Here is a 1098869-nt window from a genome sequence, read left to right as displayed (position 1 = left end):
CGGAGAGGGCAGTGAAGACCGACGCGCGCGGTAAACCTTGGGAGTTGTGGTTCTCCTAAGGGGATCGGCAATCCCGAGGGAAACATGGTGGACTACAAGTCCCAGCGGTCCTTTGGTTCTGCTTCTCCTGGCCGCCAGCAGCTGGCCGTGGCCAGTGAGTATTGTGCCCTCTGCCGTTGAACTCTGTGCCAGAGTTCTTAATGAACACGAATGCTCATGTTCATTAACTTGTATTTTACCCACACTCCAGCTTGCCAGATGACTTTTATTTTCCCTACTAATTAAAGGTGAGGGCTTTCAGGGACTGTAAACAGTACGAAGGTCCCAGGTCCTGGTCCTCACCTGCGCCCATTGTATGAGATAGAGATACACACCCGTCACACCACAGCATCACTGGCAGTCTGAGTGGGCCAACCTCACTTTTTCCCCACTTTTTCAAGACCCAGGAAGACAGGCAGTGTCTGGGAATTCTAACTGAGGCTGTCGTTGAATGTGCTTGTTCGAAGGCACAACCCTAAGCCTGTCCTCTCCCTCTCCTGTATCTGAAAAGGAAAATAGCAAAGGACTGAGGTTTCATTGTTTCCCATTGCTCTTGAAGTCTGAAGTAGTTTAATGACACGGAAAGCACTGGTAAGTAGAAGAAACATTAGAATGGAGTATGAGATGGGCTTTTTCCATGTGTTCTCTCTTAACGTCTTCTCTGGTTTTTTTCTTTCATCATTCAGGGAAAAAAAATAGTTTCTACTGCTACAGTGTTTAGTCGTGGTCTGAAAAGTTGTATTTTTCGTCAGTTGAATCAATGTTGTAATCATTGGGCAGTTTACTATTTAAAAGAATGTTGTACACCTTTTTAATTGAATTACCATTCCCCCAATTGCTTTGTAATTCGGGATTTTTCTTTTCTTTTCTTTTCTTTTTTTCTTTCTTCTTCTTTTTTTTTTTTTTGCCACAGAGTGGGTCTGTCGTCCAGGCTGGAGTGCGGTAGCGCGATCTGGGCTCACTGCAACCTCCGCCTCTCGGGCCCAGGTGATTTTCCCACCTCATCCTCCGAGTAGCTGGGACTACAGGGCGTGCCACCAAGCCCGGCTCATTTTTTGTATTGTTTTGTAGTGGGGGTGGGAAGTCCCTTCATGCTGCCCTGGCAGGTCTCAAGCGATCTGCCCGCCTCAGCCTCCCAAAGTGCCGAGATTACAGTCGTGAGCCACCGCGCCAGGCCCTAAATCTGGATTTTCACATGTGAAACTTTTAAACAGTTTTAAACCACATACTATCCAGGACCTGTTTTAACCTCAATAAAGTGACTAAACTTGCAGATGAAGAGTGAAGGGGGTTGGAGAGAGAGACCAACCGGAACTTACCTGCTTAGGTTATCACAGTTTCATTGAACAAGAATGAAGAAGCTGTGGAGATAAAAATAAATATTTCTCGATGATTTTTTACATTCCTGATGATTTTCTGTATTTTCATTTAAAGTTTCATCCCTTAGCCTCATGAATCTATTAATAATATGTATTTTATTTAAATTCAATCAACAGCAACATATGAAAAATTAGGGAGATTGCAATTTCTCCCAAGAGTGATAACATTTTCAAGTCAATTAATTTAACAGATAATTACAAACATTTATTATGTACCAGTCACCATGTTACAGCAGTTGAATAAATCACACACTGTTCCGGCCTTCATAGAGTTTACAGGTTAGAAAGAATAACATTCAAAAAATGCAACAGAAGTACAGAAGGGGAAAATACAAGGTGCCATAGAAATAGACATAAAATAAGGGGAACTAACCTAGTCTAAGAAGTCAGGCAATACAGACCAAAGTTTGAATGAAATTTTTTGGAGTCAATGAAAATGTGCATTTGTTGAAGGATCAGTCTCTGAAAGAAAGAAAAGAACCAAAGAGGTAATTATATTGAGATAAATTTCAACTACACTGATCTGTGTTGTGCCTTCAGTAGCCCCGACACAAACTATTTGTTCTAGAAATGGAAAGAATAGTCTTTTAATTTAGGCATCCTTTAATAAAATTTAAAAAACAAGGCACATGTTAAATTTCAGTACTAAAACATGGAATTTGTATACCTCTTTATATTCCTTAGTTGATTTCCTACAAACCCCTTTATATTTATTTATTTATTTTATTTTTATTTTTTCTTTTTTTTTTAGACGGAGTTTCCCTCTGTCACCCAGGCTGGAGTGCAGTGGCGCCATCTCGGCTCAATGCAACCTCCACCTCCCAGGTTCAAGCGATTCTCCTGCCTCAACCGCCCAAGTAGCTGGGATTACAGGCACCACACCACCACGTCCGGCTAATTTTTGTATTTTTAGTAGAGACAGGGTTTTGCCATGTTGGCCAGGCTAGTCTCAAACTCCTGACTTCAGGTGATCCATATGCCTCGGCCTCCCAAAGTGCTGGGATTACAAACCAGAGCCACCACGGCCGGCATGTTTGTTTGTTTGTTTATTTATTTATTTATTTATTTGAGATGGAGTTTCACTCTTGTTGCCCAGGCTGGAGTGCAATGGTGCCATCTCAGCTCAATGCAACTTCTGCCTCCGGGGTTCAAGCGATTCTTCTGCCTCAGCCTCCTGAGTAGCTGGGACTACTGGCGCGTACCACCACGCCCAGCTACTTTTTAAATTTTTTTGTAAAGATGGGGTTTCACCATGTTGCCCCGGCTGGTCTCAAACTTCTGACCTCAAGTGATCCACCTGCCTCGGCCTCCCAAAGGGCTGGGATTACAGGCGTGAGCCACCACACCTAACCCAGAATGTTTCTTCTAATCATAAATTCTATCGCCATTGCTCCTTCTCTAAGAAATTACAATACCGCATTGAATCCACCTATGGTTCCTATTTAACATTACGCAATCACCGCAACTCTGCCTTTTTTATTCTCTAGCAATTTTGTTTACTCTTTGAAAGTATTTATAACTAAAACACCTTTTTCAAGGGGAAAAAATTTGTACAAAAAACATTGCTCAGGCTGGGCGCAGTGGCTTACGCCTGTAATCCCAGCATTTTGGGAGGCCAAGGCGGGCGGATCACCTGAGGCCAGGAGTTCGAGACCAGCCTGGCCAACATGGCGAAACCCCGCCTCCACTGAAAATACAAAAAATTAGCCGGGCGTGGTGGCGGGTGCCTGTAATTTCAGCCACTCAGGAGGCGGAGGACTCATTGAGCCGCGATTGTGCCATTGCACTCCTCCAGCCTGAGCAACAAGAGAGAAATTCTGTCTCAAAAAAAAAATAAAGACATTGCTCAGAGGATTTAGTATCCAAATAATGGGGAAAGGGGGACTGGAGAGCCATCATACACTCCTAGCAGATAGGGGCTTAGTACCGGGGTACCTAATACTAAGTGGTGTCGGGAGGAGGCAGGAAATGAACAGGATGAATGTTGTTACAGTACCTCAGCATAACGAAGAAGGAAATACATTCCTACCTCATAAAAACAGTGTTTGGAGGGGTGAGGACCTAAAATACAATTTTCCTGGATTTCATGCATAGAGTCCATCATCTGAAGATGACATATTCCATTGTATGCAGAATAATGTAAATCAGAGCTAAGGGGAGAGCAAAAGGGCCGGGGTCCACTGTGTAATCCTTCCCTTGTTCTGACCCAAGCCCCCAGTGATGTTACTAAGCTTGGGGTAAGAGAAGAAACAGAAAGAAAATGAGAGCTCCTGAAGAATAAACAATCCCTTACCGCCAGATCAACTGGATCCTTGCAGTTGAAAGAACAAATTGATAAAGGGCAATGAAACTTGTACTTAGAGCTTGCTAGTATCTGGAAACATCACCCAGACCATCTGTGCCAATGCACTCTATACAATTTCTCCAAATAAGAAAAAGATTTCAATAAAAGACAAATGTGTTCCAGACACCCATGAAATAGCAGCTTCTCCTACTTGAAAGTGGAGTGGGGAATACACCAGTATCCTAAAACCACATACATCATGAATGCCCCCCTTTAAAGTGTTCCAAATGTACGTTCTAATACCACATTTCTGACTAACCACACTTTCCAGAGAATCCCGTTTTGAAATGCTAAAAGATAATCCTGAAAAGAAACATCAGATGCAAAAGTTGTGAATCCTGATGCCAACTTGTTAAAATATTTTCACATCTAAGTTTAGAAAAGGAGAACATAATTTTCAATTTATTGCCACAGTTTACTTTATGCTGTGTGATTTATAACTGACTTGCTATGATCTGCATCTAGGTTAATTCTGTTTGAATCCTTAGAACTAAGATAAAAGAAGTCATCTTTGGAGGTTTCTTTTCTAATATAAGCAGTTGGAATTTTAATGGAGGCATAAATTGATAGCTGGGATGATTTCAGTCTGAGTTGTTAAGGGCTCAGCTGTGTCCAGAAATAAACTCAGAAAGATGCAATATACAATGTAATACATTTAGTTCCTACATTATGAACAAGGGATCTAATTATAGTTTCACATTTTTATATCCCTTGAGCTACTAGTGGTTTACCATGCCTAAATTGTTCACTGTTTACTCATTCTTTTTTACTATGAGGGACCCATTTAGCAAATTACTGCTCTAGTGCACTAAATGGGCCCCAGGTGGCCAAACTGAATTAATATGTTCCCTGTTCACTGGCAGGATGAGACCTTATGGTCTCTCTGAAGTCTTACCCCTCCCTCATAAAATTTACAATCTGAATTCTATCAAGAGCTTGGATTGCTACTATCATTTTAGGTAATCTGTTTTATAGATACGGCTTGATAGCTTTTCAGATTTTAGTGCACCCTTTTTAATCCCATAATTCTTTGTTTTGTTCTTATTTCTCACATCCTGCCTCACCAAAGTAAACAGATGTTCCATACGTGGCAACAATTCAGTTTTAGAACAGAAATACAGGCGGCGTAAACCCACCCCAATACCCCAATAATGTAAATTACCTGGGACATTCATTCAACAAGTACTTATTGAACTTTTTTTTTTTTTGAGATGGAGTCTCGCTCTTGTCACCCAGGCTGGAGTACAGTGGCGCAATCTCAGCTCACTGCAAGCTCCGCCTCCGGCGTTCAAGTGATTCTCCTGCCTCAGCCTCCTGAGTAGCTGGGATTACTGGCGCCTGCCACCACACCCTGCTAATTTTTGTATTTTTTTTTTTTTTAGTAGAGATGGGGTTTCACCATGTTGGCCAGGCTGGTCTCAAACTCCTGACCTCAGGTGATCCACCCATCTCGGTCTCCCAAAGTGCTGGGATTACAGGCGTAAGCCACTGCACCCGACTACTTATTGAACGTTTAAGTGTAGGTATCATTCATCCTAAGTAAACAGTATAGACAAAAATACCTGATCTAATGAAGCCTATTTATAGGCATTGGCATTTAATAAAAAATCTTCAATTAAAATCAACCTATTCTCTTCCGTTGTACAGATAATTTTTGTTTGGGGCAAACAGGATACATGAAAATCTGTATATACAAATTACATATTAGAGTATAAATATTTCTTCTCAAAGTCTCATTTATTCTTTCCCTTATGAATGAAATCATCATACAATTGTTTTAAGTACTCTTATAATATGAATACATTTAAAATATATTAATTTTAAAAATTAATTTATACCTAGCTTTTTAGAAACATATTTTGGATTCTAACTTCACACAAGCACCTAATACCTGTTTGCATCAAGATTCTTATCTAGGACAGGCACAGTGGCTCATGCCTGTAATAACAGCACTTTGGGAGGCCAAGGCGGGTGGATCACCTGAGGTCAGGAGTTCCAGACCAGCCTGGCCAACATGGCGAAACCCTGTCTCTACAAAAATACAAAAATTAGCCAGGCATGATGGCTCGTGCCTGTAATCCCAGTTACTCCGGAGGCTGAGGCGGGAGAATCTCATGAACCTGGGAGGCAGAGGTTCCAGTGAGCTGAGATTGGGCCATGGCACTCCAGCCCGGGCTACTGAGCAAGACTCCATCTCAAAAAAAACAAAAGATAAAAAAGATTCCTATCTAACAAAAATCTATCCTACATCATCCCAAAACATTTATTCTGATTCTTCCATGACTAAAAAGAGAAAAGTATTCTCCAGATAATGATTCCTCCATACTTACATTCATTAATTATACCGTGAAGAAGCAGCATGGATATTCTTTTCTTTTTTTCCCCCCCATTGTAGAGAGGTTTTAGGAGACTCCATCAGTCCCTAGAAATCTTGCCCTTTTTCCCTCTACTCCCTGCCACATCTAGTGGTCTAGACTCCTAAGCTTATTAGTTTCCTGGGGCTGCTGTAATAAACCGCCATGAAATGGGTGGCTCAAAACAACAAAAATGTATCTTTTTGTTACCGGTAAACTTGAGGGCCCCAAAAGATGGGGTCTTTCCTCCTTCATTGCTGCAGAGCCAATACACAACTGAAAGTGAGCATCAACCACAGCAAGGTTTAGTCTGTGGCCAGGGAATGAAGAAGTGGGAGCATGGCTGGCAAATCACCTTCTCAACTAGTGCAGGATGAGGGGGCTAAAATGTAAGGCTTCTTAATGAAGGAATTGGACATTAAAAGTGAGGGGAGAGTCCGGGCATGGTGGCTCACACCTGTACTCCCAGCACTTTGGGAGGTCAAGGCAGGCGGATTGCTTGAGGCCAGGAGCTCGAGACCAGCCTGGACAACATGATGAAACCCCGTCTCTACTAAAAATACAAAAATTAACTAAGCATGGTGGCCTGTGCCAGTAATCCCAGCTACTTGGTAGGCTGAGGCAGGAGAATTGCTTGAACCTGGGAGGTGGAGGTTGCAGTGAGCTGAGATTGCGCCACTGCACTCCAGCCTGGGTGACAGAGCGAGACTCTGTCTCAAAAAAATACTATTTTGGCCAAGCGTGGTGGCTCACGCCTGAAATCCTAGCACTTTAGGAGGCCAAGGTGGGTGGATCACCTGAAATCAGGAGTTCGAGACCAGCCTGACCAACATGGTGAAACCCCATCTCTACTGAAAATACAAAAATTAGCCTGCATGGTAGTGGGCGCCTGTAATCCCAGCTACTTGGGAGGCTGAGACAGGAGAATCACTTGGACCGAGGAGGCGGAAGTTGTAGTGAGCCAAGATTGCGCCACTGCACTCCAGCCTGGGCAAAAGAGGGAAGCTCCATGTCAAATATATATATATATACTATTTTTAAAAGGATATTTTAATACATACAAAAAGTAGGAAGGACAGATCTCAGCATAGAAAAAGTGGTCCTTCAAATTGAACAAAGTTAACTTTATGAAAAACTTCTTAATATGTCCTTTTTTTCTCTTCTATTACCAAGATCAAGAAAAATGCCATCCCAGGTCAGTTTCAGATCTCAAGCTGGCATTTGAGAATCAGAGCCAGAGCTTCACAGAAATCCCTGTCTCCAGCACGTTACTACTATTCCATAGTCAGCACTAGATGGTCACGGTAAATAGAGCTGTGACTTTCAAGAATTTAGCAATTTACAGCCATCTGTTGCCATGTGTACCAAAATTTTACAAAATATGACCACTGCCTCTTCACCTCATAATATCTGCAATCTTACCCATATCTCTGTTGTAAAATTGAGATGGCAGAAAAATCAAGCAGCCGGGCTCGTGCTCAGGTGGGTGCATTAATTAATAAATCAGATAGAGTGACAGTGGCAATGGCATAATAACGTTCTTAGTCTCCTACACATGCCATAGTTTGAAAGGTAGTGCCATGTAATATTTTTAGGAAGTTTTATAACATTCGAGGTTAGAAGTCAGAAGTCCTGGTTCTAAACTGCCTAGCTAAGTATGGCCTGGAGAAGACATTTGACCTTAAAGAGCTTTTTCTTACTATTTATATAATAAGGGATTGAACTACATAGTGTCTCTAAAATCTCTTCTGGTGCAAAGAAATTTCTAATTCTGACTCAAAGCAAAACTGTCTAATTTGGAATATTGACAAATGTTTTTATTAGTCACAAAGCAGAAACCTTCACATTTAGATGCTATCATTTTGAAATAAAAAGACTATTTATTTATTTATTTATTGAAACAGTTTCGCTGTCGCCCAGGCTGGGGTGCAGTGGCACCATCTCGCCTCACTGCAAGCTCTGCCTCCTGAGTTCAAGCGAGTCTCCTGCCTCAGCCTGCTGAATAGCTGGCACTACAGGCGCCCGCCACCACGCCGGCTAATTTTTTGTATTTTTAGTAGAGACAGGGTTTCAGCATGTTGGTCAGGTTGGTCTTGAACTCCTGACCTCAAGTGATCCACCTGCCTCCACCTCCCAAAGTGCTGGGATTACAGGTGGATCCACCGCATCTGGCCTAAAATAAAAAGACTTTTCGGACTTTTACTTTCCATTTAAAAGAATTGTTAAAGCGTTTAGACTAACAGCAGGTTTACTCTGATGTGTATGAAAACTGCTGGGTTTTTAGTCCTCTGAAATATGAATTTGTCACTAATAGGAACTAATTCATGACAACAAGATCCACAACTTCAGATCCCCAAACTCCAGTGTCTGTATCAGTTTTCTCTTTTACAGTCGTGGATGTGTATAGATATAAATCTCATTACCACAAAGTTAGGTTAGCTGACAGAAGCTAAAACATCAGCTCACGTGAGTACATGGGCCCAGGAGATGCAGCCAAGGATATTGATAGCAGCAGCAGTTTGCCATGCCAAAACTTGGGAGTCACCCAATTGCACATCAACAGTAGGATGAATCAAGAAACAGGAGCATAGCTCTACCTTGAAATGCTAATATGGCAACAAAAATGAAGAAGTTTAAATTAAAGTGATAAGCAATATGAGTGAATCTTTTTTTTCTTTTCTTTTTTTTTTTTTTTTTTTTTTTTGAGACGGAGTCTTGTTCTGTCACCCAGGCTGAAGTGCAGTGGCATGATCTCGGCTCACTGCAAGCTCCGCTCCTGGGTTCAAGCGATTTTCCAGCCTCAGCCTCCCAAGTAGCTGGGATTACAGGCATGCGCCACCATGCCCGGCTAATTTTTTGTATTTTTAGTAGAGACGGGGTTTCACCATGTTAGCCAGGATAGTCTCAATCTCCTGACCTCATGATCCACCTGCCTCAGCCTCCCAAAGTGCTGGGATTACAGGCGTGAGCCACCATGCCTGGCCATGAGTGAACCTTTTTAAAAGCATGTTGGGTGAAAGAAGCTAGACACAATAGAATACTTACCAGATGATTCCATTTATATCAAGTTCAAGAACATGTTTTTTAGGAACACAATTTAGGTGGTCAAACTGAAACAAAAGGAAAAGGAAGTAAATAACAAACTGACTAGGGAAATTGAGGGGATTGTGACTGGGCAAGAGAACACTGGGCTTCAGCGGGGCTGACAGTGTTCTTGTTCTTGACCTTGCTGGTTACCTGGGTCTCTGCTTTATGAAAACGTGTTCAGCTGTACATTCTTGTTTCATCCACTTTCCTGTTTGTGTTATATTTCATAACAAAGGTATTTTTAAAGATCATATGGTTTTGTTATACCCTGAATTTCTATATTATGTCCATTCTTAAGAGTTTGAAGTTATATTTCCCGTAAGTTGTTTAATTCATTTAGAATTGTATTCATAATGTAAAACAATGATAAATATAACTTAAGAGTTATATTTATCATGTAAAACAATGATAAACATAAGAGAGAACTTTCAGATTAATTTTAAGAGTAGTAAGTTCATTATAGAAACTTTGGATAATATTGCCAGGTATAAAGATGCAGGGATGAACATAAATCCCAATGACACAGTTATTTTCACATATTTCCTCCCAGATTTTTTTTCTCCTATGCAGTTTAATGTGGTAGAGATCACAATGTAGCTACATTTTTCCCTGCTTTTCTTGCTTAAAATGATGCCATAAGCACTTTTCCATATCATCATAAACAGAATTTTAAATTTCTAGATAATAGTGAATTATTGGGAGACCCCGAAACTTATTTATACACACCATAAAGGGTGAATTCGTCATCACGCAGGACACTGTACTGGCCTTCAGTATTTTTATACTATTTTTATGCTCTTCTACTTGTGGACATAAGGTTGAGATCTTAGCCAATTTTTATACCTTCACCTTCCTTATCTCCCCATCCTTCAAACCACAACGTAGCAACATTGAAATCAGGCAGTGTCTGAAGCCCTTTCTTCTTTTTTTTTTTTTTGAGACAGAGTTTTGCTCTGTCGCCCAGGCTGGAGTGCAGTGGCACAATCTCAGCTCACTGCAAGCTCCGCCTCCCAGGTTCACGCCATTCTCCTGCCTCAGCTTCCCAAGTAGCTGGGACTACAGGCGCCCACCACCACGCCTGGCTAATTTTTTGTATTTTTTTAGTAGACACGGGGTTTCACCGTGTTAGCCAGGATGGTCTCGATCTTCTGACCTCATGATCCGCCCACCTCGGCCCCCCAAAGTTTTGGGATTACAGGTATGAGCCACCATGCCTGGCCATCTGAAGCCCTTTGTAGATGGGCTTGTGAGGAAGTCAAAACGTGGAAACATTTACCAACTCCTGTAATATGCCAGGGTACAGTAGCCAGATTTAGCAAATAAAACTATAGGACACACAGTTTTTGCAATAATTGCACATATGAAAGAATTACTTCATATTTATTTGAAATTTGAACTTAACTAGGTTTCCTGAATTTCATCTGGCAACCCAATGCCAGGGCACGGCCAGGGCTGTCAGGAGTATATTCTAATTTAATTCCTTTGACCCCTTTGAGAGTTACATACGATTCCCATTTTAAAGAAGAGCTCAGGCCGGGCGCAGTGGTTTATGCCTGTAATCCCAGCACTTTGAGAGCCCAAGGCGGGCAGATCACGAGGTCAGGAGTTCAAGACTAGCCTGGCCAACATAGTGACGCCCCGTCTCTACTAAAAATACAAAAAATTAGCTGGGTGTGGTGGCACATGCCTGTAGTCCCAGATACCCGGGAGACTGAGGCGGGAGAATCACTTGAACCCGGGAGGCAGAGGTTGCAGTGAGCTGAGACCATACCATTGCACTCCTGCCTGGGTGACAGAGTGAGACTACATCTCAAAAAAAAAAAAGAAGAGCTCAGTAAGGATCAGTAACTTCTCTAAGCTCACACAGCTAGAAAGGAGTAAAACAAGGATGGAAACCTAAGCTTTCTGACACCAAGACTGTGGCTCCAAATTGGTGGGGCTTACCCCCTAATGCTTGGGTAAAATGGACCCAACTCTCCCTCAGTGAGAGAGGGTGTTTTTGGTTTTCATTTGTTATTGTTGTTTCTTTTTACAAAACAGTTCATCAACCCTTTTGTACTGTTATGTCAAAAATGAGTGGCTGGGTGTGGTGGCTCACATGTGTAATCCCAACACTTTGGGAGGCAGAGGCAGAGGCAGAAGGACGGCTTGAGCCCAGGAGTTCACGACCAGCCTGGATAACATAGTGTGACTCCATCTCTACAAAAAAAAAATTGAGAAATTAGCCTGGAGTAGTGATGCATGCCTGTAGTCCTAGCTACTCAGGAGACTGAAGCAGGAGGATCTCTCAGGGTCAGAAGACCAGCCTGGATAACATAGCGAGACCCTGTCTCTAAAACACATTTTTATAAAATCAACAAAAATTAGTTGGGCATGGTGGTGCATGCCTGTGGTCCCAGATACTTGGGAGGCTAAGGAAGGAGGATTGTTGAGCCTAGGAGTTCAAGGCTACAGTGAGCTATGGTTCCACCACTACACTCCAGCGTGGGTGACACAGTGAGACCCTATCTCTAAAAAAATAAAAATAAAAAATAAGTTAAAAAATGAGTATGGGGTAGGGGAAGAATTCTGGACCCAGGCGGCAGGGCCAAGCCACTGAACTGACTCAAAACAACCAGGTCCAGGAAAAGGGGCTTTAAGCTACCACAGGGCAGCAAAGAGGAAGCTCCAACACACCCCCTAGCCCCACCCTTTGGAAGCCAGAAGACTCACCCACCAGCACTCTTCCTGATGACCATCAGATGAGACATTTTAATTTCATTTGCTCCTGGAAACCCCAAGGAAGGTTTTGGGTTTTGATTTGAGGTAGGGGGCAGGGGCTTTATTTACTTATTCAGGTTTAAAATAAATAGTAAAAAGGGTGAAACTTCCAGAAGTGGTTCCACTGTCATATGGGAGGAAACATGATCCAAGCTGTGTGCGTTATCTTCATCCCCTCCTGTCCAGCCAAGACTCTGGCCCCACAGCGTGGCACAGGCCAAGCTCCCCTCTCTTGTGCCCTCTCATTCATTCCTTTGCACCTTGCTGCTTTCCTTCCCCACACAAGCAGATTCTAAATGAGCCATTTGGCAAACCCCTCAGAGTACTACCACTCCTAGCCAGGAGGTGAAACTTCCCTAGGCCCCAAACGGAGGAGGTGACAGAAGTGCTAGTGTCTAAGGAGTGTGGGTGCAGGAGACAGAATGGAGCTGAATCAGGAAAAATGAGAGGCCCCAGCCTCATTTGGGCCCGAGATTCCCCTGAATGTGGCTCTTGTGGCAATCCTAGGTGAGGTCTTTGGTAGGACTTGGGAGAAACACACAGACCCCCACAATGCCACCCACTAAGGCCCCCAGCCTTACTCCAGGCAAGCATATCTGCTCAATGGCATCTAGCTCTGAACCAACGAGGGCCTGAGTCTCTCTGCACCAAGGGGAAGCAAGTGTCAAACCCACACCCAGCATCTGGCAGCAAACAGCAGCTGCACTTCCCCTCCCTAAGTCTCTACGGCCTCAGACTTGCATTCTGTCAGTCCCCAAAGCAGTTCAGGGTCCTGGCACACTTGCCAACGCGGCTTTCCTGCAAAGCTCAACCAACCTGCAGGCAGGCATGCAGCAAGCCCAGGGAGCAGCTTCAGTGTGCGGATACGGGTTCCATCTTCACTGGCTCTCAGAGGAAAGCCAAGATGGACTCCACATGCCCCTCAGCTTTACTACTGAAAACCGGTTCCTACTGCCTCTAGGCCCTCGGGTTTCCTTTTCATAGAGCATTTACTTCATTTTTAAAAATTTTTATTTTATTTTAAATTGAGATGAGATCTTGCTATGTTGCTCAAGCTGGTCTTGAACTCCTGGGCTGAAGGGATCCTCCCACCTCCACTTCCTGAGTAACTGAAGTTACAGACCAGAGCCACAACACCTGCCTGCAGAGCATTTACTTTAAAAAACTTGTCATTTTAAATTATTTCTCTACCTCTTTTTTTTTCTCTCTTTTAACTCATCTGTATTCATTACAACTTTAAGCAGAATGTGACTCGGGCACTACATTTCCATCCGCAAGCCTGGCTCTGAGTTTTTGTTATTTTATCTTGTTTTATTATTATTTTTTTTTTGAGACAGAGTCTTGCTCTGTCTCCCAGGCTGGAGTGCAGTGGCACAATCTCGGCTCACTGTAACCTCCACCTCCCGGGTTCAAGCGATTCTCCTGCCTCAGCCTCCTGAGCAGCTAGGATTACAGGCATGCACCATCACGCCCGGCTAATTTTTGTATTTTTAGTGGAGACAGGGTTTCACCATGTTGGCCAGGCTAGTCTCAAACTCCTGACCTCAGGTGATCCACCTGCATCGGCTTCCCAAAGTGCTGGGATTACAGGCGTGAGCCACCGCAACCAGCCAATTTTTTGAACACTTTATGATGCTTAGAGTAGGCTAATAATTTTGCTCCTCCAAACAATACTTTTCTTTGGAAAACAAGCCCTGTGGAGAGTTCCTTCCATCAAGTTGCTTCAGTTTAACCTATTTCTAGAGGACTAGCACATGCAGAATTGGCAACTACAGGGAATGAAAAGTTCAAAAAGTAGATCCTAGAAGATGTAACAAATACTTTTCTCCTAAACATCAAGGTACACCTCAGAACACTTTGATAATAAGACTTGGTCTACTAGGGAATCTGGCTTGATAGCTAAATACTTTAGACCACAAGGTTAGTATCAGTTTACATACTTACAACACACGTTACCTTGATCTGTTAAAATAAGCCAATGTGAAACTACGAAAGCATTACTAGCTCTGCCTTAGTGCCTAAGGTATCACAGTATCATTTAGAAGTAGAAAGAAATCTTATCTTCCCCTTAAAGTAGTTATTGTCATGCCATACCGATTTTTATTTTTTTTATTTATTTTTTTTGAGACAGAGTTTCGCTCTTGTTGCCCAGGCTGGAGTGCAATGGCACAATCTCAGCTCACTGCAACCTCCGCCTCCCAGGTTCAAGAGATTCTCCTCCCTCAGCCTCCCAAGTAGCTGGGATTACAGGCATGCACCACCATACCCAGCTAATTTTGTATTTTTAGTAGAGATGGGGTTTCACCATGTTGGCCAGGCTGGTCTCAAACTCCTGAACTCAGGTGATCCATTTGCCTCAGCCTCCCAAAGTGCTGGGATTACAGAAGTGAGCCACCATGCCCAGCCGCCATATAGACTTTTTAAGTGTTAACAAAAATAAAGAAAAAAATCCTTGAAAATATACTGTCAGAGGAACTGTAGAACATTGAACACATGTAGAAGTCATTCCTCAGCCAGAGCTTAGTCTACTTCTTCCATGCATGTGTCATCATCTCCTTTGAGGGGTGGCATTTGTTTCTCAGCTGCACTGGTCTTTCTCTACCTCTTTGAGATGTATGTAAATATATGTGTGTGTGTGTATATATATATAGTATATATATACATATATATATAGTATATATACGTATATATAGTATATATATACGTATATATATAGTATATATATACATATATAGTATATATATATACATATATAGTATATATATACATATATAGTATATATATATACATATATAGTATATATATACTATATAGTATATATATATATACATATATATATATATAAAATCTCCTCTTGCCAGCTTTACCACCCAGGAATGTCTTTCTCAAGGACCCAGGAGCCACCTCTTTGAAATGTAATCATCAAAGCAGATAGTGCCCTATCTCCTCAGTGTGGGAGGATGGGAGCCTAACGTCAGTGAGTGTTGTGCTCCCACTTGAAAAGCTACCTCGTATCAAAAAGATAGGAGGAGTTTACGTTCCAGTTCTTTTCTTTTTCTTTTCTTTATATTTTTTGAGAAAGGCCTCACTCAGTTGACAGGCTGGAGTACAGTGGCACCATTATAGCTCACTGCAGCCTCAACATCCCAGGCTCAAACGATCCTTGCACTTCAGCCTCCTGAGTAACTGGGACTACAGGTGTGCACCACCATGTCTGACTAAAGTTTTAATTTAAAAAAAAAAAAAAAAAAAACTTTTTTTGTGTAGAGACAGGATCTCTCCATGTTGCCCAGACTGATCTCAACCTCCTGACTCAAGTGATCCTCTCGCCTCAGCCTCCCAAAGTTCTAGGATTCCGGGTGTGAGCCACTGCACTCGGCCCAGTACTCCTCAACTTGCTCACTCCAACCCTTAAAAAACCCTACTGCCCCCTGCTTCGGTGGAGTTGAGTTTAGACTTGGCTCTGGTCTCTCTCCTCTATTTCAATAGCCTTCAATAAAGTCTTCCTTCCCTGTTTAACTTTGTCTGGGGCAATTTTTGCTTTGCTAGGGAACATTTAGTTTCTGATTTTTGCCCAACTTTTAAACAAATTATAATGTTTCCACATTGGCAACATGCTTGTAAATTAGAATTACCCTAGAAAAGAATTGGACATAGATTCAAAGCTGCAAAAGTAGACACTTAAGAAATGTGACTTGATAAGAAAGGCTTCCATTCCCCTAAAATATCTCCACAGCTTCTCCACTAGCCTCACTTGACTTAAAATGGCCACATTTTGATAAAGAGATGGAAGGACCAAGATCATCAAGGGTGAGAGAGAGAGCTCATCACTCTTAGGGGACAGTTAAAATGCTATGGGACACCATACAAAAAAATAATTTGAGATGGATCTTAGATCGAAACTTGAAAGATAAAATAACAAAACTTCTGAAAGTGACCTTGGGGTAGGCAAAGGTCTTAAGACACAAGAAAGCTCTTAAAAAAAGAAAAAATGGTAAATTAGACTTTTTTTTTTTTTACCATTAATAACATCTTTTTATCAAAAGACAACACCAAGAGAATGAAAATGCAAGCCACAGACCACTGGGAGACAACAATTTCTATTCAGGATATGTAAAGAGCTCCTACAAATCAATAAGAAAAAATCAATCCCTTCAATTAACAGGCAAAACAAACAAATATACTTTCCACAAAAGAAGATCTCAGAAAGCCAAGCAGCATGTGAAATAGTGCTCATCATCATTACTTACAAGGAAAATACAAATTAAAACACCCTAAGATACCCTTACACATCTTTAAAAGACTAAAATTACTAAAGTGACAATACCAAATGATGGTAAGGTTGTAGAGCAACTAGAACTCTCATGCATTCCACTCTGGAAAACGGTTTGACAGTGTTTACTACAGATAAACATCTGTCTGCCTGATGAACCAGAAATTCCACTCCCAGATGTGATACCCCAAGGAAATGAGTAAGTATGTCCACCAAAATAAATAAATAAATAAATAAATAAAATATATATATATATGAAGATGCACAGCAGCTTCATTCATAAATAGCCCAAAATAGAAAACAACCCAAATGCCCATGAACAGGGGAATGGAAAGATAAATTGTAGTGTATACTTAATTGTGCAATAGAATTAATGAGACACGCAGCAACATGGATGAATCTTAATGCTATTATGTGGAGCAGAAAAAGACACAGAAGAGCCCATATTATATGATTCTGTGTATATGAATCAAGATTAAGAATAGGCAAAACTATGAAATAAGCCAGTCACAAAGAGGTAAATACTATATGATTCCACTTATACATGGTACCTAAGAGTAGTTAGATTTATAGACAAAAATAGAGTGGTGTTTGTCAGGGGCTGGGAGTTGGGTGAAACGAGTAGTTGGATGGATATAGAGTTTGAGTTTTTCAAGATAAGCTCTAGCAATTGGTGGACAACATTGTGAATGTTCTTACCTTTGCTAAACTGTACACTTTAAAATGGTTAAGGCCAGGTGCGGTGGCTCACGCCTGTAATTCAAAGACTCTGGGAGGCTGAAGTTACTGAATCATTTGAGCCCGGCAGTTCAAGACCAGCTTCAGCAACATGGCGAAACCGCATCTCTACAAAAAAATACAAAAATTAGCCAGGCGTGGTGGCATGTGCCTGTAGTCTCAGCTACTCGGGAGACTGAGGCGAAAGGATAGCTTGAGCTAGGGTGGTTGAGCCTGTAGTGAGCTGAGATCATGCCACTGCACTCCAGCATGGGAGACAGAGTGAGACTCTTTCTCAAAAAATAAAATAAAAACAAAAACAAACAAATAAATAACATGGTTAAGACGGTAATTTTTAAGCTATATATATATAGTAACACAATTTTTTAAAAGAATAGGCAAAACTAATCTGATGGAAGTCAGAATACAGGAGACCTTTGACAGAGGGCAGTGGCTGGAGGGGGCCTCTGGACTGCTGGCAAATATTCTATTGATTTATTTGGATTGTGCGATTGAGCCATGAAAGTTTAAAGGTCTGTGCCATATGAATACTTTACTTTGTACCTATCCCTTTAGTAAAAGGTTTTGCCTTTTTGTTTAAGACACAGGAATATTGGATTTGTTTCACACATTTATTACATAAAACTCTGAGCTCTTACATGTGACATAGGAAGAGGTGGAATGTTGAGTAGAGTAGGCAGGCCCAGGGAAGGACGAAGCCGTGGTGAATCTATGGAGATAATGCCAAAACAGGCAGCAAAATCTGGAAGAGAAAATAAAATGGCAATCATCTTGCAACTTCATCTAGGGGTCTTAATTCCTACATTTTTTCTGTAAGATAAATGTTCTGACCAAACGCATGTGAACCAGGAGCTGTCTTCTCTGTTTGAGCTCCATGTGAACCTAGAGACCTGGACTTCAAATGAGTTGTATTTATTGTCTTCAGATAATACAATGCCATTATCCAAATTGTGGTGGGCCATTTATGCAGATGAACTAAATCAAGAAAGTTTTATTGAACAACTACTTTGTACCAGAGAATTTGCTAGGTATGAGAATTACAGTAATGACCACATCCTCCACAGACCCACCCCTCTTGGATCTTAGAGCCTTGGAAGGGGAAATGGCTGCTTGTTAATTCGGTATTGATTTTCTGGCTCTATAAAAATAAATTAAATGTGTATTGTCTGGGCGCAGTGGCTCACACCTGTAAACCCAGCACTTTGGGAGGCCGAGGCGGGCAGATCACGAGGTCAGGAGATAGACACCATCCTGGTTAACACGGTGAAACCCCATCTCTACTAAAAATACAAAAAATTAACCGGGCGTAGTGGCACGCACCTGTAGTCCCAGCTACTCGGGAGGTTGAGGCAGGAGAATCGCTTGAACCTGGGAGGCGGAGGTTGCAGTGAGCTGAGATGGCGCCACTGCACTCCAGCCTGGGTGACAGAGCGAGACTCCGTCTCAAAAAAAACAAATAATAAAACAACTGTGTGTTAAGTCTCCAATAAGAATCAGCTTCTCAGAATGGAATTTAGTTCTGTCCTTTAATATCACATAATCTGGGAAGGGAGGGAAGGATGGAGGCAGCAAGGCAGGGCCCAGGAAAAGGAAGGCAGGGAGGAAGGGGCTGACTACTCCACTGGACTGGAATGGGATATATGCAGCTTTTAAAATTAAAAGACAGAAAAAACTTAAACCTATAGACAATAAATGATAGAAAATAGAAGAGGTTTCTTGACTCCAGAATATTACAAAGAATGAACGATGATTTTCTAATTATACCTTTTCTGTATTCTGAAGGTGGACACTTTAATATTAACATCAATTTTCTAAAATTATGACCTACTCTGCCTCTGGTGCTTGCAAGAATAAAGACTTCACTGAAATCAATGCATGTTAGACTTAAATTAGGCAAAGGGCATGAAGAATAATAGTGTGAGAAAGCTCATGTTTTTATTTTCCCTACTTAAATGTAAGTACTAAATACTATTAGTCAATGTTGATTGATAACATTTATTTATTTATTTTAATTTTTTTGAGACAGGACCTTGCTCTAACATCCCCACTGGAGTACAGTGGCACAATCATGGCTCACTGCAGCCTTGACTTCCTGGGCTCAAGCGATCCTCCCGCCTCAGCCTCCCGAGTAGCTGGGACTACAGGTGCGCATTACCACACCCAGCTAATTTTTGTATTTTTTTGTAGAGCCAGGGTTTCACCATGTTGGCCAGGCTGGTCTCAAACTCCTGGGCTCAAGCAATCTTCCCACCTCAGCCTCCCAAAGTGCTAGCATTACAGGCAGGAACCACTGCACCTAGCGTATTGATAATATTTACAATTAACAGTGATACCAAAACACAGGGAGAAAAAATAATTGTAGTTAATGTGTTTTAAAAAAAGAGAGAAAAAATTGGAGACCCATAATCCAAGATTAAAAGACTCAGGGAGAGAGAATCATATAGAATTTTTGGAATAAATAACAGTTAATATATAGTATTTTATGGTATCTGCAGCCTACTTCAGTTCCATTTTAAGTTAATTATAGTTGCAAATGAATACAATTTCTATATAAGACTGAGCACAGATGATTTGTTTATTTATTAATATTTGCAGGGGATAAACTGGCACTTCCAAATGAAAAATCTTTTTCTTTTTTTTTGAGACAGGGTCTTACTCTGTTGCCCAAGCTGGAATGCAGTGGCACAATCACGGCTCACTGCAGCTTCAATCTCCCAGACTCAAACGATCCTCCCACCTCAGCCTCCTGAGTAGCTAGGACCAAATGTGTATGCCACCACCCCTGACTAAAGATCAATTACATTGTGGAATTTTTTTCCAGATTAATGGTCATTTCCTAATCCATTGAATGTTTTTTTTCAGGGTGGACTATAAACAAAGAATAGGATGTTTTGAAAAAAGTGACACCTTAATGTGTCAGCCTTCCTGCTGACAGAGTGTTTTCATGTACATCCTCTTACCTGATCCTCCCAATGGCTCTGGGAAGTGGATAAATGACGAACATAATCGGGATATGGGCAGTTATGATTAGGGGCTCCCACTCATGGAATTTGAGGACAAGGCCTCTGAAAATGAAGAATGGTTGAAAGTAGACACTTACAGAAATAACCCATACTAAAATGTAAATATATTTCTATGGAGACCTGAAAGCTACCCAAGATCAATCAAAGTAATTATAGTGTATCCTTAGGACTAGAATGTACCTGAGGAAAGCTGCACTTTTGCCAATTATAGAGTAATATAACTGTCTGAAAGAAGGATGTTTTAGTGGAAGGACTTAAATTTGAAGGGAGCCAAAGAATAAGACTTTATCCACATTGTTTAGCAAAAAAGATGGGCTGGGAATGGTGGCTCACACTTGAAATCCCAGCACTTTGGGAGGCCGAGGCAGGTAGATCCCTTGAGCTCATGAGTTTGAGAACAACCTGGGCAACATGGCAAAATCCCATTTCTACAAAAAATATAAAAATTAGCTGGTTGTGGTGATGCATGCCTGTACTTTCAGCTACTTGGGAAGCTGAGGTGGGAGGATGGCTTCAGCCCAGGAAGCGCAGGTTTCAGTGAGCCAAGATAGCACCACTGCACTCCAGCCTGGGTGACAGAGGGAGATACTATCTGAAAAAAAAAAAAAAAAAAAAATGCTCTCATCAATGATAAAGGTAAGCACAACCTGTTTGAGGAGCATCTGGTAATTAACCCCAAGTCAGCCTGGAAGAGAGTGGGCTGGTGGTGGTAAAGGAAGGCTTCCTAAAAGAGATGGCACCTGAGCTGTATTCTGGAAGACAAGAGGACATTGACCATGTCAAGGGGAAGAGGTTTCTGCAGAACATGGGGCTGAATTACTGTGTGATGTTGACCTCTCTGGATTTCACTCTTTCATCTATAAAAGTCAAGAATTCCAGCTGGGCATGGTGGCTCATACCTGTGATCCGAGCACTGTGGGAGGCTGAGGCGGGCAGATCACTTGAGGCCAAGAGTTCGAGACCAGCCTGGCCAACATGGCAAAACCCTGTCTCTACTAAAAATACAAAAATTAGCTGGGCATGGTGGCTCACATCTGTAATCCCAGCTACTCAGGAGGCTGATGCACAAGAATTGCTTGAACCTGGGAGGTAGAGGTTGTAGTGAGCTGAGATCACACCATTGCACTCCAGCCTGGGTGACAGAGTGAGACTGTCTCAAAAAAAAAAAAAAAAGAATCATTTGACTCCAGCGTTTTTCATGCTGAGCGCTCCCACACACCGATAAAAAATCAGAAATGTTCCTGCTTAAGGCCAAAAAAAGTACAATCCCTTTGTATCTTCTCACCTAGCAAAACACCATAAAAGACCTTTCTATGCACTTTCACCTATTAGTAGGAATATTATGTCTTCTCTTTCCAGTTTGCAAAGTCAAAAGTCCAAGTCATTCAAGGTCAGTGCAAAAGCAGGCAAACTGGCCAGGTCATTCAGATTTGCAGGAAAAATGTGTCATCTGCACTGAATGCATGATTTAACATGTTCAGTGTGATTTCACAGCACAGTGTCTCACAGTACAATGGTCCACGTGTGTATATTCACCTTAGAAAGTGGTTATCACCAACTGAACCTGGACAAAGACTATGAAAAGACCAAGGAGAAATGAAAAAGGACAAATACAAGGATGAGACTATTGAGAAAAAAAGTCATAAAGTCATCTTATGTACAACTTTTATTAAAAACTGCTAAAATGAGCCTTTTAAAAAGTAACACCAATTTTTGTTTAAAGAAAGCTGGCTGAAAAATACTTATTTAACTCTGATCTCTCAAGAAATCCTACTAAAATGACAGTGGATGTTCTAAAAATATAGAAAATTTGCAAAGATATGGAAACAACCTAAATGTTCATCAGTGGATGAATGGATAAAGAAAATGAACACACACTCACAATGCAATGTTATTCGTCTTTTTTTTTTTTTTTTTTTTTTTTGAGATGGCGTCTTGCTCTATCGCCCAAGCTGGAGGGTAGTGACACGATCTTGGCTCACTGCAACCTCCGCCTCCTGGGTTCATGTGATTCTACTGCCTCAGCCTCCCAAGTAGCTAGGATTACAGGCACCCGCCACCGTGCCTGGCTAATTTTTGTATTTTTAGTACAGATGGGGTTTCACCATGTTGGCCAGGGTGGTCTTGAACCCCTGACCTCAGGTGATCCACTCACTGTTGGCCATCCTCAGGCCCACCTTGGCCTCCCAAAGTACTGGGATTACAGGTGTGAGCCACCTTGCCCGGCCTAAGAAACCTGAATTCTAAGCTAGCAGCAGGGAGAGCTGACAAGCAACCTACTTTGCAATGCAGAACCTCCTGAAGATGTGGGAACTGGTGACACCAGGCCCTTCTGGAACTGTAAGTAAAGATGGGTGCAAAAAGAGGAGGCTGCAAATGGACTTGGGAAGCGATTGTGTCACTAGACATCAGATGCCTTGCACCTTCTGGGAAATAGTTGCCTTTCAGAGTTTATTCTCTTGAAAAAGTAGGTAAAATCGAGAGTTCCTGGGATGGGAGAGGCACTAAACAATTTCAGTTGGGGTTACTGTGCTGGAAACAGGGGGATTAAAGTAATGTTTTACATACTCCTCCCTCTTCCTTCACTCAGCCCCCAGCCCCAAAGCCACCATGTGCAGTTGAACAGATTTGTCTTGCACAGGGCACCTGGCTGAAGGGCTGGGTGGGGTTGAGATTCAGCTCCTCTCTCCGGCCTCAGGCCCTGTGCCTGGAGGAAGGTGCCCCTTTCCCTCATTCTCCAGAAGGTGCCATCTGATCACCAATGCTGCTCCTGCAGGGCTGCCTCCTGGAGAGAAGGTGCCTCTTCCTAATTTTCACAAAGACCTGGCATGGACTTGCAGTGGCCCGCCCTGGGACTCTGGCAGCCAAACATACTCTTCATGAAAGATCCTTTTCAGGGGTATCCAACAAGCCTTCCCCTAAAGCACCCAACAACAGCCCAGCCGGGTGACCCTGCAGCAAAGCCCATAGTTGAAAAGCTGTGCAGACCCAGCTTCACACCCAACCACCAGCAGGCAGTTGAGAATCCATCTGAAGAAAACCTTTATCAAGAAAACAGAAATGAGCTGAAAAAGGCAATTGGATGGAAATAGACTTTTAAAAACTACTCATCCGTGTCTTCAGAAATGAGAAATATTATTACCTGCATGAAACAAGACGAGATATATATATATGTAAAAACACAGAATAAGAAAGAGCTTTTTGAAATTAAAACAGGATAAAAGAAATGAAAATTTCAGTAGAAAGCTTGGGAGAAAAGTTGAGAAAGTAGGATAAAAATGGAAAAGAAGCCAGGTGCGGTGGCTCACGCCTGTAATCCTAGCACTTTGGGAGGCCAAGGCAAGTATATCACTTCGGTCAAGGAGGTCAGGAGTTCAAGACCAGCCTGGTCGACATGGTGAAACCCCGTCTCTACAAAAATACAAAAAATTAGCCGGGCATGATGGCAGGTGCCTGTAATCCCAGCTACTCAGGAGGCTGAGGTGGGAGAATCTCTCGAACACAGGAGGCGGAGGTTGCAGTGAGCCAAGATCATGCCATTGCACTCCAGCGTAGGCAATAGAGTGAGACTCTGTCTCAAAAAAAAAAAAAGAAAAGAAAAGAAAAGAAAGAAAGAAAAGAAAAAAGAAAAAGAAAAGAAAAGAAAATTAGGCCGGGTGCTGTGACTCACACCTGTAATCCCAGCACGTTGGGAGGCCAAGGTGGGCAGATCACTTGAGGTCAGGAGTTCAACACCAGCCTGGTCAAAATGGTGAAACCTTGTCTCTACTAAAAACACAAAAATTAGCCAGGTGTGGTGGTGCGTGCTTGTAGTCCCAGCTACTCAGGAGGCTCAAGCGGGAGAATCCTTGAACCCGGGAGGCAGAGGTTGTGGTAAGCCAAGTTTGTGCCATTGCACTCCAACCTGGGTGACAGAGCAAGACCCCATTTCAAAAAAGAACGAAAGAAATAGAGAAATAGGAAAGCAGAGCTCAGGAGGCAAAACAAGGTTTGGAATAGAGACTTTGTAATTATTTAAACTGGAAGAGAATTCACTCTATAAGAAAAATGGTGTTGAGAAACAAGAGAAGAGGGCTTGAAGGCAAACATTTTATAAGTGCCATTTACAGTGTCAAGAGAGAAGGAACTTCCATTGAGAGAACAGCCAAGAAACCCAAGGAAAATGGGAGTTTCATTAAGGGGGTAGGGAGTGATGATTAAGGTCAAGGGCTCAGGAGGTCTAAAAGGCCCAGATCATTAGAATAAACAATGAAAAATTTCTAAACAGGGTTTTCTAATCTGAGGATTAAGCTCATACCCTTTAACGGGCATTAAATTTTAGAGAAGATTTTGAGTTTTGGAAAGATCTTGTATTTTTCCAGGACACCACACAATGAATATGACCCTGTTTTCAGTAAATACACAGTTGTCTTTCATGGTGCGGTAGCACAAACCCTGCATTAATAAGAAAGTGAATCTTAGGGCATATTGTCATTACCATTCCCATACAAAGCTCCGTCCCTATTTTTCATCCACACAAGGGATGGCATTGTCTGCCAGAGATGAGCATTTGAACTAAAGTTCATGGCTTGGCTGGGATCTTCCTTTTGGCTGCACTTTCCCAGCGATCAGCTGCCTGTCATAGGCTCTGGTGTTACTGACACCCCAAACAAGACGGAAGCTCAGGAAAACAAACAACTCGGAGCTGCTTTCCCTTCCTGGAGTGTCAAAAGCTACATTCAAAATACCAAATGTTATATTAAATCTCAGCTGAAGATGAAAGCACGCTCGGTGAAAGATTCATTATTTCATTTTGCTGAGTCGAATTCAAGGCTTGGCTTCAGGACTGAAAGCCATAATTGGTAGCAAATGTTCCCTAATCTTTCCACAAGCTATTTTCTCATTTTCTCTTTCTAGCATAGATTGCACTCCACACTTCCACACTCTCCAAGCAGATGTAAGATGAACAGAAAAGTCTAGTTTTGTACTTTTTAAAAGCCCACCACAACACTTTACGACTGAATTTTCCCATTTGCCTGTTTAAGTTTCCGCTGCCATCCAGACATTTCCATCTCAGACACATCAGAGGCAAAATAGAAGAACTGTATTACTTTGGAATTCAAAAAGTTTACACAAGTCCATTAGTAACGCCCCAAAGAGCCTGGGTGGCAAACATTTTTAGTGCCAGCATATTAATCAGTTTTTCTCTAAAGTGTTAACTAAATGGATAGTCTTCAGGATTTTCTGAGGCCCCCTGGTCATAGTTGCAGGAGCACAGCTCATGAGTATGCCACAACACCATGCTACATGCCTGTTCCCATGACACCACTGCTACCTGCCTGTTCCCATGACACCATGCTACATGCCTGTTCCCACAACATCACTGCTACACACCTGTTCCCACAACACTATGCTGCATGCCTGTTCCTATGACACCACTGCTACATGCCTACTCCCACAGGACCATACTACATACATGCCTGTTCCCGCAACACCATGCTACACACCTATTCTCACAACACCATGCTACCTGCCTACTTTCCCAAACAAATTATAGGAACTTCTGTAAAGCAGTGAATAGCTGAAATGTCATTCTAAAATGCATATTTTAAAGACAATGAGGGAAATTTCTAATTTGCAAAATTAGAAATTTGCAAAGATTTGTGATGCTTGATAAACAGTCCCAGGGTAGAATGAGCTTTCATCTATGGGAATGTATTCATACATACTATCATCTTACACTTCTTTCATTCATTAAAATACTTTTTAAGCAAAAAGTACAATGAGATCAGTTGTAAATGATACACGAACCTTCGAAGTCCACTGGCTTAGTTCCATAATAGGGCCACTCTGGAAATAGAAGACAGGAGAGACTCTTCTAGTATGTAGCCGTGTTCCTCTCCAGTGTCTGCTGAGAGTCTTCAGAGACGAGCAGGGGTGAGGATGGAGTGGAGGAAAAGGGATTCCTGTCCGACCGCACTTGCACTGCAGGTAGTTGAGCAGGTGTTCTCCTTAGTGAAGGTCCCTTGATGGAGCTGATCTCCTGCAAGCCTTGAAATGCAGTCCCTGAAGCAATGGAAAATGTCAGATCCTGTATGGGGTGACCAGTTAGGAAGAGAAGAAATTCTCAGTTGAACTTAGACAAACCTAAGCCAGAGAAAAATGTTTTAACATGCTGTCTTAGAGCTGGGATGATGAGCAAGGAGGAAGAGAACTCATACTTCCCATGTGCCTAGTTTAAGCTCGGTATTCTGAAGTGCTTAGCTCACTTCACCCTCACAAATTTCCTGGAAGGTGGCTAACTCTAAAATCTCCACCTTGGTCTACAAGGCAACAGGGACTCTTCTTCTGGGCACCTCCCCTCCAACGTCTTCACCCTTCCGGCTCTCCTGCCCCAGCCACCAAACAGGCTGTGACTCTGCTGTGATGCTGTGCCCCTGCCTGGGTATTCTGCCCCTAGATTTGTGACTGGGTCCCTCACTGCCTTCATTTAGGCCTCTTTGCAAATGACACCTCCTTATTTAAATGGCACCACCCCCATGCTCTTTCCCCAACACTGCTTTATTTTTCTGCACAGCATATATGCTGGGTTGAATAATGTCCCCCAAGAATTCATGTCCACCCAGAACCTCAGAATGTGAACTTGTTTGGAAATAGGGTCTTCAGAGATGTAATTAGTTAAGATGAAGTTATATTGGATGAAGGTAGGCCCTAAATCCAATATGACTGGCACCTTTACAAGAAGAAGAGAGGACACAAAGGGACACACACAGGAAGAAGGTCATGTGACCAGGACGCAGAGACTGGAGTGATGCAGTTGTAAGTCAGGGAATGCCAAGGGCTGCAGGCAGTCCCCAGAAGCCAGGGAGAGGCAAGGAAGGATTCTTTTAGGGAACCTTCAGAGGACGTATGGCGCGGCTGACACATTCATCTCAGATTGCTGGCCTCCAGAACCATGAGAGAATAAACTTCTGTTGTTTTAAGCCACCCAAGTTTGCAGTACTTTTTCACAGTAACCCCAAGAAATGAATACAGCATTTGTCACTACCTGACATATATATATGTATATATATGGGTTTTTTTGTTGTTTTTTTGAGACAGAGTTTTCGCTCTTGTTGCCCAGGCTGGAGTGCAATGGTGCAATCTCGGCTCACTGCAGCCTCCGCCTCCCAGGTTCAAGTGATTCTCTTGCCTCAGCCCCCCAAGTAGCTGGGATTACAGGCCCATGCCACAACACCTGGCTAATCTTTTGCATTTACTAGAGACAGGATTTCACCATGTTTGTCGGGCTGGTCTCGAACTCCTGACCTCAGGTGATCCACCTGCTTCGGCCACTTAAAGTTCTGGGATTACAGGCGTAAGCCACTGCGGCTGGTCCTATATATATTTTTTTATCAGTTAGTTCATCTCTGTCTTTCCCCACAGGGACATACAGTCTTTTTTTTTTTTTTTTCCTGAGACAGAGTCTTGCTCTGTCACCCAGGCTGGAGTGCAGTGGCATGATCTTGGCTCACTGCAAGCTTAAGCAATTCTTCTGCCTCAGCCTCTCCAGTAGCTGGGATTACAGGCACGTGCCACCATGACCAGCTAATTTTTGTATTTTTACTAGAGACGGGGCTTCACCATGTTAGCTGGGCTGGTCTTGAACTCCTGACCTCAAATCATCCACTTGTCTTGGCCTCCCAAAGTGTTAGGATTACAGGCGTAAGCCACCACGCCTGGCCAGACATACAGTCTTTAAGACAGGGCTTTGTTGTTCTTGTTCATTGTTGTGCTTCTAGTGACTAGATCCTTAAGCCATTGCTAGCTTTAGGGATGGAAGGGAACGGGCATTCAGGCAGTCCTCCAGGAGCCGAGAAAGGAAAGGAACGTGATTCTCCCCTACAGCCTCCAGAAATGAATGCAGCCCTGCCCACATCTTGACATTGGGACTTCTGACCTCCCAACATAGGATAAAAGATTTGTATTAAAGCCAGAAAATTCTTGATAATTTATTATCACAAAAATAGAAAACCAACATGCATTGTCACCTAGAATGTGTTTTTTGCTCTCTTTCTGTCCCCTGGTTGAGCTCTCCTATAACCTAGGGCCAAGGGAAGGGTCAATTATGTGCCCACTGATACCTCTGACCTGGAGATCTAAAGTTGCAAATAGGATGTTAGTGATTAGCAGCAAAGGAAAAGATTATAAATGCTAATGCCTCTGCATCCATTTAAGAGCTGAGTGCCAACAAATTTCCAAAAATAGAATTCAGTGTTCTCTGAAACTCTTGAAAATAAAATAACTTTGAAAAAGTAATGTAAAGCCATGAATAAAGATCATGGGATGGAACATTTTCTTCCTTCCTGACATAGAAACTCCTTAATAATATCCTTACATGGGGATCTACTAAAAGAAGAGGGGGAGGGATACCAAAGAGCAAAATTCTGCATGCTTGCCAAAAGAAATATAAAATATTGAATAATGGTAGGGTGGTTTGCTAGAATATTTTTTAAAAATATTTTTAAATGAGTCCCCCCACCTCCCCACCCAGTTATAGAGGAGTGGTGAGAGGAGTTCTTGTTTATTGAAGAAGTTGGGAGCTTGGACAGAGGAAGAGCAACTCCACCTTCTGCAGGAAAACTGAATGAGCAGGAATCTGGGATTCTTACCAAGCCTCCTGATTCCAGATCTAATGATCTTCTGCATCATGTATCATTGCTGATTACAAAGGAAAAGCAAACCAACAAACACATCTCCCCAAAACTGGGGAGGCAGCCTTGGACCTGGCTATTTCAGTTGAAAGAGCTGAGGATTGGCCAGATGCGGTGGCTCACGCCTGTAATCCCAGCACTTTGGGAGGCCAAGACAGGCGGATCACGAGGTCAGGAGATCGAGACCAGCCTGGCCAACAGGGTGAAACCCCATCTCTACTAAAAATACAAAAAATTAGCTGGGCGTGGTGTAGGGTGCCTGTAATCCCAGCTACTCAGGAGGCTGAGGCAGGAGAATGGCATGAACCCGGGAGGCGGAGCTTGCAGTGAGCTGAGGTCGCACCACTGCACTCCAGCCTGGGCGACAGAGTGAGACTCCGTCTTAAAAAAAAAAAAAAAAAAAAAAAAAAAAAGAGCTGAGGATTTAGAATCAGACACACTTGGGGGAGTTCTTGCTCTTTCTCCTGCACCAGCAGTGGGACCTTGAGAAAGGGACTTAACTCCTTAAGCCCCTCAGCTCCTGCGTTTGAAAAGTGGCCATTATAACCCCTACCTAGGAGAGACTATAAGGAGTCAATAACCAACACTTCGCCTATGGGCAAATAGTCAAAAAATAGTAACTGTTACTATCATTATTTTTCAATCACTATTTAATCTAGTGCCTCAAAGTCCACTGTTGGAGAGAATTCATTTAGGTTATTGACTTAATCTTCTTTTAAAACCAAAATACCCTGGCAGGGATTGTACACTATATCACAATCAGGAACTCACATCTGAATGTGAATGCCTTTTTCAGATAGAGGGAGAAGGAAGCCGGGTAAGGAGCTAAAACACATTTTGCTTCAGAAGCGCATTCGGCCATGACCTTGCCAGTTACTAGCTGGGTGATTCTGGGCAGTTCATGGAAACTTCTTGAGCCATGTTGCCCTCGTCTGTGAAATGGGAATGCTGTATTTAAATGGTTATTGAGTGAATCAAATGAGCGAACATGTGAACATGCTTTGTAAACTGTAAAGAGTATAGATGAAAAAGCCAAACTCTAAAATATTTGGAGAGGTTTATTCTGAGCAAATGTGAAGACCATGACTTGTGACACAGCATCGGGCAGTCCTGAGAACATGTGCCCAGGGTGATTGGTTGCACTGCTTCATTTTATACTTTTTGAGGAAACAGAAGTTACAGGCAGAGACGTAATCTGTACGTGTAAGTTCTACATTGGTTTGCCCTGGAAAGGGGACATATTGAAGGGCGGGGAGAGGTGGCTTCCAAGACATAGGTGGATTCAAAGATTTCCTGATTGGCAATTGATTGAAAGAGTTAAGCTTTGCCTAAAGAGTTGAAGTCAGCAGAAAGAAATGCTTGGGGCTAAGATAACGGGAGTTGTGGAAGCCAAGAATCTATTACATAGGCTTCAGAGAGAGTAGCTGGTCAATGTCTCTTATCAGAGCTTAAAAGCTATCAGGGGCTGGGCACGGTGGCTCATACCTGTAAACCCAGCGCTTTGGGAGGCCAAGGCTGGTAGATCACATCAGGTCAGGAGTTTAAGACCAGCCTGGCCAACATGGTGAAACCCTGTCTCTACTAAAAATACAAAAATTAGCTGGGCATGGTGGCACACACCTGTAATTCCAGCTACTCAAGAGGCTGAGTCAGGAGAATCACTTGAACCCGAGAGGCAGAGGTTGCAGTGAGCCTAGGTAGTGCCACTGCACTCCAGCCTGGGTGACAAGAGCGAAACTCCATCTAAAAAAAAAAGTTATCAGGCTCTTAGTGAAATCTCTTGCGGAACAGGGAAAGACCTGGAAAGAGAAGGAGGCTGTCTGCAGAATGTAAATTTTCCCCACAAGAGATGGCTTTGAAGGGCCATTAAAAAATATGTCAAATAAATATATGTTAGGGTAAAATACTTTGATTTCCTTTAGGGCCTGTTATCTGTCATATGATGTTATCAGTATCTTACTGCTACAGAGAGTCTGTTCTGTCAGTCTGGGATGTGTATGCTAATGTCAATGTTGGTCGGTTGAGTCTAAACTCCAGAAGGGAGAGGGTGTAATGAGGCATGTCTGACCCCTGCCTTCCTATTATGGCCTTAACTAGTTTTTCAGGTTTCTTGGAATCCCTTTGGTGGATTCCATGAAACGCAGTTCATTCAGCCGTTTGGGGGACTTAGAATTTTATTTTTGGTTTATAAGAGCTATGGCAGCTTTGAATTATATTACCTTGGGGCTTAGAAGAATTTTCTCAACTGATATACTGATATATTCCAAGCACAAAATTATTCACTATTATTATCTAAAACCATTTATAATTTATTATTATACATTATTATATTAAACATTATAATTTTCTGTTATAAATATGATTCAGATTGAACTCTCATTTTCTTCCTTGGTGGTATTACTCTGAACTCAGCTGAAGAAAAAGAGTTATATTAGAGTAAAAAATGGGCTGGGCACAGTGGCTCACACCTGTAATCCCAGCACTTTGGGAGGCTGAGGCAGGCAGATCACTTGAGGTCAGGAGTTCGAGACCAGCCTGGCCAACATGGTGAAACCCCTTCTATACTAAAAATACAAAAAATTAGCCAGGCTTGGTGGCTGGCGCCTGTAATCCTAGCTACTTGGGAGGCTGCGGCAGGAGAAATGCTTGCGCCTGGGAGGTGGAGGTTGCAGTGAGCCAAGATTGCACCACGTACTACAGCCTGAGTGACAGAATGAGACTCCATCTCAAAAAAATAAAAATAAAATAAAATAAAAGTAAGATTGGAAGTCAGAGAACAAGAAAATCATAGATGTGGATCTAATGTTTCCTTTGATGAAACTGTCCCCCTCCCGCCTCCCCGTTTCTCTATGTTGGATGCTGCTAAGAGTTCTACATTGTTGGCATAAAGGCTAGAAACCAGTAATGAAATATAATCAGAGCAGAAAGTATTAGAAAAAAAGCCTGGGGAGGAATTTACTTTAAAACAATGTTGCCAGGTTATTTCAGCAGGTAATGTGAGCCACCAATATGTTTTATTTTATGGAAAAGTAGATGATTCAATTCACACACATGCACATTTATGTATTCAGATACATCCGTTTATTCAGAGGAACATTTAATTTTAGCATGAATTCAAAGAGGTTGAAAGCTGCTTCAAAAGGAGTTTTGAGGACATACCTTAATTAGATGTCCTCATCAACTATCTCCCATTTTTTTCATGTTCCCTGATACGAAGTTGAAAGCATAGTTAGAATTGGAAGTTATAGCATCTTGGCTTTTAGGGGGCTACATATAAAAATTGTGTGATGGCTCATCGTTTAGCAAATTAATAATGCCCTAGTAAATGCACCAGGGCACAGTAAGGCTGGATCAATTTTTACGCAGCCTGCTCTGGAGAGAGCCTTGCTTGAGAACAGCAGGAAACCTTATCATTAATGAATGCTTTTCTCTACTTCCTTTCCTTTGCCTACAACTGATTTGAATAACAATGTCACTTTGCAATCACTAAATTGAAGACATATATTTTTGAGGAAATAATAATCACCTTCCCCTACCCCACTCTCAAGCCAACCAAAAAATCTCCATTAATACATACAGCAGCTGCATGCAAAGTCTCGAAAGCCTTGAGACTGCCTGCTTGGCTGACTGAGCACATGAGATGAGGATCTGGACCTGGCATGACAGTTTCCTCAATGCGATGCTTGTGAGTTTTCTCTTTGTGAGGGCTGAGCAATTACAGAGTATAATTTCAACAGAAGTGCTTAACTGCAAAGAGCTCATTTTACACAAGTGCCTATAGTAACCAGGGCCACACAGCCAGATAGAAAGGAGAAGAAAGAATTAATAACTGATATATTCTGGGTCTCTAAAGTATTCTAAAAAAGAACTGTTACGTTTCTAAAGAAAACAACTGCTTGATTATAGGAATCTCTTCTATGATGCCATTTTATTGAGTTAGAAAAAAAATTACCTTATCCTCAATTTGCATGACACCACTAGAACAATGCCAAATGGAACAGAGAGATCAATAAACAGTAACAGAGTCTTGGTATGGTGGCAGTTTGGGAGGCTGAAGTGGAAGGGTTACTTGAGCTCAGGAGTTTGAGACCAGCCTGGACAACATGGCAAAACCCCATCTCTACTAAAAATACAAAAAATTAGCTGGGCATAGTGGTGTGCACTACTTGGGAGGCTGACGTGGGAGGATGGCTTGAGCCCAGGAGGTGGAGGTTGCAGTGAGCCCAGATCACGCCACTGTACTCCAGCCTGGGCAACAGCCTTTTTTTACTTTCTCAAAAAAAGAAAAAAAGTAACAGAAACATCCTATATAACCACCTATATTTTTAAAAAGAAAAGCAAATAGTGTAAGATAGTTTCCTCTTTAACTATGGCCCACCAAGTACTTAAAAAATAGTATGAATATATGAATATGGTCTCCCCACTCACCTCCCAATCACAGTTATTGTTTTAATGGTTTAATGTTTGTGTGGACCTTTTCCCTGCAACAGTTTGCATGGAAGAATGTTCCCCAATTTTCCTGTGTAAAGCAGGTAGACAAACCAGAAAGACAGAAAATTTCTGATTTTGTACATGGCTACATAATTAAAAACTCTGTACCCCTCATGGAAACTAGCTTGTTGGTGGAGGTGAATGAATTATTCTTAGCACATGAGGATAAATATCAGATATGGACGGATAGCTTATTAAGTGACAATCTTGTCTATTGGGGGAAAATTCATTATTTTTATTTTCTGGAAGGCCATCTCCAATGCTGAGTGTATATTTTGGTTTGTAGAGTACAGACACCTTTAAAAATGTTTAATCACTCATGTTTTCAAAGATGTAGTACATACACATGGGACCAAATTCAAAAGATACAAAATAATTTACAGGAAAGTCCCCATCTTATTCCCACTCTCCAGGGAAAACCACTGTTAACAGGTTTTTGTGTTACCTTCCAGAAACATTTCTATGCACGTACCATCAAATACATACTGTCCCAATCCTTATTTTCTTTTCACTTATCTCTTTATCTTGGATATGGTTCCATATCTGTACATAAAAATGAACTTTGGTCTATTTCACATGGGTTGAAGACACATTTTATATCCTATAAATGTAAAATGGGGCTGGCATGGTGACTCACGCCTGTAATCCCAGCACTTTGGGATGCTGACACGGGAGGATTGCTCGAGCCCAGGAGTTAAAAACCAGCCTGGGCAACATAGGGAGACTGTCTCTACAAAAAATTTTTAAAATTAGCCAGGCATTGGGGGTACTCACCTGTGGTCCCAGCTACTCAGGAGGCTGAGGTAGGAGGATTGCTTAATCCTGGGAGGTCAAGGCTGCAGTGAGCTATGACTGTGCCACTGCACTCCAGCCTGAGCAATAGAGTAAGACCCTGTCTCAAAAAACAAAACAAACCAACCAACCAACCAGGAAAACAAAACCAACCCTGGTCAGTGTGGTGGCTCACACCTGTAATCTCAGCACTTTGGAAGGCCAAGGAAGGAGGAATGCTTGAGCCTAGGAGTTTGAGACCAGCCTGGGCAATAAAGCAAGACTCTATTTCTACAAAACATTTAAAAATCAGTAAAAAAATAAAAACAGGCCGGGCACAGTGGCTCACGCCTGTAATCCCAGCACTTTGGGAGGCCGAGGCGGGTGGATCACGAGCTCAGGAGATCGAGACCATCCTGGCTAACATGGTGAAACCCCGTCTCTACAAAACATACTAAACGTACAAAAAATTGGCCAGGTGTGGTGGCAGGCACCTATAGTCCCAGCTACTCGGGAGGCTGAGGCAGGAGAATGGCATGAACCCAGGAGGCAGAGCTTACAGTGAGCCGAGATGGCGCCCCTGCACTCCAGCCTGGGCGAAAGAGCAAGACTCTGTATAAAAAAAAAAAAAAAAAAAAAAAAAAAGAAGTTACCCATGGTTACTTGTCAGATGACTTCCTTACAACATGGTGGCTCATTTCTCCAAGGCCAACAGGAGAATCTCTCACTCTAGTCAGCTAAGACAGAGTCCTCCACAATGGAACTTAATCACAGGACTGATATCCCATAACCTCTGTCATATTCTATTGGATAGACACAAATCACAAGTTCCACCCTTTTTTAAAAATTTTTATTTTTTTTGAGACAGAGTCTCACTCTGTTGCCCAGGCTGCAGTGCGGTGGCGCAATCTCGGCTCACTGCAACCTCTGCTTCCCAGGTTCAAGTGATTCTCCTGCCTCAGACTCCTGAGTAGCTGGGACTACAGGCACCTGCCACCATGTCTGGCTAATTTTTGTATTTTTAGTAGAGACAGGGTTTCACCATGTTGGTCAGGCTGGTCTCAAACCCCTGACCCCAGGTGATCCACCCACCTTGGCCTTCCAAAGTGTTGGAATTACAGGCATGAGCCACCACACCCGGCTACGTTCCACCCATATTTAAGGGCAGATTATACGAGGGTGTAACACATTGGAAGTCTTCTTAGAATTCTGCCTAGTACAGAGGGGTAAGTCAGTTTGCTGTTCCTAGCCCTTGAATTGTTTTCCCTAAACCTGGCCTATACCTTTAAATGGTCCCTCAATTAAATTCTCCTCAAATTACCCATTGGAGTGCTCCATCTGTTCCTGCCAGGACCCTTACTGGTAAAATCCCTCTGCAGGTGACCTGCTTTGATAATGTGCTTTCCTGAGTCTTTTTTGAGCCTGGGCCAGCTGGTGGCTGGACTTGAGAGAGCTCGGACTGAGCTAAACTGCTTAGCATTGCAAAGGAAAAGGTGGCAATGGCTTCCACTTGGCTGCAGCCAGGGAGAGTGAATGAAGAGAGAGCAGGGCTCCACAGTAGAGAAACTCGTAACAGATAACTAATGGGGAATCTGGGGGGTGAAATGCTGAGTGATACGCAACGGAAACCCTCTCACAGTCTGTACATTTCACATTGTTCACTCCTGCCTCAGGTGGGCATCTTCTCTTTGGGGAACAAAGGGAAGAACAGAGTCCTGCTTTGAAGCTCGTTTGAAGCATGAACAAAGGGTGCCTGTACACAACCATATCCGGGGTCTATGTGGCATCTGAGCCGCTGTGACACTTGGGAGTCACACTGCTCTCTATCAGCATTTTGAACACTCATCTTTTTATTGTCTTCTTTTTCCTTTAAAAAATGTAAAAACAAACAAAAAGATTAAACAAATAAGAAAGAAAACAAAAACATAAAAACGGACTTCTCATTTTAAAAATTATATCACTTTAGGCCGCACTTGGTGGCTCACGCCTGTAATCCTAGCACTTTGGGAGGTCGAGGCAGGCAGATCACCTGAGGTCAGGGGTTCAGGACCAGCCTGGCCAACATGGCGAAACCCTGTCTCTACTAAAAACACAAAAATTAGCCGGGAGTGGTGGCGCATACCTGTAATCCCAGCTACTCCGGAGGCTGAGGCAGGAGAATCGCTTGAACCCAGGAGGTGGAGGTTGCAGTGAGCCGAGATCGCACCACTGTATTCCAAGCCTGGGCAACAGAGTGGGACTCCAACTGAAAAAAAAAAAATTATATATATATATATATACAACTTTAGAACATTCACTGTCATTTTTTTTTAAATGTGCTTGTTAAAAAGTACAACAGTTCCTAGAGAACTGGTCCCAATGCATACAGAGGTCCTGTCTGAAGCTTGAAAACTTGCCCTATTACTTAGCATTGCACATTTGTGATTATTTCATTAACTATAATGCACAATAATCCAGTGACCTATCTTCAAAGGATCCAAGGCTAGAGAAGCAAAACCACTAACCTAAAAGCAAAATATTTTAGAAAGCAGCCCAAACAAGGTGATGGTTTACATCTTGCAACGTTACATTTATTTGAGTATTTGAGAAGCATAAAAGCATAACCTTAAATCCCATTTAATTGCATCCTGAAGATCATCATGTAAGTCATCATGGCCATTCTCAGAGACAGCATGGAACAGTGGTTCTCAAAATGTGGTCCCCAGACCAGAATCACCAGCATCACCTGGGAAGCACTTGTGGGCAATGCGAATTCTTAGACCCCGACCCAGACATGTGAATTGGAAACTCTGGGGCTGGACAAAGTAATCTATGGTTTAACAAGCCTCCAGGTGATTCTTACATACTCTCTAGATTGATAATCACTGGCTAGAAACAGAAAGACTAGTACTTAATGACTTTCACCAGTGTGTGTAAGGGTAGTGCTCTTTAAAGAGACAGAGAGAGAAGGAGGTATCAGTAACTTGAAAACTGAGGTTCCTTCTCCTGGCTATCTGGGATGTCAGGCAAGAGCAAACCTATTGCAGGCGCTGTCCATAGGTTACTAGGCAACACCACCTCTTCTCCACACCAAACCTCTCCACTCTTCTCCTTTGAGCTTATTTTAGTATTCGGTTGAACAGTTTTAGTTCAGCAGGTCGAGATTTTGTAAGGCTCATTGTCCATGGATGGTTCAGGATACATGAAACTACTTTTAAAGGGCATCTTTAAAAATGAGCATTTTTTTTTTCATTTTAATTATTGTTCTTCAGAAACTAGAGGTTGAGACAGATGACCTCTTATAATCTCTCCCAATTCAGAATTCCATAAAGTTCAAATGCTACTCTAAAAATTGCTTTAAATATGATGACTTTAAAAAACCAGATTAACCAGCAGTGTAATGTTTTCTGTTTGAAAGATTTCTCATGATTGTTTCCAGTTACTCCTCCTAACTTCTCTTTTGCCAACTCTTTCCCACAAGAAGGGAAAAAAAAAATCTGTACATCATTTGTTCATTTATTCATGCATTCATTCTATTAACTTTGGCTGAGGATAAAAAATGTGTCAGGAGATGCAGAAAAGGCCTTCAACAAAATTCAACAGCCCTTCATGCTAAAAACTCTCCGTAAACTAGGTATTGATGGAACGTATCTCAAAATAATAAGAGCTATTTATGACAAACCCACAGCCAATATTATACTGAATGGGCAAAAACTGGATGCATTCCCTTTGAAAACTGGCACAAGACAGGGATGCCCTCTCTCACCACTCCTGTTCAACATAGTCTTGGAAGTTCTGGCCAAGGCAATCAGGCAAGAGAAAGAAATAAAGGGTATTCAATTAGGAAAAGAGGAAGTCAAATTGTCCCTATTTGCTGATGACATGATTGTATATTTAGAAAACCCCATCATCTCAGCCCAAAATCTCCTTAAGCTGATAAGCAACTTCAGCAAAGTCTCAGGATATGAAATCAATGTGCAAAAATCACAAGCATTCCGATACACCATTAACAGACAAACAGAGAGCCAAATCATGAGTGAACTCCCATTCACAATTGCTACAAAGAGAATAAAATACCTAGGAATCCAACTTAAAGGGATGTGAAGGACCTCTTCAAGGAGAACTACAAACCACTGCTCAACGAAATAAAAGAGGACACAAACAAAAGGAAGAATATTCCATGCTTATGGATAGGAAGAATCAATATCATGAAAATGGCCATACTGCCCAAGGTAATTCATAGATTCAATGCCATCCCCATCAAGCTACCAATGACTTTCTTCACAGAATTGGAAAAAACTACTTTAAAGTTCATATGGAACCAAAAAAGAGCCTGCATTGCCAAGACAAGCCTAAGTAAAAAGAACAAAGCTGGAGGCATTATGCTACCTGACTTCAAACGGTACTACAAGGCTACAGTAACCAAAACAGCATGGTACTGGTACCAAAACAGATATATAGACCAAAGGAACAGAACAGAGGCCTCAGAAATAATGCCACAGGTCTACAACCATCTGATCTTTGACAAACCTGACAAAAACAATAAATGGGGAAAGGATTCCCTATTTAATAAATGGTGCTGGGAAAACTGGCTAGCCATATGTAGAAAGCTGAAACTGGATCCCTTCCTTACACTTTATACAAAAATTAAGTCAAGATGGATTAAAGACATAAATGTTAAACCTAAAACCATAAAAACCCTAGAAGAAAACCCAGGCAATACCATTCAGGACATAGGCATGGGCAAGGACTTCATGTCTAAAACACCAAAAGCAATGGCAACAAAAGCCAAAATAGACAAATGGGATCTAATTAAACTAAAGAGCTTCTGCACAGCAGAAGAAACTACCGTCAGAGTGAACAGGCAACCTACAGAATAGGAGAAAGATTTGGAATCTACCCATCTGACAAAGGGCTAATATCCAGAATCTACAAAGAACTCAGACAAATTTACAAGAAACAAACAAACAACCCCATTAAAAAATGGGCAAAGGATATGAACAGACACTTCTCAAAAGAAGACATCTATGCAGCCAACAGACACGTGAAAAAATGCTCATCATCACTGGTCATCAGAGAAATGCAAATCAAAACCACAATGAGATACCATCTCATGCCAGTTAGAATGGCAATCATTAAAAAGTCAGGAAACAACAGATGCTGGAGAGAACGTGGAGAAATAGGAACAGTTTTACATTGTTGGTGGGAGTGTAAATTGGTTCAACCATTGTGGAAGGCAGTGTGGTGATTCCTCAAGGATCTAGAACTAGAATTACCATTTGACCCAGCAATCCCATTACTGGATATATACCCAAAGGATTATAAATCATGCTACTATAAAGACACATGCACACGTATGTTTACTGCAGCACTATTCACAATAGTGAAGACTTGGAACCAACCCAAATGTCCATCAATGATAGACTGGATTAAGAAAATGTGGCACATATATACCATGGAATACTATGCAGCCATAAAAAAGGATGAGTTTATATCCTTTGCAGGGACATGGATGAAGCTGGAGACCATCATTCTGAGCAAACTATCACAAGGATAGAAAACCAAACACCGCATGTTCTCACTCATAGGTGGGAATTGAACAATGAGATCACTTGGACACAGGGCGGGGAACATCACACACTGGGGCCTGTTGCGGGGTGGGGGACTGAGGGAGGGATAGCATTAGGAGAAATACCTAATGTAAATGATGAGTTGATGGTTGCAGCAAACCAACATGGCACATGTATACCTATGTGTCAAAACTGTACGTTGTGCACATGTACCCTAGAACTTAAATTGAAAAAAAAAAACAATAATGTGGCAGGAGTGCAATAGCTGATGGTTATACAAGCAGCTTCCAACCCAGTAAAGGGGAAAGACATGGAAAGAGATCACCACAGAACAGTGTACGAATGCAACCACTAGAATAGGCCCAGTGTATCCCCAGAGCTCAGAGTAGTGACCTTGAAGATGAAGCCAGGGAAGCCTTCATGGATGATGTAAGTAGGTGTTATGGAGTGGGAGAGGGAGGGAAGGCACAGAGGTGAGAAAAGGCCTGGCAAATGCAGATGAATGGCTGCAGTCCAAGTGTTCTGTAACATAGTCAGAAGCAGGAGGTGTCAATAGTGAGGTTTGTAGGGACCTGATTGATGAAGGAGCTGAAGGAGATGGGCAGCCACTGAAGAACTAAAAGCAGGAAGGATATGATTACATTTGCATGGAAGGATTTCCTCTTCAGCAGCTGAGGAAGAAATTAGGGAGCCGGGCATGGTGGCTCATGCCTGTAATCCTAGCACTCTGGGAGGCCGAGGCGGGCGGATTGCCTGAGCTCAGGAGTTCAAGACCAGCCTGGGCAACATGGAGCAACCCCGTCTCTACTAAAAAAAAAAAATCCACAAAGTAGCTGGGCATGGTGGTGTGTACCTGTAATCTCAGCTACTCGGGAGGCTGAGGCATGAGAATCGCTTGAACCCAAGAGGCGGAGGTTGCAGTGAGCCAAGATCATGCCACTGCACTCCAGCCTGGGCGACAGAGCGAGACTCCGTCTCAAAAAAAAAAAAAAAAAAAAAAAAAAAAGGAAGAAGAAGAAATTAGGAGATGATAGCACTGAGCAAGATAGACTGCTGAGGATGAGGATGCTGACACAGTGGTCCAAGAGAGAATGACATAGACTTGGATTGGGACATTGGTAATGAGGATAGAGAAAACTGGACTAACTTGAGAAATACCCAAGAGGCTAAACAGGCAGAACTGAGTGATTCCTTGGGTGTTGATAATGAAGGACAGGAAGGAGTTTAGAATGAAACCCAATTTCTAACCTAGTGATAGGTGGTGTTTCCACTGGAGATTGAGAATACTGGAGGAAGAGGTAGTTTAGGTTCTGTTTTGGTACATGTGAGATGTTTATCTATCCATCTAGTAGGAAATATGATATATGAGTTATGTTCTTAAGGAGGAAAATAAAAGTTTTAGAGTAACAGATTTGGGAGTTGTCAGTGTAGAGATAATGTTGAAACAATGAGTGAGTGTGGAAAACATCACCCAGAGAAAATGTAACAAAGACTGGGGTGGCGGATTAAGCCTTGGGGGACCTTGGAGTTTAAGGAGTTAAGGAGTGAGTGGAAGAAGATAAGCCCATAAAAGAGAGAATGATAAATGTCAGGAAGAATCAAAAGATTCATAAATGTCAGGAAATGTAAACCAGTAAATGTCACAGAAGTCAAAAGGAACAAATGTTTCAGGAAGGAAGGATAAGTTAGCAATGAACAATGTCTCCAAAAGATACAAGAAGTTGGCTGAAAAACACTCACGGCACAAAGCAATTAGGAAGTCATTGGTTGTCTTTAAGGAGCATATTTTTAATAGAAAAAAGAATGCAGGGGTTTGTGGGGCAAAAGGAAGTTGAAGGGGAGAGAGAGAATGTAGACAACTCTTCGGAGAAGAGAAGCTGGGCAGAGATTATTTTCTTTTTAGATGAGTGAGGCTAGAATAATTTGTCATTTAAAGCAAGATACTCATGAGAGGGAAATGATGAAGAAAATCAGAGAAATAAAGGGCCAGAGCAAAATCTAGCAGGAGAAGGAGTGGTGCCACAGAAATGGTGAAAGCAAGTAAAGACATGCACTATCCATAGCTGCCTGGAGTAAAGGATGCAGGAGCAGGCAAGCAGAAGACAGACTCAAAAGCCTAAGAAGGAGACAGTGAGGAGGAATAGTCTTGGGGGAGGAGTGGGGAGGAGGAATAAATGCTCTGAAGGGCTGCCTTGCATACTGTGGAATCTAGTGCAACACACAAGCTCAAAGCCAGATATAGGCTCAGAATAAATCATACACTTGCACCTCTGGCTGTTCTTTGGGCTCCACACAAGCAGGAGGTAAAGGCTAAGGCACAGTTGAGGGAGCACCCCAGCCAATATGCAAAGACCAATGGAGTTGCTTTTATTTTTCTTTTTGGCTCCAGGCATTCAAGGAAACCTCTGTCAGGTCACTGGCTGACCACTGAAATAATAGAACACAGACTTCAGTGACTACACAAACAAAGAATATGGTCTGTACAAAAATAGTTTGGAAAAGTCACTAAACAAACAGATTACTGCAGTCCTCAACAATCAACAACAGCAAACCCTGGGGAGAACAGAAAGTATGCTATCTAGAGTTACCACAGTATAGTATTCAAAACGTCCAGTTTTCAACAACAAAAAATACAGGCATACAAAGAAACAGGAAAGTATGGCCCATCCACAGAAAAAAAATAGACAAAACCCATGCTAGAGGAAGCCAGACATTGGAATGACTAGAGAAAGAGTTTAAATATATAAATATAACATATTAAATAATATAACTTTAAATATCAACCACCTTACATTTGCTCAAAGACCTAAAGGAAACCAATAGATGAACAAGTAAAGGTTATCAATAAAGAAATGTAAATTGTAAAAGAAACCAAATTTTAAACAACTGGAGCTGGAAGTTCAATAGCTAAAAAAAAATTTACTAGAGGGATTCAGTGGTATATTTGAACAGGCAGAAGAAAGAATCAGTGAATCTGAAGATAAAATAATTGAAATTATCCAGTTCAATGAGCATAAAGATAAAAGAATGAAAAACGAACAGAGCTTAAGAGACTTGTGAGATACCATCAAGCACACAAACATGAAAAAGAGTTAGAAAGACATTTGAATGGCCCCAAAGTCCCAATTTGATGAAAGACATAAGTACACATCCAAGAAGTTCAATGAACTCCAAGTAGGATAATCACGAAGAGATCCACACTATAATAATCAATCACATTTATAATCACACTGTCAACATCCAAAGACAAAGAGATAATCTTGAAAATGGCAAGAGATAAGTGACTCATAATGCATTGATTATTCAATATATACCCCAATAAGACTGTTAATGTAATAATCATCAGAGACAATGACAGCCAGAAAGCAGTATAATGACATACCCAAGTGCTGAAATAAAAAAAAAAAAACTGTCTAGTAAGAATTCTATATCAAGCAAAATTGTTCTTCAAAAATTAAGAAGATATGGGCTGGGCATGGTGGCTCATGACTGTAAGTGATCCCAGCACTTTGGGAGGCCTAGGCAGGTGGATTGCTTGAAGTCAGGAGTTCAAGACCAGCCTGGCCAACATGGTGAAACCCCGTCTCTATTTTAAAAAAATGCAAAAATCAGCCAGGCATTGTGATATGTGCCTGTAGTCCCAGCTACTTGGGAGGCTGAGGCAGGAGAATCACTTGAACCCAGGAGGCAGAGGTCGCAGTGAGCCAAGATCGTGCCACTGTACTCCAGCCTAGGCAACAGAGTAAAACTCCATCTCAAGAAAAAAAAAAAAAAGGAAGATATTAAAACATTCCCAGGTAAGCAAAAGCTAAGGGATTTTGTTGCCCCTAGACTTACCCTGTAGGAAATGCTAAAGGGAGTCCTTTGGGCAGCAATGAAAGGACACTAGACAGTGAGTTGAAGTTGAAGTCATCTGAAGAAATAAAGAACTCTGGTAAAGATAGCTACATAGGTAAATATAAAAGCCAGTATTATTGTATTTCTAGTTTATACTTCCTATTTTTGATTCTTATGATTCAAAATACAATGCATCAAACAATAATTACAAATCTATGCAGTAGGCACATAGTGTATAAAGATGGAATTTGTGACAATAACAATATAAGGTGGGTACAAAGCTGTAGAGGATAAATTTTATATGCTATAGAAGCTGAGTTTGGATCATTTCAAACAAGCAATGGTGTTATAAATTTAGGATGCTAAATGAAATCTCCATGGTAACCATTTTTAAATAACTTTTAAAATTACATAAAAGGAAACATGGATAAAGTAAAAATAGTCCACTAGAAAAAAATCAAACACAGAAGAAGGTAGTACTGAAGAAAACGAGGAACAAAAAAGATAAGACATTTAGAAAATAAATGGCTAAATGGTAGAATATAATGACTTAGTAATTTAATGTACAACATATATTTAACATATAATTATGTATATTAATATAAATATATTAAATAATATAACTTTAAATATAAATGGATTAAACTCACTAGTTAAAATACACAGACTGGCAGACTGCCAGTGAAACTATTCAGTGCAATACTTTAATAGTGGATACATGTCATTATACAATTGTTAAAACTCATAAAATGTACAACACAAAGAGGGAAGCATGGTTTACTACATTAATGTAAGATGGTAACAATAGGAGAAATGGTGTGCAGGGGCAGCAGTAGGTATATGGAAACTCTCTGTACTTTCCACTCAACTTTTCTATAAGCCTAAAACTTCTCTAAAAAGATAAATTCTATTAATTTAAAAATGTTTCAACTATATGCTGTTTATAAGTGACTCACTTTAGCTCTATAAGGTTGGAAGTGAAAGGATGTAAAAAGAGATTCTATGCAAATGGTAACTGAAGATGAGCTGGGGTAGCTATACTAATATGAAGCAAAAGAGGCTTTAAGTCAAAAATGATTAAAAGAAACAAAAAGGTCATTATATATTGATAAAAGGGTCAATTCATCAAGAAGCTATAACAACTATAAATATAAACCCACCTAATAACAGAGCTCCAAAATATGTACTACATACCTTGACAGAACTCAAGGAAGAAATAGGCAGTTCTACAGTAATAGTTGAAGACTTCAATGCCCCAACCTTCAATAATAAATAGAACATCTAGACAGAAGATCCATAAGGAAACAGAGGACTTGCATAACACTATAAACAATTAGGCCTAACAGACATATATAGACCATCCTATCAAATACAGCAGAATATACATTCTTCTCTAGGACAGACCATATGTTAGGCCACAAAAAACAGTCTCAATAAATTTTTAAAGATTGAAATGATAGAAAGTACCTTCTCAGATCACAACAGAACATTGTTAGAAATCAACTACAAGAGGAAAACTGAAAAAAAAAGTTCAAGTACATGAAAAATAAACAACATACTCTTAAACAACAAAGGGGTCAAAGGATAAATAGCAAGAGAAATAAGAATACTTTACAATAAATGGGAAAAATCCCCAATTCTTATACAGAAAAAGCAGTGTCCAGAGGGATATGTGTAAGTATAGATGCCTACATTAAAAAAAGAAAAGAAAAATCTCAAATCTATAACCTTTAAGGAACTAGAAGAAGAAAGCAAACCAAATCCAAAGCCAACAGAAGGAATAATTATAGCAGAGATTATTGAAATAGACAATAGGAAAATAACAGAATCAATGAAACTAGAAGCTGGTTCTTCAAAAAGATCAACAAAACTGACAAACCTTTTGCTAGACTGACTAAAAAAGTAGAAGATGCAAGTAACTAAAATTAAAAGTGAAAGTGGGTGTATTACTACCACTGTTGGTGAGGATGTGGAAAAATTGAAACCCTTGTACATTGCCTGAATATAAATGGTTCAGCCACTGTGGAATATATTTTGGTGGTTTCTCAATAAGTTAACCATAGAATTACCATATGATCCAGCCTGGGTGACAGAGGGAGACTCCATCTCAAAAATAACTAAATAAATAGATAGATAGGCATGGGATTTTATTTGTGGGTGATGAAAATATTGAAACCAGATAGAGGTGGCTGTTGTACAACATTGTTAGGGTGTTAAATACCACTGAATTGTTGACTTCATTTATTTTTATTTTTTTTGAGACAGAGTCTCACTCTGTTATCCAGGCTACAGTGGTGTGATCTCAGCTCACTGCAAACTCTGTCTCTGGGTTCAAGCTATTCTCATGCCTCAGCCTCCTGAGTAGCTGGGACTATAGGTATGTACCACCATACCCGGCTAATTTTTGTATTTTTAGTAGAGACAAGGTTTCGCCATGTTGGTCAGGCTGGTCTTGAACAACTGGTCTCAAGTGATATGCCCACCTCAGCCTCCCAAAGTCCTGGGACTACAAGCATGAGCCACTGCACCCAGCTTGAATTGTTGACTTAAAAATAGTTCATTTTATGTTATATTAATTCAACTTCAATTTTTAAAAAATCTGGCAGGTGCTGAAAGAATAGGTCAGAACATAGGTAGAAAAGTTGACCTTAAACCAAAAAGGGAGAAGACAGATTTTAGAACACTGTGTAGTAGGAAAGGGTGAGAAATTGAAGGAAACGATTTTTGACAATGGCCTCAATTTTCTCAATGGAGTAAAAAGAAGAGCCACATTTATTGAACTATTACAATGTGTCAGGTACAGATGTATAATCTCCCTTAACTATCATAACAACCTAGTAAGGCAGATGCACTTGTTTTTCCCAATTAATAGATAAGGGATTGACTTTGAGGAACTAAGTGACTGGTTTAAGGTAATATAATTAGTCAGGGTCAAAGTCAGCATTTAAACTTCTGCAGTCTGACTCCAGATCTGGTTGTATCAAACTTTGTTCCTTGATACGGCCACTCTTGAGGCCAAATGGTTGAACCTAGATTGGGTTAGAAGTGGTGGAAAAGAATCAGAGAAGAAGCCAGTCAAGGTCAAGTAACATGGGTGATGACAAAAGCTGAGGGTCCAACTGATGCCTTCGCACATTCATCAACAAGGTGTGATTGTGTGCCTACCAAGGTGCATGTGAACCTGCCTGGTGGTGTGATTTTTCTCTGGCAGCACTCAGTCTCCTGAGAGTAGGACAGGAGAAACTTATCAGAATGATTGACTTGTGTTTGCATTTTCACTGAGTGGGTTTGGTAGAAGACAGAAGTACAAAAAACTTGACAGGAGGCCAGGAGGGGATCAATAGATTCAACTGTGGGGTTTGTGAGGTTGACAGCCAGGCATGGAAGGAAGGAAGGTGGGAAAAGTCTGGAAAAAGAGAAGGTTATGGCCAAAAGCTGGATGTTGATGTTTATGATTGGTTTTAGACAGGGGTATTTCCTAGTGAGGACAGGGCCAGGACATGGCCATAGGAATAGGTGGCTGAGGGGAAGTCCTTGGGCCTGAGAAGATTAAGACTTGGGAGGCTCTGAGGCAGGAGGGTAGCTTGAAACCAGGAGTTCAAAACCAGCCTGGGTAACATAGTGAGATCCTGTCTCTACACACACACACATACACACACACACACACACACACACAGACCTGTGAAGCTAGCACATTGGATTGGGCAACCATATAAACCTTGAAGGTAACAAAAATTAGGACAGGACTTGGGTGGAATCAGCTGCCACAGTCTTCAATGACTATTGAGGAGTGGCCAAGTTGTCAGTGCAAGGCAGAGATGAGGAGGATAAATAGCTTAATGGCATAAGTCACAAAGGGACAGAGATTTTTAGAAGATGATGGTGGTATAATTGCAGTGGAGACCAAAAATAATGCAAACAAGCCACTTCCAACCTCTGACAAAAGGTGTAGACAAAAATTAGTTTTATTAGACTGAGAGTGGTGGCTCGTGCCTGTAATCCCAGCACTTTGAGAGGCTGAGATGGAAGGACTGCTTGAGCCAGTGAGTTTAAGACCAGCCTGGGCAATATAGTGAGACTTTGTCTTTACAAAAAATCAAGAAAAAGTTAGCTGGGGATAGTGGCACATGCCTGTAGTCCCAGCTACTAGGGAGGCTGAGGTGGAGGGATCACTTGATTGGTTGAGGCTGCAGTGAACCGTGATTGTGCCACTGCACTCTGGCCTGGGCGACGAGTGACATTTGTCTCAAAAAAAAATTGGTTGGTGTACTTGTTTTACCATAAAGTCTCACTGCTGCTATAATAATCATAGTACTGATAGTAATATTAATAACAACAAAAATATTATGTTATAAAGTGCTCTTGAAAATAAGTTGGAAAGATGCTTAGTAAATTCATGCTTTAAGAAATCACAGTTGGGTGTGGTGGCTCATGCCTGTAATCCCAACACTTTGGGAGGCCGAGACAGGTGGATCACTTGAGGTCAGGAGCTAGAGACCAGTCTGGCCAACCTGGTGAAACCCCATCTCTACTAAAAATACAAAAAATTAGCTGAGCATGGTGGCAAGCGCCTGTAATCCTAGCTACCCAGGAGGCTGAAGCAGGAGGATTACTTGAGCCCAGGAGGTGGAGGTTGCAGTGAGCCGAGATTGTGCCATTGCACTCCAACCTGGGCAACAAAGTGAGACTCTCTGTCAATAAATAAATAAATAAAGTCACTGAGTGGGTATGGTAGAAGATAGGAACACAAAGAACTTGACTATATGCCACATACTCTGCTTAGTATATTATCTGCATTATCTCATTTAACTATGTCAGTGATCCTATGAAGTAATAATTCTATTATCAGCTCCAATTCACAGATACGGAAAATGAGACTAGGTGAGATTAAGTAACTTATTTCAGGTTATACAGTGGCAGAGCCTAGATTCCAGCCCACATCTGCCTGACTCTAATACTCATAAGGCCCTTCTACTAAACATCAGGGAAGAATCTGAGTTTATTTGCTCAAACTGGAAAGTGCCGAGGTTGAATAATCCTTAACTAACACCTTAGCAGATAGGAGGCTCTCTTTGGTTTACTACTCCATTTCCCTGAAGAAATCTAATTCTTCAGGGAAGGCTGAAGGCAATAGAAGACGCTATTGCCCCAGCATTAACTTGGTTTGCCTTGCTTTATTAGAATCTTCTGAAAGCACGGATTTACTAAACGTCTTTCCAACTCTATTTTCAACAGAGCTGTGAGCCACCGTGTGCTTTGTCATGCCGAGCTTTCTTCTCCAGAAAAGACATTCTTCTAATCTGGGGGGAGACAAATGATAAGTGAAGTAGTTCCAAGGCTCAACAAAGTGCCATAGAGTGACTCCTGTGAGAGAACAGACCAAAACGATTGGAAGTCTCTGGTCTAGACACACGAAGGCAGATGAGCACTGCGGAAGGGTGCCGACATTGTCCACTGTGCAGGACAAGGAAAAGCAAGACGCTGGCTTGTTCACTGTCATAGGTTGAATGGTGGCCCCACAAAACCGATGTTCAAGTGCTAACTCAAATGTGATCTTATTTGAAAATCAGGTTTTTGTAGTTGTAATTAAGAATCTGGAGATGAGATCATCCTGCATTTATTTATTTACTTATTTTGAGAAGTAGTTTTTGCTCTGTCATCCAGGCTGGAGTGTAGCGGCACAATCTTGGCTCACTGCAACCTCTACCTCCCAGGTTCAAGCAATTCTCCTCTCTGAGCCTCCCGAGTAGCTGGGATTACAGGTGCCCGCCACCCTACCCAGCTAATTTTTGTATTTTTAGTAGAGATGGGGGGTTTCACCATATTGGCCAGGCTGGCCTCGAACTCCTGACCTCAGGTGATCCACCCATCTTGGCCTCCCAAAGTGCTGGGATTACAGACATGAGCCACCACGCCCGGCCAACTCTGCATACTTTAATATTTCCATACCATATTCAGCTTATTGTACAGTTTGGACTGTCAAAGTTATGCACATTTTAAGAATAATTTCTTGAGGGCAGGTTAATTCTGGTGTGTGTTACAGTCCTTTTATAATTTCAGTAATTTCCTGAGTTGCAGAGGCCTAACTGAATCAATGTTAGGCATCTTGATGGAAAATAATGGTGATGGTTTAGGGGAGTGAGGAAAAAAAGATTTTCCAACTGAAAATCCTGATAAAAACATTTGGAGAGGTGGGTATACTATTGTATAAAAATGTGTAGGGCCAGGCGCGTTGGCTCACGCCTGTAATCCCAGCACTTTGGGAGGCCGAGGCAGGTGGACCACCTGAGCTCAGGAGTTCAAGACCAGCCTGGCCAACATGGTAAAACCCCATCTCTACAAAAATACAAAAATTAGCTGGACGTGGTGGCATGTGCCTGTAATCCCAGCTACTCAGGAGGCTAAAGCAGGATAATCGCTTGAACCTGGGAGGCAGAGGTTGCAGTGAGCCGAGATCGTGCCACTGCACTCCAGCCTGGGCAATACAGTGTAACTTCGTCTCAAGAAAAAATAAATTAATTAATTTAAAAAATAACAAAAAATAAATGTTTAGATAAAGAAATCTAAACATTATGTGCCATATAACATTTCAATCAATGATGAACTGAATATACAACAGTGGTCCCAGAAAATTATAATACTCTATTTTTACTATACTTTTTCTGCATTCAGACACACAAATACTTAGCATTGCATTACAGTTGCCTACAGTACTCAATGACATGCTGTAGAGGCTTGTTGCCTAGGAGCAATAGACTAGACCATCCAGCCTAAGTGTGCAGTAGGCTATGCCATCTAGCCTTGTGTACATGCTCCCTGTGTTGTTTACACAACAAAATCACCTAATGACACATTTCTCCAAACGTATGCTCATCATCGTTATGTGGCACCTGATTGTTGACTATGTGGGTAAACCTTAATAAAGTAGAGAAGTATTGGCAAAAATAAATTATCTGGTGGGCAGAATAATGGCTCCCAAAGATGTCCATCCCAATCCCTGTAACCTATGAATATGCTGCCTGACATAGCAAAAGGGACTTTAGAGATGTGCTAAAGCTAAGGAACTTGAGGTGGAAGGATTATCTTGGGTTCCTCTAAATATAATCAGAAGGGTTTTTCTAAGACAAAGAAAGGGACAGGAGAACCAGAGAAGGAGAGAGGACAGAAAGCAGAGGCTGGAGTGATGTGAGTGCCAGCTTTGCCAGGCCAGGGAAGGCAGGCAGCCTGCAGAGGCTGAAAAAGGCAAGGAAGAAATTCTCCCGAGAACATCCAGAAGGAGCACAGCCCTGCCAGCATGTTGATTTTAGTCCCATGACTCCCAGATCCAACCTGCAAACTCCAGGAATGCAAGATAATAAATATGTGTGGCTTTAAGCCACGAAGTTCATGGTAATTTGTCACAGCAGCAATAGGAACTAATACAGATTCTCATCTGTGCTAATGAACACAGGAAAGAAGGCCCGGGAATGGCCTTGCAGAAAGGACCTGGCTGTCAGCCTGATGCACTGTGCGGCTGGCCATCTCCTGGCAGTCCAAGGGCTCAGGCTCAGTTTACCCTCCAGGCAGTAGACAACAAGCTTCCCTGTCCTTAATAACACCCTGCATCCCACCTCCCAGTCTCTGCAAAATGCTTGAGCAAGGCATTTGATCCTAAGAGGTTATCTCACTCTGGGCAGCCATACAGCTATTACTTATGGTGTCATTTCGAGGACTGATGAATGTCCTGGACCCCAAAATGACTCATCACCGAGTAGTGTCATCTCAAGGGAGAGGCTTCTGCCCTTGGGGCAGCTCCATGGAGACTTCAGTTAAACTGGCTGCTGAGCAAGGCGCTGATGATTCAAATTGCAACTGTTTTTCTGTTTATTTTAAGCTCAAAATAAGAAAAATCTCTCGAGTGTGTTTTGCTTATTTGAAAACTTTAAAAGGTACTCCAGTCTCCCCACATGGCAGCTTCAAGGCCCTGAAGGCTGTGCTTAACTGCAGGCCCTGGCTTGGCTTCTGGTCAAGTCATCAAGAAGCTTCTAGAATTTAAGATGGCAGTTCCCTTATCAGATCCTCTCTGCGAATATACAGGAGGGATGCTTTGTGGCCAGAAGGCAGGTTGGGTTGTAAGACCTGTTTAATTTCTCTCAGGAAAAAATACAACAGTAAACAAAACAAATTCTGAGTACTGGCAACAAGAAAAACAAGCTTTCTGCCTAGAAATGTTTACTCTTTTACAATTGTAGAACATTCAGGAAAATCATGGACTCCAAATAAAAAACCCAACAAACAAAAACACTTCTAGTCACCTCCTAATTTTTAGAATGACTGGAGGAGACAGATGAATGATTAAATGAGTGATTAAAATGGGTTTAATTATTTTAATTAATCAATGAAAACATGATCACGCCCAGCTTCCATCCTGGATCTAGCTGGCAAGATCCCAATTTTGGAAGCATGTAAAACTCAGAAGTCTTTATTACAAATGACTGATTCCATTTACTCCAAATATGAGATTCTAATGTCACCCTGGGATAGAGAAACCCTCTAACTGCACAAAGTCTGCAGGTTAACAGTAAAGCCAGGGGACCAGGCACAGTGGCTCATGCCTGTAATCCCAGGATGTTGGGAGGCTGAGGCAGGCGGATCACTTGAGGTCAGGAGTTTAAGACCAGCCTGGCCAACATGATGAAACCTCATCTCTACTAAAAATACAAAAAAATAAAAATTAGCTGGGTGTGATGGCACATGCCTGTAATCCTAGCTACCCTGGAGGCTAAGGCAGGAGAATCACTTGAACCTGGGAGGCGGAGGTTGCAGTGAGCTAAGATCATACTACTGCACTCCAGCCTGGGCCACAGAGTGAGACTCCTTCTCTAAAAACAAACAAAACAAAAACAAAACAGTCAAGCTAGGGACCTAATGATGGGAGGGAAAGGTCTCCGTATTCCTTGGGGAAATCGGCTTTATTTAGACATGATGTTCCCTCTGTAAATGACTCTCAGCTGGCCTTGGGCCTGCTCTTCAACTCTCTCCACCTTGTTAAGTGTAGAATCTAAGTTTCCCATCACGTTCCTTAGATGTGGAGTGTCTGTTATTCCAGGAAATCTCTTTGATTAAATGGCAAATGTGCCGGGAGCGGTGGCTCACACCTGTAATCCCAGCACTTTGGGAGGCTGAGGCAGGCAGATAATGAGGTCAAGAGATCGAGATCATCCTGGACAATATGGTGAAAGCCCATCTCCTCTACTAAAAATACAAAAATTGGCTGGGCGTGGTGGCGTGTGCCTGTAGTCCCAGCTACTCGGGAGGCTGAGGCAGGAGAATTGCTTGAACCTGGGAGGCAGAGATTGCAGTGAGCTGAGATCGTGCCACTGCACTCCAGCCTGGCGACAGAGTGAAAGTCCATCAAAAAAAAAGGAAAACAAAACCATGCCATCCAGGTCTGCACTTTATAAACACTCAACTTATCCTTGACCTTTCCTCAGCCCCCTTCCAGGCTCCCTCCACCTCCAGGCTTTCGCCCTCCAGTGGGAGGGGCTGCCGCCACCACTGGGTCCTCCCTTGTACCTAAATTCCTCTCCACCCCAGGCCCTGGAGAGCTGCAGTTACTGTGGTAACACTAAGGAACATCCTAGCATTTGTGGGCTAGCCTACACACCTACTGACCATGACTCACATTATCTCTATGGGAAAATACCTTCTGAGTTTTAACCAACAATTCACAATCTGCTCTTGAATACGTCTATTGCTTTTATAATGCCTCCTCTTCTTGGCATCCTATGGAAATGAATTTTCATAATCATCAAAATGAACCAGTGAAAGGGCTGAGCTTAGGGCTGCAAAGTACTATAAACCTTAAAAACAAAGCGCATCAGTGTTATCGCTAGGTAAAACAGTAAGGTAAACTGCAGATCTCGGATAAGTCAAATGGGCTTTCGGCGTTCTCAACTGTAAAATGGGACTGTAAAATCAATGAGATCAGGTGAAAATGCTCTTGAAATTGTAGAGTGATAAATAAATTCAATTATTATTATCTATATTGCATTTGTTATTTATTTATTTATTTGAGACAAAGTCTTGCTCTTTTGCCCAGGCTGGAGTGCAGTGGCACAATCTTGGCTCACTGCAACCTCTGCCTCCTGAGCTTAAGCAATTTTCCTGCCTCAACCTCCTGAGTAGCTGGGATTACAGGTGCGTGCCACCAGGCCTGGCTAATTTTTGTATTTTGAGTAGACAGGGTTTCACCATGTTGTCCAGGCTGGTCTTGAACTCCTGACCTCAGGTGATCTGCCGACTTCAGCCTCCCAAAGTGCTATAGTGCATTTATAAGAGCAAAGACTAGAGAAGATCATCCTTGGTTCAAATCCTGGCTTTGAACCATTCTATTCTATTTGCACTATTAACCATTCATTCTATTCGAACTATTCTAGCTGTGTGAACTTGAGCAGGTTACCTAAGTGCTTTGTGCCATACAACAGTTGCCCCTCAGTATCCATGGGGGATTATTTCCAGAACCCCCTGCAGATGCCAAAATCCATGGATGTTCAAGTTCCTGATAAAACGCTGTAGAATTTGCATATAACTTACATCTTCTCCTATACTTAAATCATCTCTAGATTACTTATGATACCTAAAACAATGGATGTACTATGTAAATAGTTGCTATACTGTATTGTTTAGGGAATAATGACAAGGAATAAAATCTGTACATGTTCAGTACAGATGCAGATTTTTCCTGAATTATTCCAATCTGAGGTTGGTTGAGTCCACAGATGCAGAACCCACAGAGAGGGCCAACTATATTATCCTCCTGTAATAACAGTAATTCTAGAAAACGATAGTTGTGAGGATTAAAGTGTTAAAAAATGTAAAGTGCTTGGACATATGAAGCGCTATGTAATGTTGGCAATGAGCAGCAGCAGCATAGCCTAACAGAAAGACAGTGGCCTGGAAAAACAGTAGCCTGGGAACCTGACAGGTCTAAGTAGATGGGGATGTCTTGTATTGTTGTAATTACATGCAGCTGCTTTATTGGTGACTCAAGAGGAAACTTGGTAATTATTTTAAATATTTGTTTCTTTTGGCTGAGGCATCACTAGATACAACTGTGAAGTAGATGAATGATTTTCTTCATAATTTGCTAATCTATTTTTTTAAGTTCACAGCCGCGGTGGCCTCCAGCCTGAGGATTCTCCTGATACATGCTACTAAGGGCTCACCTGCGCTTGCCTTCTCCCTGGGAGCTGTCGACTCACAGTTAACTCTGTAGGTTGAATACATGCCATCTGCTCCACTCCCTGTTCAAAGCCACTCAGATAGCCATGAAGGAATAAAATAGGAAGAAGCGAATGGCAATGGAGATGCAAAAAGTGTCAACAATATTTTGGAAGACATAAGTTGTTTGGACAAAAGACTTCGAATTTAATGTCAGCTTTCTCCATTCTGCTGAGTGTCTATACCTGAAGAAGCCAATAAAAGATAAATTGAATCCGGTCTGGGGTGGTGGCTCATGCCTGTAATCCTAGCACTTGGGGAGGCCGAGGCGGGTAGATCACTTGAGGTCAGGAGTTCGAAACCAGCCTGGCCAACATGGTGAAATCTCATCTCTACTAAACATACAAAAAAAATTAGCCTAGTGTGGTGGCATGCACCTGTAATCCCAGCTACTTGGGAGGCTGAGGCAGGAGAATCACTTGAACTCGGGAGTTGGAGGTTGCAATGAGCCGAGACGGTGACACAGCACTCCAGCCTGGGCGACAGAGCAAGACTCCGTCTCAAAAAAAAAAAAAAAAAAACAAATAATAAATAAATACAAATAATAAATAAATAAATAAATTGAATCCACTATGAATCCTCCAAAATCTCAGAAACTGGAAGCACTAGACATCTCTGAATTCAGGGGATTAGGATGGCGCTGAAAATGACAGAATTCATTCAATGTCTGTGTAAGAAGGAGCTGGACCTCAGCTCTTCCTCCTCACTCCACACAGCCAGAGGCTGTCACTCCTCTACCACCCAGCAGGTGACAGAAGATTTGCTCTCTGAAGAGGGCAAACCAGAGATGTCCTGATCCAGGAGACATGAGGCATCACAGAGGGCAAGAAAACAAGGCATTTCTGAAATGAGTAAGGCTCTCAGAAGTCACATATGATGGGCCATTGTCCCCATTCCACCCCCAAGATGCCACACTAGCTCACTGCTTTTTCTGTGCAGGGTGACAGCATTGCAGAACTCTAGGGAACCATCATTCCATAAACTGCAAGGTCAAGGGTGCTCCCTGTATCACCTGGGGGAACTGGTTAGCTTAAGAGAAAAAGCCGGTACTCCCCCTGTCATCTCACAGTGAGGCTACCAGTTGACAAGCCTCGTGCACATACACTGAAATTCTGATCAGTAATTTGGTGAATGGTCAAGGATCACCAGAAATTTGAGGAAAACCTCTACTATGAAGAAGGCCAGAGATCAAAACAAAAGCAGAAAAAGAGCCCAGAAAAAACAGATGGTGCAGGAAGAAGATGACTTCAGAAAAACAATGATTAATATCTTCAAAAGAGAAGAGAAGAGAATGTATCCATGACACAATTACATCATTCTATGAAAAGGAAAAAAATTCAGAGCATATGAAAGAATTCTTAAAAATTAAGAATAGGATGTACTATTATCCACACGATGGAATATTACTCAGGTATAAAAAGAATGAAGTACCGATTTGTGCTAAAACACGAATGAGCCTTGAAAACATGGTGCTCAATGAAAGAAGCCAGCCACAAAGGAACATATGTTGTCTAATTTAATTACATTTACATGAAATGTTCAGAATAAGGCGAGTCCATAGAGATGGAAAGATTAGTGTTGTTTTGGGCTGGGGGAAATTGGGAGAGGAGGGTGATAAATAAAGGGTATGGGTTTTCTTTACGGTGATGAAAATGTTCTAAAACTGACGGTGGGAACAGTTGTACAACTCTGTGAGTATATTACAAACCATTGAATTGTATACTTTTTTTTTTTTTCAGTCTCATGCTGCCACCCAGGCTGGAGTGCAGGGGCACGATCTCAGCTCATTGCAACCTCTGCCTCCTGGGTTCAAGCGATTCTTGTGCCTCAGCTCCCAAATAGCTGGGATTACAGGCGCATACCACCACACCCAGCTAATTTTTTGAGGGTATTTTTAGTAAAGATGGGGTTTCGCCATGTTGGCCAGGCTGGTCTTAAACTCCTGGCCTCAAGTGACCCTCCCACCTCAGACTCCCAACGTGCTGGGATTACAGGCGTGAGCCACTGTGCCTGGCCAATTTTTATACTTTAAATGGGTGAATTGTATGGTAGGTAAATTATATTTGGCCGGGTGCGGTGGCTCACACCTGTAATCCCAGCACTTTGGGAGGCCAAGGCAGGCGGATCACAAGGTCAGGAGATCGAGACCATCCTGGTTAACACGGTGAAACCCTGTCTCTACTAAAAATAATTGGTTTTATTTTTATCACATAATGGGTGGTTAGCAGATATAGGGTCTCTATGTTGTTACCAGAGAACGAGATTATTTCTATCTTTGAGCTTAGACATCATTAGTTTTGCTCTCATCCTCACACAAAATGTTTTCTGCCCATTCTCTTCCCATCTCAGGCATTGCAAGTATGTTTCAAGCAGGAAAAAGATGGGAAAATTTGTGTCAACTGTAACTTCAACTTACAGCTCATTGGACAGAACTGTGTCACATGACTTCATCTACCAACAAGATGGCTGTGAAGCACATTGCCATCCTGCATAGAGATATGCTGTTACTAAGAAAGAAGGAAAGGTGTATTCAGTAGACAATTAGAGATCTCAACTACAGAAATAAACAGTTTCCCAAGAACTAGAAGATGGCCCCAGATTTAAAGGGCCCATTAGCACCTAGAACAAAGAATGAAAAAAGATCCACAATAAGTCATAACCCTGTAAAATTTAAGAACACCAGGCCAAGTGCAGTAGCTCACTTCTGTAATACTAGCACTTTCGGAGGCTGAGGCAGGAGGATGGCTTGAGCCCAGGAGTTAGAGACTAACCTGGACAACATAGTGACACCTTGTCCCTACAAAAAAAATACCCCAATTAGCTGCGTGTGGCGGTGCATGCCTGTAGTCCCAGCTACTCAGGAGGCTAAGGTGGGAGGATCACTTGAGCCTGGGAGGTCAAAGCTGCAGTGAGCCATGATTGCACGACTGCACTCCAAACCTGGGTGACTGTCTCAAAACAAACAAACAAACACACATAGTTTTTTTTTTTTTTTAATCTAAAAGCTTTCAGAGAGAACAAGCAGGCCACATACAAGGATCCAGAATCAGTACTCATTCCTCTCAATAGCAACACCGACACTATCTCAGCAGTATAGTAATCACTTAATGTCTTCCATAAGTTCTCTGAAACTGCGACTTTAAGCAGAACAACATATAACCTAACTAATTTTGCCATAAGCTAATTGATGTAAACAAGAATTAAGTTCCTATGGCATATTTCTGGCCCCCCAGATATCACTAGACTTTTTTTTTTTTTTTTTTTTTGAGATGGAGTCTCTCTCTCTGTTGCTCAGGCTGGAGTGCAGTGGCTCAATCTCAGCTCACTGCAAGCTCCGCCTCCCGGGTTCATGCCATTCTCCTGCCTCAGCCTCCCGAGTAGCTAGGACTACAGGCGCCTGCAACCACGCCCGGCTAATTTTTTTTATTTTTAGTAGAAACGGGGTTTCACCATGTTAGCCAGGACAGTCTCGATCTCCTGACCTCGTGATCCACCCGCCTCGGCCTCCCAAAGTGCTGGGATTACAGGCATGAGCCACCGCGCCCGGCCTCACCAGACTTCTAAATAAAGACCCCAAACACTTCTAATATTAAACATTGAAATAAATATAATCTATATATACATTTAAGAAGGATGAATAAAAACAAGCAAGATAATTATTTCCCACTTTCAGGTGAATCAGTGAGGGACGATGGTTGTCGTGGTGGTGGGTTAAACCAGGGAATAACTATTTGCAAAGTGGAAATTGTCAGGAGCACCTCCTGCCACCATGTAGCTCAGAAACAAACAAGAACAAATTCCACGGGCTCTCTGAGCACTTTTGTAGCATGTCATTTATTTGTTTGTTTGTTTATTTATTTGGAGACAGAATCTCACTTTGTCACCCAGGCTGGAGTGCAGTGGCACAATAGCGGCTCACTGCAACCTCCACCTCCTGGGTTCAAGCAATTATCCTGCCTCAGCCTCCCAAGTAACTGGGACTACAGGCACCCGTCACCATGCCCAGCTAATTTTTTTATTTTTATCTTTATTTTTTTGAGATGGAGTCTCACTCTGTCGCCCAGGCTGGAGTGCCGTGGTGCAATCTCCGCTCACCCCAACCTCTGCCTCCCCAGTTCAAGCGATTCTCCTGCCTCAGCCTCCCAAGTAGCTGGGATTGCCAGCATCTGCCACCATGCCCGGCTAATTTTTTTGTATTTTTAGTACAGATGAGGTTTCATCATGTTGGCGAGTCTGGTCTTAAACTTGGCCTCGCAAAGTGCTGGGATTACAGGTGCGAGCCACCACACCTGGCTGTGTATTTGTTTATTGCTGTGCATTTGTATGATTATCACAGACTTTACAAGTTTTATTTGACAATGATTTGTATCCATCCTGTTATGGTTTGGAAATGATTTGTTTGTCCCCACCAAATCTCATGTTAAAACTTGATCCCCAGGGTGGTGGTGGTGGAGGAGCGGTCTGGGGGGAGGTGTGTGGGTCATGGGATGGAACCCTCATGAATGGCGTGGGCTGGTCTCAGGGTAGTGAGTGAGTTCTCGCTCTCATGAGACTGAATTGGTTCTCAGCGGGATGGATTGGTTCTAATGAGAGAGGGTTGATATAAAGTCAGCACACCCCCAGGTATGAATCCCTCTTCACGTGTGCCTGCTTCCCCTTTGTCCACCTCTGCCGTGTTTTGACATAGCACAGAAGCCCTCACCAGAAGCCACGCAGAGGCCAGCACCATGAGTCTTATGCAGCGCGCAGAACTGTGAGCTAAACAAACCTCTTTTCTCTAAAATTACCCAGCCTCGGGGATTCCTTTATAAAAACACAAAGTAGACTCAGACACATTCATTTATTTATCATCTAAGTCACTGACTCCAGTTCAGGATCGAGGGTGGCCGGAGCTTTTCCTGGCTGCTTAGGGCACAAGGCAGGAACCAGCTCTGGACTGGACACCATCCCATTCCTGTGTGTGTGTGTGTGTGTGTGTGTGTGTGTGTGTGTGTGCAGGAGAGTCACTTGAACCTAGGAGGCGGAGGCTGCAGTCGGCTGAGATCACGCCACTGCACTCCAGCCTGGGTGACAGAGCAAGACTCTGTCTCGGAAAAATAAATAAATACATACATACATACAAAAATTAGCTGGGCGTGGTGGTGGGCACCTGTAATACCAGCTACTCAGGAGGCTGAGGCACAAGAATTGCTTGAACCTGGGAGGTGGAGGTTGTAGTGAGCTGAGATTGCGCCACTGCACTTCAGCTTGGGTAACAGAGTGAGACTCTGGAGTCACACACACACACACACACACACACTCACTCACTCATTCTGGGGCCATTTAGACACATCACTTAATCTAATGGGTACATTCTTGCCATGTGGGAGGAAATCGGAGTATCTGGAGAAAACCCACACAGACATGGGGAGAATGCAAAACTCCACACAGACAGTGGCCCCAACCAGGAATCTATTTTTTTTCCTTATAAATGTTATAATGTGGCTGGGCATGGTGGCTCATGCCTATAATCCCAGCACTTTGGGAGGCCGAGGCAGGTGGATCACTTGAGGTCAGGGGTTTGAGACCAGCCTGGCCAACATGATGAAACCCCGTCTCTACCAAAAATACAAAAATTAGCTGGGTGTGGTAGTGGGCGCGTGTAATCCCAGCTACTCGGGAGGCTGAGGCAGGAGAATTACTTGAAGCCGGGAGGCGGAGGTTGCAGTGAGCCAAAATCGTGCCACTGCACTCCAACCTGGGCAACACAGTGAGACTCCATCTCAAAAAAAGAAAGTAAATAAATAAATGTTATAATGAGATGACGTTGAACAAAACCATGTTCTTCGAGGACCTGCTGTAACTTCAGAACCTGAGGAAAATTTTCATCCTAGAATTCTCCATTAGGTGGTAAATTTGTGTACATCATGAAAGTTGTTGATTAATGTGTAGTTTTGTCAAAATGTTTCTTGACATTTACCATCCACCCTGGGAGCTGTCATCCTATCACTAGCCATGCAAAACCCAGAAGGCACAGACCTGCTGACGAAACATCAGCATCTCTTTCAGAAGTTAGGACTTACCTTAGGAAGTTATTTTAAGTAGTTATTCCCAAAGACAACAATTTGACTTTTGCAACTGTCATTTACTTTTCATTCCATGAAGTTTGACCTTTTTTGGAGACAGGGTCTCACTGTGTTGCCCAGGCTGAAGTGCAGTGGCATGAAAATGGCTTGCTGCAGACTCGAACTCCTGAACTCAAGCGATCCTCCCACCTGAGCCTCCCAAAGTGTTGGGATTATAGGTGTGAACCACCAAGCCCAGCTGACTTTTTGTTTATATCAAATAACTGTTCGCCTAAGTTAATTTTGCTTTTTTATTCCAAGTTTTCTTGCAGATACAAAAAAATCAAGCAATAGTCGTTTTGTATTTTATTTTATTTTTAGAGACAGGGTCTCACTCTGTTGCCCAGGCTGGAGTGCAGTGGTGACATCATAGCTCATTGTAACCTTGAACTCCTGTGCTCAAGCAGTTCTCCCACCTCAGCCTCCCGAGTAGCTAGGGCTACAGGCATGGGCCACCATGCCAGGCTAATTAAAAAAAAAATGTTTGTAGGGAATGGGGTGGGGGAGGGGGTCTTGCTATGTTGCCCAGGCTGGTCTCAAATTCCTGGCTTCATGTGATCCTTCCACTTAGGCCTCCCAAATTGCTGGGATTACAGGCATGAGCCATTGTGCCTGCTGATAGCTGTTTGTATTGGCTTCATTAGCAGCAGTAGAACTTAGCAAATGGTTAATGACAGTAGTTTGATAATGTCATCAGATGTTTCAAAAAGAAACGCAGTTTAGCCCAATAATGGCCTTTTTTTTTCATAAAATTAATTCCTGGAATCAATATATGGAGGTTCATTCTGCCAAAGGTGAAATGTCTGACATCAGTGCTAATTCTATTGTAAACTCGGCTTTTAAAAACTGGTTAAAATTAAAAACTGATTCCAAATTAAAAGGATTTATTTTTTGCAGGGATAATAGAAATATGATTTTTGGAGGAGCACTGCACTATGGGAAAAATAACACACTCTTAATACTGTTAAGAAACCAAATGGTCTTGGCAATGATTTCTTGGATGTGACACCAAAAGCACAGGAAACAAAAGTAAAAATAGACAAGTGGGACTACATCAAACAAAAAAGCTTCTGCACAGCAAAGAGAACCACTGACAGAGTGAAAAGGCAACCTGCAGAATGTGAGAAAATATTTGCAAACCATATATCTAAAAGGGTTAATATCCAAAAATATATAAGGAACTCCTACAACTCAATAACAAAAAATTAAATAACCCAATTCAAAAACAGGCAAAGGACTTGAATAGATACTTCTCCAAAGAAGAGATACAAATAGTCAACAGGTATAGAAAAAGATGCCCAACATCACTAATCGTCAGGGAAACACAAATCAAAACCATGAAATATCACCTCACGCCTATTAGGATGGCCGTCGACATGGTTTGGATCTGTATCCCCAGCCAAATCTCACAGTTTTGTTAATTAGCCAGGTGTGGTGGCACATGCCTGTAGTCCCAGCTACTTGGGAGGCTGAGGCAGGAGAGTCACTTGAACCTAGTGTAGCAGGACAAGTCGCAGACAAAACTCCTCAGACACCGGATTAAAGAAGGAAGAGGTTTTTATTCGGCCGGGAGCGTCGGCAGACTCGTGTCTTAAGAGCCGAGCTTTCCAAAAAAGAAATTCCTAGCCCTTTTAAGGGCTTACAACTCTAAGGGGTCTACGTGAAAAAGTCATAATAGATCAAGTAAGCGTGAGAAACGTGACTGGGGGCTACATACATCAGCTAACAGAACAAAAAGTTTTACAGTGCTTTCTCATACAATGTCTAGAATTTACAGATAGCACCAGTAGTTTTGGTCAGGGGTTAACAATATTATTATTATTTTAGCCACCAGGGCCAGGTGGTGGTGCCAATGTCGTCTAACTATTTATCTTACTTCTGTTTCTTTCCAACTTTTTTGCTTTCTCCCTTTTCTCCTGTCTTATAAACTAGGGAAAAGGGGAGGTTGGGGAGAAACTGAGAAGGCCAACAGGAGAAGTGGTGGCCTCATACCATACTAGGAGGTGGAGGCTGCAGTGAGCTGAGATCACGCCACTGCACTCCAGCCTGGGTGACAGAGCAAGACTCTGTCTCGGAAAAATAAATAAATACATACATACATACATACATACATACATACATACATACATACGTACATACAAAAATTAGCTGGGCGTGGTGGCGGGCACCTGTAATCCCAGCTACTCAGGAGGCTGAGGCACGAGAATCGCTTGAACCCCGGAGGCAGAGGTTGTAGTGAGCCGAGATTGCACCACTGCACTCCTGCCTGGGTGACAGAGTGAGACACCATCTTAAAAAAAAAAGAACACCCCCTTGCCTGAGTAAGACCTCACTAGACACAACAACGTGTATTTTAGGACCGCATACACACGTTTAAAGGAAACTCATGCAACAATCAGTGTCTCAGTCAGGGCTGAAAGCCGAGAGTCATGTGATAGTGTCTTAAAAGCTGGCCGAAACAGAAAGAAGTCCCACGAAGCTGCATTTATATTTTCCAAGTTAATTAAATTTATTTAATCAGTTGTTTCGGAGCTAGTTTTCCCTTCAGGATTGGTAGCCCATGACGACAGAGAGAAGACAAAGAAACAGCTCTACCAGGTGGCAATACAGTTGTGTCTCTGTACGATTTATGAATGTTTAAGGTCTCCTGGGACCCCTTTATTTCCTTAGAATATAATTCCTCTCCCCTGTTCCTGAGCAATTCTAGCCATTTAGAGATTTTTTTTTCTATCTTCCCATTTTCCCTTGGTCCCATGAAGCCAAATTGGCATCTTGTAATAAATTCTTGTGTGTTTACATTTCTTTCACTTTATTTTATGAGTTAAGAGACTGATTCGAGAGGTTAGCTATGCATCGGTGATGAAATAACCACCAACGGCTGCTTCTCAGACAATTTTAGCCACCATTCTATTTTCTGTTTCTCAGGTTTTCAACCTTAAAACCATCCTCACACCTCTCTGCTCCTGTCAATTCTCCTACTGCACAATTTTGACCCTCTTTTCTGCTCTTTTATTTCTACTCCCACTGCCCTGGTTCAGGTCCTCGCAACTCCTCCCCCTGTTCTCTGTTTCCTCTCTTTGCCAGTCATCCTGAGTGCATTTCCTCATTCATTCATTCATTCACTTGGTATCAGTTATTGAGTACTCACTGTGTGTGTCAAAGCAGCAAGATGAGTATCTCTTCCCTGTGAACCAGCCATGGCTGGGATGTGCCTTGAATTCCCCCCTAGAGCCTGGATCTTGCCTGCGTTTTCTCTGGGACACTCCTTGCATCTTTCTTGAAGTCCTGTCCCAGCTTCAAGGTTTCGGTTCCCCAGATCCCCTCATTCACACTCTCGCCTTGCCCTGTTCTCCACTGGGCATGTGGTCCCCTTTCATGTAAATTGCATCATAGTAGTGCATCCTCTGCATTACTGGGGTACACGGTGGGTCTGCTTCTTGGCAAAGTTGTGAGCCCTGGGTTTGACATGGTATTTATCATGTGGTAGTTCCTCCAGACATACTTCTAGAATTTGCTGGTAGTGAAAGGATTCTAAAAGGTACAATAGGCGGGGCACGGTGGCTCATGCCTGTAATCCTAGCATTTTGGGAGGCTGAGGCAGGTGGATCACCTGAGGTCAGGAGTTCGAGACCAGCCTAGCCAACATGGTGAAACACCATCTCTACTAAAAATACAAACAATTAGCCGGGTGTGGTGGTGCATGCCTGTAGTCCCAGCTACTCAGGAGGCTGAGGCAGGAGAATTGCTTGAACCTGGGAGGTGGAGGTTGCAGTGAGCTAAGATCCCACCATTGCACTCCAGCCTGGGCAACAGAGCAAGACTCCATCTCAAATAAAAAAAGGTACAATAGTACTATGTTCAACTCTAAGGTAGCATAAAGGTCACTAGAAATACTATGTCTTGAAAGAAAATAATATGATGGCATATGTTTATTACAGCACTTCAGTGGCTGTCATGTAGTGTGTCTATAGCTCCACCTATTTGGGAGGCTGAGGTAGGAGGATCACTTGAGTCTAGAAGTTATGGCTATAGTGTGCTCTGCCAATTGAGTGTCCACACTAAGTTCGGCATCAATATGGTGACCTCCTGGGGGTGGAGGACCACCAGGTTGTCTAAAGAAGAGTGAATCAGCAGGGGCAGAAACAGAGCAGGTGAAAACTCCCATTCTGATCAGTAGTGGGATCGTTGCACTTCAGCCTGGGCAACACAATGAGGCCCTGTCTCTTTAAAAAAAGAAAGCATCTTGAGTGTTGGTAAGTTCTCCCCTCGTCCCCATCCACTAAACAACTATCTATTTCCTTAGCCTGGGCAACATAGTGAGACCCCCATCTCTAAAAAAAATTATAAAATATAAAAAATTAGCTGTGTGTGGTGGCACACGCCTGTGGTACCAACTACTCAGGAGGCTGAGGTAGGCAGACTGCTTGGTCCCAGGAGGCTGAAGCTGCAGAACTACTCAGGAGGCTGAGGTAGGCAGATTGCTTGGTCCCAGGAGGCTGAGGCCGCAGTGAGTGGTGATTGCTCTACTACGCTCCAGCCTGGGCAACAGAGCAGGATCCTGTCTCAAAAAACAAACAGAAAAAAACCCTCAAAACCAAACAAACAAAAACACTGTGTCCTTCACCTGCTCTAGCTTTGGAGAATCCTCTATGACAAATGGCATTTAAATGGCATTATAGTCAGTTGTGTCACAAAATCGACTAAACCAAAAATTTCTGAAACTGCCACTCTGTTGTCTTATTTTCACTCCTCATATTAATTCCACTGCTGCACTTGTTTTTGTTTCTACCAATTACAAAACCTCTATTAAAATAACATAAAAGTACCTTTCTTTTTTTCCCTGAGACGGAGTCGCACCCTGTTGCCCAGGCTGCAGTGCCGGAGCGTGATCTCGGCTCACTGTAAACTCTGCCTCCCGGGTTCAAGCGATTCTCCTGCCTCAGCCTCCCAAGTAGCTGGGACTATAGGCATGCACCATCACTCCTGGCTAATTTTTGTATTTTTAGTAGAGATGGGGTTTCACCATGTTGGCCAGCCTGGTCTTGAACTCCTGACATCAGGTGATCTGCCAGCCTCAGCCTCCAAAAGTGCTGGGATTACAGATGTGAGCCATCGTGCCCAGCCAAAAGGAACTTTTGAAAGAACCCCCCAGACACCTCTGTTGCAGCATCTGAATATATTTGTTCTGATTTTCTTTAGTCCCTTCCAGGCTCTGTTCTTCAGACATTAGTATTTTTTACAGTTTCTTAATCAGAGCGCATGTACAATTTTATATTCTGCTATTTCTACTTAATATGATATTATTGACATTCTTCTACGTTGTTACATAATTAAACTTGTCAATTGCAGCATAACATTCTACAGGATATATACACTATAATTCACATAGCTATTCAAGTAATATTGAATAAGTTATGTATCCCTTTTTCACACCCATGCCTCCTTACAGATTCCACTGCAATAAACATCTTTAAATACATAGCTTGACAAAAAAGATTTATTAGGATCAATTTCCAGGAGTGAGCGAGATTGTTATTTTATTGTTATTATTATTATTATTATTGTTTTTTAGAGACAAGGTCTCACTCTGTCTCCCAGGTTAGAGCACACTGGCGTAATCACAGCTCACTGCAGCCTCAGCCTCCTGGACTCAAACAATCCTTCCACTTCAGCCTCCTGAGTAGCTGAGACTACAGGCATGTGTCATCATGCTCGGCTAATTTTTTTTTGTAGAGACAAGGTCTTGTTATGTTGCCCAGGCTGGTCTTGAACTCCTGGGCTCAAGTGATCCTCCTGCCTCGGCCTCCCAAAGTGCTGAGACTACATGCGTGAGCCACCATGCCAGGCTTGAGTGAGATTATTATGTGAAAGGGGATAAACATTTAAATCATTCTCGACACCACAGCTAAACTGCTTTCCTAAGGGCTATTACCAGTTTATGTGGCAAATTTGTACAATACATTGTCAGGATGCCCCATAACAACAGAGGAAATGGTCTATTAAATGCCAGTGTACTCTGATAGGATTTTCTGAGGGCCACACCCAATGCATAACTCAGGAGTGTTACATTCACATCCACTTATGATTTGCCAAAATTTAGGCACAGTTTATGCAAGCCCATGGCGATGTGTTTTCTGCTGCTAGGCAGCTTTCAAAATACTGTATGGTTAATTTTTCCTTGCAGATTGACTTTTCTGGAGATATATCCATATCTCCATTGTAATTGGCCCAATTCTAAAACGCTGAAAAAGGAGGCGTCGGAAGGAAGGGAGGGAATGGATGTTGGGAGTCCACAGAAACGCAAAGCCAGGAGATTTCCCAAGCTTCAGCAAGAAACCAGGGAGGCTCCGTATTTGACAGAATGTTCATCTTTGGGCTGTGATTGTTCCATCTCTCTCTCTCTCTTTTTTTTTTTTGAGACATGATCTTGCTCCGTTGCCAGGCTGGAGTGTAGTGTCAAGATCTCACTTACTGCATCCTCTCTCTTCCGGGTTCAAGCGAATCTCGTGCCTCAGCCTCCCGAGTAGCTGTGATTACAGGCGTGCACTACCACACCCAGCTAATTTTTGTACATTTGTAGAGATGGGTTTTCGCCATGTTGGCCAAGCTGGTCTCAAACAAACTCCTGGCCTCAAGTGATCTGCCCGTCTCAGCCTCCCAAAGTGCCGGGATCTGCCCGGCCCTGTTCCATCTCTTAAGTACTTTCTTTAAAATCACATTTTGGCTCAAAAAGCAAATGGGTATTTGACTGACGAAGAACAATATGGATTTTAAAAATCTCTCTGGTAGGGGAAAAGAGCAACCTAGTGGCACCCCTCATTGCTCCTCCCTATCAGAATATTTCTCACCTGTTTTCCACCCCTCGCTCCCTGACTAGGTCTCCTGGAAGAGCAGCTGGTGCACTTTGCTGTCTCTTTTGTGATAAATATTCAGCTCTTTTTCCCTCTTGCTATTTCATGGATATACGTGAGGGTGAAATCAATAATACTATACGTGAAGACTTTTAAAAACTAAGAAAAGCACGAGGTTTCAAGGGTGCAAATACTTATTAGTATTATCATCACTAATATTTTCAAAACAAGAAAAAGAAATAATATTGCTAAAAATAAGAAATTGGAAAAAATTGCTGACAGAAGTCAATTTAAGAATAAAGTTGAACATGATTTTGGAAGGCTGGTCATAAATACAAATAAATAAATATACATATATATGTTGGTATCAAATATATTGAATTTTAGGTCTAGATAAATAGGCATTTTTTGGTTTCCTAAGAAAATATTCAAAATTTTAGTTGAAAATGGTGAATATTTTCTTTCTAAACTTTATCTTAAGGCAAATATATAGGTAAGACTGTATGAAATTTCAGCTGATATACATTACTAATTATACACTGTTGGCTGGGCATGGTGGCTCATGCCTGTAATCTCAGCACTTTGGGAGGCCAAGGCAGATGGATCACTTGAGGTCAGGAGTTTGAGACCAGCTTGGCCAATGTGACAAAACCCCGTCTCTACTGAAAACACAAAAATTAGCCGGCTATGGTGGTGCAAGTCTGTAATCCCAGCTACTTGGGAGGCTAAGGCAGGAGAACTGCATGAACCCAAGGAGGTGTAGGTTGCAGTGGGCTGAGATTGCGCCATTGCACTCCAGCCTGGGCAACAGCAGAAGACTCCATCTCAAAAATAAATAACTAAACAAATAATACACTGTTAAGACTGACATCAAGGCTATCTCTGGGAATGCATTAATAGGTAAAACTCTGATATTTACCCAATAAAGTCATTGAATGCTTACACTGTTCATCTTGCTATGGTAGACACTTTAAAGGATTGAGTAAGAAAAAAAAAACTATCTTTTCCATTTATAAGCATATTTTTTTCTCATAAGGAAAGATATGATGTTTGGGTAATATGGGGTTTAAATTGCTTGTTGTTTTATTGAGGGTTGAGGGAGGTCTTATAATGTCTGGAAACTGGAATTGAATCAGCTAATGAATCAACGGTCATTATTGTTTTAAATCCCCATTTGCCAATTCTGAGATATTAAAATAGGGAATGCAGGGAACATTACAAACTGCCATTTGGTTATTTAATGTGATTTCTGGGGCACCAGGAAAGCTTCTTTGAGCAACAAACTCTCTCTCTTCCTTGTTTACTGTTCCTTAAAAGCGAATAATATCGCTATTCTCTAATTTAAGTGCATGAGGCCTCTGCTTTCAGACTCTGCCTCTTTCAAAATGGTAGAGTTAACAAGTTGAGCTGATAGTTGTTGACAACCACTTACACTTGGGATGAGTTGGTTTCAGATTTTGTCTTGAAAAGGACTTTGTTTGGGAAAGAGCTTAAGATCCAAAATATGGGATGGAGACTGCAATAAAGAGTAGAGAGGAGACTCCAGAGAAAACTCTGGCTCCCATCACAATTTGGGTTAGGATCAGCATTGTAGAAAACACTACCAACAAATCTGGAAAAGCAGGTAAATCTGTAGTCTTTCTGCAACAACACGGAACAACATGACATTCTATGAGATGACTATATAAATAGGGAAGAAAGTGAATTAATCTCCAGGAGAAATATCTAGACACTCTATTTTTATTTTTTGATACAGAGTTTCGCTCTTATTGCCCATGCTGGAGTGCAATGGCATGATCTCAGCTCACTGCAACCTTCGCCTCCCAGGTTCAAGTGACTCTCCTGCCTCAGCCTCTTGAGTAGCTGGGATTACAGGCATGCGCCACCATGCCCAGCTAATTTTTTGTATTTAGTAGAGACGGGGTTTCATCATGTTAGGCTGGTCTCGAACTCCTGACCTCAGGTGATCCACCCACCTCAGCCTCCCACAGTGCTGGGATTACAGTTGTGCACCACTGCTCCTGGTCCTCTCTCTCTCTCTCTCTCTCTCTATATATATATATATATATATGTATTTTTTTTTTTTTTTTTTTTTTTTTTAGAGACAGGGTCTCTGTATCTTGTCGCCCAGGTTGGAGTACAGTGGTGCAATCATAGCTCACTGCAGCCTTAAAGTCGTGGGTTCAAGTAATGCTCCTGCTTCAGCCTCCCGAGTAGCTGGGACTGCAGGTGCTCACTACCACATCCTGCTAATTTATGTTTATTTTTTGTAGAGAAGGAGTGGCACTACTGTTGCACAAGCTGGTCTTGAACTCCTGGCCTCAAGTGATCCTCTTGCCTCCGCCTCCCCATAGACCACTCTAGAGAACATTGCACTCAGATGGAACTTGAACCATCCAGAATAAATCAGGCCTGGGAAAGAGAGAAGAGAGGCAGCAGAGAGAGCTGTCTGAGAAGAGTATGTTGGCAGCCCAGCTGCCAAAAAGCAGTCCAGATGGTCCCAACTTAACTGAAAATGGAAATTTTCCCTGACCCTTTCATGGGCCTTGTGACAGGGATGCCTCATTTACTCAGCCCGCGGCTTTCAACCCCTCGTGGGAAGAGGAGCACACAGGTGAGTGGGTGCAGGAGCTGGAGTTAATGCTTTCAGGCGCTGGCAGGTGCAAAACTCTATGCAGGCCCCACGGCAGCATCTTGCAGGGGGTGGTACCCGCGACCCTTGAAGCCCCAGAGGGCATGTATTACGGGCAGCGCTTTGAGCTTGGCTGTCCACAGACGGCTTAAGTGTTTAACAGCTCAGTGGACCCTCTGCCTTTTCATGAGGGCAGAGGGTCAATGTGACAGCTTTCTGTACCCCAAGCTGTTGTCTGGTGTCCAGGAAAAATCAGGTCACACGAATGAATTGAAGGATAGTAAACACGGGGGATTTTATTGCCAGTGGAAGTGGTTCTCAGCAGGAACGGGAGCTGGAAAGAGGATGGAGTGGGAAGGTAATCTTCCCCTGAAGTCTGGCCATTTGTGTTTGTGGCTAGACTCTTTGAAATTCCACCATCAAGCCATCCCTCTGAAGTCAAACTGCTTCTCTCCAACATTCATCAGTTTCTTCTCTTCTCTCCTTCTCTGCTTCTCTGCCCTCTGCCAGTGGAGCCTGGGGTTTTTATGGGTACAGGATGGGGGGCAGGCCAGGGGTGGTTTTGGAAGAGGCAACATTGGAGCAGGAAAATGGGGATGCAAAGTTCTCACTTTGGGCCATGGTTCCAGGTTTGAAGGTGGGGCTTTCACCAGGGACCCCACCCTTTTCTGCCTAGAATTTCTCTGCCTCCTGTCTCTATCATTACCATGGCTTGAGTTAGGATTTTTTGACTTTACAATGGGTTTGTTGGGATAGTAAATGCATTTTCAACTTACGATATTTTTGACTAAGGCTGAGTTTATCTGGATATAGCCCTATGGCTAAGTCAGGGAGCATCTGCGTTAAATGGGTGAGGCTGATTGTTGGGAACCCACACCCTGTATCAGGTGAGCATGCATTTTACTAGACTTGGCCACTTCTTACATGTGGAAGATGTGAGAAAGTCTACATCACCCAGTGACTTTCGTTCTCCAATTTTTTTTTTTTTTTGAGATGGGGTCTCACTTTTTCACCCAGGTTGCAGTGCCGTGGTGCAATCTCGGCTCACTTCAACCTTTGCCTCCGAGGCCCAAGCAATCCTTCCATCTCAGCCTCCTGAGTAGTTGGGACTACAGGTACACACCATCACGGCCAGCTAATTTGTTATATTTTTGGTACAGACTGGGTTTCTCCATGTTGCCCAGGCTGGTCTCGAACTCCTGAGCTGGGAGATTTACCTGCCTCAGCCTCCCAAAATGGCGGGATTACAGGTGTGAGCCACCATGCCAGCCCCAAACTTACTTTTCTGTAAAATAGTTTGGGACTGAACACAGAGATTCTTAATCACCTTGTTTCTTTCAGATGTGGGGACTCAGTGGAATGTACCCATCCAGGCAAGCAGTGGTTTTGCCTGTACCTGGTGCCTGATCCCTGGTCGGGAGCAGTGTCCCTGCTTTCCCTAAGGGAGGATCTGTTCCAAAACCTTTCATTTGCACAGCTGTCAGTTACAACCTTCTATGAAATTGTTCTCAGGACTTAAGTCTTGTAAAACAGCCCAAACTCCCTTAAATTCTTTCTTGAAAGGGCCTGTATTATGTGAGGAAGTGCTAACCCCACCCTTGGGCCTGGTTCCTGCTGGGCAGTTTAGAAAGAAAGCTGAACAGTGAGCTTTCCCGGCCCATTATTCAGCTCTGAAAGGTAATCAAAGGGAATACCTTTCCTTCTATTATCCTATTGCTGAGTTTTACGGAGTTTTATATAGGACTGCCTCTGAATACAGACGTGTTCAAAGAAGGCAAGAACCTAATATAAACAAGAATTTCCAAACAGTGCTTGTTCAGATGATCTTATTCAGATGGCTTAGCACTGCCAGGTTCCTAAAGGTCAAGGAGCCGTCACCACTGGGGCCTCCAGAGGACTGAATTCACCTCCACAACTGAATCTCCTGCCTGCCAGATGCCCAAATAGGCCATGGGGGCAGGGCACTTGCTTTACATTTCATATAAATGGGATCATACGGTGTGTACTCTTTTGCATCTGGCATTTTTGCTCAAGCTCATTTTATGAGAATTCATCATATTGTTGCATGAAGCTATAGTTGTTCATTTCAATTGCTGTATGGTTTTCCATTATAGAAATAGACCACTATTTATTCCTTCTACTCACATGATATTTGGGCTATTTCCAGTTTGGAGCGTCTATTGGTTTCCTAGTGTTGTTGTAACAAAGGAGCATAAATTTAGTGGCTTAAAATAACACACATTTGTTATCTTATAGTTCTAGAGGTCAGAAGTCCAAAATGGGTCTGCAGGACTATTTTACTTTTGGAGGCTTTAGAAGGGAATCCAATTCCTTGCCTTTTGAAGCTTCTAGAGGCCACATATATTCCTTGGTTCATGGTCCCTTTTTCCATCTTCAAAGCCAAGAACATAGTATTGATAGATGCAGGAGGAAAATAAGGGGGAAGGTACCCAGAGAACCTCCCACTGGCCTGCACACTGGGAGGATGAGGTGCAGCCTTGGGAAGTTTGTGCCATTTGCAGCGGGGAGGAGCCGAGCCTCTCCTGTTCCTGTGTGGTAACCTGGGATTCATTCTGTGAGATGAGGGTGTGTTAACAGGAACCCTTCTCACTTTGCTGAGTTGTTTTCCTTTTCACCCAATAAATTCCACTCCTTACCCTTTTATATGTCCGCGAGCCTAATCTCTCCTGGTCCTGTGACCAGGACCTGGCTTTTTCTACAACAATATTTTTTTCTCCTCTCTCAACTCTGCTTCCATCCTTATTTCTTCTAACATTGACCATCTTGTGTCCCTCTTAACAGCATCCTTGTGATTACATTGGGCCCACCTGAATTATCCAGAATAATCTTCCCACCTTAACTTTATCACATCTGCGAAGTCCCTTTTGCCATGTAAGGTAACACGTTTACAATTTCCAAGGATTAGGCTGTGGTTATCTTTGGGAGGCCATTCTTCAGCCCGCTACAGAGCCTTATGAATAAACTTGCTCTTGACATTCATCTATATGTCCTAGGATGTACACATTCTGCATTTCCTTTGGATGTACACCTAAGAATGGAACTGCTGAGTTAGGGTATGCATATGTTCCGCTGGTAGATCCTTGCAAAAACAGTTTTCCAAAGTGGTGCGAAGTTACATTCCTACCAACAGCATATGAGTTCCAGTTGATGTGCATCATCTCCAACACTTAACCACTGCGATTATATAGAAGTGTCTCATTGTGGTTTAAACTTGCACATCTTCGATGACTATTGAAGTTGAATAGCTTTTCATATATTTATTGACCATTTGGATGCCCTCTATTGTGAAGTATCTGTTTTTTTTTTTCTTTTGCCCATTTTCCTAATGAGTGGTCTTTTCCTTATTGTTTTGTAGGAGTTCTTTATGTATTCTGGGTCCAAGCCCTTTATCATGTATTTGTGCTATAAATACCTTCTCCTACTTTGTGGTCTGTCATTTTACTCCTTTAATGGTATCCTTTGATGCAAAAATATTTCTAATTTTAATGCAGTCCAGTGTCTACAAGGAAATCTCAAGAAAAAATTTAAAATATTTTTAACTGAATGAAAATGAAAACACAATTTATCGAAATTTATGGAGTGAAGCCAAAGCAGTGCTTGGAGGGAAATTTATGCCGTGAAATACTTATGTTAGAAAAGAAAGGTCTTGAGTTGCTAATATAGGCTCCCATCTTAGAAACTAGAAGAGTAAATAAATCCTAAAGCACGCAAAAGGATAAAACAATTATAAAGAACAAAAATCAATGAAATTGGAAACAGAATATAATTGAGAAAATCAATAAGACCAAAAGTTGGTTCTTTGAAAAGATCAATAAAACTGAACACCTTGATATCAAGATTTTCCTGGCTTCATAAAACATGTTGAGAAGTATTCCCTCTTTATTTATTCATTAAAAGAGTTTCTTTAAATGTTGGTAGAATTTAAATAGCCAGGGGTGGTGGCAGGCACCTGTAATCCCAGATACTCCAGAGGCTGAGGTAGGAGAATCGCTTGAATCTGGGAGGCAGGGGTTGCTGTGAGCCAGGATCGCACCACTGCACTCCAGCCTGAGTAACAGAGTTAGACTCTGTCTCAAAAAAACAAAAAAAAAAAAGTTGGTAGAATTTACCAGTGAAGCCATCTCGTTTTGTGTTTTTTTGTCATACCATTTTAAATTCATTGCTTTAATTGCTTTATTATAATTTTTTAGTTCTTTTGTTAGTTTTTGCATGTCTTGGTTTTTAATTTGTTTTAATTAAACAAATTTTAATTTGTTTTAATTTGTTCATTTCATTACAATTTTCAAATTATGGGCATAAAGTTTCCCATCATATCTTTTTTTTTAAAAATGTAGGTTTGATTGTGATGTCCTTCTTTTGAATTTCGTGTATTGTTTGTGTCTTCTCTATGTTAATTGGTCTTGTCTTTTATTGATCTTTTTGGTATTGTTGGTTGACTGATTGTAGATTTATTTTCTATTTTACTAATTTCTGCTTTTTTTCTTTCTTTTTAGAATTAGATTGGATTTTTTATTATTTTCTAAATTATTTCAATAGATTCTTTTTTAAATTTTTAATTTTTTATTTCAATAGGTTTTTGGGGAACAGGTGGTCTTTGGTTACATGAATAAGTTCTTTAGTGGTGATTTCTGAGATTTTGGTGCACCCATCATTCAAGCAGTGAATGCTGTGCCCCATGTGTAGTCTTTCATCTCTCACCACCCCCCACCCTTTCCCCCAAGTCCCCAAAATCCAATGTATTACTCTTATGTCTTTGCGTCCTCACAGCTTAGTTCCCACATATGAGTGAGAACATATGATGTTTGGTTTTCCATTCCTGAGTTACTTCACTTAGAATAATAGTTTCCAATTCCAACCAGGTTGCTGAAAACGCCATTATTTTGTTCCTTTTTATGGCTGAGTAGTATTCCATGGTGTGTGTGTGTGTGTGTGTGTATATATATATACCACATTTTCTTTATCCACTTGTTGATTGATGGGCATTTGGGCTGGTTCTATATTTTTGCAATTGCAAACTGTGTTGCTATAAACATGTATGTGCTATAAACATAGATTCTTAGATCATTGGTTTTCACTTTTTTTCTTTTCGAATATGTGCATTTTAAAGCTATAAGTTTTCTTCTAAGCTTGGCTTTAAATAAATCCCACAAATTGTGAAATGCAGAAATTTAAGTGTGGCTTAATTCAAAATATTTTCTAATTTCCATTGTGATTTCTCCTTTGACTTATGGGTATCATAAGCATATTGATTAATTTCCCAACATATGGAGATTTTTCTCCTTAACTTTTTGTTATTTATTTTTAGTTTTAACTGCAGTTGGAGAAAATACTCTAATCTTGGTATTGCAAATTCTCAGTACCTTGGTAGCTCTCCAATGTCCTAAAAAATGTTTTTATATTTATCTCAGCTTTCTAGTTGTTTTCAGAAACAAGTTTGATACAGAGTAACCTATCAGTTATTGCCAGAAACATAACTACCACCAGTGATAATTTAATTAATTGTGACACCATCACAATCTGTAGATCACCAGTATCCCATTTTCCATTAGTTAAAAAACAAACAAACAAACAAAAACCAAAAAAAAAAAAAAACAGTCATCATTGCATCCATGGCCAGAGAGTTAAGCAACTCAACCTCAGCATTCTATCTCATTTTCTCCAAAGCCCATGTTGTATTACTAACATGCTGTTTATTACATTTATTACTGCTTCCAAGGTCCCCTCTGACAGATTCCACATTTTCTGTCTAAACTTATTTATAGGGCCGGGTGTGGTAGCTCATGCCTGTAATCTCAGCACTTTGGGAGTCTGAGGTGGGTGGATCACCTAAAATCAGGAGTCCGAGATCAGCCTGGCCAACATGGTGAAACCCTGTCTTTACTAAAAATACAAAAATTTGTCAGGCTTGGTGGTATGCACCTGTAGTCCCAGCTACTTGGGAGGCTGAGGCAGGAGAATCACTTGAACCCAGGAGGCGGAGGTTGAAGTGAGCTGAGATCGTGCCACTGCACTCCAGCCTGGGTGACAGAGTGAGACTCTGTCTCTAAATAAACAAACAAACAAACTGATTACCTTCTGTCTTAACTTGGTCCTCTCACCATACTTTTTCAATAGTCTTCTCCCTCTTGTTTACAAACAGCAAATGCATGTCATATTTCTCTGCTCATGTTATTCTCAGCCTCTTCTCACTTCTCTTTGGAATATCTACTCTTTGGTTATTTTTGTTTAACGTATAAGAAAAGAAGGGGAAAAAAAGATGAAATGTGTGTCACTAAAATTGCCTCAAACACCAGTAGTGGCATGAGTCACAGTTTTAGAAACTGAGCTGGTGTGAGAAGCAGGGCTTTTGCCCCCTGGTGGGGAAAGGAGGATGCCCCAGGACCCACGGTGACTTATTGGAGGATGTTGTCCACGGAACTGACATGTCTGGTGGGGAATCCATCACAGGACCTGCATAACAATTTACATTTTGAGTTTTCCATTCCAGCCTCAAAATCCCCCAAATGGCACATGATTCTAGAAACACTTGTTTTACTTAGGTAGGATTTTATAGATACATACATGTGCTACAAATAAATATTGCTTCCAAAGCTGCTCTGAAACCTTAGCCAGCTTCTAAGATGGGCACTGCTCTTGACTGGAGATAGAAATAACTGTAACGTTCATATGAACAGGATTCACAGTATTACTCATATTTGGTTCCTGGAAAGAGGGCAGTAATGACTGGATTCCCCAGGGCAAAACAGAAACAAAAAGCCCTCTTTAGATGAGAATGGGTTTGGTCAAATGTTTTTGGTGCCATGGGTTTGTTATTTCTTTCTGAAACTTATTTGAAGAGTAACGCCAACTGTCCCAGGCAGACTAAAAGTGACCCTAATTGTCAAGCTCTCAAGAAAAGGCAGTTCCACTGAGTCCCTGTGTCTCCCTTTCCAAGACTCAACCCCTCTGCCGCAGCCTAAGGCTACTTCCTCTCCTTTCCTTAGTGGAGATGAAGACTAGCTGGTCACTAACTGCCAAATAACTACCCCTTGCTACTGGATTCCACGACAGTGAACCTGCGCTTCAGCTTTCTCCCTACAATAATCTCCTTTGCTTTAACCTTTCCTCACGGGCCCTAAGTTTGTCTCACCCCTAATCACCGCTAAAAAAGATGGAACTGAATACAGCATGGAGTTTAACAGTGGGACAAAGAAAGGAACCATTTCACCCTAGATTTGTGTGTTCTGCTGAAACACAGGGCTGGTTTCATGTCTTCCTAAGTATTTCATTACAATGAAGAAAACACAGTTCTTGTTGGATGAGATGCCTGTTGAGGTGTTGCAAACATGATGATGTCATGTCCAGGGGAGGAAAATGAATATCCCAGGGTTTGAAACCAACTCCCTAGGCAGATGAAGTTAGCAGAGCAAGAACCTTGCCAGCACAACCAGTGGTAAACACACGAAGGTAAATATGGATATGGCCTTTGCTTCAATGGGATTCCAAGTCCTGGGAATGCCAAGAAGTATATATGTCTTTGGGGCCGCCAAATACCTACAGTGTTGTCTTATACATCACAAGCAGTAAATACACTTACCAACAGACACGGAGAGGGAGTTTCCTTAGCCTCTTTCCTTTATGTGAATTTGAAGCCGCCTGAGCAGAGTACAGATGTGGCAATTTACTCAAGTTCTGCCCTTGGTTTTCCACTTCTGTTAGGGTCTTTGAGGGATTCCAACAGACAACATTCCCTTCACTGCCTGATTTATGAACCAATTAAGAAACAAAGTGGCCAGGCGCGGTGGCTCACGCCTGTAATCCCAGCACTTTGGGAGGCCGAGGCAGGTGGATCACAAGGTCAGGAGTTCGAGACCCAGCCTGGCCAAGATGGTGAACCCCGTCTCTACTAAAGATACAAAAAATTAGCCTGGCTTGGTGGTGTGCACCTGTAATTCCAGCTACTGGGGAGGCTGAGGCAGGAAAATTGCTTGAACCCAGGAGGCAGAGGTGGCAGTGAGCTGAGATCCTGCCATTGCACTCCAGCCTGGGTGACAGGGTGAGACTCTGTCTCAAAAAAAAAAAGAAAAAAAGCAAGTGTGGGCACAATGGCTCATGCCTGTAATCCCAGCACTTTGGGAGGCTGAGGTGGGAGGGTTGCTTGAAGCCAGGAGTTTGAGACCAGCCTGGGTAATATAGCGAGACGCCCATCTCAACAAAAAATAAAAAGTTAGCCAAGCGTGGTGGTGCATGCCTGTAGTCCCAGCTACTCAAGAGGCTGAGGCAGGAGGATTGCTTGAGCTTGGGAGGTTAAGGCCTCAGTGAGCTGTGATCGTGCCACTGCATTCAGGCTGGGTGATAGAGTGAGAGCCTGTCTCAAAAAAGAAAAGAAAGAGGCTGGGCCTGGTGGCTCATGCCTGTAATTCCAGCACTTTGGGAGGCCGAGGTGGGTGGATCATGAGGTTAAGAGTTCAAGACCAGCCTGGCCAAGATGGTGAAACCCCATCTCTAATAAAAATACGAAAATTAGCCAGATGTGGTGGCGGGCACCTGTAATCCCAGCTACTAGGGAGGCTGAGGCAGAGAATTGCTTGAACCTGGGAGGCAGAGGTTGCAGTGAGCTGAGATCGCGTCACTGCACTCCAGCCTGGGGGACAGAGCGATACTCCGTCTCAAAAAAAAAAAAAAGAAAAGAAAAGAAAGAAAGAAACAAAGTGAGAGAGATGACAAGTGGAGGCTATAATACCACTTTCTTATGCTGACATTGAAAAGATAGCTTATGTCTGTGAGCAAATAAACCTCCCAATACTGAACCCCCCTCACAGCAGCCTGGACTATGGCAGCCTCCCACCCTGGACCTGCCCCACTCCAGCCCACCCCTGACTCCTGCCCTCTGATGGCAGGGTAGCTGTCAAGGAGGAAACCAGAGAGGGGCTGAGCCAACCACACCAGTTTATTCTCTCTAAAGTTCCTATCAGCTAAAGCACTCCATCTTCTCTGAGCAGAGGTAGAGAGAGAGCCGGATGTCACATAAACAGAGCCACTTCCTCCTGAAACAACTATTCATTGTGGGAAATAAGTTACTTCCAAATCCTACCTACCCTGATGCCTTACCTCCCTTAGGGACTGTGGTCTTGAGTCCCTCACCATTGCACACCCAAGCATCTTGGCAGAGCTAATCTTTCATAGAGATGATAAAGTGTGTGTGCATGAGCAGGCATATATGTGTGCATGTATGTGAGGATGAACAAATCCACATATATGTATGCATATATATCTGAGTTTGCATGTGTATGTGTGTGTGAATGTGTGTATAGGTTTGCCTGTGGTGCAAGTGTGGTGTGCGTTATGAGTTTGCATATGAGCTTGTGAGTGTGTAAGTGTACATGAGTATGTGCAAGGGCACAGGTGTAGGCATGCGGGTGTGGGTGTTCATGTGTGCCTAAATGTTCATGTACATAGCTATGCCTATAGTATAAGTAGGTGTGTGTGTAAATATCAAGCTTTGGAACCAGGCTTTCAGGTTTCATATTTGGGCAGATTCATTCCAAGAAACATTCCTTGAGTATCTATGATGACCAATGACTGTGGCAACCATAAGGAGGAGTATTACATTTCTCTGGATGCAAAAGGCTTATAAGCAAGTAGAAGAGACAGACACATAAGCAACCCTCTGCAACACAAGACAAAAGATATTAAATGCCATTGTTATAACACAAGAAGAAGAATTGTTCTGACTTGCTGAATGTTTGAGGTCAGCTTGAGAGGAGATAGGAGGTGACAGGAGGGCCGTTCAGGCACAGGAATAACATGAGCTCAGGCCCCAGGTAGAAATATAGGGCATGTTTAAGCAATGAGTAATTCGTTGTGCCAGGCACATAAATTAACACGAGAGTTACAACATCAGATCAGATCAAGGATAACATCTGGCCATTCCTCACTATATTTCACAGGGCACACGTTGATGAAGGAGGGGGATGGCCAATTAGTGGGGAACTCGGACTATTGTACTAAGAAGTGTGAACTTCCTTTCTTAAGGTAAAGGGAAGCCATTGTGTTAGAGTGGAGCCGGGGAAGGCAAGGGTGGGATAAGAATTTCAGGGTTAAGAAGCTATTGCATTGGTCTACATGAGTGATAATGAGGGGGTCAAAGGGGTGACATAGTTTACAGATACACTCAGTGGTTTTTTATTAGGCTGAAGGGAGGTTTTCCAAATCTGGTGACTGGTCATTTAATGGTGTCACTAACAGGGCTAAGGAGGAAGTGGATGATGGGGTAAAGAAGTTGAACTTAAATTTGAACTACTGTGTCTCCGCTGATAATCACTCAGTGCTATGCTTCGTGCACCCAACCCCCACACAGATGTGGACTTTTGGGAAATGCGTCCTCTTGCTGGCTAGGCATCAAAGAATGAGTATTTCCTTTGTCACCATTGCCTCATCTTCCAGAGAAAACTCTTCACTTCTGGAGGAAGCCAATTTCTCTTTCATCTGGAACCTTTTATCTCTAATAACATTATCTCTATAGTTTTAACTCAAGAAAGGTCTCGGTTTGAGTCTTCAGTTGGAGCCCTGAGGAAGCAGGTTCCAAGAACAAAGGAGAGATTGCTCTTTCTCTGGTCTTCTCTGCTCAAACAATAGCAAGCTACCTTCTGGACACTACAGTGGGCATGTCCAGTGGTGCATGACCTGACAGAGAGATGCAGGGACTCAAAACAGGTACATTTGTTGTGTCAAGGTACATTTGTGAGTACAAGGAAGAGTCACATCCAGGAGAGGACAGGCTGAAGAGGAGCTTCAACCAATAGATGGGGCTCTGCTGGGGCCACGAGGATGTCGGCAGGGAAGCCTCGGAGCGCCACAGCAGGGTAGAAGGCCTCGGGCTGCAGAATTCAGCAGGACTAGGGGCTAAATGTGTGATGAAGTTGGAAAGGCGAACACAACAGCAATTGAAGTGGATTCCAAGAATAAAAAATGATTCGCCAGAAATACGCCAGGACACAGGCAGCTAAAGCCAACAAAGGGGTGGATTCCCAAGATGGGGACCTGAGAATCCAAAGGGATCGAAAAATCAAACATAGCCAGGCACGGTGGCTCATGCCTATAATCCCCACACTTTGGGAGGCCAAGGAGAATAGATCACTTGCGCTCAGGAGTTCGAGGCCAGCCTGGGCAGCATGGCAAGACCACATCTCTACAAAACACAACAATTAGCCAGGCGTGGTGATGTATACCTGTAGTCACAGGTACTCGGGAGGCTACGGTGGGAGGATCACTTGAGCCTGGGAGGTTGAGGCTGCAGTAAGCCATGATTACGCTACTGCACTGGAGCCTGGGTGACAGAGTGAGACTTTGCCACAAAAATAATAATAATAAAACAGAAAAACCAAACATCAAATAATGCAAAGACACATGGGCTTGGGGCAATTCATGGCTTTAAGGGGTGAGGTGCAATGTCAGAAAGAGGCGCAGGCACTGGGGTTCTTTAGTCTGGAGAAGAGATGGTAGCTGTTACCTAAATCATAAGCTCCTGGAAGGCAGAGAATACAGATCTGATGTCTTGATTAGCAGGTAATAAATGGATATTGGTTGAATGATTGCTTACTTAAGTAAGCCCTTCAAGGGGAGATTCTCTTAATTGCTACCTCATACCTCAGAATGGCTTTGATTTTCTCATTTCTCTTTTTTGCCCTGGCAGCTGTTACTGCCTCAGCAAGCTAAAGCTGTTGCTATTTCAGCATCATTGCTAAGAAGGGCATTGAAGCATCTTTACGTCAGGCTGAGCTCACTCATCCAGATTAATTCCCTAGATGTCCAGCATCATTTCTGGTAAAGTCACCTTTTGGTCTGAACAAAAAGCAGATAACTCACTTTATCTGTGAGTTTTTTATCTTGTTGACAAACCAAAATTCTTATCCATTTCCATTTCTGTGGCAATTTAAGAAATTGCTAGCTGAAGAAATGTGGACTTTGGAAGGACACATTAAGCCTGCACTTTGCTCCTCACTATCATGTGAATGCCTCAGTGTCCTGGCCATTTCTGATTCGGTTCTGGGAGGATTACAGAAACATCATGATTACTGTGCTCTCTAAGCCTCTCACTGGTTTTAAGGAGGAGGCTGATTTCCACTTTTATTTATAGAAACTTCGAGAATGATCTCCAAAGCTCAAGAGTTCAAGAAGCTATGGAGAATCTTAGTGATTGAGAGGACATTTGGGTTCATCTAAACCAGGGGTCCCCAACCCGCAGGCCATAGACCAGTACTGGTCTGCGGCCTATAAGAAATGGGGCCACACAGGAGTGAGTGGTAGGCAAGTGAGCACGACCACCTGAGCTCCGCCTCCTGTCAGATCAGCAGTGGCATTAGATTCTCATAGGAGCGTGAACCCTATTGTGAACTGTGCATACGAAGGATCTAGATTGCATGCTCCTTATGAGGACCTAATGCCTGATGATCTGAGGTGGATCAGTTTCATCTGGAATCCATCAACCCCAACCAACACGTCTGTGGAAAAATCATCTTCCACAAAACCAGTCCCTGGTGCCAAAAGGGTTGGGGACTGCTGATCTGAGCCCCTTCTGTGTCAGAGTGTGGCTTGCCTAAGGTTCTTTGACTAAGTGGCATGTTGGTGCTTTGAACTGAGCAACTGCGAATCTACTATGTCATGCCTTCTCATCGATGGAAGTACTTGCAGTGGATCCAGATATTTAAAATGAATGCAAAAAGGGGGGATTAAAAATACAGTAAAAATGCAGTGAAAACAAAAAAATGTAAAAATAAGGAAAAGTCCTTTTTTTATTTTTCTTTTTTGAGACAGGGTCGTGCTCTGTCACCCAGGCTGAAGTGGACTGGCACAATCACAGCTCACTGTAGCCTCAACCTCCTGGGCTCAAGCAATCCTCCCACCTCAGCCTCCTGAGGAGCTGGGACTACAGGCTCACGCCAACATGTCCAGCTAATTTTTTATTTTTTCAAGACCAGCCTGGGCAACATAGCAAGACCCCATGTTGCCCAAGCTGATCTTGAACTCCTGAGTTCAAGCAATCTGTCTGCCTCGGCTTCCCAAAGTGCTGGGATTACAGGTGTGAGCCACCACGCCAGGCGTGAAAAAAAGTCTTAAACAACAACAAGAAAATAATGCATATAGTATTTGCTCTCTAGACCAGGTAATCATTCTGCTAAACATGTTGCTGTGTCCAAAAGACAAAGCCTTCTCAAACTGTCAAAATGTGTTTCTCAAAAGTTCATTATATTCTTTCTTCTCTGCAAAAATGACAAGCAGTTACCATCTTTTTCTGAGCAAATAATGACAACCCCTAGCACCCAACACTATGAAAATTCAGGTATATTAAGTTTAGCCCATCATCTGTCTCAGTTTTTGTCCCCTAAAACAAAGGAAAATTATAGGCACAGTGCTAACAATGGAAATGTGAGTTTTTTCCTCCTTTGGTCTTTTTGTTGCTAGGGTGTAAGTCCATGTGTGTTGTAAAACTCTCTCCCATCTGGCTGGTTCTTGAAACTTCTCTGGGTCGCAGTTCTTACAGTTGAGCAATTAATTCTAACACTTGGAAACTGCTGAAATGAAGGAGATTTCAGAGAAAATAGCTCATGACCTTATGCCTTTGTGTGTTTTACTGAGAACTGACCTCCTGCATTACTGGGAAAGAAAAATCTATTAAAATCTCTTGGGTGAATACTTCAGCAGGCTGATTTCATTTTGAAGTGAATCATTTGGTGCATTTTAGAAGGCATGATAAATGATGTCATCTCAAATATTAATATAAACCCTGGATAACATGCTTTTTACTCAGATTCAGAGTTTTATTACAGTATTGTAAGAATTCCATTAGGCCACACCTACACCATTTGAAGTCTGGTGAGATGCAAGGGTGGAGGAGCAACACTACTTGATACTGTCAAATCCCCAAAACTAGAAAGTATCTATGAATTAACCTGACAACAATAAAACCACACAAAGTTATGGGAGAAAAATTCTAATAAAGGGTATAAAAGAACAACTAAGTAAACAGATATATATATCATGTCTAATGGATGGGCAAACTTAGCACCAAATAGATGTTAATGCACCCTAAATTAGTCTAAGTCAATGCCATTTTAATCAAAATCTCATGATAATCCGTAAATTGGAAAAATTAATTCTAAAATGTATAAAGAAAAGTCCACAAATAGTCAAGGGAATTCTGAGAAACAAAAGCAAAGGACTAGCTCTATTAGACAGTAACCCGCATTACAAAGCATAAACATATGGCAAGGTAATGCCCTGATGGGCAGAACAGGAAGTTTAGAAACAGAATCATGTGGCCAGATGCGGTGGCTCATGCCTGTAATCCCAGCACTTTGGGAGGCCGAGGCAGGTAGATCACTTGAGGTCAGGAGTTTGAGACCAGCTTGGTCAACATGGCAAAACCCCATCTCTACCAAAAACACAAAAATTAGCTGGGCATGGTGGCGGGTGCCTGTAATCCCAGCTACTCGGGAGGCTGAGGCAGGAGAATGGCTTGAACCTGGGAGGTGGAGGTTACAGTGAGCCAAGATCGTGCCGCTGCACTCCTGGGCGACAGAGTGAAACTGTGTTTCAAAAAAAAAAAAAAAAAAAAAAAAAAAAACCACCACCCCCATCACCAAAAAGAAGAAACAGAATCACATGTATATGGAGAATTGGCATATGATAGAGGTGGCATCACCGATCAGAGGGGAAAAGGCAGGTACAATAAATATATCTTGGGAATTGTCGCTCACTCTGCAGAAAAACAAATAGATTTAAATAAAATTTAAAATTTAAATTTATTTTATTTATTTAGAGACAGAGTCTTGCTCTGTCACCCAAGCTGGAGTGCAGTGGCATGACCTCGGCTCACTGCAACCTCCATCTCCCAGGTTTAAGCAATTCTCTTTCCTCAGCCTCCCAAGTAGCTGAGATTACAGGTGCCTGCCACCACATCTGGCTAATTTTTATATTTTTAGTAGAGCCAGGTTTCACCATGTTGGCCAGGCTGGTCTCGAACTCCTGACCTCAGGTGATCCACTCGCCTTGGCCTCCCAAAGTGCTGGGATTACAGGCATGACCCACTGTGCCTGGCTGAAATTTATTTTAACAATATATGATAATGTACAATTATATTGATACATAACACATATATTAATATTTACTGTTTATAAAGATTTAAATGATTTCAATGAATTAAAAATCACAATATAAAGAAAAAAAGAAATGCCAAATAGTTTTAAGACTATAAAACTACTAATAAGAAATCTAGAACTATCTTTTTTTTTTTTTTTTAAAGGCAGAGTCTTGCTGTGTTACCCAGGGTGGAATGCAGTGGTGTGATCATAGCTCACTGCAGCCTTGACCTCCTGGGCTCCAGTAATCCTTCTGCCACAGCCTCCCCAGTAGCTGGGACTACAGGCATGAGCCATCATGCCCAGTTAATTGCTTTTTTTAGAGACAGGGCCTCACTACGATGCCCAGAGTAGTCTTGAACTCCTGATGTCAAGCGATTCTCCCACCTCAACCTCCCAAAGTGTTGGGATTACGGGCATGAGCCACTGCACCCGGCTAGAAGAAACATCTTTATAAGCTTAGAGTGGTACAGTAGATTGAGAAAAGTAACAACTGCACTGGCAGCTTCTCCCAGCAGGAGGTGGGGGCTTTTATTTGACTCCTTGAGTTTGGGTGTGGCCATGTGGCTTGTTTTGGTCCACTGGGCATTAACAAATGTGAAGAAGGAGAGGCTTGGAAAGCTCAGGTCCACCAGGCTTGCCTTCTCCTGCGCTGGAATCCCGGAGCCGCCGTGTGCGGAACCCTGGGCTGCCCTGCTGGAGGGTGAAAGGCCGTGTGGAGTAAGAGGCCCAGCCATCCCTGCTGGGGCCATGATGTGAGTGAGGCCCCCCAGATCATCCAGCCCCCGCCCATCAGGCCCCGTTCAGAAGCAATCAGTCCCACAGCAATGAATCCTTGTTGGCTTAAGCCACTATGCTTTGGTGTGGTTTGTTACACAGCAAAAGCTAACTGATTCAAGCAGGGCACAAAAAGTGTAAATCTCAAAGGAAAAATTAATGGATTTAACAACATCAAAAGTAAACACCCTAGATGAAAGGTAACAGACAGGAGACAGGCTGGAAGAAAATATTTTGCAGAACCAGGACTGAAGATTAAAATGTAAAAAATCTAAGGGACACTTGCAATTGCAAGAAAAAAGTTTTAAGTAGGCAAAACCTGAATGAGAAGTGCACCAGAAGTAAAACCAGAGTAGTTAATAAATATGTGAAGAGACTCTCAAACTCATTAGTAATCAAAAAAATAGAGATTATGTTAAAAATGAGATACTACCTTACAACTATTAGAATGGCAAGAAATAAAAAGTTGCATGATATCAAGTGCTGACAAGGACATGGGGAAATGAAACGCCTCATTACACTACAGATGGGCAGGAGTCACCTTCTGTTGTCATTTGTGAAGGTCAGTTGGGAAGCATTTTGTGAAAACTTGCACATATGTATACTCTCATGTGATCCAGCAGTACAGTTCCTGGGTGATATCCCAGAGAATCCTTCTGACAGATGCACAAAGAGATTTATGTCAGTTTGCAGTAGCATCGTCTGCCAGTGTAAGCCATCCTTTAGTGGGAGGGTGTGTGAGGAAAATGTGGTATATGCATAGGATGGGAAAACCATAAGGCAGCCAGATCAGTAAATAAGATTTACTTCTATCAACATGGCTAGATCTCAAAAACACGTTGAATGGGCCGGGCGCAGTGGCCCACACCTGTAATCCCAGCATTTTGGGAGGCCGAGGCTGGCGGATCACGAGGTCAGGAGATCGAGACCATCCTGGCCAACATAGTGAAACCCCATCTCTACTAAAAATACAAAAATTAGCCAGGCATGGTGGTGCATGCCTGTAATCCCAGCTACTCAGGAGGTGGAGGCAGGAGAATCCCTTGAACCAGGGAGTTGGAGGTTGCAGTGAGCCGAGATCGCGCCACAGCACTCTAGCCTGGCGACAGAGTGAGATTCCGTCTCAAAAAAAAAAAAAAAAAAAAAACCACGTTGGATGAAGAAAATCAGTAGAATGAGATGTATAGCACAATGCCCACTGGTAAATTAAAGTCTATATTATATAGATGATGTTATGTATATGAAGGTATGGAAGGTGAGTTGGAAGAACACACATTAAAACATAGGTACTGGCTGGATGCAGTGGTTCACACCTGTAATCCCAGCACTTTGGGAGGATGAGGCAGGATTGCTTGAAGGCAGGAGGATTACTTGAGGCCAGGAGTTCAAGACCAGCCTGGATGATATGGTGAGACTCCACCTCTAAAAAAAAAATTAAAAAATTAGCTGGGTGTGGTGGTATGTGCCTATAGTCCCAGCTACTCAGGAAGGGAAGGAGGAGGATCACTTGAGCCCAGGAGGTTGAGGTTGCAGTGAGCTGTGATCACGCCACTGCACTCCAGCCTGGGTGACAGAGCAAGACCCTGTCTCAAAAAAAAAAAAAAAAAAAAAAAAAAAAAAACAGAAGTGAAATAAAACCTGGGTTCTCATGGGAAGAGAGTAAGATTGGGGATGGGTCATTAAAAGACTGTAATGAAACCAAATCAGAACATTTGTCTCATCAGTGTACTTACTGCTTATGATGACTGCGTGAGGTTTATGGATGGAGCTGTGATTTGGAAAACCAAGTAGAAAAAATATAAACAAAAAGGAAGAGCCTCCTCTATTTAAAAAGGATACAAAATACAGTGACATCCCCCAGTTTTGGCAACATTCTGCTGGTGTCACTAATATCACTATTAACCTGTAACTCTAAATGGACACCCAGCGGAAACCAAAACAAGACAAAAGGCATTGTTCTCCTTCTTAAAGGAAGAATCCATGTGGGGAAAAACCCCAGTTTTATTGTTTAAATCATGTAATAAAAGGCATCGTATTAAACCCTTTACTGGTTTCTACATTGCATCCTGCTCTATGGCCTTGCTGCTTTTTAACAAACACTTGTTTAAAGATAAAATCAGTATCTATGCAGGGCCTCATACATTATACCTCTTTTGAGCATAATTTATTTCATCTACTTTATATCCAAAGGTGAAACTAAAACTATTTTATATTCTTACCTGAAAAACCACTCATGCAAGAATCAAGATGTTGTTCTCTGAGTTAAGGATTTTTCCTGGCCCCAGTCCTGTTACTTTGGTTACCACTGGCTAAGCTTTTCGTAGCCATTTGAGTTTGTGAACACACAGAGTAACCCGGATGAGACTATGGGTGCAAGTGTGGTGGGCTGGGGTGGGAACTGTGTCAGCTCCAGGGTAGACAGAAGTCAAGGAACTTCTGTGGGGAGCTGATCAGATCAGCCAGAGTTTACACTGTCAGCATCTGACCTCAGAGTTGGTGGGCCAGGATCAGTGATGAGTCACAACTTAAGAATAGCACAGTGGAGGCCGGGCATGGTGGCTCACGCCTGTAATCCCAGCACTTTGGGAGGCCGAAGCGGACGGATCACCTGAGGTCGGGAGTTCGAGACCAGCCTGACCAACATGGTGAAACCCTGTCTCTACTGAAAAAACAAAAATTAGCCAGGCTTGGTGGCACATGCCTGTAATCCCAGCTACGTGGGAGGCTGAGGCAGCAGAATTGCTTGAACCCAGGAGGCAGAGATTGCAGTGAGCCGAGATCACATTACTGCACTCCAGCCTGGGGAACAAGAGCGAAACTCAGTCTCAAAAAAAAAAAAAAAAAAAAAAGGATAGCACAGTGGAAAGAGATGCTCAGGTTTAGTGTAGCAGGGGCTCAATTTCCAACAAAGGAAACTGTTTATATGAAAGGGAAAAATCCCTAAAACAATAAGAACCCATCGCCAACCTCAAAGCCTATCGATTGGAAACAACTGTTCACCAGATGGCTCAGCTTGATTTCCCAGAATTGAGACAATTCCATGAAGGAAAACAAGCTGATTTCAAAAATTAGAAATAACTCAATTAACTAGGATTTCCTTTTAGTTTGGTTTGCTCTGCTTTTTACTTTAATTACTCCATAAGGTCCAATTGCTGTAATGTAAGAATCCTAAATGAGTAAAGTTGGATGCCAAGTTAAATGCTAAGAAGACCTGGGGAGAAGCTGGGCGCAGTGGCTCACGCCTGTAATCACAGCACTTTGAGAGGCCGAGCCAGGTGGATCATTTGATGTCAGGAGTTCGAGGCCAGCCTGGCCAACATGGCGAAACCCCATCTCTACTAAAAATACAAAAATTATCCAGGTGTGGTGGCGTGTGCCTGTAATCCCAGCTACTTGGGAGGCTAAGGCAGGAGAATTGCTTGAAGCTGGGAGGCGGAGGTTGCAGTGAGCCGAGATCGCATCATTGCACTCCAGCCTGGGCGACAGAACAAGACTGTCAAGAAAAAACAAAGAAAAAAAAAAAAACCTCAGGAAATCTCAGAATGATGAGTGGGAAGAAAAGTAGGGTGGGCTAGTCTGTTGGAGTAGTAGGATTACAGGGAATTTTTCTCTTTGTTTTAAACTTTTAATATTGCTGTTATCAAGTTGAGCAATAAATAATCTCTTCTAAATGTAAGCATTCCTTAGGGAAAAACAAACAAACATGCTAACCTTTCCTCTCCATCACGCTGTGGGGAAGCTTCACTGGTTCCTTAAGGAGACTATAATCAAACCACTTTTTTCTTGCTCATCATAAGGTTTAACTAGGGGCAAAAGAGGACAAGAAAAATAATTAGAGCCATAATTGGTGGGTAGATAGAAACAGAGTCCTAGGGTTGGAAGGAATCTTGGAAATATGTTTTGCCCATCCCCTCAGCTCTCGGGCCACACCTAAACTCTTAAAGCCCTCAGGAATTTACTGTGCTGAGGACCGCCAAGGACAATGCCTAATCTGTCTTAGAAACTCATTCTAGTGTCTAAGAATACTTACTGGCAGGAAATTCAACTTTGTGAGTAAATTCGGGCTCCACTCCCATCCATTTCCTCTGGCTCTGATTTCGGGTGGAGATGGACCGCAGCTGGACACACATTCAAGTGCACTCAGCAAACACACGTGAAGGTTGTTACCAAAATAGCCCCCTCCCGTCCCCACCTCAGCTTTCTCTGCTGTGGGTTAAATGATCCCAGCCCCTGTATGGGATAAATGATCCCAGAAATCTCTCCTGATCGGTTTCATTATCTGAACTTAGACCTACCTGTGCCTAATCTTTGACCAACAGTCCAGTAGGGGGTTCAACACCACTGGCTCTAGGGTGATCAACTGTCGCAGCTTGCCAGAGGTTGCCCAGGTGGGACTTTTAGTGCTAAAACCAGGAAAGTCCCAGGCAAACTGTGATGAGTTGGCCTAGCTGGCTCTCTCTGGGGAAAAAAATGCAACCACCGGAGGAATGATCTTCATTGCTAAAATGCAATGTTTTAATTAATGAACGACGTGTCATGAATGTGGAGACAGAACCATCTGAAAAGCTGCTGTGGTTTGAACGTCCCTCCAAAACTCATGTTGAGATATAAGTGCCATTGTAACAGCATTAAGAGGTGGAGCCTCTAGAGAGGTGATTAGATCATGAGAGCTCTGCCCTCATGAGTAGATTAATGCCGTTATTGAGGGAATGGTTAGTTATCACCTGAGTTGGTTCCTGATTAAAAGGATGAGTTTGGCTGGGTACCGTGGCTCACGCCTGTAGTCCCAGCACTTTTCGAGGCCAAGGCAGGAGGATCACTTGAGGTCAGGAGTTCAAGACCAGCCTGGCCAATATGGTGACCCTGCCTCTACTAAAAATACAAAAATTAGCTGGATGTGGTGGCGGGCACCTGTAATCCCAGCTGCTTGGGAGGCTGAGACAGGAGAATTGCTCAAACCCGGGAAGAGGAGGTTGCAGTGAGCCAAGATTGTGCCACTGCACTCTAGCCTGGGCAACAGAATGGGACTCCATCTCACAAAACAAAGGATAGTTTGGCCTAATTTGATCTCTCTGTCTTGGGTGCTCACTTGTTCTTCTGCCATGTGATAATGCAGCAAGAAGGCCCTTGCCAGATGCCAGCACTATGCTTTTGGACTTCCCAGCCTCCAAAAATGTGAGAATAAATTTCATTTCTTTATAAGTTACCCAATCTCCAGTATTTTGTTTTACTAAAAACAAGTGACAGAAAACAGCCTAGGAAAGGGCCACGTCTGCTGTCCTGTTTCAGCACAAACCCCTGTCTGGAGGGGATGAACACAGTGTCTGCTGTACTGCACACAGCCTGTACCTGTCCCCCACCACTGTTACCTGGGTGCATGGGCACACCTGGGGATGCAGCACTTATGGCTTAAAAAAAAGAATCAGGTGCAAAACCAGAAACAAATCTAAAGTGTGTGAAGGGGAGGAGAAACAGGGCATGAATAGGGGGGGAATTGCCACAAACAAGAGAAAATAGCCTAACAGCCTGGAGCAAAAGCAAGAGGGAGAATACAGTTAGAAACATACCCAGTGAGAGGGAGGAATTGGTGAAGGAAAAAAAAAAACATGAGAAGGAAGAACATGAGAGCACGAAGAGAAGTCTGTGGTGGTAAAAGAAGTAGAAGATACACCTGCCACGCTCACGCCCTTGGAGCACCAAGCAGAATCACTGAGCCATTGCCCAGCCCACCCCTCTTTGCATTTTCTCACACCGTTTCGAATGGTTCCTGGACACTTGGATTTCATGGTCCAGGAAGAAAAAATTAAAGACTAACGTAAAGCTGCAAAGAACATGAAACTTAAAATATCTTCTACTATGATCATTACTTCCAAAAGCAAAGGACATTGTACGTCCTCAGAGGAAAGAGCATTGCTTCCCAAGAAAGAACACTGTCCTTGGCCACTGAATACCACCCTGCACGTACAACATTCTCCTCACTTCTCCCCTTTGCCAAGGAATGCTGAAAACTTTGTCACAGGCTGGTGCCAGGTCTTACCCTAGCATTTGGAAGGCACTGCTTTAGGGAACCTGAGAGTTTAGCCACGCAGTTCTGTAGAAAAATGGTGGAAAGCTAACATTTGTCAAGCACTGACCATTGCCTGCCCCTGTACATAGTCATTATCTCATAAAATCACCTCAATAACACAGTTCTAATTAGTCCTCCTATTTCAAATAAGGAAACTGAGGCTCAGAGATGTTGAGAATCACGCCTGTAGTCAAGTGGTAGAGGAAGGTTTTAATCCAAGTCACTTGACTTCAGGGCCAACCTTTTTTTATTTTTATTTTTTACTGTTTTGAAAAAAGTCTCGCTCTGTCACCCAGGCTGGAGTGCAGTGGCAAGATCTCGGCTCCCTGCAATCTCCACCTCCCAGGTTCAAGCAATTCTCATGCTTCAGCCTCCCAAGTAGCTGGACTTACAGATGTGCACTACCACACCTGGCTGATTTTTGTGTTATTAGTAGAGACAGGCTGGTCTCAAACTCCTGGCCTCCAGTGATCTGCCTGCCTCAGCCTCCCTAAGTGCTGGGATTACAGGCGTGAGCCACCGTGCCCGGCCTCCAAACCTTTTTTAAATTAAAATTTTTGGAGACAGGATTTTGCTCTGTTGCACAGCCTGGAGTGCAGTGGCATGATCACAGTTCACTGTAGCCTCTAAATCCTGGACTCAAGCAAACCTCGCCTCAGCCTCCTGAGTAGTTAGGACTACAGGCCTGTGCCACCATGCTCAGGTAATTTTTTTAATTTGTAGAGAGAGGATCTCTCTGTGTTGTCCAGGCTGGCCTCGAACTCTTGGCTTAAACTGATTCTCCCCACTCAGCCTCCTAAAGTGCTGGGATTACAGGTGTGAGCCATCACATCAGGCCCAAGGCAAACATTTTAAACCATGATACTGCACATTACAAACATGCTTCTTCACAGAAGGAGCCTCCTGGATTTTCTAAACAGAGTGAAAGGGTTTCATAAACTCTACATCCGTTTTTTTTTTTTTTTTTTTTTGAGACACGGTCTCAATCTGTTGCCCAGGCTGTAGTGCGGTGGTGTGATCATAGCTCACCGCAGCCTTGACTTCCTCGGGCTCTGGTGCTTCTCCCATCTGAGTAGCTGGGTCTACAGGCACATGCCACCAGGCTTGACTAACTTTTGTATTTTTTGTAGAGACAGGGCTTTGTCATGCTGCCCAGGCTGGTCTCAAACTCCTGGGCTCAAGCAATCCTCCTGCCTCGGCCTCCCAGGGTGCTGGGATTACCGGCGTGAGCCACCTCGCCCGGCCCGTCTACATCAGTTTTGGGTGTGCCGCCTACTGAAAAAATGCAAGCATCTGACTAAGACAATCTTTCCTGAATCAGAAATGCTTAAGAGATTTAAACCCCATGATGGCTGTGTCCCTTCTGGCCTCGTCCCCAGCTGGGTTCACTGCTGGCTCTGACGCCTCTGTCCTGGCGCGGTGTCAGCTCCCCACTTTATATCCAGGGTGGGAGCCTGTTCTCTCAAGCTGCTATTCCTATCTGTGTTTGTTCAGAGGCTTCCTTCCTGGCTCTCTTTCTACTTTAAGATCTTCCCTTTTCAGCAACCTTTGCCTTGATGTCTAATTCCAACTGTAACTTAAAATCAGAACCACAGAAAGATATGATCAGGTAGAAGTTGATTTCTATTTTTTTTTTTTTTTTGAGACAGAGTTTCGTTCTTGTTGCCCAGGCTGGAGTGCAATGGCGCCATCTTGGCTCACTGCAACCTCCACCTCCCGAGTTCAAGCGATTCTCCTGCCTCAGCCTCCCAAGTAACTGGGATTACAGGCACGTGCCACCTCGCCCAGCTAATTTTGTATTTTTACAAACCAGTCTGGCCAATATGGTGAAACCCTGCCTCTACTAAAAATATAAAAATTAGACAGGGTTTCTCCATGTTGGTGAGGCTGGACTTAAACTCCTGACCTCAGGTGAACCGCCCGCCTCGGCCTTCCGAAGTGCAGGGATTATAGGCGTGAGCCACTGTGCCCAGCCTGGAAGTCGATTTCTTATTTTCCTTTATTGGAGACTTGGTTCCCGTAGGACAAATCTGTGGAAAAAAGCTGAAGCCTCTTAAATCATTCACAGAAGATTAAGTGACTGGCAAACGAGACGTTGGGCTTTCCTCCTATTGAAACCAAGGTCTTATTAGTGTATTAATATTGCATCTATTCACCACTTGCTAGTTCTGTTTTACTAGCAATCTAATAGTCGGGGAAGCTTCCACTTAAGACTCTTTTATAAGCTTGAGGGACACAGAGTCCTTATTAGTTTAATGTGCTGCTATGAAGATGTGAACATCAGAATCATGGTTAGGAGGGAATTTAAAATGTTCCCCCAGCATCATTCCAGACAGATGAGAAGCCATCCTTTAAAAATTCTCCAGAGAAGAATCTTCCACAATCAACTATTTTAGCTCATCCCAGCGTTTAATAATCCTCATTGCCAAGAATATGTTTTTCCTTTAATGCAATCCTTTCTGCTGTAGTTTAAATTCATTTCTTATGGGCACTGTTAGTGGAGTTGAAGACACCATCATCCATGTTAGTTTTTAATGTAGACCTCTTATGTGCAGAAGAAAACTCTTTAATCTTTTCTCACTTTCCAACCCTTAGAAACTAAACTTTCAGCCGGGCATGGTGGCTCACACCTGTAATCCCAGCACTTTGGGAGGCCGAGGTAGGTGGATCACCTGAGGTCAGGAATTCGAGACCAGCCTGGCCAACATGGTGAAACCCCGTCTCTACTAAAAAAAAAAAAAAAAAAAAAAAAGCTGGGCATGGTGGTGGGTACCTGTAATCCCAGCTACTCAGGAGGCTGAGACAGGAGAATCGCTTGAACCTGGCAGGTGGAGGTTGCAGTGTGCCAAGATTGTGCCATTGCACTCCAGCCTGGGCGACAAGAGCAAAACTCCAACTCAAAACAAAAACAAAAACAACTAACCTTTCCATCCTCTTTTGTACAGCCCAAGAATTTAGAAAGGACATCAAATATATCTGGTTTAGTAATTCTCAGATCAGGTGCTTCGGAATCACCTGAGAATCGATGCAATGAGAGAGTCGCCCTCCCCAGGTATGCCCCGGCCGAATCTTTGTGGGTCCCACTCCAGAATGGATTTTAACAATCCCGGGTGATCCTGATATTGGCGTTGTTTAGAGAGTCATCGGGAACCCCTGCCCCAGTCTCGTTTGTTCTTGGATTTCCTTATGACCTGCAAGCGGATCACCTCCCACGACAGCCCACTCACTACATCCCCAAGAACAGCTTGCTCATGGCCACAGCCCTTCCAATGGGAGAAAGTGGCTCCTCTTCCTAAGCCAAAATTTGCCTCCTTGAAGTTTCTTTTTCTTTTTCTCTTTTGAGACAGAGTCTCGCTCTGTCACCCAGGCTGGAGTGCGGTGATGTGATCATGGCTCACTGCAACCTCTGCCTCCCGAGTTCAAGCGATTCTCCTGCCTCAGCCCCCCAAGTAGCTGGGACTAGAGGCACGCACCACCATGCCCGGCTAATTTTTGTATTTTAGTAGAGATGGGGTTTCACCACGTTGGCCAGGCTGGCCTCGAACTCCTGATCTCAAGTGATCTCCCCGCCTCGGCTTCCCAAAGTGCTGGGATTGCAGGCGTGAGCCACTGTGCAGCCCCTTCCTTGAAGTTTCTATCAATTATGTTAGATGTGGCCTCCAGTATCAGAGTATTTCTAATTCTCTTCATTAACCTTTCCAACCCCAAGAATATACAAATTACATTTCTAGGCCAATATGAAAAAAAAAAAAAAGGAATAGGCCAAGTGTGGCGGCTCACACCTGTAATCCCAGCACTTTAGGAGACTGAGGCAGGATTACTTGAGCCCAGGAATTGAAGACCAGCCTGGGCAACATGGCGAAACCCTATCTCTACAAAAAATACAAAAATTAGCCAGGCATGGTGGTGCATGCCTGCAGTCCCAGCTACTCAGGAGGCTGAGGCGGGAGGATCACTTAAGCCTGGGAAATCGAAGCTGCAGTGAGCCATGATTGTGCCATGGCACTCCAGCCTGGGCAACAGAGCCAGCCCTGGTCACATACATGGTGAAACTTCCCATCCATTGTCCAAAAGCTCTTGCTTACCATCAGTATATCAATGAGAAAAGAGTTGTCAAAGATCTAACTCAGTGATTCTCAAACTTGAGTGTGAATCAGAACCACCCAAAGGGCTTGTTGAAACACAGATTGTCGGGCTCCGCCTCCAGAGTATCTGATTCAGTAGGTCAGGGTGGGGACTGAGGTTTGCTTTTCTAATTAGTACCCAGGTGATGCTGTGGCTGGTGGTCCACAGGCCACACTTGGAGAACCACTGGGCTAATTAATGCATGCTTAAGGCAGCATTTATCAGCCTACAGAATGAGCACCTGCTGTATCAGAATCGGGGGGGGGGGGGGAAGCTTTAAAAATAACATATTTTTATAGGGCTTAGGAATCTGGAATTACAACAACATTGCAGGTAAATCCTCTTACAGAAATTTGAGAACCCCTTGACTATGGGTTTTATAGTTTAAAGAGATTTGGATAGGCCGGCGGTTCTCAAAGTGTGGTACCCGAATTACAACATCAGCATCACTTGGGAACTTGTTAGAAATGCAAATGCATCTTTTCTGAAAGATTTTATGTAAAAAAAAAAAAAAAAGAAAAGAAAAGAAAAAAAAAGAAATGCAATCCATGTTTTCACAATCCCTCTCAGTATTCTGAGGCACGCTGACCTTTGGGAGCCACTGGCACAGGCGAAGCTCAAAGAGGTGCCAACTCCTCATTATTTCCCCTGCATCTGCTTCTTCCTAGTTTGGTTTTGTATTTTTCACTAGAGAACATGTTCATTTATCCTTTGCCATTTCCTAAACTTTGAGGAGCTGCTATGCTAGCTGGGGAAGACGGCTCCCCTACAGAAAGGTTCTGAGTTTGAAGGAACCATACCTTTTTTTTTAATGTTTTCTTTTTCCTAACTCTGGTAAAATCTACGTAACATAAAAGCTACCATTTTAACCATGTTAAGTGTACAGTTACGTGGCACTAAGTACATTCATTTCCTTGTGCAACTATCTCCACTATGCATTATCTTCCCAAACTGAAACTGTGTATCCATTCAACAGTAACTCCCCATTCAGTTCTGTATGCTAACCATTGTATTCATGTGGTTGTGCAACCCGTCTCCAGAACTCTTATCATCTTGCAAACCTGCAACTCTGTGCCCGTTAAACAAGTCCCCTTTCCCTCTCCACCCAGCCCCTGGCAACCCCCATTCTGCTTTCTGTCTCTATATATTATAAATTAACTATTTTGGATGCCTCATAGAAGTGGAATCATACAGTATTTGTCCTTTTATTTCACTTAGTATAATGTCTTTAAGGTTCATCCATGTCGTTATCGGATGGAGATTTCCCTTTCTTTGTAAAAATTTTAATTGTATTTCTATATTTTAGAATCCCCTTCTTTGTAAAGGCTGACTCACACTCTACTGTATGTATGGACCACATTTTCTTTATCCGTTCATCCATCCATGGCATTGGCTTGTTTCTACCTTTTGACTACGATGAATAATGCTGTTATGAACACGTGTGTACAAATACCTGCGGCTTCTTCGCAGCTTTCCTGGCTGAGTCCACTGAGGTTCCTTAGACACTGCCCCATCTCTTACTTGAGCCAAATATGAGGAAGATAAGAAATTGATTAATAATCTGGCAAAGTTTAGAATTAAGTCACAGCTAGGCACATTGGCCCCCGCCTGTAATTCCAGCACTTGGAGAGGCTGAGGCAAGAGGATAGTGCATGCTTATAATCCCAGCTACTCGGGAGGCTGAGGCGGGAGGACCTTCAAGAGCCCAGAAGTTTGAGGCTGCAGCGAGTGCCTCAAGCCTGGGTGCTGCACTCCAGCCTGGGTGACAGAACGAGACCCTATCTCTAAAAAATAATGAAAATTTTAAAAATGAGAATTAAGTTACTGGTTCAGGTATGGGTTCTGGGCTGTAGTTAAATGGTAAGTTCTTCTATCACCCCCAACTCTTCCTCCTGAAAACTCCCTCCTCAAAGTATATTCCGCAGGAAGGGGTGCATGTGTGTCTTGTACAGTGCCAGGCTCCTAGCCCCTGGGACTCTGGCCAGCTAAAAGAAGAGCCTGGTCTATGCATTGAATGACTGAACCATAATTGGAGCTCAGTGAAGACTAGGGGGTCCCAGAACATCTCTCCCCCCTCGCCTAGTGTCCAGAACTGAGCTCTACCTAGCCCTTGCTGCTTACTCTGATGGCCATCCAAGCCGGTGCTCTCAGCGTGGAGCCCTTCCTGCCGTCCCAAAGCCCAGCCTTTCAGAGTCATTCCTGACCCCTTTCCTGGTCCTGCTGCCTTGCTTTTCCTGCTCCTGATGGCCAGCTGGGCTTTTGCCATATAGAGACTTCCGGGGGTCACTCTGGACTTCAGTCCATATTCCCTGCCTCCATCCTCCAATAGCGGCGGCGCTCCTGCCTCGCCTGTCTTTGGCCTCTGGGAGCTGCATTCAGAATTAGCACAGAGAGACCCCGGCCTGCGCCACTCTGCTGTGCATCACGTCTGGAGCTCAGGTTGTGCAGGAAGTTGGAAAGAGGACAGAACACATACTCACTGGTTGATCTGCAGCTTCGTGGCCTTCGTGCCGGCAAGCCACAGCTGTCCAAGCAGGCCTGCGGGGCGGCAGAGGAAACTGTGAGATGTAAAGTCTTCTGGACTCAGAAGGCGCTGGGTTGGGGCCAGATGTGAGTCAAGAGATGCGGAAGATGTTTCATATTCCCCTTGATTCGTACCAGCTGTCCTGGGAACCCACAAATGGGACTGATGGTAGATGTTTATTTTCCAAAGGACACTTTCCTCATTTATCTTGAATTTGTCATTTAAATTCTTTGGGGGAGAATTAAAAACCCTGCTGGAGAATGAAAGACAATTCCTACCAAGTGAAACTTATCATTCTAGAAACGATTAGCCATCCCCTTCACCCTCACCTAACCATCTAGATGTTTTGGTCCAGTCGCCAAAGCTTGGATTTGAGCTCTAGGTGGAGGATGCTGTGGTCTCCTCGCATATTGAAGACTGTGCCAGTTCAACAAGTCTGACTCCCATCAGTCTTTCAGGCTCCTGTCATAGTAGTAGGAGGAGTCTGGAAGACAATGTTAGGTGCTGGGATCTCTGTTGAAGTCAGTGGAATGTGGAGAGTTTAGAATCAAAGCATTTGCCAGAATTATTCTGATACTCTAGAGGATTTGCTGTATGGATATGCTATACTAGTATGTCATTCATAAAAGCGTGTTTAGGCTGGGCACGGTGGCTCACACCTGTAATCCCAGCACTTTGGGAGGCCGAGGCGGGCGGATCATGAGGTCAAGAGATCGAGACCATCCCGGCTAACACGGTGAAACCCCGTCTCTACTAAAAATACAAAAAATTAGCTGGGCGTGGTGGCGGGCGCCTGTAGTGCCAGCTACTCGGGAGGCTGAGGCAGGAGAATGTCATAACCCGGGAGGTGCAGCTTGCAGTGAGCTGAGATTGCGCCACTGCACTCCAGACTGTGCGACAGAGCGAGACTCCATCTCAAAAAAAAAAAAAAAGCGTGTTTAGTATTTTCATCTTTATAATATTTATTGAGAGCTATGCATTTATAGCACTGTGCTGAAACTCTTTATATAACTGACACCTCTGGCTAATATCTTTCATTGGCCATGTGAGCTTCAATTTGTATACTCTGTGAAAGCAGTGAAATTTTTGACTTTCAAATACCGTTCTTCAGTTGTCAGCAGGATGATAAAGTATTCAGAATTAGTTTGGTAGGCAATGCTTACTGGGCATATTATTGCCTTTTGCTTCTCTATTGCTACTTATAACACATTAAAGAAAATTATATTTTTGGAACCCATTTTCACACACACACACAGTTTGGAAGAGAGAAAAGAGATGGAGTTATTTTAGGATCTGTATTTTCAAAGAATAGCAACTCTCTAAGTGACAAGAGAGCAAGTAGAACCAACTTTATAATTAAAGGATGGTGTAGGTTGTAGAAAAGGGATGATACAGGTTTGGAATGATGAATAAGACAGTCCTTACTCTTAATAAGCTTGCGTTCTAGTGGAGTGTGGGAGACCAATACATCAAAATAGTAGTGACCACATGTCCCCAGTCCAAATTTGGGACATGTGGTCTCAAAAGAATGAGTGCACTTTCTGGGGACAACTGGACCACCTGTTTGAAATGTTAGCAGATTTAGGACATGTAGTTGCCATACTTAGAACAGAAGACGGGGTAAGAAAAGCTGTTCAGGAGGCATGTGTAGTTGCTATGCAGCTTCGGGGAGGAAGCGCTCACAGCTTCACACTCTCCTTCAGGCTCCACGAAGCAGCTAGCTCAGCGCCTACTTCTGGATGGTCTACCCTTTGCCAGGTACTAAACTAATGGTTGCCGTGCCATGCTCCAGAGCAGCTATGCACTTTCCTTTAAACCAGTCACATGCGTGTGTGAGCTGGCCGTCTGGGCTTGGGTCTTGAAGAAACTTCCCTCTTTCGGTTCATACATGTGTGTGCAAGGAGGCTGTCGGGGTGAAAAGGCTCTGACACTTTAGGGTGGCATCAGGGGCACAGGCTCTCCCCTAAGTTCAACTTCAGAAATACAGATTTAAAACAATTCTTTCGAGAAATATTGCATATCTATGAAACCAAAACAAAAAAAAAAAAAAGGAGAAGAAAAACAAAAGAAAGAAAAAAATCCGGCGGGTGGATCACGAGGTCAGGAGATTGAGACCATCCTGGCTAACATGGTGAAACCCCATCTCTATTAAAAATACAAAAAATTAGCCGGGCGTGGTGGTGGGCACCTGTAGTCCCAGCTACTTGGGAGGCTGAGGCAGGAGAATGGCGTGAACCCGGGAGGCAGAGCTTGCAGTGAGCCGAGATCGCACCACTGCACTCCAGCCTGGGCGACAGAGCAAGACTCCATCTCAAAAAAAAAAAAAAGAAAAAGAAAAAAAATCCATTTGACATGAAGGGGACTGGATATTCATATATTGCTAGTGGTACTAACAATAGATGTATTCTTTTTTTTTTTTTTTTGAGACAGAGTCTCACTCTGTCACCCAGGCTGGAGTGCAGTGGTGCGCTCTTGGTTCACTGCAACTTCCAACCCTTGGGTTCAAGCAATTCTCATGCCTCAGCCTCCTGCGTAGCTGGGATTATAGGCATGTGCCACCACGCCTGGCTAATTTTGTATTTTTAGTACAGACAGAGTTTCATCATGTTGGCCAGGCTGGTCTTGAACTCCTGATCTTAGGTGATCCACCCGCCTCGGCCTCCCAGAGTGCTGGGATTATAGGCATGAGCCACCGTGCCCGGCTTGCGTATTCTTATAGAAAAGGAATCTGACACTATGTGAGAGGGCATCAAACACTTTAGGCCCTTTGATCCAATAGTTTCACTTGGGAAAACGAACCTCAAAATGAAAACACAAAACATTGATTTTCTTTTCTATAAAAAAATCAGTTGCAGCACTGTAAAATGAACAATGGGAAACAACCAATACTCCACAATGGGAAAACATTAATTAATAAAATCTTTTTAGCCCCTAGATATCGTGAGAGTACACCAGTAAATGAGAATGTGTAGATGAAATATTTAGTGAAGAAAAGTAGAACATGAAATTATATGTACATACTGATTACAACCTTGTAAGCTGATAGAGATACCAATTTATATCCAAAGAGACTTTTTAGGAAAGGAACAGCTGTTTAGTATTGATGAGATTTTTCTGTAAGTTGTTGGCCTTGATATTTTTTTTAAGAAGGAAGAGTGAGTATGGCAGGGGTGTTAGTTGAACTGAGTCTTGAATCTCACTGAGTTTTTTGTTAGTTTATGTTATTGAGAGGCAAGGTGCAAGTACTTTGTGACTAAGAGTGAAAGGACCATTCTTTGGTTTATTATATTAATAAACTAGAGGTGATTCAAGTTGTCTCGACAATGAAGTCACTACCACACGCTTGCATTTTGAGATGCTTTCTTTAGTGGTGGCAGAAGGGACAGAGCCACTTGCCACTTTGTAGTTATTATTGGCTCCTGGTCCTGCAAGTGTGAATGTCAGCTGTCATTCACATGAGGGAAGTTGGAACTGACGAACTGTCGTGATGTGTATGACAGTCTTGTTCCCTAATCGTTCATACCATGCCACCTGATCTCTTCAGTCTCAGAAATAATTACATTTCCTCTTTCCTTCTCATGTGAAAGCCTGCCCACTGGAGTAGGCAGGAGAGTAGGTCCTTCCTACCCTCTCTCTTGCCAACAGGAAGGCTTCTCAGCTAAGATCCCCAAAGGAGCAGTGCCCAGGTGTTCTCTGCAGCTTCCCCGTCTTGACGACCTCCTAGTTATGACATCCACTAAATGCTTTCCTTGAGCTCTCTGCAGCATTGCATGCTGGAACCACTCGTCTCCTTGAAACTTTCCTTGGGGTTATGCCTGACTCTAGCACTTAGGAGAAGCTTATGTAGAAGATCAGGCAAAAAAGGGCTTCCCCTCCGCGGAAGGCTGGCACTTCTGCACTCCCTCGGGGCCACCCTGATCCCATGCAGAGAACAGAGTAGAGAGGCAGGGTTCAACCCCCCATGGGGCTGCTTCCCTGCCAGTCTGTCTGGCATCCTAACTCCATAAGGTGGCAGCAGGGCAGGATATTTCCGACACCAGAGAGACCTGACAGCAAGAAGCCTGCAGAAGCAGCCAGACCCAGCCAGACCCAGACCCAGGATTGAGAGTGGGTCTAGGAACCACTCCTCTGTGCACTTAAGCTGCAGCCAGGCCATTCGGAAGGAAGTAAGGACATTTCCCCCTGGAATCGCCTAGCTTCTGTCAGCTCTGTGTGACATGGATGGAAATACATCCCACTTGCCTTGCTAGCAAAACTCCCCACCCCTGCAGAGTCAGCTGCAGGAACGGAGGCAGCCAGGATGGTGACGCAGGAGGGAGGGCGGCCTCCCCCACTGCACGGAGGGCCGCAGGAGCCAGTAGGCAGCAGATCTTTAGCCTGTAAAGGAGAAAGCAGCCAACCCGAGCCAGGTCGGGCCTCCCCAGCAACACCCTGTGTTGTGGTTCTGTCCCGCAGTCAGAGGCTGGTCCCTGACTTCCCTGGTTTCACGTGATAACCTGGGTATGAACAGGCAGGCCCTGACTGCTGCGGACAGGGGAACAGGGAGGCCCCAGCTGTCCTCCCCAAGTCGTGTGGCTGGTGGTGGCAGAGAGGCCGCTGACCCACAGATTCCCCTGTCACAGCCCCTGGAGTGGTGGCCACTCGCACTCCTATGTGCAACTCTCCCCGAAGGCTTATCTCTGTTTGCAATGAGGAGAGACTCCTTTCTGGGTTTCCCGTCTTAATCCTGCGCCTGCAGGAATGCGCTGGTCAGCTTTTCCCAGGAAGCCCGGGTCTCTGTGCCTTTAGAGTTGGACGTCCTGGTGGTGGTCTCAAGGAGCGCCCAGGGCAGGAGACTGAGAAGGGGAGGTGGAGAGGGGCGTGTGTGCAGGCGCCGGTGGGGCTTGGGGTTCAGGACACAGCCTGACCCGATCCTGTCGCCGGGGCAGGAATGTGAGCCCTGGCAGCGGCAGGCCCAGTGGGTCTTGACGGGAACAATACCTGAGCCCGTCACAGGCCACTGATGGGCTCCTTGGAGCTGAAGAAAGAGAAAGAAAGTCGCTTCTCCCACGTGTGAACGTGCAAGGACAGCAGCCTCAGAGCAGGCGCTGGCGAGTGGCTTTCCCGCTCCCTTTCACCTGCTGATGCGAGCCTTTCCCAGCTGCTGGAGCCGGGGAGTAGGCGGCAGGTGGGCCCTGTCTGCAGGCTGCAGGGACGGCGGTGGAGGGACTGGGCTCCCTGCACTAAGGCAGCGGCGGCCCCTGTGACACTGACCGGTGAAAAAGGCTAGAGAATCCCCAGGTCTCAGGGCAGAGCCTTACTTGGGCAATTAGGCCATCCCCCAAACAGCCGGTTTCCACCTCCTCATTTTCTGTCTTTCTCTGCCTGTGACTTCTCTCCCCCGCATTCACGGCCTTATTCCACCTTTCAAGGTCCTCTCCTGTTCTTTCTTTTTCCGCTCCATGCCCCTTTGCTCTTTCTCCCTCCTCCTCTTCTCTGATGCCGTCATCTCCTGGTTCTAACTAAATAGAATGTGCTGCTTGTAGCCTAATGATATCCAGCCCCAGGGATTTGACAAAACACAAAACAGAAACAAACACCAGCCCGCCCAATCCCAAATCCCACCATCAGCACCCCACAGCTGCGCTTACGGGCTACCACGGCGGTGAACAGCTGCCTCCGATCTGCTGTCGTTCCCTCTTTTCCAAATGACATCTTCCAATATCAAAGACACTGCCAGCTGTCAAAATAAGGCTTCATATTTTCACATATAGGACAATTACGGCTGAAAACAGATTATGCAAACACACAAACAAGTGAAGTGGAGGAAGGGGAGGCTGGTGGGTTGCTTCCTCCAAATTCATCCTTTTTACAGAAGCAGGGACTGAAATGACCTCCAAGTCCTTAGAATAGCAACTGACAAGCACATCCTCCCAGTCATAAAGCTTGCATCAAAGGAAAATAGGAAAAGGGATAAGAGTTTGATCTCTGGAGGAGAAAGACAGGGGAGGATGCAAAGTGCTTGAGACAAAGAGAAGGCAAAGCCTGGGAGTTAATTATTCGTTCTGCCCCCCGCCACCCCCCAACCCCAACATAACGATGCGTAATGAGCATGGAAGACAGCAAAGTGAATTTCTAACAAAGAAAATGAGGCAGCAAAGACAGGGCAACCCAGGGAAACTGGAGGAATAAGTAGGGTGACCTTCTGCATTCCTTAATGTCGTCCTCCCTTCCTTGAGAAATACCACGAATGTACCCATCTCCCTGCTAAAATGACAAACAGCTGTTAACATCAAACTAAAGGCCCGGAATGGGACTGGAAGTTAGGGAATGAAGGTTCTTAGTCTTGCCCTGTAATCCTGAACAGAAAGTTTAAATGTTCTGTGTCTGCTTCGCCAGTTATGAGGTGGAATCCTAAAACCAGACCCCAGGATTGTGCTGAGGATCAAATGACATCATGGTTGGGAAAACAGCATGTGTCCCTCAAGGAGCCCTCCATGGGGGCGAGTGGTACTGTGTATGAAAATGCCAACACATTGGCAGCTTGTTGAAGTGACTGTGTTTATTTTTAAATGTCATTGAATTTCATATAACATAATGATAGTCTGCAGTGTGTGTTCACAGCGCCTGCCCCACCCACAACTTCTACAATGAAGCCGTCCAGCCTACAATCATGCAACAAGGTCAAAATCAGATCAACGTGGGGAAAGTACTCAGCTGCCCAGCTTTAAGGGGCTGGGGAGGGCCTTGCCACCCCCTGGCAATTAAGGCCTTGGGGCTTTGGTCTTTTGGGCCCGATTGTAGCTATTGAGAGCTGGCATCTCCAAAGCTGTAGTGACCCAGATGCACAGAGAGGCAAAATCACTCATCTCTAAGACAAGAGACCCCAGAGTGGGAATTGATGGGCAGCTCCCAGGGGTTCTGCAGGAAGTGTATCATCATAAAAATCTCAGCCTAGGCTTGGCACAGTGGCTCACACCTGTAATCCCAGCACTTCGGGAGACTGAGGTGGGTGGATCACCAGAGGTCAGGAGTGTGAAACAAGCCTGGCCAACATGGTGAAAACCCATCTCTACTAAAAATAGAAAAATTAGCCAGGTATGGTGGCGGGCGCTTGTAATCCCAGCTATTCAGGAGGCCGAGGCAGGAGAATCTCTTGAACCTGGGAGGCAGAGGTTACAGTGAGCTGAGATCATGCCACTGCACTCCAGCCTGGGCAACATGAATGAAACTCCATCTCAAAAAAAAAAAAAAAAAAAATCTCAGCCTAATAAAAAGGGACATGTCACTCTTAAACTAAGATTGCAGGGAGTTTTGGTTCTGCACTAATCCTGAGTTGTTTTTTTGTTTGTTTGTTTGTTGTTTTTTTTTTTTTGAGACAGAGTTTCGCTCTTGTTGCCCAGGCTGGAGTGCAATGGCGTGATCTTGGCTCACCGCAACCTACGCCTCCTGAGTTCAAGCTATTCTCCTGTCTCAGCCTCCCACGTAGCTGGGACTAAAGGTGAGCGCCACCATACCCGGCTAATTTTTGTATTTTTAGTAGAGACGGACCAATCACCATATTGGTCCGGCTGGTCTCGAACTTCTGACCTCAGGTGATCCACCTGGCTCAGCCTCCCAAAGTGCTGGGATTACAGGCGTGAGTCACCATGCCCAGCCTAATCCTGAGATCTTGTAACACATCTGGGGAGCCAGGTGGCTTTACCTTTGATAAGGGCACCAGCAGACATGTGGCTCAACCCTCCTAGCAGACAGAAGGTCTGGAAGTCAGATTTGGCAACCACAGAACTCACTTTAGTGCAAAGAAGTCAGGTCACATGGGGATCCCCAAATTCTCCTACCACCCATAGGTGGTCAGTGTAATGATGATGGTCCCACATTGTGAGGCTAGGAGAATGTCTGTAGGGCTCAGGACAGACTGGGGACAAGTTACCAAGAATAATGCTGCCCCTGCCACTGCTGAAATGTGTTGGTCCAGGACTGAAGTGGAGGAGGTGGCTCTCTTTCTGCCCATGCAGAAATTCCATTTTTGTTCCACCGTCTATAGAATTGATATCGGCAGTGGTTACATTAATCATTTATTACATGGATTGTAGAATGCAGAGAACTATCTAGAAAGGATCTCAACATAACCAGGGGAGAAATAGACTCTGTGATGAGCAAGTGGTTTCCGAAGGGGCCCTACCCTATTGCTTCTGGGGCAGTACCTGGATGTGACTTTGGAGGAAGTGGAAACACTTCAGGCCTTGCGTTTTGATAGCTGGAGGGTATTAGGTGGGCGCATATTTGAAACCATATCCTGGAAGGTGAGTTCACGGGGCCTCTTAGGTCCATGCCTTTGCTAAGTGAAGCGAGCTGTCCCACTTTCAGCCATGGTGTATCACACAAGAGACACCCTCCCCCAGCTGACTAGAACAGAAATGACCCAATCCGAGGGGAAGCCAGTCACCAGATGGTCACTGTTATGGGTTGAATATGTTGAAGTCCCGACTCCCTAAATCTGTAAATCTGACCTTATCTGGACATAGGGAAAATTCCTTTACAGGTTTCAGAGGGAGCATGGCCCTGCTGCCACCTTGATTTTGGACTTCCAGCCTGCAGAACTGTGAGGCAATACATCTGTATTGTTTTAAGCCAGTCTGCCTATGGTAACGAATACAGCCAGGTACATGCCTACAGTGTGGCCCAGTTCCAAAAGCTAAGGAGACCTGTCACGGGTTGACTCGTGTCCTTCAAATTTATATGTCCTAACCTCCTGTACCTCCAATTTGACCTTATTTGGAAATAGGATCATTGCAGATGTAACTAAGATGAGGTTATACTGGAGGAGGGTGGCCCCAATCCAAATACGATGGGTGTCCTTCTAAAAGGGGAACATTTGGATACAGAGACAGACACAGGGAGAATGTCGTGTGAAGAGGAAGCCAGAGGTCAGGGTCATGCATTACAAGCCGGGGAGTGCCAAGGATCGCCCGAGCCGGGGAGTGCCAAAGATCGCCCGCAAAGCGCCGGAAGCTGGGGGGAGGCTGGAACAGAAGCCCTGGCCCCACCCTCAGGAGGAGCCAGCCCCGCCAGCACCTTGATCTCACACGCGGCCTCCAGAACTACTTCTATTACAGCAGCCCTAGAGAGCGAATGCAGGGCTAGTGCAGGGCTCCCTCCTGGGAAATGAGCTAAGAAATACCACGAGAACAAGGCAGTTTCCGATGAAGGGTAATCCGAGAGGTCTAGAGACAGCACCATGGGCCGCATCGGTACCCAGCAGTAGGCAGAGGAGAGAGGGGCATGCATGGGAGGATGTCCAGGGGGAAGCACAGACTCATGAAGGAACGCCCCGGCCTGTCCACAGAGCCCTTCCCACCCTGACGGCACCCCCTCCAGCCATCTGGTCTCAAGCAATCCTCTTGCCTTTGCCTCCCAAAGTGCTGGCACTACAGGTGCATGTCACTACACCTGGCCACCACCACCGCCTCCTCCTCCTCCCCCTTCTCCTCCTCCTCCTTCTTTTTTTTTTTTTTTTTTTTGCCCCCCAGTAACTTAAGCCTCTTGCTATGGAAAGAGCCTAACTAGAGCAAGTAGAATGGGCCCTATTGGCTCAGGAAATGCTAATATTCTATGGGTAATGGGAATCTGGTGATATAACAACTGTCCAGAAATTGGGCCTTCTGTGTTGTTATCCAACACAAAAGAGTATAGCTTTCTCAGGATCTCCAGCCCCAATACCTACCAACACCCTAATGAGTGCACTCACTGCTTTACTTTGATGTTCCTTATTCCTGTTATCATTAATAAGATTAAGGGCTTCTTTTATTGTGGCTACTGCTGGAGACTTTCCATATTTTCTAAGCTGAAAAGGGGGAAGGAGGGGAAGAGGGAAAGCAAATGGATCGTTTCCTTTTCAAGGAGAGAATGGGGCTTGAAACAATCGCTGAGTCTTCCCAGCATTAAATGAAAAGAGAAAAAGCCAGGTACTCCTGGGGGACCTAGAGGAGGGCGCTTTTGGCCAGTGAGCTATTTCAAGGTTCTGCCAATTCCCCAAGGGGTATTTGCAGCAAGACCTTGCCAGAACCCTCTAGAGCCTCCTAGAATGCTGTCTGTTCCCCACCCCCACCCCCCACCAGCTAAACCCTGGTGCTTTGTAGGAGTGACTCACTTCTGAGGATCCAATAATGACTCCTAGAACTCTGTCCACTTGGACAAGTTGCCCCTGTGCTCTGCTCACAGGCATAAGTCAGTGTTTAGAGTTGGGAATGGTTGTTTATTTGGAGATTAGGACTTTCTCATGAGGTTGTGGGGGTGGGGAGAGTGGGGGCCCTAGAAATTCTAGATCCACCACAGGCCAGGCCTGGCTTTTTAGACTTGTGTTAGGTGAGTACAAAAGAGGAGCCCCGGGGAGCATCCCAGACAGGGCTAAACAGTTGGATTGATGACACACTTGATTCCAAAGGGCTTGCTAGCAGGCTGGTGACCTACTTAGTGCTGTGTGGGGCAGCGGGGTGCACCTTTATGAGCCCTAAATAGGGACTGAGTAGCGCAGGAACGCCAGGCCACTGGCTCCCTGCTGATGAGTCTGGCCCCACACACTTCAATCCTAATCGGTTCTCCTTTGTCCTGGTGTCCAGGCAACCGGCGAGGGAGATTGCTGACCAAGCAGTGAGATGCCGCAGTGGTGGCGTGGTCACTTGGTTCTTCATAACTGGGAGCTGTGAGTGCAGGTCACACCAGGGTCTCTGTACCGCTTCCATCCCAGCCCCCACTTCCAGCTTACCTTAGCTCCGGGAGAAAAGGGGGATGTGGCCGGGCACGGTGGCTCACACTTGTAATCCTAGCACTTTGAGAGGCCAAGGTGGGCAGATCATTTGAGATCAGGAGTTCGAGACCAGCCTAGCCAACATGGTGAAACCCCGTCTCTACTAAAAATACAAAAATTAGCTGGACGTGGTCGTGGGCACCTGTAATCCCAGCTACTCGGGAGGCTGAGGCAGGAGAATAGCTTGAACCTGGGAGGTGGAGGTTGCAGTGAGCTGAGATCGCTCCATTGCACTCCAGCCTGGGAGACAATAGCAAAACTCCATCTCAAAAAAAAAAAAAAAAAAAAAAAAAAGAAAAGAAAAAAAGAAAACAGGGATGCCAGTGAGATGTGGGCGCCCTTGGGCAGGGGGTTTAACCTGGGGGCTTTGGATGGGTTTCTTAGAGTTCAAGACCCCTAGAAATGCCAGGCAACACCTTGTGGACACGTGCATTTATCTTGAAGATATCTGTGACTTCCGAAGGGTTAAAACTACTGACATACAAGTCTCCTTGATAGAAACAGCAAGCAGATGGGGCTCCCAGGGGTCTGTGGGTCAGAGTTAGGCATGCGTGTGGCCCCTGTACTTCCTGACTGCTGTGCTAGCAGCTTGGAGTTGCCATCAGAATTGCATCTCATTGCAAATTAAAGGGCAGATTCAAAAAAAGAATCGCGTCCCTGTCACTGAGCAGTTTTGTGACCCTGAGTGAGTTTCTGACCCTCTTTGAAGAAGGACAAATGTGTTCACTGGATGTTTAAGATCAAACTCCTTCCCCAGGAGCACAGAGTCTTTTGTGGCTTCTGCTGCTGCTTCTCCTCCTCCTCTTCCTCCTTCTTCTTCTCCTTCTCCTTCCCTTCTCCTCCCTTCTCCTCCCTTCTCCTCCCTTCTCCTCCTCCTCCTCCTCCTCCTCCTCCTCCTCCTTCTTCTCCTTCTCCTTCTCCTTCCCTTCTCCTTCCCTTCTCCTTCCCTTCTCCTTCCCTTCTCCTTCCCTTCTCCTCCCTTCTCCTCCCTTCTCCTCCCTTCTCCTCCCTTCTCCTCCCTTCTCCTCCTCCTCCTCCTCCTCCTCCTTCCCTTCTCCTCCCTTCTCCTTCTCCTTCTCCTTCTCCTCCTCCTCCTCCTCCTCTTCCTCTTCTTCTTTTCTTCTTCTTCTTCTTTTTTTTTTTTTTTTTTATTGATCATTCTTGGGTGTTTCTCGCAGGGGGGGATTTGGCAGGGTCATAGGATAATAGTGGAGGGAAGGTCAGCAGATAAACAAGTGAACAAAGGTCTCTGGTTTTCCTAGGCAGAGGACCCCGCGGCCTTCTGCAGTGTTTGTGTCCCTGGGTACTTGAGATTAGGGAGTGGTGATGACTCTTAACGAGCATGCTGCCTTCAAGCATCTGTTTAACAAAGCACATCTTGCACCGCCCTTAATCCATTCAACCCTGAGTGGATACAGCACATGTTTTAGAGACCACAGGGTTGGGGGTAAGGTCATAGATCAACAGGATCCCAAGGCAGAAGAATTTTTCTTAGTACAGAACAAAATGAAAAGTCTCCCATGTCTACTTCTTTCCACACAGACACGGCAATCTTTTCCCCACCTTTCACCCTTTTCTATTCCACAAAACCGCCATTGTCATCATGGCCCGTTCTCAATAAGCTGTTGGGTACACCTCCCAGACAGGGTGATGGCCGGGCAGAGGGGCTCCTCACTTCCCAGTAGGGGCGGCCGGGCAGAGGCGCCCCTCACCTCCCGGACGGGGCGGCTGGCCGGGCGGGGGGGCTCCTCACTTCTCAGACGGGGCGGCCGGGCAGAGACGCTCCTCACCTCCCAGACGGGGTCGCGGCCGGGCAGAGGTGCTCCTCACATCCCAGACCGGGCGGCGGGGCAGAGGCGCTCCCCACATCTCAGACGATGGGCGGCCGGGCAGAGACGCTCCTCACTTCCTAGATGGGATGGCGGCCGGGCAGAGACGCTCCTCACTTTCCAGACTGGGCAGCCAGGCAGAGGGGCTCCTCACATCCCAGACGATGGGCGGCCAGGCAGAGACGCTCCTCACTTCCCAGACAGGGTGGCGGCCGGGCAGAGGCTGCAATCTCGGCACTTTGGGAGGCCAAGGCAGGCGGCTGAGAGGTGGAGGTTGTAGCGAGCCGAGATCACGCCACTGCACTCCAGCCTGGGCACCACTGAGCACTGAGTGAAGGAGACTCTTCTGCAATCCCGGCACCTCGGGAGGCCCAGGCTGGCGGATCACTCGCGGTTAGGAGCTGGAGACCAGCCCGGCCAACACAGCGAAACCCCGTCTCCACCAAAAAAATACGAAAACCAGTCAGGCATGGCGGCGCGCGCCTGCAATCGCAGGCACTCGGCAGGCTGAGGCAGGAGAATCAGGCAGGGAGGTTGCAGGGAACCGAGATGGCAGCAGTACAGTCCAGCTTCGGCTCGGCATCAGAGGGAGACCGTGGAAAGAGAGGGAGAGGGAGAGGGGGAAGGGGAGAGGGAGGGAGAGGGAGAGGGAGAGGGCTTTTTTTTTTTTTTTTTTAGACAGATTTTTGCTCTGTCGCCCAGGCTGGAGTGTGCAGTGGCGCAATCTCGGCTCACTGCAACCCCTGCCTCCCAGGTTCAAGCAATTCTCCTGCCTCAGCCTCCCAAATAGCTGGGACTGCAGGTGCACGCCACCATGCCCAGCTAATTTTTTTGTATTTTAGTAGAGATAGGGTTTCACCATGTTGCCCAGGCTGGTCTCGAACTCCTGAGCTCAGGCAATTCACCCGCCTCAGCCTCCTGAAGTGCTAGGATTACAGGCGTGAGCCACTGCAGCCAGCCTGACTGTGGCCCCCTTTCCTACCCACACCCCCAATTGCTGAAATTTCCTACATTCAAAACCTCTTCTGTGAATGTTCTCATCCAAAATCTGGCTTCATCCCGAGGACACTGCAGCTCCTGAGCCCTCTCAGCAAATGCCTGTCCTCTCTCCTCCGCCAGAGTGGGCATGTTCCTTCCTTGCTGCTCCCAGGACTCCCCTCCTCCTCCCTCAGCCCATCTCTCCCCTGCCCCACACACCCCTCCTACCCTCAGACGTGGTGATTCCAACACCCACAAACATGACATTTGCAATCCCCGAGCTATGCCTCTCCTTGCTCTCCCTGCCTCCCGCAATCTTCTAATCCACCCGACTCTGCTCCTCACTGTCATGGGGAACCCTAGTAGGGCAACCTGCTGTCGGACGGCACCTCTTACCTTTCCAGCCCACTCTCTCACTCCCTCTGCCCTCAGCAATCCTTGAGTGCAGGGCGACCTTTCGGTCCATTGATCCACCTTCTCAGCAGCATCCTTTACCCGCTCCAAATCTCACTTATCTGCTTAAAATAAACTTCCTGGTTTAGCACTACAGAAAATTCCTTTTTTTTTTTTTGTTTTAAAGATATAGGGTCTTGCTCTGTGGCCCAGGCTAGAATGCAGTGGCACAATCGTGGCTCACTGCTGCCTCAAACTCCTGGGCTCAAATGATCCTCCTGGCTCAGCCTCCCAAGTAGCTAGACTAACCAGCACACCCCACCATGCCTGGCAATTTCTTTTTTTTAAATAAATGGGGGTCTCACTATGTTGCCCAGGCTGGCCTCACAAGCTATCCTCTGGCCTCAGGTGTAGCTGGGATTACAGGCATGAGCCAACTCTCCCAGCCTCAAGAATTCCTTTCTTAACACCCTTAGATCCCTCGTTTTTTTTCTCCATCATGCCTTCCTGCAGAACCCCAAGTTTGGTTAAATCCAGCTCACTGCCTGCTCTAGGCCTGCACCCACACAGCTGTGCTCAGCTGAAGAAAGGCACACAGCCCTGGTGGGGTGGTCTCACATCAGATGACCACAAGCATCCAGGGGCCTGTCCCATTGCCCAGCAATCTGGTCCATCCCCCATCTCGGCCACCCCTGCACACATTTCCCTCTCAGCTCAGCCCCGGCATTGCCTCTTCATCTTCACGCTCAGTTGCTGACCTGGCTTTAATTTCACTTTACGAATTTCACCTCCCACTTTGCAGCATCTATGGCCACGTCATCCTCTGTCTTCTTTCAAGCTGCTTTGAGTGAATTGTTCCTGCTCCCCTGGGCACCAGATCCCAGCCTATTTCTCTGCTGCCCTTTAGGGCAAGACTATTCTGTTCACATTCACACTCACTCCATTTTCTTCGTTGACCCAATCCACCTCAATCAGAGTTTCCCTCCACTACTTGGTGGAAACTACTTTTGTCAATGACTCCCCTCATCGACCGATCGGCACCACTTGAATTAGCTGAGCCCACCTCCTCCTTGAGACGTGTTCTTCATGCGTCTTCCCAGACACCACACTCTTCTAGATTTTCCACCTACCTCCCAGACCCTTCCTGTACCTCTACTGGCTGGTGCCTTCACCTCTCCCTGGCCCCCGGAGTGGCCCAGGGCTCTGTCTCTGGCCCTCATCTCCTCTCTGTCTGCATGGGCCAGCCTCCTGATGCATGTTGCCTATATACTGATGTTCCTCCGGCATCTCTCCAGCCTCGGCCACTCCCTTGAGAACCACATTTTTTGTTTGTTTGTTTTTTGTTTTGTTTTTGCTTTTGCTTTTTGACAGTCTTGCTCTATTTTTCAGGCTGGGGTGCAGTGGCACAATCTCAGCTCACTGCAACCTCCGCTTCCTGGGTTCAAGCGATTCTTGTGCCTCAGCCTCCTGAGTAGTTGGGATTACAGGCACATGCCACCATGCCTGGCTAATTTTTGTATTTTTAATAGAGATGGGGTTTCACCGTGTTGGCCAGGCTGGTCTCAAACTCCTGACCTCAGGTGATCTGTCTGCCTTGGCCTCCCAAAATGCTGGGATTACACGTGTGAGCCACTGCGCCCGGCCGAGAGCCACACTCTTATATCCAATGACCTAGTCTATGTCTCTGCTAGGGTTCCTAGCAGGCATCTCAAACTTAACATGCCTTTCCCAGCCAGAGTGTTCCCTGAGAACTTAAGCAGAGGCTCTATTCTTACAGCTGTTGAAGCCAAAAAAACACCGAGTGTGCCTCAACGCCTCTCCTTCCTCTCCCAGGCCACGTCCAACCCATCAGCCAATTCTAGCGGCTTTACTTTCAAACTACACCTGACATTCACGACTTCTCATCATCTCTGCAAGCCCCACCCTGGTCTAAGCCACTGCGATTTCTTTCCTGGGTAATTGCAGCAGCCTTTCAGAAGCTGCCTTTGTGTGGCTGCTCTGTCCTCAGCATGGTGGCCATGGGGAACTCCTCAAACGTCTAAGTCAGAGCATGTCTCTCTCCTGCTCACAGCTCTCCAATGTCCTCATGTCACTCAGAGTCAAAGCCAAAGTCCTCAGAGACCCTCTATGACCCAGTGCCCTGTTACCTTCTGACGAGGATTCTCTCTCACCATGCCTGTCTCTGCTATGCGAACCCCTTTGCTGTTCTAGAAACACGTCAGGCCCACTCCCACCTCAATGACTGTGCGTGCCATTCTCTCTGCCTGGAATGTGTTCTCTCACATGTCCCCAGGCTGGACCTTTGCTCAGATGCCACCTTCTTCCCGAGGCCCTCCCTGGTCACTTTCCTCCCAGCTGCCCTCTCCTCACCCTGCTCCTTACCCCTGGCTGCCCCATGTTCCTCCATACCACATGGCACGATTGCACCTGACCCATTTTCCCTCCATGCTTTGTGGCCGTCTGTCCTCCGCCAGATTCATAGGAAGGAGGACAGCTGTGTGTCTTTTGGTCAGTGTTGCTTCCTGGCATCTGGGAAACCTGTGGGTCTCTGTGCCATTGGCAGAGTGGTGAACTGTTCCATGGGGCAGGAAAACTTGGTAAAACCATTGCCGGTGGAGACCTGAAGGGCAGACCACATGCCCCCTGAGCTGTGGGGAGACTCTGGGGAGGAGGCTGGCGACTGGCAGGGAAAAGGGTGTATTGCTGTCACTGGCAGTGCTAGGCCAGGTGTTACAAGAAGGACAGAAGGCTAGGAAGGACAGGCCCGTTGGCCAGCAGAAGTGAGGCAAGTGGGTGGGAGAGAGCCCAGAAGTGTGGAGGTGGCAGAGTTGGAAAAGTTCATTGCTTCTAAATTCCAAGCTGCCAGAGATAAAAGATGGAAAAGAACTTTGAACAGCAAAGGCCCAGGAAAACATCTTGGTTGGACCTGCCCCCTTGCTAGGGCAGGGGACCCTCACAACGCCTGCGTCACAGAAAGGAGTCGGTCACTTCTACGAATTAGGGCTATTGCCCTTCCTCTTCTCAATGGAAATTGCATCATTTCTATTTTGCCACTGTATGTGGGGTGTTGGGATGGGGGCGCATATGTACCCCTTTAGTTCATTGGTCACCAGAACAATAGGATCAGTCTCTAGTCCTAAGGAAGAACATGCGTGACAGAGATCCTGGATACAATGACTGATGGGACTTCAGGTTGTCTCCTCAGAGAAGGGGATGGGTGTGTCAGCAGGTGGGAAGAAGAATGAAGTGGTTTGGTGACCAGAAGGGTGTCCTGTGGCAGATGTGTTCCAGTCTTCTTTGTAGTTGAGTGGGGCTGTATTCCCAGTTTAGGCTGATGTAATACAAGCAAAGACTGGTCCATAAAAAATCACCATTGTATAATCCTTCCTTTTATCTCCTCCCATGGGGACCTTGAAGGCCACATGTCAAGGATGTCAGTGTCAAGAGATGGATGTAGCCTAGGTCCTTGAATGATGAAATGACACAGAGCCCTATCGTCCCTTCATAACCCCTGCCCTCCCCCTACCTCTGCCTCAGAACATGCTGTACTTGCATTGGAAGCCACACTTTTATTGTGTTGGGTCGCTGAGCTTTCAGGGTTGTTAGAGTAGTTAGCCTAGCCTAGCTCATACAGCAGGTGCTCAATAACTATGGTAACAATCTTCGAATTTCAGAGCCCACACTTCTAACCACCATACCTCTCTTGCTTGGCTTCCTGTATGCTTTCCCCTCCACTTCTTCCTAAAAGAAAATTCTTTTCTTAAAAATAATAGGTACTGAGAACTGAACAACAACAAAAAACACAAGCCGGTTAAAAAGTGGGCAAAGAACGTGAACAGACATTTCTCCAAAGATAATTCAAACACATGAAAAAAATGCTCAACAGCATAGTTACTAGGAAAATGCAAATCAAAACCACAATGAGATATCACTTCACACCCATTAGGATGGCTATTATTAAAAAACAGTCAGAAAACAACAAGCGTTGGTGAGGATGTAAAGAAACTGGAACCCTTGTGCACTGTTGGTGGAAATGTAGTTGTTGTAGTTGCTATGGAAAAAAGTACGGCAGTTTCTCAAAAAATTAAAAATAGAAGTACTACATGACCCAGTCATTCCATTTCCGGGTAGATGAATAAATAAACAAAAGGTGGGATATTCATACCATGGAATATAATTCAGCCTTAAAAGAGAAGAGAATTCTGACACAGGCTACCATATAGATGAATCTTGAATTCAATAAGTGAAATAAGCCAGTTACAAAAGGACAAATCCTGTATAATTCTACATATGTGAGGTACCTAGAGTAGTCAAATTTACAGAGAAAAAAAACAGAATGGTGGTTGCCATGGGCTGGGGGAAGTGGAGAGGGAGATGGAGAGTTGTTTAATGGTTACAGAGTTTCAGAGTTGCAAGATGAAAATCATCCTGGTGATTGGTTGTATAACAATGTGAATGTATTTGACACTATTGAACTGTACACTTAAAAATGGTTAAGGTGCTAAATTTTAAGTTATATGTGTTTTGCCACAATTAAACATTATTTAAAAATTTTAAGAAGTAAAATATGTCCATATAAAAAATGACAAAGTATAAGGGAAGTAAGCAAAATCATCCTCCATCACCCCAATGGAGATAACCACTGTTAAGCTATGATCACACCACTGCCCTCCAGCAATGGACTGATGGAAGGAGACCCTGACTGTAAAAAGAGAGGGGGACGGGGGAAACACCACTGTTGAGGGTCTTTTTATGTAGCCAAAGTGGAGTGCTTTTATAAAACACTGATTCAACAGTTTAAAGCGAAAATTCAGTCTTGGTTGAGAAGGTAGTCCTATCACAGAAGGTGAGAATTAGGCCACTTTTGGCTTCCAGGCAGACTGGAATAACTTCAGTATTTTTCTCTAAGTCTTCTAATTTGGATTTGGTGAACACTGTCTTTGTAAAACAAATGCAGAGGTCTCAGTCATAGGCCAGTGTTTGCACAAGTAAATTGGTTTTAGATTCAGGACGGCAAAAATTCATGCCTGGAGTATTTCTTCCTTTCATTCCCATACTCATCCATTGAGTAAGTATTTGTTGAATATCTACGTGCGCCAACACTGCGCTAGGGGCTCAGGAGACAGCAGTGAATGGGAGAGGGCACTTACCTTCTAGCTGGAAAGCAAACAGCAGACAGGTAAACAAACTAACACAGAAATTGCAAACTGAGAAGAGGTTTGAAGGAAAGAAACACCGTCATGCCATTGAAAGGAATGGGAAAGGAGAAGAGCTGAAACCTGCGGGATGCGAATAAACTCCCACTAAAAACACCAGAGATGCAAAAGACCATTAGATCATTCAGGTGAACAAAGTGAATACAGGCAACAGAGGTCAGAAGAGTGGTTACCTCCGGGGAGGGCACCGATGGGGGGAGGCACAAGGGAGCTTTCAGGTGTGCTGAACATGTCCTATATCTTGATCTGGGTGAGTAGACTGTATAAGTACAATATTAGGGCCCAGCATGGTGGCTCACACCTGTAATCCCAGCACTTTGAGAGGCCGAAGTGGGCGGATCACTTGAGGTCAGGAGTTGAAGATCAGTCTGGCCAACATGGTGAAACCCCATCATCTCTACTATAAATACAAAAATTAGCCAGACATGGTGGCAGGCGCCTGCAGTCCCAGCTACTCCGGAGGCTGAGGTGGGAGAATCCCTTGAACCCGGGAGGCGGAGGTTGCAGTGAACCGAGACTGCACTGCACTCCAGCCTGGGAGACAGAGCGAGACGCCGTCTCAAACAAACCAAGAAAAATTATGTGAAAAGTCATTGAGTTGCATGCTTTAGGCATGTGCACTTTACTATATATATACATGTTATACCTTAATAAAAATAAAATACCCCCCTCCTCAAAAGGAAAAGGAAGCGGGAAGCATTCCAGATGGAAGAAATAATAAACACCAAGGCCTGCAGGTGGGGCCGCAGGAAGACAGGTGGAGTGCAGGGAAGGGGTAGTGAGATGAGGCTGGTGCACAGCAGACCAACAATGGAGATCCCTGGGGAGAGAACTGGGACTCGGGGATGGGGACCACGGATTTTAATTTTTAACTCTGTTAAAAAATTTCACTGATAAACATGCCCTCATGCTTTATATGTCCCATTTTATTTTATTATTTTTTATTGAGACAGAGTCACTCTCTCGCCCAGGCTGGAGTGCAGTAGCGAGATCTCGGCTCTCTGCAAGCTCCCCTGCCCGGGTTCAAGCGATTCTCCTGCCTCAGCCTCCCAAGTACCTGAGATTACAGGCTCCCGCCACCACGCCCAGCTAATTTTTGTATTTTTAGTAGAGATGGGGTTTCACCATGTTTGCCAGGCTGGTCTCAAACTCCTGACCTCAAGTGATTCACCCGCCTCGACCTCCCAAAGTGCTGGGACTACAGGTGTGAGCCACCGCATCCGGCCTATCTGTCCCATTTTAAAAACAAGTGAATGAAGCCATTTACTTTCTTTTTCAGAATGGCGCGTCCCACCTTTCCTCGGGGCTTGTCGTAAGGAAGTTAATGGCTTTGAAGGTCCTTTTCCTGTCTTGAGGGGGGAAAGATCCAGAGGCCGTGCAGCCTCCATAATTTCCGCTGATCCATGTGCCCTGGGAGGATCCATCATTTCTTGATGAGAAGAGGAACAAAAGGGAACCCTGAGTGGAGAAGTTCCCTCCCTCATTCATTCCATCGCTGTTCACTGAGTGCTTATTAGACACAAGACCCTGCCTGTTTTGCAGACAAGAGTCCAGATCTCTCCCCTCTTAGTTCAGGATGAAATCAATACCTGAGACTCCAATCCTGAGGCAAATGGGATTAGGATCCCAGGGGCATGCAGAAAGGGAGGAGAAGGCGATCCACAGGGATGGGAGATTCCTGGCTCCTTCACCTGAGGCGTTGGGAAGCGGAGAAGCAACTTCTAGACCACTGCTTTCTGGGGATTTAGAAGGTATTGGAAGCTCTGTCTTGAACCTTTGGAAAGAACCCGTTCTCACCTTCGTCCACACCCACGTATGCTGGACGCACTCAAGGTTGGGTATGCCTCCGTGCCTCCCTCTCCGGGCACCTGTAGGACTAGCCGGCGCGGCGATGGGGACGCGCGGCTCCAGCGGCGCCCGGGCAGAGGACAGCGGCCACCCGGGCAGGCATCGTCGCAGGCGTCCCGCTCCGTGCGCGCTGCGCGCGGCGGCTGGATCTTCCTCTCCGCAGCCCTGCTGGCTCTCGGGGACGGACCATCGTCCTGAGTGTGGCCGGCTGCCGCGCGCATTTTCCCGGACATTTAGCATCCTTGGCCCTGGGCCTGACAACAGCTCACGTTTCAAACACCCCTGGAGGGCGGTGCGCCCGGGGTGATATCCTCTGGGCGCCTCTTTCGTTCGTAAAAGTGATTTGGAAACGCAAAGAGGAGTCTCCGCACTGGCCCGGGGACCGATGCAGCGGAAGGGTGCGAGAACAGCCCCTGTCTGCACCCCAGCTCCCACCCAAGCAAGGGGGCCGCTCAGTCCGACAGTCCCTGCGGCTTCCGGGGGCGCCCGAAGGTCCAGGGGTCTGGGGCGGACTTCCAATTGCTGACCCGCGCGGGAGCGGAGCTGAGGTGCTCGCGGGAGCGGCTTAGGGGATGGGGTCAGAGTGGGGTCCCGGGGAAGCAGAGCCCACCCGGTCGCACGGCTTGGCCGAGGGGTCGGGAACAGGAAAGCGAGCGAGGTCCCGGAGGGAGCCACTTCGAGGATCTGAACGCGAACCCGCCCAGAGCCCCGGCCCGCGCCGCCGTCCTCCGCAGTCCCGGCGCAAACAACCCAGCGCGGCCCCCAGGCCCAGGGGAGGTTCCGTGTGACGGTCGCGTCCCAGGGCAGCACGGAGGGCACGACCCCAACACATATTTGTTGAACAAATAATTTTCAAAATATATATTTGGGGAGGAGGGCGTGGGCGGGCAAAACTGGCCACAGCACTGGCTGTCCGCGGCCAGAATTGGAAAGGGCCAGGTGGCCGGGCTTTTCTTCGTAGTCCCTGTGTCGTTTCCATTCCTTCATTCATCCAAAAAATGACCGATTTCTAGGGAAGCCGAACTCCTCGTTCGATTGTATTCTGGAATCCGGGTTAAGAATTGCCAAATTGTCAAAATAGGTTTAAGGAGTGGCCTCATTCCCAATCATTGCAGTTACATGAGTGGTTCTGTATAGCCAGGTTCTGGAGACAAAACTGTATATTAATGCCATTGGTTTTCTTTGTAATTCTATGTATATGACTTGGTGCACTTAAAAACATCATTCTGCGTAGGAGGTCTGCAGCTTCCCCTGGACACTAAAGGGTGCAGGGGCCATGGGCAGTGGCTGTGGCCTATAATCCCAATGTTTTGGGAGGCCGAGGTGGGAGGATCACTTGAGCCCAGGAGTCAGAGACCAGCCTGGGCAACACAGCAAGACTCCATCTCTACATGAAAAAATAAAATAACATTAGCCAGGCTTGATGGTGTGTACCTGTAGTCCCAGCTACTTGGGAGGCTGAGGTAGAAGGACTTGCTTGAGCCTGTGAGGTCCAGGCTGCAGTGAACTGTGATCATGCCACTGCACTCCAGAGCCTGGGTGACAGACTGAGACCTCGTCCCTAAATAAATAAATGCATACTGCATACATACATACATACCTCTATCTCTTAAAAAAAAAAAAAAGGCCGGGCGCGGTGGCTCACGCCTGTAATCCCAACACTTTGGGAGGCCGAGGTGGGCGGATCACGAGGTCAGGAGATCAAGACCATCCTGGCTAACACAGTGAAATCCCGCCTCTACTAAAAATACAAAAAATTAGCCGGGCGTAGTGGCGGGCGCCTGTAGTCCCAGCTATTTGGGAGGCTGAGGCAGGAGAATGGCGTGAACCCGGGAGGCGGAGCTTGCAGTGAGCCGAGATCGCGCTACTGCACTCCAGCCTGGGTGACAGAGCCAGACTCCGTCTAAAAAACAACAACAACAACAAAATCAGGCTTGGTAGCATGTGCCTGTAGAAAGAATTGCCTGAGCCCATGAGTTGAAAGCTGCAGTGATGGTGCCACTGCACTCCAGCCAGGTCAACAGAGTGAGACCCTGTCTCAAAAACAACGACAGGCCAGGCACGGGGGCTCATGTCTGTTATCCTGGCACTTTGGGAGGCCAAGGCGGGCAGATCACCTGAGGTCAGGAGTTCAAGACCAGCCTGGCCAACATGGTGAAACCCTATCTCTACTAAAAATGCAAAAATTAGCCGTGCATGGTGGCAGGTGCCTGTAATCCCAGGTACTCGGGAGGCCGAGGCAGGAGAATCGCTTGGACCCAGGAGGTGGAGGTTGCAGTGAGCGGAGATCGTGCCACTGCATTCCAGCCTGAGCAACAGAATAAGACTCTGTCTCAGGGAAAAAAAAAAAGGTACAGGACATAAAGTGGGCAAAGACCCCAGATTCCTCACATGAAATGGATTACTAGGGGTGAACTACATTTGAGGAGCAGGACTAGAAAGCAAAATACCAATGTTCCCAATGGTACAGCTGAAGGAACAGGCATGCACCTGTGCACCTGCCCCTGGTAATGGCCTGTCCTGGTGGCTTGTCACATGTCCCTCCCCATCATCCATTTTGCTTTGCAGACAAAAGAAGCAGGGACATTTTGCCCAGAAGAAAATTATTTTTATGAGAATTCCTTGCCAGCCTGGAACAGGAGGTCCTGTGTAAGGACCAGCACTATTCAACAGAACTTTCTGCTATGAGGAAAATGTTCTCTCTTGCTGGTGTCAAATGCAGTAGCCATTAGCCACAAGTGGCCACTGAGTGCTTAAAATATGGCTAGTGCAACTAAGGAGCTAAATCTTAAATTTTATTTCAATATTTAAAAATTTTGGCTGGGCACAGTGGCTCACACTTGTAATCCCAGCACTTTTAGAGGCCAAGGCAGGAGCATTCATTACTGGAGCCCAGGAGTTCAAGACCAGCCAAGGCAACATAGTAGAACCCTGTCTCTACAAAAAAGATACGAAAAATTTAGCTGGGTGTGGTGGTACACACCTGTAGTCCTAGCTACTTGGGAGGCCAAGGCAGGAGGATCACTTGAGCCCAGGACTTCAAGGCTGAAGCAAGCTCTGACTGTGCCGCTGCACTCCAGCCAGGGTGACAGAGCAAAACCCTTCTCTCTAAAAAATAAAGAGGCCAGGTGCAGTGGCTCAAGCTGGTAATCCCAGCACTTTGGAAGGCCAAGGTGGGTGGATCACCTGAGGTCAGGAGTTCGAGACCAGCCTGGCCAACATGGTGAAACCCCGTCTCTGCTAAAAATATAAAATTGGCAGGGTGTGGAGGTGCATGTCTGTAATGCCAGGTACTCAGGAGGCTGAGGCAGGAGAATCACTTGAACCTGGAAGGCAGAGGTTGCACTGAGTTGAGATCATGCCACTGCACTCCAGCCTGTGCAACAGAGTAAGACTCTATCTCTGGGGGGAGGGGGGATATATGTACCTGTGAAACCATTACCACAATCAAGATAGTGACTATACCTATCACATCCAAAAGTTTTCTTGTGTCCCCTTGTGGTTCCCCCATTCGTGCCCCCACCTCTACACCCAGGCAACCACTGATCTGCTTTCTGTCATTTCCATTTCCCAGAATTTTATCCAAATGGAATAATGCAGTCTGGTGCTCATATTTTGTCTGGCTTCTTTCACTTGGCACAGTTATTTTGAGATTCACCATGTTGTGTCTCAGCAATTCATTCCCTTTATTGCTGAGTAATATTCCATTGTTTGGTGAGACCATTCTTTCACCTGCTGATGGAGATTTGAGTTGTTTCTACTTGTAGCCTAATACAAATAAAGCTGTTATGGACATTCTTGCACAAATCTTTGCATAGACATATGCTGTTGTTTCGTTTGGGTAAATTCCTAAAAGTAGAGTGGCTGGATTATAGTAGGCATATGTTTAACTTAAGAACTGCCAAACTTTTCCAAAGTGGTTGTACCATTTTACACTCCAGTCTGAAGTTTATGAGAGTTCCAGTTGCTCCACATGTTGGTCAACACCTAGTGTGGTCTTTTTATTTCAACCACTCTATAATAGGTGTGCAGAGGTATTTCACTGTGGTTTTAATTTGCATTTCCCTGAAGACCAACAATGTTGAGCATCTTTTCATGGGCTTCTTCCTTGGTGAAGCACTTAGATCTTTTGCCCATTTTAAAAATTGTGTTTTCTTATTATGGAGTTTTGAGGTTCTAGATACAAATCCTTTATCAAATGTATGATATTCAAACATTTTCTCCCGGTCTATGGCTTGTCTTTTCATCTTCTGAACAATGTTGTTCAAAGAGCGGAGTTTTAATTCTGAGGAAGTCCAATCTATTAATATGTACTTTTATGGATTTTACTTTCACCTAAGAAATCTTCACCTAACTCAAGGTCACAGAGGTTTTTTCCCGTTTTCTTCTATAACATTTATAGTTTTTGCTTTTACATTTAGATCTATGAGCCATTTTGAATTAAGTTTTCTATATGCAGCAAGACATGGATTGATCTTTGGTTTTCTCCACAACCCTATTATTACCACTTTGCAGATAAGAATTAAGACATGTAATTATTGGCCCCAAAGCAGAAGAGTCAGGAAGTAAATCCAGGTTTTTAGGCCTCTGAAGTTTGTGCTTTTTTTTTTTTTTGAAATGGACTCTCACTCTGTCTCCCAGACTGGAGTGCAGTGGCACGATCTTGGCTCACTGCAACCTCTGCCTCCCAGGTTCAAGCAATTCTCCTGCCTCAGCCTCCCAAGTAGCTAGGATTGCAGGCACGTGCCATCATGCCCAGCTAATTTTTGTATTTTTAGTGGAGATGGGCTTTCACCATATTGGCCAGGCTGGTCTCGAACTCCTGACCTCAGGTGATCCTCCGTCTTGCCCTCCCAAAGCATTGGGATTACAGGCATGAGCCATCTCACCCAGCGGAAGTTTGTGCTTTTAACCTAATGGTTTTTTAATGTAATGTGCATCTGAATGGCCCGCCCCAGGCATTCTGTGCAGTGGGGCTAGGCTGTGCCCTGGAGGCTGCATTTCACAGGCTTCCTGGTGGTCCTTGGACTGCACTGGGAGAAACACTGTGACAGCTGTGCTCCACCACTTCGCACTGGACTTTAAGGGCCTTTCCAAACGTTTTCAATCAAGAAGTGCTACCATTCTTTGCCAGAATAAACACACCTCCACTTTCAATTAGGTGGAGAGTCTGATTTAAAAGGAAACTGAGATTGCGAACCAGCTGGGCACAATGATTTATTTTCACTGGGGACAGAGAAACTCCAGAACAGGTCACTTCCTCCTTGGCCATGGTTTTTCAACATAGCCAGAAACAGGCATATTTTAACATCAAACTCCCCAGAAGATACTCGGCTATTCTGAAGCATCAGGGCATTGCGTTATCAGGAGGCGGGGAGGGTGGGAGAAGCGTTCTGGAGACCCACAGGAAAAGCCCTCCGTGGGCTGAACTTCCCTTCCACGGCCATGTCGTGACTTCCCACCCTGCGGGAAGCAGACAGGATTGGGACTGCTGTCTACTGTTCCACTGAGGCCTTACCAAGGTCTGTGTGTGCTTTCTAGAAAGAAGGCACATTTGCACGGGGAGATGGGGGAGGGGGAGGCAACACCTGCAAACCCTGCTTGAAGCCTCTAAGTTTAGAAACCTGGGAACTTGCTTCTCCAATGTGCACATCTCTATAAATACACTGGGGAGGACTCAGTCCTGTGTGTCCCAAATAAGGTCAAGCAATGTGGTGAGGGGACATTTAGGTCACAATTTCTATACTCTGGATAGGGCAGGTAATAAAAAGGGTCAGCACAGGCCCAGCCACTGAATAGTGGCTGGTTGTCCCTATAGGGGAAGAACTTGAAAGCCCCCAGTGTCCACGCCTTCTGCTGATGGAGCTGTGCCAGCTCTGGGTTGAGGACTTCCCACCTTCAGCCCGTTGCTGAATGTACAAGGAGGCAGCACTGGAGACTGCCCAGCAATGCATCTAACAAGAATAAAGACAGAGAGAAACCTCTGACTGTTCTCTGCCCCTTAGTGTCCTTAAATTTTAGTTTCATTGCAATAAAAAGAACAAAGCATTAAGACAATGAAAAGACAATCCACAAACTGGGAGAAAATACTATATTTCCACATCACTTATCTAATAAAGGACTAGCATCCAAAGTATACAAAGAATCCTTAACACTCAACAATAAGAAAATGACCCAATAAGATCTGGACAGCTCACCGAAGGTGGCAAATAAGCATATGAAAAGATGAAAAGATGTTCCACATCATAGGTCGTTATAATTGCCAATTAAGACAACAATGTTAACTGTTGTAAGACAACACCTATCAGAAAGGTTAAAATGCAAAATACTGACACCTCCAAATGCTAGTGAGGATGTGGAGCAACAGGAACTCTTATTCATTGCTGGTGGGAATGCAAAAATGGTAGACACTTTGGAAAGACAGTTTGGTCGTTTCTTAACAAAACTAAACACTCACCACATGATCCAGCAATCACATTCTTTGGTGTTTACCCAAATGAGCTGAAAACTTATGTCCACGTGTATGTTTACAGCAGCTTTAGTCATAATTGCTAGAATGTCAAAGCAACCAGGATGTCCTTCAATAGGTGAATGGATAAGGTGTGGGACATCCATATAACATTCTATTACTCAGCAAGACCAGAACGAGCGATCCAACCCCAAAAAGGCATGGAGGACCTGAAATGCGTCCTGCCGAGCAGTAGCAGCCAACCTGAAAACGCTCCAGACTGCAGGATCCCAACTACACGACATTCTGGAAAAGGCAAAACTAGGCAGACAATAAAAAGATAAGTGGGCCGGATGCGGTGGCTCACGTCTGTAATCCCAGCACTTTGGGAGGCCGACGCGGGTGGATCACCTGAGGTCAGGAGTTAAAGACCAGCCTGACCAAGATGGTGAATGAAACTCTGTCTCTACTAAAAATACAAAAATTAGCCAGGCATGGTGGCGGGCGCCTGTAATCCCAGCTACTCGGGAGGCTGAGGCAGGAGAATCACTTGAACCTGGGTGGCAGAGGTTGCAGTGAGCTGAGATCACACCACTGCACTCCAGTCTGGGTGACAGAGTGAGACTCCGTCTCAAAAAAAAAAAAAAAAAAAAAAGTGGTTGCCAGGGATTCAGGGGAGGGAGGATGAACAGGAGGAGCACAGAGGACATTGGGGCAGTGAAACTATCCTGTACAACCCTGTAACGGCAGATGCATGTCCTCACACCTTTGTCAAAACCCACAGAACGGAACAAGAGTGAACCCTAATATAACTACAGACTTTGGTTAGCAACAAAGTATCAATGTTGGCTCATCCCTCGTGTTAATAAAAAATAAGATACAGAATGATTGTATAGGACGATTACGAGTATGTAAAATAAAAACAGCTAACAGGAAAGAACAAGGCACAGTCTAACCCAAGAAGGGAGGCATTTCTAACTTTGATAAGCCCTAAAATAGGAAGGCAGGTTTCGAATAAGTAAATATTTTAAGAGAAAACAGAAGACTGTGTTAGCGCTCCCTGTATGCCAGACACCACGTTTAGATGATCTAACCCTTGCACACACCTGTGGGGTGGACACTACTGTGATTTTTATTTACAGGTAAAAGAACTGAGGCTCAGAGGGGAAGGACATTGCTCTGTGGCCCCAGCATGTAAATGGTGGTCTTTGGATTCAAACTGAGTCTACGCCGATAACCTCTATACTTCTGTTCAGAAATTTAGCAACTAGACAGAGGTTAACTAGAGTAGAATTGTAATATTACTTATCTGTTATTTAATAGATCCTTGTGAAATGCTTGGAGGTCACTTGTCTTAGCAGTTTGCTTTTTAGGACAGGGTCTCGCTGTGGCTGTGGAATGCTGTGGTGTGATCATAGCTCACAGAAGCCTCGAACTCCTGGGCTCAAGCAATCCTCCCGCCTCAGCCTCCTGAATAGCTGGGACCACAGGCATGCACCACCACACCTGGCTTTTATTTTTTGGTAGAGAAGGGGGTCTTGTGATGTTGCCTGGGCTGGTCTTGAACTCCTGGCCTCAAGCCGTCCCCCCAGCTCAGGTGCCCAGTGATTATAGGCATAAACCTTGTCCTAACGGTTTAAACATTTCCCCAGAAATCATGTTTCTATGTTTAGCAAACTGCCCTCCCTCCCTTCACCCCTACCATTAGTAAAAGGCACATTTCAGCCACTCACCTTTTCGTATTTGCACAATCTAAATTAAGTCCAAACGGAGTTTTCTGGTAAGCCTTTGCTGCTGATGTGTAACTTCAGCTTGCGGCCTGATGCACACACACTGTCTAGGTAGAAAAACCACTTTCCTGACCTGCCCAGGGAAGTCTTTTCAGTCTCTGGTTTGATTAAGTTACCAGAGATTAGTGACTTGTGGACAAGATTTGGGACTCCTGGGGCAAGTCCCTTCCCCACTTAGTCTGGGAACAGTGACATAGAAGCTGGGACCAAAACAAGAGCTTGGAAAAAGTGAAGGCCCAACAGGCCTGGAGGCAGCAGGACCCTTGGGACGGGCCCAGTGTGGCTGCAGGGAACAGACATGCAGGGTGCAGACTTGCAACCCTGGGAGCTGGAGGCAGCACCCCTAACAAGGCATTCAACTTGTAGCAGAGATAGGAATGGGTTTGCAGGGAGAGTGATAGGAGAAGTGAAAGCCCAAAAGGGGTAGTTGAATTAGCAAGGGCAGTGAACTCAACACAAAATCTTTGTACGGAACCCGCACATCTCCATCCCAAATCAACCTAACTCTTCTCTTGCCTCGGCTTCCTACATCATTAGAAAGAAATGATTTCTAAGCTGTGTTGTGTGATTGGCCACACCTCAAATCCATGGTTTCAATCTCAATGGACCCTCAGGGATGCTGGGAGTTTTACTCAGTGCCCCTCGGCTCCCTGATCCAAGCAGCAGCTCCAGACGTTGGTCCCTCTCCTCAGTGCCTGCCTCCCCCATGTCACCAGGATGAAGGACACCATCAGGCCACCCTCCGCCCGCCCCAAGTACAATGGGCAACTCCACCTTAACAGCTCCCATCTGCCTAGGCGTCTTCCTCCAGCCCTGCCCTCATCCCCTCCCCTGCTGCCCCCATCCCCCAGCACCCGTCTTCTTAGCTTCAGTGACCACGTGGAATAATTCCTTCTCTCTACTGCACGTGACCACAACAGCCATTTCATTCTTGAAATCTTTTATTGATTTTTGTTGTTGTCTTCAGGGCACATTCTCTTGATCTTCTCCAGTGTCTCTTAATTCTCACTCTCAACCTTCTTTGATGGCTGTTTTCTCTGGAAACTTCCACTCTGTAGGAATGTGTTTGGGGAAAGGGAGAGTCAAGGAGTCTGTCTTTTCACTGAAGGCCATTAGGTGACTGTTGCAAGGAGAACCACGGTCTTCCAGATGCCCTCAGGTACCACCAATGCAGCCCGTGTACAGGAAGCTTTTCCTCCGGGACCCACTTCTCCTAGCTCCCTCCCGCGGTGAAGCGGGTGCCTGCAGCCCCTGCCTGCCCCCACCTGTCTCCGGACCACCCCGCCTCCCAGCTCCTGCAGCAGGACCTGGAGTCTTTCATTCCCCCACCCAGCGCACTCTCCATTAGCTACTCTTCCCAGAAGCACCTTGGGGGATGCTGTTTCCTTTGCCATCTCTCACCTCTTCACTAAGGAAAAGCTCACTTCTTCCTTCTTGGCTCAACTAAAACACACCCTTTGAAAGTCCTTCCCTCATTCCCCTCCCCATTCTTTCTGATCTTTGGTGCTAGGATGCCCCTCGCCAGGCTGAGCTCCCAGCCGAGGTTTGCTGAATGACTGTGCATAAGAACCAGCAACTTCCTAACCGCTCAGTGCCGCGCACTGCCTGGGCTCACTTCACCCACTCTTAGCGTCTGTGCCTTCTTAAGCGCCAGAAACTACTGACTGTGCCAAGAAAGCAGAGCCCGAAAAGGAGGGCACGAGCCCCTCCTCCCAGAAAATCAGGACCTTCAAGATAATGCGAAGTGCATCTTTCTTCAGATAAGGCTGATTATGGCAAGCTTTTCCTGTAAGGGACAGACGGTAAATACTTTAGGCTTCGAGGGCCATAGCGTCTCCGTCCCAGTTATTCCACTTCGCTGGGATAAGACAAAGCACCCACAGACAACACATAGAGAAGCAAGAGGACCGTGTGCTAATGCACTTTATTTGTAGACATTGAAATTTGAATTTCATGTATTTTTCACGTGTCACTAAACATTCTTTTTCCTTTTTCAACCATTTAAAGATGTAAAAACCATTCTTAGCTTGTCGGTGGTGGGTTGATGCCCCTTGGTTTATGCTGCCAACCCGAGAGCTACACCTAATTCATATCCTTCAGCACTAAGTCATACAGCTTTATTTTTTTTGACCGAAAGGCCCCCGAAAATGAAAACTCTACACATGCAAGCAGAGAGGAGTCCGAGACTTTCTGACGGAGCAGGAGGGGCAGAAACTGCTCCCTTAAGGCCAGGGACAGCCAGCCCCGTGCTGATGCTGCCCCCTAGTGACTGGCCAGCCTAACGTCCGTCTCCCACCCACGGCCACGCTGTGACGGGTTGGGGGTGTGTTCCCCAACACACGAGATAAGAACTTCAAATCAGTTCAATCAGAAAGCGTAAAGAACTGTACACCCAATAAATCATTTAAAGTGGAAAAGTAGGCTTCAATTCACAGAATTTTAGAACTGAAAGGAACTTTTGAGATGACTCAGTTCCATTTTTACACCAATTTACCAACGATTCACGTAGCTTTCAGGTAAAAAAAAAAAAAAGGCAAGTTCCAGAAGGGGCTGGTGGCCCATGAGTGTTCGCAGAAGAGCCTGCCCGGGAGTCCCGCCTGCTGAATGCCAGTGCAGGGCTGCCTGCACCTCACACCGACATACCCACGAAAGACAGAGGTGGCATGGGGCAGCAACCTTGTTGTCACACTGCCTGGGCTCACCGTCACCCAATCATTCTGTGCCCTTGGATATCGAATTCTTAGCCTTTGTGCCTCAATTTCCCTAACTGTAAAACAGGGCAGAGTTCCTCCCTCACAGGGCTGTGGGAGCTGAAATGAGCTGATGCTGTCTGGCCTATACTGGGCATTCAAGCGTCCCCTGCATGACAAACTTCTTGAGAGTCCACTATGTGTCAGACATTGAGTGCTTTATGTCTGTTTGCCAGGTTTAATCGTGCAACTACTCTACAACGCGAGTGTCATCATCCCAACTATAAATCAGACCGAGAAAGGTCACATGGACTGTGGTGGGTGCCTTCTCTTGTACAACTGATTTTGTGAAGGCGTGGAAGGCACAATTAAGTTACCATGTAACAAATATGACGTGACTCCAATAGGCTAGCAGGAATAAGCACTCAGTAACTGCCAGGCAGCCTGGTGGCATTCTTAACCTTCAGCAGGGCTTGTTGTTGGGGGTGACTGTTCTTGTTTTTGCATGAAGGTTACTTTGTCACCATCCATCTTTGCCTCTGGAGTGTCTTGGGGGCAGCAGGCAGAAGGGGTACCTGGGACAATCTATATGTGACTGTCAGAGCTTTAAAAACATCAGCAGTCACCTCTCCTTTCTCCTTGCCCCACTGCTTCATTAGATTTAATGGAATACTCACTCCATGCGCAAAACTTGTGTGAAGCACAACTCAGCGTGCGAGTGGGGATATCTGTACACATTTAAAATCTGCATTGATGCCACTTGAATTTATCTGACAGGCAAATGCTTTTGAAAGCCTAGTTCTAAAAGTCCTGGATATTTCTCTGGAAACATTTCACCCTCCTGCGTCCTCAAATCCTTCGAGAGCCACAAGGAAGAGGCCTGGCTATGGGATAGGATGTGGCGTGTGTTCCAGGCATGCCCACAACCTGGTCCAGCCCTCCTCAGTCCAGAGGCCACACGGCCATTCCGCCTGTGAGTTCCTATCACCTTACACAGTTCCATAAAGCCACTGCCCTGGGCTCTGCCAGAAGCACTGGTGGGGGCAGGAAGTGGTGCCAGGAAGTGAGCACCAACTTCAAGCGGAGGCCTGAGCGTCACCATGGGCCTGTCTGCAGCACTTCGTCTTGCTGAACCCAAAATTTCTCTCCTAGAAAACAAGGGGAAACATTCCCACCCCACTTCACAGCTGTGATGACCAAACGCACACAGGAAAAGTGCAGAGGAAACCTTTAAAGTGTTCACACACAGATTTCAATGGCTGAATGAGGGGTTTGCTCAAGCTGCTTTTATGGCCAGCTGCCTGCATTCTCTAAGGTTTTGGGCACAGGCTTCCAACCCCAAATGTTCCCTCTCTTACGTTTAATGTTCTCTAAATTAGGTCAGTAGGAAATAACATCTGCTTGCTCGCACTGTCCTCGTCCCCCACCAGGTGGCATTGCGTTCCAATGAGCAATCTCTTCTGCTGAGAGGCTGGTGGAGGCCTTTTTCACAGCGGCTCAAATTGGAACTGCAAGAGGAAAAAGAAAAACAATGAAGAACCACCCAACCCCCCACCTCACCACAACTCCCACCGCCAAATTTCAAAGAGCAAAACCGGATCATGGGATTGAGAGCTTCTGGTGACCAAGGCCCGCATTCTCTGCAGACGGAGGTGACTGCGTGAAGGGTCTCCGGTCCCCACACGTGTGATGTGCCCCCATTACAGAACAGACAAGAGGAAGCCCCAAACCCCCCCCAATTCCAAAGCTTCCACAATTGATAAACATTTGCATACACACACAGAACTCAGGTGATGTGTACCCATGTTCCAATTCAGGGGGCTTACATTTTTCAACAGAGGACAGTGTTTAGGAATTAGGGAAATTTTGCATGGACAAGCACAATAGCTGTATCTGTAAGCAGCGGTAACATCAAATATGATGTTATTCTGACCCTAGGAATCCAACCTGAGCAAGCCAATATGTTAATGAGCATCCAGGGAAAGACAAGGTTGCCCGCCCTGGCCTGTCCTCTCTCTGCACAGGGTCATCTGAAGGGGTGAGGGCACTCCAGTTAAAACATTCCCTCCACCCCGAGCTGACACCTGCCTCTCAGCCCTGGGACCCCAGAGCCCCTCATCCTTTAACAGCTGGTCTCCTCCCCTAAAGAGAGGAAGATGTAGAGATGTCGTGACCACGTTTCCAGGCAGGGACGCCATTTCTTTACTTCATATCTCACACCTCGAAACTCACTGCTCTGGAAATCAATGAGCCCTCCCTCTTGGTGGGGTGGGGTTGGGTGGAGAGGGGGTCAGTATTTTTTCTTTTAAGATTATGGGAGCGTCATGGGGTGGAACTATTGTCACAGCTTGCCTCCATATGGTTTCACTGCCCTAACCTTAGAATGCTTTTGCAATCAGTATGGAGAAGTGAAAAAGATGTCTTCCAAGCTCAAATGGATGGTGCTGTTAAGTACTAGGTGCTGTTAAGAAAACAGGTATTTTACACCATGCTTTCTCATCTCTTTGGAACCTTTTCAGAAAAATTTGATTCTTAGTGCTTACATAAAAAATTAAATGTAGATTTGCCTTGCCATAAACTTTTACTTTGGTACCGAATAATCATGACCGTACGACTCGGCATGTCTGTACAGTCCATACATACCATTAACTGGCAAGCTTTCCAACTAGGTTTAATCTGCGAGGGTAAGGAATAGCTTCTATATTGTTCATCAGTGCATAGAGCAAAATTAACTAATCTTAGTCTAATGAAGAGCTATGTTTGCTAGGTTCCTCACCATCCAAAGAATCACTGCCATCACTCCTACCCAAACCTGTTCTCGTCCACATCTTCCCTTTTATTAAAAAAAAAAAGACAGGTCTCACTCTGTCACCTAGGCTGGAGTGCAGTGGCATGATCTGGGCTCACTGAAGCCTCTGCCTGCTGGGCTCAAGCGATCCTCCTGCCTCAGCCTCCCGAGTAGCTGTGACTACAGGCATAGACCACCAGGACCAGCTAATTTTTGTATTTTTTGTAGAGATGGGGTTTCGTCATGTTGCCCAGGCTGGTCTTGAATTCTTGGGCTCAAGTGATCTGCCCAAGGCCTTGGCCTCCCAAAGTGTTGGGATTACAGGTGTGAGCCACTGTGCCTGGCCCTGTCTCTTAAAATAGTATTGCAATCTCCCTGTTCAACAAAATTGAATTCAACTAGAATTTGAGTGGCTTCTCAGTGCTATTTCATTATGTTGGACCTTTCCCACAGATTATTTAACCTTCAGAGCCATTATTTATTTATTTGAGATGAAGTCTCACTGTCACCCAGGCTGTAGTGCACTGGTGTGACTGCAACTCACTGCAACCTCCGCCTCCCAGGTTCAAGCGGTTCTCCTACCTCAGCCTCCTGAGTAGCTGGGATTACAGGCACACACCACCATGCCCGGCTAAGTTTTTGTGTTTTTGGTAGATTCGGGGTTTCACCATGTTGGTCACACTGGTCTCAAACTTCTGACCTCAAGTAATCCACCCGCCTTGGCCTCCCAAAGTGTTGTGATTACAGGAGTGAGCCACTGTGCCCGGCCACTGAACCGTAATTTAAAAGAGAAATTCTCATTTTACATCTAGGGAAAATAAAGTTCAGAGCATCAAGGTTCCTTCTACCTGTCTCTTCCATCCCTTTCTAAATGGGCCTTCCCATGGCCAACACCTTAGTCTCGGCCCTCCTGGCCATGCCTAACCCGTCTTTCAACCTCCAGGCTCTCTTTCCTTAACCACCCGAGGATTTCCCCAAATACCACTGTCAATGTGTTTTCCCTCTATTCAAAACTTGGAAACTTGCCACTTTTCATTCAACCAACTCCAAATTCTCCAGTTTGATCCCATTTTATCTACTGCACCCACAAATCTTCAAACTCTTTTATAATTTTCCCTTTACTATGGCTGCATCTCCTTCCCCCACGTCCCCAACCACACACTGCTGTTTTTGTTCCTGCCCAGCCTGCGTCCCCTTCCCCAAGGTGACGCTCCACCCTGGGGCTCTTTCTAGATGCAAAGACCTAGGCTGCACATGCATTCCCCCACCTCGCCTTCCACAGCACTGTGACACCATCTCGGGAGGGGTCCCCCTGGTCTTCCACAGCACTGTGACACCATCTCAGGAGGGGTCCACCTCGCCTTCCACAGCACTGTGACACCATCTCGGGAGGGGTCCACCTGGCCTTCCACAGCGCTGTGACACCATCTCGGGAGGGGTCCACCTGGCCTTCCACAGCGCTGTGACACCATCTCGGGAGGGGTCCACCTCGCCTTCCACAGCACTGTGACACCATCTCGGGAGGGGTCCACCTGGCCTTCCACAGCGCTGTGACACCATCTCGGGAGGGGTCCACCTGGCCTTCCACAGCGCTGTGACACCATCTCGGGAGGGGTCCACCTGGCTTTCCACAGCGCTGTGACACCATCTCGGGAGGGGTCCACCTGGCTTTCCACAGCGCTGTGACACCATCTCGGGAGGGGTCCACCTGGCCTTCCACAGCGCTGTGACACCATCTCGGGAGGGGTCCACCTGGCCTTCCACAGCGCTGTGACACCATCTCGGGAGGGGTCCACCTGGCTTTCCACAGCGCTGTGACACCATCTCGGGAGGGGTCCACCTGGCCTTCCACAGCACTGTGACACCATCTCGGGAGGGGTCCACCTGGCTTTCCACAGCGCTGTAACACCATCTCGCGAGGGGTCCACCTTGCCTTCCACAGCACTGTGACACCATCTCGGGAGGGGGTCTAGATACCCATTCAGGGTTCCCTACTACATTGCTGGTGTGAGTGTAAATCACTTGGAAAACAATACTACAAATCTTGGCAGACTGAATACTTGCATGTCCTACAACCCAGCCGCTGCACTCCCAGCTTGCCGCCCTAGAGGACTCGTGCACACACGAACCAGGGACAACAATGTTCCCAGCAGGCTTGTTTGTAACAGAAAAAAAATTAAAACCACCCAGATGTCCACTGACAGAATGGAGAAATTATCTATATTCTTCCCCACAACGAGACTATCATAAGGTAGGGAAAATGAATAAATATAAGAACACAACATCAAGACCATAAAATCAGATGAACAGAGCCAGGCACAGAAGGCTAGGCACAAAAGGATACCCTTATAAAGCTCAAGAAAAGCAAAAAGAAACTGTATATTTAGGAGCAGTGTGTGGGGAAATAAGTAAGTAAAAGGCTAACAGAAGGCCGGGCGCAGTGGCTAACGCCTGTAATCCCAGCACTTTGGGAGGCCGAGGTGGGTGGATCACCTGAGGTCAGGAGTTCGAGACCAGCCTGGCCAACACAGTGAAACCCCTTCTCTACTAAAAGTACCAAAAAAAAAATTGGCTGGGCGTGGTGGTGGACGCCTGTAATCCCAGCTACTTGGGAGGCTGAGGGAGGAGAATCACTTGAACCCGGGAGGTGGAGGTTGCAGTGAGTCGAGATCGCACCATTGCACTCCAGCCTGGGCAGCAAGAGCGAAAGCATGTCTCACACACAAAAAAAGAAAAGACTAACACAATCTAAAGCAGTGGTTACCTTAGTGTAGTGGAGGAAGGGGAGGGAGGGATAGCTAAGGATATGGGACATGCTAGTTAATGTGAATCTGGGTTCATGATTTACACGTTACCTATAGGTGCATTATTTGTTGGCTGAAAACGAAAGTTGGTGCCCTGTAAACAATCAGGGAATTTATAATCATTTCAAACTCACTGCCCACCCAACCGGATCCAGAGGGCACAGTCATTAGATGGCTCCTGACAAAGAGCCAAGGCCCAGGACGGTGCTGGCCACTGGGACTGCGTCAAGGGCGGCGTGGAGCAACACACACAGGCCCCCAACCGTCTCTTATAAATTACCAACCGTTTAAAAACTTTGAGCCTGGATTACAGCCAAGATAAGCAATGAAATAAAAAATAGTACACATTATACTGAGAGAGGGGCCTGGCTAATAAAATCACACTAACAAAGTTGATAAAGTAATGAGTCCTTTACACTTTTGGTGGGTAAAGGCCTAAACTGGAAATACGAGCTCAAGGTTGACAAGGACTCTGCCTCATTGCTACCATAGTCTTTGGTACGCCGCCGAGTACTCAACACTCACGGAGTGCAGTCCCCCTTTCTCTAGTGGTCACGCAGATGACCTCTATATAAAATTACTTGGGAGGCCGGGCGTGGAGGCTCATGCCTGTAATCCCACCACTTTGGGAGGCAGAGGCAGGCAGATCACTTGAGGTCCGGAGTTCAAGACCAGCTTGGCCAACATGGTGAAACCCCGTTTCTACTAAAAATACAAAAATTAGCTGGGTGTCGTGGCACACACCTGTAATCCCAGCTACTCAGGAGGCTGAGGCAGGAGAATCGCTTGAATCCAGGGAGGCAGAGGTTGCAGTGAGCTGAGATCGCGCCACTGCACTCCAACCTGGGCGACAGAGCAAGACCCCGTCTCAAAAACAAAAAAGTTATTTGGGGGAAGAACTGAGGAGCATCCAGATGGTAAATAACTTTGGGATTCACTGCCCACCCTGCAGGGAAATGGATTGATCCTTAACCCCAAAATAATTACATACCTAAATAAAACTTTAAAAAAATCGCCATGTATGATGTCCTATCTCCACTTTTACAAAATATACAATGAGGCACAATTCTTAAGCTGTTTTTCATTTTTTTATTGCTGTTAATTCAAGGAAAAAAGGTTGCATAAAATCCAATCTGTTCTAGAAATATAAGTGGCCTTTCCAGTACATAACATTTCAAATATCAAAGTATATGGTAAACATACAAATAAGGAGAAGGTAACATACCTCCTATGTACAGTACAGTATTTTAAATCATAAAATAAGCTCCATAAAGTACAACTGGCAAGTGATTCACAATGCGGCCCATACGTGGCTTATCAAAACTCTCACTTGAACAACTCAACTGCAGCTTAACAATTAATTTAATAATGTGGTCCAAAAATACCCAGATCAAATAAAATATATTTAATCAAAATAATTTCCTTTACTCGAACTTTCTTTCTAAATTAAAGCTTTCATCTACCCCTTCACACCCACCCCTTCCCCGTAACTCCCACCCCTGAAAGAAAGTTTCAAAATGTACATTGGTGCTATAAATATAAATGCTACTTATGAAGCATGAAATTAAGCTTCTTTTTTCTTCAAGTTTTTTCTCTTGTCTAGCAATCTGTTAGGCTTCTGAACCAAGACCAAATGTTTACGTTCCTCTGCTGCATACCAACGTTACTCCACACAATAAAAATCTATCATTTCTGCTCTGTGCTGAGGAATGGAAAATGAAGCCCCCACCCCCTGACCCCTAGGACTATACAGTGGAAACTGTTCATTGCTGATGAATGCAGCAGTCACCAAAAAATACACCCAATCTTCCAGATAACCTCAGTGCACTTTAGGAAATCAAAAATTACCTGGAAGCAATTTAGTACATAGATTGGCTTTTTAAAAAAACTTTTTTTTTTTTTTTTAAAAACAGCAGCATTAAACTTAGTGACATGACATCTACATGATTAATACCATCTTAACACACTCAGAATTCAGCCTTTCACATTATAATCAAGCATAGTGGTAAACTGTTATAAAAATGACTTTGCTACGAGAGACAGGTTAGGGAACAAATAACCTGACTTATGGTAGAAACCCATAGCTCTGTTCAGATTGCAATAAACCATATACATTTTAAACACAACGTAACACTGTAACAGTTGGTACAGGGAAAGAAGAAATCTTTACTCAAGTAGTGTCTCTTTGAGCACAAACACGGTGGTAGACAAGTAAAACTGGCTGTAGACTTTCATTACAAACACAAGCACACAGAGAGCGACATTCACACCAGTGTGTTCACTTTGTGTCTCTCTGAAGCAACAGGCTAAAAAAGGATGATGGAAGTAAAAAGTTGGTTTCAGAAAAAGCTTTTTGTCCATTTCGTACGTCATATTTTTTCAGTTTCATATGGTTTGACTTCTTCCTCTCTCTTCCACTTATTTTCATTTTTATTTGGACAACAAGCACTGCATATATGTATTTACGTGACGCTGTTTATTACATATATACACATTATTTTGGGAGTTTGATTCCTCCCATAAGATCAGGGTGAAACATTCTGCCCTTGGTTTATATGCAGAGCAGTTTACAAAAGTGGGGTGAATGCACTGCTGGCTGCTCCTGCTGCGGGCCGGAGACAGAGTGAGGCTGGCTGGGGAGGAAGTGTCGTTTAGGGTGAAAGTGAGAAAAGCTGGGAAGAAGCAAAATTTCTTTTTTTTTCAAAACCATATGACTGTCACCAGTGTTGTAAAAAAAGGTCAAATACACAGTTTTAAAGATTCAGTAAACATTGCACACAGCAAGTATTCAGTGTAAAAAAAAAAAAAAAAAGCACGCACCAACATTTAAGTTTGTCTGAAGGTTTAAATTACATGTATCATACATATAAGCCTGTTGTTGAACCAGGAGACCAGAGGCTCAAAAGCATTGCATTCTTTCTTGTTTTGGACATTGGTACAAGAGAAATGAAAAATCCCAACTGCATAGAAATCTAGGAAATGTATAGACAAAGAAACAAAATACCTTTCCTTTCCTCCCCTCCACACCCCATGACTCCCCACACTTGAGTGTATTAAGTAGGCAAGCTTTACTCGTTTCAGTCTGCAGAATCCAACGTATCATTAGAAGGGGGGAGGGGAGGTGCGTATCTCAGTCTGTAAGTGCCTAAAATGGGAAAGACAGAACTAAGTCACCGCTTACAAGGAAACGTCATCACAAACCACTACGTACAAGCTATCACACGGGCATGCTCTCCACAAGGCACCTTCGTCAGCTCTAGTGCCACTCCAAATGGCCAATCCGCTCACTTTAAAAAGCAATGTAAAGTTTGTGCTTTGAATTCAATCTAAAAGCTATCAAACTTGATCTTTCTTTAAGAATGCCAAGTAAATACATTCCCAATTTAAGACTTTTTTTGTTTCTGGGTAAGATTTGGCAAAACGACAAAGGCCAAATACAAGTGAAAATAACAGTCTGAAGTTGACATAAAATTTGGTATCTTACTCAAACATAGGTAAGACCATTTTCTTCTTTCTGGTGGTAGTAATATTAAACTTTGTTCAAATTCCTTTACTCTCAAATCAAAATAGTACTGAACTATTTTGTTCCTGTATTAATGCAATAGAATCGTGGACCTTTTTTTTTTTTTTAAACATTTGCTGGGAAGGAAAAGGGTAGCATGGGGAAACAGGCATGAGGCAGCTGGTTATGCAGATATACTAAATAGTTACTCAAAACCTAATGTCAGATAACTAGATTACTTCCTAGGTTTTCAATATTTAAAAATTTTGCTTACTCTATGAAACAGGATTGTAGCTTAAAAAAAAAAAAGTGCTGCAAGCAAGAGATTTAACATTACAGAATGCAAATTCCCATCACACTCCTTCAAAAGGGCCTTTAGAGTTTATTCCTTAATTGGAAACTGAATTCCTCTGAACTTCCTTGTGCTCTGTGTGACCTGGGTCTACACTGTTTTTCCAGTTGCATTTTATGATCTGTCACTGAAAACACAATATCCATAAACGAAAACACAAACAGATCTTTCTGCTACAACAGAATCCCATGATCAATAAGGAAAGGAAGGAGAAATGGGTGAACTCAAAAACAAGTCCTCTGGGAGTTATTGTGATTACCTTGTTGATTGGCCTCCATGGACGACTGCTTACAGTCCTGTGCATAGTGTCCGCTTACACCACAATTGTAACATGAGACATTCCCATTCTTCTTGGGCCCCGAACCACTGGTGTTGGCAACTACGTTAGGTGCTGGATATACAGAATAGAATCTCCCAAATCCTCCCATCTGCTGCATGCCATAGTTGGCTTGGCTCCCCATGACTGGGTCATGTACCAGTCCATTTGCATATGGAGTCTGAGGCAGAAAAAAAGGAAGTTGGTTTCCATTGCTCTGATGTGCTTGGTTGAGGTAGCTGCCATTGCAAATGGATGGCAGAGTAAAGAATGAAGGGACTCGGTACATTGGTCCAGGCATTGGATTAGGATAATAGTAACTATTTAGCTGAAGGTTTCCATTGGTCCCACAGCTGCACCTTCGCCCACAAGAACCACAAGGACCTGAGCCCATCTGCTGCGGTGGCACTACTGTCCCATTAGCGTTCGTGTTCCCCACAGCACTGATGTAAGAGGTGCTGTCACTCTGCGCGGTACTGTGTGTCAAGGCAGGGCTTGGGCTCGGGGCAGGGCCTGGGGTGTGGGTAGGAACTGCAGGAGGAACAGTTGCCTGGGCCTGGCTGATACCTGCGCTCGCTGGCTGGGGAGAAGTTGCTGCTGTGCTGAGCACACTGGAGTTCTGGCTGGGTAACACGCCGGCAGCAAGGGGAGAGCCTGGTAAGGGGTAGGAAGCTGGTGGCTGAGCAGCTGAGAGGCCAGCTGCTGGAAGAACTACCTTCACATTGGTAGGCTGAGGGACTGTCCCTGTGTTTCCCTCAATTTGAGGCACCATTTGATTGAGTCCTACCACTTGGGATGCAGATTTTGTGATGGGGTCCGTGGTAGCAACAGGAGAGCCTGGGAAACTACCTGGGTTATGGATAGGAATAAAGGCAGTGTTTGGTGATGCGATGCTCAGGCTTCCGGGTGGTTGTTGTGGGATGTTAACTGTGCAGCTCTCAGAAGATCCCTGTGGTGGTGGCAACTTTAGCCTCTGAACTGTTAGATGCAAAGCGGGAGTACTGCTGTGTGGAAGGAAGGTTGATGGAATAGGTAAAGGGGAAGCCAGTAACTCAAGGTGCTTTTCCGATTCTCCAGTGGAAGCTGTTGGCCCTAGTATTCCAACAGGGGTTGAATTTGCGGACTCCCTTATTGCAGAAATAGCAACAGGACTGGGAACAAGCATCCCTATGGTTTTGCCATCAGCGGGTTTGGGTGCAGGAACGACGACTTCAGACTTCTGGGCACCATTGTGCATGACACAGTGTAACGTTGGCATAAAAGAAATATGCTGATACTTGGGTGAGTTTAAGGGATCTTCTAAAAGGTTTCCATTCTCATTTCCTAGTGAAGCAATTTGAACAGGTGGCTTGACAGTGACAGTCTGGTTGACAGAACCGTAACCTGTAAACCTAGTTGTTGATGGATTCCCAGAATCCTCAGAATTGCTGTCTGTGTCTAAAGAAAACAAACATAGAGAGATATTAACACGGGCATAATTCCCATCTTTCTTGCTAGAAATAAACATTGAGTATATCTCAAAGTAACTCAAGTTTGGAAAGTGTCCCTCTATGTTTCCTGACTGTCCAAGCTGACCTCCCTTTAACTTTCGGCTTTCTATGGGTCAACATTAGATCAATGCTTTATTTTAAAAATATGGAGATATAAACAGAAAAACAAAACATAAAAGGCTAGTTGGAGTCTGAATGAAACACAGTATAAAACAAAGAGATTTATGTAACACCATCTTTGTACTGAGAAGAGCATCAGACACTCTTAACCTTAATAAACTTCAGGCAATCCACTTGGTTTCTATTCTGCACTGCCAACCCAAGTTCTTCAATTTGTCACAGATAAATGATACAATTTCAAGGAGCTCAGTCAAGACAATATTTAACTCAAGTATCTAGAGGCAGGGAACAGAAGAGTTTTCTTTTGTTGTTGTTGTTTTTTTTTTTAGAATGGAATCAATATTCTTAATACTAAATATTTCAATGGGGGGAAGAAAATTTAAAGCTATTATTAATCATAAAACAAACACGCCAGAACACAAGAAACAGGAATAGGAGAGTGTGGCAATTTCTCCAAAATCAAAACAGCAAAACAGCAAATACAAACAACACTGCATCGGCTACTACTCCTGCATCAGTCTTACGCTTGTGTACAGAAATAGCGTGGACCTAGCCTTCGGGGGATGTCCTGACTTTTGGCATAAAGGGGACAAGGATAAAATCTGATTCACAATGTTTAAACATCATAGACCCAGACACTGTGCTGATGTATACACAGACCATTCCATTAAAATGTAGTGCCTATTTAAAAATCTTTCTGCTTGTATGGATAAGCTGAACTGTATTAGGTACTTAAAATATTTGTATTCATTAAGGTATGAACTGGTTATATTCAGCTTCAGATGTTAAAAAGTTTTCAAACGGAACACTAAAAACAAATTCGTCTTCCTGAAGAAAGATTAAATGAAAGCTACTTACTGACACAGAACATCAACAGCATTACTAATTCAATGATTTTAATTTATATTAGAAGAAACTCAAAGAGTGAATGGTTCTAGCATAAACTTCCCCTAATAGATTAATAATTGGGGTATTTCTTGCTAAACTTTGCAAAATAAAAACTATCCCAAAATCCAAACTTATTGAAGGCATTTTATCTGTATCATCACACCAGTGCAGAGTCGAAGATAAAAATGTTAAGTCTGAAAGAAGCAGAAACATTTTTGAAGAAGTGCGTTAAATTTCTATGTGAAATAGCAAATGGCCTCATGATTTTTAATGTTCCCAGTTGCTTTTCTAAGCATCCTGAGACTCCTCTAGACATGCTGAGACATGTCTCGCCCTTTTGTGCACTGATTTCGGTAACTGTAAAGCCCCAAACAGAAATACCATCACTACCCAGGAGAGCAACTGCAAAGCCACCCACGTCCTTTTCAAAGGAGCCTTTTCATCCACTCAGAATTCTAAAAATGATCAAAACTCTCTACCATAATGGATATTTTCCATGGGTGAAGACAGCCCTAAGCCATTCTTTCATATTTAATAACAGCCTATTTGAAAAAAGCCAAGTTCCTCCACACAGGCCTCCAACTTGTGCCATCTGATGGCAGGAGAGGGATGCTGTCATTACCCAAGTGTACAGATGTACACTAACACTTCGGATAGGGCCAAATCTGCAGTGTGAGCCACAGAGTCACCTGCTCATCCTAGAGAATCAAGCATAAATGTACAATGAAACATACTGAAAGTTTGTCTATTCTGGGTAAGGCATAAAAATCCTCTCATTTAATGCTGGGTGCAGTGGCTCATGCTTATAATCTCAACACTTTGGGAGGCCAAGGCAGGAGGATCACTTGAGCCCAGGAGTTCAAGACCAGCCTGGGCAACACAGCAAGACCCTGTCTCATAAATTTAAAAAAAGAAGACAAAAAAAATCCTCTCATTTAAGTTTCAAAACAGCTCAGTGAGAGGTTGTTTTCATTTTTTTTCTTTCACAAGGAAACTGCAGATCAGAAGTACAGTGTTGCCTCAGATTAGAAGAACTGATGGTAGAGTAACTATGCTACATTTGGTATGACTACAAAGTAACTGCAAAGTAAAGGCTGACTTTAATTGTATGTCATGTAGCAACACTATATAGCATAGCTCCCTAAGACATAGTGTGATACCACAACACAGAAAGAAGCTAATGTCACAGAGAGCTGCAGACTGTCCAGGAAGAAACCACACTTGGCTGAAACAATATGTGGTAAGGATCTTAATCTGTAGGTGGACCATGAGAAGTAACTTGATGCTGCCCACCAGCATGGGTACACCTTGTAACCAAGGTGTTACCAATCAGACGTTGTCATCATGCATAAAGAATGACATCCTCATTCAACATACACATTTTAAAAGAGATCTCACCTCCACACCAGAATGGTAGAGTAAGACCTCTAATAATCCACTCTTCCATAAAAGCAATGAAAACCCTAGCAAAAACTGTCAAATAACCAACTTTCTCAAAATTCTGGAAATTAAAGGCTTACAGCACTCTGACGAGTGTTTATTCAAGAAAAACAGCTCAATCTGTAAGAAAAGAAAATCTCAAGGCATTTTCCCCTTGTCCTACTTCCACTCCCCCTTTCTACAGCTCTAAAGTAGCCCTGTAAATGACTTGTACCTCACTTTCTGAAATCAGTGCAAACACCATCTCTCTTGCAGTAGTAGCTACAAAACCCAGCAGCCATTAGGAGTATGGGTTTCGAGTTCCCCAAAAGCCCCACCACCAAACTGTCACCATTTGACTGTCTGGCAGCTAGCACTCACTCTGCATTACAGCCTCTTACCCGCAGGACATTTGTCATAATTAGTCAGAAGCAACTGTTTAAAACTGTAGCCGCCCAAGGTGGCATTACTAGCTGGGGCTGACAAGAGGCTGACCAGAAAACTTAAAATGAAAAACTGGGGAATAAGATGGCTACAGGAGGCTTTGAAAAGCTTTAATATATTCCTGGGAACCTAAAACGCTTTGCTCATGCCTATAGTTATATGCCTTTCCAAGGCAGACCTGAGAAGGCCCTAAGCTCTCACTGCTGGCTGATTTTAAGCCTCTGTGCAGGGAGGAACTGAAGACATAATACACAGAGAAAACAACAAAATGGCAGACATAAAACCTACCTTATTAGTAATTACATTACATGTAAATGGACAAATAGCAGAGATCGGCAGAATGAATAAAAAACCATAATCTAACTATATGTTGTCTACAAGAGACAAAATTTATATTTAAAGACACAAATAGGTTTAAAGTAAAAGGATAGAAAACAAAATACTGTGCAAGCAGTACCTAGAATGCTGGATCGACTATACTATTCTCAGACAAAATAGACTTTAAGACAAAAATTGTTACTACAGACAAAGAAGGATATCCCAAAATGATAAAAGGGTCAATCAATCGAGAGGACGTAAAGAGCATAAACATACATATGCATCTAACAACACACATTTTCCTTCTTTCTACACTAACTCTACCTCATTATGATCCTGTCTTCATCCTACTTAACTTCATATGCAGTGAAATATGTTTATCAAATCAACATTGTTAGGAATTTCTAAGGCAATGATCTATACGACATCCTTTATAACGACTTTACATTTAAAATCAGTTAATGGCATTTATATGATCATAAAATTCCTTGTTTGACTTTGACATGAAGAAACAACACACATTTCCCTCCACTTCCCCACCCCTGCCATGCCAACAATACTCCCACTTCAAAGAGCAAACCTCTGTCTTTCTCTTCTTCACTTTCAAAACTTTCTCTTCCATCATGTCGGGGACTAGATGGAGAACTGTAACTCTCCGAAGATGTTTCTCCACATGTGTCATGTCCAGAGCCAAGGTCCAAATTCACATCTAAAAATAACAACACTATTTTAAAAAATCATGTTAAGTCATTTTAAATTAATTTCTAAGTTGAATCATTAGAAATTAATTTTAGCTATATTTTCTTCAGTTTCCCCACAACCATCTAAAAAAGCTTGTCCTTGATCTAAACTGATTAAATTACAATTCTAATAGAAAATACTTGATAAATATATTCTTAAAACAATGCACAGAATAAGTCAGTCTTACTGACTTCAAAGAAAAAAAGAGTTAAGGTTGGTTGCAGGGTCTGTCCAATAATATCCTTTTGAGCTACTTTCTAAGTCTAGATATTCTAACTCTTCAGAGCTTGCTGGAAAATTCATTCTTTAAAAGAACTCAAGAAGAAAAGGGCTGCCAAAATGCCTATTCAATGAAAATTACTTGGAGTATTTAAAATAATAAAATGCTTCCCATCTAGTAGACTGAGTAGTCCCCTGAGTTCTGCCAAGTTCAAGCCTATACTGAGGTAGTGTGAGGTGGTGACAGGACCTGCCATGACCAACTAGCCGTATCTGTTTTGAGCACATAAGGAGGGACTATTGGTGTATCTAGTATTGGACAAGAGATACAAACTTTGGATTTTTTTTTCCTGTAGTGGCCCTGACTGAGGGAAATATTCTCTTATCTCTATAAACCCAGTAGCTAGCGTAATTCTGCCTTACAGCAAGCATTCAATGTATGTTTGGTGTATAAATCCCCAAATAAGAGATTCCAGAGGGTTCTTAAGAACTATAGATTAGTGAATCATTTCTGTGGCAACTGGTAGAACCAGTAAAAGATAATGGGTATTAATCGCCTGGGCAAAATATGTGTCAGAGAAAAGGCACAATTTGTATAATAAGCAATGCAGGCAACTAACTTGTGGTTTTGGCTGGGATAAATTTGTAAGTGTTAAGACTGTTAAACATGACCTAGATTAGCCCAGCCACTCAAATGTTAGGTGAATATTGAAGAAAAATAAAGTCATTAGGAATGTTGATGTTGCTAAATTCCTTCTGAGTAATAAATGTCAAACTGTCAAGGGAAAACTGCACAAAATCTTATGAGGCTAGAAGGAAAAGTGGCAGAGGAGTTCATGGGCAAGTAACAATTTTACAGAAAAGTTACCTAGAGGATACCTACACAGTAACAAGCCCTGAATGACCCATCATAAGGCGACTAAAGGGATGCAAGTCAACACCAATGGCTGCTTGAAGACAAGCTAACGGGCCATAGTGGTCAAATAAGTTGTCATTAAATTGGACTAATGACGAAACCTATAGAACTTGCAGGAGTCTTGCATATAAATATTTCAACCAGCATATAACAAAATGAACAACCCAAGATCAAGAGAATCAAAGATTCAACAGGATATTCTCAAACTAGAAATGGACTGAAAAGGAACCTCAGGGGTAGCGTTCATCAAAATGATGCAGACAGTGAAACTACAGTAGACTATAGTTCAAAGAGCAAATTTCAGAATATGTTTTAAAAAAAGCAGCTACCTCTCCAAATGGCATGATTTACAAAACTATTTTCTTTACACTGTGCAAGCTGGTGAGTATTCTAATCACGAATTGCCATATACAAAACCACAGCTTCCAAAGAACTGAATACATTTATAAATCTAAATCTATACTAACATAACCTTTTTTTGATAGTTCAGAAGGTACTTCAGAATTGTGTGGTACCTTAAGAACTTTTATAATCAGAAATTATGTGATCCTCTAGAGATTCAGGGGATGTGGAAAGTGAAGACAGACCAATTATGCCAAAGGATACTCCACAAATTGCCCTTTTAAAAAGACACACAAACTTTGAATTTGTCATGTCTCAAATGATAAAGGGTCTTGGACATAATAAAAACAAAAACAAAATTTAAAACATAAACCACTATTCTAACACTAAAAATACTGGAAATTGGTAATTATAAACAATAGAAGTCTGTTAGAGTTAAGACCCATTTAAATAAATCATAGGCGACAGAACCACATATTTCATCTGGGATATTAAAGGAAGCTAGAGACCTTCTAAATCTTTTACAAGAAACTGAGAGATCAAGCATCTCATTTCCCTCTAAATTTTTTCGTGCCACAATTGGCAACAGAAGAGTGGGGTGGAAGAAACACTGGGCAATAAATTACAATGATGAGCATTCTTTTTTTTTTTTTTTTTTTTTTTTTTTTTGAGACAGAGTCTCATTCTGTCGCCCCGGCTGGAGTACAGTGGTACAATCTCGGCTCACTGTAACCTCCACCTCCCGGGTTCAAGTGATGCTCCTGCCTCAGTCTCCCGAGTAGCTGGGATTACAGGTGTGCACCACCACACCCGGCTAATTTTTATATTTTTAGTAGAAACAGGGTTTCACCATGATGGCCAGGCTGGTCTCAAACTCCTGACCTCAAGTGATCCACTGGGCCCCGGCTTCCCAAAGTGCTGGGATTACAGGCGTGAGCCACCGCGCCTGGCCATGGTGAGCATTCTTAATGCTCTATATGAGGTAATATGCACCTCTTCAGAAGACAGACTTTCAGAAAGCTTGGGTTTTAACAGAAAAGACACTCCAACAACACAGACAGCTGACGGCGCTGACTGCGTCCTGGCAGGAGCCAGCACGGAGGAGGGCTGGGAGCGATCTTTGTTTTCTTTTGAAATTCTGAGCTACATAAATGGATTATCACTCAAAACAGAAGTTAAAACTTAAATAATAAATTTTTAAGAAGTAAAACAATACAAATCTTAAGCTAAAATGTATTATTTAAAGATCCAAGCAACCTGCTAATCAGAAAGACTCAGTATTTTCAGCTTCAAGACAATGTCTCTCCAATTTATGATATGAGCTGTTGTTCCATAAAAAAATCCTTAGGCACGTACTGAGTTTACTGAATGCTTAAAGACAATTCTTCCTTGGTGCCTTAATATTTCAAAGAAAAATTAATACACAGAGGGGTTTTTTAAAAGTTGGAATTGGCATACATCTGCGCTGCACTTGATATAAGACAAGCTGTACAAAAAATATTTCATTCACAGTCATTTTATAAGTGTAAATACATACAAATCGGTGACGGATATAGAGGAGAAAATAGATAAAACTGAAAAATATGCTGAGGTTGTTATTTTCATAATACTTGAAAATTAAGGAAAAAAATGAATGGGAGTTTGTGATGCTGTTACAAAGTTCTTAATAACCTATACAATGTATGTTTCCCTCTAATTTATTAGAACAGGGAAAAGGAACTAAATTGCTGCATTGAACACCTAGGTACTTGGAACTAGGAGAATGTTCTTCATGTTTTTACCTGTAATTCTTACAATCTGCTGAAGCAGGCATTACTCCTGCTTTACAAATGAGCAAACAAAGGCATCAGAGAGGTCACATGCTTAATAAACTGGGGGAGCACAACACTCAAACCCTAACTGTCTCTGACCAACGTCCACGTGCTTCTCTGGAAATGGGCTAACATGGAAAGAACAGTTGCAAACTTCTTTAGTGAGCAGTAGTTCCCAAACACTGTGAGACAAGAGACAGAGTGATCTTGTGGAGGGCAGGAATTTCATTCAGAAAATGGTATTTTAGAAAACAAACACAGCAGCAGTATGGAAAATGAACTAGAAAGAGAAGGAACAGAGACAGGGAGGGCCAGCAGCATCAATCTCCAAATGTCCACCGACAGACTTCTGTCTTCCTCATTTAGCTTGTTCCTCCTCCGTTAAGCTGCCATCGCCACCAGAGGGAACCTCAGAGACAGTAAAGTGTTACAAGATCCTTCTACAGACAAGATGGGTTTTGTCCATGTTATTTTACCCCCACTTCCAATGCTTCAATGAGTTGGCCAGATGATTTTAGTTTTTTAATTTATTATTTATTTATTTATTTGAGATGGAGTTTCACTCTTGTTGCCCAGGCTGGAGTGCAATGGCGCAGTCGTGGCTCACTGCAACCTCTGCCTCCCGGGTTCAAGCGACTCTCCTGCCTTAGCCTCCCGAGTAGCTGGGATTACAGGCATGTGCCACCACGCCTGGCTAATTTTCGTATTTTTAGTAGAGACAGGTTTTCATCATGTTGGTCAGGCTGGTCTCGAGCTCCTGACCCTCAGGTGATCCACTCACCTTTGCCTCTCAAAGTGCTGGGATTACAGGTGTGAGTCACCGTGTCTGGCCCAGATGATTTCAGATTCAAAAGGTAACTATTTTTTTTTTCATCACTATTCAGTCTTTCTATACAAATATCTAGTTTAAAATTATACTCAAAACTTTTAAGAAATAGATTCTGGTTATTCATATTACATCACAACTGAATGTACTAATATTAGAGTAACATTTAAATTAACAATCACATTTGTGGGATCACTACATAAATGTGTCAGGGCACCCAGGGATAAAATGTTCTCCTAGAGGTCTGCGTGCTCTTATTCTTTTTTAATCGTTACAATTAATAGTGAAGATAAACAAAATCAATGAAGCTGCAGAAGGGCACTTTCTCAAGTCAAATGAACCTTGAACCTGAAAATAAAGGGACCTTAAAATAGTGGTGGGTAAATGGAAGCCATATAAATCTAGTATAACAAAAATTTGAGGGTTGACATTCCCCTAAAGCCTCACAACACTTCGCAAAGGATGGTTATTAAATCATGAAGAAGTCAACAGTATTCTAAAAAAGACTTTACACAAAAACACTCTCATGAGTGGCCGGCAAAGCCACAGGAGAGATCTCCCATGGCCTTGGGACCTGTCTCCTGAGTTGGGACTGGCTGGAGAAGGACAACCTGGGAGACTCCTGCTGCCAGAAGGGAGAGGCAGGTGAGAATCACTGAGGCAAAGGCAATCTCCACCCCCATGGCTGGTTTGTATTCCCTAAATTAACTCTATTGATTTCAGAACTGTTTAATTTGGAAATTGCTGTACACATCAACACAAGGTAAACTTATAGTATTAGGATTTGACACAGCAGCTCAATATCTATTAATACAGTAAGTATCATGCTGAATATATTTATGTGATGGGTATTTGAAAGAAAAATAACCTTCTTACCTTTCACAGTACCACCATGGGCATGCTGAGGAGTGGAGAGTCTAATACCATTTATTCTACTATTCAATCTGTTGTCAGTTTTCTTAATTTTCTCCCTAAACCAAATGAACATATTGCCAACATTTTAATAAGGTTATCTACCAAACACATTCAGTACAGTATTGATAAAATTTCCTTCAAGACTCTTCAAATTTTTTTAGTAAGGAATAATCTAAATACAATTAAGATTCGCCCTTCCGTGGAAAGTTCTGAGAGTTTTACCCCTCCAAACTGAATGCAATACTTGACAATAGCTTTATTTTTATCACCTGCATATATTAATATTTTGAACCAAAAGAGTAAAACCCAGAATTAAAAATATAAAGAAAACTAACTAAAAAAATACTATGTTGTATACTATCATAAACTAAACCGGCCTATTATCAAAGGCTATATGCTGTCTTTCCTTAAATTGAACCTACTTTTCTGTTTGTGGCTTTCCTTTCTTCTTATTTATTGAAGATAAACTCCGTTTTTCAGCAGAATGCTAGTAGAATAAAAAGACAAATCAGACAAAAGCTAAACCATACTGACGTTTTTACTCTCATAATAAACATTAAAATGATAGATTCCCAGTTGTATATTCTAACAAGTGTTGATTTCCAACCTATTTTTGAAGTTTCCCACCTGAACCACTAAAATTTACATATTCTGTGATACTTACATATTTTCCTCATGATTAATACAGTATTATTTTCTATTTTTCTTTTAAAATGGACCTACATTCTTTTTTCTGACTATAAAATGAAACACAATCAAGTGACTGGCACTTGCTGTAGGTTTACTACTATTCTCTTAAAGTACAATTCAATATAACTGTCAACAATTAACGTCAACTCTAAGAAGAGAGGAGGGTGCAGGCACTGGAGTAGGGGAGGGAAAGTAAACTCAGATGGGCTTTGAAAATAGGTCACTAATTATGACTGAAACTATAATTTCTCAGAATATCCTTTAATGCATAAAAACACATTCCAAGAAGAGTTAACATTTGGATCTGAGCGTTGGCCAGAGACAACATCGGGTTAATGAATCAATTTTCTAGAGAGAAGTTTCATTCCATACTTGTAACATATACACAGGGACCTCCCCCCATATCTGTGAGGCCATACGACATGAAACGTACTTAACGGCATTCTGCTCTCTGATCACACCCAAATCTTAAGAAAGCAAACATCCCCTAATGCATTCTGAAGCGTCAATAAACTGACCCAAATATTCATGAAGAAAGGTCAGTTGGAAAAATTTATATCACAAATAGCAAGGCAGTGATTGAAATCTGAATTCTAATTCTTTCAAGACCAAAAAATTTTGGCATAACAATCTAATGTACACCTTTGTTAAACAGTGAAGGTATTATTTTTAAAATTTTTATTTTGTTTTTAAATTTATTTTTTAGAGACAGGGTTTCACTCTGTTGCCCAGGCAGAAGTACAGTGGTGTGATCATGGCTCACAGCAGCCTTGAACTCCTGGGCTCAGGTGATCCTCCTGCCTCAGCCTCCCAAGTAGCTGAGACTACAGGTGTGTACCACCACACCCAGCTAATTTTTAAATTTTTTATACAGACAGGGTTTCAGTATGTTGCCGAGGCTGGTCAAATGGGTGGCCTCAAGCAATCCTCCTGCCTTAGCTTCCCAAAGTGCTGGGATTAGAAGCGTGACCCATGGCGCCTGGGAAGGTGTCATATTAAAGTGTACTAATCTTACACAAGCAATAAAAGTAATCTAAATATACATTTTCAGGTCTCAGAAGAGCTTAGATCATATATAAGTATAAAGTCTAAAACTTAAACATTCCTTCATTTCTTACCAGATATACTGTCTGACTGAAAGCTTACAGAACTTAATTTTTTTCTTATAGAGTAGCAATGCTTTAACTATATAGCTCCAAAACAAACTCCCCACACACCTGGTCAGCTGAGGTCACACAGTGCTCTGGGTGTTGAATGGTGGTACAGCTTTGCTTCCTCCAATCCACAATTCCATTCTGTTCAGAATATTGCATGGTAAGCCCATCCAATGGAGAACAACTTGTACCAATATTGCTACCAAAGAAAAGTTTATGAAAGTGTGAAAATCTGCCCTCAATAATAACCTATTTCATTTCAACAAAGAAGTTACAGTAACCCTTTCTTCAATATATTAGTTTCTTCAAGGAAAGCCTAATGATAGGTCTAAGAAAAAAAAGTATACTACGAGAAATAAACCACTACACATCTATTTATCATTAATACTTGTCTCTAAAAAGAGTAGTAACAGCTGCACACTCTGCTTTTAGACACTATGCGATGGTGATCATCATACACTGCTTACAGCTGGGACAGAGAGGCTTACACAACCTGCATCTTGAGAGCACTGCTGTCATGAGCACTTAAGTAACTGGGCACATGAAGCAACAGGATAATGAGAACAAAAACCAAAAGAAACAGACAAGAGAAACAGGCCCCAGCAGAATTCAGATGATAAACTTACTGGACACAGACTTTCAGGTAACAGTGCTTAACATGGTTGACAAATACAATACTGAGGATTTTGGAAGAGAAATTTGGAAAAGAAAAAAAAAGTAAATTATAGAACTTATAAAATAAACTAATATTACAAACTCAACAAATGGGAAATAGATGGAGAAAATTAGTGAAGGGGAAACAGATGAAGAAAATCAATGAAGAAAAAATTGGTCGGAAGAAAACAGATTAAAGCACTGAGAGTGAAAAAAATGTGAAAAACAAAAAAGGCTTAAAAGACATGGGACGGCTGGGCACGGTGGCTCACACCTATAATCCCAGCACTTAGGGAGGCTGAGGTGGGTGGATCACCTGAGGTCAGCAGTTCGAGACCATCCTGGCCAACACAGTGAAACTCCGTCTCTACTAAAAATACAAAAAAAAATTAGCCAGGCAAGGTGGCGGGTGCCTGTAGTTCCAGCTACTTGGGAGGCTGAGGCAGGAGAATCACTTGAACCCAGGAGGCAGAGGTTGCAGCGAGCTGAGACTGCGCCACTGCACTCCAGCCTGGGTGACAGAGCAAGACTCCATCTCAAAAAACAAAAAAAACCACGGGACATGGTGAAAAATCTAACATACAAGGATTTGGAGTCTTGGAAGACGGAGCAAGAGAAAAGCGGAGAAGAAATATTTGAAGAAGTAAAAGCTAGATTTCTAAAATCAGAAGACATCAAGCTACAGATTCAAGAATTCATGCAAAGGAAGCTAGGAAAACTGCTGAAAACCAGACAACAACAAAACCTTAAAAGTAATCAGAGGGAAATGCGTATTATCTTCAAAAGAGCAGCAGTAAGACCGATTGAAACTCTGGATGCCAGATGACTTGTGAGTTCCTCTCAAAAGCAGAGTCCAGCATAACAGAGTTTATTTGGGAAGTGATCCCAAAAAGCAGGAGCAAGGGAGTGGAGAGAATGAAATGGCAAAGGACTGCAATGAAGAGTCCACAGTGGAGGCTGGAAGCATCAGGAGCTCCGAGCTTCTGGGCCCTCCCAGAATGACAGACCCAAACGGGATGGAGGCAGACTCCTGTGTGAGCAGCAAAGGCCCTAAGGCGGAACATGGAAAGTCACGGCTCATACTTGAGGAGCACAGCGCTAATGTGGTATGAGTCAGAAATCACAGATGGTTTTATGTGATCTGCAGGAGAAACTGGAGGTGAGCGGAGAGAATAAGATGCAAGGAAATAAAGGGAGAACCAGATGATGAGGAAACTATGCTCTCAAAAAGCTCACGGAAAGTAACTGCCCGATTAGAAGCCCACATGTGGCAAGAGTATCTTGTAAAAATGAAGGCAAAATAAACATTTTTTCCAGATAAAAATTTGAGTGCATTCATCACTGGCCGATGTGACTATAGGAAATACTCAAGTGTTCTTCAGTTGGAAGGAAAATGATCATAGGTGGATGCTCAGAGACACAGGAAGGAATGAGTACACAAACACTACAAAGAGGTTTCATGGAATTTAAAATTATACAGAGAATTAAAATGCATGACAGCCATGGCTGACAAGTTAGGGGGAAATAAATGATGTTGCAGTAATCTAAGGTCCTCAAATTGTTTGGGACCAGTATAAGCACAAATTTCCAACTTTAATAAGTCAAAGGTATGTAATATAATCTCTAGGGTAACCACTAGAAGAACTTTCATTGTAAAACTAACAAGGATGATGGGGAAAACAAAACAAAACAAAACAAAAAAAACCACAGAAGAAAAACAACCCAAAAGGAGGCAAAAAAAGTGAGAAAAGGAAACAGAAAAAGTGGAGAAATAAAAAGCAAATAGCAAAATGACAGAATTATAGCCAAATACATCAGAAATTTAATTAAATGTTACATTGATTTTAAAACATACCAAAGCACTTTTTGTTTTAGAAAGAGGATACTTACTTCACAATGGGACTTTTCCCAGTATGCTTCTTGTGGATTATGGCGTGCTGCAACACATCTAGAAGAGAATAAAAAGTAACTTATTACACTAAATGCTGCAGCAAAAACCAACAGTAGGATGCTACTAGTTTGTATGATCATAACCACTGGTGACAGATGGTATGAAGCACTTCTAAACATTTCTCAACATAGAAGATATCTTAAGCAATTTTTCAAAAACACAGTAAACTCTGAATTACCTTTTATATTCTCTCAAATGTCTTCCACCTAACAGCAAATCAATCTTGTTCAAAACTATGAAAGTTATATGAGCATGTCCCTACAAAACTAAAACATCCAATTTCAGATAGAACTTTTTAACCATTAAAAAATGAAGAGTTTCAAACATTCAAACCTGTATCTATTAATATAACAAACATCCATGTACACCACCCTCCAGACTGCTCCATATTTGCCTCTTTTAAGAAACAGAATATCACAGGAATGACTGAAGGTCTTCCCTCCATTCCATTCCCCCTCATCCCTCTTAGAGGCTAACTAGTACCTTACTTGTTGAAACATTCTAGTGCAAGTTTTAACTATCCATATATGTGTGCTCATAAACACATTAGCTGTTACATGTTTCAATATACAACTGTCCTTCAGTATTTGCATGTAATCTATGCACATCCTCCTGTATATTTTAAATCATTTCTAGATTACTTATAATACCTAGTACAATGTAAATGCTATGCAAATAGTTGTTATGCTGTATTGTTTAGAGAATGACAAGAAAAAGAATTTTTTCCCCCAAATACTTCCAGCTCACAGTTGGTTAAACCCACCAATGCAGAGATGGAGAGCCAATTGTACTATAAATATCCTTTATTTTAATTGCTACCTAGTACAAAGACATTGCTTATTTATAACATTACTAACATTTGAAATGTTCAGGCAATTTCCTGGTATTTGCCCTTGCAAACAGTGCTGCCTCAAGGACCCGGGCCCATGTCCCCTTTTGCAGGTGTGTAACAATTTTCATAGAAGCAGGATTGCTGGACAGCAGCATATAATTATCTCCAACTTCACTACACAGCACCAAATTTCTGTCCAAAATAGTTGTGTCAATTTGTATCCCCATCAGCAGTGCCTGAGAATTCCCACTGCTTCATATCCTTGATGTCAGACTCCAAAATGTTTTGTCAATCTGCTGAGTGTGAGATGACACCTGTTTCCATTTGCATTTTCCTGACTACCAGTGAGGCTGCACATTATGTAATAGCTGTTCAGGTTTCCTCATCTCAGAATCACCTATTTATGTCTTTGGGCTGATTTTATATAAATATAGTCACCTATATTTCTGTTGGGCTGATTGTCTTATTGACTTTTTAGGAAGATCCTTCCATAGTCCAGATATAGTCTTATCTGTAAATATCTTGCAAACACCATCTCTCAATCTATGGATGGTCTCCTGGCTATATGGTTCCTTTTGTCACAGAGAAGCTCTAATTTATTAAGATCTCTACCGTGGTCATGCTCTACTTTATTCAAGAAAGGCTTCTCCCAAATTAACATTGAAAAGTTTAAGTTTTACATTTTACATATAAGTTGTTATTCACTTGAATGTCTTCTGCTTGATGTAATTGGGAATCTAATTATACCTATTTTTTCATATGGAAAATCAATTGTGCCAACACCATTTATTGAACGGTCTATTCTTTGTCCACACACCATTTATTGAACAATTTATTCTTTCTCCACACACCATTTATTGAATGGTCTATTCCTTCTCCACTTATTTGTAATGCAACCTCTGTCACATTCCAATTCCTATATGTCAGTTTCTTCACTCCTTAAATGTTCTATCCATGTGCTATCAGCAGGCAGAATGATTTACTCTAGTGAATCTACCTTTACCTTCTTCTTGACTTGAAGCTTCAGAGCTGTCTTCTTTTAAGTGTTCTAATATCTTAGAAGTCTTCAGAGAGGATTGTAAGTTATCTGCAGGAAGCATTCAATACTATTAACTTTTTAGGAAAATTAAAATAAAGAAAACAAATATAATAATTGTTTTTTTACCTAAGGAAAATGAATGGAGGGTGAGTGGTGAAGAAAACATGGCTACTAGTGAGAAGGCAAGATGACACAGCCCAAAGCACTAGACTGTGAGTGGGAACCGTGTTCAAGGGGCCAGCTGTTCCCTGAAGAGCGACTGACCTGGACAAGTCATTTCATATCTGTCAGCCCCAGTGTGCTCATGTGCAAAATGAGGAAATAAAGTAGAAAGGTGCTTCTTAAACATCTGTGGTGTGGTAAAGATTCAGTTTTCATTTTTTTAAATCTTCAGTTTGCTGTGGATCGTTACTTTTGTAAAATACAATAAAATAACGTGGCACTGTCAAATTGTTAATCTCTCAGTGTCTGCTCTCGATTTCTGTTCTCGTGTTACAGAACAGTAACAAGCAATTTATGGACCAGCACTGGCCTATGCAACACATTTTGGATTACTTCTCCATTAAAATACAGGCCAGCAGGACTCCACAGTTCAACATCTTAACTCATTCAGGACTTTAGCATTGTTTTTTTTCAGCGCTAGTTTTCAGGATATGGAGTGATGCTCTCTGTACCAGAGAATAAAAAGATAAAGCTATCAATTAAAAAAAAAACCCAACAGTGTATGCAAATGAACCCTGACAACAGTATATTCACTAGTGAAACAACTCAGATATGCAAGAACGTTAGGCTGACAAGATTTCCCACAATCTCAAGTTCTGTACTTTCATACAGTGTTTTAATTTTACAACCTAAAAACAAAATCCACCAACCTCTTTAGCACTGCTTATGTAATCTAAATACTGCCACACCCTCAAGATGAGTTTATTATATATATATGAACTCCTCACTTGGGTGAGTTTTCCTGAGCAGCCTGTTCATCTGAACTAAAAGTTTAACTTTGTGCTCAATTCAATGCCTTTCTGAAATTAAACTGATGCTATTGATACATGTTCAATAAAAAACACTTACATTTGGCTCAGGGGGAAAGCACTGATGGTTAAATCTACATAGCTACAGAATGATCAGGATTCTCTTTAATAAATGCTGTTGCTATCATTCAGACATAAATTTAATCATGAAGTTGTACATTTTGTCTTGGTCAACTAATCATAAAGAGTCATATTTTTAATTCGGATTGATAATTACGTTAGCATTAACACACTTAATTAGAGAAACTTTAAAGGTTAGCCCGTATAACACTCAATCATACTATTCTTGCACCTCTTTTTCTCACACCTCAAATTGAGGAAATATGTGTTTTTCTTTCCCCTTTAAATACAGGAAAAAATGACTCTGTTGAGAGCAGTGGGACAGTTTTAAAAAAGAAAAATGTTCCTTGCCATAGCTATGCCTGAAGTTCAGCAGAAATTCTGCTAAAGGACACGCCAATGTTACTGACAAAATATTTGTAAAAGGCAGGCTGAGGTAGATGTGTAGAAAATTAAACACAAGGCAGACAGTGGTGAAAGCTGAAACAAGAGGGCAAAACTCAACATACGGAACATCAGAAAAACTGGCAAAGCTTCGTGGAAGAGGTGATGTTTCAGCTGGGCCTTAAAACACGTGTGATTTTAATGGGCTATGACAAAAGGATGGATGTTTAAGTAAGGGTACAAATGAGCAAAGACACAGGGCAGACCACGGCTGGGCATGCTAGGAGACAGAGCACAGGGAGCAGAAGGAAGCTCCCGGAAGGTCACAGTGAGGCCTGAATTTCAGACCAAGCAGGAATTTAACACATTTATCCTTGTGATAATCCAGGGATAGATCAGAGTGGGAAACTAGAATCTGAGAAAAGAGTGAGGGTTTACCTTTAATAGTCCGTGCATGAAAGAAAGGCCTAACTGTAAACAAAGGGATGGTGACAAAGGGACATAAAGGAAGACATCCTTTGTCTAGTATGGGTTGTCCTTTCCGTGATGAAAACAAAGAGGCAGAGTGAGAAGAACAGGGCTAACGATTTCTGTCTGATCGGCTGGAAAGGTCAATTGGGAACAGGTGACAGGAGGAAGACAGACTAGATCATACACCAGCACGTGGTACTGTAAGGTCTCCAGCCTGTGAGGGAACACTTCCTGCCCAGGAAATGAAGAACTGGCCATGCCCCAAAGACTAGAGAGACTCAGGCCTTACCTTGGAATCAGTCTGCTCTGTTACATTAGCTTTTATTCATGACCTTCTTTAAAACTGCAGTGTAAAACTCATTAAAAATGACAAATAACTGTATGTCACTATTCCTTAACTTTAACTAAAGTGACAAACCTACACAAAATGACACAGTAAAGCAATAAAATCCAACAAAGAAAAAAGATTTCCACAGAGGGACAGAGGATGCTTACTGAGACTGTGTAGGGAGTCTGATGATATGGACTGAAAGAAGCTGTGCACTTTCTGACTTTGCAGAAAAGCTTGTGATGAACTTGAAAATAGCTGCCTGCATATAAAAAGAAAAGAGATTTGTTAATTTCAGGTAATGTTAATCCACAAGAAGCTCAGTTTCAATTATAAAGCAGAATTAAGTGGCAGTTTAATTCAGGCATGGAAAAATATTTTTCCTATAGAAAAGAATATTATTTTCTAATGTATTTCCTATGGGAAGAAGTCAGTAACATTTAACAAAATTCATTTGCAAGAATCGACTAAATAGGTTCATTTTTAATTTTGTATAATCTAATGGTAAGTTTTCAATACTGGCCCAAAAATGTATTATTTCAGCCTTTGCCCAAGTGGTCCAATAGCCACCCTTCTGTTCAGAAAAACAATTGCAATTTCTTTACTCTTCTCCACAGGTGTTCTTCTCCTTATTTGGCTGTACTTTTTTTTTTTTTGAGACTGAATTTTGCTCTTATTGCCCAGGATGGAGTGCAATGGCGTGATCTCAGCTCACTGCAACCTCCGCCTCCCAGGTTCTCCTGTCTCAGCATCCCGAGTAGCTGGGATTACAGGCATGTGCCACCACGCCTGGCTAATTTTGTATTTTTAGTAGAAACGGGGTTTCACCATGTCGGTCAGGCTAGTCTCGAACTCCTGACCTCTGGTGATCTGCCCACCTCGGCCTCTCAAAGTGCTGGGATTACAGGCATGAGCCACTGAGCCTGGCCTTTGGCTGTAGTATTAACGGACATTCCCACACTCTCAAAGTGGGAGGTTGGGAAGTTTGGGATGCTAAGAGTCCTGAAAAATATGGAACAGTCAATTATGTAGTTATCATATATCATACATATATTCTACAACCTAAGGCATGACTAACTGATGACTCATGTTGAATGTGTATCATGCCATGAGTCAAAGTTATCTTTGAAACCCAGCTTTCCTCATATTTTATTAATGTAATTAAAAGACTCCAGTTGGAGGTCTTCCCGACAGTGATACCTGTAAAAGGGCTCTTGGGCAAAGAATTAGAGCAGAATCTACTAGCAAGTTTACTTTGGATTTGAATACCAGTTCAATCGCTTATAAGATGAAGCACCCTAAACAAGCTAGTTAGCCTTTCAACTTCCAATTTCTCATGGTTACAAGAATCAAATAGTGCACACAGATAAACAGTCACCCTACCTACTACTTAGGTGCTCAACATACAAATCCCATTCTATTAGTTTTGAACACTTTTAATGCTCATTTTAAATTTTAATTAATTTCTCCCCCAAGGTTTTTGACCTATTATTCAGATTAATTATAAAATCATTAATATACCAACAGATGACCTTTATGGGCCAAAGTTGCCTTGTATATCATGCAAAATTGCTTCTTGGTATTCTAATGTGAAAGTAAACATTCAACAGGAAGACATGGGTGAAATTAAGAGATGAAAGAACTGAGATCTGAATTCAGGAGCAAATCTAGATTTCCAGGTCTGAACATATTACCTAAGGCTGACATTAAAATCCAAAGGCAGTGGTGGAACCCACACCCAGTCATGTTAGAAACCAACTGGTCAAAAGCACAGGCACACCTTCAATTCAAGGCCTGAGTCCCAGGGAACAGCCCAGATATAACTCCAAATACTATATATACATCCACTACAGGAACACTGAGTATTACATTTAAACCACAAATGAGATAAAGGCAGGGGACTGAAATCAGCATACAAACTAGAGTCAAGGCTCATTAATGAATAACCACAGATGGCAATTACACCGATATTAAAAAATCAAAGTGGCCATAAACTATTTGATAAATCAAATGAATAAGAAAAACAAGGTCACATTTTGACATGACAGAAATCATCCAACCCCGAATGCACATTTCAGGCCGTATTTTCATTTTCCTAACCTACAGCATATTTGAGACTAAATGCAGTGTGTCCTGTACCAACCAAGATCTGTATCACTAATAAGTATTTCCTATTTCTCAGTTTCCTTTCTTCCGCCTCCTTTATAACTGCTACACTTCTGAGACACAAATGATGACCTACTAATTTAAAACCCACAAACTGAGAAGGAAGTGTCCTGACATCCTATTAATGGTGTTGAGGCCACAGGCCAGCCATTTGGGAAAAGATACGAATTCCCGCCATACTCCCTACATCAAAATAAATTACAAATGAATCCAAGATTTTTTTAAAAAGGAAGTATCAGAAGAAAACATATTTTTTGAAACATATTTCAGATATGTTTTCAAACATATCTTTGAAAAGGTCTTTCTAGGCATGACACAAAACCCTGAAACCAGAAGAGAAAAGATCAATAAATCTGAGTATATAAAAATTTAAAACACCTGTATGGTCATGAAGTAATTGCAAGCAGGGCTCTTTATCTAACAAGTAACTCTTCCAATCAGTGACACCAATAAAGTGTGGAAAGGACTGAAAAGGCCATTCACAGGGAGGCGGCAAAGCCTACTCAAACACAAACTGAAATCAGACTGTCTTTCTGAGATGGGCAAAGACGAGCAATTGAGAATGTTTTGAGTCTGCTCAGGTGGGAGATACAAGTATGAGGCCTCAGAAGACATAAAGTGCTGCTACCTTTTTAGAAATAGTTTGAAAATATTACATATTAAAAATACATGTAACTTTTGACCAATTACATTATTTCCATAAATTGATCTTACAGATAAATGTATCCATATGTGTTAAGAATATATACCTGGAGAGGATTGCTTGAGCCTAGGAGTTTGAAATAAGCCTGGGCAACAGAGCGAGGTCCTGTCTCAAAAAAAAATTAATAAAAATAAAAAGTAAAAAATTAAATAATCAATATACCTGGACATTGTAGTAGTTTAAAAACATTTAGAAACAACTAAAATGGACGTAAAATGTTGATTAATTATGGTTCAGCTAAAAAGGTATATTATGTAGCAAATAAAGTAGCCATCTTTTTACATGTACTGATGTGTTACCATGTCCCAATATATTTAAAGAAAAAAGTGGCAGAAAAGTATTAATATGTATAAAATACTTCCATTTGGATAGTAAAGGAAATACACACACACACACACACACACACACACACAAAAATCTAAGGGCATGTATGTGCACAGAAATTTTTGGAAAAGTTAGGCTACTTTAGCTGTCAGATTTGGAGAATGGGAAACCGGGGAATTTTCTCAGTACACACCTCTGCATTCTTCAAAATTAGCTTTAATAACTTCTTTACAGTAAAAACACCTAAAATACACACAGACACAGACATGCACAAGAGGCCAAGTATGATCAAAGCTGAGGAGAATCCTAAAAGCTTTAACAAGGAGTCACGCACATACTTTTTTTTTTTTTTTTTTTTTTTTAAGAGACAGGGTCTTACTCTGTTGCCCAGGCTGGAGTTCACAGGTGCAATCATAGCTCACTGCGGCCTCAAGCTCCTGGGCTGAAGCGATCTTCCCACCTCAGCCTCTGGAGTAGCTGGGACTACAGGTGTGCACCACCACACCCAGCTAATTAAAAAATTTTTTTTGTAGAGATGGGGTTTCACTATGTTGCCCAGGCTGTTGGCCTCAAACAATCCTCCTGTCTTGGCCTCCCAAAGGGCTGTGACTACAGGCATGACCCACCGTGCCCAGCCACTTGCTTTTTAATTGGGGTCCTAGCTGAGAGCCATTTTTTGAAAATGGCTCCTTCCAGAAATAGTTAATTTTTTCCTTCTGAAAATCTCAAACTTACAAATACAGTACAAATACTTTTTTCCTAAACCATAAATACCTAGTGTAATGGCTAACTCCTGGGAAGACATCAGTGAGTATTTCCTATGTTCTCCTACAATCAATATCAGGAGATTAACACTGACCAATTTTTACCTTCTATTCCTCAGATCCCATTTAAGTTTTGCCAATTGACCCCAAAATGTCCTTTTCATATCAAAGACACCTGTTGTCATGGCAACTGGCATCTGTGGGGTGGTGGGAGAGGAGCAAGTCTTCATCTTCTGATCCTTCCAGACCAAGCTGGTGCCCGCCCAGAAGCCCCTTTCCTCCCCAGCTCAGAACTCTGAGCATCTCATCCACAGCTTGGAGGGCTCCTGCCCTGAGGCCGTGTCTTCAGGGAAAGGCAGCTGGGTAACCGTGCACAAACTGTCACACCCCGGATCTTGTCATACATGAAAATACTCTCCCCCTCCCAGATTTCTGCTTGTCTCCACTGGGGAGCAAACACTCATCCCCTTCTTTTCAGCCCCACCCATCCTAAGAATACTCACTGGTCCCAATTCCCTACTCAGGAGGGGGGCCATAACAGTCAATGACACACACCTCTGCTCTCCCTCGGGAAATCGGCTTTCCAAACTGGGCCACCTCAAGTTTAGAAGGCAGATGATAGGCTGTCTTACTTAAGCCCTGACCCTAAGCCATATAGGCTCCAGCACTGCTTTTATGTAATGTATTTATTAATAACTGCAAGTTTCCAGTAAAACAGCATGTCTCCTTGGCCATTATTCCTGAATTTATGTCCCTCCTACAGGGAAGCCCTCAGAGAGGTGAGTGCCATGACTGCCAAAACCATACGCTGACCTCCACCGTCACCTCCAGATCCACTCACTCAGATGCCTCCGCTCTCATCCTAATGAGACTCTCGCTGCTTAATTACCCGATTACTCCCATGGCACCTGTCTTCCAAGCACAGTTCATTCTACTCTATCAGACTCACCTATTTTCACTTCCTAGTCCAGCTTAGTTCTCGTAACTGTCCATCATTTGTTAAAAACTGAACATTTTTTCCCCAAATTCCTTGCCTCATTGTCTTTCTGTCACATCCAAGAAAGCCCCATCCAGGACAAATACAACCACCTGCTTTCCTGACACTTGGACCTGAGCTGCCGGGAAACATTTAAAAAATAATTCACACAACAGGACAGACCAATACCATGATAATTTATTGATCTTCAATCTCAAATGGACTCCACACCTTGCCCAGCTCACTCGATTTCCTTCATCAGGTTGTTCTCCAGCTCTCCACATAATGATTTTACATCCCCTCTACTCTCAAGCATGTGATCCCACACCCTCAATCTACCCATTCTTAAGAAAAACTCTTACGGAAAATATAAGCTATTAATTGGGCAAAAATTCCCTCAACTTCCCATCATGAAACAAGTACATTTCCCTACATCCACACCCATCCCGCCTCCACAGGGTCCTTGTGCCGCCAATGACGCGCCTTGCCTGTGTCTTCAATTTCTTCCTCTGTGAGCACATGGGAGGCTCCGGGAATTAATCCAAGATCATCTCATCTAAGCGCATCTTTCCCAACAAGCCCAACAACCTTACGAGGGCAAAACCTTGACCTCCGGCAGCACCACGGCTCCAAGAGAGTAACAGCCACAAAGAGCAGGTGCTGGAAAGCAGGGCTGCCCTTCACTCTCCCACCCACAAGCCCAGGCACTTGACAACTTTAAACAAATAAAACATCTCTCCAAAGTGGAGCTCTTGGACAAAGGCCTCTTTCAATAAGTATTTTATAAAGAATATAAGAGGCTTTATTCAATATCTGCATATTTCAGAAGCAACTAAATTTTATGATATCAGAGAACTGAAGAGTACAATGATGAAACTAGTTTGGTATCTTTTACTATGAGCCTAGACCTAAATAGCACAAGGATAACATGTCCATTTTAAGAAGTACGCCAGAGAAAGGATCTCTATGATTCCCCCACCTGAAGACCCCATTTGGAGCGGCCCTTTGTCCTGTCTGTATGCTGCTATGATAGGCGTCAGGTAAATCATTACCTTAGGATGGGCTCTAGGTCAGGATGTCGCCGTTCCTCCCTTTTCAAGGAACCCTGATTCAGGGCTCTTAAGATGGTCTTGTCAAAAGTCTCTGAAGACAGTTCCTTTGGAAGCTAGAAAAGAAAAACCACAATATCCAATGTTAAGTTTCTCACTTACTGGTAAATATGTTACAAGTTATGTGCATAAAATGAAGATTAACGCCTCCTGCTCATTATTTTCCCAAAAGCAGTTTGTTTTCCAAATCTTCACAACATCTGACCCCATAATGAAGCAGCATAGACCTTTCCTACTGGGAAATGCACCATCTTCTGACTGAACCTCAGGGCTCCCCCAGGTGCAGGGCAACCCACAGCATTCAGCATGTTCCTGGGACAGGAGGATGCCTGCACGGACCTCACACTCTGGCTCCACATGCCACACTGAAATGACACCCATGCTAAGGTTCTCGAGTTAAGGTGAAGATTCTGTTCAGCATAGCTAGTACTATTTTTACCCTGGAATAGTATTCCAAGGAGTGTTATCTCTGCCTTTGCACTTAGCGCTTTTGTGCCTCCTGTTTTACGTTTTACTCTCAGGCAATGTCAGATCACCAGTGCTATGCAGCAAATAAAGAACTGAATATGAGAGGCGGGTGAGAAACCCTCAATATTACTTATTTATATAAAAACCACACGCCAGAGTGCCTCATGTGATTGCGGTGCCCTCAGAGCAATGTGCTAGAAACCACAAAAAAATCAACACTTGGCCAATAAAACTTAGATTTTAAACAAAATTTAACCAGTTTACTTTAAAAGAATTCCTAAATTGATTATTCATAAGCCAACTTTCCAAGTCTTTGAAAAATTCAGCTTTAAATTTGACTTTTGATAACTAATCTGTCCTATTACTGGCACTTTCACTAAAATTCAGAGTAGAACCATTAACAATATCTGAGAAGCCACAGGAATACAAAAATCTATACAAATTGTTGATTTACATATTGAGCTTTGAGAAGTCCAAAGCAAATTTTCTTCTGAAAAGTAAGTATTTTGAGTCAATTCAGAAATGAGAAACTTAGCAAAGGTAGCATAAAGCATTCCTCATTGTGGGTACAGTAGATTGCAAGATCAAGATGCTCTGTCAGAATGAAGTCCCTTCTGGTCAGATAGAAGACTCTGTCGGCATTCTACACACCGCTGTGGGAATCATGCCCTCTGACCACCAGGTCTGAATCTACCCTTCTTTTTTTTTTTTTGAGACGGAGTCTCGCTCTGTTGCCCAGGCTGGAGTGCAGTGGCGCGATCTCGGCTCGCTGCAAGCTCCACCTCCCGGGTTCACACCATTCTCCTGCCTCAGCCTCCCGAGTAGCTGGGACTACACACACCCGCCCCCTCCCCCAGCTAATTTTTTGTATTTTTAGTAGAGACAGGGTTTCACCATGTTAGTCAGGATGGTCTCAATCTCCTGACCTCGTGATCCACCCGCCCTGACCCCCCAAATTGCTGGGATTACAGGCGTGAGCCACCACGCCTGGCCTACCCATTTTCTTTTCTAAGAGTTTTGCTCTGTCACCGAGGCTGGAGTGCAGTGGCATGATCTCGGCTCACTGCAACCTCTGCCTTCTGGGTTCAAGGGATTCTCCTGCCTTGGCCTCCTGAGTACCTGGGATTACAGACGTGTACCACCACCCCTGGCTAATTTTTTTTGTATTTTCAGTAGAGAATGGGGTTTCCATGTTGGTTAGGCTGGTCTCGAACTCCTGACCTCAGATGATCCACAGGCCGTGGCCTCCCAAAGTGCTGGGATTACAGGCGTGAGCCACCGCACCCAGCTTCCATTTTCCAAACAAAGAAATCCCTCATTTCAATATTTATATTTTGATATTAGCATTTTAATACAGACTGACAACACCAGGCATATATCCTACTACCCATTTTAAACACAATTTATACTGAATATCTGTACATAGCCAAAGAAAACCAGTGTCAGTGAAAAGTCTATTTCAACTACCAAATCACTGATGGTTGAACTAAACACTGAAGGCAACAGCGTATAACTATTCACAGTTCAGTGACACTGTTCACGTTGCTGGGCAGACTGCAGGTAAGCAGTCATCAGTATGAGCAAACTGATTTATTTTCAAGTGGTTTTTATCTTTAATTTCCTGGGCATATTTGCAGTCCTAAAGAAAGACTCGTTTGCTAAAAAAATAATATATATATATACAGTTTTAAATCATGTCTTTTATATTCTAGTCACGTGTTTTGAATTTTCTCACCTTTCAATCCTAGTTCTAGCATACCCAGCCTCCCACCTCCAGAGCTCCAGCTCAGCCTCAGAACTAGTTCAGAGGAATGAAAGGTTTTTGTACCTAGCTATTACGAAAGTTGCTCTCTAAATACACTGAGACCAATGGATAATCTAATGCTTGTAGCACCCCTTGTTCATTAAATCATTCAGCAAACTTTCAAACTCCTACCGTGCCACAGGCACTGTTTTAGGAACCCTGGATACTGCAGTGAGGGAAGAAACAAAAACCCTGGCTGCACAGAGTAGACATCCTGATCATGAGAAATGACAGCTGTAATTGCTAAGAAGAAAAAAACAGGGGACCAGACATGGCGGCCCACACCATGTCTGTAATCCCAGCACATTTGGCCAAGGTGGGTGGATTGCTTGATCTCAGGAGTTCAAGATCAGCCTGGGCAACATGGCAAAACTCCATCTCTACTGAAAATACAAAAATTAGCTCGGTGTGGTGGTGCATGCCTGTAATCCCAGCTACTTGGAAGGCTGAGGCATGAGAACAGCTTGAACTGGGGAGGCAGAGGTTGCTGTGAACCTCTCAAGATGGTGTCACTACACTTACACTCCAGCCTGGGATATGGAGCAAGACTGTCTCAAAAGAAAAGAAAAAAAAAAAACAAACCCACAAAAACAGGTGAAGGGGGCCAGAATGCAAAGGACATAGGCTGCTATTTGTATGGGAAAAAAGGACTTGAAATATTGACCTCCAACTCATATTTCCACACTACAGCAAGCTAGAAGTACAGGTCAATGGGGTCTACAGAAGAAAAAGGGTGTTCGTTTGGACACATCGTCCAAAGGACAGATTTTGCTCCTGAACTTTTTTTTTTTTTTTTTAAGATGGAGTTTTGCTCTTGTCGCTCAGGCTGGAGTGCAATGGCATGATCTTGGCTTACTGCAACCTCCACCTTTGGGGTTCAAGTGATTCTCTGCCTCAGCCTCCAGAGTAGCTGTGATTACAGGCGCCCGCCACCACGCCTAGCTAATTTTTTGTATTTTTAGTAGACATGGGGTTTCACCATGTTGGTCAGGGCTGGTCTTGAACTGCTGACCTCAGATGATCCACCTGCCTCAGCCTCCTAAAGCGCTGGGATTACAGGCATGAGCCACCGAACCTGGCAGCTCCTGAACTTTTGTAGATGATATTAAAAAGAAGGTAAAAGAAAAAAAGGATAAGGTAAACTTGGAAAAGTATCATACAATAGGCAGTATGTTTCCAGAAGTACAGGTTGCAGATTATTTCATGTAACTGAGAGGCATTTATACTACTTGAGAAAAACATTATATCCAAATACTGGCTAAGCAGGGTGTTCATCAATTGCTATGATTCTGAAGAGTGAATTACTTATTTGGAGTTGTATTTGTTTTAAAGCAGCTAGGCTCTTCGAAAAAATGGGCGATTGAAGAAATCTGTCAAGGCACAAACAGCTGAAGCTTCCGGAGGGAAAGCCAGTAGAAGGCAGACTCCATGCGCTAGGCACTAGGCCCCAGCTGGGGGTCAGCTGCATGCTCTCTCAGCATGAGGGACAGGGAAGCAGGACCCCACACGCACACTGGCACCAAGTCACTCGGTCTGAACCCCCCTTTTCAAGGCTTTTCAGCCTCAGCTCTGTACTCCTGCAACTCGCCCACAATTCTGTTGTGGGAAGGACAGCAGAAGGGAAATGAAAACAGGCTACTCCTTAACCCAAATGAAGCCTGTTCGTGATCACTTGTCTAAATTTTGATAAATTTCTTCTATTGAGAGAAAAGTAAGAAATAATTAGAAGGGCTTGTAAAAGTGTGTGGCGGTGGGGTGAGGCAGCCCTGCTTAGCCTCCTCTGTAATTAGAACGTCATTCAGGCACTCATTTTCTCCAATGGGGTGCACTGCCTGGCAGATGGAGCCTGCCCCGGTCTAAGCCACTCTTCTCTGGCATCCTCACGACTGTTACCATGACTAAGCACAGCAGACAGAAGCTCACAGACCTATGCCATCTCACTCCCCAAGGTGTCCAGAGCTGACATGTCACAGGCAGTGGCCTCTGGCATCCAGAAATGAGTAAAACTCATCCCCTAATCTTACCCAAGGCAGGTCACTAATGAGTGGGAGGAGAAGTCCTCAGCCCTTAACTGACAGAGCCTAATTTATAATAAACCACAGGAAGATGGAACTATTCAAGTCATCCCTGGGTGCTACTTCATTCACAGGGACTAATAAGAAATCCAGCGGAACTCACACTTTGACAGTCTTCCTCAAAGAACCAGCATCTAATGTGCTATTCAAAGCTCTACAAGTTGATGAATAAAACAGTCTCTCACAGATTTAAGAATGATCTGAAAAGAACACACTTATGGTGACAAGCAGACAACCTAAAACTAGCACTAGCCTCATAATATCGTATGTTATATGTTTAATAACTACACTTGTAACCAAAACTTAGTAAGTCAGTTGGGAATGTTTTGTTTCTGGACTTTCTGCTTTATCTCTCTACTAACAATAAATTTAAAAATATTTGCTTACTGAGAAAGAATAATTTATCAACCATTTATACCTATTCTCTCCTTTTGATATGTATTTCTACCTATTCACTTTTCAATAAAATCAGATTAGTATAAAAGAAACAGGTGATGGTTTGAACAAAATGATCTAAGATACCTTTCACCTCTGGCAAGTCTGTAATAAGATGTTTCTATTATCTTCTTATTCCCAGTAGTTTGGAGATTCTATCATATGGGGGGTGAGGTGAGGAGGAGCTGGAACTCAAAGAAGGAAGAAATGGAGAACTATTGCAGGGAAGTGCACAGCTGAATAGTTGTGAAGTCTGAGAACTCCCACCAAGCAGAAGCAAGCCTCATCTGGTTTTGCAGACACATTCTCTACTAAGAAGTCCCTTTGCAAGCAGCCACCAATGACGCACATCTCTGCAGGAAACTAGGAACAGGGTTCCTTTTTTTCTTTTCAAATAGAGATAGGGTCTCACTAAGTTGCCCAGTCTGGTCTTGGAAATCCTGCCTCACATGATCCTCCCGCCTCAGCCTCCCAGAGTGCTGGGATCACAGGTGCACACCACCGCACCCGGTCTCCATTTTTTTAAATGTAGAAATCCCTTCGTCATTTCCTTATGTTGGTAATGTCAGGTAAGAAAACATGTTTAGAATAACATAACGTTTTCCACAGCTAATGTTCATTTAGAGTTCTGAGCCAACCTTTATCTGTATGTTTTAATTTTCCTGGTGTTTTTTTGACGTTGAGGTTTCTGGATTCTGTATATTATATAAAAATCATTTTAACAACAAAATCTATATTTTACCTTCAGTAGAAATTCCTGTAGTTCTTGGTGGGTTTTTGTTACTGTTGTGACTGAAAGATCAGACCAATTTACCTGATTTAAAAAAAACACACATATTATATGGTTATTCCTTAGGCAGGAACCGGCTAGAAAAAAGCCATGTGCAAAAACAAAGGGCCTTACTTAAATTTTACTAAGATTAACAGTTAGAAATATAAAGTTAATCTGGCATTGTCATAATTTCAAAATTAGTAAAATTAACTGCACATTGACATACGCTACTCAAAAACATTCTAATAACTCTTTTCAAAATGGCACTTTTTAAAACCTATCTGAAAATGTGATTATGTTTAGTAATTTTTCAGAAAGGGGATATATGTTATTTTCTATGAACTTATAGAACTCTAAAATGACACTTGACAGTACAAATCTTTGCCGCTCAAAAGATAAAAATTCTATCTCCTGAAACTTATTAAGTGTACACCCTTAAGAGAAATAACTAGAGTTTACTGCCTTCTTTGGTAGTACCATTTCATATTTTTATGGAATTTATGGTTAGAAGAGATTTCATCTTTATCTCAATCTTTAAAATCCTATTAAGATGCTAGGGCCAGGTATGATGGCTTCCATTTTGAGATGGAGAAACTTAAGTTCAAACAAGTTAGGTTACTGAGGTGTATGACTCTAAGTAGGTTGCAAGAGTCAGAACTGACATCTCTTGTGCTACCCCATACCCACTACCTCCTCGATGCTTTTCATGTGGACTCAACTGTGGCCCCCTAAAAATTTCTACCCTATAATTATTTGAGCTAAATAAATATTTGCACTATGCTACTGTCTAGGCCTTACCAACTTATAAGTAATCAGATAGTTAAAAAATATATAAAATTTTATCTACAAGTCTAAAATTGGTATCTTTATTAACTGGCACATTTATTTACTTTACTGGTACATTACATTTCTTAAGTGATAGTATTCAAATGTTTGGGGAGCAGCTACTTGTGTTGGGCACTGTTCTGACTCTTGTGTCAGGGATGCAGAAATGGACAAGACAGTTAAGTCTCCGCTGACTGAGTTCACAGGCTAGTGCAGGAGACGGATCAAAGCCAAGTGAATATATAAGAATTTCCATCAGTGATCAGTGCTTTGAAGAAAACGCATAGGGCATGGTACAAGAATGGGGAGATGCACATGAGCTGGGGTGTCAAGAAGGATCTCTGAGGAGGGAGCTTTAGAGCCAGAAGGTGGCCTGTCCTCGGTCTGGGGAAATGGGGGAAGAGCATTTCAGGCAAGAGGACAGTGAAGCCTTTAGGAAGGCAAGCTGTGAGCTCCAGCAGCAAAAGGGGCCAGCCTGACTGAGCGCGGAGAGTAAAGAGCGAGACGCATGCTGTGGTAAGACACCAAGAGATGAGGGCTGAAATCTTGCAAACTGAGGATCTTTCTCCCTTAAAGCAAAGCTGGAGTTTGGAAATTCATTCAACGAGCAAGTGGTGGTATGGCTGAGGATGAAGATTCCTGCTCTCCATGAGAATATTTACTGGAAAGATCTGTGAAAGATACGAGGGCAGAGTACCATGGGTGAAGGAGAAAACATTCTAGTGGAGGGTCAGAAATAACCCCATGAGAGAGGGACAGCCAAAATTTGGCAAGCAATGCCTTTGGAGAGGAACTGAAGTGAGGATTCACAAAAACGTGGCATGGTTCCACCTGGCTTCAGGGTGCGTGCCGTCCAACCTGAGGAGAAAAGGCGTAGCTCAAGCAGGGAGAAGTAAGGAAGATGTGGACAAGGAATTCCCGATACAGTTGACGGGCAAGAAGAAGACATGCAAAGTCTTCACCTGGGAGCACAGAATCAGAGCTGGGCTCTACAGCTAATCCCAGCTGTGGAAAGGACGGGCACCAAAACCAATCATGGGTAAGAAGACAGGGCAATGCAGTGGCAATAAAAGCGTCACAGAGAACAAAGAGGAGGAGGAAAATACCAGGGAGAACAATGCCAGGAAAGACAATGCCTGTGATCTTGACTTAAAACACAATGGCATTTTTAAAGATGTATCTTACATCTTAATTGCGTCCCTAAATCTAAGGCTCTTACTTCTTTTTAATAAAATAGCCAGGGTTATTTTAATGTGACGTAACTTCAAAAAAACTTGGCAAACCATGCAGTAGTATATGATAAAAAACAGTACATTCTCTTAATTAAAAACAAACATATATACCTTTTCCCTTAAATTAGCAAACCTGCCACAAGTTTTCCCAAAGATCACTGAGCACAGCACGTGAGGTATCTTTTGTGGGGAACATGGCTTACTTTGAAAGTGTACTCCCAGTATTTGTCAGCTCTTTTTCTCTGGACTCCTTTCAACATTATCTTCTCAATGTGTACAGCTGAAAGAAAAAACCACAAGCTGACTTGTGCTACAAAGACTATAGACACATTTCACTTACCTAAAGTAACCCTAAAAGTTGACAAGTGCTTAACAATTAAGCTACTCACTTTCATCTTTATGACTGGTCTTAAATCATGAAATTCAAAAAAAAAGACAAAAAAAACTAGAAGCATAGCAATGTGCCATCCACCCATGAAAAAATTTTTTTCCATACCCACATGACATGCTGAGTGTTTAAGTAAATTCAAACACTCTACTAACACCAAAGATTTTTAGGATAAAAATAAAAGGTACCTGCAATTAAAATATTTTTCCAAATGATAATCTTCCAACTTGTTATTCAGATTACCACAAATACGGCATTTTAACATCAACTAAATATGGTTCTTTCAATTATTAATACATAGTAGGTATAAACTACAAAATATCTAGTTTTATATTTAATTTTTTTAAAAAACTACTCAAAAGTAATATACCAAGCTGAGGAATTTAAAAATTATTTTTCTCAAATGTAACCCTCAATATCATATAATGGTAAATATAAACTGAACATTATAATAAACGTTCATTGTGGCAAAATTTTTTCACATTACAGAGATAAAATAGTAAACATAAATTATATTAAACTTTAAAACACTCTGAATTGAACTAGATAATCAGTTTCTTCATGAAGTAAGCAAATGTATAAATCCCCCAACTATCCATTTTACAACACCTTTAATAAAAGTACCACCTTAGGAAATAAATCAATTTCAAAAGAGCCAATCTACTAAGTGTACTCTACTCTAAGGACTTAAAGACACTGCTGTTCAGGGTATGAACAGAAGAAACCACACTTTCAGGATAATGAGGGAGGTAATATCAGGCTGATAATGAATATGCTAAAGGTTACAGAGAAGAGGTTAGGAAAGTAACTCAACAGAATGGGTGGGGGGGTACACTGTTGGATTCAGGAGAGCAGGAGATGGAGGAAAAAAGGGGCATTCATTCATTTTGCCTTAGAGGAAGAAGTTAAAATAGACAAAGTGGAATACACAAAGTGACAAAAGCATAGAGGAGGAGTAAGACTGTTAAAAGACCACGGAAGGTGGGCAGTGAGAAGGCATGAAGCATAAGATACAGAAATACACAGGGGAAAAGACACTTATCATAAACAAAGGATATAGCATTACCAGTATTTCGTGTCAACTTCCCAAATATATAGTGTTTGGTGGCCTGCTTGTGGGCCAGTTTCCCCTTTGCGGGCCAGAAATGTTGAGGATGGAAACAACGGAAAATCTCAAAAAGCCAGGCAAAAGCCTGTAACTCCTTAGAACTGTGCAATAGGATAAGAGCCAAAGTGGTGATGGGAGGGTATGCTGTTTCCAAAAGCTGTTATATTAAGTTAAAGGATGACGCCATTCAACAAAAATCTTCTGAACTAATCTTATATTCAGAAATAAAGCAGCTCTACTTCTGCAAATCATTGGTCCCCTCAAGGGTAGGGGATCTTGGGTTTTCTTTGGTCAGAACCCAGTTTTGCTTAGCAGAAAAAGCCACTATGACATTACAGGACATGGGAACACAGCTTCAGCGATAATTTCAAGTTCTGTCTGGTGTTGGCTACCAGAATCAAGGTAAGAGAAGACAAGAGTATGTGATGAGGAATGGCCATAGTGAAAGTACCCCCAACCCTCATAAATTAAAACTAAAAAGCATGTATTACACTTTTTAAGAAGTAGGAATACAAGAAAAATAATCTACAGTACCACCTTTACAGTTAATTGTCAGCATTTTGATATAATCTCTACGTTCTTCCAAAATATTTTTATTAAAAAAAAGGACCTTCATTGTAAAACCAACTCCACTTCAGGTTATTCGTATGTTCAATGAGCTTAGCTGAAGTAGTCTGATTAAAGTACTTTAGCTGGGAAGATAGGAGTACCGTGATCGTCTTGAATAGAAGTGGTCATTATATAAACACTTATGTTCAACATTAAAAATTCAGACCTATTTTTCCTCTGTGAGGAAAAATGTATTACACAAAAAGGATTATTACTGGTAAAAAAAAAAAAAAAGAGACATAATGACATAAATTCAAAATTGTTATAACTGAGTGTGAAGCTTATCATATATCCTTGGCTCTTTTAAAGCCCAGATGGCAGTCTACATTTTCCATTTCAGTTTCTCTCCCAGCACAGGTTAGTGGCTCCCCAAATGCAAAGAGGAAAGAATAATTTGAATTCATTCCTGTTCAGATGGCAATGTCCTTCCACCCATTCATTCCAGCCCTCTTAAAAACTGCATTATTGCAGGAAGAATGGATTTATAAGTAACTTATTTACTCTTACAGAGAACTTGTATAAAATTCATTTTCTCAGTAGACACTGAGCTCAATTCTGCAAATAAAGCACTAAATACTCTGGGGGTCTCTGCCCCCCAGAAGCATGCAACCAGGTTTAAGATTCAGCCAAGACAATGAACTACAGAGCAGAATGACTGCGTGCGTGCTAGGACAAGCAGGGCTGTGGCGCAGGAAACACCCAGCGTGCAGATGGCAGAACTAGGAGGACTAGCTCTTGAGTGAAGCCTAGGACCAGTAGGACTTCTCCACTTCAAAAAGGAGAGTAAAAAGTTTAGAGTTAATCAGCGTAAAGAGCACCCTGTAATCTTTTGATGTATTAATGCTTTAAGTTTACAAAAAAGAGAGCATACCTTCTCGCTGAGCTCTGTGAGGTGCCACGGTAAGTCCGTCCTGAGGTATTGGAGCTTGCTCTATTAAGCTGCTCTCGTTATTTTGCATGTAATCACCATGAGCAGAGTTGTTCTAGATGAGAAAGAGGGAGATATGTTAACTTACACCATGGACTAAGAGTAACAATCACAGATTTAGGTCTTCTCGTTTTACTAACAACCATTTTAGTGGCAATTTTTAGAGGTCCAACAGGTGACTGCACACTATGGGCACAAAGGCACAGTGTCAGAGCCGCAAGCAGAAGATGAGCACTCTATTAATTATTGACTGTCCTAGCTTTCTTGGGACACAGGAAATTGCTTAATAATATACAGAGTTGCCAATGATGTCAATTCTGAACCCAAATCAAAGGAACACATAACAAATGGTGCCCTTCACACTAATCCTCCATAGGGAACAGCATGTGTACTTTTTACAAGAATCACTACACCATTTTTATTCATTGTTTGGTTTTAATAACAGTCTAAAAAGATGCTTTATTAGGAAAAAGTCTTATGAAAGGTATCATCAATACATGCCAAGGATTTCTAAACAAGAATATGTACAGACAGGGAGTTTACCATTAAGGTTCAGTCATCTAACAGCAACTGGGTGCTCTAAACCTAACTGAGTTTGCTCAGCCAATCACTAGTGAACTGGAGTAACTTTGACTCCTAGATCCGATGCTTGGAGTAATAAAGGTGATGCCAAACTTACAAACAGCTCGCCAGAAATCAAGCACTGTCACATACAAACTGTTACAACATCATATTGATTAAGTAAGTAAATAAATAGCCTTATGACAGTTTTTTATTACAACTCGCACCTTATCCCCTCCCTTTATGTGCAGAATCTCAAAACACTACTCATATCAAAATCAACTTGGTTTTAAGAATCAATTATGATTTTACAAATCTGCAGTAAACATACATTAATATTTTTTTCTGTAAAAAATTAGGCAAATAGAAGACCCTAAGCTCCCCACAAATCTCAATTTAAAAATATTTTGTTCTGCTGTCTAATCACGCATCCCGACCCGACAGTAAGTATGAATTGCCCTGTTTATGAGAACTGAGCACATTATATACTTTTGGGAGCTAAACTTCTGCCTTCTAGTCTGTTTTCCTTCATTTAGAAACCCAAGGAAACAAAGACTGTCTGCCTAAAACCATTTAATAAGGAGAGTACAGACCTCTTCAGTCAACATCCAACTTCTGAAACACTTGGCCTGATAGCCTTTACCAATTTTCAATGTGACTGGTTTTTTAAAAATGCAGATATGAATTATTTTAATAACAAAACCACACATATCCTAACCCAGACCATATATTTTATTACAAAATGTAAAACCACATTTACCCAGGAGAGATTCTGCTTCTCAAAAATTTTAATATTGCTGTAAATACTTTAAAAAGCAAAGAAAATAAAGTGCTATATAATCCTCTCAAATAGTTGTGTTAACTGGAAGAAGCTTGGATGAATAGGTTAACTAATTCTTTCTTTTTTTTTTTTTTTGAGACAGGGTCTCTCTCTCTTGCCCAGACTGAAGTACACCGGCATGATCATAGCTCACTGCAGCCTCAAATTCCCGGCTTCAAGTGATCCTCTCAACTCAGCATCCCAAAGTGCTGGAATTACAGGTGTGAGTCATTGTACCTGGCCAGTCAACCATTGCCTAAAGCGAAATATTTCTCTACATTGCTCATATATAATTCACAAATTTAAAGCAATACTTTCAAATGTAAACTAATGCAAAATATGAAAAAAATGTTTTCATTAGTGAGATGCATAAGAAGATACCACTTTATACCCATTAGGATGACTATTATTAAAAAAGACAGTGTTGGCAAGAACACGAAGAAAATGGAACCCTTACACATTGATGGTGGAAACAAAAATAGTATAGCTACTGTTGAAGACAGTCAGGCAGTTCCTCAAAATATTAAACCCAGAATTATTTTATGACCCAGCAATTCCACTTCTAAGATACACCCAAAAGAACTGAAAGCAGAAATGCAAACATAATCTGTACATCAGTGTTCATAGCAGTTATTCACAATAGCCACAAGGTATAAACTCAAAACCCATCAATGGATGAACAGATAAACAAAATATGGTGTACACATACAATTACCTATGATTCAGCCTTAAAAAGGAATGCAATTCTGATACATAATAGGATTTGGATGAATCCCAAAGAGAGTATGCTAGGTGAAATAAGCCAGACACAAAAGAACAAATACAGCATGATTCCACTTATATGAGATACCTAGAATAGTCAAGTTTATAAAGAAAGTAGAATAGTGGCTAGGTGTGGTAGCTCACGCCTGCAATCCCAGCACTTTGGGAGGCCAAGGTGGGAGGATCACATAAGGCAAGTATTTCAAGACCAGACTGGGCGAAATTGCAAGATCCTATCGCTACAAAAGAATTTTTTTGGCCGGGCGCGGTGGCTCACGCCTGTAATCCCAGCACTTTGGGAGGCCGAGGCGGGCGGATCACGAGGTCAGGAGATCGAGACCATCCTGGCTAACATGGTGAAACCCCGTCTCTACTAAAAACACAAAAAATTAGCCGGGCGTAGTGGCGGGCGCCTGTAGTCCCAGCTACTCGGGAGGCTGAGGCAGGAGAATGGCGTGAACCCGGGAGGCGGAGCTTGCAGTGAGCTGAGATCGCGCCACTGCACTCCAGCCTGGGCGACAGAGCCAGACTCCGTCTCAAAAAAAAAAAAAAAGAATTTTTTTTTTTTTTGTTAGCCAGAAGTGGTGGTATGTGCCTGTAGTCCTAGTTAGATGGGAGGACTGCTTGGGCCCAGGAGTTCAAGGCTGCAGTGACCCATGATTGCGCCACTGCACTTCAGCCTGGGCAACAGGGCAAGACCCCGTCTCTAAAGCAAACAAAAAAAGTAGAATAGTAGTTACCAGGTACTGGAGGAAATAGGGTGCTATTTTTTAAATGGCTATAGCATTTCTGTTTGGGATGATAGAATGTTTGGAGACAGTGGTGATGACTCAGGACAATGGGAACGTACTTAATGCTACTGAACCGTACACTAAAAAGGAGAAAATGAGAATTTTATGCCATATATTTTATATCACAATAAAAACTAAAAATGGAAATGATCACACTGCCTCCACAAACATTAAATTGAAGCAACTGTATGAAAGTAGTTTGCTTCACAATCAAAATCACATTTTTGAAGTCTGAAGTTAACTTTATGAACCCAATTTAACCAAGTAGCCTCCTGTTTAATAACGTAGGGAGAAAAATGAAGTTTGAGTTTCTATCCAAAGTCCTAAGTTCATCAACCCATGAAATATCTACTAATTAAATGTTTATTTTCTCCTCCAAGTCTCAGCATGTATCAATGCTATAAAATCATGTAGACTAAGTTTAGAAGCTATTACTAAACTCACTCATGTAACGCTGCATGAGCTGGAGATGAGAATCGGCAGCCCCAATGGTGGGTGGCTGCTCGGCGATGCTGTCTGCCCTGCACTCCCTCTTTACTTTCCTTAGGGGGAAGGGCAGCATAAAATCTGAGAACTCCTTCTTTAATGGAATCATATAAAGAGGAATGGCACCCACTTTATCTGTTAAGTTCAGATTCCCATGAAAATGCAGAACAGATGAAATGCCAGAATCAGTATTTTACAAAGACTAGTTGGAGAAAAGTGTCAGGACCACGAGAAAAGTGGAGACTTCTTCTCTGTTTGTATCAAGAAAGCAGGGTTTAAAGATTCTAAGCCTGCAAAAATACGCACAAGCATACAAAGAACTTTAGTAGGAGTGCATTCTCCTTTTTTAACTCGCCTGAGGCAGAGCTTCTTCTGTCCTATTGCTTGCCTCAAGAGCTACTGGTTAGCACAAACCTACACGGCATGTGGTTCAGGTGGTCCAGATGGTTTTGCCACAGATCACACGTAGACCCATCACAATTACATACTTGAGATTTCTTAACTGTGGGGACCTTGTGAAACAGCCAAGTAGCTGGACATCCTAAAAAATTCTTCTCTGAAAACATACCATTAGAACAAAGGTCATAGATGGAGTTTTAGTTCGTCTAACAATATTCTACATGGTTCTTGTAGTCCCTCGATATAGACTATAAATTTAAAAATCCAAGATATTCCAAATATAATAACACAGCAGTAAGAGTTTTTTATTTTTTAAAACCAAATTCACTAACTTCTTCTGAAGTTTTCCCAATTGTCAAATGAGACTCAGAAAATTAACAGCAGTATATAATAACATTCTATTAAGCTTCCGTGGCGGATTAAAGGTAGCTAAAAATTATTTAATATTCCTCCCGCTGAAAAGTGGGACAAATTCCCCACCCAGTGGATCTGGGCTGGCTTTAGAATGTGCTGGTGGTGATGCTCTTCTGAAGTTAGGTCCTGGGAAGCCTCAGCCCTGGGCCTCCTGGACACTTGGGCTTGGAGTCCTGAGTCACCACATGAGACACGCACTTCTCCTGGCAGCCGCACTTGATGGACCACGTGGAGAGAGGAGAGGAGTCTAGGGATGCCATCTGGGCCCCAGCTGTGTCCCAGACACCCTAGAACAGAGACAAACTCTTCACTATAGTTATCTGTCTAAATCCCTCACCCACAAAACTGTGAGAGATGGTAATAAAATGGTCATTGTTTTACACCACCAAGTTTGGGGGTAATTCTGTTCTTTAAATAGGCAGATTCATAGGTCTCCTCCTTCAGCACCGGCATCTGTGCTTCCTTTGCCAACATGCTCTCACTACAGAAGGAAAACATCTTTTAACCCTAGAACTAGGAAGATGATCCAGAAATTGATATATCCCTGGGCCAGCAGCCCCCACATCTTTAAATCCCCACATCAGGGTGTTCTGGGGTGAGGTGAAAAGAATGCATGCATGAGTGCACAAGGATCTAGAGAAGCGCACACCTCCTCCCCAGCCCACATCTGACTCTGCCTTCGCTGTCGCAGGCTCGCCCCACGAGAGATGAGGGAGGGAGGCCAAGGGGTCGTCAGGAAGGATGAGAGCCTGGGCTCAGAAGCTGGAAGGAACTTCCATGCCTTCTAGCACCTGCAGCAGAGCCACTGCTTCACCCCCAGTGCAAAAACATTCTTGGAACCTTGTAGAAACATAAGTTTATAGAACATAAGAAGGATCTACGGCAGTAACTGATTTACTATACAGTGTTGCCAACACTGCATTAGGACTTGTGTTCACACCACTAGTTATTATAGAATGGGCAATTTTCCCAAACTAATAAAACTACTCAATACTCAATGCCACAACCTCTTTGTATGAGGGATGACCTCTTCTCAAGCAAATACTCCCAAACATTACAGCATTTGGTTCACATGTGACCATGCCGTCTCCCATTTAGGACCACCAGTGAATTTCAATCATTTGATACCCAAGACAAAAATCAACTGTACTACGGGACACATCCCAATTCAGACATTTCTAACAAGAAACATAAAAATTCCCCAACATTTATGTTATAGAGTGTTCACTTCAGTGACCAAAGTTTAATTATCTTTCCAATCACACAAGGCACTACCCCAATTCTACATCTGACTCACACCACCCCTCAAGTAGATCATAAACTGGAGATCAAACACTACAGGCTACCTACCATCAACTATCCAAACAATAAGAAAATAGGTTAATATATGACTTTTCCATCCTATCAAAATGTCACTGCTAGGTCTGCACCAATTTATGCACCCACACACAAAAGCTCAATTAACACAGGGAGTAGAAATAATCAGATTTTTTTTTTTTTTTTAAGACAGGATCTCCCTCTGTCTCCCAGGCTGGATTGCGCAGCAACGCAATCACGGCTCACTTCAGCCTTGACCTCTCTGCTCAAGCAATCTTCCCACCTCCGTCTCTTGAGTAGCTAGGACTATAGGCATGTACCACCATGCCAGGCTAATTTTTTTTAGAGATGGGGTCTTGGTATGTTGCCTAGGCTGCAAATAGTCTGATTTGGAAGGCATATTAAATAAGCACAGCCAGTCAGCACCCACCCATTGAAGATTCAATTCAAATCTACACTTGTTCCATGCTTTTTATATAAAGAAACAATTCCTCTTATTTCCAAAATAATTGTACCTATCCTATGTAACTGCAAATTTTTTTATAAATACTGGTAAGTACAATTCAAAAATAAGACAAAAATCACTGCCTGATATACTTAGTCTTTTTTTTTTTTTTTTTTTTTTTTTTTTTGAGGCAGAGTTTCGCTCTTGTTGCCCAGGCTGGAGTGCAATGTCACCATATCGGGTCACTGCAATCTCTGCCTCCCAGGTTCAAACAATTCTCCTGCCTTAGTCTTTGGAGTAACTGGAATTATAGGCATGCACCACCACGCCCGGCTAATTTTTGTATTTTTTTTAAATCAGAGACAGGGTTTCACTATGTTGGTCAGGCTGGTCTCGAACTCCTGACCTCAGGTGATCCACCTGCCTTGGCCTCCCAAAGTGCTGGGTTTACAGGCTTGAGCCACTGTGCCCAGCCTCGATATACTTAATCTTAAAGCAGTGTATCATATTGGTATTTTTTCTTTTTTCTTTTTTTGAGACGAAGTCTGACTCTGTCACCCTGGTTGGAGTGCAGTGGCATGATCTCGGCTCACTGCAATCTCTGCCCCCCGGGTTCAAGTGATTCTGCTGCCTCAGCCTCAGGAGTAACTGGGATTACAGGCGCCCACTACACGCCCGACTAATTTTTGTATTTTTAGTAGAGACAGGGTTTCACTATGTTGGCCAGTCTGGTATCGAACTCCTGACCTCAAGTGATCCACCCGCCTCGGCCTCCCAAAGTGCTGGGATTACAGGCATGAGCCACCACGCACAGCCTCATATTTTTCAAAGCTATATATATTCCAAGTCCAAACACAGGAAATTATGACTGAGCAATGATGATATATACAACACTGACAAAAAAATGAGGCACAATGCCTGAGCCTTTGGGGAACTTAAAATTCTAGTGTGAAAGATCAAATTTATTTATTTTTACTTATTTTTAAGACAGGGTCTCACTCTGTTACCCAGGCTGGAGTGCAGTGGCATGATCTCAGCTCACTGCAGCCTCTGCCTCCAGGGCTCAAATGATCCTCCAGGCTGGCTCAAGCTATCCTCCTGGGCTCAAGTGATCCTCCTGCCTCCGCCTCCTGAGTAGCTGGGACTACAGACATGCACCACTACGCCCAGCTAATTTTTGTATTTTTCTGTAGAGACTGGTTTTTGCCATGTTGCCCAAGCTGGTCTTGAACTCCTGGGCTCAAGCAATCCGCCCGCCTCAGCTTCCCACAGTGCTGGGATTACAGGCATGAGCCACCACACCTGGCCTGAGAGGTCAATTTCAAATGTTAAAAAGACAAAGAATCACAGAAGTACCAAAATTACAACGATACATGTGCATCTAAAATTCAGTGGCAGCAAATAATCCTTTAAGACTGCCATGGGGACAATTCCAGAAAACATCATACAAGAGACAATGGCATGAACCCAGCCTAGAATGAAAGGGGGGGATATATGAAAAAAGAGTGGAGGAGGAGATTTTGAGTCTAAAGGCCTATTAGAGGCCAGGGTCCACCAGTCACTCAAAGAAAACATAGTATGATTAAATGTTGCTTTAGAAAGGTATATCTGGTAGTAGTATTAAACGCTTAGAAGTGGGAAGGCTAAAAAGCAGGGGAATCAGAAGGCTACTATAAAAGTCTTGGCGTAAAGTCCCAACAGAGAACGGTGTCAGGCAAGGATGAGGAAAGTGTGTATTCAGGATGTGATGGGAGAAGACGATCAAGGTCATCAAGTAATTCGGAGTGACTAGAAACATAATGGTACCATTCAGAGAACTGAGTGAGTCTGGAAGATTTTCAAAAAATCAATCATGTATTCTTTTTATATAGATTCACATTAGAGTGACAGTTGACATTCAGTGAGATATACACCATAAGGGCGCACATGCGTGCGCGCGCACACACACACACACACACACCCCCCTTCACTGGCTCCCACTGCAACCTACTGACAACCTATTATTTTAACATGACCTTCAAGGCCCTCATTATAACCCAACCCTACTATCTCTTCAAATGTCTTCCTTTTCCTCTTTCTTCTCTCCTTTTTGAAACAGCGTCTCACTCTGTTGCTCAGGCTGGAGTGCAGTGGTACCACCACAGCTCACTGCAGCCTTGACCTCCCAGGCTCAAGTGATCCTCCCACCTCAGCCTTCTGAGTAGCTGGAGCCTCCTGAGTAGTTGGGACTACAGGTACTTGCCACCACACCCAGCTAACTTTTTTTTTTTTTTTTTTTTACTTTTTGTAGAGATGGGGATCTCACTAAGTTGTCAGAGTTGGCTTCAAACTCCTGGGCTCAAGCGACCCCTCTGCCTCAGCCTCCCAAAGTGTTGAGATTACAGGCGTGAGCCACCGCACCTCACCTAACATCTGTTTTTCTACTCATCCACTGCAACCAAATTGTGTTAATCGCTCTATGAATAATACATATATCTCCTTCTTGTTTACCAAGCATTTTCATTTACATTAACACATTCATCCTCACAACAATTATAGGAAACAGACAGGAATGATATCCCTACTTTATACTGGACACTCTGGACTTTGGGAAGACCAAATAACTTGCCAAAATGACCTTTTCAAAATATAAATCTGACCTCAAATAAATGATTTATTGAATGAGCACAAAACACTTCTAATGAACTGAGGCATTCAGAAAGGAACTAAAGGTCAAATGTTCCCGAGAGCATAGGAAAAACAGAAGGAAGCCAACTACCCCCGGCCCAGCCAGGCTACACCTGTAACATAAACACCCGATTAGGCACTTCCCTTTTAGATTGATTGTTTACAGAGAAAGGAACCCCAAAATGTCAGTGGATGAATGAGGCTTTTGTGACAAAGAATTCTTTGTAAGTAGAAGTACTGTCACACACAGTCCTCCATAACGAAAAACACAGTCAATAAAATAAGTTCAGTCTGCCTTGACAGTAGTACAGGCCTTTTTGCTTCCCTTTAAAAAAAAAAAATTAGCTTAACATTTCTCAAGAGAAAAATATTAAGTTAAAAATAAGCCAATTCAACAGCTTTTATAAAAGTAACAAAATGTTCTTAATTATCCATGGATTCTAGTCTGTGCTCTGAACTAACAAAGAATCATGTAACTTAACAAAAGTGCAAAACGGATTTAAATTATAGAATAGTTTTCTAGCTAAATGTGAAAACAGGATCAGGATTTAAGTAGATTACAACTGCACGATAATTAATAATAATCTAAATCTAAAACATGCACTTTCTCCATTCCCATCCCCAAATCCACTACGAGGAAAATATCTATTTTAATGTTCTGTGACTCAAAGAATTCCTTCCTTTGGGTTTATCTGTAGAACACTACATCTTTACAAGTAAGTACTAACAAAAATAAAATAACTGCTCCAAATAAATGTGCCTCAAATACCACCTTTTCAATTGTCTGTCCTTCCCGAACATCAGTGTATTCACAGGGATGGTAACAGAGAATATACAAAATACTCCACTATAAGGATTTTTATTAGGTTAAAAAAAAAACCATATTCCTGAAAACACTGCAGGTTGTGTTAGTGGAAAATATGCACTGAGCACTAATCTCAAGAAAGAATGCACGTTCAAGACAGTATGTGAATTATTTCACATCTTATTAATACAATCACCACCTCAAAAGTTATTATCCCCATTTTACAGGTAAGACTGTAAATTATCCCCATTTTACAGGTAAGACTCAGGGATTTAAGTGGCCTGGCTGACAACTATCACAGCTAGTGGCAGAGTTGAAACGTAACCCTCCAAGCCTAGGGATCTACTAAACATGGCTATCATTCTTCAAGGTCTTCTAATAGCCTCTATGACACTCTTCCTGACCCCTTCTCCACACAAAAAAATTGTTAAGGCAACATGTATAGTACATATAAAATTATCCCCCAATACCCATGAGGAATTGGTACTAGAACCTCCCAATACCAAAATCCAAGAGTGCTCCAGTCTGGATATAAAATGGCCTAGTATTTGTGTATAACCTATGTACATCCTCCTGTATACTCTAAATAGCTCCAGATTACTTATATCTAACACAACATAGATGCTATGTAAATAGCTGTTATACTGTATTGTTTTGGATTACAAGAAAAGTCTGTACGTGTTCAGTACACGTGCAATATTTTTCCCTAATATTTTTGACCCATAGTTGGTTGAATCCCCGGATGTAGAAACCATGGGTATGTATAAATAAATCACACAGACATATTTTCGTCAACTTGAGAGAAAGAATGTACTTCCTCTCCACATCCAGCACCCGCTCCCGCCTCCCACCATGGTATACATGAGACTTTTTCTGAGTTCTCCTTACCTGGAAAATGACTGCATAGAAAAATGTAACTGGGGAAGGAACTCAGGATTTTAATAGTTATTTCCTACTAAAATAATCACTATTTGATATATTCTAAAAAGCCTCTTCCAAATGGCTTTTATAACTGAACTGCTTTTATTCTTTGCTGTAGTCAAACCAACCTAAAATTTCCCATGAAAGACATAGCTGTTTCTGGCCCCCACTCTCAGTATGTGAGATGCTGTGCCCACTTCTCTACCACCACCATCCACACAAGGCTGAGCTTTCACCTGCAACTGCTAATATGTATTGAAGACCATGAACCAGACACTATGCTACAAGTAAGGACTCCTTCACTGAACCCTAACACTCCCAGAGTGGCGGGAGGGAAGCCTCAGGCAGCACCCACTGCCCCAACAACACTATTCACTTTAAAATATCAAATAACCCAGCAGCAGGGGTCAGTTAAATAAAGGTATTTATTAATATTACCAGTGAGCATTAGAACTGGTCATTTTTAAAAAGCATCTTTTTTTTTTTTTTTTTTTTTTTTTTTTTTGAGACGGTGTCTCACTCTGTCACCCAGGCTGGAGTGCAGTGGCGCGATCTCGGCTGACTACAACCTCCGCTTCTCGGGTTCAAGCAATTCTCCTGTCTCAGCCTCCCGTGCAGCTGGCACTACAGGCGCCTGCCACCACGCCCAGCTAATTTTTATATTTTTAGTAGAGATAGGGTTTCACCTTGTTGGTCAGGCTGGTCTCTAACTCCTGACCTCAGGTGATCCTGAGGTCTCGGCCTCTCAAAGTGCCGGAATTACAGGCGTGAGCCACTGTGCCTGGCCAAAAAATCATCTTTTTTAGTGCCTGCTATAGTAACTGAAATTCTGACAATCAACCTTTTCCTTCTCATTTTAAGTCAGTTACTCTCTCACCAGGATTCTGGCTGCCACATCCACATTCAAGTTATCTTGAAGTAGCATCGTTGATGTTAAAACTCTTTTAAAAGTTTTCTTCCAGTATGTTTCCTATATTGCAAAGTTAATCAAAGTACTTGGTCTATCAAGTACAATTTAGCTAACTAAACTACGCTATGAAAAAGTAACAAGGTTTTTTTGTTTTGTTTTGTTTTTCCCGAGACAAAGTTTCACTCTGTCGCCCAGGCTAGAGTGCAGTGGGGCCACCTCGGCTCACTGCAACCTCTGCCTCCCGGGTTCAAGCGATTCTCCTGCCTCAGCCTCCAGAGTAGCTGGGACTACAGGCATGTGCCACCATGCCCGGCTAATTTTTTTTGTATTTTTCTTAATAGAGATGGGGTTTCACCATATTGGCCAGGCTGGTCTCGAACTCTCCTGACCTCGTGATCCGCCCACCTCGGCCTCCCGAAGTGCTGGGATTACAGGCGTGAGCCACCGCACCTGGCCGCAAGGTTTTCTTTTTAATTCACTACTTTTAGTAAGTGAAGGACTCATGGCTACTTGATTTTTGTGAATTCAAATATGTTTTGTGAGTTCAAATAACACAAAGACATAGGATAATTTTGTGCCTTAGTATCGAAAGTTTACATTTTTATCTTTCATTCAAACATTAGTACTGTTAGTCAAGCAATTAAGCTTTGAAGATCTTGGTGACACAATCTCCAGAGAATCTTCATACCATATTAATCAATAACCACTACTATGATCGTCTACACGTTTTATGCTTCTTATACCTTTGTGTCGCTAGTTGGTGACTAAACCTCCAAAATGAGAATACCCATTTTCCCGAATAGTCAACGAATGTCTTTAAGTATGCAAACATTGCTTGCCTGTCTTGCTTCCTGTCTTTTCAATGAAACAGCAACAAAACTAGTACCTTTTAAAATACATAGGCATTTTTTTGTTGCTAACACACAATTTATAGTTTGGCTTCCTAATAATAGGAAGACACCCATTTTAAAAACCAAGCGTTTTCAGCTATGCTATATAAGCAGTCTGTAACTTCCTAACACAGGATTGTAACAATCACACAGAGTTCCTACGACACTGTTAATGAGTGACTTCACTACTGCTCCCTGGCCTATTTGCTGAATTTTGTGCAAGTTACTGGCAGTCCACCGCAATTGTGTGAAGAACGTGAGATTTATGTACAAGCCTCCTAAAAAAACTGCTGACATTTAAGTTGTAATCCAATGTAATATTTACCATAAAGTCATCCAAATAATAGAAAAATTCTAGAAATGTTACTCTTAAAAGTAAAAACATCCTTGTTGAGCTTTCCTGTATTTCCAATGTAACCTAAAAAGTATATATTCTACCGGCAACCTGTGGACCTGTTATACCTCAACTATTAACATTGTAACCATGGCATGTCACTAACAGTTGCTGAGCCCAGTCAACTTCAAAGCATGTAACATAAAATTGGCATTAAAGACATGTTCTGTCTGTAAATGTCATTAGTTTTTAAATTTTTTAATAGACAAGCTGATTCAGTAGTGGATACAAGGAAGTCCTGTGAGAGCCAGGTGCACTATTCCGGGCCAGTATACACTTACTTTAATAGAAAAGAGAATTAAAAGGATGCTAACTTTACGTTAACCAATAGTAAGGCTGAAAATACGTCGTTTGGCACACCAAAGAGCTTCACTTAGTAGTTAAGAAAGACTCCCAATTAAAATTGCATACTTGTGTCTAAAAGGTTACTTTCGGGGAGTGGGGGAAATGCTGCCACACTAATTTCCCTTTACCAGGGTTATCGCCACGGCCCAGCACGGCCGAGCGCAGCATCCACGTGGTTCTCGAGTCCGGCTGGAAGTCTCCGGCGCTAGCCCAAGGCCTGGCCTCCGCGGGAAGAGGCCAAAAGGGCGCCGGGGGCGGGGCCGGCGCGCCGGTCACGTGGGCGGCGCGCGCGGCCGCCATCTTGCAGGGCGGGGGCGGGGAGGAGCCCCGCTGCACGGACCCTATCATCGCCATGCGCTAGCCCCGGGCGTTGCGTGACCTCCGAGCCCCTAAGGTGGGTCGCGGCGCCTCCACGCGAGGGGCGCGCGAGCTTTGGGCTCATCCCTGCCGATGGAGAGGTGCGTCCGCCCTCCCCGGGTGCGCGGCGGCGGCGGCGGCGGGAGGCCGAGAACAGCTGGGCAGGACTGCAGCGAATGAGGGCTTAACTCAGCCCACCCACATCAGCGGCCTCTGGAGTGACAGCCTGGGAGCAACATCATCAGATAAAAGGTCAAGGCCAGAACAAGCCACAGCTGGGACTCGGAGGTCACGCTAAGCAGCAGAAAATGCGGGGTCGTAACAACTTAATGAGATGTGAATGATGTGTTACGGTAACCCTAAACAACTGCTGGAGAAGTTCACCACACACCACGCATCTAGAAATAGCCCAGTGTCACCTGTAGTACGCGGCCCCTATGATTTATTCCCCCACTTCACTTGACACGTCCTGAGAAGCAGTGATGTGCTGACGTTAATGGCAGGATGCCCAACCTCACGTTGTCCATCCCTCCCAGCACTCACTGGTTGCAGAAAAGGTCACGCATTGCGGTCAACATAAAAATCTCATTACTCTGGTCTGCATGCATCCCTCCCCTTCCTCTACTTGCCCTCCAACACGCTTATTAAAAGCAAAATTTAAAGAAAGAAAAGGGAAAGAAAAAAATACTTTCAGCAGTTAAAATCAGAAATCAAGTACCTTTGTTGGAATAGTATGAATGGAATGATATGAGGTTCCACTGTGGGACATTTTCTTTAGGCCTGCAATTTAAGGCTATCTTTACAATATTGTATGTTATTACAATAACATTTTAAATAAGCATTGTTCCTGAATTCATGTTTTTGTCTCTAAATTTAATGGCTGTGCGGCATATAGGACTTTTGGGAAATTAACGAGTAGGCTGAAGAGTGGAGGAGGCTTTTACCATCAGCACACGCACTGCATGCTAGTGGTAAACAGGCACTGGAAGATGACAAAATTTCAAACTCACCGAGATAATGCTGGGCACTAGCGTTACATCTGAGTTTGATAAAATACGTCCCAAAACATGAGTTAGTTACCTCACAGAAGCGTCGTTTTAAAAAAGAGGGGTTCAGGCTAGATTATCTCTAAATTCCTTCCAGCCCCAAATCCATTGATTCCACGGGTACTGAGTCCACAAAACCACTAGTGAAATACCATGCCCAATTTTAGTTCTGGGGTACTGAATGACAGCAGATATATATATATATATATATATACTGAATTAACGTTCAAGCAAGGAGAGGAGAAAATCCCCTTTTCCATTATCTCCTAGAGATCACCTAAGCTGAAAAACATGGCATCCAAATCAACACCTTTCAAAAGCCTGTGACCCCACAAATAATCTCACTTTACAGTTCTCACTCGTACTGAAACCTACTCCTCCCCACCTTCCCATGGAAAAGTCCTCCTCAAAGACTCACTGGACCCTAATTATCATTAAATTGCTTTCATGGCTGTAAAAAAAAATTCATCTTTAATGTTTGCGACAAGTGTCTCATCTGGATTCTCGTCTACTACATTTTGGTGTTTAAGTAATTCTTTTGGGCAACATTAACGCCTATCGTAAACGCTCAACAAATATCCCGGAACCCCAATCTGTAGGCAGGAATCAAGCCCGTGAGAAAGCGCGTATGCCGGAGGGAAAGAGCATCCCAGGCCGCGCTAGCAGAGGTTTCTCTCCCCGGACAACCTGCGTTACTACTCATCTCAGATCCATTCGCAGGTCTCTACGTCAGATGTCTGCTGGGAACACAAGCCCTCAGAGCAGAAGCCACAAGGACCCGTACGACCCCTTTTAACTCAGGCACACACTGGGCAAAAAAAGTCCCTCTGTGCCAAAGACAAGGGCAGCTCGCCGGGAGCGCACCTTCAGGACACCCCGCCGAGGGCCCGGCAGAGCCCGGAGACGGGAGGCGGAGCCCCGGCCAGGCAGGCGGGGAAGGACGGCGCTGCCCGGGGCTTACTGCGGCTGGCTCTCGCACAGGTTCCTCCAGCACCCCGCAGCTCCCGCACCGAGCGCTGAGATGCTCAGAGCCAAAAACGTCTGGACACTTTTCCTCCGAGAAGGCCCCCGGCGGGGAGCTCCACGTCTTCCGTGGCAACACCGTGGCACGGAAGGGACTTCTAGAGCATTCTGTGATGGCGGGTGGCTGTGTCTGCCGGGGTGTGGGGTGGGGTGGGGGAGTGGAACGGAGCGGCCCAGCGAGACGAAGCTCAGCCCTCTGGCGCTGGGAGCTGCCGGGTGGGGATTCCAAGCCACCTGCGCCGGGCTGGGGCTCGGGCAAGGGGCGTCCGAGAGCGAGGCCGGGGAGGCCGCCCGGGCAGCGATCGCACCGCGAGTCCAGGGAGGCTCCGTGCGCCTTACCTGGGCCCTGGGGCCGGCAAACTTGCACGGCTCTACCTCCACCTCCGCGTCCTCGGGGCCCCCGCGGAGAGCGGCGCGGAGCCTCTCCAAGTGTTCCCTCAGGGTGACCCGCTGGTGGAAGGAGAAAGCCGGGTGCAGCGAGGCCATGGTGAAGAGCAGCAGCAGTTCCTCCTGGGCCCTGGAGCCGAGCCCGCCGCCGACCCGGGGCTCCACAATGCCGCCTTCCGGGCCCGAGCCGTCCTTCTCGGCGTCCTGCTCGCCGTCGCCGTCCTCGCCGCGCTCGTCCTCCGCGCCGCCCCGCGAGCCGCCGCCCCGCGAGCCCTCGCCCCGGGCCGCGCGCAGGCTTTTGAGCACCGAGTCCACCTGGGGTAGCAGGCGGTGCAGACGGCCAGCGGCCTCCCGGTTCTCCGAGCCCAGCAGCGCCAGGTAGACGATGAGGCGCGAGCGCACCGCGGGCTCTCGGAAGTCGGCCAGCGGCCCCGGGTCCGAGAGGCCGTTGGCCTTGGCCTCCGAGTCGCGCAGGTAGTGGTAGTCCTTGCGCGCCAGGTCCTCCAGGCACGAGCCAAGGAAGCGCAGCTCCAGCGGGTTGCACAGGTCCAGCAGCCCGCACATGAACTCCAGGCGCTGCGCCGAGCCCAGCACCAGCCCGAACCACTCGTATACCCGCTCCTGCTCGCGCAGCGCCGCCGAGGGCCCCCCGCCGCCGCCCGGCATACCCGCCCCCGCCGCCGCTCCACCAGCAACAGGCGGCCCGAGTCCCCGGGGCGGCGGCGGCAGAGGGCCCCGCGACGGGCCCGCGGGCGGCGACGGCGGCGGGGGGCGGCAGTCGCGGCGGCGGCGCGAAGGCGCCTTCGCGCCCGGCCGCGCGTCCGCCTCGGGCTCCTCCGCCTCGGGCGGCGGCTCCGCGGGGTGCGTTGGCTTCAGCGGCAGCTTCATCCTCAGCATCCTCGGCTAGGGCGGCGCAGACATGCGAGCGGGGGCGGGCGGGAGGGGCCGCGAGGTGGAGCACAGGCCGAGGCGGCGGCGCGGCCGTCAGGAGCGGGGCCCCTCCATGCCGCCGGGGGAGGGCCGGGGACGGGGGCGGGTCTCGGCCGGCGAGGGGGGCGGTGGCCGGCCGGCGGGGTCGCTGGCGTCGTCTTCCCGGGCTCGGGGCGGGGCGTGCCCGCGACGGCTCCTCCCCCTGAGCTCCTCGCCGGTTCTGGGAGCCCGGGTGCGGGTGGGAGCAAGCGAGCGAGGGTGTCCTCCTTCCGCCTCCCTCTCTCCGCCGTCCGCGCTGAGCCGGGGCGGCGGTGCCTGAGCGGTTCCCTCGCTAGCCGGTGAGGACGGAGCGGCTGGGTAAGGAGGTGGAGCAGCCGGGCCGGGCGGAGAAGCTTGCGGGCTCCGCGCACCGCACCTCCGCCAATCAGCGCCGCGAATCGACGGTGACGTCGCTCTCCCCGCCCCCTGGGGCTGCCTTTCTCCAGGAAGCCACGCCCAACCGCTGGCCGGCCGCCTCCCTCTCGGCGGCTTCCGTGCGGTCCTAAAGGCTGGTGTTCGGCTGGAGGAGGACGCGGGCTGGGGCCGTGGGGCGGCGTGAGGGTAGTCCGGGAGCCGTGAGGAGCGTGCGAGGCCCACGTGAGCGGAGGGACGCGGCCGCTCTCACCTTTCCCGAGGGCCCTGGCCCGGCTTTGGACTCCTGATTCTCCTCTGCTTGCCAGCTGCCGCCCCGCCTCCGCCAGTGGTGCCCGGGCTGCCTGCGCGGCCGGAGTGAACGCGTCCCGGGAGCAGGGGTTTCTCCGAAGTGAGCGCGCCAGCCCCGGGATGAGGTCGTTCGAGTCCTCACCGCCCAGTGCACTTCCTGAAAGCCGGCGGTGGGCTGTCTCCCACCTTGTGAAACTTTGCCAGGTGTCGCCCACAGGGGACTGGGTCCGGACGCGGGTGGCGGCGCTGGTTTGCGGCCCCGGTTTGCGGCCCCGGGCCGCGTCCACGCCCAGGCTGGAGGCACCGTGCGCAGGTGGGGACGCGCGGCCCGGAGGTGCGCAGCGGGACCCGGCCGGCCGAGGGTGAGCGCTGCTGGAGACGCTCCTAGTCTGTAACGCTCTGTGAAAATTATTTCCTGGATAGTTTAGGAAAAGCCTCTCCCTTCCCCGCCCCTAAACCTCTATCTTTTGGGAATCATTGATTTGCTAAATGACATTTCGGTGCCTAACCCATTTTGAATCCTTGTTCTGCTGTGAATTTCATGTGACTGGAGGAATTTAATAAGCTACCAACTTGACAGGCTTTAAACTTTAAAAAAAAAAGTTTTGTTACGTTTTTCAGATTTAGGCTTCCAAGATGTTTACACTCGCACTATTACTTTTTTTTTTTTTTTTTAGCAACATAGTCCAAATTTTTAAAACTCAGCTGGATCTTTTGAGGGTTAATTAAAAGGTGAGTTAAAAAAAACTTAAGACTTTAAATTTAGAAGTCCTACTACAGGTATGTAGTAGGAGTATGCAGAAAGATAAGAATCACATTGTAACTCTTTGCGGTGGTGCTGGAACATCTGTTGGGAGAGCATATGCTGAACTCTCTTCACCTCACAAGTTTATGTCCTAAGAGGCTCATTCATAGTTCAGTAAAAGGGTGAACTGAAGCCTGAATCAGTTTCGGGGATGAAAGGGTGAGAGGGAGAACTGTTTTCAACACATTTGAGGTTGGCAAAATATATAAAAGTCACTCTTTCTTGTAATTTGCTAGTTCTTTATAGTCTTTAGATGTAATTTACAGCCAAGAAAACTTTATTATGAGGACTTACACGTCATTGCCCTTTTTTGCTGTCACCCTCAACTACCCTGGGATCTTCTACTCATATCTCATCTCCTGTTCCCACTTTTCTAAAGCTTAGGGTGAAATACTTAGGCAACTAGTAATAATATTAATCTTGCTAGATATTCACAGGTTCATAATGAGCCACCTGTCTAGATCTGGATATCTAGTGAGCAAATAAATTCTTTACCTCCGAGTTGATTTTTGTTTTATTGATCGATTGACACAGTCTTGCTCTGTCACCCAGGCTGGAGCGCAGGCTCAAGCAGATCCTCCTGCCTCAGCCTCTCAAGTAGCTGGGACCACAGGCACGTGACACCACACCTGGCTAATTGTTTGTATTTTTTTGTAGAGACAGAGTCTCACCATGTTGCCCAGGCTGGCAAATTGAGTTTTATATGTGACCCAGTCGAAGGGGCATTTTCCTTGGCAATAAGAAGCCATTTGATATGAACTCTCCACAATAGTTGATGCATACATTTTATACCAGAATTCAAATTTGTAATCAGTAATGATTACTTGGGTGTTTATAACTTTGGCCAACATTAAACAATATAGTGATCAAAGCTTATACACATAAGTGACATATACCATGATTTAATGATTTTGGTTATCCATCAGCTGGACAATTTGTTGTTTATCTCCGTCTCTGCATACTGCAGCTCACAAGGAGGCCTCAATGTTTTTTCCATGTTATCATAAGTGAGAGAACACATTCAGTAAGAGTGAAAAAACGCTAGTGCTTTTTTGAGGGAGGGGCCCAGATGGAAGTCCCACTGTGACATGTGAGTTGTTAAGCTGGGAAAACTACCCTGATGATTCTAGTAAGACTCCCTAGAAAGGGATTCCTCTTACCCAGCCTACCTGTTGAGAATACCTGCTCTAGATTTTCTGATATTTTGTGTATTCCCTGCATAATCAAATCATGTGGGCCAGATAACATTATTGTGATAGTGGTGAGTGTGTGGTTTGTATCCAAATATTTTATAAAGAAATATATCTTGTAAAAAAAACCAGGACACAAAGTATTATTGTCTCTTGTCCCCAGATGATATATATATTTTTAACTTCTCATACTACACTGATGTACCTAGATGATGTTTAATGCACATTCAGTATATTGTTTTATTTGCCTTTTTAATAGTGAAAGGTGGCATTATTCATATACCATACCATACCATAATATAGCTGGTATTATTGTCCAAGTATTTATATGTAACCAGAAAACTGATTCCAAGTGAAGGTTTGGATGAAGGCACTAGTGACGGAGGAGGCTTTTCAACCCTCCTTTTTGCAGCTGGGTTGCTGCAAGACATTTCACCAAAACCACAGATAATTGGGTGGTTCAGGGCAGCCTGATACACTAAAATATATCAACTATAAAAAGGATGCCCAGATACGTCCACTTCTACTTCAGATATCCTGAAACAGGCAGTCTGATTCATATCAAGAATTTGTTCCCTATGAGACCCCTCTCCCACTACACCTCCCTGTTTCCTCCATTAGAATATAAATATCTTGAAGTCACTGACCATGTTTTATTCAATGTTGTGTTTTCTCATCTGGCACACAGTAGATGTTCATCCATATTTGTTGAATAAATGAATGAATGAATGAACAGTGCTCCCGTAACCAAAAATAAAGGCCAGAAGCTCTTGGGTCACCTGGAACCTTGTTCCCACCTACCAGGGAAAAGAAAACATGTCTCAGCATTGTCAGACTAGCCCTGAGATTCACTCCAGTTGAATTGGCTGAGGTTCTATGGCCATTCTTGATCAGTCACTGGGGCCAAGGCAGTGAATCAACTTCAGAACCATATGGGTCCCTTCCAAGGAGACCCAGGGCTGTTGGAGAGGGGAAAGAAAAATATGAATGCAAGGAGGCACCAACATATATCTGATATCATTGTACTTTAATCTGTAGTTTGATCATTTAAATTGCCATGGGTATAAGGTACCTCAAAAATAAATTTTTGTTTAGTTAGATCACATACAGCATTTATTTTAAAACAGGTGTTAAATATTAAACTGTCTTTAAAGATTACACTTACAAAGCTGATCTAAAACACCAATAAGTTATCTGCTGATATACAACTTAAGGAAAAAATTAATTGCATATTAAAATTAAAAATACAAGTTTTTGTTAAGGTTTACAAAAATATTCGGACAGATTTGAGATAGAAATTCTTGCTGGTGTTACTGTGACAGGTATTTCCATTGGTAACCTGGGAATCCATGCCCAGCACTGTGGTATATGGCGTATTTTCTGGAAGACTAGCCTTGGATTGAATTCACAGTCTCCCTGGAGTTGTGGTTCCATTTGTCAGAAAGATTCTTAGGGATTTAGACTGACCAGGCTGTCATGTTCTCACACTCATACATTTGTAATTTTTGGAAAAACCATAAAACCCACCAGTCTTTGGAGACTGTCCAGAAATAAACTTGATTCTAAACTGATTTGGTTTGGAAAATCCTTAGGCTACTTGTGTTAAAAATTAAAGAACTAGCTGGGCATGGTGGTGTGTACCTGTAGTTCCAGCTACGCAGGAGGCTGCGGCAGGAGGATTGCTCGAGCCCAGGAGTTCGAGGCTGCAGTGTTCTGTGATTGCATCTGTGGAGCGCCACCGCACTTCAGTCTGGACAACATAATGAAACCTCATCTCTTAGAAATGAACTGGCTGATGTTAGGTACTTGCCAGGGTAGACGACCTTAACTAAGCCCCTGGGGTTCTGTGAGACCTCTGCAAATAGATCTTCTGCTTAACTGTTCAAAAAGGCAAGGGCTGTCCCCCTCAAAAAACAACATTGACTTCTAGAGACCCATGGAGAGATGGAAGTTTCTGAAGACTGGCTTGCTAGATAGGAAAATAACCAATGCTCCAGCAGTGTTCTTGGGATTGGAATTTGCTGATTCATGTTTCTTAAAATACATGATCACATCAAATTTGCTGAGCTGTTGATTATCAACCCAGCCTAAACCCACCGGCTCTTACCCTTTAGCTTTCATAAAAGAGAAGCCTGATTTTGTTCAGGTATCTAGCCTTCTCCCAAAGACCCTGTGTGGCTTGAAGGATACCTTTGCTGGAGCCATGGATAGGATAAATCTTGATCTGTAAAACAATTAGGAAATCCTGTACTTTTGCAATTGGTTCGGAATGATTCGTACATGACAAAGGACACACGAGGCAATTTGGAGGGGCTCTCATTGGCCAAATCTGGCAAAATTTGAGTATCAAAAAGATAAGATGGTACCATTGAATAGAAAGAGAATCGAACTCCATAGGGATTTCAAAGAAAAAGAGGTTGGGGAGGGTGCAGAGAAAAAAAACAACAGCATCTTTATAGAAGAGTGCCAGCTAAAAAAATGCAGAAAGAGAGTGAGAAAAGTACCACTTTGCTACCACCAAATGTAATAATTGATTAAGGTATTTTCACCATTGAGTGGGAAGTTAAGAAATGAAACATGTATTCTCAAAGTACCACCTGATTTAAAAAGGAGAAGAGGTACTTCTACACGGATAAATCTGATGAATATGACCCCAACCATGTGGTCACAATAATGGGACAATTTAATATGTTCTTCCCCATGTCCTGGATGCCACTGGAAGTGCACACTGCTTGTAATATTCTTGCCAAAATGTTTATGCTGAATCTAATCATGGGGAAGTAAGACAAATCTGGACTGTGGAACATTTTATTAGACAACTGGTCTGAATCTTCAAAAATATTAATGTCGGTCAGGCATGGTGGCTCACACCTGTAATCCCAGCATTTTGGGAGGCCGAGTTGGGTGGATCACCTGAGGTCAGGAGTTCGAGACTAGCCTGGCCAACATGGTGAAACCCCGTCTCTACTAAAAATACACAAAATTAGCCAGGCATCGTGGTGGGTGCCTGTGATCCCAGCACTCAGGAGGCCGAAGCAGGAGAATCACTTGAACGCGGGAGGTGGAGGTTGCAGTGAGCCAAGATTGCTCCATTGTACTCCAGCCTGGGCAACAAGAGCGAAACTGTCTCAAAAAAAAAAAAAAAAGTCATGGCCAGGCGTGATGACTCACACCTGTAATCCCAGCACTTTGGGAGGCCAAGCAGGGAGGATGGCTTGAGCCCAGGAATTTGAGACCAGCCTGAGCAGCAAGACCCTGACTCTACAAAAAATAAAATAATTAGCTGGGTGGGGTGGCACATGTATGTGGGCCCAGCTACTCAGGAGGCTGAGCTGGGATGATTGCTTGAGCCTGGGGTTGTGCCACTTGCACTTCAGTGTAGGCAACTGAGCGAGACCCTGTCTCATTTGAAAAAAAAAAAAAAAAGTCATGAAAGCAAGCACAAGCAGAAGACTGATTGTTGAGACATGACTACCAAATGCAATTCATAATCTGTGATTAGATCCCAGATTTAAAAAAAAAAAACCTCTAAAAGACATTTTGGGAATAATTAGGTAAATTAAGTAAAATTTAATATGGATTTCTTATTACACACTGTTATTGTATCAATGTTAACTTTCTTAGATGAGATAATTACTTTGTGGTTATCTAGGAAAATGTCTTTGTTTCCCATAAATACATGCTGAAACACTGAAGGATGAAATGTCATGGTATCTACATCTTATTTTCAAATGGCTCAGAAAAAAATTTTTATAGAGAAATAAAGCAAATGTGGCAAAATGTTGATAATGGGCAAATCTAGGTGAAGGGTGTATGTGTGAACATTGTACTATTTTACATTTCTGTAGCTGTGATTTTTATAAAAGTAGAAAAAGTAAAAGTAGCGAAATGATCACAAAACATCCACAGCGTGAATAAAAAAATAAAACTATATTATATGAACACTTTAACATTTAAAGTTGTTTAACTGGTTTTGTAAATGGGATAAAATAGTAATCAAAGTCCCCTGAGAGCTATTCCTAAAATAGAATAATAAGATTTATGAAGGGAACTTAAAAGCTTAATGGAGAACTGGTTTTCTGAATGTGTCACCTCCATATATTGATATTTCAAAAAATTAGAGAGTGAAACTGGTTACAATCAACTTGTAATGGCTTACAGAGTTAGTGTCCCAAGAGTTAGTGCGACAGTATGTTCTGAAGGAAACCTGAGACAGTCAAGTCCAAGCAAGGTCATCCTCAGAGAGAAATGCTCCTAAAAAAGGCTGCAAAGCAATCACACTGAAACTGAATGATGTGAAAATACAGTGGAGTTCCTTCTAAGTGAATTCTCTTATTTAATGAATGCTTGGAATCTAAAATAGGGGCAATTGACAGTATACACATTTGCTAAGGTTGATGCAGCACTTTTCAATGTTAACAGCTACTGTATCTGGTGGACGTGGCCTTTTATCACCAGAAAGACCTACTCTGTCCTGGAAAAGAGTTAGTTCTTTGGGCTTTTCCCTTACCCTCAGGAAAAATCTCTAAGATCATCAAACTTTCTTTCTGTGATCGTGATTCAGAGCCAAATAACCTTTTGATTAGCAACTCACTTTCCCAGTGTCTTAATGCTGGGAAACAGAATATTCTAGGGGAATAGAGATATATAACCCACTTGCAGGAAGAAGATGTTCCGCTTGGTAAATAAAACCATTGACACTCTGATGTATCAGTCCCTTGCAAATTTAGTCAGAGGGGTCACCCCCCCACCCGAATTTTATCAATTTGGAATAAACAAGATTGCCTATGTATGATGACTTAAACAGCCCCTTGTTCTTGTATTTTGACATCATTTTAATTTGTACGTTGTTTAAACTTAAGTAACTACTTAGATCCCAAACAATACCATTTCAAGGATACTGTTCTTCCTTATTAAAAAAAAAAAAAGAAAAAGCTCGGAGGAATTATAGAAAAAAAATTCTAGTCCGGGTGCGATGACTCACACCTATAATCCCAGCAGTTTGGGAGGCCGAGGCAGGTGGATCAGTTGAGGCCAGAAGTCCAAGACCAGCCTGGCCAACATAGCGAAACCCCGTCTCTACTAAAAATACAAAAATTAGCCGGGCATGGTGGCACATGCCTGTAGTCCCAGCCGCTTGGGAGGCTAAGGCATGAGAATCACTTTAACCCAGGGAGGCGGAGGTTGCAGTGAGCTGAGATCACGCCACTGCACTCCAGCCTGGGCAACAAAACAAGACTCTACAATTTTAAATATTACTTATCAACCTTAGAGGGCTGGCTACAAACCTTATGTAAAGAAGTAAATACATATTAGAGACTCTTAAATCCCATGAACAGCTGATTGCTTTTTAAAAAATGTACTTTTAAAACAAAAATGATGTTTAAATTATGATCAAATAAATGGTGAATTTCTTTAGTTCATTTAAAACTATTCAACTAAAAACAAATTTGTTTATAATGTAGAAATATATGTGTATTCGTTTTCATTTTTTCAACTGGTTATAATGGAGTTATGTGTATACATTCTAAGCAAATTAAACCACACTCTTACCACATTAATCTCAGAGCTTATCCACATATCAGAACACTAGTTTTATTGTCTGACTATACTTGAAATATTCACAAATATTTATTTTGCTATTAATCCTTGGGTCAAAGTTTATTTTTCTTGAATGCAATATTTGTATTTCAAATGTTCCATCAACATTTACAACTTTTAAAGTTTTCATCGTAAGTCTCAAACATCTTGCTGTTTTTTTTTAAATCATGAATGGGTATTGGATTTTGTGCAATGCTTTTTCTGGTCTTTTGAGATGTTGAGATGATGCTTCTTCTGGCTCTGTGCTTTATTATATGGTGTATTATGTTAATTGATAATTCAGATGTTAAACCAACCTTGCATTCCTGGGATAAGTTCCACATGGTAATAATATAGCATTTTTTTTTGTATATTGCTAGATTCAGTTTGCTAATATTTTGCTGAGAATTTTTGCATCTAACCTCATGAGGAACATTGGTCTGCAATTTTCTTTTGACGTCTTTGGTTTTAGTATCAGGTTATTACTGGTCTCATAGTATGAGTTGGGAAATATTCCTTCCATCTCTGTTTTATGAGTTTATTAAGGATGGTATTAAGTATTATTTAAATGATTTATAGAATCCAGTGAAAACAACTGGACCTGGGATTCTTTTCATGTGGGAAGACTTAAAATTACAAATTCAACTTCTTTACTTGGTATAGGTCTATTCAGAATTTATATTCTTGTTGAATCAGTATTGGCAACTTTTATATTTCTAGGAATTTGTCCATTTCATCTAAGTTGTCTAGTTGGTTAGCATAAAGTTCTTCCTAGTGTTCTCTTACAACTCTTTTTGTTTCTATAAGGTCAATGGTGATGTCTCCTCTTTCATTATTTTTGGTAATTTGTGTCTTCTCAGTTTTTTCTTCATCAGCCTAGATAAAGTTTTGCCAATATTTTGATCTTTTCAAAGAATCAACTTTTAATTTAATTGATTTTTCTTATTGCTTTTCTGTTTCCTATTTCATTGATTTCCTCTCTGATCTTTATGATTTCCTTCTTTCTGATTTCTTTGAGTTTGGTTACTTTTTTCTAGCTTATTAAGGTGGAAGTTTACATTATCGATTTGAGATTATTCTTTTCTATTGAAGGTGTGATTAAAGGTACACATTTTTCCTATATATCCTGCTTTAGCTGCATCCCATATATTTTGATAGTTTTTTTCTCTGTTCCATTAAAAATATTTTCCAATTTTGCTTGTGCTTTTTTCCTTGGCTTATTTAGAACTGTGCTGTTTAATTTCTAAATATTTTTAAATTCCCTAAATTTTCTCATGTTGTTGATTTCTCATTTAATTCCATTGTGGTCAGAAAATAAACTTTGTAATATTTCAGTCCTCTGTTTTTAAAAATTCATTTGGGCTTGCTTTATGGCCTAGCTTATGGCGTGTCCTGTAGAATGTTTCATATGTGCCTAAAAAGAATTCTGCTGTTGTTGGGTGGAGTGTTCTATAGGTATCAGTTAGATCAAGTTGGTTGCTAGTGTTGCTCTAGTCTTCTATATCCCTGCTGTTTTTCTGTCTAGTTGTTTTTATCAAACATTGAGAGTGAAATATTGAAATCTGTAACTATTTACCATTTTTGTTGCTCTTCATTTCTTCTCATAGATTGGAGTTACTCTTTGGAACATTTCCTTGTTCTATAGCTTCATTCTCTCCTTCCTTTTTTGTGTTATTATAGTTATCTACATCACATCTTTATATTTTATAAGCTCAACAATACAGTTTTATAATTATTTCATATAATTGCATTTTCAATTAAGAAAAAAACAGTCTGGGCCCAATGATTCACACCCTTAATCCTAGCACTTTGGGAAGCCAAAGGAGGAGGATCACTTGAGGCCAGGAATTTGAGACATAATGAGACACTGTCTCTACAGACATTTTTTTAAAAGTTAGCTAGGTGGGGTGGTGCATGCCTAGCTACTCGGGAGATTGAAGTGGGAGGATGGCTTGAGCCCAGGAGTTTGAGGTTGCAAGTGAGCTATGATCACACCACTGTACTGCAGCCTGGGTGACATAATAAGATCTATACCTAAAACAAAAAAAAAAAAGAAAAAAAGAAAAAAGAAAGATATTTATACTGTCTTTTATTGTTACATATATTTAATACTTACAAAAACTACCTTTGAGACTGCTCTGTTTCTTTATGTGAACTTGAGTTATCATCTGCTTTCATTTTCCTTCATCCTCAAGGACTCCTTTAGTATTTCTTGTAAGGCAAGTCAGCTAGGAACACATTATCTCGGGTTTTTTTGTTTGTTTAGTTTTTTGGAATATCTTTATTTGGCCTTTATTTCCAAAGAAGAGCTTTGCTGAATATAGAATTCTAGGTTGACAGGTTCTTCTTTTTTCCTTTAGTTCTTAGAATATGTCATCCTACTGTCTTCTGGCCTTCACTCTGATGAAAATTCAGTTGTTAACATAATTGTGGGTTCCCTTGTATATAATGAGTTATTTTTGTCTTGATACTTTCATGATTTTCTCTTTGTCTTTGGCAGAACCCAGTGAAGATGAAAATGTGAAGTCCCTTTGTTCAGAAATTAAGAGTTTCAAAGTAGTGGTGGGAAAGGCAGCCCTGATCTTTGGCTTTCAACAATTTTACTATGACTTATCCATGATATGTCAGTGGTTATTCTGTTTGGAATTAGTTGAGCTGCTTGAATGGGTAGATTAGGTTTTTCATCAAATTGAGAAGTTTGGGGCATTATTTCTTCAAATATTTTCTCTGCACCTTTCTTCTCATTCTGGTACTCATTCATTATACACATGGTATCCTTCAGGTCTGTGAAGCTGTGTTCATTTTGTTATTCTTTTTCTTCTGTTCTTCAGATTGAATCTACTTCCAAGTTCATAGATTCTTCTTCTGCTATCTCAAACCTATTGAACCCCTCTAATAAATTTTTCATTCCAATTACTGTACTTTTCAACTTCAGAATTTCCATTTGGTTCTTTTTAATAATTTCTCTCTTTTCATCAGTATTCTCTATTTGATGAAATATTGCTGTCATCCTTTCATTTAATTATTTAAACATTATTTTCTTTAGTTATTTGAATGTATTTAGTCTTTGTCTAGTAAATCAAACATCTGGCCCCCCTCAGAGGTGGTCTCTATTGAGTGCTTCCATCCTCCCCTTCCACTGTGTATGAGTTATACTTACTGTTTCGTAGCATATCATAATTGTTGAAAATTGAACATTTTAGATAATGTGCTATACCAAGTTTGAATTCTGGTCCCCCTCAACTGCAGGTTGTTCTGGTTTCTGTTTTGCTTGTTTGTTTAGCGATTTGCATGAACTAATTCTGTGGAATCTGGCTCCCTCACAACATGCAGCAGCTAATGTTTCTGCTCGGTTATTATTATTATTGTCGTTATCATTGTTTTCACTTCATGCCTAATTTCCTAAGGGTTACCCTGGGCCATCATAGCTTACTGGTCAGCCAGTGAGTGGTCAGAAGTTGTGCTTAAAACACCTTGATCTAATAAAGCTTCTACTTTTTAACTGACAGATTTATGTTTAGGTGAAGATCACATGCAGTGTACAGGCAGTTTACAAGTCTACCCTGCTTTTATTTTTTTTATTTTATTATTTTTTTGAGACGGAGTCTCACTCTGTCGCCCAGGCTGAAGTGCAGTGGCATGGTCTCGGCTCACTGCAACCTTCACTTCCCAGATTCAAGTGATCCTCCTGCCTCAGCCTCCTGAGTAGCTGGGATTACCGGTGCATGCCACCACGACTGAGCTATTTTTTTTTGTATTTTTAGTAGAAACGGGGTGTCACCATGTTGGCCAGGCTGGTCTCAAGCTCCTGACCTCAAACGATCCTCCTGCCTTGGCCTCCCAAAATGCTAGAATTACAGGCATGAGCCACCATCCCGGGCCAAGTCTACGCTGATGTTAGTATCTGTATCATAAAGCCTCATATTCAGTCAGCTACATAGCTAGCTAAAGCCATCTCTGGCCTCTCCTGAGCATATGCACAATTATGCATATGCAGGCAGTCTTCCAGACTTCTCAGTCCCCAGATCACACTGTTAAATTTCTGGTTGGTCTGCTGGTATGTTGTTTACCCCAAACAGTGTTGCAACCTCAGGCTAGCTGCAATACTGGACTTCCCTGATTGTTTACCACTGAGATCCCTATTGTTTTTGACAGTGCTCCTGGGCACAGGTTTTTTTCAAGCTCTGGTACAAATGAACGCAGCCCCTTCTGTCAGCTACCTCTCATGACCTGCTCTGCCCTGGTAGAACTACCACACGATGAAGCTATGGGAAAAGGGTGGATAGGAACAGCCCCGGGGTAAAACACCACAGACCTCCACTGAGCTTACTAAAGTTTAGTGATTTTTTTTAAAAAATAATTTCCTTTCAAGTTGTTGTATGACTTTGGTCAATTTACAGTGTACTGAAATGGTTGTTTTTGATAATTTTGTCAAATTTTATCATTGCTTTTTGGGGAAAGGATTTGCCATGCTTCTTCCTCAGGCATTCTGGCAGTCCTTCCGTATTTTTTGTAAGTGGTTTCTACAGGGGTGCAATAGACATTCTTAACTTTTCACAGTAACTTTAATGTTGTTTCCACTTTATACAAAATGTAGAAACCTTGTAATAGAATATATAGATTCATTTACCACAACTCATGGTAAACACTTTCCCTGTCTCCTGTTCTTTTTTTTTTTCAACTCCCAGTCAGTGAATAGATCTGCTCTTCTTTATGCCTTAGTTACTGTATATCTACCTACAGGTTTCAGGATTTCGATTAAGTAATGATTGGGCCCTCTTTCATTCAAAAAATACAAATGCTTTGAAGACAGAAAAAATTATAACAAAAACTCTACATGTGTTCTGCATCTTTACATGTGTTCTCATCTCTTTATGTGTTCAATATGTATAGTACATGTCTCATGGTTTAGAATTCTTGAAAGAGGAAAGAAAGCCTTTATGTTTTAGGAACTAGTTACTAAAAGAGTGGCTGTAATTCTTTTACTGTATAAAAGGTGCAGACGGTTATTTGGGGCAAAGGTATTATGTGCAGAGTGAGTGATCTGTGAACGCTTGCAATACCTTTACCCTTGTGCAATCACTCAGAACTGAACTTACATATCTTTTACACAGGAGAGAATTGGCATCCACCAATGTTTTGCTACTATTGATCCCAATCACTAAAATCTCTTAGAAATTTCAGGAAATGGTATATTTTCCATCCCTTACTATTCTAGTTTAAAGCATTAAGATTGGGGAAAATCTTTTACACCTTTGTTTTTGTTTTTTTTTTTCCTTTGGAATATAATTTATTTACTTTTCAATGCTATCTTTTAGGATATATTTTTTCTCTTGTCCTAAAATTATCTCTTGGTGGAGGGCACTGTTAACTTTTTGCTTTGTGTGTGTGTAGGCTCATGTTATGCTATGTGTATGCTATTTTATGCTATGTGCCTGGTTATAATACATTTATCTATTTTGGAAAGTTAATTTTTAGCAATCAGAGAACATGTTTATCTCACTTGCCAAGAATAGATACTTTACGTTTCTGTTGCATTTCTTGTCTGCAGTGTTTCTCATCTCTTCCCAATTCTTTTAAATCTTAACCATGCTTGAGAACCCAGCTTGAATCACGGCTGGTTCCAGGACTCTTCTCTGGCTCTTCCACCTGGAAATGGTCTTTTCCTCCTTCCTTCATTTATTTCGCAAATAAATATTGAGTGCCCACTCTTTGTAAGACACTGATTAGGTAATAGAAGCTATGTAAAAGTTGTGACAAATAATTTTGCACTGGTAGATATGTGTTTCTATGCAGTCATGCACTGTATAACAGTGTTTCAGTTAACAACCACTGCATACCTGATGGTGGTCCCATAATATTATAATACTTTGTCTCTGTTTAGATATATTTATATACACAAATACTTACTATTGTGTTACAGTAGGCTACGGTATTCAGTACAGTAACATGTACCATTACTGTGTACAGGTTATATTACCTAGGTTTGTATAAGTATACTCTATGATGTTTGCACAACAGTGAAGTCACGTAATGATGCATTTCTCAGAACATATTCCCATCGTGCAGAGATGCACAAGTGTATCATATTTTCTCAGTTAAATTGTGATTTACTTGGGGGTACATCCTTCTCCTTATTGTTTCTTGTATTCCTTATAAAATTTAGCAGGGTGACTTCTACATAGTAAGGGTTCAAGAAAAAGCTGAATTTATATGATTATATTTGTAAATTTTCTTTAAATATACTTACGTATGCAAGACACAAATAGTTCTTTTCTTTTTTTCTTTTGAGACAGGGTCTTGCTCTGTTGCCCAGGCTGGAGTGCAGTGGTGCGATCTTGGCTCACTGGTTAAAGCAATTCTCCTGCCCCAGCCTCCCAAGTAGCTGGGATTACAGGCACGCGCCACCATGCCCAACTAATGTTTGTATTCTTAGTAGATACAGGGTTTCACCATGTTGGCCGGGCTGGTCTCAAACTCCTGGCCACCTTGGCCTCCCAAAGTGCTGGGATTACAGGTATGAGCCATCACTCCTGGCCTAGGACTGAGTTATTTGAATGCAAATCAGGAAATGGCACATTGGAATTTATTATTTATTTTATTTTATTTTATTTTATTATTTTCTAGAGGTGGGGGTCTCTCTATGTTGCCCAGGCTGGCCTCAACTCCTAGCCTCAAGTGATACTCATCACATCAGAATTTAGGGTACAAATATAGTCTATAACAATTGGAAATTTTAGCCCAGTCACCTCATTTTCCAACGCTATGATAAACATCCTTGTGAATGCTGTTCTCCGGGTCTAGAAGGCTCTTCTCAGCCTTCTGTGTGTCTAAGGCCCACCATTCTTCATTGTCAGGTTCCACCACTTCCAGAAGACAATAACCTGTCTTCCCTAACCATTTCAGTCCATACGGGTGCCATCTCCCTCTGAACTACTGTAGCACTTACCACCTAGTTCAGCAACCAGATTTCCCCAGCAACTCTTTCTATGTGGAATTCTTGTCTATTCTACGGGATATGGACCACATTATATATATACTTCTCTTTATGCCTCTGTGTCAAATACATTACTGATTAAAGCTTGGTTTTAAAGTCCAAATGTGGTCATATTGGTGAACTGCTATAAACCTTGCAGAGGCATTAGTAAAATAAAGGACTTTTTTTGGTACAAATTAGATGTGTGACAGGCTGCTTTTAACAGAGTATTGGCTTCTCACAACTTTAAGTAGTGATTTTACCAGAAATGTTTACATTAAACAGCCTGTTTAGAAAGTAAACTGTTACAACTATTTTGTAAAGTAACCTGACAATATGTATCAAGAATCTTAAAACTTTTCATACCTTTTAGTGCACCTATTTTGGGGAGTTTAACTTAAGGAAACAATCCTAAAGCAGAAAAATAAAAAGCTTTGTATGTAAACATGTTTATAATAGGATATCAGTAATATTGTTGTTCCCAAAAAAGTGAATGAGCAAATACATTATATATACATATACATACACACACAATATTTTATATGCTGATTGTTTCCACTTATATTTCCCTGTATTGATACAAATTTTACTAACTACATTTTTACTAGATATGTAATATTCTCTCATGTATATATAAAATTATATGTTTTATAATATATAACATGTATAATTTAAATTTAAATATATAATATAAATTTATAATTTATATAGTTATATATTATATGTTTTTATATATGTATGAGAGAATATGTATCTAGTAAAAATATAGTTGTTAAAATTTGTATCAACACAGGGAAATACGATAAGTGGAAACAATCAGCATATAAAATTGTATATATGACATAGTCAAAATGATACACAAAAATATGAGTAGAAAGAAGAAATGAGAGGGAATATACCAAAATGCTAAGATGAGTTTTAGTGACTGGATTGCCATTTAGATTTTTTTCTTTTTCTTTCTACTTTTTTTCCGTTTTCCAAATCATCAAAATTGGGCATAATTTCTGAATTAAAAAAATATAATTTCAAATATGGAGGAGGCATCAAGGATTTAAATTTCAAGTAGACATTTTTTAGAGTTTAAACATTTTAGTGATTTTGTGTCTGAAGTATGTGATTGTCCAAATTGTTGGATCTTCCCCACCCCCGCCCCTGCCCCCCACCCCACCAAGTGCCGTCAGGTCTGGCGAGTGTCTAACCACTTGGTGGCTGGTTTAAATCTTTCCCACAAACTTTCTAGTTTATGTTGTCCCATGAGCCCTGGGGCAGTTTGGATTTTTGCAGAACTGAGAATAAGCTATGAATGAAAAGAAGAAAATGGGATTATAGATTCCTTTCCTCCACTTTATGGCCAGAATACTGGTTAGCTCAGGAAGTTCTGAATCAGTCCTTTCTCTAGGCAAAGGCAGAAATCCTGGGCTTGGGTCCTTCAAGGTAGGCTAATCAGGGTGTCAGAGATTTTTGGTGTCCTTTTAACATCCAGGAATTACAGATAAAGTAAATCAAGCCACGAACACATAGGTACTCAGGCAGCGATTGGACAAATTTATGCTCTACTACAGCAGATACATTTTGCCAATGCTGGAATAAATTGGCAAGGTACTAAGGTTTACCTCTGTTTAAAATTCCTGCTTGGGAATATCTGCCTTAGAATAACTGTTCATTTTAATCAGGTTAAAGGGCACCAAGGAACAATTCTAACAAACAGAATCAGATAATACTAGTAAAAAGGGAAAGAGAATATCCTGAGAAACAGAACTGAAACTTAAGTGATAGGAGGAAAATGAAACGAAACTGAAACTTAGCCAGCAAAGCTATTAAAAAAAAAAAAAAAAAAAGTCTTGATCTTAACAGAGCCCTAGCAGGTAACTATATATGAGCCAGTATTATCAAAAGTAAAACCAATAAATGTCGTACATTTTCCTACATTACACTTGGAAACTCTTAACCAGCAGTGTGAGCTGCATGACCTTGCTGCAGCCACTGACGTTCTCTGAGTCTCAGTTTACTCATCTGTGAAAGTAGGTGTAACAGTACATGCCAGCCTCAATTAAATACAGAACTTCAGGGGGTCTTGGAGGTCATCAGATCTTGGCTCCTCCACTGGACCAGGGCCTTGGGGCTACCATGCTTACCTTGTTGCTGTAAGTGAGCTCTCGCAGCAGCCAGACATACTGCAGAGCCCACTGTGGGTGCAGGCAAACGGACTCCCAGGTCATGTGCAAGAGGCCGTGAGAGAAGACAGGAGGATATTCAACCGATCTGGCTTCAGAGGGAGGCTCCGTGAGGACAGCTGAGTGGCCCAAGGTGGCTCAGACAGGGTACAAGCAATCGTCATCCTCAGAGTGGGACTCCATAGTGTGATAAAGCAGCCATGGAGCGGGGACAGGATACAGGGATGGGACACCACCAGGGCAGGGGACCCATGCAGACAGGACCCTGAGCTCAGAGGGGCCCTAAATGTTCTGCCAACACCTTCTTGATATTTTTTCTTTTTTCTTTTTTTTTTTTTTTTTGAGAAAAGGTTTCACTCTGATGCCCAGGCTGGAGTACAATGGTGCAAATACAGCTCACTGCCACCTCAACCTCCAGTAGTCCTCCCACCTCAGCTTCTTTAGTAGCTGGGACCACAGGCGTGCCCCACCACACTTGGCTAAGTTGTTTTTTCTCTCTTTGTAGAGATAGGGCCTCACTGTGTTGCCCAGCCTGGTCTCAAACTCCTGAGCTCAAGCAAACCTCCCACCCTGGCCTCCCAGTATGCTGGGATTACAGATGTGAGCCACTGTCCTGGCGTCATGGTGAAATTCTTAATTTTGTTAAGAGACATCCCCACAATTTCATTTCATACAGGCTCTGCAAATTATGTAGCCAGTGCAGGGTACAACATCCAAGATCTGCTGAACAGAGGGCTGGAGGGGAGGGGTTGTGACACAGAGTGATCAGAAACTGCTCTGGGATGTGTGACACTTCCCAAGCCTCAATAAATGGTAGAATGGGAATAGACTGCTTCCTGGCCCCTCAGGACTGGCTTAGCCATGAAGGACTAACCTGGATGTTTTTGGGGACTGTGGTTGATTCCCATGGAGGCAGCTCCACAGAGGTCCTGGGCTCAAGTGTGGTACCTGAGAGAGGGTCAAGAGTCTGGTGGGTGTTGTCATTTTAAAATTTATTCTATTTTATTGATGTAAAGTTCACTCAACATAAAATTAAAACCTGAAGGTAGCTTTTTACAATATTTTAAATAGTTTTGTGCATGAAACAAAGTTTGTGATAAGTATTTTTGTGTGGAATTTACCACTTGTGGCATCATGTCAGCATTCAAAAAGTTTCAGATTTTGATGATAAGTCGAAAATGCATTTAATACACCTAACCTACCAAGCATCAGAGCTTAGCCTAGCCTACCTTAAACCATCCTAAGGACATTTACATTAGTCTACAGACGGGCAGAATCTTCTGTAACACAGTTGATGTAGTTTGGATATTTGTCCTCTCCAAACCTCATGTTGAAGTTGGCCAGGCACAGCCGCTCATGCCTGTAATCCCACCACTTTGGGAGGCCGAGGCGGGCGGATCACGAGGTCAGGAGTTCGAGACCAGCCTGACCAATATGGGGAAACCTCGTCTCTGCTAAAAATACAAAAATTAGCTGGGCATGGTGGCACGCGCCTGGAATCCCAGCTACTCAGGAGGCTGAGGCAGGAGAATCGCTTGAACCCGGGAGGCGGAGGTTGCAGCACTCCAGCCTGGGAACAGAGTGAGACTCCGTCTCAAAAAAATAATTATTAAAAAAAAAAAAAAAAGGGAGAAATTTGACCCTGTGTTGGAGGCGGGGCCTGGTGAGAGGTGTTTGGGTCAGGGAGGTGGGTCCCTCATGAATGGCTTGGGTGCTGTCCTTGTCCTCACAGTAATGACTGAGTTCCTTTTCTACCGGTTCCTGCAACCAGACGGAGTTTCGCTTTTGGCGCCCAGGCTGGAGTGCGGTGGGCAATCTCGGCTCACTGCAATCTCCGACTTCCGGTTTCAGGAGCTTCTCCTGCCTCAGCCTCCCGAGTAGCTGGGATTACAGGCGCCCACCACCATGCCCGGCTAATTTTTGTATTTTTAGTAGAAACGGGGTTTCACCATGTTCACCAAGCTGGTCTCGAACTCCTGACCTCGTGATCCGCCCGCCTCGGCCTCCCAAAGTGCTGGGATTACAGGCGTGAGCCACTGCGCCCGGCCTCTTGCAATATTTGACTGTTAAAAAGAGCCTGACACCTCCTTCCCTCCCTCCTCCTCCCACTCTAGCCAAGCGATGCCTTATCTCCTTCCCCTTCCGCTATGATCACAAGCTTCCTGAGGTCCTCATCAGAAGCAGATGTTGGCCCCGGGCTTCTTGTATACCCTGCAGAATTGTGAGCCAAATAAATCTCTTTTCTTTATAATTTTTTTTTTTTTAAGGCCGGATGTGGTGGCTCACGCCTGTAATCCCAGCACTTTGGGAGGCCGAGGCGGGCGGATCACGAGGTCAGGAGTTTCAGACCAGACTGGCCAACATGGTAAAACCCTGTCTCTACTAAAAATACAAAAATTAGCTGGGCGTGGTGGCGGGCGCCTCTAGTCCCAGCTACTCTGGAGGCTGAGGCAGGAAAATCTCTTGAAACTGGAAGGCAGAGGTTGCGGTGAGCCGAGATCGCACCACTGCACTCCAACCTGGGCGAAAAAGCGAAACTCCATCACCCCCACCCCCAAAAAATGTTTCAGAGTTTGGAGCATTTCAGATTTTAGATTTTCGGATTAGGGATGTTCAACTGTGTAGAATTCAGTTGTATTTAGTGCGTTCACTGTACTGCGCAACAATCCGCTGTAGCTTGCTCCAAAACATTTGTGTGACCTGAAAGGAAATCCTGTACCCATGAAGCACTCACTCCCCACTCCCCTCCTCTCTTCAATCCCTGCCAACAGCTAAAGTATTTTTGTCTCTGTGGGATTTACCTCTTCCCAATATGCCATACAAATGCAATCCTACAATCAATGACATTTGGTGTCTGTCGTCTCACTTCTCATACTGTTTTTGAGTTCATCCCCATGGTAGAATGAAGCATGTAGCATTGCGGTATTATGGCTGAATTATATCCCAAGGTAGGTGCCTACCACGTTTTATTTATTTATTTATTTTTGCCTTTTGGCTATTGTGAATGGTGGTGCTATGCATATTACTGTACAATTATTTGAGTACCTGTTTTCCGGTTTTTTGAGGTATATACCCAGGATGTTAAATCGTATGATAATTCTGTATACCTTTTTGAGGAACTACCAAACTGTTTTCCACAAGGGCTACATCACTTCACAATGGTTGTAACTTCTCAATATCCTCGCCAATACTTGTTACTTTCTGTTATTTTTATTTTTATTTTTTGGACGGAGTGTCGCTCTGTCGCCCAGGCTGGAGTGCAGTGGCGCGATCTCAGCTCATTGCAAGCTCCGCCTCCCGGGTTCACGCCATTCTCCTGCCTCAGCCTCCCGAGTAGCTGGGACTACAGGCGCCCGCCACCACGCCTGGCTAATTTTTTGTATTTTTAGGAGAGACAGGGTTTCACCTTGTTAGCCAGGATGGTCTTGATTTCCTGACCTCGTGATCCACTGGCCTCGGCCTCCCAAAGTGTTGGGATTACAGGCGTGAGCCACCGCGCCCGGCCCCTATTTTGTTTCCCTCCCCCCACCCAACTGTAGCCATCCTCCTCATGTGTATGAAGTGTATTTTATTGTGGTTTTGATTTGCATTTCCCTAATGACTAATGGTGCTGTATCTTTTCATGTGCTTGTTGGTCATTTATATATGTCCTTTGGAGAAATGTCCATTCAATTCCTTTGCTTATTTTTGAATTTGATTGTGTTTTTTATCATTGAGTTCTTTTTTTTTTTTTTTTTTTTTCCTTAGATGGAGTTTCACTCTTGTTGTCCAGGCTGGAGTAGTGCAATGGCGCGATCTCAGCTCACTGCAACCTCCTCCTCCCAGGTTCAAGTGATTGTCTGGCCTCAGCCTCCTGAGTAGCTGAGATTACAGGCATGCACCACCACGCCCAGCTAATTTTGTATTTTTAGTAGAGACGGGGTTTCTCCATGTTGGTCAGGCTGGTCTCAAACTCCTGACCTCAGGTGATCCGCCTGCCTCGACCTCCCAGAGTGCTGGGATTACATGAGCCACCGCGCCCAGCCTTTATCATTGAGTTCTAAGAGTTCTTTATATATTCTGGTTACAAGTCCCTTTATATGATATATGATTTGCAAATATTTTCTCCCATTGTTTTAGGTCATCTTTTGTTGACAGTGTCCTTTGATGCACAGTTTTAAATTTTTATGAGTCCCACTTATTTTTTCTTTTGTCACTTGTACCTTTGTGTTATTTCTAATAATTCATTGCCAAATCCAAGGTCATGAAGATTTACCCCTATGTTTTCTTACAAGAGTTGTATAGTCGTAGCTTCTAAATATAGGTCTTTGATCCATTCTGAGTTAATTCTTGTGTAAGCTGTAAAATAGGGGTCCACCTTCATTCTTTTGCATGTGAATATCCAGTTGTCCCAGCATAATTTGTTGAATGACTATTTTTCCCCATTTTATTGTCTTGGCACCCTTGTCAACTAGCTATAGGTATATGGGTTTATTTCTGGGCTCCAAATTCTATTCCATTAATCTATATATCTTGTCATTTTGAATCAGTATGGATAGGAATGTGTCACAATGGGCTGTAGTCTACCTTGCACAGAGGCATGGTAAGTGACATGTCAATACATCCTGGCCATAGGTCAGATACATAGGGTTTGGTAAATTTGATAAGAAGAGTGGAGCTATGAACATTAAGCACAAAAACTGCAAACATATAATATATACTGAGACAACAGCCCAGAAAATTTTTTAAGAACTCAAAATAAATCCATAAAGAGAGACAGCCTATGCAACCTTACTTGCCAGACCTGTCCTAGAAGCAATGGTTTGTATTATCTTGGTGGATGAACTCCTTCTACAAATACAAGTTAAACATTTTGAGGATGGGCAGATCCATCAAGTCCATTGTAAACAACTGAGAACATGGTGCTCCATATGCTAAAACCAGGAAGAAATTTGCACGCACTTGCTTGAAGCCATTTCAAATCATCTTTCTGTTTTCAGTTTTTGCAATATAACAATTTGCTTTTTTTTTTTTTTTTTTTTAAGATGGAGTCTCGCTCTGTCACCTAGGCTGAAGTGTGGTGGCATGATCTCAGCTCACTGCAACCTCCACCTCCCAGGTTTAAGTGAGTCTCCCGCCTCAGTTTCCCAAGTAGCTGGGATTACAGATGCACGCCACCACGCCTGGCTAATTTTTGTGTTTTTAGTAGAGATGTGGTTTCATCATGTTGGCCAGGCTGGTCTCAAACTCCTAAGCTCAAGTGTTCCACCCACCTCAGCTTCCCAAAGTGCTGAAAGTACAGGTATGAGCCACTGCACCCAGCCAACAATTTGCTTTGATCTCTCTTTAGACAATGTGGCCAAACTTTCTTGGAGTAAATTTAGTGCAAGTAAATTCAATAAAATTGTTTAATAATGTAATATTTTAAATTAACCATTAATTATTAATTATCCATAATTATATTTTTATGTATGCATATATTATTTAGGTAATTATAACACATGCCCTCTATCTGTCACACACATGTCCTGGGCACTAGAGTGGTGACAGATACAGTTTCTGCCTTCCTGAAGCTTCTGGGTCCTTCATCGACCTTGTATAAGGGCTAGGTAGCAGAGGTTACAAAATATCCCTGTGGCTCCACCTGCCATGGTTCTTTTGGCTCTGTCCTGAGCCCCTGGGCTCTGGACTCCCCAGCTGGCCAAGCCCACAAACCTACATTCCCCTTAGCCTCCCAGGTCAGCCAAGACATACAGGAGCTTTTTGTATGAAATTTTACTAGGATGCTAAGGGAAATCACAAAAGAAGAAAACACCAGAGCAGAGAAATAGATCAGTTTACTGAGTACAGATGATTTATCCCAAGGGAACAAGAGTTCCTCATTTCAGTACTACCATGAAAACCTTTCCCTAAGCCTCAGTCTTCCACACACTGCCGTCAACGCTCCTGGAGCACTCCTTTCTTTGGCTGCCGACTCTTAGGAAGCTCTGCAAGGGAGGGATAACACCTTTGCAGGGACCTAATGGGCTATTGTGGTTAGGTTCCAGAACCTTCAGACTTTCTCTAGGGATAATTCACTGATGAAAACAAGCACTGCCAGCCCCAAGCTTACCCTAACCTTTGCAGGGACGTGGGGCAGAAGTACAAAGGGATGCCCACATACCATCTGTGTAAATATTTAAAAGTTATACCTCAAGCTAACAAACCATTAAATAGCATGTCCTTGCTAAATACAACTTCATCCTGACACAGAGAGCAGGTTCCAACTGAGAATTCCCTGTCCCATCTGCAGCCTGCCCCCCGACTCCCACCTTTCTTGCCTTACTCCACGAGGGGCCATTGTGTGCAGACCTCCAGCCACTAGGGCCAGGTTTTATATTATTTCTTGCAACTGCATGTGAATCTACAATTATCCCAGTGAAAGTTTAGATAAAGAGGAAGGAAGAAGGGGGAAGGAGGAGGAGGGGTGGAGAGAGAGAGAGAGAGACAGAGAGAGCGAGCGAGCTGTGCAGTGTGACCTATAGACCCAAAGTCACTGTGCCTGATAGGCTCTTTGTTTGAGAGCCTGGCCTGGTCCCCCTCAGCCCGCCCCCTCCTCACAGAGCAAGGAGCCCACAGGCCAGCGGCTTTTGCCAAGCACTTGCTCAGTGCACAGTCTTGCCGAAATGGCCTCCAGCACACTTCTAGGGCCCGCAAGGGCCTTCTCCTTGTGTCCGACTCCCAAATGGGTCTTGCTGCACTGCCGGTGTGTGCACCTCTGGGCCCAAGAAGGCCAGCAGGTAGCTGTTTGTCGGAATCATGAACAGATCTTGATCTGGGAAATGAAGACCTAGAATGTCGGTAACCCTGCATGGCAGTGATCCCGTTGGGGAAGGAGGAGGAGAGGAACACTGCTTTTCTTCCTTTTTTTAGCCATAAGATTCTGGAAAGGAGAACCAGGGGAAGGCAGAGCCACCCCCTGGTACAGTCCCTGAACTCTAGTGAATGGGGCATGGTTCATGAAATGCATTAGAGGCAAAGATCAACCACTCTGCTTCAATTAACCACATGCAATTGTGACATCAAACAAAACATCAGACGCCATTCCAAAGATTCAATTGTATAAATCTGAAATAAAGCAAGATATGCTTCATTATTTCACTCTTTAAACCATGAGCTATTTGTCCCTCTCTGCAAAGAAGGGCCATTGATTTTGGCAGCCACCACCCAACAGTTCAAAGTACAGGACATCTGACCAGGAGGCCACAGTGGAGAGAAGCTGTTCCTTGTTTCAAGTGCTGTCAGATATGAGGGTCTCCTGGTGTGAGCAACAACCTCATTCTCTGAGGATAAAGTGAATCAAGACCTGAGCTGTTATGGGACAGGAGGAAATAGGACATAGCAGGTAGCTGGTCTTAGGGTGCCATTTAGAAGACATTTCTGGATGTTTAATATTCGTAATGGAATCACTTGTCAATAACCAAGTGTTGAATATTTTCAAGTTCTGAGCATTTCTTTTTCTATTCCAGTCTAATTTGTATTTCACAGCAAACTTTTGGAATTACCATCTTAGGTATTTCCTTAGGCGCTGCCTAGTTCTGCTCCCAGAAGGATTTGAAGCAGCTTATCTCTCTCTAAGGTTAATGTCTTTGGTCCCTAAAACTCTTCAAAATGCATTTGGTTTTATATTAGCCAAAATTTCTCTTGGGAAATTGTCAGAGAAATAAATAACTGAGGAGAGAGAGACATAGCCACACTAGGGATCTTGTGTTTGTGTGCCCTGAAAACATATTTCTGCTGGTGGCTGTGCTGGAGGAAAGGGCAAACACTTTTATATATATATATGTACACTATATATATTTTTAAATTCGAGACAGGATCTCTGTCACCCAGGCTGGAGTACAGTGGTGTGATCTCAGCTCACTTCAGCCTTGACCTCCCAGGCTCAAGCAATCCTACCTCAACCTCCCAAGTAGCTGGGTCTACAAGAGGTGTGCACCACCACACTGGCTAATTTTCAAAATATTTAAAAAGTCATTTCTTTTTTTTTTTTTTTTTGAGACAGAGTCTCAGTCAGTCTCCCAGGCTGGAGAACAGTGACACGATCTCGGCTGACTGCAACCTCCGCCTTCCGGGTTCATGCCATTCTCCTGCCTCAGCCTCCCGAGTAGCTGGGACTACAGGCGCCCGCCACCATGCCCGGCTAATTTTTTGTATTTTTAGTAGAGACAGGGTTTCACCATGTTAGCCAGGATGGTCTCGATCTCCTGACCTCGTGATTTGCCCGCCTCAGCCTCCCGAAGTGCTGGGATTACAGGCATGAGCCACCGCGCCCGGCCTAAAAAGTCATTTCTAAGGGATTGTTTTGGAGAACAGGGCCTGGCACACAGAGTTGCTTGAGAAGCAGAGCCGATCTCCTGACCAGTGTGCCTCACGCCTGTGACAGGTTAGGAGTGGCTGCTGTCCTCTGGCAGGGTGCTGCCTTCTGAGATAAATATTATCATTTGCTGTGCAAGCTGTGTTGGAAATCACCACGTCCATCTCCAGCCCCATCTGCACTTCTCACTCTGGACCTTCCCATGAACTCCTTGAGGGCAGGGCAGACAGCCCATTTGTATTTATGTCCTTAGACCAACGCATCATGCCCCACATCTGGTAGGTGCTGAATAAACGTTGAGCAGAATTTAAAAGCACGCTTTTTATAGCTTCCTCCAAGTCATCTGTTAGAGTGTTGAGCAATAAAACATCAAGGACGGAACTATTGATCCTCCAGGTGCCAGGCTGACAATAATTTATTAATCCATATTGGAGGTATGTTAAGTCTAAAAAGGGAGAAGTCTTTGGAGCGACGTGACAGTTTTTTCAGACACTTGAAAGCTTGTCCCAGGGGCAAGCTAAGAACCAATGGGTGAAAAATACAGAAAAGATAAAGTTCTCCCAAGAACAATATCATGGGTGAGGGCTTGGGGAAACGGGCATTCTCATGATGGAAAATGGAATGAATATATTGCCAAATTTGGTTCCACAAAAACAAAAATTCCATTCTATTTTTCTGGAACGGAATTTGGCAATATGTACAAAAAACCTTAAATATATGCAGAAATTTTGACCGAGGAATTCCACTTCTAGATTTTGGTTATAGAAGTTTGATCAGCTGCACAAAGATCTATGTACAAGGATGTTCAACACAGTACTGGTTATGATAGTGTAATAATTAGAGCCATGTAAACTTTTGACAATAAGGGCTTAAATAAATCATGATATATTCATTCAATGGAATGCCATACACTATTAAAATGGTGATTTGGAACTATGTTTGTTTGAATGAAAATATGTTTGTACTCTATGGGGGAAATAGAAACAAGTAGGATATAAATGGTTCCATTTTATTATATACACACACACACACACACACGGAGATGGAGAGAGATGGAGAGACAGACACAGAGAAAGTCTTGAAGCTTATATATCAAAATGCTACTGTGTTATTGGTGATTATCTTTCTGCGTGTTGGGAATACAACTGATTTCACATTTTTTATTTGTATCCATTATTTCTAAATTTTTCAACTATAGATATATGATGTAATAATAATCATCATCATCATCATAAAAAATTCAGACTGATGAATATGTGCCCCCACTGAAATGGTGAGCTTTCTTCTACCCAAAGTGCTCAGCCAGAGGCCAGATGGTTACTTGGTTGGATATTGTGGAGGAAAGTTGGAAGAGAGGAGTTTAAAGCCACTTCCAACTGTAGATGCTATGATCCATGAAGGAAGAAGGTGACACTGGAAAATGTGCCACAGATCCTCACGCAGTTTGTCTGGCAGATAGGGTAATTATTTGCAAGGCTTTTCTGTTGTTGATGAAGATGTCTATTTTATTTTAATTTTTTGAGACAGGGTCTTGCTCTGAATCCCAGGCTGGAGTGCAGCGGCATGTTCTTAGTTCACTGTAGCCTTGAGCCTCCTCCTGGGCTCAAGTGATCCTCCCACCTCAGCCTTCCGAGTAGATGGAACTACAGCTGCCACCATGCCTGGCTAACTTTTTTATTTTTTATAGAGATGGGGGTTTTGCTATGTTGCCCAGGCTGGTCTTGAACTCCTGGTCTTATACAATCTTCCCACCTCGACCTCTCAAAGTGTTGGGATTACAAGTGTGTCTGGCCTGAGAATGTCTTTAAAAATTGGAAATTATGTTCTTAATATCGGCCTCATTCTGTGACTTCTTAGTGAGCAATAACCTAGGAATTGGAATATCCTCATGCTGTTCCCTGGCCTTACAAACTGAAATATTTGCCTCTCACCCCACTGGGTACAACGTGAGCTCCCCACAGCCAAGGATTTTTGTTTCTTTTGTTCTAGATCCCAGAAGAGTGGTTGGCACACAGCAGGCACTCAATAAATATTTTTTGAATGAATAAATTAATGTTGGCAGAGTAAAATAAGCAACTTGGAAGACAGCTGCTATGCAAATAAATGCTGTCGCTGTGTTCATGCTAATTACTTCAAAAACATGAGTTTGGAAACAGAATTCCAAAACTAAAACTCATTTTGTCATGTAATTAATTTTTCAAATGATTAACATTCTTTAAAAATCAAGTATGATGTTTATATGGCCATACAGTTTAAAAATGAGAACTCCGCATTGTGTTCTAGATAACCACCGGTCAACAGCGCTTTCTCTAACGATAGAAATATTCTATATCTGCACTGTCTGGTACGGTAGCCACTAGCCACATTAGGCTATTGAGCAGTTGAAATGTGGCTGGTGAGAATGAGGCACTGGTTTCTACATTTTATTTACTTTTAATTAATTTAAATTTAAACTTGAATAGCCATATGTGGCTAGTGGCTACTGTATCAGACAGTGCAGTTTTAGATCAAACTTCTTCTCTTAGTTTATATGACAAGGTAGATACCATGTGCTTACCAAGATACCGTATGTAAGCATGAAACCATGGGTACAATCTAGACTGAATCTTGTACTGAGAGAAAGAGATGGAAATGAGTCCAAGACTTTTATATGCTTCGTATGCATGGCAGCAGAGTGACGTCACAGATTAAAACAATTTCTTTACCACACAGCCTTCCTAATCTCCAGTAGTCCTGCTAAACTCTCAACATTCCACAGAATTATTTGTATCCAAAAATAAGGTTTATAAAAGTTGCAAATCCGAAGCAATTATCTGTAGTGCATACTGTCAGTGTCAGAATGAAAAGTGCAATTTGCATGAAAAGTATTATTGTTATTCTAGGGTGCCCTTTTTATTAGTTGACTATTGTACAATACTGCCTTCATAATGTTAGTTAAAAGTTTTTGTTTTTGCTTAAACATCACCTTTGATGTTGTTATCTCTAAAGCAGATAACAGCATTGAGGAATTAAGTGAATGCTAATTCAACTAAGCCAACCATTCAGAAGAACCACCCTGCTGTCTTCCTCAAAAGCCTTCATAGGCTGGGCATGGTGGCTCATGCCTACCAGCGATTTAAGAGGCCAAGGCAGGAGGATCACTTGAGCCCAGGAGTTTGAGACCAGCATGGGCAATAAAGTGAGACCCCATCTCTACAAAAACTCCAAAACTTAACTGGGCATGGTGGCATGCACCTGTGATCCCAGCTACATAGGGGGCTGAGGTAGGAGGATTTCTTGACCCTGGGGGTCAAGGCTGCAGTGAGTGGCATTTACGCCACTGCACTCCAGCCTGGACAACAGAATGAGACCCTGTCTCAAAAATAAATAAATAAAAATAAAATAAAATATAAATAACCTTTATAAACATGTAATGTGTTCTCCTTGAAATTAACTATTTATCTTAATTCTTCATCTTACTGATGTACAGTAGTCCCCCCTTATCCTTGGGGGACACATTCCAAGACCCCCAGTGGATGCCTGAAACCATAGCTAGTATCAAATCCTAGATATGTTTTTTCCTATGCCTACATACCTATGATAAAAGTTTAATTTACAAATTAGGCACAATGAGAGATTAACAATAACCAATAATAGAACAATTATAACAACACACTGTAATAAAGGTTATGTGAATGTGGTTTCTCTCTCTCTCTAAGTATTTTACTGTACAGTCCTCACGCTTCTTTTTGGAATGATGGGAGATGAGAAAATGCCTATGTGATGAGATGAATTGAGATGAATGGCACAGGCTTTGTGACCTAGGGTTAGGCTACCATTGACCTGCCGATGACACTTCAGGAGGATCGTCTGCATTGGGTGATCCTGGATCATGCAGCCATGACAATATAGGTGGTGTCCAGTCATGACATCTAGGCAGGAACAGACAGTGGTGTTGATGACTAGCCAGCTAACCGGCAGGTAGCGAAGATAGTGCAGATACACTGGCAGAAGCAATTCACATCACATCCTGGGCGGGACGAAGTAGGATGAGATTTCATCATCCTACTCAGAATGGTGCACAATTTAAAACTCATGAAGTGTTTGTCTCCGGATCCTTCCATGTAATATTTTCAGATTGCGGTTGACTGGGGATAACGGCAACCTCAGAAAGTGAAACCACAGATAAGTGTGGACTACTGTATAACTGTCCTATGGCCATTTGTAGTGACTTCGATGTTGCTGCAGGTGAAAGAACACACTGCAATTAAGGAGAAAGGCAAAAATGGAGGCAAACGCAGTTAAAATGAATATATTTTTGTTTTTAAATTTACTAAGCATTATAAGCAGGTGGGGTGGGGGTGGAAAGACCGAATCACTTCCGAGAGCAGCAGGCTGGCCAAAGAAGGAACTCCCAGTGCTGGTGGGGACAGAGCACAGCCATGCACCCAGTGGGTGGGTACCTACAAACATGCTGTCCCCAGGGCGTGCTGCATGGAGGTATCCATGGGGGTCGATATAGGAGGAGGCTCTTCTGCTGTTCCTGGAAGGGCCAGGATCTCTGAGTCTCTGGCACATTCTCACCACAGTTAATAAATGCCTTGAATGCCCCACCTTGGGTGACGGGGTGTGCCCTGAGGTCGCAATGCCCTACTCCCTGCTCTGGACACCGGGAACACAACGATACCCACAGACAAGTGCCTAGTGAATACGGAGAGTGTGTGAATGGTGCTTGACTCTTCATACAAAAGAACAGGAAGCTGGGGCACAGACGACACAAAACACTGTCCGTCAAACATCACCACTACCTGCTTCTACAACACCTTGTGTGATTCCTGACGCTATTCGCCTTCATCCATTTACCTTCTTGTTTCTCACATGTTTTCCCTGTATTCTGTTGGAAGAGTGTGATCCAGGTGCTGGGGTATGGGGTGGGGGTAATGTTGCCAACTTGAGATTAAACAGATCATCAGCTCAAAAAATAAATAAATAAATAAAAGAATTATAACCTGTTGTTAGAAAGGTGCAATCATAGCCGGGGTGGTGGCACGGGCCTGCAGTTCCACCTACTTGGGAGGCTTAGGCGGGACCTGGGGAGATCAAGCCTGCAATGAGCCGTGATCAGGCCACTGCACTCCAGCTTGGGTGACAGAGTGAGACCCTGACTCAAAGAAAGAAAAAGAAAGAAGGAAAGAAAGAGAGAAAGAAAGAAGGAAAGAAAGAAAGAAAGAAGGAAAGAAAGAAAAAAGAAAAGTGAGATCAGAAAACGGTTTGGCTGTTTTCCCATCACTACCTTCAAACGCGTGTTGTCAGGTCTCCCTTCTGGGAATCTGAATGCCTTGGAGGTCACCTCTGAGCATTTTGGATCCTTTATTTCAGTTTGCAAACTGTCACTAATTCCTGTATTTCAGATTTAATTCTTCATCTCCAATCTCACTGCTACCTCCAGAGTCGAGGACTTTGATTTTGGATTATAGATATTCTGTCTTGGAAGCTCAAAGATCTGCCAGCATTCCTGCTACAGGAGAATGTTCCTGAAATAACGCTCTGCTCATTCCCTCCACAATTAGCAGATGTGGAGTGAATGTCACCCTTTTGGCCCAGGGACCATCATGGCTTCAATTGCTTATTGCAACAGGTCTCAGTTTGATCTGCACACTGTGAGGTCAGAACAAATGGAAGGTTGTCTTTCTTGCGAATCAAGGGTGTACTGCAAACTGACCTGTTCCCTGAGGCAAGTCACCTGCTTCCCAGGCCTCAGTTTCCTCATCTCTAAAATATTAGATGAGACTGAATTGTTTTCTAAGTTCTCTTCCAGCTTTGATTTTAAAATTATTTTCAGGTCAATGACCTAATCTTTAAGGTCTTTCATTGTTTCATCTTGTTCTTTCTAATCAAAAGTATCTCCCATTTCTCTTCAGTATGTAGATTTTCAGACCTTCTTTGCTTCCCTTTCTCATCCTAGCTCAAATCACAGCTCCTTGGTCACTCCAGCTCATGGTGATTCTCCCTGTGTAATTGTCTCTGTTCCCAACTTACAATAAACACCTTGATAACATATATCATATTTTATGATTTGGCCATATGGTTTTATAGTTTCTAGCCCAATTTTTATTACTAGGAAGAGCTGTCCAATGAATACCTGATGGCTGATTGTTAATTATAATGTGTACTAGTCAGGGTTCTCCAGAGGGAGTTTATTAGGGAGAAATGGCTCACATGATTACAAGGCAAAGTCCCACAACAGGCCATCTGCAAGCTGGGGAAAGAGAGAAACTGGTAGTGGAGTCCAAGTTTGAAAGTTTCAGAACCAGGGAAGCCAACAGTGCAGCCTTCAGTCTGTGGCTGAAGGCCCGAGAGCCCCTGGGATGCCACTAGTGCAAGTACCAGAATCCAAAGGCAGAAGAACCTGGAGTCTGATGTCCAAGGGCAGGAGGAGTGGAAGCAAGGGTCTGGTACAGGAAGAAAGAGAGAGCCAGAAGATGCAGCAAGCAAACGTATCCTCCCTTCCTCCCCGTGCTTTGTTCTAGCTGTGCTGGCAGCTGATTGGATGGCATCCACCCTCATTGAGGGTGGGCCCTCCTCTCCTAGTCCACCCACCATAATGTCAATCTCCTCTGGCAACACCCTCACAGACACACCCAGAAACAATACTAGCCATCTAGGCATTCCTCAGTCCACTCAAGTTGACACCTAATATTAACCATCACATAATGTATAAAAGTTAGCATGACATTCATTTTTCTACACAATAAAAGTCTATTGAGAACCAATTATGAGTCAGGCATTGTCATAGGCATGAGGGGACATTTGTGAACAAAACACACCACCTCTCCTGCCCGTCTGAAGCCCACATTCCGGGTCACTTTTTCCTGTCCTTTTGAGGCCAGAAATGCATATTGTAATGTATAATGTAAATGTATGTTGTTTATATTGTTCCCAGGTTATGCAATGTCTTTAGAATCTATATGCCATGCTGCTGTTGTAAAGCTGTGTGGATGCCTCTGAACAGGCCCATGCACCAAGGTCCCCAGTGATGGGGGTCCATTGCAGTGAGCAGCCATGTCCTGCTGGCAGTCTGGCAGATGCCTTTAGTGAATTAAAATTTCTTGTAATTTCAGTTAATCATTTGCTGTTATTTCTCCACATGCCGTAGTGTGCCTTATCAGTGGAAATTGTATATTTACAGCAGTAGTTCTCATACTTTTTGAACTCAGGACCTCTCTATACTCTTAACAATTATTATTGGAACTCCAAAGAGGTTTGGTTTGTGTGAATTATAGCCGTATAGTTACCCTATCAAAAATTTTTGAAAATGTTGATTAAATCATTTCAAAGCAATACTAAATCATGCATGAACATGAATAAAAGACCCATCCATTTATGTATGTTAACGTAAATTACATATTTTTATGAAAAATAGCTTTTTCATTTCTTGTTCTGCTTTCCAAAACAAAACACGTTTGGTGAGAAAACTGGCATTATTTTATATTTTTATAGGTCTCTTTAATATGAGGCTTAGCATCTATTTGACAGCTGGATTCTCATATCTTCTGTGTTCGATCTGTTATAATACGTTTTTTGTGTTTTTTTTGTGTGTGTGTTTTTTTTTATGGAGACAGAGTCTCACTCTGTCGCTCAGGCTTGGGTGCAGTGGTGCGATCTTGGCTCAACTGCAAACTCTGCCTCCCAGCTTCAAGCAATTCTCCTACCTCAGCCTCCCGAGTAGCTGGGTTTTAATTTAATTACGTGAAAAAAAATCTGACCTTGTACAGATATGAGTTTGGAAAAGAGGGGAGAATTGTCACAGCCTTTCTTATAGTTGTGAATATTATTTGAAACCTCACCAAAAGTAGACTAGTAGCAGTTTCTTAAGTTTAGTTGCAATGTGGAATCTATAAAACTGTATGAGTGAAATTTCCCCAATTAGTTACATTAATCTGTATATTTTGCAATTTGAAAGGATCTTTTATCCATGTTCATGCATTATTTTATAACATCATGCATGGACTGTTTGGAAAATATTCGTTCACTGAGTTGTGGAGATCTTCTAAATACTGACTCATTTTATTATACAATATCAAAACTACATCCATTCATATCACCACTGATCTCATCTGCAAAATCTTTAAGTATTGGGAAGCTCTCAAACTCATGATGCCTGATACAAGACTTTCAAAAATCTAATTTTTGCTTAAAAATCTCAAAAGAAGCAAATCTATCAGTTGTTTTTCCTTAGAGTGACAAACTTACTTGGCTCATTTCCAGAAAATGTCTACCAAACAGCCAAGTCTGAATAACCCTAGTTGCCAGTCATTCTTTCAAGTAAAAGGAGCGTTCCATATAGAAAGCAGTTAGTTCACCTTGCAAGTCAAACTACAAGTGCTTTTCCTTGAGATTAACCGTGGTAGTTGGATACCCAGCTGAAGTGCTTTATGTATAATTTCTGTTTAATCACACAGAACACTCAAGGACATGTGCTTAAAGGTCAAGACTTAATAAAATTAATAGTTCCGCTGGGTGCGGTGGCTCATGCCTGTAATCCCAGCACTTTGGGAGGCCAAGGTGGGCGGATCACCTGAGGTCAGGAGTTTGAGACCAGCCTGACCAACATAGCAAAACCCTGTCTCTACTAAAAATACAAAAATTAGCCAGGTGTGGTGGTGCATGCCTGTAATCCTAGGTACTCGGGAAGCTGAGACAGGAAAATTGCTCGAACCCAGGAGGCAGAGGTTGTAGTGAGCTGAGATCGTGCCACTGCACTCCAGCCTGGGCAGCAGACCAAGACTCCGTCTCAAAAAAAAAAAAAAAAAAAAAAAAAAAAAGCTTATATTGCTTTATCAAGGACATTTTAATGTAAAACTTGCTTAGGACAAAACCCATCGTGGATGGCAGTGAAGAATACCATGACTACTGGTAACCATCGGACACCACTGTCCTGATTCATGCTAAGGCAGCTGCAGTTGTATCCCCCATTGCTATCGAAACATCAGTACAAATGGCAACACAGTGAAAAAGGCAAATAACATCTCAGTATTTTTATGATCATAATCTTGACTTTGCAGACCCTCTGAAAGAGCCTTGGAGACCCCCAGGGGCCCATAGCATCACACTTTGAGAACTACTGCTTTAGAATCTGTTAGGGGCTGAATTATGTTCCCCCTAAATTTATATCTTGAAGCTCTAGCCTTCAATAATACCCAGAATGTGACTGTGGTCGGAGGTAGGGCTTTTAAAGAATTGACTAAATTAAAATGAGGCCATTAGGGCAGGCACGAGTCCAATTTGACTGGTGTCCTTATAAGGAAAACAGATTAGGACACCAAGAGAGGCACTAGGGATGCCTGTGCAGAGGAAGGACCATGGGCAGAGGCTGCAAGAGGGAAGCCAGCTGGGAGCCAAGGAGAGAGGCTTCAAGGGAAACCACCCTGCCAGCACCGTGATTGTGGACTTCCAGCCTCCAGAACTGTGGGAAAACAAGTGTGCTGTTTAAGCCAACCTGTGCTATGTTGTTATGGCAGTCCTGGTAAATGAATATAGAGTCTTTCTCAGGCCTACTTCCCACGTCAGATGGCCTCTGCACCTACTGTCTTGAATATACATTTCCCCTCCTCTGCCTGGCAGAGCAGCTCCAACACTGGTGTACCTGCGTCCCACCCTCCTTCAGACAGAGCCAACCAGCCCTGCATGGTGCTCATTTTGCCCTAGGTCCACCTTTTCGTTACAGCTCTAGCCCAGGCATTTACCCACCAAGCTGCTTCTCTGCTTAGCTGTGAGATTTTTGAATTTGTGGACCAATTCATTTGCCTCTTCATGGCCTCAGTGCCCAATGCAAGGCTTAGTGCATGGATAAATGTGTGGATGTTAAATGTGTGGATAAATTTGTGTGGTGTAGCGGTTGCCATCTATCCTTTCCTTGTGTTTGGCAGCTCTGAGGCAAAGCACACTCTGCTCTGATAGATTTGTGTCCAGGACCTCCTGGCCTATGGCCACAACTTGCTGTATAATATTAGTTTGGATGCTGTTTTAACAACTTAAAAAATTATCACATTATAAAAATGCATTACCCCTCCTAAAGTATATATCAAATATTGAGTCACAGTTACACTTGCTTTGGGTATAATTTGAAAAAAAATTAAAAACTTCATTTCCCATTAAGACTTCAGTTTTCTTCTTTCTTAAAAAAAAAATTATGGGCAGGTGTGGTGGCTCGCACCTGTAACTTTGGGAGGCTGAGGTGGGAGGATTGCTTGAGGCCAGGAGTTCGAGACCAGCCTGGGCAACATAGTGAGACTTAGTCTCTACAAAAATTACAAAAAATTAGCCAGGTGTGGCCTGCGGTCCCAGCCACGCAGGAGGATTACTTGAGCCCAAGAGGTCAGGAACCATGCGAGTGCCACTGCATTCCAGCCTGGGCAGCAAAGCAAGACGCTGTCTCAAAAAAAAAAAATGTTTACAAATTACCTGGGCATAAAGGTTAAGTCCTTGGCATGTACTTAACATAGTATCAAAATATTATCTTTGCCAATAACAAGCTTACTGCTAAAGATTCAAGAAGAGAATTTCAGAACATATAATCAAGAGACAAAAGATATACCCTTGTATTTTATACCAAAGTAGTTTGAGAAGTCACAATTCATTCACTAGACAGTAAGTTCCATGATGATATCATTTTGGTTAGTTCATTGCTATATCCCTAGCAACTAAAATTGTTTTTAACACAGAGAATATCTATAAAATTAATAAATGAATTTATAAAAGACAAAAAGTGAAAATATTACCATTGATTCACAGAATCACTAATTTCCCTGGGGAACAAAGAGTATCTTTGGGAGCAAAAGTGTGAGACACAGCATAATCTTTGGTTTGTTTGTTTTTTTAAGGTAGGGTTTTGCTCTGCCATCCAGGATGGAATGCAGTGGTGCCATTACGGCTCACTGCAGCCTACTGGGCTTAGGGGATCCTCCCATCTCAGCCTTCCTAGTAGGCGGGACTACAGGCATGCACCACCGTGTCCAGCTAATTTTTGAATTTTTCCTTATTTTAGAGACAAGCTCTCACTATGTTGCCCAGGCTGATCTCAAACTCCTGACCTCAAGCAGTCCTATTGCCTTGGCCTCAAAAGTGGTGGAATGACAGCCTGGGTTTTCACTTCAGTTACTACAATAGCATTATGCACGTTGGCCCCAAGGGACAGAGAGCTTGCTGTGTTGACTCACCTTTGCCTCTGACACTATCTTTAAAAAGGCAGTTAAGCTTCTTGGCTCTTTTCCCAGAGGTGAGTCGCTAGTTCACCTGAAATACCCAGTCAGTGCAAGGAGTCCTTCTCAAGGTGCACCCCCCTCAGGTATGGTGGGTGGGTCTTCTTGTTAGTTTAGTCAAGGGGTGACCCCCCAGGGGTGGGTCATTTTGTTAGTTCAGCCAAGGCCTTAAATGTTTTCCAGAAAATTCTAATATTCCTTTCATTCAGTTCATTAATAAGCAGTTAATTACTCCTCTTATACAAACACACGATTCCTTTTTCAAGATAAAAAGAGATTTTATGTTCTCTGATCTTTCTCAGGTAATATACTTCTCTATTTCCTCGCTCCTCTCCATCTCCCAGCCCTCAGCAAACCTCTTTAAACTGTTTGCTTTTTGTTCTAAGACATTTGTGTTAGCCCCCGATGGGCTTAGGGTCCTAATAGGAGGGAACGATGTTTTGAGTGGATCCCACTTGCTTTCAAAAGCATGTTTTCTTAAACATGCTTCACCTTGACAGTGAGGCCGACATTGAGTAATGTCAGAGCGTGCCTCTGCTATTCTCTTGAAAGACGTGTTAATAAAACTTGTCTAGCCTCCCAGGCTTTCTCTTTCTGGCTGGAGGGGGAGGTTTTCCTCTCATTCATTCTGACTCATTTTGTTGTCTCTTCCTCCTAAGAGCCTGAGGCATATCTGCCACGACCATGGTGTGTGACTCAACTGCATATTTTATCCCAGCGCTTGGCGGCACCTGCAAGGTTTTGTAAGCCAGCAAGAGGCTGCGTTTCTACTCACTGTAAATCTTTCTTTTTACCTGATTTCTATATCCCACACAGATCCAACAGACAGAATAAAGGTTATATTTATCTGTGAGACCCCCAAAGGTAGGTAGAGTGTTATAAAAAATGAAAAACACACGCCTTAAAAACAGAGAGATTTTAAAGAAATATGAAATAGTAAAATAAGAAGAAATTCACCATCAAATATTAGAAAGTCATGTGAGAGAAGAAAAAATAAAGATGCTATAGTTTGTGAATCATTCCTCCTCCACACTACCGAACTCTTCACTTGTGAACTCTTGTTTCATTGTATTTTAGGTATTTCTTTACGTGATTTGTTCTCCTTTAGGTTTTGGTTGCTGTAGGATAAAAACCAGGTTTTGTTTACTTCCATATCTCCAGTATCCAGCACAGTGCTTTGAAAACCATGTTGCTGGTTTGGGGCTCAACTGTGTTGCTGTGTTGGTGCTCAATAAAGGTTTATTAATGGCAAGAAAAGAAAAATAAACTGTTTCCTAGAGAAGACAGAAAGCCTATTGAGAGAGAAGATTGGAGTCTAACACATTAACCAAAAACAGCACAAAGCGTCCCTGGACCATAAGAAAAGGCGATTTTATGTGGCCATAATGTCATGTCTTGCCTCCAGCTTATTGGAAAGATACAGAGGATTACATACAGAATTGAGAGGGGAGAAGTGACGGAGTGGGGAATAGGGTAAGACTCATTGCAGATGGTGAATTTTAGAGTGGTGTTTTTCACACCCACGCTGTCCTATAGGCGGTAAGACTGCAAGCAAATTAAATTAATCACAAAGTGTGAAATGCCTATGAATTCACCAGGAATGATTTGGGGATATTTTGAGAATTAAAGATGAGCAAAAGAATAATGGTCTAATGAGAGCTGGAAGAAAAAGAGGTTTTATCATCATTGCCATCCTCTTCCTTCTCAACATCATCATCAAATAAGCAGAAAACATAGTGTCAGTGTCAATACAGCTACACGGGGAAACATCTGCCTGATGAGATGCCTTCTAGAGAGAGATGCCCCTTTTATCAGCAGGTGCAGGAGGCCAATGAGGTAGGCAGGACGGGCAATGAACTGCAGCTTGGTGCTTGTTTTTCCCTGTGATTTTACTATAGTCGTCATTGAGTGCCTCCATTGATATAAGGTTCCCCACAGGTTAGTATTCTGTTAACGTGGAAGAAGATGGAATCAGGATTTTTATATCTTCTGAAACAGATGGTTATAATTTAAACTTTATGAAATACAGGAAAGAAGAAATGCAATCAAAAACCTGAAAGTCCTAGTTTCTTGTTTTCCAGGCCAAAGCCTGCAGGATAATTGTATAAATAGTTCTGAGACTCCCTTCTATTTTTCTTCCTTCCTGAAGACAATCCGCAAAGTGTCTGTCTGGACATATCTAATGGTTAGCCAGATGGCATTCCAAGAATCGCTTTTCTGAAGTCTGAGATCTCATCAGATACACTGGAATGATCTTGAGCTGGTGGATGGGAAACAGCGCCAAGGAGAGAAGCTGTGGAATGGAAGGAAGGGAAGAATAGAAAAGGGGGAAATATTTAAAACATGGAAGGAACAGTGGAGAGTGAGAACAGCCTTATAGGTATTAAATCTCTCATCGTCCTTATGATGCAGTGTTGCCCTGAGCTAGTCTCAACACTACCACTGTATCTCTACAGCAGAGCAAATGCTATATTTGGGCTTATAATTGTCACAATCAGGATTGCTAACTGCAACACTTTCCTAGCTGAAATCAAACAGGTTTGAAAGTAAATTAGAATGGCTTTAAGCAAAGCTCATGAACCTTCCCTTCAGGAGCAACCAGAGCTATTCCAGGAGACCCCAGCCTCACATCAAATCCATGGGCTGATGCTAGAAATTTACCCAGAACTTCAGTACCTTAAGTTTACTTCTTGTGAGAATGTACCCTCCCTATACACCATTTTTTTTCATTAGCACTCTCCCAGAGTTAATAGTCAAAGTAAGCTGTATACTGGTCATTCAGGGGTTAGTGAATGAACTTCAATTTTGGTCCTGAGTATAAGTTTTTTAGGCATCCAAATGTTTCTATTACATTCATAGATTTGTGCAACCATAACTCTTTTAATGGCTGAATAATATTCCATTGTATGGATACCACATTTTGTTGATTATTTCATGTGTTCATGGACACTTGTGTTTTTTCTACCTTTTGGCTACGGTGAATAGTGCTGTAAGGAACAATGGCACACACATTTCTGTTTGAGTCCATGTTTTCAATTATTTTAAGTCTATAACCAGAAGTCAGATTGTAATTCTATGTTTAGCTTTTGAGGAACCTCCAATTGTTTCCAACTACTGTAAATAGTACTGCAATGAACATTTGTATATAAATATTTGTTTGAATACCTGTTTTCAATTGTTTTACTTATATACCTAGGAGTGGACTGGCTGGATCATATGGTAATTCTATCTTTTTGAGGAACTGCCAAACTGTTTTCCACAGGGCTGCACTAGTTTTTGTTCCTTTCCACCAGCATTGTAGAAGGGTTCCAATTTCTCCACATCCTCACCAATATTGTTATTTTCCTTTTTTTAAATTTTTTTATTTTTATTTTTTGCAGTTGAAAGATTTAATAGAGTGAAAACAGAGCTCCCATACAAAGGGAGGGGACCCAAAGGCAGTTGCCATTGCCGGCTCGAATGCCTGGGTTTATATCCTGATCCTTGTCCCTCCCACTGTGCTCTCAGGCAATAGATGATTGGCTATTTCTTTACCTCCTGTTTTTGCCTAATTAGCATTTTAGTGAGCTCTCTGATTGGTCAGGTGTGAGCTAAGTTGCAAGCCCCGTGTTTAAAGGTGAATGTGGACACCTTCCCAGCTAGGTTTAGGGATTCTTAGTCGGCCTAGGAAATCCAGCTAGTCCTGTCTCTCAGTACCCCCTCTGAACAGGACAACCCAAGTGCTGTTGGGGAGGTTGGCTGATGACCGCTCTAACTGCTTCCTGCTGAATTGGGGCATAGTAGGGGTTGTGCAGTTGAGATTTCCTTGGGAGGGTTGCCTTCAATGTCATTAACATCGGAGCATGGGCTAGCAGGCTGGTCCAGGGGTCTGTGGTAGATCTTAGTCATGGACTGCATCTGGGGCTCCATTTGAAGAATGATTTATAGTTTTACAGCTTTGATTCTGGAAGAGACAAACTTAACAAGGAGGTTAAAGATACAGGGATTGAAATGTATGGCCTGCAGTACAGGGGATTATTTCTTTGGCACACTTTACGGGCCCTGACTATCTGCTTGACAGTTTTGAAAAGGCCTGGTCCAGTAAATAATAATTTGGCCATCTGATGGGTGCTATCAATGCCTAAATATTTTCCATTTTTAAAAATAGCCATTCTAGTGGGCATGAAGTGTTATCTCATTGTGGTTTTGATTTGCATTTCCATAATGACTAATGATATTGAGTATCTTTTCATGTGCTTGTTGGCAATTTGTGTATTTTCTTTGGAGAAATGTCTATTGAAGTCTTTTGCCCATTTTTAAATCGAGTTGTCTTTTAGTTGTTAGGTTGTGCTGGATGCTAGACCCTTTCAGGCATATAATTTACAAATACTTTCTCTTATTCTATGAATTGTATTTTCACTCTCTTGATATAATTCTTTAGAGCACAGAAGTTTTAAATTTTGATGAAGTCTAATTGTTGTTTGTGGCTTTGGTGTCATTTCTAAGAATTCATGGACAAATGTGAGGTCATGAAGATTTACCTCTATGTTTTCTTCTAAGAGTGTTATAGTTTTAGCTCTTACATTTAGATTTCTGATCAATGTTAAGTAATTTTTATCTATGGTGTGAGGTAGAATCCAATTTTATTAATAGTATTTTGTGTGTGAATATCCAGTTGTCCCTGCACCATTTGTTGAAAAGACTATTCTTTTCCTACCATGTGGTCTTGGCATCCTAGTCAAAAATCAGTTGACCACAGATGTATGGGTTTGTACTATTCATTCTATTTTATTGGTCTGTGTGTCTACCCTTAAACAAAAATAATGAAGCATAACAGATCAAAAATACGATCATATACTAATATAATACCTACATAGTTATCTTTACCATTGTTCTTTCTTTTTATTATTATTGCTCTTTATTTTTCATATAGCTTTGAGGTACTGTCTAGGTACTAGAATTATTTTCATTATAGTTTGAAGGACTTTTTCAGGTCTATAGGCAGAAAACTCCCTCAGCCTTTTTGTTTATCTAGGAATGTCTCTCTTCTCTGTTCCTGCTTTTAAGATTTTTTTTCTTCCTGCTTTCAAGATTTTCTTCATCTTTGTCTTTTGATGGTTTGATTATGTGTCTGGAGTTCTTTGAGCTTCTTTAAAATCAAATTTGGAAATTTGAGGCTACTCTTTCTTCAAATATTCTTTCCATCCCTTTCTTTCTCTGGGACTTTCATAATGCATATGTTAGAATACTGCAAATTATTCCACAGTTCTTTATGCTCTATTCACATGTCTTCATTTTTTTTCTTTCTGTTCCTCAAACTAGATAATTTCAATGAGCTCATCAGGTTTACTGATTCTTTCTTCTGCCTGCATAAATCTGCTGTTGAAGCTCTAGTAAAATTTGCATTTCAGTTATTGTATTTTTCAGCTCCAGAATTCCTATTTGCTTCCTTTATATAATTCAATTTCTTTATTGGTATTTTTGTGGCATTATTTGTCTGGTTTCTTTTAATTTTTTTGTCAATGATTGTCTTTATCTATTTGAGGATATTTAAGGCAGTTGATTTAAAGCTTTGCCTAGTAAGACAATGTCTGTGCTTCCTCAGGGATACTTTCTGTTCATTTGGCTTTTTTTCCTGCAAATGGGCCATACTTTCTTGTATCTTTGTGCACCACGTGATTTTTTGGTTAAAAACTGGGCATGTTATATATTTAAATGTGGTAACTGGATATAAGATTCTTCACCTTCCTCGAGGTTTGTTGTTATTGTTTGCTGTGGATGGTCTCTGAATTCTGTTGTTTCTTTAGCTTTTGGTCAGCTAGTGGTTTCACAGAGATTTTCTTAAAAGAAAAAAAAAAATAATAGTCTCCTGGTCTTTGCAGATTGGCTCTGTGTTAGGGATACTCCTTCCACACTTAGCCAGGCCATTTACAGCTCTGCCTTAGCCTTCACTTCCTGCTCACACTGAGCCTAAAAGTCAGCCAGAGGTGACAGCCAAGGGTCTTTTCAGGTCTTTTCTGGGTATGCACCCTGCCCTGGGCATGCACATGACTTTCTAGATTTCCTGTTATATGCAGGAGATTACCAAATCCCTATTCCCCAAAGTAACTCTTTCCCTGGCTTTTTCTCCTAGGTTGTAGCATGTTTATTGTTTGACCCAACTGTTGTCTTTTACCCAAGGCAGCAACAGCTCATTCATTTGCCTATTGGTGTTTTCAAGGAAACCCTCTGCTTAGCAACTTTTCTGCACTGAAAGAGTTCTAAGTTAGATAAAACCAAAGCAAACACCCTGTGTCAGTCCTTCAAGGAATCCCCAGACAAACACAATTCTTTAGGAACTAGGTCTGCTCTGCTCCCTCTGGAACTAGGCACCCCCATCAGGAATATGGGTTGCATCTTAAAACTGCCAGCATGCTAGGAAAGGGAGAGGAGTAGGACAAAGCTAAGTTAAACCACCACAAAGCTATTCTACCATGTTTAAGTCATCTTTTCCTTCATTCAACATTCACTTGGTTTTTGGAGACCAGCACTGTAGACTAATGCTGTTGACAATTTTCCAGACTTCTGACGTTGATTGTGACAGTTTTTGCTTGTTTATTTGATGTTTCTGTGGAGGGATGGGCCCTTGGAATTCCCTACTCTCCCATTTTTGCTGACATCACTCTCTCATACTTTCTTTTATATTTGAAATATTTTGTAATCTAAAAGAGGAAATGAGAAGTGTTATCTAGCTTTGCATTATGTCTTCTGCAATATTTCTAGCCAGACACCAAGGTGAAGGCATCTAATGTAAGAATGTGTGAGGGGTGGCCAAGGAGCCCATAGAAACTCAAAAGAAAGTGTCATAAAGATGAGACTTACAAACCTGAGACTGGAGTTTCATTAGGTGGGCCTCTAGGAAACCTCAGTGACTAAAGGTCACAGACTTACAGATCTCAGACATTTTCTTCTTCACATGATGCAATAGAAATATACAATGCACAATCCCACTTGTGAAGCATTGTTATCAAATGTTTAAATCAAATCTATCTAAGCACCTATTTGATTTATATTTTTGACAAGAATGCTTCTCAAGTAGGGTTGTGCATTGTGTATTTCCTATTGCATCATATAAAGGAACACAGGAGCATATTAAATGAACCACAAGGATACAATCAGCAAATTCTGGAGTATGAGAAATGCTACAGGACAGACAGCTCAGTTTCTCCAGCAAATAAATGGCAAGGAAAGGAAAATGGGTGGGCGTGGGGAGGAATGGTGCAACTCATAGACTAAAAGCAATTTAAGAGATACAACAACCAAATGCAATATATACACCTTAGTTTTTATCTCAATTTAAATCATTATGGGGCAGGTGAGGACATTTTAACAATGACTGGATATTTGATTATCTTAAAAAGTTAAGTTTTTAGCTGTGATAATGGTATTTTGGTTAACTTTTAAAAATAAGTCCTTATATTTTGGAGTTACATAGCAAAGTGTTTATGGATGAAATAATATGGCATCTGGGATTTGATACCAAATAATCCACTGGAGACAGCGGGACAGTAGAGATAAAACAAGACTGGACATGTGCTCAAAATTGTTGGAGCTGAATGATGAATGTGGAGGGATTTTATATTACTATTTCTGTTGTTTAATATGTTTGATATTTTCCATAAAAATACTTTTGAAAAATAGTAACTGAGATACTTATTTCTATAGCACCTAGTAGATCTTTGATATACTATATTGATGAACTTCAAGTATTGATGTGCTATATTGATTAACTACAATCTTTGTTATGCTATGTTGATTAACTTCAATAACTTGGGCACTAAAACTATTTCACTAAGCATCAAACTTAATAAATTCTTCCAAAAAAGCAAAATCTTAAAAAACTTTTAAAAGCAAAAACTTTTTGTAACAATAAACTTTTTCTAAAATTAAATGCTGAATTTAGTATGTCAAAATTACCTATATTACTTTTGTTTAGTTAGCATTTGAAAAATAATCATCTTGTATAGAGAAATGTGATTTAAGATATAAGACAACCTTACTTATCTTTGTACTATCTCTGGGAAAACATCCTACTTCTACTTCTTAAGCGAAGCTTTCTGAGATTAAACAAAATTTATTGTCAAAGAAACTAATTTTAGTTTGATTTATTTTAACTAAAATGTTTACTCTGTTTTTAGTCAGGAAAAATTCAAAACTAAGATTTACATACAGAACAAATTATAAGCTGGGCTAATAAGCTTAATCAGCTAATAATATCCTCAAAGAGAATACTTAGCAGAAAAACTTACTTTGGTTCAAGTTAACCTATTTATGCCTCAGGATGCAATGTTTTGAATTTTTGCAATCAGACCTTGGTGATAACTGAGCAGTAGGATATAAATAACTCTCACAGGTTTGTGTTCCAATAATGGAACACTAGGCATAAGTGGGTTTTGATAGAGAATGAGACCAGAGCATCTTGCCATGAAATATGTTTACTCCAGATTTCCATATTCCCACTATCACAGCTTAAAAAATTATCGACTTGTGGTCAAGCCTATTTTACCTACACTCCTAGAAATTTATTCTCCAGTACAGATAAAATTTTTGAGAATTATAGAAGGAAAAAGGAATCTTAATGGAAGATGTTTTTGTTTGTGCTGCTATAACAAAATACCATACACTGGATTATTTATAAACAATAGAAATTCACTTCTCACAGTTCTGGAGGCTGGGAAGTCCAAGATGAAGGTGTCAATAGGTTGCATGTCTGGAGAGGGCTGCCCTCTGCTTCCAAGATAGTGCCTTGCTGCTGCAGCCTCTGGAGGGAAGGAATGCTGTGTCCTCACATGACTCAAGAGCATAAGGGAATGAACCCACTTTCTCAAGCCCTTCTATAAGGGTCCTAACCCCATTCCTTATGGCTCCTCATGATTGAATCACATCTTCAAGGCCTCACCTTTTAATTCTATCACTTTGGTGATTGTTTCAACATATGAATTTTAGGGGGACACATTCAGACCACAGCAGAAGCAAAAAAAAAAAAAAAAAATGGAATTGAAAGAAAACAAATACATGGCAAGTCAAAACTTATGAGATGTAGTTAAAGATGTGCTTAGAAAAAAATTATAGCCCTAAATATACTGGAGAGGAAGAAAGGATGAAAATTTGCTAACCTAACTAACCAACTCAAGAAGTTCAAAAAGAAGAGCAAATTAAATCTTAAGACAGTAGAAGGAAAAAAACTAAAGATCATTTATGAATTAATTAATAAAGCACAAAAATGTAAAATAGAGAGAGACAATGAAGCCAAAAGTTGGTTCTTTGGTAAGACTAATAATCAAATAAATCCTTAGCAAGACTGAAAAAGAAAAAAAGAGGCACAAGCTGCTAATATCAGGACTGTAAAAGGACATTGCTAAAGATCTAAGATTTTAAAAAGGTAATAACAAGGATGTCATCGATACCTCTGTACCAATAAATTTGAACATTTAGATTAAATGAGCAAATTTCCATATAAATATAACTTATGAAAACTGATGCAAGATGAAATAGAACCCTTATAAAAGGGTCCTTCAGAGAGTGGTTCATTCCCTTCTGCTCTTCAGCCATGTAAGGACACAGCATTCCTCCCCTCCAGAGGCTGCAGCAACAAGGCACTACCTTGGAAGCAGAGAACAGCCCTCTCCAGACATGCGACCTATTGACACCCTGATATTGGACTTCCCAATCTCCAGAACTGTGAGAAATGAATTTCATCTAAATTGAATATCTATTAAGGAAACTGAATTTATGACTGTCATTCAAAGAAAACTCTAGGATGCCACTACTAGAAATCCTAGTGGGGATGGCCCCACTGGTGAAGTCTTCCATATATCTAAGAAAAAATAATATCACCCTTACACAAATTATTCCTAAAAATGGAAAAAAGAGGAAGCATTTCCCAACTTATTTTATGAAGACAGCATAATCTTGATACCAACAAAGGCAGCATAAAAAAAGAATATTACAGATTAATCTTTCTCAAAAACATAAATGCAAAAATCCTTTAAAAATAGGGAATTAAATCCCACATAGAAAGGATAATACATCATAACCAAGTTGGGCTTATTCTAGGAACACAATATTGACTTGACATTTGAAAACCAACATATAATTCAGCACATCAACAGAATAAAGAAGAAAAAATCATATGATGGATGACTGATAAATGGAGAGAAAAATTTGATAAGATGCAGCTCCCATTTATTTAAAACCTCTTAGCAAACTAGGAATGGAAGGCAGTTTTCTTAAAGATAATATAGTGGGTTGAACTGTGGCTCCCAAAAGGGTATGTCCAAATCATAATTCCCAGAACTGTGAATGTGATGGCATTTGGAAAAAAAGAGTTGATGGAGCAATGTGGCTGAGTAGAAGCCTCCACCGATCACCATCCTTGCAGGAATACCAAATTTTAACAACTAACTACACACAAAAAAAGCACCATTATAAGAACCAAAAATCAGGTGAGAAATCACAGTACCTGGTTTTGCCATTTTATTACTGAAAGAGGCACTGAAGAGGGTAGGGAAAACAATCTTGAATCATCTACATCACCCCTCCCTCTTGCCCTAGCATCTCTTGCCTAGATCTCTTGGAGAGAGAATCTGCACATTTTGGGGAGCGAGAGCACAGGGACTAGAAGACTTGGCATTGAACTCCATGCTTTCCTATCACAGCAGACAGCAAAGCCATGCTGGTTCAGCTAGCACCTGCCCATGGACAGAGCATTGACACCTTAGCCAGAGGGGAATTGTCCATCCCAGCAGTTGGAACTTGAGTTTCTTGGCAAGCCTCACCACTGCAGACTAATGTGCTCTGGGGTAAACTTGAAAGGCAGTCTAGGACACAAGGACTGCAATTCCTAGGACAGTCCTAGTGCTGGGTGGGGGTTAGAGCCAGTGAACTAGGGTGGCATGTGACCTAGTGAGACACCAGCTGGAATGGCTAAAGCAGTGCTTGTGCCACCCCTTCCCCAACCCCAGGCAGCACAGCTTGCAGCAAAGAAAGTGACTCCTTCCTTCTGCTTGAGGAGAGGAGAGCAAAGAGTAAAAAGGACTTTGTCCTGCATCTTGGATACCAGCTTAGCCACAATAGAATAGGGCACTGGGGCTGGGCATGGTGGCTCACACCTGTAATCCCAGCACTTTGGGAGGCCAAGGTGGGTGGATCACTTGAGCTCAGGAGTTTGAGACCAGCCTGGCCAACATGGTGAAACCCCATCTCTACTAAAAATACAAAAAATTAGCCGGGTGTGGTGGCTCATACCTGTAGTCCCAGCTACTCAGGAAGCTGAAGCAGGAGAATCGCTTGAACCTGGGAGGTGGAGGTTGCAGTGAGCTAAGATCATGCCACTGCACTCCAGCCTGGGTGACGGAGTGAGACTGTCTCAAAAAAAAAAAAAAAATTGGGCAGTGGGCAGAGTTGTGAGGCCCCCTTCTCAGGCCTTAGCTCCCAGATGGCACTTCTAGACACACCCTGGGCCAGAAGGAAACCTGCTGCCTTGAAAGAAAGAACCCAGTAATGGAAGATTACCTGCTGACTAAAGAGCCCTTGGGCCCTGAATAACCAGTGGCAATACCCAGATTGTACACTGTGGGCATTGGGCTCTGAGATGTGCTGGCTTCAGGTGAGACCCAGGACATTACAAAATGTGATGCTATGGTGAAAGACTCCTTCTGCTTGAGAAAAGCAGAGGGAAAATTAAAGGGGATTTTGTCTTGCACCCTAGGTACGAACCAGCTTGGCCACAGTGGGGCAGAGCACCAAGTAGACTCTTGGGGTTACTGAATCCAGGTATACGCTCTTGGACAGCACTTCTGGACCTGCCCTGGGACAGAGGGGAGCACACTATCCTGAAAGGTGAGTTTCAGGCTGGGCAGCATTCACCACAAGCTGACTGAAGAGACCTTGGGCTTTAAGTGAACATTGGTGGTGGCCTCGCAGAACTCCCTGTGGGCTAGTGGTGATGGTGGCCACTGGGAGAGACTCATCTGCCTGTGGAAAGGGGAGGGAAGAGCCGGAAGAAGGACTTTGTCTTGTGATCTGAGGGCCAGCTTAGCTGCAGTAGAATAGAATACCAGGTAGATTTCTAAGATTTTCTGACTATAATTCCTGGCTCCCAGACAACACCTTTGAACCTGCCTAGAACCTGGTGGATCTTGCCACCCTGAAGGGAAGGACACAAACCTGTCTGGCTTCTCCACCTGCTGATTGCAGAACCCTAGGGCCTTGAGTGAATATAGGTGATAGCCAGGTAGTGGTTATGGCAGGCCTTGGGCAAGACCTAGTGCTGTGCTGGCTTTAAGTCTAATGTAGCACAGTCCTAGTAGTGGCGGCCACAGGAGTGCTTGCATCATTCCACCCCCAGCTCCAGGCAGCTCATCACAGAGAGAAAGAGACTCCATTTGTGTGTGAGAAAGTAAGGAAAGAGAACAAGCATATCTGCCTCATAATCCAGGGATCTTTTTCCTGATCTTATCCAAGACCACCGAAGTGGTACCTCTACAAGTCAGCAAGAACCACAGTTATTGCACTTGGGGCCCAATCCCTTTGAATGCTTAGAAAGTCTTCCCAAGAAAGAGGGGCACAAACAAGCCCAGACTGTAAAGACTGTAAAAAAAACACCTAACCCAAACACTGAAGAACATCCACAAGCATCAAGACCATCCAGAAAAACATGACCTTACCAAATGAACTAAATAGGGCACCAGGGACCAATCCTGGAGAAATAGAGATATGTGACCCTTCAGACAGAGAATTCAAAATAGCTGTTCTGAGGAAACTCAAAGAAATTTAAGATAACACAGAGAAGAAATTCAGAGTTCTATCAGATTAATTTAACAAACAGATTGAAATAATTAAAAAGAATCAAGCAGAAATTCCAGAGTTGAAAAATGCAATTGACATCATAAAGAATGCATGAGTCTGTTAATAGCAGAATTGATCTAAAAGAAAGAATTAGTGAGTTTGAAGATAGGCTATTTGAAAATACACAGTCAGAGGAGACAAAAGAAGAGAATAAAAAAGAATGACACATGCCTACAAGAGCTAGAAAATATCCTCAAAAGGTCAAATCACAGAATTATTGGCCTTATAGAGGAGGTAGAGAAAAGATAATGGTAAAAAGGTTATTCAAAGGGATAATAACAGAGAACTTCCCAAACCTAAAGAAAAATATCAACATGCAAGTACAAGAAGGTTATACAACACCAAACAGATTTATCCCAAAGAAGACTACATTAAGGCATTTAATAATCAAACTCCCAAAGGTCAAGGATAAAGAAAGGATCCTAAAGGCACCAAGAGAAAAGAAACAAATAACATAAAATGGAGCTTCAATACATCTGTCAGCAGACTTTTCAGTGGAAACTTTACAGGCCAGGAGAGAGTGGCATGACATATTTAAAGTGCTGAAGGAAAAAAAACTTTACCCTAGATAGTATATCCAGCCAAAATGTCCTACAAACATAAAGGATATATATGGATTAAAAAGCAAGACCCTGTGATCTATTGCAAATGATTTTTCTTCTTTATTCTGTTGATATGCTGAATTGTTTTAATTGTCTTTCAATGTCAAGGATATATTGAATGCAAATGGAATAAACTCTTCAATCAAAAGACATAGAATGGCTGAATGGATTAAAGAGCAAGATCCAATGATCTGTTGCCTAGAAGAAACACATTTCACCTATAAAGATATATAGACTGAAAATAAGAGACGGAAAAAGATATTCCATGCAAATAGAAACCAAAAAAGAGCAGGAGTAGCTATACCTATGTCATACAAAATAGATTTCAAGACAAAATCTGTAAGAAGAGACAAAAGTCATTATGTAGTAATAAAGGGGTCAATTTAGCAAGAGGATATAACAATTGCAAATATATATGAACCCAATGCTGGAGCACCCAGATACACAATGCAAATATTATTAGAGTTAAAGAGAGAGAGACAGATAAGCCCCAATACAATAATAGCTGGAGACTTCAATACCCCACTTCTAGCATTGGACAGATCTTCCAGACAGAAAATCAACAGAGAAACATTGGACTTAATCTGCACTGTAGAACAAATGGACCTAACAGATATTTACAAAACATTTCATCCAATGGCTGCAAAATACACATTCTTTTCCTCAGCGCATGGATTATTTTTAAGGATAGACCATATGTTAGGTGACAAAGCAAATCTTAAAACATTAAAAAAAACCTGAAATAATATCACCCATCTTCTCTAACCACAATGGAATAAAATTAGAAATCATAACAAGAGGTATTTTGTAAACCATACAAACACATGGAAGTTAAACAATATGCTCCTGAATGACCACTGGGTCAACATGAAGAAATTAAGAAGGAAACTGAAAAATGTCGTGAAACAAATGATAATGGAAACACAACATACCCAAACCTATGGGATATAGCAAAAGCAGTACTAAGAGGAAAATTTATAGCCATAAATGCCTACATCAAAATAGAAGAAAAACTTCAAATAACCTAATGATGCATCTTAAAGAACTAGAAAAGCAAGAGCCAATAAAGCCCAAAATTAGTAGAAGAAATCATAAAAATCACAGCAGAAATAAATGAAATTGAAATGAAGAAAACAATACAAAAGACAAATGAAATAAAAAGTTGGTATTTTGAAAAGATAAATAACATTGACAAATGTTTAGCCAGACTAAGAAAAAAAGAGAGAAGACCCAAATAAGTAAAATTAGCAATGAAAAAGGAGACATTACGATCAATACTGCAGGAATTCAAAGGATCATTAGTGGCTACTATAAGCAACTATATCCCAATAAATTGGAAAATCTGGAAGGAATGGACAAATTTCTAGATACATACAACCTACCAAGATTGAACTGGGAGGAAATCCAAAACCTGAACAGACCAATAACAAGTAATGAGATGGAAGCTGTAATAGAGTCTTCCAGTAAAGAAAACCCCGGGACCTGATGGCTTTATTGCTGAATTCTACCAAACATTTAAAGAATACCAATCCTATTTGAACTACTCCAAGAAAATATAGAAGGAGGGAATTCTTCCAAACTCATTCTATGAGGCAGTATTACCCTGGTACCAAAACCAGACAAAGGCACATCAAAAAAAGGAGAAAACTACAGGCCAATATCTGTGATGAATATTGATGTAAAAATCCTCAACAAAATACTAACAAACCAAATTCAACAATACATTAGAAAGATCACTCATTCATGACCAATTGGGATTTATTCCAGGGTTGCAAGGATGGTTCAAATGCAAATCAATCAATGTGATATGTCATATCAACAGAATAAAGGACAAAAACCATATGATCATTTCAACTGATGCTGAGAAAGCATTTGATAACATTCAACCTTTCATGATTAAAAAAAACCCTAAAAAAACTGGGTATAAAAGAAACATACCTCAACATAATAAAAAATATATATATGACAGACTCACAGCTAGTATAATGTAGAATGGGAAAAAACTGAAAGCCTTTCCTCTAACATCTGGAACACAACAAAGATGCCCACTTTCACCACTGTTATTCAACCTGATACTAGAAATCCTAGCTAGAGCAATCAGACAAGAGAAAGAAATAAGGGTCGTTCAAACTGGAAAGAAATAAGTTATCCTTGTTTGCAGACGATATAATCTTATATTTGAAAAAACCTAAAGATTCCACCAAGAAACTTTAGTAAAACTGAAATGAAAAACTTCAGTATCTTTCAGAAAAACTGCAGGATATAAAATCAACATACAAAAATCAGTAGCATTTTTATATACCAACAGTGAATAATCTGAAAAAGAAATTTAAAAAGAAATTCCATTTACAATAGCCACACATAAAAGTAAACACCTAGGAATTAGCTTAACCAAAGAAGTGAAACATTTATACAATCATAACTATAAAACACTGATAAAAGAAATTGAAGAGGACACAAAAAAAGGAAAGTCACAAAAATTCTACTGAAGAGGACACACAAAAATATTCCATGTTATTGATCGGAAGAATTAATATTGTTAAAATGTTCATACTAACCAAAGAAATCTACAGATTCAATTCAATCCCTGTTAAAATACCAGTGACATTCTTCACAGAAACAGAAAAAAAATCCGTAAAATTTGTATGGAACCACATACAAGCTATCCATAACATTTCCATAAAATTTGTATGGAAACACAAACGACCCATAACAGCCAAAGCTATCCTGAGCAAAAAGAACAAAACTGGAGGAATCACATTATCTGACTTCAAATTGTACTACATAGCTATGGTAACCAAAACAGCATGGTCCTGGCATAAAAACAGACACACAGACCATGGAACAGAATAGAGAACCCAGAAACAAATCCACACACTTGCAGTGAACTCATTTTTGACAGAGGTGCCAAGAACATATACTGGGGAAAAGACACTCTCTTGAATAAATGATGTTGGGAAAACTGTATATCCATATGCAGAAAACTTTAACTAGACCCCTGTCTCTTGCCATATACAAAAATAAAATCAAAGTGGATTACAGACTTTAATCTAAGACCTCAAACTATGAAACTTCTACAAGAAAACATTGGGGAAATGCTCCAGGACATTGGTCTGGGCAAAAATTTCTTGAGTAACACCCCACAAGCACAAGCAACCAAAGCAAAAATGTACAAATGGGATCACATCAAGTTAAAAAGCTTCTGCACAGCAAAGGAAACAATCAACAAAGTGAAGAGACAACCCACGGAATGGGAGAAAATATTTGCAAACTTAACCCTGTGACAATGGATTAATAACCAGAATATATAAGGATCTCAAACAACACTATAGGAAAAATTTGAAAAATCCAATTTTAAAAATGGGCAAAAGACCTGAGTAGATATCTCTCAAAAGATAACATACGAATGTCAAACAAGCATATGAAAAGGTATGCAACATCATTGATCACCACAGAAATGCAAATCAAAACTACAATGAGGTATCATCTCACCCCAGTTAAAATGGCTTTTATCAAAAGACAGGCAATAACAAATGCTAGCAAGGAGGTGGAGAAAAGGGAAACCTCATACATTGTTGGGGGAAATGTAAATTAGAACAACTATGGAGAACAGTTTGGAGGTTCCTCAAAAACCTAAAAATAGAGCTATCCTTTGGGAGGCCGAGGCGGGCAGATCACGAGGTCAGGAGTTCAAGACCAGGCTGGCCAACACAGTGAGATCCTGTCTCTACTAAAAATACAAAAATTAGCTAGGTCTGGTGGCAGGCACCTGTAATCCCAGCTACTTGGGAGGCTGAGTCAGGAGAATCACTTGAACCCGGGAGGCAGAAGTTGCAGTGAGCTGAGATCGCACCATTACACTCCAGCCTAGGCGACCAGAGTGAAACTCCATCTCACACACACACACACACAAAAAAAAAGAAAAGAAAAAAAATAGAGTTATCATATGATCCAGTAATCCTACTGCTGGGTATATACCCAAAAGAAAGGAAATTAGTATGCTGAAGGGATATCTGCACTCCCATGTTTATTGAAGCACCATTCACAATAGCCAAGATATGGAAGCAACCTAAGTTGCTTTACATACATCAACAGATGAATGGATAAAGCAAATGTGGTACATATATACCATGGAGTACTATTCAGCCATGAGAAAGAATGAGATCCTATCATTTGCAACAACATGGATGGAACTCGATGTCATTATATTAAGTGAAATAAGCCAGGCACAGAAAGATAAATTTCATATGTTCTCACTTATTATGTGGGAACTAAAAATCAAAACAATTGAACTCATGGAGATAGAGAGTAGAAGGATGGTTACTAGAGGCTGGGAAGAGTAGTGAGGGAGTGGGGGTTGGGGGGAAGTGGGGATGATTAATGGGTACAAAAAGTACATATAGTTAGAAAGAATGAGTAAGACCTTGTATTAGTCTGCTAATAAAGACATACCTGAGACTGCATAATTTATACAGGAAAGGGATTTAATTGACTCAAAGTTCCACATGGCTGGGGAGGCCTCACAATCATGGTGGAAGGAGGAGGAGCAAAGTCATATCTTACATGGCAGTAGGCAAGAGAGCGTGTGCCCTTTATAAAACCACCAGAGTCACTATCCCGAGAATAGCATGGGAAAACCCGCCCCCATGATTCAGTTACCTCCCATGGGGTTCCTACTATGACACATGGGAATTATGGGAGCTACAGTTCAAGATGAGATTTGGGTGGGGACACAGCCAAACCGTATCAGACTTAGTATTTGATAGCACAACAGGAGGACTGTAGTCAATAATAATTTAATTGTACATTTAAAAATAACTAAAAGGGTGTAATTGGATTGTTTGTAATGCAAAGGATAAATGCTTCAGGGGATGGATTCCCCATTTACCATGATGTGAGTCTTACACATTACATGACTGTATCAAAGTATCTCATGTACCGCATAAATATATACACCTACTATGTACCCACAAAAATTAAAAACTAAAAGAGTTTAAAAGGGTCTTTGTAGTTGTAATTAAGTTGAGAACCTTGAGATGGGGTCATCTTGGATTTAGGGAGTACCCTAAGTCCAGTGAAGAGGAGAAGACACAGACAGAGACACAGAGAAAAGGCCATGTGAAGATGGAGACAGAGATTGGGGTGATGCATCCATCAGCCAAGGAATGCCAAGCATTGCTGACGATCACCAGAAACGAGGAGAAATACAGGAAACAGATTCTCCCTCAGAGCTTCCAGAAGGAAACGACACCACCGACATTTTGATTTCAGACTTCTGGCCTCCAGAACTGTTGGAGAATGAATTTTTGTTGTTTTAAAGCCACCAAGTTGTGCTAATTTGTTAAAGCAACCTTAGGAAATCAATACAAGGGGTATCGACAAATAACCTCTTGCAAAAACTATACTCAATGGAAAAATATAGAATACCTTCTCCCTGAAATCAGGAGGGAAAAAAGGGTGACCACCATCATCACTTCTCTTCAACATTGAAGGGGAGGTTCTGGCCAGTGCACTAAGGGGAGAAAAAGAAATAAAAGTCATAAATATTGTAAAGAAAGAAATTAGGCTGGGCACAGTGGCTCACGCCTGTAATTCCAGCACTTTGAGGCTGAGGCGGGCAGATCACCTGAGGTCAGGATTTTGAGACCAGCCTGGCCAACATGGTGAAACTCTACTTCTACTAAAAATACAAAAATTAGCCAGGCGTGGTAGTGGCGCCTGTAATTCCAGCTATTTGAGGGCTGAGGCATGAGAATCGCTTGAACCCGGGAGGCGGAGGTTGCAGTGAGCTGAGGTCACACCATTGCACTCCAGCCTGGATGATAAGGAGAGACTGTGTCTCAAAAAAAAAAAAAAAATTAAATTGTGATAAAATTGTTTTTGGATAATGTGATTCTGTACATTTAAAAAAATCTGAAAGAATGTACAGACAGGCTGGCTGCAGTGGCTCACACCTGTAATCCTAACACTTCGGGAGGCTGAGGCAGGAGGATTGCTTAAGCCCAAGAGCTCAAGACCAGCCTGGGCAACAAGTGAGACCCCATCACTATAAAATTTAAAAAATAAAAATAAATAATGTCCAGGTAAATTCTTAGATCTGTCTCTCAGTCACGCGAGGACACAGTAAGAAGGGCATCATATAAAGGCGGGAAACAGACCTCACCAGATTCTAAATCTGCTAGCACGTTGTTTGTGAACTTTCCAGCCTCCAGAACTGAGAGAAATACATTTCTGGTGTTTAAGCCACCAAGTCTTGGTATTTTGTTATAGCAGCCTGAGCTTATTCTTTTAGGTTTTAAACGTTTTAAGTTTTAAAACTTAAATTTTTTAGAAAAAATAACAATTTTAACCAGTTTTATTTTTCCTTTCTGGTGTTATGGAACATAATGAGGTTCTTTTCACTTTTTCCTCAATTGTTGATTAAAGTTGCCACTTAAGTGTGAAGTTTAGATAAACAACAAATTTAGGAGACATGATAAAAGTTCATTGTTTATCTGAAATTATTATTATCATTTTTTTTGAGATGGAGTCTCACTCTCTTGCCTAGACTGGAGTGCAGTGGCGTGATCTCAGCTCACTGCAACCTCTGCCTCCCAGGTTCAAGCGCTTTTCCTGTCTCAGCCTCCCAAGTAGCTGGAATTACAGGTCCATGACACCACACCCTGCTAATTTTTGTATTTTTAGTAGAGACGGTGCTTCACCATGTTGGCCAGGCTTGTCTCGAACTCCTGACCTCAAATGATCTGCCCTCCTTTACCTCCCAAAGTGCTGGGATTACAGGCATGAGCCACTGTGCCCGGCCTGAAATTCAGTCTAATCAAGCATCTTGTATTTTTATTTGCTAAACTTTGATGGATCTTTTTTCTGTGGGTCACCATTTTCACAAAAAAGAGATGGATTAACTCTCTTTTTGCTAATAGGAAATTGCTATTTAGGAAATTGCTAAATAGGATTTATTTAGCAATTGCTATTTAGCAATTGCTAAATAGGAAATTGGCAGGCAGGAAATGTGAAGAAGGTCCAGCTTTAGACAGAATTATTCTGTAGGTGTATCTAACAAGTCCTTCTCCTCTTGTTTTGTTTAACAACCATAACTTACTGTAAGTAATAAGCAATGATGGAAACTTCCATAGAGAAGAGAAGGCTTTAGAGTTAGTTACACCTGAGCTCAAATCCTAGCAGCATCTTTTATTAGCTTTGTGACCTTTTATTAGCTTTGTAACTCAATCTTCATCTGTAAAATAGTAATACTATTACTAAAAGCCTTCCAGATTGCCATAAACCTTAAATAAAATAATATATGTAATAACTTAGCACGACAGCTGACATAAATTAAACTTCTCAAATAGCGGTTCACTTTTTTTCTATATTGGAGACAAGGTCTCACTCTGTTGCCCAGGCTGGAGTGCAGCAGCATGATCTCAGCTCATTGCAGCCTTGACCTCCCCAGGCTCAGGTGATCCTCCCACCTCAGCCTCCTGAGTAGCTGGGACTACAGGTGCACACCACCATGCCCAGCTAATTTTTTTGTAGAGACGGGGTTTTGCCATGTTGGCCAAGCTGGTCTCAAACTCCTGGGCTCAAGTGATCCTCCCACCTTGGCCTCCCAAAGTTCTGGGATTACAGGTGTGAGCCACCGCACTTGGCCCAAATGGCAGTTCTTCTTGTTAGTGTCTATACATGGTCCCCTTCTTTTATACCATTAAGGAAAGGACATAAAATAAATGCACAAATGACTATAATACGAGGCATACAATGATGTTGGTGGAAATAGGGAAGATATTATATTATGGAACTTCAGACGAGAAGTCATCTACCATTTGATTCTTGCAATCAGATGTTCACTCGACACACAGTAATTGAACTTGAACCATGCACAGGTACACTATGGGCTACATTTGATGTGGAATTTAGAGTAATGCCATAGACTTGTTTATGTCCCTCCAAAATTCGTATGTTGAAACCAAATCCCAAAGGTGCTGGAATTTAGAGGTGAGGCCTTTCGGAAGTGATTAGGTCCTGAGGATGGAACCCTCTTGAATGGAATTAGTGCCCTTATGAAAGAGGCACTCCAGAGAACTCTCATGCCTCTTCTGCCATGTGAAGTCACAGCAAGAAGATGGCCATCTGTGAGCCAGGAAGTGGGCCCTCAACAGACACCAAATCTACCAGTGCCTTGATCTTGGACTTCCCGTCCTCCAGAATTATGAGAAATTTCTGTTGTTCACAAACTACCCAATCTATGGTATTTTTGTTATAGCGGCCCAAGTGGACTAAGACAACAAAGGACATTCTAAGTGGCAAAAACAGCTTGAAGACTTTTCTAAGTGGAGAAAACAGCTTTCTCCATGATGGGAAAAATAGGGAATACATATAGGGAATAGCACATGACCTTGTTTGAAGGTGAAAAGAGGAGGAGAGTCAGGAGATGGGGTGGCTCTAAGTGCTGGGTCTAAGGATGTGGGCTTGATGTCACATCCATGGGGGTGCTATTAAATGTATTTTAGCAAGGCCATGAAAGACGAGGATGCACAAAAGAGTATTCTGCAGCATTGCACAAAAAGGAATGAGACGGAGATTTCCTAGTGGCTTGGGGAGGGAGGACACTGAGTTCAGGATCTATTGCAATAATGCTGATTTCATCACTCCCCTGCTTAAGACTCTTTAATGGCTTCCAGCTACCCAGAGGATCGAGTCCAGAGTGCTTTAGCTGGTCTAAAAGACCTGCATGTTCTGGCTCCTGCCTACTCCTCCCACCTTTTGTCTCTGGGCTCTGGCCACAAGGCCTTTCTTCAGCCCCTTGGGCTGTTGGAACTCTCCCATATCTTGGGCTTCATGTTCGCTCTTCCATCTCCCTGGCATGTTCTCCTCCTACCATGTGGCCCTGGTAAACCCTACTCATCATTCATATGTTAGCTTAACTGATCCTCTGAGGGAAGTTTTCCTGGAGCCTCTAATTGGATGAGGTTTTCCCATTGTACACTCCCAGAGCACCCTAGGGTTCTCCTATGCGCACTTGTCACTATTTGCATATTTGTAATCATTTGCTTACTGCCTATAACTCTAGGTAGGAGGGCAGGAACTCAGCATACACTCCCCCTTTTCTTTTTTTTTTTGAGACAGAATCTGGCTGTGTGCCCAGGCTAGAGTGCAATGGTGGGATCTCGGCTCACTGCAACCTCCACCTCCTGTGTTCAAGCGATTCTCCTGCCTCAGCCTCCTGAGGAACTGGGACTACAGGCACGTGCCACCACGCCCAGCTAATTTTTTGTATTTTTAGTAGAGACGGGGTTTCACCATTTTGGCCAGGATGCTTTCGATCTCTTGACCTCATGATCTGCCCATCTCGGCCTCCCAAAGTGCTGGGATTACAGGTGTGAGCCACCGCGCCCGGCCAGCATACACCACTCTTTGGGTACTAAGTAGTTGGCTGTCAATAAATACTTATTGACTGATGGACATGGTGGACAGTAACGGACTCCTTCGATTAGGATGATGGCAATGGAAATAACAAGGAGAGGATGGAGAAATATGAATCTGGAAGTCCATGCTTGCCTCTCTCCAAATGGAATGGTCTAGAACAGGGGTCAGCAAACTGTGAGTGGGGCCAAATCAGGCCAGCTGCCTGTTTTGTAAATGCGGTTTTATTGGAACAGAGCCACATTCATTCATTTATGTATTGTGTTTATGGCGGCCCTCACTCGCAATGACAGAGTTGAGGAGTTGCAATGGTGAGCGGAGGGTGGGGGGTGGGGAGGGCGGCCTGCAAAACCTGAAATATTTACTATCTGGCCCTATATAGAAAAAGTTTGCAAACCGCCACCCTAAAAGAAAGACTGCATGGAGGTTCACCATAATAATTACAGTGTTTACCTTTGTGTGGCAGGATTATAGATGGGCTTTATATTCTTCTTAATTTTCTGCATTATTCATATTTTCTATGAAGAACATTATTTTTTATAATCAGTAAAACAATAAAGGTTATTAAAAAACAGATTGAGTGCCCCACTAATTCTTTTTAATTTTTAACTTCTAAGTGTTTTACACTTTTTTAAGGGAAAATCTTGTGAACCAGAGCTCTTTGCTTTGCTGGCTTTGGAGGGCAGAGCCAGACAACTCTAAGAGCAACAGAGGAAATCTCTGCTCCCCCGTTTCCTGCCCCAGTGGGACTGTGCTTTTCTGCTAGTTGGAGTCTGGCTTCTAATTCTAGGTTTACATAATCAAGCTGAGTGTTTCTATAAAACTTGGATTCCATTATATGTGTAGTTGTCACATACTATACATGTCCATAATCAGCAACTTTATGGAACACTTAATATCTAGCAGTATTCTGACTGGAACCTATTTTCTAGAGTTTAATAACAATTATTAACTAAAGCTGCAAAGTGTAGACCCACAACTTTAACAGTGATTGCAGATTTTTTTTTTTAAAAAGTGTTAGCAAATGACTTCAATTAAAACAGAAAATGAATTTGCCAGATTTTTGTTCATGGCTGTGTCCCCAGCATAAGGAGCACATAATACGTGCTTAACAAATATCGGTTAAATCAAGAAATGAATTACTATAAAAGAAATAGGAGGCCAGGTGTGGTGGCTCACACCTGTAATCCCAGCACTTTGGGAGGCTGAGGCGGGCGGATCTCCTGAGGTCAGGAGTTCAAGACCAGCCTGGCCAACATGGTGAAACCCTGTCTCTAATAAAAATACAAAAATTAGCTGGGTGTGGTGGTGTGCGCCTGTAATCCCAACTACTTGGGAGGCTGAGGCAGGAGAATCACTTGAACCCAGAAGGCAGAGGTTGCAGTAAGCCGAGATCATACCACTGCACTCCACCCTGGCAGCAGAGCAAGACTCCATCTCAGAAAAAAATAAAAAAAAGGAAAAAAGTGATACTCAGGGAAAATGATCTTTTACAAAACATTTCTGTTCAGTATAAGAACAATGTGTACTCTTAGAAATACTGAAAATTAGGAAAAGGAGAAAAAATCAAATCTATTATCTCAAATTTAAACCTATGAGTCTGGACACGCTCTGGGAGACTGAGGTAGGAGGATCCCTTGAGCCCAGAAAGTTCAAGACCAGCCTGGGCAACATAGGGAGACCCCATCTCCACCAAAAAAAAAAAAAAAAAATTTAGCTGGGTGTACTAGCAGACACTTACATTCCCAGCTACTCAGGAGACTGAGGTGGGAGGATCGCTTGAGCCTGGGAAGTCAAGGCTACAGTGAGCTGTGATCATGCCACTGCACTCCAGCCTCAATGACAGGGCAAGACCCTGTCTGAAATAAAAATAAAAATAAAGCTATCATCATCATTATTTTGTTGCACTGCTCTCATTCTTTTTCCATATGCCTAGCTTTGGAAATGTAATGTTAACTATGTACATTTACAATTTTGTCTTCCTCTTAAAATTAATCTTATAACATAAAAATTTTCCATGTAATTTCAAGGTCTTTGTAAACATTAATTTTAATGATTATATAATAAACTAAGTGGAATTCCATTATTTACTTAATTTCCACAGTAGTTTCTTTTCTTTTTTTTTCTTTTTTGCCCAATCTGGTAGACAAAGGTATAGTTTCTTTTCTTTTGTAATTATAAATACTACTACAAATAGCTTTGTGCAGTTAGCCATTTTTCAAATAAAGCACTTGACAGGTAGCATATCAGCCCAGAGCGTCTACGGAATGCTACAGTAACAAACCCTCAAATCTCCGTGCTATGACAACAATGGTTTATTTCATGTTCATGCTATATGTCCACTGCAAAAACAGAATAATGGAATAAAGTCCTATAAAAATTCAGTTCCCTGCAATTTGATTCAACAAATATGTGTTGAGTGCCTGTTATTAACAAGGCCCACTGCTGGTCCTGAATGTAGTTGAAAAGATTTTCTGATGAGTCACAGATAAAATGAAAAGTGGGAACTTCATTTTCATCACATGCTGTATGGCAGCAGAAAAAAAATCAATAAGGCAAAAGATCATTTTTCTAGTGTAGTCATTTGTATACCATGTCTGTATTGTTTCAGATGTGACTCTCTTTTTCTATCTGCCTCTGAAAAGCACTCCTTTATGCTTCAAGGACAGCCTGGTGTGTCTCTAGACCAGTGGAAAGCTTGATAGAGTCAATGCCAGGCCCTGGGATCCCCAGCCTTGGTTTTGCAACACACAAGTGTTCCCTGTGACCTTAAATGCTGTTGTGAAACTTTCCAAACAAAACACATTTCAATGCATGAAAAACAAATAAAAGAAAAAATACCCATTAGACCAATAATCTCCATCCTATGAATTTTCCTAAGGAAATATTCCAACAAAGGAAAAAACCATATACACATGAAAATCCTTGTTGTAGATATTTGTAATAGCAAAGGATTGTAGGTAAATTGTAGTATGTGTACTAGATGGAATACAATGAATCAGTAAACATTGATAAAAGTATGAAATTATGTAGAAACACAAATGTTTATGATTTAAATGGAAAATAAAATTTCACCTATGTTGTAGAATTATATAACACAAATACGTTTTTTAAAAACTAGTAGGAAACATAAAATGGCTGATTTGTTATGAAATAGAACTTCTGCATTGTTTTTAAAGATTTGTATTTCTTCTATTTTTAACATTCAAAGCAATAAAACTTTTTTTTTTTTTTTTTTTTTTTTGAGATGGAGTCTCTGTCGCCCAGGCTGGAGTGCAGTGGCACGATCTGGCTCACTGCAACCTCCACCTCCCGGGTTCACACTATTCTCCTGCCTCAGCTTCCCGAGTAGCTGGGACTATAGGCGCCTGCCACCATGCCCAGCTAATTTTTTTTGCATTTTTAGTAGAGACAGGGTTTCACCGTGTTAGCCAGGATGGTCTCCATCTCCTGACCTCGTGATCCGCCTGCCTTGGCCTCCCAAAGTGCTTGGATTTCAGGCGTGAGCCACCAGGCCTGGCCAACATTTTTAAAAAATACAATAAAATCCATTCCTGGGAGGAACTCTATGGTCAATTAATGTTTTTAAAGTTGGAAGTAAAGACTTAGGTAGATTGCTAACACTGTGTTGGGATGTTTGTTTGGTAGCTCTTCTGGAAGCATCTGATCAGCTCCCCCTTTTTCTGCTATGCCCTTATTCCTCATCGCTCATAGACTGAATCATCGAAATAAAATGTTTTGAAATAGAGCTGTTTGGAGAAAAGAATATCCATTGCTATCTCTTGATATCACTTTCCAAAACTCAGAAAATGAATAGTTTTGAATGCCAAGGCATGCTTCGATATGAAATCTGTGGATCTAGGTGACAGAAGACATTTTTCAGAACTGACTATAATCAAGTCTTTCATTTTGCATTGAGTGGGCACACAGCAGACACCCGATAAATTGTTGATGGAATGAAAAGGAGGTGAGGGCTCTCTGTGCCCTCCAGATCAGCAGGCATTCAATGTGGGAGGCAGGAAGGACCACGGGATGAGGCCCAGCAGCCCCTGCAGAGAGCCCTCTCTCCACCCCCCCCAGCCCCACGGAGATCCTGGAGGAGGCATGAGCAAGAGCAGGCCCAGCATTGGTGGGTTGATGGTTCTAGGGCGTTCCAACCAATTTTCACACCCTGTCAACAAAAGTGGAAGAAGGGACTGTTGAAAACCACCAAGGAGCTGCTGGGTTCCTGTACCTCACGTCAGCCAATTACATTCTTTACTGGAAGCTCTCTTGGGCTCTGATGCTCTAAGAACAGACTCTTGGAACCAACATTTATCCTTGAATCAAAAACTCGTTGGAAACATTACTGTGCTCTGCCATTTGAATCCATAATACGCCACCAAGGCCAGAGACTTTTTTTTTCTTTAGTATTTGTAACAACTCTTTGTTGATGATGTTAGTTTTGGTGTTTTGGTTTTGCCTGGAGCAGATCCCAATTTCTCCTTCGTAAACTTGATGACTGGCACAGCACAGCAGGAGCCTTCTAAATAGCTCAAGTGGCATCAATCTCAGCAGCCAGTGGCCACATGCCACCTCGTCACCTTGGCTGGGGTCCTGTAGACAGCACGGTGGCTGGTGGCATCTGTTTTGGCTGCTTCTCTGGGCTGTGCCTGAGCAGTGAAGAGACCAGTGTGGGTTTACCAGTGACCAGGAAGTCCTTGTTGAAAGAAAGATGGGAACAAGTCTTAAAGAGATAATTAGCATATTCCCGGGGAAATGACGCTTGACTGTTAGACACAGGCACTTGCAGTGAGCAGCTGCAATGTTACTGTTCAGGCCACCCTGGTAAGGGATCCCACAGGATCAGGGGCCCAGCCAGTCTGGGTAGCCCCAGTGGCTTTGTCTCTGTGTCTTCTTTTGCCCTACTTTGTTGCAAATTTAGCTAAAATATGTTTATCCCTTGGGTCATTGTGCAGTTTCAATTCCCTTTGCAAAATATTTCCCCAGGAGAAACTGGAGAGTAATTTTTAAGTATGAGTAATGAATTAGACTCCAGCCATGTTTTCTGGGGAACAGGCAGGTGATTTTTTCTCTTTTCACACTGCAAAGAGATCCTAGAACGCTGACATCTGCAGGATGCCAGCCTCACCTGCATTCCTGACTGTTGGTTTGCTTCTTTAATGAAGAAGCTTAGGGGGAAAAAGAAGGCTTATTTAAATGATCTGATGTTTCCTTTACCAAAGATTTAAAAGATGCACAGAGTTCAGAAAACTGTGGGAAACGAACATTCCACTGCCAAGTTTCAGGATGAAGAGAACACTCTGAGTGGTTTTCAATTGTCTGCTATAATAAATGATTAATTTTCCCATTATATTACATTAGAGGGATTAAAAATGATTCTGCCTTCCTTTTATACCCAGTTTTATGAGTCACTTGTATGATGGCGTGTCAGTAGTAATAAAGATGGACCAGACAGTTTAAATAAACTGTGCTCCAGCAGAAGGCTCCTGGGTGATGTGAGATTCCCTTAACTCTTTCTCTTGATTGGGGGTTTGGATGGAATCAGAGGCCAGGGTGGCAGGGCTGCAGGCAGCTGGGAGCCAGTTCCAAAGGCTGGCTCAAACTGGGTGGGGTTTGATGAACTGCCCCTCACCAGCGTCTCCTGCAGGCTCACTGTGTTAGTTTCCCACAGCTACTGTAACAGGGAACGACACACTGGGTGACTTAGAGCAACAGAAATGAATTATCATGCAGCTTGGGAGGCCATAGTCTGAGATGAAGATGTTGGCAGGGCCCTGCTGTCTCTGAAGGCACCAGGGAAAGATTGGTTGGAGGCTCTCGGCTAGATTCTGGAGTTCCTGGGCTTGTGGCAGCAAAATTCCAGTCTTCACATGGCATTCTCCCTGTGTGTGTATGTCTCCAAATTTCCCTTTTTGATAACGACATCAATCATATTGGATTAGGGGCCCATAATACTCCAGTATAACCTCGTCTTAACTAATCGTATCTGCAACAACGCTGTCTCCAAATAAGTCCACATTCTAAGGTACTGGAGATTAGGATGTCAACACAGGAATGATGGGGAGACGAACTTCAACCCAGACTGCGCACCCTGGTGAGTGTTGAAGCTTCACCCTCCATTCAGAAGCTGCAGGTAAGTGACCATGAGACTGCTTCTCCTCCCTGCTGCTCACCCCAGAGGAGGAGAAAAGCCAGCCTGTAGGGAGGCCCAGGCTTAGGTGAGGGACCCATACTTAGTTTGCATTTTCCTTACAGTTCTGCTCTGTTTCTGTTCCTCCTTCCTCAGATTACAGATGCTCCAATTCACTATCTAAATCATTATTATCATTATTATTTTTTTGAGATGGACTCTCACTCTGTCTCCCAGGCTGGAGTGCAGTGGCACAATCTCGGCTCACTGCAACCTCCATCTCCCAGGTTCAAGCAATTGTCCTGCCTCAGGCTCTTGAGTAGCTGGGATTACAGGCATGTGAAAATGTGCAACCACACCTGGCTAATTTTTGTATTTTTAGTAGAGACGAGGTTTCGCCCTGTTGGCCAGGCTGGTCTTGAACTCCTGATGTCAAGTGATCCGCCTACCTTAGCCTCCCAAAGTGCTGGGATTACAGGTGTGAGCCACTGTGTCTGGCCCAAATCATTTTTCAAGAAATGATTTGGAATTTATTCACATTAAAAGAAAGAAGCATGATACCATGGAATCTTAACAGGCGATCTCAGAAGTCACCTAGTCTAAATCCTTTCCACGAATGTCCTAGATGATTCCTAGGTACCAAAGCTTCAACCAATGAATGAATGTCCCCAGTGGAATTCTGGGCCCTGGTGATCAAGTAGGATGGTTTTCTGGGAAAGTCATGGGAAGGATGGGTTGTTTAGGAGAGTTCTAAAGTCACAACCATGAAGCCACCTGTTTCTGCCCCAGAGAGTGTGCCTGGGTTTTCATATCTTGGATCCAAATAGCATCTTCCTTGGAGGCCAAGGTTCTGAAGAAAAGTGGGAGGGTGGGTGGGTGGGGGCACCCCCTTTTTGAGTGGGTGAGGCTCCACAATCACCTGAGAGCTGACGTGGGGTGACCCCTGTCACATATACACACAGGTTCGACACATTCTGCCCCTGAGGTTATCACAGCATCCGCTGAGTAAGTTCAATCCCTCAGGTATGTCAGAAGGGCAAGTACACTGAGATCCTGCTCCGGGAAGCTCAGAGCCCTTTTAATAACTTTTCCCCCTATTTTCTTAAAAAGGAATATATATTCAATACATGAAACTGTGGAAAAATCATTAGAGTGTGTATTTTTTAATTGCTGTAATCCCTTTACCCAGAGATCCCTACTGCTAATGTTTCTGTATATTTCATTTCTGTTTTCCCTCTATATATCTGTGTAGATTGATAGACGGTAGAGGCATTTACAGAATAGGGCTGATATTGTAGATTACACTTTCATATCCTGTTTCTTCCAAGGGCTACTATGAATATTTCTACATGTTATTTAAAAAGCTTATACATATCATATTCAATGGCTACATAATGGTATGTTTTTTGGCTATTTTATACGTTTATTAGCTATCCCATTGTTTGAGAACTTTAGGTTTGTTTTGCAGTTTGGGAGATATAAATATTTGATAATATTTGATTATTACCTTTGGTTGGTGCCTTAAAAGTGGAAGTGCTGGGTTTAAAAGGCGTGAGCATTTGGAGGGATCTTGATAAATACTGCTAATTTATGACTGTCTCCCTTCCACATCCTAGTGAAGTCTTTCGCTTGTATTACAGCTGCCCAACATCTGGGCAGACAGTTCTTCATGGAGTGAGAGGTCAACAACCAGTGTCCTGGTATGAAGAGGATATAGAACTAACTTTCCCAATATTTCTGTGTCACTGAGCTGACAATAGCTGCATCCCCTTTTATTCAAATGTCTTGGGGGGTTTATTTTCCTACTCCTACTGGAGAAGATTAGTGAGTACATGGCCAAGAACCCAGGGAGAAGAAAGTGTTGCCAGAAAGCAGTTACCTATTTTTTTCCCTAAATAAACCCATAACAGGAAGGAGATGGGAAAGGAAGAGATGAAATGAACCAAGCTGATTGTTAGCTGCTCACATTTCCTCGCAACAAATCATGCCATATAAGTTGCAGGAGGCAGATATTTAGTATCAACAGAATCATTATTTCATGCACCAGGAAACTGAGCAATGCTGGTGGAAATGTTGGCCAAATCCGTGCCCTAATTGATCTCAAGGCCACTTTTGGAAAAAAAAAAAGTGCATGAAAGACCCACAGGCGCCCCTAAGTGACCTGGGAAAACCTCTCTGGCTGACCCCTCTTTCCTAATCCCTTTGTTTCATTAATTTTTTACTACAAAATGTTTTAGATATGTGAAAAGGCGTACCCACCACCCAGCTGGTTAAATAAAACCTTACAAATAAAGTGAGCCTTTGTGCCCGTTTATTACATTTCACCTTCACACCCCTGTTCCCAGAAATACTAATTATTCATAGTTTAGTGCTCACCATTGACATGTATTTCTTTATACTTCGGTACAGACGCATGCATTCCTAGGTACAATGTAGCATTGCTTCCCGTGATTTTTAACTTTTGTAAGGATACAGTATACATCCTTTTGCAGACTACTTTTTTGTCCCACCGGATATCTATGAAACTTATTCATGTTGAACATGTAGCCCAGGTTCACTCATTTTTGCTGCTGCATAATATTCCTTTGTATGTACACTTTATTTATTGAGACGGAGTCTCACTTTGTCTCACAGCTACAGTGCAGAGGCGTGATTGAGGCTCACTGCAGCTTCGACCTCCCAGGCTTAAGCAATCTTCCCTCCTCAACTTCCTGAGTAGCTGGAAACTACAGGCACAAGCCACCACACCTGGCTAATTTTTGTATTTTTAATAGAGATGGGGTCTCACTATGCTGCCCAGGCTGGTCTTGAACTCCTAGGCTCAAGGGTTCGGCCTCCCAAAGTGCTGAGATTATAGGTGTGAGCCACCGTACCCACTCTGCTTCTTAAGTTTTTGAATGATCAAATCTGGACAGAATGAACATGATAGTCGACCCTAAAAGGGAGAAAGCTGTCACTAAGGGGCAGCATCCGGAGGAGAGGCTGATTGGTCTGGATGGTGGTGATAGACCATTCTTCAACCATTGACAGATGGAACCACAACACTTCCCCGACTCCTGGTGAAGGGCCCAGGGAAATCTCCCAAATTGTCTAGTTTAGAAATGACTCTATGTACAGAACCAAGTCAGTTGATTTCCCCAGTCTATTAGTTCAGCACTCTTTACTACCAGCCTCAGAAACCAACTCTAGTTCATTTAAACCAAAATAGAACTTATTGAAAGGGTGCCAGTGACACAGAGGCTTGAGAACCAGGTTTGGACAAGAGCTCTTGAAGCAGGAAAAATGACCCAAGGCATTTTGCAGAACTGACCTGGTGGAGACACCACTGGCCACAGATGCTGTGGCCTTCCTCAGCCCAGACATTGGACATCACCATCAACATCAACATTGGCATTGGTGGTTTCACTGTTGTGAGAACAAAAGCCCTGTTTGAGAGGGTTTCAGAGAGAACGGGAGGAAATGAGGTGGCAACGGAGAAGTCCCTGTAAACGGAAGCTGAGAAATGGGTCTGTACCTAAAGGAGGGCATGGGGTCAAGAGGGTTTTGGGTTTTGTTTTGTGACAGAGTCTCGCTCTGTCACCCAGGCTGGAGTGCGGTGGTGCAATCTTGGCTCACTGCAACCTCTGCCTCCCAGGTTCAAGCAATTCTCCTGGCTCAGCCTCCCAAGTAGCTGGGATTACAGGTGCCCACCACCATGCTCGGCGAATTTTTGTATATTTAGTAGAGACAGGGTTTCATCATATTGGCTAGGCTGGTCTCAAACTTCTGACCTCAAGTGATCCACCTGCCTCAGCCTCCCGAAGTGTGCTGGGATTACAGGTATGAGCCACTGCGCCTGGCCTAGAGGGTTTTTTAAGATGAGAATGCTGACAGCACGTTTGTGTACTCATGGGAATAATCTAGTGCAGAAAAAAGAGCAGATTAGATGATCACAGGAGCGACATTTTTGAATAAGTGGGAAGGGATGCACCATTTGTACATGGAGGAGGAACAGTTCACTAGAGTGATGGAGCAAACAGTATTTCGGGACAGACACAGGAGGATAGTAGACGGGGAGGTGGGACAGGCAAGTTCTTTTCGGATGCCATCTATTTTCTCGGTGAAATAAGAAGCAAGGTCAATTGCAGATTATTAAGAAGGCAGCCAGGTGAGGTGGGTCACACCTGTAATCCCAGCACTTTGGGAGGCAGATGGATCACTTGAGCTCAGGAGTTTGAGCTCAGCCTGGGCAACATGATGAAACTCCATCTCTACAAAAAATTAAAAAATTAAAAAATTAGCTGGGCATCGGGACATGTGCCTGTAATTCCAGCTACTTGAGGGGCTGAAGCAGGAGGATCACTTGAACCCGGGAGGTCAAGGCTGTAGTGAGCCAAGATCATCACACCACTGTACTCCAGCCTGGGTGATAAAGCGAGGCCCTGTCTCTCTCTCTCTATATATATATATTATATATATGATAATTAAGGTGAAAAGGGCATCAAAAGGCTTGAGAACATGAAAAACAGAAATAACAATCAAATTTCAAAGGTTTTAATTTTTTTATTCCTGATTTTGTAATATACTATGATAAAAATCAAATGAAAAAGAAATCTCTTAAAACGTCCAAAATGAACAAAAGTGGGATATAAATGATGTATATTGTTTTATCTTGGGGCATCAACTGTTAGTCTACAAAACTAGTTTCTCTACTAAAGAGCTCAGCCAGTCCTGGAGATTCTACAAACCCCCATCTATTTCCCTTTCTCCAGAAATGAAAGTGACAGAACAGTTAACATCTACTTGTCCTGAGTTAAAAGTCCAACTTGTGATATTGATTCTGACTAAACTTCAGAGAGTGAGAAAGGAATCTGTAAGAGGAGGGGGAAAACTTTAACCAGTGAGAATATACTGTGGCAAGTGCTGCATTTAAGAGACAAAGTCCAAGCAACCAGAGTTTTGCTCTTACAGAGCATGCGATGCTCTTCTGATAGCCGGAGAAGAAGATTCACCCTCCACGGATGTGTAAACAGCACTGGTTATTCTGCCAGCCACAGGATCTGTGATCCAGGCATTGTGGGCGTTTCAAAATAAGTGTTTTGAAATTTACCGCCCACACCTGCCATCTCCCTGCACCCACTGAATTTCAACACTGGTCTGGTGGTGCAATATTGATATTCCCCTGGCAAAAACTCCTTCATGGAGGCTATGGGATGGGGTAGGCTTCTTGGTAGCAGTTTCCCTCAACGGCATGATCACCTCCCTGTACTGATTAGATAGTGTATGGCCAACCTGTCAATAAATTTGATTTAAAAATTTATTTCCTGGCTGGGCACAGTGGCTCATGCCTATAATTCCAGCACTTTGGGAGGCCGAGGTGGGAGGATTGCTTGAGACCAGGAATTCAAGACTGGCCTGAGTAATATAACGAGACCCCATCTCTACAAAAACATTTAAAAATAAAAAAAAAAAAATTAGCCAGGCATAGTGGTATGTATCTGTAGTCCCAGCTACTCAGGAGACTGAGGCGGGAAGATTGGTTGAGCCCAGGAGGTTGAGGTAACAGTGAACTCTGTCTGATTGTGCCACTGCACTCCAGCCTGGGTAAGAGTGAGACACTCTCAAAAAAGAAAAAAAAAAAAAGAGAGAGAGAAAAGAAGTAAAAAACTACAAATAGAAAAAAAATGAAATTAAAAAAATATTTTCTCCATAAAAAATTTTGCCAGGCCATATATTTTTCTCTTTGGCTCTTTTCCCAAAGTCATCCCTCTGATACTACTTGCTGGAAGCCCCAACAAGAGCACAAATTTGTCAATAATTTTCTCAGTTTCATTTAAAATGATGATTGACCTTCCCACCCCAGCCCGATTTCTTTCGGAGCGATCTAATTTCTTTGGAGACCTGTGCCTGTGGACTCGTGTTAATTTGTTAATTGAGTTAGACTGCTGCCAGAACATCACAAGCCCTTCATTTGAGCTCTATCCTGTGTCAAACGGTGAAACGCTGGATGTAATGAACCTATATTCGTTGAAAAAATGAGAGCTGATGAATTATCACCCAAATGTGATACTGTTGACAGTAAATCCTTTGGAGGGGATGGCATGTCGGCCTCAGAAGTGCAGAGCTCATGGACCAGGCTGGCAGTGGGAAGGTTGGTGACTTCTAAGCAGTGTCACCTTCTGGAAGCTCTGACACTCAGCAAGTCAATGCCAGGCTGAGAGGCATGACTCAGCACCCTGGCTCACCCCTCATAGACATTCTCCATGCCCCAGGATCGCAGTTTCAGTGCTATTCCCTGTGACTCAGCTGTCACGACCTCTTTGGGCAAGTTCCACCGCATGTTTTGTGGGCCAGGGCTCTTAATCTGAGTGCAAAGGCCTTATCAGCCAAGCAGATGGACCAGCAGCTGCCACTTCCCAGGGAAGCCAGGATTTACCCCTGGGTCAGCGGGAAAGGGTTTCCTGCGAGGATACCACGTGTAAAGTCCTTTGGGATGAAAGGCATTCTGAGGATGTGAGTTATCACAGCGGAGCTCACCAAGGCTTCTCCAATTTGATATAAATAACTCTGCATTGGCAGCAGATGGGAGGAGAGCCAACTAGTAATGAATACTAGGACAAACAAACAGGCCTCCGGGATGCCGGCCCAGCCTCTCCAAACCACAGTTGGCAACAGGCTTGGAGGTGGTGGTGGGCGAAGCTGTACCGGCAACATTGCATTAATCACTTATGAGTGAAGGGAGGAAGCGCTCCAGAATAATGGAAGTGCAAATAATTAGCAAAGGCCACACCACATAGGACTAGAAAGGGCATAACTGGGAAGCATGTTAATTTGCCTGACTTGATGTTTAGCTATTAACCAGCAAATCAGTAGTGACATAAAGGACCCTTCCTACTTACTAAGCTCTGTGTTTCAGAGATAACAGAGAGGGATGACACAGTGGTAGCACCACCCCACCCCCAACACAGAGCAACAACTCAATGGAAACAGAGGGAAAGCAAGTCTAGCAGTGCTGCATACAATAGCTAACTCCTGCAAAAAACAGACTCCTTATTGTATTGTTGGGGTGATATTAAGTATGGGAGGAAAAAGTGAGATGATTCCAAAGTGGGAACATTGGGGATGTGAAAGTTGTCAGAAGCAAAATGGAGTCACTAGGGTTAAGAAAACTCTGACAAACAGATCCAAGGAAGGCCATGAAGAGAGGATTCTCACACTTGTATGCCTGACCACGAAAGACTACAGAAACCACAACTTTGTACCAAGACCGTCACAGCCTTATACAACAAATGCTTCTGTAAGGACGTCTGCCCAGCAACTGCCTCTCCAGCCTTGGACGGGTGTCACCCTTGTTGTTGATCTTTTAGCCAGGGATAAGTATTTCAAAGCAATTATGTAATCCCCTTCATTTTTTCCTTTAAAAATCATTCTCTTCCTTTACCTCCCTGAATATGCACATGGTTTACCTATGGCACAGGTATTCACATTGCAATGCTCTGTTCCCAAGTAAACATCTTTTCTTTTAGACAGCCTCTGTTTGTTTGTTATTTAGATTGGTGGGGAACAAGCAAATATAAAAGACAGAGTTGCCTAGAGCTGAGATGCCAGGATTAGCCGTGCATTGATTGGGCTAAGCCATGGGCTGCAGTGAAACAGAGTGGGGAAGAGCAAGGGAGACTCTCGTTCGGCTGGGATGGTGCTCCCGGCTCTCAGGAGAAGCAAACCCAAGTCCTCCTTGGATAAAAGCATCGCCATCTTAGGTTCTCAGGGTTCCCATACACTAAGATCAACAAAATGAGTTCAGAATCAAATAACATGAAAAACACAAGCAAACAGGTTACCATGAGTGAGAATCAGCAAAAACAATCAACAACAGAATTAAACCCCCTTCCTTCGGGTAATGAAATTATCAGACTCAAAATACAAAATAACAGTGGATAAAATGTTTAAAACCTGAAAAAAAGGAATCTCAAAAATAATCAAGCAATAAGAGATAACAAAAATTACCTAGATTTTGAAAAAGACAAAACTGAAATTTGAAAACAGAATTGGCCGAGTGCAGTGGCTCACGCCTGTACTCCCAGCACTTTGGGAGGCTGAGGTGGGTGGATCATCTGAGGTCAGGGGTTCGAGACCAGCATGGCCAACATGACAAAACCCCGTCTCTACTAAAAATACAAAAATTAGCTGGGCGTGGTGTTGGGTGCTACTCGGGAGGCTGAGGCAGGGAGAATCACTTGAACAGTTGAACCCGGGAGGCGGAGCTTGCAGTGAGCCGAGATCTGCACTCCAGCCTGGGTGACAGAGTGAGACTCCATCTCAAAAAAAAAAAAAAGAAAAGAAAAGAAAATAGAATTGCAAAAATTTAAAAAAAAACAAGTCAATGGGTGGGTAAACAGCAAATTAGGTGAGGTGGGAGTGGTCTTAGAGGTGATGGAGGGCAGGTCCTGGGGGCTTTGCAGGGTCATAGAGGATGGTGCCAGGAAGCAATCACACTTTGAGTATACTTCAGAGTTCTATAAAAGCCCATTAAATTATTGCAGAAAAGGGCTACATGATGACTGTTTGCACTAAGATTCTTTTGGTGCTGTTATGAGATTTGGTTTGTCTTTAATTTAGGCACACTGCTGAATGTGTGATCAATATTTAGTAATTATGTACAAATAGTCCCTGTTATAAATCAGAGTTGTTATTGCTGCCTTAAGCTTTGGCAACAAGCTGCTTCTTGGATACCGTGCCGTTTTCCTGGTGTCAGCCGCCTCAGTCAGCGCTCAGCACCGTTCTCATACAAACCTGCATGTTGCAGTTAGTAGGAAACGTCTTGTTAAGAAGGGCAGACGCTGCCTTCACAACGTGGCTAGGGTAGAGCTTCAGCACCTTTCTTCCCAGTGGGAGAATCAGGCCTCCGTCCCTAAATGCAGAATTCTAGCCAGAGGCTGTGAGGTTTTGTCCAGGCCCTCATGACTTCTTGCACAAAACTCTCCTAGGAACTTTGGGGGCTACAGTCACTCAACTCAAAGAAAATTCTGCTTCCTTCAAGATCAAGGTGTATTAGTCAGAGTTCTCTTCAGGTACAGAACTAATAGGATAGATGTATATTTGAAAGGGAGTTTACTAAGGAGAATTGACTCACACGATCACAAGGTAAAGTCCCACGATAGCTGTCTGCAAGCTGAGGAGCCAGGAAGCCAGTGGTGGATCAGTCCGAGTCCCGAAACCTCAAAAGTAGGGAAGCTGACAGTGCAGCCTCCAGTCTGTGGCCAAAGGCCCAAGAGCCTCTGGCAAACCACTGGTGTAAGATCCAGAGTCCAAAAGCTGAAGAACTTGGAGTCTGATGTTTGAGGGCAGGAAGCATCCAGCACTGGAGAAAGATAAAGGCCGGAAGACTCAGCAAGTCTGCTCTTCCACCTTCTCCTGCTGCTTTATTCTAGCTGCACTGGCAGCTGATTAGATGGTGCCCACCCAGATTGAGGGTGGGTCTGCCTCTCCCAGTCCACTGACTCGAATGTTAATCTCCTTTGGTGCCTCACAGACACACCTAGGAACAATACTTAGCATCCTTCCATCCAATCAAGTTGACATTCAATATTAACCATCACAAAGGGCATCACAAGTAAACCCAGAGCTGAAGTCAGAGTGCCTGCCCCAAGTAATAATACCTGCAGCTCCTCCTGCAGGTTGGCACAGACTTTAGCCCTCAGTAGACTAATCCCTGACTCACTTCATCAGGTGTGGCCCTTGTGCTTCCCCAGGTGTGGACCTGGGCTCATGTTCATCAGAATCACCTGTGTGCTTAATAAAACTGCAGCCTCCAAAGCCTCACTCCGGCCTAGTGAGTTCCTCTTGTGGGTGGAGTCAAGGAATCTTGCCTTCTGACAAGCACCCTGTTTGTATTAGTCTGTTTTCACATGCTATAAAGAACTTCCCTGAGACTGGGTAATTTATAAAGGAAAGTTTTAATTTACTCACAGTTCTGTATGGCTGAAGAGAACTCAGGAAACTTACAATCGTGGTGGAAGGGGAAGCAGCAGCGTCTTCCACGGCGGCAGGTGAGAGAGAACAGGCCAGGGGAACTGCCGTTTATAAAACCATCAGATCTCGTGAGAACTCACGCACTATCATGAGAACAGCATCGGGGAAACTGTCTCCGTGATCCAATCACCTCCCACCAGGTCCCTCCCTCAATACATGGGGATTATAATTCGAGATGAGATTTGGATGGGGACACAGAGCCAAACTATATCACTGTCCTAGGTCAGTTTCCTAGAACCAGAGCTAAGATGGGAATTCTTGCGAACCTTATTGACTGGGGAAGCATTGCCCTGTGAAGGAGAGTGAGGGAACAGGATAGGGCAAGGGAAGCAAGTTAAGCAAGGGTCTGGTCCTCAATGGAGACTGGCTCCAGCCCAGTCCCATGGGGTGCTCCAGAACACAGACCGCACCTCGTAGTTGTCCCATCTTGACACAAGGGGAGTGGCATTTTGTGCCCTGTCACTGTACCCAAGCAAAGGTTATCCTCTGCTCACAAACTGCTACCTGCGGAAGCAGGCTGTTAATATGTGTCAGGAGTAGCCCCCCAGGCAAGATAATCCCCCTATGCCAGGACAGTTTAGTGGAGCAGCTCTAAGCCCCTAGCAGCCAACACTCACAGCAGACCCTCAGCAATCAATTCACACCCCCAGGAGATTCAAGCTAGAGCAAGATGGCTTGGCCAATAAAGCTGAAGAAAGCCTGAAATCGACATACTTTTCCTTCTTCTCCCATGGGGAACTAGACTAACTCAGCAGCCAACCAAGACAAAAGGGTTCTTTATGGAGTGGTGTCCTCATAATCACATTTGTTTCTTGCCAAGGCAATCTCAGCTGCCTAAACCTGTACCACACAGGCAAGAGAATCCAGATGTTGTCATGAGCCAAGAGAGACTCCATGATAGGAAAGACTATATAAGGGGCCAGCACCCTGGAAGTACCCCATCCCTTCGTTATCTAGTTAGAGAGAACTGTTGCCTGGCACAGTGGTTCGTGCCTGTAATCTCAACATTTTGGGAGGCCGAGGTGGGAGGCTCTCTTGAATTCAGGGGTTTGAGACCAGCCTTGGCAACATAGCAAGACCCCCTCTCTACAAAAAATAAAAAATTAGTTGGGCACGGTGGTGCACACCTGTGGTCCCAGCTAGTTGGGAGGCTGAGGTGGGAGGATCATCTGGGCCTGGGGGGTCGAGGCTGCAGTGAGTCATGATCGTGCCACTGCACTCAGCCTGGGCAACAGAGTGAGACCCTGTCCACCCCCAAAAAAAGGATGAAGATTTTTTAAAAAGAAAGTAAACAAAGAAAGAGAGAGAGAGAAAAAACTGTCATCATTGGGCAAGCAGACAGCGAAATTGATGCCAGCCACACACATAAGGCTTCTATTTGACTTCTTAGAATCAGTAGGGAAAAATATCAATTTTATCTCAGGATTTTATCTCCTAATACTGTCCTCAAAGCCTTTGCTTCTGACCGAGCGCACATCAGAAGAGGGCTTACTAGCTGCTGCTTTTAAGGATAAATCGGTGTGTCCAAAGCCCTGTTGTCTGCCTCCCTACTTCTTCCAAGCAACACTAATGTACCCCTGTTTCCTCCTGAACTGGGCCCTGCACATGCCAAACTGACACCTGACACATGCCAAATTCTCGTATAGATCATTATGAGAAACCCACATACCCCCCTTCACTCTTGCCTTTGGTTCAAAATAAATTAAAAACTGAGGACAAAGAATCTAACAGGAAATGAAAACAAAAACCTAATTTACCAAAAGAGCTAGTCATTTACCCCCTGGAGGTATGAGTGGCTCACGCCTTGCTCTGAATCAGGGCATTGAATAAGAAACGCATGTGTTAAATATATATTTCAGCTTTACCTCAGACAGATGACTAATGGTGTTGTGCTGTGTTTTGTTTTGTTTTTTGTTAAACCCACAGAGATAATTATTTACTCAATAAAATTTAAACTGTTATCATAGCATAATTGGAAGTCGAGGGTAGTCATTTTCTCTCCCCGCCCCCTCCCAGCTGCTGATGACATGGTCCTATATTAGACAACATGATTATTAGTTTGCTTCTACAGTTTTGTGAAAAATTAATGGAGGGGAACTCCACAGGGCCTCATCTTCAGCAGCCTCCCTGTGGGTGCTTCTGTCCTCTCCCAACCTGAATATCCCTTATTTCTAACTGATCCATGTTCACTATCCCCAGGAAAAGGGGCTGTTTTACAGGCTTGCTATTTAGGGGAGAAGAAGCTGGCCATCTGTAAGCTCTCTTCTTTCTAATTTACCAGCTTTTAAGGGCTAGGAACAGTTTTGAACCATCCAAGTGAACCACTGGGTATCTGTCCAGTGGTCAGAGGGTAACAGGATCAGGGAACATTAGGAATAAATAAGACCTGGGTGATCACAGAACACAGCCCACCCATCACGGGGGTGAGCTAACCAGGGATGTATGTTAGCTGAGAGCTGGTCTGCAGAAGGGCTGGATCTGTTAGCGATGGCGGAGATCTGAGTTACCCCAAGTTACTGGCAGTGTATCCATATGGGTCTGTAGCAACTTCAGCCCTTGCCTCCTCAGAAGAAAGAATTAAACTGAGGGCCATAAAGCAGAAAAAGAGACAGAGGCAAGTTTCAGAGCAGGAGTGGAAGTTTATTAAAAAGGCTTTAGAACAGAAAAGAAAGGAAAGAACCCTTGGAAGAGACCCAAGTGAGGGCCTGAAGGTCAAAGAGAGAAAAACAGCCCCTTTAACCTTGATCCTGGGACTTCATAGGCTCGCCTCTTTCCCATGATTCTTCCCCTAGGGTGTGCTTTCCACATGCGCAGTGCTTTCCTTACCCTTTGGAAATGAGCACATGCAGTGTGTTTAGGGAGTTACATGCCTGCCCATCTGAGGCTTTTTCCTTTCTCTGGTGGCGTGTGTCCCCCGCAGCATCATACTTTGCCATTTTGTCACTTAACATGTATGCCCCAGAAGCTGCTTCTCCCTGGGGTCTGCATTCAATTAACACTTTTTTTTTTTTTTTTTTTTTTTTTTTTTTGAGACGGAGTCTCGCTCTGTCACCAGGCTGGAGTGCGGTGGCGCGATCTTGGCTCACTGCAACCTCCAACTCTTGGTTCAAGCGATTCTCCTGCCTCAGCCTCCTGAGTAGCTGGGACTACAGGCACGTGCCACCATGTCCAGCTAATTTTTGTATGTTTAGCAGAGACGGGTTTTCACCATGTTGGCCAGGATGGTCTCGATCTCTTGACCTTGTGACCTGCCCACCTTGGGAGAGCGTTAGACTGAAGATCTAAAGGTCCCTGGTTCGATCCTGGGTTTCGGCAATTAACGCTTTTAATGTTAACAGGTGTGGACCATCCAGAGATTGTCTCTGCCTGGCTGCCCAATTACCATTTTTAGAGCAGCAATGTGGTAACTGCTGAGCCATCACTTGACGTTCCTAGTGTGTTGGGGGAGAGCCCTCTCCTGCCCCACTCATGCCTGTCTAACTACCTAGAACAGATCTAGACCCAGACCGGGTAATGGGCACCTCCCCCGGGGCTCCTGCTCAGTGTCCTACCCTGCATATGGCCCTTTCCCAGGCAGCTCTGTGGGTCTCTTCTGATTTAGGAATGGACCATGCTTCTGGGGTGACTGAATTTCCACACAGCACCCAGGGAACGAGTTAACCTCTATTTCAAATATATTCCATAAATCACTCTAGTTGATCAAAATATGGTTCTGGAATCATGAAAATAAAGTATAATTGTGGTGCATGTCATGAGAATACAAAATGGTACTTCTTAGAACCCATTTTATTTTATTTTATTATTTTATTTTTAAGGTGTGCACTTTTATTCAGCTGGCCTCAAGTCAGTGTACAGGTAAACCCTGGCTGCCTCTACCCACTCCTAGGGAGACCAAAAGCCTTCATACATCTCAAGGTGGGGGACAAAACAGGGGCACCACAAAGGCTGATCATTCAAAATAAAGCAAAATTAAAAAGTATTAAGGCGAAAATTAAAAAAATTTTGCATTACATAATTTACATGAAGCAATGCTATCACCTCCTGTGTAGACTTGGGAGGGGACTGGGCCATTCTCCTTAAAGAGAAGCGGGGTGGCTTTTAGGAGGGCAAGGGACTTCCTGTAACAATGCATCTCACGATATTTGGAATGATTATTAAAAAAAAAAAAGAACAATGTACAATCAAAGTCTCAGCCACATTGTAGAACTTCGGGGGATGCTTGCTCCAACCAACTGCTGTCACCTTCACCGTTCCAGTTTTTAAATCCTGAGTCAAGCCAAAAAAAAAAAAACCATAAAAAACAAAAAAGCAAATAAAGCCATGCCAATCTCATCTTGTTTTCTGCTCAAGTTAAGTTTTGTCAAGAGAGGGTGTAACGCAACTAAGTAACAGTCCGCCTAGAAGCACTTGTGGTGGACGATGGAGGGGCTGGACTCGTCATACTCCTGCTTGCTGATCCATATCTGCTGGGAGGTGGACAGCGAGGCCAGGATGGAGCTGCCAATCCACATGGAGTATTTGCGCTCAGAAGGAGCAATGATCTTGATCTTCATCATGCTTGGAGCCAGGCCGCTGATCTCCTGCATCCTGTCGGCGATGCCAGGGTACAAGGTGGTGCCGCCAGACAGCACTGTGTTGACGTACCGGTCTTTGCAGATGTCCATGTCACACTTCATGATGGAGTTGAAGGTAGTTTCATGGATGCCACAGGATTCCATGCCCAGGAAGGAAGGCTGAAAGAGTGCCTCAGGGCAGCGGAACTGCTTGTTGCAGATGACTTGGCCACCTGGCAGCTCCTAGCTCTTCTCCAGCAGGGGGTTGGAGGCCACCTGGCAGCTCCTAGCTCTTCTCCAGCAGGGGGTTGGAGGCCACCATGGCCATCTCCTGCTCAAAGTCCAGGGCGACATAGCACAGCTTCTCCTTGATGTCATGCACAATTTCCCGCTTGGCCGTGGTGGTGAAGCTGTAGCCGTGCTCGGCGAGGATCTTCATGAGGTGGTCAGTCAGGTCTGGGCCAGCCAGGTCCAGATGCAGGATGGTGTGGGGGAGGGCATACCCCCCCATAGATGGGCACAGTGTGGGTGACCCCATCACCAGAGTCCATCACGATGCCAGTGGTATGGCCAGAGGCTTACAGGGACAGCAAGGCCTGGATGGCCACATACATGGCTAGGGTGTTGAAGGTCTCAAACATGATCTGGTTTACCTTCTCATGGTTGGCCTTGGGGTTCAGAGAGGCCTCGGTCAGCAGCAGGGGGTGCTCCTCAGGAGCCACATGCAGCTCACTGTAGAAGGTGTGGAGCCAAATCTCCTCCATATCCTCCCAGTTGGTGACAATGCCGTGCTCGATGCGGTACTTCAGGGTCAGAATGCCTCTCTTGCTCTGGGTCCTTGTCGCCCACGTAGGAGTGCTTCTGACCCATGCCCACCATCACACCCTGGTGCCTGGGGTGCCCCATGATGGAGAGGAAGACGGCCGGGAGAGCATTGTCACCTGCGAAGCCAGCCCTGCACATGCCAGAGTCATTGTCGATGACGAGGGCGACAGTATCATCATCCATGGTGAGCTGGCAGCAGGTGTGGATGGGCGGCGGAGTGGCAAGGGACAAGGCTCTGTGCTCGCCGGACAGATGAGGTCTCGGCGGTCTAGAACCCATTTTAGCTGGTAGCAACAATTCAGCCAGGTTCTGTGCCTCTGTTTAGCACCTTCTGTTTATGAGATAGGTAGTAGAGCCTACCAGGCAGTCACAAGACTTCAATCCACCCAGGTCAGCAGACCCTTTGTGTGGCATGGCATGAAATATTAATATACCGCCTTTCCTTAAAACCTGCACCTGGAGGCCTCAGCACCTTCTCTTCCAACTCAGAGACCACCTTCCTCTATCTGCATTTTATCCTCTGCAGGTTGAATGGATCCCATGACATCTGGTGCAGAGATTCCTCAGCTCAGCAGTGCCTCAGGGTGATTCTTAGAGAGGACTAGGAACCAAGAGGCAAATGCACGAGGCACAAGTGGGCTTTGCCCCGGCGAAGGTGGAGGGAATGAGCCACTGGTGTCAGACGCTGGGATCAGATGCTTTGCCCGGCCACCTTCTCAGCCTGCTCCTGTGGATCACACCATTCCTCATCTTCCCAAATGCCAGCCCTGCCAGCTGGGAAGCCCAGGGACCAGGTGATTGCTGTGCCTGGAATCTATCAGTCCTCTGAAAATGGCTTCTCCCTTGGCCACCAAAGGGGAGTAAACAATGCCATGGAGATTAAAATAATCATCAACAAGGACACTGGTTAATTGGGAAAGGTAGTTTCCTTTTTTTTTCCTTTTTTTCTTTTTTGAGATGGAGTTTCGCTCTTGTTGCCCAGGCTGGTGTGCAGTGGCATGATCTCGGCTCACCGCAACCTCTGCCTCCCAGGTTCAAGGGATTCTCCTGCCTCAGCCTCCGAAGTAGCTGGGATTACAGGCATCTGCCACCATGCCTGGCTAATTTTGTATTTTTAGTAGAGATAGGGTTTCACCATGTTAGCCAGGCTGGTTTCAAACTCCTGACCTCAGGTGATCCACCTGCCTCGGCCTCCCAAAGTGCTGGGATTACAGGCATGAGCCATTGCGCCCAGCTGGGAAAGGTATTTTTCTTTACCAAAGAGAGTAAAGAACTATTGATTAGTAATTAAAGTCTGTGTAAACATACAACATGGTTGCTAATGGTTTTCTTTTCTTTTCTTTTCTTTTTTTTTTTTTTGAGACAGAGTCTTGCTCTGTCTCCAGGCTGGAGTGCAGTGGCGCAATCTTGGCTCACTTAACCTCCACCTCCCACGTTCAAGCGATTCTCCTGCCTCAGTTTCCCGAGTAGCTGGGACTACAGGCGTGCACCACCATGCCCAGCTAATTTTTGTATTTTTAGTAGAGACCGTGTTTTACCATGTTGGCCAGAATGGTCTCGATCTCTTGACCTCATGATCCGCCCGCCTCGGCATCCCAAAGTGCTGGGATTACAGGCGTGAGCCACTGTGCCCAGCCAGGTTGCTAATGCTTTTCTATTATTTTCAGTAATAATTATAAATTAAGGAAAAGGCAAGAAGATTTGAGGATTTTTATCCCTGAAGATGAAATATGGGTTGTATTCAGAAGCTCTCAAAAAATAGTAAGAAATATTATGTTGAAAAATATATCAAACAATGGGAAAAAGTACCTTCGTGATTTTTTCCTAGCTATTAATTGTTAAGTGGGATCTAATTAAACTAAAGAGCTTCTGCACAGCAAAAGAAACTACCATCAGAGTGAACAGGCAACCTACAAAATGGGAGAAAATTTTCGCAACCTACTCATCTGACAAAGGGCTAATATCCAGAATCTACAATGAACTCAAACAAATTTACAACAAAAAAATGAACAACCCCATCAAAAAGTGGGCAAAGGATATGAACAGACACTTCTCAAAAGAAGACATTTATGCAGCCAAAAAACACATGAAAAAATGCTCATCATCACTGGTCATCAGAGAAATGCAAATCAAAACCACAATGAGATACCATCTCACACCAGTTAGAATGGCAATCATTAAAAAGTCAGGAAACAACAGGTGCTGGAGAGGATGTGGAGAAACAGGAACACTTTTACACTGTTGGTTGGACTGTAAACTAGTTCAACCATTGTGGAAGTCAGTGTGGCGATTCCTCAGGGCTCTAGAACTAGAAATACCATTTGACCCAGCCATCCCATCACTGGGTATATACCCAAAGGACTATAAATCATGCTGCTATAAAGACACATGCACACTTATGTTTATTGCGGCACTATTCACAATAGCAAAGACTTGGAACCAACCCAAATGTCCAACAATGATAGACTGGATTAAGAAAATGTGGCACATATACACCGTGGAATACTATGCAGCCACAAAAAATGATGAGTTCATGTCCTTTGTAGGGACATGGATGAAACTGGAAATCATCATTCTCAGTAAACTATCACAAGGACAAAAAACCAAACACTGCATGTTCTCACTCATAGATGGGAATTGAACAATGAGAACACATGGACACAGGAAGGGGAACATCACACTCTGAGGGCTGCTGTGGGGTGGGGGGAGGGGGGAGGGATAGCATTAGGAGATACACCTAATGCTAAATGATGAGTTAATGGGTGCAGCACACCAGCATGGCACATGTATACATATGTAACTAACCTGCACATTGTGCACATGTACCCTAAAACTTAAAGTATAATAATAATAAAAAAAAAGAAAAAAAATTGTTAAAGCAATTTTCTCAGGCAAAGTGCCCTGATTAACTGAATCTTCCCAACCAATGACCATGCATGTGACAAAGGACCTGGTGACTGAGCCTGTTGAAGGTCTGCTTCCCCAAGTTGTAAGAAAGAGATTAGTTCCCCACCCCCTAGTGCCTCATGGGCTTCCTCACGGCAACCATTGCTTACAAAAACGGTCTGATAATTTTATGTTTTAATGACCCCATTTCCAGCACCAAGTAGCCTGTGATTGCCCCCATTTTTCTCGGGTCATTTGCTTGGCTGCTGAGCTGACAAAGCTGCCGTAGGCCTTCAGTTTACATTCAGAATCACTGATGCGCCACAGCAGACAGCGTAGAGAATGGACTCAGCCTCATCTGAGCCCCAACATAGCTGCTGGGTGCTTGGGTCCCACAGCTGCTTTGTGAGTGAAGCCGTGCCTCAGTTTCCTCACCTGTAATATGAGGGTATTTATACCTACTGTCTTAGTTTGGGTTTCCTCTCTCCCAAGAGCAGAACCTGAGTGAAGACTTGGGAGTAGGTATATTATTTGGAAAGTGTATTAGTTTGAGAAGGCTGCTGGAACCGATGACCACAAACTGGGTGGCTTGAAATAACAGAAATGTATGTGTCAGAGTCCTGGAGGTCAGATGTCCAAACATCAAAGTGTTGGCAGAGCTATGCTCTTTCCGAAGGTCCCAGGGGAAAATCGTCCCCTGCCTCTTCCTCGGCACGCCTGGGCTTGGAGCGGCATCCCTCCGGTCTCTGCCTCCGTCGCCACGTGGCCTTCTTCTCCGTGTCTCTGTGCGTCCCTTTCCGTCTCTTATGAGGACACTCTCATTGGATTGAGGGCTCACCCTAATCCAGTGTGATCTCATCTCCCCCCTTAATTACATCTGCAAAGATCCTGTTTCCAAATGAGGCTGTATTCTGAGGTTCTCGGTGGACGTGGAATTTTGGGGGAATGCAACTCAGCCCAGCACAGGGCTCATGGCTCCTTTCAGGTCCTAATCCCGGACTTACCCCATGTTGACCTTTAAGACGGACTAACTTAATGGGTATGCGACTTGGACGACCTAGGAAGGGTAAAGAGTGTGGCTGGCGCTCAGGGTTCCTCCCTCACCACTCACCCCGGCCGAAATGTCCACATAAATCATTTCCAAGCGACTTGACTCCACCTTCAAGACTCAGTCCTCCCAGAAATAGGAAAGATCTTCAAGACAGCTGCGATTCTCAAGGCGATGAGGCACATGAGGATCTCTGGCTGGGGGAGGGGGCTTTACAAAGAACATCTGCCCAGGAATCCTGGGAAGGATTCAGGAAGGAGTGCTTTACCAATGAAATAATTTCCACAGTCAACTGCGGCCACTTCTGCTGAGGTTTTACAGACCTCAGGTGTGTAACTTCTGTTTTAAGCTGTGCTAAGCACTTCCTAGCAGCTCGTTGCCCCTAGTGCTTGTTTGGGGGGGTGGGGTGGGGGCGTGAATGGAGAGAAGAGTAAGGTTACCAGGCTGCAGCTCCCTGAAAGGGCAAACAACCTGAATTTCACATTTCCTCGAATAAGCAGCCTGAAATGTGTGGCAGGGACAGCAAATCGAATTTGGCTCACTAGCTGAAATCCCCTGTGAGATACGTGTCTGGGCAGAGTGCTGGATTAGGGGAGATTCTGAGGCTCATCTGGGCTAAGTGGGCAGAGCTGTGATAGAGTCGCAACGTGCCACAGACATCCCCAGGGACTCCTCAGGGCATGTGCCACAAATGTGTCATCCCTGGTGAATAGCTTTTTTTAGGACAGCTTCCTAAATGTGTTGTTGCCAGACATAGGTGACAAATTAAAAACACACAAATAAACAAAGTCATAGAAACGAGCTGTTTCTATGCTATTACTCCTTTGCCATATTTCTAAAGACATCTGGTTACTCAATGTAAAACCTTGTGATTTTTGAATCATAAATTCTCAGCGGCAAGGCACTGGGTCTATTTATACTCTCTAGCTGAGTACATGCCCGATATCAGTTGTGTAACCGCGATTACTGGGCCTGGGCCAAGCCTGAGCTAAGCTAGCTGGAGCAGGGGTGGGTGAGTAAGAAGAAATGGGGATGAGGGTGTTCTAGTTCCAGTTCTGCCCCAAAGGGCTGCTGTATCACCTTGGGTGGTTCATTCCAAGCTTTGGCATCTCAGCTTCCCCATCTCTAAAATGGGAATAATGATTCTACCCCATCCTGCGTCACAGGTTGTAGTGAGATTGTGTGAGGGGGTGTATGGAATGGAAGCATGGCCTCGGGCCGAGCCAGAGTTGTCCTTTAGAACTCATTCCTGCACATTCTGAGGGGAGTGCCATAAAAAATAAGAATGTTTGCATGAGGCGGGCATTGCCCAGGAAATCCGGCTCTGATTGTTAAAAAAGACATCTGGAAATCTCCAGGGCCTAATGGTTCTGAGGATGCCAAACAAGGAAACCAGCTAAAAAGTCAGCAGTGTCCCCGGGATGGGGACAAGGAACTGCCTGCGGCCACGCCTGAGGGAGGGAGCAGCGGTTTCAGGATCTGAACTTTCACTTCCTTGACACCATCTGCAGCAGCCCCGGATGGCCCAGCCAAGGCCATCTGACCTCCTAGCCAAGCCCTGAAGGGGCCTGAGAAGTCACTCAGTTAAATGTTTGCCCATTTGCTTGTTTGCTTGTTTTTGTTTGTTTTTGAGATGGAGTGCAGCAGCGTGATCTCGGTTCACTGCGACCTCCGCCTCCCGGGTTCAAGCGATTCTCCTGCCTCAGCCTCCCGAGTAGCTGGGATTACAGACGCCCGCCACCATGCCTGGCTAATTTTTTGTATTTTTAGTAGAGAGTTTCACCATGTTGGCCAGGCTAGTCTCGAACTCTTGACCTCAGGTGATCCACCCACCTCAGCCTCCCAAAGTGCTGGGATTACAGGAGTGAGCCACCACGCCTGGCCTTGTTTTGTTTTTAATGAGGAAGCAGAAGGAAAAGTCATTTTCGCCAGGATCCCAAAGCTAATTAGTAGCTGAAAGGGGACAAGGACTCTGCTTCCCAGATGCCAGGGATAAAAGAGTACACAGGGAGCCAGAGGGAGACCCCAGAAAGAACCCTCTTCTTCCCCAGCAAGAGCTGGGCTTGAGAGATGACAGGGATGTGTTATTGGTGGGTTCCTTCGTAGCAAAAGGGGTTGTCACTTGAGCAGGAGGAAAAAACCTGTGAGATTTCTGTCTTTTAAATCTATTTAATCCAGTCAATAATGAAATCAGTAAGAATTCTTATGATAGTCAGAAGGGTTGGATGTTCCCAAGATCTAAGCTGTGCACGGGAGGCCAGTGAATTTTCTGGTTAAAGGCTGCAGTAGATTAAGATCTATGGTATAGCAAGGGAAGGCAGTGGACAGTCTGCCCTGGTGCAGGCAATGACGGGGGACATTGTCTGCAGAGAATTTAACAACACTAATAAAACTATCTAAGCACTGCTCTACGTGTTGGCAATTCTATATAATGTTAGGGACACAGTACTCCTCCTCCAATCATCTTTTGTTGGTCTAAGTTCTAAACAACTGTGGTTACTGTTGAGTTTAATAGTATAGCTTCTGCTTAAATTAGCACATTTTTGCTGTTTATCCTTTAGTAAACATTGTATTCCACATGGAAGTTAATTTGGCTGTCAATTCACAAGCACTCTGCTACACGTGTCTGTTCCAAACAGTGGATGAGAAGTAGACAATGGGAGTGATTGTAGACAGAGACAAGGAACTTGAATGACTTCAATTCTGTCATTCTCTGCAACCTCTGCAACCAGGCAAAAATATATTCAGACTGTCAGAATGCACCTTGAACAGGTACACCAAGCTTTTTAAAATTGTTCCTTGCAGATCAGCATGGAGAAATGTGGAGAGGGGGCTGTTACCTCCACCAGAAGAAAAGGTGATTGTCAGGGAGAAAATGGACAGTTAATAGAAAAGAGAATCAACAGTCAAAGAAGAAGTGTTGGATGAAATGATCCAAGGTGCCAGTCTTAAATTGCCAGAAGTTTCAGAGGCAGTGTTTGGACACCTCAGTCAATTTTACCAGGAGCTGGACAGAACACAATGGTTTAAGTAAGTCCCTGCTTGCTGTCATTCAGCTGCTTTCCCTGATTTTTGCAGAAAACTTGAAAACCAAGTATAATAGAAACGTATAATACATTTCCCGGTGATGGTTTTCTTAGCGAAAAATGTGCAACTGTGGAGACATTTGAAAGCTGCTACAATAATCCATCCCGAAGAAACAAAGACATGAAGTGTATTGCCATTTCTGGAATTTGTTGTGCAATGGAATCTGCAAATTTATCCTTATGTTTACGGCTTTTCTGAACTTCTTGTATGCTTTTGGCTACGGGGGAAAGAAAACTTCAGAAATTAAAATGAGTCAAAAGTATCCCTCTGCCAACAGTGAGTGAAGATAGAATAATAAACCTGGCTACATTGCATATTAAATGTGGCTCTGCAAGGAAAATCAACTTTGATTAAATCATTGACAAATTTGCAGAAGTCTCAGAACCAAAAACTATAATGTCCCATGCATTAGCAATATGTAGGTAAAAGTTCTTCCCCTTTTCTCAGAAAAAGACCAGAATTTAAAAGTATTTACTTTTTTTCCTTTTTTGGCAATGTAGTATTTATTTATCTGCCATGATTATATATGTGAAGTTTAATAAAAGAAAAACTGGGGCTGGGCGTAGTGGCTCACACCTGTAATCTCAGCACTGGAACGCCAAGGCAGGAGGATTGCTTGAGCCCAGGATTTTGATACCAGCCTGAGCAACATAGTGAGACCCCATCTCCACCAAAAAAGGAAAAAAAACAAAGGCAGGCATGGTGGCAAAAAGTTTTTTTGAGACAGGGTCTTGCTCTGTTGCCCAGGCTGGAGTGCAGTGGCACAACCTCGGCTCACTGCAACCTCCGCTTCCCAGGCTTAAGCAATTCTCCTGACTCCTGAGTAGCTGGGACTACAGGCACACGCCACCATGCCTGGCTAATTTTTTTTTTTTTTGTATTTTTAGTAGAGATGGGGTTTCGCCATGTTGGCCAGGCTGTTCTCGAACTCCTGACCTCAAATGATCCATGTGCCTCGGCCTCCCAAAGTGCTGGGATTACAAGCATGAACCACCGTGCCTGGCCAAAAAAATTGTCTTTAATTAAAAAAAGAAAAGAAAAGAAATTTCATTGTCTACATTTCTTTCCCTGCCATTATCATTATTTGTTTAATTTTGTGATTATCATTAAAACTAAGTTTGTCATATGGTAGAGGCATTGTTAAAGACGATCTACTGCAGGTGTCAAATACACTAGGCCCACTGCTAGAGCAGGCCCAGCATTCTGGGGGGATTTGCCAGTTAAAGGTGACACTCATGTCTATCAAGGGAAGAAGATATAATTTGGTATTAAAACAAGCACCAACATCGGTACCTACATTCCTACGGTTACCTTTATCACATGGCAGATATTTGCCACCTGCTTCTCTTCTTGGCTGACAAAAGGCAATTTGCTGAATCCCAATGGACACAAGTACCTTGATTCTTGTGGAAAGGTCAGCTTCTACTTTGATGGTCTCTTGTTTCCACCCAAGTCCAGCCCTAGGCAGGACTGTGGAATCTGGGCAATTTATCTTTACAGGCTTCCTATGGGCCTCTTCTCTCTGAGAAGAAGGAACTTAATTCCTGCTGCCTCCCAGGCTCTCTTCCCCTGGCTCCGTATCAAATCTTCACACTTAGCGGCTGTGTGATATGTGGAGAAAGCAAGGCTTTTGGGGGTGCAATGACCCTAATATTGTTCATTCTGGCTCTGTCACTTACTGGCTGTATGATCTAAGGCAATTCATTCTGAGCTTCAATGTTTCCATCTGTAAAATGTGATTTATAGGCCGGGCGTAGTGGCTTATGCCTGTAATCCTAGCATTTTGAGAGTCTGAGGCAATCAGATCACTTGAGGTCAGGAGTTTGAGACCAGCCTGGCCAACATGGTGAAACCCTGTCTCTACTAAAAATACAAAAAAAATTAGCCAGGCATGGTGATGGGCACCTGTAATCCCAGCTACTCAGGAGGCTGAAGTGGGAGAATCACTTGAACCTGGGAGGCAGAGGTTGCAGTGAGCTGAGATTGCGCCACTGCACTCCAGCCTAGGTGACAGAGTGAGAATTTCTCTCAAAATAAAATAAAATAAAATGTGGATGATAGCAGGTTATGAGAGTTACATGAGTAAACACACGTACAGGACTTCCAAGTTTCTTCCCTACAAGGACCAAGACTATGCACTCTTGGAGTAGATGTTCTGATGACCAAATTTCTGGTACCAGTCGATAATGGAGTTGCAAGGTATTTTAAGGGCAACCAGTTGTCTCATTGGAAAGAGCTATCCTGCACCGTCAAAGAATTTAGCAATTGGCATAAGGCTTTGGCCTTCCCACTAGGGACCCACATTAAGCTATAATCAGAGTTTCATTTTTGTGCCCACTCTAAACGTGCCATTCTTAGATAGTTGCACTGAAGATTGTGAGACTTTGTTTCTGCCCCATGAGAAGAAGGGCTCAGATCAATTGGCAAAGCTTGCTATGAAGAGGGGATCAGGGAAAGCCGGTCAGTGGAGCTCTGGGTTTGCTCTCCCTGTTTTGACCTCTCAGCTGTCAAAGCCAAATCTGTGTCCTATAGCCTAAGGCTACCCTTTCCTTGCGTGCTTGACACAGGTGTGGAATAAAATCTGGTTATTTAAGCAAACATATACCGTTGGCTAGTTTGGATCCAGATAATGTTTTCCTTGAGCCAGGGTCATAATTTGAGAGGTGGGGCGTAGGCCAAACCTTAAAGAGCTGTTTGGCAACTCTAACAACTGGCAAGGAGGAAAGAAATTGGTAAACAATGTTTTAAAAATATGTGAAATGCCAAGTATTCTGTATTTAATTCCTAACATTTATTTATGGGTATTTGCTGCCATTTTTCAGGAATTCCAATAGCAAGTACCCAGTTGTTCCAAACCTCCACCCTGGTGCTCTGGAAACAAGATTCATGCTTCCAGCAGCCTCCAGGAGAATGGGGTAAACCAGGGCAGGACTTGCCCGGGAAGCCTCATACATAAGGACTGAGAGTTGATGACCAGATCCCTGCTTCAACTGACCCCAAAGGGGAGCAGTTTCTGTCCTGGCCCAAAGCCCTGCATCCATGGCACTTCCCTGGGCTGCCCCAACGCCCACGATCTCTTACATCTTTTAATGGCCAGCTAAGGACCTGTTATTTTTAATTGCAGTTTAACCTTTCCTGAGCTTCATTTGTTTGAATTCCTACCACATACTAGAATTTATTTTTATTTATTTATTATTTATTTATTTATTTATTTATTTATTTATTTAATTATTTTGAGACAGAGTCTCGCTCTGCCACCCAGGCTGGGGTGCAGTAGTGCAATCTCGGCTCACTGCAAGCTCCGCCTCCCGGGTTCACACCATTCTCCTGACTCAGCTTCCCAAGTAGCTGCGACTACAGGCACCCACCACCACGCCCGGCTAATTTTTTGTATTTTTAGTGGAGACGTGGTTTCACCGTGTTAGCCAGGATGGTCTCGATCTCCTGACCTCGTGATCCACCCACCTCGGCCTCCCAAAGTGCTGGGATTACAGGGGTGAGCCACCGCGCCCGGCCTAGAATTTTTAAAAAATAGTAATCAATGGACTCATTTTAATGCAAGAGGACTCACTCTTATTTGCCCCAAACTACATTCTTTGTACTCTCAGAGATTACTCTCTGCATCTGATAGCCTGAAATTTGGTAAAACAAACAAACAGTCCTTGATTTTCAAAATTAATCATAATTTTCATGGATTTGCAAACTTCAACTATAAGCCTTTCAAGTCTTTACCTCTGAAAACTCTCCTGCAAAATTCCTCTATCTCTGTTCATTTCAGTGCCCCTGTCCTGCTTTTCCTTGCTTTGCTATAACTTTCTAGAGGTGTAGAGAACAGAAGTGAAAACTCCTTGAGCTGTGGATACCTGTATGTCATGTGATGACATACCAAGGACACAGAAGATTAAACACCGTTGTTAGTTCTCTTCCTCTTCCACCTTTTTTGGAAGAAAGTAAGTCCAGCTTCCCTTGATCTGGAGGAACATCTAAATCAGCCCTCTTTTATTCAGAATGGAGAGACTGTTCTGTCCTCTGGGTTAGAGAAAATGGATGGACTCATATTGGAAGATTTTGACAAAATTAACTGTTTCTGCAGATTGGCATTCCTTGTGAATTTTCCTGAAAGCACTCGGGAAGCTCTAAGAGTATAGTCCTAACTCTTGGGGCTTTGCTAGGGCAACTGTAGAAGGTGTTTGCACCCTGGATTAGAAGCATCAATCTTGGGTGGATTTGGGGACACGACAGACTATACACTTCAAGCCTCAAGGCTGGAGGAAGAAGGACAAAATCATGATTAGGTCGAGGAAAATCCAGGTTTGCAAATGTGATTATTCAGAAATGGTGTCTTTCCTGTGGGGAAGGCATGTCCCCTAAAAGCTGGTCAGAGCTAAGCTGTGAATTTTCTGTAGCTATTCAATACTGGGCAATGGTCACTAAAGAGGATACAGACCAGAAACCTAAAAAAACCATAAGACCTGGCTCTTATAAAAGATGTCAACAATATATGCTGTGTATGACTCAACTTGGACATGAATATCATTAGAAACTTTAGTGCTTATATTTCTCCAGCTTGAGTTTTCTTTGTTCTATATCCTTCCTTTACTCTTTTTTTCTTTTTTTGAGATGGAGTTTTGCTCTTTCATCCAGGCTGGAGTGCAGTGGCGCAATTTCGGCTCACTGCAACCTCCGCCTTACGGTTCCAAGAGATTCTCCTGCCTCAGCCTCCCGAATGGCTGGGATTACAGGTGCCTGGCACCGTGCTCAGCTAATTTTTGTATTTTTAGTAGATACGGGGTTTCACCATGTTGGCCAGGCTGGTCTCGAGCTCCTGACCTCGTGATCTCCCCGCCTCAGCCTCCCAAAGTGTTGTGATTACAGGCATGAGACACCGTGCCCAGCCCCTTCCTTTGTTCTTTTAGCAACTGTCCTAGGCTTTCACAGTCCAATAAATAGCTACTAGCTGTATATGACTATTTAAATCTAAATTAATTTAAATAAAATAGAATTAAAACCTCATTTCCTTAGTTGTACCAGCCACCTTTAAAGTGCTCAAGGTATGGTTTTCTTTGAATTTATCCTACTTGGAGTTTTTAGAGATTTTCAAACCTGTAGCTTAATGTTTTTTCATTTTTTGAAAGATTTCAGACAGTAACTCGTCAAATATTTCATGTGCCCCTTTCTCTCTTTTCTGTCTCTCTGAGACTTTCATGACATGTATTAAACCTTTTCACCATGTCCCATGTGTCAAGTATGCTCTTTTCTGTGTTTTTTTAATCCTTTTAATCCTGTGCTTCAGAATTGATACTTTTCTCCTGACCTATTTTCCACTACACTAACTCTCTTCTGCCATTTCTATTGTTTTATAAACTTCTTGCATTAAACTTTTAATTTCAGTTGTTTCAGTTTTTAGTTCTGAGATTTTACTTCATCCTTTTTAAAAACATAGATTCCAGTTTTCTGATGAAAGTTTCCATTTGAAAATCTATTTTCTTGAATATATAGAAAAATCTATATCAAGAAAACAGATTTTCAAATGGAAACTTTAAAGTCCATGTATGATAATTCCAATATTTGGATCACCTATAGGTCTGTTTCTTCTGTCTGCTTTTTCTCTTGGCTTTGGTTATTTGGTTTTGTGATCTGACAGACCTGATAATTTTGGATTAAAAACTGTCTACACATGGTATGTAAATTGAAGAGGTTTAGGGTGTTTTTATGAACTCCCAGAAAGTATTGAATTTTCTTCTGGCAGAAGTACAGGCAGATCACATCAATCCCATCAGGGACTGAGGAGGATGATTGACAGACTGACTGGGTAAATTGGGTTACAGGAGTCTCAAGCTGTCCTGAGAAAGCACTGTTTATCTTTTATAGCAATATAAAATTCTGACTCTGCTCCACAGGAATAGTTATCTTAGCCTGAGTTTCTATATACTGAGCCTGAGGCAAAATTCATGTGTGAATATGGTTTTTGAGGAGTCTCTTAGTTCATTTGGTCTGCAGTAACAAAGTACCATAAACTGGGTAGCTTATAAACAGCAAAAATTTAGTTCTCACTATTCTAGAGGCTGGGAAGTCCAAGATCAAGGTGCTGGCAGATTTGGTGTCTGGTGGGGGCCCACTTTCTTGTTCATAGATGGCATCTTTGAGCTGTGTTCTCACATGATAGAAGAGGCGAACAAGCTCCCTTGGGCCTATTTTATAAGGACATTAATCCCATGAGCACAGAGTCCTCATGACCTCTGCACCTCCCAAGAGGCCTCAACTCATAACACCATCACTTTTGGGGATAGGATTTCAACATATTAATTTTGAGGAGGACACAAACATTCAGACTGTAGCAAGGTGTATAGAAAAAGCAAAGAAAATGTGAGAAAAAGAGAATAAGTAAGAAAAAGAGTCAGTCAAGATTCAAGAGAATGTGTTACTAAGATGGGCGCCACTTTGTACCAAGGGCATTGATTGCTTAAGGTTAGCATGATGTCTTCCAAAAGGCTATGTGAGTGACAGTGTCTTAGCATAGTCCATTCAGAGGGAAAGAAGAAGAGAGAAGTATTTAGCTGCTGATTTTGTTGCCAATTGGTCAAAAGTTTGCCTCATGGGTCTTAAATCCCTGATACTATGCTTTGCATATATACAGGTGCCAAGAGCATTGCATGGCATCTCAGCAGTAACAAGGAAGCCCCAGGGCTTAAAAGAAAAGGCATGGGAATAGAGCAAAACAGAGTCATTGTGTATATGTGAGGTGACAGTCTCTGCAATTGAGGCCAAACTCATAGCCTCAGATACACGGGTCTCAGATACATGGGTAACCAAGAGAATATGAGCTGGTACCTGAGAGGTGACAAATAAAGGGTACTATTATAGGACTCTTCAACTATGTGTCTCTGCTTCTTGAGACTCTGTATATGAACTTCCATCTCAACTAACACGGATGGTCATTATAACTCCATAATTCTGGAGAGTCACTCTCTGGAATGAACTTGATAGCCACGATGTTGAAAGACCAATCAGAATTTCTTTGTCCTAAGACTCTGGGATGTACGAGGTACAAGTCAGTTAACAGTGGTCCTCAACCCTTCCTACCCACATGTCTCTCCTGGAGGCAGAATCTTGGAAGCCTCGTTGATTATAGACACTCCTCAACTTATAATGGGGTTATGTCCTTGATAGCTCCCTGGTAATTCAGTCAAAAATATTGTAAGTCAAAAATATCATAAGTTGAAAATGCATTTAACACTCCAATAAATCTATGGTAACATCAAAAAATTGTGTCGGACCATCATAATGGGGGACCGGATCATCTGTACTTTGTCTCCACCACAGTGGTATTTTTGAATTCACTGAATCACTTGTAAGGCCTTCTCAGATGTGAGTGCTCCAGGGTCGGGGGACTTCCTGAGTGGGACCCATGGTTCCAAGAACATCAATCGTCTCAACTTTTAGGGTAGATAAAGTGAAGGGCAGAGTTGTCCTCTGGGATGATTTCAGGGGCAAAGAAGATCACTGCCTTTCTAGACACTTCTGCCATCTTCTTGGTAATGAATAATTGAGGAAGAATCATGTAAATATAGAGAGAATGGTGCACCAATGTCCCCTTCCTTAAAGTTAGTGATAATCAATTTTTATTTTCCTGAGATCAAGTTTTAATAGGAAAAAAGGAAAAAAAAATGGTGGCCTGCAACTTAGATGAGAGAAGAAAGAAGGAGACACAGATAGGGAGATTGAAAACACTCAATATCAGACTCATCCATTTCACAATTCCATTTGGATGGCTCAGAAATTGCAGCCCCCCTCTGAGGCTGAAGGGCCCAGGTTATTTTGGGGAAGTTAGCACACTTGGCTTTGTTTTTTTGTGTCCTTTCCCAGAACCACTCAATAGGCAAATCAGAGGGCAAAAGGAGCCCCCATGTTCCCTTTTCCACTGTTCCTGAGTCAATTATCAACTTTTTCTTCTAAGAGACAGGGTCTCACTGTGTCACCCACGCTGGAGTGCAGTAACACAATCATAACTCACTGTAGACTCAAACTCCTGGGCTCAAGCGATCCTCCCACCTCAGCCTTTTGAGTAGCTGGGACCATCAGTATGTGCCACCACTCCCAGCTAATTTTTTTTTATGTTTGTAGAGATAGGATCTCAGTATGTTGCCCAGGCTGGTCTCAAACTCAGCCTTAAGCACTCCTCCTGCTTTGGCCTCCCAAAGCGTTGGGATTACAGGCATGAGCCACTACGTCTTGCCTGCAATCAGTTTTGAAGACAGTGAAAATGGTGATGAGAGCACTTGCCATAGTTGTGCCTCTGGCATACATCTATACCAAGGTATTTAGCAAGTGTGCTTTGGTGATTCGTATGTAATAATTACAGCAACATCTTGGAGGAAGTCCTCCAAACTTCCTAGAATAGCAGCAAGAAGTGGAGACCGAGTTCTTTACTGAGAATCTACTATGTGCCACACCTTTTGCTAGGAAGTTTCACATTTTATTTTCAAGCCTCACCATAGCACCACAAGGAAAGAACTATATTTTTCCAATTTACAGTTGATGAAAATGAGAATCAGGAGGATGGCATGAAGCTGGTGTTTAACAGAAACTCTGTCACTTACAAAAAGTAAAGTCTTCTATAGACAACACAAAGTGGAAGTCTCTTTTAAGGCATAAAGCAAGGGCAGCCTGAGAGCACCTCTCAGAGTTTTATTACCATTGAGCCCCCTACGGTTTTGCTCCCATATTTAAACACAGTGATTTTGATGGGAAAAGTTGGTTCAGGTTTTTTCTTCTTTCTTCTGTCTTGAGTATTTCAACTGGAAATGCACTTGATCCCGTCATGGTGTCAAAATCATCCTGTCCTTCTCAGCTGGCCACTCTTTGAGGCTGTTAACTGGCACAGACTGTCCAGCCAGTGCCAGGCTGCAATGCCTTCTCTGCCCGCCTGATCACTGGCTGTGCTGAGGACCAAACTAACTTCGATTGACAGTTACCTCCTCTATTCAGCCTCAGAGCCCTGAGAGCCTCCAAATAAGCATTTTCTCACCTGTTGCCATGCACTTTTACAATTTGGTCATGTGTTTATGGCAAGCTCATTTTGTACCTTGAGGGAGGGAGGTAGAAGGAATTTGATCGTGGATGATCTTATTAACGAGGGAAGCAGTAGGAAGTTCTGTCTAATCTGAAAATTAAGTCAAACGCGAAGGGTAAGTATCATTGTCTTCTAAATCTGCCTTCTTGGGCTTCTTGCTCATTCTGGGATTTTGCTCCTGTAATTGCTGGATACTAAGAGGAAAGTGCAAGAACCTCTGGTCGGACCTTAAGTGGAGCTCCATCTAGTGGGATCATTCTTAACTACAAGCAGGATGCTGCCAAGGGAGTCCCTTTTGCGTAAGTGGCCTGGCATCTGCCTCTTATTTTAGGCGCTGAGTCAACAGGATGATGGAGCATTTCCTAAATCCGAATAAGCCGAGGTAACACACCACGGATTTAAACAGGACGCACGTGAATTGAGCTAGGATATTTCAAAGCCCAATAACTTGAGTTTCGTTTACTCTTGACTGGAGAGAAGAGAGTGGACACGGAGGTGGAGTTCCTGGCAGCTGGGAAGACAGCAGGGAAGGAGGGGAGAGAGGAAGGCACGTGTCCTGGAAGTTTCTGTAAAAAGAAAAAAAAAACCGGCATTGGCAGATTACATGAATGTCCTCTCCCTGAAGACAGAAGCAGGCTTCAGAAACTGGCTCTCAGCCCTGGAGAGAGGAAAATCCTGGTTTTTCCCACCCAGGTGGGACCAGCATTGCAGAGATCCTAAATGTTTTCATTTTTTCCTCTTCACCTGTTACTCAGTGTGGCCCGAACACAGATGGTGTCTATCCCCTCACCCCTCTTGTGTAAAGGCAGCCTGCTGTAATTTTATATGGTGAGAATTCCAGGAAATTAAACACTGCTCAGATCAACATTCAGCCCCCCAGGCACGCTGTAACTTCTCTCTGCTGGAAGAGTGGATTCTTTTCCTAGAGTGCCATAGCAAAGCACCACAAACTGGGTGGCTTGAAACAATAGAAATTTATTCTCTCATAGTTCTGGGGCACCAGAAGTCTGAAATTGAGGTGTCAGCAGGGCCATGTTCTTTGGGGAGAATTTCTTTCTTTCTTTCTTTTTTTTTTAATGTTTTAGAGATGGAATCTTGCTCTGTCGCCTAGGCTGGAGTGCAGTGGCATGATCTCGGCTCACTGCACTGTCCGCCTCCCGGGTTCAAGTGATTCTCCTGCCTCAGCCTCCGGAGTAGCTGGGATTACAGGCACGCGCCACCACGCCTGGCTAATTTTTGTATTTTTAGTAGAGACAGGGTTTTACCATGTTGGCCAGGCTAGTCTTGAACTCCTGACTTCAGGTGATCCACCTGCTTCAGCCTACCGAAGTGCTGGGATCACGAAGGCATTAGCCACCGTGCCCGACCTAGAAATTTATTCTCTCATATTTCTGAGGGGCCAGAAGTCTGAAATCAAGGTGTCAGCAGGGCCACGTTCTTTGGGGAGAATCTGTTCCTGGACTTTCTCCTAGTTTCTGTGTTGTGGGCAGTCCTTGGCTTGTAGATGCCTCCGTCGTCACACGGTGTTCTCTGTCTTCATATCATCTTCCCTCTGTGCGTGTCTTGTCTTCACATGGCGCTCTTGTCTCTACTCTTATTATAGGACACCAGTCATATTGGGTTGGGGCCCAGCCTACTTCAGATGATCTCATCTTAATTTATATCTTGATTCCACCTGCAAAGATCCTACTTCCAAAGAAGGTCACATTCATAGGTACTAGGACAGGTACTAGGGATTCAGACTTCAACATATCTTTTGGAGGGGTGCATTCAACCCACAAGAAATAGCAGGCAAGAAAAAAAATAAACTACAAGCTCACACCAGTTACAGGGTGTGGGAGAGGAGATCACAGTAGGGAATCCCCAGTCCTGCAGTTTGCCATTTCCCTGAGTTCCTGCCTCCCATTGACCCGAATCTCCATTATATGAAGCTACATGGACAACACCAGACGAGACCATGACATCTTATACTGAATATTATCTGAATGGGATTAGAAATATGTTTTAAAGATGTGACTTTTCCTTAGAAAGGCAATAAAGGTCCATTATTTATTTGGAACACCTTCCACTTTATATTTGTCATGAACTCACTGCCTTTTATTTGTAGTGGGCATACAGGAAATAACCATGACCTGCTTGCCACTATCTGTGCATTTCCATTGAAATGGAAGGTCAATCTGAAATATGTAGGAACTTTCCTCTGAGTTGCTTTATCCAGGACATCTCCTTGTTTACAACACATTATTTATTCAACAGGTAATAAAATAAATCCTATTGCACTAAAGCATATACTAAACACTCTGATTCCATATGCTTTTCAATGCATGTTGCCCCTGTGCTGATAACACATGCATGTATGCATCAATTAAGTTCTGACCTTAGAGAAAATACTTTGTGCCTTTTTTTCAAACAGATGTAATAATACCTATCATGTATTGCCTGCCCCCTATGTGCCAGACACTATGCTAGCTTCTATGCATTATTTGATTTCATCCTTAAAATAAACTTATGCTGTATTATTATTATTCCTATTACAGATAAAAAAGCTAAGACTTCCATAACTAAGCATCTTGTTCTAAATCACGTAGCTTTTTAGTGGTGGAGCTGGAATTTAAATCCAAGTTTATGATTCCAAAGCTCACATTAGACCACCTTCATAGAATGTTTTCCATTGGCGGATTTTCCCTGACCAATCTAGTTCTTTTTTCTCTTGCCAAGCTTTGACTCACAAGAAAAGCAGCCCAGATTTAGGTGCATAAACCAGCAATTAAGGGTCCAAACCCATTTCCATGGCCCCACATTTTGCTATTGACCACTAGGTGGAGATATGCCTATTTTCTCTCCAAGTGATCTTGAACTCTTAACCGAATATATTAGTGAACTCATCTCCCCTCTTTGGGCCCCCCAAAGTCCAAATGGATATAGAAGCAGAGTCAGATTACTAATGGGTCAAAACACACAGAACTGGGTATATGGACTAATCTGTTTATTTTAGTGTTTCTGTAGGCTTTATCAAAATTTTTTAAAAATCCAGTGATTCTAGATGATGGTTGAATGAACAATCCACTTATATACAATAGCACTATAGGCTTGGAAACTACATGAATGTGTTTTCTGAACCATAAAGAGCTACACCAATGTAATGATCACCATAATAAAAATTCTATGCCTAATAAAGGTGAAGATGCGATGGGCATCTTTCAAATGGACTTAGTGGCTATTATAAGATTATCTAATCTGTACAGACTATGTTCCTGGAGTAAATGGTAGACGGCATATACTCTTTGTGTGTCTGCGTGTGTGTGTGTGTGTGTGTGCATGCGTGTGTGTGTGTAAGTGACTTTATTGGACCTTCAGTCCTTCATTAACTTATCTAACAAGTATTTATTAAGGGCCTCCAAGGTCAGGCCATGTGGTAGGTATGGTACGTACACTGGTGAACCATATGCCACAGGCCCCAGTTCATATCATGGCTTGTGCAATAATGGGTGCATTGCAAACAAAAGATAACTTTCCTGGGTAGATATATTTGTGTGTGTGCGTGTGTGTGTGTGTAGAGTCAATCCTCATCATTTGCAGATTTTGAATTTGTGAACTTGCCTACTCACTAAAATCTATTTGTAACCCCAAAATTAATACTTGTGGCACTTTATGGTCATCTGCAACACACAGAAGTGGCCAAGAAAATTGAGTCACCCAAAATGCACGTTCCCAGCGGAGGTCACACAAGGTGAGACACTCTGCCTTCTTGTCTCAGCTCTTGTACTATAAACAAGTGTCTTTCTCCTGGCCTATGAAATACCACATTTTTCACATTTTTGTACTTTTGTTGGTGATTTTTCTGTTTAAAATGGCCTGCACACATACTGCTGAAGTGCTGTTTAGAGTTTCTAAGTGTAAGAAGGCTGTGATATGCCTGATGGAGAAAATACATGTGATAGCAAAGCTTCATTCAGGCAAGAGTTATGGTGCTGTTGGCTATGAGTTCAATGTTAATCAACAATATATATTAAATAAGCATTCTTTAAACAGAGAACACATAAAACAAGGTTATGTATTGACCAGTTGATGAAAGAAATGTGACCGAAAGCTCACAGGAACTTAAGCCTCTATTTCCCCTAAGAGCAGTGGTTCAGTATTGGCCAATTAAGTCTTCAGGGTGACTTTGTAGACCATAGCCACTGGGAATAGCACGAATTGACTCGTGTGTGTGTGCGTGTGTTGGAGTGTTAATAGGATTCCAAATGATCCTGGTGAGAGCTGGCATTGGTAAATATCAGCATGGCTGCTCAGTGAGCTCTCAGATAAGTCATATGCAGGCAAGATGGGAGGAGGGACCTAGTGATTAAAGTAACTACAGTAGGTGAAGAAAGAAGGTATGGGAGCTGGAGGGGATTTCTGATTTGTAGGCCAAGTACTCTACTGTTTACATTTTTCATCTAAGCCAGAAAGACATAGATAAGAAGAAGGAGAGGGGAGATAGGAAAACTCATGAATGACCCTACAAACAAACATGGAGCTACCCAGATTGGGAGAACTGACTTTCCGATTCTACGGGATGATTGAGAAAGAGCCAATCTAGAGTTAATCTGTCACAGTAGGTTTCAGGAATGACTCTTACAGATGTTAAAGCTTTCTTATCATTTTCCATTATCTTTAATCCCCTGTTTGTTTGTTTTCTTGCCCTGTCCAGCACAAAATTGCCTTGATGACTTCCAAAGTATTTCCAGCCTTATTAAGGGTTGGAGTAGAGCAAGAGAGATGGACAGCTGGGTCCCTTCCTGCAGTGCCCATGTGGGAGAGGAAAGTCTGGGGGAAAGCGGGTGGTGGTGGCTCAGAAGGAGAGCAGCTAGCCAATCCTTGGAAACCCTGAAGAAAGAATCCTTCGCCACCCAGGAATTATTCCAAGATAGTTCCCACAGGTAAATGGTCCTGTAGCCAGCCATCCAAAGACATTCTCAAAAGAAGGGCCTGGACCTTTAAGAACCACGGGAGGAAGTTCTAAACACTGTAGAGATCAGGGCTTGAGACAAATGCTGGGGCCAACCCAGAGGGCTTTATTGATCTATCAGAGCCAGGGAACAAGGAAGACAACTCGTAGACCTGAGGGAGACTGTAGTGTAAATATCTGCCAAGAAGAATGCAGAACTACTCAGAACTGCTCAATAACGCTTTTGTTTCTGTATCACGGAAAATGATCTTTCTACCAGGAAGCGTATAATAAAAATAAGCTTAGAGAGCTATGAAACCCAGAGAGGGAGGAGCCTACAGCTTTAACATCCTGAGTGCGTGAGATAGAGCAGACAGAACTTCGAGCTCAGATGAGTCATATTGCAGGGGGCTGGGAGCTGTTGCGAGGTGATGGCTGAACAATTAGGGCAATGAGAGAGAAATGACAAACACCCAAAGGATCTGATGTAAAGATTTTTTTTTTTTTTTTTTAGAGAGGGAAATGTGGAGTCTAAGAATTATGAACAAGTTAGTGTTACTTCCTGGTTAAAGATTAGTACCTATCATTCAGCAGTCAGTTTTTCAGCCTTAGTCATGAGTAGCATTTAGAATAGGTGATGCCAAACTAACCACATTTTTTCTTTTTCTGGATTACTATTAGATTAGCAGATCGGGGGAATTCATGGAGTTCATGTGTGTGGATGTTGGCAAAGGCTCTGTCATGGTGCCATATAAATGAGATGGAGAAATGTGAATTGGATAATATCACACCACAACCATGGGCTGGATGGTCAACTGACCGAGAACATGGGCCAGCCAACAGCAGAGGCCCCTCCCAATTCCAAAGTGCAGGAAAATTGATTGGTTGCCACTTTTGAGCAAGAAGCTGATGACTCACTAAATTTCTACTATTGTGCTTGTTAGAGGAATACAATGATGCATTCCTTCCGTGAGTTAGCCTGTTCAACCCAGCAGTTCCACTGAACATCCACTCAAATGCTTCTACATGAATGTTCACAGCAGCATTATTCCTAACAGTCAAAAAGTAGAAACACCCCAATCGTTCACCAACAGATGAATGGATAACAAAAATGTGGCATAGCCATGCTTCACATGTGTGCATTTCACTGTATATTAGTGTCACCTAGTAACAGAATAGGGTATTAGTCTGTTTTCACATTTCTATAAAGAACTACCTGAGACTGGGTAATTTATGAAGAAAAGAGGTTTAATTGACTCACAGTTCCACAGGCTTAATAGGAAGAAAGACTAGGAAGCCTTAGGAAATTTACATTCGTGATGGAAGGCAAAGGGGAAGTAAGCGCATCTTACTGTGGTGGAGCAGGAGAGAGAGAGAGTAAAGGTGGAAGTGTAGCACACTTTTATTTATTTATTTATTATTTATATATATTTTTAAATTATACTTTAAGTTCTAGGGTACATATGCACAACATGCAGGTTTGTTATATATGTATACATGTGCCATGTCGGTGTGCTGCACCCATTAACTCATCATTTACATTAGGTATATCTCCTAATGCTATCCCTCCCCCCTCCCCCCACCCCATGACAGGCCCCGGTGTGTGATGTTCCCCTTCCTGTGTCCAAGTGTTCTCATTGTTCAATTCCCACCTATGAGTGAGAACATGCGGTGTTTGGTTTTCTGTCCTTGTGATAGTTTGTTCAGAATGATGGTTTCCAGCTGCATCCATGTCCCTGCAAAGGACATGAACTCATCCTTTTTTACGACTGCATAGTATTCCATGGTGTATATGTGCCACATTTTCTTAATCCTGTCTATCATTGATGGACATTTGGGTTGTTTCCAAGTCTTTGCTATTGTGAATAGTGCTGCAATATGTCACACACTTTTAAACCATCAGATCTTGTGACAACTCACTCACTGTCATGAGAACAACATGGGGGAAATCTGCCCCCATGATCCAGTCACCTCCCACCAGGCCCGTCCTCCAATTCGACATGAGATTTGTGTGGGGACAAAAATCCAAACCATATCAAACAGTAAGCAACAGAAAACATAGTATATCCACAATGGACTATGATTTGGAAAGAAAAAGGAATTAAATACTGATACATAGTACAGTATTGACGAACCTCAAAAACATTATGAAAGAGGACAGTCACCAAGACTGCATATTGTATGATTTCATTTTCATTTCATTGTATGAAATATCCCAGATAGGTAAATCTAGGGAGAATGCAAAGATTAGTGGTTGCTCAGGGCTGGGGGTGGGGGGTGCAGGTTGGAAGAAAAAGTGAGTGACTGTTAGTGGATGCACAGTTTCTTTTTGGGGGTGATGAATTGTTCTAAAAATTGAATGTGGTGATGGTTGCACAACTCTGAATGCACACACAAAAAACCCATTGAATTGTGCACTTTAAGGAGATGAATTATATGGTATGTGAATTTTATTATTTGTATTTCTTTACACATACCAGTCATCTTCTGTTTGGGCATTAGTTCTCAATTAGGATACAAAAGGATTCAGCAGTGATGGAGTTTCTCACAAAGGGGTGATGGGCCAAGGAGGTCATGGTCAGAAGGGCAGAGTGCACCCTTCACTGGCCCCTCTTAGGTGATACTTGCAGAGTTGCTCACAGTTGAGCTCTTTGTAAGAAAGAACTTAGAGGAAAAGCTGTAAGCTGCCAGCTATAGAAACCCCTGCAATGCTCTCTTCCTTCCTGTGAGGCACTTGTTCTAATGCGGGTAGTAACTTCTTTGAAATGCTCCAATCATGCCTTTCAGGGTGAAACCCCACATCAATAGCCAGCTTGGCAGCTCCCCAAGTTAGGCATCCATGACTTTCCTCTCTTTCACTGGTGCGACTGACACTATCTTGGAGTCCTGGTTGTCCACCATTGGTCATGTGAATTACTGTTGGTAACAGCTCGATAATGCTGTCATTTATAAAGAGAGTGAACTTTTCTAGTAGAGATACATGTCAACAATGACAACACGCCCTGGTTGGTCGTATATCATAGGCTGTATTAATTTACATGTTTACTTTTCAGCTCCTCTACTGAGGAACCACAAAGTAGTAATCTTTGCATCCCCAGGGCCCATGAAAGTTCATCCCTAAATGTTGAACGCTCCATAGATTGGTAGCCTGCTAGCTGGCAACTTGGGAAAATTAATTGCAAGAGAATTGAATCCTCAGTGAGTGCTTCTTTGTAAACATGGGATACTGAAATTTCTGTAAAGCAAGCCCTCACATAAAAAACTCACTTTACAGTGTGAAAATGCCAAAGTTGATTTAAAAATAAAATAGAAGTTAGGACAAATATATGCTTTTGCAAGCATTTATTCAGTGTTTAAATTCAAACAGCTCATATAAATGATATGTTATAAACATTTCTTGGGGGATACTTGGTCATGGGTAGGGTGAAATGAAGTTTTTTAAAATAAAAGTTCCATAAAGTTTTGACTGAAGGTATCATGTTTTTCCCCAGTTAATCTTTCAGGGTTAAGCATTGCTTTTCTTTATTGTGCCAAGAACCTCCAACTTCTAAGTTAGGTTTAATCTTCTCAAAAAGTATACTCTGAGTATTTGATGGGTACGAATGTCTCCAAAGGTATTCAATGGAATATGCTGGTAAAAAGAGCTCTTTGAGGCTTCTCGTTCTATGAATTTCAACGATTCCATTTTCATAAACTCCCCATGCTTGAGCTGCTCTGAATGAAAACTTGACAACTCAAGCCTATCTGCAAGAAAAACTTCTTTATTCAACACATAATGTAGCCAGGGAAGATTTTTCTTTTTTGACAATTCCAATGGTGTTACTGTCCAAAAGGAGTCTTGTTCTCTTAGAATGAAGTTCTCAAAATATAGATTACAGAAAAAAAAGAAAATTGAAACCTCACTGAGATACTATTTCTCATTTCTCAGAGGGCCAAAAAAATCATAAAGAAGGACACCATACTCATTTCTGCTGGCAATACTAAGTGGTATAATCTTTATAGAAGAGAGTTTGACAATAGCTAGCAACATTATATGCGTTTGCCTTTTGACTCATCAATCCCACTTCTAGGAATCTATTCCAAAGATGCTCTCAAAATAAGAAATTCATATACACAAGGCTTTTCGTGATAACACTACTAGTAAGAGCAAAAAACTGGGAATAGCCCAAATGTCCATCAACAGAGTAATGGTTGAATAAAGTACCTTCACATGTTGGAGTACTATGTAGCTGAAAAAAAGAACAAAGTTTTCTATGTATTGGTGTCAAGTGAGAATAATTTTTAAGTGCAATCTAGATGCAGAAAATGTGTATAATGGGTTACCTCTTCTCTGTGAAGGAAAAAACAACAAATATTTACTATACTTATTTGCTTACATAAAAAAATTGAAGGACAAATCAAAACTAAAAAATATTACTGTGGGAGAGGGAGGCAACAGAGGAGGGTACAGGTATGACAGCTAGACTTTCTGTTTATTTGATGGTATCTAGGAATTATTATTAATATTTTTAGATGTGATGATACTGTAGTATGTTTAAAAATTGCCTTATCCTTAATGATATAAACTAAAGGCTTTTTAAAAGATAAAATTATGTGATATCTGGGACTTTTTAAAACTTTTAATTGCATTTATTTATTTATTGTCTTGAGACAGAGTCTCGCTCTGTCACTCCGGCTGGAGTGCAGTGGCGCGATCTTGGCTCGTTGCAACCTCTGTCTCCCAGGTTCAAGCGATTCTCCTGCCTCAGCCTCCTGAGTAGCTGGGATTACAGGCGCGCACCACCACGCCCAGCTAATTTTTTTGTTTTTAATAGAGAAGGGGTTTCACCATGTTGGCCAGGCTGGTCTCAAACTCCTGACCTCAAGTGATCCACCCAGCTCGGCCTCCCAAAGTGCTGGGATTACGGGCGTGAACCACTGTGCCTGGCCTTAACTGCATTTATTTTAATGCTGAATTTACTTCTGTGCCATAAGCTTTTGTTTCTTCAGTTTCTTCTGGGACATCTTTTTCTTCTGGGCAACCTCTTCTTTTGGTTTAGGAATAATTTGTTCCTTTTCAGTAAGGATCATCTTGATGTGGCAGGGAATGCTCACATATGGCTTAATCTAACCATGAGCTCTGTAGGTCTGGCAGCACATCTTAGATGCTTTGTCCACTTGGATATGCTCAATGACCAGAGAATCTACATCTAAACCCTTAAGTTCAGCATTGCTCTCTGCATTTTTAAACATGTGCAACAAAAATTCAGCACTCTTCTTGGGTCACCAACCTTGTGTCCAGCCCCACTGCTTGGCCTGGGAACACCTACCAACTCCACCACTGTAACGTTGGAATGGTACACACTGTTTCTTGTTTCTGTAAAGTGACATCTTTCAGATACTTCATGGCTTTTTGTATATGCATAGCCTTGATGGCCTGGGCAGTTTCCGAGTGTTCTTAAGTGAACAGGAAAATTTGAACCTCTTGATTTGTATGATTGTGTGGGCTTCTACAAGTCAAGTGAATAGCAAACCATTTTCACAGATTACCTCAGGTTGTACCACTTAGTATTGCCCGCAGAAACACTTAGGGGAACAGCTGAGACTTTCTTTAAAATAATTCGCTGGGGATGGAAGGGAAAGTAGGTTGAAGTACAGAAGAAACAAGAATGGCCAGGTGTTGATAATTGTTGAACTTGGTTGATAGCTACATAGGTGTTCACTTTATTTTTACTTCTTTTTAATGTTTGAAGATTCCCTAAGTAAATTAATATGTGTCATGAACTCTAGCTTTCCTCTTTCTTGACTTCTGATAATTTACCTAGAATATTATTTAATGCTTCTGAATCTATGCTTGTCCCATGAGCTGTAATATTAAATGAGCTAATGATCATGCCATCTTTCTTTGCTAGTTCTGCTAAACTGCTTTCCATGCATTGAAAGGAAATATTTTCATTACAACAATGACCAACCAGAAGGCAAAATAATTTGTTGATTGCGATTGGCTTCTGTCAGCTATTTTCTTTGTGACTGAAAATTATGTTTGCAGCTTAATAGAACCACTGGAACCGGGAGGCTCCTTCATGTCCATCCATGCCTGACTTCCGCTGCCAGGTGGAAAACAAGCCCTTTTGCTGTCTGAGGAGCTTGTCAGCATAACTCCTAGAGATGTCAGGGTGAATCTTGCTCCAGTCCCTCAGCCTGGAGTTCAGAAACGTTCTTTGGAAAACACTGTGCTAGCCTGGAGTCTAGGATGCTGAGGCAGCATTTCATTCATGTCTGGGTGTACTGGTAGTGTACCCCATATCCCTGCAGGTCCTATGTATACAGGACACTGTATAGTGTCCTGTATAACTCTAAGATGGAAAACGTGAACCTGGTGTAGGTAAGATGATCTCTGACATATACAGAGATTAGGCTACATACAAGCCCGCCTCAGCAATAGATGGTTAGGTTTCCAGGAAGGGTAATGGGACCCTTATTTTCTCAGACTTTATACCCAATGTGTACATCTCTCTCCCGTGAGGATTTTATGACCCAGATGCTAAAAGAATGCATTGGGGATGGAAGGGGAAAAGGGGTTGAGGTATAGAAAAAAGAAGATAATTTAAAATTAATTAAAGTTGTAAAGGTATTTGCTCAGTGGCACCAGCCACATTTCAAGCACTCAGCAGCCATGTGGCCAGTGGTTACTGTCTGGTCAACATGGGAAATTCTGTAGGGCAGCTCTGATCTGGAAGCTTGCACTGAGAATCTTGATGGTTTTTCACTTGAACTCCAGCTGAATTGACTTCCTTCTTTAACCTTTAGAAATTAAATCCTGTTGATGTCATACAAGGCATCTCTGTATCTGGTCTTGTCAGGAGTTTGAGCCTATTGTTAACATTGGCCAACACAGTGTGGAATATAGCGCTTCATTTCTTAAATGGTTGCTCTCCTGACTTATTGTGGAGATTTTATATTTTATGCATTATATTTCCTTTTCTCAGTCATAGTGATGAATGAAAAATTGTCAAAGTGTGAAGAAAAATGTACAAAAACTAGAGAGCTGTAAATGAGGTTCATTTGCTTGCAGTGTGGGTGCTGACCGAGCTGACTTCTGCTGGCTGGTCATTAGGCAGACATGGATTTGAGTTTCATTATTAATGAGGGTACCATTTATGATAAGAGTGTTGTAGGATAACAAGTTGTCATTATATACCACAGTTGACTTGACACACCATAATTGCTACAGCCAAAGTAATTGACTTCAATGTCTTCATAGCTTGATATTCAAATACTTTGGTAGTTAATGAAGTCTTGCACATTTAAGGGTTTAGTCTAGAGTCAAAAATCCTAATTCCTAGTAGAAGGTGATCATGGTGGCCTTGATCAAGGTGATCAAGGCTATCTGAGCTGGTGGTTCCTTAACAAAGCATCTCAGACTATAGATAGTATCTTCTTCATGTGGTTTCCAGAGGGGGTAACATTGCTCTCCTAAGGCATTACTTTTTAACTATTTGATTAAATCCCCCTTAAAAATACGTTTTGGTTACACAAATAGAGGCATAGTTACTACCCAGGCAACTCCCTAAGGAGCCCCACTGAGGATATTTCTGGGAATTTTTTCCTTCAAGAAGGAATTGTTTCAAAAGTTTTGCTCAGGGACCTAGAATTTCCCTGAAAGATCACAGGATATTCCTGGCATAGGTTTGACATTACAGCACATGCTAGCCCAGCTAACTAATATTTACTACACATCGTCTTACACAGGAAGGTGCTAGCATGTTTTATGAATTTGAATGAATATTTGGAAATCTGACTGGTGTAATGAAAAGATTTTGGCAGAAGCAATTGTGGAGCCCTTGACAATTACAGTTGAGAAATTATCCTGAGACGGCTGGAACATCAATTATGAAATAACCTTCCAGCTTGACATTTTAGATATTTCATATTTTCCAGCGTTCTAAAAGAGAAGACAGATGGCTCTAGCAGTTAAGCATATTTCTCAGTATATTGAAATCCAAAATCAGGGCAAAAATGTGGTATGAACTAGACACAGGAGAGGGGCTACAGATGGGGTTGCTGGTCCAGCTCTGCAGTAAAGACAGTCTTCATTGCCAAAGTCTCCTGTCTTTTACAAGGTATGAGATAATAGGAAGGTAAAGACATTGGATGCATTTCATGCATGCATTTACTCATTCAATTATTATATATTCAGTTGATTATGGTTTGTGGGAGGATAGGTTTTTCCATCCTTCTTACAGCCTTCTTGTCTTTTCCTCGTATCCCAGTGAGGAGAGGGTCTTAGAAAGACAGCCAAGCTAGGAAGATCTCTTAAATGATAATACATATTAATGGTTAATATTAGCAAGAAGGACTTGTCTTGTTCACGTCCTGCCCCAAGGAGCCTGAAAATCTTATGACTTGTGCTAAGCAGGGGAACAGGGAGGAACCTTGCTTTGGCTTCCTGGATAGTGCAGGAGGAATGCTCCCCTGCAGGAGGAATGACTCTGTGGGCTGCCACCAGGATGGAGCCAAGATCCTGAGGAAGGGCTGAAGATGGGAGGAGAAAAGAGAGAGGGCAGAGAAAGCAGAGACCCTCACAGGGAGGAGGGCTCTGTATGCAAGTAAGGACATGTCTGGCCCCATCTTCTGGAAGCCATGTGTGTTTCTGATTGACTAGGAATAAGACTGTTTTCTTTCTGGCAATGGACTAGCCTGCCAATCCTCAGACCCTAGAAGAGGGAGGTGGAGGCTGGTCAAGGACTTATTCATCCGCAGGCCCCAGAGGCCCTTTGTGGGGAGCCTTAGAAACTTCACAATGGGGTCATCTCCAGAAGCTGCTTCTAAGGACTGGGAAGGGAAGGCTCATGAGTGAGCAAATGTACAAGGACAGCTGGAACTTAAGGGAAACGAATGAGAGAAAGAAGGAAGCATTTACTTAGGGCTGTGCCAGGCACCTGCAGATAGCACTAGACTCGCTTGAGAAGTTTCCATGAACAGATATTTATAGCTGGGTTTTAAAACATCATAGTAAATTTGCTTGCTATGGTGGGCAGAATAATGACCCCTCAAAACTGTCCATGTCCTGATCCCTGGCACCTGTGAATATATCAGCTCACCTGGAAAAAAGAACTTTGCAGATGTGATTAAGAATCTAGAGATGGGAGGCCAGGCATGGTGGCTCACGTCTCTAATCCCAGCACTTTAGGAGGCCAAGGTGGGTGGATCACCTGAGGTCAGGAGTTCGAGACCAGCCTGGCCAACATGGTGAAACCCCATCTCTACTAAAAATCAATAAAGTTAGCCAGGCTTGGTGGCAGGAGCCTGTAATCCCAGCTACTCAGGAGGCTGAGGCAGGAGAATTGCTTGAACACAGGAGGTGGAGGTTGCAGTGAGCCAAGATTGCGCCATTGCACTCCAGCCCAGGCGACAAGAGTGAGACTCCATCTAAAAAAAAATAATAATAATCTAGAGATGGGAGACTATCCTGGATTATCCAAGCCCTGCAAGTAAGAGAGAAGCAGGAGAGGCAGACTCAGAGCATGAGGCAATAGAAGCAGATATTGGAGTAATGAGATTGCTGGTTTCAAAAATAGAGGAAGAGGCCTGGAGCCAAGGAACCCAGGCAGCCTCTAGAAGCTGCAAATGGGAAAGACAGATTCTCCCTGAGCCTCCAGAAGGAGTGTGGCCCTCCTGACTTCTTGATCTTTGCCCAGTGTATTAGTCCATTCTGACACTGCTAATAAAGACATACCTGAGACTGGGTAATTTATAAAGGAAAGAGGTTTAATTGACTCATACTTCCACATGGCTGGGGAGGCCTCACAGTCATGTCAGAAGGCAAAGGAGGAACAAAGGCACGTCTTACATGGTGGCAGGCAAGAGAGCTTGTGCAGGGGAACTCCCATTTATAAAACCATCAGCTCTTGTGAGACTTATTCACTATCACAAGAATAGCCTGGGAAAGACCTGCCCCCATGATTCAATTACCTCCCACTTGTTCCCTCCCGTGACATGTGGGAATTATGGGAGCTACAATTCAAGATGAGATTTGGGTGGGGACACAGCCAAACCATATCACCCTGTGAGTTTCAGACTTTTGACCTCCAGAACTACAAGATCATAAATTTGTGTTGTTTTAAGCCATGAAGTTTGTGGTCATTTGTTACGGCAGCAGTAGGAAACTGATAGACAGCAGTCCATCTATATCCGTGGGTTCTGGGTTCTGCATCTGTGGATTCAACCAACCAGGAATCAAAAATACTTGGAAGAAACCGAATGGATGGTTGTGTCTGTGTTGAACATGTACAGAATTTATTTCTTGTTATTATTCCCTAAATGATACAGTATGACAACTACGTATGTAGCATTTGGATTGTACTGGGTATGCTAAGCAATCTAGAGATAATTTAAAGCATAGGGGAGGATGTGTGTAGGTTATATGCAAATACTACATCATTTTCTGTAAGGGACTTGAGCATCCATGGAGTTTGGTGTCCTGGAACCAATCCCGCATGGATAACAAGGGACAATTGTACTTGTCTAACTGGATGATTGCCTAGTGTTTTTATGAGAAAACTAAAGAGGATGGACTCTTTCCATACCCCTTAGAAATACAAAATATCTTGGGAAGGCACAATAAAGCATGAGTAACATAGAAATTATGGAGTATAGATTTTCCCCCAAATAAGTGGAATTCTTACCTACCAATGTCCTACGTTTTGCAGCCTGACAGTATGGAGGGAGAGCCCTGTCCTGCCCGTGCACAGCCTGAAGGCACACCCCATGTGGATAGAACACCATGTTGCACGTCCTCCCTGCAGAGCGCCTCAGGCCCAGACTGCTCCCTACCCATGCTCAGTCCCACTTTGCCCAGCCGCAGTGTTGGGCTCATTTTCCTCTGCTGGGTGAGTCTCGATGAGCCCTGCCTCCACTCGGGCAATTGTTTGTAGAAGGTCAGCAGATCTCCTCTTCACGAAAAATGGGTCCACAGACTTTCTACTAGTGCAGGTGACCGAGGCCCCCCAGCCAAGGACGCGTTTTTCAAGCATTGGTGACAGACCTGTGTGACCCCAAGCTTTATGGGCCAGTGCTGCATCTTTCCAGTCTCAGTAGGTTTCCAGGAGCCCTTGATGACTAAGACTTCAAATGTTCCTGAGGGACAGGATATCGTGATTGAGAAACCAACCGTGTCTTACCTCCTGCCATGAAGTCATCGATGAAAGAAATGAAGGTATTTTCCTTTCTGCACTCTAAGAAGGCAGCCCAGTCTTTGGGTCCTAGAGGGCTGGGTTTTCTCATCTTATCAACACCTCGATCTGTTAAAAAAAAAAAAAAAAAGTCTAGGCCCAAGAGCTCAGTTGTCCAGGGAGTAAAGGAGCTGTGTTAGTTTCCTGGTGCCATTATAACTAATCATCACAAACATGGTGCTTGACACAACACAACTCTATCATTTTCCAGTTCTGGAGGCTGGAAGTTTGAAGTGGCAGGGCTGGTTCCTGCTGGAAGCTCTAGGGTAGAATCCATTTCCTCACCTTTTCTAACTTCTAGAAGGCTCCTACCTTCTTTTGCCTGTGTCTCCTTCCTCCATCCTCAAAGTGCATCCTCCATTCTCTGCTTCCTTCATCACACGGCCTTCTCCTCTTCCGAAGTCAAATCTCTCTCTGCCTCCCTCTTCTGAGGATACGTATGATTATATTTAGGACGCACCTGGATAATCCAGTATAATCTCCCCATTTTAGGAGTATTAATTTAATTGCATCTGCAAAGTCCCTTTTGCCATAGGAGGTACACTCCCAGGTTTCAGGGCCAAGGACATGGGCATTTCAGGAGACCATGACTGAGCAGGGGCCTGGGGCTTTAGGAAGTGAGCAGTGGTGTGACCTCAAAGACAGCAGTTAGATTTCCCAAGCCCAAGTGGGGTGGATTTCTCCTTCCATCCCCTTCCATTGCAGCACCCTGTCAATAACAGGATTCTCACAGGATACCCAGAGACCAAGCCCTAAGCTATGAGGCTAATGGTCTTTGCATCCAAGCTTTGCTCAGAAAGGACGTGGCAGTCCACCTTCAAAGGGACCACATGACCTGAGACAATGCATGAGGATTCATACATCATTCAGGATGGACTGAATGCCAAAAAGACCTTTCCCCAAAATTTCTGGACAGACTTTTACAGTACTTGAGGGAAGCAGAGTGGCACCCCAAAAACCGACGAAGTGAATTCGCACTACCTTTGTCAAGCAGAGTCTCAGAACTATGTTTGATTTGCTTTAGAAAAAATATAGTAATAGAACATATTTCCTGAATGCTGTCAGGTAAATTCATACATGTCTGGAGATGGGGCATGATTGGCTTCTTAAGCAAATATAGTCACATGCCACATAACAACGTGTGGGTCAACAATAGACTGCAGATACAACCATGGCCCATGAGGTTATAATGAAGCTGGAAAAGTCCTATCACCTAGTGACATCATAGTTGTCATAATGTCGTCTCGGTGCAAGGCATTCCTCTTGTGTTTGTGGTGATGCGGCTCTGCCAGTGGTTTAAAAAGTAAAAATAAAAAAAAAAAGAAATTTTAAGGATGGGCGCTGTGACTCATGCTTGTAATCCCAGCACTTTGGGAGGCCGAGGTGGGCGGATCACCTGAGGTTGGGAGTTTGAGACCAGCCTGACCAACATGGAGAAACCCCTTCTCTACTAAAAATACAAAATTAGCCAGGCATGGTGGCGCATGCCTGTAATCCCAGCTACTCAGGAGGCTGAGGCAGGAGAATCATTTGAACCTGGGAGGCAGAGGTTGCAGTGAGCTGAGATTGCACCATTGCACTCCAGCCTGGACAACAAGAGTGAAACTCTGTCTCAAAAAAAAAAAAAAAAGAAAAGTTTAAAAGGAAAAAAGCTTATAGAACAATAACATGAAGAAAGTATTTTTTTACAGTTGTACAATGTGTTTGTGTTTTAAGCTAGGTGTTATTACAAGAGTCAAAATGTTAAAAAATTACAGAGCTTATTAAGTAAAAAAATTACAGTAAACAAAGATGAATTGATCATTGAAGAAAGGAAAATATTTTGGAAGAGTTGGTGCAGTGTAAGTAAGTGTAGCTTGTTTCTAAAGTCTACAGCAGTGTAGAGTGATGTCCCAGGCCTCCACATTCACTCCTCACTCACTGGCCCATCCAGAGCAACTTCCAGCCCTGCAAGCTCCAAGACAGGTGTGTCATTTTCTATCTTTCATACTGTATTTCGACTGTGTCTATTCTATTCTTAGATACAAAAATGCTTCCCATCATGTCACAGTGGCCTACAGTATTCAGCAGAGCAGCATGCTGTACATGTTTGTAGCCTAGGAGCAATGCGGTGTACCATTGAACCTAGGTGTGTGGTAGGCTGCACCACCTAGGATTGTGTGAGAACACTCTATGATGTTCTCACCACGATGAAATCGCCTAACGCGGCATCTCTCAGAACCAGCCCCGTGGTTAAGCCACACAGGACTGTGTCAGGGTGTCAGCATTCGCATCACGTCCTGATATATCTGCTCCAAGAAGCCTGCTTTATAGAAAATGAATTTTCTTATCACAAGGCTTTAGGTTCCTTTCTTTTCTGGTTAATGGGGGGAAATCCAGGCAGACAAGCCTCAGGTGATGTGGCCGCTTTCATCTCAGTCAATATCAGTTGGGTCCTATCAGAGCTCCCAGGCTCCTGGAATGGGAATGCTCTGTCCTTCCCCCAGTTTTAATTTCCTTCCTCAGAAAAAGGGACACGGTCTGCATTAGTGTGCAGGATGTGAGGATTGCACGGGTATCTGGCTTTCACACCTGGCCAGTTCTGAGCTCTACAGGCTGCATTCACCAGGCAAGGATGGGGAGAGAGCTGGAGGTGCAGTGGTGGTGTGGGCAAGGGTGGTGCCAGTGTCCTGCCAGGGAGGACCTTGGGATAGTGGGTGCTGATCACACTAGGGAGAAGGCCGGCATTGTTCATAGGTGAAAGTGGAAATTCTCTTATTTTATTTTATTATTTATTTATTTATTTTTTTGGAGACAGAGTCTCACTCTGTCACCCAGGCTGGAGTGCAGTGGTGCGACCTTGGCTCACTGCAACCTCCGCCTCCTGGGTTCAAGCAATTCTCCTGCCTTAGCCTTCCAAGTAGCTGGGACTATAGGTGCACACTGCCACGCCTGGCTAATTTTTTGTATTTTAGTGGAGACAGGGTTTCACCATGTTGCCCAGGCTGGTCTCAAACTCCTGAACTCAGGCAATCTGCCCGCCTCGGCCTCCCAAAGTGCTGGGATTACGGGCGTGAGCCGCTGCGCCCGGCCAATTCTCTTATTTTAAAAACCTGAAGTGACTGTCACAGCTTCTGTTTGAAGGGCAGTGCATCATTCATTTCTCTGGGAAAATAAATTCCGACGGCTCAGGTCCAACTAGAGGGAGGGGAGAGAGGATAGAAGTGTCGCAGCCCCACCTGCTTGGTCACCTGGGGTGGAAGGCCAGTGAGCAGGGAGCACTCAGCACTCTGGTGCCTTTGACCAAGAGCTGAGCAGGGGCTGGTGGGAGCTGCACGGCCGCTACTGGCGAAATCACGGAACTGAGTCACATGGAAGGGGCGAAGGAGCCCAGAAAACTGAAGAGTGTGGCCTCAGGATGAAGCGGCTGGGGGATGGGAAAGGACATGGCCGCGACAAAATATCACAGGCTGTGGAGAAATCCACCCTGTGAGAAATCCCAGCACTGGAGGCCCAGATAATATTCATTTATGTTATTTGTATTTCTGCAGGGCCGTAATACTGTTGAATATTAGGCACTCGGGTGCCTAATAAATATCTGGTTTATCTCATCTATTCCTTACAATGGCCATTTTGAAAGGGGTTCTAGCCATATTCCACACCACCCCCCACCCACCCACTCATGGGGATTCTGCCACCGCCATGGAAAACACCTGAGCTGTCCTGCTGGAGAGGCCCCATGGAAGTGCACTGAGGCTCCCTGGCCTAGAGCCGAAGAAGGGAAGCACAGAGGAGGTAAGCAACTTGTCCAAGATGGCAAAGCCTTTAAGAAATGGGGCCTGAGCCGAGGATCTGCCATCTTGAGGTCCAAACAACCACTGTCACGAGCCCGTGGTAAGGGCTGTTATGCACACATCTGCCTTTGGGGAGGTTTCAGGGGGCCTGAAGGGTAATGGAAGCCCACTGGGCTCCATGCCTGAGGCGGCACAGCAGAGAGATAAAAACAGTACTGAGAGGCAGCCAGGGAGGCAGGAAGAGGGCCTTAGAGATCTTAAAGGCCTGCATGATCTCTCGGCGCTGAGGATTAATGGAACTCCTGGATGGGTCCCCAGGACCTTGCTTGCAGCTTGAGCTGCAGTGTTTCCTTGAACCCCGAGTTGCTCGATGGAACACACACATCCACCTTTGCGCCCCTCCTGCCCATCACTCAGTCCAGTACACGGTAAGAGCCCAGTAGGGTACAGCTTCAGTGAATGAGGGAGGCAAGTCCAGATCAAGAGCCATGTCTCGGTCGTTGCTCAATAACAAACCACCCCAAAGCTAGTGGCATAGAGTGGCCTCTATTATTTACTTACAAGTCTGGGCTCAGCTGTGAAGTCTTAGGTAGGGTTACTTATGAGGCTGCAGTCTCACCTGGAGGCTCATATAGGGCTGCATGGTCTAAGGCAGGGGTCCACAACCCCCGGGCCATGGACTGGTACCAGCGGCCTATTAGGAGCCAGGCTACACAGCAGCAGGTGAGTGGTGGGTGAGCACACATTACCGCCTGAGCTCCACCTCCTGTCAGATCAGCAGACCAGAGCCACAGGAGCACGAACCCTACTGTGAACTGCACCTGTGAGGGATCTAGGTTGTGGCTCCTTATGAGAGTGGAATGCCTGATGATCTGCGGTGGAAAGGTTTCTTCCCAAAACCATCCCCCAGCCCATCTGTGGAAAAATTGTCTCCCATGAAACCGATCTGTGGTACCAAAAAGGTTGGGGACCACAGGTCTAAGGCCTCATTCACATTCTGGGGCTATAGGCCAAGGAGCCTCAGTGCTGTTCCATGGGGCCTCACCAGCAGGATGGCTCAGGTGTTTTCCACGGTGGTGACAGAATCCCCAAAGGTCAGGCCCCCATGCACAAGTACTTATCAGGCCTCTCCTTGGGTCACCTGTGCTGGTACCCATTGGCCAAAGCAAGTCACATGGCCAAGCCCAGCATCAGTGTGGGAAGGGACTCCTCTAGGCCATAAATACTGGAAGGTCTGATTCATGAGAGGGCATGAAAGGTGTAACACCCACCTCAGGCACATTAACCCAGGGTTAGCCCTTAGGCCCTCAGGCCTGAATTCTGGAAGAATTATTTTTCCTTCTTCCTTTACTAATAAACTTGGAATAGAGGTGAATTCACATTTGTATCAGTTACAAAATCAAGAACAAGTCAGCTGGGCTTGATGGCTCACACCTGTAATCCTGGCACATTGGGAAGTCAAGGCAGGTGGGAACTCAGGAGTTTGAGACCAGCCTAGGCAACACTGCAAAACCCCATCTCTGCTAAAAATACAAAACTTAGCCATGCGTGGTGGCACACACCTGTAATCACAGCTACTTGGGAGGCTGAGGCTTGAACCTGGAAGCTCAAGGCTCCAAGTGAGCCAAGATGGTGCCACTGTACTCCAGCCTGGGTGACAACATGAGGCCCTGTCTCAAAAAAAAAAAAAAAAAAGAAAAGAAAAGAAAAGAAAAAGAAAGAAAAAGGATAAGTCAAGGTCAGGACAGAACAACCAGGGGGTTAATTATGTAACAGGTTCAGCTGATTCCTCCACAGGCTTCCAGGTCCTTTGGAGCAGTAGAGCCCATAGGAGAAAGACAAGAGACAGGAGCCCCCTGGACCCCGCCCTCCCCGCCTTCCCGTGAGTGGCGTTAGGCTGGACGTTGCCTCAATTCTTCACATCCTCAGGGACATCATGAAATTTGTTGGCATAGAGCAAAGGAGCTTTTGGCCAGGGATTTTCTGCTGGCTGTTTCTATTTACTGGGGGCAAACTAATAGGAAATTATGTTCTTATCTTGGCAACTATAAAGTACTTTCCTTCTGATTCCCTAATCCCTGTAGATGGTGCTTATGTTCACCTGCTGCTATCAAATGCTGACATTTGCTTGGACTGAAACATCCCAGAGGTGTGTTGTGGTAAAGTGGTTCTCAAACATCTTGGAAGGTGTAAACTCCTTCACTGGGGCCCAAGACATCTCCAGACCAATTTCCTTCACCCTCCAAAATCATAAATAGAGGCCCTTAAAAATCTCATCCCCTGAGCCGGGCGCGGTAGCTCACGCCTGTAATCCCAGCACTTTGGGAGGCCGAGGCGGGTGGATCACAAGGTCAGGAGATCGAGACCATCCTGGCTAACACGGTGAAACCCCCGTCTCTACTAAAAATACAAAAAATTAGCCGGGCGTGGTGGTAGGTGCCTGTAGTCCCAGCTACTCAGGAGGCTGAGGCAGGGAAATGGCATGAACCGGGGAGGCGGAGCTTGCAGTGAGCCGAGATCGTGCCACTGCACTCCAGCCTGGGTGATGGAGTGCGACTCTGTCTCAAAAAAAAAAAAAAAAAAATCTCATCTCCTGAATGGATGAGGAGAACAACACAGATGGGTGAGCCACAGTGAGAGACGCTATAAGGAAGTTACTAACCAAAACCCATTCGGACAGTGTCCTGTTGACTTCTGAATGTGTCAAGGTCCAGGTAGGAAACAGATGGCCCACACAAATTGGGTAATTTGAGAATTTAATAAAAGAACTTGCATCTCCTGCCCTTGTTTCTGACTCTGATCCTCTGTGCTCCACCTCTGACTCCAGCCATGGGTGGAGTGAAGTTTGGGGCCCCACCTGCTTGGTGCTAACATCCCTCACCCCAGATGGACTTTGCCTTCATCTTCGCCCTGGGACTTCCCTGACACTGTAGAGACTTGGAGGCCATGGGAGCTCATGCTAAACAGATGACACAAGTACAGCCAGAAACCAGCAGGGAGTTAATTCCCCACTGGACAGCCTCTACTGAAGGGGTACGGAAATCCACCCATCTTGCAGGTGGGCAGTTCTGATGCGAAATCTTCGTGCTTCTGCAGAAGGTCCTGGGGGATCAAGTGCTGGTTGCTCTGCTGTTGCACTGATGTTCCCTCCGCCCCAATTTCACACTCCCTGGTCCTCCACTCCACTTCCCAAGAAAACTCCCGCCCATAAGACTTTGTCTCAGCCTTAACTGAGATGTGAGCAGAGTGTCATAGACTGAATTGTGTCCTCCCAAAATTCATATGTTGAACTCCTACCCTCCATTGTCACTGTATTTGAAGATAGGGCTTTAGGGAGATAATTTACTTTAAATGAGGCCATACATGGGTGGGGCCTTAGTCCAATAGGTCTGGTGTCCACATAAGCAGAGGAGGAGACACAGCAGGAGTGTTTGCACACAGAGACAAGGCCACGTGAGGACACAATGAGAAGGTGGCCGCCTGCAGGCCAGGAAGATGGCCCACACCAGAAACGGATCCTGACAGCATCTTGATCTTGGGCTTCGGCCTCTAGAACTTTGAGAGAATACATTTCTTCATCTAAGCCATCCAGTCTGTGGTATTTTGTTATGGTAGCCCGAGAAGACTCATACACAGGGTTTAGGCAAATCATGAAGAATAGTGTGGTACACTAGGGGACACTGGGGCCAGTGGGTACGTTACCACCCTTCATTCTAGAGGCCAGGATGGAAGGGGCTAGTGGAACCTGGACACAGAGAAGCTGGGAGAAGCGTGATGAGAGCTGCGATCTTCAGCCACAGCTGACCTGCAGGAGGGAGCTGGCAGAATCCATGCCCTGGCCTCTCTCTCTCCCTCCTGTCTCCTGCTGCGGCCTCCTAGTGGCACAACCAGAAGTGAGAGTGCAGAGGGTCCTGTTGGTGTGGTCCATTGTATGTCAGCTTCGGCCCAGAGCAGGGCAGACAGAGAAGGATGCAGTGTGGATTCAGAGGGCAAACCTGAGACTTCCAGAACAAACGCGGGACCACAGCAGAAACCCCACTGTCCTAGTGGTATCCTCTTTTGTCTGAATCTTTTAAAGTTCTGGGAGGGAGTAATAGATCTTTGCAGTCAGAGCTGGGTACCCAAATGTATTAGTTTTTTAGGGCTGCTGTAACAAGCTAAAAAAAAAAACAACTGGGTTTCTCACAGTTTAGGAGGCTCAAAGTCCTACATGTGACTACATCAATCTTGTTTCTGCCTCTGTCTTCACACAGCTGTCTTCCCTCTGTGTGTCTTCCTCTCCTTGTGAGGACATCATTCAATTTAGGGCCCATACTAATCTGGTATGACCTCATCTTAACTTGATTATACCTACAAACATTCTATTTCAAAATAAGGTCACGTTCACAGGTGCCAGGGTTAGGACTTCAACGTATTTTTTGGGGAGGGGACACAATTTAACCACAATACCTTTGGCCTGGTGCGGTGGCTCACACCTGTATTCCCAGCACTTTGGGAAGTCGAGGTGGGCAGATCACTTGAGGCCAGGAGTTTGAGACCAGCCTGGCCAACATAGTGAAACCCCTCCTCTGCTAAAAATACAAAAATTAGCTGGGCTTGGTGGTGTGTGCCTGTAATCTCAGCTACTCAGGAGGCTGAGGCAGGAGAATGGCTAGAACCTGGTAGGAGGTTGCAGTGAGCCGGGATCGTGCCACTGCACTCCAATCTGGGCGACAGAGGGAGACTGTCTCCAAAACACAAAAAAAACAAAAACAAACAAACAAACAAAAAAACCAACACAACACCCACGGTAGGCTATATGTCTGGGAAAAGCTTTTCTTCAGCAGGGTTGGAGGACAGGGACTTGGAGTCCTATCTAAGACTGGATGCTGAAATCCTTGAAATCCTGGGAGTTGGGGAAAAGTCACCCCAAATTCCAAAGCTTCAGTGGTTCTCCACCGTGCTGACTTTCAGCTAGAAACTAGAATTCACCTTTGGGAGCAGACTATTCTTTTGCTTTGAGAAAAATACATGATTGCCCTTTTGTTTATGCAAAGTGAAGCAACTATTCTGTTCTGAATGATGGTGGCTCAAGATAAAGGGACCTGTGTGATAATCTCAAGGCTGATCTTCACAAGTGGCAGGTTTGCATCTTGCAGAGTTTTTCAGGGGAAGGAGTTGGGCGTCGTTTCCCAGTAGGGTAAACATGGTTTCAAGTACATTCCCATGGCTTGTGGTGGAGATGGGAGAAGTGGGTGATGGATGGAAGTTACAGGCCCTGCAATTTGGAGCCCAGCTGAAGGCTAAGGAGAGGTCTACCCTGAAACTCACAGTAGTATGCTGGAACTAGCTCTATGGACTTGTAAGAGCCGATTGTAAAATTTTCAGGAATTTTGCAAGCTGGTTGATAAACATGGCCATCATTTAAAACTAAATTATAGGCTGGGTGTGGCAGCTCACGCCTGTAATTCCAGAACTTTGGGAGGCCGAGGCAGGAGGATTGCTTGAGGCCAGGAGTTCAAGACCAGCCTGGGTGGGAGAGCAAGTCCCTGTTTCTACAAAAAAGTGAAAAAGAATGATTGACATTGGGCTCAGGGATGGTGGTGGCACACACCTGCTCGAAAGACTGAGGCAGGAGGATTCCTCAAGCCCAGGAGTTGGAGGCTGCAGTGAGCCATGATTGCATCACTGCACCCCAGCTTGGGTGACAGAGTGAGACCTTGTCTCTAAAAAAAAATTAAATTAAAACTAAATTATATACGTTTACAATTAAATAAATTATATTAAAAACAGAGGTCATAAATACTCAGAGTTCATTGCTTGATAATTATTTTACTACATTTTCTCTCATCAGTGCTCTTGAGGTCTATTGCACCAGTCCGAGGAAAATACAATATAAACATGTGCTGTTGTGCATCTCTTCCCAACTCCATTCAATAACATCACAGCCGGGAGCTTGAAATCACAGGAAGTGCAAACGCTAGGGCTCAGCCCCTCCAGCAGGTGGCTAAATGTTTACCAGCACCCCACGGCCAGACAGAGATGCTGCTGACTCTAGAGTTGTGGGCTGTCCAGTGCCGTTTGCCTTTTCTGTGCTGGGGAAGGGTAAACAGGAAGCAGGGTGTGAATCAGCATGGAAGAGCACAGCAGCCTGGAGAAGCAGGTGACAAGGTGGCAAGGGTGAAGCAGGGAAGGTGGAGTGCAGCCCAGCCCGGGATTTATAGGATTGACACTGCTGAGGATTTACAGACCACAGAGGCTCTGTGCTGGCAACTGAGCACTTTTGACTCAACTCTGTACCAAGGACCCCAGAATAAAAAAGAACCTGTAAACACGGCTTGAAGAGTCTCAGAAACAGCCTGAGAATGGGACCCAAGTCAGGACTGGGTTTCTTGTCCTCCCACAGGAAGGGGGCTCCACCTGTTGTCTCCAGGGAGACTGATAAGGTCTAAGGTCTAGAGAATTAATACAGTCTCTTCTCTAGACTTTCTCTAATACCAGAGCATGCCCAGGGGATATTCTCCAAGGGGAGTGCCATTCATAGCCTCTCCTAAAGTTACGTGTCCACAAAATAAGTAGCTCATGAACTGGGGCTCCACAAAACACACTTTGGAAAGTTCTGCATTAGACACCTGGGCATCATGCAAATCTACCCAGCCAGCCCAGCACTTTCCAGCCTATTCCAGTGCAGTGATCCATAAAGAAGGAAGTGCCTGTTATTTTCTCACACATGGTTATGCTCAAATGGACCCCTCCCTTAGAACACTTCCTCGTCACTCCACCATCCCCCAAAATGGGAAGAACTCTTTTTTGAATGATTTAATAATGAAAAGCAAACTTCAGAACATTGACATCACCATCATGTGGCCAGAAAGCATCAATGAGGGCTAGGCTGCTAGATTTAGCAAATAAAACTACAGGATGCCCAGTTAAGTTCGAATTTAGGATAAGCAAAGGACGACTGTTAGTATATATGTAGGTCCTATGCAATATTTGAGACATATAAATACTAAGAAAGTACTAGCTCTTTATCTGAGAATTTAACTGGGCATCTTGGATTTTCTTGGCAATGCTAGTGAGGGTAGGATTTTTAAGGAATGCTGTCAGGTCTTTGGGGAGGCTATTGTGGGGTAGTGGGAAGAGAACAAGCTTTGGAGTCAGGTCTGGAGGGACTTTGAGTTTGGCCACTACAATAGCAACATGAGCAAGTTACTTAACCTCTCTGACCTCCAGGTTCCCCAGCTATAAGTACTTGTGGGAGATCACATCTCATTCATAAGATGGCTGATAGGATGAAATTTGGAAATTTATGAAACAGACTCTAGTGCAATGATCAGCACATAGCAGTTAAGTTTAACTAATGTTAGTCCCATTCTCTCCTCATGCTGTTCTCTTTTATTTGGGGTCAGTCATTGAGGACACAAATAATTTTGCTGGAATCCTGGAGGCTATAGTGAACAGTATTGCGTCCTGCAAAGTTTTCATCTTTTACCTTTCTGTTTCTATGGGGCTTCACTAGTTTCCAATCAAGGACCTAAATCACAGCTTCTCATTCTTCCCTGCACAGCCCTCAGGCCTGAGGACCTCAAGAGAGACATCTAGAAGCCATTCTAGGGAAACTAAGCCCACAGCCCTGGTCTATCTGATAATTCAAACATTCAACAATGCTGCTAAGGACAATTAGCAAAAGCCTGCACAGAAGTCTCTGTGTTTTGTTTGTAAAGTGCTGAGTTTACAAATAGTGTTGACTTGGCTTGTGAACCGCTGCTGGACAACAGGCCAAAGAGGGCAGAGGAGTCCTACCCCAAGTGGCTCTCCTCTTCTGTGTCTTCCGCTGTCACACTGTTGCTGAACGAACACATTTTATTTTCAATTTCCTAGGCGAATGAAGAACTGTAAAACTGACGCTCCAAACACAGTGAACACCTCAAGCTATGAGTACTAGTCTTTATATTGGTTTACGTAATTATTTTTGTAACAGTGTTAATTCTCTAATTATGTTCCATTTGGACAATGCTAATGGTTTAAAATTAGTTTGTAGCATGTTTGTGCTGAGTAGAAAACAAAATCAGTTGGATTGGGCAGTGAAGGGAGTTATAGGGAAATTTGGGGCAACTCAGTATTCTAAAATGGTTGTGCGTCATTCTGAAAGTAGATAATCCATATGCATCATGTAGACCAATAACTTTTAAAAAACCATTTCCTGGAAGAGAAATGAGAACAGTCCAAGGCTGCCATTGTTCTAATTATGGGTTTGCTTTTTCCCAGAGCACAGGAATCTTTACATTCATTTCAAAACAGCACTAAGAAGTGGAAAGCTTTCTTTTAATGACAATGCAACCTCATTTGAATGTTTAAAAACACTTCTTGAACACAGAACCAATTGCTATCCTACCTACTGCTTTGGTATCAAGGATGTTGATTGTAAAAGTCTTAATTAAATGATAAGAGGGAAAAAGTCACCATGTAAGAGTGCAATTACCCAGAAGCATACTTTATCTCATTATTAACTTCTTTGGATAGATCTAAAACCTATAGAAGCTGTGCTTTTAGGAAAACAAACAAATAAAACAAACTTCTTATCATTAGCAACTATTTTAAACTGCTTATAGAGTCAGTCTGTGGCCAACACCAAATGCCGGGGGGATGCGGAGCCATTGGCTCTTCCATGCATTGCTGTGTTGTAAATACACATGCTGTGGTCTGAATGTCCGTGTCTTCCCAAATTCATATGTTGAAACCTAATCACCAAGAAGATGGTATTAGGAGGTGGGGCCATGAGGTGGGAGGAGCCCTCATGAATGGAATTAGTGTCCTCATAAAAGAGGCCCAGAGAGCTGTCTTGCCCTTCTGCCATGTGAGGGTACAGCAGGACTTTGCCAGTCTGCAACCCAGAAGAGGGCCCTCACCACAACTCGTCCAGGCTGGCACCCTGATTTTGGACTTAGCCTCCAGGATTGTGAGAAATACATTTCTACTGTTTATAAGCCACCTAGCCTATGGTATTTTGTTATAGCAGCTGGAATGGTCTAAGACACTTACACAATCCAGCAGTCCCACTCCTAGTTATCCAAGAGAAGTGAAAACTCATGTCCACAAAGCTCTGTCACTACAGAAACCCACAGTGAGTGTTGACAGCAGTTTTATTCATAGTTTCTCAAAACCAGAAATAATCCAACTGTCACTCAACTGGTGAATGGATAAACAAATTCTAATACAACGAGGCAAAGAAAAAAAAAACACTATTCAGCAATCAAAAGGAACAAGCAAGTGATACATGCAAAAACACCCCATTATGCTAAGTGAAAGAAGCCAGATCCAAACAACTACATACAGTATGATTCCGTTTATGTGACATTCTGGGAAAGGCCAAGCTATAGGGATAGAGAACAGATCAGTTGTTGCCAGGGGCTCAGGTGGGGAAGACAATTGACTGCAAAGGAGCAGGAAGGAACATTTTACAGTGATGGAGATGGTCTATGTCGTGATTGTGGTGGTGGTTGCATGACTACATGCATTTGTCAGAATTCATAGAACTGTAGATGTAAAAAGGTGAACCTTCCCTCATGTACATGATACTGACTCAATAAAGTGATGTATTTTAAAATGAGTCATTTTGTGACTCTCTGCGTATGCTGATGTTGAATAACCTTTCATTAAAACTCTTAAGGGAAATAAGCATGGGGAAGGCGGGCAAGTGGAGCAAAGGGGGAGTGACTCCTTTGCTTTTCAAATAACTAGCCCAGGTGCTACACTGTAGCTGCTTTTCTCTGAGCAGGAAACAGAAGTGGCTTGCGTGACAGGGCCTATGACTGATTGTAGTGTTCTTGAAGAACAGCGGCCACCATCTGTCCCTCTTGGTGAATGTCCTCTAGTCCATGGATGCCTGCTCACTGTCCACACCATCCATGGATGCTCAGACATGGTGTGTCTGGGTTTGTATTTGTAATTGTTTGTTCAGGTTTAAAGATCTCTCAGCCATGTTATGATGGTGATTTCATTATTTATAATGAACATATGGTCATGAACACAGATCCACAGGGCCCGGCAGCAATAATGGACAAATGCCCATCAGCTACTATGAGTGGGCTGCCCATCCTTCTGACATTGCACACGTATTTGCACTTGCTCTAGGTGCTAAAAAAGGATAACCAGTGTCATCTTATCACAGAAAGGAATCTCTTTGGGGGCATAGCGCCAACAAGTTACAATCTAAGGATGTAATGTTAGAGTTCTCCAGAGAAATAGAACCACAGATAGAGAAAGAGAGAGAGAGAGAGGTAGATCTATAGATAGATGTGTGTGTGCATATATATACATGTAGATACATGTGTGTATATATATATACACACATGCATATATATACACACACATATATAAATATATGTATATAAATATGCATACATAGAGATAGATATTTTATATGTATTATATATGTATTTATATGTATATATGTAATATATAATGTATTAGGGGTCTCTAGAGGGACAGAACTAATAGGATAGACAAATATATAAAAGGGAGTTTATTAAGTATTAACTCACCCAATCACAAGGTCCCACAACAGGCCGTCTGCAAGCTGAGGAGAAAGGAGAGCCAGTCCGAGTCCCAAAACTGAAGAACTTGGAGTCTGACGTTCAAGGGCAGGAAGCATCCAGCATGGGAGAAAGATGTAGGCTGGGAAGCTAGGCCAGTCTAGTCTTTTCATGTTTTTCTGCCTGCTTTATATTCTAGCTGTGCTGGCAGCTGATTAGATGGTCCCCACCCAGATTGAGGGTGAGTCTGCCTCTCCCAGTCCACTGACTCAAATGTTAATCTCCTTTGGCAACACCCTCACAGACACACCCAGAATCAATACTTTGCATCCTTCAATCCAACCAAGTTGACACTCAGTATTAACCATCACATATATAGAGAGATTGATTGAGTTATTAATGATAAGGAATTGGTTCGTGCAATTATGGAGGCCAAGAAGTCCTATGATCTATTGCAAGTTGGAGATCTGTTGTCTGGAAAGCTGTTGGTGTAGTTCAAAGGCCTCAGAACCAGAGGGCTGATGGTATAAACTTCAGTCCGAGTCTGAAGGCCTGAGAACAAGGTGCACTGAGGGTAAGATAGAATCCATGGATGTCCCAGCTCAAGTTGTCAGGCAGAGAGGAAAATTCAACCTTCCTCTGTCTTTTTATTGTATTTGGCCCTCAACGAACTGGATGATGCCTGCACACTGGTGAGGGTGGGTCTTCTTTACTCTGTCTACTGATTCAAATGTGTCTCTCTTCATAGAGGCAGAAATAATGTTTAACCAGATATCTGGACATCCTGTGGCTTAGTCACATTTATACATAAAATTAGCCATCATAGATATAAAGTTTTCAATGCAAAGTTCTATGACTTACTATTTAATTTGGGACTAAATCTGATTTTAATGAAAAGATTTGTGGTATGAAAAGAATATTTCCGTCATTGACTCTGCCTATCCAAATCAGTTTAACTCTAGTGTATAGCATTTTTTTACAGCTGAAAGCAGAATGCCTTGGAGGAAGTAAAAATTACTAGATATAAACATGACCACCTATCCACAAAGTCATCCTAACCATGGGCAAGTCTCGAACTCCTGACCTCAAGCCATCTGCCCATCTCTGCCTCCCAAAATGTTGGAATTACAGGCGTGAGCCACCGCACCCAGCCAGTTTCATTTTCCTTGACTCCCTAAGGCATTGTCAGAGGTTCTTATTTTTCCTGCTTCCTTTGGGAACCCAGATATGAACATGAGTTCTTGATCTTGTCAGCTCAAGATTTTGCTTTTCTTGAAGGAATTTCTAAACAATCTCATATTTCAGTCTACCATATGCTGTTGCTTCTTCACAGGGTATTGCCTTGGGCTCACCTGTATGAAATCACTTCTTCAGTTTTGTTTCCTTTAGCTTGCCTTATGAATTCTGCTTTGAAATCTCTCCTTTGGACATAGTAGCCTTGTCTGGACTTTGGTCAGCGTGTGAAAACGCAGTAAGGAAGTTGGGATGACGGTGAGGCAGTGAGGTTTAAGGGTGTTTCTGAGGGTTCAGGGCATATCACCTGCATTCATTCATTCAGCACATGTTTCTTGAGCATCCACATATACCAGGAATCATGCTGCCTGCTGGATACAGTGGCGTGTGTGTGTGTGTGTGTGTGTGTGTGTGTGTGTGTGTGTGTGTGGTGGTGAGACAGGTCCTATTCAAATTCTAAAATAAATTTATCATTACAAGCTGGAATAATGCCCCAAAGGATAAGTTCCAGCATCTCTAAGCACCCCTAAAAAGGGGACCAGTCTGGTCTCAGGGAGAAAGGGCAGTTAGGAAATGCTGCCCTGAGGAAGTGCTGTTTGAACTGAGAGGTGAATTGGATCTAACCAAGGGAAAAACCAGGAAGAATGCTGCAGTCAGAGAAAATCACATGTGCAAAGCCCCCAAGGCAGGCAGTGTGTGCACTGGAGAGACTAGTGCAGCTGGAGGTGGGGAGAGTAGCGTGAGATGAGGCTGGAGGGTGGGGAGCCATGAGGACCATCTGAAAACCTTTGGTATGTATTCCACGAACAACGGAGAGCCGTGAAGTTTTATGTGAAGGCTGATGAAATTCGATTGGAGTTTTATATTTTCAAGAGTACCTACTCTTGGGAAGGCTGGTTTGGGTAAGGTTCATAATGCCCTGATTCCTTTTTTCCCAACATCTGCCCGTCTCTGGCATAAGTCGGCTTCACTAGCTGCAAGTATAAACACAGTCACGGCTCATCATTTTTCCAATTAATATTAACAGCTGGAGCTCCCATATGTCAAACTGCTCACATTTGAAGCCTCCCCCACCAGTCATCTACAAACCCCAACATCTTACTTGGTCCAAAGCAGACACATTCTCCTTCCAAATGCCCCAGAGAGGGTGAGGAAGGCTAGTGACTTCAGTAGCCTGAAGGGACTACAGTCCCTGTCTCCCGCCTCAGTCATGGCCTCTGCTCACTGCTGAGCACTGGTCTTACGCATACACATACTTGTCTACCCCCGAGGGGAGGCTTGGGCTTCAGGGTTGAAATCAGACCTCCCTCACTCACATGCTCTGCCTTTGTCTCCAGAGCTGAGTCAGAGGCGGCTGGATGTGCAGGAGCATCCACTTGTCCAGCCCCAAATCTCTCCCACAAACCTTCCACGTCAGGCCATCAGCCCAGGTGCACCTTTAGCACCCTGGGTATCCTTCCCTGCTGGGGAATCTTAATCCTTCAGAGAAGCTCCCAGTTGTTGACCCTCTTGGGGCCTTTCTTGTCACCCAGCACAGGCTCTGTGGACTAAGGGACAACTGCAGAGGCATGTTTGTTGTGCTCTGGTCACAACAAACAGATATTTACCATATGATATTTACCAGACCAACACAAACCAACTGGACTTACACTGATGTGATTAAACAACCTTCCTCATGCCAACAAAATCTGTCCCGGGGATGCTTGCTGTCTCCCTTGCCAGACATAGAGGATGATGGCATGTGCACTCTGTTTTTATTTTTTCCCTCACCCAGCACTCATTATAATATTCTCCTTAATATATAAAATAATCAGAAAACATCAATAGAAAGACATTTCATGGGCTGGGCACGGTGGCTCACACCTGTAATCCCAGAACTTTGGGAGGCTGAGGTGGTGAATAACGAGGTCAAGAGATCAAGACCATCCTGGCCAACAGGGTGAAACTCCGTCTCTACTAAAAATACAAAACTTATCTGGACATGGTGGTGGGCGCCTGTAGTCCCAGTTACTGGGGAGGCTGAGGCAGGAGAATCCCTTGAACATGGGAGGCAGAGGTTGCAGTGAGCCGAGATCATGCCACTGCACTCCAGCCTGGCGACAGAGCAAGACTCTGTCTCAAAAAAAAAAAAAAAAAAAAAAAAGAAAGACATTTCACAGTTCCCCGACCAATAAAACACATTTATATCAGCATGTGTGTTACAAAACTCAGTTTCCACAGGAGAATGGGCCCCTAGGAGGGTGACTGCTGCATTCCATAAGGATATAGGACAATTCTAGGACATGGCAGCTCAGAACTGGGCCCTGACATTGGGAGTCCCACTGTGTAAATGTGGAAAAATTTACTCTGAATAAACACTACTGGTGTACATCTCCTGAAACATAATTTTTTTAAAAATGAAAAATTATGTCTTCATTTTTTGCTAATCATAACAGATACTTAACAGAAATGCTCTAAAAGCTTTAAACATGCTTATTCCACTTTCCAGAATATATAAAGAACTTTCAAAACTCAATAAGAAAACAATTAAAAACAAACAATCCCAGCTCTTCGGAAGCCAGAGTGGGAGGATTGCTTGAGGTCAGGAATTTGAAACCAGCCTGGATAACATAGCAAGACCCTCTCCCTACAGAAAAATTAAAAAGTTAGCTGGGCATGGTGGCACATATCTAGGCCTAGCTTTCCAGGAGTCTGAGGTAGGAGGATCATCTGAGCCTGGGAAATCAAGGCTTCAGTGAGCTGTGATCACACCACTGCACTCCAGCCTCGGTGAGAGAGTGAGACACTATCTCACAAAAAGAAAGAAAAAAAATGAGCAAAAAGATTTGAACATACTTCATCAAATAAGAGATAAAGATAGCCAAATAAGCACACGAGAAGGTATTCAGTCACAGACTGAAAAGAAAGCCACAGTGAGATACTATACACCTATAATAATGGCAAGCATTAAAGCAAACCAGCAAATAACTGATGATATCAAATGCTGGTGAGGATGTGGAGCAACTAGAACTCTCATGCATTGCTGATGGGAATGCAAAATGGTACAGACACTTTAGAAAACAGTTTTGCAGTTTCTTATAAAGTTAAACTGATATTTACCATATGATCCCGTAATCCCATTCCTGGATATTTACTCAAGATAAGTGAAAGCACACATCTACACGAGTTTTTATAGTAGCTTTATTTGTAATCTCCCCAAACAGGAAAGAACCCATATGTTGGTGAATAAACTGCAGTACGTCCATACAATGGACTACTACTCAGAAAAAAAATGGAACTACTGGTGTACCCACCGATGGATCTCAAGGACATTATGTGGAAAGAAGCCAGACTCAAATGGCTATGTGCTGTGTAACTCTACATGACAAATTGGAAAAGGTGAAACTATGGGAAGAGAGAACAGATAATGGTTGCCAGGGGCTAGGGGTAGTGGGGAAGGGATTGACTGAAAAGGGAAACGGGAACTTTGGGATGTTGAAATATTCTATATCTTGATTGTGATGGTGGTGGTTACACAACTATGTATTTTTGTTAAAACTCATAAAACTATATATCTAAAAAGGGTGAATTTTACTGTATATAACAAACTCAATAGACCTGATGTAAAAAATGTTTATTTTTCCACTGACAGACTAAATATTTAGAGAAAGCTCTTCTAAGAACTTTAAACATTCATTTTAATGGTTTCTTTGTCATTCAAAGAGAGAGGCTATAAAAGCCAATAAAAATGAATTTGCTTCTTCATTTTAGGGTAAGATGTTTTACTGCTGCTGCTTAAATGGAGACAGTCTCTAAGAGCCTCACCATAAGAATGTCATTTTTCTCACGACTTAAAAAGTCTATACAGCCTTTGTTTCCTGGGCTACCCCTGCCCGTGAGAAACCAAGAGCCTGGGTGAGAGCGAAAGCTTTCATTGGACTCCAGTGCCCTCCTGAAGGGGCCTGGACCTATAATGCCACCTCCTCTGAGCCGGTGGTCAATTTGTTATTCTTCCCAAACGGGGAGAGGCACCAGGAACACCAAGACAAACTAGCACACATAGCCTTTCAACCTTCACATCTGGCTATTCTTTGTGCCCTACATGTTGCGTACACTGATGCCCATTTTAATCATAGTCTTTTAAGACAGTATAACGTGAAGTTATATTGGGTAAGTCTACTTCCCTCAGTGTGTCATGTCAGAAGATGACAACTTTTGGGTCAACCATCACAGTCCTGTCAACTGTCTGTGGAGAAGGTGCGTCCCTCCGACCTAGTTGCAAAGAGTGGGAAGGTGTCCCAGGTGGGCAGCAGAGCTTGGTTATAGTTACGTGGTCCGACATGATGACTGAGATGGCTCCTGAGCCCAGGAATGAACAAGTGTCAGAGACAGGGAGGGAAAGTAGTGTAGGACAGTCAGATCTCTACTACTGGAATCTTCTAGGAACTGCCAGTGAGTGCTTGGTTGTCTCCCATCTCACGTCATCCTCAAACCAGCCCTAAAGACTAATATTACTACCTTCTGTTTACGCATGTTGAAAACAAGGCTAAGAAGTGATGTAGCTGCACAAGATAAGTCCACAAGTCACAGCGCTGAGTCATGAACCAGGTCTGTCTGCAAAACATCTGCATTTTCTATCACACAGGGAAGAGGGTAGTGTCACCAGTTCCTTGGTTAGTACGAAGATCTGGTAACAGGCCTGTAATTTTGTCATGTTAACTTTTATACTACTGGTAATCTTAAAGATTTTTTTAAAGCATTCCTGTACGCCAGTTTTACGAATGGGATCAAGGAAAAAGATGTTAGCCTAGCATGAGTTTCAACCTCACCCTGGGGTCAGGATAACTGGGGTAAGAGGGAGGTAGGAAGAGAGAAAACTGGACTCACAGCTGTGCAGAGCCATGCGGGTGGGTCAGGAGGAGCAGCAAGTCTTGTGGGTGTGCCTGCCCACTGGGACATTTATTCGGTCCTCCTCTTTGTTGAAACCTTGGGGGACATAGGGTTGTTTTGTCGCAGTAGGCAGTTCCGCAGTGGGGCAGCCATGGGGTGTTGGTCCAGGGTGGCTCCCCCTGCACCGCTTGGCTTGGCTTCAGTGATCCCACCTAGACCCCGCCTGTGCTCACTGCTGGCACCGCCACTGCCCAGTGTCAGGTCCCTCCTCTTCTCTGGCAAAGCTTTAGTGGTTGCAAGACTTCACCAGCAGGGCTCTGGGGGTCAGAAATTCCACAGACAGCCCCTTCCCAGAAGCCTCCTCTGGCGCTTGGAGCAGAGCATTGTCTCGTCTTCTCTTCTCTGAACCCTCCAGCGCTCCTCATCTCCTTTCCCAGGTGCTCAGGGCCCTGCCACTAAAAGCACACTCAATAAACGTGATGATTCAGCAACAGAGTGTTTAGGGCTTTGAATGCTTTGTCTCCTCTTCCAAAAGCGGGTTATGCAACTTGTGCCCAGCGCAGCCCACAGCAGTGCACCAGACTCACATGCCATCAGAGACTGTCAAAGAGCAAACAACTCAAAACTACGTTTCTTCCACCAAAGACAGCACCTTTGCTCAAGCTCACCCTTGTATAATTGTAACAAGAGTTTGTTTGTTGAGCTGAGGTGAAGGGTGAACACTAGATCTTTTATGTGTTTATATGCAGGTTTCTCTACCCCAAGGTATCTCACCAGTTTTCTTGATTTTAGAAGTTGTGACTTTTCAATTTTCTGTGCCAAAGGAATGCGGAAGCAGTACAGTAGGCTCAATTCCCAAATCACCTATATTTGGCTCTGGAAGGAATTTTGACACAGCACTTAAATATGAACGTGGGTGTCCCTTCCATTGTGGTAATCTATAGTGCTGTGCATTAAAGGAATTCAATCACCAGAGAAGGAGCTACTCACTGGTTAGGGGCTGGGATATGTTCCTCTTTTTTTCCCAGAATGCACTCTTCTCTGCAGCATTTTACTCCACGCAGTGCGCTGTGGTGGACAGATGGCAAGGGGGCCATCTTCCCCTCCGTGTGTCCACCCCCTACCCTCTCATTCCGCAACTCTTCCCAGGGGGGGATATGCTGTTCCCCCATCCCTTGGATCCGGGCTGCCTTTGTGACCTGCTTTGGCCCACAGAATGTGGCAGAAGTGATAGCATGCCAGTTCGAGCCTAGGCCTCAAGAAGCCTGGCAGGTTTCTGCTTGTTCTCAGGCTCAACACCACCATGAGAGCATGCCCAGCTAGGTGGCTGGAAGGATGGGGGACAGGTGGAGAGCACACAGCCTGGCCCAGCCAACTAGCCGGGTCATTGTAAATGGGTAAGCAAACCAGGCCAGGAGGGACCAGGCCTGAAGAACCACCCAAGCTGATCCAACCCATAGAATTGGGAGCTAAATAAGTGGTGGTTTTTATTTTTGTTTTTTTACACTGGAGTGCACTGACCCAATCAAAGCTCACAGTAACCTTGAACTCCTGGACTCAAGCATCCTCCTGCCTCAGCCTCCTGAGTAGCCAGGACTGCAGGTGCACACCACCATGCCCAGATAAGTTTTGTATTTTTTGTAGAGACGAGGTCTCACTCCATTGCCCAGTTTGATCTCTAACTACTGTCCTCAAGTGATCCTCCTGCCTTGGCCTCCCAAAGCACTGGGAGGCATGAACCGCTGTGCCTGGCCAATGGTGGCTATTTTAAGCCACTAAGTCTTTGGGTGGTTTGTTACACTGAAATAATCCCATTTTCCCCACCACATGAAGGTTCTGATCTAACACATTCAAACTGCTCTTGAGAAATTCATTCTTCCTTCCAACAGCTGAGTAAAATGTGAGTAGGAAACATGATACTCCATTTCCATTTCAGCTCTTTCACTGGGTACCCAGGCTGTATTTTAAGAAATTTTTGTGAAATCAACAGCATATATATTATCAAAGCAAGTATTTTCTGTCCCTAGTCTGTGGTCCAGGGAATGAGCAATAAGATACAAATGAACGGTTGACACCATACCATAAAGATTAGGAATAAGCATATCATAAAGATTAGCAATAAGTTGGATCATGATTTTACAGTGAGCTCGGTTTTAGCAAGCCATAAAAAGGATTTTATGGTGAAACATAAGCTTAATATAATCTCTTTATCATGTTCCCCCTAATAACTGTTCATTATTGCTTCAGTTCATTTTGTTTACACTTGTCACATACATCTCTACAGTACACAGACACAGACTTATATTTTCTATACATTTTTTAGCATTGAGTTGCCTTTGGATCAATACAGAATTAGTAGGGATCAGTGCAGGAAAGAATATTACCTTTTTCTGAAAGTAGAGTCTTATGTATATAGCACCTTTGATTTAAGGATCTCAAGGTACTTTAACATTCACTGTAGCATCCTTCTAATATCTCTGGGTAGGGAAACTATTATAAATTATCATTATTGCCTTTTTATAGAAGGAAAAAATAAAAGCAAAGAAAAGCGACGTGCTCAGTGAGATGACAGTCACAGCAGGGACTTGGGTTTTCAGCTCAGCATTCTACTTTGTGAACTGTAACTCTGTAATATATTCCATATCAAAAGGTATAATGGTTTCCTCCATTAGTATAACATCTGTCTGTGGATGATGTTAAATAAAAGGGCAGGAATGACGGTAAATTCCCACCAACGGATCCTCCTGGCTGTGCAGTTATTTCCTGCAGTTCTTTATGTTGGCTAACGAGTCCCATAAATTACAGAACTGTCCTGTGCTTCTCCACTGAAAATCCTAATCGACCGCTACCACCCCAGCATTTCAAGCAGGAGGGAAAAACCAGTGATCCACAGTCATGCTCTTCAGCTGGGCATTTGTGGCCAATAAAGTCTGGGCAGTGACTACTATTAGTGCTTTCTTTTATAACCTACCAGATGTGCAAAATTAATTTTAACTTGCTTGTGTATTTTTGCTTTTCCCCAGTATTTGCGGGGAACCAGTGCTCACTGGGTAACAAAAGATAAAACCACCCAGGGGATTTCCTTCCACCTGGAGCGTCCTCTAGGCTTCTCACAAGGGGGATGATGCCAAGAGAAAGGCACCTTTAGGATAATAAGTTTTCTTAAATTCACAACATGCAGATTTGGCTTTACATTTAAATGCATTGGAAAATGGAATGTTTTCCACTTCTACAAGGCTAACCCACAGATGCACGATTATTTACGAATAAAAGAGGATCTATTCATGCTATTCTTATCTAGACAAAGAGAATGTAAATTAAAATTTCAACTTTATTCTTCCTTGAACTTCCCGGGCCCTTTCTTTCCAGGAGCCCCATGTCCTGTTCATTTTCTCCATCTTTTCCAGACAGACCTCTAGAATAAGAAGAATGCCAAGCTGCAGCAACTTGGAGTTTTAGAAATTTGGTTACCAAGTACCTGAGTGCCTCTGCCAGCATGGATAAATTAACCACCTAGGGGGTAAGGTCACATACTGAGCTTAGTTCTGCTTAAGGAACGACACAAACTTAAAAAGATTCAGGAGAAAAAAATAGGGTTTCCTTTTTTCTTTCTTTTAGAAAAATGAGAATATAGAACATTTTTCAGAATATGAAAGTCCCACCACATGTTCCTAGCAACTTAGCAACTATCTCCAGGCCTCACATGTTTAGCCCTTTCCCAAAAGTGTTTACAATGAACACACACTGGGAAAGCCATCTCCAAAACACTGTGAGAAGGGGCACAAAAGAAAACACGTAAAGCAGGCCAGCGTGGGGGCTCACGCCTGTAATCCCAGTACTTTGGGAGGCCGAGGCTGGAGGACTGCTTTAGCTGGGGAGTTTGAGACCAGGCTGGGTAACACGGTGGGACCGTGTCTCTGGGAGGAAGCTGGGCGTGGCCTGCAGCTGTGATCCCAGCTACTCCGAAGATTGAGGTGGGAGGATCACTTGGATTGCTTGAGCCCAGGAATTAGAGGCTGCACCGGGCTATAATCGCACCACTGCACTCTAGCCTGGGCCAGAGCCAGGTTGCCAAAAAAAGAAAAAAAAAAAAAAAAAAAAGGAAAAGAGAAAAGAAAGAGACCCTCACCTTTAGAATTTTTGAGAAAACCTTTACATTAAAAAAGAGGGAGGAAAGATATCAAGAAAAGTTATGAAAAGGAATACAAATATGGGGGGAAAACATAGACCACACCCCCCCCCCCCAGAACAGGATAGTCATAAAAATAGCTGTCATAGTGCCACAAATTACTGCTGCGAGTTTGAGGAGTGGCAGGGGAGACATCTGCCCCAGTGCGGCGGGCTGCTGAGCATCCGTGGGCATGGGGACAGTCCTCATCAATTCACTTCCTGAAAAGCCCATTTCCTGGAAGGCAAAGTGGGCAGAGAATGCCGGGTGGTCTTCCTCGACTGTACCGATCGATCCCTGGGTGGCCGGGGCTGGGGCAGAGGCTGTGCTGCCACCGCGAGCCCTGGCTCCGAGCTTCGGGCTCCCAGCCATGGGGGGGCGCTCAAGCCTTGGCCCCGCCTTGTTCCTGCACCGGCCTCGAGGCCTTCTCCGGCTCCCGCAGCCCCTCGGGGCCGCCGCACGGGTCCGGGAAGCGCGGGCCGTTCCCCGCGAAGGAGTCACGGCGCGCCAGGGTCTCCTCCTGCACCGGGCGGCCCATGGGCTCCGCAGCCGCCGCCGCGCCCTCCTGCGAGGTCTGGCTGACGTAGACCACGATGATGTCGCCCTTGAAGTTCATCACCTGCCCGCTGGAGATGAACGTGGAGTTACTGTTTCCAGTCACATTTCCTGCGGGGAGAGGAAGGGAGAACACGGGGAGGGTGAGTCAGCGCCCGGAGGCAGGGTCTGCTGAGACGAAGGTTCTGGGGAGTGGAGGGCGGCTCCCCGGATTCCCACAGCCCCGGGCCACAGGGAACCACACTGTAACCCTCCAGGCCCACTGAGGCAGAGGAAGGCGGGGCAGAGAAAAGAGGAATAGAAGAGAAAAAAGACAAAAGAAGTAAAGAGAAGAGGCGGGGAGAGGAAGAGAGGAGGAAAAGGAGTGGAGGAGGGAGGGGGGAAGGGGGAGGAGAGGGCTAGGAAGAGGAGGAGGAGGAGAGGAAAGAAAGGGGAGAGGAAGACGAGAGAGGAACAAGAAGGGGGGAGGAGGAGGGGAGGAAAAGGAGGGGAAGAGGAGGAGGAGGAGAGGAGGAACAGGAGAGGAGGGGAGGAAAAGGAGGAGGAGAGGAAGAGGAGGAGGAGAGGAGGAACAGGAAAGGAGGGGAGAGGAAGAGATGAGAAATGAGCAAGCCTAGGGGCAGACTCATGCTTTACCATTTGCTTGTGAGGTGGGACTCTGGGATACTGGCAAGAGAGCACACCAAGATTACAGAATCACAGACAAGATTCAGATGTTACAAAAGAGAGACAGAGAGTGTATGTGTGTATGTGTGTATGTGTGTGTGTGTTCAACACAGAACAAGCACAGCTAAGGGAGGAGACCTCAGTCTGCTCTCCTCTCTGGACTCACATCTGAGGCCCCATCACCCTGGGTGCCTTGGTTCCTCATGGTCCCTAACAGCTCAGCCCTGGAGGATCACGGGGCCACGTGGGCTCAGCTTTCAGTAGAGATTAATCCACTTCCTTAACATTAAAATTACTTCCGGAAACAAAATAGATTCACAAAACTAAAATAGAAAAAAAAAAGTCCTATAAATCACTTTTCCCTTCTGAACTCTGAAGGGTGTTTTGTCCCTAGGGGGTTCTAGCATCATTGCTTTGTGGGTGACTAGATGTGGCCAGTCTTTAAGCAACGGGCCTTTTGAAAAACAAACAAAGTCCAACAAATGTTAGGCAACCTGCTAGCTCTTACGATTCTTCCATTTTAAAGACAGAAATTTCCTAGACTTTGGTCTAGGAAAGTGCCACAAACCAAGCAGATCTAGAAACACCCCAACACTCAGCATCACAAACAGAATCCTTCCATTTGATCAGGGGCCAGGAATGTCAAAATGGCTCCTCACGATTCACCCCTTTTTATTCTCCATTGTGACTCAGCTTAGTAATAATTCATACAAATAAAATGAAGTTTTTGTTACCACTCCACACGAGATTTTCCTCGAATTTGGAAGGCATGTTTTGGATGGCCTGACTAAAATACCAATACGCATGTAGGAAATTCCTTTGAGGAGCCTTCCCCTGACCCACTGGGTAACCTCTAGAGAAGCCAAGACCAAAACACAAGGAAAAGCCCATGAAGACACAAGGATTTCAAGTATGAGCAACAAATCCAAAGTCCTGGAAGGAGGTCTGTGCCTCATGCTGTTTCTCCCATAGGCAGTTGTGTGGGATGTCCTTCAAGATGGGCAGTGGCAGGACTTTTCTAAGCACCCCCAATTAGCATGAGGGAGGCCCGTTGGCATTCCTGTTTACCACCTACCCAGCACCTTCTCCACCCCCTCTCCACACATTGCCAGGCATGCAGCGTACTCCAGTGAGGGTCTGCTCACCACTGTATCTATGCCCTTCTGCTCCCACCACTTACCAAGTTACTTCTCAAGTCTGTTGTCACCAGATAAACTCATCAGGAAATTTAATTACATATTAGGTAAAGCAGTGAAATATTAGTGAGAAAAAATGGGAAATGTTTCTATGAAAACTAAAGTGAATGCTTTGCAAGGACCCAAATAAAAGTCAAAAAAAAAAAAAAAAACAACATACAAACAAAATGAAACAATCACCACAAACTGTTCAACTGGTGTGGTGGTGTAGGCAAGGAAACTAAGAAAAAAGAAAGAAAAAGGAAGGACTTCTGGTTTCAAAATGGCGGCACAGAAGCAAGCTTGGCGGCACAGAAGCAAGCTGTTCCACTCCCCCCACAGAAAACCAAAACAAAACACACAGCACCGACATTATCACTCAAAATATTCTAGAACACAAATATGACAATGAGACAGTTCCCAGGGCCACAGAGAAGTGAGAAAGGAGGAAAAAGAATAGGAAAAGGAAATAATAAAACTCCAGAAGGATTTTGCTCTTAAATATCTGTAATTTTTCATTTCACATTGAAGAAATCGAAACTGGAAATTAAGGTGGTGTGGTTAATGTAAAAAGGGCTCAGGAGGCCGGGCGCGGTGGCTCACGCCTGTAATCCCAGCACTTTGGGAGGCCGAGGCGAGTAGATCACCTGGGGTCAGGAGTTCAAGACCAGCCTGGCCAATATCGCGAAACCCCGTTTTTACTAAAAATACAAAAAGTAGCTCGGCATAGTGGTGGGCACCTGCAATCCCAGCTACTTGGGAGGCTGAGGTAGGAGAAGTGCTTGAACCCAGGAGGCGGAGGTTGCAGTGAGTCAAGATCACGCCACTGCACTCCAGCCTGGGTGACAAGAGCAAGACTCTCTCAAAAAAAAAAAAAAAAAAAAAGGGCTCAGGAAACTATAATCAGCCAGTACATACAGACTTATACTATAAAATAATCAGTTTGTAACTATAAGGTATATGTTTTAAGTAAAAAAATATTTAAGAGATGAACTTGTAAGATGACATTTTTAAGTAACTCAGCAACTGCTGACCAGGGGCTGATAAAAAGGCTTCTACCGTAGCAGCAACAGAAGTAGGCATAGCAACACAGTTAAGTCCTCCTATTTGAGAGAGCACTACTTGGTTAATAGAAAAAGTCAAAGTGAAAAATAAAAAGTACATGGAATGGGACACTCAATTTTTAAAAAAATGCACATACAATGAAAATTCTATTTTGATTAAAAACATACCATGTTTATTTAATAAAATAAGCAATTTAAAGTTGCTTAGACGTATGATTATTCTTGACCTAGTTCCTCTAGTTTTAATATACACCATGACACAAACAGATAAATCTATGAAGAGGATAAAGAAGAGATGAGATTAAATGCAAAACCATCCATCATGAGGTGTTCTCACTACGACATCATCGCCTGCTGGTTCTGTTCTTCAGTATCACGTAAAACTACACAGAGGATATCTCCAGCCACTGTATGATGGATTTATGGTTTTGAATTCGTTCTCATCTCTTCTTTATCCTCCTCACTGATTTATCTGCTTATGTCATGGTATATATTATTTCTCTGCCATTTTAAATTTTATTTTTCAACAAATCATCATGAATCCATTGTTGTTTACTTCTTCCTTGTGAGAACCTTTGATGAGTCTGAATCCAGGTAAAACCTATGGTTTGTGTAAAGTCCTTCATCTTGAGAATTTCATTCCATGCCATTGCTCCATGGCAAACAGTATCTTTGATACTGATAACCTAAATATTCTATAGGACATATATTCATTTTTGTTTTCTTTTTTCAGATGGACCTCAAACCCTTTTGCCTAAGTAGAATATCTAAACATTTCAGAATCCTTTGTTTCATGGAATGAACCAAGAATATTATTGTTGGGGAACTAAGCGCGGTGGCTCACACCTGTAATCCTGGCACTTTGGGAGGCCGAAGTGGGTGAATGCTTAAGCCCAGGAGTTGGAGACCAGCCTGGGCAACATGGTGAAACCCTGCCTCTATGAAAAATACAAAAAAGTTAGTTGGGTGTGCTGGCACACGCTTGTAGTCACAGCTACTTGGGAGGCTGAGGTGGGAGGATCACCTGAGCCCAGAGATGCTGAGGCTCCAGTGATCTGTGATCATGCCACTGCACTCCAGCCCGGGTGACAGAGTGACCCCCATCTCAAAAAAAAAAAAAAAAAAAGAATATTATTTTTGGAAGGCCATGAGGCTTGTGGAAGGGCAAAAACTAGGCCTTTAAATTCCTGACCATTGGCTGGGCGCAGTGGCTCATGCCTGTAATCCCAGCACTTTGGGAGGCCGAGGCGGGTGGATCACAAGGTCAGGAGATCGAGACCATCCTGGTTAACACGGTGAAACCTGGTCTCTACTAAAAATAAAAAAAATTAGCTGGGTGTGGTGGCAGGCGCCTGTAGTCGCAGCTACTCGGGAGGCTGAGGCAGGAGAATGGCGTGAACCCAGAGGCAGAGCTTGCAGTGAGCTGAGATCATGCCACTGCACTCCAGCCTGGGCGACAGAGCAAGACTCTCTCAAAAAAAAAAAAAAAAATTCCTGACCATTAAGATGTAAAGGACAGTTACCTAGAAAGATTTAGGAGATTCTAAAACAAGTTTATTCTTCAAGTGTTTCTTTAACAAACCTAAAATTAATGACAAAAACAACCATCGGTCAAGTCTATCCATGCATGGTGACTCTTGTGAGATATAGTAAACTGATAGAGACTAAACTTTTTTAAAAAAAGTTATACTGATGTGCCAATCACACAATATGTGGCAATTCTTAAGTGGCAGCAGAGTGGTCGCCATGGGCCTGTGCAGCTGCACAGGGTCTTATGCTCTGAAGAGCTCCACGCTGGGTTAAATGCTTTGCTGTCATCATGAAATTCTTATTAATTTTTGCAAAAGGGGAAAATTTTTCATTTTCCACTGGGCTATGTCAGTTATGTCACCAGTCCTGAAGGCGCGGGCAACTCTTAGGAGCATTACTCTGGGAACTTTCCCCACTGAGGCTCTAATCTAGCACTACCGTTTTCGGAAGTGACATCTTATAAGTTGGACATTTTTCAATATTCAGAAGTGTTTGCTAATCAGATTTTCTCTACTAAATATTCAGTAAAACTGAGTTGTAGAAGCTCTCCACTTATGCTTCTAAAATACTGATCCTGTGATATGTTTCCCTCATGTTCAAGCCACCCACCCCTTGCTGCAAAACACCAACTTTCTGATGGAAAACGGGCCTGTCCTTTGCGAATGGGTCTACTGATTGTACCAACTGTATCTTGAATGCTTTACCTACAATTTCTAGTTTTGGGTTCTTTAACGTGGAAAGAGAACCAAAAGTCACTTGCCAAAAAGCAGTCTAAGTGCAGGAGCCTTCTAGAGTTTTCTTCCTTCCACCTTTCACGGTTGTGTCATTCATCTCAACTTCAATACCAAAAAGGTTTTAGCAATTCATTCCCCGAATCATCCCAAAGTATTCAATAGTTTTCATAGAAATAATCATGATTATCAAACTCATTTTTTCTTGCCAGTTAACGTAATAGTTAATGTTTTGAATGACAAGATCAGCTCACACTCACAGAACTGGGAGCACCCATGGACTTTAGAAAACATGGCCATTCAGCAGGTGGGAGCAGAAGGGTCTGGGTATTCCAGAGTGACCCACGAGCTGTGAATAATCAGTGTGCTACGGGCTTCAGTCAGCTTCCTGGGCGGGTGTGGGTTAATCTGTGGGTTGAGTGGAGATAGATTGAGTACCTACCACAATAATAACAGTAACAGAAGCAACACTCTCCATACAGAATTGACTAAGCCCTCTCTCCAGGCCAGGTTGGCTGCATCACAAACACCAGCTTGCAGGTGCTCTACACGTGAGCACGCCAGGTTTCTGTGATTGGTTTTTTTTCCCCTTTACCGACTGACACTGTTCAAGGATGAAAACTGCCAAACAGCCTTCTTTTTCCATGGCATGTCATAATCCAGATTCACCGGAAAGCAATCTAATGACATCAATGTCATTGTGGTGTTTCAGTCTCTGAAGAGCAGAGGTGAATAAGTGGTAACTAGAGGGATGGAGGCATTAATGGCTGCCTGAATTCAGGAGGGGCAGAAATGTGGGGCAGAGGAGATAATAGGAGTCTAGAAGCTCTTGGGTCTTGTCCTGAGACTTGGCTGTCACTAGTGGTGAGAATTTGGAACAAACCACCTAACTCTCCCAATCTGTATCAAGCTGTGCTGGCCTGGCAGTGTGCGACTGCGTAGAGCAAGCAAATATTAATAATACACATTTGTTAAATAAATGAACAAATGAGCACATGAATATTCAGCAGGATAGCATAAGGGTCAAACAAGATGATAGATTTGAAAATGCTAGGGAAATAGCAAAGAGTCAGTCACAGGTGCAATGGTGGCATTCCTCCTCCCAGAAAGTAATATCCGTGCTCACGGAACTCCCAAGGACACAGAGATTCATGAAATATACTGAAGAGTAGTATTATCTTTCCATCCCTGTCTTGTTAGAGGATCTCAATGCGTCTTAAAGACTGAAAGGGCACTTTCTCTGGAAATCTAACCAACTTCTGTTTGCTCTGCCGAAGTCCTCAATCATATGATTGTCTTCGGTTAGAGCACTCATCTATATAATTCTACGTTAAACCCCACAGCCTCATTTCTCATCACGCAAGTCTGCTGTGAGTTGAATGTAGCACGAGAGTAGATCAAGGCTTAGAATTAGTTGGTAATATCCTTATCTAATAAGATACCTCAGTACTGAACTGTCCTTGCTAAAAGTAAGAATTCCTTAACATTTGCTTTCTGTATTGCAGAACAGATTAGTTGTTCACATCAGAGAGCTCACATCTGATCTGCGATGGTGACATCAATAGGTCACCGTGTTGGCAGCTGTATAATCAGGTGGGTGCTGTGGGTCTCCTTTTCAACATGGTTCTCATGGTTTCTGCAGTTGATACGTATCCCAGGAGGGTAACTCTTCCCACTGAATGCCTAGAAACTCAACGGGGACCTCTGCAGTTAGCAGGGACCCCTCCCTTGCTGGTGGCTAGTAAGGAAGTATGAAAAGGGGAGGGATGGTTCAGATGAGGCTTACCCAAGATGGCCTAAAAAGATCCGAGGCTTAAGAGAATGAAGAAACAAGCCGCAGACTGGAAGAAAATATTTGCAAAAGCCATATGTGACAAAGGACTATTTCCCAAAATAAACAAGGAACTCTTAAAACTCAACAATAAGAAAACAAATAACCCGATTAAAAAATGGACCCAAGGCCTTAACAGACACCTCACCAAAGATATCCAGATGGCAAACAGGCATATGAAAAGATGCTCCACATCATATGTCATTAGGGAAGTGAGAATTTAAGCAACAGTGAGACACCACTACACACCTATTAGAATGGCTCAGATCCAGAACACTGACAACACCAAATGCTGGTGAGCATGGGGGTGGGTGGCAGGAACTCTTATTCTTGGCTAGTGGGAATGCAAAAGGGTACAGCTGCTTTGGAAGACAGTTTGATGACTTCTTACAAAACTGAACATACGCTTATCATATGATCCAGCAATCATACTCTTTGGTATTTACCCAAAGAAGTTGAAAACTTATGTCCACACAAAAATCTGCACACAGATGTTTACAGCAGCTATAGTCATAATTGCCAAACTTGGAAGCAGCCAAGAGTCCTTCAGTAAATGAAGGGATAAACAAATCCCCCATGTCCTCCACACAATGGAATATTATTTAGTGTTAAAAAGAAAAGAGCTGGCCGGGCACGGTGGCTCACGCCTATAATCCCAGCACTTTGGGAGGCCGAGGCGGGCGACTCTCAAGGTCAGGAGATCGAGACCATCTTGGCTAACACAGTGAAACCCTGTCTCTACTAAAAAAATACAAAAAATTTGCCGGGCATGGTGGCAGGCGCCTGTAGTCCCAGCTACTCGGGAGGCTGAGGCAGGAGAATGGCATGAACCCGGAGGCAGGGCTTGCAGTGAGCCAAGATCACGCCACTGCACTCCAGCCTGGGTGACAGAATGAGACTCTGTCTCAAAAAATAAAAAAAGAAAAGAGCTATCAAGCCATGAAAAGACATGGAGGAAACTTAGATTCATAATGCTAAGTAAACAAAGCCAATCTGAAAAGGCTATAGAATGTATGATTCCAACTCTATGGCATTCTGGACCAGGAAAAACTATGGAGACAGTAGAAAGATCAGTAGTTGCCAGGAGTTCAGAGAGAGGAAGGGGTGAGTAGAGCACAGAGGATTTGTAGGGCAGTGAAACTACTCTGTAGGAGACTATCATGGTGGATGCATGCCAGGATACATTGGTACAAACCCATAGAACGTACAACACAAAGAGTGGACCCCAACGTGTCAATATGCGCTCGTCAAGTGCAGCAAATGTACCACTCTAGTGGGGGAGGCTGTGCATGTGTGGGGGGGCAGGAGGAATATAGGAAATCTCTGTACCTGCCCCTCAATTTTCCTATGAAGCTAAAACTGCTCTAAAAAATAGTCTACATTAAAAACATGAAGACCAGAGGTTTTTTATAGGCATTGTTAGTCCATTAAGCCAAACCACGCCTTGTCCCTCCCCTCTTGCCTCCTCTCCTCGGGATCCCTTTCTGACAGTGTTCCCCTTCGAGGCTGCCTCTGACCTTTATTTGACATTTATTTTGCTTGCCAAAAAAAAAAAAAAGATAAAGTTTGAAGCATGTGGAAGAAAAGGCTCTCCCCACAAGAGAAAGTGATAGTGAAAATAGTAACATCCCAAGACAACTGGCAGAAGAGAGGGGTCTCACCATAACCAGGGGACCATCATGCACTGTACATCCTACTGTCCCTCCTGTGGAACCCTCTGGGCCAGGCCAGGCCTAGCTACTGCCTCTCCCTCAGCCAGAGTAGCCAATGATGCCAGGACTGTGCTTGTCCCTATTCTGTGACACACTGAGGATTCTCCAAGACACAGTAAATAAATGAAATCAGCATCACTTGCACTGACTTAAGAGGAGACAGTGCGGTGGTTTAAGGTTGCACTGCAGCCCTGACCTTCTGGGCTCAGGTGATCATCCCACCTCAGCCTCCCGAGTGGCTGGGACTACAGGTACATGCTACCACATCTGGCTAATTTTTTTTTAATTTTTGTAGAGAAGAGGTCTATGTTGCCCAGGCTGGTCCTGAACTCCTGGGTTCAAGAGATCCTCCCACCTTGGCCTCCCAAAGTGCTGGGGTTACAGGTGGGAGCCACTGTGCCCTGGCCTGCAATCAGATACTTGAACCATGGCTTTGTGGCTTACTAGCTGTATGATCCTGGGCGAGGAACTTGTCCCATAGAATTTCTGTGAGGAATAAGAAGATAATACACACAAAACACTTAGCACCCAGTGACTAACGTCTATAATATCACTGACAAAACTGTAACCTTCAGGCTATCGAACCAATCTTACAGGTCCCTGAACACAATATGACTGATGAAATTTGAAGGCTACCCAAAAGTATGATTTGAAAGCCAGAATGACATGGGGATTTTTATTAAATATGGGAATTTGGAAGTGTTTCCAACAGTTAAGATGGATTAGTTGGCAGGGTGCAGAGGGTCACACCTGTAATCCCAGACAGTGCAGTGGGTTAGGGTACAAGCTTCATAATCAGACATTTGTTTTCGTTTCTTTGAGAAAGGGTCTTGCTTAATCGCTCAGGCTGGAGTGCAGTGGCGTGAACACAGCTCACTGCAGTCCTGACCTCCTGGGCTTGGCTGTCCTCCCACCTCAGCCTCCTGAGTGGCTGGGACTATACACCTTGGGAGGCCTAGGTGTGTGGATCCGTTTGAGCTCAGGAGTTCGAGACTAGCCTGGGCAGCATGACGAAACTCAGTCTCTAAAAAAAAAAAAAAAATACAAAAATTAGCAGGGTGTGGTGGTACAGGCCTGTTGTCCCAGCTACTCGGGAGGCTGAGATGGGAGGATGGATTGAGCCTGGGGGACGGAGGCTGCAATGAGCCAAGATCGTGCCACTGCTCTCCAGCCTGGGTAATAGAGCCAAACCCTGTCTCAAAAAAAAACTTAAAAAAAAAGAATGGATTAGTTGACTTAACATTAATATTTAATGTGACTTAACCAGAAAAATGTTCAGGTAACTTGAGAGTGTTAAAAATAGCAAGTAAGTCAACAGAAACAATGAATCAGTGATGTTTCCCATCATAATCAGAATGATGCTTCTACTTTGTCCATGCTTGACATAGCAGGCTCCGTGGAATCTGCATTTCTCAGGCAGAAAGAACAAACTTAGTTCTAAGAACACAATCCCTGACAGAATTTACATTTTTAAGCAAGACAATGCATACCTTTCTTCTCAAAAGCTTATTATGTTGTTTAAAATGCCTAACACATGAATATTAAATCACAAGAACTATGCCAAATAATACCACCAAATTGTAATGTAGATTTTCTTCCAAGGAAGAGAACTAAAAATATACACAAATACACTCAAACTACCCAGGCTACATTGGGTTCTTTTGGAATTTTTAAAAAAACTTATTTTATATTTAACCCATATGCTTCTCATGTGATTTTCCTTTTTATGGAAATGTAAGTTCTGTTTCAGGCATTTAGAAGAAACTGGGTATGTGATGATAAGGGAAGGGAAACAGTATTTAATAGTTCCATTCTGAATCATGCTTGAAAATTACTTAGAAAGTCTTACAGACCAAAGCCTTCCAAAATGAGCCCTATCAGTGCAGAAAGAAGGGAGACAGGACGAAATGAAGCAGAGTACATACAGTGACCACATTTTTTGTATATTTTGAAATAGTGCATTGACGTTTTACAGCAATGAAAGCTGAATATTATCACCAGATAACCAAATTATGAAATATCTATATTAACTTCAAGATTCAGGGCCAATGAACCAGTATCTGCCCCTACGAGATTTAGCTGAAAGTGAAATGCAAGGTGGTGAATGGCATTCTAACAAGAGTGTGAAGAAAGAGATAGAAGGCTGTCCGCTGCTGGAGGGGAAGAAAGGAGGGGAGGTAAGTTTGGATAGGAAAATCTTCTGTACTCTCAGAATGGAAAAGGATGGTCAACAACAGTCATTTCAAGAGAGAGTGGGACCAGGGATAGAGACTGAGGACAGAGGAGGATGAGGGGTCAGGCAGGTCTTCACTGTCCCGTGTTCCTGGCTCCCAGGTGATGGCCTTGGAGAGTCTATGCTGCTAGGATGAACCAGCTCACCTGTGCTCTGTCATTTCTGCCTCCTCTGCCCAGGACACTAGGTGAGCCCAGGGCAGCCAGTGCCGGCCCTTCCATCCCCCTCCTTCTCCAGCTCCCTAGAGCAGACCAAAGAACTAGGAGGCTGAGAGTGACCTGGGGGAACAAACAGGATACAGTGGTCTCATGTTCACCTATTTATTCCTGAATGGATGAATGAATGAGTGTATAAGCATCCATTCACTTAACATATTGAGATACTAGAAAGATTAGGCTATGAGAATTCCCTTTTTTCTTTTCTTTTCTTTTTTTTTTTTGAGACAGAGTCTTGCTCTGCCGCCCAGGCTGGGGTGCAGTGGCAAGATCTCAGATCACCTCCACCTCCCTGACTCAAGCAATTCTCCTGCCTCAGCTTCTCAAGTAGCTGGGATTCCAGGCGCGTGCCACCATGCCCAGCTAATTTTTTTTATTTTTAGTAGAGATGGGGTTTCCCCATGTTGGTCAGGATGGTCTTGAACTCCTGACCTAAAGTGATCCGCCCACCTCAGCCTCCCAAAGTGCTGGGGTTATAGGTGTGAGCCACTGTACCCAGCCAGAATTCCCACTAACTGGTTGTGGCTGCCTAGAGCTGGGGTGTTGATAGGGTGTGAGATTATCCAGGCTGGTGAGAATGACCCCAAGATTCATTACAAACAACAGGCCGCAGGTCAGAGATGGGGCAGACTGTGGAAGGCCTGGGTTTCTCAAATGATTGATTCCTTTTCACACGGTCCACTCCCTGGCATTAATCCCTACTTGTTTTTCAGGCTTTTTCAAGGCTCTGTGGCTCAGTGGACCTTCAATAAATTGGACCTTCAATAAATTAATTGAAAAACAAATAGGTATTCAGTGTTCATCAAGAATTGTTTGCAGCCATAGAAAAAGAAGGAAATCATGTCCTCTACAGCAACATGGATGCAGTTGGAGGCCATTATCCTACGTAAATTAGTACAGAAACAGAAAACCAAACACTGCATGTTCTCACTTATAAGTGGAAGCTAAACACTGGGTATTCATGGACATAAAGAAGGCAACAATAGACACTGGGGACTTCTAACTAGGCAGGGGAGAGAGGGAGAGAAACAAGGACTGAAGATACTGTGCTCACTGCCTGGATGACGAGATCAGCCATACCCCAAACCTCAGCATCATACAATATACCCAGGTACAAACCTGCACATGTACCCTCAATCTAAGATAAAAGTTGAAATAATTAAAAAGCAAAATGATTTTTAAAAGATAAAAAAAAAAGACCACCCCAACTTTCTCCAGCTCAGAAGTGACAGACTAACGAGTGGCTTCGGGAGCCAAAACCAAGCCACCAGCCAACAACAGACACATTAATCATAAGCAGTTATGGTTTCTTTCGCATGAAATAACTCTCTAGGGGCACAGTGAGAATGCACCAATCTCCAGGTGAGAGGGCTTGTAACCAAGGCAACCATCACGTCATCAGGATTAGGCGTAACTTCAGACCTAAATTAAGGCATGGTTATTTAAGACATAACCAGAAGTATGCTTCCCCCTTCACTGATCTTTGCTAATCATTCTCCTTGCTTCTTAGGACTTATAACATGGCTAACATAGCCTTAACAGCAACGGGTATTATGATTTTTAAAGTTGTCTACACTTGCGGAGCTGTCTGAAAAATCATCATTCTCCTCACAAAGATGCTGGGACAGGAGATACTCTTCCCTAAAGGAAAAGTCCCCAGTCACTGTCATTTCTCCAGAAACTATTTGATGTGATTGTAAGTAAAAACAAACAAAAAATAATCTCATATAAAAATCCAAAAAACCCTTAAACAAATGTCACATCAGCACAGTCCTGAGAGCACAGGGACTTTGAGGGGACCACGGGATAAGGCCTCTATAGGACTGCTCACCGAAGCTCCAGCCTCTTTCACGCATTTTATAGAACGTAAATTGTGACTTTTTAAAAAACTACATGAAAAAGCAAGAATGAGAAAGTACTATTTTGACCAGAAACCATAAGGCCTGTTCATGGAGAAGTAATTGTGGAGAGAATAGCACAGCCTCCAAAATCAATCTGGCTGCTGCCTCTCCTCAGGCGAAAATTAATTTGGCCCGCTTGCTGGCGTCGACCACGGGCAGACTCTCTACGGATGTTTTGCATGGCTAAGCACCAGACGAAGACAGAAAAAGCAGTGTAAACTTTTTGCAAATTAACACCACTTAGTTGATGACACACTTTTTATTCCTTTTCTCCATCCCTAGATGGTTTAGTGCTTAGTGCTAGAGAAATAAAAGATGATGAAAAACAGACTAGGCTACTGTTTTGACTCTTATAGGAGAGCAAAGATCGGGCTTTTTGTTTTATGGCATTAAAAGATCCATGTATCTCTCTCTCTCTTTAAATCTGGCCAACACTGTTCTTCCAGGAACTGCTGCTGATTTTCACACAGAGGCAACATCATCTTCCTGGTGTCACCCACTGAAAAACCGGTCTGCCCCTGACAGTGTGGCCAGGACCTGGCTGCCACCAGAGACAGAACGTCAGCTTTCTTGCTCCCCACAGCCCAGGGTCCTGTCTGTCTCCACAACCAAGGGGAAGACAATAAACTGAGAGAAAAGAAATAGAACAGGCCAGGTGCAGTGGCTCACACCTGCAATCCCAGCACTTTGGGAGACTGAGGCAGGTGGATCACCTGAGGTCAGGCGTTTGAGACCAGCCTGGCCAACATGGAAAAACCCCATCTTTACTGAAAATACAAAAATTAGCATGGTGTGGTGGCATGTGCCTATAGTCCCAGCCACTCGGGAGGCTGAGGCAGGAGAACTGCTTGAACCCGAGAGGTGGAGGTTGCAATGAGCCGAGATCGCGCCACTGCACTCCAGCCTGGGCGACAGAGTGAGACTTGGTCTCAAAAAAAAAAAAAAAAAAAAAAAAGAAAAGAAAAGAAAAGAAATAGAACAATGCAAACGAACAGCAAAGCCCAGTCATGGAGATTCCTTACAATCTTAAAAAATAAGAACAATTCTGAGATCTTCTGAGAAGAAAACATACCAGTTCTTTGAAAAATATCCCCAAACATATCTCCTCCTTTCTGTTTGACTGAGAACTGCTATTACTGAATTTATACATCAGTAAATCTATGTAGCTGCAGCAAAACCACAAGCTTGAGGAACAGATTAGAGCCAGGAACCATCATTCCCACGAGGCAAAACAGTCTCTGTGTTTAAGGCACAGATCTAGCTACCTCAGGGTTATAAAACAATTTGAAGACCGGCTGCTAGCATCACTTGCAGTCTAAATAAAGAAGCAGAGAAGAAAAAGCATCTCTGGAGAGGGGCGGCCTATGAATGGGCCTTTTTAAAATATGAGTTGGAGGATTCTGTGAAGCCCCTTAAATAGTATATATCCATATATTCGTTTTTCTGGAGGGAGTGTCTACAGCTTTTGGAAGATTCTCAAAGAGATCCCTGACCCTTCAAATGACAGATAATTCTCAGAGCCAGAGCCCTCACTATGAGCTGCAAAGTCCTTTGCAACTATGTAATAAAACAGATGGTGTTTTACCCTCATGGGAAAAAGTTACAATATTATAATCGGTGGGTTGTTCATGCTCAGGCAGTGTTGCAGTGATACATCTTTATAATGATGTTAAATTGTTAAAATTATCTGCCTGGTTCCATAAATATATGATACATTGTGGTTATAAAAGGGGCCTTTCTCATGAAACTTTTTAAAAGACAGTTTTACTTTATCATTAATTTGGTATAGAATCAACACATTATTCACAATAAATATTAATTAATTAAGGATTAACTAAACAATTTTGTGTGTCCTCCTAAAATTTATAAGTGCTTTCTTGGGGGAGATTTAAGAGGGCTAAGGTGCTTTGAAAACAAAAACCAAAAAGCAGAAATCTGAGGGAATGCCTTGGCTCAGCCAGTCCTGACGCCGATGTTGACTTTGTCTTTCCGGGGTCAGTGCTGGGGCTTGAGGTCTAATCCTATCATGAAAAGCCTGAATGCAAAAGGGTATGGGACATGCATGGATGCAGAAACTGCCCCAGTGGTAAACGATGAAGCCACACAGCACTGGGCGCAGTGTATAACCAAACACGTGGACTGAATCCAAAGCCATCCTGTAAAAATGCTTATTAAGGGAAAAAGCACAAGCTGAGGTTTTCCCATTAGCTTCCTCCTTCCTAAATGGTAATACCTGCCCCCAAACCCTGTACCAAGAACTGGCCCTTCTGCTCAGAAGTGAGAGACCGGGAAGTCACTTACCAGATGCAGGGGACTGGCCACCAGGGGAGCTTCCAGACCCGGCACCTGCCCTCGCTGAGCTTGGGAGCCTCCCATCAGCCCCATCCTTGGGCTGGTCTCTGGCCTCCGTCCTGCCGGCTTCTTCTTCAGGGGGAAGGCCCATGCCATAGGCGCACTGGGGCAAGGGTCCACGTTTTGGGGAACCCACGAGGGGTTCACAGTCCTCCCCAGGAGGGTTCCGGCAGCCTGTGCAGACATCTGCCCAGTTGGGGCTGGGGCTGGCTGCCCAGTGCGGGCAATGGCCACTGTCCACCTCTTTTTGCAAGTAGTTTTCAGAGGACACGGGAGTCCAATCAGTCCTGCACGGGGGCTCAGTGCAGTTGCAGCTTTCTGAACCCACTGTGCTCTGTGTCCCCGTGAAGCACTGGCTTAAACTGTCATTCTCCCCCACCTCCAGGGGTTCAGAGAAAGGAGGTGTGGATTTGCTTCCAGGCTCAGTGAGGAACAGTAAACGGTCTGTGGGCTGGGAGGGCCTGTCCATGTATTCATCTTCCGCGGGCATCTGTCTGAAGCTGTCTTCCTCTATCTCGGTCTCGATGACCAATGAGAGCATCCTGGCATCTTCGCCTTGTGCGTAGGGACCACTTCCTACACACGTGCCCTGACAGACACCACCTTGATCTGAGTAGCACATATCTTCTGGAAATGTCTTCTCCTCCAGAGTCAGCAGTAAGACACCTTCACATGCTCCCTGCTGACCAAAGTCTGCCGTGTGTGTACTGACACAACTGTCACCTGAGGACTCCTGCCGATTTACATTCAGAAGGCAGAGGCATTAATACCTAGAGTTATTAGGATAAGTTTAGCTAAACATTGCTGAAAACAGTATTTACACTGATTATTTCCACCATAACAAGTACAGATGGAAAACTGACTATGGAATTTTGTGTTATTTCAAATTACCGAGTGCAGGAGAACTCTAGAATGGAATACAACTAGAAACAAATGAATGTAGCTGCATCTCAGATGAAAAGCGTGTTCACATCTGAGCAAGGAGAGGAGCTAACCCAAATGACTTTTGAACACAGTATTCTGACTACATATTCTCAATCTAAATACAAAACCCCAAAACAACTGTAAACAAATATTGAACTCGAGTAAGCAGCTCTGTGTATCACTGTGGTATGCTCTAGTAATTCTGAAACTACATTCTATGTATTCTAGAATTGAGCAAATGAGGAAATATACTGAGAATAATAGGAGCCAGGTTTCATACAGCTGGGGAAAGAAAGATTCAAATATGGGAAAGGGAAAGACCAGAATGAATCATGTTGAGTTGGCCTGGAATTAGAGAAATCAGTTTGAGCTTATGCTTTCAAATGTATACATTTTATATCAAAGAAAGTAGATCTAACCAGGCATGGTGGCTCATGCCTGCAATCCCAGGATTTTGGGAGGCCAAGGTGGGTGGATCACCTGAGTTCAGGAGTTCAAGACCAGCCTGGGCAACACAGTGAAACCCCGTCTCTACTAAAAATACAAAAATTAGTTGGGTGTGGTGGCGGGCGCCTGTAATCCCAGCTGCTCAGGAGGCTGAGGCAGGAGAATCACTTGACCCTGGGAGGTGGAGGTTGCAGTGAGCCGAGATTGCACCCCTGCACTCCAGCCTGAGGCACAGAGCGAGACTCTGTCTCAAAAAAAGTGGGGGTGGGGGGTGGGTGCTCAATATGTGACTAGGATGGCTCTACCAGCCTAACTGTTGAATGTACTTAACAGAGGCACCAACAACTGTTCACTCTACCTTATCTCCACTTAGGCGGCCACAAGCCTCATTGATCCAGTGCCACAAATTAGCTAGAAAACACAAAGCAAGGATAAGGACTTCAAGTTATTATTTCCCACTTCTTTTCTTTTAAATAAAGGTTATTATGTATATTTAAGGTATACAACATGTTATAGGACAAATATAGATAGTAAAATGGTTACTATAGTGAAGCAAATTAACATACCCATCATCTCACTTAGTTACCCATTTTTATGTGTGTGTGGCAAGATCTGCTAAAATCTACAAATTTAGCAAAAATCTTGAATATGATACAACATGATTAACTACAGTCCCCATCTGTACATTAGATTCCTGGACAACTTTCTTCATCCTGCACATCTGCTACTTTGTATCCTCTGACCCACATCTCCCCATTTTCTTTCCCCCTGTCCCTGCTAACCATTGTTTTATTCTATATCTCTGTATATTTGACTTTTGGGGAACACTACACATGTAAGTGCAATCATTCTAGATTTTTATTTCTCTATCAGGCTCAGTATTATGACCACTAGGTCAGTTCAATATTATCTTTCAACAGAGTCCACCGCAAGTCTTTCAGTGAGCACTCCTGGGAGTGAAAGCATTTAAAAGTAAATCAACTGATTTAAAGGCTATGAAGGGCCAGGCGCGGTGGCTCACACCTGTAATGCCAGCACTTTGGGAGGCCAAGGCAGGTGGATCACTTGAGGTCAGGAGTTCATGACTAGCCTGGCCAACATGGTGAAACCACATCTCTACTAAAAATACAAAAATTAGCCCGGCATGGTGGCAATGTCCTGTAATCCCAGCTACTTGGGAGGCTGAAGCAGGAGAATTGCTTGAACCTGGCAGGTGGAGGCTGCAGTGAGCTGAGACTGTGCCACTGCACTCCAACCTAGGCGACAGAGCGAAACTCTGTCTCAAAAAAACCAAAAAATAAAAAATAAAAAAATAAAAAATAAAAAATAAAGGCTATGAAGCCATCTTACTCCTATCAAAAACAGAACTTCCTGTTCTATGCAAAGCAAAACACAATCCTCTAACGTTTCAGTGACTTCCTCTGGGCACATTTGGGGGCTGTCAGAGGTGCTGCTATGACTATAGACATTCTCATTCTCTTAACAAGTTTTCTTTGGCTATGAGGGACTAAGTTAGACATCATAGAAGAACAAAGAAAACATGTCTAGGAGACTGGTTTTTCCAGTGAACTAGCTTGAATGTACTATAAAAGTGAGGCAAACACAGCAAGCTAGGTGTCAGACCCACTGAGACCAGCGGGCCCCAAGACCTTTTCCACTATATCTGGCTGCTTCTCAGAAGAAAGAAGAATATGTTCAAAAAGTACATCTCCACCCACTCTTACAGAAGTGATGAAACCTAAAAGGTTAAATTTTATGAATTTTAAGAAATCTATGAATTTATATTATGCAAAGATACAATTTTATCCTACTTCTAATGAACATTTAATGTTGGGTTCACTATAAAGACTAAAGTTAGGGCTGGACCCGGTGGCTCACACCTGTAATCCCAACACTTTGGGAGGCTGAGGTGGGCGGACCGCTTCAGCTCAGGAGTTTGAGACCAGCTTGGGCAACATGGTGAAACCCCATCTCTATAAAAAAATACAAAAATTAGCCGGGCATGGTGGTGCATGCCTGTGGTCCCAGCTACTTGGGGGGCTGAGGTGGGAGGATTGTTTGAGCCCGGGAGGGAGGTCGAGGCTGCAGTGAGCCACGCTTGTGCCACTGCAGTCCTGCCTGGGTGACAAAGTGAGACCCTGTCTCAAAAAGCAACAACAATAAAAAACAAAACCGACTAAAGTTAGGAGTTGTCAAGTTCTCCATGGGAAGATCATCACAGTTCAGTATAACAGCTAATGAGCACTTAAGCGTGCCAGGGATGGTGCTAAGCAGTCTCATCACAAAATAGGGGAAATAATAGTGCCCACCTCACGGTGCTGTTGTGAAGATGTACGTAGTACACGCAAAATATATATAGTCATGTCAGCACATATTAAATATTTAATATGTGTCAGCTATTGCTATTATCATCATGATTCTTGCTTCTTTTCTCTTATTTTGCAATTATATACCAAGGTAAACCACGACCTCCCTACCCCCCACCAAAAGAAAAAAGGACAGTTGCAGCTGTTTCCTTGGAGGAATCAGTCTAGACAATCACAAATGGCACTAAAAAATAATACCTGTCCACGGAGCTGATAAACATGCAGACCTGCCGTGATCACCTCTCCTCTGGACAACTGCAAACAGCTTCCTAACTGGTGTGCCTGCATCTACTCTCACTGTACCACACATTTGTTTGCTACTCTAAAGCCAGAGGGCCGCCCTTGGTCCCCTTTGCTAAGGACAAGGAACAAACTCCTTCAGCAGCCGTTACATGGTCTGGCCATGCCCTCCTCTCCAGCCTCATCTTCCACTTGGTCCCTGACTTTCTGCTATGGTGCCATTAGCTCCTTCCAGCCCGCTAATGCACCGTGCTCCCCTCATCATGCAGCTCTCTCACGATAGAATGCCTGTGGTTCTCCTGATGCCCCTTGTCTAGCGAATTCTGACTTGTCTTTCAGATCTTAACTCACCCATTTCCTCCTCTGGGAGACCCTGGCTGGCCCCAGGGATGGGCTGACCTTCTGTCATCTGCCACTTGGTGCTCAGCACCTTCCCTTACATACTCAGCTTCCCTCCGTGGGCTTAACGCCTACCCTGCCCACTAAGATGCTTCCTCCAGGAGGGCACTGGCTGTGTCTGTGTTGCTCGATATTGAGACCCCAGTGCCAATCCAGTCTCTGATGATCAATAAACACGTATGGATGAAAGGATGAAGAGCTAACAGTCATGACATCCAATTCACTAAATGGTAGGCCCATATGGCAGTAAAATAGTATCAAAAAGAAAAACCTAAAGAACAAAACATCAGGAAGTCTGTTTATCTCACATAAACGTGCCTACAAGTGACCTTCATCATCTGAACATGCATTATCCAAATCCCCAGTAATGATGTTGTTAAGGAGGTGAAGCTGCACTAAATAAAAGCATCCAACAATGAACAGACTCTTTAAGAAACGGTCACCACTTGGCTGGGTGCGGTGGCTCATGCCTGTAATCCCAGCACTTTGGGAGGCCAAGGTGGGTGGATCATGAGGTCAGGAGTTTGAGACCAGCCTGACCAATGTGGTGAAACCCCATCTCTACTAAAAATACAAAAATTAGCCAGGCATGGTGGCAAATGCCTGTAATCCCAGGTACTCAGGAGGCTGAGGCAGGAGAATCACTGCAACCCAGGAGGCGGAGGTTGCAGTGAGCCGAGATCACACCACTGCACTCCAGCTTGGGCGACAGAGCGAGACTCTGTCTCAAAAAAAAAAAAAAAAAAAAGGTCACCACTCAAACATTGCTCACTGCTTAACACTGGCATCTGCAATCCCCATCTTTCCTCTTTAATTAATCTTATGATTGTCTAGTGTTTCATTTGGTAATGTAATGGTTAGAGAAGTAGCTAGATATGCAGGGTCTCTTGAAGTCCAAGGGTGTGACATGGGAAAACTGATCAAATCACAGCAAGGCAAAGGTGGGCCCTATAAATAAGCAACCAACTGGGCCGGGCATGGTGGCTCATGCCTGTAATCCCAGCACTTTGGAAGGCAGAGGCCAGTGGATCACCTGAGGCCAGGAGATCGAGACCAGCCTGGCCAACATGGTCAAACCCCATCTCTACTAAAAATACAAAAATTAGCTGGGCGTGGTGGCAAATGCCTGTAATCCCAGCTACTCGGGAGGCTGAGGCAGGAGAATCACTTGAACCTGGGAGGCGGAGGCTGCAGTGAGTCGATTGTGCCACTACACTCCAGCCTAGGCAACATAGCGAGACTCTGTCTAAAAAATACATAAGTAAATAAATAAATAAATAAGAGAGCAACTGAAAATGGAAAAGGATGGTGAAACAGCAGGTTTTTAATATTCAAGTCAAAAGAGAATAACTTGAATATTAAAGGAAAGATTAAGAGATATTCTTAGGAAATCTAATGATGCCTTGAATCCTTTTGTAAAAATTACACATTTTTAGCTTTGTAGTCTAAAAGTTAAACATGACGTGATGTTTAAAGACACGAACAAATTTGTGTGGGAAAATTATTCCCAAGAAACAGGATAAGACTTGACCATCTATTCTAAGAATAAGCACCTAAATTTTATTCAATACAACTTATTTTCATAATCGAAGGTTCTTTTTTTTTTTTTTTTGAGATGAAGTTTTGCTCTTGTTGTCCAGGCTGGAGTGCAATGGCATGATCTTGGCTCACTACAACCTCTGCCTCCTAGGTTCAAGTGATCCTCCTACCTCAGCCTCTCAAGTAGCTGGAATTACAGGCATGTGCCACCATGTCTGGCTAATTTTGTATTTTTAGTAGAGACGGGGTTTCACCATGTTGGCCAGGCTGGTCTCAAACTCCTGACCTCAGGTGATCCACCTGCCTCGGCCTCTCAAAGTGCTAGGATTACAAGTGTGAGCCACCACACCCACCGAAGGTTCTTATTTCAAAGTAACACTCCAGTCAGAAATTCCCCCCTACCAATCATCTAAATATTTTATGTATATTTTAAAAGCATGCATTAAAAATTGATGTATTCTAGGATAAATGCAAGTTCCCGTACATGTGATGCTGCAGAGTCTATACAACTCAAACACAGAGCTTACAAGTCATCCGTTTCCTGAACGCCAGCGTATTCTTGTTCCCTTATATACAACTAGGCAGGATATTGGCTTTTTCAAGTTTTTGGAGTTTTGTTTCTTTTTGCCAGAGAATGATGAAACGTGTTTTGCTTTAGTTTAAGCAGATCACCACAGGCAGCAAGTAGACAATCTACTCAACTTCCAAAGCATTTACCTAGAAATCTATCTTTTAAGATTGGTTTGCAAAAACCACCATAGACACAATACCTGTGAGTGCTTTCCCTTTTTTCCTATAGCAAACGCCAAAGAGGATGGCAGCCACTAGGGCCACAGACGCGAAGAGAAGCAGAATTATTAAACCGGGCAAGTAAACATGGGGTTCTGTATTGGAAGAAAATGAGAAATATGGTAGTAAAGATTCTTTCATTTTACGCAGTTGAAAAACAAATCCCGGTAAATCAAACCTCAGAATCAAAAATGTTGGTCTGGGATAGCGGAAGTGACAGTCCCCACCCTTGGCTGCCCTTTGTCCGTGAGCACTCACATTCCAAAGGGTGAGAGCCACAATCTCATCCAGCCCTGCTCAGTCCGGTTTCACTCTACGGGAGAGCAGTGAGGGCCATTACGGTGTTTCTACCTTAGAACAGCTCTCATCATGCTCACCACATCACCCAGTCTCATTTTGGCTAACCTCCAGAACCCTTCAGTATCCCCAGATGAATGACCTCTGCAGACAAAAGGAGCTTCTTCTATCTCTTTCCTAATAGCAACAGGACACCAGGGGTTTGCTGGTCATGAGAACAGAACCACAGCCATCCTGTGAAATATTTCTGTAGTTTTCATCCCCGACACCACGTGGACCCAACTGTTCTCTTCATCCCTCCCCGATCACTTCATTGCTAGAATCCTTGTTCAAAACTCTTGATTTATGTGACCTGGTTTCCTGGACTCCTACTTTTCCTCTCCTCTTTTTTAAAATAACTTTTTATTCCTTCAGTTATATTTAACGTTATCTGCCAAATGGTCTTTAAAAAAGTTTGCTCTGATTGCGTAACTCCACATCCAGAATGCTTTAATGTCTTCCTGTTTCCCAAAACATCAAGGCCAAACCCCTGATTTCTTGGTCAAAGCCTGTTAACCCGGTTATTCTGTGGCCTGTTGTTCTCTTTCCTCATCTGAAAGGTCTCCTTGCCACTTAAGCCATCTCTTCCGATATCTGGACCCACACCTCCACACTGTCCTGCTCACCAAGTAACCAGCCTCCACCATCAACTTTCTGGCAATCTGAAACTCTACTTAAGATTAATTTAATGTGGCTGGGCACAGTGGCTCACTCCTGTAATCCTAGCACTTTGGGAGACCAAGGCGGGCAGATCACCTGGGGCCAGGAGTTTGAGACCAGTCTGGCCAACACGGTGAAACCCTGTCTCTACTAAAAACACAAAAACTAGCTGGGCATGGTGGTGTGCGCCTGTAATCCCAGCTACTCAGGAGGCTGAGGCAGGAGAATCGCTTGAACCCGGGAGCTGGAGGTTGCAGTGAGCCGATATCACGCCACTGCACTCCAGCCTGGGTGGCAGAGTGACACTCTGTCTCAAAAAGAAAAAAAAAAGATTAATTTAATCTAATCTACAACATGTTCCATAGATAATGATAGCTAGATCCTAACAGTTTGGGAAGATGATTAAAATCTCCTCATAGACACCCTCACTTGTGACCACCATCATCCCACCATGTCTGAGCATTTTAATTTATGTTTGCAGCTCTATTTTCTTTTCATATATATCAAAACATTATTAGTAACCCCCAATCCAGTGTAGAAAATTATCAAGGAAACAACATACCTGGAATTAAAATACTGATGAGAATGAAATATTTAGCTGACCACGCACGGGATGAAATAAACGGGGAGAGGACGCCAGCAATTCCATGTGCCATCTGGGAGGGATCTAAACCAGCTGACTACCCTGGGGCACATCTATCAACCAACAGGCTCTTTTTAAACATACCATTTGGTGGTTTTCTAGCTGGCAGAGAAGAACTGCAAACCACATCAGATTTCTCTGTCCCATGATGTTCTACTCTCTTTCCAAGGAAGGTACAGCTGTGGGGGAAAAGGTAGTTCAGTGCTTCGGTTTTATATGCTCGTTTTTTAAAAAGTGAACAAATGCAAAACTCTCCCAGATTGCCAGCTCCTTCAGGAGAGGAACCCACGCCTTCTTGGACATTTGAATCCCCTGTGCCTTCCACAGGGAGGAGAACAGCACAAGGTGGGACAAACAAATAAACAAAAGCAAACGCTGCCTGTGTTCTCTGACAGGTACTCTGAGATTGCGGTCAGCAAAGGAGCAGAGCAGAGTCTTCAGGAAAGAATATTCTGGCCGTGCCTGGGTGGCTCAGGCCTGTCATCCTAGCACTTTGGGAGGCTGAGGCAAGAAGATTGCTTGAGCCCAGGAATTAGAGACTAGCCTGGGCAACATGGTGAAACCCTGTCTCTACAAAAAATTTAAAAATCAGCTGGGTGTGGTGTACGTGCCTGTGATCTCAGCTACTGCGGAGGCAAAGGCAGGAGGATTGCTTGAGCCCAGGAGGTTGAAGCTGCAGTGAGCCGTGTTTGTACCACTGCACTTTGGCCTGGGCAACAGAGCGAGATCATGTCTCAAGAAAAAAAAAATGCAAATTCCAATAGCTTCAATTACATGGTTAAGTGACATACTTTTGCTGATTGCTCTTTTTGAAAAAACACAGAAAATCCTCTTGAACATAAAATTTGGATAAGTGAATCAGAAAATAAACATTTATTTATGTATTTTAATTTAATTTTCATTGTTTAAAAATGTGAGATGGGGTCTTGCTATGTTGCCCAGGCTGTTCTCAAACTCCTGGGCTCAAGCAAACCTCCTGCCTCTGACTCCTGAGTAGCTGGGATTACAGGCACGTGCCACCATGTCCAGCAGAAAATAAACATTTAATAAGAAATATACAGGGAACTGAAAGAGTCATTATGTTGATTATTGGTATGCAACAACAAACATGCAATGAAAGGACCCATGAATTCCACTACAGATTTACTCACATACGTGAGAAATCATATATATATATGAGATTCTTCATTAAAAAATTATGTATTACTGTAAAAGATTGGGAACAACCTAAATGACTATCAATAAAGAACTTATTACATAACTTACAGTACATCTCTACAATGAAATACTATGCAGCTGTGAAAAGCCAAGAAAATCATGAACTGGTGAACTAATATAGAAAAAGCTTCAGGATATAATATGTGAAAAAAAAACCCACGATGTTGACAGCATGCAAACATTTACATAAACAGGAGGCTTCTATATGTACACACACACACAAATAACTGGATGAATAAATCAGTGATGTTGGGAAATCGGGAGAAGTAGGCGTGACCACTGAATAAATGTTATAAATCATTTTCAACCAAACAAGGTTAGAAAAAGCTGCAACCGTAAGTCACAGATTATGAAATCTAAAAAGTCACACGAAGTTCCTGTCACACATAGGGCTGAAGAATTAGTTTGACTGGTTTATTTTCCCCAGGCTGAATTGACAGACTTTTTCCATTTTGAACGTGGCTTCAAGAGGAAGCCTAACCCAACAGAATCCGTCCGTTTTCAACCCAGACGAGACAATGGAGCTTGAGTTGTTTAAAAACCAACCATCTCTTCTGACTCCTTTGTTGTTACTTACTTGGTCCAGGGTCTGCATTTGTCCGTGGAGGAAAAGGCATCAGAGAAGTAGCCTGCAAGGCAAGGTTTGCACACCGTGTCCTTGTTGAGCTGCACTGTGAGAAAAAAAAAAAAAAAACCAACCCAGACAGAACAAACAAAAAACAAACGAGGTCACTTAGAGATCATCCAGGCTGGGACTCCAGAGGACTGGAGGTGAGGCGCTGCCCCTCTCTGCCCTCACCTCCCACCCCTGTGCCCACCCCTGTGTCTAACTTCTTCAGCTCCCACAGGCTTGGGCCCACAAAGCAGTTCTGACCCCAGCAGTGAGTTATGGAACCACGCTCAGAAAGGTAACTGACTTGATGTCGGGCCACTAACACTGGTATGTGATGTCCAGGTCAGGCTAGCTCTGGTCGTGACCCTTTGTTGTTCTGAGCCACTCCCCTGGTCACCAACACTTTGTTTCCTAGTCTGGGAACCGATGTTGACTGCTCCTGCTATCTGTCTCTTGTTTTCCCCCATGCACCTGCCAGCTAGCCCAGCCTCTGTCTGCAGGGAATGGCAGACACATTACTGCTTTGAAGGTCACTGTCCTGACCTCTTCTGATGAGCTTAATCTCCTCAGTCCAAATATCAGAGTGTCAACAAAGTTTTCTCAGTTAAAAAAAGAAGACGAGGAAGAACCCTACAGGTCTCTTTCCCTGCAACCAAGGGTTGGTATCAAACATTTTCTATAAAGGGTCATAGAGTAAATATCTTAGGCTTTGCAGGCCTATGGTCTCTGCTGCAACTATTCATAGCATGAAAGCAGTCCAACAATACATTAAAAACAATGCACGAGGGTGTGTTCCAATAAAACTTTACTGATAAACACAGTGGCACAAGGGATCTTAGACCCCTTCCTTAATGGACAGTGTTGAAAGCAGGAGCTGATCCTGGTTAGTGAACTGACTTGACTCTCATATTCTTCAAAAACTACACTGTCAAAATAAATGTCTCAGGTTTCCTATGCCTATTCCCTCTACTGCAATCCACACATGATGATTCTTTGGTAAGTCCCAAGAAGAACATTGGCTACTATGTGATATCATAATCAGGCAACTGGCTGGTGCCCAAACCACAAATTACTTCTGAAATTAGTAGCACTTCTGTGATTTACTTTCATGAATAAAACACTAAAAAAAGGAAATAAATTTTCTTTGTCCAAAGTCAAGTATGAAGTATACTGTTGATTTCTGCAATTTGGCTGGCTAGGTAGGGTACCCGCTCCTTTACCTAGCAATTTGATTTGCCTTGAATCTTTATTAAGAAGAGCCCAGTTGACATCTAATAACTCACATTAATTTGAACAGCTTTTTAAAAGAGAAGCACGATCTAGAGTTGTGAGAAGCCCTCAAAATCGAAGAGACGGGGGCTAACAGGCATACAAAGGGTTAAGGGTGTTAATTTCCATAGCTTGACTTCCATATGACTCTTAGTAACACTGACCTGCCAGAAGCATCCTGCAGGCTCCTTTCCTTGCTCCCTTTCATAATCACACTTTTCCCATTTCACAAAAGATATACTTTTTACCCACCCCATAGTTTGCTGCTATGCTGCCAAACCTCTGAGATGCTGAACGAGGTGACAAGTGGAAACACTGGGGATGGCAGAGTTCCTGCGCCTCCCAGCACAGCTCCCACCTTTACCGCTCTATTAAGGGCAAAAGCAGGATGATAGAAATGGGGCAGCTGCGATCAGGCTGAGTTGTTCTGAATTGAAATTATGCAGGGTGGGGCAGGAGTGAAATTTCCATTCATCTACCGTTTCCCCTCTACCCTCAACCTATTTTGTCCAAAAATGAACCCATTTCCAAAGGTACAAGGCAGAGAGAAAGTCTAATAGAATCCCTGATGTGACATGCTGGTGAAAACCTAAAGGAAAGGCTCTGGGCCTCTTCTATTTTAGAATCAGAATTCAGAGGGAGTTGGCTATGATAGGGAGATCCATTTTAACAATTAAAAAATCAAGTCAGACTTTTTGCAAGAGAAAGCACATCTGGTTTAGTCAATGCATTTGATAATAAAGACCGAATGTGTCAGTTAGACTCTGTGATGGACATTTTCCTTGATATGAATTGAAATGGATAATATTTTAATTCTCCCAACCCTGTCCAAGTATTTTGGGTTAAAACCAGGTGCCTCTAAGGGAATGATTAATATCCATAAATAATCATTTGTTAAGTCGTGGAAAAAACCGCTTTTGTTATACTTCCTAGAAGTCAGGAAAGCAAATTACTCTAAGAAATACTTTTTTCAACTCAAAAGGATTTCTATTTCTTTACTTTCAACAAAATTGAAGGACACAATTGAATTCTCAACTGATAGAGCGTTAAAAATAACTTCTGATATCACATCAGTAGGTGAGCTTGGCCACATAAATCAGAAGGTACTGAAAAAAATTGAGGGACACACCTATAACCAAAGTGTTTCCTTTGCCATTCAGTTATTTATGTGAACAAATTTCTCAGCACTTACATACATAAAAACAAAAAGTAGAAACAGAATTGATGTTGAATGCTGTTGCATTTTAGCAAGAAGTAATATTTAGCCACAAATATATGAATTGGAAAAACAATCCCACTCATTATGGAGGTCAGAAGTTTTTACTTTTATGATTATAATATAGCAAAATAGGATATATTCATTTGTGACCAATTGTGTAATAATAAATGCAGTGACAACCTGGTCCAGAAGAAATGTTTTTAACCCTCAGTCAAAGTAAATATTTAAAAATTAAGATTTTGACCAGGTGTGGTGGCTCATGCCTATAATCCCAGCCCAGCACTTTGGGAGGCCGAGGTGGGCAGATTACCTGAAGTCGGGAGTTCGAGACCAGCCTGACCAACATAGAGAAACCCCGTCTCTACTAAAAATACAAAATTAGCCAGGCGTGGTGGTGCATCCCTGTAATCCCAGTTATTCAAGAAGCTGAGGCAGGAGAATCACTTGAACCTGGGAGGCAGAGGGTGCGGTGAGCCAAGATCGTGCCATTGCACTCCAGCCTGGGCAACAAGAGCAAAACTCCATCTCAAAAAAAAAAAATAAATAAAATAAATAAAGATTTCAAATAGGTGCATATTTTTCAATATGTGCATATTCGAATATGAAAAGGTGATTAGTAAAAACCCTCCAAGCATAAAAAATATATCAGGATAAAATTCTATGGGGAAGGTGGAATGGATAGGAAACAAAAGGAGAGAAAGTAACTATGTAAACTGTCCAATAGTTAAATACAATTAGCGCATTTAAAAATGAATCATAGTGGGCACAAATGGCCACGGTGTTTACATTCCCCTGGATTCGTTTCTTCAGTGTTATCGCAGTTATAATTCCCTGGTAACTAAGTCCTTATCAGTTCTTCAAACTTGTAACAAAACTTTTTAGATGTCAACTTAAAAACGTGCTGGGGTGGGGGATGCATGGTTTTTCCACAATTCTAATGGGTGCACACTTTTCAAAAACGTCCAATCACCCCTGCACTATCCTGCTGGCTCCTAAGTGGGGATCCCAGGTTTCCACGGATGGAGGAGCCCCAGCAACCCCTGGCCATGGCCAGAGCATGTAGGCAAATTGCCCGCAGTCTCTTTGAAGAACCTAAGCCGAGGATTCATTCTCAGGTCTTGCCTGGGCCTGTATCTCGTGGAAAATCAGCCCCCACCTTTCCCCATCCCTCAGGTTCCTCCAATGCTGCCTAGCACCCTGGAGCTTTCTTGCTGCTATTATCAAGACTGTCTCAAAGCTGGCTTTGCATGGCTCAGCAAGAGCCGACAGACGCACACATCCAACCCGTACACGGGTGCTGGGCGCCCAGGCCCGGCGCGCACTCGGTGTTACGGCGGCAGCACTCGCAGTCCTGGCTCCAGTGGTACCCAGCCGTGCACGCGCAGCGCCGGGGGGTCGTGCTGTTGCCGGCGTCCACGGCCACCAGGGCCTTGCCTGCGGGAGACAAGAGACAGGTCAGTGGCCAGGGAGGGGCAGGCAGCCCAGACACACCGCCCACGACTGCACCATCCAACATCCAGCCCAGAGCAGCAGCCCGCCTGGCAGGCCTGCAGAGTGAATCACCAGGACACTGCTCGAGAAGTCCCAAGTTCCTCCTCGCACTTCCTGCACTGGCACGAAAACGTCACGGGGGGGTTCTTCTCTCTCTCATAATTAAGAGTTTTGTGGGCTTTTTTTAAAAGTCAATTTTCATGTTAGTAGAAAGATAAGGACTTGGGAATTGATGATCATTGAATGTTTTGGCGAATGCAGAAGGGTCACAGAGTTGAGCTTCCTCGTTTTTTGTAAATTCAAATGCCATATGTATAAGACTAACGCAAGGCTGGACCTTAGAGAACAGGGTTTCTGGAGGTTTAGGATTCATCGTAGGACCCTGAGGCATCCCAGGGTGAAAACGGGTTGTTGTGGAGTTACATGCATGGAGAGGGTACAGAGGCAGGCCCAGTGACATGCTTGGAGTCAATCTCTCCTCAAGCACTCAGGGTAACATGCTTGTTTCTGTTTTCACAACACATGGCCTTCTCGTTCCAAATCTCCTGGCCCCTTCCAGTTTTTCTGGAATGCAGGTACGTGGGAATTGATCTGTTGTAAACTACACACACACACACACGTATCTGTTATAAACTACATACACACACAAATATGAATCAAATTATTGATCAATCAATAGTCCTCATTATTTGCAGATTCATATTTGTGAATTCACCTACTCAATAAAATTTATTTGCACCCCAAAATCAATCCTCTTGGTACTTCTGCAGTCCTTCAGGGACACAACCGTGTACATTTTGAGTTGCTCCACACTCAGGTTTCTGGCTGAGGTTGGGTAATCGATGCTCTGCCTTCTTGTTTCAGCTCACAGAAGGTAAACAAGCTTTTTGTTGGTGATTTCCCTGCTTACAACAGCCCCCAACTGTTGTGCTGAAGAGCTGTCTAGTGTTCTAAGTGCAAGAAAGCTGTGGTGTGCCTTACAGAGAAAATACGTGTGTTAGAGAAGCTTCATGCAGGCATGAATTACAGTGCTGTTGGCCATGAGTGCAATGTTAATGAATCAACAACATGTATCAAATAAAGTGTCTTTAACAGAAACATACATGAAACAAGTTTATGTGGCGATCAATCCGTGACAGTGTGACTGCAGGCTTGCAGGAACCTCACCCTGTAATCCACTAGGAGTAATGGCTCAGGATTTGCTAATTCAGTGTTCATGGTGACTTTATAGAACATAACTACTGTGCATAACCACAGTCAACTGCACATACGTGCATGACCCCATACCCCCCAACATGATACAAAACAATAACATTATTTAAAACAGACCTTGTACCCTTCTAGGGCTCCTTCTCACCTGGATTGTCCAAACAGCCCCTGCACCTTATATTCCTGAATACTTATAGGAATTCCAAGGGAAAAACAAGCCAACAAACCAGAAACCCGCTGTCTCTTATGGTTTCAAGTTACAGCCAGTAGGGAGGGGACATTTCCTATTTCCAATCTTTATAGACCCAAGCTTGGTGACCCTGGAGAAGTCCCCATTTCCTGCAGTGCCCACTCTTCCAAGGCCCCAGTCAGCTCTGCAACATCAAGGCCAAAATGCAGAAACATGTCCACAACACATGGGAACGTCCACAGACACATGCCACTTCTCTGGAAAACTCCAACTACTCCTAGGATCCCATCCGAATGTAAGCCTGGGTGGTGATGAATAATTTTGACATAATTTAAAATATTGTATGTAATGTACCAGATTTTTGGCTTTAATCAACTTTGGCAGTAGACAGAATGAATCTTTATTTCCAAGAGACAGCAATGAGTCAAGGTCATTACTAAGCAGTGGGAAATAAAAAAGGCTTGATCAGACGCTTCTGCTCAGTGGAGTTTCCATGTTACCTTCCCCAGCCAAAATCTGCCAGCTGTCTCCAGCACATTAGAAAAATTATGGTGTTAAAAGAAACACTTATTCTCTAATTCTGTCCATTGGGGAAAAAACTTCTATACACAAGGATCAATCCAGTAGTGAGTCTTCTCCAGAGTCCAGACTGAGGTCACTAAATAAAATGTTCCTCTAAAAACAATCATGAAACCTTAGAGAAATGTCTGATTGTAGTTTAAGACAAGGATTGTGCAAGCTAAGCATGGAAGCAATAGATGCCTGGGCTGTATCAAAACACCTTGGGCCACTTCATAGAAATGTGACAATCTGAGCACCATTACAACCAGTTATTGCAGGCAAGGGACCATGGCTCATGCTGTAATCCCAGCACTTTGGGAGGCCGAGGCGGGGGGATCCCTTGAGGTCAGGAGTTCAGGACCAGCCTGGACACACGGTGAAACGCCCTCTCTACTAAAAATATAAAAGTTAGCAGGGCATGGTGGCACATGCCTGTAATCCCAGCTACTTGGGAGGCCAAGGCAGGAGAATCGTTTGAACCCGGGAGGCCAAGGTTGCAGTGAGCCAAAATTGTGCCACTGCACTCCAGCCTGGGTGACAGAGCAAGACTCAAAAACAAACAAACAAACAACAGCAACAATAACTGCAATAGACTGAAACTAAAACACCTCAAATAGCTCCATAATATAAGTCCTTGGGAGAATGCTGGATGATTAAGATATTGTTTTGCAAAGTGACAAATAAGGTTAAAAGCATTTATTCTATCTTTTCTATATGTACTGCACTACAGGATAAATGCAGTAACTTTATCAATAAATAGTTGATGAGGGAAGTTTATCTTCATAAAGCATGCCAGCTAATAAATGAAAAAGAAATGAGAGAATCAGAACATCACCTTTCTGCAGCCCTTAATGGAAACACATCTAAACTATGACCATCAGCAGCTGCTAATGTTAGAAAGAGGAATGCTCAGCTATTACATGGTTCTAATATTCTATGTATGAACTATACTATATATGAAGTTTGCCACAAACAAAACAAAAAACAAAGCAGAATCTGATTGGCCTTCTAGAGCTAACAACCAATTTATAAGAAATTGATCTAACAACCAATTTATAAGAAGGGGTCAGGCCGGGCATTGTGGCTCACGCCTGTAATCCCAGCACTTTGGGAGGCTGAGGCGGGTGCATCACTTGAGGTCAGGAGTTTGAGACCAGCCTGGCCAACACGGTGAAACCTCATCCCTACTAAAAATGCAAAAATTAGCCAGGCATGGTGGCACGTGTCTGTAATCCCAGCTACTGGGGAGGCTGAGGCAGCAGAATAGCTTAAACCCGGGAGGGAGTGGTTGCAGTGAGCTGAGATTATGCCACTGCACTCCAGCCTGGGTGACAGAGCAAGACTCCATCTCAAAAAAAAAAAAAAAAAAAGAAATATAAGGGACAGAAAAATACATTAAATGATACCAAGGGAATGCAACCAACAAAATGTGGCCTGTGCAGTCTCCACAGGACTAACATCATGGTTTCTTCAACAAATGAGCTCAATGGAAAAAGGAAAGAAGGGAGAGAAAGGAACCTCTATTTCTTAAGAGAATTAAGAGACATATTTTGCTCCTGATTCCTTCAAATAAACTATACTTTAAAAAACATTCCAGGCAAGAAACTTAAGGCAGTCTGGTAAGGAGATCAGACTGTGTTAATAAAATATTTATAGTTTAGGAAAAAGGTGAAGAGTAGAGCTGGTTTTGAGTCCTGCTTCACACGTGTTAACCTTGGAGAAGTTATTCAGCCTCTCTGAATCTCCGTTTCTCAATCTTTAAAGGGGATAGGCCGGGCACGGTGGCTCACACCTGTAATCCCAGCGCTTTGGGAGGCCGAGGTGGGCAGATCACAAGATCAGGAGATCGAGACCATTCTGGCTAACATGGTGAAACCCCGTCTCCACTAAAAGTACAAAAAATTAGCCGGGCGTGGTGGGGGGTGCCTGTAGTCCCAGCTACTCAGGAGGCTGAGGCAGGAGAATGGTGTGAACCTGGGAGGCAGAGCTTGCAGTGAGCTGAGATCGCGCCACTGCACTCCAGCCTGGGCGACAGAGCGAGACTCCGTCTCAAAAAAATAAATAAATAAATAAATAAATAAATAAATAAATAAATAAAATAAAAGGGATAAATATGGCTACCTACAGGGCTTCAGGGAGGATTAAACCACACAAAAATAGGTGGGAACATTATGGAAACATTATGTCAAGTCTATGATGTGTCCCATGATTAAATGGCAACATAAATATATTCCAGAACAAATGTTCTAAATGAAGAATTTTAACAGAGGCCTTGGGGATCTAAAACGCATCTTTCTTGGGATGTGTAGTCACAACTTCCTTCCATGTTCCTGAAACGAAACATCATTGGCTGCCTCTAAAAATGTTTCTATAGAGAAAGAGGTCTGAGGTTTCTACACTTCCCACTGACACACTGACAGGACGGGCTCACCTGTATCACAAACTTTATGCAGCAAGCATTTATCTTCTTCATTCCAGCTATCCAAGTATTCATCCGGGCCACAGGGCAGACATACGCTGTCAGAGGTAGTAGTGCATTTAGAAGACATGTACTTTCCTTAAAAAAATGAGGGAGAAAAATGCAACCATCAAAAAACCAAACAAAAACAGCAACACAAAGCAAAACAGCAACAAAAATTGCACCCATCTATGGGACCAATAATCACTGGTGCCCATGATCCCAGGACACCCCCCAAAGACGACATGACACAGGAGAAGAGGCCACAATGCAGTGACTGCAGCACCCTGGGCTCCTCAGGCCACGCAGCTGGCTGAAATAACCCCACCTGGGTCCGCTGAGCCTGTGGTCACAGCAGTCTCTTAATTCTTCTAAGTAAAAAGCCAACCACCCTCTGCACCCAAAAAGTCTGCTAAGGAATAGAATGATGGGCCAGGCACGGTGGCTCACACCTGTAATCCCAGCAGTTTGGGAGGCCGAGATGGGCGGATCACCTGAGGCCAGAAATGGTGAAATGGTGAAATCTCATCTCTACTAAAAATACAAAAATCAGCCAGGCGTGGTGGCAGGTGACTGTAGTCCCAGCTACTTGGGAGGCTGAGGCAGGAGAATCGCTGCCTCAACCTCTGGGAGACAGAGGTTGCAGTGACCTGAAATCATGCCACTGCACTCCAGCCTGGGCAACAGAGCAAGACCCCATCTCAAAAAGAAAAAAAGAAAAAAAAAAACAGGAATAGAATGATGATTTTAAACTGGGCCGCAGAACTTGAAAGATTCCCTGGAAACCACTCAGGGAATAAGGGGGGTAGGCAAGAGGAACTTCATCACCCATCCCCTCTCCCCTCTGCCTTCCATCTGGATAGGCAACTTCTTGTTAACTTCTTTTTGTTAACTTCTTCTACACTTACTACCGGCTCATGGTTAGCTTCGTTTGACCAAGTGTCATGCTGCGCCCCACCCGCCTATCCAACACACACTTGACCATCACTGGATCTTGGTTCTGCACATCCAATAAATAATTGTAGCTGAAATATCCAAAATATCTTGTTATAAGGTAACCCACCTTCCCCTCCCCAGAATGATGAGAGAGTGCGGGCCCCGTGGACTGTGGCTTTCACTGGGGCTGCAGAAATACTCAGCCACACTTCTGGCAGAACAACTTGGGGTAGGTGGTAGCCAGTCCACCTTCTGCTCCTCAACAGGTATATGGAAAAAGGTACGACAAGGGTTTAGGCAATTTTTAGCAGCAACAATTCCAGTATGGTTATTCCAAAATAAAATTTCTGTGAAAACAATTTTAAATAAGAGCTGCATTTCACATTTTGAGAGTTTGAGTCATAAAGTGCTAAAATATTAGTTTTTAAAAACTTCTTGCCATCTCGAGAAATAGTGTTTTGGAAAATTGTGTTTCAGCCCAAATTAAGCAACAGTTTTTAAAGTTGTTTTTGTTTTTTTCTAAGGGATTTTAAAATCCCTTCAAATCTCTATTGAGAGAAAGATTTTTGTCTTCAGAGTGACAGACATTACCACCTGCCACTACCATAATGCGTCTATCCAATTTCTTTTTTTCATCTGGCAGACAGAAAAAATAATGAAAGCCTCACCCACTTTTGAGGGGCAATGCAAGGTGGCTCAGAAGCAGGTGTACCTGGTTCACATTTGTTACAGCACCGTCCCAGATGCTCATAATGCTTCTCACTGGTACACGGAGGAGCGATCTGCAAAGCCACCTGAAAAGAACACTGAGGTCAGGCAGAGAGTCCACACAGCTCTTTCTGGATAAAACTAGATAAAACAAAAAGGGAATCACCAAATTACTTTTTTTTTTTTTTTTTTTGAGATGGAGTTTTGCTCTTGTTGACCAGGCTAGAGTGCAATGGCGTGATCTTGGTTCACCGCAATCTCTACCTCCCAGGCTCAAGCGATTCTCCTACTTTAGCCTCCTGAGTAGCTGGGATTACAGGTTTTTTTTTTTTGTTTTTTTTTTGTTTTTTTTAGACAGAGTCTTGCTCTATTGCCCAGGCTGGAGTGCAATGGCGCAACCTCACCTCACTGCAACCTCTGCTTTCTGGTTTCAGGTGATTCTCTTGCCTCAGCCTCCCAAGTAGCTGGGACTATAGCCACGCACCACCTAATTTTTGTATTTTTAGTAGAGATGGGGTTTCACCATGTTGGCCAGGCTGGCCTTGAACTCCTGACCTCAGGTGATCCACCCGCCTCAGCCTCCCAAAGTGCTGGGATTACAAGCCTGAGCCACCACGCCTGGCCTGCTTACCTTTTAACTTGTTAAACACACAGAGAATTTTAAAAAGCGGGGAAAGCAAGGTGTTGTAGGGGCTTCCTGGGCTCTGCCCTCACTACCTGTTGCCTGAAGGACTGCAGGAGCTGTTTAAGCTTCCTCAGCCTCTGGTTCCCTTCTGGTTCAAAAGGGTATGATTCTAAGACAAATACCAATTTCTGAATCTGCCCATCTGAGTAAAACAAAAGAAAACAGAGCAGCCCAGGCATCTATAATCACCCAGAGATTCTTATCAGTTTGCCACAGAAAAGTTCTTTTCCTGATCAGCATTCTTGGTGTGAGCAAAAAACAACAAACACTCCTGTTGACAAGCAGTCATGTCAGAAACTGAAGAACTGGGCTTAGCCGAACAGACATCCACGTATGCACGCCACACTTGCGATTCATGCAAGTTCCCCGCTGTGTCCTCGAATACAGAGTCACAAACCTTCCCCTCAAGGGTCTTAGAGTGGAATGAAACACATACCAGATGGGCCCTACCTCAGCAGTAGTAGGAAGGAAGCCAAAGCAGCCAGGATGGCTTCCTGAGGGAGGTGGTAAGTAATCAGCCTTCCAGGATAAATAGAAATCAGCCAGACCAGGAAACAGAAACTGGCAGGTGGAGGTAGCGGGAGGAAGTAGGAAGACTTTGGACAATATGAACAGTTCAAACGGGGCAATGAGGCCTGAAACAGCTCTTGGGAGGCAATAAGAGACCTTCAGTACAGCTGGAGCCCAGTGTCACAAAGGCAGTCACGGGAGGGCTTCATCTGCATATGAAAGTGCTCGGATGGAGAGCGCAGGGATAATATGGCTTGGAAGAAGCCATGCATCCTCAAAATAGCTCCATTATAGAAGGCAGCTTTATAAAGAAAGCACCAAACCCAGGAAAGCCCAGGCTAGCTGAGTGGGTGTGGGGCACACAGCCATCACGGACCTTTCTGACCTCGCCCTGGCCAGCAAAGGGGTTATGAGGAGGCTGAGGTCGATGAGAAGGTCCCAGTGTGTTATTGAGGTGATGTATGACAGGAAGGTTGTACTTCGACTTGCTTCCTGGGCCCTGTTAACACTCCCCGTGGACACCGGATAACACACATCAGATGCTCCCTATGTATTCACTGGGTGACAGAGTCTTAGGGAAGCTGCATTGAGCCCAGCGGACTGAGGAAGAATTGCTTAAAAGAAACCACCACATCTCTCCCTTCTGAGATGTTTTTGTCTGTTTTAGATGCCACCCTTCTCTGTCTCCCTCTGTGTGTAATGTACATGCACAGAAGAAAGAGGCAAAGTGGTAAAACTGCATGCGGCCATGCAAACTGGGTCAAAAAGCTGGATTCATCCGAGCCTAAGGATTCATGAGCATTGTTGCAATGCTGATGACAAGGGCAAACAGGATAAATATGAGGTTGGACTGTATTTCAGATGACAAAGCGTATTAATTGCTTCTGATCCCCTAAGGGGGCAGCCACAGACTCAGTAAAATGAGCACATACTTTGTGTTATACACACAGAAAGGTACTTTTTAGGGGAATTTGGTAAATGGGATATCCCTGAAGTAGCTGCTTAGGGGCACTGTCAGATGTCACAAGCTGTGTCCTGGGCTCCAAGCCCTGGTGCCTGTTGAGTATATCTGACCTGAACATGTAGACAATTCACTCCATGTTTAGGAGTATGGCTGCGGTTCATTCAACCCAACTATCCTCCAACTCAGGAGCTTTACACCTCTTCAAAGAAACAAGGAAGTCACTGCTTCCAGAAATGACCAGCTGTCCTAACTTTTAATTGATTGTCACAGATATAAAATCCATTTCTCTCTCCTAAGCTTCTACCTCACTATGACTTTTCACCTGAATGTGCCTCTTGCCCTCCCACCCCTGCCCAAAAACTGAGGTATAAACTTCACGGACCATAAAATTAAACCTTTTAAAGTATACCTACCGTTCAGTGGTTTTTAGCACTTTGGCAAGGTTGAACAACCATCGCGGCTATCTAATTCCTGAACATTTTCGTCACCCCAAAACTGACATGTCTACTTGACAGAGTTATAGGATTGCAGATCTTTTAAGCAGCAGCAGAAATTTTGCTGCTGGGAAAATTGCTATGGTGAGGCAGAAAATTATGCTTTTAATCTCATTTAGGGTCCAGCTTAAGCAGAAACCTACTTTGTTCTCTAGTTACATGATATACTTTGAAGTATACCTTCAAACCTTCAACATGGCAATATACATACAACTTAAAATGCAACATAAGTACATATTTTTAAGTAAATGTGGTTTGCAAGTAAATAAAGGAAATCTGGAAAACTCTTTAGGTTGTTGGTGCATGCCAAAGACAAAGCATGCCTTTATTGTCCCTTTTCCTCTTCCTTTCTGGCTCTCTGCTTCCAATGTTCTTTCCCTCCACTTGCAGACCCTTTTCCTCCCCACACAGCCCGTAAAGCGTGCCCTGTGCTGGTCTCATTCTAATCTCATGCTTCAGTTCCAGCAACAAATCGCCTGGTGAGCACTGTGCACTGCAGCCCCATGCTTGTAACTCTTAGGAAATCCAGTCCTTCTGTCACTCCAGCCTGTCTTGCTTTGCCAGGTACCTGAGGACTGACCGACTTGTCCCCTTGACGCTGCAGGCCAGACTGGCTCTCTCCTTGCTCCTGATCCCCAGACTCTGTCTTGAGTCCCACATGCTTGGGCTCAGTTTCCCGTTAGACTGCCCTGGATCTGTTTCCTTATACCAGTCTCCCTCTGCCTGCATGGCCTGTCAGGTTCATCCTCTGGGTGTCATTTTTTTGTGTGCATGAATGAACGGCTGTCCCTGCCCCTCCCAGTCTGACCTCTCATTTTGCCTACAGTATTCTGGTTCTGATGTCTACCATTTCACCATTAACTGCCCTGCCAGCCAGCAGCTGGCAAGAGCCCGAAGATGGCTCCAGATCCCCTTGGCAGTAGCCCTCTAGGCTTCTGCCTTTCCCTTTCACCTGCCTAGAACTTCAGTCAGACTCTATCCTCCAAGACCAAGCTCCCCAGGGTTGCAAAGTGGTAGCTATTATTATCGGTAGCAACCCTAGTAAAGCAATCATTTGATAAAAACATGTTCCTGCTTAAGTGTTCTTAAGGAATCTCCCAGGGAATGGGGAAATTTGGGCATAAGGCCCCAGATCTTCAGTTAATAGAGTGATTTTGTCAGCCACTTACAGTTGCCTCTTTTTCCCTAAGATGCAGCAAGGAAAAGCCTTTGATGACTGAGTTGAGATGTACAGGCTTTTATTTACTGAGATTTTTGTAGTTCACCTTTAAGACTGATAGAGTCAAAGCTTTGGAATCGCAGTTGTCTTCATGAAGCAAATAAAGCAGAAATACTTTTAAATTTTTATTTATTGAATAGGGAATACAGTCCCATGAGACAAAATTCAAAACGAACAATAGCTTGCTTAGGAAACTCTGTCCCAGTCTCTCCCAGTCACTCTTCTCCACAGGTAACCCCTGTTACCGGCCATTTTTTTGGGTGCATTCTTCTGGAGGTGAAAGGAGAATGAACTTGTGATCTAATCGAGGGCCTATTCTACATCACAGCTGCCTTGGAGGCTGGCTGGGATCAGGTTGCTCTTGTGTTTTGGGGAATATAATTTGGCTTCTTAGAGGTCTTGTTTAGAAAAGCAGCCATGGATTGATAGAGTATAGTTCTTAATCAATAAGCTGAAAATATTCCCTTTGGTCCACAGAATCTATATCAACTAACCTGTATTCTGACAGAACTCACTGGAATTAATAAGGAATATTAGTCTGTTTATAGCAAATATTCTCTGCACATACAAATTCCCCCTACAAATTCCTTGCTAAGTCTAAAAAAAGGAGTTAAAACAGCAAGATGATTTGACTTCTCTTGCTTCGCTTTCTTGTGTCTTTTTGTGTCTTCTACGCATTTGTTTCAGGGCATACAGGCTGGTGTTTATCTTAACGGCTGATGGACTCTTCTAGAATAACCATGTCCACAGTCTGTGCAAGGCTTTCGGAGGGCGGGGGAGATAATAAATTTGAAATTAAAAAATCCCTTTATAAAGCAATGTGGATTTATTTCCCTACGCAAAGCCATGTTGAGTCTAATTCTGAAAAACCATAAGCTGAAGAAACATAACATTTCTGCCAGTGGAGCCACAGAGACGAGCAGATCTGTATTTAGAATCCTGCAGGGAAGGTTGACTTAAATATTTATTTTCCATGCTGTTAACCCAATTGTAGTGCAAGTCATTATGGATACTAAAATTACTTTCTTGCTCCACTGAAAATTCATGCTGACATCGAACGATGTAGAAAGAGGCTTGGTCCCTCTTGTCAAATCGAGACGAAAAGAACATAACCTAGAAGAACAAATGAGGGATTTTCCATAGATTTTGTTTTATAAAATATCATCCGTGACTATATTTCAGAATTTGGCTATAATTTCAGTAAGGATGGTATCAAATTTCTCAATGTTACAGTAGAGTCGAAAGATGTGGTTTTTCTTAAGAGAGAAACGATTAAATGTGAAAATAACACTTCACTTAACAGCCCTGCTGTCCTGGAAAAAAATATCTTTAAAGAAAGTCACTATCAAAACTGATCCTACCCAGAATAGAATACAAATAAATTACTAGCAACCTGTGTACCCCAAACACTAAAAGAGCTTCTTTAAATAAGACAATCTTACCCTAAGGAATTATTTCTCTTTGAAGCACTTTGTTTTAGAAGTAAATAAACAACAAACATACAAAAGGTAGAATTAATACATCAGAGTAACCTACAAACAAATGCTCTTGGTTCTTGTCCATTTCTTTGAATGTCTTTTTTCTCAGCCAGCTGGGCTGACAGGCCGGCGAGAAGGTCTCAGTTTCTCCCGGTCACAAGTGTTTCCATTAATGAGTCAAAATATAGACCCTTTGAATTCAGATGTTCTGGGCTATCATTCCTGGTCTGCCCCTTCCTTAGCTGCTTTCTCCAGCTAAATTTATCTCTATTTTATCCAGCTTTCTATTCTGGATCATGACACAGTCCTGTGCCTGTGAACGTAAGGAAAACGTCCCACCATGGTGATTCTCAGCAAAACATTCATAACCAGGAGTGGAAATGATGCAAGAATCACGTGAGGCCCAGACACCAGATAGGGCGGATTCCTATTCAAAAAAATTAAATGACAAATAAAGTCTGACATGACAGAATTATAGGATTTTTTTTTTTTTTTTTTTGAGACAGAGTCTCACTCTGTCACCCAGGCTGGAGTGCAGTGGCATGATCATAGCTCACTGCAGCCTTGACCTCCCAGGCTCAAGAGATTCTCCCACCTCAGCCTCCCGAGTAGCTGGGACCACAGGTGCCCACCACCATGCCGGGCTAATTTTTGTATTTTTTGGTAGACACGGGGTTTCACCATGTTGCCCAGGCTGGTCTTGAACCCCTGAGCTCAAGAGATTTGCCCACCTCAGCCTCCCAAAGTGCTGGGATTACAGGCGTGAGACACCACACCCAGTCTGAACATGGGAATTTTAGCAAAGCAGAAGTAAGGGCCAGGAGGACTCAGGTTGGAGGAGGGGACAAGGTACCTTGAGCGCTGGTGACAAGAGTATGAAGTAGCCTGGCCAGGCAGCCCCCAAGAACTGAGTTGGGCTTCAGGGAAGGAGGATTTTTCTACCCAGGGCAGTCCTCGAAACTGGGCTTCCAGTTTGACCTGGAGAGAAGAATGCCTGATATTTCTTTAATAAAACTGACTACATTTCTAAAATCTCAGGACCAAAAAAAAAAAAAAAAAAAAAAAAAAAAGCCATTCTCAGCCTGAGTCTCCTCACCTGTACAATAGTGCTAATTAATAACTGTGCCTATCCTGCTGCACTGAGAGGCAGACGCGAGAATTCCTATACATGATGTGGCACTGGCAAACGGCCAGACTGCACAAACACAAAGGTTCTGCCTCCTCAATTCAAAGCTGAAGACCTTTCTAGTAGGCTGCTGGGAGAAATGGAGATGTGATTGTATCACACCCCAGTGCAGTGGTCTGTATCCAATAGAGGAGGGATATTCATGGGCACAGCTGAGTGGAATTAGTAAAAGTATACGTAACTTCCATCCAGTCATTCCCTGAGGGGAGAGGGGAAAAGGGTGTCACTAGAAAGGGGAAAAATGATGGAAAAGATAAACTGGGTACCCAGAGACAAGTTCTCAAGGCCTGACAATCTTCCCGCACAAACCATCCTTGTGCACTTTTAACCAGATTATGACAAACCAAAGCTGCATAGCAGAGTATTTTAGCAGGATAACTAGGAAAAAATGCATGCGTTAAAAAGCATGTTTGATTTCACATAAAGAAGTCCTTTATCATGGGATTGGAAACTTGAGGCATCAATGTGAAATTGGCGATGAGTGGTCCGAGTCATTTCAGTGCCTTTCTGTCTGGGGGTTCAGTCAGTTCCACGAGCCACACTTGGGTGAAGGCAGACACAGTTTACTCAGTCCGTCTGCTGGTAAAGCTGCTGCCAGATTATATCTGTGATTTCTGTTAACTAGGACAAAAACGAATTATGATCGAATATCCTAGACATTCTCATTTTAAATAAGCTCGGCAGATAGAATTTCAATCTTACAGATTCACAGAGAAAATATCAGGCATGTTTCTTTTGTACAAACCAGAGCTTCACATTTCAAGCTTCAGAACAACATTGCATAGGCGCCTACCACGATGGTGTGTTATAAGAGACCATGAGGATAAAGGGGCAGTGTTTTAGGATCCCCTGCTCACCTTGCTGGATCACCTGGCACACCCCATGGGTGTGTTCACCCTACCTGGGAAACCTGTCAATCATGGAACACATTAAAAACTTGGAGGTCCTAAGTTATGCCCGTCAGGTACATGGCCTAAGTCACAACAGAGGTAGATCCAGAGAATCACAGGGTTTAACAGAAAATGCCCTGAGTGTTTAAAATATCATTCATTTCTAAGAAATATATTTCACACATAGCTCTTGAAAAAAAAGTCTGCTGCCAAAAGTTAGGCTCATACATTTTGTGATTTGTACAATATGAAAATATGGGTCTAGTTTATTGGAGAAGATCATGAAGAAACTATAACTGTCACAAATAATATTATAATTGATTAAAAAAAAAAAAGCTTAGCACAGTGACTCACGCCTGTAATCCCAGCATCTGGGGAGGCAGAAGTGGGAGGACTGCTTGAGCTCAGGAGTTTGAGACCCTGTCTCTATAAAACTTTAAAAATTATCCAAGTGTGGTAGCGTGTGCCTGTGGACCCAGCTATTCAGGAGGCTGAGGCAGGAGGATCGCTTGAGCCTAGGAGGTTGAGGCTGCAGTGAGCAGTGATTGCACCACTGCACTCCAGCCTGGGTGACAGAGTGAGACCCTGTTTCAAAGAAAACCCAAAACGAATGATAAAGGATTTGGGACTCTTTTCTGAGACAGGGTCTCATTCTGTCACCTAGGCTAGAGTGCAGTGGTGTGATCACTGCTCACTGTAGCCTCGACCTCCTGGGTTCAAGCGATCTTCCCATACTCAAGTGATCCTCCTGGGCTCATGCCATCTTCCCATGCCAGCCCCTGAGTAGCTGGGACTACAGGGCCTAGGGATTTGGGACATTCTAAAATGCATTCCATGAATGTCTATCTAGTGGTAAAAAGTATTCAAAACTCCAACTTAAAAGCACTCATCACAGCTGGTCAGCTTCTACTGGTCTCACTGAAAATTACAAATAACTAATCAGTCTTCTCCCCACACACATACTGTTCCCCGCAAAAGAGGCTGTTGAGTTCATTTAATCACCGGGTAAGAGCGAGTCTGAGTCATTCACCTTTGCCTGAGTCATTCGCCTTTATCTCGAAAAATAATTTTTCTCCAGAAGATACAGTTTGATGTAGTCAGAGTTTAACAGGAGGAAGTATCAATCTCTTTACGAAGTTCTGCTGTCATCACACCGTCAAAGGCATCTTCGCTGAGCTCTCTCCCATACCTGCATGAGGTCCTGGCTTGCTGTAGGACTGAAGGCAGGACCTGTCTCTGCCCTCTCACAGCTTTTGTAAAGGGGGATACAGCCACATATAGAGAGGAAGGAAAACTGTGACCAGTCAGAGCCCCACACAGCAGTGCCAGAACTAATGCATTGGAAAGATCCTCCCTGATCGTGGACGAGGAAGGAGAATTGCAACCCTGGCCTCAGACTGGTGTCCACGTCTTCCTTGGCTTTGAATGGGCAGGGAAACAGACAGAGATAGGGAAGGACTTACAAGAGGAAGTGCACAAGCTGGGGAGGGTGAGGTTGCGGGGCAGAGACAGAAGGATTCGAGAGGAGGGAGAGGACAGAACAAATGGGAGACTCGGGCAGGTGCAGGCGGAGAGCCTGGGGGGCTGGGCAGGTATGTTCTGACAGTAGAAGGAAAAGGTGGGGGCTGCTTCGGGGCTTCCAGGAAAGGGCAGCTAGTCAGTGAGTTGTAGAAGGAAGGGAGGGTCTTTTTTTAGCAGCACCATGAAACATATTGTAAAGACTGTTGGGATGAGAAAGCGCAAGAAGGTGCAAACTCGTTTTAGACAGGAACAGAGCCCGGGCTAGGATTTCATGGAGGAAACAGAGATGGAGACAAAAAGTGCAGGCAGAAGCAGACAGCAAAGTGGCAACTCTGGATGGCAAAATCTGCAGGAGGCCAGGAATGCAGCTCATTTCGGGAGGCGAGAAAGGGCTGTCTCCCACTGCCAAACACTGAATTAGGCTCTTTTTATGCCTGTCCTTTGAATGCCTTTTTAAAAAAACTTTGGGGCCATTTAACATTTTTTATTGTGGAAAATAGATACAAAATTTGCCATTTTAATCATTTTAAAGTATGATTCAGGGGCATTAAGTAGCAACGATTGCCACTATCTATTTCCAGAACATTCTCATCACCCCAAATAGAATCTCTGTAACCGTTAACTAGTAACTCCCCATTCCCCCTCCCTCAAGCTCCTGGAAACCACCTTTCTACTGTCTGTCTCTGAGTCTGACCACTCTCTATACCTCATATAAGTGGAACCACACAGTATTTTTCCCTTTGTGTCTGGCGAATTTTGCTTAGCATAATGTCTCCAAGGTTCATCCATATTGTATTATGTACCAGAACGCCATTCCTTTTTATGGCTGGATAATATTCCACCACATGTATAGACCACATCTTGTTTATCCATTCATCCATTGATGGACACCTAGGTTGTTTCTGCCTTTTGGCTACAGTGAATAATCCTGCAATGAACACTGGCACACAAGTGTCTGAGTCCCTGTTTTCAGTTCCTTTTGGTCCATACCTAGGAATCCTAAGTTAATTCTATGTTTAGCTCTTCGAGGCACCCACCCCTCAACTGTTTTCCGCAGGGGTGGCATCATTGTACATTCCCACCAGCACTGCACAAGGGTTCCAACTTCTCCACATCTTCAACAACACATGTTATTTTCTGGTTTTGTTTGGTTTTTGGTTTTTAAAATAATAGCCATCCTGATGTGTGTGAGGTAGTATCTCCTTGTGGTTCCAGTTTGCATTTTCCTAATGACGAATGACGTGGAGCATCTTTTCTTGTGCTTATTGGCCACCTGTGTATCTTCCTTGAAGAAATGTCTATTCAAGTCCTTTGTCCATTTTTATAGGGTAATTTAATTTTGCCTAGTTCTGTTCACAGGATTTGATTTAGCTGCTGACAACACTGACTGAATTCACAACCTGAAAGTCGACCAATTAGATACACATTCATTTATTTCCCAATTAAGTGAACACATACTATGCGCCAGGGACAATTTCAGATCCTCTGGATACAGGGGATAGAACTCAACCGAGAGAGTCCTGCCTTACAGTCCAGGGGAGAAGAACAACTATAAGTAAACAGATAAGGAAATCTGGTCACAACAATTGTCATGAAAAAAGTGAAACAATCTATGTAAGGTGGTGGTATGATTACAGGAAGCCTCTTTGAGAAGATGACATTTGAGTGGAGTCCTGCTTAAAGCCAGGGAACAAGCCAAATGTACAGCACGAGCCAGGAGGAGGATTACAGGTGGACATATTTGCCAAGGCCCTTGGAGGAAGCATGCACGGCTTGACGGAGAAACAGCAAGATAGCCCGTGTGACTAAGTGCAGTGTGAGGTGGGTAGGGTATAAGGTCACATAACTGATTACTAATTTATACGCATTGTGAGCTAATATATACCCATACCGTCAGAATTGTGTGGTATTGATCATATTGGACATTGCCATTACCCCATAAAGGTTTAAATACTAGGCACTTCATGCTATTTTCATTAGCAGGCAGGAATTACCACCTTTGCCACTAGATTTTTAAAACATATATTATTAATTGTGATAAAATACATATAACATAAAAATTTGCCATATTAACCATTTTGTCACAAGTTCTTTTTTTGGAATATATAGTATGCACAGAAAAAAAATCTAACTTAGGTCGGGTTTGATAAAAAAAAAAAAACTTAAAAATATAGGTAACTGTGATTAGAAGTCCTGACATATTCACCATTCTGATTTAGCAAACTGCACAACTGACTTTATATACCGTCTTGAAAGTTGCTTGTTATTGGGCCCATCAGCATTTCCCCCCCCCCCCACCACCTTGATTCCAGATGTGCTTCTTAAAGGAAACAAAGCGCACAGCACTGACTCAGGCGCCCATCAATGGTCTGTTGATTTTTACTCAGCCCTCTGCCTTACTCCCCTCACAATGCATTTATTATCTCTGCTCCTTGAAAAGAAAACATATGGCCCAAGGGAAAATGAAGAAACAAGCTTGCATTTCAAAACTTTAATTGCAAGTGTCTTTGTCTTCCAGAGAGATAAGAGTGAAGAGTCTGCAGCCCTGGGCTACCTGGAATCCAAGGGCAAGGCCGGTTGTTTCCTCAATACAGTAATTAGGATGGCTTTGACTTGTCCTTATGTTCCGATGCACCCCTATTTCCACAGGCTCCAGTGAATGCCCCTTTATTCTCCCAGTGTGAAAGCCTTTTTACATTGTCATTCTTGGGGTTTGTTTTTTTCTTTAACTTTGTATTCATTTCAGATAAGAACTGCTTTCTCTTCTTTTCTGTAGTAGAAGCCAACAAGCCCTGTGGTCACTTCTGAGAGTGCAACCCCGGCTGGAGGCCACGTCCCTCTAGGCTCTGCCTCCATGCTGGGGCTGCACGAACTGCTCAGGCCAGGAGTCCCCAAAGTGACTGAAGGAGGAAGTATTCCCCTTACCTGCTGCCCTCCCTTCCTTCACTGCCCAGCCTTCAGGGTGAAATCCAGTGCTTCTCCAATGTGCACAGAATCACCTGAAAATTTTATTAAAATGCAGGTTCTGATTCCCTGGGTCTGGAACAGAGCCTGAGACTACATTCCTAACAAGCTCCCAGGCAAGGTCAATGCTGGTCTCTCAGGAGCAGGCTAGATATTTTATTGAAAACCAAAAGCCAGGACTTTCTCCTATTTCCAAACACTGCATAGTCATCTCTGACTGTACAATAGACATTGAGAACCACCTCTCCCATCCCTGGACACCTTTTATCTATTTATCTATTGATGAATGGGCGTATAGGAAGAATTGGCACTAGTGAAACATCTACTATATGCCAGGCACTGTGCTTGGAGGCCTGACTTCCCTTCCCTTCCTGCATCCTCCCAAGAGAGATTAATCAACTTGCTGACATGGCTGGTGATAAGGAGACTGGAACAGTGCTAGGCATGTAGCAAATATTCAAATACTTGATAAATTAATGAATAATTTTTCTCAAAGACCACTGTAACCTCATAACTTCCCTATACAGAAGACTGTAACAGTTTCCTTCTAGCACTGAATCAAGTTCACACTCCCAAGCATGCCCTTGGAAAGACTCCACTGATTTGGGACAAAATCCGAGATACCCTGAGGGAAGAGGGTTGCAAAATCAAGATTAGCAATCTCTTTCTGGGCTGGAACTCTCTTTTATAATAAGGACTGAACACGGGGCTGCCTAACAGGAGACACAGCTGTTTCAGCCTCTTTGTGCCCGTCACTCATGCCAGGAAATGGAGAGCCTCCCATGAGGCCTCTTCTGCGTGACCTCACCCCTTGGGTGCAGAGGGGCAGGTGCCCACCACCTTGAGTCCCCTTACCCATGAGGACTGCCCCACACAGTTAAGATGACTGGTTATGCCTTCTGGTGCTTGGTCTTTTGCAATTTTACATGGAAATTAGATCCCAGACCAGGCGTGGTGGCTCATGCCTGTGATCCCAGCACTTTGGGAGGCCAAGGCAGGTGGATCACCTGAGGTGAGGAGTTCGAAACTGGCCAATATGGTAAAACCCTGTCTCTACTAAAAATACAAAAAAAATTAGCCAAATGTGGTGGTAGGTACCTGTCATCCCAGCTACTTGGGAGGCTGAGGCAGAAGAATTGCTTGAACCTGAGAAGCGAGGTTGCAGTGAGCTGAGATCGCGCCACTGCACTCCAGCCTGGGTAACAAAAAAAAAAAAAAAAAATTCCGACCCCAGTGGCCTGGTCACAGGGGCCTCCAACTGGACCCAACTGGAGCACAGAAACTTCAGCCCATTAGAAAGGGGCAATTTTCCACTTTTAAACCTTGTGACCCATAGAAGTTAATAGGTTAAGGTTTAAGACAGAGGTTCCAGCTGTGTTTTCACTGAATTTAACTGCCCCCTCGATCTCACAGTCCATTGTCATAGGTGTTGGGGTCTGCTGCTAGATTTCTGGCCACTGTGCATTAGTGACACCATGTTGTCATTCTCCCCCTAAACCCCGCTAGTGTCTCCTGATCTCACTCCAAGTAAAAGCTTGAGACTGACCGTGACCCAGAGGCCATGTGTGTTCTGACCCTCTTTCTTATTTGAACTTTTCTCTTACTACTTAGAAAGTGTCTTTTAAGGGATCAAAAAAAGTTAGTAATAGAAAATGATTTTGATTTGTTCCATGGTAGAGACATGTCAAAAGAGGAGCCCAGGTTATTCTCATCAAGGGAAGAGTCCCCAGATTAGCTATAATTGTAGTAAGACTAAGACATAAAGGACCTTTAAAAATATAACTACCTACTTCCGAAAGCTTATGAGGGCAAAGGTTTAACCTATCACTGTCTGCTGCCCTGGGGCTCCAAGGCCATCCTTCTCCCTCCTCCCACCCTACACAGAGCCTGGCAGGTGGTGGGAGTGGGATGAACACGCGTGGAGAGATGAGACCCTCTGAGGCGGTACACCCAGGGCTACAGCACAGTGGTACGGTATAGTCTAACTCTGGGGTGTGGGGCATAGACGAACCAGTGCTGCCTTGGCTTCAGGAAGTGGTGGTGATTCAAGACATACACTTCTTTTCCTCCTGAGTCAGGGATCAACTGGCACATGGACCCTGTGCCAAGAGTGCCTGGAGTGCCTTTTATCTGGATTAGCCTTAAAGACACAGCATTGCCATTTCTGCTTAAGAATAGTTCTAGAGGCCAGGCACGGTGGCTCATGCCTGTAATCCCAGCACTTTGGGAGGCCGAGGCGGGCGGATCACCTGAGGTCAAGAGTTCAAGACCAGCCTGGCCAACATGTCGAAAACCCGTCTCTACTAAAAATACAAAAATTAGCCTCGCATGGTGATGGGCACCTGTAATCCCAGCTACTCGGGAGGCTGAGGCAGGGAGAATTGCTTGAATGTGGGAGGCAGAGGTTGCAGTGAGCCAAGATGCCACCACCGCATTCCAGCCTGGGCGATAGAGTGAGACTCCTTCTCAAAAAAAAAAAAAAAAAAAAAAAAAGTTCTAGAAAGCCCTCAGTGAGTACATACTTGAGCAGACAAGACAGACCCCCACAAATGCAGACTGGGCACGCATTTGCATGGGTGTCCCCAGATACCAAAAAGCTTTCTGTCCCACCATTCTGGGAGGTCCCTTTCTCTACTCCCTACCCCATCACAGAGTTGACTATACAAGCAGTTTACCTGAGGGGTTAAGACCACAGTCACTGGAGCGCTGCCTGGTAGGAGCTCCAGCTCTGCCACTCACTAGCTGTGCAAACTCAGGCAAGTTAATCAGTCTCTCTGTGCCTCAGTTGTCTCAACTTACTAGCAAGATGGAGTGAGCATTAGATATAATCCGTGTAAAGCACATGCCTGGCACATAGGAGGGGTTCAACAAATGGCCGGTACTTGTAATATATTAATCTTCTAATATTGTCAGAGCTGAGTGCAAACCTTTTCATGGAATCCCGGGGTCTCTAGCAGCTGTTCTCAAACTTGAGCATGTGTCAGAATCAGCGGAGAGGTTGTGAAGCCACAGACTGCTGGCCCCGCCCCCAGAGTTTCTGATTCGGTAGGTGGGGGGCATAAGACAGTGCATTTCTAACAAGTTCCCAGGGGAGACTGATGCTGGGCCCAGACCCTACAGTTGGAGAACCCCTGGCTTCAGGGCAGAGTCCCAGTTCTGGAGGTTTATTCGCAAGCCCTTCGTGACCCAGACCCCCAGGACTTTCCCAGCTGGCTTTATCCTTCCCTGGTACCTGTCATCAGCCCTGGGCTCCACACATCAGGGCGGGACATGATTTTCTCATGCCTGTCACCACCTCTGCCCTTCTCCCTCCAGCTCTCTTTTCCTCTCAGAATCACACCCATCCTTCCAGGACCAGATCAAACACCCCCTGCCGGATTCTCCACTCGGAACTCATCCTTCCCATGCCTGTGTCCTAGAGGCATCTCATGTGTTCCTCCTGTGGGGCTCCGTGGGAACGAAGAATGGGACATCCGACCTTCCCCATCAGCTCTCAGCCTCTCTGAAGTCAGAGGCAGCAACGTCCTGAGTTTGATGTTCCCAAAATACTTGGTGGGTTTTGTTTGGTTTGGGGTTGTTGGCTTTTTTGCCAGTAAATCCAAAAAAGTATCTCGTTGAATTGAAAAGAAAAAAAAAAGTTTACAAAGAGGTTAAAGGAACTGGAATGAATAACCCTGGGGAAGGGGAAGTTGTGGGCTAACAATCTTCAACAATAGAAATATTAAAATAAAGAAGACATTGACCAACTGGTTTTTACCCCATTAAAGAACAAATTTGAGGAAATGGGGTCAAATTGTGACATGTTAGATTTAGGTCTGTTAGAGGGAAGTTCCTGATATTAGGAATTATTCAACAAGGAAACGGGTTAGCAAGGGCAGAAGTGAATAATCTCGACTAAGCTTTAAAAATGGAATCGATTTTCAATTACTATGAAAGTGTTAGATGTGATCCTGCTTGTATATCTGACTATGAAGTTGAGAGAAGACAGGGGCCTTTAAACGTCTCTTTTACCGGCTATGAATTTGCCAGCTGTTTGTGCTACTACGTGATACACTACTAATTTAGGTGCTAACTGCATTAGGTAAGTAATACATATTTTTAAAAAGTCAATACTTGAGGGAAGTGGTTCATTTCCCATCTGTGGGATGTGACGCGAACCCCAAACCAGCCAACACAGTGGTGCCAGTAGGATTTCTGGCAATGCCACACAATCTTTCCCCATTGCCCAGCTTAGCCGTCACATTCACCAAGAGCTAAACAGAGTTTTTCTTCCTCATTTTTCATGGAAAGTCTTCAAATTTCTGATAGCTTGAGGAAGTGGCTCTTGTACTCTCAACACTCTTAACAGGAAATGTAATAAGTTATTATTACTTTGATGAACTAAAAGGGTGGTTTTTGCAGTCAGGTCTTCCTGATACTTGGAAATCTGGCAGCTCTGTCCCTTTGCTGGTGCCAGACGGGCCTCCGTGTCACCTGCTGGGTCAGGATTTTTTGGGGGTATGGGGAAGTCTAAGAGGCACTGGACACAGAGGAAGGGAAACACTCATCTTAGGCAGCGGCAATGTGCCAGGAAAACGTGTATCATGCAAGCAAACAGTTTTTGCGCAGCTCTTGGTCCAACATAAACACTGCTTCTTTTGGGGTTAGGTGACATATTTGAGGCCAGTGTGGGAAGACCACAGGTCAGGTCACACCTGCCTCTGCTCTGATGTGACTCTCTGGGGATCACTGGCTGTTTATCTCTCTTCAGTGTGTGTTAAGTGCTCTGTCTCTACGCTGAACTTCTCATTCCAAGACATCTCTAGGTCTGGCAATGGCTCTCTAGATGTCAGAGCCTGCAAGTTCCTTGCACAGCACAATGCCACGGGGCTTTTACCATGTTTGCCTCTACAGGGTCTAAGGAACTTTGTCTCTGCCTCCCAATAAGAGAACCCAAAAAAGGGGAGATTCAAGAGCCTAAACGTAATCCTTCTGTTTTGTTTGGGAAAAACAACACTTCTTCACTTGAACCAGGACAACATTTTGATTTGGACTAAGACAGCAATTTCCTTAATAAAGTGAAAAATATAACCCAAACAGCCAGCTATTTTGTCCTGACATCTGCCATGTCTTATTTATTTATTTATTTACTATTTATTTATTTATTTATTTACTTTGGGATGGAGTCTCGCTCTGGCGCCCAGGCTGGAGTGCAGTGGCGCCACTTGGTTCACTGTAACCTCCACCTCCTGGATACAAGCGATTCTCCTGCCTCAGCCTCCCGAGCAGCTGGGATTACAGGCATGTACCCTCACACCGGGCTAATTTTTTATTTTTAGTAGAGACGGGGTTTCACCATGTTGGTCGGGCTGGTCTCAAACTCCTGACCTCATGACCCGCCACCTTGGCCTCCCAAAGTGCTGGGATTGCAGGCGTGAGCCACCACACCCGGCCTTATTTTATTTTTTTACTAGTTAAGTGAAGCAGTGGGAGTGGAGAAGGAACAAATAAATCTGTTAACTGGTTGTGATTAATTAGTTGTAAACACCATTGCACTCAGACCTGCCTGCCACGTCTTTTTTTTTCTAATAACCAGCCACATCCGTCCTTTGCCCCTGCACCTTCTGTCCCTGCACAGCCCCACTGGCTCTGAAATCGCCCCTGTACTCAGATTCTCCTTCTCTCGCCACTGCCCTGACCTGATTCAGGCCCTTTCCCAAACCAAGGCAGTAGGCTCCTTACTGGCCCCCTCCGGCCCGCCCCTGGACACTCTTCCCCTAACACACAAAACTGATCATGGCCCTCTCCAGCTCACAGCTCAATATTAAATCTGAACTATTTGCTTGTACCTAAAGCCTTTGAGTGCTGGCTTTTGCCTTCCTCTCTCCCCACACCCCCGAGTCCAGGAATCCTGTCCTTCCTTCGGTTCCCTGCAAACACTCCACTCTGATGCGAGTCCCTGCTGTTCTCACCGCCAGACAAAGCACTGGTCATTCTGGAACCCCCAGCCTAAGAGCTGTTCTCTCATGCGGTCTGCAGAGCTTTAGACACATGTGACCACGCAGGAAGGATGGGAAGTCCTCTCTGACACTTTCAGGTGAAGGCACTCCTTATCCTGTGTGCCCATGACAAGTTGAAAACCCTCCCCAGAACACTGGATCCTGCTGTCTTTTAATCGTCTGCACACACCTGGACTGCCAATCTCCTGAAGACAGGAGCTGTGGCCCTTGGTCTCTGTTTCCTCAGTCCATTGCAGAGTGTGCTACAGGTTGTGGGTACTCCATTTGTTGCAGTCACTGAATGCATTGAACACAAATTCGGTTTATTTTCTCATTATCGAATGCTGTGGCCTGCAAGCAGTGACCCAAAGCACTCAAAGGCTGAAAGTCGACGGTGGCTCACAAAACAAACACACATATAAAGTTATCATCACACGGCCCTAAAGAATGTACTTCCCACTGCTGACTGGGGCTGCTTTGGGCTTCTTGGTGTGAGAGCACACTGCGACTGGAACGTGACACAGTGAGAACAGCAGCACCAGTCAGCCCTCTGACAAGGAGCTTCTGGTGACCCAGGCAGACAGGCAGCCTGCCTGGGGAGCGCTGCCAGGTTGGTCTCGCAGGCAGGAAATAGAGTGTCTCTCAGAATCAGGACAGAGATATGGGGCTGTGCGTAATCTTGCTCCACGCCCACTCGGTTTTAAACCTCAAAAGTTCACTAAGAACTTCAGAGGGATCAAGGCTATTTTGCTGAAACCCATGGCTCCTTCTTGGTTCTTTCAAGCTTAGTGTTTTGGGGCAGAAAGGGTGAGCTGAACTTAAACTGTGTTTCCAGCAGTGGACACCATAGAAAGCCCCACACTGCAACTAGAGGGAAATACACAGAAAGGCCTTCCCACAATCCGGGCAGAGAACGAAAGGGTACTCAGAGGAAAAATCACCTGCTGGGCAGAATCCCACCCATGCCAGTCCTGGGTGCACTGAGCTGGAGTCAGCAGCCTGTGTGCTCAGAGGCAGGTGTGCTTCCCTGTGGACTAAGGCCAGGATGCTGTGAGGAGACAGCAGTCAGGCCATGGGCCACCTGGCCAGGGGCAGATGCCCTAGGGAGTGAACCACCTGGACAGTTGCGTACCATCAGGATGGGCTGCAGACTCACATCAGCCAAAAAAACAAAAAACAAACCAAAAAATGGCCTAGACAACATTCCTAGAGACCACTGGATACAGCATGTGGGAAAAACACTATATTTTTCTTCCATGAACTTCAAAAATAGGAAAATACAATGGGGGAAATTTTAATACTGACATGGCAGATGAAGTCCACACTACCCTTTCTTAAAACAACACTCTGCAGAGGAGGCCCTGCTTTGGAACTCCCCTTTTCATGTCCTCATAAAACACTGATTTATTGACCTCCAAAGGCACATTTTTATTGTTTCAGTTTTCCTGATGTAAGAAGTTCTGGTAGATAACTGAAAAAGCAAGCTATTTCCTTATCAACACAGAGAGTATGTTCCTATTACAAGTTTGCCATTTTAGGGGGAAGTGGTAGAAAGGAAATAACAGGGGAGGCATTTGAAATATTTCTCAGCAAAATGAACTGTAAGCCCACAGATCTGTGTCTGTGCTCTCCAAACAAGGCATGACTGCATATATCCATGTCTCCCCTCTCGGACGGGATGGGGGGCAGGAGGAAAGGTGGCACAGAGCACCCACCCACCCTATGACCCAGAGTCGCACCCTGGGGGATTTCTTCGGAGGGGTCTCCCCATGGGCGCTCCAGGGCCCTGTGGCCTGCTTCTGATTAGTCGACTTTACCACCTCAGTAAGGGCCATCCAAGAGTTATCTCAAAACTATAAAAGTTCAATGCCCAGTTTGGTGGGGGTTTCCTGAATTAGGTGATTTGTGCTATCTGTAAGGTCATAAAAATATATGGTTGTTTTTTTTTTTTTCTTTCTGTAAGATTCTTTTAGGTCTAAAGCATTCACACCATCCTCCCAACATAGGGAGCTTTCTTCCCACCTCCTAGAATCATTTCTTCCCTGACCTCTGGTTTCCCACACATCTTTCCAAGACCACTTGGGAAACCTCTTCATCCCGAAGTCCTTAGGGATTCCTCCAGTGGTCCTCCCTCCCTCTCTCCCTCCCCTCCGCCCTCTCTCCCTTCCTCTGCCACCCTTTGTACTTTTCTTATCATTTGCTGCTCTCTTATCATCACAGCTTTTCCCATCTGGCGCTCTCCACTAGACTGTGACCCATGCGCCTTCCCCTTATTCCTCATTAGCACAGTGTTGGACACCACCAATGTCTGTTGTCCTGCGTATGCATGCACCTGCTCTTGCATCTTATAACCCCAGATAAACATGACCGTGTACAATCCATTACCTTAATGAAAACAGTGTGCATCTATATTTTGTTACCTGGAATAAACAGCAGGACCAGCTACATAAAAATTCAAAATGTTTTTATCTGTAGGCAAATAGTTTTATTCTATCTGAAAATGAATTCCCTCACAAATACAAGCAGGCAGAGATATAATCATAGAAATGTTTTAAAGGGCAAAACTTATAGCCTTTCAGGTAAGTTTGAACCTATTTAATATAATAAAAATGAAACTAAATACGATCCCTACAGATAAGGCACTTTCTGGAAACCATTTATGCCAACTATTTTGCAAAACCAATTTACCCACTAGGCAGTTCCTGAAGTCTTGCCTGATGTTTGATCATTAACATCTTCAATGAACTGTCAGTGCCATTCCTAAATTTTGAGCTAATGGAATAGGCTGGCCAAACAAGCAGTCATTGAATACAGAGAGTGCTTTTTCCTAGATAACCACAGTATGTCTAGGAAATATTATTTTAAGGCTGCATCTAGTCTCACCTTTGAGAGAAAATGCATTTCTACTGGGAAGGTTGGGCACCAAGTAAAGTAAGCAGAAAAGCATTCCAATGTCACTTGATTGTGAAGGAGTTCAGGAAATGCCACCCCAAAATATGCCACTACGGTGTGCTGATTATTTTGAACTCAGGGCAGGTGGTAGTGGCCACGGGCAGAGGTTTCTCTGAACTCTGCCCAAAGAAAGATCCTCCAAAAGGAACTCAAATGTCTCAAATCTCCGCCGTGGGAATCTTCTCACCCAGAGAAGATTCTCACCCAGAGAAGATTAACTCCGATTACAGGAGAGGAGACAGGAGGTTGACACCAGCCCACACAGGCTCTCACCTATTCTCCCAAGGGCTGGTCAGAGACCATTTTTATTGCCTGAGAATCTTTTACGTGCCTGACAAGATGTCCTTTACTCACCATATGCTTCCTCCCCAAACCCCCCCAAAACCTGTTTTGCAGCACCCTGCAGAAGCCCCTATGGATGCTATAATGAGCTTCAATCATCTGACCCTTCCTCAAGTCTCTTATTTTGTAGGAGTCCTGTGTCTATGTATGTAATTAAGTAAAGTTTTTCTCCTGTTAGTCTGTCTTATATCAATTGAATTCGTGGCCCAGCCAAGGAATTCATAAGGTTCCTAGAAGTTTCGCTCCCCTAGAATTGGAAATGACCAATGCAAAAGTTTACATTTTTAAACATGCATAATGAAAGGGGCTTAAAGGCAAAAAGACGGGAAACAGCATTTGTTGAAAGGTCTCCCTGAAAAATAAACTTATTTTGATAGCATTTGTTGTTCATATTAGAACCGAACGCCTTTTATGCACATATGAATATGTCATTTTGCAACAGCAGTGAGAGATAATTTTGCAACTGCGTGGTCGGGCAGGTTTTTCTTAGGTGGCTAGCTGTTCGCTGAAACCCTGGTCCTTTGGTTCAAATAAGGTAGCACCCCGTTCAACCTGTTGAACACTTAAGCAACACCTGAAGTGCTTAAAATGAAAAAATCCTTTAGACTTTTCCGCCTTCGTTTCCCTCAACCATACTGAGAGACCCATACAATTGGGAATGAATCTTCCCTAGAATCTTTTGCTTCAGCCTTCAGTGCACCCACATTATTTCTGTCAAGGCTTTTCCCCTCTCTTCTCACCCAAACACGATTCTCCATGCGTCCCTCCCCACGCCTCTCCGGGTTCCGTGCCCGGCTGCGGAGGGACGGCAGCAGCCTAACCTAGTGTTAACAGAGGGGAAATCTGACCCTGCCGAAACCAAGAAAACCACCACTCGCCCTTCCCTGTGAGAGCTTTCAAGTTCGTATCAACGATTTTTAAAGCGTTTGTTGTGCTGGGTGTGCTTCCCTCTGCGGCCCTCCTCCACGAGGCAGAAAGTCCGTGCCTGGCTGCATTCGCTTGCTAACTGTACTGAGAAACGTGTTCCGAGAGGACCGGGAAGCCACTCGGGTCTGCGAGGGGCAAGTCCAGCATCCCCGGCGCGCGCGCGCAGTCTCTCCCCGCCGTGCGGGGCCTCCAGGCGAGCTGGCAGGGGTGTCCCCGAAGGGGCTCAGGGGAGGCAAAGGCAAGCCCGCAGTTCAGGGACGGAGGGAATCAGGTCTCTTTCCGGGTGGAAATTTGGGACGGAGGCCACCTGGGAGAAATCGTATCGGGAACGGCTATCTGCCGCAAGTGAGGTGCCCACGCCGCTGTCTCCCGCAGCACCGCCCGGCGCAAGCGCTTAGTAGGTGCTCAAGAAGCATTTGGAGAAAATGACAGCATCAAAGCCTGCGGCTAAGAGGGGCTTTTGGAAGAGCCCGTTTCGGGTGTTGCGGTCCCGCCAACCTGCTCCTTCTGCGCCCCAGTTTCCCTCCGCTTGCCCTTTCCCGCCCTCCGCCGTCCAACTCTGGAAGCGCCTCCCCAGCTTCCCACTGCCTCCGCTCCCCAAAACTCCGGCTCCTCTCGGAAGGCGGAGGAGCCAGGATGCCGTCGGTCCCGGCCCTTCCCGGGGCTCCCGAGGAGGCGTCGGGCCGCGCGGCCCGGCAGGCGCGGGCGCTCCTTACCTGCAGCCGGGCGAGCAGCGCGCAGAGCAGCAGCAGCGCGAACAGCGGGCGGCGCCGCCGGGCGCGCGGGGCCATGGCGCGGGACAGGCTGGCGGGCGCCGCGGCCTCAGCGGCCTCTGTGGCCCAGCGGGCGCGGCTGCCGTGGCCCTGTGTGGTCCCGCCCCCGTGCCCCGCCCCGCACCTGCCCCCGCGCCGCCCTCCTGCGCCCCCCTCCGGCCGGGCCGGGCGGTGCCAGCCAGGTGGTGCCCAAGCTCCCCTGGTTTGCGGTGGGACGCGGGGCCCCGGTCGGGGAGGGGCCCCGGGGGTGTTCGCCGCGCCCGGTGCCTCCTTGGTCCGGTCTCCGCCCCCGGCCCAGGTGCTCGGGCTGCAGACAGGTTGGCGGGAGACCAGCCCTGGGTTGCCCTTCACGGCACTGGCTCCTGCCTTGCCGCACCCCAGGCCTGTGGGCCCCGCCTCCCGGGAAGGAATGGGGGCATCGGGGTGGTCCTGCTCCGGCCCCGCGCGCCCACCCTTCGAGGCCCGGCCTTCCGAAAGTGGATGCGCCACCGTCGAGAATGAACGGGAGGAGGATCCTTCCTGGAGGTTTCGTCGACTGCAGTTAAGGCATCAACACAATACACCATCCGCCAATCTTCGTAAAATACTCCTCTTGTTCTTTGCTTCAAAATGTTGGGGCCAGCAGCCACTATCTCTTTTTCTTCTCCTGATCCTCTGCCTCCGCCCCTCACCCGTCCTGCACCCACCAAATTCTAGAAAGGCACCAGGCTCCGCCAGCCTTGAGGCGTCCCCCAGCCCCCATCACCACATGGGCCCTTTCAGACATAAAGTGGCCAGATGTCTGGGGCACAGTGTTACCTAAAAACTGAGGTCCGTTCTTCTGGTGCAGTAAGGCCAAGCCATCCGCACTAAGGTTTGCAGTGGGAGAAAAGAGGGCGCTTATCTGCAGAGCGCCAAGCAAGGAGAATGGGGCAGCTCTTGCTTAAATCCTGACCTTCAGTTGGCTTGCAAGTAAGGATTTTTAAACTCAGGGTTAATTTCAAGAAAGCAGAAGTTACAGGCAAAATCGTAATACACGGAGGTTGCACATTGGTTTGGTCTAACAAGCTGGGATATCTTGAAAATCTTTAAAGTGAGGGTGCTTATAGGTTATACATTCAAAGATTTTCTGACTTGCCATCAGTGAAGGAAGAGAAGCTTTGTTAAAAATTTGGGGTCAGCAAAAATGAATGTTAGCTCTGGCTCCTGGGTGTGACTTCCTCCTCGCCCTTCAGGAAGAAATTTAGAAGAAAGAATGGTGGTCAGTTCAGTCCTCATTTCCCCCTTGTCTGAGGTCTGCATGCCAGTGGATCTGTTTTGGTGGGGGTCTGGGTTTCTGAGAAACAACTCAGGGACATATGTTAAGATGTTATCTTTCGTTTCTATAGGGAATCTAACTTCCTTGGTTATTGTTTTAAGCTACAATTACCTTCTTGCTTATCAAGTTACTTATTTACTTCTTAGGGCTAGCTAGGTACCTGGAATTTCCCTTGAAGGAACTCAAGATTTTCCTTTATTTCCATGCTTAGGGGTGCTGCACAGGCTCCTAAGATGGGTTCCTGCTCCATCTCAATAGCATCCTATTGTTTTTGTTTGTCATTACTTGCTTAGGATTGTGTCTTTCCTCACATTCTAGGTCGATGTTGGATCCATACATATAATCCCTCCTTTGTATCACGTATTAGTCCGTTTTCATGCTGCTGATAAAGACAGGGCAATTTACAAAAGAAAGAGGTTTAACGGACTTACAGTTCCATGTGGCTGGGGAGGTCTCACAATCATGGTGAAGGGCAAGGAGGAGCAAGTCACATCTTACCTGGATGGCAGCAGGCAAATAGAGAGCTTGTGCAAGGAAACTCCCATTTTTTAAAACCATCAGATCTCATGAGACTTACTCACTTCACAAGAACAGCACGGGAAAGACCTGCAGCCATGATTCAATTACCTCCCACCAGGTCCCTGTCACAACACACGGGAATTGAAGATGAGATTTGGGGTGGGGACAGAGCCAAACCATATCATAAGGTAACTGTTTATATGAAGATACTTGTCCCATGCCAATAGAATATAACCTGTTTTGAATTCCTGGATTGCCAGAACTATTCACTTGCCTTACTTTTAGCCCAGCACATGGCATATCTTGGTCAAAATTCCATGTGCACTTGAAAAAGCTATGTATTTTGCTGTTGTCAGTAAAGTACATTATGAGCGTCAATTAGGTCAAATAGGCTGAAATATCCATACTGATTTTCCGTTACTTGTTCTGAGAAAAAGTGTGGAAATTTCCAACAATAACTGGATTTGTCTATTTTTCCTTTTATTTCTGTCAGTTTTTTCATATTCTTGAAGCTCTACTTAGAGGTATAAACATTTAGAATTATTACGTCTTCCTGATGAATTGAGACGTTTATCATTATTATATGTCTTCCTTGATTGGTGGTAAAATCAAATTCTCATGTCCACTTTGATATTAATTATATAGCCATTTCACCTTTCTTATGAATAGCATTTAGATGATCTATCTCAATCTATCTTTTTACTTTTAATTTATCTATATCATTTAAAGTGACAGCATTACATTTGGCTCTTTTTTCCCAGTTTACCCATTTTGACAATCTCTGCCTTTTGATTGGAGTGTTTAGATTGTTCACATGTAATGCGATTATAGATATGGTGAAGTTTAAGTCTACCATTGTGCTATTTTTCTATTTTTTCCATCCGTTTTTCTATTTGTTCCTTTTTTTCCTCTTTTCCTACTTTCTTTTGGTTTGAGCATTTTTAGGATTCTCTTTTCTCTTCATATTAGTTTGTTTTATATGCATCCTTGTTTTATTATTTTGGTGGCAGCTCTGGGTTTACAATGCACGTCCATAATTTATCACAGTCTACCTTCAGATAAAATTCTGCCACTTTCTCCCTCTCTCCCTTTGTGCTACCATAGTCATACTGCTTGGCTGGCTTTTTAACTCCCTACTGCACAGCCTAATTGGTGCACTGCTGAGTTGCTTTTGTGCTTTTTAGAAAGTGATCTGGCAGTGTTGATTTTAAAAATTAAAAATTGCAAATGTCATTTGATGAAGCAATTCTGTATCTGGGAATCAAACATATCAATACATAAAGAAAGAGACAAAAGGATGTTTAGTATAGCATTTTTATAAAACCACAAAAAGAAAAAAATGTGAATAGCTGTTAATATACAAATGGTGGAAAGTATTATTGCCCATCACAGTTTTGAATATAATGCAGCTACTTAAGAATATTATGTAGTTTTGGAAAGATGTTCATGATTATGAAGTAAAAGAAGTAAGTTACAGAGCAATATCATCCCATGTTTGTAAAGAACTGTAAACATGATTTTATCTATATAAGCAAAGAAAGTTTCTAGAAAGGATAATAGGAAACACTAATAGCATATTCACACTTAAAAATCCATTTAATCCTCACAACAGGCGTGTAAAGAGTACAATTGCTACTTCCATTTTACAAATGAGGATACTGAGGTACGGTGAGATTAAAAACTTACCTGGAGTCACTTGCCAATCAGTGGCAGAGCTGTGATTCCAATCCTTGTTCTCTGACTCGGGGGTGGGACTCCTGCTTCACTAAGCACCACGTTTTTAACATCAGGTGAGCGGCAGAAGGAAAAGGAGAAACTCACACTTTTATTTTTGATGTTTCTAAACTATTTACATTGAGGAAAATGCACTTTTGCATTTTTAACTGGCAGTTGTGTAAACTTGGTAAATAGATGTTAAAACTCTAAATGAAGTAAGTACAGGAATGGTCACAAGCACAGACAAAATAATACTGAATTATCTAGTGTGTCGCCATCTTCAATGAGGAGACAGGCTTTCTGGGAAAAGCACGGTTAGGAAAGCTAGATGAGATTATTATTTTGCTAAAAGGAACTGACTTGTGGGAGAAGGTACTTTCACTGTGGCACTTCATGAAAAATACCAAGGCTTACTCCTGGCACACTTCCAACATTACCCCCTTCTATTTTCTAAGAAGAGTAGGGGACTTAAAACTTCTGCTTGGAAAGCCCCAGAGGTGAGTGTGCTGATTTTGGAAGGGCTTTTGAACAGCAGAATGCCTATGTTAACACATTAAATCTACTAAGAATTTAAAATTTTTTAAAATTAAATTACTCTTAAAGATATCTCTACAGAACTATCACTCAAATAATTCCAATATTTTATAAATATTAATGTATAATACAATACAATACGATAATAAAATCCAAGAAAATAGGCTTGAGGATGTTATCTTTCCTATACATAGAGCATTATTATGAGAAACATGGAAGTAATTGATCTCAAATACTGTTTTTCTATATTCACTGAAGAATAAACACATAGCTAAGGTGATTGCTCTCATTTGCAAAAACTAGTTTCAATGTTGTTTGTGATTTTAAAAACCGACATTTGGCGGGGTATGGTGGCCCACGCCTGTAACCCCAGCACGGAGGCCAAGGTGGGTGGATCACGTGGGTCAGGAGTTGGAGACCAGCCTGGCCAATATGGTGAAACCCCGTCTCTACTAAAAAATACAAAAATTAGCCGGGCGTGGTAGTGCACACCTGTAATCCCAGCTACTCAGAAGACTGAGGCACAAAAATTGCTTGCACCCAGGAGGGCGGAGGTTGCAATGAGCCGAGATTGCGCCACTGCACTCCAGCCTGGGTAACAGAATGTGACTCTGTCACACACACACACACACACACACACACACACACACACACACTTATAAGCACATATACAATTAAATTTTGGTTATATGTAACAAATGTAAAAATATATTTTAAACAATTTTTAAAATTAAAATATTTTTAAACAATATTTAAAAATATTAGCTTTAATATTTATTAAAGCTAAAAGTTTTCCATTTTTAAAAAGTAATCAACTGACAATGAACTTCTTTATTTTTCTCTGGGGGAAAAAAAGAGCACATTATACCTATTCAGGAATCATAGATTGATATGAAAACTCTTCTACATGGATAGTGTGCACCTCATGCTGGAAATCCCCACTTCTCAATTCTGCACGAAGTATTTGGTTTTCAGAATTAAAAAAGTAAAATAAAAATGTAGCCATAATTTTTGTTTCTAGTGGATGGCTTGCAAGGATTATCTTACGTTTTAACAGGTCTTCACTTAAGCACCAGAAAGCATAGGCACAATCTTGTTAATGAGATGCTTGTCAATCGCAGCAAGAATAAGAATTGTTCAGTTTATGTATTTTTTTCATGTGGTGCTATATATATATAGTTGCTGTTACTGGGTATAGAGCTAAAGAGAATGCATAAAAGACTTAAAGTAATTACGCAAACATAAGACTTTACGAATCTTGCATATAGTGAAAACTTATTAATAAATAGAAATGTTTTTATTACCTACCTGTAATTTTTTTTTGGACAGAGTCTTGCTCTCGTCTCCTAGGCTGGAGTGCAGTGGCATGATCTCGGCGAACTGCAACCTCCACCTCCTGCGTTCAAGCGATTCCCCTGCCTCAGCCTCCCCTTTTGCGTTCAAGTGATTCTCCTGCCTCAGCCTCCCGAGTAGCTGGGACTATAGGCACGCGCCACCACACCCAGCTAATTTTTTGTATTTTTAGTAGAGACGGGGTTTCACCATGTTGGCCAGGATAGTCTTGATCTCTTAACCTCGTGATCTGCCCGCCCAAAGTGCTGGGATTACAGGCGTGAGCCACTGTGCCCGGCCTTTTTTTTTTTCCCGGAGACCCAGTCTCACACTTATCTCCCAGGGTAGAGTGCAATGGCGCGATCTCAGCTCACTGCGACCTCTGCCTCCTGGGTTCAAGCAATTATCTTGCCTCAGCCTCCGAGTAGCTGGGATTACAGGTGCACGCCACCATGCCCAGCTAATTTTTATATTTTTAGTAGAGATGGGGTTTCACCATGTTGGCCAGGCTGGTCTCAAATTCCCGACCTCAGGTGATCTGCTTGTCTCAGCCTCCCAAAGTGCTGGGATTACAGGTGTGATTACTACACCCAGCAACCACCCTGTAATGTTTTGTTTTTCCTCTCGTATTTCCTAGTAGTAAGGAATATATATATATTTTTTTACAAAGGTAAACCAATGATAAATTTGTGTTGACTCAGAGATTAATCAAGGTGCAACACTATCCCATAATAATACCCAACATAACATGAAAACTTTTAAACTGTATACATGACACCTGTCTTGCCTCATTTTGGTAGACAATAATTTCTTTAGTTGTGCAGATTTGGTATTCAGAATACATGAATTTCTAAACTGTATGAGTAATACTAGTAGTTATCACACACTTTTTGGATATTTTGTTACAGATAAAGTAGTATCTAGCGGAAACAGGGACATAATCTGTATCTCCTTTGTTTCCTTTTTTTTTTTTTTTTAACTCTAATGATCTTATGCCACATTTGGAGGACGTGGCTGTATGCACCTTATCAATGAAGAGAAGCATAGGCGTTATCCTATAGGCTGACGGCAAAGTTCTACCTTCAGACTGGTCAGGTTCACACTGTCCTTAATAGACAACTGATGCTGTTATCTACATTGAGATAGAATTGTTTTTTAAAATATTTTTTATTGGAAGTATAACACACAAAGTGTAAAGCTTGCTGAGTCATCAGAAAATGAAAACATACATATAGCCAGCAGTCAAATTACAAAGTAGAACATTACCAGCACCCCCAAAGCCCATTTATGCTCACTTGAGTCAGTATCCTTCATCCTTGTAGATTAAGTTATAATATCATGAATTAGTTTTGTCTGCTTTTGAACTTCATAAAGTCTATACTGTAGTACGTAGTATTGTGTGTAGGGCTTTTATTTAATATTTTACAACATTCATTCTTGTTACTACTGGATAGTGTTGCATTGTATGAATGTATCACAATGTATTCATCATTTTGCTGATGAAGGATATTAAGGTTATTTACAGTTTGGGGCTGTTATGAATAATGCTGCTATGAGCATTTATGGATGTCTTTTGGTGAATATATGTATGCATTTCTGTGGAAATGCATGCTTTGCTAGGTCACAGGGAGGCCTATTTCAATTTTAGTAGGTACTGCCAATTTTCCAATGTGGTTGTACAAATTCCACCCCCATTAGAAGTGTCTGAAGAGTTGCACTTGCTCTACATCCTGGTCAACATCTGATATTATCGGACTTTTAAATTTTGGCTTTTCTAAGTAGGTGTAGAGTATTATTATTTCATTTTAATGATACATCATTATAAATGATGCATCATTGTAATAATGTAACATTACATCTAATGATGTATCATTAGTATCATTTCATTTCCTGTGTCTTTTCATATATTTATTGGCCATTGGGTTATCCTCTTCTGCAAAGTGTTCATTCAAGTCTTTTGCCCATTTTTCTTTTGGGTTCTTGTCCTCCTTATGGATTTGTGGGAATTTTTTGTATAATGTCGATATGATTTCTTTGTTGGTTGTATATATTACAAATATATTGTCCTGCTCTGTGGATTTTCTTTTTTAATTTTTTCTTTTTTTTTTCCTTTTAGAGACAGGGTCTTGTTCAACTGCCCAGGCTGGAGTGCAGTGGTGCGATCATGGCTCACTATGACCTCAAACATCTGGGCTCAAATGATCCTTCCACACCAGCCTCCTGGGTAACTGGGACCATAGGTGTGTGCTACCACACCTGAATATTTTAAAATTTTTTGGAGAGACAGGAGTCTTACTATGTTGCCCAGGCTGGTCTCAAACTCCTGGGCTCAAGCAATCCTCCCACCTTGGCCTCCCAAAGTGCTGGCATTATAGGCGTGAGCCACCATGCCTAGCCTTTATCTGTAGATTCTAAAAAGATTTTTTTTTTGTGTACACAATTGTGTTGTGTGTAAATAACGACAGTCTTATTTCTCCTTTTCCAATTCCTGTAGCTTTTATTTCTTTTCCTTGCCTTGTTGCACTGAACAAGGTCTCTAGTACAAAGTTGAATAAAAGTGGTGACAGCAAGTATCCTTGACTCATTCCTAATTCTGTATTTTACTCTGAAGTATGATGTTTGCTATAGTTTTTCATAGCTAATAATCCTTATCAAAGTAAGGAAGTTTCTATTGTTAGTTTGCTGAGGTTTTTTTTTTTTCATAAATAGATTTTGAATTTTATCAAGTATTTTTACTGCGTTTATTGAGATGATCATATTTGTTCAGTTAATATGGTGATTTTTGAATGTTAAATCAATCTCGAATACCTTTTATAAATTCAACATAGTAAAGCTGTTTTATTCTTTTTGGACATTGGTGGATTCAGATTGCTAATATTTAGTTTAGGAGTTTTTACATCTGTGTTCATGAGATTGGCCTGCTACTTTCCTTCTGAATTGGATCTTGTCAGGTTTTGAAGTCAGAGATTTGCTGGCCAGGACTGTGGAATATGTGGAGAGCTTTGAAAGTGTATACAAGAATGGTACTATTTTTTCCTTAAATACTTGGTAGAATTCACTAATGAAGCTATTTGAGCATTGTTTTTTCTTTGTGGCATGGTTTAAAATTACAAATTCAATTTCTTTACTAGATATAGAACTACTCAGATTTTACATTTCTCCTTGTGTTAGTTTTGGTAAGTTTTCCTTTTTTGTAAAAGTAGGAATATTTTTAAAATATAATATCTATTCCATCTAAACTTTCAAATCTATTGGTATAAAGTTGTTCATAATATCTTTGTATTATATTTTGAATATCTTGGGGTTTGTAGATTTTTTTTTTTCATCTTTCGTATTGGTAATTTATGCCTTTTCTTTTTCTTGCTAAGTCTTGCTAGGCTTAATCAATTTTATTAGTTTAGCTAGAATAAAATACTCAGCTTTGTTGATCTGGACTGTGTGTTTGAGTTTTATATTTCACTAATATCTAATCTGTACTGCTTCTTTATTTCAGCTTACTTTGCTGTTTTCAAACTTCTTGAAATGAACGTTAGATAATTGATCTTTTTGCTTTTTTTTAAATTTTTTGAGATGGAGTCTAGCTCTCTCGCCAAGCTGGAGTTCAGTGGCGCGGTCTTGGCTCACTGCAACCTCCACCTCCCGGGTTCAAGCGATTCTCCTGGCTCAGTCTCCCGAGTAGCTGGGATTACAGGCATGCGCCACCACACCTGGCTAATTTTTTGGTATTTTTAGTAGAGATGGAGTTTTACCATGTTGGTCAGGCTGGTCTCGAACTCCTGATCTCAGGTGATCCAACCACCTCAGCCTCCCAAAGTGCTGGGATTATAACTGATCTTAAGCCTTTCTTCTTTTTGCACCTATGTATTTAAAGCTGTATGTACATTTCCCTCTAATCATGGCTTTAGCTCAGTATCATCTCACAAGTTTGATATTTTTATTATTTAATAAATAAGTTTTCTAGCTTCCATTGTCATTTCTTCCTTAACCTGTGGTTTCTTTTAGAAGTACATTGCTTATATTGGGGCTCAAGCAATCCTCCTGCTTCAGTTTCCCGACTACCTGGGACTACAGGCACGTGCCACCATGCCTGGCTAATTTTTGTATTTTTTGTAGAGATGGGGCTTTGTCATTTTGCCCAGGCTGGTCTTAAACTCCTGAGCTCAAGTAATCTGCCAGTCTGGGCCTCCCAAAGTATTAGGATTACAGGCATAAGCTACCGTGCTCAGCCTTATTTCACCTTGAATTATGAATGAATAACAAAAGGTGACCAGATGTTTGAGGAAATGTCCATTACAAAAGAGAAAATGATGAATAAATAGAACAATAACACTGAAGGAAACAGAGATAAGTAATAAGCTAGAAAATAAAAAATAATCTTAATTAGTATCCTCAAGGAGATTAAAGCAGTTTTTGCATCCTTGAAACAAAAACAGAATGCTAAGAAAGAGTATCAGAGAACACACTAGAGCTCTTAGAATAAACATAAATGCCAAAAGAAAAAAAAAGAAAACAACACAAGAGTTGAAAAATAAAGCCCAGGAAGTATTCCAGAAAGTAGAACAAATGAGAGAAGTAGAAAATATGGAAGAAAAGGCCAGGTGTGATGGCTCACGTCTGTAATCTCAGCGCTTTGGGAGACTGAGGTGGGAGGATCACCTGAGGTCAGGAGTTCGAGACCAGCCTGGCCAACATGGTGAAACCCCATCTCTACTAAATACAAAAAATTAGCAGGGTATGGTGGTGCATGTCTGTAATCCTAGCTACTTGGGAGGCTGTGGCAGGAGAATTGCTTGAACCCAGGAGGCGGAGGTTGCAGTGAGCGGAGATTGCACCATTGCACTCCAGCCTGGGCAACAAGAGTGAAACTCTGTCTCAAAAAAAAAGAAACTATGGAAGAAAAAAGGGTTCTCAAAAACATCTTTATCTTAGGGACTATAGGTAAAATAGCTTTATTTGCTTTTCATTTTTACTTCAAAAGGAAGTATCCTTCCAGTTCACTTTACTGGCATATTCTCACTAGAACATATTTTTTGGCTTTATTGAGACCCACTCATCAGATAATTTTTCCCTCAGCATTTACCCCAATATCTCATTTTCCCCATACCGGTTTAGATTCTATGGCCAATCACTGTAATCTTTCCTTTGCAAACACCTTTAATGCCTGTGTCCTTGCTTTTCATCTTACACACCTGGAAAACCCAAGCCCTGATTATACTTTATTCTCTGCATCTGCTCCAGAATGGCTGATCCTAGCTCGAGAAAAGTAAAAACAATTGTGCTAACTGGCTTCTCATTAAATTCGTAATTACTATTTTCAAATGGGCTCTCAAAATTCCTCGGCAATCCTATAGTTCCTTCCATAATCTACTCGGCCATTCTTGAAGACAACCATTACTGCCTTCCTTCTTCTCAAATCTCCATACTTCCCATATACAGCCACGCTAATGTCTTTGCTTCATACGTCACTGAGAAAATGGAAGGAATCAGATGGAAACCCCCTAATCTTCCCACCACTAAATCTACCAATTACCTGCAAGTCTATCTATTCTCTGCTTTCTCTCATTACAGTGGAAGCCAGTCCTCCATTTGTGCTCCGAATCTCACCCCCCTTGCCTTCTCAAGGATTCCTCTGTTATTGCCCATTGCTGCTGCCGCATCACCACTCCCTCCCACTTTACCAGCTTATTCTCATCAGTGCACGAATATGATTTAATTGCTCCCATTATAGAACAAAACTAAGCAAACCCTCTCTTGACCCTTCCAGCTACCAGTACTTCTGCTCCACTTCAAGGCAAAAATTTTTTTTTTTTTTTTTTTTTTTTTTGAGATGGAGTCTTGCTCTGTTGCCAAGGCTGGAGAGCAGTGGTGTGATCTTGGCTCATTGCAACCTCTGCCTCCTGGGTTCAAGCGATTCTCGTGCTTCAGTCTCCCAAGTAGCTGGGACTACAGGCACCCTCCATGGAGCCTGGCTAATCTTTGTATATTTAGTAGAGACAGGGTTTCACCCTGAGACAGGCTGGTCTCAAACTCCTGACCTCAGGTGATCCTCCCACCTTGGCCTCCCAAAGTGGTGGGATTTTAGGTGTGAGCCACTGTGCCCGGCCCAAGGCAAAATTTCTTGAAAGAGCTGTTATCTCTACTCTTTTTCCTTAAGTCATTCCAATCAGGCTATTTCCACCAATCCACTGAAACTAGTACTGAAGTCATCAGTGACTTTCATCTTCCAATGGGTCTCAGATCCTTCCCATCTTGACTGATAGTGGCAACTGATACAGCTAATTGGCCCCTTTGGTGTAATGCTCCCCTCTTTGCTTCCATGATGCCACTATCTCCTGGTTTCCCTCCTACCTGATTGTTTACTCCTTCCAACTCCTTCAGTAGTTCCCCTTGCTCTGCTTAATCTCCAAGTATGTGAGTGTCTCAGAGTTGATTTGAATCCTCTTCTCCACTGTTACTTTCTCCCCAGGCCATCTCACCTAGTTCCATGGGTTTATCAAAATACTGATGACTCCATAATCTTCAGTCCTGTCTCTCTTGAGATCTAGATTTGGCTAACTTCTTACTTGACATTTCCACAGGCAACTCCCAGACATCTTAAAGTTAATACATCTAAGACAAAATTGTTCTTTACTTCACTTTGTAACTATTGTCATCACCTATTGTTATTCATGCCAAAAATCTAGGTGACGTCCTTGATTTTTCCTTTCCCTTCACTCTTCATATCCAATCTATCATGCCCATCTACTTTTACAGTATATCTCAAATCTGCCCTATTCCTTCCACTTTCGTGTAAGCCATCATCTCTTGCCTGGACTACTGTATTCGCTTCTGCCTTCGGCCTCTACTCTTGACCTTCTGCAACATATTCTTATATAGCAGAAGTATATCTAGCCATGATATGAATTGGATCAATCATTTCACTACTTGAACTATTCAAAGGCTTCCCTTTCTAACTTCTAACCATAGTGTACAAGGTGCTATATGATGCAGCTACATGCCTCTCTCCAATCTCATGTTCTGATACTGTCTCACTCTAGCCATATTGTTTTTTTTTTTCAGTTCCTTGAACACAGCACAATTTTTCACCTTGTGGTCTATGCACACACTGCTTTTTTCCCCCTCTTCTTAATTTCACTTGGTTAAAGCCTATTCTTCCTAGTTATCAAATAAAATGTCACCTCAGCAAAGCCTTCCAAAGTAAACCATAATCACCTTAATTAGAGTAAATCCTCCTTAGTCTTTCTCTCTCAACCTATTTGTTTCCTTGCCTGCTTGCAAGCTCTGTAAGTAGGCTCTGTGTTGGTCTTATTCCCTCTATCCCTATGCCTAGCATAAAATACGTACTCCATAAATATATGGTGAATGATGCATTACTTGACCATCTTTAGAAAAAAAAATGGCTTCTCTGCATTTACAAATCCCTTGGTAAACTTGGTGAGGCTTGTTGATCAGGGGTGCTGCCAGAGAGCCAGATATGAATATAAGCTCAGCCTAGCTTTTTAGGCCACACATAGATGGGACACTCTTTATCTGTGCTCTTATTTAGCCCACATTTTCTACCTCAGATATAAACAAGGACATTATGAGAAACAGTCAAATACTTGCTGAGGTCAAGATGCACAATACTACACCAGCCTCCTGACCAATATATAATAGCTCTATCGGAAGAACATTGGATTAGTTTGACACGTGGTCTTAGCAAACTCAAGTATGAGTTTGGGGGACTTTCAGGGATGTCTAATTATGCTCACAAACCATCCTTTTAATCTAGTCGACAATCTTGCATGGAATTGGTATCAAGCTCAATAATTCATTAATTCAATGTTTGTTGAGTACCTAGCATATAAAAGGCATTCTTTACTGAAAAGACACTGGTTGAAATGGATAGACATCATTTCCTCTTACGGAGATGAGACTAGTGAGAAAAAGAGACCAAAACAAAACAAGAAAATGAGTACTGGTAAAAGTAATCATAAAAAAGAAAATCCAAGGTGATATGAGGGAATTACAGGGGGTTACTTTAGATTGGGTGGTCAGAAAAGGCCCACCTGAAGAGCCTATTCAGATAGAAAATCAAATGGTAATCCATATTTTGTAAAATCTATTGGCTTCTCATTTTTGAAAATCACATTTGCCCAGCTCTAGTCTTCTGTCACCTCTCCATGATTTCTTGAGGATAATTATTACATTACAATGCCATAAGGGTTTGAGTAGTATGGCAAAGAAAACAAAATGGTCTCCACATTTGATATGTAGCATTTATCCCCTAAGATCTGAACACATTTATAGCTTTAGCAAGAAACCTAGATTCTAACTTTTTTCATTATTGGTCAATGGTTAACTGAAGAGGTTCTTTTTAAAGATAACACTAGGAGCCAATTATTTTCAAGAAATGTCAATTCTGATTTTCCTTACTAGTATGAAAAGTTTGGTTGCAAGATTAAAGGAAGGAGCCAACACACTCAAACTACGTATCAAAGGAAGCCAGTTACTCTTAGAATCAAATATATATGAACAGACATGAGTGAAGTTATAAAGGGTAAAATATTTTTCAGAAACCTAAATAAATTATGTAATGGAAAATTTTACGTTGACTACTCATTTTTATCACAAGTTTTGGTAAATAAAAAAAAACCTTGCTAATCTTTACTAGGTTAGAAACTCTAAAAGAGAGGTTAAAGTAGGCAAAAGTAACTATCAAAGTGGTTTCTGCCTGCTACTGCAATTTTTCATCAATTATGCCTGGCATGATAACCTATTTACTTACTGGAACATGATATCTAACAAAAATATGGAGAAGAGGGTTATCCATGTTTATTCATGTGTTTAAAAATTTTAACTCCACCCTGAACTTTTCATAATACTTTTGTCAAGTGAAGAATCATGAGGTTCATAAACTTGGAAACAAGAGCTTCCTTTCTCATAAAGGGTTGCAGCCTTCAGGCTGGCCATCCTGCAGGTTGGGAAGCGTAGCCTCTGGCAGAAGCCAGGAGCAAGCACTTTGAGGGAGGGGTAAAGGGAACAGGAATTGATCTTGACTGGCGTGGCCATATACAACTTCAACAAGCTGTAGGAGAAGTCACGGATATTAATGAAAGGAGAAACACGCACATATAAGCTTCATGCCTCTTCATGGACAGCATGTTAAAAAAATGGCAACATTAACATGATCCAAGGGTGGCATTTTTGGCCCTCTGACATCAAAAGGTGAAGCAGAGGACACAAAAACCCTCACTGCACATCCTCCTCAAGTGGGCCAAAACTTGTCTGGAGATGGTGGTCAGTTTCGAGGAAGGGATGCATTGTGAAATTGGTGAGCAGTTGCACTGAAACTGCAAAGAGGTGGCTGCAAAGAGGGAGGGGGCATCCAGTAGCAGACTCAGACTATTCGCTAAAGGCAATAAAGGAATAAGTTGTTGGTTTCTTGTTTTCCAGAGCTAGTTTCTGCGTCCTCCTTAGGAAAGAATTCTGGTTAAAGGTTAATAAGGAAGAGGCATACTGAGATGTGTCTGACCTCCCATCCTGTCATGCTGGTACCTTAGTTTTGAAGGTTTCTCTGGGGTCCCCTTGGCCAAGAGGAGGTCTGTTCAGTTGGCTGGGGGGCTTAGGATTTTACTTTTATTTCCTACTCCCTAAGTGCTAAAGCACTTTCAGGTTTATTACTATGTAATTTCCATAAATAAAGTCCTGTGAGGAATAGAGAACACATTTTCATGCTCTTTGGGGGTAAGAAAAGAATTTGACAGAAAGGTGACCAGATTTAGAAAATCCATATGAAAAATAAATTAGAAAACAATTTACATTATGAAAGTATTCACCTTTAAGGTTCATTATTTAATACCTGATGGGAAGGCTTATGAACAGAGAAAGCTAAGAATTTAAAGAACTGTCAAGTAATGATCAGAAATGAAGATAAAGCATCTATGAAATCATAAAGTCAATGAGAAATTATTATATTTATATTACTCAGCAATGTACATTTTATAGAGAAATTATCTGTAACATTTCCAGCTTCATTGAAGATGCATGTCCTGAAAATATCTAAGGTTTAAAATGCCAACAATTAAGAAAGGGTTACTTTTCCAGGAGGGAAGCAGTTTGTTAAAATTATAAAAAGCAGATTACTATCAACAAATGACACCCTAAAAACATCACTGACCAAGAATTTAATATACATAACACACAACACAAAATACCAGTTTATAAACTACATATATTTTACTACATTAAAGTCCCTCCAGAAATCTATTCATGCAATGATCTAACTGAAATAAATATGGTGGATTAGTCTGTAATGGAATAAAAGGAATTAAAATAGTAATATAGCTCTCCATGTAGATATGCGGGGGACAGAATTTCCCAGATTTATTGACGCCTCTCTGGAGAAAAGCAAACAGTTTACATTCCTCATAACACTGAACTGAAGATATTATTTATATACTATCAAAATAAAATATATTTGTTTTTGATGCAATATTAAGTTTATATTAACTGTTATGTACTTTATGATTGGTGTGGTCTTAACAGAGAATAGGATGTTTTAAGATTTTTCTTAAACATGCAAAGTAAACCACAAAAAAGACAATCAAAACAGTTTCCTATACTTGGTTCTGAAGAGAAAATATGAATGATGAGATGTGCCACTTGGAGACTGTGATCACAGTGTAGGCTCACACACAAAATGCATACAGAACACATTCTTACGCAGTATGAAAATTGTCTAAAATTCAATTTTTTTACCAATATGCAGAAACTTACCTGATACATTATTTTTGATTAGTAGTTTGTCTCTATTATTATTATTATTTTTTGAGATGTAGTCTCACTCTTGCCCAGGCTAGAGTGCAGTGGCACGATCTTGGCTCACTGCAACCTCCACTCCCTGGGTTCAAGTGATTCTCCTGCCTCAGACTCCAGAGTAGCTGGGATTACAGGTGCGCGCCACCATACCCGGCTAATTTTGTATTTTTAGTAGAGACGGTTTCACCATGTTGGTCAGGCTAGTGTCGAACTCCCGGCCTCAAGTGATCTTCCTGCCCCAGCCTCCCAAAGTGCTGGTATTACAGGCATGAGCCACCGTGCCCGGCCAGTCTCTATTTCTTTTTAATGTACTGAAAAAAATAGTATCAAAACTAAGCACACTGTAAAGTTACAGTAGAACTTTGAAATAGATGTCTACTCATACAAAAGGCTAAATTTATTTTGTAGTTTTCTTATAAGAGAATTAACATCCAACCTTGAAGTTTGAATTTTGTTACCTGGCTAATCTGGAGTATTTCATGAATTATGAATTAGAATTGCTACTTACAAAGCTTTTTTTTTTTTTTTTTTGAGATGGAGTCTTGCTCTGTGGACCAGGCTGGAGTGCAGTGGTGCAATATCGGCTCACTGCAATCTCCGCTTCCCAGGTTCAAACGATTCTCCTGTCTCAGCCTCCCGAGTAGCAGGGATTACAGGCCCACGTCACCATGCCTGGCTAATTTTTGTATTTTTAGAGGCGGGGTTTCACCACGTTGGCCAGGCTGGTCTTGAACTACTGACCTCAAGTGATTCGTCACCTTGGCCTCCCAAAGTGCTGAGATTACAGGCGTGAGCCACAGCGCACAGTCCAAAGCTCTTTAAGTGTAACATTGAAGAGCTAAAGTGTAACTTTCTTTAATGAACTGAAAAAATTAGTACAATCTTTACACAAAGAATAGTTAAGAAAGTATAACCAGCACAGAATGTTAGCTGTAGTTAGCTACTGCAGTTCAAAGATCAGCAGGGTAGTAACTACAGAAAGTTACATCCTTGGAGTTCAAATAATGGTCCAAAATAGGTTGTCTTGAAAAATGGGATGATGAAAAGACAATTCAATACATCCTGATCTCACCTCTCTAAACTTTAAGAGAGACTATTTGAGCCAACTTTTTAAAAACAAGAATGTGATAGCACCTTGACTTGAGACCCCCATTAGAATTATAGTGTATAGTAGTGACATATCCTATAGTAGTGACATATCCTAAAAGCTATGGATAATGAGGATGGCATGACTTAAATTACTCACAATTTCGTTCAGGTTGAAAATCAATTTGATGTTTAGCAAAATAATCTCTCTAAAGGGGTGAATAATGCAAACCAATGAAGGTCATAGACACCTATGTATAGAGATAGATACTGCCATCATTCAAGCACTGTTCTTGGAAGAATTCAGCTAAATTAGTAATGATGGCACTTCTGGATTTCTGAAAAAATTTAATCTCTGGATTATTCTGGAAACACAGGTATAATTTCAAATTAGCTTTTCATTACTTTGCAAACTTAGTTTTTCATTAAGTTGAACACTTAAAAACTTGTACCGTAAGTTTACTTCTGTTTAAAAGGAATGAGATGGGAGTTTTATGCCCTATTTTGGACTCAGTCCAAATCTCAGTCTCAATGATTAGTGTCTGTCTTGTCTGTAAAGACAAGACATATTTTACTAAAAGCAAACAAACAAACAAAAAACAAAACCACAATGTGAAATCTTAATGATATTAAAATATTTAAGAAAAGAGACTCTCACTTGAAATACACTGTGAATCTTGCCTACTATTGCCTTTAAAAAAACATTAGCACTTAAATAAATATATTCATTAATTAAGAAAAATGTTCACAATAAAAATACATTCTACCCATTCACCTGATAACAAACATACACATATTCTACTATAGTTTGAAGCAAATCAGAGTTTAAACATTTTTCTTCCAGGTACCTCTGAAATGTATTAGTTTTATAGCAACATGGTCCCCTTTTAGTAAAAATAAACCAAAATAGGTAAATTTATATAAATTATATTTACAAAATATTAGTATATTCTCATGAATATAGGCTTTTCTCATTTTTTTGTTTAATAGAAAGTATAGTGTTTCAAAACGAAAGTAAAACACATAGCCCAAACCAAAACAAAAACATATGCAAAAACATTTTATTTATAATAGATCAACATTTTTGACATGAAAGGTAGCCACTTTCAATTTCTCAGGAATGCCTAGAACCCAACAGTTTTCAGAAAGACTACTTAGTTCACAATTATTTCACTGTAGGTAAATGAAATAATTTCAGAATGAACTTTTTAAATGGCTTTGCCTATGGCAAATTGTTTTATAAACTTGAATGTATGGTAAGCTAGCTTTCCCAGGAAATGAATGTAATCCAACTATGTTCCAAATGTATTAAACCAGTTTATACAACAAATATGAGAATCACTTATGTGCATCAACTGTGCTGAAACAAGAATTCTTTTTATCAAAATATTCATTTTTCAAAAAGGCCTCACATTAACCCCTCAAACCAAGCACCCCCTTCCTATGTCCAGCACTCTTTTCTACTTCAAGTTGCATGACTGTAGAGACAACTGTCAAATTCCAGTGGAACTGTACACTGACTTAAGACTCTATGTAATATACATCAAACACAGGAGGTCACTGACTTTAAGGGACGAGGTGATAACTAACTAGTTATAATTTAGCCAATGTCTTTTTTAGTTTAGAGGGAAAAAAGTAGCCCCTAAGTGTCCTTAACTTTTCAGTACTTCTCTGTAACACACAGAATGAAAAGGTACTCTCTAAAATTAAAATCATTAGAAAATATCTTAAATAAAATGTTTTACATAAGTAAGTGTTAAATTTCAGATTCAAACTATATTTTCTTCTGTATCTCAATTTGGGAAAAATCTCACAATTATTAACTCTTCTCAGTTACATTTATTTTTGAGCATTTAAATCTACTATACACCAGTCTGTAAAATTCACCTTGGTTACCTCTCCCCATGCCTATGTGCTGTCTTTCCTCAGGTAAGTCCATTATATGCATCTAAGTGCTGGGGAGGTTTAAATAGCACTTAAAGAATATTCATGAGAGTTCTGAAATGAAGGTTTCGTCTTTAGCTATTTACTGTAGGATTTGTAATTCAAATCATCACAGCATCCTAAAGAAATACTGTGTGAATGGAATGCACACAATTCCTACAGAACACACAAACTGATGTCCAAAAGGCACAGAGTAATGCTGGTGGCTCTTTCTAGTCAGTTAAGAAACAATAAAAAGTCTGCATTATTCTTTCATAATTTAAATACTTAAGTAATCTCCACTTTATTATTTTATAACAATGACTTCAAATTTACATTATTTTAAGTACCATTGTAATAGCTTAGTGTATAATACAGATATTTGCGAATATCCCATCCAAAAATTAAAAAAAACTTCTTCACTATATATATATTTATATAAAAATTATTCTGAAAGACAAGAACATAGACAAGGGACTTGGTACAGACCATCAACTCAATTTTCTATCACCACAGTTGTAACTCCAAAATCAACAAATATACAGCAGTAATTAAAAGCAGTGCAAATATCTTTGGAGGTTAGGATAAAATTATAATGCAAGAACATAAAACTGAGGAAATAAAAAAGGCAAGTACTTCAAGTACAAGGAACCAGTCGGCTTGAGGTCCATCTTAGTGTTTACTGGGGGCTTCTTTCCTGCTTCTACTTCTTTCTCTGAAATACATTGGCCAGCATGGCACCTGATGTTGTCAACTGGCCCATTTTGTTCAAAAACTTGGTCTTTGTATCTTCACTCACTAAGCTTGCAGCAATTGACATTGAGCTAGGAAAGAAAATTTAAAATTCATGTAAAGCAATTAAAAAAATAAAAATTTTTCATTTATTTAGTAGCATATCATTAACGAACACACTCTGAATTGGCGTTACAAAAGGGAAACTAATATTTATGGAGGGTAGTTTGTATATGCCATACTAGGTTAGGAGCTTTCATGTTCATTATCTATAGTAAAGGAAGCAGTACGTGTAGTGGTTAGGAACAAGTCTGGGACTGGACTGAATCTTGGCTCTGTTTACCAGCTCAGGTAAACTATTTAATCTCATCTGTAAAACGAGGATGATTCTAGTATTTGCCTCCTAGGGTTATTAGGATTATATTAATACAACTGTAAAGTGCTCAGTATAGTGCTAGGCACATAATAGCATGATGTAATTGTTAGTAGTTATTCTTTATCACTTCATTTAATTCTTACAGCAATCCTGAAAGATAAATATTATCAGTATTTTCACAAATGAGTAAATTAAATTGCAATGAAGTTTTGTGCTGTGCTGATAATAATCCTATGGTATATTCCTTTTTAGGGGGATATTCGTTTTTTGGGGGATGTCCTGAATTGCCAGTTGCATTGATTTCAATCAACAGTTTCGAATCCATTTCTTCTTTCTTTTTCACCAACCTGCTCTGTAGGGAATAAACACAATCTAAATGAACACTAAAGATTGCTAATTTATCATAGTACTGAACAGAAACAGAATACTGATCAAGCACAATTTTTCAATGACCTGACAACTGTCCTGTAATAGACTTGGAATCTAGTTTATTGCCTTGTGCCTTTGGCCAACATGCTTTAGCTCTCTCTGACTCAGTTTCCTCATCTGTAAAACACATCTTGCAATTTCTGTTGTAAAATATTCTGAGGATTAAGTAAGATAATGTGTTTGAACATGTCAAAGACAACGTGTGGCAAGCTGCAGGTGCTCAACATGTCTGTTGAATCTACTGCATGAGGTGTGTGCTGCCACGGAGCACACCTGGGTCTATGTAGTCTATAAGGGTGTGCACTGTGAATTACTCAAGTTAAAAACCAAACCACAACTCCCACCTTGAAAAGCTTCTCCACATTGCTCTTCTGACAGTACACCAGTGGGTTCTCTTTCCTGCTGCTTCTCTTCCCACAAAGTAATCTTCCCTAAGGTTCAGTATTTGGCTCTTGATTCTTCAATTATAAAACTTACTCTCCAAGTTTCAAATTGAATCACATCCATTTTCCTGAGGGTCAGTCCCACATTACTATTATTTGCTAGATAAAGCCAACATCTCAAGCTTTTGTTCACACCCTAACTTTAGAAAGAACTCTCCATTTTAACTCCCCCCTCTTTTTGCCAGTGGTTCTACTATTTTCCTCTGTTTCTAACAGTGAATTTAATAGCTCCTTCTACTTCTATTTCAAACCAATCACAAGTCCTGTAACCTTATTCTTTGAAGCATCTCCTCTACTGTTTCTTTTTACTTCCATGGCTAATACTTCACAACTCAGTGATTCCAACAGTCTTCCATCTTTAATTACCAGATTAACTTCTAAAAGTCACTTCTTGATATCACATCTTAGCTCAAAAATCTTTAATGCTTACATACCACCTACAAGATGAAATGTGCTTTGCATTCAGGAAATGTAGCAATCTATTTCTTGTTTTTCCATACCACTGTCACTGACTATCTCTTTGAACCCCTTCAGTCAGGTTTGTCCAGTCTATTGTTCAATCACTCTCAAATCTTTCTATCCACTACCTACCCATCTTTCAAAGCCCAGCTGAAGTCCTATGGTGCCTTTCCTTAACATTCTAGCTTTTCAGTGCTCTTCCTTTCTTTAGAAAACTCAGTGTAAGTCAAAAGATAAGTATGATTTAAATTTACATCTAGAAAAAGGGGATGTATGGGTCAGACCATAGTTGAGATATCAAGTTTTAATGATATTCTAAGAGGAGGCCAACCATGATGTTAAGGAGTCTGGAAACTATAAGAGGTAAAAATGAAAGGAATGAAGAATATTTGGCTTGAAGAAGATTTAGGTGACTTAACCGTTACCTGCATACGTCATATGTGAAAAATTGGATATATAATGTATATCTGCAGGGGTGTATATATCTGCGTAGGTCTACCGATACACATCATAGTCACCTGGAAAACTTCTGAAAATGCAGATCCCTAGGCCTAATCCAGTACTTCTGATTCTTTCCATCTGAGGTAGGAGGCTCAGGTCTATACTACAAAGCTTTTCAGTTAAAAAAAAAAAAAATCATTGCATTACGGCAATTCCGCCCCCACCCCAAGACAGAGTGTAAATTTTTATCAGTTTTATAAAGGGGTTTGTAACACTCTCCCACCCCTCTACCAGATGATAAAGACTTGTTTTAGAGGGCATAGGCATTTTGGAAAGGGAGATTTTAATCCAGGAAAAGATAAATTTTTAAAAAGAGTTATTAAAATGAAATGGGCTGCCTTGTAATGTGTATCCTCACTGGAAGTTTTCAAGCAAATCTCAGATCTTTTCTTTGCAACTAATATCCCTATCTTCTTTAAAACTATTTATGTCCTATATTACTTATCTCTTTTCTTCTCCTTAAAATCTCCATTTGGGCCAGGCACAACGGCTCACAGCTGTAATCCCAGCACTTTGGGAGGTCAAGACGGGTAGATCACTTGAGGTCAGGAGTTTGAGACCAGCCTGGCCAACATGGTGAAATCCCCTCTCTAGTAAAAATACATTAATTAGCTGGGCATGATGGTGCACGCCTGTAATCCCAGCTACTCGGGAGGGAGGCTAAGGCAGGAGAATTGCTTGAACCTGGGAGGCGGAGGTTGCAGTGAGCCGAGATGGTGCCGCTGCACTCCAGCCTGGGAGACAGAGTGAGACTCTATCTTGAAAAAAACAAAAACAAAAACAAAAATAAAATCTCCACTTGATTTCTAACACCATTCTGGTTTGCCTTCTATTTCTCAGTTAAGTTCTTCCATATGCATCTGAAATGTTGGCCTCTAATTCCATGCCTGGTCGCCTTCTCCCCATCAGAGCCCCCTTTTCAAGTGATATCATTTATCTACCACTGCTCCAACCATAAGCCTTTAATTACCACCCATATGCTGCTAATGGTTCTTAAATCTCAATGAACTGCCTATAGTGTTTCTCTACCTGTGCCTCACATTTTAAATATTCCTCTTCAGAATAGTTCTTCCTATAGTTCCATTTTGTTGTATTTTATCATCATCCGTTTAAATGTTCAGCTCAGAAATGTAGGAATCTTTTGATTCTGTTCTCCTTCACTCTTAATCAGCTGCCAAGTTAAATTGAGTTCACATCTGAAATATGGATCTCAAATCCATCTTCTCATATTCACTGCCATACACTGGCATTATAACATGGTGGTTAAAGTCACGGTCTCAAGGACCGTAATGCCTGGGTTCTGGTTCCTCCACTTAGTAGCTAGGTGGCCTCTGAGCAACTTACCTGCCTCTCTGTCATCTGTAAAATGAGAATAGTAAAAGTATCTACTTTGTAGGCTTAGTATGACAATTATTAGCAAATATATGAAAAATGTTTAGAATGGTATCCGGTTCATAAGCATTACTTATTGTTACCTTCCCATCCAAGACCACACTTCATCTTATCATGGGTTCCTGTAACAGCTTTCTCATCTCTTCCACCCACTTCTCTATTCACTAGAGTCTGGTTCCTAAAGCAGTGATTCTCAAGGTGTGGTTCCTAGACCTGCAGCATTAGCACCACCTGGGAACTTGTTATCAATACAAATTCTCAGACTCCACTCCGATCTTCTGAATCAAAAACTCTGGGGATGGTACTCAGCAATTTCCAGGTGATTCTGATGGACACTAACGCTAGACAACCAAAGTTCCTAAGTATTGGCTACAGGTAGCAGGCCAAATCCAGCCTGCTGTTTTTATAAATAAAGTTTTACTGAAACACAGCCATGCACATTTATTTACATATTGCCAAAGGCTGCTTTCCTGCTACAATAGCAGAGTCTAGCTCAGTAGCTGTGACAGAGATTGTATGGTCTCCAAAGTTTAAAATAATATTTACTATCTCTACAAAAAAGTTTGCCACCACCTGGCCTATAACATAAAGTCCAAATCTCCCAGTGTGGCACACAGAATTCTTTATTGTTTGGTGCCTGCCTACCTTTATATACTTATCTCTACCATTCTCCCACATGTACTCTGCACTCTAGCTTTACTTACAGTTACCAAACACGCTCCTCTGTAACTTTTGTCATTTTGCACAGTGCTGATTTTTCTGCATGTAATCCTCTTTTGCTCTTCCTTTTTTCCTCCCTAGTCAGCCATTCATATCTGAAGACTCCTGTATTTCTTTATCCTTGGAACCATTTGCAGGCATTGTTTTAGTGTTTATCTTTATTTTTAACTGCTTCTTTTTCCCACTTTCAGCTGTGAATACCCCGAGGGAAGAGACTATGACTTGCTCAAGCTCATCTTTGTGAACAGCCCATGGTAAGCACTCTGAATTTTACTTACTGCTGAATGAATATAAGAAAGGTACCAAAATAGTTATGCATACATTTTCTGCCTGCAGATCAGTGCTTTTCAAACTTTTCTGACACAGATCCATAGTAAGTGCCACATTTTACATGATGACTTGTAGTACTTACACAGGTAACTGATGTTTCATAAGAAAGACTCATCTTTACCACTTGGGATGTACTCTCTATTTGATTCTATTTCTTGGGATGAAATACGTGTCACAACCAATTGAATTAATTAAACAATGTACTAACGTCAATGATCTGCAGTTTGAAAAATACTGCTTTTAACCACATGCTCTTTGAAGGTGAAATCCATATATGCATCATCTTTGTATTCCCCACAACAAAAGGCAGAGCTCTTCACAGATACAGATATCTTTATCTGCACCCACTCTTGCTTTTCCTTCCATCTTAGAAGCAGTTCCTTTTACTGCTTCAAGTAAAAGACTTTCCTCTTGTGCTTTTGATCTACAATAGACTTCAGAGGAAGGGTGGGGTCAAGGAAGGCTTCCCTGAAGAGGCAACATCTAAGCTCTGTCCTGAAGGATGAATAGGAACTAGCCAGGCAGAGTAAGAATACTCCTGGCAGACGGAATCATATGTGTAAAAACCTGAGGAGAACAGAAGCTTGCCGTGAATCTGATTAAGTCTCTAGATCTAGACCCAGCTACCAAATATACAAGAAATAGAGAAGAACATGTTAAAAGACAGAAGAGAAATGCAATCACCAAAATTCAGACTGTGGGAAACTCTATAGGACAAATGACTCAGTTTCTTCAATAAGTAAATTGTATGGAGAAAAAAGGAATAAAAGGGTGACATTCTATCTATGGACTGAAGGAGACAACATAGCAACCAACTACAAGGTACAGAACTCATTTGGACCCTGACTCAAAGAAACAAACTGTAAGGAAGACAAACAACAAATCACTGACATTTATGAAACAAGGAGAAATTTGAACAAAAGCCAGATAGTTGATGATATTAAGTTGTTATTGTTATGTTGGTGTGATAATGATATTGTGTTTATGTTTTTTTAAATAATACTTATCTTTAAAAGATACATATCAGAGAATGGGAGGGAGAAGTAGGTCAGGTATGGATGAAATTGAAGCTGGGTTACAGTTATAGCATGTATAGAAATTCATTATATTTTCAGTTTATTTTTGTGTTTGTTAGAAAAACCTGTAAAAAACCTCTATAAAAAACCACTAATAATATAGAAGATGTGAATGTGTCTATTGTTTTAATCCTCTGTGGTTAAAATGGTTATATATGGAGAAGACTGCTTCCATTCTAAGAGGCTTTATAAAGTAAGGGTTCTAACACATCAAAGATATATGCGTGTTGCACATGGGGAATAGGGAGGAGCGTATGTGTGAGAGTGTGTGTGTTTCTAGACTGATAGGATGAAACACTTATTCCCAGTAGTTAGCCTTAAAAAAATACTTTTGAGCTTTTTATGTCTAATAGAGTCCACTTAAGATGCTCAAGGTTATTTCAGTAAGAGTACGTACACCTCATTTGTAAATAACTCCCACTCCTGAAACTCCAACGTTATACTCTTTCACATCTATGCTTATATTTTAATTTTACTGAATCCTTGGATTCCAATTAGTTTGATTAGAAGCATGTGACTAGAACATTCCCAAGTTGATAGTCCTTTATGCAGTACGTTGTTCATTTTACAACTCCTGTCACAAGTTTCTAGACATTCTTTTGACCGGTGAGTGAACAACCCAGCTACATAAAAGAATTTTGTTGGAAGCTTTTAAACATGCAGATCCCTAGGCTGACTGAGAATATTGAGAGAAGGCGCAGGGCATGGGGTGGAGACCTGAATTTTAAATTCCCCAGATAATTCTGATGAGATAGTTTATGGACCAGGATTTGAGAACCAATGACTTAAATCATTTTCTTGTCTTCCAAACAAAGGACTATAACATAACACAAAATGACACATTACACTGATTGACAGCAAATTTAGACAGAAAAATTAAGGTTAACATGTAGCCTTAATAAAAGAATTAATGTCTTACCCTTGAGGCTCTTGGACGGTCTTGTTTTCAACTTTTTGTTCACATTCTTTTATCATGGAACTTAAAATAACCTGATTAAAAAAATTTACCTTAGTGAAATACAGTTTACATAGTAAAATACTATGGTTTAATCTAATGTTTTAATTTTTAATATTCCTATAAGCTAATATGTTAATTAAAAATTTAGTTTTGGCAGTTACTTTGTTAAAGGAATTCATATTAGATTGCTTGACTAGGTACAGAAGTAGCTTTAAAAAAATCTCAATCATATAACAATAATTTATTTTGATTTTCACTAGTCTCCTTTCTAAATGTTTTCTATTCTCCCTTAGCTTACTCACCATCTTCTAATGTTAAAAGTAAAATTTATATACATCTATATATTTAACATACACACACACTGTGGTCAGACACATATTTTCCCAGTAAAAGCTGTCCTGTTCTACGCCCCTTTGCTTTCTCCAGGTTGCAAAAAGCAAGATCCCTTATTTTAATGTCTAGAGCTGAGACTAGGTACAGCACCATGGCTATTAAAATATAATGAGGGATATGCTGGGTGTGTAAAAGTTAACACGATTCCTGCAGGGAGACTGGGTGAGTGATAGAAAGGCTAGAGAGATCTAAACTGCTCTAATATCTGGCAACCACACCAGAAAATGAATGGCTCTTCTGAATATTCTTGGCCCATGTTTGGGCATGGAGTTCCCTAAAAAAATATTTATTGTCTACCTACTACAGGCTAGGTATCTTTTTAGACGGTGGGGATAAAGCAAATAAAACAGACAATATTCTCTACTTGTGGAGCTTATGTTCTAGTAAGAGAGATAGATACACAAAAAGCAGGTAAATTATGTAGTGTATTAGAAAGTGATAAGGGTTTTAGAAAAAACATTGAGTAAGATAAGGGGTACTAGGAAGGCCAAAGTGGAGAACGGTACAATTCACATGGAAGTGTTCAGGGTAGGCTTCATGGAGATGATAATGTTTAAGTAAAAACATGAAGGAGATGGAGGAATAAATGCTGCAGACGCTAGGAAGAGGCTGCTCAAAGGCTGTGAGGTGGGACTAGACCTGCCATGTCCTAAGGAAAGAAGACAAAGTTGGTGCAGGGTGAGCAAGGGAGACAGGATAGAAGATGAAGTCTTAGATGTACTAGAAGAGAGGGCCAGATCCTATAGTGCCTTGAGATTATGATAAGGACTTTGGGGATTATTCTGAGAGAATTAAACTTTTATCATGCATCATGTGGGAAACTCTAGGTTACCCTTTTTTGAATGTATTCTCTGCTTCCCCACTCTCTTGTCTCACAGGTTATAGCATTTGTTTGTTTGGCTAGTTTTTTGCTTTTTGGTTTTTAAGGGGAATTTTTTGTATTTTGTTTATCCTCCTTGCATTGTCTCTGTTTCCTCCAGTATCCTTCTTTCTTCTATATTTTCATCTCTATCTTTGGTATTCTAGGCTTTTCTAAATGATTGGTAATCTTGGGATGTCTACTAATGACTGGAGCACCAAAATGTGGATTAGAATCTCTTTATGCATCGGTAGACTTCACTTTAAGTTAAATCTGGCAAAAACCTAACTTTCTGTTGATCTTTTTTCTCCTGTAGGTATAAACCTGACAGCCAGCATTTGAAGGGTAATGAGGTGTCCCATCATTAACTAGCTGTCACTTATTTTCCCTCTTTTCAGTATGGTTTTCAGCTATGCCCGATATCTCAAGTCTACAGAGTAAAGCTCCAGTCTCTCTTCAAGGTTGCAAAGGGAATCTGGGAATCTGATCCTTTTAAAGTCTTTAAATTATTCCTCTTATTCAGTCCCACCATACCCTAATGGAGATAGGGAAATTTGTGGTGAAACAGGCTTGCTTCTTATATGTTCTGTCCTAAGGACTTAGATTTAGCATTTATCCTGGAAGCAAGGATCCTCAACAAAATACTAGCAAACTTAATAAAGCTACATATAAAAGGAAGTATTCAACATAACCAAGTGGGATTTATCCCAGGAATGCATGGTTGGTTTAGTACTCCAAGATAAATTAATGTAATACACTGTATCAATAGAAGAAAAAACAACCTCATGATCATCTCAATTGATGCAGAAGAAAACATTTGACAATATCTAACATCCCTTCATAATAAAAAGATTCAAAAACTAGGAATAGAAGGAAACTTCCTCAACCTGATAAAGGGCATCTAAGAAACATACAAAGCAAAACTGAAAAGAACTAAAAGGGGAAGTAGACAATCCCCAATCATAACTTTTTTTTTTTTGAGATGGAGTTTCGCTCTTGTTGCCCAGGCTGGAGTGCAATGGCGCGATCTTGGCTCACTGCAACCTCCACCTCCTGGGTTCAAATGATTCTCCTGCCTCAGCCTCCCAAGTAGCTGGAATTACAAGCATGCACCACCACACCTGGCTAATTTTGTATTTTTAGTAGAGACGGGGTTTCTCCATGTTGGTCAGGCTGGTCTCGAACGCCTGACCTCAGGTATCTGCCTGCCTCAGCCTCCCAAAGTGCTGGGATTACAGGCGTGGGCCACCACGCCTGGCTGCCAATTGTAACTTTTAACGCGTCTTTCAACAGCTGATGAAACAAGCAGGTCACAAAAAAACTGATACAAAGATAGAACTGAACCATAAGATTAACTAACCTTATTTTATTGAAATATATAAAACAATATACCTAATAATGACAGAATGTATATTCTTTTCAAATGCCACATTGATCATATTCTGGGTCATTAGGATAACTTTAACAAATTTCAAAGGACTGAAATCAGACTGTTCTCTGACTGTAGTTAAGAAAGAAATCAGTAACAAAAATATCACAAGATAATTCCCCCTGCCCCCCAATTAAACAAACCCCATGGGTCAGTAATGAAATACTGGAAATAAAACTCTAATTTGAACTAAATGATAATAAAGATAAAATATAGCAAATGCATGGAATACAGCTAAAACAATACTTAAAACCTTAAATTCGTAGCTGAGCATGGTGGCTCAAGCCTGTAATCCCAGCACTGTGGGAGGCCAAGGTGGGTGGATCGCTTGAACCCAAGAGTTTGAGACCAGCCTGGGCAGTGTGGCAAAACCCTGTCTCTACTAAAAATACAAAAAATTAGCTTGGCATGATGGTGCATGCCTGTAGTCCCAGCTACTCAGGAGGCTGAGGTGGGGGGATCACTGGGAGGCAGAGGCTGCAGTGAGCCAAAATAGCACCACTGTACTCCAGCATGGGTGACAGTGAGACCCTGTCTCAAAAAAACAAACAAAAAGCCAAAACCCTTAAATTCATTTATCAGAAAAGAAGAAAAGTTTAAAAATAACCTAAGCTTCCTCCTCAAGAAGTTAGAAAAATAGAAAAACAAACCTAAACAAAATAAAAGGAAATACAGATGAAAACAGATATAAGTAAAACAGAAAAAAAAGCAGTAGGGAAAAAATCAACACAGCTAAAAGTTCAATATTTGAGATTAATGAAACTGATAAATCCCTATTCAAAACTAACTTTCAAAGAAAGAGAAAAAAAAAAAAAACACACCAGGCTGGGGATGGTGGCTCACGCCTGTAGTCCCAGCGTGTTGAAAGGAGATCTAAATAAATATAAGATATAGCATGTTCTATATAGCAAGACTCAATCATAGAGAAGAATCCCCAAATTAATTTACAGAGTCAATTCAATTTCAATCAGAATCTAAATAAGATCCTTCTTGGAACTTGTCAATATAATACTAAACTTTATATGAGGAAGGTAAGGGTCATGAACAGTCAAAACATTTCTAAAAAAGGACAGGATGCTGGACTTGTCCTACTGGATTTCTGGACTTTTAAACAAGACAACTGTAATGAAGACAACATATCATTTTTATAATAATTGACAAAGAAACCAGTGAGAAAGAATGTTCCCCAATAACAGGCACGTACATACACTGGAACTTCATGTATGACAGAGGCAGCATTGCCAATCAGTGCAAAAAGGATGAACTGTTCAAAAAACATACTGAAATAACAGATTGTCCATATAGGAAAAGAAATATAATTGGAATGCTAGCTCACATCATACATAAAAACCAATTCTAGTAAAATTAATAATTTTATTGTATAAAGTCAATTTAAAAAAATTTCAGAAGTATAGGAAATAATGTCTTTTAGAAATGATCAATAAATCTGACTATTAAAAAATTAAGAATCAGTGTTCGAAGATGCCAAAAATATGAAAAGACATGTCATAAATTGGAAACAGATATTCATAAAACATAAAATTGACAAAGTATTGGTATATTCCAGATATATAATGAACTTCCAAAAAGTAATGGTTAAGACAGCCTAAATGAAAAATAGGCAGAAAACCTAAATAGACTTTAATAGAAGAACACAACTCATCAATAAGCATACCAAAGGATGCTCAAACTTGACAGTAATTAGAGAAATGCAAATCAGAAACATAATGGTAACTTTATATCCACCAAATTAGAAAGTTTAACAATACCAAGTGTTGGCAAACATAAGAACTAAAAGAGTACTCTCATACACTGCCTATAGGGGTATAAATTGTTAGCATTTTGGAAAACAATTTAGCATTAGCTGGCAAAACTGAAAATGTGTACACTGTACAATCTGTTGATTCTACTCCCAGTTTGTATCTCACAGACAAACTTTTGTACATGTGCATCATAAGATGCTTGTAATTCTGTTTATAATAACAAAATACTGGAAATATCACCTATTTTCCCAGAAAGAAGAATGGATAAACTATGGCATAATCATACAAAGGAATACTATTCAGTAAGGACAATAAAATAACTACTTTTGCAAATATCAATAAGAATGAAATTTATAAACAAAATGAGTGAAAAAAGCAAATCATATAAGAATACATACAGGAGATTCCATATATACAGGATAGGAGAAATATGCAAAATTAAACATGTTTAGGGATAAATAAATATGTGGTAAAACAATAAGAAAAACAAAGTATGAAAATATAAAATTCTGGGCAAGTGTTAAACTTGGAGGAGCACAGGAGAGGGACATGATTAGGGAGGAGCATATATGGAACTTTTAAGATACTGGTAATTTTCTATTTCTTAAGCTAGGTAGTAATTACATGGGTGTTAGTTTAATTATTATTATTTTAAAAAGTTTTCCTTCTTTTTTCCCCCATCAACTTTGTTTCTTAAACAAGACTGATAGTCATAGTCTTTTGTGTCAATTTGGCTAGGATATAGCCCCAGTTATTTAATCAAACAGTGACCCAGGCATTGCTGTGAAGGTATTCTGTAGATGTGATGAACATCACAATAAATTAATTTTAAGTAAAGGAGATTATTGCCCTAAAAAATATGGGTAGGTCTCATCCAAGCAGTTGAAGGCTTTATGAGCAAAAAGTGAGGTTTCCTGAAGAAGGAATCTGCCTCAAATACTGCTTGAGTTATCAGCCTGCCCTCCGTATTTTGGACTGAAGCCTGCAACATCAATTCCTGCCTGAGTGTTCTGCCTTATGGTCTCTCCTACATATTTTGGACTTGCCAGCCCCCTCAACTGCATAAGCCAATTCCTTAAAATAAATCTCTTAATATATCATTTTGGTTTTGCTTCTCTGGAGAACCCTGACTAATACAAACACATATGTAATATAGCCTTTGAGTGTATATTCTACACTTTGCATTATGAAATGGTATTCTTTTGACAGAGGGAAGAGAATAGGCAAAGGCATGGAAGCAAAAGACGATGTTATATGGTGGAGATGAATTAGTTTGGCATGGCTGGGGCAGAGTGTGTGATGGAGGAGAAAGGGCGCGGGATGAAACTATCAAGATGAACAGGTGTCAGATGATAAAAGGCCTTGTATGTAAGAAACTTATAAAGGGTTTTTAATAGGAGAATAACATGAAGAGATTTATACTTTAGGAAAAGTGCTTCGGCTGTAGTGAGAAACAACAGTAGAGAGCTAAGATTGGAGAAAAATTAGGATATTCTACAATGGTTTCAATGAGATAACAATAATCTCATTGAATGAGATTCAACTAACAGGGTGGCACAGGTATAAAGAAACGGAAGAGATTAGAAAGACATTATGAAATTAAAGAACTAATTGGACATATTCTATGTTAACTATCAGGTATATGACTTGGGGAGAAAGCAGTATGGCATTAGCCAAAGTGGGAGACAGAGAGTAATTCTGGTTGAGGGGATTAGCCATGCTGAATTTTAAATGATGCCTGTAGGACATGCAGGTGGAATAGACAGGTGGCAGTGAGCCATGAAGTTCTACGGCTCCAGCATGGGGTTAGAGCAGAAGATGAAACTTGTGTGATATTAACATATAGTAAAGGCAAGTTAGATGATGAGTATGGATGAACTTGTTCATGGAGAGTAATTCTAATGAATGAAAAGGTGAGGTAAGAAAGGAGGGGAGATTGGGAAGAACTGACTAGAGAAGTAAGAAAAAAACAGGAATAGAAGTGGAGTCCCAGGAGCCACAGGAGTTTTGAATCAGAAAATGCTGCAGAGAGACGTGAAGCTATAAGAACTAAAAAAAAGTCCTATCAGGGTGGCAGCTTGGTCACGAGTGATCTTAAAGATGGCAGTTTCAATGGATTAGTGTGATGCAGGGAATATGATGTACCAATAGACACCGTAAAAGTTGAGAGAGTAAATGTGGATGATCAGGAAGAATAAGAGACTTGGAGAGGGATGAAAGGAAGGTTTTGCTATTTAGGAGTGGAGAGTCAAACATCGTAAAAGGAAAAGCTGATGGAAAAATAGGTTGAAGATACAGAATAGAAAATAAATGATAAACAGGGATTTGGAGGAAACGAGGGGAAACAGGAGACAAATAGAATGAAATAAAATAGTTACGAAGAAATGAAGATGGAAAATAGAAACTGCATTTAAGAAAGTTGATGGTCAGAGATAACTAATATTTTATAGTTAAAAATTTTCACATACATTATCTTATTAAAGTCTCATTATATTAAGTGAAGGAGAGTGTATTATCCCTACTGTAGACAATTAAAGAGAGGCTTAAAGATGTGAAAGGAGTTGCTGAAGATATCGCATCTAGTAAATAAATCGATAAAATGACATTGAGCTAGATTTAAAAAAATTACAGCATATCATAAGCCTCACATAGAGAAGAATGCAAGTCTATATATGAGGTATTAAAACATGAATATGGCACTGGTAATCACAGTGGCTCACCTCATGCTCTGGAGAGAGATGTTCCATGTCAGTCCGTAAACATCTGAGACCAGGTAAAAAGTGATTAACCATTAAATCCTCTGAAATGACTTGGGACAAGGTAGTTAAGCGAATTAAACAAAACCAAACTGGTATGTCCAACAGAACAACTGAGTTACTACTATATAAAAGAGAAGCCTTCTTATATGATACCTATGGCATAGTGATCACTCAGGGTAAACAGGCTCCCCTCAAGCATGAATCCTCATTTGCAGAGTAAGTTATTTATCAGGAGTCAATTGCGTTTATTCACACAAAGCTATTTATGTCAGTGGTATTCATCACTTAAATTACAGAATGTCATGGAAATGTATAAACTGAGCGTAACAATTAAGTCATGTAACCCAATCAGATGTTTCAATGAATATGAAAAAAGTATAAAAAGTAAGTTTTCCATGACAACTAAGTTGAAAGTTTTGGGAAAAACTAATAAATGCAAATTGCTTAAAACATTGCTGTTTAACTATTACGTATAAGACAATTGTAAAAGATTGAGAAAAATATAAAAATCTAGAAAAACTCTATAGTGCATATCAGAAATATTTCTGGATCCTCTTTAAAGAACTTTAACCTGCAAATCATAGACAACTGCATTACAGATGTGATTTACCTGAGAAAGAAGATGTTTAACTATAATCAACAGATTCACACAAAAGAGATGCCTACATCAAAAGACTGGTAAAAGAAAATAACATATATACATTTTAAGTTAAAATAAGTTATCTAAGGTAGATAACATTTTCCTGATTTCTTGCTTTAGCCATCCTGTTAAACTGACCTACTATAGGTCCTGATTGAGTTGGATAACAGAGCTTTTACTGTAATAAGAGCATTTGTTAAGTTTAGGATTACTTGTAGTTCTCAGTCATCTTTGAGTTTTAGTTGATTATCTTGACATCAAAAGGTATCAGGAAAACTTTCTCCAGAAAACAATTCATCTTGTTCATTCCCGTCAATTCTGATACATTCTCCCTTTATTCTAGCCTGTAAAGCTAGCTCCTATTTAATATCACACCACAAAAAAGCCAGTAAATGAGTTCCCTTATAAAGATTTTTTTTTTAACAGAATTTTTTGCTCTTCTCACGCAGGCTGGAGTGCAGTGGCACAATCTTGGCTCGCTGCAACCTCTGCCTCCTGGGTTCAAGTGATTCTCCTGCCTCAGCCTCCCAAGTAGCTGGGATTACAGGTGCGTGGCACCACATCCAGCTAATTTTTTATATTTTTAGTAGAGATGGGGTTTCACCATGTTGGGCTGGTCTCGAACCCCTGACCTCAGGTGATCTGCCCGCCTTGGCCTCCCAAAGTGCTGGGATTACAGGCGTGAACCACCGTGCCTGGCCATAAAGATGATTAAATTAGATGACTTAAATGAGTTCCCTTATAAAGATGACTTAGTTGAAAAAATGAATTTCACTAAGAAAAAAATCAGTGTAACTACTGCTTTGAAAATACAGTTATAAATAAAAGTTGTTCACAAACATGGATCCTATAATGAGTGATTTATAAATTTAATAGGTATTAAAAATATAAACATCATTTGGTCAAACCAAATCCCTATAGACATATAGAGGGCTACAACCTAATGATTATGTAGTCTTGCTTTCTAGATATGGGGATAAGTGGCACCAAAATATAACTGTGAATGACCTTTGAATTAGTAGTTTAAGAGTCTGATCTAGAGAAATATGGGCATGGAATGAGAAGCTGAATATGGCCCTACTTAGAAGAGGGAAGTCACTTTTCTTTTCCTCTTTCTACTCACTGTTGGGGGCCTACCTTTTCCCTATGGATCAATCTTTCTCAAGGATTCGAAAGTTAAAGGTAATTAGTTCCATCAGATATTAGGAACCACCTTTACCTCACTGGTGAATGATGGTTAGCCTCTGACTGCTAACAATGAAAGAAGATTCTTAGTTTATTAAGGGAGATCACTGCATTTTAGATAGCTCAATTAGGAAGTTTTTCTTACAAACAAAATCAGCCTCTGTTATCTCTGCTTGTTAGTATTAGCTCTGTACCTTAGCTGCACAGTGTGCCTCATCATCCTTCTACCTAAAAACCTTTCAAATATCTTTTCATCCCCAAGCCATCTCTTCTCCAGGTTAAACATTCCTAAATTCCTTCAAACTTTCCTTAAACATGACTTCTCGACTTATTATTATGCCAAAATGTTATACACTATAGTTTTTCTAATGTCTGTATTAAAACATGATGGTAGGCTAAAAGGAGCACTCTTCTGATCAGCTTAGAATACAATGGAACAGAACAGATTAGAACAATATGATTTTATTAGGGGCCACAGCACTGTTGACTCAAGTACAAGTTCTGACTCATGTAGAACTAACACTTTTAGCACTTGAACAGGGACTGTTGTTAAGATGGTTCTTCCCCTTACCATATTGGTATGTCGCCTTTTTACTGTATTTACTCTAGTGATATTCTATGCATGTCTAAACACACAATAATATTCCTTTTATATAGATTTCTATGCCCTTTGGAAACCACTGCCTTCCCTACTTGGAAAATTTGGTTTTACAGAGCCAAACATTTGGATCTTTTAACTTTCCCATTTTCCTTGAGGCATATTCCTTTAGAAATTCTCTGCTATATAAGATTATACATAACGTTTTGTGTAAGTTTTAAATATTATTTTCACAAAGTCCAATTAAACACACCAATGTTTTCTTTCTTTGAGATACAAACTCTGCGATGCACCACTGTTGCTTTCTTGCAAGGGTCCTATCACTTCTCCAATACTAAAGAATTCTTACTTGCTAATTCAGAATAGCAGTTCCTCTTTTTGCTTCCTCTATCTTCCCTAAATTGAAAATGCCAACAAGAAATCAAGAATGATAAGTTCTGCTTTTAGTGGAACTAAACTTATAGAAGACATGAATAGTTGAGGTTACAAAATTATTAAATTATTAAAATATGGTGCCATCTATATTTTAAAAAACATGGCTCATATCCTCCTCACGATTAGGCCATTTGTAATAGATTTCCAACATAAACTGCTCTGAACCATGCATCCAACTTTCAGTTTTAGTATTTCCAAAGACACATAGCTACTTCACAGATAGCTCTACTTTTCTACTTTCTCTATTTGGTTTATTCTGAACAAAAATAACTTCTTATTGGTACATTCTAGTCCAGAATCCAGTGTCAATGACTGTTAGTAATATTTTATGGCATATTTATCTCATTTAAAATTACCTGTTCATGTTGCTTATTACATCAAACTCATCAAACTGGTATATAACAATGTGAACCACATATAATAATCCTGAAACTCTTCCTTTGTTCTCTGTTTTTTGTTTAGCATGTACTTTAGCATTTAGCCTTTCACTCTTTTTTCAATCTCTCATTTCCCCTTTCTTCAACCCTTCTGCCTTTTAAATAAAAGAGCCTAAAAGTTGGGAGTTCACTTTGCCCATTGTTATCTTTACTTCCTTCTTAGTTTTATTTTATAGGCATAGGATAGTAAAGAGAACATTTAACAGAATGGCTAAAGTTCTTTGTTCCAGTCACAGTTTTGCTTTTAACTATAAAAAACAGAAGGCATTCATGTCTTTAAGCCTTAGTTTAATCATTTACAGTCACTGACATGGACCTACATGATCTCTAAGTTTTCTCCCAGTTCTACAATCACTGGAGATCGTTAGCTTTGTTGGCCCTGTACTTGCCCAATGTGTGATATCTCTCTAAGAGATACTCATAATATTCCACTGGATACTGAGAGTTAAACATTCACTGAAAAACCTAAATGCCAAGTCATATATACAAGGCTTCCTTTTGATTAACAGAAGTCTCAGCTGTAATTCTTTCTGCCCTTTATTTCTTGCTCAGTTATGTAGCTAACTAATATAAATAAAAACTTCAGGTTAAGAACTTCATCAAAATTCTCAACACTATAGAACATAAAAGCACAGAGGACTTAAAATTATCTTTTAAAATTATGAGATGGCTAGAAGAAGGAGTGGAGTGAGACAAATCAAATCTTCAATTTTCTACAATGCTTAATGTAAGTTGAAGAAAAGAAGGTCTACTTTTCAATCTTTAACAACCAAGTTCCACTCTAAGATTGGTTACATAAATGTAGATACACCTTAATAAAACAAGGATACAACAACAGGAAAGTGCACTGTAGGCTTCAAAAAGATGCGTAGCAATGTCCAGTCTTTTAGAATCCACAGTCTGTAAGTTGTTCACCAAGGCTAACTTATGCAAATGTGGTATAACAACTGAAAACAGAAAAAAAGGGTTAAATTTTTACCCAAAACATGCATACAAAACCCTGACACACTTTAACAATAATTTATCACTTTAATTTATGAAATTTCATTCTAATTCTGAATGACTTCAAAAGATTACCCATATCTTATACTTGCTTTTTCTTAACTAGGGAAGAAAGTAGTTTTTCAAAATAAAAAGTGATCTGGCATTTGGGAGAAACAAATTTTAGTACTGTCACTATTACCTAATTATGAGGATGTATATAGATTATTTGGCCTCACTGTAATTCAGTTTCCCAGTTTGAAAAATGAAGCCCAAATAATTATAAACAACCTACCTCTTGTATTATTTATACTTGTGGTTAAGTTTCTTCATAAAAATAAAACATTACCATTGCTATGAAATCAAAAGAGTATATTCTTTTTCAACAACCTATTATTTCACTCCTTCAGAATACTATTATTAGCTTTAGTTTCTCAAATTCTTAGCAAAGACCAATGTCAAACAGCACTGGCGGCTGAGTTTTCAAGTTATTCAATGAGTTTAATACCCTCAAAGAGTAACATAAAATTTCAGCCTACTGCTAAATAAAAGCAATGGTCCAAGAAACAAAAACCAATTCAGTAGCAATGAGCACCTCTAGAGCCTAAGATTGCGTTTTCTGGATACCATTTCCCGCTAAAACCAGGGCTCTTTGAAGAAATGGCTTCAGGGTCAGTGATTGTTAAATTGTTAATCACAAGACCAATCACACAACCCCTTTCTAGTCTCTGCTTGGTTGAGGATCACAAAACAGCACCCATAAGCATCAACTGCTGACCAACTGTAGTGACCCCTTTCTTGTTTGCGCTGAGTTTGTGTATATAAAATCATAATCTTCTACTGGAAAAACTCCTGCATCCTAAATAAGCTGGGGCAATAATCACAACTTTCATGCTTAGCTTAATAAAACCCCACAAAAACTCAGAATAACAATGATCATTTTTAGGGGACCTTTTGACTTGTCAAAATTAATAACAGTATATTTATGAGGAGCTCTAGAACAAATTAGGAAACAAAAACTCCAAACATTCTGTTGAAAGCTTCATTAATTGGCACGCTGAGGCCTCAACAAAATAGTGACTCTAAGTCTCTCTCAAAGACTCACTAGTTCATTTCTGCCCAAACATTCAGAAACTTATCATTCTTTCACTTTATCTATTCATATATGGTTCCTTTATTTCATCTTCTCCTGAGTCTCTGACCTTTTTACAAGGTTTTTCTCAGAAATGCAACAATCACACTGCATAATATCCCCTTAAAATTGCTTAACTAGAAGAAATCTATAGAAGTTCATTTAAACTGTAGTCTCAAGGAAGTTAAAGGCTCTAATTAAGGATCTTCCTAATTCTCAGGAAGACAGACAGAACTTTACTATAGAATTCAGATTTCACTACACACATATTGTCCTGGGCTACCACATATGTATTAATTAATTCACTTAACAGTTAACCCCTCAGATGTAGACAGATGGTTAAAAGCAGTAGGAGATGAAGGACCAGGAGATGATTTAATAATAACCCAGATGGATATCATTCTTTCTTTTTTATTAAGAGATGGGGTCTTGCTCTGTTGCTTGGGCTGGAATGCAATGACTATTCACAGGTAAAATCATAGTACACCACAGCCCCGAACACTTGGACTCAAGTGATCTTCCTGCCTTGGCCTCCCGAGTTGATGGACTACAGATACGTGCCACCATGCCTAGCTAATTTTTAAACATCTTTTGTAGGGACTTGGTCTTGCTGTGTTGCTCAGGCTGGTGTTGAACTCCTGGCCTCAAGTGATCCTCCCACCTCAGCTTCTGAGTAGCTGGGACTATAGACACATGGCACCATGCCTGACTTAGACAGGCTAATTCTAAAACTGACCTTCAGTGGGAAAGAAAAACAGGAAATACATAACATAAAGTCACTGCAGAAGCCTTTTTCTTTAGGGCAGATTGAACAAAGATTTAAAATTGTAAATGAAAAAAGGATAATAGGAGATTTTATAAAACCGTATTTTGCAAAAAATTAGCCGGATGTGGTGGTGCATGCCTGTAATCCCAGCTACTCGGGAGGCTGAGGCAGGAGAATCACTTGAACCAGGGAGGCGCAGGTTGCAGTGAGCTGAGACGGCATCACTGTACTCCAGCCTGGGTGACAGAGCAAGACTCTGCCTCAGAAACAACAAACAAACAAACAAACAAACAAACAAAAAACTGTATATCAGAAAACGTTCAAAAAATATTCTGGGGTAGATCCAATAGTCATAAAGGGAATCTTGTCCTATTTTTGTTTGTTTGTTTGAATAAATGGGCCCAGACCTCAAACAAGAAACTTAAGGGAAAAAATCAGAAATGGAAAATTGCCACGTCAGAAAATCTCCAATGTACGACTGAACATTTTCAGAGAGCCTTACTAAGTAAAATAGCTGAAAACAAAAAACAACTCTACGGTGTTCCAGATAAAACAACTGGTTCCTAAAAATAAAAACAAGACCAAAGGTCCTGTGATAACTAATAATTGGGAAAGAACAAGGGCCACTGAAAGAACTAATGTCCTCTATTAGCCTAGAAATAGAGGGGCAAATACCTAAATACCCAAAATGCCACTCCAAGGGAGACGTTACCACCCAGAAATTCTCTGTCCATCCTCCAAACTCCCAAAGCCAATTGTCTATAAATACTTAGGAATAACACTATCGCATTCTTCATACAGGTTCTACTTCAATATTTATCTTATTAATATAGAGTACTAAATTCCTCAGGGTAAGTTCTAAAGCAAAAGAGAAGCCACTTGACTGGGAATTAAGTACAAAGGTGGAAAAAAAGGCTAATTTTTATCTTAAAAAAAAATCTAGTTGTACCAAAATGTGAAAGAAGACTGTATAAGACATACTTGTGGGTACACAGTAAGTTGCAGGAGGCTTTAAGGATAATGGTTTACTAGAACTATTCAAGCAGTGGGAATTTCTCACCTCAATCTGTTCCCAAAACAACCTTTAATTGTTATTTGGGGGCCATTATGAGAAGAAAATTCATTTTTTCCTCTTGTACAACTCCTACAAATTTGATAGGTAGGTATCTATTCTACAATAAAACTGTCAAATAAAATGGAAGGGTTATTTTTAGATATTCTTGAAAATTCTAGAAAGAGAAATTAAGATATTGACACTATGTTTAATTTGAAAAATAACTATAGTCCCAGAATTACTGAAAAAAGATTCTGAAGAATCAACAAAATAATTGGAGCAGATCCTATAAGAATCCAGATGGATTCTTCCCAGATTATCATGAGTCTTTCTTTTGAATGTACATAGAAAGGTCAAATCATGCTCTAGAAAAGTTTTAACTATATGACATGGCACACAGCAAGGACCCATTTAATGCAACAACACTGCACACACCAAAGACCCGTTTAACATGACAACATATCAAATACCCATTTAACTTGACAACATGGCACACACCAAAGACCCATTGCCTGTTGAGCCTATCCTTTAATCCAGCAGCCAAGAGTTAGTCTCCTTGCCTCAGAGCAACTACAGCCTCGAAAAGTCAAAGCACCTTCAGAGTTCCTACCTAGAATCACCTGTAAATTTGACACTGCAACATGTGGAACTATCCCTAGTGCTAACTAAAATATCAACTTTCTTCTGTTAGTTGGCTAATTATAAAGACACTTACCCAGTGAAAAAAAATGTCATGACTGTGTTTCTTGACAGCTTGATCAGTGTGCATGCCTTCAATCGATTTTTTGGACACTGCAGTCCAAATCCTGACTTAGTATTTTTTGTTGATGACTCTTATCTTAAAGAGTCATATGCCAGCCTGGATATGTAACAGTCTGCCGGAGAATAAAATAATGTACTAGAAACTAAACTGATTTAAGTGACCCAAATTGTGGCCCTCTCTAGAGCATGTCAAATTGCTAAAAATAAAAGAGCTATGATAACTGATATGCTTTTGGAGTCATAATTTCTTAATGCTTTGATGCTATCCAAAGAAATTGTGGCCATAAATATTGAGGCCCACAGTAAAAGAGACTGTGTAAAATCTAGAGAAAAAAGGCAGACAATTGTGGAAGATCATGTAGCAGATCAACAAGCTATGAATTAAAACAAAGTTATGTATCGTGCTGAATGGCATGCTAAGTGGAAGAAATGTCTATTTTTCATAAGAACATGTCTAGAAACACACAAAAATTTCCTTAAAAATAAAAAATAAACTCTAAGGCAGCACAGTATTTAGCAATTAGCAGTTATTAAGAAATATTTCTAAAATAACTTGAAATTAAGTTTGAGTTACTCTTCATATGTCTTACAGCAATCAGTATGCAGTATAAGACCATCTGTATACTTATACAGCATAAGACCATCCACTAGGGCGGGTGCGGTGGCTCACGCCTGTAATCCCAACACTTTGGGAGGCTGAGGTAGGCAGATCACCTGAGATCAGGAGTTCGAGACCAGCCTGGCCAACATGGCAAAACCCCGTCTCTACGAAAAATACAAAAATTAGCTGGGCATGGTGGTGGGCACCTGTAATCCCAACTACTTGGGAGGCTGAAGCAGGAGAATCACTTGTACCCAGGAGGCAGAGGTTGCAGTGAGCTGAGATCATGCCATTGCACTCCAGCTTGGGTGACAGAGCGAGACTCTGTCTCAAAACAAAATAATACAAAACCATCCACTAATATCAATACTGATTAATTCACAATAACTAACTTGTTTCATGTTTAGCTTTCAGTACACAAGAGTACACAAGGCTTTCAGTACACAAGGCTTTAACACATGACAAATGCACCAAAATTTTAATACATGACAAGGCCTCAGAGGAGTGTCTAGCTTTGATCTTACATTACAATTCAGGAAAAAGGTAGAAAAATGCAACTTACACTCATCTCGGAACCTGGGTTCTGCATTAGGGCCAACTCTACCAAATGTTTTTATGATCTCTGTATGCAAAGAATGTTGGTCTTGATACTGAGGATCTTCCAGGAAAGAAGCCAACTGCATTTTCACTCTTTCCAGCAACTTAAAATTGGATATTGTACAGTCATTTCATAGAATATTGAAAACTGAGTAGTGTTGTTAAAATGAAAGACACACATTAAACATGACTTAAAGCAGTGGATTAAAGCAACCCATAGTCCAATGACAGTAGAAATTTGGAATTAAATAAATAGTTATTTAATCTTTTGGCTCAGAGAAGGTTTCCTACTTTTGCTTATGCTTACAAATTCTTAATTAAAAAATACAAATATTCCTGAACAAATTATAACAACAAAAGAAAAAAAATCCCACCGTATTTAGGGAAAAGTAGGTAAGTTTATGATTATTTTGTATCTAAATTATAATTCTTAAAACAAATCACACTGTAAGTTACCCAATTATTCACCTTCTGAAAGCAATGAGTCATTAATGACTTACATCTTACTCACATTTCCCTAAAAGACATTTTTATTTTAGGATTTGAGAACATGTTGAAATTCTGCCAAGACTGCAAGCTTTGCAGAATGATGTGCTTTTCCTCTGTGGCTTCACCAGTGAAATATATAAGTGAAAAAATGGAAAACATTCTTTCTGTAACTAACAAAACTTTAGTTTTTGTCATGAAAAATCTATATGACAAAGGAGTTTTATTAAAACTTTTTTCTTTTGGGTAATATGTCCACAAATAATTTATGTGCTAATCTACAGGGTTTTTTCATTTGTATAAGGACATATCCAATATAATAACAAAGAAATAAAAATCTGATATCAATTTTGAGAAGTGTCTTATAGTTAGTGTTGCAAATAGAATCTAAAAAACTTGAAATTAGTTTCAGAATCAAAATACACCTTTAAGAAGGAAGACCTTGGTGGTCTCCTGAAACAGGCATGACAGAGGGTCTGCCCAGAGATCTACTCTGCAACAAGAGGATACCAGTCTACTAAATGACTTTTACAGCTTCATATCAATGACACAGTTATCAGAATACTAGTGCCCTCTTGCCTTCATTTATAACTGAGATACATTTGTGTTCCTAATGTTATCTGGGAAAACAGTCCTCAAATCTGTGCAACACTGGCAATCAAGAATTTATGTAGATTGGCCAGAAGCCTACCAGATAATAGAAGGCTTTGGAACTAGACCTGATTTGAAGGATTATTCAAAACTGCAACATCCAGCTCAGCTTACAATAGAACATCTAGCAAGCTTGTCCAATACACCTTATTTTGTTGTTGTTCTGTTTTGTTTTGTTTAAGGATTTTAGCAGCCTGAAGCCAGGGTTTTTAGTTTCTGTCTCTAGTGATAAGTAGAAAAGAGGGAAGAGGAAGGGGCTTTACTGGCCCAATCAGAAAGAGAAACTAAGAACCCATGACTATATTCTCTCCCTTGGACATCCCTGAAAGCTTGGCCTATACTTAATGTTCTGACTGAGAGGAAAGACTAGAGATTTCCTTAGGATATGGAAATATACCTTGGTTAGGCTACCATGTTTTCACAGTGAGATCCTCCTCTGGCCTGTAACTAACTAGGGCACAAAATAAAAGGTAAGATGCTCCCTGCAGCCAGCACCAGATACATGTATCATGATCACATCAATATTACACAGACATAAATAAATTTCAATTATTCCTACCTCTCTTTGAATTACTGTTTCCATAATAGTGCCAAAGGCTGGAATTGTGGCAATCCTGACAGAGCTGTTAGAATTAAAACATAAAGAAACTGAAGATTTGAGATGAACAACGAGTATTATTAAAATGTATATTAAAGTAAGTACAAGGTAAATATACTGTATTAGTCTCTAGCAATGACAAATTAAATAAATTTAAAAAAAGCAGACCAAGAAGAATGCTCAAAAAGACAGACAGGATAACTTAAGGTCGCAGTCTGTGAAACTCACAATTCAGGATCACTGGACAAGGTAACAAGGGCCGGAGCAACCCGCTTGTCAACTAACGCTTCACTCATGCCTCGAAGAGTCAGCTGTAAACCAGTCAACATGCAATAAAAAATGGTTTGGTAAACTGGAATAAGAACTGGGTTAGCTGTGACTGAGGATGGGCAGGCAGACTCATTGGCCTTTCTTGGTTTAGTCATCCACACGAGACATTAAAATGTTAGGCCATTGGTTCATGCTACTACACTTACTGGTAACAACCTGTTAGTGAGATTAGGAGAGCATCCCTTCTTGGCTTGAAAGAAACAGTCCATCAGCATATTTTAGGTTCTGGAAGTATTTATTGAGCAGTAATGTTACTAATATATTTTTTCAATACATGGCCTCCAAATTACACTTATGGTGAGGGTTGATTTAAAAAGAACCATGATATATAAAGAATAATATGATAAAGTTTAAAATCAAATAAGCATAATCCAGTGTTATTAATTTAAAGAGATTCTTCAATAAATTTAAGAGCTGATGGTTATTTCTTGACAGGCACATTTTGAAAGGGATGCTGAATATAAAAGGCAGGGATGACACTTACATTTCAGGGTCACTGGAGAGAGTAATGAGAGCAGGAACAACCCTCTGAGCTACCAGAGTTTCATTCACCCCCTTCACCAACAGCTGATTGGTCAGCACAGGGGGTATTCACAGGTGATGCACGGAAAGAGCAAACACAGTGCGCCACGGGAAGAAGGAAGGAACAACCAAGAGAAAGAGAGAAAACACAAAAGCAAAACCAAAATTAGAAGCTAAGCAAATACTGCTGCTAGAGTGCTTTACAAAGGCAGAGAATGCTTAGGAGGAAAATAAAGCTTAAGTAGCCTAGCGTCCATGAAAACAGATTTTGTCACCAGTTCAACAGCAGTTTGTACTTTTGGTCAAAGATTCTAAGCAATTTCAATGTCCATCAAAATGCAACTGAAAAGAATACTTTTTTAGCTTGTTTGACACATATTGTGCTCTATGGTTAAAATTCTCAAAGTAAGGGTGGTATGCTTTCATCATGACCAACAGGGTACAAACTGGGCTGTTTTTAAACCAAACTCACATAAGTAGCAGCCACCACTAAACCACTTATTATTGTGCTATAGCAAGTGTATTTTAAAACCATATAGGACAATTCCTAATCTTTTAAATAATATAGCCTTCTCTTTTGAGGTACAGAGATATACGGCTGCCTATTGGAAAGTATTACACTTGGGAATCAGATCTGGGTTCAGACCTCAGTTCTCCACATATAAGCCATGTGGTGTTAGACACATAGTATTTTCCATAACCTCTTGAAACGCAAGTTTTCTCATCTGAAAATGGTGATATTATTATCTACCTCAAAGGGCTGTTGTGCTATGAATTTGCAAATAACATACCTAAATACTGTGCCTGACAAACAGGCATTCAAGAAATGAGAGTTTAATTATTCTGATTACTGCAAGAATATATGATTTGTAATATGTTTGGAAGAAATGATCTAATTTAAAAAACTTCAGTTAATATCTAAATAGGTCTTTGTTTTAGATTTCTTATAAATTCAAATAAAATGTAAAATAAAAAAGATGAGTAGAACTAGATCTCTATAATCTAATCACAAAACAATTCATTTAGCAACCAATGCTAAATTGCAATACAAGAGAACAATACTGAGCCGTATACATTTTGTTTGATGAATATTACTGAATTTTATGAGTTCAACCGAGAAGGGCAATCCCCTTCTCAATTTCAGAATGTAAGCACATATTAATCCTAAATGCTCACCAATCTGTTTACCTAGTAGCTAGTACTTAGTCCTCACAGAAGATCAAAGATGTCACAGAATTTTTTGTAACAAAAATCTACCATTGTGTGCATATGTGAAGGTATTCCTCCTATATAACATCAGAGAAAGTAACTCACTTTATGTGAAGATTCTTAATTTTGCAATGATTTTTCACCATTTACCAATTGATTCATTTTAGAATCTACTTCAATATTCTGAAATAATTTTTATAAAAAAACAGATAATTAACCAGGAATAAAATGACAAAGAACTTTTAATACCTTAAACATTACAGATATTGGATAGAAAGAAATAGGACAAGGAAGTTCAAATATTGTTAAATACAACTTTCTTCTCTGTATCATTTTATAAGTAAGATTGCTTAGATTTGAATCAGCATCCTGAAATTTCTGCTATCTTGAGTCTGTCAAAAGCATTAAAAAAGAGGTAATGTAGAGGACAAATTAATTTTTCATTGGTGTAGGGTTTTTAAGTTCAATTTCTTTATTAAGCTAGAAAATCACAAAGTACATTTAAGAGCTATCAATTGTTATACACTTTAACACAATATATCATTTGATCTTTTCACTTGATGAAGTAAGTACAAATATCATCAATATTTTAACAGATGAAGAAACTGAGGCTTAGGAAAGTAACTTGTCCAAGTCTAAGTTGCAGGGCCTGCAAAGGAACTCTGTCCCATCTGACTTAAAGTCCATGACCTCTTTGAGTTGTGCTCTAATGTTACATGTTCAATTTCCTTATGATTAAAATATATATGAAGCTCTTTTCTGCATCTTTTGGGAAATTTATTATAACATGATAAATTCCTCTTATAAAATAATTTTATTAATTTGCTACTTCAAAAAGTAATTTATATTCCCTTATTTAACAATGGGAATAATATGATTGATTGGGTTCCCTCTTTTTGTCCTGCTGTCTAAAAATTAACCTCAATTTATTAGTGAATTTCAGTGACCATATCCTATTAGGTTCCTGGTATATGTATGCATTTCTCATTTTCTTCTCATTTCTCATTTTCTTTTCTTTCTGGTCTTACCTTTTAAAAAAAGAATGTGTTTTTTTTTAATGTTTTTATTTTGAATTAACTTTTTTAGGGTAAGCAGGCATAATTCTAAATTATAAAGCATCAGTATCAAAATAAATCTTATGACCCATTATTCTTTTAACACAATTTTGTTCAAATAAGAACCACTGACAAAAAAGGAACTTTAATTTCTCTTACTGATAACTTTTACTGACATGCTCATTGAAATGTATCATTAATGAATTTGAAAAACATTGAAATAGTCTCTCAAACAAGATCCAGAAGTTCATCAACAACCTGAGAGGACACTGAAAACTGCTTAAGCATAGATAGATATAGTTTCCAGACAAGCACTGACAGCAAACAGAGAAACCAAAACCAGACATAAGCCACATATAATAAGGCAGAAAACCAAACAAAACAAGCAAAAAACCTCAAAACAAGTGAAAAGGGAGGATTCATTTTATTTACTTATTTTCATTTATATGGTTTGATTCACCAGTGCACACTCACATTTTAGAGATGAAAGATTTAAGAAAAAGAAATAGCTTTTATGAGCTTAGAATAAAATCATAGGAAGAGAGTATATTAAAGAAATAGCTCTTCATTTAAAAAGATACTTTTTTCTTTTTGGGGAGAGGAGAGACTGATGAATGACTTTTCTTTCATGGTAATGCCCCCTTTTCAGCATATCGAATAATCAAAACGATTTATATCCAGAAGGAACTTGTACTAGACATAAAACCAAATAGTGGCTTTGGCATTCATCATCACAAAAAACCTGATTACGGCTTTTTAAAAGTTGCTTCTGTATGATAACTGAGGGAATAACATGGATGGAGAATTTTCAACTTCCTGATAACAATGGAATTTTCTGGAATTCACAAATCTAATTTATGTATTTGAAAATTTTAGAAAGCATATATTTTAAATATATCAGTACCCCGTCTCCAATTGCAATTTATGTTAAATTGTGGAGAAATTCTGATATTCGGCAAGATTTGAATTACCCAATTCTTTTTATAGAAATAAATGTTTAGGTATTTTAAGAAACACATGAATATTGGGGCAATTTTAGTTTGGATAAGTATATGTTCCCTATTACTATCATATATTTTGTGAAGTAATAGCATGGATGGAAAAAATAATGATAATGACAGTAAACATATAAGCACTTATTATGTTCCAGAGACTGTTTTAAGGGCTTTACAAGCATTAATTAGTTTAATATTAACAAAAATCCTTTGAGACTGATACTTTGAGACAGATACTTTTTGTTATCAACTTTCTTTTGTACATGAGGAAACTAAGGTACAGAGAGGCTCAACCTTGTCCAAGTAATTTACAAAGTCACTAGGTAGCAGAGATGGAAACTGAACCAAGGCAGCCTAGATTTATTGCAAGACTGGAAATCAATAAGAAACAGTAAACCAATTTTAGTGCTCAAATAAAGTTCTAAACCTCAACCTCACTGCTCCCCACCTACACACATACTAGGGCTATGACATAATTTGCTACATGATGGGTACAAAAGATAGTTATTTCAATTTCATACTTAACTTGGGTAGGTAGCAATTTAGTACAATTTAGGTAAATTATCTGGTCTCCTCTCTTTTGCAACTCTATGGGCAGTTAATGTATTGGGATGTTATTCTACATATGTAATGTTAGGGAATAGTGAAGTAGGAGTAACCAATAAAATAAACATTTCCATAATTGCAATAATTGATTTTCTAATGCTACTGATAAATTCAACTATATTTTACAACTTGAAAGATATCCTATGTTGTTTCAGTTTATTTTAGTAGTCATTTACCTCAGTAAATCGAAAAGTATAGTCAGAAAGAGTTATATAAGTTAGAAATTAAAATAAGATTTAAAAGATAGTTTGAGAAATAAAAGTGATAATTGAATAACATTCAAGGAACCAGTAAGGTGAGAAAACATTTTTAAATATGTTAAAGCTAAATTTCTGCCCCATCACACAGTACACAACCAGACACTGTTCAAAGCCATAAAATATATATCAACATAACATGATATGCAAAGCCTTTTTATTAAAAAAAAATTCCCTTCTTCGCAAAAAAAAAAAAAATCATTATAATTGAAACCAACAGAGGCATGTGTTGACATACCTCAAACATTCTAGCAGCAGTACACCTCACAAGTGCTGAAGTATGGACAACACCATACCACAAAACAGTTAATAGTAACTCATGGTAGGCTGGGTTTGCACTAGAAGAAAAAAAAAAAAAAATAGTGTTAAAATTGAGAGCCACAGTCCCTTACTGGTGAACTGAAAAACACGATATTTATAAGGAATATTAATGATAACAATTTGCAGAACATATGGAATTACTTTGGTTACATAGGTTACAACTAAGATTCTCGGCTAGGCGCAGTGGCTCACGCCTGTAATCCCAGCACTTTGAGAGGATAAGATGGGCAGATCACGAGGTCAAGAGATCGAGACCATCCTGGCCAACATGGTGAAACCCTGTCTCTACTAAAAACACAAAAATTAGCTGGGCATGGTGGTGCGCACCTGTAGTTCCAGCTACTCAGGAGGCTGAGGCAGGAGAATTGCTTGAACACAGGAGGCAGAGGTTGCAGTGAGCTGAGATCGCACCACTGCACTCTAGCCTGGTGACAGAGCGAGACTCCGTCTCAAAAAACATACAAACAAACAACTAAGATTCTCCAAAAAAGATGTCACCTTCCTTATACAACCACAATCTTTTTAGCATATTCAGAAATCACACTTGTAACTTCTCTAAGAATTCACAATTGTGACAGATAATTCCACTCTTTTTAATAGCATGCAAGTTAAAATTATGAAGAAACAAATTTCTCCATGAGGAAAAAGGAAAGACCACTGGACTAAGAGTCAAGTGGGTAAATTACAACTTCTGTGGGTCTTGGTTTCTGCATCTATAAAAATTGGGGAAGCAGTACATGTCCTATGTATGTCACATGGTTGTTGTAGAATCAAATAAAATCAACTCAAACCATCTATATGGAAGGGTATGTTGGCTGTGAAGCCTATGCAAATGAAAGGTGGTATTATTAACAAATGCATGAGTGTGTTTTCAGTAAAGACTGAGATAAAATTATTTTAGCAGCCAGATGATGTGATGATGAGCAGAACTAAGCAAATCAAACAGTGAAAACAGGAGCCAAACAAGCTGGCTTTCACTTGGGGCTCCTTTTTCAGTTCTGGGAAACTAAATTTTCTTCAAATCTGTACTTCATTTTATTTCTCCAACTGCTTCAAAGAAAACATATGTCTGCACCCTTTCCCCTACTTTTTAAATTACAATGTATTGATTATAAAATATTAAGAATGAACAAATAAGCAAAACCAAGAAACAAACTAAAATACACAAAAAAACCCTTAAGTTTCAAAACCAAGAGAATTGGTGTGCATGTCAACTCTTTTAGACTTAAAATATGTACTCTATAAATCCAATCTAAAAACTTTATATGCCTTTTAGCAAACTATAAGCTGTTATTTCTTACCCCAATTCCACAAAAGAAGCCTTCAGGCTATCAAGAGGAGCATGAGATAATGAAAGCAGCGTCATTACATCTTCTAAGAATCCAACTAACAGTTTTCGGTCTTCTTCCTACAGAGGAAAAATACTGATACTGAATTTCCAAACAATCAAGTAGAACTAAATACCATATTTACCTATCTATAATTAGAAAATGTTACCAAATAAGGGGAAAATATCCAAATTTGGAAGCTATTTTAATTAAAAGATATTTATTAAGCATATCTATCATCAGAATGGTATGAAGACAGACTATCTTGATACTTTAATTTAGACCTGTGGTCTAATATAGTAGTAGCCACTAGCCACATGTGGCTACTTATATTTAAATTTAAATAAGAAATTATGTAAAGTGAAAGATTCAGTTCCTCAGTCAAACTGGGTACAGTGCAAAGGCTTAATAGACACATGTGGCAAGTGCCTAGCTGATTGGACAACTCAGCTGTAAATTATTTCCGTCACTGTAACAGTTTGGATGGTTGGTCCTGATTTAGAACATTAAGAAGTATAATCTTTTATTAAAATTTACCTTACGAATTTTTGTTCCCATAAATTTTGGCTCTATATAATACAAACTACTAGAATAGTTACCCCGTTGTAGAAAAAATAGTAGAAAATTGATTTCTAAGAAATTATCTTTGCAATATCCTAGTGGTGAAAACTGCACACTTGGTAAAATATAGACTACTGTGTTCTTTTAAGAAACAGATGCACACCTTGATTAAAAAATAATCTGTGTTTTCAAACTTTTTTCAACGAACTATTATTACTTTCATAATCAGAAAATATGTTAGAAAAAGAAAACCTGCTAAATTAAGAGAGTAAAAAAAATAACGTTGTATGTTAAATTAACCTAAATGTATATGGGAAGGGAATCTGATAGTCTGTCAGAAAATAAATACATAATAAAGTCAAGTCGACATTAGGGACACAGAAGGTCAACAGTAAATAGCTTCTGAATGTATCAATAGATCATGAGGAAGACTGGATTACCACCTACCCTTTTTTTTTTTTGCTACATAATCAGGTTAGTTAAGAATGAAGTAGAGATAAGGATTGATAAAAGTAATGGTTAACATGAAAAAAGGATGAATATAACAGTTTTAGGACATGCAGTTTAACTGACAAATCAGCATCAGGACAACGCTGGAATGGTGATTTCACCCATTTTTAGTTGCCTACTATTTCAAATATAAAATAGACATAACTTTGGAAAACAAGCTGGAAATCTGAGAAAAACCTAAATGTTAAATAAGAGCTATAAAATAAGACTTCTAAATAAGTATGAATTCTTTCGATTTTTAAAAATTTACTATAATCTTATTTATCATTTTTGGAATCTCAAAACAAGTAATACTGCTTATGTATTTGATTCAAGATAATTTTTGTTTAATGTAATTTACCCTAACAAAAATTTTTGTTTAGTGAGATAAACATTAACTGCTGGTATGTGCTTTCTAAAATAAGAAACACTGGCAATCTGTGATTGCTACCTCAATATGCTATTTATTTTGTAATAAGCTGAAAAGTTCTTATCTCTTTACAGATAGGAATAACATATTTAGACTTCACAATGACTCAAAAGAAATGCCCCTTATTCATTTATTCAACAGATCCATTCTGAGGGCCTATTATGAGCCAAACCTTGTTCTTGGCATTTAATTATTATGATTTAAAATGTTATTTATGGTCAAAATAAAAATATTAACAAAACTTCAAGAGGGTAAAAAAGAGAGAGAATAAAATACTGACATCGCGCATTATACAAGGACACTTTCCAAAGTTAGAGAATGGTAGGCATACTGTTGTGTCTAGCACTGTTAGGACTTAATATCTTTGATCTCCACAAATTTATGAACAATAGAAACAATTTATTAACATACATGACTTAAAATCTTTTACAAACAGAAAAGTATCCATATCAGGGTAGTATTAGAAACTAGTGTAGAAAAGAAAAATTTAAAAGGATACTGTGCCACTTTAACAGAGCTGTAACTTCTATTGCAAGGTAATATGTGATACTGTATAACTGTATTTTAATACTATAGGATGATTCAAATTTGTCTTGAAAGAAGAGTAAAATAACTGCTACCAAAACAGATATATAGACCAACGGGACAGAACAGAGGCCTCAGAAATAACACCACACATCTACAACCATCTGATCTTTGACAAACCTGACAAAAACAAGAAATGGGGAAAGGATTCCCTATTTAATAAATGGTGCTGGGAAAACTGGCTAGCCATATGTAGAAAGCGGAAACTGGATCACTTCCTTACACCTTATACAAAAATTAAGTCACGATGCATTAAACACTTAAACGTTAGACCTAAAACCATAAAAACCCTAGAAGAAAACCTAGGCAATACCATTCAGGACATAGGCATGGGCAAGGCCTTCATGACTAAAACACCAAAAGCAGTGACAACAAAAGCCAAAATAGACAAATGGGATCTAATTAAACTAAAAAGCTTCTGCACAGCAAAAGAAACTACCATCAGAGTGAACAGGCAACCTACAGAATGGGAGAAAATTTTTGCAATCTACTCATCTGACAAAAGGCTATTATCCAGAATCTACAAAGAACTCAAACAAATTTACAAGAAAAAACCAACCCCATCAAAAAGTGTGTGAAGCATATGAACAGACACTTCTCAAAAGAAGACATTTATGCAGCCAACAGACACATGAAAAATGCTCATCATCACTGGTCATCAGAGAAATGCAAATCAAAACCACAATGAGATACCATCTCACACCAGTTAGAATGGCAATCATTAAAAAAGTCAAGAAAAAACAGGTGCTAGAGAGGATGTGGAGAAATAGGAACACTTTTACAACTGTTGGTGGGACTGTAAACTAGCTCAACCATTGTGGAAGACAGTGTTGCAATTCCTCAAGGATCTAGAACTAGAAATACCATTTGACCCAACGATCCCATTAGTGGGTATATACCCAAAGGATTATAAATCATACTACTATAAAGACACATGCACATGTATGTTTATTGCGGCACTATTCACAATAGCAAAGACTTGGAACCAACCCAAATGTCCATCAATGATAGATTGGATTAAGAAAATGTGGCACACATACACCATGGATGCAGCTGGAAACCATCATTCTGAGCAAACTATCACAAGGACAGAAAACCAAACACCACGTGTTCTCACTCATAGGTGGGAATTGAACAATGAGAACACTTGGACACAAGGCGGGGAACATCACACCCCGAGGCCTGTTGTGGGGTGGGGGGCAGGGGGAGGAACAGCTTTAGGAGAAATACCTAATGTAAATGACAAGTTAATGGGTGCAGCAAACCAACATGGCACATGTATACCGATGTAACGAACTTGAACGTTGTGCACATGTACCCTAGAACTTAAAGTATAATAATAAAAATAAAAAAAAGAAAGAAGAGTACAATAAATATGAATTGCTGTACTTTGAATTTAAAGAGCAAAATAAATAAGTTAGTAGTGGGTAAAAATTCAGGAAACCATTGGAAAAGGTGTTTCTTCTTCATTCTTACATTCTAACTTCTAAAAGTGCTTTATCCCGAGTCAGTATTTCCACCTTACCGGTGGGACTGCCTCATACTTAAAAATTACTACTATGCTTTGAGACACATCATATGTTATTTACTTAAAACAATGTTAAGTAGAGTGTGGCAGCCTGTTACATTGGTGGCCACTACAGAACCACACCTCCTGGTTCACACCCTGGCTTACTTCCCTACTTTTGCTTGAATCTGAGCTGTGCCTGTGACTTATTTAGCAAGGGACTGCAGTAGAAACCATGTTGTGCTAATTCCAGGCCTAAGCCTTAGCCTAGCAGATTCTGCCTTTTCATTCTTGGGAGGCGTTAGCCACTATGTGATAAGTCTGGCTCTGCTGCTTCAGAAGCCATGCGGAGACAGAGAGAGGTCCTGAGACTTATGTAGAGACCTCTTCAGCTAACCCACTTACTGCAGCAACAGAAGTGACCGCCAGCAAAAACAGCAGAAGAGGAGAAAGCTGAGTGAGGCCCAGATTGCAGAATCATGAGCAAATGAAACAGTTATAATAGACCATTATGTTTTGGGGTAGTTTGTTATGCAGTAACAATTAAGAAAAATAAAGTACAGGTTAAGCATCCCTAATCTGAAAATCCAGAATGCTCTAAAATTTGAAACTTTGTGAGTACCAAACTGATACTGTGTGTGAAAGCCTGTCATCATTTGCTGTGGCTGTTGTTCAACAGATGATACAGGTATTCTGGTGATGCTACTGTGCTTTGTTACCCTGAGCACATTATTTTTTCGCTGTATTGATGATATGTCATATTTTCTTATTGTTAAGTACTTACATGTGAAAAAGTATAAGAAAATGATTGCTTATTGGTAGCATATAAATGCAAAGTCAGGAATGATGATCGTGATGCCAACCAACCAGATTGTCCACACAGGTGGCTGAGACAGCAACTCCTTTGCTTTCTGATGGTTCAATGTACACAAACTGTTTCATGCACAAAATTATTTAAAATATTGTATAAAAATTACCTTCAGGCTATGTGTATAATGTGTATATGAAACACATTTTGTGTTTAGACTTGGGTCCCATTCCCAAGATATCTCATTATGTATATGCAAATACTCCTTTATCTGAAAAAAAAAATCCAAAATCTGAAAACACTTTCATCCTAAGCATTTGAGATAAGGGATACTTAACCTGCATTATTAAAAAGTACTTAGCTAAAAATGATGATAAGGTATAGTGTTCTACAGTGCTTTGTAGCTTAGTTCACCTAACGTATGTGTTCTGCTCATCATTTATTTATGAAAAACTTATCATGGAACACAAAGAAACTCTGCTAAGTAAGTACAATCTAACACTTCTAACAAAATATCAAAAAGCTCATAATCTCTAAATTTATTTGTTCAACTGAGGTTTTACTCAGGCCCTTATTATTCAAATATGCTATCCATTATAAATTATTTATTGAATAAAATAAGTAAATTGTTTTTCTTTATTGGTAGCAATGTCACTTACATTAAGAAGACACAATACTAGGCATTTTTCTAAATGGAAAGCCTTTTACTAGAGAGTAAGAATTTTTCCCTTACCTGAATGTAACATGTAAGGACTCCTGTTGCATAAATGGGGACTGTAGCTTTAGTGAGGACCCCATTTCCTGCTGAGGAATCTAAAATTATTAAAATAATTTAAAAAAACATAAGTATATTTTAAGTGTAAAGAAAAAAATCATAATGCGATTATATTTAAAATTACAACTGTTTACTAGGTTACAAGTAAGTATTATCATTACTTTGGAAAACATATGTTTATTGGTGGTTGTAAAATACAACTTAGTGTTTCCTGAAGAGCCACTAGCATAAACATTTCTGATAAATGGCAAAGAATTTTAGTAACCCAAATGAGATGGTATACTCTTGATTTCCATAATTGGAAATCAGAACTTTCTTCTTGAAAGTCTTCTAAGCGTCCCTATAGGCAGGTTGTCCAAAATTTTTATGCTTTCAATTTGCAGTTTACTAAAATGTAAACGCACTCACCTAAAAGCACATAGATATACGTTATTTGATCTATTTCTAGATATGAGGTAGTTTTCAGTACTAGCCTGATTTCCTGAGCCCCTCCTGCATCCTCAGTAGGGTTTTCAGCCAGACAGAGCCCTGATTATTTTCATGGAGGGGGAAGGAATCATGCTAAGTAAAGCAGAGAAAAAGGGGAAAGTATGCAACCATAGTTCTGTGCCCTGTAACTGCTTTGTAAGAGATTTTCTTATACACCCTCTGTGGACAATTTCAAAAGAAAAGTTGTGAGAGGACAATTATTATTCACAGCACCAACAGCTTTTATTTACTGATCATGAGGCACTGTTTTAAGTGCTTTAGTTTGCTGTTATATTCCCAAGAATAGTTTTTTACTATACTTATTTTTTATATGGCTTTAAATTATTTTCTGAGGGTACTACATAAAGAAATTGAGTTGAAAAGATTTATTTAACTAACTGCCCTGAAGAAATTTTGCAAAAAAGACAGTTCCATTTTCACATTAATTAGTATTTGAGGTTTGTTTATTCTCTTGGTGAGAGTACCTTTTTTGGGGAGGGAGTGTGGATGTTAATGTTAGAACATAAGCTTAAAGTATATTCATAGATATGGACTATATATACAGGGGTTAATAATCACTTCCTATTTATTTCAACAGCTAAACATTCATGGCTAACTAATAATTCCAAAAGCTGTCAGTTTTTAAAATATTTACCTTTTTTCTTCACTAATTTATCACAAGAATTAATAATAAACATATATTACCAACAATTTAGGCATTACAAAATCAATCCTTTAAAAAGACATTAAAAATAAACATTGGGAGTTATTTGTCCACCGCCCCCACACCCCAAATCTCTTCAATGTCTTCAGGCTTAAAAGAATTAATTTATTCATTTTCCGACTACTTCTGAGGACTGCCAAAAATGGTGTTTTCTAGACCATTCAACTCAAACCACTAAGGTGTGTGTGTATACATATATATATATATATATATATATATATGTATACACACACACACACACATACATATATACCTAGACTATATATATATTCTATATATATACAGATATATATTCAAAATCAACCAAATTAAAAATGGGGGTGGGGGTGCTACACATGTTCCACAGTTTATTCCTAGAAACTAGAAAAATACATAGGGACACAAGATCCATACATAAACAAGTCCTTAGGCCAACGGTACCATAACTAGACTCGTTAAAGTAGATGAGTGAAAACTATCAATGAAGTAGCTGGAGCTACCCATTCAAGTCTGTAGTTTCTCTCATGTTTCATTTTGAAAACATATATGCTTATATACCGTTCTTTTCCACTATGTTTAATTTTTAAAAGTATTATAGAACTAATTACGAATTACATGCAGCTTATTTTATAATTGTCAGTCTCTTGAATATACTACTTCAGACCTCTAAAGGTTGAGTACCCAGGTTGTAAAGCTCAGCCTTATATCAATTTGGTTACAATGAAGGTATATATTTACAATCAGATTGACAGGGATTAATCTCACTGCCACTAATGGGAAGGATACTAGATGTGACACAGTTATAAAACCAAGAACTCCATAATATAAATTTTCCTTTTCAATTGTAGTTGCTAGTTCCTTTATACAATTTACATATATGGAGAATATAGTATTTTTCCTGCATAAAGAAATGCAATTGTTTTTAAAAGTAATAATGAACAAACTCACCAATGTTTTCTTCAGATAGTCTTAAAATCTCCTGGAACTGAGGTTTTACCTAAGCAACCCAAAGAGAAGATTCAAAAAGTCTCAGGTTCAATGGGCAAATTGATTAAATGAAATGTTTACTACTGTTACTACTACTATTTATTTATTTATTTAGCTTTATAGATGACTAAGTTAAGTGGTCAGAAATGTAATAATTCTTAATCATGAGGCTTAGGATAGAAGAGTCAAATTAATGAAAATAAAAACTTTAAGGATAAATTTTTGAAAAAATCAACTCAAGTCAACAAGTGAATGGCCTCTGGTTTCTTTTATTAAATTAAAATAATTTCCAATATGATTTTAAGTGGTTGAAATTACTGCCTTCTAAAACTGAACTTGGTTATAGAAGGATTATTTAGGTAGATATTACATGGTTAGAATTATAGAAAAAAGCATTTGCCTGTATTTTGAAAAAACAAAAAGGAAATTCCAGTCACTTCAGGTGTTTAGTAAGTAACATATTCATCCTGTGATATTTATGTTCATCTTTTATTACAACTTTTCAAATTGAAATATGAAATACATAATTTAACTTTAATATGTTAAGTTAGAACAGAGGTTTGTTTAAATTTTTTATTATTAAAGTTATCACAGATTTCAGGCCACTGAAGACAACCACTTACTGTTAAGTACATAAGTAGATTCCTACTTGCTTTTCTAAAAAAAAAAATAGCTACTTGTTTTGGAGATATCAAACAATTTTTGCCAATATTGATAACAGGAAAATCAAATTATATTTGTTTAACAACTGAATGCTAGTGAAAAATACAAAATAATTTTAATTTTGTTTTTCCTACAATAACATCAAGGTCTGGTTTTTGCCCTCCTCTCTGTAGGTGAGGCACATTAATTTATATATTTAGCTTAAACTGAGAGAAAGGCCAATGTTAAAAGGTTCATGTACTGAATCGCGCTTAGAGAATTAAAAGACACTGAAGCAAATTCTTCATTTCACACATGAAAAGACTAAGCCCACATAATTTAACTTAAATAGTAAAGATCATAAACATTAGTCAACAGATAATAGGACCATAACCCAAGCCTTCTGAATTTTGTCCAGTTCCTTATAGCATACTATTTACTTTAAATGTTTCAACTATAGATTTAATAGTAAAGAGCTACACTAAATTAAATTTAATAATTAAAATGCTTACCTTTTAAATGTGTTTATTAACATTTGATTATAGAAACTACACCTTTTTATGCTTTTATTAGCTCTCTAAAGTACTTGCTTAACAAAATGTTACAAAGACAAATGGATTAATAGGATTAATGAATATATTAGGATCTAATGACATTCCAATGTTAATATTTGAAACTACAAAATAACCTGGATAGGCAAATGTGACAAATGATACTTTTGGTAATGACTGAAACATGTAGAATTTATCTCCAGTGTCCATGCTATTCTAAGAGGTGGCATCTTCGCAGCAAGTTTTATATATAAGTTGCTGTGGTTCCATAATCTCTTGAGGTTTTTACCAAAGTGTGCTGAGCAAACAGCTGCTTCCTGAACCTGTGATAGACAGTAAGTACCAGCAGCACATTCAAAGGATTGTGGTTGAGTTCCCTAGCTGACACTTCCTATATTGAAAATCTTTGAGGATATCTACAATGAGTAAAGCTTATATCCAAGTCTGGATATGAACTAAGCTTAGGCTAAATCATCTTCGAAAATCAGTAAAGATAAGAATATTACCAACTAGAACTTTTTTTTACTATCATAGTATTCTAGGATATTAAAGAAGCGAATTAGATAAAAGAATGGTTCATGCTTTTATTTACCCTGTTACAGTGTTAACACATTACATTTCTATGTCTTTTTCATATAAGAAAACATGGAATACAAGTTTTTACCTTAGTGTTTGTAAAAATTTTGCCAAATGTCCGGCAAAGGCGCCAGAAAAATCTGGAGAATTCATGGACACAGGCAGTTGAAGTAACATTAATTTTGCCAACTATTTCTATAAGTTGTGGCAACCTGAATATGAAAGGAAAGAAAAATAGGCAGGGGATACATATAAATTACTGTTTCCTTGCCAATTTCTGAAACAATGCAAATCTAATAACCTCTTCTATTTCGTTCTTTGAAAGGAAAGGCATTGTCTGGGACCCTCTGAATAGGTTGTAAGATTACATTATACTGTGTAGACTTAAAAAAGTAAATTTTAACTGTTTGCCAGAAAATACATGAAACCTTAATGGTAGAATTCCGAGTACAGAGTTAATGTGACTCAAATCTATGGATCTGATGCTTCGCACAAGAGCTTGGCTTTACATGGCATCATTTTAGCCTCAAAAATGAGAAGTCTAGATGTAGTTTAAAATCCATCACCACGATTGGACAAACAAGACGGCAGATAGATCATTTGGATAAAATACAGCAGCATCTTCTTCTCAGATAAATTACATATCCAGTGGTGTGAATCCTCTGTGTCCTAAAGGTGTTTACCAAAAATGATGCCGAGTTACATTTTAAAAGTTTTGTTATATTTTGTTCTTAGGGCCAAGGCTAAATATAAGAGTTATCATCCATTCAAATTAATATGGAGGTGGTAACTTACAATTGATTGACAACCCACAGTAAACTCTCCCAGCCTGTTGTACCCTCCTGTTCTAGCTGGTAGTCATAAAGTTGTAGCAGCACTGCCAATTGCTCACGACTTCCGATAATAGTGGACACATCTTGAAGAGGCGACATAGGCCGAGGAAACCTAGTCACTACACATAAAAGAAGCAAAATAAATCATACGGAAATTGGCATTTTGGGAACTTAGATATTCTGTTGAAAGGAAAATAAGGTCCTTTCTCCTCATATTTAATTACTTTCTTATTGTAAATTTTAAATATAAAATTGAAATACACTAAGTCATTTTTAGGAAAATCAAGAAATTCTTGTGATATGAGAACAAATCCAACAAATCTCAAAAGATTTTATTCCCACAGTCAGAATGTAAGCTCTATGAGCAGAAATTTTTATCTATTTTATTCATGATTGTGTCCTAAGTGTCTAAAACAATGCCTGACATAAATATTTGTTCATGTTGTGTAATAAATTGGTACTAAAAATATTTGTGTGGGTTACCATTTTTATGAGAAAACAAATCTTCATTCATAACAAATTATAACCCAAATTTTATGTGTGTGTATATATAAATGGACATATAGACATATGGATATACCCTAAATAAGGATATAATAAATCCTTATTTATAATAAATACATTATAACCTAAATGAAGGTATAGTAACATTAACATTTATAGCTACTGTTAAAAGTCAGAAAGTTAAACTAAGTCAACAAGAATGAAAAATAAAGGACAATCACAAGAGAAGGTCACATAAATGTTAGAAGGGAATCCCATAAGTATTAGAAGGATATGTTCAGGATGGTACTGTTCTATCTAATCTCCAGCATATGCTTGGCAATAGATGACATTTAAGAATCATTTGTTAAATAAATGAGAGAATGATAACAAGTATTATGAGTTGAACTGCCCCCCGCCCAAATTTTTATGTTTAAGTCCTAACCTATAGTATCTCAGAATGGGATCTTATTTGGAAATAGGGTTGCTGTAGATGTAGTTAGACAAGATGAAATCATACTGAAGTAGTCGCTTATCCAACACAACTGATGTCCTTATAAAAAGGGAAAATCTGGACACAGAAACAAGCACACAGAAAGTGTGCCACGTGAAGATAAAGGCAAAGTTTGGGGTGATGCATCTAAAAGCCAAGAAACACTAAAGATTGCCAGCAAACCACCAGAAGCCAGGGGAGAGCCCACAACAGCCTTTACCTCTCAGTTTTCCTAAGGAGCCTACCCTGCCAACACCTTGATCTCAGACTTCCAAAATTCAGAAGTGTGAGATAACAAATTTCTGTTGTTTAAGCCACTCAGTTGGTGGTCCTTTGTTAAGGCAGCCATAGTAAACGAATACAGAAAGCTAAAAAGAAAAAGGGAATTAGAAAGACAGGAAAATCCCTAGGCAGATGAAATGCCTAAATGAGTAAGAGTAAAGGGGTAGAACCTGAAGTGGCCAGCTGGGAGAGCTTTATGAAGTCTTATCTAAAGTCTGAATTTTCATTCTCCTCAATTTAAAAACGTTAAATTAACTCCACACCATTCATTCTCAATTTTCCAAATAAAACTGACATCCAAATAGTATACACTATTTTTATCATGTGGCTTCAAGTATCTTTGGACACACTGCATCATACTCCAAATATTATAGGTAGCCTACAGTTTACATGAAAAATGAAATTCAAAAAGATTAAGTGTCTGTTGATGTTCTCAATGTTACAATTCTTTGTCCATTAGACACCAGTAAGAGACATGGATAATTTCACAACTCTGAAAAGGCTGCAAAGGTGCCTGATACATAGCAATAGCTTGTCTATAGCCATTTGTCCTGGACGTTAAGGTGCAACAGGAACAGGGTTATCAATTGCCTGCCAAGTTTCAAAGGTCATTTACTAGCTACTCGGAGAGTAAGATAAGAAAATACTGGCCTCTCTTGTCAATTTTATGTACTTCTGAAAGTAAGTCACATTTCTTCTTTGGAAAAACACAAATTCTGCCACAGATGCTTTTATATTTCTTTCTATCAAGGACATAGTAGAAAAAAGTAATTATATTTACCTTCCTCTATTAAAAATAAGATTAAAAAGTTGGGGAAGAAAATATAAAGAAAGCAGAAATGACAAGCTTCATATACGGGCACTAGTAACTATTAAAAGAATCTTTTGTTGACTCAGATCTATTAATGGAAGGAAATATTTATTTCAGCCTCCCCAGAAAGGCTATAAAAAGGCTATAGATTAAGAGCAACAAGAAAGTTTAAGTATTATAAAATAAGACAATGCGGCTTATCCATAAAAGATGAAGCCATATTGTTTACCATACGTATAATCTTATGACCATGAGATTCTACACACATAATACATTTTAATAATTATGCTGTCATATAAAGTGATTTTTAGACTTTTAATAAAAAACAATTCTTTGGGAAGCTAGGCTGCTAATATTCTACATTTTTCTTCCAGAATTTAAGTTCAGTACCTTCTATCTGTGGCACTTCACCATGAAGCTTGGCTTTGCTGGAGAAAGGTGCATTCTGTAGCACTAATGCAAAGAGAGATGGGATCAAGGACTGCAAGGCAGAAAGATACATGTGGAGTTTGTGTTCATCCAGTCCATGTTCTCCTTCCTGAAACATAAGGAGGTGGAAGCTAATTTTAGTCTTTTGAAGTTACATTACTAATTGGATTTATGCATGATGTTCTTCCTTACTGTGGCAAATCAAAGATTTAAGGACCTTTATGTTGGACTCAAACAAGCAGTAAGGCACTCTAGAGTGGTAGAATCTTTTACATGGAAAACTATAGGGTAAACATCAGTCATTTCCATTTGTAGGGAATAGTTTTTATAATTTTACTTTTTCATTAGAGAAGGTCTTATCTTTTGAAATTTTATAAGACAGGGTAAAGAAATTAAAGTAAGGGACAGGAATCACTTTATCTTTTTTCTTGTTAGAATTGATACATAAATAATTGTACATATTACGGGGTACCATGAGATATTTTGATACAAGCATACGATGTGTAATGATCGAATCAAGGTATTGAGATATGCATCACCTCGAACATGTATCATTTCTTTGTGTTAGGAACATTCCAAATTTTCTCTTCTAGCTATTTTTCAAATATATAACACATTATTGTTAACTATGGTCACCCTACTGTGCTATCAAACACTAGAATGTATTTCTTCTATCTAACTGTATTTTTCTGTTCATTACTCCCCCAGACCCCGGTTTCTGGTCCATTTCACTCTTTACCTCCTTGAGATCAACTGTTTTAGCTCCCACATGTGAGTGAGAACATTCAATATTTGTCTTTCTGTGCCTGGTTAATTTCACTTAACATAATGTCCTCTAGGCTACCTGCTGCAGCAAATGACAGGATAGCATTCTTTTTTTAATGGCTGAATAATATTCCATTGTTTATATATACCATATTTTCTTTATCTATTCATCTACTGATGGACACTTAGGTTGATTCTATATCCTGACTATTATGAATAGTGCTGTAAGAAATATGTGAGTGCTTGAAACTCAACATGTAAGTCCTTGAAAGTATATATCTTTTCAATATACTGACTTCCTTTCTTTTAGATATATACCCAGTGGTGGGATTGGTGGATTACAGGTATTTCTGTTTTTAGTTTTGTGAGGAACTTCCACACTGTTTTCCATAGTGGCTGTACTAATTTACATTCCTACCAACAGTATATGAAGGTTCCCCTTTCTCCACACCTTGACCACCATCTGTTTTTTTTTTTGTTTTTTTTGTTTTTGTCTTTTTAATAATAGTCATTTCAACTGGGGTGACATGATACTTCATTTTGGTTTAGATTTGCATTTACCTGATGATTAGTGATGTTAAACACTTCTTCATATACCTTTTGGGCCATATATCTTCTTTTGAGAAGTGTTTATTCAGATCATTTGCCCATTCCTTAATTGGATTTTTTTTTTTTTTTTTTTTTTTTTTTTTTTTTTTTGCTGTTGAGTTGTTTGAGTCCTTTCATATTTTGGTTATTAATCCCTTGTTGGATGGAGAGTTTGCAAATATTTTCTCCCATTCTGTAGGCTGTTTGTTCACTCTGCTGATTCCTTTGCTGCACGGAAGCTTTTTACTTTAATATAATCCCATTTGTCTATTTTTGCTTTGTTGCCTATGCTTTTGAGATCTTTCTTCAAAAATCTTTGCTCAGACCAATGTCCTGAAACAATGTTTTCTTTTAGTAGTTTCATGTCTTACATTTAAGTCTTTAATCCATTTTCAGTTGACTTACTGAAGAAACTGTCCTTTCCTCAATATATGTTCTTGGTGCCTTTGTCAAAAATGAGCTGGCTATAAATGTGTGAATTTATTTCTGGGTTCTCTACTCTATTACACTGGTCAATATGTCTGTTTTATGCCAATACCGAGATGTTTGGTTACTACTGCTTTGAAGTATATTTTGAAGTCAGATAGTGCACTTTTTTCAGATTTGTTCTTTTTGCTCAGGCTTGCTTTGGTTATTCAGGGTCTTTTGTGGTTCCACATGAATTTTCAGATTGCTTTTTCTATATCTTAAAGAATGTCCTCCATATTTTGATAGGGATTGCAATGAATCTGTAGATCACTTTGGGTAGTATACACATTTTTAACAATATTAATTCTTCTATGAACAACTAAATATGGATATCTTTTTTTTTTTTAACATTTCCTCTTCAATTTCTTTCATCAGTGTTTTATAGTTTTCATGGCAGAGATCCTTCATCTCTTTGGTTATATATATTCCTAAGCATTTTTTATAAAGCTATTGTAAATGTGATTGCTTTCTTGATTTTTTTCTAGCTTATTCACTGTTGGCAAATAGAAATGCTCAAACGCTAACCCAGCAGCATTTCATGCTATAATACTTCCCCTCTCCTACTTCCTATCTCTTTTTATAGATTTGGCACATAATATGCACTACACAAATAATAATTTCTCTTCTAGTCTCTAAAAGAAACTTTTAGTACAAAAATTAGATCAAGAAGTTTCTATTGTTCCATCAACATTTCTTTAATTCTTGTATGTGGGAAAAATTAAAAGTTCATTTTAAAAATGAGAAATGAACTACTGGAGTGGAATAACCACAGTTAAAGCAATTTTGACACTATGTAAGAAGGCTTTAGAGACTCATTTTCTCTGCATTCTGGAACTAGAGTTGATGCTTTGTGTAAAATATTTAAGTACTCAGAAGGGTCAAGAAAGAGCTGGCTTTCTGAATAATGTAGGAGTTACTTCCATGAAGGTGCATTTCAGTTAACAAATGCACATCATGCCCTTTCTCTTCCTCCAGCTTCAGCAAAGCAAAACTTCCTCAAATCTCTTTCTTGGCTCCAGTCCAACAGCATCTTTAACTGGTAATGTATCAGTATGTTAAGCTAAGGGCACTTTCTGTCTCTGTTCTCTAACATTGTTCCAAGATGGCTTAGGACAGACCTTTTACGTTTCTATAAACTATATAAACAAAAGAAGAACTTACCCTGAGAAGTTTTTCAATCTTGTTCAGTAGTGTAAGTATAAGATGAGACTGTAAATTTCCAAGTTCTGTAGTCCATGCAGCATAAGCTGGTAAAAATACTTGATGTGTAGCACTAACTACTCTTTCTGAGGGATCACCCAAGGCTGACAGCAACAATTCAAAACCCTGTCAATGAGAAAAAGGCAAATGTAGATTTTTAAAGGGATAAACTTAAAATAAAACACTTAATAAAAAGTAATAAAAATTTCAATAAATTAAGAACATATTTTTAAGCAAGAAAGAAGGCCATCCATAATCCTAGCCTTGCCATGTATCCACTGATGAGCAAACCAAAGAGAGGGAGTGGTAAACATAGAATACCTCTTGCCAATTTCCTGCCAGAAAGCTGTGGCAGATACTATAACTGAAGTGTAGCATTCTCTCCTCTGAGCTGCAAAATTGAAACCAGGCAGCCATCCCCAGATGACTAAAGTTGACACACCTGCCATCCTTATGATACATTATAAAGTATCTAAATCAGAGATTTGGAATATTACAATACTTGGAATTTTATAATGGAGTAAAATCAGTTCATTCTGAAAAACATACCTGATGATATTTGTCTGGATCATCAATGTATCCCATAATGATACCAAGGCTTTTGATAACAGCTTCTCTTACCAAATCTGCCTTGTCTTCCATTAACATTTGTTGCAACATTGAAAGAACCAAGGAGCTACGGATTTCTTTCTGAAAATAAACATGTTTTTACTATTTATTTACACCTAAGCACAGAAGTATAGAAAATAATATGACAAACATCAGTGCGGTCAAAATCTAGATTAAACAGGTATTAACATTTTTATTAAAAATGCTGACTAACTGCTGATGTACAGAGATTTTGCTTCAGACCTTTGTTTTTTGAAGACATAAAACATTACAGATACAGCAAAAATATCACTCACGCCCAAATCCCTTCCTCTCTAGAGGCAATAACATCTACTTTGAATTTGGTATTTATTAATCATCTCTCAGCATGTTTTTTATATCTTTACTAAATATGTAAAAATCTCTCAAATCCTTGCAGTTCACACTAGGAGGCACTTTCAACAAATCAACAAAGTCTACTACAAACTCTACTACAAATGGACAATGACTCTCGTGTCACTATTTGTTTCACTCAGAGAAGAGCACTGAGAGTTTTAACAGGAGGAACTACAAAAACCTCTCTGGCAATTAGAAAATTTGTCTGGGATATGGTGAGGAAACATAAAATCCTGGCATTCCTATTTCTTTGAAGAAGTGGGAAAAAAAGGATAATAAAATACAAGAGTGAACTTTAAAAGTACTTAAAAATTGCATTGCTCTTTTTTATGCTAATAGTTAATATAATGTACACCCACTGCTGTGCCTTGATTTCACACAGAATATTTTCCAGTTATGATAAAGAGTGTTTTAGTTTAATGGCTGAGGTTAGGATAAAGAGCTACCAATATACAAATTCATGCTCCTCCTATCCTACTTGTACTAATATTGCAATTTAATCAATTTATAAAATTCTTAAAACATAAACTTGTTTAGGTCCTTTTTACATATATAACTAGGATAAAATAAAAATAAAGGCAGAGGACATGGCTATTTGCATAAATTTACAGCATGGTTTGGTATGTAGAGCAAGGCTCGAGAGACATTTTTAAAAAGTCTGGTTTTCACTTTTTAGAAACAAAAATACATGTAATTTTAGCATATCTTAAAACACATTTAGGTTGGTGAATATATAACATCTTTTGGTACAGCCTCATTTATTTACTTTTTAGGCTAAAAATTGCCCTAAAATATCTTAAACTATTTAAAGGGACTTGTTGGTTGGTATCCACACAAGGCAATATGACAGAGGAAAATAAGCTTCAAGTGGGCATTTGCTTTATACTGATTTAGGCAAGGGTCAACTGTGGCAATCAGTTTTAGTATGCCACAGGGACCCCACCAGAGCATTGGTCAGGAGGCATTACTCTATTTAAGTCATGAACACACTGAGAAACTGCCAATGTAGAGACATTTTGCTGCTATCAGTGACAATGGGGTATGCAGAAGGCAAACATAGATCCGCTGAGGAAACATTGTATCTATTATTAATACTGCTTAGTATTCTAGGAGCAGAGTAGAACAGCCTATTTATCCTTTGAGAGCAAGGGATGCTCATCTGTCTTGGAACAATAAATAATAAGATGCTCAAACCCATTTGCATCAATCTGTATGATTTATCACAATAATAAGGCATTTTCTTCCACTAGAAAAACATTAAAAAAATTTCACCGTGCCTAGTTCCTGGTGAAGGTATGGGAAAATAAAAACTCCAAGGTACTGTTAGTAGGAGTATAAATCCACTGGCAATGAATGCTGTCTACTTGGTTTCCTTGAAGTGACATTCTCACTCCATCCAATTTCATGAAAATGTCTGCCACATACCCAAGTCTGAAAAACCAGTTTGACTGTAAGTGTTTCTGTGAAGTAAAATTGGTGTCCCATTAAAAAAAAAGCAGCTAGTTGAGCTCATAACTCAAACAACTGCCTAAGTGCTTTTCCTGCAAATGGCTATAATTTTTCAGTATGCAGCAAAGGGTTTTTATATGAGTACTTTCTATTTTGTCTCACAGAATATTAAAAAGATGCATGCTTCACAGGTCAAAATTTAGTAAAATTAATAATTTTACTGATTCAGCAAGCTCCTTTTTAGGTGAAATTGGCTTTTTCTGCAAAAGCATGGCAGTAAAGAATACAATCATTATTATAATAGTACATTTGGGTGCCACTGCCCTGATTAGTGCTAATGCAGCAGCATTTTTGCCCATCCCTGCTTTTGCACCAACAATACAAATTTCAACACAGTGAAAGAGACAAAAAGTGTCTTATTATTATGAAAACAGTTTTCTCCTCATGGACCTTTTTGGAAGGATCTCAAGGAAACCCCCAGGGTCCTCAGACCACACTATGAGAACTGCTGATATAGTTTAATATATTTATACTCATCCAAAATCAGTGGTAATGTACCTATGTGTCTGCAATGCCATACTGTACTAATGTGAGTCTCTTCTTTTTTGGGTCATCTCTTTTCTTTATTAAGACAGCATGTCTAGGAGACATTTGGATTAAAATCTATAAGACACTCAAAAAAAGGTTTTTCTATTATTGGAAAAATAGTTTAAAGAAAAAAAAAAGACAATCTTACAGGAAGGTAAGGTGCCAGTGCTCCACAGGATTCTGCCACAAGCAGTCGTCTTTCTGGGTATTTGTGATTAATCTAGAGCAAAAAAAATAAATCAATCAAGTATAAACAGCATACCCTCCCTTCCTTCAAAAGAGAATTACATTTCACCACAAATCCTGTTAAGAATGCAATAAAGCTTCTTCCTTTTCCACTTCTGGGAATCCCTGTTTGACTATACCTGGATCAGGAATGAGGGAGTGAGGGAGAACCTAAATATGAGGTTACAGGGGTCATCTGTTAAAGAAAAAAGGGAAAACCAAGATGAAAATTTGGCAAGGTATCTAGAGATTATGGGCTTGCCTAAGACTAGGCCTTCCTTAGAGTATCAGGAGAAACCAGGACCTTTCCCTAGCAATAGTAGAATATTTTTAAACTTGGAAAACTCAGCTTCTGGATCTTATAGATACGGTCTATAATATGTGCCAGTCTTCTTTCTTCAACCTAAGGGATGAGGAAGTAAGTTAATCAATGATTTGACCAGAGCCCTTACTAGAAATATGCTTTTATTTTTAAAGTAAGCAGACTTCAATCCATTCCTCTGTTTGCAAATGCAAAATGATGGGGTTTTGCTATTGTGATGACTACACTGAACCATAACCAAAAATAACAAAAAAATGACACATACTGGGTTTTGTTCCCATATGTCTTCTTCATAGAATATAAATCTTTCTTTGACTGGAAAAGAAGTATATTTGTTCTCATATTCCCATATGAAAAGGTGACATAATTCATTAATGTATTGGATGCCTAAAATTAAGAAAAAAAATTATATAATAATCTACTGGGCAACAAACTGGAGGTAGGCGGCTAGATAGATCCCCGATATCCAAGTTTACTCAAGTTACAGAAGAGGTGGCAGTAGAGATGTTTATAACTGACATCTTTGAATTAAATTTAATCCAGATGTAGTTATCTCAAAAGTAGAATGGTTTGAATGTCAATGTATGGCTGTGCATAAACTTTCGTTTGCTTTTCTTTAGCTCAGTAAGTCTCAAAATTGAAATGCAAAAATCAATTGTATGTCTATATATTAGCAATGAACAAACTAAAAATAAAATTAAGAAAAAAGTCTATTTACATTAGCATCCAAAAGAATGAAATACTTAGAAATAAATAAAACAAAAGGGCAAAACGTACACTACTCGGAAAAATACAAATCACTGTTGAGAGAAATTTTAAAAGACCCAGTGCATGGAAAGACATCCTAAATTCATAGAATGAAAGACTTAATATATAAAATTAGGATGGCAATACTCTCTAGATAAATCTATAGATTCAATGCATTGTTTATGAAAATCCCAGCTGGTTTCTTTGCAAAAATTGAAAAATGATCCTAAAATTCATAAGAAAATTCAAGGGACCTAGAACAGTCAAAATAATCTTGAAAGAGGAGAACCGAATTCAAGCAGTTAGGGTTTGTCTTTGGGATAGCAAAAATGTTTAAAAATTGATTGTAGTGAAGCTTGCACAACACTGAAACCATTAAATTGTACACTTGAAAAGAAAAAGACAAAAGAAAATGGAAAAAATATAAAAAATTAAATCTGCACAATTAACTGTATAGAATTGTAAATTGAAAGTTATATGGATATATTGTAGCCAAGTTATTTTGACTCCAAGTGATTAGAACCTCACCCTAAATTAGGATGCACTGTAATTTATAGATGGTATAAGGGATTGTGACAGGTAGTTATTATTATATGTAATGTTTACTTTGTCTATTGAATCTAGGGATTCTACTTTATTTTGGTGGAAAAAATGAATGCCCAAAGAACTTGGGAATAGGACTATAAATGACTAATACTATAGTGATATTCCAGAGACTAATATTTTTCTTAAGAATAAGTGACTGTGCTATTGTAAATAAAGCCATGTAATTTGTCTCCATAAGCAGGAAACACGTCTTTTTAAGGTGGAAAAATAAGGTGCTGAATGATCTAAACATTAAGTCTAGAAAGTCAATGATTCTGAGTTACACAGAGGACTGGAATTTTAAATTCAATGTAAAAGCAAAATCATTGTTAGTAAAATAATGAGTTCAAGTATAAATACAAAAACCTCCCACATCAAAGATTTACACCTTATATATTCGTAATATATACAAGTATACAATATATATTTCTATTTACACACACACACACACACACACACACACACACACACACACACACACACACAATCTTCTTGCTGTTTCTTGAACGCATCAAGTATACTCCCACCTCAGGGCCTTTGTTCTTGTTGCATCTTACTTCATTCAGATTCTTTCCTAAACATCATTGCCTCAGAGATTCTTTCTCTGACCACCCTTCCTAGGAGAGCATTCCCCATCACTCTCTCACCCTTATCCTGCTTTATTTTTCTTCTTCATAATACAAATTACTACAAAATAGCAGACCATTTCTTTGTTTACTCATTTTCCCATTAGGATGTCTTTGTCTTTTGTTCACCACTGTATCCCTAGTGATTACCTCAGTACCTGGCACTGAAATTAGTGTTTCATAAGTACTTGTTGACTGAATGAATAAAGGAAAGCACCCCAGAGCATTCGTAAGTACTAATAAATCACTGTGCTGGGCTACAGAAACATCAGCATAATTTATATCCCACATATTTCTTAAACGCCTTTAAAAAGGAAACTATGTATCTTCTTAAGAAATCAGTCTATAATAGCTAGGTGAAAACTCAATACAGTTATTTACCTGTTCCCAACACTGTGGTAAAAGTTCAGCTTCTACACGTGTTGGTCCAACATGACGCGCAAATGCCACACAACCTGTCAGTATCATTTGCCTGAAAAATAATACAAAAAAAGGCTTGTATTGCATGAGAAAGCACAACTAGGACTAAGGGTTAAAAAAGTCTCATCTCTATAAATTCACACAGAGTACAAGATTTTTATACAATCAAATTAGACTTTTTATTTATTTATTTATTTTTGAGATAGAGTCTGGCTGTCTCCCAGGCTGGAGTGCAGTGGCATGATCTTGGCTTACTGCAACCTCCACCTCCCAGGCTCAAGCAGCCCTCCCACCTCACCCTCTCGAGTAGCTGGGACTATAAGTGTTCACCACCATGCCCAGATAGTTTCTGTGTTTTTTTGTAGAGACGGCATTTCACCATGTTGCACAGTCTGGTTTTGAAAAATTAGACCTTTTGGCCCGGTGCAGTAGCTCACGCCTGTAATCCCAGCACTTTGGGATTACATGAGGTCAGGAGATAGAGACTGCCCTGGCCAACATGGTGAAACCCTGTCTCTACTAAAAAAAAAAAAAAAAAAAAAAAAAATTAGCCGGGCGTGGTGGCATCCGACTGTAGTCCCAGCTACTCACGAGGCTGAGGCAGGGGAATCACTTGAACCTGGGAAGCGGAGGTTGCGGTGAGCCTAGATCGCGCCACTGCACCCCAGCCTGGCAACAGAGTGAGACTCCGTCTCAAGAAAAAAAAGAAAAAAAGAAAAAATTATACCTTGCTAACAATGGCCTAAGCTGCCACCAGGAACCTAAGTTCTTTAAGATTAGCCACTCCAGCAGTGACAACACCATCTGTGACAGATGTTGTGAAGGGATTTCTGTATAGGTATGAGGCTGAATCTCATAACCTTCCAAATTACCTTCCCACACATACATTCTGAGATTATATATGCCCAATGCTTCAGTTTCTACACAACTTCACTTTCTAGACACTAAAACAACCAGTGATTATTCTCCTAGTGTTTCTATAATTAAAAACTACAGTATCATATTAATAAAGTGGTATTTTAAGAATCAGATTTTTTGGTATTATACCTAAGATAACTATGGTAGGTAGTTTCTGACATGACTCTCAATGATCGCATCTCCTTGAGTGCAGACTGGACCTAGTGACTTGGGTCTAATGAATAGAATATGACCAAAGTGGTAAGAGGTCAATTTTGAGATTAGGTTCCAAAAGTCTGTGATGTCCATCTTGTTGGACTCTACTGCCTTCTCAGCAGGCATGCTTAGATAAACCAAGCTGCCATGTTGGAGAGACCCACACGGGAAGGAATTAAAGGTGGCTTCTGGCCACCAGTCAGTGAGGAGATGAAGCCCTCAGACTAACAATCCTTGAGGAACTGATTCTTGACAATGACCAACTGTGTGATTAAGATTAAAAGCAAACCCTTCTCCAGCTAAATCCCTTCTCCAGCTGAGATGACTATAGCCCCAGCCGACCTTTGTCTACAGCTTTGTAAGAGACCCTGAAGCAGAGGACCCAGATTCCTGACCCACAAAAACTGTAAGATAAAAGATGTTTTAAACCACTTTCTTCTGTGGTACTTTGTTACAAAACAATAGTTAACCAATAACTAATACATTATCTTCATTTGAATTGATAGACTTGTAACTAAAAAAACCATAAAATTCTAAGTAAGACTTTGCACTCTTCAGAATGAAGTTCCATCTAAAATGACTTTAAAATGCAGAATTTTAAGTTCTTCCACTTTGATTGTCTAACACTTTAAAACAGTAAAACCTGATGGGAAAAAAAGTATATTTTTAATAGATGTTTTAAAGTAGCCAACTTCAAGGAAAACCAAAATAGAATGCTTATGTAATTCACATTCACTATAAAATCAGTACTTTACATCTAGGCATTGCTCATTGTTATATCTCAATATATGTCAATTTAAATTAACTGCAAAATGACTTTAAATTTCTATTTGGTTTGGTCAGATTAGTTACTAATTGTTCGCTTAAGTTAAGGAGAATAACAAAGCTCTTTGGAAACACTGGGGGAAACGGTGAGCCAATGTGTCTTCACTGTACATTGCAAGCAGCTTCTAATTTACCACAATCCTTGTAGTTTTTATCTATCTGATTCCCCTTTATATCATTACCCTCTGTTTCTACTTCTCAACTTTTCTTTTGCATTCCTATTTCCTTCTACTTTAGGAAGTCAAATAAAGTGAATGAAAGGAAAATGGAAAAAGATATTAGCAAGCACTTCAGCTGCCTGCTCCTAATGAACATTTCCTAATAGCTGATCATTGTTTTTGCCCTCATTAATGTATTAAAATGAGAAGCCATACATGTTTGATAATTGTAATAGCTAAATTTTCTTAAAAAGCGCTTTGAACACTTACAAGAGGTGCACACTTGTATAGAGCTTCACATGAAATGACTATAAATCATAAGTCACCATCACTATACTAAAGACTACAAACTTTAATAGGAAAAAACGTTAGGCCCCTTGAAATAAACTTCTTAGAAGAGTTAATATTGAAAATTTTAGAAAATATGACAGCTTTGAAATACAGTCCAAAACAGAAAAGATTAGAAGGCCCACAGATTATCAACAACACTGGAAATAGGCTACTATGATAGTAAAAATAAATGTTGTTCCTACTTGTGGAAAATCACAGTACAAGGATTGTTTCATTAGTAAATGATACAGGTAGACATATGGTACCAATTATGGTTGCTAGAAAAGAATTGGTGAAAGCATCATTATTGAGCATAAAATTAAGCTTTTCTTGGGATACGATCAAAGCAGCCTGAGATTCATTAAGAAAAATAACCGATTATATCAAATATATTTTGCTAACCTAAAGTTTTTGCTTTTTTCATGTTATTTATATTATATAACACATAGCTAATAATGAATATATTAGTCTATTTTAGTAAATTTATATTTGTGTAAGGTGAAAGTAGATCACTTTCACCTTACAGAAAAAAAAAAGCGTGGACTTGAGTGTTGATCCCTGATGCACCTTGACCTGAAGTAAGGCTAGTAAGTACTTTTGGCCACCAGGTGGCAGCTGTTAGCTTTACATGCAAGGTTTATGAAAATAGACTCTAAGACCAGGTTTTTGCCTTGAAAATCTAAAAATGAAAATGTAATAATAACTGTATTTAATTATTAACTAAATTACCAAGATAGGAAATGGTATTTTTAAAGGAAAAAATAAAATACTAATTTTCCTATAATACCACCAAGTTGTCCTTGGGAAATTTTTAGTTTGCAATGAATGGTACTAATACAGTGATTTAATTTCCCTTATTCCTAGTTGACTTGCATGTTAGGGCTGCTGGTATAAATTAACCTTAGCTGGATACTGAAAAGAGCAAGTTTCTCTACTTGGTCAGGTATATTTTGATAATTGCAGAAAAGAAGCTTCAGTAATAGAATTTCAAAGTCTATAGAAGTGTTTGTATTCTCCTAATTGAGGGGTTCTTTGTATTTTAAAATATAAGCTTGATATCTTTCATAGTTCATTCTTATTTATGATTTTCCAACATTCTCACAAGAGGCAAAATTATATCAGTCAGAAAAGCAAGTACTGAAATTACATAAAGCTACAAAATCATTAAGTACAATTCTATTATTTTGCAAAGTATAAGCAAAAATCATTTTTTCATTAAGATAAAAATTATAACATAGGAAAACATTCAACTGCTTTATTTTATCCAACGGGTGCTTAATCCATCTATCCACCCATCCAGGATGCTTTGTTCAAGTCCCTACTTGTACAGCTTCACTTAATATTTAAATGTTTTATGATTTGAGGTAGATAGCTATCATCGTTGCTTGATCAAAACCCATTCAGCTTTCTTCTCATGTGTCACCTTGATCTGTGGCCCTCCTCATCACTCTGAGTAGATGCTCAACTCAGGCATCTTTATTTGTGGGTATTAGACTCAGGACTAGCCAAAATAACATACCGTATCTCTTTAGCCACACAGCAATGGTTTACTGATAACCCAGTGATGCACAAATTCATATATTAAATATTTTATTTTTTTATAAAGCATAAACATTTTTTAATAAAGCATAACCATTAAAAGATCATAATGTATCTAGTTCATCTGTGGGAAAAAGGGGAATGTTTAGGAGAAATCAAGCATGGCATATAAAGGCAAAGCAATATGTGAATTAGAAGTCCAAAGGTAACTAAAACAAATGAGTAATTGGAATAGTAAGAATGAAAATATTGCAGAACATTGTGGGTGAGGCCAGTGTTCCCTCTGCTTATTACAAAAATTTGGGCAACGTTTCCTCTATTAATTAATACATAACTTCAAACTTCAAAGACTTTCATAATTAAAGAGAAACTGGGATTTAACTGTTGAGGGAGTTTACTGGAGCCAACTTTCTGAGGATTATTAACAAATTTGCTCATTTTAAAACAAAATGACTGGAATAAAATGTGTTGCTAAGTTCATCACAATGCCTTTATAAGGAAAAAGTTTAAAGGGTTGCAACAAAGTTTACAGAGGAAACTTTATACATGCATTTTTATAAACATGTATATACAGGAGCTTTATACATGCATTTTTGTGAACTTACATTGAGTGAAGCAGTAATTAATGCCAAAATGCTTTTAAGGCTGTCAATCTGTTGATTAACACTATTCATACCATGTACAAAGGTAATGGCAGCTTTCCAAAACATTTTACAGAAAAGTCAGGGCCTGATATTGCAGGAACATATACATTTACATTTTGTCCATCAGGATGTATTATGAGCTATGGCTGAAGAGTTTCTGGAAATTATTGAAACCACAAAAGTTTGGGCAAACAATCCGTCAATCCTGCAAATGGCCAGTGAATACCGTGCTTTATTGATATGTGAAATTTATCAGCTCGGCACAGTGGCTCATGCTTGTAATCCCAGCACCTTGCAAAGTCCAGGCAGGCAGATCACTTGAATCCAGGAGTTCAAGACCAGCCTGGGCAACAAGACGAAACCCTGTCTCTACAAAAAATACAACCATTAGCCAGGCATGGTGATGCATGCCTGTGGTCCCAGCTACTTGGCTACTTGGGAGGTGGGAGAATCACCTGAGCCTGGGAAGGTGGAGGTTGCAGTGAGCCATGATTGTGCCTCTGCACTTCAGCCTGGGAGACAGAGTGAGACCCTGTCTCAGGAAAAAAAAAAAAAATCGCTTATAATAAACATGGATTCAATTTTCAATAGTCTCAAATCTATTGTCTCAAATCTTTGTCTTCAACATAAATTTGAAAACACTGCATATTTTAATTTTGTTTTCATTCTGCTAGCTCTCCTTATTCCAGACAATCTTTTTCCTCTAAGCCTACATTTATTTTGGCTCCATTCTCCTGTTTATAATAGCCAGGAATTCTTGCCTCTTTTTTAGGCCACTAAATGATGTTTCAAAATGTTTCTTTGGTTCTTGTAATACATCATTTTCTAAGATATGCCTTTATTCTGAATTTAGAGTAACTGTTATTTTCACTGTAAAATGCAATTTTTATGGGGCTCATGTGGATTTTGGTTTCTATAGACTAATCTTTGATAAGAAGAAATTGATCCAGCTCCAGTTCATTTTGAGAGAAAGGGAGGAGCCACAGTTAATGGCTTCACTCCCGGAGATATCTCAGATATATTAAAGAGAGAATAATTTAACGTCGTTCTGCTGAATCCAGGTGTGCTTTTCTCCTTTTCTCAACGCCCAGTTCTCTTGACAATGATGATAATTTATGCTATACAGGATTTGAAGTAGGCTGGAGTTTAATTCAGACAAATATCGTATATAAAAAAACTAACCCTTACTGTGTACTTCTAGGGCTATTTCTGGTCTTTATCTGGCTTTGTTTGTGATAAAAGCACATATTTAAGGATAAAAGATATCATTTGCCCATCTCCCTCTATTTCTTGTTTACTGGGAATAATAATCTCTGAATGGATGAAGAAAGAGAAACACTGACAGCAGACTGAATGAGGACAGAAATAACTGACTGCCTTAGATAAAAATAATGGCTGTCTGACTTAGTGCATTCTACTTACTTGTTAGCCAACTGAAACATACTTTTCTCAAAGTGAAAACTACAAGGGCCTTCCTAATACAGCTTCATTAAATGATATTAGAGTAACAGAAAATTTTCTCAGGCCCTTCAAATGGCTGACTGTTAACTGTGTTTTTCACAAATGTTTAGTGTTTATATCTTAGTTTTTTATACTTTTTAAATGTCTTCAATAGCAAATTCCAATTTGGGAAGGAAATATCAAGAAATGTCAACCTATCACTACCTTAAACCAGAAGTTCTCTCTCTCAACAATCAAGATTGAAAAAAATAAACTCCACTTGCTTTCAGTTGGGAGAATCTCACTGTAAGGTAAACATTAAAAAGTAGCTCAGAATCTAACAGAATAGAATATATATACACATATTTCTAAGAAAAGACGCTTACTGAGATTACATGAATATCAAAAATTATTAGGCAATAAGCCATACGAACAGAATTCTTAAAAAGATAGAAAGTTTTGTGTATAAAAACTGCACCTCAATGTTTTACGATAAATGGTTTCACGCAAAATCTGCATTTTGAGCTTTTATAGGTCTTAGGATTCATAAAAAATATCACTGAGAACATATATAGGCAGATGAAGTTGGGCTTTTTTAAAAAATCTGCCTTACTGAAGGTTAGTTAGGTTTCTATTTGGAGAACATTAGAATGCCTGAGGGGGTCACCAGGTATGTACAATTTGCTGCTATGCTACCTATCTGGAACTTGTTGCACTTGGAGAGCAGAGGAGAAGAGCTGTTTTCTAGTCAACAGATGATTTGGCTAGAATACGTTCACTCCCTCCCCCTTCCACTAGAGGGTTTGTGCATAATCTAATCATCAATTACTAGTAGATGCTTGTCTACTAGAAAGCAGAAAAGTGTATTAATGGCAGATTTTTTCAGACAAAAGTAACTATCTTGCAATTTTCAGAGAAAATTTACATTTTTACAAGAAATTGAATTAGTCCCTCAAAAATACAAGATAATTTAGATAATGGCCTTCAGTACCTATACCTGTGTAGCAACCTTGAGAAACTTAACTTTTTGTTTTTTTTGAGATGGACTTTCACTCTTGTCTCCCAGGCTGGAGTGCAATGGCATGTTCTTGGCTCATTTGCAATCTCTGCCTCTTGGGTTCAAGCAATTCTCCTGCCTCAGCCTCCTGAGTAGCTGGGATTACAGGCGCCCACCACCATGCCCAGCTGATTTTTTCGTATTTTTAGAAGAGATAGGGTTTCACCATGTTGACCAGGCTGGTCACGAATTCCTGACCTCAGATGATCCGCCTGCCTCGGCCTCCCAAAGTCCTGGGATTACAGGCATGAGCCATGGCGCCTGGCCGAAACTTAACATTTTGAGAAGGTATAGAATTCCTTTTCAAAGATTTAAACAATGAGACTTGTCAGTAATTATAGCAGGTGATAAGTAATCAGATCTTAGTAGGATTTATACATATTTTAGAAAGCTATTTTTGTTTTAGGTTTTATTTATTATGCGTAAGCTAAATTTCTTAGAGTGATTTCCCTATTATCTGTTTCTTTGTTGCAGTAAATTCCAGGTCCCTTTAAAAAGAGAAGGTGAGGAGGAAAGGGAACCTGATGATGACATTATAGTTTGAAATGCATTTTCATAGGTTTTGAAACCATGAAGGAGTGAATCCATGATGGGGGAATGCTCCAGCGCTGCTAAAATAGATACTGGAAGGAAAGAAGGCATTTTAGATTCAAATGCTAATCCTGATGCCTAATTAGTTAAAATCAGTAAGTCACATTGTATTTCTTTTTCACATATGTAATCATACCCACCTTTGCTCATCATCTGGCCTCTTGATCAAATTGAAAAGTATGTGGAGAAGCTGATCTCGCTCTTTAGGCTCAGGATGTAGACATGCTGTACACAATATGAGGGGGATCAACTCCTAAAGAAATACGAGGGTGGAAAAATTCAAATAAAAACACATTGCAGAATATTCTTTTTTCCTCCACAATATTCTTAAATGGACATTTAAAGTGAAATAAACCTCGGTAAACAAAAGGGTAAATTTTAATTTTGTAAGGTTGGTAATTCAAGAGATGTTTATACTAAAATGTTTATGTGTTGGTTGTGGAGGAAATGTAAATCACAATGTAACAAAAGTTGCTTAAGATTCAACTAGCCTTGGTTTTTAATCTAGTACTTCCCAAGGGCCCACTAGCTTTTACACTAAATAACATTCCATCATGTGACATGCTGACACCGTAATTTTAATTCTAAAAGTGTTTTTAAACAAAAGTTGCAGAAGTCCACTATAATTTAAAACTTAAAAAGATAATAAAAAATAAAGACCACTTTTCCCACTTCTTTAAGGACAATATAATGTCCTTATGATTAGATCTAATAATTTTGTACCCTTAGCACTTGACCCAGTGCCTAACTAAAAAGACCATTTTCATAGATGTTGAATTGTCTCAGTATCAGTAGAAATATTTGATGTTGAAATACAAAATTTTAACAATATTTTGTTTTCTTCACATTCAATATGCAGAGGTAAATTCAGCATTTTGTAGGAAAGTAAGAGCTAAAAGTTTATTTCTAAGAGACACTTGAAATTAATTACATTGTTTTACATTTTAATTAAGATGAAATTCTTAACACTAAAGTACATTCAAAATACATTAATGTTTTTCATTTGAGTGGATTTTCAAATCCAAGAAGAATAATGGTCCAAAAGTAATAAAATATTTTTGCGAGAAATCCTCTAAGTTATAAAAACATTATTTTGTAAATATAGTAAAGAAATCACTATGATGTAATTAAGAAGGGAAGAATGACTACACCCATTTCTTTCCCATCTGTCTTGATACTCACCGAAAACTGTTAAGAGATTTAAAATAGAAATTGATCACTATTGTAATAATGCATGATTATTACTGCCTATAATAATATAACCTAACAAAAATAATAATGTAACCTGAAGAAAAGCATGATAAAAAGTCTACACTGTTGAAGTATTTTCACACTTTGAAGATGCTTCCTAAGAAAGAGATGATTTTTCGAAGAGTTGAAACTGAAGCTTAAATGTATGACTAGAAGTCTCTCTCCATTGTTTCTAAAGTCTTTATATATTGCAAATCTTAAATTTGAAGGTACAAAGATATAGGTAAGAGGAGCTAAGAATATATCTGAGAAAAAAAGAATGTGAAACATTTATTCTGCCATTTTCAGTCTTCCTGTTTGGGCATCTCTGTAGGTTTTACCTTAGTGAATAATTGAAAAGGAATAAAAAATGATTAGGAAAAATAATTTTGCACTGGGAATGAGAGACAGAGCATATGTGTAGATCCTATATGTTTTCCCTAGAGGCTTAATATAATGCTTGATGGATTAGTCCTGATTCTGTAGAAGAAAATAAACAACCTTTTACAAAATAGTAAATATTCTGTCTGGCTGGAAATTTAACAATATTAGGGTAGGAGATCATTAATAGCAAGGACTGTCCTAATCCTTAGTTGATTCCATATGGGCTGCTGAGAGGCAATGATACTAATGAGACGACTAAGACATTGCATCATCAGGGTATACTATTGAGAGTAGAACCTTAAGGATGAAAAGTAGTTATTCTGGAAGCATTAAAAAAGTGAGAAGCTATTCTAATGCCTGAAAACCAAGACAAGCCCTAATAATTTTATTTGTACTTTGTCTTCATGTCAGATCTTGTTTCCTCCTAATCCCCCTTCCTGCTTTCCCATCATCTCTACATGTATACTTCTCATACTATTTTTTCCCATTCTCCTCCTAGTCTATTACTGTTTAAAGTTATGAAATGAAGGTAAGATAGCTGCTATAATTGCTAACACACACACACACACTTAAAATGTAGAGTATAATCTTTAACTTCTTTATCTCAAAAACAAGCATACAAAAACAACTGTGTTGCTCTTTATCCTTTACGCCTTATATTTTACTTTCTTTTGCTTTTTTATCATGAGGCTTAGTGATCCTTAATCAAGGAGGAAGTTTATGTCATACATTAATATGGACAATATTTTAACTGAAATATGGCTACAGATGTGCCAAACTGAGAACTCTGGCCCGGGAGCTGAAAGAGTTCTTACCTTAGTTTACCACTTAGTACCAAGGAAACTAAAGAAAAGCACAAACTTCTCTTTCAGTTTCTTCAAGTGAAACACGTAGGAATTAAGATTAATGCACAAATGGAAAACACTTCACATACATTCTGCAATTTATCTATTGCTGCTAATTTTTCCTTCTGAAAGCAAAGATGGCCTAAAAAAGCCTTTTCAACACAGCAGTTGCTATGAATCAATTCAAACTGACATACTAGAAGGAAAGTATTTGTGAGTCCTTGTCTCCTTGAACCCTAAATTTCTGTGAATTTAGGACTTTGAAAAAAATATTTTTCACTTTTCTTAATCACAGTAATAATTGATATTGCCATCAGCTTTTATTTCTTGCTGGCAAATTAACAACATATGGGAAGTCACTGCCAATAATTTTTGGTTGCTATTCCACGCCAAGGAGAGTGGTCCACCTTGGCATATTATGGCTACGGCAGTTACAACTCAGAGTTTAAAGGATGCCGGATGGCTTCTTCCTCTTACAGCAACACAGAGCTGAGAAGAGGTCCAGTAAGTGAGGAAGAAAAATGCAGAAAGAGTGGTCTGTTTCTGACAGAGCCAGCAAGGAACACGATTAGGATAATTGCTAGATTGAGACTGCCCCCAAATATGCTAATTTCTCAATTATCCATTTATTTATAACTTCTATTTGTATTGCTATTACAATAAAAAATAGATTCTGTAAGTATATGTCTGTTGTGTTATTTATTCACATTTATTGTGAATTCATTTTTCAAGCCTCTGAAACACTAATAAATCCACACCAGAATTTACTAAGTCTGTATTTACCATTTTCAGACTATTCATAAGTTAATAGACTTGAATCAATATTCTCCCTTTGGCATCATCTCTCACACTGAAAAAGTATAGTCTTAAAACTTTCCTTATAATTCTGAATACAGCATTTAAAAAATGGTGATTAAATTTCCATCAGAAGACAAGGTGTTCTAAAAATATGTTTGAAAGACTAAATGTAAATGAGAATAATAGAGCAATAAAAAAATCCTTAGGCATATTAGATTTAACATCTCATGTAATATTAAAATAATAACTATGGTAAGAAAATAACTATGGCTTGGGTAATATTAGATTCAAGAGATATTTTTTTTGCTTCACATAATAAAACTTACGTGTTCGCATTTCTTTCTTTTTATTAAGAGACTGGGTGTTGTTATATTGCCCAGGCTTGAAGGCAATTGGCTATTTACAGGCATGATCATAGCACACTACTGCCCCAAACTCCTGGGCTCAAGAGATCTGTTGTGGTCAGTGACTATCTGGGGCTGGTGTTGCTCTGAGTGGTAAAAGTAATTTGCCAAGACAGTTGTGGGGAAAGAAAGGCAGATTTATTAGACAAAGTAGGAAAATACATTGCAAGAAAGCAAAGGGCAGGTCAGCAAGAGAGGAGCTAACTGCAAGGAGACAAAGAGTTGCTGGTGCTCATGCTATGTGCTGAAGAGGGCTTTGTGCAGTACTGATAAAGCTAAGGTTGCAGTGAGCTAACTTGCATTTTTCTATTAGCTGAGGTGTCTGGTGATAACTTTGCGCAGGAAGATTGTGAGTTATTTGCACAGGAGGGCTATGTGTCCTGGACCATAAAGAAAGGCAGACTTACAGCTTATCCACTTTCTTTTTTTGCTTTCCCTCAGTCTCGCCAGCCCAACTCCCCCTCCTTATTTAGAACTCCACAAGATCCTCCTGCCTCAGCCTCCTGAGTAGCTGGAACTACGTGCCACTGTGCACATCTAATATAGCCATATTTTAAGCAATAGGAAAATATTTTAGAACATGATTTGGCAACCTAGAGAGTACTCAGTAATGTGTATTGAAGTGAAATATTTAACAGAGTGTCTATGATCATTAAAGAGAAAATCAGTATAATAATCCTACTGCAGAATTTCTAGGACTTTTAGAATTCATTAATAGAAGAGGATTAGCATTCGAAACCAGCCTGGGCAAGATGGCGAAACCCTATCTCTACCAAAAATACAAAAATTAGCTGGGCATGGTGGTGTGCACCTGTAGTCGCAGTTGCTTGGGAGGCTGAGGTAGGAGGATCTATTGAGGCCAGAAGGTCAAGGCTGCAGTGAGCTATGATTGTGCCACTGTACTCCAGCCTGGGTGAGACAGTGAGACCCTGTCACCAAAAAAAAAAAAAAAGAAAAAAAAGAAAATGGTTTTCTTTGAGTCAATGGTAATCTTTTGAAATTTAAATTTCAATATTTAATATCCATATTTAAATAAATCAAGATAATTCTTTTGCACAATCCAAAGGAAAGAACATATGCTGAAAACAATTGGGGATGGAGTAGAAACGACTGAAGAAGGAAGGAAAGACAATAAGCAATATAAAAATATCTGTTCCAAAGCAGCTAAGATATCCTTGGCTTATCAGTACTCTACTTGTCAAGATTATATACAAATATAATGTGATATCATATTTACTTATTATTTTATTTGGATTTTTATTTGGATTATATCCAAATATAATGTGACATTATTTTACTTATTAGTGTCAAGATACAAGATACACTTGTATCTTGGCTTATCAGTACCCTAATTGTCACATTACATTATATCCAAATATATTTATATCCAAATATATATTACATTTGGATATAATGTGAAAATTAGGGTACTGATAAGTCAAGATACAAGTGTATAAAATTTAATACATAGCACAGAAGGCATGGAGGAACCTAAACAAAAGGCTTATCAGTACAAGACAAGGAGGGTCAAGAAGGTAACATAAACATGTAAAACAAAGGGTATAAGGAAAACAATAATGCAAACGTGATGATAAACAGCACTAACACAGGGCTTTAGTGACTAGGGGCAAAAAAGTATGGCAGCAACTGTGGCTAACTAGAGATCCCATGTCCCACCTACAGGGGACAGACAGGAACTGTGCTCCAATTGAAAAGATCTAGTGCTCTTAGACTGGAGGAAAACTCCAGACTAGGAGTTTTCAAAAAAAGCCAAAATTTTGTATTTTTAGGTAAAATATCAGTTTTTAAAAGTTTGATAACTAGCACATCATTTTTACCATTACTGAATAGGCCAAACAAACCTATCTGTGAGCCTTTGTTGGTCTGTAGATAGTGTACAACCTCTGATTTAACTTTTCAGTTGAAACTTTTCAGCATGTTCCTGTTCATATAAAAAGGAAACCCAATAAAGACAGACATTACAAAGACTCACATAAGAAGAAAAAAAAAAAAAAGATTACTCACCTCTGTAAAAGTTTTACAATTCAAGGGCTGCTAAAAATACCGATTCTTAGAATTATTAATATTAAATATCTATAATTTCCAGGGCTCAATCTTTAGGAAACCTAAAGTACCTACATAACCTTACCTCAAGTCTCACTATTGCTAAAGAAATGTGATTTACTCACAAAATTAAATATGCACACATGCCAACATCACATAGGTGTAAAGAAGGGAGTCAAAACTTCCTATCTACTTTATTACACTTATCCACTATACTACTGTATACATCTCATAGAGTTATGATCCTCTGAGGCGATCATTACTTGTTAAGTTTTCCATAAAGGAAACATGAGTGGCAATGTAAAAGATCAAAGTCCAGTTTCTCATAAGACGGGAGGTCTGTAGAGGTACCAACTACTTTAAAAACTTTTAGGGAATTGGTTCTTTCCTTTGCCTTTTTTGTTACAGCTTTACTGAGATAAGTGGTTTTCTCCTTTGCCTTTTTAATGACGGTTTTATTGAGATATGTTTCATCTTCATAAAGTCCATCCATTTCAATTGTCTATTCAGTGGTTTTTAGCATATTCAGAGTTGTACAACCATCGTTACAATATAATTTTAGAAGACTTCCAATATCCCAAAAGGAAAGCTGGTCTCCATTAAGTCTCTCCTCATTTCCACTCCCATCTCAGCCCCAGATTTCTCCTTTGATATTCCAACTTAGCTAGCTGATAGAACATATTTCCTTGGCACAGAATGAAACTGAAAGTTACATTTTGATGTATGATTACCAAAAATGCTACTTGAAGTAATCTTTTAAAAAATTTTATTTTTTAATTATAGAATTTCCTCTTCAAATGCGGTTAAAGCAGAAATTGTGAAAAACCAACTACTTTAGCTTATTTACTATATACATTTATCAAATGACAAATATATTTATTTCTATAATTTGGCTCAAAAGATTCAAGTTTCCTGAACCAATCCATTAAAATGAACTACTATGTAAGCCACATATAAAAAATCAGTCCATCTTTTACTTTTCTCTCCCAAAATGAACAGGCAAGGAACTACAGAAAGATCAACTAAACCCAAGGCCAGTAGAAGGAAGGAAATAATAAAGATTACAGCAGAGATAAATATTTGACTTTAAAATATAAGTTAGTAAAAAGAGACTACCATTATTTCAAAGAACCTAAGAGGTGCATATTTCTGTTAAACTTTTTAGTATCTCTGAAATATGGGTGTATCTTATGATAGATAGCATGCCATAATTCAATTGGGATTCTGTTTCTTTCTTAAAGAAACATAACTGTTACAACCAATTGCATCTTAGACTTAAAATAAGATGCACTGAATTAAAAAATATTATAATTGTAACCTGAAGATTGAGTAAAGTTGTTACTTTTTTCTTTTTCTTGTTTTAAAGAAAAACAAATAATGCTAATATCTATATTCATCGTGCTTTCTATTTAAAAAAGTTTAATTTATTAGACAGCTCTGATTAAACCCTTATCCTACTATCTTTAAAACAGTGGGTCACAAAATCAGTTGAATGGGTCATGAACAGCATGTTTTTCTTTTTTAATTGCTTATTTAAGGATTTTTTTCTTTATTTTTCCAAAATATTTATAAAATCATGTTTGGTATTGCTTGTCTTTATGTTTTGTAAAACTTTTAATTTTATATATGTAAGTACATACTGGCACATGATGTAAAACATCTTTTTTACAGAAGGTGTAGTCAAAGTTTGAAAACACTAATAGAAAGTTCTTTATATCATGATATAAAAAGTAAAATCTAATGTTAAGTATAAAAACAGCAAAGTAGAGAATAGTGCATAGAATACAGTATCATTTGTTTAAATCATGGGGAAAAGATCACATATTTGAATTTATACATGCACAAAGTATCTCCGAAGGAATATAAGACAGTTCTACAATAATAGTTGGAGTCTTCAATACCCTACTTTCATACTGTACAGAAATTCTAGACAGAAGATCAATAAGGAAATAGAGAACCCAAACTTTATAAAACAACTAAATCTAATAAAATTATACAGAACACTCCACTCAACATCAGCAGAATATATATTCTTCTCAAATGCACACAGAACGTTCTCCAGGACAGACCATAAGTTAGGCATAGGTAATTCTTAGTAAATTTAAAAGATCAAAATCATATAAAATATTTCTCTGACTACAACAGAATGAAATTAAGAATCAGTAACACAAGAAAAATGGAACATTCACAAATATGTGGCTATTAAACAACATGCTCTTAAGCAATAGGTCAAGGAAGAAATCAAGAATTAATGAGAAAACATTGAGATGAATGAAAATGAAAACAACATACCAAAACTAATGAGATACAGCAAAAGCAGTACTCAGAGGGAAATTTATAGCTATAAATACCTACATTAAAAAAGATCTCAAGTCAGTAATTCAATATCTAACAGAACTACAGAAAGATCAAACTAAAACCAAGGCCAGCAGAAGGAAAGAAATAATAAAGATTACAGAGATAAATGAAACATAGACTAGAAAAACAATAAAGAGAATTAACAAAACAAAAGTTGGTTTTTGAAAAGAGAAACAAAATTGACAAACGTTTAGCTAGACTGACTGAAAAAGAGAGAAGATGCAAATAACTAGGATCAGAAATGAAAGCAAGGATGTTAGTACCGACATTACAGAAATTAAAAGATATATAAGTTAACACTATGAACTACTGTTCATCAACAAATCAGATAATCAAGATGAAATGAACCAATTCCTAGAATCACAGAAATCACCAAACTGATTAAGTAGAAAATCCCAACAGACTTATAACAAGGAAACAGACTGAAGAGTTCCTATACCCTATCAAGCCAGCCTTAGCCCAATACCAAAACCAATACCAAATACCAAAACACAAGACAAGAAAACCACAGAACAGTATCCCTTATGAATATAGACAAAAAAATACTTAACAAAATACTAACGACAGATCCAAAAGCACATTAGAAGGTTTATAAACCAAGGCCAAATGGGATGTATCTCATGAATGCAAGGGTGGTTTAACATAAAATCAGGCAATGTATTAATAATGCAGGCATATGACAGTAGAACAAAGGGGGAAAAAATCACATTATCATCTCAACAGATGCAGAAAAAGCATGTGGCAAATTCAATGCCATTTTATGATAAGAATATTTAGCAAACTAGGGATAAAAGGAAACTTCCTTAATATGACAAAGGGCATTTATAAAAATTCTATAGCAAACATCATAGTCAATGGTGAAAGATTGAAGCTTTCCTGTAAGATCAGAAACAAGGCAAGGATATTGCTTTCTCAAAACATTACCATCCAAATTGTAGTGGAAATCCTAGCCAGAGCAATTAAGCAAGAGGAAAAAATAAAAGCCATCTATATTGTAAAGAAGAAGCAAAACTATCTCTCTACGTGCAGATGACATGATTCTATATATGTAGAAAATCTCATAGAACCCATAAAAAACGATTAGAGTTAATAAGCAAATGCAGCAAAGTTGCAAGATTTAAGATCAACACACAATGACCAGTGTTGTTTTGATAACCAGGATAAACCTTTCCCTTCTTGAAAAGAAAATTAAAAGAACAATTCCATTTACAATACCATCCAAGAGAACAAAATACCTAGGAATAAATTTAGCCAAAGAAGTGAAAGAATTGTATACTAAAAATTACAAAATATTACTGAAAGAAATTAAAGATCTAAAACAAAAAGACATTCCATGTCCATGAACTGGAAAACTTAATGTTGTTAGGATGACAATACTCCCAAAGAGATCTACAGATTTAATGTAATCTCTATAAAAATTTCAATGACCTGTTTTGCAGGAGTGAAAAGCTGAGCATCAAATTCATGAGGAACTGCAAGGGACCCTGAACAGACAATAGTGAAGGGCAGTTAGAAGACTCATGTATCCCAATTTCAAAACTTACTACAAACAACAGTTATCAAAACAGTGTGGTAGTGGCATATGGCTAGACATACAGACCAATGGAACAGAACTGAAAGTCCAGAAATAAACCCGAAGAATCTAGGCCCAACTGATTTTTGACAAAAGTAGCAAGACTATTCAAAAGAGGAATTTTTTTATCTTGAACAAATGTTTCTGGATAACTGGATAGCCATATGAAAAGAATAAAGTTAGACGCTGTTTTACTCCATATATAAAAATTAACTCAAAATGAATCGTTGACCTAAATATATATAAAAAATGTTTTCTTCTAATTGTTTCATAGCTTTAGCTCTTATATATATTCATATACATATAGATATATATATCTTCTATAACATTGATTGACTTGGCAATGGTTTCTTAAAATTGATACTTAGAGCACAAACAACACAACAAAAAAATAGATAAATCAGATTTCGTAAAAATGGAAAACATTTGCCCATCAAAGGATATGGTCAAGAGTGTAAAAAGAAAACCTACAGGATGAAAGAAAATATTTGCAAATCATATATATGATAAGGGTTTACTACCCAGAATATATAAAAAACTCTTACAACTCAAAAACATGAAGATAAACAATCAAATTTAAAAATGGTCAAAGGACTTGAAAGAATACTCTAGAAGCTAGCAAAACTGACTGCATGTGACAGAAGCTCAAGGACAGGAATAAAGGAATTTTCATTGTACATTTTTTTACATTAAAAAAATTACACCACGTAAACATATTAATCAAAACATTAAACCCTGTTTCTAATGCTTTATTTAATCAGCTAAGATATTACTAAGTTCAGTTTACTAAAGAACATTTAAATTTTATTTAAATCCCAATAAAAAGGCTTTTGCTGACAAGAGAATATATATCAAACTTGAGAAATAAGAAGTCAAAATATTAATCCTTCAATCACAGGAGTTTTATAAAAATGTAGATTTAATGCTTAAGCCCTGGAGTTTGAGGCTGTAGCGAGCCATGACTGTGCCACTGTACTCCAGCCTGAGTGACAGTGCGAGAACCTGCCTCAAATAAAAAAAAAAAAAAACCCAAAAAACAAAACAAAACAAAAAACCAACAACTCTCTCTGTCTCCCCATAGAGGGAGAGATATATATAGATTTATAATAAGAAATGGGTGAAATATTAAAAAGTAATTCAATATCAAGAGATGTAACGAAAAAATGTTTTGTTCTGTTATGTCCAGGGATTGATTTTAAATCACTCTAAGACACAATTCATTATTTACCAATTTAATTTTGAGGAAATACAATTTCATTTTATTATAAATGGCAACTTTTCTGATAAAACATACAAATAATTAAATGAACAAAGATAGATGATCAGTTTTTCATGAAATATATATTTTTAATTATAAAAAATTTAAAATCAGCCAGAAAAGTAAACATCATACCACAAATTAGTTATATGTGTGCATATATGTAGATAATCTGTATGTATAATGTATCTGATTACTGATGATGCAAATTTATAAATATATCATGCAGTACAATCATTTTAGTGGTAGTCTTTTATGATAATATGAAAAATTAAAATAAAAAAGCTAAAACTGAATTTCATAATAATTAGGTTTCTGTAACACTCTAAAGATGATATTAAGGAAATACAGTAAAAGGGATGCAAACATTAATGCATTACATGGATTATGTTACAAGCTAAAAAAGGAAAAGAAGCTCAAACACCATTCTGCCAAGCAGAACTGCAAAACAATCTGAAATTGGACACTGATCCTTCAAGACATATAAGACTTTCCATACTTATTAATATCTTATGACTATTTTAAAATAATTAGGTAAAAATAAAGCCATCAGTGGAAAACCATCTTTTTAATTGTTTTTATTAAAAATACCTATGGGGATAAAAAATTTTAAAGCTCTACATGTTTTCTTGAGGATCAGTACAAATTTCTTGTGCTTAATGGATAATTGAAAATAAGCTTTAAATGGGTTTTGCCAATGCATTATGTACCTATCATACTGTAGGTCCCAGAAATTATGATTGAATCAGTGGTAAATATTAAGAAGATAACAATAGAAAGTTACATGACACACTCTAAAATTGTCTTCATTTATTCTTTATAAAATTTTTTTGATCTAAAAATTTTATCTCAAAAAGAGTTCAATAAAATAATTTAAATTATCTGCAAACATCCACTGTCATTTAAATGAGATTATAAATAACTTCCCATTAATCTTTTATTGACTAAATATAACTATATTTAATAATAATTTATAAATAACAACCATAAAGATAACTTCCTATAGTGTTTATGGATCATAACATAGGCTATGTGGATCAAATATATTTGCAAATGTATTTTGGATACTTAAAGCATCTGTCAATAACCGGTTAACTGCAAGAAAAATAAAAAAGGTACTTTAAAAAGTTGTTGTAGTCAATATTACAACTATCCTATTATAAGAGAAATGTAAAAAGTTGTTGTAGTCAATATTACAACTATCCTATTATAAGAGAAATGTGATTTATTGCCAAACAAGCATAATAACACATTTATAATCGGCAACTACAAGTACATTTATGACTAGTGTTATATTATTCGTCCTGACTAGTTTTATATTATTCATCCCTGTTAATTTTCAATACAAAGAGTGTCCATTTCTGTTGACATATGAAGCATATCATACCAAGAGCACAGATAATTAGTTAACTGGTAATGTAAAAACCAGACAGTGTTCATGGCACATAAATGGACCTACAGTAATAGTTAGTGCTGCAGAAGCTAACAACGCTTTAAGCAAAATTGGAAAAACATGAATACCATGCAGTTTTACTGAACTCACCTGACAGAGGTGTAAAACCATTCTCTAGGAGCAGAGATGCATGCACAAAAGTAAGAATATGATTGCAAGTAATAGACTTTAACAAAATAAAAATATAACACTCAACTTCAAAATGACAAAAAATGGACAACATGATGGGATTACTGGGACGAAAATACTTTTATGTGCCTTACCTCTCTCTTTGCCAACAGCACATTGGGAACAATGTGTGGCAGGCAGCGTCCCAGCATTAACATAACGCTTTTTTCACTGTCTGCAATACGAGACACCTAGAAAACCAAAGAATTAATAAACAATGATAGTGGAGAACTTCTGTGCAGACTAATATGGAAAAGTTCATTCTTTAGGCCCTGATACCTCTGCCCTAAACACACATTCCAATATTTTAACTTATGATAACAACAACAACAACAGCAGCAACAACAGCAACAGTGCTCCAATCAACATCCATATTTCTTTGGGCTAGAAACAGATTTAAAATACCATTAAAATCAAGGGTGAAGCCAAGGAGGCCTAAAAGGCTTCATTTCTGGGAACAAGCAGGGGTAATAGCACAGGAGTAGGGCAGCCTCAGTGTTTGTTTTTGTCTTTGAAGAGATGCTCACAAAGCTACTACCATTAGCTACAGTGATAATCTGTACAAAGAACTTGGAAATACAAGGGGTAGGCTAAGAAAGGTGATCCAGTCTTACAATGAGGATTGCCAGAGTGCATCCAAACCATCCTCTAACTAGCTCTGTGATATTCTCAATGACATTGTGGAACAGAAGCCCATGGCAAGTCAAGTGAAATGAAACACAGAACAGCAAGAAAAGGAGGAGTGAGTACACAGGTAAGAAAAAACAGTAATAATAAAATACCCCCTCAAGACCAATCTGCAAAAATAAATACAAAATAGTTGAGAAAATCTAATATGCAAGCTAATAAACTCAACTATTGGACATAACCACTCCTAATGAAATGAAAATAATAGAGTAATTTAAATAAACAATTAATATATAAACAGTGTACACTTAAGTTGGTTTTCTGAATTATATCTAAGAGATGCTGTCATTAAACATACTATTAAAAATTGAGTTTATAAAAGGTCACTTTAATGTTAATAAAATGTTAATAGAAAAAACAGAAATAATCAACTACTTTCCTTAAAAGTTTAAAATTTTAGGAACTATATCTTAGAGCATTATTTTACATAATGGATTTGCATTTGAAATACAGTCTTACCACAGATGCTTCTGTAGAAGAGAAACTTAAAAAGAAGAAAAACAGCAGAATGTTTTTAAAAAGTTGTGGAAATAGGTGGTATAATTTACCTCGTATCCTAAACGACTATCTGCTGACATTCGACAAAAAGAGAGTAGTGCTTGATGGAATGCAGGAGACAATTTCCTAGAAGAAAATGTATGAAAAAGAGACAATATCAAATAATTACCATTGACATTTAAGGAGAAATTTAAGTTATGTATTATAACTTCCATTCCAGCATTAATCCTACCCCACAAAGCTAACCAGATTTCTGAGCCACCAGTGACTTGAAGAACACTTCACTGGAGAAACTTACACAGGTCACTTAGGAGAAAAAAAATCAACAGTAACTGGTGTTCTTGCAGTAGTTTGATGTTATGTGAAAAAATGGCATTTATAGTTAGTGGATCAAACCTAAAGTGGTATAGTAGATCAATGCCTATAGAAATGATTTGAAAATCTGAAATGAGGACTTTCTCCAACCCCAATTCTCTATGGTCCCAGAAAGGTAAACACAAAGGTAAAGTGGATAAAGGTTGACCTGGTATATTGCTGAGAGGAATTAAAGCTTTGCAGATATATATAATGCTAATGATAAATCTGAATATTAGAAAACCACAAACAATAAGTCTAAAGATAAATGGAGGCACAACTCATTCAATATTCATGATACATTTTAAAGAAAGTTTCTGTTTGCAGTTGAAAATATTAGCCTATTTATGTTTAATAAAGGAGGTTAAAACATTTATATTTCTAAAACAACACCAGTCTCTATGTAGTATTATTCATAAAATTATGACTATGAGTTGTACTTTATGTCTTAAATCTGCAAAGAAAAGGCTAACACCAAAAATTAGATAATAAAGCTTATTTAGTATACACCACAAAATGGCGCTCAGTAATTTCTGATTATAGAGTACTGTATCAAAGCTTGAGCCTTTTGCTGTTTTATGCTCCTCTCATATTCCCTCAGAGGGGGACCATAATCCTTCCACTTGCCCAAGTCAGAAACCTCAAATCAGGCTTGATCCTTTTTTTTGAGATGGGGTCTTGCTGTATTGCCCATGCTGGTCTAGAACTCCTGGGCTCAAGCGATCCTTCCATCTCAGCCTCCTGAGTAGCTGGGATTAGAGGCACATACCATCGTCCCTGGCTTCCTTCCCTTTATCTTCACCCCAAATCCATTCAATCTTTTAACTTCTAATAATCTTGCAGATCCATATACTTCTTTCCCTTCCCATTACCAATGTCTGAATATAGAACAGGCCTCCATCATTTCTTACTTGGGTTCTTCCAACATATACCCATATAGTTTCCTTGCTCCCAGTCTTGCTACCTTCCAATTACCTCTAGCTCAGAAGACCCTTTCTAAAGCTTAGATACCATCATGTCCCAACCTCTAAAATGAATTAACGCAAGCTTACATGACTTCTTAGACTTTGCTTACTTCTCCAACTTTGTCTTCTATCCTTCCTTTCACTAGCATTATTTGCTTAAGCCTCACTAAACCCTTCTTTGTTCCCCTAAAGCACTGTTTCATTTGTGCATGTGGGAACACTCTTTCTTTTACCTCTTTGCTTGTTAACTCTTACATAGTCTTCAAATCTTGGATGACACTTCTATGAAACTTTCCTGCTCTGAAGACTAGGTTAGTGCCTTGATTACATGTTCCCAAAGCAAGTTGAACGTATTTTATTATACTACTTTTCATACCTTAGTGTTATTGTCTGTCTCTCTCATACTATAAGGTTTGAGGTTTGGGCCATGTCTGTTTCAGTTCTGTGACCAACACAGACAGACAGACAGACACACACACACACACACACACACACACACACACACACACCCCTATTATACACAGAAGAAGCTGTGGTTCATGAGTGGAAAGCTTTATTTAAATAAAAATCCAATACTTCTTAGTAATAATGGGGACCTATAAGTCTGAAGCAAATTAGTTGTGCTTTTCTATTATATGCTCATAGTAGGCATAACATCTCTCTATTTAATAGGAAACGAAGTATGATCTTGTGGCTGAAAATGCACCATAGGATATTTGTAAGAATTAAATGAGTTAGTATACATAAAGCATTGAGGATTCTGTCTGACATATAAAAAGAGCTCAGTAATATTCCTTTCTTAAAAGTATTTTTTAATCATAATCTACAAGTTTTAAAATTATATTTTTGTCCCCTCCACTAGGAAACATAATCACAAAGTGCAGGGACCATGGTTTTTGTCATCTGCGAGTTCTGACACCCAATATAAATTAAACATATGAATTAACAGAATACTAATGATGTAATATTTGTAATGGAAGCAGACACAGGAAAAAAAAAGTAGGAGCAAAAATTATTCCTTCTTTAACATAGGCAACTACGCAGCATCAAAATATTCCTCTGAGTCTGATAACGACTAAAGGATAGAGAAAAAAGCACTGGGTAAGTGTTTACAGCACATAGTAATAACATATTAGTTATGGGTTTAAATACTTAGCTAAGATAGAACCTAGCTCATTGATGGGTAATTCCTTTTTGATTTAATTTCATTTAGTAACTAATAATTTTGTGACTTTTTTTGTGACAACTACTTTGCTATGTGTTAAGTTCAAGTCAAATATAAAAATTAATATATTTGATCTGCAAAAAAGCAGTTTAAATAAAAACAGTAGCTCTTCCCGTTTGACATGTACTAAATAGCTGAAAGATGCATTTCAAAATATAGGATGCATACTAACCTATTAGGTTTATCAAAATGAACTGTGTTTTTACTTGATAGAGAAGAAGGTGGCATTCCTTCTCTTTCTCTCCTGGGGAATGAATTTGGGGAATTCTCTTTAGGAATAGTGGAATCAGCTTCATCTGATATTGAAAGACGGATGTCTGTGTTTTTTCCCTTGTCTGAACTATTTACATCTGGATGCTGTCCACTGTCCTCAGAGTCTTTGTGGGGCAACTGATCCAAAGGAGGCTGAACAGAGTCACAAACTGCTGGGATGGCAAAGTGTTCATTTTTGAGGAAGTCCATTTCACTGTAGAAAGAGAAATTAAGAGAAATCACCAGAGGACAACTGTATTTTTGAAAACTAGCATAAATCTCATAATGGGTTTAATGTTTTAAAGGCATATTTAAAAGTATTAGTAGCAAATGATTGGCAAGTAATAAATCTTTTTTATGCAATATTCACTGATGCTTCATATACCTAAAAATGTAGCTATAAACTCAAGAATGAAGCATAAAAATGGCCTTAAAAACCCTGCTTTTGATTGGCACTTAAATTTCTTTTATTCATTTGCAAAGTGGGATAACTTCCTCAAACCCACAGGATTATAAGAACTAAATGGAATAATGAACAGGAAATATGTACAACACTAATATGAGGGAGAAATCAAAATATCTTATTTCTTAGTTCCAAGACATAATTGATTGTAAGATCACCATATTGATTTAGTAACTTGTTTTGGGAAAAAAGACCTATTACTATTTTAAATACATTAAACAATTACAAAACTTTCTTTCAGAAGTATTAAAATGTGAAGCAATTATGCCTTACAACTGGAATATTGTTTCATATATTTGCATAACTTGCCAATACTTTTAAACACCTTAAGAGGATTTTTAGGAATAATGATCAAGTACTAACCTTTTAAGTCTTCTGATTTGCTCCATCAATGACCATTTCTCACTATTTAACAAACTAATTTTATCTTCTAATTTCTGTACTAACATGGAGTTCTAAAATCAAAACAGGAGAAAAACAGAAACTCAAGATCTCACTGTATGCTTTTACATAGTTTAAATACTTTCTGTGGACTTGACTAATTAGTTGCTATCTCTCACCTCTGCAGGCTGGGGAGTTTCAAGAGTTGGAGGAAGGTTGCTTATAATTGGTGTAAGGGCCTCTAATTCATCTTCTTCTACTCCACTGGCCACATCTACAAGATCTTTTCCAGTTACTTGATGATTTCCAAAATCCCGGTAGAGTTGCAATAAGTCTGGAGGTTTTGGAATGTTTAATCCTACATCATCCCATAATTCAAAATCCTAAAAGATAAAAAAAAAAACATAAAAAATCTTCGAGGAAATTTTATCTTACATTTTTGAAATTCATATTATTATTGCTAATATCTTTTTTAAGATCGGTTTTGCTGTGTCATGCAGGCTGGAGTACAGTGGCACAATCATAGATGGCTCACTGTAGCCTCAAACTCCTGGGCTGAAGTGAGCCTCCCACCTCAGCCTCCCAAGTAGCTGCAACTACAAGCACCCGCCACTATGCCGAACCAATCAAAAAAAATTTTTTTTTGTAGAGATGGGGTCTTGCTTTGTTGCCCAGGATGGTCTCAAACACCTGGCTTTAAGCAATCCTCCCACCTTGGCCTCCCAAAGTGTTGAGATTACAGGTGTGAGCCACCACAGCCAGCCTCTGTGAATATATTGAAAACCCAACATAATCATAATTTTGTTATAATATCAAAGTGTATGTTCCAAGTTAGTAAATAACATTCTTACATTTATTTCACACTTTCCAGTATCCAATATTATTCTTGTAAGTTTCCTGACCTTCTAGATAAATAGGTTTAATTGTCTTAGGTATCAAAATGTTACACAATTTTTTTATTATATCTCTTAAAAATATAAACTCTCTTTACTTTGTTTTATATTAACTTTAAGCTCATAAAACATGCTCAAATATTTGCATGACATCATAAAACATGTCTAGATTAAGGAAGTCTCAGTACATAAATTGTACCTATTATTCATAGGTTATAAGTAAACTCAAATCATTAATTTTGTTCTTCTTTTATTACTCCAACTTAATACATATTAGTGTAATCTCTAATGGGTAGGGAAACAATTTAATCTGCATGTCTTCTTGCTGTAAATGTTTGAATATAATTCATATTATTAAAAATACTTCTGGCAATTTTCAGAATCCAAATAGCTACTCTTCAATTTGTTGTGTATTAAAACGTGTTCAACAGTTTTATTAACTGTAACAGTTTTATTAAAAGTACAAAAAAGCATAGCAACTTAAGCATTCTGTAGAGAAAGATCTTTAGAAGAGCTTCATAAAATTGCTAAGTAATCAATTGCAGGTAAATACACTGTCTCACCATTCTATCTTCCTTTAATATATCATAATTTAGTACTAATTTGATAGATTATAACCTATGAGAACCTCTAATAAATTGGCATATTAATTTGAACATTCTAAATGTGATATTCTTAATCCTTTGACGGTTTATTTGAATGATGAGATAGCTATTATTGAGGACTAAATCTGAGGTAGATATGAGTATTACAAGTGGGGGCTTTAGAGAAAACCAGAGGAAGTATGAAATTTGTATCTTTCTCCACTATCACTGTTACAAATTAATTTGAGGGAGGCTTAAACTGGTCATCTGTAAAATGAGTAAAATATTTATTATCTCTTAGGGTTTTTGTAAGGATAAATTAAATGTATATAAAAGCCTTAACATAGTGCTTGGCCCACAAGAACTAAACAATTTTTAACTTAAAAAAAAACTTATTAAATGAACATTACACATAATTCAAATGTCCATCTATCATTCATCCAAAATTTAAGACGTATCTACCTTGAGCTTAGAACTAGAAATAATTTCTAATTGCTCCATATCCTTGCCAAAACTTCATACAGTCTTAGGTAAACATTCTAATTAATGTGTTGTGGTATCTCAATGTGATTGAATTTGCATTTCTCTAATGAATACAAATGTTGAGAATCTTTTTCACGTGCTTATTTTCCATCCATATAACTTCCTTAGTGAAGCACCTGTTTAAAATTTTTGTGCATTCTTTTAAAAAAGATTAATTTTCTATTATTAAGTTTAGAGAGCTCTTTATAAATTTTGGATATAACTCCTTTATCAGATATGTTACTTGCAATATTTTCACCCTCTCGGTCTTCTCATTCACTTAAAAGTGGCTTCCAAACAGCAGAAGTTATTAATTTTGATGAGAGCAAATCTGACAGAGAACATCATGCTTTTTGTGTCATATCTAATAAATCTTTTACCTATCTTCCAAGCCTGCAGTGATTTTTTTTTTTCCTGTTTTCCTCTAGAAGCCTTACAGCTTTTTAGGATCTATATTTAAGTATATGCTCCATTTTGAGTTAATTTTTGTATATGGTATGGTTTGATGTTTATTTTGTTTAGGCAAATGGTTCCATTACCATTTGTAAAAAAAAGACTACCCTTTCTGCATGGAAGGTATTTTGCATTTTGTCAGAATTCAACAGATCATCTATGTGTAAGTCCATCTCTGGATTCTATTCCGTTTCATCAATTTATTTGTCTATATACCAATATGACAAATAATATCTTTACTATAATATCTTTTAAGACTTGAAGCCAGGTAGTTTAAGTCCTCCAAATTTGTTCTTCTTTATTAAAGTTGTTTTGGCTGTTTCCTTTTCATATGAATTTTAGAAAAAAATCATTACTTTCCACAAAAATGCCAGTAAGAAGTGAGATTTAGATTTCATTGAAAATACAAATCAAAATTGTTACCTTGACAATATTGGGTCTTCTGATCCATGAGCACAATATCTCTTCATTTAAATCTCTTTAATTTATCTCAATGTTAAGTAGTTTTCAGTGTAGAAGCTGTCAGATTTATTCCTAAGTTATTTCCTATTTTTTAATACTATTGAACATGATATTTTAAAAATTTGATTTCCAATTGGTTGTTGCTAACATAACATATGACAGGTTTTTGTATACTTACCTTGTTTCCTACAACCTTGCTAAAATCACTTAGTTTTTGTACCGTTTTTGGAGAGTCTATAGGATTTTCTATACACATGATCATGTCATTGGTGAATAAGGACTGTTATTTCTTCCTTTCCAAAATGTGTGCTTCAATTACTTTTTCTTGCCTTATTGCACTAGCTAGAATCTTCAGTATGATGCTGAATAGAAGTAGTGAGAATAAATGTTCTTGTTTCCATCTTCATCTTTCATCATTAACAATGATGTTAGTGTGGGATACTATGCAGCCGTAAAAAAGGATGAGTTCATGTCCTTTGCAGGGACATGGATGAAGCTGGAAACCATCATTCTCAGCAAACTATCACAAGGACAGAAAACCAAGCACCGCATGTTCTCATTCATAGGTGGGAATTGAACAATTAGATCACTTGGACACATGGTGGGGAACATCACACACGAGGGCCTGTTGGGGCATGAGGGGCTGGGGGAGGGATAGCGTTAGGAGAAATGACCAATGTAAATGATGAGGTGATGGGTGCAGCAAACCAACATGGCGCATGTATACCTATGTATCAAACCTGCACGTTGTGCACATGTACCCTAGAACTTAAAGTATAATAATAAACAAAAGAAAAAGAAAAGAATGATGTTAGTGATAGGTTTTCTATAAATGTCCTCTATCAGTTGGGGAAATGCCTCTCTATTTCTAATTTCTTTAAAGTTTTAAAAGAGAATGGATGTTGGATTGAGTCAAATGCCTTTTCTGCATCTTCTCAGATGATTATATGATTTTCTTTTTAATATGATCAATTACAATGACTGATTTTTGGATATGAGCTCAACCTTATATTCCTGAGATAAACCTCATTTGGTCATAATGAATTGTCCTTTTAACATTCTGTTTAATTTGATTTGCTAAAATGTTATGTATAATTTCTATATCTATATTAATAAAGGAAATGAGCCTGTAATTTTATTTGTTTGCAGTGTCTTTGTCTGGTTTTGATATCAGAAGTATGCTGGTCTCATTGAATGAGTTTGGAAGTATTCCCTTATCTTTAATTTCTAGAAGAGTTTGTATTACTTCTTCCTCCAATGTTTGGTCAAATTTGCAAGTGAAGCCATCCAGACCTGGAGTTTTCTTTGTAGGAGTATTTTTAAGTACAAGTTTTATTTCTTTAATAAATATAAAGCCCTTCAAATAATCTATTTCTTCTTGAGTGTGCTTTGGCAGTTGTCTTCTTACAAGAAAAGTTATTCATAACATTCTTTTATTATTCTTCTAATATAAGTAAAATCTGTAGTGATGTAACCTTGCTCATTGTTGATTTTGGTTATTTGCATCTTCTCTCTTTTTCCTAATCAGTTAGGCTAGAGGTTTATCAATTTTACTGATCTTCTCAAAGGATTACTTGTTTGTTTCATTAATTTTTCTCTATTGTTTTCTGCTGCCTGTGTCATTGACTTATGCTATCATCTTTATCATTTCCTTTCTTCTACTTACTTTGGGTTTCACTTGGTTTTCTTTTTTTAGTTTCTTAAGGCAGAACCTGATTTCACTGATTTGAATTTTTTTCTTTCCTTGTATAGACATTTAGTGCTATGAATTTCCCTCTAAGTGCTATTTTAGTTATATCCCACAAATTTTGATATGTTTTGTTTTCATCTTCACTCAGTTCAAAATACTTTATAATTTCCCTTTTAATTTCTTTTTTAACTCATGGGTTATTTGGAAATAACTTGGTTACTAATTGCTAGTTAATTTCACCATCTTAAGACTTGTTTTATAACCCATAATATGGTCTAACTTTGTAAGTGAACCATTTGAATTTAAAGAGTATGTATTCACTGTTGAAGGATGAAGCATTTTTATAAAATTGTAATTATGCCCATTGGTTGATAACATAGCACAAGCCTTCTATATCCTAAAAGATTTTCTGTTGACTTGTTCTATTAATTATTGAGAGAGCATTGTTGACATCTCTAATTTCTGATTTTTATTCGAGAAGGACTAATCATTTACACTTACAGTGAATACTGATAGAGCTACGTTTTAATCTAACCATTTTATTATCTGTTTTCTATGTATTCCATCTATTTTTTGCTCCTCTTTTCCTCTTTTTCTGTGTTCTTTTTGACCTCTCAATGTTTCTCACATATTCAAAATCTTTCCTATTCACTGTTTAGTCAATCATTTAAAAAACATGATTAACCTAAACTATAACCATAGTATAGCATTGTATAATACTCACGTTAAATATTAGTTTAATGTCTCTTACATAGCACATGTTCAGTGACACTACCATTGAATAAAAAATAACTAGATACTCATTGCATTTAATTTTGCCAAATATATTCTAATAACTGAGGGGGTAACTGAACTATCTTACTCAGAAAATTTCTATTTTTGCTAAAGGATCTATAGGAGATTTTATGAACCAACAGAATAATCTTGACTTAAAATGATGGCCTTCAGATTCCTAAATAATAAATTCACTGGCATTTACTTTTTTAAGGTGTAAGATTCAAACCAACCCATTAGCACTAAGAAGTCAAAATATTCCATTTGAGAGATGACACTAAAATAAGACATCTTTTTTGCTTAAAGAGATTTTATCAGGAAAATAATAATAAAGTTCTAAAACTGGCCCCTATTCAGAGAGATACAGCTGATTTTCTCACTCTCATTTACAATATACTCTCTTAAATACTGTCATATATTTATCTAACATCTTAATTGTTACAGTGCAATTGAGGAGGTTTATAGTTAAACTGGATTTATAAGTACACAAGAACCTATACTATAAAGTATGTCTTTAAAAAGCATACTTTATGAATATATGCAAAAATGAGTGGACTATATAGTCACTGAGGAGTAGTTAAAAGGAATCTAGAAAGAATGAAAAGTCTTTACGTAGAAAGCAACAGGGAAAGAATAAAGTCTGTAAGCTAATAGAATTGGCTTCAGGCAAGAGACTGCTGTTTCCAGTAACTAGCCTTGTAGAATTTTACTATATATATAACTTAAAAAAAAAAAAAACGAAACTACGTAAAAGAAAAAGTGAATTATAAGTGTAAAAAAAAATCACTGTAAAAACAAAAAGTAACTTTACCTGATCATCGTTTTCATCTGAAAAGGTTATTGATGTAAGCTTATAGTTATTCTTCAATAAAAATTCATTGACTAAGAAGTTTAGAGCTCTCTTTTCAAGAGGTTTGATTGGCTCCTGGAAGCAAAATAAGAGGCAAACAGGAAATCATAAGTATTCCTCCTTCAATATTTATGTTACCATTTAATGTGGAAGATTAATTTTACATTTGTCTTCCGTCACCCACCTGAATTTCAGGACTTGATTTGTAATTTTTTCGTTCCTGTAAAGGAACTTCATGTTCTGGTGGAAAAAAACATAAGTACTATTTTACTATTTTACATTTTAAAATATCTCAGCTACTTCTACATTGTCAAAGTTGAAAAGTCTCAAAAAAGTTTTATGTACACCACCTGCGGCCTTTGTCAGGTTGGCTCGGAGGGCCTGAATGGTCTCCTTGGCTTTCCGTAGTTCAAACTCCAGGACTGGACAGGGATTTGGAATAAACACACACAGGCATCCAACCAAGAAAAGGGAAACAAAAATTAAAAAATAAAAAGCAAGGATGGGTATGAAAAAAAAATACAATTTGTATTGAAAACAGAAAGCATGCAATCTTTATGAAACTTGTGAACGCATGCAGCAGAGTTGATTTGCAAGCAAACTGGTGAATGTTTTCCATAGTTTTAGTAGAATTCAGGGGGTTATTATCAAATGTTCTAGCTGTCTGACAAGGAATAGCTCTACTTAAAAATAAAATCTATGGCATACTCTCATTTAGATAAATAAAAATATTAATAATCTGGGTACTTCTGCTTTATTCAGTCTAGGTAAGAAATGTAATGGATGTGTTCACGTGACATAATTTCAGGGGATAAGGTAAAAATTAGATGAAGCCCAAGCAAATATTCTTAAAAAGAAAAACTTAGGATTTTTTTTTTTTTACAAAAGTTAACTTAAAATGCATTATCTAGAATAATGTTATAAATCAACGTATAGAGACGTTAGTGAATAGTTCCCTTCATTAGGATGTTGAAGGAATATGGTTTAAATATTTAATAAATGTCGTGATGCCTATAAATTTTTCTACAAACAAGAGTATGTTTTCTAAAAACAAACACAGATACATCAAACACATATCAAAAAAAAAATAAAAATCCAAAACCCCAAGGGTTTTTTCATTTAGAGCCACAGGATAGAAACAGTTTCACTTTTAATTCCTAATTAAGATAATTCTATAGCAAATGAATGTGTACATTTCTAAAAGTATAGTTTTCTAAGGCTACTGAGTAGGATTAAGTAGAATTTCAAAGTTTCTGATAACTCTTCTAATAGATTTGTTCATGTTAAGAGGTACTAGTGAAACTCAGGATTTCTCCTATTATCAGAGTGTGATTATGACATAAATATGAATATTGAGGAAACATTTTAATAAGCTCTTTAAAATGTTAGACTTGAGAAAAAATATATTTCTGAGAAGTAAAGCTCTGGGAAAATTAAGTGATCTTTGCCACAAATGAATATTAAGAAATTACAGTAGTTAAATCATTCTGCATAAAAACTGGAACTGAAGGTTTCATCTTAAAGATGCAATTTTTTCCTAACTGACTAATACACATAAAAAAGATGCCAAATGAGATGTTATCAGAGCCACAGCTATAAAAATATATGGAAAAATTAGGATTCACTCAGTTTGCACATTTTCAATAAAAACAAGATGTAATTGAATCACATCTAGTACACAAAGGCCAATTATTTTGATGCACAGAATTTAACTGCAGCAACATGGAAGCACCACTAAAAATCAGATGACATCGTATGTTACTTTATGTTTTTTGGTAGTCAGCAATGCTGATCTGCAAATACTTCTGTGCAACAAAGTTAAACATTTTCCTTAACATTTACACTTCCAGAAACTCTTAGAGTTGCCTTGAAGTAAGATTGGACACATTCAGTGTGTAAGGTAAGTACAGAATAGGTTTACACAGCATGTTGGTTTACTTTTTTTTTTTTTTTTTACATTTTAAAACTCTAGGCAATTGATTTTGATTTAAAAATATCTAACTGTATCTTAAATAAATATATATATCATGCTTTTGATATCACTTAAAATTTTCTAAGACATTACAGAACAATTGCAGATCAGAAGTGCCCTACGCCAGAATGATAGAAATATGAAAAAAAAAAAAAAGAAAAAAAGAAAAAAAAACTGGTTAAAACACAAACTAGGAAAAAACTCAAAATGCAATTGGTGAAAGTTTAGGTGACCAAGAGTAAAACACTGAATGATTAAGGCACAGAAAGCCAGAAAAACCCATGTCAGACGGCAAGAATTTATATTTTTATGCACATCTACATATATATTGCCAAATGTCATTAGAAGTTACCAATACTTTGAAAAGATAATACTTATCAATATGAATTCACTCTGCTGCATGTTTCTTAATATACAATATAGACTTTAAAAGACAAAGGCGTATGTTTGAATCTATAGTACATTTCTATAAAGGCATAATATGATCAAGTAATTGCAGTTACATGAGAAAGTTTCAAAAGAAAGGTTAATAGTAATGTTGTATTTACAGATATATGAATGTATTTTCTTTATTAGCATTAGATTAAAGCTAAAAATTAATTATCCTGTAAAGAGAGACATTGTGCGGAACAACCTTGCAAATATTTTTCAAATATTGTAATTCTTCCTAAAAATATTTGAGGATATGTATGTTTATTAAAAATGCTGCAGGAATGACCAACCAAGTGGCTCATAGTCCAACTCTGCTGAATACAATTTTACTAGAACTAAAGTAATAACTGCAAAGATGTAGATGTATATTAACATCGCATATTATAATCTTACCAAAATAGTTAACACTTAAAAGTCAGTATAAGCAACTCCAGATTAGTTGAAATAGTTATTTCTCAAACTGCACTGGATAATACTGTAGTATATTAGAGGCACTTGAGTGCTTAAAGATTATGCTTTCATGACTTATGAGATGTACAACTATGTGGAGACACCAAAGGTGGAATGTGAAATTTCAAAGTAGAAATAAAATATCAATACTTTGTTGTCCAACTCAATTCATCACTAATATTATCTTGAAATGCTTGCTAGACTTAGTTCTTTTTGGCCCACACTCAAAATATTGCTGTATTTTAAAAGATCTTTTCCATAACACTGGTCTGGAGAAGTATTTTTTCATTCCCATACTAGTTCATTATTGATGAGTTCCAATCAATAGGTCTGAGTCATCTATTTTGCTATGTAAAATTGTCTTCTTTCAAGTCAGAATTTTCTGGAATTTTTTTCCTGACTATAAGGTGATTTGAAATAACACTTTCCCATCTTTAATACTTATTTTAGTATCCCAGAACAGTTGTAAGAAAAGAAAAAATTCTCTTTTCAATTTTCATAAGAATATGAGTTAGAATAAAAACCCGTCCCTAAAATAATACAAAAGTCCTAAGGCAGTACTATCATCACCTCTACTAGGTTTAGAAAATTCTCCCTGCCAATTATAGACTTGAGAAACTTAATACTGTTAGTCATGACTTAGCAATAAATAAGTGAAAGCAAGATGCAATCTCCATAGTTTGTAGATACTTGTTTTTCTATATTCAACTTGGTGGGAACAAAGCATCCTCTTTCCCACAGCCTTAAAAAAAATTCTTCCCACTATTGTTCTTTCTGCTTGAGTTCCTCTATCACTCATCTGAAAGTTGGTGTTTATCCACGTATCATCCTTAGACATTTTCTTAATTTACACACTTCACTGGAATGACTTTCACTCTGGTGGTTTTAAGTTTCACAAGTACTCTGAAGACTCCGAAATTTAAAAAATCTTTTCACAAGACACAGACCTACCCAGTTATCTCCTGGACGTGCCCACTTGAATGTCTCATAAATTACTAGTTCAATATTATCTATGGATTTCATCATCTTCCTTTCAAATGTGGTTCTCCTGCAGTCTCTCCAATAATGGCACCATTATTGACCCAGTTGGCCAAATGGGAAACCTGAAGATGACTATTCACTTATTCCTTGCCCTTACTCTCACACTAATTAAATGTTTAAGCCGTACTGATTCCAACCTTTAATAACTCCCGAAATAACCATTCATCTACACTGTCTCTGCAATTGTCATAGTTCAGACCTTTATGACTTAATATATAAATTACTACAATAACCTAAAACCCTAAAGACTGAAAAATCATGCAGAAAACCATGATTTTCTAAACTTATCTAACCATGAAATTCTTTTTCTTTTTTCCCACTTTTGTTTTTCCCCTATGAAATGAACATTCTCATGAAATACACTTTTAGAAATGTTAATCTAAAGATAAAACCCTCCTTCTCCAGCCCACTAAAATTTAATGAACATATAATCACTTTTATTTTTAGATTAAATATAACCACCCACCACAATGATGTATTCTTTTTTTTCTCTCTGAGCCTATTTTAATTTCATGGTGACGAATAACAAGAAATCTATTTTCAAAATGCTATTTATCTTCTTTACAGCTTTGTTGGAGCACCTATCCTATTTTAAATCTGACAAAATTATGAAATAAGATTTAGATATGGTTTAAATGAAGAAAATCAAAATGTACTGCTAATAGGAAGGAAAAGATTTATCTGTACCTAGGGAGAAACATAAAATTAGAAGCCAAATAGGCTTATTTAATCCTGATAAAGCTGGATATGGATGCTGCCAGGCCATTACCTAAGAAATGAGAAGGCTACTTCTAATCCAGGGGACAGGGACAGGTGATCCTACAGCAAAAATCTAAAGACCATTTTAGAATGTCTACTAGATTATGTAAGCTTCCTAAAGGCTTCATATGTCTGTACTCTTGACTGTTGTTCCGAGAGTAGCATAATGCTTGAACTATAGAGAAGGCACTCAGCAAATACTTGCTGAGTATGAATGGACATTCCGATACTTGATGTGACATGTGATAAATCTGAAACATTAACTGATCTTACCAGCATTCAGGAATGTCTTTCCCTACAAATCAGAAAGCATAGTTCTAGTTCTCCAGATCTGAAAACAGGGTTAAGGTGTGAACTACAGAAGTAATTCAGTAATAGAGATATGAGAACAAATAAACTCAGAGACTCTGATGCTAAAAGATGGACCTTGTGAACCTGAAACAGGAATATAGGGGGGTTCTAAAATCAACAAGGTCTCTATTACCATTTCCAACGTACTGAACTTGTATCTGTATGACAGATATAGACATATTTCAGACAAATTCCTGAAGAGCAGAAACGTTATCTATCTTGTATGTCTACATAGAAACCTAACACATAGTACCTAACACGTAGCAGATGCTTGAAATGCCTAAAATAAGTTAAATAATGGCTATCTCGATATTTAGAATACAGATATCTCTTGTTACCTTTAAAAAAACTAGAAAATTGAAGAGGTACATTGTATATGCACTAAGTACAGTAGTTTTGTTTAATAACATAGAGAAAGGCTTTTACTTAAAATGAAAAATCACCTATATTAAACTCATTGATTTGGTGTCTGCTACTACTTAAATCATTTTATATAAAAATGTATGCTTCATATGAAAAATAGAGAAATGGAAAATATCTAAAAAAGTTTTTAAAATTTTACTTTTCTAAGAAAATGGCTCTGTGAAATAGTTTCATATAAGAAAGACAAGAATATGCTATCCACATGAATATACAGACGGGTCAGAGCTACAGCCTGGTACTAAAAGATCTATTGTGGGCTCTGGAATAAAACCTCTATGTGATACATCCTGATCATGCCCCTTACTATATGGAAGCTACCGGGCAAATTTCTCAACCTTGGTATAAGCATTAGTTTTCTAGGCTTATAGAAACTATAAACCTAAAAATGACCTATTTTGCAGCATTCCTAACAAGATTAAATAAAATATTTTATATAAAGCACCTAGCATAGTGCCTGGCATGAAGTAGGTACTTAATAAACATTTGTTCCTTTAGAGATCCCTTCCTCTTTGAAGGAATATGTGTGCAGATGTGAAAAAATAACCAGACTTTTAAATCTAGGAGAAAGGTGGTAAGAATGCTGCTGAAAACAAATCTAGTATCTGTCTCATAAATTAACAGCTGATTAAGGGTTAGAGGAGACCCTTCATTTGCCAGGTGGGTAAACAGACTCATTACTGTGTTATCCACAAGCTCCTTCTACCCAGCATTACTATAGGAAAATAATACAGATGTTTGTTCTTAGGTGTCTCTTTATTCTTCTTCTTTTTGCCTCATATCATAGTAACAGACACAGTTTATTCTGTTATCCTACAGAAGCTTATTTCAGAGCTTCTGCCAATTTGGGTAGATTCAAATGAGAAATTCTAACACTTTAAGTCATAGAAGCTTCAAAATTAAATCACTGGGAGATGGAATTTACAATTAAAAGAGTGGAAAGATTTGAAAAATCTGCAGCCTGTCCATGTAAAGATTGAAAACGTATGTTCAGAGAACAAACCAAGGGTGTGGTAAGTGGCCATTTGATAAGGATATGAGTAGAAGGAAGCCAGGTAAGACATCAAGACAATGGGAGAAAGACCTTGAAGCCATTGCAGAGCTCTTTCAGGCTGTCCCTCCTATCACAGGCCCAGAGTTCGAGCGGGGTAGAGTAGTTTTGGGAGGCAGGAGCAGGGTGCTCTCCATGGTTTTACTGCTCAAAGTCCCCTCAAAACTCTGCTCCCTGCATTCTGGTGCAGTACTCCTTAGCCACTCCATCTATGGCTCCAGCAGGTCCAAGTGAGGCTTGTGGTGCAGCTCCAGAGGGTGCAAGCAGTAAGCTTTGGCAGCTTCCTTGTGGTGCTGACTCTGTAGACATGCAGAGTGTATGAGCTGTGGGGCCATGGCAGCCTGCACCTAGATTTCAAACAATGTATTGGGAAGCCTGGGGGCCCAGGCAGAAACCTACTGCAGGGTCAGAGCTGCCACAGAGTCTCCATCAGAGCAATGCCAAGAGGAGCTGTGGGAGTAGGGCCACTTCTGAGACCCAGAACTGCAGAGCTACCAGCTTGCAGGAGTAGCCTGGGAGAGCTGCAGGCACAAGACTCCAAACCATGAGGAGTTAATGAGGTTTACATGTAATTCAATGGCAGATGAAAGACAATTATCTTTTCCCAATTACTGGCCTTTTGATAGGCTTTTCAAGTAAAAGCAAAGAGTCACAATCTTTATGGAAATAGGAATTATGATTAATTGAAACTTTAAAAAAAAAGTTTCATCCACACACACATTTGGTTCAATAACAAGCCATGGTACATGAGCACTAAAAGACTGAAAGATATTCTCTTGGGATTATATATGCTCTTCTTCCTCCTTTTCCTATTGAACATGAATCACAGCATTTATTTATATATGAGCACAGTACAGCAATTAAAAGTTATTTTATTTCTCCAAACTTAAGAGAAATAGTATATTCTATAGGTTAAAAATGTAAGGTCTGCTGTCTTATGATAGTCTCAAATTAAAAAAAAAAACAGGCCAAAACTATCACATATTTAATACATTTCACTCCTAGTTGTGCAAATCTGAGGCTTATCCAGGTCCACTACCCTTTGCTCATTGTCTCTCAAAAAGCATTTAGGTCAGACAGAGAATATGAACCTTTTTACTCTGCCTTCTAATAAAAAGTTACACAGGGAAAGAAAACCTTATGTACACAGTGAAATTTGGTCAGAGGAACTTCTATTTTCTTCTTCTCTTCTACCTATATTGACATAAATAGAGATTATACCAAACAATTAATGATCATAATTTTTTTTTTTTTTTTTTGAGATGGAGTCTCACTCTGTCACCCAGGCTGGAGTGCAGAGGTATAATCTTGGCTCACTGCAACCTCCACCTCCTGGATTCAAGCAATTCTCCTGTCTCAGCCTCCTGAGTAGCTGGGACTGCAGGCACACGCAACCACGCCCAGCTAATTTTTGTATTTTTAGTAGAGATGAGGTTTCACCATATTGGTCAGGCTGGTCTCGAACTCCTGACCTCAGGTGATCGACCCGCCTCTGCCTCCCAAGTGTTGGGATTACAGGCGTGAGCCACAGCGCCCGGCCTAATGATCATAAATTTATGCTAAACATTTTGCGTTTATGTCAGTTTCCCCCTAATTAGAAGTACTAAAATATCTAAATAATGAAAATAATAATAAACCTCTTCAATTTTACTCAATCTAAAATATAAGTTTTAATAAGGAAATTAAAGGAAAAAACATAATTATATGGATAACTTCTGGGTAGGAGTTATTTTTTAATATGTAACAATTTGTACAATAAAACTATACAACACTGGATATAGTCTCTAAATAAACTAAAATGCCATATATTTTATAATATAAATAGCTAATATATATAACAAGTGCTATTTAATGAGTGATACAATTAGGATAAATTCATCCTAAAATTTGAATTGTAAATTTTTAGATATTACCAATGTGATTTGCCATTTTGATACAGTTGTCAATAAATGATGCTCATAACTCAACCATGATTTGACATGGAGAGCCACATTAAACTATTCTAGTGATTTCCCCATTACGTGGATATTCTGCTATTATTTATATTGCCGAATCTTCTCTCAGAAAAACAATTACATTTTTTTTCTAACTCATACAACACTGTCTGAGATATTAAAATATTCAATATCTCTAGTCTTGAGCAAGGAATGAAATTCATTTATTGGAATGACATTTTAAATTAGATCAAACCTAATCTTTCATGCCAAGAGGTAGCAAATAATAGTCAATCGTAGACTGTTCCTGGGCTATGTGGATTTGAATCCTAGCTCTGCTACTAAGTCTTATATAATTTCTCTCAGAGCCTCAATATCCTGGGGAGAGGAACAAGATAATAATTCTATAACTCAGTGAGTTAATATAAATTTAGAACAGTGTTTAGAATGGAACAAATGTTATATAAGAATTAGCACTCATTTTTATTCATAATGACCACGAGGGTTAAGCATTTGGTATGTTTTAAAAAACTTGTCCCAGTAAATGGAAGAAAAATTCAACAGAGTTGGTCAAAACAGAAATCACATTATGGGTATTCTCTGATCCCATATTTTTTTCACAGACTGTGTGTGTCCCATGTGGCATCCCTTTTGTTCCAGAAGTACCTACCATTTTGATGGAGCTCAAGATACTCAACTGATGTCTGTCTGCTTTCTCCATCTCTCTCAAAGCCTAAGTCTTATGAAAACTACAATTCCTGCAAGGCACTCAAGAATGATTTCAATGGCAGACAGACACAGACTTGAGGCACCAGAACGGTAGCAGATATTTACACCCAAGAAGCCAAGGCTGCTACGGGGTGAATTCCAAAGTGGACCCCTAGCAAATTCCAATGGGGCTTATCTGGTGTAGGCAGAACACAGGGTACAAACCGATCCTTTGAAGTCCCTACAGATCCAATGGTGGTGCCTAGAAGGCAAGACTGGTATGGGAGAGAGGATTGGGGGATGGGAAGGGAGGAAGATTGAAATGAGCAACCAAGCAATTAAAAAGGATGTTGTCCTTCTTATTGGGATGGGCAGTGTCCTGGAGGCCCTTACTGGACCAATCCAGTAACCCTCTTTTTTCTGGATCATAGCAAAGTCAGAAATTTCTGAAGACATGCTGTGATGGTTGGTGAGCACTCAGGGAACTCAAGGCAAAGTTTTAGCAACAAGCACAGAAGTATTTTAACCTTTTTATTTTATTTATTTATTTACTTATTTACTTATTTTTTTTTTTAATTTAAGAGATTAAGTGTCATTATGTTGCCCAAGCTGGTCTCAAATTCCTGGCCTCAAGCAATCCTCCCACCTCAGCTTCCCAAATAGCAAATAGCTGGGATTACAGGTGCGAACCACCATGCCTGGCTCAAAACCAATTTTTAACAATCAATAGAGTTGTATTGGTACACAAATATGACTATCAGCCCTGGTTTGGAGGATCAAAGGAATGAGGCTAAGGTTAAACTTTGTCTTGGACCTGTCATACATTAGTTTTACAACTGTGTGGTTGTAAACTGCTGGCTCCAAGTATAACTTAGCAAATTATAGGGATATATAACCAGAAACTCAGTACCACAAGAAGAAAAAGTTGGGGAACCCCCAAACTTGCAGTAAATTAGTAATTAGTAACATAACTTTGTATAATAACTATATATGTTATAGTCACATACCAAACTGTAGAAGGAAAAAAATTCCTCAAGCCATTTCATTATTTCTGGAATGTCAAAGAATCCAAATCTGTCCTTACAATTTTACTCACCTGCCACTTTTTCATCTGTTTCCCTGTTACCATCATCTGAATATCTTGCAAAGTCTAAGGAATCAAGGGTGCTAATGCTCCCAGCTCGATCTATAATAAAGAGAAATATAAAAGAATTAAATGAGCATTTTAATTTAATTGTTAAAATAAGGAACAGGAATTCAAATACTTATGATTATTTCCAGTTAATAAACCTGGAATTCTAAGATCTAGGAATTCTTTTAAAACAACAACAACAAAACAAAGTAAAAATGCTCACAGCAATCAAGCTACTTTAACTAAGTTTCCCTGCCCAAATCTCCGGCCAACTCCCAAATAATGCACACACAGGGAATATTGCAAGCAGCCCAGGCAAGGACAAAACAAACAAACAAAACAGAAGTTTGAGCTGCCACCTAAGAAAGAGTTTACAGATTGAACAAGTGCCTACTGAAAGAATAGAATCCAGTCTTCATGGCCTAACACACACATTATCCATCACACAGTCAAAAATTACTTGATACACAAAAACCAGTAAAATGTGATCCACTCCAAGAAATAACACAATCAATGGGACCAACTCCTAGATGATACCAGGAGATAATGGTAAAATCAGTAGACTAAGATTTTATTATAGCTAGTATAACTATGCTCAGTGAAGTAAAGGAATATATGTATACAATAAACGAAAGGAGTTAATATCAGCAAAAACTATGGAATGTAAAAAATGCTGATAGAAATTCTAGAACTGAAATACAAGTATCTGAAATTAAAAATGTCTTGTACAGCCTAATCACAGAATGGAGATGAGAGAGGAAAGGGTCAGAAATCTCAAAGATGGATTAATGGAAATTATTCAATCTGCAGAATACAGACAAAAAAGATTGAAAAGAAAATTAACAGAGCCTTAGGGACATGTGGAACAATAAAAAAGGTCTAACATATGCAGAATTGGAATCCACAACCGATGAGGCAAGAGATGGGGTAGGTACAGGTTCAAGGTCAGAGAACATCAAGGAGGGTAAGTAAAGAGAAGAGAAACTTAGGCACCTATTAATCAAATAGCGAAAAACCAAAAATTTGAGAAAATATTAAAAGCAGACAGAGAAAAACAATGTTCTCATAGAGGGAAACAATGATGTGAATGACTGCTGATTCCTCATAAAAAACCATGAAACCAAAAACATCCAGTTTGGAAAAGAACAAGCAAAACTACTGCTATTCACAGATGACATGATGTTATATATAAGAAACTCTCAGGAATCCACTGAAAAACATTAGATGTAACAAATGAGTTTTTCAAAGTTGCAGAACATGGGACCAATGCACAAAAATCAGTTGGATTTTTATACATTAGCAATGACAATCCAAAATTAAAACAAAGACAAGTTTCATTTCCAAACACATCAAAAAAATTTTAAGAATACATTTAACAAAAACATGCAAAATGTATACAGTAAAAACTACAAAACATTGTCCAAAGAAATTAAAGATGATCTAAATCAACAGAAAGACAGCTCAGGCTTACAGATAAGAAGATCCATATCAGAACAGCAATATTCTACAATTAATCTTCAGATTCAATGCAATTCCTATCAAAATTCCAGCTGCCTTTTTTTTTTTTTTGCAGAAATTGAGAACTTGATGCTAAAACTCACATGGAAACAAAAAAGTCTCAGAATAGCTGAACAATCTTGAAAAGGAATAAAGATGGAGGACTGATACTTCCTGATTTCAAACTTAAGAGTAATCAAGGCAGCACAGTTTTGGCATACAGATACAGAACAATGCAATAGAATTCAGAGTCCAGAAATAAGCCCTTACATTTATGGTCAAGTAGTTTTTCACAATAGTACCAAGACACTTCACTGGAGGAAAGAAGTTTTTTCAACAAATTGTGCTGGGCCAAAGGAAATTGGACCACTACTTCACATCACAAGCAAAAATGGATCATAGACCCAATGTAAGTGAAAATTGCAAAACTTTTGTTAGGAAATGCAGAAGCAAATCATCACGGCCTTGGGTTAGGCAATCATTTCTTAGATATAACACAAAGCATTAGCAATGTTGTAAGCAGAAAAATGGCTCCTCACAGATGTCCACATCCTACTCCTTTGAATGTGTGAATATGTTAGTTTACATGGCAAAGGTGAAGTAAGGTTATTATTAAGATTGCTTATCAGCTGACCTTAAAATAGAGACATTATCCTGGGTTATTCAGATAGACTTAATGTAATCACAAAGACCTTGAAAAGTGGAGGAGGGCCATGAGCCAAGGAATTCCGGCATCTTCTAGGACCTGGAAAAGGCTTCCCCTAGAGCCTAAAACCTCCAGAACTGCCAATACCTTGATTTTAGACCATTTAGCTCAACGTGAGACCCATTGTGAGATTTCTACTATGCAGCCATAAAAAAGAAGAAGATCACGTCTTTTGTGGGAACAGCTGGAGGCCATTATCCTTACCAAACTAACGTAGGAACAGAAAGCCAAATACCACATATTCTCATTCATAAGTGGGAGCTAAATGAAGAGAACACATGGACACAAAGAAGGGAACGACAGACACTGGGGCCAACTTGAAGGTAGAGGGTGGAAGGAGGGAGAGGAGCAGAAAAAATAACTACTGGGTACTAGTACTAGGCTTAGTACCTGAGTGACAAATTAATCTGTACAACAAATCCCCGTAACACTACTTTACCTATATAACAAACCTGCACATGCACCCCCGAACCTAAAATAAAAATTAGAAAAAAAAGAACCATGAGGTAATAAATTTGTGTTCTTCTGAGCTACAACGTTTTTGTCAACTTTTTAAAGTAGCCATAGGAAACTAATACCGTGATAAAGGAATGAACTGATAAACTAGATTTCATCAGAATTAAATTTTTTTTTTTTTTTGCTTTAAAAGTCACCATGAAGAAAGTGAAAACACAATCTACACAATGGAAGAAATACGTGCAAATCAAGTATCTGTTAAGGACCATATCTACACGATATAAAGAATTCTTATAACTCAATAAAAAAGACAGCACAATTAAAAAATGGACAAAGCGTTCTCCAAAGAAGATATGGAAATGGCCAATGAATGAAGGAGAGATGCTCAAAAGGGAAATGATATTCATTAGGGAAATGAAAATCAAACCACAATGAGGTACATTTCAAATCAACTAGATGGTTATAATAAAAGAGATGGTAAGTTGCAGAAGATGTGGAGAAATTGAAACCCTCATACATCACTCGTCTTAATGTAAAGTGGTACAGCTGCTTTGGAAGTTTGGCAGTTCCTCCTTGAAAACATTATACTAAATAAAAGAAGCTAGACACATAAGGCTACATGGCAATATACTGTATGACCATTCATATAAAATGTCCAAAATTGGCAAATCCACAGAAACACAAAGTAGATTTTAGCTGGCATCATAGGAGAATGGGTAGTGACTGGTAATAGGTACAGGGTTTCTTTTGGGGTGATAAAAATGTTCTGGAATTAGAGTGGTGACAGTTGTACAATTTTGTAAATGCACAGAGAACCACCAAATTGTACACTTTAAAAGGGTGAATTGATGGTATATGAATTATTTTTCACTTTAATAAAAAGACAAGACAATAGTGTTGGTGTTGTGAAGAAACTGGAATCCTTACATCTAGCTGGTGGGAATGGTATGGACATTTTGGAATACAGTTTAGCAGTTTCTTAAAAGGCTACAGAGTTATCTATCATAGGACAGTAATTCTACTTCCACCTAAAGAGAAAGGACAGTATATGTCCACACAAAATCTTGTACATAATTATTCATAGCAGCATTATTCACAATGGCAAAAAAGTGGAAACAACTAAATATCTGTCCATTGATAAATGAAGAAATAAAATGTGGTATATATCCGTACAATAGAATGTTATTCAGCAATAAAAAGGATGGAACTATTGAAACATGCTACAACAATGGATGAACTCTGAAAACATTATGCTGACAGAAGATAGTTGTAAGAGAACCACATATTGTATGATTTCCATCTATATAAATTGCACAGAATAGGCAAATATATAGTGATGGAAAGTCTGTCTCTATAGACATAGAGATTAGTGATTGGGGGTTGAGGGGGAAAATGGAGTGTATGCTAATGGATAAGAGATTTGTTTTGGGGATTATGAACGGGCTGCAAAAGTAGATTAGGTAATGGTTGTACAATTCTGTAAATATACTAAAAATGAATGGAAATATACTAAAAACCAATGAATTGTACACTTTAAATGAGGCTGAGGTGGGAGGATCACTTGAACGCATGAGTTTAAGACCAGCCTGGTGGGCAACATAGCAAGACCCTGCCTCTACAAAAAAGTAAAGGCAGAAGGAAAGAACAAACAAGTGTATTGAGTTTTCAAAGTATGGACAAGTTGTGTATGAATAGCAGTTACAATGTACAGAAGCTGCGGGGCGGGGAGAGGGGGTGGTGGGTGGGGCGGGAGCAGGCAAGTCATGACAGCTGAGGCTAGGTAGGTTGTAAAGTAGCAGGAAGGACATTTTAACTGCTTCTCTATTAAATTTTACACACACAAAACTTTTTTTTATCCAGCTAATGTTTAAAAAGGGACAAATAAGAGGCTATTGTCAACCCTCTGTTAAATTGTTACTTACACAGTACTTAAAGTATACATATTGATCTAAGGAAATGGATTATTTGTGTATAGAGAGCACAATCTCGACAAATGAATGGAAGTTATAGGAATACAGATTTGGACTCCACCTTGGGCTCCCCCATCACCTTTTAAAACAGTTAGTACATCACAATAATCAAGATGGTTGACTCTTCAAATAGGGCTATGTCATTATCAATGTACCACTTGCCTTTAAATCCCTATTAAGTGAACTAAATGAAATTCTACATATATCATTCTTCTTAAACACTGTTTCTATCTGGAGAAACATTTAATTTCCCTGCAGTTTAATTATACCTGCTAAGTAATAGCTTGCAGGTTCTCCTTTACAAGCCTGGCCAACATGGTGAAAACCCATCTCTACTAAAAATACAAAAACTAGCCGGGTATGGTAGCAAGTACCTATAATCCCAGTTACTCTGGAGGCAGAGGTTGCAGTGACCTGAGATTGTGCCACTGCACTTCAGCCTGGGCGACAGAACAAGTATCCATCTCAAAAAACAAACAAACAAAAACAAACGAAAAAACTTGCTATCTATCAACTCAAGTTTTTGTTTGTTTGTTTTGGAGGCAGGGTCTTGCCCTGTTGCCCAGGCTGGAGTGCAGTGATAAAATCATGGCTTACTGCAGTCTCGACTTCCTGGGCTCAAGCGATCCTCCCACCTCAGCCTCCCAGTTAGCTGGTGGGACTATGAGCCACCAGGCCTGGCTAATTTTTTTTTAAAAAATTATAGAGACAGGGTCTTGCCATGTTGCTCTGGCTGGTCTCAAACTCCTGGGTTCGAGCAATCCTCCTGCCTTGGCCTCCCAAAGTGCTGGGATTATAGGCGAGAGCCACCACACCGAGCCCAATTTAAGTTTTAAGACAACATAAACAAAAATAATGATGACAGAAAGCCAAATATTACAGTACTCTTCATTATAACATAGTTTCTTTCAGCACAAGCTAAGAAATACCAAATACAGTAACCACAGACATCTCAAAAAGTTAATATTAAAAATGTGCTGAACTCAGGACTACTACTTAGCAATTTAAAAATAAAATACTGACATATGCAATAATATGAGTGAATCTCAAACGCTTTATGCTGAAAGAAGCCTTATAGGAGTACCTACAATATTTCATTTATATGAAGTTTTTAGAACAGGCAATAGTAATTTACGGTAGGAAAAAATTAATAGTGGTTCTTGTGGTAAAGGGCTAGAAGGGGTAGGAACTGACTGGAAAGGGCCTTGAGGGAACTTTCCAGGGTGATGGTAATATTGTATATATAATAGGAGTTTGGGTTACTACAGGTACATTCTTTGTTCAAACTTATCAAATGGTACACTTAAGATTTATACATTTTACTCTCTTTAAATATTACCTCAAAACCTCCACAATTTTAAAATATTGAGCTCTAATTAATGACATGCATGCTAAAGTATTAAGCATACTGATATGTGCAACTTAATTTGAAAAGCATAAAAAATAAGATGTACTGTTGATGGAGAAATGGCTGAAAAGATGTATTGATATTAGATAAACCAAGTATGGTTAACTGGAATTAGGTGGTGGATGTATGGGTAAAAAATTCTTTCAACTTGTCTGTATGCTTTGAACTTTTCATAATAAAAAGTTAAAGAAATAAAACTTGAATGTATGGGGGTAAAATGAGCTAACACTGATCAGGATCCATTAATAATCAAGGTTGAATCCTGGAAAATAGCTATTCTTACTGTCTTAAATAAACAAACAAAAATTTTGTGTTTTTCTCCCTCTGTTTGAAATTGAACCAAAGCTAGACCACGAATCACTAAAAGAAACAAATTTCAAAATATTGTGGATAAACTTTATAAGGCTTTTTACTAATAGACCTTTTAAATAACTGAAAATATAAAATGCTAAACTGGAATAAAACATTGAGTTATCAGTACATCTGCCTTGGTAAATAACTAATATGACACATTATAAAATGGATAGCTGGGTGTGGTGACTCATGGCTATCATCAGAGCACTTTGGGAGGCTGAGGCGGGGGACTGTTTGAGGGGTTTGAGACCAGCCTGGGAAACGTAGTGAGACATTGTCTCTACAAAAAATCGAAAAATTAGTTGGGCATGGTGGCACACTCCTGCAGTCCCAGCTAGGAGGCTAAGGTGGGAGGATCACTTGAGCTCAGAAGGGTGAGGCTGTAATGAGCCATGATTGAGACACTGCATTCCAGCCTGGGTGACAGAGGGAGACTCTGTCTCAAAAAATAAATGCATGAATAAATAAAATAAAATGAAGTTCCTGGATTACTATGCAATACCTAAAATTTCCAGTTCTTTAAAACAAAATTAATCTAACTACTTTTCTCCAATATTTTTTATTACACTATAAATGATTATTCCTTCGAATTATTAAAAAAGTACTATAAATAATTATAAAAGTACATAGAAGACTAGATAAATCATCCTAACACCACTAAAACTGGGGATAAGGGCAGTATATCATCAATTTTTTTCCTTGAATTTCTAAATATTGTTTTTTGAACTTTCCCCCATATATAAGTATGTAAAGATATTTGTGTAAAAAATAGAATAAATTTATATATACAATCTTATATCTTGCTGTTTTTTTGAGACAGGCTCTTACCCTGTCACTGAGGCTGGAATGCAGTGGCATGATCATAGCTCGCTGTAACCCAAAACTCCTGGGCTCATGTGATCTTCCCGCCTCAGCCTTCCAAGTAGCTAGGACTAGAGGTGTGCCACCATTGCTGACTAACTTTTTAATTTTTTTGTAGAGATGGGTCTCACTATGTTGCCCAGGCTGGTGTTAAATTCCTGGCCTCAAGCAGTCCTCCTGCCTTGGCTTCCCAAAGTGCTGGGATCACATATGTATTGTTTTTTAAAAATGAAGCTTATATAGTGAGAAACTGCAATATTATTAAGGCTACTGATAAAGTTGATTAAGGCTACTGCTAAACCGCTTTCCAAAATAAGTGTACATAGCAATCTGAATTCCACCAATAGTATGTAATAGCATTTGTCAATGTTCAGTATTATTATTTTTAATCTTCACCAATTTAACATGCTATAAAATTATATTTTGTTTAATTATGTATCTCTTTGATTTCTAGTGAGCTTGGACATTCTTTTTTTTTGAGACAGAGTCTCACTCTGTCACCAGGGTGGAGTGCAGTGGCGCGATCTCGGCTCACTGCAACCTCCGCCTCCCAGGTTCAAGCCATTCTCCTGCCTCAGCCTCCCAAGTAGCTGGGACTACAGGCGCCCGCCACCACGCCCAGCTAATTTTTTGTATTTTTAGTAGAGATGGGGTTTCACCATGTTGGCCAGGATGGTCTCGATCTCTTGATCTCGTGATCTGCCTGCCTCGGCCTCCGAAAGTGCTGATATTACAGGTGTGAGCCACCACGTCCAGCTACATTCTTTCAAAAATATATTGACCATTTATTTTTGGGGTTTGTGTGTGAATTATCTATTCATGTCTTTTGATCTTGTATTTAAAACTAGATATTCCTGATATATTAGTTGATCTGGCCATTGCTGCCCTAAGCAGAAACTCCACTTGAGTACTATCTTCTCTTCTCTTAGGCCCATGTCGTGGCTCCTTATTAGCTACTCTGAAGTCTCTAACCTGCATAGGAAAACATGTACACTCAATGGTGAACTTTTATCAACCAATATTCTGGTGCTGTGATACCAGGCTTCATTGTTTTATTCCTGATTTTAATAGAATGTTAGGTATGGTGTTGGCTGTTAATTTCAGATAAATATTTCTTATTAGGTATCCATCTGTTATTAGTTTACTAAGTCTTTTTCATCTTCCTTCTAATATTTTAAATCATATATACAAGCCTAGATTAGAGCTACTTTGGTCATGAGACATTATTCTTCAATAATACCATTATTATTTCTCTAAAAGTTTTAAAGAACTCATTTATTCAACAGGGAGACTCTTGGGGGAAAGCAAACACACACTTTAATTTTCAACTTGGCATTATTATGGCCATTGAAAAATATATTTTCTAATTTTTTCTAGTTCCAAGCCAACAACTTCATATTCTCCAGGAAAAAAAAGCTCTGATACCTTTTAATATAATAAATATGATGTCACAAAAGAAAAACAATCTCTCAATTCATTAAAATCTACTCCATCTTGTCAGAAAGAAAAATTATTTATGGAAGAAAGTAATTTTAACTTTGACTGGACTACCCTATATGTACTTTGGATTTTAAGACTAGTAACAGGTTATATTAAAGCTTCAAGGTAAATGTGCTTCTTTAGATTAAGCCACAATTCTTTTCCAGGAGAAGCAAATACCTTTTGTTTTCCAAATGTCCTAATATACAAGAAGAGTTTGGGAAAATTAGCCTCTTTTATTAAGAATCTACCATATTCTAATATGAAGTATTTTAACTACAGAGCATTTCTTCAAATACCAGGTTGCCTATTGTGTAACTTCTTAACAATTCACTTTATAACTCAGAAACAAATAATCAGGTACTTTCATCATAGTTGGTAAACTGGTAAAACCTGTTCATAAGTTTTATCAAGTCTGAGAACTAAACCTATTATACACAGTCGTGCAGATTGATTTTTTAAATCACATACAAAAGTAGTTTTATTTATATTTACATTTAATATTTTAGTACTGCTGAAAAATGTTTTTACTATAATTGAAAAACTTAGTCTCAGATCCTTGAAAATTACATGGCACTTTAAGAACCAAATGCATCAGAAAAACGGACCAGCTGTCGACTAATAAAAGAGTATTGGGTAATTTAAATATTTATTGAACAACTACTGTGAACTAGGTCACTGACAGGAACAGCAAAATAATTTTTTTAAAGGACATGGATATAAAGTCTAAGTAATTATGTTTATATATGCTTACATTTGCATTAATGTTTTTGTAAACATGCACAATACATTATTAATAATAACTGACTCTGAGAAGCAGAAGTACATTTTTCACTACATATTTCTCTTTGTATTATTTGAGCTTTTTGTTTTTACTTTTGGTATTTTCCCCCATAATTACATTTAATATATACTTTAATATGGGCACTTTATAATTTAAAAATCATGAAAGTATCCATTTCACAATTAAATGGAAAAAAAATCAAGCAATTTGCTTTATATTACAATTCTTTCAGTAAAGACGATTTATTCAACCATGCTTAAAAAAATCTGTCATGAGAAAGAAATATATAATAATAAATTCAATAAATATAAAGATATTGCTAATAACAGACTTACTTTAAAAGTAATTCTATTTAAACCTGAGGTTGTGTGTAAACATTTTAAAATGTTATTCAAGGGCCGGGGGCGGTGGCTCACGCCTGTAATCCCAGCACTTTGGGAGGCCGAGGCGGGCGGATCATGAGTTCAGGAGATCGAGACCATCCTGGCTGAAACGGTGAAACCCCGTCTCTACTAAAAATACAAAAAATTAGCTGGGCATGGTGGCATGCGCCTGTAGACCCAACTACTTGGAAGGCTGAGGCAGGAGAATCACTGGAACCTGGGAGGCAGAGGTTGCAGTAAGCCGAGATCGCGCCACTGCACTCCAGCTTGGGCAACAGAGCTAGTCTCAGTCTCAAAAAAATAAAAAAAAGAAAAGAAAAAACAAGTTATTCACTTAAGGAGGGATCTCAGAGATGTATGTCAAAGAAAGAGAACCTATAAGGCTACTCTAAAATATGAAAGTTAAAAAAATAAGACTATAAATTTTCTACTTTGGAAATAATGTAAAATTCATTCAATACTAATGAAAAGTTTCTTTTACGTGGGCGCTGTATTTATAAACGTCAGAGTAAAACCACAAAGGTACTCTGCCTCCTCCCACTCAAGGTCAGTTCTGAAATTATTTGGAAGGCTTGGTATAGTAGTAACCTTGGTGATAAAGAAAGGAAAGATGTGAAACACTTTAGAATACACATGATACACCAGAATAGAAAGGCTAATTTCTGGATAGACCAGGATCTTGGTCTATCTTTCCATTAAAAAAATAAAAAAAAAAAGTTGGGGACAGCCTTTCACTTTTAGCAACTGCGGCACTCACATTTATATTTTCCTGATCCTCAATTCCTCTCTAAAGATGGGGCTAATTTTTCACTGACCTCTATGTCCAAAATATTTGAGAGCTAAAAGGAATTAAGACAGTACAATCCCCTCATTTTTACAGATGAGAGAACTGAAGCTATGTACTTATGCAGTATTTACTAAGCCATAGTGAGGAGTACAAAGATAAAACTTCGGTAAAACTTTGTCCTTGCCTTAAGGAAGCTTATGAATCATTGGAATTAAGTCATATACAGGGATAACAATAATACAATTGGCTTACTTTATCTTAAAGGTTAAAAAATTAATCTGTGAGCAAGCCAGAAGTAGAATTCAAGCCTCCCAGTTTGCAGCCCACTGTCTTTTTCTCTTTGTCATAGGGTTTCAGAAAGAATGGAACTTCAAAGTCAAGATTTACACTTGGGAAGAAACTTACATGCTGAAACTTTATTGACAAGCTAGTCACTTAAAATTTCTATAATACAAGATGACTTTATCATATAAAAAGCTATTAGTAAAGAGAATGATTATTGTTAATGATGACAACAATAGTAATTGTTATTATTAACATTCTTTTTGACCACTTATTTTGTGCCACATACTTTACACAGATAACCTTTCATAACAACCCCATGCTAAAGGAGTTATTACCATCTGCATTTTACAGTAAAGGAAACAAAGACTATCCAGAGTCATGCAATGAGGGAGTGGCAGAATAGAAATATGAACTCAAGCTCTCCGACAGCAAAGCCTGAGCTCTAAACCATTGGTTCTCTTGAATAATATGTAAGAGCATCCAGGTTCTGATCGCCTAGATTCCAGGTAAGTTGGGTTTGATGTTGTGAATGGCCTCAGAAACAGAGCTTTGATGGAATCTTGCTCAGACAGAGTTGAGGAAATTGGATATAAAGTAAAAGGTTAATTTTCACAAGAAAATATTCCCAACTTATAAATGTGTAGGAAACTACTACCTAAAGATCAATTCTTTAACGTAACTTCAATATTTACTGAAAGCTTGTATGCCAGGCACAATATTAAGTACTGGTGATACATAGATAAATTTTCTATAAACTGTCTACCTTAGGCATTTGTGCTAGGCATGAAAGAGGACAATATAAGACCTATGAGCTAACATCTTTTAAAAAATCTAGTCAGCTAACACATCTACACACAAACATTTCAATAATATTATTAAGAGTTAATTAGAAACACATATTCACAGGTCTGTATATAATTAATTTCCATAAGTGGAACAACCAAAAAAACCCCTCAAGTACAGAAGATTTAGAGATCACCATGGGCTGGAGAAACTTTAGGGAAAGGCAGGAATATAAACAGGACCTTCCTTTAAGGATGCACAGGATTTAGAAAAAATATGGAAGAGAGGACAAGCATTCCATAAGAAAAAAAAAATAATGTGGACAAGGATACCAGGCAAGAAAATAGAATATTAATATAATATAATAAATCTAAATATTCAAGAAAATATAACACATGTTTCAAGGGAAAAATGAAACAATGTGAGTAGAATAAAGGTTTTGCATATGGACAACATGGTTGAAAGGGCAGGAAGAAGCAAAACTAAAGGGATAACTTTATTATACATAGCCACAATAAAATATTTTAAAGTCACTTTTATACTTTGACAAATATATCATACAAAAAGAGAAGAAATTAAAAAATTCCTAGTGAGGTTTATAAATTTTTTCTGTAATACATATTTTTTTGCTACTAAAAAAGGTTTGAAAAAGTTGCTTTGGACAGGAGGAAGCAATTTTATTTAAAAGGCTTTAGCTAGAATGACATGAATAAATAACTATGAATGAATAACTCTTAAAATCAAGTAAGAGTAAGGATGGAGGAAGAGATTAAAGCTATAGGATAAGACTAAAACTGATGGTACGAATGTGAGCTAAAGCCTGAACTAAGGGAGCACACAAGCACACACTGATAGGTGGTTTGAAGTAACAGAAATGTCAATGATACTACCTTGAGCAATCTTATCCACCCACAACAGGACCAGCTGGTTTCAAAAACAAATGAACACTATTTCTGATGGCTGAGGATTTTTGACATAATAGGTGAGAAAATCTGGAAGAAGGCTACACCCATGATTGCAACTGTGTTCTAGTCCTCCTTGAGGTTTAGTCATGCTCCATGACTAGATCAGAAACTTACAAGTAACCATGCAGCAAACCCTGAAGATTAAAAAAAAAAGAGAGCACAAGCTAATTTGGCCTTGTTAGTTTATTTCACAGAGAGGAACAGTTGATGACTATATTTGGCTGTCAGTTGAGGTTTAGTTGATCCTGGGCTTTGCCCAGATATCCTACAATCACATGTAGGATGTGACTATCCTAATTTTGATTAAGTTTAATGCTATGCAGTGTGGGCGCCTTGATGAAATGAAGTGATGCTTTAGGCAGATTATTCATCTGTGACTTAGTGTGGTGCTATGGTTTGTCACTCTAATTATTTTTTAAATGATCAATTTTGTACTATCTGGCTTGCCTTCTGCATTAAGAAGTGATTTACCCAAGCTGAAAGAGCTAGTAAGTGGCAGAGACAGAACTGAAGATCAGACATTGGTATAAGTCCAGTGGTCTTCAAACAATAGGCTGATTTCAGAATTATAGTTGGTATAGTCTGGCACAGACCTAGTGTTGTTTTATCAGTCACAAATGTTTCCACAGCTACTCTGATGAAGCCCATATTTCTCTATTTGTTCACACCAACATGAGATGTCTGTCCTGTATCTTACTATAATCCAATCATATCAGCTCTAGGGCATTCTTCTTGATCCCGCTATCTTTTGCTGAATCTTGGTAAATACCATTGCTATATTCAATTGTAATGGGTATTCAATTCTCAGAAATCTATGAGGAATCTATCCTTAAAGAAAATTAATCAATTTACAGTCAACTTGTTCAGGTTTTCCTATATAGATTTCCTTAGTTTGTAGAAACTAAGTATACTGTAGATGTGAAGTTTCTCAACTGATATTTGTAATTCAGATATAAGTATTGTCTATTTTTAGACAAGGCTGGGAGGCTGGGAGCTGCAGGATAGTGTGGAACAGCACAGTTAAAAGCTAAATTAAAAACAAATTCACTCAATTTAATTTTTGACTGAAAAATGCCAAACAACCAATCTAGGTTTTTAACAAACATTTTGAAGATCCAGCTCTAACTTCCTTGTTTGAAAAGTAGAAAGCATAATTTTAATTTTTCACAGAAATAAGGTTGGTTTTCCCAGATTAATATCCTTATCTTGCTTCCTTGTAGAGTACCACAAGAGGCTGAAATGTCATATTGTATTTTTGCAACTACCCCAGTGGAAACACCCTATTATATGGTAAGCAGATGATGGTAAGCAGTGAGTGTCATGTTTCCCAGATGATGTTTTAAACATGAAAAAATACAAGAGCTATTATCTTTCCTTCACCTATACTTCCTTTTCCTTTCCTTACCCAGGATAAAGAGTCTAAATATAGCCAAATAATAAAGTTACTATTTATTCAAAATTTTACCCACCCTTGAGGGTCAAACTTAACTTTTACTTTCCCCACAGGCCCATTTCATTTTCACAATCAACAAAGATTTTTCTATATCAGAATGTTTATATTCTGTAAACATTATCTTTGCCACAGGAGACTATTCTCAAATTCTTTCATGTGTTAGTCTTACCTCTCCATCAAGAACATAAGCTCAAGGATATGCATTAAACTTTTAGATCGCTGTAATCCTTAACTGACCACAATGTTTAATAAATATATCGATGTAAAAATACTGAATACCAACTATATTCAGGCCACCATGCTAAGCAGGGATTATATCTAACTACAGGAATAAATTTGAAACAATTAGAAAGACATAGGAAAGAAAAATGACAGTTACACAGTAGATATATTTAGGAATGTCTATGGCCCAGAGAATAGTGGAAAGTCTAATTCAGGTAAAAGCAGTGAACTTAATAAATTTTAGAAATATTGTGATGGGGCCGGGCGCAGTGGCTCACCCCTGTAATCCCAGCACTTCGGGAGGCCGAGGCAGGTGGATCACTTGAGGCCAGGAATTCAAGACATGCCTGGCCTACATGGCAAAATCTAATCTCTACCAAAAATTCAAAAATTAGCCATGTGTGGTGGTGCGGGCTTGTAATTCCAGCTACTGAGGAGGCTGAGGCACCAGAGTCACTTGAACCCAGGAGGCAGAGGTTGCAGCGAGCCAAGATTGTGCCACTGCACTCCAGTTTGGCCGACAGAGGGCGACTATGTCTCAAAAAAAGAAAAGAAAAGAAAAGAAAAATTGCGCTGGTATTTTCTCTCTCAGAAAGCAGAGGCAACACTAAATCCAATCCCAACTTAACAGAGGGGAACTACTTTATAAAGTAGAAGGGATGAAAAGTTTGTAAGAAAGCAATCGTGACATCTTAGTGTTGGCGATGCTAAGAAAGGAACACTGAGCATAGTTAGATATATGCTTTCAGAGTTCTGAGAAACGATACGTTGGATCATGAAAGAAAGATTTTAGGCCAGGCTTGGTGGCTCACGCCTGTAATCCCAGCACTTTGGGAGGCCGAGGCGGGCGGATCACATGAGGTCAGAAGTTTGAGACCAGCCTGGCCAACGTGGTAAAACCTGGTCTCTACTAAAAATAAAAAAATTGGCTGGGTGTGGTGGCATGCGCCTGTAGTCCTAGCTACTCGGGAGGCTGAGGCAGGAGAACTGCTTGAACCCGGGAGGTGGAGATGGCAGTGAGCCAAGATTGCACCACTGCACTCCAGCCTGGCGACAGAGCGAGACTCCGTCTTAAAAAAAAAAAAAAAAAAAGGAAGACGATTTTGGAAGGCTGCAAGCTCATAAGTGAAATGATTACATTCAAACATAGATGACTACCTCCTGATTAGCTGCCTTATAAAAATTTGAAGGCATGGTAAAAGAAATCTATCACCAAAAGGCATGTTAGTTGCCTTCTCCACTTGATCACATTACATCTCTATTGTGCAAAGAACTGGGCTAATCATAAGAAATTACAGTCTAATTTTGATTAGAGCCCTAATGCTTCAAGCAGAAAAAGCATTACTCTTGCTAAGTTACTATAACCTGCTCAGTGTTCATCAATGTCATTACCACAATTTTTATCTTGCAATGTAACTAGAAAACAAAGTACTGAATGGAAGCTATCCTGGCTCACCTGGCAAAAATACAGGTACACACACACACACACACACACACACACACACACACACACACACACAGTGTGTATATTCCAGCAAATAATATTACATATAAAAGATCTAATTGGTTCATCATGTAAATTTAGTAGGAACATTACAACAATGCTATAAGAATTTATCCAAAACTGAGATTTCCTTAGAATATCTGTTAAAAGTAATTTTATTCAGTTAATAGAAATTCTATTGAAAACATCAAACTTATAAAGCTATATATCCTGTTCATATTTGAATGTTTTGTAAATATGGATTATTCTTATAATCAAGAAAAAAATTAAACAGTATGAAGACTTCTTAAAGTATGTTTAAAAGCACAACTATATTACAGTATTAAGTCAACAGTTTTAGGGAGATAATTCACTAAATCTAAAATTATAAAGGTTAATAGGATTACATTGTTCTTAAACATCATTAAATAAAGAAAACCACTTTTTATTATATATTTATTGTTCTGAAGTATTCTGAATTTTCAGATCAGACACATATCAATCAAAATATATACAAAAACAAATCAAAATAATGTTTTAGATAATCCATACTACCAATCTTTAAACCGTTTATAATCAACCAACAAGTGCTTATTGAGTATTATAAAATCACACCCAAGTAGTATCAATCAACATGCTAAAATTGAATATATAGAGGACCTTTAAAAATAGGCAGTAGCCCTGTCCTAGACAATATAATTTGTGTGATCAGGAGCTTAGTTGAAATCTTCCAAATACAGTACTGAGCACAGTTTTATACAAGTATTTTAAAACTGTACTAAAGTTTGTACTATAAATGTCTGCATGTTTATAGGAGGAATATTTAAGAAATATTTCTTTTCTCCTTTATGATACCTTCATTAAAATACAGTTCCTGCCACCACAGACCTAACTGTAAAAGTCAAAACTATAAAACTTAGAAGAGAAAATCTTTGCAACTCTGGGGTAGGCAAATGTTTCTCAAAAGGACATACAGAACATAAATTATTAAAGAAAAAAACAGTCAACTGGATTTGATGAAATCAAAAACTTTTGTTCACAAGACACACTGCTTTTTGGGGTTTTTTTTTTGAGACAGGGTCTCGTTCTTTCTCCCACGCTGGAGTGCACTGGTATCATGGCTCACTGCAGCCTTGGCCACCTGGGCTCAAGCGATCCTCCTATCTCAGCCTCTCAAATAGCTGGGACCACAGGCCTAGGCCACCATGCACAGCTAATTTTTGTATTTTTTTGTAGTGATGGAGTTTTGTCATGTTGCCCAGGCTCGTCTCAAACTCCTGGGCTCAAGCCATCTGCTCACCTCATCCTCCCAAAGTGCTGGGATTACAGGTGTGAGCCACTACGTCTGGTCTGAGACACATCATTAAGAAAATAAAGGCAAATCAGACTGGAAGAAAATATTTGAAAAATTCACATTTGCTAATGCACATATAGAAAACTCTTACAACTCAATAATGAAACAAAACCAACATGTAAAAAACCTTAATTTAAAAAAGGGCAAAATAATATCCCTGACGAACATCAATGCAAAAATCCTCTATAAAATACTGGCAAACCGAATCCAGCAGCACGTCAAAAAGTTTATTCACTACAATCAAGTTGGCTTCATCCCTGAGTTGCAAGATTGGTTCAACATACACAAATCAGTAATGTAATTCATCACATAAACAGAACTAAAGACAAAAACCACATGATTATCTCAATAGATGCAGAAAAGGCCTTTGATAAAATTCAACATTCCTTTATGTTAAAAACTCTCAATATACTAGGTATTGAAAGAACATACCTCAAAATAATAAGAGCCATATATGACAAACCCACAGCCAATATACTGAATGGGCAAAAGCTGGAAGCAATCCCCTTGAAAACTGGCACAAGACAAGGATGCCCTCTCTCCCCACTCCTATTCAACACGGTATTGGAAGTTCTGGCCAGGGATCAGGCAAGAGGAAGAAATAAAGGGTATTCAAATAGGAGGCGAGGAAGTTAAATTGTCTTTGCAGATGACACAATCCTGTATCTAGAAAACCCCACTGTCTCAGCCCAAAAGCTTCTTAAGCTGATAGGCAACTACAGCAAAGTCTCAGGATACAAAATTAATGTGCAAATATCACAGGGATTCCTACACACCAACAACAGACAAGCAGAGAGCTAAATCATGAATGAACTCCCATTCATAAATGCTACGAAGAGAATAAAATACCTAGGAACGCAGCTAATAAAGGAAGTGAAGCACCTCTTCAAGGAGAACTACAAACCACTGTTAAAGGAAATCAGAGAGAACACAATAAATGGATGCTCATGGATAGGAAGAATCAATATCATGAAAATGGCTATACTGCCCAAAGTAATTTATAGATTCAATGCTATTCCCATTTAACTACCATTGACATTCTTCATAGAATTAGAAAAAACTTTTAAAATTCATATGGAACCAAAAAAGAGCCCGTATAGCCAAGACAATCCTCAGCAAAAAGAACAAAGCTGGAGACATCATGCTACCTCACTTCAGACTATACTACAAGGTTACAGTAACCAAAACAGCATGGTACTGGTACCAAAACAGACACGGACCAATGGAACAGAAGAGAGCATTCAGAAATAAGACTGGATACTTACAACCATCTGATCTTTGACATACATGACAAAAACAAGCAAAGGGGAAAGAATTCCTTATTTAATAAAATGCTGGGAGAACTGGCTAGCCATATGCAGAAAATTGACACTGGACTCCTTCCTTACAACTTATACAAAAATTAACTCAAGATGGATTAAAGACTTAAATGTAGAACCCAAAACTATGAAAACCCTTGAAGAAAATCTAGGCAATACCATTCAGGACATAGGCACGGGCAAAGATTTCATGCCAAAAATGCCAAAAGCAATTGCAACAAAAGCAAAAATTGGCAAATGGGATCTAATTAAACTTAAGAGCTTCTGCACAGCAAAATAAACTATCAGAGTGAACAGACAACCTACAGAATGGGAGAACATGTTTGCAATCTATACATCTGATAAAGGTCTAACATCCAGAGTCTACAAGGAATTTAAACAAATTTACAAGAAAAAACAAACAATCCCATTAAAAAGTGGGCAAAGGACATGAATGGACATTTCTCAAAAGAAGACATTCATGCGGCAACAAGCATATGAAAAAAAGCTCAACATCACTGATCATTAGAGAAATGCAAATCAAAACCACAATGAAATACCATCTTAGGCCAGTCAGAATGGTGATTATTAAAAAGTCAAGAAACAACAGATGCTGGAGAGGTTGCAGAGAAATAGGAATAGCTTTTACACTGTTGCTGGGACTGTAAATTAGTTAAACCATCGTGGAAGACAGTGTGGTGATTCCTCTAAGATCTAGAACCAGAAATACCATTTGACCCAGCAATCCCATTACTGGGTATATGCCCAAAGGAATGTAAATCATTCTATTATAAAGATACAGGCATGTGTATCTTCACTGCAGCACTATTCACAATAGGAAACACATGGGAATCAACCCAAATGCCCATCAATGAAAGACTGGATAAAGAAAATGTGATACATGTACACCATAGAATACTATGCAGCCAGCCATAAAAAGCAACAGGATCATGTCCTTTGCAGGCACATAGATGGAGCTGGAAGCCATTATCCTCAGCAAACTAACACAGAAACAGAAAACCAAACACCGTATGTTCTCATATATAAGTAGGAGCTGAACGATGAGAACACATGGACATGGCGGGTGAGGGGGAGAGCATCAGGAAAAATAGCTAATGCGTGCTGGGCATAATACCTAGGTGATGGGTTAATCTGTGCAGCAAACCACCATGACACATGTCTACCTTTGTCACCAACCTGCACACCCTGCACATGTACCCTGGAAGTTGAAGGTGAAAAAAAAGGTGCAAAAGATTGAATAGGCATTTCATAAAAAATATACTAAGCAAAAGGCACAGGAAAAGGACCTCAGAATCATTAGTCATCAGGGAAATAGAAATTAAAGCCACAATGAGACACTGCTACATTCTCACTAAAATGACAGATTAAAAAGCCCGAAAATACCAAGTGTTTAGGAGGTGTACAGAAACTGGAACTCTTGTACATTGGTGGTGGAAATTTTAAATGGTCCATTTTGGAAAACAGTTTGGCAGTTTCTCATAAAGACGTAAATGGCAGCTTTCTTTATAATAACACAAAACTGGAAAAAACACAAATGTCTTAAAAGACACAAATTTTTTATCCCCCCCTTTTGGGGATAAAACCAAAAAGGAATGATCTAGAAATACACACAAAGACATAGATGACTTTTAAAAACATGCTGAAGGCAGATACACAAAAAAATACGTTCTATGATTCTATTTATATCTAATTTTAAAACAGGCAAAACTTATCTAAAGACGTAGTTCTCAACTGGGGAAATTATGCCCTCCCCTTCCCTGGGCAATGCTGGAGACATTTTTGGTGGTCATAACTGGGGTGGCATAGGTATGGGGGTGGTTGCTAAAGGCATCTGGTGGGTAGAGGTCAGGGATGCTGTTAAACATTCTATAATACACAGGCCAGCAGCCACGGCAAAGCATTACCAGGCCCAAAATGTTGAAAGTACCCAGGCCCAGGTTGAGAAATTCTGTTCTAAGTGATCAGTGGTGGTCTAGATGGAAGTAAGGATATTGAATGAAGGAATTCTGGGGATAATAAAAATGTTCTGTATTTTATTTTATTTACTTTTATTTATTTATTTTTGAGATGGAGTCTTAATCTGTCGCCCAGGCTGGACTGCAGTGGTGGGATCTTGGCTCACTGTAACCTCTGCCTCCTGGGTTCAAGCGATTCTCCTGCCTCAGCCTCCCGTGTAGCTGGGATTACAGGTGCCCACCACCACGGCTGGCTAATTTTTGTATTTTTAGTAGAGAAGGGGTTTCACCATGTTGGCCAGGCTGGTCTCGAAATCCTGACCTCGTGATCTGGCCGCCTCGGCCTCCCAAAGTGTTGGGATTACGGGCTTTGAGCCTCTGCACCCTGCTGATGTTCTGTATTTTAATTGTGGTAGTGACTGATTTGTCAAAACTCACCAAACTGCACACACTTAAAACGTGTAAATTTTACTGTATGCAAATTTTACATCCAAGTTGATGCTAAAAAGTATAGTGCCTGTATAAGACTATGTTAAACAGTTTAATCCATTTTTTGTTTTTTAAAACACACGCACAGAAAAGACAGGTAAGGCAACTACCATTAAAGACAGGAAAAGCAAATACCATTGGTGGGATTATGGATAATTTTGAATTTTTTGTCCTGTTGTTCATTTGCTTAGTATTAAGTAAAAATTTAATAAACTTGATGTGTACACACACACACAGAGACAAACACACACACTTATATATCCAGTACCTAAAACAGGTACAAATAAATGAGGATAATAGAAAAGCACAGGTGCACATGAATATTTAATTGTGATATTTGATCATAAGACTCTAGTTATTTCAAGAAACTATAAAAATGTATAATGCAAAGGCACTTAGAAGTAAGGTTTTAGTTTAAAACACCGCTAAACTATTTAGTGAGCTCAATTATAATTCTTTCAATACAAAAAAGTTTGCAAGGAGGAATTTTCACTAGAAACAATGCTATGATAGCCCTAATAAGACAGGGTGAAAAGGTCAAGAAATTCTTTAAAATTAAATGAATAAAGTTACCAACTAAGGAATAATCCATTTCACTGTATTAATACGGTTGAAAACACAGCAGATACAATTCAGTTATGTTCATCAACAGCCAGGGACTGAGCGAAGTGTGAGGAATTTATTATAAAAATGTCTCTGAAGAACTGACCAATGGAGAAAAATGGTATTGTCAACAATCACATACAAACGGGCTAAAGGCTATGATGGAGGTTTGAAAGTGTTAACAATGAAAGAAACCAAGCAACTACCTAAGCCTGGAGGAAGCATTTACAAAGGTGACATCTTAGCTAGACCTTGTCCGGTGAAAAATCATGAGATAATTTAGAAATCTTAGAAATAACACAAAAACCAAAAAAAAAAAAAACCCACAAAAAAACAAACAAAAAAAGACCCACCACCACACATAACAATTTTGTTACACTACTGTCTCATTTTATAGTCTTAAAGGTCAGCAATGAGAAAATCTTTTCCCGAAAAAGAAGATTATCCTACATATTGAGTAAGGAAATTATAACTACTGAGAAAATCCCATATCCAAGGGGGAAATATATTTAAGATTCACCTTGATAGAAAATGCACTCCCTAAGCTTCCACCACGTCTACGTTTGGCAGTTTAAGTCTCTGGCACTATTCAAAAGCATAGTGATTAAAAAAAAATCAATTAGGCTGCAGTTTAAAAATTCTATATGAATACTTGTTAATATAGAATTAATATATGGCCTCATACTAAAACATCTCCATACATTAGTAAGGGAATATTTAATATACCTCCCAAAAGGGAGACACTGGGAATCCTACACGCAGTACAGTACATCTTTGACAGTAAGTTTTCAAGCCATAAGAGATGCTTACAAATATATGGGGTAAACGATTACTCTATGCTGCTAAAAATCATTCCAACAAGGTAAAAAGGTCAATTCCTATCTAATGCAAAGAGAAAAGCCTGCATGGTCGTGGGATGGTGAGACAGACTGCTGGTAGAACCTGTCTGCCTTGCTCCTTGCATTTCCTGTAATTTTGAACATTACTTAAATTAAGGCATTGAAACTGAATTACATCAACTTTATCTCAACAGAACAAATTTTGTGCAGCAGAAAACCCAATTTTGGCGGTGAAAAAGTCGTCCCAAAGACAAAGGGTCTTAAGTACATCTGACTTTTCGGAGACAGCAGCAGTGTGTCCTATTCTTTCTCTCCTGGCTCAGACTCAAAGAACTACTGCAGACAATTCAGGTAACACTATTTCCTGGTAGTGTGATTCAGGTAACTGGAGAAAAAGGAAAAATGCTTAAAGCAATAAACTAGTATAAAAGGGAACCTTCTGGAGTCCCGTAATAGCCAGTGAACTAGAAACTCTTGATATTTTATAGATACTGACACCAATAGGGGAGCCAGGAGCCAAGTGCAACACCAGCCAAGGGTTGGAAGCAGGCAGAGAGAACAGTCACTGCCTGATCCTCTTGCTTCCACCGCAGAAGAGCGCCCCCACCCCAATACTCTCGTTCCTTAAAATGTCCCTATCGGGACCCACGCAGAAATACCCCCTCTCCCCTACAGTAACTCCGCACAATCCCAAATACCCTGCCGGAGTGTGACAGGCTGCGTCCACTTACTGAGCTGTCCCCCGCCCGACGCTGTACTCGGTTCCCGACCTCCAGCGCCCCCAACGCCGGCTGCTCCAGGGACCCCTGGCGCCCCCATCCCCGGCGGGGTTCCACTTTGCCTCTCGAAGTTGCCTGGATTGGAGAAGTAGTCGCGAAGCCGAGGCAGCTCCCGGCCACTCTCTAACAGCTCGGTATGCAGCTCCAGGGCGGTCAGCAAGTATTGATCGCGCAACAGCTGAGCAGCGATCGCATCAATTGACAATCGGGCCGGGGTCTCCCCGGTGCCCCCCAGGGCCACTGCAGCCGCCGACGCCTCCCCAGGGAGCCCTGGCCGCGCACTGCTTCCTAAGGCCACGGGATCCTGTGGCGACAGCGAGCCCGCAGAGCCAGGATCTAGGCCACTTCCGGCACCCAGCCGAAGTACTGCCCGCCGTTCCTCTGTTGCAGCTACCTCGTCATCGTCCTCATCCGAATCGCTGAGAAATGGATTCACGCCGCCACCACTGCCACTACCTCCAGGCGCCATCGCCGCCATCTTATCCTGTCAGGAGTGTGGGCGCCTCCCTGACTGGTTCCGACAGGCCGCAGCCCGAATCCTCTAGGCCTCAGGGGACACAGCGCACCTCCACAGCCCCGGCCTGACCACGTCCTGCCTCCCGACTTAGAGACAAGGAGTAGGCTCCAAGGAAGGAGATCCGGATGCAGCTGCACCTGATGCCTCAGCCTCTGCTGCACCAGCAGCCCGGCTCTGCAGGCGTCTTCCTGGTCTCCAGTCTCGCGAGAACTGGAGCGTGCCCTGCCCCTCTCCCCGATCTAGCCCCGCCCCAGCCCCGCCCCAGCCCACTTCAGCTCCGCCCATTCCCAGCGCCAGAGAGCAAAGATTGAAGGCCCCGCTCTCCGCTCAAAAGCAAAACTCCACCCACGACTCCTCCATGATTGGTCAGAGGAGGAAGGCGTGGAGCGGACTGACGGGAGACTGGCCCGAGAATTATCGCGAGAGCAGCAGCGGCCGGGCAGGTGTTGGGGGCGTTCCGGGATTGAGGGGTGGTTGTAGTGGTGGCTTAGGAATACCCTCCCGGCTATCGCTTCAGTGGGTAGAAGGGACCACTGCCCGAGAGCTTTAATGGAGCTGGGTCCTGCCTTCACGCTGAGGAGCCCTCGTTTTCGAGATCAGGCCTGACCGGGATAAGCTCCAGGTAAAGTTCAGGGACCAGTGCGCGGAGGGTGTCGGCGCCCAAACTGTGGTGTCGCGCCCGCGGACGCGCTGTTTCCCTACTGCGCTGCACTTTTTCTCGTTATTTGCTGCCAGTGGTGACATTTTGTCCCCACGGATAGCAAGTGCCCAGGCCTGTAGTCAGAATGTGACTTCCTTTCTTTTCCCTTCTCTGCCACATGCTTGCACACTCGGGAGGCCTAGCGACAGCACGACTTCTCAGCCCCGGAGGTGGTCCTGCCTGTGGGTGGGGACGGGGGCTGGAGAGACTAAACGGAAAAGGGAACGCTGAGGTTGGCATTTGCCTGGATCTGGGAACATCCTCGAGTTGGAAAACAAATTGTTAGGTGCTCAATAAACGCTTAGGATTTAATACACGATTTACACAACAGGGACCCTTCAGAATATCAAATGCTGTCTCACCAGTAGACAGATAAGTAAACTTAAGCCAAGAGTGGTTGATATAAAATCAGCTCCACGCCGGGCGCGGTGGCTCACGCCTGTAATCCCAGCACTTTGGGAGGCCGAGCCGGGCGGATCACGAGGTCGGGAGTTCGAGACCAGCCTGACCAACATGGTGAAACCCCTTCTCTACTAAAAACACAAAAATTAGTTGGGCGTGGTGGCGCGCGCCTGCAATCCCAGCTACTCGGGAGGCTGAGGCAGGAGAATCGCTTGAACCCCGGAGGCGAAGATTGCAGTGAGCCGAGGTCGCGCCACTGCACTCCAGCCTGGGCGACAGAACGAGACTCCGTCTCAAAAAAAAAAAAAAAAAAAAATTCAATTCCGCTAATAAGGAGTCAAAGGAATTAACATCTTTTCTCTTATGTCCCAAACGATTCTTTATCCACTGTCTCCTGCAACATTTCTGACTCGTTCATGCAGGCTAGAATCAAGGTTTTGGAACTTAGAACTATTTTAAAAGTTGAATGCTTCAGAGAGTTTTGATTTTTTTAATGAAATGTTAGCATATAAAGTACATATCCTAAGTTTAGAAGATCAACGTTTATCTTTTGTGTCATTCCTTGATTATGATCTGAAAAGGTAAAGGAATTTCCAGCCAATACAGTTAGACTGCTATTTCTTATGGCTCCTATTTTTCTCACACACAAATGACCACTTTTGCAGGCTTTAGATTTCCTTTCTTAGTGTACAGCTTCCAGTAAATGCCGAAATACATAGGCAGTAGTAATTAGTGCTATCAGGTAAGTGACATATTACATTCAGTGTGTAGTAAACATTCCACAGTAAAGTATCTCCCGTTAGCTCCATGGAAAAATTAAAATAGACGATTCTTACATAACCTTAGGTCAGGTTATTGGTTTACATGTAAAAGTATGCCAACAATTAAGAGTAAGCTTTAATTTCAATTTACCCAGGCTCAATAAACTAAAATTTTCATTTGAATGGGGATTTGGGTTTTTAAAATTTTATTTTTGCTAGAAGTTTAAAAAAAAATAGTACCAAGAATTTAAACTATTTTTTTATAGGACATTAGTTCCCAATGTTTTAATGATAAATAGTTTTCTGTGCCATATATTAAAAGTAAAACATGGGGAAAAAATCCCCCCAAATAGAATTGAAATGGCAAATACTGTATCCTGTTAGAGATTTCTTAGCAAAAGGGATTGCTGATCCGTATTTTAGTTGGATTTTCCAGAGAGATTAAAATGGAACCAATTTCTGGAATCCAGGAATGGAGGATTAGTGAATGGCATGGGAAGGGCATGATTAGAAATGGATTGTTTATATACAATATTTCCATCTCCATGATTGGGAAATTGAGAAATCTCCTGCATTTAGGATTCCTGAAGAGGATTATGCTTATAAGATAGAAAAGCTTAAGTTCAGATCCCAATTCTACTCATTATTTATTGTGAGACCTTGAAAAAGTTACCTAACTTCTCAGCCTTACTTGCATTCGTCTATCAAAGGGGATAAGGAAAGTACACAGAATTGAGAATGTTCTTGTCCCAGTGCCTGGTACCTGCTACACAATAACTGTTACTGTGGTCACTTATTAATTATTGAAATATTAGTATGTGTTGAGAACATTTGACAAGTGTTTAAAAATAAAAGTAATATCAATCGTTTTGGCAGTGCAAGCCTGAAAAAGCAATTAAGTCAGTAGGGCTGAAGGGAGTATCTTTAATTTGGGGTCTAAGTTCTAAAACACAAGTTGAAAATAGATTTAAAATGTTTCCTCAGAGAGTTGTAAGAACTTGCATGGAGAGGAGTTCTTGCCATACAAATCTGTAGTTTTCTGCTTCTATTTCTGCCTCCTATCCTATAACCATGAACTTGTGTGTTTGATCTTGTAAGCCCATAAGAAATCAACTGCCCAGTCTTCCCAGTATGTACTTTTCTTTTCCACAATACACAGAAGTTTGGTTATTCGTGAATAATGTATAAGTAACACACACTGGAATATTAAAAATTACCGATCACTACTTATAATAATTTATTATTAATAGTGTTGGGAGATTTCCTTTCTGCTTAGTAAGATTTTCAATAATCTAGGCCCTTACAACTAATGTTTCATCTGACTAATGATAGTTATTAAAGCTTGTGCCTTAGCAATGAAGATGTAAAAGATGCCTTTTTTCAAAGCACGTCAATCATTTTAGTATTTAAAAAATTATTTTAGGTTTTAATAGTCTTAAAAGAACCACAAGTAATATTCTGAATGCAAGTTTCGGTTGACTTGAGGTTTTAGTAATACCTCATGTTTTATTGTTTTTCAGTGTGTGGTAAACATCCACAGATAAACTAGATAACTTGTATTGGTACATGCATATATCTTTTTAAAATTTTAATAGTTATGCGTTTGTTTTGGAGGTATTTCTTTTTCAATAAATCTGAATAAATTGTGATTTTCTTTAAAGAGAAGTATTAAGTAATATTTAGTATTAAGCAATTAAACTAATTAAAATAAGTAGTGAATGCTGATATTTTGTAATAACTGCAATTTTATTTACATTAATAGTAAATTACTTTATCATAAAAGGTTTATTTTTTTTTTTTTTTTAAGTATTTTCAGTCTTCACATCTTGTTCTGGAGGAACAAAAACAGAAGCAGGGCATCCTCTAGTGGCTGTAGTGCATATTGCATTTACCCTTGAAATGATAATTCTAAATAATTTATTCAGCAAACATTTGAGTCCTTACTAAGTGCATAGGACTCTGATGGGTGTTGGAGATGCCCCATCCTGCTGTCATGGAATTGTGGTGAAGTGACAGAGACAGACATTAATTCAAATAGTCATAGACAAAGCTATGTAATTACAAACTGAAATAAAAGTTTTCGTTTCTGACTTGACCTGCATAATCCCTGAGGAAGTGATGCTTGAAATGGAATGTTAGGAGAGAGTGGAAGATAGGTTGCAAGTACATTCTGCAGAGAGGAATTGAGCCTACGAAGGTCTTGTAGCAGTGGGATACTTGAATAAAAGAAGGGGCCAGGGATGTGAGATGTTACAAAGTAAAGGGGAGTGCTATGAGACAGAGTTAGAAAAGAAGGCAGAGGCTAGTCTATAAAAGACCTTGTTAGTCACATTAAGGATTTTAGTCTAGATTAGTAGGTGAAAAGGCACTGGAGAGTTTTTTTTTTCAGCTGTGACTTCATTTTTAAATTTATTTTTTAATTAACATATACAATTTTATGTATTCATTGTGTACATGATGTTCTTCAGTATATATACATTGTGAAATGCTCAAATCTAGCTAAGTAACAAATGCATTACCTTACACATAGTTATCATTTTTGTGATGAGAAATTTGAACATCTACCCTCTTAGCAGTTTTCAAGAATACAATATATCATCATTAACTAGAGTCACCATGCTGTACAACAGAGCTCTTGAACTTATTCCTTCTATCTAACTCTAATATGAATGCTTTGATCAGTATCTCTACAATTGCCCCTCCCTGTGGAACTACCCCAGCCTCTGGTAACCACCATGCTGCTTCTAATTCAGTGGGGTCAACTTTCTTAAGTTCCACATAGGAGTGAAATCATGCAGTGTTTGTGTTTCTGCACCTGGCTTATTTCACTTAGCATACCAGGCTTCAGGAACATCCACGTTGTTGCAAACGTGTCTTTTGACTTTAAAGACAGTGAATGCTTCACAGAAGGCACTGGAGAGTTTTATACAAGGGGTAAGATGTTCAGATTTTCTTTTGAAAAAAGAAAAGCAAGTAATACTCTGGCTACATGGCAAGAAATGGATCAGAGAAGGGTTAGAGTATATAGGGGTGACCTATTCCTGCATTGCAGTAGTTCGCATAAGAGATGGTATACATCTTAAATTACAGAGGTGTCAATGGAGATTAAGACAAATGAACAGATTCAAGAAACACAAAGTGGACAATTGTTAGATTAAATAAAGGGGAAGAATAGGGTGTAAAGAACGATGCCTATTTCTCAGACTTACATACTTGGTGGGAAGGTGGTGCCACCTACTGAGATTGTGAACACTAAGGATTTAGTAGGTAGTAGACAAGGCTCATGGGAAATGCTATGAATTTGGTTTTAAACCTACCCAGTTTGAGTGTCTTTGAAATGTCCATGTAGATTTATAAAGGTTTGAGTTACATATATGGATTTGGAGCTATAATTTGTTGAGGCTTTTGCATATTAGGTGATAACTGAAGCCACAGATATGATGAAACTTGCCAGGATAGAAAGTATAGAGTGAGAAGAAAAGACAGCTGAGGACCAAGTTTTGAGTAACTCCAAAATTTAGTGATCAGATAGAGACTGTTCAACATTGGTCAGAGGTGTAGGTGAAAAATGAAAGCAGTAATGTTCATAGAAGACAAGTGATAACAGCCTATTAAAAAGGAGAAGGCAGCCGGGCATGGTGGCTCATGCCTGTAATCCCACGACTTTGGGAGGATGAGGTGGGTGGATCACCTGAGGTCAGGAGTTTGAGACCAGCCTGGCCAACATGGTGAAACCCCGTCTCTACTAAAAATACAAAATTACTTGGGCATGATGCTGTGTGCCTGTAATCCCAGCTACTTGGGAGGCTGAGGCAGGAGAATTGCTTGAACCCGGGAGGTGGAGGTTGCAGTGAGCCGAGATCGCGCCGCTGCACTCCAGCCTGGGCGATAGATAGGGCGAGACTCTGTCTAAAAAGAAATAAAAATAAAAAGGAGAAGGCGACTGGGCCCAGCAACTCACACCTGTAATCCCAGCACTTTAGGAGGCCGAGGTGAGTAGATGACCTGAGCCCAGGAGTTCAAGACCAGCCTGGGCAACATGGCAAGACCCCCGCTCTACAAAAAATACAAAAATTAGCTGAATGTGGTGAACATGCACCTGTGGTCCCAGCTACTTGGGAAGCTGAGGTGGGAGGATCACTTAGCCCGGGAAGCTTAGGTTGCTTAGAAAATGAAGACTAAAAAATAGCTATTAGATTTTGCACTGTTAACTGTCTTTACTTTCTTATGAAGTAATGACAATAAGGTTTAAGTTGTTTGAGATTTAGGTGGTCAGGAAAAAAAAGAGGTCACATTCAGTCTTTTCAAGAAGTTTGAAAAGTTGGGGAGAAAAGGGCAATAGATGTTTAAAATTTTTTTTATTGATACTGTTATTTATGAGATGTATCCTTTTCAGAAATATAGTATTTCATTATGAATAAACAATTTATCTGTTCCCTATGGTTAGATATTGTTTCCAATTTTTTATTATTACAAATAGCAAAAGCCAAGATTTGAATGTAAAGGTTTAAAACCTGTTTCTTTCTGATGTGTAATTTTATCATAGTAAATTCTACACTAGTAGCAGTACTAATACTTGTGAGCTGGTTAAAAACATAAGCTGATGTCTACCTCACACCATATACAAATAATTATTTTTGTTTCAGAGGGCACAAACCAACACAAATAAATTTTAAATAATGAAAGGTAAAAAACAAAAATCTAAAACTATTAGAAGAATATATGTGACATAAGAACCAGGGAAGTTTTCTTCTATAGTACAAGACACAAAAAACTCACACCAGAAAGGATAAATGTTTGACAAATTTTACTGTATTAAAGTTGAAAATTTCATTTTAACAAAAGGCCCTATGAACAAAATTTATATATAAATGTGTATATCTGCTATGTATAAACATACACACACTATATAAACATACACACACATATAATTTTAATGTACAAGTCAAATAAAAGGTCAATAACCCTAATCCTATCTGATCAAAGGATATGAATAGGCAATTGAAAGGAAGAGAGACCCAACTGGCCAATAAAAACATGAAAAAATTTTCATACTCACTAGTAATCAGGCAAATACATACTCAAATAACAGGATGCCAATTTGGCCTGTTCAAATTGTCTTAAGGTAAACATGACAGTATCAAGCAATTAGGGGGATTTAGAGATATAGAAGCTTTCCTACATTGCTGGAGAGTATCTAAATTAGTATGGACGCTTTGCCAGTCACTTGTAAAGTTGAAAATTTTGTTTATTAGAGCAATTCCACTTATAGAGGTGGCTTTCAATCTTATTGGTCCATAGAATAATTTGAAATAAAACTTTCAGTACAGGTTATATACATGCAAGAATATTGGTGTGTGGATACACAGGAAAAAAACACACTTTTTCAAAATAATCATGTACTACTTCTGAAGTACTTTGCGATGTGATATATTCTATATTTTATCCGATCCTATTGTACTGTATTCTATTTCATTTTTTAAAAAAAGGAAAGAAGGCTAATTGCAGTCCATGAAATTATTTTGTTATGGGTCACTACTCTACAGTTTGTAAAAATTCTAAAAATCTCCACCTTTACCATAAGAGAGCAGCTTAATTGCCATATTATTTGTAATCGTGACAACTGCGAGCAATGTTGATCAGCAGGATAGTGTTCAATTAAATTGTAATAGAGTCATATAATAGAATATAGGTCTTGAATGTTTGAGATCATTTATAAGGCTTTTTTGGTAGTACTGATTAGAATAAACTTATAAAAGAAATAATGGCTTTGCAGCTATACTGGTAAAAATTAATTTCAAGTAAGGTGGGGAAAGCAGGAGTGGAAATGATGATGATTATAATATTAATGTAATCTTGTAGAATGACAGATGGCTTTTATTTATGTATGTATTTATTTATTTTGAGACAGGGTCTCACTTTGTCACCCAGGCTGGAGTGCAGTGGTGTGATCTCAGCTCACTGGCAGCCTCGATCTCCGGGGTTCAGGCAATCCTCCTGCCTCAGCCCCACAAGTAGCTGGGACTACAGGCATGTGCCACCATGCCTGACTAATTTTTTTGCATTTTTTGTAGAGATGGGGTTTCACCACATTGCCCAGGCTGGTCTCAAACTCCTGAGCTCAAGTGATCCACCTGCCTCGGCCTCATAAAGTGCTAGGATTACAGGTGTGAGCCATCAGGCCTGACCGACAGATGGCTTTTAATTACACAATTGACTGGGTTTAACATATATACTCTTCATATAGAAAAACATCAATTTATGTAGGTGCCTCGTCATCTCAGGAGGTGGAGTGTAACTCCTCACTCTTTAAGTGTTGGCTGCACGTAGTGACTTCCTACCAAAAACTATAGTATGAAATGGGGCAACATTTACATGGAGAAACTTTACAGTGAACTTTACAGAGGAGAAACTGAACAAACTGCCTCAGCCAAGTGGTCAAGTTTTATATTAACAGTTTAGTAAGTCATGTTGACAGTACCCTTAATATGATGTGAAGAAAATGGTACTTTATGTATGTATGTTTCCTCTCCTGAACCCATAACCCCAGACTTACCATGAGAAAAACATCAGATAAATCCCAATAGCAAGACATTATACAAAATCTCTGACCAGTACTCCTCAAAACTCACAAGGTCATCAAAACAAGCAAAGTCTGGGAAATTATCACAGCCAAGAGAAGCCCAAGGAGATATGGTGACTAGCTGTCCTGTGGTATCCTGGTAGAGTTTCTGGAACAGAAAAAGGATATGAGATACAGATAAAAGATTTTGAACTCAAGTGGGCACGAATCATCTAAAGAACTAATAATCTCTAGTTTACTTGCCATAAGAAAATTTGAAAATTAGTTCTCATATGGGATTTTGTAAAGTCACATAGAGTTTACAATTAAAAATGACATAAATCTTGATGAAAAAATATATACCCCAGAATAATAAGCAAATGAACTAGTGCTAATTATATGGCTTAATAGTTTATCTGATAATCTTGTGTGCAGGCTCCAAGTACTATCTTACAGTTTTTCTTTCCTCTTCTTTTTTTTTTTTTTTTTAAGTGGGTCTTGCTATGTTCCCAGGCTAGCCTTGAATTCCTAGGCTCAAGCAATCCTCCTGCCTCACCCTCCTAAGTAGCTGGGACTACCAGCTCTGTCTTACAGTTTTGGCTGGTTTTACTTCACATCGTAGGTTTGTGTATTTTTAGTAAACGTTGAAGTGGTTAAGAACACAATCTCTAGGTGACATTACCGAAAATGGCAGAGTACGGTGGTTTATTATAAGGGTTAGTCCTCCACTGAAACAAGCATAAGGGGGCAGAGTGACAGGATCAACGTTTTGGGATTCTAAAATCTGGTCTGACATTTACAGCAACCAGGAGACTGCATAATGAAGAAGAGGGCAGCTGAATTTCAGAGTGCTGTGGCATTTAATCCACTGGATTACCATCCTCATTCACCATTGTGGCAATGGCAGCAGCTGTGGGGACTATGGCCCACATTTCTGGTGTGACTTGCTTGTATTTAGTATGGACTTTGTTCTTAAAATACTGTGGTTGTGCATTTTGATCTGTCTAGTGGTTTCCTGAGTGACCAATGTAGAGGCTGAATTTTGTCCCATCTTTATCCCCCGCAAAAATTACATGTAATGCATGCCCAGAAAGATCCTGAGAGGTGCCTACGCTTCTACCTTTGGAAGATCTGTGAGCACTAGACAAGCAGAAGGTGAAGGCTAAGGCAGAAGTGTAGGTGGCCAAGCTCAGTGTGAGAGTACTTCAGCTGAGAGCCAGACTACAAAAACTTGGGAGAGTACTATTTGTTTTTGTTTTAGGCATTTAAGGAAATCTAAATCTGCCATTGGCTGATCAGTAAGATAACAAAACAGAGACTTTAATGACCATAAACAAAAGGAATAAAGTCTTTGCAAAAATAGTTTGGAAAAGTTACTAAACGAAAGGCTGAACCCTTCAAAAATCAAAAGAAAATGCCAGAATTCTGGAATCTGCTTTCTAGAATTACTGCATTATAATATTCAAAATATAAATTTCAACAGAAAGTTACAAAAAAGCATATAAAGACTCAGGAAAGGATGGCATATTCACAGAAAAAAATAAACAAATTGGTGGAAGCCACCCTTGAGGAAGTCCCGACATTGGACTTAGTAGACAAAGACGTTAATCATCTGTCTTAAATATGTCAAAATGCTATGGGAAACCATAGACAAAGAACTAAAGGAAGTCAGGAAAGTGATGTATGAATGAGATAAGAGCATCAAAAGAGATAGAAATTATTAGAATGAACCAAATAGAAATACCGGAGCTTAGCAGTACAATAATTGAAACAAACTGTTCACAAGAGGGATTCAGCAGCAAATTTGAACAGGTGGAAGAAAGAGTCAATGAACTTGAAAATGGGGCAATTATAGAAGCAGAAGCAGAAAGAAAAAGGAATGAAGAAAAGTGAACAAAACCATAGGGACCTATGGGACACCATCTTTAATTCATAAGCTTTTTAGTATGGTTTATGCCAATGTGAACATTAAATCACTGATAGTCTGTAAGTTTAGCAAATCATGTTTGACAAGAACAAAGGTTACCTGAAATCAGAGCTATCTGTAAAACTTGTGGTGGTTTATAATTACAACAGTGTATCTTTTGAGTATAGATTCAGACTCCAATTTTTTTTTTTTACTTTTTATTTAAAAATAATTTTTAGATCTGTGGAAAAGTTGCAAAAACAGTACAGAGTTCCAGTACACCCTTTACCCAACTTCACCTAATGTAAACATCTTATGTAAACATCGTATAATTATCAAAACCAGTACATTAGTATTTGTATAATACTATTAACTACAGATCTTAGTTGAAGTTAACTAGTTTTTCCACTATTTTCTATTTTCTCATCCAGTTTCCCTTGTTGTGTTTAGGTAAGTCTCTTTAACCTCCTCCATTCTTTTACGGAGTACTTGTCCATTATTTTGTAGGCTGTCTCAATTTGGGTCTATCTGATATATTACCATTATTAGATTGAGATTATGCATTTTTAACAAGAATACCACATGTTCTTTTGCCAAGACTACCATGTTTTGCCTTTCTCAGTGCATCTGGTCAGGGTTACATGATGTTAGTATGTCTTACTATTGGTTATGTTAACCATGACCACTTGGTTAAATTGTGTCTGACTGTTTTCTCCGTTGTTAGTATTTTTCCCTTTGTAAGGAATAAATATTTGGAGAAGTTTCTTTAAGACTGCAAATATACTGTTTCCCTGAAACTTTGATCCATTGATTTTAGCATTTATCAATGGATCTTGGTGGCAATAATTACTGTGATGTTTCCCTAGTTGTAATTTTATATCTCCCTCATTCCTGCTACCTGAATTAATTGAAATTATTCTGTAAAAAAGAGATATGGGATTCTAAACTCATTAATATCTCATTGTATTCTGGTAGAGATAAGGATAATAAGTCATTACTTGATAAAGCAATTCTCTCTAACATAATGTTAGAGAAAATTATCAATTATATTCTCACTTGATTTTCCTTTCTGGAATTTTAGATACTCTTTTATAGGCTAGTTATATATCTCATTAAATAAGTTATTTAAAAATAAAAATTGCCTGAAACTTCTTGTTCATTTCTTACCTTTTCTTTCTCTGAAATTTGAGACAATAGAGCCTGTACTTCCTAATTGGAAAGATTAATTAGCTAATGATGGTTCCTAAGATACCTAGGGGGAATTTTAGAAGCTTTTAAGGACTTTTTATTAGCTCTCTTCCTGCCATCTTCCCCAAAATAAGTAAAATTTCTCTTTGACTTGATGCTGCATTAACTGTACTTTTTAGTGAACTGGGGGGAAAATAAATAAAGTTCAAATATATACTCATTCCACCAATGAATCATAAAGTGACTGCACTATGCCATTAGGTGGTGAGCATGAGTGAACAGAAACGCAGTCATTGCCTTCATTCTAGCTTATATTCTAGTCTGAGGATACATATTAGAAACATGCATTTGGCCGGGTGTGGTGGCTTACACCTGTAATCCCAGCACTTTGGGAGCCCAAGGTGGTATGCCATAATGAGGTGAGAGAGGTATGCAGGGCCATGGAGGTAGTGGAAGAACACAGGATATTACTCTTGGAACAATGGAAAGCTACTCACAGACTTTAAGAAGGGAAAAGATGTAATCTAATTTACATTGAAAGGGAAGAAAATGGAAATTTTATGGGGAATGGGTTAAAGAGTTTTAACCTTTAATCTGAGTTTTGGTCAGTACCTGTGTATAAAATTCCTGAAGAACAATTAGAATGAAGTATAGTGAACAAGTGAAAGGTACTACAATTTGTAGAGTAAAATATATAATTACTTTAGATGAAGGGAGAAACTTACATTGTGTAGTTTTCTGCAGTTTGGTAGGGAAACCATTTGTAAGTTGTTGAAGAGGTTCAGGTGAAAAATGGACTTAGGTGATGGCAGTGAATGTGGAGAAGTGAAAACACGAGTTCTTTTGAAAACAAAACTCAACTGGACACTAAGTTTTATATATATAATGTCATAAACATTATATATATAAAATATATTATATTAAATATATATATTATATATAAAATATATTATATTAAATATATATATTATATATAAAATATATTATATTAAATGTATATATTATATATAAAATATATATTTATAATATATATAATGCTTATGTCATTCGTGTTTAGTAGTGAACACTGTGAGTCTGTAATCAAGAAATTTTATTAATTTGATTAGGGGAGTTGTTTTCAGATCCTCTTAAAAGCTTTTTTGAGGGGGAGGGGATTGAATTGCATGACAATTTAAAAATGGTCTCATTGTCTCGTAGCCATGATTTTTATAGGAACTAAGTAATTGTATAGGACATTCATTTTTCTGTTCAGCTAGTTGCTATGTATGTTTTTTAAAATATTGTGCTTACCTAAACCACTTTTAAAAATAATGCATTAGCATTAATTTAACTGATTTAATTAATTAATAATATTGGGAATTTATTAGGATCAGAGAAAATATGAATAATATAAGCTTCTATTGGATAATGCAATGGTTAAAAGTAAATGTGTCTATGATGGTAGTTAAGTCTTTATAATTGTTTACTCATTCATCTCCCCTAACTAGATTTTTACTGCTGCTTATTAAATAACAGTATGAGCTGAGACCTCACTTCATGTCTCTGGCCTTCAGCTTGTTCTTTTGTGAACTCAAAGTTTGACTCAATTGCCTTTGCTTTATAATATGCCATTTCTTCATATAGGCAATAAACATTTACTAAGGAGCTATTAATGGGTCAGTCACAGGTGGAAGAATGTTGTGAATATAGAAGTGACTGGGAGTGTGTCTAAAAGATCATATAATTTGGTATGTAAAACTGAAAAAGTAAGTAATTACAGCAGTGAACTAGGAGCTACCGTGGAAGTGTTTCTAAGGCAGACAATGAGAAGATGAGAAATGATCAGTTTTTTTTTTTTTTTGAGTTGGAGTCTCGCTTTGTTGCCCAGGCTGGAGTGCAGTGGCATGATCTTGGTTCACTGTAAACTCCGCTTCCCAGATTCAAGCGATTTTCCTGCCTCAGCCTCCTGAGTAGCTGGGATTACTGGTGCCCGCCACCATACCCAGCTAATTTTTGTATTTTTAGTAGAGATGGGGTTTCACCACATTGGTCAGGCTGGTCTTGAACTCCTGACCTCGTGATCTGCCCTCCTTGGCCTCCCAAAGTGCTGGGATTACAGGCGTGAGCCACTGCACCCGGCCGAAAAATGATCAGTTTTAATAGTGAAATTATGGAAGGCTTTTTAGCTTTTGCCCCCTATTTGTTGCTCTTCCTTGTGTTCCAATTGGAAAGGATGAAGGGAGAGAATGAATTAGGTGGTTGAATTGGCAGAATTTAGTGACCATATGACTATTCTTATTTCATAATGTTTAGTTTATCTTTGTGAAGCAAAACTGAAGTGTTATCATTTACTGAGTGCCAAGTGTTGGGCTAGGTACTTGACATACATTTATTCTAATCCTCACAACCATTTTTATAGTTCATCAGTATTATCTGCATTTTACAGGTAAGAAATACAAAGTTTGGGTAATTTTAGTAATGTACCTAATGCCAGAATCTGCTAAGGACATGATCTCTTAGCGCATCCAAAATAGACACCAAGGCTGGGTGCAATGGCTTACACATGTAATCCCAGCACTTTTTGGGAGGCTGAGGTGAGAGGATTGCTTCAGCCCAGGAGTTCAAGACCAGCCTGGGTGATACAGTGAGACCCAGTCTCTACAAAAAGTAAAATAAAATTAGCCAGGTGTAGTGGCACACCTTGTGGTCCCAGCTACTAGGGAGGCTGAGGTGGGAGGATTGTCTGAGCCTCGGAAATTGTGCTGTTGCACTCCAGCCTGGGTGGCAGAGTGAGGCCACTGTCTCAAAAATAAATAAACAGAATAGACACCAAGTTGCGTTTTAAAATTTTGTAGACCATAACCTAATAAATGGCTGAATAGAGTTATTGTCAAAATCCTTGTTATTTACAGAGTTTATTTGCATGATTTGGATCACCAATAAGAAGTCCCAATCTTAATTACCAATTTGGCAGGAAAATATATCTTTGTTTCTTCTATTGCTTTCTTCAGCATAATGTAAAGTCAACTATTTACAGTTTGATTTTAAAAATATGAGTTGGGTTGCTTCACAATCTAGTTATTTTTAGTATTGCTAATATTTTATGTTTGTGTGGTGTCACTGGGGAGTCTACTTATTTCCCACAATACTTCTGTAATGGAGTAGGGCTGACAGTGTCTTTTTTTATGGATAAGGAAACAGTAACAGTGGCTTTACTAGAATCCACTCTTATTATGTAACAGAACTAGATTTTTATGTTGGCTATTATAACTTTAAGATGGTCAAAGTTCTGAAATAAAATGTTTTGTTACTTCAGTAAACCTTGGAAAATTTATATTATCTTTTAACACATAAACTTTGATACTTAACTTAGCAAAGCAGTGTAGTGGCAAATGGGACAAGAAAGAACATGAGCCCAGGGAGTTATTTGTAAATGCAAATATACATTTGCATTTACATTTACAATTTACAAATATACATTTGCATTTACAAATACACATTTGCATTTACAAATACATCTTAATGTACTTATAAGTTAAGTACATTATTAGAGTACTAAGTTAAGTACATATGTATAAGTTAAGTACATATTAGAGTACTAAGATTTATTTCCATGATAAAGAGGAGGTGTTTAAATCAAAGTGAACATCTGTAAATCTAAATATGCCATATGTACTTCAGCTCTGGATAGAATTTAAGATCTAACTGAAAGGAATTAAGTACTTGAAAAATGACTTATTTTGAATAACTAAATGTGATACTTGCCCTTAGACTGGATCCTGGACTGCAGGACAGGAAAAAGGGATAATAGGTAAACATTATGGACAATTTTAGTCAATAAATTTGACAATTAGGATGAAATGGACAAGTGGATAAATTCCTTAAAAACTACGAAAGCTTACTTAAGAAGTAATAGATAATCTGAATATCTATGTGTGTTTATTTGTATCTATATATGTGAAGACATTGGATATATGGTTAAAAACCTTGTCACAAAGAAAACCCCAAGCCAGTGGTTTCATTGGTGAATTTTGTTATTCAATAAAGGAAGAAATAATACAAATTTTCCACAAACTCTTCCAAAAAGTACAAGAAGGAACAGCATTTCCCAACTCATTGTCTGATACCAAAACCACAGAAAGATACAAGAAAAGAAAATTATAGTCTTATATCTTTCATAAACTTTGCTGCAAAAAATGGTAAAATTTTAACTAAGACCAACAATATGTAGAAAGGATAATACTTAATGACTAAGTGGGGTTTATTCTGGGAATGTAAGATGCGTTTAACATTTGAAATTTAATCAATATTAATTCACCACATTAACAGGCCAAAATATTAATTCACCACATTAACAGGCCAGAAAAATCAGATGATCATAATTATCTCAGTAGATACAACAAAAAGTATTTGACAAAATCCAACATCCATTCATGATTTAAAGCTGTCAGCATATTAGGAGTAAAAGGAAACTTCCTCAGCCTACTAGAGGGAATCTACAAAAACCTGGAAAACTGACAGCTTTCATCCTAATATTGGAAACGAGGCAAGGATTTCTGCTGTAATCACTTCTATTCCACATCATACTGGAGGTTCTAGATAATACAAAAAGCATAAGATGTAAATAAAATACATAAAGATTGACATAGAAGTACAATTGTCTTTATTCATAGATAACCTAATTATCTCCAGAAAGTTAAAAAGCATATACACAAAAGCCACAGTAACAGTTGATCAGTGTTGCAGGGTACAGGGTCAATATATAAAGATCAATGTTGATTTAAGAATTAACAACGAGAAATTGAAATAAAAAATAACATTACAATAGTACCAAAAATATGAAATTTGTAAAGATGGTATTTAAAAATGATGTACAAGACCTATTAATTTGAAACTACAGAACATTGCTGAGGGAAATTAAAGAAGACCTAAATAAGTGGAGAGTTATACTGTCTTCCTGGACACAGAGACTAAATATTGTTATCAGTTCTTCCCCAGTTGGTCTATGGATTTAACTCCATTCCAAACAGAATGTCATCATGCTTTTTTATAGACACTGACTTCGCTTCTGCAGCTTCCTTACATCTCTCAGCCTTCATAGATTGAAGAGAGTTAGGGTCTTAAACTCTGGATTAGGCTTTGGCTTGAGGAAATGTTGTGGCTGGTTTGATCTTCTATCCAGACCACTCAAATTTTCTTCATATCAGCAATAAGACTGTTTAACTTTATTATCATTCATGTATTCACTGGAGTAACACTTTTAATTTTCTTCAAGAACTTTTCCTTTGCATTTACAAACTGGATAACTGTTTAAAACAAGAGGCCTAGCTTTCAGCCTGTCTTGGCTTTCAAAATGCCTTCTTCACTAAGCTTAATCATCTCTAACTTTTGAGTTAAAATGAGAGACACATGAGTCTTCCTTTCACTTGAACACTTAGGATGCCATTGTAGGGTTATTAATTGTCCTAATTTCAATTTAGTTGTGTTTTGGAATAGCAAGGCCCAAGGAGAGGGAGAGAGATGGGGGATGGCCAGTTGGTGGAACAGTGAGAACACACACATTTATTAAGTTTGCTGTCTTATATGGAATTGTCTCAAAACAATTACAATCATAACATCAAAGATCACTGATCATAGATCAACATAACTGACAACAGTAATGAAAAATTTGAAATAATTGCAAGAATTACAAAATATGACACAGAGACATGAAGTGAGCACATATTATTGGAAAAATAGCACCAATATACTTGCTCAATGCTGGGTTGCCTCAAACTGTCAACTTGCAAAAATAAATCTGCAAAGAGCAATCAAGTAAAGCACAATAAGATGTGGTATGCCTGCATCTAGAATATATTAAGAACCATTATGATTCTGTAACAAGAACACAATCTAATTAAAAAATTAAATCTATACAAATGGTAGATCAGTAAGCCTATGGAAAGACACTCAATAATATTAGTCATTAGGGAAATTATATTGAAATCACAACAAGCTACCAGTACACACCCACTTCAGATGAAGTTTAAAAGATTGACAATGCCAGGTGTTGCTGAGAATTAGAGCCACTGAAACTCTCATATATTGCTGGTGGGAATGTAAAGTTGTACAACAATTTTGGAAAACAACTAGTTTGTCAGTTTCTGAAAAAGTTAAACATGGCTGGCACAGTGGCTTACACCTGTAATCCCAGCACTTTGGGAGGCCAAGGCAGGAGGATCACTTGAACCCAGGAGTTCGAGACCAGCCTGGGCAACATACTGAGATCCCCCCATCCCTACGAAAAATTTAAAACTTAGCTGGCATGCTGGCTCTCACCTGTGGTCCCAGCTGCTCAGGAGGCTGAGGTGGGAGGATCACTTGAGCCCAGGAGGTCAAGGCTGCAGTAAGCCGTGATCGTACGACTGCACTGCCGCCTGGGCAACAGAGCAAGACTTTGTCTCAAGGAAAAAAAAAAGTTAAACATATATTTACAATTTGACCTAGCCATTTTATTCCCAAGTGTTTACTGAAGCGAAATGAAAGCAGTGACTCACGCCTGTCATCTCAGCACTTTGGGAGGCCAAGGCAGGAGGATTGCTTGAGCCCAGGAGTTTCAAAAAAAATAATAATAATAATAAAAAAATAAGAAGAAATGAAAGCACACGCCCATACATAAGCTGTTACATGATTCTTCATAGCAGCTTTATTTGAAATAACCAAAAACTTTTAGAAACAACACAAGTGTCTGTTAACATGAGAGTGAATAAACAAATTGTGCTATATCTGTGCAATGGAATAATGCTGAATAATAAAAAGGAACAAACATATATGATTCTGAAAGTATTTATGCTCAGTGGAAGAATTCAGATGGAAGAGAGTACATGATGCAGAAATAGATTTTTATAAAATTCAAAAATGCAAACAAATCTATAGTGGTAGAAAATACATTAGTGGGCTGGGCATGGTACACCTATAATTCCAGCACTTGGGAGGCCAAGGTGGGCAGATCACTTGAAGCCAGGAGTTCCAAGACCAGCCTGGCCAACATGGCAAAACCCTATCTCTACTAAAAATACAAAAATAGCTGAGCATGGTGGTACACATCTGTAGTCCCAGCTACTCAGGTGGCTAAGGCATGAGAATTGCTTGAACCTGGGAGGCGGAGGTTGCGGTGAGCTGAGATCATGCCACTGCACTCCAGCCTGGGTAACAAAGTGAGACCGTCTCAAAAAAAAAAAAAAAAAATTAGTGGTTGTCTAGGAAATGGGATAATGTTGGATTACAAAGACTCGTAAGAAAACTTTTAGGTTGATGGGTTTGTTCGTTATGACTGTGATTATTACACTTTATGTACAGTTTTTTGGTCAATTATGCCTCAGTAAAGCTATAAAAATGCTATAAAGAACATTATTGGATCACTTCACAAAATTGGAATATGGATGGTAGATTAAATATTACATTGATGTTGAATTTACTGAATTGATACCTATACTGTAGGTGTATAAGAGAGTATCATTATTCCTGGGAAGTAAACACTGAAGTATTTAGGAATAAAGAGTCATGGTGTATATAACTTATCCTCAAATGGTTCAGAAATAATGTTATGTGATCAGATATATACAGAGAGAAAGGACAAAGCACAGAGGCAAGGCTGGGATGGAGCAAAGCAGAGAAGGAGTGGGAAAAAAAGAACAAATAGGGAAAATGTTAACATTTAGGTGAATATGCTAAGGGATATACAGGTGTTTGTACCATTCTCGTAACTTTGTTTGAAATTATTTTCAAATAAAAGATATTAAAAATGTGTATAAAGAAAGCATGGTTACTTACAATGATTCCATAGTTGGGACATAAAATATAATAACCAGAAAGAAAAGTTGGTAAATTGAACTTAATCAGAATTTTTTTTTTTTTTGAGACAGAGTTTCACTTTTGTTGTCCAGGCTAGAGTGCAATGGCGCAATCTTGGCTCACCACAACCTCTGCCTCCGGGGTTCAAGCAATTCTCCTGCCTCAGCGTCCCAAGTGGTTGGGATTACAGACATGCGCCACCACGCCTAGCTAATTTTGTATTTTTAGTAGAGATAGGGTTTCTCCATTTTTGGTCAGGCTGGTCTCAAACTCCTGACCTCAGGTGATCCACCAGCCTCGGCCTCCCAAAGTGCTGGGATTACAAGCGTGAGCCTCCGCACCTGGCTGAACTTAATCAGAATTAAAAAGTACTGTTTTTTTATACACACCATTAAAAAAAGAGAACGGATAAAAAGATGAGACTAAAAAATGTCCGTTAAACGTGAAAAGTTGTTCATCATCATTGATCATCAGGAAAATGTAAATTTCATAATATATTATCTACAATAAGTTATCACTACACTTCTATTGTGTGTGTGTATATATAAATATATATGTAGAGAGAGAGAGAGTGTGTTATGGAGACATATAACTTTGTTTTTTTTTTTGAGACGGAGTTTCACTCTGTCGCTCAGGCTGGAGTGCAGTGGTGCGATCTTGGCTCACTGCAGCCTCTGCCTCGCAGGTTCAAGCGATTCTCCTGCCTCAGCCTCCCGAGTAGCTGAGACCACAGGTGTGCACCACCACACCTGGCTAATTTTTGTATTTTTAGTAGAGATGGGGTTTCACCAGGTTGGCTAGGCTGGTTTTGAACTCCTGACCTCAAGAGATCCGCCCACCTCGACCTCCCAAAGTGCTGGGATTACAGGCATGAGCCACCATGCCTGGCCAACTTTGAATACACACACACACACACACACACACACACACATATATATCTCTATATATCTCTATCTATATATATGTGTGTATATATATAGAGAGAGATTATATATATATATATAGAGAGAGAGAGAGAGAGAGAGAGAGAGCGCGCGCTCCTGCTCTCTGTCAATAGACAAGGCATACGGGAGAGAACAAGGTGTCAATCTGTGTTCTTAAGGAGCTTACATTCTAGTGGAAGAGATAAACTAAATAAATATTTATTTTATTTTTTATTTTACTTTAGGTTCTGGGATACATGTGCAGAATGCACAGGTTTGTTACATATGTATACATGTGCCATGGTGGTTTACTGCACCTATCAACCTGTCATCTAGGTTTTAAACCCTGCATGCATTAGGTATTTGCCCTAATGCTCTCCCTTCTTTTGTCCTCCACCCCCGCTACAGGCCCTGGTGTTTGTTGTTCCCTTCTCTGTGTCCATGTGTTCTCATTGTTTAACTCTCACGAGTGAGAACATGTGGTATTTGTTTTTGTGTTCCTGTGTTAGTTTGCTGAGAATGATGGCTTCTGGTTTCATCTATGTCCCTGCAAAGGACATGATCTCATTCTTTTTTATGGCTGCATAATATTCCATGGTGTATATGTGCCACATTTTCTTTATCCAGTCTATCATTAATGGGTGTTTGGGTTGGTTCAAGTCTTTGCTGTTGTAAATAGTGCTGCAATAAACATATGTCTGCATGTGTCTTTATATAGAATGAATTATAATCCTTTGGGTATATACCCAGTAATGGGATTGCTGGGTCAAATGGTATTTCTCGTTCTAGATCCTTGAGGAATTGGCACACTGTCTTCCACAATAGTTGAACTAATTTACACTCCCACCAACAGTGTAAAAACATTCCTATTTCTCCACAGCCTCGCCACTAAATAAATATTAACAATAGCTACAGAATGTATGTTTGTTTGGATCAAGGAAGATGGAGGAGGGGCCTACTTCAGAGTGATCAGAGGAACCTTTAGTTGGTGATGTTTGAGAAGGGGCATGAAAGATGAGAAGAAGCCTGCTGCAGGGTAGAGCCAACCAGAGCGCAATAATAGTTTGCCTGCAACCAATACGTTTCTCTGGCTGCTAGACTTTCAGTGCTAAAAGCAAGAAGGTCCTGCGCAAACTCAGAGTAGCCCAGCTCCTCCACTTGTGCTCTCCATTCCATCCCCTCTTGCTATCCTGAGAATTTAACTCCAGCTTTCTGCTGCATCATTCATATCCTTCTATATTCTAAATTATTCCTCAGCACACAAATCTTCTAGTCTCTAATAGCTTAGGAAAACCCTTTACTGACCCTACATCAATTTTTATTTTTCTTCTTTTCTTTAAAGTTAGTATTCTCCCAAAGAGTTGCGCTCATTCCACTCTCACTCCCTCACCTCCCATTTACTTTTCAAACAACCACTTTAATGGGACTCAGCTCACACGACTGTTTAAACTTCTCAATAAGTTAACAAGAACTCCAAGCTCCTAGATTACTCATTACTGTTCTTACTCCAGCCTTTAAGCAGATCTGACAGTTAACCACACCCTTCACACTTGAATCACTGTTCTTTTAATTTCAAGGGCCCCTCTTCTGGTTTTCCTTCTACTTCACTGGCTAATTTTTTTCTGTCTCTAGTAGTGGCTCTCTTTAGGTCATTCTTGTAGTTAAGATCTCCTCTCTTGAGTTTCACAGCAACTGTCTGCCTTATTATGGCATCTCGAGCTTAAATTTAATGTATTAAAAAGAAAATGCTCAATACTTTCTCCCTCAGCTTTACGTCCCCCCATATCCTGTAAGGAAATCTTTTCCTTCTCTAAGTTAAAGACCATTCACATGCTCAAACCAGAAATCTGGAAGTCATTTTTTACCTCTTTACCCATATCCTTTTATTGAAGCCCCAGGTCTTAGTTTGTTTTGTGTTGCTATAACAGAATACCTGAAACTGGGTAATATATAAAGAAAAGAGGTTTATTTAGTTCACAGTTCTATAGGCTAGGAAGTTAAAGGACACAGACCTGGCTTCTGGTGAGGGCTTCTGTGCTTTGTTATAACATGGCAGAGAAGAACAAAGGGGATGTGAGCATGTGTGAAAAGGGACCAAACAGGAGGAGGAACCTCACTTTACAACAACCCATTCGTGAGAAGGGGAGTTAATCCATTCCCAGAGAGCTAATTCCTCTGCTCCAGAGTGAGAACTCAGTGCTGTGAGAATAGCACCAAGCCATTCATGTGGGATCCAACCTTGTAACCTAAACACCTCTCACTAGGCTCCACCTCCCATCACAGCCACAATGGGGTCAAATTTCAACATGCCTTTTGGTGGGGAAAAGCACAAACCATAGCAACCTTCCTTATCTCCCTCCAAAGTATAACTTGATCATCAACTTCCTTCTGTTAACTTCCACTGCACTAATTTATACTAATCAACAATAATCTCTTTCTTGGCCTATTTTACATACTAACTAGCTTTCTGATAGTCTCCTTGATTCATTTCTTTACCCACTACAATCTGCTGTTTACATTCAGCCAGTGTAATTAATATATGTATTAACATATACATAATAATGATTATGTGTGATAATAATCAACATAATATATGTATTACTGTGTGATATGGTTTGGCTCTGCGTCCCCACCCAAATCCCATCTCGAATTGTAATCCCCATGTGTTGAGGGAGGGACCTGGTGGGAGGCGATTGAATCATGGGGTGGATTTCCCCCTTGCTGTTCTCTTTATAGTGAGTGGGTTCTCGTGAGATCTGGGTGTTTGAAAGTCTGTGGCACTTCCCACTTTGCTCAGTCTCTCTTTTGCTCTGCCGTGGTAAGGCGTGCTTGCTTCTCCTTTGTCTTCTGCCATGATTGTAAGTTTCCTGAGGCCTCGCAGTCATGCTTCCTGTTAAGCCTGTGGAACTGTGAAACCACTTTTCTTCATAAATTGCCCAGTTTCAGATGGTTCTTCGAAGCAATGTGAAAATGGACTAATACATTATGTTATATATTATAGTATGAAATATGTGTAAAAATATGTCTGCAGCAGAGACAGTGATATTTACCAAATATTTCCTCAGTTTTCCATATTTTCCAGCTTCTTGTAATTAAGTGGATCTACATGACTGCCTTTGGTCAATACCCAATGTTTATTTTAAAACAAAACTGATTGTGTACCCATGTTCATAGTATCATTCACAGTCACCAAAAGGTGCAGGGAACTCAAATGTCTGAATAAGTGACTGGATAACCAAAACATGGTATATACGTGCAATGGTCTGATTTCAGTCTTAAAAAGGAAGGAAATTCTGATATGCTACAACATGGATGAAACTTGAGGACATTATGCTAAGTAAAATAAGCTAATCAAAAAAGAACAAATACTGTATAATTTCACTTGTATGAAGTAGCAAGAATAGTTATACTCATGGAAATAGAAAGTAGAACAGTGGTTCCCCAGGGTTAGGGCAGGGGCGAATGGAGAGTTGTTTAATGGCTATATATAGAGTTGCAGTTTTGTAAGATGAAAAGTTCTGGAGATTGGTTGTACAACACTGTGAATGTATTTAACACTACAGAACTCTGCGCTTTAAAATGTCTAAAATGGTAAATGTTATGTGAATTTTTTAACAATTTTTTTAAATGTTTTATGTTCTAGAAACAGTATTATGTCTCAGTCCTGGGCAAAGTGAGATGAGCTGTAGCCTTTGGAGACCTATAATTTTGAACATAGATGTTCCTTAAAAGCTAAATCTTTTTGAACAGATGATGATAAACCTGGAAGGTAAATTTAGATATAGATACTTTTGCATTTCTTCTTCGTATTCTCTGAGGGTATTTTAAGTAGTTGACCCAACAAAATGCTCTTGAAATAAAATTGAAAACAAAAAATACCACGTGCCACAAAGGTAACTAATCTAGGTTTCTTGGGGGACCAGAACACCATGAAAATATGAGCTTTGAAAATAACGTAATAAAGGTTATCTCCAACAGGAAAATACAACTGGGTCAGGTTTATTATTAGGTGTACCATAGTCCTTTTTTCGTTGGGACCTCTGTGTTGTCTCTAGAGTAGAAAAGGTCTAATGTCTAAAAGAACTCTACTATAATAATCAAAACAAAGGAGCAAGTCATGAAGAACTGTAAGTAGGAAATCAGTACACACCCTTACTGGCTAGCAGGCAAGCAAATAGAAATGGATATAAATTTAAAGTACTGTAATATGACTGATGCACTAAAAAGATTACTGTCAATTTTCAGAACTTTCAGATTTGGGTAAACAGTTATTTACATGTTTCTAATGGAATTTTAAATTGGTTTGGTAATTTGAAGAATTTTTCACAATATTTGAATCTTTAATTCTACATTGAGAATTATATTTAAGAAAATAACACAAATATATTCAGAATTATTTTACATTCACATTGATAATTTAGCATTTAATGTTCATTAGGTTGTTTAGTAAAAATACATAAAATTTACTTTTTAAAAAAATTAAGGACAGTGATTATTATTCTAAACTGCCTCAGAAAATGGAAAGTTGATTTGTAGTAGCACAGAAGAGGGGAGGGAATATGCTATATGACACATAAAGATTCTCTTTGTCAGTTAGCTATGAGATGCAAAATAGCATCTACTCACTAAGGAACTTTTGTACTTTGTAGAATATCTTTGATATTTAGTTGACCCTTGGTTCTCAGAAAATAAGTGGCTTGTAATTTGACCTTTTGCTCTATCATGTTTTCTTTTTTATAATCTGCTTGACTTTGATGAGTGTTTTTCCAATGTTTCATTTGTTTTTGCAAGGTTATTTTGCCATCCTTTCCTTCCATGATGTGATTCTTCAGGCCAAGAAGAAAAAGATGTGTCTGTAGTTAAAATTACCTCATCCTTGGTGTTTTTCAGCCTAGGATCACTATATGTAGCTAATGCCGTTACATTACAACTAAGACAAGTTCCGATACTTTTTTTTTTTCTCCTTGATCTGCAGAGATTCACCAACAATAGCAAATTACAGACTGGCTTGGAAAGCACTCCCATGTTCCGTTTGATCTTGGCAGTTTAATGGTATCTTCTTTTACAGTTTTATTTAAATGTTTCATATTGCTTCGTTTTTCTTCCTTAAGTATTTGTAAGTTCATTAGCTCTGTGATGAACTTACAGAGAACTCGATATTCTTTATAGTACCCCAGCACCCAGTTATGCATGTGATGTGTGCACAAAACATTTTTATTGAGTGGATAAAACGTAACCTTTTTGATTGATTCAGGGAACTAAAATAAAATATTTCTTTAATAAGTACAAATTTTCTGAAGCACAGATGAAATTTAACTTCATAATGATTCTGCCAAATGTGATAGAATACATGTTTCCTGCTCAATGTGGTAATAGTCAAGACAGCCAGAATACCAAAGTAAGAAGAAAAAAAAATCACAAATATTTGAATAATTTAAATCAATTCAGCAACATCTAAATAATTATAACTGATTTAAATAATTAAAAATCTGTTATTGGCAATGATTGTCATATGTACAACCAAGAGTTGCACGACTTACATTTTCTTTTTGTAGGATTTGACTTGGCTGAACGCTAACTCTTTTTAGGACTGATTTAATTATTTATTTGTTCTTTGGTCCTGTGCTAATTTTTATGAGCTTATTATGCACTTAAATTCATTATAGTTTATTTGTCCCAATTACTTATTATACTTGAACTTTTTCTTTTTGCTTAGATGTACTTTATTACATATTTGATTTCAGTATTATGTCACATTATTAAATAGTACCTATTGTTACCAAAACAAATGAAAGTAAAGTTGTGAGTTATATAATAATTAAAAATATATGTTTCATCTACTTGTGATCATCAAAATATGTGAAAATACATATGAATGCATTAAGATTTACCCCAATTTAATTTTGTTCTCTCTTTCAGCTGTTCTTGAAGACTAATTAGTTACACTGGATATGCTGCTGTTCTTGACGTCTAATTAGTTACACTGGATATGCTGCTGTTCTTTACTTTGGGATTGCTTATACATTTTGTGTTCTTCGCCTCCATCTTTGACATTTATTTTACATCTCCTTTGGTTCATGGAATGACTCCTCAGTTTACACCATTGCCTCCTCCAGCGAGAAGATTAGTGTTGTTTGTTGCTGATGGCCTTCGAGCAGATGCACTTTACGAATTAGATGAAAATGGAAACTCTAGAGCACCGTTTATTAGGCAAGCATGTAAACTGATACAGAGACATCTCTTAAAATGTTATTCGGAGTTAAGTAAACTGCAAAATATCTTGCTATTTATCACGCACTGGGCACAGGGGTGATGATGAGAAAGAGAATAGGGCACTTGTACATTTGCCTTTGTCTTATGGGTCAGCACTAGATGCCACTTTATTTCCTCCTAGGTGTTATTTCTGGTATTGTTGAAGCTGATAACCGGTGAATTGAAATGGATAGGCTTAGCTGCTTAAGCTAAATTGTCCTAATTTCCCAAACCTGGCTCAAGACTCACTATATTATTTTTTTCTTAAAAAATAAATCTGCTTGCTGGGCATGGTGGCTCACGCCTGTAATCCCAGCACTTTGGGAGGCTGAGGCGCATGGATCACCTGAGGTCGGGAGTTTGAGACCAGCCTGACCAACATGGAGAAACCCCGTTTCTACTAAAAATACAAAAAATTAGCTGGGGGTGGTGGCACATGCCTGTAATCCTAGCTACCTGGGAGGCTGAGGCAGGAGAACCTGTGAGGCGGAGGTTGCAGTGAGCCGAGATGGTGCCATTGCACTCCAGCTTGGGCAACAAGAGCAAAACTCTGTCTCAAAAAAAAAAAAAAACGAAAAAAAAATCTGCTAATTTTACAAAACAAAGACAAGCATAAATATTAATGAATTACTAATTTCAATGATGTTTAAGTACAAAGTATAGACTTCAAATTAAAACACAACCTTCTGTAAAAGAATATAGAGCCCTTTCACTTCTATATCACTGTTTAACATAACTTTGGCTTCTGTTAAGTTGCTTTAAAAAGAAATATTTAATTTCTTGGACTTACAAAGGGCCTACAAACAATTGCTCTTTTTCTGATTAGTGGCAACTCCTGAAAGGCCTTGTAATGCTGTTGTGGAGAGATTAAAATAGAATTCAAGAGGAAATTTCTCTAAAATGTTGTGTCTTCCCCCCATCCCCATCTGTCGTCATTACCTCCTATCATTTTACTCTGTTTTCTTTTTCTTTTTCTTTTTCTTTTTTTTGAGACGGAGTCTTGCTCTGTCACCCAGGCTGAAGTGCAGTGGCGCGATCTCAGCTCACTGCCAGCTCAGCCTCCCAGGTTCACGCCATTCTCCTGCCTCAGCCTCCCGAGTAGCTGGGACTACAGGCGCCCGCCACCACACCCGGCTAATTTTTTGTATTTTTAGTAGAGACGGGGTTTCACCATGTTAGCCAGGATGGTCTTGATCTCCTGACCTCATGATCCACCTGCCTTAGCCTCCCAAAGTGCTGGGATTACAGGCGTGAGCCACCGTGCCTGGCCTGTTTTATTTTTCTTTATAGTACTTACCATCATGAAAGTTCCATGAGACTGGGGACTTATCCACCACTTTATCTCCAGTTCCTATAACATAATGGGCAATTAACAAATATTTGTTGACAGCTAGAAGAATGGATGAACTCTAATGCTGTGTTGAATTTTCAGAACTAAATTTACGATAGCTCAAAGAGATGTATAACATATTGAAGGATAAAAATAAAGAAAAGACAGACTCAAGTCAATAGACGAACATTGTGGGAAAATAAGATCAAACCAAGGTTAAGTACAGTACACAAAAATCTGTAACAAATTTCTAGAAATAATTAAAGTATTTGGGTGAATTTCTTAGTTGCCAAAGGAAAGAGAAATATACTTCATTTCAAAATTAAGAGGATAAAAATATACTAGTAAAATAAAGTCAAGCTTTTCTGGTGGCACTTGTTTCTCCTTTGGATCTTACTAACGGAAGCTCTGTGGGCTCAAACAGTTGATGTTTTGTGTTGTGTGCCATTGTATATTTACAATGTCAGGAATCTTCTAGCTTCTTCTAAGCCTGTTTTTGAAAGGCTTTTTGTTGTTGTTGTTTTGAGAGGGAGCCTCACTCTGTCACCCAGGCTGGAGTGCAATGGCGCAATCTTGGCTCACTGCAACATCTGCCTCCCAGGTTCAAGCGATTCTCCTGCCTCAGCCTCCTGAGTAGCTGGGATTACAGGCACGTGCCACCATGCCCGGCTAATTTTTGGACGTTTGGTAGAGACGGGGTTTCACCATGTTGGCCAGGCTGGTTTCGAACTCCTGACCTCCACCTGCCTCAGCTTCCCAAAGTGCTGGGATTACAGGCGTGAGCCACCGCATCTGGCCCAAAATTTGTTTTATAAAAACGTGATCTAAACTAATGTTTTTAAATACAGTATCTAAACTAATGCTTTTAAATAGAGTATCCACATTTCTTTATACCTCCCCTTTCTGTTTAAGTCCAGTTTTCATTGTATAACTCAAGAAGTTAAAGAATATTTCTCGTTAATATTTGGTCCAGTGGTTTTGAAACTGTTTACTTATTATGAATGTATTTCACTAAAACTGCTTTTATTATTAGGTAAGTCAATAGTAAAAGAACTGACACCAGTATTTATAAATATTTTTCTTTAGAATGTATTGAGAGGCAGATATTTATCTTGAAAAATGTTATTGTTGAGTTTACTATTTTATAACTTATTGCTCTGCTGGCCTTTCACCTGTAATAGCACCACTTGTAGTTTTGCTTTCTTCCCCAAATTTTGCAAATCACTGTGGATACAACTTAAATAATGTTGACATCTTTTAGCAAAATAATCTTTTTGCCTGTTTTAATCTCAAATTTGGGGATATAATTTAACTCCTAATTAGGAGTGTAGCCATTTTCCCTCCCCTTAGTTTTTTAAGAATTTTTCAACTAAACAAAAGTTGAAAGGATTATTTGATGAACGTCTGTATACCCTTTACCTAGTATGACAATTTTAACCTTTTTTCATAATTGTGTTCACCCTCTCCCGGCCCCTCTGCCAGCTGCACCACAGGGGTGCCCATGTATGTCCATCTGGTTATAATTATTTTTTCCTTAACAATTCGAAAGCAAGAAACTTTACCCCAAACACTTCAGCCTATATCTCTTAAATAACCACAATACTATTATCACACCTAATGCAATTTAACATTGATATAATAATATATGTTTTATCTCTGGATAACAAACCATCTCTGTTTTGTGGCTTAAAACAACAATCATGTATTTTGTTTCATGATTCTGTGCAGTGGTTGAATGGTTCTTTGTTTGGTCTTACATCAGCAAATTCATGCTGCTGCATTCAGCTGGTAGATGCTAGGAATGGGCTCACCTGGAATTTGAAAGATTCCTTTCCTTCTTAAGTTTTGACTTAAGTTTTTTGCTTTTGATTCCTTCTGTAATAATCTTATGTTTCTAAAGCTTTATGTGAGAGTATCTAATCATAGTCTATGTTAACTATTTGTCTTTAATATCTTTTAGGAATATCATAATGCATGAAGGCAGCTGGGGCATATCTCATACACGTGTGCCAACAGAATCTCGGCCAGGTCATGTAGCTCTGATAGCTGGGTTTTATGAAGATGTCAGTGCAGTTGCCAAAGGTATTGTCTATTTGGACAATCTTATGAAATGAAAAATTTGTCAAGTAAATATTAGTCCTTTACCACTTAATCATGTCACAAAGTGAAGGTATGTTTTGAGATACTTTGGACAAATGTTTTAGCATGCTTTGCTGACATGAACACCCACTGGTACTGACTCCAGAATTGAAGCTTTAGTATTTCATTATCCTGTGTTATTGAAAGAATTTGGGTTGGATGGAAGCATAATTTTCCTAGATATTACTCTTGAAAGTTCAAAAATAATTTTATATTTCATTAAGAAGTAAATTATCTATTGTTAGTTTTTTTAAAATAGTGGTATAATATGCATAATATAAAATCTATTAGTTTTGCATTTGTTCACTGACTAATGTAATTGTTATTATTTGAAGAATAGTTCTTTAGGGGCTTATTGTACCGTGTGTATATAACTAATACTGCTTGCTTGCTTTCTGAAGGATGGAAGGAAAATCCTGTAGAGTTTGATTCTCTTTTTAATGAAAGTAAATACACATGGAGCTGGGGAAGCCCAGATATCCTGCCTATGTTTGCCAAAGGTAAGAGTCACTGATTATGTTTCCTCAGATAGTAAATAGGGAGTAAGTCAATATGGTAGTTTTCTATTTTTATGTATGTCATGTATGTGTTGATTTTTACACAGATTTTTACATTTTTAACATTTCTGAAATAGGGTTGTTTAATTACAGTATTTTTTTTTCCTTCTACTTGAAATATTGGCACATCATACAGTTAGATAGTATTTTGGATTCAATTAAGTGGTATATAGTGCTATCACTTAACAGCTATATAATCTTGAGCAATTTATATAACCTCTCTGAACTTCAATTTCCTTTTCGTAAAATGTGATAATATTAGTTTCTGTCTCACAGATTTATTTTTATAATTAAATTATGTAATTCATGTGAAATATTTAGCATAGCACTTTTCACATAACTTGATTATAAATGATGATGTTGAGGTGTGGTTCATTATACTTTGGTAAATCATTTTAAAAGTTAGTAGCTATTCATATAAAGATTTAAACATTGGCTGGGCACAGTGGCTCACACCTGTAATCTCAGCATTTTGGGAGGCTGAGGCAGGTGGATCACTTGAGCTCAGGAGTTGGAGACCAGTCTGGGCAACAAGGTGAGACCCACATCTCTACAACAAACAAAAAATTAGCTGAGTGTGGTGGCATGTGCCTGTAGTCCCAACTACTCAGGTGGCTGAGGTGGGAAGAGTGCTTGAGAGCCTGGGATGTTGAGGCTGCAGTGAGCCATGATTATGCCACTGCACTCCAGCCTGGGCAACAGAGCAACACCCTATCTCAAAAAAAAGATTTAAGTGTTAAAATGTATAGTTATAATTCCTATTTTAATACATCGAAGATGCCATATATTCTGGCATTTGATATATATGGCATTTAACATATAATTTATTTAAATTGATATTTAATATACTGAATGTAGCATTTGGATTTGTTGTTTATATGCATGATTCTGCAAATATTGGGACATCTCTTAATTAGAAAATTCATTTATATTATTTTCTAAAATCAGTTGGATGAATTTCATGTCATTAAATGCTTTTAAGTGGGAGCAGAATGATCGATCATTTCACTTATCAGAAAGGATTTGTAACATACTTAGTCATGAGTGTAATTAAAATAATGGGAACTATTGAAGATTATTATGTGTCCAGGAAGCAAAATATATACTGAGAATTTTACAGATGATAGTCATAGAACATTATTATACTGGGCGGACCAAAAAGCCCCAAACTGTTTGCCATTTATATATTGCCTTCTTTGGAAAGCAGTTTAGTTTTTTTGGGAGCTGGTGGTGGTAAGGGTGGATTAAGTTGCTATGGCTTATCAAACTAACATTCCTATTTCTGGCTACAATGGATGGGACAGGACCAATAATTGAATTAGAGATAGTCTAACGTTCCATATCTTGTAGTAAACAGCAAACCCAGTCGGACCTTTTTATTTGGGATGTGGGAAGAGGAATGGCTGAGCTGTGGAATAGGGTCATTAGAGCTGAACTGGTGCTATAAAGATTGTATTACTTTATTATATCTCTCTCTTTTTGTTTTTGTTTTTTTGAGACGGAGTTTTGCCCTTGTTGCCCAGGCTGGAGTGCAGTGGCACGATCTCAGCTCACTGCCGTCTCCGCCTCCTTGGTTCAAGCGATTCTTCTGCCTCAGCCTCCTGAGTAGCTGGGATTACAGGCGCACACCACCACACCCAGCTAATTTTTTTCTCTTTTTAGTAGAGACGGGGTTTCATCATGTTGGCCAGGGGGGGTCTCGATCTCCCGACCTCAGGTGATCCACCTGCCTCGGCTTCCCAAAATACAGGGATTACAGGTGTGAGCCACCACACTCTTTCTTATTACCTGCAAGAGCCTCTCAAACTCAGAAATTCACTAAACTGTTTAGATTCTTAATACAGTCTTGCAAATGTATGAGACTGTCATATCTGTTGACCCCTTCAAACTCTTTGGCAATAAGCAATATTTATTCTCTTATAAGTTGAGAAAAATACGCATAGTTTATGAATAAGAGAAGTGAAATATCTGAATTTTCTTATGTTAAGAAGGTTTGTACACCACACATCATCTATTTTAGATTGTAGCATTCCAAGGGGCACACATGTTTTGAATAGTTTAATCCTTAAAGGGAGACAAATATTATGCTTATTTTTGTTATATTGCTTATTAGAGTTGTGATTTTGGTGTGTTAATTAACATATAATGAATCTGCGAAATTAAAATGTGTTATTTTTGAGGACAAAACGCAATAGAATACATTAAAGTATGTAGCATGGTCCATAGCACATAACATAAATAAATGTTAATTATTCCTCCCATTTTTCTCTTCCCCATCATAATGAACAATGCTTTGTGAAAATTCTGGTTACTCACAAAAATCTGTGAATGACTAGCTCATATTTTATGATAGTTTAAAAGATTTTGTAAAAAGATCATTTTTTCCAAATTTTCTTTTCAGGTGCTAGTGGAGACCACGTTTATACATATAGTTATGATGCTAAAAGAGAGGATTTTGGTGCTCAAGATGCAACAAAACTGGATACATGGGTTTTTGATAATGTTAAGGTTTGTGCTATTGAGTGGTTAATATACAAAAAGCATATTTTTACCTGAAGTATTGGAGACTGTATCTCACGTTTTTTCTGTTTTCATGAGCTTTGAAAGTTCTATATTGTAGCACACTGTTCTGAATTCTAAGATTTAATTCTAAAAAATTACACATTCTAAATAAACAAGAGAAGTTTTAAACTCCTTTGTTTCTATTAGTAAAATGAGCCCTAGATTAGGATTTAGGAAACCTGTTTTTCGTTTCTAGTTTGTGATTCATCCTGGGTAAATTTTGATCTTTTATTGACCGTGGAATCAGCCGCTTGTAGTAATGGACCATGTGAGATGTAGGAAAGCCTTTGGGAAAATGCTGTTCAAATGTAATACATTTATAATAACAAAGTGGATGATTTTTTTAAAAAAATTATACTTTAAAGAAAAATTAGATAAGCAGATTATATAGGCAAAAACAAATTAGCAAATTGATCATAATAAAAATCTATGGTTTCTTTAAGTACCAGAGTTTTTTGAACATTTTATAATGACAATTATCATAGTTTCATGAGGAATACGATATAATTTATATTCTCAAAAAGTGTGTGAAAATCTCAATTGTGGACCTTGGCTCTCTTCTTTTACCAGTGCATTATTCCTCATCTCCAAATAACAACTCATAATTTATCCATTATAAGAAGCTTTGATTGATACTTCTTTTTTCTAGTAATGTCTTTTGAACTGACTTTGTGGACTTCTCCATGATACAGCCATTTTTGTTTGTTTGTAAATGTACTCCTTAGTATATATCTGCCTTTTTCTTTGTATTTGCTTAGCAGAAATTAAGTGCTCTAAAATTCATTGCTAAACCCTATTTTTTTCCAAGGGTCTTTTCCCTTGAAATTTTCTTTTTACTTTTAATATATACTTTTGTCAACAGGGAAAACTTTCAACTTAAATAAAATCTCTGTAAGAAAATGATTAGCAAATTATTTTGCTAATCATCACTTATTAACTTAATGTACTAATATTAATATCTGCATGAAAGCCTTTGGCTTCTAATTTCATATGTGTAGCTAAAATCCCTCCAAAATCATGGAATTGATTCCTTGTGAATGTACATACATAGCTGGTAGCTGGCCTGGTTTTCATGTCTTTCTTCCTTTCTTTATTTCAACACTACTAGTCTTGACATGGTAGTGAACAGAAAAAAAGATTTGCACATGACTTCATAAAATATGGTAGATATATATTAACCAAGTTATAATGAAAATATGAAGTCATCAGCATTGGTAAGTGATGTGAAGGAAAAATACAGACCAAGAATATATCTTCAGAAAATTCTAATCTGTGCTGGGCAGTTAGGGGAAGGCTAAGAGGTTTGAGATAATCTCTGAACAGGTACAGGAGACAAAGAAATGGATAGGGATGGATTGGTATGGAAAGGTATTGCAGGCCAACAGCATTATGTAAATCTTGGTCAAGAGCCAGCATAATGGATTTGAGGAAGTGAGAAAGAAGGGAGGTTAGTGTGGCAGGAGGACTGCCTGGGAGCCAGGTCTCAGAAGAGGCTAGAGAGTGAGGTAAGGGTTTACTCGAACTTCATGTCCTGGCTAGAGACTTATGTTTAATTCAAGCCAAACAGTTTCCAGATCCATGCAGTTTTCTACTCACCTGTTTTTTTGTAACTGTGGTAAAAAAAAAAATATATATATGCAAAATACAGAATTTACTATCTTAAGCATTTTAAGTGTTTGCAGACAGTCCCCAGCTTAACAGTGGTTTAACTTATGATTCTTTTGACTTTCCACCAGTGCAAAAGCAATACATATTTAGTATAAACCGGACATTGAGTACCCATACAACCATTTTGTTTTTTACTTTCAGTATAGTATTCAAAAATTACATGAGATAGTAATTATTATCTCACTTATTTCACATTATCAACACTTTATTAAAAGATAGGCTTTATGTTAGATGATTTTGCAACTGTAGGCTAATGTAAATGTTCTGAGCATGTTGAAGGTAGTGTAAACCAAAAATAAAATTCTAAGCACCTCCCCCCTAACCCCCCAACCATCTCAATGGACTTTCTCAGCCAGGGCGCTTTTAAAATGTAAACTGAGAGACTGATTCAGGCCATAAGGGGAAGTGGGTGTTGGACATGCCTCATTATACCTCTCTGGCATTAACGTCAACACAGACCTTAAAGTCTAATAAGAAACATGTACCCTAAAACTTAAAGTATAATAATAATAAAATTAAAAAAAAAAACATTTTACAACCTATTCTCTCTGAAGCCTACTATCTGAAGGGTTCCTCTGCAAATAAGAACTTTGGATTCCACAATCTCTTATCTTAACCCAGACATCCCTTTCTTTTGATCCCAAGTCTTTAGAGAACTCAACCAATTGCCAACCGGAAAATTTTTAAATTTCCCCCCAATCCCCACTTTTGAGTTGTCCTGCCTTTCTGGACCAAACCAATGTATTCCTTAAATATATTTGGTTGAAGTCTCATGTCTCCCCAAAATGTATAAAACCAGGCTGCACCCCGACCACCTTGAGCACATATTCTCAAGATCTCCTGAGCACTGTGTCATGGGCCATGGCCACTCATATTTGGCTCAGAATAAATCTCTTCAAATATTTTATAGAGTTTGACTCTCCGTTGACAGTAGGCCAGGCTAAGCTATGATGTTTGGTAGGTTGGGTATGTTACTGGCACAAGGTATCTGAATTACCGGCAACAAATCTGTAAGGATCTGCAGCAACCTCAATTCTTACCTCCCCAGAAGAAAAACTTCGACTGGGGGTCATAAGGCAGAAGAAGAGACCAAGGCAACAATGGAAGTTTATTTACAAAAACTTTAGAACGGGAAAGAAAGGAAAGTATGCCTAGAAGAGTCCCAAGTGAGCAGCGAGGTCAAGTGCAGTGTTTAATCTTGATCCTAGGACTTTATAGGCTGGCCGATTTCCATGATTCTTCCCTTAGGGTGGGGCGCCCGCATGCACAGTGCCCTCCTTAACCTTGGGAGGTGCGCATGCATAGTGTGTTTAGAAAGTTGTACACATACCTATCCAAGGCTTTCTTTCCTTTTCTGGTGGAGTGCCCCCGACAGGCATACTATGCCATTTGGTCTATTAATGCACATGCCTGAGAAGTTGCATCTCTCTGGTGCTTGCGTTCAGTTAACACTTTAGTGCAGCAAGTGTGGACCATCAGGAAATGGCCTCTCCCTGGTGCCAGCTGCCAATCTACCACTTTTAGAGAGGCAGTGTGATAATTGCTGAATCATCACCTGACATTCCTAGTGGTCGGGTAAGACCCCTCCCTTGCCCCACTCATGCCTGTCTAACTACCTGTAGCAGGTATATTACATGCATTTTTGACCTACAATAGTTTCAATTTAGGATGGGTTTATTGGGCTATAACCCCATTGCAAGTGAGGAGCATCTGTAATTTAGTATTGTTGAGTATGTTCATGTTGTTTTGCAGCTAATAATCTCTAGAATATTTCTTCTTGCAAAACAAACTCTGTACCCATTAAACAATAACTCTGGCCAGGCGCTGTGGCTCACACCTGTAATCCCAGCACTTTGGGAGGCCGAGGTGGGTGGATCACGCTCTCAAGAGATTGAGACCATCCTGGCCAACATGGTGAAACCCTGTCTCTACTAAAAATACAAAAATTAGCCAGGCGTGGTGGCACATGCCTGTAGTCCCAGCTACTCAGGAGGCTGAGAGGCAGGAGAATCGCTTGAACCCGGGAGGTGGAGGTTGCAGTGAGCCGAGATTGCGCCATTGCACTCCAGCCTGGCGACAGAGTGAGACTCCATCTCAAAAACAAACAAACAAACAAACAAACAAACAAAAACTCTTCATTTCCCCCTCCCCCAACCCCTGGCAACCACCATTCTACTTTCTATTTCTATGCATTTGACTACTCTAGGCACCTTATATCATAACTGGAATCATACAGTCTATGTCTTTTTGTGATTGGCTTATTTCACTTAGTATAGTGGCCTTAAAGGTTCGCCTGGGTTGAATCTATTTACTTTAAAAAACTCAGTTCGTGCATCATCTTCTCTATTAGGTCTTCTGTGACTTCTCTTTGCTTTGCCCTATTTCCAGTTTGACTTAGATAACCCTCCTCTATATTCCCTTAATACTTTATTGTGCTATACTATAACTGTTCATACATTGACATATTCCCCTTCAATATACATCTTGTTGGCACAGATACTGACTTTTTCACACTGTTAACTTTAAACCCTATCAGAGGCTGGGCGCGGTGGCTCACACCTGTAATCCCAGCACTTTGGGAGGCCGAGGTGGGTGAATCACTTGAGGCCAGGAGTTTGAGACCAGCCTAGCCAACATGGTGATATCCTGTCTCTACTAAAAATACAAAAAAATTAGCCGAGCATGGTGGTGCATGTCTGAAATCCCAGCTACTCGGGAGGCTGAGGCAAGAGAATCGCTTGAACCCAGGAGATGGAGGTTGCAGTGAGCCAAGATTGTGCTGCTGCACTCCAGCCTGGGCAATAGAGACTGTCTCAACAACAACAACAACAAACTCTTATCAGGGAATTGTTTGGTACATGAATAAGTATATTAACTTAGATTAGATCATACCTGTGTAATATGGAAAAAAATAACTTAAAAGTTTACTTCTATCTTAGTAAAGATAATGCTGGCAGTAGGCAGCTGAGCATTGATGCAGTCCAGGATGCTATAGTGGTTCTACAGTATCACTGACACTTAGTCTCCTAAAGTTTTCCTCTAACTTCAGGGCATGAGTTTTATCTTCAAAGTTATGTCATGACCCAAGATAATCCTGGAATTCCCGCCCTTATGTTAGTGTTATAGGTTAACAATATGAAGAATAAAAAAGGACCTACTTTCCTACTGAATTATATTTATTTCAAAAAGCCTTAGATCCACATAGCTTTATGACTGAAATGTTTGACTTAAATCTCACTGGCCAAAACCACAAAGGCACATCTAACTGCAAGAAAGGATAGGATAGGCACATCTAGCTGCAAGAAAGGATTACATAGCTGAATATATTGTACCAGCCATAGAACAAATTATAGATGTAATTCAAGTCATTTGCTCAGTTTTTTGTTTTCAGCTTTCAATTATGTGTTTAACTTTTAATTCTTTTCTCTTAAAGAGCTTATTGTTTTTATCTAGATTTAAATTTTCTTAGGGGTTAAATAGAATGTATATGAAAGTTAGGGGGCAATTTTATACTTTTGAGAAGGATGATAGCAGGTTATATATTGTATTAATTTATTTCTATTCTTGAATAGCTAGTTTCTCTAATTGCACCATTTGTGTTTTTTAACATAGTAGTGAAGAATTATTTGAAAAAATTACTTAAATACTTCAGACTTTTGTTGAAAAGTTAAACATATCTTGTTAAAAGTTAACATCTTCTACAGTTAAAGGCATTTATGTGAACAACAAAGATGTATCTTGGATAGCCTGTTGACTTATTTAAAATAATTTAAAAGTAGTCTTCAAAGTTTTGCACCCATGTTCATGCATATGTGAATACAGGGTGAATCATTTGCCTTAGAAGGGTTTATGAATCTAGTTTATCATTATTTAATTAGCATAATAATCTTCAAATTTTATTTTAATTAATTATTCCCAGCCTCACCCTGCCAAGTAGTATTTTATTAATTGGTTGCTTTTCTGTTACATGATTTGAAGAACACATTCTAGCTGGGGCAAAGGAAGTAATTAGGAGGCTATTTGCAATGTTCTACATTAGAGATTATGGTTGGACTAGGTTGATAGTACACAGGACAATGAAAAGTGGTCCAGTTCTGAAATATTTAAAAAAATAAATTATTCTTAAACTGGTAACAGTATTACTATATTATTTTTGACTCCTGCCAAAATATGTCTTCAATCTGCTGTCTTTTATTAAGTTAGATGTGGGATTAACAACATTATGAGATCTCTATGAAATTATGATCCCCTTTCTAACACCTTTTTTTGGCCTTATTATAACAGAGAAAAGAGCTAACTCATTATTTGAGCATAGATGTCTGAACTGATAGCAAAGACGTTGTGTTGGTAGGTCTTGAGCACAGATTTAAACAACGTGAGATAATTTAATTTTGTACTTATGCATAAATTTAAATGTTTTCATCAGTATTATTTTTAAAATAAAACAAATGAACTAAATATTTTTAACTCATTTATTATATGTAGGACTTCTTTCATCGTGCCAGAAACAACCAGTCTTTGTTTTCTAAATTAAATGAAGAGAAAATAGTTTTTTTCTTACATTTATTAGGAATAGATACAAACGGACATGCTCATCGACCATCCTCGAGGTAATTTAATGTTGTGTTTAATTGTATTTTTTAGGGCAAGAGCTATTCTTTTTATTATAACTTTTTATTATAACTTTTTTATTATAAAATTTTCTTTGGGATTATAACAACAGAGCTAATATTTTAAAGAACTACTGTAATGTTTATTAAGTTCTCAATTATATGAGATTTCTGATATAGTGGTTTAAATCATATGTGCTGTATCCAGATGGCACATTAATATAAGTAAAATATATCCTGTACATATTACATAATCTTCATTTACTGAAGCAGAGAAAAAAATTATCTAAAATATCTATATATTTTAGAAATATTTTCAGAGAATCTTGAAAATATAAAGCATTTTATGGTAGTAACTTTTATATCACCAAAAGATGTAATTATTTATTCCTTGTTTATTCCCTTTAATTAGTACTGTATCTAGCAAATAAATTGTATACATTTTGTATACCATAATTCAGTAACACTCCTTATATATAACAGCAAGTATTTGTCTCACTTTTGAAGACCGTAAGTAAAAGGAAGATACCATGTTATACTCTTATTTCTTATTTTGCATTTGGTTTAAATTAGCCTAACAGTGGCTGTAAAGCCTATTGGGTTAGCTGCCAGTAATGAATACCTCACAATCCCCTTCTTAAACGTGATGCACTGTTGTAATTGATGGAATATTCATATCGAATGAACCTTGTTCAGTTGTGTGGCAGTCTTAAATATAATGTGTTCAAAACGTGATATTATATTTTATATCAAAAGCACTTTAGGGAATGAAAATATTCTATACTTGAAATGATACTTTTAATATGGCCAAACAGTTTAGTTTATGTAGTAAGAGTGAGAGACATGAACGTCATCTATCTCATTTAGGACCTAAAAAGGGTTTATTAAAATATATTTGTTAATCATTCCCCTCCTTTTAAGCCATCTTTGAAAACTATTTCAGGTTATTTAGCTTCATTAAAAGGAGAAAAAAATTATTTTAACAACCTAGAGTACTCTGATTTTAAAATATTAAAGATGAAATCTAAAAGCATTTCAGAAGTTACTGATTTTGAATGTAATGAATCCATGTTGAATAAATTTGATTTCTCCAAATTAATTTAATTTGTTCCTCTGTTTCTTTACAAATAGAGACTACAAGGACAATATTAAAAAAGTTGATGATGGAGTTAAAGAAATCGTGTCTATGTTTAACCATTTCTATGGAAATGATGGGAAAACAACATTTATCTTTACCTCTGACCATGGAATGACAGACTGGGGTTAGTGTGTCTTTAATTGATATGTACCTTACAATTAAAGTAGTGATAAATGTAGCTGGTAAATATTTTATGATGTTGAGAGGATTAGATGTCTTGCTGTATACAAAATGTCTAGCACATAATTCTGTGCTTAAAATGTTGGCCTAAAAAACAACTGATCTTATAAAAAATATTTTCTCTAACTAAAAAATGAATATATTCTCATTTACAAATGACAAACTAGAGAAAAGTGGAGAAGAAAATAAAAAGTAACTATTATTTATCTACAGAGAATTAACTGTATATGATGGCAAAGGGAGTGATGTTAAGATGGTATTACTGAGGGACCGAGGGCTGCTGAAATTCTGTCCCGGATAAGCCTATGCGCCCTGTGAGATTCCCAAGGCAAATGCAGTGTGTGCACAGAGAACAAAATAAAGCAAAGATGAGATTTGTCCCCATATCACAATATGGATTTCTGTGATTTGAGTTCCACTTTATAAAGGACTTCTTTTGGCTCTACCTGCCAGAGTGGCCTGGAAGAAAAGGACCCAGAGACCTTGCCATCTTCTCCAGAACAGACTTAGTCTCTACTGCTTGCCCCAAGCTTGGGTGGTTACTGCCCAGGGGAGCTCTCTGTTCTTTTTCTGTCTGCAGTGCTGCTCTGGCAGCAGCAACATTTCTTCCATGTCTTATTGTTATTATTTCTATTCTTTCAACCATAGTTACTCAGCAGGCAGTCTGGTTTTTTGTTTTACTTTCTGCCTGTTTGTTGTTGTTTCTCTAACTTGCTTTATGGGAATATTGTCAAACTAATTGCCATAAAAGGTTGTAACCATTTGGTAATGTAGTCACTAGAATTAACTATATATGGATCAACTCTTTAAAACAAACTATTTTAAAAAATATTTAGTTGTAAGTTAGTTCTTCTGTGTTTGTCTTATTATTCTTTATATCTTATTTGTAGGTTCCCATGGGGCTGGTCATCCTTCAGAGACTTTAACTCCTTTAGTCACTTGGGGAGCTGGAATCAAGTATCCCCAAAGAGTATCAGCTCAGCAATTTGATGACGCATTTTTGAAAGGTACAAGCATTTCTTTACTGTGTTTATAAATACAACCTTTTAAAATAAGAACAAAGTTTAAATTTTTAAGAAATCACTCTTCAAATTTTAGTTGTAAATCCCTCATTTTGACATTTGTGCCATTACTATTTCTATACAAACACTAAAAGGGGTTGTTGGTTTTTCTCTTCTCACAGAGCCATTTGTTGAACCCTTCCCAGCACACCACTGCTAATAACTAGACTTTCTGAATGTCTAAACTGATAAACTGAACTTTTGATGTTCTTTTATTAATTTATTAATTTGAATGTGAGGTAGAGTAAATAAAAATTAAACAAGAGGAAATTTAAGGTTTCATAGAGGTAAATAATCAGTTTTTGAGATTTTTCAACCCAAACAAAGTACATGCTGTCAGTTATAAAATCACACTACCTACAAGATATTTCTATTAGATAAAAAGCAAGAGGTAGTACTGAGCTATTTCAACTCCAGGCACTAATGAAGACAGAAGAGCACAGTGAATAATGCACTCAATAGCATGTCTTCAGTAAGTAATGGTGCATTTTTCAGAGGGCGATTTCTTATATATTTGTAAGTGCTAATGGAGAGCATCATGCCACATCACAGGTCCACAGGGGAGACATTGACAAAGGGCCAGAACAGTGTAACCAGTACATTGTCATGATTATTTCCAGATTTATTTAAGCATGAAAGAAAAAGAAGCTAGTGGACTCTTTTTTTCATCTACTACATATCTTTGAGATAGCCCCTGCTTTCTCAGAACTTAACATTCTAGTAGGAGAATTAAAGCAACTATAAACAAAACTTACACATTATGATAATTTTATGAAGAAAATTAGGGTGATATGATAAAAGAGGAGGTAGGACCGGGCTCCTTTCTCCACCCTGCCCCCCCACCAGTTTCCTTAGAGACAGGTTCTTGCTGTGTCTCTAAAGGAATGGAATGGGCTGGAATGTAGTAGCTGTTCACAGGTTCACAGGCCAGTTGTAGCTCACTACAGCCTGGAACTCCTGGGCTCAAGCAATCTTCCTGCCCCAGCCTCCCAAGTCGTTGGAACCACAAGTGTGTACCATGCCTGACTCAGTCTGCCACATTTTTATTAAGATATTTGGCAAAGGAGGCAAAATGCATTGGTTTTAAATGTATAGCTTTATGAATTTTACCTGCATATATATGCCATGTAGTCTCCATCCAGATTCACCATACATTTGTACCCTAGAAGTTTCCCTTATGGAGCAGGATACATTTTATAGAGTGGGCTAATAGAACATCTTTTCACAGTTAGGATAAGAGGGAGCCATTCATACGAAGGTTAGGGCAGGAGTGTTCCAGGCAGAGGGAATAGCAAATGAAGAGGCTAAAAATAGAAAGAGCGTAGCTTGTTTGAGGAACAGAATTGGAAGGCTGATGTGGCTGAGCACTGTCAGCTGGGAGCAGAGTACAATGAGTTGAGAGTTGGAGAGGTAAACAAGAGGTAGATCATTTGAGGCACCAAATCCTGGGTAAGGAGAGCATGAAGTATGTTCCAAGTGCAGTGCTCTATCATTAAAGCCTGTTAGAGCATTGCCAACATTCCAGTTTGCCATAGGAGCTACCTTTCTGACTGCTCTGTGGTAAATGGATTAGATTGGATCAAAATAGAAAGTAGGGTAAATAGTATGTTTGTATTTATGAGATTTAACTTTATTTTGGCATTTGATTTCATATTGAATTGATGTTTTAGAATCACATGATTTCAAGAATCATCAGAAATGTATTTTTTCTCATAAGAATATTAAATATCATACATTTTAGAGAAAAGGAATGGGCATTTTTTCATCAACTGATTAGTGTGAATTTTTGGTAGAGTCAGAAACGTATTTTTAAACTTTAATTAGCTTATTGAATGAAATTTTATTATACAAATATCTTATAACTCTTTTGGCAGTGTATCCTAAAGCCATTAAATCAAGACGGTCTCTCATAATCACTTGTTTAGATTTCTGTTTAATGCAATTTCTGAATTTATGTGTAGAAAAATGGAAGAATGAGCCTATCTTTGAAGACAATTTTAATAATAACTCAATATACTATGTTAACATTTGTGATTAGTGACTACAGGAACATCACAACTACAGTTTTAGGTGTTTGGGGAGGAACTGCCATCACAGAGAAAAAGAGAAGCTTGAATTAATTAACTTCCTATCAATTGCCTTAATAACTCTCTAGAACAGGATTGTAATGAGTTGTCAATGCTGACAGTTGTTACCATTGTGCTTTTTCACTTCCATCTTTCCTTCCTCAGCCTCTGATGTTTTGAAACAATTATCTCCCAGTAAACATTTAAGAAGCTTAATAAATCATCACAGGAAACACCAAATATTTACTTTTTGTTTTTTTTTAATTCTTTAAAAAAATACACCTTTGCCTTTAAGCATGATTTTTATTCATACTTGGCTTAAAATAGACATTTCTAATACCTATGTTTTCCATAAGTATTGGCCACTCCTAAAAATCAAATGATTTATTCTTTTTTAAATCTTAACATCAGATCTTGTGTCTGATTGTATCTTTCAGAGTGGAGATTGGAGAACTGGAAGAGGCTAGATGTCAATCAGGTATCCATTTCGATTTTATTACATTCAAATTTAATTTTATCTTCTATAAGAAGGTTAGACAAAAACTATGAAAAAGAGATAATATTAATATTGACAAAGTCTTTTTCAAAACATTTCAGTTACTAAGGGGAATTCTTTTAGTGCAAATATTTTAGCCCAACTAATCTCTCTTGTGGCAAAACAAACAAAACTTGAAGTGAAAATAAAAGACTTCTTCCAAATAACATTGGATAATTATTTGTTATGTAAATTGAAATTTGCATGCCTCTTAAATTTCTGTGATTGCTTTTCATGGTTGTATTGCTTAATTTAAGCACAGATCTATTTAAATTCCTGTTATGGGTTTGTTTCCTATAGTATGTCAGTTACCTTTTCTTTTTGTTAACACATATTTTACCTTTACTTCTAGCCAGCAACCTTACAAATGCAATGGGAAAAAAAATTATAAGATTATAAATTACTCAGCTAGAAACCTTCTGTTAGAGGAAAATGTATAACCTATCTGATAAAGTTAGATCAGTAGCATTGTCTGTAAATATGAAGCACAGAATTTTCATTGTTAAAAACACACTACCTTAATAGCCATCTTCACTATTTGTAGAAGGTATAGCATCATTGGGATATGGCTTCCAAAGTGGCAGGAGTATCTTGCCTTCCAGGTCACCACACAAGCTGAGATTACTTACTGTGGTGGACAAACCAAGGTCTAGGGTCTCATTTTCAGGCCTATGGTTGTAGAAACTTGTTTCTTCCCAGCAAAATAAGAATAGTCTTCTTCTGGGATAGATGCATACTACCCAAGTAAATGAACATGAACATACAAAGTCAGAATAGCAATTTATTAATTTGCCATTAAAAATCACTGTCAAAAAGATGGGAATGACTTGAAGATCACAAAACAAGAACATCCCTTATTCATAGCCAGACCAGATCATAATTAGCAATTGAACATAGATTCAGTTATTGCTCTCTGAATTGTCAGTCTGTTGGCGAACACTCCTACTTCAAATCTCCATCAAATGAGAATCTCTTTTTCTATTCATTCCTTCTACTAACACTGTGATGTGTCTGTGGTGTGTTTCAATTTTGTGCTAAGTCTAAGTATTTAGTGGTGAGTTAAGGCAGACATAATCCCTGTCCTGGGAAATTTATACCTTATGGGTAAGAACAGATACTCATCAGTCTGTTGTACAAATACATGTAAACTTGTAGCTGTGGTAAGTACTGCAAAAGAGATTTGTGCAGCTGTGAGACTGTAGAGTGGATGTATATGATAGACTGTAGTCAGCAAAGGCTTCCTGAGAAGTCGAGGATTGAGCTGAGATTGATGAATAAGCAGGAATTAGCAGGCCAAGGCAGAAGGAGGAGGGCTTTTCAGGCAGAGGAAATGTGTACACTAAGTTCTGGTGAGAGGGTACATGGTGTATTAAAGGGTCTTGAAGAAAGCTGTTATATAGCAATAGAAACCATGGGGTAGTGTGAGGCAGAAGAAGGGAAGCACAGCCCCTTCAGGGTCTCATGGGCCTTGTGAACTTAATTCTGAAAGTTCAAAGAATCCTTGAAGAGTTTGAAGCCTAGAGAGTGACACGATGTGGTTTTTTGTGTGTGAAAGAATCCCCCTGGCTGCAGCATGGAGAAGAGATTAGAGGTGGCCGACAGTGGATTCTGAGGGAAAAGGAAAAGGTGACTAGGAAGACTTTGGAGATTTCCAGTTTTCTGGAGGATGGTACCTGATAATGACAGTCTAAATAGTAGAAAGTGAGAAAGATTGAGAGCCTGGGAACAAACTTGATGAATTCCAACTTTAAATGAGGGACTAGCGAAGGTATCTGAAAAGGAGGAGCCTGTGAGATAGAAGAAACTCAGCTGTGTGGTGTTGAGGCCAAGAAAGGAGTGGCCTATGCCATACTGCTGAAAGGTCTAGTAATGCCAGCAACAATTGTAGCTACCATTATCACAGGCTTATTATGTGCCAGGTACTTTATAAGTTTTATCTCATTTAATCCTGTCATACCTCTGTAAGGGAAAAACTTGCATTTATTTTTTTAACTGATAAAGGAATCAAGCAACTGGAGGGTTAAAAAACCTACCTGAGAATTTGAAACTGGGCATTCTCAATTCCGATTACTTTATTGCCTGAAAAATTATAAGGACTTATATAAACATAGTCAATTAGATTAGAAAATGGGGTTGTTAGCTCTCTTAGAGAGAGCAGTCTTTGGAATGATAAAGGGTCATAGTGAGTCACAGTGGGCAGAAGAGTGATGGGAAGGTGAGGAAGCGAAGATAGAAAAAGCATGAACAACTGTTCCGAGAAATTGAACTTAAAGAGGAGATATCCAAAATGGTATTTGGTATCTTTTGACTAAAGAGCCTCTTCTCTGGTTTATGTCTTTTCTGGACATCACTGGCTGGTCAAACCTCCTTCTGATACTTTGTTTTTCTAGTTAATATATACATTTCTCCAGTTAAAGTCTACTCTTGATATTCATTTTATGTCTAAATAAGGCATCCTTTGTATAATACTGAAAAACTGTTACATAAAATGGTCAAATTCTTAGCTAATAGGATAAGTAATTTTTTGTTTTAGTGTGTTTTACATTTAGGGCCTTTAGTGGTTTCTCTTCAAATTTTTTTTTATAGGTTCATATACATCTAGCAAATGACACTTTTAGAGATTAATATCTTTTTGTATTAAATACATGTTTGAAGGTAACTGATTATAACAAATATCATGGTTATATTCCATAATATGGTTGCATTACGTTATTTAATTTCTTTGTTGATGTCCATAGACTTCTTAGAATTGAGCTTTTTTATTTGTAGGCTGATATTGCACCATTGATGACTTCCCTTATTGGAGTTCCCTTTCCTCTTAACTCAGTGGTAAGGAATAAAATTTTATTATCAACTCTCAGTATAAAAAAAAAACTATCGCGCAGTAAAATGTACTCTTTTTTATGTGTTTCTGAATAATCTGGGTTTTTTTTTTTTAGATGGGGTCTTGCTATGTTGCCCAGGCTGGTCTTGAACTTCTGGGCTCAAGCAGTTCTCCCATCTCAGCCTCCCAAGTGTCTGGGATTACAGGCATGCACCACTGCTTCCAGTTTATATAATCTTTGATTACATTTAAAACTATATATTCCTGTATATTTATTTCTAAATATGCAATACCTCATGATTGCTTGTGTATTATATTCTATAACATGGAACATCAGCCAAATAGCTTTTCTTTAAATATTTTAATTTTCTAAAATGTGTATGATTTATATCTTTGTATTCTGGTTATAATTGATAGAAATGTATAAGTAATTTTTTTTATTACAAGCAGCAAAAACTGACTTTGTTTAAAGGGAAATTATTGAAAAGATATTGGTGATTTGCTTAAACAAAGTGGTGCTTGAAAACCAGCCTTGTAATAACCTGGAACCAGGATATCTGGAGACTTGGAAGAAGGAACCACAGCCATGATCCCATGGCAGAGCTGTTCTCAGGGCACTGACATGAGGGTAGAGTAGCATTATACCTTAGTTTCTGTCCCTTGACTATCAGGAGTCAAATTCCAGATGGTCTAGCCTGGGTTGTAATCAGCAGGTCCCTGGATTATAAACCTAACATGCTGTATGTAATGGGCAAGATTTCTCAACAGAAAATAGTAATGCTGTTAAGAATGGGCCCTGGATACCGAAATGCCGAAAAATAACTATTTCAACCAGCCACTCTTATTAGCTCTTCAAAATCAAATGTACTCTTAAAAAATAATGTTATTTAACCCAGCATGCTAAGTAATATGACCCCGACAGTCATAGTGTTTGTGTATATGTATAATGAAACAAAAGTTTAACAGAATAGTCCTTACTCTTATTATGTACAGTACACTCTGATATGTCTGAAGTCTTTTATTTTAAGTATGCTGGCTGTGGCCTACCGTTGTAATTGTTTTTTGTGTGTGAAGCACTCAGTTCACTGCCTAGCACGTAGTTATCTCTCAGCCAATGCCAGGTGTTACTGAATTTAATTCATCTCTTGCTTTGCTTACCTTAATACATCTACTTTGTGAGAAAAATAATAGAACATCTTTCAGTTATAGTTTTAAAAAGATTTTTCATTTAACTATTTCAATTATTTATTTGTCCATATGCCTTATCTTTATTGCTTTTAAGTCTGTTTTGTTTTATAAGGATAGCCTGAGCTGTCTGAATGCTATCAATAAGCTGGTGTTTGTTATTTTCAGGGAATCCTTCCTGTGGATTATCTTAACAACACTGATCTCTTCAAAGCAGAGAGCATGTTTACAAATGCAGTACAGATTCTTGAACAGTTCAAGGTAAAAAAAAAATTCAAAAAGGCACGCACAAAAATGGACAATACTACAATTTAAATATTGAATATATTTAGGGAAAATATTTGATTTTGTTTTTAACTATTTCCCTGTAATTAACCTTTAAATTTTATGTATTTGACTTGTGTTTCACATTTCTGAAGGGTGGGTTCTATGGCTCAGTCTGAGGACATAAAATTGTGTTTGAGGAGTATGACTGCATATAAGATTACCACATATACTTACAAAGACTACAAGTCAATTCTTTAACTATTAGAATTTGCCCCATAGAAATCATATTAGAGATTGCAACATTTCTTGTCATTCCATGTATGTTATGAGATTCCTTAAGAATTTAAAGAGGTGACCCTTTGACTAAAACCTTCTGTTATTCTTAATGCTTTTAAGAATAAGCGGTTTGGCTTGTTTTATTTTCAGAGTTAAGGAAGTACAGTTTTAATTACAGTATGTTACTTTGCAAGATTGATATGTTTAATTCTCAGCTTATTGAGATAGTAAGAAAATGTTAAATTTTTCTTTAAATATTTATGAAACAATATAGTAACATAAAATTCCATTTATTTTCAAAGTGGTTAACCATCCCTAAAGAATCATTTTAATGGATGTTTATATTTCAAAATGGAATTCATTATTTTTCTCATTTGTAATATTTTCATATTTGGTTCCCAGGTGAAAATGACTCAGAAAAAAGAAGTTACTTTACCATTTTTGTTTACACCATTTAAGTAAGTCCCTTACATTTTTTTATTAACTTGAAGGAAAGAATTTTCCTCTGAGTTTGCAATTTTTCACTGAGTGATAGGATTAATTTACTTATACAGTTTGCCATTTTATATACATTAGTGTAAACTCTAAATTGAAATCCTCTTCTATTGCTGTGGTTAAATAATGAGCCAGGTGCTAGATAACTTTAAATGGCTGGAAGAGGGATGGGGGAATGGAGAGATACATGAGAAATATTAAGCAGGTGAACTCCACAGGGCTTGACTGGTTGGCTAAGAAGGTGTGGGGGCAGGAAAGAGTGTGACTTCCTGGCACTTGGCTTGGTTGATTAGGAAGATGCTGTACCATATGGTTTATTGAAAGAAGAACTAGTTCAGGAGACAAAGATGAATGTTACTAAGTTCAACTTACATTTGAAGATATCAGTTAATTAATTAGAAAGAGGGGCTTGGATCTCAGAAGATGTATGTTGCTTGTGAAGATTTTGAAGCCGTGAGAATAAAGATAGGCTGGGCGCAGTGGCTCATTCCTGTAATCCCAGCACTTTGGGAGGCTGAGGCAGGCAGATCTCTTGAGCTCAGGAGTTCGAGACCAGCCTGGGCAACATGGTGAAACCCCGTCTCTACTAAAAATGCAAAAATTAGCCAGGCATAGTGGCGCATGCCTATAGTCCCAGCTACTCGGGTGGCTGAGGCAGGAGAATTGCTACACATGTAGGAGGCTCTAGAATTCTGGGAGACATCAGCTTCTACTGGGTGGGTGTATTAGGGTTCTCTAGAGGGACAGAACTAATAGGATAGATGTATATGTGAAGGGGAGTTTATTAAGGAGTATTGACTCACATAATCACAAGGTGACATCCCAGAATAGACAGTCTACAATATGAGGAGTAAAGAAGCCAGTCTGAGTCCTAAAACCTCAAAAGTGGGGAAGCTGACAGTATAGCCTTCAGTCTGTGGCCAAAGGCCCGAGAGCCCCTAGCAAACCACTGGTGTAAGTCCAAGAGTCTAAAAGCTGAAGAATTCGGAGTCTGATGTTCAAGTGCAAGCAGCATCCAGCGCAGGAGAAATATGAGGCTGGAAAACTCAGCAAGTCTGCTCATTCCACATTCTTCTGCCTGCTTTATTCTAGCTGTGCTGGCAGCTGATTAGATGATGCCCACTTGAGGGTGGGTCTGCTTCTCCCACTCCACTGACTCAAAGGTTAATCTCCTTTGGCAACAATGTCACAGACACACCCAGGAACAATACTTTACATCCTTCAATCAAGTTGACACTCAATATTAACCATCACAGTAGGCAAAGAAGAGAGCCGACTTTGGTGAGCAGCAGATTTTGCTGTCCCAGGTCCAGGAAGATGTGTTTTCCTTGAATCAGGAAAGGGAAGATCTAGATCACAGACCTGGCTCTGCACTACTGACTGTATATGTGGGCTTGCATCTTTGAGGTTCACATTCAATTAGCAAGGATTTTGCTATTGACCAATTAAATAGATATTGTTTTATCTATGAATCTTAAGGATGTGATTGAATGACTTCATTGGAGTTATTTTTGACAACTTCTGTTGCACTAGTGTGATATTCATAAATTAGAAAGGTGGCTGGGCACGGTGGCTCACTGCTATAATCCCAGCACTTTGGGAGGCCGAGGCAGGCGGATCACAAGGTCAGGAGTTTGAGACCAGCCTAGCCAATATGGTGAAACCCCATCTGTACTAAAAATACAAAAATTAGCTGGGCATGGTGGCGGGCACCTGTAGTCCCAGCTACTTGGGAGGCTGAGGCAGGAGAATCGCTTGAACCCGGGAGGCAGAGGTTGCAGTGAGCTGAGATCGTGCTACTGCACTCCAGCCTGGGCAACAGAGCGAGACTCCATCTCAAAAATAAAAGGAAGGCATAAATATTACATTACCCTCTGAATACTGTGGTTGTATACTTGAGTTTGTATGTGTGTATATATATGTGTATAGGAGAGTAAAAATGAAATTAGGATTTTGCAAGTTACAATCATATAAAATTGATTACCCTAAATATATCATTAGGATATTATGTTATTTACATCTCTTATGCTAATTCTAATTTTCTTTTATTGTAGTATAGTAGAATTGAGATTTGTTAATGGAATTGGTTCTGAGGAATATATAAATGTTCATACCTTTTTCAAGAAATATTGATTGACTAGTATGTGTTTTGCGGATATAGCAGTGAACAGGATAGACAAAGGCTTTGCATTCATAGAGTTTATTTGAACAGTAGTGTCACAGGCAAACTATAACCAAATGAAGAAGTGAATAAGAAATACATTATCAGTTCCTTTTATGAAGAAAATACACAGGCTGTTGAGAGTGAGAATAAGTGAGGGTTACTTTACACCAGCCACTTTAGAAAGGCTGGTTAGGAGCCTGGCCAGTGTGGTGAAACCCTGTCTCTACCAAAAAATATAAAAATGATCCAGGCATGGTGGCACCTGCTTGTAATCCCAGCTACTCCGGAGGCTGAGGCATGAGAATCACTTGAACCAGGGAGGCGGAGGTTGCAGCAGTGAGCCAAGATCCCACCACTGCACTCCAGCCTGAGCAACAGAGTGAGACCCTGTCTGGAAAAAAAAAAAAAGAAAAAGAAAAAAGAAAAGAAAAGAAAGAAAGGCTAGTTAGGGAAGGACTCTTCGGCAAGGGTTCAGGTGCAGACTGCTACCCCTTTTTCCACGTGGCATGGTAACTGATCACAGACTTCCCCTATTTTGATGTTCAGTGTCTGCCTGCACATATATATTCAAAGCCACTATGTCCTCTGGGGGTCTGGCGGGATGGCTGATTCCCATGTACTGGTTCACCCACTCTAGAGCGTAGTGACCAGCCCTGCCTATAGACCTGTCTGGCTAAAAATCACCACTTGCTAAAAGCCTGCAATATGGCCAAAAAAATCTAAGATAACATGAGAAATGGACTCTTGAGGTCATATGAAATTCAAGGAACAGAACCAAACCTAAAAACATTAAAATTCTCAGAAATATTTAAGAAACTATTGCATCCATGAAACAAAAGCAGCATTAACTTTGCAAAATGTAGAAAGGTACTAGATGCATTAAAAATAACTTTTACATTTAATAAAATAAATATTTCATAAGAAGAATGCAACAAAAAACTTAAAGATAAATTGTATAAGAATGGTCCAAATGAGAGGCAGATCCTCCAAATTAGAATAGGAAGTGAGTGGACCTCAAACTAAATGAAATGAATTTTAAGTAATAGATGGATTGAGTAAGAAGCTGGAGGAAATTAAGGCCATGATGTATACATAGAAAGCATACATTTCTTCATCTGCTCCCCCCACCAAAAAAAACGACAATCAGAAACTTAAGGGAGAAAGAAACATTTCAAACTTTACCAGAAAGCATGCTTCAAATATAAAGCACCCTCAGATGTGGCATGATTTTGAACAGTTGCTAGGAGTGTGAGAAAGGGAATTCATTTGAACATTGTTATGTGGATCAAGGCTTTAAAGAAATAGATGAGAAAATCTAATTGTAGCATAAAACTTTGTTTTTCAGTGGACAGTATTTAAATAGTCATGATGATATAAATATTGGTTCTCAGCTTTTAGAGTCAATCCTTGGACAAAGCAGGGAAGAATGAATTATGATTACAGAATAGAATGCAAATGTTAGCAGCCTTGAAAATGTACAAGTGCAGTTAACAGGTTGGAAAGCAGAGAGGGAAGGAAATGTACATGGAATAGTAGCGGTGCTATTGTCTTCATGAAATAGAATATGGAGAATTTTATCTTTAGTTGAATTCGTCAGAGTTTTAGGTATTAGTTTTTGTTTTGTTTTGTTTGAGACTGACTCTCGTTCTGTTGCTCAGGCTGGAGTGCAGTGGCGCAATCTCGGCTCACTGCAACCTCTGCCTCCTGGGTTCAAGCAATTCTCCTGCCTCAGCCTCCTGAGTAGCTGGGCTTACAAGCGCGCCACCACGCCCAGCTAATTTTTGTGTTTTTAGTAGAGATGGGGTTTCACCATGTTGGCTAGGCTGGTCTCGAACTCCTGACCTCGTGATCCACCCACCTCGGCCTCCCAAAGTGCTGGGATTACAGGCATAAGCCACCACACCCAGCCTTAGGTATTAGATTATGAAAGTAACCAAGGTCACCAAAAGAGGAGGTAAAAATGTGATATAGCCAAATTGAGTGGGGAGGAAAGCCAGAGACAACAGGGGGTCAACAAAAAGTACCCCCAGTCATCAAGTCAAGAAAAAGTAAGAACATGTTTTTTAAAAATGTAGGCCACTACAGGAATAACTAAAAACAAACGCATGTAAAAGTTTTTGGTCTGGGTTGGTGAACTGAGAAATGAAAAAGAGTTATTATGCCCTTGTGTAGTGTTTGATTTTTAAAAAATATGTGCATATATTGCTTTGATAAAACTTATTTTTAAAAGTATGTTTATCAAAATAAATAGATATTCTAATCATTGGCACAAATTCAGTAGAATATGTAATTGGAAAAGGATACTATTCATAATAGAAATAAAATACCCAGCAATAAAATAATGAGAAATGTATATTGTAAACTGTCATTTTATTAAGGACATAACAGACAATATAAACAAACAAATGTTGGGTAGTACTGTTCAATATTGTAAAAATGTCAGTCCTCTCCAAATTACTTACTGAATATGCTATTATAACAAAAGGATTTTTGTACAACTCAAAAACATAATTTTAAAATTTATATCAAAAATAAATTCTCAAGAATAGCTTAATTAATTTTGAGAAAGAAGAACAAGATAAGAGATTTGCTCTGCTAGATAACAGAACACATTCTAAAGCTATTATAACTCTAAAAAATGTAGTATTGATGCAGGCCAAACATATAGATTTAGTGAAACTGATTCGTGAGTACATAAAGAGATAAGATTCACTTGTCTACAACATGCACCTTGACTTATGATGGGGTTACATCCCTAAGTTGCAAATACTGTAAGTGCAAAATGGATTTAATACACCTAACCTACTGAACATCATAGCTTAGTCTAGCCTACCTTTAATGTGCTGAGAACACTTAACATTAGCCTACAGTTGGTCAGAATCATCTAACATAAAGCCGACTGTATAATAAAGTATTGAATATCTCATGTAATTTATTGAATACTGCATTGAAAGTGAAAAACAAAATGATTGTATGGGTACTCAAAGTATGCTTTCTACTGAATGCATATCACTTCCATGTTAGCTGAAAAATCCTAAGTCAAACTCTCATAAGTTTGGGACTGTCTGTATATGGGATTTGGTTTTGACTGAAGGTGGTGTTTCAAATCAGTAGGAGAAAGATTTGTACTAAGAAAATTGACTATTCATTTGGAAAAAATAAGGCTAGCTCTTGTAACCTCATTTCATTCACAAAACTAAATTCTACATTGATTAAAGAACTAAATATTTAAAAATAAGTAAAAGTGTGAGGTCTATAAAATATAAAATTTAACAGTCATATGGAAAAGATATTAGCTAGCATCATAATCAGAATTTTATCATTTTTTTTAATAGAGATGGGATCTCCCTATGTTGCCCAAGCTTATCTTGAACTCCTGGGCTCAAGCGATCCGCCTGCCTTGGCCTCCCAAAGTGCTGGGATTGCAGGTGTGAGCTACTGTGCCTGACTGTAATCAGAATTTATTAATTATATCAGTTATATAAAATTGGAAAATATACCAGAACCAGGTGGAATACTAAATTGAAAATTATTTTTTAATCATTTAGGGAGATGTGAACCACAGAAATTATTTGTTAAATTATTTTTAAGAGTATTTACTTTCACTCATTAAAAATTTCATTCCTCCTTTGAGGTATTTTGAAATAGAATATTTGAGGGCATTGACTAAATGTTAGCTCTGCATTACAAGTCTTTAATGTTTGGTGTTATCAGAAAAAACAGTTATCACCATTTACTTAGTACCATCGACCCTTTATTTCTTTAGTTCAGTGGGTTTTTTCACATTAACATCATATGTTTCTTTTTAATCACTTTTATATATGCACATAACGTCAGCATGTCTTCTTAGAAACTATATCAAGTAAATGTGGGCCTATAAACATAAAAGATCAAAGAGTACTGTTGTCACACATACTTTTAGCAAAAAAGATAACCCAGGTTCTTTTCACAAAGTATTGTATAATAAAAAGTCTTTCCTTTTGTATAAGCATCATTTTTTTTTGTTCTTAGAAATATATTGTTCACTTGTCTGTTCTTAATTTGAGAAAATTCATCTAGGACATTGGCATCTGAAAATTCATAGTATCAAAATTTTCATGACATGATTAATTTCACCAGCATTATTAGATTTTAGTTTAATAGTATCTTCACCATTTTTCCATTGTCTTGTTCAGTCTTTTCTAGCATAGTTATGAGTAATTGGTGAATAATAAAATAATTCCTAGGGTAATGAAATAGCAAATGTTTCAGGACATAGGAAAAATAAAATTGCCAAGATTCTTTATCTTAGGCTTGTAAAAGGGTCTAACAGGGCCATGTGGTAATTGCATATCCTATTTTTTTGCAAAAATAAGTAAATTTTCTCTTTGATATTTTAAAGACCTCTAAAAAAGAATAAAAGTCATAAAACATCCATTCTGATAAAGAGAACTGCTAAAAAACAAACACCTGAAGCTAAAATTGGGTCCGGCAGACCCTGGTGATGGTATGCTGAAGGATGACCAGCAGGTGGAGCTACATGACCAGGAGAAGCATAAAAGGCTCACCCATCTGTAAAAGGAGGAAAGACACTTTATGTTTAAAATTTTATATTTTAGAGGCTGGAGTAAGACAAGAAATAATTTAAAAGAAAAAATGCCACAGAATAAGAAGAAAGCAAAAAAGATCTAAGAGATATCTTAGAGGGAAAAATACGGAATTGGGAAGGAGATATATACCTTGCCAATAGAAGCAAAAATATTTGTTACTTTTTTATTTGAAAATTATTATATAAATTTGAGAAACAAAGAAATTTTAACAAAAAACTGTATTTTCTACTAAAATGGCAACAGTATTTGGTTTCTCTTATAAAATTTGTTTCTTTTAGCTGATAAAGGCCCTTCCCTTAGACCCAACTTAAATACTAGCTTGTATGTGAACCTTTCTACCAGTTTACCTATCTGCTTTACTAATTATTTGTAAGAAATGTAATTTTCTGCTTCAAAACTGAAATTTATCTTTAAAAAAAAACTTCTGTGCATCACATACCTACACAGAAAAATATTATTCATTTATTCACTTATGACATGAAGGGTGATATGATTCTATATCATTGATCATGCTAAAGGAATGAAAATTATTCTAGAAATAACTTTTTATCCTGCTTTCTCTGTCTTTATACTCTTAAAATATTTTTCCCTTTAAATAGACATTCTAAAAAGGCATAGACAAATATTACTAAAATATTAGGTCATGTGTAGATGAAAGCAAAAAAAAATTTGTAACAAAAATCAGAGTAAGAAAGGGCAGCATTTTAGGAGATCTTGTCCTCTAAACACTAGCTGACCCTGAATAATTGATAAAATTCTTGATAATCCTAAAATGTGGTTTACCTTATTCTATAGTATTAAGTAACCATTAAAAAAAGAATAGTAACAATTATAGCAAAGTAATGTGCACAGATTAAGACAACTCATTTCTCTCTTTTTTTTTTTACCTTAAACATGACATGTTTATAGATTCTTTAAAACTTGATATTTTCAATAAAAACGATTTAGTCAATAAAGGAAATTTTTCCTCACAAATTACTATGTAGAATGTTGTATTTCAAACATGTTGCTTTTTAAGTTAATACTTCATTAGTTTATTCATATCTGTAACTATGCATAGATTAAAGGGAAAATGAACAACAAATAGTAAAACCATCACTTTTCCTTGTGGGCAATCTGAATTTGGGCAGTTGATAGGAAGCTATATTAGGTTTCTAGGGTTGCAATAACAAACTACCACAACCTACATGGCTTAGCATAACAGAAATACATTCTTTCACAGTTCTAGAGACTAAAGTCCAAAATTAAGGCTAGGAGTCCAAAATCAAGGTGTCACCAGAACCATGCTCCCTCCAAAGGCTTAGAGTAGAATCTTCCCTTGCCTCTACCTAGCTTCTGGGGGCTGCAAGCAATCCTCGGTTTCCTTGGCTTGTAGCTTTATCATTCCACTCTCTATCTCTGTCATCAGTGGTCTTCTTCCTTGTGTCTTTGTCTCCAGATCTCCCTCTCAAGGACACCAGTCACTAGATTTAAGGTTCACCCTAATTTAGTATTAATGTGCTTTAGCTTGATGATGTCTACAGAGACACTATTTCAAAATCAGGTCACATTCCCAGATACCAGGGGTTAGGATCTTTTTGGGGTACACAATTTAACTCTCAACAGAAATTAATAGTTTACATTTGTCATCATTTTAGCCATTGCAGAGTAATTATCTTACAATGCTTCATTGATTTACTTAACCAGTATTTATTGTTTTCCTACTGTGTCCCAGGCACTATACTGGATGTTGGAAAAGATAGACGTAGTGCCTGCCCTTGTTGGACACAAAGTCTAATGGGAACATATAGACAGTATAGCAGATGATACAGCATGATAAGGGATAGTTCAATGTATTATGAGTGACTGTTTTTGTAAGAACAGTTGAGGAGCACCAAACCCACAGATGAGGGATGCAAATTTATAGGAAGTTAAATAAGACAACTTCAGTGAAGGCAGTATTGGAAAGAGAACTTTTGATTTGTTGATACCTCAGAGAGCAGCTGAGATGGAGACGCAAGAAGTCTTCAGCTCAACGCACTTCTGAGGTAGTAACAGCCAATATACTAGCTTTCATTAACTTGACACTAATTGCTATGGGCTGCAGTGGGTCTGAGACAGTTAAGAATGTGGACTTAAGGTGGGAAAGTATGGCAGTGATGTGCTAACAAGAGGCTCAGCTCTCTGAGAGAGGGAAAGACTCCCATTAATAGCCTTTGCCAATTTCATTGGTAAAAATATGCTCACTATGATCAATCTCAAGCTACCAAGGATGATGCGACTAGAGAAAGGGAAGAGTTGTACACCATCTGCTCTCGGGAGCTGGTGTGAGCAGCCCTGAGCACGCCACTGAGGGAGGGAGAGAAGGGAGTAACGAATTGAGGCAAGGGGAGAGAAAGCCAGGTGTTGAGAGCTAATAGAAAGTGCTTTCCAATGTTGGCTTTGCATTGTCCTTGGAAGGGAATTTTGCAGGGAGTGGGAAGATCTGCATTTCCAATGAAACATCGTTGTATACTTATATTTTAATATTTCTTTATGATGACTTCTTATTTTGAAGCCAAATAGGAGACACTTAATAGTTTTTTTTGCCTTACATTTTTCATGTTAAATATATTAAAGAAAATGTATTTTAGCTAAGGGACAGTAGATGCAAATGTAATAATAAAATATTATAGCCCTCTAGAAATAATGGGCTTATAGAATTTAATGAATATTTTAAACATTTTATTAAAATATTTTAATGACTCAAAACACACTTTTGTAATGTGAAAACAAAGGATAATTTTTTCCTCATATCAACCTAAATGAACTCTTCTACCTTTTTTTCTCTTCTTTTCCTTCTTGATCTCTGTGGCTGCATGTGAGTATCCAGCTGTGCCCTGAGCTAACACTGTTATCTATGCAGTGATTCTGGAGTTGGGTAGTTTTTCCCCCTGATCTCTTATGGACCCCATCTGTTCTAAAGTTCCTTGTTTAAATGTAAAATACCTTCCGTGGCCTAGTGGTTTTAATTATGTTACTAGCTCTGTGGTCTGATCATTTAGGAGTTTCTTTGGCATTCCTCCTGGCTGGCTTCCAGCCATTTCTTTGTTTATACTTTTTACCACAAGCAAATCTCATCATTTCCAAAGATGATGTCTCTGAAAGTCCTCAGTTTGTCACACCAGTCACAAGTATCTGAAAAGAGGGGAAGAAAATAATCAAATCCTTTTCCCCAAGTTTGAAATTCAGGAATTTTATATATTTTTTTGGTAATGTCATGAATAGTATAGTGATTTTTAAATGTATAGTTGTTTTATATATGATATTTTTAAATTCAGGAATAATTCTTGTGGGAATTGTAAGATGTTTTTGACATTATAAAAGTGGGAATAAAAAATATTTTAGAAGATAAATATCCTAAACCAAGAGTTAGAAAATTTCATAAGGATTTTTCATAAGTTTGTTGGTATGTTTTCCATGTGTAGTTTCCCATGCATTTTCTTGTTGGGAAAATAGCACCATGTATTTTTAATTGCCATTTCCATCATCAGTCCTATCTTCTCCTTCCACTATTATGTATGTTTGTTATGGCCTGGATAATTGGAGTAAGAAAAATGCCACAGGATATAGGTCCCAGCTACTCAGGAGGCTGATATGGGAGGATCACTTGAGCCAAGGAGATCAAGGCTCCAGCGAACCTCAGTCACACCACTGCGTTCTAGTCTGGGTGAAGAAGCAATACCTTGTCTCAAAAAACAAAACAAAAAAAAAACAAAAAAAAAACCAGACTGTTGCAGTTGTTCAAGCAAATGATGAAGTCTTGTACCATTGCTTTCCTCATGACTACCCGCTCACAGTTACTATGTACTTAGTGTACGCAAGGCACTGTTTTAAATAATTTATCAGTGTTCGCTCATTTAATTCTTAAAACAGCCTGATATGGCGGGTACTGTTATTACAGATACTTCGGCTGCAGTGGTTTGACTTAGGATTTTTCGACTTTATGATGGCGTGAAAGCTGTACGCATTCAATAGAAACCGTACTTCAGCAACAGTATTCAATAAATTACATGAGATATTCAGCACTTTAGTATAAAACAAGCTTTGTGTTAGATAATTTTGTCAAACTGTAGCCTGATGTAAATATTCTGAGTACATTTAAGATAGGCTAGGTTAAGCTATGATGTTTGGTTGGTTAGGTGTAAACGGAAATTGACTTAAGATATTTTCAACTTATGATGGGTTTATTGGGATGTAGCATTATCTTAAGTTGAGGAGCACCTGTATCTCATTTTCACATGAGGAAATTGAATCAGAAAGATACTTCCCCCAAGTAACAGAATTAGTAAACATTGAAGCTAGGATGGAACCCAGGCAGTCTGGCACAGAATCTGTCACTAACCAGAGTAAGATTTATCCTTTCCAGTGTCCTCCTTGAGAAATACTGCTTTAAGATTGACAAGATAGGAATGGAAGGAAGTTAGGGATTTAAGGTACAACGGAAGTTGAATCATTAAGCCCTAGGCAATGGCCAGGTGTAAGAGAAAGGGGAAGTGTTGAAGTGTGAAATTTCCTGTTTTGAGAGATGTTGGACATATATTATGATTTACTAAACTGCTGCTCATAGGAGGAGGGTCAAGTTCAGTTGTGGATCTGCTGAGTTTGAGCTGTCTGTAGAACAGCATCATGGTGTGACTGTATAGACAATCGGAAATCTGAATCTAAAGCTCAGGAGCAGGAATCAAGCTCTAAATATAGATTTTTCGAAATTATCCATACCCTAGTATTAATTGATGCTGTGAGGCTGGGTGAAATCCCTCAGTTAAGAATACTAGAGGCTGGAATATTGGGCAAGGACAGAGAGAAAGCGTAGGAAGTGCTAATATTGTTTTTCCCTATTTTTACATTTTGTAAAATAGATTTTCAATACATGATGAAACTGGGATGCAGAGACTTTAAAAAGTTCACATGAAGCTTTTACGCACATATAAGCATTTCATTACAGTGATTTTTATGTTCCTTGATCATAGTTTACACTAGTTCTTTTGCTCCAGCCTAATAAATCACTCAGCACCTGTAATATAAAATGATATTTTCTGTGGTAAAATTTTAGAAAAATGACATAAACTTGTCAGTTTGCAAACACTATAGTGTTTACCATGAATTCATGACATCAATATTTAATCTGGCAGAATGTAGAAAAATGTATTAATCACTAGAAAGTATGATAATTATTATTTAAATGTTATATATGTTGAAAGAATCTTAGGACAAACAGGTGAAGTCTTATGGTATTTTGTGATATATATAATAATATTTTTGAAACTGCTTTTGTTTGTTAATAAAAACAGAAATTGCATGGAGAAATTGCGTGGACAAAAAACAGATACAATGACTGATCCAGATACTCTTGTTTTCAGATTTTTTTCTCATGATGTTTTAATTGTAAACTGTTATACAATTGGGTTACTAAAACCCTTGATGGGTTCTAGTAATCACCAACTAGTAAGTCATAAAACTTTTGTAACTTACTGTATTTCAGAATTGTTATTCAGATTTTCCAAATTATTCTTTGTGAATTATGATGTCATGAAAACACTGATTTTTGTGTTTTTCATTCGTATTTTAAAATATTTAGTTATTCTAGTTTTATAGCTTTAACATCCCATTTTAAAGCAAGACTTAAAAAAGTTTTTTCGTAATAGAATATACACCAAACACAACCTTAGTATTTATCAAAGAAAAACAAATTCAAGTTAGACATACTGTTTTCCATTTTTGAAATTAGCAAAAAAGATTTTTATATGATTATGTTGCTAAATGGACACAAATTGCTGTTGTAGTATACACGTATATAATCACTCTTTTGGAGAGTAAATTCCACATTGTAAAGAACCTTAAAGGATTTAAAATCTTTAACCAAGCAATTCCATCGTGTGATACAGAACTTCAGGAAGTGAATGTGAAAAAGTCTTTGCCCCAAGGTATTCATCCTAGGATTGCTTATAATCAAAAAAATGGAAAACCACATAATTGAACAATAATAACGTGTCTACTAGAAGGACTATGCAACCATTAAATGTTCTGTTTTCAGGTTCTAATATGTCTTAGAATAATGTTTATAATATAATCATCAACAAAATGCAACTTACAAAGTTACACATTTGGTATGATTACAACTACATTAAAAATTTGTGTGTGTGTGTGTATATATATATCTATAAAGGGAATTTAATGAAAAATGCTAACATTAGTAAGATATGTGCTCTGGCAGTGATTTTTATTTTTTACTCATGCTTTTTTGTATTTAACTATTAAAAATAATTACATGTTTTTTGATGAGAAAAATGTTTTTAAAAGAGAAGTATTTCTATAGTTTATAGTTTTCTGAATAGGTTTACATAAAGGCACATAATGAGACATAAAGTTTTTTAGCAAAGAAAAATAGGCAAAATGTAAAATAAATTTTGCCTGTTTTCTCATGCACACACATTGAAAGGAAATGCAACAAAAATTTCAAAGCATGTTGGAGAAAGCCCTAAGGCATATGATGTCTGGTATTTGAAGAAGTGCAGGAAAGAGCAAAAGAGAGGAATGGGCAGGGGCCATATCTCTCCTCATAGGCAGGTTTAGCATTTGTACTTTGTCCTCAAAGTAGTGGATTTTAAGGCATGGTTAGATTTGCATTTTACACATATCATTCACAGGTACCTGTGAGTTGTGGGAAGCAGGTTTTCCTCCACTTTATAGATAATAAACCTGAAACTCCCAAGTCCTTAGTTACCTTGCTAGTGAGATTTACAGCTAAAACTTGAATCTAGACAGTCTCTCTCCTAATCTGGTGTCTTTTTTTGCCATTCCTTCTGCCTCAAATGATATGTAATTTAGTACCTTTATTTTTTAAAGGGAATACCATCAGATCTTTTTTGGTAAATTAGTAAATTTGGTGAAATTTGGTAAGTATTCTTTTAAGCAGATTTAGATCACATGTATAGTTCAGTAATATAGTAAATAATGGTATTTCTGTGGAATGCTTGGTCTACTAATGTTGCTGTGGTTTATTTAATCATTTTTCTCAAAATCTGATCTTAATGACAGCTCATTATATAGACATAGTCAGTTTTTATTGTTAAGAAGTTATTCCATTTCTGAATAAGGAGCTGTCAGGGAGGTAAGCCAACAAGTTTAGTGTCATAACACCTTTGTGAAAATTTGAGTGTTTCAGTCTCTCTATATGATGCTTCATGCATTAGGGCTCATAATTAGTTCATAAAAGTAGAATTTTAAGAAACCTTTTCTATACAGTTTTGTCTCACTTTTTTTTTTCAATTTTATAGTCACAAAAGATATAATGAGTTATAACGTGATAAAATTAGTGGATCTCCTTCTTCTCTGGCCTTCCAAGTTTCCTATTGTCTGCATTCAAGTATCCTTTCCTATTCCTCTTTATGCTAACTAATTTTCCTAACATAGGAACCAAACATTCAGTTAATATTTTAGATGCCCCTTACTATTCAAACTCTCCCTTAATATCTAAAATTCAAAAACTGAATAGATGTGGATAATACCATATTTTCTTGTTAAACTAAGTTGGTATCAGACTCTTATTATCTTAATTCAAAAGGTGAAATGAATTGGATATTCATTGTACAACTGCTTTCTAATATCTTTCAGTTTCCTCACTCTTATTTTCATCCTGATTTTAGGAAGAAAAATCATCCTGATTTGGTCTATGGAATAAATGGTAATATTCTTTGAAAGTTCTTATCAGCAAATTAATATCATGATAGGTTTTTTTCAGCCATTTAGTTCTTAATGTGCCTTCTTTTTCACTGAAGACATGGTTTGTTTTTTCTCATCAGTAGACAGTATGTTTTTATTATCCTCATTTTCCATCATCTTGTAGGCATTTAAGTGCAGATTTGATCACTTATGTAACTTTTCAGCAATTATTAAGGCTTTAAGAATTTTTTTCTATGATAGTCTTTCATTTTTTTAAATTTCATTTTTAGAAAGAGGGTCTCACTCTGTTGCCCAGGCTGCAGTATAGTGGCCCAGTCATGGCTCACTGGAGCCTTGACTCCCTGGGCTCAAGATGTCCTCCTGCCTCAGCCTTCTGAGTAGCTAGGACAACAGGTGAGCAACACCATGCTTAGCTAATATTGCCAAGGCTAGTCTCGAGCTCCTGGCCTCAAGCAATCCTCCTGTCTTGGCCTCCCAAAGTACTAAGTGCCTGAGTCACTGCACCCAGCCTCTATTATGGTCATTTTTGTTAATCAAAAATTTACATTCCATTGCTGGCTTATTCTTTATAAGGGCATGAGAGTTAATTAATGCTGCAAATATCCCAGAGACTTTATAGATGAATAATTTATCATTATTATACTATATTATATCTAAAACTTGTATTATTTTGGAAAAAGAAGAAAGGTCTAGAGGGAACTGGAAGGAATCTAAACTCTTTGGTGTCAATGTTTAAACTGCTTTCTTGAAAAGAAAACGTATTCTCTGAACAAAGATTCTTGTACCAAGTAAATCAATTTACTTTTCACAAGTAAGAATAACTAATCAGTGTCTTTTTTATTAGCATCTGAGAACATATTTTCATTCCAGAAGTCTTCTCTTCACCATATTAAATTATGTAGTTCCTTCATCCTTTCCTTAGGGAAAGTTAATTTTCAACCCTGTATTTGATCTTGCTGCTATTCTGAATCCACTCCATATGTCCTTGTCACTGTTTGTGCTATCAACCTAGAAGCAAGGAAGTGCTAGGCATATGCATTCATTAAGAGGGAACTGATAAAAATTTGCTATTGGATTCTGAATATTATAAAAGAAATATTAATTGAAATAAAAATAAGGAAGTTAAGTAGAAATTTAGCTTATATGAGTAATCTAGGAATTTTAGTTTGAAAATTTTCTTTGTAAAATTGATGCATTATATACATATTTTAGGGGTACATGATACATTCATATAATCAAATCAGGGAAATTTGGATGTCCATTACCTTGAATAGTTATCTTTTCTGTACACCAGGAACTTTTTAATTATTCTGTTCCTGCTATTTTGAAATGTATAATAGATTAGTGTTAACCATAGTCATCCTACTGCTCTATTGAACACCAGCTCTTATTTCTTCTATCAAACTGTGTTATTTATACTCATTAATCTGCCTCTTTTCATTGCCTTCTCCCCTCTACTTTTCTAACCTCTGGTAACCACCAGTCTACTCTCTACTCCCTGTGTACTGTTGGTGGGAATGTAAATTAGTACAACCACCATGGAAGACAGTTTGGAGGTTCCTCAAAAAACTAACTATAGAACTACCATATGATCCAACAATTCCACTACTAGGTATATATATCTAAAAGAAAGGAAATCAATATATTGAAGAGATAATCTGCACTCCCGTGTTTATTGCAGTACTACTCACAGTAGCTAAAATATGGAATCAATCTAAGTGCCCATCAGTAGATTAAGGGATAAAGAAAATATGGTATATATATACATGATGCAATGTTATTCATTCATAAAAAAGGAATGAAATCCTGTCACTGGCAGCAACATGAGTGGAACTGGAGATCATTATGTTAAGTGAAATAAGAGCGACACAGAAAGACAAATTTTACATGTTCTCACTCATATGTGGGAGCTAAAAAAAATAGATAGGAAATGTTCTTACCATCCATTCAGATAAATAGAATTCCCTGCAAAAGGTTGTGCCCTTAAGAAGTAGAAACTTTTCTGCATCATGGAATAATTTATGTGTTAATTCATGTATAACAATAAAATATTCAATATTTATTGAATAATATTCAATAGATTATCAGCTTTTAGTGATAAAAATGTGTAAAGTGCTTGGATTTATTGCCTGAATAAGGTTTAGAATGGGAATTTTTTTACCTCTGTGGTTTGATGGGTGAATTCTGAGGTCTGGGCACAGGAATTGTGGTGCCAACTCTTTATGTGACTTACTAGAACAACTTTTCCTAAGACTAAAATGACACTGCTGGCTGCTATTGTAGCCTTTTCTTCTTCAGAAATATCCCTGGCTTTCTATTGTGCCTTACATCATCTCTCAGCATTACCTTAGTCTTTGCATTCTAGTGTGTCATTGGCAAATGCCCTTGCCAATGCCCTAACCCTATCTTAAGACTTTTGCCTTAAAGTCAATGCTTGGACTTATATTAGTATAATGACAGCAGCATTGTTTGTATTTGTGTGTTATGTCTTTTCTCATATCCTTTCACTTTTAACATTTTGATGTTCTTATATTTAAGGTATGTCTTCTGTAAGTAGCACATAATTGACTTTGTTGTTTGTTTTTTTATCCAGTATTCTACTTTTTTTCTTTTAGTTGGTGTTTTCTGACCATTTATGCTTACTATAATAACTGATATATTTAGGTTTGTTTTCCATTTATCCTATCTGTTTTATGTTCCTTTTTCTGTTTTATTTTGTTTTTTTGTAGGATTAATTAACTATTTTAAATTATTTTAATTTTCCAGCCCTCCCCTGCCCGCACATTGGCTTGTTATTTATACATCCTGTTCATGGTTATGTTAAAGATTATGACAAGCATTTTGGGCTCATTATTAGTTTAATATAAATTAAATTAATGTAAATTAAATAACTTTCATACCTTTGATGTTATTGTTATATATTTTAATTATAAGTATATTGCTACATTTCAACTTTTTGCCTTGTATTATCAACATTTATTTAGATTTACTCATATATTCACTGTGCCTTTTGCTCTTCATTCCTTTCCACATTTCTGTATTTCTTGTCTATGATATGACATTTCTTTTCAAGGGTATTTGCCAATGAAAGATATTTTTCTGTTGTTATTTGTTTGAAAATTCATTATTTTACCTTTACTTTTCAAACATCTTTTCAAGTGAAATTCTAGATTGTCAGTTATTTTCTTTCAGAAACTTAAGGATGTCATTCCATCATTCCTGTTCAGTGACCAACTGTTTTAATATCATTTGTTTGAAGGCAATTTGTCCCCTTCCCCTTCCCCCAGCTGCTTTTAAGATTTTCTCTTTGACTGGTTTTCAGCAGTTTTACTGCCTGTCCATATACATGGTTTTCTTTGTAGTTATTTTGCTTGGGGTTTGTAGATGTTCTTAAATCTGTGGATTAGTATCTTTCATTAGTTTTGTAAAGTTCTTGGCCTTTATCTTATCAGATATTGCTTCTGCCATATTCCATCTCTCCCTCTCTGGGATTCCAATTACATTCATATTAGACCTGTTTCATCATGACTCGCATTCTATTTGTATAATCTTTTTAGTATTTTTCTGTCTTTTTGCTCTTCAAGCTTCAGGCAAGGTATTTTCTTTTCTTTTTTCTTTTTCTTTCTTTCTTTTTTTTTTTTGAGACAGAGTCTCACTCTGTTGCCCAGGCTGGAGTGCAGTGTCATGATCTTGACTCACTGCAACCTCTGCCTCTCAGGTTCAAGCAATTCTCCTGCCTCAACCTCCTGAGTAGCTGGGTTTAAAGGCACACACCACCACACCTGGCTAAGTTTTGTACTTTTAGTAGAGACTGGGTTTCACCATGTTGGCCAGGCTGGTCTCAAACTCCTGACCTCAAGTGATCCGCTCACCTTGGCCTCCCAAAGTGTTGGGATTACAGGCGTGAGCCATTGCGCCCAGCCCAGGCAAGATGTTTTCTACTGATTCTGTCATGAGTTACACCAGATTTATCTTCTGTTGTGTCTAGATTGCTGTTATTGAGTTCTTAATTTCACTTGTTAAATGTTTTTAAATTCTAGAACTTCCATTTTGATTATTAAAAAAATAGATTCTGTTCTTTGGTACAACTTTCTGTCTTGTCTTCTTGACATATTAACCATAATTATTTTAGCATCTGTACCTGATAATACCAATAACCAAACCATTTGTGAGTTTGTTTTGATTCTTTTTTTTTCAATTGGTCTTGTTTGTTAAGTCTGGTAGTTTTAAAATGAATCCTTATCTTTATATATTAAAAGTTTTAGAATCTCTGGATTATCTCATTTTTCTCCAGAGAGGTTTTGCCTTGTCCTCTGATGGCCACAAAGAGTAGTGGCTGACTCAAGGCCGTGCTGCGATTTTAAGCCTCCTTTGATCTCTGGTTTGTTTCTGTTCTTAGAGTGTAGTATCTCAGGGATCCCAATACAGACCTTGTAGTATCTAGAACCTTTCTTCTCTGGTGGTCACTGAATACCAGTTTTTGTCTCTTGTACCTCTTGAGACTACCAAAACTTCTGTCTGCTTTTCAGGGGCATTCTTCTTAGCTTCTTGTCCTCTTGTTCTATACAAATGAGTGTCAGACTTACCTTTTTTTTTTTTTCTACCTCTTTTCTCACCAAGACTTGGCCTTTCTTTCTTTACCTGAGTTCTCTGAATAATATAGTATAATATAATATTTCTTTCTTATAAAAGCTCTTTCTCTCACTCTTCTTAAGATTTCACCTCAGAATATGTGTTAGTTTAAAATTCCAGATGCACTTTTAAAATGTCTTTCTTAAAAAATCCACAATGAAAATGTATATTATTTTCTTATTTTTCTTACTTTTTAGGTCCTCAAGTTCTGGCTGCATTGGCAGCTAAAAACTTTAATTTTTATCTCTCCAGTCTTCCAAGATTGCCAAAGACTCTTGGGTTCTCTACTTCCTGGCAGCAGCTATATCCCCAAATTCTCAGCCTCTTGCTTTGTGCCAAGAATAAGAATGGTAGATTCCCTCAGAGTTACAGTTTGTAGAATTTTGGATTACTTCCCTGTGGTTTCCTTCTCTCTAGGATCTTAGCCTTTCATTACTTGATTGTTTTGGTACCTTCAAATTTATTTTATTGGGCTTTCTAGTTGTTCTTGGTGGGAGCATTGCTATGCCCAAAGCTTCTCTGGCATAACCAGAAATTATGGTTAAATTTAGTGTTTTAATCATTTTATTTAAAAGTGTTAATGAACAAGTAATGCATGCACACAATAAAATTTATACAAACAATAATAAAAAGTCACTTTTCCTCCTGTATTCCAGTCTTATAGTCTTTTTCTTTGGAGGCAAAGTTGCAGTTTATTATGTATCTATCTATCTATATCATGTATACATATATACAGGAATATAATCTAAATAATATCCAATAATATCCAAAAGAAAGGAAATCAATATATTGAAGAGATAATCTGCACTCCTATGTTTATTGCAGTACTACTTGCAGTAGCTAAAATATGGAATCAATCCAAGTGCCCATCAGTGGATTAAGGGATAAAGAAAATATGGTATATATACATGATGCATCATGTATATTGTGATATTATTCATTCATAAAAAAGAATGAAATCCTGTCACTTGCAGCAACATGGGTGGAACTGGAGATCATTATGTTAAGTGAAATAAGGCCGCCACAGAAAGACGAATTTTACATGTTCTCACTCATATGTGGGAGCTAAAAAAAATAGCTTTGATGACGTAGACAAGAATTGATAGAATAGAATTGATAAAGTAGACAAGAATACATATGTATACCTGATATATGTATATCCTTCTTGTTATATTTCAAGTTTTATTTATAAAATATTTCAAACATGCTGAAAAGAATAGAGGATATAATAAAAATTGTTGTACCCACAACTCAGGTTTAAGAAAATGTTAACATTTTACCATATTTAGATTCTTTTTGGGGGGGGGAGGCTGAGGAATAAAGTGGTGTAATACACTTCAATCCCTATTTAGAAATCTATTTTATTTAACAGTTCTTTTTTCCATTTAGTTTGGTTTTCAGGATTTATCCATGTTTATATGTATAGATCTCCCTTGTTCATTTTAGTTCACATATGGCATTCCTGTAATTACTCCTCTGCCAACCCCCATTTATTTTGTTGTTATTTGGTTTTGTTTACATAAATCTGAACATATTTTACTCTATATTCTAGACTTTATATTTCTTACAAAACCTCTTTATGTTTAAAGTATGTGATACCAAGAAAATTTACTTTATATCTCCTCTCAATTTGATGGAAAACTAAAAATAAAACTTATATTTGGGGACAAGTGTATGAGAGTCTTTAATGTCATGGTGATACAGTGAGGCTTGTATAGAACATTTGGTGAATTCCAGATATATTGCAAATCTTTGATATGTCTACCTTTGGCATGTCCCAAGTTTTATAAATAGTGCATTTAGGAAAAATTACAAATTACCCTGACTCCTGTTTCTTTACCTTAATACTTCCAATATAATATAACATAACATAATATATAATGTAAATATTTCTCCTTAAGAATTTTTTCTCTCATTCTTCATAAGACTTCACTTAACAGAATGTCTGTTAAATTAGCTTAAGTAATTTAGCTTCAGACAAGCTTTTTTTTCTTTCTTTTTATTTTAAATTTTAGGTACATTACAAATGGCAATGTATGGTAGTCTCTTATTTTTCTTCCTTTTTTAGGTCTGCAATATTTTGATAGCATTGTATTCAAGATTTATTGATTCATTTTATGTGCTTTAGCACTTTGCTAAGTATTATTGTGGATATTAATGGAATATAAGACATTATCTTGGCCCACATGGAGGCTAAAATTTAATTGAAGAGAAATAAAGTGATCATTAGACCACTAACTGAAGTGCTAATGATGTGAAGTGAGATTTGGAGTAGACCGTAAAGGATGATGAATATTTGATTTTAGAAAGCAAAGAGGGGAACATCTTTACGATACCAGCTAGGTGAAGCTTGAAGAGTTTCACCATTATGCAGCTGAGGGTACACATTTGCGATAATGGGAAATTAAGTGAAGTAGCAACAGAGGGTCATCAATAGTCCAGGAAGATTAGAATTGATGAAGTAGACAGTGAGATGCCCATATCAATTGTAAGTGAGGGGATGCAATCAGTATTTTAGGAAGCTGAGTGGATCAGAGCAAGAGGAAGGAGGTCAACTAGAAAGCTTTTATGGAAATTTGGGAAATTCAACTTAGATATAGCCTTCTAAAAAATGCCTATGCACTTTGGCACAGTAATTGCTATACTAGGGCTTCTGGGAAAACACTTCAAAATGTATGGTGTCTGAAGGGACAGAGAACTGGATCAAAGCAACATTTTAAAGTAACTTGTTTTTCTTTCATGTGTTTTTACCTTGTGGCACCTTTTCCCTCCAAATCCCAGTGAATCCAGTGGTGGGGAATTTTCCTGCAGTCTGCAACATGAGAACCCAGTGTAGTTGGGTTCCCCTGAGTTGGAATATCTGGGAGCTCTTAGAGTAGGCACAGATTCTTTTTTTATTTTTTGTAGAAATGAGGTCTTGCTTTGTTGCCCAAGCTGGTCTCGAACACCTGACCTCTAGTGATCCTCCTACCTCGGTCCCCCAAAGTGCTGGGACTACAAGCATGAACCACTGTCCCAAGCCAAAGCACAGATCCTTAATCAGAGTATCCCATAGAACTCTGAGAGAGTTCATAGATAAGCTTCTGGGTTTATGAATTTTCTGAAATTGTATTTTAAATTTTGGATTATGTACATTTTCTAGACAAGAGTTTCAGATTCTGAAAGAAGTCTCTGACCCTCCCCCCTCCCAAATTAATAGTTACTGCTTAAAAGATTTACTTTGTAAAGTCTCAGTCCTATCTCTTCAGAGACTGCTCGAGCCAAGTAGAAAGAAGATAAGTGATTATATTATGTCGACCCATGTGCAGTTGCCAATATTTAATTTAGTAGTTTTTGGCCTATGAAACATCAATTTCATGTGATCCAACCTAATATAGCCTTAAATAACTTTGCATGCATTTTTAAAATGTAAAGGCATTCATTTTAGACATGTAGGTTTTAGTTAAGCAGGATATATTCAAATTTGAATTTAAATATATCGATTTATTTCATTAAGGCAATTAAATTCTGGTTATATTTCCTCAATTTCTAATTCCATAAATTGAATGACTTTTGTTTTATGTAGTTTCGGGTTATGCAGTATTTTTTGGGAGTATTTCTCTTGTGTATTTAATGTTTCTACTCTGGTAAAACAGGATAGGGAAATGGTAGAAAGAGAAATGAAAGAGGAACCAAGAAGGTATACGATATAGTATAAAAATAGCAAATAGGTTCAAATTATTCATTAACTTCCAATGGTGGTTAGTCTCTGCCTGGAGCTCTTTGATAATAAGAATTCTCAGGCCCTGTTTGGCTCAGGGATAAAAAGAACATTGATGGATCTGTCCTTAATCACGTGAAGTCTGCCATGAGCACAGGACAACTGAGTGGCAGAGCTCATGCCATACGTTTGGTGTTCTGCTAATTACTTCCATTTAATCAGAATTTCTTTGTTAGCCAGAGTATTACATTTCTTCAGAATGATGGATTATATGACTTTCATAAGTGTAGTTTGGCATTTGAAACTTCAAGTCAAGAAAACCAAATTTAACTATAAGCTATTTCTTGGAAGACTTCAGAGAACCAACAGCAATTCAGGTTTTTTTCTTTGATTTTTGTTTTGTTTGCTGTTTTGTAATTTTCACTATCTTTTTTTTTAATTAAGGGGAAAAAAGGAACATATACTTGGAATGAGGAAACCCTTTAAACCTATTCTTTTTTTTATATATAGACTGCTTTCTGATTCCAAACAGTTCAACATTTTAAGAAAAGCAAGATCTTATATAAAACACAGAAAGTTTGACGAAGTGGTAAGTATACCGGCCTTATAGACATAAATAGCTGATTATCATTTTGGGGTTGGAGAGGAGAAAAATATGGCAATGGAGAGCAAAGTAGGCAGGCCAGGGAGCTTTCCTGAGCCCTCAAGGAAGGATTGCATTTCCTGAGTAGCTGCTTTAGCAATGGACAGATCTCTCTTATTTCAACCAATATTATGGGTAAAAATTTTTTTTTTTTTTTTGAGACAGAGTCTCGCTGTTGCCCAGGCTGGAGTGCAGTGGCACAATCTCAGCTCACTGCAACCTCCGCCTCCCAGGTTCAAGCAATCCTCCTGCCTCAGCCTCCTGAGTAGCTGGGATTACAGGCATGCGCCACAACGCCCAGCTAGTTTTTGTATTTTTAGTAGAGATGGGGTTTTGCCATGTTGGCCAGGCTGGTCTCGAACTTCTGACATCAGGTGATCCACCCGCCTTGGCTTCCCAAAGTGCTGGAATTACAGGCACGAGCCACCGCACCTGGCCCACATTTTTTTAGGTTAGCATTAAAAATAAACTATTACCATTTTTTAAAATGAGAAAATAGATGCCAAGTTTGTGTCACCCTTCTTAATGTATAATATTTTAGAATACTATATGTTTGCCACTTGGAATTATCTATACATTATTAAAAATCTAGTCATTCATGTTGAAATTTTGACTCTTCCAAACTCCTATGTCACTGTTTTTCATTAATTTTTCTTTGTTAAATAGTCATTTAATTTTAAAGTAGAAAAGAATTCTGTTTTCATTTCTAAAATTGCCTAAATAATTGCCAATCCATGCATTTCTAATGCTTTTTTTGATGATTTTAAAATGATAAGCTATTCTTCTCCTGTAAAATATTAAGCCACTTAATGATGTTTTATAACTGATTTGAGTAATCTCATATGAGAAAATAAAAAATATAAATATGGCCATTATCATTATTTGGGACCTATATTAGAGAGCCTTCATTTCTTTTATGAGTTGTCTGAATATCATTTCCACAAACACACATATACAACACAAATAGTTTACATTTAAAATGCCCTTTCTTATTAAGATTAAAAAGTTCATTTTATTCCAAATTTTTCTCATACTTTAAAAGAAGATCCTGGAACAATTAAAATCTGTTCTTAATCCATCATCTACAGTTATTCACTAATTTTAATACAACAGTTTGGCTGTTAGGAATTTAAAATTTTCCTTTCTTTAAAATGTAGGTTTTCTTATTATTTCTGTTAGCAAGTTATATATGTTTTTTCTCCATAGGTCTCCCTTTGCAAGGAGCTAATTCATCTTGCATTGAAAGGATTGTCCTATTATCACACATATGACAGATTCTTTTTGGGCGTCAATGTTGTTATTGGTTTTGTGGGATGGATATCTTATGCCTCTTTGTTGATCATCAAGTCTCATTCCAACCTTATAAAAGGTGTTAGTAAAGAAGTGAAGGTACGTTTAGAAAATGTGAGGATTCAGATGATGGTATAAAATCACTAGTACTGAATCCAGTGTAATGAGTTTATAGGATGTGCAAGTTGTTGTTCTAAGCTAACTCTTGTTTATCTTTCATTTGCTTTTATTGTATTGGATTTTTCCTCAGTTATCTCTGTTTCTTCAGTTGAGAAAAAGATATATTGATAATAATGATCCTATAACTTAAGAAAGCTATAAAGATAGAGGTGTAAGTAATTTAAGTGCTCCTATGTTATCAATGGTGTTGACCTTCTGTTTTATTTTATAACTAGCATTTTATAAGTATTCCATATCTTTCTAGTACAACTGGTCAGAAAACTACTTCAAAACAATATGTTTAATTTTATCTGATATTAAAAGTTTAGGAGCTAGAAAACAATAAAATTATTTGCTCATAATGTTTCTTCTTAAATGATGTATACATTTTTTAATTACTTACCTTCTTTTAACTTTTTGAAGTTTCTCAAAATGCAGATTTCTAGACCTTTCCAAGTATTCTTATTTTAAGAATTTGTTCCTACTTTACTATGCTTTCAGTGAAAAAATAAAAATTAAAAAAATCTCTTTAATGATACTTCATATTGCTGAGACAATATAACAGTATGTATATGGTTTTACTACATTAAAACACTTTACTCTTTTAAAATATATTTCTAACTGTCATTTACCAGGGACACTATGCCACTTTCATTTCCTTTGCTTCATTCTCTTTAATGATTATTACCATGTTCAAGTTCTCTAAAAAAGTAATATATCCTGGTGGTGTATTTTTAATAATAGTCTGCAGATATTTCCAGTGGTAACTTTTCCAATTTTATATTTTATTATTCTGTAATGGAAGTAAGGCCATTAGTGTTTATTATAATTTTGTATAATGCTTTAATGTATCTTAAATAATTTCCCCCAAGTAATTTTAATTATTTGAGTGTATGTGAAATTGGCTGGAATGGGAATTATATCTAGGCATTCTTAGAACTCATAACAGTGCTAGAAGTAGACATAATTTATGTTTGCAAAAAAGGAAGCTGAAGCTGAGGAGGATTACGTTACTTATTAAAGGCCACTCAGATAGCATGTGAGGGACTGAGACTTTAATCCAGAGCAGTCTTGGGCCAGAGAGTGCCTTTTCATGTTTATCCTGATATTCAGTTTATTGAGAAAAAAATATGTTTTTATATTGATATGTTAACAAGATTTCATAGCTGATAGTTCTTCTTTATTCATTAATCTGATAATACAGCCAATATTTAACTGAGTGTATGGTACAATGCTAGATGCTGGCAAGGGTGTCCGATCTTTTGGCTACCCTAAGCCACATTGGAAAAAGAATAATTGTCCTGGGGCACACATAAAATACACTATCAACAGCTGATGAGCTTTAAAAAAAAATTTTGCAAAATACCTCATTATGTTCTAAGAAAGCTTATGAATTTGTGTTGGCACCACATTCAAAGCTGTCCTGGACCACAGGTGGCCTGTGGGCTGCAGACTGGACAAGCTTGCTGTATAGGCTATACAAAGAAATAAAAGATTCAGATTCTGCCATCAAGAAGCTTAGAATTTAGTAAAGTAGGTAAGAGATGTACACATATAACCACCTTACCAGGCATAAGTCACTATATCTACACTCGACTACAAAAGAAAACTTTAAGATATATAAAGTGTTTGGGATAATAAAAAGACTATCATATTTTAAATGTGAGAGCTGACTTTAGGGTGACGATAACAGGAAAAAGTAAGTCTTGGTGGGAGTTTAACAGTCAGAATCTAGGGAGAGGTTGAGAATTAAAGCAAACTGAATGATGTAAACAGAGGCAGATTTGGGAAGATGTACTGTTCTGCTGGGATAATAGTAGTATGTATTGAGCCCCACTGTTCCAGGACTGCCCTGGGTGCTTTATGTAAGTTATTTAGGTAGGCTTAACACTACCCTAAATTTGGTGGTTATGATTCTCATAATATAGATGGAGGGATTTAGGCTCAGAAAAATTACCTGTTTTCCACAAGGACACATGGGTTTTAAATGACAGAACCCATATTTTCTGACGCTTGAATTCTTTCTCTTTCTATGCCATGCTTCCTTCAAAATAAATAGTTCACTTTGTATAGAATGTGGGAGGTTTGTTCGAGGGACTGATAAGAAATAATACAATATAGATTAGGCTGAAGTAATCAAAGGCTTCAAATGCTGGACTACAGCATTTACACTTTATTTAGTGAGGAGTTGGTACGTTAATAAAAACCAGAGAAATAGAACCAGGAGGCTATATATATATATATATTATATATATACATGTTTATATATATATATGTATTTATATATATATATATTATACTTGAAGTTCTAGGGTACATATGCACAATGTGCAGGTTTGTTACATATGTACACATGTGCCATGTAGTATAAGAAATTGGCTTATGTGATTGTGGGGCCTAGTTAGGCAAGTCCTAAATTCACAGGTCAGGCTGTCAGGAAAGGCAGACTGAACTCGCCAGCAGGAGCTGAAGCTGCACTCAACAGGTAGAATTTCTCCTTTAGGGAACCCTTAGTTTTGCTCTTAAAGGTTTTCAACGGATTGAATGAGGACCACCCAGATTATCTAGGATAATCTCCTGTACTTAAAGTCCCTGACCTTTACACCATGCAGACTATCACTAGTGAATTACACTGATGAATTCTCTGTTTTGGCAGGTGATTGGGAATAGTGCATATGACTGAATGAAGTTTCTATTGGGTGGGCAATAGAGAGAGAAGCTTAGATAGCATGTCACATTGGAGCTTGAATAGATAAGACATTGTTCCAAATGATAATTAAGTCCCATACCTTATTATGGATTAAATAGGCTTTTGCGAGTTATCCAGAGAACTCAATCAACATTTATAAAATTATTCCTAAAAGGAAACATGTTCAGAATTCTGAACAAGTTACTTGCAAACAAACTTTAAGGCCATAGTCACTTTTAAGTTGAGAATTGCTTAATTGCAGCAATTCCAGGTTATCTAGGTTTTTCCTAATATGCTCCTCAAATAATAAATTTTTTTCCTTGTCTTAATGCAGCTCTTTGATTAATCATCTAGTAGTATAACCACTGAAAGAAAGTAATAGGTTTTCTTCACTTTATAAAATCTCTTTTAAAACCTATCAATTACCATTGGTTTGGAAGTGTTTCAATGTTTTGTTTGATTTTTCAGAAACCAAGCCATCTCCTGCCTTGTAGTTTTGTAGCTGTTGGCATTTTAGTAGCATTTTTTCTGCTGATTCAAGCCTGTCCCTGGACATATTATGTATATGGTTTGTTGCCAGTGCCAATATGGTATGCGGTTCTAAGAGAGTAAGTAATGCATCTTGCTGCCTTGTTTTTTCACTTCATTGACGTTAAATCTGTATTTAAAATGCATCGGATTTCTGTACCATAAGTCATCAAATATATTTATAATACTGTACTTTCACATCTCCAGTCCCTCTCACTTCATTTATAACTGCATAAATGTTGCGTAGGATATAAACATTCTTTTTGTTGTACTTTTCCTTTTTGACTTCATCTTTGTTTTTCTGAAGTGGCAGTGTTCACTTCTTTGTGTATCTTTTATAGAAAAAAATGGAATAAAGGTAACGATTAATATTGATCATACTATGCTTAGGCTAACTTGCATTTTGAACTTGTGTCATCATCTCAGATTCCAATATATCTTCATATTTGACAAAGATATTTGCATGTTTTATTTCCATACATTTTGACTCCTCCTTTCCTAGCGATCATGTAGATGTAGATAAATTAAACTTTGTAGTTAAATCTAATACGGTTATATTTACACACAGAGATTAGTCTATATTTTTCACGTGTGCTGTGGTTCTACCTGTAAGTGCTTCCTCACAGGTTATACTTAAAATAGAGTGTATTGTTAACATTGTAGAAAACATTAGAAGTAAGGCTCTTTGGTGAGTTTCAAACACTTTTAATAAAACCACTAGAAGGGAGTACTAGTTCATGCTCACTGGCAGCTGGAGTCATGTGGCAGATCTTATTGGTTTCTGTTTTTACACCAGTAATCTATAATTTAAACTTAGTCATGGATATCAAAGTATTTTCTGAGCAAACCAGACCCCTAAAGTCAATGAAAGAATGAGAGCCTGTTATAATAAGGGTATCCCCAAGGTTGGCTTAACATGTGCATCATGACACTATGCATACTTTTATTCTAATTTTTCTTAACTTTAGCTTTGACTGCTTCTTTCTTCTTTTAAAACATGATGTATTAAAAATATTTCAGAGTTGGCTGGGCACAAGGGCTCACGCCTGTAATCCCAGCACTTTGGGAGGCTGAGGCAGGTGGATCACTTGAGGTCAGGAGTTCGAGACCAGCTTGACCAACATGGCAAAATGTTTCTACTAAACATACAAAAATTAGCTGGGCATGGTGGTATGCACCTGTAATTCCAGCTACTCAGGAGGCTGAGGCATGAGAATTGCTTGAACCCAGGAGGTGGAGGTTGCAGTGAGCCAAGATTGCACCACTGCACTCCAGCCTGAGCGACAGAGTGAGACTCTGTCTCAAAAAAAAAAAAATTAACTTAAAAATATAAAAAATTAATATTAATATGAAAATGCTTAAAATATTAACTATATGGCAAAAAGACACTGATCAAATAACATATTGTTACCTCTCCATTTGAAAGGAATAGGGTTGTTGCATACGCATATTTAACTCAGATATCTTTTTAAAAATGTCATTTAGTCTGGTTTTTAAACTTCTAGAACAAAAGGTTTTGTCTTTGCAGAAAATTGTATCTAGTACAGAACCCCTCCTGAATTATTAAATGTCCTAATCATGAAGAAAACATATATATTTAAATTTTAAGGGAAAATATGATTTTGAAAGTATGTTGTGTCCTATCTTTATCTTTTTGATAGGTTGTATAGGAAAAAGACATAAAAATTCACAGTCTTCTAAATGATTTTACAAAATCATCTGTTGATCCTCTGTGCTTATTCATTGTTAAGAATAAAAGAAACATTCCCCTTTTGACTGGTGTTAGCTTTTCTTTCCTACATGGCACCTTCCTCATTTTGATGAAATTCTGCAGCCGTTGCTTTCAGTCAGAGAAAGGTCATAAACCAAATGATACTGACCTTCTAAAATTACCTACTTAATAATGCACTACAAATGTTAACTTTTTTTCCTAGTGATGAAATGTAAAAAATACTCAAGTATGTAATACATTTTTGATGGTTATGAGTTCACTTGATTACAGTTAGTGTACAATTAGTGACATCTTAAATTGGGTTTGGAAAAGGTTATTTAGCTCAGTTAGAAAATGTAATTAAGATTTTTCCCTAACTAGATTAGGAAACCCTACCTTTATTTCATTAAGATTTAAATATAGGATTACTTGGGTGAATTTTAAAAAATTTTTCAGTTTATATGCATTTGGATTCATTGTGTTTTATATTGATGTTGTATCTGTAATTGTATGAATCCATGTTTAAACTAAGATCAAACAAGATTCATTTATTGTCATTAATGCTTATAAAAACCAAGCAAACTTTTGTGGTCATTTTCTTTCTTTCTTTCTTTCTTTCTTTTTTTTTTTTTTTTTGAGACAGCGTTTCGCTCTTGTTGTCCGGGCTGGAGTGCAATGGCATGATCTCAGCTGACTGCAGCCTCCACCTCCAGGTTCAAGCGATTCTCCTGTCTCAGCCTCCTGAGTAGCTGGGATTACAGGCATGTGCCATCACGCCTGGCTAATTTTGTATTTTTAGTAGAGATGGGGTTTCACCATGTTGGCCAGGCTGGTCTCAAACTTGTGACCTCAGGTGATCCGCCCTCTTCAGCCTCCCAAAGTGCTGGGATTACAGGCCTGAGCCACTGCACCTGGCCGATCATTTTCAAATTAATTCAGAAATTACATTTTCCCTAAAATACTTCTAGATTAAAAAAAAATTAGGTAAGTAAAGCCCTTGAAACAAATCCATTAGAGCTTATTTTAGTTTTTGAATAATCTATAAATGGAAAATTCTCTAGTGTTTTAACTTTGTGCAAAGTTTGTATTTTTATACTATGTATGACCTAACTTTAAAATTCAGTCAGTCTTTTTATTTGAAACAGATTTCAAGTTATTCAGGACCTTGTTGCATCAGTGTTGACCTATCCTCTGAGCCATTTTGTTGGGTACCTGTTAGCCTTTACCCTTGGAATTGAAGTATTAGTAAGTAACTTACCAGATTACAACATTTGCAAATTTCTTTTATATATTTGTAACTAGTATTAAATGACCTTATTTTTCATTCCTTCTTTGGAATGCATTACTAGGTTCTCAGTTTTTTCTACCGCTATATGCTTACCGCTGGACTTACTGCCTTTGCAGCTTGGCCATTTCTCACTCGGCTGTGGACTCGAGCAAAGGTATGAGTACTCATTTTGACATAGGACAGATTAGTAACTACTTTGTTTTGACACGTGTGTAACTCAAGGAACTGTTTATTTTTAAAGAAAAGGGTAGAATGTGTTCTTACATAAAAGAGCCTAGTCATATTGATAGGAGGACTGACATTACCTTTAAGGTTTCAGTAATTCACTTAGACTTTCACATCAAAATGGGCCAGTTATGTGGTAATTGAAATGCTATATAAGTTGTACTGATATGTCCATCTCTGAAGCATTTCCTGGATTTGTTTAGTTTCAAATATCTTGATAATGGACCAGGCGAGGAGTCGCCCAGAGCAGCACAGCCCAGTGGCTTAGGGGTCTGCACTCTGTGAGTCACAGGAAACACCTCCCTCGTTACCCTGAGCCACTCAGTTTTTTTTTTTTTTCTGGATAAGTATGTATTTATTATAGATTATTAAAAATATAGTCAGTCTTGATTTTCTTCCTTCAGCTACGTAGGGAATTACAATGTGCTTCTACAAAGAATGCTCTTATATTTCCACTTTGATACTTTTTGATAGAAGTAGCAGGAAGATATCTTCTTTCTACTCTGAGAATTTATAAAAAAATCTTCAATGAATGGGATTATTGATCTTTTAATTTGTGAGGGATCTTAATCTAATTACAAAAGTAGTTTTACTTATTTTCCTTCTGGGCTCAGTTGTTCGGTGATTATTGTAGGTCACCTTTTTTATAGATGTCTTCGTCAATATATGGTCTAACCTAAATTGAATGAAGCACTTTATGCAGGTTTAAATACTGGTTATTTTATTTACTTGTCATGGACCTGGTACTACTTATATTTTAACTTCTCTGAGCTCTGTTTCGTCATCTGATGTATTGGGAATGATAATACCTGCCTCTTGAGGTTATTGTGAGAATTAAATGAGAAAGTGCTCATATTATACCTAATACTATACCTGCTATGCAACAGGACCTTCACAAATAGTAACTATTACTTTTTAAAGTAGTTAGCTGTTGATTCTGCTAGAAAGTATTTGAAAAATAAAATAATAAACAGCTGTAAGGCTTTGCATTTTCCTTTTACCTTCACAGTCATATAGTCTGTGAAACAGTAATGATAGTTTTCTATACCATATTTGTCTAAAGATAACTTTTTTCTTGATTTTAGATGACCTCACTGAGTTGGACTTTCTTCTCTTTGCTCCTGGCAGTGTTCCCGCTGATGCCGGTTGTAGGTCGAAAGCCAGACATCTCTCTAGTGTATGAATAATATTGTATTTTATTCTATTTTCAATACAGTTTTTTTTCTCAATTAACACTGTAAAATTTGAACCTAATCTTGGTCAAGAATATAAAATCATGTGAACTAACGGGAATTTAAAATACCAATATCAAACCATTAGTCATGATTTTGGCCTAGGTTCTAAGAGTCATTAAACCTCCTAGTAGATGCTTTCGGGCTTTCATAATGAAATTGTGCCACTGATAACTTAAAATCCCGCCCATTTTTTTTTTGTTTAAGTCTAGAAGGTTTTCTTTCTTTTATGCTTGGAGGAATCAGTAAAAGTTTTAGTTTCACGTGAAAAAACGTTCTGTTGCCAAAACAAAAAGGTCTCAAAGCTACTGTGTTAGCCCTCTTTGCTTTAATCATGTCCACACTAAAATGTCATGTAAAAATTAAATTTTCTGCTATTCTAAATTGAATGTAAAGATCTCCATGGGAGGAAACTCTATTTACCTTGCCAGCTTTCCCGTGTTTAACCACTCAAATTGTTTGAAAATTCTTCTGCATATATTACCTAAATTCCCTACCGTGCTGCCATATTTATTTCTCTTCAATAGACCTAAATAAATTTATAAAATAACTGGTTACCTTTGCTTTTAACTGCACTTTATTGTCCAGTAAATTATGGGCTGTTTGAGTGTGTGTATGATCATTATTTCATTTAACATTTCCTCTCTTATTGTCTAATCATGGGAATTAGAAATTAAATAAATCATCTTTGTTACTTTCTTCAGAATGCTATAAGCATTTTTTAAAACATTTTAACCAAGTCTGTAATGGATAATGGTATATATTTTTAAATCAAGGAAGATTAACTAAATACTATTTTGTAAAAATATGTGCTGATTTATGAGATTCTATACATTTTCTCCTATTTGTATGAGAATACCAATATGCAATAGATCAGGAAATATCCCGGGAAGTCACTTTATTAGCAGAGCTCAAAATAATTGTATTGAATTCTAACACCATACTATCTAAGCCATACTTTATTAGAGTGTTACTAGGTAAAAACATTTTGCAACTGTCATAACCTATAAATAGTATATGACAAAATGAATTCCAATATTTTCATTTATTTCTTGCTTCAGATAGCTCTGTAAGCTCTTGTATTGTTTCTATAAAGCCCCTTTCCTTCCCTTTGTCAGTCTCTGCCTATCAGTCCTGCTCAAGCAGTATTGGCATAGTTGAGCAGAATTTATCATATGCTAAAAGGGAAGGAAATTGTATAAATTTGCCACTTGCGTATTCTATTAAAGATGAATGTGGGAAGCAAATAAACTTGTTAAAATATGAGAAATCTAATTTATATTTTAGAAAATTATATTGTTTCCCTCTAAATTTAAATTGCTCAGTGATTTTAAGTTTATCCTACTAGCTATATTTGCAACTTATTTATTTTGATTCCTGGTTCATGGGGAAATTTCTACTCTCCTTTTCATCTGTCACAGCATCTCCCTTCTTCAGAAAATTACAAAGATGTGATTTTGTGAAACATTTAAGGATACAATTAAAGGAAAAAGCAAACGTGTACAACATGGTTGTGATGTCTGTTATCTGTTACTCCAGTGTTCTAAAGTAAAAACATATTTGCCAATAAGTTTAAATACCAAATTATTTTAAAAATTAAGAAAGAGAAAAAAAGCAAAGAATCTTGATCATATGTGACTATTTTTTCCTAAATTTTAATGATAATCCATGTTGAATATACGATTACCTTTCTCCTTAGGATTCTCAAAGAGTGTATTTGAAGCATCACAACCAACCATCAAGCATTTTTCTGGGGATTCCTGCTTTGCATTCTTCTTAGGTGTCCACCTCTGCTTTTTGCTCTTTCTTTTTTCTCTTCAACCAGTTCCTTTTCTCTTAGTTCTATTTGGGTTCTGGATTTCATCCTCAGCATAATTCTGGCTGTGCTATGTTATTCAGATGTTAAGGAGGTGAGAAAGAGCTCAACAATAGGGCACCATTTCCTTGGTATCAGTCACCTTTGACTTTAGGAAACATACTATACCTGGTGTGTTTCCTTACTGTTATTTCATTACTGTACAAATGCCTCACCTGCATGCCACCCATGTGACCACTGCCTACCCCTTCCCTCAGCCAGGAGCAGCTAAGGAAAATACCAAGGTCTGTCACAGAAGGGAGCTGTTTTTCCTGCTAGAAATAATGTGGGTTATATATGTAGATACTTTTTGCATGAGTAAGTTTCATAATCACAAAATACATGTTGTAGATACTGATAATATACTTGTTTAGCTATCTTTTATATTGTAAATTTTTGTAAATTTGCCCAATTCAGGCTAAATATTATAGTATTTGATATGCCTAAAATTTTTTTAAATTAAATTATAGAAGCAAGGTAGAGATACTTAGAAAATTGTGGGGAGAGGTTACAAATAACCCCATCCAGCAGTATCTTTATCCTAAGATTAAAAGTTTTCTTAAAATCTTAAAACTTAAAAGTTTTCTTAAAAATCTGAAAATGTACCCATTTTGCTACTTCCTCTTGATTAAGCCAAATGACTGAGAGGTTCTGTATTAGAGTAAGATGTCTCATATTTTCATCTGATATGTGTTCGTAAATATCTGAAGAAAATTTAAAATTAATTGTATTTCAAAACAGGATGGGTTCAGGCTTGCTGGTTCTTCTGCTATCCCTGTGTGTTGTAACATCTCTCATGAAAAGAAAAGATAGCTTTATAAAGGAAGAGCTATTGGTACATCTATTACAGGTCAGTTACAGATTTTCAATACTATGTTATACTAATGATATACTGAAATGTATCTTATGGTTATATTTAATTATGTTCATAAAATGCCATTACCTTTATGCTACTTAGTATCTGCCAGCTGAGAAGAAAGCTTTCATTTAAGATGCTACATGGAAATGTGTTCTTTAAGAGGTATGAAATAGCAAAAGGTCCATAAGAGGCAGCCCAGAGATGCCTGAAGAGCAGAGGTTATGGAAACCGTATTGACCAAAAAGTTGAACTGAAAAGGGCTTCGTCTGGACTGAGATTCTACATTGTCCTCATCTGGGTCAGGGAAGGTCACTTCTTTGAAGTGAAAGCAGCCTGGGGTATGTTTATATTAAGAATAGCCAGTTTAAGACTTCAGTTAATGTCCCAGGTGAAAATAAACTTCAGAATGGTTGGTGGCTTTGGTGTGGTGAAAATAACTTTGAACTTGATGTTTCAAAATTGAGTCAGTTCCCAGTTACGCTGCATACTAGATGGGTACTTTTTAGTAATTTGATTTCAGTTTGTGTGTTTTTTTTGTTTTTTGTGTGTGTTTTTTTGAAATGAGGTCTTACTCTTGTCACCCAGGGTGGAGTGCAGTGGCACAATCTCAGCTCAATGCAACCCCTGCCTTCCAGGTTCAAGCGATTCTCCTGCCTCAGCTTCTTGAGTAGCTGGGATTACAGGCGAGAGCCACTACGCCTGGCTAATGTTGTATATTTAGTAGAGTCGGGGTTTCACCACGTTGGCCAGGCTGGTCTTGAGCTCCTGACCTCAGGTGATCCACCCACCCCGGCCTCCCAAAGTCCTGGGATTACAGGCGTGAGCCACCACACAGCCACTTCAGTTTGTTTTTAATCTGTAGAGATGATATCTGATAGGGTTGTGACAGAGATCATATCATGTGATAGTCTATAAAATGACAACTTTGTCCATAGATAACGATGGAAAACATGTTTTTCTTTTTAACTGAATAAATAAATAAATAACCACGTCTAGACCACAGACAAAAAGCAAAACTCATATGAGTGTTTTCAAAAAATTTCCTCAAGAATAGAGCTTGGATAGTAGATGGTATTTCCAAGAACACTCTGAAATAAAAATATACAACATTTGAAAGATTACATCACAAGTTAAATTCATTTTTGGAGAGCAACAGGGAACTTATAAAAAGAGAAGAATTTTTTTGTTAAAAATCCTGTCAAACCATTGGAACATATGTTTCCTTTTAAATGGTACTCTGACTGGCTTTACACTTAAGCCATAGTAGCTTTGACAGAATGTATCCAGAATAATAAGTACTTTGACAGAAGTGAATGTTTCTGAATCTCTCTCTAGGGTAGCCAAGAATATCATGCTAACATTCTTACGTGCTTTGTTAGACATACCCCTGAGTATTAGGTAACTCTGTTACAAAATTCATTTTTGCATTAGGTTTATTAACTTGCATCAGTTCCTGTACTGTCCACTTATTTCATTGATTCCAAGATACACATTTTTTCCACATTTAAATATCTCAGAAATAAGAATGTCTTACATTCTTGCTAGTTATAGTCTTTCACTACCTTCTCTTTTTTTAACCTATTTCATCTTTGTCTTTAGGTGCTGAGCACAGTGCTCTCCATGTATGTTGTGTATAGCACCCAGAGTAGTCTACTCAGGAAGCAAGGACTGCCTCTCATGAATCAAATTATTAGCTGGGCAACATTAGGTAAGAGGCCACTCAAACCAAGTGAGGTAATTTGACATCAACTTAGTTATTTTAAAATGATCTGTTTATGTCTGTATCATTGTTATTGAAAGAAATAATTTTGTTGCAGGAAAATAATAATAACTAGCTATTCTATCTCTTGCTGGAATTTAACAAAGAGAATTTTTATGTGCATGCATGTGTTAATAAGATAATTTGATAGAATATTTATGACCTGATAATAAAGCTATGTATTTATTAACATCTCATAAGATTTGACTAAGTGATTCCAAAAGAGATAAGGGTAAAGAGGATCTTATGCTTCATTTTCGTGCCAATTCATTAATTCTCTGTTCTTACACAGGGACTGGGAAATGTTTAAATTTTATCTGTTTCCCTTCCTGAAAATAACATCGACTAGTATACCTTACATATTTTTTAAAGCTAGTTAGACATTTGAAAGCATATTTTTCTATGTAGTCCTTTTAATTAGGAATGTTGGAATATATGTGTGAAGCAAACATGTAATTTAAGGACTTAGGTTTTCCCTTCCAGTTGGAAGACAAGAGCAAGTTTTGAGCCCAAGTTTTTTGTTCAGAAAAGACACTTTGTAATGCCTGTGAATAATTTGACATATGCTTTAACTTTTACATCTTTTGATGATTTTTGTTGTTTGGGTCATGGGGGCCCACCCCTCATGAGTGGCTGTACTAACTGACATTCCCACCAACAATGTACAAAGGTTCCCCCTTTTCCACATCATTGCCAGCATCTGCTATTTTTTATCTTTTTGATAATAGCAATTCTAACTGGGATGAGATGATATCTCATTGTGGTTTTGATTTGCATTTCTTTGAAGATTAGTGATAGTGAATATTTTTTCATATACCTGTTGGCCATTTGAATGTCTTCTTTTGAGAAATGTCTACTCAGATCATTTGCCCATTATTTAGTTGGATTAATAGGTTTTTTGCTGTTGAATTGTTTGTACTTTTTATATATTTTGGTTATTAATTCCTTGTCAGATGGGTAGTTTGCAAATATTTTCTCCCATTCTGTAGGTTGTCTCTTCACTCCGTTGATGGTTTCCTTTGCTATGCAGAAGCTTTTTAGCTTGATATAATCCCCTTTGTCTACTTTTGCTTTTGTTGCCTGTGCTTTTGAGGTCTTACCCAAAATATCTTTGTCAGACTACTGTCCTGAAGTGTTTTCCAAATGTTTTCTTCTAGTACTTTATGGTTTCAGGTCTTACATTTAAGCCTTTAATCCATTTTGAGTTGATTTCTTTTTTATGTGGTAAGAGATAAGGGTCTTGTTTTATTGTTTGGAAAATGGATATTCCATTTTCCTAGCACCGTTTATTGGAGAGACGGTCCTTTCCTCAATGTATGTTCTTGGTGCCTTTGTCTAAATGAGTTGGCTATAAATATGTGGAGTTATTTCTGGGTTCTCTATTCTGTTCCATTCATCTATGTGTCTGTTTCTATGCCAGTACCATGCTGTTTGGGTTACTATAGCTTTGTAGTTTACTTTGAAATCATGCCTTCAGCCTGACTTCATGATGCCTCCAGCTTTGTTCTTTTTTTAAAAGCTCAAGATTGCTTTGGCTATTCAGAGTCTTTTGTGGGCCCACATGAATTTTAGGATTTTTTCTATTTCTGTGAAGGATGTCATAATTTTTGTTTTATATATGTTGTTTGAAGCAAAATATTCATAACTATTACATTATCATTGTGGAATGTCACTTTTAACATCACAAAGTGTTCTTCTTTGCTTTATTGATTGTTTTTGGTCTGAAGTATACTTTGGTATCAGGATTGCAACTCTAGATTTCGTGCTGTTTCCATTTGCCTTTATTTTTAGCCTTTTTGAATCACTGTGTTTTAAGTTTAGTTCCTGTATTCTGCATAGAGTTAGGTTTTGCTTTATATGCCAATTCGACAAATTTTTTTCTTTTAACTAAAAAGGTGAGTTGAGCTCATTCATGTTTACTAACATGACTCGTAGGCTTGTTCTCAAGAAGCATATAAAACACTGCATAATGTGTAAGTGTGCTCTACTACAACAAATTGAAGATTCTGTCAAGAAGATTCTGTCAAATCTTATGTTGTAGCAGAGCACACTTATACATTATGCAGTGTTTTATATGCTTCTTTCTCTATTTGGAGTATCCTATATGATTTTATTTATTGTCCTTATTGATTTGATTATTGTTTTGGAATGGTGAGGAGATTCAGAATCAGTTTACTGCTATTGTTCGCCAAACATGAAAGTTTCTCTGGGCATGTATTTTAAACAAGATCTTTTCTCCTTGGGATTGGTAGAGCTAGGTTCTAGAGGATACCTACAAAATGATGTAAGACATGAAATAGTTAACTCATAGGTAAGTCATCAGTATCTCCAAAGATCTCTTTTAGGCACAGATACACCATGGTCTAGCTTTAATGAGCATTTTTGCTTAATATGCTGTGATCTCCAAATGGATGGTATATTTTGAAATTGGTTCTACTTATGTCATTTAGAATAGAGACTCTTATTTCCCCTTTATTACCTTATCAATCATTTAGACAAAAGTAAAACAAGGACAGAAAATGTGTACAGTTTTACAGAAGAGGTCTCATTTGAACTGACTTCTATTATTTGCTTTTTTTTTTTTATTTCTTAACAACCACCGTATGTCCAACAGATTAACTGACTTTTAAAATCAGACATATTGAAATGTTATTCCTTCCAGTTAAAATATGTATCACTTTATTATGATTGGAACTACACATCTGGAAAAAAAGTCAGAAGCTACTCATCTAAGGGCATTAAAAAATGTAACTTCATAGTCTTAAATCTTGCAGTGACTTGACTTTAGGTGAAATTGACATTACATGTAACTTAATTTAGAAGATGTTGACTAATAATAACCACTAATAATAACCACAGTTAACAGTTACTAAGCACTATGTGCTAGGCACTATGCTCAGGGAACATTGTATAGGTGAAATTGTATTTAATCCTCACAACTTTTTAATGTTATCTCTATTTGACAGGTGGGTAAATTTCTGCTTGGATCAGTTAATGAACTTGCCCTATGGTTTAAACAGTTAGTAAGTGATTCAGCCGGGATTTCATCCCAACTTGTCTATCTTCAACCTCTAGAGCACTAGGGGGATTAGGAAGTTATGCACATTTCCTTCCCAGAATAGAGATGGAGGAGTTTATGTTTGGCCACCCCACCCACTTCATCTGCCCTTCCTCCACTTGGGTAGTTGCTTTTATTATCCCGGGGGAGAGTCGATACAACTCTCATACATGGTGAAGTCATTCCTGTTTCTCTTTTCCAAGGGGCATACTGCAACTGTCAGTGCATACTTTACAGTGGGAAAACTTGGAGAAGGAATGGGTTAGGAAAAAATCAGTTTCTGAGGAGTAAGTTGTCTTTGAACTAAGATATAAATGCCTAATTAAGCAAAGAGTGCTACATCTTGAGTAATACTTTTATTTCATTAGAAAATAATTCATTTTTGAGTTAATATTATTACAGTTATCTGGGCTGAATATAAATTGAGAAAATATGGGCGTAGTTAAAAAAATGAAATGTAATGTTAATTAAAAATGTGAGGCTTGACTATGATTAGGGGAAATGTAGCCTCATGTTCAAGGTCACAAAACAATAAATGCCATAAATGATACTAGATTATTCAGGGCTTCTACAGTAACTTTTTTTTTTTTTTTTTTTTTTTAAGATGGAGTTTCACTCTTGTCACCCAGGCTGGAGTGCAATGGTGCAATCTCGGCTCACTGTAACCTCTGCCTCCCGGGTTCAAGCGATTCTCCTACCTCAGCCTCCTGAGTAGCTGGGATTACAGGCGCCTGCCACCACACCCAGCTAATTTTTGTATTTTTAGTAGAGACGGGGTTTTATCATGTTGGCAAGGCTGGTCTCGAACTCCTGACCTCAGGTGATCTGCCCACCTCGGCCTCCCAAAGTGCTGAGATTACAGGCGTGAGCCACCACACCCGGCCCTACGCTAACATTTTTTTTTGTGTCTCTTATACTGACAGATGACCTGTTCTGTTTCATTGCAGCCTCTTCCTTGATTGTGCCACTACTGAGTTCTCCAGTTCTCTTTCAGCGATTGTTCAGCATACTTCTTTCATTGATGTCAACCTACCTACTTCTAAGCACAGGGTATAAACTTTTTAACAATTTAATTTTATGGCAGCAAGTTTTAAATGGTATATTGATATTTTCTCTATTAGTATTTAACTTCTGGAAGTAAAAAATGTTTTCTAAATCTTGAGGGATACATTATAAATATTTTCTTCTCTGTGAGAACTGTATCTGACTTGATCTGTAATCTTCTGTTTTCTGTTTTTTAAATCCATTTCATGGTATTGCTTGCTGTCTTTGTCTTTCTCTTTTCTGAAGTTGCTAAAATACCATTTAACTATAATGTTAAAAAATTCTGATTGTGGAAGAATTTTGTCTCACTGATTTTTATTTTTATTGCATTCCTTGTATTCATTTTAAATTATGCTTTGATTTGTCCATTCTTCTTTGAATATAGTATTTTTTTAATCTTACATATCTCACAGTTCAAATATTCATTTGATTCAGAGAACCTTCAGAATATTTTCCCAAAACTTTTAAAGATTTTTATTTAAGACTGAAATTTTCTTACCAAAACAAAACAAAAAATCAGCAGCCTGACTTGGGGTAAATCCCAAAGCATTTTCTAGAACTCAGTGAAGACAGGGATATACTCTGTCCATTAACTTTGAAGAATTCTTTTCTTGCTTTTGAATTTTGTCCTTACTTAAATCTTTATGAGGGCAAGAAATGTGCACATTATAACAAACAATGACTAGAACAAACAGTGAATAAACACCACTCATAAACAGTTTGAATTTTGGCCCAAATACAGAATCTTGATTGAAGTTAGACTAAACCTAGGGATTCACCATTATGCTATGAGATTATTCACAGTTCAAATGATTTTGTAAAGCCATTTGGGGTCTAAGGCTCAGGTTCTCCCTTTTGGAAACTTAGTTGTCATAGTTCAAAATTAGAGAGATGTTCTCAAAGTCTTCCCACAGTAGACTCTAACACCCTAAGTGACCTAGACCCCAGGAGTTCTTGTAGTCTCATATAAGAGATGATCCAGTGGGGCCCTAAACCCTTTTTTCACCAAAGCTGTCTATCTCCTTTTGTTTCCCTTCCCCCTGCCTAACCAGATGTGGGCCACAGCTCTGAAGATGTGATATGAATGTCATGGAAATTTTTACCAGTTACCTAATAAGATTATAAGATAGGCTTCCTTTGAGATTTAGACCTTTGAAATAGAACTTTAAAATAAAACTGGAAATTTATGAGCATCTGTTATTCAAGAGTGATGAACATCATGAAAGCTTAAAATCTTTCACAGTTTTCCCCCTTTATTAGTGAAATTTCAGGATAAATAATTTTGTTAAATTAGAATCTATGAGAGTAAAAATGAATTCAACTATGCACAACTTTTTAATCTATATAAGGAAGCAGAAGTTAAAATAATTTCTATTCTAACCTACCATTTCAGGAAGACTTGTGAGTTTTACTAAGAGATCACACCCAGAGGTTGACTTAAGGAAATAAATGTTTGAAAGCATCCAGAAATATGTACTAAATTCTGTACAGTCTCTTAATCAATAGGCCTTTCTCTTCTTTGAACTCTCAAATTCTAAAGCAATAAACAGATTTAAAGGGATGTGTAGTTGACTAAAAAATGTAAACAAATATAAAAATAGATCTGATTTGCTGGATTAGAAAAGGAGAGAAAGAAGCAAGGATAATGGAAGTTTAATTTTGAATGAAAAAACTATTTCATAATGTAGCATGAGTTAATCATGTAACTTACATAGGGGATAAGTATTTTAAATCATCAATTTAATAGTCATAGGAGATGCCAAAACAAATTATCATAATAAGCATAATCATAATCATAACTTATTTTAAGAAAATCTAAAAAGTGAAAATTTATACCTAAAATCAGAATAATAAGGCACTATATGACCTTGTTAATGAATTCATTAAGAGATACACTATTCAACATCAGAAAGTATATCTAGCTTTGCCAAAAAAAATTAAAAAGAGTATCTTGAAATAGCACAGTTCAGTGATTTCAATCAGTACATCTTCTCAGTGTCAAATCAGTTTTGCAAAACACAGTCCACCTGTTATGATTCAGCCTCACCATTTTGGATGACCTGGATGGTTCTCTACGTAAATTAGTGAATATTCAGAATTACAGAGTATTTAAAAGAAATGTAGTTATATTATAATATAGAAATATAGCAGCAGTAATCCTAAATTCTTACAATGCATCCTTGATTTATTGAATAAAGAAGATTCATTTTTAATCAGCACTTAATTATTTTTATGCAAATGGAGCTATTGTAATACTTGAAAATAGTTTGTTCTCTTGGTTAAAGTTGGTTAAACATTTCCCTTTGAAATTTTCTTTGCATTATTCCTTTGCTTAGCAAACTGTAATACAAAGCTAAATGCCTTGTCAGCCCTATTCAATTTGCACAGAGACCAAACCGGCAGATCCTAATTTAGTAAGTTTTCATTATGTTCTCCCTGAGCCGGTGATGACATTTAATTGATATTTCAGTTTATTAATGCAGATATACAGACTTTATATGAACTATTGATTGTCTTAAGAGATAAAGTCCCATAGGAAGATTATCTTTATCTGGTTTATTCATCTCCATTTTACAAAAGAAAGTGATCATAATGTATAGTTTTTGAAAGGAAATAAATTCTACTATTTGTAGAACTATGACATTTATGTTTTTAAATATTAGGAAACAATAACTTCATATATAACTTCAAATCTTTAAAAAAATGACGGTTGCCTTTTGTTCAGAGTATGCACCTTAATTCAATTAATCGACAGTTGTTTTTTCTTTCATATCTCCAGTGTCCAGAGCACTATGCAATCACACAGAACCATTAGTGTACTGCTAGTGTACAATAGAGTTATAAGCTGCTATAAAATAAGAACTATATTTTACAGTGTTAGGCAATTACAAAATCAAACAATTAAGTTACTGTGAGTTAATGAAGTTGTGAATTGTATGAAATGAAGACTGACTAGAGAAAGAGCTTGAATAGGAAAGCTGAGTTAGTGCCATCAATGATGTTGAACTGAACTTTAAAGAAAGGCCAAGGATACAAGCATTCTAAATATTTGTTTTTCAATTTTTAAAAAATCATTGGAAAAATAGTGTCATCACATTATCGAAAATAGGAATAAGGGATAAAATCATGTATTAACTCTACTCTTGTTAATGTTCTGGTATATTTCTTTCTCGTGTTACCCCCGTATTTGTCTTTTTAACGTAAAATTAATCACAGTACATGTTCTATTTTGGATCTTTTTTTCTAATTAACATTATTTCAGAAGCATTTTCTAGGTGGCTCATAGGCTTTCTAGCCACCATTTTAATAGATATTTAATATTTCATGATATGGATTTTGTTTCAACTTTTTATTATCACAAATAATATTTTGAGTTATGTTTTTATGCATAAGCTTTTTCATAGTCTAGATTATTTCCTTTGTTCACTTCTCGTATAGTGTATTTGGGCCATTGGGTGTGAACTTTCTTTTTTTAACTTGTAATTGTCTTAAGAACAGTGCCAATGTATAATATCTACAACAAACTATATATGAGGGGTACTATTTCATCATATCTGTAACAAATATGTAACAGTATTTGGTATTTCCATTTTTAAATAAGAATATCAAATGTTATATTAACAGGTCAAAAGTGGCACTACTTTGTACAGTTTTCTGTACTTGTTTTACTCATGATATTTTCTCATGTGTGTAGGTATCTGTTCATATCCCTGGGCCTTCTAAGTCTTATATATCAAGTGATTTGTGTATGCTTTCTGAAACCTGAATCTTTCCTTCTGCCCAGTCTTCAGTGTTATAATTTTACAATTTATAATAGCATTTAAAGTGTTTGGATTTTTTTTTGCTTTCTTATCTTTAGGAAATAGTGGCATATGCTGTAGAGTTCAGCAGTTGAAAGACTCAAAAAGGAAATAAGGCTTTGTTTTGTTTTGTAACTTCTGATTAGATAAATAACTCACTCAGCAAATATTTGTGAGCTGGGCCAGCAGTGGTAATGAGACAGACAGACTTGGTTTTCAAAGATTTTATAAAGTAATAATAGACTCTTACAGGTAGACATGTGATTAAGATGGTATAAGTACTATAATAGAGCATTTAGGGATTATGAAGGTGGAACATTTACCCCAGACAAAGCGGAAACTGTTTAGAAAAGGCTTCTATCACTGTGTTGTCTCGTGAGCATTTCTTCTTTGTTTTTGTGTCCATTTTACACTCCAGCCTGTAGGTGTACCACACATTTAATCATCCCCCTGTGGACATGTAGGTTGTTTTCTGTTTCCCCCTTCTGTAAACAATATTACAACAGATATCTTTATAATGGAAATTGTAGCACATGTCTGCTTATTTTCTCAGGGTAAATTTTTAGAAATGGCCTTATTGCATTATAGTATATGAATATTTTTGAGATTCTTAATACATAGTATCAGATGGTCTTCCAGAAAGTGTATATTCCTATAGAGAGCATATGAGAGTTCCTTTTTCATCGCATTCTTGTCAACACTGTTTTGTTTTTGAGACAGAATCTCACACTGTCACCTGGGTGGGAGTGCAGTGGCGTGATCTCAGCTTACTGCAACCTCTGCCTCCCGGGTTCACGTGATTCTCCTGCCTCAGCCTCCCGAGTTAGCTGGGATTACAGGCACACACCACCACGCCCGGCTAATTTTTTGTATTTTTAGTAGAGACAGGGTTTCACTATGCTGGCCAGTCTGGTCTCAACTCCTGAGCTCGGGATCTGCCTGCTCTGGCCTGCCAAAGTGCTGGGATTACAGGCATGAGCCACCATGCCTGGCCAACACTGTTGTTTTAATATTGGCAAATATGATATCTCACCGTTGTTTTCATTACCATATGTTATCAGTAAGGTCAAACATAATTTTCGTGTTTGTGTTCTTGTTGCGCCCATTTTTTTGAAAATTTTGAGTGTTCCTTTTCCTCTTCTATGTATGTTAATAATTTTACCTCAATAATTATCTTTTTACCTTTGTCTTCATGCCTTCTTTCTCTTTTATGTATATCTGTCATTTGCTTTATGAATGGCTTTTATATATTTCTATTATTTTAAACACATAATTATCTTAAGATTTCACATCACTCAAAAAAGATGATGTTGGAGTTAAAATTTAAATATTACTTTCCTACTTTCTTGTTAAGTTTTGTAATATTGTGACTTAGAAGTATTATCAAATTATTTTAATTTTGAGAAAGACCTCAGTGTAAATTTGCATTTTTACTTATTTTACTGTTTTTTTCTTTTCATTTCTACCTTTCCCCACCTGTTAGGTATGAAGCTCTCTTTCCACTAGTGTTGTCTTGTTTGATGTTTGTCTGGATAAACATAGAACAAGAAACTCTACAACAATCTGGTGTTTGCTGTAAACAAAAGGTAGCTGGTCAAAGTCATTGTTGTTTTTATTTGAGACTATTAGTCTCTATCCTATAAGGAAGTTGCAATGTTACTTCAAAAATTCTTTCTACTTAAAATTTTAGTGTTAAAAGTTTTAGTTGTTTGGCATTAATAATTAAGTTAAACTTAATAATAGATAAGGAAGATTTTTTACTTATCACAGAAAAGCACAATTTTGTTGTTGTATAGGTTGGGCTTTTCTTAGTGATTACTTGAGAATCATTGATTTAAAAAAAGTCAATATAAGGAAGGAATAGAGAAAAGAATGCTTTTTATCTTATTTTCTTCATATTTCACATCCAATTTTTCCTTCCGTCAATTTATCTTGGAAGAATTTTAATGTTGTCACAAGTCAATTTATGAATTTTATTATAAGGTGACATTTAAGTTTCTATTGTTATTTTTCACTTTCTGGTCATCCTAATCCAAATTGCTTATTCTGCTGCCTTAATGATTGTGGCCTCAGTCCAAATCTTAGATTGTGTATGCAACACATAATACTTTGAGTTGGCTAAAATCCAACCAATTTTTAAGGATACCTTTATCATGGTGGGCTACAGAGTTAAATTGATGTTTCTTGTCTATATTTAGAGCTGATGGTAATTCTGAGAAATTGGTGATAGAATATTTGCAGTTTTACTAAGGTCGGATAAAATGAATATTACAGAAAATACTTTCATAGTTGATCCATCGTTATCTGGCTCCAGTTGAGTTTGTAGATTGTTATTGATAATTCAGAATGATTAATTTCAATAAAGAAGAAACTTTATTGAGGCATATTTAATAATTACTGGTTTTAAACTTTTAGTCCTTGAATATTAAAATAATACATGGAAAGCAGTTTTGAGCAGATTCATGTGAATACTCAGAGATTAGCCTTAATGTTAAATATTTTGTCAGGCTGAGGATTATTGTGTTACTTTTTAAATTCTATGTTTTTAACTAAAAGCAAATATATTTCATTCTAGAAAAGAGTATTAAAACATCCCAAGAACTTACTAGAAAATTACATGGGAAGTAGGAGTGGGGAAAGTCTACCTTTAAACTCACCCATTAGTGTTCTATTTGTGGAGGGTGATTAAGCAAGAGTGCACTCACCTTGTTGGATTGAGTGGCTTTCTGTTCTACCAAAGACAGGAATATGTTGCTTTTTTATAGAAAGAAAATTTCTCTGCAAATAGAATTAATAGAAGGACAAGTAAACAAACATTTAATTTTACCATGTCTTTTAATATGATACCATATCTAGGTTTAAGATGATCAGGACACTGTGAGAAATTAGTCTTTGAAAAAGGAAGAATTATATAGGGATTTTAAAATGAACCATTTATATAAGATAGGAAAAAACTCAATTCTCACTTTTATTACACATATAGCAACACTGCAACTGTGTTGTATATATTATTAGCAACATATTTTACCTTTTGGCACATTTTATTAAGGTGTAATTAAACCCTAGGGAAAGATTTATTGTTTATTATTTATTGTTTATTTTTTTGTCAGCACAGGACATGTTTCTAGCCATTGTAACTTAGCCATTGTAAGTTTGCCTTCAAATATAGAAATAAGCCAACTGTTACTGTGCATTAATATTTTTCTTATTATCTCACAGGTCACCAGTATCCAGTTCTCTTATAATACTGATATAACTCAGTTTCGACAGCTATATCTGGATGACATCCGTAGGGCCTTTTTCCTTGTATCCTTTGTGGAGACTTTGGTTTAAAGAGCTGCAACTCCCACTTAATGGAGTAAGAAGACATGGAAGGTGTTTCTGCCCATCACTTAATAGTGGTGTTAAGTACTTTAACCTCCCTGAACTATAGTTTTCTCATGTAATTCACATTAAAAATTTTTTTGAACTATAGAAAAGTATAAATAATTATATGTATGTATATATATATATATTCCTGCTATTCAGATATTAGCCATTAGTACTTTGTCACATATGTTTTTTAAAAATGTGTTTTTAAGAAATTAAAACATTAGAGCTAAAGCCAAAGTCTTTCAACTCCCAACTTCAATCAAATTTCTCACATCCTGGAAGAAACCACAATTAGGAGTTCATATCTTTTTATGTGCATTTTATTCTGAACTCATATTACATAACATCTGTCTCACAAAGGTTTTTGGATCACGTCAGAGGCAATGTTGTGAAAGTTGTTAGTAGTAGAAGTTTGAAAGACAGTATGGCAGAGGAAAGTCTTAGTTTGGAAAGGCTGACTGACTAGCTGCAAGAAATCATAGGAATGTATTTCCTTTATTTTATTTTATTCAGCTTTATGGAAGTATAATTGACAAAAATTGTATATATTTAAGGTGTATATATGTTTTGATATATGTATACATTGTAAAATGATCACCACAATCAAGCTAATTATCATATCGATTGCCTCACATACTTACTGCTTTTTCTTTCTTTCTGTTTTTGCAGTGAGAACACTTAAGATCAGCTCTCTTAGCGCATTTCAAGTATACAATACAATATTACTGACTATAGTCACCATGCTGTACATTTAATCTCCAGACCTTATTCATCTTGCACAACTGAAACTTCATACACTTTCACCAACCTTTCCCCTTTCCCCACTCCTCTCAGTCCTCAGCAACCATCATTCTAGTCTCTTTTTTGAGTGTGACTATTTTAGTTTTGCTAGCTGTAGGAGTAGCTCGTATGTTTTGGATATTAACCCCTTATCAGATACATGGCTTGTAAGTATTGTATTGGAGGCATTTTCTTTGAGCTGACCATGGTGCAGAGTCTAGACCTCAGGTATAGAAAATAAATATTCCATCCTCTCTGTCTCTTGCTTTTACTCTGTTTTGCTTTCTTTCTTTCTTCCAATCAGCTAATACTGATAAAGCACTTTACCCACTGAAACTTGCATTTCCCTAAGTTATAATTTCATCTTGTCCTTTCTGTTTAATTTTTTGAAAGAAAAATTTATAGTTGCTGCCATTATTTTCTCTCCATGTATATGCCATATCCGCAAACCTCTAACAATGCCTGGCATGTAGCAGTGCTCTATCAGTATTTGTCAGATGTCTCTGCCGAAGTTGTACAGTCAGTGGTCTGCAGGGGCTTCCTGATCACTCAAATCTATTCAGTTTACCTGACCACACTTTAACATTCAAGTCTATGTTTTCTCTTTCTTTTCCCTTCACATCCAGTACACAGTACAAGTTTTCTTCTAAGATTTGTATATCGCTTCTATTCTTCTTCTCTGTAATTACTTCCTTTGCCTGATCTTCAGCCATACTTTTTTCTCCATGCTCCACCATTAACCTTCTCTTATTGTGCCTGGTTTATGCCATATTTTCCTGTAACTTTGGTAGACACTTCTATGCAAACAACTCTAAGATGTGTTTTTCCAAACTTGACCCCTTTCATGACCTCAAGGACCGCATGTCTAACATTCTGCTGGGCATCACCAAATATGTGTCCCAAACTGACTAACAACTGCCACTCCTCTTCAAAGTCACTCTCTCTGGCAGGCCTTATCTCATTTAATGGCATCACCGCACTCCCAGTCCCCAAGACATCCAACTTGTTGTCATATTTAACTGCTCCTTGTCCACTTCTAAAGTCCCTGTGGCTCCCTTCACTCTAGATCTTCATTCCCACTGCATCAGTTCACATTTCCTTGTCTCTGACATGGACTACTGAAATGGCTCCCAACTTAAATTTTCTGCCTCCAATTATTTGTCTCCCTTATCTGAATATCACACAGTCACTGGTGTTTCTTGATTATAACACTAGCCTAAAAGATTTGCTACTCTTCACTGTATCCACAATAAAGTTCAGGCTTTTTTAAAAAAAAACAAAACAAAAAACGGAGTCTTACTCTGTCACTAGGCTGGAGTGCAATGGCACAATCTTGGCTCACTCCAACCTCCACTTCCCGGGTTCAACTGATTCTCCTGCCTCAGCCTCCTGAGTAGCTGGGACTATAGGCGTGCACCACCAGGACCGGCTAATTTTTGTATTTTTAGTAAAGACGGGGTTTCACCGTGTTGGCCAGGATGGTCTCGATCTCTTGACCCCGTGATCCGCCCGCCTCAGCCTCCCTAAGTGCTGGGATTACAGGTGTGAGCCACCACACCCGGCCCAGTTCAGGCTTTTTATTAATATGCCACCAGTCTATATTTCTTGCTTCATCTTTCACCATATCCTTCGATAAAGTCTAAGTTCCTATCTGTCAAGCCTTTTTACTCTTTCTTGGCGATGTCATTTTTTTCTCACTGTTCTTTACCTTAAAATGTCTCTCCTCTATTTCTGTCATCATATCTTAGTCACCATTTGAGTATTTTGAGACTATTTTATTTATGTTTATATTCTTAGTGCCTATCTCTGTCTCTGACATATACTAGACAATAAACGTTGGTTGCTTAGATGATTCGTTGAATCACTGAATCCATGAATACATTAAAGGCTCAGCTCACCAACTCAAATGCCTCTTTTTCACTGAAAATTGTCATGATTCATACTTCCTCTTCAGTGTTGCTTCACCATTTTTTGTGGGTGTCTATAGTAATAAAAGAGCTAACACTTATCAAGCCCTTTCAGTGGGCTAGGCACCATTTTAAGTGCTTTGCTAGCAGTAAGTTCTTGGACACTAAGATTAATATCAATGTTTTATTGCTTTACTAATACAAATGTAAGTTTAAGAAATGTCAAAAAGATGTTCAGCATTTTCTCATGTGTCATTCTCTATTGAATTATTTTAAAACATGGTATCTTGTTTCTTCCCGAGCCTTTCAAGCAGTCTAGCATGTGCTTAGCATGTGGTGGGTTTACAGCAAGCATATATAGACTGTAACTGTGTCTTTCAGCTGAAAATATCTATGATATACACTAGATCCATGTTTTTCTTTTGAAAAAATCACTAGCAGCCCACTACAGATATGGTCCACCTTGCTCATGTTAGGGAAGAGGAAAATAACTTACTAGGAACTGAGTGAGGATGACCTCTCAGGGCTCATTATTCTCGGTACACAGCCTCTTCAATCTGGCTATTTTAAAATGCATTCACAAGGAGTTATAATGGAATGTTCATTGAAAACAATTCATGGTACAAGTAAAAGAGCAAATTACTCTCAAGGTAAAATTAGCATATCTTTTCTAAATGAAAAGGAAATTTGTATGAAATCTGAGTTGTTTTGCCATTTCCTTGACTCCCTTTAGGTTTTCTTCTTAGTGACAGCATTTTTTGGAACTGGAAATATAGCTTCTATTAACAGGTAATTTTAAATGAAAGTGGCATATATATATATAACTAAAAAATAATGCAACCTGGGACTTCTATACCTTTTGTTTTGTACCTTATTATTTTTTTTTCTTTTTGAGACAAAGTCTCACTCTGTTGCCTAGACTGGAGGGCAGTGGTGTGATCTCGGCTCATTGCAACCTCTGCCTCCCAGGTTCAAGCGACTCTCATGCCTCAGCCTCCCGAGTAGCTGGGATTACAGGTGCCCGCCACCATGCCTGGCTAATTTTTGTATTTTTAGTAGAGACGGGGTTTCACTATGTTGGTCAGGCTGGTCTCAAACTGCTGACCTCAGGTGATCCACCCGCCTCGGCCTGCCAAAGTGCTGGGATTACAGGCGTGAGCCACGGCACCCAGCCTGCACCTTGCTTTTTATACTGAATGATATATTTTGGAGATTGGTATGTATTGGCACATTCAGATCTACTGCGTTCATTTTAGTGGCTTCATAATATGATGTTTGCTTGTGTTTTAGTAAGTAGATTTCAAAGCATTAGTTTAAACATCTTTTTAGAAGAATATTCTTTTACCGTTACAGAGTGAATTCTAAATTCTTTTTCCTTGTTATAATTCCCTAGCTTTGATCTTGCCTCTGTCTATTGCTTTCTGACTGTGTTCAGTCCTTTTATGATGGGAGCGCTGATGATGTGGAAGGTTAGTTTTCTTATTTTGTTATTTGTATTAAGCTATTGATTGATTAAGATTATAAAGTCATTTAGACAGAGTTAAGTAGCAATGGAAAGAAGATATCCTTTCAGAGTTGGCACTGCTAAACTGGAGGTGAAACCCTCTATCCCTTACTCCAAACCACAGTTAATCTTTTTGCTTTACTCTAAGTGCATTTGACTTCAAAAGAGTAGGGATTCAACTGTTAATTTGAGAGGATCTTATCAGATGTGATTAAAGCCTGTGGGAAGCTATGGATCAAACTGCAGTGCTGCTAAAGAGTATAAGGTTCCCTGAACCCATGTTCTCTACCCATGAGCTTGCCAACATAATCTTTTCTCATAAGCCATGTACCTGGAATTGATCAATTCATTCAACAAATGTGTCAGTTTCTGCTATATTTAGTAATGTGCCAGATACTAGCTGGGTGCTGACAATACAAAGATAATGACCATTTTCAGCTTTCCAGGGGTTCAGATTCTTCATTAGAATGTAATTCATGTTCTTCTTCTCTAAGGTCATTATGCTTGTTTTATTCCCTTTACCATAATGCCTGACACATTTTACTTAGTATATATTTGTTTAAATAAAGTAAACTGATTCTTACCTAAAATCTGATTACCTAATGTTCAGATTTATAAATAAAAATGGTTAAAGGTGTCATCTTAATAGGATTAATGTCTGCTTTTTGTTATTACACTAATACAAATGGAAGTTTAAGAAATGTTAAAAAGATGTTCAGTTTCTCACATCCTGTTCCCTACTGAGTTATTTTAAAACATGTTGCTATTTCCTTAATTTTCATTCACATTTTTTAAATGGTTTTTTTTCCCAGTTTATTAAAGACCATGGGCCTTTAATTAAAAACAAGCAAGCAAGCAAGCAAGCAAGAAAGACAAAGCTCAAATTAGAATGCTAGGTTCTTAATCTCCAACACAATGCAGTAAGCTTTAATGACATAATACACTTGATGACTTTTGTTGACTGATGTGTCTAGAAGTGAGGGCCCTGCTGAATTCTATTTTATTCATATGTCCTTCACTTGAAAAAGAACTGTATGCTGTCTTGAACATCATTTATTTTCCATATCTCCCCCTTTTTTGAAACATCAAGTTATATATATTTTTCAAAATTGATAATTGGAAAGCAATACCTCAAGATATTAACAGTATTAGCTCTGGATTATGGATTTTCAACCAGCATAAATTTTACTATAGCTTTATTTCAAATGTTTTATAATTTTTTTCATATTTGTTATAATGAGTGTGAATTTTATAATCATAAATAAATGTATTTTTTTAAAAAGGCAAAGATTAAGAAGCTGAATCATGTTTATAATGTTATAGTTTTAAATAACCAGATGGGTTTAAGGATCTGTGAATCAAATTATCAGGTTATATAATTTATTTGATTTGGGCATTCTGTGCTTTTCACACCCTCTTGGAATCTTTTGAACATTGTGGTTAATTATTAGAATACATTAAATGGAACAAAATTTGTAATAGGCTTTTATTTGGAATATGTATTGATGTTTGCTGTCTTTTACATTGTATAGCTTATTAATGTAGGTTTTTAAGTCAGTTTCATCACTGTTCTATGTGCCATTGGTATCATGCTTTTATTTCAGTGTTTGCTCTTCACTAGTATATATAAAAGTTACTTGAGAAATTGAAAATATTTCTGTAAGCAGAAATAGTATTTTTTTCAAAAAGTGTTTCAGATGCTTCAGTTATTCCTGGCATCATTTATTGTTCTTTTACAGATTTTAATCCCCTTTGTTCTTGTGATGTGTGCTTTTGAAGCAGTTCAGTTGACTACTCAGTTATCGTCAAAAAGGTAAATTAGTTTAAGAAACATTTGATTTGTCTATTTTTAGGAGATGAGAGTAAACTTTCGAAGACATTTCATATGATTGCTATTAAGACACTGTAACATAGATTGTTTATTACAAAAATGAGAAAATTTTCACCCGTTTAGTCAGTGTTGCTTCTCATTAGAGGAAATTAGTTGATTAGGGCCTCTAGCAGACAAGCTTGCTTTCTCAGCAATAAAATGTTATTAGAATATTATTCAAGCTAGTGAAGAACCTCCCTAGAAAACAGTAAAACATAAATGTTAAATTATTGTAGTTAATTACTTGTTATAACTGTGCCTACAAAAAGCAAAAGATACTCTAACTTTTATTTTGGTTTATTTCAAATATGTTATATAAATATGTTAACATTATTTCATTTTCCATGACTTAAAATTAACTTTTCTAAATGTCAAAAATATACTCAGTTTCTCTGTCATGATTTCTATACATTTGACAAATGGAATAGGAAGTATTCTTTCTGAGTTTTGAGGAATTTCTGGAGCAGTCCGTCTTAAGCAATCAAGACTGTGGAAGAAAAGCTGTCAACTCAACTATTTGCTTTTTTTAACCAATAAAATTGCCTTGTCAGCACAGGGACTCTGTAAAATACTTGATATAAATATGAAGCTTAGCAGTTTTGTTATTCTTGAATCAAGCTAGCATATTCAATGCTGAAAGAAATAACTAATATTAGCATAAATTTGCATGTTGTTCTTGATGAGTATAAGCTAGAACTGGGTTTAGCATAGTATTATGCATATGCCATAATGAAAAAAGTTTTTCTTCCACTGCTTAAGAATACTAGAAATCTCATTTCTAGTTTTAGTATATTTTTGCAGGATATTTACATGACTTTAATATTGAAAGTATTTATGCCTTGTCAATATCACATAAGAGATATTTACTTAGATGCAATAAAAACTGGTGAATGACATGTACTTTCCTGCATCTTTGTTGGTGGATAAGATTTTTAGAAGGGATTTTAATTAAGGTTTAAATAAGAAGAGCTGGGGACATGTGGAATGAGAAATAGAAGGCTCATCAAAGTGTATGTGTGTATGTATTCTTATATTTGTGCGTGTCTATAGTAATGCTATCTGGAAACTAGTGCGATGAAAAACAAAACACAACAGGAGAGAACTGAGGCAAAGGTGGCTCAGAAAGGTCTCTTTTGACCTTTAAACTCAGAAGTCACTGACATTTCTTCCTGGATATCACACTGACTCATCAAATTTAATGTCACACATTGAAGCCAGCGATGCCTTTTCTTCCTATTGCAAACTAGCTTCTCATCCTGTTTTCTTTATTTAATCCATCACACAAGCTGAAGTCCAGCCACCCTTACTGCCATACTGCTTACCAAATAATCACTGATATCATCTCTCCTTTCTGTTCACCTTTTAACAGTCTTATTATTTATATTGCTAATCATTTTCTTACAACTGTTGGAAGCCTACAGTTAAGATGGGGGTGGAGATACATACTAATGACTTATTTGTTTATTAGATCTATAATGCCAAGGACGAGTTCAGTATAACAAACCAGTGAAATGATTCTGCTTCTCTTCCGACTCACTCCTTAAAATGTGTATTGAACAAAAGTGAAGTAGAAAAGTTGTATTAACATTGTTTTTTTTGCATAACTTAAAATTTACTTTTCTAATTATTAATAATTTATCTAGTGTCTCAGTGTTAATAATTGGGTTCATCAACAAAACCTTGTAAATTTTGGGTAGAGACCACAAAAAGGTAGTAGCTGTGCATGAAGATTACCTGATAGTTTATCTGTTAAGAATGCTTATGGATGTAAGCAATGAAAATCTAACTAACAGTAGCTCAGAGAAATAGAGATTTATGTCCTCAAGTCACATGGAGTCTGGAGGTTGGCAGCCCATAACTCTGTGATGCCATCAGCAACCCTGCTTTTCTGCATTCCTAAGAATGGTAGATTCTTAGATTGTTGCTTTTACCCTCGTGTTTTTCTCATCATGCCTCCATCTGCCATCGTATCTCATGTGCCATCCAGACAGGAACAAGGGAAAAGGACTAATGAGGAAAAAGGCAAGGAGATATGTCAGCTGATTCTCCTTTTCTGTCAGGGTAGCAGTGTCTTTCCCAAAGGCCCCATGTAGCAGATTTCTGACTATGTCTCTATGGCCAGAACTCTGTCTGGCACACATTCATTTTAAACTGGAAGGTCGTTAGGGAAGAGGAAGGTGTGGGGGTGTGAAACAACCTGCCAAAAGTCACAATTGTGGCCAGTTCATTTCACAGTTTGAGATGACATGGACCATGAAGACCTTTGTCACCTTCAGAATGCAGCAAAGCATGAGAGAAGATTAGAAGGCCACTGAGAAAGAGAAACAAGTTTTAGTATTACAGAAGTATTCAACAACCAACCATATAAGATCTGAAAGGGATGATTTTTCAGTTCTGTGTTTGATTAAATACTCAACTGTACAAGAGCCATGGCTACACGGCAGGGATTGGGGAAAAAAAAACACAAAAACTTAGAAATAGCAGTTGTCAACAATGTGATCTAGCAGCCAAAAAGCTAGTTTTCTCATGCCCTCTATTAATTGAAGTGAAAATATTTTGACTCTAATTTTGAATATACCATTTTGTTCTGATGGATATTTTTATCTCCAGAATGTTTTGCTCGCATATTTAGGAATCCAGATTTGAATCAGAATTATTATAATATTGAATAACTTTTATTGGGAAAGTGTTTTTATGTGGGTACTCTATTAAATCAGCTTAATTTTTAAATTAATTTTATATGAAGTAGAAGTAAATTACTTCTAAGTATTTCTATTTTGATTTTTAATTTATTAAAATTATTTTTATTAATTTTCAGAAAGTTTTTGTGTTATTTGTTTTTATCTTAAAGTCTATGGATTTCAGCTCCTGCCAGAGTTTTTTTTTTTCTTCTACAGTTATCATATCTACCAGGTCTCATTCACCTAGATCAGATATTACAGATCTGGTTATTGTCAAGATTTGCTTCTTCCATCATTATTTTGTTAGTTACAGATTTTATTCTGTGTGGTTTTAGCCTTCTACAATGTTATTTGGTGTTGTTTCTACCAGGTCTGATTTTTCCTGGGTCAGATTTTTTGTGTTCTATGAAATCAAAAGAAAAAGGTTCTTAAGTCAGTCTTAAATCTAAAGCATATTTCACAATGTGTGGCATTAGCCATTTTCAGTTTTATTTTATGCTAATTACTCCTACTATTCATTCAGCACATAGGGTTTGAGTTTGTTTCATATACCGGGCACTGTACTAGCCACTGGTGATACATTTCGTGATCAGAGCTTACTGTCTACCTGGGGAGACAAAGAAAATAAAATGCTTGTAATAACAAAATTTCAAGTAGTGTTAAATGTCAGGGGAAAAAATGAAGTGATCCAGGGAGACTTCTCTAAGGAGAAGCAATTTATGCAAAAACCTTAATATGGTCTTTACTCACATAGTTTTATGGTTCACTCAGGTGGAGGGAGTGAAACATACAAAGGGCATGAGTTGAAAACATGCTTGGTGTATTTGGAGAACAGCAAGAAAGGTAGCCTTGAGCAGAGTATGCTAGCAGAAGAATTGTAGGAAATAAAGTTGAACAGGTTGGCAGGGGCAGAAAAGAAGGGGCCATTTAGGCCAGAGATAGGACTTCACCATTATTCAGTTGTGGCAAGAAGCCTTTGGTAGGTTTTGAAGGCTGTTCTGTCTGTTGCATGGATAATAACTTTAGGAAGACAAGAATAAGAGCAGGGAGATCAATTAAGGGTCTTGCAAGTGAACAATCACAGTGGCTCAATGGGGATGATAAGTAATATTTATTATCAATTGGATAAAAGCTCAATAGCAGGTATTTATCTCTTGAATAAAAAGGTATTTATGAGGAAACTCATAGGATCTAGGTACACAGTAGCTTCAAAACATCTTGGAGATCAAATAATACCATATAACTAACCTGACTTTAATAAAATTATTGTATTTAGAGCAAGGGAATGATAACCCTATCCTTCTTAAAATTAGATCACCATGAATATTGAATAGTGTATTACATTTATGCCTTCGCATTTGAGCAACATATGAATAAACGAGGGAACCAGGGACACATTCAAAGGAACGTGGTGAAGATGCTGAAGGCCTCTGAGAGTCAGTAGAGCCATAGGGAGGCAGTGTGCGTAATGGTTAGGAGCACAGGCTATGGGGCCAGACTTGCTGTTAGAAGTCTATGACTTACTGTTACTAGCTGTGTGACCTTGAGCAGGCTTACTTCTGGGTTCTTCAGTTTCCACAGAATGGTTCAAGAATATGAAGATTTGCTCTGGAAAATCATTTTCCTTCCTTTTAATTAAGACTTAGTTCAGGGATCGTATTCTCTGTTAAACCTTTTTTACCCAACTGCTCCACTCCCCAGAATCCTTCCACCCTCAAATTTCTGGCTAAGTTAGGTAACTCAGACTGTGGCTGATAAAATTGTTTCTTACATTTCTGTTTCACACCCAGTTAGAGGCTGATTTGTGTCCTCTAAAATTCTTATGTTGAAGTCCTGACCCCCAAGTACCTCAGAATATGACTAAATTTGGAGACAGGGCCTTTCAATAGGTAACTAAAATGAGGTGATATGGGTGGGCCCTAGTCCAATATGACTGATGTCCTTGTAAGAGGAAAAAATTAAGACACAGTCAAACACAGAAGAGATAACATGTGAACCTAAGGGAGAATATGGCCATTTACAAGCTAAGGAAAGAGACCTCAAATAAAACCGACACTGCTAACACACAATCTTGGACTTCCAGCCTCCAGAACTATGAGGAAATTTATATTGTTTAAGCCACTCAATCTGTGTGTGGTACTTTGTTATGGCAACCCTAGCTAATACACACCTTGTGAACTCCATAAGGGGAGAGATTATATCTTTAATTTCATTTAAAGCTTTTGTTTAAGGAGTGAGAATGAAACCGATATTTACTAGGCAGATACCATATGTCAGGCACTGTATTAGGTACTTTCCACATATTACCTGACTTAATTTTTCCAATGGTACTAGGAAATATAGATATTATTACAACCATTTTATAGATAAGGAAACTGAGGCTGAGAAGACAATAAATAACTTAATCAGATGTGTCTTAACTTCAGAAGGATCCCAGAATATCATCTGTGTCACACAGTAATATAATTGTCTTTAGAAAAATAAAAATATTTCTAAAAAATCAAAACTTTGTAAAAAAGGTATGTAAAGGTTTTTTAAAGGTTTTGTTTGTTTGTTTGTTTGTTTTGAGGCAGAGTCTCACTCTGTCACCCAGGCTGGAGTGCAGTGGTGTGATCTCATTGCAACCTCCACCTCCCAGGTTCAATCGATTCTCGTGCCTCAGCCTCCCGAGTAGCTGGGCTCACAGGCATGTGCCACCACACCTGCCTAATTTTTCTATTTTTAGTAGAGCCGGGTTTTCGCCATGTTGGCCAGGCTGGTCTTGAAATCCTGGCCTCAAGCAATTCACCCACCTTGGCCTCCTAAAGTGCTGGGATTACAGATGTGAGCCACCGCACTCATTCTAAAGCTCTTTTGAATTGTATTTATTATTTTTCTATTCCAGAAGAACTGGGTCCATAGGGTAGAATATTTGCTGTGCTTTGATTCACAGAAGAAAGAACTCTGCAGTAATTGGAGCTGCTGAAAATGGAGTGGATTCTGTTGCTGCAACCACTAAAACTAGTGCTAGACAATGCCTTTATTGGGATTGATACTTTGGGAATTCATACTTTAAGTAGAAGGTTGTACTGGATGACCATTGCATTCTCTACAAACTCTTAATCAGAATAACACACTTTATTATGTGTCTGAATGGAATTATACTTCTGTAAGATATGATCAGTCTGACTTGTGATATATATCTGCATATGTGAATTATTGAGTTACATGTCTTTATTTCAAACCTATGGTTAGAAAAACAATTATTTATTAAAAAGAAGTCACAAACCTCTACCAAAACCTCACACTTTATTCAAAAATTAACTCAAAATGGACCACAGATTTAAATTTCTAGGAAAAAAATAGAGCAAATCCTTGGGATTTGGGTTAGGCAAAGAGTTAGGCTTCACATCAAAATTGTAACCCATAAGAGGAAAAATTGATAAACTGGACTTCTTCAGAATTAAAAGTTTTTGCTCTGTGAAAGACTCTAGTAAGAGGAAGAGAACATAGGTTACATACTGGGAGAAAATATTTACAATCCAGGTATCTGACAAAAGACTAGTATCTAGAATATAAAAAGAATGCACAAAACTCAACAGTAAAAAAATAATTTAATTAGAAAGTGAGCAAAACACCTGAAGAAGATATACAGATGGCAAATAAGACAATGGAAAGTTGTTCAGCATTATTAGCCATTAAAGGAATGCATGTAAAACCACAATGGGTTGGGCGTGGTGGCTCATGCCTGTAATCCCAGCACTTTGGGAGGCCGAGGCGGGCGGATACGAGGTCAGGAGTACAAGACCAGCCTGACCAACATGGTGTAACCCCGTCTCTACTAAAAATACAAAAATTATCCAGGCGTCGTGGCGGGTGCCTGTAGTCCCAGCTACTCAGGAGACTGAGGCAGGAGAATCGCTTGAACCCGGGAGGAGGAGGTTGCAGTGAGCCAAGATTGTACCACTGCACTCCAGCCTGGGCGACGGAGCGAGACTCCATCTCAAAAAAGAAAAAAAAACACCAACAATGAAATACCATTACACACTTATCAGAACAGTTTATCAGAATAGTTAAAAACAAATAGTGGCATCACCAAATGCTGTTGAGGATGTAAGGAAATTGCTCTCATGCATTGCTGGTGGAAATGTAACATGGTACAACCACTCTGAAAAGAGTTTTACAGTTTCTTATGAAACTAAACATGCTACTGTTGTATGACCTAGCAATTGCACTCTTGATGTATTTTCCTAGAGAAATGAAAGGTTTACACAAAAAATTAGACACAAATGTTTATAACAGCTTTATTTGTAAGAGCCACAAACTGGAACAATAGCCACAAGTAGAAACAACCCTTGATGTCCTTTGGTGCTTGAATGGTTAAGTAAACCATTGTATATGCATATGATGGAGTACCAATCAGCCATAAAAGTAAATGACCCATTGATACAGCACCTTGGATGATTCTTGAGAAAATTATGCCAAGTGAGAAAAGCCAATCCCAGAAGGTTACAAAAGGTAACAAAGTGTTATATAAATTGTTCAACTTGTTATGTATGTGATTCTACTCATAAAACACTCTTAAAATGACAAAATTATAGAAATGGAGGACAGATTAGTGGCTCTCAGGGGTAGGGATTAGGCAGAGGGATGGTGAGGGGAGGACAGATGTGGCTATAAAAGGGCATCATGAGAGATCTTTGTGCTGATGGGAACACTCCTTACCTTGACAGTATCAGTGTCAGTGTCCTGCTTGGGATATTATACTATGGTTTTACAAGATCTTCCCACTGGGGGACACTGGGTAAAGGGTACAGAGGATCCCTCTGTATTATTTCTTGAAATTGCATATTAGTTAACAATTACCTCAAAAGTTTAGTTTTGAAAATCATAATGTATGTCCCTTTCATTTTACTGAAATAAATATTCAGAGCACTTAATAACACATTTTATAGTCCAGCTCATCTCTATGGTATGGTCACCCATGATAATATGAAAAGAACCTTTGAAAGTTGTATTTTCAGAAGCAAAAATACCAACAACACTAGGTTATTTGCCTAGTCTCACTTGGATTTTAATGAGCTTGAAAAATGCACCTGTTGTATTAGATGTAATTTTTCCTTCTTTTTTTTTCCAGCCTTTTTCTCATTGTTCTCGTCATATCAGACATTATGGCTTTGGTAAGGCATTACTGGGTAGTCCATATAAATTAGATTAAGAGTCCCGGGTTAATTTAATAAAGAGAAATATGAATGCATTTCGGTACGTGAAATCTTTAGATATTGAGTTGTAAGTGCTGGCATAATTTACACATATAAATTATGTTCTTTTATATTAGTTATGCAGGATGTGTGCTCTTCTTCAGGTGTCAAAAGTCTTACTACTTGATTTATTTGAATTTGTCATACCTCGTCTTCCATGTTGCTTTGTATCTGAAATGAACCTTCCAAAGAAAATTAGCAGAAAAAGCTAACTTTAAATTTAGATAATACATCATTTTTCTATTGAAATGTTGATTTTTAACCCTTCTCTCAGATTAAAAATGAAAGGAAAGGGGGAGGAAAGGAAGGAAGGAAAAAGGAAATACAGCTTTTCTGTTGGGAAGATGTTAATCAAGACGTAGCTGCAATAAATGAGTTCTGATGTATGTAGGTAGGCCTCTCTCATTAACAAAAAGAGGAACCTATTTTATGTCTACAACTTTGGGGAGTTCCCAAGACCACCCTCAGCTTTAGTAATTCACTAGAATTCACAGAACTCACTGAATGCTGTTATATTCAGTTACAGTTTATTCCAGTGCATAGGGCAGAGTCCAGGATACCAAATGCCGAGCTTCTGTTTCTCCCTGTGGAATCAGGACAGCATTACCCTCCCACTATTGATGTGTGACAGTACACATGGAGTATTGCCAACCAGGCTTACCTAAGCTTTGTTGTCCAGACTTTTTAGTGGGGCTTGATCACATACTGCCTACCTGGCTGACCTTTAATCCCTTCTGCGGATACAGCTGGTAATATGGCCCAAAGCCCTCATCATACATCACATTATTAGACTGTCCAGTGGCCAAGCCCTCAGGCACAACCTTCTATGAGGCATGACATTCCATGACATTCCAAGGGCCCAGAAATTGCCTCCCAGTAGCTGAGAACGAACACCAGCGGTCTTTTTGGGTAAGGTTAATTTGTCACCATATAACATCCCATGCCAGAAGTAACTAGGAATACTAATAAGGGTAGCTTCCCAAATCAGATTCCTAGTCACTCGGTTTAGATGAGAGTACTTTTGTGTGGTGGTGAACCATTATTCATTGTATTTCTGAAACTGACCACACATAATGTGAGAGCAAATCAGCTTTCAGTTTTGTGCAAAGTGACCAACAGACATATTAATAGAAGAGGATTGAAATTCTGATTAATTTTATATAAAAAAGATTGCATAAATTGACTTGAACAGCCATTTGTGATATAACTTCTGCTCATTTGATTGACATCTTCTCTTACCTCTCCATCCTTGTTTTCTCTACACCATCCCCCTTTGACACTACCAAGCTCTCTCTGGACTCTTGATGTATATATAGGCTATTCCCTCTGCCAAAAACTTCTTTCTCTCCAAACCTCCTTTCATCTGATTCCTACTTTTTACTTAGATTTCACCTTGCAATGGGAAGCCTTCCCTTCCATTCTAATCAGGGTATGAACCCCTTCCTCTGTTTCTATAATTGCCTATATTTTCCAATGATAACACTCCCTCCATCCCCCCCTTACACACACACACACACACACACACCCCTGATAATTTGACGGTATTATTTACTAGAGCCTATGCCTTGTGAGGAGGAGTTTATCTCCAGCACCTAAGACAGTGATCGGCACACAGTAGGTAGTCAGTACAGTAAATATTTGTTGGTAGATGGATGACATGGCTTCTTTCCACTGACATCTTTAGTATTATCTAGTGCTTTTTTATTGATGTTGGCTTGTTCTTCTTTATTTCTAATTATTCAGAAATGTCACTTTTGTGTTCATTTGATCGATAATTCTATTTCTGGATTTTAGACTACTGCTAATTCTAATCCAAGCAAAAGTTTCAGTAAATGACATATTCTTGTTGATTACAGTCAGATAGTGATTCTTAGAGTCAGAAATCTGAAACATACAGTCCTAAAATAGCTTTGTTTTTAGACTGAATCTGAATAGCTTTGTTTTTCATTAAGCCTTTTTTTTTTTTTTTTTTTACAGCATTTTTTCTTCTTGGTCAAGGATTATGGCAGCTGGCTTGATATTGGGACAAGGTATAGTATATATGGTCATGCATTGCTTAACAACAGGGATAAGTTCTGAGAAATATATTGTTAGGCAATTTCTTCACTGTGCAAACATCATAGAGTATATTCACACAAACCTAGATGGTGTAGCCTACAACACACCTAGGATATGGTACAGCCTATTGCTCCTAGACTATAAACCTGTACAGCATGTTATCATACTGAATACTGTAGGCAATTGTAACCCAATGGTAAGTATTTATGTATCTACACATAGAAAAGGTATAGTAAAAAATTCAGTGTAAAAGATTTTTTAACTGGTACACCTATCTAGGACACTTACCATGAATGGAGCTTGCAGGACTGGAAGTTGTTCTGGGTGAGTCGGTGAGTTATTACTGTAACCTTTTTTACTTTATAAGGTTCTTAACTTTTTGACTTTATAATAACACTTAGCTTAAACACACAAACACATTATATAGCTATACAAAAACCTTTTCTTTCTTTATATCCCTATTCTCTAAGCTCTTTTCTATTTTAAAATTAATATTTTAATTTAATATTTTAAAATCACATTTTTTTACTTTTTAAACTTTTTTGATAAAAACTAAGATACACACACACACATTCACCTAGGCCTACAGAGGGTCAGGATTTTTATCTCCACATCTTGTCCCACTGGAAGGTGTTCACAGGCAATAACATGCATGGAGCTGTCATCTATGACAACAGTGCTTTCTAGAATACCTCCTGAAGGACCTGCCTGAGGATATTTTACAGTTAAATTTATATATATATATATATATGGAAAAGGAGTACAGTCTAAAAAACGATGAAAAATATGGTATAGTAAATGTAGATACTGGTAACAGTTGTTTATTGTCATTATCAGATATTATGTACTGTACATAATTGTGTGTGCCAGACTTTTATAGGACTGGCAGTGCAGTAGGTTTGTTCACACCAGCATCACCACAAACAAGCGAGAGTAATGCTTTGTGCTGCAAAGAGACTGCGCTATCACTAGGTCTGTTATCATCTTATGGGACCACCATGTATATGCAGTCCATTGTTGACTAAAACATCATTATGTGGCGCATGACTACACTCACGCAGAAGTTCTTAATAGTGCAGCAAAAAAAAATTAAAACTTAGTATCTTAGTATAGAAGGTGCCAATATGATTTTGAGGTAAGCGCAGCCAAGTAGCAGTTATTTTAAGCCCCTGGAAATGAGACATCTTTCCAATTCTTGGCATTAGCACATTAGCAAATGTTTACATGGAATGCTGTGGGGAGGATGATAGATGTTAAGTCTAGAGAGAACTAAAGGGCAGCAGAAGATGCAAGATAAACTGCTTGAATCCGCGGTTTCAAAGTTGATCATTCCAGAGTCCTAGTGTGTTTTCTTAATCTCTCATCTCTGTTTAGAAAAATAAGGCTGTTCCAGTTGCAGTATGAATTTTATATGGTGGTTTAAATTTCATGTGATCATTATCTGCCTCTTAGAATCTTTAATATGGCAACCTTTTAACATGTGATAACTATTTAAAGTGTAATTTGAGGTCAGGAACAGTGGCCCACGCCTGTAATCCTAGCACTTTGGGAGGCCGAGGTGGGAGGATTGCTTGAGCCCAGGAGTTTGAGACCAGCCTGGGAAACACAGTGAGACCCTGTTTCTACAAAAAGCAAAAAAAATTACTCGAGTGCAGTGGCCCATGCCTGTAGTCTCAGCTACTCAGGAGGCTAAGGCAGAAAAAGTGCTCGAGCCTGGGAGGTCAGAGTTTAGTGAGCCATGACTGGGCCACTGCACTTCAGCCTGGGCCACAGAGTGAGATCCCATCTCAAAAAAAAATTGATTAATTAGTTAATTAAAAATAAAGTATAATCTGAAAAGTCAGTTTCCTTTTTATTGTGATTTAAATTTCAATGATTGCCATAACCTGTTATATTTCTTTTCTTTGAGAAGAAGAAAGCAAAATTGACCCTTTTGCCTTTTCTTCTCCAAATGCATTCTGAGACAGAATACATTTTTGTATACTGATTTTATTTCATTTAGTCAATATTCATTCATCACTTTGTGTTGCCAGGAATTGTATGGGTTTGCAGGAGACACCATGTGTTAAACATCCTCTTCCCTCTGTTGATACCTCTTAGGCAACTTCTGGCATGTACTGCCTGGTTATTTATGTACATATCTGCCTCTCCCAATAGACTGTGGATGCTCTCAGATCCAGGATTGGATTTGAATCTCTTACATGCCATACGTTCTTGGCACGTAAAAGGTACTCCATAGAAAATTGATTTGGTTTTTATTTGTCTCTTATACTTGAAAGTTTAGGGAAAGTTTAGATATCCCCTTCTGCTTCCCAGCCCTCTCATTCCAAAGTGTCCAGGTGGATAGTGGCCAGAGCATGGGCTTTAAACCAGAGCGCCTGGGTTTGAATCTCATTTCTGCCACTTTTGAGCTGTGAAACCTTTGCTAAGTGACTTAATCTCTCTAAGCCCCCCGTTTCTCTTGTAGTCGTTTTGAATGAATTAATTTATATAAAGCATTTAAGTATTTAGCATAGTGCCTGGCATCTAATAAGCTTCAGTGAATGTCAGCAATTGTTACTGTTGTCATTCTGTAATTCTGTTTTTTTGTCCTTTATAGTGCTTCTTGCATTTGGCATACCTTTCTTTACCGTTTGATTATTTTCATTTTAGACATTGGTCAGAATTTTGTTTCAAAAATATTCTGGCAAAATACAGTATTTTGTTTATGAGACTTTTATTTTTAATTGTGGTAAACTACACATAATGAAATTTGTCATCATAACAATTTTTAAGTGTACAGTTCAATGGTATTAAGTATACATTCACATGGTTGTACAACTATTACCACACACCATCTGTCTCCAGAACTCTTTCCATCTTGAAAAACAAACTCTGAATGCATTAATCAGTCACACCCCATTCTCCCGCTCATCAGCCCCTGGCAACCACCATTCTACCTTTGATTCTATGAATTTGATGACTCTGGGTATCTCATATAAATGAAATCATACAGTATTTGTCTTTCTTGCAACTGACTTATTTCACTTGGTGTAATATCGTCAAGGGTCATGTATATTGTAGCATGTGTCAGAATTTTGTTCCTTTTAAAGGCTGAATGATAGTTCATTGTACGTATATATGCATATGCCATATTGTTCACCTGTTCATCTGTCAATGGATACTAGAGTTGTTTCCACCTTTGTTTATTGTAAATAATGCTGCTGTGAACTTGGGTGTGAGACTGTTTTGATGAGAGAAATTAAATTGGTTTGACTCTAAACAGGTGCCAAGGAATGAAGAAGATGCAGTTTTCATAGGAAGATGTGCATCATTAGTTTATGAACAGGCATTCATTTGTATTGCACTAAGAATTTTAGACTTTCTTTAATTAGCTTGAGGTTTATCTTTACCTGGCGTGTTTTTTCTTCAAAGTAAAAATTGTTTACTCTTATTACCAGTAATAACATGTATAAAACATAAAGCACTTTTTCATATCCATGATCTCAATTCAATCCAGCAAATATTTATTGAGCACCAGCTGTATGCTAGGAGAGTTGCTGGGGATGAGAAACTCACAGTTCTGGGCTTTCAGGAAGCATAAGGCTGGAGGAGGAAGCAGATCCGTGAGCAGGCCATATGGTGCAGTGTGAGAAATTTTAGAGTAGTCTCTCTTGTACTGTGGGGACACTTAGGGTGTCTCTCTGAGTCTTGTAGCTTAAGGAAGGCTTTTCAGAACAGGAGCTGTCTGAACACTGCAAGTGTGGGGCTTACAAGAGTACATTGGGTCACAAGAACTAGGGAGAATGTGTAGAGTGAGAGAAGGTGAAGAGCAGAGAACAAGAAGTGTGGAAACAAGGCTGAAAGAAGTGGCCAGAAGGCAGGAGAAAATCTAGAGAGCAGTATTGTGAAAATCAAGCGAGCATTTCAGGCAGGAGAGAGGTCATGCAGTCTCAGATATGACAGAGTGTAAGTGAAAACATAAAGGCGTGCCTTGGTTTAAGTGGCAGAGGACGTTGTTGAGCTTGGCTGGAGAAGTTTCAGGGGTAGGATCTGGTGCTAGATTGCTGTGCTGAATCAGATCCACCAATTTCCAGGTGAGGACTGCAGACCAAAGATAAACATTTTTCTTTTTTCTACCAAGACCCCAATAAAAATAAACAAACTTAGCAAAATGAAAAGAGTGGGAGAAGGACTATCAGCAAATTTGAGTTCAACAAATTTCTAGAAGATAGGTAACCAGAGGGAGGAAACAGCAGCTGAGAAACTACAGACAGGTATGGCAAAGGGAAAGGAGGTCCAGGGACCTCAGACTCAGTCAGACAGTAATGTGGAAGGAGGAGTGAGGAAGGGAAGCAGGAGATTAATTGGATATCTGCCTACCAAATGATGGTATCAACAGGCTCTCCATAGCCTGTCTCCTTCCTTCATCCCCATGGAGAAAGTGCTACAGGCATTTTATTCCAAGGAGAAAACCAGAAGATACCTCTAAAGAGACAAAAAAAAAAAAAAACAAAAAACAAAAAACAAAGACCTGGGAGGAATTTCATTGCTATGATATATGTGCCTCCACTTTAGTAAGGCTGTTCTCCATTCTAGCATGTGTAGCCTCCTCCTAACAAAGGACAGAGACAGGCATCCCTCCTGCTCATCCTAAAACACGACACAGCAATTCTTATTACATGCATAGAACTTACTGGTGGCCTTCCTATTCTTGAGTGAGACCTAGAGGGAAAAGAAACTTTCTTAAAAAGTGAAATACACACTACCTCTGACCCAGCAATTCCATGCCTAGGTACCCAAGAGAAGGCAAAACATACGTATGCTGAAAGACTTGTACAGGAATTTTCATAGCAGCTGTATTCATAAGAACCAAAATCTTGAAACAACCCAAATGTTCATCAGCACATGAATGGGTAAACAAATTGTGCTATAGCCATACAATGGGATATTACTTACCTATAAAAAGAAATGAGTAAGTGATGAACTCAACTACATGGATGACTATCAGATACTTTATAGAGTTAAAGAAAGCAGATATGTAAGAGTATATAGTGTACTCCATTTATATAAAATTCTAGAGCAGGCAAAACTATAGTCACAGAAAGTTGACCACTGGTTGTTTGGGGCTGGCAGTTGGGGTATGATTGACCACAAAAGGGCCTGTAGGAACTTTTAGGGTGACAGAAATGTTCTATATATTGAAGTTGTTTTTAGTTACATGGGTGTAGCATTTGTCAATAATCGGCTGACTGGACATTTAAAATGGTTCCATTTTCTCACATGTAAATTATACCTCAAAGTTGATTCATAAGGAAAAATAGAAAAACTAAAAGTTGAAATGAGTGGAGCCTAGTATGCGTAGATTAAATTCTGGTTAGTAGGAGGGACTTTGTTTTAAATAGGTGCATGCATAAACAACAACATAAAGGTAGTAAGTCATATTAGGGGGGTAACCACCAGAAGATCTAAAAAGAAAAGTAGTTAGAGTGGTTGCTCTAAAAAGTGAATAAGAAGGAATGAAAGATTGTTGCTTTTCATTATAAATCTTTCTCCATTATTTTGCTTTTCTAGTACTTGCATGTATGACTGATAAAAGCTAAAGAGAAAAATGCATAAGTAGAATTGGAGGTCAGGAAGTAGAGTTCTAAGTACAGACCACTCTTTCAAGTTTAATTAGAAAGGGGAGGAGAAACAGAGTAGTATTTGCATGGGAATACTCTCACACCTCCCTTTGAGGGAGATTTTATTTTCATTTATTTTACTAATGAGCATGAGGAATATTATAATTAGAAGGAGTGAATGTCTCTAGTTAAATCAGTTTAATTACTCTCTGTCAAAGAAGGATTTTGAAGGCATTATGTGGGGCCCAAATGGAGTTAACTCATTCCCAGAGCAGAGTAGTGGCAGAGAGCCTCCCACAAGGTCACAGCAAGGCTGTGCATTGCTACACAGAGTCCACATACCCAACAGTTGTTTATCTGAGATCGGAGTCCTGAAAGACGTGATAAAGGCTGTTCAGAGACCACAGAGTCCTCTCTATTAGATAAAAGGCAAAGTAAGATAGAAGCTCAAACTTGAGTAGGAGGCCCAGGATGTCAGTCAAAGGATTGCCCCTGGTCACACATCTACCAAAAATAACCAACACTTCTACTGTGCTACTCTATTTACATTATCTTCTACATTATTTCATGTGATTTTCCTTGTAACACTGTAAAGTAGATACTATCGTTCACAGTAGATACTTTTACCATCTCCATTTTACAGATGAGGACACTGTGGCCCTAAGGAGATTGGGACTTGCTCGTGTCACAGAATCGATCAGTGGTTGAGCTGATCTTAAAGGAAGCACTTGTGAATGGGGAAGCTGCCATGGGGTGTGCAGGCTGCTCAGTCACTGCCTGTTTTGTGCATGCTGCCAAACTGCACAGTTGAAAAAGTGATTTGTTATTTATGTCAGAAGATGGAAACAAGTAGTAAATGTCACATTGGTAATTAAAAGGAAAGCCTTGTGACATGAAGACTATTGTTAGCAAGTTAAAAGCTATGGTTAAAGAAAGCCTGTGGGAGTATTAGGCTGCCAAAACTAAAGCTTTGAGTAAGACCCAAAAGGGCTTTTGCTAGGGCTACAGAGAATGGGGCAAAATCAGGGAAGTAGTGATGAAACGAGATACCCAGAAGCAGGCCCCTGAACAGAAATTTTCCTTGGCTGCAGCATCCCCTTTGCTTACCTTGATGCCTGGGACTGAAATAGAGATTTCAGCCTTGGAATCCTGAATTCATTATCTTTTTCCTACTTACTAACATACTTAGTCTTTCATGCTTTCATTCAACAACCACTTACTGAGCAACAACATAAGCCTGTCTTTTTTTTTATTTTTATTTTTTTTGGAGACGGAGTCTCGCTCTGTCACCCAGGCTGGAGGGCAGTGGCGCGATCTCGGCTCACAAGCTCTGCCTCCCGGGTTCACACCATTCTCCTGCCTCAGCCTCCCGAGTAGCTGGGACTACAGGCGCCCACCACCTCGCCCGGCTAATTTTTTGTATTTTTAGTAGAGATGGGGTTTCACCATGTTAGCCAGGATGGTCTCGATATTCTGACCTCGTGATCCGCCCGCCTCGGCCTCCCAAAGTGCTGGGGTTACAGGCGTGAGCCACCACACCCGGCCAAGCCTGTCTTTTTAATTATATTCATCCTGCCCCTTATTCAGTTTTTCTCAACTGAATAATCCATTCTCTTGTTAGTTCATCATGGGTTCCATTCTGTTCAGCACTCTTTTCCCTGTTTCGTTTCTGTCACCTTCAGTCTTTCATCTAAAACTTGATTGGCAGAGTATTCCCAGAACAACTTCTCTTTCCTTTCTCTACCTCTGTAATAATGCACTGTTTTATAAAAAAGTTTTTTAAAAAAGGAAAGGAGGGGAGACAGGAAAGAGAAAGAGAAAGGAAGGAAGGAAGGCATGCAAAGGAAAGAAGGAAGAAAGGAGGACAAAGGGAGGGAGAGAGAGAGAAAGAAAAAGAAAATGCCTTTTAGCCTTTTATTGTCCCCTTTCCTGCATCAGTATCAGCCTTTGGTCTATTCTGGAAGTCCTGTGTTTGTCTTTGTCCAGGAGGCTTTCCTTTATCCCTTCTGCAGTCTTTAACGTTGTTTGTTTAAAGACTCACCATTTTTCTCTTGAAAATTCTGGGAAGTTTTTTTTTTAGAAGTGTCAAGTTCAGCTGTTTTAAGTAATTTAATACAACCATGTTTCTCTCCTCTCCCTCTGGGATCACCAGAAACTAATTGGGGGATTGTATTGTTTTGCCACAGAAAAACTTCTACCCAAACCTGGGAAAAGCAGGTTAAGTTAAACAGTGATTGGGAAAAGTTAAGGATTATTGAGAAAGGTATTAAATTGATGATAATGATATTACTAGAGTAGAATATCATTTATTGTATGCAGTGTATTAGGAATTGTACTTATGTTATCTCATTGAGTCTCATGAAATGATGTGAAGAAAATATTAACAATTTCTGTTTTACAGAGTAGAAACTGGTTCTGAAAGACTGATTGCACAATAATGTGGCATAGCTAGGTTTATGTTTTGCATTGTGTATGTGTTTAATAAATCGATCATTTTTCAGAAAAAAATACATATTGAACACTCACCATACATAAAGCATTCCCAGACATTGTCAAGTACCCAGAGATGAATGGACTGCCAGCCTTAAGACTTGGTGATGCTCCATCTCTGGAGACAGATAGCTACTTCATCAGGAACTTAAGCATAAGGATGTATAACTGGTATGGGACATTCCAGTCCTGGAAGTGTATGACTCTTAACACATGGCCACTGCTTTCAGGGAGGTTATGGCCTAATATGGGTTTAAAGACATAATGATAATGATTATAGTATAAGGCAACATGTGGTTAAGGGTTATAAAAATACAGGAGGGAGGCTGCTTCACTTAAGCCTTCAGTGACAGGAAACATTATGCCAAGTCTGGCATTTGAACTGGGCCTTGAACAAAAGGTGTAATTTCTTTTTCTGTTTTATTATACTTTAAGTTCTAGGGTACATGTGCACAACGTGCAGATTTGTTACATATGTATACATGTGCCATGTTGGTGTGCTGCACCCATTAGCTCATCATTTACATTAGGTATATCTCCTAATGCTATCCCTTCCCCCTCCCCCCACCCCATGACAGGCCCCAGTGTGTGATGTTTCCTACCCTGTGTCCAAGTGTTCTCATTGTTCAATTCCCACCTGTGAGTGAGAACATGCGGTGTTTGGTTTTCTGTCCTTGCAATAGTTTGCTCAGAATGATGGTTTCCAGCTTCATCCATGTCCCTGCCAAGTACACGAACTCATCCTTTTGTATGGCTGCATAGTATTCCATGGTGTGTATGTGCCACATTTTCATATGTCTGTCTAAAATAGTCTTCCCAAACCTGTAAGTCCCCTAATTGAAATTACACCTTTTGGCACCTTTTGTAATTTCAATTAGGGGACTTACAGGTTTGGGAAGACTATTTTAGACAGACACATGGACATGAGTAAAGCCATAGAGGTAAAAAGCCCAATGCATATGTGCATGATATGTGATAAATAATTTGGATTTCAGAAACCATAGATTTTGGATAAAATCTATAAAACCGTAGATTTTGGATAAAATCTGTAAAACCGTAGATTTTGGATAAAATCTGTAAAACCGTAGATTTTGGATAAAATCTGTAAAACCGTAGATTTTGGATAAAATCTGTAAAACCGTAGATTTTGGATAAAGAAATTTCTAGAAAATAGCCTTTGGGAGGCTTAAGTTTTTTATTTTGATATGGTCCATTTTATTTTACATTTATTACCTGTGTTTGCTTGATACATTTTTGTTATTTTTGTTTTCCCTTCTTCTCATGAGTGTTGATGCTCAGTACATTTTAAAAGAGCTAGTGCAAGCTTGCATTTAACGTCTATCATGATGTTCCTCTTGATATTTGTGTGGTACCTCCAGCCTTATCCTTAACATTCCTTTACACAGCCATCATGGAATAAACAGCACAAAACAGCAACAACAACAGCAAAAAAAAAAAAAAAAAAATACAAAAGCATAAAACAAATAATAAGCATCATTCAAACCAAGGGAAACAGAATGACATATCAGCACTTATAGGGAGAGAATGCATTTATAACCACCACCACCCCGTACTAGCCATGAGAAAAGAGTGTTAATTTTATGTTTCAATGATTTATGTATACATATTAAAATATTATATTATTAATGCAATTCAGGGTAAAATATGCTATAGGAATATTTCGTGATAATATTTTTTATAATGGGAGCTGCCCTGAATATACAGTGATCCTATGCCCTGATTTCCCAGAGACTTCCTGATTTATGCCTGTTGGCCTGCTATAATCATTACACCCCCATCTATGCAGCATTAAAAATCCAAAGTGGATAAGAAGAAGATAAAGGCATAGCCAGTTAATAAGTTGTGTTAAACCTTAGTTTATCTCATTCTCAGTATTTCATCATTGGGGATCTAACCCCCATAGGTTAAACAGGATGCTTGCTCTGAGAAACTTCTCAAAGGCAGGCATAAGAAACCTCAGATCTGTCTTCATCAGGCTGATGGCACTGAACAAATCTACATAAATTTCCCACATATTCTCTTAGTCATTCCTGATGAAATATCTCCTTGCTCTGTCTTGTCTCTTATTATGTCATCTAAAAGGTGCCCACTTTAAGAGAGGAAGTTGATTGCAGGTGGGGGGAGCAGGGTCAGGATGGAGAGACAAAAATGAAATCTGAGTTGGTGAAGTTAGGCTTTCTAAATGGAATTGCCCCTGATTGATGCTGCAATGTGATGTTTTTCTTATTGCTAAGTTAGAATTCTAAGGTCTTTCCTTTGTATCCTGTATAGCGGTGATGGCATATAGTGCCTCTGTGAACCATGTGGTGCTGGTCTGATGGGCAGGAGTGGTTCCTGCATCTTCACAAACATCTAGTTTATTGAGAGGAAAAGGCTTGGATAATGGTGGGGAAGTAGGGGGAAATGTATGTCAAGATTCAAAACTAAAGCACCATACGATAGGGTTCACATGTCAAAACTTCATTATTGTACTTTTTCTGCTTTCTGTTTGTGAGAATGTTGCATTTAAGTTTTGAGTTTCCAGTTATTCTTATGTGAAGGTACATTTGAAAAGCTGTGGTGTTTCTTGTCACGTCGCTGATATTATAAACTGACCGGCAGAGCTCCCTTCACAGGTGCCGGGGTTACTGGAATTGTGCTCCTGCACTGGTTCCCCTTCATGATGAATTTTATTCCTAAACTCCTTTGTGTTAATAGTATAATTAGTGATTTCAGCCATTCCATGCTTTTTATTCACGGGAATGGAATGTTGCCCTTTTGTCCTCACTATTTTATTGCTTTTTTTTTTTGCATTTATTCCTGAAATGGTGGGAATCTGTCCCAGAATTTGAGAGAGGAGTGGGAGCTGACTGCCCCGTGAATGTAGTCTGGCATGTATCTGTAATGTTTATAGTGTTGTGGTGATTGCTGTGGGTTTTCAGAACACTTTTGAGAGATTTGTCACCTATTATTAATAGTTGCAGATTAATAAGTATAGTTTCTTAAATAATAAAGATTGTATTATTAGGGCATTAGATAGTATATCTGTTTATAGGCATAGTACTCTGTGTTTCAAATGCATCTTCAGAGCAGATTTTACCAAACTGAAATTGAGACTCAGGAAGCATACACTGCAGTCAGTGTATTCAGCTGAAACTACTGGTGTGAGTTCAGTGTTTCTCTTGAGAACCTGTGGCATCGGGTATGCTTTTTAACAGCCATGTGAAAAATATCCTGCCCAGGCCATAAAACTGTTCAGCTGACAGAGCTAATTTAGTATTTTCTTCTTTTGATCTTTACACTTTATCTTCATTTATAGCAGGTCATAAACTTTATAGAGTATTGCCTTTTATACGGCATACTGAAAGTGCATTTTTAAAACTAGAGAAAAAAATTCCTTTGAGGTAATTTTCATAACTATAAAAACATATATTCAGATTCGCGTCCTCAATGCATTTGTAGTGAGGTGAATAGAGTCAGGATCATCAGTTTGATTGAGCTGAGTTTGATTTGATGGCAGTCTTCATTTGGACTTTAATTGTTTCTCACATGCACGATTGTTATACCTTATTGAAATACAAATGACAACTAACGTGTTTATCATTTCTCTTTTGATATAATGAGAACTCAAAAAAAAGAGAGAACTCATGATTCTATTCAATAGTGTTTGTATATCCTAAATGTAATTAATAAGGGTCATAAAACATCTATACTCTTACAGTGAATACCAAACTTTATTACAACCAATGATTCTCAGACTTTTTCTGCCCCAGTACATCGAACAGGTATGACCTGCTTCTATTGCCCATCACCCTTATAGAGGAGAAATATGATCAACATTTTGTCACCATTGTGCAGGTTGAAAAGGCCTGCCTGGCAATTCCATGTGCCTCCACACATACGCTCTTCCCCTCGACCATCACACATGCACACCTTGAGAACTGCTGATTTAAATGATGGCACAATAGTCATGGGAGGGGAGTGCGAACAGCTGAACTCATTTCAAGTTGAAATTTGATGTTCCTTTAACTCTGCTATGCCGAGATGACACCAAGACTTGACTGATGCAAGATATCACAAGCTGGATGCCTTATGGCTCAATTGCATGAAGATGATGAGCTTCACAACTGTTTCCTGCCAATTATGTTAGCTTACATGAGCCAAGAGTCAGTAATTTCAGGCCACTGTAAGGAAATGAGTGATCTGTGGAATGCCTTTTATAGACAGACTTTAGATTAAATTTGAGGATGGGTCACCTACTGGTTTTACAAACCGTTTTTGTTTAGACATCAAGTCAGATTTAATATTTTAACCTGTAAGTGATGGCAAAATTCAGCAAGAAAAATCTGCTAGCATGTAATCTTTTCTTTCTTTGTTTTTATTCTTAACAGCTTTATTGAGTATAATTCATACCATAAAATTTATCTATTTTCATTTTTTAATGATTTAATAAATGTTTTAAGTCATTTTGATGATTTTTGGCAAATGTATGGAGTTGTGCAACCATCACAATCTATTTTTTGAACATTTCCATCACACAGAAAATACCCGCTACCTGTTCACAATCTGTTCCCATTACCATCCCAAGCCCAGGCAACAACAAATCTGCTTTCTGTCTCTACAGATTTGCCTATTGTGGACATTTCATATAAACAGAAAAATACAATATGTAGTTTTTTTCATCTAACTTCTTCCAGTTAGTGTAACTTTTTTTTTGGCATTCATCTATATTGCAGCATGTAAAAGTACTTTATTCATTGCTGAATAATGTTCCATTGTTTGGATATACCACATTCTGTTTATCCTTTCTATAATGCTTATAAAAGATTAATCTTTTATGGTCCTTGTTGCTTTTAATCTACCTAGCTCCCCACCTCCTTGCCTGGTTTCCCCCCTGGAACCAAGGTCAGATTGAGCTTTTCTGGATTTGACCTCCAGGCTCTATGCTGAAGAGTTTGTGCTCCTTCACTCGTCTCATCTCTGACTACAAACTTCGGTCCCTGAAGAAGTTGGGATGATTATATCAAGTGTTTTTTTTTTTTTTGAGACAGGGTCTTGCTCTTTCACCCAGGCTGCAGTACAGTGAGGTGATCACCACTGCAGCTTCCACCTTGTAGGCTGAAGTGATCTTCCCAACTCAGTTTCCCGAGTAGTGAGGACCACAGCTGTGTGCCGTGACACCCGGGTAATTATTTTAATTTTTATTTTTTAGAGACAGGGTCTCACTCTGCTGCCCAGGCTGGTCTCAAATTCCTAAGCTCAAGAGATCCTCCTGCCTTGGCCTCCCAAAGTCATGGGGTTAGAAGCATGAGCCACTACACCTGGCCTGGATTGAGGATTTTAATCTCAGGAACTGGTACCAATTTTGGAGTGTCCTCTGAGGCCTCAGAAACAGAATAGAGTTGAAGATTTCTGTGGTAATTATGAGTCAGCCTTAGAGTTCTGTGGCTAAACCTAGCATAATTTGTAAACATCACATAAATAGCAATATATTACAAATATACTAAAGAAAATACTGAAAGCATTAAGAAAAGATAAGTCATTCATAATTCAGTGTCTCAGTTTGCAGTATTCAGGGAGAACCACTATTCAACATGTTGATGTATGTCCTTTTAGCTTTAATTTATGTGCAGACATATACACTTTCTTTAAAAGATGGTTTTCTATAATAACCATTTCCCCATGTGAGTAAATACTTTTGAAAATATGAAAGTTAGTCTCATGAGCAGTACAAGGTCAGAGATAACCAGATTCATTCACGTTTGCGTCTTTCCACAGTGTCAGACTTCTGTTGATGCTATTTCAATAGCAAAAGGCCATGAACTGCATGGAGTTTTCTAGGAGGCAGTCCTCCTTAGAACTTCCCGGTCACTTGGTAGTCACAGCTGCACGGCCACAAGCCACTCCACAAGTCAGTCAATATTGTCAACTGTATGTAATATTATACCTAATTAATATATAAATGTTACAGATTAAACATTCCACAACAAACAAAGTAACATTTAACATCAAGAGAAGAGAGATAGGAAAAAGGGTTAAGGAAATAGTCCAGGGAGAGTGAGGAAGACAGAAAGAACCTCCTGGTCTGGGCCAGGGCCCATCTGTTTTACAAGAAAGAGTCTTTACAAGAAAGAGTCTTTGAAGGTCACCCACCTTCAGTGGCAGGTGCTGGGTGCTTATCAGGAGTGATAGCAAGACAGTGTCAGTTAAGACAGCCATTTTGAGCTGTGAAGTCCTGCTCTTTTTATGGCTGCAGAGTCCTCCAGTGAGGACTGATAGTGGAAGAGTGTGCCTGTTTATGTCCTTATCTGGTTGGATGCAGTCTTTATTTATTAATTTATTAAGCAAAGCATCTTTTCCCTGTTGGCAAAGTGTCCTATGAAATGTAAGATGGAGTCTTTTTCTGAGATGGAGTTACTTGTGTCAAGGGTGCTCTGTACAGTTAGTGTAGCTAGAATGGTATGAGGGAAAACATGGTCAGGAGACAATTCATAGAGTAGATATTTGCTATCACTTATGGCCTTTGAAAGTCATTGTAAAGAATTGGGAGTTTATTCCAAGTGTAAGTTGAAGCATTAGTTTGTTGAGCAGGAAGTTATTTTATTTGCTTCACATTTTTGATATAACACTGGCCACAATGTAAAGAACCTATTGGAGGGATTGAGAGATGGAGCAGGAAGATTGAGGAAGAGGCTTTCGTGGTATCGTAAGCTAGAGATGATGGCAGTTTAGGCTAGGGTAGCAATTCAAAATAGCAACAAGTGGCTGGACTTAGAAAATATTTTCAGAGAGGTTGATAGGATTTGTTGATAGACTAATATACTGGGAGAAAAAAAAGAATCAAGGGCAATTCCTAGTTTTGTTTTTTAATCTTGAGTAACTGAGTAGGAAAGCCATTGCAGAAATCTGGAGGAAGCTCTAGGAGGAGTGAGTTTGGTGAAGGAAGGTGTGGGAGATTAAGATCTGGGTTTTGCATATATAAAATTTAAATTAGGATGGTGCTGGAGGGAGCTATGGGATCTTGGGAGAGTTAGAATGAGACAAATTACACATTTGTGTGGTAAAGGATATGCTCACCTAGAGAAGGAAAAATGGGTGATATCTAAGAGGGAAAGGGATAATTGGAAAAATAAAGTCCTTTAGTACAGTGGTCCCCAGTCATTTTGGCACCAGGGACCAGTTTCGTGGAAGACAGTTTTTCCACGGATGGGGCGAAGGGTGCAGGGGCCAGCAGGGGATGGTTTCAGGATGAAACCATTCTACCTCAGATCATCAGGCATTCGTTATGTTTTCATAATGGGCGCACAACCTAGATCCCTTGCATGCGCAGTTCACAATAGAGTTCGTGCTCCTGTGAGAATCTAATGCCACCACTCATTTAACAGGAGGTGGAGCTCAGGCAGTAATGCCAGCGATGCAGAGCAGCTGCAAATACAGGTGAAGCTTCGCTTACTTCCCCGCCGCTCACCTCCTGCTGTGTGGCCCAGTTCCTAACAGGCCATGAACTGGTACCGGTCCAAGGCTTGAGGGTTGGAGACCCCAGCTTTAATGGGAGAGTTGGGATGAGATCCAAACTAGAAGTGGAGGGGTTTGTTTCAGACAAGAAAGGTACCTGAGGCGGTGTGGGCACAGATATGAGTGGGTTAGAAAGTTTGGGGTGAGAAGAGGCACTTCTCTTGCGATCACTTTATCAGTATTTTCTCGGTTTAAAAAAAAGCAGAGTCATCTGCTGAGATGGGAGGAAGGTGACAGGACTTTGAGGAGAGGAGAAAGGACACAAATTGGTTTGACTCAGAGACGAATAACTCACAAGTGTGCAATCAGGATTGAGACACTGATGAGAACCAAATCTCATTTGTGCTTATAAGTTTAAAGTGAGTCCAGCCAGAACAGCTGTGAGTTACTGATGATGATTCCTTGATCTTGGGTGACAGGACGGTCTGTTCTCTTCCGTCGTCCTGTTGATTCTAATGCCCGTATTACATTTAACTTTATATTTTAATATTTTGTAGGGCGAGTTTTACTTTAGTTTTGTAGAAACTTTTCGTTTCCTTTGGCATTTTGGTTTTGCTTTTTAGCTTTCGGTATTGATTATGCTTATTCTATTTAGGGAGAGTCTGATCTTATTAGGTTGGTGCAAAAGTAATTGCGGTTTTTGCCTTTTTTTTTAGTGGCAAAAAACACAATTACTTTTGCACCAACTTAAATAAGTTCAGATTAAATTTGCCGGGGTAACATAAAACAAAAGAAGATTTTATCATTTCTTCTAATTATAAATTATCTTTAATAATTCATTTAACAAATATTGATTAAGTGCCTATAAGACCTCGCATGAGACGTTAGAGATGCAATGGCAAAAGAGATAAAAATTATAGTCCCTGCTTCCACAGAGCTCACAGGGCAGGGTAGAGGCCAGCAACCTATGCCCTTTAGCCAAATGCAGCCCACCTCTTGATTTTGTACAGCCTGTGAACTAAAAAAAATTTCTAATTAAACATTTCATTTTAACATTATTATAGATTCACATGAGGTTGTAAGAAATAATACAGAGAGATCTCCTATACCCTCTACCTTATTTCCCCCCAGTGGTAACTTTATGCAGAACTATAGTATAACATATAGTAAAACCAGGATGTTGACATTGAAACTGTCAAAACACAGAACATTTCTACCAGCACAAGGATCCTTCATGTTGCCCTTTATAGCCCAGGCACTTCCTTCCCACCCAGAAACCCTCCTTAACCCCTGGCAACATTTAATGTTTTCCATTTCTGTAGTTGTTACTTCACAAATATGATACAAAGTAAATCATATAGTATGTAACTTTTTGGAGTTAGCATTTTTTTCACCAGAGTAATTCTCTGGTGATTCACCGTTGCATATTTCAGTAGTTCGTTACTTCTTATTGCTGAGTAAATCCATGGTATGGATGTGCCACAGTTTGTTTAATCATTCACCTGTTGAAAGACATCAAGGTTATTTCAAGGTTTTGGCTATTATGAATAAAGATCCTATAAACATTCTTGTGAACAGTTTTTTCCCTCTGGCATGCATGCTTAGAATCATATTTGCTGAGTCTTATATTATTTGCATGCTGAGTTTTAAAAGAAACTGCCACCAGAGTGGTTGTACCAGAGACTGTCAATCCAGTTTCTCTGCATCCTTGCCAGCATTTGGTGCTGTCAATATTTTTTATTTTAGCTATTCAAGTGGGTGTGTAGTGATATCTCATTTTGGCTTCAACTTGCATAATAGTTAATGATGTTGAACATTTTTTCATCTGTTTATTTACTGACTTTATATCCTTTTTGATGAAACGTCTGTTCATGTCTTTTGATCATTTTCTAATTGAATTGTTTGTGGAGCTTTTTTCACTGTTGAGTTTTGAGAATTTATTCTATATTTTATTCTAGGAAATAGTCCTTTGTAGCTGAGTGCAGTGGCTCATGCCTGTAATCCTAACACTGTGGGAGGGCCAAAGTGGGCAGATTGCTTAAGCCCAAGAGTTCAAGACCAGCCTGGGTAACATGGCAAGACCCCATCTCTACGGAAAATACAAAAATTAGCTGGCTGTGGTGGTGCATGCCTGGGGTCTCAGCTTCTCAGGAGGCTGAGGCGGAGGATCACCTGAGCCCAGGGAGGTCAAAGCTGCAGTGAGCTGTGATCATACCACTGCACTCCAGCCTGGGTGACAGAGCAAGACCCTGCCTAAAAAAAAAAAAAAAAAGGGGGAAAAAAAAAGTATTTTGTTGAATGTGTGGCTTGCAAGTATTTTATCCCAGTCTGTAGCTTGTCTTTTTACCCTCTTAACAGGGCCCTTCACAGAGCAAAAGTTTTTTGTATTTTTTTTAAGCCCAATTTATCAGATTTACTTTTTTAGATTGTGCTTTTTGTATTAAGACTAAGAACTCTTTGGCTAGCTCCAGATCCCAAAGATTTTTTTTTCTAAAATGTTTATATTTTTACATTTTACTTTTAAGTCCATGATCCATTTTAGTTAATTTTTGTATATAGTGTGAGACTCACACTGATAGGGTGTGGTGATATCAGGTATGTGGTTTACACTCTTTCAGGGGGATGGGGTGCAGATTTGCATGGGTCTGCTTCCCTGTCTGCACTTGCTTTAGCTGTGTCCCATAAACTGTGATGTGTTGGTTTTTTATTTTCATTACATTCAAGCTGTTTTTTTATTTCTCTTGAAACTTCATCTTTGACCCATGGATTATTTACAGTTGTGTTGTTTAGTTTCCAAGTGTTTGGTAATGTATCTGTTATCCACTGTTGATTTCTAGTTGGATTCCACTGTGGTCAGAGAAGGCACTCTGTGTGATTTCAGTTCTTTTAAACTTGCTGAGGTTTGTTTTATGGCCCAGAATATGATCTATCTTGGTATGTATGGGCACTTGAAAAGAGCATGTATTCTGCTGTCGTTGGGTAGAGTGTTTTATCATTGCGAATTAAATCCTGTTGTTTGATAGTGTTGAGTTCTGTATCCTTGCTGATATTCAGTGTTGTTGTTCTATCAATTTTTGAGAAAAGGGTATCTTTGCTCTGAAGTCTGTTTGCTCTGAAGTCTATTTTATCTGATATTGATATAGCCACTCCTGCTTTTTTAAAATAAATGTTTGCATGATGTTTCCTCCATAATTGAAGTGAGTATCTTTTAGACAGCATGTGGTTTGGTCATGGTCATGTTTTTTATTCTCTTCTACCAATCTCTGTTTTTCAGTTGGTGTATTTAGACTATTCACATTTAATGTAGTTATTGATATGTTAGGGCTTAAGTCTGCCATTTTATTTTTTTGTTTTCTGTTTGTTCTCAGTGTTTTGTGTTTCCTGACATCCAGTGTATTACTTGAACATTTTATAGAATTATTTTTTTACTTTTCTGTGGTGTTATTAATGTATCTCTTTGTATGGCTTTTTAAATGGTTGCTGTAGGTATTATATATACGTAGCTAATCCCAGTCTACTGGTGATGTCATTTTACCAGTTTAAGTAATATATAGAAACATTACCTCCTTCTACATCCCATTGCCTTCCCCTGCTTACAATAAAATTGTCTTAAATATTTCCTCTACACACATTTGAAACCATGTCATACAGTATTAGAATTTTTACATCAGCTAGCAAATATAATTTAGAAAACTTAAGAGGACAAGGAAAACTTATTGTCTTTACCCAGATTTTTACTTACTGAGTTCTTTTTCCTTCATGATTTTAGCAGATTCCTTCTTTATTGTTTTATTTCTGTTTAGAAAACTTCCTTCAGAGAAATAAAATACAGACAAGCAAATGCTGAGAGATTTTGTCACCACCAGGCCTGCCCTAAAAGAGCTCCTGAAGGAAGCACTAAATGTGGAAAGGAACAACCGGTACCAGCCACTGCAAAATCATGCCAAATTGTAAAGACCATCAAGGCTAGGAAGAAACTGCATCAACTAATGAGCAAAATAACCAGCTAACATCATAATGACAGGATCAAATTCACACATAACAATATTAACTTTAAAGGTAAATGGACTAAATGCTCCAATTAAAAGACACAGACTGGCAAATTGGATAAAGAGTCAAGACCCATCAGTGTGCTGTATTCAGGAAACCCATCTCACATGCAGAGACACACATAGGCTCAAAATAAAAGGATGGAGGAAGATCTACCAAGCAAATGGAAACCAAAAAAAGGCAGGGGTTGCAATCCTAGTCTCTGATAAAACAGACTTTAAACCAACAAAGATCAAAAGAAACAAAGAAGGCCATTACATAATGGTAAAGGGATGAATTCAACAAGAAGAGCTAAGTATCCTAAATATATATGCACCCAATACAGGAGCACCCAGATTCATAAAGCAAGTCCTGAGTGACCTACAAAGAGACTTAGACTCCCACACAATAATAATGGGAGACTTTAACACCCCACTGTCAACATTAGACAGATCAACAAGACAGAAAGTTAACAAGGATACCCAGGAATTGAACTCAGCTCTGCACCAAGCGGACCTAATAGACATCTACAGAACTCTCCACCTCAAATCAACAGAATATACATTTTTTTCAGCACCACACCACACCTATTCCAAAACTGACCACATAGTTGGAATTAAAGCTCTCCTCAACAAATGTAAAAGAACAGAAATTATAACAAACAGTCTCTCAGACCATAGTGCAATCAAACGAGAACTCAGGATTAAGAAACTCACTCAAAACCACTCAACTACATGGAAACTGAACAACCTGCTCCTGAATGACTACTGGGTACATAACAAAAGGAAGGCAGAAATAAAGATGTTCTTTGAAACCAACGAGAACAAAGACACAACATACCAGAATCTCTGGGACACATTCAAAGCAGTGTGTAGAGGGAAATTTATAGCACTAAATGCCCACAAGAGAAAGCAGGAAAGATCCAGAATTGACACCCTAACATCACAATTGAAAGAACTAGAAAAGAAAGAGCAAACATATTCAAAAGCTAGCAGAAGGCAAGAAATAACTAAAATCAGAGCAGAACTGAAGGAAATAGAGACACAAAAACCCTTCAAAAAATTAATCCAGGAGCTGGTTTTTTGAAAGGATCAACAAAATTGATAGACCGCTAGCAAGACTAATAAAGAAGAAAAGAGAGAAGAATCAAATAGACGCAATAAAAAATGATAAAGGGGATATCACCACTGATCCCACAGAAATACAAACTACCATCAGAGAATACTACAAACACCTCTATGCAAATAAACTAGAAAATCTAGAAGAAATGGATAAATTCCTCGACACATACACCCTCCCAAGACTAAACCAGGAAGAAGTTGAATCTCTGAATAGTCCAATAACAGGCTCTGAAATTGTGGCAATAATCAATAGCTTACCAACCAAAAAGAGTCCAGGACCAGATGGATTCACAGCCGAATTCTACCAGAGGTTTAAGGAAGAACTGGTACCATTCCTTCTGAAACTATTCCAATCAATAGAAAAAGAGGGAATCCTCCCTAACTCATTTTATGAGGCCAGCATCATCCTGATACCAAAGCCTGGCAGAGACACAACCAAAAAAGAGAATTTTAGACCAATACCCTTGATGAACATTGATGCAAAAATCCTCAAAAAAATACTGGAAAACCGAATCCAGCAGCACATCAAAAAGCTTATCCACCATGATCAAGTGGGCTTCATCCCTGGGATGCAAGGGTGGTTCAATATATGCAAATCAATAAATGTAATCCAGCATATAAACATAACCAAAGACAAAAGCCACATGATTATCTCAATAGATGCAGAAAAGGCCTTTGACAAAATTCAACAACCGTTCATGCTAAAAACTGTCAATAAATTAGGTATTGATGGGACATATCTCAAAATAACAAGAGCTATCTATGAAAACCCACAGCCAATATCATACTGAATGGGCAAAAACTGGAAGCATTCCCTTTGAAAACTGGCACAAGACAGGGATGCCCTCTCTCACCACTCCTATTCAACATAGTGTTGGAAGTTCTGGCCAGGGCAATTAGGCAGGAGAAGGAAATAAAGGGTATTCAATTAGGAAAAGAGGAAGTCAAATTGTCCCTGTTTGCAGATGACATGATTGTATATCTAGAAAACCCCATTGTCTCAGCCCAAAATCTCCTTAAGCTGATAAGCAACTTCAGCAAAGTCTCAGGATACAAAATCAATGTACAAAAATCACAAGCATTCTTATACGCCAATAACAGACAAACAGAGAGCCAAATCATGACTGAACTCCCATTCACAATTGCTTCAAAGAGAATAAAATACCTAGGAATCCAACTTACAAGGGACATGAAGGACCTCTTCAAGGAGAACTACAAACCACTGCTCAATGAAATAAAAGAGGATACAAACAAATGGAAGAACATTCCATGCTCATGGGTAGGAAGAATCAATATCATGAAAATGGCCATACTGCCCAAGGTAATTTATAGATTCGATGCCATCCCCATTAAGCTACCAATGACTTTCTTCACAGAATTGGAAAAAACTACTTTAAAGTTCATATGGAACCAAAAAAGAGCCCGCATCACCAAGTCAATCCTAAAGCCAAAAGAACAAAGCTGGAGGCATCACGCTACCTGACTTCAAACTATACTACAAGGCTACAGTAACCAAAACAGCATGGTACTGGTACCAAAACAGAGATATAGATCAATGGAACAGAACAGAGCCCTCAGAAATAACACCACATATCTACAACTATCTGATCTTTGACAAACCTGAGAAAAACAAGCAATGGGGAAAGGATTCCCTATTTAATAAATGGTGCTGGGAAAACTGGCTAGCCATATGTAGAAAGCTGAAACTGGATCCCTTCCTTACACCTTATACAAAAATTAATTCAAGATGGATTAAAGACTTAGATGTTAGACCTAAAACCATAAAAACCCTAGAAGAAAACCTAGGCATTACCATTCAGGACATAGGCATGGAGAAGGACTTCATGTCTAAAACACCAAAAGCAATGGCAACAAAAGCCAAAATTGACAAATGGGATCTAATTAAACTAAAGAGCTTCTGCACAGCAAAAGAAACTACCATCAGAGTGAATAGGCAACCTACAAAATGGGAGAAAATTTTCACAACCTACTCATCTGACAAAGGGCTAATATCCAGAATCTACAATGAACTCAAACAAATTTACAAGAAAAAAACAACCCCATCAAAAAGTGGGTGAAGGACGTGGACAGACACTTCTCAAAAGAAGACATTTATGCAGCCAAAAAACACATGAAAAAATGCTCACCATCACTGGCCATCAGAGAAATGCAAATCAAAACCACAATGAGATACCATCTCACACCAGTTAGAATGGCGATCATTAAAAAGTCAGGAAACAACAGGTGCTGGAGAGGATGTGGAGAAACAGGAACACTTTTACACTGTTGGTGGGACTGTAAACTAGTTCAACCATTGTGGAAGTCAGTGTGGCGATTCCTCAGGGCTCTAGAACTAGAAATACCATTTGACCCAGCCATCCCATTACTGAGTATATACCCAAGGGACTATAAATCATGCTGCTATAAAGACACATGCACACGTATGTTTATTGCGGCACTATTCACAATAGCAAAGACTTGGAACCAACCCAAATGTCCAACAATGATAGACTGGATTAAGAAAATGTGGCACATTTATACCATGGAATACTATGCAGCCATAAAAAGGATGAGTTCATGTCCTTTGTAGGGACATGGATGAAATTGGAAATCATCATTCTCAGTAAACTATCGCAAGAACAAAAAACCAAACACCGCATATTCTCACTCATAGGTGGGAATTGAACAATGAGAACACATGGACACAGGAAGGGGAACATCACACTCTGGGGACTGTTGTGGGGTGGGGGGAGGGGGGAGGGATAGCATTAGGAGATATACCTAATGCTAAATGACGAGTTAATGGGTGCAGCACACCAGCATGGCACATGTATACATATGTAACTAACCTGCACATTGTGCACATGTACCCTAAAACTTAAAAGTATAATAATAATAAAAAAAAAAGAAAAGAAAACTTCCTTCAGACATTCTTTTAGGTTAGGTCTGCAGGCAATAAATTCATTTGTTTTTTTTTTTTCATCTGTGAATTCTGATTTCCCCTTTATTTCCGTGGGATATTTTTATTGGATTCTGGGTTGACAGTTATTTTTCTTTCAACACTTGAAAAATGGTGCACCATTTTCTGCTGGTTTCCGTATTTTCTGATGAGAAATCTGCTATTATTCAAATTGTTTTTCCCGTATAGGTAAGGTGTCATTTCTCACTGCTTTCAAATTCTTTTCTTTGTTTTTAGTTTTTAGTAATTTGATGTGTCTTTGTGTGGATTGCTTTGGGTTTACCTTATTTGAGGTTTGCTTAGCTTCTGTAAGATTTACGTCTTTTGCCAAATTTGGAAACTTTTCAGCCACTATTCCTGTGAGTACTCTTTTAGCCTCTTTTTCTTTTCCATCTAGAACTCCAGTGACACAAATGTTAGATCTTTTGTCACAGTCCACAGGTCCCTGAGACTGTTCATTTTTTTTTAACGTCTATTCTTGTTTTTCAGGCTGGGTAAATTCTGTTGTTTTATCCTCAGGTTCACGGATCCTTTCCTGTGCCCCCTCAGTTCTGCTATTGAGCACTTCCATGGAAATTTTTATTTTGGTTATTGCATTTTTTAGTTCTAGACTTTTTTATTTGCTTCTTATTTACATCTTCTTTGCTGAGAATTCCTATTTCTTAGCCCAGATTTCCTGTTTTTTTGTGTGTGTGTTTCTAGTATGTACATAATTGCTCATTAAAGTATTTTTATAATGACCACTTTAAAATTTTTGCCAGATAATTCTAACAGCTCTGTTATTTAGGTTTTGATATCAGTTAATTGTCTTTTTTCATTCTGCTTGAGATCTTCCTGGTTCTTGATGTGGTGAGTGATTTTCTGTTGAAGCCTAGACATTTTGGGTATTCAGTTATGAGATTCTCAGTCTTTTTTTTTTTTTTTTTTTTGAGGCGGAGTCTCGCTCTGTCGCCCAGGCTGGAGTGCAGTGGCGCGATCTCGGCTCACTGCAAGCTCCACCTCCTGGGTTCACGCCATTCTCCTGCCTCAGCCTCCCGAGTAGCTGGGACTACAGGCGCCCGCCACCACGCCCGGCTAATTTTTAGTATTTTTAGTAGAGACGGGGTTTCACCGTGTTAGCCAGGATGGTCTCGATCTCCTGACCTTGTGATCCACCCGCCTCGGCCTCCCAAAGTGCTGGGATTACAGGCGTGAGCCACCGCGCCCGGCCTCTCAGTCTTATTTAAACCTGTTTTAACTGGCTTCTGACATTCCTATGGCAGGGGAAGAGGGGACACTACCTCATTTCTGCCTGATGAGGTTAGAAATCCAGGTTCCCCTTGCAGCCTCCATTGGCACCCGAGAGGGAGCTCCTTACTGCTGCCTGCCAGGGACCAGCGTTACGGCACCCTGTGAGGCCTCCACTACTGCCTTCATGACTGGGAAAGATAGAGGTCCTCTTTGCCTCCCATGCAACCTCCACTAATAACATGGTCAGGAAAGGAATGGCCTTTCTACCTGTGAGTGGAGGTGGAATTCCTGGCTCTCCACTAGGCCTCCTCTGACATGACCCCATTGAAGAGGGGGAGGGACCTCATTACTGCTTCACGGAGGTGGAAGTCTAGGTTCCCCACGTGATGTCCACTGACATCCTCCAGGTATGGACAGAAGTACCAGCTTCCCTCCTCAGCCTTCCCTGACACCATGACAGTGGAGGGGAGGGCATAGGCAGGGAGTTAGAGTGTCCCATTATAGCCTGGTGAGGATGGAAGTCTGGGCTCCGCACTCAGCCTATGCTGGAATAGGTAGGGGTGGAGCCACATTTTTTCTGTGGTGTTTGGCTGAAGTAGATCAGTTAATATCTAAACATTTTCTGTCTTTCTGGCTGCCCCTTTCCTTGTCTGTCCCTTAGCTGTGAGCATAGGCTCTTGTGGTGGTGGTATTATTGTTTTTTGGGGATTTCTTTTTGGTCTGTGCCCAGTGGCATTTCCAGGTTGCTGCTGGCTTCCTGCAAAAGAAAATTCAGGAAATTCTTTGGGTCCCAAGATCACTGACCAGTTTGCCCTCTTTCCACCACCTGGAGTCATCTTATGTTTGTTTATAGTGTCCAACATTTTTAGTTGTATAGTCAGCCCTCTGTATCCTTGGGTTCCACATCATGGATTCAGCCAGCTATAGGTTGAAAATATTTTTTTAATTGCATCTGTACTGAACATGTACAGACTTTCTATTCTTTCTATTATTCCCTCAACAATATAGTGTAACAATTATTTACATGGCATTTACATTTTATTAGGTATTGTAAGTAATCTAGAGATGATCTAAAGAAGCAGTCCCCAACCTTTTTGGCATAAGGGAGTAGTTTCATGGAAGACAATTTTTCTGCACGCCGCTGTGTATGTGGGGGTGAGGGATGGTTTCGGGATGAAACTGTTCCACCTCAGATCATCAGGCATTCGTTAGATTCTCATAAGAAGTGCACAACCTAGATCCCTTGCAAGCACAGTTCACAACAGGGTTCGTGCTCCTCTGAGAATCTAATGCCGCCTCTGATCTGACAGGAGGCGGAGCTCGGGCAGTAATGGTCACTGGTCCACCACTCACCTCCTGCTTTGCAGCCAGTTCCTAACAGGCCACAGACTGGTACCAGTCCACTGCCTGAGGTTTGGGGACCCCGGTCTAAAGTATACAGGAGGATATACATAGCTTATATGCAAATACAGCACCATTTTATATCAGGAACTTGAGCATTCAAAGATTTGGGTATTCGTGGAAGGTCCTGGAACCAGTCCACGGACAGCTGTATTTGAAGGTCCTGGAACCAGATACCAACAGACAGCTGTACTTATCAGGAGGAGAAGGGTAAAGAACACCCACTCCAGCTCCTGAAAGTGGAGATTTTCATCTGTCCATTTAAAACCATTCAGAGGAATCTCATGATTTTCCTCACCTGTGTTCTCTCTGCCTGTAACATCTTTTTCTCCTTTTGCAGCATCAGCCACTATGTGATTGTCATGTCCATGACCATCTTTTTGGTGTTCCTCAATGGCCTGGTCCAGCTGCTCACAACGAAGAAACTCAGACTATGTGGCAAACCCAAAAGTCACTTCATGTGAGGTTGCTGAAACACCATTCAGCATCTGGATCCTGATTCTCCTTTTAAACTAAAATCTCATCAAGGATTCAATAAGAAGATGGATATGGATATATAGTATATTCTACTCCTGTAAGGAAAATGGTATTTGGAATTCCGAATTGATAGGTTATCTGGAACAAAGGAGCTTCTTTTCTTTTTTTTCTAGGTTTTGCAGGCATGAAATAGTGATTATATCTGTGGAAAAGCATAGGAAGGCATTCTCCTTTTTCATTTTTTTCCTTTGGCTGGCAGCTCTTCCCAATGATGTTGAGAGCACCTGCAGCAATCTGGTCCCCAATCGCACAACTTCCCACATACCCAGAGGAGAGCATATGTCTGTGGGGGCAGTGCTGATGGCATCCAGAGTCATTGCTGTGGCTGAGCTGGAAGGAAATCACCAGGTGCCACTGTCAATATTTATCAGCTTTCAGCACTGGTTTTGTTAGACAGTCAGGGTGTATTATTTCAAAAGCTTCAATAAAAAAAGTGTTTGCAGGTATTTGTCATATTTCTTTAGTATGCAATAATGCTATCTTATCCTTTTTAGTGCCTATTTCTCAGGTTTTCTCTGTCAACCAGCTAGATGCATGTGATGCATGTCTATCCTTCACTTTTTTTTTTCATTTCTGGATTTTCATGGGATTTCTGACAATACAAAAGTAGAAAGTGCTTGGTATTTCTGTCTTATATATAGGAAAACATTTAAAATAAATAGTTTTTAATTGTAGGCTCAACATCTGTTACCCCATAGCTTTTTCATATATTGTTTCTTTCCCTTTGAATTTCTTTTTACTGTCATCTATTATTTTAACAGGAGTTTAAAAATCAATGGTTAAACTTTCTGACAATATCATAAGAATTCATATTAAAGGTGTTATTCTTTCTGGTTGTGAGATTCTAGCACAAAGGCCTAAAATCATCAAATTAGATTTCCATTTGTAAACAAATTCTAATGGGCAAAATATCTTGAGAGCAGTTTTTATATGGATTGTCCATAAAATGACCTTTACATATCCCTGCAGAGTTGGCCTTTTGCCCGTGGTGTGCTAGTAGCTTTGGCTGATGCTAAGCTTTCCTGGTATGCGCCCTATTTTTAAGAAGTAATTGCTTTTGAATTAAGTTATAGCATTACTAATTCATGTTAATGACTAGGAAACCCTCTGTAATTTACAAGATTTTTCAAATTGGTGGGGAGTGAATAAATACAATTTAAAAGAGTCAGAAATCAGTTTGGCAAAGTGCACTTTCTTAATTTCTATTTATGATGAAGTATAGTTATAATTTATTTGTAATACTACTTTATGGTATACCAGTGAAAGAACTGTAGTATAAAAAAGAGGTATTAATGTTTTATGAAATCTCATGCATCAGTTCATAGCATAAAATCTAGCTGGACAACTAAGAAGCTATGGTAGCAAACAGTGATGTTGATGGAATGAGAATCATGAACTTTCATATTACCTCAAAGGAATTTTTTATCAGTTTTTTTTCACACATCAGAGAAAACTGACTGTATAAACACTTATCACTGACCTCTTTCTATGTGTAGTTTTGCCTTTTATCTTTTCCCAAATTTTTATAAAGAGAAATTAATAAATATTTTATTACAACATTGTAAAGGGTGCTCAGTTTTTTTATCTTTCTTTATTTTGCTCTTTGAGGCATATCTTTTTCTTAATTTTGTCCTTTCAGGTCAGTGTGAGTCTGTAGAATAGGTTGAACTTCCTTCTGACAGTATCATAGAGTTTGTGGAGTTTGTGTTGTGTGCCTGCAGCCACAGGCTCACCTTGCTGCACCGTAACTGGCCCCTACAGACTCACATGGGAACAAGCCTTTTCTGTTGCAGTTTCCCAGATATCTTTAAATGTTTTGAAATGTATATTTTTATGTAGAAGAACAGAAGAAAGAAACAAGAGTTAGGGAAAAAGTATTTCTATTTAAGGTATTTATTTTTTCATTCTACCTATGCCATAGATTTCTGAATCAAGACTTAGGACATTTGCTGATTAACAATGTTTAGGAATTGTTATAAGAATTAAAATAGGCAGAACAAGTTGTGAAAATATTGAACCAAAAAAAGGCTATGCTATCATCTTAGAGGGCCCATGAATAAACCTTAGAGGGAATCCTAAGGCTTTAGGAAACCGCTGCAGCTTGTCTGTCATTTTCCAATATGTTAATTATTATACTTAGTGTACAGTATTTAGAATACAAAATGCTTTTTTATTTTTTAGGAAAATAATGTTATAAATGGTTGTATATTTTCATAGTAATGTCTTTATAATTATTTATTAATGATAGAGCTGAATTAGAAAAGCTCTTCATCCATTATAATATGGTTTCTCATGAAAAACTTATTACAAATTTCAGCCAACTCAGATATTAAGAACATCAGTGTCAATCCTCCTCCCCTCCTGCGACCTTTTTACACTTGTTTTGGTGGACTAGGGGCTCCTTTTCTCCTCCTTTTTGACATATAACTGTGCCATTAAAAACATGATTTCTGATGAAGCTGGCCTAGAGGGAATGAAGGAGATTGCGTGGGTATGGTGTCTAGGACAGGCGTAGCTGTTGCAGGGCCACCCTGTCCTTGGGAGAACCTGGTGAGCTCCCATATTCACACTAGATGCCATCATGTCAGGGGGCTGAAGAGAATGGAGCTAAATCAACTCTGTCATTTGGAGAAGACCCCCTTCAGACCAGTTCTGAGAACTCCTTCTTTTAAGAGACCAGAGATAACTTGATCGTTTCTCACCTTTTCGTAGTTGTTCTTTTTTATGTTGACATTCCCCTTACTGTTTTTATTTTTTATTTTTTATTTTTTTCACAGCAGAGACAAGTGAACATTTATTTTTATGCCTTTCTTCCTATGTGTATTTCAAGTCTTTTTCAAAACAAGGCCCCAGGACTCTCCAGATTCAATTATGTCCTTGGGCTTGGTTGACTGCTGCAGGAGTCTCAGGGAGCCTTCTACAAATGCTAGAGTGACTCATTTACCAACATTAAACCCTAGGATACATTCAACAAAGCAGGACTCCTTCCTCCATGGAATGTGCCGATTTCAGATGACGCAGCACCCAATGTAGAAAACGCTGGAATTTTTCCTTGGAACTAGACTGTGATGAGAGGTGCTTGACATGAACATAAGCTACTGTCTTTTCTTTTTTTTGACACAGAGTTTCGCTTGTTGCCCAGGCTGGAGTGCAATGGCGTGATCTCAGCTCACTGCAACTTCCACCTCCCAGGTTCAAGCGATTCTCCTGCCTCAGCCTCCTGAGTAGCTGGGATTACAGGCACGTGCCACCATGCCCGGCTAATTTTTGTATTTTTAGAAGAGACGGCATTTCTCCATGTTGGTCAGGCTGGTCTCGAACTCCCAACCTCAGGTGATCTGCCCGCCTCAGCCTCCCAAAGTGTTGGGATTACAGGCATGAGCCACCACGACCGACCAGCTACTGTCTTTTCTTTGACCCTTCCTTTCCAGTTTTTGAAGATAAAGCAGGAAATAATCTTCTCTGAAGATACTTGATAAAAATTCCCAAAACAACAAAACACATGCTTCCACTTCACTGATAAAAAATTTGCCGCAGTTTGGCACCTAAGAGTATGACAACAGCAATAAAAAGTAATTTCAAAGAGTTAAGATTTCTTCAGCAAAATAGATGATTCACATCTTCAAGTCCTTTTTGAAATCAGTTATTAATATTATTCTTTCCCCATTTCCATCTGAATGACTGCAGCAATAGTTTTTTTTTTTTTTTTTTCGAGATGGAGTCTCGCTCTGTCGCCCAGCTGGAGTGCACTGGCGCAATCTTGGCTCACTGCAATCTCTGCCTCCGGGGTTCAAGCGATTTTCCTGCCTTAGCCTCTCGAGTAGCTGGGACTACAGGCACGCGCCACCACACCCAGCTCATTTTTGTATTTTTAGTAGAGACAGGGTTTCACCATGTTGGCCAGGATGGTCTCAATCTCCTGATCTCATGGTCTGCCCGCCTTGGCCTCCCAAAGTGCTCGGATTACAGGCGTGAGCCACCACGCCCGGCCAGCAATACAGTTTTTAGTTACTCGACATCTTTAAGCCTATAACTCTTAGGCTATGCATAGCCCCATGTCCTAATCAGGCATTCACTGATCCCAGCAGGTCTCCATCTATTTGTACCAGCCTCCTCTTTCCTCCCAATCTCAAGGTTACTCTTAAATACTAGTAAATGCAAAAAGAACTTGTAAAGTGGCAAGGCATGGCCTATCAAAAGTCAACCCAAGGGCAGTTTTCAGCCCTGCCTCACCTGGGTCTAGTTCAGCTGACGGATGAGCTGATTGATGCGTTCACCCCGATAGCCAGGTGTGCCCATCTCCTTGAGGAAGCCCACTCTATTTTTGGTAGCATGATGGGCCACTGAGAGGTGGAAAGGGCGCAAGAACCATGAGATCTCCTGGAAATGCTTCCCTGGGAAGGCAATTTCATGAATGAGGTCTTCCAAGCAAATGACGCCAAACTTCCCCAGGTGCTCCTCAATCACTGTGTTGTCTGTCAGAGGAATGGTCTTATTCTTGACCTTGGCTTGTCCACGTTTCAAAATGAGTTCTCGGACAGACTTCAGATTTGGAAATCCCCAGGTCACATAAGGTTCCACTATACGCAGCATTTTTAGATTCTGGGGGGTGACTTTTACAAAGACACCACTAAAAATTTTCTTTAGGCGAAGTCTTGCAATGGTTCTCTGCACCAGTAAGCTCACGCCATCAATCCTTTCGATGCGTACAACAAAGGCCAAGGAATGTTTATCTGGCAATTCCAAGGCATGAGGTTTCACTTCTAGTCGTCTGAGACGCACCTTGTCACGTTTCTGCCGCCAGGAATCATGTAGGAATGATTCCAGCCGCTTAAACCTGAGCCCTTTTCCTTTCTTCTGCTCCTTCTTTGCCAAAAGTGCCTGCTTTGCCTGGGTGGCTTTGAGGGCTTGATAAGCCTTCCTCTTTTTCAGGAGATTTTCTGGAACCAAAGGGATTTTTCTTTGCTCTTGCTCCGCCATCTTTCTAGTGGTGCAGCTACTCCCCTTACTGTTTTTAAAATGCTTCAAAGCATTAATGATTGTTATGCTGTGTGCTTTCAGTACTATGGCAATATCTTTGTAGCATTTTCCCATTTCTGTATCAGCATGGTTTTTTGTTTTGTTTTTTCGTTTTTGTTTTGAGACAGGGTCTCACTCTTGCTCAGGCTAGAATGCGGTGGCACCATCTCAGCTCACTGCAACCTCTGCCTCCTGGGCTCAAGTGATCCTCCCACCTCAGCCTCCTGAGTAGCTGAGACTACAGGCACATGCCCCCACACCTAGCTAATTTTAAAATATTTTTTGATGGAGACAGGGTTTCACTATGTTTTCCAGGCAGCAGCATTTTTTTTTTGACTGGGATTTCTTTATGATGCTTTGTTATTTAAAAAAAAATGAGAAGGAAACATTAATAATCAAAATTACCTTTAATTGGCCTCACAGGGTTAAAATCTAGAATTATTATTACTCTTGGGTAAACTCATGAAAAGTACTTAATATTCATTCTATAAAGAAACAAAAAGAACCTTTGAGATGTGTCTCTTATTCATTTCCTTGGGTACACTTAAAATGGGTTACAGTTACTGCTCAACTTTCTACCTTCAGAATTGCAGCATTTATTTGCCACACAGCAGCATTTATCAGAGATTGTCCCTTAGAACATTGGTTCCTTGTAATACAAATAAATGTCATAATAAAAAGTTTCTTTTTTCTTTCTTTTTTTCTTTTCGAGACAGACTCTGGCTCTGTCGCCAAGGCTGGAACGCAATGGCGCAATGTCAGCTCACTGTAAGCTCCGCCTCCCTGGTTCAAGCGATTCTTCTGCCTCAGCCTCCTGAGTAGCTGGGATTACAGGTGCCCACCACCACGTCTGGCTAATTTTCATATTTTTAGTACTGACAAGGTTTCACCATGTTTGTCAGGCTCATCTTGAACTCCTGACCTCAAGCAGTTCACCCGCCTCGGCCTCCCAAAGTGCTGGGATTACAGGCGTGAGCCACCTCACCCAGCTGAAAAGAGTTTCTTAATTAAATATATTTGAGAAACATCTAGTCAAACCACCTTAAATAGGTATATTTACATTAGTTCTAAGGGAATTTAACTTGTGATGTACGTTGTGAAGGGAGGAAGATAGCATTATGCCAAAAGTTTCCACTTGCTTGACAGCAGACCCTATCTTAGAGTTTTCTTCCTGATTGGTAAACATAAGAAATGTTTCCAAAGCTGGGCTTGGTGGCTCACCCCTGTAATTCCAGCACTTTGGGAGGCCGAGGTGGGTGGATCACTTGAGGTCAGGAGTTCGAGACCAGTCTGGCCAAGATGGCAAAACCCCATCTCTACTAAACACACACACACACACACACACACACACACACACACACACACACACACACATACACACACACACACACACACACACACACACACACACACACACACACACACACCCCGGCGGGGTGGCAGGCTCCTGTAATCCTTGCTACTCAGGAGCCTGAGGCATGAGAATTGCTTGAACCTGGGAGGTGGAATTTGCAATGAGCCGAGATCGTGCCACTGCCTGGGCGACAAAGTGAGACTCTGCCTCAAAAAGAAATGTCTCCATATAATTTTGCACTAAAACCTTAATTTGTCATAGTTTTGAAAATAGGGTGTTGTATGTTGATTGAATTTTTTTCCCTGAGAACTGGAATGCCATTTTTACTTTAACCCTTAATGTGGGAAAACTTTACAATTTCCTGCAATTTTTCCTGCCTCTGTATATATTACATCTGTCATCATTTAGTCTTTCATGTGGGAAAGGCCAGTGGTACCAGATTGCATTCGGTTCATCACGGCTCATTGTCTAGCCCTGTTGGAGTTTAGACTAAGCCTTCATACCTTATGTTTTATATCTTTTACCTGAAAAATAAATTTGCACCAAATTTCAACTTGTTTTCTTATGATTTGACAGTGTAGAAGGTGATTAGTAGTTAAATTTTTATAATGCTTTGTTATTTTAAAAAACTATGAAAAGAAAACATCAGTTATCAAAATTTCCTTTAATTGGCCTCAAAGGGCTAAAATCTAAAATTATTATTACTCTTGGGTAAACTCATGAAAAGATAAATTCTTTTTACAGAAGAATTTAATTAGCTTGACTGGTATCAAATACCAATTGCATCAAACATCAGTGATTCCATGAATTTTTTAAAGTTGTTTTTACTTTAAGCAGATAATGTTCAGTGAATTTGACTAATGTGATTAACGAAGGGACCAACACAGGTAATTGTCAATCTTACAGACATAAACTTTTACCTCCAATATCCCTGTATTACTTGAACTTCTAGAAATTGTCTGTCAACATTTTAAAAGCTCCTCTCCTTGCTGATGAGAAGTAATATTCTTAAAGTTAGAAACCATACAGTTAAATCCTGATTTGCCTGATACATGTTTGCCTGTCATGTCCTATCTTTCATGTTATTGTGATTGGTTTTATTTTATTAAAAACTGCTCATAGCATAGCCAGGTGATCTATGTGAATATCAACAGTGATAAGCTGACAGTATGTACCCTGGACACATGATGAGAATGGCACTTTAGCTACACGGACTTCCTCCCCAGTGCTCATAAACCCAGTCTAATCGTGAGAAAAACAGACAAATCTCAATATAGGAACATTTGGCAAAGTACCCAGTGAGTACTTTTCAAAACTACCAAGGTCATCAAAAACTACCAAGGTCATCAAAAACAAGAAAAGGCTGAGAAACTGTCAAAGCCAGGAGAAGCCTGTAGAGACATGACCACTGCATGGGGTGCGGCACCCTGGATGGGCCCTAAACATGACGTGCGTCACCCTGGATGGGGCCCTAAACATGGGGTGCGGCACCCTGGATGGGGCCCTAAACATGGGGTGCGGCACCCTGGATGGGGCCCTAAACATGGGGTGCGGCACCCTGGATGGGGCCCTAAACATGGGGTGCGGCACCCTGGATGGGGCCCTAAACATGGGGTGCGGCACCCTGGATGGGCCCTAAACATGGGGTGCGGCACCCTGGATGGGCCCTAAACATGGGGTGCGGCACCCTGGATGGGCCCTAAACATGGGGTGCGGCACCCTGGATGGGGCCCTAAACATGGGGTGCGGCACCCTGGATGGGGCCCTAAACATGGGGTGCGGCACCCTGGATGGGGCCCTAAACATGGGGTGCGGCACCCTGGATGGGCCCTAAACATGGGGTGCGGCACCCTGGATGAGGCCCTGAAACAGAAAAGGACATCAGGTAAAAACTAAGGAAATCTGAATAAAGTATGGAATGTAGTTAATAAAATGTCAATATTGGTTCATTAAATGTGAAAACTGTGCCTTAGTAGTTATTAGTAATTAGTAATCATTAGGTATTAATAATAAGAGAAACTGGGTGAGGGAGTGTGTGGGAACCCTCTGTATTAATTTTGCAAATTTTCTATAAAACTATTGTAAAATAACAAGATTATTTAAAATTGTAATTTTATATTTTTAAAATTTTTACTCTATACACATAATTTTACATAAATGCATTAGAAGTATAATAACAGAGAAGCAGAGGATTGAAGGGGTGGTTCACTGGTTTTTTTCTGTTTTCGTTATTTCTCCCTAGTTTTCTCTCTGCTCTTTCACTCCTGTAACTCCTCTCTGAGCCATGTTAGAGCCCAATGTGTATAACATTTTTCTTCCTGAATTACTTTCAATCAATTATTGTAGCTATTATTATTATTATTTTGAGACAGGGTCTCACTGTGTCGTGCAGGCTGTAGTGCAGTGGTACAATGATGGCTCACTGCTTCCTTGACTTCCTGGGTTCAAACAGCCCTCTTACCTCAGCCTCCTGAATAGCTGGAACCACGGGCTAATTTTTAAATATTTTGTTTTTGTAGAGACAGGGTCCTGCCATGCTGCCCAGGATGGTCTTGAATTCCTGGGCTCATGCAATCTGCCCCTTGGTCTCCCAAAGTATTGGGATCAGAGGCACGAGCCACTGTGCCCAGCCAATTATTATGTTCAACATAAATCTCACATGAGTGTGTAGTGGTCAGCTGTGCCTTTGCTCAGCATTTCCTCTCGAGATAACTGTGCCTGCATTGCTAACCTTCTGTTTCTGGCAGGAGCCAAAAATTTTTTATGACCCTTCTCACCACATTTGACTAGTTCAGCGGTGCACATCCAACCCACACAAGACCAGTCTAAGTTCTTTGCAAGATTTTCAAGCTGGAACTGAGAGAAAGTTTCTAAGATGCGAAGTTTCAGAGCTGTTTTTGGCCAAGTTCAATTAAGTGAAATATTCTAGTAACCTCCCAATAAGTAATCTTTTCAAAAAAAAAAACAAAACACGGAGGGGGATTGAATTCACTGATCTCTCTAAGAACACGGTGGATTACGAGAAATCCGAAGCTCCACTTAAAATGTTTATTTTTGTTCCTGGTTTTTATCTTCTGCTAAGTTGGAATTTAGGGGGCACAGTAGTTCCATGAAAACTGATTCAGACTTTATCCCTCCGATTCACAGTGCTGCTTTCATGCCTAATATTACAAAATGTTCAAGTGCCCTGTTTTGGTATTATGTAGTAAAAACAGGAATTAAAAATCTGAGCTTTGCATAGCCTCAATCTCCAGGAAATGCAAAGAACTCTTACATGTTCATTCCTCCAAAACAAAATACAAATTTTCTCATAGGTGCTACTGGAGAAACAATAGCACAAATAATCCCTATGGAGAGCCTGCCATATGCCAAGCCCTGTGCCAGGGGCTTTACACTCATGATCTCAGATAATTGAGTTATTGCAACCACTAGTGCCAGGCCAGACCTCAGCGAGCCTGGTCTGGGTTCCAGGCTGTCAAGAAGGATGTCTTAGGCTCTATTCAAGTTTGGTTTTTCTTCAGCAAAAGCAACAAACCACTGGAAAGATAGTAACGAGAGAAAAATATATAGGTGGTTTTGCCCTCCCCTCAAAGGTCTCTCCAGCTCACCGTGCCTCCACCAAAGATTAGGGCTCTTAGAAGCCCAAGGAGAACGATATGCCCAGTAGAGCAGAGGAACACAGAGCATGGACCCGCTGCCCTCAGTGCTCACAGCCATGGCAGCATTCCCAAACAACTTACATCACCGTAAGAGGCAGTGGTTGTGCTGCTCAGGAGGGCCAGCTTCACTAGGCCTTTACGTCCCTGCTTTGTCTGCACGATGGGGCCCTGGGCTGTTCCACCCATGCCCACTGAGGGGCTTTCATGTGGACAGGCCCGGCCATGGCCCATACAACACCAACCAAGGTAGATATCAGCCTTATTTTCCAGATAAGAAAACTGAAGTTCCAAGAGACTAAATGAATGTTCCAGAGTCCTCCCTTTGGCAAATTGATTTGCGAGTCAGCTCAGAGCTAATTTCAGTCTAAGTCTAAAGCGAAAACTTTTAATCACCAGACTCCCTTAGGGGTATACAACTGCTTCCTTGGGGATGCCAGAAAAATAGTCCACACAGACGATAACACTTGGAAACAAAATACATTTATCCTTTGCTTAGGTCACATGAGTGGAATTACATAGATGATGACAGCAGTAGCCTTAATGTTCAGGTCAGTGGCATGAGTTAAAGTAAGACATTGCATTAATCAGCAGATAATTCAATATCTTCTCCTAGTCAAGCAGAGTGGGGATACAAAGTATAAGACATCAGCCCTGCCCTTGAAGAGCTTGTGTTGTAATTGAGGAGGTAATAATAATGAAACTGGCAGATCATATTTACTGAGTGCTTCCTCTGCACCAGCTGGTTGACCTCAAATCCCTCACGTGTCCCAGGTCAAGGAAGACCAGCAATGAAAGACATGGGCAGTTGAATGCTGAGTGGCCAGACATGATGACAGGTTAACATACCAGTTAGCATCTGCTAAGATAAGGATTCTTTCAGGGCCTATGGCAGTAATATGCTCCTCCTGAAATGCAATGTCCTAACTAGCAGTTGACAAAAAAGAAGGGCATAATATGGCCATTGAGAACCAGTAGAATGAAACCAGCCCTGTGGACAGCTTTGTAGCCCCTAGTTTAGGATCTCTCCATAGTTTCCTTGCTCCATAAACAATTTGTTATGTAAGAAATTCAAGTACTAAAATATCCAGAGGAAAAACAACATAATCCACGGTTCACATGTGTTTTACTTGTGGCAAGCATTGCTAGTTACCTACCTAGTATCCACTCTCCTTTTTTACCATCAGAACCTTGATTTGTTTGTCAGAAATGTGCCCAGAGCCAGGCAGGGTGGCATACACCTATAGTCCCAGCTACTCAGGAGGCTGAGGCAAGAGGATTGCTTAAGCCCAGGAGTTCAAGGACAGCCTGGGCAACATAGTGAGACCACGTCTCTAAAAAAATCTTTTAAAAAAAAAAGTATACTGGGATTTAAAAAACAACAACAACAATTAAAAAGAAAAAAAACTCATCCTCCCTTGCAATGAGGCATGCCAATGCAGTGCAGCTCTTGCCAATTATGTACACACAGAAGTCTCTGGGTAGAGCTTCTGGAAAACTCAATGGAGCTGATGTTCCTTCCTGCCTGTTGCCTTTTCCTCCTTCTGTATCTGAAATGTAGGCATGCTGCTGGAGGTGGAGCAGTTTTGCAACCTAGGAATAATGCATTTGAAAATGAAACTACCTGGAAAGGAAGGCTTAGCTGGAAGATGGATGATGACTGAGTCCATGGTAGAATCCCTTAGCTGCTCACCATACCACCCTAGAAAAGCTCACCTCCAGCTTCTGGATACATGAGCAAAGTAAAGCCTTTTTTGGTTAAGCACTCTAAATCTGATTATGTTCCTGACATACTTGATGAAATTAGAAATCTAAGTACTTGTTAAAAATAGGTTTCCAAACACTGCATGTTCTCACTCATAGGTGGGAATCGAACAATGAGAACACTTGGACACAGGATGGGGAACATCACACACCGGGGCCTGTTGTGGGGTGGGGGGAAGGGGGAGGGATAGCATTCGGAGATATACCTAATGTAAATGATGAGTTAATGGGTGCAGCACACCAACATGGCACATGTATACATATGTAACAAACCTGCATGCTGTGCACATGTACCCTAGAACTTAAAGTACAATAAAAAAAAGATAAAAAAGTAATAAGTTAGGTTTCTTAAATAAGGCCTTCTGAAAAAACAAGATTGAACTGTCTGGTTTCCCAGGGGAACTCCACAGCTGCGGGAATTTAAACATTATGATATTGAGTTACAATGTTTTGTTCAGAGATGGCCATAATCAAGGCATTGGTTCAAGGTCTTAGTTGAACTTTACGTATAACTATACAAAAATCAGTAGATTAACTTGCCATTGCTTTTCTTTGGGGTGCATTTTTGTATCAGTTCGTTCTCATTCTGCTAATAAAGACATACCCGAGACTGGGTAATTTACAAAAGGAAAGAGATTTAATGGACTTACAGTTCCACATGGCTGGGGAGGCCTCACAATCATGGTGGAAAGTGAATGAGGAACAAAGTCATGTCTCACATGGTGGCAGGCAAAAAAAGCATGTGCAGGGGAGCTCCCCTTTATAAAACCATCAGATCTCATGAGATTTATTCACTATCATGAGAACAGCACAGGAGAAACCCACCCCCATGGTTTAATTACCTCCCACAAGGTCCCTCCCTTGACAAGTGGGGATTATTACAATTCAAGGTGGTTTGGGTGGGGACACAGAGCCAAACCATATCATTCTTCCCCGGCCCCTCCCAAATCTTATGTCCTCACATTTCAAAACCAATCATGCCATCCCAACAGTCCCCCAAAGTCTTAATTCATTTCAGCATTAACTCAAAAGTCCACAGTCCAAAGTCTCATCTGAGACAAGGCAAGTCCCCTTCCTTTACATGAGCCTGTAAAATCAAAATTACTTCCTAAATACAGTAGGGGTACAGATATTGGGTAAATACACCTGTTTCAAATGGGAGAAGTTGGCCAAAATGAAGGAGCTACAGGCCCCATGCAAGTCCAGAATCCAAGAAGGCAGCAATTAAATCTTAAAGCTTCAAAATAATCTCCTTTGACTCCATGTCTCACATCCAGGTCACACTGATGCAAGAGTTAGGCTCCCACGGCCTTGGGCAGCTCCACCCCTGTGGTTTTGCAGGGTACAGCCCCAGTCCTGGCTGCTTTCATGGGCTGTCATTGAGTGTCTGCGGCTTTTTCAGGTGCACGGTGCAAGCTGTTGGTGGATCTACCATTCTGGGGTCTGGAGGACAGTGGCCTCTTACAGCTCCACTAGGCAGTACACCAGTGGGGACTCTGTGTGGGAGCTCCAACTCAAGAGGCTGAGGCAAGAGGATTGCTTAAGTCCAGGAGTTCAAGGACAGCCTGGGCAACATAGTGAGACCACGTCTCACTTATTAGATTCAGAAAACAAAACAAAACAAGGAACACATTGGCTTTCTAGCCATTCACCAATGGGTTGTATGGTTTTAAAATGTTTGCCATTTTATCCATTGGTCCTCAGAGCTAGAGCCCTGCCTCTTTCAAGACTTTACCAGGTTATAAGGGAAACACAAAGGCATATTCAACCTAATTCTTGCCCTCAAGAAACTGATAATGCAGTTTAGGAGGCAGAATTTATGCACTCTAGAATCACACAGACCCATCTGGGCTCTGCTTCTTATTAGTTGTGTGACCTTAGACAAACCCCTCTGAGTCTCAACTGACTCATTTGTAATACTGTGATAATACTGCCTGCCCCATGACATGTTTTTTGGTCTCAATGCACTTATCAGTTAGATTAGATTGAAACATTAAATTGTATTAAATTTGTTTACAGGCTTCACCTCTGAATAAGAACATTAGCTTCTTAGTGCACTGCATACTTAAAGTGTGGGTATAGATGATACAGCTGGTGAATAAAGGCAGCATGTGATATTTGCCTTACGAGCAATATGTGCAACAAGTACTCAGAGACTCCGAGAGAGAAAGCTCAGGAAAACTGATGTGCCAAGAAGGCCAGCAATTGAGAAGAGGCTTGAGGGAAGAGTTCAAATAAGCATAGTTCTACAATGAAATACAGAACTCAATTTATATTCAGAAGTAAAAGATTTAATTCCATTGATCACATGTTTGTAGGCATTCATGCTTAATGAGCCATCAGCATGTGTAAGGCACTGAACTAAACACTTTAGAAGAAGTAACAGATATAATCTACTATCAGTCACGTTTATCAAAGGAAACTAAGATTCAGGTTAACTCACCCAAGTCAAACAGCCAGGAAGTGGTACAGTTTTTTTATTTCGTACAGTTCAGTATGAGGCAGCCTCTTATCGGTATGCTTTCCTCTCAATCCAACTTCACAAATCCAGTGATTTTACGTAGACAAGCCGTACTGTGGAGGTGTTATTTTGATTGTCAGCGTTCTGCCTTCTTATTTGCGTGGATCTCTATTAAAGGGGTCTTGGGGGAATGCAGTGCTCTGCCTCCCACTATAGAAGGTGAAGGTGGCCCCATATAGTGGTTCTCAGCAGCCCAGCTGGGGCAGACACTAGCTATGGCATCCAAGGAAACTGCAATGATGTTCCTTGCAGGTCCCCTTGGCTGCGTCCTCTGTGGCCCAGCTTCCCTTGGTCCCCAACCATTTGTTAAGCCTGCCTAGTTACTCTACAAGCCATTTGTATCCTAAAAACTTTTGTCTGCATCTCTGTTACTTGCGACCAAAACCTTTAATTGATATGCATACACTGAATGTGTTTGTATCTCTTCAGCATTTAGTGTGATTTCTCACTATGGCTTTTAACAAAATTTTCATGAACTCTTATGTAGTCCTTACAATGTGCCAGACACTGTTTTAAATGCTTTACAAATACTAACCTCTTTAATTCTTATAAGAACCCTGTGAGGTAGGTATTATTATACTATTTTACAGATGGGAAAACTGAAACACTGGATAATTATAAATAACTTGCCCAAGATCTCACAGCTAGTAAACAATGAGACTTCTTAAAAAAATTTTAAATGCATAGTTTTCCCAAACATTTTGTCTTGTCATCAGCATAAGAGCATCTGTAGATTTTTGTTTCTGAAAATGCAATCACTGCAGCTAACCAGGTGGTGTGGAAACTAGACTTTATCCATTGCACATAGATAATCAAGTATGAACAGTATACCTAGGAAAACATGCTCTTGAAGTTGACTACGTGTGTGCAGTTGGCTTGGGGCACACTTGCACCAGATTGTTGACATTCACCTTTGAAGCATATGCCAGCTGTGTTCCAGATGGCATGTGAAGCAGAAGGATGAAGAGCTTTCCTCAGTTTTCTTTTAATCAGCATTAAAGGATGGAAGTAAATATTGGTTGTCTATTTTTAAGCAATTGAAGTTTGTAAAGACATGGAAGTTCACAGTATACTTAGTATAGTGGTGTGAATTATGGGTGCCCCAAAAGATCTCTCCACATCCTAGCCCCCAGAATCTGTGAATGTGACCTTATTAGGAAAAAATGAGTCGCTGCAGGTGCAATGAAGGATGCTAAGATGAGCTCATCCTGGATTATCCAGGTGGTCCTTAATCCAATGGCAAAAGTCCTTAAAAGGAACAGAAGAGAAGTCACAAGAAGGATTAGGCCATGTGAAGCTGGAGGCTGAGAGTGATGCAGCCACATGCCAAGGAACGCCTGGAGTCACCAGAAGCTGGAAGAGGCAAGGAAGGATCCACCCCGAGAGCCTTAAGAGGGAGCAGCACTCTGCTGGTACCTGGATATAGGACTTTGGAACTGTGAAAAAATAAATTTCCATTGGTCAAGCCACTCTGTTTGTGATAATTTGCTATGGCAGCCACAGGAAATGAGTACACTTGGGGAGGTACATTTTTCACTTCTCTGATTGTTTAGTACTTTGACACATATCACTCAAATCCTTACCATAAGAGGTTAGTTACAGAAACATGAAAACAGAAAAGAAAAAAAATGGTCCCAAAGAAATCATTTGCCCTGTTTCTTTTGAATATTCATTTTTGAGGCAAAATCTGGACTGTGCCTGCATGTTTGGGGAGGATGGTCCCTGACCCCTTGGCTGCATCTGGGGATAGTGTAGATTTTAGGAATGCTGTGCTTCTTCCTTGGGGCAGAGCATCACTCAACTTTTCATTTCCCTTCAAAGAAATTTCCATCTACTGAAATCCATTTCAGTGGACTCAGAAGGTTCATCCCTACTTTTTATTCCAAGGGTTCCCATAAATAGTTTCAGACAAATTTGTTCCATGATGTTTCCTCAGTCTTGGTTTATGAGATATGCATAACATATGTGTATTAGTCTGTTCTCATGCTGCTAATAAAGACATACCCAAGACTGGGTAATTTATAAAGGAAAGAGCTCACAGTTCCACATGGCTGGGGAGGCCTCACAATCATGGTGGAAGGCGAATGAGGAGCAGTCATGTCTTACATGGCAGCAGGCAAGAGAGCTTGTGCAGGGAAACTGCCATTTATAAAACCATCAGAACTTGTGAGACTTATTCATTACCATGAGAACTGTAGGGGGGAAACCACTCCCATGATTCAATTATCTCCACCTGGCCTTGCCCTTGACATGTGGGGATTATTATAATTCAAGGTGAGATTTGGGTGAAGACACAGCAAAACCATACCAATATGTGTACACTTTTTAAGAGTTATATATTTTATTTAATTTAGAGACAGGGTCTCACTGTGTTCCCCAGGCTGTACTCAAACTCCTGGGCTCAAGCCATCCTCCCACCTCAGCCTCGAGTAGCTGGGACCATCCTCAAGCCATCCTCCCACCTCAGCACTTGAGTAGGTGCATGACACTGTACCCGGCAAGAGTTATATATAAGTCAGTACTTAGAAATCCCCAAAGGCACATGCAGTGCCACACAGTGGTGAGAAGATCATGATCTTTTTTTCCTCATTTTGAAAGTGCAGATAATAGCACAAGCAATTTACTGGGCCACAAGTTTGAGTATCAGAGTTCAACATGAAATGTGAATATAAAAATACCAGCACAATGGGAAGATAAAAATATCAGCACATAAACCTAAAGGTGGAGTTCAGTAGTCTTTAATGTCAAGATTGCTAATGGTTTGGCTTTTCTGGAACATTCCTGCCATATTTTTCTGGACATGTATAGAGCTCTGTGACTTTCCTTTTCCCTTTGATATTTCTGGTATTTATGTGTCTGGATCCAATTGAAACCAGGAAGTTGAAAGTTTATGATAAACCCGGTTGTCCTTTTAACTGTTGCCCTCAGGGGCTTACTTGAGAAGTGCCTCATTGTCAGTAATTCTGTGACATCCATGACCTGATCCAGGATGTAGAAGAGAATTTCCCCCCAGGATCTCTGCGTGCAAGTCCTCTGAGTCCTGATCCAGATTTGGCGTAAGTTAGACATACCACCACAGGCCTCTGCAACAGGGCCTGACACCGTCACAAGAACATTCTCTGCATCTCAGAGTGAAGCCTTCTAGTGGCATTTCGCTTGTTAAGCCCCTGAGTCTTATGTAATGCTAACCGACATTCTGGCTTATAAGATCTTATCTCATGTCAGTCTGATGGCTGGAGCTGCTGTTCTAAATGCTTCCAGGGCCTCGGAGGCTGACCAAACTCACTGGAGTCTGAGACCGGAGAATAATGAGAGGAGGACCTGTTATCCATCCCCTGGGTCTTCTCTGCGTTTGAGAGCTTGTGTGGCGAGAGGCTCACTCAAGGGTCTTCTTAGTTTATCTGGTAGACCTGCTCCTTCAGGATGCTACTAATACGGGAACAAAGTTGATGAGTCCTGGATCTGGTTTTATGAGTTTGACCCAATGCAATGAATGCTTTGATGTGAGCTGCAGATGCATGTCACTCCTGCCGAGGAATTAGATGAAGTTTAGTGAAAGGCCAGTATCTTCTCCTGCCAAGAGTTCTGTTCTGCTCTCTCTGTTCCTATTCCTAGTCTCCCTTCTCCCCTCCGCCTCCCCACTTTTGTCGTTGCTTTTCTGAGTGGCCATTGGAAGTTCTGGCTTTACTCCTGAATATATCCTGGAGAATAGCAGTCACCGGCACTAAATACCCTCTTCCCCTCCTCATTAAATTTTCAGATTGAGCCAGTTTAACTGGCTGTTGACAATGCAAATATATCTTCAAGAAAGAAAAGAAGTTTAATGTCCTTTCATGCACCCATCTACCCAACCATCCTTCCATCCCCTTTCTATCTTTACCTACCTGAGCCCTTGTGTCTCAGCTGTGAGGTTGGATTAGGGAAGCTGAAATGGTTAGAGACCGTTATAATGACCTTACAATCAGGTGCTTCTCAGGCTTTGCAGGTGGTGAGAAAGGCTGGCGGGAATATGAGAAAAAAGAAGAGAGAGGGGGAAGATCCAAATGGTTCTCTGGATCAGTTTATCCAAAGGACAGAGAAAAATGAAAAGAGGTTTAAAGTTATCAAAAGATGGAACAGTCCTTCTTCTTCATCCAAAGCATCTTCCTCCCACTCTTTCCTTTCCCTTCAAAACTGTATGGCTGCACAGGATTCCATGGGAGGAAGACAAAGAGATGGAAGGCACATGGAAGTGACTCTCACCAGGCACCACTGGCCTCCATGTCCTCAGTCCAGTGGCTTGTCCCTGTCTGTGTTGTGCTAGAACTCTCCATGGCCTTTGACTCTGGGGACCATTTTACATAATAGCTGCACAACATCTGTGCTGTTTTTCATATGGAGAGTTGACAGCGCTGATCTACTGCTGCAAAGGACAAGCATGTTGAATTGCTTTTTGGGAATTGTAGCAGTGTTGCTATCAGTGAAAACTGTTGCCCTTTCTTCCTCTGATGATAATTTCCTTACTTGGGAAGCAAACCCAAAACCTTATCCTTGTTAGCTCCATATTCTAAGAAGCTAAGAAAACAGAACTGGGCAGCTGCTATCAAAGGAACAATGCCATCTCTTGTTCGAGAAAACTCCTGCGACTTGGATCTACGTGAAAATGTAGATCATTTCACAATGGCATCTTGCTCAGAATTGTTAATTTTTTACAGCACAATGCTTTTCAATTTAAGTGATTAGAATCATAATGGAGACAACAAGGAGTAGAAACTCGCTTCTAAAAATTTTAAGCAGAAAATGTCTGAAGCTTTGTTGAGAAGATGATTCTTGCCAGCTACTGCCATACCAAATAATGGCATTTCTTTCAACGAAAATATTTTTAAAGGCCTCTTGTTTAAATTTCTTCTATTTCTTTTTAGAGCAGATGGTCTAAATGACCAAAGCCTACGCCAAGAGGGTTTGATTCATTCTTTCGGAGGTGCTGACACCTTGGAAGTGTAAACAGCTGGATGGCTCAGGAGAATAAAGTCAGCTGAATTGCTCTGCTCTATCAGTGCTGTTGCAGATTTTTGTTGTCACAACTGGCAGAGAGACTTTCCCAGGAGGCTCAGGTATATAAAGGCGTGAAGCACCTGAAAACTGTCAGCTGTTCTTATCATCTCCACTGTCATTGTCATGAGGAGTGAGGGGAAAGAGCTGGAAGTGGATTTGCCCTCCATTCGGCAGGGTATTCCATGTATTGTGGAACCCGGTGCTTGCAGCAGCCTTGCCGCAGGGGAGCACAGTGTTAGTGGTGATATTGGAATGTACTGTATGCTGATGGGGAAAAGGCACATTTACATAGAAATAAGGATTGATCACCTTATTGCCTTTTTCTTTTTCTTTTCTTTCTTTCTTTTTTTTTTTTTTTTATTGAGACAGGGTCTCATTCTATCACTCAGGCTGAAGTGCAGTGGCGTGATCACTGCTCACTGCTGCCTTGACCTCCCAGGCTCAAGCAATCCTCCCACCTCAGCCTTCCTAGTAGCTGGGATAACAAGTGTGTGCCACCACACCCAGCTAAAGTTCTCACTATTGTGAAAGGAAAATAAATCTTGGCGACCCAAAATTACTAAGCTAAATGTCAAACTAGGAACTGTTCAGGGCAAACCTGCCTCCCATTCTATTCAAAGTCACCCCTCTGCTCACTGAGATAAATGCATATCTGGTTGCCTCCTTTGGAGAGGTTCGTCAGAAACTGAAAAGAATGCAAACGTGTCTGTTATCTGCCTACAACCTGGAAGCCCACTCCCTGCTTTGAGTTGTCCCGCTTTTGCTTCGCGTTGTCCTGCCTTTCTGGACTGAACCAATGTTCATCTTACATATCTTGATTGGTGTCTCATGTCTCCCTAAAATGTATAAAACCAAACTGTGTTTTGACCACCTTGGGCACATGTCGTCAGGACCTCCTGAGGCTGTGTCCTGGGCGCGTGTCCTCAACCTTGACAAAATAAACTTTCTAAGTTAACTGAGACCTGTCTCAGATATTTGGGGTTCAAACTATGTTGCCCAGGTTGGTCTTGAACTCCTGGGCTCAAGTGATCTTCTTCCCTCGGCCTCCTTTATTTATTTATTAATTTGAAATGGAGTCTCACTCTGTCACCAGGCTGGAGTGCAGTGGCATGATCTGGGCTCACTGCAACCTCTGCCTCCCGGATTCAAGTGATTCTCCTGCCTCTGCCTCCTGAGTAGCTGGGGTTACAGGTGCCTGCCACGACACCCAGCTAATTTTTGTATTTTTAGTAGAGAGGGGGTTTCACCATGTTGGCCAGGCTGGTCTCGAACTCCTGACCTCAGGTGATCCACCTGCCTCGGCCTCTTAAAGTGCTGGAATTACAGGCGTGAGCCACCGCGCCTTGGCCCCCCGTCAGCCTCCTTTAAAAGCTTGTCCCTCAGAGGAAACATCCTTCTCAGGCCACACTGATTTGCACATTTGCAGTAGTCATGGCTCCACATTGTTCTGTGATGACTAAGGTGTAGCCTCCTTCCTACTGCCCTGGGAACTTCTGATATGTCTGTCAAGTTCCCAAGACAAATTCGTTCTGGAATGTCTTTTGACAAGAGTGGCAGTAACAGAAGCAGAGTCAGGAAGGCTGTTGGGGTTCTCCGTGTGAGGAAAGTACACTGGGTACATTTTGAAGTAATAACAGGCATCAAACTTTATAAAATTGTTACCCCAGATAGTTTTTAAGTAGATTACTCTCCAACTTGAAAGGTTTGGTTTTTTCAGAGAGGCCTGTAGGCTGCTATTTATCTTTGTTCTTGTGCCAGTATCAGTATAATTTGTCATCAGTTGCTTCTTGGGGCTGTGGAATTGGTGGTAATCAAATACAGAATGAAATTTTCACCTGTTCTTGAAATTCAAGGTGGGCTAAGATTGCTTAAATGTATGTCACTCTTTAGAATTTATAATGCTGAGTCTTGTTCAAATTGGTTGCTCTGTTCTTTTTTTTTTTCTGCCAACTTTCATATTATCTGTTGAAAATGGGCATAATGGCATTAACTGTATCTTTTTGTTTAAACATCAAAATTCACATTTCAAGAAGCTAGAATGCTTCCTTAGTACCTAAGCATTCTATGTAATCCTTTTTGTTTTTCCTTTAACAGAGATAAATTACTGAGTTCTTATGGGTGCCACTCATACTGCAATGAATGAACGGGATTTATAAAGGAATAACTGAGCTATCACAATGTGAGTGATATTACAAATAAATGTGTCCCGGGTGCTATGGAGGCTCAGGAGGGACACCAATAACTTCCGACAAGGTGCGGGGATTGGGTAGATTTTACAGCTGTGATATTGGATGTAGGTTTTGTTGTGACAGTTATTATTAACTTGGAGGAATTTAGGACCAGACGTATGGGTAGCAACAATCTAAGTAAAAGACGAATGGAACTTGAATTAAGACAGGGGCAGTGGCAGGAGGCATATATGAAACTTTCTGGAGGCTTGTTGAATTGACTGGATGTAGGGGCTGAGGGGGATGGAGAAGTCACAGGTGGTGGATATTCCTGCTTAGACACTGAGTGAATATGGGTACTTTGGCTTAGGTAGGAAACCCAGGAGGAGAGGACATTTAGGGCATGATAATAAATTTTATTCTAGACATGGTCAATGTGAGGTGTCCAGATGCAACCTGGAGGGAATGTCCAATGGAGGTTTGCATAAGCAGGACTTAGAAACAAGCTCTGTGCTGAACAGACACATATGGGAGTGCTAAGCATGGCATGTAACGTCTTTTGTGAAATAGTCCCTGGCTGTGCTTCCAGCTTCATCTGTTGCTATTTGCCTCTCTCATTATGTTTGCTAAGCTTATTCAACCACATGCAGTTGTATCCTCTCTCCCTTCTGGTCTTTACATATACCCTTAATTGTGCCTGAAACACCTATTATCTCTAAATGGGGAAAAAAAGACCAAAAAACAAGAGGAAACAAAATAACTGTCTGAGTGAAGAACTAACAAATACACTGGCTTTTCATTTAGAACACAAAAACCTAATGTTGACTGAAAACAAACCAAGTTGAACTGGCTATGTACAGCATGATACCATTTTTATGGTATCAAATACCATACAGGTGTAGCAAATACATATATGAGTAAAAGAATTGACAAGTTTGAACATGATGAACATGATGTGTCTCCATTTATTCAGGCCTATTTTTATAGCCTTCAATAGAGATATAACATTTTTGCCTAGAAATCTTGTGCAATTTTATTATCATCCATTCCCAATCTTTCTCTTATTCATCCATTATAGACACAGATCAATGTTTCTTCCTCTGCTAGGGTTTCTCCTACTTGTACCCATAAGAGTGGTTGAGGTTTCCTTCTTCATGTTTCAATGGCCTGTTTGAGAATAAGGACAATGTCTTATTCATGGTGACATTTCCAGCTCTTCACCAGGGTGGAGCACATATATGATCATAATCAGTATTTGTTTTTATTTTGTTTTGTTTTATAGAGAAACCAGGTCTTGCTATGTTGCCCAGGTTGGTCTTGAACTCCTGGGTTCAAGTGATCCTCCCACTTCTGCCTCCTAAAGTGCTGGATTACAGACATGAGCCACTGTACCCAGTCAGTAATATTTGAAGACAAGTGATAGTTGAGCCACAGGAGCTAATGAGTTCTTCTAAGGGATGCATATAAATGTAGAAAGAAACAAGGGGGACCCTGACAAGTACCAAAATGTGGGGCTAAGGTTGGAGTTATAGAGCAAAAGAAAATTGTGAAAAGGACTGAGAAGGACTATAGAGAGGAGGAAAAAGAGGAGAACCAGGGTTAAGGGGGAGAGAATTTCTAGAAGATTGTATAAATTATATCAGATATCCCAGAGCAGCCAAGTGAGATGTGGTCTGGAGTTTCTACTGCTAGAGGAAATCGGTGAAGCCCTCATGAGAACAGGGAAGGGGCTGGGGGAGGAGCTTGACTGTGCACCGTGTCTCTTTCCAATGTCTCCCAGCAGCTATGGAAACTGAGATGTTTTCTTCTTTGTGAGAGAACTTGACTTCTTTGTTTAACCTCAATCTTTCTCTGCCACCTTCATGAGTATTTCAATGATGGACTTAAATGCTTTTGATTTACTTGTTTGTAGGGTTTCAAAAATCCAATGTATATCCAAAATAAAGGAATTAATTAACATGCATCAGCCTATTCAAGTGGTTTCTAGTTACCTAGATGCCAAACTCTTTGTATCCTAATTTCTTAGACAAAACCTACTTTTAGCTGCCCTCTGTATTCCAGTAGAAAATAGGGCATCCTTACTTCCCACAGTTCTGATATGCATGAATTTCAGCGCTATGCTTTAGTTAAATAACACCTTCCCTCAACAGCACATTCAAATTACCATGGTATATTAGCCCTAAGTAACTGCATAAAGTACACAATTCACTGCTAGCTCTTCAGTCCACAAATCACTATGCAAATAATAGATGCACATCATGATCAGTGACCAATCATACAACTTTCAGTCTATCAGTGACTGGTCACTGTGTATCTGTTACTCAGTTCATGCACAGACAGCAAAGTGTGCAGTTGTGTTGCCTTCTTGTCTCCCTGTGACGTTTCATCACAATGGATAATCAAAAGAGGGAACTGACCAACGAAGATGAAATTGCAGCAAAAAAGCCCAAAAGTGATGATGCTGTAAGTGAAACTTGAATCAAATATAAATGGAGTTACAGAAGAAATAGTTCATGGTGGAACTGTTGATACAGCCACCATTGAGAGGCTTCAGATAAGCAGCCACAAAAACGTACTGAAGGTGAATTTATTGACAGAAATGAGGAAAGTGATTGTGACCCAAATGTCCATTGAATGGATGAGCAAAATGTGGTATACCCATACAATGGAATTGTATTCACTGATAAAAAGAACTGAAGTGCTGGTACATGCTACCACATGGGTGACCTTGAAAACATTATGCTAAGTGAAAGAAGCAATCACAAAAGACCACATAGATTGTATGATTTTATAAAATATCCTGAATTGGCAAATCCACAGAGACAGAAAGTAGATGAATGGTTGCCTGGGGCTTTGGAAGTGGGGAATAAGGAGTGACTGCTAATGGGTATGGGATTTCTTTTAGGGGTGATGAAAATGTTTTGAAATTCCATCATGGTGATGGTTGCACAACTCTGTGACTATACACTCAATCCTTCATATCCGTAGGTTCCACATCTGTGGATTCAACCAATAGTGGATCAAAAATATTCAGAAAAAAAAATTGCATCTTTTCTGAACATGCACAGACAACTTTTCTTGTCATTATTCCCTGAACAATACAGTAGAACATCTATTTACATAGCACTTACATTGTATAAGTCATTGTAAGTAATTTAGAAATTATTTAAAATATATGGGAGGATATGCATAGGTTATTTGCAAAGACTATGTCATTTTATATCAAGGACTTGAGCATCTGCAGATTCTGGTATCCACAGAGGGTCTTGAAACAAATTCCCCACAGATACCAAGGGATGACTGTACTAAAAACTAATGAATTATGTACTTTGGGTTTTATGGTATGTGAATTATATATCAATAAAGCTGTTACTAATGAAATACAAGGTACTAAATAAATACTAGTTTCATTATTTTTTCATTTTCCTATACACTTAAAACCAACAGTAAGAGAGATTTTAATATTCTTACAAGAAATTTTAATGGTCATAGAGCAACCATAATTTTTCCCCTTGACTATTAAGAGTGTTTAATACAGTTTCAGCTTGCAGTCATTTTTATAGTCCTGCACTACCATGCAATGGAGGATTGCCTAGAATTTCTAGACCAGCTTAGCAGAAAATTCTCTAGCAATTCAGGGCTTAACCTTATTGTCCAGTTCCTTTAATTATAGGTGTGGCTTGACAAAAATGGCTTTTACTAGTATTGTCTGTGAGGGTATAGTGAAAATTAATGCTTTCAGTTTGAATCCTTATCTGTTTATCAACTAAGGTTAAAACAAATCCAATCAGTGAAGCAAATATTCAAGCTTAATTATGACTTCCAAGTTACCTCTCCTTGACAGGCAGAATCATAAGATGGCCCCCAATATTTTTGCCCCATAGTGTAAAGACTGTATATGATCCCCCCACCTTGAGTGGGGTTAGTACCAGTGAATATTATAGGATGCTCTCTCCCTTAGGCTATGTTATCTAAGATGCCATCATAGCAGACTGGAGGGGGGATCTTCTGCTGCCTTTGAAGATGTGAACTGCTATGTTGTGGAAGGGCCACATGGCCAGGGCCTGACGGCAGCCTCAAGGACTAAGAGCTAATAGTTTAATAATAATAATAATAATAATAATAATAATAGCTACTACTACTAATAATGGCTAATAGCCAGCAAGAAAGTGGGACTCCATCCTGTAGCCACAGGAACTAAATCTGCCAACACCTCAAATGAACTTGGAAGAGAACTTAAAGCTCCAGATAAGAATGTAGCTCAGCCGAAACCCTGATTTCAGCTTTGTGAGACCCCAAATAGTCCCACTTGCCATGCCCAAACTTCTGACCTATAGAAACTGTGAGATAATAACCGGGTGTTGTTTTACATGGCTAAATCTGTGATCATGTGTTATGCTGCAATAGGAAAGGTATACACTTGACAACCAGAGCCAATAAAACGTTGACTTAGTTTTCTTCACAGAAATCCTGGTGGGGGCACCTGTCTCCAGAGAGGAGTAGCAGCATGTTTGCCAGCAGCCCCTGTGCAAAGTCAGGGTTTCTGAATCTCAAGGTTTCCTCTCCTATAATGCACCCCACTGCATGTGCAGCAACACTTGGCCCTTTTCATGTCACCCAGTGGGATTGCAGCTCAGAGAAATGATGCAATGATGTTTCTCTGGCTACTGCTATTGCTGTGAGTAATAAACTGTCTTTTGTCTCTGACCCAGAAAGCCTGTGTCTTCTGGCTGTATCTATAGAACTGTGACAAGATACCTTGTTGCCTTGCTAGCAGAATAAAATCTCAAGCCCTTTCACACACAGCTCCTGGCTTGACATACACAACGATTTGTGTATCTATCCATCTGTTAATGGGCATTTGGGTTGTTCTCTGTTTGGCGGTTTTTAATAAGTAAAGCTGCTTAAACATCCATGCATAAGTCTTTGTATGAACATGTATTTCCTTTTCTCTTGGGTAAATACCTAGGTGTGAAATGCCTGGATCGTTTAGTAGGTGTATGTTTATTTTTAAAAAGAAATTTCCAAACTATATTCCAAAGTGGTGGTACCATTTTTTATTCACCCCAAAAGAATATGAGAGTCCCAGTTCCTCCACATCCCTGTCAGCCCTTGATATGCTCAGTCTTTAAATTTTTTTTTTTTTTGAGACGGAGTCTCGCTCAGTCGCCCAGGCTAGTGTGCAATGGTGCGATCTCGGCTCACTGCAAGCTCCGCCTGCCAGGTTCACGCCATTCTCCTGCCTCAGTCTCCCGAGTAGCTGGGACTACAGGCGCCCGCTACCACGCCCGGCTAATTTGTTTTTTTTTTTTTTATATTTTTAGCAGAGACGGGGTTTCACCATGTTAGCCAGGATGGTCTGGGATCTCCTGACCTTGTGATCTGCCCACCTCGGCCTCCCAAAGTGCTGGGATTACAGGCATGAGCCACTGCGCCCGGCCAGTCTTTAAAAATTTTAACCATTCTAATGGGTAGGTAGGAGTATCTCATTGTAGTTTTAATTTGTATTTTCCTAATTACTAATTTGCTAATATGCGAATGTCTATATATCTTCTTTGGTGAAGAGTCTATTCAAATCTTTAGTCCATTAAAAAAAAAACTGTTTTAAAGTCTTTATCTGCTAATCCCATCATCTCTGTCATTTCAAGGTCTTTCTGTTGACTACTTTTCTCCTGGTTCCAGGTCGTATCTTGCTGCTTCTTCACATGTCTAGAGGTTATGTATTGTATGCTATAAATTATGAATGCTACAGAGTTGAATGTCTACATTTGTTATGTTCTGTACTAGAGTGTTGGATTTTGTTCTGCCCGGCAGTTCGTTTCCTTACAGATCATCTTGGTAGTTCCCAGGGTTGGTTTAAAGCCCTGTTAGGTGGATCTAGAGCAGCCTTTCTGGGGATTTCTCCACTCTGGCTGATCAGTACTTGAGCATCTCCAGACCCGTTCAGGCTCCGGTAGTTCAACTCTCAGCTCCCTAGTGTTCTTTGCTCAGTCGCATGGAGTCTTTCTTGTCCTACAAAGGAGTAGCTTGGTATTTAGCCACAGCCTCCAGGACACCCCTATGCAGATATCTGCAACTCCTCCTCTGCAAGCACTCTCCCAGTGGGACCATGCCCTGCACATTCTGACTGTCTCCATAATCCAGAGTTCCAATTTCTGTCTCCTCAGTTCAGCAGCAACGCTGTGCTATGCTGGGCTTCCTCCCTGTGCCACAGTCTGGAAAGTGCCTAAAGTCAGAAAGGGTTATGAAGGGACTCTCAGGGACCACAGTCTTGTGCCTCCTTTTACCCAATGTCTGAAAACTGTAATTTCATATATTTTGTCCAGTGTTATTTTTGCTTACTGCGGGAGGGCTAGGCCAGTATCAGTTAATCTGTTGTGGCCAGAAGAAGAATCCTAAGTGTGCTATATTGGGAAATTTCATTTAGACAGGTGGTCAGGGAAGGCTTCCCTGAGGAACAAATAATGATTGAAATGAAAAGCCATGGAGAAGTGGCTCACCTGGTCTCCTGAAGTGTCCACCTTTTGCGTCCCCACTAGTTCCTCTGAGATTTTTAGGTAAAAGGGTTATTAAGGTGGATTTAAAGAAGTTTTGTCTTATTTCTGGTTTTCAGCTAACTAGCAAAACTGAAATGTGTCTAGAGCTAGTCCCAGGTAATTTCTCCTAACTCTTCACAAGTTAATCACAGATTCACAAAGTGAACTTTTTAAAGCTATTTGTTTTGTTAGTCTAGGAAGTAAACATGCTAATGTGACTAACGAAATGTCTTGAAGAAACATTAAAGTTTGGAAATAATGTCCATCTCTGGCAAATAGTGGAACTTAGCCCTCCCAAAATACTACAGGTATCAGTTATGAAGGCTACAAGTTTGTATCAAAGAGGTGGAATGAAGGGATGTGGGAGACTGGGTTTAAATTTTTGCTTTGCTTTTTTTTGTTTGTTTGGAGTGCAGTGGTGCAATCATAGCTCACTGCAGCCTGAAACTCCTAGACTTGAGGGATCCTCCCATTTCAGCCTCCTGAGTGTCTGGGACTACAGGCATGTTCCACCACACCTGGCTAAGTTTTTTAGTTTTAAGTAGAGCCAGGGTCTCACTATGTTGGTTTCAAACTCCTGGCCTCAAATGATCCTCCAGCCCTGGCCTCTGAAAGTACTGAGATTACAGGTGTGAGCCACTGTGCCCAGCCTCCAATGCTTTTTCTAGCTGCCAACCTTGGGCAGGTCCTTTGACACCTCTGGGCTGTGTGTGTGAGTGTATGTGTGTGCGTGTGTTCTCTTCTGTAGATGAGGAAGTGAGGTTAGCTCCTTTCTGGCTTCAAGGCAGCAAGTAGAGGCCTTTTGTTACATGCATGTGGTTTCAGAATCAGACCTGTAAATGAACCTTGGGCTTGCCACCCACAGTCTGGGAGGCCTTGGAAAATGTACTGCTTCCTCTGGAGCCCCAGGTTTCTCTTTAAAACTGGAATAACTAATGTTAAGGTTATCATGAGGACAAACGATGTAACAAACCATGTGCTCAGCTCAGAGTCCAGCACAAGGTAAAGGTATGTAACAGGCCACCAAAAAAATGAACCTCCTAAAGTAATGGGTGGTAAGTTAGCACAGTATGCCTATCTGTACTGCATTTGATGCTTCTGCAAGTCCTGGCTGCTAAGCATGTGTTGCCCTAGTGAATGTAAATTTTAATAGGAAAAGAATAATTCCAAGCACTTAGAAAGTGAACGAGGCAATGATTTTTACATGTGTATGGATCAAACGGAATCGTTCCACTGAATGTGCATGAGCCCTCGCCTCAGGGCTGGTGAAGGCAGCCAACAGCTGTTTCTATTTAATTCTTCAACTGGATCTCGCCCATTCCCAGCCTCCCAGCTCTACCAGAGCAGCTGGAAGTCCTCACAGATTCTTTTGTGAAGCTTCCCTTCCCAGGGCAGGCCGGAGCCAGCCCTGCTTTCCCTGTATGTTTGCTGTGATTCCTCTAGTTTTGACTTGACCTCCTGTGCCTGTTAGTTCCCATGCAGTTCTGAATTGGTCTTTTGAGCTTTTAGCTATTGCCGAAGCCTCTGACTGTTCTTCTCTCAAGGTGGGAAGGAATGAATATGGGAATATGGGGAAACAGAATAAGCTTTTGTGGTGCACACTGTTCGTTGCCAACTCAAATTCATTGTCCCTGTCTCTTTTGCTAGTGGAACCTCAGTTTTGTTCAGGGTGGTAATATGCCCGATAAAATGTTGACTTCAACCCTCGCAGCTAGGGGTGGCCAAGTGGAGTAGTCTGGCCGATAAGATGTAAGAGGAAGTTGCCGAGTGGGGCTGTTGGGAAAGCTCTTTATAAAGGAGCTATCTCAAAGGCTCATGCTTTTTTTTTTCTCCACTTCACCAGGCACTTCACTGGGCCTGACTGCAGAAGCACTGCCTGGAGGTGTAGGAAACATCTCACAAAAATGGAGCTGAAGGCCATGGTCTCGGATGAAAGAGGACAGAGCTCAAAATAGGGTGAGTTACCCCTGGCACCATGGAGCTGCCAAACCAACCTTGGATGACCTAACTCTGGAATCCTTTTTGACATGAAAAGAATGGAACTCCTGTTTTAAGGTAATGTTTAGTTGTTTCTTCTGTTATTTGCAGTATAATGCAAACCTAAGTGATACTACTTTTTGTGTGAAAATAAGATAAGTATTTGTCTCTATCCATGGGAGAAGTAATAAACTCACCAGCGTAGAATGAATTTAAGCAAAGGTTAGATAGACATCACTCAGGGGTGTTTAAAGGGATTCTTGCATTAAGTGGAAAGTTGAACTTGGCAGAAAAGCAGAATGTTTATTAAAGAAAAACCATTTGGGATAAAAGTGGCTTATGGCACCTCAAAGTTAAATTTCAATTACTGTAAAATAAAATTTCTTTATTATTTTAGCACTTAAGGAAGCTACAATTCTATGTGTATAACATATTTCTGTTTCCTACATTTTTTTTCAAATCTATGAGGATTAAGAAAACATTTTTAAAATCTGCAGGATTTTAGGAAACATGGCAGAATTTTCATTCAGTGAATCAAGTTCACCTTAGTTAAAAAGTTGATTTTAAAAATCGTATCATTTATGACAGCCTGGGTGAAACTGGAGGACACTACGCTAAGTGAAAAAGCCAAGCACAGAAAGACAAATACTATATGATCTCACTCATATGTGGAATCTTAAATATGGAACTCACAGAAGCAGAGAGTAGAATGGTGGTTACCAAGGTTCAGGGTTGAGGAGAGGAGACTGGAAAGTTGGTAAAAGGATACAAAACTTCAGTTAGGAGGAATCTGTTCTGCAGATCTATTGTACAACATGGGATTATAGTTAATAACAATGTATTGTATACTTGAAAGTTGCTCAGAATAGATTTTAAATGTTCTCAGCACACACACAAAGAGATAAGTATGTGAGGTAATAGATATGTTAATTGGCTCGATTTAGTTATTTCACAATGTATACGTACAGCAAAACATCATGTTGTACACTATAAATATATACAATTTTTATTTGTCAATTAAGAAACTAATAATTTAAAAAGTCAAACTTTCTCAACTATAAAAAAGATTGTTTCATGTGTAGCCTTCTGGGACTCCTAATTAAGCATGGTAGCTTGAACACATGCTTATCTTGGTTCCTTCTTAAAACCTCATTAAAATTAAAGATATGAAAAATGGATAAGCCCAAGGAAATGAAGAGAATGTAAGAGATAAGAAGAGCAGACAAGAACTTTTAAGAAATTTACAGAAGATAGAGAATGGATGTGAAAATAGTAGAAAAATTAGTAGGGAAAAAAAGGTAAAAATGAGTGCCTACAACCTATAACCAACATCATATTTAATAGTGAAATATTGTAAACTTCCTGCCTGTGATTGGAAATAAGACAAGAATGCCTACTATTGATATCTCCACTTCTACTCAACATTGTACTGAATGTACAATAAAACATAAAATAACACCATTTTCAAAAGCAACTCAAAACATCAATGTCTAGGGATAAATCTAGTAAAAGATTTTAAAGACTGCCATACAAAAAAACTATATTGTGTCATTAAAATAAATTAAAGAATATCCTTTAAAAATGGAAGGATTTACTATGTTCATGGATTGGAAGAGCTAATATTATAAGAGACAATATTGTAAAATTGTAATTCTTTCCAAATTAATTTGTTGGTTCAATGGAATTCTAATCAAAATCCTGGTAGATCATTTTGTGGAAATTGATAAACTGATTCTAAACTTTATTTGAAAATGCAAAGACTCAACAATAGGGAAGACAGCCTAAAGAAGAACAAAGCTTGTAAACTTATTCTTAAACCACAATTATTGTGATGGTTTTGTTGTTATTGTTGTTGTTTTGAGATGCAGTCTTGCTCTGTCACCTAGGCTGGAGTGCAATGGCATGATCTCGGCTCACTGAAACCTCTGCCTCCTGGGTTCAAGTGATTTTCCTGCCTCAGCCTCCTGAGTAGCTGGGATTACAGGCATGTGCCACCATGCCCAGTTAATTTTTGTATTTTTAGTAGAGACAGAGTTTCACCATGCTGGCTAGGCTGGTCTCAAACTCCTGACCTCAAGCGATCTGCCTGCTTTGGCCTCCCAAAGTGCTGGGATTACAGGTATGAGCCACCATGCCCAGCCTGTGATGGCTTATCTTCTACCAACATCACAATTTGCTTGGAATTTAGTTTTTGATATGGTATGAGGTAGGGATCAAGATGCATATTTCTAGAAGATAACATAGGTACAAAATACACTAATTGTATAGGAAAATATTGATGTGTGTTCTTACATTAAAATAAAAAACTTCATTCATCAAAAGACCTATTAAGATAGTTAAAAGGTGAGCAGAAGAGTAAGATAAGATATTCACAATACATATAATGAGCAAAGGGCTTTTATCAAGAATATACAAATAATTCTGTCAAATCCATAAGAAAAAGACTACAATCGAATGAGAGACTCACTGATATTAAATAACTTTTTCAAATATACAACAACATAACAATAATTAAAAGCAGAGGCTCTAGAATAAGGTCATCTGAGTTCAAATTCTAGCTCTGCCTTTTACTAGCCTTGTTGTCTGCTATGAATTTCTTAACCTCTTTCTGTTCCTGTTTCCTACTAGTGATAGCACTTATATATTATGGTTATTGCAAGGCTAAAGTGAGCTAATACAAGCAAAGCTCTGAGAATAATGCCTAGCCCTTTGTTTTGACTACATACATTTTTATTTTTATTATTAAGAATTGGGAAAACAAATCTTTGTTTTCATCCAAAACTCATGCTTTTGACCATTACACTATATGGCCTTCAGGAAATTTTTGCTGTTCAGTTCTCAATTCACTAAAACCTTGAATAATTTGCTGTTCATCCTCAACTCTTATCAACCTTTATATAAGTTGTATTACAGGATCAGTGCTTTATTATGAATCCACTCACTCATTTTTAAAGAAGCCTTGCAGTAAGATAAAGATAATAATGCCAGCTGGGTGTGGTGGCTCATGTAGCACTTTGGGAGGCCAAGGCAGGTGGATCACGAGGCCAGGAGTTCAACACCAGCCTGGCCAAGATGGTGAAACCACGTCTTTACTAAAAATACAAAAATTAGCCAGGCTTGGTGGCGGGCACCTGTAATCCCAGCTACTCAGGAGGCTGAGGCAGAGAACTGCTTGAACCCGGGAGGTGGAGGTTGCAGTGAGCAGAGATCATGCCACTGGGCTCTAGCCTGGGTGACAGAGCAAGACTCCATCTCAAAAAAAAAATATATATATATATATATATGTATATAAAATAATGCTAATAATCTTTATTTACTACTTACTGCATACCAGATACTGGTCTACACAATTTACATGCCATTTCTCCTTTAACTGCCACATCAACTCTTTAAAGTAGGTATATTATTATCCCCATGTTAAATAAAAGGAAACTGAGGCACAGAAGATTTAAGAAACTTGACCAAAGTCATAGGGCTGCTAAGTGGTAGAGAGTAGATCAGTACTCAGCTCAGTTGCTCTCAGAATCTGCCATAACTTTTCTGTAGGAGTAGTCAGATAACAGTTCACTGATTTTTTTTTTAATATAAGAGTTTACATAGTGAAGCATAACATGGTTCTTTAGGATTCTCAGGGACACAGTGTAACTCAGCGAAATAATTGAAATTATTTATAATAGTAAACAATTCATATTATGTGTATATAAATTAACCTAAATAATATATTCCACATAGGCAGAAATACACTAAAATAATAACAGCAATTATTTCTGTTTAGTGGGATTAAAGGTAGTTTCATTTTCTTTTGTAAACTTTTTGTTTTTCAATTTTTCTACAATAATTTTATTAAAAGAATGTTACTGTTACAAGAAAAAAAATCAGAGAAAAATTGTATATTGCCACAATTTCCAAATGCGAATTGAAAACTGTACTTTAGGTACACAACAACAGACAGCTGTTTTCAGTCCTGCTCTTTGTGTCTCATCCAGTGGCTCATTGTACCTCAAAGACAAATTTTCGGGTGAAAATTCTGTTTCTGGATGTCAGGGTCATCTCCATATTTAACCTCAGGCTCATGTTAGGATTGACTTCATAGACTGGGTCCTCAATATTCTGGAATGTGAAGTAGCGAAGCCACTTCTTATTGCCCTTCCAGAGAGCCAAAGGCCAACAGGGAAAGAGCCATGCAAGGAAAAGGGAAAGCACTTTAGTTGGGTGGCAAGCAAGAATGTCATAGAGATAGGTACTTGGAAATCAATGTCATCGTTCGGTCTGCGGGCAAGAGACTTCCTCCACGAGTTTCAGATTTATAAATGATGACTAGAGACCTTGGGGAGTAGGGATGGGTAATCAGTTCCTTGCAAGAAGGTGAGCTCTAGAGAAATGTTCTGAGATGGAAGACGGATGCTGGGCACTTGGTTTCTGAGGTAAGCAGAGGAGTTTGAATATACTCAAAGGAAGCACGATTATCCCAGGGTGCTCCATAAGGACCTGGAAGTATTTGGTAAGGTCCTATCCCAAAGAAACTAATTCTAAGTCAGAGTCTGACAAGGAATGGGGAAAGAGACAATCTTGGCTGCAACATTTCAAGCTAACGCAGCCATAACTGGTATGGATGCCAGTTGAAGGTGCCATAAAGAAGAAAGTTGCAATAAGGTCATGATGTGAGCTGTGGTTATGGAGAGAGCAGGGAATCTTGGTTCCCTGAGATTTTTCCCTTCCCCTGCCAGTGTGATTTGGAAGATGCTGGCAGTGAGATGATCTTGCAAAAAAACCCTCAAAACTAACAAACAAAAAATCCCAAACTGAGGTCATATCCATCCACGCACCAGCTCAACCTTCTCCATCCTAGGACCTGATACTCCCACCATCCAAAGCAAAGCTCACCATTCTTCCTTCACTCCTTCCTGTCTAGGCTCTGGTTGTTTTTGAGACTTGGCTTATCTTTCTTAGAGTCTTAGGCTTATCATTCTTAGAGTCTGTCTAGATGTTTGTTTTAACCACATTTTTTATTTCTTTGGAAGAACCATGGCTTCAAAAAAGTACAGGGAGAGAGGTGGGGCAGAGTTGAAAAATGTGACAGGAAAACAGTGAGAATTTGGCAAAAGCCAGGACTTGGTGAGAGACAGGTGAGTCTAAACGACCTAGAGGTTTCTCTGTGAGAAGCTGGACCCTTGCACCAGGACCCTGGATCAAGTACCAGGGCCCTTGGTAGCTCCCTCCTGTCATAAATGGCTTTGTTCTGAGCACATTCTGACCTTAGGAGCATACAGAGTTCATCCATAGTTACAAGAAAGGAGAGCCAGTCTATGGACACAAATGCCAGTAGATGACCACAGGGATTTTAGCTTTCTGTAGAGAAAAGCTCAGCACCAGATGGATGAACTCGTCTATGAAAAACTGAAAATGTCTCAGTATTTATAGGTGGTAATATTTTAGGAGGTAAATGGCAAAACTAAAATTTATACAGCTTGAGGACATTCATTTCCAAAAGGCATAATGTAAAGGACACAAGTTGCCTGGTGCGGGGCCTCAGTGTCCTGCCACGTTGTCTTATTTGCATTGATTGAGCAAACTGTTCACAAAGCATCCTGTAAGATCTGCTTCAGCTAAAACTAACTGAGAAACAATGGTCTTTTTGATAATTGTGCAAGATGGGAGGGACACGGATGCTATAGGAATGAGCTTCCTTAGTAATTGGCCACAAGATATTAATTTGTGATTCAATAATTACAATAGCCATATGGATGAGCCTGGTTTCTTCTCTGTGTCAATAATGTGTTACCCACTCTCTTTCAGCCGTCCACTGCCGTGGCCAAACCTTAGACTTTGTTATAACCGTTAACTCTGCAATTTCCACAATCTCAAGTAGAAGTGAACTCATTGTTCACCTTCCAGCACGCTCTTCCTGGAAACCTAGTAATCTCGCAACTTATCACATCTCTTGGTCTTATTGCCTTTTTACTGTCCCTTATCACTTCATGTTTTCACACACCCCATTATCCAGCTTAGAGTCCATGACCCAGAATTACAAGCACTCTCATCTCCTTTGCCTCTGTCTCCAACCTGCCTAGAAAAACTTCAACTTTGGCTAGCCACTTCTTTGCCTATTCACTCCTACAGCCCACAGCTGATCATGGTTGAAGAACAACACCCAGCCATGCTGGTTGGCCTCACTCTAAATTCATAACTGACAGCTTCATGTGGGCCCCGAGAGCTGCATGGAAATCCTGCTACATTTCGCTAGTTAATTCACTAGCTCTCCTAGACACCTGTTCTCACTTTCCTCAAGCCTGCCACACCTCCTTCTCTACAATCTCAGGTGAAGACATTATTTAACTTTCTTCTGCTCTCATTCCCAAATCTACCACCTACTCACCTCCATCTGGCGTCCCTCCTGTTGTTGGGGATGAATCTTAAATGTTCCTATCTCAGGTCAACCCTTCCACTTGTCCGATAGGTTCTGTCTGCTCTCACTTAATTGGGAGTAAATATCTAGCCATTCTACCCTCTGTACCCCTTTCTATAGGATCATTCCCTTCAGCAGACAAATATATTACTTTCCCCATCTTCTAATAAACAAACCTTTAACTCCACATTTCTGTCTGGCAATCACGTCATTACTTTGTCATCCATTTCAACAAAACCCCATGAAAAAACGTGCTATACATTTGGCCCTCCATACCCGAGGGTTCTGTATTTGCAGATTCAACCAACTGAGAACCAAAAATATTTGAAAAGCAGAGAAAACAAAACAAAACAAAAAAACAAAAACCAGGTTGGGTGCAGTGGCTCACACCTGTAATCCCAACATTTTGGGAGGCCAAGATGGGAGGATTGCTTGAGTGCAGGAGTTTGAGGCTGCAGTAAGCTATGATTGTACCACCGCATTCCAGCCTGGGTGACAGAGCAAGACCCTGAGTCTAAAATTTTTTTAATACAACAATAAAAAACAGCATGAATAAAAAAATATAGTATGGCAAGTATTTACTAGCACTCAGCTTGTATGAGGTATTACAAATAATCTAGAGATGATTTAAAGTATATCAGCAGTATATGTAGGTTGTTTGTAGATACTACACCATTTTATGTCAGCAACTTGAGTATCCACAGATTTTGGCATCTGAAGAGGGTTCTAGAACCAATCCCCCATGGACATTGAGGGATATCTCTGCTTCTCTCCAATCTCTCTCCTCCTACAATTTCTATACGAAGTCACTCTGATTAGGCTTTTGTTCTTAATACTCCACCTTTACTACTTTTCTGAAGGTCTCTAATAATCTCCACATAGCCAAATCCAAAGGTCTTCATCTTCCTGACCCATCAACAGAGGCGAAGGAGTTGAGAGGGCTTTTAATTCTGGATGATGAACTCTAAGCTGGATAGTGGGGAATGTGAAGACACGAAGTAGGCAAAGGACAATGAAAAGGCAATAAGACCAACAGATCTGATGAGTCGCAGGATCTTAAAACACATCATCACTCTCTTTTTCAAACACACTCTCTTCTTATCGTCCGGGACACCACAATCTCTTGTTTTCTTTCTTCCTCACTACAAAGGTGGATTTATCTTGAAGCTAAAGAAGCGTAAGTGTCAGGGCCCCTCACTGTTATGGGCCCTTTCTAAGGCCCATCTAGGAATATGCTTACATGCTCATATCTTTTTGGAATATTTGCAAAGTAAGATATTTTAACGTAATTGGTCAAACTTCCCCTCATATGCAGATGATCTGGAAGCTCCACTCTGACCCTTCTGATCTCTCATTACTGTTTTGTGCAACCTGCTCCAGACATACACAGAGCTGCTAGTGCTGAACAATGCCCACCTCTGCAGAAACTCTTGAGCAATCACTGAAAAGTACAGGCATGCTAAAACCTAGATCCCTTGCCTTGAGTCAGTGCAGTTCTGAAGTGTAACCTACACGGCTGAGTTTCCCTGTGGATCGGAAAGAAACTGCCCTCTGGGATTTTGCCTGAGATCATGCTCTTGCTGGGTGTCCTCTCCTGCCTATTCTGCTTCCTGCAGCACATTCCTGGTCTCCTGAGGTGCTACATGGTCACGTTCACAGTGATCCTTGTCTCTGGGTCTATTTTGGGGATGTCAACCTAAGGCCACATTGATCATCAACATCCTCTAACATCAAACAGAGACACAGCCAGACAGTAAGTGCACCCAACCTTGCCAAAAATGTCAAACCAGAATCTTATCAAGCTTCTAAATGCAATGACCAATTTAGAGGAAATTCAGCAGTCAGAGAACACAAAAAATACATGACGCATAGGGATTTGGTTAGAAAAATACAGACTGTGGGAAACTCTACAGAGAAAACAATCTGATTCCTTAAACAAATTAATTACAAAAAAGAGATAAGAAATCTATGGATTTTTAAAAAACTGGAGACATATCAATTAATCACAACTTTAAATTCTGATTCAAACAAACCATAAAAATAAATGTATGGCATCTCGTGAGATCCTTAGAGATTTGGATACAATATCTGAGAATATTCAGACATTATTAATCATGTTTGCTGAAGTATGTTTAGGGCATTGTTATTTTCAAAGAATTCTTATATTTTAGAAATACATATGGAAATATTGATAGACAAAATACTGTAATATGTAGAAATTGCTGTAAAGCTGCAGAGGAAAGGAGAAAGCGGGTGGAGTACAGTGGAAACAAGACTGGCCATGAATCCATCATTGTTGAAACTGGGTGTAGGGGTTCCTGGGAATATACTATACTATTCTGTCTACTTTTATATAATTTGAAAGTTTCCATATTAGAAACTTAAAAACTTGCCCTTGTGTGAGATGGTATTGGAATATTAGAATGACTGTAAGTATTTTGGAGATTGAATTAAGTTGAATTGGAGATATGTTTAGTTTGGGTTTAGTGGGATGTATTTATGTGGTTTGCAGTTTCTCCTGTGGGTGGCTGAGTTTTTTCTATCCCTCTGGAGTAGGAGTGCTTGGAGGAGTTCTCCTACTGCCCAGGGTACTGGCTTAACTGGAATTGAGGCAAAGGTGGGAGGGCAGAAATGAAAACCTGCTATCAATGTGGCATATAGTACGCAGCACTGGAAGTGTGTGAGAGTGAAAGGGAAACAAGGTTTGAAAAGTAGTTGTAGACAATTCTTCTCAGCATCAGATATGTAAAATTATAAGCTCTTTTTGTAAAATTCAATTATTTGATGCTTCATCCGAATGGAAGTTCTCTCTTATCAGGAGTACAAAGGAATACAATTAAATATGTACTATATACTTCTGTCTAATTTTAAAAATTGTGGTGAAACACACAGAACATAAAATTTATCATCTTAACCATTTTTAGGTGTTTTTTTCAGTGGTATTAAATATATTCAGGAGCCAGGTGCAGTGGCTCATTCCTGTAATCCCAGTACTTTGGGAGGCTGAGGTGGCAGAATCACTTGAGTCCAGGTGTTCAAGAGCAGCCTGGGGAACATAGTGAGACCCTCATCTCTACAAAAAGAATTTAAAAAATCTTTTAAAAAAGAATTAAAGACCGGGCATGGTGGCTCACACCTGTAATCCTAGCACTTTGGGAGGTCGAGGTAGGCAGATCGCCTGAGGTCAGGAGTTTGAGACCATCCTGGCCAATGTGGTGAAACCCCATCTCTACTAAAAATGCAAAAAATTAGCTGAGCGTGTTGGCGGGCGCCTGTAATCCCAGCTACTTGGGAGGGTGAGGTAGGAGAATTGCTTGAACCCAGGAGACGGAGGTTGCAGTGAGCCGAGATGGTGCCACTGCACTCCATCCTGGACGACAGATTGAGACTCCATCTCAAAAAAATAGATAAATAAAATAAAGAATTAAAAATAAATAAGTAAATTCATAGTGTTGTGCAACCATCACCACCATAACTCCTTCATCTTAACTCCATAACTCTTTCGTCTTGTGAAATGGAAACTCCATACCTATTAAACAATAACTCTCAATTCTCCCCTCCCCCAAACCTCTGGCAACCACCATTCTACTTTTTGTCTCTATGATTTTAATGACTCTAAGTACCTCATATAAGTGGAATCATTCAGTATTTGTCTTTCTGGGACTGGCGTATTTCACTTAGCATAATGTCCCCAAGTTTTATCCACATAGCACATGTCAGAATTTCCTTTCTATTAAAGGCTGAATAATATTCCGTTGTATGCATACATCACATATTGCTTATCTTGCTTCCACATTTTAGCTATTGTAAATAACATGGGTGTGAAATATCTCCTTGAGATCCTGCTTTCAATTCCTTGGGGTATATACCCTGAAGTGGAATTGCTGGATCATATGGTAATTCTATTTTTAATTTTTTGAGGAACTGCCATACTATTTTTCACATTGGCTATTCCATTTTACATTTTCACCAATAACACATAAGAGTTTCAATTTCTTACATCCTTGCCAACACTTGTTATTTTCTGATTTTTTAAAAAAATAATAGCCACCCCAATGGGGGTGAATGATATCTCATTGTGGTTTTGATTTGCATTTCCGTAATGATTAGTAATGTTGAGCATCTTCTCATGTGCATACTGGTTATTTGTATATCTTCTTTGGAGACATGTCTTGATATGGTTATGGTTTGGCTGTGTCCCCACCCAAATCTCAACTTGAATTGTATCTCCCAGAATTCCCCCATGTTGTGGGAGGGACCCAGGGGGAGGTAGTTGAATCATGGGGGCTGGTCTTTTCTGTGCTGTTCTCATGATAGTGAATAAGTGTCATGAGATCTGATGGGTTTATTAGGGGTTTCTGCTTTTGTGTCTTCCTCATTTTCTCTTGCTGCCACCATGTAAGAAGTGCCTTTTGCCTCCCAGCCCAGCCATGTGGAACTGTAATTCCAGTTAAACCTCTTTTTCTTCCCAGTTTTGGGTATGTCTTTATCAGCAGCGTTAAAATGAACTAATACATTAGATTGGTACCAGTAGAGTGGGGAGTTACTGAAAAGATACCTGAAATTGTGGAAGCAACTTTGGAACTGGGTAACAGGCAGAGGTTGAAACAGTTTGGAGGGCTCAGAAGAAGTCAGGAAAATGTGGAAAAGTGTGGAACCTCCTAGAGACTTGTTGAACAGCTTTGATCAAAATGCTGATAGTGATATGTACAATAAAATCCAGGCTGAAGTGGTCTCAGATGGAGATGAGGAACTTTTTGGGAATTGGAGCAAAGGTGACTCTTGTTATGCTTTAGCAAAGAGACTGGTGGTATTTTGCCTCTGCCCTAGAGATTTGTGGAACTTTGAACTTGAGAGAGATGATTTAGGGTATCTGATGGAAGAAATTTATAAGCAGCAAAGCATTCAAGAGGTGACTTGTGTGCTGTTAAAGGCATTCTGTTTTATAAGGGAAGACGAGCATAAAAGTTTGGGAAATTTGCAGCCTGACTATGCAATATAAAAGAAAAACCCATTTTCTGGGGAGAAACACAAGCCAGCTGCAAAAATTTGCATAAGTAGCAAGGAGCCTAATGTTAATCCCCAAGACCATGGGGAAAATGTCTCCAGGCCATGTCAGAAAACTTCATGGCAGCCCCTCCCATCACAGGACTGGAGGCCCAGGAGGAAAAAGTGGTTTTGTGGGCCAGGCCCTGGGTCCTTGTGCTGTGTGCAGCCTACGGACTTGGTGCCCTGTGTCCCAGCCACTCCAGCCATGGCTGAAAGAGGCCAATGTACAGCGCGGGCTGTGTGGCTTCAGAGGGTGGAAGCCCCAAGCCTTGGCAGCTTCCATGTGGTGTTGAGCCTGCAGGTACACAGAAGTCAGGAAGTGAGGTTTGGGAACCTCTGCCTAGATTTCAGAAGACGTGTGGAAATGCCTGGATGTCCAGGCAAAAGTTTGCTGCAAGAGTGGAGGCCTCATGGAGAACCTCTGCTAGGGCAGTGTGGAAGGGAAATGTGGGGTCGAAGCCCCCACACAGAATCCCTACTGGGACTACCTCTTTGCAGATGTGACTAAGGATATTGAGATGAGGGGATGATCCTGGATCATCATGGTTTTGAAATGTGAGAACATGAGATTTGGAGGGGCCAGGGTGGAATGATGTGGTTTAGCTGTGTCCCCACCCAAATCTCAACTTGAATTGTATCTCCCAGAATTCCCCCATATTGTGGTAAGGACCCAGGCGGGTAATTGAATCATGGGGGCCAGTCTTTCGCACGCTGTTCTCATGATGGTGAATAAGTCTCACAAGACCTGATGGGTTTATTGGGGTTTCTGCTTTTGCTTCTTTCTCATTTTCTTTTGCTGTCACCATGTAAGAAGTGCCTTTTGCCTCCTGTCATGATTCTGCAGCCTCCCCAGCCATGTGGAACTGTGAGTCCAATTAAACCTCTTTTTTTTCTTCCCAGTTTTGGGTATGTCTTTATCAGCAGCATGAAAAGGGACTAATACATGTCTATTTAAGTCCTTTGCTTACTTTTGAATCAGGTTGTTTTAATTAAGGATTGCTTAAAGTCTATCAGGACTATAGACACCAAGGAAGTTTGTGTGTGAAGACACTGATTTTATGCATTTTATGCTTACAAGCTAAGAATAATTTAAAAACTGTGCTCAATCATGCCAGAAGGAAAAGTGATTATTTTTCTACTTTCCTTATAGAAAATAACAGTAAAAAACAACTGAAATATAAAGAGTTATTTTAAAAGTATGCAGCTCAAATATGTAAAGATACAAATGTAGGAGTGTATCAGGCAGTTAAATAATTAAAAATATTATGGAATTTATGAATGTTACCTTAAATAGCTATTTTTAAAGAGGGGAGGAGTTTTGCAGATGTGATTAAAATAAGGATCTTGACATGAGAATATTGTCCTGGATTATCCAGGTGGGACCTAAAGGACCTTCACATTATTTATTATATTTGTCAGCTTTTAAAAACTGCGATTTGATGTGATTTTTCCCATTCTAAATGTATATTCATATTTGTATTTAATTTTAATTTTATATACTTTTTCTTTAAGATGGATGCCAAAATTGTATAAGCTTCAGGATCTTCTGCCCACTGATCATTCCTGCTTAGTTTCCTTCCTCGATTCTTCCTTTTCTCTCTCATTTCCAAACTTTGGGGTGCCCCAGGATTCAGTTCTCAGACTTGTCACCATCTAGATTCACTCCATAGGTACAGGTAGTCAGGGTTTAATCAGGGAAGCAGAATCATGATGAGTATTACTGAATGGGGCTTGTTATTGGAGTAAGACCTCATACAATTGTGGAAGAAGCTAGGCAAGGAGGAGTCTGAAAGGGGGAGTTGAAGAGATGAGAGGAAAGTCACTACCAGCCCTCCTGAAGCACTGGGGTGGGCGGATGAGTTTGTGCTTCCAAAGGCACACCCAGCTGCAAAAGTGGGACTGAGAAGGAGAGACATAGATGTCCGGGAAGGCTGTTGCCGCCAAGCTGGCTGGTGGGCCTGGGGCTTCTGTTGTCGCAGGAGAAGCTGGATGCAGTGTGGGGAAGACCGAGAGGCTGGAGTCCCCCACCCCTCTCTGTCTGTCTCCCTGAGTATCTAATCAGACACCCCTGGAAGAACAATGGCGGCTGCTTCACTTCTACCTTCCAGTCTCATGCGAAGTTCTTTCTTGGTCAATGCTAATGTATAACCGTACAAGGAAAGAAATTCTGGACATGTAATTACAGTTTAGCCAACTTAACACAGTTTCAGGCTGCCACACTGTGTAGCCTCACTTTGTCTCATGGCTTTACATTCTACCTGTATACCAATGATTCACAACTGTATAGGCCCTGTCTGACCTTCTCTGAAATCCAGACTTAAGTCTAACTCCCTACTAAAGCACGATTTGTATATTTTATAGGGTTTTCACATTTAACATCTCCAAAACTGAGTTCATCCTCTTATCTGAACCTATTTTTCCAGAATCTTCCTCTGAGAAATAGTGCAAAGACCAAAAGCTTTGGGGTCACCTTATTTCTTTCTCTCCCACTCAAAAAGTAATCTAAAAATCCTACAGGTTATTCCTTTAAAAAAATTCATTTTCTATAATGAATCCCTTCTATAATAAGCTGAAAAAATGCTCTCCAAAAGACTTTCATATCCTAATCTCTGGAATCTGTAAACGTTATTTTATATAGCTACTTAAAAGGGAGGGGGGGACATCTTTGCAGATGTGATTAAGGATATTGAGATGAGGGGATGATCCTGGATTATTCAGGCGGGACCTAAATACAATGACATGTATCCTTATAAAAAGGAGGTGGAGGGAGTCTTGATAGATACAGAGGAGAAGGGGATGATGGAGCAGAGAGAGAGGAAGAGAGAGGCAAGAGAGAGAAAAGAGATGAGAAGATGCTGGCCTTGAAGACTGGAGTGATGCAACCACAAGCCAACATCCAGCAGAGGCTGCAGGAGCCAAAGAACAGATTCCCCACTAAGCTTCTGAAGGGCATGCACCTTGCTGACACCTAAATATTGGCTCAACAATACTGATTTGGGACTTCTGCCCTCCAGAACTGTGAGAGAATAAATGTCTTTTGCTTTATATCACCAAATTTGCAGTACTTTGTTATAAGAAATGAATATACCTTTTTACCATTTTCTGTCTGATAACCCTGTTTCAGAGTACCCTCATCTCTTGTGTGGAGTATCACCTAGCCTCCGGTCTAATGGGTCTCTCTGTGTCTGCCCTTGTTCCACCCCCTATAGTCTAGTACAACACAGCAGTCAGAGTGAATATTTGAAAATAGAAGTCAGATCATGTCACTCCTTATTCAAAAACCATCAGTTATCTCCTGTCTCATGTAGAGTAAAACCTCAATTTCTCAAATAGTAATAGTCTACACAGGCCTATGGGATTGGCTTGCTTCTGACTGTCTCACTTTATCTCTGATGCTTCATATTAGTAGCATCAGCTTCCTTGGTGCTCCTTAAGTATGCTACACGTGTTCCTGCCTCAGAACTTTGGCACTTGCTTCTTCATCTGTATAGAGTGCACTCCCTGTCTGATATGGTTTAGATGTTTGTCCCCTCCAAATCTCATGTTGAAATGTGATGCCCAGTGTTGGAGATGGGGTCTGGTCGGGGGTTATGGGGGAGAATCCCTCATGAGTGGCTTAGCACCATCCCCTTGGTGATGAGTGAATTCTTGCTCAGTTAGTTCGTGCAAGATCTGATTGGTTAAAAGAGTCTGGGACCTCCCCCTTCTCTCTCTTGCTCCTGCTCTAGCCACATGTTGTTCTTGGTTCCACTTTGTCTTCCACCATGATTGTAAGCTTCCTGAAGCTCTCACCAGAAGCCTAGCAGATGTTGATACCATGCTTGTACAGCCTGCAAAACCGTGAGCCAGTTAAACCTCTTTTCTTTTTAAATTATCTGGTCTCAGATATTCCTTTATAGTAACACAAGGATGCACTAATACAGAAAATTGATACTGAAGCATGGGACATTGATATAAAGATACCTGAAAGTGTGGTAGTGGCTTTGGAGCTGGGTATCAGGCAGAGGGTAGAAGAGTTTGGGGGGCTCAAAAGAAGACAGGAAGACAAAGGAAGGTTTGGAACTTCTTAGAGACTGGTTAGGTGGTTGTGACCAAAATGCTGATAGAGATATGGACAGTGAAGTCCTGACTGATGAAGTCTCAGATGGAAATGAGGAAGTTATTGCGAACTGGAGCAAAGGTCACCCATTTTATGTTTTAGCAAAGAACTTAGCTGCATTGTGTCCATGTCTTAGGGCTCTGGAAGTTTGAACTTAACAGTGATGACTTAGGGTATCTGGTGGAAGAAATTTCTAAATAGTAAAGCATTCAAGATGTGGCCTGGCTCCTTCCAATAGCCAGGATCAGATATAGGAGCAAAAGAATGATTTAAAGTTGGAACCTATATTTAAAATGGAAGCAGAGTGTAAAAATTTGGAAAAGTCACAACCTGGCCGTGTGATAGAGGAAAAAAGAGCATTTTCAGGAGAGGAATTCAAGTGGGCTGTGGAGCAACCACTTGCTAGATTAGCATGACTAAAAGGAAGCCAAGTGCTAATATCCAAGACAATGGGAAAAGTCCTGGAAGGCATTTCAGAGATTTCTGAAGCAGCCCCTTCCATCATGGACCCAGAGGCCTAGAAGAAAAGAATGGTTTCAGGGGTCAAGCCCTGGGCTCTGCTTCCCTGTGCAGCCTCAGGACACTGCTCCCTGCATTCCAACTGCTCCAACTCCAGCTGCAGCTGCAGCTCAAAGGAGTCCAGGTAAAGCTTGAGCCACAGCTCTTGAGGGTGCAAGCCACAAGCCTTGGCAGTTTCCACATGGTGTTAAGTGTGAAGGAGGCTTGGAGGATTCCAGCTGGATTTCAGAGGATGGGTGGAAAAGCCTGGGTGCCCAGGCAGAAGCCTGCTGCAGAGGTGGAGCCCCCACCAGAGAAACTCTACTAGGGTGGTGCAAAGGAGAAACGTGGGGTTGGAGACTTCATGCAGAGTGCCTACCAAGGGACTGCCTAGTGGAGTGGTGGGAAGGAGGCCACCACCCTCCAGACCTGAGAATGGTTGATTCATTGGCAGCTTGCATCCTCTGTCTGGAAAAGCCACAAGCACTCAATTCCAACCCATGAGAACAGCCACATGGGCTGCACCCTGCAAAGCCACAGAGACAGAGCTGTCCAAAGCTTTGAGAGCCCACCCCTTTCACAATTGTGCCCAGGATGTGGGATATAGAGTCAAAGATTATTTTAGAATTTTAAGATTAAATGACTGCCCAACTGGGTTTCAGACTTGTTTGAGGCCTATTGCCCCTTTCTGTGGCTGATTTCTCCCTTTTGGGATGGGACTGTATCCTCAATGCCTATACTACCATTGTATCTTGAAAGTAAATAATTTGCTTTTGATATCACAGCCTCATAGGTGGAAGGAACCCATCTCTAGATAAGACTTTGGACTTTGGGACTTTTGAGTTAAGGTGAGGACAAGTTAAGACTCTGGGGGACTATTGCAAAGGCACGATTGTATTTTGAAATGTGAGAAGGACATGAAATTGGGAGGGCCAAGGGTGGAATGATATGGTTTGGATGTATGTCCCCTCAAAATCTCTTATTGAAATGTGATTCCCAATGTTGAAGGTGGATCCTAGTGGGAGGTGATTGGATCATGGGGACAGATCCCTCATGAACAATGTATTAGTCCATTTTCATGCTGCTGATAAAGGCATACATAAGACTGGGCAATTTACAATAGAAAGAGGTTTAATGAACTTACAGTTCCACATGCTGGAGAGGCCTCACAATCTTGGTGGAAAGCAAGGAGGAGCAAGTCACATTTTACATGGATGGCAGTAGGCAAAGAGAGAGAGCTTGTGCAGTGGTACTCCTCTTTTTAAAACCATCAGATCTTGAGAGATTTATTCACTATCATGAGAACAGCATGGGAAAGGCCTGCCCCCATGATTCAGTTACCTCCCAGCAGGTCTTTCCCACAACATGTGGGAATTCAAGATGAGATTTGGGTGGGGACACAGCCAAACCATATCAAATGGCTTAGCACCATCCATTTGGTGAGGAGTGAGTTCTCACTGAGTTCACATAATATCTGGTTGTTTAAGTCTGAAACCTCTTCCTTCTCTCTCTTGCCCCTGCTCTCACCATGTGATATGCCTGCTCCTGTTTCACCTTCTGCCATGATCGTAAGCTTCCTGAGGACTGAACTAGAAGCTGACCAGATGTTGGTGCCATGCTTATATAGCCTGCAAAACCATGAACCAATTAAACCCCTTTTCTTTATAAATTACCCAGTCTCAGGTATTCCTTTATAGTAATGCAGAAATGGCCTAACACATTGTCCCTTCCATGGCCATGTGGTTTACCTCTTTACCTGATAGATAAGACCTTTTTCTGACCATCCTTTTCAAAATAACAACCCCCCAACCTCACTCCCCTGCATTTCTGTCCTTTTCCCTTCTTCTTCCTTCATATACATATATATATTCTTGCTTGGTTGTTTGTCCTCTCCCTTTAGAATATAAGCTCTGTGAGGGCAGGATATTTCTTCGTTTTTTTTCACTCTTGAATCCTATGCCTAGAAAGGGCTATGACACATAATGGATGCTGAATAATATTTGTTGAATGAATAAATTATCTAAGAATGCCAGGCTAGTTTTATATTACAAATATTTTGCTCCATTAAAAGGTCATGTGTTGAGTTGCAATAGGCAGCAGAAAATATCAGCCAACTCATTTCATGATTTTATTAATATTCCTTGGAGACAGGATGCTTGCACTTTTCAAAATGTCACTCTGGTCAGCAACTGAACCCTATGCTGCTATTCTGTTGTAAAGTATATAATGGGACTGTCATGCATTCCAGAAATGGAGATAAGATCATGTTTTTCCCAGCCCTCTGCTTTAAGCTGGAAGGAAAGGATCAAGTGGGAATATGGTATTACTTTAAAGGGCTTTTTCAATCTAACAGTCTTTGATCCCATCTGTGGGTTGAATAAGCAACATACCATTTCATTCATCCCTCTCAGCTCTGAGGTCCCTCTCTTCTAATTCTTCCTCTCCCTAGTCACTTCCTGTCACAGCAATGGTTTCAAAATTAAACTCCAATTCTAAAACAAATGAAGCAAAGGCAGGAAGGGGGAAATGAATCACAAGCATATGGGAACAGTTTTGTTTGAAAGCATGATCAGCATTCTTTGCAAACAAGCTGTGGCCATATGTGGTAGGGTGGGTATAGAAGGAGTTTTTAAAATATGAGTGATAAACTGTGATAAATCAGAAAACGGTTATAAAGAGAAAGCTCACTAATGATTGGTTTGATGGTGAGATAAACTCTCCCTCTAAGGAGACAGGTATTTTTGCATCTTTTTTTTTTTTAATTAAATGATTCCTAATAGGTAGCCTGAGGTGAAAGAAACATCTTGCCTGAATTAGGCAAAGAATCTGTGGACAATTTGTTGGGACTTGTTTCTTGGCTAAAACCTGGGTCACTTGAATTCAAATGTATTGATATATCAAAGAAAGTTAATTGTAGAGTCAGATTTATTGCATCGGGGTTCTCATGCCTACGGGAAGAGAGGAAGAGATGTAAGAGATGTGTGCGTGTGCGTTTCCTTCATCGATTGATTCATTCAATAAATATTTATTTAGTTCTGAACAAATGTCAGGTACAATGTCAAACTCTGAGTGTTAAATGGTGAGCAAAACTCAGGGGTTTAGGTGGTAAGCAAAATTGTGATGGTTGCTGCCTTCATGGAGCACAAACAAATGAAAAATAGCAACTGTAGTTTCTGCGAGCGAAGAGAGCAGTAGGTGATTCTGTGAGAGACTGTGATGGGACATGGGACACCTGACCTAGTCTGGGGAGTCAATAAAGGCTTCCCTAAGGCAATGCTTGACCTGCAGGTGGGAGATGAGTCATTTAAATGGTAGGAGGGGGTGCATAGTTGGTGTTCAGGGCAGATGGGCTATTTGTGCAGTGACCCAGGGGCTGGTGGGCTTGCAGGTTCAGGAACTGAAAGAAGGGCAATGGAGAGCAATGCATCTGGAGTACAGAGCATGAAGGCTGGTGTCAAGAGATGGGAAAAAAGAATAGAAAGAGCTGTGTTTTATTCACGAGGAGAAACCCTCAGAAAGTGGAACAGGGCACCTGATCAAGAGCATGCTTTCTCCTATACCCTCTCCATTCTGAGTCACGGAGAACATGCTGTAAGGAGGCAGAAGTGATAAAAACTGGTGACATTAAATCAGTCTTTCATCTGGCGAATGTGAAGAGTGCCTAATATGTAGCAGGCATTGTTCTAGGTCCTAGGATGTAAGAGATGAACCAGAAATGTCCTGATTTCTCCTCATAAGTCTAACAGTCTAAGTAGGATGTGACAATTCATAATCATAGTCATATGAATAAACAATGCATTGCAAATGACGCAGTGCTACAAAAGAACAGTGTAGGATGCTCTGAGATCCTAACAGGGGTCCTAACTTTGGGTGTGTTTGGCAGGAGGCTCAAGGATGGTTCCCACTGAAGACTAGGTTGACTAAGAGTTATTGGTATAATTATTAGAAAGTTACTGGGAACTTCAATTATCCCTCCTATTTCTACTCCCAATCTTTATTTCATTAGGTGACCTTGACCTTCATGCTTTCTCCCTCTTATTAAATAAAAACTATGCGAGGCCATTGTTTTGGACTAAACTCCTGCACTAGGTTCCAACAGACCAGACTAAAAATCAAGATGGAATCACCCATGCTCACCAAACCCACCCTGAGTTGTTATCTGGCCTTCCAAGAAATCAGAAGAGAGAGATAGCCCAATTTCCCAAAGAGACGAGTTTCAATCTTCAATCAGCATGAAAATGATATTCCCTCTGTTTTAATCCTTACAACAGACTGACCCAAAGTAACCTGCTGTTAACCCCTCAGATTGTTCTGTCTCCCTGTCCCTGCCTTGCAAGGAAATTAACTTTGAAATGACCAATTCATTTTCGTTCTTTGTTTCTCCTTTCTTCATCCCCTTTTATGTATATAAAGCCAACCTCCCCTGTTCAGTTCACTGGAACACTTATTTTATTTTATGGAATGAAGTGTTGCCCTGTTCTAGAATCACAATAAAGCCAATTGAGATATTTAAGCTAAATTTGTTGTAATTGTGTTTTTTGACACTCTGTATGTAAATGGCAGCAATTGAATAGCAAGGTGACAGTGTTTCTGGTAGAGATGAAAAAACCTACATACTCTGAGAGTCATGTTTGTGAGCTGGATGTGGTGGTAAATGAAATAATAAACTATCAGATCATTGGGGAGCTCCGATTTTGTTCTGTTTAGACTATATATTAATCTACCAGGAGGGCAGCAATATTGATATTTCTACATTAACACCTTTTTTCTTACTAAACCAATTACTTCCAACATGTTAACAGTTCATCACCTCAAACTAGTTTATTTTCCAATCAGTTGAAGACAGAAAATCCATAAGCAGTTTATCAGTGTGTGATGCTGTTTACATTTCAGTGCAGCCATCAATTTGGTTTTTCATCATTCTTGGTACACCCAGCCCAATCTCTTCACAGATTAATGTATTTATCTAAAAACAAGCAGCAACTTGTGCTTATGTATGTAGCCTAGAAGCCAGCCAGAGCTGACATCCAAAGAACTTTGGGTGTGGTTGGTTGTTCCCAAAGATAAAGGCCAATATCAGGAATTGTTTTGAATTGACATAGTCCTTTACCAAAAGCACACAAACTCTATGCCTACAGTGGAACTGTGAGTGATAACCCAAAATGACTATTGTAATGTGGATTTTAATTCCATCGTGTCCACTTAGTAGTGTATATCTTAGACAAGTTTCTTAAGTTCTCCAAGTTTTCCCATCTCCTCTCCCCCGCTTTTTGTTTAGTAAAGTTGTAATAATTATATCTACTCTGCCCTTCTCATCTAGTTGTTCAAATTAAATGAGAAAATACTTGTGAATATACTTTGTCAACTCTAGATCAATATTTATGTATAGGATACCGTCATTGCCATACAGGGTAGAATGGCATCATTGACCCCAATTCTTTGCTCCTTCCTGTAACTATACGCCCTTTGCCATGTGACTTTGCAAGTCCTCCTCTGAAGAGGCAGGACGTATTTCCCTGCTTCTTGACTTGAGTTTGGTTATGTTACTTGCTTCAGCCAATAGAATGTGGCAAAAGTGACAGTGCACAGCTCTGAGCCTAGCCTCAGTCTTATGAAGACTGGTATGTTTCTGCTTGCTCTTCTACGCTCTGCCAATTACCATGAGAATATGTCCAGGCCAGATCTCTGTTCCCAGGAAGAGGAAAGGCATGTGGAGCAGAATGACTTCAGCCTAGATGCCCTAGCTTAGCCCCACCTAGACCAGCAGCCTCCCAGCTGGCCTGTATATATATATATGTGGTTGAGTCCAGCCAAGATCAGCAGAGGGCCCAGTTGAACCATGTGAAGTAAATAAATGTGAATTGTTGTATGGCACTGAGGTTTTGTTGTTGTTGGTTACATAGCGCTATTGTAGTAATAGTTAATCAAATCATCCCCAAACCTCCACCCATCCAGCCAATCAAACATCCATTGGTCCACTAAGCCCATGGTGTTTTCCAGGGACAAAAAGAAGAGATTTCAGTTTTGAATTGACTTTTCCTTCTCTCTTTTTGCTCCTGTATGCTCTTCCCTGCTTGCCCCAATTTTTTAAAATAAATTGTTCAAGAGTTGCAAATAGGGAATATTCTGTATAGCACTTCAAGTTATCCGAATAAACAGCACAAGAGAAAACTAACAAATTTTTTAAATGTTTACTTCTGATATGTAGATGAGGAGTCTGTTAGGACTCCATGCTTTCTTTTTTATAGTCCAATTTATAGATGGGACTTGTCTATAAGTGAATGCAAAAGACAGAAACAAATTAAGGGCCTTAATGTCACCGAGTTTTGAAAGTCTTTTGGGGCAGTTCTAAGCTAATAATTCAACATAACACACATATTGAATATACACCACATGTAAGGCATAGTATAAAGTCCTGAGGAAACAGAAATAAATGAGGCTCTCAAAGATGTAGTAAGGGAAATGAAATGCAAACTACTCATCATGTTGCTTCTCATCAATTCTGTAACATTTTTTGCACTTTTTTACATTTTAAATTCAAGATGATATGCTGTAGTTTAGTTGGTAGTTAGTGTTTCCTCTTTCTTTGTTGTATATAAAATAACGATACAGATTATAATTGATAGCATCTTAGAGCCAACAAAACAGGAAAGCAGATTGCTATGAGAACAGCATATATACCATAATATAGGATCAAAAAGCAAGGAGAGATTACTTCTTCTTGATAATATAGGGGAAGACTTCATGGAGGAAGAATTTATTTGAGATGCCAAAAAACATAAAGAATTTTAATTTAAAAATTGAGGCTAGAATAAAGACCACAGTAGATCAATTTGTTCCTAAACTTTCTATCACCAAGGGGCAATTTTTAAATTACCTATTCCCTCCTCCACCCCATGTTGTTGTTTAAAAGATTTCTTATTATAAGTAAATTTGCATTTATCAAGAGGTACTTCACTTTTCAATTTGATAGAAAAACCCATGCATTACTGTTAATCAGAGTTTCTAATCAGATGAGATAATCAGTATTTCACAGTGAGTTAGCATTTTTGGCCAAAAGTCAAGAAACTTCATATTTTAGTTAGTCTATGAGATTATTATTCTAGGTGACTGTTTAATTCCTATTAGGATTTTTGAAATATTAACAATAATTAATTCTAGATGGGAACCACCATTCTACATGAGAAGTGCATCGTAAGAAAATATGTAGACAGGGGACCTACAAGTTGTGATTATGAATACACTTACCCAGCACTTTCAGCAAATGAGGAAAAATGAGAGAGATGGTAGGAAAGTATGAGGGCCAGCTCATAGAGGGTCTTGAATGTCACACTTAAGAATTTAGACTTTCACCGTAACCATGACTGTAGAATTCATTACTGAATACAGAACTAATAGTATGAATTTGGTAAGCAGGAGAGGAGAAGGAGAACTGCCCTATATAACATAGCTAAAGTAAAAACGGAATGACTAAATTTCCACCAAAAGAACAACAGATGTGCCACAGCTTGCATGCTTATCTATTGTGACGTGGCTGCCAACAAACTAAATTTGGGAGGAACCAGTAAGCTTCACCATTAATTCTATATTTCTATATTTCTACATGAAAGTTCCAGGGAAGATACTGTATTGTGTAATAGCAAGAGGTTGAATTCTGAATTCAGACCACCTGGGTTCATGTTCTGGCTTGTAGCTTTAGGCAAGTAACTGAAGATCTTTGACCTTAACTTTTATCTATAAATGGGAAAAAATATTATCAATATTAGGAGACATTTGTAAGGATGACATGAAATAATTTTTGGAAGTTGTCTTGTACATCGTTAGCAGGATTTAATTACTTAATTCATTTCTTTTAGGTTTGCTTGGAAAGCCAAATGTCAAGAGATTTTGTAGTGGCACAGAAAAATAAATTCAGTCTTTTCTCTTTCCATCATCTCGTAAGATGCCAAACTGACTGGTAATCAAGACCCCAAGGAGAAAACATACGCTCCAGACACCAGCTTCATCTTGGCAGTGGTCTCAGTTGGACTTGAGAGTAAATAGGAGATGACAGCTGAATCTGGTGTGGAGATTCAGGAAGGTGGTTTTCCTGGAGGACATTAACTGGAAGTTTACTGATTGCAAATAATGATCATTGTTGTAAATACATGAGGGTAGGGGAGAGAGGAAGCATTTTGGAGAATAAAGTTCTGAAATTCCTGGACAGGATTGAAATGAGAATTCAGAAGTACTAGAGCTTAGTATCCTGTTAAGGAGATTATGGCTGCCTCATTGCTACTGTTCTGCAAATTTCTTTAGCAATTCCTTTTAATCAGTCACATTTGAAATTGTCACTGCAGAAAATGTCTTCCCAGCGAACATGCTTCAATATATGCTGACTAAAAATAGTGAAACCTTATCTTTGGCATGTACTTTTGGACTGTTCAAAGTGGTTTCACATTTATAATTGCATTTGCTTTTCAGAATGACCTTTAGAGGGAAGTAGAGTATTATTATTCCCTTTTTTAAAATGAGGAATCTGAAACCACAAATTGCATAAGGAACTTACCCAATGTTCATGGTTATTAAATAGAAAAGAAAATTTAGATTTTTCTAGTCACCTCTTTTTTTGGGAGACTATTTTGTTTTCTCATTTTATATTTTCTCTCTCAACAGTTTTGTGTCAGCCCACGCTGTTTCTGGGGTCACAAGAGACAAATATTTACCATTTCTCATCCTGCACATTTTTTGGAGGCTGTTACAGAAAATTGACAACACTCTTCATCCATTTGATCTAAGACTTGCTGAAGGTTGAGACTTGAACTCTTCTGTCTAAAGGAGTTGAGGGTGGAATTATTGAACCCATGGTCAGGACCGGATCCCCCCTTTTTTCCCTACACCTTAAGTCTGTTCACCTTCTAATTGTTGCAGACTAAGATGTCAATTCAGTCCCTTCCTTTTTCTTTTTCAGGGGCTATTGACTATGGTAAAATCCAGTGTCCTTCACAACAAACAACACTTTCTTTCCCTGGTTCAGAGCATTTCACATTCCTTCCATATTACTCAGCCTTCTACAGTCATTTTGAGGCACAGACCTGTATGTGCCTTCTCCCCTCCCCATTTTCCTTCTCATTTTAAACAAGAAATCACCCCTCAGAAACCCTTGGGTGAAGAAAAACAATGTAATGAATAATACGTAGGACATCTTATGACAGTGCCAACAACTTTTTGCAAAGGCCTCAGCGTTCTCATCCTTTTACTGTAGTTTCATTTATGTATTTTAGCATTTTATTAGTAATTAAAGTTGATGATTGGTCAAATCTTCTCTCTAATGTCTCAAAAAGACTGTTTGGGTTGTTTCCACTTTGTAACAAATCATCTCAAAGTTTAGTGGCTTAAAACTACAGCCATGTATTTGCTTGTGATTTTGCAGTGTGAGTGGTTCTAGTCATCTTTGTGTAGTTTCCCATGCAGCTGGAGTGGCCTGGGGGCTTGAATGGGACAGGAACATTGAAGATAGCATTTGAACTAGATTAGATAATGTCTCCCCAAAGTTTATGTTTATGCAGAACCTCAGAATGTGACCTCAGAGGTTTAATTTTCCAAATAAAACTCCTTTTATTTGGAAAGAGGGTCTTTGCAGATGTAATGAGTTAAGACGAGGTCATGCTGGATTAGAGTGGCCATGTGTCTAGCTTCCTAGCAGGAATGGCTGGAGGATCTGAAGCCTGAGTTTTCAGACTTCTAGAATCTCTCTCCATGTGATCTCTCTACCAGGCTACCTGGACCTCTTGATATAAAGGCTCGAGGTTCCGAGAGAGTGAAACCTGAAGCTTCCAGGCCCCTTATGGGTTCAGCTCAGAGCTATCACTAGGTTACTCCTCCCATATTCTGTTAGTTAAGGCAAATTACAGGGCCAGCTCCAATCAGGAGGAGGAAATCGAGTCCACCTATTGATGGAGGCACAAAAGGCATCCACAGGGTCAAGAGGAATTGTTGGTGTTCATCTTTGGAGTCAGCCTCCAACAAGGACCATGGAGACCTGAGTTTGAAAGGGCATTTTACTGCCTTATAGAGCCTCTCAGTGTGAGTCACCATATAGACTTCTTTCTCTGACAATCTTCTGGACTTCCAAGTCATGTCTTTGAGTGTCAGCCAGCCCACTCCTTCATGCCAGCCCTGCCAGCTGGCCACGTGGTGGTCCAGAAGGCAGCCCATGCTGAGCTTCCAGCATCTAGGATTTGGCATGGGAGTACGTGCAGTTGCCCATTGGGAAGATAATGTGGCATTCCTTGTGGAAACAATTATTGTTCCTGTGAGGTCAGTGCTGACCACAGTATATACAGTTCTCCAAATTCAGGTTAGCAGGATGATGGTGCCTTTCTGAGAAAGATTACAAAGGTAACTGTTGACACAATCAAGGCAATGCACATGAACAAGTGAAATGAGGGAAGAAGTAGAAGTAGCTATAATAATACAAATTAGTAGCTGAGACTGGACTCAAGAGATTTAGAAGTCACAGGAACTGAACTTGAGTTGATTTGATTCTAAATCTTTGCTTTTCCCCTGCACAGTATTTTTTGAAGCACTGAAATATTTGTGGAAGAACTTGGAAGATGGGTAAAAAAGGAAGATATAACTTAAGGTTATTGAGGAAATGAAGTAATATTGCAGGGTAATACAATAGTTTGTCTTGCTCAGGTCATTTGATTTTCTTTCCTTAAAAATGTTTTCATACATTAATAATATTTATTGTACATTTCAGAATTGCCAAGGGAGTAAATTTCAAATGTTCTCACTATAAAAAATGTTACATATTTGAGGTGATAGATACATTAACAAGCTTGATTTAATTATTCCACATTGTATTCATTAATCATAATATCACTTTTTACTCATTTTGTGCATACATACAATTATAAATTATCAATTTATAATAAAAATCAAAATTAAAATATTTTTATGTAACATGTGATAAATACAAAATAATACGTATTATATATAAAATTATGACATATATAGTAATATATATTCCTGTGAACCCGCTACCTAAGAGCTGGAATATTGACCATATCATTGCATCAACCTTCTTGCCTTTTCTATCTCTGTCTGGAAGATTTCTATCTGATCTTTTCTAACCACGATTCTGAACTTGGTGTTTGGCATTTTGTTGCTTATTTGACAACTAGATCTTCAGATCTGAATCGAAAGGGAAAACCTAGCTTGACTCCTAGCTAATGCTAAAGGGATTTTCTGGTTAATTGTTAGCATATTAATGCACCTGCTTTTTTGTATATTCTATAAAAGTATTACACTTGTGTGATGAGCAGCCTCTAGAAGCCACACTGACTTCTTGAGTGCTGCTGGGTTTGTGTGACAATGTCTCATTGTTTGTTTGTTTGATTTTTTGAGACAGGGTCTCGCTCTGTTGCCCAGGCTGAAGCACAGTGGCAAGTTCACAACTCACCACAGCCTCGACCTCCTGGGCTCAAGTGATCCTCTTATCTCAGCCTCCCTGGTCACTGGGACCACAGGTGTGTGCCACCACACCCAGCTCATTTTTTTTTTTTTTTTTTTTTTAAAGTTACTGTAGAGACAGAGTCTAGGTTGCCCAGGCTGGTCTTAAACTCCTGGGCTCAAGCAATTCTCCTGCCTCAGCCTCCCAAAGTGCTGGGATTACAGGTGTGAGCCACTGACTGTGCCTGGCCAATGCCTTATAGTTAATCATAGCTAATATGGTGGTTTTCTTCTTATGATCTTATATAGGCACTATGAACCCAAAGGACTTAAAAAACCCTTTCCTCTTCTCCCATTCTTAATTTGCACCTCTTTAACTTTTTTTGCTTGAGTGTCTGGGTCAGCTGTACTGAGACCAAAATCTGTGGTTTCTGGAAGTCTGGAGAGACTAAGTCCTTTTGAGCAGAAAATGTGGCAATTGCGGAGTTGTTCCATAATTGTTTCTACTTTGTATAATCTGTTTCCCAGGGACATAGCAGAAGTATGGAGAAGCATTTTCAGGGTTATGTGAAATTTCAAAGGTGAGGATTCCACCTGGGGAATATTTGCTGTTGAATTACTTCAGCGGCATATAGATTACACAAATTATGTAATGATTACTTTCATCACAGAAAACCCATTTTTCCTGCCTGGAGAATGTTTAATTTCATTTCCCTTTTACCATAGTAAAATTACACACACATGGATTTTGTTGTGGTTATGCAGAAGATTTCACAATAAAGTGTGAAAGTCCTTCCACTCCACATCCAGGCCAATTTCCTAGAGTCGAACACTTTTAACAGTTCTCATTTTTAGTTATTCTGGTGGCTCCTTGAATGTGTTTAAATAATATACTACTTCTTGATGTATCAGTAATATTGCTTATTTACTTATGTCTGTCTCGTGTTGATGTTATTTTAGTTTTTCTAATGGCTAGAAGTACACCTTAGGAAGTGAATATGACTTTGATTGATGATTGCTTCTCAACTTTCTGACCTCTGGATATTGACATGCCCAGGGACTCAGTTCTCAGGCCTTTTCTTTTTAATTCTATACTTTCTGCATAGGTGGCCTCCTACAGTTCCACAGCTTTAAATATGACCTGTAGATTGATGCCTGCCAAGTTAATATTGCCAGCCTGTCTCTCCCCTGTATTTCAGACTCGATTATCTTATTATCTACCTGCCATCTCCAACTGTATATATAATAAACATCTCAAACTTAACATATCCTAACCTGAGATCTTGACGTTGTGGAAAACTGGCTCTTCCCTCAGTCTGCTTCATCTCAGATGATGGAAAATCCATCCTTACTGTTACTTAGGCCAAAAGTCTTGTCATTATCCTTGACTATCGGGAAGCAAGGCCTTTTGGGTCTACCTTTATACCCAGCATTTGACTTCTTTTCTTTTCTTACCTCTACCCATGGGTCCCAGCCACCATCATCTCTCCCTCCGATCATTGCAAGGGCCTCCTAAATAGCTTTTTGCTTCAGTTGCCTTCAGTTATCACCTTAATTACTTTCAATATCTTCTCAATGCAGCAGCCAGAATGACCTGTTAACATCTGAGTTATATCAAGTCCTTCCTCTTCCCAGATACTTCTAGTGGTTCATTTCTAGTTATATCAAGTCCTTCCTCTTCCCAGATACTTCCCAGATACTTCTAGTGGTTCATCTTTCTTAAAATAATAGCCAAAATCTTTATTATGCCCTGCAAGGCCCTACATGACCTGGTTTCTTGTTGCCTCTCTGCAGGAGTTTAGATAATTCTACAGTTAGAGGAAGCCAGGCCATATAAGTCCAGTCTCACTCTGACACCAAATTGCAAATTTGGAAACTTTCCAAAACCACCCCCAGTTTGGATAATTCACTAGAAGGACTCACGAAACTCACTGAAAACTGATACATTCAGAGTTACAGTTTATTACAGGAAAGGATACAGATTAAAATCAGCCAAAGGAAGAGAACACAGGGCAGAAATCCTGGAGGGTCCCAAACACAGAGCTTCGTGTTGTCCTCTCCTAATAAAGTCTGGACAGCCTTATCCTCCCGATATGTGACAATATGCACAAAGTATTGCCAGCAGGGATGCTCACATTAGCCTTGGTGTTCAGTGTGTTTATTGGGTCTCCACCACATAGGCACAGTTGACTGCCCATGTGGCTGATCTGGTTCCAGCCCTTCAGGAGGTCAAGCTAATACCACATGACCCAAAGCATCCCCATCGCCCAACCACATTGTTCCTTGGCCCAAGACCATAGACAAAGAAAGACACTACTATCAGGCATGACATTCCAAAGGCTTAGGGATGACTTCTCAGAAGTCAAAGGCAAAGGCCAGGTCTCTTTTTTGGGCAGGGTTAGATTCTTTACTAGATATTCTCTGTCTTAGTCCCTTTTCTGTTGCTTATAACAAAATACCTGAAACTAGGTAATTTATAAAGGAAAAGGATTTATTTGTTATAGTTATGGAAGCTGAGAAGTCCAGGGTTGAGGGGTGTATCAGGTGAGAGCCTTCTTGCAGGTGGAGACTCTTTGCAAAGTCCTGAGGCCACACAAAGCATCAGATGATGCAGAGGCTGAGCACGCTAGCTCACGTGTCTCTTCCCCTTCTTATAGAAACACCAATCCCATTCCTGTGGCAACCCATTAATCCATTAACCCACTATTCCATGAATGGATTCCGTTCACAAGGTCAGAGCCCTCGTGATTCAATTACCACTTAAAGGCCTCACTTCTCAATACTGCCACGTTAGGAATTAAGCTTCAACATTAGTTTTGGAGGGGGACAATCATGTAAATCATGGCACTCTCTGACCTTAGAAATTATCCCTCTCTCCCACTGAGAAACAGGCCTGCTCCTCAAACACACCAGGTTTACTCCTGCCTTAAGTCACTGGCACTTCTTGTTCCCACTGCCTGGAATACATTTTCTCCAGATGTGCACATGCCTCACTTCCTCCAGTCTTCAGGGTCCTCTCGGTGAGATAGAGATGGGATTTAAATGTAGACTGCCTAGCACCACAGCCCCCACTCTATTTAATGTACTATATAACCTGCAAGTCAAGATTTGTAACACTGCATTTTGTTCTAAAATTATATTGTAATCTTTCATGGGTGAATTCTTAAAGTTTGGACATCAATAATCTTTTTTTCTTTTCTTTTGAGACAGGTTTCACTCTGTCACCCAGGCTGGAGCATAGTGATGCAATGACCTCCCAGGCTTAAGCCCCCTGAGTACCTGGGCCTATAAGCCTTTGCCACCACGCCCAGCTAATTTTTGTACTTTGGGTAGAGATGAAGTCTTGCCATATTGCCCAGGCTGGTCTTAAACTCCTGGGCTCAAGCAATCTGCCCATCTCAACCTCCCAAAGTGCTGGAATTATAGGCAGGAGCCACACTGTGCCTGGTCAATAATCTGTTTTTACACTGTGTGCAAGGATAATCATCCTTTATTGCAGATGCAAAGTCATGACTCTTTTTGCCAATCATAGAAGACTGTTCCTAGCCAATGCTTCCCTTTGTATGCTCTTGGTTGATGCCCAGTTCACCTTCTTGTGGTCCTGGGGTCTGGTGAGGCTCTTCACTAGTCAGAGCTGTCTTTCCTTCACCACAGTGTCCAGTGAGGGTCCCTCTCCCATTCTCTTTGCTCCTATGGATTTGCTCCCATGTGACTGGGATCTCTAATGTAGTGGGAAGTGGTGTAGAAAGGGTCAGAGTGAGGGATGGTGAGCAAATATCAGTGCTCAGTCCCCCATCTGGAACTAGATGCCCCCCAAAATTTTTTTTTGAAATTTTATTTTAAAATTAGAATCTGGAACAACAACAACAAAATATTAAGGGAATAAACTAACACTTATTGAGTGGCTTAGAGTGTGCCAGACACTATATTATAAGCACTTCCCAGATATCAGCTAGTTGAGTCCTCTTAGAGCCCCATCAGATATAAATGCATCATATATGAATACATTGATTTCTAATTTATAGATGATGAAACCAAGGCTTATAGACAAGTTAGGAAACTCACAGAAGGTCACAGTCTAAAATGCTAAAAGTCTAGCAAAGTAACAAGAGGAGGATTTTAGATGCTTGGAACATTTCCTTTGCACCACTCATATCACACATGGATCTTTCACTGCTTTCTCACAAGAGTGACTTGGGACAGAAGACAGAAATAAATATAGTTTTTGGACATTTAAAGCACATGGACTCCTTGAGGCGAGGCCTTGGATTTTGCTTAGAGCCTTCTGGATTATCCATCAGCTCATGGGCAAGCAGTAGATTTGCATCTCTCAGTGTTGCAACCCCAAACAGAGAATATATATATATCCTTGCATTTACTATCTTAAAGACATATTTTTTATTTTTGAGGGGTAGAAAAAAGTAAATGATGACAGTACCATTTCACCATTTAAAAAGTAATACAAATTGGTAGGTGTATTAGTCCGTTCTCACGCTGCTATGAAGAGATACCCAAGACTGGGTAATTTATAAAGGAAAGAGGTTTACTTGACTCATAGTTCCGCAGGGCTGGGGAGGCCTCAGGAAACTTACAATCATGTTGGAAAGGGAGGTCCTTCTTCACCAGGTCAGCACTCCCCAGTTGCTGCCACCAACTGGTGGCAGCAAAGAGAAGTGTAGAGTAAAGTTGGGGAAGGCCCCTTATAAAACCATCAGATCACATAAGAACTCACTCACTATCACAAGAACGCCATGGAGGTAACCACCCCCATGATTCAATTATCTCCCATAGGATCCTTCCCACGACACGTGGGGATTATGGGAGCTACAATTCAAGATGAGACTTGGGTGGGGACACAGCCAAAATGTATCAGTATGGTACACCCATGTACTTTCAAACCTAAATATTTTCTGAAATAATTGTATTAAATGATTAATTTATGGGTCTCTGAAATAAGTCTGGGGATAACTACTGATATGGGCATGGTTTAGAGTTCACTGGGTTAGACTGTTGTTCAAACTGTTGTCATAAAATAGATTTAAAATGTTTTAAAATCCCTAAAAATAAGGCCAGGCTCTGTCATTCCTAATAACATTCTAAAAGTTCCTGAAGGTCACTGTGATGAACGTGGGTGCATGAGGAAATATTTCCTCAAATGCCTGACTCTTTCCATCATGACCGGGAAGAATGGGAAAGGTTTTGTCTAAAACACATCTGGAACTGTAGGAACAAAAACTGGTGGATTTTAGAAAGCCCTTCAGCCAACTGCAGAATTATATTTTGTAGCAATTACATTAAAGTAGCTTCCAATCCATGTGTTATGGGGAAAATGAATTGCCAGTGTGCTGTCTTCAGAAATTCAAATTAAGCCCTTTTGCAAAGGGAAAAGAAGTTACATAAATGCTAAGGTTGACTACTTCCCAGTAAGCTCTATTCCCAAGTAGGCAAGTGTATTGGAATTACTTTAGGAAGGCTGGTTGTCAGCTTTTCCTTGTTTTTCTTCTAAGTGAACTCCTAATATAAAAATGTTCCTGATTTAGACCTTGGCAGTCCCCAGTTTACAGACGGATTGAGTTCTGCAAATTGAATTCTAATCTAGCTGTTTGGACATAAGAATGTATTTTCCCAATGAAACAGTGTTGTAAATGATGGCTAGAGTCCCAGACCAGCACACAAAACTCTTCTTAACTCTCAGTGTTCTAAAAAGAATACCATAGACCAGTGTTTTTTAAACGAAAACAACTACTGATTAGTGGACCACTGCTATAGACTGAATGTTTATGTCCCCCCAAAATTCCTATGTTAAAACCTGCTCCCCAGTGTGATGGTATTTGGAGGTGGGGCCTTTGGGAGATTCTGAGGTCATGAGTGGGGTTAGGGGCTGATATGGTTTGGCTATATGTTCCCACCCAAATCTCATCTCGAGTTGTAATCCCCATGTGCTAGGGAGGGACCTGGTGGGCGGTGATTGGATCATGGGGGTGGTTCCCCCCATGATGTTCTGGTGATAGTGAGTGAGTTCTCACAAGATCTGATGGTTTAAAAGTGTGGCACTTCCTCCTCCCCCACCTCCTGCTGCCATGTAAGATGTATTTTGCTTCCCCTTCACCTTCTACCATGATTGTATGTTTCCTGAGGCCTCCTCAGCTATGCGGAACTGTAAGTCAATTAAACTTCTTTCCTTTATAAATGACCCAGTCTCAGGTATTTCTCTATAGCAGTGTGAAAACAGACGAATACAGGGGTCTTATAAAAAAGATCCTAGAGAGCTCCCTCACCCCTTTCGCCATGTGAGGATACGACTAGAAGATGCCGTCTATGAACCACGAAGCAGGTCCTTACCAGACACCAAATTTTTCAGTGCCCTGTTCTTTGACTCCCAGTCTTCAGTACTTTGAGAAATAAATTTGTTTCTCATAAAGCCAGGATGCCCCTTAGGTTTTCCCTGTTTGAACATTTAGGGTTCAAAAGAGTGAGTACTGTTTTATGGAACTTCTGTTTCAGATATGAGTGTATATGAGAAATATTGCAATAGGCCAAGACTGTTTCCACCAAGGAAAATATCCCCCTGTAGGACTCTTCCAAAATCACAGATATAGGTGTCAGGATTACATTACTGCAGATACTTTGAGTTTCAAATGATTTGAACAAACTCCTATGAAGCATAATGTGCTTGGTAGCACGTATATGCATGTGCATTTTGTGTGTGTGGGTATCTTGAGTGGAAAGCTGAAAGCTGGGTTGACTGGGAAGGAGATAAAGGCTAGCCACAATGTGTGATAGAGACTGGGAAGTAGTGGCCAGAATTCTACGGTGAGAGTTAGCAAACTTTTTACAACCTGTGAGCTAATTTTTTTTTCTCACTTTTAAAAAGTTGTTAAAAAAAAAGAAAATGAAGGATATGTGTCTGGGACTGTATATGGACTACAAAGCCTAATATTTACTATCTAACCCTTTAGAGAAGAAATTTGCCGAACCCCCTTTCTAGGGGAAGAAGGAGCAAGTAATTACTAGGATGCTAAAGAAAAGCAGGGATAATTCAAAGTGCACTCTCAACACCAAGCTGTAAGATAATGATAAATCCTCACCCAGTGAGACTATAGAGGATCGAGAATAAGGGAAATCTTAAAAATTTTCGGTGAGAGAAGACTGAGTACCTGCTATGGTTTGGTTTGTTTCCACCAAAACTCATGTTGGAATTTGCTCTCCAGTGTGTCAGTGTTGGGAGGTGGGGCCTGGTAGGAAGTGTTTCAGTGATGGGGGCAGATCCTTCATGAATGACTTGGTGCTGTTCTTGCAGTAAAAAGTGAGTTTTCACTCTGGCAAGACTGGATTAGTTGTCAGGGAGATGGCTTAGTTCCCTTGAGAGTAAGTTGTTATAAAGCCAGGATGCCCATGGGGTTTTCCCTCTTCAAACGTGTCCGCTTCCCCCTTTGACCTTCGCCACTTTATGACAACATGAAATCCTAACCAGAAGCCAGAGCCCTTGAACTTCCCAGTCTACATAACCATGAGCTAAATAAACATCTTTTCTTTATAAATTACCTAGTCTCAGGTATTCTTTTATAGCAACACGAAATGAACTAATACTGTGTCTAAGAGGAAATGACTCTCAGGCTGACAGCTGACTTCTCATTAGCCACAATAGAACCCAGAAGCAAAGTGTTAAGGAAAAATACTTGCAACTAGAAATTTTATGCCAGATCAATTATCTTCTAAGAGTAAGGGTCAAATAAAGACATTTTCTGACATAAAAGTTTGTAACTTCCTACTTACAATTTCTCAATAAAATAACTATTAAAATAAGTACTCAGCAAGAAGAAATTAGAACTCCCAGGGAAATCAGGGATGAAGGAAATAATGAGGAAAAGGATGGTTTTCAGAGCCTGGGAAGGGTATGGGGGGCTAGGGTTAGGTGAGGATGGTTAATGGGTACAAAAAAATACTGAGGAAGAATGAATAAGACCTACGATTCGATAGCACAATGGGATGACTATAGTCAATAACAAATTTTTTTTTTTTTTTTTGATACGGGGTCTTGTTCTGTCACCCAGAATGAAGTGCAGTGGCACGATCTTGGCTCAATGCAACCTCTGCCTCCCAGTTCGAGCGATTCTCCTGCCTCAGCCTCCTGAGTAGCTGAGATGCCACCATGCCCAGCTAATTTTTGTATTTTCAGTAGAGATGGGGTTTCACCATGTTGGCCAGGCTGGTCTCGAACTCCTGACCTCAAGTGATCTGCCCACCTTGGCCTCCCAAAGTGACGAGATTACAGGCATGAGCCACTGTGCATTGCCAATAATAACTTAATTGTACATTTTTAAATAACTAAAAGAGTATAATTAGATTGTTTGTAACACAAAGGACAAATAACTGCTTGAGGGGATGAATACCCCATTCTCGATGATGTGATTATTATGCATTGCATGCCCATATCAAAACATCTCATGTACCCCATGAACATATATATACACCTACTATGTACCCACAAAAATTTAAACATTTAAGAAAAGGAAATAATGGGGAGTCTGGAAATGGTTAAAATGTATCATCAAATTTAACTGTTGTTTAAAATTAAAATACTAAAAAAAAAAAGCAAAATTGTAAAACTAGTAAACAATTACATAATGAGAAAGGGTGTTCAATTACAAAGTGTGCTAAAGTTCTTGTACTTGGGAGGGTGATGAAAACATTGATTATCTTTTAGCTATGTTAGAAAATTGTGTGGGAGGCCAGGCACAGTGGCTCACTCCTGTAATCCCAGCTCTTTGGGAGGCCAAGGCAGGTAGATCGCTTGAGATTAGAAGTTAGAGAGCAGCCTGGGCAACATGATGAAACCCCATCTCTACCAAAAATATAAAACATTAGCCAGACATGGTGGTGTGCATCTGTGGTCCCAGCTACTCCAGAGGCTGAGCGGGGAGGATCGCTTGAGCCTGGGAGGCAGAGGTTGCAGTAAGCCAAGATTGCGCCATTGCAATCCAGCCTGGGCGACAGAGCAAGACTGTGTCTCAAAAAATAAAAAGAAAAAGAAAATTGTATGGGAAAAAAATGCATGTTGGAAAAAATTGTACGTTTAGAATATTGTTAATATTAATGTTATGTAAAATGTTTACAATTTAAGAAATTGTATATTAGCGAATTGTATAGAAAAAACTCAGGTCCAAGAACACTGGGGCGGGGTTTAAAGATGAAGGTCAAGCTGATCAATTTTATATTCTATCACAGCAGTTTTATGGGAAGAAAATAGCTGCAGGATATGCCTCAGTGAATGGGGCTTCCCCAGTCTTTCTGTTTTTCCCTAACAGAGAAGCACTGAGAGTGATGAAGATGGTATGCAGTCCTCAGGAGGTGCAGAATTTATCAGGTTTTAGAAGCTTTGGCTGAGTAAATGCCAGGTTTTATTTATTTGTTTATTTTCTTCTGTAGGTAGGCCCTGATGCTGCTGTTCAGCAACCACATCACTCAGGTTTGACAGAAAGATGTGGAAACTGAAATCTTGCTGAGTTGTACTTATGCAATTGCACTCTCTCTCTCTCTCTTCTTGAATCTACACCGCAGATTTTGTAACCTACTGTATCAGTCCCTGTGAGGCAGGACCTAGTTCATTCCCATGCATGTCAGTTTCAGGGTTTTCCATGGTCAGGCCTGTGCATGGCCTTCCATGTAAGAAAACAAAATCTGACAAAAGGTGGGAAAGAACAGAAAATGAAGCAGAGAAACATGTTGGTAAGCAGAAAACTCAAAGAAACTGAAGACAGCAGGAGAGTCTTAAAAGCAGCTGGGGGTGGTGGGGTTGGGGAAAGAAACTACAAATTAGCTTCAAAGATGCAAAATAAAACAAGAGATTTCTCAGCAGAAATAACCAAAGCCAGAAGATAATGAAATATCTTCAATGTGTTGAAAGAAAATAATCTCCAACCTAGTATTCTATACACAGGAAAAATATCCTTTAGCAATGAATGTGATAAAGACATTTTCAGGCAAACACAAAGTGAGTGAATTTGTTACCAATTAAACCACACTAATGCAAGTATTAAAAAGTATTTTTTAAATATAGGAATATGGGCCGGGTGCGGTGGCTCACACCTGTAATCCCAGCACTTTGGGAGACTGAGGCAGGCAGATCATGAGGTCAGGAGATCGAGATAATCCTGGCTAACACGGTGAAACCCTGTCTCTACTAAAAATACAAAAAATTAGCCGGCCGTGGTGGCACACGCCTGTAGTCCCAGCTACTTGGGAGGCTGAGGCAGAATTGCTTGAACCTGGGAGGCGGAGCTTGCAGTGAGCCGAGATCGCACCACTGCACTCCAGCCTGGGTGACAGAGCGAACTCCATCTCAAAAAGTAAATGAATGAATGAATGAATGAATGAATATGATCGCAGATGACAGCTCAGAGATGCAGGGCTGAATAAAAAGCAATAAAAAGGCAAATATATAGGTAAAGCTAAATGAGTGTTGACTGTATATAATAATGATGCCATTTAAAAGGTTTCAAATATATATAGAATTAAAATGCAAAACAATAAGCATAGGAAGCAAATATGGTTAAGTGTAGCTAAAGTGTTGTAAGGTCTTTGCATTGTCCAGGAATAAAATATGAGTATGAATTAACATTCTATTTTTGATAGATTAAGGATGCATGCCCCATTATCCTTAGCAAACTAATGCAGGAACAGAAAACCAAATACCCGATGTTCTCACTTACGAGTGGGAGCTAAGTGATGAAAGCACGTGGACACTTAGAGGGGAACAACACACACTGGGGCTTACAGGAGGGTGGAGGGTGGGAGGAGGAAGAAGATCAGGAAAAATAACTAATGGCTGCTATGCTTAATTCCTGGGTGATGAAATAGTCTATATAACAATCCCTGTGACATGAGTTTACCTATATAACAAACCTGCCCATGTGCCCCTGAACTTAAGATAAAAGTTAAAAAAGATACACGCTGCGATCTATGATACTTTCAATAGATTAGTAAGAGAGTGTACAGTTTCCAAAGTAGAAAAAAAGTGAAATAAAAAATAATCAGTGGGCTCATAGTTTCTGTTTGGGATTATAAGAAGTTTCTGGAAATAGATCATGGTGATGGTTGTGCAACATTGTGCATGCACTTAATGCCACTGAAATGTGCACTTAAAAATAGTGAATATGGTACATTTTCTGTGATGTACATTTTACCATAATAAATTTTTTTAAAATCAATTAAGAAAGCAAGAAAAGGTAAAATAGAAATGTGGGAGAGGCAGAATCAATCATAGGCCATAATAAGGTTTAAAGTTTTATATCTGTAATCAGTACATAGACTGGACTAAATGTTTTCACTAAGAGACAAAGTTTAGCAAATGGGGCATAAAAAAGAAAACCAACTATTAGCTGCTTTCAAGAGACCCAAGAGAATACAGATGGAAAAATAAATCAATCAAATGCTAAATTTTAAATCCTGGCATAACTATGTTCATATCATACAAAGTAAATTTTAAAGCAAAAAATAATACTGGAGAAATAGAGGGATGCTTCATAATGATAATGGTTTAATACACCTCAAGGATATGATCATTCTAAATTTGTGTATAACTGTTAATATGGTATCAATATACAAAGTAAAATTTGAAAAAACTAAAAAATCATAGACAAATCTATAATTGTAGTGGTTGCTTTAAATTTACATTTTTCAGTAACTGATAGCATAAACAGAGCAAAAATAAAACCCAAATGACAATCAATAACTATAATAACTAAATATGTAGAATATTTAAAATGCATTATTAAGTTTAATCTAATGAACATATATAGTAAATTTCTCCTAACAACTATACAATGTACAGTCTTTTCAAGGATGTAGAGCATTTATAAAAACGAACACATATTCAGCCATAAAGCAAAGCTAAAGAAATGTCAAAGGATTAAATCTTATAGAATATGTTCTCTAACCACAATAGGATTAATCAAAAGGTTACTAGAACATCCCCACATGTTTAGAAATAAGACAATACACTTCTAAATAAACAATGGGTCAGAGAAGAAAGATTTTGATCAGCGTGATAATGAAAATATGACACATCAAAACTTGCAGGGTGCAGCTGAAGATCTAAATACTTACAATGAAATTCATAACATTAAAAGCATGGATGAGAAAAGAAGCCAGGCTGAAATTGAAGAGCTAATCATCCATCTCAAGAAGTTAGAAAACCCAAGGAAAGTAGAAAGTAGAAAATAATCAAAATAAAAGCAATAAAGCAGAAATCAATGAAATAGAAAACAAATATATAATAAACGAGATCAGCAAAGCCAAGTGTTGATGCTTTGAAAAGGCTCATAAAATTGAAATCCCCTAGTGCTAGAAATCTATTTTAAAAAGAGAAGGAACACACAAATGTCCTTTGGAATGAAAAAAGGGTCACCATTACCTATGAAGTAAGCATTAAAATGATAAGACAAAATTATGAACAATTATATACAATAAACTTGAAAGTTTAGATCAAGTGGATAAATTCCAGGAAATATACAACTTACAGAAACTGACATGATGATATAGAGAGCCTGAAAATTTCTGAATATTGAGGAAATTGAATTAGTTATGAAAATCTTACCATGAAGAAAACATCAGGTTCAAGTGGATTTACTTGAGATTTCTATCAACTATTAAGTAAGAAATAATAATAATCTTACGTTTTTCTAGAAAATAGAAAAAATCGGAACAACCATCAATATATTTTATGAGGCAAGTACAACCTTGATATTAAAATTTTACAGATAATGAAAAAGGAAAATTATGGACCAATTTCATTTATGAACATAAAATCAAATATCACAAATAAAATATTAGCTAACCAAGTCTAGCAACATATGAAAGAGTAACACATCATGACCAAGTGGGGGTTATTCCATGATTGCATGGTTGGTTTTATCAAACAAAAATTAACAATGTAATTTGTCCATGAACACAATAAAGGAGAAAAAATACATGATAATCTAGATAGATGCAGGAATGGTGTTTGATAAAACATTCTTTCATGATAAAAATTATTAGCAAATTTGTACTAGAAGAGAACTTCCTTGACCTGATAAAGTATGCCTTTCCATAAACCTACATCAAACATCAGGTTTAATAGTAAAAATTGGAAGCATTCCCATTAAAATAAATAAAAGGGTTCTATCATTGTACCTATTCAATGTTTAGCCAATGGAATAAACTAAGAAAAACAAATAAGAATATAAGTTTCAGAAAGGAAGAGATGGTCATTATCTTCAGATGTGATTGTTTCTACAGTAAATCAAATATCTAAAGTTAAAGCTGAAGAAGTAATAACAGAATTCATCAAGACATCTAGATACTACATCTATATATAAAAATCATTAGTAATAATCAAACAGAAAATGCCAGAAAACTCTATTCACAATAGCCACAAATACATAAGATACTTAGGGGTAAACCCAACTAATGATGTATAGGACCTTTGATGTAAAAATTGAAAAACATGTCTGAAGGATTTAAAATAAGACACAAATAGACTGATATTCTTGTTATTGAAGGAAAGAACCAATATTATAAAGCTAGCAATTTTTCCTGAATTAATCCATAAACTTCTAAAAGAAAATACAGGGGAGTATCTTTATGACCTCAATATGGCAAAGAATTTCTTAAGACATAAAAAATACAAACTTAAGAAAAAAACATCAGTGAGACTTACAATGCTAAAGCTAAAAACTTTTGTTTAACGAAAGACATCATCACAAAGTTAAAGAACAAGTCCAAAGTAGGGGAAGATATTTACAAAAGATAAACAGCTGGAATTTATAGAGCGATCCTAAACATCGACAAGAGAATGATCCTCCAATAGAAAAATAGGCAAAGCCTAACAACCTGGCAATACAGAAAGAAGGAAATCAGAATGGCTGAGGATCATGAAAAGGTGCTTCCCCCAACCTGCTACCAGAAAAATCAAAATGAAAGCAACCTTGTGACATCACTTCATCCACATCAAAAAGGCAAACATTTTTAAAGTGTGATCATGCTAAGTACAGTCATGTGTCACATAAGGACATTTTGGTCAACGACAGGCCATTTGTATGACGGTGGTCCCACAAGAAAATAATAGTGTATTTTTACGGTACCTTTTCTATGTTTGGATATGTTTAGATACACAGATAGTTAGTATTGTGTTACAGTTGTGAGATACACAGATAGTTAGCATTGTGTTACAGTTGCCTGAAGTATTCAGTACAGTGACATGCTGTACAGGTTTGTAGCCTAGGAGAAATAGACTATCCATTTAGCCAAAGACTGTAGTAGCGACACCATCTAGGTCTGTGTAAGTGTACTCTGTGATGTTCACACAATAGCGAAATCACCTAAGGATGCATTTCTCAGAATGGATCCCTGCCTGCATCCCTGCTGTTAACCAAAGCATGAGCATGACTGCATTAGTGAGGGGGTGGAGCAATATGGACTCTCATGTACTGCTGGTAGGAACATTAATTATTACAACTACTATTGAGAGCAATTTGGGACCGACTAATAAAGTTGGAGATGCGCGCAGGGACACAAGAACTAGAATGTTCACAGCAACATCATGTGTAAAGAGATGTGTGGAGTTACATGAATGCAGATGGCATATGAGAAACCCCTGCAGAGGCACGATTTTATTGATATTATTGTTCAAAAGGAACAACCACCCACTAGAAAAGGGGGAGGTTCTGTTGCTGCAGAATTCAAGGAGACAGTGTTCTAGGATAAATACATTCAGAGCCACAACCAGGTCCAAGACAACTGTTTATCCTGGTGGCTGGAGGTTTCTGTCAACTCATCATGAAGAGACATTTTGTAATTAAATAATTCATGGATGTAAAACATGCTGAAATTATGGATGATATTTGCACATATTGTAAAGACTTGATGAATCTGTATGTCACCTATAATATTCATTTTCAGTTACTTCCCTTAATTCTAAAGCTTGGAGTTAGGGTGTGGTTACAATCCCATTTAGTCGTGATTGGAGTAGAAACCCCTGAACTGAACTGGATCATGGAGTGTGATTTTGTTGCTTCTGTAGGCCTGTCTTGCTAACTACACACAGTCTCTATAAAGATGCTGATCACGGATGTTAACACTGATGGACTTCTCCCAAAAAAAGGTTTCTATCCAGTTATTCATTCCCACTCATTCATTCACTCGCCCATTCAACCCATCATCATTGAATATTTACGACATGATAAAGATTACAACGAAGTATATTTGGGCCCTAATTTTAAGAAGCTCAGAGTCATGTGAGTGGGAAAGAAAAGCACATGGATGAATCATTGCAACACAAGACATTAACCGCTATGAGAACTGTGGGAGCAAAGTGCTTTGACAGCCGTAGAAGGTCCTCCAGAGATTGAAATAACTGAGTGGGTTCTTGTAGAATGAGCAAAAATTGTGTGGCGGGGCCCAGAGTGTTACCATATTTGCATGTGAAAAGCTGTTTCCAATACTTTGACTTACGATTTCTCAGCCTTGGCACTATTGCCATTGGGGGCCAACTATGTCTTTGCTGAGGGGGGCTGTCCTGTGCATTGTCCCACGATAAGCAGCAGCCCTGGCCTTACCCACTAGATGCCGGTAGCACCCCTGCTTCCCCTAGTGAGTTGTGACAACCGAAAATGTCTCTAAGCATTGCCAAATGTCCCCATGGGGCGGTCAAGATTTTCTCCCCCTACCCTTGTCAAGAACCACTGCTTTAGCTGATGCTGTTGTTGTTTCTGCTGTTCTTCTTTATTTATTTTTTTCCCCAGGTATCTCTGTGCATTATCCAATTGAGAAAAGATTTTTTAAAAATTCACAATGCATTGTATCTCAGTTTTCTTTTATTTCACTTTCCGTTGAATTGGGCTGAACTGGGTTCCTGCCTTGTACTGCTCATGTCACCCCTTTAATTTGTCTCTCTGTGTTCCAGGGGTAAGTCCAGGCTTTGTGGTTGCCTAACGGACTGGACCCTGGATTCTTGACCGCAAGTTCAAATGCATGAGCACAGCTCCTCTCTGTTTTCATCTTGCCCATCTTCAGGAATATATTCTCTATTCTTTTCTAGTTTTGTTTTCTTTTGTTTCGTCTCCTGTTTTGTTCTCCAGGCTGGCAGAGGCTATTTATTCGGCTTCTATTGCTGTAGGCAGAAAGCGATAGCTTATAGCCAAAGTGCTGCCATAAAAACTTCCCTGCTGGGAACAAGAAGCCCCTTTCTCTGGCCCAGGGTATTTCTCTCCAAACTTCTGTTTCTCTCACACTGCTGGGCCAGGGACAAAATGACCATATTTAATATGCAAATGCTGCAGGTCACCCCTCTAATGGCAGTTGTCCCAGCAGAACAGCCCTTCTTAGCTCCACTAAGTGGTTTGGCTTCTTCCCTTCTCACTGTGTGTGGATTACTTTTACACTTCCAAAAATCCTTATGAAAACACTCTTAATCATGGCAACAAAAAAGTCAACACAACTGATCATTTTGGCAGGTTCTATAGGCCTACTTTTAAAGTCCAAATACTCAAAGAGGTTTAAGTGCCAAAAAAGAATGCACTCAAAAAGAAATGGGAACCTCCATGAACATGACGTGTATGTGTTCTTATTTAATTAATATTGACAGAGCTGGGGTGGGGCAGAACACAGAGGAGGTGGGTGACTGCAGGCTTTTCTTTCTTCCCACTAACATACGTATTACTAAACCCAGTCCTTCAGAACTCTGGTATCAAAGCAAGAACAATCTATTCATTTTTAGGTCAGCGGTTCTCAAATTTTAGGGTGTGTCAGAATCCCCTGAAGCACAGTTTTAACTGGGCACCACCCTCAGCATCTCTGATTCGGCAGGTGCTATGGACCGAGTGTGACCCCCAGAATTCATATGTTGAAGCTCTCACCACCCAATATGATGCTATCTGGAGGTAGGGTCTGTAGGGAGGTGATTAAGGTCAGATGAGGCCATAAGGGTAAGCCCTAATCCAGTAGGATTCCTGTCCTTATAAAAAGAGGAAGAGAAACCACAGAGCTCTCTCTCTTCAAGCGCATACAGAACAAAGGCCATGTGAGGCCACAATGAGAAGGCAGCTGTTTGCAAGCCCGGAAGAGAGCCCTTACCAGAATCCAACTCTGATGTCAACTTGATCTTGGACTTCTTGCCTCCATAACTGTGAGAAAATGAATTCTGTTGTTTAAGCCAACCAGTGTGTGGTATTCTGTTGTGGCAGCCTGAGCCGAGGAATACAGTGGCCTGGGCTGTAGTCTGAGAGTCCGCATTTGTAACAGGTTCCCAGGTGAGGCTGCTGCTTATGTGGTTGCTCCAGGGCCCACACTTTGAGAACCACTGCTTCACCTCTTGCCGGTCATCAGCCATGTGATAGACTGAAGTTGTAATCCAGATGCCTTTCTTTATGACCTGTTGTATTTTATCCCTTTGGAATTTAAATGCTAATCTTGGGCTTAAGAACCAACAGACCCTGTCGTTTGCTCCTCAGGCTGTGTCCTTTGAAAAGACATCCTTCTGTCTCTTGCCACCTTCTCCTGGGGTGCTGGGAGAAGAGCCCATAGAATTTTGGTGTCAGGTTGTTAAGACACAGAATAACCAGTGAAAGCAAAAGAGACTGCCACTCTATCTTTTTTTTCTGATCTACAGTAGAAAATTTGGGTTTCTTATGTAGACATGCACCCAGAGGTAATTTTTATGTTATATAAAATCATGTATACACACACACATTCTGACAATGGAAAAGAAAATGCTGCTCAGGGCTAGAGTGGAGTTCCAGGGAAGTAGATCATAATTCATATCTGATTTTCTGTCTGGTTTCATTTCTGACTTGTATTTTGGATTTTGTTCCATCAAGTGGAGGCTCCTGTTTGAACACTATTACCTCTGGTACCCATCTTTATTTGGTGACCAGTTTCACCCTCACCTTGCTTTTTGATCTCTTAAGACCTTAAAGGAAAAATAAAAGGAGTATGTTTGATAAGAGAAAAGGAATTATGGGCTTCAGGAGGTGTCATACTTAAAGCTTTTCCAACAGGCTGACAGGATGAATTGCTTAAAAACGCTGGGCCTGCTGATCTTATAACACTGAGGCAGTTTTCACAGATATTTTCAACAACTGGGAGACACTGGAGTGGGTTCAGTAATTTATATGTTAGTAGAAAGAAAGGAGAGCATGCAATTGGCTCCCTCCTTTGTGATTTATCCCCTCCCATCTCTTTATATATAGATAAAAAGAATTGACTTTTATATATCATATATTAATATATTATTATATGATATATATGATATATGCTATATATTATTGTATAATATAAAATATACATTATATGATTGTATGATATATATACACATTATATGATTGTATGATATATATACACATTATATGATTGTATGATATATACACATATGATTGTATGATATATATACACATTATATGACTGTGTGATATATATACACATTATATGACTGTGTGATATATATACACATTATATGACTGTGTGATATATATACACATTATATGACTGTGTGATATATATACACATTATATGACTGTGTGATATATATACACATTATATGACTGTGTGATATATATACACATTATATGACTGTGTGATATATATACACATTATATGATTGTGTGATATATATACACATTATATGATTGTGTGATATATATTATATGATTGTGTGATATATAATATATTATATGATTGTATAAGATATAATATATGATTGTATAAGATATATATTATTGTATAAGATATTATATATTATTGTATAATGTATTACATATTATTGTATAAGATATTATATATTATTGTGTAAGATATAATACATTATATTATTGTGTAAGATATAATACATTATATTATTGTATAAGATATACATTATATTATTGTATAAGATATAATACATTATGTTATTGTATAATATATTATTGTATAATATATAATATATTATGTTATTGTATAATATATAATATATTATGTTATTGTATAATATATAATATATATTGTACAATATATAATATATTATATATTGTATAATATATAATATATAATATATTGTATAATATATAATATATATTGTACAATATAATATATTATATATTGTACAATATATAGTATATTATATTATTGCATAATATATAGTATATTATATTATTGCATAATATATAGTATATTATTGCATAATATCTTATTGTATAATATATAATATATTATATTATTGTATATTATTGTATAATATATAATATATTATATTATTGTATATTATTGTATAATATGTAATATAATATATTATCGTATAATATATAATATATTATCGTATAATATATAATATATTATATTATCGTATAATATATTATATATTATCACGTAATATATTATATATTATCGCGTAATATATTATATATTATCGCGTAATATATTATATATTATCGCGTAATATATTATATATTATCGCGTAATATATTATATATTATCGCGTAATATATTATATATTATCGCGTAATATATTATATATTATCGCGTAATATATAATATATTATATTATTGCATAATATATAATATATTATATTATTGCGTAATATATAATATATTATATTATTGCGTAATATATAATATATTATTGTATAATATATTATTGTATAATATATAATATATTATTTATTTTATATTGTGTAAAATATAATATATTATATTATTGTATATTATTGTATAATATATAATATATTATGTTATTGTATATTATTGTATAATATATAATATATTATGTTATTCTATAATATATTATTGTATAATATATAATATATTATGTTATTCTATAATATATTATTGTATAATATATAATATATTATGTTATTCTATAATATGTTATGTATAATATATAATATATTATATTATTGTATAATATATAATATATTATATTATTGTATATTATTGTATAATATATAATATATTATATTATTGTATATTATTGTATAATATATAATATATTATATTATTGTATATTATTGTATAATATATAATATATTATATTATTGTATATTATTGTATAATATATAATATATTATATTATTGTATATTATTGTATAATATATAATATATTATTGTATATTATTGTATAATATATAATATATTATTGTATATTATTGTATAATATATAATATATTATTGTATATTATTGTATAATATATAATATATTATTGTATATTATTGTATAATATATAATATATTATTGTATATTATTGTATAATATATAATATATTATTGTATATTATTGTATAATATATAATATATTATTGTATATTATTGTATAATATATAATATATTATTGTATATTATTGTATAATATATAATATATTATTGTATATTATTGTATAATATATAATATATTATTGTATATTATTGTATAATATATAATATATTATTGTATATTATTGTATAATATATAATATATTATTGTATATTATTGTATAATATATAATATATTATTGTATATTATTGTATAATATATAATATATTATTGTATATTATTGTATAATATATAATATATTATTGTATATTATTGTATAATATATAATATATTATTGTATATTATTGTATAATATATAATATATTATTGTATATTATTGTATAATATATAATATATTATTGTATATTATTGTATAATATATAATATATTATTGTATATTATTGTATAATATATAATATATTATTGTATATTATTGTATAATATATAATATATTATTGTATATTATTGTATAATATATAATATATTATTGTATATTATTGTATAATATATAATATATTATTGTATATTATTGTATAATATATAATATATTATTGTATATTATTGTATAATATATAATATATTATTGTATATTATTGTATAATATATAATATGTTATTGTGTAATATATAATATGTTATCGTATGTTATTGTGTAATATATAATATGTTATCGTATGTTATTGTGTAATATATAATATGTTATCGTATGTTATTGTGTAATATATAATATGTTATCGTATGTTATTGTGTAATATATAATATATTATATTATCGTATGTTATTGTGTAATATATAATATATTATATTATCGTATGTTATTGTGTAATATATAATATATTATATTATCGTATGTTATTGTGTAATATATAATATATTATATTATCGTATGTTATTGTGTAATATATAATATATTATATTATCGTATGTTATTGTGTAATATATAATATATTATATTATCGTATGTTATTGTGTAATATATAATATATTATATTATCGTATGTTATTGTGTAATATATAATATATTATATTATCGTATGTTATTGTGTAATATATAATATATTATATTATCGTATGTTATTGTGTAATATATAATATATTATATTATCGTATGTTATTGTGTAATATGTAATATATTATATTATCGTATGTTATTGTGTAATATGTAATATATTATATTATCGTATGTTATTGTGTAATATGTAATATATTATATTATCGTATGTTATTGTGTAATATGTAATATATTATATTATCGTATGTTATTGTGTAATATGTAATATATTATATTATCGTATGTTATTGTATAATATGTAATATATTATATTATCGTATGTTATTGTATAATATGTAATATATTATATTATCGTATGTTATTGTATAATATGTAATATATTATATTATCGTATGTTATTGTATAATATATAATATATTATATTATCGTATGTTATTGTATAATATATAATATATTATATTATCGTATGTTATTGTATAATATATAATATATTATATTATCGTATGTTATTGTATAATATATAATATATTATATTATCGTATGTTATTGTATAATATATAATATATTATATTATTGTATAATATATAATATATTATATTATTGTATAATATATAATATATTATATTATTGTATAATATATAATATATTATATTATTGTATAATATATAATATATTATATTATTGTATAATATATAATATATTATATTATTGTATAATATATAATATATTATATTATTGTATAATATATAATATATTATATTATTGTATAATATATAATATATTATATTATTGTATAATATATAATATATTATATTATTGTATAATATATGTTAGATTATTGTATAATATATAATATAGATTATTGTATAATATATAATATAGATTATTGTATAATATATAATATAGATTATTGTATAATATATAATATAGATTATTGTATAATATATAATATAGATTATTGTATAATATATAATATATATTATTGTATAATATATAATATATATTATTGTATAATATATAATATATATTATTGTATAATATATAATATATATTATTGTATAATATATAATATATATTATTGTATAATATATAATATATATTGTATAATATATAATATATATTGTATAATATATAATATATAGTATATTGTATAATATATAATATATATTGTATAATATATAATATATAGTATATTGTATAATATATAATATATATTGTATATTGTATAATATATTATTTATTGTATATTGTATAATATATATTATATATTGCATATTGTATAATATATATTATATATTGTATATTGTATAGTATATAATATATTGTATAATGTGTAACATATAGTATAATATACAATATATATTGTATAATATATTATATATTGTATAATATACTATATATTGTATAATATATTATATAATGTATAATATACAATATATATTGTATAATATGTTATATATTGTATAATATACAATATATAGTATAATATATAATATATACTGTATAATATACAACATATATTGTATAATATATAATATATATTGTATATTATATATATCATATATTAGTATATATTTGAGGCAGAGTTTCGCTCTGTTTGTATAGGCTGGAGTGCAATGGCAGGATCTTGGCTCACTGCAACCCCTGCCTCCCAGGTTCAAATGATTCTCCTGCTTCAGCCTCCCAAGTAGCTGGGATTGCAGGTGGCCACCGCCATGCGCAGATAATTTTTGTATTTTTAGTAGAGAGGGGGTTTCACCATGTTGGCCAGGCTGGTCTTGAAGTCCTGACCTCAGGTGATGTGCTCGCCTTGGCCTCCCAAAGTGCTGGGATTACAGGCATGAGCCACCACACCCAACCTCTTTCAATATTAATTAGGAAAACATGCAGGTCACATTCACCGAGATCTCTAATTTCTTTATGAGTGGACTCCTTTTTAAAAGTCAAAAGTCTTTTTTAACCTTACAAAAGTTAAAACTCTTTTAAAAAGTCTTTTGTTAACATTTCCTTTTTTAAAAAGGTGAATTAGAGCTTTCCTCCCTATGGCAGGAATAGGTGGGCATTAGTTTCCCTCTAAGTGAACAATTCTCCCAACAGGGAAACCTCCAAGAAAATAGATACGTTATGGGCAGAAGGTATCCGAGTTACCAGTGGAGTATCCGTGCAGGTCTGCGGCAACTTCAATTCTTGCCTCTTCAGAAGAAAGAATTTGACTGAGGGACATAAAGCAGAAGAGATTGAGGCGAGATTCAGAGCAGGAATGGAAATTTATTTAAAAAGGTTTTAGAAAAGGAAAGAGGAAAATTCACTTGGAAGGGACCCAAGTGGGCACCTGAAGGTCAAGTGCCGTGTTTAACCTTGATTTTAGGACTGTATAGGCTTGCCTCTTTCCCATGATTCTTCCCTGAGGGTGGGCTGCCCGCATGTGCAGTGCCCTCCTTACCCTTGGGAGGTGAGCACGTGCAGTGTGTGTAGGAAGCTGCATGCATGCCCATCTAAGGCTTTTTTTTTTTTTTTTTTCTTTTGAGATGGAGTTTCGCTCTGTCACCCAGGCTGGAGTATAATGGCGCCGTCTCAGCTCACTGCAACCTCTGCCTCCTGGGCTCAAGTGATCCTCCTGCCTCAGCCTCCCCGGTAGCTGGGATTACAGGCATGCACCACCGTGCCCAGCTAATTTTGTGTTTTTAGTAGAGACGGGGTTTCTCCATGTTGGTCAGGCTGGTCTCGAATCCTGACCTCAGGTGATCCGCCCGCCTTGGCCTCCCAAAGTGCTAGGATTATAGGCGTGAGCCTCTGCGCCTGACCCCCATCTGAAGCTTTCTTCCCCATTCCGGTGGAGTGCCCCCAGAAGGGCATACTTTGCAATTTTGTCTCTTACTGCACATGCCCCGGAAGTTGCTTCCCCTGATGCCTGCATTCAATGAACACTTTAACATTCACAGCTGTGGATTATCAAGAGATTGTCTCTCCCTGGCACCCTGGCACTGGTTGCATTATCACTTTTAGAGAGGCAGTGTGACAACTGTCGAACCATCACCTGACATGCCTAGTGGGTCGGGGAGAGGGGCCGTCTCCTGCCCGGCTCATGCCTATCTCACTACCTGTAACAGACACACACCAATGATTTCTATACTTGATTATTGAAATCCTTTCCTGAAGTTCAGTTCTCCTTCTTAAAGACTGTCTTAGCCAATACCACATGATCTCACTTAATGTGGACTCTAAAAAAGTTGAAGTCATAGAAGTAGAGGGTAGAGTGGAGGTTACCAGGGCTAGGGTGACAGGCTGGGGAAAGGTGAGATGTTGTTCAAAGGGTACAAAGTTTCAGTTCCACAGGAGGCATAAGTTTTACCCAGCTTGGAGAGTACAGTTAACAGTGATGTATTGTTTATTTCGAAATTGCTAAAAGAGTAAATTTTAAATGTTCTCAATACAAAAAAATGGTAAATATGTAGGGTGAAAGATATGTTAATTAGTTACTTATCCCACAATGTATACATACATCATAACATGCATGTATACATGTTATGAGGTATCATAACATCATTTTGTGCACCATGAATATATATGTCAATTAAAAACAAAATAAAAATTTTAAAATAAAAGTCTTGGGATTCAGTGGATTTAAACTGATATTCTTTTATTAAAACATTTTGGCTAGGCTGGGCGTGGTGGCTCATGCCTGTAATCCCAGCACTTTGGGAGGCCAAGACAGGCAGATCACTTGAGGTCAGGAGTTCGAGACTAGCCTGGCCAACATGACAAAATCCCCTCTCTATTAAAAATATACAAATTAGCTGGGTGTGGTGGTGTGCACCTATAGTCCCAGCTACTCGGGAGGCTGAGGCAGGACAATTGCTTGAACCTGAGAGGCAGAGGTTGCAGTGAGCTGAGCTTGCACCACTGCACTTCAGCCGGGGCGACAGAGCAAGATTCTGTCTCAAAAAAAAAAAAAAAGAAAAAAGAAAATATCTGGGCTAATAATACTTAGAGAAACCTAGGGGAAAAAATGTCCCAATACCTGCTTTAAGCTTTGGAGTAATGTTCTCCTGAGGGCGGCAGAAGCAACAGCATAGGTGAGCTTTCAACCAGCATTCTAAAGCTGGTTGAGGAAATGTCCTGTGAGTCCTCTACACAGAGTGACCACTTACAGAAAACCTCTCTCCTTTGTCTGTTTCCTGTGCCTCCTGCTCCAGGTGGGTGTTCCTGCTCATGGTTCTTTCATGCCATCCCTTCTTTCCCAGACTCATCTCCCTCCTTATCTTCTGACCCACAACCCTCTCTTCATTTCTCAGCCCTCCAGAAACCCCCTGGAGATAAGCTAAAAATAACATGTTTCTTCTAAAGGGAAGGATATACATTCAAGAAAGAAAAAGAGAAAATTTAGAGTGCGAGGGGCCAGAGACAGAAATTAAAAGAGGGGACATACAATAGCCCCAAAGTGGAAACAGCCCAAACTTCCAACAACAGATAGATGGATAAACAAAATGTGGCATATACATACAACAGAATATTACTCAGCCATGAAAAGGAATGAAGTGCTGATACATGTCAATATAGACGAACCCCAAAATGTTATGCTAAGTGAAAGAAACCAGACACAGAATGCCACATATTTTGTGATTCCATTTATAATAAATATCCAGAATAGATGTATCCATAAAGACAGAAGGCAAATTGGGGTTGTCAGGGATGGGCTGTGGAGGTTGGGGTGGGAGGAGATAGGATATGGGTAGGGGCTTTACTTTGGAGTGTTAGAAATGTTTTGGAACTAGATAGAGATGGTGGTTGTACAGCATTGTAGAGGCATTAAATGTCATAAAATTGTTGGCTCTAAAATGGTGAATTTTATATTATGTAAATTTCATCTCAGTAAAGTTAAAAAAATTTATAAAGGGGAGAAAGATGTGTCAGAACTTCCAATTCCACTTCTTTTAGATTTCATAACCTTCACATTGGCCTTTCTCCTAAATTGTGTCTCAGAGAAAGTTTCACATTTAATTTAGATACTAAGCCGCACGGATTGGTCCTGGGTTGACCTCCAAATCTTGTTAAGTATTGAATCAGTCTTCAGTAAAACAGCCCTAATAACAATGGGAAGAATAAAGTCATCCTGTGAGTCAGTGAGAGGACTGGGAATGGATCCCAAGGAGCATTACCTTGCAGTCTCTTCTAAATTCTGTTGATATCTCTCCACGTCCCTGAAACTCCTGACATAATGGAAGATGACTTGTCAAATGATGTCATCCACCCAACCAGGAGAAAAAGCTCAGAGGAGCCTCGAACCTAGGTTACAGATTGCCACGTCCTCTGGAGGCTGTTGCATTCAGATTTGATCGTGCTGTTGGCAGAATTATGAAGCAACATAAAATTTGTCTGGGCTGCTCTTAGCTCACTCTTTTCTGTATCCTTTGACCCTCTCTGGGACCCTGGCTTCTAGGCTACAAGCACCTGGACAGAGCTTCTACCCCTCTACCTCTCCTTTTATTCTTCCATCTATACCAGTATTTAGAAAGGTGACATCGTTTCTCCCTGAGAATGAATTTTACATAAGCGTCTCCTACTAACATTGTTGAAGATATGTCCACTTCGTCGTGAGCCCCAGATATTTTCACAGGGTTGCTGAGCATTGTCAGGACCCTCAGTCCGTCTGGTGATCTGCCTGGTGTGTTCCAGGAAGACACACTGGAGTAATTCACTATTGCAGATCACTGTCAAATATGAAGTCTAGGTACCACAGAGAAGTAGTAGTAGTCAGGGTACCCTAGCTGGTAAACTGACTAAATAGATTGAATTGTAGAAAAATACAGATCTACAAAAGTGATTAAGGTTCTAGCTTTAACTTTGCCCAGAGGCAAATTGCTGGGTTTCTATGCCTAAAAAGGATCAAAGGACCAGTTGACTCAATGGTGCAATTTGCATTAGGTCCATTTAACTCAAAAAAAGTTTTACCTTCAAGGAGTTTATGAGTCATTTCTATATTCTCTTTCCAACATCTATAATACCCTCCTGTAATATGCTCTCATGTTATCCCTGCTTATTGAGATCACAAGAGGGGCCGCCAGGTGATGGAGAGCTAAACTATGATCAGAAAAACGTATCTCTGTACTTGTAGATAATACAGATTTAGCACCTCACTTGGCTGGCCAACCTCTTTTTGCGACTTCAGAATCATTCAATACTATCCATTTTCAAGGAAATGGGGAACACTTCCAAGTTGTTTGTTATTACCATGTACCTATCAGAGTCCCCACTTTCTAGGAACGTAAGGTGTTATCAGTGTCAGATGATCCAATTCACAAGTGGTTGTTAACTGCTGGTCAGCTGAAGATGTCACTGATGCTCTGTCCATTCTTGGGCGCCTCTCAGGGACTTCAGCTTGCACTGCCCATTCAAGTACCAACCACGCACCATAGAATGAGAAGTTGGAGGGAAAATATTTAGGCCTACACTTTGCTCCTAATTTTCCTCATGTTTTAAATGCAAACTAATGGAATCTGCAAGAAATATCAGCAAAGTAAGTGTGCAAATATAGTTGCCAGAGGCCTTTTCAGGATCCTTATCCTTTCAATGAGACTTAGAACACGCCTCTGTCATTTCCTAACATTTTGGTTTGCTGGGTTTTTATTAACTACTTGACATCGATTTTTAGAAATCTTCTTTGGGGGTAGGGACTACATTTTTTCCACTTCTTATTTTCAATATTTATTTTTCCATTCTGAAGCTTAATCTTAGGGGGAAATTCCTTGGTCAGTGTTTGGGAAAATTACTTTTGGGGCTGTTGCCAGACCTCTGGGTGACTTTGAAGTCCAGACAGCACCAAACTAAACATGGTCATAGCCCTTTTGCTGCTATTTGTGTAAGTGTCCGTTGCATTCGGTGCCTCTGGGCAGGCCCAGGGAATCTTTGGAAATTAGATTGATTCCAGTGAATAAATTAACTCAACAGTATTGCACAGATAAAATCAACCTTATTTTGATGACTCTGGAATGGATGAACATTTGTAAATATGCCTTACATTTCCAAAATAACATGGGCTAAAGAAGTGACAGAAGTCATTACTTTTAAATCTTCTATCAACATCATTTTAGGAGATTTTAGGAGTCAAACTGAGGGATAATAGTTTGGAAACTTTTGTGGAATTTTTTGTAAGGCTAAATATCCGATATTGCCAAGGGGTGTGGTGGTGCTAATACATGAGGATGACTTATTAGGGGAAGTTCAGCTCCTTTTCCAGGTGCCTAAGACATTACTTTGACAACCTGTTGAGGAAATTAACCCATGACATTGGTAACAGAGAAAAGATAGAATGCACCACCCTTTTTTCATCTGCTTAACCAGGCCCTCTATTTGTCTTATATTTGTTTCACCCATCTGCATTCCGTAATGTAGATTGGTACTGCTACTGTTCCTCACACTCCAAATCTTTGACACTGTTAAATCTTGAGAGGATAAAATAGCTCTCAGACTCCATGGAGGGCAATGACAGAATTGGTATGGTTACTACCGGGTATTCAGGGAAAGTCCATATGTATAAAGATTTCTCCATGTTTCTGAGCTTTGATCACCATGATTTTGTATTTAGTAATAGACCTAGTATAGTATTTATCTTTTGCTGCATAATAAATTGTCCCCAAACTTAACAGCTGCAAACAATAGCAACCATCCATTATGTCACAGTTTTTGAGAGTCAGGAGAGAGGTGGTTCTGGCTCAGGGTCTCTTATGTTGTTGGCCAGGGCTCCAGGCATCTGAAGGCTTGAGTAAGGTTGGAAGAAGATCCACTTCTTTTTTTTTTTTTTTTTTTTTCAAGATGGAGTCTTGCTCTGTTGCCCAGGCTGGAGTGCAGTGGTGTGAGCTCGGCTCACTGCTCAGCTCACTGCAACCTTCACCCCCAAGGTTCAAGCAGTTCTCTTGCCTCAGCCTCCCAAGTAGCTGGGATTACAGGCGCTGGCCATGATGCCTAGCTAATTTTTGTATTTGTTTGTTTGTTTGTTTTGAGACGGTGTCTTGCTCTGTCGCCCAGACTGGAGTGCAGTGGCTCTATCTAGGCTCACTGCAAGCTCTGCCTCCCGGGTTCACACCATTCTCCTGCCTCAGCCTCCTGAGTAGCTGGGACTACAGGTGCCCGCCACCACGCCCGGCTAATTTTTTGTATTTTTAGTAGAGGTGGGGTTTCACCACGTTGGCCAGGCTGATCTCGAACTCTGGGCCTCAAGTGATCTGCCCGTCTCAGCCTCCCAAAGTGCTGGGATTACAGGCATGAGCCACTGTGCCTGGCCTGTGGAAGACCCACTTCTAAGAAAGCTCACTCACAGGGTTGGTAAATTGATGCTGCTTTTTGGCAGAAAGCCTCACTTGCTCACCGTGCAGAATTCTCCATGGGGTACTTGAGTGTCTTTGTGACATGGTAACTGGGTTCTCCCAGAGTGAGTGATGGAAGAAAAACAGAGGACACAATGTCTTTTATGAGCATGGATGTCACGGACCATCAATTCTGCACATCCTTTTGCTCCGCAGGCCATCCCTATTCATTGTGGGAGAGGAGGACATGCCAGGAGAAAGAATCATTGAGTGCTGTCTTGGAGACTGCCTACCACACCTAGAATTACTCTGCCATGATACCTTGGACCAGGTGGAGTCTTGGGGAGCTAGGAAGGCATCTGTTTTTTGTGGCTTCTTTGTGGACTACAGTCTTGCCTTCTTCCTAGGCATCTCCCTAGTGAGGTCTCCCTGGCTGGCTGACTGCTTTGTTTCCAAGCCTTTAGAAATTTCTCCTATGGGCTGGGCATGGTGGCTGATGCCTGTAATCCCAGCACTGTGGGAGGCCAAGGTAGGTGGATCACCTGAGGTCAGGAGTTTGAGACCAGCCTGGCCAACATGGTGAAACCCGGTCTCTACTAAAACTACAAAAATTAGCTGGGCATGGTGGCACACACCAGTTATCCCAGCTACTCGGGAGGCTGAGGTGGAAGAATCACTTGAACCCAGGAGGTGGAGGTTGCAGTGAGCTGAGATCATGCCACTGCACTCCAGCCTGGGTGACAGAGCGACACTCCATAGAAAAAAAAAAAAAAAGAAAGAAAGAAAAGAAAAAAGAAATTTCTCCTATGGCTGGACTTCAACCTTAAAGCTCCCCAGAATCAGCACATTGCAGAGATGGAAAGGTCAACAGTGGTCTGATTCCCTTCTTTTATTATAAGGAGCTATCATTATTCACAAGGTCAATCTAAGATAGTTCTTAGACAGATCACCTGTAATAACCTATAACCTGTGGCTCAAAAGTGAGGGGTCTGGAAATTTCCCTTAGTGATTTGGGCTACTAAGATCCAGAGGGTTGAGAGTTGAAGAGTTACCCTTATACTCCTTCTCTCCTTATTTTAATACTGTGTACTCCCCTGTACACCTAGACCCTTGTCATTGTGTGAATGAATGAACAGATAATTGATTTTCAATAAGGAGATGGGAAAATTGCTGAAGACCTTTGATGCCAGGAGTGTGGAGAAGGGGAAGCACTGAAGAGAGGTTTGTCCCAGTATATGCTCCTCCCACTAATTTGGCAGGGATGTGGGTTACGCCAGAGACTGGAGGAATAAGTGGACCAAACCTCTCTTACTCAAATCCTCCCTTCCTTGGGCTTCACTGTCAAATTTCCAAACCAACCATCTTTTCCAGAAAGGGTCCATAGACTGGGCATGATGGCTCACACCTGTTATCCCAACACTTTGGGAGGCCGAGGCAGGAGGGTGTCTTGAGCCCAGGAGTTTGAGACCAGCCTGGGCAACATAGGAAGACCCCATCTCTACAAAAAAAAAAAAAAAAAAATTAGCCGAGTCTGGTGATGTGCACCTATAGTCCTGGCTACTCGGGAGGCTGAGATGGGAGGATCACTTGAGCCAGAGAAGTCAAGGCTGCAGTGAGCCATAATTGCACCACTTCACTCCGGCCTGGGTGACAAAGTAAGACTCTGTCTCAAATAAATAGAAGAAAAAGGGTCCATAGGATTCACTGCTCCTTAGTCCTCATGGCTGTCCACGTGTGCATAACTTCCGGCAAGGTCAACTGGACCGAAACAGAAGTCATTTCCTTAGGCGTGAAACAAATAAGGCATGAAAAACTAAAAGGTAAACAACTGTATTTTTTTGAGGGTTGGGACTCTAGCAAAGTATCAGAATTAAGGCAGGCCTTTGAGGTTTTCTTTCTTTAAAATGATGCTTGATTGATCTCCTCAGTCTATACTTTGTGAACACAGTGTCCAATGCAGACAGCCTTGCTTGCTTCATAGAAAAAAACCACAGCTCTTCTCATTGTGGCTCTAGCCTATGGAGTGATGATTCTCCCTATGTATGTTCTATCTGGGCCAATCCCAGAGAAGTTTAAGACACTATTGTTCCAGGGGAAGAGCGATAAAATAGCTAGCATGGATGATTTATACCTGGAACTCATTAAATTTGTTTCCTCTTCTACATCTAAGCTAGCCACATATTTTTTGCTGTGGTTTGCTGGCATTTTCCCATCCATCTGGACACATGCCAGAGATAACCCCTCTCATAAAGAACTTTGGAACTATGACTTGAAATAGTGCAGACTTGCATCATTTTTAGCTGTTTGGCAAAGTGGCTTGAAAAATGTGAGTACTTGAAGATTTCAAACTGTTGGCAATAATAGGATCTTCTGTTTCCAGGAACACTCTCAGGCTTTTAGGTCTTGTTGTTCTGCTTAAATTATACCAGGTACTAGCCATATTTCTAAGAGTATTTCCTAACGTGGGGTCTAAGGATTGTTGGTCGTGTGTGTGTGTGTGTGTGTGTGTGTATGAGACAGAGGAAGATACAGAGACAGAAAGAGACAGAAAGATGGAGAAAAAGAGACAAAAAGAGACAAAGAGGCAGAGATAGAGTCCTCACTCTTGACTGCAGCTCGTGAAGGAGTTCTTAGAAGCAACTGACACTATTGTCAGAGCATCAAAAATTGGAGTGGGAGAATTAGGTGAAGGCTGAATGAAATGTCAGAGAAGGTTGTAAGGACAGAAAGCAGTCATTCACATTAAGAGGTGAAGGAATATTGTCATAGAATAAAGGGAAGGAAAGATAATTTAAAGAAAACAATAGAGGTCTTAGACAATCTGCTTGATGATCAAGAATTTCTGACAGCAAGAAATAGAAGAATGTACACTTCTCAGAAAAGAGACCATTGGATTAGCATAGAAGGAACCTCCCAAGTTCTTCTGAAGGATGTGGCCCCTGCCCAGCCAATTGGAAGAGAACAGCCAAAAAGTTTCTTTGTAGTAGAGGATACACTGTGACCTCAAGAAACAACTCGTAGCTTCTCTCTAACTTAGGGGAACACAAGGAATCCCTGAGAAACCTAGAAGAGCTGATTAAGCTGAGTCACAGCAGGATACAGTGGCTCACGCCTGTAATCCCAGCACTTTGGGAGGCCGAGGCAGGAGGATTACTTCAGTGGGAGTGTTTGAGAGCAGCCTGGGCAACATAGGGAGACCCCATCTCTATAAAAACAAAACAAAAACAAATATTGATTATAATCATATATGTGCATGGTATTGCATGCCTGTGATCCCAGCTACTCGGGAGGCTGAGGTGGGAGGATTGCTGGAGCCCAGGAGGTCAAGGCTGCTTTGAGCCAGGATTGTGCCAATGCACTCCAGCCTGAGCAACAGAGAGATATCTCGTTTCAAAAAGAAAAAAAGAAAAGGAAAAAGTTGAGTCACATTTATGACAGGCTGGAGGAATGAACAAAGAAAAGCTAAGAAAAGGGAAAAGATCCAGGGATGTCTGATGGAACCATTCATGTAAGCCAATGGGTGCCGCCAGTGCTCATAAAGACAATACCTGCCTCATCTCAGATGAAAAAATATGGCGCATGAAGACATAAGTGTTTGTATTGTTACATAACTAGTACGTGAGCATCATTCTTGTCTTCCCACGGGGTTTGGAGGACTTCATAGTGGTAAGCATGTCACAAACAGATGAGAGTTAGTGAGCACCTCATGCATAATCCATCCAGCATCACAGGCCTTGTCCCCTGCCTGCTTCCCTCCGCAGCCTCGAGAAAAGTGAACAGCTCTCTCTCTGCTGCTCACACCAATTGGTGCTCCTGGGGTAGCAGATGACTAGACAATGGAAATATTTTATAGATCCTGTGATTTCAAGAGTAGAAAAAGTAGCTTTTTGAAGAGGAGAAATCACTTAGAGGAAGTGACTAGGGCTGGTCGGCTTTTTATGGTGGTTCCTTTGCCCCCAAAACCTCTGCCCCTGGTGTTGGTTTATGAAAAATCACAACAGCAGGGATTGTTTGGGATAAGATGTGTCTTCTAGGGGCAGGATGTGGCAGGCTATTAGTCATTCATCATCAACGTGGATCGGCTGGTGCAGACTGTTTCCTCTATGAGAGCTGATAGTGGTTGTACCGAGGCAACGGACGTTTGATTTGAAAGCAACTGAGGAGCAATTGGGTGATTGTGGAGCATGGAGCATTTTGAAGGGATGAGAAGGGGTGGGATGCTTCAGTGGGAGCTAGAGAGCAGCTCCCAACCGTGGAGACTAAGAATTGAGGGAGCAGGCCAAAAAGAACAGCCCGAGAAACTTCTCCAGACCCTAATGTAATGGGACGACAGAAATCACAGAGCAGACACCAGAGTGAGGCATCAGGAGGCAGTGCCCCGGGCCCTTCAGCAACCTCTACAGGCGGCTGCTGGTGCTGCTCTGGGGTGGGCTGGGGGTGCATCCTCCAGCGGAGGTGGGAACAGCTGGAACCTCCAGGGCTCCCACGTGCAGCTCTCAGGGCAGACACAGTCCAGGACCTGCTGCAGTGCTGGCAGCACAAGCACCAGCTATGGGAACTCCAACAGCATCTGCCTGGCCCCCTCCATGATGTCCAAGGCCAAGGAGGCTAAGAACTGGCAGGACACGGGGTGGTGGAGAACCACATGAGGAATAACCAAGTGCTGGGAACTGGAAGTGGTTCTACAAGTGTCCATGCTGTGCAGCGAGTAGCTGAAAGGTGAAGCAGGAGATTCTGACCTGGTCTGCATTCCCACTTCCCTCCAGGCCTGTCAGCTTCTTTCCCGTCATCAGAAAAGATTCAAAGAACCCTGGGGATCAGTGGCACAAGGGAATCCCAGTGGCCTTCGTCCCAGTGAGCTGAGCTATGAGCCAGAAGTTTACGGGTGTGGTTGAATTCCAAATGGCTGTCAACAAGGCAGGTCCAGTGGTGACAGATAATGGGAATTTTATCTTGGACTGGAAGTTTGACCAGGTACATAAATGGGGTGAAGTGAACAGAGCTGCCAGAATGGTCCCACGTGTGGTGGACACAGGCCTGTTCATCCACATGGCTGAGAGAGCCTACTTCAGGATGCAGGATGGCTCAGTGAAGAGGAGGGAACAGCCTTTCTGTTGACCTTGCAAGCAGCAGAGTGTCTTCACCCTCGAACCACAGGTCACAGCCAAGGGGGATGTTTCTTTCCAGGGGCCTTTGCCTTCATGTGTCTGTGCCAGGGTGGACAACTGGCAGAAGGGAGAAGGCAGGGCAGTTAAATCCAGTCTTCTGAAGTATTGTTATTAAATATCTTTTTTTTTTTTTGAGATAGGGTCTTGCTCTGTCACCCAGGCTGGAGTGCAGTGGCGTGATCTTGGCTCACTGCAGCCTCCGTTTCCTGGGTTCAAGCAATTCTCTTGCCTCAGCCTTCCAAATAGCTGGGATTACAGGTGCCCACCACCATTCCCAGCTAATTTTTGTATTTTTCGTAGAGACAGGGTTTTGCCATGTTGACCAGGCTGGTCTCGAACTCCTGACCCGAAGTGATCTGCCTGCCTTGGCTTTCCAAAGTGCTGGGATTACAGGTGTGAGCCACTGTGCCCAGCCTGTTATTAAATATCTTTTAAAAGAGAGAAATAGAAATATATATTTTTACTATTAAAGTATTCAGGGTTTTTTAATAAAGATAAAAAAAGAGAAATCATAGTGAGGTCTGAGGATGGGTTTCCTGAGTTGTGCGCTTGGAATAGTAGTGGGAATTAGGGTAAAAGAGTTCACTTTAGGAAATCAGAATTTAGTGTTTCTTCGCTGCAGGACTCCTCTGAGACTTTAATATGCTAATGAGCATCATGCATATCCAAAAAAGACTGCAATATAAAGTGTGTAACAAGTTTATTTTAGCAAACATTTGAAGGGCATCTCAGGGGATTAGTGGTCAACAGGATACATTTTCGACGAATAAATTCTTGTTTATTTGAAACGTCGACATCTAAAATCTTGGGCAGTATTTTCACCTCCGAACTTCAGGTGAAAAGGTGGTGTTAGTTGGGCCATCTGTTTTCTTTCTAATTCTGGAATCTATACCCATAAGAAATGCAAGCAGGTACCATCTGAATGAAGATTGATGGGGCAATGGAAGGAGGTAGGAAAGGCAGCAAAGGCAAAAGTCAGCATTATGAAATCCTCCCAATGCCAAGTGACTCTGAAAAACAGGAGGGGAATGCATTTCCTCCTGCACTCCTCATTCCACAGCTGTGGGACCCACAGTTCAGAGCACCCCATGCTGCAGTTACTAACTTTTCCTCTCCACTGACAATTCACAGACCTGCCCAGCATGTCTCTGTTAAGTCCTACAAGTTTTATCTCCTAAATGGCTCTTGTATTAGCCTGTTCTCACATTGCTGTAAAGAAATACCTGAGACTGGTTAATTTATACAGAAAAGAGGTTTAATTGGCTCATGATTCTGCAGGCTGTACAGGAAGCATGATGCTGGCAACTGCATGGCCTCTGAGGAGGCCTCAGGAAACTTACAGTCATGGCAGAAGGCAAAAGGGGAAGTGAGACGTTTCATATTGGCCAGAGCAGGAGGAAAAATGTGGGGGAGATACTACCTACTTTTAAACAACCATATCTCATGAGAACTCACTCACTATCATGAGAATAGCACTAGGTAGATGGAGCTAAACCATCAGAAACCACACCCATGGTACATTCACCTCCCACCAGGCCCCACTTCCAACACTGAGGGTTACAACTGAGCATGAGATTTGGGTGGGGACATAGATCCAAACCGTATCAGCTCTCAAATAGAACTAGTATGTGATCTAGCAACACCACTGCTGGGTATATATCCAAACAAAAAGACATCCATATATTTAAGAAATATCTGCACCTCCCATGTCTGCTGCAGCACTATTCACAATAGCCAAGATATGGAATCAGCTTAAGTGTCCATCAGTGGATGAATGGATAAAGAAAATATGGTACATATACATAATGGAATACTATTCAGCCTTAAAAAGAATGAAATCCTGTCATTTGCAACAACATGGATGAAACTGGAGGACATTATATTAAGTGAAATAAGCGAGGCACAGAAAGACAAATACTGCATCTTCTCACTCATATGTGAGAGCTAAAAAAAACTGAACTCATGGAGATAGAGAGCAGAATGCTGGTTACCAGAGGCTGGAAAGGGCAGTCTGGAGCAGGGGATAGCGAGAGGATGGTTAGTAGGTACAAAAATACAGTTAGATAGAAGGAATAAGATCTAGTGTTTAGTTGCACAATAGGGCAACTGTAGTTAACAATAATTTCTTATGTATTTTAAAATAACTGAAAAAGTGGAATTGGAATGTTACTAACACAAAGAAGTGATAAATGCTTGAGGTGATAGATACCCCACTTACCCAAATTTGATCATTATACCTTGTATGCTTGTAGCAAAATATCACATGCACCCCACAAATGTGTACGACTACTATGTATCCACAGTAATTAAAAATTTTAAAATATTTAGAAATAGCTCTCAAATCTGTTCCTTCCCTCCGACTCTAATAGTTCCCTAATCTCACACCTGATCTCCCAGCATAGGGCACCACGGGGCTCTCCCGTGTCTGCTCCAGCCCCATCTAGATCATCCTCCGTGCTGCAGTCCCAGCTTCAAACACAAATCAAATCAGGTCAGCACGCCCACCCACCTGCCTCTAGTTGAAAGTCCTCTCATTTTTTCTCGCAGCATGGAGAATCCTTTACTGAGGCTCGGAAGGCCCTGTGTGGCTGCCCCTCACACACCTCTCCTGCCTCTTCTCACCCACACTGTCCCTTGCTCCCTGAAACCCAGCCACATGGGCCCCCTTCCCGCAGATTCCCTGGTGCCATCTGCCATAGGACCTTGGCACATGTGGCCCTCTCTTCTTTTGCTACCCTCCCGCTTTCAGCTCAATCACATTTTCTTAGGGCATGCTTTTCTGGTCTCTCTGGCTGGTTCAGATCCTCCTGTAAGCCCTCATGGTACCATGCACCCCTCCTGTTGACTTCCTGCAGCTGCACTTTGTGTTGATATCTGTGACTGTGTGATTAGTGTCTGCCTTTTGCATTGGGAAGGCCAGTCATATGTTCCATGAGGACAGGCAGTCTTTGTCCATTGTTGCAACTCAACTGCTTAGCATGGTGCCTCATAAATAAGAGAACATCAATCTGGTAATACTATTTTATTTCATGGCTTGAGTGATTGGTTGGACCTAAATCCCTTGACAGCAGAGGTTTCTGCCTGAGGTCCATGGAGTATATATATACCCTTCTACAAAATGTATACAAATATTTGTGCAGTTATGTTTTTCTGAGGGAAAGTGTGCACAGAGGGCTCTATGAACTGCTCCTCTTCCTGCCAAAAAGTTAACCATGGTGGTCCTATAATTATTTGGATTTTCAAAAGAATTACCTCTTACCGAAATGGATCTTAAATAACTAACGTGTCAGGCACAGGAGTGGTTAAGGCCAAGTTCTGACTGATTGGACGGTAAAAGTACAATGAGACACTCTCAGTGTATTGCTTACCTAGAGAGAAAGGAAAGACCCACCAAAGTGCCAGTTCCCCACGGTCCTTTTCCCACATGTGACAGAGCAGGACACCAAGGCAGAAGAAACCATGACTACAGCTTGAGTTGGGAGGAACCCTGTTGCCGAGAGCCCAGTCTTAGACGGCAGCTAAGCAGGTTCATCATCTGCAGTTTTTTTTTCCCAAGAGGGCAAGGAAGGAAACCTCATTCTTCTTCACAACCTGGGATATGATGGGAATTAACCTTCTAACAGCCTCCCAGAAGAGACGGGCAGGGAAGGGGACAGGGCCTTCCAGGGAGGGCCGTAAGTTGCTCTGCCGGCTCAGAGGAGCTGCGATTCAAGTCTCCTCTGCCTGCAGCACTTATGTGGACATGTGCAGGGTGTCCCAGGTGCCAGGGGGAGCAGCTTCTTTACAACAGGTTAACAACAGAGCGTGAATATTTCTAGGCAGAATGAGAGAGGATCATGTTGGCCCATCCAGTCATTCAGTGTGCAGGCAGAATATTTCTCACTGCTGCTTCTCTCCTGGTTTCAAACTGCCGGAAACTCTTCCTGCTTTTCATTCCTCTAATTGCTTACAGTCTCTAAAACCTCAAATGCTTATTTATGTTTTTGTCCCCTAATGGTTCTCACAACAGCAGCAGTGGACCAGAGCTGTCTAGTTGTAAGAATAAGAATTTTCTGGATCCAGAGCCGGAATTGTTAGGGAGGACTGTGGGGATGCATTCTGCATTTCTCTTTCTTTCCTTTCTTTTCTTTCTTTCTTTTTCTTTCTTTCTTTCTTTCTTTCTTTCTTTCTTTCTTTCTTTCTTTCTTTCTTTCTTTTCTTTCTTTCTTTCCTTCGTTCTTTCTTTCTCTCTCTTTCCTTCCTTCCTTCCTTCTTTCTTTCTTTCTTTTTTTTTTTTTTTTTTGAGATGGAGTCTCACTCTGTCTCCCAGGCTGGAGTGCAGTGGCACGATCTTGGCTCACTGCAAGCTCTGCCTCCCAGGTTCAAGCAATTCTTCTGCCTCAGCCTCCCGAGTAGCTGGGATTACAGGCATCTGCTACCACGCCCGGCTAATTTTTGTATTTTTAGTAGAGATGGGGTTTTGTTATGTTGGCCAGGCTGATCTCGAATGCCTGACCTCGGGTGATCCACCTGCCTCAGCCTCCCAAAGTGCTGGGATTACAGTCATGAGCCACCTAGCTCAGCCACATTCCGCATTTCTAACAATTGCTTGAAAATGCACTGTTTAGGAGTGGAGAATTGTTTGTATTTAAGAGACAGCCTCAGGTAGTGGAAAGCCCAGTTTTGCTGCTGAGAATGTGTGGTGGTGATGATTCATGGATCCGTGGATAAAAATGCTGTCTGCTCCCTGTCTCTGGTGAGCTGACTGTAACAAGGCCTCCAGTGAGGCTTGCGGAGACTCGCTCAAGCTCCCCGGAGGAGGTGAGGGAAAATCCCAGAAGATGCAAATTGAGTTCTCTTACAGTGAAAGGACATAGCCCCTGGTGATAAGCAGCCCACACTCTGGTTTTAATAAGCTTGAGGTTTGGTACTTCTTAGTAATGAGCAGAATTTAAAGGAAATGAAACCAACTCAGAAGTTTTAGCTCATTTGTTGTATAGCAGAAAGTACCAATTAGTGATTGGAATAGCGGTAGGTAATGTCTTGCAACGAAGTGACAAGGTAGAAAAAGGATTTGGTATTTCTCCAGCCTACTTTACGGCTGATAGAATTTTGGTCTCTCTCTCACAAAATAATGTGTAGACCCTTATCTAATTAGGAAACAAGGTGATTGGCTGTCCAAGGCAATGTCATGCCTGAGTAGCATTAGTAAGATCCTCCTTAGTCCAGGAACTGTGGCATGTTTAAAGCCATTGTAATGTTAGCATCAACAACCCTGGAAGGAGTTTTTTTTTTTTTTTTAATTCACCCCGAGAGAATGTTTTCAGTGGAACTCAGCGACATCCTGAAGTTGAAATAAATGTCCATGTATCTCCAAGCAAATGCCCCATGTCTCTTACATTTAACCATACAGAAGAAACAGTAAACAGCATGAATCCTTTCATTTTCCTGGGTAATAGGTAAGTGGCAAAAAGAATTGGCTTTTGACATTGAAGGAGACCCTAAAACTCTGACCTACTGAATGTGTTGCTGACAGCAGTGTAACCACATTGGGGTAGTGCTGGAGATGGGGCCAATCACCATGAAAAACCCTGAACCAACTAGCTGGGCATGGTGGCGGGCTCCTGTAATCCCAGCTACTCTGGAGGCTGAGGCAGGAGAATCGCTTGAACCCGGGAGGTGGAGGCTTCAGTAAGCCAAGATCGCGCCACTGCACTCTAGCCTGGGAGACAGAGCTAGACTCTGTTTCCGAAAAAGGAAATGCAGAATGCGTCACCACAGTCCTCCCTAACAATTCCAGCCCTGGATCCAGAAAATTTTTATTCTTACAACTAGACAGCTCTGGTCCACTGCTGGTGTTATGAGAACAATTAGGGGGCAAAAAGATAAATAAGCGTTTGAGGTTTTAGAGACTGTAAGCAATTAGAGGAATGAAAAGCGGGAAGAGTTTCCAACAGTTGAAACCCTGAAGCATTCCAGGGTTTTCCCTCCAGGAACCTCAAGGGCCACATGAAGGAACACTGGACTTTCTGTAGGATCACTGCTCTTTTGGCATCCATGGAGTCACAGTGAAGGACATTCCCAACAATGTTTTGGGTGGCTGATGGGAAGACAGTGGTCATGGAACCAGAGGATTTGGAAAAACTTACAAACGAAGACACAAACTGGAAACGCAATCCTTGAGTTCTTAAAGGCTTTCTCAGACATGACCTTGATTTGTGCTTTTTTGCCTCTGAAATGGGAGTATAATTCTGCTCTTTCAAAGGTACCATAAGGGCTGATGAATTAAACAACATAAATTATTTTTGCAAATATAAAACTCTAATACAAATAAAGAAATCATAGTAAATATAGACCCTTCATAGCCTATAGAAAGAATTAATGTGGATGCAGAAAGCTATTCTATTTAAATGGTTAAAAAATGAGTAGCAGTTCCTTTCTGTTTGGATTTTAATTTAAGCCTAGGGATTTATGTGAGGAAACACCTGACTGAGCATGGACAAGGACAATTATTTGGAGAGAAAAATATGATTTTGAAATTCACACCCAGTGCCAGGGCTCTGAAGGTGCATGCCAGGTTTCAGGGAACATTGTCTGGTGTCGGGGGAGTACACATGCAGAAATTTACTTTGCTTCTGATTTATATAGTATGAGACAAAAATAAAACATGGGTGACCGTTTCCCTGAGATCTCAGGAATGTTATAAGGGATGTTGTTAATAGAAGGAAACAAATGGAAAAAATTCCTCTGCTCCCATTTAAAAATGTCACCACACTGAAGAGGAAACCTGTAATAGTGCTTATCTCTCAATACAGTTTTGCATCTGAGCTTGGCCAAAGATGTCTCCACGTTTCTCCCTGTTTTGCTTAAGCATCCCAATTCCAATGCCTAATAAACCGATAGCATCCTAGTATTGTTAGGCACACCCAGAGTGAAACCTAATAACTGAAAGCCCATATCAAATCAGAGAGCTGCCCTCACGGGTGAGAGAGACAGGGAGAAGCACAGGCTTTGGGGCTGCCCAGGGATGAGCTAGGAGGGCCGAGGTCAGACTCCTGTCATGATTTGGCTCAAGGGTTTTGCATTCCAGTTTCAATTCAGGTTCCAGCACGTATAGTGACTCATAAACAGGGTACAAACAAGCATGGATGTTGTGATTAACCAAGAAAAAGGAATGGAACAAAGCAGACAGCAAAGTGGGTGGGGCACGTTCCCGGGGTTGCTGCAGAGTCAGAAGCAGGGAGTGACTGCAGGTCAGACTGCATCAGGCTAGGGACGTATATTTCTGAAGGGGAATGGTGAGGGGGACAGAGGTGGTCGGGAGATGCCAGAACACATCCGTCTCATCTTGATGGCAATCTCACTGCAGTATTTTGGTCAAAAGGAGGGAAAAACACAGACTGGATGAGCTGGGTGAGCACAGAGAGAAGTGGGCACCCTGGCTGTGTCCCAGAATTTCCATACGGGGGAACCATGGGCCAGATGAGCAGTGGGACCACCACCGCTCATGAGGGACAACAAGCAGCACTGGGCAGTATTGGGCCTATTCAGGCATGGGGGTAGTGAGGGTAGGGCAGGGAATGGGGATCTGCCACTTGCCTTTCATGAGTGGTCTTAGAAGTCCCAACTTTAGGGCTAATTTTTAGAATCAAGATGTAACTTATATACAGTCAAGCTTGAGGAATGTTTGCATATGCATATACCCATGTAAACAACTATATCTATTACCCCAGACTCCTTCATCCCCCTTCCCAATCAAGACCATCATTCAGAGGCAACCACTTCCTGATTTCTATCATCACAGATTCATTTCACCTGTCCTTAGGCTTCATCTCCATGGAATCGTAACAATGTATACTCATTGTGTCTGCCCTTTTCACTCAACAAGATTTATTGGAGATGTGCCCTTGTTTTTGGATGCATCGGTGGGTAGCAATGTGAAGGGCACACTTTTTCCTTCCTTGGGTGCTACTTTCTCTTTCACTGAGTTTGATGTTAAGTGTTAAGAAGCTAGATGTCATACTATGTAAATTCTAAACCAAAAGAGAAGTCCCACATAAAAAATATCTGACAGCATGCTACCAGGGACATCACAATCCCGTGTCCTGCCGTAGCAACTCAGCAGACATGTTTTTGTTGCGTGGTTTTTACTGTGTGTGCTTCTCTGCCTTCCACTGCGGGGTAAACCCTTCCCCCAGGCTTGTGAAGGTGGCCTTTTGTTTTCAAAGAGCCACAGAACTGCTACTGGCTAAATCACAGGGTGTTTAAGGCTGTGATTGAAATTTAGGAGCCAGCACTCAATGTCACCTTTGATGATCTAAAATTGCACACAAGGTAAACCGGATCTCCCCATAATAGATGGCACACAGAAGCTCATTTTTAGATTGTGTTCTCACAGGGTCTTGCTGCAGTTGATTGATGTTATTAAACTTTAAGGACCCCTCTGGGAAGGAGGTTTGCTCTGAATAGCAGTGTTCTCTGGGAGATTGTGACCTGGTGACCTCACCCAATTGAATCTCTTTCATTTTATAGAGAATCTGAAGCTCCTCATTATGAAGCTGACCAAGAATAGCAGTGCAGCTTTTTCCTTTTCTGCTTTAGCACATTCCAGGGGATCAGGAGCTGAGCTTCCTGAATATAACCGGGGCATGAGCTTATGGAAATGGAACGAGACCAAGGATGTACAGAGTGAAATTCACACATGCTGCACAATGAGCAATGCCGCGTCCCTAACTAAGCAAGTGGCACCAAGGGTCCCTTTACCTTTGGTAACTGTAACATAAACAGATCTCCTTTTTATAGTTCTGTCTCTGCAGAACAGCAGCCCTGAAAAGCTAATTGGTCCTCAGCCATGGTGACAGTGTCTATGCGCTCCCTTGACAGTGAACACTCAGGCCTGTGGCTTTGAAGCCCCTGGGGAGGGAGAAAGAGGGCAGCCAGGGTGGTCCCTTTTCCTGGCAGGAAATTGCCAGATAGGCTTGTGTGAAAAATGTCCCGAAAGAGTGGGTAACCCTCCCCTATGCGAGTGTCTGATTAATACTGAAGGGTGGTGATTTTCTGCACAGCAAGTAACAGACAAAAGCATTTAGAAAGAAGAAATGAAGAAAAGCTAATTTACAAAGACGTGAAGGGAGTCAGATTTCAAAAGGACTGATCCTCCTTAGAAAGAACCAAATACAGGAAGAAAACCATAGCCTTACAAGTTGGTCAAATTTATATTACTTCGTTCTTGGTGGAAAACAATAACTTTTTCACACAATCATCATACTCACACGTGTTGGCATTGTGAAAGTCAGGGATAAAGCCATTTTTTGTTTGTTTGTTTGTTTGTTTTTCATTTAGAGAGTCAGGCAGGGTTGTTGGAATTGTTCAAGTTTTTATTATCTGGGGGAACAGACGTCAACAGAGCGACCCTATTATTTTTGGTTTATCTCAGAGTGCAAACTCTTTCCCCTTTTTTCCTAAGTGTACTATGTCATATTCTTAATCACAGTGAAGCAGAGCAAAGGATCAGTTTTGCCTCGGGAGATCCCTCTTTTGTTCAAGTTCCCTGTCCCTAAGGTGCAGTTTGGTCATATAAGATGCTTAGTGATTTTCTGATTCAGTATCATTAATTTGATATTTTGCTTTATTTGATGATTTTTATTTTCATAGGAGCAATGAGTGTTACACATTACACAAGGACCCCCCCTTTTATTTTAGTTTTAATAAAGCTAGAGCAACATGATATTAAGACTTAAAAGTTAGTGCTGGAGGCCTTGTTAAACCCTTAAGGGTATAATTTACCTTTATATTTCAGAAGTATTTTGTTTTCCTTCTCAGTTGGTCCACTGAGATCAGGAACCAAGAACCATCCAATTCACATCTACCAGCCTTTGCCCAGCCTTTGCCCAAAGTGCCTCTAACTTTTAAAAGTATTAGGGTCTCATCTTTCCCTGATATCTTTTTGTTGTCAATATTCCCTGCCTGCCTTTGAGGCAGGGGTCCCATAAGTCACAGAGCAGACTGTAGATCAATTTCATGGGAGGACCTTGAGGGCCTTACTCCCCACATGTGGAGGCATAGTCCCTGGGCTTGTCTTACCTAATTAGGTGAGGTTTCTGGCATGATCGTGGTTATAGATTTGATTTATCCAATTATGCCCTGGCTGGAAAAGGAACATATTCTTGTTGAACTTATGCAAATAATTTACAGTTACAGAGAGTAGAGGAATTTAGCGAAGGCACTTTGCATAATATTTAATCATTATTATTGTTCCATCTCATTATTTTTTATAAAATCATTATTCCTATATTAATTTATAGTCTATGTTATCTTTCGTAAGACTTTTTTTCCCTGAATTCCGAGGGCTCAGTTGGAACAAGATACCATTTAAAGAAGATTTCACACCAATTTGAACAAGCATAATCTGTCAAATTGAGGGTCAGTGCTAGATTAAGAAGAAAAGGGGTTTCTTGCCATGCCCATTTAAAATAGAATCCTGACTGCAATTAAATCACTGCATTTCATTCACCTAGTCCTAGGGAATTCATTTGTATTTTGTTGATCTTAGACTAAACAGTCTGTTTCCATGAAGTCATTTGCTTTGGGAGGGGAAAAGTTCCAGGATCCTGATTCAGTCTCTTGGTACAGTCTTGCAGTCTGGGGTGAAGAAGTTGGCTCACAATGAGAAGCCTGTGCCTATGAGTCTATTCCCTGTAGGTTCAACTGTCTGAGGATCTGGTTCAGTCCTTTACTTAGGCTCCTTTGATATTTCTTTCAGCATCAATTTCTGATTTGTTTTTGTATTTCAGTAAGTGTGGGGGAAAAGCTGAAAATACTTCTGAATGATAAGATTCAAAGGCTTTGCTCAATTTATTAAAATAATCCTAATATCAGAATGTAAAGAAAAATTCTCTCTTGAGATGCAATAAGCAATCAATTTGTTAGGATTTCGCTGATGCTTGTTCCGAGGTTAAGAACACATAAACAGTGAGGACATTGTGAAATCTTCAGGGTCTCTAATTTATCCCTATGTATTCTGATTGTCATCAATTGACAAGAGTATTTATGTAGAAAACCAAGATGTCTCTTTTTGAAATTAATCTATTTATTTACAGTTACCATGCCAACCTTTGAACATTAACATGTGTTTTTGATTCAAAATTTCATAAGTACTGAAATATTTATATTAATTACATTTAACTTATATGTAATTAATACAGAGACGTTTAGCTTCTATTTTTAATTGCTGGTTTTTCATATTGTGGACGTAAGAGTGTTGAATATTTTAAAACTAGAGAATGCCAGATTATTTCAATTACCTGTTTTTTTACTCTCCATATTATCTGTTTTCTTACAAGGCAAGAGATAAAATCTTTGTCACGCCCAATGGACAACTAAAAAACTCTGAAGATACTTTAGGTATAACAGATATCTTGATAGCATTGGTATTCAACTTTGGTCCTGAATTTGGGAAAGTTAATATCAAAAAGAATTGTCAGAGGTAACACGAGCATTAGTCACAGATGCATGAAGACAAGAAATAGTTTTAGGTAATATTTTAAATAAACACAGCAATAGGTAAAAATGATTATTAGGAATGGTAGCATTTCAAAACTGAAAATCTATTAAAATGGATTCAAAAGTATGACAAAAAACAATGAGTTACAGAGTATTTTAGTAATAAAGGGAACCACTGATACCTGGACATGTTAAACTATTTAACACTTATCTTTTTCATTCTTTCAATTTTTCATTTTAACAGAAGGAAACCCAAATTCTAATTTTATTCTTTCTGATTACCATAGATATCATGATCTGCAGTAAATGATACATAAGCCCTTTGCACCCTATGGACAAACGAATTATCACTGGGCCAATTTTGAAACAATGTTGACTTATTTCTTGGCCTCTTTCAAACTCACTATATTCAGGCTAGTAAGTTTACATTTTGTTCCTTTCTGCACTTGTGGTATACCCCCTCAGATTGTCTTCTATCATTGTCTTATTTTGGCACAAGCAGACAATTTTATTTAAAACAAAACAAACACGCACACAGTGCAATACATCTTTAACAAATCTTAAAGGGACAAGTTTATACATGCATTTTAACCTGCTAACTGATGACAAGAGTACAGTAAAACTAGTGTTTTTAGGAATACAAGATAGGTACTAATAGTTGGATTTTCTATTAGTTTGAAGTTTTAAAGTTAATGATTCTGAAAATACAATTTGAACCAATGTATTGAGGAGAAACAAAGGTCTGTCAGACAGCCATTTAGTGAGAGAAATTATTTCTTTAAAAAATATGGAGGTAGAGGCTGGCTGTAGTGGCTAATGCCTGTAATCCCAGTCCTTTGGGAAGCTGAGTCAGGTGGATGGCTTGAGTCCGGGAGTTTGAGACCAGCCTGGGCAACATAGTGAAACCTTGTCTCTACAGAAAAATTAGCCAGGTGTGGCAGCACGTGCTTGTAGTCCCAGCTACTGGAGAGGCTGAAGTGGGAGAATCTCTTGAACCTGGGAGGTGGAGGCTGCTGTGAGCTGAGATCATGAGTGAGACCACTGCACTCCAACCTGCATGATAGAGTGAGACCCTGCCTCAAAAAAGAAACCAAACCAAACCAAAACCAAAACCAAAACAATAAAACAAATGGACATGGGACAACTGGTATCCACATGTAAAAGAATTAAGTTGGACTCTTACCTCACACCATATGCAAAAATGAACTCAAAATTGATCAACAACCTAAATACAAAAGCTAAACTGTGAAACTCTTAAAAGAAAACTTAGGAGTAAATCTTTAGGATTCTGAATTTAGTAATGGATTCTTAGATATGACACCAAAAGCACAGCAACAAAAGAAAAAAACACATTGCACTTCACCAAAATTGAAAACTTTTGAATGTCAAAAGACATCATCAAGAAAGTGAAAAGATAACCTGTAGAATGGGAGAAAATATTTGCAATCGTATATCTGTTAAGGGCCTAGTGTCCAGAATAAAGAACTTTTACAACTCAACAGCAAAAAGACAAACAACCCAATTTTAAAATGGGCGAAGAACTTGAAATAGACTTCTCCAAATATATGCAAATGGCCAAAATACACATGAAAAGATGCTCAACAACATTGGTTATTAGCAAAGTGCAAATCGAAACCACAATGAGATATGACCTTACAGTCACTACAATAGCTAAGTAAAAGAAAAAAAAACATAAAATAATAAATATTGGCCAGGATGCAGAGAAATTGGAATCCTTGCACACTGCTGGTGAGAATGTAAAATGGTGCAGCCATTGTGGAAAACAATTTTATGGTTTCTGAAAAAGTTAAACATAAAATTACTATATGATCCAGCAATTCTACTCCTGGGTATATACTCAAAAGAACTGAACAGAAGTACTCAACCAAATACTTGTACATGAATGTTCATAGCAGCACTATTCACAATAGCCAAAAGGTAGAAACCACCCGAATGTTTATCAATGGATGAATGAATAAACAAAATGTGGTCTAGCCAGATGTGGTGGCATAAGCCAATAATTCCAGCTATTCAGGAGGCTGAGGAGGAGGATTGCATGACGTCAGGAATTTGAGACCAGCCTGGGCAACACAGTGAGAACCTGCTTCATAAAATTAAGAAAAATTTAAAAAGAAAAAGAAAAAGAAAAAGGAAACAAAAACAAAATGTGGTATATACATACAATGCAATATTATTCAGTCATAAAAAAGAATGAAATACTGAAATACACTACAGCATGGATGAACCTCAAAAACATTATGTTAAGTAAAGGAAGCCAGACACAAAAGGCCACATATTGTATGATTCCATTTATCAGAAATATCCAGAACGGAAAAGTCCATAGAGACAGAAGACTGGTGGTTGCCAGTGGCTGGGGGTAGGGAGGATTAGGGAGTGGCTGTTTAATGTATACGAAGTTTTCTGGGGGTGATGAAAACCACATCTAGTTTTGAAACTAGATATAGAGGTGGTAGTTGTACAACATTGTGAATGTACTAAATGCTATTGAATTATATACTTTAAAATGATTATTCTTATGTGAATTTCAATTAAAAAGCAGGGATTTTCTATGTTTCTATGTATATATACAGATATATATGATATTTAGAATTATAAATTTTAACAAGAATAAACCCTTTTGAACATAAGTTAGTATAAATTATTTAGTTGGACAAATAATTTTACATTTTGTAATAACTATAACTTTCTTGACTCATAAAACTTTAAAGCATTCAGATTAATTAGGCTTTCCATGAGAAAATAAATCCAAGTTTTGTATAAGCTAGAGTATTATTTTTGTATTGTGACTAAAAAACAAGTAGAATATAATCATTTTGAATGAAAATTTTTACCTGACACAAGACTATATTTTAAACTTTTAGATAGATTTATCCTTTATACACCTCTAGATTTACAAACCAAATATTAAAAACTCTTTAAATTGTGTTTACGTCCCTTAGCATTCCTTTGTTTTTTATCTTGTAACCTATAACCAAAGCCACTAATTTATCTAAGAGTTAAACTTTTTTGTTCCTCTGAAGTATAGATTTAGCAAGCTTTTGCAGTTTTTTCCTAAAGAACTTTCATATTGAAAGCATTAAATTTGATTTTCCACATTCTTTCTGCAATTAATTTTACATTTATTTTAAACCTTTAAAATTATTATTTGAAATTGATAATTGTTTCTTTGGTTCTCTATGCCAATCGAGACAAGTCTTCTGCTAAACATAAGCAACTTTATCATGTAAGTAGCTCATTTTCTCCTCTTTGATGTTAGATCTGACTGAACCGGTTAGCCATAGACCACACACAAAATAAAAGAGCTTTATAACCCACTAATCACTGAAAGTTTTTTGAGAGATGAGGAGAGAGAAAAAGAAAAGGAGAGGTGGGAGAAGAGAAGGGAGGGGTAGCCACAAATACAAAATGTAGTAAACAAACTATATAAAGGGAGGTTAATCACTTTCATTTTGCCAGAAGAGAAAGCAATTCTTTTTTTCACACAGGAAAAGAACTAGTAGCTTCATGACTTTTCTAACTTCAGCTGGAGGTAAAAAATAAACACAGAATATAAAACTCATGGATCCAGCCTTTCCAGATCTCAAAAGGCTGTTTGCCTTTTCAGCAGGCGCAGGAAAGTTTCTCGAGTGACGGAAGCTCATAGAAGAAAAGTTTGCTTTGCTGGTAAGTAGCCATCAGCACAGTTTCCAGAGAATCCGAGAGGGAGAAGATAGCCAAGGCTTTTGCCCAAGTTAATTTCAACTGAAGCTCATGAAGATTAGTTTACTGTAAGTTAGGTACATACTTGTACATGGCCTGATGGTTCTTTCCATATCAAATCTTGTTGCCAGCTTAGACTATTTCTAAAACGTGTCTCTTCAATTTATAGAATGTTTGTACTAACATTTCAACAACAGAAGATGTCAGACTCCCCACGCAAAGAAACAAACAAAAAAGATGGGTAAACCCCTTCTGTTACTTGCCCCATTGCCCCTGTTAATGTCTTTCAGCCATTAATAGAGAATTAATTACTGCCCTTCCTCAAACCAGAAATGGAACCAGACTTGATCTAGAAATGCAAATAGAAACAACTCCAGAAAACTACAGTTAGGAAAGAAAAAAAAAAAAGGCAGTGATGGTAAAGCTTTATTCTTGTATGAGATTCATTTTAGAAACCAGAAGACTTGTCCTGATTTAACAGCACATGTGGTAAATGTGGCTCTTTGGTAAAATAGTTTAGTCAGCTCAAGCAGTTAAGGGTGAGGGTAAAACAAACAAACAAACAAAATTTTTTTTAACAAAACTAAGGTTTATAGGACCTGCTCAAGTTTTTCTCGAGGGCCATAACTAGGCAGAAGGACTGTGTTATTTTGGGTTCATCTCAAGGTGCAGCTGGTCTTCTTTTTTCTTATTTTATGTCATGTATTTAAGATGGCAGCAGGGGACAGTTAGTTTTGGGGGATATGACAATGTGAAGTGTTTTCTGGAGTCTTTGGGGTCTCTAATCACACCTTGCAAGTTCTCCAAAGAATGAACAAGTCTGGTATGGTTTGGATGCTTGTCTCCTCCAAATTTCATGTTGAAACATGACCTCCAATGTTGGAGGTTGGCCCAGTGGGAGGTGTTTGGGTCATGGGGTGGAACCTTCATGAATGGCTTGTTGCTGTCCTCCCAGTAATGAGTGGATTCTCACTCCACTAGTTCACACGAGAGCTGGTTATGTAAAAGAATGTGGCACCCCTTCCTCTCTCTCTCTCACCACATGACACGCCTGCTCCCCCTTTGCCTTCCCACCATGAGTAACAGCTTCCTGAGGCCTCACCAGAAGCCTAGCAGATGCTGGCACCATGCTCGTACAGCCTGAAAAACCATGAGCCAAATAAACCTCTTTTCTTTATAAATTACCGAGTCTCATGTATTCCCTTTATAGCAAGGCAAAATGGACTGACACAAGGTCCTTGCAAGAGAAAGGTGCCAAAACTGGATTTTAAAAAAATGAAGAAGTCCTGAAAATGATGGCATGGTGGCAGCTGGCTGTTGTGACCTACAGCTGGACTTCGTGGGGCAGGGCTTCCCAATCCTGGGTATACATTAGAAACATCTAGGGAGCTTTTAAAAAAATAACAGTCCTCATGTCTAACCCTTAGAGATCTGATTTAGTTCTCCTGCGGTGAGGCCTGGATATTGGTTTGCTTTTTTAAAGCTCGCCAGGTGATTCTATACGCAACAAGAGTTGAGAACCAACATCTACAGCCCCCAGTTTTCCAGAAGCTGCTTGAATCTACCCAAAGAGAGTCTACCAAGCTTCTGAGCCTTCTTGTATGCTTTTAAAGCTGCGTCAACATATTTTCCAAATCCTGCTGGAGAAACAGGAAACCAAGCTTGTGTTCCAATTTGTAAACCTAAAGTAGGGCACCCTAAGGGCAGGAGACAGAGTCTGGTCCCAGGAGCTGGGAAAAATAGTTTGGTTACAAGTATTTGAACTGGGAAGAAATCATTTTAAAAAGTCCATCAACCATCAGGTTTTGGTCTTTGAAATGAATTTACACTCTTCTGTGGGACTTCAGTGTTTGATCATTCAGATCAACAAACATATTTATTATTCACTCTATTCCATGCTTGTTTGAAGCCTGCTGTTTTCCTCGTAGAAGAGGATATGGAGGTGAATGAGTCTTGAGAAAGCTCTAGAACAATATTTCTCAAGTATGCACAGTGACATAAATGTTCGGGGAAAAAAGAAATTTGCATTTAGCTAACTCTAGGAGATACTGCATATTGTTCTCCTCCTCGTGATTCATAATGCACATTAACATTTTAAGGGATCTAAGAAATTCTACACTAATTAAATGAGCGGTTTCCAGATTTCAGTGACTAGGAATTATCTCCCTTTCTTTCTTTTTTTTTTGTCCTTCAGGTAACAGCCATTATCATCCTGCAGAATTAGTGGTCCATGAAATACACTTTGGGCAATGCTTTATTACGGGATTTTATCTCCAATTTTTTTTTGGTGGAGGGGGGAGGTAGTGGGAAATAAATCTCCAATTTGTGTGAGAAATAAATGCTTCATACTAAAGCATTTTTAAAGCCTCCAGCTCGATTTAGGGGGTTTGGCCAGGAGCCATGGCAGGAGGTGCTGTCAATGGAGGTGATTATCCAAGGCCTCCATTTTGGTGTGTGTTCTGTGGCACTGTGATGTGTTTGTGGCCATCTCTGCCACTAGCCTGTGCGATACTGAAGGGTGTGATGTGTACCTGTGTTGAATGAATGATTCATTCATTTTGCATTTATTGAGTGCCTCCTGAGAGCCAAGCCCTACACAAGAAGGTAAGACTGGGCTTCTGCTGTAGTGAGCACCTGAGCAGGGTCATGTTCCTCTCCACCATCCTAAATTTCTAGGCCCAGGAATTGAACGTGTCTCACTTGTTCAAAGAGATTAATATGTAGCAAGGGGCCTGGTTGAAGCAGAGTTATTCTTTGCTGGAGACTAGTCATAACCCAGTCTCCCCAGAGAATCTGAGAAAGAGAGGCCAGGCGGGACTCTGTCCTGCTTGTGCCCCAGTTAATCTTCCACTGGGACTTCCCAAAATTGGCTCATTACAACTTAAATATTTCCTTGTACAGGGCCTGATGGTACTTCTTTCTATATCGAATCTTGTTACCAGCTTTGGATGATTATGAAACTTGTCTCTCCTCATTTTACAGGATGTTTGTATTAACATTTCTACAGTATACATTTTCAACATATTACTGAAATTACTTTTATCTTCCACATTGTTTCAGTGACAAACAATTTGCAAGATGATCAATCTCATAAAGCAGTAATGTCAAGATGACAGCAACCTTATGCAAAATTCATAAGTGTTGCCTGGAAGAAGTTAGTAGTGGCCAGAACTTAAAGAAATGCTATTATAAGTATTATCATTACTGTAGGTGATCATTATTAAATGACCATCTGAATACTTTTGATATTGGCCACAATAATTGATTGCCGTGAGTTAACTAGTCACTATGCATTTGTTGAGTGCCTCCTGAGAGCCAAGCCCTACACTAGAAGATAAAATAATGGGCAAAACGATTCCTGCCCTTGGACTGTTTCTAATCTAGTTAACAAGATGACTTTGAACAGAAGCAATAAATGTATGCAAAAGCAACTCAAAACTAACTGATGGAGGCTAAATGACACATTTGTACTTAAAGTGTGGAGACCAAAGAAGGGGTCAAGAGGGGATGAATTAATCAGAAAACATGGAGACAATGAGTTTTAAAGGAGAAATGGTGGCATTTACAGGTAAGGAAAATAAACCTCAAATATATCTATTTAGTGAATTATTTAGAACAGCACTTATACATCAAACAAACAAAAAATGTTATTTTTCAAAGATTTGCTTATGCCTTGAATTTTTGAAGTGGGAATGTAAGTGAGAGGGGATTAGGGTCTTAGGAATGTGACACTTAGTGCTGCCATCACTGAGGTCCAATTGGGAATGAAAAATGATTAAGTGGAAGGGTTAAAACCATTTAAGATCATAGTTCCTGTCTTATTGACTAAGAGGAAGAAATAAAGCACTGGCCCCAAAACAGCAATATGTAGCCCAAATCTGTATTTCTTTCTGAAACTCGCAATGGAGGCAAATATTTTTCTCCAGGCCCAGGATTTAATGCACCAGAACTAGGAAGCAGTTTAAAGACTATAATGAGGAAATTGAATCTGAGCACTCCCTAACCCTTTCAACATTTTGATCACTTTCTAAATTTAGTCTGCAGAAGGTGAAATTCTTGTAGCAGAGAGCAGTGCTCACTCTGCTCTGTGGCCGCTGAGATGTTTATAGTCCATATGTTCAGGTGGAAATTTGATGTTGGAGTTAAAATTAGTGGCAAACACCATAAGCGGGCCTGATATGAGAGCCGAGGGGAAGAAAAATTAGGAGAAAAGAAGATAAATTAGGAGATATAAAGAATTACATCTTCATGTCTTCACAATTCTGTTCCATGCAGAAGAAATCCAAAAGACAAACTCAGGAAGGGCTTGCATGCTCTGAGTATATTGGTTTTCCTAAGTCATTTTAGACTGTGAGATACTAAACAAATTCTATGCAATCCTCCGTGAAAAATGTTGGATTCAGAAAAAGAAAATAATTATTGGCTGCCCCTTGATCATTGTTGGGGAGCAGATTGGAAAGAACAGATTGTTTATATTTCCTAGTCTTTCTCTTTGACGATGCTCTCAAAAGTCACAGATGACAGGACAAAGTGATACTTAAAGAACTGGTTTGTAAATCGTTAGAAGACTCTTAGTGTCCAGGCTACTAAATCCTTTGTCAAGGCTAAGGTTAATTCAAATCTTGGGACCACCTTAATCCCTTTCCCAGAGCTCTCTCTTTGAACAGCCTCAATACTGGCAAATCTTCATCCTTTGAAGGGTTATTCTGAGGATTAAAGGGGATAATATTTCTAAAGTGCTTCATGCAATTCCTAGCCCTAAATAAGTGGAAGGCTTTGTGGATTTTTTATTTCGGCTATTATTAATATTAGATTTGAGTTTTTGCAAGCAGTGAAAAGCCATTTAGGGGAAAGTCTGATGAATAAGGAGAGGCGGGGGTGCGGTCAGGCCACGATGTGGTATTTGGAATCCAAAATGCAGGCAAAAATGGTGCGATTTTATGTGGTTCATAAGCTGAAAGTTAAAAGTTAGGTTTCGCTCAAAGCTACTAGAAAAGAGAAAGTTTCGAAAATATTTTGGAGCACGTCTGTGCATGCTCAAGGTATCAGGGTTCATTTGTATGTATACTTCCTGGTGTGCTTTCTGCAGGGCAGCATTGGGTGTTTAAGGGGAGTTTGAAACCCGTCAGGGAAGTCTCTGTTGCTTAGGTTGTGGTTGCAACAAGCCCAAAGGTTCACCTTGCTCCTGTCTAGTGCCTTCTGGGAATAAAGAAGATGCAGTTATCTCTTATGAACAAGCCCAGAGGAACAGCCTCCAGAGGTGGCCTCCCTTTTGACTTCATGATGCAAGGAGTTTGGGTGGTCAGACATACCTGGATTTGAATTCTGGCTCCAACATTTCCTAGCAGTTGGGCAGATTAGGTAGTCATTCTGAGTTCACTTATCTTTTCTAAAAAATTGGGGCAGGTAACACAATCTTCAAAGAAGTTTCTGATTTTGTTTTTATTTTTTGTTATGAAAATTTTCAGAAATCTAAAAAATTCATCAGAATAGTATATAGAATAGTATATATCATAAGCACCTGTGTATTCATAACCCTGGTTTAACACCTATTACTTTCAGCCCATCTTATCTTTTCTCTACTTTAACTCATCTCCCAACCCCAGATTACTGCAAAGTAAATTACAGGTATCGTGTCATTTAATTAATAATTATTTTAGTTGGAACCTCTAAAAGATAAGGTCTGTTTTTAAAAACTGTAACCACAGTGCCGTTGTCACACCTAAAAAAATGATTAGTAATTCCATAATATCAAATATAAGCTATCAAGTCAGTGTTCAAATTTCCCCAACAGTGTCATAATAGTTTTAATAGTTGGTTCAAATCAGCAGTAAAATCAGGTCTCTACACTGCAACTGGCCAATATGTTTCTTACTATGACTGAGACAGGGTCTTGCTCTGTCACCCAGGCTGGAGTGCAGGTGGTACAATCATGGGTCACTGTAAGCTTGACCTTCTGGGCTCAAGTAATCCTCTCACATCAGCCTCCCAAGTAGCTGGGACCACAGATGTGTGCAACCATGCCTGGCTAATTATTTAAAAATTATTTATAGGGACGAAGTCTCACTATGTTGCCCAGGCTGGCCTTGAACTGGACTCAAGCGATCCTCCCACCTCTGCCTCCCAAAGTGTTGGGATTATATGGTTGGGTGAACCACCATGCCCGGCTTTGCATGGCTCTTTTAATCACAGATTCTCCCTCCCTCTCATTCTATCACCTTGCTATTTCTTCCTTTTTATTGAGGTAAATTCCCTTGCAATTTGTCGTTTTGTCTTGTAGAGTTTCCCACAGTCAGTCAAGAGTTGCTTATGATCTCTAGGAATTGGGTAGTCCTGAGACAGGCAGTCTTCCTTGGTCAGTAAGAGCCCACGGGTTTTAAAAATGTAGGTGATATTATTATTCAGATATGGTTAGGCAACAGATCAGGAGAGGATGGCTTTTGAAGATAGTCTGTTACTCACAGTTCCCAAGAGGAAGTGGCCACACAATGCCACTGAGGGGCTTATAGGGAAGTGTCAGGGTCAGTCAGAAGGCAGACATTGTGAAGAAAACGGGGCAAGAGTTTTTACTGTGGTTTCCATGGGAAAGGCAAGATAGGATAAACAAATTTAGAGTCAGATAATTTGAATAATTTCACCGGGTCCTGCAGTATAAGGACTATCTCCGGTGGTCTGGTATCTGGGCTTGGGGTTATTAGGGCAGGAGAGTATTGGTCTGGAGTGTAAAAGCTCAACAGAGGTTGTAGGCGTGTTGTGGGAGGAGGTAGGTATGGCTTTGGATTGTTGCTTTGCATACGAAATGCATGATGCATGCTTGAAAACAGGTGGTTTATTATCTCTAGGAACTGTGTGGCCCTGGAACAGGCAATCCCTCTTGGTCAGTAAGGCCCCAGGTATCAGACCATCAGAATAAAAAAATACATGCTTAATACACAAGATGTGGCTTATTGCATCCCTATGATGTCATTTTGTATCTTTCTCTCGTCCTATATTTGCTATAAATTGGTAATAAAATATAGAGGCTTGTGTGGATTCAAGTTCTATTTTTTGTGACTTCCACCACAAAGAAGGCAATATTCAATTATCTTCTTTTTTCTTATGGTAGTAGCATTTGATGAGCAATAGCTACATTTATTATTTAATTAGGGATTGCAAAAAAATGATATTCTAATTCTACCATTCCTTCTTCATTTATTAGCTTGATAATTTTTTCTGTAAAGAGAAATGTCTCCTCATCTACTATTTGGTATCTCAGAGAGACAGTCTGTACAGGAAAGGTAGGCTAAATACTTAATTCTTTCCTTTTATTTACCTGTTTTCAAAACTAATGTGTTGGTGTTAGCATTCTCTGAAAGTGACCAGTGGGTTCGTTTCATAGGTTTAAACATATGCCATTTGTTTCAATCCATTGTAATTATTTTTCTTATTGATATTGAAATTGTTCTATTTTTGGCCACTGGGAGCTTCTGCAAGCTGCCTCTTGACTCCCTTTGACATAACACCAGTGGTCTTTGATAACTGCCTGTCTTTTGGAATGAGAAGAGTTCCAGGCTGATGTTAAACACTTCCCATCCCACACTTGGAATCAGCTGTATCACCAATGATCCATGCTCTTATTGATGGAAGGTGCATTTAGAGACTATCATTACATTGTTTTCCAGTGCTCATTGCTTTGAAGTTGGTTCTTGTTTCAAAGGCTTTCTCAATGGACAAAGCAAGAAAATCCGTGTATAGATAATTGGCTCACATGTTTATTACTTCTCTTTTGACCATAGGTTTCCCCTCTCCTTTTTTCTTTTTTACTTAGGAATATTCTCCTTTCAATTTGGTTAACTTCATACTGATACTTCCAACATAAATTCAGGTTCTCAGGTTTTTAAAAACTTTTCCAATAATACCTCTGCATCACCTTTTTTGTTGCATAAAATTCTGGCACCCATCTCAAACCAATATATTTACTCATTTGATTTATCTAAAAAAATACAGAAAACACTAGGGGAATAATGATTGCGGCATTACCACCAACGATGTGATAACCAAAAACGTTTTAATTTTGTAATAGTTCTTCTTGTGTTTAGGTTGTATTTTGTAAGGACGTCCATTTGGATTTGGTGTTTCGGACTCATTGAAGTCATCCCTTTCTGTATGGGCACACTGCTGGCTTGATTCTCCCAATGAGCCCATTCACTTTCTGTACTTTGCTTTAGATTTTTAAGGGTTGCATGTTTTTTAAAATTAAAGTGTGGGGTGCAGTCAAGGTGTATTCAGAAAAAGCCAGCTTTTATCTCAGCCTTCTCCACCCTATTCCCTGTGCTCCCATTGTTTCAGTTTTTGGTTTATCTTTCCTTTTAATTTTTTCAGTATAAGAAAATTTTTAAAATATAAATAAATATTTATTTCTCCTCCTCTTCTAAGATATGATCCATACTTTTCTCCACCTTACTTCTTTTCACTTAATACATGCTGAGAACTACTTCATAGGAATATTTTAAGTACTAAATAAAACAAAAGTCCACAGTCCCTTATCCATAGTTTCAAGATCCTCAAAGCTTTGAAAACCCAGAATTTCATTATAAGCTTGCGGCAAATTCATTCGGAAAAAAAAAATCAAATCTAAACATGAATAAAGTTGTTTATTGTCTTATTTTTTATGCTTATGTGCACATTGATACATTTTTGATGCTGGGGCATTTAATATATTCGCTTATGGGCCCAGCCTCATACCTCAATGGAGGTGTTAAATAATAATGGTATGTGCATTGTATTACCTTTCAGAAACCTGCAGGTTATGAGTTCTGAAATTTATCTGGCTCCCAGGAGTTCAGATAAGGCATTCTGAACCTGTAATACATAAATCTTTTATCAGTAACTTTTAATCACCTTTCTTTCCCCAGCAATTTTTTGTAAAGGATTATGACCTTAATGCTCAGTGTCCCATTTGATAGTAGTATAACCGGATAAATATGATTCTCACAATACAATTTAAGTGAGAACCAGAAACCCATGGATTTTCCTTGCACAAGCCAATATTGGCTATGGTTTTAAGACTTCCTTCTAGATAGGGCGATTTCAGGGGCAGAGACTTCTGGCTAGAGAATTAAAAGAGTTACAATGTTAGTATTTTGAAATTTTAAGATAATTATGAAGTAGATACATTTTAAAGAAAAACGTGGCTAGAATATGTTCACAGAATTCTCAGATTTTGCTGACCTCTTTTGTGTTATAGTGTCATAGAATTTTGAGGTGGAAGGCATATTGGTCACTGCTGGTAGGCATCTTCCAGAAAATCTAGATTGACCATGACTTGAACAAGAAAGCTTTTCTAAGTCTGCCTGTTGCTTTTACAAGGGAACACTGAATTTATGGTGCTTATAGCCGGCAGGTATGAACTATAATTATAATAATACTGCTCTACTTCACTGCCAAGTAGCTTTTGGAATTATTACATCACAGGCTTTATATAAGAAGTAACATAAGCCAAACTTTTTCACAAGTGGGGAAAATGGAGTTGTCTTATGATGGGTTGTATAACACTCCCAGTAGTTGCTGCCTATCCTTGTGAGAGGATGATGTGTCCCATTGACAGGACCACTGGACTTGCTCTGGCCCACAGACTGAGTGGAATAACGTGGGCCTCTTCTGGGAAGAAGCTTGAAGAGTCAGCATGTTATTTTCTGTGTGTTCTCTTCCCTCTGCCACACATCTAGGCGGGTCTGGGACAGAAACTTCTCCAACAGCCTAGGTCTGAGAGGGAGGATGATGGGGTGCAAAGCCACTGCTACCCTGTGACAGACACATGGCGTGAGTGAGAAATAACCTGTTGTAGTTATAAACCAGTGAGGTCTGGGAGTATTTTGTTACCACAGCATAGCCTAACTTATACTGACTGATACCTTGCTAGGGTCATGCAGCCAATAGCTAGATGTCATGGGGAGCCCCAGTGTCCAGACGAAACCCTTGAGTTTTTACTAGCAGGTAGCAGTTGCCTGCTTGATTTTCTAAAGCTCACTTTCCTTACCTATTCTAATTTTTGAAATAGCTTGAGGCCCCTGATTAATATTCATGAAGTTCTTTGAGATCCCATGCATACAGCAAATATTAAGTATTAAAACACCAGTATCTTTAGATATAGCAAGTGTTAAGTATTATAATTGGTCCCACCATCAGATGGGGAGTGAAAACAAGGTGACTGAGTGATGAGTAATCTGAGAAGGAGAAGAAAGATGAAAAGGAGACAAGAGGCATATCATGATGGATGAATTTGTTTGATATTTTAATTTTCCTTGCTCTGAACTGACAGGGAGAACTTTTGAAAGAAAGGTGCTTTCATCAATCTTCTCATTTCTTCACCGGAATAAGGAGATGGGAAGGATTCATTTCATGAAAAAATGACCACTCCCAGGATGGAATTTTTAAAAGTTTAGTTTGTGCACCTCATCTTTTTGTTCCTACATGCTCATACGAATATGCTGGCTTTGGGGGTTGAAGGGCCCCCCTCCTTGCTTTTTTCTCCTTCTCCTTTTTCTTTCATTTTTGTAAAAGAAAACCCTGGCCGGGCGCAGTGGCTCATGCCTGTAATCCCAGCACTTTGGGAGGCAGAGACAGGCAGATCACGAGGTCAGGAGATCGAGACCATCCTGGCTAACACGGTGAAACCCCATCTCTACTAAAAATACAAAAAATTAGCTGGGCGTGGTGGCATGTGCCTGTAGTCCCAGCTGCTTGGGAGGCTGAGGCAGGAGAATCATTAGAGCCCGGGAGGCGGAGCTTGCAGTGAGCTGAGATCACGCCACTTCACTCCAGCCTGGGCAACAGAGTGAGACTCTGTCCCAAGAAAAATAAGAAAGAAAACCCCTAGGGCCAACCTATTACACTAGTACCATGTCCGTATCAGAAGGTGTAATTATAAAGGCCTTCATAGCTCTGGGAGTAACAAGTCTTAGATAGATTATGGAATTGTATATCCTCATTGATCAAATAATTGTAAGCTCCAGCATGTTTATTCCATGATCTATGGATATTTGAAGATATCAACTAAGAGTGGGAGAAGATGTGTTAATCAGGAAGCCAGGAGAACTCTGCCCCTTCTAGAAATTCCGTTTAGTGCCCCCTGTTATCAAAGAGATCTCGAGTCCATGTATCACATGCCATCTTGCTTCTATTTCTACTGAAAATAAAAATTGCCTGAATAAAAAAGCCATGCATATGTGCTAGGATTCTATACACACTTATTGAATGCCTACTGTGTGCCAGAATTTCTAATACTTATCCCCAAAATAAGCAATTTGGAATAATTTGGGGATTGGCACAAGATTCTGAATTGTCTTGGACCCAACTCATAATTACAGAACAATGGAAGAGATGGGAATAAAAGCATCAATTTGGCTTTGCTTATAAAATCTCAATTAAAATGTGAATTGAGAAGGCAAGAAGGACCCACAGATAAGCATCCAAATGGAAAAGGATCAAACTGGGTGCTGGTGTAGGGGAGTGTGTGGAGCTTTGTAAGCTGTCAGATGATTTATCAACCTTTGGGCAGCTAAGTGGCCAGGATCAGAGATGGAGATTCACCAGCCGAGATACTCATGGACTCACTGACTCACTCTGAGAACTTGTATTACCAGGTAAAACATGCATTTCTTTTGAAGGATGATTACAGTACAATGACTATGATGGGCCACATTCTAATTTGTGTGGAAGTTCCAAATAATGCAGAAAAAAAATTAAGAACGTGGAGCAAATATATTTACATTGACCACCAGTGTTTTACTCTCTAGTTCTGACATAACTGTAGGAGAAAATATACTTAATTCCATCCTGGTGTCAGCACGAATTCAATTCTTTAGTCACCTATAATTTGAAGACAGCAAAGTAACCTTTCCCTTCCATCAGCTTTTTTGCTGCTCATAGATGTTTGAACAGGTATGAGAGAAATAAGTTCTGGCAAGCAACAACTTGCAACTGCAGCTGTTTCCATTGTTTGCGGATAAAAGAAGACAATGCAAGTTCAGTCCACCACAACAGGAAGCCTATTGGCTGTTGTCAGTAAAGCAAGATCACGGACCAAAAGGTAATTCTTCACTGAGCCCTAATTTACTGTTTAATGACTTCCCCATAGTAGTCTGAAAGGCACAGGAACCCATGTCTTATGTCAGCAATACTTCTCTGCTGAAACACTAATTGGCCAGAGTCAATGGGATTGGCTGGGGCTGTTCCTGACTGTTTTGCTCAAAAGGCACCAAAGACAGAAAGGCATTCTCTCATGGGGCCAAATCAGGTAGGTTTCGCATATTGTTGTTACAGAATCATTTGGGAAAGGGGCTGGGAAAAGAAAGCTAGAGCGGATAATTCATGAAAACATAACCAGATAAAGCCCTGCCCTGACATCCAATGCCCCTGCCTCCCATTCCAAGTAAAAGATTTCTTCTGGACCTCTTAGGGAAAGGTGGCAGAGCCATCCATTGATAGAATTTAAGTCCTGGTAGCACAGCTATAAGAAGGCTTAGATGGCATTTACATTGCTGAGATTTGTGGTGGGGTGAGCTACGCAAAAACATAAGCAATTAAAGAAATGGTGATGGAAAGTTATCGAAAGACAATTTAGAATTTCATTAAGAACTAGAGGAAAACAGGTTTGGGGTCAAAGAATCACAAGAAAGAATTCTTCCATGTTGAGGTAAAAAGCTGATAATGTTTGATGATCTCACAAGGCCAATTGGCCATGCAAGCTTTATTTTTTTATTTTTATTTTTATTTTCTTTTGAGACAGAGTCTCACACTATCACCTGCGCTGGAGGGCAGTGGCGCCATCTCAGCTCCTGCAGCCTTCGCCTCCCGGGTTCATGCCATTCTCCTGCCTCAACCTCCCAAGTAGCTGGGATTACAGGCACCCACTGCCATGCCCAACTAATTTTTTGTATTTTTAGTAGAGATGGGGTTTCACTGTGTTGGCCAGGCTGGCCTCAAACTCCTGACCTCATGATCTGGCTGCCTCAGCCTCCCAGTGCTGGGATTGCACATGCATGCATTTTTAATGTATTAGTTATCGATTACTGTGAGAAAAATTACTACAAAACATAGTGTCTTAAACACACACACACACACACACACACACACACACAACTCCAAACATCTGTTATCTCAACACAGTTTTGAAGGTCAGGAATCCACAGATGGTTTAGTGGTTCTGAGTTAGGATCTCTCAGGAGGAGGTTGCCCGAAGATGTTAGCCAGGGCTGCTGTCATCTGAAGGCTTGACTGGGATGGGAGGACCTGCCTTCATGGTGCCTGACTCACACTGCTCTTGGCTGAAGCCCTCAGCTATGTGAGCTTCTTGCTATGTGAGCTTCTCCATGGGGTTGCTGTAGTGTCTCACAACATGGCAGCCAGCTTTCCTGAAAGAGAGTGATTCAAGAGAGTGAGTGAGAAGGAAGCCACAATGCCTTTTATGACCTCTCAGGAATCTCACATGCTCACTTCTGTTGAAGGACAACCATGCTCAAGGGGAGGGAAATTAAGCCCCACCTTTTGAAGGCAGGAGTAGCGAGGAACTTGTGGGCATATTTTAAAACTACTACAGTAACGAATCAAAGTAAAGATTCTATCCTTGTGTAGCAAAAAGCTATTTTTGATTATTTAATGTGAAAAAGTGTTCATTTATTCTCTATCATTTAACCTTGGATTGATCTCCCTTTGCTTATGTAATAGGGTACTGATATGGTTTGGATCTGTGTCCCCACCCAAATCTCATGTCAAATTGTAATCCCCAGTGTTGGAGGTGGGGCCTGGTGGGAGGTGGTTGGATCGTGGGGGCAGTTTCTCATGAATGACTCAGCACCATCTCCTTGGTGCTATTCTCGTGATAGCAAGTGAGTGAGTTATCACTAGATCTGGTTGTTTAAAAGTGTGTGGCACCTCCCCCACCTTCCTCCTGCTCCAGCCATGTGAAGCGCTTGTTCCCCCTTTGCCTTCTGCCATGATTGTAAGTTTCCTGAGGCCTCCCCAGAAGCTGAGCAGATGTCAGCATCATGCTTCCTGTACAGGCAGAACCATGAGCCAGTTAAACCTTTTTTTCTTTATATATTACCCAATTTCAGGTATTCCTTTATAGCAATGTGAGAACAGATTGATAAAGGTACTAAAGAAGAACCTCCTTTTAGGTGAAAGGTGACTAGGAAAGAGTGAATGTGTCTGGCTTGTTTAAAACAAAAATTGGAATTTCCCAATTGACTTATCTGGGCAAGGTTCTAGCAAAAGCCATTCAGGAGTCCCAGCAGAGAAGCTGCATCAGAGCCACACCATGCCCACACAGTTTGATTAAATTCTCTTGGCCACTTGGTGGTGGAACCTGATTGTGTTTGTTTCTACCCTTGATCAGTAATGGTGTCTGTTCTGTGTTGTGTACGTACTTTCTGGGACCAGAAATTTGGGAACTGGGAAGGCATGGCCAGACATGGAGTGTCATGTTCAGTGCTGAGGAAAAAAACAACAAAACAAACAAAGCCAAGCCCATCTGATGGACGTGGATGGAGACCTGTGGCTGTGCCATATGCAGATTCCCCAGAAGACCCCAGAGCAGATGGAGAATGTGCTGCCCATGTCCCCTCGGACCTTACCACTGCAGTGCAGGCTGGCTGATTTCCAACAGTCGCCTCTGCCTGTCTTTGTTTGAGGGCTTTCTCTAGAAGCTGGAGCCCGATCTGCCAGCTTATATTAATGCTTCTCAACAGCAGCCCTCAACTAATACCTAATGAGAGCTAGTGCATAAATCCCCAGCTCCCTTGTCCCTCAGGTGGGATGACTCAGAGGCATGCATTTTACCGTGGCTTCTCAGCACTTCCCAGTGGGATGGAGCTCCAGTTGCCCGCATCGGTAACTGGCTTGACCACGCACACTTCATCAGCTGCCTTCTCTTTTCTCTCCATGACCTCCTTCTTTTACTATGTTTCCTAGAACCACCTATCACATAAACTACTTGCATTTGAACAGATCCTTGAGACAGAGTCTGCTTTTTAGGGAACCCAAATTAAGACAGTGAATGATATGACCACTGTCTTCAAATGTTTGGATGACTGTCTTGTGGAAGAGTGATTAGATCTATCAGTCAAAGAGGAGACTTAGGACCACCAGATAATATTAATAGTTATTAGAAGGTGGGTTTAGTTTAGCATAAGGATATACTATTATTATTATATCCTTATTGTAGCATGTACTATTACTATTTGCTATTTAGCACATGCTATTATTCTGTAGTAACTCAATATGTCTACAGATGGACTGCCTTGCATTGGAAGGTAATATACTCAGTATCACAGAGGCTGGTTAGCCACCAGAGATCTGTGATTGATATGGAGCCCAAACCAAAGAACTTCTAAGGTCAGAGGGAGGTTTCCTGTCAAGCAAATGAAACGGAAACTTCCACCTCCCACTCGTGCAAAGGATCCTTGTAAGTCCCTAGCAACGTGTTTATTGGACAACCATTTCTGTAAATTTGCAGATCTTTGAATCACAATTTATGAAGACCACTGTCTGTTTCTACTTCAGCTTAGTTTTATTCCGTGACTCTTTTGAAACAAAATTGATCAGAATTCTGGGGCTTGTAGGTAATATGTGTGCAGCAGTGCTGGAAATGGATACAACCTTTTGTGAAGTTGCATGTTCTTATGCATTTCAACATATCAGATTGAATTTTAGTGTATCTGACACAGCTTGTCCTGACAAAGCATAGTGGTTCCAGATGAAACAGCATGCAAAATTGCCACTAACACAGCAAAATAGCGGAAAAAAACAAGTGACAATATCAGAAAAGAAGTTTCAGTGACAAAACTCATGCACTAAGAGTAACTTGATAACAAAATTATGTCACTCTATACAATGTAACAGCAATTACAAAAGTATTCTGATTTAGCGCATTCTTTAATTTTAGATTGTTAATTTTTTTCATACTTATGAACCAATCAAAAATTTAAATATGACAGGAAGGAAGTATCTTAGCGGAAACCCAGAGTGTAACTTGAAAGAAAATGGCTGTAGTATTCCTCAGCTTTCGAACATTTATAATCTGTTGAGATCTCTCTTCTCTTTAGAAATAAATATTCAGTTTTATACCTAATTTTACATTCATAATTTTGCATGCATGATATTTCTTCTCTGTTTCTTTTATTTACAGGGGCTCACATTTAACTGGAGCCACCTCTATCTGAGGTATGTTTTGGTTCTGAGATTCTGAGTCATGAATCTTGATTCTAGGAGCTGCATAGTAACCATGCTCTTGATGTATCTGATTAGGATTATTTTGTGGGGTGGAATAATGAGATGTGTGACCCTCTAGCTCAAAATGCAGAGGAAATTCCCAGTAATCTTTAAATACAATCTTAGAATACAATGCCAAGGCTGAAGAGACCCTCTTCTATCTCTCTCTGTCTTTATTCTCTTGTCCTCCTGGGGGGTTGCTAGGGGGATCATTTTGGGTGCCTACCCACATTCTCCACAAAGAATTTTCTAAACTAAAGAGACACTGTAAGTGTATTATTAAAAGCAATAAAATTAAATGGTAAAACTATTCTTTTGAATGCATTCAAATTTATATAATACTGCCCCAGGGATGCAAGGCATTTGATGATAATACGAATACATATGATAATTTATTAATCTGAATATTAATCAGCATGAGGAGAAAACTGAACAGTCAGACAAAATTAAAATTGACCAGTTACAAAAATGCATTATACATTCTCTGAATGCAAAGGGCTAAGGTTATGTTGGTCTAGAGAGAGAGTCAGCAAACTATGGGGTTGAATCTGCCCCTGCCTTGTTTTGTAAATGAAGTTTTATTAAAACACAGCCATACTCATTTATTTATGTATTGTCAATGGCTGCTTTCATACTGCAACTGCAGAGTTGGTATGACAGAGACTGCATGGCTGGCAACGCCTAAAATACTGACTGTCTGACTTTTCACAGAAAAAATTGGCCAATTCCTAGTTTAGAGGTAAACTTTAGGCTGGGTAGGTCTCTGTGGAAGTTTGTAATAAGTATATATGAAAAGAGAAAATCCTTTTTATATTAAAAAATTTCATGAGAATCTTAATTCCATATGGAACTCAATGAAACTACTATTGCTCCAGTTAGAGGAATTTTGAAAATTAAAAAAAAAATGTTTTTGGCAGTGAAAGTCATGAAGCTTCTCTATGTTCGGGTCAGACTATTAATGATGACGGCAGCAGGAGTGGAGAAAGAACTGTGGTTTAAAAATAAGGCGTTTATATTCTTTGCACACCTCTTTACTGAAACTGCAGTTAAGATAGAATGAACTTACCCTCCTCACCCAGGGCTGGGGGGCTGCTGAAAGTGCAGAACTACTTTCTGTATGAGGGCTCCAGGGCCACCTCATAAGCTGCTCCTCCACAAGCTTAGGTCCTGCCTACATGCCTTTTTGGTAAACACTTGAGCTCAGCTCATCCATCTACCTTTCCAGTGTCAGCAACAAACACTCCTCCCTACGACCCCATGAATGAGTGCACATCTGTGCATGTATGTGAGTGTGCACATACACACACACACAGACACGCACACCCACATGCATGCATGCACTGGACTTTGACTGCATGAATTTCAGAGCTCTCTGATGCTATTATATGTGAACGTCACTGTACTAGCTTCCTGGAGCTGCTGTAACAAATATCCCATGAAGTTTCATGTCTTCTGCGTCTTTATTTTTCTGATTTTTGTGCTTCTTGTGCCTATTGAAACTCCACTCATTCGCCCCAAAAATCTGGTTGTGGAGATCATTAAGCCACATTTATTTTATCTTCCTTGGAGCACGTTTGAGAAATGCGCTCTTCTGTTTTGAGTCTGCTGTTTCTGAGCTTGCTTTCTGCAGGCCTTTGAGTGAGTGAGAAGAAATACAAAGCATTCAATTAGTGGGCCTCTGGCACCTGGGCCTTCTAAACTACATTTTTAATACTTAGAGAAAAATTCTAAATTCTAAATCCAAGGGCTAGAGTCTGCAACTACAGGGAAGTTTTCTGACTCGTTTGCAGGCAAGAAGTAATGTCTTTTTAACGTCTTCGACTATAACTTCACTATAAGCTTTATCAGGGCAAAGTTACTGTTTTATTCTTTGAGTGGCCACTGAAGCCCCCGAGGGAGTGGCTTGCACAGGAAGGCATGTTACATGTGTTTATTGTAAGAAAGAATGAATGAACATGAAGGATGGATACAGAGGAATACTTGGTAGGAAGGTGAGCTATTATATTTAGAGTGTGGTATGGCTTCAGTGCTTGTCCCCTCTGAAACTCATGCTCAAACTTAATCCCAGTGTGGCAGTGTTGAGGGGTGGGGCCTTTAAGAGGTGATTGGGTCGTGAGAGCTCTGCCCTCGTGAATGGATTAATCCAGTCATGGAGTAATGGATTGCTGGATTATCATGGGAGTGGGACTGGTGGATTTACAAGAAGAGGAACAGAGGTCTGAACTAGTACCTGAGCATGCTCAGCCCTCACCACATGATGTTCTGACCCACCTCGGGACTCTACACAGAGTCCCCACCAGCCAGAAGACTCTCACCAGATGCACCCCCTTGACCCTGGACTTCCCAGCCTCCAGAACTGTAATAAATAAATTTGATTCCTTTATAAAATGACACAAGAGAAGGCTGGGTGTGGTGGCTCATGCTTGTAATCCCAGCACTTTGGGAGGCTGAGACGGGTGGATCGCGAGGTCAGGAGTTCAAGACCAGCCTGGCCAAGATGCTGAAACCCCATCTCTACTAAAAATACAAACATTAGCCAGGCGTGGTGGTGTACGCCTGTAATCCCAAGTACTCAGGAGGCTGAGGCAGGAGACCTGCTTGAACCCCCGGGCAGCAGAGGTTGCAATGAGCCGAGATCAAGCCACTACACTCCAGCCTGGGTGACAGAGCAAGACTCTGTCTCAAAAAAAATAAAAATAAAAATAAAAATAAAATTCATAGGAGACTCCAAACAGACTAATAAAATGTGGGTATTCTATTATAAGCAACAGAAAACAGACTAATACAGATTGCTGCCTGTCATTTTAGTGGCATATTAAATGACTCTGACATGTCTGACAATTTCTCTTAGCTTGTTTGTCATCACTGCATTCTCATCCGCCAGTACAGGGCTGCTATCTTGCACAATCAGGTACATTCTGTGCACAGGCTGACCTGCCATGTGCAGCCGGCCTGAGCTAGTGCTAAGTGCATAGGTTGCAGGGTACACTTTCCCAGATTGGATTCCCAGCTTTAGCATGTGCTAGTTTATCAGTTCTATAAAGTTCCTTGAAGTTCTTCAGAACTCTATTTCTTCATCTCGAAAACTGGGAGAATTAGACATCATCGTGTTATGAGGATTCAATGAGGTAAGGTATGACACCCAAGGCAATGACAAATGCTTAACAAACCTGCTTTTCGTGGCATGTGTTTGTGGTTAGCTGTGACTCTTCACTAGAGACATTTGCTACTCCAAAGGATCTTAGAATAGATAGGATTTTGATGCTATTGTATGTGAGTGTCACTGTATTAGCTTCCTAGAGCTGCTGTAACAAATTACCACAGACTAGGGGCTTAAACCAGCAGTCCCCAACCTTTTTGGAACCAGGGACTGGTTTCATGGAAGACAATTTCTCTAATGGCGGTTGAGCAGGGGATGGTTTCAGGATGATTCAAGTGCGTTCCGTTTACTGTGCACTTCATTTATATTATGATTACATTGTAATATATAATGAAATAATTGTACAACTCACCATAATGTAGAAACAGTGGGAGCCCCGAGCTTGTTTTCCTGCAACTAGATGGTCCCATTTGGGGGTGATGGAGACAGTGCCGGATCATGAGGCATTAGATTCTCATGAGGAGTTGCAACCTAGATCCCTCACATGCCTAGTTCACAATAGGGTTCGTGCTCCTATGACCCTGTAATGTACCCGCTCATCTGACAGGAGGCGGAGCTCGGGCTATAATGCGAGTAAAGGGGAGCGGCTGTAAATACAGGTGAAGCTTTGCTTGCTCACCCGCCGCTCACCCCCTGCGGTGCAACCCTCCTGCTGTGCGGTCCATTATGTCCGTGGCCCCCGGGGTTGGGGACCCCTGCTCTAGAGGAGAATCCTCCCTTGTCTGTTTCAGCATCTGACGGTTGCCAGCAATGCTTGGCTCATAGCTGAGTCACTCTAATCTCTGCCTTTGTCACCACACGGCCTTCTTTCCTCTATATCTGGGTCTAAACTTCCCTTCTGTTACAAAAACATCAGTCATTCGATTAGGGCCTGTCCCGCAGTATGACCTTATCTTAACTGGATTTAGTTCCCTGTTTCCAAATAAGGTCACAGTCACAGATACCAAAGGTTAGAACTTGAACGTATCTTTGTAGGAGACACAGTTTAACCCACAGCAGTCAGTGATCATGAATATGGTGTAGGGAGGTGGCAGGGAGGAGAAGATTCTCCCCAGGGACTTGCACTATTACCTTAGACGCATCCTTCAAACAGCTTTAGCCCCCAGTTTCCTCATCTGTACCAGCTGTGAAATGCTGGCTAATCAGATAATGTGCTTGCCCGGATCCCTCCGCTTTAACACGTGGTGATTCCATGAACGATCTCAAATTCCGTATATGTTGAACCTGAATTCATGAGGTTTCTCTGTAATCGGAGCCTGACTACTGAAGAAAGCACTGCGTCCGGCGTGCAGTGGCAGGATCAGCCAGGGTGCGTTCACTTGCTGTGCTCGCCTGCCCGGTATCCCGGGAACAGCTCCCTGATAGCAGTCTGACAACGGTGGAGGCCCTTTTCACAACGAAACGCGTTCTCTATTTCTTCCTTTCATTCCTAAAGCACTGAAATTAGAACGTATTTTATTTTTACAAAACCTGCCTCCATTTTAGTAGATGGATACAGGGTCCAGCTTTGTTTCAATCACTACTACTGGCAACTTTTTTTTTTTTGGACAGGGTCTCATTCTGTTGCCCAAGTTGGAGTGCAGTGGTGCAATCATAGCTCACTGCAGGCTTGAGCTCCCCAGTTCAAGCCATCCTCCCACCTCAGCCTCCAGAGTAGCTGGGACTACAGGTGTACACCACCATGCCTGGCTATTTTTCTTTTTTTTTTTTTTTTAGTAGAGACAAGGTCTTGCTATGTTTCCCAGTCTGGTCCAAAACTCCTAAGCTCAAGTGATCCTCCTGCCTCAGCCTCCCAAGGTGCTGGGATTATAGGTGTGAGCCGCTGTGCCCAGCCTATTGGCAACTTTTGAATACTATTAAGAGCCAGGATAAAACACACCGCTTAAAAAACAAAACAAAACAGAAAAGCTCACACAGGAACTTCAAATGTGTCTGTGTTCATTCTGAGTCTTTTGAAGCCCAACTCTTCTGGGGGTAACACTGATGTCCATGTGGTTCACTGGCTAAAAATGGACTCAGAGATTCATATCTCATGTGAACCTGAAATAAGGGGAAAAAATCCTTTAGTCTAGGAAACACTCCATAAAGAAAAATATTTGTTTCAAACTTATAAGGCAATTGAACATATTTTATAGCCCGGAAGAACCCTTAGGGGTCTCCCTAGAGCTTTATTGTTAAATAACTTTTAAATCCCAATGCTATTGAAGTCTTAGAAGTTGCAGTTTTTATTATGAATGATGTTATTACCTAGGAAATAACCACCAGAATCACATTCTTTGTAAGAATTACATTGAATACAACACAAAAGTGTAGATTTTTCTGTATACAGACGACAAAAGTGTAGATTTTTCTGTATACAGACATTACACGACATAAACTTATAACAAATTGATTATGCAAATTTTTAAAAATAACCAAATCAAAAGGCTTTGCTGTATCAATATTTCTAGTAACTATATGCTGTATTACATAGAGTAAGAACTCTATTTTGCCTTTCTATTAAGTTTTACAAGTGTGGCTTAATATAATCATAGTCAAAATAGAAATGTAGAATTTTAATCGAGAATGATAAAATGCTCTGGAATCAAATAATGAGTAAATCTCACAACTGTGTAATTAATTTCTTGATTTATTAGGAAAGGGTTTGGAAAGGTAAAATTCAGCATGGCTCCTATTAATTTAACACTGATTATGAACTGGGGCATCTGAATTAATGAGGCTTAATTTTCAGTGAAACTTTATTTTTGAAAAAATTTGTTTTGATTATATTAATTATTTTGGTTGCATTCAGGATGTCTCCCCTAACTGAAAGTGCTTACTCATAGTAATCGAAGAAATTATCCCAAGGATCGTAATATCAGGGGCATAGTTTTTAAAGACATGCCCTGCTCATATTATTTGTGATTCTTGTGGGTTACTTTAATCTCAAGTTTGTAGTTTGTTCCAGAGCAGTCCACTCCCTCCCGATAGCTGGGCGGTAGAGTGGTGCAGCCTAACGAACTTGCACCCTGGAGTCAAACAGACCTGACTCCAAGTGCTCTCTCCAAGGCTTCCTAGGACATAACCTTGGTCTTCCTTAACCTTGCAAAGGCTCACGTTTCTTATCTGTAAAATGTGTGCAACTTCATAGGATAGTTAACAGGATTAAATGAGATAAATCCGGGAAGCACTCTTTAGTGCCCCGTAGAAATGTTAGCCAGTGAGATAGGCCAGCACCAGGTCTTGCTCTTCTATCCCTGGCAGTGTCTAGCACTCATAACTGGCTTAGAAAATGTTTATTGAACAAAACTGAGTCACCATTATATATGCTGGAGGGTTCATGGAGGTAAAAGGAGATGTGATAGTTGGTTCAGGTGAGATGATCTCACAGAGCCCCTTTAGGTTTCATGCTAGATGAGCCTGTGTGGTATAACAAGAAATAGATATTTGGTCTTTGCTCTGGGTTCCTGGCACTGAGCTCTTAAAACCCTTGGGATTTACTGGGTGACAGTGGTAATAGGAATCTCTTGTGTTCTTCATAAGGAGCCTCTTTCAACCATACCTGAGTTTATGTTGATGACGTAATTCTTGGTGGCCCCTAGGTGGGAATTGGCTGCCAGAAAGGCTAAGCCTTGATTAGAAGTTGGAACTTTCAACCCTACTCCCCAGCCTCCAAGGAGGTGTTGCATCCTGACTCCATGGGGACAGAGGCTTCCCAGCTAGGGACCCTTTCAGACCTCACCCTGTGCACCTGTTCATCTGGCTGTTCATTTTTATCCTTATAAGAAACTATATTGGTAAGGTTAGCATTTTCCTGAGTTCTGTGAGTCATTCTCACAAATTATGGAACCTGAAAGTAGGGGCCACCTAAAACCCTGCACATTTGTAGCAAAGCCAGACAGAACTGTAGCAAAGCCACAACATTCCATTTGTGATTGGTATTTGAGGTGAGGACAGTCTTTTGGGACTGAATCCTTAAACCTGCGGAGTCTGATGCTGACTCTGGGTGGTTTGTGTCCGAATTGAATATGACTTTTGGACACCAACTTGGTATTGAAAAGTCAGAGAATCTGAGAGCCTCTGAGGTTCATTTCTGCCAAGTTTTGTAACCCGTTACATCTCAGCTGGGACCAGGGGGAGGTGTGTGTATTTCTTCTTGGGGTCTCCACAGTGTATGTGCAATTGCATTGATGGGGGGCTGTCTTTCTCTTCTGGATTGTTGCTACCAGATGGGTGTCTTAGGGTGACAAATTAGTGGTCTAGATGAGCAACGATAGAGCTAACAGTCAAGAAAATAGGGAGGTTGGTTCCCATTGCCAAGGTCACCCTTGAACTGCAAACATGAAGCTGCAGGTAAGCCACCTCACATGACCACAGGTGCAGTGCTTACTACGAAGGATTTTCAGATAGGTGCAAAATACTGCCCAATCCAGACTGAAAATATCCCCCTCAGCCACTAGGATTTTCTCATTCATTGTGAATCTTTTTTTGTAATGGACAAGGTGCAGTAGATATATGAATAAACACATAAATAAATTTCATCTTCATGTTAATGTCACTAGGATGAGTCTTGTTCTAAGGAGCCTCCATGCCCCCAGAAATCATGTGTCTCACCTCATGATTCATATTTTCCATTTTGAAATGCTTTTCCACAAGCCATTTTCTTTCAGGTTCTGGGCCTATGAAGCGAAATTAATTTACTTGCCTCTTTTCTGTGGTGCCAGCTCAGCCCTGTTAATTTGGATGCTAGAGGACATGTGTTATAATGCTCCATGAGAACTAAAAATGTCTTCCAGCTTGTAAATTGCTTTTTGTTTATTTAATTGTGCCTTTCACGGACTATATATTCAGCATATTCTTCTGGGGTCTTCTGCACACTAACAATTCAAAAACCACTGACCCATAATCATATTAAAACTCCCATTTTGTCTCCAGTTTACCCATAACAGAATCCTCATACAGGAGCTGGGCAGAAGCCTTGTTAATAGCCAGTCGTGCATCTAAAACACTAATGCTTTGCGGAGTAACTAGGGATTGTAAATTCAAATTGCGAGCCGTTTTATTATTGTAAATACCATCATTATCATACAATTGCAAAACATTCCAAATTTTATTAATCTAGGTAGTCATCTCCTGATCAGTTTATTTACTTTCTTTCGGTCAGGGTTACAGACCTTTCCAAAAGGTAAAAATGAAAGTAGTTCCTAGTGAGAAAAAGGGCTTCCAGGTTCTTTGTGGGTGATGAATGAATCCTGGGTCTCTCAGTGATTCAAAATCAAGAGGCCATTCTCACAGTAACCTGAGGGATTGGAATACATCACTTAAGAAGCTTGTCCTCTCAAAAAGTAGTTTAAGCTTGGGACATTTGAAGTGTTAGCCTAAATTTGTTTCCCCAGCTAAACTTTGTCCTTATTAATCTTCCAGATTAGACCCTTAGCCTGTTTCTAAGTAGAAAATTCAAAGTATTTGTTTAAAACAACAATGACGCTGAATGTCTGCCAGGTTTCGATTACCCAGACAAGTAATAATGTCTGTCATGTTAATAACAGCATGATCTAAATTTCATAATTCAGTTTTATTGGTGGTTATATTATGAAAAAAAGGAGACAAGTTTAAAGCTGCAGGTATACATAGCCATTCATCCAGTCAATCTCTGTGCGGTGTGGTTGTTTAGACTTTTCAACAATAATTAAGGTTGATTTTTGCACAATTATTTGGATTACTATGTGGTTAAGCCAATTCAGTCATTATGACTGCTAAGATAATAGACTATTCTGTTATATTTATTTTGGCCATGTTAGGATAAATGATGCTATATTTTAAGGAAATGTAACTGGCTAATTAATTGGGATGATCTCAGTGGATACAAAAGTGATACAGAATTATTTATTTTTCTCTTCATGGCTTTGTCCAATCTGTGTTCCCTGACCCAGGATAGCACTTTAGGAAGGTCTCATTGCTTTTGAATGGCTCTCAGTTGTAAGAACAATCTGAGGTAGCTGTGATTCACTTTCAGGAGCTAAAATGTCTCCTCGAGTCTAAATCAAAACTTCAATCTCTCATTCCATCCAGAGCTTCTTCCCTCCCCACCCCTGGCCTCACCTTGGCTCAGAGACACAGTGGGAGGGGCCACTTCCTTCACTCTTCTTCTCCCTTTCCTTGTCCTTCCGACTTCTTCAAAATGCCCTCTCTGGCCTCTGGGAAGGGGTCTGTTGGAGCCTCCCACTTCCGGCTCAGGGTGGGAGGAAGAAGCTCTCAAACTGGGTGCTTGATAACATTCTCTAATTGCTCTTTTCTATCACTGGCCTTTCTTACATAAGCTGAAGGTGGACTTCAGGAATTTTTCTCTGATGGTTCTCAGCATTGGGGCTGTACTCAAAATATGTGACAAGAAAAGTCCCATTAAACATCTTTTTACAGATGCATATATCACAGCACAGATATATGCCAGTGTAGAAACTTCTCTTTATATAATCAGAGGCTTGTCTCTTTAGAGACAAACATTAGTCCTAGAAGTTCTTTAGTTTACTAGGGAAGAAGGGACTCTACTCTAGTGAGTAGAAAAGAATAGCCAATATGGAGCTTGGGAAACTGCTGCTTTTCGCTTTAGGGCCTAGATGATCTGTGTGTCTTGTTAGATTGTGTCTGTCATGCACGTGGTAAGATGATGCTGCTGTCCATATTGACACGGTGGTCCCCATTTGTTGGAAATAGAATTGGGACCATCTATTTTCTCTTGGTACCACTTCTGGGGGAGAAGGTGGGTGGTCTGAATAATGTGGAGAGAAATTTTGAGCTTTGTGCTAATTTAATTTGTTGATATTTTCATTTAACTACTCTGTTGGGACCATTAAATCAATGTGGATGATTTTTTGAAGAATATAGTCTAGAAAATTCAATTATTTAGTGCCTGGAAGGGTTTTGAAGATTAAAATGCTGTGTAAAAATGTGTAAATATTTATTATTACAATTAAATACATGTTTGCTCCGTGCAATTAAATTGTATTGTCCAAATGGTTTGCATAACTCAAAACAAATTTAGTATTATTTTTGTTTCATCTTTTCCTAGTGCACCCCAGGCGAATTAGAAATTGCTTTCCTCTGTTATTCCCATAGCTTTTTCTTTATACCTTCATTTTAGTTAGATTCAATTTCATTCGATTTCATTTCATTTCAAATAACACTTATTAAGTGTAAACTATGTTCTAGGTACTGTGCTAGGCCTTGAAGAACAAAACATTGAATCATACCCTCCAACAAGCATTTTTTGTGTGTGTGTGAACTTTAATGCAATTAGTTCCATGGTAGGAACAAAATTAAGGGAGGCAGTGGGGAGGGGACGTTTATCATTGTTCCTGGTGCTGAAGAGTTTAAAGGTAAATGATTTTGGTTACATTGAATTAACTATGAATGCCTTCAGCAAAACTGCATCCTTTCTTTTGTGAAAGGATTCAAATCTTTGTGGACAGATGGAGAAAGTTCTCCTCTTCTCCACCCCTAAAGAAGAGGTGCAAGAGAAAACTATGGTAGCAAAACTTTCCTTTCACTAGTTTGGCCCTTGAACTTGATGAACACACTTCTGCAAACTGGAAATATTTCTGAGGTTTCCACACTGTTCAAATTTCCAGCAAGTGTGCCAATGGTGATGGCAGACTTCTTCCTGGAGTTAGGAAGTTTTCTTCAATTGCTCATAACTCTGGCTTGTTTACTGAGGAATTAATCCTGAATATTAAACAGTTGGTATTCTAGAGAAAATCATTGGTAAGGAACAGGGCTTATGAGTATGGAGTCACTGCAAATGTAAGAATTAGAAAATCAAGATTTGTGCTGGGCGTGGTGGCTCATGCCTGTAATCCCAGCACTTTTGGGAGGCCGAGGCGGGTGGATTGCCTGAGGTCAGGAGTTTGAGACCACCCTGGCCAACGTGGTGAAACCCCATCTCTACTGAAAATACAATAATTAGGTGGGCATGGTGGTGGGCGCCTGTAATACCAGCTACTCGGGAGGCTGAGGCAGGAAAATTGCTTGAACCTGGGAGGCGGAGGTTGCAGTGAGCTGAGATCATGCCATTGCACTCCAGCCTGGGTGAAAAGACAAAACTCAGTCTCAAAAAAAAAGAAAGTGAAGATTTGGACGTAGATCCTTAAGAGGATTAGCAGAGTTTTTAAAGGGGAAGGACATTAAATAGGCTAAACTAAGCAAAAAATATATATATTAAAGTTAAAATACAAAAAGGAAGGATGATAATTACAAACCATTTGTCTTTGTTTAAAAAGCAAGATAGAAGTCACCCATATTAAACATATTTATTGTGAAATGTTGGATTCTGAAGAGGATAAGAAAAACATTTTTCTGCTTACTTCTTGTCTATAAACATGTTTCATAACCTATTAAAAGCTCCTTAGAAGCAAAAACCTTTTTAAACCATTTTGGTCAGGCAACAAGTTTGATGGAATGTGGGGTTAACTGAGTGTAAAAGACCAATAAAATAAATAAAATGATGAAAGATAGGAACAAAAGAAAGTGAAGGGAAAAATTACAGAATAAATGGAGTAATTTTCATTTCTTACATGCCCTAAAACAAATTATAGAAGATATAAATTTTTATTCCTTGAGAATTTGAAAAAAATCTACTAGCAAAATGATCTGGTTCCAGATCCTTTTTTGAGAAGTAGTTCTTAGATTATTTTTTCAGTTTATTTTATTGTTACTGCTGTAGCATATTTTACTGTTTCTGGTTTCAGTTTTGGAAATTTGTATTTCTCAGATAATGTCCAGATTCTGGAATGTATTAGCATAGGGTTAAACGTGGTACAAGAATTGCATATACAAGCTTATACTAATCTATTTAGATAAATTCCCTTTATATTAATTGTTGCACACTCTACCATTTCTAAATCTGTATTATTACTATTATTTGTCTTCATTTAATCCTTCAGACATGGTTTATTTTGCTTATTTTTTTCTTAAGTATAAAGCTCTTGAATTTGTTGGCCAATTCCTAATCTTATTGTTTTGGGTTTTCTACCTCTATTATTTTCTTTTTTCTCTTTATTTTAGGTATATATGATGTTTTTATAGCTTCTAGAGTTCAATAATTAGTTTTTCTTTTTTCAGCCTTTCTTGAATTACAGTGAAAGCTTTTAAAACTTTGAATTTGTTTCTGGGTACAATTTTGAGCAAATTCCTTACGTTTTAATATATACAGTTCTAATTCCGATTTCTTCTAAATAGTGTGCATTTTTATAGTAGCACAGTAGGATGTATATTAAACATACATATACAAATACACATGTATTTGTGTGTCTATATATTATAAATCTCCAATGGACATTTATAAGCATATATATATTTTTAAAATTTTAGCTTTGGGGGCACATGTGTGAGTTCATTATGTGCATGTATTGCATGTTGCTGAGGTTTGGGTTTCAATTGAACCCATCACCCAAATAGTGAACATGGTACCCAATAGGTAGCTTTTTTTCCTCCCTTTGTAAATATATATTCTTATTTATTTATTTATTTATTTTGAGATGGAGTTTCACTCTTGTTGCCCAGGCTGGAGTGCAATGGCATGATCTTGGCTCAATGCAATCTCCACCTCCTGGATTCAAGCAATCCTCCTGCCTCAGCCTCCCGAGTAGCTGGGATTACAGACACCCACCACCACACCCGGCTAATTTTTTTGTATTTTTAGTAGAGAGGGGTTTTTGCCATGTTGGCCATGCTGGTGTCGAATTCCTGACCTCAGGTGATCCACCTGCCTCGGCCTCCCAAAGTGCTGGGATTACAGGCATGAGCCACCGCGCCCTGCTGTAAATGTAAATTCTTAAATGAATACAGACAGGTATTAAATTAAATATATTGGTCAAATATTCCTAGGCTTCTTTCGTAACTTTACAGTATCTCCCTGCTTCTCAGTATATAAACATATTTGACCTTAGAAAATCTTCTCTCAATGCTGGTATTTCTTTGAGGCAGTGCTGGCTCTCCCCTTACCTGCACTGTATTTAGAAGTGTTGGCCACACCTTCACATACCAGGACCTCATTACTTGCTCCCTTGAAACAAAAGGTTTGAATTCTTAAAATTCGAAACTTTAAGCATTCATTGAGAATCTACTTGAGGTAGGCAGTAAACGTGTGATGAGATCTGTGATCTGAAATAGCTTGCACTGGGTTTGAATTCCGAGGCTCACATCAAGGACCTCTGATTTTGCTTGGTAGGAGACAGCCTTATTCTGAAGCTAGTTAGGAAGAATGGAGAACAAAGGCAGAACAGTGGCTTCTCTGAGCAATGGCTTCATTGTGCTTTCCTCTTCTTACCCTAGCCAGAGAGGTTAAGATTGGCGAGAGGAAAGGGCAGGCTGAGACCTCAAACTCTGGCTTTGAGGTCAGAAACATGGAGAGCAGGACCACTCTCCATGAATCTGGAAGGTGGGTGCCATGACCAGGCTGCCAAGAGCTTTTGTCTCTTTAGCAAGGGGTCAGTGGGACCCAGAGAAGGATATCCAGAGGTTTGGCTGATAATTTGTAGCTGTCAGGTCTTCCACTCAGAGTGCGGGTCCTATTTCCTCTCCTTCTACTTATAGGAATGCAATACCCTTTTTAATGTACTCTGGGATGCCCACCTTAACAGATGATTCTGATCTAATGTTACAGATCATGTTTTTCTGGGCACCGTCTCATCCCTTGTGTGACCCCCAAATTTTTAAGCCACTGCACTACTCTGCTATATATAATCCAAAGTGCTTTCTAATTTAAAATAAGCAAACACAACAATCTAAATATACAACATTTATTTATCCTGCCCTCCTGAAGCAGAGATTGAATATTATAGAATATTGTGGCTAGAAACAGAGGCATCCCCTCTGACCCTGACTCAGACACCCGACCTTTCCAGTGTCTGGGGTTCAAGGCTCCTTCGCCATCCAGGTTCCTCTGCTCTTCCCTCTCACTGTCCAGCCAGGCAGCCCCTGCACTAGCTGTGCAGGACTTCTCCTGGGCTCTAGATCACATGACTCTATGTATTTGCACCTTCTTTTCTTTCTGACATGCCTTTGAAGCCTGTTTTTACTTATATCTGACAAACTTCTGCTTGATCTGCAAGACCCAGCTCCATACAACCTCCTCTAGGAGTCAGTTCTCTGTTGAATAACACTGACAGTCATTGATCTCAAAGTAGCTTTTAGCAAATAAAAATAACTAAATGCAGAGGTGCTGTGGCTTCAGAGAATCCCAGAGCTGGTAAGGTCATCAGGGCAGGCTTCTCCAGCTCTACTTCCCTCCATGTGGATGTCAGTCTCTCCAGGTCACAGTAAGGATGCTTGCTGGCAGCTCCACCAGGCTTGCCCCTATCTCAGAAGAAGAGAGGAACTCTTCCATGAGTTCCAGCAGAAGTCTCTGGGGAATGGTTTGCATTCGCCTAGCTTGTGTCATGTACCCATCCTTGAACCAGTGTCTATGGCAGAGAGACACTATGTCCAGGGCATATGTGTAATCGGAAGGGCTCCTTCAAATGATATAAAAAGAGGCACTGTATTACCAGAAGACAGGGGAAAGGGTGCTGAGTATGCAGAAACAACAAAGGTGAAACATTCCACACAAAACCTTTCCTGACTCCCTTATATTTAGCTACTTCTATCTCTGTTCTCCCATTGTGCTTTCTTATTTCCCTCTTACAGCACTTACTGCATTGTATAGCAATACCTACTTACTTGTCTCTCTTTGCTATTTGTAGAATTAAGTGAAGATTCTCCCTGTTATTTTTATCTATCACAATGCAATGCACCTGACAGGTGCTCCATAAAGGCTTGCCAAATAAGCCTTGTCTTGAATTAAAAGACAAGAGTTTGAATGTAGGGAAGATTATGGCAAGTGAATGTGGTGGTTTTAAATACAGATGTTCCTCGACTTAAAGGGGGTTTTGCCCCAATAAATCCACTTTAAGTCAAAAATATTATAAGTCAAAATGCATTTAATGCCCCGTAAACTCATTGTGAGGTCAAAAAAATCATAAATGGAACAATAATAAATTGGGGATCATTTATATGTCCACAAATTCTTTAACAACTTCCCTTCCAAAGCTGGAGACAATTCGCTTTTTCTTGAATGTGGGCCACTCTTAGTGACACACTTCTGACAAATAGAATAAAGAGGAAATATTGATGTGCAACTTTGGCAACTTTGGAGACTAGGTCATAAAAGACAAATGGCTTCCTTCTCTCTCTCTCTCTCTCTGTTTCTGTCTCTGTCTCTCTCTCATCAGATTCTTAGGGGGAAGCCAGCTGCCATGCTGTGAGGATATTCAGGCAAACCTGTGGAGGGGCTCATGTGGCAAAGAGCTGAAGCCTTCTGGTCAGGCCAGTGAGGAGCAGTGGCATCCTTCCAGCAGCCATGTGAGTGAACAATCTTGAGAGCAGGTCACCCAGTCCCAGTCAAGCCTTCAGAAGAGGGTGGCCTCAGCTGGCACCTAAGCAACCTCATGAAAGGCCCTGAGCCAGAACCACCTAGCTAAGCCACTCCCTGCTTCCTAACCCCCAAGGAACTGTGAAAGATGATAAATGTTTGACTCTTTTAAGCTGGTAAATTTGGAACTAATTTGTTATACAGCAATAGACAACTGTTGCAGTGTGTAAGATCTTCACAGAGAAGTACAATGAGGGTTAAAGAAGGAACAGGTGAAATATCCGCACAGGGGGATAGACAGCAGAAAACTCTCCAAAGAAGAGGGGGGCATTGGAGATGGGTCTTCCAGAGGACTGACCCCACAAGTGCATATGGAGAAGAGAAGTAACATTTCAGGAAAAAGAACAAGGAGATGGAAAAGTGAAGATCATGCTCAGGGCCTAGGGACAGTCTCAGTGATTTACCTCAATGGTACAAGTAAGAAACCAGAGGGAGATGATCAGGAAAGGTGGTGGTACTCAAAAGTAAAGTACCCTGTGTGCATCCTCTTTCTCACTCAAACCCCTAAGTACAGCCGTCTCTCCTGTTTGGTCCTTGAACCTCTTCTCTTTCATTGCTGAGTTGCTTATTGATCTCCCCCATATCTAAGATGTTAATCAATTTCTACTGAATTGTTTAAGATGCAACCCAGTGATTCAGTCTCACACCGCCAATGGTTTGCTGGTCTTCTGCACCTGCATATGCTACCAGCAACTAAAATACTTTGTCTCTTAAATCCATCTTCCCTTCCAGTCATCCTGCCTTCAATCTCAAGAACGGCCCTGCTGTGGTTGACATCACCCAGGTTTTTCCCCCATGGGCCATGAATCTGGGTGTAGATGTGGAAATCCAAGAGGCAAACAATCTCATGGAATGTTTCCAAGGACAGAATTTAGCACCACTGGACAGAAGTCTGTGGGACACTTCAGGGGAAGCATTGTCCATATCACTACCTTTAGAGTTTGCCACGTCCAGCCCCCACTGAAGAACACACATTTGTCGTACACACACCCACACTGTTTACCAACTGTGGGATGGATGCCTGTTTTTGATCACATTGAAAGCAGCAATTTTCCTTTTATTCTAATCCCGAATGCAGCTGCTCCCAGGCATATGTGTTTCCATCCTGGTCTCGTTAAAGATGAGGTTAAAGAGGTAGTTAGTCCCTGAGGCTAAAAACCTCATTGCCTTGGCGTCTCTCCGCAGTTCAATGTCAAGTCTCATCAATTCTGCCTTCCCATGGTCTCTGGCTTTCAGGCCCTGCCTTACAGCCAGGCTGTGCCACAGCCCACGGGTTCTCCACCTGGCTGCAGTTGAGAGTCCCAGGAAGTTTTGAAAAACTCCCTTGCCTGGATTTCACCCAAGACCAATTAAATCAGAATATCTGGGGGTGGCGTCTAGACACCTCATTGTTTGAAAGTTCATCCAGCAACTGGAATGTGCGGTCAGGGTGGAGGAGAAAAAGACTTGCCCATGCAGACCTGACCTGGCTGTGCTCATTAATTACTCCCACCTGGGAAATCATTCGCACTTTCCGAGAATCAATTTGCAATTCTATAAAATGCAATAATACTTTCCAAGCAGGATTACCAAAAGAGCAAATGAAACAGCGAGGTGAAAAGATGTGAAAATGTAAAGAAGTAGGTACTACTATTGTGATGATCACACTGTTACTGCTACCCAGTCTAATTCTAGTCTAATCACCTCATGGGAACTGGGGTAATGGCTTTCTAGCTGCATGCTTTGCCTCTAGTAGCTGCTCTCCAACTCATCTTTCATACCAGGGCCAGGTCAGCTTTTCTAAATCATCCTTTTGCTCAAGAACAATCCTCCTTTTCATTTCTACCAAACTAGGTCCACCACTCTACACCTCCTTCAGTTGAAACCCAAAGAACTTTTTTAACCTTATTTTCTATTTCCTAAATATGGCTCATGTATGTCCAACCGTCACCACCCAGCTAGCCAACCAGACAACCAGGGTTTGAGTTCCTATTATGTGACAGCATTGTGCTAGAACTGTGGGAAAATGCAAAGATGAACCAGAGGTACATGAACCAGGAAGTTGACCATCAGAAGCTCATAGAAATGATCAGTTTTAGATCAATACAATCCCTGAAGTCATTTTAATTTTCCCATCTCTCTGCCTCTGTATTCTCTAACACCAAGGTGTGCCCAATGCTCACCGGCTATGAATAGCTCTTGAAAAAGCTTTAAAAGATGAACAGACACAATGTTCAATTACTAAATGGAAAAATAACTTGTGTCTGTTCCCCAGATGACAATAGTTGGCAGACCTGGCTTCATGGGCATGTGACCTGTACAATCACACAAGGTCCCGTACTCAGAAGGGTCCAACGTGTGGTTTAATGCTCTGCTGTTATCATCTTGAAATTCTTAATAACTTTTGGAAAGGCACCCTCCATTTCCATTTTGTATTGGGGCCTACACAATGATAATGAGTGATAATGTTTGATGATTCATCGATTTTCTTTTTTATTGTTTTAAAAAGGATTTAAGGCAGTAGTAAAAATGGCTAAAATGAAGGAAGATAAAATAAAATTTAAAAGTAGCTCTTTAAGAAGGCAAAGGAAAAACAAGATTAGGAAGTTAAGATGGAGTGGGGACTGAGTTCATTCCCTTGGAAAGCATGTCAGGATGGCCCATGGCAATCCCAGCAGCCATGGTGAGAAGGAAGGAATGACTAGTTATAAGATGTGCATTAAACATGATCAGTGACTAAGGAAGAAGCACAAATATCCCTGATGGGAGACCAGGGGGAAATTTCTCTCATCAGTCTTCATAATTGGGATATGCTAAAATACTCTTTAGGGACAACATGACTGGCAACATCCATACCGTGAACCCAGCAACAAGTGGCCCAGGGTCAGTTCTTTTGATTTTCCTCACACTAGAGGCAACACACAATTTAGTAAAATTGCTTAGCATAGCTTTGCCCATGGCAGGGGCTCAGCACATATGTGCCCAGTGAGTGAATGAATGAAAAAATATGATGGGGTACACGAAGCAAAGTAGGTGTCTGTCTCTGGTGATCTGACTTAATTCAGGGATAGATTTTAGAGTATTTGAAGAATGGATGGGCTCCATATTCTTTAGAGAATCCTCCAAAGAGAAATGCTGCTTCTTTTTTGTGTTTCAGGGGATACTATGCACCCTGCAGAATGGCAGAAAATGTTTGCAAATCACATATCTGATAAGGAATAGTAATCCAGAATGTGTAAAGAATGTCTAAAACTCAACATCAACAAAAACAAACAATTCAAAAATGGGCAAAGGACTTGAGTAGACGTTTCTCCAAAAAAGATATGAATGGCCAGTAAACACATGAAAAAATGCTTAACATCACTAATCATTAGAGAAATGCAAATCAAAACCACTGTGAGACACCGTGCCATATCCATTAGGATGGCTATTATTAAAAAAATGAAATGAGCAAGTGTTGGCAGGGATGTGGAGAAATTAGGACCCTTGTGCACTGTTGGTGGAAATGTAAAACAGCATTGCTGCCATGGAAAACAGTAGGAAGCTTGCTCATAAATTTAAAAGTAAAACTACCATATGATCTGGTAATTCCACTTATGGGTATATGCGTGAAAGAATTGAAAGCAGGGACTCAGCCAGGTATTTGTACACCGATGTTCATAGCAACATTATTTGCAATAGCTGAAAGGTGGAAACAAGCCAGATGTCCACTGACAGATGAAAGGATAAACAAAATGCAATATATGCATACCATGGACTATATATAAGTCTTAAAAAGAAGGGAATTCTGATATGTGCTAAGGCATGAATGAATCTTGAAAGCATTAGAGGAAAAAAATGAACCACACATAAAAGAAAAATATTGTTATGAGTCCACTTATATGAGATACCCAGAGAAGTCAAATTCATAGAGACAGAAGGGGAAATGGTGGTTGCCAGGGGTTGGAGGAGGCAAATAGGGAGTTACTGTTTAATGAATACAGAGTTCCAGTTTGGGATGATGAAAACTTTCTGGAGGCCAGGCATTGGTGGCTCATGCCTGTAATCCCAGTACTTTGGGAGGCCAAGGCAGGCGGATCACCTGAGGCCAGGAGTTCGAGACCAGCCTGGCCAACATGGCAAAACCCTGTCTGTACTAAAAATATGAAAATTAGCCAGGCATGGTGGCCCATGCCTGTAACCCCAGGTACTCAGGAGAATGAGACAGGGAGAATTGCTTGAACCCGGGAGGGGGAGGTTGCAGTGAGCCAAGATCGCACCATTGCACTCCAGCCTGGGCAACAAGAGTGAAACTCCATCTCAAAAAAAAAAAAAAAAAAAAAGTTCTGGAAATGAATAGTGGTGCTGGTTGCACGACAATGTAGATATACTTAATGCCACTGAACTGACACTTAAAAGTGGTTAAAATGGTCAATCCTATGTATTTTTTAACCAGCTTAAGAAAACACGCAAAATGTTGTTTCTCTCTGTTGGAACTTTGAAACTCTGTATAGCAGTGAATCTGAGGTTATTTCTAATAATACGATGTCTAAAAACTGGTCTTACTGTGGAAAATCAAAGCATATTGGTAGAAAAGACATATCGAGATGATTTCAGCAGCAAATAGCAGAAGGCAACACAAAATGGCTTAAATAATAAGGAATTTATTATCTCACAAAAGGAAAAATGTAGGGGATGGGAGCACCTGTAGGGTTTGTGAACTCAGGCAAAGTGATGTCATTGGTGCTGTTTCCTCTTCTCCCCGTAGAATGTTCTCTTGGAGGAAACTCTGCTCTTTGCTACAGGGTGGCTGCCATCATCCTACTATCGTATGTGGATTCGGTAACATCCAGCAGCAGAAGAGAAGCTGCCACTTTGCGCATCTCTTTTTGATAGTGAGGAATGCTTTTTCTAGAAGCCTTCCAGCCAACTTCCTCTCTTCTCTCATTGTCCAATACTGGTCACATCCCGATCCTTAAACCAATCATGAACACAAGAAATGGGACCACCACAGGTTACTGCATAACTAGTTAGGATCATCTGAGGCACTTGGGTTGGGGAGGACACTGGAACAGAAAAAGGAATATGCCACATGGGGAAAGGCAACATAGACGACCAACGGGACACAGCCAGGCCTTGAAGTTCACTGGAAGCATAATCCTGGGTGACTTGCATTAATATCTCTGAGCCTCAATTTCTACAACTGTGAACTGAGGATAACAATACCCCCTGCCCCCAATTAGGTGGCTGGGAGAATTGAGAGAATGTTTGCAAAGCACCTAATATAGTGATTTATACACACTACTGTACTGAATATCATCTCATTGCTGACATACACAATAATGCTTCATAATAATAGCTATCATTACTATTTTTCTTCTCCCAAAAGGGAGAACACACAATTTCTTGGTTATCTTTTTAGCTTACCCATGGAGGTAAACACTCAGAAAATAAATGGCATCTAGATAAAGAACCACTGCAGGTTGTGGAATCCAATTCTGTGTCAACAAGAGTCCTAGGACATATTCGCTTGTAGGGCTACCATGATAAAATGCCACGGACTGGGTAGTTTAAACAGCAGAAACTTATTGTCTCACAGTTCTGGAGGCCAGAACCTTGAAATCAAGGTGTCAAAAGGATTGGTTTCTTCTGAGGGCTGTGAGGGAAGGATCTGTTCCAGGCCTGTCTCCTTGGCTTACAGACTGCTCCCTGCTCCCTGTCTTCACATCATCTCCCCTCTGTATTTGTCTATGCCCATAATTTTCTCTACTTATTTATTTATTTATTTTGAGACAGAATCTCACTCTTTCACCCAGGCTGGAGTGCAGTGGCATGATCTCGGCTCACCGTAACCTCTGCCTTCCGGGTTCAAGTGAATCTCCTGCCTCAACCTCCCAAGTAGCTGGGATTACAGGCACCTGCCACCATGCCCAGCTGATTTCCTCTACTTATATGAACATCAGTCCTGCAGGATTAGAGCCCACCTTACTGACCTGATCTTAATTCGATGATCTCTGTAAAGACCCTAATCTCCAAACATTCTGAGGCACTGGGGGTTAGAACTTCAACATCTGAGTTTTAGAGGAAATAATTCAACTTGTAACATAAGGTGAAGATTGGCATTGGGAAGTCTGTATTCCTTAAAACCAAGAGTGAGAACTCTCATGTCATGTCATAACCCTTTACCCTACCCACACCCATCCCCTTCTCTAATCTCTGTTTTAAATGAATTTGGAAAATAATCCTAAGTCTCACACTGACAGAGCTGGATCAACTGGGTTGTAATAGACTTGTGAAGAGACAATTTAGAGAGAATTTCCCTAGAGGGGCTACAGGAAACACGACTCTGAAAGAGAGAATAGAAAGTCCCAACTGGTCATTTTAAATGATTTTTTTTTTTTTAAGACAAAGTCTCACTCTGTTGCCCAGCCTAGACTAGAGCGCAGTGGGTCACTGCAACCTCTACCTCCTGGGCTCAAGTGATTCTCCCACCTCAGGCTCCCAAGGAGCTGGAATTACATGGAGCCTGGAGCAACTGAGTTGTAACAGATTTGTGAAGAGACAATTTAGGGATAATTCTCCTAGAGGGGCTATAGGAAACATGACTCTGGAAGAGAAAATAGAAAGTACTGACTGGTCATTTTTAAATGAACTTTTTTTTTTTTTTGAGACAGAGTCTCACTCTCTTCCCCAGGCTAGAGTGCAGTGACATGATCCCGGCTCACTGCAACCTCTACCTCCCGGGCTCAAGTGATGCTCCCACCTCAGCCTCCCAAGTAGCTGGGATTATAGGCACTCAATACCACACCCAGCTAATTTGTGTATTTTTATATGTTGGCCAGGCTGGTCTTGAACTCCTGACCTTAGGTGGTCCACCTACCTCTGCCTCCCAAAGTGCTGGGATTACAGGCAGGAGCCACTGTGCCCGGACCATTTTAAATGAACATTTATTAAGCACTGAATGCATGCAGAGCATGAACACTTTATTCTGCATGATGCTGTGGGGCGTGGGTGTGCATGGGTGGATGAGATGGAAAAATAACAGCTCAGGATCTACTGACCATTACAAATGTGTGAACAGCTAACTATGAGATAAAGCAGAATGCAAGTGCAAAATAAAACAACAAACAATGTGTTATAAGAGTGCAAAGAAGGTAAAAATGAATCTGGTTGGGGAAATTCGAGTGAGCTTTGAAGGGGAGAAGGTCAAGGTGAGAGGCAGAGACATAAATGCCCCAGAAACTTTGAAATTACTGTATCTTTTGGGATTGACAAGTACAAATGTGGGTTGCGCTGCTGCATAAGGAAAGGTACAAAGGAGCTGTGAGAGTGAGGATAAGGAGGAGCAGATTGACTTGAAATTATGGGGGAGATATGGGGTCCTAAAGTACTGTGAGCCGCAGTGTCAGGCACCCTGAGCTAAAATAGGAATGGCTTGGAAGAGACTGAGATGCATTTTAAGGCAAATCAAGTGCAATTGCCTGGATACTTTGGTCTATGGGAGGAAGCAGTGCAGCAATTAGGGGAAATAGCTTTGGGTTCGGCAGACCTTAGTCAGACAGTCCACGTTCACCATTTACTGGTTACATCATATTGGGAAAGATGCTTAAATTCTCTAGGCATTTGTTTTCTCATCTGTAAAGTGAGGATAATCATATTACTTCTAGTGTTCTTGCAAGGACACGTATGGAAATACACACACAATCTGGTACATACACTCAATAAATGTTTGCCAATAAAAAAGAAATTATAGTAATCTATTAATTTTGGATATGGTTGCTATCCTGAAGTTCCCTTGTCCTGTAGCAGAATAATTTTTGTCCTTTAGAACAATCAAATCTGCTGTGAACGTTTAAGGAGTTGTGGAGATAGAAGGAAAAGGGTTGAGAAATGAGCAAGGGGTCTTTACTCCATGCCCTCTCCCAGCACACTTCACCCACTGGGAAGGCAGGGAAGGAACAGCAGAGGAGAAACACTGCAGTTAGAATCAGAGGAGGTGGGTTTGTGGAGACACGTCTTACTTGGCATTTCCCTGTGCTGACCTCCTCAAGGTCTGACCTGGGTGATGTGCAGAGGCTGCCACTTCTCCTCTTGACCACTAGAGGGTGGACCGACTTGATCCCCTAGATCCAGGTGCAGCAGAAACACGCGCTTGGATTCCTTGAGTTTGAATGATGAGGGCAGGCGCAGTGGCTGAAAGCAGAGACAGTGGGGAGGAAGAACTGCGTGAAGCTAGGTCTGGACCTGGGGCAGGTACAGGGGTGCCAGGTCCACTTGGATGAGGTGCAGGTGGATTACAGAAGAATAGATCCTGGAGAAACTGGAGCCAGATTCTGCAGACCAGCAGAGGGCAAGACATTGGATTCAGACTTGAGGGTCTCAAAAAACAGTGGTGGGACCTCCTGGCTCTTTTGTTCCTTTTCTCCTTTCTCAAAGTGGCACCATTCCATGATCTGGCAGCTGGAGCAGCAGGAGGGGAGGGGCCAAGTGGATGCCAGGAACCTGATAGCCAATGGAAAGGAAAGATAAGGAGGACAGTTGGAACCGCATGGGTGACAGAAGGTGACCTGGAGGGAAGGTGAATAGGACAGATGGTGGAGGTGGCAGACAGTGGGGTGAGAGGGGAGCTCCACATCCAACCCTTCCCTGGCTGATCACATGTGGTCACTCCAATCCATTAGGGAGGGCGAACACTGTCTTGTGTTGATTGTACAAGGAATGGAGCTCAGTGTATGATGATTCTCCTCTATCGTACTTATAGCAAAGACACCAGCAATTTGCTAGTGGATGTGAGGATCTTACTCAACCCCGAACTGCACAAACATGATAAGAACACAGCAGATACCTGCTGCTTAGGAGGGTGTCCAGAGGACTTTGGCATCATAGTCTGAGCTGATGTTTAGCCAGGACACACACCATAAAGGCCATACTGATTGTGTATGGTCATTGCCCAAAATGATAGGTGGAGGTCTGCGCCTGCAGGTTGTTAAACATGTTGCATGGTGACCGACCATCGCCCTTGGCAATGGTCACATCATTCTAGCCAACTGTTTTGGAATGTGTGTTGTGCATATCGAAGATGAGGTTAAAAAAATAGAGAGGCGGGGTGTGGTGACTCATGCCTGTAATCCTAGCACTTTAGGATCACTTGAGGTGGGTGGGTCACTTGAGGTCAGGAGTTCGAGACCAGCCTGGTCAACTGGTGAAACCCCATCTCTATTAAAAATACAAAAATTAGCCCGGCGTTGTGGCACATGCCTGTAATCCCAGCTACTCAGGAAGCTAAGGCAGGAGAATTGCTTGAACCCAGAAGGCCAAGATTGCGCCACTGCACTCCAGCCTGGGCGACAGAGGGAGACTCCATCTCAAAAACCAAAAAAAAAAAAAAAAAAAAAAAAGAAAGAAAGAAAATAGAGATGGCTTTGTTCGATCCACCACTACTTTTAGAAAAGCAATTTGGATTATTTCCTATTCAAATCTTTTGAGGTTTCCAAAATACTTCAGTATTTTGTTCTAGATGAAGTTTCATTGTCCTAAGTAGCACTGGGCTCTAAATAGGAAAGAGATTAGACAATATGTCAAATTAATACCTTTTGCATTCAGAACATCTTACCAGAATAAGAAGTCTGTGGGATTGGTTTATATAGGGCCCCAAAATAAGAACAGTTTTGAAATGTGCACTATATTGAGCAATCATTACTAGTAAACTTTCTGAGGCTAAATAAACTTTAAGACTTTTTTTTTTTTTTTTTTTTGAGATGGAGTCTCACTCTGTTGCCCAGGCTGGAGTGCAGTGGTGTGATCTCGGCTCACTGCAGCCTCAGCCTCCCAGATTCCAGCCATTCTCCTGCCTCAGCCTCCCTGGTAGCTGGGATTACAGGCACATGCCACCACACCTGGCTAATTTTTATATTTTTAGTAGAGACGGGGTTTTACCATGTTGGCCAGGCTGGTCTTGAACTCCTGGTCTCAGGTGATCCACCTGCCTTGGCCTCCCAATGTGATAGGATTACAGGTGTGAGCCACCATGCCTGGCCTAACTTTAAGACTTCTTAGACTTTTTAAGACTATATATACTTTAAGGTGGCTAATATCACATAAGGGAAAAGTAAATTGGCAGATCAATTTGGTCTGCAAATTTTAAACATCTATTAGGAAGGATGATAATGTATTCGGTTAAAGACGACTTTTTGGCTTATTATTGACAGCTTGTGAAAATTGTCTAAACATGGGATCCCACTTCAATGCTTTTAAACAATTTATTGAGGTATAATTTACATACCATAAAATCCACTCGTGTTAAGTGTAGAATTCAATGATTTTTAGTAGACTTACTGGGTTGTGCAACTACCACCCTAATTCAGTTTCAAGGTGCAATTTTAACATGTAAAATTCAAACACGTTGAGTAGAAAAGTCACTCTCAATATTGGGCTGGATTAGGATCTGTAGTGATAATCAAGCACTGAATAGGGTTTGCTTGTTTCCTCCTCCCGATTTCTCTCTCTCTCTGCCTTCCTGCCCCACTGTCCGCCTTCTTCTTAGCGTGTTAGGTGCTGAGGATACAAGTTGAGAGATGATCTCTGCCCTCCCAGATCAGGAAGACAGTAATGAAAAGCGACTGAAGAGATCATCACATTCTTTTGTGAAAGTGTCATCCCCGACAGAAGGGCTGCCCTGGGTATTATGGGATCACATTAATCTCAGCTCCATGCCAGGTTCTCGGAGATTTAAGGGCTTAGCTCAATAAACATTTATTGGGCACCTGTGCTCCATGCTGCAGGTACAAAGATGAAGAACTCATCCCTGCCCCAATGTAAGCAACTCTAATACAACCTCAGGTGACTCAGCATCAATCAATGTTATAGATCTGACTGTCCCTGTAACCCAGTTCCAGCATCTCGACCTTTGCCCGTGGGGAAGTGCAGACACCCCCCACTTGTTCCCTCCGATGATGGCAACAGGCTTTCCCTATTTACTGGCATGACACTGTGCTTTTCTTCCTGCAGTTTTCAGCTCAGAAAATGCCTCCTCAGGGAGGCCCTCCCTGGCCACTGATCTAAAATTTCCCCCCCAACACACAGACTTCATAATGCCCCACCCCCACTTTGTTTTCCTTTTTTTTTCTTTTCTTTTTTTTTTTTTTGAGACAGAGTCTCGCTCTGTCGTCCAGGCTGGAGTGCAGTGGTGCGAGCTCCGCTCACTGCAAGCTCCGCCTCCCGGGTTCACGCCATCCTCCCGCCTCAGCCTCCCGAGTAGCTGGGACTGCAGGCGCCCGCCACCTCGCCTGGCTAATTTTTTTTTTTTTGTATTTTTAGTAGAGACGGGGTTTCACCGTGTTAGCCAGGATGGTCTCGATCTCCTGACCTCCATCACCTGGTCTCGATCACCCGCCTCAGCCTCCCAAAGTGCTGGGATTACAGGCCTGAGCCACCGCGCCCGGCCCCCACTTTGTTTTCTCCTTTACCTATTTCACTCTCCAACATACGATTTATTTATTTATTATGGGACTAAACTCTGATTTTTTTTTTTCATCTTGCCCAAATTCCTATCTAAGGGGTCTGGGGAGTCATGCCCTACAAATCATAAATTCTCATCAGATGGGTTTTATTTAACCCTATATATCATGATTTACTTTCCAACCTGACTCTGGCATAACATTATAAGGCAAAAAAGAATATCAAAATATTTTACCCCAAAACATGTTTCTTTCCATATTTTGAAATGACTCTGCAAAGCTGTTCTTTGAGGAGGAAAATTGGCATCTGTAAAGAATCTCTATTAACATAGCTAGATATTTTTCTTCTAGACGCTCTCAATCCTAAAGAGATTAACTAAGATCTGAATAGGAAACATTTGTCACCTACTGTCTCTAATGGCAGCCGCTATAAGATTTCAGAAGAACTTTGGTCTCCACAATGTTGATCATAACCTGAACATTCCCTTTCTATTTCAGGTCTTTAGACAAACTCAACCAATTGTCAACCAGAAAATGTTTAAATTCACCTATAGCCTGGAAGCCCGTGCTTTGAGTTGTTCCGCCTTTCTGGACCAGTATTTCTTAAATGTATCTGACTGGTGTCTCATGCCTCCCTAAAATGTATAAAACCAAGCTGTACCCTAACCACCTTGGGCACATGTTCTCGGGACCTCCTGAGGGCTGTGTCATGGGCCATGGTCACTCATATTTGGCTCAGAATAAATCTCTTCAAATATTTTACAGAGTTCAACTCTTTTCATCGACATTTTTGGTATTGTCTGATTCCTCCATTAGAATGTAAGTTCTGTGAGGGCAGGAATTTGGTGGTGTTTTCTCTATCCTAACCCTAGGACCAGGTTCCCAGTACATAGTCCATACTCAATGAATATTTGTTGTATGAATTCATGAATATTTGGATCTTTATCTCAGTCCCCAGTGCTGGGGTCCCATCCTGACAGCCCTAGTCCTTCAAGACCTGGGATTCAGCCTTGATTCCCTCTCTCTCTCCCACACATGGGCAGTGCCCAGTCTCCAGGGCAATGCCAGATTCTCTGACCATGCTGCTTGCTGGCTTGCAGCTCTAAACACTGCCTGGTCCTAACGGCCTTGATCCTGGAATTTCTCACCGAAGACTCTGCTGGGACGTGTTGTTGCCTGTTCTTCCTCTGACTCAAACTGTTTTTGCCCGCCCCAGTGCTGGCCTACGACCAGCCTTAAGAACTGGCCTATCCCGGTCTGCCCTAGTTAATTAACCTTCTCTGTGTGACAGCTTTACAAGACTGGACAGAAGGCAGAACACCCATGATGCTCTGTGAATTAAAATCCCAGCCAGTGGAAGCGAAAGAGTAAGGATGGGGGTGGTTATTCCACATCGAGTTGAATGCTTGAATCCCCCAAATAATAGTTTCAAAAGCAGCTGAATAAAAGAGTTGAAAAATTTTGGAACAATTACTGATCCCTGAAATTAGCTTCTGAAGAGTAGTCTTTAAAGTCATTCTTGTACAATCATAACATTTCTAGGCTGAACTTTCCTGGTAAAATTTGGGATGTTATAACTCATCTTCCTTATTCCAACTCCTTGCCAACATCCGAGTTTTCAAGACCCTCATTAACTTCTCCTTAAAGTGAATTTCTGGAGCTGGGCTTGGTGGCTTACGCCTGCAATTCCAGCACTTTGGGAGGCTGAAGCAGGAAGATCGCTTGAGGCCAGGATCAAGACCAAACCAGTGCAACAAAGAGAGACCCCTATCTCTACAAAAATAAAAAAACACAAAAATTAACTGGGCATGGTGGCACTCCTGAAGTCTCCCAGCTACTTGGGAGGCTGAGGCAGGGGGATGCTTGAGCCTGGGAGATTGAGGTTGTGGTGAGCCATGATTTTGGCCACTACACTCCAGCCTGGGCAACACAGTGAGACCCTGTCTCAAAAAAAAAAAAAAAAATCTCCTTCCTGCCCTGAAGTTGGGGCTTAAAATAAAGACTCCTGAAGTCTTCTACTTCAGGATTACCTTAGGCTTCTAAAACATGGATACAGCTTTTACTCTTTTCAGGTGTACGATGGAGGTTTTAGCTTGGGTGAACAAAGGGATAAGGATCAGTCAGATGACCATAGGAGGCAACGTTTTAATTGGGATCCCAGGGACAACTGATACCCATGCAGCTTTATCTGTTTCTAGATGACCAGTTTTATGTATGTGCTTAAGGACAGCACTTTTGGAAACCCCATCAACAGGTCGTAATTGTGGGACATGACAAGGGTGCTCTCAGTACATTGTGAGTTTTATAGTAGGTTACCTAGAGTCCCCACTGGCTCATAGGGCTTCCTCTAAAAAAAAAAAAAAAAAAAAAAAAGCCAGGCGCGGTGGCTCATGCCTGCAATCCCAGCACTTTGGGAGGCCGAGGCGGGCGGATCACCTGAAGTCAGGAGTTCGAGACCAGCCTGGCCAACATGGCGAAACCCCATCTCTACCAAAAATACAAAAATTAGCCGGACGTGGTGGTGCGGGCCTGTAATCCCAGCTACTCGGAAGGCTGAGGCAGGAGAATCGCTTGAACCCGGAAGTCGGAGGTTTCAGTGAGCTGAGATCGCGCCACTGCACTCCAGCCTGGGTGACAGAGAGAGAGTCCATCTTAAAAAAAAAAAAAAAAGAAAAAGTAAAAAAAGAAATCTTGGCAGAAGCATTTCAATAAGCTACTTGGGGGAGTGAAAATGGGGGCTCTTTCCTTGCGGATACTACGGACCTTAAGACAAAGACTGCTCCACTCCAGCAGTGGGGAAAGGCAGCAAGTGTCACTGGAATCCGTGGGGATCACACTCAGCTAAGCCCTGCTGCTGGGGACCAGGTAACGTCCGCAGGCTGAACTTCATCTCAAGAAGAGAGTTTTAGGTTTTCATGCTGCAGAGAAATCCTTCAAAAAGGCACCAAAGGGCATGGAACTATCTTCTACCAAGGACCTTTCTCCTCCATTCTCCTATTTCGCAGTTAACTCAAGAGGCGGGAGATTTTCTCCGGGGAACAAGACATTCTAAGCGCCTCCCTAGGTAGAAGTTAGGTTTCAAGGTGTGGAATCGGGTGGGCCCCGAGGTTCCGTGGGGTTCGCGCTTCCATATAACCCCTAGGACTTGCATCTCTTTACTCTCCTGCTTCTTGTCCCCCATTCGAGGGATTCAAGTAGTGGGGTGTCCATTCGGGCCTCTTTGGAAAGCGGGGCCCCACCCTGGCTGGACTACGTGAACTTTTAGGGGCAGCCAAAAAGTATCCGGTGACGAGGATGCAGGGCAGCTTCTGGAAACCTGATGATCTCAGCTCCTCCCTCTCGCTGTCCGGGTCCTAGGCACAGACTGGGGACCCCCCAACCCACCCACCGCGGCCCCGGCCCCCTTCCCGGCCCTGCCCCTCCTCCCGGCTGCCCAGGCCTCCTTTCACACCTGCCGCCAGCTCAGGTCCCGCTTTTGCACGGTAGAGAGACGGCGTCGAGGTCCTGGCCGAGGGTAGGCACTGGGGGCAAAGCCGAGGGAGCGCGCGAGAGAGGGTCGGCAGCCCCTCACCCCGGGGGAGGTGGGCGATTCGGGACTGATGGACAGAAGTCCCGGGCCCGCCGGGCTGTGGGCGGGGAGGAGGGGGTGGAGCCGCCGGGGAGGGCGGTGCCGCGGGGAGCGGAGCCCAGCCTCTCCCCCCACCCCCTTTGGTGCCGGAGTCTCAGTGACACAAAAAGCTCTCGCTCGGTGCCGAGCGCCTGGCGGCGGTGTCCGACCGCGAACGCGGAGGGCGGCCGGGCAGGTGGGGGTGCCGCCCGAAGGGCCGGGCCGGGAGCTGGGGCTGCAGGCGCCGCCGCCGCGCTGTCAGCGTCCGCCCCGTGGCTCTCGGCCGGAGGAGCGGCGGCCGCCGGCCCGGGGCGCGAGTCTGGCTGAAAGGAGCGGGCGCGCCGGGACCACCCGGCGATGCTGTCGCCGCCGCCGCCGCCGCCTCTGTAACGAGCACCCGAGCCCGCCGCGGAGAAAGGTCAGTGAGTTTCGGTTTGTTTCTCTGCTCTGCCGGCTCCGGATCGGGGGCGGACAGAGGGGCGCGCAGGGATGTCTGCGCCCCTACGGCGGCCGCGCCGAAGCCGTGGAAGCGGGAAAAGGCAGCTGCCGCCTGCTATAACTGGGGAGATCTTCTGGACCGCGGAAGGGGTGGCGGGGCCGCAGGGGTCCCGGGGAGGGGAGCGCGGGGTCTGGCGGGGCACGGGGGAGGTGGTCCCGGGAGTTGCGTGTCTCCTGAGAGCTGGCGGAGTTGGGCGGGCGGCCGCGGCGGGGAGCGGCGCTGTCGGCTGCTCGGCCGAGTCCTCGGATGCCCCATGGAGCTCCGGTCCGAGGGAGCTCGCTTCGTGCCCGCGCCGCGCGCGCCCCTGGGTGTGCACGTGCGTGCGCGCGCGCCCGCCCCAGCTGCGCCCCCGGCCCGCACACACCCCGGCTCATCTTCTCCCGGTCCCCTTGTCTCGCGCCTTCTCCAGCCCTAGAAGTTGCCCCAGGGCCCCTCCCGCGATTAGAGAGCGCTGTGAAGGGCCAGATGTTGGGGGTCTTTTGTGCAGACACACGCGCCTGGGGCGCTTGCTCCTGGAAGGACAGCGGCAGGACAAAGCCAGCTGGACTCGTGGGGCGCTGCTCGGGAAGTGGCGGTCCCCAATCCCGCCTGGGGTCGGGGCATGGCTTGGGGAGCGCTGCCTGGGTCTGGAGAGAGTAGAGAAATCGCCAAAGCAGAGTGACGGTGACTTGATGAGGTGACGGTGACTTGATGAGGTGGCGGTGACTTGATGAGGTGGCGGACAGGGGCAAACGAAAGAAAGATGCTCGGGATTGCCGCGCTGTGTGCCTGTCTGCGCGGGTGACTAGGCGCCCCGCATTCCCATATGACCGGGTTACCTGGTAGATTTTGCCAGTGTGTCTTTGCCCCAAGATGTTATTCCCCACCTGCTCCGATTTCTTTCTTTCCTAGGGCTTACTGTTGCTAGTAGGCGCTCTGCCACCAGAGGGGAACTCGTGGGCGGGGGAGACTGCGGAGGAGGGGGGAGGTGGTTATTTATCCTGTAGAGACAATTAGGAGCCGTGACGCCCCCTTCTCGGCCGCCAGCCCTCCACACCTCATCTGCCTTGCTCCACCTCCCTAGTGCACCCGCTCCAGCCCCGTCTGCCCAGGAGGGCGCTTGGATTTCCTTCTCCGCGGCGCGTATCTAACCCTTCCTGCATGTATTTCACTGCAGGCTGAAGAAAGCTCAGTCTCAATTGTGTTTCCTGCCTGTCAGCCTCTTGCCTCCTAAACGTGTACCATTTCCACTTGATGTCATCACGCAGAAGGGGTGAAAGAGACTCGGTGACAGATACAGGTAACCCCCCACAATCTGGGTAGCCGCCTGGGTGTCTCTGGGTCATTTGGGCCGACAGTGCTGGCACAGGGCTGTTTGGGTGGTTTCTGCATCAACATCGTTCCTATCTGTGAGAAGGTGTGGGGGCTGCTAAAACTCCTGGTTCAAAGAAATAAATTGCAAATGACTTTATACTTTCCCTTTGAAGAAGCCATTGGAGGTAGATGCAGGGTGAATTTGGGATTGTAGAAATCCCACCTGGTTTCCTTTGATGGGAATTTTGATATAATTAATACACAGGCAGATGTATCTGAATGTTAGGTTTCCATGGATGCCTGCTTTATCTGTAGTAATATATTTAGGCTTCAGTCTAGAGGTGGGGTATCCTTTGTTGAAAAGGTACCATTGGAAGGCTGATTGTACTTTTGCCCAGTGCTCTAATTGAGCACTGGTCAAATGCAGTGACCTTCTTATGAAATACTGTCTTTCTTCTGTTCCTTCATTGTAATAGTGTTCGCAATATTAAGAGAGACATGCTAGCAGTGAGTACTGGGAGGTGGAAGGGAGGGCTGTTGGGGGCAGCAGAAAGAGAACAGAGAAAACAGCTTGAGTGAAGTTTCCATTTAGATAGCCATGAACCAGTAGACTCTCATTCTGGATTTTATCTTTAGGTTATTGGGGCTTTTCCAAAAACTCTGGCCTGTTCTTTTCTTTCCAAGGATAGTTCTGTTTTGATGTCAGCCTAACCAGATCTGGGGTTATCTTGATAAGAGTGCAATGAAAAAACGTAACCTTCAGACTTAGCAGGATACTCCGGCATTAGCATTTTCTCCTAGAGGGCAGAGTCCTGCGCATCCTACACTAGTAGCAAGGAATAAGAATGGTTATGGAAAAGGGCTTTCGATTTTTCTTGTAGGAAGACAGATTGCTGAGGGCCAAAGGCTCCTGGTATACTCTCTTTTACATTGCAGTAACACCTTGGTATCTGTGACAGATTCTCTCTTCACCATTTTCCTCCAAATCCCTTGAAAAATGAAGTTAAAAACTTGAAAGATTTATTATTCACCTCCAATGTAGTTTTGTTTTGGAAGGTGACTTTAAAAACATAGGTGACACTAGCATTTATCCTTCTACTACAAGCGTTCAGGAGTCACTAGTAAAAGTAGTTGAGTTATCTAGTCCCAGGTGAAACAAAGGCCAGTGCTTTGCAAAGATCAGATGAGTAATGTGGTGCTAAGATAGAGGTATTTTTGACAAGTAATTTTTATGTCGGCAATAGTACAGGGTGTGTACTGTGTTGCTGCAAGAAGAAAAAACATGTGATGGGATAATAGGGAATGTAATAATGCAATAGAAACAAGGGTGTGGTTTTTTTTTAATAGAAAGAATAAACACTTCACACACAAAATTCCACATGGCAAAACAGTAGCCTGCCCATGTAAATGCACGTCCAAGAACAAAGATAGCCACAGTGCAGTGTTAGGTTTCATTGTGGTTTTAAATTGTGTACAGTAATAAATCATAATAAAGTGTCCATTGATGCTTAATTTTTTTTATATAAGAAGGAGGCTCCCCACCCTCAGATGTGTTTAGCTTTAGGCTGGAGGATCCCTAGAGGCTATTAGGCTGATCTTTGCCTCCAATGCCTGCTTCCTTTCTACAATGCTCATTTATTCATTTAGCAGATGTTTATTGGCACCTGATAGATAATGGACTCTGTGATAGATAATGGACTCAAGGGGTTGGGGTTGGGTGTAGGGGAGACACAAAATTGAACTCCCTATAGGAAGACCTGATTCTAATTAACTTCAATGGAAGCTCAAGAGAGGTAGGATTGGACTTCTGTGGAGAGAAAATATGGTCATCCAGCCTCAACTTTAATGCCTCTTTCATTGAGGAGCTCACTGCTTCATAAATGGCTGTTGCTGTTGTCAGAAGGTGGCCTTTTCATTGTAGTCTTTTTAGCTGAATTCCATACAGTTCGATCCTTACATTGTTGAGGGTCATTCTGTTTTCATTTCTAATTCCCTCAGAGTTGTTTGAACCCACCTATGCTGTCAGCACCCTCTGCTTTTCAAGATAGTGTTCAGTTCCTGATGAAGTTGAATTTTGAAACAAATGCTGCTTTTCCATATTATCTGATTTAGAAAACAGATTGATGGGATGCTTTTGCAGATTTTTCTCTTTTTTAAACAGTGACGTACCAGCAAGATAGGTGAGGTTATGCTGCAGTAACAAATACCTCCAAGTCTCCATAGCTAAATACAGTTTCTTTCCTTCCCATGCTGCATCCAGAGTGGTTGGCAGGTGGACCCTGCTCGTTGTAGTCACTCAAGGACTCAAACTGATGGAGTCTTGGTCTTGATGTGAGCTTGCAAGATCGTTGCAGCATCAGGAAGGAAATGCTGCAGGGTCTTGCTCTAGCAATTATGTGATCCTACCCAGAGGTGAGTTCCATCACTTTGGCCAGAACTGGACATATGACCCTATTTAATCACAATTCAATATTTCTTGTGCTGAAAAAGGGAGAAGTGGATATGGGTGAGTAACACTAGTGACTTCCACAGGGATCTGGTCTAGGTGAGGTTAGAAAGTGTGTCCTATGGGACCTAGCTCAGTGCTTGGTGGGTATTGGATGTCACAAGAGTATTGATTGAATCAACAACCTGTAATTTACAACCTGTATATTTACTATTCCAACCTGTAATTTACTAATATATGGTCCTACCCGCACCTGTAATGTACCTGTAATGTACCTGTAATATGTTGATATGTTATTTACTAACATGGTTGTACACTGGTTATCAAATAAAATAATTATAATCCTCTCTTTGCCTATTTCAAGTGCATGTTTACTCTGAAGTGAAAGGCCATTAGGTATTTTCAAGGCTGATTCTAGGAGGTTGTGAGCTTAGCATTATGTAATAGAGAGGTGTTACTTACAGACTTTCTCTTCCTCACCATCTGCCTCTTGTTTAAGGCTTCCTGAGTTTGTTTGGAACCGCCCAGGGTAGAAAAAGAGTGGCAATGGGCCTAGGGCCACCCAGGAGGTGGCCTCCTGCAGCAGAGACCACAGGGCAGCAGATAAGATCTGATGGGGGCAGGAATGTGTTTAGGGTAACCTTGGGTCACCCTTTTGTTACTTTGGTGTCTAGAAAAAGCAATTTGGGCAAGAGGCTTTTTCTGGTCACAGGACTAGTAGAACACCCAGAGAGTTTAGGGACATTTGTGCTTCCATCAGCAACTGTATTGACTAGGAGGGTGGTGAGTTCTAAAGCCTTCCTTGCCTCACTCTCCCTAAAAAGAGTTGGATGTTATGGAATAGGCATTGCAAGGTGCTCTGGATTCAGCAGTTGGTGGCTTGCAGAGATTTTGCTTTGGGAAGAGCTGTTCACTCATATATCTTTGTTCACATTGTGATAACTGCATGCACGGATGAGCATTTTAAAGATTTGATAAATACCTTAAGCATAAGCATAGAATTTAACAAAATAATATTGCTTTTGGTTCAGTAATCACCTTGGCAAAGTCATTTTTATAAAGATAGCTCTCCAAATAAGGAAGTGGTGTGGTAAACTATGTTAGTCTCCAAGTCACAGTGACTGAGGGGATATCAGTATCAACCTAGGGAGGTTGAGACCACCTGGCTTCATTCAAGTGATAAGATGTAGCACCCAAAGCGTTTCTGAATTGGGAGATGAGCAGCTTGGAGACCAGCAGGAAGAACCAGATATAGACCATCCAAAAACCCATTCAGGGTGCCTGGGGTTGGGCTGAGGGCCAGGCACAGACTGAGGGAGAAGGAAAATGAAGCCCCGAGGGACTAGTCTTGAACTATATTTGGGAAGCCCCAAAATGCATTTCTATATTTTCTCTGGCCTCTGGGTCCCTACCACTTTAATTTCATACCGAAGTCGGCTGGTCGGGTAGAGGACACTTGTGGCGTGAAAGTGGTTTCTGGCACTGCCCATTGTGACGTCATGGAAACCGGAAAGGAAGAAGGTGTTGGTTTTCCTGCTCCTTTTCCCATGGCTTCGAGAGTTACACTGTGTGATCCAGCAGTCTGACTCCATGATTGAAATCACAATTGGGATAAAGTTGGTAGAGATGCTTCTTAATTTACAGTGGGGTTATATCCTCATAAACCACTCATAAGTTAAAAATATTGTAAGTGGAAAATGCATTTAATACACCTAACCTACTAACATCATAGCTCAGCCTGGTCTGCCTTAACTGTGCCCAGAAATGCACATTAGCCTACAATGGGGGCAAAATCATGTAACAAGAAGCCTATTTTGTATTAAAGCATCAAATATCTCATGTAGTTTATTGAATACTGTATTGAAAGTGAAAAACAGATTGGTCGTATAGGCACTCAAAGTACGGTTTCTACTGAATGTGTATTGTTTTCACACCATTGTAAAGTCAAAAAATCAAAGGTCATAGGTCAAACAGTTGTAAGTAGGGAACCGTCTGTGCTTGTTACATGCTTAGGGATTTTCTATTTCTAATTGACTCACTGTCATTGTAGGATTTAAAGAGGGAGGCCTCAAATAGTGTATCTGTGACCTGCATCTCCTTTGGGTGGTTCTTGATGTCCATGATTTCTTGGCCTAGATCATGTTTGGCTGCTAAGGCCTGGACTGCGTTCTTTGTGGAGTTGTGAGGGGGCTGCTTGTGATCTCCTAGGAGTGGAGAGGATGCCTTATTTACCTCTTGATGTACTAATGCCTGCATAAATAAAACTCATTGCAAACATCCTGCATGATGAAACTTACTCAAACATCACATAGACTTCCTGGTTACCTGCCTTTCATGCAAAGGAGGGGCTGAGCAGATGAAGATGTGCTGCTGGTGGGAGCAAAGTTATGAGGAAGTGGAATCTCCAAATGCTGTGTTCTGTGCTTGTATTTTCTCTTTCTACAGCCTCCTCTCCCCTGCCACTATCGCATTCCCACCTACCAAGGAAGTGTAACTTTCCCGGCTCAGTTCTGATCTAGACATCCAGATAATCACACTTGGTGCACTCCTCACTGAGGTTTGACAAGAATTGAAGAGATTTTGGTAAAAGCTTTGACAGATACTGTGGAAATAGGGAGCATTTTTTTTTTTTTTTTTTTTTTTGAGATGGAGTCTCGCTCTGTCACCCAGGCTGGAGTGCAGTGGGGCATGATCTCAGCTCACTGTAACCTCTGCCTCCTGGGTTCAAACTATTCTCCTGCCTCAGCCTCTCGAGTAGCTGGGATTACTGGGATAATTTTTTCTATTTTTAGTAGAGACAGGGTTTCATCATGTTGGCCAGGCTGGTCTTGAACTCCTGACCTCGTGATCCACCCGCCTTGGCCTCCCAAAATGCTGGAATTACAGGCGTGAGCCACCGCACCTAGCCAGGAGCATTCTTCTTACTATTGCTGTTCTGCTCCTTAACAGATTCACTTAGTGACAGTTGCCACTGCCGCATCTTAGTCAAGAACCTTGTTTCTCTCTGGGCTATGACAATGGTCTTGCTCACTTTCTGGCTTTCCCACCCCACTCCAGTTTGGAAAATGCTGTCACTCTTAGACCATTAGGCCGATTAATCCTTCATCCCCTCACTTAATAACTTTTAGTTGCCCTTGTGGGAGGAAGCTCATATTCTTCAGTTTTGCTTTTCAAGTTTTCCCCAGGTTGACCCCAAACTTCCTTTCCAACCTCGACTTTTGCTCCGCCTGACTTTAAAACTGAACATTAGCTGGGATGGTTAATCCACTGTTGCCCAAAATGTTTTTCATTGCCTCTTTCTTATTCTAGCACATTCTGTGGCCTAAAATGTCGTCTTCCTTCCTCTGCCTCTATCCTATCATCGAAGCCTCAGTTCAGCTCTCAACTCTTCTGAAAAATTTAACTTGATCACATTAGCCTTTAGAAATTCTTTATAATCCAAAGTTCTCTGGCAAAATTGCCTCTATCTCTCATTTCATTCAACATTCATTCATTCGTTCTACAAAGGGCACTTGTCATAGATTGTCTTGTATTATCACCTACGATTGAAGTGTCTTTTTCTTTCTGTTTAATTGCAAAGAATAGAAATTCACTCAAGCTCGTTTGCATAAAGGGAGGTGAATTGAAGAGATGTCCCAGGATGTCTTGTCATCAAGCCACATTTCCCAAGAGTTCCAGTGAATGGGACCCTTCCAGTTATCACTCACCCTGGACCTGCTTAGTGCAGGAGAGGGTTGGGGGCACAGTTCCTTCCAAGGGGGCCTGTGGCTGGCTGATGTAGCAGTTGTGACCTGCAATTAGCCTACAATGGGGGCAAAATCATGTAACAAAAAGCCTATTTTGTATTAAAGCATCAAATATCTCATGTAGTTTATTGAATACTGTATTGAAAGTGAAAAACAGATTGGTTGTATAGGCACTCAAAGAGATCTCAGTTCTCTTGCAAGCTCCTTAAAGATGACTGGATGAGGCTTTACACCGTTGTGTGTTTGCCACCGTGTTTGTACACAGGAAGGGCTCAATAAACGAATCATTGGTGACTCTTTGACAACACAGAAAACGATTTTGACTTACAGTGATTTAAAGGAATTTTAGACCCTTTTAGCTTGAAGTCTTAAAGGAAGTTAAGAAGATAGAAACTTATTTTTAAGAGCTTCCCCTACTTGTGTTAATAATGATTAAATGTTGAATCAAATTAGAATGACCAGGCTGCAGTGCGTATACCAATGTTTGGGAGGTGAATGTTCTCAATGAGGGTCATCATTCTAACGAAATTAGTTGTTACTCAAAGTCTGTTTTTCAACTTCCATTTGCCTCCTACTTTGCCCACAAAAAAAAAAAAAAAAAAAAAAAAAAAAAAAAGAAAGCAGAAGAAAAAAACCCTCTACTTGGTGACATACAACAAGCAGCTTTAGGACTTTACAGCCTACCAGGCCATCCCACAATCTAAAGGAGCAGGCATTGATGCCTGGATTTGTGATGACTGGGTGTAGTTGCCCACCGCTGACTGCCCCACCTGCGTTTATAATTAAAGGCTTCAATACCTTTGTGATATACATCTGTTTTACCTCCCTTCTTTTGATTTTGGAATACTCATTCACATGATAGAAACTCTTCTTTGATACTCAAAATGCTTGATCATTATGAGAGTGTTATTATGAAAGAGGGAAATATGTTCAGCTGCTTGAAGAAAATGACCAGAAATACATTAATATTAAAATAACGCTCTCGGCTGGGCGTGGTGTCTCACGCCTGTAATTTCAGCACTTTGGGAGGCTGAGGCGGGTGGATTACTTGAGGTCAGGAGTTCGAGACCAGCCTGGCCAACATGGTGAAATCCCATCTCTACTAAAAATACAAAAATTATCCGGGCATGATGGTGTGCACCTGTAATCCCAGCTACTTGGGAGGCTGAGGCAGGAGAATTGCTTGAACCTGGGAGGCAGAAGTTGCAGTGAGTTGAGATCGCACCACTGCACTCCAGCCTGGGCAAAAGAGCCAGGCTCTGTCTCAAACAAACAAACAAACAAACAAAACACTCTCAGTTTGAAAGGTAGTGAATAGGGCTGAGATAAATGTCTCAGGAACCAAGTATTTGTTGTGATATTCTTTTGCAGTTGTGTTGCTCTGGGGTAGGTTTGCAAATTGCTTCCTCGAAGATTAATAATATGAGATTAGAAGTGGTTGGTGAGCACATGGACAAATTTGTGTACTTTGGAGAATTTACCCCTTTTGTTGCATGAGACATAAGATTACTGCCATTTTAAGTGAGTAATAGTTAATTCAACCATGCAGGTAAAGAGGCGTCCTTAACTGGGATAAATAGTCCGTCCACTCCACTCCTTTACACTGGTACTTCAGAAACTGAAGGTACAGATCCATCTATTCACCTATGGTGGAGTGTAAAATAGCATTTGAAACACTGAGCATCAGGTATTTAAACCACTTATTGGACAAACAATTGCATTCATTAAATGTATTTTGAATGGCCAGGCATGGTGACTCACGCCTGTAATCCCAGCACTTTGGGAGGCTGAGGCAGGCAAATCACCTGAAGTCAGGAGTTCAAGACCAGCCTGGTCAACATGGAGAAACCCCGTCTCTACTAAAAGTTACAAATTAGCCAGGCATGGTGGCGGGCACCTGTAATCCTAGCTACTCTGGAGGCTGAGGCAGGGAGAATTGCTTGAACCTGAGAGGTGGAGGTTGCAGTGAGCTGAGATTGTGCCACTGCACTCCAGCCTGGGTGACAGAATGAGACTCTGTCTCAAACAAACAAACAAACAAAAAAAGAAAAGAATGTTGAATGCCTATGTTTTACCAGGCATAATTCTAACAAAAATCCCTGCCTTCTAGCTTCCTGTAGGTATTTAACTCATAATTAATTTGGTTTTCTGCTTTTTTTTTTTGTAATGGCAAAGCTAAAAGGGTAGAGAATAAAAGAAATGTATCTGATATTCTCCCAGTTCTTGATACCTTAGCATATATGCCTGCCTTACATGGCTCTAATTCAGGTAAGTCATTATGAACTGGAATTTTAAAAAGTAAGATGGGTTTGGGTTTAAATTTCACGTCTGCCACGTGACCTGAGTGCACAAGGTCTGACTGAGCTTTGTTCTTCAGCTGCAAAATGGGGGAGAACCAACCTCATTGAGCTAGTGTGAGAACAGGAGAGACTTACATATAAAGTGCTTAGTGTGTTGCCCTCCACAATGTAAGACTAAATAAATGGCAGCTGTTGCTAATGTCCTTATATCCAGCATCTACCATCCACCAATCATTGGGCTCAGTTCTGGAAATATCGGGATGAATAGGCATGGTCTAACCTGAAGAAGCTCTTAAGCTAGCCAAGGAGGTGATGACATCCAAGTAACTACAGCCTTCAGCGTTTACATGGGAGTTTCTTTTACCTGTCATTATTGTCAGAGTCTTTGGTTGGAAAGTCTTTGTAAAGCTTTCAGTGGCTCTGAGTTTAAAATGATAGGCCTTCTCAGGAGGAAGCGGGGAAAGAGCTGGAAGCAACTGGAGGAGAGGAGTCTGAGAAAGGGTTCTGAGCTAGCCCCCAGGCAACCTGAGCCTTCCTTAAAGGAGATGAGTCGCCTTTCTCCTGTGGCCTCACTCTTCCCAAGTGAAATGAAGGGCATCCTCTTTCTCAGGGTCTGCTTTCTTGGGAGTAGAGTGACCCCCAGACTTGCCCATGACTGAGAGCATACCTGGGTCATGGAACTTTCCATTTTAAAACAGTCCCAGAAAAATTGGGATGAGCTGGTCACCCTCCAGTCTTGTTCTGTGATTGTTGTTTGACATCCTGAAGCAGGCTTTGTAGAGATCTAACATTGTTAGTAGAGATACAACCATCCTACAAGAGAGGAGCAAGCGGGGCAGAATAAGATGGGAAAAAACATTGTAGCTTTGTCAACCCCTTTATTTAGGAATCTGCTTTTTGGAATGGGATATTTATTATTATTAAAAAGAAGAGAACTGTTTAATAAAGGCAAGGAATCTAGGCTATACAATATAAATATAAAGTTAATGAAACCTTTTAGAAATTCTTCTTAAAAAGGGGTAGCCACTTGGGGCCCGGTACACAGTAGACACTCAGTAAAGACTTATTGAAATGGTGGCATCAATTTATTCTTCAGAAATACTTTTGAAAGCTGCATAGAGAAGTGCAAGGGGCCTCTGAGACCTGCATTCCAGGACAGGTTGAGGGGCTGAACACTGTGGGCTTTGAACCAGTCTGCACCTCACTTTTCTGGGCCCTTCCATCACTCATTTGAAAATGCATGCATCTAGATATGCTCTGGGTTTCCTGTGCTGGTATCTGAGTGTGTTTATGTATGAGCTGATGCTCTTCATGACTGTGTTTTTTTTCTTTCTGGTGGAACCGCATGATGCTAGCAGACAAGTTGCTTTGTCTTTTGTTTGAAGCTAGGATGCCTCTGGAACATTCCTATGTTGTATACATGATGGTAGTGTGGGTTGGGTGGAGGGGGGCATTGTGTACTCAGCACCCATTGTTTTCTTTCCAAAGATTCCAGAGGGTTTTTGTGATGAGTCTGTAATACCAAGTGGGGGTTGGGAAGGGAACCAGGCCTGGCTCCACCCTATAGCAGAGATCTTAGAGATCTCAGGAGCTGGGCTCCAATTTGCCAGCATTTCCTCTCTCTCTGAGTCTCCATTACTAACATGTGGGATTGATGGAGACTGATAAGGCCCTTAGCCAAGCCACCAATTCTTCTAGTATTTAGCTGATGCCTCAAATGATAACCCTTTGTGCTCTCTTTCTCCTTGGGACCTTAGCAAATTGCCAGCAACAGTGATTAGTTTGTTGGTTGCCAGTTCTGTAACCTCATGCACAGAGCACCTGAAGGCAATTGCCAGACACTTGAGTGCCTCTTTCCCATGTAATCATCATGCACACCAAAATACTGTGTTCACTGTGTTCCTGGCAAGCCAGATTTCTTCATAGTCTATTACTTCACCGAATAAAAAGGCAAATGACTTGTTTTTGGAAGGGGAATTTTATAGGCAAACAGAATGCATTTAATAAATTGCCTTTATTTTTACACACACAGTGCTAAATATTAATACAAAGAGTTTCTCAGCAGATTAAGTACAGGCTAATCTATGTTTTGGATTTTGGATTTTTTTTTGGATTTTGTAATATTTGCATTACACTTAATATTCAAACATTATATTTACTGGTTGAGCATTCCACATCTGAAAATCCAAAATCCAAAATTCCCCAATGAGAATTTCCTTTGAGTGTCATGTTTGCACTCAAAAAGTTTCTGATTTTGGAGCATTTCGGATTTCAGATGTTTGAATTTGAATGCTCAACTGTAGTTTACTTTTCCTTTTTCCGACAGAGGTGTCAGATCTATTAAAAATTAATTGTTCATACACCCTATATCTTATAACAAAACAATAAGTTATTTAAGAATTGCATCTCAAGGCAGTCCACACTGTCCTATAAGAAGACTGTTAATTAACAAGGAAAAATGTCTTCTCTGAGAAGGAAATAAGAATATGTCAGATTTCACCCCAAATTTATTTCATCTTATTTGTAGAACTTGTGCATGGAGATGCTAAACCCTCTCTTTGTGCTCCTTAAAATAACATTCTCTTGGGGGCAAATCTAGTTTGCAATGAAGATTGAAAAATAGATGCCATCTAGATAATTTAGAATTCCTTATAAATTAGGAAGACAGTGATAATCAATTTTGGATTCTAAACCTGAGTCAGCCTAGTTCTAGTTGCTTCAGCATTCATTTGATTTCATGTCTTTGACTATTGCAAAGGGCAACAGTATTAGCTTCTGTTACCGCTTTTAGTAAAGGTGAATGTGATTTTACTGAGACAGAAACCCTAGAAATGGGTTGTTTGCCTGCAATCTGCACTTCTCCTCTTCCCATCAGAGGAAGCAGTTCTGAACAGACTCATTGTCCTCTGGGTTCTGGAGTCTGCTTCCCTCATTTTTATTTCTCCCTTGAGATTCTGACTTGTAAAGAAACAAATTTCTTCCTTTTATGAGGCTTTTTAGTGCCAGGTGACTGGTGTCGTTCGATATAGTCTATAGTACTTAACAGCTAAATACATTTTGTTTTCCCCAAGCTGATTACAGTGAAAATAAGAAAACAAGAGAGAGAAGGCCGGGTGCGGTGGATCACACCTAATCCCAGCACTTTGGGAGGCTGAGGTGGGTGGATCATTTGAGGTCAGATGTTTGAGACCAGCCTGACTAATATGAGGAAACCCCATCTCTACTAAAAATACAAAAATTAGTTGGGCATGGTGGCATGCGCCTGTAATCCCAGCTACTTGGGAGGCTGAGACGGGTGAATCGCTTGAACCCCAGAGGCGGAGGTTGCAGTGAGCTGAGATTGCATCACTGCACTCCAGCCTGGGTAACAAGAGCGAAACTCCGTCTCAAAAAGAAAAAAGAAAACTAGAGAGAGAAAGACAACAGTTTGAGGGAGGAGGAGTGAGTAAAGAGAAGAATAAGGGTCAAGAATTGTGTAGGTGTACGGTATTTTCAAAATTCAGTTTTAGTCAAAACGAAGAACAACTGTTGTTTATATGGTGGTGTTGGCTTCATAATTAAAAACATTTTGCCTGATGCAAATTGAAGTTATTATTAATAATGTTTTACAAAATGACATGGAAATTTATCAGATATTTCCCTTTCCTAACTATCTTGGATTCCACAATGTATTTCATGACAACCAAAAGACAATTTGGGAGAGTGGGGGAGATAACTGTAGTAGAAATATAGTAGTAGATAGTGTTTAGTAGACGCTGGGGTGCTTTCAGTTTAAAGTGCTTTAATCACGTTATCTGGGAGGCAGTGGAACTTGGAAAAGCCCGGTGACTTGTCCAAGGTTACGTGGCGAGTTTGTACTGGAGCTGGAACTGGGATATGTGACCCTGGGCAGTCTGGCTTGAGTCCTTCCTCTTAACTGCCTGTGAGCCACACTCACAACTGGGATTAGGGTTCAAAAGCATTTTGAAAACTGGTTCAGTGTAACGTAATTTAGGAAGAGATCTGAATTCTTTGCTGACCTGTCTTTGGGAACAAAGATGGACAATTTTGGCCACCCATCTGTGGAATGTGTTTGATGTTGACTTAGAGAATGGGTTGTTTGAAAGCTTGGGTGTCAAGTTTTGTTGGGAAATTTGCAGCAAGATTTCTGGCTATTACCTGAGTTTTGTCCTGTGCTAATTCAGGTTTCTGTGAAGTCAGGTGGTGTGAATTGTTTCTAGAAGGGCCACTAAATTGAACACCAGTGTATATGGTTATGTGAGAGATTGTGTCAGAGTCTGGGAGCTTAGGATTTTTCGGAATACACTACTAGAAAACTGTGAACAAAAAAAAATTTTTTTTTTTTTTTTTGAGATGGAGTTTCGCTCTTGTTGCCCTGGCTGGAGTGCAATGGCGCAATCTCGGCTCACTGCAACCTCTGCCTCCTGGGTTCAAGCGATTCTCCTGCCTCAGCCTCCTGAGTAGCTGGGGTTACAGGTGTCCACCTCCACATCCAGCTAAATTTTGTATTTTTTCAGTAGAGACGGGGTTTCTCCGTGTTGGTCAGGCTGGTCTCGAACTCCTGACCTCAGGTGATTCGCCTGCCTCAGCCTCCCAAAGTGCTGGGATTACAGGTGTGAGCCACCATGCCTGGCCTCAAAAAAATGTTTTTACAATCCTCCCTCCCTAGTTACTGTTTCTTCCTGACCCGATACCAGAAAGTGGAATAAATCATACCCTTTTGTATTCCCATTCCTTTGTGTAGTTCCCTTTCCCCGGAACACGCTTTCTCCCTATCCTTCCTCTCTGCCCTCCCGCGAAACACAGCATAGTGATGGAAAGCTATAAGTACCATATATACAGTCGTCCCTCAGTATCTATGGGGCACTGATTCCAGGAACCCCCTCAGAAACCAAGATCCATGCATGCTCAAGTCCCTGATATGAAATGCCATAGTTTTTGCATGTAACCTATGCACTTCCTCCTGTATACTTTAAATCGTCACTAGATTACTTATAAAGCCTAATACAATGTAAATGCTATGCAAATGTAATGTAAACATGATGTAAATGTAAACGCAATATAAATGTAAGTTGTTGTTTTACTGTATGGTTTAGCAAGTAATGACAAAATGAAGAAGTCTGCGCACATTCGGAGTGGAGGTAACCATTTAGTATTATTTTTCCTGAATATTTTTGATCCATGGATGGTTGAATCCACAGATGTGCGACCCAGATATGGAGGGCAGACTGTACTTTCTTCGATACTTCGTTCCCATTTTACTTGTCCTATTGATCCTCCTTCAGCTCCCTCAGGCGGACTTACTTTCCTTTCCGTTTGTTCTTTCTAATCCCACTTACCCTGTGCGTGAAAATTCTGCATATGGTTGCCTCTCCAGCTCTAGTGTAAGTTCTTTAGCTGTAGGAACTGCTATCATTTGAATGTATGTGTCCCTCCAAAATTCATGTTGGAACTTAAACCCCAAGATGATGGTATTAAGAGCTGGGCCTTTAGGAGTTGATTAGGCCATGAAGGCTTTGCCCTTGTGAATGGGATTAATGCCCAAAGAGGCTTCAGAGAACTGCCAGGCCCTTCTATTTCTTCTGCCACGTGAGGACACAACAATAAGGTGTCATCTTGGAAACGGAGGCCTCTCACTAGACACTGAATCCACTGGTGCCGTGGTCTTGGATTTCTCAACTTCCAGAACTGTGAGAAATAAATATTTATTATTTATAAATCACCCAATCACAAGTATTTTGTTGTAGCAGCACAAACAGACTAAGACAGAAATCTTGTCTTGTTCAGGAGTTTGGATGAATGAATGGAGGCTCAAACAAGCAAATGAACAAACGAGTGATTAACACGTGAGTTTGTTGGGATTGCTTAGGGTATATGTTAGTGGACAATGATGTTAGACCTGAGCATGGACCTGTGACTGCTGCAGAGGCTGGCTAGATGCTCACCAGAATCTCAGCATTTTGACCTCTGGGGCTGGATAATTCTTTATTGTGGGAAGACCGTCCTGTGCAGTGTGGGATGTTTAGTAGCATCCCTGGATTCTACCCACTAGGTATCAGTTGTCCCAGTTCAATCAAAGATGTCTCCAGACATTGCCAAATGTCCTCTAGGGGACAAAATTACCCCTAGTTGACAATCACTCGACTATACTACTTTCTGTACCTAGGTGGGGCCATGTGACTGGTTCTCACCAATGGGATGTATATGGAAATGAGAGGCAGTTCAGAGTGGGATGCCTTTTCTACCCTTGTTCTCTTTCTAATGTGCTGGTCAGTTTCAAGAGTCCAGGGGAGAAGTCTGAAGTCCTAGGATATGGCAGAAAGAACCTGGGTTCCTAAGAGACCTTGTGGAGCAGATGCTCCCTTGCCAAGTGTCATTGGAATACACTGTGAAGAAGAGAGAAACCATTACTGCATTTGGCCACTCAGATTTGGGGGTGTTCATTTTGGCAGTCTACTGTCTGACTTTCCCTGACATTTGGGATGAAGAGACTTTGCTGAAGCAGCCGTGCCAGTATTCCTGGTAGTGAGTAAAAATAGAGATTCCAAACACAAAAAAAGGGACAGATTTTGTTTGTTTTTTCTTGTGCAGCATCAGCCTTATTGCAATAATTCTTGTAATTTCTATATTTTATCAGAAAATGAGATGATGATAATATTTGTTCTTCCTACCACCCTAATAATTTTGACGTGTGATTAACAAGCAGCTTTGAGCTATAAATACTTTCAGTAGAAAGTAATAAAACCTCAAGTGTACTGGCAGTTTTCATTTCACTGTGTATGTGTATGTGTCTGCAACACAAGTTCGAGCTGAGATATTTGTGGCAATTTATGTATAATGCATTTTAACATTTTTTGGGAACAGTGACAGATGTGGATACCCTGCAGTCACAGCTGTTTCCCACACCATTAATAGATAAATCACTGTATAATATGACAGTCTTTGAAATGGACTCTTATATGCTTAGTCCAGCTGAATGCCATGGATTAGTGTCCTGTAAAATGCTGAACCCAAGAACTTGCTTATCAGACTAAATTCAGTGCACCATTCTAAATTTATTCTGCTGCAATCAATTGTATTTGTCATTGTGTCTACGCAGAACCCCTGACCAAAATATGTAAGTCAAATGGTTTCATTTGGTGCCCATCTGGATGACAACAGCCGAGTTGTTTGTGGGAGACAATGGCTGTTTGTGGATGAGTCTTTCGATGGCTGGAAGCTTTGTGTTTGGTTCAGTGGTCTGTGTGCCTGTTCTATTTGCACAGGATTCAATCCTTTGTACAAAGAGCCACCCCAACTGAGTTTCACCATACCTGTCAGTCAAAATCCCTGTCTCCAGGAAATATAGCAAATCTGGCTTGAGGATACAATGGTCAAGTCTCTTTTTCCAGTAAATATCCTGCTAGGTGTCTTAACTTCCAAATATCTGAGTCTAGTGTTTTGTTCCCCCATATAAAGCATTTGCATAATAATGAGCATAAGACTGACACTTACGCCATGAATTGTGTGCCAGGCTCTAAGGGTTTTGCTTACAGTGCATGCATACTCCTCACAGCAATCCTACGGGGTAGAGTAGACGGTTCTATTAATGTCTCTATTATATGGGTGAGGAAATTGAAGCACAGAGAGCCTAAATGACTTGCCTGAGGTCACAAAGCAAGTAAAAGCCAGAGCTGGTAAGCCACTGCAGTATGCTGCCACAGCCTTGTCATTCTGTTAAGGAGATGTGCTTTCTCTGAGATCTCCTGTATTTTCATGACTTCGACTAACATCTGTATATGATGCTTAAAAAGAGTTGTTGATATTATTGCTTATTTTTTTTGTGGGCTGAGTATACTTTCTCAACTTCATTGTCAGCTGATGCTCTTGTATCTTCCGTAACTCTTGGCATAATGCTTCCATGTCAGAAAGTAGTTCATTAGCATGTTGATTTGGTTATTTTTATACCAAGATGCTCCTTTAGAAGGTTACCCTGCAGGAGTAAGAACATGTGTACAAAGGGATGCCATTGCCAGGTGGTATAGGAATGAAATGGTAGTGGAATTCAGAGGATTCAGAATGCCTTCACAAAAAATGTAGTATTTGACAATGCCCGTGAAGGGTAGACAGTAATTGTCTGGACACATGGCAGTGAGGAATGGCATTGGTGACAGCATGGGGGTAAGTGGCTCCTGTCTTCCAGACAGTGAGTAATGCTTTATGACTGGGACTGGTAGTATGGGAGTATGGGAGTAGGAATAGTATGAGAAAGGATCGGAAAGGTTGGTGGGAGGGGGACTTAGGGATTTATTTGACAGGAAGCCATTGATGGTTTAGGGACTGGAGGAGGATGTGGTCATAAAGCTGTGTTTTTAGAAGCTTAATCTGGCAGTCATCAATATGGATTGGAGCAGGAAGGGACGAAGGTGGGGAGACCATGGAGGTGGGTGGGGGAGGTCCAGAGATGTAATGAAGACCTGAGCCCTTGGGGAGGGTGGCAGGAATGGGAGGGTGAATCAATGCAAGAGACATTTCAGAGACAGAACTAGTAGCAGTTTGGAGATTAATTGAATGAGTGCTGAGACATACACAGGTTTTCAAGTCTGAGGTATTGGGTAAATAATGGTAACAGATATAAAATTGCAGGGAAAAAAACAGATTTGGGAGAAATTAAGAGTTTGCTTTAGAAGCAGCATTGAGTGGACAGGTCAGAGCTGTACCTTCGTGGGTAATCCACGCCCAGATGGTCATTATGAATGTGAGGCTTAAACACCTTGCCACCAGGGAGAGAAGCTCTCTAAAGGGCTGACCATGTAAAGGCATAGGTCTGAAGGGTTGTAGGAACGAAGAAAAAAAATTTTTTTTCTGGAACAGAGGACACTTGCATGCACTGACAATTAAATTTGATGTCTTATTAAATTTGATGTCTTATTTAAAGTTAGGATGTAGCTTAACTTATATTTATTATTTCCAAATTGGTTATGATTTCAACTGGATTTAAAATATTGAAAAGATTTTACAGACGGTGCTTAAGGACTGTTCCATATAGGACCCTGTCTGGAATATTGGGAATCTGGTTGGAAGATCCCTTCTCATACAAATTGGTTAACTCATTAGCCTCCAGGTGTTACCCAAGTTGTTGCCTCATTTAGAATGCCTGCCTTCCCTTTCCTCCTCTATCCTTCTATTCAAACTCTAACTCTTCCTTCAATACCCTGTTCAGATTCCATCTCTGAATCCCTGATTCCAACTGGAAATGGCCTTTGCTGCCTCCAACATCTTGCAGACCATGGCATATCCCTGGGGATGGCCAGGTGCTGGCCGGTGATGCAGGTGGGTCTTTGAGGGCTGGGCTTGTTCATCTTTGCATCTCAAGCATCTTACTTATTTTTTTTTCACCAGGTCAGCATAAAGAGTGTTTAAGGTCTGTACCCAGTAAAGCTAAACTTCATCTAAGTTGTAGAAAACCCCAGCTGAAATAAAATACACTATGGAAATGACTTCAATATCCTGAAAACATAATAGCTAAGAACCAGACTGGGATTAGATACCCCACTATGCTTAGCCCTAAACCCAAGTAGTTAAATTAACAAAACTATTCACCAGAGAACTACAAGCCACAGCTTAAAACTGCTTGGCGGTGCTTTATATCCTTCTAGAGGAACCTGTTCTATAATTGATAAACTCTGATATACCTCACCATCTCTTGCCACTCAGCCTATATACTGCCACCTTCAGCAAACCCTAAAAAGGCCTTAAAGTAACCATGAGAACTGTTATGTCTCTTACTAGTTCTGCCTCCTTAAGGACCGCGGTGATCTAATGCTTTTAAAAATAGTCCCACATTATTTTGAATGTGATTTCTTCAGTGGTCCTGGTTGGTTGATTGAGGGCTCTTTCATCAAGAAACGTTTTTCCACTCTGTGCACGCTAACTACACTTTGGTAGCTGAATCCTGTATCTGTAATCAGAAATACAATATGTTGGCTATCACCAATGACTTGGTTTATATTTGTCTGCTCTTCAAAAGACATTGACTACCTTGATGGATTCTTCTCTTTGGTCAGTTCATGCGCTGTTAAACTGTGGCAGCGAGGAGGTAATATTAGGGGAAATTATTATGTCATTTTGCCTTTGGTTTTACCTAAGATGTCAGGGTAGCTTTTCAGGAACTGAAATATACTCAAGCCTAAACAAGTAAAACAGTAGTAAAGTATGAAATTAGTTTTTATATTTCTAAAATTAAATTAATTAGACAAAGTACACTTATTATAGTATGAAGAATGATCACGAATAAAGAGATTGAAACTATGCTTATTAAGATAGATTAGGAAAATACTTTAGAGGATGCAAGGGGTTTACTTTTCCTTTTATGAGATTTGTTTACTAATAAAATTTCATCTCCATCAGCCTCAACAAATGCCCAGTAATTAGTACCGATTAGCTAAGATCTGCTACCCTGGACTTGGACTGTTCCATTTTCTCAGAAAGCAAGTCCACTTTCCTTGGGTTGTGGGGAAAGAAGTGTTATTTCCTCAGAAAATATGTCAGGTAAACTGATGTTCATAACGGACTTTTGAACAATTAGAGTTCACTATGTGGGCAGAAAAAGAAACAAATGGTGGTGGTAACCCCACTGCTGTAAGATGTGAGGCCTGCCCGTGTTTAAGAATGGAGACTGAGCCTGGGCGTGGTGGCTCACGCCTGTAATCCCAGCACTTTGGGCAGCCGAGGTGGGTGGATCACCTGAGGTCAGGAGTTCAAGACCAGCCTGACCAACATGGTGAAACCCCATCTCTACTAGAAATACAAAATTAGCCAGGCGTGGTGGCGTGCCTGTAATCCCAGCTACTTGGGAGGCTGAGGCAGGAGAATCGCTTGAACCCAGGAGGCGGAGGTTGCGGTGAGCCGAGATAGCGCCATTGCACCCCAGCTTGGGCAACAGAGCGAAACTCTGTCTCAAAAAACAAACAAAAAGAAAGGAGACTGCAGAATTTTGAGTACAATTTTAAATATTAAATATCTCTGATATTTGTACTTGTGTCAGTTAAAAAAATTGCTAATATACTTGGCAATAATTAACTTTTAAGCATTTTGTGAAATTCTGCAGAAGTTACCCAATTTCATTCTCATAATAATTAGGATTAGGTTCTGTCTTTGCCCTGTATTTTTTGATGGGCAGACAGAAAGCACAGTGAACTTTAGTAGCTTGCTCAAGATTGTGCTAGCAAGTGGCAGAACCGGGACAGAACCCCAAATCTGGTAAGTAGAAGCATTCATATGTTGTAGTCCATTAAAATATATTAATCTTTCAAAATTTTGCAGTAAGTTATTGAAAAGTACCAACAAAAGGAAGCTATTATCAGAAACAAAATAAACTAATAATAAACGTCTTTAGAGTAATTATTTGCTCACTACAAAAATGAGCATGGCATTAAAAATGAAATACTAAAAATTTTAGAGTTTTAATTTCAGTCATGGTGTACATTTTTAGTAATAATAGAGTTGTAAAATCTTATTATGGCTGTTTTGTTTCTATACCAGAAATTCATCTGGAAATTATAGCACAACAAATAGCTGCGAAAATCATGATGGTAGTCATTACATCAATGACATAGTTGTGGAAGAAGAGAATAATGAGGTTATTTTGAGGGAAGTCCACTACAGTAGAATAGCAAATGCTTTTCAAATGTAGGGCAAGCCAGAAGGGAAAGAGGCCTAACTTTGGGTTTATGATATATCATGAAAATTGGGGGTTGGGAGAGGGGCGTGGTTTCATGAATATTTGGTGATTAAAAATTGGACTGCAAGGAGTTAATTTCGAATTTTTAACCAGACATTTTCAAGCTTGTTAGCAATAGTTTTGGCTCTGATAGTAAGATTTTTAAACAAGCATTGTTAGTCTCTAGCCTGTTGCTCTATGAAGTTTCCACCTCTAGGACTGGAAGGGACTTCAACGATCAGGTTTGCTACCTGATGTGGTTTGGATCTATGTCCCCACCCAAATCTCATGTTGAATTGTAACCCCCAGTGTTGGAGGTGGGCCCTGGTGAAAGGTGATTGGATCATGGGGGTGGATTCTTCATGATGGTTTAGCACTATCCTTTTGGTGCTGTTCTCCTGATAGAGTTCTCACGAGACCTAGTTGTTTAAAAGTGTATAGCACCTCCTCCAACCCTTGGTCCTGCCATGTAAGATGCCTGTTCCCATTTTGCCTTCCACCATGTTTGTAAGTTTCCTGAGGCCTCCCCAGAGCCGAGCAGATGCCAACATCATGCTTACTGTACAGCCTGCAGAACTGTGAGCCAATTAAGCCTCTTTTCTTTATAAATTACCCAGTCTTAAGTGTTTCTTTATAGCAATGTGAGAATTGACCCATATACTGCCCTTAATATAGGATCCTTTCTTGGAGGCTCTCTCACAAGTAGTTTTAGTTGTTGCCATGAAGATATGTACCTATCAGAGGCTTACTACTTCTCAAGTAAATTGCTCTTATTTTATAGTTGGAAAACCTGAGACTAAAAGAGGTAACTTGATAGACCAAGGGCTCTGCAGCTCCGAGGTGGGCCATGAGTTGTCCCTACCAGAACAAGCCAGGCTGTTCATGCTCCGAAGCCCAGCCTTACCTTCTGAAGGCTTGGCATCGGGATACCATGAACCACTGCCATACAATCCCACAACCTGCAGAATAGCCTGGTTTTACCATTAGAGAGTCATTTCTTAATGATATGGTGAAAACAGCATGAATTTTGTTCATTTGGTTGGCTGAGGGCAGTAACCCTTCTGTTTATTATCAGCCCTGTGATCCTAAGTAAATTACTCATCCTTGCTGATCCTCTGTGTTCTGGTTTAAGATAAGACCAGTAATATCTATCTCGAGAGGTCATGGAGATGATGAATCCTGGTAATTGATGTGTTGGAGCACTTGCAAGGTATCTGGTGCTGTTTTAAGTATTGTATATGTGTTACCTAATTCTCAGAATAGTAGTCTAAGGTGGGAATCCAGAGGCAGGCCCAGAGGAATGAAATGATGTGTCTGAGTCCAGAAGCTGGTAGGTGGACAATTCAGGGTGAATCAATTCCCTTCTGTTTTTTTTTGGCGGGGGGGGGGGAGGTGGGTGGGGGTGGGAGGTGGTTCACTTTCTGTGAGTCCTATCCTAAACTGGCAGTGCCTTTGTGAAGGTAACATGCACACACCTCCGAGAGGTTGTAGTAGCCAATGATTTGAATCGAAGCCTAAGGTAAAAGCCTCTATCAGAAAATACAAATGCTTCTAGTAAATTCTAGTAACAGCCTCTCTGGGAAGCAGGTGCAGGGCCTTGGGGTGCCATTATCAGGATGGGGTCGGGGATGTCTGATGGAGGGAATATGGAAAAGACTAAGGTGGCACATTATCTAGACAGCTGGGCTGAACTGATTTGGGGCTGGAATCATGGGTGCAATGTGTGTGATGGGTTAGGAGTCAGGTGGGCATCAGAGGTTGAGAAGGAGTTAGGGGAACAGAGAGAAACAGGGATGCTGTTTCCCCTGAACTGTTTTGCCTGGACTGGAGCTGGAGCCTTATGTGGGTTTCACTTCATTTCTTCCTGGGACCAAAGAAATGAGGTCCATAAACCATAGTAGGAAAATAGGACCTCGATCCTTTTTCTTTCTTGGTTAACCTTGAAAGAACTCCCCTTCTCCCTGCATCCAAAAAAAGAAGAGGAAGAATGCCCTGATGGAAAACCTACAGGGGGTAGCTTTCAGAGTTCATGCTTGGCCAAGAGGCAAACAGCATAGCAGGCTTTGGAACCACAGAGTTGGCAGGGATTTGAAGCCTTCTCTCGAGGGACAGCAAGCTAGTAGGTAAGGTGACAGGCGTGGTCTCCTCTTTCTTCCTGGGGTGGAAAAAAACCGGAGCAGGGGACAGCCCAGAGTAAGAAAATACCACGTGGGAGATGAGGACAGGAAATGCATCAGACATGAAGATTTCCATGCCTGTGTGTGTTTACAGTAATCAATCCCACCCTCAGAGGCTGGGATCGGGAGAGCCTGTTTCTCTTTGGAGTGCGGAGGCCACGTCACAGCTGCAATTGGATTTGACCACCAAAAGCTCCCTGCTGTGCTTTCCACACCCCCACCCCGACACAGCTTCTTTATAATCCTAAAAGCAGGGTATTCGTGATAAATGTGGGTGCAGGAACGTAATATTTCCATGTTTTCAAATTATTTCTTTCCAAGAGAGCGTGAGGTTTGGAATAAATGGAAATACTTTTTTATGGTATAACAAGTTATATGGTGACTTGCCTGTCTTTTCCTTCATGGATAAAAATCAGAGTCAACAAGCCCAATGTAAAAGCCTCTATCAAGGAATAAAAATGCTTCCAGCAAATCCTAGTGACACTGTTTCTTTCATAGTTTCCTGTCCAAAGTACATCTGCTTATCAACTTTCTCATTTTTCTTTACATCATTGTTGTGCCAAGTTCATGGATGCATAAAAGCTGAGGAAGTTGGTGGGTAACTGGCTTGTCTGAGTTTATGAAGATGATAAGCTTCCAGGTGTGTGCATGTGTGTGCGTGCGTGTGTGTGTGCCCACTCAGTTACATGAGTTTTCCTTTTCATTCATTTACTGGACATTCATTTACTTTGAAGTTCCTTCTAAAACCTGTACTTATTCTAATGATCTGTGATGTCTTCCCGGCACCCTCCTGGATCAGCTAAGTTCTTGATGCCAAACTTTGCTGCATCCTTTATTGAAGGTGTGAGTGTAAAGTAAACCTAAACAAATGGAAATAACACAAAAGTTTGTGTTCCTTTATCAAGTGGGTCTCTGGGTGTTCACCTTTAGTGCCATCTGTGGTGAGGTGACAGGGCATTCCACATTTAGTTCTTTTCCAGTAACAGAATCTCTTGTCAGGTGCAGGAGACAATACCTCCATGGCCCATGTTTATTTGGAAGTAGGGGTTGTTTTTATGTATCCTAAAAGATGAATCTTGGAGACCAGTTTTCTTTGAACACTTGAGTTGCTTGGAAGTATGATTGGAAGAAGGCCCCTGACAGCTTTTGACCCCACCTAGTGATTTTGTGGAGTTAGCAGTTGAAATTCGAGGATAGACATTCCCTATTTCTTTGGATTTTACTAATTAGGGTTTTGTGGTCAGTGAAATGATTAAGACTGGGCTTTCCTTTAGCTCATCCTACTTAGAGAGACATGGTGAACTTAGGAAATTTTATATAACAATCGAGATTACCTCTGAGATGTTAGAATATTCTCAGAATCTTTTCTGATAACCTCAAATGCTTATAAAAACCTGTGTTCTTACAAATGGTGAATGCTTTTTAGTTACTCTAATCATGAAACTGGGAACCCTAAGAACCTCAAGTATAGGCAATTTATTGTCCATCTGATTTTAAGTCATCTATGAAGATGCGTGGATGCTGCTGGTCTTTTTGCGCTGTTGCCTTTGTAATGCCTGCTCCTGACTTGACTACATGCTTCCCTGCTCTGTCTTTCTGCCACATAACTACAAGGCACACTACTGATTTATGCTTTTCATTCATTTCCTGGACATTGATTTACTTTGAAGTTCCTTCTAAAACCTGTACTTATTTATTTATTTATTTTTTTTGAGACGGAGTCTTGCTTTTGTTGCCCAGGCAGGAGTGCAATGGGTGATCTTGGCTCACTGCAACCTCTGCTTCCCGGGTTCATGAGATTCTTCTGCCTCAGACTCCTGAGTAGCTGGGATTATAGGTCTATGCCTGCCACAACGCCTGGCTAATTTTTGTATTTTTAGTAGAGACGGGATTTTACCACGTTGGCCAGGCTGGTCTCAAACTCTTGGGTAATCCACCTGCCTTGGCCTCTCAAAGTGCTGGGATTACAGGCATGAGCCACTGCACCCAACCTAAAACCTGTACTTATTCTAATGACCTTGGTGGCTTCCCAGTGCCCTGCAGGATCAGCTGAGGGGTGGCTGGGCTGGGTTTACCTCTGTCCTGTGGTCTCTGAACTGATACTGAGCAGTGTAGCTGCTCTTGAGACTTGGAATAAGCTAGGAGGAAAAGAGAAATATTGGGACATATTTTTAACATGCTTTTAAACATCCCTGAAACATAACACAGATATATGCTGTAAGTCTACAGCAACACCCGAAGGCCAACCTCTACAGTGGGTAACTTGTTCTGAATGCCTGTGCTGGCTACGAGGAAAATGACTGGAGAGAAGAGCCAGGAAAAGCCCAGCTGCACACATTACCATGAATCTCCTCGGACAGCTTTCTAAGTGAGGAGCTGGGGTATCTGAATTGCCCCTAGGAGGCTCGTTAAGTTCTAAGAAGGTGAGCAAAATTGATTTAATATATTGTTTGTGTTAGCTAGCATATTCGTTTAAGGTTAAATTTACATAATAGTAAAGTTGTATTTTTATGTGCATTTTGTGTATTTTTATAGTACAGTGGGGGTTCCTTATAGAATTAGTGTGCACTGGACATTCGTGGCCATTTTATAGGATTTAGGAGCAGTATTTTACATTTTAAATGATTACTGTGAATTCAGTTGTTATTTTTATTTTTCCTGCTGCATTGCTGGTAATATCTAGGTTTATCTGATGCTGAGTTTATAGTCAGAATTGTATCCCAGGATGGTGAGGCCGGCGATGTGGAGAGTTCAGCCTGGTTTACATACGGTTCACCCTGGGTTGGGGGTTGCCATAACAGTTTCATCAATAGTGGGTGCTCTCCCTCCTTAAAATGAAAAAAATAAAAAACAAAACAACCAAACTCCTTTCAAATATCTCTTTGCCCCTGCTCCCCCTCCTCCCAGGAAACAACTATAAAAACCAGACTGAGCTGAAGATTCAGTTTGTCATCTCTTTTTTTTTTTTGAGATGATGTCTCGCTCTGTCGCCCAGGCTGGAGTGCAATGGCGCAATCTCCTCTCACTGCAACCTCTGCCTCCCAGGTTCAAGTGATTCTCCTGCCTCAGCCTCCCGAGTAGCTGGGACTACAGGAGCATGCCACCATACCCAACTAATTTTCTGTATTTTTAGTAGAGATGGGGCCTCGCCATGTTGGCCAGGCTAGTCTTGAACTCCTGACCTCAATTGATCCACCTGCCTCCCGAAGTGTTGGGATTACAGATGTGAGCCACCGCACCCGGTCCCCAATCTCTTTGTATTTGCCATGCATGGGTAACTCTTGAGTTCCCACCTCTTGCTGATTTAAAATCTGCCACAGGCTTTCTTCCTACTTCAGCTGGCGAGCGTCTAGGTGTTCTCCCCTCACTTGATTGCAGTGTTTGATGTTTGGTGAGAAAAAAAAATTCCTGATGTGCAGTGTTTAATAAGCCCACATAAGCCCCTTCCCATCCCTCCACCCCTGCTTATAAGGGATCTAACAGTCATTTTGGGACAAGCCCCTAAGTCTTTTTTTTGTGTGTTGTTTTGCTTTTTAAAGTTTCACTGATGATTTGCCTTAATGCATTCCTTGGTGCCAAAGCTATGGGCCGTCTTGTCATGTGCTGCTCAGCGGTGGGGACAGCGGGCACCTAGGGGAAAGCCAGAGCTGCTGCTTTGAGATCATACCCCCTGTGTCACCACCAATGTTGGGAGGAAGTAGTGAATGGTTGATGAAGGGATGAACATGTCACTGTAGGAGCACACAGCAGGGAGAGGAGACATGGAGGAGAAGCACAGGGAATACCATGTGCAAGTAACTGATGGAGATAGAGGGCAGATGGAGGTTGGATGAGGCTGGAAACGTAGCCAAGTCACCAAAGGATGCGGAGGCCCTGCTGGGGTGTGTGGCCTCACTCTTGGTACTAAGGAGCCATGGGATGGCATGATCAGGTGGCTCAAAGCACAGAAACACGGGCCGAGAGTGTGGATGTGAATCTTGTCCTCGCAGATTCTCACTCTGTAGCTTGGGGTAGTGCTTGAACATCTTTGCTGCCAGCTCCTGGTCTGTAATAAGAAGACAATGAGGGTGACTTCCTCAAGTTGTCCTGAGGATAAATGAGTCCCCGTGTATAAGGCATCTGGTGGGGAGTAGCCATCCATGGGGCTGCCTGGGCCCGACTCGCTGTCTAGAAGCAGTAGGTTGGATGGTTGGTATTGGGGAGAGATGAGAGGCAGGGAGAACCTAGTTTGCTGGGCTTTGTGATGATTTGGGCAGGGGTTACCACAGGGGGCGGGGCCCTGTGCCACTCAGCCCTCCAAATTCCCTTGGAGGTGGGAGTATATGGCCAGGAATATTCCTGCCTGTTCCTCCACGCAGCCATAAGAATGAACCCAGGCAGTGGGAGGAATAGACCTGAGAGAAATTTTAGGAGGCAGAATAACCAGGGCTTGGTGAAATTTAAGAAGCCTTATATCATCTGTTGGACAACATGATGACTCTAGTGCCTGATTGTTCTAACAGGGAGATATGTAATTGACACTCAGCTGACTAGCCTTCCTTGCAAACTAAAAGAAAATAGGCATTTAAAAAAATGTTTTTAAGCAGAGTTTTTGTAGGTTTCTTTGGGGATTGGGACAGCTGTCATGGGAATATTTGCCTTCAACTTAAAGTGAGTTTCCTTGGAAGTCCATTGGGCTCTATGTCTAAACTCTAATGTTCAGAAAATTCTTTTCTGAGGTACAAAGTATTAGTCCATTGTGAAACTCTCAGTGGCAACAGAGACTCTAAGGAAGCTGCTAGCAGGGGATTATCTAGAACTCGGATTTAGGAAGTTTGCAAAAGCAATTCAGCAAAGTCTATAAAGGCAATGGGGGACAAATAGTATTGTGTTTTTTGTGCTGCCAACCAGGTTTGTCACATGGATTAGTAATTTAGATAGGAACAGCCATGAATCACTGCTTAGAGTTTTGTATTTAATTTTATCCTGGAAGCAATTTCCTTTCAAATTCTCAAGCTGTAGTTATTAATGAATTAAACATTATGAAACCCAGAGAACTACTAATTCATTTTGAAATAAGTAGACATTTAAATCTGAAGAAGAAACCTTACATTTTTTCAGTAGTGTTTAATATTTTCAAGCTGACAAAATGTGGCATGGCATTTTGTAGATATGGTTTCCCCAGAATGATTATTGGTAGGTATCCAAGTGTATGTGTCGGACAATTTGGCTGCAGGTTCTAGGGGTATGATATTGTGATATAATAAAAAATATATATATTTGGTTTTCATCCTCCATTTCCTGGTACTGAGCTTCTAAAACCCTTGTAATTTCCTGGGTGATAGAGGTTAGAGGAATATCTTTTGTTTTTAATCATAAACTCCTTTTTTTTTTTTGAGATGGAGTTTCCCTCTTGTTGCCCAAGCTGGAGTGCAATGGCACAAGCTCAGCTCACTGCAACCTCCGCCTCCTGGATTCAAGCGATTCTCCTGCCTCAGCCTCCTGAGTAGCTGGGATTACAGGCACGTGCCACCACGCCTGGCTAATTTTTTGTATTTTTAGTAGAAATGGGGTTTCACCATGTTAGCCAGGCTGGTCTCGGACCTCAGGTGATCCACCTGCCTCGGCAGGCGTGAGCACTGTGCCCGACCATAAACTCCTTTCAACCATACCTTAGCTTATGCTAATGAGATGACTCTTGGTGGGCTCTTAGCTGGCCTCAGAGTGCCAGCTGGTCACCAGAGGAACCAACTCTGTGATTAGAGGGTTGTGACTTTCAGCCTCATCCCAGACCTCCCGGTAGGGAAGAAGGGCGAAAGAGGGAGTTAGTCCCCAGTGGGCAATGATTTAATTGACCATGTCTACACAGCGAAGCCTCCATCAAACCCCTAAGTGACAGGGTTCTGGTCGGTGAACACTTCGAGGAGCTGGCGGAGGGTGACGCCTCCCAAGAGGTCATGGAAGCTCTGTGCACCCAATCTTGCCCTGTGTATTTCTTCCATTTGGCTGATCTGAGTTGTATCTGTTATCATAAACCAGTAATAGCCATAAACTGTTCCTGAGTTCTGCCAGCCATTCTCACAGAGTTCTGCTAGCCGTTCTCACAAGTTACTAAACCGGAGAGGGGGTTGTGAGAAACCCCACTGATAGCCAGTCAGTCAGAAGCACAGGAGGCCTGGGACTTACGCTTGGTGTCTGAAATGGGGGCAGACTTGTGGGGCTGAGCCCCTGACCTGTGGGGTCTGTGCTGACTCCGGGTAGTTAGGGTCAAAATGGAATTGAATTCTGGGACACCCGATTGTTGTTGGAGAGTTGGAGACTTGGTTGTTGAGGTGGAAGTCACCCATGTGTTTGATGTCACAAATGTTCTATGCGTAGAAACAGATCGTGGCTGTAAGGGGCAGGAAAGATGAAGTCAGGTTCTGATGACCAATGACTGGGTGTTTTTCAGAAAGAGAAAGATTAAAATATATGGAAAAGGCAGCCGATTGGATCGGGAGCTCACCACCCAAGTTCCTTATCATCAGTGCTGTTCAGCTTAACCCTTTCAGTCCTGTCCTTACCTTGGACACCTGCCACTCTGCCCTGGCTCTGCCTTCCTTACTCTTGTCAGGTGTTGCTTTGGGGAAGAGATTTGTCCAGTCATCAGATGTCCTCGGACATTAGTGTGTAATGCCCCCACCTCTCAAGCACTCTTCGAAGCCCAGAATCAGGAAAATGCACTTTGTACAGCATGCTAGTTGAGGACAGGCCATACGGTTACACAGGATTGCTTGAAGATTTAGAAGCACAAAAGGAGACAGAATGCAAAAGCTGAAGCCTTGGCTTTTCCAGCCTGGAAAATGTGCTTAGTTTTTTCCCCAAAGATATTAACTATTTCCATGTAAAAAGTCAGTAGGAGAATCTACAGATTGTGTCTAGTGATGTTACCTGAACAACTGAAAAAAGTCAAGTCAAGGGGCTACTTTTTTTTTTTTTTGAGACGGAGTCTCATTCTGTTGCCAGGCTGGAGTGCGGTGGCACGATCGCCGCTCACTGCAACCTCCGCCTCCCAGGTTCAAGTGATTCTCCTGCGTCAGCCTCCCGAGTAGCTGGGACTACAGGCGCGTGTCACCACGCCTGGCTAATTTTTTTGTATTTTTAGTAGAGACGGGATTTCACCGTGTTAGCCAGGATGGTCTTGATCTCCTGACCTGCTGATCCACCTGCCTCAGCCTTCCAAATGCTGGGATTGCAGGTGTGAGCCACCGCGCCTGGCTATGGGACTACTTTTCAAGAGCAGATGTTTTACGGGCAACACATTTGGTTTGTTTTGGACGTGGATGGCTTCCAGAACCTTTGGTTAACCTGTCTTCAAAATTTTTTTAAGATAGTATTTTGGGCTGTGTGTAGGGAAAACTCTGTTTTTTCTTTGTTCTCACACTACAACAATCATCAGCACACAAGTAGAGACACCAGCTGAGTATCCTCTAATTCACTTCCAACAGTGTCTACCCAGAGATAATGTCAGAGCCCACTGATTGAGGGCTCAGTCCCCAAGACTGCTCCTACCCACACACCAATGATAAGTCTGGGCCTCCCCGGAACTTCTGACCCACCAGCTTCAAGTTGGGGTCCCCAGAAGCCCCGCTTTGGCTTTGATGAATTTGCTGGAGCAGCTCACAGAACTTGGTGAAACCCCTACTTATGTTTACTGGTTTATTGTAAAAGATATTGCAAAGGATACCGATGAAGAGACACGTGGGGTGAGGGGTGGGGGACAGGGTGTGGAGCTTCTATGCCCTCCCTGGGTGCCACCCTCCAGGAACCTTAGCATGTTCAACTGTCTGGAAGCTCCTTGAACCCTGTCCACTTGGGTTTTTTTACCGAAGCTTCATGACACTAGCATTCCTTTCCCCAGGGCACAGGGTGGGACCCCCTCATGGAGGGTCTTAAGACCCTCAATCAGAGATCTTCCCTCCCACCTTTTTGAAAGCCTCTTGCTCTTCACCTCTTGCTCTTGCTTTGTCAGCTGAAGTTCTTTTCAGGATGGTCATCTCCTCTCTGGGCAGTCCCTGATCCAACTGAGCCTTAGTTTCCTCGTGTGTGAAATGGGAATGAGAATTTTTTGCCGCCTCCTCTGCCACACACATTGTCATGAAGATTAAATGAGGTGGTAGACATGAAAGTACTGCATCTAGTGCCTTTCTGTAAGCATAGGAGGCAGAGAGGAGATAGGGGGGTCAGGATGGAGGAGGCAGGGCTTTGTATTAACATGTAAATAGGGAGAAAAAAGCCTCAATTCCTACCTTTTCCCACTCATGGTCCTTCCCCAACTTAGGACCTGAATTAGAATGTCCAGCTTCTTCTGGGAAGGAAGATTCTTCTGAGGGCCTCATGGAGTTGTATTCATTTTTCCAATTTAACCAAGCCACTGCTGTGAAGGATGTTCCTTAGTGGTATAGTTTGGAGGTCTGAGCCCTCCAAATCTCATGTTGAAATTTAATGCCCAATGTTGGAGGTCGGGGCCTAATAGGAGGTGTTTAGGTCACAGGAGCAGATCCCACTTGAGTAGATGAATGTTCTGTGGGTTGGTGAGTGAGTTCTCACTCTGTTAGTTTCCATGAGGAGTGGTTGTTACAAAGAGCCTGCCTCCTCACCCTTGCTTCCTCTCTCACCATGTCATCTCTGCACATGTCAGCTTCCCTTCACCCGCTGCCATAAGTGGAAGCAGCTTGAGGCCCTCGCCAAATGCCGAGTCTTGAACCTTCTGGCCAGTGGAACTGTGAGCTACATGAACCTGTTTTCTTTATAAATTACCCAACCTTGTGTATTCCTATCTAGCAACACTAAATGGACTAAGACACTGAGCGTAACGTGTACAGTCATGCCTCACTTGATGACGGGTATATTTTTAGGAATGCATCTTTGGGTGATTTTGTTATGTGAACATTATGGAGTGAGTATACTTACACAAGCCTAGGTGGTGTAGCCCAGTACACATGTAGGCTATACAGTATAGCCATTGCTCCAAGGCTGCAAACCTGTACAGCATATTATTATACTGACTACTGCAAGCAATTGTAACACACACAATAAGTATTCGTTTATGCAAACATGGAAGAGATACAATAAAAATATTGTATAAAAGATAAAAAAGGTACACCTGTATAGGACACTTAGCATGAATGGAGCTTGCAGGACTGGAAGTTGCTCTGAGTGATTCAGGATGTGAGTGGTGAGTGGATGTGAAGGCCTAGGACATTTCTGTACACTACTGTAGACTTTACAAACACAGTACACTTAGACTACACTAAATTTATAAAAAATAGTTTTCTTCAATAATAATCTTAGCCTACTGTAACTTTTTAACTTTATAAATGTGTAAATTTTGTTTAACTTTTTGACTCTTTTGTAATAACACTTAGATTAAATCACAAATATTATACAACTGTACCAAAATATTTTTCTTTATATCCTTCTTCTGTAAGCTTTTTTTATTTGTAAAATTAATTTTTTTCTTTTACCTTTTAAACATTTTTTGTTAAAAACTAAAACACAAATACACACATTAGCCTAGGGTTACACAGGGTCAGAATTGTCAATATTACTGCCTTCCACCTCCACATCTTGTCCCACTGGAAGGTCTTCAGGGCAATACACGCATGGAGCTGTTATTTCCTGTGACAGCAGTGCCTTCTTCTGGATACCTCCTGAACCACTTGCCTGGGGCATTTTACAGTTAACTTAAAAGAAATAAGTAGGAGTACACTCTAAGATACTGATAAAAATATAGTACAGTAAATGCAGAAACCAGTAACATAGTTGTTAATTATCATTATCAAGTATTGTGTACTGTACATGATTGTGTGTGCTAGACTCTTATGCAACCGGCAGCACGGTAGGTTTCTTTACACCAGCCTCACTATCAACATGTGAGTAATGCGTTGCAGTGCAACAGTGCTCTGATGGCTGTATCACCAGGCAATAGGAATTTTCCAGCTCCATTATAATCTTATGGGACCAGCATCTTCTATGTGGTCTGTTATTGACCGAAACGTTATGTGGTGCGTGACTGCATTTTCTCTTTGCTATTTGGTGCTGCTTCTGAATCGGGAGGGTTTTATGATTCCTCAGTTGCTTGCTTCCCCCTTAGATGAGTTTTCTAGGGCTGCCTTAACAAAGTAGGTGGCTTCAAACAACAGAAACTCTGTCACATTTTTGGAGGCTGGAAGTCCACAGGCGTGGTGTCGGCAGGCCCATGCACTTCTGAGACCCATGGGGAGAACCCTTCCTCCCTTCCCCAGCTTCTCGTGCTGTCGGCAGTCCTTGGCATTCCTGGCTTTTGGCTCCTGTCATCACATGGCTGTCTCTCCTTGTGAGTCTTTTCTGAGTCTTTTCTGTATTAAAGGACACTAGTCATGTTGGATTAAGGGCCCACCCTACTCCAGTATAACCTCATCTTAACTAATGACATCTGCAGTGACCCGTTTTCCAAATAAGGCTACATTCTGAGATACTAGGGGTCAGGATTTCTTTTCTTTTCTTTTCTTTTTTCTTTGAGGTGGAGTCTCTGTTGTCCAGGCTGGAGTGCAATAGTGTAATCTCGGCTCACGGCAACCTCCACCTCCTGGATTCAAGCCATTCTTCTGCCTCAGCCTCCTGAGTAGCTGGGATTACAGGCGCCTGCCACCACGCTTGGCTAATTTTTGTATTTTTAGTAGAGATGGGATTTCGCCATGTTGGCCAGTCTGCTCTTGAACTCCTGACTTCAAGTAATCTGCCTGCCTCGGCCTCCCAAAGTGCTAGGATTGCAGACATGAGCCACCGTGCCCAGCCTAGGTATCAGGATTTCAAACTATCTTTTTGGGAGACACAACTCAACCCATTCCCCTGCCCCACACAGGTGGGTGATGCTCCTTTGCCCTGCAGCTTCCAGGCCCTTCTTCAAGGGCAGCATCTCCTGCTCTGCATGGGAATGCAGCTCCCTGACTCTCCGGAACCCTTAGCCTTGCAATTATGTCTCTGACGCATGTGTTGGGAGCCCTGGGAACAGTGTGTGAAACTGATGCGATGTTTCTGAAGCACGTCAAGTTTGAATTTGTGCCACAACAGCCCTCTCACGCTCTGTTGCCTGTTTCACTTCAGTCAACTAAGCCTGAAACTGAGGGGCTTTGATGGTACCCGTGGGAAGGACAAAAGTCCTTCCAGTTTTATTTGAAACAATTGGTTTGGTCAGAAGTAGTGAGGTGGGAATTTGAGCAAGTACATACTTGTCCCAGTCTGCGAGGTGGAACAAGTGCATAGTGGCATCTGAATGGTGGTGATGACTTGTAGGAAGCCACCAGCCCTCGTCTATAATACAGGGTCATGGCTGAGGGACATCAGATGGGCCCATGTGGGTTAGAAAGGGCCTCCTTCACCCTCCTGTAATTGGATATTGACATCACCCGGTGCATAAGAAACATGGAGTTTCCCCAAATATGATTTATACAGTAAGAACAAAGCCAGGGGACCCCAAATTTAGTTTTTGTTTTGTCTCAGGCTTGCTGACCGAACTTAAGCACATCTCCTATTAAAACGGGATCTCTGTTTTTGTGAAAATAGTGAAATTTGCTGCATCATGATGTCTGCAAGGCAATTAATAGGTTGCTGAATGCAAACTGCTGGCAGACCTCAAGTAAATAGCCAGGGGTGATGATGGGGATGGCCACTCTCCAGCTTCGTCTCCATGGAATACAGAAGTTTTAGGCTAGGATGCAGGATTTCAGTAAGAACAAGGCCAGACCTAGGAATGAGTACTGCGGACTGGCTTGGTGGGAACCCTGAGTGGAAGTCGACCAGTGGGGGAAGTGGAGGGGCTGCAGTAGAGTTGGGGCCCAGGGCATCCTTCAGGGTGATAGGTTGGAATGTGAAGTCTAGGGAGAAGGTATCGGGGGAAATATTTCTAGAGGTGGCTGGATCTTAGGGGCAGATTCCTCATCCTAGGGTATACAGTTGCAGGGGAGATAGGTCCAGAGAGCTTGGGGGAGGGAAGGGCTGGCAGGAATCTAACAAGTGGCTGGATCTCAGGGACAGATTCCTCATCCTAGGGTATATGGTTCCAGGGGAGATAGTTCCAGAGGGCTTGGGGGAGGGAGGGGCTGGCAGGAATCTAACAAGTGTCAGATTCAAAGAGCTAAAGAATCAAGAAAGCACTCAATGTCACAGAGCTCTGGGCAGGAGGTCACAGCTGAGCCCACAGTCAGTGGGACCTGGGTGGAGTCCCAGAGAGTTATACCAAACTACCTAAATGTCTCTACTAAGTTGAGGGCTGGTCCTGGAAATTGGGGTAGAGGGTTTGCACGTGGCTGCAGAGGGAGATTTCAGAAGGACAGACAATTGTCTTTTTCAGCCCCTGCTGGGGTGGCTCTGCTTCATTTATTTTAATAGATTATAGCAGAGGAGACCCAAACATAAAGCTAAACCCATTCCCACTACCTCAGATTGACTAGAGTTGTTTTTTGCTCCTGTTGTTATTGTTTTAGTTGTCTGATTATTTATATAATCAAAGGCAAATGTGTTATTTTGGAAAATGCTCTTGAATGTAGATGTTTATACACGCCCATGACAAATTTACTTTAAATGACTATTGATTAACAGGACTGAGGCTGAAAGATGTTTTGTGATAGGCTATTATCCAAAACTAGAATGACCAAAAGCCCACAGTTTTTTTTTTTTTTTTTTAATGACTGGCGAGTCCCTGGAGGATATGAAACTTGTGTTATTTGCTACTTTTGTGTCCCTGTATCGTCAGAACATGGCCAAGAGATGGGAGGTGTGGTCATTTAAAGGAAGTAACAGTAGGTTTGAAGAAAAATTATAGCAATAACAACAGATTGTGGGGAACATTCTCTTGCCTGTTGCTGTTTGAAGAGGAAAAGACATTTTTATGGCTTTTGAAAATTTGCTTCATTCTGCCAGGATTCAAACTAGACTATTCTGAGGCCCTAAAGGTTCTAAAGCAGTTCCAAGGCAGAATATTTGACAGCTTTTAGTATAAAAATTGTTTCAGTTTCACCGTGAAAATAAAATCACGTGGACATAGTGTGTGGTTTCCAGAGCAGGCATTGAAGATCTGGGCTTTTGACATGAATTGACTTTGGACAAATCATTTAATTTCCTTAAGTCTCAGTTTTCTCATCTGCAAAATAGAAAAGTGTCTGCACTTTCTCCCTGTTACAGTGTTGGGGATAATGGAGACACAGCTTGAACCCTGACGTATAATGCAAGTCAGGGTAGGAGTTATCAGCACAAAGTAAAAAGTGAGATCTGTGTCTTTTATGCCTGTTCCCCTGCCTGTATTTTAATTATATTCACTCTAGAGTTTTGATTGAATAATGCTGGTTTCTGCTTGTTTTACTACTTAATTAATTTAAAATGTTGCCCTGGGTAATAGCTCTGTATCTAAATGAGGGCTGTTAGAAGAGGAGGGATTGTGTGTACAGATGCTTGTAAGTAATGCTTAGGTGACACTATTGTGATAATTATGGCTTTTTGAAGATGAGCTTTATAGCTAGTCCTCAATTTTCCTGTCGCTTTTTTCCTGGGCTCTCCCACTTCGGTGAGCACATTTGTTACGTGGAGCTAGCTGTTTGGGGAACTGAATCACCGGAGATGTCAGCAGCTCTGTGAATCCACTCTTCATTTTCTGTGCCTAACTTTGCAGACCCTCAAAAGTACAAAAGATTGCTCGACCACCCCTCCCCCAACTCCTCACCTCTAGTAAGGATGTGGAATGAGTAAGGACAGCAGAAAGAAGGGGTATCAAATCTAAACACTCCAGTTATCAACTTCCAGGAATAGCCATCCTTGGATCTGAGTGACCTGGAAGGTGATGCTGGGTCCTTGGTGGCTAGAAGGGTCCTAGCTATGACCCTTTATATGGGATTTGCATCTCAAGACTGTCTTCCCATCCCCTCCCATCCTTTCTGTGCCTGTACTCAGGGCTAGTGCTGAGTGCTAGAGCTGCCATGAAAGAAGTAGGTGCTGTGGCAGATGAGTTCCCAACAGGCATCTTTAAAATTAACTCTTGGGACCCCCAGCCTTGTAGTGTTCTCAGGACAGGAACCCATCGTGTATTTCCCTGTGTCGTTTTCCAGCTTATGTTTGTTCTCCAGCATTTAGTTTTCAAGAGTCTTCGACATTGGCTTCATTGTCATCGCTCTACTCACCAATTCATTTAGAATCTCATTTCAGATAGAAATCAGCCAGTGAATTTTGTTAATGGATCTTTTAGAAGCTTTTAGAGTCAGAATTGGAAAAGACCTTGGAAGGTCATATCATCCAGCCCTCTCCCCTTGCAGATGAGAACCCTGACACCCAGAGAAATCATGTGACTAGGATAGTGAGTTAGTGTCAGAGTCAGGACTAGAACACAGAGTTCTTTAAGTACCTGGTTGTAGGGAAACATGGCGTGGTCAGATTAAAGTATGTGGAGTAGTGAATACTTAGCAGGTGTACTCTCTTTCAGTTTACTCAGTTTATTTTTGAGGCTTTTGTCACAGGATCCTCTGGGAGTCACCAGCCGGAAACCTCTGTGGCCAATGGCACCTTCTGCCTGGGTATTGCTTGTACCTGCTGGGCTCATTCTGTCCGCTTGGCCTGGCTAGCTGCGCTCAGTTCATGCTACCAGCCCAGATCCCACACCTGCCAAGGGCGAGCCAGACATGGAGTGATGAGGTTGTGTGGTGAGCGAGCGTGGGGTCCAGCCACTGTGCACAGCCAGGCACACCAGGGGCTGCAGCGGGGCAGGCAGCTTCAGGCGCTGGCACAGGTGCTGGCTCCATGCGAAGCTGCAGCTGCACCAGATGTACTGCACGTGGCTTCTACTGCGGGCATCCACATCTGGATGAGAACACGGTGGCACCCAGAAAGTTGGAGATGCGAGGAATTGCAGAGCCCCAAAGGGGGTGTCACAGCCCTGGCTCGAGGAGCCCCTAGGTATGGGCTATGGAACGCACAGTCCTGGCTGCGCCTCCCCCACTACAGCTGGCGTTCCTGCAGTGGCTGCTCCAGACAGGCTGCTTCTGCCATCACTATGATATCATCAAAATAATGAATTACATGAACCAGAACTTCCTGATTTTATTAAACTTTTAAGGTTGACTCCTGGTAAACCAGAATTCTCTTACAATGACATCCTTATTGAAAAGCTTTACAAAATGCATCGTTTTACTTTTCTGAATTAGTGACCACAGTTGACTCTTTCTTAGATACTGGGGAATCTTGCTGTCCTTCAAATCCTTCTTCCCACTGGTTATAATTGTGTAAGATAATAGCTTCAGAGCACAGCTTTGGCATGAACACAAGCCAGCAGCTCCCTCTCCCCACCACCATTAGCTTATTTAAAATATAATATTTAGGTTGTTTGAATTCTTCCATATGACCTTTAAAAGCCCTATTGCTGGTATTTTATAGCATTTGAGACAGTCTGTGAGTTATCTGTAGTTCAGGAAAATCATGTAACTTGCTGCTATTATACCAGTTGCATTTTGATGTGACATTGATTTTTTTCCGCCTGCTATTTTCACGTCAGGTTGAACACAGACATAGGCGAAATATAAGCTTGGCAGCGAGCTTTGCTTGGCTTGTTTACTTCTCTCATTGGTGAAGTGGCCATGATTCAGCACTGGGTTCTTTTCTCCCTGATGTGCTAGTGAAAGTAGAGAGAGAGGAAATTCCAGGTTACCAATAGCAGTATGACCATCATAGTAGAAAACTGAAAATTGTAGTCACTACCTTCTGATTACCCCAGCTTAAATAATACCTCGTTCAAAAGATGACTAATTGAGGCTCCAAATACCACCTCCCAGCCCTCTTTAATTCGCTCAGTTGAGAAAGAGGAAGAGGGGAAGAAACTATGGAAAATCATTGAGAGGATGGTTTCCTGTGTAATTTTGAATAGATCGTGTTGAACATGGAAAACACCCGTGTTACCTATTGTGCGTTTCCTTTAAGGCTGTTGCTGTGTGTATGTCTTAGCAAGTTCAGATTATTTTGCACTCTCAAAACTGAGAGCTTGCTTTTTTCCCCCATATACTTTCTTGCATGACCAGTCTCTTAGATGTTTGTGACATTGTAGTCTGTATAATGAATTCCTGCCTTGGTGGGCTTTCTGGTTCCTTTGAACCTTAGGGAAAGGCTTGGTTAGTTTCCATTTGCTATGCATTGGCTGAGAAGCAGAGATAACTGAGTGAAAGTAAAAACACTTCTTGTTAACTGTATAGTGGAAGCTTGGAAAAGAAAAAAATATTGCAAACATCACCTTGTCACGGGGAGTCAATAAGCAGTGGCAGAAAGAACGTGGGGCTTGGAGTTGTAAGATTAGGTATCAGCTTGGCCCATTTCCAGGTGTGGACCTGGGCAAGTCAACCCTGGACCTCAGGCAACCTTGAGCCTGAGTTTTCTCAGTTGAAAAATGGGCAGGTGGGCAGGGAGGATGGGCACAACAGGGGTAGCGATGTTTGCCTTACTCTGTGGTGAATAATGGACCCCAGAGAAGTCCTTGTCCTCATCCTTGGAACCTCATCCTTGGAACTTGTGAATATGTTACCTACATGGCAAAAGGGACTTCAAGGAAGTGATTAGGTTAAGGATGTTGAAATGGTGAGTGTATCCTGAAATATCTGGTTGAGCCCAATGTAATCACAGGGGTTTTTATGAAAAAGAGGTAGAATAGTAAAGGTTAGTGGTAGGAGATATAGTGACAGAACAACAGTAATGTGAGGAAAGGGCTCGTGAGCTGGGGAATGCAGGCAGCCACTGGCAGCTAAAAAAGGTAAGGAACCGGTGAGGTGCGATGGCTCAGCCTGTAATCCCGGCACTTTGGGAGGCCAAGGCTGGCAGATCACCTGAGGTCAGGAGTTCAAGACCAGTCTGGCCCACATGGTGAAACCCCATCTCTACTAAAAATACAAAAAAAATTAGCTGGGCCTGGTGGCACATGCCTGTAGTCCCAGCTACTCAGGAGGCTGAGGCAGGAGAATTGCTTGAACCTGGGAGGCAGAGGTTGCAGTGAGCTGTGATCGCGCGCCATTACACTCCTGCCTGGGCAACCTGTCTCCAAAAAAAAAAAAAAAGAAAAAAAGGCAAGGAACCAGATTCTCCCTTTAGAGCCCCCAGAAAGAAACAGCTCTGCCAACACCTTCGCTTTAGCACGAGGAGACCAATTCAGACATCTGGGCTCCAGACCTATAAGATAATCAATTCATGTTGCTTTAAGCTGCTAAGTTTGTGGTAATTTGTTACAGTGGCAATAGGAACTAATAAACTTGCCTATCCCAGTTCTTGTAGTAGTTAAATGTGACATTGTATCTTACATGTTTATACAATTTCAAAGTGCTACGTAGATGTTACCACTTTTTAAATGGATCTTTTTATATTCATCTAGGTTTCCAGGTTGTGATTAGAATAAGTCAGGAAGACCAGGAGAACAATAAAAAGGGCTTCTTAATTAGGCAGTGAACAGATTGTGTCTGAAAATGTTAAATCCATGTTATTGAATACTTCTTCATTGTGAAATTATTTGTGGCCATTAGTACCTGTGAGGCACTTTTTAGGGGAGCAGGCAGGTGTGTGCCTTATGTTCTATAGCTGTGAGTCTCAACCTTGTATGCTCAGTGAGTCACCTGGAGAGCTTTTAAAAGTCCTGATGTCCAGGCAGCACCCCCAAGACAATTGAATCAGAGCCTCAGGAAGCCAAACCACAGCACTGGAATTTTTTAAATCTCTCCAGGTGATGGAAGTGTGCAGCTAAGGTGAGACTCACTGCAGAGGTATTGTGTTTGCTGAATAAGATTATAAATCAGTTTCTCTTTGAAGACTGATAATCTAGATGTTCTTTTGAGTTTTGGGGGAAGTGGGTGGTCTGTTGAGGACTCTGTCTTACATCTTTCAATGATATACACAAATCAGTGTATGAGCGATGCTGTAATTGTGGCAGGAAATACAAAAGTATTTGTTACCCAACACTCTTGAGTATGTTCAGCACCACAGATTGGTGTGTCCTGGTGGCAAACACATTTTCAATCAGCCAACACTTTTCTCCTCTTGTTGCCCAGAGGTTTTTAAAAAAGCAGTAGTGAGGGGAGAAAAGGAAGATGTCTAGGCCTTTTCCTCAAATAGGCAAGTCCCTAGAGACTTCAGGAATATTGTTTTTACTTCTGTCTTATGTCCTTATGTTTCCAGTTTGGAGGAGAAATAATCATATTGGAATGTTTTCCTTTGGAACCACTGTTTCCAGAAGCCACGGTTTTTGAAAATTGCCATTGCTGCTGCCCTCGTCATATTCCTGGGTGTTTTGAGAGCACATGTGCCCCCTGGCTGGCTCTGAGCTGCCTGTCACTGAGAGCACCCTGGCCTTTGACAGTAGGTGACGTCATTTGCCTTATATATGTCACAGGGAGGATATTATAGATAAAATTATTTTAATAAGCCACAAAGTGCTGTGCAGATGTCATTATATTTTCAATGAGACTTCTAGGTTGAGGTTGGAAAGATGATAGAAAGCCTGTAGAATAAGTTTATTATATTCATGTACTGCTGTATAAGAACAGATAAGGGTTGTTATTTTCTAGTATCCTATGGTATTGACCAAGTAGAGGCTCTAGTGCCATGTAACTTCTTACTGGTTATTTCAGCAATTGAGTTTAATTTTCTCAACTATAAATGGAAATATTAATGCTTGGCTCTTTTAAGGTTGCCCTGGGTGAATTTGGGTGTCCAGACAGTCTGGATTATATTGTCTCAGTTTAAACCTTGGCTCTGAAACTTACTGTGTGGGGGATACTCAGGTAGTTACTTAACTTATGTGTACCTCCATTTCCTCATCTGTAGAAAATGGGCAAATAAGATACCCTCCCATAGGGCTGTTGTAAGGATGAGATAAGGCATGGAGAAAACTGGGCACAGTTCCTGAGTGTCTCACTGTAGCCTCACCCCTGAAGCTGGGGCAGCTCAGGCGCTTGGGTAAGTGTTTTCTCCTCTTTTCTGTCCTCCCTCCCCTCTTCAGTAAGCACTTATTGGACACCTACTACTGGTAGAAATATGGTATAGATGCAGTGTTCATGCAAAATGGACACCCTTGTGAACGACTTCAGTGATTTAAAGTTTGATTTTAAAAATGAAAATAAAAAAATAAAGTTTGATTTAAAATATTGACACAAAGTAGTGATGGGAGGGAGGGATGGGGTGAGTACAGCCTGTCTGTTTCTGATGGGTCAGAAAGGTAAGACCTGAAATGGTTTATTTGCACCAACCAGAGTCAGATCATAAGTTTTTTGTTTTTTTTTTTAATCATTGTGGATATCAGCAGATGGTCTTGAGGACCAAACAGAGAAAGGTCACTGGCTGATGCACCTGATGGTAGGTACCCTGGGGAGTGGCCATGATTCTCTAATTTGATTGGCTACACAGCCAATCATGTATGAAAGCAAATATGATGACTGGGCATTTCCATGTGCCCAGAGCTGCACTAGCCATTCAGGGGTGCATGCTGTCTGCCTGGATGGAGCTTCCTGAGTACGTGCATACCTCACAGCCTAAGGGTGAGGTGCTCAGGGGGAGGCTGCAAGGTAGGAGGTGAGTAAGCTCTCATCAGTTCCCTGAGCTCAAACAAGCAGTTTGGATAAACCATAAAATTGTCTGTATTTTAACCTCTCTGTTTTTAGGGTAGCATTCACATACGGGTTTACTTTGTTGTCCTGAATTTATATTTTTTTCGTAGCAAATGGTCCAAACTGAAATCCTCCTTTTTCCAAGATTCCCTTAGTAAATATTTATTGTGCTCTAATCACGTATATGGAGCTTGAGTCTGCCTCTCAGTAACTTGAAATTTATCAGTGATTAGAACTGTTAACCGAGTTTGATGGTGATCATAATAGTGGTGTGTTATTTTTAACTCTGCTTTTCAAGAGTAGAAAAGAATTATTTTAAGGGTATAGAATAATTCTAGCAAGTGCTCAAAGAAATTTTGTTCTATCACCTATTTCACTTAAAAACCACATATGAAAAATGAGAGGACTGTAATAATGATAATGATAGCATTCTGCATTCAAAGAGTTATTCTGTGCCAGATGATATGTCAAGGGCTTTGCACACATTTCTCATTTTATCAGCCAGAAACTATATGAGGTCGTGCTTTCTTAGTGTTCACACTTTACTGACAAGGGGCATTGAAGAATAACAAGGTTAGATAACTTGCCCACGTTCAAGCAGCTTGTCAGTGGAAGGTCTTCCATTTGGTTCCAGACTCGTGTCTTTTCAACACTACCATGTTATTGCCTTGGGTAGAATCCACAGTTAGGTGGATTGAGAAAGAAGAAGCTCTAAAAGAGACAGGAAGAAAATATTGGCTAATTCACCCCAATATGTCCCTGCCAGGTTTGGATGAAGAGGAACCATATTTAGACATCTTAGAGATAGGCAGTAAGCACTGAGAATGAGAATTGCCTCAGGTCACACAGTACTTGATAGAACTTACCCAGAAGCCAGGTGCTCCTCAAACTCATTTGATGATGTCAGGGCATGGTGGCTCAAACCTGTAGTCCCAGCAATTTGGGAGGCTGAGGCGGGAGGACGGTTTGAGGCCAAGAGTTCAAGACCAGCCTGGGCAACATAGTGAGACCACTTCTCTTAAAAAAAACCCAAGCCAAACCAAAACAACAGCAACAACACTCATTCAATGAGGATTCAGTCCATACCATTACATGCTTTCAAACTAATTGATAGAGGAGAGATCCATTTTGTTTTGGATAATCTAAAACCATAGTTTTAAGAACTTTCCATTTGGGTTAAATTTTGAAATTTCTTTCTGCATATTTTGGAACAGTGCACAGGGTTTGGCATTAGCTCAGTGGCCACTTTGGGCAGGTTACTTCAATCCCCTTTGTGTGGCTGTTGGGGGAAAGAGGTGCTAATGACACCTAAAGCTTTGTAGGTATTCGTTGTAATTGCTCAGGGATTGGCCACCTGTGACACTTTTGACATAATTTTAGAAAAGGGAGCCAAGTTCTCAAAAGTAATTATGGGTCCAGGGAAATTCCTCAGGGTTAACTTCAAGGTAGCAAAAATGTAGATTTTCTAAAAAGGAAAATTTCTGGCCATGTCACATAGTGATTGGGTCTTGGTTTTTATGTGTTATGTACTGGACATCATTTGCCCCAGAGAAAGGATTTAGTACTCAGGTTGTGAGCTGGTGAAGCCCCCACAGGGCAGTACTCCCCTGTTTCTCCACCCATCTCCCCTCAGTGGAGCACGAGAGAGGAGGCAGGGAGTCATAGTACGGGTTGACACAGACTTGGCTCCCAAACCCCAGGGGATTCACAGCTGACAATGACGGGAAAGTAGGAATGCTCGAAGGCCCTCTCCAGGCTCCCCTTCCCTGTTCTTCCCTGGGCTGGTGCAGAGTCCAGGATCTCCACGGGCTATTGGTTTGTGCTGGAGATTCTGCATCCCTATGGATCATTCTCCAGTGTTTTGAGACCTCTGTGGGCTGTGTCCTGGCTCTCCTGCCCTCTGGCTTCATGTTGGGTTAGGCCACTGGCAGGAAACTGAAGGACAAGATGGAGAATTCTGAGTACTTTCCTCCTCCCTGCCCTAGCCCCTTGTCCCCATCTGTACATCAGCTCCTGCCGGGCAGGCCTCTTCCATGGCTCCAAACTTTCACTGCTTCTGGTGACAGCTGCTGTCTTGCCCCCCTCCACCCTGAGGTCAGTAGGGGCTTTCCACAGGTGCTGGTCTCTGGGGGCCTTGTAGGACCCTTAACCCTGTGTAGACCTACATACAGTTCCTTCCGAAGCCTCTCTGCAAATACTACTTAGGAAGGTAACTGTTAGGCTGAGGCCACGTACAGTCTGGGGGGCTGTGTGTAGTAAGTATACGGATGTTGCTTGCTATTCTGTTACTGACTTCTGGTTTTATCTGGGGGAAGGTGATGGTAGCAGGGTGGTATTGATTTTTTTTTTCTTTGACTATATTTGACATATAAACCTAGAGCTTCTCTTTGAGGCTATGGAATCATTCAAAAAATGTGGCATAATTACTAATGGTTAGAAAAATTGTGGAAGCACTGATATCTTGCAAAAATATTGAGAAAGCTAGAAAACTTTAGCTGTTGTGGTGGGTCAGAGAGAGAGGGAGAGGGAGAGGGAGAGGGAGAAGGAGAGGGAGAGACAGGGCAGAGTTAGTAAGAGTCCGCTCTTCCTGCTACCTCATAGGGTTTTAGTTAGCTGATGTGAGAGGAGCCCAGAGGCGCTTTTGAAATCAGGTGTCTACTGTGTGCCAGGCACAGTTCTAGATGCTGGGAATGCAGCCCCAAATGAAACACACAGCGGGGCTTATGTTCTGGGGAGATAGCAGGTGACTCCAAGTAAAATCAGATGGGTAGATTACATAAGGTGTTAGAAGAAGATCTGCATCTGGAGAAAAATAATCACACGAAGGGAGGCGTGAGTGTGGTGAGAGCTTGCAATGTGTAAAAAGGCAGTCAAGGAAGACCTTCTGAAGAAAGTGATATTTGAGCTCAGACTTGAAGGAGGTGAAAAGGAAAAATACATCAGCATTTGAGAGAAGAGATTCCAAGCAGAGAGAAGAGTAGGTGTGAAGGCCAGGCCATTGACTGAAGGGGAAGACTGTGGGTAGAGCAGGTTTGGGAAGTGGATGGGAGGGAGACCGGGAATTCCATTTTGGAAATCTTAGCTTTGAGACGCCTATGAGAAACCCGAGGAATGATCTCAAACGCATGACTATTGTCAGTGTTTAGTAGTTTTCAGTTTCAAATTGTATCACCATTGGTGGCTTGCTTTCTCTGAGGTGTGTTTTAAGAAAAATAAATGTTTACACCATGGTTTTGGTAGTGATTTTGAGAGTAAGCCTAGGGGCAGAATATGCAATGCCTATATTTTCGCTTGATTCAAAAACCACCTCTGCATAGTTAACAGATTCAAGGACACTTGCGGGAATTTTTTCTGAGTTGAGAGAATTTTGCCACTGTTTGACCAGCTCTGACTATAACAATACCAAACCTTTTTTTTAGAGCAGAGCTATGTTTTATGGCATTATGCAATGAAAGTTTCAAGTCGCCCACAAAAGCAGACCCCATGCAAACAGAAATAGCACATTTCTCAAAGCCCCAATTTGCTTGTATGTTAAAGCTTGCTGCCCTGTTAGATGTATTTTTGCTTTTAAATGTTACTCTGGTACCTCTTTTTTTGTGTTTTTCTCTCCACTTCTTGCTTGTTATTTATTTCTGAAAGTTCTGCTTTCTTGGTGGCAATGTCACAGTTGCTCTGAATAGTGAGGTGAGACTGTAAGTATGGGGGAGGAGTACCGGTGTTTGCTGAGCAGCTACTATGTGCACTACTGGGCTGGATACCTTGCTACTTACCCCCATTTAATCCTCATAACAATATTTTGATGGAGGTGTGATTGTCCCTGAGTTACAGATGAAGAAGCAGATACTCAGTAAGGTTAACTTGCATAAGGCTACATTATTAATTGGTGACAAAAGTTGAGACTCAAATCCAGACTAGTGGATTTCCAAGCTCTGGAGTCTCCATAGCTCAAGCAAAGCTTTCTCTGCAGGCAGTTTAGTGCTTCTAGATATCAGTGAATTGCATTGCATTGTCTGGCTTTGTTCCTAATGAAGGTGAGGAGAGCAGTATTAATAATTCTATGTCTGGTGCTTCTTTCCTAAATGTTTCTATGAATTTCCCAGAATGTACAGAATACCTTTCTGGTGCCAGGTGTTTTCCCAGTGTTGAGTTGGTGGCAGCAAGTACTCATAGAGCTTACACCCTAGCAAATATTTAGTAAGGAATCACTCAGGAGAAGAGTGTTGCGGGGAAAGGAAGGAGTAGGTGCTCAACGAGTGTGCATCTGTGAGTTGGGGACCACTTTTCCCCTTACCTCAACCTGTAAGACAATGAATTGTCCAGGTCAGGGAGGTAGAGAAGAAACTCTTGGCAGCAGAAGCAACATGAACAGAGGCTCAATGTAGCGATGAGATTGAATGAGATGAGATTGCACAGGCACAGTGGGTAGAGGGAGGTGAGAAGGGGGCCTATTATTTGGTAATAAGAGACTGTTGTACCTTTGAGTTTTTATTACATGACACCATGGAAGCTCCCCAAAGACAGTTTTTTTGGGATTGTTTTTTATTAAAAAAGAAAGAAAAGATTGAGGAAAAGGCAAGAACAAGAGAGAGTGTTTGGGTTGAGAATTATGAAGTGTGTATCTTTGTCCTTTCAGGCTGCTATAATATAATACCATAGACTGGGTGGCTTTTAACAACAGAAATTTATTACTCACAGTTCTGGAGGCTGGGAAGTCCAAGATCAAGGCAGATTTGGTGTCTTGTGAGAGCCCATTTTCTGGTTCATAAAGGGCATCTGCTATGTCCTTAAATGGTGGAACGAGATAAGTGAGCTCCCTTGGACTTATTTTATAAGAGGCACTAACCCCATTCAGGAGGGCTGAGTCCTCATCACCACCCCCCCCACACAAAGCCCCACCTCTTAATACCTTCACATTGGTGATTAGGTTTCAACATATGCATTTTGGGGAGACACAAACATTGAGACTGTAGCAGTGTGCATTGACTACATTTTTGAACAGACTTATGGTCAGGTTCATCAAACAAAAGTGATTCCTGAGAGGAGGGTTTCAATGAGGAGTACTATTATTTGGGCTGCCTCTGCTATGGGAGGTCAGTTCCTTGAAGAATGAAGATTGCAAGTGCATTATAGGGCAGTAATCTATAGCCTTGTTTTGGAGGAAAATTGACTTCACATAAACGCTTCGATGTCCTAAAGTACAAATGTGTCTACCATTTTAAAATGAAACGTCATAAAAACTTTCCAAACCTGCTTTAAGGGAAGCAACTGTTTTGACTATAAATTTCAAACTTCTGCACCTAACTAGGAGAGAGATGTTCTCCCAGCACAAAAGCTTCCAGGTGGCTGAGTCAGTTTGAGCAGCGGCGGCCTGAGTGGTTTGCTCTGCGTGCCCAGCTGGCTGGGGCTGATGTGTGGGCTTGGCGAGAGTTCTGGCACTCTGAGTGGACTTCATTGTTTAATGAGGTTTTATTTGAGATCCCTAGCATTGCTGTTCTTACACAGCACAGCCAAAACTGTCACCTCCACAAGTGAATAAGAAAATCATCTTGGGTGGGTGCAGTGGCTCACGCCTATTATCCCATTGCTTTGGGAGGCTGATGGGGGAGGATAGCTTGAGTCCAGGAGTTTAAGGCTGCAATGAGCTATGATCAGGCCACTGCACTCCAGCCTGGGCAACAGAGTGAGATCCTGTCTGTGAAAACAAACAAAAACCCACCACCCACCAACAAAATACAATCATCTTAACTCAGCCTCTGCACTTGTATAACAATCCTACAGTGGCACCAATGCTTTCAGCCCTCATGTCCACTTATGGCCCTCAGGAGGAACGGAAGGAATAAAATGAATGAAATAGGCTCTTTGTTAGTTGCCCTCTATAAATCGCTAATCACTGGGGCGAGTAGGTGAATAAATGCTTTTTTTTTTTTTTAAAGGCCATTGCGAATATCTAAAGGTCATCAGAGCCTTTTAAAACTAGGTTAAAATGCATTTTGCACCTTCCCTTGATAAATCAAGTTTCATTGCATCTTACTGCCCTCATTAGAGGTACAGGTTTTAAGCACATATAACCTACCGACCCGTGCTATGGTTACACTTATTCTCTCCTAAACCCTAGTCATTGGGTAGACACAAGATGAATAATTTGTTGGCCTGTTTGTGCTAGTGATTTCAAAAAGGAAGCTTAGCTTTTAGATAAAAAAAATGCTACTGTAAATATTCTGCAGTCCTGAACATGTTTCTTACACACAAACAATAATACCAACAAGCACATAAAACCCACCAGAGCCAGTGTGGCTTTTTCCACCAGATCGACGTAATGGATGGTTTTCTTTTGCCAAGGTGAAGGATAGTGGTAAGGTATTGTTTTTATGATTTTCCAATAGTCTGTTACTCATAACTCCTCTCAGGTTTGTTGTGTGAGATTTTATAAAAGATATTTGCTCATGAATTTGACTTTGGCTTTCATACAAAATGATTAGTATCATTTGTGCTCTGTAGAGTTTTAAACTTTGAGCTTTTTAGATTCCTAGATACTATGGGGCCTACCCTCCCCTCCCCTCCCGTCTCCCTCCCTCCTTCCTTCCCTCCCTCCTTCCATTCCTTCCTTCCTTCCTTCCTCTCTTCCTCCCTTCCTCCCTTCCTTCCTTTTCTCTTAATTTCTTTCTTTCTTTCTTTCTTTCTTTCTTTCTTTCTTTCTTTCTTTCTTCCTTCCTTCCTTCCTTCCTTCCTTCCTTCCTTCCTTCCTTCCTTCCTTTCTTTCTTTCTGCCTTTCTCTCTTTCTTTTTTCTTTCTTTCTCTCTCTCTGTCTTTCTTTCTTTCTCTCTCTCTTTTTCTCTCTTTTCTCTCATTCTCCTTATCTGCTTATTATTTATTTATTTTTACTGTGGTAAAATACACATAACATAAAATTGAGCATTTCAATCATTTTTAAGTATACAGTTCAGTGGTGGTAAATACATTCACAGTGTTGTACAACCATAACTTGCATCCATCTTTGTAACTCTTTTCATCTTGTAAAACTTAAACTCTATGTCCATTAAATAATAAGTCCTCCTTCCCCATTCCCTGGCAACCATGATTCTATTAATTCTTTCTGTCTTTATAATTTTGACTACTGTAAGTACCTCATGTAAGTGGAATCACATAGTATTTGTCTTTTTGTGACTGGCTTATTTCACTGAACATAATGTCCTCAAAATTCATCCATGTTGTAACGTGTCAGAATTTCCTGCTGTTTTAAGGCTGAATAATATTCCATTGTATGGCCATACCATATTTTGCTTTGCCATTCATCTGTCTATGGGCATTTGGGTATTTTCCCATGTTTTAGCTATTGTAAATAATGTTGCTATGAACATGGATGTAGAAATATCTCATCGAGACCCTGCTTTCAATTTTTTAGGGTGAATACTCAGAGGTGGAATTGCTGGATGATAGGGTGATTTTATTTTTAATTTTTTGAGGAACTGACATACTGTTTTAAAACAACAGTTATTGCTATAGATTTTTAAACAATAGCCAACAATCCTGAAGAATGTTAATATCTAATTTAGTGATGCCTAAGTTGAGAAACCAGTGAAACTGACTAGAAACACACCATTGACCATAGCCGTTTCTACTGAGAGATGGCTTTTCTGTAGGGTGTGCATGAGTTGAAAAGAAAATAGTTTTCTCAGTCATTCAGCAACAGTTGTTCAGGTGCTCTTGGCACTTACCTGGCATTCTAAAATCCTTCCCACAGAGCAGGTTGTCAAATACCCGGCTAGCTCTGAACTTTAAAATGCAAGACACTCAGAAGGAAAACACATTTAAACCACTTCCATTCTGTAGAGTCAGGTTGCTGTGAATGGAGAGGTTACCAGAACCAGTCATGAAACAGGGTGATATGGTTTGGCTCTGTGTCCCCACCCAAATCTCATCTTGTAGCTCCCATAATTTCCACATGTTGTCAGAGGGACCTGATAGGAGATGATTGAATTATGAGGGCAGGTCTTTCCTGTGCTGTTCTTGTGATAGTGAATGGGTTTCCTGAGATCTGATGGTTTTAAAAATGGGAGTTTCTCTGCACCAGCTCTCCCTTTGCCCGCTGCTGTCCACATAAGATGTGACTTGCTCCTCCTTGCCTTCCACCATGATTGTGAGGCCTCCCCAGCCATGTGGAACTGTGAGTCCATTAAACCTCTTTCTTTTGTAAATTGCCCAGTCTCAGGTGTGTCTTTATCAGCAGCGCGAAAATAGACTAATACACAAGAAGAGACAGAAACTCACTCATGAAGGTGCTCAATAGTCAAGCATTTGACTTTTTGCCATGAAGGAAGAGAGAGGCCAGAGAAGAGTCTCTTGCAGGTCCTAACTTTTGTGAAAACAAGTCTCCAGGGAAACAAAGCCCCTGTGACTACTCGCTTGGGTGTGACAGCTGCCAGCCTTGTTCCAGCAATGACAGCAGCCTCCAGAAGAGAAATGGGCCACTGGGGAATGTGAAAGAATGTGTTTTGCTTTTATGTCTGGTGTGTGGTCAGCTGTCAATTAATAGAACTGTGCTGTGAGTTAGAAAACTAGGCCACAAAGGGGCTTTCAGGAAATGTTTATAATGTGGAATTAATCTGACACTCACTGTGTCGGCTAGAAAATGGAACAATGGCTTGTTCACGACAAATTGTTCAGTAGGAAAAAATGTCATAAGCAGAATTGCTGGTTACGAAAATAAAGTGAATATGATCAACTTGTGGTAAAAATACATGTGAACCCTTAATAAAACTCAGAGCTGAATTTAGTTTTGTGATTTGCTATTAGATTCCTTGTGCTGGCTTTAAAGTGATATCTTTTAGTATAGCCCTGGGGTCAAATGCAACCCACCTCATGTTTTTGTAAATAAAGTTTTATTGGAACACAGTCATGTCCATTTGTTACGTATTGTCAATGGCTGCTTTCTGTTACAGTGGTAGAGTTGAGCAGTTGTAACAGATGCTGTGTGGCACACAAAGCCTAAAATATTACCATCTGTCCCTGTGCAAAGAATGTATTGACCCATGTTCTACAGCCTTGCCACTGAAAGCAGGATTAGTGATTTACTGCCATGTTGGAGATTGAGAAGCACTAGTCTAAGACCAGTTCTTCACTTGCGGTTTCATGGAGACGCTTAAGTGATTGCGCTCCATGAAATTATACGCACAATTCTGTTTTTGTACAAATGTGTATTTTTCTGCATCTCTACCCACTCAGAGGTAGAGGGGTTTGTGAGCCTTATCACTTTCTCAGAATGACTTGTAACCCCCCAAAGTTAAGAATCCCTAGACTAGAAAGAGTGTCCTTGACTCAGTATGGGTTCGTGTCTGAAATGATGGTTGGAAAGATCTTACTCCTCTACACCAAAAATAGATCCAGCTCAAGTTCATTTATTCATTATTCTTAAATAAAGAGTATAAATTTGCAGCACAGCACAGAGGTGGGCTATGTCATTTTGTAACTATTATTAATGGAGAAGGGACTATTTCATGAATATTGGTTCCTTGTGCCTTAATAACTGGTGTCATGTTGCGGGTCTGGGGATATTTATTACATGCCTCTCCCACCTTGATAAAGTGAAAGCTTTCTAATGTCCAGAATTTTAGGCCTTTGTAGTGACTTTTAATGGGAAACTGGAAAACACTGCTAGTTAGCTTGACAGTGTTATTAAACTTCTATCATGTATGGAACCCTGCAGGAATTTCTAAAAAGCAGAAGATGAAATCTGAAATGGACCGAGCCTGACTTCTGATCAGCTTCCCCATGAACTGCTGCTCCATGTGCCCCATGGGTCTTTCTCACCCCATGCCAGCCTCCTGCAGTAGGTGGTAGGAACCAGATAATTTATATGTGGTTTTGTGTTACCCAGGTGGACAGGTGCTTCTGGAGATGGAAGCTGGGAAGAGCAGTCAAGGGAAGAATAACAATGGTGCTTTTAGATAGCTGTGGTTTCACGGGTAGGGAAGGGGAAAAGGCTCTGAAATGCAAAACTAGCTAAAGAGAACAGACCTTGTCACTTCCACAAACCTAGAAAGGTACATGCTACACTGTCTATCCATTAGAGATTAATGTAGGGAAAGATGGACTATTGCTATTAAAAATATACATCCTTTTTGGATTTTTCAATGGGAGAATTCTCTAGAACAAATAGGTCCCTGGGTGCTAGGCCCCCATTCTAGAAGCTGGATTCTGGGAGTTGGAAGGGAATTGTGCAAGGTGCAGGACTAGTTCTCAGGCTCCCTGGGACCCAGGGACTCTGAAAATCCATCTATGAAGCCACAAGCTAGAAGCATATGCACAGAGTATGGCAAGGATGATGCAATCAGATAGAACTAGGAGTTTCCAGACTAAAATGTGAAGAGAAGAAGGACCACTTAGAGACAGAATACCCACCCCACCCCCATCCTCTGCCCTGTACCACAGCCCCTTGGGGTTCTGGGTTATAAAGAAAAGATAGACCAGGATCCTAGGAGATTTTACAGATGTTGAGGCTTGCCTACTTCGTGAGAGCAAGACTTTGGACACTGTGGTCCATTCAGGCTGCTATAGCAAAATCCCATAGACTGGGTGGCTTATAAACAACAGAAACTTATTTCTCACAGTTCTGGGGGCTGGGAAATCCAAGATCAAGGTGCTGGCAGATTCAGTGTCTGGTAAGAGCCCATTTCCTGGTCACACACAGTATTTTCTTGCTGTGTTCTCACATGAGGGAAAGAGCAAATAAGCTCCCTTGGGCCTTTAGGTTACATTTGTTTTCTAGCTGTGCCCATGGGCATGCATGGGAGCAGTGATACCCAATGGCAGTGAGCCCACCTGTTACCCAGGCCTTGGTTTCTAACTGACATTTTTCACTAAAAGGAACCAGGGCTCCCTGGAGAAGTGGCTGAATCTGGGCCTGGGGATGGGGAAATACAAGTTGAGCCTGAAATATTTTTTCCTGTCACAAAGTAAGGCAGTGCTCAAAGAATGATGGGAACATATCAAAAGCACACAGGCACGATCTCGGCCCACTGCAAGCTCTGCCTCCTGGGTTCACGCCATTCTCCTGCCTCCGCCTCCCGAGTAGCTGGGACTACAGGCACCCGCCACTACGCCCAGCAATTTTTTTGTATTTTTAGTAGAGACAGGGTTTCGCTGTGTTAGCCAGGATGATCTCGATCTCCCGACCTTGTGATCCGCCCGCCTCGGCCTCCCAAAGTGCTGGGATTACAGGGGTGAGCCACCGCGCCCAGCCCACAAAATACTTATTAAATGTAAAAAGAGGAGGAGAATCCAAGGAGGGACAGGTGATCAAAGTTACTACAACACAACCACCTGCTAGGATGGAGTGGGAACATTATAGCATTGCTTCTGTAATAGCTCCTCCTCTCCAAAATAAAAGTAAAAACCAAGGTAAACCTGAATCCATTCATGGGAAAACATCACACAAACCCAAACTGAGGGATGTTCTATGAAATATTAATAACTTCTGGAAATCTTTAAAACTGTGAACGTTATGAAAGTCAAGGAAAGACTAGGGACTTTTGAAGATTGAGGAAGACTAAAGGATTATGACAAGTAAATGCAACCTGTTTTCTTAGGTTCTATCCTTTTGCATTATTAGAGGAACACTGGGTGAAATGTGGATGAGATCTGTGGTAGTGTACCAAAGTAGATTTCCTGATTTTAATGACTGTACTGCAGTTATGTAGAAAATACTTGGAGCATATGGGGATAACGGAACCTCAGGCCTGCAGCTTACTATCAGATCATTCAAGGAGGGAAAGTTATTAGTACTTTTTTTTTTTTTTTGGCCACAGAGTGGGATCTGATGAACATTATGTTTACTGAAGTTGTAGAAGATGATGGCCAAGTTCAGCTTGGATTGGAGAAGTGTAAGGAAGGTGAGAGTGAATGGGCAGTTTCTAATATTGTCAGCAGAGAAGCAGGTTCTCCAGGGACAAGGAGGATGAGAGGGCAGGTGGGATGTGCTGTAGCCAGTTTAGGGTCAAGAAGCATCAGCTGACAAAAGGAGGGAGTCAAGGAGTCAAGTCATGAGAAAAGGCTGGGTGAAGACTTTGATAGATCTGAACGTGGAGGTGAAAGCTGGGCCTGCAGTCGCACTTTGAACAGCGGAGGGAGGTGCATCAATCTTTGTTGGCCCTCTAGTGCCATCCTGATAAAAGCAGCTCTTCCTTGTCTTCCTGGCCGTGAATGTTAGTGCTGTCTGGGGACCGTCTGTGGCTATCTATAGATGTTTTGGGACCAAGTTGGAGGATTGCCAGGGACTTCAGAGGAATGATGACTGTTCATTCTAGAAAAGGGGGTTGGTTTAAGCTCACACTGAGGTCCATTTCATTGAATCTTGGTTCTTTGAGATTCATTTCTGCCAATGTTAATGAAAATTTGGGTGGCTGGAAGTGCAGATCCAAAATGGGAGGATGTAAGTATGACTCCTCCGTCTCTGGTTACAGGGCTGATCTCTGGAGTCTTTTGTGATTGCTGCTTTGGTCCCTTGAACACGCCAAAGCAAATGAAAAGCCAAAAGAGGAGTCTGAAATTGAATTAGGATTGTTTGTGTTTCATATTAATTCAATTCACTGAAGGATATGAATGCCTAGTATGTGCTTTGGATGCTGCTGTTTGCAAAGATAATGAACATGTGTTTCTTGCTCTAGAGGAAACAAAGTCTGATGGGGGTGAGAATGGTGAGTGAAAAAGTAATTATAATGCAGCTTGGGAATTGTTTCATAGGGACTGATAAAGGGCTGAGGGTTTGGGAGGGAAAGAGCCTCTACCTTTGTATGTGGGGACGGGAAGCCTTTAAGTCAGAGGAACCATGTGTGTGTTTCTTCAAAGACTGGCACAGAGGTGAGAAATCAGAGGTTGAAGAGTGTGTGGACCCTTGGTGAAGACAGGAGGGCAGGAGATGAGGCCTGGATTTTGTTGGATCCAGATCCCCAGGATCTTGTGGGCTATCCCTGCAAAGTCTGAAGGAAAGAGTGCATTTGGGTGCTGTGAGCCAGGAACTCTGCTAGACGCTTTGTCTGTGCAAAATAGAAATTATATCAAGAACAGCACTAAGTTAGGAAGCGTTATTTTTGTGGATCCTCACACAAGTTGTTTAAAGGGCTATTGGCAGCTTTTCTAGAAGCACAAGAGGCTGGCTATCCCTTTTTTGAGGCTTTCTCCTATCAAGTATCTTAGAAATAAAAGGAACAACTGAGCAAGTGGAATGGAGATCTGTATGAGGGATTTTGTTATATGGGGATGCAGATAAGTCCATAGTAATTAAAAAAATACTTTGAAAAATGTAAAATACACAGAAATGTGGAGAGACTGGTACAAAGTCAGCAGTCTTAACATTTCATCTTATTGGCAGACATCATGACCTTTTACCCTGGAATACTTCCAGTAAATATCTCCTGATAATAAGGACATTCTCTTACATAATCGCACCATTATCACACCTAAGAAATTCACATTAATTCAATATCATCTAATATGCAGTTCATATTTTAAAATGCCTTGTATCACTGTGGACATTTTCCCCACTCAATCCTGGATCTCATTGTGGTTCATGAATTAAATTTGGTTTCCTCATCTCCTTAGTCTCTTAAAATCTAGAACAATCTCTTTGCTTTTTGTTTTCCTTTCCATGACATTGAGAGTTTTGAGGAGCCAGTACTAGTCCTACATGTCTCATGATCCCTGTCATGACTGGATGCAAGACGAACATTTAGGTGTGATACTTCATAAGGGATGTTGCCTTCTTCCCATTGCATCACCTTGGGAAGCATGATGTCAGCTCTTCCATTATTGAGGGTGCTAAAGTTGATCTTTGGTTAAGGTGATATCTGTAAAGATAACTCTCTTTATCATTTAGTAAGCAATCTGTGAGCTGATATTTTGAGACATGTAAATATCCTGTCTTTCAAAGCCTTTAATCCAATGATTTTAGCATCTATTGATGATTTATGCCTAAATTGGTCATTACATTGGAGATGGTAAAATGGTGGCTTTCAAAAAGTTTAGTCAATTGTAATCCCCCCTCTATTCCTGCCTTTCTTTCCCCTTGTTTTTCTGTATGTTTCCCCCTTTGAGTGTTACTATGGAGTCAAGGATTTTTTTTTAAATTCAGTGTCTTATAAAACATTACCATCTGTCTTAGCTAGCTTGGGCTGCCATAACAAAACAACATTGACTGGGTGGGTTGAACAAGCATTTATTTCTCATAGTTCTGCAAGCTGGGAAGTCTAAGATCAAGGTGCTGAACATGGTCAGATTCGGGTGGGAACCTTCTTTCTGGTTTGCAGAGAGCCGCTTTCTTGCTGTATCCTCACTTGGCAGGAGAGAGAGAGGGCGCTGATCTTTTCTTCTTCTTATAAGGGCACTAATCCCATCTTAGGGCCTTACCCTCATGACCTCATCTAAATCTAATTACCTCCTGAAGGCCCTACCTCCAAATGTCATCACATTGGGGATTAGGGTTTCAACATACGAATTTTGGGGGGGACACAGACATTCGGCCTATAGCACTTTTTTTTTTCAATATTCAAATGTTTCCAAATTTGGCTACTCCACTGTGAGCTGGCTCCTGGGGCCTTTTGACATGTCCCCATGTCCCCACGTGATGGCACAAAAGGACATTCCAGGCTCACTTTGTATTTTCCCTGCCCCAGACCTGGAATCAACCATTTCTCCAAAGATGTCAGCTTCTTTTTAGTGAGAAATGCTACTTAGACACCAAGATCTAGGAACTAAGTGTGCTCATTGTTACTAGACTGTCACTGTTTCTAGGCCTTTCAGTTGACAAGGCTTAGAAATTTATGTATTATTTTAAATCATGGGTGTAATCTGATGGTTCCAATTTAAATTCAGTACAACTATGTTCCTTCTCACCTTCTCCCATTCTAAAATTTTTGTCTCTCCTTCCACAGTGAGAAAGCCTTGGCCTTGTTTTCTGACAATATCAATCTAGTTGCTTATTTGTTTTAGCATATGGTCTATACAAACTAGTTTCAGAATTACTACTATACTAGTATCAATACCAATACCAACAACTAACCAACTAGGTAAAGTTCAAGACTGCTTTACAGTTATTATTATTAAAGAATGTACCCCACTAAAGGCATATGGAGTGCTTGTATTCAAAAGGGATTTGAATGTGGTTCTGTTGTTGAGTTGAATCCAGTTTACTTGTTTCTGTTTGTATTTAATTTTAGGGTTTGATTTTGTTTATCCTTTTTAATTTATTATTTTTGATATGTAATATATTTACATGGATCAAAAGTCAAAAATTCAAAAAAGTCATATTGAGGTCGTCTCCCATGCCTTTCCTCTCTGTTCCCACCTGCCTCCTTATTCATGACCCTTTCCCTTAATTGATTTGTCCTTTCTGGGTTTATTTTTGTAAAAATAAACAAATATATATTCTCACTCTTTCACCTTGAAATAAGGTGAACTCTTTCACGTGACAATATAACCTGGCTCCTATTCCAAAGCCATTCATAAACTTCTTTCTCATTCTTGTTTTCCAAACACATACTACTCCATCAGGTGGAGAGACGTAGTCTAGTCAGATTCCTGTGGATAGGAATTTAGATTTTTTTCCTATTGCAAATAATGGTGAAATGAATTACCTTGTAAATATGCTATTTTGTACTGTGGAGCTGTATTTTCACAATGAACACTTACAAATACTTTTGCTGGGTCAAAAGTTAAATCATATGTAGCTTTATTAGATAATGCCACATTTCCCTGCTACCATTTTGTTCTCCCATTTAGCAGTGTGAGAGTGCCTATTTTGGGGCAAATTGTTAGAGCCCTTTTTATTTGGAGTGAGAAATTGTCAGTGACTCTCAACCCTCAATTGACATTGGAATCACCCAGGGAACCTTGCCTTTTTGCAGATCTTTGCAGTGGGACCCTACCCCCAGACACTGATTTATCAGGTTTTCAGTGGACATTATGAAGCATGGATTCAGATTATTTTGTAGAAGTACTAGTTTAACGTCTAAGTTTAGTTACCTACCTAGTAACTCTTTCTTTTAAGTAACTTACCATTCTGTGAGGAGATATAATAAAAGCATACTGATAATGTATTGATCTTACTATACTCATTATTTCTGAATTGCCTGCAAATACTGGTAGCCAGATATGCTTAGTTTTTTTTAAAATGGCCTAATTTCAGTTAGTTTTCACCCCTTCTACAAGCATTTATTGAGCACTTACTGAGTGCCAGTCATTGCCTAGGTACTGCAGAAAGAATACAAGACAGACCAGATCCCTGTCCTTGGGGTCTTCTTTGTAGCCGAGGGAGATGAAGGTAAATAAAGGTCAATAGAGTCCATCAGTTGGCTAGATGCTGGGTGTGTGTGTAGGTGCCTTCCCTTTAAGGAACTCAATTTTCAGTGTGGGAGACTAAAAGGACACAAAATATGATCATTCTAGAAAGGTTCCTAGGAGAACATAGAAGTGGTGTCTAAGCCAGCTGGAGGGGAACGGGAAAGCTTCTTGGAGGAGGTGATAGACATTTGGGCTGAAAGCAATGTGCCTCATCTGTAAGCCATTCTTTCTCTTAGCTTGGGATGCTGTCCTTCTCTTTTTTGGTTCCAGACCAAAAGGACAGCATCCCAAGAGATGAGATAAGAGAAAGAACGGCTTAGAGATGAGAAAGGCACGTTGCTTTTAGAGATGTGCAAGTGACTCAGAGTGGCTGGAGTGTGGGATTCAAGCCAGGACATAACAAAAATAAGATTGGACAACTACCCAGGGGTCACATCTTTTGCTCCAGTGTCTGGTACATAGTAGGTGCTTAATAAAGCATTGGATGGTTGATTGAGTGAATGACAACTTGCTGATTTGTGGAAAAGAGCAGTTTTGCATTAGCTTTTGCTAACCACACATAATTAAAGGAGTTGGTATTCTTAGCGCATCTGATATTTTATCTTGTGGATAAAACTTTTTTTTTAAAGCTCAAATGGCAACCAGATTATGAAAGTAGCTATAATTGAGAGAGGTCACCTGAGGTGATGTATCACCCCATTCTAGATCTATGGACAGAAAGAAAAATCTCTTCAAATTGTTGTCACGATGCTTTTGTGTCTTTATCTGCTTATTATAATCCAGCTTATTATAATCCGTATAGATGGATGACATTTTTAAAATGCATAGTCCCTTTGGCCCTGAGAGCTCTTGTAATGTTTCCCATGAGCTAAAGAAAAACAAACAGACGAGACTAACAGACGGCCCTCGTGTTCAGTTATGTTAGCCCTAGAATCACTTCCTCAGGAAATCGTGTTTGTGTGTGTCTGTGGTTCTGTGGTTTCATTGATATTCCATTAGAGGGAAACGCAGAGGAGTTTCGACAATTAAAGCCATCATTTGAAGGACAGTTCTTGGTAGAAGCTGGAATTGGATTTGCAGCTGTAGCAGTGGGGCATTGTGAATCACCTTAAATTTGGATTCTTTGAGGCTTTGCTACCTCCACCTTCTTTCTAATGTAGGTTAAATTTGACCTTGTTTTATTTTAAGTTACTCAATAACTTGAGAGTATTAGTAGAGAATTATTTTCTGAAATAGACTGGCTGTCTCAATAAACCAGTTTAATCTGATTCTTGCGACCTACATCAGCTAATGGTTTGTGAGAAATCTATCTTCATTTAAATCTGTATTTGTTGTTTTACTCCTAGTATTGCTACATCTTCAGGAAAGGTGTCAGAATATGCATAAAGCAAGGAAATAGTAATTTCCTGTCAGTAGAAGTCAGTGAATTTTAGTAGAGATACAGGCTGAGGAATGGAAGAAAGCACGCTGCCATCCCTTAACTGGCACAGTGACTGAACTAATGTATGCCTTACTGTTTCTTCTGCTTTGACAAACATCTTGAATTAAGCAGATACAGATTTTCCATGTTATAGGTACTTATAAAATGGGAACAGACTAACAAAAGCTATAGCAATATCCCTGTGTGGAGTGAAGGTCATGATATGCCAACTGGCAAGATGTATTATCATCTAATTACTATTTGGTGATTGAAACCATGTTCTTTGTATCTGGCAAGACCTAATAATATGGTGGGCTCTAAACTCAGGGTGGCTTTTAAAATCCTGTCAATTTTATTTGCTGGCCCAGAAGACTCTTGTAATGATTTTCTGCTTATAAAATGCATGCCTGTTAAATCTGGCTGTTTTTTTAATTCACAGGTAGAATTTGGGTAATTAAAAAATATTAACTTATTGATTTTAGATACTTTTCATGACTATCCTGAGAAAGATAAGTTATTGAGAATTTTTTTCACAAAGGAAATGAAAACTGAAACTCAAGAAGTTATTTGTGGATTAAACAGGCTTAATTCTACAGGGTACGCACAGCTATTTGGGAAATATTTTGGTCTTACTGAATTAGGATAGCAGTTTTTACCAAATGAAACTTAATTACTTTAACTAAAATGACTAGCTTAGGACAAATAAATATTTTATATTGTAAAAATAGACATTTTTATTTTTAAAGTAGTTTTAGTTAAGTAGTACATATATACATGTGCACTTAAAACAAAAACAAAAATCCATATACTGTGAATAATAGCAGTACAGACTTTCCTACTTGTGCACATCTGAAATGCTTTAGAATGAATTCACCCCAATCAAAAATATATCCTTTTGTATTGGTAGAAATTACTATTAAGTGTTGATTATTATCGATTAATATGTTTAGTGGCTCTCAACAGTTTACAAATGTGACTTGAATGTTTGACTTCCCCTAAAACTGAATACATTTGATGTTATGAAGGACAATTGCAACGACTCCAACAAAACAAGTTCAAGGCTTAGGAACTGTGTCTCTTAGTTTCAAGAAAATGAATTGGATTTTATTTGGTCTATATGTGTGAGTATGATTACAGATCAAGACACACACCCCTACACACACCCACACTCCCCCCACACATAATACTATATTTATAATATTATTTACATTTTAAATAGGTTGCATAATTTTTTAAAATGTTCTGGAAGTAAATTGTTTCTTTTTGATGACAGGACTTTAAGTTTTTACCATTTGACAGGACACTTTTTAAAATAGAAGTCATTAACATGTAAAATTTTTAATTAAATGAATTATTGCTTTCTATCCGACATAGAAATTGTATTTACAGTGGTTTTTGTTTGTTTGTTTGTTTGTTCTGCTTTGAGGGTAGCTAGTGACAGTAGGAAGTGAGCATTGTGTTCTAAATTGCTTATTTTTTTTATCTTACGTCTTAAATACTTTGCGCATAGTCTTGGTTATAAAAGTGTGAATAATCCATAACCTCACATTTCAGTTCCTGGCTCCTTAAAAAGTTGAATGTTCTTATTATGGATATAATAAGGGAGACAGTAAGAGCAGGATGCATTTTCATCCTGGCGTTATTGAATAAATTAGTGCCCAGTGTGTGCCATCTACTGTGCTGGGCAAGCTTTCATTAGTCTGTAAAATGTGTCCACTTAGAGAGGAGGAAGGAGCTCAAGCTAAATAAGCAGCAAAGGGAAAGATGATGAATCCGAGCATTTCCCCGAGCTGATTCTGTAATCACAGCCCAGGGTTTAGAGTGGGAGGGATTTACAAGACAGGAAGTGGCTGTGGACTAGCGACAGTGGTGATCTGAGGACCTAAGGACCAGCTCCAGCCTGGTGCACAGAACCGCTTCTAAGTACTTAGCTGCAGCTTTTCAGAGATGAGAAGAATTTGAGTGCTGTTAAGGTTTAATCTCTATAAACATAAATATTTGTGATTCATAGTCTCTTCCACATCCTTTGTTTCTTTCTAGAAGGCCTGTTAATGGAAATACCTATTTCTTTATTGTCTAATAGACTTGGTGAAATATAACTTCATATAAATAAAATTAAAGGGTAAAGCTAGTTTCCCAATAGTTGTCTAAATTACACATACAAGTCAGGACTTTGCTAGGTACAAAATGTCAAGATTCAGAGAGTATTGGCCATCTCTGTAACCTTCAGATGCCACTCTCTTCACTGACCTTTGTCACAGTTGTACCCCTCAAAAATGCTTCCTCCATCCAGCTGCCTCACTGAGAAATCAGGGATCTTTTCTATACTCCTCCTTCACTCTCAGCTCTTTGTACTTCCAGCCAATCTCCAAGCCTTCTTCCTCCTCCTTCATCCCTACCTTCATTCCAGCCTTGCCCCTCTTTCCTTTAGTTCAGCCTCTGCCAATTCATATCTCATTCTGCTGCCAGAGTGGCTTAAAAAGAAAAAATAATACACAATTGAATATTACTCAGCCATAAGAAGGAAATTCTGATACATGTTGCAATATGGGTGGACCTTGAAGGCATGCTTAGTGAAATAAGCCAGACAAATATTAGGACAATGGTTGAAGGACAAATAGTGTACAATCCCACTCTTATGAGGTACCTGGAACAGGCAAATTCATAGTGCCAGAAAGGTGACCGGTTAGCAGGGGCTGGGGGCAGGAGAAATGGGGAGCGGTTGTTGAATGAGTATGGAGTTCTGTTTGGGATGATAAAAAAGCTCTGGAAAGGGCCGGGCACTGTGGCTCATGCCTGTAATCCCAGCACTTTGGGAGGACGAGGTGGGTGGATCACTTGAGGTGAGGAGTTCAAGACCAGCCTGGCCAAATACCAAGACACCCCCATCTCTACGAAATATACAAAAAATTAGCCAGACTACGGTGGCGTGTGCCTGTAGTCCCAGCTACCCGGGAGTCTGAGGCAGGAGAATCCCTGGAACCCGTGAAGCGAAGGTTGTAGTGAGCCAAGATCGCACTACTGCACTCCAGCCTGGGCGACAGAGTGAGACTCTGTCTCAAAAAAAAAAAAAAAAAGAAGCGCTCTGGAAATCTGGAAATAGATGGGGACGATGGCTACACATGATGGTGACTTAAAGCCACTGAACTGTACACTTTCAAATGGCTAAAATAGTAAGAATATTAATAGCAATAATAACGCCGTTATAATGGTTACACTTGCCCCCCTGAAGTCTTCACAAGCCCCACAGCCTACAGGACAAAACCCAGATTACAGAATAGGAGGGGACCGGTCTTTCTCTTCCATTCCTCAGATTCTCACTTCTCACAACATAAGAACTTCCGCTTCCAGCTACTCCTGGAGGCTTGGCCTTTCTCAGCACCCCTTGCTTTGGATTGGAAGAGGAGGGGAAAGGTTTGGACCGCATCCTGCTCCTTCTCCCCTCACCTCCTGGTCCTCCCCTCTTCACTCCCCTTCAACCGCCCTACGATGTCTCTCTCTCTTTCTCTCTCTCTCTCCTTATCTCTCTCCCTCCCTCCCTCCCTCCCCCAATCTCTCTCTCTCCCTCCCCCGATATCTCTCCCTCTCTCTCTATCTCTCTCTCTCTCTCTCTCTCTCTCTCTCTTTCTCTCTCTCTCCCTCCCCTCTCTCCTCTCTCCCTGGGCCTTGTTTTGCTCTCTGCTTCTGCTGCCCCCTAGTGACCTGGCCCATCCCAGCTGCAGGGACAGCCGCTCTGGTCCTTGGGACCACCCCTGCTTTAGAGCGCTGGGGCTGGCAGAGTGGACCTTAATCCCCATCTGTCTCTGGGTCTGTGCCTCCTCTGGCGGAACTGATTAGTCATCCTGAGAACTGTCACACTGCACACCACTGGGCAGGCCAGTCCTCCAGGCTGTGCCCTGCGTCTCCTTCCTGCCTCCCCTTACAGTGATATTCGCTAGGAGAAGAGCTAAACCACCTGCCGTGTGCTGCCCTACATGCTCAACATGTATGAATGCATGTTAATCTTAACAACTCTATTGCAGGGGTATTTGACTTACTGGAGGTCCCAGGCTCTGGTCCCTACCCGTAACCACCCTGGGCACTGCCTCCCCTCGTCTTGGTCTCTGTGCCTTTGTGTCTGCTGAGTCCTCACCCTTGACATTGAAATGCTACTTTTTCTTGAAAAATCCTTCCTGGCTGCCCCAGACAGACATAGGTGCTCCTTCTTCCAGTTCAATCTGATACTCCCGCGTGAAGTATCAATCACACGACTGTAGTTTCTTCACGTCAAGCGTGGCTGCCTGTATTCCCCACCGGCCTTAGCAGGAGAGGGCCCTATCTTTTTCTCTTCAGATTCCCCAAACCTAGAGTAGTGCCTTTAACTCAATATGCATTTGAATGTGCCTGCGTTAATAGTAGTATTTGTTACTCTATGGCTTTCTCTGGGAAGTACGAATATGAAGTTGGATGAAAATTTTGTTTCTAAAAACACACTAAAGTGCACTGAGAATATTATCACTTTTTTTTTCTAAACCAATGCCTATGGATTGGGTTTTAAATACATAAATTTGCCAGTGCAATGGTGTACACCTGTAGTCCCAGCTACTCTGGAGGCTGGGATGGAAGGATCACTTGAGGCCATGAGTTGGTGGCTGCAGTGAGCTATGATTGTGTCACTGCACTTCAGCCTGGGCAACATGGCAAGATCCCGTCTCTACAAAAAAATGTTTTTTGGAAAAGTAGCTGGGCATGGTGGTGTGCATCTGTAGTCCCAGTTACTCGGGAGGCTAAGGCAGGAAGATTGCTTGAGGCAAGGAGTTCAAGGATGCAATGAGCTATGATCATGCTTGTGAATAGTCACTGTACTAGCTTGGGCAACATAGCAAGACCCCGTCTCTTAAAAAAGAAAGGAAGGAAGAAAAAACGCAAACTCAAATTCTCTGGAAAGCAGAGCAGTGGCTATTAGTGGCAGAGATAGGGGCAGATGTATGAACTGCATGAGGCACAAGGGGACCTTTTGGGGTGGCAGAAATATCTTGATTGGCATAGTGGTTACACAGGTGAGTACATTTGTCAAAACTGGTTGAACTGTACGCTGAACATATGTGCATTTTATTGCTGATACACTTTGCCTTAAAGTTGACTACAAAATAAATTTAAGAAAGCAAGAGGAGAAATCTGGATTTTTTGTTAGGTTAGAAAAGGTGGATTAATGATGGATGGTGTTGGGTTGCACCGCTGTTCCATATCTAGTTTCAAGGTTTGTACTTTTTTCTTTCCTTCTTACCTTGCCTAAATGGAAAATCAACCCTCATTGAGTTACTGCAGCTGGAAGTAAGAAAAAGCAGACGTAATGAGCAGACTGACAGCTGACTCCCTGTAGTGCTTAATTTTAGTACCAATGCCTTTAGGAATTCTTTGCAACTTCAGTGTAAGGCTTAACTCGTGCCATGAATCATCAATATTGAGGGTAGGTAGAGAAATTGCAGCAATAAACACTCTGTGCTCAAAGAAAATAATGTTATGAATGGCTTTCGAATAGACTTACTTAAAGAGATATCTATAAAACCCACTGGCCTTTTACTTTACCATTCTTTCCAAGTGTTGATATAGAATGTTCTCTGGGTAATTTGAGGAAGTTTAAAGAAATATATATTTTTTAATGTGTGAAAGTAAATGAGTCTTAACAATTAGGTAGGTTTTTGTTGTTGTTTGTTTTTTCATTGAGCCAAGATTTTCCCTCCTTGCACCTCCTTCCAGCCTTAGGGTACCTCAAATTAATGAAGTTCTACTCGTCTGAAATCATACATGTTCTTTAGTATTTTGAAGGAATACTGAATGTGTTTGGGCAATTTATTCAATGTTCCTTCTTGATGGTCAAGGTGACCCACCGTACGATACTGCTGTGTAGAGTGAGATTAACCTGGCCAAATCGAAATTTATTCAGCTACTTTGTGGCCTGCTATAGCTATGCAAAGGAACACGGGAATTATGGCCAAAGTTCAGACTATAAGGAGGAATTTATCATCATGTCTTTGTGAAGTTTCATCAAATAAGGAATTACCTTTAATCTGGAGCTATCATTATGACTTTTGGTGCCATTGCCCATATTGTTGAAATAATAGATCCATATTTCAAAGAATGAAGAAAGATTTGACCCCTTTCTGTATGTTCTCAATAATGGTAAATGATGGCCATTGTTTATGTTCTTTGCTCAGCTCTTTCTGGTTGTCTGGAAACAGTTATTTAAAAACAAAGTTGCATCTGTAAGCCTTATTATCTCCAAAATAGAATGCACAATAATTTTGAAAACAGTTTGCATTCTGGAGCTTGACAGAAAACTCAGGTAAGGTAACCACTGTTAGAGCAACAAGCTGGTTTCGAGGTAGGTGTCTCCAGAGTAATATACTAAATTTAAGAGAATCAGGGAAGGGCTAATGGAAAATGATGTAGATCTGAGGTCAACAAATAATAGCCTGTTTTTGTAAATGCAGTTTTATTAGAACTGTTGCGGAGGGAAAGTTCTTTCTCAGGTTGAGTATCATGGACGTGCAAATGAAAGTAACCAAAAACATGTAAAGAGGAAAAAAAGTTTATATATGTATACAACATGTGCCCGGATGAATGTAAGGATTACATACCTAACTTAGTAGGGGAAAGGGAGGAAGGTGAGAAAGGCCTCTATGGGAAGAACAAATAGGTATCTTTAGGAAAGACAAATGGGTTTTTAGGAGTTCAAACGGGAGATAAGAATGTTTTTGTGATAAGATGTGTGTTTGCATGTGTGAGTGGTCTTTCTGTCTTCTTTGTGACCGTGAAACTACCCTGGAGAGGGGATTTATGGTGGATTTCTCTTTGTTTCTCTCCTGGAAATAGACCTGCCCTAAAGAAGGTATTTATGGCAGTTCTCATTTCTCAGAAGTTTCTGCTTTTGGTCAGGTAAGGGATGCCCCACAAGTCTTCTTTCTGCATCTATTGAGTCTCAAATGCCTCCAGCTTAAAATAGTCTTTATACCAACTCTGGCGTTTTCAGTGGGTCCCCACAGAACATAGCCTTGCTCATTCCTTGAGATACTATGACTGCTTTCACACTTTGATGGCAGAGTTGAGTATCTGTGAAAGAGACTGTAGGATCCGCAAAGCCTAGAAGCTGGATGTACTACCTGCCCCTTTCTGGGAAAAGGTTGTGGGTCCCTGACATAGATAAAATATAATGGGAAAATATTTAAAAAGCCAACAAATTGACTTAAGGTTTCAATTTGTTCTGGAATTTGTGGTTGGTAAAAAAAAAAATTAGGAGTAGGGAACATGTGTAATTCATTTTATTAAAATGTAAATTTGTACATGGGAACTTTGGGCCTTTGGGGGTCCTGTATATATTGGACATGAGGAGTAGGGGCACTGGAGGGCTATAGCAGAGAGAGACCTTTGTTCTCCAAGGGAGCCTGGCTACTTGGAGGCCCTTGCAGTCCCTAAGGCACAACTCTCAGCCCTCAAACCCTCCCTTCACCTCCAGTGATGACTGCTTGCTTCCCTGGTCTGCAGCTGCCTCCAGACCTTAAGTTACCATCTTAATATCTTGCATCTCTTGAGGTTTGTGGTTGGAGTCTCCCTGTATGATGCTGACAGGGTCAGTTGTGATGTTTAATCAAATAGAGGAAATGCCACTGTCCTTCCCCTGAGTTTTCTTCTCTCTCCAGTATCTCTGGAGTGGAAAGAACAGTGGGCCAGCTTGTAGGCTCCTTAAATTCCAAATGTCCTTTCTGGCTCTGACAGGCAATGATAGTTCTGTTTAAAGGTTCTGTTTAATCCCTATATATATATGATCAATTGGACATACATGCTCAGTTGAAGAAGAGTCTCCTTCCAGTGCTCTGTCTACCCTTCTCTCTTTCCCATGGTTCTCTTTATATGGTTCTTTTCTTCTGGTTGTACATCCAGGCTCCTTGAGGGTAGGACACTTGTTTGCCATGGCAACCCCGGTTCCTTGAATAGTACACAAGGTGAGTTCACAATAAATATCTGCTTACTCACCTCTATGTGCTTTGTAGCTGTTCAGCAGCTGGTAAGACTTAGTAGGATTTTTGTTTTTTCATCTCTTTGGCTTTCCCTGTGTGCTTGATTTGTCAGTTATTTCAACTCTATTCAGAATTCTGGCAGTCAGGGTAATTGATCATCTTTATTTGCTCTACCTGCCTGTCTGTCTGTCTGTCAGCATCTTTTATCACTCCCTCTTTCCAGGGAGCCTGGGGATCTCCTGACAGTCTTTTATAGCTCTTTCCTGCTTTAATGATCATGAGCAACTTTTTCTTGACTGTCACTGAGTGATCAGAGCAAATGAAGATAAAGCCATGTGTTTGATGAGTGCCAGCGCTAACCTTGGCTTCCTGCACAAGGCAGAAAACTGTGCAGCCTCTTTTCAAGGTAGCGTTGGGACCCCCTTCATCTGGTAACAAGTTTGGGTAATAGGAATATCTTTCTTCATCTGGGAAGGCTACTGATCAGACTTGAAGGAGTTTTTCTTTTGATAGTTGCTAAAAAATTGAAGTTGTAGCATTTTCTGTTAGGATATGGGCTCTAGCTAGATGCACTCATTAAGCTGAAGGCATCAAGGGAGAAATTTCTAAGTAGTTTATATGCCCACTCCCCCATCTCCCATGAATGCGCATTCTTGCCAGATCACTAGCAGATAATGTTTGTAAATGATCTGTCAGGGATGAGAAGCATAGAATAAGTGGCCTGGCAGTACTGCCACGCGGTTGGAAACCCAGCAGTGTTTTCAGCAATTATTTAGGTCATAGAATATTTTTACTAGAAGGTGCTTTAGGGGACCATCTAATCCAGAGTCCTCATTTGTCAGGGGAGGAAATAGGAGGCTCATCTAGAGGTTATTTGCCTAAGGTAACCTATCTATGTAACCACAGAATAAGAGCTAGAATCCTTATCTCCTGATTCCTAATAGTAATGATTGGCAGATATACAAACAAAAACCAGTAGTTATCATCACTCACTGCAATACTGACATGTGGCTTTAATTCCTAAAAATGTCTAGATTCCAATATACTTTGATTTTTAAATATGCATCACCAAACCATGGAGGGGTCAAATTCATTCATTGTTTGTTAATTTGACATAAACAAAATGCACCTGGGGCTGGGTAAATACCTCTCTGGTGACCATGGTGCTTGATTAGTTGAGTTTTGTAGTGACAGAATTGGCACATGCCCTAGCAGAGTCCCCTGGCACAGGATGCCCTTGGCTCCATGGCACATCCAGACAGGGACAGCACCTAGGCTGCACCCAGGCCAATTGGGCCCACAGTTGACTAGTGGGCTGTGCTGGCAGGGCCAGGCCTTCAGTTGTGTGGTGAGTCCCTGGGGTGACCTTGGCCTTCTGGATGGTGTGCTGCTTTTGTCTGGTTCAGCCAGTATTATTCTCTCTGTCCCATCCTGCCTGCCTCCGCCACCTGGGCCAGTTGGCCTCCAGCACTGTCAGCATCGCCTGCCCTATTCCCTGTTTAAATATGTAAACATCTTAAATAACCAAAAGGCTGGGCGTGGTGGCTCATGCCTGTGATCCCAGCACTTTGAGAGGCTGAGATGGGCAGATCAGTTGAAGTCAGGAGTTCGAGACCAGCCTGGCCAATATGGCGAAACCCCATCTCTACTAAAATACAAAAAAAATTATCTGGGTGTGGTGGTGCGCACCTGTAATCCCAGCTACTCAGGAGGCTGAGGCAGGAGAATAGCTTGGACCCAAGAAGCAGAGGTTGCGGTGAGCCAAGATTGCACCACTGCATTCCAGCCTGGGTGAGTGAGAGTCCATCTCAAAAAAACAAAAAACATGTTTAAACGACAATTTTCACTTTCTGGATTCTTTGCTTCATCAAATACAGCAAACCAGGATGCTCATAGGAGGAAACTGTGCAAATATTAGAGCTCGAGCCAATGGAATTCTCAGTTGAGATTTGTCAAAGTCCTGCTCCATTAAAACAATGACTGTAGTTACATCAATTGGACTACGCATGTATGCAGCAGTTGTGTCCTGGAAGGATTGCTCTTTGCTACCAGAGGACAAAAAGTCAATGACACATCTATCACTGGGCATTCCCATTCTTGCCACTAATTGGAGTGTTTGCTAAGATCCAATATAACTAAGTGGCTGGCAAGCCAGCTGACATACCAGATGAAATGGAATTGTGATTATTTTGTTTAATCCCATTTCAAATATTTATATTTTGTTGAAGATTTAAGTAGATGGCCTGTATCAGAAAGATGTGCTATTTCAATAGGAAAGGAAAAGCAATGTAGTGCCTAGTTTATTCTCTGCATTTGAGTTTTTTTCTCAACACAACCATTGAATTTAAGGTCCTCATAGAGACTATCAAATGGAACACTTCAAGGTCAGCCCGATGTAATCAATATCAGCTCAGGCCACAATTCCACAGAGAGGCTTCATAATTAACCCCACTGTCGCAGAATGTATGAAGATTCTTAAGAGTGTAAGCAGAGTAAAACTATCTGGATTATCTACTTCACTGGCTTTTTTTATCCTTGGGCTCATATGCCTAGACTTCTAAAAGCAACTGGGATTATAAAAATTCAATGTTGGAGATCTTTGCTATTTTACCACCTACCAAATGAATGGGCGCACTTTGTCACACCTGTACGTTTTCAAAGATGCATAAAATTATGTATAGTTTTTAAAAAGAAATTTTATTTTGTGAAAGTAAATCGTTATTGTAAAGGACTTTCAAAAGAACAAAACATCTATGGCCTCAAAATAACAACAGCAACAACAACACAAAGACCCCTTTTGTTTATTTATATATTGTTCAATTAATATTATTTATGTAACTATGTACTGTTTTATGAGGTTATGTTTGAAATAAGTTCTATCTTGGGAGCCATCTATTTTTTGAGAATGCCCTCCCCGAGCCACTGTTCTTCTCTTTGTCGTCTGTTTTTCCCTTTGATCTTGACTTTAAGTTTTTTTCAAATAAATTGTGGTGACATTTAAAAACTGTTCTCATATATTTTCTTATATACTTGTTCTTATGCATTCTACTGAAGTACTCTTTCCCTTTAAATCTTAATGAGTATTTTATTGGAGTATCACATCTTGCTCTTCCTGTAAGGAAAACAATGCCAAACAGGTCTCTGAAGCAGCAGTCCCCAACATTTTTGGCACCAGGGATGGGTTTTGTGGAAGACAATTTTTCCACAGGACGGATGGGTAGGGACCGATGGTTTCAGGATGAAGCTGTTCCACCTCAGATCATCAGGCATTAGTTAGATCCTCATAAAGAGTGTGCAGTCTAGATCCCTCGCATGTGAAGTTCACAGTAGGGTTTGTGCTCCTATGAGAATCTAATGCCATCGCTGATCTGACGGGAGGTGGAGCTCAGGCGGTAATTGTCTGTCACCAGCTGCTGACCTTCTGCTATGTAGCCTGGTTCCTTTCAGGTTGTAGACTGGTACTGGTTGGTGGCCTGGGGGTTGGAGACCCCTGCTCTAAAGTAATCACTGATATGTGTTTATTATAACACGCTTGACAGGGAACTCTGAATTTCTTTTCTGGTCTACATGGACTTTGTTTCCATTCTTTCTTCTATAGTTGATGCACGTCTTTAGACTTCATGATGAAAGGGGGAAAGAATGATCCATCATTAGCTTCACTCCGTAGCCTCATAAATTTCCTTCTCTTTGCCTAACGAATCATCATCATTACGAATTATGCTCCAGAAAATAAACTGGAATGCAGTACAGGCTGGCTTCATGTAGAACAAATCAGTGCATAAATCAGAGAGGCTGCTGTCAAAATGGCTTGTAAGGCCTAGAACTTACTTGGATAGAGTTGGAAATTGAATAGGATAATCTAATTTTAAGGGAGCTTAACACAAATTAAGGGAACATTACTTGGAACATAAATTCATGAATAAAATTGCATATTGGTTTTGTTGACCAATGATGGTACGCAGGTCTTGGGGCAGGGCCAGGAAGAACACTTGCATGCCTCCTCCCAAGCTGTTCCAAGTGGCAGCTCTTTGATAGCCAGGAAGTGCCTCTGGGCAGATATGTGCCTCAGTGCAGAGCACTAGACTGAGTGGAGAGGAAGTGGAGAACAAGCCCTGTCCTCTCTGAACCTTTCACTGTGTGGAAGTATGTGGATCCCCTGAGCTCACTTGACCTTCAGCCACAACTCCATCATCCCTGCTTGGCCAGGGAGAAAGCAGGCTCAGAGAAGGTAAATGACTTTGGCCTGGTATCACAGCTGGTTAGTGACAGAGCTAGGCTTTGAGCCCAAGGTTCTTTGAGTCCCAAACCTCCATTCTTCCCACTCTGCTGAGCTACCTCCCACGTTGTGATGTAGAAGTTAAGGTAAATAGTATGGAAAGAAGAAAGGTTTATACATAAATCGGTGGTTTGTTTTGATATGATGTCATGAAACATTTTTGTCCCCAACCTCATTTGCAATTGAGGGTTTTCCTGTTAAGGAAAAGTCTCTCCAAATTCATAAAATTGCAGGAGTCTGTAAAATTTTGTACCCTGCCTCAATTTTACTGTTCCTACCCACCCGTAGCTCAACGTGAGCAATCCTTCCCCACAGGCACAGCTACATCTCAGTAGAGTCAATCATAGTCTCACCTGATTGCTGTCTGTGCACTTTCACCTGGAGAGAGATAGAGCAGGATTCACCAACGAACCCTGTATTTTGTTTTAAGAAAAAAAAATGTATTACCTTGGATATAAAATTATAGAAGAATTTTATCCTACTCTCTTTGACTATTTTTTTTTTTTTTTTGGTGAGACGGAGTCTCTCTCTGTCACCCAGGCTGGAGTGCAGTGGTGCGATCTCTGCTCACTGCAAGCTCTGCCCCCTGGGTTCACGCCATTCTCCTGCCTCAGCCTCCCGAGTAGCTGGGACTACAGGCGTCCGCCACCATGCCTGGCTAATTTTTTGTATTTTTAGTAGAGACAGGGTTTCACCATATTAGCCAGGATGGTCTCGATCTCCTGACTTCATGATCCGCCTGCCTCGGCCTCCCAAAGTGCTAGGATTACAGGCGTGAGCCACCGTGCCCGGCCGGATTCTTTTTTTTTTTTTTTTTTTTGAGATAGTGTCCCACTGTGTCATTCAGGCCGGAGTGCAGTGGTGCGATGTTGCCTCACTGCAATCTCCGCCTCCCGGGTTTAAGTGATTATCCTGCCTCAGCCTCCTGAGTAGCTGGGATTACAGGTGTCCACCAGCACACCCAGCTAATTTTTTTATTTTTAGTAGAGACAGAGTCTTGTTATGTTGACTAGGCTGGTCTCAAACTCCTGGCCTCAAGTGATCCACCTGCCTTGGCCTCCGAAAGTGCTGAGATTACAGGCGTGAGCCACTGTGCCTGACCTTCTCTTTGACTCTTTAATATCTTCCTGAATAACTTAAATACCTTCCCCAGCACCTCCAGTGGAATATGGCCTGAACAGAACGCATTGTATTTCTCTTCATGATCCTTATTTCTCATCATGATATTACCTTCCTCTAAAGGCTTCATTTTTGGCTTCTTTCACTGTACAACCTCATTGCAATACCCTGCAAGATCCTGCTGGAATTCTGTGAACCTCTTCTCACATCTCATCATTCTGTCCTAATCATCACTTTTCACTTCAGCTACTCATTAACTCTTGCCTAATGTAATAGCCTCCCAATAGGTCTTTCCAGTCTTCCCTTGAATGAATTGTTCTGCTACTCTTAACCTTTCTGGTGTTTTCCCATTGCTCATTCTAAACTCCTGAATCCTTGGCCTGGCACTGGGGGCTGCCCACGGTCCACAGTCTCTGGCCTGTGCCTGACTAAGCTCATTTCTCCCCTCCCTGTGGGATCTGCTATCCCTGGTTGGGTCTGGGGAGAGTGCTTGCAGGTTCTCTGAGAGTTTTATTTCTTTAAAAGACATCTGTATCAGAGACTGTAAGGGCTAAAACGATCAAACTCTTAGAGAAGACTTCTGTAAGTTACTCTAGTATTAGAAACAATCCTCTAGCCAGTGTCCCAGGTAGAATAGGAAATAATTCTGTAATCGCTCACCTTCTTTCCTTTGCTCATGCTGATTCCATAACCTGAAAATAGCCTGTCCCCTGATTTTTTGTGTCTAATTCCATAATCCAGATTTTTCACTAAACTCCCCCTGATTCCTTCGGCTCCCTTAGGGTACCTTGTATTTACGTTACAATTGTCTAAGTACTTAGCGCTCCCATCTCTAGGCCAGGACTTTCTTATGGGCAATGACAAGATCTTAGTTACAAGGGACAAAAAGAAACATCACGCTTGACACATAGTAGATATGCAATGAAAATTTGAATGAATAAATGAATGAAAGAAAAAATATATTCGTGTGTTCCTTCTTACCTAGGTTTAAGTTGTTTTCGGGTAGAATCTGGGTCTGATTTATATCCTACAGTATTTAGCATTGTGCTTTGTGCATAATAGATATTCCATAAATATTTTTTGAATTAGTGGATAGCTATGTAGTTGATCCTGATATGAACTTTCTGAATGCTACATTACTGTATTTCACTTTCAGTAACTTAAGTGTTTCTAATATAGCTAATGTATTTTAAAGTATGTTGATCTTTTCATTGTTACTAGTTTTTAACAGTGGTTATTTTTGTCTTTGAACTGGTTTGCTTTTTCTTGTTTTTTGTTTTTTGTTTTTTGTTTTTTTAATTTGAGACAGGGTCTCATTCTGTCATCCAGGCTGGAGTGCAGTGGTGCAAACATGGCTCACTGCAGCCTCAACCTCCCAGGCTCAGGTGGTCCTCCCACCTCAGCCTACTGAGTAGCCGGGACTAGAGGTGCTTGCCACCATGCCTGGCTAGTTTTTGTATTTTTTGTAGAGATAGGGTTTCACCATGTTGCCCAGGCTGGTCTCAAACTCCTGAGCTCAAACGATTCCCCCTCCTCAGCCTCCCAAAGTGCTGGGATTGCAGGTGTGAGCCCCCACGCCGGCCAGGTTGGTTTTTGGTGCATTCTTAATTTTGATTGTTAACACATTATATATCGTGATGGGGGGGTGCTTTCTTAATTTCACAAAGGAAATTAGAAAGGAAAAAGAAGGGTCACTTTTAAGAAAAATGTGAAGGATCTTATCTATTTGTTATAGCTCCCATCTCTAGGTGTTGGTGGGGTTCTAGGACTAGCAATTTTTTCTGCAATAGTGGTTGAGTAATTCTTTCTAGAGTCATCATGGCTCCATCCAGGGACACATAATTTGGATGCTTTCAATGGGAAACTGAGTCAGGCAGCCCTTATTGAAATGCCAGTGGAGCATTAGAGGACATTCCCAAACTTCAGTGAAGTTGAACTAAGTTTCTCTGCCTCCCCTCCATACCAGGATGCTAACACTTTTTTTTTTTTACAATGAGGAATGCTTGCCAGACTTCCCTGACAACCTTTAACTATAGAATATTTGATTTCAATTAGTGAATTAATGGTTCAGTCATCTCTCTATCTGAGGGCATTGGTTCCAGGACCCCCATGTATACCAAAACCTGCGAATACTCAAGGCCCACAGTTGGTGCTATAAAACCCAAGAATATGAAAAGATGGCCCTCGGTATACAGGGGCTTTGCATCCTGAGAACGCTGTATTTTTGATGTCATTTGGTCGCAGATGCAGAACCCACTCATAGAAAGGGCTGACCGTATCTATTCAAAAAATTCGTACTTAAGTGGATCCATGTGGTTCAAACCTGTGTTGTTCATGGGTCAATCGTGCTTGCTTTTAGTTGTGTTACTTGGTACAAGCCTAAGTAGTAATGAAACAAAAAGAACTGACTGGAAAATGTCAGTGATGCCTTTGTGATGAGTGTGCTTTTGTGATCCACACTGCCTTAAGCTTCACTGCTGCTTTTGGTTTTGTTGCTGTTTGGGGTTTTTTGTTTTGTTCTCTTCAAATGATTTGTTGGGAAAGATGAAAGATGCCTTCATGTGCTGCTTCTGCAGTGTCACTTTCCTTCTCTGTGAAGAGGAACAATCCTAACCCATATATGTAAACTGAGCGAGCTAGTTATAGGAAGTACCTAGGTTTGTGAAGTTGCCTAAATCTTGCAATTAAGACTTACAAGTGGGTAAGTAGAGTCAGGAAAAAAGGTCAGAGGATCTAAGGAGAGAAATTTACTTCTAGGAAATGCTATGAACTTATTGGAAGCAGGAAAGTTTCTCTAGTATATTTTAGAAGGATGACCCAGAGCTTGCTTAAACGTACAAAACAGAAACAAAAGACACCCTCTTTATGAAATACAGATGCATCGTCTACAACTATTGGAGTTGTTCATTTTTTTAGAAATGAATAAAGTATTTGCCATGACATGCTGTCTGAGACAACTTTCATTCACCTTTCACTGGGCGTTATGGGAATCCTGTAGTCTCAAGAGTGGTAAATTTTTAGGCTTTTGGCCCAGTGTCAAGACTTTTGAGCAATGGTATAAATCCATTAGATATGTTGACATCTCAACTTCTTTGAAATAATTAAGATTGTTTGCATTATTTGTCTCTCTCAGAAATGAACACACCTGCGAGTACTGGATGCCTGTGAGCTCGCCATCACCTGCACTGCAAAGACACAGGGCGGTGGCCTCTGAGAAGCAGCTCCTTCCCCTTCACCTTGGCCTTGCCCTTCCTGCTCACGGTCCACCATGGAGACGCTGTCCCAGGACTCTCTGCTGGAATGTCAGATCTGTTTCAATTACTACAGCCCCCGGCGCAGGCCCAAGTTGCTGGACTGCAAGCACACCTGCTGTTCAGTGTGCCTCCAGCAGATGAGGACCAGCCAGAAGGATGTGCGGTGCCCCTGGTGCCGTGGCGTCACCAAGCTGCCCCCCGGCTTCTCCGTGTCGCAGCTCCCGGATGACCCGGAGGTCCTGGCTGTCATCGCCATTCCACACACTTCCGAGCACACCCCGGTCTTCATCAAACTTCCCAGCAATGGGTGCTACATGCTGCCCCTGCCCATCTCCAAGGAGCGTGCGCTGCTGCCCGGAGACATGGGCTGCCGCCTGCTGCCCGGGAGCCAGCAGAAGTCCGTCACCGTGGTGACCATCCCTGCTGAACAGCAGCCTCTGCAAGGTGGGGCTCCCCAGGAGGCGGTGGAGGAGGAGCAGGACAGGCGGGGCGTGGTGAAAAGCTCCACCTGGTCGGGGGTGTGCACTGTCATCTTGGTGGCTTGCGTCTTGGTCTTCCTCCTCGGCATCGTGCTTCACAACATGTCTTGCATTTCTAAGCGCTTCACTGTGATATCCTGTGGCTGAAGAGGGCTGCAGGGAAGTCTCTTGTGGGTGCCAACTTAGGGGTTGAGCAGGTTGATGATGAGATCCCAGTGAGAAGATGGGGGGCAACACTGACCATTTGGTGCTGAGCGCTGGCCTCTGGGTTGCCTCTTGATTACCCCAAGACAGACACAAAGGGCAGAAGGTGTGGTCTCAACAAGATACCAGGTGAATTGTTCTGAGTGTTGATGGCAACAGCTTGGAAGATGATTGCATGCATCCTCATAATCATGTATTCAATGGACTGTAATTTATGATTTTTCAAAATCATGTTACAAGATAGACATATTCTACTTAGACGTTAAACTGTACAAGTGCGTACAATGTGACCTTCTCTAAATGCGGTAGATTCAAACAAAGATGCTCTGTAGACAAGTAGAATTAAACCTATGAATCCGTGTAAAAATTCAGTGAAGACATGCACTGCTGGCTTCTTTATTTTTTTTTTCTTTTTATTGAAACCCAGTCTTCATTTAGTTGCTAAGGCTTTTAATACATTTTGAATGGCACCAAAACAAAATAAGTCAAAATGGACAGTCATTTTATTTGGAGAAAATATTTGAACAAGTGTCTCCAATGTGTTGTGTTTTGTCATGAACCTTCATTTTCTTCACTTGTAATTAGATCTCGCTACGTGTTTATGGAACTGAAAGCTCAACAGGGGAGCAATAAGCCGAGAAATCATGAGAAATGTCTAATCCCACGGGAAACCTGTATGCCGATTTTCCTCAAGCCATCTCACAAAATAAGAATTTCAAATGTAAATATTGTGTATTTGTGTGTGTGTGTGTGTGTCTAATTTGATTTACCTCAGGTGTTTGAGTCTTTGCTGAAGAATCCTGGGATGAAGACTTCATTGGGCATGAATGAGTCAAGTCTCTGAAGCGGTGGCCACTTCTTGGACATCTTGACCCAGCAAGTAGTCTCCTACACGTTACCTGCAACACTCGCTCCTCTTCTGTGTATTTAAGTCCTGCATTTTGTAAGAGGCAAATGGAGAGTAACAGAAGAGTGTCTTTTCTCCTGGTTTTGGAGTCTTGCCCTGGCCGTGAGTGTTGTGACTGATGGTCAACCCAGGCGGGCATTTTAATAGATGGCCTATGATTCTTTTTTGAAAGATCCTCTTCCACAAGAGTTAAGCCAGTTAGAATTCCTGTTTCCTCTTGTTGATATGAGAGAAGATCTCCTGTATTTTAACACGTTTTTACCAAGAAAGGTGGCAAGGTAAACTAACAGCTCAAATTCCCAATATAAGTGGACCAGTTCCTCATAAACTGTCAAATGTTCTTAAATGTGTAGTGATCCATAGATGCTCATGAAGAAAGATCTGCTAGAAGTACGTGATAAATTCCTATCCCTGGGTGCATGTGCATTCAGAAATAGCTGTGAGCTTTACAGTTCTCATCTAACTTCTTTTATGGAATTCATGAAGCAAGTGGTATGTGACAAGGACTCCACTTATAAATATAACTGTTTTTATGTTCCACTGAATCCCTGAAAATGGTGAGGAGGGTGGGGGGAAGTGAAGGAAAGACAAGCAGGGCTAGTTCCAAAAAGCAAGGCTAGAAAATAGCCCTGTGAGGTCAAGACAATTTAATTTATTTACATGCTACCTGTTATCTTCAAGCAGCACAAAATATGCATATAAAAGTGATGGAATTAATGTGAAATAAAACAAAAATATAATGGCTAGAATACAAAGCTAATACTGCTAATTGGCATGAGAATTCAACATAAAATTGTGAGCTCTGATTTTTCAAATTTGTCATAAAACCTTTAGGAAATGTATTTGAAAGCTGAAAATAGAAATTAGGTTAAAATGCCATTTTATTGTGTAAGCTCTTGGGCATTATACAACAAATAATCTAGGGTTTATTTGGCATTAATAATTTAGGTATCATATTAGCTGAATACTATCCTCTATTACATAACATAACATACTGTTGGGTTAGTGTCAATTTCTCAAACTCTCCCAGGCTGCCGTAATGCATGTCTGACCTAATTTCTATTCCTCTTGGAGGAAAATACACACACACACACACACACACACACACCCACACACACCACAGAAGTGTTGCATTAAGAATGCTACATTTCGAATAGACTTTGCCCTTGCAATTTTAAGCTATGCCATATTCAGATTAATTTTGTGAGTGATATCTGCATATGTTTCTGTACAGTATGAAATGACTGACCCTGTAGTATAGTACATGATAGAGTTCTACTTGTTGAAGTAGGTTAGATATAGACACTAATGTGTGTGATGATAGTGTCCTGTGTTTCTTAGTGCAAATCTGTAGAGTAAAAATGTCCATAGAACTTTTACTTAAAAACAATCCCATGCTAGAGTTGCCATTAAGCAATGCAAAATTAATCGGCTGTATGGTAGATTCTTGACCTTAAATTTAACAATAACAACCAAAATCAGATTTTTTTTGTGAGTCTTACTGACCTAAGAAACATTGTTTAAATTGTTTAAATGGATCTGCTTGCAGTTATTTGTGTACGTGTTTGTTGGGGTGTGCATTCTTGTGTGTGTGTGTGTGTGTGTGTGTGTGTGAGAGAGAGAGAGAGAGTGAGAGAGAGAGAGAGAGAGAGAGACAGAGAGAGAGAGAATCTCAGTCTCCCAGATAGAATTTTATAGGCTTAATGATGTTTTAATGTTGCTTGGCATCCCATTGCTCTGGCCTCTTCTGGCATTTACCAATGACCCTTAACAAACACATCTACCCATGTGACCAAAGTCCACTGACACAAGAGGCCAGGATTCATACTTGCACATTAATGAAAAGTCACAACTGGAAAGCACAGAAAGAGCTGAAAGCAGCCTCCGGTGGCTTCATTTTGTAGATGAGTCCGTTTTGTAATTCTGCAGAAAAGGGGGGATATGAACTTCGCACTACAGTGTCTTCTTGCTCCATCCTAGGTCTGTCTATATCTCTATCTGGCTATGATCCTTTCTAGGGTTGATGAATACCCTTTACTGAGTCAACTATTGCTTTAAAGAATTTTTTTTGTAGGTTTATGTACTCATTTTAGTTAGCATCTACCTCTCTGGGAAAATGAAAGGAGTGTTGACTTAGGGATGAGTATAGATGTTGAAAGACAACTATCAAACCATGTGGTTTGAATTTTTAAAATTGTAAAACATTGGTGTCCAAACCTCCCACCCCACTTGTATGTAAAGGACAATGAGTGTTGTATAAATAGTAAACTATAAGAAGCATGAATTTTCATCTTTATTAATGATCTTGAAATAAGGAAGAGAATGCTTAATATGTTAAGTAGAGCCAAGAATGCTACTAAGAAGCATTGTCTTTGGAAAAATTTTGTATAATGACTTGGGGCATAAGATGTGATGAAAAGGCAACTTGGTTTTTGGTTCCAGTCATACTTAATGATCAGAAAGCTCTAAGATATTTTCTTTAAAAATAGAATTAAGTTTAATTTTTTGCATGGCTTACAGATTGGGTCCCTTGAAGGTTAAACCATGTGATGGTATAACCTGTGAGATCTTCTAGATTGGCACTGTTCAATAGGGCTTTCTGTGATGATGGAAATGCTCGAAAACCTGTGCCGTCTGGTACGGTAGCCACCAGGCACATTGACTTTTAGGCAGTTAAAATGGGGTTACTACAAGGGAAGAACTGGATTTCAAATTTTATTTAATTTTAATTAGCTTAAATTTAAATAGCCCTATGTGTCTAGTGGCTGCCATATTGAACGACGCAGTTCTGGGTGATAGCGCTTGGGGATCCAGCATCAAGGTATTAATGGAGTAACAGTGAGGCTAAGGTGAGAGTTTGTGGGCTAGTGACATGCAGTTGGCAAAAGGCAAAACATTCCTTTCTGGGCTTAAAAAGTATGTGATCTCAAGTATGACAGTAAAAATTCATTGTTGCCCTTTGGAACTGTTGCTTATAGATTTTAGGCCAAGGAATGATCAGTGAAGCTTAAAGAATGCTTTATTAAGCCCCTTTTCTGGGATCATTAGCTGCATGTTAACCTACTGTCCAAAAATAGTAGTTAGACAGTACCTGTAAAACGTTTGACTTGCAAGCTATGCATGATCTGTACTGTGAAATTGTGTCTAGGGTCTTGTGGCCAAAAAGTAAATGTTACAGGAAAAAAAAAAAAAGCCTAATGAAATCCCCGTTCACTTCCAGTATCTTATCCAAACTTCATTGCTGTATTAGTAAGGTGCAAATTTAAGAGCAAGCATGTTTTGCAGTGTTCAGACTGGTTTTGTTTGCCCTTGAAGTTGGCCAGCTTGTCGTTGTATTTGGTGTGGGCATATGTGGGCATCATTTTTCAGATGCCAAACTAAAATGTAGGTACTATTTTTAGAATGAGATTTGACATTGTTTTAGTGTCTTTCTTTTTTAAGCAAAAATTTCAGTTATCCCTGAAAGAGTTGAAGATTTGAAGCTTTGCACAAAAGCACTTTTTTTAACAGTAAAAAATACTGCCCATGAAATTTAAAGACTTGAAGTTTACTAAAGCTACAATAATTATTTTTTAGCTAAATAAAAGGAAGCAGAAAATTCAGTTTGAGATATATTTCCTATAAAGACCAGATTCTTACTGATAATCTGGTATTTATTCCAGTCTAGATTTTGATTTTAAGAGTTCCCATCCCTTTATTTGAAAACTTATGTTGTTTCAAAATTGGTTAGTCTGCTTTTCATTGTTTTCCGAATGGAATATATACAAAATACATTTACTTCATTTTAGCAGAAATGGGTTGATTTTTTTTTTCTAGAACTCATCAATGTGCAAGACTTTCCTTCTTAGCTTGCCTTTAAAAATCATTTAATTTTTTTTTTTGCCAAGATAGTAATCTTTCTTTAGCCTTAATAGGAAGATAGAAGTTCAAAAGTTATCGGTGCAAAAGGAGTGATACACAAAAGACTTCAATTTCTATCTTTTCTCAGAAAAGTGATGCTGCCCACCAGTCAGCATTTTGTTTCCACATAAGAAGTGTCAGGTAGTCAGTCTGTCATCCCTGACCTAGATAGAGAAGCTGTTCCATGACATGTCCATCATTCTCAGTAAATTGTCACCTACAAGGTAATTCTTACCAAAACAGAAACTACTGAGAAGAATAAGATAGTCGAGATAATTCAGTAGCTGTTTTGAAAGTAGTAGTCTATTTAAAAAGCAACGATGTTCAGTTGCTGGATTTTGTTCAACATGAGACACTTATTTATTTATTTATTTATTTATGAGATGGAGTTTTGCTCTTGTTGCCCAGGCCAGAGTGCAATGGCATGATCTCAGCTCACTGCAACCTCCGCCTCCCAGGTTCAAGCTATTCTCCTGCCTCAGCCTCCTGAGTAGCTGGGATTATAGGCATGCGCCTCCATGCCCAGCTAATTTTGTATTTTTTAAAGTAGAGACGGGGTTTCTCCATGTTGGTCAGGCTGGTCTCCAACTTCTGACTTCAGGCGATCCACCCGCCTCAGCCTCCCAAAGTGCTGGGATTACAGGCATGGGCCACTGCACCCAGCCAACATGAAACACTTCTAAAAGATAAGTGGAAATTCAAGCCATTGATTTTTCTGACACAACTGACTTACTACACACACACACACACACACCACAATTTAGCTGTAATTGGAGTTAAAATTCAGTAAAAAACTGTTATTAGTCGTGTTTTCCAATTTGTGAGTTATACAATATTGGATTAGATGCTAATTTCCTAACTGTTGCTATGGGCTGCATACGTTATGTGAAACTAACTACCTTTGGGAGTGTCTATATAAACACTTGAAACTTTTCAAATATATGAAGAGGTAGGTTCTACTGTATACATTTTATTGGAAAGCCATTGATCATTGAAGAACATAAGCAGGTGGGGCATTTAATTTCTTCCAAATACCTTATTTTTTGGATCTGCTCAAGTGGTTAGGGCGAGTGCACCATTATTCCCAAATCCCTGCAATTTGGTTCCCATTTTTCTGCACAAATTTTCTTGCTCAGTCGAGCCAATGACTTTTTTTTTTTTTTTTTTTTTTTCAGGATTCACTGCCTGGGGTATCCCACTATATATATCTCACCTATGATGTAGTGGTGCTTGAAATACTCATCTCATTAGCTAGATTTTATTATTCTAATCTAAGGTTTTTTATATTATTCATACTATGATATTTTTAGGGACAATCAGTAATATTTGGGGCAGAGTACTGAGGGACCTCTTGAAGTCTGCAACAGCATGCATTTTCTTTGTTTTCGTGGGAGTGCTTCCCTGTAGCTGTCTTTGTTCTAGAACACTGCTCCAAATTTATTTCCATGGGATGTAGGGCTAGTAGCCCATGTGAAAGTCTTCTGTAATCTCCTTGGGGTGTGAGTTATTGGGTTATTCTAACAGGAGTTTTCCAAAGGGATGGCCCATTTTTAATTCAACATTTGCTTTTTGAAAATCCAGAAGTAGACAGTTGGATATAATAGTGGTGGAAGAGCATGGGCTGTAAGCAGAAGGAAATAGAGATGACAAATGCCTCTTAAAGGGGATCTAGTTGATACCTCTGTTAAATAGTGGGAGAACACAGTAGCTGGTACCTTACACTGTGCTTTAGGAAAATCCTATGAGGATTTCATTTACAAATCCTCATAGGATTTTCTGGGTTGAGGGACAACCCAACTATTAAGTAGAGGGAGAGGGAGAGGGAAAGGGAGACGTGAAGCACTGGGTCTATGTGAAGGGACAGGCAGATATACCCACAGAGGGAGAAAATACTTAATAAAGGAAGAGTATAGCTGCAAAACAAGACATATAGGAGCTGAAGGCCAGATATGGCAGAAACCAGCTGGAGAAAGAAGCACAGGACAAGTAGGACAACTTAGTCAAGCACAATCTGTCATTCCAGTATGGACTACCAAGTTCAATTCAGGATGCTTCAGTTGAAGACATGTGGGGTAATGTGCTCAGCTCATGAGGGTCCAAGGAGGCCCCATTTTCCCTATCACCCTATCCTATGCTCGTGGTTTGTATTGTTAGCACACTAGGCAATTTCAGAGTCTGCTCTAGAGTTGGTTGCCACGTCAGTGCAGACAGACTCTAGAATCCTCTTAACCATGGAATGCAAGGCCTGTTCCTGTGGATCTATCCTGACTTGAGTATGTCAGTACTGTTGGGAAAATGAGTTCAAGAATATTTCAGTTTATATATCCTGGTTGCCGTCATATATTTTTTCATTTCACCACTTGTTTGTGTTTGCCTCACTCAACAGTCATGGGTGTAGAAGCTGGTTTCAGCTTGGGGCTGTTACAAACTCCCAACATAAGCCATGTAGCTGCAACCCAGGGTTCCTCCCACCCTACGGCTTCAGCGGTGGGTTCCCTGGCCCTCTTGAAAACAAATACTCCAGTCTAATAGCTATATTAATGCTGCTCAGAGGCTATTAACTCAAATCCTTGATGTGTTTCATTTACAATTATGTGGATTATTTATTTTAGGAGTTTTTTTTTTTTTAAGGGCCAAATAGCCCTACAGATAAATGAGCTGCTGGGCTGTGTAGAAAATATTGTCCAAATGTTGCCAAATATTGACTTCGTAAAGGGGATATCAAGCTGCTGTTTATAAATCTGAATGTCTTAAAAGCATTCTTGCTTGCTCTCTCTGTTATAGATGGTGTCTTAGCCAGTCCTGAGTTTTCCAATGAACCCAATTTTAATATATGGTATTTTTGTATGCCAAACTGGTGTCTTGTCCTTTGTATATGTGGTAATGTTGATTTTATGACTACTGTAAAAACACATTTGCTATGATTAAAGTTCATAAAATGATTTCAAATAGACTCACGTATTGGTTTTTCCCCCCCTCCTAGCCCCAGGAAAAGAAAAAAAATTAGCTGAGATTTTCATCATCAGTTATTCTAAGGATTTTAGTAGACTTGGGTGATAAAGCAGTAAGAAGATCCTGAGCCAAGGATTTTAAGTGGAGATGACTTTCAAGTAGCTCCTCCGAGAGGCCAAAGAACACATCTTTAATGAGTAAGCCCAAGCTTGTCTTTGCAACTTGGGTTTCCTTCTGGTGGCCCTTCCTTTATCCTCCACTGTTTAGAAATTGTGCTGCATGCCCCAGGTCCCAAGTGAATCATATACAGAACAACTTGTTGCACCGTATACAGAGCAACTTCATGCAGCCCCTGTGAAGTGGGGTAGAGTGACTTGGCCTCTTGGCCCTGAGCCTGGAAAGGTGTCCTTCAATTAATGTTCTCATGAATAGGGTATTTTGGAGAGACTTTTTTGATGAAAAGCATCCTGTCTTTCGATAACTGGATCATATCAATGAATTTCAATTTAGTTTAGCAGGTAGCCTACTCCTAATTAAGGGCTATCAATGACCTGATATGCATGGGTGCAGGTGTAAGCGTGCTTTGGCTTTCTGGGAAATTATAAAGTAATCCCCACAGTTTTAAAAGTGAGATGTGGCCAGGCACGGTGGCTCATGCCTGTAATCCTAGCTTTTTGGAAGGCCAAGGCTGGAGGATCACTTGAGGCCAGGAGTTTGAGACCAGCCTGGGCAACATAGTGGGACCCCTGTCTCTACAAAAATTAATGAGGAAATTAGCCAGGCATGGTGGTGCACACCTGTAGTCCTAGTTTAATCATGAGGCTGAGCCTGGAAGTCGCTTGAGCCTAGGAGTTTGAGGCTACAGTGAGCCTGATCGCGCCACTGCACTCCAGCCTGAGTGACAGAGTGAGACCTTGTCTCCTAAATAAATAAGAGACATTATTGTGATTCAATACCGACTTCTTATACCAAAAAAGCAAGGAGTATTGTATTAGTTTGTATTTTTAAATGTGCAAAATTTATTTGGCATATTTAAACTTTTCTGATCTGTGAATTTCCCTGGTTTCAAGTAGCATGGGGCAGAGGTGGGTGGGTGGGTAGGAATTTCTTTGTTAGAGTTGGTTACTCATGCTTGAGCCTCTCTATCAGCTACAGAAGGACTTGATTGGAAGAAGGCAGAGAGGCATTTAAGGAAGGCATTTAGATACCCTGACTTCTCCAGGTCTTAACTCCTTCATGCCAGGAGCCAATGGTATCTATAGTCTTATGTTATCAAGACTCACCTGTAGACTTGATGGGGACACAGCGAAGGAGAGGGGGTCTTGGGAAAGCCCTATAGGTGCATCTTGCCTGGGAATAGACACACTGGCAACCTCTTCAGATGACACTACTGGTGGTGGCACAGGTTTTATGCCTCTGGATGTGGGCCTGGAAGGAGAGGATGAGGCCATGCCAGCTCCAGGATCCCTGCAGAGGAGGAATGTGTGTGAGTAGCTGAAGATCAGGCAGAGGGATATGAAGGTGCAGAGAGAGAGGGTAACCAGGCCTGGCATTCACTGCATGCCATCCTCACCCTCAGGCCTTCCACAAACACAGCCCTCCAACACTCCGCCAAATTTCCTGAAATGAAAGCCCGTCTACCTGCCAATACATTATTTTTCTTAATGCTTTTGTTTTCAGAGAGAATTCTTGGAAGAGAAACCCATTTTCAGTGTACACAATATAGCACTAGGCTGCGTAAATGGCAGGGGAGAAGGGGAAGGGTTTCTAGAATCAAGACTGAATATCTGCTTTTCTTTTTATAGATTTGAAAACTTTTGCACAATTTTACTTGACCCATATAATGACACAGCTGTAATTGGATTCAGTCTCTCTCACTCCCCAAAACTACTGCTCCTTGAATCCCCTCTTTACACTATTGTGTTGGCACATGCCTATTTGTTTTTATTATTTGCAAGAGTAAGTGAATGTACAGACGTGCATGGGCATGTGTGTGTATACACATGCACATGGGAACATTTCATGGACTCTTGGCATAGGTTTTTTTCAAGGTTAAGAGGGTGAAGATCTTTAAAGAGGGGTCAGGAAAACACTCTGGTTTGGGATTACTTCTTCTTCTTTTTTTTTTTTTTTGAGATGGAGTTTCACTCTTGTTGTCCAGGTTGGAGTGCAATGTGCAATCTCGGCTGACTGCAACTTCCGCCTCCTGGGTTCAAGTGATTCTCCTGACTCAGCCTCCCAAGTAGCTGGGATTACAGGCATGCACCACCACACCTGGCTAATTTTGTATTTTTTTTAGTAGGGAGGGGGTTTCTCCATGTTCGTCAGGCTGGTCTCAAACTCCTGACGTCAGGTGATCCGCCCATCTTGGCCTCCCAAAGTGCTGGGATTGCAGGTATGAGCCACTGCACCCGGCCAAGAAAGGATTATTTCTATGGAATCATCAGGAAAATTAGGGAGAAGGAAAGCCCCTTCAACCTTTTGTTACTTCACTGAGGGTTTCCATGATGGCCAGTCACTATGGCTGCTGAGATGAGCAAGGTGGGAACAGTCCCTGACCGTGTAGGGGAGAAAGAGAAACTTCTTTTCTCACCCATCACAAGGTTTATGGCTGACACCCATTAATAAGAGAAATTGCATAACACATTTATTTAATATAAGTTTTATGTGACATGGGAGCCTTCAGAAATAAGACCCAAAGACAGAAGAAATTATTTTTATGGACAGTCATGCAGAAGTATAATTGGAGGACAAAAGGATCTGATCTTATGGTAATAAACTGGGGGTTGGGAGAAACTTAGTAGGACCTGTTTGTTCAGATTCCTCCTGGCATCTCTGCATGCCATTTCTTTTCTCTGGTTATAGGGTGACACATGTGTCACATGGGGATCTTCAGGGGAGAAAGGAGGAAGAAGATCAGAGAGTGAGCTTTCTAGGTTTTAAGGTCCGCTTCAGAGAAAAAGGGGCAGGTGGAATTCTAGTTTCTATGGCCCAGTTCAAGAGAAAGAGGGTGGAGAAGGTCAGAGAGACCTTCCTGCTTTTGAAGCTTTCTCAATTTCCTTCAGCTTAAAATACTCAGTATGCCAAGGTGCCACACATTGCGGTATCATGTTCTGAACCCTGACTTCACGTGGACCTTAGAGTCTTGTAGGAAAGACAGGCATTGGTAATAAACAACGTCCAGGTCCAGTGCAGAGGTGCAGGGGATTTGAATGCATGTAACAAGGAAGACAGATGGAAGGCTTGCCTGATGGGCTTGCCTGATGGGTTTGGGGTAGGAGCAGAGTCAGAAAAGGTGTTTTGGAAAAAGTGGCTTCTAGGATAAGAGCTAAGGGATGAATTGGGATCAGTGAGGAACATTTCTGGAAACACACTCAAGAAGGGATCACAAGAGAAAAAGGAGGCATAGGGCATGGAGACTTCTCTCTGGGGTAAGTTGACTTCTCTTGTTAGCCTCCCTGCTGTTTGTACATTGTCTTGTGCCAATTACACTGCAACTGATGATGTTTCAGTGTGACATCCCAGTCCCCAGGAATATCCATTGCGATGGTCTGTATGTTGTGTCCCCCTCCAAATTCATTTGTTGAAATGCTAAACCCCAAGATAATGTTATTAGAAAGTGAGGGCTTTGGTGAGGTGATTAGGTCATGAGGGTAGGGCTCTCATGAATGGGACTGATGACCTTATAAAAGGGACCTAAGGGAGCTGCTTTTCCCCTTCCGCCATGTGAACACACAGTTAGACGTCACCATGTGTGAACCAGGAAACGGGCCCTCACCAGACACCACATCTCTCAGCACTTTGATCTTGGACTTCCCAGCTACCAGAACCATGAGAAATAAATTTTTGCTTATAAGTCACCCAGTTTGTAGTATTTTGTTATAGCAGCCCAAACAGACTAAGATACCCAAAGAAGAGCATTTTACAAAAGCACAACTATAGGGTTGATTTTATAGGTAGATACTTTTTCATAAGACATAATTACGTGGGAAACTGGCTCTGCAATGGACATTTACTTCATCATGTTCGTATACCATGTAATTATTTTCTTCTGCCTATGCTCTGTGCAGAAGAAAACAATGCGTAGAATCTTTTATTCCAATATTTGTGCCACTAGTTTCTGAATTAGACAGATTCAGACTCCAATATTGCTGACACAGGCTGCAAATAAACCTCTGTCTAAGGTATAGTCTTGAAAAGGGCATTTTCCAAGCTGTGTTTTGAGATATTATTAACAGTAGGTATTTTATGAAAAATGTTTTGTGATTAAATAAGCTGGGAAAATACTAGGTTAAACAGGTTTGTTTTTTTTTTAATTGCATAACTTTTCAGAGCCTTTAATATGCAGATTAGTCAGGGTTCTTTAGAGAAGCAGAACCAATTGTGTGTGTTGGGGGTGGGGGTGGGGAAGGGGAGAAAGAGAGATTTTAAGGAGTTGGCTCACATGATTGTGGATTGTGGCAAGTCTAAAATCTGCAGGGTAGGTCATCAAGCTGGAGACCCAGGGAAAAAATAATGCTGCAGCTTGAGCCCGAAGGCAGCCTGTTGGAAGAATTACCCTTTCTTTGGGGGAGGTCAGTCTTTTTTCTCTTAAGGTCGTCAGTTGATTGCATGAGGCCCAGACACATAATGGAGGGCAGTCTGCTTTACTCAAAGTCTACTGATTTAAATGTTAATCATATCTAAAAAATGTCTTCACAGCAACATTCAGAAAGGTGTTTAACCAAATATTTTAGTATTATGGTCTAACCAAATTGACGCATAAAATTAACCATCACAATATGCTAAGGGGCCCTGGAAATCTCTAAAATGGGAACATAATATGTATCACTTTCTCCCAATTTATTTGAGTAAAGAATCCATCATTTGCAGAATGTCTGTTGATGTCTAGTAGAACACAGTTGGGGGAATACTGGCCTTGAATGATAATTCACTATTTTGACTTACTCCTTTCATTTCTGGTTTGAAGTGATAATCAAAGGCTGGCCCAAAGCAAACCAACCAACCAGCCTATAAATTAAGTGCTCATATTTACATAAGAAGATTGAACCATTAGCTCATGATTTGTTTTTTATTTTAAAACAATATCATGTAAACATAAAATAACCCAATACTTATATTAGATTTACCTTGATGGTATATTGTAAGTAATTCTCAAGCTAAAATGTACTGCACACATTACCAATGAAATTTTCTCACATGAGCAAATTATGGGGGAAATATGTATACATCTGCTTTAGCAATAAGGGTATGGATGAATCATACTTAAATGCAGTGCATACATATCAGAGTCTAGTTTTAGAAAATTATAGCCTAAAAATTTATAAATATTCATTACTACATATTGTGGGGTTAAAAATAACCCACAACAAACTAAACTGATAATGATGAGCAAAACCAACAATAATTTGCTATTAAGCAAGAAGAACAGCAATTAAGAAAAACATGATCAATTCAAGACAGTACTGATAATAAGTATCCTTCCCACAAATTGTAGGAATTTCAACTATTTGCACATGCAGTAGGAGCCTAGCAATGTTGGGAAAATATTGAATTAGCAAAATACAGAATTGGAGCAATTGCTAAACTCTCTAAGCTCTGAAAAGCACTCATTTGGTTCAAAAACTGCAAAATTTAGCAAATCATCTGTAGGCAGTTATTAATGAGTTGATCTCATTCAGGCATTTAAGAAGTTTTGGGATTGGTGGGCAACCTGTTAATAAAACCTGTTGGCCCTCCCAAGTGGGCAGAGGGCCATGCATTGAGAACCACTCGCTAGAAGATTAGGCAAACAAAAACAGGAATTTATGAACATGGGCAATACATATAAATGAGAAACAAAGCAATTTTCCATTTCATAAAACATCATTTTAATAGAAATACAATTTCATGGAATAAAATCAATAGTTATAATATTTACTTTCAAATATGCTCAGGATATAGTCAAGACAAGAACTATCCATGTTCTATAAATTTCTATCAGTTTTTATGTACTTTAAACACATGAGATCCCACTGTGCATTGGTTAAGTTTCCTATTAAATTATACCCCCTGCCCCAACCATTTAGGACAAATCACACCTTCTTTCTAGCTTTATGTCAGACAACCAAGAAACTGTCTACTTTTTAAAAATCCCATATTGCTGCCTCATCACCCACATTTGGAAAGGTAAACTTCATTCCTATGTAAAATGTTTGTACCTCCTTAAGTTTCAGTCCAGCTTCTCCGGTCCTTCACAAAGAAGATATTGATAGTTTTGTATATTTATATGGAAATGGTAACTAATTTTACAATGACTTCTGTTTATGTAGGTGATGTTTTGCTTATAAAATATAGGATGGACTAAATAGTAAATTTTGCAGAGAAGCAGAATTAGTGAATGTGGGGTGAAATGGGGAAGACTTCCTATGAGATATTTTGAAGTCGGCACCACTGGCAGCAGAGAGCCCGCTGCTCCTGCCTGGAATGTCACTGATAGACTTCATCTATCCATTCTTGCCACTCACCACTGCATCCCACGGCACCTAGGAGAGTAATAGCTGCTCAGTAAATATTTGCTGGATGAATGAGTGTCTAAGTCATATTGTCTGCTGAGACAATTTAGTAACATTAGGCTTCAGATGCACCAACGGTTTTGGAATATTCGGCGTGGTTGGGTCTCTTTTCTTGGCAGATCTCATCATTTTCTGCACTTAGAGTCTTGCAGTTGCTGTGGGGAATAGTTTGCTTTCTCTTTCCCGCCCATCAAACCCATTTTAATGAGCTGTTTCTGTTCGGCTGTCTTCCTGAAATAAAATCATTTCCTCTTCCTCAAAACGTTCATGCTCAAGGCTAACTGGCTTGGCAACTGGGTTGTTAATCAGAATTAACTAATGTCAAGGCTCTATCTGCCCTATTACTTTGACCATCTACAGATGCTGTGCATTTTCCCCATAGTCCATTAATTTGAATACATGATTACACTCCATTCTGTTGTATCAGTTATGGTGCTTGCTTGGTACGGGTTTAAGAGGCAGGGGGCAGGGCTGGGGTGAGGCAGGCAAGGCGCCTAGGGTGGAACATTTTAGGGGGCTCTCACTCCTTTGGGGGGTCTCCCTTGCCTCACCCCATCCTGGCACTGGGAGGGGAAAGATTTGAGTGTGTGTGAGCATGTGTTAGTCTTGACTGTAACTAGATCAAAAGCAAGATCAGATATATATCACTGGTTTTCCCAACAGTTTTCAAAGCAGTCTTCTCTACATAGTCTTCTCTACATAGTAGGTGCTCAGTAAATACGGCATATGCCAAAGCGTAAAATAATCCAAATTACAAGGTGATACTTTATCTTCCCAGTGAGAAGACCTAACAAACAAAGCAAAATATGATTTAGGCCAGCTTGAAGATGTAAACTTTTGTAGATGTAGTTGTGAAATGTTCACTTTAAATATAATTCACCTTCATTTTACAACAGGTTTTAAATCTTATGTTTTTCTATTTGCCTTTTTAAAATACCAATTATATCAGGTGACCTGTATAAGGATCTAAACCTAGCAGTTTCTAGCCTGGTGTGGTGCCTCACACCTGTGATCCTAGCACTTTGGGAGGCCAAGGCGGGCTGATCACCTGAGGTCAGGAATTCGAGACCAGCCTGGCCAACATGGCGAAACCCCGTCTCCACTAAAAATACAAAAATTAGCTGGGCATGGTGGTGGGTGCTTGTAATCTCAGCTATTCAGGAGGCTGAGGCAGGAGAAACACTTGAACCTGGAAGGCGGAGGTTGTAGTGAGCTGAGATGGCACCACTGCACGCCAGCCTGGGTGACAGAATGAGACTCTGTCGCAAAAAATAAAAATAAATAAAGTAAAATAAAGCTAGCAGTTTCCTCATATTACAATCAGGATAGTAATAGTAGCTGATTTCGAGGGTTGTTGTGAGGATTAAAACAATTAAGGCAAATAAAAGACTTAGGACAGTTCCTGGCATATTGGGAGATCTCAGCAAAGCATTGCTACGTGTGTGTGCGCTCACACTTGTAGGTGTTTCTAGCCCATGTGTCTAACCCAGGTAGAACTTTGTTGTTCAAAGCATCTGAACCTCATACTAGAAAGGGCAATGGCGATGTAAATGAGGGCTACCTCTTCCTTTCTGAGGGTGAGATCTTGAGGGAAAACAACCTTCCCTTTTCTCTGGGAATATACAGTATTTATCAAGTAACCAACTGACTCTACTTGAGAAGACCTGCATTCAAATCTCAATGGGAGGTTCTAGAGAGATAAGCTGAATTGAGGCTGAGGAAAAGGCAGCTGGGAGACAAAGCCCCCAAAATAACAATGACGGATTCTCTGTGCACATATGACTTCCTTGAATTTTTCATGCCTTTGGAGAACTTTTTCCCCCTTTTCTTACTTTTTCCTCAAATAAAGAGACTGTTTCTCATTTCATTACCATCTCCACTTTACTCTTCAAGACTGTGTGATTTTAGATACATCTAATTCAACTGGATTTATTTGAGAAGCTTAGGAACTAATTTATTTATTCCATTGATTCTTACAGTTTGCCCACTACCCAGGGATTCTGGGCACATATAAATGATCTGCTTGAGACTGGCAAACAAGAACTGGTAATAGATGAAGAGTAAGCAAACAGTCTAAAAACATTAGTCAAAAGGACTCTTCCCTTCTAGAAATGCTTGGTTAAGCAAGTTGGTCTTATAGTTTTCTTGGATCTGGGCATTTTAGGCTCACACTGCTTGTCTTTTTACTGACATGCACAAGAGAAGTGTTGCTAAGCCCCAGGGTAAGAGAGGAGTAATCAGAGAGGAGCCTCATGGGGCAGTGTGAGGGCAATGGGAGGCCAAGGGCACCTGCCACCCGCCTTGCAAAGGCCTGGGCTCTTCCCCTGGAGGGCTATTTGTTTTGTGATTCAGTAAGGGAAAGGCTCTGGGGCAGATGATTATGTGTCCTCCAAAGGTCTCTAGTAGTTTCAACCTGGATTCAAGGAGAAAAAGGGAAAGACGCTAGTCCACACTAAAGAGAGGCCAGGAAGGGACAAAACTCTTCCCTTGTTGAAGGGAACCAGAGTTGAAGATCATCTGAAGATTCTCATTTGGGAGAAAAGCACTAATATTGAAACAATAGAAAGAAAACCAGGATGCTGTTGTTGGTCCTCCTTTTAAGTCCTTCCTGGGCTGAGGAGACCTTGGGGATACCACGCTGTTCCTGTCACTTGCTGTCAGTCTTTGAGCAAGCCACCTAGCTCTCTGGACCTCCCTTTTCTTGTATGAAAGATGACAAGGTCACCCTGCAGTAGAAGTTTTCAAAGGATGTTCCCTGAGAGCCCTAGGAGCCACCAGGGAATGACTAGGGAAGGCTGTAGCCACTCCAACCAATCCAGCATACATTTTGTCTGGGAAAAGGAGTTCTGCTGGAAAAAGGAAATGTGAAAATCACTCCTCTTGGTGATTTCTAAGGTGCTTTCCAGTTCTACTATGCTTTTTCTCTAGTGAGTCTTTTCCCACAAATTTGGTTAACTAGTTTGGATCCAAATGTGGATTTGGGCAGCTTCTCTCAAAGGGATTCTGGAAACAAACTGCCAACATACCCTTCTTTAAGTTCATTCCCTCTACCAGGTGGGTCAAAGGCCTTTTGTTTTCTTCACAGTCAAAGTTCGATGGGATAAAGCGGCTGATTTTTAAAAAGGCAGCCTCAGAACAATGAGGCTTTGAATGGGCCTCTCAGCCCAAAGTGCTCTCTAAATGGAAAATATTATTACAGCAGGACTAATCCCTTTTTATAGCAATAAACGCAGACCCAGTCGTGTAAATACATTGGCAGAATCAGCCAGATTTAACTCTGAATAGAAAATGTTTTTCAACAAGTAGGTCTGGGAGCAACAAATAAATGATGTGCTTAGCAAGAGGGGGAAGATGTGACCTTGGCCTTCTGAATGCACTCATATTTGGGATGCAGCAGAATGGAGACACTAAACAAAATTAGTGTATATTAATGTGCCAAACAACAGCGCACTTCTCATGATGTCAGAGAAGCCTAAAGGCAAATTAAGCCTAAATAGGTCACCAGATGCTTTTTGGTTTTCTTAGTGACGGAGACAGATCTTCACAGCCCTATTAGCCTTTCCATCTAAAGCAGAAATTTTACCCAGGCAGCAGAGAGGAGGTAAAGGCATCCTGTCAAGCACCTCATAAATCCTCATTCACTGTGCCAGAGTCATGTGTCTGTGCAAGTGGATTCACTGTTTATTTAAAAAGCAAACCAGAGGCACTCCTGCATTTCTTCCCATTTGCCAGGCCATTTGTGTCTAGATCAATAACTCTGAGACTCCTACAGTCTGCTAAAACTTTCAACTGTTTTTAAAATTTTTCATTCTCATGACTGATAGCATATTGTTGAGCAAACTTTTATTTTCTGGGGATGCATAAGTAGGAAAATTATGGGGAGGGGAGATTTGTTCGTTTTTCTGACACAGGGTCTTGCTCTGTCACCCAGGCTGGAGTGCAGTGGTGCAAACACAGCTCATCAATCCATGGGCTCCAGTAATCCTCCCACCTCAGCCTCCTGAGTAGCTGGGACTACAGGTGTGTGCCACCACACCTGGCTAATTTTTTTATTTTTTGTAGAGACAAAGTCTCACTGTGTGTGTTGACCAGACTGTTCTCAAACTCCTGACCACAAATGATCCTCCTGCCTTGGCCTTCCAGTGTGCTGGGATTACAGGTGTGAGCTCCACCACACCTGGCCAGGAAATTGTTTTGAGCTGATAATTCCATGGTGTGATGGTGGAAGGAAACCTGGACCACAGTAAGCAGATTTGGGTCTAACTCATACTTTTCAGTTTGCTATCTGTGTTAACCTTGGGAAAAATGAGTTCATCCCTCTGAACCTCAGTTTCTTCATCTGCAAAATGGGGATGATAAAACCTATTCTTCTTGCCTGACATAATTACTCTGGCATGAAGAAATATAATGAAGCTTGCAAAAATGCTTCAAAAAGCTGAAAAGTATAACATATATTAATGAAATGCTTCCCTTAACAGTGAATGCTCATTAAATGCCTGTTAAAAGAATGACTATAAAGACTAATAAAAGAAACACTGTATTTGTTCATTTTTCTTTTATTTCTTTATGGCCGCTGCCCTGATTTAGATGTTCATCAGGAATTTCCAATCTCCTCCTGACTAATGGCCCTGTCTTCTGCTCTGTCTCTACCACCGACTCTTTACTAAAGCTGTGCGTTCCTCCAAAGACCACGGATCTCGGAGCATGCCCTTCTCCTCATTAAACCCTTTTCTGGCTCCCTGTCATCAATAAGACGAGGGTCCAGGTAGCTTAGCATAACAACGCCCAGGTTCCTTATGAAACTCCTCCTACTTACATACCCCTCCAGTCTATTTCTAAGCTCCAGCAGTGTTAAACTATTTTAAATGTTCCCTGGATGCATTTGCCCATATGCTGTTTCTCCCTGCCTGTCAGTCTGGTCTGACTGGGAAACTCTCTTTCAATTTTCAAAATCCAGCACAGATGTCATATGCACCAGGAAGCTTTCTTGACCCTACAAGAGAGACCTCAGCTGTCCCTCCTCTGTGGTTCCCTGGTACGTTAAGGATTTGTATTCTTGTGTTTATCATCTTAGCATTCATTGGCTTATGTGTCTCTGTCCACTATTAGATTGTGATCTGCCTGTAAAGAGGGATAGGATCTTACTTACACATTTTTTCCTTCTGTCCACACCACCTTGTTTAGTCCTTGGCTATCAGAAAAGTTGATGCTCTCAGGGGCCATTGAAAGGCAAGTCAAGATTTCTGCACCTACGATGAATGGCTGCAGCTTGTTCTGCTTGGATTCCTTTTTGTTTGTTTGTTTGGTTGGTTTTTTTTTTTTTTCTTTTGAGACAAGGTCTGACTCTGTTGCCGAGGCTGGAGTGCAGTGGTGCAAACATGGCTCATCACAGCCTCGACCCCTGGGCTCAAGTGATCCTCCTGCCTCAGCCTCATGAGTAGCTGGGATCATAGGCCCCCATCACCATGCCTAGATAATTTTTAGATTTTTTGTAGAGACAGTGTCTCACTATGTTGCACAGGCTGGTCTCGAACTCAGAGGTTCAAGTGATCCTCCCACCTCGGCCTCCCAAAGTGTTGGGATTACATGTGTGGGCCACCACACCAGGCTGGATTCTTCCTTCCCAACCTTCCTTCTTCTGTTCCTCCCTGCCTCTTTTCCTTCTTTCTTTCCAAATATTTTTGTCAACTTCCCTACTGAGAGTTGTCCCTGTGAGCCTGCTGTGTAGTGTCCTCTGTTTCCAACTTTCAGTGTGAGGGCTGAAGATGAGGCCACTGTATGTCTTACGGGGAAATGTGCCTGGACTTGGGTAGCTCTTATCCTTACCATTAATAATCCTTTATCAATCATCAGTCTCTGGTTAGCAAATTGTCTGGATTAACTAATAAGGACTAATTTAAATAAATTATATAGAGTACTGAAATATACTTACATATTTATAAAGATCAATAGTTCTCTATCCTATAACCAGTCCCTGAAATGGAATGAAATTACTATAAGTTTTCTGAATAAATGCATGCTAACGTGTACAGGTATATGCATGTTATGTATGACATTGGCTATTAGAATTATTATTATCCTGGTTTTTCAGATGAGGGTGCTAAGTCACAAAAAGGTTAAATAACTTTCCTAGGGCCTTATAGGTAGCTAATGGTGGCAAGGTTAAAATCCAAGCTGTCTGAAAACCATAGAATTGGATAAATCAATATCATTTCCTTTTCAGAGAATTAAAGCTTTGAACGATGTATAATTAGGCCATTTTAATGCCAAAAGCATTATTCCTTTTGTATGTATTTACAACTAAAATAGAGAAAATGGTGAAGGAAATATTGGAGAAAAGAACAATATTTTTTAGAAGTGGGATACATGCTACAACATGGATGACCTTGAAAACATGCTGAGTGAAATAGGCGAGGCACAGAAGGACAAATATTGAATGATTACCCTTCTATGATGTTTCTAGTGTAGGCAAATTCGTAGAGATAGAAAGTAGAATAGAGGTTACCAGGGACTAGGGGAGGGGAAATAGGAAGTTATTGTGTAGTGGGTACCAAGTTTTTGTTTGGAATGATGAAAAAGTTCTGGAAATTGATGGTAGTGATGGTTGCACAACACTGTGAATGCACTTAATGCTGCTGACTTGGCACTGACTCTCAAAAATGGAGAAATATTATTTCTATTTTTCCACAATAAAAAAAATGAAAATAGGCCGAGCGCAGTGGCTCACGCCTGTAATCCCAGCACTTTTGGAGGTTGACACGGGTGGATCACCTGAGGTCAGGAGTTTGAGACCAGCCTGGCCAACGTGGTAAAACCCCATTTCTACTAAAAATACAAAAATTAGCCGGGTGTGGTGGCATATGCCTGTAATCCCAGCTATTCCAGAGGCTGAGGTGGGAGAATAGCTGGAACCTGGGAGGCAGAGGTTGCAGTGAGCTGAGATTGTGCCACTGCATTCCAGGCTGGGCGACAGAGTGAGACTCCATCTCAAAAAAAAAAAAAAAAAAAAAAAAAATTAAGATAAAAAGCAAATGAGGAGGAATGCTAGCAGTTTTGTAAGACCAAAGCTTCCTCCTGAGGCAGCCAAAGAGGTGGGAAGCGTAATAGAGACTCTGACACTTGCTCTCAGCAAACAGAGTTTAATTAATCAGGGCAAGGCCTTTTTCACCAGCTCTTACCAGTGCACCAGAGGCTCAGAACAATTACTGCTGACAGCAAAATCATGTGGCAGGGAGAAAAATATCTTAAGTTTCTTCTTTAAAATTAGGGAATTATCCAGAGTAAATGCACTGTGTCTATATCAGGGTAACCGGGGTTAAATATATTCTGCATGCACTAAAACTGAAGTCATTTGAAATGCAAAGTGTTGTGTGAGAGGAAAAGCTGCTCATTTAGCTGACCTGGGTCAGAGCTGCAAAGCGGTAGTCCCATCCAGCCAGAAACTGTGTTTTATTTGACCTACAAACATGTTTCTCTTAGTTGCCAATATTTTAAAATCTGGCTGTTTCTTACAAATATCTGGATTTCTAACTTTTCTTGAAAAATCAGAAGATGTGTGTTATCAGTATCATAGAGGGGGTAGTGGTTCTTCCCCATCTGCCCTGGACGTGCAGAATTAATATTTCTATCCTATACTTAGTCTCATTCATTTATGTTCTCTGGTTGGCCTCTGTGGCCATTTGAGTTCCCCATATCAGATTTAAGTCTAACCTTTCCGTTTTTGTTTTAATACATTTTTTTGTAGAGATGGAGTTCTCACTTTGCTGCTCAGGCTGGTCTCGAACTCCTGGCCTCAAGCAATCCTCCTGCCTTGGCCTCCCAAAGTGTTAGGATTACAGGCATGGGCCCCTGCGCCTGGCCTTACCTTTCCTTTATCTCACCTCGTTAGTAAAACTTTTCCGTCTTTCAACTTCCTTCCTTGGTATCTCATCATTCCTGTAGTAGTTATTATGTCTATACCACTTGGTTCTTATCACATATTATTTTTTATAATGTAATGTAGGCATGCCAGAAAGTTCCATATTTTCTAAAAAAGAAAATTTAATTATTTCGCCTCACTCTCTATTTCTGTTTCTGAAGACATAGTCAATGAATATATCTGTCTCATGACCCCAGCTAGATTGTAAGACCCTCAAGTGCATAGACCATACCTTAAGACGTTGTGGGTTTTTTTTTGTTTTTTTTGTTTTGTTTTGTTTTGCACAAGCATAGATTGAGTTGTTGTCAATAATAAATCAATAGGTTTGGGATTGTCTTTAAGAACAAAGATGACTCATGAGTGCAGACTGGGTGGATTATCAATGGCTAGAGCATAGATGAAGAAATGGACTTCATCTCTTGGGAAGTCAAGGCATTTTCCATATCCGATGGCATTAAATTATCATGTCTCATCCTTTTGCCAATCCCTGTCCTTGTTTAAAGGGCAGAAAGTGTGATGGACTCATGCAAATTCATCCTTCAGTCCTGGGGGAGGAATTCATGGCTTCTGGATTGGCTTGATTATTTTTGCACAAGGAGGCTTTTCCTAAGATGATAAAGGCATTTTTACCAAAGGAAGATAGCAGCTGTGTAAGTTCATGCTATAGCATTTTCAGTGAATCAATGTTTAATTATGACTATAACTGTAACTGATAATGACTTATGTGTTAGGAAGAATGGTGGCTCGGAGATGAAGAAGGGAGGCTATGACAAACAGAAATTTTAAGACAGGGTAAATGAAGTTCATTGTTATTGAGAAGTCACAGTAATTTATATTAATAGGAAAAACATTCTTGAAATTTAAAGAAAAAATGTGAAACTAAATAAAATGTTGCAAAAATTGAGTTTCAATGTCTTGACCCTGTGTAGTTTAATACTTTCTAGTAAAGTCAAATACAGGAAGTCCTTGCTTTGCATGGCCCCAATTAGTGTGATTTTGAATAAATTTTTTTTTCACTTAAAATGTTTTTTAGTCCTCATGTGTGGAAGGCACTGTGGGGAGTGAGACAAGATGGGATTATGGTATAAATTTTGCCCCCAAAGGAAGGAATTTTAGAATGAAGAAAGGAGATGGGGAATATACAAAGGGACTATAATACAAGTTAAATATGATTTTCTTTAACGATAAGAATTAAAATTTACTGTCAGCTACTTGCCAGGCTCTGGGCTAAACACTTTCCACGATTTAACTTATTTAACTTTCACAGCCACTGGGTACCTCCTTTTTCAAAACAAACAAACATAAGATGTGACTTAAAGATGGTAAATGATTTGTCCAAGGTAACACAGCTAGAAACTGTGCTGCTAACCATTGTGCCCTGTTGACTTGTCTAAATCTGATAAATATCACGACAGAGGTGTAACTGGAAGGCAGGAGTCTGCTTCTACTTAGGAGAAGGCAAATTAAGGGAGGCTTCTTGGAGGAAGTGGCCTCACTAGTGGCATTTGACTCTAATTTTACTGTATGCAGAATTACTTGGATTCAGGGAGAGGACATTCAAAGAGGTCTTAGTATAAACAGAGGCAGGGTGTTAAAAAAAAAAACTTAAGAATACAATTAGGGAGGACAAGAAGTTTGTGCTTGTCTGGAATTGGAGGATAAAAAAAGGTACAAATAAGCTGAGAAGGAAAATTTGGGATAAGATCACACAAGAAGGCTTAAATGCCAGGCAAAAGAGTTTGAACTTTGTGAAAATCAAGCAATAGTAGCTATTGAAACTTTTGAACAGAGAGGTGGAATGAGGAAAGGCTGTGTCTTGCAAGGAATACACTGGCCAACCATGCGAAGGGTGGATTAGATCAGGACAGTCTGGTCAGACAGACCAATTAGGAGCCCTGAAAAGGGCAGTGGCAGTGAAATGAAAAGGCATGAAATGAGAGGCAGAATGGATGGCATTTGTGATGACTGTGGCAGGGGAGGGTCCGGGAAGAGGGAGGGAGGAATAAAAGATAACTCAACCTGGTGAAAAATCTAGATAATTCATTATTGTCTTCCAATTTACACTTTGTTTCCGCTTTAACATTTATCTTTGATCCCCAGACAGAAGTCAAATCGGAATTTTGTTGCAGACTTCTTTTGTGAGATGCAGTGAATGCCAATGGAACAAAGCTCCTTAAATTATGAGCTGTAAAGCTTCATATCTCTTTTCCCAATGAAAATCTCATTAGCCTACCATTTGAAAAGGAGCATATTCAAATCTGACTTTGTTTGGCTTGTACGATTTGATCCCCTTAAAGTGATAGTTTTTTAGGAGTGTGGCAGGTAGCCTGAAATTTCAATTAGATAAGCTGCAGGTTTACCTGTTGGAAGAGAGAGATATTATCTTCCTGTTGCTAGGTGATGGGTCTCTGAAGCAATAGCTCAGTCTTAAAGGAACAGGGCTGTTTTTAAGTTCCTTTTCTTTTGAAAACAAACATCAATTTAAAACTAACCCCAAATGCTCTGCTTGAGTTGTACACAGAATAAGACAGCCTGCCTGCTGTAGATCCACCAAACCTTCCGTTCACCCCAAATTTTCATGGACAAGCATCCTTTACTGTAACTATAGGGGATGGGCAACAGTGATAATGACTAGGATTAATGCTGGGAGCCATCTTCATTGCTTTGTGTGCATTGTGGCTTCCTAATTTTATGATACAGGTACTATTTTTCTTCCTCTTAACGATAGTGTGACAGTTAATTTTATGTGTTGACTTGGCTAGACTATGGTACCCGGTTGTTTTGTCAAATGCAGTCTAGATATCACTGAGAAGGTATTTTGTGGATGTGATTGACATTTAAATTAGTACACTTTGAGTAAAGCAAATTACTCTCCATCATGTGGGTGGGCCTCATCCAACCAGTTGAATTGAATCTTAAGAGCAAAGATTGAGGTTCCTTGAGGAAGCAGAAACTTTCCTCAATACTGTAACATACAAACCCTGCCTTGAGTTTCTAGCATGCTGCCCTGTGGAACTCAAACTCAAGACTTGCAACATCAACTCTTATCCTCACTTCTCACCTGCTAGACTGTCCTGCAGATTTCAGACTTGCCAAATCCCACAACTGTGTGAGCCAATTTCTTAAAAGACATCAATCTCTCTTTCTCTCTTTGTCTCTTTTTTTTCTCTCTAGAGCTATCTGTATCTCGATCTACCTGCTTATCTATCTATCTACTATTAGTTCTGTTTCTCTGAAGATCCCTGACTAACACAGATGTAGAAACTGAGGCCTGCACAGACCACTTTGTTCAAGGAAACGCAGGTAAAAAATGGCAGAAGCAGTACTTGAAGGGATTCTGTTTGCAAGAGCCTAGTCTCCTAACAGCTAGACTAAGCTACCTCCTGTACATGGATAGAGAGTGATTAGTGGCAATTATATTCTATATCCAAAGCCCAGATAAGGAAAATGTATTAAATGAATTTTACATTCCAAATGAGGAGATGTAGATACTAGAAGAGACTCTGCTGGCCTTCTTCACCTGATTACGCCTCCTCTTGTCTTTGAGGCAGGAGCACCAATCTGACTCTGCCCAGGAGGTTTAGTTGCCTCTTTTTCCTGAGCTCTTTATTTGACCCAGTTCCCATGGATTCTGCATCTCCAGTTCCCTACAAATGGTTCTAACAGTGACTCACTCATACTTTTGGCTGAAGAAAGAAGAAGACAGTTTGTGTTTGAGTCCTGGGATAGGGACATTCACAATAGTATCACAAATATATTTCTCTTCTTTTGAAAACATAGTGGCTTAGTCTCTTTGGAGATTAGGGGTATATATACAATTTATAAAGCCATTTTAATGTAGGAAAGCTTAGGCTTCTGAGGTGGAACTAGTATGGTCTATGGTATGCAGGGGGTGTGCCCCTCCAGATCCTGGAACTGCATGAAGGATGGTGATGCTGAAAGGTGCCATCTTCCCTGGACTATATTCACCGGGAACAATGAGAACTCAGTGTATATGGGGCCCAGGACCAAACTGGGAACTTCTTCTATAAAAGAGCAATTTCTGGGGAATTCTCCCCTAAAAAATCTATATCCTAGCAATGGGATTCTGGAGTAGATTGTTTGTGCATCTGGCCATGATAATTTCCTTTTCTGTCCTTGGGTAGCACCCTCCCACACTAACTCTGGGTTTGGCCACATGAGTTGCTTTGACTGATGGTACAGTAGCAAACATGACACAATTGGAAACTAGAAAAGTAGTCCCACTGAATGTTAGGACCTGCTCTTTCTTTCTGTTTTTTTTTGGAACTCTTAGACTACTATGTGAAGAATCCCAGGCTAGCTTACTGGAGGATAAGAGGCCACATGGACCTTCATGATAAAAAACCTTAAAAAAACTGGGTATAGAAGGTACATACCTCAAAATAATAAAAGCCATATATGACAGACCCACAGCTAATATTACACTGAATGGGGAGAAACTGAAAGCCTTTTCTCTAAGATCTAGAACAAAACAAGGATGCTTACTTCCACTGCTGTTATTCAGCATAGTACTGCAAGTCCTAGCTAGAGCAATCAGACAAGAGAAAGAAAGAAAAGGCATCCACATGGGAAAGGAAGACATCAAATTACACTTGTTTGCAGATGATATAATCTGATACTTAGAAAAATCTAAAGACTCTACAAAAAAACTAATATGACTGATTAAAAAAATTAGTAAAATTGCAGGATACAAAATCAACATACAAAAGTTATTAGCATTTCTATATGCCAACAGTGAACAATGTGAAAAAGAAATTTTAAAAGTAATCCCATTTACAATAGCTACAAAAATTAAACATCTAGATCTCTATAATGAAAACTGTAAAATGCCAATGAAAGAAATGAAAGAGGACACCAAAAAATGGAAAAATATTTCATGTTCATGAATTGGAAGAATCAATACCGTTAAAATGTCCACACTACTCAAAGCAAACTACAGATCCAATGCAGTCCCCATCAAAATACCAATGACATTCTTCACAGAACTAGAAAAAAAATCCCAAAATTTAGGATTTGTTTCTGCATTCTCTATTCTGTATAGCCAAAAATATCCTAAGCAAAAAGAACAAAACTGGAAGAATCGTACTACTTGACTTCAAATTATACTACAGAGCTATAATAACCAAAACAGCATGGTACTGGCATAAAAACAGATACATGGGCCAATGGAACAGAATAGAGAACCTAGAAACAAATTCACACACCTACAGTGAACTCATTTTCAACAAAGGTGCCAAGAACATACACTGGGGAAAAGACAGTCTCTTCAATAAATGGTGCTGGGAAAACTGGATATCCATACGCAGAAGAATGAAAGTAGACCACTATCTCTTGGCATATACAAAAATCAAATCAAATGGATTATAGAGTTAAATCTAAGATTTCATACTGTGAAACTACTGCAAGAAAACATTGGAGAAAATCTCCAGGACATTGGTCTGGGCAAATATTTCCTGAGTAATACCCCACAAGCATGGGCAGCCAAAGGAAAAATGGACAAATGGGATCACATCAAGTTAAAAAGCTACTGCACAGTAAATGAACCAATCGATAAAGTGAGGAGACAACCCACAGAATAGGAGAAAATATTTGCAAACTACCCATCTGACCAGGGATTAACCAGAACATATAAGGAACTCAAACAACTCTACAGGGAAAATCTAATAATCTGATCAAAAAATGGGCAAAAGATTTGAATAGACATTACTCAAAAGACATACAAACAGGAAACAGGCATTTGAAAAGGTGATCAACATCACTGATCATTAGAGAAATGCAAATCAAACTGCAATGACATAGCATCTCACTCCAGTTAAAATGGCTTGTGTCCAAAAGACGGGCAATAACAAATGCTGGTGAAGATGTGAAAAAAAGGGAACCCTCGTACACTGTTGGTGGAAATGTAAAGTAGTATAACCACTATGGAGACAGTTGGAGGTGCCTCAGAAACCTAAAAATAGAGCTACCACAAGATCCAACAATACCATTGCTGAGTATATAACTAAAAGAAAATAATCAGTATATGGAAGAGATATCTACATTCCCATGTTTGTTAGCGCAAACTACTCACAATAGCCAAGATTTGGAAGCAAACTAGGCATTCATCAACAGATGAATGGATAAAGAAAATGTGGTACATATATACAATGGAGTACTATTCAGCCATAAAAAGAACATCCTGTCATTTGCAACAACATGGATGGAACTAGAGAGCATTCTGTTAAGTGAAATAAGCCAGGCACAGAAAGAAAAACATCACATGTTCTCACTTATTTGTGGGATCTAAATATCAAAACAATTGAACTCATGGACATAGAGAGTAGAAGAATGGTTACCAGAGGCTGGGAAGGGTAGTGGGTGGTTGGGGAAACGTGGAGATGGTTAAAGGGCACACACAAAAATAGAAAGAATGAATAAGACCTACCATTTGATAGCACAACAGGGTAACTATAGTGAATAATAACTTAATTGTACATTTAAAAATAGCTAAAAGACTATAACTGAGTTGTTTGTAACACAAAGGATAAATGCCTGAGAGGATGAATAACCCATTTTCCATGATGTGATTATTATGCATTGCATGCCTGTATCAAAACATCTCATGTACACCATAAATATGTACACATACTATGTGCCCACAAAAATTAAAAATCAAAAAAATTTTTAAAAGATGCCATCTGGAGCGGAGATGATTCATCTCAGTTGAGGACCCTGGACCAATCAGCCTGCCAATTGCCAATAATCTGAGTGAGGCCATCTCACCAGTTGGCCATAGTGCATGAGAGTGCTGGACAGATTTAGCTTAGCCATTCCAGAAGAAAATCCCTGCCGACCCACAGAATTTCAAGCTAAATAAAATGTTGTTTATTTTCTTCGTTTACGAGGTATTCGTTACGCAGCAAAAGCTAACTGATAGATATCACCGCCCTTCATTAAATAAAGATACCATTTCCTCCCAGCAAGTTTCTAAAACAGGTGTCTATCAACTTAAATAGACCCAAGATACCCACAAGCTGTTAACCTTAAGAAAGGAACTTGAATTTATTTCCTTTCTATACTTTATATAATTTATGATTTATACTTAATCCAATTGTTACAGCACACCAATACTAAAGCATACTAACTTTTTCCAAAGTAAAAATTCAACAGATAAGAATATTTCGTAGTAAATTTAGGAGTTTCTTTTGTATCTTGATGTTGGTATGATAAAAGGACATAGCAATGTCAGTATTGATGACATTTACAATTTAGATAATATTTACATTTCCAGAAATACCCAACTGTTGTTAGACAATTCTAACAGTATTTTGATAAATAAATACAAATATATATTCTAATACGTTATCAGAATAAAAGTTTTATAAGAGCAGCCCTCTTGCCTGTTTGAGTCATTGCTTATCCACAGAACCTAGAATCTGTAGCAAAGTAGATGCTCAGTAAGTATTTGTTTAATGAATAAATGAATGATTATGGACCCAAATGACTTGGTTAAGTGTGTAGCTCCTTTAGGGTACTATAGGACATTTTAAAACTTTTTATATTATTTATCAAATGTATCGATCACTGTCTTCACACTGCTTAGTTATCTTTTCAGCATGATTACTAGGGTTAAAATATTCATATAACGCTTTTTTAGAAGTAACATGTTAATTTTCCTTAAGTTCTGCAAATCATCAACCATTCCAAAAGAGCTCTACACTGTCACTACTTGTATTATCTCTATTTATATTCCCTTTAACAAGGAAGCGACCTCTCCAAGACCTGTAATAATTGATAAGACCATTAATTATGCAATCCGAAGGCACCAACCACGATGGTAAGCAGAGTCATTTTTGTCTGAGTGAATGCCAATCGTGTTCTCAAGCATGGGCTGCTCTATTAAGAAAGAGTATTGAGAAAACAAAGAAGCATTTGGGCTGTGGTTTGATCAGATATTTTTTAAAAGGCTATTGGATTCCAGCTGTGTAGGCAATGATTGAACTGAAACTGAGTTCTTAGTCCTGCCTGCCTGATTGGAATCACTCAGTGTTTTTAAAAAATATTCTATATGGTATATTGGTATGAGTATATAGGAACTCTCTGTACTCTTTGCTCAATTGTTTTGTAAACCTAAATCTGCTATAAAGAATGAAGTCTACTAGTTAAAAAAAAAAGATGCCAACACACACACACATACACACATGCAAATGCTGATTCCTGGTTCCCACTCCAAACCAAATGAATCATAATTCCAGAGGCTGGGGTCTGTGCCTCAGAATTTTTTTAATGCTCGCTAGAGGTTTCTAATATGCAGCTAGGTTTGTGAAGGATTGCCTTAAAGGTACTGTAGCTTTTCTGGCTAATGGAGTAGCCCCTTGATGGCAAATGGGTAAAGGAGTTTGATTTTGCTTTAAAATGTCTATTGGATGTTGAATGGAAATGACGGATAGAAGTGTTACAGGCCTAGAATTGTGCTAATGTCTGAAAATAGGGAAGCACTACTCAGCAAATCATCAATCACAACTGTGCTTACACGGAATCTTCTAAGAAGGAGCACCGTTGAAATCAGAGGTCTCCTTACTGTGTGACAGCCTCTGCTGCCTGTCTGTGCAAGACAATGGGCCTGAATTTAGCAACTGTGTGCACAATGTGTTCAAGGGGACAGCCCTCTGTTCCCATATGTTTACAGTGAGATAGCCTAAGGGTTGGCTTAGGGTCCTGATTATGGTAATATCTGAGCATCCTTCAAGATAAACTGCAGGCAGGATTCTAACTAATGAGCTCATTTCATCTGAAGCAAAAAGTCCACGTACTTCACAAGAGAGACGTGTATCCATCAAGTCTGAGTGAGGCTTGGGGCCCACAGAATGTGTTCTATTCATGCCATTTAACATCTTTTATCAGTGGCTCTCAGAGCACTTTATAAACATTAACTCTCACTGCACTCTTAGGAAAGTTACTGATAATGGGGGAAAGCCCTAGCCTTGGGTCACCCCAGGAGATCCAGCTGCTACTGCTCCAGATCCTTCAGGCGCTGCTCACAGCCCAGCCTGGGGGAGGCAGGAGGAAGGAATGAGCAGTGCTTGGTAGCAAAAGAGAAAGCGTGGAAAGTGGTAATTCTGGTCCATGTTCTGACTCAACATTGGCAAATCTCAGACTTCAGCATCTCCACTGAGAAACAGGATAATGTCTCTTCCCAGTTTAAAGGGATTGTCTCAAGGTGGGGACTCTGCCTCTCTTAGGGGGTCCTCTTGCTCCTTCAAGCCCTTAAATGTGGTTTCCTCCCAGGCAATCCAGTATCAGTGAGGAGTGTGAGAGTTAGTCTGACTGGGTTCAGGTTCTAGCTCTGTGGCCTTGGGCTAATGACTCAACTTGTCTGGGCTGCAGACCCCCCTCCACACCACACCCCCAAATGAGGTTTATCCTACAACCCATCACACAGGGCTGTTGTGAAGATTAAGGTAAAGGGGGGTTAGGATTCTGCCTGTGCCTTAAACTCTATGCAAACTGTTTTAGACACTGTCAGGAACATAGTTCTCCATAAATGTGACTATTATTGCTGCTAAGGTTTCTTCTTATCCTTGGTTTATGACAGGGGTAGAGAGACTATTAGGAGACCATTACAGAATCCAGGCAAGATGGCATGGAGGCCTAGTTTGGAGAAGTGGGTAGATCTGAGAGCTATGTGAGATACAGAGCATTGGTTAGGCTGCCATTTCATCCATGGCTGAGGCTTCAGGGTCTTCCTTTGGGTTTCTGATTCTGTCCTTTCTAGGGAATCCCCATTGTATTTCTTTCCTAAGGCTGCTGTAACCACAGACTAGGGAGCTTAGAACAATAGAAATTTGTGGCCTCAGAGCTCTGGAGGCCAGAAGTCTGAAATCAAGCCTCCCTCTAGGATTCCAGGAAAGAATCTGTCCCATACTTCTCTTCTTGCTTCTGGTAGCTTCTGACAATCCTTACATTCCTTGGATTGGAGCTGTATTCCTCCAATCTCTGCCTCCGTCTTCACATGGTCTCCTTTCCTGTGTGCCTCTGGGTCTAAATTTCTATAAAAATTTATATAAATTAGTCCAAATTTATAAAGACACCAGTCATTGGTGTCTTTGGGTTAGACTTACCCTACTCCAGCATAACCTCATCTTAATTTGATTATATCGGCAAGACCCTCTCTCCAAATAAGGTTACATTTACAGGACTTAGGGATTAGGACTTGAACATATTTTTGAGGGACACAGCTCAACCTGCCTACAATACCTTTTAAGAATGCCAGTCATGGCCGGGCATGGTGGCTCATGCCTATAATCTCAGCACTTTGGGAGGCTGAGGCGGGCGGATCACCTGAGGTCGGGAGTTTGAGACCAGCCTGACCAACATGGAGAAACCCCATTTCTACTAAAAAAATGTAAAAATTACCTGGGCCTGGTGGCACATTCCTGTAATCCCAGCTACTTGGGAGGCTGAGGCAGGAGAATCACTTGAACCCGGGAGGTGGAGGCTGCGGTGAGCTGGGATCGCGCCATTGTGGGCAACAAGAGCAAACCTCTGACTCAAAAACAACAAAAAAAAGAAAAGAAGAATGCCAGTCACAGCAAAAACAATTCAGTAGCCAATGGCATGGTTTTGCTTTCATGAATTGTACTGCCATCACCTGCTAGATGCCTCCTTTGCCCCAGGTAGGCTGGGAAGGAGGGTCTTGGCAGATAGGATGATGCCACCCTCCTTGGGTGTAGACTCCCTCTGGGTGAGCCCCAAGTGTGTGAGCATCGAAGAGACTCTGGAAGCTTGGATCACCCTCTCACAGGCTTTGCAGGAGGCAACAGGGGACTCCCTTAACCAGCTCTCACAGGCAAGCATCAGCCAACAGCTCTTTGCTACTTTGTCAGGGCTTTGGGGCATTAAAACTGATGCCTTATCGCCTAACAGCAGATGTTATTCCTGGGGCTTCTAGAAGTAACTTATCACATTCACCAATATTAAACATACACTTTTACAACAAACACAATTCAAATGCTTCAAAAGCAGACTTCCAAGAACGTACACAACAGCAGGATTACTACGTTACCTCTAAACATTTCTTTATTAACAATACATGTCAACTCTTTTGAATATTCAAGTCCTGTTTCTTAAAACACAGACCTGACCACCATTAAAACATTTGCTTTTTACATACAATTCAGCTTATCAATGGCCTACCAGATAGGCAGAGCTTATACATTTTCTTCTCAGGGGCACTGGCCTACCTGAGGATTCTCTAATGCCTCAGGAGAGGTATAATCAATGTGATTATAACTGACGGGAAGTGGGCACGAGAGAGGGGGTGAAGTAAAAGATGAGGTGAACTTTCTGGTTTGGGTAATTTAAGGTATATTTGCCATTTCAACAGATGGCATGTTGGAGGAGGAGTTGGTATGCGTGTGGAGGTGTATTGAAAAAACAGTTTTTCCTCTGCTCTCATGCCAAAGTGTGGAGAGGGGGAGTTTCCCAACACACCAAGCAAGCAATCAATTCTTTTTTTTTCTATTTTTATTATTTTATTTTATTTTTCCATAAGTTATTGGGGTACAGGTGGTATTTGGTTACATGAGTAAGTTCTTTGGTGGTGATTTGTGAGATTTTGGTGAACTCATCACCTGAGCAGTATACACTGCATCATATTTGTAGTCTTTTTTTTTTTTTTTTTGAGAAGGAGTCTCGCTCTGTTTCCCAGGCTGGAGTGCAGTGGTGTGATCTCGGCTCACTGCAACCTCCGCCTTCCGGGTTCAAGTGATTCTCCTGCCTCAGCCTCCTGAGTAGCTGGGACTACAGGTGCGTGCCACCACACCTGGCTAATTGTTTATTGCATTTTTAGTAGAGATGGGGTTTCACCATGTTAGCCAGCATGGTCTCGATCTCCTGACCTCATGATCCACCCGCCTTGGCCTCCCAAAGTGTTGGGATTACAGGCGTGAGCCACTGTGCCCGGCCCATATTTGTAGTCTTTTATCCCTCACCTCCCTCCCACTCTTCCCAAGTCCCCAGAGTCCACTGTATCATTCTTAAGCCTTTGCATCCTCGTAGCTTAGCTCCCACATTTCAGTGAGAACATACAATGTTTGGTTTTCCATTCCTGAGTTGCTTCACTTAGAATAATAGTCTCCAATCTCACCCAGGTCACTGCAAATGCTGTTAATTCATTCCTTTTTATGGCTGAGTAGTATTCCATCATAGTTTCTTTATCCACTCATTGATTGATGGGCATTTGGGTTGGTTCCACGATTCTGAAATTGTGAATTGTGCTGCTATAAATATGTGTGTGCAAGTATCTTTTTCATATGATGACTTCTTTTCCTCTGGGTAGATACCCAGTAGTGGGATTGCTGGATTACATGGTAGTTCTACTTTTAGTGTTTTAAGGAATCTCCACACTGTTTTCCACAGCGGTTGTACTAGTTTACATTCCCACCAGCAGTGTACAGTGTTCCCTGTTCACCGCATCCACGCCAACATCTACTGTTTATTTTTTGATTATGGCCATTCTTGCAGGAGTAAGGTGGTATGGCATTGTGGTTATGATTGCAAGCAATCAGCTCTGCAGGAAATACCAGATGGGTGTCCTCCAATTCAATTCCGACGCTGTCTATCTGGAGATAGTGTCAAATCCCACAAGTTGAGGGCTCAGTCCCACGAGACTGCCCCCAACTTCCAATGCCTATCACAAATCCCAGGTGCTTCTTACCAACCAACTGTAAATCGAAATTCCTAAAATCTCCTTTTTGGGGTTGATTAATTTGCCAGAGCAACTCACAGAACACAGGGAAGCACAGTTACTGGCTTATTTTAAAGGATGTTACAGAGAACACACATGAAGAGGCACATAGGGCAAGGTATGGTGAAGGGACTCAGAGCTTCCATGCCCTCTGGGAATACCACCTTCTGGGAACCTCCAGATGTTCAGTGGTCCAGATGCTCTCTCTATGTAACCCGTCCACTTGGGCCTTTTGTGGAGATTTCACTGGATAGACATGATTGAAGATGGAACAACTGTTATTGGACGGAGAGTGTAGGAGCTAATACTAATGGACAGTGTCAGGGAAACCCAGCAAGGCCTGCTCAGATTCTTCTTGGCCTCTTTGTGCAGTGTTCCTCCTCCAGGGGATGGGGCAGGACCTCTTTTGAAATGAGGGTCTCATGACCTACAATCAGACCAGGTAGGTCAGAGAATTTATGACCAATTCCAAGATAAAACCGCAGGGGAAGATTAGAGTGTATTTTTAGATTCTATGGCCTGCCTTGGGGAGGAATAAAAAGGCAGGTGAAAGGAGGGCAGGAAAAAAATCAGGGAGAGAAAGAGAGTCAGCTTTTCAAGGCCTGCTTCTGAGGCCTAAAGCACCCCAACATTATGGTAAAAGACTGTCTTTCACTTTTATCGTTCTGAAGTTGCTTTGGAACCAAGGACAAAAGGCCAAATACTTGAACAAAAGATATGCTTATTTATTGTTTTGGTTACTTAGGAAATAACAAGGGTGATGAGAGTTAGAAGCCAGGAACCCTGAAGGAAAACTTGTGTGTGTGTGTGTGTGTGTGTGTGTGTGTGTGTATACTATTATATGTGTGTGTATATATATATATATGGTATATATATATATATGTATGTGTATATATATATATATTCACAAGTGGGGAGGGGCTACAATGAATTCAAGTCTGAACAGGTTAAGTTTGAAATGTATTATGGGGCATTCAAGTGGAGCCGTCTGGAAGTTCAGGGGCTCTGTGGGTCTGAAGTTCTGAAGTGAGGTCTGTCCTATAGATGTTGACTTAGGCATCATCAGCTTATGGTGGTAACTGGGCCAAAGGGTGTGCAGAGTGAGAATGCAATTGAAGCTGGGATGGAGCTGGGGGTTGGGGTGGCCACCAGCACTTATGCAAGGAGGATGAGCAGCCAAGGGGAGCCTGCAGGATGGGATCACGGCGGCGGGGGGGCGGGTAAGGGGCATGAGAACAAGAGGTGAGAGACAAATAGGGAGTCTGTTGTGACAGGAGAGGGACAGAAACTATGAGCTGTTTGAAGAAGGAGCTGGTGATCACCAGGATAAACTGCTGCTCAGCTGTCCAGCCAGATACGGACTAAAAAGCATCTGTTTAATTTTAGGAGAATAAGGTGCTTGGTAGAGTGGAAAGGATGTGAGTCTGAAGGTAGCAGTTGGGGAATGAAAAATTAGATTATACAAAGTATAGAAAATTATTTGAAGAAAATTGGCTGGAAAGGGGTGAGAGAGAGAGTGAGAGAGCAGTAGCTGGAAGTGAACATGGAATTTTGTTTTTCTTTAAGGTGGGTAAGGCTTAAGCATGTTTATGTGTACATGGGAGAAAACCAGGAGAAAAGGGGGTCTCAAAGGTCTATGGGAGAGAGAAAGAGATGGAATGATAAATGGAATGACATCCCTGAGAAGGCAGGAGATGCTGGAATCCAGAGGCCTGGACCAGGGGAGGCACCTCTTTTTTTCTGTAAAAGATGTTTCTCATATTCAGGCTCAGCCTGACAACTCTCCTGTTCTGTTAGCCTCACTTCCTGAAATGCCTAGGTGTTTGCAAAGAGGCTTTCTCCTTCTTTCCTTCCCTTCCCTTTCTTCCCTTCTCATGTCTGTCCTGATTCTGTTTTTTTCTTATGATTCCCCTTCCCGTCTATAAGGAACTCCAGTTTACAAAGAGATACCTGTCTAAGTTGCCCCAAACAGGGCTCAGCATACCCACCACCTACTCAAGCATTCCTGAGAATACCTGCCTACTGCCTACTTCCCACAACAAGAATGAACTCTGGGTTATTTTCAACATCCTCATCATCACATTAATTGCTAACTTATATATTTTCCATCAGTCTTACATGCCAATGTTCACATTTCTCTCCACACAAGTGAATCACTGATCCCTCCAGAAGCCCTCCTCGTCCTTATCTCCCTGACTCCACTTCTGCTGTTTTCCTACATTGAAATAACCTGCCCTGTGTTCCCAGCACCCCAAAACCCCTGCCCATCCTAGATGGCCCAATCAAAGTGTCAATCAAGCCCTGTTTCTTCTGTGCTTTGATGGAGTTGTCCCCAGCCATCGAACCACATTCCCACATTCTCCTCTCTGGTCATCTGTCACATGTAGCACCATATAGGTAAGTTCTTCCTTTCCTATGGATAAGAACCATCTGATCTACAGTGAGGTTATAAAGTCCTTGAGGGCAGGTCCCATCACTCTTGATAGCATCCCTGCGTTCTCTGCCATACCTAGAACAGCTGAGAGAGATGACCCTTGATGTGCATAAATATTCCCTTGAGAAATGGGAAATAGGTTTAGTCCAAACAGGAATAGGCAAACTGATGAGGGTGGAAAGAATGATTGAATCTCATGTCAGCCCAGAAAAGTGAAGAAACTTGCTTAAGTCATACAATTATTTAGTGACAGAGCTAGGACTTGAACTCAGAACTTCGGACTTTTGGACAAATATTTTTCTCCTTATACCACATGGATTCCCTCAGGTTTTGCTGATAATATCAGAACTCTCAGGCAGAATTTGCTTCAACTTGAAGTGGTAGTTAACTCTGATTGCTTTTCGTGCTCTGTGTTCTCCAGACATTTGAGCATCTCTGACTCTAGCTCATTGTCACGTACATCTTCCTTCAGGGAATGGGAAGCACGGTCTTCAAAGTGTCCCTAGAGATCCTCCAGCTCCTTCTTGAATACCTCCATCACTGGGAAGCTCATGGTCTCAAGGAGGCAGGTGAATTACATGGCCACTCTATTAATAATGTTAAGTTAGCTACCAATGGGTTTAAATTAGAAAGTCTCATGGGAGTTGTTTCCAGAATGTGGTGAGTGGTGATAATCAGATTAAGTGATTATTATATAATCAGAATGGGTTTTAATCATCCATCTTGAGGTGAATACCAGTTGCCAATGTTACCAGATTAAGCTGATTACTGTTTGAAGCCAAGTCATTTCTCATGGAACATAGCTCATCCATAACCACTTATTCTTGGAGATGCTGCATGTGAAGGAGTTTGCAGTGAAAGAACAAACCTGGCTTTACCACAAAAGGTCACTTAGTGACCTAGTGAGGTTTGTTCAATGGTTTGTTAACATTAAATGGTGACAGAAGTCACCATTGTGGATACAACAAAAGACAGAATCAAATACAAACTTCTGGAAGTATAATGCTAAGTCAACATTTGACTTAATTCCTTTGAACTAATGATGGTTCTCCTTAATTTCATTTTTAAAAATTTAACTTTTATTTTAAGCTCGGGGGTACATGTGCAGGTTTGTTATATAAATTATATAAGTAAACTTGTGTCATGGGAGTTTGTTGTTCAGATTATTTCACCACCAGGTATTAAGCCTAATACCCATTAGTTATTTTTCCTGGTCTGTTTCCTTCTCCCACTGTATTAGTCGGAGTACTCTATGAGTTCTCTACTGGGACAGAACTAATAGGATATATATATATATCCCATTATCCTAATATCCTAATATATATATATGAGTTTATTAGGAGAATTGACTCACACGATCACAAGGTGAAGTCCCATAATTGGACGTCTGCCAGCTGAGGAGCCAGGAAGCCACTTTGAATCTCCAAACCTCAAAAGTAAGGAAGCCAATAGTGCAGCCTTCAGTCTATGGCCAAAGGCTAAGCTGAAGAGCCCCTGAAAAACCACTGATGTAAGTCCAAGAGTCCAAAAGCTAAAGAACTTGGAGTCTGATGTTTGAGGGCAGGAAGCATCCAGCACAGGAGAAAGACGGAGGCCAGAAGACTTAACCAGTCTAGTCTTCCCACGTTCTTCAGTCTGCATTTATTCTGGCCATGCTGGCAGCTGATTAGATTGTGCCTATCCAGATTGAGGGTGAGTCTGCCTTTCCCAGTCCACTGACCCAAATGTTCATCTCCTTTGGCAACACCCTCACAGACACGTGCAGGAACAATACTTTGCATTCTTCAATCCAATCAAGTTGAAACTCAGTATTCACCATCACATCCATCTTCTACTCTCCAATAGGCCCCAGTGTGTGTTATTCCCCTTAATGTGTCCATGTGTTTTCATCATTTAGCTTCCACTTATAAGTGGAAACATGCAGTATTTGGTTTTCTGTCCCTGTGTTAGTTTGCTAAGGATAATGGCCTCCAGCTCCATCCATGTTCCTGCAAAGGACATGATCTTTTTCTTTTTCATGGCTGCATAGTATTCCATGAGGTATATGTACCATACTTTCTTTATCCAGTCTATCATTGATGGGCATTTAGGTTGATTCCATGTCTTTGCTATTGTGAATGGTGCTGCAGCAAACATATGCATTCATGTGTCTTTATAATAGTACAATATATATTCCTTTGGATATCTACCCACTAATGGAATTGCTGAGTTGAATGGCATTTCTGTTTTTAGGTATTTGAGGAATCACCACACTGTCTTCTACAATGGCTGAATTAATTTACACTCCCACAAATAGTGTATAAGCGTTCCTTTTTCTCTGCAATCTTGCCAGCATCTGTTATTTTTTGACTTTTTATTAATAGCCATTCTGACTGGTGTGAGATAGTATCTCATTGTGGTTTTGGTTTGCATTTTTGTAATGATCAGTGATGTTGAGCTTTTTTTCATGTGATTGTTAACTGCATGTACGTCTTCTTTTGAAAAGTGTCTGTTCATGTCCTTTGCCCACTTTTTTTTTTTTTTTGAGGTGGAGTCTTGCTCTGTCACCCAGGCTGGAGTGCAGTGGCATGATCTCAGCTCACTGCAACCTCTGCCTCCCGGGTTCAAGCAATTCTTTTCTCTCAGCCTCCCAAGTAGCTGGGACTACAGGTGCCCGCCACCGTGCCCAGCTAATTTTTGTATTTTTAGTAGAGATGGGATTTCACCTATTTTCCAGGCTGGTCTCAAACTCCTGACCTCAGGTGACCTGCCCACCTTAGCCTCCCAAAGTGCTGGGATTATACACATGAGCCACCGCGACCGGCCTGCCCACTTTTTAATGGGGTTGTTTTTCTCTTGTAAATTTGTTTAAGTTTCTTACAGATGCTGGATATTAGACCTTTGTCAGATGCATAGTTTGCAAATTTTTTCCCATTCTGTAGGTTGTCTACTCACTCCATTGGTAGTTTCCTTTGTTGTGCAGAAGCTCTTTAATTAGATCTCATTTGTCAATTTTTGCTTTGTTGCAATTGCTTTTTCCGTCTTCGTCATGAAATCTCTGCCTGTTCCTATGTCCAGAATGGTATTGCCTAGGTTGTCTTCCAGAGTTTTATAGTTTTGGGTTTTACAGTTAAGTCTTTTGTCCATCTTGAGTTAATTTTGTATATAGTTTCTTTCATAATTTGTTTTATATTTTCCAACATTTTAAATCTGTAATGTGCTTTCTCTGTTTTAAAACAGATCTCTGTTTTAAAACATCTGAGTCATTATTGTTATTTTTCTAAAGTAGCATTTCAAATCATGTAAGTAAACAAAATTTTCCAGTCCCATCATGAAAAATATATTACCAATATTACTAGGCCCCAACAGACAGACAGCCTGCTATAAAATAGCAAATTCAGTATTCTTGACTAGTGGGATGAGGTCATTGTATATCACATTAGTTAATGCATAATCTTTCTTTAAATATTTTATTTCTAATCACCTCTCCTCCACCAAGTTATCATAAAATCTTGTTTTATTCCCCCTCCCCCAGGGAAATTGTCAAAATTCTGCTGCTGTTGACATTGGCCCTCAAATTATAACACAAAAGCCACACATTTTAATCCCATTACCCATAAATTTGATGCTACAAGTTATATGTAGACCATAATTCATTTCTAGAAATTATTGTCATAAAGCAACTGCCATAAAGCAAGCTATATTTTCCCATGGGAACTGTGTGATAACTGGGGTTGCATTTCTGATCTAGAATGCAATATCAAATAAATACAGCTATTGAAATATGTGTCATAAAATCAAATATACAAGACGATTAACCTCTTCAATTAACTAAAGTAGTAATGCCTATAAATTAGGCATAAATGTACTGCACACATTATATGACAGGCTCCCAATGGGCCATAGAGTGCACAAATGGCACATAAAAATTATGAGTGGCCAAATCAAAGAGGTGACCTAAAATAAAAGCTGAAATTTACTTTATATCATAAATTAACAATACTTTTGTGTGCCTTATTAGGCAATGGAAAAAGTTCCTCTGGGTGGATGTTCGCACTACAAAACCCCTGAGATCACTTCAGAGGACGAGACTTGGGTTGTGTGAATAGTGCTGTTAGCGGTGGGGCTGGGTGAAAAGAGAACTGGATTGGGGTTCAGGCCACTTCAATTAAACCTAGTTGCTTCCCATGAGCTAGGCAATGTACAAGATTCAGGCTTAGCTGCAGCTGAGGTTTTTGGACCTCACTTCCTTAGCTATTGAATGAAATATTGGAGTAATGACCACTAGCTCTAAACCCTCATGATTCTATAACCTAGAAGGGCTTTATGAAGATGACTTGGATGGTCAGCTTTCCTAAGAAGCTGTCTATGGAAGTTTAGGCTAATAAATTTTGTACTTTACTATAAAAATTCAGCTTTAGCAAAGCAGAGTGACTCAATGTCATTTCATCCACATTGGGGATGTCTGAAAATATTTTAATATTCCCTCTGTCTGGGGATGAACATGAGACAAGGTTGAGGAGTAGAACATGTGTCTTACTGAAAAGTTTACTCAAGATGACAAGAAAGGACACCAACCTCCCTCTTACCTTTCACATCTCCTAGATTTAAAGCTGCTCAAGATCAAACCACATAAAAGTTACTGGGAAAAAATAAGCCCTTCAAATTATTTTAATAGTCACTCTGTTTAGGGATAGACATGAGATGAGGTCCAAAAATTATTTTACTGGACATATGGTTGGACATTGTCAAATTAATTCACACTTCATTAGGAACCTGCGAAAATGGAAAGTACCTTTCCATTTCTGGCAACACACTGGTCTTGATATCATACTGGCTCTGCCTCTGAAAGTATTTAAAAATTATTTTCAAATGCATCTATGGGCTAGCAAGATACTCAGACACCAAAAGCTAAGTTAAAGCTTTAACTTATAGAAGTAAATAAAGCACCAAATCACCCTTTCAACATGAGTGTATTTACTGAAACCCAGTGAATCTGAGCTTGGCTTTCAAAGCCTTGTGGGGACGGGGACATTTTTACAAAATCCAGGACCCACCACCCATGGAGTATCTAATTAAAGGTCTCATGCGTAAAGCTGATTGTTAAAAGGCAACGTCCTGAGGGTAACAATGAAGTGAAAATAAATCTGCACATGGGTTGATGCAAGAGGGGAAACTACAAGGAAACTGCCCATCTTGAATCTTGGAGCTGAATAGAGGAAAAATTAATCTTTCTTGAGAATTCAGAATTATAAGCTTACCGTTGTATGTATTTGTTACCAAAATTTACAATATCCTGTGACTTCTAAAACCTTAAGGCAAGGGTAGATTAAAGTAGTCCAGGGATGGTTGGTGCCCCAGGCATTTAGCAAAATAAATGGAAATCTTAAATCCATATTCTAAAGAATATGAATACACAGTCAAAAATTACAAAATAACAAGGAAACAAACCAAGGTAAATGCAAGCCAGCAGAAACAACAGACAGCAGAAGCAGATATAAAACCTTTTCAGATACTAGAATGATCAGATACAGAAAATGAGTTTGCTGGATGTTTAAAGAACTAAGAGAATGAATTAAAAACATGCACAGAGAGTAAGAAATCTAAAATTTTGAAACTTAAAGTTTAAAAGTTCAGCCTAAAGATTTCTCTGTATACAGTGAACTGTAACCTAACTGGATGTGTAAACAGGCCATAACGTACTCTTATGCCAATCACTGAGTTTCAACCATCAAAGGTGGCCAACTGTTAAAAGCCATATTCAAATAAGGCAAATGCTAAACTATAACCAATAGGCTGTTTCTGTACCTCACTTCCGTTTTCTATATGTCAATTCTCTTTTTCTGTCTGTCACTTCTCTTTTTCTGTCCATAAATCTTCTTTGAGCATGCAGCAGGATTGGAGCCTCTCTGAACCTATTCTGGTTTGGGGGCTGCCCAATTCATGAATTGTTTTCTGCTCAATTAAACTCTGTTAAATTTAATTTGTCTAAGGTTTTTCTTTTAACAGAGATGAAAGTCCTTATAATTAAAACACTGAGTTTCACAGCAGAGTAAACACAACTGGAGAGAGAATGGTAAACTAGAAGAAAGATTCATAGAAATTGCCCCAAAAGCAGCACAGAGAAGCAAAGAGATTGAAAATATGTAAGAAAAGTTAAGATACATACAAGCTAGAGTAAGAAATTCTAGATACATCTCATTTGAGTTCCTGAAAGTGAGGTGAAAAAAAATGGAATTGAGAAAAGATATGAAACAGTCATGTTTGATAATTTTTTATGACAGTTTGCTTTCTAGAGAGAGGGAGAGAGGCAGCCCAAGATGGAAGCCACAGTCTCTTTGTAACCTAATTGCAGAAGTGATATCCTGTTAGTTGTGCAGTATTCTACTCATTAAGTGCAGTTCATTATACAAGGTCATGAATACCAGGAGGTGGGAATCACTGAGGGCCATCTTAGAGGCTGCTTACATTAGTCACCTAAGTAATACAAATTAAAACCAAAATTAGATATCATTACGCAGCTATTAGAAGGGCTAACTTTTTTTGAAAAGACAGTACCAATGTTGACAAAAATGTTGGGCAACTGGAATTATTGATGGGAATGTAAATGGCACCAACATTCTAGAAAACAATTTGATAGTTCTTAAATAGTTCAATAGATACTTACCCTATGTCATTGCATTCCTAAGTATTTATCCAAGAGAAATGAAAACATGTGCTTACACAAAGACTTGTGCATAAATGTCCATAGCAAATTTATAACAGCCCCAAAACTAGATACAACCCAACCTTTATCAACAAGTGAAGATATGTACACATTGTGGCAGATTCATACAATTGGATACCACTCAGAGGTGAAAAGAAACCAACTGTTGATAAATGCAATAACATGAATCAATCTCAAAATAATTATACTGAGTGAAATAAGCCAGATGTAAGAGGCTATTTACTAAATTATTAAATTTATATACAATTCTAGGTAAAGGAAACCAATCCATAGTTATAGTAAATAGATTGGTGGTTGCCTGGGCACTGTGGTGGAAGGAGGGATAGATTGAAGAGAGGCATGAAGAAACTTTTGGAGTGATGGAAATGTTCTGTGTCTTCATTGTGATGGTGGTTCCATGCGTTTTTGTATCTGTTAAGTTCATGGAATGGTACACCTTACACATGTACAATTTGTTGTACTTAAATTACACTCTAATAAAGTTGTAAATAGAAAAAGAAGAACAAAGACAAAACAAAACATTTTAAACAAAAACAAAAACAAAACCCAAACCAAAAAAACACCATCTGAGTTTGCCACAATGGTCCTTGGCTAAAGGAAGTTCTAAGAAATTTACTTTAGCCAATAGGAAAGTGATCTTACATGGAAGGAACTTATATGGAAGCATATATCTTATCTTATATGGAAGAGATCTGAAGTATAATAAGGAATAGAAAGCAAATTGTTAATATTTGGGTAGATTAAACAATTTTTAATTATATAGAAGAAAAACCAGAATGCTTAATTTTAGGGGTTAGAATAAAACTGAAATAATGCTCAACAGTAGCACACAATTCAGGAGAAAGGCAGTAGATAGATGGTGGTTTTAAGTTCCTTATATTATTCTTAGAAGTGTAAAGACAGTGAACAATCTAGACTTTAGATAAATTTAGACGTCTTTGGCAATCACTAAAAGAATTTAAATGAATATAGAACTTCCAAACTAACAGAAGAAAATGGAATGATTAAAACACTGTCATTCAAAAGAAAAGCAAGAAAGCAGAGAGAAAGAAACAGGCAGACAAAACAGAGCAGCAAATAAGATGGTATTTTAGTTTCTTATGATTGCTGTAACACATTATCACAAATTCAGTGGCTTACAACAACACAAATTCATTATCTCTGAAGGTCAAAAGTCCAAAATGAACTAAACTCAGGACATTGGCAGGTCTGTGTGCCTTTCTGGAGGTTCTGGGAGAGAATCCATTTCCTTGCCTTTTCCAGCGACCAGAGGCTGCCCACATTCCACTGTTCCTGCCCACTTCCTCCTCCTTCAGAGACAGCAACATCAGGTTGAGTCTTTCCCATGCTGCCGTCTCTCTGGTTCTCTTCGTCCACCTCCCGCTTCCACTTTTAAAGACCTTGTGATTAGGCCTATGTAGATAGCCCAGGATCATCTGTTTATTTTAAGATCAGCTGACTGAAAAAAGAAAATCCATAGAATTGAATGGCAATAATACCACACATCAAAACTTGTGTCATACATTTAACATGTTACTTGGAGGGAAAGTTTTTAGTTTTAAACACTTCTATTAGAAGAAAGACCTAAAATTAATAAGCTGGGTGTCTAATCTAAGAATTAGGAAAAGATCAACAGAATAAATCCCTAATAAAGTAGAGGAAAGGAAAAGATAAAGAGAAGAGTATATGCCAGTAAAGTAGAAAACATACAATAGAGAAGAGTATAAAGGAGTTATCATTGAAAACCCGCTGGAAATACTGGTTATGGCCAGGGAGATGAAGGCAATTGGCACATCATGTGATGCTTGGGCTGGAGATACTGAACCTCTGCTATTCTAGGGTCTTGTAACTGCAAGTGTAAGAAAAACACTGAGTGTGCAGGAAATAGAGGACTTAGGGGCGTGCAGTCTGCATGACGAGTCATATGAGAACAGCAGCAGTTGGCATCCATTGACCTTGGGAGAAGTGGGATTTGGGCCACTGGAGAAGGAGCCCAGGTACTCTGGGAAGCTGAGGTGGGGTATAGCAACATGCACTGAGAAAGTAGCAGCTCATTCGCTGCTACATGCCTTGCCAGGTAAATTGAGCTCCTGGGTTCTTCATTAGACAATCCAAAAGGTCTCTCACCACATTGATGGAGGATAGATGAGATAGGCACAAGTACAATGCTAGCAATACGAAAGGAGACCTCATGATAGATGCTTTGAAGATTTAAAATACATGGAAATAAGCTTGGGCAACGTGGCGGAACCCCGTCTCTACAAAAAATACAAAAATTAGCCAGAAAAATACAAAAATTAGCCGGGCGTGGTGGCACGTGCCGGCGGTCCCAGCTACGTGTGAGGCTGAGGTGAGAGGATAGCTTGAGCCCAGAAGGTCATGGCTGCAGAGATCGCATCATTGCACTCCAACCTGGGCAACAAAGCAAAACCCTGTTTCAATCAATCAATCAATCAGAAAGTATGGCCGGGCGCAGTAACTCACTCTTGTAATCCCAGCACTTTGGGAGGATGAGGCAGGCGGATCATCTGAGGTCAGGAGTTCAAGACCAGCCTGGCCAACATGGTGAAACCCCGTCTCTACTAAAAATACAAAAATTAGCTGGGCATGGTGGTGTGCACCTGTAGTCTCAGCTACTCTATTTGGGAGGCTGAGGGAGGAGAATTGCTTGAACCAGGGAGGCGGAGTCTGCAGTTAGCCGAGATCGCATCACTGCATGCAGGCCTGGGCAACAGAGTGAGACTCCATCTCAAAAAAAAAAAAAAAAAAAGAAAATATAATGAAAAACTTTATTATACTCTATTGAAAACTTAGATAAAATAGACATGTTCCTGTGAAAATATAATTTACACAGAAATAGAAAGAGAAAAGTGAGCCTGAACCAGGCTTCTCTAACACATGTATTTTCTCCATGAGGCACATCCCAGTATCTTGCACTGAGAACACCAGACAGTGTTTCAGCACCACGTGTGGGGGAACGTTTTAAGCAGCAGAATCACTAACAAAAAACCCAAAAATGCAGCGCTAAGCAGAACTCGAGGAGGACCCTTGGTGTATCAGTCCATTTTTACACTGCTATGAAGAAATACCCAAAACTCGGTAATTTATAAAGAAAAAGAGGTCTAACGGACTCACAGCTCCACATGGCTGGGGAGGCCTCACAATCATGGTGGAAGATGAAGGAGGAGCAAGGGCATGTCTTACATGGTGGCAGGTAATAGAGTGTGTGCAGGGGAACTGCCCTTTAGAAAACCATCAGATCTCCTGAGACTTATTCACTATCATGAAAACAGCATGGGAAATACCTGCCCCCATGATTCAATTACATCCCACTGGGTCCCTCCCAGGAACTTGGGGATTATAGGGGCTACAATTCAAGATGAGATTTGGGTGGGGACACAGCCAAACCATATCACTTGGTTACCATACCAGAGCTGAAACAGGAAGGCAGAGTGTGGCCTTGTTCATCTTCAGCTGGGAACTCGTGTGTCAGATGACTCAAATGTTTCCCTTGCTCTGCACGCTTCCAGGTCCACAAATGACCCCAAAAGTGCTGTGGGTATTGATTTTTGGGTCATGAAAAAGTTTCAGCAAGTAGGTAAATTTACAAACACAGTGTCTATGAACAATAGCAACAGTTGTATTCCCTTTAAATCAGGAAGAAAACAATGGTGGAGGCCCTAGCCAGACCACTATTTTGAAACGACACAATTTTCTTTTTATGCAGATGTTATGGTTACATATATTGAAAACCCAAAAATAATCTATAATAAATTATTATAATTAATTGGAGCTTAGAAAGATTGCCTGATACAAAATCAACATACAAAAACTTAACAGATTTTTATACATCAGCCATAAACATTGAGAAAATATAATTTAATAAAGGATATCATTTATGATAGCAGTATAAATATATCAAGTCCCCAGGAAGAAAATTCTTAAAGGAGGAGCAAGATCTTTATGGACAAAATTATTAAATGATTGAAAAACATTTAAGAAGATGCCAGTTAGTGAAGAATTTACTGTTAAATGAGAGGAAAAGAACAAGTTAGCAAAGAAGTCAATTCTTCCCAAATTTATCTTTGGACATTGCAATTCTACATAAAACAACAAGTTTTGGATTTTTTTTTTGTTTCAACTAGATGAGCTGATTTGGTGATTTATGGCAAAGAGCAGAGGACCAAGAATAGCTGACACACTGCCAAAGAACAAGTCGAGTGCTTTGCTCTCCCAGAAACGTATCAAGAATTATGACAATGACAACAATATAATTAGATAGAATGGATAAAATCTAGTATTTGATAGTACAACAGAGTGACTACAGTCAACAATAATTTATTGTACATTTTAGAATAACTAAAAGAGTATAATTGGATTGTTTGCAACACAAAGAAAGGATAAGTGCTTGAGGTGATGGATACCCCATTTACCCTGGCATGATTATTATGCATTGTATACCTGAATCAAAATATCTCATGTACCCTGTAAATATATGCACACTACCTAACAATCCATTTTGGGTGGAGTAAACACTTACAGGTAGAAGACAAAATCATTAAACTTTTAGAAGACAAAGTAGGAAAATATTTTTATGAACTTGTTGTAAGATTTCTTAGATAAGACAAAGGTTAAATTTTGATGAGAATGTGGGACAACTCGAACATATACTGCTTGTATACTGTTTGTGGATTTGTGAATTCTTATAACTACTTAGAAAATAATTAGCAATATTTACAGTGAATTTGAAAAGATGCATATCCAATAATCTAGGCATTCCATTCTGAGGATATCCCTTGGAGAAATTTGTGTGTGTGTGTGTGTGTGTGTGTGTGTGTGTGTATAATGGAAGACCCATGTAACACTGTTCATAACAGCCCTGTAAGAGCAAAAATCTGGGAGAAAATATCATTTCCACTGACAGTAGAAAGGTTAAAGAAATTGTGGTATATTCATGTGATAGAATACTATAAAGCAGTGGCAACAAATGAATCACAGTTGCACACAGCAATGTGGATGACACCTAATACTGAATGAATAAAGCAAATTTCAGATGACTACTCACAGTATGATTACAATTATGTAATATTTTAAATTGCTAATTTAGTCATAGTGCATAGGAATACAAATATGAAGTTAAAAGTATAAACAAAGAAGCAAGAGAGTTGATCCTCAAACTAAAAATAATTGTTTATCTGAGAGAGGGGATGAAATGAGGGGACTCAAGATGCTTCACAGGTAATAGTTACTCTCTTGCCCTTAAACTGGTTAATGAGTCATTGTGTTGTTATTCTTCATACCTTATACATACACATATTTTTGAGATACGTAAGGCTTTAATTAAACAACTAAAAATGAAACAAAATGGAAAACCAAATGATAACAAAATCTTTCATATAATTGCTAAGGCAAGCAAGGTACCGACAGGCCTCCACTGATAAGGAGGTTGAACTACCATTTAGATATTAAGCTGGTTTTGGCAGTTTGACATATGCCATTTTATTACATTCTTACAACAAGTATTTGAGATAGGTCTTACCAATCTCATAGGAAAGGGATATTGAAGCATAGCGAGTTTAAAGAACTTGACAGAGGCAAGTAGTAAACGATGGAATGGGAATCCAAATAACTCTTTTTTTTTTTTTGAGACAGGGTCTTGCTTGTTGCCCAGGCTGGAGTCCAGTGGTGAGATCTCAGCTCACTGAAACCTCTGTCTCCCAGGTTTAAGTGATTCTCCTGCCTCAGCCTCCCAAGTAGCTGAGATTACAGTCATGCAGCACCACACCTGGCTAATTTATTTTGTATTTTGTATAAAAAGTAGAGATGGGGTTTTGCCATGTTGGCCAGGCTGGTCTCGAACCTCTGACCTCAAATGACTGGCCCACCTTGGCCTCCCAGGATGCTGGGATTACAGGCGTGAGTCACTGCACCTGGCCCCAACTCTCTTTTACTCCAAACTTGTGTTCCAAAACTCGTAAAAGGCTAAATCAGGTGGGGAAAGTTGAGATTTGGTTCTGCTTTTAGCAGGCTGGAATGGGGGCCTTTTTTATGAACAGGGAGGCCCGAGATAAACATTGTCACTGCAGCCATTGCAAAAGTTGCCGAGAGAGAGAAAACAAGAATAAGGAAAATGGAGCCATTTCTGTCCAAAAATATATGTGCAGCCTCCAAAAGGAGAGAACCTGTGGAAAAAAACAAATGGACTGCAGCATGGTCTGTGATCGAGGAGGTGGACATACAAAAATGGGCTGTGGGAAACTTTCAAGGTGAGTGATGGCGAGTGAGGCTGTTTACATGGACCTGTGTGAAGTGGAGGAGTCAGGCCCAGGCAAAACCCAGCTGACGCTGCAAATGCACAGACTACAAATTCTTGTGGCTGTCCTGGGAGGCTGTGCTCCACAGATAAGGCTGTTCATCAATGCAGCCATCCCCCTTACTTTCAGAGGAGGCCAATTAACATTACTCATTGAGAAGAAAACCAGTAGTGAGTCGGAATGGAACCAGCTTAGCAGAGGTGATTTAGGGCATAAGAATTCAGCAAGAAGCAGAGTTTTCTGATACAGTGTGTTAACGAGAAACATTGCAAATATTTTTTCCTTTGGACAGGCTGTATTCTGTACGAAACGTTGGCAGAAGTCTGCAATTTTCACTTTCCTTTCCATTTATGGCCCATTTTATTTCCAATAACCACCTCTTCTTAACTTTGTGCTAAGAAGTGAAGATGTGACATTTCACAAAATTGTGACCTTAACACACATGTTTTGAAATGGGATTTGTGAAATATTCAGTGTTAAGTCTCCCAAGCAGCCAGTTGCCTGCATTATCCAGGCAGTAAAACCTCAGGTTCCATGGTTAGTTGAATTCCTTGGATCTCATTTCTATTGTCTGCTGAAATTTCCTTCAAAATAAAACAACCCCTTCATCCTCCAGATATGAGGTGGTTGTTCACTGGCATTCTCAGTTTTTCAGTCTGAGTCTCACTCCCCACATTCTGCTTACGCTCCAAAATTCATTTTAAAACAGATTCCCCTTGCCATCATCCGCTCAATAGAAAAAATTGCTTCACTTTGCTTCACATGATGTAATTGAACTTTCTGGGTGAGAAGTTGCACCTCAGACATTTAGCTGTGGTTTTCACAGCCAATCAATGAATAAATTAAAGCTCTCTGTGACAGCTGTGGTTTCTGAGGGTAAGAATCAGTGTCTCGGTCATCTGACTTCATTTCTCACCCCTCACTTTTAAGGTTGAGGTGAACTTGGTGAGTAAATTCATTTCTTTTATTTTCCTATTAGGATTTGAAAATTAATCATTGTAGCCAATCAACCAAAAATAATTTCATCATAAGAGCAATTTCCATGTATAAATTATCTAGAAAGTTGGAATACAATGGAAAGTGGAGGGGGTTCTCATGACCAGCCCCTGTTGTTTTTTTCATTGGTAAAATATACATAATAGAAAATTTACTGTTTTAACCATTTAAAAGTATACAATTCAGTGGCATGAAATGCATTTACAATGTGTTGCAACCATCACCACGATTTCCAGAACTTTTTCATCTTCTCAACTCTGTACGCACTAAACAGTAACTCCCCATTCCCCCCTGCTCCTAGCCCCTGGCAACAGCATTCTGCATTCTGTCTATGAATTTGACTATTCTATGTATCTCATATAAGTGGGATCATAAAATATTTGTCTTTTTGCATTTGGTTTATTTCACTTAATATAATGTTTTCCAGGTTCATCTGCATTGTAGCATGTATCAGAGTTTCTTTTTATGAACGAGTAATATTCCATTGTATGTCTACACCAGTTTGTTTATTCATTTGTTTGTCAATGGACACTTGAGTTGCTTCCACATTTTGACTACCGTGAGTAATGCTGCTATAAACATTAGTGTAAGGGTATCTTTTTGCGTCCTTGCTTTCAATTATTTGGGTATATGCCTAAGAGTGGAATTGCTGGATCATATGGTAATTTTATGTTTAATCTTTTGAGGAACCAACTTTTATTTTTAAATTCATAAGCAAAGAAGCTGATGGTTGACATTAAATGAGAGGATGGCAGACGGGCGATGCCTTAACCCCAAGAGAATAAATCTGTAGTACAGGGGATTTTAGAAGTCTGGGAAAGCTAGCAAGAATAAAAAAGTATTCTTTTGTGAGTTGAGTTGGAGGGAACATTTCAGATACTTGTAGTCACTACCTTTCCATTTATAGTTACAAATGGCTCTGTGAAGCTTAATACAATTAGAAGGAGAAACTACTACAATTATCCCTGGGATAATAGATCCAGCTCTTTTGTTTAGATTCAGTAAGTTTGGATAACATCATCATAATAATCTAGGTTTGAGGAAATGATGCTTCTTGTCTACATTACAGGTAACAAATGGCAGATCTAAGATCCTATCACACTTCTGGTGGCTCCACTCACTGCCTTGCTCAACTGGGAGGACATAAAACATGAAAAAAATAAGTAAATGACATCATGGTTCTCAAATTTCTCAATTCCATAGATCCTTTTGGAAACCCAAGGGTTGAAAAACTCAAGGTGGGAATAACTGAACATAGTATGTCTTATAAATATTGAGGGTCTCCATGATATACTTTGGAAATGCCCTGCAGAACTAATAGAACAGAACGTGTGAATATTTTGAGACAAATGGATCAGTGTCCACAAACACTTGTCAAGCCTGCTATGTGACCAGCACTGTGTTTGAAACCTTAGGGGGTATAAAGATGAGTAAGACACGCTCCTTGCCGACCAGAAGCTTGTGTCATAGAAGGGCAGTTGAGACCATTGCCAGATCTCTTTAATTCTTTTGGACGAATTACCTGCTGTATAGTAATATACATTGTCCCTAAGTAAGAATACATATTTTTAGCCCATATTTTAATGAATGGAATAAGCTAATCATTGATGATATGGTATAAACATGATATATTATTATAAGAGGAATTCAAGAGGAGGAAAAACCAATACTTATGAGCCAGGGACTTGATGGGCCTCATTTTATTTAATTCTCCCTGCAGCTTTGCAGGGCATACATTAATGAGCCCATTCTACAGAAATTAAAAACTGAGTCTTGGTGAGGTTGAGGAACTTGCCTACAGTCACACAACCAGTAAGAGCAAGGCTTGACTAGGAGCCCACCTTTCCAGCTCTCCAGTACCCATGTGAGTTCCAGTATACCCACTGCTTCTTATTGCTTTCAACATAATTATTCTCCCATTATTTCATCAGATCCTTGCTGCACTTTCCCAGTGCTTCTAAACAGGTCTTTGAGATAATTTAATTAAGTAATGAACATATTGACAAGAGAGTCTTCTTATGCATATTTCTTTTATTTGCTCATTCTAGATGAAACTGGTGAGATTTGGGTCTGAATTATTATAGGACAGACAGAGCTTTTGTGTGCCCATGGATTTTTTTTGCTCCATTGAGTCACCCATTCTGTGATCCTAAAAAGTTGTAGTTGACAATAATCATTTATTGTAATTGAGGAAGTTACAATAATACCTGTTGAGTGATAACTATGGTGCTACATGGGTATTTTAATAAGTATTCTATTATAATAATTCCTATTTTTTAACACTTCTGGGCCACCCATCTTCCCACTCACCCCAAGTGTGTTACAGAATCTGACAGCTGTCAGCCCATAGCAGTAGGAGGTTGCTATAATATAGCACATATTCAATAGTGTTTTTTTTTTTAATTGAGTGCCTGAGTGCCACAAACTATAACAGTTACTTCCTTGGAAACTTAATATTAATAGTATCCCCAGGGAGTTATCATCATTTTTATTTTCAGTTGAAGAAAGGAAGTTCAAGGAAATGCCAACAGTTAGCAAACGGCAGATCTGGGATTCCATGGCACCCTCTGGTGATTCCAGTCACTGCTCTGCCTAATTGCTGAGAGAAGTGTCCAGATCCAGAAAACCCAGGGGAATTGGTTATCAATGGGCAAGCCCTGAAAAGATGGTGCAGCAGATGTTAGTTAAACATAAAATATATTTTTGGTCTTCTATTGCCTCTGCCTGTGTAAATCTCTGAGCTCCTTTTCCAAAGAGGTAGCTACCTTTGATAATGTGCCTCCCATTGCTCCCCTCTACGCCTCCCAGAATCCTCTTCTTCCATCTGTCAGATGGCCCTTTATATTCTCAGGAGAGGGACTCCTATGAAGATTTCCAGGGACTTCTCTACTGTGCCCCTTGCAGCAGTTACTTAAATTTTTCTTTCTTTCCTTCCTTTCATTCTTCTTGCATCTCCTATATGTGAGGCCCTCCAGGAGCTCATGGCCGAGTGGGAAGGACAGGTATCTAGACAATTCATTGTAATGTGCTTTACAAATGTGCATTCAGCCACGCCTAATGGTCCCTAATAATTTCATGTATTATTAGGAACCATTGAACATTGGCAGAATCTCTCATGATTACAGGATATAACCCAAAACTATTACTTTTGACATCCCTGATTGCATTCTGACTGGTCAGAAAAAAATGTGACTCTTTTTCTGCAGTTTTTCACAGGTTACTTACTACTTTTTATTTCCAATAACAAATCACCTTGATGTGACATTTCATGCTCCTGAGTATCTCTGGCTGGCAGTGGTACTGGATTGCCCTTTATAAAGCTGCTGTGAGGGACTTAGTGGTGTCGTCATCCTTGTTCTTTTAGTTAGGAAATTCAGAAGGAATAATGTCACATATAAACAGGCATTTTTATTTACAGCTTTGCCTAATATTTAAGTGAAATGCCTAGTGCTCTAAGCAACATAAAAAGCATCTTTGGATTCCTGGAAGCAATGACATTCTCACTGATAGTGTTTGGCCAATTCATCTGGCCTGTAACGGATTCACAGTGGTAGTGAAATAGAGCTGGTGGGGAGAGGGGATAGTCAGCAACAAGCCCACCTTATCACTTTCCCTAGTAGCAATCTAAGCAGTGGGGTTTTGTTTTCATTAGACACACAGCTCTGAGACCATGGATGTTAATAAGAGGACTGAGTGGTATTGGTCAAATGATCTCCCTGCCCTATTTTGTCTCAATACTGAAGCTGCTTTACAGAGAATCCAGAGCCTCCAGTGATATTTACTGAGCAAATTTTACTATCAGGCTATACCATACCAAGTGTATTAGTCCGTTTTAACACTGTCATAAAGAATATCTGAGACTGGGTCATTTATAAAGGAAAGAGGTTTAATTGACTCACAGTTCTGCCTGGATGGGGAGGCCTCAGGAAACTTACAATCATGGCAGAAGGCAAGGGGGAAGCAGGCACATCTTACGTGGCAGCAGGTGGGGGAGACAGAAAGAGGGAGAGAGAGAGAAGGGGGAAGTGCCTGACACTTATCAAACAACCAGATCTTGTAGGAACTCACTATCAGGAGAACAGCTTGGGGGAAACCACCCCCATGATCCAATCACCTAAACTCAGGTCCCTCCCTCAGCATGTGGGGATTACAATTCAGATTACAATTGGAGATGAGATTTGGGTGGGGACACAGCCAAACTGTATAACCAAGAGTCATTGGATAACATCCATTTCTGTTCTCCAGAAGAGGGAAGAAGAAATAAGAATATGGCCTGCCAGTGGAAATGTGGTTAGGTTATTTATAGCCAAAAGACACGTTTTGCCATTCTTTATCCCTAATTTCTGGAAACAGCTGATCTCTGAGCACCACAAGGCTCAGGGTCCAGGATGGCCAATCAAGGTAAGAAGACTGTTCTTCAGCTTCTTTAGCTGCCATGCAGCTGCTGTACCTGGTATGTTTTTTTCTTATCAGAAGGATTCATGATTAATGATATAATTCCTGGAAAGTCCTTAAAGCTTTGCAGAAGAAAGAGCATATTTAAATGAATTACAACACAATCTCAGACTTTAAATTGTCCAAATCCTTTCAGTGTCCAGGTTGCTTCTCCTTTGACATGGGCTCTTTTAAGATCTACATAAACTCTCTTATAACACAACAATGCTGTCAGGACTTTTCAATATCATGGAATTCATTCATTCATTTATTCATTCATTCAACAAACATTTATTAAACATCTGTTATATGCCAGGCACTATGTTATCTTGGGGCTTATCAAGAGCTCTAAAGTGGTTCCTGGGCTCTGAAATTCTCCTTGTGGTAGAGTGTTTCATCATAAAATGTTGCATTTATCCTCACAACAATATGGAGAAGTAGATATTTCTTGGCTCTACATTACTGGTGAAGAAACAAAGACTTAGGGAGGCCAAATGCTATGCCCAAGGACTTATATGTAAAACTTAACTCCAAATTTCATTCTATTTTCAATGCATCATGCTCCATTCTCACTTTATATGAGCTTTAGTTACTAGATTTTAATCAAAATAGACCAACCAATGTAAATATACAGACTAGACCCTTGGCATTTGTAGACTTAATTTTCCTGGCTTTGACTATTTGCTAGACTATTCTTGGGCACTACTAGCAAATGACCTTGAAGAGCCACAACTTAAGAGTTTAATTTTCTGAGACATGATCTGAATCTCTGGCCCTAAGAGTCTAGGGCGTGGAGGTCGGTCAGGTACATTCAGAGTGGCTTACTAGCATCTGCATCTTAGTGTGGCTCTGGTTCCACATGTTCTCCTTTATTTTACAGGGAAAATCCTATAGTGGCCTGCCAATTATCAATAGTATTTATGAATAGTGGAATTTCATGAGAAAGTCTCAGGAGTTGCCCATTGTGAATGTCAATATATTAAAAATTGCTAACATGGAAAATATCAAATTCAGCTCAGGGACTTAGAGATGAGATTTGATGCTCCCAATGGGCCATATCTCCTCGGCCATTTGATCCACCAGGACTTCTTTCACTGCCCCAGCCTCTGGGTAGCAATGGTGTCTAGGGCTCTGGTATGTTGTGCTTTTGAGGGGAAGCTGAGCAATCATGCCCTGTTGTTTAAGACCATCAGAGAGATACCTCAGGGCCTTGCAAGTACCACAGCTCCCAGTGGTGCCACTTACTTCCAGGGTATTTCAGGCAATAGATAGTCTTCTGCAGTCTTGGAGATTTGCAATAGTTTTCTGCAATTACCTACCTATCATGAGATTAGTAGAATGAGCAGGTCTTTCCCAGAGGGAGCTGCTGCATTCTCATCTACTCAGTGTTTGGTCCCTGACCCTAGAAGCTTCATTAAACATCCCATTTCCATAAAATGCCCCATTTGGAAGAGTTTTGGTGGGAATAAAACACTCCAAATATTGGATTTTTAAAATCTCTTTTTATTTGCAATAGGCATCAGGAAGATAAAACTCTCTATATCAGTTAACAGCATAGAAAAAGGAGAAATGACATTTATGGCATCCCAATGCCAGAATCATAAAGCACAGTATGGAATAGTGGATTTGGATCTGGGAAGCAATAGCTAAAAACCAACACAATTACTATTTCCAAAAACTATGGCAATAAGCGGAGCTCATAGCCTTTATGATGCAATAGTACCATATTCTCTGCCAGTAGGAATAGTTTTGGGAAAAAAAAATCTCATTTTTCACCATTAGTTACCAATGACTTTAAATATTAAGCCGAGATTATGTGAAAATACCTTTACTGGCCATATGCTAATTTTCTTGTAACCATGGGATTTTATTTAGTCTAATGTATAGACATGCCCCTTCTTGGTTGTAAATTAAGATGGCACTTTGATTTATTTATCTTAAAACCATCCTCTGTGCTATTCATTTCTATTACACATGAGAATTTGGAAGTGCTTTTTAGAGGTCAAGAGCAAGTCTGTGTCATCTCCTGGCGCAAATCACAAGCTGAATAACTTCTGTTCAGCTCCTTCTTTATCCAAGAGATGGGAAACCAGGGTCATGCTAGCCAGGATAATATTGAGGAGAAACAAAACAAAGCCCATCTTGGTTTTGTGTGGCACCAGCCTCCTCATCAGTACACTATAGCATTTCAGTGCTGGGTCTGAGTGTTATAAAAAATTATTTAAGAGCAAATAAAAATGCTGCTTCTACAAATGTGAATGCGTAAATGCTAATCAAAGCTTTGCTGCAATCCTGCGGAAATGCATAATAAGATTTTCCAGCTGTCAATCATTATAATTCTGACAGCTGTAATGAGATTCTGGTTTAACGTGTACTTCTTAATAACTTGGGGCCTGAGCAGGTGCTGTCCTCTTTAAGACAACTTGCAGATTGTCAACCAGTTTCTTCCCATCTGGTAGTGGGGAGACAGCCTCTAAAGTGGTCAAGCATGAGGGGGGCTTCATGGGCATTGGGGTCTGTAGGGTTCTGAATTCCTCTCCTCTCTACCTCCACCCATTGTTAAGGAAGAGATGAGTTTCAACTGTGACTGGTTTTAAAGCGTGACAGTTTAGTACAAGATTTTCTAATAAGGAAAGGCAACATGTTTGAACTTGGAAGTTTTACTCTAATTCCCATGGAAAGATCTCCAATAATAGAAATTACTTGTCTGTTCTCAGTAACAGAAGAATATATTTATTGTCATCTCTTTTGAGATAATGAAATGCCATTTAAATTACCCTCTCTTCCTGGTAAATCTGAGAAGAAAGCAAACTCCCTAAGTTTCCTATCATTTTGCAGAGCCTGAAACCATATCTAGTAATCACTTCAAGCCTCACTAGGGAAGAACAGCAGGTAGGAAGCTGTTTGGGATTTATAGTGCCACTTACTTCTACAGGTAAAATCAGAGTCATAAAAAGCAAGAAGAAAGAGTTCTTGAGCCCTCCAGGGTAAGTAAGGGAATATACTTTAAAATTCTGATTTTTATTACTCTAGAAAAAATAAGACAACTTAGCCCGTAGCTGGAAGACTAAACTGCATCCTTTTTCTGAGGCTGTCATTCAGTCGAGTCTCTGATTGTTCGCCTCCACTGAGCTCAGACAGATCTGGTGCTCTCTCTGCCTGACTCAGTTTCTTTACCTTTGAAGTGGAGCTAGCAACGTCAGCCAGCTTCTCACACTGCATGCAGGATCCTTAGAAATAAAAGGTATCATCTTGGAGCTCTACAGTTCTGTAACGACGACCAAGATTCACTCTGAGGGCAGAAAAATTAAAAACAAACATGTAATGCTTTTTCCAGGTTTTTTAATACCAAAATTGGTCCAGGTGATTCTCTCTGTTTCCATGTTATTAATCTTCTTCCCTTCCTATTGAAGGCGTCATATGGAGTGTTGAAGGCTGGTGGTAAGGAGGAAAAAGGAATGAACACTGAATCAGTAATATCTGAGCTTTCCCAGGCAAATCTAGTCATGACTCAGCAAGGAAGCCAAAGGAAAACATCTCTGCATTACACCTGTTAGAGAAGAGGCCCGTCTGAGGCAGAGGGAAGCTCCGATTGTGAGCCGCTGTGCAAACCATTCCAAATAAAGAGAGATTTCTGACCCTTACCTCCCTCCCATCCTTCCCCCCTCAACTCTGGGAGAGAAGAGCCCTCCTCTTGGTTTTGGAGTCTTTCCTCTTCCACTTGCTACTAGCTCCTTTCCCTCCCAGCAAACATCCATGCCTCTCTCGTAAGATATAAGCAAAATTATTTGCTGAAACTTGTTACCCCTTCAAGAAAACCATATTGCTGTCCTTCCTTTCACACTGCCAGGAATGTCAGGAAAAGCATGGCTGGTGTCATGGTGTTCTCTTTAGCTATATGTCTCTGGGAACGTGATTTCCCCTCTCTCCCCGCCCACCCCGCCAGTTAAAACAGCAACAAAAACATTGATAATGATGACTGCAAGAATCATGAAGCTGAAATAAGATCACGCATATAGGTGCCCAGCAAGGCACATGGCCAAGAAAAACGGAGGTCCCAGGGATTCCTCATTTCATGGCCAAATTTGCTGGAGACTGGTTGGGACCTGCCAGCTTACCTCTGCAGCTCTGCGCACGCTCTTGAGGGGCTTCCGCTTTTGCTGACCTCTAGTCCATGTAACAAGGGTAAACACTGCCTCTCCCTAGAAATCTTGCCTGCACTGGTTTCCATGACACAGCATTACCTCGGTGCAGCTTACAAAACAGCTCGCAGAATTCCTCCTAATATTTAGAGTCAAAACAGATGGCCAGTGCTCTGCCTTCAGTGCAGGAACCTGTGCTTCCTCAGAGGTCCCGCAGTTTTGGGTCTGGATCCCTAGAGCTCTGAGAACCTTATCTCGAGGGCCATCCTGAGTAGCTTTTATTCCAATGCTGGGGGGATGTGCTGTGCAAATCAGAAGCAAGTCCTGGCCTTATCCACCCAGTTGGGGGGCCACAGATTTGGTGAAGTTGTGCCTGTTACTTGGGAGGTGAGTGGGTCGGACATGAGATGGGCAGAGGACGTGTTTGGTGGTCCCTGCTCACCCCCATTCATGTTCTTGGAGTCTGTTACTCCCATTGAGTCCCACTCCATTATCCATGGGAGAAACTGAGGCACCAGTATCGAAGGGTTAGGATGGGTAGTCACACCAGGCTGGCAGCAGCACAGCCTGGTAAAAACCTGGGCCTCTGTCTCAGTCTGGAGCGGGCTCCACTACACCTGCAGCCTGTGGACAGAGAGTCTGCAGACAACATGTCAAACTCTGTGGGTTCTGTGCAAACAAAGTTGCTTGTTGGGAGAAAGGCAGAAAGTAGAATGTTTAGGCTGACTGATGGCTGAACAGTGGGTGGAAAGAGAGGCTGGAAACTTGACTGTGTAGGTAAGAGATGAGAGACTGGGGAATAAAAATAAACAAAAAGAGTAGAGAAAGAGGCCGGGCGGGGAAGGGGCCTGCAGAAAGGTGTGTGATGGGCTGGCTGGTCAGCTGCCGCTGGGCCCAGACGGAGCTGAAGGGATTTGTGTGCATGCAGAGACCGCTTATTCTGTTGTTCCACCAGAAATTGAGGGTAGGACCTGGAATATTGCACAAAGCCCTTGCCAGCTCTAAGACTTGAAAGCAGGGCTGAGAGGGAGGGGAGGCAGGGGAAATACACTGGCCCCCTATTTCCATCGGGAGAAGGAAGCTGAGAAAACAGCAGAGGAGAAAACAGATTCGAAGACCATGAGACCTGGAAGAGATTGTTTAATTTAACCTCTTCCTCTACAAACAAGGAAGCTGCAGCCCAGGGCGGGTAAACGACATCCCAGAAGGTCACTGAGTCTTCTCCAATCCAAACGTTGCAGGTGTCTCCTCCCAAAAGGTATCTTTAAGTCCTAGCCTCCGGTCCCTGGGAATGTGACCTTGTTTCCAAACTTGGTGGCTTTGAATGCCATCAAGTTAAGAGGAGGTCATACTGGAGTGGCTTGGCCCTTAATCCAATATGACTGCTGTCCTTAGAAGAAGAGGACAAGAGACAGATGCACAGGGAAGAAGGTCACGTGACAGTACAGGCTGAGATAAGAGGGATGCATTTATAAGCAAAAAATGCCAAGGGTTGCCAGCAACCAGGAGAAGCCAGGGGAGAGACACAGGGCAGACTCTCCCTCTGAGTGTCCAGAAGGAGCCAACCCTGCCAAAACTTTGATCTTGGACTTTGGCCACTAGAAGTGTGAGAGAATGCATTTCAGTTGTATTAAGCCACTCAGTTTGTGATATTTTGTTATAGTAGCCCCAGCAGGCTAATATGCTAGGCTGAGGAAAGCATGCACGTGCCAAGTATAGAACCGCCCCTGAAATGCAGCAGAGCCCGCAATCACACTTGCTGGCTTCCTGTGGAGTCTGGATCTGCAGATGGATTCACCTTCATATTAGTTTGTCTTGCATTGCTATAGAGAAATACCTAGGATGAGTGCAGTGGCTCAAACCTGTAATCCCAGCACTTTGGGAGGCCAAGACAGGAGAATCGCATGAGTTCAGGAGTTTGAGACCAGCCTGCGCAGCATGGTGAAACCCTGTCTCTACAAAGAATGCAAACATTAGCTGGGTGTGGTGGCACGTGCCTGTGGTCCCAGTGACTTGTGAGGCTGAGGTGGGAGGATCACTTGAGCTCGGGAGGCAGAGGTGCAGCTACGCTCCAGCCTGGGTGACAGAGCCAGACCCTGTCTCAAAGAAAAGAAAAGAAATATCTCAGACTGGGTGATTTTTAAAGAAAAGAGGTTTAATTGGCTTATGGTTCCTCAGGCTATACAGAAAGCATGATGCTGATACCTGCTCAGCTTCTGGGAAGGCCTCAGGAAACTTAACAGTCATAGCAGAAGGCAAAGGGGGAGTGAGCACTTCACACAGTTGGAATAGGAACAAAGGAGTGTCGGGGGGAAGTGCTACACACTTTTAAACAACCAGATATTGCAAGAATTCCCTCACTATCACAAGAACAGCATTAAGGGGATAAAGCTAAGCCATTCATAAAGGATTCACCCCCATGATCCAATCACCTCCCACCAGGCCCCACCTCCAACACTGGGGATTACAATTCAACATGGGATCTGGGGACACAGATCCAAATCATATACACCATCTACCAGTGCTAGGTTAACTGGGAGGGCTGAGCAGATGTGGAGAGGTGCCAGGGGACTCAGGGGACAGGCAGAGAGAGCCGGCCTGGGCTGGGTGTTGTCACTGCCTCCTCTTCAGGGCCTGCACCTGCACCACCAGGCTCTTTGCCCACTGCTGCTCCTGCCTGAGCTTCGCTTCTCAGGAGATGCACCCATGGTGCCACAGTCCTAAACACACAGGGGCTTCTGGCCCTTAACCCTCTCTGATCCTACACTCATAGCCTGCAGGGATCGCGTTGGTGCCCCCCTGGTCTCCTCTCTCTCGGCACCCTCCATCTCCGAGGCAGCCCTGTAAACTCCCAGGATCCATCCAGTCCCTACTTGGTTCTTTACCACCTCCCACACCACTCCCTCAGTTTACCCCATTTGACCCATCTGGAAGGAGTTCAGCAAGAAGTCCCCTCCCAAATGTAGAATACTGCCCCTCCACCAAGGCCACCTAGACTGCACATACCCTTGAGGCCTCCGCTCTGTCCTCGACACCAGCAAGGCCCCTACATTGAGGAGGTTAGAATGGAAAGCTAAGGGGCAACACCTCCTGATGTCCTAATAAGGAAAGGTGTAATTTGAATAGCTGGGGCTTCAGGAGGAGGCTCCTCAGGCCCCTCAGGGAACGGCAACTCCCTAGGGGGAAGAGTGGGGTTCCCAGCGCCCTTAGCCTGAGTGCTTTCCTTCCTTCCCTCTGTCAGGCCTTCCCAGTGTCAGGTCTCGTCCCCTCTGTTCCCACCCTTGTCACTGTATTGCCTGCTCAGGTAAGGTGTGCCCATGTGAATTCAGGCTGTTTCTTTAAGTTTAGGGGGCCTTTGTATTAAAACTGCAGATTTCTGAGATCTATACCCAGGGATGCTGCCTCAGGAGGTGAGGGGCATGGCCTGGGATTTGCATTTTGGAACTAGCTTTCTAATGTTTTTGCTGTGGGGTGGTCCTGAAACCCTAGACAATATTGTCCTTAGACAATCTAAACACTTCCGGTGTGGGAGATTTTGGGGACAGTGGCAGGTGATGGAGGGGACTATGTTGATGGCTCAGTCTTTCTGTGCTTCCTTTCAAGGGGGACCCCATCCGATGCCACTGGGCATTGCCCCAAACCTGGGGCCTGGGATAAGCCTTCCCAGGGGGATCTGGGCAGAGATGTGGAGATACTGCTGGCCATGGTTATGATAGTCAGGGAGGGAGTCAGGCAGGGGGGCTGCACCTAGGTTGGTGTGTGGACTGGTAGAAAGTTCTCTACAGGGGACAGCAGGGAAAGAGGGAGGAAGAGGAGCCAGCAGAGGGAAAGGCAGAGGGGTCAGGGGCTTTGTGGGGCTGCAGCTTCCTCCAGATGCCTCGACGATGCCATCCACAGCTACTGGTCATGCTTAGAGCAGCTACCCTCCTCCAGGTGGAAGCTGCTTGGCAGCACCTGGCTACATGGGTTATCTGTGGCAAGGAGGGATCGCTTCCTACGTCAGGAGCTTGCACCTAGCTCAGAGAGGGAGAGCTAGGACAAGAAAGAAAAGAAAGACAAGAAAGAAATGAAAAATCCAGCCTCTCCCCACCGGCCTTCTCTGAGTATGCCCTACCATGGTATCCGGCTGTGCTCACTCGAACCCACCTCCCAGCTCAGGAAGGAAAGATGGGGAGATCATTCCATATTACAAGGGTGGTGGAGTGGGGATGCATTCAAACTGCTCTGGCAACACTTTGCCTGTCCCTCTGTGTGGCTGGCTGCCTATCACCCACACCCAGGCAGGCCCAGACTCCCGGGGTCGGGGTGCCATGGTGGGGGAATGAGCCTCTGTCTCTGGATCACGTCTTGAGAGACACCGTTGGGTGCTGCTGGGCACTTGGCATCTGCAAAGTATGCTCCACACCCCACGCAGGTGCCCTCCCCTTGATAAGGGAGGCTGAGCAAACATCTCAACATTAATCAAATATGTGACCTCAGGAGTGTCTCCCGTATTCCTTCAAAAAGGAAATCTTCAAGCTCATTCCTGTTGTTAAGCCAAAAAATAGAGAATAAATAAATAAATAAATAAGGAACATAAATAAAATAAAAAATAAAAATAATACATAATAAATAAATACATAAATAAAATAGGAACTCCAACAGAAATGGAAAGCAGACCACACACTTGTCTATTCAGCTACTTTTATCAGTTGCTTCGCCTCTGGCCATCTCCCACTAAAATCCGAAGCCTTGCCCAGCTATATTTAGAACCTGCGAAGAGAACTGTGTGCTGAGTTTAAAAGATATGTTTTGTTTTAATTAGACATATGTCTCACATGTCACCTGGTGCTGACAGCAGTCACTGTAGGTTTTCTTGGCCCTGACAAGGGAAGGTGAATCAGGCAGAATCTGTCTTTGCTCATTCCCTTTGACCTGTAGAGTGAGCTCTGTATTTCTTTATGGTGTAATTCCTTAGTTAGGTCCAGGGGCAAAATAGTGTAGTTATTGTCTTTATAGCAGCATGATTTGTAATCCTTTGGGTATATACCCAGTAATGGGATGGCTGGGTTAAATGGTATTTCTAGTTCTAGATCTTTGAGGAGTCACCACACTGTCTTCCACAATGGTTGAACTAGTTTATAGTCCCACCAACAGTGTAAAAGTGTTCCTATTTCTCCACATCCTCTCCAGCACCTGTTGTTTCCTGACTTTTTAATGATCGCCATTCTAACTGGTATAAGATGGTACCTCATTGCGGTTTTGATTTGCATTTCTCTGAGGGCCAGTGATGATGAGCATTTTTTCATGTGCCTGTTGGCTGCATAAATGTCTTCTTTTGAGAAGTGTCTGTTCATATCCTTCACCCATTTTTTGATGCGATTGTTTGATTTTGTTCTTGTAAATTTGTTTAAGTTATTGCAGCACTATTCACAATAGCAAAGACTTGGAACCAACCCAAATGTCCATCAATGATAGACTGGATTAAGAAAATGTGGCACATATACACCATGGAATACTATGCAGCCATAAAAAAGGATGAGTTCATGTCCTTTGTAGCGACATGGATGAAACTGGAAACCATCATTCTGAGCAAACTGTCACAAGGACAGAAAACCAAACACTGCATGTTCTCACTCATAGGTGGGAATTGAACAATGAGAACACTTAGACACAGGATGGGGAACATCACACACCAGGGCCTGTCATGGGGTAGGGTGAGGGGGGAGGGATAGCATTAGGAGATATACCTAATGTTAAATGACAAGTTAATGGGTGCAGCACACCAACATGGCACATGTATACATATGTAACAAACCTGCACGTTGTGCACATGTACCCTAGAACCTAAAGTATAATTTTAAAAAAAGAAAAGAAATAGTGTACTTATTAAGAGCAGTTACCCTCGAGTCAGACTGAGTTTGAATCCTGGCTATTGCACTTATTGGCCTTATGAGCTTTGGAGGCTGGATAATCTTCTCTATGCCTCAGTGTCCTCCTCTATAAAATAGGATTCCTGATAGTACTTAACTCATAGGGTTGTTGTGAAAGTTAGATGAGTTAGCAATGTCACATGCTCAGGGTTGTGCAGGGCACGTCCTAAACACTTAAGATGCATTATTTTTATTTCGGTTCATGCTCTACAAGTATTTGCCATCCTTTTCTGCTTTTAAAGCACTATCAGCAAATAGCAGGAAAAGTCATCATTGTCAGAGTAACACACCGTGCTTTGACCCACACTCACAAAATAAGGCTTAAGGAAATTTTTTTGCAGGAACGTCTGCAAATTTTGGTTTTTCCTCCTAAATACCTCCTGCTCCATTATAGATTTCTGAGAATTCAGGAAATGATCACTGCTTTTACAGTAAATTTGGCAAAGGTGTATATTTTCTTTCCATCCAAAAAGGGAACTGGAATTCTGTATCCCCAGTCCTTATTCCTGGGTGTCCTTGAATTTGTGCCTGGTTTGAGGGAGATTGGCTGAGGATTCAATGACATCACTCTCATGAAGTGCTAGCCCCGCATATCCTGGACGCTCCGTAGGGATATATTCCCATCCTTTGTTCTTCCGACCTGTTTACCAGCCTTGACTATTGCTACAGCTGTGGCAAGCCTTCCCCTCCCTGCCCCACCGGGATGATGACTGCATAGAGACAATTGTTTTATAAACCCAGTCAATGAGCAAGGAGGAAGGAAATGCACATATGATCTCCTAAATAAAATTAGACCACCAAGGCTGAGAAACGTTTAATTTGTGGCCCATGTTACAGAACTGGCTTCCTCAGATAGGGAATTTTCTTTCTGCCAATTCTTTGATTCCAGAAGTAGCCATGTCAGGTGGCAGGGGTGGCACCTCTCCATGGTGCCCAATTCCCTGGCTGGCATTTGAATGAGCAGGGTCCTTTTAATCCTGTGGCTGCTTACCCCAGAGTAATAGCAGATGGAATCTGCTTTTTATTACTTTTGCCTGTTGCCCCTAAGTCCACACCAGAAACCACTCAGGCAGGATCTGGAAAGCATACAAACCTCATCAAATAAAACGGAGGAACAAGTCCACTCTGGCTTCGGAGAACTCCAGGAACTCCTGGAAGAAGGTGCTTCATCTCTGCAGTGCTTGGAACCCTGGCTGACAAGGAAAACGGTGGGTTTACAGGGTTCAAGGAAAATAGAGTGTCACCTAAAAACTAGACCTGAAATGGGGGGATGTGGAATGCCATCCTCTATAGCAGTTTTTTCTGTAGTAGCTAATTACTGAGGCACTAAATCAATTATTTGTAGAAACCCTGTTCCTGAGGACCTAGCTTCTGCAAAGCAATTTATTCCCAAAGATATCCTTTCTGCCTCTTTCTTTCTCCCAGAAATGTATTCTCTGCTTCCCCTACTGGGAAAAGAGTTGCCCCTTTAAATATAGCTCATAGAATTTCCACATAGGCCAAGAATCATCCATCAAGAGCATACACAATCAGAGAAATCTTTATATAAACACTGCAGTTCCCCTACTGCACGACAATGACCAGATTTCCGATGTCCCCACCTTCCACATACCCTGGCACTGGTGTTGTCCAGCTGTGGTCAGTTCATCCAAAGGGAGGGTTTTCAATGCTCACGTTTCCTCCTGTTACGGGTTCCAGCTTTACCTGCCTCTTATTGTTCTCCTTCGCCTAGAGAATGCTGAGTGTAACAATGACCCCAGGAATTCAAGCCAAGGAGCCCAAGAGGGGCCAGATGGCGCCTTCATTCCTGGTGCCAGAACTGTGGCGTTTCTCTGAATGTAAGACTTTCACGCAGACTCTAAAATATTATCACGTAAGCAAAGAAATTTGTTTTTTGTTCAGAAAGAATGACTGGTTATTGTCAAAGTTCTGCAACATCTGTGCCTTAGTACTGGCTGTTAAGTGGCCTTAGAGGAAGACCATTTGATAATCAGCCCAGAAGGCCAAAGAATTGTATGACTTCCAGGTGGGCCCCAGTGTATGCTTGGGTGGGGAAACATATTGGTGCACATGCTTTTCTCAGTGGGAACTAGAACGTGAACTCTGAACATTTCCTGCACCTATTCTAAGCTTCACAGAAAGTTTTATATTGAAATTCTGTTAAGCCTTGCTATAGACGAAGAGGTACGAACTGTCTGAAAATCATGTTAAATGTCTGTTAAGGGGCCAGGCATGGTGCCTCATGACTGTAATCCCAACACTTTGGGAGGCTGAAGTGAGAGGATTGCTTGAGCCCAGGTGTTTGGGACCAGCTAGGCAACATAGTGAGACCCTGTCTCTACAAAAATAAATACATAAAGAAATTAACTGGGTGTGGTGGTACGTGCCTGTGGTCTCAGCTACTTGGGAGGCTGAGGTAAGAGGACTGCATGAGCCCAGGCTGCAGTCCAGCCTGGGTGACAGACTAAGATCCTGTCTCAAAAAATATATAAATAAATAAATAATGAATGTTTGTTAAGAGACATGAATCATTTTTGTGTGTATAGTTGATCCTTGAACAATGTAGAGGTTAGGGGTATGAAGCCCCCACCCCTGACTGGTGTGGTAAAAAAATCATATGTAAGTTTTGGCTACCCCAAAATTTAATATCCTACTGTTGACCAGAATACTTACTGATAACATAAGGTCGATTAACACATATTTTGTATGTTATATGTATTATATGATTTATTCTTACAATAAAGTGAGAGAAAAGAAAATGTTAAAGTCATAAGGAAGAGAAAATATATTCACTATATTAAGTAGAAGTGGGTCATCATAAACACCTTCATCCTTGTCGTCTTGACACTGAGTAGGTGGAGGAAGAGGAGGAATAGGAGGGGTTGGTCTTGCTGTCTCAGGGGTGACGGAGGCAGGAGAAAATCTGCAAAAGGTAAACCCATATTGTTCAAGGGTCAACTCTATGTTTAAATGTATGAGTTAACAATTTTTTACATAGGAAGAAATACAGGTGCTTTGAGGAAACTGTTCTGAGTGAAAGCTGGGAATTTTCTGATTCCAGGCTCTGTATTAAACATTTCTGGTTGTCCAGGGAATGATCATATTCAATTTCAGTGTATACCAGGACTTCCTAGGGAAATTGATTGGTTTGCTTCTTAAAATGTGTACAGGCAGGGCAATTTCTGACTGAGGACAAGGTAGATAAGTGTAGATGGATGCCTCTGAGAAACATGCCAGGATCAATAACTATCTCCCACCACGGTTAGAAGACCACCAAGTAGTTGCTCTAAAGAGTGAAAGTTAAGTAAGAAAATACAGAGTCATACTGACTGTGAGAAAACCTGCAGGATTAAATCTTACTGGGGGAAATCAGAGCATAGAAATAAGGAGAGGATAGACCAGAGGTCAATACATTTTTTGTAAGGGACCTAATGCTAAAATATTTAGTGTCTTCTAGTATCACTAGATGATGCTAAATATCTTAGACTCTGCGGGTCGCAGGGTCTCTGTCAAAACTACTCATCTCTATTGTGGTAGCAGGAAGGCAGCCACAGATGCTTTGTCAATAAATGGGCATGTTTGTGTTCCACTAAAACTATTTATAAACACTGAGCTTTGAATTCCATGTAATTGTCATGTATCACAAAATATTTGTCTCTTAATTTTTTGTCAACCATTTAAAAATATTAAAGCCATTCTTACCTCATGAGTTGTACAAAACCAGGCAGTGGGTTGGATTGGGTGGTAGTCTGTAAACTTTTGAGGTAACAATAAACTGGTGTGAAGCAACTCAGGCCACCAGATCCCAAGACCCAAAGATGGGAATTCTTTAGAAAAGTGCATTGTAATCAAGAATATACATAAAGTTTAGATTGTATGAAATAATGAATGCAGAATTTAAGGACTGTGAAGAAAAGGTCAAAGTTTATCACTTATATCCATGTTCACCCCCAGCCTGCTCCCACCCCACCATTTTCTTCCCTCCACCACACACCCACACCCTGGCATTAAACCATGCATTATCTACTGTGGTAGTTCTCAAAGTGTGGCCCCTGAATCAGCATTTCCCATGCCAAACCCCTGTTAACTTCAGTAGGGATTGCACCAGGTTCAAGAGGCCGAAGAAGAGATTCAGAGCCAGCGAAAAAGACATGAGGTTTTATTGAGGGCTTACCTACAGGGGAAAGAGTCCAGTGGCAGCGAGCTGGACAGGAGAACCACCTTATGTACAGAAACAGTCCAGTGGTAGAGGGATGGACAAGATAACCACCTTACAGTCCAGTGGAGGCCAATTAGGTAGGAAAACTGCAACTGCTTGCCAACAGCATGCGGTTTATATAACATTATCCCTTAACACTCTCCTTTTAATGACCTCTGCCTTGTAACCTTTATTTAACCAAAACTCAGAGCCTCAATTTCCCATATAGTCTATGTTCCATGGAACAGGTCAGGGGCTGAGATGTTCCTCACTGACAAGGAACGAATCTCCAGGTTGGCCACTCCCAGATTCCAGCTTGGAACTCACATTCAGGTGTATCTACCATACAGGGTTGTTCTAAGGATATGCTTAGGTTATTGCTCTCGGGTGCATTTGCCCTACAGCATCCCCTGGGAACTTGTTAGAAATGCATGTTCTCAGGCTCCACCCTCTGACCTGATGAATCAGAAACTCTGAGGGGGCGGTGGCCCAGTGACCTGTGTCACTTAAACAAATCCTCTGAGTGACTCCTAGGAGCAGTCCAGTGTGACAAACACTGATGCAGGGAGTGAGAGCAGTGAGTCCAGCCTGGAGGGTCACAGCAGCTCTGCCACATTTTGGCTGGATGATCCTGAGCATCAGTGTCCTCCTTGGTAAAGTGCGGGTGTGAATGTAACAGAGAGAGAAGGGCATAGTAATAAACTGCCTGTAGCCACTTCTGCTTTGTAAAGGAGATGGTGCATTCATATCAAAGGGAAAAATATACTCTAGGCCTCTTCATTCCACTGATCATGGCTAGAGAAAAGAAGGGAAAGACTGAGATTTCAAAAGTGATGCCAGTTCCGAGACCTGGAGACACTCATGGATGGACAAGAAGAGCCCAGAGCCTGGTGGAGAGCTAATTTGAATTTGGGAGGCAGGGAGTGGGTGAGCCCAAAAGATGGAGAGATGGAGAAGAAGGAAGACCATCCTGTGAGGGAGGGGTGGAAACCCCTGATATTTGGTAGCATGGCCAAAAGACTTGGAAATGGGGTGACTAATGCCCAGTTTTATAGAAACTGGTAAATTTGACCTTGACCCACCGCAAGGCTTCATCTCTCCGTTGTCTTAAACCTTCTGTGAAGTTGGCCTCAGCACAATGCTACTGGGTAAATGTGTTCAGAAAACACACACACACACACACACACTCACACACACACAAACACAAAGAAGAGCCATGTTCCCAGTCCTGGGCCACAGCTGCTGGGGAACCAGAAGAGCTGAGTGAGGGATTGAGAGGGACAGCCTGAAACTGTGGAGTCAGAAGTGCCTTGAGAATTTCAGCTCCTGGGAATGTGCTACAATCTTGGTCTTCCCAGTGGATTTAAGATAGGGGGGTTAAGCCAATTTTATTTCAATCTCAAGTGACAGAGCGACCTCAGTTGAGCCTGGATTGCATTGATAGCTACAGTGGGAGCCACTGTGGGAATCAAAGTAGAAAGCATGTGAATGCTAGCACATGGAATTTGGCACTTAGATTCTCAAGGTTTGGTAACCACAGTTAGTGTGGGAGTTGTTAATGAATACTGTTATTTTTAAAATTTCCAAGCTTGTCTATTTTGAAAAGGAATCTATTTTTTTTAATAAAGAAGAATTTGATGGAAAATTCTGCTGCCTCCCGGTAAATGTTTCTCTTAGTTAATTATGATCATAGATGGCTGCTGGTTGGATCATGACATCATCGGAACCTAGGCAGGGCCGCTCAGCTGGAAGCAGCTTGTTTGAAACTCCCTGAGGAAATCATCATTTTACTTTCACTGGGCTTGAGAAAGACCAGTGTACTAAGGCAAAAGCGTTGACAAACTATGGACCAAATCTGGCCCATGGCCCTGCTAAGAATGGCTTATACATTTTTAAAAGGTTGTTAAAAGACAAAACAAAACAAAAAAACCCCCTAAAAACAACAACAAAAAAAACAAACCAAAGAATATGTGATGGAGATTGAATGTGGTCCACAAAACCTAAAATTTTTATTATCTGACTCGTCACAGAAAGTTGCTGAGCCCTGACTTAGGCCATGGTGGTGGTCAGACCCCACAGTTGGGGACTGCAGGGGTAGGGGAGGAAGTGTCCCAAGCATGGTAAGCAGCCTGGAGCCCAGGGATGCACCTTGTGTTTAAACCTGGCAGTGCATTTAGTCAAAGAAAAGGGCTGAGATCACATTATTCTGGCCACTTATCCTGGCCCCACAGAGCAAGGCCCAGGGAGGAAAAAGAGGCAGCCCAGGTCTCAGGACTGAGGCTTTAACATTGCAGATATGCAACCTCCTCTACTCCTAGGAGCCTCATGAGGGAGCCTCTGGAGTGGACAGTTGGCTTAGCCCATGGGAAGGACAGGAATGGGGCAACTTGAGGACAAGGTCACTGTCTGTAAGGGAGGAAGGAGGTGGTAAGCAGGCTCAGGGGTGGGAGAGGACTGAGGACAGCCAGCTGCCGGGGGCCGAGGCCTTGGTCAGCTCAGCAAGCTGGTCCCATGGGGACACAGAAAGAATGGGCTGCTCCCTAAGGAAACTCGAGTTTTGGGTCAGTCTGATCCTACCAGACGTCATATGAGACACCATGCAAGTGACCTCTACCCTGCCTTCTGCCTGAGAACATGGCTCACCATTCTCTCCTCGCTTTACCCCACCACCCTACTGGAAGAAAGAGAGAACAGACAGCCTCCAGGGCCCTTCCTTTCCCTGGCCACCTTCCTTCAGACACAGCATGCTTGGATTCAGAGTAAGAAAGAAAATGAGAACTGAAAACTGGACCTTGTTTCATTCAAGTGCCTTGTTTTGAATCCTGTTTTTTTCTGTTCCTTTTTGGCACCGTGGGCATTCCTGCAGAGTGGAGTTTGAATAGAGGCACATTCTTTAGAGGGGAAAAGTCCCGCTGCCTGGCCCAGGGCTGAGCTCTTAGGCCAACACATACAGGGCTCTGGGTGGTTTGCTGATTCAGCAGGTGCTGGCTGCCCTTGGCCACCTTAAAGAGTCGCAGGATGTCCCCTGAGCAAGCTCTTGGTGGCCAGATAAGTGACTGTGCTGGGCCCTGGGTCTCCTGGGGGTGGGAATCTTGCAGTCATCATTGGTGATGGTCATGTGGGCCTGAGCATGGTGTCAAGATGCTGGCGCCCTGCAAGGGTGGAGCCTACCTCTAGAGATGCCCACTGTCAGAGTCCATTGTTGATTGTTATTTCCCTGGCATTTTTCAGAATAAGAGAGGTCACATCAGGGGAAGGTTGTTTTAAGCTGTCTAACACAAGAGACCTTGTCTATTTTATTCCCTGCTGAATCTCCACTGCCCTTAACTGTGTGTGCCTCATGGAGGACACTCAAATATCTGTTGATATTGGTTGGGCATGTTGAAAACTCTATTTTTAAAAGAAAATAAACCCAAAAAGAAGGGGCGAGTCACTACTCAGACAGTTGGTGGTTCAATAATCTATTCTGGAAATTCTTTCCCTGTAGACTCAGTCACTCAAGTCCATCGAACCCCTACTGCGTGTTTAACTTTGTAATAGAAACAGAAAGATGTACTAGACTCAGGCAGTCACATCTAGATGAGAAAATGAACCAAAACCCATGTTCTGGCTGACTTACCTCTCCAGACTGACTGCACGCAGTTCTGTTTTGAACTTCAGTTTCAGCCCCATTTAATACTTGTATGTTGTAGCTGAACAGAATATAGTGTAATATCTTAAGTGCCAGAAATCACTAGGTTCAAACCCTGGCTCTGCCAGTTTCTAGCAGTGCGACCTTAGGCAAGTTATTTTAATGCTCTCAGCCCCAGTTTTCATCTGTGACATGGAGGTAATAATAGCCCCTATCTCAGGGTGTGGTTTTGAGGAAGAAGTGAAATGATGTGCATTATTTCGGATTTTATTTATTATGCACATGGCATTCCTAGGAGAGCACCTGGAGCAGAGTAGGAGTTTAATAGATTTTAGCTATTATTGTTGGGTATATATTTTTTGTCTTCTCTGCCTGGGATGCTCCCTATACTGCAGGCCAACTTTCCATTCATCCTCTAAGGCTCAGTTCAGCCAGCACAATTCTTCCTTAAGATGAAGCATCTTTGGTCATTTTTCCTCACCCTTTTCTGAGAGGCACACTCAGGGGTGCCTCTTCTGTGCTTCCACTGTGACTTGTGCACATCTGTCCTGAGAGTCACTGCTTGGTGCTGTTATTTTCCGTTCCAATGTCTGCCTCTTCTTTAGACCTAGAGCCCCTTTAAGTCAAGGTACCAGTTTACTTACCCCCTACCCTCTTGGCTTACGTGATTTTTTATTGCGTTAGGAGTACAAGTGTTTGCTGAATAAATGAAGGGACAAGTAATATTCCATCATTTCAGGAATAAAGTATTGTGACAGATAATCAGGTCTTCCTTGAGGTCAGAAGAAAAGGACTAACGCTTGTGGTATATGTTCAAAGAGGAAGAAAGGGCAATTTGACAAGAAGAAGTAAAAGCCCATATATGGCATTCGTTATAGTCTCAATGTTGGTGTCTACTCAATATTCATACATTGAAATCCCAACCCCCAAGGTGATGATATTAGGAGGTGGGGCCTTTGGGAGGTGATTAGGCAGAGCCCTCATAAATAGGATTAGTGCTCTAATAAAAGAGACCTGAGAGAGCTAACTCACTCCTTCTACCATGTGAAGACACGGAGAGAAGGCACCAGGTATGAATGAGAAAGTGGGCCCTCACCAGACAATTAATCTGCTGGCGCCTTGATCTCAGACTTCTCAGCTTATGGAACTATGAGAAATAAAGCTGTGTCATTTATAAGCTACCCAGCTTGTGGTATTTTATTATAGTAGCCCCAATGGACTAAGACAATATTGTTATATTATCTATAATTTACTTTAAAGCAGCTATGTTTAAAACATATGTTGATGATGTGTATTTCAGTTTGCTTAATGCTCTAAGCACAGTTATTTAGTATTTGAAGTTTCCTAATATTTCAGAAGTATTAGGGGTAGTTCTGTTATGTTCCAGACTGTGATACTAGCACTTCAGTTATATTTATTTCCAATGGACACCAGAACTCTTGTTAATTAGCATACTGGGTGTTAGATTGTATTTTTTATTGGTGAAACGAGTGGTGTTTGTTGGGTTGGTTAGGAAGGCTGCACAGGGGTCCTTGCCTTTGTGTGATTAGGGCATGAGCAGCTCATGCCCCCAAGTCTTAGAATTCTGCTAGATTCTGTGTTCATTTGCTTAAGGAGAATCCTGTCATTTGACCAATTAACTGAACCCTGCTGCTAGCTCCTTGTCACATCTGCTTGGAATGAAAGGACAGAGAGCTGGGATAAACCAGGTGGTCCTATGTTTGCTGAGCTTGCAAACCAGGTGGTCTGATGTTTTCGTTGCTGCTGGCTGATAGGTCTCTCTATGTGTCAGAGTTTGGTCTGAGTCTTACTCTCATTACAGCAGACCACCTGGCTGAGAGGTGGTGGGGAGGAGACTGTGGCCTTCACCCCTCTAACCACTGATGGTTGCCAGAAGGCTAAGAACCTAATACTGTAATCTTGAATGACCTGCGGTGAAGGTCAACTTGAAGGAATATATTTGGAGGGCAGTGATAGCAATGAATATGGAAAAGCAAGAATGTATGCGACGGACACAAACAAGGCCACAATCAGCAGGATTTGTGGGCTGATTCGATATGGCAGCAACCAAGACGGTATGTCAAAAACAAGACATATGTGTATGTGTGAAGAGATAAATAAGCATGCAAAGTATTTCACATAGTTTATTTGATTCTCACAACAGTGCAGAGGTGTGGATCGGGCAGTTATTAGAAACAGAGGTGCGGCCAGGCGCGGTGGCTCACGCCTGTAATCCCAGGACTTTGGGAGGCTGAGGTGGGCGGATCACAAGGTCAGGAGATCAAGACCATCCTGGCTAACACGGTGAAACCCCGTCTCTACTAAAAATACACAAAAAATTAGCCGGGTGTGGTGGCGGGCGCCTGTGGTCCCAGCTACACAGGAGGCTGAGGCAGGAGAATGGCGTGAACCCGGGAGGTGGAGATTGCAGTGAGCCGAGGTCGCACCACTGCACTCCAGCCTGGGGGACAGTGCAAGACTCCGTCTCGAACAAACAAAACAAACAAACAAACAAACAAAAAACAGAGGTGCAGTGCTATATAAACGTGTCAGGGATGTGCTCAAAGTCACACGGCCGAGAACTGGAGAACTGGCAGTGTTGGGATCCAGACTCAGATTTTCAGACCCCAAGTCGGTTTCTCTTTCCATTATGTCTCATAGAGAAAAAGACTATTTTTGTTTGTTTGTTTGTTTGTTTTCATATTGCTAGTATTATTTTTAGAGACAAGATCTGGCTCTGTCACCCAGGCTGGTGTGAAGTGGCATGATCATAGCCCACTGCACCATCGATCTCCTGGGCTCCAGCAATCTTCCCATCTCGGCCTCTCAAAGTGTTGGGATTACAGACATGAGCCACTGTGCCTGGCCACAAAGATTCTAAGGCTGGGTGACTGGGAGAAATAGAGAGGCTGAGAAGGAAGCAAAGAGGGCTGAGGCCAAGGTACTGAGGAGCAGTGGATGGAGGCAGATAGTGAAAGACTGGTGGGAGCGCCCTCAGATGGAGGAGGAATGAGCCCCCGAAGGAGTCCTTTCCCCCATGTGTGTGGATGACATCCACTCTTCACATGAGAGAGGCACAGCCTCTCTATTCAGCAAGAGTCAGCCTCGCCAGGCTGTTGCCTAAATCTAAGGACAATTCTGCATAGGAATCCAAGGTGCCCCTACAGCTCACTCTCCAGATGGCAGATTTCCTTGGGCCCTTCCTTCTGTTTGGGGCATCCTGTTTCACCCTCAGACTGCCTCCATTCACAAACAAAAAGAGCCTCTTGCCCTAAACTTAGCTTGGGGAAAAGGATTTTTTCATGCATCAAGGGAAAAGAGGAAACCAAAGCCATAGAACATATTTCCGTTGGCTATGTCCCTGCTGACATGTGGTGATTTATCAGAGTGTGACACAACAGACCCTTTATGGTCATTAGCACTGGCTTGTTGAGCAAAGTCTCCTATCTCAGTATCCTTTTGCTGTTTCGAAAAACAACTAAATAAATAGGATAAATATCACATTCTCTATGGATGTCCACAACACCATAGAATGAGAGCGAACACAAAACACCCTGTGTTGGCTTTTTTATTTGTCATCACTTTTTAATTTAGACCAGTGGTTTCCATTGCTCCTGGGGAGCCTTTTAAAAATACAGATTCCTAGGTCTGGCCTCTGCTGGTTCTGATTTTGTAAATATAAAAAAGAGCCTGTTTTCCTCCAGAGAGTCGGCAATGTTTATGCTGAAAGAACCTTTGCTCCTTTGTTCTAGGACAGGCTACAGGCTTGAGTGAAGAGAGAACTTTCCTTATGCTCTTTGCCAATGTCCATGTGGTCTCATTTGACTGGAGCCACTCATCAGATTAGTGATCTTGTGCCTCCAGGCCTGGGCTAGATCTGTTCTCCATGGGTGCTTTCCCAACTTTTCCATTTGGCCTCAACCTTCTGTTCCTAAATTGGCCTTGACAGATTTAGAAGGTGCCTTGGAGACATATCTGTGCCCAATGAACAACTTAACTTGGCACGGGTCTCTGGGCATGAGGGCTGATGGGCCAGAGGATAGTCTGGGTTTCTGAAAGTAGTGCATGACAGAGAAACTGACCAGGGAAAGAGATTTTTGGGAAACACATTTCTGAGGTTGTCTGGGAGGTGCAGACAGAATCTGGTAAGTTTTGAGGCATAAAAAACAGCCTGGAACAAAGGGTTGGAGAGGTTGCAAACTTTATTCCCATTTCTGTATTTTAATTCTTCTTGCTTAGCTTCCAGGTGAACTGGATATATCCCTGGGCAGGCGGTGTACATCTTCTTAGAGCCTTACACCTCAGTGTGAATGAGTATATTAGATTCTCTCCTGAAATTGGGAAAGAAAGAGAGAATGATGTTTCAGAAAGAAAATCAGAAGAGCAGGTGGTTGGTGACCAGAAGGCCGCTCTGGGTCTTCAGCAGCTTTGCCTGGATATGGGGAGGGCACGGGGCACAGGGCACCGAGGCAAACGAAACGGGGACCTGGGCTGCCATGTTCTCTGGGAAATGTTTCATGTGAGTGCTCTGGGTAGAATGGATATAGGTGCGTCTCCGATCCCTTAAAGTCTTTTTCTTTTTGGCATCCCTCGGTAATGTAATTTTTGAAACATGGAGAAGTTTCTATGTTTCAAAAGTAGTAGGCTGTAGGTTTATATGGATTATACAGGAAACAACATTGTCTTCGCTGACTCTAGAATGTTTTTTGTTATGGTAAAATGCATATAACATAAAATTTACTACTTTAATCATTTTAGGTGCATACTCCAGTGGCATTAAGTACATTCACATAGTCATGCAACCATCACCACCACCCATTGCCAGAGCTTTGTTACCATCCCCAGCTGAAACTCTGAACCCATTAAACACTAACTCTCCATTCCCCACTCCGCCAGCCCCTAATAAGCACTGTTTTACTTTCATCTCCATGAATGACTCTAGAATTTTATAACTTGGATCCTTTAAGATACAAATCCTCCAAGATACCCAGAAGTAATCCTTGGTAAATCCAGGTAAATTCTTGGATAAAATCAATTGCCTCCTCCAGTGTGTTTTAGCTATTTGTGTCTCCAAGCACTCTTCACTGTAGGGTTATCTTCTCCCTCAGTCCTCCCAGCAAGAAAGCTTATAATGCATGGGTTTACAAGCAGGAAGTGGAGAAAACTGGTGCCTCACAGGTGAGCCCAGAAATCGAGGAAATCCTGAATGAACCCCTGAAAGGTGGCCTTTAGTCACTGGGCCAATTGTGAGCTGTTACCCCTAGATTTTCCTTCTATTTCATCTCCTCCCTAGAGAATCCTAAGACCAACCAACAACAGCAACACCATCAACAGCCCTGGCGAGTTCTCTGCCCTTAACCCTCCCTTCATAATGGGTCTTTTCCCCTTCATGGGCTTTGAAGAAAAGCCTGTTCTGCTCCTGCCTTTGTCTTTGGTCTCATTATTTCCCTTCTTCATCAGGTGGGTGCTGAAGAGAAGAGCCCAGGGCCCGTCATTTGCAGCAAAGTTAGATCAGGTTCATCCAACTGGGAGTTGAGTGTCTTGGCTACTAGCTGGTGGGCCTACTGATCTGATTAGCCATAAGACATCTCTGGGCAGTTTCAGTTGTTTATGCATACACAGATGCTCATGACCTATCTGATTTGAAAACCACAACAACTAAGCAAGGCAGATCACTTTAACTTTTCTGTGAATTGACTCTCTCACCAACCCTCTAGCTCTCAGGGAGGCAGGTTCAAGGTAGCTAATAAGTAACTGATTGTAATTTTTATTTAGCTACGTGAATTTAACGGGCAGCTTAATTGCAGTTGTAGAAGCGAACCATGTAATCACAAATTGGGCCCTTTACATCTGTCACTCGCCACCAAGAGAAATGCTCTGAGTGGAGATCCTTATTTTTGTTTGGGCTAATACTGAATCAAATAGGTTTTTAAAGTTAGGTGAAAAGAACGAGATGCTTTTTTTGGTTGTTGTTCATTTTTTACATGCAGAAACCTTAAGATCCGATCTTGCCTGAGCCAACCAGCAATTCTTCTGTTCCCTTCTGGGTTCCTCTGTTAGCTTTTCAATGGGTATTTAAATCCCAGCTACTGAGTATTGATCGACCTCCTTGTTTAATTACCCAGCAGAGTGCATTCTCAACCAATCCATTTTGCTCCTGAAATGCCAGCGTGCAGCTTGGGAGGGAGGAGGGGATCAATTAATCCTTGTTTGCTTTTTAATTCCTGTTCCGAACATAGTACATTCACACGCAGGTTAATTTTTAAATCCTCTCCTCTTACTTCACTGCTTTAATTCACCCTGGAAACCTCAGTGACCCTAAAGCTCTATCAAGTTCTTCTTATTGCTTATGCAGCCTCATTAAATAGCTTAGCAAATACCTGACTTGGTCATTTCCCAGGCTTCTGCTGGGAACAATCGTCCAAAGTCCCTTAATTTTTTTGTTCCTGTCTGAAGTCCCTTAGGGCAGAGGTGTTCAGGAACTGCTGACACCTCTCCATCTTAACCTCGAGTAGAAGGGAAAAGGAGGGCTTCTTTGCGCCATTGGAGGGCTTGTTCCCAGGTCTTCTTTCTCATCAGAGCTAGCAAATTTTGAGTCCAGATTCCATTCTATTTGAAGGGCTTTGTGAAGGAAGAATATGTGTTAGATATTGGGAGCCCGTAGACACATAAAGAGCTAAAGGATCAGGGCATTGCATTTTTCTGTGATAGTTTAAATGTTGATAATGACCTTTCTAGGCATATGAACAAGATCACATCCTTTTGGTTTTTGTCTTTTTAGAGACAGGGTCTTGCTCTGTCACCCAGGCTGGAGTACAGCCGCGCAGTCATGGCTCACTGCAGCCTTAACCACCTGGGCTCAAGTGATCCCCTCGCCTCAGCCTCCCGAGTAGCTGGGACTACAGGCGTGCACCACCATGCCTGGCTAATTTTTATACTTTTTGTAGAGACAGGGTTTCATCATGTTGCCCAGGCTAGTCATGAAGTTCCGAACTCCAGAGATCCTCCCTCCCTGACCTCTCAGAATGCTGGTATTAGAGCATTTTGAGCCACCATGCCCAGTCTATGCTTTTTTGCTCCATGCTGATTTTTAAACTTAAATTTAAGCTCAAAATATTTAGATAATATCAAGAATGGCAGTCAGCAGAGGGAGTGAGTCTCTTCTATTCTTGATAGGCCATCACTGATCCTCCTACCCAGCTGGGAGCATAAGGAGCCCATGGTGGGGGAGGTTTGGACACTTTGAGCCCAAGCACATGTCTCAGCCTGTAGAAGAGATATGCTGAAGGCATGGATTGGCTTGATTCTGGTGAGCTGTTAGCCACATTTGAACACATCAGCTCCAATGCAGTTTGCTTAGGCATAACCTTGAAGTCGAAGATCAGTCAGAGGAGCTTTAAGGAGCTCTACTGGGACTCTTTTATTGCATCTGTGAAGTCTGCCTGTATTTGGCTAATGTGTGTTTCCTTTCACCTGATAGAGTGCAAAATGCCTTTGAACCCGGGAAAGGATCCCTGAGGGATGAGAGTGCTCCATTCTTTCCCAGGATATTAATGTCGTGGGACTTGGCTGCTTTCAGCTTCTAAACAGTGTGACTCCAGCTAAGAAGCAGGCATTCGACCTTTGGGGGCTTTGATCTTGTATTTTTCTGCTGGTACATTTAATATGATACCTAAAAATAAACAGACTAATGGGGACTTTTTAAAATAAGGCCACTCATAAATATCACAAAACACTTAGGAACAAACAACTTCCAGTCCTTCTACTATCTGAGGGAGGGAGAGGCTAACTGGTGATTGCAAATGAGGTTTCCCTGTTATGATTCCTGATCAGGGACAGCTGCCCCCAGGTCCCATAAGCTATGCCTAATGCAAATGTGACCCTTTTCAAATTGTTCTGGAAGGTGCTGATAGCATGTAAGAGATGTGGAAAGGTTGCATTATGTATGAAAACACATATTAAGCTGCAGTATAGACTCCATGAATTCCAAGAGGCCGGGCTTTTCACTTTCAGTTTTACAGGGCTCCGGTGGAGTTTCTTACTGCACCAACTCATCCTATTTCCAGGGTGTTTATGTCTTTACTCTCATAGCCTTCCAATCTTGTCCAAAAGCCACCAGGATAAAACAACAGTGGAGGAGCATTTGTAAACTGAAGGCAATTGATTTAGAGTAAAAAAATAAAATGCCAAGCCCCTGGGGACCAACATGTGAAAATATTTTGGTGGCTTCAACAGTGAAAACAAGTTTCAGTGATATTATACACATAAATATTTGTGTAGCAGGTTCTGCACCTTTAATATCCAGGGCAATAACCCAGATTTTGATTTACACAAAATCAGAGTTGTGCAAAACTGCGTGGAAGGGAACGATTGCATAAGCAGGGATGTAACTGTTTCATTACGTGGTGGGAACTGAGATTGAATGAATCAGTGTATTAGTGACTAAACCCAAAATTGGAAAGGCAGGAGAAAAATCCTACACACACACACACACACACACACACACACACACACACACACTTGTTTGTTAATATCCTCTGCCTCAACTTCAATTCTGCTGAAAAAGGGCTTAAGAAAGGCTTACCTACCAGTAATTTACTTGGGGGCATACATGATCTTTAGGAGCAGGGGTGAGGGACGGGGAGGGAAAGCCAAAACAAGAATGCATTATCTAGTAGTATCTAGTATCTAGTATCATTGACACAAGCATCTGGTTCTCAGTCCTGCTGGAATCTTCTGAGAAGCTTCATAAAATGCCCTTAAGAACTGGCCATTAAAGGGGCCGGGGGGAAGCATTTATCCATGAACCCTGCTGTCACTAAGCCCCAGTCTGGGTGGCTCTTTTGAGCAGCTCCTTGTTAGAGATGCTCCAGGGCTGGAGGCAGGAGCCAAGGAGAGAAGACCTGGCATGAGGCACCCTCTGTGGCCATATCTATGGGAAGCTGGCAAAGCCCCAGTGGACCTGGTCACCATGGCCATGGCCGGAGCAGGGGTGAGGCCAAGAGGAACCGGAAGTGATACTGCATGTGACATGCCTGAAACACACAGGGAGTGGGGGCAGAGAGGTCAAGAGTGACCTAGGCTTCAGAGTGGAGCAGAGTGGGGTTATGAGGAGCAGGAGGCCATATCTAAACGCCAAACGCAGCACATGATGTGACAAGCATACATACTGTTAGAGAGACAGAAGATTTATGTGAAGATGGGCATCTGGGTGCTAGGAAAAATATATTAAAGATGGGGATTCTCCTGGAAATTTGAGGAGATATGTCCTCAGAACAAACAGAAAAATGGTACTCCATCTGCTGTTAATTAATTCAGTAGGACCTGGGGCTGAGTAAGGAAGCAGATCCTCTGTAACTGTCAGAAACAACTGGGGCATCAGCATATCCCAGTCAAGCCAGAACTGTGGCCTGAGCTTCCTGTCACCAGAGTTACCTGATCTGGAAAAATTTGTCTGGTACACTGAAGATGAAATGGTGCCTCCGAACTGTGGACGTTTCCCGCTGGAATGGCTGTGAGGCACTTTCTGTTTTTTCCACCCTTCCTTATGAATGAAGACAACCGGGAATCTGAGAGGGGTAGTTCCCATTGCTGCTCAGTAAAGAGGCAGAAACTAGAACCCAAGTTGTTAGTCAGGGATTGTGTACAGCCATAAAAAAAGACAACTGAAAAGCAACATCTTGAACAACTTGGGGGTTGGTTTTTCTCTCATGATGAGAGGTCCAGAGGTAGATAGTTGCTGGCATTGGTTCAGTGGTGAAGGTGCCAGGCCACATTATCTGTGACTCTGTGGCCTTTCCCTCAGGATCAGTCAGAAGATGGCTGTTGCAGGAAAGCAGACTTGCCATGAGAAAGGCAAGGGCTCAAAAGCCCAGCCTGACTTCTGCTTAAATTATATTCCTTGGAACTGTATCACATGGCCACCCTTATCTTGGAGAGTGGCCGAGAAATATAATTTCTTCAGCTGGGTGCTTTGTATTACATCAGGTCTCTCTAGTAAGGAAGAACTGTAGAATGGGTACTAGGTAGGCATTTAGTGTTCTCATCTGCAGAGGAACCCCAGAAAACCATCTATGTTTTTTTCCCCTCTGGATATTTGAGAAGAGACAGATGTGATGAAAAGCTGTAACGTATGTGCCAAATCATGCCCTGTCTGTGGTACTTGGCCCGAGTACCACTGGCCCAATCCTACTAACCACAGGACCTCAACTGTATTTCCAGAAGAAATTATTTTCTAAGGCAGATTAGTGCTTTAACAAAACAATGAACATCACAGGCAACCTTCACATGGGAACTTTCTCCTTTTTACTCCCCAAAGACCCAAGAAGTCTAGGAAGATGGTCCTCAGAAGAAGTCAGAGGTGATGGTATGACATTCAGAGGTTAAATTGGAAATAATTGGAAACGATTTTCATGTGAGCTGCATTGTTGCTACTGAGACTATATTTGGGGCTCACTATGAAATGCAGAAGCTAGGGTGTTCATTTGCATCAGGAGAGAAACAAACAGACGTTCCATATACATTTTTCTGCCTAAAATGGGAACAGTTACATGAAGCAAGTAACACAGGAGAGAAAATAACTAGAGTAAATAAAATGCTAGAAAATCAGGAGATGATGATGAAAGCCAGCAGCAGTTTTTCTCAGGCCAAATTTTGGAACTTTACATTGTTTATTTCCCTCCACCAGAGTCTGGCTGCTGCTCGGCAGATGTCATTACACAGTATACTGGTTTGCATTTCCAGGCAGTCTGAATTCGCAAATTATTTGTCAAAATAATAATAAGAATGCCTTTCTCTTGCCACAGACTGGGTGAAAACATTTGCAAAACACATATCTCATGAAGTATTTAGAGTGTATAAAGCACTCTTACAACTCAATAATAAGATAAACAATTTGATTAAAAATGGGCAGATCTAAATGGAAATTTTACCCTAGACAAATGATGACAAATAAGTAAAAAGATGACAAGTGAAAAGATGCTGAATATTATTCATCATTAAGGAAATGCAAATTAAAACTACAATGAGTTATCAGTGTACTTTCACTGGAAAAGCCAAAATTAAAATGATTGACAATACCAGGTGCTAGTGAGGACGTGGAGCTATGTGCTTGTGTACTGCTGCTGGGAACATAAAATAGTATAGCTATTCTGGAAAAGTGTTGGAGTTTCTTACAAAGTTAAACATATACTTTGTATATGACCAAGTAATCTCACATATTATTACTGATAATAACCCCAAACTGAAAACAATCCAAATGACCATCAATAGATGAATGGATAAATGTATGTGGTAAATCCATACAGTGAAATATTACTCAGCAATAAAAAGTAATGAACTATTGACACATACAAGAACATGAATGAATCTCAAAAGCACTATGCTAAGTGAAATAAGCCAGCCACAAAAGACTAAATTCTGCATAGTCCTATTTATATTGTAGAGGAAGAAGAATAATTTTTTCTTCAACCCTCATAGGATCTTAGCTGAAATAGAACCCTGTAACTAAAGACAGATTAACAAGAGAAACACAAGCAAGTTTATTCACAGGCATATTTCATATATACATGAGAGACACCCAGGGAATGAGTGTTTCCCAAGGAAGTGGCTTTGAATTCCAGCTTATATAGCATCTTCAACAAAGAATAGTACATTTTTAAAGAAGTGATAAGACAGAAGAAAGGACTTTGAGTATTTAGGGGTGGCAACTTGTGGGAAGGGAAATAAATGGCAGATAAAAGCCAGTTGTTAATGCATGTTAATTTAGATTCCTCTGATAACCAACTCTAGGATCATAAGGGTCTAAAGTTATCTTCAGTGGTTAACCTTTGTTCTGCCTGGTATAAGGGAAGGCAGGTAAGATACTTTTTTGTCTTCCTAAGTTTATGTCCTGCTTTTAGGCAAATAGAGGAAGGAGAGAGAACTTCCCTGTATCTGCTGCTTCTTAACTGCAATTCAGCAATCCTTCGTATTTTGGGGGTGGTATATTCTGGTCTCCCACAATATGAAGTTCTAGACTCAATGATTACCAGATGCTGTGAGTAAGGAGCAAGGATGGACTGCAAAGGAGCATGAGGGAACATTTTAGGGTGATAGAAATGTTCTATGTCTTGGTTGTGGTGATGGTAGGTAACTATGCATTTGTTGAAGCTCATCACACAACATGCTTAACATCGATGAATTTTAATGTATATAAGTAATACTTCAATAAAGCTGATTAAAAATGCCATGCCTTTTTGAGCATTGTTTGAAACCTCAGCTTATGGGTAGAACATCAAAGGGAGCCATTTGTCAACCTGTAGGTTGTAGAAACCCCCAAGCTTGCCAAAGATGAGCATTAACTTCTCCCAACACAAGAGCCATGATCTGAAGCTCAACACTTGGGCACATCCACACTTTGCAGCTCAGTTCATAGCTGGGTCAAGGAGGAAGAGGCATTGTTGGGAATAAAGTGTTGAAAGATAATTTTCAAAAAAAAGATAAATTCTTGACTCTCATAAGGATATAAAAATGAACTCATGTTAAAGGGTTTACTTTACTCATAATGAGAGAACCCAGCAGATGTTATGCTCAGTATGGAATAAGATAATGAATAAAATGTAAAACAGTAAAGGCATTTTGAAATGAATGTGCAAATGGAGGCAAAATTGGTTTTTCCATGGTGGGGAGGGTATTCCCTGCCCCAGTCAGAATTCATTTGTTTGTCTACAGAAAAGATGATCCTGTGTTCTTGTCAGTCACTTATGCTTTACACAGTTATAGAATAGATCCCATAGAGTCAGAACCAGATTATGGGGAAAGATATGTTATAGACAGTGTCTATTTTTCCATTGAAACACAAATTTTGGCTGGATGCAGTGGCTCATGCATATAATTCCAGCGCTTTGGGAGGCCGAGGCCAGCGGATCACCTGAGGTCAGGAGTCTGAGACCAGCCTGGCCAACATGGTGAAACCATGTCTCTACTAAAAATACAAAAAATTAGCTGGGCATGGTGACAGGTGCCTGTAATCCCAGCTATTCCAGAGGCTGAGGCAGGAGAATTGCTTGAACACACGGGAGGCAGAGGTTTCAGTGAGCTAAGATCATGCCACTGCACTCCAGCCTGGGCAACAGAGTGAGACTCCATCTCAAAAAAAAAAAAAAAAAAAAAAAATATATATATATATATATATATATCTCCCTACCTAAGGACTCCAGAAAGTCTTCCTGGAACCACAGTGAAAAAGGGAGCTGCCTTTTTTGTTGTAGACTTTGCCATTGCCTTTTGTGGCACTCTCGGGCTCTAGCTCCACTCTCCCAGTGAATACTGCAGCAAAATTCCCTTTCCCCCTGCAGAATTCGTTTGTTAAAGAACATTTCAATGGGATACAAATTTATTTTTCTGAACACTTTGGATAATCTTGTTGCTCCTGTAGAAAGTGGCCTTTTGTATAGCAATCATATTCATGTAGCTTCAGAATATTCTCACTTTTATCAGAATGAATAGACAAAGCTATCCTGAGGCATGGCACTTGCTGAAGGTAAAGTTCTTGCCTCTCAAACCCCTTCCATCCCTCCATTCTCCATGTTCCAAACATCAGAAGTGGATGATAAATCACATTAAAATCCATATTTTCACAGCTTTGGAACATAAATGCTCACTTGCAAAACTTCCATAGTTTCTTGGATCAATTTTTATTATAAATCTTCTTTCCCATACTAAAACTAACAGGATAGTTAAAATATACAGGATATATAAAATATATATAAATATACAGGATATATAAAATACATATAATATACAGGATTTATAAAATATACAGGATAGTTACAATATAACAGGATAGTTAACTATAACAGGATAGTTGAAATAAACTTCCTACATAACTTTTAGACTTGTATGGAGGCCCCAGGGCGGGAGGAGGGAGGAAGGATAGCATTAGGAGATATACCTAATGTAAATAACGAGTTAACGGGTGTAGCACACCAACATGGCACATGCACACACATGTAACACGTATGTGCACATTGTGCACATGTACACACATGTAACACGTATGTGCACATTGTGCACATGTACACACATGTAACACGTATGTGCGCATTGTGCACATGTACACACATGTAACACGTATGTGCACATTGTGCACATGTACACACATGTAACACATATGTGCACATTGTGCACATGTACCCTATAACTTAAAGTATAATATAAATAAATAAATAAATAAATAAATAAAAAGAATTGTATGGAGGCCCCAATAACCCAATATCTAAATAGAATACAAGTGATCTTCAAGTTAAATTTGTTTTGTTGTTGAGTGTGATGCTTAAGTGCAGAAAGAGTAATCAGACAGGCTTTGGATTAAATCATTGTTCTCCCACATACTGTATGATGTTCAACAAATTACCTAATCTCTATGAGTCTTCTTTTCCTCTGTACACTGGGGTCATTATGAGGATTAAATGGACATGCATATAAAGCACTTAGGATACTGCCTGGCATATATAGAAGAGGTGTTGAAATAATCAACTATAAATTATGAACAGGGTAGTGGCAGGGAGGGCAGAATTATCTATTTTATTCCCTGTGCTACCATAGTGCTGCCTGATTTTTATATTAAGGTTTAAATATGTATAGAATGAATGCTCAATGAATGTTGATATTATCGCAGTCTTACACATTGTCTATTTAAGTAATGAACTGCATCACCATGACTAATAGCTTGAATATTAAACTCCTCTCTAAATCAACCTTCTGTAGAATCTGTTATTTATTTTTCTTGTTGTCTCCAGGACTATAGTCATTATATTCTTAGCTAGTGACGCTTCTCCTTCTTTTCGTTGTTATTTTGCTTATGTATTCAATAAAGCCTGTGCCAAGCATGGAGCTAAGCTCTGCAGACAGATAGATGAATGGAGTATGATTCCAAGTTTCTCATAGTCTAGTGGGAGAGGAAGATCAAGACAAATAATGATTACAATGTCAGGCAAATGTTTCATAATATGGGTGAGGACAGGATGGTTGGTAGCTCATAAAAAGGGCTGCCACCTTATCCTGAGAATGGGTCAGAGGAAAGGCTTCCTGGAGGAGGTGATATTTGAGCTGAGTCTTGAAAGATGGTAGCTACTGGCCAGAAGACATTGGCCAAAAACATTGCAGATAGAGGGCAAGTTGAAAGACACAAAGGTATGAACAGCATATCTGAGTAGAATGCAGGCACATTTGGATATGTTAAAATTTGAGATCAGAGAAATAGTAAGGGTCAAAACCTGAAAGTCTTGACAGTCATGCTAAGAGCTTTGAGCTGTATGTTGACAATATAGGTAAGCCCCTGAGTGATTTAAAGTCAGCAGTGACATAAACCAATGTGCATTTTTAGAAATAAAAATTCTATTGGCAATATAGACTAGAAGAGGCAGCATTGCATCTAGAGAGAACCATTAGGAGGTGATTGCTGTCATTAGTAAGAAATTGTGAAGGCCAGAGTTGAAGCAATTAAAGAGAGATAAGATCATTGCTTTACGAAGTAGAATTCAGTAAACAATTTGGGATAGGCAAGAGGTAGATAAAGTTGGGGGAAAAGTACAAAAGATTGTGGCTTCACTAGAACAGTTGACACTTGAACAACATGGATATGAACTGTGGGTCCACTTATATGCAGATTTTCTTCTGCCTCTGCCACCTCTGAGACAGCAAGAGAAACCCCCCTCTTCCTCCTCCTCCTCTTTGGCCTCCTCAACATGAAGATGATGAGGACGAAAACCTTTATGATGATTTATTTCCATGTAAAAAATATGATATGGTTTGGCTGTGTGCCCACCCAAATCTCATCCTGAATTCCCACATGTTGTGGGAGGGACCTGGAGGGAGATAATTGAATCATGGGGGCAGGTCTTTCCCATGCTCTTCGCATGATAGTGAATAAGTCTCATGAGATCTGTTGGTCTTGTAAGGTGGAGTTTCCCTGCACAAGCTCTTTTGCCTGCTGCCATCCATGTAAGAGGTGACTTGCTCCTCCTTGCCTTCTACTGTGATTATGAGGCTTCCCCAGTCACATGGAACTGTAAGTCCATTAAACCTCTTTCTTTTGTAAATTACCCAGCCTCGGGTATGTCTTTATCAGCAGTGTGAAAATGGACTAATACAGGATAGTAGTTTCTCTTCCTTATTGTTTTCTTAATAACATTTTATTTTCTCTAGTTTGCTTTATTGTAAAAATATAGTATCTAATACATATCCAAAATATATATAACACATACAAAATATGTGTTAGTCAACTATTTCTGTTATTAATAATGCTTGTGGTCAACAGTAGACTATTAGTAGATAAGTATTGGAGGAGTCAAAAGTTATATGTGGAGTTTTGACTGCATGGGAAGATGGCGGTTGGCACTCCTAACTCCTATTGTTGTTCCAAGCTCAACTCTATTACTATAAACAAGGAAAGGGAATATTAGAAAATAAGTAGATACTGGAGAAAAGAAAATATTCAGCCTTAAATAGATTTTGTTGGGTAGGTGCAATATTTAAATGGAAATCTAGATTTGTCTGTCATCAGCAAAGCTGTCTTACGGTAGAGAAAACTTTGAGTATAGATGATAGCACCCACTTATATATGGAGGACATGAACAAGAAAACCAAGGATGGAACTTAAGAGAACCCTAAAATTCAGGAGGCAAATGGAAGGTCAAGAATCAGCAAAGGAAACAGAATGAGTGGCGAGAGGTAGGAGAAACCGCGGTGAAATGTAAAAGGAAAGAGACTTTTGCAGCAAGATGTCATTAATAATCTAAATTGTTACATAAAGGTTAAAAAAAAAAAGCCCAGGAAGAATCCGTTGTACTCCTTGGTGACTATTAATTTGTGATCAAGTTAGTGCAGGTAATTTAACTGCAGCACTGGGGAATGATGAATCCCATGGTTTAGAGAGAGAACTGGAGGTGAGGAAGTCAATAGAACTTGATTGTGAAGACAGAAAGAAGAGAAGTGAGAACTTGCTAAAGACGTGGGGTCAAAGGTGGGCTGTTGTTCAGGTTGGTGCAAAAGATCTGAGGATGGATATCAGTAGAGGGAAAAGAGCCATATAAGAGCCCTTCTAGAAAGGTAGCTGGAGGAAAGGCAATGAATGCTGTGACCAAGGACAGTGTTTCAGGCCTGGACTTGGTTTTAGTGTCTGACCCAGAAGGATACATAATTCTCCTTATTGTAGCAATCAAGGAAGACCGTGAATGCTGGAGGCAAAACTGATGCATCTGGAGGAAGGGAAAAGTCTTGAGGGTGTGTTCTCCTTCCTTCCTTCAGGCTAGTGTTTAGTGATGGAGCACAGGGTTGGGTGTTGGAGGACTCTTGCTGTGAAAGGCACAGAAGTTCTTGCTTTTCATTCATGTCGTTTAAGGACCTGCTCTTATACAATGCTAGGTTTGTCTAGGAGTGTAACACTCCTGGCTCTGTACACATGACGTAATCCTCACTTTCTGTTCCTAAGCATAATCGGCAGCACAATGAGTTCATTTTCTTCTGTGGGGTGGGAGTTCTGGGAACAAGCTGCAGAAGCATTGGCAGGCAGGTAGCGAGAGGATTATCAAATTTGACATCGCCTTTGGTATAACAAGATCCTTGAATTTTCGGAGGACTTTTAAAATTCATTTCTAGCTAATTATAACAATCAAAGCTAAATTTGCAATTTCAGGATAAGAAATTATTGATAATGACTGGCATTTTCATTCTATTTTAGTAGCAAATTGAAACATTTTAAATTGTCAATGATTGCCAAGAACCTGGACAATCATTCCGGGTTGTTGATGCTTGATGTCTAAAATGGCAATTTACACAGGTCTCAGTGACATGTCAGGAGTCTTGGCTGGTACTGTGGGTGATTACAATGTCACCTTGACCATGTCTTCTTGACCAGGTCTGCTCAGTATTTCAAGTAGTTACTGTTTTTTTCCTATCATTTACTTGGAGCTGTGTGAAGTCATATATAAGCTGGACTCTTGGGTAAGGGATAAGAAACCAAATTTACTTGCTTTTCCTAGGAATTCTGCTCATATGATAATTTGGAGCTCCCGTTGTGTCTACCAGACCAAGAAGGGTGTGAAGACCAAGCGGCTCAACCTAAGGAGGTTATCTCAGGTCAAGTTCCCACAGGCTAGAGATGCTCCACAAACAGGATGGCCTCAGACTTGGGCAAACCAGGGAACTTTCAGACATAGCGCAGCAAACCGTGGGCCCAGACATCCGGGTGCACAATTACATGTACAGAAAGCAGTGCTTCACTGGGGTTGCAGGAGTGGATTCTGGGCCTAGACCTTCCCTCTTGCATGAGCCTTTGCACTGATGCTCACTCAATATAAAATTGGGGCTATGATGAGAATGAAGGAAACTCATTCCTCTTGAATTCAACTAAACTGTACTGAGTACCTGGTAGGTACCAAACGCTGCTGAAAGTAGTGGAGATATAACCATGATCAGGATAGACAATTCCTGCCCTCCTGAAACTGACAGTCTAGTGGGTGTGAAATTATCTTGGCAATGGATGTGTCTTGGTCAGTGTATTAGTTTGCTGATGCTGCTGGAACAAAATACCAGAAACTAGGTAACTTAAAACAATAGAAATGTATTCTCTGACAGCTCTGGAGGCCAGACATCTAAAATTAAAGTATCAGCAGGGGTGCACTAGGCTTCCTCCAAAGGCTTTAGGATCAAGAATCCTTCCTTGATGGTCCTTGCCAGCAAGACTTGTAGATGTACCACGCTAATTTCCATCTTCACATGGTCTTCTTCCCAGTGTGCATTTGTCTCTGTGTCCAAATTTCCCCCTTCTTATAAAAATACTATGAATATTGGATTTAGGGCCCACCCTAATTCAGTACAACCTCATCTTAACTTGACTGCATCTGCAAAGACCCTATTTCCAAGTAAGGTCCTATTTGTGATTCCAGGTGAACACAAATCTGGGGGGTGGGGAGGCGCAGGGAGGGGAGCTCTTCAACCCAGTACAGTCAGTTTCCTTTTGGGTATACTGCATCACTAACAAGAGGATTTGATGTTCTCCAAGCACTGGGAAAGTGACTTGTATGTTGCCCTTAATATTGGCCGATAGATTGCAACAAGCTGTTTGCATTCCCACCTGACATTACTTGAGTGAGGAGCAAGTAGTCAGGTGGTGGGTCGATGTCCATAAACACTTCCCAGTGAATTTCTCTGAAGCAGATAGATGCTGCAGTTTATCCACTTCATGCACCAATGTTGACAAGGGCACTGGCATATGATAAACACAAATAACATCTTTTCACTGCCCCAGAACTATGGACCCTGAGCTATGGGATCCAGGGAGGGTGACTACAAGCCCTGGTTTGTTGAATTTGTCTTGAAATAGAGATGTCTATTCATGTTACAAGGCTAAAAAGTAGTCTAAAGGATGGACAATAGATTTTCTTCTTGGGAGTGGACTGTCTAGTAAAAAGTCTTGATAGGTAATTGGGTAGAAAGAATTGAGACTGATAGGCTGCTGGGATGCCCTGAATAGTCATGTAAGTTGCTAAAAGATTGGAATACCTTCCTTATAGTTGTTAAATAGCCACTGGTGGATTTCTGTAATTTTTTAAATAATTGTTTGTTGTGTAATGGAATATATTTTACACAGAAAGTAGACATAGTACAGGTCTTCAGAGGAGGTGGGCGGGGGAGAAGGAGACATTATCAGAGAGCATGGGGTGCAGGGGAGGGAAACAGGCAGGATGGACTTTGCTGTAATAAAATGTAAGTAAACTGTGGTACTACTCAATGATAAATAGGCTCAGCTAACAGCACATTAACAAATCAATACCTACAAAAACTGCTTGCGGTACAGGTACAGTTTATACCACATAGCTCTGCTACAGAGTTCTGGATTTAGAGAAACTAGAATTTTCTCTCCTTATCAAATTTTTGTCATCTATAGTTAGTCATTGCATCTTAAACAATTCTATTAATATAAACTTAAAAAAAACCTGTCTACCCACCAATGTAAAAAACAAATTACTTTATTCCCTTAAATTTAACTTAATTGCACTACTAATCAGAATTCTTGGTAAAGAAAGGTTTTTTTCTGTGTGTATCTTGGACGAATCTGTCAGTGCAAGTTAGGGTGATGAAATTTGATACATTCCCTGTTGTGCATGTATGATGTTTTTATGAAAGTTTTTTTTAAACAGCCTGTAACAATAATAATGATGATAATTGTAATGATGATAACAATTATAACCCTTGATAGTTATTTCAAGAGAGTTTATTATGTAGCAGATGCTGCTTTAAGCCCATAACATATATTAATTCTTTCATTCTTATAACAATCTATGAAATTTGTATATTATCCCCATCCCAGATAAGGAAATGGAAGCTCTGAAGGTTATGTGGTCTGCCCCAGAGCACACAGTCAGTCAGCAACAGGACAGCAATTTAAACACAGGCAACTTGGCTCAGGGTCTTTGGACTTGCAAGAGGGAAGGTTGAATCAGCTCTCACAGAGCTCCTGAAGCACATCCCCAGTACAACTGTGTGCTGCTGACAGAAACCGCCAGCTGGTACCTTGGTGTGCTCTGGTCTGCACTGGTGCCGCCTCCCTTGGGGTCCTTGCCTTTACTTGGCTTACCCTTTCACCTGTGCCAGGCTTGCAGCCTTGGGGTACCAGGTTCCGGGTCTATTTCTTACATCGTTTCTTCACTTTATGATCAATTTTGTTTACCTTCTTTTTTATTGAAAAATCATTGTATGTAGTGGTGCCAAATTTTCTTTCAAATGCTACTTTAGAAGAAATTTAAACATCTAGATGTAAATTCATCTTTTTACTGAACTCAACTTATATTAACTCAGCCCGGTACCTTTTTAAAAAATTATTTCCATCCACTGATGAATGAATAAACAAAAATGTGTACATATGATGGGAGTAGACTATAAAAGGAAGGAAATGTGGACACATGCTACAACATGGATGAGGCTTGAGTACATTATTCTATGTGAAACAAACTAGACACAAAAAGGCAAACATTTTATGTTTCCACTTATATGGGATACTTGAAGTAGCCAGCTTCATAGAGACAGAAACTAGAATGCCAAGGACTGAAGAAAGGTAGAAATAAGGACTTGTTTCATAGATAGTGAGTTTCAATTTGGAAAGATGAAATAGTTTTGGAAATGATGGCTGCTCAACAGTGTGAAAGTGCTTAACACTTCTGAACTATATACTTATGATTAAGTTAGTAAATTTTATGTTACGTATATTTACCACAATTTTTAAACACGAAAAAATGATTTTTAAATGATCAAAAGTAGTATGTGTTTATGGAAACAAAATTTCAAACTCTGTAAAGTAAAAGGTAGATCTTCCTTCTGGTATTGATACAGGTGGGCTGGGGAAGGTCCCCAAATGCCAGTGAGACCTCAGCCCTGGCCAGTGTCCAGGCAAGAAGGAATCCAAGGACGAGTCGGAAAACAGTGAAAGTACAGAGATTTATGGCGTAGTGAAAAGTACACACGCAAGAAAGGGGTGTGCAGGCTTAAGAGAGTCACACAATGGACTTTGGGGCTTTTATCATTGTAGGTTTCTTTAACCAAGGGATGGAATATTCATGAAAATTCCTGGGAAAATGTGAAGATTTATTGCGATAGTGGTGCCACCCATTTTTACACCAAATATGGGTGTTCCTGGAACTGTCATTGTACTGGCAGATGTGTGATTTACTATGTTAATGAGAGTATAATGAGGTCAAATCCAGCATCACACTGGGTCCAGTCGGTCTTAGCCAGGTTGGCCCACACGATTTTCATGGTGCTCTCAGTCCCTAGCCTATGCAGCTATTTCAGTCGTTCCCTTTTTGCTAGCCATGTGAAGCTGCTCTTGGAATTTTCTACTCTTTTAAAACCACCCTGTATTATTCCTGTCTAATTTTGCCCTCCCCAGCCCACCATCCTGGAGGTAAAATTGTGAAGTTTTTGGTTGTGTAATTTCAGAACCTTTCTCTCTGTATAAAAGGCAATGTGTATATGCTGCGTGTATATACTTTTGAATTCTGTTCTGTGCTTTGATTCTTGCACTTGATTTCACTGTATGAGGCTGCCTTGTGTGTCATTATACCATAACTGGCTGGATGTCTAGGCTCTTTGCATTTTGGTTGTTGTTGTTTTGCCATTACAAACACCTCTATAATAAACATCCTTTAAATATGCAAATAAGCCACTTTTGGTCTTTGCATTAGTACCTCTCTGACCTTGAATACATGAAAATTGACCAGCTTCACCAATTTGTAGAGGAAAAGGAAGTTGTGAGGGGAGAAAAAGGAGACAATGGATGAGGTCATGGCCTGGCAGTGCAGAGCTTCCTAGTAAAGTATCTGTTGAGAAACAGACTGAGCCCCCATCTTCCGGAGGTGATGTGACTTCAGTTTCTAAGAACCCATTTGAGGAAAGCCTCCAAATTCTCCCATGTTTAATGGAAGAACAAGTGGAGAAGATATTTTCTATATTCAGTGAGAAAATTCTTCCTTGGGGATATAAATATTCCTCTGGAAGGCTGCGCTGAGGCTTAGCCCAGGATCCCCGGCTGCAGGTTCAACCCTCTCCTCAGCAGGGCCTCATGGTGCATGAGAAGAGATACCAGAAGATTCTGTGGACTGGGCTTTAAGACACCTTGAGTTCATCCTTGAAGGAAATCAAAATGTTTTACCCCAAAATATATTTCTTTGACATATTTTGAGATGACTCCCACAGGGTCAGCTGACTGATGTGGCCCTGCAAAGTTTTACTAATACAAAGGTAAAATTTGGTTTTCTCATTTGAAAGGGATTTTTGTGCAGTATTAATGTGGGGGAAATTTACATCTGTAGAGAATCTCCATTAATGCAGCCAGGCTTTCCCTTGTCCAGATCTAGGAGAGATTAACTGAGAGTCCGACACTTTAAAGATCTGAGAGACATTTACCATCTATTCTCTCTAAGGGCTGCTACCTGTGAGGTTTCATCTACATGACAAGACCACCTTTGCTAGCCAGGCATCTTCCTTTCTCCCTCCCTTAACCTATCTTGTCACTAAAACCTATGTTTGCCCGTGCTGTGAGCCTGCATTCTTTCTGGAACCCCCAGATGGCATATAAATTCCTGTACCCTATTGGAGGGCTGAGTCTTCATTGTGAAGGCTCCCATGTATACACGTTACATAAATCTATACGTCTTTTCTTCTCTTAATCAATCTGCTTCATGTCAGTGATTTTCAGTGAACCTTGAGAGGGCCAGGGGGAAGCTCTGTCTTGGCCCCTTCAGTTTGGCACAGGGAGCATTGTGATCATAGCTTCACTCTTCTGGAAGCCACAGTTAAGAGAATCCAGGGAATGGATCAGCCAGCAAAAGGGTAAGAATTTCTTATCAGCCAGTCTCCGGCCTCTCAATCTCTCTGTACAATCCAGTCAAGTGGATGGTAAAAAAAAAATCACTGTTTCTGTTACCGGAAAGGAGTCCTGATCCAGACCCCAAGAGAGGGTTCTTGGGTCTCACACAAGAAAGAATTCAGGGTTAGTCCACAGTGAGAAGTAAAAGCAAGTTTATTAAGAAAGTAAAGTGGTGAAAGGACAGCTACTCCACAGACACAGTAGGATGTTCCTGAAAGTAAGAGGAGGGACGCATCTGCCCTAGGTATAATGCTTGTGTATATATGTATAGGATAAAGATAGCTCTTGGGGAGATGTGGTCTGCTACCAGGGTTTGTGATAAAGGATTACTTTTCTAAATCACTATATTTTGCAAGAATTGATATTATTATCTTTAAATTAGGAATGCCCTTGTTCTCCAGATATCGGGCTATTTGGATACTCCCAAGTCTGGGTCTGCTTCAGTAAACATCATAAATTTGTTCCCTTAACCATAAACATCTAGAGGCTAGGAATGCCTAATTTTCTGAGAATGCAGCCCAGCACATCTCAGCCTAATTTTCCTAACCCTCACTCAAAATGGAGTCGCTCTGGTTTGAACACCTCTGACATATCTTGCCCCCTCCATTTACAAGAGGACCCTTAATCCTAAGGGTTGCAGGATCCTGTAACTTCTTCAGGCTGAATAGGGGCGATGAAATTCCTGCCTAACTATTAGGGTCTCTTGCATTCAGAGTACAGCAAAGCTCAGTCAGAGAGCATTTACCAATGGTATGGTGAAGGTCATTCATAACTCCGAGTTCCGACAAAAGGTGATATCTGGAAGGTTGATAAGTGTCCAATTTAAGAAAGCATGGAGTAAGCTTGTCTTGGATTTCTACACAAAGAGTACAACCACAGTATATTCCACAACAGCAAAGCAAAATAAGTAAAATAAGTAAAATAATTCCAAGTAAACTAAACTAAACAGAAAGGCTTTCCAAGAACTAGGCAGTTGTTGGAACCAAGCCAATATTGGGTCAACTGATAGTGTGTCAGTGGCAGAGATGTGAGTGTGTAAATTTTTCATATCCTGGGTAATATTATGTCAATAGTCTGGAACATACACACAACATTTGGTTTGGATCAAAGCACAAGTTCCCCCTTGGGCAACTGTTAGAATGTCCAAAGCCATATGGTTTTGTAAGGCTACCTGTCTAACCTGAGAAGTTTCCTCAGTTAGGAGGGTAAGGGCATGGTGTGTATTACTGAAGGGCACGGCTGTGTGCTTGGCCAAGGCTTCAAACTGTAACTCCGTACTGACTGTAGCTGCCTGTGGGAAAAATATAGCCATTGGATAGAACCACTAAGATGCCCACTTTTGTCACTTATGGCAAGCTTTTACAATTTCCCAGTTAGATGAGAGAGAGTGCAATTTGGTGAGGTTGTGTCCTGGGAGATAAGGACAACCCCACGAACACCTTCCAGTTCAGTTATAAGGTAAGTATGGCCAGCCATGAGTTCTACAAGCCCATAACCATCCCGAAGGAGAAGGGTAGGCACTCATTTTTGGCAAATTATTTTGCCATCCCATCCAAATCTGGTCTGTTAGAAAAAGGGTCTGATTACGTTGTTGAAATGACAGCCATCTCGTATCCTGGATTTCAGTCTGGTGGTGACTATTGTTGTGCCTTTCAAAACCTGGAGGTGCCTTGCCCGACACCTGCACTTGAACAGTTGTTATTCACCCAAGTTCATTATGTAAAGCATAACCTAAAGCTGGGGTGGAGTTTAGCTGTTTTTGATTAGATTTAAAAAGTGCCTTCTTGTCTCTTTATAGGAGGGAAAGGGGCTAAGGCTCGTGTGGCTATGATACATGGAAAAAGAGGAGCTGTGTTTATAATGTTCAGTTTCCCAATCATAATAAAATCCCTATAAACTTGGGTTGGCCAGTTGAATATGCCAGAACAACCTGGAAGTGGAGGAAAGTGGCAATTCTCCACATACCCAACAGTTCGTGTGATTATGTAGAGAGGCTAAAGTCTGTGCCCACTTGGTAAATAAGTTACTATCTGCATGATTCCAATTTATACCCAAAAGTAGAATGCCAATCCATATCTTTATGTTACCCATCCCTTTTATTTCTTCTGAACAGCAGTCAGAGGTCACTGGTTGGCTCACGGGAATCAGTCTCTTGTGTTCTGTCGGCCTGTAAGATTTCATAACAGACAGGTTTAATTCGAGATAAGTGGACCCAGATGTTTATTCCCAGAAGTTTAACTGCAGTTGGGGTACTAAGAAGAATTAGAATAGGGTTCCTTCCATTTTGGGGAAGTTGATCTGCTGGGGATCCTTCCTTGCAAGTTTTTAATAGGACTCAGTTTCCAGGCTGGGTTATAACAAAATTCTCTTCCTTAGTGGGGGAAGGAAGTCTTTGATTTCCATATTCAAGGAGTGCATTTTGCACGTGTCCTAAGTTGATCACATAATTCTGTAGCTTGAAAGTATCTATATCTATTAGGAGGTCTGTAGTTAAGAAAGGCCTTCCATACATTATTTCAAAAGGGCTGAGCTGGAACCCTTAGGGGGCCACTGGAACCCATAATAAGGCTACAAGTAATAAAGACAGCCAGGTTTCTGATGTCTCTTGGCATAATTTAGCAAGAGTCCTTTTTAGAGTTTGATTAGCTCTTCCTACTTTCCCTGAAAACTGGCCTCCACGCCGAGTGAAGGCAGTACTGAATTCCTAGGCAAAAGATATGTTTTGGGTAATTGTCGCTGTGAAAAATGGGCCATTATTACTCTGCAAAGTCTTAGGCAGCCCAAATCTAGGAATTATTTCCTTTAGTAGAAGTTTAGCAACCTCAATTGCCTTTTCAGACTGAGTAGAAAAAGCCTCAATCCAACTAGTAAAGGTGTCAATGAATACTAATAAATATTAAAACACTTTACATGGGGGCGTTTGAGTATAGTCTATTTGCCAGTCTTCACCAGGGTACATTCCCCTATGCTGAACAGGCCTTACTAGAGGAGGAGGTAAAGATTGGTTATCTGGTTTATTCCAGGCACATAATTCACAGGCCCAAGTTACCTGCTTTACTGTTTTAAGAAAGCCTTTTCCTATAAAAAGCTGCAACATTAATTGAAACAGGGAATCTCTTCCCAAATGAGTAGAGTTATGCAAATGCTTAACTATTTTCCACTGATTAGCATCTGGTATTAACAGTTTGCTGTCATTGATAAGCCAGTCAGAAGGATTTTGAATTAAACCATAACCTTTAGCCCTTTCTTTTTCCTCTTTAGTATACCTAGGTTCTGTCATTACCGTGTGTGAGGGCACTAACATACCTACAGGTCCAGCTGGCTCCTTTAACGCTGTTGCCTTGGCAGCTGCATCTGCAAAGGCGTTTCCCTTAGCCACACTAGAGTCTCCTCTTTGATGTCCTCTGCAATGGATTACAGCTACTTCCCTGGGCAGCAAAACAGCATCTAATAGATTTAGAATTTCTACGTGACGTTTTATTGGGGGAACCCTTAGCAGTTAGGAGTCTCCGTTCATTCCAGATAGCAGCATGAGAATGAAGTTCCAGAAAAGCATACTTAGAATCAGTGTAAATGCTAATTCTTCAGTCCTTTTCCAATTGCAGGGCTCTAATAAAAACTACTAATTCCAACTTTTGAGCTGAGGTAGAAGCTGGTAGGCCTGAGATTCAATTACCTTGTCTTGACTGACAACAGCATACCCAGCTTTCCCATTTCCCTGGTGCACAAAGCTACTTCCGTCTGTAAACCATTCTACTCAGGATTTTCTAGAGGTTCATCCTTTAAATCTAGATGGCTGGAGTAACTTGTATACAAGAATAATCTAGGGCGCCTGTGGGTTCAGGCAAGTAGGTAGCTGGATTCAATGTCCAGCATACTTTAAGTGTTGTATCAGGAGTGTCTAGTAATAAAGCCTGATATTTCAATAAGTGTCCCCCTGTCATCCACTGGTGTCCTTTAGCTTCTAGGATTCCTTGTACTTGGTGTGGGGTTAAAACCTTCAGACTGGTCCTAAAGTCAGTTTATTGGCTTTATCTACCAAGAGAGCAGTTGTAGCAACTGCCCTGAGGCATCCAGGCCATCCCAAAGTGACATGGTCTAATTGCTTAGAAAAATATGCCACTGGTTGGGGAATATCTCCCAGCTTCTATACAAGGACACCTAGGGGTGTTCCCTGTTTTTCAGTCATATAGAGGAAAAATGGCTTATTAAGATTAGGGATTCCTAGGGCTGGAGCTGATCCCAATTTCTCCTTGAGGGCATTAAAAGCTTGTTTACAGTTACTATCCCATTCAAAAGGATCTACATCTGCTCCTTTCAGAGCCTAATATAAAGGCTTAGCTATATGCCCAAATCCAGGCACCCAAAAATCACAGAAGCCTGCCATCCCTAGGAAAGCCCACAACTGCTTTCTAGTTTGGGGTTCTGGAATGCCCAAGATAGCTTCCCTTCATTCTGGCATGATTGCCTGAGTGCCAGGGGTTAGTACATATCTTACATATTTAACCTCTTGAGTTGAAGTCTTGGCTTTATGTGGCGAGACCTTATACCCTATAGCTCCCAGAAGATTTAGCAAACTGATGGTATTTTCATCTGATTCTCCTTTGGTTGGGCTAGCAATCAGCAGATCATCTACATATTGAATAATAGCGCCCTTATTTAATTGTAACATCTTTAATTCTCTAGCCAGTTCTTCCCCTAAACCCCTGGGGAAGAACTGTCCAAGTTAATTGAGAAACTAGATGACTATCAGTGTAAGTCCATTCAAAAGAAAAAATGAATTGTGAATCAGGGTGTATTGGAATGCAAAAAAAAAAAAAAAAGGCATCCTTAAGATTTAAGACTGTAAACCAATTGGCATCCCCGTAGACCTGCGCTAACAGCATGTAGGGATTGGGCACTATAGGATGTATGGGAATGACAGCCTCATTGACAGCTCAAAGATCTTGGACAAATCTATAGTCTCCATCTGGCTTTTTAACTGGCAAGATTGGCATATTACAAGGAGACTCACGGGGCCTTAACAACCCAAATTGCAAAAACTTTGCTAAGTTTTTGCTATTAATGGTTGGATCTCTCTTTGTGCCTCTGGCTTTAAGGGGTATTGTCTCTTCCAGGGATCTGGGACACCAGGCTTAAGTTGGATGTGAAGTGGGGAAACATTTAACACTTTGCCTGGAACCTGAGTGTCCCGTACTATAGGATCTACTTGGGAGATTACTTCAGTAGGTAAAGTAGATAAGTCCCCTATTGACTTTCCTTCCTTATCACAGGAAAGGAGAAGGAGTAATCCCTCTTCTGCCTTGTGATTTCCAAAAGATACCACTGTCTGCAGCTGAGTCAACAAATCCCTTCCCAACAGAGGGATGGGGCACTCAGGCATGATAAGAAAGGCATGCGAGAAAACCAAAGTCCCTGGAGAACAGCTTAGAGGATAGGTAAAATGGCATCTGTGGGCTCGTCCATCTATCCCCATGACCATACAGTTTTGGGGTGACAGAGGCCCATTATAATGGGTCAAAACAGAGTAAGCAGCCCCAGTATCCAGGAAAAAATTAATATTCCTATCTGCCACATCAAGGGTTACCTGAGGCTCCTCTGGTGATATGGCTAGTTGTCTGATGAGAGCTGTGGCAGAAGGTCTCAGGTCCCATCACTCTTGGGCTTGCCTGGCTATTTTAGCCATTATTGGTTCAGGTACCGGTGGCTCCCTTTGGAACACTGGGCAATCACTCTTCCAATGGCTGGTTTTTTTACAGTGTGCACACTGATTTATGCCCAAGGCATGGTGACTCAGATGCCCAGTTTTGGGCTTCCCACCTTTGAGCTTCCCTTGTTCAGGCCAAGAGCCAGGGGGGGCAGTTCCATGTTGGAGGTGACCTTAAGCCTGCAGCCAAGAGCTGCACCTTGTGGCAGGTCCATCTTGCTCTTTCTGCTTCCTCTGCTTTGTCCCTGTTATTAAAAACTAAAAATGCCACACCTAAAAGCTGCTCCATAGGAGTTTGCGGACCCATAGCTGCTTTTTGCAGTTTCCTATGGATATCGGGGGCAGACTGAGTTATAAAAAAATGTACTCCCCAAAGAGTTTGTCCTTCTCTTGAGGCAGGATCAGTGTTATCATATTTCCTGACTGCCTCAACTAAACGCCCACTGGATTCTCATCTTTTCCCTGAGAAACTTCCTTAGACTTTTCATAGTTAACAGGATTTTTCATACATTTCTTTATCTTTCCCAACAAACAAGTGACCCTAGGATCTCTCCTCCCTATGTCCTTACTGCCCCTTTGATAGTTCCACTCTGGATCTCGATCTGGAACTGCTATACCTCCTGCCTGATATGAGATATATATATATATATATATATATAATGGTTTGGGTTGCAAGCCAGTACCTCATCTTCAAGGGCCCTAGCTGTCCCCAAAATGCATTGTTTCTCTTCCACTGTAAAACACAGAGACAACAAAACATTCAGATCCTGCCGAGTTAAACTATAGGTCAGAGTTAATTTCTCAAACTCATCTATGAATTTCCCTGGATCTTTAGAGAAATAACCAAACTTTTCTTTACATAGCCAAATGATACATAGAAAAGAGAACATACGCTCTCACAGTGACTTCTTCCCCATTTGCCACCTCTCTAAGTGGACAGAGGTTTCCCTTTGGAGGTTGATAGGAGGCTCCACTATGAGTAGTACTTGTTGGGCTACGTTCCTCAGGGAGTGGAGGGTATAGAGTGGGACTAGATGGGTAAGGAGGAGGGGACGAAGGGTTCTCAATAAAACTTTCAGGTGAACTAGAGGGATAAAGGACCGACATATCTGAATCTTCAGAGCTGACAGAAGGAGGTTCTGCTCCACCCAAAACTGCCCACTGAACTGGAGGGGGCTTGCATTAAAGGATCTTCAATTATGTCTAGCTCTTTTTCTTCTTTTCCTCTCATCAAACACGCACATGCCTGCTGCAGGGTTTTATCCTGACTAAGCAGCAAAAATGCCTGAACATATGGCATTTCATTCCATTTTCCCTCCTGCTTACAAAATAAATTGAGTTGAAGTATAATATTAAAGGCCATAGTTCCAGTAAGAGGCCTTTTCTCTTGTTTTTCCAAATAATACCAAGGCCAAACAGTATTACATAGAAACCCCAGTTTTCTCTTCTTAAGCCCATTCAGTTTAAACTGGTGCCAGTGTTCAAGAATACATCCTAATGGTGAGTTCTTTGGAATCGATGCCGTGGTTCCCATGAAGGAGGCGGATAATGTTGAAAGAAAAGTTCCAAACCTGTGGGATTGTATTGTCACTGGCCAAGTTCCACTAAAAAGGATGAGAGGCTTTCTAAGGCCAGCTGCATTAATGAGGGAATCCCTGTCAAAATTTGAATTCCCTTATTTGTATTATCCAAATAATATAAGTGAGCCAAGCCATGAATCTTAGACTTTAACAAAAATGTCGAATAAGGCAAAGGAAATGGAAGAGGATTTAGATGGGAATGACCAGAGTAGGCAGGTTCTGGGCAATAGTGGCAGTGTGGATTGGACAAGCAAAGCCAGCCTGCCCGAATCCAAGAAAAGAAAGAAGCTTTTTTTTTTCAGTGTGTAAAATGAAACAAAACAGCAAGAAGGGTCCCCTGATTTCCATCCTAGTGCTTCTTGATCACACCTAGCTGGCATAGCAACAACAAACATAACCACATCTATCTAATCTTATTGCTCATAGCTGTTAAATACCAAATCTCAATCAGCAATTTTAAAGACAAAGCCTTTAATGCTTTTTGTTCCCAATGTTTCTCAAGCAAATGAACAAAAATCAGAAGGCACATAGGAAAAGAGTAAGTTAAAATCCCTAAAGACCAGTTAAATACAATCTCCTGAAAGTGACAGTGAAACAGAGAAAGCAACCATGAAATTGATTCATGCAGCAAGGAGGACAAGGCAGATTAATACAAAGAACATAGCCTGCAGTGCCAAACCTGTTTTCGGCTGAGAAGGACTTTACTGAGAGGGGCCTCTAACCCCCTAAATCTTAGAAGGGACTCTAACCCAAGATTGGTCAAGCATCCTTGCCTTTTATTAAGAAGGGTCTCTAACCCACATTGTCTTAGGAGAGACTCTAACTCTCCCAAGTTGGGCCTCCAAACCAATCCCATTCTTTACCCAGGTATATGCACGCCGCTTCCCAGTCAGCCAATTAGTGGGTGCAGATGATTTTCCTTTGGGTTAGGGGTCTCTTGGTCTCTTCAGTATCGTTCCTTCTGTGGTCCACCAGAAATATGTTACCGGAAAGCGGTCCCGATCCAGTACAAGAAAGAATTCAGGGTGAGTCCGCAATGTGAAGTAAAAGCAAGTGTATTAAGAAAGTAAAGTGGTGAAAGGACAGCTACTCCATAGACAGAGTAGGACATTCCTGAAAGTAAGAGGAAGAATGTGTCCACCCTAGGTACAGTGCTTATATATATAGGATAAAAATAGCTCCTGGGGAGATGTGCACTGCTACAAGGATTTGTGATAAAGGATTAATTTTCTTAATTACTATATTTTACAAGAATTGATATTATTTTCTTTAAAGCAAAATTAGGAATGTCTTTATTCTCCAGATATTGGGCTATCTGGATACTCCCAAGTCTGGGTCTGTTTCGATACATCATAAAGCTAGCCCTTGGTCTGTTCATTCTCAAACAAACTAATTTTTCAAACCACGTGCTCACTCTCACAATCCCTCACCTCCAGAATTTGATCACTTTCAGAGTAGCTTTCCTGGAGTTAAAGGGCAAACATTAAGATCTCCTACTCTGAAGACTGAAGGTGGAAGGACTGAGGAAAAGCCCACAGGAAGCAAAGTGATTACAACCACAGAAACCCAGCCCTGGTTGAAAAGCACCAGGTGCCTCTGAAGGCAGAGGTACAAGGTAGAGCTGAGAACAGGAGCATTGGTTGACAGTCTTTCTAATGCATTCTGAGAGACCTCCCTCACCACTGACTTAGGCATCCTGCCTCGCTCTAACAGCAGGTTACCATCCCTCTCCCCCCAAACATAGACTGGCAAAAGATAGGAGGTTTATTGCCAGGAGAAACTGGGTTGGAGACGGCATGGATTGGCCCGGGGGTATTTAATGAAAATCTCTACACTGAATGGTGTTATCCTAAGTCCTTTCCCCTGGATGGTCTCCAGGCAAGCAGGCTTACACTGCTCAGGCAGGAGTCTGGAGGAATTATCTTCCCAGAACCTAACTGGCCCAAGAGGAAATATCTAGGGGCTAATATTGGAGAGGGGAGCTGGAAAATGACTGGTTAAAACCACTATTAGTCAAGCTATTCCCGTACACAGAGGATTTCCAAGCAACTTTTTAAGAACTTTACTCTTGAATATTAACAAAGAACACCAAGTATTTGAGGAAAGCTTTTAACACAGAGTCCAAAATTATCAAACAAGAAACACACATACACACTAAATACAATACAGATAGCAAAGAAAACTTAAAAGAACAGCAGCAAAATCTTAATATCTTCAGAGACATACAAGAAGATATTGAATTTATGAAAAAAGATTGAAATACTATAAGAACAGAGAAGAATTTGAAAATCAAAAATATAATGGCAGTGATTTAAAATAATTAACAGAAGGATAAAAAGATAAAGCTGAGAAATTCCCCCAGAAAGTAGAATAGGAAGACAAAGACTTTAAAAATGAGAGATACTTAATTTTTTTTGAAGCGAAACATTGTGCAGGAAATGAAATGTCATCTCAATGAACTTCATGGCTCAGTTGTAAATAATAATTATATTCTCTAATAATGACTAAAGAAGTTAATATTTATAGAGCACTTAATGCCTGGCATATAACAAGTATTACATGTGTTCATTAAAGTAATGCCATAAATAAAAATAAAAGGATAAATATTGGTTTAACCAGAAATTGCAATATGACTGTATTGGGAGAATAAGAGGAGAAATTGTGGATTTGGTGTGTGTCTTTGTGTTTCTAAGCATGGGGGTGGTGGTTATAAGATCATTAAGTGCTTATGTTTGAATGAAGGTAATGAACAGATACTAAGTAAAATTAAGCAAGAAGTATAACTATAAGTATAAACAGCATAACATACCCTTCTATGAATCCAGTCAGTGGTCTCTAAAGGGAATTATTAGTAAACCAGGATTAGGTGAAACGTATAGAAGTCTCTTTAATGCATTCCTGTAGAAATCTCTCTCATCCATTTCTGTAGAAGTCTCTCTCACCTGTTCCTGCAGACGTCTATTTGAAAAAGAAAACTACCCAAAAAATTTTTATTTGACCTTGCTTATTCCTTTGGTAACTGTATTTCTATAACCTCATCATTATTGATAGTCTTTACCTTTACCTCTTTTCTCTCTGTCATCTTCTCAACTTGAGGCAATTGATTTTTCTCTTTCTTTCCAATCATCTACACTCTTGAAGCCTGGAAGAAGCCCTTGTGTGGCAGAAAGGGGGTGATCCCTTTCCTTCCCATTGTAAAGGTCATGACCAACTTGTAATAAGACACAAGTTAAAAAAGAAAAGCATAAAAAATTATCTGGTTATAGTTTTATGTGACATGGGAGCTTTTAGAAGGAAGACCCATATATACAGGAAAAGATATATATTTTTATGCTTAGGGTCAATGAATAATAAACAGCTGTGTAGACTGTGCAGAACTGATTGGGCAAAAAATATATGATATAATGCTAACAAACTGAGTGAGGAAACTCAGCAAGGCCTGTCCAGATTCTTCTTGGCCTCTTTGCAGCATCCATTCCTCCACGTATTGGGCAGAGCCCCTTCTGGAACGGGGTCTTAGGATGGACAATCAGACAAGCGAGGTCAGAGAATTTCTTTATGACCAGTTTTTAAACAGAAATGTGGGGCGAAGTTAGAGTAATATTTTTAGGTTTTATGGCTGGCTTAGGGGAAAAGGGATTTTTGTTTTTTATGACCCACCTCGGGGAAGAGGGATTTCAGGTTCTATGGCTTGCTTCAGGAAAGAATGAGGGATGAGAGACAGGAGGGTAGGAGAAGGTCAGAGAGAGAAACTTTACTTCTGAGGCCTTCACTTTGGGGTATAATTTTCTGAGCCCCCACAGCCTCTTAATGTCACTAAACGGACTTTACTCACTCTTACTTATTTTTATTTTTGAATTTAGAAACAGGGTTTCACTATGTTGTATAGGCTTTTCTCGAGCTACTAGCCTCAGGTGATCCTCCTGCCTCAACCTTCCAAGTGGTATTACAGGCGTGAGCCACTGCACTCAGCGCACACATTTTATTTTTTTATCTTGAAATGTTTTCAAACTATAGAAAAGCGAAAAGAACAATACAATGAATACCCACCTGTCACCTTAATTTACCAAATTGCTAACATTTTGCCATGTTTGCTGCCCACATCCCGTGTGTGCACACGTGTGTGTTTTCACAGAGCAATTTGAAAGAAAGTTGCATTTATCATGACTTTTAATCTAAGTGCTTCACTCTAAATACTTACGCATGTATCTCTTAAGAAAAAAAAAAGTGTCACTCACTACAATTAGATGATTATTCCCAGGGAATTTAATGTTGAAACAATAAGATCATTTAGTAAACAGTCCATATTCAAAGCCCTTAACTATCCCCCTAAAAGTATTTTGAAGTTTTGCTGTTGTTGTTGTTGTTAATTCTTAATCCAGGACCCAAATACGCTTCATGCATTGTCTTTGATTGTTTTATTTCCTTGGTCTCCCTTAGTCTAGATTCTAGTTTCTAGAATTCTCCATTCTCTTTTGTGGTATGTCATAATATTTGAACTTTTTGAAGAGTTCAGGCCAATTATCTTGTAGAATGTCCCTCCTACTGGACTTATTTGATTGTTTCTTCATGTTTAGATTCAGGTTAAACATTAGTTGGTTGTTTTGTGTCTTGGCAAGAATTTTATATATACAACATCATGTACTTCCAGTTGCATCACATCATGATGTTAATTTTGTCTTGTTATTCATGAGGTTAACTTTGGCTACTATGTTGTCTGCCAAGTTTCTCCACTGTAAAACTATCTTTTCCTATTTGTGACTAACAAGTGTTATAAGACCAACAGGTTTGTATGCCTGCTGTGCAGTGACAGAACCATTACAATGAGACAGCAGGGTTTGCGGTTGAGAAAGAGTTTAATGATCTCAGGGTGCCGAGTGAGCAGACGGGAGGAGATCCTCAAATCCATCTCCCCAAGGAGACAGAGTCTTGCTCTGTTGCCCCGGCTACAGTGCAATGGCGTGATCTTGGCTCACTGCAACCTCTGCCTCCCGAGTTCTAGTGATTCTTGTGCCTCAGCCTCCCAAGTAGCTGGGATTACAGGCACATGCAACCACACTTGGCTAATTTTTGTATTTTTAGTAGAAACAGGGTTTCGTCTTGTTGGCCAGGCTGGTCTTGAACTCCTGGCCTCAAGTGATCCACTTGCCTTGGCCTCCCAAAGTGCTGGGATTACAGGCATGAGCCACTGAGCCTGGCTGGGCTGGGGTTTTTAAGGGGATTCTGGAGGGCAAGGGACTAGAGAATTGGGGTTGTTGATTGGTTGGGGTAAGGGGAATGAAATTAACAGGATGTGGAAACTGCATTCTTTGGTGAGTCAGTTTCTTGTGGGGTCCTTCAGGCCAACTGATAGAGTAGTTTCAGTGATATGCAGGACATGAAGGAATATCTCAAAGGGAAAACTTAATGTTTTGTAATGTTCAAGTTGTTATCTATAAGCAATTAAGGGGAACTATAATCTTGTAACAGGGTCTATGTGATTCTAGGACAATGGGCACCACATAGCTATGAGGAAGCAGGTCAGAGAGTTAGCTGACTCAGTGATCAATGCTGAATGTGCTGCAAGCTTGGCATACTTTCATTTCTTGCCCTCCCTTCTTTCCTGATTAGTTTCATAAAGTTTTTAGAGATGGCTTTGCAAGTCATGTTTTGAGACCATGCAAATCTCCCATTCCAACAACTTTTCTTTCAATGGTTTTAACATGCATCGATAAGCCTCATCTCAACCAATTATTGCATTGATGATGGCAAAGTAGACATTTTCGAATTCCTTCTATACTCATTGACTGGTGTTCTTATGTTTAAAAAAAGAGCTTCCCCTGTTCCCTTTTGTTAAGTATCAGTATGGATTCAGGAATTCTTTTTCTTTTCCTTTTCCTTCTGTTTTATAATCCAAAGCCATTATTATTCTTTTGTTGATGCTCAGATCAACACAAATGTGGCCAGTGGAGGCTCCTTTAAGCCAGCTCCTGTGTCCTTTAACATAGGCCTACTTCGTCTTCCAGTGCTTTCTTGTTTGTTAGCTCTGAATGTTGCAGGCTTGCCTTATACCTTCCTCACCCCAGACCGGGAATCAGTCATGTCTCCATGAAGCCTGTGCTCATTTTTATTCTCCCAGTGTTCTTGCTTTCCTTGGAACAGGATTCTGTTACTCATAGTCTTCTCCTTGAAACTCTGCTTTCATAAATACTGTATCATCTTCCATTTCCTGCTACTTTCATAACTGCTTTCTGGTTCATTTGTTAGAGTCATTAGTTTTTTTTTTTTCAACAGATAGTGAAATGCTTATTACATGTGTCTGGGACAATGTGCTTCAGGCATGAAGGCAAAGAGGCCACAGTCCCGACGCTCAGGAAGCTCACATTCTTGGCCAGGCATGGTGGCTCATACCTGTAACCCCAGCATTTTGGGAGGCCAGGGGAGAAGATTGCTTGAGCTCAGGAGTTCAAGACCAACTTGAGCAACACAGTAAGACCCCATCTCTACAAAAAAAAAAAAAAAAAAGAAAAGAAAAGAAAAGAAAAGAAAAAAGAAAAAGGAACAAAAAACAAACACACAAACAAACAAACACACATGCCTATAGCCCTAGACTCAGGAGGCTGAGGCTGGAGGATTGCTTGAGCCTGGGAGGTTGAGGCTGCAGTGAGCTCTGATGGTGCCACAGAACTCCAACCTGGGTGACAGAGCAAGACCCTGTCTCCAAAGACAAACAAACAAACAAAAAATTCACATTTAGACTTTTAGCTAGATGACCTTGTAATTTATCATTCAAATAGGACACTTTGAAAGTGAAAAGGGGTTCTACAAGAAGCTATACTGGGACAAGAAACATACACTGGTATTGTGTGAGGAGTTGGTAGGAATTATGGCACCTACTCCTCACTGATATCCTGCCTCTAGTTTCCTCTGTCAAATTTGCTTCCTTAAACATCACTTTCAGCATGGAATCTCTTATGCTCAAAAAGCCTGCAGCTATCTGTTTTCTGGGAAGTCAAGCCAAACCCTTTTATCAGATTCCTGAGGTACTTTAAAACCTGATCTTTAAAAAACCTGACAAAAACAAGAAATGGGGAAAGGATTCCCTACTGAATAAATGGTGCTGGGAAAACTGGCTAGCCATATGTAGAAAGCTGAAACTGGATCCCTTCCTTACACGTTATACAAAAATTAATTCAAGATGGATTAAAGACTTACATGTTAGACCTAAAACCATAAAAACCCTAGAAGAAAACCTAGGCAATACCATTCAGGACATAGGCATGGGCAAGGACTTCATGTCTAAAACACAAAAAGCAATGGCAACAAAAGCCAAAATTGACAAATGGGATGTAATTAAACTAAAGAGCTTCTGCACAGCAAAAGAAACTACCATCAGAGTGAACAGGCAACCTACAGAATGGCAGAAAATTTTTGCAATCTGCTCATCTGACAAAGGTCTAATATCCAGAATCTACAATGAACTCAAACAAATTTACAAGAAAAAAACAACCCCATCAAAAAGTGGGCAAAGGATATGAACAGACACTTCTCAAAAAAGACATTTATGCAGCCAAAAGACACATGAAAAAATGCTCATCATCACTGGCCATCAGAGAAATGCAAATCAAAACCACAATGAGATACCACCTCACACCACTTAGAATGGTGATCATTAACAAGTCAGGAAACAACAGGTGCTGGAGAGGATGTGGAGAAATAGGAACTCTTTTACACTGTTGGTGAGACTGTAAACTAGTTCAACCATTGTGGAAGTCAGTGTGGCGATTCCTCAGGGATCTAGAACTAGAAATACCATTTGACCCAGCCCTCCCATTACTGGGTATATACCCAAAAGATTACAAATCATGCAGCTATAAAGACACATGCACACGTATGTTTATTGCAGCACTATTCACAATAGCAAAGACTTGGAACCAACGCAAATGTCCAACAATGGTAGACTAGATCAAGAAAATGTGGCACATATACACCATGGAATACTATGCAGCCATAAAAAATGATGAGTTCATGTCCTTTGTAGGGACATGGATGAAGCTGGAAACCATCATTCTCAGCAAACTATCGCAAGGACAAAAAACCAAACACCGCATGTTCTCACTCATAGGTGGGAATTGAACAATGAGAACACATGGACACAGGAAGGGGAACATCACACACCAGGGCTTGTTGTGGGGTGGGGGAGGGGGGAGGAATAGTATTAGGAGATATACCTAATGTTAAATGACGAGTTTATGGGTGCAGCACACCAACGTGGCACATGTATACATATGTAACAAACCTGCACGTTGTGCACAGGTACCCTAAAACTTAAAGTTTTTTTTAAAAAAAATCATTGTCATGATGCTAAGCTAGTGTATAGACACAGATGTGAGACTCATATTTTTCTAAGTGCAAACACCCTTATTAAGCAAATATTTTTGTAGATGCTTGAGTCAGAAAATTGGCATTTTAGGCATTCTTAAACTGGATTAGAAACTTCTGAGGAAAAACAAAGGTGGTTATGATTATAAAGGCATTATTGTATGGCACCAAAGTCTTGGGACTCTTTGATCTAGCTACTGTATTTTCTCAACTTTGTTGCAACTTGTCAAAGAGAATATTAATATTAAAGGCATTTGCAAAAAATCTGAAAAAATAAATAAAATAAAATAAAATCTGACCCTTCCTTATCAAACCCTGATTGCCACTGTGCCCGTCATGCTCTCTCCAGTCTCCGTGCTGGGCTTGCTGAGAACAGGAATGCGCATGTCTTGTAATCACTGTCTCCAGCACCTGCCCAGCCCCCAGCACTTGCACAGCCCCCAGCGCGTAACAGGTGCTCCAGTATGAGAATGCTCAAGAAGGGCTCTTGGCTTTCCTCACCATGGAGCACACTCTTCCCATCTGTTCTCTGCTCTCTTGCACCCAGGATGCCTTGCCATCTCTCCCAGACCCATTTAATTCCTACCAACTTCCAATCAAGGTGCCAGAGGGAGCATGTACACTCTCCCCTACCTTCCATTCCACTGGCGTAAGGTGAAATATTGCTTTAAAAAATTTAAATATATGCAACCCATTCCAAAACAGTTTGAGAATGCCCAAAATGCCAAGAGGAAAATCTCTGTGAACCTGAGTGCAGAGGAAACTCACATTGATGAGGGAGGGGGTTGAAGTCACATGACCCAAGGGACTCATGGCCAGACAAGGGGTGGTGGGCCCTGGTCTTCAGCACTACCTGGGAAGGTCTGCAGGGCCCATGGTGGGACACTGGAATCTCTGTGCAGCCACAGCCCCCAGAGTGAAATAACTCCACTAGAGAGCCCAGAGGTGGGTGGCAGCTGGGAGTAAGCAGCTCTGGGAGGAAACAGAGGCCACCAAGCAAAACAGGAGTGAGGTTGGGTGGCACAAATGGAGCACTTCCCATCTAGGGTGAGAGTCTGTGAAGGTTAATTTTATGTGTCAATGTGGCTAGGTCATGATATCCACATATTGTTCAAATGTTATTCTAGATATTTCTGCGAAGGCATTTTTTTAGATGAGATTAACATTTAAATCAGCAGTAGGCCAGGTGTGGTGGCTCATGCCTATAATCCTGGCCAAGGCAGGAGGATCGCTTGAAGCCAGGAGTTGGAGACCAGCCTGTGCAATACAGCAAGACCTTGTTTCTACAAAAAATAAAAGAATTAATCAGGTGTTGTGGGATGCACTTGTAATCCTCACTACTCCTATCTACTTGGGAGGCTGAAGTGGGAGAACTGCTTGAGCACAGGAGTTCAAGACCATCTTGGGCAACATAGCAAGAGCGCATCTCCACAAAAAATTTTAAAAATTGCCTGGGCATGGTGACATATGCCTGTAGTCCCAGCTAGCTAGGAGGCTGTGGTGGGAGGATCACTGGAGTCCAGGAATTCAAGGTTACAGTGAGGTATGATTGTGCCACTGCACTTCAACCTGGGCAACAGAATGAAATCCTATCTCTAAAAAACAAATCAGTAGACTTTGAGTATAGCAGATTATGTCTCTATTATATAAGTTCTGCCTATAGATGGTTTTTGGACTCGAACTACAATTCATCCCTAGATCTCCAAACTGCTGGCTTACCCCACAGATTTTGGGTTTACCAACCCTCCACAATCACATGTTCCTTAAAATCTCTCTTTCTCTCTCTATATATCTCCTGTTGGTTCTGTTCTCTGGAGATCCATGACTATTACAGAGTCCTAAACCACTTAATATAGGAAATTGCCAATGTTTCTAGACCAAGGATGTTAAGATGGAAGGAGTTCAGCACCAAATGCTGAGCAGGATGAACTCAACAACCACCATGAAACCTCACATCTATGTATAATTGTTCATTTATCAGGAGCTATTGATTTAGTGATTTATTGCCAGGCCCTGTTCTAGGTACTGTGTATTCGGTGGGGGAACACACACACGTATATAATATGCATCTAGAATATAATATATATGTTTTTTATATATATACTTATATCTTATATATATATATAACTTTAAATTCATGTATAGGTAAGTATTATGAAGGAAAAATAAACTAGAGTAAAAGGAGGTATTTTAGATCAAATGGGCAAGGAAAGTCTTTCTGAAGAGGTGGCATTTAAGCCAAGACTAAATGAAGTGGGGAACAAGTCGAGTGAAATGGCCAAACACGGAGAACAAAAGGGGAAGTCTTACAAGCCAGCAGTAAGAAAAGACTTGTCCCTCACAAAAGAATGGCCAGCAGATTGGCAGCTGCCTCTTCAGCACTGAGGGTAAATGCTAGAATAATTCCTTCCCCAAGTATTGTTCAGGAGTGAGAGTGAAACAGACATAGCCAGACACCAGGGCTAGGAGGGTTTGCTATCAGAGCGCCTTCCTGAAAGAACTACTAAACTTTACGTATTTCCTGCAGGAGAAAATGAATCCAAAAGGTGTGGAACAGAAAAACAATGGTGAACAAAGAAATCATTGAAACGTGTCCAAAATCAAGCTATATTTTCCCTGTATTTTAAACCTTTTGTGCATAATATACTAGATAAACATCTGGAAGATGGGAAATAGGGGAAATTTGGAAAAATGTCAAAGTGTTTAAGGTCTTTGTCTTGATGAGGAGGAGGTTAGAGATTCTGAGCCTATTTAGAGATTCTGAGTCAATTTACAACAATACATAGCTTCTCCTCATTCTGCACAGTCTAGATTGGGTTGGATTGAGCCGCTTTCATGAGTTGCTTCTAATTATCCAGTCCTCTTTCATTTACCTCCAGAACTCCTCTAGCATTTATAGCCTGTCTGTACAATTTAGCACTTAGCTACACAGAGTCACTTGTCTACATAGGGCTGAAGGCTCAGGCTCTTCAGGCCCCATTGGTTAACTGGCTGCAGTGGCATTGAGAAGAGCATCTGGCTAATGCCTGCTTCTGACGCACCATTACCTAGCTTTGTGAACTTGGACATATTGCCAACCACTCTGGGTTTCAGAAGTTTTTCAGTCTGTAAAATGAGATAATATGGTGAGACAGCCGCTAAGATCCCTTCTAGCACAAAGAATCTATGCTTGGTTCTTTTACTCCTTTCCTGCATGTCCTGGAGAGGAACTGTCCAGAAAGATCGTCAGGTGATGACCTGCCTAAGAGTAAGACCCTGTCTAAAAGACAGAAGTGCAGTGGCATGATCATGCTCATTGCAGCCTTGACCTCCTGGATTCAAGTGATCCTCCCACCTCAACCTCATGAGTGGCTGGGACCACAGGCATGTGCGACCACACCCAGCTATTTTTTTTTATTAATATTTTTAGAGATGAGATTCTGTTATTCTGCTCAGGCTGGTCTTGAACTCCTGAGCTCAAGCAATCCTGCTATGGCCTCCCAAAGTACTGGGATTACAGGCATGAGCCACTCCACCATGCCCAGCCTCTGTTGCATATTCTTTTTAGCTTCCTGCCTCCCACACACTGACTTTCTCCCTAGATGCTGAACCAGTGACTTAATCTACCCTTTGACACCTGCCTGATCCCTTAAACCTCACCCAGATCCCCCACATTGGCATTGATGTCCTACTTAGGTGCTGGCTTCTGCTCCAGCTGATACCTACCTGGGTCTGGGTTACTTCTGTGCTTTTCCCTTATCCTGGGTTATCAGTCTTTTCTTAGGTCTTCTGATCCCAGGTGCTCACTCATTGTATATAATACTAAATGACAGCAAAAACAGAATTCTTAAAAGCAAAGACCTCAGAAACTACAGGGGATGTTGAAAATTGCTTCAAAGGATGTAAGGTACATCCCTTTACTGGCCTGCTCTCTCCCAGTACATAGGGAGAGAGGTCAGGTATTATCGCCTTGAGGTCAGGTATTAACAAGGGTCAGAGGAAGGGTGTGTTGTATGGGAGAACAGTCAGCTTTCTTCTTCTCAAAAAACATTGATTTGCTTCTACACTGCTGCCTAGACTCCTTTGGGTGCATATTCTTAGGCTTTTTTTTTTTTAATCAGAAACAATGGCGATCTTGTTTTCTTATTTGGTGACAACTTTTGATGGGCCAGATTTATATTCCAAAGTAAGTGTTGCAGCAAGAGGCAGCATATACTTATAAATTATCTATTGCTGTGTAGCAAATTACCACACACTTAGCAACCTACAAGGGTACACATTCATTATCTCACAGTTTCTGTGGGTCAGGCTTCTAGGCTTGGATTAGCTGGATCCTCTGTTTCAGGGACTCTCACAAGGGTGTAATTAATGTGTGGGCTGGAGCTGCAGTCTCATCTGAAAACTCAACTGGGGAAGGATCTATGTCCAAGATCACATGGTTGTCAGCAGAATTCACTTCCTGAAGGGTTGTTGGACTGAGGGCCTCTGTTCCTTGCTAATTGTTGGCCAGAGGCCACCCTCAGTTCTGTATGCAATGTAATGATGGAAACAAAATCGCATCTCCTTTGTCATATTCTGTTGGTGAAAAGGAAGTCATAGGTCCTATCCACACTCAAGAGGGGAAGATCACGTGTTGTATGAACACTAAGCAGTAGGGATCCTGAGGCAGCAAAATATATTGCTGAAGACATAGACTCTGGAGTTATTTGTCTGCTTTCAAATCTCAGTCCAACCATTTAGTATCTGTGTCTCAGTTTCTTCATTTGTGTAACAGGGATAATAATACTAGCTACATTATAGGGTTGTGAGGATTAAATGAGTTATTATATTTAAAGTTCTTAGTACAGCCTGGCATATAGTAAGTGCCATGTTACTGTTAATTTTTGCATTTTCTCTTTGTTGCTATTTCTAGAGTGGTGGGCATGGAAGCTGGGCAATGTTTGCCTTCTTTCTGAGAAGATTTTACACTCTTAGGCAGTGGTGTCTTTCAATCACTTCCACATATGTATCAAGTACACACTGTGGTTTTAAGATAATTACAAACAAGCCCTATATTATGCATTTAACAAATTGCTTCCTACTGATTTATGTCCAGTTATTCAAGGGGAGAGTAAGAGCCCACAAATGATAAGTAAAGTGATTAGAGCCAACTATTCAGATAGAAGAGTCATTGGGGGCAATTTGATACTGTACAAAGTGCTTTCATCTTTAGGAACTGTTAAGATTGGACCATAAAATATTTATGGGCTTAAGCAAAAGCTGTTGTCCTTCAGCTAGCTTGTGGAGTCTGTTACATGAGTTCTGACTGAAAACTAGTGCCTACGGTGGGCCTTTGGGAAGGGTTCTGTGTAGAAAATGATCTTTACAGATACTTTAGCTTTGTAACTGAAGGAGTAGATTGGCCCCTGTGGCAGCCTCCAGGTAGAAAGTGTAAAAACTTTGTTTAAAAAAGCGATACGAAGTATTAGGGAAAAAAGGAGGTTTAAATAAGCCCAGAAAAATCATACACTGTTGTGATATTATGAAATATATGTTTTGTCTTTGTCTCAGTTTCCTGGTATAAGGATCCTAAAACCCTTTGTCCTGGTTTCCTGACATACATTCCTAAAACCTGAGTGATAAGAGTGTCTTTTGTATATTATTGAGCTGATTCAATAATGTAGGTGGCTGGGGGCCCCTAAATAGCTTCAGGACAGGGGCTGGTCATTGGAAAGACCAAGGCATTAGAAGATTGGGCCTTTTAGCCCCAGCCTCTAACCTCAGGGTAGGGAAGAGGGACTGAAGGTTAAGTTGATCACCAGTGGACAATGATTTAACCAATCATGCCTTGGTAATGAAGCTTTTATAAAAACCCAAAAAGACTGGGTTTGGAGAGCTTCTGGATAGCTAAACACACAGAGGTTCCTGGAGGGTGGTGTGCTCAGAGAGGACATAGAAGCTCCACACTCCTTCCCACATGCCCTTCCCTATAAACCTCTTCACCTGTATCCTCTGTAATGTCCTTCATAATAAGCTGGTAAACCTAAGTAAGTGTTTCCCTGAGTTTTGTAAGCTGTCCTGGCAAATTGATTGAACTTGAGGAGGGGGTCATGGGAATCCCAATTTATAGCCAGTTGGCTGGAAATACAGGACACAACCTGGGGCTTGTGATAGGCATCTGAAGTGGGGGGCAGTGTATGGGACGAACCCTGAACCTGTGGGAGAGTCAGAATTGGGTTGAATTATAGGACACCTAGTTGGTGTCTTCTGGAGAATTGCTTACTTGGTGTGTGGGGAAAACTCCCACACATCTGGTGTCAGAAGTGCTGGGTGAGAAAAACACCAACACCAACACTGTTTTTCTCCTATACCTAATAACTATATTTCACCAAATTAAGAAAACATGCAATAGTAATAAAGATTCCAGAATGTAAATAGCCAACAAAGTTGGAATAATCATCAGGATTCACTATTTTTAGAAAGTTTGGCAAAGGACAGATTTTGTCTAGTACCATAGCAGTAGTGCAGGCTCAGGGTGTTGTCAGTCAAGACAGATGCAAATGCCTGTCACTAGGATACATGGTAGAATGACAGAGCTGAGCTAGCAAATGTTGGATGCTCAGAGAAAGCGCATCCATTAGGATTACATTTAGCTGCAAGTAACAGAACACCTAACTGACAAGGCCTAAACAAGGAAGGGGTTTATTTGTCACATGCAACATAATTCTGGGGGTAGATGATTCTGGACAAGAACACCAGTTCCAAATATCATCAAGGACAAGTCCTGTTTATCTTTCTCTTCTCTCATAGCAAGTGGCTTTCATTTTCATGGTCTCCAGATGGCTGCTGCATCCCCAGGTGTCATGGAGGAGGGAGTGAGGCTGAAAGGCAGAGGTAAGGAGCTGTGCTAGCCAAGCCCATCCCTTTAAAGAACTCTCCTGAGAGCTCTATCCAGTGACTTTTTCTTTTATTATGAGGACTAAGCTCTGATTGTTTTTTTTCTGAGACGGAGTCTCGCTCTGTCACCCAGGCTGGAGTGCAGTGGCACTATCTTGGCTCACTGCTACCTCCACCTCCCTGGTTCAAGCAATTCTTCTGCCTCAGCTTCCTGACTACCTGGGACTACAGGTGCACACCACCATGCCTGGCTACTTTTTTTGCATTTTTAGTAAAGAAGGGGTTTCACCAGGCTGGCCAGGCTGGTCTCGACCTCCGGAGCTCTTGATCCACCCACCTCAGCCTCCCAAAGTGCTGGGATTACAGGCATGAGCCACTGCAGCCGGCAACAACTCTGATTTTTTATCTTGACCAAATTCCTATCTAATGGTCTGGGGAGTCATACTCTACAAACCACATATTCTCATTAGCTGGACTTTATTTATTTATTTATCGTGACTTATTTTCCAACATGATTCTGGCATAACATTATGAGACAATGAAGAACATCAAAATATTTTACCACCAAAACATGTTTTTTGTCACATTTTGAAACGGCCCTGCAAGACATCCTTTGTGGGGGAATATTCACATCTGTAAGGAATCCCTATTAACATAGCTAGACCTTTTCCTTCCAGGCCCATCCAATTCTGAATAGATTAACTGAGAGTCTAACACCTTTTAAAGGGTCTGAATAGGAAACATTTGTCATCTATTGTTTCTAAGGGCAGCCACTGTGAGACTTCTGAAAGAACCTTGGTCTCCACAATCTTTTAATCCAAACATTCCTTTCTGTTAATCTCAGGTCTTTAGACAAAAACCAATTGTCAATCGGAAAATGTTTAAATTCACCTATAGCCTGGAAGCTCACCCCCTCCCCATCCCCCGCCCTCCCCCCCCACTCCCCACCCCACCTGCTGCTTTAAGTTGTCCCACCTTTCTGAACCAAACCAATGTATTTCTTAAATGTATTCAAGTGATGTCTCATGCCTCCCTAAAATGTATAAAACCAAGTTGCACCCTGACCACCTTGGACACATGTTCTCAGGACCTCTTGAGGGATGTGTCACGGGCCATGGTCACTCATATTTGGCTTAGGATAAATCTCTTAAAATATTTTGCGGACTTTGACTCTTCTTGTTGACAATTACATTGGCTAGAACTGTGTCCCTAGGAAAGAACATATTTTATTTTTCTGGCCTCCATAGGAAGAAGTAGAGGAAGGCAAGGGGGAAAAGGTTGTGAATGATCTTTGAGTTTCTGATTTACAGAGGCTGCCACAGTAATTTCTAGAGCTCCACATACACCTTGTCACTCTTGTTTATATATCTCAAGCTGAGTTTTCAAATTATTTCTTTTGTCTGTGAGCAGAGAGACAGTCAGAGATGTCTTATGGTGGCATTAGAGAATCGGGTAATTTGATATCAATAATTGGCTGAAGCATGTGTGTAAAGAAAGACTTCATATCTGGTTACACCCATATTAGTGGCCACAAAAGTATTCCTACCTCTAATCTTGGGTGCAGTCATTTGGACAATACAACTTTTAATAAATTGTGTTTTAGAGTCTAGTGGTCAAGAGGAATGAACATAAATAGTCTTGTCCACAAAAGCCTGTCCTTTTAGAATGAAGGCTGGCCATGACTTGTTTTTATTCTGTTTTTTTTGTTTTGTTTTGTTTTGTTTTTTTTTTTGGGGGACGGAGTTTTGCTCTTGTTGCCCAGGCTGGAGTGCAATGGTGCAATCTCGGCTCACTGCAACCTCCGCCTCCTGGGTTCAAGTGATTCTACTGCCTCAGTCTCCTGAGTAGCTGGGATTACAGGCACGTGCCACCACTACACCTGGCTAATTTTTTTTTTTGTTTTTTTTTTTTGTTTTTTGTTTTGTTTGTTAATTTTGAGTAGAGACTGGATTTCACCATGTTGGCCAGGCTGGTCTTGAACTCCTGACCTCATGTGATCTGCCTGTCTCAGCCTCCCAAAGTGCTGGGATTACAGGCGTGAGCCACCATGCCCGGCTGTTTTTATTCTTTTAGAAAACCCAGCAGCTGCCAGCTAGGACATGGCAGTTCTCGATCAATACCTCATTCAGCAAGTACACATTCCTTTCCTCTCTGACTGTCTCTCATGGTCACAAGGCCAAGGCTAACAAAGCAACTCACTTGCATGCAACATTAGCCCTCTAGCATATGCATGAAGATTCTGTAAGCTGCAATGCTACTGCATGGTTTCCATTGGACGGTGAGATGTGCTCATCAATATACCCAGTGTAAATAGCTTGCTTCATATTTTGGCAAAGTGCCCCCTCACTCTTCTGTATCACCATATCATTTGCCTTGTATGGGGAGCATTTATTAACTCATTTTGACCATGGCTGTTCTCATTTCACACAAGTAATCAAGGTAAATTGTAGGGATCTCTTCTTGATGCAAAGGTAGGAGGACCGAAGAAAGAGGCTGAAATCTGAATTTCCTTATGGAGGGACATGTGAGAAAGGCCATGGGGCACACAAGCATGTCACAGTCAGCTGGTCATGGTGACGGAGAAGAGGGGTTGGATATGAGAGAACTATTCTGTAAAGCTTAAATAAATACCCTGGCCTGATTCCCACTTAGGAAGATGCCAAGTCTTTGAGGAAAATACCTAGCTGATCATTAAACAAGCTGGCAGAGTATGTGTAATAAGACTGAAATCACGTGTTCACCTCCACATTTAGTCAAATTGCTTTGACACTTTATTGACAAGAAAAATAAAATGCTTAAGTGAATCCATCCCATAGATGGAAGGAGAGATTTTTGGAATTTTTTTCAAAAACATGATTTTGACAAAATAGTATTACTTGCCTGGTCCCATGGAGCCTCTGGGAGCTCTAATCCTTTGAAAGCTATTGATTTCCTTTTGTTTTATATGGCAAGGCACACTTTCTCACGACTCAATTAGAACACATTTTTCCAGTGGGCAACAATCTTGATCACATTAACATTCATGAGATGAGTCTGTGTCCTACTGTTGTTTAATAAAAGAAATAAAATCTGGAGATATTATTCAGTCATAGTAGCCCATCACCTTGGGACAGTATTACTACTGCAATTCCATTAAAAGCACTAGCTATTGAAAGGCAAGTAGCAATAACAAAAAACTGTTGCTTTTAGGCAACAACTAGAAAATACTTGCTTGTCATGAATGTCCTGTCTTGGTTGTTTAATCAAGAGTGGAAGCAGACATGTTACAGGCAGCTAGAGAGGCTGCAGTGGCTCAAAAGGAATGGCCATGATGACAAGGCCAAAATCTCACTCATAAAGGAAGGAGATGGCATGCTACTCTTCAATGCTGTCTTCTAGAGCTTCTTTTCCACTGCAAGGAAGATCCAACTCCCACTAGCACACCCCTCTTCTTCCTTGTTGGGATGGCATTTTGCCAAGCATTGTGCCAGATGCCTTCTACATATTAGTTCATTAAATTCTCACCACAAGCCTAAGAGGAAGGTATTACAACCCATCTTATAAATTATTGTCATTAAGCATCTTACCCAGGGTTATATTGCCAATAAATGGTAGAAACTAGGGTTAGAAATCAGATCCTTGTAAGTCACGAGTGATAGAGAGTGAAATTTACACAAGCGAAGAGTAGGCCTATACAAAGGTTTTCTGTCTTTAGCCAGAATGTGTGTATAAGGGAAAATACAGACTCATCGTTTCAGCTTTTTCAGATTACTTCCTTGGCTACATCCACAAGTGGCCCCTATATCCTGACCCCTTCTCAGCGATGTGTCATTGTGTTAGTTGGCTCTTGTTTCCATAATAAAATCCAATAGACTGAATAGCTTAAATGACAATATATTTTTTACAATTCTGGAGGTTGGGAAATCCAAAGTAAAGGTGCTGGCTGATTGTTCCTGGTGGGGGCTCTCTTCCCGGCTTGTAGATCTCCCTTCTCTCTGTGTCTTCACATGGCAGAGAAAGATAAATAGCAGGCTTTCTAGTGTCTCTTCTTATGAGAGCACTAATTCCATCACGAGGGCCCCACCTTTATAATGTTGTCTAATCCTGATTATCTCCTAAATGTCCATCTCCAAATACCATCACATTAGGGGTTGGGGCTTCAATGTATGAATTTTGGGGTGACACAAACATTCAGGTCATAACAGTCATCAACAATGTCTTTTTCAGGCCACATGCTTAGGGAACAACAAAACTGCTTATCCAGTGTAAGGATGTCACTTACCCATCCTAAGGACTCCCAGCGAGCACATTGTGACTGTACTCAGGGGGCCCGCCCAGGTCTTCAAGACAGGTGCAGCATCCAGCTTCAGGGAGAAGGAAGCTGATGTAGACATTCTTTTTTTTTTTTTTTTTTTTTTTGAGACGGAGTCTCGCTCTGTCGCCCAGGCTGGAGTGCAGTGGCGCGATCTCGGCTCACTGCAAGCTCCGCCTCCCGGGTTCATGCCATTCTCCTGCCTCAGCCTCCCGCGTAGCTGGGACTACAGGCGCCCGCCACCACGCCCAGCTAATTTTTTGTATTTTTTAGTAGAGACGGGGTTTCACTGTGTTAGCCAGGATGGTCTCGATCTCCTGACCTCGTGATCCGCCCGCCTCGGCCTCCCAAAGTGCTGGGATTACAGGCGTGAGCCACCGCGCCTGGCCGATGTAGACATTCTTAAGGGCCAAACACTTCATCCAGATCCTCAGCTCAGTCCCTTCCTATCTTGGGTCCTTCTCTGGGCATTGATTTCCCCTGGTTCTTCATTAAGGTCCCAGGAGGGTCACACAACAGTTTTTCTTTGTTTTATTTTATTTTTTATTAATTTTTTTTTGTAGAAATGGGGTCTCACTTTGTTGCCTAAGCTGGTCTTGAACTCCTGGGCTCAAATGATCCTCCCACTTTGGCCTCCCAAAGTATTAGGATTACAGGCATGAGCTACTGCGCTTGACTAACAGTCTTTCTTGCAGAGGAAGAAACATCCATTCTTTCTCCATCCCCTGCTTGTATCTTAAGTCAGGCTGAGCTCATCATTGGTGGTCAGCAGAAGTGCTGAACAATGGGCATCTCAGTCCAATCTGCAGAGACCAGTTCATTCTGGGGAGCCCCTACCATCATTCAATCTGCAGCACCCTCCTTTTTGGGCTGCTACTTTCTCCTTGGGTTCCTGGGTTCATTTTATTATTCTTTGTCTTTCTCCCATGCTTCTGACTAATGTTTCAATCATTATATATATATATATATATATATATATATATATATATATATATATATATTTAACATGAAGAGACTCTGTTGAGTAGACACTTGGGAAGGACAGAAAATGCAAGGCTTTTCATCCATCTCATGAATGGGTTTTTATTTAGAAGAAGGCTTTTTTTTTTTTCCCCTTAACCAAAGAAAACTTAGTTACTGCATAATGAATAATTAAAAAGCCTCTTCTCGTGATCAGAGTCAGGAGTTTTTCTGTGTTCAAGTTAATCCTGCTCCTCTGGCAAAGGAAATCTTTATAAAGGATAATACCAATATAACATTTCTAGTTATTATGGAATCTGAATTTCTTTTATTGAGTGGTTCAGAAATAATTATCGTTTCTCTTAACTGGGTAAATGAAAAACGTAGAGGGAGATATAATAATTACCTTGGGGTTTTCTTGAGGCTAAGAGGCTTTGCAGTGGCCACCCGTGTCCTTGGCCATTTTGGGGTAATTTGATACAGTCCCTCAGTAATGAGGGAAGAGGACGTGAATAAGGATAGAGGGAAACTTAGCCTGGAACACGGTGCTTTTGCTTAATAAAAATTACTGCTTTCTTACTTCTTTGAGAGTTCAAAGACCTAGGGTGATTTCCCTAAATGGTTTTAGCTAACTGGGTGCAGAAAGGAAGATGAGAATTAACGGCACCCTCACTGGAAAGTTGAAAGTCTACTTAGCTCTTGGGCTGTTAATTCATCGACGGGATTCTGGGAGGGCAGGCAGGGCAGGCAGGCCAGGCGGGCGGTGAGAGCTAAGTTCAAATGGTGATGCAGGGAAAAGCAACCAACCAAGGGGATTTGTTCCACATTTTGACCCACCTGGCCCATAAGCCATTACTGATTTGTGACGTTAAAAGGCTCCAAGAGAAACTTAGAATAGTGGCCCACTTACGATTAATTTTCTATAACTCAGGATTCTGCAAGTAAATGGATTAAAGAACCATTTGATCTTCAAAAAGAGGTTTATGGTTGCTTTGATGATTAAGTGCCCAGGGGACACATGGATTATCATGGATAATGGATTAGGAGAAGAGAGATATTAAAAAATGAACTCTCCTTCCTGGCCACATATAGATGGTGCTAAGTGGTTACATGGGGACTAGGTTAACTCTGTCATGCACTTGAATGACTAGTAGAGATAAGCAGAGTGAACTCAGTTAAGCTGAGTGCAAAAGCCAGTCAATGCGGGGAAGAATATATTTTCCAACAAATGGTGTGGAGTAATTGGATATCCATGGACCAAACAAACAAAAACAAAACCTCATGCCTTATATAAAAGTTAACTCAAAATAGATTATAGATTTAAATGTAAAGCATAAAAATTTTAAAACTTTTAGAACAAAATAAAGGAGAAAATCTTCAGTACATAGAGCTTTATGAAAAGCTCATAGACATAATACCAAATGCATGATCATAAAAGAAAAAAACTGGTAAATTATGCTTCATCAAAATTAAAAACGTTTGCTCTGGGAAAGACTTTGTTAGGAAAAAAAGACAAGCTACAGACTGGGAGAAAATATTTGAAAACCACATATCAGATAAAGACCTCATGTCTAGAATACATACAGAACTCTCAAAACTCAATAATAAAACAAATAAGAAATAATCCAACCAGAAAATAGGCAAAAGACATGAAGATAAGGTCACCAAAGAAGATAAATGGATGGCAAACAAGTCATGAAAAGATGTTCGATATCACTAGCCATCAGGGAAATGTAAATTAAGGAAATGATGAGATGTCACTGCCTACCTGTTCAAAGAGTAAAATAAAAAATATTGACAATACCAAATGCTGCCAATAATGTGGAAAACCTGAATTTCTCATATGTTGTTCATAGGACTATAAAACAGCACAGCCACTCTAGAAAATAGTTTGGTAGTTTCAAAACAATCTAAACTTATACCTATTATGCTATCATTTATCCCAGAGAAATAAAAGTTTATGTCCACACAAAAACCTATTCACAATTGTTCATAGCAGCATTATTTGGAATAGTCATAAATTGGGACTATTTCAACTGGTGAGTGGTTTTATAAATATATCTATACTATGACGATAAGATTTGGCTCTGTGTCCCCACTCAAATCTCATGTTGAATTATCATCTTCAGTGCTGGAGGAGAGGCCTAGTGGGAGGTGACTGGATCATGGGGGCAGATTTCCCCCTTGCTGTTCTCAGGATAGTGAGTTCTCACGAGATCTGATTGTGTAAAAGTGTATGGCACTTTCTCCTTTATCTCTCTCTCTCTCTCTCCTGATTCACCATTGTGAAGAAGATGTCTGCTTCTCGTTTGCTTTCCATAGTGAGTGTAATTTTCCTGAGGCCTCCTCAACTATGCTTCCTGTACAGCCTGCAGAACTATGAGTCAACGAAACCTCTTTTCTTCATAAATTCCCAGTCTCGGGTAATGCTTTATAGCAATGTAAGAATGGACTAATGCACTATATATTCCTACTCAGAAATAAAAAGCAACAGACTATTGAAAGACTCAGTGTAATAGACAGAATTATGTCCTTCCCCAAGATATCCACATGTTAATTCCCGAAACCTTTGAGTATATTGCCTGATGTGGCAAAAGGGACTTTGCAGAAGTGATTGAGTTAGAGATCTTAGGGTGGGGAGTTTATCCTGGATTACCCTGGTGGGCTCACTGTCATCACAATGGTCCTCAAAAGAAGGAGGCAGGAGAGTCAGAAACCTCTGAATGATGAGCCTGAGGCACAAGCAGAGGCATGAGTGATGTGGGGCCTTGAGCCAAGGAATATAGGCAGTCTCTACCAGCTGGAAAAAGGCAAGAGAGCAGATTCTCCTCTAGAGCCTCCAGAAGGCATGCAGCCCCACCAACACCTTGATTTTAGCCCAGTTTTGATTTCTGACCTCTTGAACTGTTAGATAATACATTTATGTTGTTTTAAGTCACTAAGTTAGTAGTAATTTATTACAGTATAATAGGAAACTAATGTTCAACATATTTAATGAACCTCAAGGGAATTATGCTGAGTGAAAAAAGTCAGTCTCAAAAGGTCATATACTGCATGATTCCATTTACATAACAATCTTCTTTTTTTTGAGGAAGAGTCCCACTCTGTCACCCAGGCTGGAGTGCAGTGGTGCAATCACAACTCACTGCAGCCTGGAACTCCCGGGTTCAAAGGATTTTCCTAGCTCAGCCTCCGAAGTAGCTGGGACTATAGGTGTGCATTATGATGCCTGGCAAATTATTTTTATTTTTTGTAGAGATGGATCTCACTGTGTTGTCCAGACTAGTCTTGAACTCCTGGCTTCAAGTGGTTCTCTCACCTCAGCCTTCCAAAGTGCTGGGATTACTGGCTTGAGTCACCGTTGGACCATAACATTTTTGAAATGGCAAACTTATAGAGATTGGGAACAAATTAGAGGTTGCCAGAGATCAGGAATGGGTGGGGGGAGGGTGGTAGCATGACTATAAAGGGATAGCATGAGGGAGATCTTTGTAGTGATGGGATAGTTCTATATCTTGATCATGGTAGCAGTTACAAGAACTTCCACATGATAAAATGACATAGAACTATATACACACATTGTGCCAATGTCAATTTCCTGGTGTTGATACTGTACTATGGTTACATAACATGTAACCAGTGGGGAAACTGGCGAAAGGGTGCATGGGACTGCTCTGTACTATTTTTACAACCACTTGTGAATCTATAATTATTTTAAAATAATTAAAAAACAAATAAAAATAACAATTAAAAATGAAGACTAATTCAAAACTTGCAGCAAAACATCTTTTCTGAAAGTATCTTTGATTGTAAATATCTGCCTAAACATATACACACTGCAAGTTTTGCTGCTTGGAGTCCATCTGCATTACTACATCACTCTAGTAAATTCTATAGTGATCATTTAAATTTATAAATACCAAATCTCAGTAACCCTTCACTTAGCAGTTTACTAGTGAGTAGCTATTAGTAGATATTTTAAAATATCTGAAAGAAAGAAAGTCGGCATTTTTGGTTCAGCTCTTGGCCCAGCAAGAGGATCCTGGGCTGCCCTTTAAGAATTATTATGTTGAGAGATTTAAGCAAGTCAAATAATGTCTAAAGAGCACAGTCCCCTGGATTGAATTCAGAAGGATCCTGTATTAATCAGCTTGGGCTGCCATAACAAAGTACTGTAGACTGGGTGACTTAGGCAAAAAGTTATTTCTCAGCTCTGGAGGCTGGAAGCCTGAGATCAGGGTGCCAGCATGGTTGGGTTCTAATGAGGGCTCTCCTCTTTGCTTGCCGACAGCCACCTTCTCACTGTATTCTCACAACGGCAGACAGAGAGGGGAGGGCAAGCTCTTGGGTCTCTTCTCATAAGGACACTAATCCCATAACGAAGTTTCTTCCTTCCCCTCCAACCCCTGCCCATGACCTCATCTAAACCTAAGGATTTCTCAAGGTCTCATTTCCAAATATCATTACATTGCAAGCTAGGGTTTGAACATATGAATTTGGGGTCGGGGGACACAATTCAGTTATAACAGACCCTGAAGTGGAGATTCGAGTCTGAAGGGACAAGAAAGAAATTGAGATTTAAATGCCATTAGGAAGTAGACAGTTTGGTGCTCATTGCTCTAGGCAGTTTCCTGGGGGCTTGTCAGAAAAATAATCTGTAAAGGGAAAATACCTTGTTATGAGTGTTAAATATTTTCAGTACAGCTGTATATGTTTGAGGCTTTAAATTTAGAAATATTGATGTGTCAAATGTGGTAGACTGAAAAGTCTTTGAAATTGGACTTGGGTTTAAATCCCTTTCCTGTGTATCTTTGGGCATGATGTCTTACCTAGCTAGCAAAGCCACCTTTCCCAGATTTGTAAAAGAGAACACTGTCACACATTTGATTGTTGTAAGTGTTAAATGAGATCATATATCAAGTGCCTAGGGCATCATTGAGCACACAATAAGTTTAATAAATATTAGTTTATCCCTCTTTTCTTTTTATATTATTATCTAAAAAATAAGGTCTCTTTACTGGAAAATATATTTTACAAGTGGAAAAATGGATGAGAGATTCAAAGGGATAGAGGAATTGTAGGAGTTAGAAAACTACCAGCAATAAATACTGGGGATCTGCAAAGTCAACATCTTGAGGCAAGAAAGATTCCTGAAAATTGAAGGTGACATCACAGATACAACACCTCCAACCTGAAGTGACCCCCAAACTGACAAGGTCAAAGATTTTTAAAATTACCTCTCCATGGATGATAAACCAGGATACCACCCACAGTAAATTAATCTACCCAAGTTAAATAAGCCACCAGGGCTTGAAATGGAAACACTATTTCAAGTCTCATCACATTTTTTTCCCATTTGAAGCAGAAAAGGAAAATCATTTCTTTCTGTACCCTTTAAATGCAACTTTTATTTCTTTCCTTTGTTTCTTCCAACAGAACATCATTGCTTTTTAAATTTTTTTTTACATATTTTACATATTTTTACATATTTTAGGGTGAGCCTCACCAAGCAAACAAAAGTGGAGGGCAGGACAAAGGAGAGGAGAGAAAACAATGAGGAATTTGATATGAACATTTGCTAGGCTGGCATAACATTTTACTTTTTGAAAGTTAGTCCAGAGTCATGACTAAATAAAAAGTAGAATCAATTTAGTACAGACCATATTCGTGTCTTTTTCCAACATTATTGCCTTTTTTTAAGCTTGGTTGTCTTGGTCACAGATAAGACAGATCTCCAGAGAGTTACTGGCAAATACTCCACCCTGGAATGGAAGCATCTGGTTTTTAATCTAGATGACAGATTTATAGAACTAACACCTGATGTTTTAATCATTACCTTAGAGTGAGTTTCTAAAAATTGGATTCTAGCTGGATTCCAGTTCAACAATAATCTATTGTACATTTAAAAATGTACAGTAATGAGGTGGGAGGATCACTTGAGCCTGGGAGGTCAAGGCTGTAGTGATCTGTGATTGCTCCACTGCACTCCCGCCTGGGTGACAGAGGGAGACCCTGTCTCAAAAACAAGCAAATAAATGAATAAAAATAAATATATTTTCATGTAATACAGAATTCTAAGGTGACAGTTTTATTTTTTTAATTTTTTTTTAGTACTTTCGTGAAGCATTATGTGCTTATCTTAGTAGTTCTTTATCCTCTATCCTACAGAGGTAAGTATTTTCCTTTACACACAGTGGGAGTTCAATAAATGTCGGATTTGGATTGTACTAGTTACACACAAAAAAACCATCATTTTCAACTGGCATTATTTACAAACAGAATTCTAAAACATTGATGTAGAATATCTCCAGTACACCTGTCGAGGAAGAACCTTCATTCCCCTGGCCATGTCTTCCTGCAGGGAGAGACCCAAGCCACTCTTCTCTGTCATGAGGAAGAGTTAGCTTAGTTATCTAATAAGTGACTTCAAGGAAACCGAATGTGCCCAGTCCAGCCCTTCCTGAGGTTTCTCCTTTGGCTTTCCTTACTCCTGAGAGGTTTTGGCTTGTCTTTTCTTCATGTGGTGAATGTAGAGGGGAGCCTTGTGGGTTGGAGGTGTAAGCTCTTTCCATGGGAGATGCATCATGAACTCCTTTTGGCTGTGAATCCACGTTGGAGCTGATATTAGGACCAAAGGAAAGGACTGTGGGCAGTATAAACTTTTAGATTTATGTGACTTGTCCACAGGTTCAAGGGTTGTCAACCTAAAATAATTTAAAAGAGTTAGAATTTAGTTTAAAGAGTTTATTTAAGAGCAAACTTTGAGGACGGCTGCCTAGGAAACACAGATTCCAAAGAATGGAAATCCGTGTTCTGAAGCGTAGAAGTTTGGGGTCATTTATGAGCTTTGGAAGCCTAATAGAATTTTAACACATTTTAATATAATAAAATGTGTAGCTAAAGTAATCTGATTAGTTGAGGCAGTCTGTTTTCTGGGGCAGGGAGAAGGTATATTTAACATTTCACACTGAAGATGTAACAGTCATGGGGCCTTGTGTACCATCTGGTCTGAGTTAGGTACAGGACGATAAAGGAAGCAATTAATCTACAACAAAGATCAGTGATTGGAAGGGGAGGAGGTCTGGGCTCTGATTGCCCCTAGTCATTCACAGAACAAGAACAATGAGGAGGAGAGTTAATCTATAATCTAAGAAGCAGAAGTTATAAATACGTATTATGTGACTCAGATCATAGTTATACCTCTTCAAGGTTTAAAGTGTTTTGGGGGTTCTAATAGCTTTTAAATTTTATTTATTTTCACAGAGTCATTATATAAGCCCTGATCAAAGTTTTAATTTCAGATATCCAGAACTTGACTTTATTCATAGAAAAGTTATAGTTTTATTAAAGTATTACCCCCTTTTTTCATGTCGTTAGATTCACTCTCATTACATTTTGCTTAGAACTTTTGCATCTATGTTCATGAAGAATATTGGTCTGTAGTTTCCTTTTGTGTAATGTCTTTGGTTTGAGTATCAGGGTAATGCTAATCTCATGTTCAAATTTTCACCTTTTTTTCAAAATTTTGAAAGATATTAAGTAAATTGATGTTTTTTTCTTTCTTAAATTTTGGTAGCATTCACCAGCAAAATCATCTGGTTCTAGATTCTTCTTTGTAACACAGTTTTAACTTCAAATTTAATTTTATTTTTTAAAAGATATTTTCCCATCTGGGGCAACATATTGAGACTTTGTCTACAATAATAATAATAATAATGATAAATTACCCAGGCATGGTGGTGTGTGCCTCTAGTCCCACCCAGTAGGGAGGCTGAGGTGGGAGGATCACTTGAGCCTGGGAGGTCAAGCCTGTAGTGATCTATGATTGCACCACTGCACTGCAGCCTGGGTGACAGAGGAAGACCCTGTCTCAAAAACAAACAAGCAAATAAATAAATAAATAAAAATAAAGACATTTTCATTGGATATAGAATTATAAGATGGTGTTTTTTGTTTGTTTTTAGTACTTTAAATATGTTGCTTTATTCACTTCTTTCTCCTTTTTTTTCTTGGCTTCTTGTAAGATTTTCTCTTTATCATTGAGCAGTTTGACTGTGACAGTCCTGGCTGTAGGGTTTTTTTTGTGTGTGTGTTTCTTTTGTTTGAGATTTGTCGACTATCTCAAATCTTTGGGTTGATAGTATTCATTAAATTTTGAAAAATTTTGACCATTATTTCATCAAAATTTTTTATACCTCCTTCTTCAAAGACTCCAATTATACATATATTATGCCTCTTGAGGTTGTCCCACAGCTCACTGATGCTCTTGGACCTGCATCACTCTAGATTCATTGTTGGGTTCAGCCTGGTTGGGTTCAGCCAATGGAAAGTACGAACAACAGAAGGAGGATGGGAGAGAACCCTTGATGCAATGCTGGCCACTCATCTCCCTTGGCTGCATTGCTTACCAGGCTCAGGTAATGCGGCTCCCTTTGCTGTTGGATATAATGAGCTTCCTACTGTTAGTCTTTGGGTGGATCAGCATTGTCAATTCCCTTAACCCTTCAACCTCTGGGAGAAATCTCTTCAAAATCCCAACTGTGGACCTTCAAAATCCTGCTTAATGGATACAATGTCACCAAAAAATATTTATTGAATTTCTGTCATGGACCAGGCACAGGGATACAAAGACATGATCCACTTTATGTAATTTGTCATCTAATGAGGGGTTCACGATCCAATTGTAGGATGTATTGCACTGCATTCCCAAGAATCATTCAGGAAGAAATCTTAGGAGGTTGGCATTCCTTGGGAGAATTTAGCCATAGCAGAATTGGCTTCAGCAAGCATCCCCTAACTTTTGGGTTTACTTTCTATAAGTTAGGCTGGACATACGTACATGTAACTGTTTTTTTTTTAATTTTAAAATTGTTTTATGCATACATAGTAGGTGCATATATTTATGGGGTACATGAGATATTCTGAAGCATACAGTATGTAATAATTACATCAGCTTAAATGGAGTATCCATCACGTCAAGTATTTATCATTTCTTTGTGTTATAAACATTCCAATAAAACTTTTAGTTATTTTTAAATGTGTAATAGATTATTGTTGACTGTAGCCACCCTGTTGTGCTATTACATACCAGATCTTACTCATTCTATCTAACTATATTTTTATACCCCTTAACCATCCCCACTATCCTTCTTAGCCTCTGGTAGTGACTGTTCTACTGTCTATCTCTGTGAGTTCACTTATGTTAATTTTTAGCTCCCACAAATGAGTGAGAACATGCAAAATTTGTCTTTTTGTGCCTGGCTTAGTTCACTTAACATAATGGTCCTTTAGTTCCATTTATGTTGTTGCAAATGACAGGATCTCATTCTTTTTTATGGCTGAATAGTGCTCCATTGCATATATGTACCACATTTTCTTTATTCATTTATCTACTGATGGACACTTAGGTTGATTTCAAATCTTTCCTATTGTGAAAAGTGCTGCAATAAACCTGGTAGTAAAGATATCTCTTCAATATGTTGACTTCCTTTCTTTTAGGTCACATATTTAATATTCAATATGCCCAGTGCTGAAACAATATCTTATAATTACTCCATACTCTTTCTAATCTGAGGTACAACGTTTATCAAGGAAGGCTGCTTATTTGTTGTGCCTTTGGGTTTTGAAAACTGCCTGATTATGAATATGCAATGGCTTGGCCAATCAGACTAAAGTAAGGTAAGGCTGGCCTGTAGGCATAACTTTGTGTTCTGAAGGAAACCAAAATATTTCACCATAAAATATACTTCTTTGACGTATTTTGAGATGGCTGTTGAGGGGGCCCACAAACAGAACTAGCCCTGCAAAGCTGCCTATTGTGAGGGAGATTTGTATTTGTAGAGAAAATCTGCGTTGATGCAGCCAGGCTTTTTCTGAGACTCTCGCTTGTCCAGATCTAGGAAAGAGTAAGAATCTGATGCCTTGAAAGGTCTGAAAGAAACATTTTCCATCTCTTCTCTGAGGGCTGCTACCTGTAAGGTTTCATCTACATAACAAGACCACCTTTGCTAGCCAAGCCTCCTCTTCTTTCCCTCCCATAACGTGTCTTGTCACCATAACTTGATTTACCACCATACTCTGTTTTTTGGTCATTGACTGAACCCCCATTCTTTTAAGATGATGTAGAAGTGTTAACCACCTGGTCATTTCTTTGAGTTTTTCGTTTTTATGTATGACTCACATGCACATGTGTGCATGTAATAAAATTTTTATGCCTTTTCTTCCTGTTAATCTTGTATTAGCAGTTCATTATATAGACTTAAATTATCAAGCCTTCAGAAAAGTTTAAACTTCTCTATAGCTCCATGGTTCCCACAGTGTCCACGTTCCTTCATAAAATGGAATGAGTGTTCTCAGATTGTGCTGGGCTTAAGGCAGTGAGGGAATGAATGTTTTCCCTTTGCCAGAGGAGGTATATGTTAGGATTGTACTTTCTGGCTCCCTGTGGTTCATTCAACCAATCTGGTCGTTGAGCCATGAACAAAAGTGACATGTATCACTTCCAGGCCAGAGCATTTAACTGCTAATGTGAGATACTCCAAAGCTCTTTCCTTCTACCCGGCAAAGTTCAAGGTTGTAGCTCTTCCAGCAGCCTGGGTCTTAGTGAGGAGACACGAGTCCTTAGCTAACTTGCTGACTTGCAGTGAACATGTGTTGTATGTCAGGAATAAACCTCCAGTGGTGAAAGCCTATCCTTTCTTCACTGATATGAAGACACGCACATAATCCACAGGAGACAAGTCATAGGGATTGCTTTTCTCCTTTGTAAAAAGTCTTAAGTCATGTGATTCTAATTGATACCTCAGCAGCAATAGAGTTTCTTTTAAACACTTCATTCTTTGGTAATACAAACTTTGTGAAACTGCTTTCGCAAAAATTATAAATGAGACAATTATTACAGTGAAGGATATCTGACTTAACTGACTCCATCTTGCTTCTAGCCTCCAAACTGTCCTGGTTCATTCCTGGGCATAGGCCAAATTAACTTTGGAATGCAGTTATAGTTTAGCTTTGAAAGAGAGATAGTAACAGTCCTTTCCTAAAACAAACCCTTTTCCTGCCTAGAAACTAGACTGCCTTTGCAGGATTAACAAATTAGCCACAAGATTAGAAATTATGGTCATGCATAGGGGTCATGTACAGCAGTCATGCAGCTGGAGGCTGCAAGATTCTAAACCTCCAGAATTGCTCTTAAGGATAATGTCACTATTGTAAAACCTAAGATCAGCATTTGAGATATTTTGCATATTTTGCACTTGATGGATTAGGTGGCGGCACCCAGGGCTCATCTGGTCTTGTGGCCCCTACCCAGAAACTGACTCAGTGCAAGAGCACAGTTTTGATGCCCTATGATTTTATCTCCGACCTGACCAATTAGCACTCCTGACTCACTGGCCTCCTACTCACCAAATTATCCTTAAAAATTCCAATCCCCTAATTCTTGGGAAGACTGACTTGAGTAATATTAATAATAAAATTCCGGTCTCCTGCACAGCTGGCTCTGTGTGAATTACTCTTTCTCTATTGCCAGTTCTCCTATCTTGATAAATCGGCTCTGTCTGGGCAGCGGGCTAGGTGAACCTGTTGGGTGGTTACATTTGTTTCTTTTACTAAACACTAACCCAAATTGATTAGGTGGCATTTTGATTTTTCTTTTAAAAGAAATATCTCTACCTACTTTGAAACTTGTTATTAGTCTATGTTTTTCTGTTCAAGTAAAACGAACTGAATCTACTACTTGCTTATAACAGAAGATGTCCTTTTTTAACAAGGGGAAATAGCTAGATTCCTAATTAAAAAGCCAATTTTTAAGGGGCCTGATGTGTGCCTTCGGGGGGGTGGGGCGGTTGGGGGGAAGGTTACCGACTGTCTCAACAATTTCCACTTCTTGCAGACAACCCTCCAACCCTCCCTCCAATTATCAAAGACTGGGCTTTTAGTTTAATTTAAGAAAACAAGAGTTAGGTGATGACACTGATCAATTGTGAAGGCCAAAATGAGTTAAGAAAATGTGCTGTCACAAATGAAAGACTCCTAGACTAAAAGAGAATGAGAAGAGAAAGAGAAGAAAAGGAACTAGTTGATGACGTTTTTGTTTTTAATGATGATGGTTCTAAAATATTCAAAGTACCACATTCAAGTAGTTTTAAAAAGTCAAATGTTGCTAAAAGATTTATAAGGAAATACATATCAGGGTATTGAGTCTTTCTTGCCTCCCACACTCACCATTTTTCCTGAGGCAACCGGTTTCAATTCACATTAATTAATAATATGCTTGTTAATAACATGCTTATAATTTATATATTGAGATCAACTTTGCACATTATGTACATTTCATTAAGGATTTTGTTTCTTACACACTTCTATTCATTTTCCCCTCTTCCTTTTGATATTGTTTTAAGTCAGAGTTTCGCTGTTGTTGCCCAGGCTGGAGTGCAATGGTGCGATCTCTGCTCATCACAACCTCCGCCTCCCAGGTCCAAGTGATTCTTCTGCCTCAGCCTCCCGAGGAGCTAAGATTACAGGCATGCACCACTACGCATGGCTAATTTTGCATTCTTAATAGAGACGGGGTACCTCCATGTTGGTCAGACTGGTCTTGAACTTCCAACTTCAGGTGATCCTCCTGCCTCGGCCTCCCAAAGTGCTGGGATTACAGGCATGAGCCACTGCGCCTGGCCTTAAATCAGGATTTTTGATAAAATTATTAATCGGAATTTATATTATAAAACTACCTATATTTTTCTTACTGCTGAAAGTTATATATTTCCTTTCTTATAAACTTTTTGTGTTTCCTGGAGTTAGCTTTTGTTTTTGTTATTATTTGTCAGGTTTTCTATGTACATATGGTCATTTTTTTCTAAATGCTCCAACAGATATCACACATGTATCAAAAATGTTTACAAATGTTCAATTGCAATTCCAAATTGTATAGAAATCCATATCTACCCATTCCTTTCATCTCCCCCAAATCTCTGTTTTGAATTTCTCCATCTCCCTATTCTAGTCTGGACTAATTACCCTTGAGGCTGTATATGTTTGGTTTCCTGGAGCTGATTTTTTTTGGCTATTCTCTCCTGTTTCCTGGGTCCTGTCTTCCTCTTTCTTGATTTATTCCCTTATTCTGCTACAGTACATCTTCCAAGAAAAGGTTCGTGAATAATAATTGTCTTTAACCTTTACGCATGATTGATAGTTGACTAGGAGGGCTGGCTTCATAGGTGTAAGATCTGTGCATCTTACACAGATTAGTTTTTGAACAAGGGGAACCCACATTTTAATTTCTCATTAGGCCCCACAAATTCTATAGCTAACCCTGTTGGCTGGATATAAAAACTTAAGCTGAAATAATTTTCCCTCGCTAATTTTGCGGTCATTGCTCTACTCTCTTCTAGTATCCAGTGTTGCTGTTTAGAAGTCCGATGCCACTCTGATTCCCTTTCTATTGGCTCAATCCTTTTCTTTCTGAAAGCTTGTGCTAGCCTCCTTTTATCTTGAGTGAATCAAATTTTATGATGACGTCCTTAGATTAAATCTTATTTTTTAACTCATTACATTTTACACCTGGTAGACACTTTGAATCTTGAATTTCTATACTTGAATATAGATAAAATGTCCTGTATTATTATTTTGATAATTTTCTCTTTTCTATTTTCCATGGTTTCTCTTTATGGATTCTTATAGTTTAGATGCTAGACTTCCTGGTTTGATCTTCTAACTTTATTGTCCTTTTTTCCATTATTATTGGCTTATTTTATTCTGCTTTCTGGGATTTTTCTTTGATTTGGTTCTCAGTCTATATTGAAGAGTGGTAATTTTCCAATGCTTCTATTAAATTATTTCACTATCATATTTTAAATAGCCCCTCTAAGTCTCTGATTATTCCTTTTTTGTAGCTTCTTGTTCTTTTATTATGGGTTTACTATTTTGTTTTCCTAACTTTATTAATGGTAGATCTTTTGGAAGTATTCTTCTGTTCCATGTATTTTATGTATTTTCTGTGTTCTTCTTTGTTTCTTTTTATTTTTGTCTTTCTTGTTGTAGATTTTCTTCAAATATCTGCTGGTCCTTTGTTCTTAGTCTATATTGAAGAGTAGTAATTTAAAAAAAAAGCTAACTGGAGGATGTGTGTGTGTGTGTGTGTGTGTGGTGTTGTTAACTGGGGAGCTGTATATAAAATAATTTGACAGAGTTTTAGTTTTTTCTTGGGGGAAAACCCCAAATATCAGCATTCATACATCTTTTCTCTCTGATGTCTCAATTTCTCCAGAGAGCAAATTCTATATTATCCCCAGCTACAGGCATTGTAAGAGCAGACAGAGAGAGAGGAGAATGGTATTTTACTCTTCAGTACGTAGACTCTCATTTAATGCCCTATTTTCAAAATTAAGCCTCAGATCTCTCCATCGTGCCTGTGGTTCCCTACTTCAGAGGTGAAACTCCGATGCATTATTTTCAGAGAATAAAATCTATATTCTCCTCTAGTGAGAGGATGGGCTGGGGGTACACAAATGTAATCTTTTCACAAATTCCTAGTCTTTAGCCCCACTTGACTCCTACTTGCCTTATACATCCAAGCCTTGAGTCTTCCCTGAGTTTTGCAGAGCAAACTGACTTGCTTCTCATCATTGCCTCCTATGAGGGCAGATGGATTTCTACTTCCTCTGTTTGGCTAAGTGAGTTTCACGCCTCTGTTCATTTTTAATCCTCCCAAACTTGGTGACATCTATTGTTAGCTTTCATCCCTACGCCTGCTCTTTTTGTCCTTCTGACTTTATACCTTTTTTATTCTTTTACTTATATATTGGTGGCATTTTAGGAGGAGACAGAAACACACATTTTTTTTAGCCCAACACATTTAAATAGAATTCTTAACTGACCTTCTACAATTGTTCTAATAATTGAATCCTACATCAAAATTGAACCTGGCAATGAAATAGTATGGAGACTATCCAAAAGTGGGGAAAAAAAAATAAAGAGAAAAACAGAATGCTATTGTTTGACAAGGAATGTTCCTAGCTATATAAATAGATATTTAATGCCAAGGACAGATTGGGGACTTTTTTAAATTCTTTTGAGGGTTATTCAGCTTTCTAGCTTTTGAAAAATATAAGTAATCAAATTGTCAATGTGGGTAAAACTTAGCTCTTATATACGAGCAAAAAGGTGGAGAAAATGTATAGTGAGAAATATTTGCTCAGAATTGGGAGACCTGGGTTGGTTTGGACAAAACTTTCTAGCTCTAGGATTCTGTGTAAATTCATTTTAATGATTACTCATAGAGAAAAAACTCCTTTTTAAAGAAAACTGTCACAAAAACCTGAAAAGAAAGAGAAGGAAAAGAGTTAAAAATGAAGATTAGGGGCCGACATCTGCAGTTTACTTTGAAACATATTAAAAATAAGAATGTACAGAGGGATGGATAGATGGGCAGGTATGTGATAAAGCAAGCAGAATAAAATAGTAGCAGTATGATCTATGTGGTTAGTACATGAGTGTTCCTGGTAAAATTCAACTTTACTTCATGTTTGAAATTTTTCATAGTACAATGTTAGAAAAAATGAGGATTGTGAAGAAGGAGACAGAGATGAAGGAAATGCTACTTCCAGACATAACTGATCAGCAAAATAAGCACAGAAAAGACAATGTCATCCAGATTTTCTTGGAGAAACATCTCCATGTGGACTTCTAGAATTTTACCTCTAAAGATTCTGAAGTTCATGCTGCATTCTTATAGCTATATGTATACATGATGTTGCCCTTCCCTGGTACTTGCCCTTCAAACCTAAAATGAATACAAGGGCTAAATTCAGTAAAAAACTAGAGACTCTCAAATCATGGCCTGGGCATTCAACAGGGAGGCAGTGATATTGATTCTTACTGCTGTGGTAGAAGGTCGAGTTCCTGATGTGCTGATCCTGGAAAATGTTTTTTAGATTGTCCACTTTATCATCATATATAAAATCTAACCTTGTAGTTTCAATTGGCAAGTTCTGATGACTAGAGCATGAAGCTAATGAAATCTAAGAAGTGTTGGCCAAATGGCCTTTACCCTAAAGTAGCATAATTCTGACTTGATATCAGAATTATGGATTCAGTTATCACACAGACCTGTTTGCTTCTTATGAAACAACTATCCGATGGCCACAAATAGAACCCTGATCCTTGAGTTAGCTTTTGAAGCTGTGCCCTTGGTGACAAAAGAGAACCGAGAGCAGGTTTATCTCAAACATACTTAACCCCACTTTTGGAAGAACAATTCACTTATGGCCATAGGAGATGTTTGATAGGATTAACTGTATGGTTATTAAGAGCTCATCTGGGTGGTAAACAATTTTCCCTGCAGGAGACTATTTTAATAAAGTGTTTTAGCAGTTGACAGTACTGCAGAAATATTGCCACAGAAAATATTCTGTACAAATAGAAATATTAAATGTGTATGTCCATGTATTGGATATATTCCTTTTTCTTCTGTTGAAAGATGCTACTGCTATAGTTTGGGATATTGTGTATAGCGTAATGTGGCTTGGTGTGTAATCAACCTTATTGTGTGCTGTAATCACAAGGCTGCAAGAGACACTATCACCCCTGGGCTGATGTTTTCACTCATGTGGAGTCTATTCTTTGAAGAAAAACCTCCCAAGGATTGTCTGAACATGTTAATATCTGCCATTTTGCAAGGACAACTCTTTCATGTTTCTTCAGTCTGATTTTTTTCTGACTTCAGGGACACCAGTGATTTTTTTTAAAGTTGCTTGAGCATTCAAATATGGCATGTTTTGAAGGATCTTTAGGGCTATTTTGAACATTTAGCAAAAGGAACAACTTACATGTTGGAGCTTGAGAAAAGCTCGGTTACTTTAGTGCAGTCCCCTTATTTTAGAAATGAAGGAACAGAGATACAAGGATGTATGTGACTTGTTTAGAATTGTAAAAGTAAAGAATGCCAGAGCAGGCACTAGGTACCAGCTCTCCTGATCACCGGTCGGCAGTTATTCTTTGCCCTAAATCACCAGTCCTATTCAAAACAGAATTTCTCTCCTGGTTTGGAAACTGTCGCGGTTGAGTTGTTAATCATTTGGCAGAGCTTTCTAAGTCCCAAATTAGAAATACTTTGTTATTTTTGTTCATACTTGTTAGAGGAAAAAAAAAGTTTTCAAAATGTAATGGTTAAAGTAATAAGACAAACAGCCTGATTAAAAATGGACAAAATATTTAAATAGATACTTTATGAAAGAAAATATATGAATAACTAAAAAGCTAATGAAAATATATTTATCATCATTAGTCATCAGAGAAAGACAAATAAAAACCACAACGAGATACTGCTATGTGCCCACCGAAATGGCTTATATAAAAAAGATTATTACAAACACCAAGTGTTGGTGAGAACATGGAACAAGTCGAATTCATGTACCCTGCTGCGTGGAAAGTAAGTTAGCACAATAACTTTAGGAAATGTCTTGGCAATATTGTGTAAAGTTAGACATATTTGGGTAAAACACACTTACCCAAGAGAAATGAAAGTATATGTACACACAAAGGCTTGCCACAAATGATCATGGGAACTTTATTTGTTATAGTCAAAAACTCAAGGCCAGGCGCGGTGGCTCACACCTATAATCCTAACACTTCGGGAGGCTGAGGTGGGTGGATCCCCTGAGGTCAGGAGTTTGAGACTAGCCTGACCAACATGGTGAAACCCAGTCTCTACTAAAAATACAAAATTAGCTGGGCATGGCGGCCCACGCCTGTAATCCCAGCTACTTGGGTGGCTGAGGCAGGAGAATCGCTTGAACCCGGGAGGTGGAGGTTGCAGTGAGCCAAGACTGCACCACTGCACTCCAGCCTGGGCTACAAGGTGAAACTCCATCTCAAAAAAATAAATAAATATAAATAAGCTTAGAAGTATTCAAAGATCTATCTGCAGGTGAGTGGATAATTCGATTATGGTATATTCACACAAGCTATGTCCAAGTCCTAACACCTGATACCTAGGAATGTGGCCTTATTTGGAAATAGGGTCTTTGCAGAAAATTAAGTTAAAAGTCTCAAGATGACATCATCCTGGATTTAGGGTGGTCATTAAATCAAATGACTGCTGTCCTAATAAAAGAAAGGACACACAGACACAGACACAGAGGGAAGGCCCTGAGAAGAGAGAGGCAGAGACTGGAGTGAGGTGGCCACAAGCCAAGGAGCTCTAGGAGCCACCAGCAGTTGGAAGAGGCAAGGAAGGATCCTCCCCTACAGCTTTCAGAGGAAGGATCCTCCCCTACAGCTTTCAGAGGGAGCATGATCCTACTGACATCTTGACTTTGAACTTCTGGCCTCAAGAACTGTGAGACAGTACATATCTCTTGTTTTAAGCCATCCAGCTTGTGCTAATTTATTATAGCAGCCCTGTGAAACTAATATACTATATGATTCCATTTATATAAAGAGAATTTAAACTCTAGTAACAGAAAGCAGATCAATGATGGGTTGGACCTAGGGATGGAGGGAGGGATGGACCACAGAAGGGCCGAGGAAATTTTCTGGATTGATAGAAGTGTTCTGTATTTAGACTGTAGTAATGGTCTCACAGGCACACTCATCAAATTTTAACTGGGTATGTCTTAAATGAGTGCATTTTATTGAACATAAATTATATCTCATTAAAGTTTTTTTTAAAAAAGCAGTGGTTATTTCCTAAACACTGATGATCTCCAAAAGTAGAGAAGATGGTCATGAGAACTCCAGAGGTTATGTTAGAGGTTTACCACAGTTGAGCCTCACCCTGGAAAAATGTGATGGTTTCATTCCCAGTTTGAGAACTGGACTGTAGATACACAGTCATTGCCTGGTCTTTGTACTCTGTAAAAATGTTAAGCAAATGGTAGTAAAGAAAGTGGTTTCATTAGATAATTCAGTTTCATGTTTTACCTTTACTTTACAAAGTTCAAAGTTAAGTTGGAACGTTTTTTAAGAAAAGAAAAAAAGCTATGAAGTTTTTTATGTAATTTCCAGTTGTTTCTCCCAAATAGATTGATACAGCATAGGGTGTTGCCTTACCTTGTGTGTATGTGTGTACATGTGAGAGAATTCGCAATGCCTCACTGAGGAAGAGTAGTTAGACTCTGTTGGATAAGGGTGCCCTTCCTATCATTAGACAATTGTAAATTTCTCAAGAGGATCCTTCCTACCACCGACACCCTCTACCCTAGGCTCCTCACCCTCAACTGTTCGCATTTCCCCAAACATACCAAAGGTTGTGATTCAGAAGTTCTGGAATCTGAATTTTTAACCAGTTTCTTCATTCTGAGGTAGGAAGTCCATGGACTATATGTTGAGAAACAATGCCTTCGGGACAATTAAATGAGCATCCCCTGCCTCTGTTCTGGGGATTTAAGAATTTCACCAAGAGCTGTGCCGTGTTTCTTTTAATCCATCCAAAACACAATTATCCCGTTCAGTCTTCAGCCTCAAGTCTTTCTCCAGGGTGGGAGTTTTTTCTGCACTATTTGTTTCATTATTAGCTCCCCTCTCTCTGTTCCTTCTTTTCCAGACATCCTTTTCTGCCACAAAAAGCTTCCTGGATCTGCGTTCAAGTTTCTTTGTTTTGTCCTATGATTTCTATCTTTGTATTTTTTCCTGTGCAGCAATGTATTTCTTCTAGGCTTCTGAGTTGGTTCTTGATTGTGGCTGTTCACTTTTCCAAATTGTCTATTTGATAATTCAATTAAATTTTTTAGTTTTTAAACAAAAATTAATCTTTTTTTTTTTTTTTGGTCCCACGAAGTCTTTTTCATTCCCTAATTAGATTTTTTTGAGGATTCTTGTTCCTGTTATCTGACTTCTTTATCAAGTCTCTTTCTATTGGAACAGCCTGTTACAGCTGCTTACTTTTGCCTTACTCCTCTAAGTATGTACTCTCATCATCCTTTGCCCACTCAAGGCATCGCTTTCCTCAGAAATTGGGCCACGCTGTTAGGATCTCTCAAGCAGTGTGAACCCCACTACCCCTCTACCTCCCAGAAATTCTCTGTTTAGAACTCTGATGTGGATTAAGGATGCAATTAGAACAGGGTGTTAAAGTGTGGAGCAACGAGGGAAAGAAGCAGAAGTTTAACTCTCTTGATTCACTGCAGAGTGTCATCTTTTGGGTATCAGACTCTTTGGAATATATACAAAGATATTTACATATATTATGTATATTTATATATTATCATATTTTAAAATGTATATCTATATATCTGTATATCTATGTATCTATCTATATATATATCCCCCTTCTTTTTCTGTATTCTATGCTGGGCCCAGACTCCCCCTACTTAGGAGGAACCCTCTGCCCTAAAAATCCTCATGGAGCCGTTCAAGGGAAGGAAACATGCAGGACCAATGACGCTTAAGTCTTCATTTGATCTATGCAGAAGGGTCTCCTTGCTCACTCATTTTGGCCAAAAATAGCATGTGGATTGTTTGCATGTCATCTTGCACGTACTCTTCAGGAACTTGTGGCTGCAGCTGGATAGGATTCAAAGACACAGACTTGTTTTCCCTTGGTATTCCACTAAGCAGCTCCAGCGCATCCAAGGATGAATTCCTTATCCTTTGCAAAATAACGCCTCCTCTCCAAATTTCTTTTGGTCTCTTACTAATCGAGCAATCCCCAGTAGCTCTTTGGGAAGTGGAGCTCTTCAGGGCCAGCTCCTGGTTCTGTAGCTCAGATTCTCATGGCAGAGGACAGTAATAGAATGAATAGGCAGGGGAAAAAAATATCAGGGCTGTGAATGAGCTCCCTTTGAGAGGGTAGAGTGAGTCTGATTTAAATTCAGGTAAGAGTCAGGTTTTATGCAATCTCATTACACGGCTGAACACAGGCTTGGAGAAGCTCTTAATGAAGGGCTGCAGTTGCTAATTGTTGACCTGATTTCTGCATGAACTACAGTTCTGCTTCCAAAATCTGACCCATCTGATCTGTGCATAAACCTGGAGGTTGAATCAGCAAGTACACAAGGAAAACGGCAGGGTCCTCTTTTGAGATATCTTAAGGTTTCAGATCATAGTTAGGTTTTTGCTTTTTTAATTAAAAGGAGATGCATGCTTGCTCTCTGATCCATCACCAGCGTACAGGACTCCTATGCCAGAGCCTTTCTGACTGTTAACATCCCAAGGAGATGTCCCTTCTGCTACCACTCTTTCTTGGCTCAGTAGCAGCTTGGTTTACCTGAATCTCTGAGCCACTGAGAGCCAGCAGGTGGTAGATAGCTGAGTAATGACTCTGCTGACTCCAGGAAGCCAGCTGGAGCTACAGGCTCATCAATGAGAGGAAGAGAGAAGATAGTCTAATGTTAATCAAACTAAGTCTTTCTCTTGTTTACAGAGAACTTTTCTTTTCTTTTCTTTTTTAATAAAAAAGAGATGGGGTCTTATTATGTTGCCCAGTCTAGTCTTGAACTCCTAAGCTGAATCAATCCTCCTGCCTCAGCCTCCCAAAGTGCTGAGATTACAGGTGTGAGCCACTATACCTGGCCACTTTTTAAAGATCCTTATACACAAAGATTTCTTGTGAACCTCACTCACACTAGCCCTGTGAGGTAAGTCAACTCATTTAATAGATGAGAAAACTGGAGCTTAGGAACTTCCCTAAACTCATGTAGCTTTTCAGAAACAGAACTGGGAGTAGAATCCAAGTCTTTTAGTTCCTAGTTTCTACCTCTTGGAGATCTGATGAGTTGCCCAGGTCTGTTGGTAGATAACTTCCTAATTTTTCCCTGTCTCCTTTGACTATGGGGAGTTATTAATCAGCAGCAGAAATATGTGGCACTGTAAGATTTCCTTCTCTAAAGGCACTGGGAATAGAATCCCTTTTGTGATCACAAAGGTACAATGTCCTGAAACCAGTGTGAACCAAGCCCATGGACATTTCCTGCTTTGGGCCTACAAGGCCTTGTTTTCCTAGGAGCTGTGTGAGGGCAACCTCATGTTTGACATTTGTGGGTTCTCAAAGTCCAGGCTGGGCTTATGTAGAAAGCACACAACCCTCTGAAAACCCCCAGAGTATGTTGCTCTGGAGACCACCCCTTTTCTAGACATGCGTGTCCTGGCTCAATTTCTGCAGTTTACCATCTCCAGGTAGACACTGGCTAATTTTTAGAATGTTGTCCTTGACTCAACTCTAGTAATGATTTTTGTACAGATGGAAAAGTGGATTCCAGCTCAGATTTCTGTCTTGATCTCTTCTAAGTCAGATGGTGAATTCCACCAAATGTCACCAGTGCCTCTGAATCCCTTTGGTCCCTTCAGTGGAAGTGTCATACCAAGGAAAATGCTTTTGCTTCTTCAGCTGCCAACATCAACCAGGTGTTCCTGTCAGGAAATCCTGATGTGTATGTCTGGCTGAAAGGTGAAAGAGCTTACTGTGAATGCCCAGAGGGACAAGAGCATGTTTGAATCAACTTTGAATCTGCCTACCTAGAGGCTGCCCTCCTTGCCTAAGCTGCCCACAGGTGTCCAGTGGGTTAAGAGAGCTTCATCCGAGGGAGAAGGGGGAAGGGGCTCATACCCAGAAGACAAACCATCTCAGGAGCCATGTGGAACTTGGTGATGGCCCTTAACTGAGCCCAGCTCATTTTCCTATTCTCAAAGTAGAAAGAAATTTTACAGATCACATTTAGAGGTTTGGGTGAAGGGGTGGGGCTGGGGGCAGACTTTAGCCTACAACTATGGATGATTTAAGATAGTGCTTGGAGCTTTTTAGTCATGTGTGCAGAACACTGCAGTCCCATAAACAGTAAAAACTTGGTCTGTAAGCCATGTTTTTCGGAAGTTGGGTTTTATTGAGTGTAGCATGCTTAGAGTTATTCAGTTGTAACTTTGCAATGGCTTTCTTCCATTTTCTCTACACCCAGCCTAAGCCTTATAAGGGACTGTGGTGATGAGTGGCAACTCATGACCTTAAGGCACAGGATGTATGCGTGGACAGAAGTCAAAATTCTAGACTTATTTCCATGACTACCTTGGGCACGTCATTTGAATTTCTTGGGCCTCCATTTTCCATCCTGTAAAATGGAAACATCCTCTGAGCTCTAATGTCTCTGCTGTTCCCCCAAACAATGGAATGTGCTACCATCTTACTTTGAGATATGACCTGTAGATTTATATTTCAACAGTTTCTGCAGTGGATTGCATTAAAATTGTGAATCTCATAAGGACAAAAGAAGCTCTGCAAAAAAACAAAACAAAACAAAAAATTCCTTTCCTGTATTTGATCAAATGCCATTGCTAAAACAGCACTAAAAAGGAAAAAAAAATGTTCAGGAAAATTCGCTGAACTTTTCCCTTTTGCCCTGTGCTTGTTTTCATGTCTTAGTGTGTTTCAACGTACAACCAAGTTGTTAATGTTTTCTGTTTAATAAACAGAACATCTATAACTTCCTCTCCTGATGTTCTCGATCAGTTTGGCTATTAGCTAACAGGGAACTAGTTTGAGCCACAGGACTCAAGGTCACTTTCACTGTTCTTTCATTTGCATTCTCCATATAATTTACTGTGTTAGTGCTCTCTCTGAAAACACCCTGCTTTAAATATATCATTGCTTTCTCCCTTGAGCCCAGGACAAACAACACAGCCCACACCATACAGAGTCCTGCACTGGATTAGCACAATGATTCATATTTAGTGAGCTGTGTTTCTGGGGCTCAAAGACTAACATTCATTTATACCTTCAAAAATAATCCTCAGAGCACTGATAAATTAGTCACCAGGAACAGCTGGCTGCTAAATGGCCTACTTTGGCATCTCGACCTGAGAACCGCCGGAATCTTAGTGTAACCAGGGCTATTGTTCTGGGTATTGTTAGGCCTTGGGTTGCACAGGGAATATGATGGTTCTGACTTTCACCTTGAGAGGCAGGACAAAGCTGGTAGGTGGCCTAGCCTACCAGAGGAGATTTTACTGCTCTCACATAGGACATTAGTGCATGGTTGTTATTGTTAGTAACTAGATCTGACAAACACCTGAAGAGCAACACACGAGCTCATGCCTTCTGTATCAGTTTCTCCTCCCCTTTCTATAGTTCATACTTTCTCTTCCCAAACTCCCTGTACTGGTATCCCCATTCTCCCTTTGAAGTATGTGTCACTTTTCTACTCACTATGTCATTAAATCATTTATGTTTTTCTTTTATATTAACCTGTTTTAACTTTAACCTACTGGTTAAAATTTTCAAGGAATTCATAATAACAGTTGAATCACTTTTCTAAAAGTCTTCCTTCATGTGATTTTCCAGTCTCCAGTTTTTTGTTTCCATATTGGAAGACCAGGAGCAATTTATAACCATCAATACTCTCACTTCTTTGTCTTCTATTTAAGCAGGCAGATTATTGGCTATTTTTCCTTAAACTAAAAAAATACGGTAAAAAATGTAAAGGATCTACAAGGAAGTAATATGTTAGTGACTTCAATGGATACATTGCATGGAATATGTAAATGAACATGAAATAGTTAAGCTGCTAACAAATATAAACAAAACAAAACTTACAGCTCACCAGTTGCTGTAGATGGAGGGATTTGGGTGAAAAGGGAATATTGATATGGTAATGCAAGAAGTAAAAAGAGGCTAAAGGTCTTGGGCTAAGCAAGAGGGAAATGTTAACCTGTCCTAGAATCTGGATTAACTCTTCCTAGCCTTGATTTTCCCCCTCCATTGCCAATGAGCTTCAGCTAGTGAGAGTCTTTGGAGACTTTGGTCCTTGATATGCAACCTAAAGATTGAAAGATTATATTCTCTCTTTAATTACACCTTTCTCTAACCTTGAATTGAGTGCTTGCAAGGTGAGTAGGCAAGACCCAACCTGCTGTGTGGAGTTAATTCCCAGGATGGCTAGGAGAGGCTGTGTCCTGCTAAGGGGAGGCCTCTATGATCATGATTTGCAGAGAGGATTGCTGAAGAAAAAGGGCTATATGTTCATATGGGTTAGCCGAGACAGGTAGTGAAATACATACGGCACATTTTTCCTGAGATGCTGATGTTGTTGATGTCAATAGCCCTAAGAACAATTATAATGTGTCAAGATAGTGGGAACATTTGCATTTAAAAGAACAATCTGTTGTCAGGACCTATTTACTATGGTGCTAAAAATTAGGCAGTTGCAGGCACAAAATTATCCTATGATTAAAGCCCTGTGTAATGGGTGCGTTTTAAGCATTTGTGGGAGTTATTTTCCTTTAGGGAGGATGTACTCAAGTTTCCAAGGCTTCTTCATGTTTTCCCCTATTGTCTTTTCTTTGCTCCTAATACTATAATTTGCTAAGTAATTCTATAACATTAAGGACCTTAAACATGTATTGTGCAACTAATTTGTTTTGAGAAAGTGGAAGTTTCAAAGGGTTAAGTCACTCCCTTAAGGTCACACAGCTAACTAGTGACAAAGAAATGCTTCTGTTACTCTTATGCTAAGCAGGTTGTTTTGTGCACTGGACAAGCAATCCTTATTGACTTGGCATTGCTTTTCTCACACTCTTGTTGCAGTCCATATGCTGCAAAGTGAAGATCAGGAAGAAATATTCTCGTACACAAAATATTTCTTCTCTTTGGGAAAAGAGGGGGTGAGCCTGGAGTAGATGAAGTGGACACTCCCATAAGTGAGGTGATTTAAGGGGCATCAAAAATCACCATTTATTTTAGTTTCCTAGAACTGCCATAACAAACTATCACAAACTTGGGAGTTTTAAAACAACAGAAATTTATTCTGTCACAATTCAGGGCACTGGAAGTCTGACATCAAGGTGTCTTAAGGCTCGAAGTGTAACTGCCTGAGGAGTTCTTCCTGCCTGCTGCACAAACAAAGACCATAGCATTGCAGTAAAGAAAGAGTTTAATTGATGCAAGGCTGGCCACTCCACACTGGAGATGGAGTTATTACTCAAATCAATCTCATTGAAGACTGGTAGGTTAGGGGTTTTTCAAAGGTAGTTTGGGGGAAGGGGTGGGGATGGCTAGGCATTGGGTGCTTGCTGGTGATTGCTTGGGGGTGCAATCGTAGGGGTGTGGGCAATAATCCTGAGTGCTGAATCACTTCTGGGTGAGGCCAACAGGAGTGGTTCATGGGTCCAGGTGGAGCCGTCGGTGTCAGACATGCAAAAAACCAGAAAAGATATCTCAAAGGTCAGTCTTAGGTTCTATAATAGTGATGTTATCTGCTGGAGTAATTGGTGAAGTTGCATACCTTGTGACCTCCAGAATAATGGCTGGCAATTGTTTATATCTATTCCTTAGCAGAATTCAGGCTTCTCTATCCTCCTAGCCTGGTGATCTCTCATTACCTTTACAAAGATAATTGACTTTCAGGGAAGAAGTATTATCATTTAAACTATAAACTAAATGTCTGGCAGCTTGAAGGCTAAAGGCGAGAGAGGGGGTTGGCAAGATCAGATCTCCCCCCTCCCCCGACCAGAATTTTCTGACTGTTATATTTTTTCACAGGTTTCATAAGGAAGTGAAGAAAATAAAAATATTTCACCCCAAAATATTTGACATATTTTGAGAGGGCTGTACAGAAAGCCTGCATAAGGAAGTGACCCTGCAAAGCTGTCTTTTTTCGGGAAGATTTGCATCTGTAGAGAATGCGTGTGATGCAGCCAGGTTTTCTTCAAAGCCTTCCCTTTTCTGGATCTAGGAAAGATTAACTTGGATCTGATAATTTTAAAAATCTGAAAGAAACATTTACCCTCTCTGATCTCGGAGGGTTGCTACCTGTGAGGCTTTATCTATGTAACAAGACCACCTTGGCTAGACAGGCCTCCTCTTCTTCCTCTCCCATTTCCTGTTTTGCCATGATCCAAGCCCCCATTCTCTCTGTAACTTCAAGACAGTATAAAAGCTTCTGAAATCTATTGAGTTGTTGGGACAATCACTCTGTGGTTCTCCCCTGTGTACACATTAATAAATTTGTATGCTATGTTCCCAATTAATCTCCTTTAGTGAGTTGGTTTTTCAGTGGATCTGCAGAGGGTGAAGGGGAAGCTTAGGGAAAGCGCCTTCAGAGGAATCCTTCCTTGCCTCTTCCTACCTTCTGGTGGCTGTTGATGACCCTGGCAAGTCCCTCAATTTGTAGCTGCCTGACTCCAGTCTCTGCTTCTGCTGTCACATGGCCTTCTCTGTGTCACTGGGTATACTTTTTCTGTCTCTCAGAAAACCCTTACTGGATTTAGGGCCCACCCTAATCCAGTAGGATCTCATCTCAATTCTTACCTTGATTATATCTGCAAAGACCCTATTTTCCGAATGAGGTCACATTCTGAGGTTCTGGGTGGACAGGAGTTTGGCAGGGACACCAACCCAGCACACCATTTGTTCTGATACACTTCACCTTTGCAAATGCTACACTGACTAGTGTTCTGTTTAGAGCTTGACTGTGAATCCCGGAGGAGCAGCTTACCACATCGCCATCACTTCCATGAAAGGGAAGGAGACCAGGTATGGCAAAGAAGATGGGAGGAGGGAGGTATTGCTATAAAACACAGTGGAAAGTGTTCGTGTGTGGATAGGAAGGCCACCCAAAGCCCAGTGAGGCTCCGAAGAAAACTTTAACTTTTGGCCAAAGCTAGGCTTGAACATCAAACTCTGGTTAACAATTATTGAACTCACTTATAGCTGGAAGAGTTATCAGAACCCATTTCAGAAGCACAAGAATTGACTGGATTCTAGAACGACTCAATTAAGTGGCAGGTTCTATAGCCATTATTAAGCTAAACTCACAAAGATATAGATGGTAAAGTCCTTCTGAAAAAAGTCTTAGAGTTTATTTTTGAGGGAGAAAATTCATGCATACAGTGAAAAACTGGAGGCTAGGTCTAAAGCATTATATAAAAATGAAAGAATATATTTTTTTCTCTTTAGAAAACTTTTTGGGCTGGGTATAGCTCATGCCTCTAATCCCAACACTTTGGGAGGTTGAGGCAGGTGGATCCCTTAAGGCCAGAAGTTCAAGACTTGCCTGGGCAACATGGTGAAACCCTGTCTCTACTGAAGATACAAAAATTAGCCAGGTGTTGTGGCACACACCTGTAGTCCCAGCTACACAAGAGGCTGAGGTGGGAGGATCGAGGTTGTGGTGAGCCAAGATCATGCCACTGTACTCCAGCCTGGCTGAGAGAGAGATCCCATTTCGTAGAAGAAAAAAAAAAAACACCAACTTTGTGCTCTCTATTGCAAACCTGGAATTCTGTAGTTAAAATTCCATAGAAAGGCTAGAAGGTAACATAAAGCACTCAATAGAATTTTAAGATAATAATATGCTTGCAGTATGTTTTTCTGTGCCAGGCACTGTGTTCAGTGATCTATTTCATTGAATCCTTTCAAAATCTCCATGAGGCTCACACCGTTATTGTCTCAATTTTATAGGTGAGGAAACTGAGGTTCAGACAGCCTAAGCAATCTGGCCAGACTTTGTTTTTACCTGTGTTTGTTTGTTTGTTTTAAATGGAGTCTTGCTCTGTCACCTAGGCTGGAGTGCAGTCGAGTGATCTCTGCTCACTGCAACCTCTGCCTCCTTGGTTCAAGCAATTCTTCTGCCTCGGCCTCCCAAGTAGCCGTGATTACAGGCGTGCACCACCACACCTGGCTAATTTTTGTATTTTTAGTAGAGACAGGGTTTCGCCATGTTGGCCAGGCTAGTCTCGAACTCCTGACCTCAAGTGATACACCTGCCTCGGCCTCCCAGAGTGCTGGGATTACAGGTGTGAGCCATCGCACCTCTCCTGTTTTTACCTCTTAAGCTCTGCTGACTGAAGAACTCCGTAACTGTGTGTCTTCCTGTAACTTGCAGTTCCTGTGATTAGAGCTGTAGAGGAGGAACTGTAATCACTGAACGTTGAAAATATCAGTAATAGGGATTCCAGATTTAATGGGGCTGATGACTTGGGATGGGGATAAAGAGATAAGAACTAATCTTTGGAGGCAGACTCTTCAAATTCAAATCTCCAATCAACTATGCATCAGTTTTTTCTTGCTACTGTAACAAATTACCACAAATTTAATAGTTTGAAATAACACAGATTATTTTATAGTCCTGGAGTTCTTAAATTTAGATGTCAGCAAGGATGTGCTCCTTCTGGAGGCTCTAGGAGACAATCTGTGCCTTGCATGCTCCGGCTACCTGCACTCCCTGGCTTATGGCCCCTTCCTCACATTACTGCATCCTCTGCTGTCATCATCACACTCACTCTCCTGCCTCCCTCTTATAAGAACCCTTGTGATTACATTGGGTCCACCTGAATAATCCAGGATTCACCCTTTCAAGATCCTTAATCACAATTGCAAAGTCCTTTTTCCATGTAAGGTAATATATTCATTGGTTCTAGGAATTAGGACATGGATGTCTGTGGAGGGCCATTATTCTGTTTACCACATTATATGACCAGGGGTAAATTATTTAACCCCTTTAAAACTCATTTTCCTGCTCTGAGCAAAATGAGAAAATAATAGTATCTAATTTGTTGAGCCATTGTGAGGATGAAATGAGATTATGTTGCCTGGAAGACTAAGTTAATGTAGGTGTTATTATTATCATTATTATTTAAGGCATGAGCCAGAAGCTATTGTCATGAACTAAGATGACAGAGTGTCCTTGGAATCCATAGGGTGATGAGTGTGGTGTCTGTGGTCTTCACCCAGGACTGAAGTGAGTGACAGGTGTCCTCATTTTGCAAATAGGCAAAGCAGCGTTGAGTGAGGTCCCACCACCTGCATTTGGTGAATTACAACTTGGGAAGACAAAAGTCTCTACAATTCTGTGAAGACCACTTTCTTCTGTGCCTAAATTATTTTAAATATTTTATCAAAAGTTGAGTGAGGCATCCAGGCTGAGAGGCTCCTTTGTGGAGGCTCCCCCAAAGTTTAGGGACAATTGAATGCAGGCCAAATCAGAGGACACTGTGAGACCTGAAAGCCCCCAAGTAAAGTCCCAAATTGCAATTTTGCCTTCCAGGAATATCGTTGAGTCTGACTTCTGCAGCTGAAACAGAAACAGGATTTTGGGCACGTGTGCTCCATTGAGCTAAACAGCCTGCAATAGAACAGAACCCTCTGGCTAATTTATTTAGGTACAGAAACAGAGTCATAACTAAGAGGATTTTCCTGCCCCCAAATCCCCTCCCATCACAGCTGTCATCCCTGTGCAGTTCCTTTACCTGTAAGTGGTGTGAGTAGTGTGATTTATGCAGGAGAAATTTCAATTCCAAATTCTCACCTGTTTCTCCACCTCCCAACCATGGGCTCTTTTGAGTAAAGGGTTTCTAGTCTCTGGGAGAGCTTTGCTAAAATAAAAATACTCTTGACAGAGCATTTGGTTCTATGGGGAACCTTTAGGGATTATTTTTTTTTTCAATATTGTTATTTTACAGATGAGGAAATTGAGGAAATGTGAGGAGTTAGGGCCAACAACAAAGTTACAGGAGAAGGTTTCATTTTTGGCTGCCTATTCACTTCTATTCACTGCCTGTTTACTTCTGACACCAACTGCAAGTTCAGGAGGTTTCCATCACCCTCTGCTTTGAATACTTTGCTAGAAGAACTCACAGAACTCACTGAAACCATAACCTGAATGCACATGGTCATGGTTTATTACAGGGAAAGGATATTGTTAAGATTAGTCAAAGGAAGAGACGTATAGGATAAAACCCAAGAAGGTACCAAATGCACAGTTTCTGTTGTCCTTTCCCTATAGTACTGGGATAATATTACCCTCCCAGTACGTGTGTAACAACCAGGAAGCTCACTTGAGCTTTTGTGTTCAGAGTTTTTATTGGGGCTCTATTATGTGAGCATGATTGATTGAGTGACTGATTACCTACATTGTGAATCTATCTCAGTCTTCAGTCCCCAGACCCTCTGGGCATGACCCAAAGCTCCCACCCTAAATCACATGATTATCTTTCTGGCATGGTCAATACCCCCCCAAGCAAAAACACTCCTATAAAGGTTATCTCCTAGAAGCCAGGGGCAAAGTCCAGGCAGCTTTTGGAGCAAGGTTAAGTTCCATACTACATAGTCCTGAAAAGCTGAATCACTCAACCAAGGTCACACGGCTCAGCCAAAGTATTTGCAATTATTAAAACTCAGGAATTCGGCATATTCTTACATGACCAATACAGAATATGAGACAATATAGCATAGTGACTAAAAGTTGGGAACCAGACTATGGGGTCAGGTTACAGCTCTGCTATTTACTACTGGGTGACCTTGGGTAAGTTCTCACCCAATTTGTGTCTCAATTCATAAAATGGGGATGATAATAAATCCTAACTCATAGAGTCAATGCATGTAAAATACTTTTTTTAATGTGAAAATTTTCAAAATAGAGGTGGGGTCTTGCTATGTTGCCCTGGCTGGTCTTGAACTCCTCGCCTCAAGTGATCCTCCCACCTCAGCCTCCCAAAGTGTTGGGATTACAGGCATGAGCCATGGCTCATTTCCAGTTTTCCAATTCTGAAGCAGCAAAATATTGTTTTTAGCTGTTATGTCTAGAATCCAAAGGAGTTATGTTAAAAAAAAGTCAATTATATTAAATTAAGGAAAAATTTAATCAAATTCGCATTATGTGCCAGGCACTGGGCTGGTCAATGTAAGGGATATAAGGTTAAAGAAGACCTGGACAATGTAAGGTACTTAAAACACTATCTAGCACATAGTAAGTACTCAATGATTTTAGTTTTTAATATTATTAAGCAGAAGTAAAGTTAATAGATGAGAAAACACAAGTTATCCATAATCCTCTCCCTTTTCCTATTTAACTGATAGACAATTGTCTGTTTCCAAACCTTTTCTGTTTATAAACAATGGTGAATTATATTACACATAGTCTTCAGTTTCATTTTTACTTAAGAGTTTCATCAACTGTTTATTACTTTTAAATGAATAAGAACGTTTGAAATCATTTAAACATTTAAATAAATGCATGAAATCTAAGCAACAGGCTGTGTGTGGTGGCTCACGTCTATAATCCCAGCACTTTGGGAGGCTGAGGCGGGTGGATCACTTGAAGTCAGGAGTTTGAGACCAGCCTGGCCAACATAGTGAAACCCTGTCTCTACTAAAAATACAAAAATTAGCCAGGCATGGTAATGGGCACCTGTAATCCCAGCTACTCGGGAGGCTGAGGCAAGAGAATCACTTGAACTCGGGAGGCGGAGGTTGCAGTGAGCCAAGATTATGCCACTGCACTCCAGCCTGGGCAACAGAGCAAAAACTCTGTCTCAAAAAAAAAAAAAAAAAAAAAAAAAAATTCTAAGCAACAAAATAACCACTTCTTTTTTCTTGTTTATACCAGCATTAAATATGTGAGCAGTTGAATGCCACCTGTGTTAGGGAGGCTGAAAAAGTCCTTTTGATTTGTTTAAAGTCACAATAAAAAATGTTGTTTGTCCCCGCACAGTCCTGTTCCAACTCTCGGATTCTTTCTTCACATAGGAGAGTAGTATTGTCAGGAAACACTGCTTTCCTAATGTCAAAGAAGAAAAATAACCTGGTGGAAATTTCTGCTCACCTCAGTGGCAGATTTCCAGTTTTCCAATTCTGAAGCAGCAAAATATTGTTTTTAGCTGTTATGTCTAGAACCCAAAAGAGTTATGTAAAAAAAAAAAAAAGTCAATTATATTCAATTAAGGGAAAATTGAATGAAGTTCCCATTATGTGCCAGGCACTAGGCTGGTCAATGTGAGTGATGTAAGGTTAAAGAAGACCTCATTTTGGGTCCCGTGGGTCCCCTAGCCTAGCAGGACACACAGATGCAGAGAACATGGTAAAGGGCATGCTAAATAGACGTTCGGCCCAGAGGGTATGGGGCTACATCAGAAGAAGCATTTACTTCTGACTGGGCTAAGTAAAAGCAGGAACACTTAAGCCATGCTTTTAGTGGTTTCTGGGAGTACAATGGGGGCACCTACTCTGTAAGATCAGACCATGTGGATGGCAAAGACTGGCTATAGCCAGAAAGAATTGCTGAACGAAGGCTGACAAGACATATGTTCACTATTCATGGAAGGTGGCTCAGTCATCCAGAGTTTCCCATCTCATTCAAATAGGAGAAATTAGCATATGCCTTTTTGGGGGAAGCAGGTAGAAGTGTCCTGAAACATAATACTCTAACAAAAATGACTTTCTTCTCCCTCTATTTTGGGTTGAGACTTAATTGATTAAACTAATAGTAGCTGGAATTTATAGAAGTCCTTCTTATAACACTTTTCAAGAGATGTTTAGGGTCATCAGTATGCCCAGCAAAACCTTTTGAGAGCCATTAAATCCAATGAGGACAGGGAGACCCAGGGTCGTGGCATGAGCTGATAATGCCACACTGGGAGCAGCATGAAGGTCTTGCCTAATATCTCTCTTAGCACTTTTCATATTCTCTGTACTTTATCTCATAACCACTCAGCTTTCTGGACATCATTTTTTTTTCTTTTTAATGGGCAAGAGTCTTCAAATTGCAAGGCACACTGGCACCATTTACATTTTAAGAGGCTTAAATTTTTAATTTTCTTTTTCATTTCACTGGAACATTTTAGAAAGTTGCACTGCTTTTTATTATGCCACATTCTGAACATATCCTACTGCTTTGATCCTAACCCCTTCAGAACCTGGGCAGGGCTGGACTCTCAGGGAATCAGTAAAGAAGTTGAGAAGTCCGGCAGGCTGAGGACACTCCATCAGGCAGGAGTGGGCCAAAGCCCTCTACCTTATGAGACTCCATTATGTAAAGGAGACAGAAGATGATGGCTTTGGATTGTTGGATTCCAACAGCCCAAGTGCACACAGCTTACCTAACTTGCCCTCTGCTGCTTAAACTGTTTCTAAGTCTGTCCCCCAAAGCCTTGCCAAATGGCAGTGTTCTCCCCCGGCCTCAGACTGCTGGATTGCATTAGGCTGTATGTCATTGTATTCCATGACCGACACCGATAGTATCTATCTGTTGAATTTCCATCCGAGTGCCATCCTTATTAGATTTCAGGAGGAACAGTTAGTGGCTCCATTAAAATTTCCTGACTTATTTTGGTTTCACCCTTAAGCAACTGCCTAATTGGCTTGTTTCTCTTGAAACTAAACATTTTCCTATGGTGGGAGCAGAGAAAATTAATAGCTTCTGGAATATAGAACAATTGGGTAGGGATTTTGGAAACAATTTTCCCTTTTCTAAGGTTCTTATTGGAAGGGAGTCTTTGTCATCACCTTAGGGGGCCAAAGTCCTGTATCCTTAACACTGCCTGTATTTATCTCTGCTTACTCCCAAGCCTATCAGTTAAAGGGGTGAAAAGCAAATCAGCAACAAAGCCAACTGTTAAAAGAATGAGATCTAGGGTGGTAGGTTAGCACTCACAAGTACAGGCAAAAATAGCCTATTGTTCCTGGGAAAGCAGAGAAAACACACAAATTAACAGGACGCCACTGTTTCTCCGCAGCAAATTCTTGGTTCTTGTCATCAAATCATCTCACTTTTGAGTTCAGAAGCATAAGGAGTGTTTCTACTTGTGGCTTTGTAAGAAGAAGAAATTTCTACTTGTGAATTGTGATGACATACCTTCATTTAAGTCTTTGCGAGGGGTGTACCATACAGTTAAAGAAAGTGTAGAATTTCTGTTTTAAATAAAAATACCTGCTTTTCAATTTTCCTGCATCTGTTGACAACTGGTTAAATACTGTTTTCCTCTCCCAGGAAAATCATTATCCCGGTGGCTACACTATGAACCATACATCTCTGCCTCTTCCTTCTTCCCTCTCAAGTAAACCATGCACATTCATTTATTTAATTGTTCAACATGTATTTATTGACTGCCTTCATGGCATATTGTACTCTGCTAGGTGCTGGGTATATGGTGATAAGCATAATAGCTGGTTTCTACCTGCCTAGAACTTACAGGTCTTGAAGGAGAGACAGATATTTTAAAATATTTACATAGACATACACACACGTATGTATAAACACACATGCATACATACATCTAAACATAACATACATGCCTACATATATGCATCATATAACACACAAATTAAAAATGGTAATAAATGAAGAAAGAGAATAAGGCTGGGCGAGGTGGCTCACGCCTGTAATCACAGCACTTTGGGAGGCTGAGGCGGGCAGATCACCTGAGGTCAGGAGTTCGAGACCAGCCTGGCCAACATGGTGAAACCCTTTCTCTATTAAAAATACAAAAATTGGCCAGGTGTGGTGGTGGGTACCTATAATCCCAACTACTCAGGAGGCTGAGATGGGAGAATCACTTGAACCTGGGAGGTGGAGTTGCAGTGACCTGAGATCGTGCCATTGCACTCCAGCCTAGGTGACAAGAGTGAGACTCTGTCTCAAAAAAGAAAAAAAGAAAAGAAAAAGAAAAATGAAATGAAAGATCTAATTAAATGAGGGCAGTCAGCAGTGGCCTACCTAAATAAATAAATCACTTTTGAGATGGGTTGGGGCTAGAAGGCAGGAGAAAAGAATAGCAAGGAGAGAGAACAAGCTGTATGAAGGCCCCCAAGGGAGTGGCGTGTTTGAGAAACTGAAAGGAGAATGACTGACAGGAGTAAGCAGGAGCCCCATGGCCATCAGGGGTTTGGGAGTCAAAGCAGTGAATGCAATGAGATGCATTTAGGTTTAAAAGGGTCATTCTAGCTGTTGAATGGGGAATTGATTTGAGGGAACTAAGAGACGAGAGGTGTTTGCCATGAACATAGAGCAATGGGCCAGGAATGGTGGTCAAGCCTATAATCCTAACACTTTGGGAAGCCAAGGTAGGTGGATCGCTTGAGTTCAGGGGTTCAAGACCAGCCTGAGCAACCTAGGAAGATCCTGTCTCTATAAAAAAATAGAAAAAAAATTAGTTGGGCATGGTGGTACTCACCTGTGGTCCCAACTACTTGGGAGATTGAGGTGGCAGGATCATCTGAGTCCGAGAGGTTGAGGCTGTAATGAACTGTGATAGTGCCACTGCACTCCAGCCTGGGCCACAGAGTGAGATCCTGTCTTTAAAAAAAAAAAAAAAAGGAGTGACGGATTCAAGTACTCTTGGTGGAACAATTGAGAACTTGTTGATAAATTGGACATGAAAATCATGGAGAGGGATGTATAAAAGTGACTCTTTCCCCTTTGATTTATGCCCTGACTGTTCAGTTAATTTCTCTTTAGGTGACCTTTCTCCCATGACTGCACCACTTGTCTCACTCCCAGTAGGAAATAAGCTGAACTGGTTTTTCCGTTCTTCTCCAGGGCCTTGACTGGGAGAGGCCAGTCAGCTCCACAGGCAGCTTTTCTGGTTGAATAAATACCTGCAGGGGTTTATTAACTCCAGATCTTATACAAACAAATAATTTGAAAATGACTGAAACCACTCTAGAATAATGCTTATTTACAGGTTTTATATCATATATGATAAATGATTAAAGATATAAAATGAGTTCTATTATAAATTTCAGTTCTTTTTCAGTAAGGAATTGGCTTTACCTCTTAATATGTGTCAACAAAGAAATGGTTTTGGCCTGGAGTTTGTTCCTCCTCCAGGTCTGAGGATATTTTTGTTTGGCTGGTTGGTTGCTCCATATTGGCTTGCTTCAGGACATCTGAATAAGAATATTTGTTTCTTGGTTTTAGGCCTCTTACGAGGGACTCTTTTCGTTTGCTTCTAACAAATATGTTCAGTGCACTTTGAATAATGGGTCTTTGTCAATCGACTTCCACAGGTGGCTTTGTTTCTTTTCAAAATGTTTTAAAAACTTTTTGTGTTATCAGTAAATAGTCATAATTAATAAAAACATAAGAGCTACTGTGTATTGAATGCTAAGAAATGCTGCTTACTGTTTTTTAGATGTAATCTCATAAGGTGGGTGTCAGTGTTTTCCATCAAAGTCATGTGGTTATTAAGTAGTGGAGATGGAATCTGAACCCAGGCAGGGCTGGTTTCAAGGCCAGAGCCCTTGGCCATTACCTTGGGTGTCTGATGAAGGTTCCCAGTAACCTGAGTCCTCTGGGCTGAGGTTCTTTGTGGCAGCCACACTCTCTGGTATGCCCTGTGATCATCCTCTGCTTTGGCAAGGGGAGGACATTTTTAACCACCTGAGCAGGAAACACTGACTTCCTCCTTGGCATCCCATCTGAATTTAATCCCTTCTGAGGATTAAATCCAGTGGATTTTTACGTGTCCTCTTTGATTTTCTTTTTCTTTTCAATTTTCCTCAGTTACTTTAGAAAGAAAATCCTTTTCTCCAATTTTATCATGTCTTCTCTAAGCCAAAAAAGGATGATTGAGTTATCACGGCTGATAAGCATTAAGAGTCAGTGATACCGTTTTATATATATTAAAAAATGTCTGTTTCAGACTTGGTTCTGCCATGCAATGATTGTTTCTAATTTCTAATTATGGAAATTATCTTAGGTAAATCGTTAACTACCTTTTCATTTCAAAGTACAGTGGCTGGCCAGGCGTGGTGGCTCACACCTCTAATCCCAGCACTTTGGGAGGCTGAGGTGGGCAGATCACTTGAGGTCAGGAGTTCCAGATCAGCCTGGCCAACATGGTGAAACCCCATCTCTACTAAAAATACAAAAGTTAGCCAGACGTGATGGTGGATGCCTGTAATCCCACCTACTTGGGAGGCTGAGGCCCAAAAATCACTTGAACCTGGGAGGTGGAGGTTGTAATGAGCTGAGATTGCGCCACTGCGCTCCAGCCTGGGTGACAGAGTGAGACTATCTAAAAAAAAAAAAAAAAAAAAAAAAAACCACACACACAGTGGCTGGTACAAAGTAGAAATATAATCTGTGTTAGTCAGTGTTGAATCCTAAATAAGGGAGGGGTTAAGCATTTATTTACTTGACAAACAGGTACTGAGAGCCCTCTATGTGCCAGGCACCCTGCCAAGGGTGGGTGTGCATAGATGAGGTTGAGATTTAGAAAATCCAGAGTCAGTGACTTGGATTCTAATCTTGCTCTCCTCCACATGAATTGTGAAGCTTGGTAAATTGCTTTATCTCTAAGCAACAGATTTCTCGTCCAACAATTGGAGCTAATCAGAGGGCTGATTTCATAGGCCCTATGTTAGGTGGCTTGAATGAGAATTAATGGGAAGCACTTGCACAGTGTATAGCTCATTGTAAGGGCTCAGTCAGTGTTACCTGTTGTTATTATGAAAAAGAAGATCAAGAGAAGAGGAACTATACCCCCAGTGTAATTAATTTCAATAAGCATTCAGTAAGCACACACATGTGCATGTATACACACATACTTATATACCTACAAGGGGGATACAGATATTTAATGTTGGGGAGAAGGGTGAATATTCAATCTGAAATTATTATTATTATTTTAGACAAAGTCACTCTAGTCGCCCAGGCTGGAGTGTAATGGCGTGATCTCAGCTCACTGCAACCTCCTCCTCCCAGGTTCAAGCGATTCTCCTGCCTCAGCTTCCCGAGCAGCTAGGATTACAGGCACCTGCCAGCATACCCCACTAATTTTTGTATTTTAGTAGAGACAAGGTTTCACCATGTTGGCCAGGCTGGTCTCGAACTCCTGACCGCTCGCCTTGGCCTCCCAAAGTGCTGAGATTACAGGCATGAGCCGCCATGCCTAGCCTTAAAATTATTTTTATAAAACAAAACAATGCATTTTTTATATAACACAAACTGTGGAAAGTCAAACTTAACAAATCTCTTGGGCAAAGAATAAGCAAACTTGAACCAAAGACTTTCAGTGTTCCTTGATGTTTCCATAGTATATGAGTCTATGGAAAAAAAAAAGGCAGACTTTGATTTTAATGTAAATTTAGACAATATTGCTATTAACTGGATTTTCAGAGTGAAGGCAGACATGACAAAGTGAACTGTGGGCAGAGAAGCAGTTGGACAGAACCAATCTTTAGCAGATGGCCACTAGAGTGACATTGCTGTGTGGTGGCAGCCCAGCTGCTGCTGTTGGGCTGAGATTTGGTGTGCTGTCCAGGACAGAGCAACTCAAAGATACAAAGAATGTTGACCAGAGTCCTGGCAGGCACTCAGCATGGGGTGGGTGGATAGGCCTGACCCTAGGGGTCAGGATGTTCCAACAGGCAGGCAGAGCATGACAGAGGAGGATGGGGGAGGCAATACTCAAAGTCCGGCAGGATTGGCTGTGGATTTCAGGGAAGTGCATCAGCAGGGAGCAGGGCCCTGATCTCTGGGGTTGAGCTGAAACGTGGAGACTGGCAAGAGCAAGGCAAGTCTTGTTTACAGACCTTGAACTCCAGTTCCTCTGCAGCCCAGGCTTATGTGGCAGGATTCAGGATTCAGAACTTATGGTGGCCGGGTGTAGTGGCTCACACCTGTAACCCCACCACTTTGGTGGGCAGAGGCAGGAGGACTGCTTGACCCCAGGAGTTTGAGATCAGCCTGGGCAACATAGTGAGACCCCACTTTTTTTTTTTTTAATTTTTTTTAATTTTTTTTTTTTTTTTTGAGACGGAGTCTCGCTCTGTCGCCCAGGCTGGAATGCAGTGGAACAATCTCGGCTCACTGCAAACTCCGCCTCTGGGGTTAACGCCATTCTCCTGCCTCAGCCTCCCGAGTAACTGGGACTACAGGTGCCTGCCACCACGCCTGGCTAATTTTTTGTATTTTTAATAGAGATGGGGTTTCACCGTGTTAGCCAGGATGGTCTCGATCTCCTGACCTCGTGATCCGCCCACCTTGGCCTCCCAAAGTGCTGGGATTACAGGCGTGAGCCACTGTGCCTGGTGTGAGACCCCACTGCTATGTAAAAAACAAAACAAACAAACAAACAAAAAACTTAAAAATGAGCCAGGCTTGGTGACTCTTGCCTGTATTCCCAGCTACTTGGGAGGCTGAGGTGGTAGGATCACTTGAACCCAGGAAGCTGCAGTGAGCTATGATGGTGCCACTGCGCTCCAGGTGTGGTGACAGAGCAAGATCTTGTCTCAAAAAAGAACTTATGGTAACCTAGAAGGACCCAAACGCCTCTATTTAAGTCTCCTTGACTGAGGGCGGGGCTGGGCTTGCCGGTAAGGGTCAGATGCCACTTGCTGTGAGGAATGGAGAGGTGCAGAGACCGAGAAACCCAGAGTTTCTTCCAGAATGTGCATAAACAATTCCCACTCCCTTCTCGTATTCCTATTTTCTAATTATATGTAATTACTAATACATCATATAGCTTTACTTAGTAAAAAAAAAAATCAATATATACTATTAAAATGGCATTCTCCATCTAAGCAGCTATATGATTTGAAACGTCCACCACAGCCTTAAGCTTCAATCAATTTAATTATTTTTGATACATGGAAGTCATAAAACTAACTTAACTTAAAAAATTTTGTATATCTTTTTCTATAATTTGATAAATGGAAGACAATTCATTTATACTTCATGTTTTCCAACTTTTGGTTTGAAAACCTGTCCCTATATTGAGGAATATTTAAAAAGAGCTTTGTTAGGTTGGGAAAATGATCACATTTGTGACATTTTTTTCTAATGAAAAATGCATTCCAAATTTGCAACAGCCACCCTGGAAGTTTCTTTCAGGCAAGATCTGTTGGGAACGTACCATAGTGCCATGCCCAGAACCCTCGGTAGAAATGGTGCTCAATAAATATCAAACGTGTCTGACAGTAGGGAGAGGCTTTTAAAGCAATGCCTCTCCAAAATTGAAGCCACTGAGTCTGATGCACTGTATCCTTGAAATCATGACAGAACCAACCCCCTATCAGGTGGAAGTGTTCACTACCGAAATATGACCAAGTCGATTAATCATCCTTGTTTCTCCCTCAGCTCCTCAACGCTCTCTCCCTACATTCCCTGTAGAGTGAATGTCACAACATCCACGTTGGTGTCCAAGTCAGGCATCTTGGAGTTATCCTGCTGCAAGGAAAAATGTGGGCTTCAGTGGAAAACTATGCATTGTCTAAAGACAGCCCTCTGAGTTATGTGATTTTATGGGAGCTATTGTACAACTCTGTAAACCATACATAATTGATGGGATGCAAAATCATTCTTAGCTATAGCTGTGCAAATTCTGTCCTATCTTGCAGAGATTCAACTGAGTTCTCCCCCACTGTGGAAGAAACCAGTTTTACCTCCATCTGCACATTCATTTCAATATTCCTGATCTATAAATGTGTCTGTTTTTCAATTTCTCCCTTGATCCAGTTATAACATCTGCCTGGCACCTTCTTTATGAGTAAAAGAAAATCTTTAACATGTGTTCATTTTATATCCTTATGAGTCATAATTTTACCTTTTTTTGGAGAATTATCTTTTAGCACTGCCTTTTTCTCACTCATAGCTTCTCGTCCTTCATTTGTTCACTTAGTTCTCTTTCTTCTAATGTCTCTCTAATTTTTCTCTTTCTCTGCAACTCCACTGCTGCAATCCAAGCTAAGTTCACTGTGATTTTTTTTTAAACATAGATCATGGCAACAGACTTCTATTTGGTGCCCTGTGTTCAACCTTGGGCCTCCCAACCCTCCCCACATTTTATTCTATACCCTTTAACTCTCTAAAAATGTAAATCCTCTCCTATCTGTTTCCTTCTTAAAGCTCCTCAAAGGTTTTGCATCATCTGTAGACTACTGGTCTTGTTAAGAATCTGGATCTTTGAGATACATTGTGAGCTGTGTCCTGCTGTAGCCTCGTAACTATTTTCCCCACTCCTTCACCTTCAATCTGAGGGCCAACCACAGTTAACTTCTTCCAACAGCCTTTAATACCCCACTCACTTCTGGGACTTCCCTCCTGCTGTTTCTTCTGCCTGCCTGTCTTCCCCCTCCACCTTCACTGGGCTAGCTCATCTCATCTCAGCCCACATGTAACCTTCCATGGGAGGCCATCTCTATTGTGTGCCCTGTTCTTTCTCTGCAATAGAGAGCATGACACTGTAGGGCTACATCCTTTATTCCACAGAATACTGTAATCTCCATGCGGACAAGGATTGTCCTCTTAACTCTTATAACTCCCACTGCCTAGTTTAGAACTCCAATGAGTATTTATTGGATGCATGTGACTTAGGGTCTGGGCACTCAGTGTGGCCCAGCATAGCAGTGGTGACATTTTTTCTATTACAATTTTGCAATAGTTATTAAACAACAGAGATGGAAAATATCCAGAGAGACTATCATCTCCTAATCTTTCCTTGTAAACAAAGAGGTTAATCTATGTTCTTGGAGTACATAGGCAGGCAGGGGTTATTGGCAGAGCTAGTCTTGCATCTTGGTTCTGAAGAGATAACTAAGGTGGGCTGAGTCCTAGAGTTTTGTGACTCAAGTGTGGTCTGTGGGACCAGCAGCATTGGCATCCCCTGGGAGCTTGTTAGAAATGAAGAATCTTCCTTCTGAACAACAGTTACGTGGAAAAGAGAAAAAATGTAAGGAAAATAAAGAAATGCAGAACCTCAAGCCCCGCCCCAGACTTCCTGAGCTAGAATCGGGATTTTAATAAAAGAAGATGCCTAAGTGACTTGACTGCACATAAAGTTTGAGGAACACTGTCTAAGAGGTCCTACTTGTTGTGTGATCTTGGGGAGGTTACTTAAGCACACAGGTACTTCCATAATTGTGGAATGAGGCTTCTACTTTATACGTAGCTTATAGGGCTATAATGAAGATTCGAAGTTGATATACACAAAGACTTTGTAATAATAGCATATAGTAAGACATTGATTAAATATTATCTTTTGAAAATATGACACAAGACTGAAGAATAAGGCACATAATTGGGATGTCAGACCTGTAGGGCAGGCATGTAGACAGGCCTGCATTCTTGTGAGCCAAAACTTAAAGATCTAGTTGGGAGATATATTTCCAAGAGTTTTATTAATGTGTGACTCTCTCACTTAGAAAAGATATATCTATTTGTGGTCATTTTCAGGAAGGCTTTTTAACTATAGAAGGAGAAGTTAAGAGACAAGGCCAGGCCAATCTAGCCTTTCTGTGAATTGCTCTACATGCAAATACACAATTTTATGAGTTTCTTCCTGAGTGCTCTCAGTGAATTCCTTATGGTTTTCCATGACTCATTTCCTCTCTCTTCCCTCTCTTTCCCCTCTCTTGCTTTCCTTTTTCCTCTTTTTCTCCCTTTTTTATCAGATAGTCTTTAGTTCTGAACTTTTTCTGGTGAACGAGGGTTGAGAGCCTTCAGACTGGTCAGGTTGACGGGAATGCTCTTTCTCTCCATGAGCTGAGTGATATGGCTGGTGGCTGCTGCTGCAGCATCTGGAGCGGAGAAGCCAGAAACAGACTTGGGGTGGGAGTTTTCACCCTTTTATACTTTTGCTATCTCTAAACTATTCTCTAGCTTAGCTCTGAGAGTGTAACTCAAGCCGAACTTGAATCATGATAAAGTCACATTATCCTCTGCACTAGGAGTGGAGAAGTGTGGAGTCCCATCCTCTCCAACAGCATTTATTGAACCTCTCTGTGGTGCCAGCCACTGAGCTAGATGTGGGAAGTGTAGAGACTACTGGCCTAGGCCATGACCTTTAAGAGCTTGCGCCGTTATCTGTGAGGTTATGTGATGATCTGAGAAGCCTAAAACAGGTTGTTTTTAGAAAAGTTCTATACTACAAAGTAAGATGAGAAAACAGATAATCCCATTGCTTAATATGTTGGTATGCATAATTCCATCTTGCTACTCATGTATGATCGCTTTATCCCCTGTTTATCTATTTGTCTATCTTCATAAAGTTGTTTTGTATTAATGGAATGAGTCCATATGTATATATTATTCTGCAATTTGGTTTTTTCATTTAACAATGTATCACAGCATTTTTAAGACCCAGATTTCTAGTGGTATTTCATTCTTCTTAATAGGTACATAATACTTATTGAATAGATGTACCATAATTTACTTGATCATTCCCTTTGTATCCATATTGGTGTGCACATGTGTAAACATTATTGTGGAATAAGTTTGTAGGTGTGAACTTGTTAGCTCACCAGGTGTGCATACAATACATTTTAAAGGGCACTGAAAAAAATGCTTCCAAAATGAAAATTCCATATCAATTTATATGCCTGCTAACAGTGTATAATAGTTCTAGTTTTCCCTACACACTTAAATTTTTTTTAAAGAGAAAAATGTTATATTTTAGATTTTTATTACTTTAGTAGGTGGAATATCTTTTCACATATTTTTGGGCCATTTCTATTTCTTATGTGAATTCCCTGTCTCTATTGCTCATCTTTCTTTTCCTGTTATTTTTTGGTCTTTTTCTTTGATTTATAGGTCTCTGAATAGTGTGGCCAATAACTTAACGTCTTCTACCTGATACAGTATTTTCTCACTATCTCATCTTTTAATTTGATTTTGTTTGCTTGCTTCATTTGTTATTGTCAGACAGATGCCTCTATTATTATTATTATTATTATTATTATTATTATTATTATTACATAGTCACATCTGCACATTTTTCCTTTGTGGCTTATGAGTTTCATGTCTTGCTTGTAAAGGCTGCACTCCACCCCAAGATTGAAAACCTAACACTAAACCTTAAGTTCTTATACATAAGGGTGATTTGGTTTGGTTCAGCAGTAATACTTTATTAGAAAAATACAGCTACCTCATGCCTTGAATTAATAGGCAATTATACTTGTGAAATTGTTGGATGACATCTTTTAAAGGGCAGTTTGTTTACCAAACCATTTACACTAGATTGAGCTCTTCATTTTGGCAATAGCTCTGTGAATATTCTATCACAGCAGTTGATCTTTTTCAAGAGAGAGAGCTTAGAAAATTTATCTTAATATCTTGGTGTGCAAAGAGTATATTGATGGAGTGTTCTTGTTGGTTTTCTTTTTTTCTTTTTTTTGCATGAAGTTGGCATTGAGCTTCTTGCTTTTAGGGGAGGACTTGTCTTGTCTGGTGAGTGTTCACAAACATTGTGGAAAAATCCAGGTGCTGCATGTTTGGGGCCTCTGGAGAAGTATAAGTGGCCTCTCGAGAAAGTTACCATGCAAGAGCAGTGAGATGGCATAACTTAGGGAAGTAAAAATTAATGATGGATGAAACTGGCTCATTTTAGAAACCACATCCTGGGCAGAAATAGGCTCTTCACTGGCTGCATCTGCAGCCCTGGCCCTGCCCACACGTCTTCCTCCAGCGGGTCTCAGCCTTTCCTTACAATGTCATCTTGTTGTGGCGACAAAAGGACCTTTTTTAAGGCAAAGACCTTTGGAATACTCCATGGCCTTCCTCCTTGAATATTGGGACGGGCTCAACGAAACCAAATCAGAAGACAGAGTCTCAAAAGACCTAAAGCAGCCTGCTGCATGATTTCCTGAGTTGGTTTTGGTACTTACTAGACCCCACGTGTGGGCAGGAGGAAAACCACTGGCTTGGCTGAAGGTGCACCTGTAAACCTAGTCCAAGTATGCCTTGGGGAGCCAGCTGATACTTACTGGCTGATCTCAGCCACAGGCGGACCTAGAGGCTTTGGGATAAGGAGCTCAAGGTGATTAGGGAAGCACAGAGAATTCTCCTTGTCTCTAGGTTGATCCTACAACCCAGGACTGCTTCCCTACTTCTGTTTGGAGGCATCATAAACCTCCTATGCCTAAATATATCCCGGCTCTCTACCTCCGTCTCACCTATAGCTAAGTGAATCTTCCCTTCTACGTGAAATTCTACTCTCAAAGTAGCTCAGGGAAGCAGGTGGGATGATGGAAAGGAGGGAGAAAGGAATAAAAAGTGAAAGTGAATCTGGAGCAGACAAGGAACTTTTGAATATTCATAGGAAAAGGAAGGAGCCTCACTGAAAACCAGGCAGATGCTATGGACATGCATAGCATGTGTATTAGCTTCCCAGGGCTGCTGTAACAAAGTGCCACAAAGTGGGTAGCTTGGAACAAAAGAACTTCATTGTCTCATAGTTCAGGAGGCCAGCTGTCAGAAATCACCATCAGTGGGGCCATGCTCCCTCTGACACCTGTAGAGGAAGGACACTTCCTTGCCTGTTCCAGTTTCTGGTAGCCCCAGACGTTCCTGGGCTTGTGGCAGCATCACTCCAACATGGCATGATTCATTCTTCCTGGGTGTCTTCACATCGTCTTCCCTCTGTACATGTCTGTCTCTGTATGCAAATTTCCCCTTTTTATGAGAATACCAGTCTTATTGAATTAAGAGCCCACCTTAATGACTTCATTGTAACTTGGTGACCTCTCTAAAGACCCTATTTCAAAATAAGGTCACATTCTGAAGTACTGGGGATTAGGACTTCAACATATCTTTTTTGGGGGAACACAATTCAACTCATGACACAGAGGAAGAATTTCAAAAAGCTAATAAGCTTATGAACAGCGAGGACATATTGTAGGGAAGGACAGCTTTCTTTACTCACCCATGGCTAGGTTCATGGCTAAGATCCCTGTAACGAAAGATAGATTAACAAGAGAAAAACATACACATTTAATATAAGTTTTATGTGACATGGGGACATAAAGAAACAAGGAAACCTATGTATTTTTAGGCTAAGTTTCATGAAGAAGTAGGTAGTTGTGGAGAAGTATGAGTGTGGACAAAGGGGGTATAATCTAATGTTACTAAGTTGGGGAGAATTTAGCAAGGCCTGTTTGTTCAGGTTCTTCTCTGTATCTTTAGAGTTAAGGATGTTCCTTTACTCAGGGAGAAATGGGAGGAGAACTCTGGAATGAAAGTTTTATGGCCTGCTTCATGGGAGTAGCATGAGTGGAAGCTAAGAGTGACCTTCCTGCTTCTGCTGTTTTCTCAAATGCCAAGGTGCCATATTTTGGGCTAGCATGTCCTAAACCCATCAAGATGATCAAAACCACTAGCAATCAGAGGAATGCAAATTAAAATGACACTTTCCTCTGTAGGGGTTGCAAAAACTAGAAAGCTGTTAATGCCAATTGTTGGTTAGAGTGTGAGGACAGAGAAACACTCATGTTCTGCTAGTGGGTGGGAGTGTAGACTGGAGCCACCATTTTTTGGATAGCAACCTGGCAGAACTTGATTAAATGAAAAATGTAATGTCCCAGCAATTCAGCGTCTACGAAGGTACCCAGAGAAATTTTCACACAGCACCATCATGACACTTGCCCAACGATGTTTATTGTAACCTTATTATTTTTTGTGGTAGGGAATTTGAGGCAACTTAGATGTCTACTGGGAGAGATGAGAGTTAGATGTGATGCTACATTATCACATTATGCAATGAATTAGGTACATACCTAAGAACATAGATCTTAAGAGTATAGTGATTAGGTTTTTTGTTTGTTTGTTTGTTTGTTTTGTTTGTTTTGAGACGGAGTTTTGCTCTTGTTGCCCAGGCTGGAGTGCAATGGCACCATCTCCGCTCACTGCAACCTCTGCCTCCCGGGTTCAAGTGATTCTCCTGCCTCAGCCTTCTGAGTAGCTGGGATTACAGGCATGTGCCTCCACTTCCGGCTTAGTGGTTAGGTTTTTTTTTAGCAAGCAAGAAAAAGAATGAGATGCACAACACAATAACTTTTAGATAAATTAAAAATATAGACATATATCTTGATTGAAGTGTCAGTTATACAAATTTATATATGTGATAAAGTGTCATAGAAGTATACATCAAGATATAAACACACACAAAAAAGTGAGCGCATGCACAGAGCTGATAAAACCTGGCTAAGATCCGTAGTCCAGGTAACTGTTTTATGCTAATGTCAATTTCCTGATTTTGATATTAAAAAAGTAGTTATGTAACACTGGAGGAAACCCGGGGACCCGGATTGTAGGGGACCTGGCTTGTAGGGGACCTCTATGTGTGATATTTTTCTAGATTTTTTTTGTATGTGGTAAAATATGCATAACATAGAACTTACCATTTTAAACATTTTTACCTGTTCAGTTCAGTGGTATTAATTATATTCACATTGTGCTACAACCATCACCATTCATTTCTAGAACGTTTTCATCATCCCAAACTAAGACTCTGTACCCATTAGACAGTAATTCCCTGTTCTCCATCCTCTAGCCCCCTGTAACCACTATTCTACTTTTTGTCTCTGTGAACTTGACTATTCTATGTACTTCAGATAAGTGAAATCATGCAATATTTGTCCTTTTTAATCCAGCTTATTTCATTTGGCATAATGTCTTCAGAGTTCACCCATGTTGTAGCATGGATTAGAATTTCATTCCTTTTTATGGATGAATAATATCCACATTTATTTTAAAATATAAAATATTAATATTTAACTATATACCACACTTTTAAAAAACATTCATCAGTTGATGAATGCTTGGATGTTCCAACCTTTTGTCTATTGTGAAGAATGCTGATATGAACGTTGGTGTACAAGTACCTATTTGAGTCCCTCTTTTCAATTCTTTTGGGTATATACCTGGGAGTAGAGCTGCTTAATCATACGACAATTCTATGTTTAACTTCTTGAGGAACCATCAAACTGTTTTTCCACAGTGATAATGGCTATACCTCCATCAGCAATGTATGATTTCCTGAGCTGGTTTTAGTACTTACTAGACCCCAGGCATGTGGGCAGGAGGGAAACCACTGGCTTGGTTGAAGGTAGCACCTGCAAATCTAGTCCAAAGATGCCTTGGGGAACCAGCTGATACTTACTGGCTGATCTCAGCCACAGGTGGACCTAGAGGCTTTGGGATAAGGAGCTCAAAGTGATTATATCCCCACCAGGAATGTATGAGGTTTCCAATTTCTCCACATCCTTGTCAACACTTCTTTTTTTTTTTAGATAATGGCCATTGTCGTGGGTATGAAGTGGTATCTCATGTGGTTTCAGTTTGCATTATCTAATGACTACTGATGCTGAACTTTTTTTCATGTGCTTCTCTATACTTTTTTTTTTAACTTCTTGGGTGTCAATAATTTTTGGAAAATAAAGAGCTCAAACTTTTATAGCATCAATATTTTATTTTATATTTTAAATATTTTATTTATAGCATGTATATGCTACATATATGTGTGTGTGTGTATACATATATATCCATAGATATCATGCAATAATATTATTTTGCAAGAACACATAAAAATAAAAAGATACACATTAAACAGATTAGAATGGTTGCCTCTAGTGAAGTAAGTAGTATTTGGAGACTTAAAAAAATAAACTGTAAACTAAAAATAAAATCCTAAGCCCCCCAACAACTGAATCTACCCCCTCTTGGCCAAGGGGACTCCAGAGAATCCTCAAAAACTGAGTTCCCAGCCATGATGGAAAGGGAGCTTGGGCACACCTCATTATCCCTTTTTGAGTTTAGGCACAACAACCAACCAGCATTAATGTTAGAATAGAGATCATAAGGCTGATAAAAACAGACTCTTTGTGGCTGTAAGATACCAAATCATAAACAAGACCTAGGACCAGGCAAGGCACAAGTTAAATTATGCCCGAAGGCCACCGGTGTTGCTAAACAGGTCATATTGTGGCTGGCTCTGACATCATTATTTTAACTTAAACGTCCCTTTCTGTTAACTCCAAGTTTTTAGACAAAGTTTTGTTCCTTTAACTGATTGCCAATTAAAGGATATCTGAATATCTGAATTCACCTATGACTTGTAAGCCCCCTGCTTTGAGATATCCTGCCTTTTGGGGCAAAACCAATGTATACCTTCCCTATATTGATTTATGTCTTTGCCTGTAACTCCTGCCTCCCTGAAATGTACAAAACCAAACTGTAATCTAACCACCTTGGGCACACTTCCTCAGGACTCCTTGAGACTGTGTTTCCCTAGGCTATGGTCACTCAGACTGGATCAGAATACATCTTGTTAAAATATTTTACAGGGTTTGATTTTTCCATTAACAAAACAAAGCAGCCAGACACGGTGGCTCACACCTATAATCTCAGCACTTTGGGAGGCTGAGACAGGAGCATTGCTTGAGTCCAGGAGTTTGAGGCTGCAATGAGCTATAATTGTACCACTACTTCAGCCTGGGTGACAGAGTGAGACCCCGTCTCATTATATATATATTAATATATATATTATATATAATATATATTGTATATATTATATATTATATTATATATTATTTATTATAATATATTATATTATAATATATTAATAATTAATAATATAATATTATAATATAATATATTATAATAAATAATATATATATAATATATGATATATATTATATATATTATATATATAATATATAATATATATAATACATATATCATATATTATATATAATGTATATTATATATAAAATATATAATATATAATGTATATAATATATATATAAAATATATATATAATTAAAAATATCTCAGAGTATGCTTAAGCAAAATAATAATAAATTAAAAATAAATAAAACTAAGCAAGTGGAGGCATTGAGAAGACCAAGATGACAAAGGACCACGATCCGAGGAGTATGATTAATTTGAACGTTTGCACATGAAGTCCAAAAGGAAAAATAAAATGAGAAGGAAGGTGAGCAGGCAGGGAAAACACATTCTTTAAGCCTACAGTCATGCCTGTTTCTGCCTCTCCTCATCCCACACGGCAGGTTGATATTTGGAAGACCAGTTTGTCTTTTTAGCCCTTAGGCCTCCTTCCCACTGCCCCTCCCTGGCTCCGTGAAAGAGACCCAAGCTTGGCCGACGTGGAGGTGGGGAAGGTTTGGTGGTCCAAAGGTGAATTGACAGGTGTAAGCATCCCCTTTCCTCCCCTTCCCACAACTTGCTAGATGCACAGCCTCAGGCCTCTGCTTCTTCTTGAGGAAAGTGTGGGAATTAGTCTTCTCCCAGGCCCCTCCTAGCTGCCTCACACTCTGACTTGAAACCGCTCAGGCCATCTTAACCCTAATCAACTTTCTCTGGGCCCAGCAAGTGCCAGGTCCTGAGTGTGGCTGCCATAGTCAGTCATGTGAGCTGTTGGTAGGGACCACCCTCTTTTTCAGGTGGAAAGGGTGGACAGGTTGTTCTTTCAAAGATGACCTCAATTGGCCTAAAACCTGGAGAGGAATCCAAGGAAGGTTAATTTTTTCTCAGGAAGCTGCCCTTTAGACAGTTTCAACCATCTTTTTGATATTTCAGCATTTCCAATGCCAACTGGAGACCAGTTGACTCTGGAGGGGGGTATTTCTTAAGGGGTGTAGTCAATTTTTAAAAATCCAAACAAAACTCAGAGAAGAGGAAGCCAAGGGTTGCAGGTTGCAGGGAAGAGAGTAAAAAGCCTGTTTTGTTTTAACTCCATTTAAGTACTTGGCTTCTTTCAAATAAATACCAGGAATAGCACTTGCCAGAATTCAACTTCAATAGCACATATGTGTGAGTTTCAGCCCAAACTGCTGTATTGGAAAGGCTGGCAACTCTTCTACGAGAAATTTCCCTCACCAGGATGTGTGGAAGACTGATTTCCATTATTTACATTACAGCAGGGACACTTTCCCATTCTGTTGCACTTGGGAAATAAGGAGCTGGAAATCTTTTAATTAAACAACTTGTTTTGTTTTGGTGACTAGCTCAGTGGAACCAGTACTGAGGGGAGGGTGTGGTGGAAGGTGGGGCTTTGCAGGCGGCACCCTGGCCAGTGGGCTCAGCGGTGTGGCTGGCAGAGTTTACTTCTTGAACCTGCAAAATGACTTGGCTTCAAAGTCACCTCGGTGAAAGTCAATTTGCTCTGGTGGAATTGAATTCAGAGATTAGAGGCACCACTGTCTCATGGAAATTTACAGGTGACACATGCTCTACAGGAGGGCAATGCTTTTTCTTTCTTAGCATCCCCACTCAGTTTAGAATAACAAGCAACATTAGCTACAGGGGAAAATAAATGAGTTCAGGAATGCAAACTACTTTTCCTAATTTACTGGGAAAGAACCTCTTTTCAGTATATAAATCAGGCCTTGTTGGGTTTTTTTTTTTTTCCATTTAAAAAAATTACAAAAACCAAATGTATCATTTGAAAAAAACACAACTATTAAGTATGTGTTGCTTTTAATTAATCAACTCAAGTCTTCCAAGCTACTAGCAAACAAAATGTGCATATATACTAGTACATTTAAGCAAGACTGTAGCAAACATGCCATCTGTTTATAGTAACTTGATGTGAGTCCTACATATGCTGGCACACAAGGGGATGACCCAAGAGCTGTATTGGCTGGAATTTGCACCATTCGGACCCTGCAATTTTTAGGAAGTGTGAGAAGTCATGCAGGCTTACTGGCCTTTAGAGAGACTTTAAATAGCCCTCCCCAAGCCAGCAGAGATGGCATATGCAACCTGGCCTGAGGTGCAAAGAACTGCCTGCAGAGGGCCGCCTGCCAGCAAGCGCACACACACTCACACCTGCTGCACACGCTTGGCACAGCCAGTGGCGCTGGGTCCATCTCAGTGAAAAGCCCTCAGTCCTCTGCTTGATTCTTTTATGAAAACAGCACTGGGTAGCACTAGGGGAGGTCCCAAAGCTGCTTAAGTGGGATCAAACAAAGGTTCCAGGAGCATGTGCTCTTCAGAACGCAGGTTTCTTAAAGAAAAGGGAGGAAATTCAGTGGCTGAATAGTTTGGGAGGTGCTGCAACCAGTCTGCTCCTCTAGGAAATGCATGGTGTTCACACACTGCCACAGTGGAGGGCCTGCAGCAAGGAACTCTGCTTAACTTTGTTTATAAAATAAAAATGCTTTTGAGCGGGGGACGGGAGAGTCCCCTGATCTGGAGAAAAGTAACCACTCCCTAAAAAATGGCCAGAGGAGAACCCAGACAGATATCCCATCCTACTTCTTCCTGCTTTGGTAAGGAAACAGGCACAGGGGAATGCACATCGTGTGGCATCTGGGGAGACTGGAGCCCCTACCCAGTGGTTCCCTGGTAAAGGTCTTGAAGATGAAAATTGCCCACTTGAGACCAATAGGAACTCCCATGCTTGGTTCAGCCCTGACCGGGAGAGATTTCCGCAAAGCTTCATTCAGAAGCTTGGTCTGGAGGTGAGGAGGGGCGTGTTTGAGCTCTCTGTCGATGACCAACTCTTCCCAGTTGACCAGGACTCTCCCAGGGTTAGCACTCAAAGTCCTGAATTCCAGGAATCCCCTCACACCTGGGCAAACCTGGACATTTGGTCACCTTAGCTCTCTTAGAAAAAAGACAAAGCATTCAATCCAATCTAGTTTTTAAAAGAAAATAAGAACTAGAGGTCTGTCCACAGGAGCTGCACGAGATTGCCTTTAACCTGGGTAATTCACCCTCTGCTTATTTTTGTTGTCTTTTAATCTGTTTCCTGGTAGTAAATCTCAGAGAAGAAAATGTACTGTGTGTTTGCCTGGGGCTGGGTGGGGCGTGGTAGCTGGGGACAGCTGGCTCAGAAGCCAGGGAAATCTCTTAAGGTGAGAGAAGCTGGTTGCACCCTGGGGCCTGTGGAAAAAAACAGCAGGCCAGCTGGTCTGGGCCCTAAGTGCCCCCCTTCCCCAGAGGCTGCTTAGCCCAGCCCTGTTCTACAGTGCTTCAGCATGCAAGGGCCTTTCCCTGCTCCCTTCACTTCAAACCTTCTTCCCCACAATGCACTGGAGTGGATTAATTCCATGCTTTGCACTGTTTCACGCTGGGGAGGGAGCACGGCTCTGGGAAAAACATTAAAATGTGTTCTTGGCTCTTTTCACACCACACTTCTTTTCCTTGCTCCTTCTCTTCTTTCATCTTTGCTCCTTCTCTTCTTCCATCTTTGCCTTCTATCATTTTTATTTTTCTCTTCTAGGACTCAATTTTAAGTCCCACCACCGTCAAGCCCAAGTGCCACTACCGCCCCCTTGTGTTTTCTTGATGGAAGAACGCAGCCCCAGCTGCCCACACACCTGGAGAAAACTAGGGGTGGAAAGGTGTGATACATTTTCTTACCCATCCTAAGGGGCACAGCTAACACTCCTATAGGAAAAGACAGGTTAACAAGAGGAAAGTGTATCAAATTATTTGAATCAAAGTTTTACATAGCGCAAGAGCCTTCACAAATGAAGACCCAAAGACCCAGAGAAAACCATCTATTTGTATGCTTAGGTTCCACGAAGAGTGGACAACTATGTCAAAATGTGATTGGACAAGGGGTGTGATCTAATGGTGATAGACCGAAGCAGGGGGACCCAGCAAGGTATGTCCAGACTCTTTTTGGCCTCTCTGTGTAGTCTTTCTCCCCCGTATGGGGCAGAATCTTTCCGGAAAGAGAAAGGGAAGAAGGGAAAGAGTGACCTTTTCAGACTTTATGGCTTGCTTTGGGCAAGAGGGATCTTAGCTTTATGACCCACTGTTGCGGGAAGTCAGGGACCCCGAACGGAGGGACCGGCTGAAGCCATGGCAGAAGAATGTGGATTGTGAAGATTTCCATGGACATTTATTAGTTCCCCAAATTAATACTTTTATAATTTCTTATGCCTGTCTTTACTGCAATCTCTGAACATAAATCGTGAAGATTTCATGGACACTTGTCACTTCCCCAATCAATACCCTTGTGATTTCCCATGCCTGTCTTTACTTTAATCTCTTAATCCTGTCATCTTATAAGCTGAGGAGGATGTATGTCGCCTCATGACTCCGTGATGATTGCGTTAACTGCACAAATTATAGAGCATGTGTGTTTGAACAATATGAAATCTGGGCACCCTGAAAAAAGAACAGGATAACAGCAATGTTCAGGGAACAAGAACACACCTTGGAGAAGGGGGATTTTGGTTTCTATGATTTGCTTCAGGGGGAGAAAGAAGACAGGAGAAGATCAGAGGAGAGACTGCTTCTGAGGCCACGTCTGAGGCCTTCCAATCTCCTCCTTTAGAGCAAAGTACTCAGCGTGCCAAAGCACCATACTTTGGGGTAATGTTTTTTTGAGCCCCAACAGAACCAAAGACTGGATGTATGAACAGTTGTGAATAGCTAGAATGCCGATTGATTAAATAGGGTTGGCAGGCCAGGCATGGTGGCTTGTGCCTGTAATCCCAGCACTTCGGGAGGCTGAGGCAGGAGCGTTGCTTGAGCTCAGGAGTTCGAGACCAGCCTGGGTAACACAGTGAGACCCATCTCTACAAAAAAATAAAATATTAGCTGGACATGGTGGAATGCTCCTGCAGTCCCAGCTACTTGGGGGGCTGAGGCAGGAGAATTGCTTGAGTCCAGGAGGTCGATAATGTAGTGAACAATGATCATACTACTGCACTCTAGCTGAGCAACAGAGCAAGACTCTATCTGAAAAATAAATAAACAGGGTTGGCAAAGGAAACACATGCCAACTGAGGTGAAATTCAGACTGGGTGGCCTGAATGGCATCTGGGAAGCCAGAAGGTCTTGGGTAACTGAAGAATTCCCTAAGAGAGAACACCTTGATCTTGTCTATGTACAATGAGCCAGAGAGGGTCTTTATCTTCAGCTCTGATAAGCACATAAGGGCAGGGACTGTGCCTGTCTTAATATTGAATTTTTAATCCTTAGCGCAGCACCTAGTCCATATTTACTGAGAACTGTATGAAAGTCAGATTTATATCGTAATTACATTATTGTAATTACACATGAACAGAGAACACTATCATGTTTTTACTATGTGCAGGGCACTGTTCTATATATTTTGTATGTATTATTTTGCCTGTTTGTCACAAGCACCCTATAAACTCTCTCTCCCATTTTACAGACAAGGAAAGTAAGGCTGAGAATACGTAACTCACCCAGGGGAACTGGCAGAGTCAGTATTTGAATCCAGGCTGTCTGGTTCCTGACCTCTCTCATGGACTCTTTCATTAAATGTCTCTCATTTATATGTGTCTATATTTTGTCACAATGCAAAAGCATCTGCTGTTAGCAAAATAAAATGAACTTTTTTTTTTTTTTTTTTTTTTGAGATGGAGTTTCACTCTTGTTGCCCAGTCTGGAATGCAGTGGTGCGATCTCAGCTCACTGCAACCTCCGCCTTCCATGTTCAAGTGATTTTCCTGCCTCAGCCTCCCAAGTACCTGCGATTACAGGCGTCCACCACCATGCTCAGCTAAGTTTTTGTATTTTTAATACAGATGGGGTTTCACCATGTTGGCCAGGCTGGTCTCAAACTCCTGACCTCAGGTGATCCACCCTCCTTGGCCTCCTAAAGTGCTGGGATTACAGGAGTGAGCCACTGTGCCTGGCCAAAATAAACTTTTTAATCTAAAAAAATGATACATTATGGTTTACACTTGAGTACTCAAAACTAGCCAGAGTTTTTAAATATTCTTAACTGCTAAATACTACCATCAAATAATGCGTATGTATATAATTTAAATTAAACTAAATTTGGCCTGAGGTTGCCCTTGTACCGTGAGTCCCTATATAATGAATTGCAACTTAGTACATAAGCAAACTGAAAGCCTAATTTAGGAGTATATTTTTTGTAACATCTAGCTGAGTCTCAGCCAATCACAGGCTGCCAACTGATCAGACAGATCATGCCCAGTTAAGGCAAACACAGAGCTGTAACCAATTGAGTGGATTCTGTATCTCACTTCCATTTTCTGTCTATAAATGCCCCAGCTTAAGGACAGCAGCTGTCAGAACTTCTAAGGGTCCTGAAGGCTGCCTGATTCTCGAATCATTCTTTGTGCAAATAAACTCTGTTAAATTTAATTTGTCAAAAGTTTTTTCTTTTAATGAGGTAAAGGACAATGTTTTGATAAGTATTAATGCACATTTATTTTACCTTTCTGAGAGCCACGCCTTTTACCTAGTTGGTCCCAGACCAATTTGCCTTGGAAAAAGGGATGTGCAGGACTGGGGGATTTGGTGAATTACAGTGTGAATGCAGAGAAAGACAAGGCAGCATTTAGATTCTGATGTGTGAAAGATAATTAAGATTTTTTCCAATTAATCTCCCACTCCATCCCACCCCCTACACCTTAACATAGGAAGGCCAATCCTGGGTAACCCAGCTCACATAGTTCTGCTGGGGAGAGTAGACGTGGTATCAGAGTGAAAGCTTGAGATGTGTCGCCAGGTGATAGAAGGGGAGAAAGTCGACTCTTCTGGCCCAAGGGGATTGTGAACAGGCTTGGAGAAGGAGGTAGACCAGAATGGGTTGTGTGTGCCCAGATTTGGGCTTTATTTGTCTTTGGCTCAAGTAGAGGGGAAGGAAAAAGCCAAGGGCAGAGGAAGGGCTCTTCTAAACCAAGATACTCCTTAGGATATTGAAAATCTCTCTGGATCAGTTCTCAGACCTGCACAGCTCAACCTGGGAGGCAGCCATGCCAAATGTACTCTCACTACAGAGAGAGGCCCTGGGTGGAATGATCCTAGGCTGCCTGCACATCCCACATCGCATGGATGCTGAGCTGAGAGCCATGGGGCTTTCCCCGAGACTGCCGTTGGGGGGGTGGAAGGGATTTCAGGATTGAGGCTGGAATTGGTGGAGGTCTTTGGGAGCAGAGGACCACCAGGATGGCAGGCTGAGTGGAGGATGGGCCGGGGCTGAGAGGTCTAAAGTAGTGAGGATAGAGTTAATTTGGGGGGTGTCGGGGTAAGCCAGAGTGTGGCACCCAAGCAGTGCCCAAACCAAGAAAGACCAGATAATAGTTTACACTAGTTGTAGAATTCAGCCATGAATGCGAGCAAAGCAAGCAGCCACTTACTCCCCCAGACATCTAGGCAGTGTCCACAGGAGAGAAGCTGGAGGAGATTGAAGCTATATGAGAGCCTGAGGACTTTTAGCTAAGAGATACTGACACTTCCTAAAGCATTGTGTGTATCATCAGAGTGGATTTATTTTTATTTTATTTATTTATTATTTATTTTTATAGAGATGGGGGTCTCACTATGGTTCCCAGGCTGGTCTTGAACTCCTGGCCTCAAGTGATCCTCCTGCCTCAGCCTCCCAACATGCTGGGATTGTAGGTAGAAGCCACTGTGCCTGGCCAGATTTAGTTTTAAACTGGTTTGGTCATTTAGTTAACATGTTTTAAAGTATAAAAATCATGGGAAGGAGATTTCTTATGATTACTCATGAACAAAATAAAAAATTCTGTATTCTCTGTGTATAGGTGAAAGTTTGCAACCCCTCTATGATAGATACATCCAGGCAAATACATTGAGGATCATGTCCATATTGATTATTCTGTTTTCACTCTGAGTTGTATTTTTATTCCCCCAGTTATTTGCTTTGCTAGCTTCCTCAAGGTGGTAGCTGTCTATACTGCAGACAGAAGTTGTGGCAAGGGGCCATCAGATTGTCACATGAACAGGCCAAATAATTACAATACCCACATTTGCTAACTACTCACTGGCCTCAGCTGCTTCATGTATGTAGCAATCTGAATAGTTCAAATGTCTTATTTATTTTGAGAAGCCCTTCAAAGTTGAGTTTTTCATACATCATACAATTCACTCTTTTAAAGTGAACAATTCAGTAGTTTTTAGTATATTCACAAAATTTTGCAATCATCACCACTATCTAATTTTAGAACATTTTTGTCTCCTCAAAAAGAAATCCTATAACTCAGGGATTCCCAACCCTTGGGCCGTGGACTGGTACCAGTAGGTGGCCTGTTAGGAACTGGGCCACACAGCAGGAGTTGAGTGGCTGACAAGCAAGTATTACCTCCTGAGCTCTGCCTCCTGTCAAATCGGCAGCAGTATTAGATTCTCATGGGGGATCGACCCTATTTGTCCTATGCATGCAAGGGATCTTGGTTGCGCACTCCTTATGAGAATCTAACAAATGCCTGATGATCTGAGGTGGAACAGTTTCATCACCAAACATCTCCTCCCTATCCCCCACCTCTGTCCCTTGGAAAAATTGTCTTCCATGAAATGGGTCCCTGGTGCCAAAAAGGTTGGGGAAAAAACTGGTCCCTGGTGACAAAAAGGTTGTTGTAGCCATCAGCAGTAACTCCTCATTCCCCTAATTTCCTAGTCCCTACCACCACTAATCTACTTTCTATCTCTAAAGATTTGCCTATTCTGGACTTTTCATCTAAATAGAGTCATGCTAAATGGTGTCTGGCTTGTTTCAGCTAGCATAATGTCTTCCAGGTTCATTCACATTATAACTTACATCACAATTGTATTCCTTTTTATGGCTAATGAATATTCCATTATATGGATATACTACATTTTGTTTATCCATTCATCGATCAGCAGACAATTTAGTTGTTTTCACTTTTATTTGGCTATTATGAATAATGCTGCTATGAACATTGGTGTACAAGATTTTGTGCAGACATAAAGTTTCAGTTTTCTGGGTATAAACCCAGTGTGGAAATGCTGGGTCATATAGTTACTCTATGTTTAATGTTTTGAGGAACCACCAACCTATTTTTCAAAGTTGCTGTACGATTTTACATTCTCACTAATGGTATACAGTGTTCCAACTTCTCCACATCCTTGCCAACACTTGCCATTGCCCATCTTTTTGATGACAAGCATCCTATTAGGTGTGAAGTAGTATCTTGTGTTAGTTATCTTTTTTTGGTTTCCAATAATTAACTTTTTGGGTGGTTTGCAGACATCTTGGTAAGGTTTTCTTATTCCTCTTAACATTGCTTCATGATTTTTTTTTAATTTTAGCTTTGTAGTTTACTACTATTATACCTTTTGTGAGTCTACAAGAAACACTTCTACTAGACTTTTTTTTTTTTTTTTTTTTTGAGACGGAATCTCGCTCTGTTGCCCAGGCTGGAGTGCAGTGGCGCGATCTTGGCTCACTGCAAGCTCTGCCTGCCAGGTTCACGCCATTCTCCTGCCTCAGCCTCCCGAGTAGGTGGGACTATAGGCGCCCACCACCATGCCCCCCTAATTTTTTTTTTTGTATTGTTAGTAGAGACAGGGTTTCACCATGGTCTTGATCTCCTGACCTCGTGATCCACCCGCCTCGGCCTCCCAAAGTGCTGGGATTACAGGTGTGAGCCACTGCGCCCGGCCTCTACTAGACTTTTTAAGCAAGTGACGAATCATGTGACTTTATATATAATTTTAATTGCATTATATATGGAGCTATTTCTTTACTTTTGAAGGGCCAAAAATAAAGTTACTGCAGATCTTCAGTAATTCCCTCTCTGGTTGCATGGGGTAATATTTGTGCCCTGTCATACTCTGTATGACAGATGTGTGACCAAACCTTACTCTGTTAATAACTTTACTTTTTAATTGAACTTTTACCCGTCACAGGCTGAGGGACAGGTTATATAGCTGATTCTGAGTTAATTACAACTGCCATTATTTTTTATTTGCAGTGCCTGAGCAAGCAGTAAAACAGCAAGTTAAGTCACATTTGCAATGGGACCATGACTCAATTAGTGTTTTTGAATAATAGGCAATAATAATTAAGGTCATGGCAATTTCAGTAGCAGTATTCTGTGGTAGCCTGGCTTTAGCAAATGCTATTTTATAACATGTCCAGAGAGAAGGCAGAAGGGAGACAGAACATACTAGGTAGAAGCCCTCTCCTTCATGTCCCTTGCAAACTGGAAATGGAAGTTCTTGAGATTATCTTCCATAACTTTTCAACATCACTTTATCAGCTTCTATGTCAGAAGCTCAAAATTCAACATAAAACTCATGGGTCCTTCAAGGTAATATTTTTAGTCCAGTTAACCTTGTCTGTGAAAAGCCAGAGTCCTGAGACTGAATGCCATATGCAAACATTGACATGCACTTGGACAACAGAATAGGCAGGGGAAAATTAACAGCCCTTTCATTATTGGCTTTGTAAACCCAAACCTATAAAATTTCTTCCAGTGTAGGAGAGAATATGGCCATCTTAAGGATAAGAAGACTGAGGCACAGTGTGGTCATGTAACTAGGGTATGATCCTTCCAAGAGAGACCTGGGTAAGCATCTGGTTCTCACTTTAGATTTCAGCTGCTCATACCACCGTCTCTCCCAAACTGCAAGTACCAAAACTGTTGCCTGCAGCCTCATATTTTATGCTGATAATAACAAAATTTCTTTGGAGAATAAAGAAAATTTTAATACAAAAGATGAGACATTATGACCATCGGGCTCAAGAAGGGCTACAAAAGACAGGGAACTCAGATTAGTGTTCTGAGTGCTGTCAAAATGGACATCAAACCATCCTTAAAAGTGAGGAGATGTTATTAGAAGAGAGAGACTAGGTTCAGAGACAGACCAATTATGTCTAAGGACCGTCCCCTTGCTCCTACCCCAACCTCTTCACAGTTCTAGTTGCCCAGAAGCCCAGTCCTTGTCCCAGCTCAGAGCAATAGAGTAGTTTGTCTAAGCATGCTTCTCTGGGCCACTTATGGATACTTCCTCTCCAGTTTACAATAGTTCTATATGGAACCTCAAGGTCCACGAAAAAGGCCCAGTGGTGGTCACTTTGCCATAACACCAGTGAAACTTACATACAAGGTGTTGCAGGCTGGGTCCATAGGAAGCACGTGAAGAATAGCTTGCAGGAGGTTGTTGAGGAATGCTCTCAGAATGAACACTAACAGAGAAAGGGCAGGAAGCAGGACTGAAGGAAGAGGGTAAGTGTGAGTAATAGTGTGAGTAAAGACATGGAGACAGGAATAAAATCAATCTGTTTGATCGCAGTGTAGGATGACATCAGAACAACAGGATAAAGCCTGCAAAAGGATATTGAGGCAAGATAGTTGGAAATGATATCAAGAGCCAGGGTAAAGTTTTGAGCCAATAAAGAATGCTGAACAAGAGAGGAATCTAAATGCCAAGAGTGAACAGGAATGTTGAAGCTGTGGGAAACTCTAAGGAGGAAGACCTGAGGAGATACAGGTCAGAAAAAGGCAAGGTCTTTGGATTAGCTTCAAATGAGAGATGGAAGTTGGGAGGTTAAGGATTAGTCAGCTCAGATATTTTAAAAGAAATATGCATTGTGCACTTATCATTCCTTTATATCTTCCTGGGGTTTAAAAAGATTATTCCTCTTTTGACGTTTAGGACTCCTACTTTTTAATTTAAGATTAGAAATTTTTCAGGTTGGAATTGATGAAACTCAAAACATGCCACCCCAAAATGCACCTTAGCATATTAAATTTTTTGTTGTTGTTGAGACAGGGTCTTACTCTGTCACTTAGGATGCAGAGCACAATCACAGCTCACTGCAGCCTCAATCTCCAGGGCTTAGACAATCCTCCCACCTCAGCCTCCCAAGTAGCTAGGACTACAAGTGTGTGACACCAAACCTGGCTAGCTTTAAATTTTTTCTGTAGAAATGGTGCCTTGCTATGTCTCCCAGGTGGTCTCAAACTCCTGGGCTCAAGCATTCCTCCCACTTCAGCCTCCCAAAGTGTTGGCATTATAGGCATGAGTCATTGCACCCAGCCCACATATTGAATATTTTAAACTAATGTAATTTGAGAAAATGGCAGATGCAGGAAGATTGGAGTGAAGCAGATTATAAGTCACTCCTGTGAGTGGTGCCTTCCCTGTGCCCAGGGAAAAGGAACATCCTGTCTCCAAAGACAAGGGGACACAGAAGAATCGGAATAAACAGGTCTTGCTAAGTATCCCCCAGTTTATTACCATTAGCTTATACTCCTTGCCCTATTCTATTTCTCCATGACTATCCGTTCTTCACCAAGCCTACTATGAAAAAGTGCTCAGGTTTAGCTGATTCTTTAGGGCTTCATTTCCTTATAAAGTCTCCTAAGTTATGAAAATTAATTTGTATGCTTTTCTCTTGTTCATCTGTCTTTTGTTACAAGGGCCAGACGATGAACCTAAGATGAGTAGAGGAAAAGATATTTTTCCTTCCGTACAGAGTGATCCTATAATTACTGAAAGAAAGATCATGAGTGCCCTGCACTGTGGGCTGGCAGGGGAGAGGATGAAGTGAGTTTTCAAACGTTTTCCTTGGAGGCAGAAAAATTTCACTGGTTCCTTATAAAGAATTAAAAATCCTCAGTGTTCTCTTAGAGACCCCACTTTCCTCCACTGTAACAGCAAATTTTTATTTATTTAGTAGGGCAGCCATAACAAAATACCACAGAATGGGAGGCTTAAACAGCAAAAGTTAATTTTCTTACAGTTCTGGAGGCTAGAAGTTCAAGATCAAGGTATCCATAGGGTGGTTTCTGCTGAGGATTATAGATGGCTACCTCCTCACATGGCCTTTTGTCTGTGTGTGTGGAGGTGGGGGGAGGGGGGAGAAAGAGAGATTGAGAGAGAGAGAAAGACAGAGAGAAAGAGAGAGATCTGGGGTTTATTCCTCTTCTTCTAAGGACTCCAGTCCTACTGGATTAGGGCTTCATCCTAATGATCTGATTTAATCTCCTTAAAGGCCCTGTCTTCAAATATAATCCCATTAGAGGTTAGGATTTCAATGTACAAATTCCTGAGGAGACATAATTCAGTCTATAAAAACAAATAACTCAATTCATGAGCCAGACATCTCTGATCATCTTAGAACAACCAGCCCTTGCTTGTTCTAAGTTTTCTAAGTCTTTCTAGTTGGCCATCACCATTATTTATGGCCCCTAAATCATTGTATCAGAGCAAAGGTGATTCTTACCTTAGTAGTCCTTTATATTTTCTGAGGAAACAAAATGGTAGAAGAATTTCCTTACCATCCTCACTTTTATGGTACTCAGAGCTTAAATAAAGTTCATTATCACTAATGAAGAGGACTATAAACTATTTTGATTGGTCATCTTTATAAACTTTTGATCATACAACCCTGATGTATGTACTTATACATTTATAAATTATATATATACACACATATACATATATATAGTGTGTATCTCTCTTCCTCCATACACACACACACACACACACACACACACACACACAAAGGGAGGAAAAGAGTCAAACTCTGTAAAATATTTGAAGAGATTTATTCTGAGTGAAATGTGAGTGACTATGGCCCATGATAAAACCCTCAGAAGGTCCTGGTAACATGTGCTTCTGGTGGTTAGGATGAAGCTTGGTTTTATACATTTTAGGGGGGCATGAGACATCAATGAAATACATTTGAGAAATACATTGATTTGGTCCAGAAAGGCAGGATAATGCAAATCGGGGGTGACGTGGGGTGGGGTGTTTCTAAGCTATAGGTAAATTTAAACATTTTTCTGGTTGACAATTGGTTGAGCTTGTCTAAAAAGGAAATGTTCAGACTGTGGAGACCAAAGTTCTTTTGAAGTCTCATAGTGGCTGCCCTTAGAGACAATAGATGACAAATGGTTCTTATTCAGACCTTTAAAAGGTACTAGACTCTCAGTTAATCTCTTCAGTATTGGGAGGGCCTGGAAGAAAAAGATCTAGCTATATTAATAGAGATTCTTTACAGATGTAATTTTTTCCCCACAAAGGACAGCTTTGTAGGGCCATTTCAAAATGTGGCAAAGAAACATGTTTGGGGATAAAATATTTTGATTTTCTTCTTTGTCATGTAATGTTATGCCAGTTAGATTGGAAAGTAAGTCACAATATATAGGGTTAAATAAAACTCACCTGATGAGAATTTATGGTTTACAGGGCATGACTCCCCACATCCCTTAGATATTTGGACAAGATAAGAAAAACTCATTGCTTAGTCCTTGGAATGCGTGGGTCCACTTATATTCACATATTTTTAAAACCAAACACTGACTGAAAATACGTTATTTGAAAGATGCAAAATGCATGTATATGAAGGTCTGGCTCTTCATGTAGGAGCAGTTCCAGTCTGGAGGAGTGTGCACAGATATTGGTATATGCTGGGGACTTGAAACTGTAACAGTTAAAGAAAGAGGAAAGCAACACAAAAAGCAGCTCAATAGTCAAACACGGGTTCATTTTGGAGAATAAACCTGAGAGGGGCTTCTGGCTGATTTTTTTTTTTTTTTTTTTTTGGGGGGTCAGGAGAATTCTCTCTTACAGGCTAAGAGTATTTATTGGTGAGACAGCTTATCAGAAGCTTGGAATGTTTCTGTGTGGGGGAGAAGTTTACAGAGAGGTTGGAATGTTTATGGCTGGAGGGGAGGTTATCTTGGGGCTGGCATGTCTCTTGTCAGGAAGGGGTTTACCTTATGGTTAGAATGTTTCTGGTCAGAGATGTCATTTGTGGTTTATGGTCATGCTGACCTTAGCCATTAGGCTGATGCCCTTTGGATTTAGGTGGTTTTTGATCAAGGGGAACTTTAGAATGGCGGTGCTTTTCCAAGATGGCAATGCCCCTGCTCTGTCAATTCAGACCCTATAGTTATAAAAGGGATGAGGAGTGGCATGTTCTTCCTGGCTACTTCCTGCTGACGACGGGATGGAGAGTTTTCTGGTCTCAGATTGACCACAGGGGAGTAATGCTATCTGTAGATGTTTTTGGGTAGTTGTCTGTGAAATGGCCATGAGCCTGTCAGTTAAAAATCTTTGAAAAAGGTTAATTAGGCAGGGTAAGAACATTAGTCCTAGGCACATTATTAGGAGAGGGCCCAGGAATGGGGATGACCCATGCTATGATTTTGTTCCCAAACCAAGAATCTGTTTGATTGTTTTGATATTTCCTTAGATTTTTAGCCCTTTCTTTAAGTTTTTCAGCAGCGTCTCTTATTAGGCCTGATTGGTTGATATAGAAACAACATTCCTCACCTAATAAGAGGCAGAGGTGCCTGATTGGAAAGGCCCATGTGTTATTTTCTGATATAACTATTATTCCTGCTGTGAGGATAATAATTAAGCAAAATGCTACAGTAATTGAGATTCTCTTCTGATATTTCACCCTTAGGGTGCTAGAGTATATAGTCCTACTGCAAATAGTAGACCGAGTAAAGCAATTTCCACAAGTGTGGTATAGAAAATAATTTCCATTAGAAATTTTAATATTTGGCTTAAAAGGAGAGGTAGGAATGACAAAAAGTCTTTGGTGAGGTAGGGGTGAGACTGAGTAAGATGAGTAGTTCTCACTTAATTACTTTTTATTTTTTATGACTTTCAGCTTAAGATTTCCTATTTCTTTACATTGATATTTAGAATGTTCCTTTGGGGTGTCGGGGGTTGCTCCCTCAGCTTTCCAGGCTTTGACTTGAGTGCGACGTATCCAGGAGTTGATTCCTGTAACAGCTACTGTCTCAGTTACCCTGAGTGTCATGGACTCACTAGACATGGGGGCAAAGGATTCCGGGCACTCTCAGTTATTAGTTGTCAGCACCAGCAGTGAAGAGATTTCCTCCTGTGATGGTCAGGGGGCTTAGAGGCAGCGCCTGCTGAAACCGCTAGTTTTCAGTTCATAGGGCTTTAGGAAAGCACAGCTTATTTTGGAAACTTGTAGCCAGAAAAAAATAGAATTTAATTTAAACTGTAGAGAATAATAAAAATTGAAAAACATTAGGCAACACTAGAATTTAACAACACATGCGCTATAGTTTTTGAGACATAATTTTCTCTCTCCAGTTTCCCATTTTTATTAAAAGACAAATCATGGTAGGACTGGTTTGCTTTATTATACTTGGCTTAGTTATTTGCACGCAGTACAGCAAGAATAATTATTTGTTACATAGGCCTTTTAAACTGGCTTTGATGGAACTTTGTTCTGTAGAAGGAATCTGAGATAAGACCTTTTTAAAGCCAAGCTCAGACATGGATTTGTACCATCAGTTACCTATGAGTTGGGTGAATTCCTCTCTCTTGAGATTCCAAGATAACTTGGGGTTCCTGGCCTGTTCAGAAAGTGACATCGTTTACTTACCACAGATCAGAAACCCTGTACAGGGACTGTGTACCCAGAATATGAGGCCCGTTTCCAGGGGCTTTATTGGCTTCATAAGGCAAGTTTGATTCCTTAAAGGAAAGCACACCATTCCAGTCAAAGCCTTGATAAAAATAACCAGTTTTTCCAATTGTGGCCTGTTACAAAATAAAACAGATTTTTATTGCACTTATGCAAATAACTATATATGCAAATAACTTAAGAATACTCACAGATAGTTTCCAAATTCCAGAGAAAATCAGGTAGAGAGAAACAAGTATGCTCCAAATTTTGTTCATGGGAGTATACTAAATTGTTAAAAGCTATCAATAGCTCAAAAGAAAAGTTTCTTTGACTTTGAAAAGCAAAACAAAGGATTAGCAATATTTTAAGCAAAATGTCAAAAAGATCACTCCAGTCTCCTGTTAGTTCACTTCATGCAGTTAATTCCTGTCCTGCTTGATATTAATGAACATTTTAGCTCTTCAAGAGTCCTGAACATTTTTCTCTATTCTGATGTCACAATCTCCAAAGTTAACAGAAAACTGCATTCAAGAGCACCTGTTAGAGCTTTATACCTGATTATAAAACCACCTTTTAAAGGGGACCAAAACAAGGCAACAATTGTTTGTGGATGACAGAAAGTTTTAAGGTAGCCATAAAGTCACAATTGACAAGGATATCTGTTACCTTTGTGGCACACAGTAATTTAAACGTAACAATTATAATTATTACTGATAACATACACTAAGATATGTCAGAATTATAGGAGTCTCCTATAACTTTGGAACACATACCAATAACATATTTATACAAATATAGCCCAAAAAACATCATTTTATATTTGACAATGCTTTCTGTTATGACTTTATACCAAATAAGCCAATTTTTACCTTTATATTAGTGTGCTATTAATGTTAAACTCAATTTTAATAAAACCATGTAGACACATTTATCCAATTTTAATATTGGACTGTAAGGTAAGATGTTTATGGACCCTTTTTAACCCTTTATAATTTTTGTTAAAGAGCAGATTAGTGCTTTAAGAGAAACCTGTTGTGCTCTTACTTTAATGATCAATTTACAGAAAAACTGGATGATTCCCCTTCAACTTTAGCCAATATGTTTACACCCAGCATTTCCTTTACAATTAACCTTCCAAAATGTTCTTAAACTTTCATTTTTATTTTATTCAACTTAGAACAATTATTTAACCTTTTAATCTAGGTAAAAAGTCACACTCTTATGCCTCTTTATAATCTTTTTGCCAAAAGTATATGCAAACTGTTTTCTCAATAATCTTACATGCATGTTACACTGTTAACTTTTAGCAAGCTTTACTTTTGTTGGTAAGTTGGGGATTTTAATTATGTACTAGGTATAGAGCCTAGGACCTAGACAGAAGTGCAGATAAGGTCTGACTCATTCCAGCATTTAACTCCATGTGTTCTGGGTCTTACCTAGCTGCAAACCAGGCAAGTTGTACAGCTAAGGGTTATAGTGGCATTTTATAAAGCATTCAGGAGGCCTAATCACTTTTAAATTGTATAACATTTCTTGCATAAATTCCCTTTTATAAAATGTTTCATGATTTACACAATTTCTGACATACCTCGACTTTCTGACTTGTAAACATCCCTCCCTTTAAACAACCAGTTAATTTACTTTAGGATAAGAATTTACCATGTAAGATTCTTTTCATATAAATTCTCTCTCTTTTTTTTATATTAAAGATAACAGTCTTTTCCTAAAACAAACTTCCTTCATGTCTATGGACTAGACTGCCTAAGGCCACAAGATTAGAAGTTAGGGTATTTCACTAAATAGTTCAAGATGTAGCTATCTTTATTAAACCAATATTAATGTTTCATTTATTAAAAATTACACAAGCAAAGATTATTCTGTTTGGGTTGAGTTATAGTTTTGTAGCCTCTATGCCAAATTTTGACAGCTTATAGTATTTGGCAGAGATAAGTATGAAATTGCTTGATCAATAAATGCAAATAAAAAATGTATGCTGGCAACTCTTAAGACATTTTTAATCTTATTGTACCAGTAAGTTTTAAAGATATTAAAGTCAAGTGAACTGAAATGTTTCACAGCTTTTACTTTTCCCTTAAAAATATTTGATTTAAGCACTTATTTTCCTTAGGCCAATTAATTAGAGGCTTTTTAATAGTCGTTGCACACATAACACATATATGGCCACACAGACAACCAGAAGAAGATCCAGTAGTTATAAGATTTTTTTTTCTACTTTTCCAATTGGATTATTGGCCTTCAGATGAGGCCCTTTAAGAACAGGGCTAGGAAAACAGTCTTTGGAAGACAAAGACAGATTTTGGGAGGTACTTATTCACTCTGATTCTAGGGGTTCCATGAGGAAAACAGATTTTTTCCCAAAATGGGATTTGTGGTGCCTTTTCTGTTTTCCCAAGGAGTCACAGGCCACCAGAAGTCATTTTAGGGTTCTTCACCAGGAGTAGCAAGGCAGAATAGAGAAAAGTAATTCAGTTGACTGGGAAAAACCTTTTCTAGGAAATCAAGATTTGTGATGAGAAAAACATAAAGGCCTTTTGAATATACTCATAGCTTCAATCTGCGACAAATCAGACATGGAAAAAGGGACATGAACAACGTAAGCAGTGCCTTCAACCCCAGCCACTTCCCAGAGAGGGAGAAGGGCAGAGGTGGTTTGAGCAGTTTTTAAATGGGTAACAGGTAGAGAAAGAGGAGGAGTGGGGTTTGGGGCTGAAGGCTTGGGGACAGGAGGGGCCACCAGCGTGGAGGGTTCAGATGGGCGAGGAGAGGATGCAGACGGATGAGAATAGAGAAGGAGTTCATCTGCAGGGTCGAAAGGAGTTTCAGAAGAGGGAGAGACCCAGGGAGGTTTTCACTAAGAAGAAGGATTTCATGAGGGATGCAAGTTTGACACAGAGAGGATTGGGATCTAAGGTAGAAGTAGAAGAAAGCCTGAATATAGAGAACCTCTTGCCACTTGCCATTCCTGGTTATAAAGTTGTTAAGGTTCCTGAGAATATGAAAGTCAAAGGTGCCATTTTTGGGCCATTGGCTGACATTATCTAATTTGTATTGGGGCCAGGCTGTGTTGCAATAAAAAACTAAACGCCTAAGCCAAGCTTGGCAAGGTTGTGAAGGAGACAGTCCAGTGGGAAGAATGTAGGAATGTGGGATTGTTGGCACCCATGTGGACTGGTGAGAAGAAGCTGAGGGTGTCTGTTTTTGTTCTAGGCATCCCCAGACAAAGGACAGAGACCCAGAATCCTCTTTCTAAAGAGGACAGTCAAGCTGAGAAGAAACTGGGCATCCCCAAGATTTCCTCTAGCTTAGCCCCATTGGTCCTCCGAGGACCAGGACGGCCGAACTTACTTTTCCCAGTTACCACTAGAAAGCCAGGGGAGGGCAGATCTTACCAGTCAGCTGGATTAGTGTCTGATGTTGGATGTTCTGGTTGGAATTGGCAAAGGGCCTCTAGGACTGGAGCCGCATGAGGGAGGGAGGAAGGGAAGGAAGGAGAGACAGAGAGAGACAGCGCTAGAAGAATGAGAGAGAGAGAAGGGAGGATGAGGGAGGAGAAAGGGAGAGAGTGAAATACCTGTTGCGGGTGGTCAGAGGTAGATTCCTGAGACCTAAGGGTTTTGGGGGCTCACTGGAGAGTAACCCTAGCCCGAGCCTCGCAGTCCCCTTCAGGGTAGTTGTCCTCCTCACACAAATTGCTCTAGAAGTGAAGTGAGAGACAACACAGGGTGGGTGGCCAGAGACTCTCAGGATCCAGCAGGATGAGCAGCTGCTGTCCACTGCTTCCAGGGCTACAAGACAGCCTCTACCCCCAACACCCATCCCAGGTTTCGGCACCAAATGTAAGAGTTAAAGAAAGAGGAAAGAAACACAAAAAACGGCTCAACAGTCAAAGACAGGTGTATTTTGGAGAATAAACCTGAGAGAGGCTTCTGGCCAGTTTTGGTCAGGAGCACTCTCTCTTACAAATTAAGAGTATTTATTGGGGAGAGAGCTTATCAGAAGCTTGGAATGTTTCTGTGTAAGGGAGGAGTTTATGGAGGGGTTGGAATATCTCTGGTTGGAGAAGAGCTTATCTTGGGGCTGACATTTCTCCTGCTGGAGGGGAGGTTATCTTGGGGCTGGCGTGTCTCTGGTCAGGGAGGGGTTTATCTTATGGTTGGAATGTTTCTGGTCGGAGATGTAATTTGTAGTTTATGGTCATGCTGACCTTAGCCATTAGGCTGATGCCCTTTGGATTTAGGAGGTTTTTGATCAAGGGGAAATTTAGAATGGCAGTGCTTGTCCAAGATGGTGATGTTCCTGCTCTGTCAGAAACCAATCCTTCAAGAATATTAAAGGACCACTGTATATGATATAGTCTTGCTAGAATGTTATATTATATTGTAAAATAGACATAAAATATTAAAAAGAAAATAAAAGTAAAAGTTTTGGCTGCTATAGTCTATAGAGGATGAGCTTGTAGGGCACCTGGAGCAAGGGTTCTGGATCCCAGGCGTGAGGTTTGTTAAAATGAGTCTTCGGAAGCAAACCTCTGGTGACTCTTAAAGCAAATCTTGGGTCAGCCAACTGTGGTAAAATTAAATTCTGCAGTGGATTATTGAGGGGTTCTGGCTTGCCTGGATGGCTACATGAATATAGCCCTGGAGCAGGCAGAAGAATATGTAATGGACAACTGAAGAATAAGCATGGGGTTGCATTTAGCCACAGAAACCATGCGTTCTACATCAGTGCACAGAAGAAAAGGATGTGACGGCACCAAGATAGCAATGCTTTTCATACATGGATGTAGTTTTTATGGAACCTTTTTCCATTTTTTGCTTCTTTTGTGATATAATTTGTCCAGGTTTTTATAATAGTTGGTGTGTAGCAGGACAAGTCGCGGACAAAACCCCTCAGACACTGAGATAGTGAAGGGAGTGGCTTTAATCAGCTGGGAGCATCGGCGGGCTAGCATCTTAAAATCCGAGCTCATCAGGTGCTCAACTTCTGTCCCTTTTAAGGGCTAACAACTCTAAGGGGGTCCGCGTGAGAGGGTCGTGATCGATTGAGCAAGCCAGGGGGTATGTGACAGGGGCTGCGAGCACCGGTGGTCACAGTGAAACAGAACAGAACGGGAGGTTTCACAATGTCCTTCCATACAATGTCTGGAAACTATAGATAACAACAGTTGCTAGGTCAGGGGTCAAATTTTAACTACCAGGCTTAGGTCAGGCAGGCCAGGCCTAGTTTCGGGTCTGGTTCCTTGGTTTCAGGTCTGGTTCCTAGGCACTGGGCTACCTGCCTTTGGTTTCTCTTCTCTTTCCTTTTCTGAGTATAAAACAATATGAGAGGGTCTCTCTCTTCCCTCA

The 1098869-nt window shown here is 40.5% G+C and overlaps 6 protein-coding genes, 3 long non-coding RNA genes and 4 pseudogenes across 34 annotated transcripts; 5 read left to right on the top strand and 8 right to left on the bottom strand.

Annotated features, from left to right (window-relative positions):
• Window positions 1-137447: 137447 nt before the first annotated feature.
• On the bottom strand, window positions 137448-193308 carry ZCCHC2 (zinc finger CCHC-type containing 2). Of its 3 annotated transcripts, none has more exons than XM_031003740.3 (14): window positions 191964-193308; window positions 176215-176326; window positions 173442-173518; window positions 171152-171223; window positions 165571-165683; window positions 159753-159847; window positions 157276-157359; window positions 155380-155437; window positions 152899-153034; window positions 151414-151478; window positions 150953-151047; window positions 145802-145930; window positions 140486-141979; window positions 137448-139517 (listed from the first exon to the last, which is right to left on the bottom strand). In XM_031003740.3, exons 1-14 carry the CDS (start codon window positions 192906-192908, stop codon window positions 139450-139452), a joined length of 3543 nt encoding a protein of 1180 aa, XP_030859600.2. In that variant the 5' UTR covers window positions 192909-193308; the 3' UTR covers window positions 137448-139449. The 3 variants fall into 3 exon arrangements, with proteins under 3 accessions (XP_030859600.2, XP_055224718.1, XP_055224719.1); XM_055368743.2 differs by having other exon boundaries at window positions 157270-157359; window positions 191964-193000; XM_055368744.2 differs by lacking the exon at window positions 171152-171223 and having other exon boundaries at window positions 157270-157359; window positions 191964-193000.
• Window positions 193309-231612: 38304 nt separating this feature from the next.
• On the bottom strand, window positions 231613-268987 carry LOC109023988 (uncharacterized). Its single transcript, XR_002003462.3, has 3 exons — window positions 268950-268987; window positions 248840-248924; window positions 231613-232236 (listed from the first exon to the last, which is right to left on the bottom strand). It is a non-coding gene; the product is annotated as an uncharacterized lncRNA (long non-coding RNA).
• Window positions 268988-273294: 4307 nt separating this feature from the next.
• Window positions 273295-274540, bottom strand: LOC101135044 (actin, cytoplasmic 1-like; annotated as a pseudogene).
• Window positions 274541-300334: 25794 nt separating this feature from the next.
• LOC101134693 (large ribosomal subunit protein uL22-like) lies at window positions 300335-300894 on the bottom strand (annotated as a pseudogene).
• Window positions 300895-328904: 28010 nt separating this feature from the next.
• On the bottom strand, window positions 328905-390304 carry TNFRSF11A (TNF receptor superfamily member 11a). 2 transcript variants are annotated; one of them, XM_004059497.5, is made up of 10 exons: window positions 390155-390304; window positions 367333-367414; window positions 365658-365783; window positions 361066-361209; window positions 357252-357345; window positions 355541-355635; window positions 353799-353912; window positions 348843-348895; window positions 347063-347846; window positions 328905-331814 (listed from the first exon to the last, which is right to left on the bottom strand). In XM_004059497.5, exons 1-10 carry the CDS (start codon window positions 390227-390229, stop codon window positions 331531-331533), a joined length of 1851 nt encoding a protein of 616 aa, XP_004059545.1. In that variant the 5' UTR covers window positions 390230-390304; the 3' UTR covers window positions 328905-331530. The 2 variants fall into 2 exon arrangements, with proteins under 2 accessions (XP_004059545.1, XP_063555354.1); XM_063699284.1 differs by lacking the exon at window positions 367333-367414 and having other exon boundaries at window positions 357252-357340; window positions 390155-390269.
• Window positions 331583-346591, top strand: LOC129528395 (uncharacterized). The gene is made up of 4 exons (XR_010131250.1): window positions 331583-331846; window positions 338375-338462; window positions 342450-342589; window positions 343574-346591. It is a non-coding gene; the product is annotated as an uncharacterized lncRNA (long non-coding RNA).
• Window positions 390305-408542: 18238 nt separating the features above from the next.
• Window positions 408543-528462, bottom strand: RELCH (RAB11 binding and LisH domain, coiled-coil and HEAT repeat containing). 5 transcript variants are annotated; one of them, XM_031003735.3, is made up of 30 exons: window positions 527665-528442; window positions 504463-504552; window positions 494599-494670; window positions 494433-494488; window positions 494210-494323; window positions 488200-488403; window positions 488003-488094; window positions 487097-487390; window positions 484431-484506; window positions 483291-483386; window positions 483118-483141; window positions 470801-470913; window positions 462925-463015; window positions 460187-460258; window positions 457567-457707; window positions 456979-457143; window positions 453958-454105; window positions 451461-451617; window positions 450754-450877; window positions 448858-448906; window positions 446697-446776; window positions 441557-441663; window positions 440173-440272; window positions 435775-435857; window positions 434922-434985; window positions 433191-433329; window positions 428163-428279; window positions 423999-424087; window positions 416796-416866; window positions 408543-410242 (listed from the first exon to the last, which is right to left on the bottom strand). In XM_031003735.3, exons 1-30 carry the CDS (start codon window positions 528188-528190, stop codon window positions 410122-410124), a joined length of 3675 nt encoding a protein of 1224 aa, XP_030859595.1. In that variant the 5' UTR covers window positions 528191-528442; the 3' UTR covers window positions 408543-410121. The 5 variants fall into 5 exon arrangements, with proteins under 5 accessions (XP_030859595.1, XP_030859594.2, XP_018869743.1 ...); XM_031003734.3 differs by lacking the exon at window positions 483118-483141 and adding an exon at window positions 446133-446234; XM_019014198.4 differs by lacking the exon at window positions 483118-483141 and having other exon boundaries at window positions 527665-528462.
• Window positions 528454-820320, top strand: PIGN (phosphatidylinositol glycan anchor biosynthesis class N). Of its 14 annotated transcripts, XM_055368735.2 has the most exons (33): window positions 528651-528851; window positions 552127-552252; window positions 553459-553535; window positions 554403-554693; window positions 558026-558147; window positions 558606-558704; window positions 561163-561269; window positions 567477-567601; window positions 568733-568863; window positions 569810-569926; window positions 572484-572524; window positions 575351-575410; window positions 576759-576851; window positions 577536-577591; window positions 600928-601006; window positions 602267-602449; window positions 605667-605806; window positions 608583-608682; window positions 608787-608879; window positions 610036-610127; window positions 612779-612887; window positions 614496-614604; window positions 617917-618000; window positions 618661-618763; window positions 624041-624143; window positions 625777-625863; window positions 629350-629405; window positions 630010-630085; window positions 631860-631933; window positions 639788-639830; window positions 641889-641941; window positions 698690-698802; window positions 820059-820319. In XM_055368735.2, the coding sequence occupies exons 4-32, from the start codon at window positions 554473-554475 to the stop codon at window positions 698799-698801; spliced, it is 2868 nt and encodes a 955-aa protein (XP_055224710.1). In that variant the 5' UTR covers window positions 528651-528851; window positions 552127-552252; window positions 553459-553535; window positions 554403-554472; the 3' UTR covers window position 698802; window positions 820059-820319. The 14 variants fall into 14 exon arrangements, with proteins under 14 accessions (XP_055224709.1, XP_018869814.3, XP_055224703.1 ...); XM_055368734.2 differs by lacking the exons at window positions 698690-698802; window positions 820059-820319 and adding an exon at window positions 668598-670360 and having other exon boundaries at window positions 528454-528851; XM_055368728.2 differs by lacking the exons at window positions 698690-698802; window positions 820059-820319 and adding an exon at window positions 668598-670360 and having other exon boundaries at window positions 528503-528851; window positions 554403-554741.
• LOC109023937 (ribosomal protein uL30-like) lies at window positions 671571-673792 on the bottom strand. The gene is made up of 2 exons (XM_031003822.3): window positions 673028-673792; window positions 671571-672339 (listed from the first exon to the last, which is right to left on the bottom strand). The coding sequence occupies exon 1, from the start codon at window positions 673772-673774 to the stop codon at window positions 673034-673036; it is 741 nt and encodes a 246-aa protein (XP_030859682.2). The 5' UTR covers window positions 673775-673792; the 3' UTR covers window positions 671571-672339; window positions 673028-673033.
• LOC115931426 (ribose-5-phosphate isomerase-like) lies at window positions 760106-761039 on the top strand (annotated as a pseudogene).
• A 3140-nt stretch (window positions 820321-823460) lies between the features above and the next one.
• RNF152 (ring finger protein 152) lies at window positions 823461-909779 on the top strand. Of its 6 annotated transcripts, XM_063699279.1 has the most exons (6): window positions 823461-823585; window positions 824823-824945; window positions 849538-849752; window positions 865516-865695; window positions 866164-866295; window positions 901220-906748. In XM_063699279.1, exon 6 carries the CDS (start codon window positions 901355-901357, stop codon window positions 901964-901966), a length of 612 nt encoding a protein of 203 aa, XP_063555349.1. In that variant the 5' UTR covers window positions 823461-823585; window positions 824823-824945; window positions 849538-849752; window positions 865516-865695; window positions 866164-866295; window positions 901220-901354; the 3' UTR covers window positions 901967-906748. The 6 variants fall into 6 exon arrangements, with proteins under 6 accessions (XP_063555349.1, XP_018869738.1, XP_018869739.1 ...); XM_019014193.4 differs by lacking the exon at window positions 866164-866295; XM_019014194.4 differs by lacking the exons at window positions 865516-865695; window positions 866164-866295.
• Window positions 909780-910885: 1106 nt separating this feature from the next.
• Window positions 910886-926654, bottom strand: LOC129528219 (uncharacterized). The gene is made up of 4 exons (XR_008673445.2): window positions 926615-926654; window positions 924217-924362; window positions 922269-922310; window positions 910886-911249 (listed from the first exon to the last, which is right to left on the bottom strand). It is a non-coding gene; the product is annotated as an uncharacterized lncRNA (long non-coding RNA).
• A 171376-nt stretch (window positions 926655-1098030) lies between these two features.
• LOC101129669 (U6 snRNA-associated Sm-like protein LSm6) lies at window positions 1098031-1098271 on the top strand (annotated as a pseudogene).
• The last annotated feature ends 598 nt before the right edge of the window (window positions 1098272-1098869 follow it).

This window comes from Gorilla gorilla, chromosome 17, assembly GCF_029281585.2.
Source record: "Gorilla gorilla gorilla isolate KB3781 chromosome 17, NHGRI_mGorGor1-v2.1_pri, whole genome shotgun sequence".
Classification (NCBI taxonomy): Eukaryota; Metazoa; Chordata; class Mammalia; order Primates; family Hominidae; genus Gorilla; species Gorilla gorilla.
This window is presented reverse-complemented; position numbering and strand designations above follow the sequence as displayed.

Coding starts and splice junctions, on each gene's coding strand:
- ZCCHC2 (XM_055368743.2), bottom strand. CDS start 192,908: ATGCTGAGGATGAAGCTGCCGCTGAAGCCAACGCACCCCGCGGAGCCG. Junction 157,360..159,752: donor AGACTCCCTACACAGTCTCA/GTAAGCATCCTC, acceptor TGCTTCCTGCAG/ATAACTTACAATCCTCTCTG. Junction 151,479..152,898: donor GTGTGACCTCAGCTGACCAG/GTGTGTGGGGAG, acceptor TTATTCTACTAG/CATTCTGCTGAAAAACGGAG.
- TNFRSF11A (XM_004059497.5), bottom strand. CDS start 390,229: ATGGCCCCGCGCGCCCGGCGGCGCCGCCCGCTGTTCGCGCTGCTGCTG. Junction 347,847..348,842: donor GCCGCCTAAGTGGAGATAAG/GTAGAGTGAACA, acceptor GTAAATCGGCAG/GAGTCCTCAGGTGACAGTTG. Junction 331,815..347,062: donor TGGCCAGTCCCCTGCATCTG/GTAAGTGACTTC, acceptor CTCTCCCCGCAG/GAAATGTGACTGGAAACAGT.
- RELCH (XM_031003734.3), bottom strand. CDS start 528,190: ATGGCGGCGATGGCGCCTGGAGGTAGTGGCAGTGGTGGCGGCGTGAAT. Junction 487,391..488,002: donor CAAATCAGAAGACTTAAAAG/GTTAGTACTTGA, acceptor CTCTTTCTACAG/TGAAATGGACTTCCTCAAAA. Junction 451,618..453,957: donor TGAAGTGCCACAGATAGAAG/GTACTGAACTTA, acceptor TTTTATGTGTAG/TGACTAGGTTTCCTCGGCCT.
- PIGN (XM_055368728.2), top strand. CDS start 554,473: ATGCTGCTGTTCTTTACTTTGGGATTGCTTATACATTTTGTGTTCTTC. Junction 601,007..602,266: donor ACAGAAAGTTTGACGAAGTG/GTAAGTATACCG, acceptor TTTTCTCCATAG/GTCTCCCTTTGCAAGGAGCT. Junction 608,880..610,035: donor GGCTGTGGACTCGAGCAAAG/GTATGAGTACTC, acceptor TCTTGATTTTAG/ATGACCTCACTGAGTTGGAC.
- LOC109023937 (XM_031003822.3), bottom strand. CDS start 673,774: ATGGCGGAGCAAGAGCAAAGAAAAATCCCTTTGGTTCCAGAAAATCTC.
- RNF152 (XM_004059493.4), top strand. CDS start 901,355: ATGGAGACGCTGTCCCAGGACTCTCTGCTGGAATGTCAGATCTGTTTC.